The following is a 1,153,433-nucleotide window of genomic DNA, read 5'->3' as shown; positions in this document are numbered from 1 at the left end:
CATACCTGCTGTGGCCTGGATTGGGGCAGCACTTCTCAATTCACCTGTCCACACTTGTTATTTATAAGCCTACCTTGGGCCGAAAGGTCTCTAGACATGCTCAGCTAGTACAGATCACACCCAATATTTTTGAAGTAAAAAAAAGGTAAAGGACCCCTGGACGGTTAAGTGCAGTCAAAGGTGACCATGGCGTTGCGGCGCTCATCTCGTTTTCAGACCAAGGGAGCCGGTGTTTGTCCACAGACAGTTTTCTGGGTCATGTGGCCAGCATGACTAAACCACTTCTGGTGCAATGGGACACTGTGACGGAAACCAGAGTACATGGAAACGGCATTTACCTTCCTGCCACAGCGGTACCTATTTATCTACTTGCACTGGTGTGCTTTCGAACTGCTAGGTTGGCAGGAGCTGGGACTGAGCAACGGGAGCTCACTCCATCACGGGGATTCAAACCTCTGACCTTCCAATTGGCAAGCTCAAGAGGCTCAGTGGTTTAGGCCACAGCGCCACCCACGTCTATTATTTTTGTTTTTGTTTTATTTTTGGAGTAAGTATAACTTGCGTGATCATTTGTCCTTCCTTATGGTCCATAGGGATGCAGGTGGCGCTGTGGATTAAATCACAGAGCCTAGGACTTGCCGATCAGAAGGTTGGCGGTTCGAATCCCCGCGACAGGGTGAGCTCACGTCGCTCGGTCCATGCTCCTGCCAACCTAGCAGTTTGAAAGCACATCAAAGTGCAACTAGATAAATAGGTACCACTCTGGCAAGAAGGTAAACGGTGTTTCCGTGTGCTGCTCTGGTTTGCCAGAAGCGGCTTAGTCATGCTGGCCACATGACCCAGAAGCTGTATGCCAGCTCCCTCAGCCAATAAAGTGAGATGAGCGCCACAACCCCAGAGTCAGCCACGACTGAACCTAATGGTCGGGGTCCATTTACCTTTACCTATGGTCCATTACTTATCAGAGGACAGTTGTGTATTTGAAGGGGTCCTCTATTGGAAGGGCTGCCTTGGTCTAAGGCCATTTTAAAGGTAGGTCACCTTCAGAAGGGAGAACAAGCAGGGGTTGGTAGTGGTCAATCCTCAGTGACCACCTGGACAGCAGATTGAGCAGGACCCCTGGTCACAGTCCTCTCCACTATGGTGAGATGTCTTGTTTTTTTCTGTTGAAATTGTCACCATAATTTCTACATAGGCATATAAATTAGCCCATGCTAATGATATGCAAATAGCCCCTGCCCTTTCTTTTCTGTTGTCACTCTTTTGGGCAATGCACAAGTGGCCACCCTAAATATAACTCAGATGGGAAACCCAAATGGAACACTAAAAGGGGGGGGGAGGGGAAACGCTTTCCAGGAAGCGGACACTTCCAGACTGTTGCTATTTGGGGGTGGGATTCAATCACCTCCTGACAAATGTAGGTTTCACCTTCAAAGTTGATTTGGAGAACTTGTGCAACAAGCTTCATGCTCCCCAAATTGTGGTGTTGTTGTTGTTTTGTGCTGGGGAAATGCAGGGTTTACACCTGCCTGATGCAACTTTATCTAACCTTCCTGCGAACAAATCCGGAAGAATCCTTAATAGACAGGTTGTCTGAAAGCAACCAGTGTAAGGGAATCAGGTACTTTTGTTCTCTCTCTTTGTGTGTGTGGTCATTAAATGTGAGGAAAGGCAACCTATATTTTGAATGAAGAAAGTGCTTCTAAGAATAAACAGAATGTCTTCGTACCAATAGCGAATAAACCACGGGCCAAACCACCACCCCTCACTTAGAAACACAGAATTGTAGAGTTGGAAGGGACCACAAGGATCATCTAGTCCAACCCCCTGCAATACAGGAATCTGTCACCCAATGTGGGGCTTGAACCCTGAGATTAAGAGTCTCATGCTCTACTGACTCAGCTTTTGGGAGCAGGCTCAAAAGGCTGAGAGGAAGGTGTGAGCATCCCACATGAACTCTGCTTTAGAAATTAAATGCTGCTCTCTTCCACCAGAGCCTTAAAAAAGGACTCTCTAGTACAGTGGTACCTCGAGTTACAAACGCTTCAGGTTACAGACGCTTCAGGTTACAGATTCTGCTAACCCAGAAATATTACCTCAGGTTAAGAACTTTGCTTCAGGATGAGAACAGAAATCGTGCTCTGGTGGCACAGTAACAGCAGAAGGCCCCATTACCTAAAGTGGTGCTTCACGTTAAGAACAGTTTCAGGTTAAGAACGGACCTCCAGAATGAATTAAGTTCTTAACCCGAGGTACCACTGTATCCCAAAAACATGCTTGGAAAGTCCAAAATATAAGTCCATTTCCTTGCTCTGTGGAAGCCAGTGTGCATAAAGTCATCATTATGCTCGTTTAAGATTGGAGGAATCTCTTGATGTGAGGAGTATCGGAAAACACACACAACTGCTGTGGTGCCACAAAGAAAACAAGTCATGGTTCTGTAATGAAAAACCCCAGCAGCTTCTGAATAGGTGTCCTTCCAATTTCTGTGTTTACATATTTATATGGGGTGGGGCACCATGTTTCTAATCCTCATTGTTTAAGACAAATCTGAAAGGGCTCCTGAGTCTTAAATTCTAGATGTATACTGCTGTGAAACTGTACAGAAACACAAGGCTTTCATTGGATAAATAAGAGTTTGTTCTGTGACTGGCTGTTGCAGACAAGCAGGCCTCAAAACTTTCTCCAGCCCTCCTTGCTTTGAAAGCAGAAGCTTCCTAAAGGAATTAACAGGCTGTGTTGAGCCAAGCGGGGAAGGTTTTGTTACACAGTACTGTGGTGGCTCAGAGAAAGGGGGGGGGGCGCAGCTGAATGAATACTGGCCCACATGCTGAGGGAGAAGTGAAGATCTAAGAACCTGTTCTGGGATATTAATCACTAGTTTTAGCTCCTTGTCAGCATCCTTTGGAGGGAGAGGGCTACCAGGCAAGCACTCCTTAATCTTCTGGAAGGAAGTGTGCTCCAGTTACAGGAGCACAACCTGATCCTTGCCAGTGTAAACAGAGAGGAACAGGAAGGAAAGCCATTAGCATAGCTCAGTTAATGCCATCCAAAAACAGCTTGAAATTGGGGGGAGGAGAGAGAGAGAGGCAGACAGACAGACAGACAGACAGACAGACAGACAGACAGAGAAGATTCCCAAGGGTTAATCCCTTTCCAGTCACATCTCTTCTCCAGTGTTGGACATGAAGGGAGGACAGACAAGGTCAAATCCTACTTCAAGGGCAAGGTGGCCTCTCCATTTCTGGCTTGTCGTCGTCATCTGCCACTAAGAGGTATACTGCCTTTGAATGTGGAGGCTCTATTGTGGCTCAGTTGTTGATGGACCTAACCTCCACTGATGATTTTGCCTCATCTCCCCTCCCCACCCTCACACCTTTTTAAAGCTCTTTAAACTAGCAGCCCGTTGCCAGGTTTTGGCCTGAATAAAACACACAATTTGATTATGGGCATAACTGGCCTTTCCCAAATCAGCATATGGGTGATTTATTTACATGTACAGTGGTACCTCGGGTTACATACGCTTCAGGTTACAGACTTCGCTAACCCAGAAATATTACCTCGGGTTAAGAACTTTGCTTCAGGATGAGAACAGAAATCGTGCTCTGCCTGTGCAGCGGCAGCGGGAGGCCCCATTAGCTAAAGTGGTGCTTCAGGTTAAGAACAGTTTCAGGTTAAGAACGGACCTCCAGAACGAATTAAGTACTTAACCCGAGGTACCACTGTATAGTGGAATTGTCCTGCAGACAGTAATGAGGGTAAGGCTGTGTGTGGTGGTGTTGGGGAATGAGTAGCAGAAATGCTTCGAAAATCAAAATAATACCCAGCTTTACAATCCTGTCCAATCAGCCGTATTAGTATTTTCCCTCAGTTTCCCAGTCTCCCTTGAGACATTTACAAATGAAACCAGAAGCAGTAAGTACCTTTTTACGGATTGTGTAAAGTTTGTGAAACAGCTGTAGCGTGATCTTGCCTTCCTGACAGCTGCGCAGTAATCCAGCACTCTGGGCGGAAGGCACTCTGCAGATGCTCAGAGCATGCTGCCCCTGAGCAAAGCCCTGGCGGCTGAAACAGCCTTCGGGGCCGGCATTTGAACCTTGAAGTAAATGCCACCCAAAGTTCCCAGCTCCTGGTTTTTAAAGCAAGAGATTGCAAGGGCCGGCAGCAGAGGGGGGGCGGAGGGGGGAGGGAAGAAGAGCTGGAAACAAGATAGGAGAGCCCTGGGGCCAGAGTGGGGGGGGGGAGGGCTGGCAAGGAAACATTGGAGAGGGATTTGAGGGAGGCACCCGTCTTGGAACGCTTCCAGTTCCAAGAGTTATAGTATGAAGAATATGTGTGACCAATTTGCCAAGTCCTTCCAGCTCAGGAGGGGAACTGGAATGTCAGCTTCCTTGGAGAGGAAGAGGAGAGGAATGCCGTTGGTGGGAGGCTGGGAAGCATGTATGGCTTCCAAGGGAGAGATGTGATTATTATTCCACATCTGGGGAAAGGACTATTTTACCCTCCAACACTAAGAACCCAGGGCCACCCAACCAAGTGGGAGATTCAGGGCAGACAAAAGGAAGTACAGTGGTACCTCAGGTTACAGACAATTCAGGTTACAGACGCCGCTAACCCAGAAATAGTACCTTGGGTTAAGAACTTTGCTTCAGGATGAGAACAGAAATTGTGCTCCGGTGGCAGCAGGAGGCCCCATTAGCTAAAGTGGTACCTCAGGTTTCAGGTTAAGAACAGATCTCCCGAACGAATTAAGTACTTAACCCGAGGTACCACTGTATTCATGCAGCGACATTGGCACACCAACTTAGGCAACTGTAGAAAAAAGATGGAGTCCAGTTTGTGGAGGATGAGGCGATCGATGATGGCGGAACTGCGCTGCCAGGATCACAGAGCCTCTGAATATTAGCCCCTGAAGAATAACTACAAGTGGCGGGGCCATTTTCCTCAGGCCCCACTGGTGAACTTCCTGCAGGCATCTGGTTGGCCACTGTGGGGAAATAGGATGTTGGATGAGATGAGGCCATTGGTGTGATCTGAATGGGTTAACCCGTTGCAGTTGGGTCTGGTCAAGGTCCAGGTGACCATATTCATAAGTCAAAGGCGGCCTTTGACTCTTCTTGTTCCTGTTGCCTACCGTGATGGGCCTTGCGCCTCGGACTCCCGCCATTTTGGATCACTCTGCTTTGTTTGGTTTTCCCTTTGCCTCACAACCCTGCTGTTGGACCCTGCTATTGGAGGAGAAGGAGGGCCTCCCCACAAATGCAGCAGGATTGCCACAATATTTTGAAGCAGTATCACCTGAAGCTGGGGGAAGGGATGCTTCAGACAACCAGAGTCTACATTTACCTCATCACACCACCAATCTTTTCCCTTCTTCTGTTGCCCATCTTCTTCATTCCTGGCCCAGTGCTCCTCCTGCCCTCCCATCTTGCCTCTTCCCATCTCTTCCCCATCTTCTACCTTGTCCCTCCATCTCTGTCTTCTTTTTATGCACCCACCTCCTTCCCCCTCCTCACCCGCCCAAATTCCCTGATGCCCACATTCCAGAACGAAGGAAGAAGAAGGTGCAGGCAGGGATCAGCGTCTGACAAGACCACTGACCCTTTTTCGCTTTTTCTTTCTAAGAAGTTGTAACACATGTTATATTTACCAGTTCCCGTCCCCGCCCCCCCACCTCTCCCTTAGCGGTCAGTACCCATCATTTCCTCGCCTTTTAATCCTTCTGATGAAAGGAGCAGCCCCTCTGGCCATCCGCCCCAAAGACTCTGCTTTCCAGAGTTACACTAAGTCGGGCCGACAGGGTTTGGAGTAACCCCACAAGCGGTTAGAAAGGGGGAAAGCTTGTTTTCAGACACAATCTGGTTCCCTCTGAAACAAATTGTGGTGTACAGAATCCATGCAAGAGGTTAGAGGGAGAGGTGGAAAGGATGGCGGCCGAAGAGGCCTCTCCACATGATGAAAACACAAGCCACAGTCTTCCCCTTTTATTTTAGATTCAAATGCATGCCTGCAATTGGGGGGGGGGCAGGGAGCGAGACAGCATCCTCAAGTGGCAGGTTGTGGGTGCTATTAAGAGCAGGGAGATGATAGATAGATGATAGATAGATAGATAGATAGATAGATAGATAGATAGATAGATAGATAGATAGATGATAGATAGATGATAGATAGATGATAGATAGATAGATGATAGATAGATGATAGATGATAGATGATAGATAGATAGATAGATAGATAGATAGATAGATAGATAGATAGATAGATGATAGATAGATAGATGATAGATAGATAGATAGATGATAGATAGATAGATATAGATAGATATTTGGTTTTACAGGGAGAATTGTGAGAATAGAGAATTGTGAGAAAATATTCTTGCAGCACCCCACCCCAACATGAAGTTCGGTCCAATGAAGCCAGATTCCTACGTTCTAGGCAAACAAGTTCAATATCAAAAATGCCGGAAAGTGTTCTCGACTTTATCATCCTCTTAATTCTAAAACTTGAGTTTGTAATTTTTGCCATTCTGCTCCCCGGGGTCTGAATAGTTCTGCTCATCTCTATTCTGCTCCAGGCCCCACCCCTTTCCTTACTTTAGTCTTGCAAATCAGATTTTAATCGGCAGGATTCTGCCACTTCTGTGGGCTTTATCCTAGGTGCATTGTTGCTCTTTCAGGGAGATTGTTTTCATGTTCTTTTGTCTGATTGACTGGGGTGCTTCCTGTGATGAGGTGAGGAGCATCAGGTGTGAAATTACGTTGCATTTCAAAGCTGCAAGTTGATCTTTTTGTATATGATTTCCTTTTGTGCATTGCTTGGAGATGTTTATTGTTAAATTACTGTTACTTAAAATGTGGAATTATTTTTATTTGGTTTTGGATGTGGGATTTGTCTTGCATTATTTTTATTTTTTTTTAATACTGACTCTCTTTTTCTATACAAACCCATTTAGATTTCTGTTGAGAAATGAAGCAGTATGTAAAACATATAACTATCACCATGTATACACTTATTAAAAGACGCCTGCTTCTTGGGAGAAAAGCAATGACAAACCTAGACAGCATCTTAAAAAGCAGAGACATCACCTTGCCAACAAAGGTCCGTATAGTTAAAGCTATGGTTTTCCCAGTAGTGATGTATGGAAGTGAGAGCTGGACCATAAAGATGGCTGATCACCGAAGAACTGATGCTTTTGAATTATGGTGCTGGAGGAGACTCTTGAGAGTCCCATGGATTGCAAAAAGATCAAACGTATCCATTCTGAAGGAAATCAGCCCTGAGTGCTCACTGGAAGGACAGATCGTGAAGCTGAGGCTCCAGTACTTTGGCCACCTCATGAGAAGAGAAGACTCCCTGGAAAAGACCCTGATGTTGGGAAAGATGGAGGGCACAAGGAGAAGGGGATGACAGAGGACGAGATGGTTGGACAGTGTTCTCGAAGCTACCAGCATGAGTTTGACCAAACTGCGGGAGGCAGTGGAAGACAGGAGTGCCTGGCGTGCTCTGGTCCATGGGGTCACGAAGAGTCGGACACGACTAAACAACTAAACAACAACAACATCGCCATGTATACACATATTAACTGCAGAAAAAATTAAACAGTAGCAGTAACTACAGTAGCATGTCTTCCCACACACACACAGGCTTCTGACAAATAACCACCCTACCTTGGTGGTTTCCTGTGACGTGATCATAGTTTCTCTCAAGTGATACTCAATAGTTTCAGATGGAAGAAAAGAGGAGAGGAGAGGAGTATCAATTACCATACAAACTTAAAAACAAAAATGAGGTCCACCTGAACGGAAACCGAAACCCCAGCAGTAGCTGTAATATTTAGGGATCCACTACCTTCCTGATCCCAACTTGCCATGCATATAATCAAGGAAGGAAGGATGTTGGAAGGAGAAATTATAAATAAGAAGTTATCCCTTTTGAGGAAGACAGAATAGTACTAAGTACTATTGCCCAGGCAGATGCAATGCTTCATTGGAGAAGCGAATAAAAATATTTCAATGTAATTGATGAAGACAGGGAGTAAATCTGAGGGCTGTTGCATGAAATAAAAGATTGTTGTGATACCAAAGAAGTCTGTTTATTGCCTTTGCATTCCCCCCCCCCTTGGAGTGCAGATCTCTGGCCCCCTCTACTGGAAATGGTTGACCAGGTAAGGAAAGATTCATTAGCAAAGATTCCTAAGCTACGAGGGCTCCAATAGGCCGCTGCTGGTTCTCAGCCGAAGAGAACCCACCAATAGGCCATTGACATTCTTCATAGTTCCCTCTCAGTCCCATGGACAGGGTGGGTAGGGGGTCGCAGTCTCCCCTTTGCCTCCAAAGGCCCTCCCACACATTGGACTTCTCAGCAGCTTCTAACTCGCTCCATCAACATTGTCTGCACTGTGCCTCTTGCTGTTTTTGCGGCATTCAGAATACTGGAGGAAGACGAAGAAGAAGAAGAAGAAGAAGAAGAAGAAGAAGAAGAAGAAGAAGAAGAAGAAGAAGAAGAAGAAGAGAAGGAGGAGGAGGAGGAGTTTGGATTTCATATCCCGCTTTATCACTTACCCAAGGGAATCTCAAAGCGGCTAACATTCCCCTTTCCCTTCCTCCCCCACAACAAACACTCTGTGAAGTGAGTGGGGCTGAGAGACTTCAGAGAAGTGTGACTATCCCAAGGTCACCCAGCAGCTGCATGTGGAGGAGCGGAGATGTGAACCTGGTTCACCAGGTTATGAGTCTACTGCTCTTAACCACTACACCACACTAGATTCTCAGTCCAGGAAGTATAACCACAACACCCATTTTATTGTGGGTGGTGGTGATATAGCTGAGACAGCTCAGTTGGTAGCGCATGAGACTCTTGACCTCAGGGTCTTGAGTCTGAGCTCCACGTTGGGCAAAAGGTTACTGCTAGATGACCCTTGTGGTCCCTTCCAATTCTGTGTTTCTGTGACCCTACGGTAGTTGAAGTACTTTCAGGAGCATCTTTTGGAAGTGTCCATCCCATCGTGGATTCCAAGTCCCTTCCTTGAATACTCCTGGCCCCTTTTTGCTTCTTCCATTTGAAAGCTTCAAAAAGCCAGTGTGCTGGGCTAGTAGTGAGAGTAGTGGACTAGGATTTGGGGAGAGCAGGCCTAGGATCCCCCTGCCCAGCCCCAAAGCTCATTGGGGACCTTGGGCAAGTCACTATCTCGCAGCCTGGCCTACCTTGCAGGGTTTTTCTGGGGGAACAGGGGAGTAGAACCAGGAATATTGCCTTGAAATCAATGGAGGAAAGGCACAGCATAAAGTAAATCAACCATCCCTCACTGTTAAAGCTGGCCATGGCCATAGGCTGCCATACCTTTATGTCATGGGCAGGCTGAATGCAGAGGAGTGGTGGAGGCACCAGCTGGGGAACCCCTAAGGGAGGAAGGCTCAGAGCAAAGGAGCCAACTCCTAGGGGCTGTGGGGGCTTCAGGGCCCCCCAATAAAATATTTGAAGGGGCTGGGCCCCCACAAAGTTGATGGCCATTGCCATTCAAATGGGAGTGAGTGTGCGCACCGTGTCATGTGGTCGGTTATGTGAGGCAGGGCTTACCTGGGCCCCCACAATATTTTATTCAAGTTGGCACCCCTGGCTCAGAGCCTGGAGATGGGTGGCAGTAGGATGATGAGCGGTCAGAAAGAGAAGAGGGAGCAGGTGTTGGAAGCTGTAGAGGTAACAGGGTTTAGTGAGCAGGAAGAAGCTGTGGCAGAGAGTGGTTCAGAGGAGGAGATGAATGGGAGCCAGGAGACAGGGATGAGGTGAAGAGTTGGGAGCCATTGTGGTATACTGGTTAAGAGCAGTGGACTCGTAATCTGGTGAACCGGTTTCGATTCCCTGCTCCTCCACATGCAGACTAACCTTGGGTTAGTCACACTTCTCTCTGAAGTCTCTCAGCCCCACTCACCTCACAGAGTGTTTGTTGTGGGGAAGGAAGGGAAAGGAGATTGTTAGCCACTTTGAGACTCCTTAGGGTAGTGATAAAGTGGGATATCAAATCCAAAATCTTCTTCTGAAGAAGCTGGGGAGTCTCTGCTGCGGCCAGCTCCCCCCACCCCATCCCAGAATACAGAGAGGAATGAAGAGGGTGGAGCAAAGAGAGACAAGAATCTAGAAAAGGAAATAAGAAAGATGACCGAGAAAGTGGAAGGAAACCAAGGCCGGGGTTAACAGGGGGGAGACAGTGTGACTGCAGTCATGCTTAGGTTCAGCAGGGCAGCCTTTGCCAAATTGGTGTCCTCCAGCTGTTTGGGACAACAACCTCTGTCAGCCCAAGCCAACACAGCAAAGGCTGCAGTGGGTTTTTAGGCACTAGAAGGTTGTGCCAAATACTTCACAGAAAAGAAGGGCTTTGGGGAGGAGGCCTCATGGAAGTTTTCTGGAAAGCAGAGGGTAGGGGAGACCTGAAATCATTTGAAGATTCCATAGGATTTTGCGTGAATCACCCTCTTTAAGAGCATGGAATGGCCATAGCTCAGTGGGTGAGAATCTGCCTTGCACGCATAAGATCCCAGGTTGAATCCCTGGCATCTTCAGGTAGGGCTGGGAGAGTAACTTGCCTGAAGTGCTGGAGCGCTTCTGCCAGTCCGTGTAGACAATACTGAGCTAGATAGACCAATGGGTCTGACTCTGTATTAGACTCCTGTGTTCCTGAGTCCTTGGGCTGGGTGGTTTAGCTGAAGGCTAAGAAAGAATTTGGTTACATTGGTGAAGAAATCAGTACCTTGGAGAGCTCCTGCCCAGCACCAATGGAGAAATGTTAAGTTAATTTCATTGCTTCGCTCCACACATATTTCCTTCAGTTGTCACTTCTGTGTAGGAAACGACATGAGTGCTGTGGTCAGTTTTGCTCTGTGCAGAAGCATCAAGGACACAGTGACACAGGAGCATATGTCGTGTGGCTCCTGCAAGGAAGACTGGCACAGAAAGGAGAGGAAACTAGCAAGGCGACAGTCAGGAATGGTTTCGAACAGGCAACCAGGTTTATACAGGTCATTAAAGGCCATAGAAGCAAATTATGTGGCAGCGGTGGCAGGGGGGCAGAATGCACAGGAATTGTTCTTCCAAGTATGAATAGAAAAACAGAAGGAAAGCAGACATGGAGACCCAGCAAGGGAGGCAGGAAGGGAACCTTTTTAAACAGAAGGTTGCATTCGTATGGGAAGGAAATAGGCAGGGTTCACATGCCACTAGTGGCGGGTGGGGCCAATGCTAAAATGGGTGGGGCTAAATAACAAAATGGGTGATGTACCTCTCTCTCCTTCATCCATCATTCTCTGTTTCTGTATCTGTGTCTGTCTGTCTGTCTGTCTCTCTCTCTCTCTCTCTCTCTCTCACACACACACACACACACAAAGATACATACAGTGGTACCTCGGGTTACATACACTTCAGGTTACAGACTCCGCTAACCCAGAAATAGTACCTCGAGTTAAGAACTTTGATTCAGGATGAGAACAGAAATTGTGCTCTGGTGGCACGGTGGCAGCAGGAGGCCCCATTAGCTGAAGTGGTGCTTCAGGTTAAGAACAGTTTCAGGTTAAGAACCGGCCTCTGAAATGAATTACAGTGGTACCTTGGGTTAAGTACTTAATTCGTTCCGGAGGTCCGTACTTAACCTGAAACTGTTCTTAACCTGAAGCAGGCCTGGAGAAGGATGCATGGAAGAAGTTGGAAGGCTGCATATGGCCACTGGGATTCAAAGGATTCTGGCCACTGTAGTTTGTTAGGGTTTGCTGAGAAGTGTCACTCTTTGAGAAGGAAAATTTGTTTTGAATGTGCATTAAAAGTACCGTTCAGTCTGTATGTAGCGATAGCCTTGTCTATCTCAGAAGAATGTGGTAGAGATAAACTGAAATGGACCTAGTGTATTGCAGTAGCTCCAGTTACATGGAGGAAGAGTATACTAGAGATGTCATGAACAGAGGTAATCAGAAATGTCTACAGCCTCTAAGGCCTACTATTCATGAAGATGATGATGATGATGATGATGATGATGATGAATTTGATTCATTACCCTTCACCCTAAGTTCCCAGGGCGGGTCACAATGATTTAAAATACAACATTAGAAAGAAATGAAAACAATAAAATGAGATGAGCGCTGCAACCCCAGAGTCGGCCATGACTGGACCTAATGGTCAGGGGTCCCTTTACCTTTTAAGCACCCCAAAACTGAGATTTCCAGCATGTGCCCTTTGTGGGTGTGATGGCATGCCAGATTTCATTGTAGAAATGCCACAATAACTTTAGGGTTTGGGTTTTTTGTTGTTGTTTTTTTTACATGTCTGAGTCTCTCTCTCTCTCTCTCTCTCTCTCTCTCTCTCTCTCTCTCTCTCTCTCTCCTTTCTTCTGCTCTCCTTTTTAAAAAGAAAGTTATATAAGTCACTCTATTCTCCCAGAGATGGGTTGGTTGGAAATGAAATAAATAGACTCCGCGTTCGGTGAGTTGCCATCCAGAAATGGAAAGGATAAAAAGTGGTGTGTGTGTGTGTGTGGCAGTTTGATAATTTCTGTCCCCTTGTCTTCATCAGTGCTGCAGCGAGATGCATCTGCAACGGTGCCAAAGAGTTTCCAGGTGACCTGGTGGACCACGTTCCCAAATCAGAACGCGACTTGGTGGCGCTGGGGAATTTCACGTCAGCGAGGAAGTTGGCGGATCAGTCCTGAGACAGCAAATTGCTCAACCAAGTCTGGGAAGGCTGTATTTTCCATATGAACGGATGTAGCAACACTGGATTAAAGAAGAAGAAGAACAATGATTAAAAATGAAAAGCACGCTTTGGCCTCGATTAATCAAAAGCGGCCTCTGATTTTCATGTACTTAGGCAGCGGTTCTCTTTGCTTTCAACTGCTCTTCCATTTCCCATTCAACCAGAGAGCTACTTCTGGTCTCACAGGAGCCAGAATGATCTCTTGCCTTGTACTACCCAGTGACAAGTACCACGAGCAAGGGGATTTGGTTCAAAGGAAGTGAAACTGACCAATGAGAAACAGACTCATCTATTCAAATCTGATGCTAGCCCTCCAGTGCCCTTTCAGTTTCCAAGACAAGCTCCCAAGTATACTTCTCTTCCAGGAACTGGCACTTAAATAAATTAAGAACAGGTGTACGTACAGCTGCTGAAATCACAAAGTTGCACTGGGTTGCTCCCAGGGGTGCCAACTTGAACAAAATATTGTGGGGGGCCCAGGTAAGCCCCACCCAGCATAATCAATCACATGATGTGGTCACACACACTATTTGAATGGCAGTACCCATCAACTTTGGGGGGGCAAATATTTAATGGGGGGTGAGGCCCCCTCAGCCCCTAGGAGTTGGCTCCTATAGCTGCTCTTGACCCAGAAAATGTTGTGCGGAAAGTCTGCTGGCTTAAGAACATGGGAAGATCTTTGCTGGATCTGAACAAAGGCCCATCTAGTCCAACAACCTTTTCTCAGACTGGCTAAGGCAGCAGAGGTCCATAGGTAGCTTGCGAGTGGAAGCTGGGCACCCTCCACACCTGCGATTCCTAGCTCCTGCTATTCAGAGCTCCCACAGTGGAGGGAGCACACAGCCATTTTGGATAGTAGCTGCTGCCTAGTGTCACACGCTTTGCATTTTCTCCTGGGCCTATACAGTGGCCCAGGGAAAAATGAGAAGCTACAGTGGTACCTCAGGTTACATATGCTTCAGGTTACAGACTCTGCTAACCCAGAAATAGTACCTCGGGTTAAGAACTTTACCTCAGGATGAGAACAGAAATCGCGTGGTGGCAGCAGAAGGCCCCATTAGCTGAAGTGGCACCTCAGGTTAAGAACAGTTTCAGGTTAAAAACGGACCTCCAGAACAAATTAAGTTCTTAACGCGAGGTACCACTGTAATTCCAGGAGCATCTATGGATAGGTACACAACCAGCCCATTCCCCGACTGCTCGCGGCCTTCTATCGCCTCTTTCACTTCAAACAATGGTAAGCCAGTGTGGTTTAGTGGTTAGAATGTTGGGCAATCAACTATATAGGTTGGAAATTTATTCTCCCTCAGACCAACCTTCTCTGCTTTGCACAGCTGTTGTGAGCATAACATGGGGAGGTGGGAGAATCACGTATCAGTGCCTTGAAAGAAAGGTGTAAACTGAAATAGACGCCTACCTGTGTCTCTCTGTGTGAGAGAGACACAAAAGACCTGTGTCTCTCTGTGTGAGAGAGACACAAAAGTGGGATCATGGTTGCAATCCAACACGAACTTACCTTGTTGTCTGTCCTATTGAAGCCAATGGGCTTTACTCCTGAGTAGATACGCATCTATGAACATCTACCTCAATTTAACAATGCACTTTAAATGAATGAATGAATAAATGAATGAATAACTTCAACTTAACAATGCGCTATAAATAAATGAAATAAAAGCGCTTCCTTCTTGCTGTTTGTCGTGTGAGCAAGGCCACACAATGGTCAGAGGGGAAATAAACCTGGCTCTTAATTAATAGCAAGAATTAGTGGATGGGCACGCATTAATGCTATAAAAACTCAGTCCTATGCAGCTGGAGGAAGCAGAGTGGCGGGGATGGGAAGAGAAATGGATAAGCGTTTGGTGTTGTGCGAGAAAATCCAAAGTGACAAATGACGGTCCCTGTGCTTTAATTGATGTGACGCTGGGCTGACATGGCAACTTGGGGAGAAGGCGGGAGGGGGAGGGGAAGGGGATGACTAATGTTCAAGTGGTGGTGGGGAACCCAGTCCAATCCTATGTTAGAAATAGGTCAGGAGGAAGGAGATAAAAGCAGTTTTAATTTCAGCAGCTAGTTCAGTAACATTTCTCTCCCTCCCACACGTAACGGCTTCCATCTCTCCCCCCTCTCACTTGCAAAATTCTCAAAACGCAAGTCCCACATGGCGGCAGCCAATCGGAAACCCTGGCCAGGCCCTACGACAAGAGGCGACTTAAGTGGGTTATCAAATCTGGACACTCAGGTTTGTGAGAGTCCCGGAGGGAAGGAGGCCGAGAGATCCATGCAACGCAGGCTGCGTGACCTTTGGCATAAGTCATGTGAGGAGTGGTAGAGAAAATTGGTTCAGCCTAATTCACACACATTTAAAACGATACACGAATCGGAACACAGCTACCCTGGGAAATCTGTGCTTCCCCACTTTTTCTGAGGCAATTTTTTTAAAAATTAAATTTTAAAATAAAGTCCTCACAACAGAATTGTGTGCGTGGTTCTTCCTGTTACACCCATCTTTGTATGTGATTTCCCCATATAGACATATTTTTTTGCAAGCAACTTCCCCTAACGCAATTGCATTTATTGTACTTTCACTTTGCTGTTGTTGTTGTTTAGTCATTTAGTTGTGTCTGACTCTTCGTGACCCCATGGACCACAGGACACCAGGCACTGCTCTCTTCCACTGCCTCCTGCAGCTTGGTCAAACTCATGTTCGTAGCTTCGAGAACACTGTCCAACCATCTCGTCCTCTGTCGTCCCCATCTCCTTGTGCCCCCAGTCTTCCCCAACATCAGGGTCTTTTCCAGGGAGTCTTCTCTTCTCATGAGGTGGCCAAAGCATTGGAGCCTCAGCTTCAGGATCTGTCCTTCCAGTGAGCACTCAGGGCTGATTTCCTTAAGAATGGATAGATTTGAGCTTCTTGCAGTCCATGGGACTCTCAAGAGTCTCCTCCAGCACCATAATTCAAAAGCATCAATTCTTCGGCGATCAGCCTTCTTTATGGTCCAGCTCTCACTTCCATACATCACTACTGGGGAAACCATGGCTTTTTCTACACGGACCTTTGTTGGCAAAGTGATGTCTCTGCTTTTTAAGATGCTATCTAGGTTTGTAACTACTATATGCATTTTCCGGGACATTTTCCCCAAGATATGTCTTTCTGTACTTTTGTTTAAAAAATTGGAGAACCCCATTCAAAATTCTGAGGTGTGATTTTTGAAGGATAGTTGTGTTTTGGTTCACATTAAGATGTGAGCTTTGATAAAAATGCAGGCTTATGATTAGATGCCTCAAATTGAACTGGATTTCTTCCCATCCTTACCTCTAACCACAGGTATTCTTGGCCTCCTTCAGTCATCAGCCACAGTCAGCATAGCTAGTGGTCAGGGACAGTGCTTTTTTCAGGGGGGACTCACGCAGGTGTATGCATACCCCTAAACATTTTGTGAATGTAAGTTTGGCCTTATTGAGAGGCAGTATTTCAATATGAGTAGGGAAATGAGAGAACCCCTAAACATTTTTTTTAGAAAAAAAGCACTGGTCAGGGATGATGGGAATTGTAGTCCAATATCATAGGGAGAATCACAAGTCTCTCATTGCCTGCTCTCACTTTACAGGAATAATTCAGTGTGCTTTTGAGCATTGACTCTGCTAAAAACAAGGAATCACAATTCTATGGTTAAACAACCCAAAGCCTGCACCAAGAGAAAATAAATTCAGCAACCTGTATAATTAAGCAAATCAAGCCAACTTGTAAATCTGGTGGAGCAAAAGGAGTCATTTAGTCTGGCATTCTGTTTGCAATGTTTGTCTGTAAAATGATGGTGCTTTTTAACGTTAAGGTATGGAATGAGCTTGCATACACACTTTTCTGTGGTCAACTGGACCCCACCCATCTTTGAAAAAGGAAGAAAATGCAAAATATAACATAACATAACACAATGCAATGCAATTATTTATTGAAGATTGAGATATCAGAGGGAAAACTCTCACACGCATTCAATACATTACCATAGATGCATGAAATTTAGTCTTCAATTGGATGGTACACATAGGATATTGTGTATTATTATTAGTAGTAGGCATAAGCTTTCCTGGAAGTGGACTGTAGTCCACAAAATGCAATGCCATAATAAATGTGTTAGCTTTTGAGGTTCACAGGGTTCCTTGTTGTTCCAACTCATAAGGCTAGTATTACTTCAATAGTGGTAAGGAGCTTCTTGGGTTAAAAATGCACCCATTAAATCATCATTGCTCCATCTGAGCAGGACACTTGTATGAATTCCCACTGAACTGCATCCTGTGTTTATTAGTAGAAAAGGAGGGTCCATTTGGTTTTTCTACTTCATGCTCCCCAATGTGGTCATGTTTCCCATTTTAAACTGCAGTCCTATGCATGTGTGGTGTAGTGGTTAAGAGTGGTAGACTCGTAATCTGGTGAACCGGGTTCACGTCTCCGCTCCTCTACATGCAGCTGCTGGGTGACCTTGGGTTAGTCACACTTCTCTCTGAAGTCTCTCAGCCCCACACACCTCACAGAGTGTTTGTTGTGGGGGAAGAAGGCAAAGGAGAATGTTAGCCGCTTTGAGACTCCTTCGGGTAGTGATAAAGCGGGATATCAAATCCAAACTCCTCTTCTTCTACTGAGAAGTTGAGCCCCAAAGGGATGGGTGGCTTCCGTGAAGCGACAAGACTTGTAATAAGTTACCAGATTGAGTTGGTGATAGACAAAAAGGCAACCTGTCCCTTCTCCTCACTGAGTCCTTCTCTTTTAGTAACTCATCGCTGGTAAAAGCAGATCTCTTCCTCTCAGGCTTTGATTCCTTCCTTGCTTCTTCAGAATGAGTTAACATGTGCTTATCGTTAGCTTTTTGGTTCCACCTTGGCCACAAGTAAAACAGATACGTAGAATGGCTTTGTTTGCTATGAGGAAGAAACTTCAGTTTTCTTTATCCTTTCAACCAGCTGTCTTACCAGGGCGGTCTTTACCCAGGGGTGCAAGGGGTGCAGTGCACCCAGGCGCCGAATTCCAGGGGGCACCAAATGTATACCTGCTGTATACCTGTCCCTCTCGATTGGCGGCAGTGAAAAGCAAAGGAGGGAAATTCCCCGCCCCCCCTCTGTCGCTCTGTTACTCCATAGCGTAAAATATTCCCGACGAGTCAGGAAACAAAGGCAGTTTTTCCCGCTGTGTCGTTGTTACAGCTGAGCGAGGTCAACAACTTTGGCTCCCCCCCCTCCCAAAAAAGATCAATGAAAGTTAATTTGGGAGCAGCTAAACTAAATTTGGGGCGCTGGGAGGATCTTTGCACCCCGGCAGCACATATGCTACAGACGGCCCTGTGTCTCTTACGAGACTCCTTCTTTCTGCAAACCACTGCAACATATGTACCAAACGCCAATACCATCTCCATTACTGAGCTGAGGTCATGTGACATGTTCACACATGCTTTGGGAAGAAATTGTTCCGGTCCAAGGGCAATTTTTGACTGCCACTCTGCTTACAAACGTGTTGGTTTCATTTTAAATTTCAGCTTTGTCGTCTTCTTATTTTTAATGTTTTGCTTAAACGGCATGTTAAATGATGGTCTTCTAACAAGTCTTTTGTAAACCGTCCTAGAATCCTGATCAGATAATGAAGGGCGGTTCAAAAGTCAACGCACTTGGTTCAGGATTTTCTTCTAGGGAAGTGTGCATAGGATTGCAGGCAGCCTTACATGTGTGGCTGAATCTGGATGTTTTGTGTGTGTGTGTGTGTTTAATTCATTTATTGAGCACAGAGATCTAACCCTCCTGATTGCATTGCACTCATTTGATTGTCAGCAACCCTTCTAGCCTCAGAAGGGTCAGAAAAAGTTCAGACTAATCGAGATACCAACAGCTTATATTGACACATCTGGCTGCTGCAACCTGCCAGGCATGGACTATATTTAGAAAGAAAGTGTGTGTGTGTGTGTGTGTGTGTGTGTACACACACACACACACACACAGAGTGTCATTTATTTAAAACCATGTTTTCCATTTTTCTTTTCAGACTCAAACGTAGCTGACAAACATCTTTCAGAAAACAACTAAATAACAAATGAACAGAAAGTTATGTTTAAATTAATGTAAATGGTCCCCTCCACCACTTTTATCCTTGCAACAAGCCTGTGAGGTAGGTTCGGATGAAAGATGGCAGCTGGGCACAGGGTGGTAGCATTGGGGAAGCATCTCGAAACTGAAGCAGAATAAATCCACCACTAATGCGCTATTATTGTGACAAGAACATGTTGCGGAATGCACCCACAATAAAACACCAGTCTGGACAGTCCCTTTATATCTGATGAAGATCACAACAAGGCCCTTATCATGATCTTAAATCTCCCTCCCTATTCTTGGGAACTTCCACATTCTTTTTTTTAACAAAAAAAAGCACTATTTATTTTGTTTGAACAAAACGCACAAAGATGCTCAAATTAATGTTTTAATTTGTTTAATTTGTTTTAATGTTTAACATCAGCTTGGAAATCTACCCTACTGCCCAGCAACCAATGAAAATGAATGCTTTTCTTGTCATGAAGACTCATCAGTTCAAGAAAGACACTGACAAACTGGAACGTGTCCAGAGGAGGGCAACCAAAATGGTCAAAGGCCTGGAAACGATGCCTTATGAGGAACGGCTAAGGGAGCTGGGCATGTTTAGCCTGGAGAAGAGGAGGTTAAGGGGTGATATGATAGCCATGTTCAAATATATAAAAGGATGTCACATACAGGAGGGAGAAAGGTTGTTTTCTGCTGCTCCAGAGAAGCGGACACGGAGCAATGGATCCAAACTACAAGAAAGAAGATTCCACCTAAACATCAGGAAGAACTTCCTGACAGTAAGAGCCGTTCAACAGTGGAATTTGCTGCCAAGGAGTGTGGTGGAGTCTCCTTCTTTGGAGGTCTTTAAGCAGAGGCTTGACAACCATATGTCAGGAGTGCTCTGATGGTGTTTCCTGCTTGGCAGGGGGTTGGATTCGATGGCCCTTGTGGTCTCTTCCAACTCTATGATTCTATGATCAGATCTGCTCCTTCTTACCAGATTTCCTAATCCCAGCTCCAATCAGTGGGCCTTTGCCAGCAGCTTTTGCCTTCAACTCATCCAGTTAGTTTTGCTCCTCCTCCTGTTTTCGCTTGAAAGCTTTGTCGTCTTCATCTGATGAAACAACATGGGATGTTTCAAAGGATTCTTCTCACAACTGTCCCGTTCTGACATTTTTCTGCTGCCTGCTTGCTTCTCCCCTCACCCCAACTTCCACATTCTTCATCAGGGCTTATTATGGCACGAGGTTCTATAATGACAGATATAATGAGGGCCACGCTAGGTGTGTCATGGTAGGATTACAAAATCAAGAACAGCTGCCGCTTCAAAACACGGTTCTGTGTTTAAAAATAGACAAATCCAGCTGCTGTATTAATCCCACCGCATTTGAGTGGGTGTACTTGTTTAAGGGTGGTAGGGAAACACAATTTCGGAGGTTGCATCTCTTTGGAGAGCCAATCCTAACTTAAGCAGGGTTTTCAAACCTATTCTTTCTCAGGAGCCCCAGGTCCCCACAAGCTTGTTTCCTAAGGGCATGAGATTCTCACAGGTCAAGGAAGAGAAAATCCAGCCCAGGTGCCGATAGTAAGAGAATTAAATAGCTCCGAACACATATAGAGCTGTTGAAACATCAGGAAAGAATGTAGATCTACTCATGAATACACAGATATAACATAAACATAGTAAAGGTAAAGGTACCCCTGCCCGTACGGGCCAGTCGTGTCCGACTCTAGGGTTGTGCGCCGATTTCACTTAAGAGGCCGGGGGCCAGTGCTGTCCGCAGATGTGGCCAGCGTGACGAAGCTGCTCTGGCGAGCCAGCACCAGTACAGCGCACGGAAATGCCGTTTACCTTCCTGCTATAAAGCGGTACCTACTTATCTACTTGCACTTAGGGGTGGTTTTGAACTGCTAGGTGGGCAGGAGCTGGGACTGAAAGACGGGAGCTCACCCCGCCGCGGGGATTCGAACCGCTGACCATACGATCAGCAAGTCCTAGGCACTGAGGTTTTACCCACAGCGCCACCCGCGTCCCTAAACTTGACTAGTAAATCATAATAATTTGGCATTTGTACATAATTTCAAATTTGATGTGCTTTCAATGCACGGCGTGGATCTGCCCTGTGTTCCACATATTGCTGTGGTTCTCATGGGCGCATCTTGTGCAAGAAAACACCACTGTCCTCTTCCTGGTGCCTGCCCCCCCATTCGCAAGCAGCGTTTTAAAGGTAAAGATAAAGATAAAGGTAAAGGTAAAGGGACCCCTGACCATTAGGTCCAGTCGTGACCAATTCTGGGGTTGCGGCACTCATCTCGCTTTATTGGCCAAGGGAGCCGGCGTACAGCTTTCGGGTCATGGGGCCAGCATGACTAAGCCGCTTCTGGCAAACCAGAGCAGCGCACGGAAACGGCGTTTACCTTCCTGCTGGAGCGGTACCTATTTATCTACTTGCACTTTGATGTGCTTTCGAACTGCTAGGTTAGCAGGAGCAGGGACCGAGCAACGGGAGCTCACCCCATCGTGGGGATTCGAACCGCCGACCTTCTGATCAGCAAGTCCTAGGCTCTGTTGTTTAACCCACAGCATCACCCACGTCCCTAAGCAGCATTTTACCACCCTCTTATAGAAATCAATCTCCTTTCTGAACAGCTCTGCTGGCTCCCCAATTGTGCCAATGCCCTGCCTGCCGATTGATATCCTCTCGACGAGCCCCACGTGTGATCTTGTCTCGGCGTTTTTGGCCAACAGAGACTGAGCAAATCAGACAGCAACTGCCCGGCACTCAAACACATTTCACAACACTGGGATTTTGACACCTCTCCATTGACATGTCCTTTTTTGCCCAACTCCTCAAGTCCTTAGCCTGAGGTTTTGGATCCAGTATCTATTTCAGATTGGGAGGGTACGCTGTGAAATGTGCTCGGATACACCGGGCTGGTTTCCGTGTGTTGGCTTTCAGAAAGCTGGAAAATGATGCTGCTCTTTTCCCATTGAACTGCTTGGTTACTAGACGGGAAAGTTTCACTTGAGCCGGGGCTTAGCAGGAAAGAGTCAGCCAGGTGGGAACCAGTTTTAATTTCCAAGGCTCAGCTATATGTGGGTTGAGGAAAGAGTGCCAATGGGCATGTGCAAAGCGCATTTGCTGCATAACTACATAATCACAACCAGCCCCTCCGTGTCTAGTCTAGGGAGAAGGACTTCCAAGTTAGAGCTCATAGCTTTCTGAGCCCAGAACCTATTTTTTTCCCTTTCTAAATCAGTCAATCAATGGGTAAGAAACAGCTTCTGATTTTAGCTGTTTCATTTCTTGGGAAGATGAGCAGTATCTGTTCGTGTTAATTCACTTTTTAAAGATGGAACTCCCACCCTCCTGCTGTAAAGTTTCATCTCTTAACTTTTGCCTTTCGTTTTGGTCAGTTTCTCTTTTGCTGATCACCGCCCCGCCTCCCCGCCACCACCAAAGAGTTTAGCTTGCAAGAACAAAACAAGCACTTTGCAAGATTGCCTTTCTTCAAGCCTTCAGTTAAGGCCTGGTCTCACAGACAAGGAGGCAAACACCCTATTTCTTAGCAATACCATTGCCCAAGGGGAAAATAAATTTACGTGTATGTACAGGGATGTTTGGGACGCGGGTGGCGCTGTGAGTTAAACCACAGAGCCTAGGACTTGCCGATCAGAAGGTCAGCGGTTCAAATCCCCATGACGGGGTGAGCTCCCGTTGCTCGGTCCCTGCTCCTGCCAACCCAGCAGTTTGAAAGCACATCAAAGTGCAAGTAGATAAATAGGTACCGCTCTGGCGGGAAGGTAAACGGTGTTTCTGCGCTGCTCTGGTTTGCCAGAAGCGGCTTAGTCATGCTGGCCACATGACCCAGAAGCTGTACGCCAGCTCCCTCGGTCAGTAAAGCGAAATGAACACCGCAACCCCAGAGTCAGTCACAACTGGACCTAATGGTCAGGGGTCCCTTTACCTTTACATGGATGTTTGCATGGAAGGTGAGTCTACCAAGGGAGCCCCTGCCTTCAGACTGAAGTGATATAATCCAGAAATTCTCCTCATAAGATAAAATTGAGTAGCAAGCACGACAGGTCATATGTTGTGACTTACGGGCTGACGTTACATTGCTTCCACTTGGAGTTAAAGACACCTCAATGTTGCATGCAGACCTGGGTTGTGTACTGTCTCTGAATGAGTTGCCCTCCCTCTGAAGGAGCAGTTGCGTGGTTTGGGTGTGCTCTTAGATCCATCACTGTCACCAGAGGCCCAAGTGGCCTTTACCAAATCCAGATGTTTCTGGACAGTGCCTGATCCAAAATGCTCCTTGACGTGGATGACTTTGCCCTGCTGGCCAGGGCCATTTTAAGCATATCCGGCGCCGTAGTGCAAAGATCCCTCTGGAAGCACACACACCCCCCCCGTTTCCCAGAGTTGTTGACCTTTACCCAGGCCTCTGCAGAGATCGCTCTCCTCTCACGGAGGCTTGGCAGGCAAGCTGTACGCCCGCCAGCCATATGGTTGACGGGGCACAGCTGGTGGGCGTGCAGGGAAAGGGGAGGCCGCTGGCAAAGCCGCGCAGCTCCCCCACTTGCTGGGGCGCCCCTGAGAGGCTGGCGCCCTGGCGCAACGCACCACTAAGCCCAATAGGAAAGACGGCTCTGCCGCTGGCCCATACGTCGGTAACCTCGCAATGCGTCATATGGGGTATTCCCTTGTGCCTGATGCAGAAGCTGGGGCTAGTGGAAAACGCAGCTGCTAGAAGGCTTAGTGGGGTTGAAAGATCTGTGCTGGCTGCCTATTAGCTGCTGAGCCAAGTTCAAGGTTTCGTTGTTGACATTTAAAGCCCTGAGCAACTTGGGATTGGGGTGCCTACCAGATACCTCCCTGGCTAAAAAAACAAGCAGGTTGTTGTTCCACACCAAGTGGATTGTCACTTGCTGGCAGCGCAGAAGAGGGCCTTCATAGCGGCCTCATTCACACCATAAAATGAAAGCGCGATGGCACCAGTTTTAACACTCATGACTCCCCCCAAAGAATTCTGGGATCTGAAGTTTGTTAAAGGTGCTGAGAATGCTGAGATTTCCTTCACAGAGATGCAATTCTCAGAGTTCCCTGTGGAGAGTGAAGGATGGTTAAATCTAGGGTTTGCCATATGTCCAGGAAAATCCGGACGTATACAGGGGCAGAGCTACCTGCCACGGTACCCAGAGTGGTGCGGGGGTGGGGCTAGCTGACCGCATGGTTTGTGTCCCTAGCTGCCTGCCACCTGCGTGGCGAGGGTGGGTACCTCTTGCCGCCCACGTGGCGAGCTTCCCTAGCTACTTGCCACCAGTTGAGCTTCAGGAGGGGCACTGCTAGCCGCCCACGCGATGAGCATCAGAGGGCACCGCTAGCCGCCTGCGGCAGCATTGTCCCTAGTGGCCCGCTGCCCACGCAGCGAGCATCCAGGGGCACTGCCCGTGTGGCAAGTGTCCAGGAGCGCCGCCCGCACAGCGAGTGGGGTTGTGGTGGGGTGATGTCACCCACCCTCACAGCTGACACCTGGTGCGCACCACGCACACACACACACCGCACCTGCCTTCCTCTGCCAGTGGACGTATGGCAACCCATATCAGAAGTCTAGTTCCTTAAAAATAGCTCAAAATTTTGCAAAAAGAGCCCAACAACTTTTGTGTCCAGGTTTCCCCTTTTTGAAATATGGCAACCCTAGTTAAATCGCTCTGGGGATCTTGGCTCTGTGAGGGGAATAGGGGCCTCCTAACTGCTCTTGCCATTGTGAATGAACGGCAGCTCCCAGAATTCTTTGGGAGAAGCAACGGTTGTTGACAGTGGGGTCATGCTGCTTTTAAATGTATGGTGCAAATGTGGCCAGCAATAGCACCTGTCTTGGGTGTATCCTCCATCAGGAAATTTAGAAGGTGGAGACAGTAATGATATTTAAACACCTCTTTAAAACGTACATGCTTATCCAAGCTGTCTTGCACTCTGGCTCTTTACTTTTGTTTTGTTTTGCACACTGCTCAGTTGTCTTTATAATATACAGCTAGTTTTTACAAGTTTTTAAGACACCTGTTTTCACAACAATCCTAAGAGTTAGGTGCAGATTTCATTTCTTAGAGCACATCCACACATCTCCTCCCATTATTTCCAGGCATGAGTCCGATAGGTTTCTCTTTCGTTTTGCCACTTTCCCTAGAAAATCCCGTTGTTTACTGTATACCCTCCAACATTTCTCTGATGAAAATAGGGATGTCTCATTCTATAATGACAATTTTGCTATTTATACAGAATTGCCTTCAGACGGCTTGGGTGCTGAATAACTCCATACCCTCCAACATTTCTCCAATGAAAATAGGGACATCCTAAGGATAAGCAGGACATTCCAGGATCAAGTCAAAAATTGGGATGGCTTCTCTAAATCAGGGACATCTCTGGAAAATAGGGACACTTGCAGGGCCTGTTACTGCTGAATTGGAAAAAAAAGTCAATCGGCTTTTCTACGGTTCTACGATGTCTGTTCTGGTTCAGTGGTAAGCAGTGGGTTTTCCCAAGAAAAGCAAAGCAAAACCTTTCAGACCCGCACCTAGAAATTACGGGACAATGGGGAGTGTGGATGAGTCCATAGTGTAGGCAATTTGAGGCTAGGCAATTGTTCAAAAGGCCATAGAGCATACCCATGGCAAAGGTATCAGAACTCAGTTCAGTCAGTGTACCTCTCCGGCTCTTGGAAGGTGCTGAATGAATGAATGAATGAATTTATTACGGTCATAGACCAGAAAAAACATAAAAAGCAACAATAGTTTACAAAGGGAATAACGGTGTCAATTAAAAATTGTAAAATTATACATAAAAGCAATACACATATGCACACACACCCACACCCACACCCACACACACACATATATGCACTACAGTATATGTATAGACTTAAAAAAATGGGGGGGGGGCTTGTCCAGGGGTCAAGTCTTTTACTTTTTTACAGCTAATGCCCTCCGCTTGATCGCAGCCGCAGAAAATTTGGCCACTTTCAGTGTTACTTCTGGGTTTTTATCTCCTAGTAGGATTTTCAGCCGCTGAGATTCAGATCGACCTGGAAATTTCTGAACGATAGGGGAGATAAACAGTGACCTAATATCCCCGTAAAGGTCGCAGTGTAACAACACATGTGAAGCCGTTTCCACCTCTTTCAGACCACATGGGCAAACTCGTTCAGCATAGGGTGTGCCCTCGTATCTGCCCTTTAGTAAGGCAGATGGCAGTACATCAAATCTGGTAAGGGTAAACGCCCGCCTGTATTTTGCGATTTGTAGATCCAGCAAATATGGTGTTAGATTAAACCCTTTTCCATAATCTTGGATAGCTGGAAATTTATCTATCTTGCTCATATGGTCCTGAAGCTCTACATCTCCTATTCGCTGGCTCACCATCCTTTTAGCCTTTTCAAAACCTGAGGCTATAAGTTCTTGTGGGGAAAGCCCCAGGCCCTTCAATTTTTCATAAAGCGACAATCTCCATTTAGACTGGAACGGGTCTAGTAGAGTCAATGGAGCCACTCCCACTGGGAAAAATATGAGTTTTAGCCAGAAGTGAATCTTCAGGATCCATATCCTGGCATTAATAGGGAGTTGACCTACCTCCAGCCTGATGGCTGTGTTGGGGACACAGGTAGGTAACCCTAGTAGGGAGCGGTAAAATTTAGTTTGTACAGATTCCAGGGACTTGAGTTTTTGACAATTAAATATCTGGGTGCCATACATCAATTGTGGAAGTATTTTTGCAACAAAGACCTGGGAGGCAGCAGGAACATATTGACCTCCTTTTCTGTAAAAGAATCTTATGATAGCTCTGGAAGATCTTTGCGCATTTACAATGGAGTTCTTAATCTGATGGCACCAAGATCCCTTCTCATCAAAAATTATTCCAAGATATCTAAAAGATGTTACTTGCTCAATAGGTTGGTTATTAATTTTCCATTTATGTCGGAGTTTTCTCTTGGAGAACACCATAATTTTTGATTTAGTGTAATTTATTATTAGGTGTTCAGCTTCGCAATACTCTGTAAGAGCTCGTAAAAGTTTTCTTAGACCCACACAAGAGAAGGAAATAAGTGCCGCATCATCTGCGTACAAAAGGACTGGGATTGGTATATTATTTAGGTTTGGGGGATGAGTACTTGCTTCCTCCATCTTTCCGACTAAGGAGTTTATATAGAAGTTAAATAGAATAGGGGCAAGAACACAGCCTTGCTTGACACCATGGAAACTTTGGATTTCCTTTGATAGGTTCCCATAACGGTCGCATCTAACACGGATCCGAGTATTTTCATGTAGTCTACGGATAAGAAGCAAAAGACGTCTATCGATGTTTGTGGCATTTAATTTTTCCCAAAGTCTGTGCCGGGGTATCAAATCGAAAGCTGATTTGAAATCTATAAAGGCTACATAGAGGGAGCCTCCTTTCTTTGAGGTGTATTTCTCCACTAGATGTTGCAATACCAGTCCTTGGTCTAGAGTTGATCTATGTGCCCTGAAACCAGCCTGGGCTTCCTTTAGGATGTGCTCCTGTTCCAGCCAGTCCGCAAACTTTTCACGTAAGTGAGTTGCATAAAGTTTGCTAATGATGCTTAAGAGACTGATTGGTCTGTAATTGGCTGGATCAAGTTTACAGCCTTTCTTGAATATGGGAACGATGATTGCCAATCCCCAGTCCTCTGGTATTATTGCTGTTTGATCTATGCTGGTGAATAGGGTGGCAAGGACTGGGGCCCACCAGTCAATTTCCATGCCCATTTCCATGAAACAGCCCCCATTATAGAGGAAGCCCACTCAATACCAGCTAGAATCTCAAAGGATAAAGGCTGCAATTATGCCGGCTTATGCCTATTACACTTGGTCAACAAGTTGGACTTGGTTATACTAAATGGCCGTACAGAGGGGGAGAAGGTCGGAGAATTCACATTTATATCTAACAATGGTGCCTCCACAATTGATTATATAATCGTGTCGTATGATCTTCAAAACAAAGTTCTGGAATGCAAAGTGGAGGAGCGCTTAGACAGTGACCATCTGCCATTAAGTGCACTCGTAGCTGCGGGAAAGGATTTATCCTGCGCTGAGAAAATCGAACATTCGAGCCCTACAGCTTTGGAGCTCAGATATTCTCGTATCAGATGGACAGATGAACTGCATAAGGAAATTTCAAGTAGGCTATGCTCAAAGGAATTCCTCACTAAGAGAGAAAACCTTATAACTTCCTCAAGCCATGAATTAAAGATAAATTTATTTCAGGAGTTAATTTCACTCCTTCAAGATTCCCTGAAGGAAAAAAGGAACAGGTCAAGTAGGCAATCCTCAGTATATAAAAACTCCAAACCCTGGTTTGATCAAGAATGTCAGGACATGAAGCTAAACTTACTGAAAAAATACAAGAATTATAGATCTGCCAATTTACCCCAACTCCCCACGGTCTGGTTTGAAGATAAACGAAATTATAAAATCTTGATCAAAAACAAAAAAATCCTGGCACAGAAAAGAGAATGGAAATGCCTAATAGATGCATCCAGAGAGAGAGATTCGGCCACCTTCTGGAGACTGGTAGCAAATGGAGTGCGATCTACCTCCTCAGAAGTGGAGTATACTATACCTGCAGGGACTTGGGAGGCATTTTTCCAATCTTCATATTCAGCTCTGCCTTTGACACAGCCACTAATACAGTGTGCGGCAGGTGATGAGTGGCCTCCGGTGTCGGTTGCGGAGATCAGGAGACTTATTCAGGCACTCAAACACAGAAAAGCCCCGGGAGCAGATAATATCGATGGGGGGGTGGCTTTAGGGACCGGCTTGACTCTGGTCTCCTCTTGCGATAAAGAGGGGACCCCCCCTCCCGCCAGGTTGCAGAGCCCTAGACTGAAAAGCGGAGCAACCGGACTCCCCCCCCCTTGCCTGAATTCCTTTGTCAACCACAGAAGGACATGGGGGCAACTAAGGTGCTAAAAAAAAATCCCTCTTTTATCACAAATCTCTATTGTTAACTTAAGTCTGCTGTCTGGACAATGACTGTTTTTTTTGTTTTCTTGTAGTGGAGTTTTAAAAGAGCTCTATTATTTTACTCTTATATATTATTATTAAAAAAAAGAAAAAAAGGCATTTTAACTTTGTACTTGAAACCTTGGAAGGTGCTCTCTTTTCTCTTCTGAACTTTCGAGATTATATCTAAAAAAAAGTAAAAATCAAATTCTATATAGGCTGTGGTGAAGGAAAACAAGATCAGCAGCTGGTGTTTCTGGGTGCCAAAGGGCACGAGCCGAGGGAGGGAGGGAGGGAGGGAAGGCTCCCTGCTGGAAAGGAGGCTGCCACAGATATTTCCATGCCACCCGCTGTTCCCGATTTCCATTTCCCATTGGCTTTGCTTCCTTTGCTTTCCTCGTCTTTCCCACCCTCCTCTCTCTCCCCGTCTGGTGCCAAAGGCCTTCAACCAGCAAAAGGAGATGCACATGCAAAAGAATCCCAAGGAGTCCGTTCAGACAAGCACCTCGGATTTGGCGGGGTGGGGGGTGGAAGGAGGCTGGCAGCAGCTGACATGGCGAGGGGGGAGCTTGCGGGAGAGGCTGGATTGATAAACAAACACTCTTTGATGTTTGATACTGATGACCCTAAATTTAACCCCACTTACCGCTTTGGAAAATGTTACCCCCAACATAGATCAGCTCTGACAGCTGAGATCTACCCCCTTGGCTGGGTTTGATCAGGCATTGTCCATACCAGAGGAAGGGGGAGATATATATACTATACAGAGAGAGAGAGAAGGGGGAGTCTTGGGGGGAAGAGTCATGTATAGTAATGTCATGGGAAGTTCATTTCTGTCACCTCCTGACAGTGAGATCACTTGCCCTGCGGCCTCTCCATGCTCTCTGTGTCTTGGGTATTAACACGCATACACACAGACGATTTGAGGGGAGGGGGTCCCAGCGCTCCCCCAAAGCTGTGGCCTGTCACTTCCACCCCCCATCTTCCTCCTCAGCATCCCGTGATCCGCGAGAGATGTGCCCACATGCCAGATCCATGCCTGTCTCCGCAGTTAATTTTAGGTCACCGGCCTTTGATCTCTAGCGCACGTTGATATGTTTTCTGGGGAAGGAGCGAAATGTTGGCCACCGGGGGCCGAGGGAGCTTGGCGCTGTGAAAGGGAACTCTTCTCACATTGGTGTCAGTGGCTGGGGGGCAGGGGAATGAAAAGACTGCTACAAATCCCCTGGCAATGGGGCACAGGGAAGAGGACTTGCTTCGCCTTTGCGACAAGCGCCTCCAAACTCCTCCACCGGTGGCTGCTCAGAAAATGAAAAGGCCAACACCACCATCTCCGCTTGACCGGGGGTTGGAAGGGAAAATCGTAAAACCCTTAAAAGGTTTGGGCTTTATAAAGTGTGGCTAAGGCCATGTTCCTCAGAAACCTTGGTTTCCCTTCCATTCTCAGATGCACACTCTGAATTCAAAATGGCAGCAGGGAATCTGAGGTGGTTTGTATATGGGCCCAGAAATCTAAGCAGGCTTATGTGGGAATCCATTACCAGGCCAGCATCACAGCTCAGCCCAGGCCCACACAACACATCTGAGAGAGACCAGGAATGCTGTAAAACTCATTGCAGGGCTCCCTATATAGTCTTCAGACCTGAAATTAACATTCAGTGCTTCTTCTTCCACAGTTATTTTTATTTTTTAAAAGACACATGGTCCGGGATGGAGGCGGGAGAGACAGGAAAATAGCTCCCCCATTGGAATCTGCCATCTGATCCATCAGCCTGTGAACAGGAGAGATTTGGCTCCTGATGTTGTTGGAGTATAATAATAATTTATTATTTATATCCTGCCCATCTGGCTGGGTTTCCCCAGCCACTCTGGGCAGCTCCCAATAGAATATTAAAAACATGACAACACATCAAACATTAGAAACATCTCTAAGCAGGGCTGCCTTCAGATGTCTTCTAGAAGTCAGATAATTGTTTATTTCCTTGACATCTGATGGGAGAGCATTCCAAAGGGCAGGTGCCACTACCGAGAAGGCCCTCTGCCTGGTTCCCTGTAACCTCACTTCTCGGAGTGAGGGAACCGCCAGAAGGGCCTCAGCGCTGAACCTCAGTGCCCAGGCTGAACGATGGGGGTGGAGACGTTCTGTCAGTGGCTGAAGGGAGCTGAGCAACATTTGGCGGGCTACATATTCCCCATGCTAGTGGAAAGCTTTCAGCAGCTCTGACACAGGTGATTAATGGGTAGCAGAAGGGGCAATCATCTACCCCAGCCTTTGCTAACCTTTGGTGCCCATCAGCCCCAACCAGTGCTGGCTGCATCTGATGGATAACGCTCCAACATTACTCTGATGACTATTGCGGCACATGTCTTTTGATGCGGCAGTCTCGCAGGAGCCGGCTGACTCATGTGAGAGCATGGTACCACCGCAAGCCCCAGCAATGGGTCATCCCCAGGACATTCCGGGATCCAATCAGAAGCCAGGATGGCTTCTGCAATTCTGGGAATGTCCCGGGGAAATAGGGACAGTTGGAAGTTTGGTGATAGGAGTTGTAGCCCAACACATCCAAAGAGCACCCAACCCACATACTGTACTATAGCCCATTCATTTCAATGAGGCTTGCACAGAAGAACTGCCCAGTGGATTGTGCCTGAAGTTGGCATCTCGCTTTGCTTCCCCACTTCTCCTTGTTAGTTGGGTTTCTCCTCTTTTAAGTGGAGGGTTTTCTCTCCCCTTCCAGTCCCCCCCCCCATCTCATTAGCCTATGCACTGTCTTCTTCCCCATCTCATATACAAAGCGAACCAATTTAGTGCTTTCTTTTGATAGATGAACCAGGCCTTTTCTCCTGGTCTCCCTCTGGCCTAGTGGCGCTCGAAGGATTTTTAGCGCTACCGTTGACTATGAACCATGTGATCCATTGTGACAGGGAGGGTGAGCTCCCGCAGTGGATTTCGGCTGCGCCTCCCTCCTCCTCCTCTTCCGCCTCCACCCCCACCCCCCTGTCCCTGGAGGCTCATCGTCACCTAGAAGGTGATAATAGGAGAAACACGTTCCATTTTCTCACATTAAGAATGGGAAGGGTGACGGATAGGAACTGTGATCCTGTAAAAGAGAGAGAAAGATTCATATAGCTCCTCCCCCACTTTGTGCTCCAAGGTTTATAATCCCAAGGGATGCCCAAATATAGAGCTGTGCCAGGGCTTTTTTGTAGCGGATCGTTTGAGATTGAAATCTGGGCACTTCAAACCAAAAAGGCAGAAAACAAAAATCAGGAGGAAGCAACTTTGCACAGAAGATATTGCAAAAGAAGAAGAAGAAAATATCTGAGGAACTCATTCTTCTTACTCAGACTTGCTTGCAAAAATCCAAATTTACATCCCGCAATGAGAATTGTTTGTTACTTTTTTGCATTTCCACTTATGAATAGTGGTGGATTTAGGCATTTTGGTGTAGAAAGGTATATAAAAGAAATCAGAGCTACTTTTAACACAATTACCTTAAAAGTCATGCACAAAAGGTTGGTTTCAGACAGTGTATCTCCACACCCTCCAACATTTCTCCAATGAAAATGGGGACATCTTATCCAATAATAATAATAATAATAATAGTAATAATAATATACTTTTGTTATTTATGCCCCACCCATCTGACTGGGTTGCCCCAACCATTCTGGGCAGCTTCCAAGTTATATAAAAACATTAAAAAACATTAAACATAAAAAACTTCCCTAGACAGGGCTGCCTTCAGATGTCTTCTAAAGATTTATAGCTACTTATCTCCTTGGCTTGGGGGTGCTGCATAACTCCACACCCTCCAACATTTCTCTGATGAAAATAGGAGACCTTCCTATTGGAACTCCTAAGTTCCAAAGAGTTCTAAGTTCAAAGAAGTTCAGAGTTCAAAAAAGTTTGATGTTCTAGAGACTCTGAAGCAGTGAGAGAAAATCTCAGCAGTGAAGCTGGCCTTTATAGCAGAAGCTGGTGGCATTAATGTGGAGGGAGCAAAAGTCAAAGAGCATGAAGGATGAAAGGAACATGAATTTTGCTGTGTTGAAGGTAGGGTAAAAAGGTAAAGGGACCCCTGACCATTAGGTCCAGTCGTGGCCGACTCTGGAGTTGAGGCGCTCATCTCGCTTTATTGGCCGAGGGAGCTGGCATACAGCTTCCGGGTCATGTGGCCAGCATGACTAAGTCGCTTCTGGCGAACCAGAGCAGTGCACGGAAACGCCGTTTACCTTCCTGCTGGAGCGGTACCTATTTATCTACTTGCACTTTTGACGTGCTTTCGAACTGCTAGGTTAGCAGGAGCAGGGACCAAGCAACAGGAGCTCACCCTGTTGCGGGGATTCGAACCGCTGACCTTCTGATCGGCAAGTCCTAGGCTCTGTGGTTTAACCCACAGCGCCACCCGCGTCCCTGCCGAAGGTAGGGTAGCCAGATGCAAAAGTGGCTAGGGCTCCAGCACATTTAACAGCTGTGCAGAAGAGCATATTTCAGCAGAAACGACCTCTTTGACACAACAGGGGCAAGACAGCAAACTATTTTATTATTGTTATTCCATTTTGACTCCTCATGAATTTGTGGAATTGTTTGCCTTGGGTGACAAAACTGCTCGGGTAGGCATTGTGCCCCTGGACTTGGGGGTGCCATTTGCTATTCTGCCTCAGGTATCACAATTTGTTGGGCTGGCACCATCCGGCCCATGCCACAGTGAAGCCACAATTGTGAAGGTAAAAGTATGCTTCTGAGGGTAAGGTCATCACCTCCCCAGCTTCATCAACTAATTAACCTTTGTCATCTTCTTCTTCTTTTAAAAAGTATTTTAAAACTCTCAAACACAACCTGTTTCCATGAAGAATAAAAAAACCCACACAAAATCTCACACAAGCAGACATTTGCATAATGCCTTCCAGTTTTTAAAAACGAGCAGAATTTATGCCGCCTCTGGCGGTCCCCCAAACTGGTTTCTTTCCCCCCCCTGCGCAACCTTTGAGATAAAAGAAAAGTTTATTCCTTTCTTCCAGTTCACATGACACAGCAGGTTAAGAGGGTGGCTTAAGCACTGCACATTTCAGGGCTGACTCATCCCTGCCTGCGTGCGGACAGGAAGCTGTGGGAGGGAGGGAAAGCGGTTTTGACTCCCTCAACAGGTGAGTGGAGCGTTGTGAGAGAGCGAGAGCGATTTCTTTGCAGAGCTTTGAATCTGGTTTCCTATAAAAAGGGAAGCTTCCCTGAAGCGAAGGCAGCAAGGTGCGTTGGTCTGGGAGTCCCGTGACATAAGCCGCAAGCTCTCCCAAGACCGAAATCTGGTTCTGTGGATGTTTGCCTCTTTCAGCAAGGCAGGCAGAAAGACAAGTCACTGGAGGATTATGGGAGTACAGGGGCCAAAGGCATCTTCCCGGGAACTTGGTTATTTTCCTTTGTGAGCTCTCATACATCACCACTAACTAGAGAAATAGTTTTCAGACTGAAGACCCTTACTAAATTTATTATAAAAATGACTGCCTTAATAAATGTTGGAAGGTAACTTATATTGGTGTACGCACCATGCATTTAAAGATACATGCTTTAAAAGTGTGCTATAGATGCGGCGTGAGTCAGAGCGCTGTCCCGTCCATCTCAGTATAGTTTATTGCTCACACCAGGAGTAGCCAATGTGGTAGCTCCCAGATGCTGTAGCACTACAGATCCCATAATCCCTGACCATTGGCTGCACTAGTCGGGGCTGATGGGATCAGGAGTCCAACAAGATCTGGAGGGCCCCATAGTGGCAACCCTTGATCCACATAGACTGGCAGTGACTTCTCCAGGGTAGTTTAGCAGTCAATCCCTCTTCCCAGGGAACTCTGGGAATTGTAGCTCTGTGAGGGTAATGGGGGGTCTCCTAACAACTTTCAGAGGCCTTAACAAACTACAGTTCCCAGGATGCTCTGGGGGAAGCCATGACTGTTAAAGTGATATGATGATGCTTTAAAATGTAGGAGGCAGATGTAGCAAGCTGCAGTTCCCAGGATGCTTTGGGGGAAGCCTTGACTATTAAACTGGTATGATGCTGCTTTAAATGTAGGAGGAAGATGTGGCCCAAGGTAGACAAGCTAGTCTTATTCATGAAAACTGGTCCATTGGAGCAAATGGGGCACTGGCCCACTGACCTTCAGCTGTCTGCCTTCTTATTTTAAACCAGCCCAGTGCATGCCCTTGGGCAGGCTTCCTCAACCTCAGCCCTCCAGATGTTTTTGGCCTACAACTCCCATGATCCCTAGCAAGCAGGACCAGTGGTCAGGGATGATGGGAATTGTAGTCTCAAAACATCTGGAGGGCCGAGGTTGAGGAAGCCTGCCCTTGGGTGTCAGCGTCTTCCTCCTTTATCTCAGTTTTGTTCTTGTAGAACTCAGCAAGGAGGTGGATAGGGATAAAACAAGAATTAACTGGCTCTGCCTGTCTCCGTCACCACTGGCCTCTCTGCTCTTCCAGTGCCAATGGGCACCTGCCACCACTGGGTCTTATCACCGTCTCATAGAGCATAGCCTCCAACAGCCCTGAAAATTCTGGGACTGTCACGAAAACTCTTAATAATGGCTTCGCGCTGTGGGTTAAACCACAGAGCCTAGGACTTGCCAATCAGAAGGTTGGCAGTTCGAATCCCCATGACGGGGTGAACTCCCGTTGCTCGGTCCCTGCTCCTGACAACTTAGCAGTTCAAAAGCACGTCAAAGTGCAAGTAGATAAATAGGTACCGCTCCAGCCGGAAGGTAAACGCCGTTTCCGTGCGCTGCTCTGGTTCGCCAGAAGTGGCTTAGTCATGCTGGCCACATGACCCGGAAGCTGTACACCGGCTCCCTCGGCCAATAAAGCAAGATGAGTGCCACAACCCAGAGTTGGTTACGACTGGACCCAATGGCAGGGGTCCCTTTAACTTTACCCGTTGTCCCACAGAGTCCCGAATTTATAGTTTATAGACCACTTACTTGATAGAAAACCACTTTGTATTTGGTATTTATTTGAAGCTTAAAGCCAGCTGCTTTGGGCACATCCCACTGTGGAAAAGCAACTTATAACTAAGCAAAGCTAGATTAAGTTTTGCTGGAGACCGCTTCGAACCTGAAGCAGGCCTGTTTTTCAAGGAAACTTATCTGCCATCGCTGCCACTTCTCACTGAGGAACTCACACCTCCTGCTCAGCTTCAGAGAAATACCATTGTTTCTGAGAACACTGCTTGAAAACCTGTATACTACATCATAGTAATAATAATAGGCATGGCATTTGGGTGGCCACATCTGTGTTGGCAAATAAGAGGAAATGCACCAGAGGACACAGATTTGCATCTATGTGTACAAATTTAGAAACAATGACTACAGTGTAAATTGAATATAAATTGAAATACATCTCACCATAGCAGGGAGGACTGTGCTTCTGCGATCTGCTCTGCACCTGCTCAGATTGCTGCCAAAGTGTGCACTGCAGATGGGCAACTTCAAGGCTCCTGAAGCAAGTCTCCCTTCTTAGGGTTCTGGATCTTTAAACTGGACTTGGACTGAGCTGCCCTTTCAGTAAGTTACTTCCTCAAATATCTTGCAGGCATGTGGTCCCTTTCCTGAAGCATTGCTATCCCTGGTTCCCCCCCACCCATCCATTCCTTGAAAGGCAGGGGAGGAAAAGAAGGCCCAGTCCCCTTACCTGGTGACTTCCTTGGGTGGACCAAGTGTCCCTATTTTTCATGGACAGATGCAGATTTACAGAAGCCATCCCAGTTTCTGATTTGATCCCGGAAAGTCCCACTTTTCCTCAGGATGTCCCTATTTTCATTGGAGAAATGTTGGAGGGTGTGGATTTATGCGACCCCTGAGCCAAAGAGATAAGTAACTACTGTATACAAGCTTTAGGAGACATCTGAAGGCAGCCCTCTATAGGGAAGTTGCTTAATGTTTTATTCTGGGGGGTTTTATATGCTGGAAGCATCCCAGCATGGCTGGGGTAACCCAGTCAAGTGGGTGGGGTATAAATAATTGGGCGTCTCTGTTGTCATCGGAGAAATGTTGGAAGGCATGCTTAGGGATTGTTTTTAGAATACTGGGTAGGGGGCATAAATTGGCTAAAATTTGGATGAGTTAGGGGTTGTAGATTTCAGAAAGGGGCTATCTATCTCCCCGCACTCCCATCCCACAATAATTCAAGCACTGATTGTGCCCCAGAGCATATTCCAGTATGGTCTCTTCTAGATTTCTGCATCAGTTTGCGATTATTATCTTGAAATTCCTCATTAAAACTCATCCAGTTTTAGTGGAAGTTCCTCTAAATGTACACATTTTTGTATGCAATATTATCTGATTCACACATTTTTGCAGGCAATTTCCCCTTGGCATAATGCACTTTATATGTTCTTTTCTCTGATACGCATATTTAAATGCACACTTTCCCCTGATATACACATTTTTGTACACATTGTTTGGTTGGGGAGCTGCATCACAGATTTCAGAGAAGTGTGACTTTTGAATGACGGCTGTGCTCCCGGTTTGTGTATTGTTTCGGAAAGCATGAGCTGGGTAAGTTTGCATTAAAATCTTAACCATCTTGAATTTATCCCCCTTTCCAAATGCTAGGGTGTGTGTGTGTGTGTGTGTGTGTGTGTGTGTGTATGCCCAGTCCTTATTTAACTTTGTTCTGACTTGTTTCCTGGGAGGTCATACGACAATGAGGATTCATCCCGATTTGCTTGCAGGATGTTTGCAGGCTGTCCCCCGTCGTAGCGCATTTTCCCTTCACTCTCCTAAGCACAAAAACTAAGGTGTGGGGGGGGGTTGTTTTAAAGTGGATTTGTTGTGCTAGGATTAAATGCAAGGAAAGGAGGAGCAGCGAGAAGAGAAAAGCATGGATATTTCAAGAACAGAGAAAACACAGGCCAAAGGGTTATGATGGCCCTGTTACCTTTCCAGGAGGGGGCATAGGAGACCCTTATAAATACACACAAAGCTTCTCATATTCTCTCTGTGTCCCTTTCTTCCTTTTCTTTGCACTTCTCACCTTCACTGCTGCCATGTGGCAGGCGTTGGCCGGGCTCAATCGATACTGACACATCTGTGAACCTCGCCCACGATTGCCCACACTTGGGCAGGGCAGGCCAGAGTTCCCAGCGGTGCTCCACTAAGTGCTTCGCACTCCGCAGCCACAGATACGAGGGTATTACTTCCAGGCCTGGGTTCAGCAGGAGGGCAAGTGGTGTTCTTGAGTCTCCCGTCAAACACCTCTGACATTTTGCTTGTTCATTTGCTGGCTCACTTTCCCGCTTACCTTTCCACCTAGAAACTCTCTGGCTCCCACAGTTGCAATGCCAAAGCTGAGCACTGGAACATAACAAAAGAGGTCAGTGCGTCTTACGAAAGGACTTTTCGAGATGCGGTAGTAGTGATGGTGATGAACACAAGCTGCTAATTTGCCCAGAACCTAGGAGAAACTCTGCCCTTTCTTTATAAGAGAAGTGCTGTTTCTGAGTACTCCCCACCCTGTATTTAATTTTTTTTTTGGGGGGGGATTACCTGCAAAAACTGCATGTGTCTCACCTGAAGAAGAAGAAAAAGCAAAAACAAAACAACCCACATTTATGCATAGATTGCCTGATCAGGAATTCTGTGTAACTCTGCACAATCTTTTGCAGGCATCATTTGGTTGGATAACTAAAAAGGTATAAAGTTTCTCATTTTTCAGGATAGAAGGAACTCTTCTTGGCTCCAGCCCTCTTGTGGTTAAGCACGGAATAAAGTTATGCCAGATCTCAGTCCTCCAACCTTTTGGAAGGAAACGAAGGCTAGATACCCATTAAACACAGCTGAGTCGTTCTTTTCCTCAATTTGGATTGAAGCAGATTGTGGGGGCCACACATCAAAGTGCAGTATGTCATAAGAACAGGTGTCCCTATTTTCCTGGGACAGTCCCAGATTTTAAGAAGCCGTCCCGGTTTCTGAATTGATCCTGGAATGTCCAGCTTTTCCTTAAAAGGTAAAGGGACCCCTGACCATTAGGTCCAGTCGTGACCGACTCTGGGGTTGCAGCGCTCATCTCGCTTTATTGGCCGAGGGAGCCCGCATAGAACTTCCGGGTCATGTGGGCAGCATGACTAAGCCGCTTCTGGCGAACCAGAGCAGCACACGGAAACGCCATTTACCTTCCCGCCAGAGCGGTACCTATTTATCTACTTGCACTTTGACGTGCTTTCGAACTGCTAGGCTGGCAGGAGCAGGGACCAAGCAACAGGAGCTCACCCCGTCGTGGGGATTCAAACCGCCGACCTTCTGATCGGCAAGTCCTAAGCTCTGTGGTGTAACCCACAGCACCACCCGCGTCCCAGCTTTTCCTTAGGATATCCCTATTTTCATTGGAGAAATGTTGGAGGGTATGTAAGAAACAACAGGACAGATGTGGGTTGTGGCTAGTGTCATATGTACACCACTTCCCAAACCAGAAGTGGGAGACTAAACCGGAGTGTGTGCATACTGCCTAAGACTAACAAGGCAGCCGTGATGGTTTTCATGGAATGATGCACAGCACCTTTCCAATTTTCTTATTTCTTCTGAGTTAGCATATCAGGGGTGATGCACTTGTGGCCCTCCAGATGTTTGACTCCCATTAGCCCCAGCCTGAATGGGCAATGATTAGACTGTGATGGGAGCTTTAATCCAGCAACATCTGGAGGGCCACAGGGTCCCCACCCCTCATGTACCTCTTTTAATCCTCTGCTTTTGTGGGCCAGAGAACACAGTGTACCGGTAATATGAATGCTGAGCACTGACCCCAAACTGAAGTGCTTAAACCTCCCAGTGTAAGGTACTTTAAATACTCCTTGCAAACCATTTTCAACATTCCAACCCTATCAAAAGTTAATTAGGTAACTTGACCGCATAGCTATAATTTTCTTATGCACAGAGAGGACGGGGGGGGGGGAGAGAAAAGAGGCCAAATTATGTTTGGGGTACAAAAGTGGTGGTTTCTGTGGAGGCGTTTCTTTTGTCCCTGCTTTGACATTGTAAAATGATCTCACAAAAGGACAGGTGAAACCTCAGCGTTCAATTGTGGTTTGCGCTAAAGATCAGTCAAAAGATGGCGGCTTTCAGTTTTAACACACAGGAAGGTTGTAAACTAAAGGGAGGGTACATAAAACTCGGGCAGCGTACATCATTTACTCTGGCTCATAGCGATCCCACCAGTGGCTTTGGAATCCCTGTACATACACGGTCACCCATGATGCAAAAGAGCTGTCCTGGAACTCATTGAGAAATACTGCTGCTTGATGCGCTTTCTCTCAAACCATGCGTACATCACCTCATTCTCCTGATCTACTGATTTGGTTTTGCCTCAGGGTTGCTGACTGCACCAGACATTTGGCCCATCCACCCCATACGCTTAAAACACTCTTCTTCTTCTTTTTGCCACTTTAACATTTGAAGTTTCCCATGTGAAGAATCATGGGAGTTGCAGTTTATTCCCCACAGAGCTGCAGTTCCCCACATCCATAACAAACTACAGTTCCCAGGTTTTTTGCGGGGGGGGGGGATGACTACTTAAAGTGGTATGGCAACTGTTTTAAGTTTATTGTATGGATGTAAACTGGGCTGGGGTGCTTTATACCTTTGTAGCTTGGACAAAGGAAAAGAGCCTTGGTAGATCAGACCAAATGTCTACCAAGTTTAGCAAGGTTGAGGTAAAGGTAAAGGACCCCTGGATGGTTAAGTCCAGTCAAAGGTGACTATGGGGTTGTGGCACTCATCTTGCTTTCAGGCCGAGGGAGCTGGCGTTTGTCCACAGACAGCTTTCCAGGTCATGTGGCCAGCATGACTAAACCGCTTCTGGAGCAACGGAACACACTGTGACGGAAACCAGAGCGCACGGAAACGCCGTTTACCTTCCTGCTGCAGCAGTACCTGTTTATGTACTTGCACTGGCGTGCTTTCAAACTGCTAGGTTGGCAGGAGCTAGGACAGAGAAACTGGAGCTCACCCTGTTGCAGGGATTCGAACCGCTGATCTTCCAGTCAGGAAGCCCAAGAGTCTCAGTAGTTTACACCACAGCACCACCCGCATGCCCATCAAATTTAGCATCTCCTTCCCAACAGCTACCAGCCAGATGCCTCTGGGAAGTCCACAAGCAGTACAGCACCGTTGTGCGTCCCAAGCACTTGGAACTCATGTGTACTTCCTCTGAACATGGAAGTTCCATATCAGATTTTTAAGTTTTGGACTTTGAGCTGTTAAGACCTTTTAAAATAAAGAAATAAATAAATAAATAAATAAATAAATAAATAAATAAATAAATAAATGTCAAGCTGTTAGAGTAGGATAAATTCCTGCTTCCTGGGGTGTACACTGGCTGGTTTTATCCTCTTGGTTTTAATGCCCCAAACGGATATGAGTAATTCAGACTATCAGAATTGCGTCCACTGCAATTTAAGTCACTTTTAGAGTAATTTCACCTGTTGTATTGCGTTTTCTAGTCATTTTTGGAAGCCGCTTTAAATGAATTTTACAGTATAAGGAAAAATGACGGGGTATATAAATAAAATAAAATAAAATAAAATAAAGTCATATTGTTGCACACCACACCAATCACCGAGTGCTGTGAGATTCCAGGGGTCCCAGGGTCCGTATTTCCTTTTGGAAATGCGGCACAGCGGAGATTGTGATGCCTTTATGACAAATGGTTAATTTACACATACTGTATATATAACCTGAGCTTATGATGAAGGGGTTCACAGTATTAACACTCCAAAAGCGTCTAGTTTCTAGTCGCAGCCTTGGCTCCCAACAGAAAGCAGCCAATATTCCTCTAGGCTAGTGGTTCCCAATTAACTAAATACTGAGGACCCCTTATTTTTCAAAAGGCAAACCATGGACCCCCTACTTTTGGAAACTCTGATAACTCTATGGTAGTTACCTCTGCAAAGCAAATTTTTGAACAAAATGTGGGGTAGCAAAGGATTTTAGGTATACTAAAATTTTCACCATCATGATATACCAGCAGCTAAACGTTGCAATATTCCGATATATCGGCTGAGATTATCGTGTGATATTGGCACTGCCTTGAAATCAAATGCCCTGCTCTGCCTCACAATATATCGCTGCATATTGCTGGTGTTGTGGTGTGATTTCAAAACTGAATTTTGCCAACATATTGAAAAACCATACAGTGCTAAAACAGACCATAACATTTGTGATTTTACCATGCAAAAATGACCAAAAAAAAAAAATTAGTTGGGTGGAGGCAAGGGTTGACGCCGCAGAGCCCCTGGGTATGTTCCACGGACTCCTAATTGGGAACCACTGCTCTAGGTCACCTCACAGTCAACTCCCAGCTCTACTTCAAACTCTAGCTTTGCCTTCCAACTAGCTATGAGTTGAGGGACAGGGCTCTGGCATCTGGCATAGAGCCTTTGCTTTCTTCATGGCCCATTACCTTTCCTTTGTTCACTGAATGGCCCATCTCCCAGGCGTTCTCCTGAATGTGAGAAGCTGGGTCCAGAGATTAGGAGTCCTTGCTGCTGATGCACCTAGTGGCTTCATCCCCACTCATGCTCTTAGCATGCATGAGAAAGGACTGTTTTTACGTACACCACTTAGAAATTCAAATAATTAAGTGGCATATAAATGTCTTCAATAAACAACAAAAAGAGAAGGACTAACTTACACAGGTATGTGAAGCACATTGCTATTGGTTTTTTGAGGTCATGAAGGATGGTCAGTTAGATTCTGCAGGGGTATACAGACCCCACCTTTTGGAAATGCTGGACCCTTTGGGTGGCATGCTGCTGAATTGATGTCTTCAAAAGTATTTCCACGCCACAAGGACTAGAAACTTGTTAAAAACAAGCCAATTGCTGAAGATACAACTTTGTAAGTACTCTGCATAATTCCCAAGGATTAATTTGTAAAGAGTGGTGTTGCAGCTCAAGCTTGCCTGGAAAACCATGGCCTTTAACCCAAGTTTGTGCACCAGTGAGAGAAATGCATTTTTTGGCAGCTTCTTCTTATATCTTCCTGAGGTTAAGCCCTGATGAGCATTTAGAATTGGAGGAAAGATTGCTTCTTGGTGGGTTGTTTTGTTTATTAACTAATACACTTGTGCACTTTAGGTTTGAAAGGGCTACTTTCTTCACAGGTTGAAGCTGCACTTTTAAAGGTAGCCTAGAAGAAAGAATTCCAACCGGTATAGCATCCCGCGGCACCTGTTGGATTTCTACGTAGCACAGATGACTGCTAAAGGCATAGAAAGCAGAGGGGAGAGTGGCAGCCTGAGCTCTGCATTTAAAGCCAGAGTGTACATCCATTGCTTGGGAAACTCGAGGTTTAACACTGGTTCTGAGTTTAAATTAAAAGTTAGCAAATCATCAAAGGGAGGCAGGCTCCTTCCCCTCCCCGCACATTGCCTCCCTCATACTCCTCCTTGACTCATACGCTTTGCCCTCACTGGAAACCTTGCCCAGGCAAGTGAGTAATTGCAAGTCAAATCGCAACAACTGTGGTGGCTTTGAAGTATTATCATGTGATTTAGGAAAACAGAAGGGCCTTCTCATCATGAACCGGGGATGTGTTTACAAAAACCAGCTCCGCAGAGCAGGCTGGCTCAGCTCATGACCCAAATGCAGCTCAGACTCAGAGCCATATATTGTGGCCTGACAGGTCCTTGACAAGCTTAAGGTGTGAGGGGCTCTCTCTGTCAAGCACCTCTCATGGGCCTTCTCCAATGCTGGTGGGCTTACCTGACGGACCTACCTGGTGGCAGGAGTAGCCACTTCAATTCTCTGCAACACCGCTTTGTAGCAAAAGACCCACTGAACTTTGAATATCCATCAGATACAAAGTGCTGCTCCTGACATGGAGGAATGATATCCAGTTCAGTCATGCTTGCCTTAGTTTCATCCAGGCTGGACTACTGCAATGCTTTCTCCATGAGGCTGCCCTTGACAACAGTCCAGAAACTTCAAGTAGTGCAGAATGTGGCTGCCAGGACATTAGTTGATGCTTTACACACACACACACACACACACACACACACACAGCTCAGCAACTTTGTCCAGATTTTCAGTTTTGGGAATATGGCAACCCTATACCTGAGGCCTTATGATTAGATTTGGAAGGAGGTGGAACAAATTTTTACATTTCTACAATAGGCTAGCTTCTGCCCAAACTCTTTATCCTCCACCCAGGCAAGCAAGCAAGTGACATTAGCACTTAGACACAATCCTAAAGCACTTGAGATATAGGAGACAAGTCCTAGGGGCCAAGATTCCTTAGCCCCCACCCCCATAAAATATTTTGTGGGGTTGCCTACCCAAAGTTGATGGGCATTGCCATTCAAATGGTGTGTGTGTGTGTGTGTGTTTGTGTGTGTGTGTGTGTGTGTGTGTGTGGCGTCATGTGATCTATTATGCAGTGTGGGGCTTACCTGCCCCCCCATATTTTATTTAAGTTGGCACCCCTGACGAGGGGAGTGAGGAAGAGGGTTGGTGAGGGGGTATGGCTTGGAGAGAGGGTATGTGGCCCTGACAGACTCCCCACCCTGGGATTTCTCACCCCTGGGTTATCAGATTGAGTTCTAAGTGTGCTTATTTTTAAAGGACACTCTGGTGGAATCTAGACATATAAAAAAGTTGTGAAAATGCTTTTAAAAAAAGTTTTGGAAAAATATATTGAATTTGCCATAGCTCACCATCGCCATCTAGTGTCACATTTGTATAATGCACCTTAAGGTAAAGGTAAAGGTACCCTTGCCCATCAGGGCCAGTCGTGACCAACTCTAGGGTTGCTCATCTCGCTCAAGAGGCCGGGAGCTGGTGCTGTCCAAAGACACTTCCGGGTCACGTGGCCAGCATGACGAAGCTGCATCTGGCGAGCCAGCACCAGCGCCGCACACGGAAACGCCGTTTACCTTCCCGCTAGAAAGCGGTCCCTATTTATCTACTTGCACTTAGGGGTGCTTTCGAACTGCTAGGTAGGCAGGAGCTGGGACCGAACGACAGGAGCGCACCCCGCCGCGGGGATTCGAACCTCCGACCTTTCGATCGGCAGGTCCTAGGCTCTGTGGTTTAACCCACAGCGCCACCCGTGTCCCACATAATGCACCTTACAACACACTTAAAACGTTTTATTTGCAACTGTATAGCTGAGTCCTCTGATACACTGTCTTCATCCCATGGTGGACATCTTATTCACACACTTAATGCTGCTACAAGGCCTAAAGTTTGCCTCTTGTACTTTCACACACATTGCCTTTGGATGTGTTAAAACCTTCTGATCAGGAAGCCCCACCTTCTACCCCAGTCCCCTGCCTCCACTGATGCAGCGCCCTCCAGATATTTAGGACTACTACTCCCATCAACCCTGGGACAGCTGGCGCTGATGGGAGTTGTAGACCAAAATGCCCAGAGAGCACCAACTTGGTGAAGGCTGCCCTCTCCTTGCAGCCTCATGCAAAGGAAGCTGAAAGTGCTTCTCGCTGTGGGTTCTTGTCTCTTTCTTAAAATGTAAAGATTGGGTTTTTCTGGCAAGGCTGAAAGGCTCGGTTATCTCCTTCACACCATCTGGCCAGGGCCTTGTGCTGGTTTGTTGCTCTGCAAGCCACAAAAGATCTTCAGAATCAAGATGAGCAAAGAAGGTGGGGGAAATTAGAGGAGTGGGAAGTGGGACCACAAATAAGGCTGCGTACACAATAGCGGCTTAAAATGTAGCAGGGTCAACTTGCATTTTTGCACTGCTGTACACACCAGAGAGAGTGTGGGCATGCCTTCACCCAATGTGGATTATCAGTCTTGCTTCCCTGCGCCCGTAACACACCCCAAACTCCTATTCAGTGAAGCTGTCATCTGCACATGTGCAATGGCTGTCTCAAATGTACACACCCCAGCTTCACCACTATTTACGTTCGGGAGCTTCAAGTGGAAGCTGGTTTGAAGTGACAACACATTCAAAGAGGAGTATTTCTCAAGAAACGACAAGGTAGATATGATTGAGGGTACTGTTGGATGTCTGCAGCTTTAGAAACGGCAAACTGCAATGTGTACACAGGTTAAAGATTATGGGAAACCCTCATGTAGGCATCTGAAGGGGCAGACCACATGTCAGACACAGATGCACATAATGAAGCTCCAGTGGTGCTAATGGAAAGCAGCCTTTAGAGGCTGAGAGTTTAAACGGATGGATTGGGTGAAGGACTCCTTAACCTTCCCAGCCCCTGGCTTCCACGCTCAAAATCATCCCTCCCAAGCCGGGTTCTAAATACCTTACCCCAGTTGGGGTTGTTTCCCCTTTAACGCATATCTGCATATGCGTAAGTGCTTTGGGTTGCCAACTTCTTTTCTGGGAGAAGCACCTGTGCCTTTAACAGGAAGGGGTACAACAGGTGCACTGGAGTCACCGAAACTGCAAAGGTGGGTGGGGGGAAACTGAACTTGTAAAGCTGCTGAACTTCTGAATCATACAGCACAGGAGCCTCTGTCAGGGAAAGAAGCTGGCAACCCTCACTGTCACACTGATAAGGTGCCAGCGGCCCAAGCCTGTCTGAAAGCAGCGATCTCTGGCTTAGAAGCCTTCCCTCTTCTCCTGGGTCAAAGGAAGAGGAGCAGGGGGGTTGTGGAAGTTGTTCAGTGATCATGGAAAGTCACTCAGCTGCGCAAGCAACGTGAAGATAGTTTGAAAGAAGGATTGAGGCATATACACCATTCCTATTTTTCCTGCCAGAGAAACAGTTTTGCCAGTTGTTGTTGTTTTTTTGCATTTATTCAAAAAACTGCCCAAGCTATTTAACCACAAAATCACTCCTAAACACTATTAACTGCCTCCAATCTCAGATATCCCAGATGAAACTAGAAATGCTGCTTCACAAATTATATGGCCACATCGCAACCCACTGAGTTTGCCACCGAGACTCCGTTCAACAGGAAGCTGTGGCCTACCCCCCTCTCAGTTATTATAGCACCTGCCTATGTGCTTCTAAATGCTCATCGCATTCAGTGTTCGGTAGTTGTTTTTTATAGATGTAAGGGGTGGCTCAAGACATTTTGTTGCCTGAAGTGAAAGACAAAATGGCATCCTCCCCATCCCATGTACGAAAGCTGACTGGTTTTGCAGCTGGAACTTATTTCATCACTGGCAATGAGAGGGCATCCTTCGCCACACCTGAGGGCAGTAAGCTAGATACAGGTGTGCAGGCTCTGCAACACACACACACACACACACACACCCCTCAGTTCTCCAGCCAAGGGCTACAGTCAAAGCAAGGCCCCTGCCAGCCTCTGCCACCTGAGGTCATTGTGTCACTGCCTAATAATAGGGCTGGCCCTGTGAGGTGTACACATTAAAAGTTCTTAGGTACAACAGAGCCACAATTAAGAGCTCTCAAGTTTCATTGATTTTAATCAGAGGGCTGTTTGTTGTTGTTTTTTTTAAATGTTATACAGTGGTACCTCGGGTTACAAACACCTCAGGTTACAAGCACTTTGGGTTATAGACTCCGCTAACCCAGAAGTAGTACCTCAGGTTAAGAACTTTACCTCAGGATGAGAACAGAAACCGCATGGTGGCAGGCCCCATTAGCTAAAGTGGTACCTCAGATTAAGAACCATTTCATGTTAAGAACAGACCTCCGGGATGAATTAAGTTCGTAACCAGAGGTACCACTGTATATTTATTGATTGCATTTATATCCCACCTTTTCTCCAAGGTGGCATATATGCTTCTTCCCCCTCTCCATTTGATCCTTAAAGCAACCCTGTGAGGTAAATTAGTGCTGAAAGATGGTGACTGAACAGCTCAAACTTCAAGGGGATGTAAAAGTGCTTAACTTTTTCTGGATCAAGCACCTCGTGTGTACACCAGAAATTTAATGTGTGAAGTTTAGCTGTTTCCCCCACGAATGAGCTACAAATGTTTCCGCAATCCCTTTTGTTAGCCACTGTTTCAGCCTCCATCATTGGCAATGGCCCTTTCTCTTTCTGAACCAATGCCGTATGTCACACGTGTTGTAAGTTTTCTCAAAGTGAGACTTGTTCGCTGGCAAACAAGCAAGGCAAACATAAGCGCTTTAATTTTTCTTGCCATTAGCAAGCTCTGGTGGTGTAAAGAATAGCACTGGTTTTGAACTGTGGGAACAAACTCAGAATTCTGATCTTAGTCAAAGTATCTCCGTCTCAACTCTCTCATAAGGTTTCTGTGAGGATAAAACAGGATATCACACCAGTTTTGTGTGAGCTTCGCTGGTTGTCAGTCTGCTTCTGGGCTCAGTTTAAGATTTAAAGCAGAGATACTAGGGTTACCATATTCCTCAAACTGAAAATCTGGACAAATCCAGATATTGATATTTTTCTTTTTTCTTTTCTCAAACAAAGTTGTTGCCCTTTTTTGGGGAACATCTCCCCCAAAATATAAAGTTTGGGGGCTTAAAAAAAAAGATTTTAACCCCCCCCCTTGCCATACGTCCAGATTTTCCCAGATATTTTGCTGATTCTGCAAAAATCTCCCTGGATGCCAAAATACTGACCACTTCCTGGAAAAATCCAACGTATGGCAGCCCTAGATACCCAACATGGTACCCTTCACATCTCTCATCAAATCTAACAGCATGGCTAGAAAACGGGTCACATTTTTGTGGGCGTCCTGTCACCCAGGGCCCCCTAGACCTGGCGCCTATGTTGGGAGTTGTAGTTCTGTGAGGTTAGACGAGGGACCTCAAACTGAGAATTCTCAACATTGCACCAAATGACAGTTCCCATTAGTCTCTGGAGGAAACGATGACAATAAAAATGATGATATAAGTTTGAAACTGGAAATGAAACTTCACAACAAGATAGTTGACGTAGATCCTCCTTGGAATGGAAAGCACGTTCAGGGGGACAAAGCTCCAACTCCAGTGGAGCCCTCTTGTAATGAATGTGAATCTGCAAGAACAACAGCAATGCTACCAGTTCTTCAGCAACACTCAATTCATTTGCTTTGCTTCGGATAACCCTGAACCCCTTCAACTCCTCCTTGAGAAGTAGTTCTCGTTTGAGTCAAATTGGGTCAGCGATGCTTAGCAACAATAAGAGAAGTCGAACAGCCGTGTCTTTGTGAAGGAGGTGTCACCGTCTTTACCCCAAAGAAGGAAGAGCTTATTAACACCTTCCCCACATTCCTAATAATGAAACAGGCCTCTGCACTGCCTGGGTTAGGGTGGTATGTTCCTCACCCACAGCGAGCATGAAGTATCAGCCACTAATTAAGTTCTAATTATCCCAGGCGAGTTGATTTCCATTAACACATCTGATTCACAAGCAGGTGTATGACGCCTTATTCTTAAAGAAGACTTCATTAGCGCTGCCCCGCACCTGTTTCCGGAAGCTTCCTGTGAGGTGGTAGGGGAAGCCATCTTGCTAATTTAACTACAGGCAGAGGCCTAAAAACCAGCCAATTGTTTTTATACACTCCCCGCCCAACTTATTTCAGACATGTGCCTTCCAACTGTTATTTTTTTCCATAAGTATTTGAAGGCCTCCTTTTACTATACTGGAATTTTAGATAGTCAAATTGCAGCCTTATGAGGCTTTGCCCTCGGGTGGGAAAAATATTGCGCCCGGGAAAGGGAAGTGGGAGTCAACAGACACTCAAGGAATAGTTTCAGAGAAAAAGCTTTATTTCTACCATCCATGAACTGGTAGAAGGAGCAAGTGTGATAACTCACAAAAAGCATGCACGAGTCCACAGTCATGTGCACAGAGCATATATACCCCTTTCCAGTTCCCTCCCCCTTTCTCCTCCTTTTCCAGGAGTCCTGCCCATGAGTTTCTCTGAGCATGAACAGAAAGCTGTCTTGGGACTCTTGGACTCTTGGCACCTTTCCCAGGAAAGGGGGGGTGAGAAGCCTTGCATGTCCAAGATGTTGCAACTAGAATGAGACAAGATTCACTTCTCAGGCCTGAGTATTCTTGGCAATGACAGAGCCTATTCATTAGCCTTTAAAAATAACGGTTTGCCCTTGCCACAGCATCTTGTGAGAAAAGCTGTTTTGGATTTTTAGAAGACAAAGGAATTTTGGACAGTTTAGAGGCCTGGTTGGGGGGGGTGACTTCAGGCCTAGGTGGGGTCACCTGTCTTCACCTTCCTTCAAAATAACCTTGTGAATTCCGGCTGTTGGGGGACTATCCAAATACCACAACCAGCATCAAGTGTTTATTAATAGTTAAGTGCCTGGTGCTATAAGCCTAGAAGGCAAAAATCCCCCTCTGCCCTCAAAAATACAGCAGAAAGATATGCTCGACCTAGCACTGAGAAAGCGTGTGATATTCTACTGAAGTGCCACCTCAGATACCTAGTATAAAGTTTTTTAAACTTTCTGGAAATAGACAAAAGATACTTCACATTGGCATGCCGTTGAGTCACAAACACCCCTTTTAAAATATGTGTTGTGTTTCTATACAGTATTGCAAACTCCTTCTCACGTTTACTTGGAAAAAAAGTCTTACAGTGGTCTGTGGGAGCTTACTCCCTTGTATTTATTTGCTTTAACAAGCTTGTGTATCTAGGGCTTTTTTTTCCAGCCTGAACTCAGTTCTGGCACCTCTCAGGTGGGCTCCATTGCCATTATGAGAGAACAAGGGAGGTGTTCATGGTGAGTTCTGGCAACACTCAGACCAAGATAGTTTTGTAATTCAGATTATATTAGTTGTTAAAAGCCGCAATATCTAGGTGGTGCAGTATAGTGATGAAGAGACTAAACGCTATGAATCAGCGAGTCCCCAGTTTGAATTTGTTCTCTTCTCTGTGTCTCAGACTCAACTAGTGATGGCCTTTAGCCAAGTTCAGTGGTTCTCAGTTATCTAAGTACTGCAGACCCTGTTGTTGTTTTTCCAAAAGCCAAGCCTACTTTTGATATCTCTTAGGTAGCTTTTGTTATGTGGATGGTGCCGTGGACTCCTTGGGTGGGTTAAATGGACTCCCTGGTGTCTGCAGACCCCCAACTAGGAACCACTGGCCTAGAAGGATTTACAGGGGGAAGAGACACATTTGTGGAAGGTGCGGTTATCAAGGGCTCAGTGGTAGAGAACTGTTCTTCCTGCAGAAGGTCCAAGGTTCAATCCTTGGCATCTCCAGGTAGAAGTTGGAGGGACCCCACTCTGTAATGCTATTGCCCTTCATAGAATCACAGAGTTGGAAGGGACCCCAAGGATCATCTAGTCCAACCCCTTGTGATGCAGAAATAATGTCCTTCTTGCTAGCTTTCCATTACTATCTGGCTGAGGAAAAAGATGCCAGACTGGACAGGCCTTTGGCCTGATCCAGCTGCAAGGCTCGTCTTACATTCTTAACCCTTTTGCTCTGGGAAGGCATTATGGGTACTGTATAGCCTTTTTGTTTGCCTTGGGGGGGGGTGTTACGCAGCCCCGTTGCAAAATGACCCAATATTCTGACAGCAGCAATGCTTGAATCAGCTTGATCTCAGTTTTGTTTCAGATTTACTGTGGTAGTTTTCACATGCTGGTAATCTTAGAACAAAATGTTCTCTCTCTCTCTCTCTCTCTCTCTCTCTCTCTCTCTCTCTCTCTCTCTCTCTCTTTCTCTCTCTCTCTCTGTGTGTGTGTGTTTGTGTGTGTGTGTGTGAATGTATTTGGGGTGGGGTAATAAGAAATAGGGGAAGCAAAAACTTTCAGCAGAACTAGGAAATTCGGAGTGTAGACGAGATGATGTGATGCACCTCATTGGCTCCGATACGCTGCATTAGTTCTGTAATGTTTATGCATGTTTTTATCATTATGAAAATAACAGATGCTATTTCGAAAACAGAAGAGTTTGTGAGGAATTGTCCTGTTGTGTACAGCCAGTTATCAAGATTTGCGCAAACAGATACAAATGCAGACGTGCGACTTATTAATGTTGTTTGCAATTTGGACTGTGATCAATTCATTATTGGAATTTATAATTAATTAATTAATGCTTTATTAATCACCTTCTAGAACCACCGCCTGAAAACAAAGTACATGTAAGATAATTTAAAAAAGAAAAACAACAAATACATTTGGCGCAATACTGAGACCCTAACAAGTGGGCACTTGCGGTGAGCAACCACGTTTATCCAGAACAAAATGCCTCCAATTGTTTCTGGAATGTGCAGATAGTAGGCACCTCATATATCTTGTCAGTGTTGGTTTCTGCTTTCTTCTCTGTGCAGCGAAGTGCTTGTCACGAGACAGGTTGTTTACATTCCACAGAGTCTGTACTGTTGGAGGTTTTCCCACGGGAATAGGAGACTGGATGTGACGTACACTGGTTTCCTGTTTTTCACTGTTCTTTGCAGTTTCAGTTTGTGATTCTCTCCGTGCCTTAGAGGAGAGATGACGCTTTCTCTGCTCCGGCAGAGGGAAAATGTTTTTCTGTAACTTACCAGCTTTGAACTGTAAATAAAGTAGTATAGAGCATGTTGGCATATACTTTTCATCATTCCGCTGTGCACTGGACACTGCTTACCCCCAACATTTGGTTATGGGCCCAGAAAAACGCAGTGTTTTGAGAATGGACTTCAGAAGTCGGGCTCCTGGCAAAGGAACAAAGGAGCAAGAGACGAAGTGCCGGCAAAGCATCGGAACAGCGGCAGAGAGACGGAACGCACGGTATCTGCTCTGCGCGTCAAGATGATTGATGAAGGAATGTGCTACTGCTCCGGGCAGCCTGCCAGCTTCTAATTAATGGCTTTATGGCTGGTCTTTGAACTTTTAATAGCCGGTTTTTGCCGTGGCACAGGCAAAAGGCTAAAAGGGGAACAATTTCCTATGCTGGGGAAATCGAAAGTAACTTTTACAAATGCTGTTGAAGTACAGTAGCTGCAGAATTCAGTGACGCAGCATGAATTTAGGGCAGTAGAGAAAGCACTTGGGGACTTTCGCTTTTGAACTTGCTTTTGGAATGCAGTTTGAAGCAGCTGCAGATAAACAAAGCAAATAAACAGAAGAGCAGCACAGGCAAGGCAGAGGCTGTTTTGATTTTGCTTTTGGATTGAAGCAGCTGTACACAAACGCAGCTTGTATAAAGCAGCTTGATTTAAAGCAGCAAATGCCAGAGTCATGATGGCTAGCTGCAGAAGGCTGGATGAAGCAAGTGGGGAATTTGATACCACTGGTCAGCCAAATGCTCAACTCACAGTAGCTTGTGATACTGCCATGATTCAGAATGAAGCAGATCGGCGGGGTGCTAGCTGCATCAACAAGGGGGAGACTTCACAGTCGTCATCCCATAGTGCAGTGGAACCACCAGATGGCGCCAAAGCTTTGAAGGCAGTGAAATGCTACTCGTGTGGACATCTAGGCCATATGAAGAGGGAATGCAAATATCCCAGGGCCAAGACAGAGCAGCGCAGTGGAAGCTCATCGCGTGGAAAAGGCCAGAGCAAAGGCAAAGGTCCGGTGTCCAGGACAACGCAGCACAAGGCAATGGTCTCACGCTACGCTCCAAAGGTTGCAAAGGTTGCAGAGGTTGCAGAGGTCCAGAAGACGTCTAGATCTTTCTTCGTTGTTGATTCAGCTGCAACGCACCACATGTGCAACGATAAGAGACTGTTCGTGTCTTTTACACCGCAGGAAGGTGCAATTCACCAGGCGGATGACCACACTATCCCCAGTAAAGGCTATGGAACTGTTGTTCTTCACAGTTTGGACTTATCGATACAGGATGTGCTTTATGTGCCGGATGCGAAACATAATCTGCTCAGCGTTGGACAGCTGGTTGAGAAGAAGATTGACGTTTCCTTTAAAAACAATAGATGCATCATCACTAAGAAAAATGATTATCAATTGTATGCTGAATTTGTTGGTCGTTTGTTTCTTTTGTATTATGATGATGTTGTGCAGGATGACACTTGTTGCATTGCAGGTTCTAACAAAAGTTTGCATGCAGAATGTATTCACGATTTTCACAGGAAATTTGGTCATTTGCATTTTGAGGCAGTATCTAAAATGCCTGCCTTGGTTGAAGGTATGACTATTAAACCCTGCAGGTACCACATGAAGTGCAAGGCATGCGCAGCAAACAAGGTGAAAATGGCTGCGAAAGGTAAGGTGTCTAGTAGGCAAGCTACAGAACCATACCAAATTATTCATGCTGATTTGGTTGGACCACTAGCGCCCTCTTTGGGTGGAAATAGGTACTTCATGGTTCTTATTGATGCATTTTCCAGGTATATTTTTGTGTACAATCTCAAGCAGAAATCAGAGGCTTTTCCTAGGTTCAAGGAATTCTGTGCTTGGTTGGGAAATGTGCATGGTAAGAAGATAAAGATTCTTTTCACTGACCGGGGGGGAGTATTCACTTCTCAGCAGTTTGAAGCTTTTCTGGCTGAGAAAGGAATTCAACACGATTTGTCTAGTCCTCGCTCGCCATGGCAGAATGGACTTGCGGAACGGGCAAATCAGACATTGCTTCAAGGGTTAAAGACCTTGCTGCATGATGCAAATCTTCCAGAGAGTTATTGGGCCGAAGCTCTCTCATGTTTCACTTACAGTTATAATCGCAGGTTATCTTCAGCGATTGGTTGTACCCCCTATGAGAAGATGTTTGGCAAGAAGCCATACATCAAACACATGAAAATTTTTGGTTCTGACATGTGGGTTCACTCACCACAACACTCAAAGTTAGACAAGCGTGGATTGCATGGTATCTTTCTAGGTTATCAGAAAGGCTCTTACAGAATAATGATGACTGACTCTAAGGAAATTAAGCTCACAAGAAGTGTTGAGTACAATGCCAAGTGGGGGGAGAATGTGGGAATTTTCCAATGTTATCCTGATGACAGTGATGAGACTGAGGATAGTCAACAGCAAAAGCAACCGCAACAACCCACACCCACTGATGAAGGTTCTGATTCTGAGTCTGAAACTGAAACTGAATCGGGTGATTCAGAGGATTTCAAGAGTGCGAAAGCCTCTATGCGACCCTCTGAAAGCTCTGATCAAGAATTGGAGGAACCATTGTTCACAATAGGCCGTTTTTCTCCTAAGAAGGAAGAGGAGAGTGTTGAAGACTTAAGGCTAATTCGCAGGTCACAGAGAGCCACAAAAGGCAGACCTCCGAAGAGATTTGCTGATGAGTTTGCTAACATAGCAGTAACAGCTGTTAAAAGCTCCAAGAAGGTATTTGAACCTTCAAGTTTCCAAGAAATCCAGGATTTGGATTCAAAGGAAGCTGAGCCATGGTTAAATGCCATGAAGGCTGAGCTTGATTCCTTGGAAAGGAACAAAACATGGGACCTAGTTCCAATAGTTCCAGGAATGAAACTGCTTGGAAGCAAATGGGTCTTCAAAGCGAAGACTGATCAAAATGGCAAGATAGTCAGACACAAAGCCAGATTGGTAGCCAGAGGATTTGCACAGGTACCAGGTGAAGACTATCACGAGACCTACTCACCCACAGTGAGGTATGAGAGCATTAGGCTTATGCTCAAGCTAGCTGCAGAGGAAAATCTACACATTAGTCACCATGATGTGAATACAGCTTTTCTGTACGGATCTCTAGGTGAATCACTTTATATGCTTCCACCTGATGGCGTACAGGTAAAACAGGGATTTGTTTGTGCTCTGAAAAAATCCCTTTATGGTCTCAAACAAAGTGCACGGTGTTGGCACACAAAACTCACTGAAGTATTGTTTTCTCTAGGTTTTAAGCAAGGGAAAGCTGATCCATGTGTATTTGTCAAAGAGGAGGGGCAAAAGAAACTGTATTGTTTGTTTTATGTTGATGATCTTTTATTCTTTTGGAAAGATGTCACAATGTACAATAACGCCCTAGCTCAACTGAAAGAGCACTTTGACATGAAAGATCTTGGTGAGGTAAACAACTACCTATCTCTGGAAATAGAGAGAGATCAAGATGGTAACATTCTAGTACACCAGTCACGGAAATTTGCTGATGTGTTAAGCAAACTAAACCTGATGGATGCTAACCCTGTAGACACACCGATGGTAACAGGTTATCAGGTAGATGACACTGAAGAAGCATTTTCTGACACTACACTGTACAGAAGTGTGCTAGGCAAGCTAAACTTCATTGCCAGATGTTCAAGACCAGACATTGCTGTTAGCTGTAATTTGCTAAGCAGACAAGTCAACAATCCTACTGTTAAGGATTGGAAAGCTCTGAAACGCATAGCGCGGTATTTGAAAGGCACTATGCATTACAGACTGAGATTTAACAATCAGAAGTCTGGTGGTCTTGAGATATTTGCAGATGCAAGTTTTGGAAGTGACACTAGAGACAGGAAAAGTACGTCTGGAGTTTGCTATAAGTACAATCAGGGTCTATTTGATTGGTCATGCAAGAAGCAAACAACAGTTAGCTTAAGTACTTGTGAAGCTGAACTGAATGCACTGTCTTATTCACTTAAAGATTGTGAATGGTTGTTACAATTGTGCAAAGACATGAAAATACCTGTCAAATGTCCAATCCAGGTTTACCAGGACAACAAAGCATGTTTGGCTTTGCTGAATTCTGAAGGTTGTAAGCAAAGCACGAAGCACTTGCAATTGAAGTTGCAACATGCTAGGGAACGTATTCAGAAGGGACTCGTAACGGTGTCCTATATGCCAGGTAATGAAATTCCTGCTGATGTATTGTCCAAGATTGTATCAAGGGATCAACACTGTACCTATGTGCAGAAGTTGGGTTTGTACTGATATTGTACGAACACGCTGCCCAGAGATGTTCACAGAAAGGGGGAGGATGTTGGTTTCTGCTTTCTTCTCTGTGCAGCGAAGTGCTTGTCACGAGACAGGTTGTTTACATTCCACAGAGTCTGTACTGTTGGAGGTTTTCCCACGGGAATAGGAGACTGGATGTGACGTACACTGGTTTCCTGTTTTTCACTGTTCTTTGCAGTTTCAGTTTGTGATTCTCTCCGTGCCTTAGAGGAGAGATGACGCTTTCTCTGCTCCGGCAGAGGGAAAATGTTTTTCTGTAACTTACCAGCTTTGAACTGTAAATAAAGTAGTATAGAGCATGTTGGCATATACTTTTCATCATTCCGCTGTGCACTGGACACTGCTTACCCCCAACAGTCAGGAATGCTATTCCACAGAACAGGGGCAGCCATGCAAAGAGCCCTGTCAAAGCTGCTGTAGAGTGGGCTTCTGAGATCTTTCAAACTTGCGAGAGAAACTTTCTTGCAGGCCACAACCACCTACTGGTCCTGAGCTGTATAGAGATTTACATGTTAGTACAGTGGTACCTCGGGTTGAGAACTTAATTCGTTCTGGAGGTCCATTCTTAACCTGAAACTGTTCTTAACCTGAGGTACCACTTTAGCTAATGGGGCCTCCCACAGCTGCCAGCATGCGATTTCTGTTCTCATCCTGAGGTAAAGTTCCTAACCTGAGGTACTACTTCTGGGTTAGTGGAGTCTGTAACCTGAAGCATCTATAACCTGAGGTACCACTGTACTTATATCTTACAGTACCAACACCTTGAACATGGCCTGGAAGCAGATTAGCAGTTCCAGTGAGCAGGATGCTGGTCGCAGTTTGCCCCCACAAGCAACCTAGCTGCCACATTCTTCATCAGCTTTAGCTCCAACCCCAAGAGTTAGCCGCATTTAGAGTACATTGCAGTAATCCAATCATGAGGTCTTTTAAGGAAATGCATACCCCTCTTTCGCTGAGCTCAGTTGCTTTTTTCTCCCACATTGCATATGGACCAGGGGAAAGTCACTGCAAGAGTCCCTGCTTTGCATGCAGAAAGTCCCATGTTTCAATCCCAGCATCTCCACGTAGGTGTGGGAATGTCCCCTGCCTGAAAACCAGTGTTACCAGTATGGAACTAGATGGGACCAATGGCCCGACTTAATATAACTGGTGGATTCCTCAGGCCCAGGAACCAAATGTGGCCTTCCAAACATATTTGGCCTGAGAGTCCCCTCAAGTCATATGCCATCTCCAGCCACTCCCACCCTTCTCAAGATACCAGCAACAACAACAGCCCATTGTTCACAGCAGAACGTACTTCTGAATAGAACCATGTGTGGGATTGTGCTGTTTCTTTCACTTTTCTTTTTGCATTGTCTTCCCAACAGCTTTGTACAATTGCTCTAGATCAGAGGTGGCAGCACCGTGATTAAAGACCAAACGGTCAAGACCAAAATAAGGGAGAGGCGGGGAAGAGAACTTCTTCCCAAAGATGTGTCATGAAGTTACGGCATTCATGAGCACACGATGTGCTAGTGAAGTCCCTAATTTAATTATACATTGTGTGAAGATGTTGTTGATGTTTTTGCTGGCCTTGAATTGGCTGCAAGTTGGCTATAAGTTTAAGTTTAAAAAAAAAAAATCACCCCCTCCCCATGCCATTCTTCTGATTTTCATCAAAACCTCAAGTCTTCTTTTGAACTTTTAGAAACAGTGCTTGAAACTAACAAGGGAGGTTTTGTGGGTATATGTATTATTAACTTCCTAAACCTCAGAAGTGCTGCTTATTGCTGGGGCCCCATTTTGTTATCAGAGATGGTTATCTCAGAGATCAGAAGCCAAAGAACTCCCCACATATGTGTTACAAACTCATGAGGGCAAAGGTGGTACTGTCACATGTCAAGAGGATATGGCTTCCTCAAGGAGTGGACCTGCTGAGCTATTAAGGACAGCAGACTGGGAGACAAATGGGCAAAAACGGCTGAGAAGGTCACCTGTGTATATTAGATGGGGGGGAGAAATGTTATTCTGTTAACACTTGAGGGTGAACCTGCCTGATTTGCACGTTCCAAAACAATACGCTAGCCGAAACGCAGCCATCCTTCAGAATTCACACTCTGAATTATGCTTTCCAGCCAAATTGAGTTTTTTTGCCCATCCCCACCTGTGCACAAGCCCCACTGAAAGAAAGAGGAACCCAGAAGCCTTTCTCTTGCACAGATATTGTTCATTTCAATAAGACCTGTGCAGGAGAATTTCCCACAGGACTGTGACACTTATTAATGAGTGGGAGAGCGTGCTGCATGGATTTCCCATCACCAAAGCGTCTTGGGCCAGTGCTGCTCCAGATTTGATATGTATTAGGTGTCCCTGAGCATAACGGAGCAATACTTGGAGGACTGTCTTCTTCCACAGAAGTCTGCATTCTTCACCTGAAACGCTTCCCCCCCCCCTTTCTGAAGTTAGGTGGGAGACAGGAACTTGTCAATTGTGGCACCCTGGGCGGGGAATGCTCTCCACAGAGAAATTTACCTGGCACAAACATTGATTTCTTTTCTACATCATGAAGCTGAAACAGTAGCACCCACAAATGATGGGGATATCACCAAGCTTGCAGGAAGGTTGTACAAGTACAAAAGGGTTGAGGAAAAAAGAAGTTGTTTGGGGAGAAATGGAAAAGTGTGTGTGGGGGGGAGTGGCGGAATTGGGTGTGCTGAAAAAGGTGTGTATGGGGGGGCACACCTGAAACCTTGGAGACCTGCTGTTAGTGTTCTTCAGCCTTGCATCCTAGTATTGTCAGACTACAAGTCTCATTATCCCTGACTGGCCGTGGACGACAGGACTTGTAGTCCAACATCTAGGGACCCAAGGCTTAGGAACACTGGTGCAATAGACAAAACTGAGGTAGAATGAGTAGTGGTTTCACTTTATGTAAGCCAGCTTCCTACATTCCACTGCCAACCCAAGAAACACTCAGCCATGAATGAAAATGTTCACCAATTGGCAACTTTTATTGGAGTTATTCTGAATCACAGAGCACAGAGTCTCTTCAGAAGGAAAAAACACACACACACACCAAAGAAAGGGATGGGAACAATACAGACAGACCAATCTCTCTCCCGAGGGTTTTCCACAGCCAAGTATCTAAGGCGGCCTTCCTTGCATCTTCACATTTGGGGCAACCAAGCTAGAGAGATGGGGGCTAGAGCAGAGATGTCTATTTTCTGACTAACAAGTGACGTAACAAAGAATGCATTTCTTCTAAGAAAAAAAAATACTAAGGAGAAAGATGAGGGGGTCATAAGCAACAGCAATTGGGGAGCTTGTTCACAAGAGCACTTAACATGAATCAGTTACTCCTTAACACACTTACCCAACTTTATATTTGTTTTGTAAGCAGCATTATAAATAGTGGCAAGCGAAGGGCTACACTTTCAAAAGGCATTTGGAGTGGAGATTCTAATCTGTATTAGCAATTGGTATCTGCGTTAAATTGATATGGAACAAAAGACATAAAACAAACAAAGAGGCTGGAAGGACACTCGCAGAAACATGCACTGTGAAGTGTGTGGAATGAGTCACCCATACTTTAACCATGCCCATTGTGAGATCAAGGAAGGTACCACGATGATGATACTACGTTTAAAGGTCAACACATCATGCTAAGATGAAAACCTGCCCCAAAGATCAATCTAAGACCTCCCGAGTCCAGGATCACTTCCACATGACCCATTTCTTGAGCATTCTTCCTGATTTGTTTGCACAAAGTTTGCAGGGAGGCTATAAGCCGTCAGCTGTTTATTGGCCACTCATTCTGACCTGTTTGTAGGGCAGTTATATGATAGTGCATCAAGCAACTATTATCCCACACTTCTCGACACATTTCCCCATCGCTTCACTTGAATTTGCAAGTCTGCAATTGAATCCCACTCAGAAAGTGGCAACCGTCTGCAAATGTCCCTTACAGGACACTTTCCTTTTTGGGGGGATGGGGACCAACAGTCCTCTCTCACGGTTTGTCCCCCAGGATGTGGTATTCGTGGTAAACCACTTCTGAAGTGATACTTCTGAGCATGGAAGTATCGCTTATCATATCATGGCCAAGTCACTGATAGATCTAACTTCCAGCTCATGCTACCAATTGTACAAACAGAACCAGGAGTTTATTTTGGTACCCTAGGGGGGTATATGATGGTGGCCGTGTGACTACCACACCTCAACTGTGCACTTACAATGGTCTGTAGGGCCAAAGACATAACTTTTATGTGGGAGATATTGTCAAACAGACTTGCAGAATGAACCATGGTGCATAATAGTAGTGCCTAATAGAGAAACAGGAATACTCTTTGTCAGCCTCGTGTTTATATTCTTCTAAAACAATTCCCTGTGCATTTCTCAGAGGCTCAGTAGGGTGGGGTGTTCATGGACACAATGAGAATGGATTTTCTTTGGCCTTACCTAAGGCTACTTAACGAGTCCATGGCAAAGATGAGATTTGAAGTAAGGACCTTCTGGGTTGCAGTTCAGCAGCTTAGCCACCACTCTATGCTAACAGGCATGAAGGCTCTTGGTAGCGAATTACTTTTATATATTCATGGGCATTGCTGCCCCCTTTTACCATTGCTGCTTAAGTTTTTTGGTTCAGTTTTGGGTTTTTTTTAAAGATTGTGAAGCTTTAGGGCAAAGGAACTGGGTAATATTTGAGCCCTTAGGTTATGGCAGGCTACAGAAAATAAGAATAATAAAAAAAAAACACCTTCCCATCACCCAACAGCTCCTTTTTTTTTTTTTTGCTTGATTATCATTCCTGCTTCTCATAAACTCTGAGGTAGATTTCACATAGAGAAATGGAAGAAAGGTTACAAGTTGGAAGAGATGCATTTTCAGCCTTGCTCCACATAACGTGGCTCTCTTCCTACTCAGAAAATCCCCAAATAATCTGTGAAATAATGTGATTTGTGTGGATGAAGGTTTTTTCCGTGGCTAATTTTCAGGTTCTATGTTAAGGGAAGGTCCACACAACATGTCTGTCAAGCAGAAGTCCCTTTAAAGACCCCCATTGGGTGAGTTGTGCCTGAGAGTACAATGGCCCACAACATTTCTCCATGCTACCCAGAGCCTTTGTGATTTGGGACCATTTGCACAGGCATCAATAGTACTGCCTGAGCTTTGAACTGATCCATTTTGTAGCAGCAACTCACCCCAAAAAATTAAAAACGTGGGGTCTCCGTGTGGAAGCTGTGATGGGTATAAGAGCCCTTCGTTACAAGAGTATGTGGGAGATGCATGGCTAATAATAATAATAATAATAATAATACCCCACCCATCTAACTGGGTTTCCCCAGCCACTCTGGGGGCTCTCAACAGAATATTAAAAACACGATAAAAACATGATTAAAAACTCCCCTAAATTGCAGACAGTGTGGGCTTGCTCTGGCTGAAGCAGAGGCAGCCCACACCATGAGAACAGTGAGAGACTTGCCTCAGGTTGATTTGGGCCACCATTCAAGGGCAGCAGAGTGGGAGACTGACAGACCTGGCTTACTGTAAGTTCTCCTGTGCAGGCATCATTGTAATGAATAGGAGGTACACCCCAATCGCCCCTCTGCACTGCTACTTACTAGAGGGAAGCAGAGAAGGGTTCAGCCCCTGAGACTTTGAGGAGACTGAAGGGGGGCGGACAAAGGGTCTGAAGACTGTCCATGGGCTTCAGCTTCCAATGAAACACCTTTCACTTAATCATAGAATCGCAGAGTTGGGAGGGACCCTGAGGATCATCAGGAATTCAGGAATACGCAGCTGTCCCATACGGGGATCAAACCTGCAACCTTGGCATCATCAGCACCACACTCTAGCCAACTGAGCTTTCCCTCTATTTGGGACAGGCAGGAAGTGAAGGGCTGGGAATCAGACGAAGAACTTGGCTTGCAAGCGCAAAAGGACTGATATGCATGAATCCTAGTCAACAGTTGTTCTGTCTCCCCTCGCCCCTTTTACTGCATCTCAGGGGGGCAAGGTTGGTTCCAGCTTTTGGGGGAACCCTCAATCAAGCAGCTTGACCTAGAGAGTCCTGTAACTGTCCTGGGGTGGGAGGGGCAGAGGACAGTGAGGAGTGCAGGGCTGCACCGGAGTCCAAGAACACTGACTGTGTTGACAAAGGAGGTGGGTATGTTCTCGTTCAGCATGTGGCCTGACCATGTCAGAAGGCCAGCTCCAAATGTGAACCAAGATGGTGTGGGTGCATGTGGTCAGGGAGAGGGGGAACAGAAGGGAAGCACAGAGCAAAAAAATGGGCTTACCTCTTCTCCTGCAGCTCACCTACTTCCTCACTTGAAATCACCTGCCCACCCCACACTTGGCAGTGGCTTGGCAGCAACTCACCTTTGAAGACATGGGTCTGTTGCCACCACATCTAGTTTACCGAAGAGGAGCTCAATAAAAGGATGGATATAATGCTGAGGAGGAATTGCCAATTGTGACAGATCATAGTGTGGATGGGGAAGAGGAAGAAGAGGAAAATGGTATGTTTGTGATGGACTGAAGTCTTTGAAAAAACGAACTAGGTTGGACTGCTAATAGTTTTCTGGGAATAAGGGAGAGGGAATAAAGGAGCTTTTTTTTTAATAAAAAAACCCAAACCTTTCTATTCTACATTTCATTAAAAAAAATTCTATTCTCCTCTTAGTTCCCACATGGATTGGACAGTGAGCCACAAAGACCCATCCCTGTCTGCCACTGCGCATTCTGAGCCCTTGGGATAAGGCAGGCTATAAATCTCAGCACATACATTGGCTAGTAAAGAACGGGGTGATAGGAAGACAGTTGCCTCAAGAGAAGAAGTCCCATACAGATCTTTTTGTTTTGTTTTGTCTTACCAAAGCCTGATGCATGGACAGGCTGTTGAAGGAGACTCTTCTCACAATACGGAGGCAGCTTATGACCGGAAGCGATAGAAGAACCGAAACATGCCAATTGTTTTAGATCAGTACAGAGAAATATATGCTCAGTAAGGCCAGAGAGAGAGAGAGAGAGAAACAGTGGATGTTAGAATATGAGAAGGGTGTTTACATTTATGCAGTTGTCAAAAACAGTGTCAACATGCTGTCATTGCAGGAGAACAGTGACGCAGAATGTGGCAAGTACACTTCTTGTTATACTTGAACTAACTACCCAAAGCAAGGTGAGAAGTTGTTTCATGAGAAAGGTGGAAGAACAGTCGCCAAAAGAGAACACAGACAGTCACGTGGGGACGCTTTCTGGAGCTCGACTCAAGTCAGCAGTGCACATTTCCTCCAGTGCCAACTCACAAGAGACCGGCAAGGAGAAGGAGAGGAGCAGCTCCTTTTGTGGAAAAGACAAAGAAAGAAAAAAGCTTCCGTGTGTTTTAATGTCCAGTGCAATAACATAAGAACATCCATGCTACACCTCTGGAAGTTGGCTCTATTTCTCAGCAGCATCGTTAAAGTGGGCTTTTAATGTAAAAGACCAAGACACTTGAACCAGCAGTTGGAGGCCAAGGCTTTCTGTGTCTGATAATTAATGGTCAACAAGGAGTGAGACCTGAACGTCCTCCTTAGTAGCAGAAAAGGCAGGGAGACTGGACCCACTTAGGACTTTCCTGCTCGCGGGAGGGGCACAAAAACGAAACCTTCCGATTTCTTTCACCTGAGTGCCAGGCTGTCACCTCAGCAAGTCCAAGAGTTCCTCAGCCCATTTCCCCTGCCCCACCCAAAAAAAACACACACACAACCCCGAGAGATTTCTCCTACCCTGAGATCTTCCAGAGACACCCAAACCAAAACCACGTAGATAAAGAGTCATCCTCTGCCCTCGGTTCTGAGCGTTCAGATGGAGAGTGGCGGTGGCGGCATGCTCTGTCTGCTAAGCCTGGCCGAAGCGCATTTCTCGCCTCCTATCCCCACAACCTCCACGACTGGTTCAAGCATTGGAGAAATATTGCAGGCCCTACTCATCAAGAGCAGGAGGAAGAGGAAACCCACTTTTGAAACCAAGGCAGAGAAGAGGGAGAGGGAGAGGCAAACCTCTTCTTCCGGTTCAGTCTACTGGAGACTTGGAGGTATTTTAGAGCGAGCCCCTGTTGCACCACCACTTTTCATGCAGCATCCAAGTTGGGTGGGTGGGAGGGGGGGCTGGTGAGTGAGGTGGACGGGTCTCACTAAGGAAGCCGGAAGAGGAAGGGCGTGGCAGGTGTGCAGGCCTCAGATCTTACTGTTCTCCAGGTGTGAATCAATGTGTTTTATCAAAGCGTCATCTGGGTAACCGATGGGAAAGGCCACCTGGCAGAGAGGGCAGCTTCGGATGTCAGAGTCCACCGTCTCCATCAGCAACTAAAGGATACAGGTCGGGGAAGGAAGTAGATGAGAGAAGACATCATTTTAAAACAAACAAATCTAAGAAAATTAATTGCTTGTTAAAAGTAGATCTCTTAAGTGTTCTGGAGGATAAAAAGCTGGATCCTTCCTAATATGTGCCTGGTCAGCAGGGCTTGGCTGGTCATAAAGAGTGGAAGGGAAACTGTTTTGTTGCAGAAACTGATCGGCTTCTGTCACAGAAAAGACGGGGGGTGCAGCATGGCAGGGAAAGCACATGGGGATGTATCTGGGAAACTCCCACAGGGGATGTACAGCTCATTGAACGGTGATTTTTAGAATCCTCTGCACAGCCCAGTGGGAGTAAAATAATAATAATAATAATAATATGGTAGCATCATATATTGCTTGCTATATTGACTGCAGGTATAAAATTGTAAACAACGTATTCATTTAAATGGTGTGTTTCTATATAGCAGCAACTACCTGTGAGTTCAGATCAAAAGTTTACATTTATGAATGACTTTTGAGAACCAGAGCACCTGCACTCAAGACAAGTCGGGAATAAAAATACAGAATGAAAATACGTTTGACATCTTAACGTTTCATTACTCCAGAAGACTTAGGATGCTCCAACACAAGGGCCTCTTTCGCATTCCCCCTCTGGTATTTTCCAATTTGCTATTGGTTTTGCTTCTGTTAATTGTTAACACAATTAGCAATGTAATATAATTTCCTTAAACCTGAAGCAACCACTTGTCCTCCACACCCACTGTTAAAATTAGGTGGTGCGCGGTGGATGGGCCTCCAGCCAACCCCTTCCCTTCAATTAAAATAAAACAAAACTGGAAGACTTGCACACAACCTAGGCATCATATCATGCTCATTCCAATTGATGAAGAAAACGATTCATTGGCTCCTCCTCCAGGAGGACCCAAAACCTCTTGATTCTTCCAGGCAACTGGATGACCTCTGCTGCCACTCCTCCTAAGTGCTGGAGAAACATCCCTAAATCCCACCCCCCTCCTACAAAATGAAATATTAAAACAAGGGGAGTGCTGTAGTAGGGGTGGGGAATCTCTGTCTATGAGTCAAATGTGGCCCTCCAGGTTTCTCCATATGACCCTCAGAACTCTCCCTAACCATAAACCCCCATTCCAGAGGCCACACACCTCACCAGCCCTGCACCCAATTGCAAATGCTTTTGCTTGGCTGGAACACATCCTCTTTGGATGGAGGATAGAGAGGTATCTGGGAATGTGCACGGAAACTACTCTTCTGTACAATGGGGGAATCTGCATCTGTTGCTCCACCCACTTCTGCCTGTGGCTCCGCCCACCCCGTCATGTGGTCTTCAAAAGGCTGTCCAGAATGGAATATTGAAAATGGCTCCCCGCCCCTCTTGCTACAGAGGTGATGTGGCTATACACTCAACCACACAAACTAATGCCGTGCTCACACACGCTGTTCTTGTCATCAAAATACAATACGTTGTATTTTCCCAGTTAATCTGGATATATTCTTTCTGGGGAAATTGCAGTATGTTAAAGCACACTCACCCCTGCTGCTAACATCCATTTGCGCTATTTCACCAACCCATTTACAGTATTAAGCCCCCTTAAAGCCAAAGAGTACCATTTTAACCCCCAGAGCAATTTAAAAACCAGTCCCTCTTCCCAGGGGACTCTGGGGACTGTAGTAGCTCTGCGAGGGGAATAGGGGTCTCCTAACAACTCTCAGTATCCTTAACAAACTACAGCTCCCAGGATTCTCTGTGGTGAGCTTGTGACTGTTTAAAAAAGTGATATAATACTGCTTTAAATGTATGGTGCAGATAGGAACTCAAGTCTTTTGCCTGTGCCATTCAAATAGTCATTATAAAAACCCCAGAAAATGTTTTTTTTTTAAACAAAAACAAAACTTAATCTATAAATAAAATAAGCAATATAAGAATATCTGTGTGGATGATCTTCCATGAGACCGGATAGTGCATTTGAATTGGAATGATGGCATACAAACATCACTGGGTACTGCTTACATTGATTGAAGGCCAGGACTGGGCATGCTCAGCCCTGGAGTGCGAGGCATCAGTCCGGTGTGTGGAGGTGTCGGGGATAGGGAACCCTGCACAGAAGGAGGCGCAGCGGATGCCCCCCGCTTCAGGGCTGGGGGGACTTGGGAGGGCCCAGTCGTCTTCGTCCGAGGACTGCTTCTCAAAGCGCAAGTGCTCCTCGAAGGCGTCTCTGGCGTAAACTTCGCCGTAGGGACGGTGCTTTGGTAAGGTGGAAGCTTCCGGCTGCAGCCAGAGGGAGCGGTTCTGCTGGTACATAGCCGCATCGCTCACCTCCGAGTAGCTCCGGCGACCCTGGAAGCTCGCCTTGATGTGGTGGCTCAAGGGTTTGGAGTAGGTGAGATCCATGATGCTCCTCTCGCCACCCGGCGACCTGTGCTGCGAGGTGATGGCGGGGGAGGAGCAATTGGGGCCCGGCGAACAGCGCTGCGGGGCAGGAGGCTGGGCGGGCAGCGGGGCAGGTGAACGACGCTGCGAGGCAGGGGACTGGCAAGGGGGCGGCGCTGGGGAACGGCGCTGATGCGCGGGGGACTGGCAAGGGGGCGGTGCTGGCGACCGTCTCTGCAGGCCCGGAGACTGGCATTGAGGGACAGATGAAGATCTCCCTTGCTGCGCTGGAGACGAGCACTGAGGACCCGGAGATCGACGCTGCTGAGCGGGGGAATGGCGCTGCGAATGGGGAGAGTGCCGCTGACCTGGAACAGAGCAGGAGCAAGTCAGAGAAGGATCCTGCTTCGAAACTGAGAAGCAGCAGTTGCTCTGAGGCTGCATTTCCCCACTCCCCCACATAGCCGTCTGCAAAACCAGCCAGCAAAACACCTCCAGCACCATTCGTCTGATTTGTACCAGTAAGAGGTCACTTAAGAGCATAAGAAGAGCCTGCTGCATCATGGCCAATGGTCAATCTGTTCTCACGGGGGCCAGCCTGTGGGAAATGAGGAACCAGAATAGGAGGACAAAAGCATTCTCCCCTCCTGTGGTTTCCAGTTCCAACTGCCTTCAACTGCGGACGTGGAGCATAGCCATCATTTGACTATTCGCTGCGCCAAGAAGTACTTACAATAATAATATTATAATAATTTATTACTTAAACCCCGCCCATCTGGCTAGGTTTCCCCAGCCACTCTGGCGGCTCCTAACAGAATATTAAAAACACGATAAAACATCAAACATTAAAAACCTCCCTAAACAGGGCTGCCTTCAGATGTTTTCTAAAAGTCAGAGAGTTATTTATTTCCTTCACATCTGACGGGAGGGCGTTCCACAGGGAGGGCGTTGCTGCCACAAAAGGCCCTTTGCCTGGTTCTCTGGAACGTCATTTCTCGCAGTGAGGGAACCACCAGAAGGCCCTCGGCGCTGGACCTCAGTGCTGAACGATGGGGGTGGAGACGCTCCTTCAGGTATACAGGGCCAGAGGCCATTTAGGGGCTTTAAAGGTCAGTTCCAACACTTGGAATTGTGCTCGGAAACGCATCAAAAGGCTACCACTCTGGCTACCTCTCAGCAAGATGGACCTTTGGTCTGATTCACCATGGCTCTTCTTATTTTTTGTAATTCGGGCTGGTGGGCAGACTTGCCTTGCTTTTGGCCCTTTCCAGGTCTCATAAACACACTCACACTCGCCTGGTTTCACTGGTTATCACAGCTCCTTCTTCCTCTGACCTGCTCCCAAACCCCGTGCCTCCCCTGGCTTTTCCCTCCCCCATGCCCCACTCACCACCATTGAGGGCCTGCTCTTGCACAAGCGTCCGGAGAATCTGGCTTTGGAGAGAACTCAGGTTCCTCAGGCGACACAACTCCTCGGTCAGCTCCGTGTAGGCAAGGGCCAGGTTTACCCTGACAAAAGAGGGGGAAAGGGGGAAAGCCCTGAAGGCATATAAACGGCAGCCTCTGCAATAGGAGGCACTTTCTTTGGAGGGTGGGAGATGGGCAAGATTTATACAACCGCTTTGGAGGCAACCTTTGCCATCTGTTGTGATCTTCAGTGGGTCACCACAGGCAGAAAGCGAATGCAGAATAGCCACCCTTCCTAACCTTCCTCCTGCAAGTCAAGCTTCCGGATATGAACACCACAGTAAGAAGAAGAAGAAGAAGAGTTTGGATTTGATATCCCGCCTTTCACTCCCTTTAAGGAGTCTCAAAGCGGCTAACATTCTCCTTTCCCTTCCTCCCCCTCAACAAACACTCTGTGAGGTGAGTGGGGCTGAGAGACTTCAAAGAAGTGTGACTGGCCCAAGGTCACCCAGCAGCTGCATGTGGAGGAGCGGAGACGCGAACCCGGTTCCCCAGATTACGAGACTACCGCTCTTAACCACTACACCACACTGGCTCACAAATCAATCTAGCAGTGATCCACTAAACTAGGAGCTGGGCCCATAGTCAGGGCTGGCACCAAGTCTTCAGGGACCTCTCAGCCTGGTGCTGCTGACCACCCTCTGCCAGTGCATGAATGCCCCCCCCCCACGACCCAATGCTGCTGAATGGTTGTTTCAGTGCCAGGAAGGCAGGGTGAGACATTTCACTAACCTTTTCCACCCATTCAAATGGAGGAGCATTCAACCATGTAATTCTTTACCTACATTCTTCAGGGGCCATAGCTCAGTGGTTTCCCACCTACTTTGCATGCAAAAGGCACTGGATTTTAATCTGCACCACCTTCAGGTAAAAGGATCTCAGGCAACAATATTGGGAAAGGCATCTGGCCTGGAGATCTTAGAAAGCAGCTGCCAGCCAGGAGACAATATAGAGCTAAAAACTGTCTTGGGAAACCTATGGGCCTCCAGATGTTGGGAGTCATCTCCTATCAGCTGGAGCCAGGAATGATGGGAGTTGTGGTCCAGCAACATTTGGAAGGGCACAGTTTCCCCACCCAATGAAATAAATGGAGCAATAGCTCGGTACAAGTAACTTCACATGTTCAAAGGGGTACAGTCCACAAACACGTTTAGCCACTTTAGTTTATCTTTGTGGCAACTAGGTCATTACGTCATTGCTTCCTACATCTGGGTTTCCCAAACTTAGGTCTCCAGCTGTTTTTGGACTACAATTCCCATCAGCTTACAACCCTGTTCTACAATTGAACATCAGCTTACAACCCTGACGACTGGTCCTGCAAGCTAGGGATGATGGGAGCTGTAATCCAAAACCAGCTGGAGACCCAAGTTTGGGAAACCCTGTTCTACATGAACATCAGCTTACAACCTTTATGTGGAAAGGAACCAGGTATTTTGGCCCACCCACCTGGTTCCTTCCTCTATTAAACTACTGGATCAGTGTGGGAAGAAGATACAGGGAACACCATGCTCACTCCAAGGAGATGGAGGAGAGCTGCCACTGTATCTCTATTCAGGTGGTTTCCAATTCCCAACTCCCTGACTCGCTTGCCAGGGCATGATCTGATGTTAGGCTCACAGCATCAGTCATAGCCATAGATGCCAACTCCCTTGAGTACACACAAAATTCCCCATGAAGGAGTCAGGCACCCACAAAGTTCGGTGCCAGGGACATGCACGCCGCATGGCACCCATGGCCCCAGGCACCCACAATCGCAGGACCAAGTTAGCACTCCTGGTCACGGTCACAGCTTTATTCTCAATTCATGTTTTGTTATCATTGGCAAGATATCCCAAATACACATTTGATCCAAACTACAGGGTTGCATTCGAAGAATGGTGCACACAAGGAAAACAAACCAGAGGTCTGTGCAAATTTTGCACGGGTTCTCTAGTTATTCGTAAGCATTTGCTCCTACAAAAGGTTGCACAAGAAGAAGAAATTAATCTGACACTAACGAAGCCATACTGGTGTGAACAGCTAAAGGGGAAAGGGCTGTGTAACACACCATGGGAAAACCCAACTTTGCTGTGCTCCGAAACAGTAATGTGAACACACATTACTTCTCTCCCCCAACCTTCACCCCCGGTTCCTTTTCACACATCTTTATTTAGAGCACTTGTTGGCCCACCCAGTCCCCAGAGCCCTCGGAGAATTCATAGAGTACAGTTAAACACATTAAAAACCAATCTAGTAATTCTCCAGCTTATAAACCAGCACTAGCAGCATGGCAGCATTTAAACCCTTGCAGAAAGACAGTTCTAAAAGGCCAAGGACAATCAAACAGAAAGGTTTCCACTTGGCACACACACAAAAGAATCTTAATGAAGGTGCCAGGCATCTCATAATTAGGGTGCCACCACTGACAAAGCCATATCCTTTGCGAGCAGTCAGTGTTGTTCCCAGAGAATTCTCAGTCCCCAATTCTGAACTTCAGTCTAGCCAGAAATGAGGACCCTCAGTCAGAGAATAGCTTCAGGTACGGCAGATAAGAGAAGGCTGCAAAAGTCCAGCCCTACGATCACAATACTGTCTTGAACCATGAGATGTTGTGGAAACACTTCCTCCCTTTAGGGGATGACCCACTCAGTGCCCATCAACGCCCTGACAAAACCATCAAGCCTTTAGAAAAGAAGAAGAAGTCAGGTCTTGCCCTGAACTTCTATGTCACCTTGAAATAACATATTGAGTACGCTTATGAGAATGGAGAACCTGTCTGATGACGTTACCAAAGGCACGTCACCATGTGGACATCTTGCACAGAGAAAGCCATCTAGTTAAACTGAATGGCTCTGACAAGGGGGGGGCAGGACATGGGAGATGGGGTGCACTTAACTGTACCAGACAGCTATCCCCTTTCCATGGATTTGTCGCCAATTGTCTCTTCAAGGCTCCTCAAAGGGGCAGGGGGAGGAATTATTCAATTCTGCCCAAAGAAAATTCAATTGTGTTCTCTTTTCTTTCTTCTCTTGAGTGAAGAGGGACAGTGAATTCCCCTTCGAGGGGTGCGGATGTTTTTCCCGACATTTGGAAGCTTTCGTTGAGGGCTTGTGATAGGAGATGAAATGAAATGTCCCGAAAGATCTGGTTATGAATGACTGTCAGAGCCTGACAAGCAGCATGGAGCGTGCGCACAGAGGATGTATCCTATTGATAGAGAAGGTATGTCTGCTTCTAAGATGGTGAAGTGTCCCACCTAGAATCACCTCTTTGGCTACAATCCAAGATGCACTTCTAGAGCATCTAAAGATACCAAGACGGGCAGCTTTAAAGCTCACCCCTCTTCCTTCTCCTCGCAACCTGGATCTCCACGTTTTTATTTATATGCCACCTCCCACTCACACAATCGTGGGTTCATAGGAGTCCAAAATTAATTACACATTTGTGGGGCAGCAGCGTTGAAGCATTTGTTTAATGACTGTGGGAGTCCCGTCCCCCCACAACTATTCTTTAACTGTTTTATTGGTTTTAAGAAAACAAACTTTACTAGATCCCATATATACATATAAATAAAAAAATCCACAATATAGCAAAATACATACAAACAAGAAATACAGCATAATTATAGTTACAGGTAGGTAGCCTTGTTGGTCTGCCAAAGTCAAAACAAAATTAAAAAAATCCTTCCAGTAGCACCTTAGAGACCAACTAAGTTAGTTATTGGTATGAGCTTTTGTGTGCATGCACACTTCTTCAAATAGATGTATCTGAAGAAGTATGCATGCACATGAAAGCTCATACCAATAACTAACTTAGTATAATTATATTTATACTTGGCTTTTCCACATAGTAAAATGCTATATTTGTCCATACTTACATTTATACCTCATAAACTCAATAAGGAGTTTCCATTTATCTTTAAAATTTCATCTTTCTGTTCTGCCTTCTCTCTCTCTCTAATCAAGCCCGTAAGCTTATACCTTGAATGGCTACCTTCCAAATTTTTGTTAAACATTCTTTCACTGTGGGTGGTGACCTATTTTTCCCATTAAATCATTGTATTTTAATATTCTGCTGGAAGCCGCCCAGAGTGGCTGAGAAAACCTAGCCAGATGGGCGGGGTATAAATAAATAAATGATGATGCAACAAGCATGCAAAAAGTTACTATTAAATTCCCCATTAACTCTTTATGTTTTATTTCTGGGTCTAAATACAATAATAATTTGTAATAAAGTGCAAAATGTTATTAACAATATTATCTTTACTACCTCTCCCCATAAGATTTTAATCAACGGAAAGGCCCACCAAATATGTTCCAGATCTGCTAGGGTTGCCATATTTCAAACAGTGAAAATGTGTTCAGAAAAGTTGTTGAGCAAAAACGGTATTGCCAACATGGACTGCCATTTCCCCAGATACTGCACTGATTTCTGCCCAGACATTGATGACGACTGTGGTATTCCTGGTATGTCCAGGAACCTCCAGATGTGTGACAACCCTAATATCTGCTTTCAAATGTACACATCTCTTAACACTTTCTACCACAGAGAATGTGAATTTTACTCAATCTTTGTAGAGTCGTGTACCATTCATAGAGCGGTTCGTATTGATTTTTTTGTATGTTAACAAAAAGAGTTTGTGCTGATTCCCGAGTAAAATCCTATCCCCATTCTTGTTCAGAAATTGGTTTAAATTACATGCCCTCTAAGACTATGACACGATGACATAGCTTGAGGGTTTGAAGATGATATCCTTTTGTTATAACTGCAGAAGCCTTCTTTTTATATATAAGGCATTAGTTAGCAACCAAACAGGGGCCTTGACTGGACTGAAAAGGGTTTGGGAAACAGATTTAGCGCAAGAAATAGATGAGACAAAATGATGGCTCTTGGCCCTGGCAAAATCCATCTCTGCATATATTACAAAAAGTACTTTAAAAGTGGTTCACAGGTGGTACTAGATGCTAATTCAGCATGCCCATATATTGCCTATGGTCCAATCATAATACTGATGGAAACTATGGGACTTGTTATCGCTTTTGGTTGCGTAGTCATACTGATGGGTATAGTCTATTATTTTTTTTAAAAAAGGTTTAAAATAATTTAATTGTCTCTTCAATATTTTTAGATATTCTATGTTCTTTTTAAAATACATGTGGAATCAGGGCTTTTTTTTACTTGCTCCTCTGCTAGTGTACATGCTAACAGATTATCAGCTTTCCTTCCTTTCTCAAGATATTTTTGAGTAAAATTAAAGGCTTTTTTCCCTGCTTCATGAACATTCCGCAGTTCTAACATATTTCTGTATTTCTCAAGTTCTGCATACGTACTATCTGACATCACAACCCTGTGTTGCTGTTCTGAATTTCTTTTTTTCTCAAACAGCTATTTATTTAATGTGGTGCGCTGTTTCTGCAAATAACTTGACATATTTATTAACAAACCTCACACAAAAGCTCTGCCATATTCCAAATTATTTTCCAATTTATTTCACTAGTGACATTATGTTGGGAAAAAATTATTGCAGATTATTCTGTATTGTCTGTACAATTCTCGAATCTTGTAATAAGAATATAGTTAACCTCCAACTCTGAGGCTTAAACACGCTGTTCTTCCTTCCCAAGTTAAACATCTTGGCCCATTATCAGAAATGCTTTGAATTCCCATTTCTGATAGTAGCTCATCAGCTAATAAAGCAAATAAAGGAGAATTTCAAAAGTAAACTTGTGTTTTTGCTTGGTCTGATATTGAACAATGTGATTTTTAAAAATTAGATATATATTTATAAAAAGCCATGCATCGATCAGATGCAAAGTTTGGGTTCTCCTTAAAAAAGCTTTGAGGAAGAGTACTTTCGGTGTTTCCAGTTTAACGTCTTATGTCCAACTTTGGGGTTATAATCCCATTAAAGTCCCCTGCACATAACACATTTCCTTCATAAGAGACAATGGTTTCATCAAACAATGTATTACAGAGTCTTTGCTTCTCCTTTGGGGCTAGACATTAATCAAAGTTTTTTTAAAAAAATCTAACATTAATCTTTTTAAAAGTAGCTATATAGGTTTCTAGCCCTCATGGTCACAGTGGGTGGGCACGGGAAGAAGCTTTTAACACTAGAGGCATATTTAGGGGTTGGAAGTGATGCAGCTGTGGTTTCATAGCCCCATCTGCAACCACCAGGAATCAGCCCTGTAGATTTATATTTATCTCTCTCTCTCTCTGTGTGGTCTTAGCTACAAGCTTGGTTAAACTAAAGTTCGCCTAGAAACTGACGAAACCACAAACTTTGCACTTCAGAGCCCCGATCCAGAGAGCCCATGGGCACAGAGAGAGCTGCTTGCCCAATGCCCAAATACTCAGCCCATTTCACAGATGCTGCTCTCAGCAAACTTTACAAACAGCTCTGTTAAGAAGGCTGGTATTATTAATCCCCGTATTAAATGTTACAGGCGGGAGGAGGCGGTGGAAAGATGTGAGATAACAGCTCACTTAAGGCCACTCAGCAAGTTCGCATGTGAAATGCGAGGTGAAGCGGGGCCTTCCTGCTTATGGCTTGTGCCTTTAACCTCCGGACTATTACCAGCTCTTGATAAAAGCTCCGTGCAGCTCACAAAACAACGCACATGGAAACTGCATGGGGGAAGCGCATTAGGGAAAGTGTGGCTGTACGCAGTGCCGGTTTAACGTAGAAGCTAAACAAGCTATAGCTTAGGGCCCCACTCTCTTGGGGGCCCCAAAAAAATTTAAAGGAAAAAAACCCCTGGATGTACACTTCCAAAATATAAGATAAAAACAATTAAAACAAAACCTACATACAGCAACAGTGTTTTGTGTTGTGTAGGCTCCTATGATGTACCGTATTTTTTGCTCTATAAGACTCACCTTTTCTCTCCTAAAAAGTAAGGGGAAATGTGTGTGCGTCTTATGGAGCGAATGCAGGCTGTGCAGCTATCCCAGAAGCCAGAATAGCAAGAGGGATTGCTGCTTTCACTGCGCAGCGATCCCTCTTTCTGTTCTGGCTTCTGAAATTCAGATTTTTTTTTTCTTGTTTTCCTCCTCCAAAAACTAGGTGCATCTTGTGGTCTGGTGCGTCTTATAGAGCGAAAAATACGGTAAGTAATGGACCCTGCCTGCTAGCCTGCTCCCTAAAATATCACTGGTTTGCTCCTTTCTATATAAAGGGTGCCTACATTCTGCATGGGCTGGTTGCGTGTCAACATGTGCAAATGGCTTTAGATACCTACTAGGTCCATAATTACCATATAGCATATATTCAACACAAAAAACAGCGACAATTTGTTGTTGACAAAGGACAGCTGTATTTATAAAATGCCATTTTTATGCTCTGTGCAGCTTACAAAAAAACACACATGGAAACTGCATGGGGGAAGCGCATTAGGGAATGTGTGTGTGCGTGCATGCGTAAATTGTGTGGCTGCATGCTGCAGCTTCTGAACATTTGCGGTGTCTTGATCCCTGCACAGAATCTTGCTTCCCCAGTGCAAGTTATGTTAGCAGGATCGGTTTGTGAAAGTAGAGCTTTGTTCAAAGGCAGGCACTGTGTGTTTTAATTCTTCCAAAACAAAACATCAGCTCTGTAATATGCGAAGTGTGAAGCATACCTCTGAGCGTGTGCAAAATGCATTTTCCTCCTTTCCCCCTCCCATCTTACAAAAAGCCACAGTCTCTCCACACATTTAGGAATAAAACAGTGAGGTCTGTACGTATCATATGGGGCACAAGTATATAGGAGCCCCAGCACATAATGATATAAAAATTTAAGCACTGCAAACGTAAAAAGAAATACTGCAGTCTCCCTTTCTTTTTAGTTCTGTTTGTAGACTTTCAATTTTAAAGTTTCACACCAGATCCCTTCCTTCCCTCCCAGGGCTGGATTTAGGTTAGATGAGGCCCTAAGCTACTGAAGGTAATGGGGCCCTTTATATGTCCAGCTGTCTTTTGTCAACAACAAATTGTCGCTGTTTTTTGTTGTTGTATATACGCTATATGGTAATTTATGGACCTAACAGAAAGCCATTTGCACATAACAAAATATGTATTTTATCAAAGTAATTGTTGAACTGAAATACAATTAAGAAGTATATTATCCTTTTTTAAAAATGCTGGATCTTTTGGGGTTTTTTTAAATTGGGTTGTTGGTTTTGTTTTGATTCTATGTACTTGCTATTTTATGTGAACCACCCCAAGACCTTCGGGTATAGGGCGGTATAGAAATAAAATAAATAAAATAAATAAACAAACATTTCCAGTTTCTGCATTCCCGTTTCAGGGTTGCTATCAATACAATAAATGGTTCCAAAGTGTGAGAAATTCGCCAGTTTCAGCTTGATGGGACTTTTTTTTTTGGGTAAATCAAAACCTTCTAAACTTTAAAAACATCAGCCTTTATTTTTTAAAAAAATAATGTTCAAGCATTCAATTTTGAGGAATGTTTTTTTCAGTGGTTTTTGCTTTTTTAAAAAACAACTATTTTGTGCATTTCACGTTATTTCCATTAACCTGATCTCAACAATCGCCCACACTCTCAAGAGGAGGTAGCACATATGTAAACAACAGGACCAAAACAAGCCACCAAAAGCTACGGTACTCATGCACCACGTAACCTCAGAATCTAGTAGCATGAGAGAATCTTACTTTTCAGGGTTTTTGTTTTCCAGAAACAAGTTTATAGACCATACGGCTCCACCAAGAGTCTAGGTAGGTTTATCGTAATCTGCAAAGTACCTTGCCTCTTCTCATTGCTGGCAGAAGTTGGATAACTGTGCCAAATTAATCAAACGTGGATAAAGTATATTTGCTGTGGATTATTTATATACCGTACATGCAGGTCTCACAATGTGCTATTAGAAAATCATATGTAAAGGTAAAGGTAAAGGTACCCCTGCCCGTAGGCCGGGAGCCAGCGCTGTCCGCAGACACTTCCGGGTCACGTGGCCAGCGTGACAAACTGCATCTGGCGAGCCAGCGCAGCACACGGAACACCGTTTACCTTCCCGCTGGTAAGCAGTCCCTGTTTATCTACTTGCACCCGGGGGTGGTTTCGATATATACACACACAAACACACACACTTCAACCCAGGATATGCATTTTTGCACACATTAATTTGGCTGGAGAACTGCACTGCAAAATTCTGGTGAATTCCCCCTGGAAGGAAAAAAAAAAGCCCTGCACAGAAGTGAAAAATTTCAAAGGTGTTTCAGTGTGTTTGTGTATTGTATGGAAGCGTGCAAATTAAGCAAGCTTGCTTTTAGATACAAGCTGAACTGAATTTATCCCTACTGCTTGGTCTTTTATACTGAGCATGTATATCTGCAAGAAATGGTGAGCATGTTGTACTGTATATTTCAAGGCGTTCCCCCTTCTTTGCAAATGAAGGCTGAGCAAGATATTCTCCCCTCCCACCACTGCTTGGCTCCTTCCTCAAGCCCCTCCATCCCACCCCACTAGCAGTGCAATGGAACACAGGGTGGTGTGTGTGGTTTCTATGTGGCTGGGGAGGGGGGAGCCTAAATCTATAGCCACTGCGGGTGGAAGGAGCGAAGAGCGAGCCTCGTAAACAGGCCCGCCGCACAACCATATGAAAAAAGCACGAAACCACAGCATTATCTACCATCTCGGGGTGGCTCAGTGGGCAGGAGAGCAGAGCTGTGTGGGAAGAGGAAATGGCCGGGCAGAACTAACATACCACCCCTTAAAATAAATTTAAAAACTATACAAGAAAATGCACGGGGCTACCAGCCACAGATACTCCCACTGCTTCTTGTTTTATTTTAAAGATTGTCGGTGCTTGCTTACACACTGCATACAGTGGTACCTCGGGTTAAGTACTTAATTCGTTCCAGAGGTCCGTTCTTAACCTGAAACTGTTCTTAAGCTGAAGCACCACTTTAGCTAATGGGGCCTCCTGCTGCTCCCGTGCCGCCGGAGCACAATTTCTGTTCCCATCCTGAAGCAAAGTTCTTAACCTGAAGCACTATTTGTAGGTTAGCAGAGTCTGTAACCTGAAGCGTATGTAACCTGAGGTACCACTGTATTAACTAACGGGAGTGGGGACAGGGAAGGTGCTTTTGACCCGAAAAATAGACTAATGTGCATTTGGAAGATGAGGAGCAGCAACAACACAAGAAAGCCCAGATTATGAATTTTGGCAAAGTTTAGGACTGGTGATTTAAGGTAGCCAAAATGAGCAGGTAATCTTGTTATCGGAGGTGGCTCCTCAGAGCTTCTTTCCAAAGCAAGACCTCAAGTCTGGGACATGTGGAGCAGAAATGAAACAATGCCTCTGAGCATGGGCAGAGGGCCTTTCCTTAGCCCCCTCACCCCACCCTAAGCAAGCACAGACTGCCTCAGTGCCGGGGGGGGGGGGGAGGCCAGAGTTCAAATCCCCAGTCAGCCATGAGGCTCACGGCATGGGCAGTCTCCCGCGCAGGGTTGTTGTGTGGATAAAATGAAAGAGGAGACCTGTGTATAACACCTTGATCTCCCTGAAGGAACGGTGGGATGTAAAGTGTGAAAAATTACCGTAAATAAGCAAGCCATCTCACCTTCTGTCTTGGGCACCTTGCCATCTGCCAAGCTGGCATTATGAGGAAGGCAGCTGCAGTCGTTCAGAGTGGGTGAGCGGCTACGGGAAAGTCTCCCCACGCACTCTCAAGAGCAAACTCATATTTTTCACATCTTCCAGGGCTGAGCTGCTGCTGCTCTGGAACGAAGTTCCGGTGAAGCCTCTATCGTAACAATAAGCTTGCAAGAACCTATTCTTTCCTCCGACCTCAGCAGCCAGGCTTCAGGAATTCAGTCAAAGCTTCACCACCCACTTCCCCAACTGCAACGGAGGGCAGATGAGATATTGCCCAGCAGCAGTTTATGTGGCCTTGTTGTGTCTCACTTTCCACAAGAGGGCGAGGTCAGCAAAATGTGGTTGCAAAATTCAAACGTGCTTCTATGGATGGAGGGGGGGTGGAGGGAGGAGATGAAAGCCAGAGGGGTAGGCCTTTTAGTCTGCTACAACAAGAACACACAAGAATGTTCTCCGGCACCTTGAAGACTAACCCATTTATTGCACTACAGGCTACTGTGGAGTAGAGTCCACGTTTGGCCCCAGAATTTACCATCTCTCTCTAGTCTATATACATACTCAGGGTTTCCCAGCTGCTGCTTGGACTACAACTCCCATTATCCTGAGCTAGCAGGACCAGTGGTCAGGGATGATGGAGAGTGTAGTCCGAAAACAGCTGGAGACCCAAGTTTGGGAAACCCTGGAGTCACTGAAGGGTAAAACTTCATGCATGTCGTGAATGTTTGCACCACAATAAATCTGCTAGTCTTTAAAGGTGCCGTAAGACTATTTTCTTCTGTCCTCCTATGAAACAAAGGAGGCTCTTTTCAGCTTGAAATCAGACCAATCTATAATCTATGCCAGTAGAGTGGCTCCTTACGCATTGCCAAAACAGAGGACAAAAGGGGGATACGGCTCTGCATAAAATTTGCACGTGCCAATCTCAGTATATGGTACTGTATTTTTGCAAGGGAAAAAAATGTGCTGCAGTTCATGTCACAACCTCAAGCAAGCACACATCCTTTTTAAAGCATGGAGGGATGGAGAAAGTGGGGCCCTCGAGATATTATTGGAATCCATGTCTAGCCCAACAGTGTGTGATTGAGGGCCACAGATTCCCCACCTTCACTTTATTGTCCATGCATAGCCAACATAGGAGGACTATGATGGGTTTTAGAGGTTGCCCTTCAACAGTGGACTCTAGTGCCCTTTGGAGTATGAAACCCAAAAGCTAGTAGAGGAAGCACATATGAGTCATGTTTCCTTTTCTGATAGTTGCCGGGGAATGTGTGAAGGGGGAAATTTGCGTGCCCTTCAGAGAAAGCCATTGCAGGCATCGGAAGGAGACAGATTTAGCCCCACAGGGTCTCAAACCACCACAAAATTCACCTGCGAAAGCCCCGCTGAAATTAACAGGTGGCTCTTGCACAGTCCCCATTTATTTCAATGAGGCAGCTGCGGGGGCTATTTCCCAGCATATCATTCTCCACGGTGCTCAAGGGGCTGGTGTAGAAGCTGTCTGGCCTCAGGAATCCACCATTTCACGCTTCCAACATCACTATCGCTCCTGCTTTTGTTCTTTTAGCAATCGGCAGAGGTAGGGCTGTAGCTTTCGGTGGCAGAACATCGGCCTTGCATGCTGGAGGGTTCATGGTTCAGGCCCTGCCATGTCCAGGTAGGATGGGGAAAGGACCCTGCCGGAACCCTGAGGAACTGCTGCCAGCCAGTGTAGACTAAGGAGATTGTTAGCCGCTTTGAGACTCCTTAAAAAGGTAAAGGGACCCCTGACCATTAGGTCCAGTCGTGGCCGACTCTGGGGTTGCGGCGCTCATCTCACTTTATTGGCCGAGGGAGCCGGTGTACAGCTTCTGGGTCATGTGGCCAGCATGACTAAGCCGCTTCTGGCAAACCAGAGCAGTGCACGGAAACGCCGTTTACCTTCCTGCCGGAGTGGTACCTATTTATCTACTTGCACTTTGACGTGCTTTCAAACTGCTAGGTTGGCAGGAGCAGTGACCGAGCAATGGGAGCTCACCCCGTTGCGGGGATTCGAACCGCCGACCTCCTGATCGGCAAGTCCTAGGCACCTGCGTCCCTTGAGACTGCTTAGGGTAGTGATAAAGCAGGATATCAAATCCAAACTCCTCCTCCTCCTCCTCCTTCTTCTAAGCTAAATGGGCCCATGGGTCCGACTCAGCACAAGACAGCTTCCTCTGCTCCTTGTTTGGCTGTGTCTTTTAGGTTAAGTCCTCACAAGCTAGCCGACAATAAAATTGTTAAAAACAAAGCAAGCAATCGCATGATAAAAACGCAATCAGATTCCACCCCCCCCCCCCCCAGAGATGCAAAAGAGAGAGGAATTGTGACTCACTTAGGCTTCCTGGAAAAGGGCAAAGCTGCTCAAAGAATCTTCTGGCATAAGATATATAGGGTTTTTTTTTCCTTTTCTTTTCTGGATATGATAATCCAAGAGTTCTGGCTTACATTTTTGGAAGGCCCTTTCTCTTTTTAAACCTACTGCTACTCACCCCAAATCCTTGGGATGCTATAGATTAAAAACTGAATAAACAAACTGCCACTCACTTTTTCGACTATGCTTAGGTGCCCCTGCTGAGTTCCTGCTGTGAGCCTGAGCCTCTTTGTGCCAGGGTGGGAGGCCAGTTTGCCCCCCCCCCACACCCCTTACAACTCTAGTGCCTGAAAAAGCTATGTGGGCACTTTGGCAAAAGCTGGCACAGCTAGCATGACCTGAGAGTGAATTTCAGGTATGTGGGATAAGCCTCGCCCTCCCACCGTCCCTCTCCACTTGGAGCTTTCATTTTCAAATAAGAGAGAAATGAAAGGAAAGGAAGGGGGAGGGAGATAATGAACGAACGAGAACGTGATTAAAAGCCTACAGTTCCCTCCGCCTTTCTGTGGCTAAGGTTTTGGGGTGAAGTGACTAGTTCAGGAAGTTTAAAAGACCAAAGGAAAGAAAAAAAAACTTTTTAGAATTAAATTGTGCGCTCCGTATTGCCAAGCAATGGAAAAGCAGAGTTTACAAAAAACGGAACTGCATTTACAAGAAAGGCAATTACAAGAAAGCTGCAAGCGCTGGTCGCTCCTTCCTCTCAAGGACTGGCACTGCTGCCAATCTTACGATGCCTACATGGACTAAATAACGTGGCACTGTGGGGACATGCCATGCGCATTTGTCCACGTCAAATTATGGGCAAGTATCTGCTCATCTATGTGACCAAGAGTCCAGCGTTCCAGCCTCACATACCCCTTCCTTATTTTTTCCTTACTTGTGTTGTGCCAGGTTGAGGTGAGGGGACCCCTGAAATAACAATTCAATTGTCAGAAGTATAAATTGGATGGAGGCATGGTTATATGGATGGATGGAAGGAACGAAAGTAAGTACTAAGCAGCTGCCCGACTTGCACATTTGGAAATGAAAGGAAAGACCACAACTGCGCCCCGGAGGCCATTTGTAATAGGATGAACCGAAGAAAAGTTAACCGCAGCAGCTGCATGCTTCGGGAGCTGCAGTGCCTGAACCAAGAGGCAGGCAGGCGGAAGAGACAGCAAAGTTTGCATGAAAATGGGCAAGCCAGAATAGGAAGCCAGAATAAAGTACACAGAGGTCAAAACAGCATGTTCGGCTTGTCGATATTGGGACCTCCCTAGCGGCCTCCCTCCAGTACTGAAGGCATCATCAACTCCAGGGAGACTGATAGCAGACGTTGCCCAGGCCTGGCCCTAACATTTGGCAAAGCGGGTCGACGTCGTCAGGGGGCAGATGCTCAAGGGCAGCACTGGAATTCCCTGGCTGTTCCCCGTGCCATGGGAAACAGATTCTGGGGCCATGTTCTGTTGATCCACTGTCTCAAAAGCAACCCTCCTCCTAGTGGACTTGCTAGTGTTGGGACGTTCAGCTCTAGATAGACCACTGGGTTCCCATTTTTTTAATACGCATACAACTGATGGATCTAGTTCTTACAGCAATACAAAATTCAGCAAGTGACCTTATTTCCCCTATATATGAGAACCCCGCAGCTGTCTTCTTTGTGCAAGTCTCCATTAAGTCAATGGATCTCCAAACGGATTGCTCTTTCCTTTATTGTGAAAACAGAAACAAAGGGGAACAGAACCCTCTAGCTCCTCTCTGCCATCTGCACTCCAACACTTCCACATTAGCCCCTCCACACAGTGTCATTCTCTATCTGTCCACAGCTCAGCTTTGCCTATTTGACTTCCGCCCTGCCCCCCCCCCCCCCGCTACACACAATGTGGCACATTTGATCTGGTTTTATGAAAAGCCATTGTCTTCTCTCCGTTTGCACGGCACACACAGTTGTCAAGGATCCTCTCGCACCTTGCGAGCAATCTGGACAAGGCCAAACCTGATGTGCTGGCAATCGATAAAAGCAAAGAAATAAAATGAAAACCCAGACACAAAACATGAAATGCAACTTGGCTCAAGCCAAGGCTGACAGGAAGATGTGTTTGGGGTTTTTTCAGGTTCAAAGGGGGGAAGGAGGAAGAGACAATACCTATAACAATGTCAAATTCTCTTAGAACAGTGGTACCTCAGGTTACAGACGCTTCAGGTTACAGACTCCGCTAACCCAGAAATAGGACCTCGGGTTAAGAACTTTGCTTCAGGATGAGAACAGAAATCGTGCTCTGGTGGCGCGGCGGCAGCGGGAGGCCCCATTAGCTAAAGTGGTGCTTCAGGTTAAGAACAGTTTCAGGTTAAGAACGGACCTCCAGAACGAATTAAGTTCTTAACCCGAGGTACCACTGTATAAGTTAGGGAATCAGCTACTGAGCTGAACTTAAAACTGGCAAACTGAAAGCTGTCTTAAGAATGTTAAAAGTGATCCTGTGGTTCTCTCAGTGATCCATGGGATCAGAAGCTCTGAATTCTCCCGTCATGTGGCAGTTCCCAGGGAAAGGACTTTCACACTTATGATGCCCCCATTGTAGAAAATCTTCCACAGGAAGGCTCATCTGGCACGTACACTGATGTCATTTCAGCAGCAGGGAAAGACCTGTTATTTTATCAGGCCTTTCCATCTAAACTGCTTTTATCTTTATGGGGGGGGGGTTGTATTTATGTCTTGGAAGACAACACTTTATGTTTGGTCAATGTTTTTACATTTTTCAAATGTAAAAGCTTGCCCCAAAAAAGTTTTCAGATCCATGTTCTTACACTGCTCTTTTAAGATCCTGCTGCTTTGATTCTGTAGTGTGTGTAGTTTTTTATGCTTTTTATTGAAATTTAATTTTGTAAACTGCCCTGGGGATTTCTCCACCAGTCGGTGAAGGGGCACCTGCTCACTCGAGTACTTGCTTCCCTCTTCCCTCCTCATTCTTTTTCCTTTTGTATCTTGCACAGGAGGCAACTCCTAGGGGCCGAGGAGTCTTTGGGCCCTCTCAATAAAATATTTGAGGGGGCCAAACCCCACCAAAATTGATGGGCATTGCCATTTGAATAGTGTATGTGCAGCAAATTATGTGATCAATTATGTGGGGTGGGACCTACCTAGCCCCCCCCCATATTTTATTCAAGTTGGCACCTCTGGTATCTTGTATCCAGATTGCGAACGTGCAGGAAGGGACCACCTCATCTTTTGCATTCATGTATGATGCATGGGAATTTTGAGGTGCTTTGTAAGCGTTAAGTGACAACAACAATAAATTCCTGTGACAAAATTAATTGCAACTGATCTGCTGTGCGGTTTCAGGTGCTCGCCAGGGGCACAAATAAAAGAACAGGGGGAAATAATGAAGACCTCGAACAAATGTTCTGCTCAGCTTCTTCTATATTTGGATGCAACTATAGTAAACGCAGAGGGGAAAGGGGAAGTGGGCAAGCATTGTTTGGTCTGTGCACTTGCCATGTCTCTGAGATATCTGTCAGTCAAAGCACCTCTTCCCTGAAAAGTAGAATCTTTCACGGTTCACGGTGAAATGGGGCATATACAAATTTATCGGTATGCACTCGCTGCCTGCTGAGTTCTCCCAGTTTTCCTTCATAAACTAAACCAAGAATTTGGAAAGAGCTGAGATTTCATTCAGGTGCCTTACAAAACACCATTCGGGCTGTTTCAAAACAGCATCTGTACAGTGGTACCTCAGGTTAGGTACTTAATTCGTTCTGGAGGTCTGTACTTAACCTGAAACTGTTCTTAGCCTGAAGCACCACTTTAGCTAATGGGGCCTCCTGCTGCTGCTGCGCTGCCAGAGCACAATTTCTGTTCTCATCCTGAAGCAAAGTTCTTAACCTGAAGCACTATTTTTGGGTTAGTGGAGTCTGTAACCTGAAGCGTATGTAACCTGAAGCGTATGTAACCTGAGGTACCACTGTAATGGAAGAAATGACATCCTGCAAAACCAGAACAGCAGTTTGCAGTGAGGCAAAGTTTAAGACTCCTTAAGCTGTTTCAGACTGCCTCAGGTTTAATTAGAAGGCCCCATCCTTTTTTGAAGAAGGTTGTGGTAGTTGCCTCAAAATTATTCTAGCAAAGCACCAAAGCATATGAGAATTTGCTGCCTATTCTGGAGCGGTTAAAACGAATTAAGATACTGTAGAGTGGAGAGAAACTGCAGAATGAAGCTTGTAAAAAGAGGCTGCTGGATGACCCAAACTTTTTTCATCTTGTAAATAAAGATTTCCCATCAGTTATATTAATGCTTTAGTCACTGGAGAAGTTCAACAAATAATTGGGGGTGGGGAGGGAGAAAAGAGATCAATGCAAGGGAGATGAAGTTATGCCAGACACCAATGGTCTTATCAAGGCTGTTAAACATGCGTGCCATGTGCTGGAAGTCCCCCGTTCAAATCTTTTTTCAACAGCGCACTGGGTGACAAATTGTTCTCTCGGCTTCATTTTGCTCCTTGTTCCTGGCGCCGTCCCCCGCAAACAGAATAAACCTAATTAAGAAGATAAGAATAGCTGCTGCAGGATCAGGCCAAAGGCCCATCTAATCCAGCATCCTATTCCTACAGTGGCTAACCAGATACCTATGGGAAGCCCGCAAGCCAGGACCTCAGCACAACGGCACTCTCCTCACTTGTAATCCCTGGCGACTGGCATTCACAGGCATCCCGCCTCTGAATGTGAAGGTGGAGCGTGGCCATTGTGATGAGTAGCCACTGACACAGCCTTATTCCCCAGGAATTTGTCTAAGGTGATGGGCATCACTACCTTTTGTGGGAATGGATTCCATAGATACAAAGGCAGCTGTGCAAATTCTGCCTCGCCTCAGACGACTGTACCGAGCTAAGAGCGCAAGTGAAGCACTTTCAGCATTTACCCAAAACAACCAGCTAATTATATGCACTCTTCTTACATTTATTAGATGTGGAATTTGACGCAGGCAAGGGTAGGAGGGCCAGTATGAACAGAGGGCACCAGTGTCTCCCCAACACCATCCCTTTCCCTTGCTCCCTCTTCTTCCTCCTTGTCCCTCGGGTCCTTTTTCACTATATTCCTATGGCCTTCCCAGTGCTATAAGTACATATAAGCTAAACAAGTTATAGCTTAGGTCCCCACTCTCTTGGGCCCCCCAAAAAATTAAAGGAAAAAACACCTGGATGTACATTTCCAAAATATAAGATAAAAAACATACAGCAACAGTGACAAATGGCTTTAGATACCTATTAGTTCCATAAATTACCATATAGCATATATTCAACACAAAAAACAGCGACAATTTGTTGTTGACAAATGACAGCTGGACATATAAAGGGCCCCATTACCTTCAGTAGGTTGGGGCAGAGGTCAGCAAACATTTTCAGCAGGGGGCTGGTCCACTGTCCCTCAGACCTTGTGGGGGGCCGGACTATATTGGGGGGGAGGAATGAACGAATTCCTATGCCCCACAAATAACCCAGAGATACATTTTAAATAAAAGGACACATTCTACTCATGTAAAAACATGCTGATTCCCAGACCGTCCATGGGCCGGATTTAGAAGGTGATTGGGCCGGATCTGGCCCCCGGGCCTTAGTTTGCCTACCCAAGGAGTTAGGGCCTCATCAAACCTAAATCCGGCCCTGGGCTTTCCCATCATCATCTCCCTCTCTCTCTCTCTCTCTCTCTCACACACACACACACACACATACACACACACACACAAGATCCCCCTGAGCCCTTGCCCTCTCACATCATTATAATAAGGCCACCCTCATTACCACTCTGCAGCAAACAAAGCTGCCACTCTAGCTTTCTTGCCACATCTCTTGACACTCGGTTCTTTTTCTGGGGAGAGGGAAAGAAAAGCAGTGCACTGAAAAAATGGAACCCCAACCTCCTCTTGTTAGCGATTTGCAGAGGGGGGGCAGTGAGGTAAAAGCTACCAGGATACGCTCTTAAACTGCTATGTTGAGGGGGGACAGAGTCACGAAACGGCAAGCTCAAAAACAGCGTTCCCAGCCCATTAATGCTCCTGCTAATATGCCGGATGTCACAAATGCTAACGAACCAAGGGAACCTTAGGAGGGAGATGAACCGCAACCTGCTGCTGCGAGACCCAGTAAAGGGAAATGACCGGAAGAGGGGAGAATAAAAAATGATTCTTAGCCACCAGACAATAGTCTTGGCTGGATTTCAGCTGAGTCAGGACGGTGACTAAGCAATTCTTGTTTTACAGAGGAGGTGATCAGTGGAAGCAATGCACTTACTGTTCATTCAGAACCATCGTCCCCTTTCTCCTTCTGCGCCTCCTTGCAGAGTTAAAACAGATCTATGGCTCAGAGGCCTCTTTTCTCACTCAGCACAAATAAAGAGCGGAGGTAGGTGTCACATCGACTCCTTTTGACACATTTTTAATTCACACTTCACACCCCCTTTCTGCAACCCCTCTCCCCCTCCTCCCCCCTCAAACCTCAATTAATTAAAAAGAACACGCAAATCGAAATGCTACATTTTTGTTTTTTTTCAAGAAAGCAAAAGCCAAAGCCCTCACATCTCCCCAAACCTCTTCCACCACCAAACGTTTGCCATGAGAGCTGCTAAAACGTATACTTAATTTAAAAAACACGGCTCTTCGGCCCTTTATATGGGTTTCCATTTTGCTTGGTTCTCTAGCCACAAAAAGGAGCATCTAATGTCGGGGGGGTGGGGCATTATTTCCAACAATATTGCAACTTGTCCAGATGTCCAGAGGGATTGCCCTGTGTTAGTCTGTGCACACATTGCCACGTGTTCTGTCTCCAGCACAATCTCACCAGTGGTGCCCAGTGCCCCATTCAACAGAGAGAGAGGGATAATAATAATAATAATTTATTATTTATGCCCCGCCCATCTGGCTGGGTTTCCCCAGCCACTCTGGGGGGCTCCCAACAGAATATTAAAAACACGATAAATCATCGAACATTAAAAACTTCCCTAAACCAGATGCCTTCAGACATGCCTTCAGATGTCTTCTAAAAGTCAGATAGTTGTTTATTCCCTTGACATCTGATGGGAGGACGTTCCACAGGTTGGGCACCACTGCTGAGAAGGCCCTCTGCCTCGTTCCCTGTAACCTCACTTCTCGCAGGGAGGGAACCACCTGAAGGCCCTCGGAGCCGGACCCTCGGAGGGAAGGTCCCCAATAGAGCAGGAATGGCACATCACTATATAAAGAGAGCCTCCCCCTTTCAGACCATTAAATCCAGACTATGGGCCTGGGGAGCCGTCATTTTACATCCTCATTCCCTGCCTGCCCCCCCCCCCCAATAACCAGCCTTCATCTGTGACCACTGCCATACACAAAAAACTTATTATGTATTTATTTATTCTCAGCCACCTTGGAGGCTTACTGTCAAGGCAGAAAGTTAGGGGGGAATTATACATATATACATACTAGAGGTTGCACCACTGCTTGCCAACACCCTTCCTCTCACTTTATATGTTGCCAAAACAACAACAACCCTCAGACCTTGCTATACCTCCCATGGCCCACCTGGGCCTCTCACCTGCCTATGTCTCTATCCTTTGGATCTCTCCCCAGCAGCTTGTCAAACTATAGTTCACAGTGCCTCCTGCCTGTGGCCAAGTGAACTGCAGCATGATGACATCCTTATGATTTTATATACCGTCTTGTTGTTGGCATCCATCTGTTTGAGAGACAATGGAGTGCACCTTTGAAGGTGAAGTCACGCCACTGCGTTAGCAGCACCAAAGTGAATGCCCCTGGGCACAAGTGCATATGGAAGTCCTGGGCTGCCCAGACAATAGGACTCCCCTCTCGGCCTCACCCATCTGCCCCAAAGGAAAGCAGAGCAATGCGTTTGGCACCTGCTTGGCTGCAGGAGTTGCTGGAAGGAGGCATACAAGGTGCCATCCAACCATCTTAGGGACTCCACTCTGGATTTCGTTAGGCTTTACTTAGCCTTTTTTGCTCCCAAAGATATCCTACAAGGCAGTGGAGGTTTAGGATCAGAGATTTCCTTCTCTTAGATGGGCTACTTTCCCAGTTTGATGAGCAGTATCTGCCCCTCACTTCCCTCTACAGCAAGTGCAGAAATCACCTTCCAGACCTTTGGACACACTATTGATCTCATCCGCTCAATACGCCAGAGCCTGTCTTCGCATGCAGGGGAAGCCCCACCTCAACAAGGGCTTGAGACCTATTGGCTACCCTCACCTGGTTTAGCCAGTTAGTCAAAGCCGTTTCCTGGGTGGTTGCTGTCGCATGCTGGCAGCCTCTAGGAGCCACAAGGGACAGCTGAGTGCAGGGTGAGGACCAATATACAATATTTCCAATATACAATATTAGAAACACATATATTTAAGTACACAGCTGGCTCCTTATTGAAAAGCTCTTGTGGCGAGGTGCAAGTAGGGCGGTCACTTATCCATACTATCCCTGAAACAAAATATACCGCCAAAAAGACGAGACAGTTTTGCGTATGCATGTACTAATTTATACGCATAGAAGCGCGTAATCAATACTGCCATTTCAATTGAAATTCAATACATCTCTCCATAGTGGGAAGGACTATGACCAGCTTTGTGGCTGCTCAGTTTGCTTTCCAGGTGCTAACTGTTGATGAGCAAGTTCAAGGCAGGTTAGCTGGGTCAGGTACTGGCCCCCAAGGACTTTCCATTGGGAAAGCATCACAAAACAACTCACAAAGCAAAACAAATTCACCGCGAATGCACTATTATTGTGACTGGAGTTTGTTGCTGCAGCATACAGCTGCAACAGAATAGGCGTCTGGAGGGGCCCAAGGAATTCAACCCCACCAAACTTAAAACACCCATTGATATGAATTGACACTTACTGGTCATCTCCAACTTTCTTCACCCATGCCATGTCCCTCTCCGACTGACTCGTTGCAAGGTCCTAGGAAACATTAAGCAAGCCCTGTTATAAAAGGGTGGGAGAGTAGAAAGAAGCAAGCGTAACCTCACACTTCCATAATAATCCAAACAGAGGAGCCCCTTGACTGGAAGTTCTGCAACTGGAATATATTAGGCAAAGTGTATTTATTTGTTAAAAGTCATCTTAATCTGGCCGGTTCATCATGAGGCCCCCAAAAGCATCTCACAATAATAATGCAAAAATGGCTTAGATGATGATGAAAAAATTGCACTATAGGAAGTGTATAAAAGCAAGCAGAGCCAGAGTGTGGGTTTTCAGACTACATGAGCCAGGATGCACTGAAAAGATTTATTGACATGCAGCAGCCCAGGGTTTCACAAAGCTGTTTTTGGACTACAACTCCCATCATCCTTAGCTTGGTGGTCAGGGCTGATGGGAATTGTAGTCCGAGAATGGCTGGAGACCCCAGTTAGGGAAATCCTAGGTTACTGCATAATTTAACTGTCAGTAATCTTCTTCACATTTTTTAATCTAAATTTGTCCTTGGCCAGGGTGAAGCTATGGGCTTTATAAATCCATACTCAGTCTGACTCTCCTCATATTACATACAGTGTTGGTTTCATCTCCCTTTCTCAGCAATCTGCCTTGTTCTTGTCACAGCACACCACAGAAAGGTAGCTTGTGGCTCTCCAGATGTAGTTGAACTCCAACTCCCATCAGCCCCAACCAGCACAGGGATGCTGGGAGTTGTAGTCCAGCAACACCTGCAGTATATCATCTCCCACACCATACATTCACTTGCAGGTATCTCAGAATAGATATACTATGCATCAGTTCTTAAGAAAATAGCAAAGCCTACTAAACGGAAGCAGCTGTACTTTTACCAGGCCACTTGTCTCGAATGAGTACTGTGCAATCAATCCAGAAATCATATATTATTTTAGCAACAGCAATAATTCTTATTAAGTTTAACAACATCCTGCTTTCATGTTGACACACATATCTGTACGAGTGGCAATATAAAACTGTCACTGATCTGTATTTCTGGACTCTGTAAAATGAAAGTCTATCTCTATTCCTATATAGCTCATTGTTGTTATTGTTGTTTTGTAGTCAGGGCAACTGTTTTCATTCTTGAAACCCAAACCCTGCATTCTCAGCAATATGTACAAAATATACACCATATACTATGTTGCTGTGAACTGATCTTTATCACAAGCTAGCTGCATATTAACTGAAAGGTGTAAAGGTAAGCTTCCAATGTCACAGGTCTCGCAGCCCATGACAAAACCACACCAGTGCTATGGACTTAAACCGAATCATTCTAGTCTCGACGTTCCCACAGCACCCTGGACTCTCTGGTCCTATGAGGGCTTGAAAATTTCCCACAGAGATTTCACCGCTCACAAAGCCACCATCTCTGAGATTTTCCAGGAGCCCCAAACATCCAAGATGTTTGGAAGCTGTGTACAGATCACACACTTAAAGAACATTTCTCCCTAAAGAACCCCAGGAACTGTAGTTGATCCCTCAGAGCGACCATTGCCAGCATCCTTCAGTTCCCAGAAGTCACTGAGGAGCGAAAGGAAATGTGCTTTAAACGTATGGTCTGTACACAAGCCTAGGCCTGCAGTATACATGCTCCCGAAGACTGTCTGTTGTTTAAAAGCTAGGTGCGCAATCAACCTCACCTACAGGAATTACAAGGTGTGACCAGAAAATTCAGTGAATGGTCACAAAAATCGGATAGCAAGAAATATTCGAACATACATGCCTTACAGGCCTTCAAAGTAGGTCCCCCTCTGATACAATGCACCGCTGACAACATTTGTAGAACTGTTGGAAACTTCTGCAGAAGTCCTCTTTTTGTACTGCTTTCAGTTCCCTCATCACAGCAGCTTGGATGTGTGAAATGTTGGAAAATCTGTACGCTTTCGGTGCAGATTTCAGTTTTGGAAAAAGAAATAAATCCGGTGGGGCCAGATCAGGAGAATATGGAGGGTGGGACAACTCAGTAACAATATTATGCGGAATATGCAATTCTTCCGCCACCATTCGGACAGACAAACGCTGATCCCGCATCAATAACTCACGAACTCTGTCAACATTTGCCGCCATTCTGCTTGTCGATGGCCTGCCAGACTGAGGGTCATCTTCGACGGTTTGCCGCCCTTCACAGAAACGCTTAAACCACTCGCACACTGTCTTTCCAGTTACAGCTTCATCTCCGTACACAACTGTGAGCATTTTGTGGGTTTCCAATGCCGATTATATGTTTGAATATTTCTCGCTGTCCGATTTCCGGGACCGTTTGCCGAACTTTATGGTCACACCTTGCATATATTTCAAAATACATTTTCGTTCCTCAGTTTGCCACAGTCTCCCATGTAAATAAGCAGCTCCGGAGCAGCAGAAACCATTCCAGAATTTGCACCCTTTATATCCCCACCGCATTGCGTTCTCCCAACCGGCTTTAAATTTAAATTAAATTTGCCTCATGAGACCAGGGTCCTGCAGGATCTGATTTCTTTCTGCAGGGCCTGTAAGATAGAGTTGTTCCGCCTGGCCTTTAGCTTGGAGCCAATTTGATTCCCTCCCCCTTTCTTTTTCCTTTTTCCTTTCTTCTCCTGTGATGAGGCTGCATTTTAATATTTTAATGTTTCAATATTTTAATTGTTGTATTTTAATCTTGTTTTTAAGTTGTATTCATTCAACTTGTTTTTATTATAATTATTGCTTGTTAGCCGCCCTGAGCCCAGCCTTGGCTGGGGAGGGCGGGGTATAAATAAAAATTATTATTATTATTATTATTATTATTATTAAATTTACCTGAGCCCGCGTCTCTTGCAGCTGCTTCACCTCCGCCTGCAGCCTCTCGCACTCGGCCTTCAGCTGCTCTTCCCGGTGCTGCGAATTCTGGACTTCCTGCCTCGTCTCCTCCAGCTCCACTTCCAGCCTCTGCACCTCCAGCCCCTCCACCTGTTCGAGGCCCCTGGGGCTCTGCCAGTTCATCGAGCAATCCAGCACTAGGAAACACGAGAGGCAGGCAAGGGTTGGGTGGGTGATGCGGGAGGAAATAAGTTAACGGGGAAAGTGTAGCAGAGGGGTGGGCAGGCTTCTTGGGCGAAGCTACTGCCATTTGGAAAGTTCTCAACACAAGTAATAAGTAAAAACCCTATTATAGTGTGTGTACCCTGCTACTCTCTCATACCTGCCTCTTCAGAAGCCCAGCTGAGCGGCCCCATCAAATGAACAGAAGTGGGCGACTGCTTTTTTTTAGGAGTGGTACCCCAGTTAAGGAGCTGTGTTCCTGGAAGGTCCTCCTAGTGCCATCTTTGTGCTCTTGTTAGGGTCAAGGGGAGCCTTTTCTGTTCAGCTGGGGCTTTTAAAGAACTTAGATCACCTGTATACAGCTCCACTATATGTGAAGGAGTGTCTCCACTCCTATCGTTCAGCCTGGACACTGAGGTCCCGCTCCGAGGGCCTTCTGGCGGTTCCCTCACTGCGAGAAGTGAAGTTACAGAGAACCAGGCAGAGGGCCTTCTTGGTAGTGGCACCCGCCCTGTGGAATGCTCTCCCATCAGATGTCAAGGAAATAAGCAACTATTTGACTTTTAGAAGACATCTGAAAGCAGCCCTGTTTTGATTTTTGTCGCTTTTTTTTCTTATTATTAATATTCTCTTGGGAGCCCAGAGTGGCTTGGGAAACCCAGCTAGATGGGCAGGGTATAAATAATAAATTATTAGTAGTAGTATTATAATTATTAAATCTGCATTTTAACTTTAGGGGGTGCGGTGAGGTTTGTCTTTGTTATATTTATTGTAGCTTTTGACTGGTTCATGTTTTATTTTGTATTTAATTTGGTCGTCTCCCCCGTTTTTTACTTTGTTTTAGGTCGCTCAGAGACATTATGGGGCAGCATACAAATGGCACAAATGAATAAACAAACCTTAATGAAAGCTGTAGCATCACTAATTAATCTTAGTAGCAAGAAATACAGGTAAAATCATCGTGTTACCCAATATTGTTACAATGAGGAAAAATGAGCTCATTTCTAGTAATGGACGCCTGGCCTGTTCATTCTTTTAAAGACATTGCTCCAAATGCGTATTCTGGGATTGGGGTGGTCTTGCACAGACTATTTTGTTTGTGGTTTTTTTAAAAAAATAAAGCTGTGCCATGCTGAGAAAAATGAGTCTGGCTTTGACCGTCCCTTGGAAAAAACAAATTTGGTGTTTACACTGTTCTGCAATGGCTATAAATCTTCCCCCCCCCCCTTAATGCCAAGAGGTCTAAGCTTAGGTGAGTGATATTTCCACATGGCTGCGAAGTGGTCAAACGTAGCTGCCACAAGCAGCCATTTCGTTGACAATTCCTCACAGCTGGAGTCGCAGGAAGTCTTGAGCAACATATTTTTTAAAAAAATTGACACGTGTTAAAATGTTCTGTGGCATCATATTCTTGAAAAACACCTCCCATAAAAAACAGGCACTTGGCCATGAACCTCACTGGGTAATGCTGGTAGCTAGTCCCTGCTTCTCAGCCTAACCTACCTCACAGGGTTGTTGTGAGGATTAGCTGAGGAGGCGAAGAACTGTGCCCTTTTCCCCCCTTTCTCCTCCTGTGATGGAACTCCTATTTGGGGACTTCCCTGGCTTTTTTTCTGGCCCATGTAGGGCCAGTCTGGATAGTTAGCCTTGGTGAAGACTTGACATTTTCATCCCCCAAAAAGTTTTTGATTTGAGTTTTCCATTGAAATGAAGCTGCATTTTAATCTTTTAATGTTGCATTTAAATCAATTTGTTTTTATATTGGGTGTTAACCGCCCTGAGCCTTGGCTGGGGAGGGTGGGGTATAAATATTTATTGGAGAAAAAGGTGGAATATAAATGCAATAAATAATACATCATAATAATAGATACATAATAATATCCCTGGGAATTGGGATGGCTTATATCAACTTAAATGTTGATGTGCTGATGGTTATTGCATCTGCTGGAAAGAGCTTCCTCCTCCTTCATTTCTTTCTCCTTCCTGAGTTTTTATTTCTTTGCTTTTTTTATTAATTTCTCTCTCTCTCTCACACACACACACACACACACAAAAACCACTACCTCGCAACCGTGGGAAATTCATTTTAAAGCTCTACTTGGTGGAGTGGGGCCTAAAGTTTATTCTGCAACCTTTTGAAAACGGAGGCTATTTCATGTACGAAGAAAACAAGAATCACAGTGCCATCTACTGGGCAGAAACAAAGGCTGTGTCTCAAAACAAATAAATCCCACATTCACACAAACACACACACTGAGAGAGAATAGACAAACTAGATTATGCCGGCCTGATTAATTAGGTTCTTGCCTCTGGGCACAAATGCATTGACTGTTTTTCCAGGCCCATGGAAATGTACCGCAGGACACTCTGGGACTGGCTAGTGCAGTCTGCAATTCATCCAGCCACTTATCTCTGATTAGAAATAGTTAATCAGTGGGAATCTAGTTTTATTGTGTGTGTTTACGCCTACAAACGGACAATCCTAGCACTTTGATCCAGGAAGGGAACTGCGTGCAAAACAATCATTGGTTCACACAATTCCCCACCCGCATTCATGGTAGTCTACCTTTCTTGAATATTTATTAATATTGACCCTTTTCATTTATAAAGCACATTTTAAGTGTTCAAAACACTTAACGTATATTGTTTTGAAAGCAAAATCCTGTGTATGACTACTCAAAAGCAAGTTCAATGGGATTTACTTCCAGGTAGGCATGTACATGACTATTGTTTACAGTATGAATCCTTGTATTCTTTTTAAGACTCTTAGCTAAGCCAAGGAATATAAATGAATCAATTAAACCTGTATCAATTAGCATAGGAGTGAAAACAGTCAGCATGAGACAAAAAAAGTGCACTTATGCCGTTTTTTGATGATGTGGTGTGTAAGGGGCCAACGTACCGATCATTTATTTGGACAATTTTATATCCTGCCCTACTTACAAAAGGAACCCAAGGCAGCTAACAAACCAAAAAATAAAAAGCTCACCACACTGACATAATAATAATTTACAATACCTGGGGGCAGCAGTCAAAAAAGTAAAATAACTTTAAAAATAAATTCAGCCAAAGGCCTTTTTAAACAACCATGATTTTACTAGCCTCCTAAAAACATCAAAGCAACAGGGCCTAGCAAACCTCAATTAACAAGAGCATTCTGGAGGTAAAATTGGGCCTCTGTAGTTAAGGGCACCCTGTGATCAATGGAGGTCAATAGAGACATACCAGGCCACATCAAGCCCTCACATCCAAGTCAGCTCCTCAGTGTGAGCAACGCATTGGATCTGGTCTGCCCTCCATCCAGACCTTGACCTCTAGCTTGGCTTCGTCCATGTCAACTGCCTCTGGTTCTCTTGAACTAGACCCCTCAACTGCGGCCGACCTCCTTTTGTCTATGGCCTGATAGTCATAGATGAGCAAAATCATAGCAAGAACATTTCCATTCACACGGAGGGGAGAAAAGGAACCCCTCTTTTAAGATGATGCTTCCTATCTGAATGTTTGACAAGTTGTTAACTGGCTGCCTGATTACTTGGGGGCACCTGTTTATTCGATTTAAACGTTCCTGAACTGATGAATCAAACCAACTGGTCAATTAAACCAGGGGTAGCCAACATCACAATGTCCTTGGGACTACAACTCCCATCATCCTTGACCACCGATTATGGTGGCTGATGACAACAGGAGTTGTACTTCTGGAGGACTCTCAGGCCTTAGTAACTCTGAGACAAGCTGCAGTTGAGTGGTTCAGTTCCGACAAATGAAATTTAAAAGCCTACCATGGAAATAAAACACTGTCAAAACAAAAAAATTCCTTCCAGTAGCACCTTAAAGACCAACTAAGTTAATTCTTGGTATGAGCTTTCGTGTGCATGCACACTTCTTCAGCATGCACACGAAAGCTCATACCAAGAACTAACTTAGTTGGTCTTTAAGGTGCTACTGGAAGGAATTTTTTTTGTTTTGACAATGGCAGACCAACACGGCTACCTATCTGTAAATAAAACACTGTGACCTTAATTATGGCTGTTTATTACCCATTTTGTATATGAGCAGCTGCGGCTGAGGAACAAAATTCAGCCTAAAGCAAGCTGGTCAATTCATGGCTGAGGTGAAATCTGAATCCGAGACATCCCAAGTCCATGATCTTAGTAAGTAGACACACCACATCATCAGCCTTCCTTCAGAGTTAAATTTTCAACCCTCCCTCCCAATTCAGGCAATATAGGACACAAATGTCCTGTCAAATTTCAGAAATGGGAAGAGTACAGAGGTGACTACAAGGGATGGGGAATTGCCAGACTAGAATTATTATTTTTAAAAAATCACCGTGGCTCCCATGAAGCGACAGATACTGGACTTCTTGATTTTGCAGCTGAGAGTTGAGATTCTGGAACGAGCCGCCATCTCTCTGCCTCAACTGCTGCTCTAAGCTTCGGATACGATTCAGATGTGTCTCAACCAGAGCTCTCTGTAGAGGAACAAGGCCGGAATGGAGAAAGAGAAAAAGAAGAAGACAAAGACGACAAAGAAGAAGGCGTCTTTAACTTTGGGGCGCAGAAGTCTTGACAATGAGCTGCCACTAAGACAACTGATGAAAAAGATTAGACAGCTCCCGATTTTAAGGCCAATTTCCCATCCTCCTGGCTCTGAAATCTTCACACCCAATTCTGCTTTGATCGCCATCAGCTTCTCATTCCTTTCGGCACTCTGAACCAACTAACTGGCTCTCACACAGCTTAGCTGATCAGATCAAAGGGGGGGGGCCCTAATTCTTTTATCTTGCTATTCTACCTGCTTGCCTCCTCTGTCTCTTTCTTCTCCATTTATGCTGTTAAACAAGATTCACTTTTTGTTTTACCCTGACTCTAGTTCTCAAACCTCATTTTCCTATTCTTCTTCTTGCTCGCTTTTTAGAAGCAAGCTTCAACTTTCAATTTCCCCTCCCTATTCTGCCCTTTTGTCTTCTTAACCTTTACTACTGTAAGGTAACGGTAAAGGGACCCCTGACCATTAGGTCCAGTCGTGGCCGACTCTGGGGTTGCGGCGCTCATCTCGCTTTATTGGCTGAGGGAGCCGGCGTACAGCTTCTGGGTCATGTGGCCAGCATGACTAAGCTGTTTCTGGCGAACCAGAGCAGCGCACGGAAACGCCGTTTACCTTCCCGCCAGAGTGGTACCTATTTATCTACTTGGACTTTGATGTGCTTTCGAACTGCTAGGTTGGCAGCAGCTGGGACCGAGCAACGGGAGCACACCCTGTCGCAGGGATTCGAACCACCGACCTTCTGATCAGCAAGTCCTTGGCTCTGTGGTTTAACCCACAGCACCACCCGCGTCCCATTACTACTGTAGAGAGCCTTTTAAACAAGACACCTTCCTGGGTATTAGCCAAGATTGGCAAACATTGATTGGACTTCCTTATCCAGAGGCAGTTTGCCTTGATCAATACACGATAGGACAAATAACCTGGGATGGCTACCTCACCTACTAGTGAGCTTCCAGAAGTTAGATGATCGTGACCCAGGAAGGGAAACTGTTATGTCCTTTGCTAGAGCACTTTCACAAATAACAAATTGCCGTGAGGCTAAGGAAATTAACTGTTTGTTTGTTTTTTGTGCTTGGAAGCAACAATAGCCAGAAGCTCAAGCACTGCATAAGGACTTACTTGCAGAAGCTGAAAATTTGTTTCAAAAACATACCGTATTTTTCTGTCTATAAGACCCCCCATGTATAAGACACCCCCTATTTTGGAGGCAACAACCAATCGCCAGTCCACCCTCGGCACTATCCGTGTATAAGATGCCCCCTAATTTTGACATCATTTTTAAGGGGGAAAACCTAGTCTTATACATGGAAAAATAGGGTATATGCCTTCTTTCAGGACAAATCTACTGCATGGCTTGTAGCTCAGTGGCAGAGCATCTGAACTGCATGCAGAAGGTCGCAGGTTCAATCCCCAGCTTCTCCAAGTAGGGCTGAAAGAGACTCCTCATCTGGTACCCGGCAGCACCACTGCCAGTGTATGTAAAAGGTAAAGGACCCCTGGACGGTTAAGTCCAGTCAAAGGTGACTATGGGGTTGCAGCGCTCATCTCGCTTTCAGGTTGAAGGGGCTGGCATTTGTCCACAGGCAGCTTTCTGGGTCATGTGGCCAGCATGACTAAACCGCTTCTGGTGCAACGGGACACCATGACGGAAACCAAAGCACACGGAAACGCCATTTACCTTCTCACCACATTGGTACCTATTTATCTACTTGCACTGGCGTGCTTTTGAACTGCAAGGTTGACAGGAGCTGGGACAGAGCAAGGAGAGCTCACTCTGTCGCAGGGATTCAAACTGCTGACCTTCTGATTGGCAAGCCCAATAGGCTCAGTGGTTTAGTGGTAGGCAACTTATCTTCCTAAATTCCCTGATCATTCCTGTCAAAAGACCATGCCTCTCCTAGAGGCAAACTCTGGCTGACTGTAAGTGGAGCATAAGAGGCGAGTCCAAATGGATGATTAATGTGATCCAAAGTCAACATTTTTATTTTTTTCAGTCTTCTACCACTCCATTCTTAAGAATCATGGCAGATTGTTTCATGGGTAGAGGGAAAACACAAATTTTAAACTTATCATAAAATCAGAGAAAGCAAAAGCCTTTCTTACTGCCCAAGAAACCTGCCCCCTGATGCCAGAACAGCTGAAATGAGAAAAAGTTCCTTCTGATCAGAAACTCCCCGGGTTGGACATCTTGCAGATTCTCCAAATCTTCATTTCAAAACAGAAGTGTGCAGCAGCAGCAGCAAAGCTGTGCTGCAAGCCAGAACAGCTACAAAACATGAGCCCCATCTCATTTTACAGACACGTCATGCAAACAGGTACATGCAAAGGAGGCTTACAGCATGCCTTGCATCCGGCCAGAATGCCAAATGAAACCCACCATCTGCCCCAGCTCCGACTCAAGGTCAGTCTTCTCCACACACAGCTTCTCATAGGCTTGGATCATCTCACCCAGCTGTTCTTCCCTCTCCTTGCTTTTCTGCAGCTGGTGGGCGGGGGTGGAGGGGAAGAAAAAAGGCGGAAATCATGGCTCAGCAGCAGCAGCAGCAAGCAACATATGATCCTGGAATTGCCTGATCACTAAGGCTGGAGACAAGGCGACAGCACGCTCGTTGCCTTTTTAGATATTCATTACCATCTCCTGCCCCAGATTAAGCTCACGGGTAACCTGGCTCAGATCAGATCTGCACAGACCTGTCGTGCCAGCCCTGGGACTCAATCGTGAAATGAACTTTCTGAGAGCAAGGCTACAATGCACAGAGCTGATAGGCTGGCCCTTGTGGCAATCATAAAGCCACATGCTCACACGGCCTTTCTCAGAGTAGATTTAGGTTTTTTTATATGGCTATGGATGGGAGGGGTGGGTGCCAAACCAACAGCTGAGCTGATAACTGTGTAGGTAGTTGAAAACAAAACAAAGCAGGCAGCCCACCTGAAGCACGAGTCGGAGGGGCAATAAGCCACACTGAATTTAGAGCCAGGTACATGTGTCATTTGAGGAGCGTCCATCAAATATGAATGAGCTGTGTGCAGCTGCAAGCAATCCTTTTTTGGCCACGTTGCTCTGCCCTTCGTGTAAGTGGCTGAACAAGCCAGGATCCAAAAATTAACCAATTCTGTGTGCCTACAAAACGGCGGGTAAGTTGTAGTTTGCAAGCCATTAACCATAGTTTGCAAATAATAGGAAACTATGGCTAACAGCTGGGTCCTGGTTTGCTTAGTCTCTCATGCAAAGGGGGGGGGGGAGCTGCTGCAGAGAATCTCCATGTACGCAGCTCATGCATATAATGGCTTATTAAGCAGAGACCTGATCGTACAAACCAGGCCAGCCTCACCTAGTTTGAAGGTGTGCTTTGAGACATGTGAAACCCTATCTTCCTGCCTGTCCTTTGCTGCTACTGTTCTGTGCTATGGAATTTCTGGGAGTTGAAACAGTAAAGTGTGTTCTCCCCCCTTTGCCACGAAACTGCAGTGGAATTAAAGAGGTGCATTGGGCAAAGTCTGTCCACTCTCCCCCTAAATAGGGAAATATGTAGTGTGAACGACTCACTTCAGCACTGGTTCACACACACACACACTCCAGCAAACTCCTTCTCTGTGAAGCTGCAGAAATAGCAGCACGTTTAGGAGCTGTGTGGCCAAGCTACCTGGGACCTGAAGGTTGCTGAGCACTGCCAATTTCAGTTCCCCATTTTCCCCAGTCTTAAGTTGAGTTCTCCACACTGAAAGCAAAGATGAGCCCAATAAAACCGAGTCATGTGTTGGAACAGGCTTGCTGAAAAAGAAGTGGTTTTTAGCAAGCATCCAAAACAGTAGAGTGAAGGTAGGGACATCAACAGGCAGGAAGTTCCACATGACAGGTGCTGCCCCACTAAAATGATGATTCCTTTGGGGTTGGAAGACTTCCTGGGCCGCTGATGTGGGGAGGCAGCCAGTCCCTCCGCACAACAGTGCCAGGAGCTGGCGTCAAGCATAGCTCAGCAAGCAAAGGTCTTGCTCCAAGAAGGCAGTTGTGATGACTGAAAGGTCCCTGCCTTCCCACCACACTCTAAGGCTCGTCCTCTCCAGGGTCTTTCCCAAGTAGCACAACCTCTGCTATGCTCTTTTCACTTCTCTGCATGTTTTGAGAGAGGGGAGCTGGTCACAGCAGGAGGGGGGTAGCAAGCCCAAAACCCTGCCCAAAATTTTGGATCCTTGCATTGGAATAGAGTAACTTCTTTGGAGAGACAGCCATTCCTGAAATCCTCCCATATGTGAGAACTTCAGGTGTTATCATCTGGAGAAGACTTTCTCAAACAGAATGCTATCCGGAAGCCTGTCATCAGCTGCTTAGAGCATTATCAACAACAACAACAACAACAACAACAACAATAATAATGGTTTTTTGTAAGCCTTGCTGAGACATACGTTTTCCATGTGTAATTATATTTGCCAAACGCTTAGTGCATTCTTTAATATGATTCTTGTGCTATTATGGACCTTTGTAAACCCTGTTGAAACGTACACTTGAAATAAAAAGTTGCCTCTTCTTATAAATAAATCGTTGTCACTGCTGTATGCCTTTCAGTATTTTCTGCGGCTCTTAATATAGTACTGTGCCCTTGCCTGTGATTTCGTTGGGGTAACAAGCTGGCAAAAGGAATTTAATAACTAAATTTGCAGGCACATGCTCTTGAGCAACGTGCCACGATCCACGAGGCAATCGTCCCGTACGCTTTACCTATTACAGACAATAACACAAAAAGCCATGAGCCAAGATGGCCAAGTCAAGTGCTTTCACTCTTTAAAAGCTCCTTTCCAAGCATGTCGGGAAGCCCTGCTCACCTCGCGCTGGAATTGATTCAGCTGCTGCTGGAGGTTGGCTTTCTCGCTTTTCAAAAGTGAGGCCTCCTTGGAGTCGTAGGCTGGGAAGATGCGCTCCTCTCCAAACTCACTAATCAGTGGGAACTGCGGGCCAGGAGCACAAGGGGAAAAAACACCAAGCATTTACTCTCTTAAAAAAAGAAAATGCACATTGCAGAAATATTGGGGGAAGCAGGCAAAGTGGGGAACAATAATAAAGCAGTATGAAGCATTTAATGTACAGTCATACTTTGGAAGTCGAACAGAATCTGTTCTGGAAGTCCATTCTACTTCCAAAACATGAGAAAACCAAAGCACAGCTTCTGATTGGCTGCAGGAAGCTCCTGCAGCCAATCGGAAGCCATGGAACGTTCGGCTTCAGATGTTCGGCTTCCAAAAGAACATTCAAAAACTTCTGGATTTTGATTGTTCGGGAGTAAAAACGTTTGAGAACGAGGCTGTTTGAAAACCAAGGCACGACTGTACAGGTTTTATATAACATGGGTTAGTGTTAAAGACAAAGTGACATGTAAGTGGCACAACATTTCATGGGCCACAGCCTAAACCTCAGGCGCAATAGCAAATTTTAAAATAAAAAACCAGCAACTAATTCAATATATATCTATATATAAACACACACAAAATTATCTCATTCTCACACTCAGCTTCATAGCTGAGTGGGGATTTGAACCCTGGTCTCCCAGGTTCAAGCCTGACATACTAACCCCTACACCACACTGGTTCTCATTACAGGAGCTGTTAATTTTATTTATTTTATTTATTTATTCTATTCCTATCCCACCTTTCCTCCAGTGAACTCGAAGCAGCATGCATGGCCTTCAGCCCCTCCAATGTTAAATTTGTTTTAATATTTTTATGCCACCTTTCTGCAATTACCTCCCCCTCAGCAATGTACAACAGACATAAACAATAAAAACAGCAACAGCATTAAATCAACAGTAAAAACATAAGAAACAACAGCACTACTAAAATAAATGAATCAAGATACCAAATTAAAAGGAACAACACCTTTTAAAAAAGCATCTTCACAACTACCCTGTGAGATAAGATTTGGCTGAGGGTATGACTGATGCAAGGTCAACTCAGGAATTTTCATGACTAAGGGGGGAGGGATTTGAACCCAGATCCCTCTGGCTGTAATCTAACACTCTAATCACTGTGCCACACTGGAGCATTGAACAGAAGACTGATAAAAACAAGTAGGTGATGTACAATAATTATCAAAACCAGCCATAAAGGTGTTGCGCATTTTTTTAGCAGTGGGAAACCTTTGCATGCCTACGCAGAAGTAAGACTTCAGTGGGACTTGCTCCCAGGTACACGTCCACTGGATTGCAGTCTCGAAGTCCCAGATCATCAATTTCAAAGAAAATGCCCATCAAACATATCTAAACATGACGTTGAGCAAAGACCAGACTTCCTTTGGCAGGATATTCTGTAGTTTGGGGGCTGCTATCCAAAAGGCCCTGCTCCCCCTTAGTTCTCCCATTTTGAGCATCAAGAGCAGCACTTCTCTGGAAAATGATAAAGGACTGGGAGCAGAGAAGGCTAATGTAATCTTATTTATTTACTTAAAAGATCAGCCACTTGCGCTACCTACTGGGTTTGACCCGTCGGACCATTAACAGATCACCAGGAAAACAAACAGGAGCAAAGGCATCTACAAACCGCCACTCACCTTAATCTCATACATCTTCAGTTTCCTCTTGAGGCTAGCGTTCTCCCGCTCCAGCCCTGTCAGGCGGTTCTTGATGTCATCGTAGGCCGTGATGAGAGCAAAGTGGGAGGCAGAACACATCTCGCTGGAGAGGTCGGTATTGGGGCTGTCCAGCCAGTCGTCCTCCTGGACCAAAGCATCTTGGGTAAGGATGCTGATGTCATCTTCAAACATGGAGTCCATGGCACAATCAGGGACAGACGGGCGTTTAGCAGGAAATGCCAGTGCCTGGCAAACTCCAGCTATGGGAGATGGCAAGAAACAGGAGTGAGACACAGCACAGCATGGCTCCTTCTTCTAAGCTTTTTCCTCCCCTTTGTCTGGGAATTTTTATTTTTTCAAAAATAGTTTGGAAGCCTGTGTCTTATTTTCATTTATGCACATTGCACAGCATCTGCCAGTGGCATTGAGAGCTGGCTTTAATTGTTGTGAAGTGCACTGGGGGGACAGTTTTCACCTGGAATACAGGAGGGTAAAGACAAATTATTATAATAATATAATAATATAATATAATATAATATAATATAATATAATATAATATAATATAATATAATATAATATAATATAATATAATAATATAGATTTTGATAAGTTGTCTGCCATGCATTTGTACATCTCTCAAGATATCGCAACCAACTTTTGCATGTTGGTTCCTCAGAACATGGAGCAGGCTTTTGGATACAACTGAAAGCCATTTTGAATCAAGATGGCAGACTGAACCTTTCAAAAATGCAATGATTTCAACCACAGATTTCAAAACAGCACTGATTTGGCGGAAGGGGGCTTAGATTTCCCAAGCAACACCAGGTGCATGGCTGCTAGTAAATTAAATAAAACAAAACAAGGAAGAAACAGAGCTAAGCATCCTTGGGTTTTAAGAATGGCTTTTGCTTTCCTGGATGGAGGTGTGTGTGTGTGTGTGTGTGTGTGTGTGTGTGTGTGTGTGTAGCTCTGGATTTCGCATGGCTGGAATGTAGCCTACTCCACAAAGGTAAGTCACACCCATGGCTCCACCCCTTTTTGCCTCTGGCCCCACCTACCTTAGGGATGTGGCCCCCCAGAAGCTTGCCCCTGTGAAACTGTGGCCCTCAGGTTGAAAAGGATTCCCCACCCTTCCTTTAGCGGCACCCCAACACCTGATACCCAAGGCAGCCATTTTGCCCCATTTCATGATGCAGCTGCCTCTGTACACTTCCTTATAGAAAGACACACACATATTCCTTCACCGTCTGTTTTGAATGCCTCCCTGCTAAAGTGAAAAGGGAAATCTGTGACATAACCACCGAGTGAGACTTCTCAGCTATCAGACGCTGAGGGAGAAGGTGGATCAATCAACCCAACACACAGATGGCGAGCTCATACAACACGGAACTTAACAGTCATAGCCACAAACTGGGAAAACAAAACACCACGCAGACAGGATTTTTTTTTTAAAAAAAAAAAAAGAGGAAAAAGCTCTCAACAGCAAAGAAACGGAAATCTGGTATCAGATTTGGAAAAGGCACCAAACGCAGGAAAAAGGTGGGAGTCCAAATTGTGTTGCAGCAACTTGGACGGCGTAACAGCGCATTTAAGGTGGATGGTGTGGGTGCATTTGTTAGAAGAATGAGGCTGCAGGCGCCATTCAGGAAAAAAACAGAAAAGGCTGGGGCATTTTTGCAACGAACGAATGAATGAATCTTCCGCTACGTTTACAAGAACACCCCCCTCGTCAGATGAGAAGCAAAATCTGGAGTAGTTACCAGCTACCGGCTCTGTACTTACTACCAGTGCAGATAAGGAAGATAGAAAACTGCTGATACCAAATCAGGTCACCTAACTGTGCTACTGTTTATTTCCAATGACTGACAGTTGGCTTTCAAGCAGGGGTCTTTCGCTACCAGGAGATCCTGGGGGCTTAACCTGGGACGACTTGTACCACTAAAGGCCAAAACAGAAGCATCTTTCTGTGCAGCTCTACATTCATAGATTCATAGAACTGTCGACTTAGAAGGGACCACGAAGCTCATCTAGTGCTAGTCCAACCCCCCCTGAAATGCAGGAATCTTTTTGCCCGAAGTGGGGCTTGAACCCAGGACCTTGAGATTAACAGTCTCATGCTCTACCAACTGAGCTATCCCACTACATGCATTTTGTGAAAGAGTACTTTAAAAAAAAAATATTATTAAATTTTCTCCACAATGCAATACAGTGGTACCTCAGGTTACATACGCTTCAGGTTACAGACTCCGCTAACCCAGAAATATTATCTCGGGTTAAGAACTTTGCTTCAGGATGAGAACAGAAATCGTGCTCCGGTGGCGCTGCGGCAGCAGGAGGCCCCATTAGCTAAAGTGGTGCTTCAGGTTAAGAACAGTTTCAGGTTAAGAATGGACCTCTGGAACGAATTAAGTACTTAGCCCGAGGTACCACTGTACAAGACAAGCTAACCCACACGAAGAATAATAGAAAGGAAAAAAGAAGCCAAGAGATACACAAAAGAATACAAGATTCTATCTCACAAGGGTACCTTAACTTTTGTCCCATACAGAAAAAGAGCTCCCAGCTCTCATCTGGGAGCATCCCAGCCTCTCACCCTGGCAGATCTTCCCTTCCCTGTATCTCACACAGTGTCCTTCAAACTGTTCATCATCATCATCATTTATTACTTATACGCTGCCCACCTGGCCAGGCCTCCCCAGCCACTCTGGGCGGCTCCCAACAGGATATTAAAAACCACAATAAAACAGCAAACATTAAAAACTTCCCTAAACAGGGTTGCCTTCAGATGTCTTCCAAAAGTCAGATAGTTGTTTATTTCCTTGGCATTCCTTACCCAAACACAGTAAGAAATAATATTAAGATAAATAACAATAGAATACTGAGAGAGAAAAAGGACGTGGGTGGCACTGTGGGTTAAACCACAGAGCCTAGGACTTGCCGATCAGAAGGTCGGCGGTTCGAATCCCCGCAACGGGGTGAGCTGCCGTTGCTCAGTCCCTGCTCCTGCCAACCTAGCAGTTCGAAAACACCTCAAAGTGCAAGTAGATAAATAGGTACCACTCCAGGGGGAAGGTAAACGGCTCCCTTGGCCAATAAAGCGAGATGAGCACCGCAACCCCAGAGGCAGCCATGACTGGACCTAATGGTCAGGGGTCCCTTTACCTTTACTTAGAGAGAAAGGTAATGATAACAAAGGAGAAAGTGAAAGACATAAAAGTGAAATTGTACTGCTTCACACTGCTAAGCAAAATTCACACCCACAAGAGGCAGTGTTGGCCATCAACTGGGAAGGCTTTAAAAAGAGAAATGGAGAAATTCTTGGAAGATAGTGGCTGGGAATCACAGGTGAGAAGAGTGCTTGTTGCACTCAGCTCCCCGGCTTGCAGGCTTCCCATCTGGTTGGCCACAGGGAGGAAAGGACGCTCGCCATTGTCTACACTGCCTGGCAATGGCTCTCTCTGGGTTCAGGCAGGGGTTTTCCAACTGTCTCTACCTGGAGGTACCAGGGACTGAACCCGGAGCCTTTCTCATGTGCTTGACTCTGGAGCTACAGCCCGTCCAAAAAAATAATAATAAATAAAATAGCTGAAAGAGACTCTCCCTTTCCGGAGACATTTTGACAAGGAAGCTTTTGCTGCCTAGAAGCTTTGGGAGTGAGACGAACCAGCATGGGGGGGGGGTCAGAACTGGCTAAATAGGGAGTTTAACGCAGATTTCTTGGGCAGGGCTCAGTCCACAAATGTTGGCTGTAGCAAGTGCCTCTGAGGACGTGCAGGGTTCTCATCCCTCGCTGGCCAGTAAATGAAACCAACTCCCTTCTGCAGAAGCCAGGCAGATGGGTGTGCCCTCTTGGTCTCCGACTGCTGAAGCAGTGGGGCAAGCTGAGCACCCAGCTGGGTGGGTTGGCGGAAAGAGCTGTGGGAGCAATAAGGGGCAGCAGCGAAGTCTTTAAATGCAGCACAGGATCATGGTCTAGCGGCTCCAGAATCACACAGCGGAGGAGCCACATATCCTGTCATGGCAACTGTGAACAATGGGCTGCCAACTTCTCAGCGGCCACACTCACTTCTTGAATGGAATCTGTTCTGGAAGAGCATTCAACTTCCAAAACGTTCGGAAACCAAAACACGGCTTCCGATTGGCTGCAGGAAGCTCCGTCAGACATTTGGCTTCCAAAAATAGTTCGCAAACTGGAACAGTCACTTCCAGGTTTGTGGCATTTGGGAGCCAAAACGTCCAAGTACGAAGGCATTCAACAACCAATGTATGACTGTACTTTAGAAGTTTAGCTTCTCCTGCTAAATTCCTTCATGTCGGGTTGGCAGTGGAGGCAGAAGAGCAGGGCTGGTAAAAAACTGGCAATCCGAAACACAGAGAGGAGGAGAATTTTAAAACGAGAGAGAAATCCAAAGTCAGTTCCAAAACCCACAGGATGTCTGCGTTTTGCTCTCATGTTGTTATCCTAAAGTCTAACCTCTAAGCCTTCCTAAATGGCCATCAGGGCAGTTGCCTTTTTTAACCCTCTCCCTTAAAAAGTACATAGCGCCAAAGGAGGAAGTTGGGAGAGTGTCTCTCTTTCCCACTTCCTCTTTCAGCTGTATGGGCTTTTGGGGCTTGTAAAGGTATTATTACCCCATATTTACTTGAATCTAATGTGCCATCAGTTTGCAGAACCTCGAAGCAAAAAAAAGAAAAAAAGAGCATTTGCTGGAGAATGTAAATGTGCCATCGAATCTGTTATGTACTGAAGTTCTCACCCTGGGCCAGCAGGGGGATACTGTAGATAGTTTTCACTCAGGTCCACATATGCAAATAGGGGATTGAAAGTGACATTCAGTGATTGGATAGTTATAGAAAGTGGTTACAGTTGTGTTGTACTGGAGCTCTATATAAGCAGGTTGGCTGACCCCTTCAGTTCAGTTCTGTTCTGGCCTGTGAATAAACAAGAGCTGTTTGAAGAATCGCTGTGTCGTCTGAATTATGTTCACCCACAACCTAACAGAATCTAATGCGCACCTTAATTTTCACAACGTCATTTGACCAAAAAAAGGGTGAGCATTAGATATGGTAATTCTAGGGATCTGACCTTCACCCAGGTCTCTTGAAAAATAAGTTTCTGTGACCACCTTCTTTCTGTCTCATGGGGATGGAGAGAAATGTCACCCATGTGCTTAAAAAAGTGGGAAACTACTTGGAGTTCCAAATGAACACGATAAAAAATCAAGAAGGCTATGAGTGCTATGTTTGGTTAATCGAGTCTACCACTAACTTCCCTGTAGGAAGGATTCATATCTCTCTCTCTCGTTTGCTGTGGGTTTTTATTTTATTTTATGTATTTTTGCATTACTTGAAAACTGCCTTGGATGGGTTTGTATCGCGAAAGGGGGCATGCAAATAACTTCTTGCACCTCTTTTCAGTATTTCTAAAAGCACCTATATATAGCTATCCCTACTAGCAAAGTTATTAATCCATTGAACGGCTGATGGTTTATCGGCCCACTGCTCTCAGTATGACTGCATACACACCATACAGTTAAAGAACAAAGCTCCCACCCAAAGGTTCCTGGGAACACGAGTTTACCCCCCTGAGCTACAATTCCCAGCACCCTTAACAAGCTACACTACCCAGGGTTATTTGGGGGAAGCCAAGCAAGTTGAATGCATGGTGTGTGCATGCAACTTGAGATGATTTGCTATTGTGATCATTTTACAAAGTGATGGGCGGGGGGAAAGGAGAGAGACAACTAAGTCCAAGTGACTTGCTCAAGGCTGTCAAACAACTTCCTAGCAAAGATGGGACTTAGATATATTGGCTTCCCAGAGTGCCCTGCATGTCACATGGCCTCCTTGCTGGCATGGGAAAAATCCCATGGGAGGGTGAAGGAACTGTCAGAAGCGTTAAGCAAAACATATCTAAATTAAATCAACGGCCAGCCCAATCGCCTGCCTAACAAGCTGAGTTGATAATAAGGAGATATATTTCCCAGCTAATCCCAGGCAAAGAAAACTGAAATTCAGATAAGCAAAGAGGAATGGGGTGTGGGGTTTTTTTGAAGGGTTTTCCCCTATATACAATTTCTTGTTGCAGATAATTTATTTCCCTTCGACATTCCATTTTTTTCCTATTCTCTAACGTGCTTTTTCTGTTTGGGGAGGTGGGGGGGTTGGAATTGTGGTTACCAAAAGAATTAGTATTTAAATGCATTCAATTAAATAAAAGCCCACGCACATATATAGAATAGAAATGCATCATTAACAACATAAAAGAGGAACGCCACCCATGCCTGGAAGACCAAACATTAAAAGCGGGAGGGACGAGAACAAGGAACAAAGCAAGGCAAGATGCTGTTCCAAGTCTAAATTAGGAAGGAAAGAACCACAGTTCAGGGGTGCTTGGGGAATCTAATGTTCGCAAATCCTGATACAGACTGACCAGATCCACAACTATAAGACTAATGAATAACTCTATTCTGAGCTGCACTGTGCACTTTTCCAAATGCTATAATGCAGTTCTCAGCTAAAAAAAGTGTTTTAAAAAAATACTCATTTTGAGATAAAATCTGCATTTCTAAACATGTTTCAAGGGGAAATGTGTTTTAAAAACGCACATTAAAATGTGATTTTTTTGTGTGTGCGGATTATTCCACCCCACCCACACAAATCAGGCATCAATGTAGAATCAGGGAAAAAGCAAATTTATGAGTGAACACATGTAGCAGTGGCACGGGCCAGAAACAAACTAATCTGTCCATCCCCAGGGATAACGGCACCTGCTTACATGGAGAAGGCCCCAGCTTCAATCACTAACACCTCCAGCAAAAACGATCAGGTAGCAGATGATGGAGAAGACTTTTGCTGGAAACCCTGGAAAGCCACTGCCAGAGTTTGTCAATCAGCAAATACCAGGCTAAATAGATAGGCAGCCTGACGTGGTATAAGGCAGTGTTCTACTTTCATAGGTATGCGTGGCAGGGCAACATTTTAATTTACAGTGGTACCTCAAGTTAAGTACTTAATTCGTTCCAGAGGTCCGTCCTTAACCTGAAACTGTTCTTAACCTGTAGCACCACTTTAGCTAATGGGGCCTCCTGCTGCTGCCGTGCTGCCAGAGCACGATTTCTGTTCTCATCCCGAAGCAAAGTTCTTAACCTGAAGCACTATTTCTGGGTTAGCGGAGTCTGTAACCTGAAGCGTATGTAACCCAAGGTACCACTGTATTTCATTTTATCTTGGTCCCTTTCTCACTCTTTCTGCTTTCCTCCTGGGCCATCCCGTGTAGGCCAGCCTTCCGTAATCTGGTGCTCCCCAAACAACTACAACTCCCATCCGTCCCAACCATGGTAGCCATGCTAACTGGGGCTGATGGGAGTTGTACTGTAAAACATCTGGAGAGTGCCAGTTGGGGGATCAGAGGCCTGAAACCTTGGAGAGCTGCTGCCAGTCAGTGTAGGCAAACGGAGCTAGATAGACAAATAATCTAACCTGCTATAAGGCACGTTTCTTTGTGTGCTCTGTGTGCTCTAGCGGACCTGGGAATGTGACATATCGGCACCTATAGGCTGTGAAACCTTTTGGAGTTGTTGTTCTCTCTCTCTCCCTAGAATCAGCTCCGCTCCTTCTGCCCAATGCTGTTTCAGCCGCGAAATGGAAAAAGAACGATGGCCAGGGAATTGAAAGCAATTAGGCAAAAATCTTCCTCGTCACAGCCAAGTAACTGGCAGAAGGAAGGAAGAAGCTCCGGTCCCATCAGAAAGGAACACAGCCAGAAGGGACACTGTTTTCTAAGAGCAGCTGGTACACAGTGTTACCTAAAATCACTGAGCTGGGAAGGATTCCATGGGGCCACGTAGACCAGGCCCTAATCCTGGCCCAGACAGGATGTCCTGTACCCAAGAATCTGGCAGGGTAAAAATCTGGACCAAGGAAAGCTGGATTCTGAAGCCTTCAATAAAAGTTCACGAAACAGAATGCCTGCATTACATTTGCACAGTTCGACATGATTTATTCTGCTTCAACTTGTCAGGGTGGGCAGAGGAACCCAGGAAGTTGTATGATACAGAGTCAGACCAGCAGACTATGTAAACTCAGATGCTTAAAACTTTCCTACATGGAGGACTGCTCAGATGCTTAAAACTTTCCTACATGGAGGACTGCTATTCTGCTCTGCTTCATCCTGTTGCTTTTTTCTGATAGCAAATTCCTCTTACCCCCCCCCCCTCACACCAGCCAACTACAAGGGATCCACAATTGGTCCACTGATAAACAATAGGAAGGTTATCAAAGCGTTTGGGGGAACCAAAAGCGTAGCCCAAAGAAAAATGCCCTCAAGAAGGCTACACAACAAAGAGCCTAATGAGGACTGGGAATACTCTGTGTAACCAAGAAGAGCCATGGAATGATGAATGCCGGCTTGAAATGGAAAAACAGAACATTGAAAAGGGAAGGGAAAAAGGGAAACTGGCCTGCTTGAGTCTATTACAGCTTCGCATGCTGGAACAGAGGAGGGCAGGGCAGGGCTGGCTGGCGCCCAGGACAAGAGACACACGGTTTTGTTGCAGATCCCACTAGTAGCCACTAAGTGGGAAGATGTTCGAGAGGATTTCATGTTAAAACCATAAATGCTCCATTTCCCCTATGTGGCCATGATCAACGAGGTGAACACAATGCGTGCAGGGGAAAGAACGCTGCACTTAAAAATTAAAAAAAAAAAATTCCAGCACAGCTCTGCTGTAGAAGGTTGCCTCTTAAACATGGGAAAGAACCGCTAAAGCAAACACTTTTTCACCCTTCAAAATGTGCCAGATGAACTCAGGCATATTACATTGATCCTTACATTGGTAACACTGGCTACCAATTAGTCTCCGGGCCCAATTCAAAGTGCTGGTTTTGACCTATAAATGCTTAAATGGCTCAGGACCGCAGTACCTCAAGATCTGGCTCTCTCCATGTGAACCTACTCGGCTATGAGTGATTGCTGAAGAAGACGAAGAAGACCCAGACTCTGAGACCATCTTCTGAGGCCCTTCTTCGTGTGCCTCCTCCTTCTTTGCAGTGGCTCCCCGTCTGTGGAATTCTTTCCCCAGGGAAGTTTGCCTGGCGCCTTCATTATATACACCTTTGGGCACCAGGCAAAAACATTCCTTTTTAACCAGGCCTTTGCTTGATTTGATTGACATCCTATGCCCTTTTAAAATGTTGGGTGGTGGTTTTTTTTGGGGGGGTGTTATTGGGTTGTTGTTGTTTTGATTATGTATCTTGAGGTTTTTCTATTTTGATTTTATTTTGTGAACCGCCCTGAGACCTCTGGGCATAGGGCGGTATATAAATTCAATAAATAATAATAATTATTAATAATCAGGGACAATGTGAAAATGCTCCGGAGACCTCACTGGTCGCCTCAGACCACAGCTGGGGCAGGCAATGGATGTTTAAGAATTCGTTCAAAGACAGAAAAAATGAAAATGTAGAAAGTTTAGGAGGGAGTTATGCCTCCCTCTGACTGCTCATGCATAGAGTGCCTACAATGAGCTCTCTGCACATCTGCAAAGGCATTCTCATCTATTACATCTTGCACAGACCCAGCACTGAAAAAATAATCCAGAGGATTGTATTGCGAAGATCCCATTCATTTCAATGGGGGGCTGCGTTGGAGAAATTCCCAGCTGATTGTGCCCTGTCAGATCACCGCTTAAGAGCAACAGAGTAGGAAACATAATTTAGCACCACTATTTAGCAAATACTACACCCTTTTATTTGTTAAATTTGCATCCTGTCTTCCCACCCAGGGAAGGATATAACTAAGGTCACCTCTTGAGATTGGGGCACTGGCATTAAACCCTGGCAAGGGACCATGGTGTGGGTGCAAGGGATTGCAGAAGTCTGATGTTTAGGGAGCTGGGTGGCGGGGAATGGGAGAACACAGGGATGAAGGATTCAGAGACAAAACACTCCGTCCTCGAGCACACCAGCTCAGTCCTCCCACCTTTTCTGTTACAAGGCAATATTACCAATGCTCAACAATACATATGATTAAGGAACAGATGCAAAACCACAGGAAAACAACAGAGGGGCCTGTTTATCGCAGACCCAGAAGGATGGTTGGCTGGGGCTAAGTTCCATCATCCTCAATACGTAGGGACAAGCAGTGGCTACTCACTGCTGAGGCATTTGTACTCTGTATGTACTCAGAGGCATTCTTCTCTGTTATTATTGCTTCATAAATCAAATTCCAAAGGGTGAGCCCCAAACTCAGCTTTGCAGAGGTAGAGAATATGCTTAGGGTCAATTTTTTTTAAAAAAAAATGGAAGAACTGAAATAAGTTCCTGGGAGTGGGGTGAATCAGCAGGATAGGGGAAAATGGAAGCAACCAAACAGGAAATTCATCGTGCAATTGCATGGATATATTTTTTTGGGTGGGTAGCATGCTCCCTGAAGTCCAATGGGACTGGAATAGTGCCTCAAATCTCTGGGACAAGGAGAATAGCAAGCAATTAGATGAGAAGGGAGCAAGTCTAGGGTAAGGGAATCAGAATACAGTTTATGGGACACAGCGGGATAGTAACCAGCATACAGCATGGGTGGTGGGAATCACAAGGAATGCAATTCGATTTGAATGGGCAGGTGAATGGAGGAGGCCCTGATCCAGGGCGGTATGCACAGTTGAGCAGCGAAGGAAATGAAAACAGCTGGCCAGCAAATACAATGTGAATGTGGGAACCTAATTCCTAATTCTTGGCAGGAGATTAGGGCAGCCAGGGGGGCACAGTGGAAGGTAAGGAACGCGGGAGAGTCAGGGAAAAGGGCTGTAGCTCAATGGGAAAGGATCTGCCTTGCATGCAGAAGGTCCCAGGTTCGATCCTGCCAGCCAGTGTAGACAATACTGACTTAGTATAAGGCAGCTTCCTATGAAAGGGAGTGGGTGCAGTTTATCAGATGGACACTAAGCAACCGGAACAGGGCTGGGCCAGGTGGGGTAAACCAGCTGGGAAGAAAACCCAGAGTGGGGACAATGTGGAATTGGGCCAGGGGGCAGAGTGCAACCCTCCCCTGGGTCCCTTCCAACTTGCAGTTCTATAATTCCCGGTTGAAAATGGGTGTTGAGGGAGAGCAGCACCTGGCCTGCAGTTAGACGAGGAGAAGGGGGAAAGGGTGGGCTTGATGGGGGGCGGGAAGTAGAATGCTAAGTTAAGGGGCAGCAGGGACTTGGGGACGATGGGGTGCTTGGTCAGCAGATCTGAGGAATAACTAAGAGTGGGGGGAGCAGAGCTGCAAGGGGTCAGCATGCAAGAGAAGCAGATAGGGAGGTGGGGGGGGAGATCAAAAGGGGCAGATCTAGGGCACGGAGTGCTGGGGGCTCGCCATACAGTTAGATGCTGGGGGGGGGGGGTCAAGCATCGCACAAATAACTGGGATGGAGCGAGCCTGGCAACAGGAAGGCGATCTTGTCTGTTTAGGAAGGAAGCGCCTTCACCGGCCAGGCGCTGGGCCGAGGCCCCGGAGCCCCCAGCTGAGCGGGCTGTCCTGCGATGCCCCCACCCCAGAGTTAGAGGGGGGGACCTTCTCCCCTCCCTCCCGGGAACAGCCTCGTCATCATCATCCTCTTCCCCCAGAGGACGCAGCGGTGGGAGAGCGCGTTGGTGGGGAGGCACCACCTGGCTGCCCCCACGGATGCTCTCCCCTCCGCCCCTTATGCAACCACCTCCCCCCGACACCCCCTCCCCCGGTTATTCTTGCAGGGAGGCGGCGAGGTTAAGGGTGTGGGGAGGGTTGGACTTACATCACCTCCCCGCTTGGTGGGGAAAGATCCTCCATCCTTAGCAGCTGTAGAAGTGGGTGCTTGCTGGGGGGAGGGGGGAGGCTCTCTTCAGGGGCTTCCTCCCCCCTCTTTGGTGGCTCTCTCCTTCTTCCCCCTCCTCGAGATCCAGCCGATCTCTCTCTCTCTCGCTTTCTCTCCCCCTCCCCCAGGGCTCACGCCACCAAGTGTGCCATCATCATCAGGCTGGCAGAACCGCCACGCGTCCCACGTGGTGGCTTCACCTTCTGTGGCCTAAGGATGCTCCGCCACACCTCCCCGTTGCCCAAAGAAAACGGCGATCACATTTCTGGAAGGAGGAGGAAATGTTTTGAAATCTCATTCCTGGCTGGCCTGGTATAGCCTCTTGCCTCGCACTCGCTTCCCTTGGTTTTGCAGCTCCTGTTTCCTGCTCCCGAGAACACACACACATACACCCCAGAAGCAGGAAACAGTCACAGTGCAAAAGAGGTACCCTTTTTTTTAATTTAAAGAGAACCTGCAATAACAATCTCCTCCTCCGCCTTCTCTCCCGTCCTCCGAATCGAACTGATCGCACAGCACAAACGAAACAAACAAAGCCAAGTTTAGGCAGGGGGCCGGGGTCGTTTTTTGCTATGTTGACCATTTAATTTTTGGTTTCAAATCAGTGGTTACTTTTTGCAATGAGAGGCGAGGAAGCTCAGCCTTGTCGGGAGGACCTTGCTGTGACTCAGGGGCTTTGTTCCATCTCACTCTTTAACACCCCCCCCCAAAAGCCCACCCCTTTCCCCCTATCCCCAACTCTAGATGCTGGGGCAGAAAACAAAGACGAAAGCAGGGGATTCACTTCCAATTCATCAGTTACAGAGGTAAAAGCATCCTTCAAAGTCACATTTGAAAAACAACGTTTGAAGGTGTCAATTTTTTTGAAGATAAGGAAGAATGTCCCAATGCCAAAAAGCCAATTAAAATCCTGAAAAAATTGCCTCATTTTGGATGCATGAACAATTTACATTTGTCTTCAGTTCCCATTACAATTTTAAAACACACACACAATGTCCAATAAAAACGTACTGAAGGCAGAGAAAATATTAATGGGTGCTGTTAAAAAATTATAGCCTATTATCAGATATGGTTCAGGGGTGAAGATCATCACTTTAAAGTTCCATGACATAATATTATTAGGCATGTCGTATCCATTTCAGAGGTGGAAGGTTATTTTGGAAGCAATAGATATACTTCCCAGTGAAATCTGAAAGAAGACTCCCACAAAATCATCTGTATGCGGCATTTGATGCCACAAAGATTAAACAGAATTTCTAAAGTATGTGAGTAATTTATTGTAAAGCTAGAAGCCTTCATGACATACAACATATAAAATATACATTATGTTCAATCATGATGAATTAACATCAAATGCCTGGAAAGGCGGGGCAGAGAAACAGCATTTGGATATTTTTATTACCACTAACACCTGCTACATTCCTTTCCCACCAAAATCCTAACTTTAACTGCTAAAACACCAAACCTGTAACATATTGAAATGTGGGAAGCACTGTGTGCTTTAAAATTCATACTTGGGAGGAAGCCAACCCTCATGAAATAGTGAGCAAGCTTCCAACTTCACTCTTCGTCAGGCTGGATGTTAGACAAAGCAGGTGGCAGGAGGAAGAGGAATAATAATAATAATAATGGTGTGAATGTTGCAGCCATGAGGTCTGCATTTATTTTAGTCATAGCAGTCTCAAAAAAGGAGATTGCAGGTCAGGTCATTGCTGGGATTCGAGAATAACAAAGCAGTGGTTGGTCCCCATGTTTAAATAGGGTTGCCGTATTTCAAACAGTGAAAATCCAGACAGAAAAGTTGTTGAGGTATTTTTATGGAAAATCAGCAAAAACAACACTGCTGACATGGGGTTGCCATACATCCAGATTTTCCCGAACATTTTCCCAATTTCCACCCAGCTACTGCTACCAACTACAGTATTCTGGATATGTCCGGAAAATTCGGATGTATGGCAAACCTAGAAAAAGGACAAAGTACAGCTGTTACCCAGGCTTGTCTCATGCCTTAAAGCAGAATGTGTAGGTTCCTACTTAGGCGGACAACAGCAATAAAAAGAAGGCAGTCTACCTATTAGCAAAGTCAGAGGTCAATTTTGCAGGGATCTTTTGGCCCTGAAGATGTTGCTGAACCACAACTCCCAGCATGGCTAATGGCCCCAGGTGATGAAAAAGCCAAATTGAATAATTGAATTGGATAGTATTGTTAACTAGTGGTTCAGGTGGTAGAAAATAACTTCCCTTCGACTGTATCCCAGCTCCAACATCCAACCTAATTTTTGCCCTTTAAGGATTCCTCGTCCTCCTACCCCACTTTGCATAGCATCTAGCCTGATGAAGAGAACTGAAAAACCCAAAAGCTTGCTCCCTATTTTGTGACATTTTGTTATTTTTTTGTGAATTGCATTTTATTAATTTTCAAAAGCTTACAAGGACAATTGTGATACCAAGTTTTGTTGATTTTAATAAAAGTGTTCCCCAGCTGCAGAGTTTGGATTTTCCTTGTGGCCCACAACATGGAGGTTTTCTTTTTAATGTGAACTTGCAAGTGGGGTCTGGCTCGCAGAAGACTCTTTCGAAGCTTTTGTTTCTGCTTTCCTCTTGAAATTTGTCACAGTTTGTGCAGTTGTGAAACCCCTTGTGTCAGGGACATGGAGCTAGCCTGGTTCAAATCCATGCCTGGCTACAGGGGCCTTGCAGAATTCACAACCTCTCACCTCTGCCCAGTCTACCGCAAGCTCATACGCTTACAAGCTTATATTGCCATCATAAGGACTATAAATTGTCTTTAAAAGTGGGTGGGGGCCTGCAATGAGACTGGCAGCAAGCACAATTTACTTTCCATTTCTGTACTTCTGGGGTGCCCTTAACGATAAGAAAAGAAGGGGAAATTAAATTGAAATTGAAAGAAAAAGGTGGAAAGTTTGAATACCACCCAGGATATAACTCTGGTCAATGTGATCCTGGGTAAAATGCTCATGAAATGGCTCAAGGCCTTTTGGGACATGAAACACGTATAATGAAATTTTTTAAAGGCCAGAATCTTTCCTGCTGAGGATATTAGACAGCGAAATTCCAAATAAAGCCTCAACTGTGTTTACGTATGTAACTACAGCGGCAAGGATTCTCTATGCACAGAAATGGAAGGATGAAAGAAGCCCCTCGAAGGATGGTTGATGAAAATCTTGGAATATGCAGAGATGGCAAAACCGACGGCACTGATTAGAGACACAAATTTAAACTCCTTTAAGGAGGACTGGAAATATTTTATAGTCTTATTTAAAAAGTTATTTTCCATATGCAAAGACCAAAGCGGGGTTTGAAGTGTAAGAAACTAGCAGAACATAAATGCAATAGAAAAACAACAGAACTTTAAAACGCAATTGTATGTAATTTCGGTTATAAACATTGGTGTTTGGTGAGCAGGAAGTCACTAGGTTTGTTGAATTGGAACAGAACTGGTGAACAACAAAATGTGACTTTTAATCTGGAAAAAGAATAAAATATTTTCTATATATAGGAATGTTTAGACCCTTGATCTACCTCCCACACTACTTGGAAGATGGAAAGCACACAAGACTCTTTTGTCATTTTATAACTTGGGCCCAGTGGCGGACATTAAAACTCTTCAATCTTTCATGCAGGGTGTGTGTGTGTGTGTGTGTGTGTGTAACCAGTGTCCTTGTCATTTGCCGTCACCTTCAGGTGCCACTCATTTCACATTGGCATCTTGCCAAAACATTCAAAGTCTGTCACGGTTTCACCCACCTGTGTGCTGTTGAACTTCCGCGCCTCTTAATCAGGTTTATTTTTCTCCTCTATATCATTCAGCCCAGCTGCCAAGGTCTTCACATTGACGGTCACTTTGCTTCAAGAAAAGTTCCAAGCAACTTCCACATAGCTAGACTTTTCTTCTGCTGTTGGGGCTATTACAGTTTATTAAATTTCTATCCTGCCCTCCCTTCCCAAAGGAACCCAAAGTGGCAAACACCAAAATGATGAAGCAATACAATTCAAAATAAAACAAAACATATTTGTAAAAAACAACAACAACCCTGCTACCTGTTTTAGTTTGTCATAGGTGCTCTGGTGTTTACTGAATTCAATGGGTAGGAAATCAGACGATTAATAATAATAGTAGTAGTAATGCCATTCATAACCTCCAACATTCTCCTCAACATTTCTCTAATGAAAGTAGGGATGTCATGAGGAAAAGCAGGATCAAATCACAAAGTGGGATGGCTTCTGTAAATCCAGGACTATCCCTGGAAAACAGGGGCAGTTGGAGGGTCTGTCCCTTTGTTTGGCTCACCTAAACATGTGTAAGTCCACAACTAAAACTGTTCAAGGCAGCCATAAATGTGTCCCAACATGGCGTTTTATGATCAGAGGGAGCACAAACAACCACACCCTAGGCCAGCCCCAACCTCTCTCACCACCAAAGGAACACAAGTGAACAGCAGAGAACCGGCACAAGTAACGCTGACACCAAACCCAACATACATTAAGCAAAATGGAAACATCGCCTCCCGACCCCACCCATCTTCCCCCCCTCCCCCCTTTTCTTCCTAATGTCTCAACAAATGAAACTGATTTGTAAAAATGTTATGGGAAAAATACGGGAGACATTACACATACTTCTGGAATGATCAGGGGGAGAGGCTCTTCCCAAAGTACCACTGCTGTGGATGGCAAGGAGGGTGTGAATATGAGGCAGACAATATTTGGAACTCCTCAGATAAGACCAGGCATTCCCCCGTCCTGGTTGCGGTCAGGCAGAATTTGAAAGCGGTGTTATTTGTCCAGGCCTCTGAATGGGGTTCAAAGGTTCATTTAGGCCAAGAAACAGCAACATGACTTCATGCCTAGGCCACCCACTCACCCATTACCTGCTTTTTGTGAGGGTGGTTACCTTTTTTCTCTTTCCCACTTCCTCTTTCAGCTCTTATGTTCTTTCTAACAATGGGATTCGTTGTACAGTGGTACCTCGGGTTACAGACGCTTCAGGTTACAGCCTCCGCTAATCCAGAAACAGTACCCCGGGTTAAGAACTTTGCTTCAGGATGAGAACAGAAATTGCGCGGCAGCGGGAGGCCCCATTAGCTAAAGTGGTACTTAGGTTAAGCACAGTTTCAGGTTAAGAACAGTTTCAGGTTAAGAACAGACCTCCAGAACGAATTCAGTTCTTAACCTGAGGTACCACTGTAGTGGATCTGATTCTTAGCCAGCTCCCCTGGAAAAGTGACGAGTGTCTGTGAGTGCATGGTTCTCTCTTGGTGGGTGGGTGACACATACAGTATTCTCAAAACCCAAATGTGCCTTTGAAACCACCACCAAGATAATTTACAAATAAAATTATTAAAAACAGCAAAAAACACACATGTAAAATAATACTAAAACTCTTTAACAAATGGACACTCACGAAAAACACCCAGTTGTCCAGATGCCAACTACTTGGGGGGGTGTCTTTAAGGGATGTGGGTGGTGCTGTGGTCTAAACCACTGAGCCTCTTGGGCTTGCTGATCAGAAGGTTGGCAGTTCGAATCTCCGCAACAGGGTGAGCTCCTGTTTCTCTGTCAAAGCTCCTGCCAACCTAGCAGTTCGAAAGCACACCAGTGCAAGTAGATAAATAGGTACAGCTGCGGCAGGTAGGTAAACGGCATTTCCATGTGCTCTGGTTTCCGTCACGGTGTCCCATTGTGCCAGAAGCGGTTCAGTCATGCTGGCCACACGACCCGGAAAGCTGTCTGTGGACAAATGCTGGCTCCCTCTGCCTGAAAGCGAGATGAGAGCTGCAACCCCATAGTTGCCTTTGACTGGACTTAACTGTCCAGGGTTCCTTTACCTTTACCTTGTGTGCGTCGTAACTTCAATACTGCTGATGGGATAACACCTGAGGCAGACGACCAGATTAGGGAGCCCAGGACAGGGAGACCCAAAAGGGGGGAATATCTGGGACAAGGGTGCTCAAGGGAAATAGTCAGAGAGGCTCATATCACCCCCTACCCCAAGCACCTGCTGTCTGAAGCATGCACCATAGTCTGCCTGATAGAAGGGCCTGGCTGGCTAGCCTTGCCATGTCTTAGCACCAGATAACGTCTCAGGCTTTAGCTCTGAAAGATAACACCACAAGAGGAAGCCTGCCAGATCAGACCAATGGCCCATCCAGTCCGCCATCTTGTTCCCACAATGGCCAACTAGATGCCTGTGGGACATCCACAAGCAGGACCAGAGCGCTCTCCCCTCTTGCAGTTTGCAACCACTGGTATTCAGAAGCATTGTTACCTCTGACAATGTGGAGGCAGAGTGCAGCCATTGTAGCTGGTCGAGTTGAAAGAGACCCTGATTGTCATCTAGTTCCAATACCTGCAATGCAGGAAACTTTTGTCCAATGTGGGACTTGAACCCACAACCCTGAGAGTAAGAGTCTTATGCTCTACCGCCTATTTAAGGGTATTAAAAGCTAGATAATTTTTAGACCCTGGACTTAATGGCCTTTGGACAGCCATGTGTATTAATTCAGTTGCAAAGCACAAAAGTGAATATTCCTCTTCTCCCTGCTCCACCCCACAAATTCATCATTTATACCATGGCTTTTACAGCCCATACGTTAAGAGCAAAGCCCCGCAATTTGCTGTCCAGATTAATAAATAAATAAAAGAGTAATACTCTTGAGCATGTAGAGTTTGGGAATTTAAATTCATTCAAAACCCGGCAGCATCAGCGCTGTGACAATGAAACGGAATTTGCTACAGCTGCCCTGCTGAGAAATACACTTCGCTTGGGAATAAGCACCATTGTGTTGCAGAGAAGGGAAATATACGTTCTGAGTAAAATAAATAAAATGAGCATCTGAGTGCATGCCCAGCTAGTCACTCCCAGAATGAATATACAGTATATATATATATATATATATATATATTTGCTTTCGTAGATTTTCACGGGTACAGGAATGCAGGTTTTGGTGTCCTCGGGTGTCTTCCCGTGTAAAAGTTGGGGTGTCTAGGCGACGTTTCGACGAGGTCTCACTCGTCATCTTCAGGCTGGTGCTTTCGGCTTCTTGTTACTGGAACAGAGCAGGATCTCAGTGTTTGAGTTCCTATAAATACTGTTGAGGGGGTGTGGTGTATAGCCTCCAATGTTCTGGGCAGAGAGGAAGTTCCCAGGCTAGTGTGCCTTTTCTTCTTTTGTTCCTTAATTACTTGAGGGATATCTTGAGTGATTTCTTGAGTGATATCCTGAGTACCACTTAGGTGGGTCATTAGGTGTGGATTAGTTGCTAAAGTCTTTGTGTCTTGACCTCTTGAACTTTGTGAAGAGTTTTTCTGAGAAGATGGCTGTACTGCACTTAGTTGTGCTCTGGCTTGGCTTCGTGTATAGGGGCGAGCTGTGGTTTTGTGGCCTGTGTCAGCCAGATCTGTGTAGGGATTGCAGGGGGGTGCAGCATCCGGAGGTGCCACCATGGTTTGGCTACTGGATGGTGTCTGTAATTTATCTGTGGAGAGGGTCTGGGTTTGGGTCTGGTGTGGTTGATTGGTGATGGCGTTCTGTGTGCCTCTGGATCTGGTGTCAGTTTTTGTGGGGAGGGCTAATTTCCAGATGTCTGGCAAGCGGGATGTGTCGTCACGCTTGTTCATGTTGTGAGGGTGTTTCTCTATCTCGATGGCTTCCATGATTATTCTCTTGTGGTGATGTTCCATGTTAAAGAGCAATTTGGAATCTGCAAAATTAATTTCGTGTCCTGTTTCTTTCATGTGTTGGAAAAGAGAGGAAGTTTTTTCTTCTTTTTTGACGGCATTCTTGTGTTCTGCGATACGTGCATTTATTCGTCTGTTTGTTTGTCCAATGTACGTGGCTGGGCAGACTTTGCAGGGTATTTCATAGACCCCTTGGTTTTCCAACTGGATTTTATCCTTGGGGTTTCTGAGGATATTGGCTATTTTTTGGTTGGTGCAAAAGGCTGTTTTGATATTGTGTTTATGGAGGATTTTGCTAATTTTATCTGTAGTGCCCTTGATATAAGGAAGGAGGGCCATGCCATTGTTTTCTTCTGTGTCTTGGTTTTTGGGGGGTGTTTCTTTTTGGATTAGCTTCGTAACCCTGTTTTGCTGGTATCCATTGGCAATTAACACATTTGAGAGATTCTGTAACTCAGTTGTCAAGTGGTCTTTGTCAGCCAGGCGTTTGGTTCTGGAGATGAGAGTCTTGGCTACGGAGTTTATTTGTGCAGGGTGGTGGTGTGATTGTGCATGTAAGTAGCGGTTGGTGTGTGTTTTTTTCCGGTAGATAGTGTGTCCTAGGGAGCCATCAGGTTTTTTGTAGATTAGGACGTCAAGGAAGGGAAGTTGGTTGTTGGCTTCTATTTCCATAGTGAATTGTATTTTGGGGTGTAGGCTGTTGAGATGTGTGAGGAAGCTATCCAGTTTTTCCTTCCCGTGTGGCCAAATTACAAAGGTGTCGTCAACATATCTGAGCCAAAGTTTGGGTTTGTGTTCTGACTTGTCTAAAGCATTGGTTTCAAAGTGTTCCATGTACAGGTTTGCGATGACCGGTGAGAGGGGTGATCCCATAGGTGCTCCTTCTATCTGTTTGTATCTTTGTCCATTGTGGATGAAGTACGTGTTGGTTAGGCAGTGGTTGGTCAGGTCCAAGATGTATTCGGGGGGATTGTATTTGTTTTGAATGGCTGTCAAGGCTTCATTAATGGGCACTTGTGTGAAGAGAGATACAACATCGAAGCTCACAAGTAGGTCATTAGGACCAAACGCCTGGCTGACAAAGACCACTTGACAACTGAGTTACAGAATCTCTCAAATGTGTTAATTGCCAATGGATACCAGCAAAACAGGGTTACGAAGCTAATCCAAAAAGAAACACCCCCCAAAAACCAAGACACAGAAGAAAACAATGGCATGGCCCTCCTTCCTTATATCAAGGGCACTACAGATAAAATTAGCAAAATCCTCCATAAACACAATATCAAAACAGCCTTTTGCACCAACCAAAAAATAGCCAATATCCTCAGAAACCCCAAGGATAAAATCCAGTTGGAAAACCAAGGGGTCTATGAAATACCCTGCAAAGTCTGCCCAGCCACGTACATTGGACAAACAAACAGACGAATAAATGCACGTATCGCAGAACACAAGAATGCCGTCAAAAAAGAAGAAAAAACTTCCTCTCTTTTCCAACACATGAAAGAAACAGGACACGAAATTAATTTTGCAGATTCCAAATTGCTCTTTAACATGGAACATCACCACAAGAGAATAATCATGGAAGCCATCGAGATAGAGAAACACCCTCACAACATGAACAAGCGTGACGACACATCCCGCTTGCCAGACATCTGGAAATTAGCCCTCCCCACAAAAACTGACACCAGATCCAGAGGCACACAGAACGCCATCACCAATCAACCACACCAGACCCAAACCCAGACCCTCTCCACAGATAAATTACAGACACCATCCAGTAGCCAAACCATGGTGGCACCTCCGGATGCTGCACCCCCCTGCAATCCCTACACAGATCTGGCTGACACAGGCCACAAAACCACAGCTCGCCCCTATACACGAAGCCAAGCCAGAGCACAACTAAGTGCAGTACAGCCATCTTCTCAGAAAAACTCTTCACAAAGTTCAAGAGGTCAAGACACAAAGACTTTAGCAACTAATCCACACCTAATGACCCACCTAAGTGGTACTCAGGATATCACTCAAGAAATCACTCAAGATATCCCTCAAGTAATTAAGGAACAAAAGAAGAAAAGGCACACTAGCCTGGGAACTTCCTCTCTGCCCAGAACATTGGAGGCTATACACCACACCCCCTCAACAGTATTTATAGGAACTCAAACACTGAGATCCTGCTCTGTTCCAGTAACAAGAAGCCGAAAGCACCAGCCTGAAGATGACGAGTGAGACCTCGTCGAAACGTCGCCTAGACACCCCAACTTTTACACGGGAAGACACCCGAGGACACCAAAACCTGCATATATATATATATATATATATGCTTTCGTAGATTTTCACGGGTACAGGAATGCAGGTTTTGGTGTCCTCGGGTGTCTTCCCGTGTAAAAGTTGGGGTGTCTAGGCGACGTTTTGACGAGGTCGAAACGTCGAAACGTCGCCTAGACACCCCAACTTTTACACGGGAAGACACCCGAGGACACCAAAACCTGCATATATATATATATATATATATATATATATATATATATATATACACACACACATACACACACTGTATATATATGCCCATACCAGCCTAGTTGCTGATTCAGGTATTGCCACCAAAGTTAGCCAATCTCTTGGTAGTCATGGGGGGGGGATATTGTGAGGCACGAGACTCTGAACCTTCAAGCCCAGCCCCAGCCATACCACTGACTGAAAAGGCTATTTATTCAAGCTCTTAACCCAAAAAGCAACTTCAGTGGAGCACCAGCCACCAACCTTATGCAATCCAGAATGCCATGTGAGCATTGCTAGTGCAAAAATAAAAAAAGGTCTGGCACAGCAGATCACCTGAGATGGTTCATGCAAACATGTCAAGCCTTTGTGCTATAGGGACTAGCAGAAACAGGAGCAGCAGCCAACCTGAAACATCCTCTTGAAACCCTCAAATCCAGGGATGGGGAAACGTGTAGCCCTACCAGATGCTGATGGGCTCCCATCAGCCCCACCCAGCATGGCCAATCGCCAGGGTTGATGGGAGTTGTAGTGCAGCAACAGGTAAAGGGCGACAGGTTCACCATGCCTGCCCAGAATGGCAAACGATTGGAACGAGAGGACAAGCAGAATAGTCGGCAACCCGGAATTCCATACGACTTAGGTTCCTGCCTCTGAAGTGTAGCCTCACATCCCACGTTCCAGAATGATGCATCAAATAAAAGAAAGAATATGAGGAGGAGGAGGTGTAAAAAGAGACAGATATTTTAAGGATAGCTAGAGCAGACAACTTTTTGAATTAACAATTGCAAAAATAGTATACCCAGGATTAAGTTTGGATTTGCAGAATTAAGTTTTCCAGATAGTTAAGCGTTTCGTTTCGTGGCGTTTTGGTAGGGAAAGTCAGGCACCTTGTATTGACCTCTGCATCTGTTGTATTTTCAAGGAAACTAGCAATTTCAACGCAAACAAGCAGGAGGAGGGGGTGGGAAAATCCCTTTGGCGGCCAGGGTTTAATTTTTTTTTATTTTGCTGACAAATAGGTCTATAGAAGTGAGAATGGAAAGGAAGAAGAAGAGGCAGGCATTATTTTTTCAGGATTTCTTTTCTAGGTTTTACCAATTTGCTGTGGAATACTTTGAAGTACAAATGAGGGCACTTGATCCTCTCTGATGTTAAAGCTGATCGAAAGGAAGCAAAAAAAAAAAAAAATGAAATGAAACGAAACGAACAAAGAAACCACACACACACAAACACACACACACACAGCACATTTCTCCAGCCTGCCTGGCTTTATTGTGCGAGGCTAGACAAGTGACTCAGAAGGGGAAAAACACAACATCTGGAGCTATAAGGAGAACATCCTAGTTCTCACTGCGGTGGCAAAGCTGTATCTGGGTTGTACTACTTCAGACTGCAGGTAGGAGAATCACATGTTTCAATGTCCCCGCATACAGAAAACGAAAAACTAGCGCATTAGGGAGGCAGGCTATAACCTGCCCTTCTCCCTGACGTGGTAACCTTCTACATCCAATGAATATTTTGCATGGAGGTACATTCCAGCATGCAAGCCCTACCCTCTGCACTCTGAAGTGGTACAGCTCAGAAACAAGTTTACTGTTTCAGTGAGAGAGGTAAGCCTTGGGCCAATCACAACTACTGCGGTGCCCAAAATAGGGAACTTAGCTCTGCAGGTGTTTTAGTAGTAGTAGTAATAATAATTTTATTATTTATACTATTTATTTATACCAGCCACTCTGGGCGGCTCCCAACAGAGGACTAAAAACAGAATATAACTTCAAATATTAAAAACTTCCCTAAACAGGGCTGCCTTCAGATGTCTTCTAAAAGTCAGATGGTTGTTTATTTGCTTGACATCTGATGGGAGGGTGTTCCACAGGGCAGGTGCCACTACCAAGAAGGCCCTCTGCCTGGTTCCCTGTAACTTGGTCTCTCGCAGAGAGGGAACCGGCAGAAGGCCCTCGGAGCTGGACCTCAGTGTCTGACTCAACGATGCGGGTGGAGATGCTCCTTAGATTTACTGTTATCCTCCAGGAGCAGGTGAGAAGCTTAACAGATAATCTTATGAACTTCTAATTTTAGGAATACTGGCCCCCAAGAAAGGGTGGGGGCCAAGGCAGAGACAGATGGATCAGGATCAAAACTAGGGTACAACCAAGTGTGTCAGCACACAGTCTTCCTAAGTGCAAGCCAGAAATTTCACTTCCTCAGCCTTGGTCAGTTGTATGGCACAGTTTGTCCTCCAGACATTGCTGAATTGCAACCCCCATCAGTCCTGGCTATTAGTCATGTTTGCTAGGACTGATGGGATTCGCAGTTCAACAACATAAGGAAGGTCTAAAGGCTATTCCCTCTGTGCCTAGAAGAATCCTTGTGGCTTAAAAGGCACTGTATATGTTAGTTTTAATTATCTGTTCTTGTTGTTTAAATTTGTATACTGCTTCTCACCTGAAATGCTCTGGGTGGTTCAAGGCATATAAATACAAAATGAAAAAACAAAATACATACTAAAAACGAGAATAAAGCAAACCAATAAACCCGCCTCCCACACACACATGTAAAAAGACACAGCATGTTAATCAGCCCAAGGCCTGGTCAAAGAGGAACGTTTTCGCTTGGCGCCTAAAGGTGTATAATGGAAAACGAACAGAAAATCAGTTTGAGGGAAAAATGCTTCAGGGTTATGTTGCTTTTAATTTATGAGGTGAGGAACTTTGGGAGCCAAAAGGCAGGGTAGAAACGTCTTTTAGTAATAAAAATACCGTACATTTGATGCTCATGGAGCCAGCCTGACAAGGTAAAAATTATTTCCCCACCTTACGTCAAAATAATATTGTATTTTAAAATGTTCTCTTCTTCCTATCGTTTTACTATCTTGTGTTCTTAATGTGGTATAGTGGAAAAGACTTTACCTCTTTCCTGAGAGGGGGGGGGCTTATTTCCATAAAATAAGCAAGTATGAAACAGGTAGTTTATTACCACTTTCCCTGATGCCCTGGACTTTTTGTTTACAGGATTTTTTTTTTAATGCAAGCATTCAAAATGAGTATCCTCTCCCACCAGATTAGATAATACAGTGGTACCTCAGGTTACAGACGCTTCAGGTTACAGACTCCGCAAACCCGGAAGTAGTACCTCAGGTTAAGAACTTTGCTTCAGGATGAGAACAGAAATCTCACGCTGGCGGCGCGGCAGCAGTGGGAGGCCCCATTAGCTAAAGTGGTACCTCAGGTTAAAAACAGTTTCAGGTTAAGAACAGACCTCCGGAACGAATTAAGTTCTTAACCTGAGGTACCACCGTACACAACTCTGACTACTGTCTCTTTCTGCTGCCTGAGTAGACCTCAGGAGCTCATAACTGGGTTAACCATAGTGGCCATTTTCAGCACCAGCTCTCCACAGACACAATACTGGGTGAATCATATGCCATCTTAGCCTTGTATTGTTTGGAAGTCCTAATGCAGCCCTTTCTGGCGGACCCCTGGTTAACAAGCTAGGGAGTTGTGGTGGTAATTGTATTGATCTTATTACCGAACCCTCAACCCCGGCCTCATTCATCTGCACTATACATTTAATGAAGCAGCATTATGCCACTGGGGACGCGGGTGGCGCTGTGGGTTAAACCAGAGCCTAGGACTTGCTGATCAGAAGGTCGGCAGTTTGAATCCCCACGACAAGGTTAGCTCCTGTTGCTCGGTCCCTGCTCCTGCCCACCTAGCAGTTCGAAAGCACGTCAAAGTGTAAGTAGATAAATAGGTACCGCTCCAGCGGGAAGGTAAGCGGCATTTCCGTGCGCTGCTCTGGTTCGCCGGAAGCGGCTTAGTCATGCTGGCCACATGACCCGGAAGCTGTATGCCGGCTCCCTCGGCTAATAAAGCGAGATGAGCGCCCACAACCACAGAGTCGGTCATGACTGGACCTTTACCTTTACCTATTATGCCACTGGCTTCCCCCAAAGCATTTTGGGAATTGCAGTCAGCTAAGGGTGCCGAGAGTTGCTAGGAGACCCCTATTCCTCTCATAGAGCATATTCACATTCAATCCCCAGGGAATGGGAATTGTACCTCTGAGGTAAATAGGAGCCTCCTAGCAATTCTCAGAACTCTTAAAAAACGACAATATCCAGGGTTGTCGATCATTCTGCCACTGGTCACTGCTGGAGATGCGTGGGCCTGTCTCCAGGTACTGCGGTCATCTGCAATTGATTCCCTCACAGTGGGGTTGATACTGCCAGCCTTGGGGTCATGCTTGCAGATTTGTTGCACTGAGTTGGTCTGCCAACAGGTTTGGTGCCTGAAGCTAAGCTACTGGCCCACCTGGTTCTTTTGCAGTCTACTCTTACTGGCAGTAAGCCTCCATGGTTTCAGGATATTTCACAATTCTACCCAAGACTGACCCTGGGATCTTTTGCACACAGAGCATGTGCTCTACCACTGAGCTACAGTCCAGCCACACTGGTTACGCAGAGGGAGTGGTGCCAACGGTTCTGGTTTGCAATTGTGGAAGCAGCTCAAATCCAATTCCTAAAACCTAGAATATATATAGGCATCATGAAAGCACCCAAGCATATGCAGAGTGTCTTTCCCTCACGATTCGGACCTTGGAAGTCAAACAATCTGTTCCGGAAGTCGGTTCGACTTTCAAAATGTCCGGAAACCGAAGCGTGGCTTCCGATTGGCTGCAGGACGCTCCTGCAGCCAATCGGAAGCCTTGTTGGAAAGTTTGGATTCCAAAAAATGTTCGCAAAATGTAACATTCACTTCTGGGTCTGCGGCGCTCGGGAGCCAAAATGTCTGGATACCAAGGCACGATTGTACTGAGTATCCACACACATACTCCCACCATCTGTGCACACAAGACATTTAGCACAGGCATCTTGTTTGAAACAGGAGCATGGGGTAGCTTGGGTGCAACAAATCAAAGCAGCACATGCCCTGCTCTAGCGCAAAAATTCATGCTTAGAAACAGACATCCAATATGCTAGAGGCGGGAGGAAGTTCTGCAACTGCCTACTCCATTTAGACAAGGGAAACAGTTCCAACAGTAGGAGCTGTATGAACATTTTTTTTACCAATGGCCATTTCATGGCCTTCTGGCCAGTAAAAAAAAGTGTTCTTGGCAGGAGTGATTCAGACACTGAGGCATCTCTCTGCTTGCCAACTGGCGATACGCTTTCATGTATCGGATGCAGTTGGCTCTTATCTAGGAAAGCTTAGGCCAGAAGAAACTTTTAAATGTGCCGAAAAATTGCTGCAACAGACTAAATGGCTGTCCCTCTAGAAAATGAGATGTTAAAAGATTGGTCCAATGCCCTCAGGTTTTCTCAGAATGAACACACATTCATGGAAATATGAAAGTGTGGTGTGATAAGCTTCCTGAATGCGCTTGTTGATCACTAAGGGATCCTGCGCTACTGCAAAGACCTTAAGTAAAGGGGGCTGCGTTCTGTGAGACTTTGAAGAGTTGCTCTAACTTTCACTGAAGGTTTTTCCAATATAATTGGCGCAGGCCCTGCCCACACTAGAAATCCACAGAAATTTGTCAATAATTGGAAAGCACACTTGCAACAAACTCTTTATTTTTATGTAGGAAGATCCCTAAACCTCGTCCACAAAAAGAGACTGCAAACCTGCAGCTAAATTCTGCTAAGTGAGCAAATCCGAAGCATTCATCCCAGGAACACTTGTTAGTTATTTCATGCTAATTTTAACGAGGAATTCAACAAGTTATTGCTCACCGCTCTGGCAACTAGGACACAAATGCTTGGAATAAAAGAGGAGGCTGGATTTCATTTCCAGTTGCTACACTAAACATTAATGCAGCAGACATACTGTACACAAGGAAGTCTTCTGCAGACACTCAGAAATAAGACTTGCCTTTAAGGCCCTTTAAAAAGTGTGTTATGTGTTGCAAACAACATACTCATGTATATCCCAGAAGCTCGAGAATGATTTGTACTACCTATGAATCAGACGCAGTCCACAAGCTCACCTCAACCTCAGAGCACCTGCCAGACTACGATCCATGGTTGATGGACTGTGTTCAGCTCGGAAAGTCGTGAGGCAGGAAGGCCTGTTCCAATATGAACCAGAACCACACACACATTTCCCCTAAAATAGCTGCATCTATAGGAAGCGGTTGCCTCCAGGCTGGCTGTGCAGTCAGGAAACAACACTTTGACGAACATGCCTCTTTGTATCGCTGACTGCATTTCCAGCTACGCAGCATTTCCTCTTCTCCACACCCAAAGTCACACAGTAATTTCTATTTTACTTAAGGCAGAGCTGGTGAGCAGCTGAAATCCGCAGCCTCTCAGATGCATTCCATTAATAATAAGGCACGCATAAGCCTCCAAATATTTTATAGTCTTTCCCCCAAAGTGAGGAGGAATCAAAGGGGCAAGCATGCTTTAAGTAGCTTGCACAGAATATGCAGAAGAGTAAAGAATGGAAATAGAAATTATCGGTTTCTAGCATGTATGGGATTCTTCCTCCCCACCCCCAAGCCTAGCTCAGAAGAAAGGTTTTCTTTAAAACAGAGCCTGGTTGTAGCTCCAGCCTCTGCCGTTTTAAACACTGAAGGGCAGGGAAACACTGAAGACAGAGAAAAAAAGTAAGACACACTTTTTTTGGTTTCCACTACTAACTCAGTGTACTTTATTTACCTGCAGCCTACAGCTGAACAGCCAACACTGGACAGAGTTCAGTAGCACTGAGGAATGATCAGATCTCCCCTTCACACACCCATCTCCCCAAATTCAGGAATGGCTTTCGTTTCGTGGGTGTCTCCCAAAGGAAAAAAGGCATTAAGATAAGGTGGACCCAGGTTTGTCAAAAGCCCATCTTTCAGACTCACGCTGGAGCTTCCTGCTTAGTCATCACCTGGTCTCTTTTTGTACACTGGTTCGAGAAGTCAGCAGTGGGGGCTGCAATTCTGAACCTGGCACTGGAAGGCACGCGTCAGATACCCTGTACAAGAAACTGGCATGCTTGCTTTCCATTGAGGATGGGCAACTGAAGAGGATCCCAGGACGAGCCTGGGGAAGTGTGGAGCCGGAGAAGGGATGGGAGTGGATGAGGAAGGGTATTTTTTTGTTTTGTAAAAAAGAAATGCTTCTTGCAAGGCATTAGATTTCCTGACAAGGCAAGCTTAAAAAGCACCCATCTTTTAAAAGCCCCTAAGCATCAATAGCTGCATAGTTAGAAGCAGGTGTGTCTTATCCCCCCTTCAACCTTTGTCTAGGAATCCTAAACAGCTATAGAACAGCTGCCTCTCCCCCTTCCTTTTAAGAAATTGTTTTAAATGTTATAGAACTATAGAATTTAAACTGGTACACCTAGAACATAGCTGCCCATATCTGAACTGCTCTCTTTTGTAAAAAAAAATAATGAAGTAACATGGATCTCCTGTTTACTGGAAAGACCAATAGAAAAAAAAAGTAGTACTGGGGGAATGTTTGACACCATTTTATTAATCTTTAACTGCAGTGGAAAAATATAACCTTTTACAAGTGCCATCCTGTGTAAGCTCAAGTCAGTATATATATATTTATATAAATTTTTCCTTTTTGAAGTGCAGCAAGACTAATACCATATTCAGAATCAAATAAAGAGAACCAATAGGCCAAGAGGTTTCCAAATCGTACTTTTATCTTTTTGCTTTGTTTGAACATTTGAATTTCATCCTCATTTTTTGCAATCCAAAATATTTCCTGAAGGTTTCTTTTTCTCATTTGGACTTTTGTTTCCTTTTTTTTTTAACTCTTTGGCACAGTTGTGTGTGGTTCGGGCTACTTTGTTCACGCCAAGAGAGGGGCTGTGTCCCTTTGGGTTTTTGTCGTTGCCAATTTTTTTTTAGCATAGTTGTTTTGTTTTAAAGCCTTGCATCCCATTTGGAGAATTGGATCCTAATCTCTCTACTAATACGTGAGAGCTTTTTTTTTTCTGGACACCCTCCCCGCCTCCCCCCACCCTGCCCCCTTGGTTTCTACATTCACAGTTGAACAAAATTAAGGAAGGAAAGGCGCTTTTTAATGAAACAAGATCGTGAAAAAGTGTCACGACGGGAGCTTTGAACATCCCACCAGCGTTTCTCTAAAGAAGCCCTATTACGGAGCAACTTCTCTTCCCCCCCTCCCCCCTTAAACTCTTACTCTTCTGCTGCTTCAAGTAGACTGAACTTTGTTAGTTTTATGAAATGCAACTGCTAACCTCTTCAGTATTTCTCTTATTTTTTTGGGAAAGATTAACTGCAATGACTTAAAAGTTGAGAATGTAGATATCGCCTCATTCACGCACACTCACTCTTGAAAGAAAATCCTTCACCCGTCCCGTTTCTCTCGTGCTCTCTCGTGCACTGACAAGTGGCCAAAAACTCCCCTCCCGAAAGGTGAGTTGGGGTTCCCACTGCCTCCTCTTTCCAGCAACGAAAGCCAGACCTTATTATATGAGCACTCGGAATTGATCCTGAAACTAGCTTTCCTCTCTCTCTCTCTCTTTCTCTCCAGACTAATTCATCTCCCTCTTCACTGGCGACAAGACACAGAAGTTAGTCCTTTGTCTCTTGTCAGAAGAGACCGCATTGAAGTATGGAAACCAATCATTTTCCACTTCCTGGAGGCAAGCGATGACAAGGTTTCGTTGCTACGCAAGTCAGTGATTAGCTCCATTAACAGCGCTGCTGCCGTTTGCCGTGGCTGGATTTTCACCGTGGTGTGTTTTAAGCCTCTCACTCACTCATCCTCTCATTCCCAAACACTCAGCATCCGTGCACACTCCTCACTTCCGGGTTGGGTTTGTTTTCTCAATAGATTGGAGATTATCCAGTGGGGGTCTCAGGTGTCATCCCAATGGTAACAGATCTGTAAGAGAAGGGATATTGTGAGCTGGAAAAGGCCACTCAAATTCTGGAATGTTTTGTAAGCTTCGCGCTCAGATTATGCTGGTCTGCACCACTGCTTCATGTAAACTGGGAGTGGATGGGGAGGGAATCAGTAGGAGGAAGGAGGGCAGGACATAAATTTAATAAAAAATTAAGTAGTGGAAGAAAAGCTATCTTTCAACTTTCTAATTTCATTGATCTTCTTATTGAGAAACCCCTGATAGGTTTCTAATGACTTCTAGGGTTTTCAAAACACAGTTTGAAAGCTCCCAAGTTCACACATATAGAGGTTTAAACTAAGGACGTGTAGCATATGACATGCTGCACTATAGCACACAACTTCCACTTCCACTAAGCTATTCAATCTACAGTACTGTATGCCCAGAACCAAGAGACTCCATAAAAAGGTAAAGGACCCCGTCCAATCCCAAATGACTCTGGGGTTGCAGCGCTCATCTCGCTTTACTGGGAACAGATGTTTGTCTGCATACAGTTTTTCCAGGTCATGTGGCCAGCATGGCTAAGCTGCTTTTGGCGAAACCAGAGCAGCGCACGGAAACGCCGTTTACCTTCTCGCCAGAGCAGTACCTATTTATCTACTTGCACTTTGACGTGCTTTTCAACTGCTAGGTTAGCAGGAGCTGGGACCATGCAACGGGAGCTCACCCCGTCACGGGGATTCGAACCGCTGACCTTCCGAGTCCTAGGCTGAATTACCATCTGAATTACTAAAGTTTGATCATTTTCCACAATTCATTCTGATGGGCTTCCAGGCTGACAGAATTTTTCAGCAAGTGGTGGAAAAACACCAGATGAAAGAAACTGATCTTTACTGAAGGCTTAAAGTCCTAAGGCCGACATTAGTCCCTGCATCTCTAACAAAAACTATGTAGGTGAAGCTGCTTTGAGGAACAGAAATAGCTTCTTTACCAAGCTTGATTCTTCAGTTTTCTCAGCTCTTTAGTGGCCCAGGTAGCAAGCGTTTTTGTTTTGTTCGTCTTTGATCTCCTTCCTTCAGTTAGCAGTTCGTGTATCATGGGCCTAGCTTCTACCAACTTGAGGACATCTTTCCCAAATGCTGTGCACAAATCCCTATGGGAAACAAACAAGGGTACAAATAGAAATCTCTTTATTAATGTGCAAGCTGAATGAGGCTCCTCCTAGCTTTTATCTCAAGTTACCTGCCATTTTTGAGTTTATAACTTTCTGTTCCACAGAGAAAAGGGGAGAGAGCACACATATGGAGTGCTATGGACAGGCCCTTGCTACAGTTACCCAGAACTATGAAATAACCTCCCTGTAGAAGTATGACAATTTAAGCATGGCCAAGCTCAACTTTTGGAGACTTAGGGTTGTTGCTGCAGATATTGCTGCTTTTCTGCTGGGGTTTCAGTGTTGCTGTTTTTTAAGAAGTCTTTGCTTATTTATGTTCTTATACTATTGTTAAGCCAACTCAAGTATAGCTATGAGTCAGAATATCACTGAAGGACAACATCACTCTAGCAAGGTACCACAACCACCAGTTTGGCTCAGACGGCTGATGTCTAAAGACTGTCTTTGCAAAATGAGTTCACATTCAGTGAACTGGTCATCCTATTCCACATCAATTGCAAATTTAAATGTGTGCTTACAAACTACCCATACTTACTGTAAAGTCCCTTAACGCTGCACCATGTAAAACCTAAGCCAACGCTTGTGAAAGTCTATTTTGGTGGTGGAGGCTCCATGCTTAAAATACCTCATTTTGCCTTTATGGTAAATGTGATTCACAAAGGGCGCCTGAGGTTCAGTGTGGTACTTCCAAATCCCCCACTTCCCAAAGCACAAATAAGTTGTTGGCATTTACCCTATGAGTCCAGTCGCGCAGGCTACAACCCCATCAGTGTGATCTTCATCTGTGGCAATATGGTCAATGAACGACAAGATGAATTCTACTCTGGGCTGCACCAGCATCACATCCGCTGAAAAGAAAGCAGCATTTAGTTTTACTGGCTGGCTGCACAGCTATGTTCTGCTTGCTGATATTTAAACTTTTCTTTAAGCACCCAGATCCACCACAGACAACCTATGGTTCAAATGAAACCCACAATACTCTCCCCTCCCCAGCACACACACACACACACCCCACACACCTCACTCAAGACTGCTGACTCCAAGAACAATATTTCTTTTAAGTGACTACACACACACCATGTTAAGTAGCGAGCACACACATGGTGAGCATCCAAGTTTGCTGCTATTTCGGTCAACATGGAGTAGCCTTTCTTCTTGAAAACTGACACAGGTGTAATTATATTGCAGCCACAGAACATAGCAGTCAATGGTCCCAGAGCACAGCAAGTAGGAGACACAGGTGAGTGACCCAAGGCAACAGATCTCAGGGTGGGATTGCCTCTTCTGCAGCCCTTCATTGTGTAATTTTTAAGACTAACGGCTTTGTAAGAATAATGGAACGTAACCCTTTTAAGACACAAGGTGATGAGAAACTAGCCCAAAGGTCATTTGCTGACTCTGTCCAACTTTCAGATCTCCTGGTCAGCTTTTCCATTCACAAAAACATATTCAGCAGCCTACTCACAGGTGTGGCAATTAAGACAATATACTACAACTCCTCTGAGAGCCCTTGAGATAAGAACAAGGCAATTTAGAGATTTGGACAGAGTGTCTTCTCACCCACATTACACTTCACAAGAGCCACGTGCAAGTTGGTTAAATTAAAGATGTTGAAATTGTTCGCCCAACTTTAAATACTCACGATGCACATTCTCTTGATCTCCTTTCAGCCCTTGGATGATTCCTGTGTAGGCTTCAAGACAGCCCTCTCGCAGTTCATTCAGGTAATCCACCATGTCATAGTCAGACTAAGGCAAAAAAAAGCACAGCAGCAATCAGTCTGGGCTGGTTATGACAGTGCAACACATCTGCACAGCAGCCCAGGTATCCAGGCAGGCCTTACCTTATCAACTTGGGCTTGAGAAGCCTGTTGTAGGGTATTCAGTACAACTTCTAAGTATTTCTTAAATTCCCCTCCAATTGCAAGAACAATGTCACCAAACACCGAGAGAATCTGGGGCTTCACAGATCGATGCACATTTTCATTCTGTAAGGACAAGGAGCTATTTTATTCATGGTATGAGTGAAAACCTTGAGCAAATATATTAAGTGTGAAAACATTTTGCATCTCTATTATACTCTATCCTGAAAGTACTGAAAGCTTATTCCAGCCTTAACCAAGCAACCTAGGTAAGATTGTTTGTATGTTTACTCAGAAATAAGTTGAGGTTCAATGGGACTAAGCCCCCCCCCCGAAAGATTGTGATCCTGAGCTGCAGGAGAGGCAGATTTATTTATTTTTAATTTACCAAGCTGCATTAACTTTTGTGAAAAGATAAAAAGACCCAGGTGTTACACAAGCTTTATTCATGCTTCTTGCCCTTTGCCTTTCCAGTTTTGGCAAAGTAGGTACAATATTCCCAGTCACTGTAGAAATATCCATCGCTGGATTAGAGTCTTCTTTTGCAATGGTGACTTTTGACCCTCACAGTATGTAAGCATCGGGATGGGAGAGGAAGAATAAAACTCCATGAGCACACTGAGATCAATCAAGAAAACTCGTGCAAGACAAAAGCTTCTTGCCTAGAAGTGTCTCTTTTGCCCAAAAACCTAGCCAGCATAGCTACTTAATGTTTACACCTGTTAGTCTTCCAGCATATTAGGGATTTCTATTTAGAAGCCTTTCCCCCCTCATCTCTAGATCGTTTCTGCCAGCCTCCTTGTTCAAACAGCTAACTAGGAGGAGGCACTCACCCCCAAGTTTTCTAAAAGCAGCTGCATAACTTCGTCACAAAAAGGCAGGATGTTGGACTGCAGAGCCCGGCACAAGTCACCCACAAGGCCCACTGCAGCCAAACAGACCTGTGGAGAGAAGAGAAAGGCATTACACCCACCCAATCCGTGAGTCACTTTCGCCCCCCTCTAGTGCTGATCATTATACCCGTGCCCTATTAAAAAGGCTAAATAAAGCCAGCAAGGCAGGCAACGGCTCAAGGGTGACGCGTCTGGAAGAGTCATAGCTTTTGCTAACTGTTTTATGCAGTTACAAGGAGCAGGAAGGAGGCAAGCTGGTTTGCTGGCTGGGAAAGCAGCAATACTTAGGAATCAGTTTGTAGTGCCAAATACTTGCTAGGAGCAATGCCCTTCCCTGAACTCTCAACACCAAACTGAATTACTAGTGAGCTACATTCATCTATCAAATAAACCCTCTAATCAAATCAGTTTCCAATTCACCATATCCCGCCCCTTTTCCCTAGCCTAGCAAATATTTCCAGGACTTTGGAACTCGATGCCCTTACACAGTGCTCTACGAATCCAGCAACTTCTAAGCAGATATCTCCGTTTGCAGTACCCTATGCTGAATTTTAAACCATATTTGTATGGTTTATGCTTAAGCTAATTTATCCTTAAGCTTTCAATCTGGACATGCAGCGCTATGGGGGCTCTCAGGAATGCACCTCCTATCCAGTAGCTGTGGATGTTGTAGGGGGTTCTGCAATATCAGGGTCCCTTTCTGTGTTCATTCTCTAAACATGGTCCCTGAAAACTATCCAAAGTTTTCCTGGCATATTCCAATTTAGTTTTAATTTAGAGTATTTTCATGGAAATGTAGGATTCAGACAAGCTGATGATTATGATGATCTGTGTGTGGCTTTATATTATTGTTACAGATCTAAATTGGGGGGGTGTCTTTTCGTCCTCCCTAGTAACACAGAGGTTGTTGGACTACGGCTCCCATCAGCCCTCACCAGTACCCATTCTGGCTGGGGAATACAGGGCCTTGTCATCTAGCCCTGTCTGGAGGGCCACAGGATATCCACCTGCTGTGGCACTATAATCAAGTGTCTTTGCCTGCCCACCACACTACCAATAATTCTGCACCTTTGCTAATCCAGGGTTTGATTTCAAAGTAAGTGTGCTCCTATGGCATGCACTTTTTGACTTGGACTAATAAGTTGATATCATGTAGCAGGACTGTGCTCCTGATGAGAAGCTGTTGCTTTCTATGGAGGTTGATTCCTCTTCTGAGCTTTAGCACTATTTAAAATGCACAGAAGCCCATAGAATCTTTTCACCAAATTATACCCTGGGGCCCTCTAGAGCATTGGTGAGGAGCTGCACATAATTGACAGTAGGATTTCAAGGCAACTGGAATCAGCAAGGAAGAGCAATTGGGAAAGAGACAAAGTACCTTTCAGGTTTCTATAGCCTCAGGATTATATTGTTAAAACAAGCAACCTGTTCAGGTAACATCCGTTTATTGTTCTGATCAGTAACTGTTTGTTCACCTCTTCCATGCAACTGAAATTACTGCCTGAACTTCTTGCTGATCTAAACAATGCTACCTAGATGCTACTGAGTAAAACATCTCAGCTCCACACATTTCATTCCCTCTTGCTCTCTAAAAGTAACTTCCCACCACACTCTTATTGGAGTAAGCAGGTTTTCTGAAGTCTAATTGTGGCATGGGGTACAGGGGGAGACTGAGCAACAAATAAGTTTCCAAATGAGGCAACATCTGACCTTTGGGCTGGTGGCTCCCCACCTCCTTTCCTTGGGCAGCCTATGTGTTCCAAATCTCACACCACACAGGCCAACTAAACCCAAGAAAACCAAAATGTTCTGTGAGTGACCAGAGTCTTACCTGGTATTCAGCGTAGTTCTTCAACCCAATGCTCAGGAAAGGTTTGAAGGCATCCATGTACTTGAGAAATTCTCCTCCCAAAACTATGGAGAAGGTGGGGGAGACAAGAAACAGTTAGGGCATCTAAAATTAAGGCCCTGAAGACCACAATCTCCACGTTTGCCCTCTACATGTTGCTAGACTACAGCTCCCATCATCCCTGACCATTGGCCATGTTTGATGGGAATGATGAGAACCAAATCCAACAGCATCTGTGAGCCCCAGGCTCCCAACCTCTAATATACTGAATCCATGTGTCAATAACATATTGTTGTTAATGATACAGAGAATTGAGGCTACTTTGATATTGCATCTATACTTATCTGGATGGCATATCTACTTTTACAGTAGTAAGAATCTGCTGGTCTAAAAAGCGCCCCATAAGACCTCCCCTCCACCCAGTCCTCCTCCTCTCTTCCGACAAGAGAACCAAGGATGAGAACGGATTTCAAGGTCACACCGAGGCTTGCTGCAGATGGCAAGCACACTGCCCAATCCTAAGATGGTGAGGAAACTGGGAGTCAGCGCGTCATAGGCTTGTGTGCTTCTCCGCCTGGGCACATGGTCATTCCACCATCCCTTTGCATCTCAGAAACAACTGTGCTGAGCATTACATCCAAAACACAGTTGGAAACTGCTCTGGTGCCAGCTGTGTGAACACAAGTGTCAAGGGAGCCTTCAAGACATAACTAGTTTCCAAACAAAAAGGAGGGCATGGAAAAAGAGGCCCCTGCTAGTCCAAAGGCTGTGTTAGTGCCCCAAGCTAAGTGAGATTTGAACCCAGGTGTTTTATACCCAGAACCCACATCTAATCCACCTAGGTTTCTTATTTATGCGTACACTATTTCTTGTTCTTTTTCAGCCATCTCCAAAAGACAAACGAACAGCCATAGCAACAATGCTCTTTCTTTTTAAAAAATGTGGTATGAAAGGCACACAAAAAGACGATCAACTGTTGCAGTCTAAACTTTAGGATGAATCATTTCTCATCTACTATGTGGTTATTAGAAGCGTCAGAAGGAAGAGGAGGAAAGGTGGTGAGGGCTCACTGTGATCCACTCAATACTTTTATTTTTCCATGGAAATTTTTCTACCTAGTTAATGCAGGTGCTGGAGAATGGCAGGTTGTGGGGCTGGGTGCCAAGATGCCATGGGCCACATCCTGTCTACAGGTCAGAGATTTCTCACTTTTGATATATAGGCATGGGGGGGGGGGAGTCTCCAGAAAACTAACATAACTGGATCTACTCTTCAGTATGCAACAAATCAAGCAACAGAAAGCTACTCAATGATAGAATAAAAGTTGGGCATTACAGATACCAACCTCCTCTGAAACAAATTCCTTATTCATCTCAAACTAGTTTAAAGCCATTACTTCACTTTGACAGTGTGCATCAAAATGCTATCCTGCTCTTCAGGTTATCAGGGTGGCATAACCACTGGAAAAAGCTTTCTGAACAAGTAACTATCTAATAAAACTCCCCACACCTCAAACAGTGATATGGCAATTGTACGCATGTCTGCTCAGAAGCCAATCTCACAGTATTCAATTGAACTTACTCCCAGGCAGTTGTGTACAGCATAGCAGCTTTAGCTATTTGTTTACATAGGAGTATCCCTTATAAGCATTGTTAGCATGGGGGCAAGGAGCTTTAAGAAATACACAACGTTATGTATTAAATTAAATGGCGGGTCTTGTTTTTTCTTTAGTCATCACTGCTGTGTGCAATTTGTTGTTAGCCATGTGAATAGAAAAATAAAATACAAGTCAAGATAGAGGTCTGCCTCTCTCCGTAAGGAATATGTGAAGCCATAAAAGGTAGCTCCCAACAGAGGACAAAAAAAAAGCTGATGAAAACTTAGCAGCATGTGGAAGGTGATAAAACTCGTGTTTGACCTCGTTTCTAAAATTCCAAGGCACCTCCAAAGCTCAGAATGGCTGCAAATGAGCTACACAGGCTTCCTCAGATACAGAAGAAAGGTGGAAGGCTCATACCTGCGATGGAAGTGGAGTTGAGGTCCTCCAAAGTAGCAAAAACTCACTTTGCTTTCAAGCAGCTCTGAAGTCTAGCCCGGTCAGAGATGAGACCCTGCAGTCCCCATCTCTGCAGAAGGGAAGCATGGGCAGCAGCCACAAACTCTGGCTGGCTGCCAAGTGAGGCCCTAAAACTAAGTCCTATTATGCAATTACTATATACTAAAGCAGCAGGCAAACCTGACTGCGCCACCCCAGGAGTCACTAAAAGGTGAATGTTTTGCTTAATCGCTTCCTGAAAGAACCATTTTACCCCCTCCCTACAAGTTCTATTCTGCCTTAACAGAAATCCCACGCTCCACATCCATCCTTTCATATGGTCCTCATTCTCATCAGAAGTTTACCTTTTCCAAGCAAACACTTCCTTCTCTTGATAAAAGATGGTCTAGGCAGGAAAGAAGTTCCACAACACCAGGCTATTGACTACTACAGCCTGATGGTCCAGGCAGCAATCCAACCAATTAAAGTACCACTGATTCCTGGTACAACCTCCAGCAGTTCTCTCCATGGCTCCCCCATCCTCCACTTTCCTACCCCAAATAGAGCGAGAAATGCCAGGCGTGAGATTGGGTTTTGGAGCATTACATCCGCATTCTGAGAGCTTCATGGCCATTGAACATGCACCTGCAGACCTTGGTTTATATACTGAAGAATTATTCCCTCCAAAGACGCCCCCTGAACAGAATAAAGCACTGACCTTCTACCAAGGTGCTGACAGCCATGAGGGCATCTTCTTGGACACCTCCTGACCCTGCTGTGCTTTGGAACATCCTCAAGAGAGATGCCATCACCACATCTGAGATCTGCAAAGCATCTTGGTGCTGCACTTTGCGAAGGACATTCTGGGGTTTTGGTGAGAAAAGGAGAACTTAGACAGAGGCTCTCAGATCAGATTTTCTCCCCAGATGTCAGCCCCCCCTCCAATCCTATATACACCCCCCACACCCAGAGGTGAACAGCCATGAACTCTGCAGATTGAGTTTATCTATGTGTAAAAATATATATTAAAAAATATAAATTCAATTTATATACCACTCTCTATCTGAAGATTTCAAGGTAGTGTTCAGCATTAAAAACATGTTTTACATAGCATAACAATAAAATACAATAAAACAATCGCAGAAAAATTCATAACAACAGTCCCCCCCCCATCCCATTTAAAAGACCACAGATTGTTTAACGGATGAAGGCCTGGGTTAAGTGGGATGCTTTTGCTTGGCACCTAAAGACATGCAATGATGGAACCAGGTGAGCCACTCTGGGGAGAGCATTCCACAAATGGGGAGCCACCACAGAAAAGGCATGTAATGAAGAGGATCCAGTATCCAGAGTTTTCAAACTGGTACTTTACTGTTCCTTCACTGCAGAGGCTTTCTCTGGACAATTCACTAGGAGTAGGTCCTGGCTGATGGTACAGTGGGCAAGGGATCTCGGGTATAACATTCAAATGGAAGACTGGGAAAAGCTTTGGAGAGTGAACATAAAATTTACGGCCTGTATGCTACTTAAGGAAAACGTGATGAAGATGCAATACAGGTGGTATATGACACCCGTGAAACTGGCCAAAATGTATAGGGCAGATAACAAATGCTGGAAGTGCAAACAAAAGGAAGGGACATTTTACCATCTATGGTGGGAATGCAAGAAAGTTAAAAGTTTCTGGGAGGAAGTTTACAATGAACTGAAAAAGATGTTAGGCTACACCTTTGTTAAAAAACCAGAAGCTTTCTTATTATGTATTATGGGAAAGGACATCAGGAGAAAGGACTATAAACTCTTCCAGTACGCGGTTACGGCTGCCAGAATTGTGTTAGCTCAGAGATGGAAGCAGGAAGAAACTCCAACGGTGGTAGAGTGGAGAGCAAAATTAATAGAATACGCCGAGCTGGACAAACTAACAGGAAAAATAAGATATTTAAAAGACCAAAATTTTATTGAAGACTGGGGGAAATTCGTGGGTTATCTGGAGAACAAATGTTTTGTAAGTACAACGTTAGTGGGATTTAAAGAGGCTTTGTAAAGAACTAACAGGTATTGTTTAATTGAAATAATGTAAAAAAGGAGGTACGAATGGCAATACGAAAGGACGGGATGCGTTGCTAAGTTCCAAACACGAATGAATGTCAACATCGCTGAAGGAAGTCCAAAATGATTAAGAAATGTCGAAATTCGAGTACTATGTATATATAACTGACTTAATAAATAAAATTTAAAATGCAAAAAAAAAAAAAAGAGTAGGTCCTGGCTGGCTTATATCTGACCTTAAAATACAACTCTGCAGCAGGAAGAATGATGGGAAATGTGCTAGCATTAATAGGTCGCCCCTATTGTGGTACCCTCTAGATGTTGCTGGACTCCAACTCCCAACAACCCCAGCAATCTGGCCAATGGTGAGGATGATGGAAATTGTAGTCCATAAAAATCTGTAAGGCACCATGTCAGCTACCTCAGTGCCCTCCGGTATTAATCTTCTACTGCCTCACCATCCTTCCTTAAGACACCCTTTCAATTAAGTGATGAGCTGATATTTGGACAAGGGGCACCTCCCCCAAAAGAAACATACTGTGTTCCATACCCCCTGTTAAGATATTTCTAGGCAGCCTTCTTATTCACAACTTCAAAAGAAAAGAAAAAATCTCACGTTTGAGTTACAGAAGTATTCCTGGAGACACTTGTGAAAAATCCCAACTCGTATCTGTTTTCCCTTGATCTCTCCTCACTAGCCCTCACGCTAAGTACTTTTGTATGTCCTCACGCTGCATATAAATTTAAGAACAAGTTTTTACCTGTAAAGTGGCACACAGCAAAGACTGCAGATCATTGAACTGGATTCTATCAGACGTGCTCTGGATATGGGACTGAAAAGAAGACATATATCCAGATATCATAATTAGGAATAGCACAGTGCATCAATAATTGTATAACCAGAACAAACTCTGGTCTCTTATGATTATGTTAGGTGAAAGCCTATGTTTACATGCCAATACTGTGATTAGAGGGAGATAAACACATTTAAATCAGGGAAAAATAACCTGAATCAACCAATCATTTATTTGCATGCTGCCTTTCCAAAGTTAAAAGAATTCTCAAGGCAGCTTACAAAATATGTACACTTTGAAATCCCACTGCAGGTAGCAAGTGGCTCTTATATTCCAGTCTTTGTACATACTAAGCCCCCTCCCCCAAAATTGATAGGTGAACTTTGCAGGAAATGATAGAAAGCATGTAAGAAGACACAAAGAACTACCTCCACTATCACTGCAAAGTTATATTACTACTCCATTCGGCACTACTCATCTGTTGGGGCACACATCAACACTTTTTTGCCATCCAGCTAACCTCCATTTGGAGCACTTGCTGTAGCCGTTCCATAATGACTAAAGTTGTCTTCTGAACAGCAGGGTAACAGTCCTTGGCACTGTTTTTCACTATTTCCATCAGAGCTTCATAAGCAGCACTCCTTAGGTTATTCTGGTGTCCATCAGGCCTGAAGTAGAAAGAAAAAGATTGCTTTTAGCCACCTAGAGAACACAATTCAAGTTAAATGCTAACCATCATGGCATGATTTAACTTTTGTCCACCTCTCTACCGGCATAACTGAAATGTGGATAGCAACACCATTAAAGGCAGATCAAACTGAAAGAAATGGGAAGAGCCAAGCAGGCAACAAATGTGGTTAATTGGGCAGTCTGGCCGTGCTCAATCTTTCCTTTGCCATAAGGGTCTTTTAGGGAAAAGGGGCACTTCTTGTTGGCACAGGTACCACTGCCAGGCAGGGGTGGCCAGAGTGCTTTTATCCTCACGTCTACAATTCCACTATTTCAGAAAGTCTGCTCCACTTACCTGTGGGGAGGAGTTGCAGTGGAGTGCATAGCCACCCCCTCTCCTCCGGGGGACGAAGTCCCGTGTTGCCTGGGGGATCCTGGCCACATCATCGCCAGCCAGCCAATCTGGTGGCTGGGGGGGGGGGGCCATGGCCGGGAACATTTAAGCAGTCAACTCAGCCAATTATTTTTTGAAGTATAAAGCATGATCATAGCTCAATCCAGAAATAGGCTGAAAGCCCATAAAGTACTTTCAGGTTGCAGGGTGTGATGAGAGTGGCAGTCCAAAAACATATGGAGGGCACAAAGTTGGCAAAAACTGCTGTACATTTCATAAATGGGCAAGACAAGGTATTTTAAAAGACCATATTAAGGGGTAGATATGCACAAGATCTCAGGTTGGCATACAATGAAAGGTTGCCAAGTCTGAGACAGCGCACAGCCAGCTAACCAAATGCTTTAACTTGCTTAAGTTTATATGATTTTGCAATCCAATTTTGCTCTAGTACTTAAGAGAAGTTAGCTACCTTTCCTCTCTGCCTGAAGTAAAGTTCCCTTTTGGAACTGTGACATTATAAAACTCAAGCTTCAAGGCGCCTATGCCTAGGGCTGCCCACACCCTATGCTAAGAAAACCACAGCTGTAACCAGGATATCCCATTCTGTACCATTTCTGTACCAGGATATCCCATTTTCTATGAGAGAAAAGGAATTTTGCAACCTGCACAATCAATGCATGTTAAACAAACTTGCATGATTTCATATGATTCTGCATATTTTATTATTTTACAGAAAACCCTGCTGCTTCTGCTAGTCATATGTAAGGGCAAAGAGCCAGAGAGGGATGCAGCAGAAACTTATTCAGTCACTCTGACTTCTGAAATTCTGAATACACTGTGCACACGGCATTGTGCATAACTGTGCAACAATGTGCATTTTATGTATATGTGTGTGTATGAACGCCAACTTCTTTTTAGGAAGCTGCATTCTGTGCTTTTCCTGCACTCATGTGGATGCATATGGTTCAACCTCTATGGAAGTTTACTGATATTTTGCCTTAACCAGGTTTTACTAGGCCTACCTTCTCAACAGAAATATCTAAGGAGTTTGAAGCTGTGGGTTAAACCGCAGAGCCTAGGACTTGCTGATCAGAAGGTCAGCGGTTCAAATCCCCACCACGGAGTGAGCTCCCATTGCTTAGTCCCAGCTCCTGCCAACCTAGCAGTTTGAAAGCACGTCAAAATGCAAGTAGATAAATAGGTACCACTCCGGCGGGAATGTAAACGGCATTTCCGTGTGCTGCTCTGGTTTGCCAGAAGCGGCTTAGTCATGCTGGCCACATAACCCAGAAGCTATACGCCGGCTCCCTTGGCCAATAAAGCGAGATGAACGCCGCAACCCCAGAGTCGGTCATGACTGGACCTAATGGTCAGGGGTCCCTTTACCTTTTTACAGAAGGGCAACGGCTCACAGCCTACAGGCTTCATTACCTGTCAGTGGTCTCTAATAGTTTCTGAACTATTAGTTCAAATGATGAGGATAAGCAGTACGTTGCAGGCTCCTCCTGATCATCAGCCACGTCAGCAGCTTCATAAGCAGCTTCTGCCAAACTAGAGAAAGCCTGAAAGACAGCAGATGTCAACAGCTTAGAAGGAGCACACTGTTTCAGGAAAGCATGTTCCGCTAGCAGACAATCGTTTTCATTTGAATCTGACTCCATGCACCTCTCCTTTGCTTCCCTTATCCCCATTATATAAAATCAAATTAAAACAGTAGTCACCACAACTTAGAATCAGCACAAGTTCTAAGTGGTTTCCTGCCCCACTGGCTGAACCAGGTGTGCATTGTACAAAACCTAAACACAAAGTCACTTCCCAATATTGCACCAATAAAAGCAACGCAACCCCACCACTTTGACTCCGCACAGCTGTTGCTTCCCAAATACTAGTCATTTTCTTCTGATGAAGCCTCACCACAGAAAAAGGATTCTGTCTTACCCAGCATACATTGGAGGCCACTCTAGGCTCTGCACCCAAGCCTTCAATTAGACACTGCAACAGTGGAGCGAGGTAAATATCGTTTATGGCTGCTTCCGGGAGCAGCTCGCAGATCCGACCCACAGTCCATGCAGTTGTATCTCTTACTACTACACTGGGGTCCTTCATTAATTCTATTAGGGTAGGCATAGCCTGGAAGAGAAATGGATAATTAAGAAGTCAATACTCTTTATTTTATATTTATATAATGGCTTTTAGATAGTTGGTGAAGGGACATTCTTTCTGATCTTGCGGTGGTAAGGGAACAAGCTGTTCTTCTCTGGCCAATAGGTCATCTTGCCATGGTATTCTTTTTGGGGAGGGATATAAAACTCCCCTGTGGCTCTTGTCCCTCTGGCCGGTGACACACCAGTGTACTATTCCCTCATTTCTACAGTCTCAGGGCAAAAAACATTACCACCTTTTCTACCAAAAATAAAGTCCATACAGTATTTCCTACTGTCAGACATAACTCATGATCTACACAGAAATGCACACAATGTGTAGCTTATTCATGTTCCTCAGGGCCTTTGACTTTTGTAATCTGGTAATTAAAGGGAATCTGAAGCAAATTGTCTTGCTGTTTGTTGATGTCTTGTTTGTTGTTTGTTGACGTCTCATATACAAGAACCAAGGTCTATTGAATTGTTATGCTGATTCTTTTTTTATTATGCCACCTCTGACAAATGTGTTTGGTTTATATTGCTATGATTTGGTCTTTTATGGGTTATTTCAGAATGCATTTGTAAGATTATTGTTTCATTGTAATAAAATGTTTTTTTTTTAAAAAAAAAACACACCACATTTTTACCAGTGACCAAGGACCACATATGGCCCCTATGTATATCCTACTTCACAGAGTGCTGTGAGATGTTTTCTAGTCAAATCTAAGCAACTGGACAAATGGACAAGCCAATGCCAATACTATGTATGCCCTCGTGGCTCCAGCCCCCCCCCCCCGCACTACTGCAACATCTTACCTGAATAACAAGGGGTTTGAGCTGGTTGGGCTCTGGTCCTTCCAAAATGCATCCAAATGCCATGACTGCAGCATCTCTATATCGCCAGTCTGGGTTTTTTATGTGTTCTTTGATGAAGGGCAGAACATGAGGAACAATGTCATCTTCACAACAAGTGGCCAGGAGCATGAGGCAGACCCCGGCAGCTTTGCAGGGGTTCCAGTCATCATCGTCGTCATTCTCATCCTAAGGTGAAAGGGACAACACCCAAGTCAATCTCTGTTGGACTACGTAAGCAAGGCATGACATTTTTGAAACTAGTAGGTAGAATCCAGGCCAAAGCAAACTACAGTCGTACCTTGGCTCCCAAACGTCTTGGTATTCGGACATTTTGGCTCCTGAACACTGCAAACCCTAAAGTGAGTGTTCTGTTTTGCAAACGTTCTGTGAAACCCAAATGTCCAACGGGGCTTCTGCGGCTCCTTATTGGCTGCAGGAGCTTCCTGCAGCCAATCAGAAGCCATGCTTGGGTTTCCGAATGTTTGGAAGTCGAACAGACTTCTGGAACGGATTCTGTTCGACTTCCAAGGTATGGCTGAGTCAATTTCACAAAGCAAAAGAAATGTTGGTTACCACACACATGAAGCAATGTTGACTACTTTCCCAGTAGAAACTGGAAAGCTACTTTATAAACAGAGCACTCTTGTGATAACTGCTCTATACAGTGCAAGTAATATTTTTAATATTACGAAGAAGCTTAATTTGAACCGAAAAGACCCATTGCCTATACACAATGCTCCTGAATCTCCCATGTTGTAGTTTTTAATTAAAAACTCAGATGTAACAGCTTAATATAAAAGAGTAGCATATACTAAGGGACAGCTTCAGGTCAACAAAACTGAAGTATTACTTATGTGTTTGCTAGAAATAAAAAGTTTTCGAGAAGCGCAAGACACCTCCTGGTCCAGCTCTGAGCAGAGTGTTCATTCAAAGAGACTGCCTCCTATTGGATGGAGTGGAGAGCACTCAAGAGTTCTGAGCCTCTATATGGCAACAAGTAGAGGGGGTGAGACATTGCTGATGAGTAGAGTGAATGCAATCTCACCACAGACCAAAGACTGCCATGGCTATTTCAGAGACCTTGTACAATAGCAAGTCATAGGAAAAGGCAGTCCTCTGTAGAATGGGGAACATTATTTTGTTAAGACCACACTATTATTTTCAGGGGAGCAGGATATATTCCAACGCTGTTCCTTCAAACTTACAAGAACTGCTGCCACAGGCCCTTAACCACACTAACAGTGCACAGTGACGCAGGCATACCCATCACTTACCTGTTTGGTCAGTGTCTGCGTGAGAATTGGGACAAGGTACTGAAGTGCACCCTTGGCATAGAATTTGCTGGTGTGCTCCGGTGGCTTTCCTTGCTCTGCTGCCTAAAAACAAAACCCATGCACATTTCCATTAGTTTCAATCATCCATCTGAAATTGGCTTGCTTAATTGAAACTTTAAATGCCACCTGGGCTCTCTGAAGATCACCTAAGCCCAGTTCACATATCATATTAAACCATTGTTTAAAACTAAGAAAACCTGCTCACATCCACCTCACAAACAAAACAAGCCAGAGTCTGGGTTGCCATGTTATCTGGACATGGGCTTATCATTTTCACTGAACAAGTGTTAAGTCAAAACCAAATCTTGGTTGCTGCTTGTAGTTTGGAAGGAAATGTATGATCTGGTCTTGCCCTATAAGTGAGCCTATTCTGGCCAGACGTCATTGTCCGTGTTAACGTGATCCTAGGAAAATCACTAAAAATCTCAAGATGCTCACATTACATTCAATTATATTCCAGTGCTACGGATCTTGATGGTGGGGCAATGTAATAGGACTTTGTGTATCCTCTTGGTGGCTAAAAGTGTGATCTACACTGGAAGGAATAGGTGCCCCCATCTCCAAAATGCTCAGGGGTCAGAGGACTTATTTACTCTTGCAGCATACAAAAAAGCAGTCTTCAGCAGGTGACACAAAGATACCAAGCACCCAGAAATCTGGATCTGCACCTTGAAATATTTGCATGCAGTATATTCCTAGTAGGCACTACCAAAGCCTACCCCCTCCCTCTTCCCCCAAACCTCCTTCCCCCTGCAAGTATTGTTCTGTTTATATTTGCAGGCGGCAACCAATCTGTGCAGGGGTAACATTCTTCATTCTTGGGCACTTTGGCGGGGCAAACATAAGCCCCCCTTGCCCCCCTTTCCGGGTTGCTGCAATGCGCCATGACGTATCAATTGGACACTTGTAGATCACTTATTGCTTGTACTTTAAGGTATAACACTGCACTACAAATGGTTATCTTTATTTTTGGGTCCAGCAATATCCTCTTAAGCAGGACATATGGTAAGCCCTGTCTCCTTCAAAGCTAATAGCACCTCCTGCTCTTAGGAAAGTTCGGTCTCAGCGTTATAGGTCGTCGCATCACTTTAGTCAGAGTGGTGCATGGTGTCTCATCATGGACCGAAGGCTGCTACAGAAAGTTAGAACTGTCACCCCCTGATCACTCACCTCTGACGCCTCAATAGCGAGGTCCATTTCTTCATCACAGACATTTGACCAGAACTCAATTCCTTGTAGAGCTACCTCATCAATGTCACTTTTCATAGCTTCAATTGTGATCTTTGGAGAGAGAGAGAGAGAGAGAGAGAGAGAGAGAGAGAGAGAGAGAGAGAGAAAAGGCAATTGAAATCACTGTTGCTGCTTTACTAAAGCAACGCACCTACAGTAAGTACCTACACTTCCGTTCTTGATTCCCAGGCTTGAATACTCACAGCAAAAAGTGCAGGACCCATATACGTCTCCATGTACTGATAATAGAGGGACATAATCTTCACCAAGTTCTGTAAGGCAGCTACTCGCACCTAAAGGCAAATAAAAAGACAGGACCCATTACCTCCATGGATGCTTTGTGGAAGCAAAAAAAGCTTATTGTTGCACCAGTTAAAGCAGTGGAACATGGATCCCCCAAAAATCTGCAGTTAATACTGCATTGGTTGACCAAGCAGCAATTCATGGTCTGCTTCCCAATTCTAAATGGGGGGGAAAACTACTGGGAGACTGGAACAAAAGGAGGAATGTAAAGCATTTTGCACATTGTACCAGAGAAATAGCCTTCCTATGGTATTTTTAATAAGTGTCATAGTAATGAAAACGTGAGCCTTCCTAGCTATGAAAAATAACCATTGAAGTCGACCATAGTATCACTGCAGTGCATTAAAAGCAGCAATGCCACAAGCTTTGCCATTTTGCCAGGGTTCTTCTCACAGCATTCTGAAAAGGCTTGGAAGAAAGGCAACCTGCCTTACTCTAAAGCACCCATTCTTATGGAATGCCTACACAGCCAAGCTCTTTAAATGCTCGTTTTCTACCATTTTTCAAGACACGATTACTTTGTCACAACCCAGGACGATTTCCCACAAGACTGCTTTGTCACAACACCGGGGAAGAACATTGCCTCAGGGCATCGCTTCAAAATGCCCGTGTGAATCATACTCGGTTATGGACAAATAAGTACAATCATTTGCCAAGCAACAATTTAACGCGTTGAGGATTTGATGCATTGAATCTCTTGGTAAGCTAGTGATCCTGCCAAGCGGCAAGGAGAAATTGATGACTCCCAATTTCCTCCTCCAGACTTCCAACCAGCTGCAGAATTCACCGTTTGGCAGGAAGGAAGCTACCATGTAACAACCACTTGATAACCTATGTGTGCGACCTGTTGGAAGCTGCCTTAAAGATAGATGACTTGATCAAGTAAACAATTAAGAATGCTAGCAGGACTGACTGAATAAGACTTGTAATGGTGAAAATTATACCTTTTTACATATTCTTTAAAAAATTGTAAATCAGAAATGATGAAACGTAATCAGGAAGAAGTACAAAATAAAATAAAATGACAAAATAAAAATTAAAGTAACCATGAGACTGGAGAGGCAGAAGTCAACTAGCTCATATGAGCAAAAATAATGTGAAAATGAAGATGTTTAAATATTGTAAAATGAAAACTTAATAAATATTATAGATATATATAAAGATGACTTGATCAAGTATAGCTTATTTTGTTCCTATGGTGAATTATCAGATGTATTCACCTTATATTTCATAATAATGCTGCAGACAAAGCACCAAAAAGCTTTCCCCAAAGGCAAGGAGTCTTGTGCTAGTGCTCAATGCAGCACATCCCCTCCAGTGGCCTCTTGGAACCAGCAGGGTTGCAGCCTGCATAATTATGGGGCCACATGACCTCCGTATCCGCAGTCTGTTAGGACAATCACCATAACTGAAGTTACGAGAATAGACAAAGGTTCACAATCAGACCCATTCCCAGCAGACAGCCAATCGTGGTAATGAGGCAGCCACATATACTCAGGAGAGATCCAACTGCAAAACCCAACACCGCAACTCACAAGAGGTATGAACCAATGACTTATTAGCTGCCAGAGCTGAAAATGGAAGCATGATCCGGATTACCTGCCACTGCCAAAATAGCAGCACTGCTATTCCACCTACTTACCAGCTTCTGAGCAGCATCTGGCTGTCACAGCTGGAAACAGAATGATGGGCTAGACAGACCTTTGATAGCAACTGGCAAGCATCACCTCTGCAGGTGTAGATCATGTTTGCTTGCAACCGAAACAAAGCTTTGCATCCCTAGCATTATACTTAACTCATTTGTGTTCCTCTCCCCAATTGTTCAATTATGTTGCTAAATCGTATTGCTTCTTGCTGATGAATGGCAAAAATGTCACCTCTTGAAGTCCCCTCGGCTAAAACTGTGGTCTATGCTCTGGCCATCTCCTGCCTTTACATTCCTTTTCTCTGACCTGCCTGCATCAACCCTCCCACCTCTACCCAAAACGCCACTGCTGATATCATTCGTTTCTCCCATTGCTCAGACCACATCAAGCCCCTCCTCAAATCTCTCCAAGCCTTTTAACCCGCATCTCCAACTGCAACCTATCTTAAGGGTGCACAATGGGATTTGCTCACATTAACACTTTGCCTACCCAGATGTCTTTCCCCATCCTTCGGTTGTCTGCGCCACTGTCAATTTAGATTACAAGTTCCTTGGGGACAGATACATGCCTTTTGTTTTGTGTACACAACTCTAAAGCACCACATATATTGATTATCTTGATTAAAGGACAATTAAAAACAGGATTATTTAAAACAAAAAAAATTCCTTCCAGTAGCACCTTAAAGACCAACTAAGTTAGTTCTTGGTATGAGCTTTCGTGTGCATGCACACTTCTTCAGATACCAAAGTGTGCATGCACACGAAAGCTCATACCAAGAACTAACTTAGTTGGTCTTTAAGGTGCTACTGGAAGGAATTTTTTTTGTTTTGACTATGGCAGACCAACACGGCTACCTATCTGTAACTAGGATTATTTAAAGACATTTCTCATGCTCGTTTTGGAGAAAAAAGTATGCTCTGACTAGTTCCATAATAGCAGGACCAGGGCTAGAAACTGAGATATGAAAGCTAGGAGCTAAATGGCACCTTAAACCTAGGTTATAGGGGCAACAACAGAGTGTCTAGGCATGCTTTTTTATAACAAGAATACAAAGTTGAAAATGAATGAACGGCAGCTAAAATATTATGTTCATTTTTCACATGATCTAGTCCTACCCCTGCCCACCCCCCTAATATTCTTAAGAGGGTCTCTTCTCCAGTCTTCAGAGAGTAGCTGAAAGTGGGCAGGCAGAAAAAGGTCCTCTTTTCCTTCCACTCTGCAGTGTTAATCTGAAATCTTAGGCGTGGTACTGCGCCCATAGCTCAGAAACTGCTCATGCTAATGAAATTCCCTGTCGCAAAATGCACCTAGAGCAGTGGGAGTTTTGAACACTGACCAGAACTACTATCAGTTACTATTGACAACAGTTTAGGACTTAACTTACCCTTGTATCCGGACACTGTGTTGCTTCACAGACTACTTGCATAATAAAGTGCCTTTCAGACTGGAAATAGGGAGAGAGAAGAGAGAAACACAGATGATTAGGACTGGAAGTTTCAAAGCTGCCTGGCAATAAAGTATTTTGTTTCCAAAATAAAACAGTGTACTACAACACTGACAATTTCAGTTTTTCTTGCCAGCTGTGGTTCACAATATATGGGCAACCCAGCAGTGAAGCATGGACAATGGTCAGAAAAGGCTCAAACTCTTGCATGCTTAGGGCATAAATTATTGCCTCTTCCTAACGACAGCTTTGACAAACAGGTCAGCCACTATTGTCACCTATACGCAATATGCTTATACAAAAAGAAAGCTGAGGGTATCATGATCAAATATGTTTTGACTTGTGTTCATTTAAGTCAAGGACCAGATTAAAAAACTGCAGGATATAAAGCAAATCAGGGTTTCATCACTCTGCTTTCCACGTGAAAAGGTAGCCTCCGACATTTGGTCATTCTGGTTTCTTTTCCCAGTAATTATTTGAGTTTTTTAATATAATAGGCTAGAAATAAGTTTTTTAAAACTAAGACTTGTTAAAAACAGGACTTCTCATTTTCACAAAATAGAAAAGGGTTAGACTACTAAGTACCAACTGACTCTGCAAGATTTAAAAAACCCCAATTGTCTTCCTAGAACACTGCAGTTATTTCTATTTTTTAAGCGGCTAATTAAGTAGTTTAATTCTTAATCTTTACGTTTTCTGGTAAAGTTAGATACCAAAAGGTAAGGAAGATTACTTCAGCAATTATTCCTCAGGTGTAGAAAACTGAAATAAATGATTTGTACCCATACGGAGAGGTTCTCTCGTTCTTTCCGAAAGCCTCTACATTGAAGAGGCAAGGATTACAGATCTGCATTTAGGCTACCTGAGAGCTTCCTTCCATGCCTCAACCAATTAAAAGGGGGGAAACCCTAAAACCTAGCCCCTGCAATCACCATTCCAGAGACAGCTTTAATGGTTTCCAAAGGCTCAGGACAGGGATGACATTGCCTGTACTGACTGATAAGCTGGTCTGCACTACTTTTCCAAAAATGCTAAAACATAGCTCTTGCCTGAAATACACTGGCAATGCCTGAGAAATAGTTATGAAGCAAATTCAGACAAAGGAATTCACCCACAGGCAGTATCACACCCCAAGATGGAGAAGAACACACAAACTAGGCTTCAGAGCACAGACTGCTTAGGAAGCAAATTGCAGGCCCTGCATACCCAAGAGACTGCTTTGCTCCCTATGTACTGAAGTGATCTCCATCAAGGGCATGGAAGGAGGTGCTAGCTTACAAGCTGCAAAACTCTTTTACAGAGTTCCTAGAGTGCCTCCTAGAGTGCATATCAGTTAAAATTCACAGGATTATTTGAGAGTTACAATTTTAGTTGATTTAGTATTCACTCTTCACCACTGCAATAGGATTATGCTTCTCATAACTGGCTGCTAACACATAAATCCAAGTCTCAGCAGAAATGGGAATGCATCAAAACTCAGAGTGGTGCATGGTTTCTCATCACGGACCATGGATTTATTTCTCATGTCCCATTAGTTTCCCTCTTTAGCCACACTCACTCTCCACCGCACTAACATCTGACCACTTACCTCTTTGTCAAAATTTGCTTTGGTGAATTCCAAAGAGTTAAGGAGTGCATTGGTAGCCGCTAGCTTCACATTATTACTTGGCTCTTCTTTCCTCATGCCCTGGATAATGGCTGTCAATATCTCATTAGACTTGTCCTGAAGCTGTTCTGGATCCTAAAAACAGGAATCAAAATAAGCAAAAAATGTCAAGAGGAGATTCTTTGCCAGATCACAACCAGCATGGAGGTATCTCGCAGAACAGCTAAGCACCCAATTCACTTACGACTTCTAACCTACAGGGACAGATGTTCCATGCAAGTACAGAATATATGCATGCCTCTTTCTCCATAACAAATGCATCTAGTTACTTTGGGTCAGCAGCATGCCTGATCTTGTAGGGAACACAAGCGAAAGTCCTCAAACATTTAGGTTCCCAGAACAGAGCATTTTTTCCTTGAAGAACAGTGGCGCAGCAGAGGAAAAGGAACAAGAAGAAATTTGTGGCAAGAGGACCAGTGCAACAGAAGAGAAGAGTTTGGATTTGATATCCCGCCTTTCACTCCCCTTCAGGAGTCTCAAAGCGGCTAACATTCTCCTTTCCCTTCCTCCCCCACAACAAACACTCTGTGAGGTGAGTGGGGCTGAGAGACTTCAAAGAAGTGTGACTGGCCCAAGTCACCCAGCAGCTGCATGTGGAAGAGCGGAGACGTGAACCCGGTTCCCCAGATTACAAGACTACCACTCTTAACCACTACACCACACTGGCTCTAGCAGTAGGCATGGTGGTGATGGAAGTGAAGAAGAAAAAAAGAAATGAGAACCCCACCCCCCACAGCAGTCTTCCCTCTGTTGGCACACATTCACATCTACACACACTTTCTGTAAGAGCTTTCCTTCATGAAATTGTAGAACACAGATACCACGTTCAACAGATTAGTTTTTACCTTGGTGTGACAAAGTGGCAGACACACAACATAACTGATTTGGGGGATGAGCCCACCGAGTGGCAGTTCAGATTCAAATTAAGCCACTAAAGAGCAGAGGAGCAGAGCAGGAGCAGGTGCAGGGGGGGAAAGCAGCAGATTTTAGCACAGCAGACTCAGTAGGCACTTACAATATCTTGACAAATGTAGCCGATGGCCTCCAATGTCGACTCTTTCATATGTTCTGTGCTGTGCTGATTTGTAACATTGGCTACCAGCTGCGGAATAAGTTCAGGCCACTGATTCATGGGGATCTCTGCACAGGCGATGCCAGCAACGCACTGTGATGCTGAGCTGGGCCTGTAGGTTTCTGTACCCAAGGTCTGCAAAACCTGTAAGGAGATGGGAAAGGAACAAGAGATGAGGGCGCCACACTTGGAATACTGTTGGTACAAGGACAGAGGGGACTTTCAGCTATATTACTAGATCACACAGAACTTCTGGGCATGGGACTTTCAATTTTATTATAGGATCCCAGAGGTCACCGTAAGAAATCTCTTTAAGCTGAGAAAACAATCTCACACGCCAGAGACCAAACAGATTCTTTGACTTGAAATAAACAAGAGAAAAGTAAACTGAGAAGCAAGGTCTCAAAACACAGATGTAGATGCATGATCTGCATTCACTATAGAATAACAGGGTGGTTGAACAAACACAACTGGGAAGAAAAGCAAAAATGCTGTAATTTTTACGTACATAATTCTTGACTTCTCGACGAGCATTGGCATCGATTGCAAGCCATCTCTGCTGGTGCTGGGCCTTAACATCAGGGTCTTTAGATGTCAGAGAGTTCTTGATCTGCAAACCAGCTGCAACTCTGGCAACCTGGCTGTTCCCTGGGTTTGCCAGCACTCTGGACAGTTCCACAAGGAAAGTGGGCTGGCCAAAAAAAGAGAGGTAAATACAATTCAGTAACTGAAGCTAGCTTGCATCTTTCCTTGAGTGAAGCAATAGTTACGCCTCATCTCTAACCTTTGCATGAATGAGATAGCATTTACAGTTGAATTTAAGGGTCAAAAACCAGAATGGAAGAATCTTACCTTTCCCAAGCTGAAAGTACATACACACCTCAATATGTAATATAATACATGTTTAGTCCTTCTTAGTAGTGATTTATATAACTGTGAAACGAATAGTGCAAGCAACCTCTGGTTACTCCTACCTTATAGATTAAGAACTGACACACAGCAACCTGCTGAAAGTCAGTCAATGATTCCATGCTCAAGCTCATACTGTATTTGAATATATCTCTCAAGTGTCATACTCTATTGCATGGAAATTTATTTTCTGATTTCACCATTGCTGAGATAGTATGTATGACCATTGAGCCAAAATGGAACAATCCTCATTTCACTCCACCCTAGTAGGGCCAACATTTTAAGGCGGCTTGTTGCAGCATTCAGACACTGCTGTCTATTCCACTTCTTGATACTACCTGAAACAAGTTGCTACATTCTGCTATATGGCAGAACCATCCCAATTCCAGTTCTCTCCTTGAGTTGCTAAGCAGATTCTTTTAGGACTAGACTACTAAAACTCAACCCAAATATGCAGAATTTCCTACAAGGTTGTACAACAGGATTGTAACAGGGTTGCAGGAGAAGGTGGGCATAAGCCGTTTACATCAGGGATGGGGAACTGGAGCTATCCATCACCTGAAGTCACAATGCAGTCAGGTGACCTCTTTTTGCCCGTGCAATGTGAATTTAAACCATGCTGGCAAAAGCACTGTGCTTTCCAAGTTCCGATGAGCCTGCAAAGCAGTGTGCTCAGGTATTGCAGGTGTCACCAATCAGCAGATGGTCAGTGCTTGCACTCCACCTTCCAGTCCAGCTACATCTTTACCTGCCCCACACCGATTCAGAGCAAATGGGTGTGGCTTGGCCATAACAGCCTTGCAGAACAAATGGGGAGGCCTGACAGACCTAGGCAGGAAGTTCCCCACCCCTGGGTCTGCATAGTAGATAGCAACTAAGCAAATCCACAATTACTTCTTAATACTCATGATACAGAGTCAAAATTTATACCCTCAAGTCAGTATAATTAAGGCATTAATAATAATACCAACAGAAGAAGAAGGTAATTACATCATATCCATCAACTGTTGTTTTGCACATGATCTTTACGGTAGGCAAATGAATGTGTGGTATCCAACCAGGTCCTATTCAAGATAGACCTACTGAAACTAATATTAGTCATGCTAACTATCTTCAGTGCAGCTACACTGAGTATCAATAGCATTTCCACCCTATGCAAGTACACAAAGTTACTACCAATTGTGTCCTTTTTGACTCATGGGCTTTTCCAGACATCTCAGTGCTGACTGCCCTGCTGTAAAAGAAATGTGACTTCAAACTAAATCCTAGAAGTAGCTAGCAGTGGTTTTTAAAGCAGTCAATTTGGCGAAGGACACAGGAGTTGTTCTGCATGTTCGAACATGATATCCTAATTAGGAAACTGTCACCCAAAGGTCTTCATGTGTTAATATGATGAACGAACTGGGAAATATTTAGCCAACATTCAACTATGATGGCTCTATAAAATTCTAGCAACAAACCAGGATGGGTGTTAAACTGCAATTTGCTCAAAAGCACTTGACAGATTTAAATCCCCCTTTATTTTCAGTGACACTGGAGTGCACTGGCAGACTAGTAATGGATGGCTGAAGAGAAATCATGAAAAGAAAAACAGCAAATGGTAAAGGGTAGGTTGTAGAGTTTGGATATTCGTCAAGTTTTATTTACCCAGTTTGGATGTGCAGACGGTGGGACAGCACAGGGTGGGTGGTTGAACATCCAATGGCACAAACTGCAATGCTTACTTAAGGCACATCCTCAGGCCAGTTTGATGGAGGAGCATAGCCAGGTCACAAAGATCCAGGAATCTTAGTATATTGACACCTGAAAGCTTGGTACTGGTGTCTAGGAATCACAGACTTGTCAGTATTCCAGAGCGCTTGAGGGATTGGGGCTGCATATTATAATTTTTTTACTTTCTTTATATGGAAATTACATACAAACCCATGACATATTACTAACTGCTTTTGGAAGTTTCCTCACTTTCAAAAAGTGACTTGTTATGCAGCTTGGAGGGTATCTGTTTAAAGGAAAAACAAATACAAATCCCCATGGGCATTATTCATATCTCAGCCTCTCCGCCCCCATACTCTATCCACGGCTGGTCCCTAAACAGCAACGTTAGAATTTTTCTCAGCTTTCCTGTAGAATCCCAATCCGTCCTCCATCTTTCAACCAATTTCCCTCATCCTACACCAGCTCAAGATGCTCTTACACGATCTCACGTATCAAGGGTCACTAATGTGGTTCCTGCAGTTGCACATGTGCACACACATGGGCTGGCACCCACAGGGTAAACACACCCCCCCAGTGAAATTAGGCACAAAAGCAGCATTCTGTTGTAGCCAATAGATGATGTTGTGTGTTTTCGGCTGTGGCATGTGTTTGTTGCCTATGAGAATTTCTCCTGTTTCCAAATATGCCCACAGGCCACAAAATATTGCCAAACTCTGCCTTATACCCTGCCCTTCAATCCACCCAGTATGAACTTCCTTAGCCTGAACACGGGTGGTACAGGAAGCAAGTCTAGACATGCGGTCCACACGTCACACATGCACCTCCCATTTGGACTACACAGGGTTATGGAATGCTTATGGCAATTCACCTCTCTCATACACAATATGAGAGAAAACTCTGAGCAGTTGACAAGTGAGTAGATAGAAAGCAACTTGGGTAAGTGTATATATGGCTGAAAAGGATAACTTTAGAGAGCTTAGGTGAAGAGGGATGGTTGCAATTTTGCAATGAAGCTGATCTATAGAGGGGTAAATTAAGGTTAGGATGCATTTAACCGTGTATTGTAGAACCTGACTCAGTCCTGCTCTCTGCTGTGCAGCAATCTCCTGATCCTCCTCCACCCAGTCCTAAAAAATAAAATCACACTGCATTTTATGCAGAGTGTGGAACTCTGAATTCAAGGGGCAGCGAATGTTATACTGGTAAATGGCAGTCCAGGAAGAAAACTTAAAACAATCCTAAAGTACTTCATCACAGGAATTCACCTCAGGGAGTGCAAGTAAGGCCAGAGCTACAAACTGCCTTGACAAAACAAGTTCTGAAAGCACTATTTGATTGGAAATCCTGTGTTTTATCTCATAAGATGTCCTTCCCATCTCTAACACACAAGGTTTTAAGTCTATGCTCAATTCACAGACACTAGGGGAATGTCACTGATGTCTAAAAGTTGTGATAGCACTCAATTATTAACTTATTTCTATTTGTGGCAAAGCTGGCTCCTAATCACCTAGACCTAGGTCACTTAAAATCTGTGCACTTTGCACATATGACCTGCAAATATTTTTCAGCTCTTTGCAGGACTCACAGTAAGAACAAGTATGGTGCAGCAAATAATACACTAGACACTGAATTGAGAAACCCAGTTTCAAATCCACACAGTCATAAAGCTCACCAGTTGGTCTTGGGCCAACCACTGTCCCTCAACCCCAGGTATCTCAAATATACTGTGAGAATAGAATGGGATACCTTGTATACACTTTTGAATGAGGGTGGTAAATTTTTAAAATATGATGCTTTGATTGGAAGGGGGCTGCACCTTAACCAAAACATTGTGGCAAGACAGGGAGATAGCTAGGCAATGGGTCTTACATAGTTAATGTTACCTTTAACATTAATTTAAAACATGCAAGATCTTCAGGGCCAAGGGCATTCGTTACACAGCACAAGAAGTACATCAGCATAGCACTAAAGGAACATTTTGGTGCAGATTACCTTACACATGAACATTCTTGCTTCTTTATAACTCATGAGCTTTAACCCCAAGAAGAACATTGTCTGTCTATCCACAGGTAGTGTATGAAACCATACTAGAACATCTCAAAGTCCCTCTGTTGCTTAACTTTCAAGAGAAGCAACAGTTAGGCTATTCACAGAAACGCTACTGGGTGGCGGGAAGACACTGCTCAGGTAACACACATACGAATGTTCCCTTTGTCTTTACTCCTTTTATTTCTATTTCACTGTTACAGTGTAGAAAAAGTACAGCATGACCTCTAAAAATAGCAAGTATGTATTAACATCAAATATTTCAGTGCAAAGCAACCTACAGAACATGACCCTGCAAATTAAATAGAAACAGGGTGGATGGGGTGGAGGATTCAGGTAAGCACCTATATGGAAATTAGAATACAGCTTGTCACCTGAAGCCAAGTAAGTTATTCACCTGCCCAACAATGCCAATGCAACACATAATATGCAATTCAGAAACGATACTTCTCTGAAAGCCTCCAAGATTGCTGGAGTCAACCCAAAGCCTCAAGAGTATTCCCACAGATTTTAAAGGCAGGGGCCCAAGACATGTTAGTTATGAAGAGCCATTTAAAGGTTCTCTCAAATAATGAATGTAACGTGCAACACTACCTCAGTAATACCTGTCTAATAACTAATTAGGACATGCTACTACTGATTTCAATGTATGTTGAACAATCTTTCCTAAATATGTATGCATGTCTAAGTAGTCCATCATCTGAAACACAGGCTCATTTGCCTTTATTAAAACAAATAATCTAGGCAATGTCAATCACCTTTCCATTCAGCGTGGAGATCAACTGCTAAACTCAATACACTCATCTTAAATTGATCCAATAAAAGGCTTCAGTTACCCATTTCTCCTCTCCTACTTTCTAGAATATACAGTGAACTGAATTTTTCTTCACTGCTTTATGTGCTGTCAGTTCAAGTACATAACCTAAGCTGCATTCTACATTAGTTTAGTGGGTGACATACTCAGGACACCCACTTGGCTGTGTCCCCTTTTACAGTGTATCCCTACTTGCCTTCTTAAGCAAGGCTTTTGCATACAGAAATGAATTACTATTTCACAAAGTTTTAGAAACTGAAAAAATGTGCTGAGGGCATTAAGAGACAGACCAACAACAGATTTCAAAAAAGAGTCTCGAAGAAAACGAGGAAAATATTATTTATAAAGCTTGCAAATTCAAGGGAGACGTTTTAAGAATAGGGCTATGGGGTGGAGTTGTAAAAGAATGGAAACGGAAAGGAAAATGCAGAGAGGTTCGGAGGCCCAGCATGGCAAGCCCTAAAATTAGGGAGGGGAGCCAGTAGGGAAAAACGAAACCTAAGGTAGGCCCGCCTACGAGCACTTAGGCGGACTGGCCCGTTTCATGAAGCGGCGGCCTCCTCCTCCTCCTCCGGCGGCATCTAGCTAGCTACTCATGCCGGCTTCCCCACATGGCCGGCCCCCGCAGGCCTCATCTATCCATCCTCCTCCCCCCGCCTTTCCCTCCATGCATGCAGCGCGGCAGAGCCAAATCGCCCTCCCCTTCCTTTTCCCTCCCGCGGGCCCGGCGCGCCCTCACGATTGGGTGGCGCGACTCCCGGGAGTCTTGCCATTGGCTGCCTCCTGCATTTCCCCCTCCCTCCCCCCAAAAAGAGAGAGCGAGAGAGAAAAAGGAAAAAAAAGAGAGAAAAAAACCCTTCAGTTAGGCTGCGCCCCTCTATGGCGGTTCGGCCTGCTATAGCTTTTTTTTTAAAATAATAATAAAACATACACAGGAAGGGGATTTCGCTTTTCCAAACCCCACCCAAGGGCAGCCCAAGCCCGGTTTTTCTCTTACCAGGTTCTCGATGGCCGCCTGTTCCAGGAACTTCTGAGCTGCCTCAAGCTCGGTGCAATCTGCAGGGGATTAGGAGGACGGGAGGGGGACATACACGAGGGGGTGTCAGTAGCGGTCCCCAATTCCGGCTCAGCAGCAACTCCCCCATCTGCTCGAATCAAGGCGCTGACACCCCACACCAATCTAGAAGCGCCCACATGCTCACATTCCTACCAGGCGTCCAGCAACAGACCCCTCCCGATACTGAGGGCCTCGGGAGCTCTCTCTCCTCTTAGTCAAACTTCGTTTCTATCAGCAAGAAGCACCCCAAGATGACTGGGAAATTCACTTTCTCGGTTCCATTCACGGCGGGCCGGGGGGGGGGGCGGAGAGAGAGAGAGAGAAAGAAATGATACATTCTCTCCCCAAAGGCGGGATAGCGGGGAGATCGCCTCCCCAACACAGCGAGTGGGTCCGGTGTGCATCACCCGAGAGTCCCGCTTCTGGAGACCCGAGATCGCATCCCTCCAAATCGAAGCGTATTTTGGGAGTGGGGGAGAGGAGAGATGCATTCAACTTCCCCCGACATGTGCTGGGCCGCGACTACTTCCCCAGTCTGCCAGCTCTGAGCACGGGGGCGCTTCTTGCTGCCACCCCACCTCTCCGCTTTGGGCCTGCACCCCAGGCTAGAGACAAGACCACCCTCGGCCAATGCCGGCCTGCACATGGACCGCTTTCTTATGTAAGTGTGCAAGTTCCCCCGGCGCTATATCTCAGTCCGAGTGTCAAAGAGATCCTGATCTCACATCCAGACCTCTACTGACCCCGCCTGGGACCCGCTCTCACGACCCACCCCGCAATTCACACAAGACTTATTCCCTCTCCCCCCCCTCTAAGCGAGCATATCCGGGGGGGGGGGGAGAGACCCGTCGCCCTTCGCACACGAGGAGCAGAAAAGGCGGCTTGCCCCACAGCCATATGCCGAGGCGCCTTTCGCAGAGGCAGCTTCCACCCCACCCTTCCCTTCTCCCTCCCTCGTGCCACGAGAGGCGCCTCCATGCTCGCCTCGCACAGGACCCCCCGCCCCACATCGCTGCCCCCTTGACGCAGAGGCCGTTCGCTCGTATCCCCCCGCCCTCCCCTCACCCACTCAGGCCACCCAACGGACCCCCCTAACCAACATAGGGGCGGAGATGAAGCTTTCTGCCTGGGCACCCACCGACTCTCGGCCCACCGCTTCAGTGGGGCTGGCGGAAATACCCATCCAACTAACTGACCTCCCCCCACCCACCCATTCTTTCCTTGTCCTTCCCCCAACATTGACCCCCCCAAAAAACCGTACCTCTTCGCTGCCCACACTAGAAGGCAGGAGCCCCTTTTCCAACCGCCCGGCATCCTCGGCTTCCCCCTCCCCCCGTGGCCTTCCCTTTCCCTTCCGAGACCATTCATTCCTTTGACACCCCTTTCTCCCCCTCGACCACCCACCTTTAAATAGCACCCACCCCCCACATATTATTCTATATGGGGGGGGAGGCAGTTGGTTTTCCCTCCCCTGGCCTCCCGCCCATCCCCATGGAGAGAGGGGCCTGTCGGGATGCCGCCTCCCCTGCCTCCGCCCAGCCCTCCTTCTCCCCGTTTTTACCTGGCGAGACCGTCTTCTCCAAGATCGTAATGAGCTCCATGTTGGCGGCGGCGTGAGGCGAGAGAGCCTGGTGGGGAGGAGAGGCGGAGGGGGGGAGGGAGAGGGAAAGGGAGCACCGGAGTCGGTGATCGCCGCCGCCGCCGCCGCCTGCTGTTGCTGCCGCTGTCCCCGCTCACTCGGCCGGCCGCTCTCTCCCTTCGCGCTCTTTACTTCTCTCCCTCAGCTGCGGCGGGGTGGCCCCACCCCCGGCGGAAACGACTCTCCTCTCCTCTACTACTTCCCCTCCCCCCCTCCCCACACACACAACTCCTTGTGGCGGCGGAAGAGGACGAGGGGGAGGAGGCGGGGGACGGACAGGAAGAGGGGAGTTTCAAAAAAAAAAACCGAAAAAAAGCGCGCGCGCGGCGAGGTGAAGCGAAGTAATTCACCCGGAGGAGGAAAACAAAAGAGCTCGAGGGCGTGCGTGGGTGGGGGCGTGCGTGCAAAAAAAAAAAAAAAGCCCTCACGCTCCTCTCACACGCAGCCTCCCTGAGGGGAAGCTGTTTCGCTCCCTTATTCACTGACTTGACTCGACTGACTGACTGACTGACTTGGACTGGTCAGGCCTCTCCCAGGCCCCAGCCCGCCTTCAGGCACGTAACGTTCGTGCGTAACCAACGTGCTCACGCAACAGCCAAGACGCAGGAACAAGAGCAAGCTCTCCCCTCCCCTCGTTTTCAACCGGCCGACGCCCGCCTTGCTCTTCGTCAAGCGCCGATTGGCCAGTTATGGCTCGTACGTCATGACGGTGTTAGGTCTAATGGAGCGCAGTAGTTTGCTTAAAAAAGGGGGAAATTCCCTTAATAAAGATTTGTGGGAAAGATGTAGGCTGTGATCCTGTGCACACTTACATGGGGGTGGGGTGGGGGAGACCTATTAAGAGAGGTGAAATTTCCTTCTGAGTAAACATAAATAAGTGCAGGCTGCTGATGTTCCACATGCTTTATGTTTGCCTGAGTATGCTAATATATTTAATAAATGTATTGCTATGTTTTCTAACCTCTTCCCTTGCTTATGTTACTCTGCCCCATGCTATGTGCCATGATTGTCAGATACATCATCTAATTATAAGTTTCTAACATGAAAGGTTTGACATTTCTCATGGGATGTATGTACAAGATCTGGAAAAAAACAACTTTTGATACTGCATTCATTTTAGCTCTGGGTCTTTAGCATGTTATAATCCATAGCGCAACTTATAGGTAAAAACTGACTGATCAAAACATAATGTGTGCACATCCTAACAGATGGTTTCATGTGAAAGTTCATTTGCCGCAAGCCCAGTTGAAATGAGCTGCATGAAAGTGTTGTTGTTGTTTAGTCGTTTAGTCGTGTCCGACTCTTCGTGACCCCATGGACCAGAGAACGCCAGGCACCTCTGTCCTCCACTGCCTCCCGCAGTTTGGTCAAACTCATGCTGGTAACCTCGAAAACACTATCCAACCATCTCGTCCTCTGCCGTCCCCTTCTCCTTGTGCCCTCCATGAAAGTAGTAGTGCATATATAGGAACATGAACTGCCTTACACTGAATCACAGCATTCTGGGGCAGCTGAAGGTTCTGAACATTTTTCAAAGGCAGCCCCATGTAGAGTGTATTACAGTAGTCCAGCAATGTCCAACCGGTCGACCGCAAACGGCAGGTAGATCGACAGGGTTCTCCCAGTCGATCGCAGGAGTTAAAGAAGAGATTGCCTAGTTGCTCCTGAGCGATCATGACGCCCCACCTCCCCCGGCGCTAGGTCCCATTGTTGCGCTTCCCCCAGTGGGGGGAAAGAAGGGAAAGTTGTAGACTGTTGCTTGAGCAATTTGATGCAACCCTCCCCCCCAAAAAGTTCAACAACTCTGGTCTCTCTTGACAATATGGGCAATGACAATGGGTAGATCATTGCCAGTTTTATTATACTGGGAGTAGATCGCAGTCTCTATAGAGTTGGACGTGCCTGTAAGTCCATGGTATATAACTAAGGCATGCATCACCATGGCCAGATCTCATGTCACAAGTAGTGCTTTATGATTATTACACACTTTATAACACACTCTATACTTATTAGTTGCTGCTGCTGTGTCACATTAGTAAAATTTACTCCCTTATAACATCTATTTGCATGGCTCTGGGACTTCCCTGTGGATTCCGTGGGAAGGAGCAAGGGTGCTTCTGTTACAGTAGTCATAGGCAAGGGGAGTTTGTGATGAAAGTTAAACTAGCAGGTGCGTTTGGAAATTCCAGAACAAGGCCCACTTCTCATCCCCATCTTCATCCTTCCAACAGCATTAGCAGCCCAACTTGCCCTGGACTCATTTGGTGTTTCACTCAGTGCCAGATCAGTGGATAAGGAAACTCTTACAATTTATTAATAACCATGGATAAATGCGTCAACATGGCTCATGTTACTGAGACCTGAGTAGATGAATGGGGGCGGGGAGTTGATTTCTTCCTGTTATTTCACCTGGGATCTTGGGACAGTACCAAAATAAGCTTTAGGATCTAGAATGGGTAGGGATGTTATTGGATAACAGCTCCCATCATCTTTGTCCACTGGCCACATGGAGTCCGATATTTCTTTCTCCCTCATCAGGATCCAGATCCAGTTAAGCCTGAATTTCACATACTTCTTGGTGTTGGGCAACCAAATCAACCCACTACCTAACCATCTCCTTACCCAAGCTGACAAAATTAGTCTCTGAATGTGGAGTGGCTTTCAGTAATGTTGGTGGGTCAGACTACTACCACAGAGATGGAGGGTTGGCTTGCAGCAGCTAATTTGCTTTGTAGGGGCAGTAGTCCAATTGGGATGGTCTTCTCTGAAGTCCTGTGGAAGCCAAATGGTTTATGTCTGGTCTTGGAAAGTTTCTTGTTGATATTTGGCCTTCCTGTTGAAGATCTGGTCACTCTCTGGGAAAGAGAGATAACCCGAGTGGTAGACATTACCTAAGCTCAATCGGCTCCTTAGTTTGACAGTGAGCTAGAGGCAGTTTAGCAGGATGGGAGGGATTATCAGAAGTCAAGGGACATAAAGTTGAAGCAAATTTGGCAAGACGCAAGGAATAACTACTTATCAAGCCTGCTTTATGGTTATCAAGCAGCTATACTCCATCAAATTGTTTTTTAGGGTAGCATTTCTGAGTGGTTTGGTGTTTACTATATCTTGGAGCACAGGACGATATCAGAGAAGCCCAGAGTGACAGCAGAAAGTGGCCCATAACTATCATGATTTCGACACTTTTGCTTTTCAGTTGTGGGTGTGTCTAGAATACTGTTTTTCTTTCTTTGGTAATTAATAGTTTATTGAAGTTTTCACTCTTTTACATTAACGCAGACCACCTGTCTCTCTTTGCCTGCCTGCCATGCTGCCCCAAGCACTTAACTTACTTCACAGCAGCATTTTCATTTTTTGCCTGTCATTCATTCATCAAGTCATGCAGTGGTTAGGTGTATATCAGGTAAGGAGTGGAGAATAAAAGTTCCAGCAGTTGCGTGCTGTGCCTCCCATTTCTCCAGGAAATGAAGGGTATTCCCAGAAGAGGTGTGTCAATTCTGCTGGTGGTCACACAAACACCTTCTGCATCCATCTGTGGACAAAATGCTCAGTCACATAAAACATGCTGGTGTCCGATAGGCTTGGTGGAATATTTCTTTGTTGAATTAACTTCAGCCAAAGTCTTTTGTGTGCTACTTGCAACATCTCCTTGGATACAGTCTACCCATGATTATCCACATTCTGGCTGCTTCTAAGATAAGACCGTTGTTTATAGGGCTGCCATTTAAGGCTTGACAACTTCGGTTAATTAGGAAGATAGGAAGCTGCCTTTTGCTGAATCAAACCATTGCAAGTCAGTATACGCTGCACATACTGGCACACCTACCTACAGATGTCCAGGATCCAACCTGGGATCTTCTGCATGTAAGCAGGTGCTCTTCCACTAAGCTACAGCCCTTCCAGTTCAGAATATATGTGGAAGGCTCCTAACTAGGACTGGTCACCAGGAGCTTAACCGTATTTCAATCAAAATTCAAATTCAAAATTCAAAGTCCAATTCCAATCAAAATTCAAAGTGCTAGTGACTTCCTTTGAAGTCCAATGCTGCTTGGGACTAGATACAAGAGTAGATCTAGTAGTCTGCAAAGACTAGATCTTTGCAGCAGCCTGGGTGTTAAGATCACCATCTGAAGCCTAGATACCCTGGCCAGGTAAGCGGTGATTGGAAACCACTATGCAAGCTATGTTACCCCACTTGTGTATTTTTCCCCCGAAGGGAGAAATGGCTGTACAGTCGTACCTTGGTTCTCAACTCCCAGAACCATTCAAAAACCAAGGTGCAGCTTCCGATTGGCTGCAGGAGAGCCCTGCAGCCAATCAGAAGCTGTGGAAGCTGTGCCGGACATTCGGTTTCCGAAAATCATTTGAAAACCAAAACACTCACTTCCGGGTTTTGGTTGTTCGGGAGCCAAGGCATTTTGAGATCCAAGGTACAACTGTAATTTAGTCGCCAGGTTATTTCTCTCTCCCTTCCCCACATCCACACTTAATATTTAAGCAGGGTATTTCCCAGTCTATCTAGAGATGCCAGGGATTGAGCCTGGAACATTTTATGCACAAACTACATGTGCTTCAACTGCACCACCATGCTTCCTTACACTATTACCCAAATGGACCCTTGGACGAGAACTTTGCCCAAATGTAAACACATGCAAGATGGGTTCTGAGAAGCAAGTGGTCTCTCATTGTTCCATGAGCTCAGGGAAGCCATCTTGACAATTTTAGAGAAAGCGAGTACAAATTTTGGAATCAGGTGGGGTGGCTGTGTAATGCAAGGTACATTTCAGAGTGCATCAATATAAGATTTCAGCATCCTTTAAATTTGAGGTACCATAACTAAAGACCCAAGCATTAGAAATAACTGAAATCCACAGCCAGGGCTAAAGAAAAATCAATGAACTTAATTTCATCTAAGATAATTTAGCCAGCCTGATGGTCCATAAACAATTATCTTGATTAGAGGTGCAGCTCCTGAGCATTCATAGAATCATAGACTTGTAGAGTCAGAAGGGATTGCGAGGGTCGTCGTCAAACTCCCTGCAATGCAGGGATCTCAACTAGATCATACATGACAGATGTTCCATAAAACTTAAAAACCAAATGCTAACCTAGTCTGTAAAAAAGAAGCTGTCTTTCATCTTCCCTTTGTTTGCTCTAGGCACATGCTTGAGCTGAAGGCAATAGCTGAACACTAGTGAAGAAAGGAAGTCAGTGGGAGCACCATCACTAAGCCATAGGTGGCCACAGAATGTGAAGTTATGGAGAACACAGACTGGACAGAAGGAGGAATGCTTGTTTGAACTAGTAGGCTGGAAGGTGCCACAGCCAACTTGGTTATGAAGAAGGCTGAGGTGTCCTCCCACCATTAAGGACCTGCTAATTTTGTTCCAAGTATGTTCCTGGGCCCTAAATTCCAGCTCAGGCATCTGAAGGGCAGTGAAGGTTACATGCAAGGTTAAGAGTGTTTGATCCAGCACAATGTCATGTTTTTCAAAATAGCACTTCAGAGCGTGTGTTCAAAGAAAGCTGGCACAGGATGTATATGGCTCAACACCATTTAGGAGGTGGCAGCTGAACCAGGTGACAGATTAGGAGGTAATCAACTGGCTCACAGTGTCTAACCTCAAGACTTGACAACGCAGTATCAAGTTGCAGCATTAAGTGTGAAAGTGTTAACTAGGGCAGCCCACCCACAAACCTCTTCAAAAGGCCCGTAAAAAGCAACACAGGCACAAATGCTTAGTGATTAGGGGGTGGGTCAATAGTCAATGCCAATGGTTAATTCCTTGCTGCTTTGTTCTGCAAGGCAACAAGAGCCAGGTAGGTAGACATCAACTTTTGTAACATAACACTGTGTTAATAAAGGTTCCTTGACAGTGTGTTGCACAATAGGTATGTGGTTCTCATCCCTCTCTCCACATTAAAGTGCAGATACCCATTTAAAGACATCTCCCCCTTAGAGTGGAATGTGCATGCTCAACTCCTAACAGTCTATGGCTTTTGAAATATGTCTAACCTCTAATTCAGGGGTGGGTGATGTTTCTTGGTTCAAGGAATGCATTTCTCTTTAGCCAACCCTCTGAGGCCACATGCCAGTCACATATTCTTTCTCTCTCTTACACACCCACACACCACACCCCTCCAAAGGAGATTCATGCAGATCAGTTGAGAGGGCTGAACGCCCCCTACCCACTCATCAAATAAATGAGTTGATGATGGGAGGAGGCAATTTATTATTAGATTTATATACTGCCTTCCTTCAAAAGATCTCAGAGCGGTAAACAGGATAGAAACACATCCACGTCAGGATGCTAGGCTGGGCAGATTTTCACCAAAATCAGGAAGGTGGGAAGTGGGTGTCAAAAGCATTTGCTTGAGGGGCCAGATCAGGCCTCTGAACCAAAGGTTAGTGATCCCTGCATTTCTGTGAGACAGCTTTCATACAAACAACCACAGCGGCAGCCAGAACAGAATCGTCACATGGAATATAGGTAACCCGCTTCTTATGCTTATTTTACTTATGCAATCACAGCTTTATGCAGTGTGTTAAGAAATAAATAAATGGAGATAGGAGGAAACCCTCTCTCAATTTAATTATTCCCCCCACCACACACACACACCTGCACAAAGCTACAATAATGGGCTTACCTCCCTTTTGGAAGGCGGTATGAGGGCTCTGGAAGCATCCCAGAGCCCTAGTAGTAAGCAAGATGCAGGGCTTTGGGAAGGAGAAGGGACTCTGGCAGGGTCCTAGAGCCCGCCCTCCTCCTTCCCAAAGGAGCAGAAGCACTTAGTAGGCTTTGTGGAGGCGGCGGCGGACTCTAGGACCCAGCCAGCACCCTCCCAATTCCTTCCCCAAGCCTGCCTTTTTGTAGCCACACGGATGATCCAATACATGTAGCTGGATCTAGACTTGCTGGCTGAATTTAGATTTTACTGACATCCATGAGGCAAGTCATTATTTAAGTTTCATGTATTGTAACAGAAAAAAGTGCAAATAGCACATTCCACTAAGCAGTTCTCCTGTGCAAGCTCCATTAAAATGAAATGCAAAAAAATCACACGCTTGCTAATTAACATGAAACACAAACCATTGGAAATTTCCCCCGCAGCAGCCCTACTGACATCAATATGAGCTGTCAAAGAGCTGAATTATTTCAATGGGGCTTGTGCAAGAGAAAGTCCCAGTGCTTTGTGCCCCATAGGTTGTGTACTTTATTCCACCTATGCTACCATTAATGACACCCAAAATCTCTCACATGATGCAGCCACCTGACTTTGTGGCATTGCAGAGTGACCTCTGGCTCTGAAGCCTTTCAAGTGATAGCAGAATTAAAGATAAATAGGGAAGACCCTCATCCTTGCATATTACAGCCCATCAAAAGGGATTCAGTGTCATGGCAAGACAGCCCAAGGTACGTACAAAAAAAAAGTCAGTTTCCAGCTTTTCCACCAACACACACATACCAAAACCAAGACTCTTCAGTTTCACATTGACTTTCCTTTTTATTAACGCCAACTTGTCTGATTTTTTTTCCTTTTGTTTTTCTTTTAAAACAATAGCACAAAAAATGTGTTTCCAGGGAAGCAGTTTGACAGCTAGTATCTGATGACCTTCTGAAATAACAGTTAAAGCCACACCAAATATGAATTCCTTTTTAAAAAGGTGCTTTTTAAAAAAGGGAACTGTAAACGTCTGTGGGAGGAGTGGTGTCGGGTTTGAAATCTGGTTAGCAGGAACATGCTACTCTGGTAAGCAACTGATGGCACACAACTTAGAATTTCATCATCATGCCAGCTAGTACAAGTTTTAAGGCTTCTGAATCAAATTACCAAACGTCACCAAAGAAAGGGGGGGGGGTTGGAAAGCTGCAGTCACAAGGTATTTAGGGGCGGTGTTTTGGTTTTCAAACAGGGTGAGTCTTTCAGACAAACTACAGTGTTATGCATAAAGGGGGCCAGCCATAACAGCGGCCCAGAAGGATCCAGTCACAGTACTAAATCTTTATTTGCATGCAGTGGGAGGATATAATTTAAAGAATGAGAAAAAGGTGGCATGAATTGTTTATTTTTATTTTTTTTCATGTGGCTGAAAAATATGTTTTCATACAGGGTTGTGTTTTTTTTTTAAATCTCTAAGAAGGACATCAGCAAATGAAATCAAAAGAAGAGAGGGGCAGGCAGAGACAGAACATTTGATTTCTCCTTCCCTCAAAAGATAGTGAGACAAGAGATTGGGAAGGGCAGGACTCTTACAAGCCTTCAAATATAATCTGAGATTACAGGACATCTCCAGAAACACCCAACTCGGCACTACCCACTGGGTTGTGTGCCAAGCTGCCTTTCATTATTGAACCAATCCACAAAACACGTACATGTTTTTGCTGTCTTGTAGTGTGCTCTCTGGCGTGCTCAGAGGCATTAACCTATTCCTGCCCTCGACGTGCCACAGAATTCAACTTGCCTAGAAACCACTGGTTTCCCTGCTTCTGCTTCTTTTTTTTTTTTTTTTTTTTAGAAAATGGGAGAGGGATGGTTAAAAAATCATCAGTAAGTGTAAAGAAAGGAGGGGTGTTAAATATTTTGACCACTGACAAGGCTTAAGGAAGTTTCACAGTTTTGTTATCCTCTATTTTATTACCATTATATTTACAGGGTGTTTCTGTTTTTGCTGAATTGTTGATAATTTTTTTAATAGAATTTAGTTTTGGAGTGTGAGCAGGAACCAGTTAACTACATTCATTGTCCAATCCCCTTGGTTTGAGAAAAGACTCCAATTTCCTTGGCGTATGATTCAGCTGTCGGGTAGCAGCTCCTCCTCCTCGCACCGAGGCAGTTGGGCCACAGCAGTTGGGATGTCAGAGGTGGGTGAGGGTGGGCTCACACAGCAGTCGGTGAGGCCTTGCGCTGCAGGAGGTACTGGTGCAGATTTTCGGCATCGCGCTTCAGCCATGCAGCGTTCAACAGAATGTTTTCACAGCACTGCTGGATGGTGCGCTCAGCTGACGGAGCTGGGTGACTCTCAAAGAAAGCCTATATAAAACGAAACAACATCCACTAGGAGTTCCATATATGTCATTTTAATAAGTTTGAATCTTAGGATAGAGGTCTCAGTTCCACAGGAAATAAAAGTTTAGGGTGTGTGTTTTTTTAAATACAAGGTGGGCAAAAAAAGCAGAACCTAACTACAAGAACAGGGACTGCTCAGTTGGGCATGTGTACCTGGATGCAACCCAGAGCACGTTTACCATTAAGGCGGCTAAATGCTTTTGCAAGTTTCTGCTTTAAATTGTCTTGATTTTTCTATGTTGCCACAGTGAGAAGATATCCTATACTCCCAGGGAGAAAGGCAGGTGTTAAGTTTACAGCCATAGATAGTTTTTTGGTTTTTTTGTAACAATAAATTGTCCTTATGCTTATTCAAGCAGGTAAAAAAGTAAAGCACTATCTCGCTTTCAGGCAAAGGGAGCTGGCATTTGTCCACAGACAGCATTCCAGGTAATGTGGCCAGCATGACTAAACCGCTCCTGGGCAACGGGACACTGACGGAAACCAGAGCGCACGGAAAAGCCATCTACTTTCCCACCGCAGCGGTGCCTATTTATCTACTTACAGTGGTGTGCTTTCGAACTGCTAGGTTGGCAGGAGCTGGGACAGAGCAAGGGGAGCTCACCCTGCTGCATGGATTCGAACGGCCGACCGTCTGATCGGCAAGCGCAAGAGGCTCAGTGGTTTAGACCACAGCGCCACCTTCAAGTACCCAAGGTGATGTATAGAGGACAGCAAAACGATAAATATATTCTGGCATATATTCATCCATTTCAGGACAATCAAACTACATAGAAATGTGGGTATGGGGCTAGTTTTCACACAGAACTAATTAGCAAAATCAATCTTTGCTAAGGTTTGAACAGTGTTCATCGGGGCCTTGCAGACTGCTGAAGAATATGTAGAGCACATTCAATATGCACTTCCACAGACCAAGTGAGGTTTACCAGGTCTTGATCACTATAATAACCCCAAATGCCATTGCCTCCAAATCTCTCTCTGATTTGGACTCAGACTAGGGCAGAGGGACTTCTTGGTAGTGGCACCCGCCCTGTGGAACGCCCTCCCATCAGATGTCAAGGAAATAAACAACTATCTGAGTTTTAGAAGACATCTGACGGCAACCCTGTTTAGGGAAGTTTATAATGTCTGATGTTTTATCGTGTTTTTAATATTCTATTGGGAGCCACCCAAAGTGGCGGGGAAACCCAGCCAAATGGGCTGGGTATAAATATGTTGTTGTTGTTGTTGTTGTTGTAGTACTAGTAGTAGTATTTCTGTGTGTTATCTGAGACAGCTATAGTTAAATCCTAGCTTTACCCTGGTATAATTCAGTGACCCCCACCATGGGCGGTAGAACAGTGCAACAGGCAACTTAAATGTCCCAACACTTTGAGTGACAGTGGTTTATGACCCCCAACTATTCTGTGCTCCCTTCATTGTGATATGCTAGCCAATTAATCCCTCTGCAGCACAACCCTGGGGGAAAGAACTCTCCCTATAGTGTAACGTGCTTAAAACTGATGGTTTTTAAAGAAAAAGTCAAGAGTCTGTAACCATGGCAATTTCCTTGGTTAGGGGTTTGGTCATTCAACCCTTACATAAGACAAAATCAATTCACATCGATTGGCTTCTTTGCACACTTGTTTTTATTTATCGGGAGAATGCCAAGTCAGGAAAGAGAGTTCTAGAATACCTTGCTCTGACATATATTTGTCCTTGCCCCTACTCCCTCCCACAATGAGGATGCCCCAACAGTGTGCACAGAGGAATTAGGTCAGGCATATCACCCCTTTATTGGCCTCTAAATGCACAGGCCCTGGCAATGCCATCAGCCAAGATGCAGATCAGACTGTCTTACCTTAACCTCTGCAGCCATTTTGTCAATTGCAAATCCATCCACCGATAGCTGAAAAACAAGGAATGCACAATAAATCAGGAGGGGAGGGAACTTTTTAAAGCCTCGTATTTTCAATGACTACTGTAGTCAAAACTTTTTGTGTGCGCACCTTTATTAGCCGGGATATTAAGAACCCTCCTTGGTAGCGATTATAGAGTTCCTCCCAGTTGTCTCTGACAAACTTCCAGGCAGCTTTCCTGCCCTGCTTGCTGCCTCCGGCCACTCCACCAATGACAGATACTGTGTCCTGAGGACGTACCTCTTCCTGCAAATGGAGTAAGAAATTGCAGGTAATTCTAGCAGCCTTGAATCCACATTTAAGTTCCCCACGCACCATCCAAGAGATGCCATCACGTGCAGCTGCAGCACCAGCTTGCCTACTTAACTAGTCTGGGGAAGCAGCATTCAGATATTCTTGCTTCATTTAACTCACTTGCCTGCTTCTCTGTGTTGCAAAGGATCCTGGGAAGTCTTCCAGGACACACCCTCCGTTGATGGCAGTACTAGCCAGGCCTCTTGGGCCTCACTGCTGCACTGTATTCACTGCTATAACTAGATGTTAGAAGCAGAAGGAAGGGGAATGGTATGGGATGGCTGGTTTCGGTGGCAGCCCCATGTGTATTAATCAACCATACTGTGGAGCAGGGGGGCATTCTAACAGCAACGGACTATTCCCACAGCCAGTTTCAGCAGTAAATATTTCAATTCTGTAATGGCCACATGGCCATTCCAGAGGAGATGCAATTGTTGCTATTTCTCAGTCATTTAAGCCTGTGAAGCTGCAAGTATCCCACACTTCTCTACATTCAGACTGAAGATTCTACTCCTAGGCAATCCAGTCTCTTTCAAGCACCCAGAGGAAAACAGCAGCAACCACTGATTAATCTTCCAAGGTATCAGTGGCCACACGTGAACCGGCCTACAATGGAACACTCAGCAGTAAACCGCAGTAAACTACTAGTGCAAGCCTACCACTACCACACACATTTTCTTTAGTTCAAACAAGTTGCTAGTTCTCAGACATACAGAGGAAGATATTGACATACGCCTGATGAGTGATCCAATTCTGAAAAAATACAGGGGCAAAGAGGCCAACCACTCTGAACCTGCTTTGCACTCTTTACACCTCTTGCAGCTTTGTGCCATTGCTCCTCCCTCTGTCTCTTTCTTTTCAGCTTATTTTGCATTAATTTTATGGCTGTGGGAGATATGCAGGGCAAGTGATGTACCAATTGCTGCTCAATTTCCCTTTGGTTTCTTTGTCATCAAGCTGGGCATATATGTTCCAAGCCAACGTTAACTAACTTTTCTTTAAAAATGAGGTATTGTGCTGTGGCGTGAGGATTTTGAGTCTTGTGAGAATACCAGTAATCATTTAGGAATATACAATATGTATTTGTAGTACAGTGGTACCATGGTTCTCAAACGCCTTGGTACTCAAACAACTTGGAATCCAAACACTGTAAACCCAGAAATAGGTGTTCGGGTTTGCGAACTTTTTCGGAAGCCAAGTGTGCACCGTTTTGAGTGCCACACTTCCGTTTTGAGTGTTACGCTGAGGTCTGTCTGTTTTTACTATTTATTTTGCGTTTTTGTAGCTTTTTTGTGACTGTGTGGAACCCAGTTCAGCTACTGATTGATTGATTGATTGTGTGACTGCAGTACATTGTTTACTGCTTTCATTTTATGGATCAATGGTCTCGTTAGATAATAAAATTCATGTTAAATTGCTGTTTTAGAGGTTTGTTTTTAAAAGTCTGGAACGGATTAATCCATTTTGCTTTACTTTCTATGGGAAAGTGTGCCTTGGTTTTGGAATGCTTTGGTTTTGGAATTGACTTCCGAAACCGATTAAGTTTGAGAACCAAGGTACCACTGTACATTGATTTTGATGTGTATGATAGAAGCAATCAAAGTAAAAAAATGTAAACCAAGATTCCCAAGATCTCGAAAACAGGCACCCGGTAATTCCATGTTTATGCAACTTCCGATGCATGGGACACACACAACTGAGCATTTTGTTGGTTACTCACTGAAAGTGCAAAAGTGAGAACTTTCTGTATTAACTCCGGCTGAGATATTGCGCCAAGTACACGTTCTATTCGGTTCTTCTCTTCCTGCATATCAGCTTGCTTGTGGAGCTGAAAGAAATCAAACAGAGCAAGTGACAAGGCTCTTTCTCTGCCACAAGCAATCACCCTCTCTGCTTCAAGCTCAAGTCAGTGAAGCTAAATTAGAAACCTGACATGTGGTACGCTGGCAAACCTGCTCAGCCTCTGGGAGCATGGCCAACGGGTAATCCACACAGGAATATTTGCCACTTAGTTTAGTGGGGGTCAAACAGAGGCCGCACTTCCGAATAACTGCACATTTGAAATGGCAACAGAGCCACTAGGAGGCACCCTAGCTCCATGCGGTAGTGAAATGAGAGCCATTTCCAAATACTGTAACCTGCAGTGCTACCTATATTTAACTGAACTGCTTGTCTTTTTTCAAAGTGTGTTCATGGCCAGGCCCTTCATATAGGGGTAACATGTTACTTAGATCGGAGCTCTTCTGCAGGAGCAAATACAGCTGGCTGCAAGGTATAAGAAAAGCCACTCAGTATGATCTGAGAGATGAATAATCTTCCTGTGAAAAAATGCTGACGCAACTGGAGTTTAAGCTTGAAAAGATGGGGGGGAAACACAGAACATGGCAAACATCAACAGCTGTGCCATACAGTGCAAGAGTATCAGGAAAAACCCATTCTTAAAAAAAACTTTTGCATCCTCCTCTTGACACTGCAAAGCAATTTGCTCTCCCAGCACATGAACCACCTGTGGAAACAGTTGCTATGGAGTGTTTTGATGGTCACTGGAATTAATAGGTGACCAGAGGCCATTATAGCCCAAAGCACAATTTCCATGGAATGGGATGGGCCAGAATCCAGGGTAGTCTAAGCTACATTGCTCTATGGTTTTTAAGAAAATCAAAGCCGCCAAGAGAAAAATAACCATTTGGTTATGACGTGCAAGCTCTTTTTGTCAACTTCGTAGACATGATTACAGCTCTCCCAGGGACTTTGTGAATCTTCTAGGCTTTATATTTATTTGAATTTATGGTACTGATATCTTACCCATTTTGAAGGATTAATATTAATAGGACTAAATTCAAAAGAATCATTTCAATTTGTGTGCGCATACCTGTGTAACAAATGGGGCTTTTTAATCCCATTCATTTCAATGGGAGAGGTTCAAGAGCATTTAAAAATCTCTCCTGCTGAACTGAAGTGAGCATTATTAAGGGCAACTACTGTTCACATGGGACAGAACAAAAAAGAACACACTATCAAAATGCCAAATATTCAAAACACCTGTGCCCTTGATCATTAATGCATTACCGACCTGGGCTCATCACATTCATTTATAGATGGATTCTTCCCTGTATTTTTTCATGCACAGAAATGCAAAGAACACACTCACCTTTAGCATAGTGTCTAAGGTTGTACTGTCACCGTGCTTCAAAACAGTTACATATACCTGGAAAGAATGATTTTAAAATGATTAAAAATCAATTTCTCAAGGAGCACATTTACTACCATTCAGTTTTAAAGCATCCTCACTTTTAGATTTCACCCTGCTGCCCCTCCAAACTCTGCCTAGGAATTTCAGAAACCACTGGGAGTATATGAACTTGCCCCCATGCAATCAGTATATGTTCTGCTTCTACAATTAAAAACTTCTAAACAGATATATTTAGCAGCTGCTCAAGGAAACTTACTGGCCAACCATGCAGGAAACTTACATGGTTACTCAACACTGTATAAAAGACAGGATTTGTTTACAGGCAAGGGATGCAGAGGGTGGGGGTGGGGAGAGAATACAGATCCTTTAAGGAGAAAAGGATGTCTTAATGCAACCTACAGGACTTCTCAGATCAGCGGAGAGGATGTGCTTCCCTTCCACGTGGTCCTTAAACCGGCGCCGAGCTTCTTCCACAGTTGCCTTATGGCCGGCTTTTCCTAGCTTGCCCAGAACTAAACCCCTCAGAAGTGCATCTAGATGGCCTGATGAAAAAACAAGAAAATATGTTTATTTTTTAAAGGATTAACAGCATTTCTTACTGGAATTTTTTTTTGGGGGGGGGGCCCAAAATCTGAACTGAAAAGGACATAATATTATCAGTTCATCAAAAATCAGGGCTTGGAGTCAGGGCTTTGTTTGTGACCTGGCTTCTACAAAATGCTTCCTAGTCTTCCTAAACTCCAGCAATGGAGCTTTCATATACAACCTCAGGTGTGGTACAGGTGGGTGTGACTTTGGGAAAACATCCTTGTGAGCCAAATCAGGACCCCCTGCTGCACACAAATAAGCCGAAAGGCTGAAATGTTTCCCCACCACTGATGTAAGTCTCTGGGAGTCTATTCGGACACAGTGAAATTGGCAGGGCAAAGATTCATAGTGCTGAAATCTCACAGCAGAGAAACTTCCATACCCTCGCCAGGTCTGGGGTCCCAGCCCAGCTTCTCTCCTATGGGTGAAAATATATCACGGACGAACGCCTGGATCTCCTCATAGAAGTCTGTGTGGGACAAGAGAGTCGAGAGAATCCCCAGGTTACAGCTCAGGTCGCTCCATACGGTATAGTTGGGCTCATTCACAAATGCTTCCATGACTTTTAGAACCTCTACAGTGCTAATAATTCCAGCTCGGGCCTGAGAGAGGAAAAGAAACAAGTTACACTCATCTCCCAAACCAAAATGAATTAAGGCTTACCGCGAAGAAAGCTCTTTTGTGTTTCTTCCTCGTATCTGGAGACTGGATGTTGACTGCGCCTTTTGCAGGAGGCAGGGACAGAGAAAGGACAGCGCTACTTCACATGGGACTGGAATCAGTGTGTTTTAGTAGGGATACAGAGTTGGTTTCCAGCCATGTGACCAGCCTGGAAGACTAACCATGCCTTCTTTCTTTTGCAGGATATTTCATTCTCTAATTAAAACAATTGGTTCCCAGCTCAATATAATTTCACAGGGATCAAATCAAGCCCCTAAAAGGGGATATGAAAGAGGTTTAATACATTATGAAACAAATGTGAAAAGGGAAACAGAATTTTCTTCTGTCTCATAATTCTGCACTTTGTTGTCTCCTAATGAAATGGATCTGAAGTAGGTTCAGGACAGATGCAAGAATATAGCACTCAGAATTAGTTTATGCAATTTAGAACTCACAATTAGTTTATGAAATTTACCTCCAGCGAATGGTATTCTGGTCACTAGCTTAGATAGCATTAAAAAGAGATTAGACAGATTCATGAGAGATCTGGGAAACCAGGATTCATGAAGTTTGCTGGGTTACCTTGGGCCAGTCAGTCTCTCAGTCTAACCTAACTCACAGGATTCCTAGGATACCACAGGGGGGCCTGCCAAGAAGCAGCATCTAGCTGGGCACTACTGAATATAAGATGCTGGACTAGGCAGAGCTATCTTCCTCAACCCTGGCTCCTGGCTTTCCTTGCCCGTTTTGTCTTCCTACCGGATGGTCTTTTGGACGGAAACCCCAGCTGCTCCCTGCCCACAATGTGATCTTGGTGACAGATAACCCGCTGCTGGGCAATCTGTTCTGTAACACACACTCTCTCATTTGTCAGGAATTGGCTTGGCCTGTGTCAGAGGCACTGCTTAACTCTGTGAGGCAAGAGTGCCTAGGGTTCTAAAGCTTCTTAAGTATTTCTCAGTGAAATCAGTAATGGCACACAACCATCCTTAAACTACAACTTGTCCACCATTGCCAATGTTCCTCTGCAACAATAGGAAAAGGTAGAGAGGTAAGCTTGATGCAATGTGCCACTACGCCCCTAACACTAAAGTCTAGTGATAAAGTTGCACTTCTGCTGATTTCATGATGCTTTCAAGTCTCTAGCGGCTGAAAAAGATGCATTTATTATCATGTACAAATATTGGCTTCCTAACTAAACCGCCTCTATTTGTGCTGTCCAAACCCACTTTCTCAAGTCCTCTGACATGTAAAATGCTTCTAAAAGAAGTAGGTATTTCTCTCATTTGGACTGTTGTATGAAGGTGGTTCTTGCCATTTCTACTATCTCCAAACTTCAGTGTGAGTGAGCTTAGCTGGAGACCCTTCTTGCCAGAGGTCCTCACCCACGGCGATTTGTGAATGTTTGCAGCTAGTGAACTCAGTCCATAGAAGTGTGCTCACACTCACAAATCATTTAGGATTACTGCAAAGTTCAAAAGGCCCGAGCAGTGCTCTGTGTTAAGTGAGCACCCCAGAATCCTCTGTAAAACTATTTGTCAGCAGATAAATTTATGTGCAGGAAAAGGCTTAATGACTATGTAAGTTTAAAAAACGCTGGTTTAACTGGGAGACATTACACCCACCGAAGTAAATCACTCTTGCATTCTCTTTACCATTCTCAAATTTAAAAGGCATGTTACTTAAGAACCTACATTCTCTGTGCAGGACCCAATGGAACTTTTTGTTAAAATTAACCAGAATCAATCTATTCTGGTTTCTCAAGGGAAAACACAGCAAGGAGTCACCCACAGATTTGTTATGCAAATCCTTCCATTTCACACGCTTTCACATTACCCCCTCCCCCAAAACCAGGAGGTCAGGGTGTGTGGGGAACCTATGGCACTGACATGGCTGTGCTTATTTCACATATCTGCAACTGCTTGTATAAGGGCACAGTTTAGTACCAGGCACAAAATTCAGCACCAGCTCTTTCTACAAAGTAGCACTTGTAGCTGTAGCAAGCAGCTTCTAAATGCCAGGCACTGCTCAAGTGAGATCCCGAGAGACCCAAAGATCACAGAGTGAAGCTTCTGTGCTCTGTATACTAGCACCTCCCCACAAGCAGAAGCGGCAGAAAAAATAATGCAAAATTAGCCAAAACAAACATAGTGGCCAGGATTCAAAGAAACATGAAACCAGTCTCAGCACTTGGCTAACTGCTTTTGAAACTGAAGGGGATATCAAAAGCAGCTCAAGATACTACAAAGGAGTCACCTATTCAAAAAAGTAGAAAATAAAGTAAAATAAAATAAAGACTTGGCTTGCAGAATACCACTAAGCATAAATCAGGACCTTCCACTTGATAACTCATTTGCATGATTTATTCATGTTTCAGAATACTGGTTATCTAAGTTTAAACACATTGCTCAGGCTATTAGCTTAAAGTAAAATATTCTCTTGCAGGAAAACAGCATTATGACCAGCTGGGGCTACAGGGCCTTTGCTTGATCACGCTGAGGTGAAACTTTCACACCTCACTAACAAGATGCCAAATTCATTAACTGCAACTGTATGCTGTAGATGCTGTACCTCCAGAAATAGCACCTAACTTTGGGGAGACATTTCTACAACAACGGAAGCAATCTGCTGCCACAGGAAAAGTGGGGGGGGGGCGGGGGCAGGTTAATGAAGAGAGAAGACAGGCAATCACTTACCAAAGAAAAAAGATCATTCTGCAGCCCCAACCTGTCCACAGGGGGTAAGGAGAGGTCACGGATAGCTGGGAGCAAACTCTCCAGCATGTCAGAACTGTATTGTGTACGGTAAAACCCTACCGTTCCCAGGTTCAGCTGAAAATACAGAATGAAGAAATTCAGTCAGCAGCTTACAGAAGACAACCGAGAAACAAATCCACAGTCCCCAAATTACCCTTGACTGTATTTGAGTCAAACAGGGAGAACAGAACTAGGCAATTATTTTATATCACTGGTAGTACTTCATGCAGGAAGATAAATGAGAATTACCATCAACAGAAGGTCAGCTTTAACAGAGAAGAGTTTCAAAAAGAGAAGAGTTTAAAGTTCTTGTACTATCAAACTGACAATCAGAAAGATGGCTAGTTTTCCTTACTGGAAAGGACCATGTTTAGTTTGATTAGATTTGTGCATCACTTCTCTCATCAAAGAAAGTCCTGAAGTTTTATAGCCAGAGTGAAGAACCTCCAACTTAAAGGATAATCCTGGCCCACCAGGCTTCCCATTTGGGCTGTGAAGCCAAATTGGGCAAGCCATGTCCACCCACCCTAAACCTCCCGTCCTGCAGGTAAGAGCAGGGGCTTGGCCAAAGCCTGCTGGAGCCACTTTCAAACTGCCCGACAACCAGCTGGTTGCCAAGAGCCTTTCAAATACTGGGCAAAACAGGATTGCCCCAAAAAGGTGTGCGACCTTGCTTGGTCCAGGGAAAGGTTGTCCCAAGATACTGACATCCCAAACACTGCAAGGCTTTATAGGTCGAAACCAGCACTCTGAATTAGGCTTGGAAAGAAATGGCAGAGGATGCTCTTCCGACAACGCTCAGGGGATTCCTTTTACAAAGTGCTTGTAGTTGGAAGGCTCTCTTAGATCAAGATGCAATGCGCCACCTTCATGCAGACCACATTTTTGTCTTGTTTAAAGTGATTTTATTATTACAAGCACTTAATAGCCACATTAATATCCGAGTCACCTTTTGCAGACCCTTTAGCATGTCTACTACCAGCAGGTAGCTGTTATTGCTGTGCAAAACATAAAAGGTAAAGGTAAAGGTACCCCTGCCCATACGGGCCAGTCTTGACAGAATCTAGGGTTGTGCGCTCATCTCACTCTAGAGGCCGGGAGCCAGCGCTGTCCGCAGACACTTCCGGGTCACGTGGCCAGCGTGACGAAGCTGCTCTGGCAAACCGGCACCAGAGCAGCACACGGAACGCCATTTACCTTCCCGCTAGAAAGCGGTACCTATTTATCTACTTGCACTTAATTGTGCTTTCAAACTGCTAGGTGGGCAGGACCTGGGACCGAACGACGGGAGCTCACCCCGCTGCGGGGATTCGAACCGCCGACCATGCGATCGGCAAGTCCTAGGTGCTGAGGTTTTACCCACAGCGCCACCCGCGTCCCTGTGCAAAACATAGTGCCATTTTAATTTCTGTAGCGCTTTGCGCTGTAGAAAGCATATTGTGGTTCTTCTGACTGCAACACGCCTACAAGGCAGATCAGTGTGAGAGAGTGGTTTTCAACCAGTGTGCTGTGGCACCCTGGGGTGCCTTGAAGGATGGTCAGGGTGCTGCAAGCAACACTGGCCTCTGTCCCTTTTCATTCCATCCCTCCTCTGATGATCTCTCACGTCTCTGCCTCCCAAAGGCTTGCACAGCTGTTTGTTGCAGCAGCCCTGGCTATAAGATCCATAGGCGAATAGTGCCTCTGGGGCGGGCCAGGGGGTGCTTCCCAGCCCGGGCCCCTGTATGAGGAACCACCTCTCTATGGGGTGAGGCAGCTCAGAGACCAGGGACAGCAGCAGTGGCTGCCTGGAGGACTCCCAAGAAGAGAGGGCTGATGGAACACTCCACAAGAGGTGTTTGAAAAAGGGTGAGAGGCTGCCAGCTCTGCAAGCAAGGGGTGACATAACTGGGCTCCTGAGCACCACAGAGGTGCCGAAGAAAGGATGTAGTTGGTCAAGGGAGCCATGGATTCAAGAAGTTTGAAAACCTCTGGTGTGAGAGATCATTATTTTTGTATTGCTACAAGGTAAGAGGGGATTAGAAAGTCTGTGTCTTGGGCCCATGCTGAATAGTATGTACACATAATCATACTTGGTGCTGTTGGAGGATGCTGAAACATGCTTAGTTTGCTGCCCTCCAGGATGTGGGCGAATCACCTGGAAACAAAGGGACTGGAATGGCAAGCTTCAAAGCCAGAAATAATCAGCCTTGATAGCAAGTGACATTCATTCAGCAATTCCATTACCACTGTCCTTGTCCTATCTGCATATGTATATTAACTGTGCCAACATTCACCAAGTCTCAACAATCCTTTCCCAGCCTCTGACATCTTAGAGAAGGAACAGCTTAACAATCCAAAATTATAAACCAAAGCAACTTGCACGTTCATGGATATATCCTACGTTCGCAACATCTAACTTAAGTGAAGATTATGGACTCCTACTTCTGGAACTCCACCCAAGTAACGTGCCTGCCACCAAAAAGATTTTGAAGACATACTATGTTTCAACTTTTTTTGGTAATCCTCTTTGCAAAAGAAAAAAATTTGACTGCAAAAAAACCTCTCTCAATCAACATACTACATTTTATGAAGTAAGTAAAACTGGATTTTAAAATTATTTTGGTATGATTCCTGCTAGTTTTTTGGAATATTGGTTTCACAGCTGATTATTAGATTATTATTTTTTAATGATTTTGCTTATGCTGGGCTAAATGATGTTTTAACTGTTACTGCTAGCTGGCATTTTTGATATTATAATATATTAACTTTGCCCTCTTATATTTTAATGGAATTGTGATATGTGTTATATGTTTGTAAGCAACCTAGATAGAATGGCCTTAAAATCATTCAAATAATTAAATAAGCAAGCACCTCTTCTCTTCTGAAATCCACAATTAAAAATTAGTTCATATAGTATCTCTGATTTATAGCTACTTTTTCAGACAACAGCAGCTACTATAACTTTATCAGCCAGAAGGACTCAGGACACTTCCATAGTCCTGGTGTTTGGGTTGTGAGGCAGCACAACTTTAAGGTAATAAGACCATAACATGCTGCAAGACGATGCATCTTAGAGCACTGTGCTGGCCTATCAAGGTGCTGACCATGTTTCGACAATCTGCCAGGTTAATTCAGAAGACTGTCTTCCCTTTCTGCTCACCTTCACCCACTGCTCTGGCTTCACGTCTTTCAAAACCAACGTCAACTCGGGCTTGTCCATCAACACTTGCATTTTGGCATGGGTTGGGTCTTCACTTGTACAGATGCTGATGGGTATCATCCACAGAGGGTTACCATCCCCTATATGAAAAAAGAGAAGAATGCCTGACAGAACAAGGCATGGTATGGCAAACTGCCCGGCCCCACGGAAACACCCCTTTTGTAGCATTCAACTCACAGCTGCTCCAAGTCAGCACATTTATATAGTATCAATGCAATGATTCTGCAAAGGGAAAATATCTAAGTTCCTTTTTAAAAAATAAATAATAATAATAATCTGAAGAGCACTTTGGAGATCTACGACTTATATTTCAGAACAGTAGTTCTCAAGTTCAGCACTCCAGTTCAAATGAAATGATCGATTGACTTCCTGCAGACTGTAACCGAGGGAGAGATATGAGGGGCCATTCCATGGGCTCTGCTGACATGCTGGCTCCCTTCCTCATCTGTCACTTGGTAGCAGCCATTTCATCAGGCTGCAGCAGAGAGATGGGAAATGGCCACTCTGTTAGCTCTGCTGGGACAGCAACTCCATTTGGCTCCTCCACTCCCTGAGCTGTTCCCATTCCGGTGGGTCATTACAAGTACTATTATGAAACTAGGAATTGGTGTCAAAGTTTACTTATTTCCCTCTTTCCTCCTCATCCTTTTCCTTTATAGTGTTATGTCTTTTGAGTTATAAGACTGCTAGCAAGGACTGTCTTTTTCCAGTCACTTTGAAGGTGGAGGTGTCATTAAAAGCTAGCCACAAACTATTTATATGAAGAATTACTCCTTTAAACACACACATTTAGCCATATTGGGCTTGGGTTAGGCAGTGCAACACCTGCTAAAAGTCAGAACTGTGTGGTACCAGTTCAAGTGAGGCCTGCACCCTTTTAAGCAAGCCAGCTTGGAAAGCAAGGGTGCTCTGGTGCCAATGCATCAATGCTGCAACTGAATGGTTATCCTTTCACACATCCCAGATGGTTCTAATGTTTAGCTATTAAAAGTAACTCCACAGAAGGGAGACAAATGTGAGGAGGAAACATAGTATAGTTATATGTTTGTGTGAGAATGTGTGAAAATTTCTCAGGGCTGCTCTTGCCTCTGTCAACCTGAGCAAACAGCTGCTTAAGCAGAAGCACGGAAAGTTCGGTGCTATCCCACTGAGTTCATTTAGCAAGCTACTCCTGGGATTGGGAAAAGTATGAAACATTCCAATTCTTCATTACTTTCCTTTGAAAAATATTCATAAAGCTATTCAACCACCATGGTTTTCAAGCAATGAAAACTGCACAAAGAGCTTAGAAAATATATGCTCCTGCATAAACTCTACAAAACTATTCAATTCTGCTCATGAATGCTTAGATGAACTCTTACGTTCAGTCTGGTAATGAATATGAAAGAAATACTGTATTTTCAAGAGCAGCAAATAGAATGGTCATAGGAAGGAAATACATTGCTAGGAACAAATATGAGAGCTTAATCTGCTCAGCTTAGAAAAAGAAAGGTTGAACAGGGACATAATTACACTCCACAATAAAAAGGTAAGTAGAAATAGAAGCAGTTATAGATAGCTGCAGATATAAGGCTAAAAGCTGACTGTTAGCAAATATAATCTTGAAAGTCAATGAATGTTTTGAACTAGTGAGAGGTATGACGTTCTGGAACAGTGAAGATAGTTTAAGAGTATATAGTCATGCCTCCTTCACCGGATTGTCTGTAAGATAAGGTGGGTTCTCTTACTTCTCTTCTTGAAAGGGAGTACCACAATTAGCAACAGAATATTCTCTAAGTTCCTTCAGGTCTCTTTCAAACCCAGCGTCTGACTTATATTTGCCACCAGGAAAGTAATCTCTGCATCCTCACGTAGGAGGAGCCAGTGGCTTGTTTGCCTTTTTGTTATGTGCTTTCTCCTGGAACGCATGGTTTTACTGCTTGCATCAGTAATCCGGTGCTATTTGAAGAAGGGGTGGCTAACCCATGGCCCACCACATACTGGACTCCAGTTCCAATCAGTCCTAGCAGCATGGCCAATGGTCAGGGATAATGAGTTTTAGTACAGCAAAATATGGAAGTCCACTGGTTAGCTACTCCTGCACTAAAGGCTCCTTCCTGAAGTGGAGCTGTATCTTGATTACGTGCACTGATGACTCTGCCGTCCGGCACAGATAATGCTAAAAGCTTTTTTTTTTTTTTTGTCCTTTCTAACTGTGATAAATAAGCACTCAGATATCTACCAACTACATGCCTAACAAAGGCTAAATATGTGGTTTGTCAAATATGTGTGGCAACGGAGCAGCTGAGTGCAGTATCTGCAATATTGAATCCATTCTCCACTAGAGTTCCATGTGCAGGAGGAGGGGGAAACACTGTGTAAATCCATTTCTACTGCCTTCCAGAAATGTTCTGGATACACATAGGCACCGAGTACACATTGTAAAGAAAATTTAAAGGCAGATTACAATCTTCCTAGTTAAAACATGCAGACTGTAAGAAGGAAAATAATGAAAAACTAGAACTTCAGGCTTAGTAGTTCATTTTTATATATATAAAAAAGATCAAGTTATTTCAAACATCTAAATCCTAAAAAGGACACCTGCCTGCAGAAACTGACAGTGCAAGTGCTGTTTCCCAGAATGGTTGGTGTCACGTACAATATGGTGCGCTGCTTGGCTCCTGCTATTAGCCATCGCCTTACCACTATATGGTCCGCTGGCACAGAATTTCTTCTGGACTAGCTTCAACACTTTTTCATCTTCTCGCTGGAGTAGAGAACAAGAGGCAAGAATAGTATTCAAAGGTTTCAAATAAGATCATATGCCCAGAACCCATCCAGCTATGAAGGCCTCATTCCTTGAATTCACAGGCCACATTAGGCTGGTCAAATGTCCAACATGCTGAGCTGCTACTTCTTTCCCAATTCTCACCCCCCTCTGTTGTTGTCCTCGCATTCCCACATACCTTTTTTCTGTTGGTCCCAATGATCTCTGGTGCCCCAGTCACAGCTGCCATGTTTTCTTATGAGACTGTATTGTATCACATATAATATAGCATAACCAGGACTGGGTTATCAGTGGCTACAGGTTAAGTAGGACAAATGAGATTCTAGCAAGACAGATTAGGTAGTCTGGTTGCCTGGCAAAATGTGGCCCTGGCTCAAGCTGATCCATGGTTCAGTTTAACAAACTTAAATTCTACATCAGGCCTCAGGCCTTGAACATAAGAGGACATAATCAAATGCGTTTGGATGAGGGTCTCCAGTTAAATAACTATTCAAAGCCTCTCATGCAATGCTGCTAATAAGTCTTCAGGGATATAGAGGACCAAAATATAGACTTTTATGGCTGAATGGTTTTCACCACAAAAACTGAAGTTTCTATGCTTAACCACAACCATCCCGATGATTATTTGAGGAGTGAGTGTTGTGGCTTATAAATGAAGGCAACGACCTGAAAGATGGATATGGAAGAAAACATATCTGAGCACGCTGCTGAGTAACCAAAACCACTTCTCATCTGGAATTAGGGGGCAGTGCTCCCAAACCAGTAACTTAAGTGCCTTATAGCACCCTTCTTTTCAAATGAAGCAAATTTGCCACAATTGATAATTTATCATAATGTTGTACTATATGACTCTATGACTTTATGTTAAATTACAATTGTTTTAGAGGAAAGTCATACCAAAACTTGGATACTGCTTAGGTCTCAGTCCTTAAGAGCATGAGTCATGACACAGGAAGTTCCTGCTGCAAATCTCAGCCCAGCAATGAAATCACTGGAGAGCCTTATGAGGCACTTTTTCTGCCCCCAAAATAGCATTTGCAACATGGGACTTAAACTGGCTCCCTTTAGAGAGTTACGTCTAATGAATACATAAGTACTTGTACTTTGGAAAATGTTGTATAATGTCACATTAATTAAAAACGAATATGGATATTCTTCTAGTAAAGGTAAAGGGACCCCTGACCATTAGGTCCAGTTGTGGTCGACTGGGGTTGCGCGCTCATCTCACTTTATTGGCCGAGGGAGCCGACGTACAGCTTCCGGGTCATGTGGCCAGTGTGACTAAGCCGCATCTGGCGAACCAGAGCAGTGCACGGAAATGCCGTTTACCTTCCTGCCGGAGCGGTACCTATTTATCTACTTGCACTTTTGATGTGCTTTTGAACTGCTAGGTTGGCAGGAGCACGGACAGAGCAACAGGAGCTCACCCCGTTGTGGGGATTCGAACTGCCGACCTTCTGATCGGCAAGTCCTAGGCTCTGTGGTTTAACCCACCGTGCCACCCGCGTTCTTCTAGTGTTTAGAAAATTGAGGCTTGCTACACCATTTACATTTCCCATCTTCTTCCCACACCCGAGTCCTGTTTTCTCAACCCTCTCCCATAAATCCTGCCCTCTACTCTACTGCTTCATCCATTCTGCTTTTAGTTGCAGCTCCAAGTAACAATTTATGATAGTTTCCTTCCTGCATTTACAAGCTTGTTATTTTTGGTGGGGAAGACCCCAAACACAGACAAAAAAATCCTTATCTAAGATTTTGAAAGTTATCACAGCAATGCACTGTTAAAAACAGTCTGCTGCACAAAGCACTGGAGGAGCAAGGGCATTCTAGGAAAGCAACTCATTCATCTCACACCTTTAGCACCTGCTATTCTTCCTCAGAGGAATCAGATGCAGGGGTGGGGTGGGGCACAGGAGAAGCAGAATTAGGGACATTCTTCCAAATGGACTTCAGAATTTGGAGAATTGTCCACAAATGGAGAAACAGAATTTGTGTACAGCTTACAAATGGACTTCAATGGCAAGTCCAAATTAAGCAACAAACCATTTCAAGGCTGTACTGCCTAGACTCCCTTATTATAACTGCTTTCTAGAGAGCAGCAAAAATATTTCTCATCTGGCTCCCCCTCAACCTCATTCTAGATTTTGTGTTATTTAAATTGTTTTCATGTTTTATTTATAGACATCCTAGGACTGACAAGCAGGATAGAAATGTTTCAATGACTAAAATAATCTGTAGGAGCATTACTGGTTGTTTAATAAATTGGTGAGGCTCATTTGATATCAGGACAAAACTGACCTTTGGTATCATTGGCCCAGCCCTGTGGAATGTTCTCAATCAGCAGATGTATTCTTTATTTGCTGAAAAGTTTGCTGAAAACATTTCTTTGCCACCAGGCTTATGTGGACAATTTTAAAAAATTCTTTAATAATTAGCTGGTGATCTATTTTAATCTTTCTAAAAAATTGTATTTTATTGATTTTAAGTTACAAATAAATTAGATCTAAGAAAGAAGAAAATGGCTTAATTTTTATGTGTTTTTTATTGCAAATCGTTGCAAATCGCTTTGCTATTTTTAAATGAAATTACGGCATACAAGCATTTTAATAATTAAAAAATAAAGAACATCTCAGAATGAATTTGCCAACTTTGTAATCAGCAAGGGACTCTAGAGCTGAGGTTTTTGGTAATCCATGTAAACAGATGCACCAAATTGTATCAGTAGTTTTGATGCAGCATTCAGTGTTAGGAATTTAAGACTTTCTGGCTATGAAGGTAACTACTGAAAGTTCATGTGAGCAATGCTTAAGCAAGAGAAGGAGTAGCTGAATCCAGGTGTGAGGCTTCAGTACCCTGCATCTTCATTCCTCATTTGTTCCAGAAATAGAACACAAAAATATACAGTATTAGCTTGATTTGCACAATTTACCCATCATTGGATTTTTAAGTGCAGAGTATATAACCATCAGTATTCTCACCAATGTCTACACTAACTAATCAATTCAGTTGCTCCCACAAGTGATGCTAGGAAAATCTGCTTGCAAATCTGCTTTATTTGCATAATCTATCCAGTTTAGTCAACCATTCCAATTAGGAATACATTTTCTGCCTTTGCCATCTCTAAAATATCACAAATTTTATGAAGCCTTCAATATCACAGTAAGAACATGTAAATTCAATGTTTTTGAAATTTTGACTCATTTATTCAACTTAGATGCCGGTGACGTGTGAATGCACGTGTTGTGTTTGACAGAAAATGCGTAATTCAGGCATCAAGCTCAACCATGGTTCAGGAAGCGTAAGTACGGAATGGCATGATGTCTGCAATAACACACTACGGTTTGTGATCAAGTTAGAAAACTAGAGTTTCTAGTGTGTACACAAAATACTATTCAAGCTAACTAAGGTTTGGTATAATATTTGAACTGACAAGCCAGAAGTTACAGCTGCTTTTCCAGAGGGCCCTTTCCAATACAGAAATGGGAGTGACGAGCAGATGGAAAACAAACTGGGATTTGTGTCTATGTTTGAAAGCGCAATCATTTTGCATGTTGTCTCAACTGAGCCACTATAAAAGTAAGAAAGTAATATACCTACCTGTTCTGCCTCCACATAAACAAGTGGAAACCCCATTTGCTTGGTCCATGTATTCATCACAGCAGCAATAGGTTTACCACTCGATTGTTCCAGGCTTTCCCAAAGATCCTCTGTGGAAGGGGGAAAAAACTCACATGAAAATGCTCCCCCAGCTAGTAAGCAGCTGCAGTTTCATTAATACCAACACACAATTCTCTACAATTCTACTGCTGTTAATAATTTTAAAATAATTTTAATGCAAAGAGTAATTTCCAAACAATTTGTTCACAGCTCCAACAAATTATTTTGATAAGGCAAGCAGCCATTACTCCCATGAAACCAATGGGGGGAAAGGGAGTGAAACCCTACAGGGGGATTTGCTTCCCTTGTCCAACTCTTCCTAACCACCAATCTACATACAGCTGCAGCATCAGGACCCTCTCAACTCAATGCTGCTGCCACTTTCAAACCTCCTACTTGGAGCCAGTGAGAATACCCCCGAAATAAAAGTTATCATTACAGCAATGCAAATGTCTTTGGTATCACAGTTTTAAGCTATGACAGCACCCCAAATTACTAGGCCCATGTTTTCTAGGGATGTGCACTTAGAAAAAATGTTTTGCTTTCCACTCATTATTGTCTCAACACTTTGACTTCACCCCAGTAGGCTCGCTCCTCCATTGTCTTCTGAGACAGACTGATGCTAACAATGATTGTCTCATTTCCTTTGTTTCATTCATTTCTCCTTTGTTACGGTTCTACACTGACTGCAGTGCTGATCCAGCCTGTTTTCTGGTGCCTCCATTTCTTAAATGAAACCCAAATATCATGAAAACTGCAGGTGCTTTACACAGATTGCAAAAAGGGTTCCCAAAAGCTATTATGGGGTGCCATTCTTCAAGCTTCCCAGTGCTTTATGCTTCAGACTGGACAGTTTTCATGTCTTGCCACTTTTAAAAGACTCCAGGATTACCTCATCCCTGGCCTCCTACAGAATATTCCCTTGATACATCCTTTGCTAAGCAATGTAATGCCCTGTGCACACTGATCTCAGGGTCTTCTCCACATGGTTTCTGGCTGCTCCAGAGGCAGGAAAAATAGGCTGGCTCAAATCCAGTGGCTCCCTCTTGTAGTCCTGATGAAGTCAGCACTTTGCACGTGGTAAAAACAAAGGTTCTGGATTGGACCTATAAAAAGGCGCACAGTCCGTGCAGTGTGCTGAGCAACTATTAGGAGAATTGCCTGCAGGTTGGAGATTCACTGGCTTCCCAATTCTCCCAGTTAGAAGCTGCCCAAGGGGAATGGATTGCACTGCCCTGTTTCCCTTCCTTTAAAGGGGGGTGGGCAAGAGGGAGGTGAAATCCAAGAAGGGGTTGAAAAGAGGGAAGTAATCAATGTACCCTGAAACAGTCCAAGGAAGAAGTAATGGGGGGCGGGGACCAGTTAAATTGTAGGAAAAAAACCAGAAAATTCAATCCAAGAAAAGAAAAGAAAAGAAAAGAAAAGGAAGTAGTTAAAAAACAACAACAACCCACATGTTCCACTCACTGAATTTGTTCAGTGCTGAAGGCAGGGATGGTCTGGAAACTATGGGATGCCTCCTCCCCGCAAGATAGCATTGACACATGATCCTGCCTGATCAATCAGAGGAAGAGCATCCCAGCATAAAGGCTGTCCTCCAGGAGCCTCTGGGGAATTAAAGAATTTTGCTTCTCCCATTCAGTTTTGTACTTTTCATTCATTTCTCTCAAGAGATTAATTAGGAAGTAATGGTTTTGTTTTAAATTTCTTTTAGAAATGAATACACACTTGTACTAGGATGGATCTGGCTATTGCTTTGGTTTTTTTATTTAAAATGTATCTATATCCCTACGCACTGAAGTTACATATAGAGGTTCACAACAATTAAAACAATATAAAATCTGAATTAAAAAGCAAATGTAACACTGAAAATAAAACAGCAAAGCAGCAGTTAATTCCCATAGGCCAACTGAAACTGAAATACATTTGCATATTTCTGCATCTGCAGACAGCAGAGTTATGACCAGTTAAGCCTGCACTGATCAATGCATTATATGTTAACATGGGTCTTAAAAACTGTCAGGAGTCCCACAAAATCCAGAACATCTCGTATGGGTTCTGAAGTGCATCAGAAATCTCTTCTCAGTCCTGTCTTTCTGACTGCCAGTGACATTCTGGAATTATTTGGCTGTTCAGTGTTCATTGATGCAGGTCTGTCAGCAAGAAAATAGGCTGCTGCCAGGCTGCTTCGCAGCTTGTGCCAGGAATTCTTTGAGTATGCTTCTTCCTGATCTCACTTGGGCTTCTCATTTGTTTCTCTTTGTCCCTTCTGTGAGCTTACATTCTGAGGCGGTTTGTGTGCCCAGGCTTCATTTCTGTTTCCCTGCCTACTCCCATCGTTCCACTCTGGCTTCCCTAATCCCAATTCTGTCCAAGCAGCTAGGCTGCTTGTGTTCTAGCAAGTTCCTGAGAAATCGGAAACTGTCTGCAATGTACGGGTATGACTTGTCAATGCACAAAAGGAACAACTCAGATCTGTTAGGGAAAGCGCAAGTTCAAGCTGACGACATTTAAACACTTAGTTAAGTACTTAAATTCCACTTATTTCAAGAGAATGTAGCTATGTGCTTCAGTTCTCTGTGCTGTAGCCAATATATTTCCCAAGGGAGTGGGAAATTACTGAAATGTTGCAAAAAAAGAACTGGCTTTGAGTTGCCATACACCTGCCAGTTACATTCTGATGGAAAATAACTGCTGACAGAACTTCCTCCTCTCCCCCCACAAATCCTTTTGCTTAAAGAGAAGCTGGAATGCAAAGAGCCACACAACTTGTTTGCAACACCCAATTGAGTTTTGGATTTGCCTTGTTAGAAGGAGAAGACTCCGTCCCCCAGGGGAATCTACTTTTGAAATGGGAGGGGACTTTGAAACGACAATTTGTGATATGGCTTGAGGGTCTGCTGTTCAGGGAAAGCTCCCTTTAAATAATATCAAGTGCTTGAGCAAGTCAAAAGCTGCTCTTCAGATTGATGGCCAGAAACACTACTGAATACTTGGAACAGCAACCCGAAAAAGTATCAATAGGGTGCAATCCCTCCCTTGGCAGAGAGGTATAGTTCCAGCTCTCTGTTCTGTACAGCACCAACCATATGACTGTATTACATATATTAAGAGCAGTAAAAGCAAAATGAGCTTCTTTCCATTCCATCGTCTATTATTGATTTTCAGACATTTAATTCATGTATGAACATTTGGGGAGTGGGGGTTAGCAGAGCAATTAACAGAAGATCAGCTTGCATCTGGGTCAGGAAATAAACAAGCCACGTTTCCAATTCAGAATCTGACCTGGGTTTTCCCCAAAGTAAATTTAGCCTATTACTACTGCAAATTTCCAGATGGTCAGAGAAAAGTATTGTGAGAAGGATCACACACTCATACAGATTTAGTCTGATAGGAAACACTTTGCTGGTGAACTTCCCTGCATTTCAGGCAGAAAAAAATTATCACTGGGGGGTGCAACTTCTCTGTGTAATGGAATTTTCTGGGGACAAGGGGACAACAAAAGAGAGAGTATAAACACAACAGCGAATTACCTGTAGCTGCATTCTTATGTTGAAACTTGGTAAGGTAGAGGTGCATTCCTTTCCGGAAGTCCTGTGAATGTAATATTTTTATTTTGTTAATATAAACAACTTCAAAATTAGCTTATCACTGGATGGGACTGGAATGTAATGTGTTGTTTTCCACCAAACTATTTATCCTTTTCATGAGCTAACAGGTTTTTTTTTGGCAAACCCAGATTAAATTTGTGCACCATCCTTGCACTCTTCTAGTAGCAGGCAGTCCCTTAAAATTGGCATATTGCTGAGGAACAGAGCCACAAGCTTCTGCAACAGAAATTCACTACTTAATTTAAGAGTGCTGGAACATGTGACACTAAATAATGTGACTTTTAGATAGGCTTTGAGCCTCTACACTATTAAGTCCCAATACCAATTTTTGGCTCCTTCCAATCCTGTGGCAAGTCCTAACCACTTTAACTTAACCTCTCTGCTGCTCACAGATATTTTGTGCTGTTTGCAACCATTTTGATACATTAATGGTTGAAAGCCAGTTGAAAAGCATTCAAAAAACATTTCAAAACGTTTTAAACATTAGTTGAAAAATAAGGAACCTTGAAATTGCAAAGTCCACTAGGGCACTTAAATGGATAGTCTGATTAAAATCAGTATGGAAAAACTTTATCTGCTTTCCATTTCATACTATAATAATTATTCTTTCACTGCAAAATGCATTTACAAATATGTCTTTTAAAGTGGTTAATTTCAGAAGAGCCATATGTGAGCAGCTTTTTGGAATACTGAATTAAGGAAGATTAAAACAGTGTTAACAAAGCAGTTTCAATATCATTTTAATGATTAAAAATGACAAAATTGAAAAGCATGAAGTCTGGTATTGACTTAGAATTCAAATCATACATACTACGCTATAAAAAACAAGAGGCGTGGACAGCAGGTGAATGCAGGGTGCCTATTTACATAACATGTAAAATTGTGACTTGCTCTTGTGCCCCACGTGTTGATTCTACACATCAGAGAATTTTGGGAACCGACCCAAATCCAATTCTGGGAACCAACCAGATCTTCCCAAAAGTGATTGAGAGTAAGAATTTCAGCTTAAGGCAAATAAAGATCCTGGGTTGCGTCCAGATGTATGGAGCATATTTAATATAAATAAGGGTCACAATTAGCCACTATAGAGTAATGGAACCAACATTGAATCATAGAATTGTAGAGTTGGAAGGGATCCCAAGGGTCATCTAGTCCAACCCCCTGCAATGCAGGAATCTCAGCTACAGCATCCATGACAGATGGCCATCCAACCTCTGCTTAAAAAGCTCCAAGGAAGGAGAGAGATATACAGAGATAGGATCTGAATGTCAGATGCTAAAGACAAAGATAAGGAGAAGGCCACCACTTTCATGTTTTGCTGCTCAACTCCCAGAGGTATCTGGTTGTGCAGCTGCTGGAAACAGAAAGCTGGACTAAATGGACCTTTGCTTGATCCACCAAGCTCCTCACCACACAACCCTTTCTACATAAAAGAACACAGGACATCCACAGTTATCCTAGATGTCAGTGGCAGTAAAGTTATAGATTTACCTCATCCCCAACGTAGTCATGTAGCATTCGAATTACTGACGCACCCTTGCTGTAAGAGATTGCATCAAATATTTCATCTACTTCAGATGGATGGCCCACATTGACCTGGGGTGAGAAAGGCAACAAGGCATCAGAAGAGACCACATTTGACTTGCATCTCCAGTTACAGATATACGAAGCAGTGTTAAGGTAACTACCGTATTTTTCGCTCCATAAGGTGCACTGGACCATAAGGCACACCTAGTTTTTAGGGGGGGAAATCAAGAAAAAAAATCTTGCTCTCCCGGCTTCAGCAAAAGGTTCCCGCTGCACTCCAAAGGCTCCAGGCAGCTATCCCTGAAGCCTGGAGAGCAAGAGGGGTCAGTGCTCACTGACCCCTCTCGCTCTCCAGGCTTCAGCGAAAGCAATGCGTAGCTTCCGGAGCGCGGAGGGAGCGCTCCCTCTGCGATTTGGAGGCTTCGCATTGCTATCGCTGAAGCCGAGGAGCCTGCATTCGCTCCATAGGAATTTTTGGAATGGAAACAGTGCGCCCTATAGAGTGAAAAATACGGTAAATCATTTAGTCTCTAAGATAAAGCATTCTTGGTTGCTTTCCTCCAGCGCCCCAGCCCGTTATCAGAGGAAGAATTTCTAACAATGAGAGAGCATGCGACAAAGCACATGCAAACTCCACTGATTGCAGCAGTTGGCACTCACTTCAATAGGGTGACTGTTGTCTAAGGCATCCAGCTCCTGAGCTCGTGTGTAATCAGCAGAAACAAATTGTGTCCAGATATCGTATTCTGGAAAACAATGGTCCACACAGAGGTACTCAATCCAGGATGCAAAGCCCTCATTGAGCCATAGATGGGTCCACCATTCCTACGAAGAATTGAGAAAATTGCTGATACTAAAAGCAGAGCATCAAGATAAAAGGACAAGGAGTTGCCATTGGTCTCTGAGATCTCAGGTCTCCATCACTGAAACCTCTGATACTCTTAGAGATGTGGAACTCCTTGCTAACAGGTACAAACATTGTGCAATTCTGTGTACGAGGAGAAAAAACACAGAACTCGGCATTCTATAAAATAATGTCTTTACAAAGCAAGTTTCTAGTCCCCACACCTTAAAAACTAGGAAGACAACGCTTGATGAAATCTCAGTAGCAGCCCGGGGGGGGGGGGGGAGAGATGGCTGCAGTATTGTGGGGAATAAATCAAATGGGAACATTCTCTATCAGCCACTGAAGGAATGCCTTTGTTTAGTAGGCTAAGATTTTTAACAGAAATGGGAAACACAATACAAGTGAAAGCTGCAACACAGTAACTGTTCTCTGTGCAGAATGAAATGTATCAAGTAAGAATGAACCCCACCAGTGGATAAGAAATAACTAACTGAATTCTAGATAAACTCAATCTGAATTTGATGTTGGGGTGGGGGGGGGGGGTGAACAGAAATTCCCAACTCTATCGCAGCTTCAAGTAGATCAGGTTTCAAGGTAAAGTTCTAGGGCTTCAATGCTCAGAAGCATTACCAGGATTAATGCAAGTGAGGACAATGATGAAATCCACTCTAACCACACTTTTCAATTCCCCCCCCCCTCCCACCACTTAGAAAATATTCTCCTTTTACACATTTTTGTGGTCTTTGAAAGTTTCATCTAGGCAGTCAGTCAGCCGAATGCAGGCCTGCAAGGCAAACTGAGCCACGTAGCAATAATTGCTGGTCACGTGATTTGCAGCTGAAGGGAAGAGGGTTAAAAAATCCTGCCTTACCACCCCCTTAGCACCCTCCAACTTCAATGTTTAATGTGTTGTCTTTCAAACCTATGTTCACAGATACTAGAAATGAGCTTTTTATTTTTTATTTAAAAAAAAAAACCAGCTGAAATTCTCAGAATAGGCAGCCTCCCATGCAGACCAGGGCAAGACCTACTTATCTTTAAAAAAACCTGTCCCATCTTATGGTCTTAAACCAGTCTCTAGATGAACTTTATGCATGTATAATTCAGAATGCTGGTTTATAGAACCCAGACAAATTTCTGTGCTTTGCACAGTGGCAGTACTGTAGCCCGTGAGGTTAATCTGATGCGTGATTGTTGCTAATTGGGGATACAGAGTCAGTTAGGGGGTGGAGAAAAATAGATTTACTTATTTTTTAAGAGGCATAATTGAAAGAATGGAAAAGAAGACAATGCAAGACATTTGTCCGCAAAATCGAAAATAGACATTACAATAATACTTGCTTGATTAATGTGGTATGAACATTGAATCTCACAAGCTAAGAAGTGGTGCATAGGTAAAGGTAAAGGTACCCCTGCCCGTCCGCCATGTTGCATACACTATTCCAAATAGAGACAGGATAAAGTGTGAACTGCATGAGCCATGTGCACTATTGTTAGGCGCACAGTGCATGAAAATCTACCAGTGCAGTCACATTCTCAAGTACAATTGAGAATCTTTGCAACCGTAATGGGAAAGAAGAATGCAGAAGTTTTATTTAGGGATTGAGAACCAATAGAATTATTGGCCAACATCTCATGCCTTTTCAGTAAAAATAATCTCATTAGCTCAGGACTGTGGTGCCTGCTGAAGTCTAACACTAGCACACCAAGTGTGATGGAACCATTTCTTTCTGTGGAAAGTGTCTGTGCTTATCACCAGCTAGCCATGCCAGACATGCAAGCAAAAATAGTGTATTGAACTCATGCAAAGAGAAAGAAAAGTTGGCACACAAGTTGCTGGGCGTTGTTTTTTTGTTTTTTGTTTTTTTAAAGGGGGGGGGAACTACTTTGATTTGATAAATGGATTTGAAAAGCCCATAGAGTCAGGTGAATACTGCTGCATGCTTTGGTACGGCTGGGTTTATTGAAAAGGTCAGCTCTCTCCAGAGTCCCTCCTTCATTTCATAGAAGAGCTGGTTAGTCACACAAAGCTGCCTCTGCCATGTTTCCAACTGCCCTGGTGGCATGTCAACTACTAAAAATATGCCACTGGTTTTGTGAATAATGTTTTTCCATTTCAACAAGTTCTACTGTAGCAACAGAGAGGTCATGTGACAAAGGAGGAAAGGTGGCCTTGCCAGTAATGAAGGGGCGGGGGGGAATGACATACAAAAAATTAAACTGAAAAGAAAAGAGGTTAAACTTTCCTCTCATTTGCAAGCAAAGTTATCTTGTGGGCACTGATTATGGAGACATTAGGAGGAAAAGAAAGCTATTCCCCTAGATCTTAAGGCAGGGACTGAGAACCTTTATCCCTCCAAATATTGAACTACAAATCTCATCAACCTGGCCATGGTGAATGACGCTGATGGAGTTGGGAGTCCAAACAATATAAATAAATATTTGTAAACCACTTAGAGATTTAGTATTAAGTGGTATATAAACATATGAAATAAATAATAATCAAACTGGAAGGCCACAGGTTCACCATTCCTGCTGTAACATATGGAAATTCAACAAGCACCCTGAAACGTCACAGAGAGAAATCCTTTTCCACAAGTGGAAAGTACTTATTGGATTTGAATGTTTATAAATAGGTCTGTATTTATTGATTTTACACTAATACCACTGAGGTATACCTAATTGTCATCTAACTCAGCACCCTAAGAATTTCAGCTCCCTACACGTTTAAAAGACTTTATAGCTGCAAAGATAAGCTTGTCAATGTGTGGATCACCCCATATGCCAGAAGAAGCATCCGTTCCCTTTATAGATCCTCTCCCCATGGATACTAATTTTAGAATTATGAAAAATATCTGCAAGTCTGGTGAATTTGCAGATTTGCACCAATCAGAAGTTTCTGACTTGCAATGGGTGAGGGGGATCGTAATGGTATTTGGGTTAAGCAGTTAACGCAAGTGTGAGGTTTTAACCTTATTATTATTATTTATTTAATTCAATGCTTTATTGTCTATTATGGCACATTCTTTCGCATGGCTGGGCATTGTGAATCCTAGAGGGGAGCAGACAAAGGTTCAATGGTAGTGCACAACGCTTCTCCCTATAGCGTCTCATGAGGCAACCTGTGGGCCACATCTAACCCACTGAAAATCTCCAGGTGCTGCTGATGCCCCAATACTGCTGTTTTTCCTAATAATACTCTGCATAGGCAGACATGCACACTTGCAGTACCATACGAAAACATGAGGCATCTGCTGTGACCATGAGCAGATACACTCAGGACAAGTAATAGGCGGGAAACTGAGTAACCTTGATCTAAGCCCAGAGCAAGGGAAAGTCAAATACAATTTTTGTACCATAGTCACAAGGTTCCCAAACCACTGGTGAGCAAGCTCATGGCCCACGACGAGAGCCACCCATTGGCGGGAGGAGGAACAGGAGTTTTTGGGATCTATCAGCAGTGCAGTTTCCCTGTGTATGAGAAAGAACAGAGACTGAAGCAAGGTGACTTAGAGAGAAAAGCACAATTTTTGAAATCAATCAAGCTATCAAACTCATCTAAACAAGAGTGCTTCATGCTTATAGGTGAAAACAGCAAGGTTAACATTTCATATCTGCTAGGATGCAACAAAGAGTACTTTTCCTCAGAGGGAAATGAGGGAAGACAGCACCATCACGCCTACCCCTCAAAAATGCATCTCATTTAAAAATAACTTGTCTGAAAAAAGGCAGCTCAGCAAATAACTTTCCTCAGTTACACGTCAGTTTGTTGTGTTCATTTCATAAATTATCACAAAGCTAGCAACTATTTGTTCAACCCCGCAAGAGTTCACCAACAAAAACTCTCTACAAAAGGACCTATTATATAATGAATTTTTGGATTTGGGGTGTTTTACTAATTGGCATAACCAAAGCATGGAAAGAGGCTTCCAGGTCATTACAACTCCTAAAACTCTGCAACTCTCCAGACCTATTTATAAGGACCCCATTATCCACTCTTAGCTAAAGCGTTAACATGGCTGCTCCACAGTAACCTCCTGATGCCTTGAAATTTGCCCCACATTAATGAGTTTGCAGTTGCCATGTTGAACGCCAGAGATATAGGTGCGAGTATTCCGATACTCTGTGTAACAGGAACTGAGCTAAAAGGGTGGGCTCTATTATTATTATTATTATTATTATTGTTACTACTACTACTACTACTATTTTAATGCTGTTGCTGTGTCCTTTAGCTCAGTGCACGCAGGGATGCAAAAGAGGAAGCCACAGATCTACAAGGCATGACTTCTTTAAAATGAGGCACACAGAGTGAATAGAAAGGCTTACTCTAAAACTGAAACACAGAAAAAGGATACAAGGTGAGTTGTGCTCAGGGGCACTACCACTCCACACCAATATGTTTCAAAGTCTCCTAGTCACACTTCAACCTAGCTACCGGGGAATAATTTTTAAAAGGGCTTTTTCAAGAAGAGACTGGCAGAGAAAGGAAATAAAACCCGATGATCACATGATTGTGTACAAAAAAGTAAAAGGTCTAAGTTGTTTCTGGTCTACACCTCTTTTTTTCCAGTGGGAGCAGTGACAGGCTGGGCAAATGGCCAAACTATGTTCCATCTGCTCCATTTGAACATTCATTTGGTTAGCACAGAGCCATCGTAACTAGGGCTGCTACAATTAAATAATCAGTTAACACTGACTGATTAAATGGGGGTAGATTTTTAGCCACTCAGCAGATGTTTTTTTTAATTTATTGTTTTTTTACAAATACTTCGAAAAACAGCAGAAGGGAAATGCTTTTTATGAATGAAAGTTTGGGAAATGGTGGGAAAGGAACAAATGATTCTTTTTTCTTTTGTCCTGAAAGCCTTTTAGAGGGATGGCTGGTCAAGAAAAAATACAGTATCTACATAAGGGGGAAACTGCTGTGATTCAATGGTCAAAGATATAGGAACAATGGCAACTAGAGAGGAAGTCAGAGACTTTGTGTTATTATAGCCTACCAAATGCCTTCTGATGACCTGGGCAAGAGTTATTTTAAATTAAAATATTTTAAAGGGCACACTTGCCATAGCTGTACCAGATCAGAAAGGTGGCAGTATAGTGAGCTCAGTTACCACTAACCATTTTGCCCAAACTGGTTTTGCCCAAACTTTCCAGCAATGGTGGAAAGATGTTGGAGACCACCAAAGGTCACAATGATTTGCGTGGGAGAGGGAAGGATTTCAAAATTTCAATAATAATTGGCAATCTGGAAGAATGGGGTTCAGTCCATAGAAAGATATGGCACTAGAGTGTTCTGATATAAAGGAACCTCCCTCTGTTCTCACTGTAAGATAAGGCCCACCCACGAACCTGAGGAGTTTGCCTGGCAGCTTGAAACAATTTGGAAACAGCAGGATGGGTTGAGAAAAAGAATGCATCTGCACAGGCCCAAAGACTGCCATAAATCTGTGGCGAAGGCGTTAGGAATGCAACAAAGATAGATCAGATGGAGTATGAGTGTGAGTGTGTGTGTGTGTGAGAGAGAGAGAGAGAGCGCTAGGCAGCAAGGAAAACTTGGTATACTACTTTAGAACTACAAATTGAACTAAAAGTTGCACAAAGATCTTTTCTAAGTGTATAATGCAGAGACTCATCCCCACATACAGTTTTTCTTCAAATGCAACCCTCATTCCCCTGCTCAATGCACCTACAAGCTAAGGATGACAGGGAGCGTTTGCTTAGAGAATTCCTAACAAAGGAAATGCCCCCATGCCATGCGTTATCTTTCAAATGAATTTGTGTCAGCTGCCCTAGCACCAAATCCCCAACTGCTCTTTATATTTGTAGTAAGTTAGAAGCAGTTTTATATGAAAGGAAGGAAGCTATTCAAGGAATCTGCTCATGAGACTGGTCTTCAATGCACTATATGTAATGCTAGAATATGCATGGGCTAATGTGGTTCTGGAGATTTATTGCTGGAAAACTTGTTAAAGGCATATGCAGCCCCTAAATTACTTGAGAATTACCATATTTTCCCACCTATAAGACGACCCATGTATAGGACGACCCCTATTTTTGGGGACTCAGATTTAAGAAAATGGGGGGAGATGTATCTGTTTATTTTTGACCCTAATTTATGAGGGGAAAAACCTAGTCTTATACACCAAATAATAGGGTATATCTTACAAAATGCACACTGTACGCCTGCTGTTTTACATTTTGCATAAGGAGCTTATAACTTTTAAAAAATGGGAATCTCCAAAAGGACAAAAACCATACAGAATTTTTTTTCCACTTTGCAGATACAAAAGTTTACCTGCTCAACTTGAAAATAAAGTGAACTTCCCATTCTCTAAATGGGTGCAGGGCGAAATACTGGTGTGCTCTTGACCACAATTAAGTTAAATATGGAAGTTCTGATACTGACCATGATTATGGTTAAGCAGCATTTGAAACCAACTTAGAACTCTGAATTCAACTCCTGATCAGCTAACCCTGCTTAGCCTCGAATATAGTGAGCATCAATGTCAATGGAAGTTAACTGTGGTTGAGGAGAAGGGTAAGTTCATTTCCGAGAAGAGGTATAGGAGAAAACATGCAACTCGCAACTTGTTTATGATATCTTAACCACGGTTATGAGAGTGGTAGTGCTCACACACAACACAAAACCACAGTTTGAGTATGCGGTCTTGTGTGCTCCCCGTCTACCCTCTTCAATCACGGAAGATTGGAAGACTTTGCTTCTGCTTTCAGATACATGCATTTTCTTGTTGACAACTGTGGATGGTGCTAGCTATGGTTTACTGTGGCATACACATATCACTAACAACAGCCTGAAGTTGGCTTGCTTCAATAAACTTTAGTTTGTTTGTGTTCAGACAGAAATAGAAATTGGCTACTTGAAAATGGAAGCAAAAGCCTACAATGTCATTGCGGCCATGATAGTGCAGAAGAGGAGAGCATACGAGCCGTAACTATGGAATACTAAACTTTGTGTTGGCATTATGTGTGATTGTAGCTTGTGTCTGCATTGGGCCACAGGAGGGTGGGAGAAGATACAAACAAAGGATATAAATGAAAGGTGCTGCATTTTTAAAATAATGTAATATTCTTGAATACTGTGGCTTTATAAAGCTCTACTTTTCTGAGGGATATGCTCAAATACCTATTTTTGTGGAAACTTCAACTTGCGCAAAGTGGAAAATAATTTTGAGGAAATTACCAAACAAGCCCAAATCATTACAGCTTTCTACACTATATCTGATAAAACGTGGAAAAATTAGTCAACAAAGGACACGGAAGGGAGGAAAGACAGTATTTAACAGCATACCTATAAGTAACAAGGCCCCAGTTCTCCATGGCACCTTTATAAAATAAATACAAAGGTTTATTGATATTGATACACACAACCATCTCCTAAAATGTTTTACAATTCAAATAAAACTCAGAGGTAACACAAAATACTTTACCAGCTGCAAAGTCTGCAATAGCTATGAGATCAATTTTAGGGAGAGGGTAAGGAACATTGAAGTAATCCTTATAAAAAGGCAGCGTTTTAGCAGCAACCTAAGGGGGAAAAGCAGAAAAATGATAGAGAGCATGGTGTGTTAAGTCAAAATAAAGAAGACCTGTTAACTGACTTTAAGACATTGTGCTTTAACTTTTACTCCTAAGCCAACTGCAGTTGTTGTTAAAACTATGTCAACTCTGGCCTTTGCCAAGTCTACACACACAACATGTTTACATAAAGGAACACGCGTGTTCTGATGAATATCTGCAAAAAAAGAGAGGCCTGAACAAATTCCAAAACTATCTAAACCCTGCACCAAAGAGGACTTAATGGTTGCCCAGGGGACAGGCGTAAGGGTTTTAAAGCCATTTTATCTGCCCCCAAGGACATACCTAATCAAATCTGAAGAAGTATGTGTATCCACAGTTTTACCCATAAGGAAAAAAATGTTAAACATAAAGTTCACAATTTATCACTTCATCTCTTCCCCAGCTCCACCCAATCACACAAGCTGTAAATCTCTGAAGCCTGAATAATTAGGTGACGCTAAAATATTATGGAGCTAACCATTTATAAGTTGTTCAGCTTAGGTGACAATGTACGCCCTACTTCCAACCAGTGCCTGGAAAACAAAGTTCCCCCTGCCACAGCATGAACATCAGAGGTTGCCCAAGTCAGGCCTTAGGCAAAATTCATCTAGGCCAGGCTTCCTCAATCTCAGCCCTCCAGATGTTTTTTGGGACTACAATTCCCATCATCCCTGACCACTGGTCCTGTTAGCTAGGGGTCATGGGAGCTGTAGTCGCAAACCATTTGGAGGGCTGAGTTTGCCTATGCCTGATCTAGGCTAATACAGTGGAACCTCGGTTTTCGAACGTAATCCGTTCTGGAAGTCCGTTCGACATCCAAAACGTTTGGAAACTGAGGATCAAAGGGCTGTCAGCAAGTTCAATGAGGAAAATAGAGAAATACGCCTCGGAAGCCGTTCAACTTCTAAGGCACGTTCAAAAACGGAAGCATTCACTTCCGTGTTTTTGGCATTCGGCTTCCGAAACATTTGGCAGCTGAGACGTTTGAAAACCAAGGTTTGACTGTGTATTGTCTACACTGACCAGCAGCAGCTAGCTCTCCAGTGTTTCAGACATGAAGATGCCAGGGATTAAACCTGGGACCTTTTACACTCAAACAACCATGTGTATTGTCAATAAGCTCCCTGCATTAAGCAAATGCATCTAAGTTTCTTTCTTTTTTTAGATTTTCTCCAATTTAACACAGGAATGGCAGCTAAGCAACTGAAGCAAGAAAGTGCAAATAATATTAAAATATTTCAAGTCAAAAGCAGGGGCACTGTCAAAGTTACTGAAATATATGGAAGCATGCTTTACCTCTAATGCAAACTTTCCTTGTTCTGCTTTGCCAACTGGAGTGTAAACACGGACTAACACGCCATCAGTGGACCTGGTCTCAACGAAGTCATATTCTCCAACCACAAAAGCAACGAGATATGTTGACATCACAGGAGTTCGGGCAAATTTCACTTCCACCAGGTTTTCATCATCAGGGTAGGGCCTCCGATCAGTGACATTCTTTCCAAGGAAAGATGTTTGGAAGAGACTTGTTAGATTGGCTTTGAAGCATCACCAGATTTCACAAGATTGCAGGAGAGATCAGGGCTGGTATTTCCTGTGCTATTTTGCAGTATCAAACAGATATGTGAAACGAGTCTCATTAACTTGCTCTTTTCCTTTCTGTGCAGTTTCCCTAATCTCGTTCTATCATATCCATCTCCTTGCTTTCTGCCAAGTTGCTCTTCATTACAAAAAAGCGGGGGGGGGGGGGGACGGCGACAGGGTCCACATCTCCAGTTCTTGTTTTACCCATTACCAATGCAACTGGGATGTAAGAAAGGTCATCAAGACAATTTCCAGCCTCCGTAACCACCAACATCTTAATTTCTTGATCCTCGTACTATTTAGATTGCCAACTACTATCCTGCATGCTCTTGCCTCCCCACCCATTTCCCCCTAGGTTGCTGTTAACCATAGTTCAGTATTATTTCTACATCAACCTTGGTTAGAGAGTTGCTGTAAACCAAGAATTCTAGGCTTGCTCAGAACCACACTAAACAGGCTTGCAAACCGTGATTTATGGCATGTGAACTGAGCTAATGGTTTGAAATAGACAGTATTTCCTGCTCCTCTGCCTGCAAGAGAACAAATGGACATACAAGCTCTTCAGGCTTAGATTGGAAAAAGGAAAGAACCTCTAGGTGCACAAGAAAAAAAGTTAATTTAGCCCAAACAAGTTCTTCCTCAGGAGCACGCTTGAAGATTTGTTTCAAGACGCATTCGAGTTTTTAACTAGGGTTAAGTCAACAAACCATGATATAATACCAGAGGTAACCATCATGCCTATTTATATACAATGACCAAAATGGTTTCGCTTTACATGAACAAGCCACAAAAGGCCTCAGTCTCTCATGGAGTCTTTCTAGCCACTAGTCTTTCATGCACAGTCATTCCTATCTACTTCCTCATTCTCTGAAAATTATAGCTTAACAGTTCACTCATATAAGCTAACCAGTAAGAAAATAAACCATTTCGGGGTGTTAAAGTCTGAACATTCACATTATCTCATACTGAGTCTAACACACATATAATTAAATAGCATAGAAGACATACATTTAGATGTATTGGGTTTATTTTGTTTGTTTTTAAATCATATACATACTGCTTTATTGTACATAGAATCCCTAACTGGTTGTAAAAAGAATTTATCATACTCATATTAGACCCACTGAAACTAATGTATCTAAGTTAACCATGTCCATTAATTTCAAACAGTCTATTCTGAATGGTGTTTGATACAACCCATTGTCTCAGATCTTCTTGATGGCATTGCCACAACTACAGTATCAATCTACATTTTATTCACTAAACACTTGACTTTTTAAGAAAACAAAAAAATGTATTTTATTAAACACAAACTAAACAGAACAAAACAAAACAAACCCGGAGTACAGTTTTATAATGACATTTGGTATAGTTAAAGTACACATAATGGTAATTCATTACTAAAGTAGGTCTCTCCATAGTGAAGCTTGTGTCACATGCAGTTCTAGCAACAGTGCTGATTTGTTTATATAATCAATTAATAGTGACCACATACTTAGAAATTTATCCTCCTTACAATGCCCATTTATTACCCTGCTGGGTCAAACATTCAGATAATGCTATTTCCCATACACAGGTAAATCAAGATTATAAGTAACACTTACCATATTTGACAAAGCTACCCTTTCTTTAGGAACCACCAATGAGATATCAAAAGTTGCCTTGATGGCCGGCTCATCCCAGCAAGGAAAGGCCCTACGAGCATCTGTAGCCTGAAAGAAATAAGAACATTAACTAGCCAAAGCAAGTGAGGGTGAATTCCTGACAGTACCATGCAAGAACAGACCTTAAATCCAAAAAGCTACATTTTCTAAGTAGAATACAGTCTTTAGATAACCTGGACAGAGGAACACAGAAATGCACTGCAGACCAACAACGGGGAACGGGAAGGCAAATGAAAAGAAAGATCCAAGGAAATGGGGGGGGGGGTAACAGGTATTCAAGAAGCATGCACAAAACTACACTGACAGCCATTAAATTTGAAGAAGACCGGAAGCATAAAATTTGGAGAGGCATAATAATTCTACTTGGCGGCTATTGTATTTTGCTTCTATCCCTGACGGTTCCTATTAATAAGCTCTTTTCTATTATATATTTGGTGCAGTAGCAGTCAGTGAAGTGGTACGAGCAAGGCATGCGCTAGTCACCAGCTTGTTGCAGTGTTGTTACTGCTTCTTGAGAGGAGCGTGGGTGAGGTGAGCAAGTGCACGGCAGGTGCAGAAGCAGGAGGGTCAGATTAGTGCTGCCGCCACACCCACACCCCTCCCCTCTGAGGAACTGGCAGCTATGCTCAGTATTTGGAAGACAGGTGAACACCACCACCCCATGGACTGCTACTCCCTTGGTGTACAAAATTTGTTTCAATCCTTGTCCTTTCAATGTGAGGAAGGTTATTAGGAAGCCGTTTTACAGACACAAACAAACAGACACAGCTTGTAACTTATTCAGGGCCAATCAGGCCTTGGTTCATCAGCCAATCAATGACTGAAATAATTATTCCAAGGTTTAAATCAAAAGCATTATCCACTTATTCCACATAGATAGTAGATGCGGATCAATTACAAAAAAAACCTGTACAGTTTCTGGTAAAGGGTCAGAAACCAGGCAAGGTTTCAGGTGGGGCTTTTCCAGTAGGCTTCCTACCTCACCCCTACACATAACCAAATGTTAACTCTTGGACAACTCTTTCCATCTCCCAGGCTTCTGTTAAAAAAATTAAATATTGGGGAGTGGGGGGAGAGATACACAGTTTACAACAAGGACTATCAGTAAATTTTAGCCCTTTCCAAAATACTGTTTATTACCTAAAGCTCTTCCAGCTACTAGATCACAGCTTAAGTAATATTTATACTGAGTGCCTTCTGCTTCATTGACAAGAAATGGAAACAGGTGGATTTCTAAAGAGGGAACAGCAAATTAGCTACAGCTAAGAAAGTACACAATTGTCTTGTTAGAGATTCTAAGGTACATGCACAAGACATGCTACTTCCAATGAAAGCATTAATGGAAATGGTAGACCACAAATCATAGGAGTCCATACCTCAAACTGAGTAACAGCAGCGTAGCGAGTATCTCCAGAAGGGGTGGTGTATTTACTTCGATAGAAGCCTTTCATTTTATCATTCAGCTCTCCAACAAAATCTATTTTTAACGTCCCCATTCCTATGATTAAAAAGAGGAAGAAAGTTTATGAAGACTTGCTGTGTGGATGTGCTCCATCCAGAATATTCAAATGGGCAAAGGTGTTTGGACTATTTGTTTGGAATAACCTGTTCCCTCTCCAAATGCCTTGTGAAGCAATATGTTTCAAGCCTATTCCAATTAGGATGCCATTTATCTAGCGTAAATGGCACCTCCTCTCTTGTTGCAGATCAGGATTACGTGGATTAATGCAAGGGTGCTGTGGTAAGGATGCTAGGGCTGGGAGGTTAGGGCTTCACAACCTTAACACCATCATTACATATTAATACAGCAAAACCAAATTGTATGTGGAGTCCAAGCCCTGAAGACTTCTAACCTAGATTAGTTAAGCAAAGTAGGAATTTGGACTTGGAGATAGGAGGCAGGGATGGAACTAGAGCCGAGTAGAAGTAAAAAGAGCTTGTCATAGAAGTCCTGGGCAACTCAAAAAAAATGTTCTGCTGCAGAAGCACACCTAGAAGAAGAACAAAACATGGTGAATAAAGAGGAGAACTCTGTTGTTCCACGTTAAGCTATTCCACGGCATAAGATGGCAGGGAAGAAGCTGAAGTCACACAGATGAGTTGAACTCAGAGGAAAGAGTATGATGTATCACTTAAAAGCAGAGATGGAAAACAGAGCACAGAACTCTGAGATGCCCGTTTATCCTGGCATCTAAAATGTTTGATAACAGCACAAGAATCTGGGGTCGTTTTTCCAGGCCTAAGTGAAGCTTCAAGTTTTAGAAGCTATTCCAGACCAGCAAATTAGATACCTGCTAATTAAATATCATGAGTAAAATTTGACCAGCATTCTGGATATTTTTTTTGGGGGGGGAGTAGGAATAAAACTGACAATGCCATCTTTGTATGTTGCCGAATACAGCAAAATAATGTCTGGAACAACCTAAAATTATTTGTTTACAGAGCAGAGCATTTAGGAGCTTTGTTTTTTAAACTAATTTTCAAAGCAGTGTGTAAAGTTTCAGTGCTGACTGTAGCCTAACTTGACCAGCAGTTGTGCATTAAATGCCTGAAGCAGCACCAACCAAAGTTCAGCTGAACACTTTATGGGTATCAACAAACAGATCTGTCTAGCATAAATAGCTCATCTGCCTCCAGCTCCAAACAGAGAAGCACATGGCAAATGTTCCCACAGCACGTTTTGCTAATGATGAACACCAAATAATTCTGTTGGTCAAATTCATTCTGCCACTCATCACAACTCATACCATTACCTATTTTTGAAAGGTGAAGCTCATCAACTACCATTAAAAGTACCCATCAAAGTGAAATTTAATTATTCTAGAATAATATCATGAACAAAAATGAATAGTTCAAGAAGCATAAACTTCTACCTCATCATGCCCAACCCCAAGTGTGCTGAAGCAGCTCACCAGAGTCCAGTGGCTGCATTCAGTCTTTCTGCTAAACCAGCTTTCCCAGAGCTTCCATGCCCCCCCCCCCATTCCCTCAGTGCAACCATAAGGAAGATATTGTAAGCCTCTGCTTCCACTTTACATAAACTGCAGTTTGGCATATCATCCAAGCACTAAACTGTGGTTAATAATAATTATGCTTTAGTGAAAGCAAGCCAGCTTCATAAACCAAGGTGATAACGACAGCTTTTGGAGGCCAACTATATGTTAAGACTGAAAAAAAGAGGAAAAAGATTGTAATAAGGCTGCTGTTCAAGACAGTATCCGCATGTTGATTTATCCCCTCCAGAATGTGTAGTATTGCTTAACCTGTGTCATATTCACCACAATGGACATTAACTTGCCCCACAGAACAGACTGTCTTGGTGAGGCAAAGAAAACATTAGTTTTTTTCCATGATCATCTCACATAAGCAGAAGGCAATGGTATGAAGTAGGAGAGGGGGAAGGGACTATATGAAATGATGACAAAACAGGGTAGATAACAGTACATATTGAAGGGGAGTTTCCAAGGGGGAATTCTTGATCACCTGTAACCTGTTGCTACACAACACTGCAAGATCTCTAACCAGGCTTGCAGTCATTATAGTTTTGGGGGTTAGCAATATATACTATGCATAGCATTTCATTGGTTTTCATAAGCAAAGTTTCTTTATGGGTAACTGAAAACGATGTTTATTCTTTGTTTTAGGTGAGAGTTTTTATTTGCTCTCAGTTTCTCAACCCTCCACTTCTGCCACCATGAGCAAATGTTTGCAAAAGTTGCGACAAAATCCCTCTTCATTTGGCTCAGTATTGAATTTCGGTGCTTGTTGACATATTCTGTGCTTGTTGACATACTTTATTTTAATTTCAGTTCCTTTCTTATTCTGTGTAGTAGCTTCTGTGTAGTAGCATCTATGATGACTGGACTAGTATTAGCATTCCCAGAGGGACTGGAGTGTTAGCAAACAGCAGGAAACACGCCGGAATCTGGTAGCACACACGGATTAAAATGTATTGTGACACAGCATCTGTGGACCAGAGCCCACTTTGCCAGTTGTACAAAGTGTTATCCTTCAGCTGACATACAGATGTATATATGTGGCTACAATCAAAAGTATGGGTGGCGTGAAGCCAACATTATTACAAAGACAGGTATGAAGACAAGCATATCACATTACTATACAAAGCCCAAACCTGGTCAGAAGAGTCAGTCAACATGAATTTAATCTACTTCTACTTTGTAATGAATTGGCACAGCATGACGAATAGTTCACATAAACTCCTACAGAGGGACAGTTACTAATTGGATCCAGACTAGATTAACTGTACTTCAATCCCATTCAAATTCATATGAAAAGTCAAGTCAACTAAATATGAGGCAGTTTCCAGTTACTAGGGCTTTAAAGGTTTTTGGAAAGTTTCTTGAGCTTTAGGAAACTGGATTCTATTTGGTTCAGTTACCAACATATTGAGAAATACAGGGAAGGATGAGTTTTCAAAAGCATATTCCAATAGAAGAAAATCCTACCCTGGGGATGAGATGCAAAATGTTCTGGACCTCCACTGAGCCATCTAGCTTTTAAACCAACATTTGTAGAGAAACCTTTACCTTTTTGAAGTGTGCTGGGAAAAGAGAGAGTCACTTTCTCATCTTCGTTTTGGTAGTTGAATCCTGTTGCATGGATTTCTGAAAAAAGGAAAGGAAAGTGCTATTAAAAGTTCAGAATAGCAATGACCATTCATGTGATGTGAGGACGCTTGGATTTTGGAAGAAAGAGCTAAATTCCTGTCCTCTTTTTTCTTAATATTTTTTAAAAACCCTTTTTGTGGTCTTCAATATTAATCTCACCACTACTTTTGCACAATCACTTATATTTTGGAAATATGATCCCCAGCTTGAATGCTGGAATAAAAAAACCCATTCCCTTTTAGGACCAGGGTAGAATCTACACACATATAAAAAAAACTGTGAAAATGCTTTTTTTAAAGGTTTTGAAAAATATATTGAATTTGCCATAGCTCACTGCCATCATCTATTGTTAATCTGTATATTGCACTTTACAACACACATAACCATTTAATTTGCAGCTGCATAGCTGAGTCCAGGATCAACATGTTTCTCTCTCCTTTCAGTTTTTATGTTGGTTCTGAATTGCATTCATTTCTTTCCCTCAGCATGAAGCTCCTCATAAATGGCAAAAACTCCTTGGAAGCCTATTTCTGAATTTGGGAGGAACTATGCTTTGGAAAGAAACATTCCATCACTTTCTGCTATTTCCTCCCCAGCCCCCATTTCTTCTCACTGTCCCATCAGAGAAAAAGCCATTCTTAATTAGTTATCAAACTGTATATCCCACTTGCTTTCCTTCAGGCTAATTCCACATTGAGGTGGCAGAGGGATTGTATGTGTGTGCTATTCTCTGCTGACAACTTTCTGATATAGAATGCAGTCCCCTTTGTGGGGCCCACATGCTTCACTAGGTTTGGGGCAGGGGAGGAGCCTTGTTTGGAACCTCCCAACATTTTGTAATTAACTATTTTATGGCAGCCATTTTATGACTCTCCATGCCTTCCTATAGCAGTCATTTTGTGGCAATGCCCACAAGTACCCTCTCAGGTTCTATAGGTTACAGAGCCCTGTAGCTCTAGCCCTTATAATCTGAGGAAAAACCTGCAACATGGAGTTTTTGCACTGACAGCTCAACAAGTCACACCGTATCTTGTAGCTGGTCCACACGGGAGGACATTCACTCTGAAACTCTCCTCTTTCCCCTTTTTAATCACCTGCCACTGTTGCTCCCAAGCCCCACCAGCACATTATAACTGCTCGGCAATTACACTGCAAAGATGCTTGGTTTAGTACATGGCTGCAACAACATGAACTATGAGACTTCTCTTGCATCCATAATTCTAAGAACCCCCCCCCCCTTTTGTAGTGCTACTAAAACTCATGGTTGTGAAAAACAGGTTTTTAAAAATTATGGCAATAGCTGCTTAAAGCTTTGCAATGGAGTGCAGTAAAGTTCCAGTAGCCATGGAAGGCAGTTTCTTCAAACAATTCTTACTCCACAGTCCCAAACCCCTCAGCAATCTGTGAAATGACCATCAACCTATTTAGCCATTTTCAAAACATACTTAATCCAATGTGAGTGGTATTGCCTCAGATAATTACTACAGTCATACCTCGAGTTACAGACACTTCGGATTGCGCGTTTTTGGGTTGCGCACCATGCCAAACCCGGAAGTACTGTAATGGGTTACTTCCAGGTTTCGACACTCGTGCATGTGCAGAAACACTAAATTGTTTAGTAAACACCCCCACACGGATCACGTTTGCAACACAAGTGTCCACTGTACTACCAAATAGGGTATGCATCCAAAAACATAGGTGAATTTTAGGGAATCAAACATTTACATGGTTTAATTAGGTATTTCATAGAATTCTGGCTTTGCAGTCACAATAAATTAGTATTCTTACTTTTGCTTCTCGTATATTTAATTATGTAAATATGTATGTAATGTGCAGTAGGGCGCTTATGTGCGCACAAAAACTATTCAATACAGGCAGAATAACCATATTTTAATATGTACCAATTGTATTTTGTTAAACACAGTGAGAGAACACATGATGCATGTAGGGATCTCTCTCTCTCTCTCTCTCTCTCTCTCTCTCTCTCTCTCTCTCTCTCTCTCTCAGCAGCAGCAGCAGCAGCAGCAGCACAAAGCTACTGGCTACCCACAGTCCATAACAACTACTGTAACATGACATTCCTCAGCTGACAATTTATAGAAAGGCTTAAGATCCAAGCCTCAAGTGCTGGTTTTAGGATAGTGTCACACACACACACACACAGCCCCCCCCACCCCTGCTGAAGATCAAAGTTCCATCTAAGTTCAGCATCCTGTTCCCACAGTAGCAAACCAGATGCCTATAGGAAGTCTAACATAGTCTAAAAGCAGAAGCGTTACAGCACTCTCCCAACTTGCAGTTTTCAGAAACTGGCAATCAGAAGCATATTGTCTCCAGTAAACAAAATACTGCACCAGTGGTTACCCAACTTTTCCCCACTCAAAAACCACTTGAAAACTGTTGAGAGTCTTGGCAGACCACTAACTTTTTCTGCCTGTTGTAGCAAATGTAACACACTGCGCTAGATGGGATATGAATTTTTAATGTACCCTAACAGAAATTTATTTCATAGACAACCTGAATGAAGTTCACATACCAGTTTGGGACCTCTGTACTACACAATAAGTGTGAGTTAAAGAATGCTATTTCTGAATGGCAAACATAAAATGTGAAAATTTTGTAAAGAGGCTTAGAAGTGGCTCAGGTACTCGTTAACAATTCACACTACCATGGTATACATGTCTACTCAGTAGCCTCTTTCTGTCTAATAAAAATTATTCCCAGGACAGCAGCCTGAATTTTAGTTCAGGTTAGCATTAGGGGAAATGGGGTTCTTGTGCCTTCAACAGCTGCACAATCAGGACCAACTGCAGGCTTTTTTCTTTTCTGCAAAATGCATTCAGCTATCTATTAGCATGAACAAGTAACAGGGGTTCCACAAAGCTTAACTGAAGGATCAGGCTGAGTTCTGGAAAAAGTAAAGGAATATTGAAGAGGGTCTTTGAGGATGCGTGGATAGAGCCTTTTCCTCTTCATTGAACATCCCTACATGCATATAGGATTTATTTGTTTTACTATGAAGAATTCTACTCTGCCCCTTCAGCATTGAGGATCCATACAGAAATATTCCTTAAGTAAGAGGGCATGATTTCTAGGTAGGTATGAGAGGAAGCATTTCTTGTTCCTTTCTTAACAGACCTAGAAATAATTTGGTCCCATATATATTACAGGCAATTTTGGAAACACTTAGCATCAAAATGTACTCATTCCACCTTCCCTTTTTCTATCAAATATCCAAATGGGAAAATGTGTACAGCATTTTTTAAAGAGTATGTGGGAATTACTTTATTAACAGAGTTGTAAAGGAGTTTAAACAAAAACAGATTAGCAGTAGAAACTTGCTTCTGAACATGTATCTCCTATACTGGATGTGAAAAACCTGTTGCTTGCATCCGGCTATTTAGTAACACCTGGGCAAACCACAATGAGACACTATTCATCATCAGCATTGTATAGTCGTATCTTGCACCTATCCGTAACATATAGCCCTGTAGCAATGGCAAAACAGATTTAATTAACCACTTGGACCACAGAAATGCATATGAAGGAATTAAAGTCTTTTACATACACATCCCCATTGTTGTACAGAACCCAGGAAGATGCCATCTTGCTAAATAGCTGCCTTTGTGCTATCTTGGTATGGATCACTCCTCTCTGGTAACCTAGAAATGTAATCTGTGTGTCTCAAATGTTTTTGAGGTCAACTGAGTCATCAGAAATGGCTAACACTGGATTAGGAAAGGAAAGCTGCCATGTCTGACATCGCTTACACCCCTCCTTGCAAAGCACCTACACAGATTTTTAGGGAGCGGGTGGTGCTGTGGTCTAAACCAGTGAGCCTTTTGGACTTGTGGATCGGAAAGTTGGGGGTTCAAATCCACACAGTGGGGTGAGCTCCCGTTGCTCTGTCCCAGCTTCTGCCAATTTAGCAGTTCGAAAGCATACCAGTGCAAGTAGATAAATAGGTAACATTGCATTAGGAAGCTAAACAGCACTTCACAGTGTCCTGTTGCACCAGAAGTGGTTTAGTCATGCTGGCCACATGACCCAGAAAGCTATCTGTGGACAAACGCCAGCTCGCTTGGCCTGAAGCGAGATGAGCGCTGCACTCCATAGTTGCCTTTTAAAAAAACATTTAAACAGATTTTTCACATGCATTATCTATGGTACAAGTGGATAGTCAAATCAATTTGGACTTTGCTATAGGGGTGTATGCTAGTAATTGCATTGGATTTGATTGGGTATAGACAGTTGCAATCAAGGAAACTGTGTTCCCATGGTGAAAAGTTAAAATATCTTGACTTGGAAGGTAATACATGGAACATGAATAATCTTAAATCATTAAAAAAAAAACTTTTACAACCGTCTGCAAACCCTGCTGATCAGTGTATTCTGTGCTAAAAAAAGAAACCTATTAGATATAATACTCTTCTTTGCCAAAAGTGTCTAGAAAAAGGTGTAATAGCACATTGGCTGAGCATCCAGGTGGTACCTGGTCAAAACCATAGCATCTTCAGTTAAAAGAATCAGGTGACATGAAAGTCCTCTGCCTGCGATCTGTGCCAATCACAAGCAAACAATATTGAGCTAAAAAGTCAAAATACTCTAAAAACTGGACTTTGTAGTTTCCTATGCTTACCCAGAGCAAAGTCTGCTTTGTGGTTTTTGTGTGTGTGTGTTCTTAAAAGAACAGAAGTAGCTCCCTTTCCATTCTGCCCAAAGAACTCTTGTAACATGCATGAATACTCAGTACACAAAGCTCATTTAAGAAAAGAGCTCATCCTCTCTCTTTTCCAGGTAAACCACCACTAGACAAGGGCCTACACATAGTGTTGAAGCTATACAGGTGCATTCACTCTGCCTGTAAGACTTCACAAGTAAATATAATCTCTAAAAACAGACAAAGGAATAAGCTGCATAAAAGCATTTATCACAACTGTTGGCTTCTACAATGTACTACAATTCAATAAACAGAGATCACCATGGCAAGGTGATAACAAAAGCTATCCTTGTCATTAAAAAGTCAAGTCTTAAAATGAGTGTGAAATTAATGTGCACACAGAAAGCTAATATGGAAATAAAGCCTTAATAGAACTATGCATTTTGAGTTTTCATTTTGAAACATGGGTGCTTTCTTCAACTTTCACAACTACTAAAATGAAGTGAAAATAAATGCAATATAAAGCTCTACCTTCAGAGTACACTTCTTACTTAAAGACTCATCTGATGAGCCATTTCTGCACATGGCAATATTTTGGTGTGTGTTCTAGACTGACACTCAGTTCATGCGGCACCACCTAACATCTTTCTTCAATGTACTTACTTACTTATATTTATTTACGGCTATTAGCCCATAAAATATGTACAAACATAAAAGCACAGAAGCATAAAAATTCTTCAATGTACAGTGGTACCTCAGGTTACAGACGCTTCAGGTTACAGACTCCGCTAACCCAGAAATAGTACCTCGGGTTAAGAACTTTGCTTCAGGATAAGAACAGAAATCGTGCGGTGGCGGCACGGCGGCAGCGGGAGGCCCCATTAGCTAAAGTGGTACCTCAGGTTAAGAACAGTTTCAGGTTAAGAACAGACCTCCAGAACAAATTAAGTTCTTAACCCGAGGTACCACTGTATTCAATTTCCTTGAGTGCATGTCATTCTCAATGGCTCCAACCCTCCAATCTCAGATGTCATGCTTGTTTGTGATACAGCAGAGAACATTTTCTAAAGGAAAGCAGAATAGCTGGGAACAGCTGCCAAAAAGGAAAGTAGTGTTGGACTGTGGATTGATTGGAACATCAGGCTTGGCTGTAGGAAACCTAGGTTCAAATGAAGTAGATCTGTGAGGATAGTCAGAAAGGCCTGATGGGCCTTATGCCTGTATCTCTCCTCACTGAGAAGCATGTGCTTAACCCATGGGCTGGCAAGAGTTGCCTCAGAATAGGGTGAAAGCAAAGTAAACAAATGTCAATCCTTCCACATGCAAGTCCAACCTCTCTCTTCCATTGCCTGAAACTAATTGTGAGCAGGAGGCAGCAAACTTCACCCAAAAAAAAACAGACAGGGATTTAGCCCCTTTACACTCAATAGGATAAACTTTAAAAGCATAACGTTAAGCTATGGTTTGGCATTATGTCAGAAATGAGCCTGTTCGACTTTCAGGCTTATGCACATATGCGCGTGCACACATGCACTGGGGAGAAAATAAAAAAACCTCCATTTTAGCTTTATAACTAAGCAATTCTAAACACACATAAATGAACCTAGGGAACTATAGTTTGCTTTAACCTATGGTTACAGAACAAATCAGTATATCAGACCATGGTGTTTTGAGAGGTGGCATCATTTTATAGGAAGTGGAAGCAGCAGCAATTAAGTAAGAGTAATTAAGCAGCATTGGAGTGTGGCAGCAGTTAAGAATTTGGCATTCTGAAGGACGAGACTACAAACTGGAAATGTAAAGTTTAAACAGTTTGAATCATCACTGGGCAAAAACTCAGTGAAATTTGATCCCTGCTATCTTTAGATTCCATATGGAAAGAAAGCCCGCTGCAACAGGATGGTGCAACAGTGTTCTCAGCAAACTAAAGGGAGGGGCTGAACATCTGCCTTGAATATTTCAAGGTCTGGAAAGTGCACTTATCCCAACCAAAAGTGCCATTAAATCCTCCTGACAGGCAGCCTTTGATCAGGATGGAGAAGCATGCAACCCAAAGGAATACTCGCTGAAAGCTCATGTTGCTTCTGTAGTGGTTGTTTCACAATGCTGAACACTCTACATAGTGCTGACTTGGTATCGTACTATCCCTTAATTGTTTAGCAATTCAGTCATATAATCAGAAAACAGAGGTATTCAACCAACAAAAAATATTTCAGTTTATCATACTGTGATAAGGGTTTTCCATGTTCACTTAAGCTGCAAAATTCTGGGAAACTGTAACTGTTAAGGGCCACACCCATAACAGACATGTTTTGGGGATATAGTACTCACACGAGCTGGAGGAACAGTGGGGCTTGGTTGACCAGGTGCTCCCCATTTATGAGTGCAACTTCCAGGTACCCAGGACCATGCATGTGCACAGTTGCACACAAATAGAACACACATAAATTGGGAGTTGCCTGTAATATGTTCACTTGCTTGAACTAGGACTTTTATTCTGAGACATGTTATCACTTACATGTTATCCTCAACCCTTTCAGACCATGGAACCACTTTTAATCCAAACACGCATTTGGAGACCCATTTCTTAATTTTTTATTATCTTAATCTTTTGCATGGTGGTTGTGCTCCTGTTGCGACCCAACTTGGATGAGGCTATGACCCACTAGTGGGTCCTGACTAAGCAACATTCTTCCTTCAATGGAAAGCAGTCTTTTTTTCTTTTCTTATTTGCCTCTACTTAGATACTCTGAGCTGGGAAGATTTCAGGCAGCAGTTTGTATAAAAATTGATGCTGTCACTTAAGAGTTTTCAAATATTTCCCCACTCTCTTGGTATTCTCATCTTACTGAGATTGCAGTATCAAACTTTCAAGAAGTGAAATGGAATAAGGAGGAGAAAAGGAGGGAGGATTGGGGTAACAGAAGAAAGAACAGAAGCCACTGTGACTGAGGGAAGAAATAATACAACAAAAACAACTCAATCTAAACTCATCTTTATAAAGAGGAATTGCAAGCTATTACAGGCAATGAAGAAGGACACTGCATTTTATGAAACATTAACTAAACAGCACCTGGAAGTCAAAAGAAAAATAACTTGACTGTGAAGCACAGTAAGAACCTTTGCATTAGAACCAAAAAAGGAAAAATAATTTATATTCCAAGATGTAATTTGCTAGGCCAATACTAATTGTGCTTACCTGGAAGTAAATCCTTTCAACTTCAACAAAAAATATGCTTAAGATTGAAGACTAAATCAAGAAAGTAATGAAGACTGGAACAATTCACTATTGACACTAGTTTACATTTCCTACTAACTTCATTCAGATTACATATGGCTGTATCACTTTGAAATTACTTCTTTCAAGTGAACTGAAGACAACTGACTTACTATTTCGAAGCCACAAAAGCCTGACAACAAGCCTGAGCATCCAAGGCAGCAGTAAAGATTACATGGGAAAGTATTCCTATCACATAGTTAAACTTATCACTTCAACAAATGACTTCTGGAAATGTGCCAAATTCTTTGCAGCCAGCATCAAGAGTTATCCCTGATTAGGACTGAAAACTATTCTGAATCCATAGATACCAGCACAAAAATTTTAGGAATCCAGGCAAATAGACACATGGGTTCCCCCCCCCCCCCATCCTTGCAGGGGAGCAGGGCACAAAAACTGAAGTAGAAATCAACTGCAGTTTTTCGTACTGAGAGTTATTTAATATAAAAACACATTTCAAATGCGGTTTTCTGATGAAACATGGCAATTACTTGCATATTTAGTCTTAGGTGATTCTGAATACAGTGTCATTACATTAAATATACTCCACATGTCATTTTTGGGCACCTTTCTGTTTTAGAATACTGCTCTGAGATTTCACTTATTATGATCTATGGCTATATAACCAAATAAAAGTACTATGACGAAACATGAAAGACTATAAGCCTTCAACCAAAAGAGCACTATGCATATTCACAATTTGTTTGCAAAGAGCTTGTAGTACAGATTAAAATAACTGCATCTACAAAGCAATTTCTGAAATTACAGAGTGGCCAGATGGATATGTCAATTAATTAATGATTCCAAATTATAGTCCTGCAATATAAAAAAAGCTTGGACCCTGGCCAAAGGTTGTTCACAATTATGTTCCAAAGGAAGGACAAAGGCAAGTGTTCAAGCCAGAATTGCACATACTGGGAAGGAAAGAGATTATACTGGGATGCCTCCTTCCCTTTTATAGGACTGAAACATTCACTGTATTTGAGGTTTGGCTACGATTGTGAATTCCTCCCTTCACTGTGTGCCTGCTTTTCTGAAAAAATCCTGGCCTGCATTAATCAGGAGTTCTCCATTACATCCCAACTGGAGAACTCTAGCAATGTTGGTTAACAAACCAATAAGTAAAGATCTGATAGGCCTGAGGGCCTGCAGCATACAAGCAGACCCTTAGAGTCATCTGATCCAACCTCCTTCAATGCTGAATTGTCAACTAAAACATCCATGACAGATGGCCATGCAACCTCTGCTTAAAAACCTCCACTGAAAGAGAACCCACCAACTTCCGAGACAGACAGTTCCACTGTCGATCAGCTCTTACTGTCAGAAAGTTCTTCCTGATGTGTCGTCAGAATCTCTTTTCTAGTAACTTGAATCCATTGGTTCAGGGCCTACCCTTCAGAGAAGGAGAAAACAAGCTAACTCCATCTTAAAGCAAACCATATGTCTGACTTGGTTTTGGGTTACTGTTTTGAAAAGTTGCCTCACAAACACATCACCTTTTCCTATCCATAGGATACAATTACTCACTCCTGGCAACAAGAACACACATGGATCCAGATAAGGAACCCCATATGCACAACTAATTAAAATCCAATGAACAACCACTGACCCATTAAAAGCAGCAATAGAAGGAAACAGACAAATGCAGGCCACAAATCTTCTTCCACTTGGCCCACTGCTCACTTGGTGCCCCCAGCTGGCTAAACGAGCCTTTTAGCCTTGGACAACTTTTTACTAGTTGTCTTAAAAAATGGAGAAAATGGCTATAAATGCTAAAAATTGTCTTCATCCCCATATTTCCTCTTGTCTCCCTTCCTCCCCAGTCTTCAGCAAAGACATCAACAATGATCTGAATCATTAAACCTTGGCCACCTATTAAGAATGTGAGTAATAGCAAGTGCAATAGCAATGTAGTGAATAAGTGCACTGGCTTGGCTCTTTGCAACAAAGCTTTGACCCAAACTGACTGACCACTACACTATCCTATCAGTAGCACTACAACTCTGCTTCAAACTCTCAAGGCACTAGCATCAAGATTTTATTTGCCAGTGATTTTTCCTGCCCTGGGGAGGGGAATGGTAATTTACACACAAGTTAATAATAGACCACAGTTCTGGGGAGAGAATAATAATAAGGGAAAGGGAGGATGAACTGATCTTTTGCAGGACACCATTTGCTTTTACAATGTGTTCTAAGATATTACCCTGGGATTTGGCAAGTCCACAACTACTAAAAGCTTCTGCTAAGTGCTATAATTAATTCTCTCTGGGCAAGCGTGAATATTACACTTTTTATGCGGGCTCCATTTAAGAATCATTGGAATGTCACCACAAATTTTCAAAAACTCTTAACCCTCCCCTTCCCCCAAGCTGGGAAGAACAGCTCAGTCATCTAAATGCCTTCTATAACATCAGAAATCATGTTGGTGGTTGAAAGACGTTTGTGAGGCTTCTTTACCCAGGAACAGGGAAAGAAATCCTGAAATCCCCACCAGTTCAGACAGGAACTGTACTTTTTAAAAAAATTAATGTCTGAGAGTAATAACATTATCCCTAACTAGCCCTCAACAAAAATTCCAGGTTCTGAGGAAAAAACCAAAACTTCTCTCAAGTTGTTAATCAACTAATTTTGCTAGAGGCAAACTTTGCAAAAGTTATGAAGCTCCAATTCTCAATCCTTTAGATTCCCCTTACAGTGTCCCCCTTTCACAGACACTTTTAGCTTCACACCCCTCTTTTGATCTCTGGTTTGGCAACTATGGGGCAAGATTACAGAACAAACACTCAGGAAGCTGGATATTATGTTGAATAAATAAAGCAAAAACATGCAAATCCAGACACTTTAAACATATTTATGTCTACATAGTTATTCCTGGAAAAGAGAGGTTCTGATATAAGCTTAGTGGTAAGAATAGTGTTAGAAACTCAGATATAGAAGTTAGGTGCCAAATGGCTCCTTAAACCAAGGTTACAGGTGGAATGTCTAGTTGCCATTTTGGAGCACGACAGCTCTAGAATGCATGCTTAGTTGTATGAAGTCCCAGTATCTTAAAAGAGAATGTAGCAAAGGGTCCCAAGACTTCAGAAAACGAAGTTAAAGATGCCAAGTCAGCCACTAATAAGCAAATTGAACTACAGTCATTCATACCTCGGGATAAATATGCTTCAGGATAAGTATTTTCAGGTTACGCTCCACAGCGACCTGGAAGTAACGGTTTTCGCTGCTCGCGCATGTGCAGACGGTCAAAATGACGTCACGCGCATGTGCAGAAGTGGCGAAACGCGACCCATGCAGTCGCGTCTTACGTTCTATTCAGGCTGCGAACGGGGCTCCGGAACGGATCCTGTTCGCATCCCGAGGTACCACTGTATATAGATTGTTCCATTTTATTCTTTTTAATTTATACCAACCATCAGCCCTGTCCTAAAGGGCTGAAATGGCCTCCACATCCTTAGATCTATTTTTGTAACCAATTCTCATCCTCAATATGTGAATGTTCTAGCATTTTTCAAAACTTTCCCCTGAAAAAGCAGTTTTCTTCATGTTTAATATTCTAGCAACTTAGTGCTGGATGGAATACCCCCTTCCACCCACCACCAGGCAGCATTAGCTTACCACAAGCTGAGAACTACTGCATATTGTGCAGACGAAGCTTGTCTCAAGCCAGGAAAACATAGAAGCACTGTTTGAACACCCAACACCCACTGCAAACAAAATACTGTTCTCTAATTACTAACAGTGTGTGCTGTCTGATCTCTGAAAAGAGCGATCTGCTCATTATTTGATTCACTTTCTTTGCATTCAGCATTTACACAGCACTTTTTATTTACAAGGTGGTTCATCACCTTGAGAGGCAGAACCCTACTATCCTTATATTAAAATGTTAGCTTAGTGTACACGAGTATGAATGACTTGCATGACAGACTTAAAAACACATCTTTCAAAACCAAACCTACCAAAACAAAGTGTATCTCAAAAGTTACACTAACTTTTGCTTTTAAAGTCATCCTTTGGCCCAATATTTGCATCAGGGGCAAAAATACACGTCAATATTTCATTTTGCAGAGCAGCCAGGCATTTAGAAGCTAGTCATAGTAAAGTTAAATAAAGGCATTGGCTTCTGACTCATTCCAACAGGTGCCACAGAGCATTTATCCAGCAAGTCCTCTGCCAGATTCATTCTCTTCCACTTTCAAAGCCATTATGCTCTGGCAGTATCCCAAATGGAATCAAATTTCTTAATCCTATCAAAAAAATAGTCAAGGTATGTGAATAAACATGTTACAAATACATTTCCAGTGCAATCAAGTTATGCAATTATTCTTTTTATTATTCAATTTATTACCTGCCTTTCATACTAAGGTCCATAGGCAGGTTACAGCAACTTAAAGTACAATATTAAAAATACTTTTAAAAACTTAAGTTACTGTACAAAAAACTGCAATCATAAAATATAGGGTGGGCTGAAAATAGGCATCTCAGGGTGTCAAATGCCAGAGTAAAGAAGTCCGTCTTCAGCATTCACCAAAAACTGTGTAATAAAGTTCCCAGACACACCTCTATGGGGAGGGAGTCCCACAACTTAGGGGTTGCCACAAATAATACTCTCTCCCCAGGCACCAAGCTGCTGAATGCAGCAGAGCTACCAAGAGGGCACCCTCTGCTGATCTAAACACCAAAGAGGGTCCTGGGGTGACTTTATTGATTATACAAATAATGAGGCATATGGTAGAATTGTAACCACATTTTCCAGTACAAGCTGGCATATATGGAGTACATATTTCATTTTCCCCCTTCCCCTCACTCCCCCTTCCTATAAACGCCTATAAATTCTAATTGTAATTGATACAAAATACTGTTTACTTATGGTCACCAATCTAAGCAATACACATTATTATACATATTTTCACATCTGTAATAACTGCAATAATTTGGGTATATACATTTTGACACAACTTTGTTAATCTATTCAGAAACGTTTATCTGAGTGTTTGTTGTTGTTTTATTCTTATTTTTAATTTTATGTAATTGTTGCAAGTCAAATACTCTAAGGTAAACAAAGAAATATCTCAATGCAACCATGTCAAGCAATTTAAATAAAGATGAAAATGAATAAAATTTTGTTACCCCCTCCCTAAAAAAAATCAGAGAGGTACTGTGAGGAAGTAGCCCATCTTGAGACGTGAGTTGTTTAGGGTTTTAAACCAGTACAGTGGTACCTCGGGTTAAGTACTTAATTCATTCCAGAGGTCCATTCTTAACCTGAAACTGTTCTTAACTTGAAGCACCACTTTAGCTAACTTTAGCCACGCCGCTGGAGCATGATTTCTGTTCTTATCCTGAAGCAAAGTTCTTAACCTGAAGCACTATTTCTGGGTTAGTGGAGTCTGTAACCTGAAGCGTATGTAACCTGAAGCATATGTAACCTGAGGTACCACTGTAATGTAAGCACTATAAATTGGGCCCAGAAACGAAATGGCAACCAATGCAGACATTTTAAGGCAGGGGTTATATGTGATCTAAATGGAACCACAGCCAATAATCTGGCCACTGCATTTGGGACCAATTAAAGTTTCTGAGTCATATTTAAGGGCAGCTTCACATAGAACCCACTGCAGTAATCCAATCTGAAAGTTATCAGAGCATGGAGTACAATGGCCAAGTCATTTCTGTCCAAAAGGGGCAATAAACTGGTGAACTAGCCTGTGATCTGCTCTTCACAGGGGAGTGCAACCCTGCCCAGGACAGAATGTCTCCCGTCCTCCCAGACATGAGAACTTGGAACATATTACAAGTTTGTCTTTACAGGATTGAATATATTGGCCGGCCCATATTCAGCCCATACTGGATACATAGAATTTTGTAGAACAGTGTTGTTGTTTTTAATGGAAATTACTGGGCATTCCAGAAAGTTATACAAGGCACATTCAGGCTTAGGCTAAGGATTTATATAAAGGATATTTAACATACCACAGAATCTTGGTTTTTGTTTTATAACAAAAATATATTAATTAGCTCTTTATATTAAATTCCATAATTACCAGCTCCAAATCAGCATTAAGAACTACATACCTATGCATTGTGTCAAACCAACGGTCTACCTCATCACCTTATTTCTGACAGCTGACAGCCAGATACCCCCAGAATGTGCAGAAGGATACAATATCAATGCTTCCACATCCCTGGAACCCCAAATTATGTATATAAGAAAGTTGTAGTTCATGAAAACATCAACACTGCCTCCCAAACAGAAGGAACCAAAAACTGCATGCATGCTACCTCAAAACTGGCAGAACAGAGGTGGGAACTCTCAACCAGCTGGGCCTCCTGGCTTAAGCAGAGGTGTAGGTTGGTGCAGCAGATACTCCAGGCTCAGCAAAACAAAGAGCACTTCAGAGGGGCTGACCACAATGCACCTTTGAGCAAGGTGCCTCCTTTCCCTTTAACTGTGCTAGACTTGACTCACCTCTAGTAAGACATGTTGATCCAAGTAAGGAAGCACTTCTCAAACTATTGTCCAGGGACCACTAAATATCTGATGACACCTTATGGCTTGATGGATGCTAGCAGCTCACAACATACAAAAATACACAGGCACATGTGGGAGCAGGAGTTGGCTAGAATGGAGGCTGACACATGCAAAACTGGAGAAAAGGAAAAGGAAGGGAAGATGTGGCTGGCTGAATGTAAGGATAGGAAGAAAAACAAATAGAAAGGAGGAACTGAATGAGAGGAGAAGGAGAAGCAGCACTGAACCTTCTTGTCCCTTTAAACACAGCTTCCTTAGAATAAAGGTGCATACTTGCTGGTGTGCTTCATAATGCTGCCCATGCAAGACTGAAAAGCTTCCATTCACCAGATAAAAATCAACCTAGTTTTTTTTTTAAGGCAATGTATCATGTTCCTTTAGGTCTTCCACGGATCTACCCAAACACAAAAACACATTTTTTTAATGGTAGTGCTGGTAAATCCCTCTTATGATTCCCACTAGATACAACCTAGATTAAATTGAAGTAATAAAGGCTGAAGCTACAGATTTAATGATTCCTGTGTGTTAAAACTCAATTGCTTTATCCTTAGAGCCATTCTGAAGGGAGTTATTCTCACCGTTCTATAGACTGAAAACTAGTCCGATAGAGAACAAGGAGCATGAAATGTTTCCGCAGGTTAGGAGCAACATTTTAGACATCTGATATTTTTCAAGTCCTGCCCAAGCTCACCCAGTAAGTCCATTACAGAGCAGGGGTTTGAAACCTCATCTCTCAGGTCCAGTATTCTATTCACTGGCACATACCATCACAGAGCTGGAAAGATAATCTAATTCAAGATCCCCAAAGAAGAATAATCCATTTCACCCTGCGTGCCCTTACCAATCAACTGTATTCTCCTCAAGCCACAATAGAGAAGCAAATGCATTTTTAAAAAATGATACTCTCAGAGCTCCAAGTGAGCTCTCATCACAAAGACAAAAAAGAGTATTAATAGAAAACCAAAACATTTTGCGGCATAGGCAATCCAAAATCAAACTGTGTGAATCTTCTCTTCTGGTGCGTCATAGGGGAAACCTACTTTTGTGGATCAAATTCCATTTTGTGGATCAAAATGAAAACTTTATGGCAGATAGAATAGCAAAAAGCAGATCTAAACAATTAAACAAATTGATAAGGAAATGTAAAAAATGTCTGTTCTCATTGCCAATGCCTGATAGATCACCTATGCCTACCCTGTTTCAATACCAAATGTTTTCCACTAAGCTGTGATGTGCGACGTTAATTCTAGGAGTAAAGCAAAGGGCCATACAGGAGGGAACTCCATTACCTGAAAGGATTTAACTTATGAAGGATACCATGATCATCGCACCCTGAGAAGCCACAGACATCAATTCTACTGACTGGATCCAACTAGCCACTGAGACAGGCTTCCTTATGACAGATCTGGGTCTCACAAAAGCCCAAGTCAGAGGCTGAACAATTCTGATGATAGCGCAAGTATGCATACAACCTGCTCTTCATAGGGTTGCACTCCCTTCTGAAGCTGCAGGTTTGCATGCTGGAAATATTCCTAGGCCCAAATGCACCCTTGCATTTCCATGTGGAGGCAGGAAAGAGGAGCTTCGTCCATTTCCTTGAGAAACCAAACCTGTCCTCAGTTATTCATACTCTGATCACCTCCTTGTTAACTACTATAGCATGCTTTACATGGAAATACCCTTGAAGATAGACTAGTTTAGAATGAGACTTACAGGGTACTGACCAAATACAGTATGGATGATCAGATCATATTAAACTAGTTCTTAGCTAGCTGCACTATTTACAAATTTGTTTTGAGGCACAGCTCAAGTTCTGAACATCTTGGGTCCAAAATATTTTAAGAACTGGCTCTCCAAGAACTTCCGCCGATCTTCTCAGAAACCTCTCCACCTTCACTTGCGCAGCAGAAGCGTGTGAAAGAGGAGGCCTTTTTTGGTTGTGGCACCAGGTTTGGAATAACTCCCTAAGTTATACTTGGCCTAATCACTGCTCACTTTTAGGCAAGTAGCAAAGACTTCTACTACATATCAGCAGTTTTTAGAATATCTTTCTTAGCAATCTTTATTTATAAATTGCCTTAATCCATCAGAAATATGTAAATATTAGAAATTAAACATTTCAGTCACCCTCTATTTTACAGCACAACCACAAGAAAGATAAATTATGCTTTGAATTTTGCAAAAGCTTTTAATATAGATATGGCTTGGCATGCCATTAAAAACTTTGAAAGGCAAGGCCTTCAGAACCGGAGCATGACAACACTGAGAAAGCCAGAACAGGAAGTTCTACAATGGCAAAGTTTCTGGTCAGCTAACTGTGGAAAGATAAAGCATATAGTTCCAGTACAGATGTAACAATCCCAATATTTTAACCACCATTATGAGATTATGAGGGGATTGCAGGATAGCTTACTAGATCTTTCTGGCCCCTTGCTTCCCACAAGAAGCACAGCCAGTCTTAATTGTGGTTCCATGTTACATCAGCACTAATAGTAATCACAGATGATGCTAATGAGGTTCTCTCAACCATGGGAAAAACCTCAAATCCTGGTCTCAGCTCTTGGTTAAAAGGTAACCCTAATTTAAGGCTGGGAAGAGAAATCGTACTTGAGGAGGGAAGGAGCATGCAATCCCATGGCTCCCACTACTTTAAAGTGTCACTACTGTTTTTAAAACTATGCTACTTTTGTGTAAGTCTTGCAAAAAAGTGGCATATACATTCACAAGTAACAGTAGCAATAAGCTTGACTGAGCTTTCTGGTGCCCATCCATGTGCTCTCACCAGATATAACGTGCTTTGAGCTTTGCAGAGAATCCAAAAACCCAGATGTGTTCCTGTCAGCTCAATTGTACTAACATAGATTTAAACAGGCAGGAATCTGCCCACCCGCCCCTGTTCAATTTTGTTAAAATTCTCAATGGGGAGAGAAAAGGAGATTTCAGCAGGTGGAAAGGTCACAAGGAATCCTCTTCCACCCCCCATATCACCTTTTGTATGTTGAAGTTTTATATAAATGGCATAGGACTTGCTGACTGAGAGAGACTAATTGATTGTCTACTCCAATCCCTTACTGTGAGGCAGACCACAATCGTGGAATCTACTGCAGTAAGATGTAGCAACCAACCTGGATGACTTAAAAGTGGACATAACAACGCATGATAAGCTCATAACTTTGTCACGATGGCTATGTAGTACTTTCAGTGTTAAGAGGCAATGCTTCTCTGACCACTACTTTCTGGGCATTACAAGCAGGAGAGCTACTGTGCGTATGAGCTACCCATAGGCTCTGGTTAGCCACTGTGAAAATAGTGCTGGACTAGATGGGCCTTTGGCCTGACCCAGCAGGGCTCTTCTGTTCTTATGCTGTCACTACCACACACAACCACTGCAGTTCAATCCAGTGTGTCACAAAGAGCAGTTGCACCATAAAAAGCTATCCACAAAACAAACCAGTTTCAGATTACTCATTCAAGTAATCCAAGTCACACATTCCAGAGGAGGGTGGATCATTGCCCAAGTTAAATCCTGATCAAAAAGTCATCTCTAGGGCATGTTAAATAGGCATTTTATCGAAGGCTGGCCTACAAACTTACAACCATCCAAAACAAATGTAGTCTACCAACCATCTGTGCTTGACAGTCAGACACTCAACAATTCCCCTGCAGCAACCAAACCAGTTTTGCATCACTAGTGTAACACCATACATGGCTGGTAAACTATACCCAGTTTTCAAGATCACATGTTTGTAGACTTGGTACAAAGTATGCAGCAGCTGAAAATACTGAGGTGATGGTGCTGGCAGCCACAACAATGCCTCCTTAATCAAGCGTCTTCACTTTCTTGAAGAACTGGGACAAGCTATAATCTTATTAAACCCAAGATTTTTATCACAATGCCCCAGTTCTCACATAGCACTAAGCCAAACCATGGCTAAGCATGAATTAACAAGCTGCATAATATGACAGAGGAAGATGTTTTAAAGCAAAACAAGTTATAATGGCCTGGTTACACATAAGACCAAGCCAAACGATGGCTCCATATGCATGAGTACACAAAGTGAAAACTAAAGGCATTTTACTCTTCCCCAGGCCCAGCTGCTGCATATCTCTCCCAAAGAAACCATGAGCAGTAAGGCAAGAACAAACCTTGGCTACTACACAGCTTGCGGTTTGTTTAGAGTGAGATAAACTATGAGCCCATGTTCACATATAACATTAAGTCAAACCATGGGTTTGCTTTGGGTAATGTGACAGCAGTAAAACCAGGGGAGGAGCAAAGCAGCTGTGAAATTTTCATTCTGTGTACCCAACACACTTGGATATTCATACTTAGCCATTTTTTAGCTCAATATTATGCACAAACCAAGTCATTATCTCTTTTTTTACTTGAATACATTTTCCTTTCTAATATGCTGCAGATTTTAGACATCATCCAAAATGTAGAAGGGAGAGATTACTTTAAAGTCACTATGTCAAAACAATCTGGAAACACTTGCTATACAACTAAATTCATTATTTGATCAATATTGCATCTGGAGACTGAACATACAGAAGCTACATGCAAATTCCCTCTTACCTTCATCTCCCTCCGGTGCATAGGAAGCTGTAATGATGTCGATGTCAGCACAATTCATCACAATCTGATTAGTCGCCTGCTTCACCTGTAAAATACACATTCAACTTTATACCTTAATGTTTCATTTAACATTGAGTACGGTAACAATTAAAAAAAAAAGTTTGGCAAGCTGTTGAAGTGAACTTTTAAAGCTGCTTCAATGCAAATAAAACCCAAGACCACTATTCTTCCATTCACACCTACAGCATTTCCACAGGAGTGATTGTTTACAACATAGTGAACAATCATTACATTTATAACTTTATAGCGAGTATTACAATCTCACAATGAGCAACTTGCTCAATACAGAATATCCCCTCTGGATAAGTAGTTTATCATACCTAAAGGAGAGCAAGGATTGCTGGAAAGTCAACTGGAATCTGCAACCTAAGCTACCCCACAACACTGTATCAGCTAGGGTTGGGAAAAGTCCAAAATTGTGGTCACACAAGTGCCTAGAAGTTTTAAACTGATACTCCGAAATCCAAAATAATTTTTCAGCTCTCTACATGCTGGTGCCTCTACAGAAAAATCTGATTTTCAGGAAACTGGTTGTTTATTTTAACCCACATTATTCTTGCTATTTGAAATTAGTTCCTTTAAAAAAATCTGATTTCAGTGCTTAGTTGGCTAAAATACTATTCAAGTTTTGTATGCACCACAGTTATTGTTATTATTTATTGAATTTCTATACCACCCTTCATCAAAGAATTATAGGGTGGTTTACAATATAAAAATACAAAAATGCATACCAAAGTAACAAACAAGAACAATACCACCACAGTATTATTATTATTATTATTAAAAAGCCACGGATCCCCAAATGATACAAATTTGTTCAAATCTCAATAGTGAATTCAGAAGACTAGCATTCCCATCAACACCCATGCCCCCCCATACAGTTGCATAGTTACTATGCATTGAGAATCAACTGGAATTAACTGACAGATCCAACACATGAAGGCCCCAACAACCAATGCTTGTCAGGCAAGTTAAATTTTCAGTCTATACAACAAGACTCCTTTAGCTAACTAGGTCCACTCAAATATCAAGCCAAGGCAACTATGTAGCATGTCAATAAAGAGAAACAGCTAATCCATATTTGACCCAAAGGGAATGGTACCACATTTAACTTTAAAGATATACCTTTAACACCCTACACCAGAGGTGGCTTCCCATCAGATGCAGCCACCATGGGCAATGGTCAGAGCGATGGAGTTAGGAATCCAACATCTTGAGTGCCAAATGTTAGCCACCCCTGCCCTACACACTCCAGAACATATAATACATGAACAACAAATATGTGGCCCTGAACAACATGAGAGGCTGTTTTTGAATGTACCTTCATTGTCATTTAAATGTGATAATATGTTAATATTCTTGCAAACACACAACAGTGCCTTTCAAGAGTGTGTGAAGCACCAGAAAACATTTACAGGAACCAAGTTAATGGTTACATATAATTAAATGTTCAGCCCCATGAAGTTCCAGAAACAAGGCATCAACAAATTATGCACACAGGCAGCAGGTTATACAAAATGTGAGCTTGTGAAAATGGACTCATGCTAGCAGGAGTCAAATTGATTTCAATAAGGCTTCACTTACATGATACGCTCAGGATTAAATCTTGTTTGAGAGCAACAAAAGCAAGTATCCAAATGCAGTTCAACATACGACATTTTATATTGCAGGCAAATAGAAAATGCAGACATTAAATGCTTTGCAGGGAAGCAGATACATTAAGGAAAGAGCTATGCAATGGTGATTAATATTTGAAAGCCTCTTACAGAACTGGAAAATTTGTTTTCTGGAAAGCAGCTAGTACAAACATGAATACTGACATGTGAATTATTTTTTTCAAAAAAATATCAAGTAATTAGAACAGAAACTATGGATTGTATCCAACTAAGTTTTACTCAGACCAGACCCACTGAAATTTATGGATCTGGGTTAGCAATGCCCATTAATTTCAGTTATACTCAGAATATAACTAATGTTGGGTACAACCCTGTATGTTCATCCAAAACATTCACTTCCAGTTTTCCTGCAACAACACCTCAAACAATGAAGAATTACTGGAAATACTAATGGCATTCTTGATTACATCTATTAACAGGGGCAGCCTGTCCAATTTTACCAGCTGAGGTGTAATAGGAAGGTGCTGTCCTGCCTATGCACTGCCTGCCTCCCCCCTTGCCACTTCCACCAAAGCCTTGCTGACCAGGGTTCTGCAGCTGCAGCTTCCAAGGTTCTGGCGAGATTGCCCAATGTATCCAGAGGCATCTCTCATGAGATCTCATCAGAACCCACTGCAACCACTTCTAGCTTCTCCAGTGGGAAAGGTGCATCCATGGATGTGCCCCTTGGATTCTGCTGCCTGAGGTGCCTGCCTCATAGACAGGCCAGCCCTGACTATTAAGGAAACATGTGATAGCTTTAACAACTGTAGGGAATATCAGTTTTCTACAAAAAGAAATGCAAGTTTTAGAAAAAATGCTGAGAAATGATATCAAAACAAAGTTTTCCCATTACTCTAGTGCATGCACAATACAGAATCCCCATGCACCGGTGAAAACATTTTTCATAAAATGGGAAGTCTGTGTTCCTTATTATAGAACCTCATGTTGATATTTTCAGCAGCAGTAGCCAGCTGTGGTCAAGTGGATTGAATGTGGAGTCTGTATGTTATTCAATAGAAAGTAGTCAATGTGGTGCCCTCCAGAGGTTCTTTACAACTCTTGTCTTCCTTGCAATTGGCCATCCTGACTGGGGTTGATGAAGGCTGTAGTACACAACATCTGGAGGGCACGACGCATAGCACAACTGCCACAGGGCTAAAAAATACTCTCCCAATGTCACTCTCTGAATTTAGCCATGTAGATAGGACTAGAGCAACTATAACAGAGCACACCAATTTCCTATCCCGTGGCACTAGTCCAAGAGGATACCATGGTTGATGGTATCAAAATTCACAGAGGTTGTGAAGCAGAAGCAAGGTTGCACTTCCCATGTACTGCTCCTATAATCTGAATAACTTTAACAGAGCAATGAGGAACCTGCGGCCCTCCAGATGTTGTTGGGGCCCCACCCAGCTTGGCCAATGGTCAAAGATGATGGCAGCTATAATCCAGCTATTTTTGGAGGGCCACAAGTTCTGCAACCTTGCTTTTAATAGTTAGCCTTTCATTATATTTATTACACCATCTTCTATTATAATATGTTCTATTAACATTTTAGGTATATTTTAGAGATAGATAGACTTTTATATAACAGCAATCTATGTGTGGATAATTGGTGTGTTGAACTTTAAAACACACAATAACTTTAGCCTAGGATATATCCTTCTTTATATTCTCTCTTATGCACTATGCTCTTCAAAAGAAGATCTGTTCCCTTATTCATTAAAGTATGGATGAGGACAAAGTTCTAAGAGAAGAAGTAGCATGTAGAGGCCAGGAGAGTGAACAGTGAGATGAGCAGCTAATCCCTCAATCAGAATTCACCACTGCTTACAACTTTATAGTCCATGCCAGGCAGCTAGCCCTCCCAATATATTGGACTGTGACCAAGTTATTTATTCTCCAAAATACATGAAATCAAACCAATTTCCACCCAACAACAGAAAGAGCTTTGTAAGATCACATCTGTGAACAAATGAAAGCAGCTACAGTAATTATAAGGCCTTATCTAGGCAACCACATTTTCCCACTGATTTGCATCCAATGTGGATTATAGTATCCAAACAGTAAATCTGCTAATAGAAAACAAAGCAACAGCTTCCTCCGCTCAAGACTCCTGTTCTATGCAGGAAAAGAATGCAATTCAGCATTCAGATGACAGTTTGACAATCTTTGTCAAAGTCAATTCCTATGCAAAAGTTGTTCTTAAACTTGTATAACCACTTGGCTGAGTTTAACTAATTACAACGTTGCTGACATCAAGAATTTCAGAGGTTGGAGGGCCAAATCTGCCTAGATCTAGAAATAATGGACCAACAGGCTAGACACGAATGCCAGGAATTCCAAGATATCCTGCCTGAAATATTGCTACCTACACAAGACAATTCGCGAGTTTTCAAAGATCTACTTTAGGTATGCCCAAGTACCTTTGCATACCTAGTAATATTTTTTTCTCTTTGAATATCAAAGCACCCTATACTATAACACAAGCAACTTCTAAAAATCCCCAGATTATCAAAAATCATTTGTTATGTGGCATAAGAAGCTACAGCTCAAGTAAACTGTCAAACATCCTTTTTAAGTGTGTGGAACTAGTTGTGTGGATATTTGGATCCCAGCCATTGCCCTAGTTACTGTAATTTTCAGAACCTCTGGAGGAAACATATTACTGTATTAAAATTTTTGACCTTCAACTATTGCCCGACCAGTGTACAAATATATTGCACACACACAGTCGAAGATATTCAGCATCTTAAACAGACTGAACTGAAACACAAAATTAACACCTAATCAGCATGATCTACAAACCTGGCAGATACTGAACAAGCCAGCTATAAAAAGCAGCAGGCAGGTTAAAGTTTACTAAGTACATCAGCATATCCTTCAGCTAAATCAGAAGACCAATGAGACACTACAAATGAAGAGCTTTAAAAGGTCCCTTCCTTTGTCTGAGCTTTAAGGTAGAAGATGCCATTCACAATCTGACATTTTCCTGACAGCTTATATGCATAGCAGAAACCTACCCTATTATAGTTTGGAGGGCATTATTTTACAGTTGCTCACAAAGTTAAAGTCAGCTTCCAACGTAAGGGAAGGCACCCTTAATACCTGGTACCCTTATTCTCATAGAATACGTCACACCATAAAAATGCTTTGGCTCTAATACAGGCTTGCAATACAGTTTCAAGGTCAAAGGTGAAATTAGTTTTCTGGTCCAGTATTGTTGGGAACAAAGACTCAGTAAGGCTGGGAAAGACCTCTGCCTATGTTTTGAACTGGACATTCAGAACTAGCCATGAAGTTACATATCTCCTCCTTCCCTTCCCGAATCACCTACTACTAAATGTTTATCCATACAAAAAGATTTTACACTGTTTCAAAAATCTGTTCAAGGCAAGGACCTCCACAAACTCCCTGTGGGAGGAATTCTGCAAATTAATAAAAAAGTATCCATGATCCTTTGATGTCTAAACCTCATACAGAGCAGGTAGCACAGCAAGGTGTTCGCAACTGAGCACTGAGAAGGATATGAGGTTATAAACACTTTGGGGTTTTAAGTTTATATGGCTTAGTTTACTATCTGAATCATTGCTTAACAGTGGTAAACCAGTGCTTACCATTGATGCATCATTCCCTCAAGTCCCTCCAAAGGGACATTTTTTCTTCCCATCTGATGTTGCAGGAAAAGCCAGCAGCATCTCCTTTCTGCTGCATCTCCCAAATGCCCAGTGGGAAAGAAATCATTTCTCTTTTCTGCCACAAAGGTTTTTTTGTGCATGAAAGTAGAGGTGGTCATTGGCAGAAACAGCGCTTTCACAGAAAAGTACAGGAGTGCTCACCAATGGGGAAAGCCAGTGTAAGAGTTTATGGAATCCTGCCTCTGTACTGTGCCTCAAGAGTTGTTGTTGTTTTAATTTCAAAGATAAGAGCATTTTAGTTTCCAGGATAAAAAGAGGAGATACCTTATGAAAGAATGGAGCATAAATACTGCTGTTTGCATTACAATCCTATGTTTTTGCTGTTGTGATTCCGTTTATATTGCTTATATTTTAGATAATTTTACAGTGTTTAAATGTTGTTAAGCTGCAATGAGAAAATACTGTATTTTTATGGACAAATTTATTAAATATACATATCTACTCAGAGCTTCCATTAATCTCACTGAACCTATTTCCAGGAAAGTTTTTTGTTGTTTTTTAAGGTAAAGGACCCCTGGATGGTTAAGTCCAGTCAAAGGTGACTATGGGGTTGCAGTGCTCAACTTGCTTTCAGGCTGAGGAAGCCAGCGTTTGTCCACTGACAGCTTTCCAGGTCATGTGGCCAGCATGACTAAACTGCTTCTGGTGCAATGGAACATCATGATGGACGCCAGAGTGCACGGAAATGCTGTTTACCTTCCCATCACAGCAGCACCTATTTAACTACTTGCACTGGCATGCTTTCGAACTGCTAGGTTGGCAGGAGCTGGGACAGAGCAGCAGGTGCTCACTCCATCACGGGGATTCGAACCACCGACCTTCCAAATGGCAAGCCCAAGGGGCTCAGTGGTTTAGACCACAGCGCCACCCGCGTCCCTCCAGGTAAGTATATCCAGTACCGTAGCCATAATAAATTGCCTTACCAACAAAGAATTGTGTTTTCATGGTTCTTCAACAAAAAATGAAAATGTTGCACAACAACTGTAATGGGTCACTAGACACGGAAGTATTTTTGTGGCTACCAATAAACTTAGTGATTGTGTTAACATACTATTGGTGCATGTGCCAATTTATTATACTTAAACACATCACAGCATTGGGTTTTTCTTCCCAATATGCCAAGTTTTTTACCAAGTAGAAAAACAAAGCAGTGCCAAAATGAAAGGCTGAAAATAAAGTGTAACTCATTTACCAGTCATTGAAATAATGTGACTTGCTACAGCATCAATAATAATCAAATATCAGATGATCAAAGTTTCCTGTTCTCTAGAGCTGGTATGAACAAGAGAGCTGCCAAAGCAAAGGGTTCAATTAAAAAGCTTATATGCTTGGCCACTTAGTGTCCTAAAATGAGGTTACAAGCACCGTTTAGCATATCTCATTGGAAACTGAAGTGCATAAGTTGTCACCAATGGAAACTCTCTGCAACAGCTGAACTCCTATTACAAGTCTCTTTCACTGATAAGTGTGTTGACCTTCTGCTAATCTGGTGCTTAAATTGGTGGGTTAACATTATGGTTTTCAGTTGTTCTATGATTGTTCACTGACCTTGTGAAATAGTAGAGGAAATTACACTTTCAAGACACAGCTGAAAATGTTTCCTTCAACGTTTGGCTAACTCCAAGTTACTCAGGTGGCAACATTTTATTACTTTTTTATTATTAACCTTTGTATCTCATGCTCTATGCAAGGAGTTTAGGGCAACATGCACAGGGATTTATCCTAGCAGCCTTGTGAGATAGTGACTGGCCTAAGGTCATGCAATGTGCTTCATGGCTCAGTGGGGATTTGAAGCCAGGTCTCTCTAGTCAAAGTCCACTACCCCCACTGTTCACTATACCACACTGGCTCCCTTTAACCTTCAAGTGAGAAAGTATTTTGTCCCAGGACTTAGCATGAACCTGTGCAGTCACAAAGCAATACTGGCTTTCTCCCAAACTACTGCTGGTTTCAGGTCCTGTAGATTAGGATGTATCGCAATCATCATTCACAAGACACTCAACATTATTACGGTAGGTTAGGTTTGTTTTTCATTTCTACACACACTGAAAAATACAAAATCAAGAGATATTCTAAGTTATTTTCAGATCATTCTGACCTCCCTTCTAATAGGAGGTTGATTCAAATTAGACACACTGACCACAACAGAAATATATTACTCCCATTTTCCTCCTGGGGATTTGTTCAAAATCACCAAAGCAAGTACAGGGTCAATCTGTAACTTGAATCCAGGCCCCAAGACATACTGTAGGCACAGGGCCACCTTATAAGCTGCAAGCATATACCTAAGCACATATTCTGACCCTTCTAATACAACTGAAGGCTTTCAAGATAAATTTTAACTTAAGACAACTGTCAGGAATGCTTTAGAAAGTAACTTAAGTACCGTAAGTTAAGCACACACATTCAGATTCCTGGAACATTATCTCAAGATACTTTAAAACAGCAGTTTCAGAAATTCCCCAGAATTTCCCCAAACTATGAAATGGAACTTGCCAAGTTAAAGCTAAATCATGTACATTAGTTCTCCACAAACTGCCCATTTCAGAAATATTAGCTTTTATAACTACTGGAAACATGCTCAATTCTATGCTAGGGCTCAAAAAGGGAAAATGTTATTGTCTCTTATTTTAAGTGTATTATCATCAGCCACAAACTACAGCACATTTTGAAATGATTTTTACAAGTGTCAAAAGCCAGTCACAGGGTGCTAGCATAATTGGCCAAGGAACCTTTGCAGCAAGGTGGATGGGAAATAATTAATACGCCTTGTTCAATCTTGGCTACTTTCCATCCTAATTTAACACCCAACATTTGCAAGTGTCACCACACTTATTGAACACATTTGCTTGAGAAATCATGTTTTTATTTAACTGAACTGGTGGTTCATTTATAGCCTCATTCTCTTCCCTTCCTCCCACCCAACCCCCATCAACAGACATATCACAGTCCAGTTAACTTGGAAACATGCACACCATTCTCTGCTGGAGTTGTTTTCAAAATCAGAATCATTTTAACAACTTGCATTCCATTTCCCTGCACGTTGTCTCCATGGTATTTACACAACTGGTCACCTTTCAGTGTTTCCTGCTCTGCTTATGTAGCCAAATACGCTCGCTCAACACTTCAAAGTGAAATTTGCTCCTGCTGAGACACAAAGCCAGTTATGGACAAAACAAATTTTCTCCATCCCAGTCAGTTGGGGCTCTTTCTGGACACTGCTGCCTTCTGAATAATGGAGTTTAACTTGTCTTTTAATATCTATAGTGTCTTGAAAATACTTCCCCTCATAAATAATTCAGTTGGTTTGCATGTACCCTTAAAGGCTGAAACAACTAGTTTGTATTGCAAACTAGCTCACTTGAATGCTCTTGCAGATATGCTCTTGCTGAATGAAAGGAAAGTATCAAACCTTTTTTAAAACAACACCAAGAACAACACCACCTATGATTTCTAGACATGGCTTCAATGTCATGACTGAACTATCTGGTCAGGACTTAGAATTGAAGCACTCTGAACAAAACTAAATATTTTGGGGTATTTCAGTACTAGCCTGAACCAGGAAAAGTCCTAGGCTCCTGGTGATCCATCTGCTTGAATGAATGCTGAAATCTAAATAATTGCTGAGTCATATGAAATATACATTTTTCCAGTATGATTATAGCATGTTTGAAACTTTCCAATTTTAAATGTCGGTCTAAAGACCAGCTAGTAGAAACTAAGTGCAAATAAACATTACAGGACATAGGTTTGTATTTTAGCAAAGTTTTGGAGACTGCCGTATTAGCTAAAGGAAATAGAAGCAATTAAAAAAAAAAATTCCTTCCTATCTGTAGTGCAATCTTAATCATGTCTACTCAGAAGTCAGGCCTATTCAATTCAACTGGGCCTGGTCCCAGATAAGTATGGATAGGATTGCAGTCTTAATAACTTTTATTCACCAACAGTACGGTAATCTTCAAGGTTCTCAACAGTCCCAGAAATTCTCTCCAGTTTATATCACGCCATCCTCCCCAAATCTAAAATACGCCAGAAATAGAACTAGTTTAGCATACAGTACTCCTCTTGACCGAATTATGCCCCAGGAGACTTAACCAGCCTTACTCATGAAGGATTCATTATTAATGACAGGGTTTTAGAACTCTATGACAAAGAGCTGTGTTACAAAGAACTGAGGCTCTTCCTGGTATCTTAAACTGTAACTTATTCATTTGAATGATCCCAGATTAGGAAAGAGCCCAGAGAAATCTAGCAAACTGCATTCCTCACACACCTGTTTTCAAGGGAAACTGTCCTCTATATTAAAAGGAACCTGATGTCATGATTGTGTATTGCACAGACATTTTCTCAGATAGGTAGCTGAAATAAGAAGCAGGCCTATCAACCTCCATCCCATCTGGATTTTAAGATTGTGCAGAACCTTTACCCAAGAATCATCCCACTGTTCTGCTGACTGAAATCAACAATCCCAATTCTAAGAAAAAACAGAAGTGTTACTACAATACTGAGGAAAAAGTAAAAAATACCGACTACAAAAACAATATCAGCAACACAAAACACACATTTCTTCAGGCTTTGTTATGATTCTTGCCCTACGGGAATGTAAGGCAATGGATAAAGATCACTAACAGGATTCCTTAGTTCTAGTTACAGGTAGGTAGCCCTTTTGGTCTGCCATAGTCGAAACAAAAATTTTTTTTTTTTTAAATCCTTCCAGTAGCACCTTAGAGACCAACTGTTTCAGTGTATCTGAAGAAGTGTGCATGCACACGAAAGCTTATACCAAGAACAAACTTAGTTGGTCTCTAAGGCGCTACTGGAAGGAATTTTTTTGTTTTGTTAGGATTCCTTAGGAGAGACACATGGAAAGAAAGAGCATCACAAGAATGTGTAGCAAGACATAAGGAAACAATTCCACTTGCATCTCTTTCCTAAGTAAACTCTACTCACTTCCATACCTAATTGGCGGACTATCACATAACTTGAAACTGACTGCAGATACAAACAGCCTACTGAAAGATACATACTCCATTCCACTACCTTTCACATCACACAAAAGCCCTGCTGCTGAGCAAGGCACTCCTTCATCTGCTCATATTATTCCCTATTAAGGAAGCCCTAAAAAGCATGAACCAACAGTCCCCCATCTCTTACCCTGAGTCCAAGAGGAATGTCCTGCACATATAATTCTCAACATGACACTCATTGGCAAAAGTCTCCCTATCTCAGCACTCTTTAAAAAAAAAACATTTCCAAAGAAAGTTCCTGCCCTTAACTAATTCTAAGAGAAGACACGCCAAACTCATGGTTTGCTCCTTTATAATTCTGATCCAAAATAACTGAATACAGTGGTACCTCGTGTTAAGTACTTAATTCGTTCTGGAGGTCTGTTCTTAACCTGAAACTGTTCTTAACCTGAAGCATCACTTTGGCTAATGGGACCTCCTGCTGCTGCTGTGCCGCCAGAGCACGATTTCTGTTCTCATCCTGAAGCAAAGTTCTTAACCTGAGATAATATTTCTGGGTTAGCGGAGTCTGTAACCTGAAGCGTATGTAACCCAAGGTACCACTGTAATGCCCATCTGAGGTCATTTTGCTACAAATTTTACACCGCTTACTTGAATCTCCTTGCATAGTCAAAGATACACCATATGTCATGAATCCAAGGAGAACCTCATTGACAAATTCCTCAAGTAAATGTTCCCATCCTAACTAAGAAACCTTCTCCAAACCTACAGGAGCAGAGATAAAAACTGCTAACATCAGGATTCCCCAACCTATTCAATCATACAAGAATGTATCCACCCCTTATGAATTAGACTTCCTCATTAAAACCAGAAAATCTTCTCAACTTCTTGAAGAAGCCAAGAGGCCACCTCCCATCCTAGAGAACATGTCCTTCACTCCTGCAAACACACTTATCTTAGGCAAGTTTCACTTAATTTGGAAGTGTACTTCCCAACAGCACACTCAAAGAACAGATCTCCCTCTTTCACCAAAGGCAGGCATACCTTCCCACTCAGGTAAGTCTTAACTCCCCCCCCCAAAAAAAAACACAACAATAACATAACGCACACACAATACAAAGAAGAGCAGTGACCACTAACCATCTCGGGAGGCTGCCCACCAGAAACATGATCCAGAATCAGCCCAACAGGAGTATTGTCCCTCCAAATACTCCATCCCACCCCTACACTTCATAGAAACCCTTCTCCCCTTTTTACTCGTGCACCTTCTTCCCATCCCTGCTGCCCAAGCCCCACACCCGACGCTTACCCCTATTCTATCCATCACGGAGCTATTCGCCCGCATTCCTCCTCTTGGGGCCAACTCCCCACCTTCTTCCCCGGGCGCACCTATCCTACCCCACACACCGGGGCCTTCCAAGCCACAGTCACCATCGCCCGCCCCGAACCCTACACGCACTCCTTTCCCCACCCCAAGCCCACACGTTCACCCTCAGATCTTTACACACATACACGCGCGCGCGCCCTCGCCTCGCCCACTTCCAGCCCCGCGTTTACCTCCACGGCGGCCTCGAGTTTCCCCTCGAAGGTGAAGTCGATAAGGTCAGGCTTGAGGCAGAGCCCGTAATTGATGGGGCGCACCTCGCCCGGGAGCCGCTCGAAGGGCCGCTTCTCCGGCATCGCGGCGGCGGCGGCAGCGAGACGGCAAGAGAAGGTGGCTGAGGAGAACGACGAGGCGGCGGCAGCGGAGGTTGCTGCTGCTGCTGCTGCTGCTACTGAGGCGAAGGGGGAGGCCCAGCGCGCGCGCGCACTGAGGGGGAGGCGGCGACCCCCCAGTGACAGAAGGCGGAGACCGAAGCCAAGAGGCGGAGGAGGATGGGGAGGAGCAGGCCGAACCTGGCCCAACCGAGAGAGAGAAGGGGCGAGGGCCTCCCGCGAGCGAGCCAAGTTGACCTGCTGTGGGTCGTCGTGCTGCTGTCGCTGCTGCTGCTGCCTCCGCCGCCACCCTCCTCCTCCCTCCTTAGACGGCCGTGGATAGGACTGCCTCCACTGCGCGTGCGCGCTCCAACTTTCTCTCCTCCCCTTGGCCTCGCGCGCCTGTGCCCCCTCCCGGCCGAGGAGGGGAGCGGGGAGGCGGAGGGCGCTCGCGACGTGACGCACGCGCCGGAGCGCCTGCGCGCTGGTGGTAGTGGAGGGCGGCGGCGGCGGCAACGGCGAGGCGCCTGAGAGGAAGAGAGCTAGGAGACGTCCACCACGGGCCATTGGGATCCGCCCGCGCCTTTTCCTCCCTGTTGTTGCCCGAGCTTGGCTTTTTTTCTTTCTTTCTTTCTACGGCGGATGAGGGGGAGGGGACTAGCGTGACGGACAAAGTCTCGTGGCAGAGACGTCAACTAGTAACCGAAGCAAAGGTGGGGGGGGGAGGCGGGGAGGGCATGGCCGCTGCTCGCGCACGCGCATTGCGATAGAGAAGACGCTCCTTTTCTGAGGGAGGGAGGGAGCGGCGGTTTGTCGCGAGCGCATCCTCGCCTTCCGCCGCCGAGGAAGAAATGCGGCACGCGCGGGTCACGTGGTGCCTCCGCTCTTCTCCCAGCTGTCTCCCGAGAGCTTAGCGCGGCGGCCGCCGCCCCTCCAGCCGTCAATTCTCTGCAGAAATGAAGAACGGCAACGAAAAAAGACAAGGAAAAAGGCATCCCGGAAAACAACGTTTTGCAAAAAACAAACAAAACCCTACAAATAAGCGCCTGTACAAATGAGCATCAGGAAAAAGCATAATTAAGGAAAACCTTTGGTTTGTTGGGTTTATGATTTTTTAAAGTTATGACAGCATAATTAGGTATTAAAGCAGACTTCGGTTTTTTTATCCCAGATCTCCCATACGCATTTTGAGTGGGCGCAGTTTTATGTTTGGAAGAGCCGGATAAGTATTTTATGCTGAGTTAGGTGAACTATTGAAACCTGTCTCTGCGTTGGATTGCAGCGTCAACACCTTACTGATTTCAATGGGAGACTCGCAGCCTAGTCCTATTTTAGCTGGCGTGGCTAATCCTTGGCCTGGGAGCCTAATACAGCTCCCAAGCAAAAAACTGCCCCCCCCCAAAAAAAAAACCCCAAATGATTTTGTCAGCAACAAAACAAAGGATTAAAGTAGACACAGTGCTGGGAATGGGATCTGGGAAGTTTGAACCTCTCAACCCAGCCCACCACCCAGATGAGCAGGGAGAGACAATTTGTATCCCCATCAGTCATATGTACATCCTGTGTGTGTGCACAAGAGTGTAAGAGCATAAGAAAACACATGCTGGATCAGGCCCATTGAGCCAGCACCCTGTTCTCACAGCGGCCAACCAGATGCCTGTGGTAAACCTTATAGCAGGACTGGAGTACAATAGCACTCTTCCTTTCTGTGGTTTCTAGCAACTGAGATTCAAATGCATTACTGCCTTCAGCTATGGAGGCAGAACATAGCCATCATGGCTAATAGCTATGGAAAATCTTATCTATGAGCTTGTCAAGTCCTCTTTTACAGCCATCCAAGTGGTAGTTATCACTGTCCTGTGTAGGAGTGAGTTCCATAGTTTTAACTATGTGCTGAATGAAAAAGTACTTTCTGTTATCTGTCCTGAATCTTTCTACATTCAGTTTCAGAGGATCTTCATGAGTTCTAGAGTAATGAGAAAAGGATAAACGCTTTTCTGTAGGCAGAAATTTTTTGTCACGTCACCTCTTACCTATTCTCCAAATTAAAAGTCCCCAGTGATTCAACCTTTCCTCATAGGGGAGTTGCTCCATCCTCTTTATCGTATGTAGCCCAGCAGAACAGGCATCAGTTATTCTGTGACTGAAACCAAATACATGTGACTTTCTTCCTCGGGTATCTGAACTGGGACATATGGAAGTAATCCAGCGTATGAAATGGGATTTTTCTCTCTGGCTTGCACTGAGATGGTTTGTGCATGGGCTCTGTACAGAATTATACACACAATCATGCAGCCAGAATGTTGCTACTAAGGCTGCGTACACACCATATATTTAAATCGCATGAATTCCCCCAAAGAATTCTTGGAAGTGTAGATGCTGGTTATTGTAGCTCTGTGAGGTATAAAATACAGTTCTCATGATTCTGTAGGGAAAGCTGTGGGTTTTCCCAGTACTGTAGTGATGTATGGAAGTGAGAGCTAGACCATAAATAAGGCTGATTGGCGAAGAATTGATGCTTTTGAATTATGGTGCTGGAGTCCCATGGACTGCAAGAAGATCAAATCTAACCATTCTTAAGGAAATCAGCCCTGAGTGCTCACTGGAAGGACAGATCCTGAAGTTGAGGCTCCAATACTTTGGCTACCTCATGAGAAGACTCCCTGGAAAAGACCCTGATGTTGGGAAAGATTGAGGGCACAATGAGAAGGGGATGACAGAGGACAAGATGGATGACAGAGGACAGTTGGACAGTGTTCTCTAAGCTATGAACATGAGTTTGACCAAGCTGTGTGAGGCAGTGGAAGACAGGAGTGCCTGGTGTGCTCTGGTCCATGGGGTCACGAAGAGTCGGACACGACTAAACAACAACAAAATGGGCTTTAAATGTATGGATTGTATGCAGCCAAAAAAGGAAGTCCTGAGCTCAATGGGGCTTACTCTACTGAGTAAATGGAGATATATTGCAGCCTTAAGTATTAATTTGTTGAAGATTAAACCTGGCTTAATAGGAATCTAGGTTACCCAAAGAGCCTCTCCCCTGCCTTTTCTTGAAACCTGCAGAAGTCAATTCCATTTCCATTCCACTTTTAAATGTTTACCATTTCCCTCTGAATGAACAGAATAATCTGGAAACCTGTAATTGAACCAGGAACACTTGCATATCTCCCTTCTGGTTATGACAACTAATCTAATTAAAATCTCAAATGCCAGCAAAATAAAAAGTAGCGATCATGTCCTCTCTGGGATATCATACTATCTCCTTTATCGGGGTTGGGGAAAGGCAAGGGGTTTTTATCTAGGGAACAGGAAGGGAATTGGGTGGTTTAAGTTCCTGTTATCTCTGAAAACTGTGTTTTTCAGAAGGTTTAATTTCAGTTCAAAGTGCTATCTCGCTGTTTTAAATATAAGTTAGCACAGAGCATGAAAGACAGAGAAAGAATACTAATTTAGCACAAGTCCTGAGGCAACGCAACAAGAATTTGGGGCAGGCAGGTGAGAACAAAGATTCTGAAGTGTAATTCAAAGACAGCTGATAAAAATGGGTGTAGTAATATGAACCAGCTCCTCATGAGATAAATGGGCGTTTCTCTTTTCCATGCAGTAGATTATCTCCAGCTCATATATATGAGTATTCAGTAGGCCTCAGCCTTTCCACAGATTCAGACTACTGAATCCTGCTTGGCAGGCCTGCAGCCAAACTCTGACTGGCTAGCAGTCTAGGACTGCCATATTTCAAAAAGTAAAGACCAGGACATCCCAAGCTTTTTTCCCACAAAAACGTGATTTTTCAATTGACAGTTCCCATCAGCCCCAGTCATCATTGCCAATAGCCAGGGATGACGGGAGTTGTAAGTTTAGGGTGGCCATGTGTCTTACTTTACAGAGGACCATTCTCTGTTTGAAGGGCTGCCTAGCCCAAGTCCAGCTGAAAGATAGGGAAGAGTTGCCTATCAACAGTGAACAGCACCAGGCAAGCAGACGTGTACCTACTCAGTCACTTTGTCTCAGTCTTCCCTGTGATGGTGAGATGTATTGTATTTCTATTTGAATTACAGTAATTATTTCTCAATTTGCATTTATTTCTCAATTTGCATTTTATACAAAACTGTGTCCTCATTTTCTGGTGATTTATTTCCTCTTTGGGGCAATGCTAAGTGATGGTTCATTGTTCATTATAGTAGCCCTCTGCAGAGAGCCCCTGCCATCTATCATCCTAAAGAGAGAAAAACAGACGTACAAATATGAGAAGCCAGTGGATCTGGGTTGCATTTGGGGTTAAATATATGTCCTGGATCTGAGAAAGACAAAGATTTAGAAGATCCGCTATTGACTCCAGTGGACCCAGGTCCATGAGGGCAACTGGAATTCGCTGTACCAAGTAAAGTGCCCAGTAATTTATTTTTAAATTTCCCCCAAAATCTCAAAGCCACACTCTTTTCTGTTCTACACATCCTTCCGTAATCAATTTCAGTGTAGAGACAGTATCCTGGATACTTTTCTATCAATTAGCTTTCTGTACCACTCAGCCAATCTCAATCCGAAAGGCTCACTTTTGTTGCCAGGAGCTACCACCCCTCTGCCTCCATGCAGAATATTTTTCTATAATTTGCCTAACTGTGCAGTTTCCCCCCTCCCTTCTATGGTCCTCAGGAGAAGGATTTAAACCAAGTGAAGAGAATCAAGTTTACCAGGGAGTCACATGTTAGAAAACTGAACAAGATCCTCAGTTTCAACTTGCCTCAAGAAATGAAAAATCTACGTTCCTTGCTTGAAACTACTTCATCTCCAGTTGTGTTCTGCTGTAATGACTGCCAGTAAGGAAATATTTTGCTTCTTGAAAGTAGAGAGAATTATGAGAAGCAAATATTGATGCTTATTGCTTGGAGTACAGCAACCACAATTGTAGAGGGTTTGACATTGGAAATCACTTGTGTGCATGGTCGTATGATACCCAATATTTAAAACAAATTTTCTGCAGCATCCCTCAAAGAAGCAACAACTCCATTTCATCTCCAATTACCTAGCTGCATCTCAAAGCACGTTTGGAAATCTGAGCAATGAAGATACCGTAAGTCCAAAATATATTAAGAAATGTTGGTTGAAGTAAACAGGTTTCCCTTGCATCTCATTAATTCTGGGGTCTGGGGCCCATTATACAGGGATGCGGGTGGCACTGTGGCCTAAATAACTGAGCCTCTTGGGCTTGCCGATCAGAAGGTCAGCAGTTCGAATCCCCGCGACAAGATGAGCTCCCGTTGCTCTGTTCCAGCTCTTGCCAACCTAACAGTTTGAAAGCATGCCAGTGCAAGTAGATAAATAGGTACTGCTGCGGTGGGAAGGTAAACAGTGTTTCTGTGCTCTCTGGCACTCGTCACGGTCTTTCGTGTGCCAGTAGCAGTTATCTTTCCACAAGGGCCAACATTGATGCCGAAATTCAGCGTTGCCTGAGCTCTGCAAGTGCAGCTTTCTCCCGATGGAAGTGCAGAGTGCTTGAGGACCAGGACATTCTCAGGGAAACCAAAACGCTTGTTTACAAAGCTATTGTACTACCAACCTTACTATATGCTTGTGAAACATGGGCCACTTATAAACGCCATCTCCAACTCCTCAAAAGATTCCATCAACGGTGTCTCTGAAAATTTTTACACATCACTTTGGAAGACAGGCAAACTAATATCAGTGTACTGGAAGAAGCAAAGATTACCAGTGTTGAAGCAATGATTCTTCAACATCAAATTCATTGGACTGGTCATGTGCGGATGCCTGATGATCGTCTTCCAAAGCAACTACTCTATTCTGAACTTAAAAATGGAAAGTGTAATGCTGGTGGTCAACAAAAGAGGTTTAAAGACTGTCTCAAGGCAAATCTTTAAAAATGTGGTATAAACACCGATAACTGGGAAACACTGGCCTGCGAGTGCTCCAATTGGAGAACAGCCTTTACCAAAGGTCTCATGGGCTTTGAAGACACTCAAACTCAGGACACAAGGGAGAAACGTGCTAAGAGGAAGGCATGCTTGGCAAATCCACACCGTGATCAACTCCCACCTGGAAACCAATGTCCCCACTGTGGAAGGATGTGTGGATCCAGAATTGGCCTCCACAGTCACTTAAGGGACTCATTGTTAAAACCATGTTTATGGAAGACAATCTTACTCGGCTATGAGTGATCACCAAAGAAGAAGAAGAAGAAGTCATGCTGGTCATATGACCTGGAAAGCTGTCTGTGGACAAACGCCAGCTCCCTTGGCCTGAAAAGCGAGATGAGCGCTGCACCCTATAAGTCACCTTTCACTGGGCTTAACCGTCCAGGGGTCCTTTACCTTTTTCTCTTTTTTTAACCTATACTGGCAAATATATCTATTGGGTTTGGACTATGCACTATAAATACTTCATTAATGTATATATATATATATATATATATATATATATATATATATATATATATATATAATGTTGGAAGCTGCCTAGAATGGCTGGGGCAACCCAATCAGATGGGCGGGGTACACATAAAATTATTATTACTGTATTATTACCGTCAGCTCAATAAATGGCATTAACTGCATATCCTCTAACATTTTGATAATGAAAATAGGGACGTCCCATTCCATAACAATATTTTACTATTTACACCCCACACATCTTACTGGGTTTCCTCAGCCACTCTGGGCAGCTTCCAGCGTATATAAAAACATAATAAGATATTAAACATTTTAAAACTTCCCTATACAGAAATGACTTCAGGTTGCTCAGGGGTTGGATAACTTCATACCCTCCAACATTTTTGTAATGAGAATAGGGACATCCTAAGGGAAAGTGGGACAATTCAGAAACTGGGATGGCTTCTCTAAATCTAAAAAAGCCAATGCAATTCTGGGCTGCATCAATAGGAGTATAGCATCTAGATCAAGGGAAGTAATAGTGCCACTGTATTCTGCTCTGGTCAGACCTCACCTGGAGTACTGTGTCCAGTTCTGGGCACCACAATTCAAGAAGGACACTGACAAACTGGAACGTGTCCAGAGGAGGCAACCAAAATGGTCAAAGGCCTGGAAACGATGCCTTATGAGGAACGGCTAAGGGAGCTGGGCATGTTTAGCCTGGAGAAGAGGAGGTTAAGGGGTGATATGATAGCCATGTTCAAATATATAAAAGGATATCACATAGAGGAGGGAGAAAGGTTGTTTTCTGCTGCTCCAGAGAAGCGGACACGGAGCAATGGATCCAAACTACAAGAAAGAAGATTCCACCTAAACATTAGGAAGAACTTCCTGACAGTAAGAGCTGTTCAACAGTGGAATTTGCTGCCAAGGAGTGTGGTGGAGTCTCCTTCTTTGGAGGTCTTTAAGCAGAGGCTTGACAACCATATGTCAGGAGTGCTCTGATGGTGTTTCCTGCTTGGCAGGGGGTTGGACTCGATGGCCCTTGTGGTCTCTTCCAACTCTATGATTCTATGAAATCAGGCACATCCCTGGAAAATAGGGGCACTTGGAGGATCTGTAACTGGTCTACTAATTTGGTAGACTCAGGAGCCCACCATAAATCTCTTTAGGTACCTCAGGGGCTAGGTGTGAATAATCTGAAAGGGAAGTGTGAACCTCTAGGGCAGTTCAGAAGAAGTGCTGTAACTTTTGAGGCCTATCTTTGGCTTCTGTTAAAATGCAGCAATAGTTCCCCAAGAAAATAGTTAATTTGTTCCTTGTCTGAGTGTAACATCGGCTTCTATTTTTGTCAGTGTGAAATCGGGCCTGGAACCATTCTAGTCTCTTGACGGGATTTCCTTAACGTTACAGTGATTACTATCTATTTACGCTAGATCCAGTTGCTTCTGGTTGGTTGTTTTTTTCTTTGCCATTTTGGTAGAATAGCCATGATTCCATTTATCATGTGGCTGACTGGTGATGAAAAGTTTCTATTTTAGGTTGACATAACAGCTGCAGAGACACCTTATTAAATACAAGCAGAACTTCCTCGTTGGCAGATGCCAACTAGCCATGGCTAAGGGTGCTGACTAGCCATGTCTTACAGCAGAAATGAAATAAAAAATCTAGTAGCATATGGTCTAGAATAGCAATGATCCAGTGACAGCAGTGACCCCTTCTAAACCAAGGTAAGACACTTCGGTACTAGGCATTGATAAAACTGAAATGCTTGTTTCTTTGCAAAGGAAGAAGATAAGGAGAGAACCACAACAGATGGAGGCCACACAACTTCCTCTCCCAGTGGAGAAGCAACTGACAGCAAGGACCCCTTCTGAAATAAAGTATGGCACTTTTCAGTTTAGTAAGGTGCTGTTTGTAAAACTGCAATGCTTAAGTATCCGCAGTATCTTTGCAAAGGTGAATGGGCATAAAACAAGAACAATTTGGCCACACCCCTGTGACCTAGCAACCACATCAGGTCCAGTGGAAATTACTAGGGTTACCAGACATCCCCAGTTCCTGGGGACAGTCCCCAGATTTGTAAATCTGTCCCCGGACAAATTCCATCCCTGGAATGTCCCCAGATTTGCAAATCTGTTCCTGGGAAACGTGGCAGCGGCATCCTCAGCAGCCCAGAGCCAGCCTGGTAGCACAGTTGGCTCTGGCTGGCTTCAGGAGCTGCTCGCTGCCATGACTCCCACCATTTTTCCTCGCTGGAAGGCCCCATATGATGTGTCTTGTGCGCAACACATCATTTGGGGACTTCCGAAGAGGAAAAAAGGCGGGCACCACGGCAGCGGGCAGCGGGCAGCTCTTGAAGCCAGCCAGAGCCAACTGCGGTACCAGGCTGGCTCCGGGCTGCTGAGGCTGCTGCTGCCACTGCCAAAGAGGAACCGGGGACGTTCGGTGGTACAGATCTCCTGCCCCCTTCCCCCTTTGTTTTTTGACTCATCAGGGGAGTCGCGCACCCGTTTTTAAAAACTCTGCACATTTATGTTTCATAGGGTGCGAAAGAAGGGCTTTGCATGTGTGCTTGGGCCCAGGGTCTTTTGCTTCACCATCCCCACTACTGACTCCCTGTTGCTACTCAGCTTCCAAAAAAAAAAAAGGGTCTCCAGATTCATTGAAAAAAAGCTGGTAACCGTAAATTAGCCACTACTGCTTGCTTGGTTCCCTGAAATGCACTTTACACTACATACAGAAGGAAGGGAAGGGTTTTTTTTTTGTTTTGTTTTGTCTTTGTAAAATAGATTCATTACGCCATTGCATTATATCTATGAGTAGGGATAAATAAAAATGTCTTTACAGATCCTCCAAGTGTCCCTATTTTCCAGGGGCAGATGCAGATTTACAGAAACAGTCCCAGATTTTGATTTGATCCCGGAATGTCCCACTTTTCCTTAGGACGTCACTATTTTCATCGCAGAACTGTTGAAGGGCATGGTAGGACATCCCTATTTTCATCGGAGAAATGTTGGGGGGTATGGAGTTATGCCACCCCCGAGCCAACCTGTAGAAGACATCTGAAGGCATAGGTATAGGGAAGTTTTTTAATGCTTAATTATGGTTTTGTATTTGTTGGAAGCTGCCCAGAGCGGCTGGGGCAACCCAGTCAAGATGGGCGGGGGATAAATAATAAAACCATTTTTATTATTAAGGAATAGGACAAGCCTATTTTTATCAGATAAATGTTGCAGAGTGTGTTGTTAAAACATACATACATAGTACAACATTCTGTTGAAATGTTCTGCATTCTGGGGGGGGGGGGGAGCTGAAAAGGGCTGATAGTTGAAGTTCCTGAAGAGAGGTGTTAGCACCTTGGGGGAGGGTAGCCAATTGCATGTTGCTGCATAGGTCAAATTTGGTTAGAGAGGCATATTTTCACCTTCCATTAAAAAATAACCTCCGTGCATATTCTGGACAGACTGTGAGCAAGTTATAGGCCTCCTGTGTTGGAAGGCGTAAGCTTTGGTTTGGCACAGTGCAAGCACATTTGGAATAGATAGATCTATTCCTGGAATAGGTTGGCTTCTTGTTCTGCCTCAATCAAGGGATGTTTGTTTGTTTCAAATGGCTTATTCAGATCTCGAGTGTCTGTCCGCTTAAAGACCGTAGCCTGAGAAGAGCAAGGGATCCGTCGTGCTGCCTGAGCTTTGCATTGCACTGCAGAAAACTGAGTTGTTGTGAACTGCAAAAACTCTAAGAATGAGGCTGTTCCTGCCATGCTCTGCCAAGTCACTTGCATCTGTCACGTTGGGCATGTTAGCGGTGGAAAAATAAATTTCAGATTTATAAATATAAAATTCAGGACCAGAATAGAACTGGGAAGGAAGGGTGGTAGTCAATGAAGTTTTATTTACAGTAAACTCATTAAACATGGTTAAGGTAGGTCCATTAATTTCAATAGGTAAGTTGAATACCACCCAAAATTTTGCACAAAATGCAAAATCTGACAGCAATTCAGAATTCATATTTTGAATCTTAAAAAGTTTCACTTTCAGACATTTGGCAGCACTCATAAAGCACACTCACATGGGAATTTCTCCCACTGAACACAGAAGCACTTTTTTCCAAGTAAACATAGATAGGATTGCCTTGCAACATGCTATATTGTACATTGTTACCTGAGAGTTTGTTCCATTGAACCAAATTGGAATTGCTTGTGAGAAGACATGTGTTGAATTCACTGTGAGGCGAGTACGGTACTTCAAAATTAATCAGCTTAAAGAGATGTGGTTTGGCTTATGGTTTGACTTAGTGTGACATGTGAACTTGGTCAGTGTTTTAATACCTTGGTTACATCATCCTTTACTGCATTCTCCAAATCTCATAGTATTCATAACTGCAAATTATGGGGAGGGCAGATGGAGCTCTGCAGCAGGGGTAGAATTCAGGTTGGAAGGAAATGAATAAATTCTATAGCACGTTCAAGTATTCAAAGCACTTCATGTGCATTATCTAGTAGTAATTCTTCCAACAACCCTGTAAGGTGTGTCATCATTATTATTCAACCATCTTGCAGATGAGGAGGGAGAGGGTGGCAGAGGAGAGATTCAGAAAGCACAAGCACATTTAAAACAAATCACTCCTCCCCAAGAATCCTGGAAACTGTAGTTTGTTAAGGGTGCTAGGAAATGCAGCTCTGGGGAGAAGAGTCGGTGGAAGAAGATTGGAAGAAATTTAAAGTTTATTTACAGAAACATTGTAAAATCTAGGAATGTTAGAAGGATGTTGGAATGAAGTTATGTGGTTTTAGCAGAAATGTTATAAAGGATTAAGTAAAAATAGATTGTTAATTGGGGAAAGGAGAGAATGTAAAGTTACATTATATTAAGATAAATTATAGGACAAAAACTGGGAAAGATGGAAAGGATTTGCTGAAATAGCTAACTGAACTAGAATACAAAAAAGGGAGGTGTGTGGAGGTCAAGGAAACAAGCAAATGAAAGATAAGTTATGGGAAGGTTCGATTTGTCTTTTTTAATTGTTTTTATTTTTCTGTTTTTCCCCCCTTATTGTGATGTGTTGTCTTGTTTTTGCTTAATTTGGTGTTTTCTCTTTTTGTAACCTTTAAAACTTTAATAAATATTACTTTTTTAAAAAAGGAAATGCAGCTCTGTGTGGGGTAAACTACAGTTCCCATGATTATTGGGGGGGGGAAGCTGTGTGGTTCAAATGTCTGGTGTTTACATAACCTTCCTGATTCTTAATTCAAGGTGCCGCCTCGCACCAGCTTGTTTTGATCTGTCTCCTAATTAATTTCAGCTTTGCAAGCCTTTGCCTTTGTTCCCATCACCTAGACCACAATGGAAGTGTTGCTGTTTTTCTGATGGTTTGCACCTTGGAATGACATCCATATGGTGCAAAATTCATGTGCCATGCACCCTGAGAAATCGAATGTAATTGGGGTCAGGCCAAAGTTGGGCAACTGCTGTGCATTGAATCATCCCAAGGAAATGTCGTTTGGTGTGTGCAACTCCCCATGCTCAATATCCTGCCAGCAGTTGCATAAACTGAGGCCCCGGAGGAAGGTGTGGCTGAAATACATTTGGGAGCAGGAAAAGTCTTGTGAGCACTCGAGTTGGGGAGCAGCTCATTGAGCAGCCTGGGAAACGTATATTTGCTGCAAACAGAAACAAGGTCCTAAAGTAAGAACTGCAGAACATGCCCAGGCAAAAGGTCTCCACTCTAAAACACACACAAAGAGAGAGGCACAAAACTTCCGAGCTGCATGCGGCCAGTGTTTGTTGAGACTTGAAGAAACCATGCTTGTTTCTTTGATTCTGAAGCCTACACTTTGCTCCGCGCTGCCAAAGGACGTTCTTTTGGCTTTGTGCCTCTGCATCTTTCCATCTTTCCTATCTTTCGCAAGCCACTATTGAGGAAACACAGGTTGAAGAGGGCAGTCCTTAACTTCCTGATAGATGCCAAGGTTGGTTTCAAACAGCAGCAAACTCTTTCAGCTACCTTACACAGAACTCTAATCTTCAGAACCTCAACTTTTAGTTTTAATTTTTAAAGAGCAAGTTAATAAACCTTAACACTGTGAAGATACAATGGGGGAAAAAAGAGAGCAATGTATTGTTACACGCCGTCCCAATCTCAATGGGTGGTGTGAGATTCCAAGGGTTGCAAGTGTGTTTACTTGGTCTGTGTTCCCTTTTCGGGACAACGAGACACAACAGAGACTGCAGTGTCTTTATGAGATATGGTTTTATTTACACATATATACAACCTGCACCTAGATGGAGGGATTGCAGAGCATTCACTTCCTATAAGGGTCTGACTTACGGTACCTCTTAAGGGCAGCACTGGATTCTAAGGACAGCAAGAAGCCACCTTCTGTGTCTCTTGCTTCCAGGCTGCCATCCCCAGTTCTGCCCCCCCCCTTTCCTTCTTGCTGCTAACAGACTCCAAGGCCCTCTCCCAGCCTGTCACTCAAACTTGAAACCTTCAACTTGGTCTTTGCCTCTGCCCACTAGCACCCAGCAAAGTAGGGGCCCCATGCCTTCTTGCCCAGCAGTCTTGCCCTCTGATGGTGTCTTTGATGGGCCGACACTGACCTTTGTTGCTGCTAATGGCCCATCCAATTGGCTCTGAAAAGCTGGATTGGCTCTTTAGCATAACTAAATGCAAGGGACTTTGCTGTGTTTGGCAAAATTTAATCAAAACGATTATTTTAAGCTTTTACTGAATCCAGGAATTATGGGGAGTCTGCCCCGCCAATTCATAACAGTATTGTAAAAATACATTTTTTTTAATATAAGCATGTTTTAAATTTATCTGCTGCGTGATAAGTTTTGTTTCAATGTGGGCTCTTTTCCAGTGTTAGTTTCTCCTTCTCCTTCTTATCTCATACAGTGGTACCTTGGGTTACAGACACTTCAGGTTACAAACTCTGCTAACCCAGAAATAGTATCTTGGGATAAGAACTTTGCTTCAGGATGAGAACAGAAATCGTGCGGCAGCGGTGGTGCGAAAGCAGCGTGAGGCCCCATTTAGTAAAGTGGCATCTCAGGTTAAGAACAGTTTCAGGTTAAGAGTGGACCTCCAGAACGAATTAAGTTCTTAACCCAAGGTACTACTGTATAGGCATTTTATTGATTTTTAATGATATAAAGTTTCACTTTATGTTTAATGGATTTGTTTGTATCTCTTGCATCATATTATTGTTTGTTTTGCTTGACATATTGCCGTAGTAGATAACCTGTGGCCTTCCAGATGTTGTAAGTCTCCAATCCACATCATCCCTGGCTAGCTTGGCAATGATCAGGGGTTCCCTGCATCTTGTTCCAGGGTGAACTTACACATCTGGCGATACACACTTCACTGGTTTCAGTGTCTAGTTCTTGGCCAGTTCAAGCAACCTGTACTCACTCTTGTGCTTGAAGGCCAGAAATATACATATTGTTGTCTGCAACAAAAATGTTTTGCTCATGGTAACTATGGTTTATTCAGTGGCAAAGCTCAAAACACATTTTTGCCGAATTGGCAGCCAGATATGGCACTCCTAGGTTCCAAGTTGGCATGCCTTACTTCCTTCGTTTTAGGTGAACGTTTGCATGAATGAGTGATGCTGAGATGCTCTGTTGCCTGTGCCCTAAATAAAACTTGGAGCTCGGCCTGCCTCTTCAAAATGCTTGCACAGAAGTGTAGTTTGTCTTTGTTCCTGCCCAGCGATACCACAAATCTGCGGGGGATAGTACTGAAGTTAGTCGCATCATATGTAGAATCCTGCTCCAAGCCGCCTTCTCTCATACTTCCTCCTCCCACCCCCCACTGTTCATCAGCTGTGAAAAATGTCTCTGTCGCAAGACTTGTGAAGGCCATAAATCCCCAGCTGGGATTTGAAGTCCAGCGGGCAAGTCAACCCTGCCCTCGGTAGCAGCAGAAAAGCAGTTCTGTTCCAACAGCTACAAAAAAACTACTGGAAGGTCTCCAGCTCTGTCCTCGGCAATTGAGAGAGTCAAAGTGTGAAACCGCTGGGTGCTCTGCAACTTGGAGCCAAAGAAACAGGATCTCTTTTGCTGAAGTCAGCAAAAGCAGGTGCCAGGTGGCATACCCACTAAACAAGAGGTGCCCAGGATGGTATGCTTTTGTAGGACATGACGCAGATAACACTTGGGTCACACCACGCCTGTCCTTGCCTCAGTCTCAATCTTCTAGTCCCCAGTTATTTTTGGTTCTAGTTTCCAAACATTCTTAGCTGGGGAATGGGGTAGGGTAAATGCAAGAGCAGAATCAATTTAATTTAATAATTGCTATTCCTGGGCAATTACCTAATTCACCAACACAAACCCACAGTGAAATTAAATAATAGATCCACCTGTTCAGGGAATTGCCACAAAATGCATTTCAATATTCTTCAGTAGTGTCCAGTTAATCCCAGTACATTTTAAAGAAAGCCACACACGAGCCTGCTGGTTAATATATTAATGACACTGAAGAAACGGTCTTCTAGAGAAGATATTATTATTATTATTATTATTATTATTATTATTATTATTATTATTATTGCTGCTGCTGCTGCTTTTTTCTTTTTGCAGAACAATTTCCTACTGCAAATACTCACCGTGATAATAGCCAATTTTAAAAGTCATAAAACAATAATGGAACCACAAGGTTAAATGTTTTAAATAGCCTGTAGCAAGTTAATCCAGAATTATGGTTTCACAGAGCTTCCTTCTCAGTCCTTGATAAATGCTCCAAGCCTGCCCAAACAGCCTGGTCCTTACTTGCCAGTGAAAAGAGCAAAGAGAGTTGCCAAAGAGTTCTTGAATGGGGAGTGCCGCAACAAAAGCATAAGCACATAGTCTGAGGCTCCAGCAATGTCATTTGAGGCCTAGGTGGCCTGGATTGCTGAAGCACCTCATTCCAGCTACACCAATTGTGTACCCCTTCCTGGAAAGAGAGGACTTGGCAACGGTGACCTGTGTTTTGGTAACCTCCACACTGGACTATTGCAATAGGTGTGGGAGGCTTAAACAAAAATGACAGTATTGAGGGGAGGAGTTAACTGAAGGAGCTATTATGTCAGCTCACATTCTATTTTTATATCAGCTCACATTTGTTGTCTGATGTGGCACAGCCCAGACACAGATTTACCACCTGAGTAAGAGAGGCATCTGAAGAATCCCTGTGTAACATCCCCCATCCATCCCTGTGCTGACCTCTGCTTCCATACAACATACTTCCTTGTTGAGTCAGATGAAACTGAAGGGGAAATTGCTTCTGGTTCTGAGCAGCTGCTGGATTGCTTTGAGAATGTAAGAAGAGCCAACCAGAGCAGGATGATGGCCTGTCTAGGCCGGTATCCTGTTCTCACAGTGGCCAACCTGTGAGGGAAACCCAAAAAGCAGGATCCAAGCACAAGAGGACTTTCCCCTCCTACAATTCCCAGCAACTGGTATTCGGTAGGATACTGCCTCCAACCATGAAAGGCAGAACATAGTCATCAGGACTAGTAGCTATACATAGTCTTATTCTCCATTAATCTACCCAGTCCTCTTTTAAAGACATCCAAGATGGTGGCCATCACTGTCCCTTGTGGGCGTGAGTTCCTTAGTTCAACTAGGAAGTGCTTTATGACAATGGATCTCACTCTCAGCAGATGGACCTCTCTCTCCACCTACGGAGAGGAAGGTCTACAACAGGCAGAGGCAAACTCGGCCCTTCAGATGTTTTGAGACTACAACTCCCATCATCCCTAGCTAACAGGACCAGTGGTCAGGGATGATGGGAGTTGTAGTCCCAAAACATCTGGAGGGCCGAGTTTGCCTATGCCTGGTTTACAACATCCTATGACCCCCTAGGAGGCCCTTCCAAGGATCATAGGATTGCACCTAGTCTTAAAGACTAATAGATTTATTACGGCATAAACTCTAGACTAAAGCCCGCTTCCATGCGCTCTGACATTTCTCTAATAAAAATAGGGACGTTCTAGTCCATAATGATAATTTTACTATTTATACTCCACATGTCTGACTGGGTTGCCCCAACCACTCTGGGCAGCTTCCAGCAGATATAAAAACATAATAAAACACAAAACATTAAAAAGATTCCTTACAAAGGATTGACTTAAGATGGCTCGGGGGTCAGATAACTCCACACCTTCCGACATTTCTCCAATGAAAATAGGGACGTCCTAAGGAAAAGTAGTGATGTATGGAAGTGAGAGCTGGACCATAAAGAAGGCTGATTGCCGAAGAATTGATGCTTTTGAATTATAGTGCTGGAGGAGACTTGAGAGTCCCATGGACTGCAAGAAGATCAAACCTATTCATTCTGAAGGAAATCCGCTCCAATACTTTGGCCACCTCATGAGAAGAGAAGACTCTCTGGAAAAGACCCTGATGTTGGGAAAGATGGAAGGGCACAAGGAGAAGGGGACGACAGAGGAAGAGATGGTTGGATACTGTTCTCGAAGCTACCAGCATGAGTTTGACCAAACTGCGGAAGGCAGTGGAAGACAGGAGTGCCTGGCGTGCTCTGGTCCATGGGGTCATGAAGAGTCGGACACGACTAAACGACTAAACAACAACAAGGAAAAGCAGGACATTCTGGGATCGAATCAGAAACAGGGATGGCTTCTCTAAATCAGGGATGTCCCTGGAAAACAGGGACACTCGGAGGTTCTGTACTTCATCAGAAGCCTTAAAAACTCTACATCATCATAACTATTATTATTATTATTATTATTATTATTATTATTATTATTATTACACCCCCAGTTGAAAGAGTGATTAACTACATCACTAAGCATGCCTCAGAAAATGCACCCATGGCTCACTCAGCCCCAAAGTCCCAGGGCAGGTGGAGATGTTCACTTGGAAAGCGAACACTTTCCTCCTTATTGGTGTGGCTACTATTGCCTCTTTTTCACTCCTAGTCCTTCCTTGCTAGATGAATTAATCATGATAAGAGGGAATGAATGAATGAACTGCAATTTGTCTGGTACCTTTGGGATGCATATAAATAAAACGTCGCTGCCAAGTTTAAGGCCAGCCTTGTAACTCGCAGAGTTTGATGCAAGGATCAAACACGTAGCCAGATTGCTGGAACAGAGAGCTTGCTTTGCAAAGGCAGAAGATCAGTTCTGCACGTCCCAGGATCCCGGGTTTGCGCTGCTATCGCTCTTCGCGCGCTATACCCCCCCCCCCGACTCCAGAAAGCTGCCAGCAAACCTCAAACACAAAAACTTCAATTCAGGAGGAGGTCAGGCTGAGCAGGGAACGCTCAATGGTTTTATTAAGAGCTGGGAGGAGAGGCATGTGAAATGTGAGGCGCTCTCTGTTCACGTGCCTTGTCATTCCTCACTTAATCAATAGAGGGGAGGGGCTGGGGCGTGATGGCTGAGGATGTGATGACAGGAGAATGTGGACTTTGGAACCCGACTGTGGCAAGACCTGTGGGCGTCCAAAGCCCTTGATTAACAGCAACAACATTCAAGTGTAAAATCGAGCCTACACCTACCAATCATCCAGAGCTGGTCACATCAACATCCTCCTCCTCCCCCTAACAGGGATGGGCAAAATTTGGTTTCTCTCTGTTTCTATTCCCCCCCCCCAGTCTTAAATTCAGTCCCACACATTTCCACATCAGTTTGTGATTTGGGGGGGGGGGCGGAAGCACCTTCATCAAATTTCACAAGCCTGTTAGTGCAACATGCACAGTTTTGCCTAACACACACATTATCCCCCCACCCCCAAGCAGGATGCATTTTGTATTATCACTCATTTACATGCACACCTTGCTCTGGTATGCACATTTTACATGTGTCACTTGGCTGGGGAATTGCATTGCAAATTTCGGAGGTGGTCAAATTTTGAAGCTTGCATTTTGAAAAAGTGCAGATTCGGAAAGCTTGCCTTTAAATGCGAATAGAATCGGATTTCTCCTCCATCCCTAACCCCTAATCCTAATGACTGGAAAGTCCAATTGATTTCAGTAGGATTTATTTTCAAGCAAGCATGCTTAAGAACTTCACAAGTGTATGAAGCAAGACTGTGGTTTTCAAAGTTATGTACTTTCAGGAAATCATTTTATAGGAAGCTACCTTATTGGTCCCGCCAACTCAGTATTGTCTTCTATGCTGGTGGGCAGTAGCTTTCTGGGGTTTCAAACAGGAATCTTGCCCAGTTCTAACTAGAGGTGCTAGTTTTAAGGAATGGACTTGGGATTTTTGAAAACCAGGTGTGTGTGTTCTGCCAATGTATTATGTCTTCCTACCTTGAGTTGATGGCTGGGGAACCCCGTGCATTTCAGAAGAGACTGGGGAGTATATTAGGGTGCACACACCCTTGTCTCTTGGGTCTCATGGTTACCCAACATTAGAACAGAATGTGCCCTAAGACACACCCAGCACCACTCTGGGACTGTGCATTGGGAAAATCAGCATTTCTGTGACATTTCATTGAGAAATGTCAATTTTCCCCATAGCACAGTTTAAAGATGAATCAGCTAGGTCACAGCTTTCCAAACTTTTCATGTTGGTGACACACTTTTTGGAACATGCATCATTTCACGATATAGTAACTCAGTTTTACTAGCAAACTGGAGGCTAAACTAACCCTTTCCAACCCAGGAAAAGCGCAGGGAGTGTTAGCACAATACACCTACACAATGCAGCTGACACACTAATGTGTCGCGACACACACTTTGGAAAGCTCTGAGCTAGGCGAATACTGTTCCCATTTTGCAGATACAGAAAGCGAGAGCTTTGGTCAAGACCATTCAGAGAATCCATAGACCATATAAGATTTGGATCCACGTCCAAACCTATATATTGGCCTATCCTAGAAGTGCTGGGCAGGTAACTACATAAATATAGTTTTAAAATATTAAAATAATGTTCAGGGGTTGGCAACTAGATTTGCCAGAGGGCAAACTCAAGACAAGGGGCAAGCAGCCGTGTCACTTCCACTTCCCCTATTTACATAATGATGAAATCCACAGACATCCTAAAAAACGTGTGGTGCAAGCTATGTGTTGGTCTAGTGGTTTTCCTTTTCTAATGAAATTACCGTAACTGAAGAAAGTGAAAGGACGGCGAATACACTGGGCGAGGAAAAGGAATCTGTATCAAGGCAATGCAGATTTTGCCAGTGTCCCAAGTAACTGCAACACTAACCTATGTACTTACGCAAATGAAATGAATTTGCATTACTTGTATTGTTTTGCAGTTTATTTCTGCTAATCCTGGAGTGGGGGACAACAATGAACTACAGAGGACACTGAAACCTGTCCTCCCCCAGTTTCTAGTATTGAAACAGGCAGAGAGGACGCACACTTTTCAAGTCAATTCAGCCTTAGAAGATAGACTTCTTTTCAAATGATAACTGAGAGGTTCATGGCGCTTAATTCTTAAATTGCGTAATGTACACTGTACACATTGCGTAATGTACACTGTCAATACCTTTCAAGGAGGTATTGACTAAAAATTCAGATCAAGGGAATAGTGTGAAGTATTGCTTTGCCTGATAATACTCCCCCTTCTGTCAATTTTATAAACTGCTCTTTGAACACCATAGGCTTCCCCATTATGAGCGCTTACACAGGAAGGCGGCCTACTGCAGCTCACATCCCCTCATATTCTTTATAGTACAGTACTTGTAATCGTCACAGCTAAAGAAGCAGATGTTTGGGAGAATTCGCATCCCCACACAGTTACTTTCTTGCACCCCCTAAATGAAGCAGGGAGGAAACAGCTTCCCAAGGTGTACAAACTGAGGCTGAGGAAGGTGATGGCATTGTGTGTTCACAAGAGGTGCCTTTGGAGAACATGCCAATGCAACAGATGTGCTTGTTTGCTTTTCCCTGTTCGGTAAAGATCCACATTTCTGGGTTGAGCCCCGACCTAGCCACACATAGGTGGAATCTAAACACACATAAAAAACGTTTTGAAAATGCTTTTTAAAAATAAATAAATTGAAAAACACATCGAATTTGCCGTAGCTCACCATCGCCATCTAGTGTCACATTTGTATAACGCACTTTACAAGACACTTGAAACGTTTTATTTGCAGCTGTATTTAGTCCCACTGAAATCAATGGAGCTATGCTGATTACTTAAGTCACATTGTTTTACACTGATGCAATTTAAATAATCCCATTCAGTCCCGCTGATTACAATGGGACTTCGCTAAATGTGACTTAACAGCCTTGTCTATGCGAGTAAACCAGACTGACTTAACCGGGGCTTACTCCCGGGTAAGTGGGGCTGGTATAGGGTTGCCATATTTCAAACAAATCCGGACAGAAAAGTTGCTGTCTTTGGCAAAGTTGTTGACCTTTTGCTTGTTTTTTGGCCAAAGTTGTTCAGCTTTCCCCCTCCCCACCCAAATTGTTTCCCCCTTCAAAGTCGCAACAAACTGCCAGGTTTTGTACTATTTTTATGGAAAAACGGGACTGCAGACAAGGGCGGCCACACACCCGGATTTTCCCGGACACCAAACCCCATCCCTCCGCGGACACTGCTGCCGAACGGGGTTTCCTCTATGCCCGGGAAACTCCGGACCCATGGCAACCACAAATAAGTCCGGATCTAGCCCTGCCTGACGATTGGTTTTTCGTTCGTTGTCCTCCCTGAGCTATAACGACGCCTGGTCTCCTGTCTCTGGCACTTTCATCATGCGCCCGCGTGCCAAATATCTTCCTTTGGACGGACGACTGACGTCGAATATAAGAAAGAATACCAGAGCCTTTGGAGGGGGGGCGGAGCGAGACCGTGACGTCGTCGCTGGAACTTCCCCGCGTTCCGCTTCCTCCGCCCTTCATCCCCCCCTCCTCCCCGCCTTCCTCCCGGCATGCAACGGGCGCGTCTCAAGATGGCTGCCTCCGTGCCGGGGAGGATGGCGAGGCTCCCTTTGCGCGTGGGATGGCAGGTACTTTATTTTCACGGGGGAGGCGGATCGGTGGGAATGGACGGAGGGTGGGGGGGGGGGAAGCGTGTCAGCCTCAGTATCTCCTCGTGCATGCATGTGCCTCGCCTTGCCTAGCCGTACGAGTAGTTACGGCTTGCCAACATATAAGAAGCAAGAGATCTCCCTAAACCCCCGCAATGTAAAACGGAGAGGAAATAAAGAAGATAAATAAACTGCAAAAAAGTTAAAGAAAGAACGTTAGAGACTGCATCAAAAGGCACCCCCTATTTTGCTTTTGTTCTTTTACTTAGGTGTGCATTACTGCATATGTGTGCTGTATCCTGTGGGAAAGGCAAACTTGTTTATGTTTAAATGTGTGCATGTCTCCGAGGTTGTTTTTTTTTGGGGGGGGGTTAATTTGCATCCCTCACAGACACTATTTCAGGAAACAAGGGGGAACTTGTGTGCTTACTTCTGATTCTGCTTTTAGTCTTTGCAGACAGCTTCCGTTTTTCTTTTTCTTTTAAAATTTATTTATTGATACCTATTCAGTGATATGCAGACTACTACTTTTTTGTGGGAAGTTGTGTAGGTTTGTACTTTCCTTTTTAAATTGTTTTGGAAAGTGAAGTGCTTTTGCAGGAGAGAGAAGATCTTGTGAAGGCAGGCAGACATATGTTGTTCCTTCTGTCTCAAGAGGCAATGGGAAAGTATGCCATCAGGGGTGAAGTCAAACCATTGGAGAGTTACAGCATCTGCTGTGGCTGTAGAGAACGATGTGACAGAGACATGTTTTATTGCAGCTGGGGCAGATGAAGGCATCCAGTTTTGCTGCACTCCTCCCAGTGGTAATTTCTTCTCTGGCTATTGCTATGGATCTACAACCTGACCGCCTGTCTGCAGGCACCATGGTCATCTGGAAGGGATTCCCACACAGTAGGGTTAATGTTGCCAGCCTTCATGCTACATTTGCAGACATCTTTATAACAGAGTTGGTCTGCCAACAGGCCTGGGGCCAGCTCTCTGTAAAGCACATCCTTGGGGATCCACCTTCCATTCTATGTACATGATCAAGCCAGCAAAAACATTGCTGAGACAGAAGTATAAACATTCTGGGAATATGGAATGTGCAGTCCCCGAAGGCAGACTACCTGGTTTTTTGGTAAGAAGAGAAATACAATTGGAATGTACCTTGGTGATTATCTAGTTCAACCTTCTGCTCAATGCAGGACATATATAGCACCTTAGAACATAGAAAATTGCATTATACTGAGTCAGACCATTGATCTGTATAGCCCAGTATTATCTGTACAGTGGTACCTCGGGTTACATACGCTTCAGGTTACAGACTCCGCTAACCCAGAAATATTACCTTGGGTTAAGAACTTTGCTTCAGGCTGAGAACAGAAATCGGGCTCCGGTGGCGTGGCAGCAGCAGGAAGCCCCATTAGCTAAAGTGGTGCTTCAGGTTAAGAACAGTTTCAGGTTAAGAACGGACCTCCGGAAGGAATTAAGTACTTAACCTGAGGTACCACTGTACTTGTTGGTGGTGGCTCTACAGGGTTTCAGACGGGATGTTCCCAACCTTTCCTGGAAATGCCAGAGATTGAACCAGGGACCTTGTGTTTGTAGAGCAGATGTTCTACCACTGAGCTATGGCCCATTCCTGTCCAGTCTTGGCTTAAATGCTTCCAGTGAAAAGAGGCCCTGAGGCAGTCTGTTTCACTGTTCAACAACTCTTTACCATTAGGAGTCTTCTAATATCTAGCTAAAACTTGCTTCCATTCAACTTCTACCCATTATTCTAATCTGCCCACTTTCTACCTGATAATCCTTTGGCTGTTTGAGGACCACTATGTTGTCTTCCCTTTCATCTTTTCCTGGCTAAACATGCCCTGCCCTTTCAATCTTTCCCCATACAGCATCGCTTCCAGACCCCTCACCGCCCTGGTCACGCATCTCTTGGATATGCTGCTTGCTCCTTCTGTGCATTCATGTACAAGCTGATATGTGCCGAATGCTTATCTAATAGGAGAGCATACCAGCCAACGTGTACATATCTGAGATGAAATCAACTTGATTTGGGAAGCAGATAAACGGTGGGTTATCTGCAGTGCGGTTCAATGTTGTTGATTTGACTTGCTTGTTCTTCCGTTCAACAGGGTGTGGAATGTTTACTGAATGCTGCCCGCTTGGCTCCATCCTCTCTTGTGGTCCCAGTGAGAACAAAGAGGCGGCATTTCATCCCCCCTTCTGTCAATGCAAAGTACACAACTCCGGAAGAGCAGATGAAGCATGCCAGGGCTGCAGGGTTGGTGGTACCTCATGAGCGGTTGATACGCCCCATGAATATTGCCTGCACAGGTAGGTGGTTGTGATTATTCATTATGGGGAAGGTGGTTAAAATAGCGCTCAACCTGTGTACTGGACTTTTTGAAATCTTGAGCCCAAAAGCAAAACAGGTATCTCACTCATTCTTTTCACATGTTCCTTCAATGCTGTCTGAGTCTTCCTTAGTGTAGAGGGGCCATTCACAAAGTGGGTATGCGGCTTTTAAAAGTGATCCAGGTGCTTTCATTGTAGCTTTAGGGTCCAGGGTGTGACTTTTCCTTGAGTGGGAGCTGGTAGGCTGCCTAGAGACATACTTTTGTCTAGCAGCATTATGTGTTAGTTTAATTTATTTAACGTTTTTTAAACAATCATTTTCTTTTATTTTTTTTAAAGCACCCCATAGCATCGGGGGGGGGCATACCTTTGCATGCGTGGGCAACATTTGATGATTGCTATGTCAAACATTGTACATGTGTGGTTGAACAACAATATTTCAGTTGATAAATTAGCAATAATGTGTACCTTAATTGCCTCTCCCAAGAGATAATCTTACATTTTGTCAGGTCAGGGGTTTAGCTGGTGGTGTTTTGTTGTTGTTGTTGTTGTTGTTTTTTAATAACCTGTTGCTATATTTGATTGTTTTCTATTTGCTTTCATAGCTGGGATCTTTGATCCTTATATTCCTCCAGAAGGAGATGCCCGCGTGTCGTCTTTGTCAAAGGAAGGGCTGAAGCAAAGGACAGAGCAGGTCAAGCAGACTGCAGTTTCACAGCTAGCGTATGTCCTCCGTTCTCATTCTCCCTCTCTCTCTCTGGCAGCCAGTCAGTCTAAGACCTCTGGCCTCCATTCTATGACTCTGTATTCCTTTTTCTTGCAGTACCTGTGGTTTATGTCACAGATCTCCAGAAAGCAACCCCTATTCCCCCCCCTTATATGTATGTCTTAAGTGTACTCCAACCCTAAAGGCTCAAAACAATAATTTTATGTGCATTCCCCCCCCTCAAAAAAACAGAGTTGTATAGCCCTCATGAGACAGTAGTACTTGAGAATGCAGCGGTAGTGATCTCATATTATGAATGTTAAGGCTTTTTAGAAAATGCTGGTGTGAAGGCTATGTGGTGCAAGCATAGTTTCTATAGAAGCGAAAAGGCACAGTGCTAACCTTTATGAGGACTGTTTTCCTTGAACTATGGCTGCTTTCTCCCCATCAGACTTCTCTTGTCGTTTCCTTGGCAGGATCCGAAAGATCAAAGATTTTGATCCTGACTTCAGCACAAAAACATTTCCAGAAAAAGCCCAGAACATCTTTATCGAAGCTCACAATAACTTGACAAAGTAAGATGCTTTAGGATATATCTGTGGGTTCTTGGTTCTGCCTTCTACTCCTGACTTGCAACAATTTCACAATATCTCACAGCCTTTTTCGGATCCAGAGGACTGTTGATATAAAATAGGTTAAATATTGATTATTGAATAATGTAGGTTGGTATAGGAGTTTTCTCCAAGCTTTTAATTGAGCAAAATTGGGAGTTCACTGAACCTCAGAAGCTTGCTACACACCAGATTTTTTAATACTAAAATTACCAGGCACTGGTGTGTCTGCAATTCATGGGGATTTTCTTATCTGCTTTCTGCTCACCCTTGCTGTAACCTGTTAAATCCCAATGGAGAAGCCCCACATTGACTAATGTAGTTCATGCAAACACAGTCTGGTTATAGGAAAATAGTTGTCCCATCTTAACTAATTGTGACCAAATAATGGGATATTGTGTATGCATTGTTAATGATGCTTAAAGACGGGGCAAATCAGGAAGTTTAGTTTCTTGAGAGTGCCACTGTTTTGGGAGGTTCTCAAGAGTTTAGAATTTGCCCCTGATTATGCACAAATGTGCTTCAGGATTATTTTTGTTGCTGACAGAACAAACATTTTTAGGAAGAACAGTATCTCAATTAAGTTGGTCTGCATAAGCATTTTGGTAATACTTTTTTTTTTTAATCCTTTACAGCTTTAACAAACAGAAGCTTCACTCCTTAGTGACTGAACGCTGTTACCCGGTAAATATCTGAGAAGATCAACAAATGTCTGGCTAAAAGGGTTGAAAGTCCCTAAAAATGTTAGGAAGAAATGTTGATATGTTAGTGCCTCTTTTATGATTTTATTGCATTTGTTTAAAATGCTTTTGAAGCATCTGTGCTCATAGATCTTGCACGTTATCCTGTTGTAAAAGAACAAAAGAACACACACTGTAAATAAAACGATAGCACTGCAGAGGGAACTCCAGCCTGTGGTCCTAATTTAGCCCAGGAGGCTTTTCCCCCCAAGCCACGTCCACCTGCCTTACAACCGACTTCATATAGGCACATGTGAAGACATGGCTGAAAAGGAGCAATCAGGAGCCTTACAATGCGCTCCATGTTGATCCTTGGCAGCAGGGTTTGCATTTGGCACCTGTTAAACTTGGCGTCCAAAAAGCCCCACTTGGGAGCTCCCCATAGGAGCCGATCCCTTCCACTGGACTGTACACCAGTTTCTTTCAGGAGCCCCGGACTGTAGCTAATCGCCTGCTGAAAGTGGGGTTGACTTGGATCACGTAGTTTGAGAGGTTAGAAACCCTATGCTCACCCTTGACGCTAAAGACGCAAAATGTTGAATTGCTAGGAAATGGTCCGAGGAAACAGATACAAGACTATCCGGTGGAGTTTTCTGGAGTCTCTGGAGCCTCCTAGGGTGGTTCAGGTGCGATGTCCCGATATGGTGAGCAAAACCAACCTGTATGGACAAGTGACGGTTCGAATGCACACTCGACAGGTGCGTATATCCAATCTCCCTTGCCCTGGATGCAATGAAACATGTTCTGTCTGCCACTGCTTACTGATGAAACCTTGCTTCTTCCAGAGTCTAGCTATCTATGACCGGTTTGGGAGGCTGATGTACGGCGGAGAGCAGGTACCAAAGGACGTCCTGGAATACGTTGTGTTTGAGAGGCATCTGGCCAATCCCTACAGTCCGTGGAGATTACACGGCAAGATTGTTCCAGCTTGGGCTCCTCCAAGGGACCCGATTCTTAAGGTACTGTGTTACTAGCAGGAAAGCCCAGCGTTTTGCTAATCCCTTCACGCTATTTATAAAGGCATCTCCAGGATATGGGTGCAAACGTGATGGGAGCCATCCAGTGTTGCTGGTGTTCTTCACGTTACCTTATGTGCAAGATACTTTTGCTTTTTATCTGTGGTTGAATGAGCCAGTGACCTCCCCAAAGCCTCCTGCTGATCTTCATGGCCATGCAGAGATTTGAAACGGGGCCTTTTTAATGCCTAAATACAGTGGTGCCTTGCAAGACGAAATTAATTCGTTCCGCAAGTCTTTTCGTCTTGCGAGTTTTTCGTCTTGCGAAGCACGGTTTCCCATAGGAACGCATTGAAAATCAATCAATGCGTTCCTATGCAAACCGCCTTCAGACCAGGTCCGGGGACAGTCTGTCCCCCGACCTCTTCTGAAGGCCGGCGGGGGGCGAAAGTCTTTGCTTCCACCCCGCCTGCCTTCCCGGGACAGCAGAGACTTCTCCGCTGTCCCAGGCGATCTTAAAATGCTGGCGGGCGGCAGCGCTGCCGCCCGCCAGCATTTTAAAATCGCCCTGGGACAGCGGAGGACTTCTCCACTGTCCCGGGGCGATTTTAAAGCCCCCGGGAAGGCAGGCGGGGGGGAGCAAAGACAGTCTGTCCCCCGACCTCTTCTGAAGGCCGGCGGGGGGCAAAAGTCTTTGCTCCCCCCCGCCTGCCTTCAAAAGCCGTCCAGGAGAGCGGAGAATCGCAGCGCGTTTCTCCGCTCTCCCAGGAAGGCAGGCGGGGGGAGCAAAGACTTTCGCCCCCCGCCGGCCTTCAGAAGAGGTCCAGGACCTCTTCTGAAGGCCGGCGGGGGGCGAACGTCTTTGCTCCCCCCCGCCCCTATATCCCTTAAAATTATTGTTGTTAATTTTTTGTGAAACTTAATAAAATATCATGTAAAAAAAAAAGGGATGTAGGGGCACTTTGAAGTTTTGTTTTTCCTTACAATCAGGCGGTATATAAATTTTATGAAATTAACATGGATGGTGGTTGTGGGGAAGGAAGGGGCCTGGCTTCCTGCTCCTGCCACTGGGTGACCTGGGGATCACTGGCAGGGACCCTGTGGAGAGAAACAAAGTCCCTTCCCCATTGAAATCAGCTTCTGTGATGTGGAATCAATCAGTATAGATCAGCACTCATCATTTATTTCTCTCTCACGCACATACCTGGAGAGGAGGCAGTTTTAAACATTGCTGCTTTTCTCACCCTCATCCTGAATGCAGCTTTGAGATTGGCAGGGAGAAGCATCTCTTATCTCCCTTTCAGTGTCTGAAGGCCACTTCTGGTGTAAAGAAAAGGAGCAGGACCAGACGAGGAAAACCAGGCTTGGCCTTAAGGCAACTTCCTCCATGATGTATAGAAGGAGGCTGGGGGAAAACTTGAACTCTCCCTGCCCCCAATCAAATTTGATGGACACTTAGCTAGTATAGTAATTATTGGAGAGCGGCTTCCTTTGATAATTGATGGGCTCCTTTTATATCCTTCCTCCCTTCTCTCCCCCTTGTCCCCATTTTACAGACTGTTATGATTCCAGGACCAACGCTGGATCCCTCACAAGAATACGAGGAAATGGATATTCCCCAACAGCCACCAGCTCCACAGACTCAGTGGTACAAATAATACCGAAAAGAAGATCTGCAGGGAGCAGAATTTGATATTGCCAGGCAAGGAGTTCACTGCTGAATTTAGCCCTGCCAGCCTTTAGAGGCCTCTTCCGTTTCATGCCTCTGTTGCAGTCCTTTTCACGTGCATTATGGGCAGACGTTTGTTCTTGAGAACTTGCAACAAGCTGCTCAAAGATGCACTTGGAGCATTCAGGAAACTGCTGTATATCTCTCCAGTTTTCTGCATCAGACCAGCTGCTGTGTGTCTTCAAAAACTGGCCTGCAATAGCCTGTTACTTGCTGTTCAGTAAATTAATAGATTTGAAAGAAGTGTTTCAATTCTTAAAAAGAAAAACAGCCCAATTATTGTTCCTCAAGGCTTTCAGGAACCAACAGTTCTGTTATAGAAGGCTGTGCTCCCTAATGCCAGATGGGTTGAAGCTGGCTGAAAGCCTTCTGCACATGTTCAGAGGCATGCAGCTATTTCTTGGGTAGAGGAAGATAGAACTGATCTCTGGGCTTTCAGAATAAGCCTAGAGTTAGCTGGTTTTAAACTGAGGGCCTCTCTCTCCATTTACCCAACAGTGCAGTAGCTGCATGGAAACCCTGTTGTTTTGGGAACATTGCATTTTCCAAACACACAGCGCTGCATTCTTATAATGGCTTGAATAGAACTCCCCTGTTCTCACCATCTCTGAATATTCTACCTACAAGAAACATACAGGGAGTTTCTCCTGATTGTTGCTTGGTCAGTTTTAGCTGGAATGATCATCAGTCCTTACCAAAGTGGAGGTGTCGGCAAGGCTAACCTCTTCCCTGACACATGCACACGGCATCATTCTGGATCCTCTTCTTATATGTGGACTTGATATCAGACTTGTTTTCTTAAATTGGGGTTTATAAGCAAGGCTATACGTGTAGTCAGTGCTAAAATAAGTTGTTGTTTTTTTAATGTGCCTTAAAAAAACACTACAGCCACAATTGGCTGGGGTAACGATAAGCACCTGATTCCTTCTGCACAGAGCATTGTGAAAACAAGGTCGGTGTTACAAAAAAGAAAATAGAAAAAAGAAGACCCACGCCTGATATAAATCTAAAGAATCAGCCACACACATCCTATCAATATAGAGATAAGTCTTTTATTTATGTATTTACATTTATTACAGAATTAGATGACCTCGTTTGAAACTCAGTGCTGAGACAGACAGGGGCGACCTCACACACTACATTAGCGGTACTTCCTAAAAGTGCAACGAGACACAGCTCACAGGGGGGAAGTGGGACCCATAAAGTAAATATCGGATCCCTGCTTTATTGTAAAGCAGAAAATGTGTGTGTGTGTGTGTGTGTGTGTGTGTGTGCTGCTTGCAGTTTCTTTGCATGGGGGGGAGAGGGGAATAAAGAGAAGTGATCCTTTCCCCCTGAATTCCTCTCCTGATTCTCAGTAAGTGAAGCCAGGAGTGGGGAACCTTTTTTTCGCTGGAGGGTCACAAACCCTTCATGGGCAGCTGGGGGGGTGGGGTGGGTGGGGAGGCGGTTGCATGCATGCAAATGGTGTGAAAGTAGGTGAGGCTGGATGCAAAAGGAGGTAGAGTAAGGGATGTGACTCTTACCATTGTATAGTAGGCTGCATTCCAGCCACACACAAGTCAGGTTTCTGCACACTCACGGGCGTCTGTCTATCCTACATCCAAGCAAGCAAGAAGCATGGTCACAATTCAAGGTCACACTGCAGCCAGGCAAAAGCACTTGAGAGGGGCACGGAGCAGCATGGGTTAATGGTGTGGCCTGGGGGCAGCCTGGAGGACATCTGGTCCCTGGGCCTGAGGTTCCCCATTCTTAATTTAAGTGGCGATGGCGAGGAGGAGATCTGAATGGAACGTTCACGTTAAATGGGTTCGTCTTTAGATGTGTGCAGGAATCCATTTCTCAACCCCTTGATCCTCACTAGGTTGCCGATGGGTCAAGCCAGGCCAGTTGAACCTATTCACTTCCTGTACAGTGGTACCTCGGGTTAAGAACTTAATTCGTTCTCGAGTTCCATTCTTAACCTGAAACTGTTCTTAACCTGAGGTACCACTTTAGCTAATGGGGTCTCCTGCTGCTGCCGCGCCACTGGTACATGATTTCTGTTCTCATCCTGAAGCAAAGTTCTTAACCCGAGGTACAACTTCCGGGTTAGCAGAGTCTTTAACTTGAAGCGTCTGTAACCCAAGGTACCACTGTACTTTTGTACACTATAAGGGGGCTTTTCTACCAGAAATCCAGTCCTGGCAATTTTCTTATGCACAATGGCAGCTGGGATGGAATCTCCTGTAGGCAATGCTTCCTGGGATGCTGAGTTTGAATAGGCTTTCCCCATAGGGTTGCCATGTTGTGCTGAGATGCCTCCATTCCTGTTGCGCACTTCCATGTACTGGGCCAGCAAACCCAGTTGGCTTTGGACCAGAAAGGAGGGACTTAGGCCCAGTGAAGTTTTGTAGAGAGCAGCCTTGCCTTGCAGGGCAAAGGAACTGGGAATAGAGAGAGGTCTCCAAAGAAAATCGCACTACAAGCTCCCCAGGTTGGCCGTTCCAGAAAGGATGGCCCCAGGGCATGGCAGCAGTGTGCCATGAGAAATCAACAAAAGGCTCCTTTGAGCCCAAGGTGTCCGTCCTCAGAGGAGGCCGCCTGCCCGTTGTGTTTCTGTGATTCACTACTCTGGCCATGCCTCTTTCCCACTTGGTCTCCTTGGTGTAATTCTGCTGCCTCTCGGGTGTGGTTGAGTGATCCCGTCACTCACAGTTGCAGAGACACAGCAGAGTTACCCACTTTTGGAGGGACGCTGCATGTTCCATCTCGGTGTCAGGCACTGTTTTGGTTTGCTTGCCTCTAACTAAGGCAGTCAGACCAGAGACTCAATAAGGAATACAGAGGATATTCTTTGAGGCTGCGCAATTATTATTTTATTCTAGAAGTGTGTCTCCAACAAAACTGGCCAGTGACTATCTGTGTCTCTCTGTCTTTCGGGCAGGGGTCCTTCCCTGTCCAACCTAAAGATACTTTGCCCATAAATTGAGGGCTCAATTGCCGAGCTACAATCACCATATGGAGGTTGCTTTATGCAGCATGTGATGCCACACCAAGATATTTTTTCTCTCCTGCAGTGACTCTTGGATTGGGTCATTTCTGTCCATGCCACTATGCATGCCCCAAAAGACAAGGTGAAAGCCTACTGACTGCCATAGTGCTGATTAGCTCGTCCTAGTACTGAACCTAAAGCTACTTCCTGAGTTTCATTTGGGGGGGGGATAAGCAGGTCAAAGTCTGGCACACAATTTAAGAAGAAAGGGCAAAAGACTACTGTTATTCAAACACTAAGGGTCAGCAGAGGCAGGAAGGAAGGGTTAGCCCCCTCCCTTCGGTAGCCAAGTAACATGAACAAACTTTGTAGAAGTTACAGCTTAGCTGCCACTCCTCTGCAATAGGCAGTTGCAGGGAAGTCTTGTGTGTGCTTCACTGTGCACACTCTGTTCATGCTGGCAAACAGAAAGACTTGCCTGGCCCAGAGCAGGAAAAGGCAGCATGTTTCCAGGCTTCCAGTAGATAGGCACCTGGTTGGCCACTGTGAGAATAGGATGCTGAGCTGGTAGGTGGGCTTTTTGTCCAATCCAGCAGGGCTGGAAAGTCCCAGGCTTAATCCCTGGGAAAATTCTGAGATTCCCCACTTCAGGCAAACATTAAGGCTTCCTTTGTGTCAGCCAATTATTAAAACTGCTCATGACACGTCCTCCCAAAAGATATGTGAAAACATCTGGGCATGGGACAAAGGGATGACTTGCGGAGCGACTGGTAACCAAAAGTTAACATTCAGATACCTTTGGAGGCATTAAAAAACAAAATGTTAACCTTATGTGGGTCTGGGAGCAGATCCAACTTGAGAAGCTTTGCTGCCTGAGCTGGAGCAGCAAATGTTGGACCCCACCCCAAATCAAGGTGCATAGTATAGTACCCAATATCAGCCAAGTTATTTTGGCACCTGAGACAGAAAATACCATTGGCGCCTCTTCTCTCTTTGCCGCAAATGCAATAATAGCAAAGAATAAACTTTTTGTTGCGCTTTCACGATGCTCAACGTGAGGCAGCTGCCTTACTTTACCCAATGATAGGGCTGGCCCCAATTCTGATAAATCAGCAGTTGGGAACCAGTGGCCCTCCAGGTGTCGCTGGGCTACAACTCCCATCAGCCCCAACCAGCATGGCTAATGATCAAGGATGATGGGAGTTGTAGTTCAACAACAACCTGAAGGGCCAAAGGTTCTCCACTACTGCGATAAATAGAGAAGAGCAGGTATGAGGTTTGGAATAAAATGGGAAGATTATCCTGAGCAGAATTATCCCCTTTCCCTTGCAAAGGGAATACAGAAGGTGCGCTCATTACTTGAAACAATAAGTAACACTTTCGGGATTCATTACCCAGTCGTTCATCAGCCACAATGAACTACATTTGTTCTTGTTCCCAACCCGTTAAGCCACCCAGGAAAGAAACCTATGTAATTTATGCAAGTCTCTTTGTTGAATAGTTCCCAGTTCCCTTGTGATTTGATGTTCAAGCTTGCTCAAAGCCCCTCTTATTAATTTACTTGTTTAATGTGAGCATGTTATCCAGGTGGTGTTGTTTGCAGACATCAGGAGTGGGTGGTCTGGAAACACCTGGGGGGACGTCAAGGCAAGGCTGGGTTCTACACGCTACACACACAGAACGGAACGTGCAGACTTTAGCAGCTAGCTTGGGTTTTCTGCAAATGAAGGCAGGAAGGTACAACTTTTCTCTAACGAACAGCAGTCCGCCAGCCTGGTAATGCCCAAGCATAGTGCATTTCCCGTATCAAATGTGGTCAGCAGCATCACCAGAGGTGGTAGAAGTCTTGTTTTCAAATCTGGGCAGCCAGCTGACCTGAGCCATTTTGCGACTGCACGGGCAGTCCTTTCTCAAGAAGATTTTTCTCTCTAAGCGAGTCCTCAGCTGCGTCGGGTTCAGTCACAGTCCCAGGGACAGATGTCTGATTTGGCTTTGCTGGGGGGACCCTCCGCCTCGCCCGCCCCAAACTCCTTCCCTTCTTTGCTTTTCATTGAAGTGGCGGTGACGGCAGCAGGGCTGGGCTCATCCCAGGGACACACCTCAGATAAGCTTTTGCTGATTTCAGCAGTCTCTCCCCCAGTCAATGCAGAGTCCCCCTCTGCTTCCCAAGGGCAGACGTCAGCCGCAGGGCGGTCACCTTGGCGTCTTGCTGGTGTATCCACAAATGGGCTGCTGCCTTTGCTTAGACCTCGGGGCGGAAGACTGCGACACAAAGGCTTGTGTCCGGCCAGGCTAGTCTCTTTGCTCTGGGAGCTCTTCACGCTGGCCATTGCCTTCTCCGTCCCACCAGTGTGTGTCGGGTGTCTTTCATTCTTAGTAGGCAACAGCGTTCCTGCTTCCCACGGACAAACGTCTTCTTTAGCGGATGCTTCCGGCTGATCTGTTTCCCAAGGGCAGACCTCTGTCTTCCTGCTTTCGGTGCTGCCGGGCTTCTTGGAGGCGGCAGTGGCAGGAGCACTTGCAATCGAGACTTCTGCAGCGTCCATGCTCTCCCATGGACAGATGTTTTCTCGAATGCTTGTCCCTTTCTGCAGAGGTTTTGGTGGTTTTTCAGGGCCTTTTGAACCTGTTGTGATACCCTCCTTTGAAACGGCACCCACATCCTTACTCACTGTCCCTTTCTCGAACAGCGCCCCAGCCAGGTCCCATGGGCACACTTCAACCTGGGCAGGAGATCCGAATTCCTGGGTCTCCCATGGGCAAACCTCAGCTTTTAGACTTTCAACACTCTCTGATTTAATGCAGCCAACCTTGGATAGATCTAGGCTTTTACTCCCTTTTACTGATAATTCGTCGCCAGTTTTCTGGGGGTGAGAAAACCCTTGATGGCTTTGAGTCTTCTCTATCTTCTTAGAGGCAATTTCTCCCCCAGCTGTCTTCAAACCTGGAGCGGTCAGCGCTTTGGCCGTTGATGCTCCCTTTGCATCTTGCATTGATGCCCCCCTGGTGACTGACGCTGGCGGCATTTTCATGGGGAACATCTCAGTCTTGCCACTAGATTCCTCGTCCTCAACTTCCCAAGGACACACCTCTGCCCTCAAGCTTTCGGCGCTGCTTGATTTCTTTGAGCTAGCTCGGGACAGGTCTGGACTTCTGCTGCTGGACAGTTCCACGCTCTCCCAAGGGCAGATGGATTCTTGAGGGCTGGTTACATCTGTCCTGACCTGCAACAGATCTAGACTTCGGGTGCTTTTGGCAGGTGGTTTCTCAAAGTCCATACTCTCCCGGGTGCCACCATACTCCTGGTGGCTTTTTGACTTCTCTATCTTCTTAAATGTTTCTCCTCCAGCTTTCTTTGAGTCTGGACTTCTTTGTGCCTTGCCTTTCTTCCCCTGGAAAGTCTCAAGTGGCCTCCCCATTCCCTTCCCTTTTTCAAATGGGGCTGTGGCTACAGACCATGGGCAGATGTCCATCGTGCTGCTTGCTTCCTCTTCCTCCATCTCCCATGGACAAACCTCTGCCCGTAGACTTTCAGCGCTGTCTGATTTCCTTGATCCAGCTTTGGATAGGGCTGGGCTTTGGCCTCCGGACCTTCCTGAAGGTTCATCAATCTCCATGCTCTCCCATGGACAGATGTCCTCTCGCGAGCTACTTAGCTCCTCCATTGGCTTCCATAAAACCCGTGGGGAGGGGCTCCTGCTGCCGTCTTTCCCTTTGGCGACCCCACCCTCCTCCTTCTTCCCCACCGCACTTCCTTCAGCTACTTCCCAAGGACAGACCTCTGCCTTTAAGCTCTCAACACTGTCTGATTTCTTGGTAGGAATTTTGGACCCTTCAGGTTGAGCAGAGAGTTCACCGGGTTCTTCTGCGCTGTCCCAGGGGCAGGCAGACTCTCGAGCGCTTCTCACCTTCTCTGTTGTTTTAGAAGCACCTACTTGGTTCAGTGGGGCAGCCCTCTGGCTCTCACGAGCCCCAGCACCCTCTGGCGATGGCCTCTTGCCTACCGGACTTGAAGGCATCTCCCATGGGCACACATCTGCCTTAGGGCTGGGTTCTGCTTCCTGACTTTCCCAGGGACACACCTCCACCTTAAGGCTTTCAACGCTAATGGATTTTTTAGAGCCGGCTTTAGATGGGCCCGGACTCTTAGCACTGGGCCTGGTTGACAGGTCATCGGTGTCCACGGTCTCCCAAGGACAGATAGAGTCTCGTGGACTGCTTGCCTTCTCCAGAGGTTTAGACGTGGTGTCTCCAACCACCTTTGCTGCCCTATTGGCATCTTGCTTTGAGGACCTTTTTTCTGACTGAGCTGGAGGCACTTCCCAGGGGCAGATTTCTGCTTTAGCACCAACGTCGGCGCTTGCAGTTTCCCACGGACAAATTTCTGCCTTTTGGCTTTCCACACGGTCCAATTTCAAGCTGCCTTTGGACAGATCCAGACTCTTGAGCTTAGGTTGGATAAGTGGATCTTCCCTACCTGTGCTCTCCCATGGGCAGACTGGCTCTCTAGTCCCGCTGCTTCCCTTCTCTGGTGCTGTATCCCTAGGTCCTGTTTTCTCCTCTTTGGAGACTGTGCTTGCTGTTCTAATACCTGCTTCTGCCTCTTGTGCTTCCCAGGGAGCAACCTCTGCCTTTTTGCTCTGGAAGCTGTCAGCCTTCTTTGAGCTGATGTTACTTGGGTCTAAAGCTTTTGCACAGGGCTTTAGCGAAGTACCCTCCAATACCACGTCCTCCCAGGGACAGACAGAGCCGCGCTGTATGTTGTCCTCTGGTGTTTTAAGGGGATGTGGTGCCTGCAATATAATGCCCTTGGAAGGTTCTCCTTCAGGCCAGTTCGGTCCTTTTTCTAATGAAGGTGCAGCTGCTTCCCAGGGACACACTGCAGTGGCCTCAGTTTCCCAAGGGCAGACCTCCAGTTTTTTACCTTCCCCACTGCTTGATGCCTTCAAAGCTGCTTTGGGCGGTTCTTGTGTTTGGGTGGCAGGTTTTGTAGAAGAGCCTTCAGCACCTGCATCCTCCCAAGGGCAAACAGTGCCTTGATAGCTGCTGTCTCTCTCCAGTTTCCTGTTTTTGGACAATGGACTTTTGATCTTTTTGCCTTCAGTCCCTTTGGAGCCTTCCCCTGAAACTCCACACACTTTCTCCGATGCTGCATCGCTCATCTCCCAAGGGCATATTGCTGCTTTGACGTCTGCTCCGCTGTCAGATTTCCTTAGAGTTGCTCCATGTTGAGCATCTTTCCCCCCTGGCAATTCCATGGACTCCCAGGGGCAAACAGAGTCTTCTTGGCGGCTGGCTTCTTTCCCTCCTGATGGTCTTAGCAGGGTGGTGCTCTTTGTCTCTTTGGAGGATCCTTCGTTCTCCTCCCGAGATGTCTTTATCTTTGATGGAAGTTCTTCCATTTCCCAAGGGCAGATCTGTGTTTTAACACTGATGTCGACCTCTTCAGATTCCCAAGGACTAACCTGTGCCCTCCTGCTCTCAACGCTCCCAGGTTTCTTTCGGTCTCCCTTGGACAGGTCCGGGCTCTTCTCAATCTCTGTTCCCAGAGAGAGCTCCTTGATATCTCTGGAATCAGCCTTCTCTTGGGATTCACTTGGAAGAGCCTCTCTCAAAGATGTTCCTTTATTGGGCCCATCAGAAGGCTTCCCTCTGCCCTCTGTTACTGCCTTGTCCTCTGTCAAGGCACTGCTGGTTCCCCAGGACGGTTGGTCAGTTTTTGTGCTGGCTGGGATCTCAGCCACTTCCCAAGGACACGCCTCTGCCTTTTTGCTGTCTGCCTTGGAAACCACTAGAGAGGGAGTGGTAGCAGTTTTGCCCTCTCGCTTTTGATCCTCCTCCACACTCTCCCAGGGGCACACAGATTCCCGTTGGCTCTTGCTTCTTTCCAGCCTGCTAGGGTGCACCTCTCCAGCACCTTGGGAACCTATTGCTTCTGTGCTGACCTCCCAAGGACAGACCTCCAGCGCTTTGCTTGGACTATTCTTAGTGCTTGGAAGTGCCTCTTCCTCCTCCTCTTTCTCATCCCAGGGACAAATGGTTGCTTGCTTGCTGACTACCTTTGCCCTGGTCTCTGCAATCACCTGTTTCCTTGGTGACCCTCCTCCGGCAGACACTGAGGCTGTCGCTGCCAACTTGGGCTTCTCACTCTTTCCGTTGGCATCCTTCTCATTTTTCTTCTGGCTTTCTTCGGCATCCTTCCTTGCCCTTATGCTTGTCTTTATCCTTGACCGGTTGAACGCTTTGATGGCCATGCCTAAGCCTTTCATGGAGCTTTTGGAAATGGATGCTTGGGGCTGTTTCTCAGGAGAACTCTTCTGGCTGTCTGACTCGCTTGTCTCAGAGTCCTTTTTGCTCGGGACAGGCACTTCCATGACTTCCCAAGGGCAGACTTCTGCAGCCATGGAGGCCAGCCTGTTTAGCGCCACCGGGGAAGAAAGTGGCACAGCTCCTTCAGCCTGCCTAGTCCTTTCTGTCTCAGCCTTTGCCAGAGGCTCCTCCGTTTCCCATGGACATATGTTTGCCAGCATGGGTCCATCTTTGAGATCACCTGGGCAGGGCTCAGAAGAAGGTTGCATTTGGTCCAGGCCACCCTGAGGAGCAGAGTCTTTCCTTTTGAGGCTGTGAGCCAAACTTTGCTGCCTGACAGGTGGTTCGGGGGGTATCTTCTTGCTGATCGGGTGCCTCTTCCCAAGCAAATCGGATGTGTTGACGCTGATGCTCCTGATGGACGCGTATGTGACATGCTTCTGGGATCTGCTTTCTGAGGGCGTCGAGGGGGCCGTTGCAGCTTCTCTGCTGGAGCTGCCGTCTTCCAGGAGGGAGCTCACGGTTCCCTCTGAGGTATCGTCCCTCTGGAGCTGTTTTGCTGCCACCTCCGAGGCCACGTCAGTAACCTCTGTGTGCCCGGAGACATCACTTTCCATTGCAGAGTCACTTTCCACAGCTGCTCTGCTCCCTTTGTCTTGGGCCAGCTTACTGCTGTCTTCCAAGTAGGCCCTGCTGGTGAGGAGCAAGGCTTTCTCTTTGGTGCTGGTGACGACGCTGAGGGATTTCTGCAGAGGGGAAGGCCTGGGATGCAGAGGCTTCTTATCCGCCATTAGGTTGTGAGCGCTGGCCGACTTGTAGACCAGAGGAGCCGAGTCGTCGAGAGAGTCGCTGTTGGACCTCTCCGAGGCTTTCTTGGCTAGCTTTTTCCTCATCAGCGAGTCTAGCAAAGGAGCTTCTTTACAGCTGTCGTGCCTGGCTGGTAAGCTGTTCTCCTTGGCATCCCTCACGTGCTCGTAAGTGCTGTGGGACTTCTTCAGCGAGGAGGCTGCCTTGTGTCTGGAAGAGGAGTCCTCTTTCAGTTTCATGCTCGAGCTGCCGGAATCCAAGGGCCTGCGCTTGTAGGACCCGGAGCGGCTCCCTCCCCCCACAGACCCGTCTTTCTCCTCTTTGCTGTGCTGCCGGGACATCGACTCGGGGATCTCGGTGATGCGCCTCATGAGGGAACGGCCCAGGCCACGCTTGGAACTTCTCTTCTTCTGAAGATGAGGGTTGTTGGCCGTCATCTTCTTGGTCTTGTGAACCTCAAGTTGCGTGTAAAGCTTTTTCAGTTCATCCTACATGTTATGTGTAGCGGGGAGGGGGGTGGCAGTTGCGGTGAAGCGGGGGGACACAGACACAAAAGGGGGGGAAGAGGGAAGACAAAAAGAAAACCCTTATTCAGTCAAAAGCCTAATGGCAACAGTTGTGTCATCGTAGGGGCTCAACGACAACACTGTGGGGTTTTATAAATGCAAGGCTTTCTGTTCCTTGAGCAGAACCTGCGAGCCCTCCGGGTTTTGCTGGATTACAACTCCCATAATCCCTGGCTGTGGCTGATGGGCATTGGGAGTCCAATGGCATCTGGAGGTTCCTGGGCCCCCTATCCTTAGGATCACCAGAAGCAGTGCCTTTTTTCTAGAAAAATAGGGGCCGGGACTCACCATGAAGTCACTACAGTAAGTGCCACACTTTTTGACAACAAAAAAAGAGGTCCCGGTACTGCGTACTCTTGAGTACCCCCTTGAAACCAAAAGCACTGACCGGAAGTAGCTAGTATTAAGGGTCATGGGTCCCCCCCATTCCATGCTGGCGTTTCCAGGGGCCAGTTGTGGCATGGGAAAGGAGGCAAGGAAGGACTGTTGGCAGAAGCCTTTAGCTGGGTGGGGCAGACCACAGTGAGGTTTTCAGTTCTCCCATGTGGCCTCGACACGTACGGTTGACCCATAGCAAGAAATGGAAGGTAAGCATCTCAGGCTTGCCTGCCCCATTCCCAGCCACTGAATGTTTGTATGAATGCACATCCATTCATATGTGAACATGAATGGAGTGGTAAGGGATGGATGGCACAGATGGGATGTTATCGGTGTGCAAATTATTATTTATTTATTTATACCCCTACCCCTCCCATCTGGCTGGGTTTCCCCAGCCACTCTGGGCGGCTTCCAACAAAATATTAAAAATACATTAAGACATCAGTCATTAAAAACTTCCCTAAACAGGGCTGCCTTCAGATATCTTCTGAAAGTCAGAGAGTTTATTATTTCCTTGACATCTGATGGGAGGGCGTTCCACAGGGCGGGCGCCACTACCAAGAAGGCCCTCTGCCTGGTTCCCTGTAATTTCACTTCTTCCAGAGAGGGAACCGCCAAAAGGCCCTTGGAGCCGGACCTCAATGTCCATATCTGTGCTGAACGATAGGGGTGGAGACGCTCCTTCAGGTATACTGGGCCGAGGCCATTTAGGGCTTTAAAGGGCAGCACCAACACTTGGAATTGTGCTGGGAAAAGTACACATGCACAAAAAAGGTCTGTTTGCTGTACACGTGCACCGAGTCAGTGCTTAATCACTACCCCCACCGCTCCCAATTTGTTCCCCACAACCAAAGCCCTAGGTTGAGAAGAAAGGCAGCTAGATCGCCTGGAAATATTGACCTCCACCCCAGCTTTCCTGGACTTTCGGGTTGTGTGGTATGGATTTGGTTTGCTTCAGGAGAAAGACTGCAAAAGGCAACTCTTACTCTGCACAGTTTCTGGCATAGCTAGCGTCAAAAGAAGGTCCTGAGTGTTCCACCCACCCGAATGTCATCGGGGTCGAGGCTGTGCTCGCTCCAGGCTGACGTGATGCTGCTGTTCAGGTAGGAGCCCGATCGCCTCAGGTCCAGCTCGTCCTCGTACACCTCGGCAGCAATTTCCTCCCGCAAGGGTGACCCTGCATGCAGGAACTGTGGGGAGAAAGACATGGGTTGCTGAATCTCTTTCAGCAGTACACTGCCAATCTTCCCATTTCAAGCTTGCCGCTTCCTAAAAAGCTCAGAGGCTGATTACAGGGGAAAAAATGCCTCTCTTTCTAGACTTAGGGCCATCTGCATCTTAAGGCTGCATTTGCACTATGCTCTCCCCCCCCCCAGCTCATTTACTAACCACCGTATTGTTTGCTCTATAAGATGCACCAGACCACAAGACGCACCTAGTTTTTGGAGGAGGAAAACAATAAAAAAAAAATATTCTGAATCTCAGAAGCCAAGAGGGATCGCTGCACATGAGAAAGCAGCAATCCCTCTTGCTGTTCTGGCTTCTGTGATAGCTGCACAGCCTGCATTCGCTCCATAAGATGCACACATATTTTAGAAGGGAAAAAGTGAGTCTTATAGAGCAAAAAATACGGTATGTTTACAGAGCTGCATCATAACAGGCATTCTCTGGGTGCCCTGCAAAACAAGTCAAAACAGCATGGTATGCTTGGATAGCTCAGTCGTCTTAAGAGTGTGGTGTCAATAATAATAATAAATAATTATGGGTGGCTAACACCAGTAAAATTACAATGGAAACATAATAGGGCGGGGACAAAGAAAAGCCCAATTTAAAATACAGGTTAACCCTCATTTTAAAAGTAGCCCATAAATCAAAACCGTAAGGGGAGGGAAGACATAAGCGTCAGACTGAGTCCAAACCAAAGGCAAGGCGGAACAGCTCCGTCTTGCAGGCCCTGCGGAAAGATGTCAAGTCCCGCAGGGCCCTAGTCTCTTGTGACAGAGTGTTCCACCCAGTTGGGCTCAGTACCGAAAAGACCCTGGCCCTAGTTGAGACCAATCTAACCACCTTGTGCCTTGGGACCTCCAAGGTGTTGTCATTTGTGGACCTTAAGGTCCTCAGCGGGGCATGCCAAGGTTGCAGGTTCGGTCCCTGTTTGGGACAACTGCATATCCCTGCATTTGGGCTAGATCAGGCATAGGCAAACTCGGCCCTCCAAATATTTTGGACTACAATTCCCATCATCCCTGACCATTGGTCCTGTTAGCTAGGGATGATGGGAATTGTAGTCCAAAAAACATCTGGAGGGTCCCTTCCGACGCTACAATTCTATGGTTCTGTGAAACAGTAAAAAGGGCAACAATTTTATTTTCTAAAAACCTTGGAACGAAACGAAAGCACACTTTGAAACTTAAAGCTGAGAGACCCAGGTAGTGGGAACACAAGTCCCTACCCCCAAAAGGCCTGGGTGAGTAGAAAGGTCCCTCTGCCTGGGACCATAGAGATCACCAGTTCAGAGTTTTAGTGTATGTTTTCAGTACAATAAACTTTTATCGTGCCCCTTCTAATGTAATGTTCTGTTTCCTTAATCAGCCAGCTGCATAGGTTCATATGCGGAGCAGGTAGTTCATGGCTGTTTGGTGGCCATTGTGAGAAGCGGGTGCTGGACTTAGATGGAGCATGGGCCTGATCCTGCAGGGCTCTTCTTATGTTCTTACTCATCATTTTCTGCCCCATCAGCTAGTATTCAGAGGTATCTTGCCTCTGCACAGTTTTGTAACAAATTCTGGAGTTTTCATACCTTTGGGATGAAAAGAAGTGCAAGCGTCATGGTGGTGGTGACATGTGTATGAATAAAAAACAGCAGAAGTGTCCAGTCAGGGTGCAAGGAAGGAACCATGAAAAACCTGAAGCCAGAAGTAAATGGGGTGGCAGTGCATTAGAGGAAAAAGGTGGATAGGAAAATTAAACTGTGATACATTCTTTGTTAGAATGATGGCAGGCTCATTTATAACACACACACACACACACACACACACACACAGCAGTGTTCGGTTGAATTTTGGAATCCTCTCCTGCCAAAATTAGTGGCAGCCTTGACAATCTTTTAGCGCTTTCTACTTTCGCTCAGAACTTTGCATGTATTGCAGTTGTACCTTAAATCCCAAACGCCTTGCAAGTCGAACGTTTTGGCTCCTGAATGCTGCAAACACGGAAGTGAATTGTTCCAGTTTGCGAACGTTCTTTGGAACCCGAGCGTCCAATGTGACTTCCGTGGCTTCTGATTGGCTGCAGGAGTTTCCTGCAGCCAATTGGAAGCCGTGCATTGGTTTCCGAACGTTTTGGAAGTTGAACGGACTTCTGGAACAGATTCCGTTTGACTTCCAAGGTACGACAGTATCTTCCGTAGTACTTAGCACAATCCTGAAAGGTAGGCTGTCGTTGTTAAGCTGCTTTCATCACCAAAGTGACTCAAGCACAATATAGACAGCCGGTTACAACAAACACAACCAAAAGAAGCCGTTTTTAAACACACACACACCTCTGCAAATCAGGCAGATCTTCTAGATCCTGCCCCACTAAAAGAGGCCATGAGTACAGTACTCGAAACCTTTCAAATTAAGGGCTAAAAGCCCAGATAAAAGGGAAAGTTTTTGCTTGGCACCAAAAGAAAGAAAGATGGCGCTATAGGAAGTGGCCTAGGAGAAAGCATTCCACAAGTGGGGAGCCACCAGGGAAAAGGCCCTGTTCCTGTGTTGCCACCCTCCTCCAGCACTGCCACAGAGGCTCTGGGTTGGTTCACATGGGGAGAGGCCATCCTAGAGGCATTGGGGTTACTATCAGTCTAATTGCAGGTGTCATGTGCTGGAGCTAAGAGGAGATTGCCTTGCCCATTGGCCACCTTCCGATCTCCTGGCAGAGGCAAGCTTTGAACCAGGGACTTCCCGGCTCTCAGCTCATGCTCAAAGCACCTACACTATGCCAAGCCCAAAGCAGAACTCCTCTGGGTCCCACTACTACGGCAATCTGTACAACCAGTGAGGGCAGATACTGCAGGGAAGCAGATTTGGGGGAAATTTGAGAAAGTTCCTAACAGTTTGACCGTAGAAATCAGGTGCTTCAGGAACTGGTAGGGTCTCTGTCACTGGAGGTGCTGCAGTAGGGTCTAAACAGCCCACTTTATCTGGGTTTGCACCCTGCATTGCAGATCCTGCCTGAGCAAGGCAGTGGGGTTGCAGCGGACGATTTTCTACACCATGCATTTAAAGCATGTTCAGTGCCCATTCAAAGTACAGGCAAACCCTCTGCTGCAAAGAATCCTGGGAACTCTAGTTTGCTAAGGGAATTGTAGCTCTCGGGGGGGAACTACAGTTCCCACAATTATTTGGAGGGCAAGCCCATGTGCTTTAAATTTATGATGTGGATCTGCTCAGCATCCCTTCCAGTTCTGTGATTTGTTCTCACCTGACGACGTGAAAGGCAGCAGAAGTTATCAGTTCGTTGTGGAGGGCGATGCCCATGTAGCGAGGCTCGTGGAAAGCAGAAGGGACCGTCCGAGTGGCATAGCAGAGAAAACTTCCCCAGAACAGGAACAGCATCTCGGCTGCACAGCAAGAGATAGGGAAGAGGAGGCAAAATGAACCATTCTCCATGCGGTAAGGTTTTTGCCACTTGCCTCTTCTGTTCCTCTCGCCCCGTCCCGCCCTGTGGTTATTTCCCCCCTCTGCAGACAGCGGTGACTCATTGTTCTGCAGTGAGCACTTTGTGCATGCCCAGAGGTACCTGACTCCCAAGGTGCACCATGTGGCGTATAAGCGATTCAGGCGCCAGAGCCTTTCAGCTGCCTCTTAAAATGCAGCCTGAGCAAGCCCCACTCAAATTAAGGATGGGTCGGTTCTGCTGTTTCCTCACCGTCTGTGACCCCACACATGCCTGCGCATCGGAGGTGGCTCTCCAGTTGCTGTTGGACTACAACTCCCATCATCACTGGGCACAGACCATGCTGACAGGGGCTGATGGGAGTTGTAGTACGACTGTATCTGGAGCGCATTGCATTCCCTAGCCCTGCTGCACATCCACTCAGCTGGACAACCAAAAGTGAAATTGATTCCATCTATTGTGCATGTGTGATTTATTGGGAGGTTGTGGGGGTGACAGTTTTTTGGGGGGAAGCTGACGGTTTGGGGCTGGTAGTGAGAACTGGAGGGGGCAGGGACTGGGTTAGAATGAGACGGAAATGGGATCTGGGGCAGGGAAAGAGGGGTGAGGATCACGGAGATGAGAAACTAAATACTGGGCAATAGAGACAGCATTGAGGGTGGGGTTAGGAAGAGAGATCTTTTTAAAGTGATGTCAGCTGATATAAATGCCCTGTCTTTCACAACTGATCCACAAAGACACGTCACATACATGTGCAATTGATCACTGATGTTAAAATTCATTGAGGGACGGATGCCAACCTAGCTAGAGAGACAGCAAAAAAAATAAAAAGGCAAAGGACCCCTGGACGGTTAAGTCCAGTCAAAGGTGACTATGGGGTTGCAGCTCTCATCTCGCTTTCAGGCAGAGGGAGCCAGCGTTTGTCCACAGACAGCTATCTGGATCATTTGGCCAGCATGACTAAACCGCTTCTGGTGCAACGGAATACTATGACAGAAACCAGAGCGCACGGAAACGCTGTTTACATTCCCGCCACAGTAGTACCTATTTATCTACTTGCACTGGTGTGCTTTCAAACGGCTAGGTTGGCAGGAGCTGGGACAGAGCAACAGGAGCTCACCCTGTCGTGGGGATTCAAACCGCCGACCTTCTGATCGGCAAGCCCAAGAGGCTCGGTGGTTTAGACCCACGTCCCATTAGAGAGAGCATGCCTTAACTGGGTGAAGAAAAGAGTCTCCTAAGATGAAACCACCCCTACCCCCATAATGGCTGGAATGCTGCTCAGTCTACAGGTTATGTATGATTCCAGGCTGTTGATGCTGAAGGGGACTTGGCAGAAGCAAGCTGTGATGGCCTGGGATTCCGATTCTGAGAGTGAACCGGAGGAATCCCAGCCGGCACAGGAGTCCCCGCCTCCAGGGCCGGCTGAACTGGGGCAAGGCCTAGATTCTGAGGAGCCTGCACCTGTGCCAGATCCTCAGGAGCAGGCACCAGGTGAAACCATTCTGGCCCCAGAGGTGCTTGAGGACTCAGTGTCTACAGGTGAGCCTCCCCCGGGGCCCAGTAACCCTTCGGCCTCTCCTGAACTGCAGAGGCTTAGGGCAGAGAGGCGAAGGGAACTGGTTTCTCCCAGGAGGAGTGCTCGCCTTAAGGCCAGGAGAGGCGGGGCTCCTGGGGGCCGGGGCCGCCCCTGGCCTTAGAGAAGATAAAGGTCAGTCAGCCCAGTCCCAGGTTGCGGGAGCAACGTTGTTGTGGAGTACCTGCTCTTACCCGGACCTAGACCTGAACTTCCAGTGTTCCTGTTCCTCGCCCGGCTTCCTGCTTCTGACCTTCCAGCGTTCCTGTTCCCGCCCAGCTCCCTGTTTCAGACCTTCCAGTATTCCTGTTTCCTGCCCAGCTTCCTGCTTCGGACCTTCCAGCGTTCTTGTTCCCCGCCCGGCTTTCTGCTTCTGATCTTCGAGTGTTCCTGTCCCGGCCCGGCTCCCTGTTTCAGACCTCGCCTCTCACCTTGTGAACTTCTACCAGGCTAGTGACTCAGGACTGAACTTTGACTACGGTAACAGTACCTTCTCCCCCCGGGACCAGCACACAAGCCAAACATTCATGATCGCGGCAGCTTGCTTCCTGGTTTAGGTCTACTAGCACAGGAGGAAGTGAACCCTAGCAGACCTTATGGGTCTCCCCAAAGAGAGCGGGACTGGACCAAGGGGAGCCTGTAAGTGGCAGAGAAGCCAGAGGCTGATTAATTCAGGCCATCGGATTAGGGGTCCTCACCCACAACCATCATGTAGTCCCAGCGGTCGTGGTCACAGATGTAAAACTGGAGGCCCCTTGTGGTCTGGGAGCGGACCACCAGCGGGATGTTCTTTTCTATGTTCTCCAGCATCCCGACAGTCCAGGCTGCTAAGAACCAAAGCACCAAGAGCAGAATCAAGGCCAGCATCTTCAGCACCCGGCCGCTGGACATGTAAGGAACTCGCTGGGCCGTACGGGAGAGAAAGACCTTCAAGACCCTGTTGGGGAGAAAGGGAGAGGTGGTCTGAGGAAGAGGAAGGTGATGATGAGATATATATACAGAAAGGGTTTGCTCAAGGGAGAAGTAGTCGTAGCCGACCAATGTTGGAACCAAACCATCTTTGACATTGATCACTGGGTGCTTCCAGGGAAACCTGCTTATTGAGTGAATCATCCTGATTTACAGGGAAATCAGACAACACTGGTTATTTGATGGGCATTTGTTCCGGTTTGTTTGCAGGGAGGTTAGACTCTGCTGCATCAAAGCAGATGTCATCCCACACTTTCCAGGGCATTTCCTCCCCATCTAATGCTTTCAATGGATCTACTCTGAGTATGGTTGCCACTGCACACAACCCATAGATTGCATCCATATGTACACACTTTTTAACGGTGAGTTTGCTTTGGAAGCACACTTGCCGGCTTTTGGTCAGACAATCTTCTTCTGGGTTGAGCTACCCTTCCTGTTTGTTGCAAAAGCTAGTTAAATACAGCACTGATAGGCTGGGGATTGATTGGTTTCCTCTCTCCTTCCTGAGGCTGCTTTTTAAAAAGTTTCCTTTTAAAAAAGAAAAACCCACTTTTTTTATAAGGAGCAGGTGGAGATGAGTACCTGTTTAACTGAGTAAATGTACATACAATCATACAATACAATCATAGAATTGGAACAGACCACAAGGGCCATCGAGTCCAACCCCCTGCCAAGCAGGAAACACCATCAGAGCACTCCTGACATATGGTTGTCAAGCCTCTGCTTAAAGACCTCCAAAGAAGGAGACTCCACCACACTCCTTGGCAGCAAATTCCACTGTCGAACAGCTCTTACTGTCAGGAAGTTCTTCCTAATGTTTAGGTGGAATCTTCTTTCTTGTAGTTTGGATCCATTGCTCTGTGTCCGCTTCTCTGGAGCAGCAGAAAACAACCTTTCTCCCTCCTCTATGTGACATCCTTTTATATATTTGAACATGGCTATCATATCACCCCTTAACCTCCTCTTCTCCAGGCTTGGGCATAAAAATAAAGATGGGTAACCCATATGAAGGGACGCATGCCGCACGGTAACCCCCCCGGGACCAGCACACCACCAAATCCACAATCAATTTGTTGGCCCATATATAATATCCATCAAATGGGTTGCAAAGGCAGGAGAAAGTCAGGCTCAAGCCACGAGGAACAGAAAATGCAATTTGCCCTGATTCACTTTTATAACTATACACACTCTTACCCTAGTTTAATATTAATTCCCAGGGAACTTTGGAAATTGCTGTTCTGTGTGAAGGCCAGGGCCATATCAGAATTTGCAGCACTCTTGCCAAATCACAATTCCCAGAATTCTTTTGGGGGAAGTCGAGGTGGTATAAAGGCCAAGAAAGGCGCACTGTGTAGCTATATGAATTACTCAGATCTCTCTGACTAGAGTCAATATGCTGGGCTAAAAGGATCTGGGCCCAAATGCTAATTTTTTTATGGTCCTTTGTTTTCTTAAGCCCCTGGGGATCAGAGTGAATATTGCAAAGCAACCCCCTCTTTTGGAAAATAAAGGCACAACACCAGTCGTGGCCCGTGGCCCTCAAGGTAATCCTACCTGTACAGTTTGAGGGTGATGGTTCCATAGACAATGGCAAAACCCAGCATGCGCACCCAGCGCAGAACAATGCAGCGGAAGATGCTCGGTTTGAAGTAGAGGATAAACACCTGTATGAAAGGAGAGGTCAGAGATGGCATGAACATCAGGAGGACCCTTTTAACAAGCAACACTGGTCCACATGCATATGTTTGAGAGGACACTGGCTTTTTACATAGGGCTTCTCTAGCTAGTCCAACACCCCCCCCTCCGCAACGCCCTTTTTTTTTTCTTTTTGCCCAATGTGGGAATCAAACCTGTGACCCTGAGGTTAAGAGTCTCATGTTCTGTCTCTCTTGCGAGAGTTGCAAGAATTGAACTGGATCATGTCCTGGTGGGCCAAAATTTACCTGGGTGATCTCTGCCGGCATGTCTGCCTCTAGAAAAATCAGAAACCCTTATTTTCCCATTACCAAACATTTCAACTCAAACCTACAAACGTTTTCAACTGTTTGCAATTTTCTTTCGTATAGAGTATAAATTTGCTCCAGTCCTTTTGAAACAGTTCATCACGGCGATTCCGGATCTTCCCCATCAGTTTTGCCAACTCCACATATTCAACCATCTTTATCTGCCAATCTTCCAATGTAGGAAGCTGATTTACATATAAGAAGGTGAATGCTAAAAGATGGACGTAAGGTAAAAAAGTTGTTATAGAAATGTGAAGAAATTGGTAAAGTTGTGTGGAAGTCAGTTAGAGGGAGGGAAAGAGGTCAATGCTTTATTTCAGCAATAATTTATGGATTTTTGATTTTTGATATGGAAATGTAATGAAACATGGAAAACTTAATAAAAATCATATTTTTAAAAAATCAGAAACCCAATATTAAGAACATGACAACTGGCCCCACTGGGTCAGGAAGAGGCCCTTCGGGGAGAGAGGGGCAACAGTGGAGGAAATTGTTCCCTGGCCTCACCTGTTAGGAGGACCAGGTCAAGAGTGACAAAGAATACACTCCCCAGCTGAGAAGATAAAGGTGGCATGCTCAGTCTCTCTCAGACTCAGCTTGCTCTCTTTGGTATTTGGCTAGTTACATACCCCCAGGGCTTTCACAAATTCCATCCTTTGCTGTTAGCTCCCAGAATCCGCTTCTGTTGGTTAATGCAAAACTTCTCAACCTGTAAGCTGTGCTTTTCATGGCTAAATAGCCACCAAATGACGAGGACTGCATATATTCCATGAAGTGCAGAAATCAGCTTGGGGACATAGAACTCAATGGCTTGAGAAACCCAGGTTTGTTGAGAAAACCCCAGCAAGTTTCTAGTCCTCAAGACTGAGAAAACCTAGTTTGAACACATGCAGGCGATACCCAGGGAAATCTCAAGAGGTGGGAGAATTTCTGATGGTCAGTGGGTAGGGTTTCAGGGCCCTGCAGAGCTCTTCACCTGCCTCGTCAGATTCCCCTTCTTCGGCGGACGAGGTGGAGGACTCTGAAGTCAAACTGCATGCAGAGCCCGTCCCAGAAGCATGTCCACAAGGTAGGACCATGCAACATACACAAGTATGTGCAAATGTTATGCAAAGAGGTGTCCTCTGTTTCCAATGATGCATTTGCTTTTGTGGAGGGCAGTTTATTTATTTATTTCGTTTATACGAATATGAGGCTGGGACAGAGTGACCGGCCCAAGGTCTCCCAAGGTCTCCCCGTCAGCTATATGGGCGAGTTGGGATTTAAACCCTGGTTTTCCCTATCGCCTAGCCCAGCATTCATAACAACTGCACCACCCTGGCCATCCTAAACTCAACCCATTAGGTTTCCGAACCCAGACACTCACAGGAAAGTAGAGCAGGAGCGAGCCGAAGAGTATCATCTCCAGAAGAATGACTCCCGAAGCTCGAATTCTCTAGGGGAAGAGAAATGAACATAAAAGGAGGAGCAACCCAAGGCAACCAAGAATGGTGGCTTTGGAGATGGCACAAATGTTCAAGTTAGAGAACGATGCTGAGCAGGATAATGATGGTGAGAAAAAGCAGAGGGCCTTTTTAGTGGTGGCGCCCGCCCTGTGGGGTGCCCTCCCATCAGATATCAAGGAAATAAGCAACTATCTGACTTTTAGAAGACATCTGAAGGCAGCCCTTTATAGGGAAGTTTTTATTGTTTGATGTTTTACTGTGTTTAGTTTGTTGGAAAGCCACCCAAAGTGGCCAGGTGTCAGGCTCCAGGGGCTTGGCTCCCCCCCCAACTGCTGATAAGCAGGACAAAGCGAAAAGCGCCCCTTTTGCTGATCACAGCAAAAGAACAAAGCATCCATTCTCGGAGTGAAGGTGCTCCCATTTAAGCTTCCCTCCTACTTCCCCCTTCTTGCAACCTGCTCTCAGGACCACTGAGCCTTCTGCGTAGCAACCTTATCAACTCTCCTTGCCCTTGGAGAGAGAGGCTGGACACTTTCCAGTGAAGGGGAGTCAGTTATCTCTCTCTCTTCCTGTTCTGCTTCTCCTAGCTGTTCCCTGCTCAGCTCTGCCCAGCTGTTGCTTTCTGAACTATGTCCCTCGGCAAACCAAGTCTCTAAATCTATACTGCTCCATTGTTCCTGGGCAGCTTCAGGATCCTGGTCTGGAGTAGGAAGAGGGGGAGGTTCCCACCATTCCTCATCAGAGCTGTAATCCTCAGTCTGGCCTCTGACATGGGGGCAACCCAGTCAGATGGGTGGCATATAAATTATTATTATTATTACAGTGGTACCTCAGCTACAAACACCTCAGGTTACAAACACTTCGGGTTACAGACTCCACTAACCCGGAAGTAGTACTTCGGGTAGACAACTTTACCTCATGATGAGAACAGAAATCGTGCAGCAGCAGCGGGAGGCCCCATTAGCTAAAGTGGTACCTCAGCTTAAGAATGGTTTCAGGTTAAGAACGGACCTCCGGAACGAATTAAGTTCGTAACCAGAGGTACCACTGTATTATTATTATTTTATTTTATGGCAAAGTAAACCAGAGACAGCTAATGCTTTGGCCCCTCTCCTATTCCTGTCTGGGGCCTCTTTAAGTGCAAACCCAGCTAGTTCTTCCCACTGGCCATCCCTACCCTTACCTTGCTCTTCCGGAAGTGGTAGGAGACCAGCATGCTGAAGAAAACAGCCAGCATGCAGAAGGCCTGGAATGCCAAGACGGCAGCCCGCAAGGACCAATCTTCCTGGATCAGGCAAGGGGTGCCATCCGTGCAGGTCATACATCCTTCGCGGCACGGGAGGCACTCCAGCAAGTTCTCGGAATCCGTCACTCCATACCGGGAAGCACTTTCTCCTGCGGGCAGGGAGAATGAATTACAAAAGGAAGCGTGTTAAAAAATAGTGGTTTGGAAGGCTCCCGGGAGAAAAAGCAACCATGACTCCTTTAATACTTGGGTGTGGGGAGAGAGAGATTAGAAATCTAGAAAATGAAAAAAAAAGTCTGTCTAGGAGATAAGGACAGAAAACAGTGGCGGAGAATCTCTCATCCTTCCTGGACGGGAAGGAAAAGTAATGAGTATCTGATGCCTGAACATTGAGAAAACATCAGCAGGGCGAGGAATAAATGGATATTACCCTGGATTGAACATTGGACTATTATGAGGAATACTTGCTGGCACAACTGACAAATGGATAGTTAGCAGTCACCTTTATCTATCTATCTTTCTCTTCCTACTCTGTTCTTATTCTTATCTTTCTCTCTCTCTGCATTCTGTTATCATGTCTATTATTATTTTATCTTACTGTATTTGGGTAAGAATTGCATGCAGATGAAGGGGATGTACAGTTTGAAGGAGCCTGTGTGAGAGACAGGAAAAGGGAAATCTCTCAGCGTAAGACGCTGGGAGAAGAGAGGAATGCAACAGCCAGACTGGTGACTGGGAGTGGCCGCCAAGACCATATAACACTGGTCCTGAAAGACATACATTGGCTCCTAGTACATTTCCAAACACAATTCAGAGTTCTGCAAGAAGAAGCATTCACGAAAAGCCATATAAGTGCTGCTACCTACCATTGTTAGATGATGAGAAAGTTCTACTTGCCCTGTAGAAACCTGGTTTGCACTGACAAAGGTATTTTCCAAGAACGAAACCCTTGTTTTCCTGCGGGATGCACTGAAAGATGGAATGCAGAATTGTGAGTTAATCTCTCTCTCTCTCTCTCTCTCTCTCTCTCTCTCTCTCTCTCTCTCTCTCTCTCCACATCAGTTTTCAGAGGGGGAAAGTCATGAAAATTCTTCAGCCTTTTCCGACAAATTTATCCCAATGTACACATATCTCTATGCATTTTTGCCTGATATAGACTTCTTCTTCTTTTGCAAAGCAATGTCCCCTAATATAATGCACTTTTACATTTTACTTTCACTAACATATGCACACTTTACCATAGTATATGTATTTTTATACACGTTACTTGGCTGGACAACTGCATTTCATAAGAGTGAATTTGGAAGGAGACTATGCTTGTGGTTTGTGTATTATATCAGTGAATTAGGTAGGTTGGCCTACAAATATAAACAGAATTTATTTTCTCCCTCCTCTCAAGTTATCATTGCAATACCTCTGAGGGTAGCCTTAAAATATTAAGACAGAGGAGCATAGGTAAGCTACTTGAAACTGAGTCAAACCATTGCTCAATCTAGCTCAGTGTTTCCCAAACTTGGGTCTCCAGCTGTTTTCCGACTACATTTCCCATCATCCCTGACCTGCTAGCTAGGGATGATGGGAGTTGTAGTCCAAAAACAGCTGGAGACCCAAGTTTGGGAAACAATGACTAGCTTAATTTTGTCTACCTGGAGATCCTGGGGATTGAACCAGCTGGGGTAGAAGGTCTTGAAAAGCAGACCTCCTACCTCTGAACTACATCCCTTCCCCAAAGCCCCAGATTTGTCCTCCTTTATAATCCAAGAGACCTCATCTTAACCTCTCCTCAGATTAAATTAGAAATAAGTGAATTGAGCCTCATCCAAGGCACTCCTTTTTTCCGCCACCCACAATTCCTTCTCGCTACTCTGCTGGTGTTGACAAGCCACCCCACCTCTTCTGGACACCAGTGGTTAAACATTTAAGCATAATAATAGCCAAATGCTGAATGGCCAAATCCCCTTTTCCTAAAACCTAAATGGATCACTAATGCCGCAAAGCGCATACTAATCCCTTGGGAAGCAGAACGCAGCCAAAAGGACACGGCAAATGTGACCAACAAACGAGTGCCCACAGGGGCAAGCCTCCTAGGGCTTTTGACGCCAAAAGGACCCAGAAACCCCTTAAACTCCACACAGCAGGAGAAGATACGCTAATTCAGGAAGTGGGGCGGTGTTGTGGAAAGAAGGAAGGTGCAGAGAGAGGTAGAGAGACAGAACCATCTGTGTGTTCGTTGGGAACGGACTCTGTGAAGTTCCTGCATTTGCAAACGGACCTTTTCCTGTCACTAGTTTCTAAATCAAGTTTCGGACATCAGAGCCATGGGAAGGAAGGAGACAAGCTGATGTTGAAACAGAGCTTCGCACGTATTGGGAAGTTTTGTACAGTGGTACCTCGGGTTAAGAACTTAATTCGTTCCAGAGGTCTGTTCTTAACCTGAAACTGTTCTTAACCTGAAGCACCACTTTAGCTAATGGGGCCTCCCGCTGCCGCTGTGCCACTGGAGCATGATTTCTGTTCTCATCCTGAAGCAAAATTTTTAACCCCAGGTACTATTTCTGGGTTAGCGGAGTCTGTAACCTGAAGTGTCCGTAACCTGAAGCATATGTAACCCGAGGTACCACTGTATTTTGGGATTTTGAGCGTTATCTTTTTTTAAAAAAACAAGAACCGAAAAAACAAAACAAAACCCTTATGCATTGTGGGTCGTTTGTAAAAGCAAAAATAGAGTTGTGTCCAGTGTGAAAACGAATCGCTAGCCACAAGCAATTCTATGCCACCACAGAGAGAACACTAACCTGGAGGTGTGGGGGTACAATTTCTGGTTGGGGGCAAAGCTTAGTTTGGCGTGCACAGGCCCTGATTCCTTATTCAGCTTCACCTATTTGGGTGACTATTTACATGGGGGCAAGAGCCTGAAAGTGTCTTCTGCGCCAAGTGTTAGGCAGGATGTGCTTCTATGCCTTCTTGGAAGGGACGCTGTTTTGGAGGAGTGCGTATATGTTTTGGAGTGTTTCAAAGCTTACTTTGATGCATGCAGGCCCCAGTTTTTATTATCGGTTATTATTTGCAGGGAGGCATCGGACCTTGGCAGCCCCATACTCTCTAGGATACAACTAATGATACAACTCTCAGCCGAAGACATACTGTGTGAAGCATACCCCTAGTTCCTTACTTGTAATTATCACCTGGGGACATCAAGCATTAAATTGTGTAAAATCATCAGTTTTGCCTGCAGAAAACCGTTGTGTATCTTCAGCATTCCCCTAGTCCTGGAGCTACGTATATGGGGTGGCCCAAATCTTATTTGGGGGTGTAGGGGCATATGAATCCTTATTAAATTTACCAACTTTCCAACTTGTGCAGATATGAACTGAGTATTAGCAACCATATCACTTCTACACATCATGGCTTTCCCCAAAGAATTCTGGGAACTGTAGTTTGTTAAGGGTATTGAGTGTTGTCAGTTGTAGGTCCCTGAGCAGCTTAACAGCCAAGGCCTCTTCCTAGGGGTCTCAGGCACCCCATCCTGCTCTTCTGCCAGAGTTCCTGACCACACCCGACTCCTTGCCTTGGACCCCGCTTCAGCCTTGACGGACAGCCTCCATACCACACCCTCGACCTCAGACTGGACTCGGACCATGCCGCACGGTAACCCCCCGCGACCAGCACAGGAGTAAAGCAATCACAGTAAGAGGAGTGCAAGATGAATTTAGTAAAGGCATTGTAGAACTATTGAGTGCTGATTTCCTTGTGTGGCAATGTATGGCGGGGGTGGGGAGGGATCAATTGCTTGGTCAATGCATACATCTTGTTGAATTCACTGAGTGATGCAGAGAGACAGTATCGCTTGAGGCAGGCAGTGATGGCAAGGGAGTAGGAATGCTACGAATATCCATGATTTTCTGCTCTGAAAACTACATATTTCCCATTTCCAGCAAAGTGTCCTAAGCTGGCAGTCGGTTTAAGCAAGGCGAATTTCTGGTCTGTATGGTGGAAATCACAAATCTACTTTCGCAAGACCCAAGCAACAATGGGAAAATCTATAGTAATAGAAGGACAGGTTTTGCATATAGCTGGAGGGCGGAAGAGGACCATATAAATAAACAAGCAAAATGGTACTGGAAGTGTGGGCACTGTAAAGAAAAGCATATTGTATTGATTGCCCAAATCGGGACGTGGGTGGCGCTGTGGGTTAAACCACAGAGCCTAGGACTTGCCGATCAGAACGTTGGCGGTACGAATCCCCGCGACGGGGTGAGCTCCCATTGCTCGGTCCCTGCTCCTGCCAACCTAGCAGTTCGAAAGCACGTCAAAGTGCAAGTAGATAAATAGGTACCGCTCCGGCGGGAAGGTAAACGGTGTTTCCGTGCATTGCTCTGGTTCACCAGAAGCGGCTTAGTCATGCTGGCCACATGACCTGGAAGCTGTACACCGGTTCCCTCAGCCAATAAAGCGAGAATGAGCGCCACAACCCCCAGAGTTGTCCGCAACTGGGGTCAGGGGTCCCTTTACCTTTATTGATTGCCTAAAACAAGATGCATCACCATGCCACACGAACCCAAGTGAAAGTCACACCTCCATGGCAAACAGTCATGGGACTAAGGGGACTATGCTGGTCCCCTAAATGTTCTTGGTGTCTCCTTTCTAAAGCCTGGGAAGCTTCTGCCCAGCTTAGGGAGGGAGGTGCAAAGCTCCGATGGGTCCAAGACCCATTCTGCCATCTTCCCAAAGCCTACCCGGCTTTCGGAAGTAGGCAGAAGGGCTCTGGCATCTTGTCAGAGCCCTGGCAACACTTTCACAAAGCCTGGGAAGTTTCTGACCAGCTTAGGGATGGAGGCTCGATGCTCACGTGTGCGGCGTCAGGACGTCACAATGTCACACAAATGACATCACCCCCACTCACAAGCCGGCACCTCTGGCCCTAACTGTTTCCCTATGCAAAATTTCCCTGCACGCTACCATCGCACTCTTGACCCAGGAGCTGCTTCTCCTGTCCCAGATTTGCAAGAAAGGGCTTCTTGTTTGGAGGATCTAGCAGGGGAGCGCAGCTATCGTACACCCTTGACCAAAGAACGGTACACTCCTTCTTTCTGGGATGGTCGTCCTCTTCCACCCAGTGCGCCGCTTTGGGAGGGACGCACATGGAGCGGTGAGGGAGGGAAGGGAAACCCGCCTAGCCAGCCAGATCAGCTGAATCAACCCTGGTGATCAGTGGGGTAACAGATGTCATAGCCAGATCGCCCTCATATCCTTTGGGGAAGGTTCTCAGGCAGGGTGGAAGGAGAAAGAACTTGCCCATGTGAAGACCACCTGGTGGGAACCCTTACACATATGGTTCTTAATTGTAAACTATATGCTGATCTCCGCCAGCAATTTCTAGATCAACTCTGTATCCCCAAATGGAAACCAGAGTTGGAGGTCATACATTTTCTGTTACTGGGGAATGATCAGGAGCTCACCAAGTTAGTGGCCAAATATCTCTATTCGGTTTTTTGTCGTCGAAATACACTGCAGACGTCTGATCTCCCTGGAGACCTAGAGATGTGACCATAGATTGCTCTGCCTCCTTTCGTTTAGCAAATGTTTTGTGCCACTGGGGAAGTGGTAATCCTGTATTGATTTGTTTTGGATGTTTGTATGTGATGCCATTAAAAAGTGTGATGATGATGAAGAAAGGCACCCTGCACATGCTCAGAGGACTCATGTTGCCTCTTAAGCTGAAGTTCAGTAGCCTTTCAAGGCACAATTCAAGCAGAGATGTAGAGTTAGAACGGCTAATGCAAGGCTCCGATGAGCATTGGGGTGCCAGCTTGGATAAAATATTGGGTGGCAGGTAAGCCCCACATAATCAATCACATGGCGCGGTGCACGCACACCATTTGAATGGCAATGTCCCGGCCCCCTCAAATATTTTACTGGGGGGTCTGAAGACCCTTGACCCCTAGGAGTTGGCGCCTATGATGAGGATCGGATTGAGGTGGGATTTGAAGTAGGAATGGGGCAGAGTTCCACTCTAACTGCAATCCTGCTTGTACACTGAGATTCAACTCAGGATGGGAATATTTCTGTTATGGCCTCAGGACCTGCCTTATTCTGACAGGTTGCAGGCCCATTTCAGGGTATAGAAACCACAAGCAAATAACAATGAATGCTCAAAACAAAATGTGTGTGTGTGTGTACATATATGTGCATATATACATATGTGTATGACTTTATGTATACTGTATATACACATGCACACACATTGTTTACACACACTGTATATACACATGCACACATACTCTTTACAGAGGCATTTGATGGCTCAAAGAAACAGTTCTTGGCAACCCAGAGATCCCTGGTCAAGACGATGCTATCAAATGTTTTATAATGTTTTTATAATGTTAACTGGCTTTGGAATATTATGATTAACATTTATGTCCATAGCACCATAGCACTATAAATATACATGGCATTGTGCATATATTTTTTTTAATCTACTCTGAAGGGCGTGCAGTCTAAAACGATGAATAAACAATACAATAAAATCAATGGTTTCAAATGCACAACTCACAAGCCAACATTTTAACTGCTTTTATTAGGCTTTCTAAAAAAATCAAGAATTGTTTATTGACATGTTTGCTGCCCTGGGCTCCTTCAGGAGGAAGGGTAGCATATAAATTTAATGAATAAATAAAGATGACATAATCGAACCTCTGGGCAAACTTTGTGCCAGCAAATCAGGATGAACGTTCAATAAACAGTTCAGGGCCCCTTAGGCTTCATGATCCATTTTGGAATCTGTGATGGGGCGAAATTTCATCCACTCAGCTCCCTGACCAAAAATGTTGTCCTAATTTGTCTGAGGAACAGATTGTGGAAGCCTGTTCTTCTAGGAATTCAGGGTAGCGCTAGCAAGCATAAGGCGCAAGAATATGGGGGAAGGGGCAAAAGAGGCCAGGGAGCAGATGAAAAATGTGGGGTGGGGGAGGAAATGAGCGGTGGGGAGCCTGCGTTTTGGGATGGAGTGGCTAGATGGGAGGAAGGCCTGGGCTCTCACAGATTGTGGAGTCAGAAGCGCCCGCGGAAGAAGATATTTAAAGGGCTCCCATGGTTCAAAAGAAATGATTTAATTACACACACATAATGATCAGCGTGTGTCGCTGGTATTTACCCAGCATGAGAAAAGGAGGATGGAACGGAAATCAGCCAAAGATAGATGCGAGCTGTTAATTAACAATGTTGGACCGTGTTTCCTCTCTCTCTCCCTTAAGAAAGGAAGAATGAAAAGGCCTTGCTAAATCAGAAGTGGAAGGATGCAAAAGAGAAGGCTCTGGGTTTTGTACATTCCAAGTGCTGTGGGTGAAGCCGGCCCTACCATTAGGCGAGGTGTAATGGCTGCCTTAAGTGGCGCTTTTAGGGTTCTGTCAAGAGGCCGACTGATCTGAGCCAGGGGCCCAACACACTTGAGAAGCGGTTTGGATGTGGGATTCGTAGCCACCAGATCTGTTGATGGTCACTTGCTCAGGTGGTTTAGAAAAAGGGATAGATGAATTCATGAAGCAGCACTGGGGAATCTTTGGTCCCCCAGTTGTCACTGAATTACAACTCCCATCAGCTCTAAACAAGTGTGGATCATGGGAGTTACAGTTCATCAACCTCTGGAATTTGATAGGATCCCTATACCTAGTCTAGAATCCTTCCCTCCTTTTCTAGGGGGCTCCAGATAAAATTGTCCTATACTCACACAGTAGGGGAGCTATCGGCAGAGTCAGGGGAATACTGAGGGTTGTAGAAGTACAAAATATATCCATTGAAAAAAATAAAAAATACCAGAAAGGGAGAGGAACTAAAAACAACAACAGTCCTATGAGGACTGAGCACATTTGGCGGCCACAGAATGCAAACTGACTGCTGGGGGCGGGAAGAAAACAATACTGGCAGGTGAAGGAATGCAATGGGGTATCCTGAACAGGAGCATTTCACACTGTAACATTTTGCTGCAGGTCCCAATGGCTAATACCAATTAGCCATGTTCACAGAGTAGAACCTCCAAATACCAGGGGTGCCAGGGACAAACAACTGGGGAGGACCTCTGCCCTCATGCCCTGCTAAATGACATAATAAAAATCATGCCAGTATTTATCATGCCAGGAATCACAGGTAAAATTAACAAAGTTAAACAATACTTCGGCGCCTCTCTCTCTCTCTCTGTCTCTCTCTCTCTCTCTCTGTGATTTTATTGCCCAAAGACAAGAGACAGAGATGTTGATAGATATACCGGTATTTAGTGGCAATAAAGAATAATTTCTCCCATGCTGAATTGAAGACTGTAAGATGCCCATGTGGTCCTTTGTGTGATGGGCTTATACAGTGCTTTTTCCCCTAAGGAAATGTTTAGGGGTGCTCTCATTTTCTTACTCATATTGAAATAAAAAGGTAAAGGTAAAGGACCCTTGACAGTTAAGTCCAGTCGCAGACGACTCTGGGGTTGCAGTGCTCATCTCGCTTGAGGGAGCCGGCGTTTGTCCGCAGACAGTTTTTCCAGGTCATGTGGCCAGCATGACAAAGCTGCTTCTGGCGCAACAGAACACCGAAACCAGAGCATGGAAACACCATTTACCTTCCTGCCAGAGTGGTACCTATTTATCTACTTGCACTTTTTTGCGTGCTTTTGAACTGCTAGGTTGGCAGGAGTTGGGACCGAGCAAAGGGAGCGCACCCTGTCGCAGGGATTTGAACTTCTGACCTGATCGGCAAGCCCAAGAAGCTAATTGGTTTAGACCACAGCGCCACCCGCGTGCCGTTTCATATTGAAATACTGCCCCTCAATGAGGCCTAACTTAGATTCACAAAATGTTTAGGGGTATGCGTCTCCCTGCATCCCCCCAGAAAAAAACCACTGGGCTTATATAAAGGGAATATGTCATGGAAAGTTCTGCTATGGAAATATTAACCATTAACGCCTGGGTTTTGTATTGCTGACGTTAATCCCACCTGTTTCCAGTTTAGAACATTCAGTTCACGTTCATTTGCAATGTAAAACAAACAGCAAATGTCACCAAAATTCCAATAAAGTCAAACATTTGGTGAAGTTTTAGAAGTGGCCAGAGGCATCATTACGTATTAAGAATGACTACAGCCAATAACTCTGGGTTCAAAACGTTATCTACCTTTAAGAACTACTGGGGTGGCCTTAAGATTAAACTGTATACACAAGTTGCCCAAAAGAATTAAGTTATGCTTAAGGAACATGTCTCCATACATATGGAAAGTAATCTGATAGGGAACCCTACAGTAAGTTCCTGCTCTGATCCCAAGGAGGAGCCTGAGGGACAAGACAGGTTGATTGTCATGGCACCAAGAAAAACTCCTCAAGAGCCACTTGCTCTGACAAGGGCGGGAGGTGAGCTGAGACCTTTCTCTTGTTTAAAGTGGTTTTTCATTCTCCAACTGCAGCCAATCAGAAACCAGGCATTGGTTTCTGAACTTTTTGAAAGTTGAACGGACTTCTGGAATGGATTCCGTTCAACTTCCAAGGTACCACTGTATATGCAAAGGAAGTATTTATCTTCAGGTGCAAAGATCAGTACACTGCTGTTCTGCACCATTGTAGCCCAAATTCTGCACGATAAAAAGCTGAAGGTATAGTGTATACATCAGGGGTAGGCAACCTAAGGCCTGGAGGCCGGATGCGGCCCAATCGCCTTCCATATCCGGCCCACGGATGGTCTGGGAATCAGCGTGATTTTACATGAGTAGAATGTGTCCTTTTATTTAAAATGCATCTCTGGGTTATTTGTGGGGCATAGGAATTCGTTCTCCCCCCTCCAATATAGTCCGGCCCACCTCATGGTCTGAGGGACAGTGGACTGGCCCACGGCTGGAAAAGGTTGCTGACCCCTGGTGCACATAATGCACAAAGGACCAAAGGCTCCTTTCCCATCATTTATTCTGCTGCTTCTTTTCATGGGGACAGAGGAATCTGCCCCCCACTGAGTCAATGGGTCCATGCAGCTTCAGTACTGCATACTACACTGGTCTTCAACTGGTAAATGTCTTCGGCTGGTGGGTCACAGCCTGATCCCAGGTGGGCTGCAAGAGCAGCACTAGATTAAGCAGCAGGTCATCCAAATGTATGTTTGGGTTAAATGTGGGCCCTGGGCCTGAAAAGCTTGGAGATGTCTGGTCTATACTGACTAGCAACAGCAGGATTTCAGACTGGAGACATTCACAGCCAACTAGAGATATGTGTGTGCATGTTTTGAACCCAGAACCACCACTGAGTGCTGCGCCACTGTGCCATGGTTTCTGAAGAGCTGTTCAGTGAACTGCAACCTTGACTACCATTTTTCTTTTCTATTTTTGCCTTTGCCACAAATACATCTTGCCTGAATCAAAACTTGACTAATTTTACGTCCTGCTGCAAACATTGCCAGGCAGTTGATTCCACTCTGGTCCCCCTCAAAGCTTTCCCGGCTTCCTTGCACCAACTGGTCTGCATGCCTGGGAGACCTCCCAAGCTGGTTCCTGTCACACGGCTCCCAATTTGTAGCACACACAGACCACCACGTGAACAACAAACCATCCTGTCCCTGCTCATTGTAGGCTTCGTGCCCAATGTTCATCGCAGCAGCACGCAGGCACCAACACACACTCCTCGGGCAAAAGGTGCTTAAATGCAGATTTGCACATTAAACCCCTGCTGTGCAGTGAAGGTACAGAGCAGCTGAAGGAGGCAGATGGGTCGGCAGAGAGAAGGGGGGATAATGCAGGGAGGCAGGAAGCAAAGGGGAAATGAGACACAGGAGGAATGCTGGAAAGAAGCAGGAGGAAGGCAGTGGCAGAGAGGCAGAAGAGTGATGTTGGCTGAGAACGGTACTAGGCAACATAGCAGATTGAAGGGGGCAGGGGGGGGTGGAGACTCAGCCAGGCTATCCCTGTGGCAGTAAGGAAGATCACAGAAGAAGAAGAAATCTGCAGGTTTCTTCAAAGAGAAAACACCCTATGTGCTTTGAGCAGAGCTTTTCGACAGCAGCAAAAATCTATGAAACGATATAATAAATGGTCAATTGAATTGTGCCTAGAACATCAGTAAGTTTTTTTATTGTAAGTCACTTGTATGAACTTTTAATGGCAGGAGCTGCATTGAAAAGGAAGGAGGATTAAACGAGTGTGTGCGAGACAAGATGTTTGAAACACGTTTTGCAAATTGGCAAGAAACATACCGTAATTAATCAAGGGTAAGCAACAATAACCATTTAGCATATTACATTAACATCCCTTTATTCATTTGCACAAAAGTTTACAAGCGTCGACAAGAAATTAGTCACATATAGCCCCCAAGTATAGCCAGCCTGCGTTCTTTCTTTTCAATGTTATTTCACATTTCTTTGGTTTTTAAAGATTTATGTGTTGTTGATGTTTACACATTTTGTACGAAGTGATGTAATGTGCGGAGTGTTTGTCGCATATGGTGACTTAGCTGTCAACATATCGTACCGTATGACAGATTTTTGTCCTGGCCAAATAAGAAACTTTTGAGAATTCCTCCTTCGGCAAAACTTTGAGAGGTCCTCTACCTTTCGTTTTCCTTGCTAGTAAAGATTTGGTGCTCCAGCTCTGGCAGCAAAACACCAGGCAGCAGCTGAAGTCCAATAACATTTGGAGGGACACAGATACCTAATCTCGGACAATGGAGGCTGGTTCATTTGTATATCAGCCAGCTGGTGGTTTGGTTGGACTGGTTGGATGCAGAGGAATGGTGGGAGGAACCAGCTGGGGAAGGTTCAGAGCCCAGGGAGTGGTGGTGGGACAATGATTAGTGGTCAGAGGGAGAAGAGGGAGCAGGCTGGGAAGAGGGGGTATTGGAAGATGAAGAGGTAACAGGGCTTAGTGAGCAGGGAGGGTCTGTGGCAGAGAGAAGTTCAGAATCAGAGACAGAAGCCGAAGCAGGAAAGTGGGATGTGTGAGGCCAAGAGGCAGAGAGGAGTCCGGCTGGTGCAGAAGCCCCCTCCTGCTGCAACAAGCTTTCCTCCCTGCTTGTCTCCCAGAACCAGAAGAGGCACAAGGGAGGAGAAGAGTTTAGCTCCACACAGGCAAAGTCTCTGATCACTTGAAAAAAGTCCTGGTGTGGAGGCATCTCAACAACTGATTTTCATTGAAGAAGGCCGCCAGGAATGAGTTGCTCTGCTCATTGGGCCTGACACCCAGCTAAGTCTGTGGAGGTCGTGTTTTTGCTAATACAGTGGTACCTCGGGTTACAGACGCTTCAGGTTACAGACTCCGCTAACCCAGAAACAGTACCTCGGGTTAAGAACTTTGCTTCCGGATGAGAACAGAAATTGTGCTCCGGTGGCGCGGCAACAGCAGGAGGCCCCCATTAGCTAAAGTGGTGCTTCAGGTTAAGAACAGTTTCAGGTTAAGAACAGACCTCCAGAACGAATTAAGTTCTTAACCTAAGGTACCACTGTGAAGACCTAACTCCACCTTTGAACTGAGTGATTCCTGACCTGTGGCAGGTATTAGCTGGCTCTTCCTGTCCTTGGCTCTGGTTCCGCCTACTGTGGGGCTCCCTGCCACCTGCCTCACCAGTCACAATGGGCACCAGACCCCACTGATCACAGAGATTGTAAATCACAGTCTGAGTTTTGACTGTGGCACTGCTGTGTGACGTACAGCACCTAGCAACGCCACAGGCACGTATGTGTTAGGTAGAAGGTGGTTTCAGGAGTTATGGGTCTTTTTAGGGAGGGAGTTCTAGAGGATGGGTACTTCAGAAGAAAAGGCTGCTAGCTAACATTGTTACACATGAGATTAATTGGCAGTAGAGCTGTAAGAACTTCCTTACCTGTGTGCTGTTGAGGTCACACTGGTGGGTGTTTGCAAACCATCCCTGTCCACTGGCACACTGGTTTATGTCAATCTTCTGGATTCTAACATCCATCCTCAGAACTCCCCTGGAACAGATAACACAAGCAGTTAGGCATGCAATGTAGGAGACAGGAGGTAAAGGTAAGGTAAAGGACCTCTGGACGGTTAAGTCCAGTCATAGGTGTCTATGGGGTGCGGCGCTCATCTCGCTTTCAGGCCAAGGGAGCTGGTGTTTGTCCACAGGCAGCTTTCTGGGTCATGTGGCCAGCATGACTAAACTGCTTGTGGTGCAACGGGACACTGTGACGGAAACCAGAGTGCACAGAAGCGCCATGTACCTTTCCGCCGCAGTGGTACCTATTTATCTACTTGCACTGGTGTGCTTTCAAACTGCTAGGTTGGCAGGAGCTGGGACAGAGCAACAGGAGCTCACCCCATTGCGGGGATTCAAACTGCCGACCTTCTGATCGGCAAGCCCAAGAGGCTACAGCATCACACAACACCTGGGTCCTCTGCAGAGTCACAGGGTTGCTACAGACACTGCCACAGCTGGCTGATATGAGTAAATAACTGCTCCCAGGAGCAACCTGTGCTCATCAGCAGGAAAATAATATTTGATGTTGGGTCATGCCATAAAATGTAGGAGAGTAAAGAGATGATTAAGACTATTATTCATTGGGGAGCAAGAATTTAATCCAAACTATGTAGAACATGATGATGATGATGATGAAGATGAAGAAGATGATGATGATTCAAATATACAGATGATGATGATGATGATGATGATGATTCAAATATACAGACCTCCTCACAGCATGCTGCCCCAAGTGCTGAGGAGCAGGGGTTGCAAACCATTTTAGGCCCATGACTACATTTTTATTTTTAAGCAAGTGCCAAGGGCACTACGTCATCTGATCACTTCTCAGAGCCCTTAGTCAGATCAGTGTGTGTGAGTGTACATGTACACACACTCTATTTTTTCCATGTAATTGTTGGCTCTAGTAGAATTAATCTGAACCTTGAAAAGCACATAGAGCTGAGAGAGGAAGTGGAAAGAGCGTTGCTATATTTCAAAAAGTAAAAACCAGGGCACCCCGTAAGTTGTTGAGCTTTCTTTAGGAAGACCCCAAAGTTGCCCCCCCCCCAAAGATCCAAAGTTGCCTAAAATCCAGGACCAAGTGCCACCTGTATTTGCAAAAGAAGAAGAAGAAGAAGAAGAAGAAGAAGAAGAAGAAGAAGAAGAAGAAGAAGAAGAAGAAGAAGAAGAAGAAGAAGAAGACTTGTACCCTGCTATCTGACTGAGTTGCCTCAGCCACTCTGGGTGGCTTCCAGCATATACAAAAACATAATAAAACATGAAACATTGAAAAACTTCCCTACACAGGACTGGCTTCAGGTGTCTTCTAAAGGTTGTATAGTTACTTATCTCCTTGACACCAGAGAAGTGCAAATTTGGAAGGGTGACTCTGATTCAGTTCACATATTGTTTCAGGAAGAGCAAATGAGGTTGGTTCGCCTTTAAATGGAACTTTCAAGGAACAACCTGCCCCTCCTTATAGACTGGAATCCATGCCCTTAACTACATCTAAATTCTGCAAGTCAGAAACTCAAGAGTCACTGTCAGGGATGCAATTTCCTGAGAGCTGAAATGGATACGTAGCTAAGACGCATGAACAACATACATGCTCACAAACGGCCTGGAGAGTGTGCCCTTTTCCAGATGGACCCAGGCTTTTGTGCTTGCCTGAACTCTGGAACAGACAGATCTGAAGCAGCCAAACAGGGTCACCGCATGGGGAACAACCTGTTTGTTGATTATTTATGTACTACTACACTGGCTAGCAGCTGTTGGTCAACGCACAGGGGGAGGATGGACTTATCAGATATAGGACACTATGAAACACACACACAATTTCTCAGCAGTGTGACTGGGGGGCGGGGAAGAGCCTAAAAGGACTTCTATACGGTGCAGAAAGAGCTTGCTCATTCAAAGGGCAAGAGTAGAGAGATAGGCAGACACATAGGCAGGCTTGTGGTCGAGACACAGAGGGATCGATGGTTCATCAGCGTTCGGCCACGAACAAATTAAGATTGTAAATCAAGAAGAGGTTGGTTTTAGGTTAGAACTTTTTTTTTTAAGTCCAAGGTGGGAAGGGGGATATCGTTTTTAAAACGTAAAGGTAAACATACTTATTTACTTACTAAATTTGTATACCACCTTTCACCCGGAAACTACAACTAATCCAGAATGTGGCAGCTAGACTGCTGACTAGGGAGTAGCTGCCGAGACCATATAACACCGGTCCTACATTAGCTCCCGGTATGTTTCCGAGTACAATTCAAAGTGTTGGTGCTGACCTTTGAAGCCCTAAATGGCCTCAGCCCAGTATACCTGAAGGAGCATCTCCACCCCATTGTTCAGCCCGAGAAGTGATGGTTACAGGGAGCCAGGAAGAAAGTCTTCTCGGTAGTGGAGACTGCCCTGTGGAACACCCTTCCATCAGATGTCAAGGAAATAAACAACTATCTGATTTTTAGAAGACATCTGAAGGCAGTCCTGTTTAGGGAAGTTTTTAATATTTGATGTTTTATTGTGTTTTTAATATTCTGTTGGGAGCTGCCCAGAATGGCTGCGGAAACCCAACCAGATGGGTGGGGTATAAATAAAGTTGTTGTTGTTGTTACCACAGGATTATATTGGTCCATAAGAAGACAATATTCAGGCAATACCTTTATTAGGCCAACTAAAATGTCACAGAATTGAGGCATATTATTTGAGTCCTCCAGAACTCTTCCATTGGACTAGATGGTAAAAGGAGCAAGGATGGAGACAGGGTGGAGATCTACACATGATCTGGATTTTCCCTTGCCATGGAAAGTCCTAAAACTAGCCTGTTATACATCTGTAGTCAGTGCTGCTGTGGAAGCTCATTATCGTAATGTTGTTGCTATTTGTTGGAAGCTGCCCGGAGTGGCTTCCAACAAAATATTAAAAACACGATAAAAGATCAAACATTAAAAACTTCCCTAAAGAGAGTTGCCTTCACATGTCTTCTATAAGTAAGATAATTGTTTATTTCCTTGACATCTGATGGGAGGGCATTCCACAAGGCGGGCTCCACTACCAAGAAGGCCCTCTGCCTGGTTCTCTGTAACTTTGCTTCTTGAAGTGAGGGAACCGCCAGAAGGCCCTTGGCACATCCCAAAACTAAGCAACCTGATTTGAAGAAACTGTCTCCATGTGTGAGGGCTGGGCTTGAGAAAACAACAATGAATGCCGTGTTTCTGTGCACGTTTTATTGATAACGCCTCTGCAAGCTTCACTCCAAACATCACGCTTGCACAAGTGCAGTCAAGAAATATTGGCTCGGCTCTGGAAGTTTCACACACCTTCAAAATCCAGCAGCATGTCAAATTTGACTCAAGCGTTTCCAAATTTAATGTCTTCCATCGGATTGGAGCAGCACCTTTTCCTGTTCACCCCTTTGCCCCTTTTTTGTGTCAATATATTTTAGACTTATATATTTTAGACTATATAAGAGGGTGGTGTGTCCTGTTTTGCAGAAAATTGTCTTCTTTTTTTGAAGGGCTGTCTGACCCAAGTCCAGTTTAAATATTAAGAAATCTAAAAAAGGAGAGCAGGAAGGGCTTTGACGTTGCCCGTCAATTCTGAGCAAAGGTAAAAAGGATGGTCTGCCAACCTAACAATTTTGAGCAACACCTAGGCAGCGGACTGAGCAGACACTCAGGTCACCTGGCCAAAATCTTCCCCAGTATCATGAAATAAATTATATTTCTAATTCAATAAATTATAGCCGTTATTTCAAAGTTTGCACCTATACGTTTGAAGTGGCATGTGCAAATGTTATGCAGATAGATGCATTCTTTTTTTGGAGATGCAGTTCCTCCTGTTCTCTTTAGCTACCCTGCTAGGAGAAGGGACCACATTGTGGGAGGGCAGCTCTCTGCTCCTTTTGCCCCTCTGTTCCTTCTCCTGTACTCCAAGAGACAGGGTGGTATTTGCTGGGGTGGGGAGGAGTCGCCCATATGTGTTATCTGCTAGAGGTTCGTTGAGCATATGGAACTGAATTCTTCCTGAAAATCCTACTGTGTGGGGGCACTGGGGAAGGGTAGGTTACACTCTTCCCTTCAAGGCCATCTTTACCCCGGGGTGCAAGGGGTGTGGGGCACCCGGGCGCTGAATTCTGGGGGGCGCCAGGCTGCCACCGACTGCAACCCGGTGACTGTGCAGCTGGACTCTGACATCGCTCCAAATTTGCGTTGGCCAGATCTGGCAGAGAAGGTGGTCCCTCCCCCAGCGCCTTCCCCAGGCTGCTCAGCTGTGGGGCCCGGCGGCAATTCGCCTCGCTTCACCTTTGCAATGCCCCACCTGCCAGACACAGCCAAGCAGGTACCGGGGTGCCGCCACCACTGTCCATGTGCACTGGGCACGCCAGAGGAGAAGGCCCCGCGCCGCCCCCAGGATGACCAACCTCAACCCCAGAATGACCAACCTCAACCCGCTGCTCTGAACGGGCAGCCAGAGAGGAAGGAGAAACGTAAGAAGCCCCGCCATGCAACCCCGGGCTGGGCTGGTCCGGGCTGCAGAGCCTGGCGTGCAGAGCTGCGCTCCACGTGGCTTTTCCACAGTTCCAGTCCCACGCACAACACGGTTTTCACCCAGGGCATGCGCGGAGGTCGCCTGGCGCTTGCCTTTCCCCAGGTGGGAATGCGGAAAGTAGTTAGTCACAAGATCAGTCGTGTCAAAATTTGGGGGCGCTGGGCGGATCTTTGCACCCCAGTGGTGCATATGCTAAAGACGGCCCTGCTTCCCTTCATCCCAAACTGATGAGAGAGGCTCTGATTATTGCTATGGGACTGGAGATCAGGGGCATGCTAAGACTGTGGACACAAAATGGCCACTGAAACTCATCCCTGGCTACCAACTCCAATCTTTTAGCTGGAGGTGGGACGGATGGAAGTTCTTCCTCTACCCACCACTTCACTAGGGGCTTTCCTCAAGGACCACATTTCGTCCTGAGGTTTAACCTAACTCTTTACTCCTTGTAGTAGGATGCCATGGTTTTGCAAAACCCATTCTCATCAGGTTATTCTCCCTCTTAATTCTCAAATCCTTTAAAAATCGGGCACTAGACCCCCTGCCTTCTTTTTTGTAGGCACAATTTGCGTTCTCACCAAGCTGAGTAGAGCCCACTGACATGGGTTTTGGCCTACCATATGCTTGGCCACTGCAGTTTTTGCCATCCTCAGCAGGCAGCCAAAGCAGGAAGTTTATTACATCTTCCAGGGGCCAAAAAAGGTGGCTAATCATAGAGCTTCTATCAGTCCCACAGTGGGAAATGGACAGGTATCTAACCTCCCACAGAATCTCTTAATTGGCCCTTTTACATACAATAGCTTGGATTTTCAGGATTTTATACCAGGCGGATGCTGAGCTATTAGCCATGTCATTGTGGACATGTAAGATTTAAGGTCTCCAGCCTCCCCATTTAAAGATAAAGAGAAATATATTCCTATAACCCAGCAGTGGTGAAATTGTTATCATCTGTACATTGTTTTAACTCCCATCATCTCCTGACCAGCATGGCCAATGGTAAGGGATGATGGGAGTTGTAGTCTAGCAACACCTGGAAGCACCACATTGATTCCTGATCTGGAGGGACACAGGTTCTTTGTCTTTGGTCATCTTTTTTCCTGGGCTTTTTTTTTTGGGGGGGGGCTACTGAGTATTGGCTCTCAGCCCCAGAACCTCTTTGAAATCTTAAGTTCAACCCTGTAACATGTGAGCTAATATTTTTTTAAAGGGTTATTTTGAACCCTTGTGCAGAGTTCTTTTCTCTCGCCTAAGCTCATTTCTCCCCAACTCTCTCTCTCTCTCTCTCTGTCTCTCTCTCTCTCTCTCTCACACACACACACACTTTGGGATTAGTGAGGACTGTCCAGGACAGAGTACGTGGTTGGTGAACATAAATGAACAGATCAGACTTGTAAAACAATATTGCAATAAAGGTAAAGGGACCCCTGACCATTAGCTCCAGTTGGGACCGACTCTGGGGTTGCAGCACTCATCTCGCTTTATTGGCCGAGGGAGCCGGCGTACAGCTTCCGGGTCATGTGGCCAGCATGACTAAGGCGCACGGAAACGCCGTTTACCTTCCCGCCGGAGTGGTACCTATTTATCTACTTGCACTTTGACATGCTTTTGAACTGCTAGGTTGGCAGGAGCAGGGACCGAGCAACGGGAGTTCACCCCGTTGCGGGGATTCGAACCGCCGACCTTCTGATCGGCAAGTCCTAGGCTCTGTGGTTTAGACCACAGCGCCACCCGCATCCCTAATATTGCAATAATACAATCATAAAACTTGCTCCGGGCACCTGTTCTGAACAAGAATCCCTTTTAGGCAACTGGATAAGGACGCTTTAGAAGTACTGGAGTATCCCAGTCTCCCAAACCAGAAATCATTGACATGCCAGGCTAATAACAACTTCTGTGGATTATTAACTTTTGGTTCTTTCTCTGGGTATTTGGGAAGAGAAGGTGGCGGCAGCCTCTGAACAATGCATTTCGCCCCTTGCTGAGCAACAGCATCCCTGTACTTTGGCTCAAGGGACTTTCCACCCAGGCTGGAGCCCCCAGCACTATTACATGTTAATAGTGTTTACCCACCGTGTTTACCCACCACAGCACTGTTGTAAAGGACAGCACTGATGCAGCAGTGCCTGGAGAAAATATAGGGGTCGGCTTGACTCCTGCGTCCTTGTTTCAAGGGACGCTTCCTTGTTCTATCTTTAAATTTAGTATTGCTAAATAAGGAACTGTTTCTCGATAGAAGGACTAGGCAGCACGTCGGGTGGGGTGGGGTGGGGGAGAAATTTGATTCCGTTCCCATCTCAAGACTGACCTGCTTAATTTGTACTTTCCAAAACAATAAACAGCACAGAATTTGCAGTTCTCCTAATTTTGCGGTGCTGTTCTCCAGACAAGCAATGTCTACCAAAATGCATATGCTAGGGTGGAGTGTGCAGATACGTGCAAATCCTAGTGAAAACAGCCAAAAAAAAAAGAGAGTATTATATGTTAGGAGAAATCGCTTTGCTGAAAATGGGAATATTAGGAGCTTGCACTAAAAAAACTGGTGAATTTTCATGAGACTTAAACAAAAAAATAAAAATAAAAAATGAAATGTGGAGGGGGAAATTAGAAACCAAGAAAAACCGAAATGGACAGATTTGCCCATCCCCGGTGGCAAACATAGATGTGAGGGACTTTCTCTCCTCACTTCAGGCCCAGCTTCTGCTGTGTCAGAACAAATGGGCAAATGGGATGAAATAATGGCCTGGAGATCCAAGAGCTTAATTTGAGTCTGCCATCTCCAAGGCTTGGTCTTGGGACGTGGGAAATCATAGACTAAATGAGCATTGAAATGCTTTGTCTTTGTCCTTGAGAGCCGCCCACCAAAGCCTGGGCCTCAGCGCCCCTGGATCAGAGGGCTCCTTTTATTTCAGAACAACCCAACAAACCTTGGTCTGTCTGATATTCCCGGTTATACAGAGGTGAGCACTGGTTACACAGTTGTGAAGAAAGAGAAGGCATGTCCCTTCTCTTTGCACATGCTTTTGAGTACTCTTTATTCATCATTGCTTTTGTTGTTTCCTTACACTTGAGATCAGCTTCTGGGGCAGACTTAAATCGTGTGTGTTTTCTTTTTAAAACCTTTGCAATATTATTGCAAGCCACTGATAGGTTATGATTTTTCTTAATAAATATCACGCTTTTCTGGTAAAGGGAATGGCAAGCCCCGAATCTTGCCCAGCCAAACAAGGATATTGAACCACTTCTCCCCTTGTTAACCCTTCCAAGGCTTGCTGTCTACCCAATCCCTGCTTCCCCCACCCAACAGCTGCATTGAAGTTTGGCTTTGTTTATAAAGTTAGGGGATCAAATCAGGGATCTCCTGTGTCACACAAGTAGTTTGGTCCACAACCTCACCCCTCATCACCACCATCCTTCCCCGACTCACTTGAATTCTGGATTTAGATCAGGCTTGAGGCCGTAGAAGGAAGAGGAGAGAGTGACCATCCAGTTGGGCAGGAATTTCCCATCTTCACATTCCAGGAAAGGTGGCGACCACTTGATATGGCTGGTATCCATCACGTAACTATCTCCCTGGCTCCATTTGGGAGTGTCGAGGGTCTTGAGGTCGTTGGTGAGAATCCTCTTGTAGAGCGACGGGGCCCTCTGGAAACGGAAAAAGTTGTACCACTCATTTTCCCAAGTCAAATTCCTCAAGCTTTCTGCAGAGGCCGAGAGGTCTTGGAGCAAGATCTCATTGTTTTCCTTGGTGGCCTGGAGCATCAGCTGGGGCTTGGAAGACACCGGGTGAGCATCGAAGGTCAGCACAGCTCTGTAAACTTGGGGGTCTCCATCCATAACACTTCGGACCAAGGCGTGGTACCACTCAATGTCTTCCTTCACACTGGACTCCCGGATGTCGTTGGTCTGGAAGACCATGTTGAGGAAATTGGTGGCATGGGCCAGGGTCTCGGTCGCACCACGCAAGTAGGAACGCAAAGTTGGGGGAGGGCCAGAGGCCTTCCCTGTATCCCTCACCTCAAACCTCCGGGTACAGTTGGCTTGCAAGAGGTGCAACGCCTTTCCAGAGTACAGGAAGGCCGCCGCCGCCTCCGACCCATCAGGATCTGTTTTATCCAAGTTGGGGGTAGGCACCCAAGTGAAAGTCAAAGCCGAAGAAGAAGGTGAAAGCGGGGAGGGGGAGGAGGAGGAGGAGGAGGAGGAAGGCATCCATTCCTTTGCTTTTGGAGTCCTGGCCTTAGGTGCAGCTGCCCGTTGATACTGGAAGATCCCAGCGGCCCCTAGGAGCTCCAGGTGGAAACACCCAACCAGAAACCCCAACAAGCAGATCTCCATGGTTCGGCAAAAGGGCTCGGGAAACACCAGTCATCCGGCGGGGATCATTTCAGCCATGGGGAAGCCCTCTTGGGAAGTCCCGATGCTTCCGGCAGGGTTCTAGAGATCCTCAGGAAGTGGAGGGAGAAAAACCACGAGAAGCAGCGACGGAAGACTGCCCATCTCCAAGTGAGGGACATCCCTAAAGGGCATTGGCACACCTGCCAGAGAGTTCTCTGCCTCCTGCTTAGAATTTGCAGGACTTTGACGGCTCTCTTTCTGCCTCTCTTGGCCACTCTCGGTGCCTCGCTCTCTCTTTTGCTTCTGTCCTCCCTGGCTGGTGATGGAGCAGACGTCACTACAATATGAGCAGCTGCAGGCACTGGCTCCCCCCCCCCCTTCTCCTTTCCCCTCCTCGGCTACTATTATATGCCTGGGCTTTTAAATCTCTGCAGATCTACACGCACACACGCACACATGCACGGTTCTATCAACAGCCTCACTTGCTAATGCTTGGAATGGAGAAATCCTGGGTAAGGCCAGAGAGAGAGAGAGACGAGGGAGGGAGGGAGATGGAAAGGGAACAGTCTCTCTCTCTCTCTCTCTCTCTCTCTCTCTCTCTCTCTCTCTCTCGTCTCACTTTAGTTCCATTAGGGGATATAGGTCTGACAGTGATGCAAGCAACCAAATCCTGCATGGAGTGCCATGGCAACGGGAAATTTGTCTTCCCACCTCACCCCTCCCTTTCTCTCCCCTCCCTGCCTTTATTCGTGTGTCCCCCCCCCTTTCCATTCATCAGCTTGACTAACACCATGATAGTCATTTATAAGGTCACCTACTGCCTACTGATGTTTGTATCATGCTGCTAAATATAATTAACTGTTCAAGCACCAGTGAAGGGTGGTGGAAGCGAAAAGGGTGGAAAACAAGGATGGAGAATTTTCAGACAGGGTGTTCTGTACTGTTGCTTTCTACATGTTGAGATGGAACAGGAGATGTGAGATAGAGGGGGGGGGCGGAGAGAGAGAGAAATATAGAATGGTGAGGGTGATTTGAAGGAGAGAGAGAGAGAAAGGAAGAGAGGCATGGAAGACAATCATGACCTAATCTGAGTCGCAGTTTACTGGGGCTCAGCCCCCAGAACCCCCTTTTTAATCCAGCGTCTTGGCTCAGCTCTGGACCACATGGCCTTATAATAAAGAAAAGTACCCCTGAGCATACGCAAAGTGCATTTTCCTTACCATTGCAGCAGAGTGCATTTTACATTCTTGTGGTGTGCTTTTCCATCAATTGGATGTATCATTTTACATTGCTTGTGCTATCACTTTGTCTTATTGTTTTTGCATACAACCCCTTTCTTTAATTGAGGGAAGGTGAGCCTTTATGTTGAGTGTTCACCATGCCTGCTTATCTCTTAACACTGGTTGTCAATTAGTGCTGCTAATTCAATCTTGCTGAATCCTTCTGCTGTTCTCCATGGCCTTTTGCTTTGCAGTGAAACGAATTTTGACTTGACTCACAAATGCCAGAGACAGTGTTAGAAGCTGAGGTATGAAAACTGGGAGCTAAATGGCACCTTAAGCCTAAGTTATGGGCAGAATCGAATATCTAGGCACACTTTTATATATATATAACAAGAATACGAAACTGAAAATGAATGAACTGCAGCCAAATTATTATGTTCATTTTTCACATGGTCTAGTCCAGGGGTCTGCAACCCGCGGCTCCGGAGCCGCATGTGGCTCTTTTACACCTTTGCCGCGGCTCCGGGGCAGATACTCGCGAGGGGAGGAGGCGCATTGTGCGCCCCGACACTCCCCACTGTGGCGGGCGCTGTACTGGCTGTGACGTCGCATGGGGGCGGTGCGTGCGTTAGTCACGCACCGTCCCGACGTCACCTTCCCGTCCGCTACATTGTAAGGGGCATGTACGCTGGTCACTGCATTGAAAGGGGGCTGGTCACTGTTTTGAAGGGGAGTGAAGAACACACACACACACACAAAACTGTAAGTTGTTAATTTAACGTTTATTTCTATGAGGAGGAGTAATTCTGAGGGGTCAAACAAAGAAATAATAAAAAGTGACAAATAAGTTATTTTTATAATGACGGGTTTTGCGGCTCCCAGTTTTTTTTCATTCGGAAACGGGTCCAAGTGGCTCTTTTTGTCTTAAAGGTTGCAGACCCCTGGTCTAGTCCTTCCCCTGCTCACCCCACTAATATTCTTCTCTTCTCCAGTCTTCAGAGAGTAGCTGGAAGTGGGGAGGCATAAAAAAGCCCTCCTTACCTTCCACTCTGCAGTTTTAATCTAAAATGTTAGGCTCAGTACTGCGCCCAGAGCTCAGAAACTGCTCGCGCTAATGAAATTGCAAAATGCGCCTAGAACAGGAGTTGGCAAGGTTTGCCTCGCCTGGGCTGGTTCACTCCAGCAGAGATCCCTCCATGGGCCGGATTATGTGTGCTCGTGAGCGCACACACCCGCGATTTCCAGTGTCTGTGTAGACACGATTTTCGGGATCTGCGCAAACATAATTTTTGGCATGGTGGAAGCGCCGTGTCAGTTTAGCACAGCACGCGGGGACTCGATGAGCAGGCAGCTCAGTTTGGGGGCAACTCGTGGGCTGGTTAAACGACCCCCGTGGGCTGCTTGTGGCCCATGGGCCTTAGGCTGCCTACCCCTGGCCTAGAACAATGGGAGTTTCTGTTCCACCACATTTGCCTTCCGCCAACAGCCTTATTACAGTCGTACCTCAGAAGTCGAATGAAATCTGTTCCAGAGGTCTGTTCAACTTCCAAAATGTTTGGAAACCAAATAATGTCTTCTGATTGGCTGCAGGAAGCTCCTGCAGCCAATCTGAAGCCGCGGAAGCCCTGTCGGATGTTTGGCTTCCAAAAATAGTTCGCAAACTGGAATAATCACTTCCGGTTTTGCAGCGTTTGGGAGCCAAAGCGTTTGAGAACTAAGCTGTTTGAAAACCAAGGTACGGCTGTATTTGTCTCGCTGTCTACTGTAGCCAAGTTACGCAAGTTACATCGTGTTCACATTGTTCCACCCTGTTCATTTCAACGCAAAGGACACATGGCATAAATTGGGCAGAGTGGGGGAGAGAAACGTAACCAATTACACGTCATTTGCAGACTGAAATTAGGCAACAACAGCAGTGAATACCATTTACAGTCCCTGGACACGGGATGAAGAACACCCACAATTTCCACTCCCGTTTCTCGAAAGCGAGGAAGAGCTGGAAACGAAACTGTCATTCCCTATTTGTGAATCAGATTGCAAGCAAAGGATTCCCCCTGCCCCACTTCCCTTTAATTCATATTTCAGTTGTATAATTCCTCTAGGGGGCTTTGAAAGCTATTCTGGTTCTGATCATGTTCACTGAAATTAAAATGCCTATGCTGAAAGTTTTGGGGTTTCTCCTTCTCTGTTGTCCACATTTAGTTCTAACCCTCACTGCATAGACACTTATCATTATCATTATTATTATCATTACAAATTGAAAAAAAAGAATGACTTAGTGCACATGGCCCTTATTGGACGGAACTGGTTTTGAAAACACCTCTTAGAAACTCAACACAGGGGGTTTCCCAGCTCTGAAACCAGGGCCAGTCCCAAGACATCTTGCCACCAGAGGAAAAGGACACGTGGTACTTCCCCACTGTTCTACATACACAAGCTGACCGGAGCCTTACTGCAGCACTGGCGAGGGGGCCAGCGCCCTCCATTACACCTGAGGGCAGCAGGGTGTGTGATGCACACAGTTCTGACCATTCCTTGCCTCTCATCATCTGCCGCCTGAGACAGCCGTCCCACTTTACCAAATGGCAGGGCTGGTCCTGTCTGAAACTACGGATAGCCCCATAACTCGGTTTTAGACAGCAGTCCTGCTTAGGAACGAATCACGTGGGCATTCAGTAACACCACTGACTTCCGAGGAAAACATCCCTAGGATTGGGTGCAGATTCTTATAAGGGGGGGGGAAACCTACTGAAGTCTTCAAGATTTCCCCGGGAATTGAAAATAATAACTGGGGAGCAATCTGTAGGAGCAAATATTTGATTCTTGATTAGAGTTTCGGCAGCCTTACCATGCTATCCATAACCATCGCCACCCCAAGTAAAAGATTCTGTTCCCCTTTCAGTTTCGGAACAGGAAAGGGTAATATAATAACCTCGTCAGGGAGGAATCTATTGGGAACATATCCTGGGCAAACCCTGTTGGGAAGAGCAGACTCAAAGATGCTGTGCAGATATTGCACTGAACATAGTAGAAGGTAGTCCGTGAGGGCAAATGGGGCATTTACCCACTAATCTCAGCCTGCCCTCCCCCAGCCCCCACCCGCCTGCCTTCTCATTTACCCTTGCTTTGGTCTGGGAATCTTAATGAACCGTCTGTGACATCACAGCAGCTCTGCCAACAGCAGAGGCTGCCAGGTGACCAGCTAAAACACAAAGGTCGTAAAAGGGTGAAAATATTCTGATGAAACATTATTTCGTTATCCGAAGAGACTGTTAATGTAGACAAATTGTTTCTGAAGAATTTTTCCCTTGGCACATCATTTAAGGGGCACTTTGGTATAGAATGAATTGCGTTCTCAGTCTGATTCCTGTTGGGAGACAGGAACTTGCCATTCAGCATTGTAGAAGACAAGAAGCATAGCTGGAGGAAAGCATTACACAAGGGAAACCATGCCAAATCTTCAAGAGATGTCTACATCTTTGGGGGTCCTTAAAAACACACACACAACCCAATACCAGATACCGGAAGACTCTGGAAGTCCAACTTAATGCACAGAGAAAATGCAGGTGCGCTGTATAGAGAACTATAAGGCAAGACTGGAGTGGAGAGGAAGGGAAACAGTCAAGGGTTAATGTAGAGTCAGGTGGTAGGTAAAAGGTAAAGGTAAAGGACCCCTGGACAGCTAAAGGTGATTATGGGGTTGCAGCGCTCATCTCGCTTTCAGGCCAAGGGAGCCAGCGTTTGTCCACAGACAGCTTTCTGGGTCATGTGGCCAGCATGACTAAACCACTTTTGGCGCAACGGGACACTGTGATGGAAACCAGAGCACACAGAAATGCCGTTTACCTTCCCGTCACAGCGGTACCTATTTATCTACTTGCGCTGGTGTGCTTTCGAACTGCTAGGTTGGCAGGAGCTGGGACAGAGCAACAGGAGCTCACCCAGTTGTGGGGATTCAAAAAGCCGACCTTCTAATCGGCAAGCCCAAGAGGCTCAGTGGTTTAGGCCACAGAGCCACCTGCATCCCAAGAATTTGGATGGTAATAGTGGACAGGTCAAGTGGCCAGAAGGCTCTCCAGACTGGTGGTGGTGGGTTTTTTGCACATGTAAACTGTAACATGTCATTGATACGATAATAGTACACAGGTGGTCAATGTATCCTGTACTGTCCACAGTTCTGTGATGCTCCCCCAATGTTATTGCTGCAGTCTTGCTGTCTGGAGGGGTCCTCTTGAGCTATGGCGCAACAAAAGTAGGACCAAAAGGATCCCCAGAACAAGAAAAGTTACCGGATCTCAGCAGGAAGCTCTGAGACATGCACCGACTAGGACTGAAATGTTTAAAAATCCATGATAATAATGTTACCCATCCAAAAGCCTGCCAAACCTATTTGTCAGAAACAAAGGGGGGGACACACAAATGTGTTCACCTCTTTCAATTTGTCTTTAGCCTTCCGAAAAGAACAAGCCTCTGTTTCCAGCCAGAGGGGGAACCTCCCCCTCCCCTCCCATAAAGCTTAACTCTGAATTTAGCCAAACATTCTGGTCCCTGAATGTAAATTGCTTTTAATGATGTAAAAGCCAAGTCTCTATATCCAACCCATTACTCTGAGCCAGCTCCAGTACATTGCACAGTTATACATCTATTATATGAAGATTAATAATTATGTTGTGCATTACGCCGTTTACTGCATGGCTGTTGGATTGTATCCTCTTTTTTTCTTTTTCTTTTTTTTTTGCAAAACACACAAGCCCCAATTACTCCTGTTTTCATTCAAGGCAAAACCTGAAGCCTACTCCTTATCTCACTAGATATTATGGGGTGTATGTTTATAAGAGGAGAAGCTTTATTTAAAGGTTTTTGTGGATAGGGATAATAACAAACAAACAATATAAAGACTCCTCTGGGGGTTTTCAAACAGGATAGTTCTGCTTTAGGTGGTTACGTTTTAAAGGTTTTTTTTAAGTAGATAAGGACATGGATACATTTTTTCTGTCTGCTTAAGAAAGAAAAGGGGGTTGGCTGTGAAAGGGTTGCCATATTTTGAAGAGCAAAAAAGAGGACGCTACGACAGCCATTCAAAGCAAATAAATGCAATTTGTCTGAAATTTTAGCCCTGAAAATGAGGACATGTCCTGGAAAAAGAGGACACATGGCAACCATAGATGATAAATTTTTTTTTGCTTGCTTACTAGAACGTTGTGGTTGGGGAAATTGTTAAAAATATAAATAAATGGCTTGGGAGGCGTTCTTGAAAAGTCAGACTAGGCAGAACAGCTGTTAGATAGAACTCCTTCCAATTAGAATTATTGGGCATCCATCCTGATTTGCCTGCACAAAGCTCACGTGAAGGTTGGACTATGTCCAGTATTTACTGAGCTTTCATTCTGATTTGTTTCCGGTTATATGACTAACCATTCATCTTTATTTGCTTCCATCTTCCTTGTAATCATTGCTTCATCCCACACTTTTCGGTGCATTTCCCCATCACTTTCCTAACCTCAAAAAGACTGGTCGTCATTGTTATAAGTGGATTGGTTGTGCTGGGGGACAGAGTGCTTTAAAAACCACTTCAGATGAGCAAACCTAAATCTCCTGGTATGCATCCAAATCTCTCCTGCAAAATGGTCTGGAGGCACCTAGAGTTTTTGCCCATGGGTAGCTGTCTTTTCTTTAACAAATAGCCCCCCCCTCTGTGTGTGTGTGTGTGTGTGTGTGTGTGTGTGTGTATGTCCCCACTTTCATCCCATTGTGAGCAGCAGTTAGGGGTGGACAATTCTGATAGGGTTGATGGCAAGGTTTGTTATGTACTGAAGTTCTCACCCTGGGCCAGCAGGGGGATACTGTAGATAGTTTTCACTCAGGTCCACATATGCAAATAAGGAATTGAAAGTGACGTTCAGTGATTGGATAGTTACAGAAAGTGGTTACTGTTGCGTTGCAGTGGAGCTGTATATAAGCAGGCTGGCTGAACCCTTCAGTTCAGTTCTGTTCTGGCCTGTGAATAAACAAGAGCTGTTTGAAGAATCGCTGTGTCATCTGATATGTTCACCCACAATTTAACAGGGTTAAAGCCCCTTTTCCTCCTCACCACAGTCTTAGTGCCCCACAGTCACCATGTCTGCTATTTTGGATTTGAAATGCCACTCAGGAGCTCTCTAGATGTCGTTTACATTGTGCACTCGTGATGATATATGTGATCCCTCTTTCAGTACAGTTCTTGTTATTATTTATTAACTTTCTATGCCGCCCTTCATCTGAGGATCACAGGGGTTGTTTACAATATAAAAGCACAAAAATACATAACAAAGTACAGTCGTACCTCGGCTCCTGAATGCCTTGGGAGTCGAACGTTCCGGCTCCCAAACGATCAAAAACCGCAAGTGAGTGTAGCGGTTTGCAAACATTATTTGGAACCCAAACGTCTGACGGGGCTTCCACGACTTCTGATTGGCTGCAGAAGCTTCCTGCAGCCAATCAGAAACTGTGCTTTGGAAGTCGAATGGACTTCCGGAATGGCTTCTGTTCGATTGTAAAACACAAAATCAATACTGCCTCACCCCAGTTTGAAAGGCCATAGATTCTTGGCACATGCAAAGTTTTAATGGTGGGGCATACTGCTTTGTTGCTGATCTGCGCATGTGCTAGAACATCCTGTCGAAAACTTGCAACCTTTTATATCACATAGGTTCCCGTTTATTTATTTTTTTGTCCTGCTATCGTTGCACTATGGTGCAAGAGTGCCCCTTCCAGATAGCAGTAATGTGACAACATCATTGGAGAAGCATTGCAGGACAACTAATAAAGCGGATTGAGGGTCTGTATAAATTCACCACTGATGCTTTCTGATTGCATAAATGACATGTTGCAGAATACATCCACAAGAAGAAAAGAAAAAACAATAGTGTAGAGGGGCCCTCGGTTTTAAAATATTAACACATTTAATGCAATGTGCATTTTGACCCCGAGTTCTCCCGTATTCCCATGTATTCCTAATAAGGAGGGGTTGTTTGACTGAAGCCGAATGGGAGTTTTGCTACATCACAAGAGATGGAGTTCTAGAATGCAGAATGTAGTTGGGAAGAGTGGTTTTGACCTAATGTTGGGTATCTCTCCTAGAAGTTGTGCGCTGTTGGTGCAGCCTTAAAATGTAGGATCTTGGGAGAAGCAGAGCTGTCAAAATATGAGCCTGGGATGACTTTTAAAGATTCTGGAACTAAGACAAGACTGTACCATGTGGATGGACAAAATCTGACAGCTAGTTATTTCAGAGGGCTCTCTACTGGACTTGATAGAAGTTTCAGCCTTTTGCTGGGAGAGACAGTGTGCAGAACAAGGTCTGTCTTCCCTCCCTTTGAAGACTAGGATGAAGAATCTATGGATCTGAAGGAGAAACCAGGCAGGTGAGATATCTGTTTCAGGGGTGGTGGTACATATTGTGAAGACTACTGTATTATGATGCCCCTTTCCATCTCAAGAATATGGCCTTGGGTGTGAGAATGAGCATCACCACCCTTCTCCAGCATTCTGGCCAATCAGATGCATATGGGGGGCGGGGCGGGCTTTTATCTATCCACTTTCTGCATACCTGTACTATGTGTAAGGTTATAAACTTCCATCCTGTCAACTCTCACAGGCCTTTTCTCAAAGTTTTCTCATAGTGCACTTGTATCCATTATAGCTGCTTTAGAGAGATAAATTAAACAGGTGCAAGATTCATGAGTATAGAGATGAAATACAGTGGTACCTCGGGTTAAGTACTTAATTCGTTCCGGAGGTCCATTCTTAACCTGAAACTGTTCTTAACCTGAAACACCACTTTAGCTAATGGGGGCCTCCTGCTGCCGCCGTGCTGCCGCTGCATGATTTCTGTTCTTATCCTGAAGCAAAGTTCTTAACCTGAAGCACTATTTCTGGGTTAGCGGAGTCTGTAACCTGAAGCGTATGTAACCTGAAGCGTATGTAACCCAAGGTACCACTGTACTGAAGTTGCACCTTTGAATTTGAGGATCTTGTGCACTTTTAAGAGAGCACAGGAGAAAAGAGTGGCAAGCCAAACTAGGGATTAACGGAGCGCATGGTCGCCCAAATTATGGAATGAGGGTAAAGGGCACTTTTGAACATGTGCCGAATGCACAGCCCTTTTGCCACCAGGTAGCCTACTAACTATATTCATACTGTATATCTGAAAATATACCCTAAAACGAATCTCCATCCCTAGGACTGAATGCTGGTTCAAGTCAAGCCCTCCCTCTTGACTTGTGAATGATAAACAGGTGGAATTAATATTTTGACAGAGCCGGCTTCAGTTTGCATGGGAATAGCTTTAGAACCATTTTGTGAAACAGGAGCATGCATACTTCTCTATCAATCCCCATAGGTAGTCAAATATCTATTTTATTTATTGCATTTATATCTCACCTTTTTCTCCAAGGAGCTCAGGGTGGCATACATAGTTTTCCCATCCTCATTTCTTCCCCACAACCCTGGGAGGTAGGTTAGGCTGAGATGCAGCGAATGGCCCAAGGTTACCCAGTGAGCTTCATGGCTGAGTGTGGATTTAAACCTTGGTCTCCCAGGTCCAAGTTTGACACTCTTAACCAGGGGTCAGCAAATTTTTTCAGCAGGGGGTGAGTCCACTGTACCTCAGACCTTGTGGGGGCCCGGAATATATATATTTTTTGGGGGGAAATGAACAGATTCCTATGCCCCACAAATAACCCAGAGATGCATTTTAAATAAAAGCACACATTCTACTCGTGTAAAAACATGCTGATTGCTGGGCCGTCCGCAGGCTGGATTTAGAAGGCGATAAGGCCGGATCTGGCCCCCGGGCCTTAGTTTGCCTTCCCATGCTCTTAACTAGGGGGCAGCAACCTTTTCCAGCTGTGGGCCAGTCCACCATCCCTCAGACCATGTGGTGGGCCGGACTATATGGGGGGGGGGGGTGAATGAATTCCTATGCCCCACAAATAACCCAGAGATGCATTTTAAATAAAAGGACACATTCTACTCATGTAAAAACATGATGATTCCTGAACCGTCCACAGGCCGGATTGAGAAGGCGATTGGGCTGCATCTGGCCCGCGGGCCTTAGGTTGCCTACCCCTGCTCTCAACCATTAAACCATACTGGCTCTTACATAAAAGTAAGGCTTCATCTTGCCCAAATTGCACACTGTGGTTTAACTGGAACCTGCATTGAATACCAGGCTTTTGCCTTGAAATGTGAAATTGTAATGGGGGTGCCCCTGAGCATGTGCAGAATGCCTTCCCTTGTTATGTACCAGTCATCACTTTAGCACAGCGAGGATTTGAGGAATTCCAGGTCACAAGGCAGGACTGCTGCTCTCACGCTGAGATGTTGGTATGGATAAAATATATGTAATTTTGCCTATTTCATATCTTTTGTTGTGGCTACCGAAAGCAGGTGCCATTTTGCCTACTCTCAGCTTCCAAGTCTCGTTGCTGGCTGTGCTGCGGAAAAGCTGCATCCATGTGATTTCTGCCTGTTAGGTACCTGCGAATCAACAATGCATCAATCCCTAGACAGAGCGGCCATATGTCTGGATTTTCCCAGGGGTGTGTGTGTGCAATTTCCGAAATGTGGAGCTTTGTCCTGGGTGTTAGGCAACTTTTGAGTCTTCCTAATCGGGTTGAATCCTGCCAACTTAGCAGTTCGAAAGCATGTCAAAATGCAAATAGATAAATAGGTACCACTCCGGCGGGAAGGTAAATGGCGTTTCCATGCACTGCTCTGGTTTGCCAGAAGCGGCTTAGTCATGCTGGCCACATGACCCGGAAGCTGTATGCTGGCTCCCTCGGCCAATAAAGCGAGATGAGCACCGCAACCCCAGAGTTGGCCACGACTGGACCTAATGGTCAGGGGTACCTTTACCTTTATAGTAGGGAAAACATAGCTATTACAGGTAATGTGTAGGTATATTACTCAGGTATATTACTCAGAATATAGGTATATTTTCAAAAAGTAAAGTCCATCGAAAAATCGCGGTTTTTTGGCTCAAGAACTTTTCCGGAGGTCCTTTTTGAAGTATGGCAGCCCTACTTTTGGGGGGTTAGTGTTAGGATGGAGGGCGGGGCTTTCCACGAATGGGGTGGGTCTAACCAAGAGTCTGGCAGCATCGGCCGGAGAGCGCGGCTTGGGAACATCTGTTTGCATTCGAGCTTGGAAGGAACAGCTGGGACTAGCGCGCAGGAGGCGGAGGGAGGAGCGTCTGCGCGCGCGCAGCGTAGAGAGGAGCCGCAGCCGCAGACGGGCTGGTCACATTGGAGAGCGCATCATCGGGCGCATCAGCGGAAAGGGAAGTCGGAGGGCGTGCACACCCACTGCTCGGGCGGGCCCCTAAGCGACCAGGCAAGCCAGCCAGCCAGCAAGCAAGCAAGCGAAAGCCTTGAGCTTTTTTGGACAGCCGATCTGGATCCGGGGCCGGCCTCCCCGTCCAGCTTGCTTGGCGAGGCCCGCTCGCCTTTTGCTCCATGCAATGCACCGCCTCCCTTAGCGCGATGCAGCGGGCCGGAGGAGGAGCAGCGGCGGCGGCCGCGGCGGCGGAGCCCGGAGGCGGCGGAGGCGGCGAAGCGGTTGCAGCGGCGGCGGCCTCGTACCGGGTGCTGAGCCGCTTGCTGGGCTACGGCGGGGCCGAGTCAGCCGCAGCCGGGTTGGCGCTCGGCGGAGCCGTCGGGGAAAGCTCCGTTGCCGTCGCCGGGGATCGTGGAAGGGCGGGCGGACTCCGAGGCTCGCAGCTGCTGGTCTTCCGTCCCGGCGAAGCGGGAGAGCCGTCGGGGGTTTCCCCGTCCGCCTGCCTGCCCACGCCTTCGACGCCTCGACCGCCGTCGGAGCTGCTGTGCGCCAGGCACCGGTGCGCTCTCCTGGACGCGCCGAAAGGCGAGCCTGGAGGGGGACGATGCTGGAGCGGAGCGGCTGGCGGCCTCCTCTTCCCCCCGGGGGCCGGCCTGGAGTTGCAGCTGGCCGCCTTGGGGCTACACCAGGCTCCCCCGACGGCCCCGGGAGGGCCGGGCAAGCCTCCCGGAGATTGCCCGTGCCTGAGCCTCTTGCCTCCGCCGCCTCTAGCCCCTCCGCCCACGATGCCCCTGTTGCCCCCGGGGGAAGAGACCAGCGACGCCCTGCTCGTGTTAGAAGCTCTCGGCCCCGACGAGGAAGACGAAGAGGAGGTGGAAGCGGCTGTCGGGCAGGCAGATTCCTCCAGCCCGGTCGACGCGGCGGGTAGCCGCTTCCAAGCACCCGCTGCTGCAACCACCACTACCCCGGGTTCTCCTCCACCACCTCCGGCAGGCCCGGTGCCCGCCGTCGGAGCCAACCGCCCGAGCTCCTCCGCCGCCCCCTCGAGGAAAGGCTCCTTGAAGATTCGCCTGAGCCGCCTTTTCCGCACCAAAAGCTGCAGCGGAGCGTCGTGCAACCCGACAACCCCCGCTGGTGCACGTCGGGCCGGGGAGAGGGAGCTGCTGCAAGCCGCAGCCCCCCGAGCCACCTCCGGCACGGCAGGGAGCCTCCCCGATGTGTCCCACCCAGGGTGTCGGGAGCAAGAGTCGGGCAGGTAAGAGGAAAGAAAAAAAGGGGGGGTGAGGAGAGGAAAGCTCGAGATCTGGCAAGGGACCGTCTGTTGGAGGAGTATCCTGGGTGTCAAAGGCTGAGACTGAGACTATGCTTGTAACAGTGGATTCTCAGGTGCTTGTTTCCTGGCTATGGATTCAGGTAGGGAGTCTGTGAAGCAGGGGTGCCAACTTGAATAAAATATGGGGAGCCCAGGTAAGCCCCACCCTGCATAATCGAACACATGGCTTGCTGCACCCACACTATTTGAATGACAATGTCCATCAACTTTGGGGGGGCCCTGCTCCCTCCGATATCTTATTGGGGGGAGAGCAAAGGAACCTAAGCCTCCAGGAGTTGGCTCCTATGCTGTGAAGGATAGAGAATTTAGGTCTTGGCTTTTCTTGGGCAACACCTCAAAAGAGGAGAGAATCTTCCCCCCCCCCCAATCAGTCTTCCTGGCTTTCACTTGGGCTTAGGAGATTCCGCTTCTCACATTTCTATCTACAACCACCAATGGTTTGCATGCAGAAGGTCCCAAGTACACCTGCTGCTCTATTCTTTTGACTGAAAGAATCTTCTCTTGAGAGTCTGGAGAGCCACTGCCAGACATCTAGGTAGACCATTGTCCTGAGCTGTTATGATGCATATTTCTGTGTTCTGTTAGAGCTCCTAAGCCAGGCTTCCTCAAACTCAGCCCTCCAGATGTTTTGAGACTACCGTTCCCATCATCCCTGACCACTGGTCCTGCTAGCTAGGGATCATGGGAGTTGTCGGCCAAAAACATCTGGAGGGCCAAGTTTGAGGAAGCCTGTCCTAAGCCCTGAATACCAAAGGAGGACTTCACTGGTGACTGTGGAGGCTGGAGTTCTCTGGTGGCGAAAGGCTAGAAGCTGTGAACTGCCTGGAAAGGCGTTCACACTTGTTTCCCTTTTTCTCATGGAACAGGAGAGGCATCTCAAGACGTGGAAAACCTTTGACTGCAAAGGAACACCCTGGTGTTAGGCAGCTAGAGCAGGGGGAGCCAACGTAGTGCCCACTGGATGTTGTGGACTACAACTCCCATCAGCTCCAGTAGTTAGGAATGATGGGAATTGTAGTCCACCTCATCCAGAGGGGCACCACGTTGGTTACACGCAGTCTCTAGGTGAGGGGTAACACACAGTGGGGGAACCAGTAGATAAACAATGACTGGTGGGTTTTCTGTTTTTAATTGTCGCTTGGCAACGTAACTAAAGGTGGCTTATCTGAGACCTAGTGTTGTGTTTCCCAGTTGTGGACAGAAGGCTTTAAGGTTGAGGGAACTAAACATGGATTTTCTCTGTGAAGCAGAGGAGTGCTTTATTGTTTAAATGCCTCTGCTAATTTCACTATCCTAAGGGGTGAAGAGTAAATACTCTTGTGTTCAGGTGTTGGATTAGTGGTTCACGGTGGTGGTATGGTGGATTCGCCAGTTTTTGAGGCCTAGATGTTTCGATGGAGAAATCAGAGTTCAAGGAGCATTGCATAGTAGGACGAGACTGGTCTAGTTGTAATTTTTCATTTACATTTAGTGATAGTTCTTTATAAATAATAAAATTATTAGTATTATTGATGCTGTAGCACAGGTTTACCCTCCAGAAATTAATGAACTACACCTCCCATCAGCCCTAGCAAGCATGGCCAATTGCCAGGGATGATGGGAGCTGTAGTTCTGTAGCATCTGGAGGGCCATTGGTTCACCACATCCGCAAAGCTTTCTTAGTATAATTTATTATTTTTTATTTTTATCCTTAAAGCAATATAGAGGCTAATGGACTCTTCTGGGCATACAGCAGAGCATATAACCCTGGGGTTCACGAACCAGTTCTCAACTTTGTCACTTACAGCTGGTGATTAGTATAAATTCTCTTTGGTCTGTACCACAGCTCAGTGGTAGAAGATGTGCTTTCCATTCAAAAGTTCCCAGGCATCTCCAGTAAATGGTGCTGGTGGAAAAGGGCATGGAAGGGCCTCTTTGCCTGACACCTGCCAGTCACAGTGGAAAAGTCTGGTTTGGTTAGGGCAGCTTTATTCATATACCATATGTTGAAACTAATGAAAAACCAAGGGTGTGTGTGTGTATACAGTGGTACCTCGGGTTACATATGCTTCAGGTTACATACGCTTCAGGTTACAGACTCTGCTAACCCAAAAATAGTACCTCAGGTTAAGAACTTTGCTTCAGGATGAGAACAGAAATCATGCTCCGTGGCATGATCGTGCATGTCGTGGCAACAGTGGGAGGCCCCATTAGCTAAAGTGGTGCTTCAGGTTAAGTACAGTTTCAGGTTAAGAATGGACCTCCGGAACTAATTAAGTACTTAACCCGAGGTACCACTGTATGTGTGTGTTTATTTCTTACAATTATTTCACACCCTGCCTTTCAGAACACAAACCCTTCTGAAGCAGTTTACGAGAAGTATTAACTACCACTACTTTTTGTTTTTAAGGCCCATGTGTGTGTAAATGGGTGTGTGTAAGACAGCAAGCAGGGGTGGTAGAGTGGAAAGACCTATAATTATTCGTTTTACTTATAAAGCCATTCCTATTCCGATGGAAACTAGAGTTGGCTAGATTCCTGGGTTTGTATCTCTACTTAGACTTGAAGTTTGCCACTCACTCTTTGCTAGTTCTTGCTGAGGGGATGGGCTTGTGTCTGGTTCGTACCAATTCAGATTGCGTATGAGGTGTTGCATGATGGACTCCTCCTCCTCAACAACAATGCCAAAATGCTGGTTTTCTTTATGGAGGAATTGCACGTGTTCATGGAGGAATATTCCACCGTGTTGACCCCTCCTTCCATTCTGTGTGGTTCAGCCCAGGTACAGATTTGTCATCTCTGTGAGGACTGGGCCATTGCACCTCCTTATTCACAGGGGTATTGTGAATAAAAAATATAGGAGGGGGTCAGGTATCCCGAACTTTTTGGTAGAAGGGCGAGAGAAAAACGAAATTGGTATAGCAATATGAAGAAGACACCTTTTTGGACTAATGCTCCAGAGGGAATCGTGCGAAGAAAGAACATTGTATGTCTTTGAGACAGAGATGAAGAGACTTGTGAAGGATATTTTGTTGAGTAAATTGGGTTTATGCCACCCTCCACACTCTCTAGAGGGGTAAGGTCTCACTCTTTGGGGGGTCTTCATGGACAGCCACCTCTTGTGTATGGTGTAGCTCTAGATTCCCTGCATTGAGGGATTAGCGGGCCTACAAGGCCCCTTCCAACTCTGGCCACATCTACATTTGAAGCACATGCCCTCCCGCAAAGAATCCTGGGAGCTGTAGTTTAAAGGTGCCAGGAATTGTAGTTCTGTGGGGGGAAAGCCACAGTTCCCAGGATTCCTTGAGGGGAAATTCATATGGATGTGATCTCTAACTCCAGGCATAGTTGGCATGGATGGGTTCCATTTTGTGTTCAAGGGGTGACTGGCTTTCACCTCTGAAATGTGAGAAAATTCCCACCCAAAATCCAATAGGATTTTTTTTCTTTCTGGGCTGGACTTTGTTTCTGTCTAGTTATCTATTGCTCTCTCTTACAAAACGTGGCTTGAGTTATCTATGGAGGTTCCCTCCACAAAACATTTATGTCATTTTTCTCTGCTCTGTGCTTACTTGCGGGTTTCTGAACTTCAGAGGTTAATGGCGAAGGAAGGGTCCGAGTGTCTGAAAGGAAAATGCTCCTGTCCCATGTTAACGGCAGACTTTTTTTCTTTTTAGGGGTTGAGAATGGGGCTCAAAACCCAGAGATAACTCCAACCCAACACATGCAGACTTGAAAATAGCCACATTCTATAGAATTGATTTCACTTGCCCACATATAAAGAAGTTTTTATACTTTTGGAGGAGCTTATCTCATCTGCCTCCAGGATGTTTATAAATCACAACTGTGTCTCGGGGCACAAAAATACCTTTTGATCTTTGCCCAGAGGAGCAATGAGGATGCTTTACCAACCAAAGTTTGGCTGACCAAACTGATGCCAAAATGGCAAAACGTAACAGGTGTAACAAGAAACCAAGAGGGGACAAAATTAATTAAAGAGCTGGGAACATTTGTGGTAATACCTGAAAAATTATGGTATGCAAGCAAGTGCCTTGGTAGGGTTAACTTAAATTGATCAGTTTAAATTATCATCAAAGATAAACTGCAGGATAACTTAAAAATGGAGTGAATTGGAAAATGCTGTGTTAAAAATTTAAATAAGACAAGAAACCACAAAAGGTGGGGAGGGAAGTCTATTATGTATTGGAACCATGTGATTGTAAGGTGTGTATTTGTAATTTTTTGAAAACTGAGTATATATGTGTGTATGTGTATAACACTTTTTCATATTAAGGCATTTCAGTTACCTCATATACACCACAACTTTAAAACACACACCTCCAAAGGAAAAATTCTGGGAATTGTAGTTTAAGGTTGCTGGGAATTGTAGCTCTGAGGGGTAAACAACCCTTTCCAGGGTTCTTTGGGGCTCGGTGTGTGCTTTAAATTTATGGTGCGTACTGGAGTAATTTGTGATTTGTGTGCACTGTGGTCTACACTTCTGTTCCACTGTTTGATTTTTGCTGCTGGGAGAAGAAGGTGGACTAAATTACCACCAATTTGTCAGCATGGCCCCTTGGAAAATTGGGTACTTAAAATGTGTGATAGAATACGGTTTCCTGTTAACGAACACTGACATAATTTGTGGTGTCTAGCCACATTTTCTGTTTGTGGTTTCTGGGCCCAGAAAATGGAGTACCATTGCAAATGTCCCTTGCTCCGCTCCACCCCGCCCCCCCCATCCACGGTTAAATGGTTAAATTTGGGGGGGGGGGAGTGCACTTCCAAATTAAGCGCAACTGTGCAATGGCTGAACTGATGGTACGGTCAGTGAGAGTAAAAAAAGGATAGAACCTCTTCACTCACACTTGTCTGTGGTTAAAGATGGGGTGGGAAGGGGTGTGTTTATTAGGACTGGGTGATATATCGTCCAAAATTGGTTTCATAATTTTTGACTTGGCAATATATTGCAGATTATGGTGTGTGTACATGTGCGTACTATGCAAAAATTACGATTCAGGAAAGAAACATGAAGCCAGCCAATGCCTCTACAAAGCTCCATCTTTATTTCGGACATTGTGATACATCAGTAAATTGTGATGTCTAGCTGGTGATATATCCAGATATGACCCAGCCCTTATGTGTATGTCTGTGTATAGAGTGGGATGCGGGTGGCGATGTGGGTTAAATCACAGAGCCTAGGACTTGCCGATCAGAAGGTCGGCGGTTCGAATCCCCATGACGGGGTGAGCTCCCGTTTCTCGGTCCCTGCTCCTGCCCACCTAGCAGTTCGAAAGCATGTCAGAGTGCAAGTAGATACATAGGTACTGCTCCGGCGGGAAGATAAACGGCGTTTCCGTGCGCTGCTCTGGTTCGCCAGAAGTGGCTTAGTCATGTTGGCCACATGACCCGGAAGCTGTACGCCAGCTCCCTCGGCCAGTAAATTGAGTTAAATGCCACAACCCCAGAGTTATCCGTGACTGGACCTAATGGTCAGGGGTACCTTTACCTTTATGTATAGAGTGGGAAAGGGTGCCAGATTAGTTTAACGCAGTCAGAGCCACTCTCACCAATAATAGCGACAATAGCATAGAAATTGACCTTGAAAAACAAATGTGTGTTTTTTTTTAATGTCATAAAAGTGGTTTGAAAAATCCAAGCATAAAGGGGGCAGAAGTTGCAGAACAAGAGCAGGTTGATGTTTTTATGAGCAAGCAAGCATCATTGATTTAATTTATTTCCTGCCCTTCTAACATCTTTAACACAGAAATCCGGCTGACTCTGTAAAGTGACCACAACTTCTAAGGGAAACCTTATTGGGGTGCTAATGCCCCTGAAGAATGCCAGTCTTTCACCTTGGGTACTAGCGATTCCTCAAATCGCTTCTAGTTAGATTGAGTTTAATAACTGCCACCATGGGGTCTAGAAGCTTCGTTGCATCTTAATTCTTAATGATGGGGGCTTAGAAGCCAGATGACGGCGCAGCCTTCTGATAGCTGAGGCGTGCAATTTTTTTTTCTGAAATAAAGCCAGGAGCCTGCTTCATTCTCCCAGGTGGAGAGTTATATTCAAGGTGTGTTTTAGAGTAAAACCTCAAACTCCCTAAATCAGCATCTTGGGCTGAATGGACAAAATGATTGGGTTTGTCTTATTTACTTAGATATTTTCACCCTGGCTCCCCTACCCTTTTTGAGGCAGCTTATGAGTTAACAATACAGCACGATACTATTCATGCCTACTTTGGAAGTAAGCCTCATTCAGCCAAATGACACTACCGGGTAAATGTGCATAGGAATGCAGCCCTATGAGGTTGCAAACCAGCCTGTGTTGAAATAGTGTCCTTGTTGCAGCTACCCTCTCCCTATGCTCCTTATAATCAGAGAATATACCGGTAATTCAATAGCAGAGTTTTTGGATCTCTTGAGGCAGCATTTGTGGGTAGAAGGATGGAGCCTCTGAGAGGGGAACAGACACCCAGCATTGTCTTATTTACAGGCTCATCTGTCCATCTTTTTTATAGAAAACAGAGATTGATGCGAACGCAAAGTGCCTTTTCTCCAGTTGCTTTCGGTCCCCTCTTCACGGGTGAGTGTCAAACTTGATTTCTCTCTCCTTTTCCCTTGAAGGAAGTGCTTGTGGTTTTATTATTCTGTGCATGTATAATGTGTTGCTGTGGGTCTTTAAACCTAAGAATAGTATCACTTTTATTTTTATTTTTTTAAAAAAACCCATAACTAGCTTTGGAGTGATTCTCCCTTTTTTTGGGGGGGGGACAGGGGCTATGCCCCTTCTCACTCTGCTTGCCCACCCCCATGCCATTCCACCCCGCTTTGCAATCCAGGTTTGTGTCGAGGCACTACAAATCCTCGGAAGGGGGCTGCGTGACGACATCCTTACATTTTTATTATATCTCAGTGTAAGCATTTAAAAAAATACTTTGTGCGCATATGTGTCTGTGCATGATATGTAATAAAACATATCTTTGCAAACACATGGCAGGATGAGACGACTACTGGAGCCCGGCCTCCCTCATCCCAGCCGGCATAACCAGTGACCATGGATGATGGGAGTTGCAATTTAGCAACATCTGGGGACCCAGGATGGGGAAAAGGCTGCTTTAGAGAGTCCTTCCTCTTGCATTCTGGGGAGAGGGGTGGCAGCAGAAAACACTTAGTAAATCAGGGTGTCCAGTTGCTCCAGCTTTACCCAGGATACTCTAAAATTCACCACTATCAGTAACTATCCCTAATTCCTGATCAGAGTCAACCAGTCCCTTGTGGATTAAGGGACTTTATCAGGGTGCAAACAATTCTGCCAGCAACTCACCTATATATAACAGCCCCAGGCTTCTTTAGGAGGAAGGGCTGAAAGGAAATTTAATAAATGAATACACTAACCCTCTGCCTGAGTTAGGTTTAATCTCAGCAACTAGACTGAGAGGACATTAGTGTGGTGCTAGGAAAATTTACATAGGCTCACTCGGATCAGAGAATATTATTATTATTATTATTATTATTATTATTATTATTATTATTAGCTTTAAAAGGTTAGTGGTTAAAAAAATAAACCCACAAAATCGGAGATCACAGAGTTGCATCTAAGGAAATGCAGAGGGCAGAATGCTGATTCTAACTTCTACCAGTTCCCTACTTGGTGTAACAGCAAGTAGGTTGCAGTTCAGTGTAACTATGGAGGACCTGTAGGAAAAGGCAGTGCTTTGGAGTCAGACACCGAAAGTGTCTCTCCGCCCTTGTGGCAGAGGATGCATTTGAGAATCTAGGGAGCGCAGGATCTGACTCCATTCCAAACACCAAAAGGAGGGCAAGCCTACGCGATCTATGGCTTGTTGCGTTCAATGGAGCTTACTCCAAAGTTGCAATAGGAAGCGTGGCTTTGACTTCAACGCTGGAGAATAACTTGATTCATTTCCTGGTTTCAAATATAGGTCAGGGCAAGTTTATGCTCGTCTTATCCATTGTGTATTGTTTGGGGTGGGGAGATCATCACCAGGTGTATTACAGGCTGTTTAGAAAGGAAGGCAGGGCGGCCCATTCAGATACACACCATCAGATGGTGATCGTTAATTTCTGTCATTAACATTCCAGGGATACAGGGTTGCTTTCCGTCTAAATAGAGCAAACGTAGAAACCACAAGCTGCACTCAGCTAGGTGCTACTCAGAGCAGACCCGTTGAAATTAATAGACATGACTAACTTGGGGACCATTAATTTCAGTGGGTCTGCTCTGAGTAACACCTAGCTTAATGCAGCTTGTGGTTTCTACGTTTGCTCTGTTTCGACGGTGCACAGATTAAGCTCTTCAATTTAAAGGGTGTGTGTTTTGGGGAGGCATTTCAGTGTTGTTCAACGTCATCCCTCTTTGAGATGTCTAGAAATCTTCTAAATTTGACGTCATGAAGGAGAGCTGGGTGCAGTTGCTTACTGTCAAGGGGAAAGGCACTCTGCACATGTTTATATTCAGCTGCATCAGATGATCGCAGGCCTGGCAGTGAAAAGTACCTCCTGGGGTTTGGGTGCTGGCTTGAATGCAAGTCCCTGGGATGCTGTTGGTTCTAATATCTACTTTCCCCACATCTTCCTAGGTGAGACAGTGTCTTTGGTTGATGTCGACATCTCCCAGCGCGGTCTGACGTCCCCACACCCTCCGACGCCGCCACCTCCCCCACGGCGAAGCCTCAGCCTTTTGGGTACTGCTTGTCTCCTGAACTACCTTTTACGAAACCGCACATTTCTCCCAGAGTCCTTCCTCCTTCCCTCGCCCCCCAGAATAGGCCCTGCCCCATCTTTCCCATCTGCTGCTTTGTAATGATCTTTTTCAGTGAACGGAAGGAAGCCTCTTAAAACCCATTTGGTGTGTAGCACTTCACAGCCTTCGGGGTTTTGTTCTCGGAGAAGCCTCCTTGTGTCATCTTCTGTGCTCGCTTCCTCCCCCTCATCCCCAAATCCTGCGCAGCACAACCAAAACCGGAGCCAAGAAGTTAAATTCAGCAGTCTTTATGCATTATGCAAAGTTGCATGTTTGTTTTGCATAATTTCGCTGCTTTTGCTACCCATGCTGGAAGGGTAAAGAGTCAAATAGGTCACACTGATCTCTTTCCCTTCACTCCTGAAGTTCCTGTTCACACCCTTTTTGGCTTTTGAGATACTGCTTAGTGGTCCCCCCCCCCCCGGTGTATTTTTTAAAAAAACAAACCAATGTATTTACATAGTTACAACGTCCAGAAGCTGGCTTGCTTTCTAAAAAGAAAAGGATAACTTATATTCTTGCTGACAGATCATTTGTGTGCATACTTACAAACAAGTCCATATATAAGTATAAAATGGTGCAGCAATAGAACTGCTGGCACATTTGCAAAGCTAAGCAGGGTCTGGTATGGTTTCGCATTGGATGGGAGGCTGCGTGTTGAAATTCCTGCATTTCAGGAGGTTTGGACTAGATGACCCCCAGGGTCCCTTCCAACTCTTATGAGTCTGTGATCAGAGATGGGGAACCTGTGGCCCTCCAAACGTTGCTGGACTCCAGCTCCCATCAGCCCCAGCCAGCGTGGTCAGTGATGATGGGAGCTATCTTAGCCCTGCTAGATTTAAGCATACAAAGCTGCCTGCACCTGCCCATTTTGTTCCATCTAGCCCAGGAACTTTGGCAGCATTTATTATATGTGCAGCCTTAAATTCAGATTCCTTTCTAATGCTCAGAAGCAGTTGTGTCTCTTTGAATGGACTCCTATCCCTGCACTTGCGCCAACCTCTCGTTTTATGTTGGGCATCAGATCTTCCCCTTGAACAGCTGGAAATGCACTTGGATTTTGCCACCCTTTAGGATGAATGAACTTCCTGCATCGCGCTTTATGCGCTCCTTTTGTGCGTGGGAGGCTGGTGACGAGAGGGCTGGCGCTTTAACAAAAGAGATGGTACAAAGTGCATAGAAAGCTAGTTGCTGCAGAAAGTTTTAGGCTAGATCAGGGTTTCCCAAACTTGGGTCTCCAGCTGTTCTTGGACTACAACTCCCATCATCCCTAGGTAGCAGGACAAGCCGTCAGAGATGATGGGAATTGTAGTAAAAAATAAAAACAAACCACAGCTGGAGACCCAAGTTTGGGAAACCCTGAAGTAGGTGTTACAAGAGATAAGGAGTCTCTCATCACTTGTTGCTACAGGTAGGACTATGGGCAGCATGGTATCATGTCAGTGTTACAATAAAGCAGGGACCTTTCACATTCCTTCCTGGTTGTGGGTGAGGCCAGAATGCACAGGGTGCAATGTTGTGTTCTAGCGACGCAAGCCAGAAGTTTCTACGCGTGTGTGCACACGCATATCTCTCCCATCTTCCGCCCAAGTGAGCAGCAGTAGGTATTATCCCAGGTCAAGGGCACTTTCCAGCCTGGCAAAAGCAGTCAAGGAAGGGGAAAAGCAGGCCAGTGATGAAGGAAGTAGTTTGGAGAGAGCCCCGAGGGGCCAGATGGACAGCTGTGTTTGGCTCCTGTGCCTGAGGTTTCCTGCTATATAAAGCCAGGCAGAGTGGCAGCATTGCCAGCGTCTAAAGTGGGGGTGGGACTTGTGGTCCTCCAGATGCCAGGGATAATGCAACATCTGGAGGGACGCAGGTGCCCCATCTTTGAAATGAAGCTTCTATGCATTTTAAGCCAGGAAGCCCTTTTTCGGGGGAACACTGAGCCAGGTCTGTTTGGCATGTCCTCCACCTTTGCAGATAGAACCAGCCAACTGTGGGTTATGGCTTGGCAGGTGCTTGTAGGCTCCTCCTCCCTATTTTGCAGTCACAGACAAAGCCAGGAAGTTTTGCTGAGTCCCATGGTGGGCATGTCTGGTGGGCTGTGCTGGCGTGGCTGAACCTTCCAAGCTGTTACACCTGCTTTCTATAAAATATAGCTATTCTATTTTTAAAAAAACCCCACCAGCCCACCTTCAGCATCTCTCAGATTTAAACGGATTCCTTGGCGCAGCGATAAAATTGCCTGCACATTTGCAAAGTTAAGCAGGGTTTGGTATGGTTTCAAATTGGATGGGGGACTACATGCTGAGATTCCTGCATTTCAGGGGAGTTGGCTAGATGACCCTTGGGGTCCCTTCTGCCTCTGATTCTATTATCATGTTGAGATCTGGTCTTTCGAAGGATTTTGCACCCCGCAAGATACCCAAGATAGCTTTACAATCTGTGCATGCCACAAATAAGTATGGATAAACCTTTGCTAAGCATGTGTCTTCATGCTTTTTTTAATTGACGTAGAAGACTCTCAAGGTGAATGTTTGGGTCTTGGAGAAGGTGAAGCTAATGCGAGCCTGTCTTACACCCATTTGGGTTTTTCTTAGTTCCTGGACATTTCAATTATTTTTTATGTTCTTCTTCTAGACGATATCAGTGGGACACTGCCTACATCTGTCCTAGTGGGTCCGATGGGGTCTTCGTCCCTCCAGTCTTTTCCTCTGCCTCCGCCGCCTCCGCCGCACGCCCCGGGTCAGTTTAGCTTTGATCCTCGTGGTTTCCAAAAAATTCCGCTGTAAATTTCCGCCTCCCCTCCCTGGAGCTGGGCTTTCCATTTGAATTATCGGATTTTTGGACTCAAGGCGGTGTGCAAGAAACAGAATAGTACGCAAAAAAAATCCATGGCACTGCATGCAAGGCACCACCCCTTCTGTTTCTCTTGGTCACGCTGGAGATGCCAAGCCATGTGTACAGAATTCAGCTGAAACCCTCTCCTCCTGGCCCCTTTTCAAGACTCCTGACAAATTTTGCCTTGCTCCTATTGGCTACTATGGGATGGTCTGGAGCAGAATTTTACAGATACTTTAACTTTCAAATGATTGGAGTAATTGAATATACGGTAGAGTCGTGGGCGTTCTGGGTTGCTATTTTTAACCAGAGCTGCTGCTGCTGTCAGCATTGTTGGTCCTTGGTGCAATGGATTTGACTTGCTGGTAGTGAACTTGCCTGCACTGTCCTGAGACTGGTGTAATAGGTGTCTGGAATTGGGGGGTAGGGAGCACCACCTTAGCTATGCTCTGCCTTCTTGTTTGCTCTCTCATAGAAGTGACTGGTGGCTCCATAATGCTGCTGTCGCACAGTGAGCCAGCAGTGATACTGGTAACCAGTGAAGCTGTTGTACCGGTGAACAGGGGAGGCAGGGTCAACTGGTTTGATTCCCATTTTCCTCCCTTGCAAAAATAAAAAATACAGCAGATATTTAAGCATGCTTCCTGGACCAGAGCGTCAGAGGGGAAAACTTGGGCCCCTGGAAGTCTTGCATTTCTAGGAGTCCGCGTCAAATATCTATAATTTTTCAGCTGGTTATGCCAAAAAAGTGGTGGGTAGAAAAGCCTCTGGAACAGAGCTTTCTGAACTTTTCATGCTGGTCACACAGTTTTTAGACATGCATTATTTTGTGACACAGTAACTCAGTTTTGCATCATTTCACGACACAGTAATTCAGTTTAAAGGGACACAGGTGGAACTGTGGGTTAAACCACAGAGCCTAGGGCTTGCCGATCAGAAGGTTGGTGGTTTGAATCCCCGCGACGGGGTGAGCTCCCGTTGCTGGGTCCCTGCTCCTGCCAACCTAGCAGTTCGAAAGCACATCAAAGTGCAAGTAGATAAATAGGTACCGCTCCGGCGGGAAGGTAAACGGTATTTCACTGCGCTGCTCTGGTTCGCCAGAAGCGGCTTAGTCATGCTGGCCACATGACCCGGAAGCTGTACGCTGGCTCCCTCGGCCAATAAAGTGAGATGAGCACTGCAACCCCAGAGTCGGTCACGACTGGACCTAATGGTCAGGGCTCCCTTTACCTTTAATTCAGTTTAACTCGCTAACCGGAGGTTAAACTAATCCCTTTCCAGCCCCGGAAGGAGATTGGAGAGTGCTTGCCCGGCACACTTACACACTGCAGCTGACACACTCACATGTCGCGACACAAAGCTCTGCTCTAGAAAAGTTTCTGAATGAACATGAGTCAGTGGGATGGTGGGACATGGGAACGCTGAGATACAGCTTTGGATTTTGGGGCGCAGAAAAAAATAACAGTGGAACTCTGCCCCACATTGCCCAGTATAGCCTGCCTTGCCGAGTGGTACAAATCAAACAGTATCTCAACCAAAACCAGCAAGCACATTTACTAAGCATAATTAGAACCTGCCATTCCCCTTATCAGCAACCTCCTTAAACCAAGGAGTTTCTTGCTACACACGTAATATAGAATTGCTTTGGAATCGAACGGGCTTCCACTGAGATTTCCCACTAAAAGTGGCCCCAAAAGTATATGACTTTGCTGCCCCTTGTGGCCAACCAGGGCTGTACAGCATTTAGAATTCCTCCCTCTGTTAGTGACTTTCTTTTATCTAGTGGCTTAAACCTCCCAAGATATAGGCACTTTATTACCCCTATAAGTTCCTTGAGGGAGACTGGGTTAAAATTTACTGAACTGAACTATATTTGAAGGCAGCCTTGGCAACAGTTCCACATCTCTGGAGCTCTTTTTCCTGGATGGAATAAATTATACCCTGGTTTTCACCATCCGGGTCTCAAAACCAGTTTACAAAATAAAAGTTTAAAATATACGACATGTATGAAACATTGGAGGAATGTAACATCAGAGGAACATTTGCAGTGTAAGAGCCTCCTGGAATAAAACTGTTCTAACCAAGCAAGGATGATTCCTGCCTGATTTATACTAGGAAGGAATTGCCAGTTTGTGTACCTGATGTGGTTTGAGGTGTTCATCTTTAGGTGAGTTGAGGCTATGGAACGGCTCGTTTTAGCAAAGGCATGTTTTCCTGCCTCCTCATTTTTAAAAAGACAAAGGTCATACAGCGGCTTGTTTAAAACCGCCCAGTTAAATTAATAGCCAGAAACAAAGTAGAAAGTCAGCAAAAGCCCTATTAAGAGCTGTTCCATCAGTTGGGGCAATGGTGCAGTGTGTGCCTAGAGTGGGGTTGCCGTATTTCAAGAAGTAAATATCTGGAAAGTTGTTGAGGTTTTTGTGTGTGTGCAGTTACCCTCCAATACAGAGCCTGACCCCAAGCCACCCACGCCCCAGATTGCCAGGTTTCCCCTCCAAAAGAAGACATGTAAACCCTAGAGCAGTGTTTCCCAGACTTGGGTCTCCAGTGTTTTTAGGGACTACAGTTCCCATGATCCCTGACCACTGGTCCTGCTAGCTAGGGATGATGGGAGTTGTGGTCCAACAACAGCTGGAGACTCAAGTTTGGGAAATCCTGGTCTAGAGACGCGCTTTCTGCAACTGTCTGTCTTCTGTGTTGCCTCTCCTTTCCCCAGTCTCACCACAGCTTCTGCTTCCTGTGGGGTTCAGCCCCACTCCATCCTTCTGAGACTTGTGGCTGATGCCTCTTTCTTCTGTCCCCCTGCGTGAAGTGAGATCTCAGCCAGGGAACTAATTAAGGATTTAGCCTGCAGTGGCACTTGCCTTATGGAATGCCCTGCCTGGGGCAGATCTGCCTCTAGAAACATCTATGGTTCCCTTTCGTTAACCAATGAGAAACTGAAGGTCTTCCTACGCAGTGTTTCCTGGCTACTGGTGGTTGATGTGAATGTTCTAGGTAGCTAGCTAAAGAGAAGTGAGCGCTGCAACGAAACGTTGCATGGAGACGTGCTCCTGAGCTGGTCAGCCAGCCAAGCCTGCTCCAGAAGTACTCCATTGCATCCCCCCTCCCGCCTGGATTTCTGTGTCTCCCCCCCCCCAAAAAAATAGCATTCTGCGGCCATTAAACTTGCTCAGTCCTCTTTGGGCTGTTTGGGATCCTCCCCAGCCCTGCTTAGCTTTCCCCCCTGAATATTTTGTACCTCTGCCAACCTTGGGGTACCCCACGGTCTGACGACACCTCCTCCTTGATTGTGGCTACATTTCCAGTGGCCTGAAGGTCAGAAATAGAGGAAAGTTCTTTTTAGCTGATTTTGGTATTGTGTTTAAGGTTTATCTGAGCATAGCTATCCATGGAAAGGAGACCAGCGAATCATAATATGCGTTTGCCAGGTTCTTTTCCTACGTTCAAAGAGCTCCATTCCTCCACCACTCTTCCCTTCCATAAACTTTTACCTCTCGCCAGGAAGAAAGCAGGGGAGGAAGTGGACCAGAATTGGCTCTTGATTTAGTTGCGCCTCAGTTTCCCGCAACAACTCACACCAATGCTAAGTTTGGGGGCATTAGGGGAATTTTAAAGGCTGGTTAGATCCAGCTGCCCAATGCTGCTCAGAGTGCCAGCCCAGGGGTAAAAAAACAAAACCAAGGGTACTCAGGGCAGGTATCGCAAGTGGGTCCTGCTGATGCCCTAGTAGCTGCCCAAGGATGCTCAGTCTTTGGCACCAAGGTGAGCACACAATGGTTATACAGCGGTACCTTGGTTTTCGAATGTTATCTGTTCTGGAAGACTCTGTGAGTTCTGAAATGTTTGAAAACCGAAAACTCAATAGCCGACAGCTAGGCCTCACTGATCTTGCACTCAGTGGAAGCTGTGTGGCATGTTCGACTTCCGAGGTGTGTTTGAAAACCGAAGCATTTACTTCCAGGTTTATGGCGTTCAAAAAACCGAAATGTTCGTCAACGGAGATGTTCAAAAGCTGAGGTACCATTGTAATAGTAAGAATTGGTTTGTGGAAAATGGGTAGGTCTGATATAGGGAGTGAAGCTTACTGTAGGAGGCTTAGATTATACTGTATTAGGGTGTTTTTTTAATAAATAAATTTTTATTAGTTTTCCAATGTTTACCCAGGATTAGTACAATTTTGCCAATTACAGTGGTACCTCAGGTTACAAACACCTCGCGTTACAAACACTTCGGGTTACTCTGCTAACCCGGAAGTAGTACCTCGGGTTAAGAACTTTACCTCAGGACGAGAACAGAAATTGTGCACTGACGGTGTGGCGGCAGCAGGAAGCCCCATTAGCTAAAGTAGTACCTCAGGTTAAGAACGATTTCAGGTTAAGAACGGACCTCCGGAACAAATTAAGTTCGTAACCAGAGGTACCACTGTGTACAAATACCACTTAATATCAAATTAATTCCAGATTTATATAATTTAACCAAGCGATTTTCTTGATTGATGTTTTCATCCAGTTCTTATATTGCTGTGGTGTGTGTGTGTATATAACTTCTAATTACATTTCAGAGAGTATATTAGGGTTTTGAACAGTTTCTTGGCAGCTGTAGGCCAGAGATAGGGAACCTGTGGCCCTCCAGATGTTGTTGGACTTCAACTCCCATCATCCCCAGCAAACGTCAGTGGTCAGGGATGATGGGCTTAATAGTCCAACAACATCTGGAAGGCTGCCACTGCTTGTGGTACAGGGTCTACACCAGGCATAGGTAAACTTGGCCCTCCAGATGTTTTGGGACTACAACTCCCATCATCCCTGGCTGCCAGGACCGATGGTCAGGGATGATGGGAATTGTAGTCCCAAAACATCTATGCCTGGTCTATACTTTCAGTAATGTCTCTTCATTGTGTTTGGAGCGGGGCGGTAGTGTCCTGTTCAGGACCGGCGTAGAATTTTGCTGCCGTGGGCAGCTGCCACCAGCCGCCTTGGCTTTTTAATTCCTTGGGTGGCGGCATGTCTTAACCCTATCCTCTCCCCTTTCAGATGCGTTTCCCCGGATCATCCCGATCAGAGCACCAGAAGCGGTACACAGCCAACCTGCACCGCACCTCCAGTGCCCTCTCTACCGGCCTGACTCGAGCAGTTTTGCAGCTAGTTTGCGGGAGCTAGAAAAAGTAAGGCTGACCCAAACCAAATAAGTGTTGGAAATGTGAAGAGAAAGAAGGTTTTCTTTAGCATATGTGGTGGTCTTCTAGTAAGGTTAAAGCTTATTGTGAAATGATACATAATGAATTGAAAAGGATTTTGTTTGAAAAAAAACAAAACAAAACAGAAGGTTTTATTTTGGTAATTATAGGGACAGAACTACCTAAACTGTATAGAAACTTATTCATGTATGCTACTACAGCGACGAGAATGTTACTCTCCCCCAAAATGGAAAGAAGCAGAAGTCCCAGCAAAGGAAGAATGGATACAAAAACTTATGGAATATGCAGAAATGGCGAAACTTACCGGAAGAATAAGGAATCAAGATAGCCAAGCTTTTTATAAAAGAATGGAATTGGTTTATTGAATATTTACAGATGAATTGTAAACAGATAAGAATATTGGCAGGATTGTTGTAATGACCTGCAGTTTTATAAGCGTTATATATTTAAAGTAGATGAATAAATGAGCAAACAAAGTTAATTTGGATATGCAGAAGATATTAAAATTAAATTTAAGGAACCGCAGGAAGAGGGGGAAGGAAGTCGAAGTTTTTAAAAGTTAAAATGATTGTAAAATTAGCGAAATGTATAAATTTGGAAAGCATAAATAATTTTTTTTAAAAAAAAGAAATAGAAAAAGAAAGGCTGAAAATATATTTTTTGAAAGTTCAGCAGAGGTTCTTATGATGGTTCCGTTGTGATGATGCTTGGCTTCCATCGTGAGCACAGGACCTAAAAGTAAAATGCTTCTGTGTGTGGTAAAGAGTGGATTGCCAGAGCTTGTACAGAACCTATGGTTTTGCTGACCCTGTATTTTGCAGATGGTTAAAGCTGGTTTGGAACAGGCCTGTGCATGCAAGTCTGGCCCAATACATTTTGCCACCTGAGGCGGGACCCCAAAATGGCTCCCCTGGTCCCTGCCAAGGAAGAAAGGGCCAGGGAAGACCTACATCAGGAACAAGTGAGGCAAGAAAGATCGAGAGCAGTATCTGCTGCTCCTGTGAATCCTGCCGCCTGAGATTGTCACTCACCTTGCCTCATGGCTGGGCCGGCCCTGCATGCGTACACTGCTATTTTGCAGTCCGGTGTGTCTTATTTTGTAATAACGTAAGGGAAAATAAGTGACTCATGCTTCTCTGGTTCTGTGCCAGTGAAATTCCTCTAATGACTTTACAGGGAACTGCCTACTTGCGTTATGCCTAGATGATTTAAGTAATCTTTTGCTTAGCGTAAATTAGTTCAACCCTGCTTTCCTTACGCTAAGCCAGAGAGTAGGTGCTGGAGCTGGAATGTACAGCCACATGCTTGTAAAAGTTTGCTGTTTAATCAGATCGATTTCCATTTATCCCACGATTCCAAAAACAAAACACATTGGGTTGTACATAACACTGCTGTTCCGCTCATGCTACAGACTTCTGTTTGTGCAGCCGACTTTCCCCGCCATCTTTCTTCTCTCCTGCAGTTCCCTGATCATCAAAATCTGCTCCAGAGGGTTGAGATGCCTTCTGGAGTAGATTTTGGGGGCAGGGGAACAGCACAGGGAAAGGATGAGGAAATCCAGTTGTGTGGAACGTCACTTAGACTGTGTTACAAGCACAAATCATTATGCTGTGACAGTAAGCTACAAAAGGCTTGAAAAAAACCTAACTGGTTTCCAGTTACAGTGGTACCTCTAGATACGAATGGGATCCGTTCCGGAGCCCTGTACGCATCTAGAGGTAAACGTATCTAGCGACAGCACGTCTGCGCACGCATGCGTCGCTTTTCGCCGCTTCTGCGCATGCGCGTGATGTCATTTTGAGCGTCTGCGCATACACAAGCGGCGAAACCCAGAAGTAACACGCTCCGTTACTTTTGGGTTGCTGCGGAGCACAACTCGAACGCGCTCAACTCGAAGCGTATTTAACCTGAGGTAAGAATGTACCTTGTAATAAAAATGTCCCTTCTTTTTTTTTTTTTTGAAAAAAACCCAACAGTGTGGTTGGTACTGGGGACCAATGAACTGGGAAGATGCTGAAATGAAGTTGAAAGGGAAACCTGACGGGTCCTTCTTGGTTCGTGACAGCTCTGATCCTCGGTACATCCTGAGCCTCAGTTTTCGATCACAGGGTATAACCCACCACACCAGAATGGAGCATTACAGAGGTGAGCCTTGAGGGCAGGGCAAGGGCATTAACCTTGGGTGGCATCCTACTCACCTTGCAGAGAAGGTCAAGTTCACACAGAGAGGAATCTGCCCAAGGGAGCATCTATGATATAGGTTGGACTCTTAAGCCTGATCTCTCAGTTCCAGCATTCTATCCACTCACCTGTGCAGATTGCCATTATTTTGTAGAGTCTGGGGGACACACATGCAAATACCAAATGGTTGCTCTTCCACCCTCTGCTTTTCTGTCCAACATGCCCCTTAATGTTCCTTCATTGGCAGGGACCTTCAGCCTTTGGTGCCACCCCAAGTTTGAAGACCGCTGCCAGTCCGTGGTGGAGTTCATCAAGCGTGCCATCATGCACTCCAAAAATGGGAAATTCCTTTATTTCTTGCGATCCAGGGTTCCAGGTATGTATTTAAATGTGCGTGTGAAACATTTAGATGCTTCTGATTGTGAGATCCACTACACTCCTAATACATAGCAGATGTGTAGGGCCAAGTCTTTTACTAGAAGGAGAGAGGGGGCTCAGGCAATGGCTGGAGAGGCTTCCAGCAAGTGTCCAATACAGGCAATGGCTGGAGAGGCTTCCAGCAAGTGTCCAATACAGGCAGTGGCTGGAGAGGCTTCCAGCAAGTGTCCAATACAGGCAGTGGCTAGAGAAGCTTCCAACAAGTGTCCAATACAGGCAGTGACTGGGGAGGCTTCCAGCACTCACTTGGCCTCATGCTCCTAACAAATATCTTTCTCAGATGTTTCTGAGATAGCTGCAGAGATATTTCCTGAGAAGTTCTCCCCCACTCCCAATGTATTTATTTACTTACTTTTAACTTGCAGGTCTCCCTCCGACCCCTGTCCAGCTCCTCTATCCCGTCTCTAGGTTTAGCAACGTTAAATCGCTACAGCACCTTTGCCGCTTCCGGATAAGGCAGCTGGTCCGCATCGATCACATTCCAGAACTACCGCTCCCCAAGTAAGGTTCCGTTCCGTTCTGTGCTTTGTTTTGTGTTTATTTCCAACTCCATTTTAAGGAAGACTCTAGGTGCAGAAATCTAGCTGCTGCATCTTCTTCATCATTGTTCCGTCTAATAGCAAAGCCAAGAGGTTGTGTGCATATCAGTTTGGAAACTGAATGGCGTCATCCAAAGATAAGGCTTTTGAGTTTTTTACTGCATGCTCAGGGGACTTCTGAGATAAGAAGAGGTATCTAGGTTTGTAAAATTAAGGTGTTTTTGTTTTTTTAAAGGAAAACTTCTACAAACAACTGTGACCTACAGAAAGTTGGACGGGAGGAGGGAGCTGTCATGTGTGAGCCTCTAATAACTTATAGCAGGGATTCCCAAACTCTGTTCTGTGGGAACCCCAATGACCCCTCACCTTCATTTAGGCAGCCCATGGGTATCTCTGGTTGGGCATGGTACATCCATTGCAATAAATAGTCCTAGTTCAGTTGCATTTTTTATTGCTTCTATGGAATTGAAACTGGAACACAATATGCAAGAGCTAAAAGAAGCAATGAAAAATACATGTCTTGCAGCACCTAGCATGGCACAGTACATTGGCTACCAGGGGTAGGAAAATTTTCAAGTGGTCCACCTTCAACAATTTTTGAGTGGTTGTGGGGGGCGGGGGAGATTTGGAAGCCACTGGCTTATACTCTCCTAGAGGTGGCGATGCAACACAGCATGTGATTAAACTGCCCCCCCTTGCTATATACAGTAGAAGAAACTTGAGAATGGGATAACTTTTGGACCCTCTTTCTGCACAGCCAGTGGTATCAGGGATGGTGAAGTCTTTAGCCTGACAGTATCTGGGGAGAGACATAGGTGCCCCTTCCCTTCCTTGGGTGTTTGTGTCACTTAGGGTTAGGTTGACACATAGCACATTGCTTACCCGGTGACTGCAGCATCAAGCAGGGAGTTTCCTGTGTGACTATAGAGCAGGGATTCCCAAACTTGGGTCTCTAGATTTTTTTATTTTCATTTTGGACTACAATTCCCATCATCCCTGACCGCTGGCTAGGGATGATGGGAGTTGTAGTCCAACAACAGCTAGAGACCCAACTTTTGGGAAACCCTCCTCTAGAGTATCACAGATCCTATGCTAGAGATTAAAAAAATAAAAATGTATCATCCCACGTCACTCAAATGTGATTTTTTTTTTTTTTGAGGGGGGTGGTGGAGCTGGTCACACAAACACAAAAACTACATGCTGTCAGATGTAGTGGAGTAATCCAGTGGTGGCAACCAGACCTTGAGCAATGGCATTCCAGACAAGCACGCCACATCAAAGGGTGGCAGGGATGGAGGGAGAAGGACCAGCCTTTTCCCAAGCACCCGCAATGTCTGCTGCTGTTGCACTCTGGGATAATGGGATGTTGCCTGGAGCAAACAACTTGCTTGAGGGGAAACATCTGGGGATTCCACAAAGAAGTAGTTGCTCTGCATTTTTTGTTGTGCTGTAAATTGCCTGGAAAGGCCCCAGGGTAGAGGGGGTTGTCTGTGATACTCTCTTTCCCGCACTTACAGGTTTAAGAACTTCCTATGTTGGTTACAGAGGGAAGCGTGTTGGGCTGGGGTGGCGTGAGGAAGGAAGCTGGTTCTGGCCCTGGAGCTGTTAACTTTTTCCTGGGAGAGGCCGAGAGTGAGTGAGAGAGGGAGAGCAGGGAACCAAGAAGTTGGGGACAGGGTGCAGAGGCCTTAGGATGGCTGAATTCCAACAGGAGTTTTAACATAATTAGATCTGGGGCTCATCTGCAGTGGAACACAGTTTTAAGTCTCTTCCTGTATATGTCGGTCCTTCTCTTAGTGCAGTGGTGGGGAACCTTGAGCACAAGAGCCAAATTTGGCCCTTCTGCCCTCTCTGGGGTTCTTCCCAGGTCACCCCAACCCTCCTCCATCCCCTATTCCTAGCTGGAATGTGTCCCCTGAACGATATCCTCTTCTTACCTGGATGATGAAGAGGAGAGGGTGTTTGTTCTTGAAATCTCTGACTCTCCTGTAGTTGAAACATTGTCGAGAAAGGGAAGAGTTGCACCCATCACTCTGCTCACTTTTGCCTGTAGTCCTGCCCTCCCCTACTGAAATGTGGCCCCTGGCAGGTTTATTTTTGAGGCCATGCGGCCCTTGGCCTGAAAAAGATTCCCCAGCCTCTATCTTACTGTGCCTTCCCTCTTTTCCCTGTCATCGTGATAATCCTCTTGGAGCGAGGGTGCATAGGGTAGCCCCAGTCAGTGGGTTCCAAACTCCTCCCCATTGAAGATTGATGTTGCGTTTGCAGAGATAACCCCAATATTGATTTGCAGCCATTTTCGAGTCTTTTATTTTTAAGTAAGAGGGAGGTGATTCACTTCCACTTCACAACCCGCAAGATCTCCTGAGTGTCCCTCGGCTCTCTGTTCCCGTAGGCCTCTGATCTCGTACATCCGCAAATTCTACTACTACGACCCCCAGGAGGAGGTGTATCTCTCCCTGAAGGAAGCTCAGCTTGTTTCCAAACAGAAGCAAGAGGCAGAGTCTTCAACGTAGCCAGGGCCCCCCTCCCGCCGTGCTGCTGTCACCAATGGTAACGTAAAAAAATATTGTATATACAAGGGTTGGAGCAGGGATTCTTCATCTGCAACTCCTTCCTAGATGACTATGGGGTCCTTCCAACTTGACAGTTCTACGATGAGGAACCCGTGGCCGTTCAGACACTGCAGGCCTGCCAACTCCCAGCATCCCTGGCCTATTGGCTGAGTATGAGGGGAGCTGGAGCCCCTGCAATATCTTATTTCTCATCCATAGGCCACACCACGCAGTATTTCTCAAACTTTGCTGTTGTTAGACTACAACTCCCATCATCCCTAGCTAGCAGGACCAGTGGTCATGGATGATGGGAGTTGTGGTACAACAAAGGTCTTCCTTTAAAAAGAAATGAAGGCTTGGAGTCTGGGACTCAATGGGCCCCTGGTGGTTTGGGACTCTGGCTGTATTGATCGCTTTTGCCAATGGAACAAAGGGGTCTTGAGGGATGGAAGGATACTTGGAGGATAGGGCACTCATACTGGGAAATATTGTCCTTGGAAACTTCTGGCATTATTGCCAGACGTTAGAAAAACTTGTTTCATGGGGTATTTTTTTCACTTAGTTTTTCCTCTTAGTGGTTTTGTCTTCTGGTTCTGTTGCCTTTATCATCTTTTCCTGGTGGTTATTTTGACACCACTGACACAGTCAGGTAATTTTTAGGCTCTAGACTTCACGGGCGCCTTTTGCCCAGGTTGGACTTCACAGAGGACAGCCCTCTGTTTTTGAAGGGCTGTTCGGTCCAAGGCTACTTCAAAAAGCTGTAAGGAAGGAAATCCACACAAGTCTGAAGCCTGAATCGGTGTCATGCAGGCGTCATGCTTACAAGCTCTTCTTCACAAATATAAAAGCTGGAAACTTCATTTTTTAAAGCAATAGAATCCTTTGGGATTCCACACTTGTACCAATGCGAAGTTCTGTCCTGGTCACAGAAGCGCAAAGTATACGCAGCCCCCAGCCCTTTGGTCTTTTTGTTTTTTGGATTTGCAAAAGCAAGGATCTGATGCCATTTGGCTCTGTCTGGTGCTCTGAACTTAAATGTTGTTCCCCTCTGTCTTTCTTCACCCATCCCAAATTAGGAATTCGGTCACCAGTATCCTGTCGCTGTGGAAGCCGCGTTGGAGACGACTCCCGGCGCTTGCTTTCTGGCTGTTTCTTGGCCTCCAGAGAGGACCCAGGGCTTGAAAAGAAAGCACAGCTGTGCGCAGAGAAACAGGAGCCATGACCCCATCTGGTTCCATAACGATATTTTGGAATCTGCCGAAAACTGGACCACAAGCTCCTGGAAACATGGAGAATGTCATGATATTTTTCTTCTTAAATTTATATTTTTGGGTGCTTCCCTCCCCCTCCCTCCCCTTTCTTCCAGCATGGGAAATAGTGAGCCGGTTTTTACATTTTGTTGACCTGTCTGGCATTTGTGGGCTTTGGGGGCTGGGGTTGAAGGTGCAGCAGACTCTTGAGACTTAGCGAGCCAAGAAAACAAACCAACCCCCGTGTTTCCCTGTCAAATTGTACTTGTGGGAGGAAGCTGCTTTTGCAAGCAGGGCCTGAGCACAAGGTATACCCAGCTGTATCAAGCGGTTGTGTTGGAGATGTAAGGCCCAAGGCAGAGGGGAGCAGAGTGAGGGGTTGGTGAGGGCAGCGAATGATGAGCTGAGCTGTGGCTTCCTGCTCCATAAGGAAGGCTGGGATGGAGGAGCAGTCAGCCTGTTCAAACAATGGAAAATCGCCATGGCATTTTAAGGCGTGTTGGCTGGGCCTGGCCAGCTGGGCCAGAACGCTGTTGCCTTCCTTCAGATGAAAATGGGATGCGGATAGCATTGTGAAGCTTCCCCCCTCCCCCCACTGCAAGTGCTGTTAGTTTTCTGTCTCTGCCTTTTCCCTTTCCCTCCCGCCGTTATTAACAAAGGAGCTCCAAGCTTCCTTATATCAGGTGGAAGTAAGATGCAAACGTGGGCACCTGAAGCCAGTCTCAGAGCTGCCCATCTCAACCTGCCACTCCGAAGATGACCTGCTGGATAAGTCAGACTTGGCCCAAAGGAAATGCCTCCTTGAATCTTATTAATGTCCGGAAGGGAAATCTTCGAAGCACCTTAGCCCCAGGCTCCGCTGTGTGAGTGGGAAGGAGAGAACGAAAGTCTGGTGTGAGCTTTCCATTTTTTCCCGTCCAAGGAAGACGGAGATTCTCATCTTCTAGCCCTAGTGGGAAACTTGCTAAATACAGAGAAATATTGTGTGTTGTCTTAATGGTTCACCCCAGGAAGGAGTGGGATTTTTTTTAAAAAAAAAATTATCATAGCAAACCAGCTCCCAGCTGTTCAGAACTGATTTTGACATCCGAAAGGTGCATTTTCTGTGTGGGTTTGATAAATCCTCTTTCCATGTCCAGCTAAAGGTACTTGACATAATTTCTTGGTGATTTTTTTTTAAAGCTGTGATACCTTAATTTATTATTGTTATTATTATTATTATGTTGTAAAGCTTGCTCCATATTCTGTGAAAAAAGAGTTTTACCTAGGCTCCAGCCTCCACTTCCGGAAGTCTACACGCTACACACTGGATATAGCAAACTGAGGTTTCATAGTCATTGAGACTTTGGAATATTCTTAAGAAGAACTAGAGGATGGCTAGTAGATTGTCTTCTAAAAGCTGAACCATGAAAGATCGCCTCTGTTAAAAACAAAAACCCAGGGGCTTCTAAGGAAAGCGGACCTCTCTTCTTTCCATTCATACTTGGTGCGTTTCGAGGTGGGCTCCAAAATTTAGTTCCTCGCAGCTTCTTGTGCAGGAGCTCCCAAAACAAACACGCGCCCTTGGATCTCGTTCTCCTGCTTTGCTCTTCAACTGGCTCTTGATTGGCTGCCTGGGCATCCATGTTTGCTCTGCCCCCAAAGAAGGCTCTTTGTCGCCCATCTTTGCATGTTTGCGATCTAAGGGAACTGAAGATGCATTGAGTGGTGGAACCGGTGCCCTTCCCTGGAGGTCTGTTGTCTTGCAACACACGGTTCCTACAGCAGCCGAGACAACTTTGTGTAGACATGAGCCAATGAAGGTGTTGGGTGTGCCCTGCGATAAGAGATGGGAAAGCTATAAGTTCCTGGAACTCTTCCCCTTGACTTGTTCCTGATAACACCGGGGAGAGGTGAGAAGAAGGACCTCGCCCTCTGCTGCAATACATGTTGCTTTTGGAGTTGTGCCATTATTTGTGGCAGCAAATAATGCAACGCTGGGGGGAAAGAAGGCTTGCTGACGTGCAACTACTGAACACTTTCCATGCCAGGAATGATCATAAATGAACCAAATGACCCTGCTGCGTTTGCATTTGGATATAGAATGATGCACTGGAAAGACAATCCATTTTGTTCTAATGTGCTTGTAGAGCTTGTGTGTGTGCATTGCTGCAAAGGAGGACTTTAAAAAGGTGCTGGAATTAAGTTTCAACTACCAAAAGGAGATTGACGATTCTGCTCCTGTCTGCAAAAGAATGCCGTCACTGCCTCTCTAGTGAATAGTGCAAAAGCCTGGGGCTGCATTGTAGGCTGTCTAAAGTTTTCGTGGTTTCCCAGCTCATCATATCTGCTCTCCTCAATTAAAATGGCACACTTCTTGATCTTTGGTGGACTTGGAGAGTTTTTTCCTCTCTCTCTCCCCCCGCACCCTCCTGCCTTGTTTCCCACCACCCTCTTGAAAAATATTTGGTTCAAGGAAGAAGAAGAGACCAAAAGGTCTCACAAACCTGCCGCCTCCAATGGTGCTGGGTGGAAACGTTTCTTAAAATCCTGTTCAAACACGCACAAACCGTAACCCAGTGCCAGAAGCCTGCTATCTCTTCGGAGCCTCCCGCCATTTTGTGGAACTTGGAACACCTCTAGAACTCTGCTGACTGACTGCTAAAAGTAGCAAAGGCCAATCACGTGTAAATAACTTGCAGGGAGTCCTGTGGCTTCCCTTGGCCGCTGTTGCGTCCATCTTAGTCCACTGCTGTAATGGATTTCCTGTGAAAGGAACCTCTCTTTTTTAAAATCTCTCTTCCCCTCCTCCACCCATTTGGTTTAAATTCTTCCCTTGTTGGGGCTGCTTTTGATGAGTTTTCTATTTTTGGGAAATGTGTGAGTCGTCGTGGATGAGTGTCGGGCAGCGAGAATTGAATTCTGCACTGTAGCTTTCTGTCGTCTGTGCTCCTGACTGAATGGTTGCTTTGGTGTGTTTCTGACGGAACGTCTCCTTTTTCCATTCTTTTGTAATAGCAGAAGGGGTATGCGTGGGATGAAAAAACTGTTACACTCTGGAACAAACTGGAGTGTGTTTTTGGCTTTGCTCTCTGTCTTAGAATCATTCACCCCTTTAAAAAAATATATTTATTTTTATTTATTTGTTGTGTTCAGGTTGGACCTGGGAGTTTCTTGGTGTATCGTCTCCGTGTGAGGCAGCCATTGGACAACCTGGTGCCATCCACATGTTTGAGACTACAGTTCCCATCAGCGATAGCTGGGGCTGATGGGACTTGTAGTCCAGGGTGTCTGGGGGGGGCACCAGGTTGGTGCAGGCTGCTATAAGGTCTGCATTATATTCCTTACTTAAGTTAATTTACAGCTTCTTCCTCCTAGCATGTGGAACTAGGAAGTACACTGTGGGGACTTTTCTCACCCTTCTGGTCAGTGATGCGTCTTGATAAAATTTAGAATTTGGAGTGGGGGGTGGCAGGCTTATCAATCCGTGCTTACTTTGGCTGTGTGGAAGAACACTATGCCCATAGGTTTTTGATGTTAGTCATGGGATGAGAGCCAGTGTGGTATAGTGGTTAAGAGCGGTAGTCTCGTAATCTGGGGAACCAGGTTCGCTTCCCCGCTCCTCCACATGCAGCTGCTGGGTGACCTTGGGATAGTCACACTTCTCTGAAGTCTCTCAGCCCCACTCACCTCACAGAGTGTTTGTTGTGGGGGAGGAAGGGAAAGGAGAATGTTAGCCGCTTTGAGACCCCTTAAAGGGAGTGAAAGGCGGGATATCAAATCCAAACTACTACTACTACTACTACTACTACTACTACTACTACTACTACTATTCTTCTTCTTCTTCTTCTTCTTCTTCTTCTTCTTCTTCTTCTTCTTCTTCTTCTTCTTCTTCTTCTTCCTCCTCTTCTTCTTCTGGGTGAGGGAACTTTAAACAGAGGACCACATTCCTTTCTGGGCAACCCTGTGAGGGCAACATCCCAGCAGTGGGGGCGGAGGGGCGGGCCAGAGACAAAAAATGTCAATTTTAGCTCTGTGCTCTAGGCTGGTTTTCTACACATACTCAAGCTCCCCCTCTCTACCCACTATTCAGACAAACAAGAGGCTTCAAGAGCACACAATCCAGTCCAGTGCTTGGGCTGTGAAGCTGGTCTAGTGAGAGGCTGTAGACTTGGGAGTCTGGAGGGCCAGGTGGAGAGGGCAGGATTCATCCATCCCTGGTATGTCCTCAGTACATTCGTACCTTGGATCTCAAACGCCTTGGCTCCTGAACAAATCAGCTCCCAAGTGCTGCAAACCCGGAAATGAGTGTTCCGGTTTTCAAACGGTTTTTGGAAGCCGAATGTCCAGCATGGCTTCTGATTGGCTGCAGGACCTTCCTGCAGCCAATCGGAAGCCGCGCTTTGGTTTCATAACATTTTGGAAGTCAAACGTGACTGTACATCCAAAATGCAATGGATTCAAAATGTTACTCACTCTTACTGTCTCCCCCTGTTTTTTTTAAATTATTTTTTACTGTTGCATAAGTGCTGCTCTGGCCCACAAACAACCCAAGTCTAGATGCCTTCATTAATAATAATAATGATGATGATGATGATGCTTTGGTTCTTCAAGTTTTAGGGTTTCACAGATTTCTGTGTTGTGGAAATAATGCATGTGCGACCACCTTCGCCCTGGGTCAGTGGTGCAAGTTTTTCCTTCTGCACTCAGATGAACATAGAAAGTCCAAGGCTAGTTAGATACAAGTGTTTTGGGCCTGTTTGTTTGGATAGAAGTGCATTTTGTTGTGTTCCTCCTTGACCCGCTTGCAAGGTACATCACTGTTCCCATTTGTCAGATGGGAAGCTCAGGTGTGATTAAAGATTTGCCCAAGACTACGCAAGTCTGTGGTGGGTTTCAAAACACCATTCACAGTCCAGCTGTCAATAGGCCAGGGTTGAGCTTTTTTTTTGGAAGACACCAAAACTTCCTCCTCCTCCTCTTCCTCTTCTTCTTCTTCTTCCTCTTCTTCTTCTTCTTCTTCTTCTTCTTCTTCTTCTTCTTCTTCTTCTTCTTCCAGTGGTACCTTGCAAGACGAATGCCTCGCTAGACGAAAAAAGCGCAAGACGAAAGGGTTTGTCCTTTTTTGAGTTGCTTCGCAAGACGATTTTCCCTATGGGCTTGCGAGTTTGCTTCCTTTTTCTTAATACCCAGTGAATCCGCGCTCCGCAAGACGAAAAAATCGCAAGACGACACAACTCGTGGAACGAATTAATTTCGTCTTGCGAGGCACCATTGTATTACAAAAACGCCCCCCTCAAAAAAAAGCTGTGTGTCAGCTGCCATCAACTACTTAGCCATAGTAGAGATTTTCCCTCTTGCAAATATGGCTTTAGTTTTGACCTTGATGGTGTCACAAAAGCTGTGGATTCCTGCCCCCTCCAAACTTTGAAGTCTCAGCTGCTTCACCTAGTTCCAGCCCATGTAACTTCTAACCTGCACTTCCTAGCACCTGCAAGTTGAGTGCATCATATAAGTTGTGTGTATAGGGGTGGCCTTCTGGACCTTGGGCAATCCTCATATTCTTTTGCGAGCCCAGGAAGAGACAGCATAACTCAAATCAGTTCTCTTGGCTGGCTGTAATTCTGGATGGCTCGCTCGATCAGCTTGCGGCATTGGAAGCTGTACGGAACTAGAAGCTCTTCACAAGTCTTACGGAGAGGTGAAATGGATTAGACCAGAAATTGGCCTTGTCAATTTCACTTCTTGGCAACAGCCCCATGAGCTTGTTTGGATAGCCACCTATCCTTTCAAGAACGAACGCTTTTGAAGGGACCGCAAAATTACTCTAGGCTCGTAAAATTACTAGTGTTATGAGCTGCTGGGACAGTTCAAAAAGGCAGGGCAGAACGGGAGATGCCTCTTGTAGTTTTTCCATTGCCCATGGTAAAATGGTACTAAAAAGCCCTGCTAAAAACCCCGCTTATCAGAGAAGGTTCATGAGAAATGCAAAAGTGAATGTGTATGCTTTTGTAATAACACTGGAAAGCCAGCATTTGTGTACAACTTGAAACCTTGCGTATTCCTCCAGCAACGTTGATTCAGTAAGATTCCACCTGACTGCACTGAAAAGGTTTTTTTTTTTGTTTTTTTGTGAGCTATTTTGCTAAACTCCCAAGTTTGCGCTCTGTGTGTGTGTGAGTGTGTGTGTTTAATTTATTGAAATAGCTGCTGTAATTTATTTTCGAAACTATACAAAATGTTTAAAAAAAAAACAAAAACCAACCAGACTTGCGGGCCAATCTTAAACGTGTGGGACGGGGAGGGGGAGATGCTTTTATATGAAGATAAATGCACTTTGGGTGTGTTTAAGACATCTTTTGGGAAGGGTTAGACTGTTCTGAGGACTGGGATTTGAATGGCCTTGTCTGTATATATTGTATCAATAGGCACGTTTTTGGTTTTTCATGTGGATAAATTTGTAACTGCTGCAGGTGCTGTCTGGAAAACGGATGTATTGAATAATTTTGCCCCAAAGTTGGGGTGGGGGAATCCTCCCTCCCCTTTCCTTTATTGGGTAAATTTTGTCAACCATGGGAGAGAACTTTGCCTCTCCTGTTTGTATCTCATTTCTATTGTGGGGTTGGTTTTTTTGTTTTGTTTTTTTGGGGGTCCCCCCCTTCTGCCTATGGGTGGTTGTTTGACAGGGGGTGGGGAGTGGGGTTTGAAATAAAATACTTAAATGGTCCCTTATGTTCTCTTGTCTTATTTTGCAGGGGTTGGAAAATTCACTTGGATTGTTCAAACTTGCCCTCTTAATTTTTCAAGTATTTGGAAATTCTTCACTTTCTCCAAAATGCTTACAACAGTCTAGTAAGGTAGGCCACTAGAAATGGGAGCATTTTCGGTTCAGGGGCCACATTCCTTCATGAGGAAACTTCTGGGGGCCACATGCCGGGGGGGCAGAATCGGAAAGAAGCAAAAATGGGTGCAGAGCAAGTAAAGTGAAAGTTGTCCTTTTGGACAGTATCCCCCCCCCCCCCAATTTATTTAAAAAGCATTTCTAAGCCATTTATCAAAATATTCTCTTAAGCCGTGTGCAACATACAAACCTAAAAAAAATCAATATTAAAAATCAACACCATAAAATCACAGGGCACAGGCTCCAGCATTAATATTAATTTTTATTTAAAAGCATTTCTAAGCTATATTCTAGCCATGCAAAGGGCAGAAGTTTCTCTTATCAGTGGTGATCTATTTTGAAAGCTGTCCAATCTCGTTTTACGCATAATCTTGTGTTGATCTTGTTGGGATTTTCTTGAATTATGCGTAGCATAAGAAAAAGGGGAATGGAAACATGAGAAGCTCGTGATGTTAGCTGAGGCTTGGCCATTCCTGAACATTTTGCTACCTTGTTTGTTGAAAATGTGTTATTTTTAGAAAATGTGTTATTTTTAGAACCCACCATATTTTTGTGATTTCAAGTTGTTTAAAACAGTTTTTGATATAATAATAATTTATTATTTGTAGCCCGTCCATCTGACTGGGCAGCTTCCAGCATATATAAAAACATAGTAAAACCGTAAACCTTAAAAAGCTTCCCTATACAGGGCTGCCTTCAGATTTTTCCTAAATATTATATAACTACTCATCTCCTTAACATCTGATGGGAGGGCGTTCCATAGGGTGGGTGCCCCTACCGAGAAGGCCCTCTGCCTGGTATCGGGGTTTTGTGGTGTAACCCACCCTGGGACCTTAAGTTGTAGGGCAGGTAATTATTATTGTTATTATTATTAATAATATTTATTAAAGATAAATTAATTATAAAGCAAAAGAAGAAAAGGGGAGAGTAAACTTGTTGAATATTATTATTCAACAACTGTAGCCTATAATGAAATAATAATATAAAGAAATAAAAATAATTTAAATAGAAGGGAATAAAGTGAAAATAAATGGATGAAATATGCCCTTAACCCAGGTCCTGTCCTCTTCTGGCAGAAACTCAGCCACTTCTAGTTTGGCTCTACCCATTGCTGGCATCTCATTCCCTACCTCTGCTCCAAAATTCCTGATATAAATAAGGGATGTATTCAAGCTAATGCAACTTGGGAGCAAGCCTAGATTTGAAATGTCGATTGTATTAGCGGCAGAAGGCTCTACCCTTCTAGGCAAAGCAGTGGATGAAATACGTGGAGCTAGACTGCTTCTGAGCATATGCAGAGTACGTTTCCAGTGTAGTGACTGCAACAGCCCTCACATAGCTGAAAGCAAACACTGGGAATCAGGTCTCGCAGGCCCAAGCAGCTGCAGTTTCTCCCCAAGGAAACCCTAAAAATAAAAATCCAGGAACCTGGTGACTGTTTTTAGAAAGTCCAGATCAGTGTGTAGGACTCATTTTCAAGCAAAGTTTGTGTGTCAAAGCTCTGGATTGGCTGCATGGCCTGGGCATCAGAGAGGACATTTCCAGCCCTACCTGGTGAATGAACCTGGAAAAATAAAATAAAGTATTTTGAACTGCTGTTTCCACGATGCTGATTGCCCAACACTTCAGGCAGTAAGAAAAATCAGAGTTAAAAATCTAAAAATTCCAATGTAGATAGGGGTGGAATCTACACATAAAATCTGAAAATGCTTTTAAAAAATAAAAAATAAAAAGTTTTGAAAAATACACTGAATTTGGCATAGTTCACTGTCACCATCTAGTGTCACATTAGTATATTTACAACACACTTGAAATGATTTATTTGCAGATGTATAGCTGAGTCCTAGGTAAGTTCTCTACTTAAAAGGCTTGTTGGAAGAAGGTGGTCTTCAAGTGGGTGCCAGGCAGACACCAAAAGGGTAAGTGCCGCAACACAAGAAGCCTGATTCCTATATCCTAATGAACTGACTTCCTGATAAGATGGCACCTGCAGGAGGCCGTCTCTTGCAGAGCACCGTGTTACTAAATGGCTTTATAACAGATGAGGCAATCTTTCAGGTATCCTGGTCCTGGGGCTGCATCGTGCTTTATACATGGGTCATTCCATATCAAGTGGTCTAACCACTGAGCCTCTTGGGCTTGCTGATCGGAAGTGAGCTCCCGTTGCTCTGTCCCAGCTCCTGCCAACCTAACAGTTTGAAAGCACGCCAGTGCAATTAGATAAATAGGTACCACTGTGGTGGGAAGGTACACGGCTTTTCCGTGTGCTCTGGTTTCCGTCACGGTGTTCAGTTGCTCCAGAAGCAGTTTAGTCATGCTGACCATATGACCCGGAATCAATAAACACACAAGACGTAACTGGCTGTACTTTTGATTAAATAAGGAATACTATTCATTGTATCAAATTGTAGATTTCAATGGAAGTCTCATAAAGTTCAGCAAAAACAGCAGAAGACCAGTGGATCAGTTCATTCTCTAGTCAGTTCATGCATAAGGTCCATGCATGTATAAGTGTCTATTCTACCTGTCTGTTTATAGAGTCCAATAATCCACACAAAGGGTTGTTAGACAAGGATTTCCGGAATATTAGCCTTGTTTCGCCATCCTAGGCTACAGCAGTAGAACAGGCTCTAGGTAATGCAAATAAATACAATATAATAATCTCACACATTTTAACAGCAAAATTAATATAAAAAACCATAAACAACTCTACATACCATAGGTAATATTTCAGGATAGTGGCTCTTATAAGATCCACTATCTACTGATGAAGTATACCTGAAGGAGCGTCTCCACCCCCATCGTTCAGCCCTGACATAGATACTGAGGTCTGGCTCCGAGGGCCTTCTGGCAGTTCCCTCACTGCGAGAAGCAAAGTTACAGGGAACCAGGCAGAGGGTCTTCTTGGTAGCGGCGCCTGCCCTATGGAATGCCCTCCTATCAGATGTCAAAGAGAAAAACAACTACCAGACTTTTAAAAGACATCTGAAGGCAGCCCTGTTTAGGGAAGCTTTTAATGTTTGATGGACTACTGTATTTTAATATTTTTGTTGGAAGCTGCCCAGAGAGTGGCTGGGGAAACCCAGCCAGATGGGCAGGGTATAAATAAATTATTAATAATATTTATTACTATTACTATTATTATTATTATTATTAATCAGTTGAAAGTTATTCAGTTTAAAGGTTTCTGAAAAGCTAGTCAGACTTTTATTTTAAAAATGTCTTCCAAAGCAGATTGATAGCTTGCTGTTCCCTGATAGAATCAACGCTTTGAAATGATTATTGTTGGATCACTTGATACCCACACCAAAACCTATCGCCTTGCCTTTTGCCTGGTAGCTAACTGACAGCTGGCGCAACTCATTAGCAGTGCCATGACATAGTTGGCATTATCCTGCTCCAGTTCTTGTGTGGATCTTAAAAGATGCCTTATAGTACTCATTTTGACATGGTGGTATATTTATCAATTGGTTTATTTTGGAGCCAAGAACGAGAAGTGTGAATTTTCTGCACAATAGTTAAGGAAGTGCAAACTGGGTTGGCTCACTGGGAAAATAAGGACCAGACTAAATCATCCATGGAGATGGAAAGGAAACCTTGCTACTATGCCTTCAAGTCTTTGGTTTTTTCCCCCTCCACATTTTTGGGGCTGCTTAATCCTGGCTTTGAGAACAGCTTCCAGAATTGTAGCCACCTGTTCACACTTTGCCCAGCACCTGTTAACTCTTTTGTCTGACCGTTTTCATATTTTTCTATTGAGCAAAGTCGTCTGGGCATGTATCACAACAATAAATGATGGCGGGGATTTTTTTAGCAGCACACAACCCCACTGGAGAGAGATGGTTTTGTGCATGTGCCATCTGTCCTTGTGGACTGGCATTTTGCTCTCCTAAAACCATGCCCTGAAAAGCTCCATTTGATGACTTCTGCAAATCAAACCTTTGCAAATGAGGCAAAGGTTTTTTTGACAGCCCTCTCTAATTGGCGGTGGGGTGGAACTGACTCTGATATCCATTTACAGGGAGTTGATCCTTCAGTGTGCAGACGAACACAAAGGTGCTGCAAAGTCCAGAGTTCCTTATTTACTGTTGACAAGTTTGCTAAGATCCTTGCCAGAATTTTGCTGGCCGCAGCTAATAAAGAGATGCCTTGATAGTTTCCGCAATCAGTTCTAAAGAAGTATAAAGACGCTCTCAAGGCAAATCTTTAAAAAATGTAAAAACACTGACAATTGGGAAACACTGGCCTGCGAGCGCTCCAACTGGAGAACAGCCTTTACCAAAAGTGTTGTGGACTTTGAAGACAATTGAACTCCTGATGAAAGGGAGAAACATGCTAAGAGGAAGGCACGTTTGGCAAACCCTCACCGTGATCAACTCCCGCCCAGAAACCTATGTCCCCACTGTGGAAGGACATATGAATCCAGAATTGGACTCCACAGTCGCTCACTGACTCGCTGTTAAGACCCTGCTCATGGAAGACGATCTTACTCGGCTACAAGTACAGTGGTACCTTGCAAGACGAATGCCTCGCAAGACGAAAAACGCGCAAGACGAAAGGGTTTTTCGTTTTTTGAGTTGCTTCGCAAGACGATTTTCCCTATGGGCTTGCTTTGCAAGACGAAACGTCTTGTGAGTTTGTTTCCATTTTCTTAAAACCGTTAATACCAGGGTGCATCCTTGCTTCGCAAGACGAAAAATCCGCAAGACGAAGACACTCGCAGAACAAATTAATTTCGTCTTGCGAGGCGCCACTGTAATCGCCAAAGAAGAAAGAAGACTTCCTGTTGAGTACCCAGAACTAGTTTCAAAGCCCCCCAATCTCTGTGTATGTGGTTTTTAAAAGCCCACCCCCAAGCTGTAAATAAGCTTAAAGGAAGATGGAAGTTTTCTTACGTGGCCATGTCCAATCACACAGACAGTTTTCTCTGTACTAGAAAGGCACATCAGTGAAGAAAAATAGATGAGCTACGCAGAGCTGGCTAAATATACAAATTGCGGGACAAGGACAACTGTGACTTCAAGGAAGAGTGGGAGCTTTTCACAATTTATCTAAAAAGACAACGAAATGAATGGGACTCCTTGGCAGGTTTTGAATAAACATACACCAATTTATTAGTTGGTAACATGGTAGGTAGATAATGTAAGGATATGTATAATTTTATAACATGCAGAGAATAATATGTGCTGAGAAATCAGAGAGGAGCTCAGGGAAGTCTCGGGGGGAGGGTTTGAGGGGGGAAATAATGAATATGATATGTTTCAATAATTTGTTATGTTGAAATTGTTAATAAAAACTTTTTTAAAGGAGGGGGAGGAAGGCACGTCAGCGGAGTTGCTTAGCTCAGTTGGTTAGAGTGTGGTGCTGATAAAGCCAAGGCTGCAAGTTCGATCCCTGTATGGGACACCTGCATATTCCAGCATTACAGGGGGTTGGACTAGATGATCCTTGAGGTCCCTTCCAACTCTACAATTCTACTGTATCTGTAAAGCAATCCATGCAGTCACGAGATTTCTCTTGTGCTGTTTTGCCACCTTGTGTCCAGTGTATGACATTGCAAGGGTGGGACTCCTGGTTATGCTAACAATCATGAAATGTATTAGGCACAATACCTCTCATAGCGTTGAGGGGACTTCAAAGGTGGTCTGGTCCAAATACTGCCCCCCCCCAAAAAAAACCCATGCATGAAATCTGCGGCTATAGCATCCCTCATGAGTGGCTATCCAGCCTCTGCTTAAAAATCTCATATGATTTTCAAATAGGTTAGTTGCACTGACAGACAGCTCGTACAATCGTGGGCTAGTTGAAGCTTAAATCAGGATTTATTTTTTAAAAAGCAGTAGCAGCCTCATGTCACTGCTCAGAAAATAAGGGAAGTGGAGCTTGGCAAAGGAGTGTGTTTAAATGTTTTCTCCTGTGCCCATCTTTAAATCCTAAAAAAAAAAAATCAAGTTGCAGCGATATATTGTATAATGTTTGTGTAAGTGGTACAATCTCTGTGACATTGGCAAAGCTGGTGTGATGGGCATGGAATATTCATAAGTGTTGCCATATTTCAAAAAGTAAAAACCAGGACACCCTGAAAGTTGTTGAGCACCAAGGCAGTTTCCTGTGTTCCAGATTGACTGGTGGTCCCTTTTATTCTTCTTCTTGTTACTCTCTATAACAGCCGAATTGCAGTTAGCCTCCTCCTTTTCTCCTGGTATTGAATCAACATCCTTTGAACCTGTATGCGACTGACAGATTAAAGACTACCTGTTTGATCTCACATGACTCTGCCTGTACATATGCAAGCATCTGTCAGACGCCCAAAAACGCAGCGAGCCCCCTTTTATGCGTGAGAGTCTGAGATTGGGAAGGAAGAATTAAATTATTTAAGGCACTCCATTCTATTACCTATCCTTATTCTCCTTTTCTTCTTCTTCCTCTGAGCCTAGATACAGTGCTATTGTGGTTTTCTGAATTATGTTTTATATTTTTGCAAAGTGGGGACCACTCCTTGGGCGGCTTTAGGTCAGCTCTTCTTTTTCTCTCTGCCTCAATCACTCCATCTGCAATATGAGAGATAATAACACAGACTTATTTTATGCAGGAATGGGGAACCTTCATTTTCAGACTGAAGGCTGCATTCTCTTCTGAACAATCATGGACCAAACGCTTGTGGTGGGCACTGCCAGAGGCAAAAGTTGGTGGAGCAATGAATGCAAGTTCTGCCCTTCGAACGGTAGGCTAGTTTCTACAAGCACCCCTGTGTGCCTACCCTTCACCCAGAGAAGCAAAAGGCATTTTCAGAGCTCAAGGGCACATTCCAGCCACACACAACCATTTTAGGGTATAAAGCAGGTAGAGCGAGACCTGGGGAGAGTTCCAAGGGCCACATAGAGACGCATGGAAGGCCAGCTTTGGCCTCTGGGTGTGAGGTTCACTATCCCAGCCTTACAGGGTTGGCTTAACAATTACAGCTAAATAAAGTACTGTTGTAGGCCACCCTAATCTCCCCCCCTTTCATTTTTATTAATACTTTATTCCAAAATGCTCCAAAAGTATTTATCGTCATATACCATTTTTTTCTAACAAAAAATTCTTCTCGACTTCCCGCCCCTCTTTTCCTGATGTTTGTTTTTTACTTCTTTTTATTTGCTGTTTCAGAATACATATGTTTTTTTATTATCTAAACTACCACTATCATTAAATCTTTCAACAATCCTCTACTTAATATTTCCAATCCTACCCGTGACTTAATGTATGGGTGATACTTTGACAGATAATTATCAATGGTTTCCATTCCTCCTTAAACACTTTGTCATCATGGCCTCTTAGTTTGGCAGTTCATTTTGCTAAAACATGTTCCATTAAAATATTCATACTCCACTTTTCACCCTATCTGTGTCTGAATGTGGTTTATGAAACAACAACATGCAATGTACAAAATTTAACTTCCATTTATTAGATTTATAAACCGCCTTTCATCATAAGATCTCAGGACGGTTCACAGAATTAAATACAGGATAAAAACAATAATTAAAAACAAAACAGCAAAAGCTTTTGGCTTGGCTGGTTAGTATATCAGGCCATTCCTGGTGCTGTTAAATCTGCATTATTTAAGTTTTGTTTTAAACTATTCACTCAAGACACCATAAAATTTCAAACAAAAGTGACTGGAGAACAGAACGTTTGAAGCCGCATTTCACATACAGATGCTGCCTGGATGTAGGGAGTTGAACCTAATTTTGACACTTGTCTATGGGGCAGGGCCCTAAGGGAGTAGCACACCTTAGAAGACACCTTGGCCTGGTCCCCATAAGCTTAGGGACAGAGCTGGCACTGCCCCATTTCCTTGTCCCTGCTTCTTTCCATTCCTTTCCTGACTCAGCTCTGTCCGCTGGCTAACATACACTCAACAATGCTCAGCAGGCACCAAAAGGGTTATTTAAAAAATCTATTTCCATCCCTGCCCCGACTCTAGTTAAACAAAGGAGATCATGAGATTGGTGGCCAAGGCCACTCCAGGCCCGGGAAATGCAGTCTGGTGGGCAGAACATTCAAAGGAGCTCTTTGTTCCCCCCACCACCATCATAAATATACATCCAGGGATATGGAGAAGTCAGCAACTGTGTTATCGACTGTGTTCTAAGGCAGTGAAGTAAGAACAAAAGAAAAGCTGCGCTGGCTTAGCTAGTGAGGGCCCATCGAGTCATGTATCCAGTAGCAACCACAATCAGCCTTCCTGAACCTGGTGCTCTCCTAGTTCCTGCCTGCAACTTTGAGGAGGCCCAGTCAGCCGGCATGATGGGAGTTGTGGTCTAAAATGGCTTGAGGACATCTTAGATAGGGTTGCCATTGCAGCCCATGTCGGCAGTATCGGTTTTGCCGATTTCCCTAAGGAATAGCTCAAAAACGGTCAATTTGTTTGCGATTTTGCAATGTGAAACACCTCAACAACTTTGGACAATTTTTTTTTGAAATATGGCAACCCTATCTTAGATGCGTCTCAGCCCTAGGGGGTGTGTGTCGAAATCCGATTTAAAGGCGAGCCGAGTTTTCAAAATATAATGCAAGCCATCCTTTGAAAGGGATTTTGCAAAGCAGTTCTCCGGCCCAGTACAGTGGTACCTCGGGTTAAGTACTTAATTTGTTCCGGAGGTCCGTACTTAACCTGAAACTGTTCTTAACCTGAAGCACCACTTTAGCTAATGGAGCGTCCTGCTGCTGCCACGCCGCCAGAGCACAATTTCTGTACTCATCCTGAAGCAAAGTTCTGAACCTGAAGCACTATTTCTGGGTTAGCGGAGTCTGTAACCTGAAGTGTATGTAACACGAGGTACCACTGTAATGTGTACAAAAATGCATATAACAGGGTAAAGTGTGCATAACTATGAACTATATTAGGGGAAGCTGTTTTGTTTAAAAAGCGTATCAAATATTATATAAACGTGTATATTAGGAGAAATTTGCGCTGAAATGCCGGTGGATTTTCATGAAGGCTTAAAGGAAAACCACACATACTGATGTGGGAAACTAAGGAACTGGGAGAAACCAAATTGGGCAGTTTTCCCTGTTCCTCCTCAGTGTTCACTACCAGGCCCACAAAAGGACTGGCCCAATGAATTTCCTGTTTGGTGTGCAGAACATGAGGACCCCTTGCTCCAGTGTTTCACGTATGGAAGCTGGGTCAGGCTGGCAACAAGATCGCATCCTCTGCCACACCTGAGCACAGCAGGCTAACTTAGAAGGCACAAGGCAGACCACATGGCATTCACAGATCTGCCCTCTTAACATCCTGTCACCATGATTCCCCGCTTTTGTGCCCACAATCAGGCCTAGCCAACAGCTCTCCCCTCTGTTTATCCCTCCGCAATTGCTACTGGAGGTAAAGGTAAAGGGACCCCTGACCATTAGGTCCAGTTGTGGCCGACTCTGGGGTTGCGACGCTCATCTCGCTTTATTGGCCGAAGGAGCTGGCGTACAGCTTCCGGGTCATGTGGCCAGCATGACTAAGCTGCTTCTGGCGAACCAGAGCAGCGCACGGAAACACCATTTACCTTCCCGCCGGAGCGGTACCTATTTATCTACTTGCACTTTGACGTGCTTTCGAACTGCTGGGTTGGCAAGAGCTGGGCCCGAGCAACGGGAGCTCACCCCGTCGCGGGGATTCAAACCGCCAACCTTCTGATCGGCAAGCCCTAGGTTCTGCGGTTTAACCCACAGCACCACCCACGTCCGCTACCGGAGGTACACTGCCTCTAAAACGGATGAAATCTGAGGGCCAGATTTAGTATCCAAAGTTAATCGAAACACTTTGTGCCCTTTAGAGGAGAATTTCTTCAGTAACTGGAGTTTCAAGTCCTCTCTTTCCTTTTTTCTCTTCCTACCTGCCCCATCGACACCAGCACAAAACAGCCCCTTCTGTCTCCCAGCCTTGTCCCCCCAATGCACAGACTCTCATCCTCGAAAAGCATGGCAGCCTGCCTTCTGATCTCTTACTTCTAGCTTCCTCTTCACATCTAAAAACGGAGCAAAGTTTCTACCAGCAGCCCCCTTGTCATTCCCTGCCTGCCCACCCCACCACCCCCTTCCACTCATTTCCTGGAGAGGCCGAAAGCTGCCTGGGCTTGGGAGACAAAAAGCTGCATTCTTTTGGGCTCCGATCAAATAAAGAGGCTCCATCTGCTTCATGCCAACCTCATAATAGCCTCCCTGTTGCAGTTCTCCGGCAGGACACTGATCCTTACAAAGTCCCTATCAAGAAATGCTCTTTACTTAAAAGTCCTGCAGGGCTAGAGCTGGGGTGGCTTAGATCAAGGGCAATCTGAAATTCGGCCTTCTAACATTGCATGACTTCCTCTGCAGCCCCCCACATCCTCCAAGGCTGCCTTGTCTAGCCATCCCACCCTGCCCCACTTCAGGAACGTAAGAAGCAGCCTAACTCACATCTAACTCAGCATTGTCTACACTGACTGGCAACAGCGCTCCAGAATTTCAGACAGTGAATATTCCCAGCGGTACCTGGAGATCCCAGGCACTGAACCAGGGACCTTCTGCATGTGAGCTTTTCCTAGCTTCTCTCTCCTTCTAGACTTCTAGAGGGCTTGTCCCATCATTCAGCAGGCAGAGGCAATTACTCCAAGCAGCTGTTCTGAGCATGAAAGGACATCACATTGTTAATTGCATCTCCTCACCCCCATGCATGATTCACTTGACGCAAAAGGAAGACTCCAAACAACTCAACAAAATTAAAAACAAAACAAAAGTAAGAGAAAAGAGCAAAGTTTGGCAAGCTACTCTCTGAAGCACCTCCCCCTGCTATTAAAAATGGTTGGGGGTTGAGATGGGCTATGAAGGAACAGGAGGTTGGGGCAAGTTGTGAGGGGGGAGCCAAGGGGATGGGTGAGGTGTGAAGGGAAGAGGAGCTGGTCCAGTGTGAGGGAAAGGGGGTTGGTTAGTAGGTGGGGTAGATGAGCAGCTGCAGCAGCCTTTTGTGTGTGTGTGTGTGTGTGTGTATGTATGAGAGACAGGGGACTCAGCTATGCAGCTGCAAATAAAATGTTTTAAGTGTGTTGTAAAGTGCAATATACAAATGTGACACGAGATGGCGACAGTGAGCTATGCCAAATTCAATGTGTTTTTCAAAACTTTTTAAAAGCATATTCACATGTGTGTAGATTCCACCAGGGATGAATTAGCTCAAGTTGAGGGCTGAGCCTTCATCCGAGAGTCAAGCTAAGGATGTAAAAATATTCTACGCTAAACACTTCTGCATTAACCAGTTTCTCTCTGTGTAAAAAAATTCAACTTTGTATGTGTTGCAGAGGTATGTTAGCAATCCCAGTTCCTTTCTGAAACCAAATCATCTTTATACAGAGGTGAAAGCTGCAGTCCTATGTGTTGCATACTTACTGGGGGGGGGTGAGGTTTAACAAAGTGGGACTTGACTTCTGAATACAAAAGCCTAGGATCAAGTGGTCACTTTGTCTGGGGCCTACCCAGTATTTTTTAGCTTTCCACTGGTAGAGCTACTTAGCTATAAAGGAAAGTGAATGAACAACACCCGTGGTGTAGAAGGCAGGAGAATGTCGTCAAACAGTGCAACTGTGCAAGGACAGCAGAGGCTCAGGATGGGTAGGAGAAGGTGTGTTACTGGGGAGGGAAAATACAGAGGCGGAGGAAGATATGTGGTAGCAGCTTAGGACCAGAAAGCAACAACAATTTGTCATCTGAAACAGAGCAGCGAAAACTCACCAGTCAGTGCAGAGTAGCATCCAAGGCAGGTCGAGTTATTCCGGCTCCTGGAGCAGAAAATCCCCACAAGCGCCTTTTCCTCTCCTTTTGGCAGTAAAATTATTGTTCAACGTCATAACTTTCCTTATTGTGATTCTAATTTTGCTGTCTATTGATAGTGCAGTTTGCAGCTAAAGGTTTCGGTGCAATTTGTTTGAAAGCAGCCTCATGAAGTCTAAGCAACCCAAATATCTGTGCAGTTTTAAATGGTTCAGCCCCACTCTTGATTCAAAATGTCATGCAAACATAGACAAACACCTGCTCCTTGATCTCGGGGACCATTGTGCAAAATGTGGACAACTTGCCAAAATATAGCGTGGGTTGTGGCTGCATACGCACCATATGTTTAAAGCACATGACTTCCCCCAAAGAATCCTGGGAACTATAGTTTACCTCTCCCAGAGCCACTTCCCAGCACCCTTTTAACATACTGTAGATCCCGGGATGTTTGGAGGAAGCCAAGGCCATTAACTGTCTGTGGCCAAACGCCAGCTCCCTCAGCCTGTAAAGTGAGATGAGCGCCGCAACCCCAGAGTCGTCTGCGACTGTACTTAACTGTCATAGGTCCTTTACCTTTAGTGCTTTAAATGTAAGGTTCAGGTGTGAGCATCATATAACCTCTTCACAAAGCAATCACAATTAAGTAGCCAACATCTAATCACCCTGTGTAAACACTGTGCAAGCGAAATCAGGATGAATGCTCAATAAACAGGCCATCTGGAAGAGCCTTTTCGCATTCTGACATCTCGTGTGTAACCCATGGGCTCGCTAATTATAACAAACTTGTGCCTTGAGCCCAGCCTGCCGCTACTGCTGCCCCCACAGTTCTCTGGGATGGCGGCTCTTGTGCGATAGCTTTTTATCCCCACCTCCTGGGCAAGGGCAGAGAAATATTTCCATACCCAGGCAGCCGTGGTTCCCATGGCATTGGGACAGGTCTTCTCTAAACATCTCGCTCGCCTGGTTTGCCGCTGTTGTGTTTTCGTTTTGTTTTCTGTTTTATTTTACAGCCGGAATGCAGAGAGGGCAGAGGTTTTTTGGGGGAGCTCGTCCACATTGCTCAACAAAGCATGATCTGGGGAAAATCAGCAGGCCTGGCGTTTGGAATGCCTGCTGTTGACGAAGCATTGTGTCTGATCATCAGCTGGGCTGAGTGAAAAGGAGGGGAGGTTGTTTCATCGAAAAGCACACAGTGGGGTTATTTAGCGCTGCCATACGTCTGGACTTTCGAAAGCTCAACAACTTTGGGGGTGGCAAATACTACCTCATGGGGACAGTGGAAAATGAATAATCTTGGCTGCCGCAAGGAAACCCCACACAGCCATTAAGGGTTGGAGGCCAATAGTCAGGGCTGATGGAAGTTGGAGTTCAGCAATAACAGATTTCCCACCTCTGGTTTATAACACAGTTTCCACTTTTGCTCAAAAACCAGTTGAGTATTTTGGGTGTGTGGGGGAGCAAAAAATGATGCTACTTTGTGATTTGTGCTGGTTGTCGGCTGTCTCACCCCAACCTGCACATTGGTCAACAAAGAGGATTGCAAATAGGTTGTTTGTTTCCAAATGTTCTCTTCTCCAAAATGTCCTCCACCTGTTGTGTGGTACTTGGTGAGTTGTTCCGATTGTTGATGTTCTTTCTGTATACACTATTTGTGTATGCATTCCTTTGCTTTGGATATACAGTCGTACCTTGATACTTGAACAACTTGGCTCCCAAACGAATCAGCTCCCGAACGCCACAAACCCAGAAGTGAGTGTTCTGGTTTGTGAATGTTTTTCGGAAGCTGAACGTCAAACACGGCTTCTGCTTCCAATCGGAAGCTGCATCTTGGTTTTCGAATGGTTTCGAGAGTCGAACAGACTCCCGGAACGGATTAAGTTCAAGAACCAAGGCACCACTGTAAGTAGATCTATATTGATTGTTTTTCATTGCTATTAGACTCTATGAAATTATATATTATATGTATTTATGTTTGGTATGTAACAATTTTTTCATCCCGTTTTTTAAAATTACATCTGCAGTTTGTTGGTGATGTATTTCCTTTTTTTGTACCACTTGCTCTGAGCTTCTCACCATTTGGAAGAGAGGAATTATGAGTCTAAGAGGAGCCTTGGTGGATCACATCAAAGGCATGTTTAGTTCGACATCCCTGATCTCACAAGAACCAACCATGTGCTTATGGGAAGCCAGCAAGCAGAAATGAGCATTATAGCCGTAGCCTGCTTATAGTTCCCAGTAATTCAGTATTCAGGGGATACTGCCTCTGGACTAGCAGTCATTGATATACTTATCTCTCTGATCCCCTTTTGAAGTTGCAGACATTGCCATGTATTAGTGCGAAGAAGGGCTTCCTTCTGTCTGCCCTGAATCTCCCACCAATCGGCTTTATTGGTTGACTCCAGCTTCTAGTAAGAGATGGAGAAAAACTTCTGTCTATACAGTTTCTCGACACTATGCATCATTTTATTTTTTACTTTTTAAATATTTTTATTACATTTTCTGTTTTACATCCTTAAAATAACGACTTCCCTTCTCCTCTTTCCATGGTTCATTTTACATATCACAAATCCCTGCATATTTTACAGAAACTGTACCATTCAGTATTCCATTATTACATCCATCGTAACTTATTTACACTGTTGAATTTATCTTAATGCTGGCAGCGTTTTCAGCTGTGCACAGTTTTTTCTCATGTACAGTGGTACCTCTGGTTACGAACTTAATTCATTCCGGAGGTCTGTTCTTAACACAAAACCGTTCTTAACATGAGGCGCGCTTTCGCTAATGGGGCCTCCCGCTGCCAGCGTGCGACTTCCGCTCACATTCTGGGATAAAGTTCGCAACAAGGGGCATCTACTTCCGGGTTAGCGGAGCTCATTACCTGAAGCATTTCTAAGGAGGATGGTACATAACACGAGGTTCCACTGTATTCAATAAACGTATTCCAATCTTCTCTAAACATATGTTCTTCTTGTTCTCTTATTCTATATGTTAAGTCTACAAGCTGCGCATATTCTGTCAACTTAAGTTGCCATTCTTCTTTGGTTGGGACTTTGCTTGTTTTCCACTTTGGGGCAAAGTAGTGTGCTGCAGTAGTAGCATACATAAATAACCTTTTTTTGACACCTGGGAATTTCAGTCTGAATTATCCCCAACAGAAAGGACTTTGGGTTTTTTGGGAAAGTACTTTTAAACATTTTTTTTCAATTCATTATGGATCATTTCCCAATACTCTTTTACCCTTTTACAAGTCCACCACATATGAAGGAAGGTTCCCTCAACCTTTTTGCCTCTCCAGTCACTATGCATCAGTTTATACCCCTCTATGACCCCCACCCCTTATTTGTCAATTTTTTTGTAAACTAAAAAGCCCCAAACATTGTAACTTTTCTTCATAGAGGACTTGCTCCAACCACTTTTCCAGCTCTGCAATATCCTTTTTTGCAGCGACAATGGATCGCAAATAGGTATATAATGGGTATATCCCATGAAATCCACATGGTAGTTGTGGTTGCGGCCACCAGACTTGCTCTCACACATGCATGTCACACTCAGCCCACATGCTAATTGTGCACACACAAAGGCACACAGCCCACTTTATGACTCCCCCCCCTCTGTCACACGTTACTCATCCTCATTACAATGATTGGCTAACAGGAGAGATTTAAACTTCTCTATTGCTTCCAGGTAAATTTGCATTGAAAGCAGTGAGAAAATAGCACAGAGAGAACTACCTACGGTTGAGGCATTGTATATTCTGCATTCAAAAAAATATAAAAAGAAAAGACAAATTTCATGGCCTATTTGCATCCCCCCCCCCCCCAGCAACAGACTTGTGGCAACAGAGCAGAGCAAAAGCAGCTGGTCTTCTGAGACCAAAGAGGACCATTATTGACTAGTCAGAATGCCTTAGAAGTGCCATTAGAGGGCAGGCTTCAAATTTTTTGGCTTTAATGGTTGCTCCAGCTTCTGAAATTGATCTAAAGAAAAATCCAATTAATTGTCCTGAAAAGAAAGGTTAGCTTTTCATCTTCATTACTGTCTTTCATTTCAGCATTCTTGACATCCCATTTAGGGTGCTTTTGCAAGCATACAATGCTTATTAATGGTAATTAATTTGCAATGCAAGTGCTTTGCAGCCCTTTTAGCTACAAAGACCCTGAAACGGCTCCCTGAGGGTGATTCAGTATTATTTCTTGTTTTACAGGTGGCCACTCTTCGTTCTCTTACAATACAGGTCCTGGTGCCTGGCAAGCCCCGCTGGAGGCAGGCAGTGGGAAAAGCGTTCTGTAGATATTCGGAGGCATTCATGTTAGGAACACAGGAAGCTTCCTTATACTGAGTCAGCCCATTGGTCTATCTATCTCAGTGTTGCCTACACTGATTGGCAGCAGCTCTCTAGATCAGGCTTCCTCAAACTCAGCCCTCCAGATGTTTTGAGACTACAATTCCCATCACCTTGACCACTGGTTCTGCTAGCTAGGGATCATGGGAGTTGTAGGCCAAAAACATCTGGAGGGCTGAGGTTGAGGAAGCCTGCTCTAGGGTTTCAGGCAGGAGTCCATCCTAGCTCTACCTGTAGATGCTGGCTTTTGAACCTGGGACCTTCTGCATGAAACGTAGGTACTCTACTACTGAGCTATGGCCATTTCTGATTCTGTGGGTCCTTGAGGAGGGGGCTCTTGAGGGCCTTCCTAGTCCCGCTTTGGTGGAGGAAGCAAAAAAGGACAAAGAATTGTACCAGTCTAAATTATACCCACCATGTAATTTATATAAATCAATGATTAATCCTGCCTAACTTTGTGGGAGATTAGCAGCCAAACTTAAGAAATGCATATTCTTGCTAGTTAGCATGAGAAGGGGTTAAGTCAACAGAGCTGTATTGCTGAGAGCCAGAAACTCAAGACCATAGAAATACAATTGGTAGAGAGGGCTCTGTGTGATGTCATTTCCCCTCCTCTCCAGGAGAGGAAGGCGCATATAGAACCTGTTCCTTTCTCTCTCTACCCCTTTGACTAGTGCTAAATGCAGACATGCCTTTGCTCGCTCCAGCTTCAGGCAGTTATACTGTAAATAGAAGTATCTTGCCTGCATAGGTTTTACTGCTGCCATTGTTGTGGACCAATGCCTGATAATAAAAGTAAACCTTATTTTTAAGCTTACTTTACAAGTTGTTGCCTGATTCTTTGTTAAGCTGGCTTTCCCCTTCTTGCCCCGCTTACTTCGTAGCTGGACTTGCTCAAAAGGAGCCTATGCAGCCTAATTTCTATGCCTTTAATTTTGCTGCCGAGGATGGGATTTTGAAACTCTGTTCAACCTACACACAGGGGTGCCTGGAAGGATAAATTGTGATTAATATATCTTCTATCCATTAAAACCCTTCCCACAAATTTAAGACCATTCATTTTGGTAGGTCTACTCTTGAATATGACGTCATCAGGAGTAACCTGTGATCATGCGCAAAGTGTTTTTTCCTTTCTGCAGCATATCTGCAGCTAGCCTCAACACTGACATGAAAGCATGCGTTACTATACATGGAAAGCACATGGCTTCCCACAAATAATCATGGGAACTGTAGTTTACCCATCACAGAGCCCCCAGCACCTTTTAGCAAACTACATTCCCATAATTCTTTGGATTAAACCATCTGCTTTAAATGTATACTGTGTAGTACGCAGTCATTGAGGCAGCATTCAGTCACATATCAGAACATTCTGGCTGTGCAATTATAGTTGATTTGACGCTCTAGTGCAACAAGCCCGCTCAGAAAACCTGGACGTTTTGTGATAAGGAGAGTGGAAATGCATAGCAAAACGTGGGATAATAAATTGCTTGATGGCATGTCATCTAGCCTTCCTGCAAACCAATGCTCAGTAAGCAGGTTATCAGGGAGTAACCCAACATCTGACCTTCCCACTAACTTTGTGTAAATAAATCAGGATGAATGCTTAATTTATTCAAAGACGTGTGTGTGTGTGTTTTTAATTTATTTTTTTAAAAAAAATAGGATGAATGCTTAATAAACAAGTCGACTCTAGCTGGTAAGTGTAATTAGGATTGCAACATAAGGCTGCAGATATAAGGCCCACTGAATTCAATGGGGCTTCTGTCTGAGGAGATCTGGGCTGGACTGTAACGCTACTTTACTGGATCAAAAGAATTAGCTAGGGATAGAGTGTCAGTTGATCAAACAGAGCATTTTTACCTGCAGTTTGCAGCAGCTATGTTGATAAGGAAAGATTAGTGAAATACCCCAGGGTATATCTGCAAATAAACAAAGCGGCTTTAAATATTGCATTTAGACTATGAGTACACTTTGTGGTCCTGAAGAGACTTCACATTTGCCCCACAGAGTATTGAATACATGCTGAAGCTAGCTCAAATTAGTGCAAGGAAAGCTAGTGCGGTTTAGCCTCTACTTAATGAAGCTTCAGTCAGAGAGGATAATTTAATTCAAATCCTCCAGGGCCACAATTTGCTGCGTAGACTGTCCCTTCTTTAAAATGTCCACTGCCCTGGGAAGCTGTGGAAACCATCCCATATCGTGTGTGCATGGTTGTGCTTGTTAGGGTTAGGGTTGTGCATTGAAGAAGACACCAGGGCGTTGTCGGGGACAACAATGTCTTAATGTAATTTCATGGGTAGCCAACTTGATGGCCTCTAGAAGTTGTTATTGGACTACATCTCCCTTCATCCCTGACCACAGCATCTAGAGGGCACCAGGTTGGCATCTCCTGGCTCATTTGAATCCCAACACACCGTTCTTCAACCTTGCAGTTGGAGTCCAACTGTTGGAGTACAACTTCCATCACCCTTGGCCATTGAGTAAGCTGCCTGGGGTTGATGGGAGTTGTAGTCCAACAACATGGTTGAAGAAAACTGATCTACAGGTGTATTGTAGGAACGCTGGGGGTATTCTGCGAGGAGTGCAGGTATTTCCTTTATAAGGTGTTTGTTCTACATGAGACATTGCAGGCTTTTCTGACTGCTGGGAGATCAATGTGCAGATTGCTTTACTGCATAGGAGTGGGGGCTAGCTGGTTGTTGTTTTTTGCCCCAGGGGGGTGCCATTAAGGCTCCCAGCCTCTCTCTCTCTCTCTCTCTCTCTCTCTCTCTCTGTGTGTGTACGCAAATGTGCGTGAGTGGGCTGCTAAACTGAGTCTTTGACCCAGGTGAAATAAAGCCTAGTTTTGCCCCTGCCAAACACTGGGTTGTATCTGATGTTAGTCCAACATAGAGTACACTCATTTAAATCAATGAATCAAACTTGGTTGGAGGCAACCTTGCCCTTTATTTCAAATAATACCAGCTCACCACTGCCACCATCGTAGAGCTGAATGAACATGTCAGCAAATCCTGAACCTTACACACCTTTCATCTGAATCTGGCTTGAGGAAAAACAAAGGAAGAAGCGTTTATTATCCATCCTGAAAGAGCAGTTGCCTTGTCTTACTCTCAGACAGACCTGCAAAAAATGGGAAGCACAGTCTCACTGAGAGTAGTATCACTGCTGGAGTGTTGGGCTGGGCCCACAAAGACCTGGGTTCAAAGTCCAGCTGCGCCGTTAAGCTTACAGGGTGACCTTGGCTGAGTCCTACCTCACAGGATTGTTGTGAGGATAAAGGGGTGGGGAGGAACCACCTGAAGGAGCGTCTCCACCCCCATCGTCCAGCCTGGGCACCGAGGTTCTCCTCTGAGGGTCTTCTGCTGATTCCCTCGCTGCGAGAAGCGAAGTTGCAGGCAACCAGGCAGAGGGCCTTCTTGGTAGTGGATGTCAAGGAAATAAACAACTATCCGACTTTTAGAAGACATCTGAAGGCAGTCCTGTTTTGGGAAGTTTTTAATGTTTGATGTTTTATTGTGTTTTTAATACTCTGTTGGGAGCCTCCTAGAGTGGCTGGGGAAACCCAGCCAGATGGGCAGGGTATAAATAAAATGATGATGATAATAATAATGTACACTACCCTTGAGGTCCTGGAAAGAAAGATGGGGTACAACTTTTCTGGGGAAGGGGGGAATCAGGTGGTGACCATGCCAGGGGCAGACTTTGGTCATTTCATAATATGCAAGGCTAGAATTGGGCACCCCAAATGACTCTTCTCAGTTATAAAGGTAAGGTAAAGGGTACCCCTGCCCATTAGGTCCAGTCGTGGCCGACTCTGGGGTTGTGGTGCTCATCTCGCTTTATTGGCTGAGGGAGCCGGCGTACAGTTTCTCGGTCATTACTAAGCCGCTTCTGGCGAACCAGAGTAGCGCACAGAAATGCTGTTTACCTTCCCACCGGAGCGGTACCTATTTATCTACTTGCACTTTGACGTGCTTTCGAACTGCTAGGTTGGCAGGAGCAGGGACCAAGCAACGGGAGCTCACCCTGTCACGGGGATTCGAACCACCGACCTTCTGATCGGCAAGTCCTAGGCTCTGTGGTTTAACCCACAGTTCCACCCTTCTTCTCAGTTATGGATCCTGTCAATTTTGCGCCCTCTTGGCTCCCTGCCCTGTGAGGGCGAACTGTGTGGCGGCACCCTAAATCTGGTGCTGAGCACACTTAACTTGCATGGAGACGTGAGGACGTTGTATTGGGAAAGCACACCGTATGGAGGTGATTTTCTAACTCCCCCATTTCCAAGGTACCAAGAAAGCGGCATAGAAGACCATAACCGTGCCACCCAGATTTGTCAATACGCCTTCCATCAGGGAATGCAGCTCCCGCCTGTTTCTCAATTTGGACGTGTGTGATACATTACTGAGAAAGGACTACAGCTCAGCGCTAGAACACCTGCTTTGCACGCACGTTTAATCCGCCGCATCCCAAGCAGGGCCGGGAGAGAAACACCCCTGCCTGAAGCCCGTGACTGCTGCTGCCAGTCAGTGCAGAGAATACTGAGAAACCCAGTGGTCTGACTCAGTATAAGGCAGCTTCCTATGTTCAAGGGTGGCCAAGAGGAGGCTTCTTAGCATGCATTTGCCCCCCCCCCCCAAGATTTGCAAAAGGGGCATGTGTTGATCTTTTTCTCAATTGCTTGGGGCGGGTTGGGGCGCGCGCGCGGATTGAATGCAATCTTTGTTTGGGGTTGCCAAAGACGAGGTCTCAGGAGAGCCTATGTAGGGGGTAATGGTGGGGTGTGTGTGTGTGTGCGGTCGTTGCATTTGGCGAGCGGGCTCTCTGGAAGCACCGCTTGCTTGCATCTGCATGGAACGGGGGAAGACAACAGCTTCACGGGTTGCTACTACAGGAGGGGCTGGGCGGCGTCTTGGAAGACCATGCGTTTTCTCTTCCGCTTTGCAAAAGATGTGGGGCAGCGATGACTGAGGTGGGGAGGGGGCTTTATTGCATCAGTCTTTTGCATTGGGGGTGTTGATTATTATTTTTTACTACCCCCCCTTTTGTAGGTTCTTAGTGAATGGGTTGATGATGATAATAGCAGCTTTGCGGGTTGCTAAGGGAGGGGCAGCAATCGAACAGACCTGGCGTTCCCCTCGGTAGATTTGCAAAAGGTGGGGTGGGATAGAGGAAGAATTGCATCAGGCAAGCAGACGGCGGAGCTGGGGTGGGAGGGGGCGCTGCCTGTCCTTCCCCTCCCTCAGCCGGTCTCTCTCTCTCTCCCCCCCCCCAACCCCATTCCCCAGCGTGCAAAAGAGACAGGAGCCTCCTCACATGACCCTCTCCCGGCTGCGTCTTTGGATGGCTGCAAGTGGGGAATGGGCAGGGAGGGGCCACGGCGTGGAGACAGACAGACCGAGAGACAGGCGGCCACAAGGGGGAGGACCGCGCGCTCTGCAGCTGCGCCCGCCGCTACCGGCGCCGCTTCCCGGGGCTTCTCCTCCTCCTCTCCCTCACCCCCATGGGTCGCCCCGGCGCCGCCCTTTGGAGACCGTGAGGGGTCCAGCATGGAAGAGGTAAGCGGGGCCGGGCGGCAGGCGGCTCTGCCGGGGGTGGAGGGCGGAGGATCGGAGCTGGCGGCAGGGCGTGGTGCTCGCTTGGATCTTTCCGATGCTGGGGGGGGGGGGGCTGGGGCTGTATTTGCGTAGGACGTGGAGTGGGGTGGGGGGGGGTCAGTTGTAAAAAGGACTGCGGGGTGGGGTGCCTGACTTTTCCTGGGTGGGGGGAGGTGAGGGTTTGAGAAAGCATTGCAACTCTGGGAGTAACGCGTGGGGCTGGCGGAGAGGAGGGGGGATGCTGGTTGTAGGGCGTGGGGGGGCGGCTGGCGCTTGGCGCGGCGGTGGGGTTTTAAACAGGGTGGGAGTCTAACAGGGAGGGAGCCGCGCGTTAAGGTGCGAGGGAGAGCGTGCGCGCGCGGGAGGGAGGATGCGCCCGCGTTTGGGGCTCCGGGAGAAGCTTTGGCTCGGGGTTATGGGGCATTCCGTGGGGCCGGGCTGAGGCTGGCGGTGTGGCGTGGGTTGCAAAAAAATAAAATAAAAATAAAAAGTGGGTGCGAAGAGAGGCCGGTGTCCTCAAAGCTGGCAGAACCCGAGCTCTGGGTCTGGTTGGGATACAGGGCGAAAGAAGGGAGGGGGAGATTTAATTTTCTGGCGGGGTCTGCGTGGGGTGGGTAAAAGATTTTCCATTTTCTGGGGTTGGGCTGTTCCCAAGGGCAAAGTATCTTTGGCTGTTTTTTTGTTTTGGCGAGAGAGAGAGAAATACCGTGGCGCCTTCTAAGAGAGCTTGTCACACGTTTATTCTGGCGTCGCCTCGTGTGGGCTGGCATCCACTTTGCCAGGAGAGTACGAGGATCGCGTGGGGCTTGGGGGGTTATTCAGGGGCAGGGTTGTGGGGGGCAGGGGTGTCTGTGCAGTAGGTGGAAGGCAGAGGTCCGTGGGGGGCCCGCCGTCGCCAAGGGAAGGAGCAAGGAGTTGGAGGAGGCAATGGATCTGTGTGAACGATTTGGCAGCAACCCTGGGTGGGTCTGTGGGGTGCTGAGAGTCAGGCGGTGCTAGCGGGTTAAGAGGTAGGATCCTTGGGGTGGGACATGTGTGTGAGTTGCACAATATGGGGTGCAGTGGGTGTCTGTGTAGAGGCAGTGGGCAGGTGATCAAGAGTTGAGTGTGGGGCTGGTGCAGAAGGTTGGGGTACACAGAGCTTGTGTACAAAAATTGGCAAGTAGCAGAATTATTTGGGACATAAGGTGCTTTATGTGGGGCTGGCGATCACCCTGAGGGTTACAGTGTAGGGTCTGGATATTGGGAGTCCAGCAGGTGCTTTGACAGGTGGAACTAGCAGGTATAATTGGGAAAGCTGCAGGTCAGTGCCCAGCTAGCTCAGTATGACTGGCAGCGGCTCTCCAGAGAGTCAGACAGGGAATATTTCCCAGCCTTGTGTTAAGATGCCAGCGAGTGAACCTGTGACCTTCTGGATGCTCTGTCACTGAGCTATGGACCTCCCTTTTATTGTAATGGAATGACATTTTTTAATCCCCAGACCAGCATTATACAATCTGATTCCCTTTAGATGTTTTTGACTACAAGCCCCATCATCCCTGCTGCTGGAGCTGATGAGATTAGTAGTACAAAAGCATCCGGAGGGTAGTAGGTTGGAGAAGACCAATTTTTACATAATATATGTACTGGAGTACAGGTGGCTGCCTGGGGCCACAGGATTCACCATAGATCGGTTGGCACCCTGTGCAAATACTGACCTGTGTATCTATCTTTTTCTGGCTCTCTGTGCCTCCACCACCATCCTTCATGTTTATACCTACTTAGGACCTTTGGTTTTGGTGCATGAAGAATCAGTCTGTTTGGTTTCCCTTTAAAGTCTGGAAAATTCCTAGTCTGGACAATTCCTACTCTCTTTATCAGTTTCCACAATGCCCCTTCAAAATGCTACGTGTGATAATTTCTCACTGGCCTGTTTTCCTCACCCTGTTGCCCCTAAATGTGTTTCTGGTCTTCTGTGAACCTCGAGGTCCTCCTGAGAACTTGCTAATGCCTCCCATTTGTGTGTGGATGGCCCTGTTTGGGGTCACTTAAGGATCCCCACTTGGAGAATGAGTTTGTTATTAGGATATGCTATATAGGATTAAGCCTTGGTATTCATTTACTTGAAATGCGTCCCTAAAGTGTGGCTGCTGGATCCCATTTCAGTCTTTCAAATGGCCTGCTGCACATCCTTCTTAATTGTGCACTCGTGATGACTTGTGCTCATGATGGTACCCAGGGCATTTATTCATGATCTTACTTTCAGTGGTGCCTGCAGAGGTTTCAGGTTGGGAATTCGTTTCCAATTAGTCCAGTAACTTCCTGCTGAAATCTGTACCCATCGCAAATGTTCCAGGGTTCTTTTGTGTCTGACTTTTGTCACACTGTAGTGCACGAGTGCCTCTCCAGACAGCAAACACAGGGAAGCATTGCAGAACTACTAATAAAATGGAACGATGTGTGGATTGTCCAGTATAAATCTACCTCGAATGCACCGTTGTTGCATCAATGACATGCTGTGGAATTCATCTGCAAAAACGCCGACCAGTTTGGAAGCACCTAAAATTGCAGATTACTCACTTGCTGAAATTTGTTGAGTGAGGTTCTTTAATTCTCCCTTCTTCACTCCAGGATGGATCCTTGAACAGGCCCACACCTTGGTGGCAGTGCTGGAAATTCAGATACAAAGCCTAATTTGCAAATCCTAGGTTACGGTCACCACAATAGAATGTGCCTTTTTTGCAGTGGGGTTTATTTCAGATCCTTCTCTTAAGTGACATTTTGCTCTCTCCAGTTGCCATCTGGGCATCCAGAGATCTCCACATGGTTGCAATTGGTCCTGCACCAGTTGCAAAATGCACCTGGCGCCTGGCTAATTTCTAACACTGCTCAGTGGTGGGCTCCCTGCCAATCACCAGAACTCTTGACTCTCTTCCTCACTGTTGCCGTCCACCCATCATCCCATTCAAGAAAACATAGAGGGAGGAGGAGGCACTGTTGCTGTTTGCCTCCCTTCTCCCTTTCAGATAGTGGTGGAGATTGGGGGTGGAGGCAAATGTGATGGTGGCTCACTAAGGGCAGTTTGACTGACAGCCCCCCAAAACCTAAGTCCCATATTGCATCTCATCACCTGGGAGAGGAATAAGATGGTTGCAGATCAGTTGTGGTGATCTGTCTCCCTTCCCTGTTGAGGGCTACATTGACTCAGAGATAATATGTCAAAGGCGGGGTGCTTGCAGTGGGTGGGGTTAGGGGTACTTCTTTCTCAGTCCATCGGCCTGGTATCCCATTAGCTCCAGGAACGGAGCACCTCCCCTCCTGGGGAGAACATTGCCAGTCCAAAAAGCAGATAAAAACAATTGTAAACTCTAATGAAGTTATGCCACCAGGTGGCTTGGATGCTCCCTGCAAATGCTGATACACCACCCAGTCTGTTTTAGTCCATTCCCATTTTTGTTCTCCTTGCCCCTCCTGTCTGCTTTCTCTCTGTCCCTCCACCCAGAGGTTAGGTTCCCCCCCTCCAACTTAAGGTAAAGGGACCCCTGACCATTAGGTCCAGTCGTGGCCGACTCTGGGGCTGCGGCGCTCATCTCGCTTTATTGGCCGAGGGAGCCGGCATACAGCTTCAAGGTCATGTGGCAAGCATGAGTAAGCCGCTTCTGGCGAACCAGAGCAGCGCACGGAAACGCCGTTTACCTTCCTGCCGGAGCGGTACCTATTTATCTACTTGCACTGGTATGCTTTCGAACTGCTAGGTTGGAAAGAGCAGGGACCGAGCAATGGGAGCTCACCCTGTCGCGGGGATTCGAACCGCCGACCTTCTGATCGGCAAGCCTTAGGCTCTGTGGTTTAACCCACAGCGCCACCCACGTCCCTTCTGCATCTTGTGCAAACGAGTGAATGTGGTCTAGGTATTATATAGGGCAGCTTCATATGGGGTTGAGTGAGGGTCCTGGGTCTCTAAAAGAGGTCCGCAGGCAGGGCAGGCATCTTCCGGGTCCAGGAACACTGTTGGGCAGAGAATGTATTCCTTTCTTTGAATTCCTTTGCGGCTCACTGGGTCGTACTAAGACGTGGCATTTTCCATTATTCCGAGCATTTTGCATATATTGCCACAATGACCCTTGCAACAGTCCTGTAGGAGAGGCTGGTGTTCTGTTGGAGCGGAGGCTGATGGATAGGGGCTCCCATAAGGCCAGCTATGTAGTGTTTTCGAGGCTTGAGATGAGACTGGAACTGGCCCCTCTCCCAGATCATAGCTTGTTCTCGTAGCCACAAGATGACCCCAGCTATTACCACAAATCACGTATAATGGTTTCTCTCCTGATCTCTGGGAACTTTGCTTCCCTGCCTCCTCTCCTTCCAAGCTTAGTTAGTTTGTTTATTAAATGTATATCCTGCCTTTTCCAAGAAGCTGTTCAAGGTGGCTAATGTTCTGGTAATGGTGCAGTGATAGAAAGAAAACCCTTTTGTCCAAACATTAAAATTTCATAAAACCCTAGGAAGAATAATTAGACCAGCTCTAAAAATTACACCAACTCGCCTCCCTTAAAAGCTTACCTGAATAAAAACACCCTGTAGCGGTAAGGAGGGGATGTTTGTGGTTTGCCTGGTGCGCGGAGGGGAGTGCACTTTGCGCATGCTCAGTGGAAATGCATCCCCGCTGCCAATTCGGCAGAGAGCGGCGTGTTCTGTATCCCAGCTGCTAATGCATTATATGAGAGATAATACGTAATTATATATTGGAGAGCGGCTGACTCTGTATCAGCTTCTGAAACAGATGCCAGAGCCCAATGGCACTGAGCTCATTCTCCAGGGCGGCATCTGATGTCGAAATGCACACTTCCTTGTCGAAGCTTCCTTGCAGATGATGATAATAAAAAAAAAAAAAAATATAATTATTTATACCCCGCCCATCTGGCTGGGTTTCCCCAGCCACTCTGGGCAGCTTCCAACAAAGATTAAAAATACATTAAAATGTCACACATTAAAATCTTCCCTGAACAGGGCAGATGTCTTCTAAATGTCAGGTAGTTGTTTATCTCTTTGACATCTGATGGGAGGGCGTTCCACAGGGCGGGCGCCACCACCAAGAAGGCCCTCTGCCTCGTTCCCTGTAGCTTTGCTTCTCGCAGTGAGGGAACCACCAGAAGGCCCTCGGCGCTAGACCTCAGTGTCCAGGCAGAATGATTGGGGTGGAGATGCTCCTTCAGGTATACTTGGCCGAGGCCGTTTAGGGCTTTACAGGTCGACACCAACACTTTCAATTGTGCTTGGAAACGTACTGGGAGCCAATGTAGGTCTTTCAAGACTGGTGTTATGTGGTCTTGGTGGCCACCTCCAGTTACCAGTCTAGCTGCCGCATTCTGGCTTAGTTGTAATTTCTGGGTCACCTTCAAAGGTAGCCCCACATAGAGTGCATTGGAGTAGTCCATTGCGGTAGTCTTGAGGGTTGTGGGGAATATTTCTTATCCTCATCTCCTGTCCCATCTCCCTTGAAAAGATTATTCTGTCTCCTGTTTATATTTAATAGACAATTTAGGGGTAGGGATCCTCAGACAATTACAGTGGTGCCTCAGAAGTCGAACAGAATCCCTTCCGGAAGTCCGTTTGATTTCCAAAGCCAAGGTGCAGCTTCCGATTGGCTGCAGGAGCTTCCTGCAGCCAATCGGAAGCCGCGGAAGCCATGTTGGACATTCAGGTTCCAAAGAATGTTCACAAACCAGAAAACTCACTTCCAGATTTGCGGTGTTCAGGAGCCAAAATGTTTGACTCGCAAAGTGTTCGGGATCCATATAGGTAAGTGTGTGTGTGTGTGTGTGTGTGAGAGAGAGAGAGAGAGAGAGAGAAAGAACGAACGAACGAGAACTTCAACCCACAGACCATATCAACAGTAAAATACAAAAGCAAAAAGGAATTGCAAATTTTGAAATATAAAATGTAATGCTGTGCTGTGTGTGTACAAAGTTGCGTCTATTTCCTTATTTCACAAACTTTACATTGCTTCCGCTCATCCTGGGGAGAGAGCTACTCCCTCTGTAACCACGGGAAATCCTGCTTGGCCTCCCCGCTTTTCTGCAAATACACTTCTGAATGCTTCTGGTGGCATTTCTCAGCTACGTCCAACCCTTTCTAGCCATGAGGACTAGACACGCTTAAAAACAAATAAAACAAAAACTGCTGAAATCTAGGGGACGCAGAATTTTATTGTGCCTGATAAACTCTGGTGTTGGAGCTGTCGTAGAACATTCACAGCTCTACATAAAACAATAAACTCAAGGTGATAGTTCTCATGTAACCATCATTATCAAGGGAGTACGTTTGGAGGGGGAGATGTTTGTGGGAACGTGGGTGGCCGAACTGTACATCAGTGTGAGTTCATATTGCATTCTGCACATGCTTACAGGTGCTCCATTTCCTTTCTTCTCCGAAGGGAGAGCTAATGAACAGGAGTTGTGATTCCTCCCCTCTTCTTGTAGTAGTAGTAGTAGTAGTAATAATAATAATAATTAATAATAATAATAATTTATTATTTATATCCTGCCCATCTGGCTGAGTTTCCCCATACACTCTGGGCTGTATTGCTCTTCTGGGCTTTTTCTGATAGACCAATAAGTATGGTCAGTTCTTCTGTTAAGACCCTTTGTTAGAAGACCCTTTGGGTGCACTTGTGCCCATGAGGTTATTGTGATTTTGGAAGAGGTTTGCTGCAGAAAGGAACTCCAGAGTTGCACAGGTGTGCCCGCTGACCTTCTCATATAACAAGTACTGCTGTTTTAAATTATCCTGAACAAAAAGAAGAGGACGTTGCTACGTCTCCTGATTAAAGGAACAGCTCCTTATCAAGCTAGGTTTAATCTCTGAAATGAGGCATCGCTGCTCCCACTTCTCTATTACCTTGGCACCTAATCCCTGATTTGTTGAGAACTGATACACAGGTCTGAGCAAACTATGTTTTGCTCATGTTCAAGGACACCATTATTATTATTTTCAGATTCTCCTAAGGCGTTAAATATGGATTTGGAGACTTAGGCTGTGCGCACGCTGCTCCATCAAAGTACATCCGAGGCACATTCTAGCCCTCAAAGAACTCTGGGCACTATAGTTTGTCAAGGTGTTGCTGGGAATTTCAACTCTGTAAACAGGCAGTGGTTTTCAAGCAGTGTGCGGTGGCACCCTGGGGTGCCTTGAATGATGGTCAGGGGTGCCACAGGCAACGCTGGTCTCTGTCCCTCTTCCCTTCCCTTCCTCTGATTCCCTCTCACGTCTCTGCCTCCCAAAGGGCTTGCACAGCTGTTGGTTGCAGCTGCTCCGGCTACAAGGTCCCCAGGTGAATGGTGCCTCTGGGGCTGGTCAGGGGGTGCTGGTTGCCAGGAGCTGAGGCGGCCTCGGACTAAGCAAGCGAGGGAGGGAGCCCAGCCAGCCAGTTTGCCGGTGCTTGCTGTTGGGAATAGATAGACAAGTCCCAGGCCCTTGTGGGGCAGTGTGAAGAGGTACCTCTTTTTGGGGAAGGGAGGGCAGCTCAGAGACCAGCGGTGGCAACAGCACCTGCCTAAAGGACTCCCAAGGAGAGGGGAGACGAGAGGCGGCTGAGGCAACCCTGCATAAGGGTTTGAAAAGGGGTGAGAGGCTGCCAGCTCTGCAGGCGAGGGGTGACATAACTGGGCTCCTGAGCCCCACAGGGTGCCGCAGAAAGGATGTAGTTGGTCAAGGGAGCCGTGGACTCAAAAAGGTTGAAAACCTCTGCTATACTCCAAAAATAACAGATTGGCAAATCAAATTACAGGAATTGGTGGAAACTGCTCAACTGACTAGTAAACTCAGAGGAAACTCAAAGCAAAAAATTGTGGGAAAATGGGATGTTTACAGAAGATATATTCAAAAATACAATAATAGTTTTGACTCTGTGCTAGCATTTGAGTGATGAACTAAAAGGAGGTGGACGACAATTAAGGATTTATTATGTTTTTAGAATGTATTGGAAAATTTATATAGAAAGGCTTATTGTTTTGTGTACATTCAATTGTAAGATAAAATATATGCAAAGGGACTTGACAGGAAGTCAGAGTTGAAGAAATGATTTTAGAAGATAAAAGGGGAAAAAATATTTACTTTCATTATTCTCATTTTGTGTGCGGGTGTGGGTGCCTGTACATATGTGTGTTTTTGTATGGAATGTTTGGGAGGAAATAAGACAGTAAATAACAAATAACAAACTAAATATTGATGTATGTAATTTTTATTTCTTAATTATATTCAGTGGTAGGATGGCTGTATTGTTTTTTGTAACATAAAATCATTCAGTAAAATTATTAAAGAAAAGAAAACCTCTACTGTAAGGGAACAAGCACAGAGCCAAGAATTCTTTGAGGGAAAGAATATTCCTCAAAAGGTATAGTGTAAACCAGTGTTTCCCAACCGGTGTTCCGCGGCACACTAGTGTGCCGCCGGACGTTGCCTAGTGTGCCGTGGGAGGGAGGCGGGCGAGTCGGGCTAATCCTCCGACGAGCTCCACCTCCAGACCCATTACTCAAATCCTTTAACCCAGGAGGGCGGGGAGGGGGGGGAGAAAGAGAAAAAAGAAAGGGTGGGAAAAAAGAAGGGGAAGAGAAAATATTTTTTAAAAAAAAGGAAAGAGAGGGAAAAAAGCGAGGGATGGAGGAAGGGGAATAAACAGAAGGGGAGGACAATGAAGAGGGGCGGGGCTTGGCAGGCAGCAGATAACTGGGGAGGGGGGCGCGGCTGGCGGCGGCTCAAGGCAGGAAGGGAGGAGCTGCCTCGCGGAGAGTCTTGGGCTGCAGAGATTTCCCGTTCAGGAGCGCGGGAGGCCACGCCGTGGATGGGAATCTCCTCCTCCTCTTCCTCCTCCTCCTCCAGGAGAGAGGGTGGTCCGCCCCACCGAGTCGGGCGTGCTCAAGCATGGGAGCCTATAGTTAGAGCTCAGCTCCTTTTCTTGCCTTCCCCGCCCCCCCCACGGAGCACATTTTCCTCGCCCCCCCAACCCCCGTATGTAGAATAGAAGCCCTCCAGCCTCCACGGTGCACAAACTCTCCCCTCTGCAACGAAGCGCTTTGTTGCATATCTTTGGTGAGGTTTTTAGGCAGTCTTGGTGCACCTTAAATCAGCGCTAATTGCGCCTGTATGCAGTATTTACTTCCGAGTAGGCCCCCTTCCTCCCCCCCCCCCGGTAGCACCTGACGTTGCTATTCGTATCATCAGGTTTGTTTGTTGATAATTTAATTGTTTTAAAAGCATCATGCTAAAGAGCTCTCTCCCACCCCCAGACCCTTGGGCAAAACAGAAACACACACATACACAAACACAGAGATTGAGCCCTGCAGGTTTTATGAAATGAATGGATTCTGAATGCCTGTTTCAGTGGCTTGTCCGCCTTAGGCTGCTGGGCCAGACACCTGTTACACGGTGCAGTCCGTAAGCTGTGAGCGCTGCTACCTGCCGCCGAGACCACGTAACGACAGTCTTGAAAGACCTACATTGGCTCCCAGTACCTTTCCGAGCACAATTCAAAGTGTTGGTGCTGACCTTTAAAGCCCTAAGCGGTTTCGGTCCAGTATACCTGAAGTAGCGTCTCCGCCACCATCGTTCAGCCCAGACACTGAGATCCAGTGCCAAGGGCCTTCTGGCAATTCCCTCACTGTGAAAAGTGAGGTTACAGGGAACCAGGCAGAGGGCCTTCTCAGTAGTGGTGCCCGCCCTGTGGAATGCCCTCCCATCAGACATCAAAGAGATAACCATTACCTTCTATGCTGTTACTATTTTTTTTATTTTTTTTTACATAAGTAAAAAGTGACCTTTCCCCATCTGGCATGGTGGTGTGCCTCGAGATTTTTTTCCATGAAACAAGTGTGCCTTTGCCCAAAAAAGGTTGGGAAACACTGGTGTAAACACAGCCTATGGCTGCAATCCTAACCTCACTTAGCCTGGGGTTGATAGAACTTGCTCCTGAGTACGTACTGGATTCAATAGTATTTGCTCATGAGTAGACATGATTCGGCTTGCAGCCTGAGCTTGACTGGACTCGGAGCCTGGGCTTTGCTTTCATCTTAAGAAGCATATGCTCTCACTCAATCCCCTGTGTTCTTCCCTTATTATTGAAGGCCTGATTAATCTTGATGTCCCTGGAGATGCTGTGGGCGTGGTCTACAGGATCTGCTGCTGTCTGCAACTGCTCCTCCTCCTCTGGCTTTCAGGCAAACAATTCCTGCATTCCTGCATTTTTCCTCCCTCCTACCCCAAACTCCCTGGATTGGATATTTATTGTCTTCATCCACTCTTGTCTCTCAGCTGCATGTAGGGCAGCTCCCCTGCAACCCCAGTGTATACTTTAATCCCTGTGCTTTTCCTCCTTTTCCTGGCATCCTTCGCTGCAACTTGCTCTGTTTTGAAGGCTGTTTGCTGTGATTTTAGGCAGGGGTGGAAAACAGACCAGCGCATCAGTGACTAGGATCCATTTTCCAGATTTTTCCACCGTATGGTCTTTGCTCGTTTGCTTCTGCTCTCATGCATATTATTCCTGCTGTTATTTAACCTCAAGGTTTCAGAATTGGGGACGTTGTAGAAATACCTATTCTCCTGGGTGATGTTTTTTATATTTCCTAGGTCTGAGAACTAGGAGTGTTGGTCTTTGGCTGCAGAAGGGAGTAGGGGCATGTGGCCTTTCCAATGAGCAGGCAGCACATCTGGATCGGAGAAGCCCAATATATTTTATCTCCCCCTACCTATTTTATCCTCATAGCAACTCATGAGGTGGTTTAGGCTAAGAGACACTGACCCAAGGTCACCTTGATGAGCTTCAATGGCTGCATTGGGATTTGAAGACTCGTCTCCCAGGTCCCAGTCAAACATTCTAACCACTACACCACACTGCCTCTCATAGAAGTACTAGGAGCCTGGCTTCCACTGGCTGCTCAGCAGAGCAGTCTCTTCTGTGACACTCCTGATGTGGACTTGGGAGCTGCCTTTCCCTGAGACTCTGCAGATAATAATAATTTTTGGGGGGTAATGGTGCAGGAGGAGGAGGGGACAGAGGGTAAAGAAAGGTTCTCTTCTCATCCTTTGGACCTCATGGGAAACTTAGCAAACCTGCTGCACATGGAACGAGGTGTGGAGAAGGCAACTGAATGGGACCCAGCTATGGACAGCCTGAGGAAGGGCCATTCACCTTTGGGCCTGCCCATAAAAAGCAAGTCTAGGGTGCCAGACGAGGGCAATGTCCTCTGTTTCCAGGAACTCTTCTTTTTATGAGACTTTTGTGGATGAGCTGAGAGTTTGTTCGGATCCTGGGTGATAACCCAGAGGCGGAGAGGGAGGATGTGTCAGAAGGAAAATGAATTGATACTGATTTATATAAATCAGTAACTTGGTATTAATGTGGCATTATTACATGCAGCTGTGTATTTTTGCAATATTTTGTTTGTTGTCTGTTGTTTCAGTTTTCTGTATGTTCCTTAGAGATATTTTAAATATTAAGCAGTACATATATAAATTAAACGAAGGGCTTGTCCACACTTTTGCTTTTCCCGTGCCTAGAAAGCACGGGTCTCAGCGGTTTTCCATTTGCCCCGCCGCTTTCCCTGAGAAAACCTGCTCTTTAATGCCGAATCGGCACAAACGTCAATCCAGGGAAAACCCAGTTGCTGTTTGGTCTGATTCAGCGCTAAAGAGCAGGTTTTTCTCTTAACTTTAATGGAGAGCTCAGTTGGTAGACAGAGCATAAGACTCTTAATCTCAGGGTCGTGGGTTTGAGCCCCATGTTGGGTAAAAGATTCCTGCATTGCAAGGGGGCTGGGCTAGATGACTCTTGTCCAGGCACAGGCAAACTCGGCCCTCTAGATGTTTTGGGACTACAACTCCCATCATCCCTAGCTAACAGGACCAGAGGTCAGGGGTGATGGGAATTGTAGTCTCAAAACATCTGGGGGGCCCGAGTTTGCCTATGCCTGCTCTTGTCCATTACAACTCTACAGTTTTATCATGGAATCATAGAGTTGGAAGAGACCACAAGGGCCATCGAGTCCAACCCCCTGCCAAGCAGGAAACACCATCAGAGCACTCCTGACATATGGTTGTCAAGCCTCTGCTTAAAGACCTCCAAAGAAGTAGACTCCACCACACTCCTTGGCAGCAAATTCCACTGTCGAACAGCTCTTACTGTCAGGAAGTCCTTCCTAATGTTTAGGTGGAACCTTATTTCTTGTGTTCTTATGATTCTGTTATTCTAAGTCTGGATGAGTCCTCCCTCTCTAGATAGTTACATCAAGCAGTGCTGGTTGGACAGCTCTTATGGGCTTCATTAGACATCTTGTTAGATTATATTTGTTTTGGAGCGATGGGGTGGGGAATCTGTGGCCCTCCAGGTGTTGCTGGACTACAAATTGCATAATCCCTGGCCATTGAGCATGCTGCCTGGAACTGATGGGAAGTAAGAGTCCCAGCAGTATGTAGGTTCCCCATTCCTCCTGTATTGTATTGGTTTAAACTAAGGAAGTCATCTCATCTTGGAACACCTATTTTTAAAGCTTCTGCATGGTTGGAATGTAGCCAATGGTACAAAACTAAGAGGTGTATCCATTGCACCCCCATTCCCCTCCCCGTGGCCCTGCCTATCCCTGACATGTGTTGCCAGGATGGTTTTCCACAAGCAAAGAGCTGAAAAACATCTGTCTCCTGGGCTCCTGGGCTGCTTCTCTACTGTGGGTCTGCAAAGGCATTTCCAGGAGTTTTAGAGCGCTGACTGAGTTGATTCTGCTCTGCTTATACCTGTGAGCCGTGGAGAGGCTATCGACTCCCCTCTCCCCATGCATTCTGATTAGGTAAAAGGGTAAAGGACCCCTGGATGGTTAAGTCCAGTCAAAGGCAACTATGGGGTTGCGGCGCTCATCTCGCTTTCAGGCTGAGGGAGCCGGCGTTTGTCCACAAACAGCTTTCCGGGTCATGTGGCCAGCATGACTAAACCGCTTCTGGCGCAACGGGACACCGTGACGTAAACCAGAGAGCATGGAAACACTGTTTACCTTCCTGCTGGAGCGATACCTATTTATCTACTTGCACTGGCGTGCTTTCAAACTGATAGGTTGGCAGGAGCTGGGACAGAGCAATGAGAGCTCACCCGGTTGCGTGGATTAGAACCGCCAACCTGCCGATCGACAAGCCCAAGAGGCTCAGTGGTTTAGGCCACAGCGCCACCCGCTCCCCTGCATGCTGATTACTGACAGCTCAGAAGGTGGGCTGGGGTCAAGCAGGATCACAGAGCTTAACATAGTCCCAAACAGGTGTGAAACCTTGGCACTCACTGATCCTCTTCCTTCCTCCCGTTTTCTGCTCCTAGCTTACCACTACAGTGGTACCTCAAGTTACAAATGCCTCAGGTTACAAACGCTTCAGGTTCCAAGCTCCGCTAACCTGGAAGAGTTACCTTGAGTTAAGAACTTTGCCCCAGGATGAGAACGGAAACCGTGTGGCAGTGGCAGCAAGGGGCCCCATTGGCGAAAGCACGCCTCTAGTTAAGAACAGTTTCAGGTTAAGAACGGACCTCCGGAATGAATTAAGTTCGTAACCTGAGGTACTACTGTACAAGGTTAAATTGCCTGTGAGGAGAAAAACTCCCCCTGCTTCTCTTTTCAGTTGTGTAAGTTGGGGTGGGCAGAGAGCACCCCTTGGTCATGTAGCCCCACTCCTCCCCCTTTAGGTAAATCTAGCGAACGTCCGGTCAAGATGGCGTTGAGCCAGGTAGGCGGTCCCGGAGCTCCCAGACAACTCAGTTTTAATTGGGCTTAGCTTGTTTTAAATCAACTATTTTTAATGTCTAAAAAGTGGAGGGCAGATGACGGTGGAGCTAAATCTAGCATCCCGCCCTCCCCTCTGTGATCATGTTACAGAAGCAGCCGTGGAGTAATATAATGGAATAATAAGCAAATATGTCTCAGGGTGTGGCCTGGAAATGCAGGAGGCCACAATTGCCTTGCCAGGAGAAAAGCAAGGCCCGTGTCTCTGTCTGGTCAGTGCCTGGACGGGTGCTCACCAGGGACTCGCACATACCACAGGTTTCCAGCATGTGGTCAGCGGCCTGTTGGTGGTCCACAAGCTTCATTCAGGTATTGCATGGCACGTCTGTAAAATTACAATTACAATGCGCAGTGCATTCCAGTGGCTACAACAGCAGGGGGGAAATGTTGTTAGATGGGTCTGCCAAGACCTTTATATGTTAGAAACTGAAATGTGAAAGCTAGGAGCTAAATGACACCTTAAACCTGGGTTATGGGCGCTGCAGTGGAGTGTCTAGGCGTGCTTTTTTATAGCAAGAATACAAAGCTGAAAATGAGTGAACTGCAGCTAAAATATTATGTTCATTTTTCACATGGTCTACTCCTTCCCCTGCCCAGTCCCTAATATTCTTAAGAGGGTCTCTTCTGCAGTCTTCAGAGAGTAGCTGGAAGTGGGGAGGCAGAAAAAGGTCCTCCTTTCTTTCCACTCGGCAGTTTTCATCTGAAATCTTAGGCGCAGTACTGAAATTCCCTGTCGCAAAATGCAGCTAGAACAATGGGAGTTTCGAACACTGCTTTATCAATGTTCAAGTGATCTGTGGGGGGGGGGGGGGGAATAAAAGTTTGAGAACCACAGGCATAGATGCCTCACTGGGTTCTGTGGTGGAAGAAAAGTGGAGTCTAAATGTCATAAATAAAAAGAAATGAGGCAAAGTGGCTTTCCCTTGTTGACACTCAGAAGCTGCTGCCTGAGCCCTGAATTAAGAAGCAAGAGCTCTGTTGCCCTCAAGGCCTAAGCAGCACTCTTTTCAGAGACAACTTTGTGCGAGACAGCAGGCTTACGAAGTTATCTAGGTACGATAAGAAAATGTCTTCTGCAATAATCCTGAGAGACGTGTACAGCGCAAGGGGAGGGGGTTTTGGGGCTGGCCTTCTCCCCATCGTGTCCTTGTAGGTTTTAAACCTGCTCCACCTATGCTGGTGGCATCCTGAGAGGACACGTTTTACAGTTTATAATGGCGCTCTCGGATTGCTGCTGAAGCTTATTGCACAGCTCCATACTGCAGACTTCTGTTATTGTTATTAATTATTATCATTATTTAATGTGCATTTTGCCCTTCATCCGAAGATCCCAGGGTGGTTCACAACAGAAAAATACATGATAAAACAAAAACAAACCAGTAACCCCGCTCCCACGCGCACATTTAAAAAGCCATAGAACGTTAATCAGCCAAACGCCTGGTAGAAGAGAAACCTTTTTGCCTGCTGCCTAAAGAAGTGCAGTGATAATGCCAAGTGAGCCTCCTTGGGAGAGTGTTGTACAAGTGGGGGGCTACCACTGAAAAGGCCCTTTTCTTGTGTTGTCATTTTCTGGACCTTCCATGGAGCGGGCACACTGATAGGGGCCTCAGATGAAGATTGCAGGGTCTGGGTTAGTTCATACGGAAAGAAGTGGCTCTTGAGATATTAGGGTCCTGAGATGCATAAGGCTTTGTAGGTCAAAACCAGCATTTTGAATTGGGCCCAGAAACTAAGTGGTAGTCAGTGCAGTCAGGCCAGGATTGGTGTTATGCGTTCAGAACATTGCTCCAGTTTAACCATCACTCTTGTCTAGACATGCACAGAATTGGTTGGTCCTTCGGGGACTGTGATTTCTGCAATTTCTACAACGGGTAGCAGATGCAGTGATTTCTAGGTTATGTCAGACTACATCTCTGATCATCCCTCACCATTGGGCATGCTGGCTGGAGCTGATGGGGAGTTGAGAGTCCTAGGGACATCTGGAGGACACGATGTTGGCTGTCCCTCTGTATTTCATCTTGCAGATGCTTGGACCTAGCAGTTCCTCTTCATGGGAGCTTGTCAGCATCATCTGGGACCTCTCCAAACCGGGTTATTTTTTAAAATCTCTTTGGCACGTGTGTTTTGCAACATGCCATTTACGCAATAATAGTGCATAAGAGGCTGCTTCTGTTTGTGCTGATGCAACAATGCCATGATTTCCAAAGGTCTTTAGACCTGATCCTGTCTTGGTGGTATTGGTGGTGGTTTGGCTGTAAATAGATGCTCAGTAGTTAATCATCAGGCAGCAGCAATTTTCGTTAGGTCAAGAAAGCCCTCCAAAATATGGGTCAGCATAAGGTATGCATAAGCCTTAATCCACCCTTGCCTTCTGTCTCCTGTAAGAGAGACCACTCTTAGCCTCCCATGCTCTTGTCAGCTGCTTTCCCTTGTTTATCCAAGATTGCCACTGATCTGAGCCCTGGTCCTTAGTAACCCTTTCCGAGCCATTCTGATGCGATGACGCGAAAAGAAAAGAGAGAAAAAAGGGTTCAAGCTGCTCAGCAGCTCCTTTACCCTGTTTTCCCCCCCTTGAAGGAAGAAATTTCCATTCTGAATTCTTCCCCGCCTGATATAAGGGCAGAGAAGATAGGACATGCATGGTTGGGGTGAGGAGGAACCAGGGAAATATATTTAAAAAGTCGGGAAAAGGAATGTGTTTGCTTCTTCCAGGCCCCATGTGGGTGGCGGTTGTGGCACATGGAACAAAAGCCCCAAGATTGTAAGTGGGAGCCACTTAGGATAACGTGCTCTTCAGTTTATTTTTATTTTATTTTATTAGCAGTTGGTTAAAGTAGTTTTATTCAGGTTTATAGAGAGCCCTTTAGTATCCCCACCTCTTGTGACAACCGACATAAGACTTTGTTATATGGCAAGATAAATGCAAATGCAGAAGGCAATAAGAGCTGTTGACTGGACTTATGCCAGCAGTGCGGAACATCTGTGGACATCCAGATGTTGCTGATTCCCAGCTCCAATCACCCCTGACCATTGGCCATGCTAGCTGACGGAGGTTGGAAGTCCCACAACATCTGAATGGCCACAGATGTTCCCCACTGCCAGCATAGGTTACCGAGAACAACAGTGTCTACCTGCCCTCTTCCTACCTTGCTCTTCAGGATGCTAGTTATTTCAGTAAGAAGTAATACTCTTTGAGGAAAAATAAATTCAAAGAGGAAATCCTTCTTCTTCTTCTTCCTCTTCCTCTTCTTCTTCCTTTTCTTCTTCTTCCTCTTCTTTTTACCTGGTGATTGACCTTAGCTACTGTCTGAAGCTCTAGTGCACGCCAGAAGTTTAGCCTGTGCATCACAGATACACCTTTGATATGTCAATCTGAAATAGTCTTGCTGCTTGTCTCTCCCACCTCAGAGATGCACTCATGGGCCGTTGCATTCCTTCCAGCGCCGTCTTATTTCCAGTCCCTGTTTCTCACTGAGTACACACTGAGCTTGCAGCGAATGTCATCCCGCTTACTCTTTTGGAGTTGATAACCTTCCTTTTTGTTATGTCCCCATTCTCCAAAGCAGACTACTATTAAAACAGTTTGGGAGAGAAAGAAAGCATTTAAAGCCGCGAAGATAAGGCATCCACTGTTTCTATTTATTTATGAGTTTGTTTCTTCCAGAACATTCTTCTGCTGCCCTTCAAAGCTCCCGGGGCGGCTTGCAAAAGCCGGGAAAACAATATCGAGCGAAACGATAACATAGAACACAGCAGAAGAGTGAAACTTGAGCGGAGTGATTATAAACCACAAGGCAGCGAATAGCTGGCTTTTTGTTGGCCTGTTTCTCTGACTTTTAAACTTTCTATTGGCAGTGTTGTGTACTTTTTTAAAAACGTTGTTTTATGAGGGGTGGTGGTGGTGATTAAAAAAGGAAAGCACTTTTGATATTTTAATAAACATTATAATAAGCATTATCAACCAATAAGTGCTCTGACTGGCAGTGCCTCTACAAGGTATCTGGTTGTTTGAGCAAATGGAGAAACACTCTGTGAATTTTTGCCTGGAACATTTACAAGGAACCCGGATTTCTGCATCTATATCTTTCCTGCCTGATTCACTCCAGCACAATACTTGCCATGAGTATTCCATAGGAAGTTGCTTTATACTCAGTCAAGACCGTCAGACCATCTTCTTTGTTATTGTCTGGACCCACGGATGAGGAACCTGTGGCCCTCTGGATGTTGTTGGACTCCTGCACCCATCTCTCCTGACTATTGGCCATATTGGCTGGGGCTGATGGGAGTTGGAGTCCAACTAGTTCTGTATACCCCAGCTTGGCGGCAGCTCCTCTTGGTTTTAGAGAGCAGCCTTACCCAGCCTGGAGATACCAAAGATTGGACTTGGGGTCTTCTTTTTTTACGAAATATTTTTTATTGGTTTTACAAATAGAAAATATAAATGAACACAAACTGTAAAAAACAAATCTATGTAAAGAGAATCGTGAGACTTCTCCTCATCCCCTCCATGGGGTCTCATTTTAAGTATCTACAACTGCATATTCATCCGTACTCCAATTTTTATATCAAACCATATTGTCCATGATATTTTTTACACTACAAGTGACTCAAAATCCGGCTCTTGTTTCCATCTGTTTACAGTGGTCTCCTAAATAACTTATAATTTTTTCCCATTCTTTTATAAAGTTTTTATCCTCTTGGTTTCTGAGTTTTCTAGTCAGTTTTGCCATTTTGGCATAGTCAATCAGCTTGGTTTGCCACTCCTCTCTGGTAGGGACTTTGTCTTCTTTCCAACTCTGGGCCAATAACATCTGTGTGGTTGTTGTTCCATACATGAAGAGTCTTTTCTGCTCCTTTGGTATATCGGTACCTGTAATTCCTAATAAAAAGGCTTCTGGTTTCTTAACAAAAGTTATTTTAATAATTTTTTTCATTTCATTATATATCATCTCCCAGAAAGCTTTTATTACAAGTCCACCACATATGAAAAAGGTACCTTCTTTTTCTTTACATTTCCAGCAGATATTTGAACTTGTCTTATACATTTTTGCTAATTTAGTAGCAGTCAAATACCACCGGTACATCATTTTCATATAATTTTCTTTAACTGTACAACATGCTGTAAATTTCAAATCTGACTTCCATAACCTTTCCCAATCTGCCATCTGAATATTATGTCCCAAATGTGGGACTTGGGACCTTCTGAATGCAAAGTACATCCTCTCCCACTGATCTACAGCTACTCTTGTTCCCTCATTTCATAGAACCACAATATTTATCGGCTTAAAATTCAGTAGAGTTCAATATCTCAAAGCACTTGGGACTAATCTGTACTGGTCAGTTAAAGCGTTATAAATGTGCTGCAAACATGCGACACCAGAAGGCGCTGTAGAGCAATGTAAAACTATCAATGTAAAATTGCATTGAGAGCTAAGTAACATTTTTTAAAGTGTTTTTATGATCAGTATAGATCCAGCCTTGGAGCTCAAGGGTCCTGCAGAACTGATTATCAGTAGCTGAAGCAGAGATGTACCTCAGAGGCAGGGTGAAAATTTGCATGCATAAGGTCCCGGGTTCAAACTCTGGCATCTCCAGGTAGGGATGGGAAAAGCCCAGTGTGAATAATATTGAAGTAGGCCAATGGTCTGACTCATTAGAAGGCAGTTTCCTGGCCGATCAAAGGAAACATTTCTTCACACATGCAATGGGATGTATTGATTTTTACTTAAGTGATTCAAAGTCTTCATTAAATGACCAAGAACAGAAAAGACCTGACAGATCAGTGGGGTGCCCAGGTAGTGTGTGATGCAGCAAGCTTCCTGAAGCTATGCAAACATGGATCTGGTCAGCTTCTGGTGCAAGACAACCAGTGTGCGCTGCCTTGAGTTCCACAGAAGAAAGGCTGGAGATGAATGTACTGAAGTTTAATTTAAAAAGACTGATCTAAGATAGTTCCCCGTTTTATAAAATGTTTATTTCCTGGAGCAGCATCCATATTGAGTGCTTACTAAATCTACCCCCACCCCAGCATGCATACACACACACACACACACACACACATATATATATATATATATATATATATATATATATATATATATATATGCTTTCGTAGATTTTCACGGGTACAGGAATGCAGGTTTTGGTGTCCTCGGGTGTCTTCCCGTGTAAAAGTTGGGGTGTCTAGGCGACGTTTCGACGAGGTCTCACTCGTCATCTTCAGGCTGGTGCTTTCGGTTTCTTGTTACTGGAACAGAGCAGGATCTCAGTGTTTGAGTTCCTATAAATACTGTTGAGGGGGTGTGGTGTATAGCCTCCAATGTTCTGGGCAGAGAGGAAGTTCCCAGGCTAGTGTGCCTTTTCTTCTTTTGTTCCTTAATTACTTGAGGGATATCTTGAGTGATTTCTTGAGTGATATCCTGAGTACCACTTAGGTGGGTCATTAGGTGTGGATTAGTTGCTAAAGTCTTTGTGTCTTGACCTCTTGAACTTTGTGAAGAGTTTTTCTGAGAAGATGGCTGTACTGCACTTAGTTGTGCTCTGGCTTGGCTTCGTGTATAGGGGCGAGCTGTGGTTTTGTGGCCTGTGTCAGCCAGATCTGTGTAGGGATTGCAGGGGTATATCACAACTATATCTCCTAAGAGATAAGGGAAAGCACTGGGGAAGATAAACAGATTTCTGTTCTGCCTTTTATCTGTGCACACGCAAATAAATTCATTTTATTTAGCATCCCTGAAGGCCACAAACTCAGAGATTTCTAGAAGCTTGGTAGTTTATGGAGTGGAACGGTGTTTTTCCAGGAGATGGAAAAATAATTTCTGTCCGTGCATGGCTGTTAGAACAGGTGTGCGGCACCTTTGGCCCTCCAGATGTTGGTGAACTTTGAGACTCTTGTTGAAGTGCAGGACACTAACACACACCTATTTTTGAGAAGATGTTGGCATGCCTAAGATCTCATTGGGCAGAGGGTTGGATTTGATTCCTAAGTTACTGTTGCCTCTTTCCCCTTGAATAGGGTTTCTCTACCTTTTAATGTGAATGACAGGCCGAAAAGTGGAAAGAGATGCAGTGATGTGAAGCAGGACCTTATTTAGCAAGAGAACCTAATAACAAATGTCATACTGAAGGTTCTGTGCTAATTAAGTCTTTCAGGGTTTGGGGTTTGTTGTTCAGTGGTATTCTTGAACTGCTTGTGATCATTGCATGGACTCGCATTTTTAATGCCTGTGCTGACCCAAGTAAAAACATTGCATTCTTTTGGACTGTGGAAAAATACAGATTACCCCCTGCTGACCTAGAGTCCTATGATATGGTCTTATGATGAATAAGCTTCATAGATGTACAGCATTGGAGAGGGGCCCTTTTGACTCTTGTGTAGGATAGCAATCTACCTTTGTACAATTATGTAATTGAGAATGTGTGAAAGCTGTGTCCTCATCTCTATGGCGTGTCCACTTTTCTGCTCAGTGGGTTTTCTGTGGAAACTCAATGGCGTGTCTTGGATATCCGTTCTTTAGAAACTACAGTCATAAATTAGGTGCACTTTCAAATGTGAATGCTGCTTACTTCTTATGTTAGAGTGTGTAGATACCACCCAAAACCTTTTAAAATACAATGCACAGTCTTATTCCCATTCTCCCTGCCTCCCTTTTTTCTATTTTAAGAACAAAACAGCATTTCTAAAGCATATTTCAATGTTGAAGAAGCATTTATATCTATAATTTCAGTTCTATAAGGCAGTTTTATCCCCATTTTGCAGATGGGGATGATGCATCTGATTGCATGATGATTTGCTTAAGGTGCTGATGGGAGACTTGTGGCTTTCCAGGTGTTGGATTCCAACTCCCATCAGCCTCCCAGCATGGTCAATAGTCAGGGATGATGGGAATTGTAGTCCAGCAACATTTGGAAGGCTACAGGTTTCCCATCCATCAACTAAGGTGAGATTGAACTGGGGACTGCCAACTTACTGTACATTTTTAGCCACAATGGCTAAGAAAATGTTGCCACAATCAAAGTGGAACACAGTATAGGCATAAATCTAGAGACTATGGTTTCCCAAACTTGGGTCTCCAACTGTTTTTGGACTACAATTCCTATGTTTCTCCCTTGCATCCTGAGTTTGAGTTTCTTCAAAGCCCATGACACCTTTGGTAAAGGCTGTTCTCCAATTGGAGCACTCGCAGGCCAGTGTTTCCCAGTTGTCAGTGTTTATACTACATTTTTTTAGATTTGCCTTGTCTTTAAACCTCTTTTGTTGACCACCAGCATTAAGCTTTCCATTTTTAAGTTCAGAATAGTTGCTTTGGAAGACAATAATCAGGCATCCGTACATGCCCAGTCCAACGAAGTTGATATTGAAGAATCATTGCTTCAACACTGGTCATCTTTGCTTCTTCTAGTACACTGATATTAGTTTGCCTGTCTTCCCAAGTGATGTGTAAAAATTTTTGGAGACACCGTTGATGGAATCTTTCAAGGAGTTGGAGATGGCGTTTATAAGTGGTCCATGTTTCACAAGCATATAGTAAGGTTGGTAGTACAATAGCTTTGTAAACAAGCATTTTGGTTTCCCTGCGAATGTCCCGGTCCTCAAACACTACCTGCGAGCATTTGCTTGTAGTAAGATATGTATACAGGTAAAGTGCTCTGTGGTAGAAATCATGCTAGAATTTTTTTTTTAAGTGTACTGTATAAAGAAAGCTATAGGAGCTTGTAGAGGAATGCCATGGGTGTCCAAAGAATGGGACTGTGTCCAGTTCAAACACTTGGCTAGTGTGCTTCAGCCCCTGGCAGGAATTGTGCTTCATCCAGCCTCTGTAAATCTTGAAAGTGAATCAGTCTGAACATAGATTTCAGATAATTGCTCCCCCTGCTGAACTGTAATATCCTTTTGGGGAATGAAAACTGCCATATTACCAAGGCATCTCTATGTTTATCATATTTTTAATCTGCGGCTTGCTGCCTGTTGTATCGGGGTGCCACTCTCTTCGTTGTGTGAAGGGAAATTAGCTCTCCCTCCAGGAAGAAAACTACAAAGGGGTGGCAGCCATACCTTTAGATAATCTAGCCTTGAACTTCTGGAGCTGGGAAGAGGTAGGAAGGTGATGCCTCAATTCACCCCCAAAACAGAAGATTTCCTCCACTTTCCTCGCTAACTTGTGCTGCACTCCAGAGCCAGCAGAGGGCATAGATTCTCTTCATTTTTTGTTATTATTCCTCTCCCCCCCCTTTCTAGATAAAGGGAGCTATGATCAAATAATACAAAATAGGATACAGTCTTACAGCTGTGGAATCTGAGCTACGTGCCGGCCCTCAGTTTTGTGAGGCTTAACTCCAGATGCCCACAGTGCGCTGAACTGATAAATCATGGTTACACCTTTTGTTTCCCCCCTTCTCAACCACAGCTTAGTTTTTCAGCACATGGGTCCATTTTGAAAATACCACTGCTTGTCAGCCCTGGAATGCATGGATTAGCAAAGAGTCACTCTGAACACGTGCAGAGTGCTTGCTCATCCCTCTGTAACAACAACCAGGTTCCTGGAATTGGAAGGCAGGAATCCCTTGTGAAAGGGTAGGGCTATTTCATAAGTGAGGGAACTTTTTCTGCATGGGGGCCACATTCCATTCTGGGCAACCTTTTTGGGGCCTCATGCCAGAGGCAGTAGTGGGCAGAGCAGTAAATGTGAATTTTACATTTTTATGGAAGGCTAGTTTTCCCCACCTCCCATTTTGGAAAGCAGGAGGACTAACAGAGTTCTAGGAGACATCCTAGACAGGCAAAAAACACCGAAGGAGATTGTTACGAAAGCAGAGTTGGTGAAGGAAGGGACTTGCAGTGCGAGTGTGTCCTGAGGGGAGAGTCTTGAGGCCCATGTAGCGAGAGCCTTTGAGGGCCTCATTCGACCCTCAGGCCTAAGATCCCCCATTCCTAGGATATTGGGAAGTCTTGAACCCAGAACCTGTTTCAGAAGGGAACTGCTGACCTGAAGAAACTCAATCTCTCTACATATCCTACCATTTTGCTGCTTGTAGTATTTTAAAATTGTAAACCACCTCAGGTGCCTTGCCAGAAAGTGTATGTATATAAATGCAACCAGCCATTAATTAAATAAAAATAAAGTAAGTTGCCTGCACCAGGCCCTGGTCCTGAATCATTCACTGCCAAGTTGATTGGCAGCACTCGGAATGAGAACAGAGAAAAGAGAAGACTACTTTGAACGGTGGATATAATTTCTCTTGGAATTAACTCTGTGGCAAGATGTTGTAGCTGTTTTTAAAAGTGGACCAGACCTGTTCATGGAGGGTGGGTTCTGTCACTGGCTATTGGCCGCAATGGCTATATGGAACCTCCACGTTCAGAGACAGGATACCTCAAAATGTCTGTCGGTGGGGAAATGGCAAGGAAGGGCTGGATGAGTCTTTGGTGTGATCCAGCAAGGCTTGCCTTGCATTAGGGTACTGTCTCTCTCTCTCTGCCAGGGCCCTGGTAAATGCCTGGGCTGGCTGTGTCCCTCTTGACTTCTGAGGTTGCACCAGACCTTAATCCTCTGGACTTATCTTTAGATAGTAAACATGTATTGCTTCACTTCAAAATGTGTTAAGCCAGCCCTGCTGCGTTTTTTGGGGAAGGGCCTTCCTGCTCCTCTCTGTAGATGGGGTGCTGGCCGTCTGCCCTAAGGCCTTGTCCGGATGGCACACTGCTCCTAGGGTTGTACATCATACAGTGTCTACAAAGGACCAGACTGCTCCTGTTTAAAAGCTGGGGAGATGGGGGAAGACATGCCATGCATCCGTATAGCTATGTAGCTCCCCCCCCCCGCCCCCGTCGTGAGGAGTTGATTGATTAACTGACTAGCCAGGATATGATCTCACATCCCCTCTTATGGAAGGACAGGAAAATGACTAGGGGCAGTGAAGGCCCCTGACGCATGGGGGAAATTTGCCTGGCTGTAGAAAGGGGGCAAGCTTGGTGGATCATTCCTGCCCCTCCAACACTACAATGGGGCAGGCGGGCGGGCTTGTGGTTGCTCAGTTCATGACAACTCTTGCTGCTTCTGTTCGGGGATGGGTTCTCCAGCTCCTAAAAGCGGACTCCAATCAAGGACGTTGAGGAGATCTGGTGTACGATGCTGCAGCTAAGACAGCGAGCTGGGAGATACCTGATTTCAAATCTTGCCTCCTCCACTATTTTCTGTGTCTCAGCTCCTTCACCCACACAACCTGTTTCAAAATCTGGGATGGTTCTGCTGTTCCGGGCTGTTGGACAGGCTGTGAATAGTGTATGTAAAATGCTTTGATCACATGAAAACATACCTTGGAAACACAAAGAATTCTTATTATCCGCTGCTATGCATTTCTGCCTTCCTTTGAAGACTGGTGCTTCTATTTTTTTTTTTTAAGACTCCCTGGGTCCAAAAACAAATCCCTCACACCACATCTCGAGCTTGCGTGTAGCTCCTCCTCCTTGCTCCCACTGGGGATGTGCCAACCTTACACACACACAACACCCCGTGACCTATGCCTTGTGATGAACCTCCTTCAGCCTGTACCAGCGCATAGTTGGCGCATCCGACTGTCCGTACCAGGCTGCCCGCCCCTGGGTTCTCTCTGATGCCAGGCCTCAGATTGCCAGTTTTTTCTGTGCCTGGCTGTGACAGCCTGTTGTCTTTCTCTTTCTCCTGCCCCCCTCCCTGCCCACCCCACACTGCCCCTTTAGCTGATCCTGTATGCTATTCTATTGGACTGTGGTGGTATCTCTTCTATTCTCTGGCCTTTGAGCTTCCTGTTCTGGGCCAGCCTTTCCCTTAAACAAGACTTACTCCTCCTGTCTTGGGCTGTGTTCTTCCGCAGGCTTAAGGCATTGAACTGAACTTTAAACACAGGTTCAATATTGGGATGGGGGGGGCGCTCCTCTTCTCCTTGAGAGGGGAGTTGTGGCTGATCCCCACCCACTTTACTTCCCAGCCTTTGGGAGCTGAAGTGGACCCACCCCTTAATGCTGTTGTGTGTCCGCAGATGTCACCTGGAAGTGTTTCCTTTACCTTGAAATGGAAGAAACTTCCCATTTTTGGAAGTGATAGACCCATTGAAGTGAATGCACACGACTAACTTCGACGCCTTTATTTCAGTGGGTCAACACTGAGTAGGACTAGCACAGCCTGGTGCAGCTGTGCCCTCTATTCTAGGCCAGGGTTTGCCAAACTTGAGTCTCCAGCTGCTGTTGTTTTCCCCCGGACTACAGTTCCCATCATCCCTGACCACTGGTCCTCCTAGCTAGGGATGATGGGAGTTGTAGTCCAACAACCGATAGAGACCCAAGTTTCGGAAACCCTTTTCTAGGCGTCCCTTCTTCATCTTTTTGCCCTGTTCATTTGTGTGTGAGAGAGACCACCGGCCCCGATCTCCAAGGACCCTCCCGCTCGTCCTCCTCTCTCTTGCGTCTTCCAAGCCTGCCTTTCTGCCTATGTGCGTAGCCAGGATTATTGTTGGGTGGGGGCAGGCCTTTTGTTGGGGGGGGGGCAGAACCTCAGTTTGTTATACATTTTTTATTGATTGGGGGGCAGCTGCCCCCCAGCCCTCGACTTTTCTCTCCTTGCTCCGTCCCTTTCGCCCCCTGTGTGCCTTTCCGTCTCCCCTTTCCCGCCCTTCTCTCAGTCTCTGCCCCCGAAAAAAACCGCTCCGGGGCGGGGGTCTCTCCCGACTGCTCTGCCCGTCCACCCCAGGAGGGGCTGGCCCGCCTGCCCGCTGCTGCTGCTCTTCCTCCGCCCCTTGGCCGGCTTAGCGGGCGGGCGGCCTTCCCTTTTCCCCTTCCCCCTCCTCCTCCTGCCGTGGAAGAGGCGGAGCCGCCTGGGCAGCCTGGCCCAGCCGAGCGAAAGTCTCTCCAGCCTGGCTGCTGCTGCTGCTTGTTGCTGCCGCCGCCGCCGCTGGCTCTCGCTTCCCGCCCCGCTTGTACGCCCCGTCGGGGCCAGCGCCGCGCCCGATGAATGGAGTCGCCTTTTGCCTGGTTGGGATCCCGCCGCCGCCGCCGCCAAGGAGTCCCGAGGTGAGCCCGCGCCGGGGCAAGGAAAGTGGGTCTAGCGGGGTATGTGTGGGGTGTGTGTTTGTGTTTGTGCATCTGCGCTGAATAAGCTGGGCTGGCGGCCCTGGGTCGAACTGGGCAGGCTTGCAGAGAAGCCTGACCCGGAGCGGAGAGAAGGATTATGCTGGGTGGGCTTGGAGGATCAAGAGGGGCTGTTAGGGAGACTCTTAATCCCAGGGCTGTGTCTTTGAGCCCTGTGTTGGGCAAAAAAGATTTCTGCATTGCTGGGGGCTGGACTAGATGACCCTGGTGGTCTCTTCCAATTCCACAATTCTGTGATCCCAGGGAGAATTTACTGGGAGGAAAGAAAGAGAGGTTATAGTGGGCAAGTCCTGGAAGCTCATACTGGATGAACTGGGGGGTGGGGGGAGAAGGGTGTGTGTTTGTGGTGAAGGGTGGACCAGCTTTGAGTGCAGAAGTTTCTGGGTTCAGTCTCTTGGCATTTCCAGGTAGGGCTGGGAATGTCCTGCCATCCTTGCTCCACTCAAGGTGATTCAACTGTGGGAACATATGCAAAGTGCCTGTGAATTTGGAACCCAACGTGGTTTAGTGTTTTGTTTTTAAATTCTGGAGTAAAACACAGCTGTAGCTCAGTGGCAGCACAGATGTCTTGCACGAGGTCCAATCCCTGGCATGTCTAGGTAAAACTGTGAAGGTCCTCTGCCTGGAACCTTGGCAAGCCCTAGCTAACAGGACCAGTGGTCAGGGATGATGGGAGTTGTAGTCCCAAAACATCTGGAGGGCTGAGTTTGCCTATGCCTGGTGTAGACAGTACTGCGTTAGCCTGTCTCAGTATAAGGCATGTGATGTAGGCATGGTGCTGGCATGGAAGACGGGAGGTGGGGCAGAATGGCTTGTTTCGGTATGTTCTCTGGTACCCCCGCCTTTGTCCTTTGGATGGAGTTAATAGCTGGGTAGGGGTGTGTGTGGCCTTGATGCTTGTGGCTTTTTATGGTTCAGGGATAGGCTTTGGGGGGGGGGATCTGAAGCTTGCTGGTATGCTAGCATCAAAGACTCTTGCTGATTCAGGAAAACAGGAAGGAAAATAGCTACTTGGGAGGTGAGTTTGGCTACTGGCTGAGATCGGTGGGATCAAAGAGGGTGTGGATCATGTGGCTGCTCAGTGCGCTCAGCAGGAACCTGGGGTGCTTTTCAGGTGGGTCCTTACTTGTGGAATATCCATGGTTCATTTGCTCTGACACCCTTTGGCAATACTAATTGCTGCAGGGGTGGATGTTCCATAGAGCTATCTCCTAATCTTTTGAGGTGTGTATGGTTTTGACATGGACAATTGTTGGGGATTGCCCCATATTGCAGTGTAACAGCGCCCCTCCTCAAATCCAGTGGATCTGCCTCTGAGCTTTCCTGATTCATTTTGTTTCAGGTCCCCGTTCTTGCCAGGTATGCTTCCCCATCACCTTTCTCCATGCTAGCTTTTTGAATGTATCCCCCCCCTTTTCACATTTAATAAGTGTCTGATCATGGCAGTGTTGGGCACTGTGCCACCTTAGACCACAGGTGGGTGATTTGTATTTTTTTAATACTCCCCACTGTAAAATGCATATACATACAGCTTCCCTAGAAAACCTGCAAGGGGAGAGGCTCCAGGCTTCCTGAGATTCCTTCTTTCTTTAACCTGCATAGAAGTTTTTTAAAAAACAAACAATTCAGGGGATCAAATGCATGGTCCCTCACTTACTGCACAAAGCGCCACAAGCCCATTCCCTCCTCAGTCTTCTGCCCATATGGGCCAGGCCCAAGGCAAGGCATTTTAAGGGCACATGTTGAAAGTTAACTGCATGTTCTGACCAGGAAGCTCTGTTTGCCTGTCTTGCGATATGAGGGACCTGGTTGCCATTACGTGCATTCCTTCTGCACATGTCCTGGGAAATCTTGTTCTTTGATTATTTCTGCACATCATCCATGGTTAAGTCCTGGCTTTGGAAAGAGTTTCTGCTTTGAGGTCATCTTGGCCTTGGGAGCCATTGCAAAGGTGTTGCTTGCTTAAACATTTCCCCTTGCTCCCGGAAAATCCCAGTGGATGCTCTTTTAAAAAAACAGGTGTTCCCCTACCTCATCCCAAACGTGCAATTTGCTTTTAAAACTTCCCGTTCTGTAGATGTAGCAATCTTTCCCACCATATATTTGCATGAACAGCCATGAGTTTATCCTATCCTTCGTGGGCTGTGTATTTTAAGGCTTTATTTCAAGAGTTTATTTATTTTAGAGTAAGAGTAAAAATAGTGTGCCTCTGAGCATGTGTAGACAGCATGTCTACGCTGGGCTGCTATGCTGCCATCAAAGGGCTGCGGCCTACCTCCTACACATCTGGTATTGGGCTGTTTGACTTCTGGGCAGGTCCTTTCCTTTTAAGAGGTATTCATTGCTGGCTCTAGCTTTCTGCAGCCAAGTACTTTTACCCAGAAAGGGCCTTGTCCATCTTCCGATTCCGAATTAAAAAACCACCCATGCCTTTTCTTGTTCTTTCCTTTCATTTGAGTTTCCTTGTCAACTTGGTCTCCCCCACAGGCTCCACGCTTCCCTGCTTATCTGCTTCCCAGTGTACAGAAGTTCCTGCCTGCCTGTCTAATTTTTCCGGTTACGCTGGTGCTTTTTTAACTGGATGGGATGTCCTTTCTTTCTTTCCTTTTTTTAAAAAAATGTGGCGGAACCTTGCCTCTGGCTTTTGCTTTGCAATGCTCTTCAATTTCATTTCTCGACACCACCCCCCTCTAAATTTTAACAATTTGTGGGTGTAATTCCAACAGTGCGTTCTTATTAAGTTCCAGGTCAGTGCTACCTTCCGCAACCTGGTGCCCTCCAGATCATCCCCCGACCCCCAGCCAGCACAGCTCTTCTGCATACTCTGTCAGCTGCCTGGGAAATATAATTTGTTTTTGAAGGTGGAGGAGATGAATTATGTAAATAAGTTACATTTTGGAACCCCCGTTCCCTAAAATCTCATCTGTGTCGGGAGCTGTCTGTGGCTATTCAGATAGCCCCTGAGAAAAGTACTCTTCGCACGTGTTCAGAAAACTCGTGTCTCTATTATCACTTTAGTCGATCCAAAGGCCCGGCTCTGGTGTTGAAAATATGATTCTGGGAATGATTCTGATAAGCCAGAGCTTATGTGTCAACTATCTTTAAGTGTTTCCTGGTAAGAAACATAACATAGTGAAGCCCAAGAGGTGGCTGACAAACTATGGAAACAATAAGTTCAGGATTGTAGTACAGGTGGTGATCATTTTGCATGGAGGCTCCGTTCCTGGCCCCCTGTGGGCATCGGCGGAGCACGCTTAAGCCCGCCTCCATTCTGCCCTCTTCCGGGTTCAAATGGACCCACACGTCAATTGGACGTGCACAAAATGATCACCACCTATACATGGGACGTTTGCTAGAGGTTTAGCTTGAGACACTCTCGCCTTGAGAACTGGTGGCCCTGCAACGTGACTAATAAGGATGTCTCTGAGCATGTGCAGAATGCCTTTTCTTCACTACTGAATAAACACAGCCATCCCCGAGACACTTGAGATTTAAGGAAAAGGCTTTCAAACCACACCCATTGCCTTTTATTTTCCAAATGGACATTGCTATTACAAAGTTGAGGCAGGAACTGTTTTTGCCTTGGTCCCACATGCTAAGATTTCACTACTGCTGACACTGCTGCTCCTGTTCTATACGGATTCTGAGTCCACAGTTTGACACGGTGTCGCATCAGCATCACTTGGGTCGATCCTGTGGCCAAGTTCCTTTTTTTTCCCATACTTGCCTTCTCGAACAGCAGCGGTTTGACTTCCATGTGATCTTTGGCAGGAAGCGATGACTTCAGCAGGAATTAAGCTGCTTTCATTCCTGTTTGTGTTGTCCTATGGCTGAGAAGGAAAGAAACCTGCACTGAGTAAAATGGGGAGGAATGGAGGATGTCTTGTCTTAGAAGAAGAAAAAAGCTCTCTTGTTCAACTATTTCTTCTGCCCAGCCGAACTGGAGGCTTAATGAGAATCACCTGCAGTGGCTGTTTTACTGCTCTCCCTTCCCCGAAGGCTTGAAACTACTGCTAAATCTCCCAGCAGTAATTTAGCATCATATTATGGCTGATCAGGTGTAAACGTATGGTAGCGGGGGGACACACCCGATGGTAGTTCAAGCAGTGAGTAAATTGCTAAGTGTGAACAGCCTATAAAGGGGAGCAGGGTGAGGAGCAGGTTGTGTTTGGGGTGAAAAAGCAAGGTTTCCGGAGTGAATATTGGTCCTAGGAATTCATCTCTCATGTTAATCATGGGCTCAGAAGATTTCCTCTCTCTAAACATACAGATGTGCTGTTGGAGAGAGCAATTCTGTACGGATGCAGAGTTCCGTCAATCAAATATTTATTACGGCCGACCAGCCATTAAAGAAAGTACAAACTGTAAAAATGCATAATTTCAACTTCAGAAGAACAAAAGGTGCCAAGTTAAGAGCGAACCATCGTGGCAGGTCTAAGAGATATCACAACATTCAGATATAATGGCACCTCTTCAGTAATGGATTCATTAGACCCCCCCCCCCTCAGAGAAAATACTCAGAAGGGTCTTTAAGGATCAATCAGGAAACTGCTTCGTAAGGGGGTGAATGATGTGTTCTCTGAACCTCTTGGTAGAATCTACAGCAAAAATACACACAATACACAAAGAGACTGATTTGAGCACTAAATGATTATGTGGAGAGTGCCTATCCTTGCTGAGTTGATACACCCAGTTTCTGTATACCTGGAGATGATGCCTTCTTGAGTTCCTTCACCTTTCTCTCTCTCTCTTTCTGTTCTAATTAAAGTCTAGTTAGCTTTGGCCCCCAAGTTATGCTGATGCCAATAAAACGTCTCCATTGTGCCACAAGAAAAGGATGCCTTTTCCAGTGTGTGCATTGTTCAAATTGCTAGCTCTGGGTATGGCTAAGGTGTAGGCAATGGGTGTGGAGGTTTTACGAAGGGAACAGAATGTGAGGCGAAGGAAAGAGATGCTCGTGAGCACCAGTCAGTGGCTTGCAGTGGGAGGAAGACAGAGAGCAACTCTTATTTCAACTACCTGGTTGGGCTCGAGTCTGGAAATAGCTGTGCTGAAACTGGATTGTTGGCCCCTAAGAATTTGGACATTTCTCTCACTCCCCACCAGCTCTGAGGAAGGGGCTCATTCCTAAACAGTTTAATGTTTGGCTTTCTAGCTTCTAGAAATGTGAAATATTTCCCTGAAGTAAGATGCTAATGGACATGTGAGGGTTCTCAACATTGTGTGTGTGTGTGTTGGGGGGGGGGGCAAGGTTTCAGTAATCCTGAAATAGCATTTCTGAGGACTGAAAGCAAATAGGCCCCGGGCCGAAAGCGAGACGTAGCAGCGTCTTGTTAATTTTTGCATCACTCCCTCCTCCTTGCTTCAGGGTTCATATTAGTCTCGATCGCGTCATTTGCTGCATGTTTGAGGAGAGTTTTTGTGTCTGCAAAAAGATAATAATAATGGAGGGAGCGTGGAAGAGAATACTCTGGATACTTGCCTGGCCTCTTGGGACTTGTTGAAACGGCTTGGAGACGGGTAGCAGGCTATGCTGCAAAGAAATCCACAGTGTTCTTTGCATTTTCACTTTTCATCTCTGTTGGAAATTTTGCCTTTATGGGGTGTGGATGCAGCGAGCCTGGGAAGGTACGCCTCTTAAATCCACGTGGTTCCTTGAGAAATCCTAGCTCATCATGCTGCATATGTGTGGTTCTTTAACTTCTTTTTTTAAAGTGCTATTTGTGGTTTAAAAGGACACTCCATCCTTGCAGAAGTCGGCAGGCCGCCAAGCAGAATCAAGCCAAGAGGAAAGTTTGTTCTGCTCCCTTGCCACAACCGGCTGCTGTGCTAGGCCGCTGGAATTCTGCGTCCGAGTGTGGCATGCCCTTGGAATTTCTTGCCAGGAGATTTTAGAGTATGGAGCAAACGTCGCAGGTAGAACGATCTCTGTGCTGTTTAGCACCGAACTGCGTCCACCGAGATCCACCACCCTCCTCGTTCACACTGTTTAGCTGATTTAGAAATTACTACATTGCTTTGTAAACGAAGCCTACAACTGTTAGCAGCCTGCCAGCCCACACATTTAGTCATTTGTCATTTAATAGTTGGAGGGAAAAGCCAGCTTTTGCAAATTTCCCCTGACTCGTTGCCCGGAGGTAATTCTTGCACACTACAGACCACCAGATGTGAGATCGTTCACAAGACTGTGTGGTTGTGACATCACCAAGTTTGAGCATCCAGTCATCTCTTGGAACGTGGCTACCCACCTCTTGCGATTTGCATGAGAGTGTGAACAGCTGCTGTACATCTTGCTGATAAATGTATTTGTGTTTACTGTTCATTGGCTCATATTTTTCCTGTCTCAGATTATGCAGCTGTGTGTGTGCAAGCCAGCCTTAAAAAATTAAATTGAACTTTTGGTAGGGTGGAATGAGGTACCCCAGTATGGGACCTGTGGATTTTTAAGCCCACTTCAAATCTTAGTTTTCTTCATCTTCTTTTATTATTATAAAGAAGTAAAATAAAGTTTCTAGACCTCAGCGTTGTGTGGGGTGGGTGGAGTCTTGCAAATGCACAAGCGGTATCTGATGAATGGGTTCAAGGAGTTAAACCACGGAATGAGGAGTCAAAGGGAGAAATGTTTAATGGGCTTCTGAATTCTTAACATTTTATTATCTTCCCCTCCATATTCTCCACATCTGTATTCCTTCTATAAATTGTGCTCTCTGGTTGCTGGTGGCTTTTTTTATAGCTTGCTGCTTGGCAGATGCTCGAGTTTCCCAGCTAGGTTTCCTTCTCTCTCCCTCTCCCTCCTCTTGCAACTGTGAACTTGAAATACCAGAAAAGTGTGTAGCCACACACCTAGCGCATACAAATGGTGAATTTGGGAACTGGCAAGGGATCCTAGCGCTGAGCTGGCAGCACTGAATTTGAACCTACATTGCCAGCACCGAGCTGTGCATTCTGAAAGTTTTTTCTTTGTGACTTTTCAAAACGCCACAGGGTTCGACTTGTACTGAACTCTTGTACCGGAGCTCAGTTCTGGGACCTGCTCTCAATGCAAGTTCAACACTATAGAGTGTTGTCCTCGCCACACAGTTAGCACAATGATCTGCTGCAGACAGATCATTCTGGGTCCAAACTAGTAAGCACTGTTCCTTTTCTTTAAAAAAAAAAAGAGATTTCCAAACATTATTACAGTATATACTATAGGATGAAGCAAACAACAATAGGCTCGAAAGAAAAAGAACAAAGCAAGTTGTACAGGTCATGCATTATACCATTGTTCCTTATCCCTACCCTGCAGGAGTTTCCTGCAGCCAATTGGAAGCTGTGCCTTAGTTTCTGAACATTTTGGAAGTCGAACTGACTTCCGGAACAGATTCTGTTCGACTTCTGAGATATGACTGCATTGATACACTGTCCAAACTAGTTTGAAGCCCATATTGTGATACTGGTTTCATAATTTTTGACTTGGCAATATATTGCGAATCATTATGCAAAAAATCACAGTGCGGGGAAAACAGTGAAGCCGCTTGATGCCTCTACATAGCTTCATCCTTATTTCAGACATCGTGATATATATCAATGTATCACGATGTTTGGGGACGCAAGTGGCGCTGTGGGTTAAACCACAGAGCCTAGGATTTGCTGTTCAGAAGATTGGCGGTTCAAATCCCTGTGACGGGGTGAGTTCCCATTGTTCGGTCCCAGCTCCTGCCCACCTAGCAGTTTGAAAGCACATCAAAGTGCAAGTAAATAAATAGGTTCCGCTCTGGCGGGAAGGTAAACGGCGTTTCCGTGCGCTGCTCTGGTTTGCCAGAAGCAGCTTCCTCATGCTGGCCACATGACTCGGAAGCTGTATGCCGGCTCCCTCGGCTAATAAAGCAAGATGAGCGCCTCAACCCCAGAGTCGGCCATGACTGGACCTAATGGTCAGGGGTCCCTTTACCTTTACCTTATCACGATGATTAGCTGGTGGTCTATCACAGTTTTGAAAACCAGGTATCCCCGAGCCCTATGATGGTGTAAAAGAAGAGGCTGCCTTTTTTTTAAAAGAAAGGACTCTCTGGGTGTCCTCAGAGAGTCCATATAGCCAGCCAGAACCCATCTGAGTGTGGGGCAGTTTTCCGGGGTGGGCCTCAAACTCTGACGCTTCTCATATCAAGAAAGTAAGCCCTGGTAGACATCTGGCCCAGTAGGCCTCTCCCAGCCCTAACCTGCTGCCTGACAATGATCGGACATGCCGTGTCCCAGCATGGTGGAGGCAGAGAGAGACATCAACAGTGGTCCCCTTCATGAGCCTTCTCGTGAGGGAAAGGATTCGCGGAGGAGGCTGGGGGATGGGGAACTGCTACCCTTGCTTCTAGCACAGTAGCCCCATTGTGGTGCTTTTCGGTCACATTCTTGCCAACTTGGTAATGATTGACCACAGACCCTTTTCTCTCTCTTTTCCCCACCCCCTCCCCCATTCCGGGCCGGAACCTTACTTGGAGTAGACCGCCTTTTGTGGATCAATACATGTTGTTCTTTAGAATGGTGGGCCTTATTAAGGTTACCAGATTTTTTTCAATGAATCTGGGGACACTTTTCAACTTCAGTGGATTTTGTATGGGGACTGATTTGTAAATCCGGGGACTGCCCCCTGGAAATGGGGACATCTGGTAACCTTACCTTAGGATCAATTAACCTTAAGCTGAAAACAGCTGTTGGAGTAAGGGAACTGCCCAGTTTTAACAAGATGGGAGCGGGGCAAAATTTTCTGATGGGAGGTAGTGTGCTGGACTCCCAATTTCCTACCATCTCCAGCTGGCATTGCCAGTGATCAGGGATGATGGGAGTTGTAGTCCAATAAATTAAAGGGTTCTCCATCCCTTTAATAAGCCCCGGGTTCTCAGTTGTGGCCAGTTGTGGTCAGCAAAGAGGTGACTTAACCCCACAACCAGAAGGTTGTGTGTGGTTTTTTTGTTTCTTGTTCAAAAGTGGCATCATGAGAGGGGGGAGAAAATTGGTACACAGGGCTTGGCAGTGGAACACGATACATGCTTTTGATTGGCATGGCGTGGACAAACAAGGGAGCTTTACATGCCGCAGGGTTGTGGGAAGGGGAGGCCAAAGAGTCATAGTTGCTGCTTCTCACCCCACCCCAAAGCAGGGCTCCTGAATGGTGAACAGCTGTGGGACGTGAGCCATTAAACAGAAAGTCAGCCTGGCCATCTAGGTCTTTGCATGCAGAAGATTTCGGGTTCAGTCCTTAGCACCTCCAGGTAGATGGAGCGATCCAATTCTGCATAAGGCAGCTTCCTGTGCTTTCTGTGGCCAGATGTCCATTAGCTCAGGGATGTGGTGAGAACAGGGCACTTAATGGCACTGTGACTCAGCAAAGCACAGAGACCCACACATTTTTGGCTGTCTGTGCTTCCCAAAGACCCTGCTGGGAGTGTGGAATCTCATTTTTGGTGTTGTGCTGAGCTTTGGAGGGATAGCACTTTTGGATCGGAGAGAGCGGTCCATGTATGTATGTATTTATGTATGTATGTATGTAAGTAATATACCTCCCTTCATCATAAGATCTCAGGGCAGTTCACAGAATAAAATACAGGTCTAAACCACTGAGCCTCTTGGGCTTGATGATCAGAAGGTTGGCAGTTCGAATCCGCACAACGGGGTGAGCTCCTGTTGCTCTGTCCCAGCTCCTGCCAACCTAGCAGTCCGAAAGCACACCAGTGCAAGTACAGTGGTACCTCGGGTTATATATGCTTCAGGTTACTTACGCTTCAGGTTACAGACTCCGCTGACCCAGAAATATTACCTCGGGTTAAGAACTTTGCTTCAGGATGAGAACAGAAATCGTGCAGCAGCGGCGCAGCAGCAACAGGAGGCCCCATTAGCTAAAGTGGTGCTTCAGGTTAAGAACAGTTTCAGGTTAAGAATGGACCTCCGGAACGAATTTAGTACTTAACCCGAGGTACCACTGTAGATAAATAGGCTTCATTGCGGCGGGAAGGCAAATGGCGCTTCCATGTGCTCTGGTTTCCATCAAGGTGTTCTATTGCACCAGAAGCGGTTTAGTCTTGCTGGCCACATGACCTGGAAAGCTGTCTGTGGACAAATGCCGGCTCCCTTGGACTGAAGCAAGATGAGCACCACAATCCCATAGTCGCCTTTGACTGGACTTAACCGTCCAGGGATCCTTTACCTTTACTTTTTAAAAACAAGTAAATGATTAAAAACACTAACAACAAAACAATAACCCTCCTTTCCCACAGACACATTTGAAAGGCTGTAGAATATTAATCAGCCAAAGGCCTGGTTGAAGAGGAACGTTTCCGCCTGGCGTCTAAAAATATACAATGAAGGTGCCTGGCAAACCACCTTGGGGAGAGCGTTCCACGAATGGGGAGCCACTACAGAGAAGGCTTGTTCTCGTGTTGCCACACTCTGGACCTCACATGGAGGAGGCACATGAAAAAGGGTCTCAAATGATGAACACAGAGTCCGGGATGGCGTATATTGGGAGCGGCTGTCCTTGAGGATTAACTTCGGAGACACCTTGTTGCTCTCTGTTTGTGGTGCTAGGGAGAGCCTTCCTACTAAGTGTTGGTGCTGACCTTTAAAGCCCTAAACGGCCTCGGTCCTGTATACCTGAAGGAGCATCTCCACCCCCATCCTTCAGCCTGGACACTGGGATCCAGCGCCGAGGGCCTTTTGGCGGTTCCCTCATTGCGAGAAGTGAGGTTACAGGAAACCAGGCAGAGGGCCTTCTCGGTAGTGGCGCCCACCCTGTGGAATGCCCTCCCTTCAGATGTGAAGGGAATAAGTAGCTATCTTATCTTTAAAAGACATCTGAAGGCAGCCCTGTTTAGGGAAGTTTTTAATATTTAATGCTGTATTGTTTTTAACATTCGATTGGAAGCCGCCCAGAGTGGCTGGGGAAACTCAGCCAGATGGGCAGGGTATAAATAATGAATTATTAGTATTAGTATTAGTATTAGTATTGTTACTACTACTACTCTGGAGCCCGGAAGAAGGGTGTGGGGCCTCTCCTTGGCCTTGCACTATCTTTGGAGACACTTGGCGAAACTGGAAGATGTATTGCTGCATTCCAAGTCTCCCTGAGAGGCTTTGCACAAGGTCAGGGTGAAATCTTGCCCTTCTACAGGTTTTGGGGAAGTATGATGGCTTTTATCTGATTAAATAAATTCACCTGTCGGTGGTGAGCTGGCCAGCAATCACAAATGTGGACTCTTGGTAAGGCACATTACACCACAGAAGACTTTTTGTAGTGGACAGGGAAGTTAACAATCTTTGACCCTGGCTAGCTGTTGCTAGTTTTCTCTTTCTCTTTCTCTTTTCTTATGAGTCAATCGATTGTAGAACGACAGAAATCTTCTCTCCAAACAGCGGTGACTTGGAATTTAGCCACGCTTTCAAGGTCTGTAACATCCTTAACTACCTCCACATTTCATCCATTTCTCCCTACAGATAGGGATAATTCCTGTTTTTGTTTTATTTAATCATTATTTACTGTAGACAGGCTCTATGCAACACAGCTCGAACCAGAGAGGGCAGGGACTATGTACAAATTTTCCCATCAGTACGAAATGAAGAAACATAACAAAATACAGAAAAACATTCACAAACACTTAGGAAAGCCATAGTTTGTACATGTATAAAGCCATGGAATCCCAGAGGCTTTTTGCAGCAGTGTAAGAAATTAGGTCCCACCCACGTGGCAGGGAAACGTTTTGGAATACCGTATTTTTCGTCCCATAGGACGCTCCGTCCCATAGGACACACCTAGTTTTTTGGGGGGGGAAATAAAGGAATTCCCCCCCTTTATTCCCCCCCAAAACCAGGTCGGGGAAACCAAACCAGGTCAGGGAACAGCAGTATGGCGGCGCTCTGCCTCCCCGCTGTCCCCCAAGCTTGTGGGGCTGGCGCTGGGGAGAAGCGCGCTTCTCCCCAGCGCCAGCCTCCAAAGCAGGTCGGGGAACAGCGGGATGGCAGTGCTGCACCTCCCCACTGTCCCCCAAGCTTGTGGGGCTGGCCGATGTCTGCCCTGCGCAAGGGGCGCTCTGCTTCAGGGCAGTCTGCGTGCCGGGCGGCAGGCTGCTATCTGCAGCCTAGGGAGCCCTGCAGGAACTCCCGCAGGGCTCCCCAGGCTTGCTGATAGCTTCCTGAAGCCTGTATTCGCCCTATAGGACGCGCACAGATTTCCCCTTCATTTTTGGAGGGGAAAAAGTGCGTCCTATAGGGTGAAAAATACGGTAACTCAGGGAATAGGTTAAAAATAAAATAAAACCTATCATCTCCCAGATATAAGGGTTCTTAATATCACACCCTCCAGATGCTGACGAACTGCAGTATGTACTGGTACCACCCCTGAGCATTGGCTGTGCCGGCAAGGGCTGATGGGAGATGGAGTCCGCAAACGGTTGGAGAGCAATGCATTGGCTACCCCTCTGGATAGGCCAGAATTGACTGGGGTAGGGGGAATGTGGTGGGTGAGATGTGTGATCAAAAGGAAAGGCCTTCAGCGAGATGCTCCCAGTCCTTGAGACTTGTGTATGCGTGTGGGCTGAAGTGGAGGGGGCGGAAGACGAGAGATGGAGAGAGATGAAAACAGTACTGCTAGTAATCTGTGGGAAAACATCTGGTAGTTTCTGAAGGTAGGTGGAGTATAATGAGCTCAGCCCGCTCTCCAGTCTTCCTCCTGCTCTTAAAGGAGAAGAGGGCCCCCGTGATTGGTGGTCTAACCCTCTGCTAGAGGAAGAAAAGCCATTTTGGGTTGGGTCTCTCCCAAGTAGGATTGGAATACAAATCTCTGATCCTCTCCAAAGGGGAACGGCACTTAGAAGGGGAAAGGTCCATTTTAACTAGGTTGGGGCTGGGGAGCCTCTGACCCTCTGAATGATGCCGAACTACAACTCCCACCAGCCTCACCAATCGTAGCCAATGGCCAAGGATGATGGAGGAGGAGGAGTTTGGATTTGATATCCCGCTTTATCACTACCTGAAGGAGTCTCAAAGCGGCTAACATTCTCCTTTCCCTTCCTCCCCCACAACAAACACTCTGTGAGGTGAGTGGGGCTGAGAGACTTCAAAGAAGTGTGACTGGCCCAAGGTCACCCAGCAGCTGCATGTGGAGGAGCGGAGACGCGAACCCGGTTCACCAGATTACGAGTCTACCGCTCTTAACCACTACACCACTGATGGGAGTTGTAGTTCAGCAACACCTGGAGGGCCAGAGATTCCACCACACCTGTGCTAGGTTTTCACAGTTATTGCTACACATAGGGCTGCCATATGTCCGGATTTCCCCGGACATTACTGGGATTTCAAAGGCAGAATTGATGTCCGGGGGGAATTTCTGAAAGGCGGCACTTTTTCCTGGATCGCAGGCAAGTCAATCGAAAAACTGCGTTTTCAGTGGTTTCCTAAAAAAAAAACAACCACTTGGGGGTCTTCCTAAAAAAACGCTCAACCACTTTCCGGGTGTCCTGGTTTTTACTCTTTGAAATATGGCAACCCCAGCTACTCAACTCCACCTGTCACACAGGCAAATGGGAGTCAGAAAAGCACCAAAGTTAATTGTGGTATCTTTTTCTTTTTTTTTCATTTGTGTGCTCTCTTGGATGATTGGGGCATGCACAATAGCTAGAAAATCCCAATTGAGGCCTATTGTGGAGATTTCTCCCCGTTCCATATGGTTCCATCTGTTTTACCTCACCCAAACAAATATTTCTGCAGTAATTTGAGACTTTTAGGATATTTTTTAAGGAGAGCGTTGTGAAGAGTAATGTGTGTTGGAAAGGGGTGGGGGGAAACACTCTTTCCCCACTGACCTTGTAAGTTAGGATATCCCACCCACAGTCCTAGGACAGACCAGAACGTGAGTTATGAGGTATCCCTTCCAGGCTTGCCGCAGGAAATAGCTCATTGTGTTTTGCTCCGTATTTTATTTTATTTTTTGTTTAAAAAAGGAACATAATCACGAAGCCAGAATCTATTTCCAGGGTTCCATGCTTTAAAAGAAAACAGGAAGTCAAAAGACTTGCTTTTCTGGGGGAAATGCCTCTGATTTCAATGCTGTTTGTTTAGGGTTTTCTGAAGGAGGCTGAGGAAGGAGAATAGGATGTATGCTAGTGGGGGGGCTGTTTCCTCTGTTTCTAGAAGTCTCCGTAACGCTTCCTCTGCAGTTCCCACAACCACCACCCCAGGAAGGGTTAATTTGACTCAGCCTCTGAACCTATTTGGAGTGCCTGGCCTCATCCTTGAGATATGTGAAATAATCATGACACAAAGAATACCCATGTTATGCTAGCTCCACACAATTTGCATGGAGAAAATCTCTTATCTCTTTCTCTCTCTCTAAGAAAAAAAGAAAGAAAGAAAAGAAATTAAACAATGCCCATTCTTTGTTCCCACTAGAAGATAATGTTTTTCCTTTATAATTTATTTCTGTGTTTTCCAGGTCTCTCTGGTGGTGGTGGTGGTGGTGGTAAGAAGTAGGAAGGAGAGAGGAAGTGTTTTGTGACTTGAGAAAGAATATCTTGTGACTTTGGCTTTCAAAACAAGATAGCACACATTTTTGAACTTTTGTTTTTTTTCAAGGGAGGTGGGAAGTGTTGTTGTTTAACAGGGGGAAGCAGGGTTTTTCTTTTTCTCTTGAGCTGTTTTCCATGTACTAAGGTCAGAAAAGGTTCCATTGTAAGCAGATTTTATGGTGGGATCTCATATCGTAGGTCTCATTTATACATGCAGCAGAGTGAATGAGGTTGGACAATACCACTTCGTGGTCTATACCACTTCAGGAGCTGGATGCCACTTTTCTTTTTTTAAAAAAACCACCTCCCAGCAAATAGAAATTAGCACAGCAAGGGGTTGGCTGGGCCTAGAAACCACCTTTAAAGGTAAAGGGACTCCTGACTCCTGAGTCGTGACTGACTCTGGGGTTGCGGCGCCCATCTCACTTTACTGGCCAAGGGAGCCGGTGTACAGCCTCTGGGTCATGTGGCCAGCATGAGGAAGCTGCTTCTGGCGAACCAGAGCAGCGCATGGAAACGCCGTTTACCTTCCTGCCGGAGCGGTACCTATTTATCTACTTGCACTTTGACGTGCTTTCAAACTGCTAGGTTGGCAGGAGCAGGGACCGAGCAATGGGAGCTCACCCCGTCACGGGGATTCGAACCGGCGACCTTCTGATTGGCAAGTCCTAGGCTCTGTGGCTTAACCCACAGCGCCACCCGCGTCCCTTAGAAACCACCTTTATGCTGTGTTAAATTCTTATATACTTTAATCTTGCGGGATGGTGTTTAATTTTTCCCTTTCTCACTTTACACATGAGGGGCATCACCTATTTATGGCTTAAAGCTGTCTAGTCCACCCTACCACTTCATATTGCAGCATGCATAGAAATAGATCCATTGCTAGGTAGCATTGAGCATGTGTTTACGCCCAGCAGTGCCAGACTTCCCTGAAAAAAGGGCAGGTGTCTTTACCCTTGTGGGAGAATTCCATTGCCAGTTTGGCTGGGCCTTGCCTGCTGCAGCAAGGGGTTGTAAAAGATTTGCATACAAGGACTAGGTTTCCTGCTTGGCCACTTCTAAATTAAGAAGAAGAAGTTTGCCCAGTTCTTGTAATGCCCTGGCACCATTGCATCCAGTCACCTGTTTTCTCTATTGATGCTTTCTGAACAAGCACAGGGTGGTACACCGAGGATGGACTGTGGAGTTCAGATGCTACTCAGATTACGACCATTATCCAAAACAAGCAACGAGATAAATGGGTTCCTGGCACCCTCTTAGAACAGTTCCCAGAATTTCTTGAAAGTTAAATCTGGAACAGATGTGGCTGCAGCTCACATGTAAAGGTTTATTTAGCATAATGATGATTTCTTTAAAAAATGGTAAGTAGAGTCCTACTGGAAAATCCCATCCTGCCTATGGGAAATCTCAAAATACGACCTGAGTGCAACAGTCTTCTCCCCATTTGTGCTCTGGGGTGTGCTGGAAAGTTGCGATGTGTCTCTGTGTGAGTGCACCACCACTGAGGCTAGTTATTTCGGAAGCCACATGGCCGAGCATTCTGAATGTTGACGGCTGCTGCCATGTGAGGTTCCTATCCTCCTAGGCGTATTTAGCACCCTGCCGTGCCCCCTGCCCCTGGCCCATTCTCCTCCAAGAGCTCCTTTTTGCCATTTCCCTTGCAGGAGCGCCTGGCAGGGGAATGGCGGGCGAGTAGCACTGTAAATTACCCGGTTTATTTACGGGTCAAGGGAGCTGGGCACTCGGGGACCAATGAGTGACATGTGCTAGTCCATTATTAGCTCTAAACGATGGGCCGACAGCTTCACACTCCATTAATTAGCACGGGAGGCGGAGGCTTTTAAACGAGCAAATGTTAGTGCTCTCCCCCACACACACCCCATTCGAGAAGCCTGGATTGTAAGTCATTTGGTCACTTTGAATGGGTGGTAGGAAGTAAGCGAGCCTGTTCTGTTCTGTGTGGCAGGAAGAGCAGAGCAAGGGGCAGCTGCAGAGGCCACCTTAGAGGACTCTGGCACCTAACAGCATCATTCCAAAGAGGTAACTGGATTGGAAGCCCCTCACATTCCCATTTGCTGCTTTGGGCATGGCTGGTGTCAGTACTTGCATGCAAAATACGTCGCATTGGCAGCGGGACGAGCCAATGCAAAAGTATCCAGTGAGAATGTGAGTTGCTTCTTGATGCAACTCCCAGGTCATCTTCTGCAGTAGTGCAGAATACTGAGAGGTACACTTTCTGCATTTGTCACACACGCACACACACCCCACACCCTCTTGCCATCTTCCACAGGTCCACTGTGCCTGCTTTCACTCTCTGGAGAAAACGGGGAGCAGCGTTTGAAATTGGGCAGGCACCGGGCGCATTTTGCACCTGGCTATTGGCCACTTGCGAACAAGTGAAGATGCCTGGACCCAGCAGGGTGGCGCCTGACATCTCCCCCATCTGGTGTGCAATAAATCACAGCAGACTGTGAGGATAGAATGGTGGATGCAGATGGGCCTTTGGTCTAGTGTGGCTCTTCTTACGTCGTTCTTTTTTTTATATATAAATTTTTATTAAAGTTTTTTATAACAACAAAACCAAACCAAAACAATACAATAAAAATGACAAACAAAAAAATATAAAAAACAAATATAATTTCAACCCTTATTTTCTTATAACTTACTTCCCCAACTTCCTCTTGCCTCCCCTTCCTGTATTCCAATTTCCAAATTATTCTTCAGCAAATACTTCCCTTATTTTAACCTTTCTTTTTCTTTTAAACTTATCCATTACCGCTAATAACCACATATTTTCTAATCCAGCGTCATTCTAACATTCATTAATTTTGCAGTATTTCTTTAGATAGTCCTTAAATTTTTTCCAATCTTCTTCCGCTGTTTCCCTTCCCTGGTTTCGGATTCTTACGTCGTTCTGTGGGAAAGTTACCATTGCCTCAGGTTAAGTGATGAGTTGTGTTCTCAGCACTGCAAGCCCACTCTTCCTTTTGAAGCGAGGTGTTTGTAGAAGGCCAGGAGATCATGCAGAATGTTGAACTGTACGCACCTGGATCTGCGAAGGCCTGCGTAGTAGCACTCCTACCTGCTGGCCGTGAAGACTCACTGGGTGACTGTAGGCCAGTCATCGTCTCTTCGCCTTGGCTTACCTCACAGGATAAAATGGGGGTGGGGTGGAGAACGGATCAGGCACACGCCTTGGAGGAAGGGTGGGGGCACAAATGTAAACAGATAAACAGAAGAACAATTTGGGAGCGGCGGAGGAAGGAAACGGTAAGCTGAATTTTTCAGGGTTGCCCCATTCTGCACGAAATAACGGCGGCTTATTTCCAGAGCTGATTCCTGGAGTCTTGTTTACAATGCTATTCTATACTGTATAGACCAAGGACAGAGGTGGGGAGGTGTTTTCAGCCTGTTCCCTTCTGGGGCAGGGCAAGGAGCAAAATTCAACAGAACAACGGGTGTAAATGTTGTTTTTTTGTATTTTTTTTTAAATAGAAAGTGAGTTTCTCCTTGAAATTTTACCCCCCCCTCCATCCTGCATCCAGAGAAGCGATAGGCATTATCAGAATTCAAGGACACATTCCAGCCAGGCTAAAACGCTCAAGGACGGTGTGGCTTGGGAGAGTCCCGAAGATCAGATAGAGAGGCAAGCGGGGGTGGTGGTGGTCGCATTTGACCCCACTGCTGACCCAGAATATGTGAAATATCAGTGAAAGGAAGCGTCTCTCTCTGCAGGTGTGCAGTGCCTTTCCCGGCTTGGCATTGAACCACTTTTTATGCACAATTAGAACTGACTTCGATGTGGGTTTGAGTCCCATCACCCCCTTTTCTTTCTTTCTTTCTTTCTTTCTTTCTTTCTTTCTTTCTTTCTTTCTTTCTTTCTTTCTTTCTTTCTTTCTTTGTAATTCAGCCACGGTAAGCTCTTGTGCAAGACTATCCACAGCATGTCTCATGGCTTTTTTCTGAGTGAGGGGGAGAAAGCTGGTTGCTTCTCTTTGAATCAGAATTCTTGGGGTGGATCTGTAATAGATGTGAAATCGGTGTGTGTGTGTGTGATGGGCATCTTGGAATTTTAAAATCCAGACCCATTTCCGAAGGTCAGGCCTGCATCCCGGGGATGTTGTGCACTGTGTACACTTAACTGGGCTGAGAGCCCAGCAAAAGTGCCTCGCTTTCAAACTTGAAAGCAACGAAAACAAAACTGGGCCTAAATTGGCAATCGGTGCGCTGAAGTTTGCCACGGAAGATAGAGGTTCAGTAACGATGCAGATGAGCAGGGACGGGAGCCAAATGGGAATCGAGTATTGACTGACGGAGGAAAGGCGGCGTGAACTGGAGTGCTGCTGAGATAAAACATTTGCTGGCTTGGGATGACAAAAAGTTGGTTTCCTTCCCTACGCTGACACCCTGAAAGGAATGTCAGCAATCTAGATTGCTTCCTCCCTATCTGGCTGCCTTGCAGTTGGTTTGTTCCATTTCACCTTCGTTTTCTTGATCCACCTTCCCAAAAGGTTTCTCGGCAACCTCAAGGGATCAAAAAACGCATTCCCGCAATTTGATGCTGACCTGCTCCTCCACCCCCACCCCTCGTAAATGAAGGATGCAACAAATTTCTGTGGTTTTCAGTTCCAGCCGTGTATTTGCAGCAGCTGCAGAGTGCGTCCCAAATAAATCAGCAGGTTTTGAACAGGTGTCACTGATCCATGGAGGTGCGGCTGCAACATGTTGCATAATTAGACCAATTGGCCAGAATGGGGAAGGAGGCGCAGGAATCTAGCCTTGGAGAAACAGGCCCAGCATTAAGTGCAATAACTAGTTGGTTCACACTTAGTGGCGAGAGTGGGAAGCCACATCTTGGGGGTGGCATGAGTAGTTAACAAGCCAGTTAGCATTTTCAGCTTGCATGCTTACCTTTTTTTCTAAAAGCATGCATTTTAAAAAGGTGCTTGCAATTGGCTGTTTTCCTTTCTCTCCCCCCCCTCTCCCTCTCTCTCTCTCTCTCTCTCTCTCTCTGTGTGTGTGTGTGTGTGTGTGTGTGTGTGTGTGTGTGTGCTTGTCCATTTAAATTGGGACCATCACAGCACATGTGGTGGTGCTTTATCCCTTCCTTCAGGGAACTTCCAAGTTGTGTTAATAGCTGTCTCGGAGACATTGACATGTAATATTTGAGTGGCAAATCCTTCTGATTTTCCCTCTATTAAAGGATTATTTATTAAATATATGATGCCACACGGGTGGCAAATCCCTTCAGAATATGGTGTTATTTGGCAACGTCGATAAACAGGCAAGTCCTTTTTCTTTGTTTCTGTCTCTTTCATTGTACAATGTAAGTTGGTAATTTTATAATCGTATCCACTCCTGATTTTTTTCTGTTTCTTTTGACTTCATTATCAAAAGTTCCTTGTGTTGAACTTATTTCATTTTTTTGTTTTTCTATTTGTGCGTATTGTCTTGTCTCTGTTGTTCAATAAAATTAAAACCAAAAAAAAAAACAGAGTTATGTAGCTCCCAGTGTTCCCTGGGAAGAAGGACTGATTGTTAAGCTGCACTGACAAATGTAGCTCTCTTGGGGATATAAAGGGGTTTCCTAACAATTCTCAGCACCCTCAGCAAACTACAGTTCCCAGTTTTTTGTGGGGGTGGGGAGGCACGACTTCTTAAAGTGGTATGATACAGCTTTAAATATACAGTGCAGATGGTGCTTAAGTTTTATTCAGAGTAGATACACTGACATTAATGAATGTGATCAACTTAGGTGTACATCCTCGGTTACTAAACTCCATCCATTAATCTCATTTCTGTCCCATTTGTCTTCCTTAATCATAGAGGTTGACTTGACCATATTAAGGACAGTGGTACCTTGGGTTACAGACACTTCTGGTTACAAACACTTCGGGTTACAGACTCCGCTAATCCAAAAGTAGTAAAAGGTAAAGGTACCCCTGCCCGTACGGGCCAGTCTTGACAGACTCTGGGGTTGTGCGCCCATCTCACTTAAGAGGCCAGGGGCCAGCGCTGTCCGGAGACACTTCCGGGTCACGTGGCCAGCGTGACATCGCTGCTCTGGCGAGCCAGAGCCGCACACGGAAACGCCGTTTACCTTCCCGCTGGTAAGCGGTCCCTATTTATCTACTTGCACCCTGAGGTGCTTTCGAACTGCTAGGTTGGCAGGCGCTGGGACCGAGCAGCGGGAGCGCACCCCGCCGCAGGGATTTGAACCGCCGACCTTTCGATCGGCAAGTCCTAGGCGCTGAGGCTTTAACCCACAGCGCCACCTGCGTCCCTAATCCAAAAGTAGTACCTCGGGTTAAAAACTTTACCTCAGGATGAGAACAGAAATCATGCAGCAGCGGCAGCGGGAGGCCCCATTAGCTAAAGTGGTACCTCAGGTTAAGAACGGACCTCCAGAACGAATTAAATTGGTGAGCACTGGTACCATTAAATTGGTACCACTGTACTCCCATCCATTTTGTTCGGATTTTGGTTATTTTTTTCCTGGGATCTCCTGTAAAGTAAGTGTTATAATCTATAGCAGCTGGGCTTGATGCCTTGGCCTTGTGCAATTTTTTAATAAAGCTCAGTAAAAAGAACGAAGGGTCCAGTGGAATGCCTTGCCCTCAAATTCCTTTAGGCACAGTGGCCGCCATTCATCAGAAATCATATGCTTTTTACAGCATTTCCACCTGAGGTTGATAAAGTTACCTTTATCCTCCCCACAATGACAGCGTTTGCCAGCTTCTATCTTTCCCCGTTTAAGGGGCTTCCACGAAGCCCAGTGCCATTGATACAACATTGTACAGTGGTACCTGGGGTTAAGAAGTTAATTCGTTCTGGAGGTCTGTTCTTAATCTGAAACTGTTCTTAACCTGAAGCACCACTTTAGGAAATGGGCCTCCTGCTGCTGCTGTGCCGCTGCTGCACGATTTCTGTTCTCATCCTGAAGCAAAGTTCTTAACCCGAGGTAATATTTCTGGGTTAGCGGAGTCTGTAACCTGAAGCGTATGTAACCTGAAGCGTATGTAACCCGAGGTACCACTGTAATGCAATTCTCTTTATAGCTCCTTCTGCAATAGGGAAAGACAATGCATAGTTTAAAAAGAAGTTGCCAGACTAACTCTGATGTGCTGTGATTTATTGCACACCTCCCATTTGAATTGCAGGACTCCTGAACCTTCTTCAAATTTGACCCTACAGTGGTACCTCTGGATGCAAACGGGATCCGTTCCAGATCCCCGTTCGCATCAAGAAGCGAACACAACCCGCGGCCGCGCATCTGCATGGGTCGCAATTTGTCAGCTTCTGCGCATGCGCGTGACGTCATTTTGACCATCTGCACATGCGCAAGCGGCGAAACCCGGAAATAACACGCTTTGTTACTTCCGGGTCACCACAGCGCACAACGCGAAAATACTTACCCTGAAGCTACTTAAACCCGAGGTATAACTGTAGTATATAAATTTGTGTGAATGCTTTGTCACTGTGTTTTTCTGTTAACAATTTTTCAAATTCTTATCTCAATGTATTGTTTGGTTCCAACTTAGAGGGGTGTGTGTGTGTGTGAGAGAGAGAGAGAGAGAGGGGGGGGGGGAGAGTGCAAGTCCCTGTCAGCAAGACCCTTTCAGTTGAGGGACAGCAAACTTTTTCTCGTCCAGCTGGGAGGGGGGAAGGGGGCCGGGCTGCCTTCTCCTCCAGCGTCTGTTTTTCCTCCCACTGGGGAAAAGACAGTGCAGTTCTTAGGTTGCATCCCTGCTGCCCCTTGGTTCTTTGGTCCTCCCCCCCCCCCATCTGTTGCAGCAGTGCCTCTAGCTGACTTGCAAGGCCAGGACCAGGATGTTGCTGTGTTTGCTTTGCAAGTCACCGAATCAATATTTGACGCCAGTTTTAATGGGGTGTTTATGTCAAGCCTAGCAGAGTCCCTGTGTCATTTTCTTTATTGACATGACAAACAAGTGAGTGCAAGCAGGTGAGCTTGAGGTCCTGTTGCTTCTCCAGGCGTTTGGAAGCCAAGAGCCTCTCAGACGTAAAGCCTGGCTGTTCAGACACACCTTTGAAGCTTGACCCTTTTCCCTCACCAGTTTTATTGATACGCAGTTGATGCTTATACTGATGTTATTGTTGTAGCATTATGTTTTCTGTAGCCTGTTACAGCTGGCAGTGGGGACTTGTTCTTATGATTATTTTATTATGCTGTTTATTATTATTTATTTTAAAAGGGACATGGGTGGCTCTGTGGTCTAAACCACTGAGCTTCTTGGGCTTGCCAGTTGGAAGGTCGGCGGTTTGAATCCCCGCTGCGGGGTGAGCTCCCGTTGCTCTGTCCCTGCTCCTACCAACCTAGCAGTTCGAAAGCACACCAGTGCAAGTAGATAAATAGGTACTGTAGCAGCAGGAAGGTAAATGGCATTTCCGTGCGCTCTGGATTCTGTCACGGTGTCCCGTTGCACCAGAAGCGGTTTGGTCATGCTGGCCACATGACCCGGAAAGCTGTCTGTTGACAATGCCGGCTCCCTCGGCCTGAAAGCAAGATGAGAGCCACAACCCCAGAGTCGTCTGCAACCCTTCAGGGGTCCTTTACCATTTGCCTTGTTGTTTGTTTTATTATGTTTTTTTATTATACTCCGTACAATGTGTTCTTAATGTTGTACACCACCCTGGGATCTTTTAATGAAGGGTATATAAATTTAATGAATAATTGGAATAGCATAGAATAGAATTGTAGAGTTGGAAGGGAATAATAATAATAATATTCATTTTGTACCCTGCATTGTTATATTTCTATGAATGTGCGGCATATATTTAAATAAAATAACTAAATAATCAGCAAAAAAAGCACACGATGATAGTTTAACAGCCTGATCCAGCTGTTGACCACATCAGGCTGTACATAGGGGGTGGAAGAATCTCAGAAGGATAGAAAAAAACCCTTTTAAGTTGGGTTTTTTGAGGGAAGGGGGGTTGTTCCAGAAGCCGACTAAAAAGGCATTTTATTCACGCGCTGAAATGAGAGAAGAAAGGAAGGCTCCTCAGTTTTCTAGAAGAGGTCATTCCATAGCCTCGGGGGCCACAGTCAAGCATAAGATATAGGGATTCCACATAAACACGGTGACTGGAGCTAACTATAAAGGTCTTTTTACATACAGTGATATTTAATGGAGTCTGCAATGGGAGGGAAGGAGAGAAGGAAAGAGGGCACATTGCATAATCGCTGCAGCGTTCTTTTTATAAAAGAAATCAACTGCTTTCTCACAAAGTAGCCTTCCTGAGTCTGATGACCTAGGACACATGCCCAGCCCACCCTCCTTTGCTTTTCAAAGCACGTGCCCCACCCCAGAGTATCTCTATCTCTGGCCAACACTCTGGCTTTACAATCAGTGACTACTGCAACAAGTCAATCGTGCCTGGGCGCTAAGGGTGCATACCAAAGGCACAAATCCTTTTGCTTCAAGAAAAAGGCAAGTGGCTATATTGTGCTATCTTGTCCTTGCAGCAGTTATTATGGGCTATGAAAAGGTCCTCTGCTCTGGTCCATGGGGTCACGAAGAGTCGGACACGACTAAACAACAACATGAAAAAGTAACTTCTATCAATGCTTTAATTTGGCCCAACATAGTGCTCTCCAGGTATTGTGCAACTCCCATCAGCCCCAGCTGGTATGGGCAACACTGTAAGGGATGATGGGATATATAGTCTAGTAATGTCTGGGAAGCAGCAGGTTGGATAACGCTGTTATAGGATATATATTGGTTGTTGGGTTTTGGGTTTTTTTTTGGCAATTGCATTATAGAGGGACCAGAGCTCAGCACTGAAACACATGCCTCACCTGCAGAAAATCCCATGTTGAAACTTTGGCTCCTCCAGTTGAAAGAATGACGCAGAAGAACTCTTGCCAGGCAGACAGTCGCTGCAAGTCCGAGAAGAGTAGGAGTAGCCAACAGACTTTTCAGATGTTTTTGGAATAGAACGCCCATCATCCCTCACCATTGGCCATGTGGACAGGGGCTGATGGGAGTTGTAGTCCAGCAGCACCTGGCCTAGTAGCTATCTACCCATGTAATAGGCAACAATGGTTCTCATGGGTCTAGCAGCTTCTTATGGGCAGCTTCAAGAGCAGGTCTCTGAATTTTGCTACATGAATCGCAAAGCCTGTTTGAAATTGCTTTTAATATTGTGTAAATAAATTGTGTTTTAGTTTTAATGTTGAGTTATAAAAGTTGTGACCCAACAGCTTGGGACCTTAGGTTGAAGAGTGGGTAATAAATTGCAGTACCAGTATTAGTTAACAATACTGAAATAATGACAAAAACTGTGAATCATTTGGAAACTGTTTTGACGCTTTTTCTTACAATCAAGCAGCATGCAGATTTTATGTAATAAATAAATAAGTCATATCCTCCCCATTGACACCCTTTCCTTCCCCCCACTCCCAATTTTGAAAGTTGTGTGATTTGTCTGCTGCTGTGGAAAAAGAGATGGGAGAGATAATCAGCTACACCTGCTCTTGCTGGTATTTATGCTCATTGAGCCTGGTCTGAACTGAAGGTATAATAAAAAATAAATAATAATAATTTATTATTTATACCACACCCATCTGACTTGGTTTCCCCAGCCACTCTGGGCTGCTCCCAACTGAATGTTAAAAACACAACACAGCATTAAACATTAAAAACTTCCCTAAACAGGGCTGCCTTCAGATGTCTTTTAAAAGTAAGATAATTGCTTATTTCCTTGACATCTAATGGGAGGGCATTCCACAGACGCCACTACCCATAAGGCCCTCCGCCTGGTTCTCTGTAACTTGGCTTCTCGCAGTGAGGGAACCATGAGAAGGCCCTTGGAGTTGGACCTCAGTGTCCAGGCTGAACGATGGGGCTGGAGATGCTCCTTCAGATATACAGGACCGAGGCTGTTTAGGGCTTTAAAGGTCAGCACCAACACTTAGAATTGTGCTCAGAAACGTACTGGGAGCTAATGCAGGTCTCTCAGGACTGGTATTATATGGTCTGCATTCTGGCAGGTGGGATGTGCATGAACTAAAGGTTTGCTAGTTGCTGTGCTTCACACTGGGCCCTTGTGTGAAATAGTACTTTTGGGGGGTAAAATAAAACCAAAGTGATTATTCACTCTTCGGAGATGACACCCGTCATGACATTACAGTGGCAGGCAGTGCTGTGACTCTCTTTGGCTCATGAATCCAGCTGGTGATTCATGATGAGATGGAAAATCTGTGTGTTGTGGTCCTATTGTCCCCATAGCCTGTGTTCCTCAGTAATGTTTTTTAAACATGCCAGATTGTAAGGATCACTAGAGTCAAGAGGTTGTGCATCATTTTTCCACAACGCTGACAGGGCCTTGGCAGAGCACGGATGTGGCTGAGACATGTAAGAAGTTTCTTTGTCTGAGGGCCATATTCCATTTAGGGCACACACAAAAAAGCATCCTTTAAAAAGAAAGAAAGAAAAGAGCAATATTAGTAACTTCCCTCATAAAACCAGCTGGCTTAAACCCCACACCATTGGTGGAATTGCCACAGTATCATCATTTTTAAAAAAAAGAATATTCTAACTTCTCAGGCTGGTGAGCAATAGAATGTTCAAGCACCTGTGAGGGAAATGTTTTTGTCAGTTTGGCTGGGTGGGGGGGCCTTGAGAGAGAAGGGGATGCATACTGTTTCCATGGAGTCAGGCAAAATGGCTGAGTAGCGGAGGTGAGCCATGGTCCAGGAGATAAGAGAATGAAGGGGAAGGGCGGTTCGAAGGAATTAGCGTAAAATAGCCAGTAATTAGAAGCAGAGGCCTTTGGGAAAATGGAGCAAAAGAGGCAGGGAGCTGAGGTGATGGGAGCTGGTGAAAACTTTACACCGAGCCTAAGGGGCAGTAGGTAAGGAACCTTTTGGAGATTGGAGGGCATTCCCAATCAAGGGGAGGCTGACGAGGCTACATTTCACATAATTGGTTTAAGCTCAAGTCAAAGACAAGTTGGTTTAAGAAAACAAAATCACAACCCAAGCTGCAAGTCTCAGGAAGCTTAATTTTGGCACCATCTTGCGGGTTTTGCCTTGCAATTTACACTCAAGTTGACCAGTAAGTGAGCAACTTTTAATTCTGCTTCTCGAGGCTGGTGAATATGAACGAGGGAGCAAGGGGGTAACAATATTTCCTGGTGAGAGTTCCAGCCTCCCCCCCCCCCCACTGCAAATTTTTGGTTTGCAGCAAGATCTTATGCTGTCTAAACATAGTTCAGGTGTATTTTGCCATGCTGGGCTTGCATGGTTAAGATTCCTTCCCTGTCGGCATTCCAGGGTCTCATTTTTCAGACAGCTGATTTCTGAGTAGGGCGGGCCCTCTTTCGATATCTCCCGCTTCTGTTCTTTTTTTGCCTTTTTGTCCCACCACCTCTGTTTATAGTGTTTTCATCCCGTGAAAACCAATGGGTTTCCTTTCGCTGATGTGTGCTGTTTTGAGCTTTAAACGAGAGAGGGGAATTGGCAGTCACTCTGTACAGAGATAATCACTATTAAAATAACAGCATCATGGACGGAGCTTTAGAGCAGAGAGAGAGCTGAATGTTTGCAGTTCCATCCAAATAGGTTTGGAGCAGTGGCCGGCATGCTGTAGTGGCTAGAGTGCTGGACAAGAACCTGAAGGACCTGGGTTCAAGTCTCCATTTGGCCATGAAGCTTGCTGGCTCACTTTAGGTAAAGGGTAAAGGGACCCCTGACCATTTGGTCCAGTCGTGGCCGACTCTGGGGTTGCGGTGCTCATCTCACTTGATTGGCTGAGGGAGCCAGCGTACAGCTTCCGGGTCATGTGGCCAGCATGACTAAGCCGCTTCTGGCGAACCAGAGCAGCACACGGAAACGGCGTTTACCTTCCCGCCGGAGTGGTACCTATTTATCTACTTGCACTTTGACATGTTTTCGAACTGCTAGGTGGGCAGGAGCAGGGACCAAGCAAGGGGAGCTTGAACTGCCGACCTTCTGATCGGCAAGTCCTAGGCTCTGTGGTTTAACCCACAGCGCCACCCGTGTCCCACTGGCTCACTTTAGGCCAGCCTAAAAACTCTGGGTCCAGCCTACCTCTCAGGGTGGTTGTGAGGATAACATGGAGAGAGAAGGACAGACACTCGCAGGAAAGGATGGCTATGAATGCAATAAAAAACAAGGCATCTCCTGCAGAACACTAAAAGTGACTTGCCCAAAGTCCCGTCCTCTTTTTTCATTGCAGTGAGAGCTTCCTCGCTTATTTATTTTCTCTCTATTCTGTCTTTTATAACACATTGTTTTATTTGATTCCCACCCAGAAGCACTCACACCTAGTTTCATATGTGTTGAGAATCCCTGGAGCTGGTGTCAAAACTTGGTGCCACAATATGAAAAGATCTCATGAGGAACGTCATATCGCACTGGATTTAAAGAAATACTTAAACAAGGTTGACTCCCAATCCTTGCTGAGCCTCAAAGCTCTTTAGCTCTCCCCCCAACCCCTTTTCCAAAGAGATTTAAAATGCTTTTTCGCACTTGGCTATTCTAATCGGGGCTTAAATTCTGAGCCCGGGGGGGCTTAACCCTGGATACGTTTTCCAGGCCAAGATTCAGTCCTGGAATTATGCACATTGTGGTAGGAAGTCCTCCTAAGCACACACAGAGTGTCTTTTGTCTGTCACTAGATGCATCCCCACAAACCTGAGATTGTTGGTCCTTCCCACCCCAATAAAGGTTTGTGTGCGAAACACGGATGGGTAGAGGAGAATGGTGCTAATTTGGCATTATAGCTCCTGCCTGTCCTCAGCCTAGATAGTGCAGTGTAGAGTGGGGATTCACATTCTCCTTTCCACAAATGCCTATCTGGCACCAGGAAAGTCCCACTGTATGGCCGTTAGTGTTTCAAAAAGTGGGGTTCTTTTCACACACAACCAAAGTGACTTTGCAGTCTGTCAAATTTGGCTATCCTGCTTGAGTGTTGGTGCTTGGGCGTAAGATGGTTCTAGGCCAGGGCTTAGCAACCTTTTTCAGCCGTGGGCTGGTCCACCGTCCCTCAGACCATGTGGTGGGCTGGACTATATTTTGGAAAATAAGAAGGAAAAAAGAATGAATCCCTATGCCCCACAAATAACCCAGAGATGCATTTTAAATAAAAGGACACATTCTACTCATGTAAAAACACCAGGCAGGCCCCACAAATAATCCAGAGATGCATTTTAAATAAAAGGACACATTCTACTCATGTAAAAACACACTGATTCCTGGACCATCCGGGGGCCGGATTGAGAAAGTGATTGGGCCACATCCAGTCCCCGGGCTTTAGGTTACCTACTCCTGTTCTAAGCGGTCAGTTTGCACATTAATCCAGCAAGGAGTGTTCTAAGTCCCATTGAAATTAATACAAGGCAGGTTAGTTGTATTTAAGAAAGGCTGATTTTATGCACACTGTTCCCCATAGATCCAAAGCCTTATCTTATTCCCAAAACTACAGAAGAGTAAACTGGAGGCCACAAAGTCATGATGCCACGAAGTCCCTGTATTGGGAAGTTTTTAATTTTTGACATTTTATTATGTTTTTATATTTTGCTGGCAGCCACCCAGAGTGGATGCCACCAAATATGGGTGGGGTATTATTATTAGTAGTAGTTGTAATAATAATGATACAGCCATAACTCATGTTACGTCCGCTTCATGTTACGTTCTTTCAGCTTACGTCCCGTGGCGACTCGGAAGTACCGGAAAGGGTTACTTCCAGATTTCGCCGCTTGCGCATGCGCAGAAGCGGCAAATCGCAACCCATGCGTGCGCAGACTTCCCACTGTGGGTTGCATTCTTTTCATATTGCGAACGGGCCTCTGTAACGGATCCCGTTCGCAACCAGAGGTACCACTGTAATTAATAATAAAAATAAATAATAATTAAATTTTCCACATCCTGCCAAACTTTTCTCTGGACTGAATGGCTAATGAAACGGGTAGGAAGAGGGGAAAAGAGGAAAGCAGGGAGTCATGTTGAAGCACTAAAGCTTTCATATACAAAATCTGCTTTTTTTGTCTATTGCATTATGTGAAGGGGCCTATTTTAGCCTCTTACTGGACCCAGGTGCCATACAGTCTTAATAGTGGCCGGAATTCCACATGCCTTAGCATGGAAATACGATTGAACCAGGTAAATTGGACCTGAGAAGAAAAATCAGGGATCGAATGAATAGTATGAGTTAAGATGATGTTAAATAACAAGGAAAGCTTAGATTATTGAATAAGTAATTGGGATTTAGTAACTCAGTATGTCAGTAGGGAGTTGGTCCACACCCCTTACTGATATTTCTATGTGCTGATGTAGAGGAATAATAAAGGAATAGGAATAAATAGTATGGCAGCCTGCTGTTAGGACATGAATAAGCCTAGGGTGTGGTATTTATTCATGTTTCTATATACTGTAGTATACATGCTGTCCGTATATAGTGAGGTTTCGAAAGAATTATATTTTTGCAAAGTAAATACAGTGGTACCTCAGGTTACATATGCTTCAGGTTACATACGCTTCAGGTTACAGACTCTGCTAAACCAGAAATATTACCTCGGGTTAAGAACTTTGCTTCAGGATGAGAACAGAAATCGTGCTCCAGCGGTGCAGCGGCAGCAGGAGGCCCCATTAGCTAAAGAAAGCTGAGATTTGAAGTTTTCCACAAGGGGGCAATCTGATTTTTGTAACCAGAGTTTCTTTTGACTACTTCACTGCTGCTTCTCAATGTATCGCTTGGTTTTGCCACCTATTGCATTTATCAGGTTGGGAATCAATTTTAAATGAAAAGCACCTGCGGAAAGGAGCATAGGAACTCAACAGAAAGGACTAGGCTACAGGGAAGGATAGATGTGGAGGAAAAAGGGAAAAAAGAGAGAGAAGAGACAGGGAGATTGCCAAACCTAATCCTTCCCAGAACGCTACGCAAGATTAAGGTCAGAAAAATGAGATTTTAATAGGATTTTCTGGCAAGATAAAGCTTCGGTTGTAACATCAGCTGAATCCCGGGCCTTATACGGGGAAAGCAATTCTTCCTCCCACCCAAGACAGGAATTCCTGGATGTGAGGGGATGGGGAAGAACTCACATTGGAGTATCCAATTTTCCCCAGTTACTGGAAAATTTGTGTAAGCAGTGTTTTCTCCTGTGCCGGGATATATGTGGACGTGTGTCCTGTGATGCATTTAAAATGTTTTAAGGCCTTGGTGAGCATTTGGTTTTTTTTCTTAGCAGCTGTACCAATACAGTAAGGCGGCATTATCCAGTGGGACGTGCACCGAAAACCCACACCTAATATGGCAGAATTGAGGCACAATTTAGGGGTGGCAGATTGGCAGCTTACTCTTGTTCTAAAGAGGCCCCCAGTTTGCACACCGTGGGAGCTGTCCACTGTTGGTGATTACCATATTTTTCTGTGTATAACATGACCCCATGTATAAGAAGCCCCCTATTTTTGGGGACTCAAAATTAAGATTGCCCAGAGTTGTTGAGCTTCTTGGGGGGCAGGGGTTGCCGAAAACCTCTCACCCACCAGCACAACGCAGGCAACAAGTGCAGAAGCCAACAATTGTATGCCCGCTCACTACCAGAAGCCCCCAAAGGTAAAAGGTAATGGACCCCTGACAGTTAAGTCCAGTTGCAGATGACTCTGGGGTTGCAGCGCTCATCTCGCTTTACAGGCCGAGGGAGCCAGCATTTGTCCGCAGACAGTTTTTCTGGGTCATGTGGCCAGCATAATTAAGCTGCTTCTGGTGCAACAGAACACCGAAACCAGAGCAGCGCATGGAAACACCATTTACCTTCCCGCTGGAGCGGTACCTATTTATCTACTTGCACTTTTTCCGTGTGCTTTCAAACTGCTAGGTTGGCAGGAGCTGGGACCGAGCAACGGGAGCTCACCCCGTTGCGGGGATTCGAACCGCCGACCTTCTGATCGGCAAGCCCAAGAGGCAACAACAGCCAATCCACAGCAGCTCTTGCCGCAGCCACCAATCAGCCGCACATTTGCCGTTGACAATATCCTGCTGGCGGCAGCAACCAATCTGCCGTCCCCACTCTGTACTTTCTATGTATAAGACGACCCCCAATTTTTGAAATTAATATATCAGGAAAAAACCTAGCCTTATACACGGAAAAGTATGGTAATTTCTGGATCACCATTCCTCATTTTATGTTCTCATCTCTTCTCTGCCTCTCTCTCTACTGTCTTTGGAGTGTGACGTCACCTCTACCAGCCCCTTCGACTTTTGTGCCAGGAGGTCAGCGCATGTTCTTCTGCTGCCAAATGGGCCAGCTGCAGATGTCAGGACAGGATGTGTGCTTGGAGTAGTTTGCTGTGAGGTTTGTCCCTGAACCACTGGGGCAGGCGGCTGGGCAGCAGCAGCAAACAGTGTATAACACAACAACAGCTGGTCCTTAGGGACAGGATTTATCTTTTGTTCTCTCAGCGGGGTGGGGAAATGCTAGCAATCTTGGTGCATTCTACAGCAGATAATATTTTTTTTTAAAGCATGTTGGTCTTTCTTAAAGGACCCCAAGGATTTAAAGAAAAATAAAATCAATATTAATTTCATCAGTATTAATGGCTGAAATGGAAGTCAGCCCTGTTGTTGTTTTTTCCTTTCCTCATTTCACAGTGGCTTGAAACGTATTAGTTACTGGGAGCGGCCGCCAAGACCACATAGCACCAGTCTTGAAAGATCTACATTGGATCCCAGTACGTTTCTGAGCACAACACAAAAGTGTTGGTGCTGACCTTTAAAGCCCTAAATGGCCTCGGTCCAGTATACCTGAAGGAGCGTCTCCAGCCCAATCGTTCAGCCTGGACATTGAGGTCCAGCTCCGAGGGCCTTCTGGTGGTTCCCTCACTCCGAGAAGCCAAGTTACAGGGAACCAGGCAGAGGGCCTTCTCGCTAGTGGCACCCACCCTGTGGAAAGACCTCCCACCAGTTGTCAAAGAGAAGAACAACTACCAGACTTTTAGAAGACATCTGAAGGCAGCCTTGTTTAGGGAAGTTTTAATGTTTAACAGACCACTGTATTTTAATATTTTGTTGGAAGCTGCCCAGAGAGGCTGGGGAAAACCCAGTTAGATGGGCAGGGTATAAATAATAATAATAATAATAATAATAATAATAATAATAATAATAATAATAATAATAAATAAATAAAGTAGGGTAAATGAAGCACCGTGACAGACAAAGCAGCCGGTGGTAATTCTTAAAAGGTCTTTTCTTAGCATGCGAAGGATAATAGTGCAGGCACCAGGTGAGAGTCCCCTTTGGTAGCAGGGGCATCTTAGCCTAAAAGCCCCTTGCTGGTGTCTGCCTTGCCTCATATAGAGGAGGCACATAGAAAAGAATTTCATCTGATGATGCTTTATTACGTTTTATATTATATTCTGTAAGCCGCCCAGGGTGACTGGGGAAACCCAGCCAGATGGGCGGGGTATAAATAATAAAATTATTATTATAAATAATGATGAAGAATTCGACGTGTGGGTGGTGTTTGGTATGAGGTTAGGCATCAACCCTTCAAGTTGTGAAACCGGGTGAAAACCAGCAGTGTCCTAAGATGCGGAGGAGGGAACTGATAGATTGCCTCCCACTCCGAAAGTCTTAGTGTTGGGGAATTTTCCCCATCCGTACATGCAAATGAACTGAAGAGTGATCCTTCGCCTGTTCTTGAGCTTGTTGGGAAATGGCAAGAATTTATAGAGGTGCTCCTCTGCAAGTGAGAATCAGTGGTTTAACGTACAGGAGTGCAGCCTCCATGCCTTTTTCCATGCAGAAGCTGTTCTCCTGCCAAACAGAATTCTGTTTTTGCATCTTCTTTTCTTAGGGGTGTTTTTCCAGAAAGATTTTATCCCCTACTTTTGCAACCTTGGTGTTACCTTCAGAAAGAAAAGGCGAAAAGGGCATTAAACATCCTTCTGCCTAGTGGGAAGTGTTTGTGACTGGGACATCCAGTGTTGGGGGCGCTGAGTTTCGTCCCCACTGCAATATTGTCCCTGCCCACTCTCCCCGGAGTGAATGGCAGCCATTCAGTTTTGTAGGATATTATAAAGGATTGCACTTGGACCCCTTTGCAATGGTAGAGGGTCCTGTCTCTACAGCCCCTACCTCCGTATCTCTGGACAGCCCCATTTTAGTGCAGCCAGCAGAATTTAATAGTGTGATGCAATGCTGGCTTTTACAGATATATAAAATGTGATCTGTTGAGATTGTGCCGTGAGAACTTTCCAAAGCTCCAGCCGCATCAGTTTATATTTTGATGCCTCTGTGCTGAATAACTGCAGCCGGGGGAGAGTTTCCTCTGTTATGATCAGGGTTTTCCTCCCTCCACTCCCTCTTTCATCTGGAGGTGTTAGAAACTGCCCACAGATATAAACAGGAAGTGTGGAATTGCACCTCTGTACCAGGTTTTCCTTTGGGATGACTCAGTGGAAGGATACTCACGAGCAACTTCGGATTGTTTTTAAAATATTTGGGCCTGGAGATTAATTCTCTTGCATATTAAGTTGATATACACGACTTGACTCACTGTTTTGAGTCATCTGGGGCTATGTGTTTTGCAGGCAACTTTCTGGATAGCTTACCTGCTCTCTGTTTGTCAGGGCCAGATTCAGGGATATGGGCATCTGTACCTAAATCAAGACCAAAGATGAGCATTTTCCAGCTCAGGATCCTGCTGTTTCTTGCTGGCCCTCCAGCAAGGTTGGTCTATTAAAGTGAGTGGGACCCTGCCCCACCAACCTCAGCTTACTCTCAGCCAGCTCTGGCACCACCTCTTGTTGGGTCTCCTTACCTTCTGCAAGTCCCAATTCACACCAGCCACCACTGCCTGGAACAAGATACTTGGAGCTGGAGCCAGAAGTACAGCAGACAGTAGATATTTCTGTGTTGGCCAAGGAAGGGCAGAAGGCCAAGACCTGGACAATTTGAAGACTTCACACAGGGGATGATATTTCACAGCTCTTGAGTGTATGAAGAGTGTATGCCTGAAAACACATAGTCGTGGACAGTGCTATTTTTCTAGAAAAAGAGGTGCCGGAACTTGCCACGAACAGCTCCCTTGTTGTCTTAGGATAGCAATAGTGCCCACCTGAGGGGTTCTGGCTGAAAAAACAACAACCCCTGGTCCTAGGTAGCTTACTAGGCTAGTCCTCACCTGGGAGTCCTCAGCAGGTCTCTCTTTGTAGGTTGGTCATAGGTTTTGGGTCACAACAAGGAGTGGGCATGGGGTATGGTCAATTTTATTGCACATTATCAAGGGGTGTTATCCAATAGGTACTGATGGCACAACATGACAGCCATATTAAAGGCAGTGTTAGAAACAGAGATATAAATATAGGAGCTAAATGGTACCTTGAACCTAGGTTATGGGTGCAATAACAGAATGTCTAGGCACGATTTTTTATAGCAAGAATACAAAGCTGAAAATGAATGAACGGCAGCTAAAATATTATGTTCATTTTTCACCTGATCTAGTCCTTCCCCTGCCCACCCCCCTAATATTCTTAAGAGGGTCTCTTCTCCAGTCTTCAGAGAGTAGCTGGAAGTGGGGAGGCAGAAAAAGGTCCTCCTTTCCTTCCACTCTGCAGTTTTAATCTGAAATTTTAGGTGCAGTACTGCGTCCAGAGCTCAGAAACTGCCCGTGCTATAATGAAATTCCCTGTTAACAGAATGCGCCTAGAACAATGGGAATTTCGAACACTGGTTACAGGCAATGTTCCAGATCGCAGCTATCCTGGGCGACAGCAGCACTGTAGATTTGTAGGAATGTGTTATATCCATAAAAGCGACAAACATCTTGTCGTTGAAGGGGAAACAAATGAGCAAACCAACATTCAATTGTTGCACTATAAACATGGAATCTGAATCAGTTTATAGGTTCCCTTGATTTCTCCCCCTGGTTCCAGGAGTTTGCTGCTTTGAATCAGCAGAGGGCTCTGCAGTCCATGGGGAAGCTCCTGAGAGAACGGTGTCTGTTTCTGTGTGTGTGTGTTTGTGTATACGAGGCAGAGCGGCCTGATGATGGGAGTTGCATTCTGGGAAATTTCTGCTTTCTCTCGGCATGACTGTCTATTTAGGGCGCTCCTGTGCAAAACTCCCAAGTATGTTGGAAGGAGTCCAGCTGCTCCGGCGTTCTTGCGTGTAGAATTTGCTCTGATGAACACTGCCTGACCTTTTTCTGCGTTTCAAGCTGTTAAGAACTATTTTGTAGGTGAAAGAGAACCCCACCTCTTCAGTGTTTCACCTCCTGCTTTCTCTTTTAGTTAGAGGAATATTGCAGGGTGCATTCCAGATTGAAGGAGGGGGTATTTTTTTAATGGTCAGATATTTGGTTCCAGCTTCAGTGATACATCTGAGTGAAATCAAATGGCTTTAGAGTCTCTGTAGCTAGACAGTGGCTGGGACAACCCAGCCAGATGGGCGAGGTCTTCTTCTTCTTCTTCTTCTTCTTCTTCTTCTTCTTCTTCTTCTTCTTCTTCTTCTTCTTCCTTCTTCCACCATCTCCAGAGCTGTGGTTTCACCGCCCCCAATCCTGAAATTGACGGGCAACAGAATATTTGGCTTCAATTCCCTTTCCACACTTCCCACGCTTCAACTTTTAAAAATTAAATATGAGAAATAAGGGAAATGGCCCTATGTGCACATCACAGTAAGCCAGGACTCCTGGCTCATTCTGGCTCAGTGTGAAAGAGCAGCATGTCTCAGTGTGTGCAGTCCATTTGTTCACCCTTTTGTGCAAGTGCGTAAGACTAACCGTGAAGAACTAGCTTATTTATGTGACACGCAAAAGCAGCATCCTGATTAGTTGTTCCCAAACAAACTGAAATCGTAAACCAGGGCTTGAAATTGGCTTATGAATCCTGGCTTGTTTGAGAGCAACGAACTAGGAATTTTGGGTTTCCATGTCTCATAATAAGCTAGCTCTTCTTGGTTAGTTTCATCTGCTTGCATGAAGGGAGTAAGTGTGAGCAGACTGTGGGTCCCCACATGATGCTCATTCACAGTAGCTAGGATAAGTTCTGTGACCTGCAAACACAGCTATTGACTAAGGAAAGAATGAACATAGCAAGTTGCCTTATACCAAGTCAGGCAATTGCTCCATCTAGCTCAGTATTTTCTATCTCAGTGCTTCCCTCCCAGGGACCACTTGGAAATTGATTTGGTTCTTGGCAGGCCACTTAATGGTTTTTTTCCCTGTGGTTGCAATTGCAGTTCACTGTGCTAGATGCTGTATTATTTTCAATTATATATTTTTTATTGCTTTTTATACATTGTGTTTTATTGCATCACACTTTGAATTCCTTGAAATTCAAAGTGCAATGCAATAAAATACAATATAAGAAACAAAAGAAGCAATGAAAATGCAATTAATATTCAATATGAATACTTAATGCAATGGATGGACCATCTCCCATCTTTAGCCAGAAATCCAGAGATGTGCCACAGATGGCCTGAATGAAACCCGCAGACCGTTGGTGGTCCATGAACCACAGTGTGGGAATCTCTGGTCTTTAATGACCGACAGAGATTCTCTAGGGTTTCAGGAAACATAGAATCAGGAAGGAGGTCTTTCCTGGAAAGGCCAGGGAGTGAATCCGAGACTTTCTCATGCACAAAGCATGTATTCTACCTCTGAGTTAAGCTCCTTCCCCACACTGATTTCTCAAAGGCGGGGTACTGGTGCTCTGTTTTGCAGTTATGTTATTCTCCTAACTTGGAAACCCCCTTTTCTTATGAATGCTGTATGTTGCTAATTATGGTTATTTAGTGATGAAGGGAAGACACCTTGCATGTACTTTGAATGCATTTTTTCCTATAATTCTTGCTTCCTGTATCTGGAGCCGAGCCCTCTAGCACTGAAAACAAGTTTTCTGGCTCAGCCTTAAGCCCCGTCTCAAAATTAAGTCCAATCACCACACCTTAAATCCTCCCTCACATCATACCCTCCTGTCTCCTGTAGTTCCTCTGTCTCAGTAGAAAGCCAGAAATGCACCTGCTAAATAATCTAAAATATTGGGTGGGATTTTGTGCAATTAGTGTGCCTCTTCCACACAAAGTGGTTTTCAGAGTTGTTGGGAATCTCCCTTGGCTCCTTGTTACCTGCTGCAAGAGTTGTCTCCATTCCCACGCAAAGTGAGGAGTCAGGGCTCTCTCTCTCTCTCTCTCTCTCTCTCTCTCTCTCTCTGCATATACACATTTTGGTCAATAACCAGTTGTCAGGGCTAGTTTTGTTGCTGGAGAACAGCTGTGGTTTTGTTTCTTTTAAGATTTCCAGTGTAGTTTGTATTGCTACAGAAGATGATCGCACACAACTACTGCGGGAAGTGGGGGCGGCAACACAAAATTGGCCTTTTTTTGGGTAAACATTGTGTTTTGAAGTGGCACATCTGAATGTGGAAGAAATTTGTGGCACATCTGGCATTGATGCCAAAGCACAACACAGTAGTGTGCTTACGACATGGCTGCTGTTCCCATCCCCACAGCAAAGTGTGTGTGGTTGAGAATTCAGATTTGTGATGTAGGAAATGTGCTTTCCCAGCAATTTCTCTGGGCAGTCTGAGTACTGGGAAATGATGGCTTTCCGGGGCAACTGTGGCTTGATTCTTATTAAGAGTAAAAAAAACAACCACATAGCTCCTTGAATTGTATTTGGCTATAGGGAGCCAGTATAGGCTCTAGAGTATGGCTGTAGCAGACTTCTAGTGAATATTCTGCCAACAGTTGGCTCCACACCAATTGGCAGAATCTGAATTGGCAGAATCTTCTAGATAGTTTGAAGTAAAATCCACCCTAAATGATTTCATTTGTTGTTGTTGGCATCTATCTATTTTGGGAGACAGTGGAGGAGTGTGCCTATGGGGTGAAGTCAAACTGATTTACAGCGTCTGCTGTGGCTGTAGAAATCGATACAGGAGAGCTATGTTTTGTTGCAGCTGGGCAGATGAAGGCCTACAATTGTGCTGCTGCAGATGCACCCTGGTGTTTCTTCTTTCTGTGCTCCTCCTAGTGGACATTCCTCCTCTGGTCATTGCTGTGGATACACAACCTGACTGTCTGTCTCCAGGCACTTTGGTCATCCTGAAGGGATTCCCACAGAAAGGGGTTGATATAGCCAGCCTTGAGAAACAGTTGGCACAGTCTATATCATTCATGGTGGTCTTGCAGGATAATAAATGAATTCTGGGAGATGGTGTATAATGAACTTAAGAAAATGGTTTAAAGAACGTTTGCCAAAAACCCAGAAGCTTTCCTTCTGAGAATAACAACAGAAATCCCCCCAAAAACCCAAATGTAAATGACCACAGCTGCCAGAATTCTGGCGGCACAAAAATGGAGAACAGATGCAGTACCATCAAGAGAAGAATGCCATTTTAAAATATTAGAATACAGTGGTACCTCGGTTTTTGAACGTCTTCGTTGATGAACATTTCGGGTTTTCGAACGCCGTAAACCTGGAAGTAAATGCTTTGGTTTTCCAACACGCCTCAGAAGTCAAACATGCCATGTGGTTTCCGTATTGAGTTTTCTGTATTGAGACTTTCGTACAGAGTTTTCGGTTTTTGAACATTTCAGAACTCGAACAGTCGTCCGGAACGGATTACATTCAAAAACTCTGGTACCACTGAATATAGAATTAGGCAGTATGACAAATAGATTAAGAAATAAAGATGGTAAAAGTTTAAAAGAAGACTGGACATTATATATAGTTTATATGGAAAAATATTACAGCAAGAAAATAATCATGACAGACTGACAAAAAATACTCAGCAGTAGAAGGTGGAATGTGAGAGAATGTAAGGTAATGAAAATAATCTAGTGGAATAAGAAAACGCAGTTAAAATGATAGCAAATAGGAAGCCATGGGAAGAGTGGAAGGGGAGTAAAAGTTAAGATATATTAGTTAAATAAATCAGAGGAATAAGTTATGTTACCAGTAATCACATATACAGTGGTACCTTGATTTATGAACATAATCCGTTCCTGAACTCCATTCTTAAACCAAAGTGTTCTTAAACCAAGGCATGCTTTCCCATAGCAGCGGCGGACTCAATTTACAAATGGAACACACTCAACAGGAAATGAAACATGTTCTTATTCCAAGGCAAAGTTCACAAACCAAAACACCTACTTCCGGGTTTGCAGCGTTCTTAATCCAAGTTGTTCATAAACTAAGTTGTTCTCAAACCAAGGTACTACTGTATATGTCTTATATTTATGCTATTCCTTTCTTATTATCTAATGTATGTCATGTATGTCTGTAACACAGTATGTTGGTGATGTGATATAAGGGGGGGAAGATATAGCCAGCCTTCAAGTCTCATTTGCAGACATATTTGTAATGCAGAATTACTCTGGGCCTGGTGCCTGAAGCCTCTTCTCTGTAGACCATGTCATTGGGGATCCTACCATCTTCCATGCTGTGGATGTAACTAAGCCAGTGTAGGTGTCACTGAGACAGGAGTGTGAACATGCTGGGAATATGGGTTTGGGAAAGCACATCTTTACTTGAGACCGTGTCCTGCCATGTGACGTCCAAAATATTCCTGACGCAGTGCATGTGGAAGGCGTTGAGGCGCCGCTCCTGGCAGTTGAAAGTTGCCCACGACTCACTTCCATAAAGCAGCGTGCACAACACACAAGCCTACATTTTGGTATTGGTCATTAGCATCACATTCTCCCATACAGGAGGTGAGCATTGTATGAATACTTTCATACAGGGATCAAATCCAGGTGTTAATACAGCAAGTTTCTGATGGGATGATAAAAGGGTTTTCTCAAGTGAAGCTGACAATGCTTTCTGGTCTCTAATGCATCTGTCGTGAAATTTATAACACATTTTGCGATATTCCTATCTTACTCGTCTTCTGTGAAGCTCCCTCATTTTATCCTCACAACAATCCTGTGACCTAGATTAGGCTGAGAGAAATAGAGTGTGGTCCAAGGCCCAACCAAATGAGCTTCATAGCTGAGCAGGGACTGGAACGTGAGTCTCTTCAAGTTAACATAATATAAAAAGTGGGAGAGAGCTGTTTGAAAACCAAACATACATTTGATCAGTATTGTCCCTTCATTCAGTTTGTGAACCTGGAGAAGAAATCTGTTTTTCTTCTTCTTCTCCTTCATAGAGCCACCTGTGAAAACTCCTAGATTTTTTTGGGTGAGAACAAATAATCTGAAACGGGTCAATGGGTCAGCCTCTTGTTGGAACTAGAATGGAATTCAGTTTTCTAGAATGCAAAACAGGTTGGGCTAGCGAATTTGTCACAGGTGTATCTTGCATGCACCGTTGACTGTGCACACAAGGTTGCTTTATCTAAACTCACTTCTCTTTTAAGTGCAAGCATTTTTTATTTATTTTTTACATTTGTGTGCTTGTTTATAGCTTTTAATGCCCTGGTTCACAGGACCTGCTAATCCAAGCCTTGGCTACAGCTTGTGGATAGCGAGGAGAGAGTTAACCATAAGTTCTGGTTTGGATGATATGTTAAGACAAACCTTGGCGTAGTTTAGTGTATCAGGGCAGCAAAAACAGCTGCAAACTCATTTCCAGGAGCCCACATGTTCATGCAGTCACACTAAACCAAGGACTCAGCTATACAGCTGCAAATAAAACATTTTCAATGTATTGTAAAGTGCAGTATACAAATGCGACACTAGATGGCAAGAGTGAGCTATGCCAAATTCAATGTATATTTCAAAACCCATTTTTACAGTGGGTTTTGTTAATATGTGTGTAGATTCCACCCAAGGTTTAGCTTAGCGTGTTGTGTGCTAACTTACCCATTGTAAACTTTGCATTTGGTATATTTTATTTTACTGTTTGCCCGATACAAGTATTTACCGTTTATGCTTGGTTTTACAGTTGTGTTTGGTCACTTTTCTTAAAAAAAGTGACTAAAAATGCAATTAATATATAAACTAATAACAACAACAATAATATAACCACTGTTCCTCTTGTCATTTTTGCTCGTTGTGGAAGCTTTTATATGGTAGTCTTCCGCATCAAGTTCAGCTTTCTCTCTCATACTGAAATAATTGGTGTGTGAATTCGACGGCTGATGCTGAACTCTGGGCCTGAGCTTTGGCTGTATAGGCAGGAAAAAGTCCCTCGCATTTGAAGTGTGGCTGGACTGCTGCATTTTTAAAAATAGTTTTATTGGGCAGTTGGGGAAACAAAGGCTTTTCTTCCTCATCCCCTCCCTGCTCAGCCCTCTTGTGTCAGGGCTGACAGCTGTGCAGAGGCAAAGAGCCTTGTCTTGTTCCTCAGGCTCTGTAACTTGGGCTTGTTGAGACATGTGAGGAAAAGAGAATGCGGGTGAGTCTGAACAGGGCACAAAAATGCCATCCAGGATCTGGCGGGGAAGGGCCTGACGGACATGAAAGTGGTGGTTTCGGAGGATTTTTGTCATTTTTTGGCGGTAGCAACGAAGTGGAAGGTATTGTGTGTGTGGCGGTGCTTTTGAGGCCTGCTTATGACAGCAGGGCAGCCATGTTTGGTTTTGTGAGCATCTTTGGCAGCTCTCTCTCTGTGCTTGGCTCTGTGGAAACATCGCTGCAGGTTCCTTGCGACTTGATAAAGCCTCACTGAGGTAATAAAACCCGTGTCTGGACTGAACCCCTTCAGACGGTTGGATGACTGAAGACCCAAATTCCTTACGCATAGAAAACCGTACAGCTGGCTATCTCTCTCTCGTACTATTTTGTTATGTGGGAGGGATTTGCTTATTTATATTTAACTAATGGAGAAACATTCCGTCATGCGAGCTTCCCACAAACAGTCTGATGTGGTATGGCTCAGGTTATCATTTTATTGCCTCAAACCCAGGCACTACACAGCAGACACGTGCAGCATCTTCCAGTAGGGTTGCCATATTTCAAACCGTGAAAATCCGGAAGTTGTTGCCTTTTTTGAATGTTTTTTATGGAAAATCAGCAAAAATCGGCCGACATGGGCTGCCATGCACCTGGGTTTTCCCCGACATTTTACCGATTTCCACCCGGGCACTGTTGCCAATCGCAGTATTCCTGGATATGTCCAGGAAATTCTGGGGATATGGCAACCCTATTTTCCTGACTTCTTACAAGAAAAGAAAAGAAACTCTTGGGAGGCTGAGATGAAGGAAAGGGTGAGGCAAAGGAACTGCTTAATCCTTTCCCCTCTACATATTTTTCCCCCACTCAAAATTCCCCGCCCCACTGCGTTTCAACCCATTGGAGTGGGTGGGTGAGAGATAGATACAATTTCCGTCTCGGGTGGAAAAAACAGGGCAAGTTTCGAAACATTCGGATCAAGCAGCTCCCTGGAGAAAGGCAGGGAAAGCTGGAGGAGATAATAGAACCACTTGCCCTCCTTTAATGGTGGGTTTTCAGGTCTCTGCTAAGCAGCTAATTGTTCCCCCCTCCCCAAACCTGTAGGGCAAATCAACTCAAGCAAGCACTCTGCGCTAAAGGTGATATAAGGTAAGCGCAGATAAACAAAGGAAGGAGAAATGTGACTGGCAGCCCACTGTATTACTTCAGACTGCCAGGGAGAGATGTCATTTTGAGTGCTCTTGTTTGTTTTTTCCTACCCCCTGCATGTAGAAAACAAGCACATCAGGCAAAGGGTCTTTCCTTCTACAGTGGTACCTCAGGTTACATACACTTCAGGTTACATACACTTCAGGTTACAGACTCCGCTAACCCAGAAACCTTGGTTAACAACTTTGCTGCAGGATGAGAACAGAAATTGTGCTCTGGCAGCGTGGTGGCAGCAAGAGGCCCCATTAGCTAAAGTGGTGCTTCAGGTTAAGAACAGTTTCAGGTTAAGAATGGACCTCTGGAACGAATTAAGTACTTAACCCGAGGTACCACTGTATGCTAATTTTCTACTTAGGGTAAGGTTACCAGATTTTTTTCAGTGAATCTGGGGACACTTTTCAACTTCCTACTAAACAGATGGGTTTTGTCAGGGGACTGGTTTGTAAATCTGGGGACTGTCCCTGGGAAACGGGGACGTTTGGTAACCTTAATTTAGGGAATTATTATTTTTCACATAGTGATTCTTACGTACACACACAACTGTGATCTCCATCCCTGACCCTTAGCATTACGTGATACAATCCAGTCTTCTACATCTGAACCCGTTCACTACATTTTGTTGTGCATGAAGAGTGAGCACTGAAGACAGATTCTGCGGATAGCCCTATTGAGCCCTGACTGTACTTAAGATTCAGTCTTGCTTCTATGTATCATGAATGGATATCCAATATTGTCCCTGATACCTTGATACCCATTATGATGTGCTAATATCTCATAATGCAACTGTGTTCAACTTTAAAATTACCCTCAAGTTAAGTGTGCTAATTTTTAAATTCTCTTTTATTGATTTAACAAATCAAAAAGCCTGCACGTTTCTGTTCCCTTCCTTTTTTTCCTATTAAAAAAAGGTTCTGTTTTGAACAGAAGGAAAGCTTGAGTGAGACATTTTAGATGCTTAGATGGTATTGGCCCGGGATTTGGGAATTCTGGTCAATTCCCGATCATTATTATTATCTCAGAACCTGCTTCTGCACTCTCATAAATAAAAGGTGACCGTCTTTAAGTTGCTTTTGGACTTCCACAAATCATACACTAACCCGGCTTGGAAATTGCCACCTTAGGGTATCATGGGCACTGAGAGAGTTTCCAGAGTCTTGTAATTTTCAGGTGAGATTCAGTCACATACCAGAAAATTCAGGTTGCACAAGTATAGTTGACTGGGAAGTCTTGAGCATCAAATACACTTCTTCAAAAACTCAGACATTTTTGCGACAAGGAAAGTGAAAGGAAAATGCACTGGAAAGTGTGGAATAACATTTGCTTTGACCCTAGGTGGTTTAAAATCTCTGCAAACAAATCAGGGTGAATTCTCAGTAAACAGGTCATCTGGAAGCGCACTGTGTCTGACCCAGCACTTAATTTTGACACAACTCAAGTGCACTGGGCCATGCCCATAATTGTCCATTGACTTCCAAATGAATGAGGGACTTGGGGTTTGCAGTCCAAAATACACCTTGGAGTGTGGCACAACTGCACCGCCAGGAAGGAAACTGTCTCGAACATTAGGCCTTAACATCATGTTTGGGCCAAGCATGTTGCTTCCATGCCAATTTTTGCCAGTTACACGTATAAATGAATAAGGAACACATGCACCACAAAATAAGTTTTTGACCACCCCAAATTATCCGCTCAATATGTGAAATTTGCACACAGCTGCTGTTCAGAAATGCAAATTTCTGTGCTTGGTCTCCCCTCTCCTGCCCCGAGTTTGAATATTTAGTTAGTTATATGCTGCCACAAAAGTTCTCTGAGTTGCTTGAATAAATTATGTGTGTGTGTATAATACAGCTCTAGGTATATCTACTCAGAAGTAGGTCCCATTATATTTAGTGGGGCTTACTCCTAGGTAAATGTGTAAGATTGCAGCCTTCGTGTGTGAAATGGCCCTCATTGTGAACAGTGAAATGTTAAGCACTTACGCTCAATTAATATTTCCGCAGTCTTGGGTCTATGTAAAAAGCGAAACATACGTTCTTTGGAGCTGGGTGGGATATCCTATTCCATAGCCAGTTCATTTTTAAAAGAAAAGGCTCTTCTGGTATTTGAAATGGATCGGGATGTGTGGAGAAAAACTGAAAGACGAAAAGACACCGCAGGAGCCGGGGAGAGAATGTGCGGTGGGTGATAAAAGTCCTTGGCTCTCCGAGGACAGGGATTGCTATCCCAACAATTCTTGGTATTTCTCCTTGCACGTTCATATGTTTCTTTCTTTCTTTCCTTCTTTTTTTTCTTTTCTTTTTGCATGCTTCTCCCAGGGCCTTTGCATGGCTGGAATACTTCTTAGGACCTCCCCCTAAGTAACAGCACCCTGTGGTTGGAGAAAGGGGGGGTTCCTGTGTGACTGGACAGGACTAGACTGAAGGTTTTAGTTAACCCCCAGCTTCCAAAATAAATATTAAGCCAGCCTGACTACTTTGGGGGTTTCTCCCTCCCCTCCCTTGCTGGGCTCTTATGCTTTCACCAAATATGCCTACGATTCGCTTCTCCCAGTATCTATGGATGGCCTTTCCAGCTTTTGTTTCTGAAAGTTAAGCCCCATTTCCAGTGACTTGTACTACCAACCTTATTTTTTCGATGCAACCATGAGGGCTAGAAACTTTTCCTTGCAAGACAGATTCTGTGCAGGGTCTCAGTTGTTCCAGCCATGCTGCGGACACGTTAAATAAGAGTGACTTCCGGCTGGTTCTCGCGTCGTTGTTTACATCTGTATTCCACCAATGTTTTTCTAACATCTTTAGTTAAAAAAGTGCCAGCCGTTTAATTTTGGCAGTTGCTGTAGCATAGTCCGGGTAGGAGTGTGAGCTGTGAACCAGGAAGTTGCTAGTTCCGATCTCACCTTTGCTGCATACTCACTCAGCTTCAGAATCCTAGATGCAATATGGGGATAATGCACAACCATTGTAAAGATTACAGAAAAAATGTACGTGAAGCACCTAGGAAATCGCTAAGAGTGGTAACTGCTAACAGAGTAAAAGGTTGAAAATTTCTAAGAGTGGTAACTGCTAACAGGAAAAGGTACTGAGGTGTATGCATGCTGGAAGTAATACCTTTGGCCAGTACTTCTGATAACAGAGTTACTCAGGATGAAGACCGGTGTAATAAAAGAGAGTTTATGGTGCATCCCTTGGCTGTGGGGTGAGCCCAGTGTTTTAACTGTAACTGCAGACTTGCATACAAGTGATTCAGCACCTCAAACGCTACTTCAGTTTTCAGCCTGGTCTCTCCCAGTTCTTCAGCTTAATTCTTTAAAAAAATAATAATTAAAAGCACTGCACAAATGTCCATACTTTTATCTATTCATTTACATCTTACTGGTTTTCTCAAGTTTTCAAAAAACACCGCAAACAACTCCAGAGTTTAGGGTGGAGGTAGATTCTTAAGTGAGACCAGCCAGTCCAGACCACGTACATCAAAGTTTTAACAACAGTAGCAGAGCTTGATCCTGAAGCAGAAAGGTGCGTTTGGACGGCAGGCAGGGTGGGCACTCCCAGATCAGATTGCTCCTCTAAAAAGCTTGTGCCTTTTTACACTCTCTGCATGTGCTATTGGATAATTCTTTCCTTTATTGCTAGTTGTGGCCGAGCTCTTTCAGAAAGAGAGAACTCAAATTAAGCCCTCACAGTGGATAAAAGCTTTCCGTATACTGTGCCTTGCCAGCTTGTAACTCTCCCCTCTCCAGGCTGGAGGAACGCTATCCAAACTGGGTTGGTGTCAGACGTGGATCCCATCCCATCTAGTTGCGCCTCTCCCCCCCCCCCCGCACCCCCTCCCCCAAATGCACAGCCGGCTAGTTCCAGCTCATTAAACAGGATTGCCTCTATAGAATTGCCCCCGCCTGCAGCACCACGATTCCTTTGTTAGTCTCAGATTAGCATCCCCAAGGGTGCTGATTCTGCAGGAGGGCATTGGCGAATGGGTTAATTTATTCCCGTGTCCCCTCGCAGCAGCAAGGCTATTCCCTATTCCCAATTACCACTTAAAAGTGACTCGCTAGCCTGATACACTGGGATAAAGATTACAGAGGTGTGTGGGGGGGGGACTGGGGGGAGTCCATTGTGCTTTTCATGCCCAGAGCTTCATCAAAAAGTGAAACATTCTTTATTCTCCCCCCCCCCCGCGTGCATTTTGAGGGGGCCTCCTTGCACCTGTCCAGCTTTGGTCTTGCCATATGTGTCTTGGGAGGGGCACAAGGGGACACAGGAAATCCCTTCTTTTGCTGATCCTCTTAAAACACTTTAGGAGGCATTTTACGTCCTCTCCTATCTCACCTCCTCCCTATCTTGCTTTAATTTTCCAGCGATTGTGAATCGTTTCGTTAAATCACAGTCTGCACCATCCTGAATCCTTGGTGGTTAGCAGAATATTCATTTGTACAAAAATCAGTTATGTGTCAAAACTTTTTTTTTATTGGAGCTTTTCATTGCACGTTTTGAAAATGTTTATAAATTGTTCGCCCCCGCCCTCCGCTGGTGCATCCTGTATTTTGGGGTGTTGTGTATGTAACAACCATTCAGAAGCAAAAATCTGCTGCCGGCTAAGACAGCTGACTAAAGAATCACATGGAAAATTATTACGAGCTTTAAATATCCTGCGAAAATTCTCTAGCAAACGGCTCCAGCAGTCAGAATTCCTGGCTCTCTCCTGGCTTAATGATGGCCAAAATAGAAAGACCTTAGGAAAGTGTTTGGGGCTTGAGATACAGGAAGCCTCTGCACTTGCAGTGGAGGTGCACACTACTCACAGACTTATTGCTGCTGCAAAAAAACCTCATTGGGGAGTAATGTTTAGACGCCTCTTTTGTGCACATGTGAATAAGCCCTGGTTTCTGCAATCCATCTGCTGCTTTCTCTCCCTCACCCCGCCCCGTAAGCAGATCATGCCTGCTTGTGCCAGCCTAAACTTTATGCATGTATTATCAGGTTCTTATTATAACATTTTAAGTTTTCCATGTGGTGAAGAAGCATGCATGAACCCAAAGCTTGCTACCATGCCTGCCACCAGTATAACCAATGCACACAGGCTGTGTGTGTTTGTGAGCGCATTCCTGTCTCCAGCATTCTTTCCTTTTGAAGAAAGCTGAACGCATAGAACAGTGCTAACTGCTTCTTCTGGTGGATCAGATAAAATGAGCCAAGCTGCAGATCTACTAAAACTCTCCCTACCAAAGACCTCATTTCATCAAAGTTCCCTGTGTGTTGGAACCTGTGGTCCTCTAGATGTTGCAGGATTATTGAAAACCAGTGTGGTGTAGTGGTTAAAGTAATGAACTCAGTTATGAACCTTACTGGGTGACCTTGAGCCAATCACAGCCACTCAGCCTAACCTACCTCACAGGGCTGTTGTGGGGATTAAATGAGATGGGGGAGAACCATGTACACCACCTTGAGCTCTTTGGAGAAAAAGTGGGATATAAATGCAGTAAGTAAGTAAGTAAGTAAGTAAGTAAGTAAAGTTCCCATCGCTCTTGACCCATTGGCTGTGCTAGCTGTGGCTGATGGAAGCTGGAATCCCAACAAAATTTTGGAGGGCTGTAGGTCCTACACCCCTAGGACTATGCATATACTCCCTTCCCTGTCGTCATGACAATGCATAATGTTCTTTTTGTTTGCTTTTTTGGCATCCCCTTGGACAGTTCAGTTGGAACACCACTGTCTTCTTCTTTCCCCACCATGGCCTAGAAAACTGGCAAATGAATAGCTTGTAGTCTGTCTTAATATTTATTTTTTGTCTGTGTAAGAAGAGGTTTCTGTGCGGTAGTTCTATGGGTCCACCTCCCTTGCCTAGCATGGCTTGCCCTTTGGCGGCTCCTGATTGAGAGGACTGTTGGGATGGAAATCCCACGGCACAGGGAGGACCAGGAACTATGGAGAGTTACGGTTGGATGTGGATAATTGGCTGGTTAAATCATCCTGCCGTGTGGCTAGAGGTAATGGAGGTAGACCCATTCTGATTTTTTAAAATTTCTGCGGAACACGCTTGATATGTTATTGTTCGCTCCTTGGGGCAGAGATTTGTCTTTATTGTTGTTGTTACTCTTGCTTATATTATTCTGTCAAATGCCATGCACACTGATGGCATTTTGTAAACAAACACAAACACCACAATAATAGGCTGAGGTTTATATATTTAAAAAATCAAGCTTGAGCTTAAAGCTCCTCTGTTTCTTTGCTTCCTCCCCAATTAGCAAGAGTTCTGTTATTTCATGCATAAGCTAGAGTTGGCCAAATCTGGCCGTGACCCTGAGTTTCCCAGTGCTCAGGATGCAGGGAGCCAGGGGTGGGGGGTGCGGGGAGAAAGGAAAACCGTCCCCCATCTCTCTCTTTCTGGCAAGTGGGTGAGCGCTCCAGCGCTCAAATAAGTTCAGGAAGGAAGGAAGGAAATTGTATGTTCATGCTGTGATTTAGAAGAAATGCAGAGGATTTAAAAGAACACAACACCAGCAAGAACACTATCCCCCCTCCCCGGCGTGGACACTGAGATGGAGTCAGCTGGAGTGGGCTGGGTCACATAGGGGTGGGGTGGGGCAGAGATGGCCTGATACCTCAGAGCAGCTGCAGGGCTGTCTGTGCGGAATGAACACGAGGGAAGCTCCATTCTCTTTCTGTCTGCCTAGCTGTCAAGTCACAACCTAGTCTCTCTGATTTGCATCCATCTCATTCCCACCAGGCAGAATTTGCTGCCACTGCTGCCTCCTCCTCCTCCACTTCTCCCCATGTAATTAGTTTTCTCTGTACAGTCTCAGGGCTTTTCCCTTTCTGCTTCCGCCTGTTGTAGGAAGAGGAGTGTGGTATTCTAAGGCCAGTTGCTGTTTTCTCTCTGAGTGTGTGTGTGTGTGTGTGTGTGGAGATATCTGGCGTGCCCGGACTTGGAAATCCTCAATGTTTTGCCCGTGATACATGAGACGGGAGACTTGAGACAGAGCAACATCTTGGATAAGGAGGAAAAAACAAAATACAAGCTAGCAGATTTCCTTCCGAAGTTGTTGAGAGCAGTCGAGAAGAACGTCCACTGTCCAAAGAGTGTGGATGGAACCTAACCAGCCTGGCGCCAGGAGTTAAAAGATCCAGTTTGAAATCTCTCTTTATTCACCTATCCCGAATTTCTTCCGATCTGCCGGTTCTGTCACTTCAGCTTTGCTGTGCCAGGAATTTCCTCATCTGGGAGTGCAATGGTAGAAGAAGGCACCAGCCGGGGGGATCGGGCTCCCTGTGGTGGCGGGCCACGGGGACCCCCACGCCCTCCAGCCCCGCCGCACCATGGCATCTCAGTGGTGGGCAAAGCCGTGTGGAGCGTGGCACGAGCAGGGAAAGGCTGGCGCTTTGAGCGAGCTGTCGGCGTCGATTGCAGCTTGCCCGAACCCCGTTGCATCTGGCTGACGAGTTTGCGGAACGACAACACTGAATGGTGGGAGAAGCGGTGGCGCCGTGCCGGGGCAGGGATGGCTCGGCAGAAGTGCCGTGCACGACCCAGAATAGAGAGGAATTTCACGGTGAGAGAGCTATATTGCCTTCGTGTGTCTTGTTTCTGTGCATATGTGTTCCCTTTCAAGGCAGCTCTGAAGGGCAGCTCTGAGCAGGTCATTCCTTCTCAGCCTTATTTCCCCAAATCTGTAAAATAGGGAGGAATTGTGACCTGCCTTTTGGTGAAGTGGTTGGGAGAGTGACTTGAAAGGGAAGACTTCAGGTTGTTTTACTGATGTTTGTGGCCTGTGTGTTTCTCTTGCCTACTGGGACATGCTTTGAGCCAGAGCTTAATGCATTCTCTGTGCATTTAGGAAATGAGAAGAAATAATAAAAAAGGGCAGCTTGAGCTTGTATGTGCAGTATTTTCCTTGCCAGTAACTTCAGCCAGCACTATCTGAAATTGGGGAGTGGGGCAGCTTTCAGGTCAAAACATGCATCTCCTGGGCAGACTTAAGAACTGGCATCTCATTTTAGAAATCAAGGGTTGTTTATTTTACACATCCCATGGACAATGATCCTAAATTTTCCTAGGGCACATATATAACAGGCACTGTGGTTGTGCTGGTTTTCTTTTGTTTGCGAACGGTTGTGTTGGCAAATGTGTTTGAACACCCATCCAAAGTGGATCCCTAAATGGCAGGATCAGGACACTGTGGTGGGTGAGCAGGCTGCTAGCCAGCACGGATTTCAAGAGGGCAGATACCATGAAAAGAATTAATCATAGTCTCACCGTCTTGCCTGCCCTTGGGGATAGCTTGCTCACAGCATCCGTTTCCATGCTATGTAATATGGGAATACTTTACATAGCAACACCCTAATGACAAGTTACCTTCTTGGGTTGTTCCTCAATTAGATAAGGATTTCATTCTGCTTGTCAGTTACTAGATCTTTAAGTAGCTTTGTGAGCCTGTAGGGTTAGAAAGTTGGACTTAAACCTCGGAAGTTTGGCACCAAATCTTTCCTTGAATACTGAGTTGCAACCTGCCCAGAATCTTTCATTTGTATGTGTGCATTTGTATCCTATTACAGTATTCTTTCTATTATTCTTTGTACCCTATTATTCTTGTGGGGTGGCTTATATAGGGGTGCTCGGAAGGAATAGTCACAGTCTCTTTGCAAGATATATTTGAGTGAGAGGTAGTGACTGTCTCACAATAGCTTCTTGAGTTTCATAGCTGAATGGGGATTGGAGCCTATGTCCTAGCCTAGGTGTACATTGCATTTTAATAGAACGGTAGCATTAAAGTCCTGTGCTCAGGCAATCCTCCTTATGATGCAAGATAAAGCTGAGTTCTGCAACCTGTGAAAGTTGCATGCATTAAGAAAGTTTCCACAAGTGTGCATATAATTTGTTCAGCAGGGTGTTTGAAATATTTTGCATAAATTTATTCCAGTTATTGCTGGGAGGGGCAATGCATAGAAGCCCAACTCCCAACCACTGAGAATCATTCTTCACCTTCTCAGGCTTCTAAGAATCCACTAGTCGTTGCCCAGCATATGTTCACAGCCAAGAGGGTCTCTTGATGTTTCTTTGTTTTTAATGAAAGCTGAGATTCTCAGGAAGCGGGAGTCTTTCTCCCCCCCCTGCATATAATTGTGTGTCTTACCTCCACAAGTTCCATACTCCACCTACTGCACATTAGAAAATATATGATTTTCCTCCCTCCCAATTAAGGGCTAGAGTTGTAAGTGTATCATTAAGTGGAGTCTTTTCGCTTAAAATAATGTCTTTAAAATAGTGCCTATCTCTACATGCTGCCTTTCTGCCAACACGCTCAGAAGTTTGCAGCTGTTGGAGACGTACGTCCAAAGCAGGGCCAGTGTCAGAAGTCAGCATCATTGGGCATCTGCCAAGGCCTGCCCCCTAGCAGAGAGCCCACTGCCAACCCCGAGCACTCCCTGCCAACCCCTGCTGCTCCTCTTTGCCATCACTGTCTGTTCACCTGCTCTCTCCAAGCAGGTCAACAGTGACAGCAGCAAGGAGAAGGTGGAGTAACTTCCGTTCACCTTTCCCTTTCCTTTTAGGCACAAGCTGACAGGGCAAATGAATGGGCAGTGCCAGTGATATGGGGCTACTTGGGAGCGAGCTGGGACATCATAAGAGCATTAGAAGTGCACTGCTGGATCTAGTTCAGCATCCTGTTCTCAGGACAGGACAGGTCAGCCATATGCCCATGGGAAGCCTGTGAGCAGAACCTGAGTGCAACAGCACTCTCCTCTCTTGGGTTCAGAGATTTGCTGCTGCCTCTGACAGTGGAGCTAGAACATAGCCCATCATGGCTAGCAGCCATTGGTGATAGACCGGTGATTGTCCGCCAAGAATGTGTCTAATTCTGTTTTACATTTGTCCAAGACAGTGACCATCAGGTCCATCACCACATCTTGGGGGAGTGAATTCCATATTTTATCTATGTGCAGTGTGAACAAAGCCTGGAGCCAACACTTGATTCCAGGTGTTTATGCCTCTCTCCTTTTCCTTGGGAGATAACTGCAGTTTTAGATATGTGCTTCTAGAGCCTAATAAAAGCAAATGATAAAAAGCAGATAAAACATTGTTCCTAATTAAGATCTGTTAACATTGGCCATCAAATGCCTGTCCAAAGGTTTCTGAAAAGGGCTCGTTCTAGAACTGTTGCAAGTCCTTAGGGGAAAAGACTCCTGTTCTGATAGGGCATATTTACACACACCCACACCCACATACACCACACACCCACACCCCTCGCTGTGTTTAAAATATGGCATATGGTGGAAGAATCAAAGAAGGAGTTCTTGGAAATATATTAAACCCTACATGACTGAGAGGGAAGGGTGGTCCTAAGGGTTGTGTTGTATAATGTACAGTGGAACCTTGGGTTGCGAACGTGATCCGTGCGGGAGGCACGTTCGCAACCCCCGGCGCTGCATCTGTGCACGCACATAATGCGATTCTGCGCATGCGCAAAGTGCAATTTAGCATTTCTGTGCATGTGTGAGCGTCGAAACCCGGAAATAACCCGTTCCTGTACTTCTGGGTTCAGCGCATCCTTAACCCGAAAATGTGCAACACGCAGCGTTCACAACCTGAAGTATGACTGTATTCTGCTTCCGTGATTTACATTTTCAGATAATAAGGGGGATGATCATTGAATTAATTATTCCCCCTTCCCACCCCCCAAAAACCTTATGAGATCTGCATACTTGCCTTTTCTGTTTATATGAAAACTCTGATTCTTAGAATACTGAATTCCACAAAGTGTTGTAAATAATCTCTCACCTGGTTACCTTTATGCAGCAGGTAAAGCTTCCTTCCAGAGAAATTTTACAGTGGCTGATTCCCTTCTTCCCAGTCTCCCCTTAGGCCACAAAGATACTTGCATATGTTATGCGTATGGGCTAGTAAAACATTTTATAGGCTAGTGACTTTTCTGCATACACTATTATTTGCATGTGTGTGTTTTGTAGGGTTTTTATTTTATTTTTAAAAAAGACATCCTATATCAGTTTACTAAGTTGATGGTAGCAGATGCCGTAGGGAGAGGGAGTTTAAAAAGGGGTAGGCTAATCTTGCAAGGAAAGCTTAGGACATAACTAAGGAAGGCTAGAATGATTGATTTATTTTAAACCATGCTTCTAAAGTGTGTGCATTGACCATTATAGAACATGTGAGCTCTCTATATATTAAGGGCAGTGGATGCTGATTGATTCTCTGTTATATAGCACCATCTATATACATGACCCTTTATAGAGGACAGGTCACTGCGCCAGCAGATTGGCAGTCTAAACGCAAAGGATGCAACAGAGGAAAGTGATGAAAAGGGAGAGGCAAAATGTAGGTGGATGGGCTAATATTTAAGTGTCTTATAAATCGGCCTGGCTTACATGTAATGCTAAGCCATGGTTTGTTTTGCTTAAGTGTGGTTTGCTTGTATGTCTGAATTAGTTCAAGCCAGCTAACTGTGGCCAACAAACCAGATAGTGAAATCATGGTTTGAAACTGGCTTATGAATCTCAGCTTGCATTAACCACAGTCTCTTGGTACACCCAAGCTGCCATCCTGGGTGCTGATCAAATCCTGACCACTGGCTTTCTCCCTTAACTTCAGTTAGGGAACTTTTAAGCTTTTATCCTAAATTGGCTTGATCCTTGTCATATCTCTGGCACCTGAGGGTGTCTGGACTGTGGTTGCTGACTTTGCCCTGTCAGTCTTCTGGAATAAAGCTTGGCTTCTTTACGTACGAGGAACTTCACTTATCATTCTTGGGCTGTGGCAGGAAACCTGAGAGTTTACCCATATGTAACTGACTTTTTACCAGGATGGATTGGGTTTATATATTAAACAGTGCTGGATTGGAGTGGGTCTTGCTTTTTCTGTTATTGAGAGGAAGAATAAAATTTTGGGGTAACTATCACCAAACGTTCATTTAAACAAAGGCAAACAGTGTTAGGCATTTTTGAAGGTGCTGTTTGGGAGGACATACTATAATCGGGGGTCGACAAGCTTTTTAGGCCCATGAGCACGTTTGGAGCTGTAATGGACTCTGGTAACTTCTACCTCCCCTCACTTCATCAGCCCCCTCCCCTGCAGCTGTGAGACAGAACAAGAAGAAGCATGCACACACATATTTTGTTTTTCAAAGGGATCTGACCAAAAGTTGGATCTCATAGAGTTAGTTTGAGTATTGAAAAGCAGGTAGAGGTGAAAGAGGAAGTGGGAAAGAGTGTCACTCTTCTGTCTTCCTCCTGCAGTGCCATATACTGTTCAAGAGGTGGGGGAATAGCCACTCTCAACACCTCATGACAAAAGGTACTCCAAGTGTGCAGACAGGGGTCTCTGAGGCTTTGTGGGCACTAGGGGAAAACTTCAGGGGCACCATTGTGTCTCTGGGCACCACATTGGTGACTCCTGTACTGTTCACACGTGGTTTATATACTAGGGTAGGAACACAGGAAACAGTAGTATACCATGCTAGATCATTGATCCATCTACTCAGGCAGCTGCTCTCCAGGATTACAATCAATTGTCTATACCATCACTTTATCCTCATAACTGGTGGTGTCAAAGTGCATGCTTTTGTATTATTCAACAATCCCTGCCCCAAAATACATTCTCCACTCCCCCCCCCCCACTGGGAGGATCATGTATTTATTTAAAAGCATTTTAAACTGCTTAATGTATTTTTTAAAATGTCTTTCAGTGATTTATACTATGCATAATATATAAATAAGAACAGTCACATCCTCTCCTGATTCAGATGAAACCGAGAAGTAGAACTGGGTGTCATCCGCATACTGATGACACCATGCCCCAGTTTTCGTAATGACTTCTCCCAGTTGCTTCATATAGATATCAAACAACATTGGGGTTGTATAGTGCCCTGTGGCAACTCATACCATAGCACAGCTGCCAGGGGGCAGACATAAAGCCCCCCCAAAGCTATCCTCTGAACCTGGCCTTGTAGGTAGGTAGGTAGGAAAGCCACTGCAACACAGTGCTATGAGTTCACAGTTCATGGAGATGACCAGGAGCATACTGGGGTCAATGGTATTGAAAGCTGCCGAAAGATCAACCAAGAGCAACAGGGTCGTTCTCCCCCGTCCTCTCGCAAAGGAGGTCATCCCTCAGGGCAACCAAGGCCAATTCTGTCTCATGTTGTGTGAGGTCATGGGAGGATTATCCCAGCATCCTCTCTGGTTCTGCTTTTTAGAGAGAAAGTGATCATTGATTCTTTGGTAGACAGGGGCATTCTGGGAAGGGTCCTCACTCTGCTATTTTTTACGTGAGCTGAAATAGGAGAGCATATAATCTTTTATTACAAGAAGCCTGTGTTCTTCCTTTTTCTTCTCTCAGTAAGATTAAAGAAGGTTAAAATGTTTGTTGATGTTTCTTGCTTGTTTTTGTGAAAATGATTTGAATAGCTTTTGAATTTGTGGTGGGATTCATGCCAGGCAACATTACATACACATCCACTGTATAAACAACAACAACAAGAAAACAAAAAACCCACCCTTCCCATATTTTACCTCAGTAAAGATTTGTTAGCAAAAGTTCTCCGGAGTCACTGTGAGATGGATGTGGAAACTTGAGCCATGAATACACAGAACCAGACCACACTCTGAAGCAGTGTGGCGTTTTAATACCAGTACTGAAAGCACTCCTTCTCTGAAAAAAAGTCCTCAAGCTACAATTCTCTGAATTCCCCCTCCAGTATACCACTGGCACAAACATTTTAATCTTACTTAGGAATTGCTTGAGTGAGAAGATTGCCTCGAGTGGCAAGGCAGGTGCTAGTAGAAATTTTTGTTGTGCTGATCACTTTCCTATACAAGTGATGTGGGTATTCCACATAAGCCCACCTTGTTCTCCCCCATTCTGCCTCACCCCCGCCCAGCCCCATTCCACCCTGTTTTTGGGCCACTTCTGGGAGGAGGCAGTGTGCACAAACGTGCATGTATTGGACGCACTTAAAATGGTTGGTGCCTGTACTTACTTGGGGCTGGGGTGCATCTTGTGGGGAGCTGTAACAACTGTGGCCTGCTTCTCGTGTTTCATTTTTTTGCATGTCCCTGTATTGTACATATTGTGTGTGTAAGGTTTAGTGCATTAGGATCATGTGTTTGTCATGGGTGCATGCTTCAGTAACTTAGTTTTGGTTGAACCTGCTGGCTGGTCACTAAGGAAAGGGTATATGTTTATCCCTCCTACCATGTGGTTGCACCCTTTCAGGAGTGCTTTGTGGTATGTACCCACATTAGGCAAACATTTAAAAAATCATTATTGCTGTTGCTGTTGGTTCTTCTTTGGCTCTCCTTTCCTCTTGTTTCTTCTCCATTGTCCAATATCAAAACGGATCAGAGATATCACTTAGGGTACTCTGGAAAGCAATCAGATATACTGATGCTTCTGTATAAGTCAGTAACAACAACAGCTGCCACCATCAGCATGTGTGCTATAAAAGGTAAAGGGACCCCTGACCATTAGGTCCAGTCGTGACCGACTCTGGGGTTGCGGTGCTCATCTCGCTTTACTGGCCGAGGGAGCCGGCGTACAACTTCCGGGTCATGTGGCCAGCATGACTAAGCCGCTTCTGGCGAACCAGAGCAGCGCATGGAAACGCCGTTTACTGCCGGAGCAGTACCTATTTATCTACTTGTACTTTGACGTGCTTTCAAACTGCTAGGTTGGCAGGAGCAGGGACCAAGCAACGGGAGCTCACCCCGTTGTGGGGATTCAAACTGCCGACCTTCTGATCGGCAAGTCCTAGGCTCTGTGGTTTAAACCACAGTGCCACCCCCATGTGTGCTATAGATGAGCACTAAAAACCTAACTACGAATTTAAGGGGTGGTGTGGAAGGATGGGGCACAGAAATCCTCTGCACTTTGCACTGTGTCTCTACTTCCTCTGCAAATCTTTTGTTTCCTGTTGTCCGGAGCTTCTGCCTTTCAGTACGAATGAATGAACAAGAGGCTGCCCATGCAAAAAAAAAGTTTTAATCTGCGTGCTTGGCTTGCAGCGCATCCGCCGTCCCTTTCCGAGGGCCGCCGGGTCGCTTGACAATAGGAAGCAAACTGCCGAGCAGACAAAATGCACATGGAGAATGACCTCGGGGCCAGGAAGAGAAAAGGGACATGGGGACTGAGGCAGGCGTAGGGCGGGTTGGAAGTATTATTATTATTTGGTCTGCATTTTTTGAGCCTGGGGATCTACAAGAGGGTGAGTCAGTGTGGGCTGTGTTCCCGGGAGAGCCAAGTCAGGACAGCTCATTTGCAAAAATTGGGTGGTGTTTGGGGAAGGTGAGAGTGCATTAAAGTAAACCTGCAGGTCAGGCCACTTGGATAGCTCTCGCTTGGGCTGTTGAACCAAGTGACCCAGTTCAGAACCAAGTGACCCAGTTCTTAAAACTATTCTAATATTTATTTAATTATACTTTTATTCTACTTAATATGCAGGATCTCTAAGCAGTTTACATCAATTTTAGAGGGACGTCAGTTTCAATTCAAGAAAGCTCTGCTGGATCACACCACTATCTTGTCCAGCATTAAGTTTTTTTACAGTGCCCAACCAAATGCATATGGGAGAAAGAGTAATATTCACGTGCTTTTAGGGCAACAGTGGGCAAACTGTGGCCCTACAGGTGTTGTGGGCTCCCATTAGCCCCAGCCAGCATGGCCCAGTGGTCAGGAATGATGGTAGATCAGCAGTGTCTAGAGGGTAGGGATGGAGGAGAGATCTGAATTGTGAGGTGCCAGTCTCAACATTTTCAGATGCTTGGAATTTTGCACCTGCTTTTTCATCACCTTCCTCTCCTGTCCCCTTTTACCTGAAGCAGCTTCCCCATTCGTACTCCTCAGCCCTTTACCCTATCCTCCGGGGCCCAGCGCTTCACCAGCAAGGCCTGCCTACTAGAACCCTCGAGAGCAGCGCCTTGCCTGCTTTTTCACTGCTGCTTTAACTTCTTCCCCCTCACCTTCCCTGCTTGCTTTCAGTCCTTATCCTTCAATGCCTCATCTTCTCCATTCAGGCTGTCAGCCCTACTGAGAAGGAACAGTGTTGCTAGAATGTTGGTGTCAGCACTGAGCTGTAGTCAGCTGCAGAAATGCAATCCCTGGCAAGATTTGGTATGGAGTTGGATGGTGCCCTGGAGTCGATCTCTAGGTGGGTCAATCTGCGGTCAGGGATCAGGTGGAAGCCTAGGATCTGAGCCAAAGGGGAGCTTGGCACCAAGTTGATGGAAGGGAGCATACAGAAGGGCAAGCAGACTGGGAAGAGAGCAGTTAGGCGGCAAGACAGGTGTGTCCCCTGGATCCTCCTCTAATAAGTTAGGAAGAGCCTTGCTGGTCTGTGCATTTCCCCTCATCTTTGAGAGTTGACTTGGGTTTTCCATCAGGAATATGCTAACTGGAACGCACCCTGATCCTGACAGAGAGTTGTGAGGCATTGGGTTTAAGCTCGGATCAGAGCATCGGCCTCAATTCCCCAGTTCTGAAAGTGTGGATAATTAAAAAAATAATATGTGGAGACCTGAAGCTGACATCCTGTTCCAAATTGCACAATCCCAGAAAGCAAGTCCCAGTGACTTTAGTGGAACTTCCTTTTTCTCCAACTCCACCCCAAGTTTGTTCTTTCTGAAGTCTTGTGTGTCTTGCAAATGTGGGTGTGCCTTCTCATTTTTCTCTTGTTTTGACCAGCTGTCCCTCTCCACCCCACTTTCTCACCTGAGCGGCAGCCATAAGGGAACTCCAGGAGCTGATGTCAGAATCTATCATCTATCTATCATCTATATCTATCTATCTATCTATCTATCTATCTATCTATCTATCTATCTATCTATCATCTCTATCTCTATCTATCTATCTATCATCTATCTATCTATCTATCTATCTATCTATCTATCTATCTATCTATCATCTATCTATCATCTATCCACCCACCCACCCACCCACCCACCCACCCAAAAAGATGCACAGGGAAGAGTTTATATCGGACTCTTCTCCCATCAATCAGAAAGCTGCATTGTAACTTGATCAGGACTTACCAGTAGATTTATTTGAATCCACATAGAAAAGTGGCTGGATGATTTTAGGCTTTTGTTTCTGGACTTAATGGACCCCCTTTCCAGACCTGGATCTAATCCTGCTTGTGTCTACTTCTTGTTTTGATAAACTTGGGCGTGTGCGGATGGTCTGTGAAGAGGTGTGTTTCCCATACAAGATGCATGTGGCTTCCTAGTTATCTGACATGCAGGTGCCTGTTAACCCTTCCAGCAGGGCATGATTTTCATTCACCTTTTAAGAACGAGATGTGAATATCCAGGGCTAGATTGAAACGCAGCTGCAGTGTGTTGATGTGTGGCCCAGGACACACTGCTTTGCTACAGGTGACAACTGGGGTGCAGTTCTTCACTTAACGCACTGCAGCCTTGAGGCTGCATGGGGGGTGGGGGAGAGAGAGTAATGCTTGCACAAAATTATGGATTGCACATGACTTCCAGTGTTGTCTTAGATGTCACAGGGGATCGTGTGCCTTTTAGATTGCACACTATGAACTCTTCCCTTGCGTCTGGTTCACACTTGAAATGCACACTTGTTTCTGAACTGTACCACTTCAGGGTCAAGGGGGGGGGATAGGGAGCGCATGCTCTATTATGCATGAACACAAAATGACCTGCGCATAGAGAAGCAGCATGTTGGCTAAGAAGCTAGGCAAGGACTCTTCTTTCTCTGATATGCTGATTAGGGATGCACAGTTATGTATGTATTTATATTTGAAGGAAGATTCTGTCATCCAAGCACCCATTTGCCAAATGAAACTTCCGAGGTCAGACAAAGATTAACCAAAAATCAGCTTTCAGTCACCTTGTTCTAGAGAACGGATCTTGTCCCAAAGCATCTTTTGGAATCTCTGTGTGGTCAGACCATCCCTGTGCATGCCAATGTCTGATTATAGTACTGTGGAAGAAGCTACCTTTTTCACCTGTGAACATTGTGCATAGTCTTGGTTTAGGTTGCTCTCTGTCTGAGCCTCAGTGTTTCATATCTGCCCAATGGGAGCAGTTAGCAATTCTTGTTTTGCTTATTTAAAAATTATTACTGTTCTTCCAGAAGGACTTTGTCAGAAGAAAAGAAAAGGGTGGGGAAAATATTGTATTGCAGATACTTACCACCATTCCAGAAACTACAAATTATTTATTTTATTTGCTAAAAGATTTTTGCCAAGCTCTCAGGGTATTTGGCAAGCTCACAAGGCTCTGGTATCAGTATTAAATTCAAATGTCACCTGTCAGGACTGTTGTGTTATCAGGGAGATAAGGGTTGAAAAGCACCTTTCAGAAATTATTGCTATTGTAAATAAGGAAATCATAATAAGAAAGATTTCTCAGATTCCGATTCTGCTCAAGGGCATAGAGGAGTGTGAGACAGAGGCGTACTGGTACTTCCGGATTCTAATTCTGGCTTTGCCCATCATTCATTATGTGACGCATAGCAAATCATACACACCTGCTAAACCCTGCCTCAGTTTCACTATCAGGCTGTTTATTGGGCAACGTTGTATGAGCTGTGAGTAACTTAATTTGTTCTCTCTCTTTTTAAAACACATGTTTATTGAGGTTTTCAACTGAGTATTGACAAAGCAGATAATGTAAGAAAAGGATAACATAAACTGAAACATAAATTAACACAGACATTCCTTTTGTGGGTGTCAGTATGGAAGTCAGTAGTTTATTTTGTTAAGCTTAAATTTCAACTCACTCTGTGTTCTTTTGATAATAATAATGATAATAATAATAATAATATATTTATTTATACCCCGCCCATCTGGCTGGGTTTCCCCAGCTACTCTGGGCTGCTTCCAACAGAATATTAAAATACAATAGTCTATTAAACATTAATAGCTTCCCTAAACTCTGGGCTGGAGGTTGGGGCCACCCCTCTAAGTCCATGCATTAGTCTCACCAGGAGGAAATGACTGGTGTGTGTGTGTGTGTGTGTGCATTTTCAGGTTGCTAGATAGTCAGCAAGTACATTGAAGTTTCTAAACGAAAAGGGCTTATAGGGAAAACCACACACAAAATCCATTCAAATGCATGACGTGTACATGTGCCAGGATAAGCTCCAATTTTACCATGCGTTAGATAGTTCTCATGGAACGGCCTACACTGCATGCTCCCCCCCCCCCCCAGATACTTGTTGCATGCCAATTTCAGTGTTTCATGGTGGCCCTGAAACTAGTGGCACAGCAACAGGTTGACTGCTGTTAAAACCTTACGCTTTTGTATGCTGCTGCCTACTTCATGACAGCCTAGTGCTGCTTCTTTTCCTGGCTCCTTCCTGAAACTGGTAAAAGGAGTGACCCATTGGCCTGGTAAATGGACATCTGACCCCAAACGTAGGAGAGGGAACAGGGTGTTCTATCCACATGGCGGAATGAGATGGCAGAACAGACTGTGTCACTTTTGCTTCTTTTCTTTTTTGTTTTAACTTGTAGGAAGTTTTCTACATAAGGGATTGTTTTAAAAAATGATACAGTCTGCTCAGGATTCTGCCACTTCATTCTTAGGTGTCACCCTGTGTTAATATTTGAGTAACAGAGGAGAACTCCCTGATAGCCGGCAGGGAAAAGTTGATGGGGTAGAAAGCTCAGATGTGATAGAGTGGAGATGGGGGTCAACCTTTAATGATTGGCTGCACAACTGAAAGATGGAAAACTGGTGTGGAGGCCCACAGATAACTTGTTTCTGGGCTTCTTCTAACATCCATGTAACTAGTAATTGTTCATAGCCTCCCTTCAGACGCATCATTTTCCTCTTTCCACTGGATTTGAGTGCCTTTGCGTATGTTGTGGTTGTATTAGCAGCAGCATTGGATATACATACCTATATACAGTGGTACCTCAGATTACAGATGCTTCAGGTTACAGACTCCGCTAACCCAGGAATAGTATCTCGGGTTAAGAACTTTGCTTCAGGATGAGAACAGAAATCGCGCGGCGGCAGTGGGAGGCCCCATTAGCTAAAGTAGGACCTCAGGTTAAGAACAGTTTCAGGTTAAGAACGGACCTCCAGAGCGAATTAAGTTCTTAACCCAAGGTACTACTGTACTTATATAAGTATTTGCATTGGGGTACCTGATCCAATTCAAGGTGTAGTGCAGTTTTTACAGTGGACGGTAGTGATCTTTCATAAAACTCAAGTGGGCTATCATAAGGAGAGTGAGAGGTTTAGAACAGTGAGATGGATGTGGAACGTATTAGAGAACAATTTGTATACACCTTGAGCCAGGAGAAATGAAAATTGAGGGGAGGATCTTAAGAGCAGCTTTCAAATATTTAAAAGCAATAAAGGAGACATAGGACAATTACTCTCTCTTACCCCTGAGGGCAGAGGAGGAAAAAAAGAACAGGAATGTACAGGAAGAACAGGAAGTTAAATCTAGGTTAAACTGAACATACCCTTTTATGCAAGATGATGAGTTGGTATGGTTGCTTTTCATTCCGGGTCAGAGGTGGGGTGTGATTGCCTGGCCCCTTGCTATAATTGTGAACCAAATACTAAAAGCTTGCAGCTGCTAGTTGCCCACAAGCCTCCCTAGCTATTAGTTGACCTGCTGTGATGTCGTGCTGAGGAAACAGTTAATCCCAGTCAGTGACTTGTGTTGATGGAGAGAAGGAAAGTCCTTTTAGATCTAAGGACAGGAGAGAATTGGGATTTGGAACCCAGAGACCATTTTGGAAAACTCAGGCTTGAACAGTTGGTTGTTTAACTTATGCAGAGGGAAGTTGTTGAAAGTGAAAATGCAGTTTGAATTTGTGAATTGTCTCCCTTTTCGTGTTTACTGTGCATAAAATTAGCATAGATTCTGTGTCTGGAAGCTGAAATCTGTGACTTGACTAAAGTTGTCGAGCAAATTTGCACGTATTTGCTTGTTTTGGCATAGTTTTCCTTTTGTGGTTCATTGGGGGGAGACTATGCAGAGCACCCAAGCTCCATTTCCTGAACACTGCAAGTCTTGTGGAGCTTCCCTGTGGTTCCCAACACCAGGTGCTGCCTGTGTATGAGCTGATCATGAGAGCCAGAAGTGTTATCAGCCTATTGCTCTGAATCTTCAGAAAACTGACCTTGCTTCAAGTAGCAGAGCCTACATTTAATGCATCTCAGCATGTCAGCCAATTAAAAATGGCTAGCTGGCAAAATCTTGTACTAGCCCACCTGTCCACATATACTTGTGCTTGTCCCTGTTAATATGAACCAGATCCTATGATGTTTATCTTGTGGTGAAGTGGCACTGGGTTGCATCACACATCATTTCTGCAATTGACACTCCACATCCAACAATCTCATTAGGTGGTGCTCCTATAATCTGCTGCATAAATGGGAAAATAGTGTGGGGTGGGGAGCAATTTTGATCAGGCATATTGAAAGAAAGTGTTAAGCGGCTCTTCCTCCTCCCTCTGGTCTTCTTCTCTCTGTTTCTGCCTCCTAAGGCTGCATTTATTATTTTTACACACACACACAGACACACACACACGTACATGTTAAGAGGAAGAGTCACAAAAATTCCCACCATGCCCATCTTGACCCTAAATATGTAGCAGGCCAGATGTTGTGGCAGGATACAGCTAGGATGATCCTGGACCTTTAATAGGAGAATGTAGGGATCTCTTCCTTGGGTTTGAGTTCCTGCCCAGTCTCATTTCTCATGTGATGTTGGGTGGCCCACGGAGAGTGGACCAGCCAGCTGAGTCCAGTTTCCCAACACTGATCTACACCTACTCAACAGCCTGTAAAATCCCACTGTTGTTTCCTTTCTCCTTAAAAATAAAATAAAAAATATTCCTGTTTCCCCCTTCCAAAGCAACAGCAGTACAGCACCTGAATTTTAACACCCTGGGCAGCTTGCGGAATTTCTTGGGCCCATTAGTTGCTTTCTTAGATGCCAACTGTATTTGCCTGCCACTCAGCCTGTGTTGAAGACGAATGCCAACAAAGCTTCCAGTGGAGGTGAGAAAGGAAGTGGCATGTTTAAACCCACCATCCCTTCTGTTTCCCTGCACTCCCCGCCCAGCCCGAAATCCCAGCCTAGTCTTACTGGCACAGCTCCTGGCGTCCTTCAGGCTGGGGCAAACCAGCTGATGTGGCACAACTGGCGACCGCCTCAGGGGCTGCTTGCTGGCAGACGGAGTTGTCTGTTGTGGTAAAATATAGCTTGTTGTAATTACCCAGGGTCCCCAAACCTGCCATTTTCTCTGTTTTTAATTGGGCTCCAGGAATGATAAACAGCAGGCCTTTTATGGTTTCTTCGGCTGTGAGGCAGCGGCTGTCGCCATTACTATCTTGTTGTCCCAGGGAAAAGAGTTCCAGGTGCCCGACATGCACTTCCTACTCGGAGGCTGTTAATACAAGTGATGCTTAAATATATGCACATGCAATGCTTATAATTGCATCCCCTTAGTGCCCATATTTCAAATGCAAAACCTCCTTAGTTGGAACTTTCATTTGCTCCAAAAAAATAAAAAATAGCTCCCTTACTGTCACGCTCTCTCCCACTGTGCCAATTATCCATAAGTAGTATAGCCAAGGGACGCGTGTGGCACTGTGGGTTAAACCACATAGCCTAGGACTTGCCGATCAGAAGGTTGGCGGTTCGAATCCCCGCAACGAGGTGAGCTCCCGTTGCTCGGTCCCTGCTCCTGCCAAGCTAGCCATTCGAAAGCAAGTCAAAGTCCAAGTAGAAGGTAAACGGCGTTTCCGTGCACTGCTCTGGTTCGCCAGAAGCAGCTTAGTCATGCAGGCCACATGACCCGGAAGCTGTACACCGGCTCCCTTGGCCAATAAAGCGAGATGAGCGCCGCAACCCCAGAGTCGGTCACGACTGGACCTAATGGTCAGGGGCCCCTTTACCTTTACCTTAGTATAGCCAAATATAAAGGTGGCCTTTGCACTCAAGTCAGTTGCTTGATACAGATGGGGCTGAATCCTGAAAACCGAATCCCTTGCTCAACTTTTTCTGCCATAATATATTTGTAGGTCAGCAAAGGAGCTTGGGAGAATTGGGAGTAGTGGAAGGAGCCATGAAAGGGAGGAGTTGTCAAAGAGGTGATGGGTGGCATCGTTTGTGGGGTGGAGGTTGGGGGGGGGGTTACACAAAGATATGAAAGGACTGGCCAGATCTTTTCCCAGCTCCTTAGTGTGATTATGTAAATAGTCAAGGGATGAATGATCAAACAGTGGCTACGTGCATGCGTGTGTACCCTGTGCCCCCCTGGGGGTGGTGGCAGTGCCCGTGAGTATGGCGGCACCATCTGTAGTTTACTGATGGAGCAGCGCACTTTTTTCTGCTCAGGTTATTACCGCTAGAGCAGCTGCTTGTGTTTGGGTGGGAGGCTTTCCCTGGGGTCGAGAGGGGGGGTGGTAGTGGATTATAGAAGCACCGTACAGTGTGTGTGTTTGGATGGGGGGATAATCACACACGGTGTTCCTTTGTCTGGGGGGGGGTGTCTGGTTGATTTGCCTCAATTTTCAGCTATTGGTAGAGAGCATCCCCCCTCCCCCCCCCCCAGACTTTGGTTGGGGCAAACAGGGATAATTCACAGATGATCACAATGCCCCCCCCCCGGCAGCCTATTTCCATAGTTCATTTGACTAGGAGAGAAGAAAAAATGCCCCGGGGGGGGGGGTCCCTGTATCAGGTGTGTAGAATGTAATTTAAATTATGTACCATCTTTTACCCCCTGAAGGCTTGTTGGATATGCTTCTTGCTTTCCCCTGCCCCTTTGTGTGAATAAATGAACTGTCTCCCTTCCTAATCCCCACCCTGTGTATGCTTCTCTCCTTATTTTGCTTTTCTCAGCCCCCCCCATCACTTATTCTCTGCCCATTTTCTTTGGCCAGCGGCAGCAGAGCAACTAAGCTTACCCCCCCCCCCCAGTTTACCATATCGCAGCTGACCTCCGATAACCCCTCACACATGTCGCTCCCTGCCTTTTGGCTGTTGTGGCAAGGAATATCTTAATAATAATAATTTGCCTGTACAGTTGGATCTTTGCCCTCTCCCCCCCTTCCCCCACCGTCTGTCAGAAAAGTTGTGACTTTTGAATTCTATATTTGCTCTCCATGAGCTTGTAACAGCCTCCTCTTAAACATGTTCCTTCGTTGCCATCTGATTCTTGCAACCTTCGCTGTTTGCTACTCATATATCAGGCCCCCAATCCTCAACGCTTGTGTGTTTGGGTGCGTTGTGTCTAGGTTTCAAAAAGAAAAAGGAAAAAGGAAATCCTGCTGTTCTGTCTCTCTCCCCCCCCCAACAATATGTTAATAATTAAGAAATAACAATTAAGAAATGTGTGATTTGATATTGCTGATTATTATTACACTTATATCCTACGTGTCATGGTGGTAGATCTGGTTCTCCCCCTATTTATATTATCCTCAGTACAACCCTTCGAGGTAGGTTAGGCTGAGAGACTGTGAGAGGCCTGAGGCCCACCTAGTGAGCTTCATGACTGAGCAGGGATTTGAGCTCTTGTCTCACAGGTCCTGGTGCTGCACTCTGACCACTAATTTATTTATATATATATTTTTATACCCCACCTTTTCCCCTGATGGGGCTCAAGGCAGCTTACAGATAAAAAATAAGAACCTCTAAAAACATAGAAAAAAACAATTGAACGCTGATAGAATTAAAACTATATACACATATAAAAATCTATTCAACCCATACAAATAAATGTAATAAAAACCAGCACGGCACTAGCCGTTTTATTAAAAGCAGTCAGTTCCCAAAGGCCTGTTGGAACAAGGAAGTCTTCACCTGCCGGTGCAAAGACAACAAGGAGGGAGCCAGTCTAGCTTCTCTAGGGAGGGAGTTCCAAAGTCTGGGAGCAGCCACCAATGAGGCCCTCACCAAATGTGCCAGGAACTGAGAGAAGGGCCTCCCCCAAAGATCTCAGAGCCTGGTCAGGTTTGTATGAGGGAATATGGTCTTTCAGATAGCTTGGACGTAAGCCGCCATCATGCCGTGTGTTTCTCTTCCTTGTGTTGTTGGTGGCAAGGATGAGCAAATACACAGCAGAACAACCATGTGACATCATGGGTTGTGTTATAACAGACATTAAGAGGAAGAAGCGGGAAAAGAGGCAATCATTCCATGCTCATTATTTAGGGGAGGAGCCATAGTCTTAGGGCTGGCGACCTGGTGCCCTTAGGTAGCTGGTGTTGCCTCAGTGCCCTGGCAGGACTCACTGCTTACTCCTGCCCTGGGCCATCTCTTAGTTCTCCTGCCCCAGCCCAGTACTCTTTGAGTAGCACCTGGTAGCTGAATCCAGCTCCCATGTTGAAACCCACATGATGCCCTTGGTGTAGCATTGCTCAGGGGGGGTTGTGGGGAATTAAAATGGCAGCCCTGAGCTACTTGGCACTACTCACAGTGCTGCTGGCTGATGCCACTTGCCAGCCGAGCCTGCTCGCCAACTGAGAAGGTGCCCCACCAGATTGCCTTTAGTCCAGGTGTCTCCCAAACCTAAAGCTGGCCTTGTAGAGCACATGCTTTTCATGTAGACGCTCCCGATTCAATCCTCAGTATCTCTAGCTTGAAATGCAGAAGAGGTGCCACCAGTCAGAATAGACAGTCGTGTGCTAGATGGGCAAATAATCTGACATGATATAAAAGCATGTACCGTGTTCGTATGTTGGTGTAGTTCAGCTTGGCCAACCTGATACCCACCATATGTTTTGGGTGTTGATCCCATTCAGCTTTCCCCAACCTGGTGCCCACCAGATGTAACTTGCATCAACCTGACTATCTTTTTTAGGGCGGGTGTGAATTGTCATCCAGAACAACTGGAGGCCATCAGGATGGTGAATGCTGGTAGCTCCATCTTTACACTCCATCTTCAGTGTAGGACTGAGCTATAACATTATGCTACCATTATGCCACAATTACTTACTTACACACACAAAGAGAGAGCATCAGTGCCCAGAGAGAAAAGAGGCGAGGGAAGGCTTGTCAATATCCCATCTCTTTGTCACATGGAAGTGTTGATCCCAGCTTTCAGAGGGGCCTGGGGCGCCTGGCGCTGGTATGATACTGAGGGAGATTAGTCTGTGAATACGAGGCACCCTCATTAGCATCCTGATCCAAACGGGAGGGCAGCTTTGTGACTGAAAGATAAGGATTGTGCACCGGTGGACCGTGAAGGGCCCCGGAGGAGAGTCGGGAGCAGATAGGCTTTGTGTCCCTGGATAAAACGGCTGGTATCTTCATTAACTCTGAGTCGCCTGCAGAGGCTGTCTGGAGGCAAGGTGGCTGGAAGGGGCAGAGGGGATTACGATGTCTCCCCCACCTGATCTGCCTTTCCACACTTGTTCGGAATATTCATCTTGGAGAGACACCCTCAGGGTGGTTTGAAAGCGGCTTTCATTCGGGGTGGGGATGGGGGCCAGATGGCAGCAAAGGGGGCACCACTTCAAAGCCTTCATTTGGTGTTGCGCACCTGCTTAAGCAGAAGTAGGCAGCGCTAACATTGCATTGCAGACTTTCGGTTCAGAGCAGCGTTCCGCACCCCACTTCCCTGAAACTGGGATCACATCAATCCTTCCCTTTAGTCTCTCCGTGTTGCCTTCTTCTCACACATACCTTCCACGACCTTACAAGCGGCTAGTCCCTCGTCTTAAATCCCTCTCCACCCTGATTGTATGTCTTCCTTTGTTTTTCCTTGCACTTCACTTCCTATTTTGTTGCATGATCCAAATTCACAAATTTAAAATGCTTTGGGGGGGGGGAGTGTGTTATTTGTGACAGTTGAGAATACACCTTGCATGAGACCAGGCCGGTCCAGCTCCAATGAAAGGCTGAGTCGAGTTGATGGATCCCCTACTTTTTCTGGTGCCCCCCTTTTTAGGTGCCCACATCTTAGCTGCTGTTTTGAAGGCTGCAGGAGGACATGTGAGGCCTTTGCCTCTCTGTTCAAGGGCACCTCTAACCTAAATCTGCCCGCTGTGTGTGTCTGTGCCTGGTTGAGGATGTTAGTCTCGTCTCCAGCTCTGCATTGCCTTGTTTACTGAAGCTGTCCATCCAGATGTTGTTGTTGTTTAGTCGTTTAGTCGTGTCCGACTCTTCGTGACCCCATGGACCAGAGAACGCCAGGCACCTCTGTCCTCCACTGCCTCCCGCAGTTTGGACAAATTCATGCTGGTAACCTCGAAAACACTATCCAACCATCTCGTCCTCTGTCGCCCCCTTCTCCTTGTGCCCTCCATCTTTCCCAACATCAGGGTCTTCTCCAGGGAGCCTTCTCTTCTCATGAGGTGGCCAAAGTACTGGAGCCTCAGCTTCACAATCTGTCCTTCCAGTGAGCACTCAGGGCTGATTTCCTTCAGAATGGAGAGGTTTGATCTTCTTGCAGTCCATGGGACTCTCAAGAGTCTCCTCCAGCACCATACACCTGCTTGAATTACCCGGGGGGCGGGGGGAGAGGGATCCTGACCCCTTAACTTTCGTTAATTGCTCCCTTAGCTATTATTTTTAGAAAGCGGTGGGGGAGGGTGTAATGAAATTGAATGTAGTCAGGAAAACAGGGGTTTGCAGATTGAATTATGCACTTTAATTTGTGTATGGGTGCATGTGTATCCTGCTGTCGAATAGTGCAAACACTTTACAACAGCAGTGTTAAACTTCGACTTGATTGTGCAAAAAAAAGCCACTAGAAGCAAATGTCAGTGGTGGTGGCAGGAGGGAGGAGCCTCACAACGGGAGCTGGGGACCAGATGGATTGTGTGGTGTTGAATTGAGAGTGGGAGAGAGAGAGTCCACATTGCTCTTGGTGAAATGGAGGCTCCACCTATAAGACATGGTGTGTATATTGCAGATGTTGCACTGTAACTACTGCTTGTGTTATTTGGAGGAATGGTAATGGGCTGGCATCTCCCATTAAAACATATTCAGCATATAAGGTTAGAAAAATGCTTAGCAGAGCTGCAGTGCCAATTGTATTACACCAGTAATGCAGATCCTGGGGCCTTCCAGATGTTGTTGGGCTCCCCTCAACCCAACATGGCTAGTGGTCAGGGATGATGGGAGTTGTAGTCCAGCAGCAACTGGAGGGACCACAGCTTCCCCATCCCAGCAACAGACAACATGGCACTGTGATTGGAAGAAGGTGGTTTTGCACACCCTCCAACATTCCTCAGAAAAGAGGGAGATTCTACTGATGTAGAACAGAATGTCCCCTTGTTATTATTTTTTTGAAGGAGCATGGAGTGTGTGTGTGTCTGGGATACACCAGGCAGATGTTGTTTAGTACAGAGAGGGGATCTCTCTTTGCCTAGTGATACCTTCTGTTGAGCGGAGGAAAGGAGCTGGAGTGAAAGGAGAACTCTGGGATTGTTTTGCTCTGCAGAAGCAGCAGCAAGAAGCCCCTGTGGCTAAGTAATTGCTAAGTGAAATTACATAATAAGTTTTCTTTTCTGCTGCTCTGCCTTTTGGCAGCTCTTCGGAACATCCCATTAACTCCGGTTTTACCTCCTCTTGCATTCAAGAAGGTAAATTCATGACTTTCCCTTCAGGGACATAAACACTATGAAAGAGAGAGAAGGAGATAGGAAAGCCAGTGTCATTGGTAGGCTGACAAATAGCCTCTTTAGATGTTTGTGGGGGACCCTGGATTTGTCCTTCCTTTTATCTCAGCTGCAGAGTTTCTGCTCTGCTCATGCTCATTACAAGGTTCTCCCTTTTCCCTCTCCTAGTTTTAAACTGACATTCAATTTCCGCCACTGAAGCTGCACTATTGGTTAACATTCTGCTGCTGACACCTTCTCAATCCACAGCTAGAACATATGTTCACAGAGCAGTACAATCCCAGTAGAGCTATCAGTCAGCTAACTGATCTTTCTTTTAACCACTTTATAATAAGATATTTCATTAATTGTAAACACAACTCTGTAGATTGCACAATTCTATGAGCACAAGAGTAGAAATTAAGGGCAGATTGGTGGAAAGATGTGATATACTTTTAAAACGATAGTAATGGGATTCACAACTCATCTTCCCAAGAATTTCAGCTTTTGTTTTAAAGAAGAAGAAAGAAGCAAGTTTCTAGTCTTTAGGATTGTGAAGACAGGTTTGAGAGTTGTGTGTGGCAATTCTGAAAGCCAAAATTTGCATTCAACAGGATTTTCTAGGAATCAGTGCCTATGTTGTGCAGAATAAATTATGTTAAATACAAAAATCCATGCAAATATGGATAATTTTATGGATTTGGTCATGGTGGAGGAACACCAAGATTTGGTCTGTTGTCCCATTGCTGAAGGCAAGACAGCCTGCATCTGAGTAGCCAGTTAGGCATAGGTTGAGAGAATCTGTTCATTAGCTCTTGTGTGGAAGCTCTCCATGTGGACGCCCCAAACAGCTTCATTGATACATGCCTATAAGCCTTCTTGTGCTATGTAAACCACTTTGAGGATTTTTTGCTTTCAAGTGGTGTGTGTGTGTGTGTGTGTGTGTGTGTGTCATCTCTCTCTCTATCATATCTATCTATATCTATCATCTATCTATCTATCATCTATCTCTATCTGTCTATCATCTATCTATCTATCTATCTATCATCTATCTATCTATCTATCTATCTATCTATCTATCTATCTATCTATCTATCTCTATCTATCTATCTATCTATCTATCTATCTATCTATCTATCTATCTATCATCTATCTATCTATCTATCTATCTATCATCTATCTATCTATCATCTATCTATCATCTATCTATCTATCATCTATCTATCTATCTATCTATCTATCTATCTATCTCTATCTATCATCTATCTATCTATCATCTATCTATCAATCATCTCTATCTATCATCTATCTATCATCTATCTATCTATCATCTATCTATCTATCATCTCTATCTATCTATATCTATCAATCAATCAATCAATCTATCATCTCTATCTATCTATCTATCTAATCATCTATCTATCCTGATGCCATTGTTGATTGTTTTAGCCCAGATGACCTTCTAGCCACAAATGCATCATATTATAAAGCCTTGTTGTTCGTTCCCGTGGAGTTATTGCAAGCCCCAAAGCAATTGAAGGCCATCTGGTTTTGAGCTGGCGAGACGGAGAGGTGCATAATTCCCTTCTAAAGTATAGAGTGTCATGTTGCAAACCTTGGGCATCCCACAGGGGTTGACAGGAGGGAGATGGAAAGCCTTTAAGATTACATGTCGGACTTGGATATTACATTCCTCTGGGTTACCAATGGAATGTAGTTATAGGGGGAGCTCCCATGTGGACTTGCTGTGTCAACGTCTTATGCACTGGTGGTAGGGAGGCTTTTACAGTAAGAATTGGAAGTGTGGTTAACTCTAGGAGCTATAGCTCGCAAACAGTGCGAAATCCTTCTCCTTTTGCTTCTTGTCTCATGCTGAAACCTGTCTAAATTCAACCATGATGGAGCTCTTTTTCAAAAGGCTCCCGTTTTTTAAGGGTTGTGCTGAGGTGCAGGTGTTGGAAAAAGTTCAAAATGCATTCCTTTCCTCACACACATACTCAAAGGTATTTTCTCCCTCCTTTCCCCCCTCCCATTCCACTTCCCTGTGATCAGTTAGGGCTTTGTTGCAGGGGAAATGGGGGAAGGAAGACCTCAGTGCAACTTCTTCTTTCCTTCCAACCTTCAAAAACGAAAATTGAAATGAATTTTGGGGCCTCTCTCTCTCTCTGTGTGTGGTGGAATAATGTGAAATGGTTGCTTACATACTACACCTTTAAAGTGCCTTTGAAGCACATTCTTTCACACAAAGAATTCTGGGTGCTGTAGTTTACCCCTCGCAGAATTACAATTCCCATCAGCCCTTAACAAGCGATAGCACCAAGAATTATTTGAGGGAGTAAATATGCCTTAAATGTGCTTTAAAGATATAGTATGTACACATCATCTGCTGAAGACAAAGGAGAAACCAATGAATAAAAACAGATCCCATGTTTATTTTCTGCTTTCAAGAAACTTCAATGACCCCTGACTGGTTCCACTGAAAGAAAACCCAAGTGTTCAAACCCAATTTTCAAGCGGAGCGTATAATCAAACATGGCTTTTCTCCCTTTCCATGCACTTGCAAATACTCTTCAATCTGTTCTAGCATACTAGGGAGTCTACAACAGTTTTTATCTCTGGCTCTTGCTCAACGGTCACAGCGCCAGATGCTGGCCCCAGATGCTGTGGAAGCAAATGCTTGGCTTCTAGTACTTATACCAGGCCTGGCAAATCCAGAGACTTCATATAGCTCGCCAATCAGAGACTGATGTTGCACATCCTTTCTGTACCTGAAGAGAGTTCTGGAGACTGAGTGCATATTGTACCCAGTAACTCACTAGTTCCTCAGCCAAACAATCAGTTTTAAGAGAGTTGAAGCTGGTGTGGTAGAGGCACACTTGTTTCTGCTCTGCTACCTATTGTTTCTGCTCTGCTACCATTGTGATTTTTGTCAGTAGCAATGCAAAGAAACATGTACCCGCCAGATGCTATACAGTATGTTGTTACTTATTTCATTTATATCCTTCCTTTGTCTAACTCGACACTCTTCGAAGACGGTCATTTTCATTGGGGGAAAAAATCATAAAACAGTGGAGTGTATCTATGTGAAGCATAATTCCTCTTATTATTACATTCTCAACCCTTGGGGGAAAGGCTGTAGTCTGTCTCCAGCTGAGATTTCTCAGCTTGAGAGCTGTCCAAGTCTGTTGACAAAGGGTGAAGCTTGCCTTCCATCAGGAAGGGGACACCGAAGCCCTCTGGGAAACTAAATGGTCTCCAGGGAATATCCAGGGCTATAGGCTTTTAAAAACTTTGACAGTCTCTTTATCCTCATCCTCTTTGGAAAGATCCTTCCAAACACCTGTTCATGTGGTTGGTGTATGTGTGAGAGAGATTGGGGAGGGAGGGGGCTATTCATCCTGCTCCAAATTCCAGCTGAAATGTAACATTTTGCTTACCTGCCTCTTTTTATTGTTCATTGACAGCCGAAACTGGGCCAGAGAGATGGTACGGCCACAAACGCCAATGCCCCCCCTGTGGAGTCCTTCCCCTGGGTGGGGCCGAAGACAGTGGTGCTGCACAAGAATTTGCAGGGAGGTTATGGCTTCACCCTCCGGCACTTCATCGTCTACCCCCCAGAATCGGCAGTTCATTCCAACGTGAAGGTAATGTCCGTTCTGAGTTTGAAGACTGGGCAGGGTTCATTCCAGAGGTGTGTCTTATAATGACCCTGGGCATAGTCTGGAGGCACAATGTCCAGTACCCTTGCTGAAGCTAAGCTAGTCCAGGTCTGGTCACTAGCTGGATGGGAGACCACAGGGAACGTCCATGTATAGTGCTGCCTGTGTGTATATGTATTCCTTAGTGATCACTCTTAGCCAAGTAAGATTATCTTCCATGAATGTGGTCTTAACAGTGTGTCCATGAGTGATTGTAGAGGCCAATTCTGGATCCACACTTCCTTCCACAGTGGGGACAAAGGTTTCCGGGTGGGAATTGATCACGGTGAGGTTTGCCAAACATGCCTTCCTCTTAGCTTGTTTCTCTTTGTCGTCCTGAGTTTGTGCGTCTTCAGAGTCCTGAAGTCTTTGGTAGAGGCTATTCTCCAATTGGAGTGCTTGCAGGCCAGTGTTTCCCAGTTGTTGGTGTTTATACAACATTTTTATTTTTAGATTTGCCTTGAGAGCGTCTTTCGTTGTCCAATGTTTTCCGAAACATCTGGGCAGCCCCAGGTAGGGCAAGGCTGTGCTAGGTGATGCATAGTTACATGAAGTGTCTGATATTTCATTAAGAACATAGACCTTACACCAAGTCAATACCATTGCTCCACCTAGCCCAATCTTGTCTACATTGACTGGCAGCAGTTCCCCAAGGTTTCATAGAATCATAAAATTGTAGGGTTGGAAGGGACCACAATGGTCATCCAACTACCTGCAACACAGAAATGTTTTGCCCAATGTGGGGCTCAAACCCACAACCCTGAGATTTAAGAGTCTCGTGCTCTGCTGACTGAGGTATCCCTTCATCACAAAGAAGTGTTTCCCAGCTCTAAGTGGAGATGCTGAGGATTGAACCTGAGAACTTTTGCATGCAAAAGCGCATGTTCAGCCACTGACGACAAGCCCTTCCCAGCATTACTGGATCTGCTTTAATTTTTGATGAGCCAACTGGATGTGGTGGTTTCATCCTTTGTTTTTAGACTTTGATCCTCTTTGACCCGCACAACTTTGCTGAGCTCTTCTTTGATTTATACTTTTCCTCCGTGGCTGCACATTCCACAAGTTTGCTACAAACTGCCCAAAGCAAATTCAGCCGCTAACAAATTTAACAGCTTTTAAAATTATTACCTGTCAGCCTCCAGGGGATCTATCTTTCATGATCCTTCTTTTTTCAGAAAATAACTTGTTGAGTTCTCTGTTTTCCTTTAAAAGCTATTCCATCTCATACCTAATCTATTGCGGGTGATCTATTAAGAGTCTGATGTGAATCAGTAAAGCTCGCTTCTACTCTCCCTGAGTGTCCAGAAGCTTTCCTTTTCTCAAACACAGAAACCGTTGGGTTTGGAATCCTACAGAATTTGCTGCCTGAGATGGGATTCTTCATTGACCCAAATCCCCCGGTTGCCCTGCCCTAAGCAATAGATAATGCAGCTAGCTGTGTAGCCTTTCCCTTTTGAATCTGAAGGGCCTGCCACCCAGTTTTAAAGAGGTGCCATTACTTAAGGGGCCAGTAGCATCCCAACATGGGGTAAATACTTGATACCCATTACAATATCAAGGAGGCTGCTGGGCCGACCTCCATCTTTGGAAGTTGGAACTGACATCCCTTCCTCCACATGCGCATTCCCAACACGCACCCCGAGTGCAGTTCCAAATTCCTGGGAGCTATTTGCTGACGTCCCATTCCATTCTGATGAAATGTCTGGCATGGAAGCACTGTCGCTGCAAGAGAGAGCCAGCTTTCCGGCCCTCGCAGACCAGAGACCTCACCCTCCCTTTTTTTCTTTTGTCATTTCAGAAAGGGAAAATGGGTTCTTTGCCAGATAAGTTCAAAGGCGCAGAAGGGTTGGTGGGAGGAGATGGGGTGGGGGGGGTATGCATTAAACTGCTCCCGGTCTGTCCCCGCTTGTTGGGGTTTTTTTTTTGCAGTGTCAGCTTCATCTGTATAAAGGGTGACTGTTGTGTTTCATGGTTCGGACAAAAGGCTGCCCCCACTCCCTCTCCCTCCCAAAGTTGGCTCTGTTCACTTCCCTCTGCTGGTCCCTCTCTCTCTACCCCACAACCAAGATCATGCATTAGGGATCGTTCTTGCTACGACATGTATCCTGAAACTTTTAAGATACTCAATAAGTGGCCTGTTGGTCCTGGTCTAGGTCTGTAGTAAAGTACTGCTCAGGATCAGAGCCACAAAGGGAGACAGTGCCTGGGATGCGGAGACAGATAGGCTTACCGTCCAAGCTCCAGGTAATGGCCTAGTCTGAACAGGGACTCCGTGAGGGCAGAACAGCAAAGCAGCTGGCCGCAAGGGAAGAAGGTGTTGAAGGTATCTCGGATGGATCTGGTGTCAAGGCAGGAGGCTTAGCAAGGCTAGGCGGGTGTTGGAGCTGATGTAAGGTGGTATAGTAGAGCAAAGCAAGCTATCTTTAACCATGTGGGACCATTGCTCCATCTAGCTCAGTATTGTCTGCACTGGCAGGCAGCAGCTCTCTAGGGTTCCAGGCAAGTGTCTATCCCAGCCCTATCTGGAGATGCCAAGGACTGAACTTGGGACCTTTTAGTCATAGAATTATACAGTTGGAAGGGACCCAGAAGGCCTCTATTCCAACCCCATGAAGTGCAGTAATTGCAGCTGAAACATGGGTGCCTTGGTAGAACGGTGGTATGAAAAAGGAATTAAATAAATGTGCTTGATCACTGAGCTGTGGCAGTTCGAGGAGCAGTATGGGATGGAGCTGGTAGAATGGCGAGGAGGCTGCTGTCAAAAGAGAAGGCAGAGTCCCTAGTGACATCTTTTTGGTTTGCTGCCGCACCTTGAGCGAATGATAGAAGCCACAGAGTGCATATGTGAATTGGGACCACAACTTCTGGTTCGTCTTGGTAGTCAGACAAAATTTGTGGTCAGTACCAGCCTTACCTCTTCTCTGGTTTTGGAGAAGGGATGGGGTCTTCTATTTGACTTCATGACAAGCTTTGGAGATGCTGAGACACAGCAGTGCATTTCCAATGCAGAACGTGGCTGGAGGCTTGATTGACCCTGGACTTGCCCTGGACTTTTGAAGGCTCTTCCTGCTGTTTCCAAGTTCTTCCAAAAGCTTATGTGATGTGCTTGCCAGACTGAAATATTGGTCTGCCACTGGCAATCTGGCAAGTATATTTGTGGGCTCCTGATAGGGATTTATGAGAAAATTTCCAGCTTTTGTTTTCATGTCAAAAATGGTTCAAGGAATTTAAAATATTTCTTTAGAAGCAGATACTCACTTTATAAAAAAGCCATGTCGTGTTTCATCATTTCCCCTGGCAGCTGCTTCTCTGGCTCATTTGTTTTTCTCTTGATGGCTGTTTCTTTTTTTTTACTTCCTAGCTGCATCATGCAAGTTATCCCAACCAATCAGGGATCCTGCAGTGAAATGCGTGACATCCCCGTGTTACACAGCCAATCATACTTACCGAGCACAAGTGAAGTCAATTGGGAACTGAAGTCAAGAATGGGCAATGTAAACAAATTGGTGGAATTTTTACAGAGTGTTGAAAAGTTATCCAGAAAAGGAGACGGTTGAGGGTGGTTTTTTTTCAACTGCCGAAAATATTTGTGAAAAGCTGCGAATAGCTTCAGCTTAGGGCTGATCTTCACAAACCGAACGCTAACCCTTTAAATCTTTTGTTATTGTTTTATAAAGTGCCATCAATATATGTGGTGCTTAGCAGAATAGCAGGCAAAGAAGCATATTCCATGGACATTATAATGTCATATAGCTCCAGAATGAGAAGACAACATAAGGAGGGAGGGAGGGAAGCCAAAGGTAACGCAAGATGAATGTAAGCAAATGCAGTTTACTTGTACTTTGGCTTTGTTCATTGCGTTAAAAATGCATATTTGGCACCACCATTCCACTCTTCTCCATGTGGTGGCGTAAGCAAAGCAAAGAAGCAAAACCCCATAGGGGAATTTCAGCAGCCTACTTGGGACATCCCCATCTCCAGGGCAAGGAGAAGACGCTTTGGCAGGGTGGGGCGCCAGGTCCGGGGGCTGGGTTTCGATGGAGGTGACTCACTGGGGAGGGAGCAGGGAACCATGTGTTCCATGCCAGGCATTCTTTGGCAACTGTTGGCAGATGACTTCATTGCCTCCTTGTGCCCCAAGGGGAGTTAGGCACTGCAGGTAACCTCCTGCGTGCAGAGGCAGAATGCAAATTAACCTATACAAATTTTGAGAACCTGGAATATGGCATTCTTAGAAGGCACCACTTTGAGCCATAATGGGATTCATTGCCAGAATGCAAACGTATGGACTCAAGATATGGAAGGAGGCCGAACAGGAAGCAGATTAGAGCTGGGTCAAACACCAGGAAGACAGATCAGCTGCAGTTCCTGGTGATTCAGAGCCGTGGCTGGGTGGAGACCAAGAGACAGCTAGTTTGGGTATCCGGGGGATCTGGGACAAAGACTTGAGGCAGGGCGGGAGGGAGGGAAGTTCAAGCACAAGGCCAGGTGGGCTATTGCTCAAATGGAGGCCTGACCCTGACCTGGAAGTTTTTAGCATCAGAAAGGTCATTTGTGTCCGGTCAGGGGAGTTTGGGGTGAGGTCAGCCAGATAAGGCAGAACGAAACCCTCTGCTGGCAAAAGCCAGCTCTGGAAGTACCTAGCTGCTTGAGCAAAGTGTGATAGTTCAAAACATATTCCATTCCAACTTGTGGATTGAAAGACGGCAAAAGGTGGAAGTCTCTGCTCTGATATTTGGGGGCTCTTATTTATTTGGTTTTATCAGAGAAGTCACTTTGACTTGCATATTTCAAACACAGCAGCTCATGATTTTAAAGAGTTTTTCCCCCTTCTCTCTTTTTTAAAGGATATATTCTGGATAGACCAGTGGAGGCTGGTGCCCATTAGGAATGGTAGGGTGGAAGATAGGAAGAGCAACAGTAGGTGCCCTCTCCTGGCAGAAGAGCCACTGACAGAACATATTTGGAACTCACTTTCCCAGGCTCTTCAACAGCAGCCACTGCTCTGCACAAGGCTCCAGCCTTAAAGATGCAACCACTATCACTAGCCCTGTCTGCCGCTGCCCTTGTTTGACAAGGGCAAGCCTTGAAGAAGGGAGGGAGAATTGATGGGTAGGGCTGATTGGGGGGGGGGGTTCCTTAATATTATGCCCCTGGCAGAATTCTCAAAGGGGAAAACCCTCCAAATATTTCTTAAAAGTTTTCTGAGAGCTTGTAAAAACTGGGCTCATTTCCGTAAGATCTGGATAGCACACAGAATGTAATTCTGATGTCCTTATAACCACCTGTGCCATTTCAAGGAATCCTCGCAAATCATGTGCCCTAAATAGAAAGGAAGTTTGCAAAACAAACAGCCCCCAATGATTCACGCGAGCGAATCAAACTGCAGTCTGAAGGGGAAAGATAATATGCTCCTTGGAACCTCCACCAAGCACCATCGGGGTGGGGATGGAAGTGGTTCTCTGCATGTTCCTACTGAGCCTAGAAGAGTTGTCCAACCCCCCACCCCATGCTGCAAGCTAGCCTCTGTCTCACTGGGAACAGTCAGTAGCTTCATACGTAGCTATATTTAGTGCCTTAATTATGATCCAGGGCCTCTGTGTGCATGGGGTTGTGTGCGAGTGAATTCTGGCTGGAGGGACTGTCCTTGAGATTTTGCCTTCGCCATGGCGTGATGTGAGTTGACAAGACCTAGTGCTCAGAGGAGGAGAGGAGTGAGTTAGGGTCGCAGGAGGGTGTTTTTGTTCCAGTCCTGTGTGACAGACAATGGGACACTGTGACATCAGGCCCTGGGGAGAGGTCCTTCCTTGTTCTTCTCTCTCAGAGGTGGTTCTCCTGCTGCAGCTCCAGAGATGGACATTCACACCCATGAACAAGAACGAATACATAATTCAGAGTGCCGTGGGAGTCTCTGTTAGGATGAAGGTTAAACTGCATGTGTAAGGAAAGTTAGCAAGCTGCTACTTGGCCCCCCACTCAGTGGAAGCTGGTCCACCAGGTCAATTGGGGGCACTTCTCCACCAGCCCCAATCTGTTCTCAGTGAGCCAGCGATCTGGCTACTTAAAACCACTCCAAGATCTGGCCCTACCTTCCAGCGTTTTCCTCCTTTTTCACAATGTTGCCCTTGTGCAAGTAGCAAGGAAGGAGGATGAAACTAGATTTGGTGCCTGCCATTGGCTCTGGCGCCCCCTAGTGTTAGGCTCCCTGCCTCCCACCCTACCAGTCCAATGAGATGGGAGGCTGAGTTCCATCCTGCCTGGGAATGCAGCAGTGTGGCTCCTTAACTTACGTCTTCACTATAATAGGCGGGGGAGAGCTTTCTCTTTATTTCCTTTGCCAAAATATGTTAGAGTGATTGATGTAACCGCTACCGTTACTTTTCTCTTCCTCCCTCCCTCTCTCTTTATGTGTGTGTGTGTATGTGTGTATAGAGAGGTATTTCATAATACTGAATAAACTTGGCCTACCCTTTCTGAACACTGTATTCACACAAATGGCTGTTTTGCATGAAGACTGTTGCCTGCCCAGTCATTGAAAAATGATGACACAAGTGCACATTTCAGTTCTCAGGGGTGGTATCAGGTTTCAGCACTTTGCTTGCACCCCCTCCCATACTCTCCTGGATAATCCACCGGGACTCACACTGCCCCTTCCTGCAGAGCCTTGCCACCACTTGAGCCCTTCTAGTCATGGTGTGGTTATGGCCTTCAGACTTGCCCTCCTTCTAGTTGCACACATGTGCAGGCATATCTAGCAACAGAAGCGTTGTGTTTGGCTAGGGGCTGAATGACCACTTGACTCCCATTACAGAGTTGCTGCCACTTAAGCCCATTTGTGAGCAAGCAACAGGGGAGAGAGAGGTGTGTGGCTGCAGCAGCACTAATGCTGGGGAGCCCAACTGGTGGAAAGTGCTGGGCGTGTAGGGGGGCAGTGGAGGAATGACCTGGTTGGTAGCTGAGCTTTTCGATCCTCATTATGCACGAGAAGTTGTTTTATTAAAAATACCCCTGCACCACGATTCCCACGTTACGTTTAGTAGTACGTGCTGGTGAGCTCTTTCCTGCCTTCCCCAGAAAAGGCACTTCTCTCAAATAGTCCTGGGAAGTATGTTTATGTGTTTATGTGCGTTTTTATTTATTTATTATTTCCGTCATGAATCGTTTCCCATAAAACTTCCCCCAAGCAACTTTTGCAGTAAGAAAAACAACAATAAAAACACATATAAAAACAGTTTCAAGTCAAAGAGACTGGGATAAAGATCTCCACTTAAAAAGGCTTATTGGGAAAGGAAGCTCTTTTAAGGAGCTGCCTAAAAGACGACCTCACCTGTCTAATATGTAACGGGAGGGAGATCCACAGGGGTAAGTGCTGCCACATGAAAAACCTGAATTCTACATCGTACAGAACTGACCTGTTGAGATGATATCTGCAGAAGGGTCTACAGTGGTAGGTTGGATATGTAAAGAGTGAGAGATCATTCAGAAATCTGAGTTTTTGGAGTAGTGGGGTTGTCTGTCGACATCTCTCTTTCTCAGATATAAGTCTATGTTTATGTTCATATTGAAACTCTGTAATTTTTTTTAAAAAAACAAAAACCCAGTTCTAATACTGAGTGTGGGGTATACATTCTCAAAAAAGGGAAAGGGAGTGCTGGGAGAAACCTTTTTTCCTTTTAAAAAGTTCACAGCTGTGGGCATCTTGGGGCAGCACCCTTCAGCAAAAAATGCAGGTTGATCAGCACAGAAGGGGCACTGCAAGGATTGTCAGTAAGGTGGGGCAAGGCGGGGGGACTTAGCCAACCTGGTCTGTGTCCTTTGGTCCTGAAAACTGAAGAAATGGGAGGTGGATTGCTGCTTCCTCCTGTAAGAGCTGTGACACGTCATCAGCTACACAGCCAAGCCAAGCTTTGGCTGTGTGCCCCTTTGCAGAATCTTGTTTGTGGGTCAGCTGGAAAGGAATGGGTTTGCTTCTTCACCCATCTTGCACTCATTTTGGGAAAGGACCTTACAGCAAAGAACAGAGAGACCTGCTTTCTTGCGAGTTCAATACTTACCCAGCGCCATGCGTGACCATAACAATCCGAACCCTCTGTCCAGATAGGACTAAGTCTGCCCTAAAAATTAAACTATGCAAATGGATAAGTTGCTTGTAGCCATGCTTCTTCTTATTCTACTTCCTATTGTTCTTGTTGTTATTTAAAAGCTGTTCATGCATTTGCAAAACTGGGTTCATACTGATGTTTGGTGGTTCGGAGAGGATGTCAAGTGAGTTGTGGGGAGGCAGATTTTCATCCCCACCCCTAGACAAGAGGTGTTTGTGGGGTTCCCCCCCCCTCAGGACATAGCATGTGCTTGCAGTGGTTAGCTATTCTACTTCAGGGCTGCTTTGCATTATATGTAATTTTATGCTTAGCATAACTGATACTATCTTAAAAGCAAAGCTGGCCAAGGTTTACATATGGGATAGAAAATTGCAGGAAATATTTGGAGGTGGGATATGTATGGCATGGTGTTATAAAGCAACAGGACGAAGAAGACCTGCTAACATGGGAATTTTGCCAGGGGAGCTGTGGTTCAACATTGTGGGGAAAGGGGCTAAATTTAAGGTGCAATCCATCGAAAGCAATTTCGTTTACAGGAGAGAAGGCTGCCTAACCAATGTGGCTTGGAAGTGCTTAACTGTGGCTAGATTGTGACCTTTGTTGTTTGAACTTCTTTAGTGGAGATAACAGAGCATTGCAGAGTCTTCATGAGAGCCTAGTGGACGTAGTGGTTAGAGGGTTGGACTTGGACTTGGGAGACCAGAATTCAAATCCCCACACAGCCATGAAGCTCACTGTTGGGCCAATGACTGCCTCTCAGCCTAACCTACCTCACAGGGTTGTTTTGAGGAAAAAATGGAAAGGGGGCAAACAGTATACAGCTCCTCGAGCTCCTTGGAGGAAAAGTGGGAGATCAGTGTAATAATAATAATAATAATAATAATAATAATAATAATAATATGCAGGAAGGCTTAAGGTTCAGCCCCCTGCAGCTCCAGTTAAAAGGCTCTCCAGTAGCAAAGCTTGAAATGATCCCTGCATGAGATCTATGAAAACTATTGCCTGTCAAGAATGGAGAGTACTGGGGTAAGATAGATCAGTGGACTGACTCAGTATAAAGTATACCTTATTCATTTAGGCACTTAGGAATAGAAGGAATATGTAAAGTAATAGTTCCAAAACTAGCCTTCAGTTGTAGCTGCAGATGCGGTTATAGCCTAGTCATATATGGGAAGGGCTGTAAATCAGAGATAGGTTGCACACCACTTGTGTGGACAACACTGAGCTAGATGAACCAATGCCTAGCTATAAGGCAGCTTCCTATCCCATCAGATAAACCATCAGAGCAAAGCAATACTTCAGTAGCTACATTAAAGGCTACTGGGTGGCTATAATTTGAAGAGAAGAAAAAACCCAGCCATGTCACAGTCAATGAACTGAAACATTTAGTCACTTGAAAAATCAGAAGAGACCTTTTCAGATAGGTGGGTTAATAACGAAGAAACAGTATAGTCAGAGACTGAGAGTATTGAAGCTTAGACCTAGTTTATTTTTCACTTTACTGTGGTGCTTATTTCCCCCCCTCCCCCAAATCTGGAAGCGTTTCAAAATGAAAACGGCATGCAAGATGTATCACAATAAACAATCTATACTGTTTAATTGTTAACCAGTGAAAAAGCTTATACCTATTTTAAAAGGTCTATATCGAGAGTGGGAACATATACAGTATGTCTATGACACGTGACATATACACGTGGCAATAGACATATATTGAAAAATCCGTAACTGCACTCCTATCATCCACCCTAATAATCTCACTACATGCAAAGTCAGGAAAAGCTTGCTGTGTTGTGGCAGTGCGTAACCAGTTGGGTGTGTCCCCCCCCCCCCCAACATCTATTTTCTGTTCTTCGGGGTGTAAAACGACGACTTGAAAATATAGATCTGTTCTTGGGAATGAAAATTTTAATCAGTTAACTGTTGATATAGATAATGAAAGTGAAACATTTTGCTGAACTTGGTTCCAATTTTTGTGAGGTTGTCATTAGCAGAATATATATGCTTAAAAACTTTGGGCATTAATTTTGAAAATTTTGTAAGATAATGGTAGTCATATTTGGGCAATCAGTTCCCTCACATGACAGTTACATGAGGGCTCAAGGAGGCTCACTGCTTCTCCCATTCCATGGATTCAGAAAAAGCCTTGAATGAAAGTTTCTCATATTTTTGGAGGTGCATAAATTGGCGCTGCATACGATAAACCTAAAGCAAACTTATCAGCTAATGGATTATAATCAGAACTTTTTAATGTGGGGGCAGGGGCTGTCAACAAGGGTGCCTGTTATCAACATTTTTGCTAATAGCAACGGAATCATTTTGGAATTTGGGGATTTTGACCTAAGGGAGAAGCATTAGATAGACAAGCATAGATGCATTTATATGAGGGGTAATGCCGTAAAATCTTAGTGAGAATGAATGGGCAAGTTTATACGCCCTTTAATCAGTATCTTCCAAGTAAGGGCCAAACAGTTCATTATGTTCAAAGAAAAAAATCCAGCCACTAGTGGCTGTAACCACTAGTGGTTACAGGGAGGAAGAGGAGGTGATTAAGGAATCCTGGGTGGTCAAATTTTCTCTGTTCTCTCTTTTGTAGGAGGAAGAAAATGGAAACAGAACAGGTATGTATCTGTGTTTCTTTTACTCTAAGTTAGGAGTGGGATTCAGTCTTTTGTGTGCGCAATCAGAATCAGATGTTTTTTTAACTTTTCAAGTGCAAGAATTCACACCCACAATATTTTAACAGTTAAGGCATAAGGGATCCTGTTAAGGGATCCTGAGTGTGCATTATTGTTTAAGAACATAAAGAAGTACCTTGCTAGAATAAACCACAGACCACCTAGTCCAGACTTCTTTGCAATGATTACTTTGAGAACAGTAGGCGAACAGTGACATGCACTCTAAACAGGAATGTGTAAAGAATAGCAATGCCAGCAAAATAGCTAGTGAGGAAGCAATCTGTGCTGTTCCATCTAAATTGTGACTTCCAAATGGAAACAGAAAGTTGTGGATTGTCACACTCTAGACTTTTTTTTAGCTCTCTGGTTTGTAAGGAACCGTGGGATTTTAAGAAAACATGTATGAGACCTCTGGGACATTCCCACAGGACTTTCATTGAGCTCGTATCTTCCTAACTTGCAGGGAAATGAATATATTCCTGTATGGCCGTGCCGTGAATGGTGAAGAAGACAGGGATGGCCTCTAGAGTAAAAACTGAAGGGAGTTCAAAATACTGGTGGCTTTTGTTCCATTGTGTACTGAACCTGTGGCCTTCTAGAGGTTTTTTAATTCCCATCGGCCCCAATGGAAGTTAATTACAGTGGGGCTTTTACAGGAGAGCATCCAGTGAATTGTGGGAGTTCTTTCTGACTCTGCTCTCCCTAATGACACCTAAAAACTGCTTCCTGAGTTGGCTGCCTTAACTTGCTCCATGCAGAGGGCTTCCTTTGCATCTTAGTGCTAACAAATCTGTGGTGTCTCTGCAAAGTAGAACCTTGGCAGGGAAACCTTTGTGGTGCATTGCAAATGCTGCTTCTCAGGTCCTCTTTGCATTCTCCACTACCGGAGGAAGAAGCGTATAGCATGACAGTTGTGGATATGGATAGCTTAGTTACGATGATCAGTCATTGCTGTTATAATGTGTTATACATGGGGCTGCCTTTGAAAATAACACAGATGTTTTACTTAGTTCAGAATTAGGCTCCAGAAATTCTGTCTTGTGTGGGTAGGTCGAATGGTAGAATATCTCCAAGCAATCCTCACACCAGTTCTTAAAGAATTGCACTGGCTGCCTATTTGCTTCCTGGCACAATTTAAGGTGATGGTGCTTGCCTATAGAGCTCTAAACAGCTTGCTACCCAAATACCTGAAGGCATGCTTCCTCCATCACTGCTGGCTAGCGCAATGGGAGTTGTGGTCCAAGATATCTGGAGGGAACCAGGTTGGCAGAGGCTGCCTTAGTCTGTTCTGGTTTGCGGTTGGTGGAGGCTGGTGCCCTTTGAGACTGTTAGATGTGAAGGACAGAGATGAAAATAGTAGATGGAGCCAGAGCCAATGATAGGCAAAGCTAATGAATTCTAGCCTTCTCTGTCTGTCCCCCTGCCACCCAACCTGCCCTCCTTTCTTGCTGAGTTTGACAAGGAGAGTAGTAATGAGATTAAGGAGGAAGAAACTGATAACTGGTGCCACCCCTTGGGCTGGATGCAAATCAGAAGGCAGGCAGATGGGGGCAGGCTGAGATTTTTGGGGAAGTGCCTCACTTGTTCTAATGAACCAGACTCCATTCTTGGGTGAATGACTGGGGTTTCCTGGCACTGGAGTCTGAAGGGCAGTCCCAGGATTTCTTCCACGGTAGCTCAAAGGGGGCATAGTCTGCAAATAGCTGAGCTCTTAGTGAATAATGCCACTCTTGGCTTCCTTTCCTAGTTGAAGGACAGGTCTGCAACTCCGGTGCCTTGAGGCAGGATTTTGAGCTGAGCAAATCTGATGCCGTCAGAACGCATCACTGCTCTTTATCCTTGATAGAAAATTTTTGCTTTTCTGGGAGCTGCACTCAGTCTCATCCTTAAGGGAGCAGGCACTGGGGGTTGTGCTCTAGCCAGCTCCAAGGGCTGCTGGTAGTCATGGATGATATGAGCGTGCACCCTTTTGGACTGTGTCACGCCATGGCTGTTTTCATGATAGGTCAGGCCTAAGCTCCCTGGTGAATCTGTCTCATGGGCAACTTCCCAAACCACCTGGGACTTGTGGGCATGATTCCACTCTCACACAGAAAACCATGGAAATAAGTATGAGAGCCATCAGGATTTCTAGCATTCCTTATTTAAAGTGCTCGTATAAATGATGTTCTCCTCCTACATCTACGTACCCAAACCTGAAGATCCTCTTCAGAAGGGAGGTGAATGACTACAAAGGAAGAGGGCCTTCTCGGTGGTGGCACTGTAGTTATGGAATAGCCTCCTCAGGGAGGATTGCTTGGAGACATTCTACCAGTAGCAGATGATCTTCCAACAGCTGACTCACTGCTGAAGAAGAGGGGGAGGTGGTTTAGAGGTTGGCACAGTGGAAATACACTAGCAGAAGCACCAGATTGGCTATTGTTTTATGGCCTTTTCAGCACGGAGCAAAATACATTTCCATTCACCCAGGCCAAAGCATACCTGGCTGTCTTTAAAGTGGCTTTAAATAAACCTTATGCTCTCACTGGTTCAGCGTGGTTTTACGCCGAGCTGTTTCTGTTGCTATAATAAGCAATTAATATGATTGTTTTATGAGCTGCCTAGAGAATTTTGTTGAATTACCGGGCATCCAGATTTAATAAATAATAACATCAAAAGCACTATCTCGCGTTCTCTCCATCGCTTAAGGCCCCTCCCGGAACCGTCTGGAACCCATGGACACCATCTTTGTGAAAAGTGTGAAGGAAGATGGGCCAGCACACAAGGCTGGCCTCCGAACAGGTGAGAGAAGGGACTTCTTTTTGAATACATACTTATAGTGGTACCTCGAGTTACAGACGCTTCAGGTTACAAACTCCGCTAACCCAGAAATAGTACCTTGGGTTAAGAACTTTGCTTCAGGATGAGAACAGAAATTGCAGTGCGGCAGCAGCGGGAGGCCCCATCAGCTAAAGTGGTACCTCAGGTTAAGAACAGTTTCAGGTTAAGATCGGACCTCTGGAACGAACTAAGTTCTAAACCCGAGGTACCACTGTACATTGTTTTATTTGGATGCCACCTTTCCATAGTTCAAACTACTCTCAAGGAGACTTACGACATGAAAAAAAACAACCCAATTACAAATAACAAAAGTAGTCATAAACAATAAATTAAAGAATAAAAAAATACAGAACTGATCCGAACAATTTCCACACAAATAATAAGGGGATCTAAAATAATAAAATTTTAAATCAATAGCAGCAACCCCCCAATTTAGGTTATCCCCCTGATTATGTCTGCAGCAGAACCCAGAGATCCATTCTCATTGGCTGGCTAGTTTTTTTTACTGATTCTACCCATTTTCTTTTACCTGAGCCATTTCTTGGTCTTGTGCATGGCCCTGTTCAGCCTGAAAGCATGGGAGAACAAAATTTGTCGGGCCTGGAGGGTATGCTGCCTCCACCCCAACCCTCCTGCATTGAGGGGCAAGGTCCTAAGTTGGTTTTGGCTAAACATCCCTGCAACTTAACAGGGTTCCTGATCACTAAGAGACTTCCAAGTGCCTGAATGTGCTTAGAACCCCCCTCAGGCTTTCCTGCTCAATGCAGCCCTGTTTAGGGAAGTTTTTAATGTTTGATGTTTTATTGTGTTTTTAATATTCTGTTGGGAGCCGCCCAGAGTGGTTGGGGAAACCCAGCCAGATGGGCAGGGTATAAATAAATAATATTAATAATAATAATAATAATAATAATAATAATAATAATAATAATAATAATATTTTAAAAAAAAATTAAATGGGACTCCCCCAGGACCCATTGGGTGTCCTCATTCTTTCAGACTCACCTGCATATTTTTTTCATAATCAATCCTGGTTTCAAAACCCAGCTTTACTTGGTGCAGGTCACCTCAGCAAAGACCCTTGGTATTTTAGACATCTTTCCTTTTTAAAAACAAACCTCTCCCTCCTCACTTGCCTTCCATACAGGGTGAGATTTATAAGAAAGCAAAACAAATCCTGAATTGCTTGCCTCCTTTCCGTTTTTGTGTTGGTGGGCCTTTTTCTGTTAACCTGTTCTCTTCTGCAGGAGACCGTCTTGTCAAAGTGAATGGCGAAAGCATCATCGGGAAAACCTACTCACAGGTCATCGGCCTCATACAGAACTGGTAAGTTAATCTCCTCCATCTTTCCCCTTACAGACATTTCAAGGAACACAGGCTGGTCTTTGAAACTGCTACCTCTTCTCTTTCTCAAAACGTTTCAGGTGGTGGGGTTTTTTTTTTTTGGGGGGGGGGGTGGTATTTTGGCCGGAGAGAGAGCTTGAGATACTTCACCCATTTTATTTATTTTAACACATTTACAACCTGCTCTTCCATGTTAGCCACGATGGCTCTGTTCTACCAACACTGTCAAAGGCAGTACAGTGGTACCTCAGGTTACATACGCTTCAGGTTATATATGCTTCAGGTTACAGACTCTGCTAACCCAGAAATATTACCTCAGGTAAAGACCTTTGCTTCAGGATGAGAACAGAAATCGTGCTCTGGCAGCGCGGCGGCAGCAGGAGGCCCCATTAGCTAAAGTGATGCTTCAGGTTAAGAACAGACCTCCAGAACGAATTAAGTTCTTAACCCGAGGTACCACTGTATGCCTCTGAATACCAGTTCTTGGGAATCACAAATTGGGATGGTGCTGCTGTGCTCGGTTCCTACTTTTCAGACTTCTCAGTGGAAACTGGTTAGCCACTGTGAGGAAAGAAGGCTGGAATAGAAGGGCCTCTGGTCTGATCCAGCTCAGGGGTCCTCTTTTGATCTTACATATAATTCCTGGGTGGTATTTTGCCCTCTGGGTGAGCTTCTGTACTATAAACTCAGATGGTTGCTGAAATGATTTAATAGTGTACACACACACGCATGAGTCTCTCTCCTTTATTCGATTTTAAAATGGGCCAGTGTCTTTGCCTTGGGCGTCTTGCCCAAGTACCCTTCCCAAGCACGTGCCTTCATTGCTCCAACTTGTAGTGCTCTTTATAATCCGTCTGTCGTGTTTGCCACATTCTCTGCTTTCTCCACCTCAACTCCGCTTGTTCTGATCGTCAGGCGGGCAGCAGCTGTTTTATATCCCCTGGCACTGCAACTGGTTTTTTCACAGGGATGTTGTTTGTCTGGTGATAACCATATGAGCCCCACTTCATTGGGCCTTCCGGGACAAACCTACCATTTGAATCCTCCTCTCCCAGAACTCTTTCCATCAGCAGCCATTTCCACCGGGCTGCATTTGAGGGAGAGGGAGGGACAGACAGCAGAGCCCACATCACCTGGGACCAACAGCCATTTTGGCTCCCAGAACCAGAGCCATTTTGGCTCCTTGGTGGTAATTCCAGCCAGGAAACTAGGTTCCTGAATTTCTTTGCTTTCCTCCGCATTCCCTTTTCTCTTTTCTATTGTGTTTCTTGCAAGATTGTAAGCCTGTGGTCAGACATGCCTTAAATAATAATAATCTGTGTACAGTGACAATAGGAACCCTGCTCTAGAACTTTTTGCCTGGCGTATTCTTGGAGCAGAACTACACGGGGCTACGAATGAAAATGACATTTTTGCCCTCAATCTCCCTGTCTCGACTCTGTTCAGCACCTGCTGTTGATGGGCAGGGTAATTGGTGTGGTGACATCAGCACAAAGAGCGAGGAATCCAAATCCCATGTTTGTTATAATGTATAGTTTTGTTCAGTGCTTTTTTCGGGGGGGGGGGTACACAGGGGCACGCATACCCCTAAACATTTTGTGAATCTTTGTACTTTTTTCCATTTACTGTTTTTTATTTTTCCCAATTTGAACTATAAAATGGTGATTTTCTGGAGTCAAAATGAGAGTAAAGGTAAAGGTACCCCTGCCCGTACGGGCCAGTCGTGGCCGACTCTAGGGTTGTGCGCCCATCTCACTTAAGAGGTCGGGGGCCAGCGCTGTCCGCAGACGTGGCCAGCGTGACGAAGCTGCTCTGGCGAGCCAGCACCAGCGCAGCATACAGAAACGCCATTTACCTTCCCGCTATAAAGCCGTACCTATTTATCTACTTGCACTTAAGAGTGCTTTCGAACTGCTAGGTGGGCAGGAGCTGGGACCGAAAGACGGGAGCTCACCCTGCCGCGGGGATTCGAACCGCCGACCATACGATCGGCAAGTCCTAGGCACTGAGGTTTTACCCACAGCGCCACCCATGTCCCTTAAAATGAGAGTACCCGTAAACATTTTTTTTAAAGAAAAAAAAGCACTGGTTTTGTTCTTGTAATCTATAGATTCTAGTTCCTCAGGTGACTTAAGTTAGCTGTGTCTGATGATGTTTACAGGCACTTCTCTTAAACAGCTCTTGTGAAAATGTATCACTTCCCCTGACCAGGGGGAGGCGCTGCATTCAGCACTTAAAATTTGGCCTGTTCCTGAAGCAAAGAGAAAAAAAATGGCCTAATAAGAGGCACTGCCTCACTGTGTTTTGTAATGTGGCATTGAAGTCTATTAGCCTTCAGAAATGCGTATGGGACGTGGGGAGGCCAGACTAACCTGAGAAGGGGACCTAAATATAGCGAATAGGGAACGTGTAAAACGAAATCAATCCAGCCAGGAACTATATATATAAAATGCCTGGCCCAGAAGCATCAAAGGCGTGTGGAGGGGGGGGACCTAGCCAGGGGGAAACAGAGAGAGACACAGAGAGAGGACAACTCTGCAGACAAGCTGCAAAAAGCAATCATAAAGGTTGCCCGTCAGATGACTTGCAAGCCTTACAAGAAAAGTTTGGTAAGAAAAGTTTTTGGCTTGAGGCCCTCTTCTCTGTTGTCTGGGAGCGAATTGGAGGGGGGGGGGGTGAGGAACTGGAAAATTTCTGAAAGCCTGGCTGCCATGAAATCTAGGTCTGACGCCTGAAATTTTGGAAATATTTCCCCCCATCTCTGAGGGAAAGGAATGGCCGTCTTTTTCCACCTGAGGTAAAGGGGAGGGAAAATAATTAACTGGGTGTGTGCGCGCGAAGAACAAAGCTTAAAATGGGCAAAACTAGGACGAGCCTGGCCAGGCCTCAGTGGTTCACGGAAAGAGGCAATCTTGCCAATGCATTAGATTGATTAAACAGCTATTAATTATTCTGGACTACTCACTGAAGAAATAGTTTGTAGTGTGGCCTTGCCCTCCAGATGTTTTAGACCGCTGCTCTCCTCAGCCCCAGCCAGCACAGCTGTGGGAGTTATAGTTCAAAACATCTGCAGGATGTCAGACTGGGGGTGTCTGTTGTAGTATAATGGGTCGCGGAAGGTTGTTGCAGTGTTGAGCTGTGAGCCGGGAGATCCTTGTGTTTGATTTCACCTCAGCTTTGGAGTTACTAGGCCTGAGGATCTAACAAGATATTGTGGAGGGCATGTGACTGTTGCTGACTCATGTCTGCCCCCCCGCACATCCCCCTGGTAACTTCTAGTAAAAGAAACATGAGATGTGATGTCAAAGAGTCATCAGGGCAGAGACTCAGCCCCTGGCATTTCCCGTGGAAAGACGTCACATGGCAGGGCTAGGAAACAACTTTTGTGACTTGAGGGGCTGCTGCTGAGTCTGCCGTTGGCCTTGACGGGTTGCTCTTCTGACATGGCGTGAAGCAGCTTCTTTACAGCAGAGACGGGGAACATGTGCCTCCCCCCCAGATGTCACTTGTGTGCAGCTCCCATCAGCCTCAGCCAGTATGGCCAATGGATGGCGATTATGGGAGTTTCAGTCCAACACAACCAGGAGGCCACCAGGTTCCCTGTCCTTGCTTTACAGTTTAGGTTAGGACCACCTTCCTCCTCATCTGTGCATTAAAAACATCATTGGAAGCCTTTCTCTGGGTGTTTCCCCTTTCTGAAGTCAGGCTTTTAGCAACCACCAGGAAGGCCTTTTCGGTGGTGGCACCGCATTTATGGAAGGCTTGTTTGGTGCTCCTATCTTTGCACCAAAGACCTTTCCACTTTCTCAGCTGCTTTTTAAAACATGAGCCAAAATTGGTTTCAATCTGCTGCCTTGGTTCTAATCCTGTGTTCTGTTGGTTTTTTTAAATGTCTGCTGTTTAAAATCAAATTTGTTTTGTTGATTATCTTGCTTTTAATTGTTAGGATTCCTGAGAGTATTTAGTCTTGAGGATGGGACTTAAAGTTTCATCAAACACACAGCAATAAATAAATAAATAAATAAATAAATTTAAAATTAGCTTTCCAGTTTGATGAGGGGGTGGCTAGAGGTGCCCCCTGGTGTGGCTTCCTTTTCCACCCCACCCCAACCCATGGCATTGGGCATTTTCACTTCTCAGTGCCTGCTAAAAACATTTGTGTTTAGGCAAGCACATTCAGACAAGCCCTAAACGGCTTCAGCCCTTTATATCTGAGGGAGCATCTCTATCCCCATCGTTCAGCCTGAACACTGAGGTCCAGCTCCAAGGGCCTTCTGGTGGTTCCTTCACTGCAAATAGTGAAATTACAGGGAACCAGACAGAATGCCTTTTCAGTAGTCACCTCTACCCTGTGGAGCACCCTCCTGGCAGATGTCAAAGAGTTTAACGACTATATGGTTTTTTTTGTAGACATCTGAAGGCAGCCCTGTTTCAGGAAGCTTTTAATGCTTGGTGGTTTTCTTCCACCTACTTTAGGAGTCAGGTCGGGTGGTTTGAATACATTTAATTCCTATTCGTCACTAAACTGTGTTTGTTTGTTTTTTCCTTTTGCAAAATTCTGTCTCCTCATTGCAGTGAAGATGCTTTGGAGCTCTCCATCATGCCCAAAGATGAGGATATTCTACAGCTGGTGAGTGTCTTACTGGATGTTCTCCTGGTGGTGGTTTTTGCTGAGCTGCATGAAGAGCAGCTTGGACTTGCTGAAATGTCCCCATGTTGATTAAGGAACTCAGCACAGAAAACCAAAAGAGCCTGTGTTACTAAAGTGTGGATCATTTTATTCTCACGGTACAGTTGTACCTTGGAAGTCGAATGGAATCTGTTCCAGAAGTCCATTCGACTTCCAAAACGTTCAGAAACCAAATTAGGGCTTCTGATTGGCTGCAGCAAGCTCCAATCCGTTCACAAAGAATGATCACAAACTGGAACTATTGCTTCCAGGTTTGCAGCATTCGGGAGCCAAAACGTCCGAGTTCCAGGACGTACAGAATCCAAGGTATGGCTGTAATTAAAAACACCCCATCCTGCACTTTTCATTATACATATGAACAAAATTTTCTTGATTAAATTTTTGGAAAAGTGTGTGTGAGAGAGAGAGAGAGAGAGAAAGAGAGGGAGAGAGAAGGAGAAAGAGAGAGAAAATTGATAAAGCTTGCCAGCTGTAAATTGAACATCCTCAGTCTGAAGTGTGCAAGGCCCAAGCCTTTTAGGGCATTACAGGCTCAAAGCAGCACTTTGAATTATGCTGGAAAGACAACAATGCTGATGTAGGAACATGGATGCTGTTGGTTCTTGGTGACCTCCAGAATTGGCCCAGGGCAACTTAGGAATTGTGCTGAGCAGCTCTCTTACAAAGTTTGTCGCAAAGGATCACAGCCACAGAGGCAGTTACTCTCAGCTGAGGTGTAAGGAGCCGGCCACCCGAAGTTGCTTTTGCTTTTTCCACATCTCGTACAGCAAAGGAACCTTTGTGTGGGTTTCCCTCTGCCCTGGTGCCTCACAGGGGTGTGTCAGCATTCCTGTGGTGCGAAAGCCGGCTGGGCCAGCCAATGGGAGAACCCTGGGCTACAGAGTGACTCTTGACAGGATGCACGGAAAGGAATTCTCTCGGCTCTCTATATCCCTCCCACATCAGGACGTCCCCCAGTTCTCTCTCTCTCTCTCTCTTTTAAAAAAAGCAAAACTTAAAAGGAAAGATTGAGAAAGAGAGGAAATATTAGCTTGGACGTCAGAGATTCCCAGGGGAAGGGAGGACTGGTCTTTTTTGAAGAGAGGAGAGAGAAAAGAGAGAGCAACAAAAGATACAGGACTATAAACACAGCGGCGAAGGAAGCAAAGGTAGTAATTTTATATTGTGTGCATTCTGTCACTATTAAAAATAAACATTGTGGGTATCTTTGGCCAGATCTATTGGCCTGAAAAATGGAGCAGAGTTTCTTTGGCAGGCAAAAATGTCCTGATTTTTAGCTAAGTGGCAAGAGGGTGGCATGTCATCCCTGCTCCAAGTAGAAGGCAAATGGATTTTGCCTTCTTTGCCACAGTGCCTGAAGTTTGGCAGGGGATGGGGGAGAAGGGTTTTGCTAGCGCCAGGCAAACTGTTCTCTAGCAGCTGATGAAAAACATGTATGGCCCACAGTAACACTCTTCTTTTTTATTCTATTATTTTCTTTTCTTTCACTCTTGTCATCGGCTGCCTTAACAAGGAGGCTCTCGCTACTCCTTTCAGCCGAGGCTTTGTTTCAGACATAGCTCCTTTTTTGGATCTTGGCGAGACCTTGGCCAGAAATGTGGTTTCTTCTAACAGAGGCAGGATTCCAGTGTGACAGGAGGGCTGGGCCAGGAGCAGCTATGAACCTTTGGGTCCTTAGCTTGGTGTCCAGGCGTAGATTCTAGTGAAGGCGCCCTAGCAAAGGTTTAAGGTGGGAGGGTGAAGAAAAGGGGAATCCATATATGCTTGAAATGGTGAAGGGGAATAATGGGAGCTCTTTCTCTTTACCCTTCCCACCCATCTCTGTTTGACTCTGGCAAGGCCTCTCTCAGTGAGGAGCAGCTTGTTTTTCCTTCTGCACACAAATTGCATCCTGGGATTCTATCCTAGCTAGCAGTGCTTCAGATGTGGGCATGAGTCAGAATAAGTTTTTTCTTTTTTCTTTCATGCTTGGACACACCAATATCTGCAATCCCCCACCCCCACCCCAAATTAAGACATAGCAAATTCAGTCCCCATCCCTAGCTTCTCCACTTTCATTTTGTTTCTGGAAAACCTTCCATTTTTATTTCTCAACTTTTCTTAAACTCAAACCACCAGGGAAGCCTGGTGATTCAAGAAAAGCGAGCCTGCTTTAACATTAGAGGCATATTTGTGTCATTGCATGGTCGAAGGAATAAAAGAAATGTGCAGTCTCTTATATCTAAATCGTAAACATTCTTACCTGCAGCCTCTCAGACGGCTTTAGAAGTTAACAAGGACACTTATAGCAGGTTCAGATCCAGCTTTTGGGTGGCCACCGTCCTGTCTGGTGGTCCCCACTCCATGTCTCCATTGGCCAATTGCTTACCCATAGAACTAGCAAGGAAGCAATCTTCAGTGGTTTTTAGCTTGCTGACCACTGCCAGCTCACTGGCCCAACCAGTGGAACAAGAGGGCAGGTTGGGGGGGAGGGCCGTAGTCCTGGGTCAGAGGTCAGCTTGTGTCTCCCCAAGCCAGGTGCCTACCCCTATCTTTGTGTTTCCTCACCAAATAAAGCTTTGTGGGCATTCATTTGCTGATGTAATGCCTAGATTTTGAAGAGCCAGGTTTGTTATGTGGGGAGGGACAAAGAAAGGCTTGGCTGAGATACACACCTGCACAAATACATCCTTTGTATAAATACTTATATGGGCTAAAAGCCCCCTTGCTATTACCATAGGCAGAAACGGCTGTGATTGCACAGAATCTTGTGGATTTGCAAAGATGGCTGTAGGTTAGGGGCAAGGAAGCTGTGGCCCTCCAGATGTTGTTGAGGGACAACTCTCTTCAACCCCTAGCTAGCTTAGACAACAGTCAGGGGTAAGGGGAGGTTTAGTCCAGCAATGTCTGGAGGGTCACAGCTCCTGATTCGCTGCTATAATCAAAGTAGTCTTTTCTCTCTTTTTTCTATTTTTGACTGCTGCTGGTGGGGAATCTCTCAAAGCATCTAGAAATGGGAGAGGTTCTAGTTTGGCACGGAGGCTGCAAATATAGAGTAGTTTAGGAAGTGGTGGAAGAGTGCAAGGGAACCGAAGTAATGATGCTTATGAAGGAGGGGGAGAAACTCAAAAAAGAGGGGCTATGGACTGTTGATAGGGTGTGTGTGTGTGTGCAGAGTGTTACAAAGGAGTGAATATCACTTTTTTCTTCTAAAAATATTTGCTACAGGGCTCTGGAATGTGTGTAAGGTCAGCATCTGGTTTTGCTAGAGGGCTACTTTGAAAAGGGTCTGGGAGGCGATTAGCCAAACTTACGAGCACTCTGCCTGCAATTTCTGTTTTTATAGCCCCAACATCCCTCCAGGTTCCTAGGTTTGCAGCTGGAGAACAAGGCAGCACACTTGGGGGGGGGGGAGGCAGGGAGAAGACACCATCAGTTGCTAACCCTTACCATATAATAATGCTAGTGTACTCAGCCACATATATAAATTTCTCTGTTTAGTGGGGCACATTTAAGGTCCAACTCCTTGATGTTGCATCCTGTTTGCCTGTGTAGATAAACAGTTGCCTTTTAAAAACAAACAAACACAAAACAACCAACCAACCAACCAACCACCCAACCAACCAACCAACCAACCGTGTTTTTATTTATTTTTCAAGGTACAGAAGACACATTTTGAGAAAACATTCATTACAACAGTAAACAACAAACAACTTGGCCCAATAAAATCATACACTTTTGTCATGCTATGTGCTAGTGTTTTGCTTATTATCCTAAAATGCACATTTCCCATGAGTGTTGGGTGGATCCCTTCCGCAGTCTGAACAATTTATGTGCTCAATAAACATTTGCCATAAAACAGTTCCCTCTTCATAGCTCAGCTACCTGTCCAGCCCTTACCCATTTTTTTTCTATTTCCCCTTCCATTTCAGGCATATTCTCAAGATGCCTACTTAAAGGGCAATGAACCATACTCTGGAGGGGCCCAGAGCATCCCTGAGCCACCACCCATCTGCTACCCTCGCAAAACATACCCGTTCCAGTCGAAGGCCTCTCCTCGGGATGTCCCAGCAGCTGAGACGTACCAAGGACAGCAGGTGGACAACAGACAACCCTACCATTCGGGGTCTTCAGGCCCATCTTCTCCTTTGAGCAGCACTGCGGTCCAGCGTATCCCCCCCACTGCTTGGGCTGAGTCCGCACAGAACTTCAGTAGCAACCATTCCAGCCCCGCCCACCGCACAGAGGAGGTCCAGTATGGAATGACCCCGAGGGTGCCTGTCACAAGGCCCATCCCAGCTTCTGGCTCCTTTTCCCGCTACTCCAACAGCAGTTGCCCGGGTTCTATAGCCTCCCCCTTGCCCGAGAGGTACTGTGCCCCCCCTGCTCCCTCTATGCCCAACCACGCCTGCTACGGACCCCCTAAACAACTCCCCGACCACCGCGCTCATGGCGGGTTGAAGGATGCTCCCCGCGAGGGCCGGCCCTCCCGGGACTGTGCCGGAACTGGCCCCAAATCTGTCAGCCGCCTAGAATGCCAACAGGCCTTGTCCAACTGGATCTCGAGCCAAGTGCCGCGGCGAAGCTCTTCGGAGGAGCGCCACTGCGCCATGCCGCCTCGCTACCGGAGCGTCTCGCAAGACCGGCTGGGGGATGCCCCAGCCTCCCGGGGCTGGCCTCACAGTGCTTCTCAAGACACTTTAATCCAGTCCTCTGCACACGATAGCTGGAGTTACCGAGCTCGATCGGATAACTACCTGGTGAAATACGGGCAATCCTTGGAAGCTCTTGAACAAGGTGCTTTGATTTCTCCTAGATATGAGAGGTGTATGTGGTCACCGGACAGGTTTTACCGGCACGGGCAAGTTAATCGAGCCCAGCCTAGCCACCCAGGTTCCTATATCCCTTCTGCCTCTTCCAGGGATCCGCCTCCTGCACATGTTCAGAAACACCCTTCCCAACCCAACCTCCAGAGCATCAATGACTCTGGGTATATTGGTTACCGGAGCTACAGCCCTTCGTTCCAGCGCAGGACTGGCTTGCTCCATGCCCTGTCGTTCCGGGATGCTACTTTTGGTGACCTTCCGACCATTAATATTTCCCAAAGGCAAGGAAACCACTCGACGCCCCCTTACGTCGAAAGGCCTTTGCCCACTGCCGTGCTCCCAAGTGCCTCTGCTCCTTGCCCGGACCCTCCCTTGGGCAGTAGCCCAGAAATCCCTATGGACCAAAGACCAGCCAAGCAAGAGAACGGCACGAGGCCTCTGGAGCGGGCTTCTCCACCTCAGCCTACGGAACGGTTGCAGCCCGAGGCCGAGGAAAGGAAGGACGAGGTGGTTCTCCGGCAAAAGCCCCCAACTGGACGCAAAATGCCTCCTCCTGCGAGACAGATGAACTTTGTCTTCCCGGATGACATGAAGGAAACAGATATTTGCGATCCCCCTCCGCCGGCGCTGGCAGCCGGTAAAGAGAACAAGCGGGGAGTGGCCCCATTGGCTACGCCAGAGGATTCCCTAGCGTCCATTCCATTTATTGGTAAGTAGAGAGTGCAGGTTGCTGTACTTTGGGAAGAGGCTCTGGACCAGAGTAGAGTTACTGCAGAGTTTTCCCTAGTGCAAAAATGGCAGGGCAAGTCTGAAGTTTTGGATGAAGTCATCTGAGGAGTATTCATCATATCCTTGGACTGGTGTTTGCCCTCTCTCAGCTGATTATCCATTCTGTTTCCTCATTCCGAACGAAATCTCCCTTAGTGGCAAAGAGGTGGTGAGCAGTTCACACTAGGCAGCAGAAAGCAGGATCTGAATCTCTGAATTCCTTTCTGTGATTCTGAAGTGTGAATGAACCCCCCCCCCCGGACCCCACTCCCCAGAACTCAGCCTGTTGGTTAGATGCTGAGGAGCAAGTAGGCAGGAAGGGTTTGTCTATGCTGCAATGTAGCATAGCACAGTCTCTAAGCAAGGTAGATTAATAGGGCTCACACCATCTTAGCATCAGACTGTCTGCTATTTGTGCTGCTGACAAAGCAGGAGGAAAACCTGTGTTAGTACAGCTGTGAGCTGTCCTTAGGCCAGAAGGCGCTGTTCTCTTCCCCACCCACCACCCCCGACTTCCTTGGTGCTGTTTTCTTCTACCTGGCAACTAGTTACTGTCGTTTTTGCCTCCCCACCATTAAGATTCCTTTTCACAACCAATTTATATTTACAAGCTGGAGGCTTGCGAAAATATGTGAATCCGTTAGGCAGCCACATGCATTGGAGTCTTGGAGTCCACAGAGTACATAGCCTGTAAGGCACCAACTCTCTTTAATACTTCGGGGTCAGGGTGTGTGTGTTTAGGTGTCGTTTGTATTCTAGGGCACCACACGGCCGCAGACAGTTGTGTTGTGTTGTGTGAGTAATTCCCAGTAATGGATATTTTCCTGCAGGTCCCAGGCTTTTAATTGCAAAACTCCCAGTCCTAGCTATGCTGTGCTGTGAAACTGCTATTGGCACATCAGTGTGTGAAACAGGAACTTAATACAGAAAAGGGGCCCACAATAACGCAACAGTCCTTGGAAGGGGCAAGGAACGGGGTGAAGGAGAGTCTGCTTCCTTCCCTTGTATTAACATTTCGTTCCCCCAGCTTGGGTCCCTCCCAGCTGGCTCTGTTCACTGTCAAGAGGCCGCACCCTCCGGGGATGCCAGTCTGCGAATGGCGTTGTGGCAGTAGGGGGCCCCTCTGAGCTGGTGTTCAGAAATAGCCTGGGCTTCCCACTGTGGAGCAGGCAATTGGACCCAACAATATCCCCTTCTTAAAGAGCAGTGTCTGCTCATAGAGGCTTTTGCTTTTTACCTGTGTAAGTTCTCCTTCCCTCGGTATGTAAGGCTGTCTTCACAGTAGTAGGAGGTGCTTGGGCATTCTCGGTAGGACATAAATCATATCCGTATCGTGTACCTTTTGCTGATGCTGCTGTGGGGGTGGAAAGCTGGTGTCTGGGAAGATAAGCATAACACACACACACCCTAAATTTACTCCCAACTCAGCACTTCCCCTGTGGTTTATGCATATAATACAGACAAGTGCCTAAAATGTAAACAAAGGAGCAAAATGGAGATCTTCATCTGTTAGGCTCCTAGCTGCAGTCGGCAGGAAGGGGAGACTGAACAGGGTTGTTTTTGGCTGAAGAGGCCTCTGGCTTCTGTCAGTGCGAAGACCCAGGAAGCAGGCAGTAGCAGGGAAGCAAGAGCAACAGCCAAAGCCACATTTCCTGCCATGGAACAGTGCAGATTTACTTACATTGCACCTCCTTGCAGTTACTTGGTGCTGCATGAGTGAGACTTCATCCAGTTCTTCTCTTCATGCTAGCCCTGCTCACTTTCTAGTGCCACATAACATTATACATTTGTGTCATACCACATGGTACACAGTAGTCTGGAATGCATGCCATTGTGAGCCAAACTGTGGCTTATCGGGACTGCGTGAATGTTATGGCTTCCAGAAAGAAACTCACACCAACTTTGCTCCTCACTGGTCCTTTTAGCTCAGTGCAGCATGGCAGCTAAGCCAAGGTTTATCTTAGTGTGTCGTCTGAACCTGGAATTGCAAGCTAAATTTCTCCTTGACTGTGATCTGTAGCCAAAAATAAATCATGAGTTCGAAGGACCAAGCCAGAGCTGAGCGACTTTCATCTCTGCCCCAGGGAGCCAGCGCCTTCCCATGTTTGCTCTAGGCCATAGTTTGGCATGTAGATGTGGCCAGTCTCTTGGAAGTAGCCAGAACTAGCCACTTTCAGCAAAAATCCAATGCAGGGTGACAGCAGGCCATGATGTGAGCAGAACTACAGGGTTGGCCCCCTTGGCTGTTGTTTTCCCCACCTGCTTCCTGCCCATCCCTGTGGAGTCCTTACCTGAGCTAGGTGGGAGCTGGGGATTGGGCATGAACCTCTTCTGACAGCTGTGATCATGTTCAAACGGCTCTGTTATAAGTGGGTAGGGGTCAGTTGCATGGGTACTTGGCAAAGAATTGCACCCTCCTCTCCTGGTGGGATGTTAAATTCCTGGGGATCTCCCTAGGCTTCCCTAGGAATTCTAACATCCCCTCCTGAGCTGCACCCGTCTTCCCAGACTATCCCTCTCGCCATCCTTCCTAGGATGCTTTTCCCTGGCTGGAATATATCCTTGAACTCTGACAATGCTTCTTGCTTGCCAGGATGGAGGATTGTGAGGGTGGGGTGTGTAGAAACTAGCCTACTGCACAAAGGTAAAATTTGCATTTGTTGCTCTGCCCACTTTTGCCTCTGGCCTCTCCCACTGTTGGCATGTGGTTGCCCACAAAGGAACTCAGCCTGACTCAGACTGGAAAACGCTCCCCACCCCTACTCTCTGTTAACCACTCTAGGCTCTCTTAAGGTGGCCTCCTGCTGCTGCTACTACTACTCAGCTCTCCCCTTGTTTGCCAGCCACTGGACTCTTTCCCTCCTCCCTCTCCCAGTGTCTATTTAATACAAAACCTCTCATTTAGAGAGGACCCCCAAGTGTCTGAAGGGACCTGGGCAAAAGCCTTACAGGCTGTGGCAAGCTCATTCATCTCCCCATTCAGAGAGCTGCAGTCCTTAGTCTGAATGCTGTCATGGAGGATAAGGTTGTCAGCGGCTTCTAGCCACGATGGTTCAGTTCTGCCTCTGTGATTGGAGGCAGCGTGTCTTTGAATGCTATCTGCTTGGAATCCCCAGTGGGGAGAGTGCTGTTGTGCTTGGGTTTCTGCTTTGAGGCTTCCCATAATAATCTGATTGGCCACTGTGAGAACAGAATGCTGCCTTTGGCCTGATCCAGTCTTAAGTTGTTAAGGTTAGGGGGGGTTAGAGCTTGCCCCTCCTCTTCCTGTTCTGCCATTTTATGGTGTTCTCTGCTATTCCAGATGAGCCGACGAGCCCCAGCATCGACCTGAAGGCAAAGCACATCCCCGCCTCCTCTGTCGTCTCAAGCGCCATGAATTCCGCCCCTGTGCTCTCCGCCAGCCCTTCCTCGCCCACTTTCACCTTCGCCATCAACCGCCATTATTCCCAGGATTGCAGTAAGTACCTTTCCAACGCTGCTGCCTTCTGGCTCCGAACCTCTTCCTATTGGGGCTAGAAATTGCAGGCAAAAGGAACATGCAGATTTCCCTTTTACAGAATTAGACCATCAGTCAGTCTCACACAGTACAGTGGTACCTGTGGTTGCGAAAGGGATCCGTTCTGGAGGCCCATTCACAACATGAGCAGAACGCAACCCGCATCTGTGTTTCTGTGTGTGTCGCGATTCACCGCTTCTGCGCATGCGCGTGAGGTCATTTTGCGCATCTGCGCATGCGCGAGCGGCGAAACCCGGAAGTAACCCTTTCTGGTACTTCCGGGTCGCTGCAGGACACAACCTGAAAACGCGCAACCTGAAGGAAACGTAACATGAGGTATGACTGTACTTGTCTACCTTGACTCCTAGGATTTCGGATGAGCGTTTTCCCAGCCTGCCTGGAGATGCCAGGAATTGAACATGGGATTCTTCCTGATGCTGTTCATGTGCTCTACCACTGAGATATGCCCTTCTCAAAACGTTAGCAAGCCTGCCTGAAACTCTTGCCTAGAGAAGGGAGCCCCCACCTATTGTCAGATTCAATTGTTTGGGTTGTTTTAAAGACCAAACGTAACTTTCACATTTAGCAGAAATTCTATAAGGAGGATTTATCAGTTTCAAACCTTTTGGAACTTTGCATTCAAAATTAGTAATGTTGTTTTGAAAGCCACGTTTCATTTTGAATTCTGGTTCATGAATTTTAAGGCAAGGATGATAAGTACCAGTTTGCTCAGTTTTAATACCGGGGGAAAGAGTTCCGTTCCCAAACACGTCCACCAAGATTCTTAAACCAAACTCCAACCTTCTCATTTATGGCTGCTGTCTTCCCCCCTCCCCTTTTTTCAAATTTGGAAATATATATATTGATCGGGTGGGGGTGAGGAATTGAAAGAAAATTTTGAGTTAGGAGAATTCGCTTGAGAATTGTTCTGCCCAACAGCTATGGTGCAAGAAAGGTGGGGGTGGGGTAGTGCAGAGAGAGGCAATGGTATGTTTTATAATAAATTCCACTGAAGCTGAATCATGAGATGACGGGGAAAAGAGAGTTTGAAAGCCAAGTCTTTAAGCCTTAGACTTCTAAGGCAGTAGCTCTCAAACTGTGTGCTCTGAGGGAACTGCTAGTATGATGCTGGACCTGTCAGTGGTGGTGAAATTAAATAATGAAGGGCTCCCACGAGCCTAAATTACTCACCCTGGGAAGAGGCTGCCTACCATGTCTGTGTGATCCACTGCTCTGGCCTTTCCTGCTTGTAGGCAGGAAGTACATTCAGGACAGGGACTCGTGCAGAGGCACAGAAGGTGGATTCCCCTGAGGACAGTCAATGTTTTCTCTTTTACATTTGAAAAGTAAACACTTTGGAGCCATAAGCATGACACAAGTCTCCTAATTCTTATTCGGGGGAGATGAAAACTTTGCCTCACAGCTACCAGATATCTGGGGGGAAACGGTCTGGGGCACAATGGTCCACAGTCTGTGTTTGCTTCTAAGAAGATACACATTTGTTGGCATGACTGTATTGATACAAACACTTCTGAATCCCAATAAGCACATAATCCGTGTAGTCAGCCTCTTGCCACTTCCAGTCTGTCCACCTTCATGGGGGAAGATAGGATAAATGCGTGCCAAAATCCCAGGTGGAACTTTGCTTTGTGCCTTTCATGCCTTTGCTCCAGACCCTGTTCAAATATGGGTGGGCTTTTGAAAAGATGAAATACAGGTGATAAATTGTAAGTGGGAGCCAAGGTAGAACATAGTTTAAATTTTTCCTGTGCATGCCATCTGTTTAACTTTCGTGCTGCGAAGGCTCAATCTCTATATATCAATATAAGATGTCTGCCTATATCTAAATCCAGATCTCAGGGTTACAGCCCAGTCTAGTGTCACACAGAAATGGGTCACAGGGTGTGGAATATACATATGGAGGTGGTGGAGCTGTGCAAATTGGAACTGGCTCAGTGTGGATTCATTTAAATCCTGTCGGGCAAACTATACAGACTATTTAATGTGAGATGCAATGGCGAGGAGGCAAAACATGTCTCCTTACCCTGGATAGCTGGAGTAGTGGGGCAAGTTTAGCCCTGACCCCAGTGTTGTCTGCAAGTGTACCCCTGCACCTTCTTCCATATAAGTGAATGGCTGCCTATGTGGGGATAATGAAACATTGAACCTGGAGATAATATGGTGGGAGCAAAAGCTGCCCGCTGCTCCCAACCACTGTTGGGCCAGGCATTGTGACCAGAAACCTCATGGCAGGGGTGAGTTGGAGGGGATCCTGGCCATATGCAGGCTCCCAACTTAACAACAGTGACAAGCACCTCCCTAGTTGCTAATATCCTCTCTAGCTCTTTAAAATGTGCATCATCTTGTTTATCTTTAGTCACGTTAGGGTGAGTCTGTGTTTGACCTAGTTTTTATAGGGAGATGTTGCTCCTTCCTACAAATCTACCCACACATGGCCAACTGAAGAGAGATCAGTTGCCAAACTCCGCCCTTGATTGAAAGTTTGCTTTTGGCTGTTCTCAGTTTCACTGTTTTCAGTTGCCCCCCTCCCCATATACAGTCAAACCTCATTCTGCGTCCACCTCCGTTTGCGTCCACTTTGGTGAACGTCTGAGGCAAATCTGGAAGTACCGGAACGGGTTACTTCTGGGTTCAGCGCATGTGCATAAGCGCTAAATCGTGCTGCGCGTGCACAGACGTGGTGCTTCGATGTGTGTCATTTCCGGGTTGCGGAGGGGCTTCCGGAACGGATTCCCACTGTAACCCGAGATTCCACTGTAGTCACATACCCTTGATGTCAGGGTGTTTCCCTCCACCAGGCATTGGGAACTGTCACTGCTGGACATTGGGTGTTGGGTGGCTTGGAGATGCAACCTGCTGAACTTCCCTTGAGATGACTCAGTGGGCTTTGCTTATGCTCAGAATCACTTGACTCATTGCCACGCTTGGAGTCAGGAGCTAATTGTCATTCCTGGGCAGTTTTCCCATGCACCTGAGTGCATTTTGCCATTCCTGTACAATCTGCCTAGCCTTAACAACAACAGCACCCCTGTTGCCTTCCGCCAGTGCACTTGCTCCCTACAACAACAACAACAACAACAACAACAGCACCCCTGTTGCCTTCCGCCAATGCACTTGCTCCCTGCAGGTTCCATACCCTGGTCCTCTCTCTGCAGGCTGGTCCCTGTGGGTAACAATAAAAGAATGAACAGGGTGGTGATACAACAGGGTGTCAATTGCAGTGGTCCCTTGGGGGGCAGGTGGTTGGGCTAAATGTCCCTTTTCCAGCCCCTTCAACCTCCGCCCTTTACTTTTGCTGACCTTTGCTTACCTTCCTCCCTGCTTTGTCACAGGCAACATCAAAGCCAGTCGCCGGTCTTCCTACCTCTTAGCCATAACCACAGAACGCTCCAAGTCATGTGATGATGGTCTGAACACATTTCGGGATGAGGGGAAGCTTCTGAGGTGGGTTTGGTTCTTTGCCCCTCCCCGCCTCCCCCCAGTTCCTTGTAATTAGCTGATTTTGAGAGGGGGGTTGGTGACTATTATGCATTCTTTCTGAACTGTATTGATTTGTTTGGTATTGGCAACACATTCCAGAGGAGCAGCTGCATTATGTGGGTGGAGCCAGGCAATGCCTTCAGCCTTTCAAAGGTTTTGGCAGCAAAACCAATCTGGGGACCACCAATCTTGGTCCAACCAGCTCAGTCTTGTCTACTCCACAGTTAGCCAATCCGGTGCCCTCCAGATGTTGTTGGGCTTCAGCTGCCATCAGCATCAGCCACCGCGGTTGGCCCAGTGGTCAGGGATGGTGGGAGTCAGAGTCCGACAGCATCTGCAGGAAGCCACCTTGGCTTACCCCCATTCTGCTCCAAAGGGGCAACAGTTCTTCCAAGATTTTCCATCTCTGCAGCATGAGATCCTTCAGCTGGAGATGCCCTGAGATGTTCTGGATGTCAAGCATGTGCTCTGCCACTGAGCTTTGGCCCCTCTCCCCATGTGTTTGTATTTTGCGCAGTTATGTGCCTCTTGTCTATGTGGAATCACTGGTATTGGAACCCTTCTCCCGGGAGTTGTTATCTATGACTTACTGGTTCTGTATGCAGGACTCCCAACCTCTGGGTGATAGTGTTGGCCACAATTGTATTGTGGTGTAAGCTTCTGTACACCAGAACCCATTAAATGCATTTGATAAAATGTGTGGCTGAGTCTTAATCTTCAAAATATGTTAAGCTTTGTACCATAGAATTCTTCTTTAGTTCCCCCCCCCCACCCCGCTGCTGCCTGCCCCGGTGGCATGATGTGTGCAACTTATGCAGCATGGAGTGTGGTTTCTTCCTCTTGTGTTCTGAAATGCAGGAGATGGATTAGAGTTAGTTGCACTCTGGAGTTTGGTGTGTGTGTGTGTGTGTTATGTGCAGTGACGTGCCTGAGTGTAAGCAGGGCTCGTTTCCTTTTTAATTTGCGTAGCTCATGTCAACTGTATTGATGGTTTCTCCTTAGGAGGCTGCCGAGCCGGGTGCCAAGCCTCCGCATGCTAAGAAGCTTTTTCACTGATGGGGTAAGTATTGTGGCTCTGTGATCCTCCTTTTCTTAAAAGCAGGGAGGGGAAGTGGATCACTAGATTCTGCCTGGCTCAATCCCTCATCACACTTGTGTATTGTGACTCTAATTAAACAGAAAATAAAACTTTAAAGCACACCCACCGACTATTCCTTTCTAGTTTCCTTATCTGTTTTTTTTAAGAAGTTAAAAAAAAGTAACATTTTCTACATCTGTAGCTAGAACAGGTTCACTTCTCCTTCCCTCCCCATGCTGAAGCAATGTGCTGTCCTCCCCTGCTTCACCAGAAACATATTCTGAACATAGCTGTCAACGTTTCCCTTTTTTAAAGGGAAGTTCCCTTATTCCGAATAGGATTCCTTGCAAGAAAAGGGAAAAGTTGACAGCTATGATTCTGAACCTCTGCCTGAGCAGCACTTGCTCATTTTTGTCTGCTCAAACAATGTTTTGCCTGTGCGTAAACATTCAATCTGTTCCTTGGCCTAATTTGAGCAACAATTTACCTATACAGTGGTACCTCTAGTTGCGGACTTAATCCGTTTTGGGGGGCCATTCGCACCCCGAAAAGTCCGCAACTAGAGCACCTCTTCTGCACGTGTGCGGCGCACATCGCTTCTGCGCATGCGCGGGTGGCAAACCTGGAAGTAAACACTTCTGGGTTTCCCACCTTCATAAGCTGAAAGTACGTAACGAGAGCGGAACGCAACACGAGGTATTCAAGCTGCATTCTGGCCTCCCCTAAGACTAGGGTTTTGTTTTGTTTGTGGGTGTATTCTGCAATGTGCCATTAGTGGTAGATTTATACTGAACCGTCCACACGCCATTCTTCTTTATTAGTAGTTTTGTAATACTTCCACAATGTTATATAGTGCAACAAAAGCAGAACAACCTGGAACATTTGTGGTATGGAAAGTTATAGGATTTTTGCAGGAAGATGATTAGGAAACAAAGTAGTCTGTCAGCCCCAGGGGCAAAACAATATTGAAAGCAAGATCACGTATCACCATCCCAATACCACCATGAGCACAAATCATCGTGCATGCACAATGGAAAGCGTGTCTGGAGGGGCCTCCCTTTTCTCTCTCCTTCCCCAGTGGTTGAACAGTGGTCGCCTTCCCACCCATGGGTGCCCACCAACCTCTCGTTTGTTTCCCGTCCCCTTGCAGTCTTTGGATAGCCTGGGTACCTCTGAAGACACCCGATCGAAGCGGCATTCGACCTCGGACTTGTTGGATGTCACTTTCAGTGACGTGAGGAAAGAGGGCTGGCTCCATTACAAACAAATCCTCACAAAGAAAGGCAAGGTACGTTGTACCTTCTGGCAAGGATGGAGTAGTGTGGGTGTATGTCTTTGGTTGGGGTGGAGTGGTAGGAAATAATTCTGATATATACACTGGTAAGCACTGGCCATCACCAGTCAGGATTTTTTTTGGGGGGGGGGAATGATAGTAAACTGAATAGTCTGCTGTGTGTGTAGTATTTAAAGGGGGCTGTTGGCAATGTAGCTGGGAATCCCAACTCTTTAGTCCCAGCCAGCATGACCAATGGTCAGGGATGCTGGGAGTTGTAGTCCAGCAACAACAACTGGAGGGGCTACAGATTCCGCACCCTTGCATAAAAACATAGTTAAGCACTACAGCAGACCCACGGCTTATGCACGTTTTACTTATGCAATTGCAGCTTTGTGCAGGTGGTGGGAAAATGAAAATAAATGGAGGCAGGGAGGAGGGAAGAGTCCAATATCTTGTGTAACTTTCCCATAGCACAGCAAGCAAGGTGGAGGGCTTGAAAAGCTCTTTCTGTACCAGGTTTTCTTTCCACAGAAAATTTAGAAGCCTTCCACCTTGCTTGCTGGGTTCTGGGAAGGTCACATAAGGCATATGTTTTTATATCTGTTGGAAGCTGCTGCCCAGAGTGGCTGGGTCAACCCGGTAGGATGGGCAGGGCATTACTACTACTACTACTACTACTACTACTACTACTACTACTACTACAATTTCGGGTGGGCCCCCAAGATCTCGTGAAAACCTCCCACAGCCTTCCAGAGGCCTCGTGCAATGTTCCCAGGGGCAGTTCCTGTAGTCTTCCTGATTTCGCATGATATTGCCTTTGCATACGAGCCCCCTGAACATAACCTCCACCTCAGTTTTAAAATAATGAATCTGATAGGAGTTGAACTTTAAAAATAATAATACAGAAACAACCCAGCACTTTGGTTCCAGTGCATTACTGTAGTGTGTGGAATGCTCAATGTTTCTAGATTCCTATTCCCAAACAGATGAAAAAGAAAATTTAAAAACAGCTTTCTCTGCTAATAATGAGCGGTGCTGTCCCATCCTTTGTAACGCTCAGAAAGGGAGCTACATTGAGATTTCTGTACTATTTTACTTAACTGTGGAAGCCAGGTGACTGATAAGAAATCCATAATTGTTGGACAATCATATAAATAAGCAAACCTGCACATGTGTACTAGGTTTGGACCCTGTCCCCCAGTTTGAAAGTTTGGTGTTTCTTCTTGTAAGTAATTTCAAATAAAGGTGCAAATATAAATCTTTTACGTACTGCAACATGTTCTTGAGTTCTTGAATGCTCTTCTTGGGGGGGGGGGAGGTGGGTGAAAGTGGGATTTCACTCAGTGTTTTCTTACACTGCAGCTGGAGGAAACCTTGTTGCCATTAAAAAAACCAAAAACGCAGTGCTCATGTGTTAAATATGAGAGCGCCAAGGTTCAATCTCTTGTCTTCTCCAGGTAGGGCAGGGAAAAGACACCTGCCTGATGTGTTAGAAAGCCACTGCTAGTGCCCTGTAGATAATTTAGAATTCAACTTCCATTATCCCTGGTGATTGGCCATTCTGGATGGACTTGATGGGAGTTGTAGTCCAACATCAAATGAAGAACATCAGGTTGCGGAAGGCTGGTGTAGGCAGCACTGCACTGCGTATACCAATGGCCTGACTTGGTATAAGGAACCTTCCTATATTTAGCAAATAGGTAGCTTAGAGCAAGAGACCGGGTCTTGCCCAAGATGATGTAGGGTATGTTCACATGAGCGCCTTAAAACACAGTGATATCACCCCTACCCCCGCTGCGTTTCAAGCTGCGTTTGCACAGTGGGGTTCACATCAGAAAAGTGGGGAGGGGAAATATCTTCACCAGACACACACAACCATTTGGTTTGCTCCCCCCACCCCCACAAACTCTTGCCCATTAAGCTTTAATGTGCGCATGCGCGCTCATCTGTGCATGTGCAGTGGCTGCTAGGATACGTTCACATTTTCCGGTTTTCTAGTCTGATTGAAACTGGTTTGAGCAAAGAATAATAATGCATCAAATAGCACTGTTTGCCAAGAAACTACAGGATCGATATGGACTGTGGCTGACATCGTGTGAATATGAAATTGAAAAGTAGCAGTAGAAGTACGCTGGATGCAGAGCAAGCAGTAATGTGAACATATCCATATGGCTTGATTCCAGGCACTACTGAAGCTGAAGTGTTGCCTATCAGAATTTGGTGTCCCAATACATCTTTGCAGGAAATCTCTCTCCCTCTCTCCTTCACCTCCCCTCTGTCTTTCTCCTCCCTCAACATGCGCCCAATTCCTACTCTCGCTCTTTCTCCCTCTACAGAAAGTTGGCGGAGGCATTCGGCAGTGGAAGCGGGTCTTCGCTGTCCTACGTGCACACTCGCTCTACTTATGCAAGGACCGGCGGGAGGCTGTGGCCATTGCCCCGCCCCCAGGTGAGGAGGAGCAGCCGCCAATCAGCATCCGAGCGTGCCTGGTAGACATCTCCTACAGTGACACCAAGAGGAAGCACGTCTTCCGGCTGACGACCGCTGACTTCTGTGAATGTCTCTTTCAGGCCGAGGATCGGGATGACATGCTGGCCTGGATTAAAGTCATCAGGGAGAGTAGCAAAGCCGAGGGCGAGGTGAGAACTGCCCTTGGCTGGCTCCTGGGCCACTGGCTTTTCCAAAACACCTCTGTCGGCAGTCTCCTCTTTGCTTTCTCTCAGGTGTTTGCCCTTTTCCCCAAGGAAGAGGCCACCTGCAAATTCTCAATGGTACCTGGTCTTAGCACACACATTGCTGTGAGCATCCATGGATCTCCCATGGCATGTTGGGATCTGCACACATCTTGTGGCCTCCATCCAGAGAAGCAATATACACTTAGAAAGGGGGGTGGGGACCTGTGTCCATTACCAGAGATTTCTTTGAAAATTTCTGAGATTTCTGTCTCAGCAGCTTCTACTGCTGAAGAGGCAAGCCACCATTCTATTTAAAAAGCAGCTTGCCTCTTCGTAAATCAAAAGTGCACTAAAGAGCTCTGTCTGTGCATGCAGTTATTCTACATGAAGTTTCTTTGTATAGCAATCCCACAGCATGAACATGCACTAGTGTGAGCATGTATACGCAGCAAGGTATCTCCCTGCTCCTCTCCTGAAAGTTCCAGCAGTCCCTGAGAATTCCATGCTAGTAAAAGCTTAAGGCTTGGGAGAGCTGAAAAGTCAGTTTGGTGGTTCAGCCACAAGAGCTGCTGGAAGGCGAAAAGCCTCAGCCCACGCTTGGATCTTGGCCTGTGCATAATTCTGAATTTAGGAGGCAGAGTGTGCTCTCAATTTTATGACCATGCAATTGTTCATCTCCATACTTGGGCTTCTTGACTTTGGGAGGCACAGAAGTTGCTCTGTCCAAAAATTGGGCCTGGCTGTCTTCTGCCCCCTTTGGCTGGAGGTGATAGGAAGGATAAACCATCCATATATGCAGGGAAATAAAAGGTTCTGCCCTAATTATTATATATGCTGAACATCCCTTCACCCCTTGATTCCTGTTTGAATGTATGAGCTGTGCAGGCAATTAATTGGTTCAAACTCTGATCTGACCACTTTTTAGCCTGTCCCAGAATTTTGATGGAACTGAAAGGGGGAACTTTATTCAGCAGAGTAACAAGATACTGTTGAAACCTGTGTGGCTTTGAGCTGACAGTTAACCTTCTTTCTATATCTTTTCTCTCCCAATAATCTCCAGGACCCTGGGTTTGCAAGCCAAGCACTGATCAATAAGAAGCTAAATGATTACAGAAAAGTGAGGTAAATTTCTGACCATTCTTTCTTCTTTGCTTCTCCCCACCCCATTTTGTCAGTCTACGTCTAGCTCTTTCTAAACTGTCTGGGATGCACCACTTTAGATTGCTGTTGGGGACTCATGTGATCAAGTCTCTATACAACATCTTCCCCGTCCCCACACACATAGAAAGCAAGCTTGTGAACGAGAAGCTGGGCTTAAGACATACTAGTTTTCTAGGTGGAGGGGTTGTGGGTTTTGTGGGGTAGGGGTATACAAAGGAACATCCTATTAGATTAGACCCAATCTGTAATCAGACACAGGTTACCTCGGTCAGGCATGGCTAAACTTGGCCCTCCAGATGTTTTGGGACTACAGCTCCCATCATCCCTAGCTAACAGGACCAGTGGTCAGAGATGATGGGAATTGTAGTCCCAAAACAGCTGGAGGGACAAGTTTGGCCATGCCTGCCTCAGATAGTACTTTTGGGGCAGGTATCCCAGCCTGCTGGTTCACGCATCCTATTTCTTTCCTTGTTCCTTGTTAAGTGCAGGGTTAGGTTAAACTTAACATTTCCCAGAAAACTCTCTCACAATTATATAGCTAATTGAAGCACGTGTTACCTCACTCAAGAGGGTGCCACTTTCACTGGTTGGTGTGCAATACCTCCCCTCCTCTCCTCTTGGTTAGTTAACTTGCTGATAACAGAGTTAACCCTTAAGCTGTAAACTGAATGATCCCTACTGTTGCACTTCTTTCATGGGCATAGCCGGGGAGGGGGCACCTGCCCCCCTAAATAAATAAAAATCAATACAATTACTGAAGTAACTGAGGTTCTGCCCCCCCTAACATAAAGCCTGCCCCCCAACATAAATCTCGCTATGCCCATGCCTGCTCCACTCCTTCAAACCTGGCCGCCTAGCTGTGGACATTGGAGTCCAGTGTGGATGTCAAGTGTGTCACACTCTTAGCTTGCATTTACAACTTCCACACCCTGCTGGTTCAATAATGGCGCCTCTCATCAGTAGCCTTTTGTCTCTCCGATTGACTTGGATCAGTCTCTTTAGTCACCCCTGCAGTTTAGTGCCTTATTCTTCCCAGAAATGGATGTCTGTAGACAAGATAAAAACCAGCATCATGAGTCATTCCTGCAGCTGTGAATATTTGCTTCCATAAAATTATAGTACAGCTACAGCTTCCAGTCTGTTAATTAGGGCACTCCATGCAGAGTGATAGTAGAGTAGTCTAGCATTAGCGTAAGATACAATATGAAAGGTGAATTATGTGTACAGTAGTACCTTGGTTGTCAAACTTAATTCGTTCGGAGAGTCCGTTCGACTCCCGGAACCGATCGAAAAGCAAGGCGTGGAAGCTGCAGAAGCCATGATGGATGTTCAGCATCCAAAAAACATTCGCAAAGCAGAACACTTCGGGTTTGCAGTGTTCAGGAGCCAATTTGTTCGGGAGCCAAGCCGTTTGACAACCAAGGTATAGGTTTGCCATCATAAAAAAAGTTTTGAAAATCCTCTCTGGTTCAGTTGATGGCGAAGACCAGTGTTTTGTATGTGTGGAGGCCTTGAGTTGGTACATTGCATGTTCCTTTTCCCTTACAGCTCCTCTGGGACCAAACCAGACTCCTCCCCAAAAGGTCCTCGTGTGCCGGGGGTGAAGTCAGAATTGCAGAAGCAACTAGGAACAGGGCCACCCCGTTCCCCACGGCAGGATGCCATCACACTAAGAGGTATGAGAGCCTTGAGTGCATCTCTTTGTGAGCAACAGGGTGAGAAGACACTCTGTGTACTTTGCACCTTAATATCCAGAGGGAGCACACAAATCTGTGAATAGTGCCTAACTAATTTTTTTAATCAACAGCTTCTGGGGCTCAGATTTTCCTAGAAGTTCTGCTCTCTGAGGTCCTGCTGCTTCATTCCAGCTGCAGCAGCAACTGTTTAATTTATCCCTCTATCATTCTACATTAACATGTCCTCAAAGCTGCTTATATTTGTTTTTATGGAGCAGTATAGGATGGCCAGGGTTGCTGGTCAGAAGCCAGAGTGACTTATTGGATATAATATAGGATCTCTGGGAGGCTTGGGTTCAAATCATATCTCAGCCAATGACTAGCTGGCAGAGTTGGGCTATGTATGTATGCACAGTGGTACCTTGGTTTACAAACAGTCTGGTTTGCATATGTTTTGGGTTACAAACACGTCAAACCAGGAAGTGCATGTCCCGGTTTGCAAACTTTTTTTGGATTGCAACCCATTTTTTTGTATTACGAACAAATTTTTGTGGGAGGCCCCATTGGCGAAAGCGCACCTTGGGTTACAACCTGTTTTGGTTTACAAACAGACCTCCAGAACGGATTATGGTTGTAAACCAAGGTACCACTGTATTTAAGTGCCATCAATATACAGTCGTACCTCAGAAGTCGAATGCCTTGTGAGTCGAATGTTTTGGCCCCCAAACGCCACAAACCCAGAAGTGAGTGTTGTGGTTTGCAAATTTCTTTGGAATCCAAACATCCGGTACGGGTTCCACAGCTTCTGATTGACTGCAGGAGGTTCCTGCAGCCAATTGGAAGCTATACTTTGGTTTCCAAACGTTTTGGAAGTTGAATGGACTTCCGGAACGGATTCCGTTTGACTTCTGAGGTACGACTATAAATGGCTCTGTACAAAATTATTAAAATTTTCTAGTTGTCTTCTGCCTCAGTTCCCTACCTGGAAGTTATTTGTATGTGTCTCCATTAGCCAGGCTTGTCACTGTCAGGCTAGCTTTTCATGTGCACAATTATCATTTTTTAATGTGAGGAAAGGAAGGAAGGAAGGGTAACCCACCTGACAATGACATCACAACCACCCATTTTCATATGCTGGCGTTATTTGAAATCAAACCATGCTGACAAAGGTGTGGCTTTGTAGGCACCAGTTACCAGCTGATCAGTAGTGCTTGCAAACCCCCACTTTTGTCACTTTTGTCATCTTTACCTGCAGCACACCTGATGCTCAGATGTATGGCAGGTGGATAAAATGGTCTGTTGGGCCAAATGAGGAGGAGGACTGATGGGCCTGATTATGCCTGCAGACCTGTGGTACCCCCATCACTGCTTTAGGCAGGCCACTGGGTGATAATTTTTCGTCTGATTTTGGCCTGCTATGTTGCTCAGCCAGTGAACTTGCTTTTGTTATTCTTTCCCCCTGCCCAGATGACAGTGCCCACCAGAAAGCTCCTTGGGGTATCCACATAATGAAGAAAAACAAGAAGCCTGCTCCAAGGGCCTTTGGCGTGAGACTAGAAGACTGCCAACCTGCCCCTGACAACAAGGTAGGCTCTTGCATTTCCCTGCATGTGCGAACCTAGTGCATTAAATTGTAAGAAACCCATCTTTTCATGCTGCAGCACCTACACTTTGGAACTCCCTGCCTGTTGAAGCCAGGCAGGTGCTGGACTTGTCGCTGCACCCTTAAAACATTTTTGTTTAGGAAAGCCTGTCCAAACACAAATATGTGCTGCTACAATCAAGAAGAATATGCATTTTGTTAGCTAAGTAAATATTAGAGAGGAAGCACCTTGAGCTTTCCCAAGGGCTAAAACTCCGTTAAAATCTCTGGTAGGCTACCTTCCCCAATAATAACCTGTCATCCCAAGCTGCCTTTGTGCTCTTCCTGCTTGCAGCCTGGTCACAGACAACTGTGTGTTTGCTTTAGATAGCAAGTACCTGCAAGCATGCAAGTGGAGTCACCACATGCAATGGAAAAAGTTGTGTTGTGTAGAGTTGAAAGCAAGGAGGAAGTTGAGACCTATTAGCCTGGTGGAAAGAGAATGATTTCCCAGACATGGTCTACAGCAGGGGTAGTCAACCTTTTTATACCTATCACCACTAATGCATCTTTCTTGATGGTAAAATTTCCTTACCGCCCACCAGTGCACGGTGGAAGGAGGATTCAGCTTGTGCCGTAGAACTCCTACCACCCACCTAGAATCCTGAAACAACCACTAGTGGGACCAGGTTGACAGTCTCTACAGAGTTCCAGTTGAGGGGGCTGGATGCTAAATGCCAGTGTGGTGCAGTTGGTAGAGTGTCAGACTAAAGCCTGGAAGACTGGGGTGCTGTTCCCCACTCAGCCATGAGGCCTTGGGCATACTGTTACTGTCTCTCAATCTAAGCTACCTCGCAGATTGGTCTGAAGGTAACCTTGAGAAAAAGTGAGATATGTTGCTGGCATCTGTCTGTCTTGAGAGACAATGGAGTGCACCTCTGGGGGTGAAGTCAAAACTCTGCGTAAGCAGCAACAAAGTGACCTTCCTGGGGTGCAAGCCTGGGCAGTGTGTATGGAGCTGCCCAGACAACAAGACTCCCCTCTCAGCCTCACAGTTCTCCTCCAAAGGAAAGCACTGCAATATGTTTGGTACCTGCTTGGCTGCAGGAGTTGCTGGAAGGAGGTGTACAAGGCGCCGTCCAACCGCCTTAGGGACTCCACTCCAGATTTGTGTAGGGCAGCGGTTCTCAACCTGTGGGTCCCCAGATGTTGTTGGACTACAACTCCCATCATCCCTGAACTCTGGCCTTTCTAGCTAGGGGTGATGGGAGTTGTAGTTCAACAACATTTGGGGACCCACAGGTTGAGAAAGGCTGGTGTAGGGTTTACTTCTTAGCCTTTTCTTCTCCTGAAGATATCTCACAAGGCAGCAGATGTTTTCCTTCTCCTAGATTAGCTACATTCCCAGGTTGATGAGCTTCACCTGCCCCTAAAGGTGGGATATAAATGTACTAAATAAGTAAAGCAATACAACACATCCCTGTTCAGGGAATGTGCAACATGCTGCTTAAAGGAGCATCTCGGCTTAATTGTGATACAAGCCAATCCTGTGTTTTCGGAAGTGTAGGGACTTACTCTCGCATCTCATGCCCAGTTAAAATGCAGTGCCCATGTTGTTGATGTCCATATTCTGACAGTCGCCAGAAATAAATTGAAGTTCAGACTATATGGATTTGGCTGCAGGCAAAATTTGACGTTCCAGAAATTAATATGACATCCTTGCAGGGGATATGTATTGGTCACGTGCATGTTTTGGGACTGGCCAGCTATTTAAGGCCCTTTAGACCAGGTGTGGCCCCTTGTCTGGCACCAGCCCATTTGCTTCTGCAGCTTTTAATTGCCGCCGCCACACAGCGCTCAAGCCTTTGACTTGTGAAGGTTTCTGAGACTGCCGCCAGCCTCACCTCCGCACTTCACTTTCTGCAGAAAGTCCCCCTGATTGTAGAAGCCTGCTGCAAGGTGGTGGAAGACAAAGGCTTGGAATACATGGGCATCTACCGGGTCCCTGGGAACAACGCTGTGGTCTCCAGCCTCCAGGAGCAGCTCAACAAAGGGTCTGCAGAAATCAATCTGCAGGAAGAGGTGAGAGCAGGACCACTCTGCCCCTCCCTGGCTCCTGCCAGTCTCTCTGCCTCCTGTCAGTCTCCCTGTTTCCCATCTTTGCTACTGTTGAAAACTCAGCATATAGTATGCTGCTGCCACCTAGCTGTACTATAGGCAGTGCCCACGCATATTTGCAGAAGACTGTACCTGTTGCACACCGAACCCTGGGCCAGTTCACAAGCCTTGTTTGGGCTTCTAACTCGTAGAAGCAAAGAAACTAAGCGAAAAAATCAGGAACTCTCCGAGTCAAATCATGCCTCAGCCATGAAACCACTACCTGTACTTTGGCAAGCTTGCCTCTCCCCACCCACCCCCTCTGCCATCTAGTGTTATAATGTAATGAGTACAGCATCCTTTTTCTGATAAATCACCTGTTTTCTGGAGACAAATAAATCACTGGTGGAAATCAAAGGTTGTCCCTTGGCCATTTCTTGCCAGTGTGGCTACACGATTTACGATAGTGTTGATGTTTCTCCTGTTCTTCTGGGATCTGGTCTCTTGGTGAGATTAGAAGTGTGGTTTTGAAACATCCCAAACTTTAAAATTACTTCTTTCTCTCTCCCTGTGTGGCCAGAGGTGGCAAGACTTGAACGTCATCAGCAGTCTCTTGAAGTCGTTCTTCCGGAAACTCCCGGAACCACTGTTTACAGATGGTGAGTGACTCTGGCTTGACACCCTTAGCATTTAAGATAGCGTAAGTCTACATTTTCTCTCTCGAACGGATGGGCAAGTGGAAAGGCAAAATGCTCGGATGGTTGGGATTGTGGGGTGGGCCACGTTTTTGGTGCATTGGATGCGGGTGGGAAGGTCTGACTATGGGTCTGCCTTCTGGGTCTAAACCTAGGCGCTCCCCTCTTTCCGCAAATGAAATTGGTTTTGGCAGTGCAGGGGCAGACACGGATTGCGAGAGAGGAAAGAGGAGCTTAAGTACCCAGAGAAAGGACTGAGGCCTCTGGCTGGGCAAGTGACAATATAATAGCAAAGCTCCCAGGAAGGCCTTTTGAATTAATTTCAGGGTTTTGGAAGGGAGGTATTTCCCCAACAGTCCTCTTTCTGATCTTCAGTGCCTTAAGCTTGCCCCTATTTCTTTTCCATCATGAGCAAAACACTTGCCTTTAAATGAGCAGGGTTGTCCCTAACAGTGGAAGGAAAAAGCCATCAAGTCAGCCGTCCCGCAAAACCCCTATCATGCAGGAGCAGGAGCGCATTTGAGTGCTCAGCTGGTAGGTTTAGGTGACAAGGGTTTGCAGGCCGGCCGAGTGAGCAGGAGCCAGCAGAGGAAGAGATGAGGCAGAAAGCTGTTGGAGGAGGGATGGAGCTCTCCATCTTCCCACTGCCAGTTCAGTGGCAGGACACCTGCCTTGTGTGCAGAAGGCCCCAGGCTCAATCTTCAGCATCTCCAGGTAGGGCTGGGAGAGGCTCCTGTGCAAAGTCTGGGAGAGCTGCTGCCGGTCACTGTAGATGATGCTGAGCCAGATGGACCGGTTGCTGTATGACAGGGCTTCCCAAACTTGGGTCTCCAGCTGTTTCCCATCATGCCTGACCACTGTTCCTGCTAGCTAGGGATTATGGGAGCTGTAGTCTCCCTGCTCAGATCAACCCATTGCAAGCCTCTAAATTAATTTTTCCTCTAAGCAAAGGGGCAGCTGTGTGTTCTTGGTTTTCCCTTCCAGCCGGACTAGATTATTGTAATGCACTATATGTGGGGTTGCTTTTGAAGACTGTCCAGAAGTTTCAGTTGTTCAGCAATGTAGCGGCCAGACCTTTGTCAGGCATTCTCAGATCAGAGCGTATAACTCCAGGCTTTGATCTCCTTTGGGAGCCTTGAGACTCCTTTGGGCTCCCTGTTTGCTTTCAGACTCAATTCAAAATGCTTTGGAGCAGCTTTGGAGCAGGTTACTTTAAGGAGTGCTTGCTCTCATAGAGGCCTACCTGGGAATTGAGATCAGGGTCAGAGGTCTTGCGCTCAGTGCCATTGGTCTGCCCAGGTAAACTGCCACCTCATCACCTTGCGCGGGACTCCCATTTCCTCTGACCAGACAGTGCCTAACAATCACAGATGAAATTCTTCTTTTTTACAAGATAAGTACAATGACTTTATTGAAGCCAACCGGATTGAAGATGCCAGCGAAAGGATGAAGACCTTGCGCAAACTGGTACGCAATTTGGGGAGGGGAAGTTGTCCTCTGTGAGTGGATGCTTTTTTCTTTGCAGTGCAGTTGGGGGAAACACAAACACATTTCCTCTCCGCCTTGTTGTAACAAAGCTTTTGAGAGGGCAGGTTGTAGCTCAGTGGTAGATCATCCGTGCCGCAGGTCCCTGGCATTTCCAGGTAGACCTTGGGAAGGACCTCTAACCGAGTCCTTGGAGAGCACTGGCCAATTGATGTAGATCTGGGGAGGCTCAAAGGCTTCATGGAAAGTTGGTCAGACCTCTAAGACCTGGTTGCCAGTGGCAGAGGTGACCAATGCACACTTACGCATGCACACACACTTATCACACATAGAGCACACGCACACTTACAACACATACAGCAAACAAACCTGCACTCAAACTAACCACATATATACAGACATATGGCACTACCCACCCCCCGCTATACAGTTATGCAGCCATACATAGGTATTCTTTCTCTCTCATACACAAGCCCCTGATGGCGGATGGCAGGAGATTTCATGCCCCCTCGTGGTCTTCAAGGAATGATACCTGAAGTTCAAGAGGCAGCATTTTCACACCCACTGCAGTGCTGGGGGGTGGGAGGAAACTTGCTACTCTGGGTTCACCAACCTTAATGTAGACTATACTGAGCTAGGCAGCTCAGTGGTCTGACTCAATATGAAACCACTTCCTGTGTTCCAGTTATGCTAAAGTGGTGGTGGCATGAGTCAGTCTTCAGCTGAAATTAAAAACTTAATATTGGTGTGGATAACAGACGGGTTAAAGCATGTTCTCTACAGCAGTTATGTGTTGGGTCTCTAGTTAGAAAGCTGGATGCAGCAGGGAGAGAGAGAAATTGCCAGCATGGGAATGGAGAAAAGAGGAAGCCTTAAATGTAACATGTTAACACCCAGCAAATTTCAAGTCAGAGGATACTCCAAGAGCATCTATAAAACAGACAATTTACTTAACTGCCAAGCCAGTTATAAAAACACTTATGTCTTTAACACATTGAATGGCATCCAAGTCAACAGTGAAGCATGAAATTATTCTTAATTCTGGAAAAACCAGTATGCAGAAATGATTCCTCTCTTTAAGAACATCGATTTTATTACACAAAGCAGAGCAAATTATGTAGCACTCCTCTCCAAACACACTTCATCCCTTGGCAAAGGAAGTTCATTATTTAAACATAGTTTTAAACAATTAAAAAAAATGTTTAAACAATTTAAAAAATCCTCCCTTTATAATCTTAAGCGTTCTCTTGCCCCATTTTACATTTCATAAAACAAACCAACAGAATCGCTCTTAAGGGTTTGCTTTTTTAAAAAAAAATACTTTCTTAACCCTAAAGGCAATTCTTCATGATGTCTGCTAAAGTAACCTCTAAAACAAAGGCCACAGGCAGCTTATATAGTCCTGAGTACAAACCAAAAGCCTCTTAATGCCAATTACGGAGGACTAAAGGGGGGCGGGCGGGGAGGACTGGCTGAATGAGCCTTATATTTGCATGCTGACTATGTAAAATAATTAACCTTGAACCAGTGAAGAGGGAAAAACATGTAGGAAATAAGTGCATAGGGAAAGTGTAAGATGTAATTAACTCCATATTGACAAATCCTGTAACGAGCCCCGTTCATGCTTGTAACTTACTCTTTTGCTGCACATAGAATCAGAGAACTGTAGAGTTGGAAGGGACCACAAGGGTCAATCTAGTCCATCCCCCTGCAGTGCAGGAATCTTTCGCCCAACATGGGGCTCAAACTTATGACCCTGAGATTAAGTGTCTCATGCTGAGGCATCTCCATTCCCTAAATCTGGGTTCTTTTGCAGTCGTGAGCACTACAACAGCATAGCTAAGCTGTTGCTGATTTCACGGGCAATTCAATCACATGCCGGCAAATTCAGATGGTGCAGTTATAGTGAACTGGAAGGTCTTGGGCAAGGATTACCTGTCCACGCACACACTTTAAGCCTCCACATAGGTGAATTCCTGAGCATAACTTATAGAGCAGGTACAGCTATATCTTTTAGCGTCCAGCTTTAGTTGATGAAGGTGATGGTAAACTTTTGAGTTTCACAGGTTTCTGTGTCTTCCTAAATTCAGAAGCTTCTGTATCCCTGCAGTTTGAGTGCCAAATTCATTTCACCAAAATTTTTGGAGAAATCTGGAAGAAGAGAGGGATTGGAGGAATTTTCCATCTTTCACGGATGTCCCAAGCTCTAATTGGTGGCTGCTGTTTTTCTTCCATCTGTTCCTCAGATCCGGGACTTGCCAGGCCATTATTACGAGACCCTGAAGTTTCTGGTGGGACACCTGAAGACAATTGCTGATCATTCCGAGAAGAACAAGGTAATGTTTGCCGAACCGAAAGAAATACGCAGTATGTTATGGTAGCTTCTTCATGTGGAAGAAGATCTAGGTAGGTGCAACGAATAGCACAAGCCATGGGTAAGCAACACTCTTCCACAACAACTCTGCTCCCAGAAAACAAAACCCCAGCATCGCCATGACAGAGACATTGTATAGCCTCTGTGCAAGTTATTTGAAAGCAAATCAGGACAGTTTCTCAGTATACATGCTTCATCTGGAAGCAGCCTTAGGCTAAGCAGTGGTTTGATCTCAGTGCCTCGTAAGCAGTGTAATAGGTCAGACCAAAGTCCAGTGTTTTGTCCCCACACTGGCCAGCCAGATGACTGTGGAAAGCCTGCTGGGGGGACAGGAGGGCAGCAGCCCCATTCTGCTCTCATTTCCCAGAAATGAGAGGTATGTTCAGAGGCAGGGTGACTGATCCTAGAGTTAGCCATTGTGGCTGTAAGATGTTGATAGTCTTATCTTCTGTGGATTTGTCTAAGCCCCTTTTATTTATTTTTGTAATTTTATTTATAATTTTCAATTTTGCAAGGATTCCACATTCACCCAAATGCCAACATTTAACATCGACTTCCCTTCCCCCCTTTCCTTTGCGGCTGCATATTCTAAGTATTCCATATTCTGTCTGAATTTAGTATAACCCTGCTAATGGTTTGATTTGTTTACAATGACCCCCCCCCCAAATATCCTACAAACCATTTCCAGTCTTCCTTAAAGACTCTTTATTCCTGGTCTCTTACTCTGCTAGTTAAACTCAACATTTCTGCATACTCCATCAACTTCATCTGCCATTCCTCCTTTGTTGGAAATGGGCCTTCTGTCTAAGCCCCTTTTAAAGCCATCTAAGTTGAGTATCCATCTCTACCGTCTTCATAACTTCCACCACAATCCTAGTCACTTACCTAGAAGTAAGCCCCAAACTTCCCAAAAGACAATTATCGGATTGCACAGTTAGCTTGCAAGCTCCTTGGGGCCAAAGACCTGTTTACAGAATTTCACAAGCAACAGCAAAGTGTCTTGTGTACAGTGCAGGTGTTTATATAACTATAACAACTAATGCAGACTGAAAGCTGAGATGTTTGCGGGAAACAGTCTTGTAGCTTCCTTTGCCGCCTTGCAGTCAAATGCCAGAATAGTCTTTTTTCTCTTTTTTTTAAGCCTAAAAACCACAATGGCTTGCATTGCAGATGGAGCCCCGGAATCTTGCTCTGGTGTTTGGTCCCACCCTTGTTAGAACGTCGGAGGACAACATGACCGACATGGTGACACACATGCCTGACCGCTACAAAATTGTGGAGACCCTCATACAGCACGTAAGGGGCATGGAGGTGCCTGCAGGGGCATAGCAGGGGCTGGAGGGCAACCAGGAGAAGACTGGCCCTGCCTCCTGGATGTGGGATGACCACCACTTAATTGCTTTTTAAAAGTCATCTGGATATCTTCTTGCAAAGAAATGAATGCAAAAATTTTTCAATCCATTATTAGTTTCTGAAGTGGTTGCTGCGTTTTGCATTTGCTCCCGTCACTGTAGATATATGTGAGCATTCCTCAATTTATTGAGGTACGTTAGCTTAACTATATAAGAAGAACTTTCACAAGATATAAGGAATATCTCATGTGTTAAATCAGCAGTAGACACTACTGGTCTCTTCTTGTTCCAGTATTTTCTATAATCGCAGCTAAGTCTATTGGCCGTTACTCTGAACTGGTTCTTGACCAGTGAATCAGTTGTAGATAATAATAATAATAATAATAATAATAATAATAATAATAATAATAATAATAATATTATTTTATTTATATCCCGCCCTCCCCAGCTGAAGCCAGGCTCAGAGCGGCTAACAACAATAAAAGTAACACAGTTTACATAAAATCACAATCAATTAATTGAAATGCATTCTAAAATCAATTCAAAATCAAATTAATGGCAACCATTGGGCTAGAGTTCTGTGAGGATTACCAAAGGAGGGCGTCAGACTGTGCCTTGGTCAAAGGCCTGGTGGAACAGCTCCATCTTGCAGGCCCTGCGGAAAGATGTCAAGTCCCACAGGGCCCTAGTCTCTTGTGACAGAGCGTTCCACCAGATCGGGGCCACAGCCGAAAAAGCCCTGGCTCTGGTCGAGGCCAGCCTAACCTCCCTGTGGCCCGGGATCTCCAATATGTTTTTATTTGAAGACCATAAGGTCCTCCGTGGGACATACCAGGAGAGGCAGTCACGTAGGTATGAGGGTCCTAGGCCATATAGGGCTTTAAAGGTTAAAACGAGCACCTTGAACCTGAACCTGTACTCCACCGGGAGCCAGTGCAGCTGATATAGCACTGGGTGAATGTGATCCCGTGGCAAGAAGTACTTTCACTGTTCTTGCTACCTGCTGCTCAGCAGGCATAGGGTTGATGGGAGTTGTAGTCCCATCAGGAGGGCTTCTCTTCCCTGCCATAGGTCACTGCAGCATTTATAAAGCATTGTGGTTGCTTCAGAAGCACCCTCACTGAGTTCAAACCAGATGTGTCTTTTCCTGTTCTACAGGGATAGAGGGCTGGTAAGGGAGAGGAGAATGGTTCTGCAAGTTTGAAGCATGAGCTGGGTTTAGGGAAAATAATAGCCAGTGGACTAATGGCTAGGCTGTCACAAATAAATCCCTTCCTTGAAGCCACATTCTGGAAGGACTGAAAAGGTGCAAACTCAAGTGCTTGATATAGGAAATCATGGTGCATTGCCCTCACAGGGGAAAATTACACATTAAGGCTGGCGCAAAGCATAAAGGAACCATTGTGAGAGAATGGTGGAGCTTTATTTCATTCAGAAATTCTCCAGAAAACCAAATATCAATTCCAAAGGTTTACGCTAACGTGTGGATCACTTAACCATAATGTGTTTTACAGGCATGCACTGTTGCATGTTGTGTATGTATGGAAAAATAACCTGTATTTTTCAAATATATCCTTCCTGGTTCTTTGAAGCCAGTGAAAAGCCAATACACAGAAATGTTCCTGTGTTGTGATTTTTTAAAATAATAGTAGCAACAGAGAGGGCGAAGGAACATACAACTGGCTAAATATACATACAACAGTTAGAAATTATTATTTGCAGTAGGTGGGAAGCCCTCCAAAAGCATAGTGAGGAAGGAGGAATTCTGATGACTAGCTAACCCAGTGCCCAGCTTCACAGAACATACGTCTGTCTTGTGAAGTGAAAAGCCAGGAAGAGTCCGTGTTCGCATTTCATGGGTGAAGAACCTGCCACGACACCCCTTTAAATCCAGGGCAGGCAGCCTCTTGGATTCCAGCCTTCATCTGCCCAAAGCAGCCTGGCCCAATGGTCAGGAGAGATGGGACAGGTGTAGTCCCATAACACCTGAAGAGCAACAAGTCCCCCCAGCCCACCTTTAAACTTGCAAGTCTTAATATGATGTTGGCTTTGACTGGTTAATGTTAGCAACTCGACTCTGCTTTGATTCCTCTCCTCTGCCTTTTCCCTTCCACAGTCAGACTGGTTTTTCAGCGACAAGGAGGATAAAGGTGAGAAGGTGAGTCACTTGGAAAGGAGGACGATGCCTGTACCTGAGACTGCAGGGGAATTCAGGGTGTCAGCACAGCCCTTTCCCAGCCATGCTCTGTAGACAGTCTTTCTGCTGATTCCTGTTGGTGGTCAGAAAGGACAGCCCTGCAGCTAGGGTGTTGTTGCGGTAAAAGAGCCTAAGCTTTATTTTGGGGCAAACCAGATGCCTGTGAGGAAACCCACTAGCAGGACAGGAAGGCAATAGCCCTTTCCCAACAACCGGTCCTCAGAGACACAACGCCTGTGATATTGGATATAGTAAGGAACCATAGTGTGACTGGTAGCTGTTGATAGCCTTGCCCTCCTTAAAGTTGTCCCCTCCCCTTCAGAGCTGTCGTCGCTGCATCTTTTGCCCATGAATTTGATAGTTCTAATAAGGAGCTGGGTGGGAAAAAAAATACTTCTTTTTGTCTGTCTGGAATCTCCCACCATTTTCTTTCATTGGATGATCTCAGGATTCATGCTGCTCGCAGATCTGTTTATGCAGGAAAGACAGGAGGCAGGCAGTCTTTTTAAGAACGCTGAAAGAACGTACGAAAGAGGTTTTGCTTACCAAGGTGTACACATGGCACTTCTTTTGACCCCCAGTTGCTTCTGCCAGACAGGCGTTGCTGGCTTTTGGAATTATATGTTTATATGCATGTGTGTGTATATATCTTGATTTCTAGAGGTGATGAGCATACAGATACTAACTGCTCTCTCTCAGTCCGCCACCCCCTGCCCCAAATGTATGAGGGTGGTGGACGTATAGGAGGGGCCCCTCTGCCACTCTTAGCACCGGAGGGAGTCTGTAGGAAAGAAAGTGCTCTTTTAGATATTTAGGGCCTAAGTCCCTTAGAGCTGTAATCATGAATGTGAGTACTTTGAATTGTGTCCATTAACCAACTGGCAACCAAGGCAACTATTTTAAAACTGTGGTCTAGGTTTCGTAGGCTTGAACTGTAGTGTACTGTTGAGTGGCTGGTCTTCCCTGTTTGGCCCAAGGTCAAATGAGATAATCTTTTAGTTCTTTTCAGCTTTACTCTTCTATGGAACATTATGAGATGGGAGGAGTGGTTCTTCCCTTCCCTTCTCCCCATTCCCCCCCCCCCCCGGTATAAGAAGGAAGATAGATGACTGGAGAGCTCCCAGTTTTCCTATACTGAAATACTGAGACCTCCACAGTGCAGCCAAACACACCAATAAGAGAGTTGGCCGAGGAGAAAGAGAAATCCATAGAACACTGTACATCTAGCAGACGGCTTGAATCTTTCCCTCCTAACCACAAATGCATCCATTTTGCAGACCCCTGTAGATGAGCAGGAGGCCCAATCAGTGCCGAATATTGAGTACCTTCTGCCCAACATTGGGAGGACAGCAGCACCGGGGGACGCTTCAGGTGAGTGGACATTGCTTCATCCCAATGGCTGTGGAATTCCCACAGTGCAAAGTTCTGGCTGGTGTTTTGCAGTGTTGCCTCTCTGTAAACGTTATTCCCGTTAGTTCCAGTATTTAAGCGCAACAAGCAAAAAAAGAAAAAGAAAAGTTAGTCCACTTGCCTTTCACACTAACGTCCCTTTCACATTACACGTTTCATACATAAGTCCAGATCTCATTTCTCTTAGCTTTCCCATAGGCCTGTAAATTGTCTTTAGCTCCTTGTTGTTGACCTGTCCATCTAACCCCATCCCTCGAGTGCACGATGCTCAACATCCCTTGCCAAAGCCATCTGCCTGCTTCTGAAAAACATTTGCGTTTGGGCAATTCTCTGATAGCAGAGAAGTCTGTGTTTGGGCAAAAGCTACTGGGATTAGCTCCTTCCCTTTGAGGCTGCACTGTTAGCAACAATGTGCATCTCTTTCTCCCTGCCCCACTTTCTCACAATTTCATAAAATATAATGCACCGCTTGATTGGAAGAAGCTTCCAAACAGTTTAAAAAGAGATGAAACAATAAAACTGAGAAAAATCTACAACCCTATTTTAAAACATACCAAAGATAAAATGCAAAAGGAGATTAAAATTGCCTCAACTTTCTAAGCATCTGGGTAGGCTTGTCTAAAAAGGTAAAGGTAAAGGGGCCCCTGACCATTAGGTCCAGTCACGGATGACTCTGGTGTTGCGGCGCTCATCTCGCTTTATTGGCCGAGGGAACCGGCGGACAGCTTCCGGGTCATGTGGCCAGAATGACTAAGAATGACTCTGGCAAACCAGAGCAGCACACGGAAACGCCGTTTACCTTCCTGCCGGAGCGGTACCTATTAATCTACTTGCACTTTGATGTGCTTTCAAACTGCTAGGTTGGCAGGAGCAGGGACCGTGCAACGGGAGCTCACCCCATTGCGGGGACTCGAACCACCAACCTTCTGATCGGCAAGTCCTAGGCTCTGTGGTTTAACCCACAGCGCCACCCGTGTCCCAAGAATGTTTTAGCAGACACCTAAAAGAGTACAATGACAGGCACTTGGTTGATCTCAGTAGGCAGGGAGTCTCAAAGTGCAGGTGCTGCCACCCTAATTGATCACATTCTTACAAATGTGGAACAGATATTAATTGGCACCTGCAGTAGTTAATGCCAGTTCTACCTATCAAAGCGGCTGAGTGGGCATGTGTTGGGTAAGGTGATATTGTAGGTAAACTGGACCCAAATTGTTAAGGGCTTTATATGATAACAGTGGTGCCTTGAACTTGGCCCAGTAGAAAATCAGCAACTTGTACAGATCTCTAATCACATGTGTTATATGCTGACAAGGCCTCACTCCTGTTGGCCACTGCGCTGTACCATTCTGCACTTAACTGCAGCTTCTGAATCGAGCGCAAGGGAAGCCCAACATTCCTTGCATTGCTAGCCCCAAAATGGAAAACGAGCGAGGTCCCAGCTAAAGAAGAATGGCAACTTGTTGACAGAATATGCACAACTCGCAGACTTAACATATAGAATAAAAGAACAAGAAGAACATAAGTTTAAAGAAGACTGGAAAACGTTTATTGAATATATAGATAGGAAATAATTGTTTACAGCTGAAAACGCTGGCAGCCTTAAGATAACAGTGTAAAAAGTTTTGATGGAAGCAATAATGGAATACTGAATTGTATAGTTTTTGTAAAATATGCAGGGATTTATGATATGTAAAATGAACCATGGAAAGGGAAGAATGGAAACCACTGATATCTTAAGGATGTAAAATGAGTATTTTAAATTGTAGAACAGAAAATGTAATTAAAACACACACACACACCATTGCCTGCATTACCATAATCCCATCTTGAAGTAACCAATGCACAAACTACTATGGCAAGGCTTTCCTGGTCCACGAATGGCCGTAGCAGTCGTACCAGCCGCAGTTGGTAAATGCCACTTGCAGCCATTGAGGCAGAGCTGGATCCAGAAGCACCCTCAAACTGCCAACCTGCTCCTTCACAGGGAGTGCAGCCCCATCCCAGGCTAGTCATGTGACCAATTTCCCCAATGTGGGAGCAACTCATCCACAGTCCCTGCGTCTTTCTGGGATTCAAGCTCAGCTTGTTTTTCCTCATCCATTTCTCCGCTGCATCCAGGCAGTGGCCCAGGGACTGTGCAGCCTCTCCCCATTCAGATGTCATGGAGAAATAGAGCTGAGTGTCTCCAGCATACTGATGGCACCTGGCCCAGAAACGCCGAATGACTGCTCCCAATGGCTTCATGTAGATATTAAATTGCACTAGAGAGGAGAATCCCTTGTTGCACCCCATAGTGTAGCCACCAGGGGGCCAAAGGCAATCTTCCAACGCTGCTCTCTAGGCTGCTCTGATTGGAACCATTGTAATACAGTGCCACCAATTCACATTTCCCAGATCCGGTCCAGGAGGATGCTGTGGCCAATGGCCTCAAATGCCAAAGAAAGATTAAGAAGCAGGCACAAGGTCATAATTGCCCCTCTGAAAAGGGTGACCAAGGCCAGCTCAGTTCTGAAGCCAGGCCTGAACCCAGATAGGAAGGGATCTAAAGAATTGGTGCCCTCCAAGAATTGGTGTCCTCCCAAGAATGCCACCATGACACTCTCCACCACCTTCCCCCCAAAGAGGGTATTGGCAGCTGACCGATAGCTGTTCCAATCCAACAGGTCCAGAGCTGGTTTCTTTAGGAGCAGTCACACTGCTGCCTCTTTTCAGTGCAGCAGGGGCCACCCCCACATGCAGTGAAGCATTGAACACGCTCTGGACCCAGCCAGCCAGCCCCCCTCTGCTAGATTTGATAAGCCAGGAGGAACAGAGGTTGAGGGGGCATGTGGTTGGACACCCTGCCACTGGCACCATGTCCACATCAGCTGATTGCATAAGGTAAAACTGGTAGCACAGTCTTTAGAAAAAAGGCATGCATAGCCATTGTCACCTACCCCACCCCTTGGCTGGTGGCAAACAGAGCCTTTTATGTTGGCAGAAGAGAAACCATATTTTTGGCATATTTTTGCGCTCCAGCTGGAGTTGCTAATATTGATGGGAGGTATTGTTTAAGTGGGGTTTTGTTTTGTTAGTTTTTCTCTCTCTCTACTGTTTACAAACTTCCTTAACCTTTTTTGCTGTCTTTCTCTGTTCCTTCTCTCTCTCTCTTTCTCTCCATCTCCTCCCTCTTCCTCCTCTTCCGTACTCCAGCGGAACTGCCGGAGCTCTAGAGCTGGTACGGTGTGGTTGTGCTCTGGTGTACATGCACTAATTCCATTGGGTGATTACGAGAGGTTGAGGAAAACAGGAAAGCGGTTCTGGTTCCTTATTGACAAGCTACAACATTGGCATGTACTATGATGAGACACGACATCGGCAGTCGAGCTCCTTACTGTTAAAAAGTTGGGAGTGAAAAATGAGGTCCACTTCATGGGCCTGTGATTTGCTTCTTAAAGCCAAGCATGGGGGGGGGGGGATCAATTAAAAATAAGTTGTGAAAATAGTTTAAAACCAAATAAATCAGTAGCTTTCTAAGCAAGTGCAGAACATTCCCCCCACCCCGACAGAATGGAAAAGTAGTTAATTTTTATCTTTAACAGCTCAAGTAATATGCAACTTTATTTTGCTTTATTTAGTTTGCATTTATATACAGCTTACTAGAACAAAAGATAACAACTCAGTATAGACAAGTCTAAAATAATACAATAGGAACAAAACTTGCTCATGCAAACAGTCTAAATCCCAAGATTTAAGTTGTCTTTCTTCTCTGCCTGATGAAGAGTTCTGTGTGATTTGAATGCCTGCATATATGTTTGCACCAACTAATATTGGATCCCTGAAAATAATTGCTCTGGCTGTTTTGTATTCAGTTTTTCCACAGGGAAGCAAAAGGTGTCTGTCCTTAAAACATGGATGCCGCAGCCTAGAGACCAGAAATGTTTCTTTCCTCACCTTCAGAGGTTTTGCTCTTTCTAGGACTTTGGGTGGGTGGGGGGGCAGACTCAGAGCGACTTTCCTGCCTTTCCTCTCTCTCGTTATTGCCAGCCACTAATTCCATGTTGTGGGTGGGGAGGAGGCCTTGGTTGTCAAGAGTGGGCCATTGTGACCATCCATTATATTGTCTGTTGGTTTCATTGCCGCTGACGTTGCTGTGGCGGATATTGTGTGTGACTGTGTGGAGGCGGGGGAGCTATTGCGCAAACGGCTTGGCTGGTACCGTGCCCCTGCGAATTTTCTGTGGTTTTCTAGCCATTGTTCCTGCCTGTGCTCTTGCCCCATGGGGTTTGCCAGCACCCACCTCTGCCCCCTGCTTCCTCTTTGCTGGATCTGCCTGGCCTGGCTTTTAATTTTGTTAAACTTCGGGGGGGGGGCTGCATTGCCACTACTTTGCTTTAAGTACCCCTTAAAACATCTGGGCAACATCTGCCAGCCATTCTCTTAGGTGTGGCTCTCTGAAAGTGGCAATGGCTGAACTGAGGCAGAAGAGCAAATCTTTTATTTTTAAGCTGGTTGTGAAACTCGACCCCACCACCCTCTATTCATGGCTCGCCTTCAGCGGTGTGGGGTGTAAGGTATGAGCCCCACTTTCAGCTAAGGCAGATCCCCTCTAGGACAAAGGACTAAGAATTCCCAAAGCACTGACTCTTAAAACTTTGGTTGTGTACACTCTATACGGTAACAGCACATCTGTTCCCTCAAAAAACTTCTGGGCACTTTTAAAGTTTTTTAAGGCTTGTGGGGAATTGTAACTCTGTGAGGGGAAAACTACAGGGCCATTTAAAATGTGCTTTAAATGTACAGTGTGAACACAGCCTTCGTTGTACTGCCGGGCACTAATCTGGTTCATCGGTTGTTTGTGGGCCGCTGTTTCGTTTCAGTGTTGCTGCTTGAGCAGCTTCTGGTTAAAAACGCCAGTTCCTTCTGCACTCCAGTGCACCTGTACTGTACATTCAGTATGAAGGGGCAGGGGAAGCATTTTGAAGCATTCCGAACTCTGCTGTGTTTGCCACATGCACAGCAGTCAAGATGCCACTGCATGAGTGGGAAACATGACCCTGTTTCAGAACCGCCGCTCAAGGAGATGGGAGACCAGCCCTGTCCCCAGCCCTCTTAACACTGAGCTCCTGATAAACTCCTTCTGATGCACAAGGCCAAATCCAGCCCCCAGTCATATATTGTGGCCTCCTTGGCCACCTCTTTTTACAGTCCCAGGCAGACCTGTGGGGGACTCAATATACCTGACTGATGAGCACATTTCACTTTTGATGGGTCACATGCCTTACGAATCTGGCTTCAGTCTTGCTCCTCTGGGTGGAACTGTTGTGCTTTCCCTTCTGGGACTAAGTGCGCCTCCACTAAGTGGATGTTAGGACGCTGTGCCTTCCTGCCATGTTGTTAGTGGGCCCATAGAGCAGGAGGCAGGCAGCTGTGTGTGGCGACAAGTCAGGTGTTGATCAGATGTTCCACTGCCTTCCCCCTAACCGCTCCGTGCTCAATCTGCCTTTCTACTTCACTAATTCCACTGACTTTGCTCCACTAACCTTCCTGACAGCCTTGTCACCATCACTTGAACAAATGTGCCTGATTGTGGTCCCCACCCTTACAAAGCCCCCATTCATTCATTCAGAGACTCTGTGTGTTCTGGGGTGCCCGATCTGTTCTTTATTTCCTCCCCACCCCTTTTATTTTGCCACCAGTTCATTCAATTTTATTTTCCTTAAGTAAACATGAGACAAAATGAAATGGTGGCTTGTGGTCCAAGGTGGCATGTTTGTAAACACCCAGGGTCAACTTCCCTTCTCTGGACTATTATTTATCAAGAGGGAGCCCCCTGCTCCCAAACCTTCTTCAATCTTGGCTTATTTTTTAGTAAGGACCCAAAATATTATTGGTGTTTTGCTCAGAGATGTGCTAGGATAAAGAAATTTGCATAGGGTCGCATGAGTCCCTCACTTTAAGATAATTTCCTCTGGAAAGAAGCGATGTGATATTAGAAAAGGGTTTGCCTTAGTTAGATGTCTATCGCAAGAGCCCCTGAATTTGGGGTACCTAATCTTTTACCGTAATTTGATTTTCATATTGGGAGTGTCCTTCCACAGGACACCACCAGGGGGCGCAAACGACCTTGTCATGTCTCATTGGTGATTAACAGCCAATGCTCTGACCCACCAAAGTACAGGCTGTGATCCTAATGAGATTGCTGAAGAGTGGGATTCAGGAGTCCCTGACTGCTCTGCGCACAAGTGTGTGTCTTAAGGAGCCAGTAGCAGACAAAGAAAGGGGAAGTGCAGCTCTGTGAAGTTTCAGAAGCAGCTGAGCTAATGAATACATTCACTGGACAATACGGAGGCCCCCAGTTCTGCCAGCAAAAGCTTCTTTTTGTGTTGTCAGGAAGATGAAGAAAATAAAAAAGGCTTATTAGGTTTCTATTTGGAGGGCTTCATAGCTGGCCATTAGCTGAACTCACAATCCAGACTTTAGGGGAAGGTGAGCGAAGTCAGCTCTGGATGCCAAAACAGCACCTGTTGTTGCTTTGCATTGTTTTTTACACTGTCCAGAGAGAGAGAAGCCTTTAGACTTCCATAGTCAGAACAGAAGAAACATCTGCTGAGTCACCCCTTCTTTTTTATGGGGTGCACCTTTCGGTTTAGCTCTAATGCGCTGACTCGGGAGCATGACATACCTTTGCTGCAGGGAAGCCATGGGGACAAGTGTTCCCCTCGGCAGCCTCACGACCCACCCGCTTTCCTGACACTGCCCCATGTCTTACTGATCCTCTCCTCTCTCTCTTTCCTCTTCGTTTGTTAACAGATTCGACCAACAGTGGCTCAGCTAAATCAAAGGTAAGGCTCCTTTCTGTGTCATACCTGCCCGTTGGGGAGGAAAGGCGGGAAAAGATGGTTCAGCTCCTCTTAAGGGGTCCCTGCACTCACAATTTGCACTGGGGGGAAAGGGTTTCATTCTTTTCAACAGGACCCCCCATCCCTTTTTGCAATGTCATACAAGTTGTGCTTTTGGGAGGCCTGATCTGGAGGCAAAAGCCCCTACCCCCACCCCATGACTGATCCGGTCCCCCACTCGACTAGTTTGTAAGGTGTGGGGGGGGAACCATACACACAAGGGCACATCTACAGGTAAGGTCATGCATTTCTTGGCCCATAGGTTGTGTGACTCACCCAGGTAGCATCTCCCAGTGATATCTGACTTTCCCGTTTTATACTTCTGCCAGGGCAAATGTAAAAGCACTTGTGAGAATTGCAAATCTGCATTAACGATACTGAATATGATGCTCTCTGTTAGGGCATGTAAACAGATCAGTGAGTTAAGGGGTTATTATCCCAGGGTTGACCAGTCTTGTAACCCTGGGGTTCCCTAACCGTGCTCTGAGGGCCCTTGGTCTTCATTCAAGTGGTCCACGGCACGTCCCCATTAAATATTTCCATTGGTTTTTTTTAATTTACTTGCATTTTTCTCCCTTTTGTTTCTTTCATCGTATTATAGTTTGATTTCTGTGCAGTGCAAATCGGAACACAATAACATACAATGTAAGAAGTAAAAGAAGAAATGCAAATAGAAATAACATAGCAACAGGCACGGGGCATGGCAATTGCTACCAAAGGCAGAAAAACCATTAAGTGGTCCGCCAAGACCACCAGCAAATTTCAAGTGATGGGGGGCGGGGCGGAGTTTGGGGACCACAAAACCTGAACATTTCTACCTTGTCTCTGCTTCGGACAGCTTTCCCCAGGCGTAACTCTCTCCCTTCCTCCCCACCCTTTTTGCCCTTGCTGCAGGCTTCGTGGGGCTCCCGGAAGGAGCACTATCACAAGGAGATGCTTGCCATCTCCTTCATCTCAGCTGTCAACCGCAAGAGGAAGAAGCGGAGAGAGGCCAAGCGTTTCGGGAGCAGCACAGATGACGACTCTGAGCACGAGTCGGCCGCCAAACCAGCCGCCAAGAGAGACGAGGAGGAGGTGGGGGCAGAGGAGGAACCCAGAGAAGCAGAAGGGCTTGGGAGCAGCAGCGGCAGCAGAGGTCCAGAGCCCGGTGGGCAGAGTGGCCCAGAAGGCTCTGTAAAGCTCGAAGTAGAGTTGGAAGAAAGGAAGACGACGGCGCCTCGGGGCAGCCCAGAACCGGCCCACGATGCCCGCTCCATCGTGTCTGGTTACTCCACCCTGTCTACCATCGACCGCAGCCTGTGCTCCGAGGTGCAGTCCGTAGCAGAGAGCCGTGGGGAGGAGGCAGACGATGAACGCAGCGAGTTTAGCCACGTGGAAACGGACACCGAGAATGGTTTTGTGCCGGGGCAAGCTGGGATGGTCCCGAAAGGAGCTGGGCTGGAGGCGGCGGCAGAAGGTGGAGCTGCCGCAGCCGACAAAGCGTTCCATAGCCGAGCCTCCTTCAGCTCCCACCGCCTCATGCAGTGCGACACCCTGGCGCGGCGCAAGCTCTCACGGCCCCGCTACAGCAGCGAGGCCTCCTCCAAAGGCAGCACGGAAGGCCCCAGCTCCAGCTCGCCGGGGAGTCAGGAGTCGCTGCAGCCCACAGGGGCCGCCGAGGCCCACAGCCGGCCTTCCCTCACGGAGCAGCTGCGCCTGCGCTTCCGCGGCTCGTCGGACGACATGCTGGCGGTGCGGTTGCGCAAGCCGCACTCGCCCGAGACTCGGCGCAAGAGGAACAGCTGGCGGCGCCACACAGTGGTGGTGCCCGGCGGCCTCAAGGACCTCAACTACAACGAGTGGGAGGATCAGCATGTCTTGGGGGCCCCCGAGGCCCGTCCGCTGGACGCCACCAGCAGAGCTCCCCTCCGGGACAACAAAGACTCGGGGCTCTCCAGCCTGGAGTCGACGAAAGCTCGGCCTTCCTCGTCTGCGCTGGGGAGTGCGGTTGCTCCCGGTGGCGAGCAGCAGCGCCACAAGGCCGGCTCTGAAGGGCGCTCGGCTCCCCGGCGCACAGCTTCCTTGCGCTTCCACCAGTGCCTCTAGGGGGCAGGCGGGGGAAGCCCCTGTTTGGAGCGGCAGGGGAGGAACCATGGCTTGGTCATGCCAGCAGCCTCAAACTTCAGTGGAGCAAGAGTCTCTTCCCTGCCCCAGCCTCGCTTTCTGACCCCTTTCCCCCTGGTCTTAATTTAATGACTCTCCTGTTTCGTGACTTGTGAATTTATTTATTCCCCTCCTCTCCCCAGGGCGGCAGTTGGAGAAAAGGAAGCAGAGGCGGGTGAAAGGAGGGAAGGGGCTCTTTGGCCAGCCCATAGGAAGCTCTTGCCTTGGTTTTGCTGCTGGGAGGCTACCTGGGGCAATGGCGGGGGGTGGCCAGCCCCCATTCCTGCTTGGAAAAGCTTCTCTGGCTCCAGGGGGCTGGTCTACAGGTTGCTTTCAGGCCATGTGTGTGAAGGAGAAGGCGGGCGGAGGGTTGTTGAGCAGGAGCCTCTCCCTGCCCATCTCTGCCTTGTTGGCCGCCCCACATTTTGTCTCTTTTCCAAGAAAACTCTTGGGAAGTCAGATCAGAAATGCTCATGGAGACCAGCTCATTCTTCCCCTTGACCGCTGCCAAAGTTCTGCCGCTGATCAAGCCCCTGCTCCAATGCCATTCTGCCTCCGAATCCTCCTTCCCGGGCACAAGAATGTCTCAGTCTTGTGGGGGCTCTGAATAGGTCCCTTTAAAAGAAAGAAAGCAAGCCACCCCACTGCTCCCTCTGTGCCTTCTCCCAAGATGAGCAGGTGGGCAACCAGCTCCCCAGTTTCCCACCTCCCTTGGCTTGGCCTTTGCAACACCCCTGCAGATTTGGCTGGACCCCCTTCAGTTGCAGCACTTGTGCCCTGTGGGCATGGGGTGGACTTGGCCCTGTACTTGGAAGTTGCCCGTGGAGAAACCAAAAACGACAGAGCCAGAAACGCCCTTTCTAGGGGCATTTTCCACGCTGCTCTCCTCCTGCTTTAAGTGGCACCGTCCCGTTTCCCCCCACACCACAAAAGCCACAAGGAGCCCTGTGGTCTCTTGAAAGGCCAACCAATTCACTGCTAGTCTACAAGGTGCCAGAAAACTCATGGTCTTTTGGGGGCTCCCATGGCAACCCCTCTTGGCAAAAAAGTAAGAATCAGAAGGAACCTGTGGAACATCTGGGTTCACCTTTGGGATTAGACCTGTCCTTTGCCCTTCCTACCTACGGATTCATGCTGCCTGAAGCCTTAGAGAATGCTGCCTTGCGCTGTCGGCGTTTGTGAACCTTTATACAACTTAGCTCTCCCTCGGCCACTGAGAACTTGGGTGGGGGGAAAGTCCTGAGGACCTACCTGTGTCTCTGCCCGACTCCTTGCCGCTCTTGTGACAGTTTGTACAAACCACGAGGAAAAAGACAGTGGCTTCTGGATCAGCCAAGTCCTACCTGTGTTGGGTACAGTTCAGGGATGCAGTTGTTTGGAGAGTAAAGACGGTTAGTGCAAATGGGAAGTTGCCTGGCTGCTTTTATGCCCTTGTAACATTTCCCAGTAACTCTTGGTGCTACAGAGGATGGTGAAGCACCCACTTGCTGCCTATGTGGAGGATTTCTAACATAAATCCTTTCTATGTAGATTGTTCTGCTCACACTCAAATCTACCGTGACAGGCCCCCCCCCCAAAATCTGCAGTGCAGAGAGGCAAGTGATAGGCTGAGTGTGGGCCTTGTGTGAGTTGTATTGTGGGTGAGAAGGATGGACATTGGGTACGGAGGACAAGCACAGCTGGTTCCCTCCCTCCAATGCCCTGTGCAGGTATGCCAGTAAGAGAGTCTGAGAGATTCCTTAACTTTGCTGTTACAGTTTCCCATGATAACATATGTTGGGATTCCATTCCAGCCTTTGTTCCAGCAACAGCTGAAATGCCATAATTCTACCATCTTGTGCTATGCAGTTGCCCTCCAAAATCTACACAAACTTTGATTCTTGCTTGTGCTACATTTCTTCTTAGCAATGTCTTCCCCTCCTTAGCTTTCTCAGTATGTTGGGACAGAAGTGAACCAAGGGTGCCACTCATTTCTGTGTTGCAGATTAGGGCAGATACTCATCCTTCCTGCCCATTTATTATTATTATTATTATTATTTTGCATTTCCTTCAAGATGAGAGGCCTCTTACAGATTTGCTTTCACCTTGTGGTGTAAAATGTTCCTTCTAGTCCCTGATCTTTGTAGAATCTCATTTGTCCGTATGGCATGTGAGAGAAACCGGAGCGGCTCTTTTAGCAAATAAATAGGCAAGGTGCTATTTTAATATGTGAATGCTCTATGGTGAAGTGTAGGAGCTGCCTCTGCAGAAAAATGCTGCACAGTCAGAAAATAGCCTCACTGAGATAGTGGCTTACCCCTCTTACACCAAAGCTATAGCAAAAGTATCTGGTCATATCAGTAGTTGACCACATTCAAGCAAAGTGCTTTTGTTTCAGCAGTTTTCCTGGAAGCACCATTTCCAGCGCCCATGAAGTTCAGTGATCAAATTTCTGCATGCCAGCCTAACCTACTTGCCAGTGGTGTTAGCAGGCTTAACTGTGATTTTGAGCTCCTTTAGAGGGCAAGGCAACATTCAAATGTGTTGGAAAGTGGCAAACGCTGGATTTCATCATTTGGAGGTGGCATTTAGAAAGCCATCCTCATCTCCGCAGGACGAAAGGCAAACATTGCTATCACTGAAGATGTTTCTAGTCTCCATAGCAACTTCTTGCTGCTTGTATATTTCTGCAGGCAAAGTGACCTTGAAGTTTGTTATGAGAGCTTTATCTTGCCCTGCCTGTGATGAACTCAGGGCGGCGTGTGTCATTCCTATCCCCGCTTATTCACACAGCAGCCTTGTGAGGTAGGTTAGCCTGCTTCAGATTATCTTGCCAGGCTTCATAAACCATGGTCTAAGCACTCCTCCCTCGACCAGGTCTTCCTCCTCTTTCACACTGGCTTTAGTGCTTCATTCCTGACTTGCATTCAGCCAAGGTTCATTGTTAACATCAGAGCCAGGGACTGGTGCTGCTCATCAGTTAACAAATCATGATGAGAAACGGAAGCCTATGCAGAGGGGAGGGGAGGCAGCTTGTCTGAACCAGGCCAGTAACTGGCCCAAGTTTACTCAGCAAGCTGTTTTGGCTGAGTGGGGATTTCAACTCTGCTCTCCCAAGTTTTCACTTTAGCTCTCAAGTGTAGGCTAGTTCATGCATATTCATGTTTTAATGAGTGCAACATTAAGGTAGTGATGTGTGTACCAATGAGCCATTGTGGAACAAGTTGCCAGGCATCAATCCAGGGCTAGGGTGTTTGCGTGGAGCCGATTCACAGCTGCAGCTTTTGAGTTATCCAGTGTTTGGATCAGAAATTAAGTGCTGGCTATGCATGTGTGAGAGGAATCTGACCTGTAAGGGCTAGCAGTGTGCAAATTCTCTATGTGTCATAGTTGCAGATACTTTGGTGAGAGGTTCAAGGCACAGATGGCTTGGTAATCACCAACAATGATTATTTAAAAATCTAATTTTTTAGTGTCCAAAGTGCTTTATGTTATGTACCTTCATAACCACCCTTATAATTATTTCTGAGAATGTAGTGATTGTAGAGAAGCACAGGCAAAACCTGGTGGAATTCCACCATGAATTGTGCCGTTTACCTTGACACCAGGACTCAAAATATCTGGCCTGTAGGATCCCAGTTCACCATTCTTGTGCTTCCAGGCCTGCTGTCCTCCGCATTATTCAACTCCCATGCCATGTATACAGCAGCTGCATGTACTACATAGTCCATGATGCAGCACAACTCAGAGTTTACAAGGGCATCTGGGGGCTAGCTAATGTTAAAAATGTGCACCAGAGTATAGAGGGGACTAGCAGAAGCCATGCAGATTCCTATATGCTTTCTGCTCAAATTTAGCAAATTGATTCCACCAAAATCGCATACCAAACTTTCTCCCCTGGTTCCATTTTGGGTAGAATTAGGCTGCAACCCTGGCTGTAATCCTAAATGAGATGTGGCATGCTGAGAGTGGCAGGCTTGAATCTGGAAATGGAACCCTGCTGGATTTCTTACATTTGTAGTTTCCCTCTCATTGGGAATGGACTCTTGTTTTGAAAACCATAGAATTCTCTGTACTAGAACAGAGAGACTGTCACAAACGGAGATTTTATCCACGCGCCGTAGTGTCCTTTTGGTCTGGCAGTGGTTGCAGTGTTGGACTCAAGTGTCTGGTAAATGCAGAGTATAAAAAAATTATATACCTGACTGCTTTAAAATGTCTATAGGAGTTTTAGAACGTCAGAAACTCATCAGGCACATTGATGACCACTTTTGCTTGAAATGTGAAGGTTTATATAGGCTCAAGCTCTGTCAAATTGCGGATTGGTTTCTGCAATTGGAAGCGAGTGGCGATTATTAGCACCCGTACCCTCCAGCACACTGACATGCTAATGGATTCTGTGGGGTTTCAACAAAGGGGGATTTTTTCATAAGACAAATTCCAAAAAAGACTTAAAAGGACAGAAATGTTGTTCATGCTGATAGGGACATAAAACAACTGTAACACAAAACACCAAAAAATTGGAAATGCCTATAATTTGTGATACAATTGAATTAGCCACAAATGTGCTGTGTGCTCCACACTCCGCATTTTCTAATGCACATCTTACAGCCATTCCATTGAGGCCTTGAAAAGGGGTGTGTGGAGATGTGGAATTTAAAACTTAGCAAAGCTAAACTATTTGCTACACTGTTATGCATTGTTCTTTTATGCAAATATTTGCTGTAAAGTTTTATTTTTCACTTTATTTTGTAAATAATCTTTAAATGTGTAACATATGATAAAAGAGTTTATAAGGATTTTTTTTTAATGAAGACTGTTTTGTTTTGCTCCTTTTAAAAGCCCAGTTATATTGACAGTGTTGATTTTTTTTTTAAGCACCTGCCTGCCTGCATGGTTTGTCCCTCTTCCCACCTTCACTGTGTTGTACAATGTCAGACATATATATATGGTCAAACGAAACAACTGAAGAAACCCAAACTCTGCTTTGATGATCTCCTCAGAATTACAGTGATATACATATTGGAAATAAACTGGCTTATTCAGAGAATGTTTGCTCACTTTCTTTTTTTCAAAACAAAGAACCATAACCTGAAGGCCCTTTTTGGCCTGAGAGCCACATTCATTCATAAGCAACCTTATGAGGGCCACATGTCCCCAGTAGGTGGGGCTAGAGACAGGAAGCAGATGTGACTTTCCTTTGGACACTAGGCTGCATTCCAGCCGTCCAAAGAACAAGATGTGTGTGTATCTACACAAACACGCCATCATCATCTAGGTATGCAAGATATACCAGCAAAAACACTCTAGGAAGGCTGCTGAGAAAAGCCTGTGGGGCTGCATTTAACCCACCAGAAGAAGAAGAGTTTGGATTTGATATCCCGCTTTATCACTACCCGAAGGAGTCTCAAAGCAGCTAACATTCTTCTTTCCCTTCCTCCCCTAACAACAAACACTCTGTGAGGTGTGTGGGGCTGAGAGACTTCAGAGAAGTGTGACTGGCCCAAGGTCACCCAGCAGCTGCATGTGGAGGAGTGGGGAAGCAAACCTGGTTCACCAGATTACAAGACCACTGCTCTTAACCACTACACCACACTGGCTCTCACCTCCAGGGCCTGATTTTGTCCACCCCTGCTCTAGAATACACCGTATACTTCACTTGGCCTGCTACATAAGTACACAGAGACTGCATGGGGAATGGGGAGAAGAGCTCTTTCTCACAGTCTGTTAATTTCACTGCAGCTTGTTCTGGATAAATTTATGTGCCACCCTCTCTGGTCACATCACTCCTTCCTTCAGCAGTTCAACCCAGAGATAGAGAGGGTATATGCCACCCACACACAAACACTGCTTTTTTGAATATTTTTGTAAAAAAGAATCGTATCCAGCAGAATTGACCTGAGACTTGAAAAGTACATAGAACGGAAAGAGCATTTTTCCAATATCCTCCATCAGCTTTATGCTCTTTTCAAGGGAGGAAGGGGTAACAAACCTCATGACAGAGGGGGGTGGGGGTGGAGCTCAGAGGCTTTGAGCGCACCAGGAGAACATCTCAAGGGAGTCATTGTGCCAACAGGCGCCATGTTGGTGATCCCAGTCCACCCTTGCGTACACACATTGCCCCACAAATACCAAACAGCACAACGGAATATCTGCTTTTGAAAGAATGGTTTTGAAACAAAGCTTTAAGAAAAGAAGTGTCACGGGAAGGGGGGGGGGAGAGTATTTTATTAAAGTCAGACACTCTGATAGGAAACAAAACAAAAAAGGGGAAAATTAAAAAAAGCAACCTTCCTTCATTTGGAATTCTTTGACTAACAATGATCACATTGTTCACAGAAGAAAACATGGCATCCATAGAATTTATACATAGAACTCTACCTACAGATAGCAGCAAAAAGATTTACAAAAGTTACAGATTTTTTTTTTAGAACTGTTGCTTTCTTTTATAACCAGTTTTGGTGTGGTGTCATTTTTAGCGTTGGTTTTTGTTTTCTTTAAAAAAATCAGTTCACAATAAAATCCATGCGAAGAGACACACAACATCATCATCAGTCCTCCCTACACAGTGCCTAAAGGTTTCGCTCTCTTTTTTATTTTTATTATTATTATATATATATATATTAAAAAAACCCTTTCTTCTTATTTTTTTCTTTAAAAAAAAAAAATCTGAAAACAACAACCAGACAAGTAAAGCGAGGCTTGTGGCATGCAGTGGTGATTGCTTTCCCCCCAAAACACAGACACACTCACTCACTCACTCACTCACTCAATAATACATGCATAGTTTGGTGCTTTATAATTTACGCATTGGGGGGGGGAGTTCAAAACCTTTTTCAAAAAATAAAAATTGTGGCACAATTGTTGCTCACACAGCAGTTGGATGATGCCATGACAGTGACACACACTCACACACACTCCCAAGTGCAGCAACACACAATGAAAGGACAAATGTGCTTCGGACAAGGAAAATGGATGGAACTTAGAAGGGAATGGGTTCATGAAACCACTGTCTCCCTAACATCGTCCCTTTTTTGTCCTATTTTTCATTGGTCTTTGATTTGTGACTGTGTGTCCATGTTGCAAGGCTAGGGCGATGCAAAACACTTTTTGCTGATAAGGCAGAAAATCAAGATGATTTCCCGCCGCCCCCTCCAAATATTCATCAAAGTGGGAAAACATTCCCCTGCACAAGGCTTGCTTCAAATGAGCAGGATAGCACCTCTTCACTTTAATGGTCCTCTGTCTGTCTCTCACTGCTATTCTTATTAGGGACAAAAGGCCATCACTGCACCTTGCTATGCGATAAGGCTAGCCCGTGCCCATTTATGCGCCATTCCCTGCATATGGTAGTCTGCACATCACTATGCGCACAGGCATAGCAACATGCATCTTCCCTTGCTCAGAGGACAAAACAATGGGTTCTCCAAGGAGGTCTGCATGGATCCTAGGGTTGTGTCCAACAAAGTCATCCCATTAGTGGAAGGACTTCCACCAGTCCAGCGCGATTTCCTCTCCCTCTCTTCTCCCTGAATATCCCCTAAACTCCTCCCCCAATCTGCTCCAGAGGGTCGGGGAAAACTCCAGAACAGATTTGTGGGGGGAGGCACTGGAAGAGGGGGAGAAGAAGCCCAATTGAACAATCAGTTGTTCTTGTGCTAGTGGAGTTAATGGGAACATTTGGTTTCCCCACACATTGCTAAACTCCAACTCCCATAGCCTGGGTTGATAGGAGCTGGGGTTCAGTAACATTGGGGGGAGGGAGATTCCCCACACCTGCGTTAACATGATAACTTTGCTGGATACAACCCCTTTGTGATCAAGTGCAGCCCCAAGTGAGCTTTGGCAAGGCTGCATCATCAGATAATCCAAGACCTGGTAAGGCTAAAGAAGGTGAAAAGAGTGCATTCAGAATGACTGTAAAAACTATTACCAGAAAAAGAGCATTCTCTCTCCCTTTTCCACATCAACAGAGCAGGGATCTAACAAATGCTAACACTTAACATCAACTGGGCAGTTACTGCCTCTGTATTGTGGGCAAAATGTGGGGGAACATTTCCCACTGTTCCCCTGTAAATTGGGTACTTGTTAACAAAGTTTGTATTTTTTTTCTACCCTTTAGTACTCACTCTCACTCAGCACTTAAGTATGTGCTGGGTAGGGATTTTGATTCATGCTAGGACCATGTGTGTAGACATAGCAGATGAGGGCTGTATTGGCTCCCCATCACTTTCAGTCTGAGTCTGATTTTCCCTGTGTCCTGGTGATTATGTGCATTGACTAAAAACACAAAAAGGAATTCCCTGCAGCAAGCTGCGCATGCACCGCCCAAAATAAATTACAGAATTCTCCAGATTAAATCTGAAGAGAGGTGGAGCAGAAGGCAGGAGTGCAGAGAGCCTGTGGAGCAAGAACCGACTGAAATGAGGGGGAATCCACTCATCCCTTAGTCACAGCAGCTGTGGTTAAGTGAGTGGAGAAAATGCTGAATCTCCCTCTCCTTCCAGTGCATGCCGATGGGTTAACCGGGGGTTCTACATCCACGTTATTGAGTGTGAGTAAATAAACCAGAGCCGGCAGATGATGACTCTTAATCCAGATTAACTGTAGCAGAGTCTGAGTGATCCTATGCTGTTAAGGCTCTCAACCCCAAAGTACCATCTGTGCTCTAAAACCCTGTGCTTTAGATTTTGCAACTCTGCAGAACTAGCATTGCCTCCAGTGCATCCCTGGTTGTGAAGTGTATCTCCAGTTTTGAATTAAAGCAATTGATCGTTTTTCTCCCAGTCCCCTGGATTCTGACCCCGTGTGCCTGTTCTGCAGATGGCTGTGTTGGAACGTGCAGTCTGAAATATCTGGCGAGAACCAGATTGAGGAAGTCTGCCTAAGAGGTGCTTGGCCACCTCAAGCTACTCCTTATTATGTGAGTGCATAGCTATTTGGAAATTGGTCTTACTCCAGAATCATGTCTCTGTGTGTGCCTTAAACAAGCATCCCTTCTCTTCTGAAGCCTCACAGAACAGACATTGTAAGGGCAATTCTACACACTTTTTTCTACCTCTTTAACTGCCATGGAGTCCTCCCCCAAAATCCTATAAAAGATAGTTTGCTGAGCTGCTAAGAATTCTGCATGAAAGATCCCTACCCTCTCTCACAGAACAGGGTTCCCTGGGAAGGGGAAAGGCCTATAAACCCTCCAGGCAAACGCCAACACAACAATGCCAAGGCAACTCACACATTGCCAGAAAGGAGGAAATGCATTCACGCAAAAGGGGAGACGGATTTTCACAAAAATGTGCATGTGTAGATATAAATTTAGAAACCGCTGTTATAATTTCAAATAGAAATGCAAAGCATCTCACCATGATGGGGAAGTCGGTGACCAGGTGGGCCGCTCTGTCTCTGCTCTCCTCTCCAGGCAGCGACTGAAGATGGGCAACTTTTAGGCGCCTGCTTGCTCTCCCTTGCAAGGATTCTTTACCTTTAAACCCAACTTGGATGCAACTGCCCTGTAAGTAGAGGACTCCTCCCAACACTGTGTAGAGTAGGCCACCCTACTGGGGTGGGGAAGCCAGTTCTGAAGCGGACATGCCTTTAAAGCCCCTGGTCAGTGGCTCAAAACCCTGCCTGCCCTCCCTCCCCTGCTCTGCCCTCCCTCCCCTGCTCTGGTCCCTGTGGGCTGCAAAACAAGAGAATTCTCACCAAGAAAGATGCAATGGGATAGTGGACACTGTCGGCTCCATTCGTGCCAGTGATGGACATAGGGAATATGAAAGTAACAGACAATCGGAAACAGACAATAGCAAGCCCCAGAGATGGAATGTTAGCTTTGCGGAAGGGTTTCTAAACTCTGAAAGGCCCAGCCCAGCAGGGAGCGACTCTGGCCTGAGCCCCATCGAAGGGATTGGAGCTGCCCAAGAGCAAAACGCTTCCCTGTGGATCGTGGCCTCTAGCTCTATTTTGCACCCTCATCATCACCCCGGCCACCTTTGATAGTTTCTAAAAGTACAAAGAGCTACATACATAATTTAATCAGGGGAAAAAACACACACCATTCTTCCTCCCCCCTAAATATACTAGACACAACAAGGATTTTCTTTTCTTTTTTCCTCAGTATTTATATATATATATTTATATTACGTATATTATATATATATAATATGTAAATATATTTCTTAAAACAAATATATAAAATGTTAAGACACTTCACTTAAATGTAAAGAGGTTGCTTTTTTTTCTTCCATGTTTGTTTGCTGCAATCCTAAGAAATTGCATTTATGGACTGTTGTTTGTTGCTGTTTGTTGTTACATATTTGATTTTTTTGACTTTTTTTAAAACTTTGTTATTCAAAAAAAGGCTCTCTTAAAATCTTTATACAAAAATGATTGATTTACAAAAAAGAAAAAGAAAAGAAGAAAAACCATAAAAAACCAATTCCCCGCAGCGTTTCCCCCCCCACCAAAATATTCTGAGAATAATAGAATTAAAAAGGACGAGCTAGTCAACAAAACAAGGAGTGATTACATCTTGTATTATGTTGCATACAGACTCATTTCTTTTCTTTTACTTTTTACAGTAGCACGCCATGTTGCTATACATGTAGAGGCACGTTTTCACATGTGCACCCATGCCACATTAATATACTTCTTCATTTTCCGCCTGTGCTTAACGTTTTAGGCCAACTAACCTGCTCCAGCCTGGCGAGCTGTGGCTGTTTTGGACTACATCTCCCATCGGCACACACTGGCTGGTGCTGATGGGAGTTGTAGTGCAATACATCGGAGGGGCACCAAGTTGGCGAAGGCTGTTTCCTGTTCATTCAATGACTCTTGTGCAGGATGACCTTGCAAGGAACATCCCCCCACCCCGGACTGCCATTCCGAACACACACCTACGCATTGTACTTTTAGCTGAAGAAAGCCTCCATGGCTACAAACTCTCCCCGTCTTTCTCGCTAGGCCCGACAGTGTTTCACGTTCTGCCTTTGCGACTCAGCTGTTGACATACGACATCCTTTCCTCCCCCCACATCTCCATGCCTCACTTGTATCTCCCTCCTTGTGCTGTCATCGTTATCCTTTTCCAACTCTGCACTGTGCTTTCCGCAGCTCAAATGCCACGCGCAACCTTTCAGGAAAAAACCCAAAAGCTTCCACCTCTTGCAGATCGAGAATAAATACAGCTCTAATAACCCACCAAACTTTTCGCCCAAAGCTGTTTCCCCCCCCCCCCATCCAAGCCCAAGAGAAAGGTCCCCAGAGGTATAAACTTGAGCTTTGTGGCCAATCACCCCATCGGCAGGACTCAACCTTCTAAAAAAACACCTCTGTGCCAGTCTTATTTTGGGGCACAATCCAATGGGGCCCAACCCCACTGAAACAGTGCAAACCCCACTGGAACAAAGGACTTTCCCTACAGTCCTTTGTTTCACTCTACATTCCTGCCATCCTCTTCTCCTGGCCTGGAAGAAGCTCCACAGGCGGTTTGGTGTAATTTCTGCCCATGCCAGCCATCCTGGCTACGTAGTGCTTTTCTTTTTCCAGCAAGGCTCCATAGTCCATCCTAGGAGGAACCTTTGCAGGAACCGAGCAAAGGAGAGTCGCCTGTTCACCTGCCTCCACTGTCTTTTGCCCACCAAAACCTCGTGCTTAGAAAAGGGCCTCATTTCACCTCCTTCAGCCTTCTCCAAATTCTCCCCAAACTCTCCTTCACCGCCCAGTTTCTTTGATACCCTGACACCGTGGTCTCCCTGAAACCTGCCTCCTCTATTTGGTATTCCACACATTTTGAGGGCTCTTTCCCCCCCATCTCACATATATAGTAACTCAACGGACATTTAAAGTGCTACATTATGTTGATTAATTCCATAGGAAGCTGGACTTTTCTGTTTCCGGACCCTGTTCTCAACATCGTTCTGCTGCCTGATTTGGCTCTGTGCCCCTTCTTATAACAGTCTCCTTTCCCCTTTCTTAACAGTACGTTGCTTCTGCATGGTTGAGAAGATTGCGAGGGGGCAGAGGGAGCATTATTACAGGCTCAAAATTCAGTGCTTCGCCCCCCCCCCCAAGTCTTTGCTTTTCTTCCAAATTTAATCCAATGGTTTGGAAGAAAGAAAGAAAAAAATACACAACACCACACACAGATATTTCGGTTTGCGATGCGCACGCACACACACAAGTTCCTCCCCACTTTCCAGAACAGTCTTTGATACAGCAAGTAAACAACAGAATCCCACAAAATGGAAGCATACACATGCCCCAAAGTCAAAACACCGTTGATTCATGAATGACTCAGCACACACCTACAAGGATCCACGTTAATTAATTACAACTTTTTTTCTCTCTCTTCTTAAATGCAAGGAAAGTTGAATAGCAGCAAATGTCCATGGGGTTCTGAGGCATCTTCAGAAATTGGTTGCTCCCCTCCCCTTTTATAAGCCTCTGTAGTGATTCTGCCCCCTTTCTCCCACCCCCCTCATAAAGGAATAGCGAAGACGGCCACTGAGCAGTGTCGTCGTTGCTTGCAGGCTGTGGCAACTGGCAAAAATATAAATAAAAATAATTTTTAATTGTTCTTTATACGTGAACAACACTAAGTTGTTGCCAGAGTAGAAAAGTTAAGTTTGGGGTGGATGGGGAGTGGGGCAAAAGAAGGGGTTGGGAGATCTGAGGGGAAACAGAAAACAGATGGGCAGCCATATTGTAGCGAGAGGGGAGGAAAATAATAAATAGGTTGGCCAATTTGGGGGAAGAAGACAAGAGAGCAAACTAAATTGGCCATTCTGGATATTGGTAGGCGGCCCTGTGGGGAGCAAGAACCAAGTCCCAAGGCTGGCCATTTCGTAGGAGGAAATGAGAACCGCAGGGCGGCCATTTTTGAAGGAACGTTTTAAAACGTCTGAGGGGAGGGACTTTTCTAGGTGCCTCAGTGAGACCTGGGGAGGAGGAAATCACAAAGAGAGACAGCAAGCACTCCCCAGTCCCCCAGTAGCAGTAGGTTAGGAAAACAACCAAAGGAGAAGTTGGCAGAGGAGCTTTTAGAATGAAATGGAGGAGTTCCGTGACCCAAAGGAAGTCAGTACTGGGATGGAGGTCCTGCTTGAAGTAGGCTTTTCTGAGACTGGGCTTGAAGTCTCATTCATCGTGTTAGGGTCCTTGGTTGATCTAGCGGCCTAGAAAGAAAAGCAAGATTCAGGGAAAAGAAGAAGGAGGAGGGAGGAGAAGGAAGGTGTGTTGGGGTTGGGGAGGGGAAGAACCAAACATTTTCTTCTCAAAGGATTGCAAGACAGAAAGAAAGTGCAAAAGAAAGTGAGATAGAGAGAAAGAGACAAGAGTGGGAACTAAGTTAGGAAAAATTTCTATCAGAAACAAGCAGCATTGGCCAGGCCTGAGGCAAAAGGTCCGTTGGACAAAAACAGAGCACGAGATGAGCTGGTTTCTACAGGTTTACTGGACGAAGGGAAGGAGTGATTGCGAGAGGAAGCGGAGGAGACAAAAGAAGGCCAAAAAAGAGACAGAGCAGGGAGATGGGACGAATACGTAGGCAGGCAACGGAAGGGGGAGATGGGGAAGGGGGTGGGGAAGGGACAAGAATTGAAATGTTAGTTTGTGGCCATGGACACCATGTTAGAAAGACAACAATATTCATTTAGCTGGGGTGAGGAAGGGAGGGTAGGGGCAGAGTGCAGTTTACCACAGAGGTGCTGTTTATCAGAGGTAGCCTCAAAACATCTATTCGTTTTATGGTTCACCTATGGGTACCATTTTGTTGTAGACTGCATCCGTAGCTAGCAGGCCAGAATTTGGACTGGGATGGATAAAGGGAGTCAGCTTTCAATTTTAACGATAAATCTTGTTAAGTATGTATCCCTCATAGTTGACATGGGGGTGGGGTGGGGTGGCAGAAGGGAAGGAACAAATTGTGAAAGACATGTGAAAATAAAATACAGCCTAAAGCCAATCTGAGCGAGCGGGCTTTCTTCTCCTCGTGGTTATTTTAAGGAAAGGTTTTAGAAGTGGGCAATTCTTGAATCCCAGAGTCCCTGCCTGAAGGAATGGCTCCATCATAACTGTTTTCCTCCACAAAGGAATACACATGAAAGTTGGAAAATCCTTGTGGGTTTTGCACAAAATATTGGTGAGCAGGAACAGGCAGGAATCTAGTTGCCTGCCTGTAGCACTTTGGGAAAGAACCAAAGACCAATGAACTATAAGGAAACTAATGCTTAAAGTCCAATGCAGCAGGAGGAACCCATACCCTAATACCCATCCATTCTAGGGATGGGTATATGACTAGAAGTAACCCTAGGAAATCCTCCATTCTCACAGATATAGGTAATCACAATTAATTGAAGTGGATATTACTCCAACCTGCTTGTAAAAGACCTCCAAGAATGAAGGTTCCACAATCCTTCATGCATGCTCCTCCAAGCACATTCCATGGTGGAGGAAATTGTTTATAGCCGAACTAACCTCCCTTGTTGGTTCTAAAAATGCCGGTCATGCCAATTGTGTGCTCACCTCCCACCTGCTGCCATTTTGATGCAAAGGGGATCCAGAAGAAGAATCGCAAAGTACTGCATACTTTGTCATAGGAAGTTCCCAACAGCTCGCCCCTGCCATCTCAAACCCAACTTCAGCTCGAGGCATGCGTGGTCCTTCAGCAGCCTTGCATGCAGATGCAAAGCAAATGCGCAACCGGCTCATGAAAATATTATCGGGGAAGGCGTACCCTGAGAAATGTTCCATGGCTTACCACTTAAGCAAACAGCACCTCTGCTTTGTGGCAAAGGGGGTACAGACTGCGGTTAGTATCAGGATGCAGGGACTTAGGGGGAAGGGAGTTGTGCAGGAAGTAGGGTTTGCATTTTATTCATTTATTCAGTCCCATTTTGCTCACAAAGCGTGCTTCAAAATAGACCGGAAAGCCACAGGGTGGGAAGACATGCTCACAGCCAGACATCCACTCCCCCCACACTTGTGGAGAGGAGGGCGTGGTCCTCTGTGTGTGCATATGTACCACAGAATGAGGAAAACCAAAGGGCCCTGCAGACAGGCAGACAGGACGTGGGAAAGGGTTCATGGTCTTTGCCATTCGTCATACAGATCTGGCATGACAAAAACAAAAAAAAAGCCAGGAGCAGCAGGGAATTCTGGGAGATGGGCTAGCATATCAGATGCGCTCGGGAAGTGAAAGGGGAGGGAAGAATAACGAGATTTGTGTGGAAGGGGGTCAAGTCAAGGCTTGAGAAACAAAGGGAAGGAGAGAGGAACAGGTAGAGATGTCGTTGTGGTTTAAGGGATGAAAAAGTGGCAGTTGTTACCTTGCTTTGTGGCCTCAGAAAGTTGGCCAGCCACTGGGCGCACTGTTATAGCGTCGACAAGAACACAGAAGTGTGTGAACCCAGCTGAACCGTACTGGCCGAACCATTAAGACCCCAACCAATGCAAATGCACATGGGGCATATCAGGGGGCAGGGGGTGGGGACAGAAAATGGTGAAAAGGGTTTCCATGGGGAACAGGGGACTGCCACTGCCCAATGCACACACCTGTATTTACTTATGTAAACTACAGATATAGTAAACGGCCAGTTACCTACAGTTGAGACATAGCAGGGCACAAGTTAAACATGTGCCGAGTGTGACAAAAACAACCTAGCCTCATGGCACTTTAGAGTAAGCAATTTATTGTGGCATAAGCTTTGGAAAACTAAAAGCATCTAGTGAACCAAAGCTTACGTCACAAGCAATTGGCAAGGCTGCAGTCCAGGTTACCTGGAAGAACGTCTTTTTTATATCAATGAGACGTGCTTCTGAGTAGACATCAACAGGACTGCCCTGCAAGGACTTTAAGGTGCCATAAGACTCTGTTGTTGTTGCAAAACAGAGAGCTGTTTCACTGGAATGTGCCTCTGATAGATTTGAACATAAAGGTGCTTAATAGTGTGAAGGACTTTGAATAGTAATAACAACAACAACATTAATACAAAGGAATTCTGATAATGACAGTTGCAAAGGCATTGATATCAAACAAGCGGTTTGATGCTCTACAAACAGTACAAGCAGTTAGACATAAAACAGTCTGTCTTTCAATGTTATTCCAACATATTTTTTAAAAATGATGCTTGTTGTAATAATCTTTTGAAAACTGATTTTGAAGTCTGGTTGAAAAGTGGGGCATGCAGAAAAATGGGGGGTTGGGAACCAACTTGCCCTTGTGCTTTACTTTTGAGTTTCTCTCCGGTGTGTTCACATTTCTAATGGTTTTAAAGGATTATAGCTTTTATAAACTTTTTAAAAAATTGTTTCTTGTTTCCCAAGTGTGTATGGAGTATATTGTAAGCCTAGAATCACCACTGATCCTTTGCTGAAGAGGCTCGCCAATCTTTCAGACAAGTCTAAACTTAATTCTCTCCTCTTAGGCAAAGATCATAAGGCAACCTGGCTGGTAGCCAGATTCTGCGCCCAGATTTGTAGGCACAGATCATCCTCTAGAATAAAATAACTTACTAGGGAAATGCTGAAGTTGCCCTTTGGGGCGCCTTGGGTCAATTTTTAATGGTAGCCCAAATCTCAGCTGTGCGGGTGTATGTATATATCTCAATTTTAACTCATGAGCTATTGCTGCAATCTGCTTCAGTTGTATATTTTATCTTTATGAACGCTGTTTTTTATTGTGTTATGTTATGTAAGATGGTCTTTGACCATAATAAAAATTATCTAAGCCTAGAATCACAGACTTTAGAGTTTGAAGGAACCATGATGTTCGTCTTTAGCCCAATGTGGGGCTCGAACCCACAGCCCTGAGATTAAAAGTCTCAGCGGTAAGGAGTGCCTGCTTCTAGTTTCAGCTGGTTTGCCCACTGTGGCCTTTCCTAAACAGCTTGGTTGTTGTGATCCATGCTCTGGCATGGGAGCCAACTCCTAGGGGCTGAGGTCCCTTTCCCCCCCCCAATAAAATATTTGAGGGGGCCAGTCCCTCACCAAAGTTGATGGGCATTGCCATTCAAATGGTGTGTGAGGTATTGTTTTAATTATGCTCTACACTGATTTAGAATACTATGTAAAAAGTGGTATATAAATATTTTTAAATAAATTAATGGTTATTGTTATGTCTCCACCCCACCCTTAACTTCTTTGTTCATTTGGTTCACATAACGATTGCAAAAGCATATGTGCGTTCTGGGCCAATGCATCCGTTTTGGCAAGCAGTTACTCCGAAAAAATCCCAATACGTCTGTCAATATATATCTTATTTAAAAAATCCAGCAGTAATTTATATAAACTATACTTATGTTTTAAAATTGAGCATACATTTGACAGTACGTGGTGTTTATTGGGATGAATTTATTATTATTATTATTATTTGCCAAGATAGCACCTTAATGCCACACTGAAAAACCTAATTTCTCAAAGTAATAGTTGTTCATCTTTTGCAACTGCTCAAGCATTCCGCTCCTTAATCATCTTCCAGCCAATAAATCTTCCACAGAGCTGTTGACACCAACCTAACTCTTCTTGTAACCAACTGTGCCAACTGGTGTTTTTTTTATAAGGACGTCAAGATGGGTAAATAAAGCCTAATGGCATTTGGCTTTGGCTTGCGAGTGGCTGGAGGGGGTCGCTTCCACTTTTCAAGAGGACTCTGTTAATAATATAGAGGTGTGTCTTGTATCCTATTCTTTCGAGAATCCCTTATTCCTACCTGGAGCCTCTTATGAACTCCTACCATGCACGTGGAGGTACTGGAGGTGAAAACAGCCCCATTCACTTCAACGGTGTGGGCAGCTTTGCATATGCATGAAGCTCTCCTTTCCCTCCCCACAGCTGAAGCCAACGTGGCAAGTGAGCAGTGGCGTAGCATGGGGGGTGCAGGGGGGCCCGACCACACCGGGCACAACATCTGGGGGTTAGGGTTAGGGGGCGCAAATCCACGGGTTAGGGGGCACAAATTACTTGCCTTGCCCCGGGTGCTGACAACCCAAGCTATGCCACTGCAAGTGAGCCCCACATAAACATTAGAACTCTTGTGTCTGCATAGAAGGGTGCTTTGGGTTTCCATTCAAACACGGTCAAACGATCCGATATAATTTTCTTCTTCTTTCCCCTCCCCACAAGGCACCCTCTCTTGTCTTTTCTCTGCTAAATATGCAACACTTCTCTGTGTGTGCCATGGGCAGGAAAGGAGTTGGGGCATACACACATGGACATGTTGTGAAATGCTGGGTGGGGGAGGGTGAACATAGATTCGATCACATCTCACAACCGATACCATTGCCTTTCCTGGCAGGGAAGAGGGCCTCTGACAATTTGTTGGGTTGCGCCTTCACAAGTGGGCATTTTCCTTCTTCTTTTCAAAACGCTGCCATATTGATAGCACAGCACAGGAAATAAAAACTACTTGCCCACCCCAAACAAAGCAAAGCTTAGCCTTACAGAGACATAACTGGGCAGGGGAATTCTTAACCAAATCAAGGGGATGGGTTCCAGTTGGTGTTATCTGGAATTCAGGAGATTCTTGAGGAAGCAACAAGAACATGGAACTTTAGCGACAGAGGACTTAGGTTTAGGTTTGAGGGAGATGGGAGTCCTATCTGGACCTCACAACATACAATTTTTGCCGGGTTTGGCTCCAGCTTCTGACATATGTCTGTGGAAAGTAGCTCCCCATCTCTCTCTACATTCACTGCCATGTCACAAGTAGGTGCATCTTCTGACAGAAATTCCCAGCCGTAATTTCTAAAATCGCTTCCAACGGGCATTAGGAATTTGTGTTCAAGTTTATGCAAATATACCTGCCCCTGATCCCGGATCAACAATCCTTTGCCAACTCACCACTCACCTCCACTCAAAGGCAAAAACAAAGGGATCCTAACTCAACCTGCCTCCACCCCAGTGCTCCCATAACAGAGTGGTGTGGCTGCCTACAGATAGACTACCTGTTGTTGTCCCTGGATGCGCATGTACTCCATGCGTTGCTTTATGTGCTTGCTTTTGTCGGGGCTGCCTTGCTGGGTTTGCTTCAGCCGCGACGCAGGATTGACCATCTTCATGGCAGGGATCGAGACGCCACCGCCGCTCTGGAGGGAGAACAGAGGAAAGAATGACTTTGGAGAGATGCTAAGGAGCAAGGCTTAAGTTGGCAACAGGTTAAGGGCTTGTCACCGGCTCTGCTACTGCTGCCAAACGCATCTCCCTTCACTCCCATTGGCTGAGCTGCCATGGTGTCATGGAACATTCACAAACCTATCTTCAGGAGAATTTTGGCACATAGTGCTGCTTCTATGGAGGAGATGAAAGGGCTGTTTACCTCTTGCCAGGGTTCTCTTGCTATCTAGCCTGCTCAATGTGTATTGTACACATGTCTCCAAGTTCTGCTACAAACCACAAGAACTTTTGAAGGCAAGCAAAATATCCTTGCACCGAATATAAGGTAAAGGACCCCTGAATGGTTAAGTCCAGTCAAAGGCGACTATGGGGTCATGTAGCAAGCATGACTAAACTGCTACTGGCGCACGAAGGACCGTGACGAGTGCAAAAGTGCACGGAAATGCCATTTACCTTCCCACTGCAGCGGTACCTATTTATCTACTTGCACTGGCATGCTTTCGAACTGCTAGGTTGGCAGGAGCTGGGACAGAACAATGGGAGCTCACCCCGTCGCGGGGATTCGAACCGCTGACCTTCTGATCAGCAAGATCAAGAGGCTCAGTGGTTTAGACCACAGCACCACCAGTGTCCCAATATATATATCATAGTTACGGAGGTCCTTTCCCCTGACAGAAAAAGAATTATTTGTTGCTGCTATAGACCTACAAAATTACAGAACAACAGTCTTACACTATCACAATCAAAGCACAATAGAAATTGGGGGTTAATTACCCATTTGATCTTCTTGCCCCCCTTTTCTTTGCTAGCCTGGAAATTCATTAGAGGTTTAGGGAGCAGAAAGCACTGGATGAAGGGTTAGAGAAGGGTCTAAACCAGAGAGCTGAATAGCCAAAAGTAAAGGAAGAATGGGAAAGGGTTTTATTTTTTGCATACTGATTTCTCCACACATTTGGCCTGACCCAGCACATGCAATCCATATAGGGAAGTTGGTCCCAACCCACAGACCAGCCGCGCTTAATAATAAAATCAGTTAACCACACCTCACCCCCACGTTCGAGGCCTGAACCAACTAGTTCTAAATATATACCAAAAAACATTTAAGCGGCAATAGAGTCCATGACAAACAATTTAAAGCAATACCAATATCAGACAAAGCTTTAGTAAAGGATTCCAAGTTCAAGTCTGGAAGCAAGTGGAATGGCTTTCCCTCATCCTCCCCCAAATCCTGAAATTAGCTAACTTGGAAGCTCAATGCCAACTCAAGATATGCTGCTTGAAGGAGAGCCCAGATGAACCCTCTTCAGTTATGTACATCATTTTGAAAAGTGTTGCTGCACCATACAGACACAGGGATGCAAGAAGGCATTGTCTTTAATTCCACCCTGCAAAAGGCGCAAGCAACAGTGTTTCTGTTCCACTGCCCTTCATCTTCCATAACAAATTATGCTATTCACCTTGCTGTCTGCTGCAGTGATATTATGTAGCTTGCATACTTTAATTGTATAAATTACGTTCCCATTACGTTATTCTACCCCATGCATTTCAATGCAAAATAAACACAATGTAAAGCGGGCGGGACAGGGCTATGATTAATTACATATCATTTGCAGACTGAAAGCAACAACAACAACAGCAAATACTGTACTGATCGTATTTGCCAGATTGATTTTCATTCTGGACAGGGGGTGAACAAGCGAACATTGCCCATTTCTGCTCCTGTTTTGCTGGGATGCACTGACATCCCAAATGAGACAAGGGTTCCTGCCTTCATCAGTACCACCACATGTCCTGGGAAGAAAGACAGGGCCAGCCCTGCATAATGGGTAATACAAACAAGGGCACCCCCCAACTATTTTGGGATTTTGCGGAAGCTTTTCATTCACATATCTGAGCTTTAGGCTTGCAGATTTAAAGTGGATTAAAGCACTCTGTTGCCCTAGCACAACTAATCCGCTTAAAAAAAGAACGAGAAAACAGACTTTTTTGCAGGTTAGACAGTGATGGAGAAACGCACTGAGAAGTGTGGGATGAATTAATGGTTAACAGGAAAATGTGTAAGCATCCCACTAAGTGAATCAGGATGAATGCAGGATGAACGCTGGTTGTCGTATAACCACCCTACAAACAAAGCAGAAGTAATGCGCAATAAAGTCTGGCTGTACGAGCCCCTCTATATGTCCTTTTTATTGTACATTCATGATGATTTGTGCTCATTATGGCATCAGGACAGTTACACGTGGTCCCACCTTCAATACTGTTTGCACCTGCAGAAGTTTGAGGGCAGTTACCTGGCAGCAGACTTTTGTACATCCAGTAGCGCAAAGCCCTGTTAAAACATGCAAATTTTACATTTTCTGGATTTGGCCAACAGCTTCTGAAGCTACCTTGTATTCCTCCAGATGTTGCTGAATTACAACTCCTATCATTCCTGTCTGTTGGCCAGGCTGATTGGAGTAATAATAATAATAATAATAATTTATTATTTATACCCCGCCCATCTGACTGGGCCTCCCCAGCCACTCTGGGCGGCTTCCAACAAAACACTAAAATACAATAACCTATTAAACAGTAAAAGCTTCTCTAAACAGGGCTGCCTTTAGATGTCTTCTAAAAGTTTGGTAGTTATTTTTCTCTTTGACATCTGGTGGGAGGGCGTTCCACTGGGTGGGTGCCACTACCGAGAAGGCCCTCTGCCTGGTTCCCTGTAACTTGGCTTCTCGCAGCGAGGGAGCCGCCAGAAGGCCCTCGGCACTGGACCTCAGTGTCCGGGTAGAACGATGGAGGTGGAGACGCTCCTTCAGGTATACTATTCAGCTATTCAGAAATATCCAGAGGGATGTGGGTTGACCATCCCTGTTCTAAAGGCAATGATTTGAAAGTATTCTGGGCACGATATACCGCTAGTCAAATTTAAGCTTTTTAAAGTCACTAATACTGGAAGGAGAGACCTAAGCATCATGCAGGCTGTCTCTCCCGTTGCATTAACTGGATTAGAAGTGTTTAACTTCAGCTGGCTTGTGCTCTTGATTTGTGATTATTAGTCCCAAGGCTCTTGGTTATCTTGAATTTTAATTGTTCACAAGTACCAATCGATCTTCATTATAACAATCATGGACCTGCCACTAAATTACAATCAAAGAAACACAAAAGTACAGTTTCCAGGCCAGTGAAAGACTGGAATTAACAGCATGGCAAAGGGCTAGGATATGTGAGTGCATTGATGCACATTCGTACTTAACACTAGAGTGAATTGTTGAAGGCTATTTGGTTAGTAAGGCACTTTAATCATCCGGTTCCTAGTAGTACACGCTGATGCACAGAATCTTGCCGCTTTGATGGCGATCTCCATGATTCTTAATCCAACCCCTAATTAGATTTCAAACAAATACATTCTGCTGAAAGCAGAGGATGTTCTATGCAAGCCTACTTCTTTTTTGTTATATTGAGAGATATATTCCGATGTCTTACGCTTGTCCTCTTTGCGTCTGTTCTTCACTCACTCTTGCTGTGAACATCATCTCACCAGGTCCTTGCTGCCATCATCTCTTTACCAATATTTGTCTGCTTCTTCCCTCTTGCATTCATATGCTTCTTCTCATATTGTTCCCCTCTGCTTTTCTTCTTCCGAACTGTCTTTAATTCCTTGTTCTCTCTTCTTTTTCCTTGTTTCACCACTCAAGCCACTTATCTCTGTCTCTGGCATTTAGGTCACCTTTTCCTTTTCCTTCCTCTTACTGCTGGAATTCTTCACTTCTTTAATAACATACATCGTGTTGCTAGGCTTTCATGAGACCTTTCCCTCCTGAATTTTGGTAATTGTCTTTACATCTGGCAATTGGTTAAAGGGCCCATCTACATTACATGGCACTTGTCAAAGTATCTATATCTTTTTCGGTTAATTTCTTTTCCCTCCCCCTATTCCTTCTGTAATTTGTGTTAACAGATGGTGAATAATTGGCCGAGTATTTTCTTTTTAAGAATGTACATCACCTGGCACAACAATAGACTATCATGATTATTTAGCCAGCTCAATCCCGAAGATCCTGAGCAGACTTTTTGTTCAATCAAATATTTCCTCTCTTTTTTCAGTTATCACCTCTTGGCCTTCTGCTACTCTAATCCCCATGCCTGGATCAATATCTTCTTCCTCTGGTCATCTAGGCATACCCCTAGACTCCTACAAACTCCTTCTCAAAACTTGCGCCTTTTCCAGATTCCCCCCCCCCCCGGATCCCTATAGTCTCACTTTGCCTGCACCTCCAGTGCTGCCAGACTTTGCTCTGCTAATCATGGTTTCTTGCTTATTAAAGTACACAGCTTCTCTCCTCTGCCACTCTGTGCATCACAGCCCTTCACACAGCTCAACCCCCCCTTCTTTTCATCACAAGGGGAATGGGACTGCAAACATCTTATGACCAAACTTTCCCCCTCTAAACAGTTCGGATGTTCATGAGTAGTCCATGATGTCACAGCATGTCAACTAATAGCAGAAGAGAGGACAGTCACAAGGCCTATCAGCTGCCCAGCCGTTTTCAAAACATAATTGCTGCTGTATAAAATCCTAAATAATTTGGGACTGGGATATCTAGCAGATTGTCTTCCCGTTATATCCCTGGTTGATCTTCCAAGGAAGCCTTGCTGATCATACCAGAACTGCCAGAATGTCATCTTATGCAGATTTTGCTTCTTTTTAAGCTTCATATGGCCATCTTTTACTCATTGCCTGGGCAACATCCTTCTCCTGGAAAAAACTGAGGCTAGAAGAGACTGAGGTTAAACTCCTACGAGTTCTGGTTTTGAAACTGCTGCTAAGTTTTGGGAGGCGGTTGCCAAATTAACAACTTCGATGCTCATTTGCCCATTATGGCAGTGCAAAAGAAACTTAACAAAGGTGTGAATTATCACCACTAAAGTCCATTTTAAGGGCATTTCTCCAGGGCCTCATGGTTAACCATAAGTCACTAAAAGGAATCTAACCAGAGGCCCCCATCTGTACTGTACCTTTAAAGCAGTATCATGCCACTTTCAAAAGTAATCACTCCCCCCAAAGCATGCTGGGTACTGCAGTTTGTGAAATGAGAGAGAGAGAGAGAGCCAGTGTGGCATAATGGCTAGAGTGTTGGACCTGGGAGCACACGGTTCGAATTCCGACTCAGCCATGAAGCTCACTGGGTGACCTTGGCCCAGTCGCCACTTCTCAGTCTAAACTGCTTCACAGGGTTGTTGTGAAGATGAAATGGGGAGGAGGAGAACCATGTACACCACCTTGAGATCCTTGGAAGATAAAGGTGGTATATAAGTGCAATGAATAAATAATCAATCAATCAATCAATCAATAGTGCTCAGAGTTGTTAGGAGACCCTTATTCCCCTCACAGAGCTACGATTTCCTGAGATCCATGGGAAGAGAGGTTGATTGTTGAACCACTACTGGAAACCCCTTTACCCCCCAAAAAAGTCACTTTCCCCCCAAGGTTTCTAGGCTGGGAGGCAGCAATGACAGTTCAACAACCAGGCTTTGTGCGGCTAGTTTGCATTTGTGGTTCACATGGCTCAGAGACAAATGCGAACAGGGTGCTGCACTTTCGTTCCTGTTAAGAGACAGCCTTCCCTACATTTCAGAGACAGATCCGGTGCCAGTGTTGAGGAAGAAGAATAAACTAGCATGAACAGAATGAAGAAAGTAACAGTGAATAATCAGACTAAGACATGCCATTACCATAGCCAGAAAGAAAGAGTAGCTCAAGCAAGTGGCAGGCATCTCATGTGGCTTCCTAGAGAGACTGGACTTGAAATCCCACTTAAATCTACAATTTTGCAGAGACCTAAGATGGTTCACACCTTGTCTCTTAAGAGCAGGTCGAATCTTGAGAGGACAGACAGGAGAGAAGACTTTCAGGGAGGAATCTAGAGGTACAGCAGAACAAGAGGAATGTTTAAAACAAGTGAACCTGCGGGTCGTCGTTCAACAGGAACCGAGGTTTGGGCAGCAGAGGAGGTTTAGCGCTGGTTGGAGAAGTCTTGGGTGTGCTGTTGCTTGCTTCATACTGTTTTAAATCATGGCAGTCAGGCTGCACAACCACCGATCCAGCATGGCTGCATTTGGGCACATGCGTGCCCACCTTCCATTCTCCGTTTCTGACATTTTCTGAGCCCAGAGGCCCAATGTGATTTTGAGCAAATACAAGCTCAGTAGATGCCTGGCAGCTAATTTCACTGATAGTCATTTCGAGTTCTCTGATGGTTTCTTCCAGGTTGTCCAGCCTTTGGTAAGTGTCTTTGCAAATCTCTCGGCTTCTGACGGTCATGTCATCAAGAGAAGTGCTTTCCTTTGGCTTGTCTTCTAAACCTGTGTCTATCTCGTCCTTGTCTGTGCTGCCACCAACAGGAGCCAGGGATGCTGCGTCATACCCAATGACTTCTCTATTCCCAGGGGATTCTGGGTGCTGCAAGGGAAAATACATTTCTGAAGCATCCGTCAGATGACCTCTCTGCACTGGTGCAATAGCAACATCAGGGCCTTTCAAAGCTATTAGAACATCTTCTGTGTTCTGATCGGCTTCTTTGTTTTTTGATTCTACGGTATTGCTTCTCTTATCCAACCCTATGAACACAGCACTTCCTTCTACTGGTGAAGAAAATGTCTTATATTCAAGTGTGACAACAGGTGATTCATTTTCTTTTGAAAGGGCCCCAATCCCTTGGACAGTTGTCTGCAGACTACTTCCTTGCTTGCCCCAAACTTTCACAAATATAGCATCTTCTCCTCCAAGTTGAACAATTTCATCTTCCAGTGAAGTTTTTGTTTTTTCAAATGCTACCAAGCCTCCTTCTCCCCTATGATCAGTGTCACAACTAAGACCAGTTCCAGGCAGATATCTATGAGATTTCACTTTAGCTGGAAGAGAATGAGTGCATGTTGAGGCCTTATTGGACAGGCCTCCTTTCAGCTTCTTTTCATCCTTTTTCAGCTTTCCCAACAAGACCTCTGGGCTCTCCCTCGTTTCCACCATAGTCCGTCCAATGACTCCTGTCTGTCCTCTGATGCATTGGTGGTCACGGGTCCGAGGGTTGCATATCCCCTTATCAGCTTCTGGCTGAGATTCAGGAAATGTCAAGCTGGACACCCACTCAGAAATGGCAATATGAGGGAGGTGGGAATTGTAACCAGATGGAGGTTTTGAGAGTCCTGACTCCTAAGGGAAAATTCAGACAAGAATTATTGAGGTGGGAGAGTTTGCTGGATGAAAAAAAGCTAACAACCGTCTTCTCGGCTCAATATTCGAATGAGTTCTTAATAGTGGGCCTGGATCAACCTGTTTGGCCATCTGGGCTACTCTCTTGTTTTGAAGTGCAATTCCCATCACCCCTGAACACTAGACATGCTGGCAAAGGCTGATGGGAGTTGCAGTCCAAGACATCTGGAGGGCAGCACATTGGAGAAAGCTGGTCCACCACAAGAACTAGTCTGAACATCACAGACGTTTCAGGCACCAATGTGGAGGTATTTCCTCCACAAGATCTGTTGAAGTTGGACCCAAATGAAGGATATTTGGCAAAACACCATTCCAAAATTTGATACCTGTGGATGGCAGCCCAAATCTTGATGTCTACCAAACAAGAAAACCCTGTCAGTCACCTCAAGGTATAGTTTATAGGCAAAGCCAAATGGCTAATTTACAATGCAACATCATTCCAGGTTAACTGTGATTGCTTCCCCCAAATGCTCCTGGAAACTGTAGTTTATATATGATATAGATAGATAGAAAGATAGACAGATGATAGATGATAGATAGGTGATAGATAGATAGATAGATAGATAGATAGATAGATAGATAGATGATAGATAGATAGATGATAGATAGATAGATAGATAGATAGATAGATAGATAGATAGATAGATGATAGATAGATAGATAGATGATAGAGATAGATAGATGATAGATGATAGATAGATAGATGATAGATAGATAGATAGATAGATAGATTATAGATGATAGATAGATAGATAGATAGATAGATAGATAGATAGATATAGAAATATCTGTTGCAGATCTCTATTCTCTCTTGCAAAAATATGATTCCTAGGAAGCTGGTAGTACGATGTAGTATAAGGTTACCAGATGTCCCTGTTTTCCAGGGACAGTCCCCGGATTTACAAATCAGTCCCCTGACAAAATCCATCTCTTTAGTAGGAAGTTGAAAAGTGTCCCCATATTCATTGAAAAAAATCTGTTAACCTTAAGTAGTAGGTGTGCCCACAGAAATGAAATAAAGTCAGAAGCGATGAAGAAGCCAAGTATCCTAACCCCTTGCACATAAAGCAAATCCAACTCCCCACAAGCACTTTTGCCCGCAGAATCCAACCCACAGCTTACCACAAGCAGAGAGCAGGCACACACCCCAGAAAAGCTATCTGTAGAGCAGAGGGCTCAAGCACAACAGTCACGCTACAAACAGTGAGAGGGAAGATAAATAAAAATCTCCTAGGATAAATAAAAATCTCCTAGGACAACGGCCAATGTGAACTGCAGATACATGTCCTTCCCCCATGGGATCCTAGAGCATGAGCCACACCCATCCATGTCAATGTTATTTTATCAGCTGCCACTTCAGCTCGCTTAACATTTGGTCTCTACTTAATGCAGCTCAGGAAGGTGCCTGAGGTGGCGGGGAGAGAACCACAAGATCCTGTGCTAGATGAGAGTGTGGCATAAGAAGAGCCAATGGCCCATCTAGTCCAGCATCTTGTTCAAACAGGGGCCAACCAGATGCCTGTGGGAAACCCAAAAGCAGGATTCATGCGCAACAGCACTCTCTCCTCCTGTGGTTTCCAACGACAGGCATTCAGAGGCATCGCTGCCTCCAGTTTCCTAACCTCCCTGGAGCACTGCTGAGACAGTTTGAGAGAAATCAGCAAATTCTCAATGGTATCCCACTCTCTACACCAGCGGTTCTCAACCTGTGGATCCCCAGATGTCGTTGTACTACAACTCCCATCATCCCTGAGCTCTGGCCTTGCTAGCTAGGGGTGATGGGAGTTGTAGTTCAACAACATCTGGGGACCACAGGTTGAGAAATGCTACACTGAACCAAATCTCCAGAACTCTTCCAGATATTGTATACTAACAGTAATAAAAAACTTTTTCCGATTTCATAGGATGTGACTCAAGCCACAGATTAGCACCAGAACGGAAGCACTGTGGTTGGGGGAGATAAGAATGTGGCATTCTCCGCCCCCCTCATCCCCCCCAGATCCATGCACTTGGAAACGAGCAGTGAGAACAAGCACCCAGGCTCCGCCCAAACGGCGTGGCATGCATTGCAGTCAGGAAATCCCTTTGTCTAGAAGTGCAGGCGGAATAATAGCGCAAGCAGAAAAAGTGAGTTACCCCCAACTAAACAGTGATCGGCACTCCCGGTTCCGCCCCAGTCCAAACTTTCCCAGCATTCTTTGGGGGGAGGCCAGCAAATCATACACCTGTCCCTTCGAAAGAGTCACACAGGGTTAGTGCCGGTTGGATCCCGTGTTGTGTCAGGACAACGCACACGACTTGTGTCAGGTGGGTGATGTGGGAAAGAGCCGTTAGTTGGTTAATGTACAGAGAGGTAGAGAGAGAGAAAGAGAAAGAAGAGTTAACAAGGGGCTGCAGAAAAGGAAGAGGAATCCTGTTAGAGGTGCTATGGCAGGTAGCCGGTCAGAGGGAAGGAAGAGAAGAAGGGGTTGTGATCCGTCCGAGCAACAGCTGTGTTACCTTCCATCCTTCGGCTGCTATGGTGGCCCCATTGGGCCACATGTCTGCGGCAGGGGCGAGCTGGTCGCAATGGAACTTAGGAATAAATGAAGAGCTTCTCTGAAATACCTGAGGAAGTCAGAACATGGAAGGTGGTTGTTTTGGGTTTGGTTTTTTGGAGGGGCTGTATACAGACAGAAAACAAAATAGTGTGGGTTGCTAATTCCGGCTCAAGGTGATGTTTCGGGGGGTGTGGAGACAAAGGAAGAAAGTTGATCTCGGGGTCTTTCTTGGCACCCACAAATCTACTGCCATTTTTGCTTCCAGATCTGCAGTAATTCTAAATTCTAACAAGCTTTGCTAAGGTGAAGGAGAATTGCATTTCTATATCACACCAAGCTCCATCACTTGATGCTACATATTACACTTAGCTCTGCTTAAAAAAATATCAAAATGAAAGTGTATAAGGGTTTCAGTCTCAAGTCTGTAAGTCCCCCTTTGGAGGTCTTGGCTGTTACCATAACGATGGTTCAGAGAATATGTTAAAATCATAATACTGTACTCAGAATTGAGTTGGATAGTGTAGTTCTCAGCATGCCCACCAGGAGGCAACATTTCCCCATAAACTGCTTCTAAACTCAGGGACCATTCCAAGTTGATTACTATACTAACCACATTGCCAGCATTTTACAGTAGTAACGAACAACCTGGTGAATTTCTGATATCTGCAGGTTCTGGGTTAATTTTCATTTCCTTTGCAGTCCAAGTGACATTTTTTAAGAGCTGAAAAATTCATTTGACAAAAGCTGGGTCTGGCTAACCCATGGCTAACAGCATGCTTACATTCTTAACAGTTTCGTAACACCTTTTCTCTAAAAATGCAAATCCACTGGAAGAGGAGAACTTAAGAGTGGAGATGCGTTAAATGAGGGTTCTATCATCTGAATGTATCCCCATTTCTCCACTCCAAACCCACCGGTGTTTCCCTCCACATGGTTCAAAGAGCAACCATATAGAACAGCATTTCCCACACTTGGGTCTCCAGCTGGTTTTGGACTATAGTTCCCATCATCCCTGACCACTGGTCCTGCTAGCTAGGGGTGATGGGAGTTGTAGTCCAAAAACAGGGGAAACAAGACACAGGAGGGTTAAAAATGTGAGCATCAGAAAAACCTACGTGTGGATAGATAGCATTGCTATGATAAAAATGAAACATCACAGGCATTGCTGTGGCATTCCCTTAACTGTACCTCCAATAATTTCACAAGGGATAGAGAAGAACTTAATCCAATTCAATGTCCTGTTTCAACAAATTTACCTGGCTCCAAGAACAAAATATAGATTGCGGCTGTTCTTCCTGTAACCAAAAACTACAATACTGTACAGCTTTGACATTTTCAGCTGATGCCCAGGTAACACTGGGAAACACTGAACAATGTAAAATAAATACTCTGCCAGCAGCACGGATTTGAGAAAATTAAACCAAATCAGTCCGAAATGTAATGGAAAATATAAAGCCCTAATTAGAACTTGGGATAAATACAGAGAATAATTGACACTATTGACACAGCTTTTATATTGCAAACATTTTCCAAATGGCAAGGGGATTAGGTATCTGAGAACAATGTGGTGTGTTTTTTCAATTTTCTGTGGGGTGTGGGGCTGGGTGGGAGGGAGGGAGGTAGCTGTCATTTATAAAGCCATGAAATGTAAAATGTAGAATCACTTCCTGACACCCCCCCCCCTTATCAGCTTCTGGTTGAGATTCAAATTATTACAAATTAGGAGTCAGATTCAGGCAATACAATGAGAACTAAGTGACACGAAATCTGACAAAATTTGAACAGCTGCTAATACGTCACGTTACTTGCAAAAACGTCTTCTCTGTGGAATTATGTTGGAGACTGAGCCTGAAGATTACAAAGATAAAGACAAATGGGAGAGGGATTTACAGGTGTCAATTTCAAACTCTCTTCGGATTTATATCTGTAGAAAAAGGGCCATGTTAACTGTGCATAATTAACCTATATAGATAACTTTTTTATATAAATGGTTGTAATGGTACCATATTTCATCCAGTAAAAAGAAAATACATGGAAATACATCTTGTGCTTTTGGGAGGAATGGTTAAGTCAGTGCATATTTCATGTATATATAGCCATCCCATAAGAAAGCAAGTTTTATATACTGGAGGAATGTTATTAGAAAGATCAAATACATTAACAGGTTACCCCCTCAAAACACACACACACAAAAAAACACCCTCCCCCACTAAAACCTTTAGTAATTATCCTGAATTATTTGAAACCTTACATCTCAAAAATATGCAGTTCTGCTGTGGGCACAAATGATTTTAATAATGTATTGGGGAAAAGAATGGTGTCGCCCGCAACACAGGAATGGATACAGCAAACAAGTGTTAATTCACAAGCTGACCTTTTACAGACAAGACATTGATGGGAAGGGATGAATCAGATGAGACAATCAGATGAGACAATCCCAGTCAATAGGGACTGTTCGTTCCATAGCAGCCTCATAATGGAGCTAATGAAAATGCCTGACAATAAGTGTTGTCAATAGTGCAATACTTTCATTAATGAGACTTAGTTTTGAACAGGACTGGAGGGAGTTTGCGGCCTTCCAGCCACCACCTTCACCATGCTGAGTGGAGCTGATGGGAGTTGAATCTAACAACATCTGAAGGGCCGCAGATTCCCCCATCCTTGGGGATAGTGTACAACAAGCAGTTAGTCCCTAGTTGTTCAACTCTTTTTGGAGATGTTGAGCACCTGAGGCTCTCCAGAGGACGGACTCCAGCTCTCATCAGCCTCAGCCAGCATGACCAACCGTCAGGGATGATGAGAGGTTCCTCACCTCTTAGTAACAGCAACCAGATGTTTTCTGAGTAGATGTTAGCATGTCCCAGATTTTTAAATTTTTTTGGGGGGGTCCAACATTTGGTTAATGCAGGATTGCAGACTGAGTGTAATGTCTAGAAGCACAGTCATGCTTAGGGATGCAAACATTTGCTGACATTCAGCCAGAACATAACCAACAAAGTGAATCTCCGCTTAAGGAGATCCTGCTCTGGAGGGTTTCTCATTGAATTTCTCATAATTCTGGAATCTACAGGCATAGGCAAACTCCGGCCCTCCAGATGTTTGGGACTACAACTCCCATCATCCCTAGCTAACAGGACCAGTGGTCAGGGATCATGTAGTCCCAAATATCTGGAGGGCCAGAGTTTGCCTATGCCTGATCTACTCCCTACAAAAAAATTGGGAAGTCCATCTCTTGGCTTCACAGGCCACTAGAGCAGGGCTTTATCAGTCTGGCCACAGTGCAACCACTGAGTCACCTCAACGACATGGATGGAAACGGCCACACTGGGGCCAAAACTGCTTCTGCAGTTCTGTGGACCATTTGCAAGTGGCTCCTTCTGACATATGCCCTGCCTACCTCGAGCTCTGCAATGATCCGGTCTTCCTCATCATCATCTTTGATGGCAGAGGCAATGATGGGGGGCGTAGAGGCAGGCCTAGCGACCTCTGACACCGTCCTCCTCAGCTTCACCTGCGGCTTCTGGGTCTCCAGCTCTTCTGATTCAGCTTTCTGGAAGAACAAGCAAAGGGAGAGGTGATGAATGGGAAAGAGGAAGGGGGAAAGGGCACGGGACAAATCTAGTTCACTGGGAGTGCTCCCTGTTTTATGGGAGGGAATAATGTTCATACTAGAAATTTAGGTTTGCACAATCAAAGTGGATGAAAGTGCTATTTCAGCCTAAAATAGCACCTTTTTTTTAAAAAAAGAGGCTTTTTGCAGTTCGGAAACAGATGGAGAAATATATTGAGAAGTGTGCAGTGAATGAATGACTAATGGGAAAATGTGCAAGTAAATCGGGATGAATACAGAATGAATGCTCACTGTCGTATAACCACCTTGCAAACAAATCAGAACTAATGCTCAATAAAGACTGGGTGTACGGGCCCCTCAAGATGTCCTTTTTATTGCACATTCATGATGATTTGTGCTCACAATAACATCAGGATAGTTATATACAATCCACTTTGAAAACTAATGTTGTTTGGAAAGTGATGAGGAAATGCATTTAAAACTGTATGATGAAGGAATGATTAATAGAAAAAGACTTGTAAGACCCTGATTTTGGGAAAGATGGAGGGCACAAGGAGAAGGGGACGGCAGAGGACAATATGGTTGGACAGTGTTTTCGAAGCTACAAACATGAGTTTGACCAAACTGCAGGAGGCAGTGGAAGACAGGAGTGCCTGGCGTGCTCTGGTCAATGGGGTCACGAAGAGTCAGACACGACTAAATGACTAAACAACAATAACAAAACATCCAAATCAGGATGGATGAAGGTTGAATGCTTGTTGTCATAAAACAGCCCCATAAACAAGTCAGGATGAAGACTGGACATAAGTCTAACTTTTGTGTAAACTTTGTGCAAGCAAAGCAGAATTAATGCTGAATGAACAGGTCGTCTGGAGGAGCCCCTGGATATCTCTGGCCTGTCATATAAGGGATTCATACCTTCATGAAACTGGATTCCTTTTTGCTGGTGACGATCACCTCTCCTGTACGGGTGGTCGTGAGACCATGGGAGGATGGGAAACTCCGCCGAGGTGGGGGTGGGGGAGGAGACTTGGAGGGCTTCTCAGTCCGATATCTGGGCACCGTCAACTCATCTAGGGAGGTTGACAAAGTTAGCGTTAGGAGCCATGCATTTACCGGTAATTCACAGCTTTCTCCAGCACACACAATGCTGCACATTGTCTCTCTGCCCAGGTGGATCCGCACGTTGGAAGCTGCGTGCAGCTGTCTGGAGGCAACAATAAAGGACAAGGTCTCAGAGACTTGAGGAACATACATAAACCTCACCCACAAAGGATTAGAGACTGGGTTGACATCCACATCATACGCTGAAATCAGGTTTATATCACTGTTATCTCCCAAAGGATCTTGGAAACTGTAGCTAACCCCCTCATTGCCTTGACTGCTCCTCATCACAGAGCATTGCACTGTCTGTCTCCCCACCGCTCTGCACCTGCCTTACCTGATCCGCGGCGGCCACTGGGGTCCATTTTGGTTGTGGCCTTCTGTGCATGTTGGGGTTTGGACGGCTTGTGCTCTGGGGTGGAGGCGGCGCTCCCACTGCCACCGCTGCTGGAGGTCTGCTTGTGCTTGGCTGCAAACTCCAAGTCAGGGATGGCTTTCATAAGCTCAGCTTGGGTCTCTTCCAGGAGGCGGTTAATATCCTTAGCGCTGTACTGAGTCAAGGCTGCTCGCTTTTCCTCCCAGTCTCGCTCGGCAGCCTGTAAAGCAGGGCTGGGTCAACTGATACACTCATTACTCTAGAGCAGGGTGGCAGACTAGACCATGGGTAGGCAAACTAAGGCCCGGGGGCCGGATCCGGCCCAATCGCCTTCTACATCTGGCCCGCAGACGGTCTGGGAATCGGCATGTTTTTACATGAGTGGAATGTGTCCTTTTATTTAAAATGCATCTCTGGGTTATTTGTGGGACATAGGACTTCGTTCATTTCCCCCCCTAAAATATAGTCCAGCCCACCACATGATCTGAGGGACAGTGGACTGGCCCCTTGCTGAAAAAGTTTGCTGGCCCTTGGACTAGACTCTACATAGCAGCTGAGCATTTGATTTCTCAAGTGGGAAGTGCTTAGGCTTGAGCCTTGAACCTTGAGGATGGAAAAACAGGGAGACTACCACTGAGTGAGAAGCGCTGCACCTTTTAGAGAGTCAGAAAGGGGTGGAAAATCCGCCTTCCCCTCTCCTTGCTGTTCAGTGGGTAAGAAGAGGAAGGCTGGACCCAGGCCAAGCTACGGTGCAATCCCTGTCTACGTAGGTGGTTATGTTCCCCTGAGCTTGTGGCAGTGAAGTTTCTAACTGATTGACTGAGCTGGCATGGAATGTTCACAGACACTGCACTATGGCAAGTGAAGTCAGTGAGAAACCCTTCCAGCTTCTCAGCGAACAATGCTGCCAGAACAGCCTGCAGTCCAGAAGGGGAAATTGTTTAAGCTTGGCTGTGATTAAAGTCTCACATAGGTCCTAGGGACAGGGGTAGTTTTGTGAGGCAGGCTGTGGGCTGGGAAGATGTCTCAGGAGGTAAAGGAGTTATGGACCAAACAAGTATTAGAAAATACACATGGGCAAATAGCGGCTAGGTGGAGAGGAAGGAGTGTTGAGGAGACTGGGACTCAGGAAAGGAGAAGATAGTGCATGGGTAGGCAAACTAAGGCCGGATCCGGCCCAATCGCCTTCTAAATCTGGCCCGTGGATGGTCTGGAAATCAGTGTGTTTTTACATGAGTGGAATGTGTCCTTTTATTTAAAATGCATTTCTGGGTTATTTGTGGGGCATAGGAATCCGTTCATTCCTCCCACAAAAAAATATAGTCCGGCCCCCCACAACGTCTGAGGGACAGTGGACCGGCCCCCTGCTGAAAAAAATTTGTGGACCCCTGGGATAGTGAGTATGGAAGAGGGAAGGGAGATTTGGCTGGTGTGAAACAAAATGACCAGTAGGGCTGGAGCAGGGATGAGAAACCTGTTACCCTCCAGATGATCTTCGACTCCAGCTTCCATCGGCCTCTGCGGGGATGATGGGAGTTGTAGTCCAACAACATTTGGAGGGCCATGTATTCCCCATTCCTAGGTTGGGGTCTAGCCCTGAAAGAACTTCTATACCTTTAAGAGTTACACAGAAAGGAAATTCTATCTGTTGTGGCCTCTACGATCACTGGAGCATTGTGTTTGTGTAACATAACATTATTTTAACTTTGTGAAAGCAGTTACAGGTTTTCTTTAAATTGCATACATAAATTATTAGAAAGGTAATTCCATCAAATGAGGGGCCACCACTGAGAAGACCCTCTTTCTCCAATTCACAAGAGGAGAATCACAAAGGGAGGGAAGAGAGGTTAAGTGATCGCTGTCAACATTGGTGGTAGACTGCACTTGCTTGGAGCAGAGAGACAGCAAATACCATGGGACAAAGTTTTCCATCTCAGGCACCAAAATGTTGTAGTATGGCTCTGGATCTTGCCTGAGGAGTAGCTGTTTCCAAAGGCTTTGCATACAAATTCCCTCTCCTGGAGTACTTCCAGACTGTCACATTTTAGCGCTCACCTCTCACTCCCATTCCATTCCATTATTTTGTTTGTTTTTGTCAACAGCACAGTTAGGTCCACATTGCCTTATCCATTTCACCTGCTCTCCTGCCCTGGAACGTTCTGGTATGTTTCTATGTTATTACACCCACAATGGGTTTTGCCCCACCATTATGAGTCCTTACCAGGTTTGCCCCTCCCATTGTCCCACTAACTCCCAGATGCAGTGCCCCCTTTTAATCACCCCCTCCTGCCCTGAGCAGAAGTGTGCAATATGGAAATGCTGTGTTTCTGTGACCTGGGAAGAACAACCGTGTGTTTGATGGGAATCCAGTGTGTGAGCTGCATCCTATTCCTTAAGGACCTTGTTTCTATTCCGCTTTATCATCATAAACTGCTCTCACCTCCATAGACACTGATCTGTCCACGCTCCTCTTGCTGGGGGTCTCGGAGCCTGTCTGGGTCTTGGCAGCAACCATCTCTGAACCCCGGGATGGGTTGCTTCCCTTCGACAAGTGGCTCTGCATTTGGCTCTGCCCGTAGCTGCTCGTGCCCAGGCTGTCCGTGGAAGCAGTCAGGTCGTGGAGGTTCATTGGGGGGCTGGTGGGTACCTCGAAATCCAAGCCCCTGCTGAAGTCACTTTCTGGCTCCACTTTCTTTGGAGACTGGCTAAGGAGGTTACTGGACGAGTCCCAGACCCCTTCGTCAACTTGCCTGCCGAGGAAAAGGTCAAAGGTCAAAGTGTGTGGGCGACAGACTCAAAAATGGCTGCCACCTGCAAATAGCAGCAAACGCTGCTGCGTCTGTTTGCCTACAAAGGGCCATTCTCTGAAACTGCACGTTAGGGGTGCATGAACAGCAGCATTGATAAAACGATGGCTGAGGAGCCCGGAGGTCAGTGAGGACGAGAGAAGCTGCGGTCGTTTGGAAGAAGCAAATGCGGGTGCAATGGCAATCGGGGCGATGATGGCAGCGGAGCCCTGGCCAGTGGGAGGGGCCTTAGGGATCAGGAGGCGGGGCTTTAAAGAAACACCACACTTACATCACCCAGGGAATGAGCTGGGGACACCTGAGGTCGTTTTCGCTCATGAAGCTTAAGCAAGCCTGATCCTGGCCAGTACCTGGAAATCCCATTTAGGAATCCCATGTGTTCTGTTCTGAGCTCCTTGGAGGAAGCGGAGGGACGCAGGCACGGCAAATAAAAACGCCAGGCATTTCCAGGTACACCTGCAGGGGACTCTAGCATCTTTGTGGGAGGGGACAGAAGGTTACGTCTCGGCCTATCGGGTCCCAGGAGAAACAAGCAGGGCTTCCGCTCGCTCGGGAAGGGGCTCACTCACTTGCGGACTTGCGTCAGGGTGTCGGTCACTGCCTTGCACCGCTTGAATAGGCCGTCCAGCCGGTGAGGCTCTTCCTTGAGGAACTTCACGGCCTCCACCTCCACGCGGAGGACCACGCGCATTTTGCTCTGCAGGCTGGGGAAATTAGCTGCAATGCCAGGGACGGGCAGAGAGGGAAGGGAGAGGCACGGGGGTCAGAGCAGGCCCGAGGAAGGCTTTCACCTGAGGGTGGGCAGGAGAGGGAGGCACAGAGCCGAGAAGGGAAGCAGGCGGGCGGGTGGGATGGCAAGGCTCAGGTGAGTGAGAAGTGAGGCCTCCTCTGGCCGGTACTGTTACTTGGCCTCAGAGGAGGAATGGTGTTTGCACCCCACCCACTCACTGCGTCAACACCCACCACCACATCTCTCCTCCCTCCCACTCCCAACAGCACAGCCAGTCAAAAGCAAGGTAAGCGGTCGTGTGTTCTGCATTAATGGGGGAGTGTGAAGAAGGGCTGCAAAGCCACAGCTGCTCGGCGCCCTCTGTGGAGATTTGGTATTTTTTTTCAAAAAAATGTTTTCATGAGAGCTAGCAACTTAAAACATAAATGAAATCTGAAATGTCCTTGATATTTCTCTCCCGCCAGGCATGGCGGAGGGACTGGGGAGTGGGCGAGGAGATGGCATTGATAGCAAAACCAGCACGGCCAAATGCCCGTCAACAACCGCTGGAAACTCATACAAAATGTGTCACATCGCACGGGGGGGGGGGGCATCAAGACTGGTCCTCATCAATTGATCCCTGATTCAAACATGAAAGTTATCAGGATATCCCTTCTTTATTGCTTTTACATAGTTCCCCCTGTCCCTGCCACGGCTTCTGTTGGTTCTGAATGTCAGAAATTTAGTGAATATTGGTAGGCACTAGTAAAAAGAAACATCCAAAATCTCTGTGTTGTGGATCTGCTTTTCCCAAGAGGTTCTTTTTTCTGGAAATAGTGCAAATGAAACTAACAATATGACACTTAATAAAGGGATTCCGTTAGCACTGACATTTCTTAGTAAATGCCTGTATTTTCTAAAACCTCCTTCTTGGATCTATTGAAATATTAAGACTAACTGGAAAACGCTAAGATCTGGCAAGTTTTTTGACATTTTTTGGTATCTGCCATTTTATACTAGCTTTTCACATTTGCCATAATATGATACAGCGTCCTTCCTCCCAGAATATTTGAGAATGCAATTTTATATCCACTTACCTGGAAGTAACCCCCACTGAATTCCATTAATCTTACTTCTGAATAGACATGAATAGGATTGCACTGTAAAGCTCAGGCTTGTTTTGTCCATAGTGAGGATGAGGATCTATCAATTTAGGTTTCCCCCCCCCAATCTTAAGTTCAAATCTCTACATTTTCACACATTTGCGATTTTATTTATTTATTTAAATCCTCACGAAATTGCAGATATATGCAGTTATATGCACACTACTTGGATGGCCATCTGTCATGGATGCTTTAGTTGAGATTTCTGCATTGTAGGGGGTTGGACTAGATGACCCTTGGGGTCCCTTCCACCTCTACACTTCTATGATTCTATATACATTTTTGCACACATTACCTGGCCGGAGAACCGCGTTGGCAAAATTCAGAGGAGCGCACAATACAAAGGATGACTGTATTTCGGGTTAGCGTATTTTTTCAGAAAGCACATTAAATGTGGACTGAATTGAATTGCTCCTCCATCCATAGGTTAAAGCATGGGTCGGCAAACTAAGGCCCGTAGGCCGGATCAGGCCCAATTGCCTTCTAGCTCCAGCCCGCGGACGATCTGGGAATCCAGGCAGTCGGTATAGCGCATGAGCGCGATGGTTTTTGCGACTCAGCCAGGCTTGGGGTTCAAAAGTGAGGCGGGTGGCTGCTCGAGACAAGCCCCTTTTCCACCCGTCGCGCACGCGCAGCAATCTTTTCTTCCAGGGTGAGGGGTGGGGAAGAGGGAAAAGGAGCCACAGTTCGGATTTCCACCATGGAGCTGCCGGCGACTTACCACAGGAAGGGCAGTTGCAGTGGCAGGGGCTCAGAGGCGGTGCTCCCCATCAAAGGAAGCAGGGAACGCCTGGGCGGCTGCACTCCAGTTCTATGCTCTGCTTGGGAGGCCGCTCATTAGCTACATGGCGCGAGCCATGGAAAGGTAAATAGCCGCCACCACCTCATCTTCCCTCACGTGGGGAAAAGAAAATTACTGATTGAGCAACGCTGGCCTGACTTAGCGTGGCCAACGGCTTTTCCCTTCACCCATGCATGTGCACACGCTCTCCAGGGCTGACAGGAATGGCGCGCTTACCTCAGCCCCCCACCCCGCCTTACGAGAGAAATAGCAACTGTCAATGCGTAAAACGCAAAGGAAGCAGTGTGGGTGTATGAGGGAACCCCCCCCCAAAAAAACCACATTTGGGCAACGTTGGGGTTGGTCCCAATAAGGGTTTTTCGCCAAAAATGTGGGTCATAATCATGGAGACATATAGTCCGGCCCCCCACAAGGTTTGAGGGACAATGGACCGACCCCATGATGAAAATGTTTGTTGACCCCTGGGTTAAAACAAAGGAAAAGGAAAGGCGAAGAGCCTCTCTACGTACAAATGGAAGGGGCACAGGAAAATGCAGGAACTGCCGCATTCGATCAGCCCGAGTCCTCGGAATGTGCTCAGGCAACAAGCAGCAGTGCAAACGAGGACACCAGCAGGCAAGCATCACGCAGGGAATCTGCACACACTTCTATGCATGTTCAATTGCCTGTGTGTGTGAAAATGCTAAGGGTTCTTGCTTTGCTAACAAGTGAATAAGCAAATGGGGAGTGCGCACACGTTCTGCGGAGTTAACTGTAAGACTCTTCTTGGGGGTGGGGAAGCAGCTCGATGCCACTCTTAAGCTTGCTACCCTAGCCTGGGCCAACACAAATGATTTTAGCTATACTTTTTTATCATACTTGATTGTATTTTCCTTGGGGTTTTTACATTTCCAGGTTGCTTTTTGAAGGTATCATTATGAAAAAGCAATCAATACATGTATCACCATCATCATTACTAATAAATAACATCAGCATCAACACAGCTGAGTGGTATGGGAAGACTGAAAAAAGGAGGAAGGAATTGTTTTCATAACATTTTTACATCTGAATGCCACTTTCTGAATATATGTCATTATGAAAATGTGGTCAATACATCACCATCATTAGCAGCATCAGCACAATGCAGTGCTATGGAAATAATAATAATAATGGGGGGTGAGCTTTTTATTCATGGACACTGTATGAATACAGGCCAATTTATCATGTGGCAACTCTCCACATAATTCCCTTTTCACGCTGATCATGTCTAACCTCCTGCCAAATGGTGAAGAGGAGAATTATAACACTCCCTTGCGCGTATGGATTTCCAATCAAGCACAGAAGCACAGCCAAATTCTCTCCACTAGGGGCGGCACATCCCGCTTCACCCCCTGAGGTATAGTGTAGATGGGGCCTCCCGGTCTACCAATAGCTATAGGCTACAGTGGCCTTCCACTGTTCAGTATCCTCCAGAAGTTCTGGACTACAGCTCCCATCAGTCTCAGCCAGCACTGGCAGATGCTGATGGGAGTTGTAGTCCAGAATATCAGTGTGGCACCAGATTGGGGGAGGCTGGGCTATGCAATAACTTAAAATGAAGCCTCCATGTTCAGGGGCAGAGCATTGAGTTCAGGGGCTGGTACTAAGCCACAGGGGGTGTCTGCCTCCCTCATGCCCCGCTTGTGGGCTTCGTGGGGCATCTGTCTGGCCACTGAAGGGATTGCTGAGCTCAAGAGACCTTTGGTCTCAGCCAGCATCGTGATTCATGGGTTCTCAGGACTAATTATCTTGGAAAGGCCACTGTTTCCTGGCGCTTTTACAGAGAGGCTGTTCATAATCCGTGTGACAAATAACACTTAGCTTGCACTGGGAAAATGAAAAATCAACTTTCTGCACTCAAGGGAAATCTAGACTGTTTTAAGGCACAGCTTTCTTATTTCTCAACAACCACAACAAAAAGAAACTCGCCTGAAATCCATTTAATTCTGAACCTGAGATTTGGGTTTTGATAGAATTTATACATCGTTTTGGCACAATGGTGGCAGAAGCGAAGATGGAGGAAAAGAGCAGTGTGGAGACGTGTGAAACAGGGGGAAGATAGCTGGAGGAAAAGCCAGTGAGAGGCAGAATATGGAACCACAACATCTTTGTGGGAAATGACCAGAGGGCCAAACAAGAAAGGACCATTTGTTCACCAGCACTCCACACACAGATCAACACAAACCCTGTTCCTAGAACATAAAACCTAGATTTCAGCAGACACACCACCTATCCGTTCCTTATATTCCTTATATTCATCTCTCAGGCAATCATGAGGGCTGGAAACCTCTCTTTTTTAAAAAGATGACAGCATAAATTCTCACATACTTAAGTTCTGTGCTAGATACTACTACACACATTTCCCAGCCCATGGAACAGTACAGGAAAAACTTTATCCCAACCCAATCGCAGTGATTTGAGCTCCCCCAGTCCCCTCTCACCTTTCAGTTCGGTCAAGGTATCTCCCAGCTGTTTAAGCACCAGGGATTTCTCCTCCAGCTCTTGTGAGGAGATAATTCGGTGATTGTGCATCAAATCTTTTTGGATCCTCTCCACCGATTTCTCCAGGTCACTGTAGACACACAAAGACACCAACACAGAAGTCATAGAGTGAGAAAAGGATGAAGGTAGGGAGGGACAGATCTTTCTCAGATTCTCATTTTTCCATTCTGAAATCCAGTTCTCCACATTTAATGCAGCAAGTAATTAATTAGCCCATTAAAATTGTCAGCATTTTAGCAAGAATTTCACCTAATAAAAACATTTCTGTATGCCATTTTCACTGAAGTGCATATTTTTGCAAGCGATTTCTCCAAACATTTCCACCAACACATTACTCCTAATGCATGCATTTTTGTAAATGTTATTTGATTGGAGAACTGCACTGCAAGATCCAGAGAAGTACAATTTTTGAAGGATATCTATGTTTCCAATTCTCATACCATTATAGAAAGCAGAAATTAAGTTGTTTAACCTTTAAATGCAAAATAAATCAATTCTCTCCTCCGTCCCCAGAGGTAGGGCTGGTCTTATTCTTCCTTCTTTCAAAGAACATGGAAAGGCAAGGCAACATGGCACCAGTGAACTGGTTTTAATATGCTTCAAACTGGAGTAGGAAATGATTTTTTTTTTTAGCCCAAGAGCTGCATTCCTTCAGGATCAACCTTCCGTTTCAATATGAGTAGGAAAATGAGAGTACCCCTAAACATTTTTTTAAAAGAAAAAAAAAGCACTGGATCTCTCCATCCAAGTATGCAGGAGGCATCAAGAATGCATTCCAGCCAATCAGAAGCACTAGAGGAAGAGGAAGAGCAGGGCTGGTGAGGGGCGTGACCTGGGAAGAGGGGGTGTGGCCTGGGAAGGGTTTCAAGCACCAGACAGAGAGGTTTAGAGGGCTTTTTCTGTGTTGTTTATGGGCTACTGTTTAGCTTGTGCGCTATTTTAGCCACTTTGTGGGGATACTCTCCTAAAAAGCCAGGATATGCGCCTATGAAATAAAGAGAACAAATCACCTCACATCTAGGCAACACTACTTTACTCATTACCGGCCTTCACCTCCTGTTGTCTCTCCTCCCTCCAGCCAGTTCATATAACCTTTGTTAAGCTAATTCTACAATCACATCATGCAGGCTTGTAAACAGCAATTTAACCGATCGCTGGCGGCAAGCGAGACTGATTGATGTGTGAGTAGGAATGTCGGGGAATTCCAACGAACATGGAAACGGGAGTGAAATTTGCCAACACTCGCTTATTCGTTCCATTTCAGGAATGAAACTCGATCTAGGGAATACAATCGGCATTGGCTGCTGCTGTGGCTTTCAGCCCACAAACAACATGCAATTGATTACGTTTCCTCTTGCTGCTCATTTGCATTTTGTTTCCTCTGTAGTGAAATGAATGGGATGGAATATACTGTAATGACAATGCAATATTTTAAAGTTACTATAATTTTGCCATAGTGGGCAGGGTGAGAAATAATGTTGGTTTTGGTGGAAGATGAACTGCAGCAGAATGAAAACAGTGCTGCGTGAGACACATACGGAGCAGATGGGGGGGATGTTAAAAACAATATAGCATTTAATATTAAAAACTTCCCTAAACAGGGCTGCCTTCAGATGTCTTTTAAATATAGAATAGCTGCTTATTTCCTTCACATCTGAAGGGAGGGCGTTCCACTACCAAGAAGGCCCTCTGTCTGGTTCCCTGTAACCTCACTTCTCGCAATGAGGGAACCGCCAGAAGCCCCTCGGCGTTGGATCTCAGTGTCCAGGCTGAACGATGGGGGTGGAGAAGCTCCTTCAGGTATACACGACCGAGGACGTTTAGGGCTTTAAAGGTCAGCACCAACATTTTGAATTATGCTCGGAAACGTACTGGGAGCCAATGCAGATCTCTCAGGACCGGTGTTATGTGGTCCCGGCGGCCACTCCCAGTCACCAGTCTAGCTGCCGCATTCTGGATTAATTGCAGTTTCCAGGTCACCTTCAAAGGTAGCCCCACGTAGAGTGCATTGCAGTAGTCTAAGCGGGAGATAACTAGAGCATGCACCACTCTGGCGAGACAGTCTGCGGGCAGGTAGGGTCTTAGCCTGCGTGCCATGTGGAGCTGGCAGAAAGCCGCCCTGGACACAGAATTAACCTGCACCTCCATGGACAGTTGTGAGTCTAAAATGACTCCCAGGCTGCTCACCTGGTCCTTCAGGGGCACAGTTACCCCATTCAGGAACAGGGAATCCCCCACGCCCGCCCGCCCCCTGTCCCCCCAAAACAGTACTTCTGTCTTGTCAGGATTTAGTACGTTTCCCTGATGCAAAAGAATCACTATGGGGTGGAAAAAGAATTCAGGATAAAAAAAAAATTAGGAGGCTTACTGAAATAGAAATGGTGAAGTAACAAGCAGTTTCCCCCGCCTTCAAACTGACTGGATTAATGTAAATTTGAGTCATGAGAAGGAAGTAACATTTTTAGATGCAATAAATGATTGTGCTTTGGAATAGTTAGCCATTGAACTGACTCTTGATTTATCTTAAACCGTGGCCGGAATCTGGTGTGTAAGAAAATTGCCCAGAAAGACTGACCTAGCCATACTTTAAACTTCAAAAGTCAGGGTTTCTCCACAAATGAGGGGATTAGCTATAAAGGAGCTGAAAGGTGTAGCTAGGAAGGTCAAATCCCCTCAGCAAGCCTGGAGGTAATTTAAAACCATTACAATACAGGCTCAGATAACATGTACACTGTAGATTAGAAAAAGGCAGCACACTGAAGACCAAAAGGTTACCAGTGTGGTTAAACAGCAAAGTCCAGGAAGCGAGAAAAGGCAAGGCGGCTTCTCGTGCTGTGAAATTCTCAGGTATGCATATGCAGTAATTCTCAGAGAGTTCAACGGGTCTTATTAGATTCTAGTAAAGATGTTGGAGACAGCAGGCAGCTATATGAAGCCTCTGTAGCAACCTGAACTGCAGAAGACATCAGAGGAGATATGTACAGTGAAACCTTGTTTGGGGGAAGTGCAGCTAGCTTTTAAATTTTGTTACATCATCTTCAAAAGAAACCTGAGTATCTTACAAGAACAAAAGCAAGTTGTATTAAAAAGCCAAAATCATAAATATATCAAAACGATAGTATAATGCCATGAACAAAAACAGAAGCATAGAAAACAAGACACATATATAAAACACAAAAGTAATAGCAGATTAAAAGGGGGTGGGTGTTCAGAAACAAGCTGCAAGGCTTTCTAAAAAGCCAGATTTTTTTACTTGGCGTCTAAAAGCATTTGATTTTGGAGGCAGGCAGGCGTCCCAAGGGAGGGCATTCCACGGGGCTGGTGCCACAACCAAAAAAGGCCCTGCTCCTGAGAGATCTTGGCTGCCCTTCAAGTAATCCAAAGCAACGCCTCAAACGCTGAGCAAAGTGCAAAGGGGGGGGGGGAGACACAGAGAAGAGGTGGTCCTTAAATGAAACTAACCCCACCACTTCTTGCTTTAAGATAAGAACCAGCAATTTAATTTGGCCCTGGGAATCAACAGCAGACCAAACAAGAGTAGGACAATGTATATTTAGCCACCCAAATGCAAACAGCAGCTTGACAAGGTACATCTGCTGAAGTTCCCCTTCTATAAAACTATTAAAGGTATTGGAGCCCTGCCTTTTTTCCTCTGTCACCCTAAAAGGACAGGGGTAGGAATGGGGCTGGAGCCCCAACCAGGTGCCAAAGCATGCCTCATTGAGATACAAGACCTGGAAGCTTGTAAAAGGTATTCTTAGCCCTCATCACCAAGCTGCAAACAGCAGAGTTCAGGAGGAACGTAGGAAGCTAGTACGTTATATTGAATCAGACCACTGGTCCATTTAGCTCAATACTGTCTCCACTGAAGGGCAGTGTCTTTCCAAGTTTCATATAGGGAGTCTCTCCTATCCTTACCTGAAGATGCTGGTGACTGAAGCAGGAGCCTTCTGTACACAACACAGATGCTCTACCACAGAGTTATGACCCTTCCTTCAATGAAACTTCACCCAACACCAGCCAGATTTCCAGTACTGGATCAGCTGAACAACCCTCTGTCTCCACTGCAAACCAACAGCTATTTTCATCATATCTGCAGTCCCTTACAACTCCCAGGGTTTCCATTGCAATCCCTAGGTTCTGTTGACATTGTGAGACAAGAGGCTGGGTGACATCAACATATGAATGATGCACTGGTCCAAATTTATGTGAAAGTTCACTCAGCAGTTTGGTGTGTGTTAAAGAACCTGGAGGACAATGTGGGACCCAGAAGCTCCCCATAAATCAATTATAATGGGGTAAAGGAGTAATCCCACCCCTCAAAAAATGTCTTTATGCCACATTGATATCAAATAGATGCATCAAAATATGAAGTTTTAGAACTAATTAACAAGGGACACATTCCTAGTCTCTTTGGTGCATATATAGGTTGTAGCCCACATTTATCCGTGGTCTGTCTTTAGCTTTTTCAACTTAAACAGCACTTCCTTTTTGTGTAATTCTCCCTATAATATATTTATGTTACCATATTTGTTGAATGGCAGCACCATTCTGGCAAGATATGATATGATAGTGTTGTCTCATTATCTTCTATATAAAGAATCTACAGTTTGGGATCTAGAAGATGTCTGTACACTATGGTGGAATTGCATCTTTCTCTTTGCTAAAAAAAGAAGAAAGTTCTGCAATCCAATTAAAGAAAAAGTCACTCAATTGATCATTTTAATTTTGGTCAATTAATCTAGCTATTACATTTGCACAAATGCAATTGAGAAACCAGGGTGAATTGCAGCAAGGTAATCAAATACGATAAAATCCAGAAAGCATTCATGCAGTCTGATACTATTCATGAATGCAAATGCCTCTCCATCTCTTTAAAACTTTTGCAAATAGCACCTGGGGTGGGGAAGGAACTGGGCTGAGTCCGCAGCATGAGGAATTTATTCCTGCATTTGTATGTCTTGACTTTCCTCCCTCAGAGCAAACAGCAGACTGCAGCAGGGTTGGGGGGAGGAAGTGCAGGGGAAGGATTAAACCTTTATTGGTCCTGATCTAGATTGGGTGCACATCTGCTACTGTAAAAGTAATAGACAACTCGCTGAGTTCCATGGGACTTAATCCCTAGTAAGTGAGTAAGATTGTAGTCTTAGATGGCTGCACTGAATAATTTGATTTGCTACCCACTTTCCTTTCTCCTTATTTTTCTTACCTCCCCCCACCCCACTACCCCTGCCTTTAAACCATGTTAAATTTTAATAACTAAAGGAAGCCCGAGTTGTTTTGTGGTGACAGTTGCAACTCTACGAGGGGTAAACTGTGGTGCCCAGAATTCTTTGAGGAGAAGACTGTACTCCAAATGTGTTTTCAACATATAGTGTGTCGCGCAACCTAAGCCTTTCAAATCTCTAGTCTAATGATTTCATGGGGGCAAACCCGGTTGTATTTCAATTGGGAATTTGGGACTAGTGAGTCTATAGGGAGTGAGATTATATTTTATCCAGGGAAGGTTGCTGAGCAGAATGAGCAATTTGTCATAGACAGTGGACACACATAGGCACACTTTTTCCCCTGGATTGCCTTCTGCAGGTGTGCACAAACTTATATTTATTTATCTAAAAGTGTTTCTAAGCCACTTTTGTATTTTTAAAAATCTAAAAGTGGTGTGTTCTATTAAATTACATTAATGCCACAGCTAGGTCCATGGAGTTGTTTCCTCTGACAAAGGGAGCTTCCAGACAATGGCTTAACACTCTGAGTAGTTTGTTTAGAGTCACTGGCAATATTTTCTTTAAAATTCCTCAACTTTCTCTGAAAGGGGCAAATCTGGATTAAACTGGGGCGGACAGGGGGGATATAGGCTGGGATTGTGGTGACAATGTCATGTGCATGCTGCAAAAAAGGGGGGGGGCTTGTGTGAGAAGCACCAATCCCAGGATAAACACCTGAGTAAAAGCACCCACACCTACACATACACAATATATTGTGGGATATGATACATAAGTAGCAGTCAAGTACAACATTCCTTGTTTTCCTAGAGTGGACATGCAGGGAAATGTTTGGTCCAGCCAGTCGAAAACTTCCTGTTTCCTTCTGGCTGGGGCATACTTCCTTTTGCATGTGACTAGAGGTGGATGTGACCTTACCTGTCCAGGTAACAAAAGGGCAAGTCACGCAGCACACGCTCTCTTTGACTTCCTCCGTCGTTGGAGCAGCTTTTTAGCTAGAAATGCTCTGTTGGCTCTCAGCCAACAGATGACACTGGGATTATCCCCATATGAGATGGATCCACATGTATATATTTTGTAACTGTCTGCCTTCAGGGACTGTGAACTGATGATGTGAGTAAACTTCTTTTATATACTTTAAACAAGATTGTGGTGTGTTTATTCTTTGAAGAGGGATATAAGGGAACTTACCAGGAACCTAATCATGAGAGGCTTACACAAGCCTGCAACCAGTTATTTGCTATGTGTTTAAAAGGGGAATGTAAAACTCTGCTAAGTAAAAGAACTTGCTAGCGCAAGATAGGAAGGATATTAATAAACAATATTCTCATCTCCTGCCTCCCTGAACACTCCCACATATATCCCCTTGCAAAACCCTCACTTTAGCTGTTGGGTGATGAGCTCTTCCTCGTTGAGATAGCGGAGGCGCTCCTCTTCCACCAGGGTGCGCTGGCGCTGCAGGGGATCCTCCTGCTTGCGCATGGTGTCTGTCACTCTCACGCTGATCTCCGTCTCTGTCCGCCTCAGCATCGTCTTCACCGTCTCTTGGTTTTGAAGCTGCAAAGGACAAGCGGGGATGGGGGGTGGGGGGAGGAGAGAGAGAAAATCAAGGTGTTGCAGGAAGACAAGCAGTTGCAGCTTAGAGGAACCATCGAGGCCACGGTGCATCAGAGGCCGGGAAAGAAGAGGATGAAAAGAAAGCTCCTCCAGCCCTTTTGGGAGCACACTTGAAGAGCATCCTGAATAATCAGGTGATTCAGAGCGCAACTAATCTGCCGCTGAAGATAACGGGGCTGCTCTCTGCGACGTGCATCTATTTCCTTTTATGTTTGTGGCTTCACGTCAAGGGCACTTGCTCTGATCCAAGGAAATGAATCTGAGCATGCAAACAGCAGGTCCTTGCGAGGAGATCTGATGCTCTGCGCCGGCAGAAGCCTGGTGTGTAGAAGGGAAAGGGCTTAACATGCGCCTAAACCCATCAGCGTTGCCATAGGACACCCCCCTCAAAAAAAGCTGGCATACTTTTCTCTTTGGGAGCTCTACAATTCTATGATTATCATTTACAGGATACCTGCAGGAAGTTACAGGACATACACAGATTGGAAATGAAGCAGTGTGCCTTGCCCCGAAACCTTTGCAGATGCAAACAGGGTTGAAAGTGGGATTGCAGGTAACTGCCCTGATACTGTCATGAGCACAAATAATCACGAATGCACATTAAGAAGGACTCCAGGGGAATCCCATAGATTCTCCCTCCATTGCACTCATAGGATTGCTCTGCCTGCTGCCATATAATACTCTGAAAAAGGAAATACATGCTAGAGCTAAGCCCTGACAATAATTACACAGAACCATGAAAACTAATATCTCTGAACATGGGATTTCTGTCTGTCCCAAAGAGCTTGGATTTCTTGCACTTGGATGGATTAACTTATATTTCTCATTCAACAAAAGACCAGGCCAGAAAGATGAAATTATTCTCCCCACAAGTTACGGCTCTCGTATACTCAAGTTAACCTCTTAATGCGCCCTGGCCTAAGGCAAGGCTGCCTTTTGGGTGCAGCACCTAGAAGAGAAGCTCTCAGGATGCTCTCCCAGAGCCAGTGGAGTGATGCACTCCGCACATGATTGACAATGATGGAAGAAGGCAAGGCTCAGAGACCGGACGTAGAACGCTTTCCAAAGTTCAGAAGCGTCTGGGGGAAATGAGGCAGTGTGAGCCATTTGCCTTTCCACCCCTCTGCACCATTCGCCACTTTCCTGCTTCCAACAAGCTGTCACTGTTAATTAGCTCTGGAGCTAAGCAACTCCGAGGAAAAACACTGGCGCCTCCCACGCTCGGGGACGACAAGATCGGATCGCTGGCTCTGGATGCGCAGCTGCCATCTGGCCTTTCGCTTGGTGCCAGATATTCCAAAATAACCCGTCACCGAGAAGGGTTTGTTTTGGTGAGCGCTGCTAATGAGAATAAAAGCCAAATGAAAAGGGAAAAGAGATGGAGGGTGAAAACAGAGCAAGATGGATTGGGCATGGGTTTGTTTTCCCCCTTTTTGTTTTCAAGGCAAGCGGCTTGCTTTTCCCTGGACATCAGAACAAAGTTCGCTGCAAAAGGAAGGCTTGGGAGCGGCCGCCAGGACCATATAACACCGGTCCTAAAGGATCTACGCTGACTCCCAGTACGTTTCCAAGCACAATTCAAAGTGTTGGTGCCAGCCTTTAAAAAGCCCTAAACGGCCTTGGCCCTGTATGCCTGAAGGAGAGTCTTCACCCCCATTGTTCAGCCCAGACACTGAGGTTCTCCTCCAAGGCCCTTCTGGCAGTGCCCTCACTATGAGAAGTGAAGTTACAGGGAACCAGGCAGAGGGCCTTCTTGATAGTGGCGCCCACCGTGTGGAATGCTGTCCTATCAGATGTCAAACAGATAAATAACTATACAACTTTTAGAAGACATCTGAATGTTTGAAGTTTTATTACGCTTTTATATTTGTTGGAAGCTGCCCAGAATGGATGGGGCAACCCAGTCAGATGGGCGGGGTACAAATAATGAAATTATTATTATTATAAATGTGAAACATGAGACTTTGCTCTTTATCCCCAACTGAAATGAAGCTTCAGTACCAATGAGAATGTAGAAAGCTGCCTTCTCCAGAATCAGACCAATGATCCATCTAGCAGAGCATTGGCTGCCCTACCATAAGGACTAGAAACTTGCCCTTTTTAAAACGAAAGCTGCAATTTCCTCCTGATGCACCCAATAAAATATATTCCTAACTTTATTTTATTTTATTTTTCACTCCCATGGAAAGGCAGTGTAGACACAGCCCTTCTCCAAATCCAGCTCACCTGCAGTTTCTTCAGCTGCTGCAGCTGGTTGCGGAGGTCGCTGGCATTTTGCTGCAGGTCATGAAGATGCAGCTGCATGTGTAGACGGGTGATGGCAGTGGGCTGCCCAGCCGGTGTCCCAGAAGTGGATGGGGGTGGAGGACCAGGTACAGGTGTCCCAACATTGCTTCTGCTGGGGGCTGAAAGAAGGACAGCAGGAGAGAGATTCACAACTTGTACAATCCAGAGTAATAGAGACTTGCAGTTGCTTTCAGTCCAGTATTGAACTGGCACTATACTCTAATGCCCAGTGCAAAGCATATGTGGCATTCACTGTAGAGATGCCAAGACCTGGAACAACATCACTCTACGACCATAGAGAATAATGGGACAAGAGCAACTCTCAATTCTTACCACAAGTTTGGACTGGTGGGGTTATTCTCTATGGTACAATTGTGTTGATCTCACAACTCACCCCACCCCAACTTTTCCTGTTCCTGTCCCTCATTTCTCCTTCCACCCCTATCTTGTGCATGACAATAGCAAGTCTCTCTGGATATGAGATCACATTCTAGAGGTCTGTGTAAAAAATGTTTTAAATGAATAAATAAAAGATTGGATGCCTGTGTCAATTCAGCGTAGTTTTCTAGCTTGTCTCCTGGAGCAGGCAGGAGAGGGCGGGTGAAAAGGGGCAGGTGCAACAGTGACACAAAAGTCTTAGCAGCTACGTCCTTCCTCAGTACGGGAGAGCTTTCTTAATGGACCTATATCCATGTTGCTTCCAGGAGGCATGTCTATTGAGCATTCATCACAATCTGTTTGCACCAAGTTTGCAAGAAGACTATTTGATGTCTGCTGAATACAGGTCATTGACTGATAGATGTTTATTGAATATCCATTTGTTTGGGTGGAAGCCCTATGTCATCAGGTCAAATCCAGTGAGTTTTCCATGGTTTTCCTTATTACAAAAAAGTGTGATTTGCTGTACCAATTTGGCCAAGTTCAGAGATAACAAAGGGGGTGGGTATCCCAGCACCACCTCTATCCAGCAGTGGAGTCAAAATCAATTCCCTCTATCTTGTGATAAGGCAGCCTTGGGGACACCAAAACAAGATGCTCACTTACGTGCTGAAGGAGGTGTCCCTCCGTTAGTCCCTTCTGTCCTCTCACTGCAAGAAAAACAAGGATTAGACACAGAAAAGGAAGAGCCACTCTTACTGTGATGGGGACAATGTGAAAAACGACAGGACAACATTGTGCATCTGTTGTAGGGATGAAGAAAGTCTACCAGCTTTGGTTTTCCAAGTTTCTAATGTTTTCAGGCTTAAATTCCGTTCTCTACATTTCCACACTAATTCAAATTATTATTATTTAATTTGTTAAAGAAAAAACAGCCTCATAACTATTTGCCACTTTAGTGTGAGCTTCTAATAAATAATTTTTTTTGTTTGCAGTTTTGACTAATACAAACATTTTTGTAAGCAGTTTCCCTAAATATCATGCCTGCTTGCATGTTATTTTCCGTAATGCATGCATTACTGTTCATATTGCTAGGCTGGCTCACAATGTCGCAATATTCGGAGAAGTGTGAATTTCAAAGGATAGCTGTGTTTCAGTTCATGTATTGATTTGAGAAATGCAAGTTAATTAGTTTCTCATTAAAATGCAAACAAAGTTGAATTTCTCCTCCTTCCCCAGTGTGTGTTTTTTGGATGGTGCCTGGAAAAAGTAAATGATAAAAGGGTCCTGATCAGCAGTCAACAATAAAAGTTTTTTTGCATTCAGTCTAATCTTATTGACACAGGAAGATATAATTCCAGTCAATGAATATTTCCAATAAAAGCATCTCATATGAGAGGCAGAGTATTTATACCACAAGAATCATGAGACTGAGGAAAGGAGAAGTATTTTAGTATATGCATAAAAGAAGGCAATGTTAGGAGCTGTTCTGTGATGCAAACTGATATACAGATGTACCTTGGAATTCAAACGGAATCCGTTCCGGAAGTCCGATTGACTTCCAAAACGTTCGACTTCCAAGGTGCAGCTTCCGATTGGCTGCAGGAGCATCCGGCAGCCAATCAGAAGCTGCGGAAGCAGTGCTGGACATTTGGCTTCCGAAAATCATTCAAAAACTGGAACAATCACTTTAGGTTTTCGATCATTCGGGAGCTGAAACGTTCAAGTTTACAAGTGTTCAGCTTCTGAGATTCCACTGTATAGCATGGAATGGTTTTGAAATTTCTGTGAGGCCTTTGTTTGGAGCAAAGAGGACTGTGTAAGTTAAAGGGGAACTTTTTGGAGCACATATGAGGAACCTGTGTCGCCACCACCACCCAGATGTTGATAGACTCCAACTCCCAGATATGCCAGCCAGAATGACCAATGATGATGAATTATGGAAGCTGAAGTCCAAGAAAGCCTGAAGGGCCACAGGTCTCCCATATCAGCTATAGAGCGACCAGGCATAGAGAGTTTTCGCAGGGGTACCCTCCTGGCATTTGGCTCCACAGGGAACTCAGTTTTTGGCTACAAGGGGCAAGGCCTCTGTGTACTAGCTGACAGAGTTATCTCTTATCATTCATATTTCTATCCCACTCTTCCCAAGCGGAGATCAGAGTGGCATACATGTTTGTTGGATAGCCAATTTGCCATCATGGCAACCCTCTGAGGTAAGTTAGGTGGGGGGGGGAGGGGAGAGGGAGAGAGAGAGAGAGACTGGCCTAAGGTCCAGCTAGTGAGTTTCATGGCTGACTAGGAATTTGAACTTGAGTCCCCCTGCTCAATGGGACGCGGGTGGCGCTGTGGGTTAAACCACAGAGCCTAGGACTTGCCGATCAGAAGGTTGGCGGTTCGAATCCCTGCAACGGGGTGAGCTCCTGTTGCTCGGTCCCTGCTCCTGCCAACCTAGCAGTTCGAAAGCACATCAAAGTGCAAGTAGATAAATAGGTACCGCTCCAGCAGGAAGGTAAACGGTGTTTCCGTGCGCTGCTCTGGTTCGTCAGAAACGGCTTAGACATGCTGGCCACATGACCCAGAAGCTGTATGCCGGCTCCCTTGGCCAATAAAGCGAGATGAGCTCCGCAACCCCAGAGTCGGCCTCAACAGGACCTAAAGGTCGGGGGACCCTTTATCTTTACTTTTTACCCCCTGCTCAAACTCCAACAATTTAACAATTACACCACAATGGCTCCCATCTCTGTGGATCTGTATATTTATACCAACCCTCACCAGGGAAATGCCTGATCCACAGACTACCCTGCTTCCTCCGTCAATGAAGAAAAAAAGAAAGCATCAGAACATGCAATACCTGCCCCAGCCTCTTACCTAGGATTTTCTGTGTCGGAGCTTCGCATCAGGGCACTCTGCACCAGTCCTGTGAGGCTGGCAATCTGTTTCTCCATGGCTTCCATGCGGTCCCTTGGTGGGGGGGGGGGAAGGAGGAGGAAAAGGGACCTGGTGAGACATGAGCTTCTTGCCCTCTTTCTTCTCTGCCTAGTTATGGAGTGGAGAACCTTTTTCATCCTCTGAAGGACATGCCAATCATGGGTTAGCCAGAGGCAAAAGTGGACGCAGCAACTCATGTGAATTTTACCTTTGTATGGTAGGCTAATTTTTTCATACTTGCACATCCCTCTCTATTCTCCATCCAGGCAAGAAAGACACATCATCAGAGTTCAAGGACACATTCCAGCCAGGCAAAAACACTCAAGGAGGGTGTAAGGCAAGGTTGGCGGGTGGCATCGCGGGGAAAGGTGTGAGGCCTGGAGAGAGTCTCAAGGGAGATAGCAAGAGGCCTGAAGTCCAAATTCTGCTCCCAGCCTTCAGGTTTCCCATCCCTAGCCTAGCGCTGTGGCAATATGAGCAAACATGCTAGTTTATAATTATTATCTGTTTTTAGAAACTCTTCTATCCTGCCTGTCTCTCAGCTTACAATATAAAGAAGTCAAAAACGTTAAATTCACTACAGCGGAATATATATTGGTAAAGTAACAACAAAATGCCAGGAAAACCATCGGAAAGTCTGCATTAAAAAGAAAGCAGCACCTGAGCAAACTCAATTTATCATCCTCCATAATGCCCCCCGGAAGAGAGGCGTCTTCACAATTCAGTGAAAACCGAGGACCAACGGAGCAAAACAATGGAGCTTCCCGAGGACATGAGAGAAATGTAAGAACATTAAGAGCAGCCCTGCTGAAATCCATCCAGTTCAGCATCCTGTTTTTGACAGCAACCCAGCCAGGTGCTTTTGGGAAGCCCATACCCAGGGTAAATAGGACATAGCATCAAGGGTGTCCTGTAAATCTGCTTTCCTTGGATGGAAGCCTGGCCTCCAGCAAGCCTCCATTAAAAAGGCTGCTGTGGAGAACAGGAAAGAAGCCATTTCTGAGGTGGGGGGGGGGGATCCTCAATTCTGGAAGAGAATCAAACGCTAACCCCCAACCTGTTGACGTGAGTGGTTGTTGTACTGAGGTAAGCACAACTTGGCCAAGATAAAGCAGCCAGTCCTTTTCTTTTCGGGGGCCATAGCTCTTGAAAAAGAGGTAGGACAGGTGTGGGGAATCTCTGCCCTCCAAATGTTGTTGAACTACAGCTCCCATAATCCTCAGGCACTGAGTGAGCTGTATTTCAGAAATATCTGGAGGGACAAAGGTTCCCCATACCTAAGATAAGGCTTACCTCATAAAGGTGAAAGACAAACCCCCCATAAAACAGGTCCATGTGCACCAAATCTGGTGGAAAATCAGTTTGTTTGGATTTATTTTGGCTGCTCTCTCCCTCAAAATGTGTATCCCAGAGGCATTCCTCCGTCAGCATTCCTTGAAGGTTCTGTACTGAGGAGAAATTTATCTCACACACACTTTCTGGTACATTAATTTCTGACAGGTCTGTGCTTGCCATTCCTTTGACCTCTCTTCTGCTTGGCTTTCACTCTCCCCCGCCATCCATCTCCCCCCAACCCGCCCTCTCTTGCTGATTCTAATCATTTCTTCCTTTCTATCTTTTGGTTATCCTAATGAGCTCTGTTCCTACCATTCCCCCTGACAACTCCACTGACAACTCAGGAACCATCCTTGCTGTAGAGATTTAGACACGGGGAGATTGAACATCAGATAAGGTACGATTTTCTTTTGCTAATCTAATTTGCCTGAAGACAACTTCTGCCTGCACCCAAAAAAGAGAACGGGAGGAGGAAGACAGCAGCAAGTTCCAAAGGGTGGGAGAGAAAGGGGATGGATGGAGAGCTAGGGTGGCAGGGAATACACATGACTATTCCAACTATTTGGGATGAAAGCAGCTGGTTCCCCTGCCCTGCCAGCCCTACTGAGATATTGCTTTTCTGCAGTCAGGTGGAAGTGGGATTAAAATGGCAGCCACGAAACGCGTAATACAATGCTATTTTATCCAGCAATGCCTTTCTCCATGGCTAGCTAAGATTCTTTTATAGCATTTACCCAGAAGACAGTCTCATTCAACAAAGGCCCTTTCTAAAGTTTCCTGTTTGCAGGTTCTGTTCATTATACTTATTGTGATTGGGAGATCAGTGATTGATTGCCCCTTAATTGCCCCATGAGCAGCAGGGGTACCTTCAGGGCGTAACTCTGGGGCAGATGTCCAGGGCCCCCACTCAACAGAATGAACAAGAGGGTCCCCAAATGCAGCAGGGCTGCCTTACAACCACTGTCCCTGCTGCACCATTAAAACCATTAACCCAGTTACCTGAATGTACCACAGGCAGGCAATGAACTAAAAAGCAGACATTTGGGGGAGGGATGGCTAGAGGAGGTGAACACTTGAGAGGAGAAAGGAGAGGGGGCAAACTGAAGAAAGGAAGGATCAATGAGAAAGAAAGACTGGAAAAAGCAGTTACACAGGGCCTAGAGTCAGGAGGATTGTGCGCGGTTGTCAGGAAAGAAGAAGAAAGGCAATTTTTGGAATCTGGGTAGAAAAACAAGGCAGGGAATCACGGAGGTCAAATAAGTAGGTGTACCGCTGTGCATGCAGTAAATCCAACGTAACTCGTCAAAACCTCTCAGGACAATAGCAATTTTGCACAGTGCCAAAATCTGCTCCAAAGCAGCAGGCTCTGCATTTGAATGTTGAAACTCAGAAAATACTTATCAAGGTGCCAGTCACCTTAAGAACAGTACTGGTGGTCACCAGGAAGTGACAGCCTCCCATCTTACCTTGTCTCCGTATCCTTGGCAGGCACAGGTGAGCTGAACCCAGAAAGGGGGCGTTCCCCAGGTCCAGGAAAGAGCTCTGGGGGCCCTGAAGAGCTGGGATTCCTTGGCTTGTTGACAGGGCTTTCCATGAAGACCGAGGAGCATGAGTCTTTGCGGAAGGTCTGGCGGACTGGAGAGGAACGGCTTGGGGGCCCTGAGTAAGGGCTGTGGGGGCTTTGGCTCTGCTGAACGTCTACCAGCCGGCCGTCGGCAATTTTCTGCGGCGATGAAGGGGGCAAGCGGAAGCCCATCCCCGGACCGTAGGTGTCGCTGTAGATCTGTGCGTTGGGCTTATACAAGCTGTCTTCCAGTTCGGACTGCAGGGCAGCAGCTGAGTAGGTGCTGAGGGAACGGACAGAGCCCCGCTTGTAGAGGCCCCCTGGGTAGGCAAAGGGGTCCCCCATCCCAGCCAGGGACTGCGTGGAGGTGATGCTCAGGCGCCCCTCGTGCACCATGCTGTAGGGGTCGGCATACAGGCCCTCGTTCTTCACGAGCACCATGTTCTTCCCGGCCATGTCTTCGTCTGGCTTGACATCCCGCCGTTCCAGGATAGCGCTTGGGCTCGGCGAGACCCCCTGGGCCGGAGGAAGGTTGGAGAGCCGCTCGCCATGGTGCACGGGGCTGCCGGCGTAGGAAGGCGGGCGGCCACCGCTGTAGGACATGCGGGAGCGGGACGGCGAAGACGACTGGAGCACTGGTGGAGGCGATCCAGAGGTGAGGTGAGAAGCAGGTGACATGCTGTTTAGGCGCCGGGTGGGAGAGGACTCCCTGGAAGTGTAGACCATCTCTCTCTGGGAGAATAAGTGATCAGACAGTGAGAATGTTATAAACTCTACCCTCCTTTACACACGGGGCCCAGGTGAAAAGTTGCAAGGAAAAGGTGGGAAGAATAAAGCTGAATGAAAACCAGACCCATCACTCATTCCTGGCGCCTAGCTCACACAAACAGAAGATGGAAGTGGTAAAATCCGACCCTACCACTTCAGACTGCAGCAGGGTACGGGGTGTACAGGATGCCTCCCCGTGAGAAAAACCCGGTATGTACAAATTTGGCTTACCAGAGAAAAGGCTAGATTAAAACCATTCTTCCTGGCTTAACTGATTTCTATCTGGAATGAATTTCACACACCAGAGAACATTAAATAATGTAATCTCCCATTTGTAGTACAAAGTGGTAAAATCCTAGAACCAGTTCACCACTGGTGAACTAGGCCTATTGGTAGCGCTAATCTTCTCTGATACTTCAAATTCTGCATCGAGAGCTGAATTCCGCAACATGAATGCATTATGAAGAACAAATATATTGCTTTAACTTTTTATTCACAACTCCCATAAATCTCCTGTGATAGTGATGCTAAAAAACACACACGATAGACAACCCTGACACAGACAGTGTAAAAGAACATATCCTAGGCATCTGCAGAATGGCTTCGCTTGCAAGGTGATCATCATCTGGACTGTGTTCAATGGGCAGGCGTTGCTGAAATGTTCCTTAGTATTCTGCCCCCCTCCCTGCACCTACCACCACACTAACATCCAGTGAAGACAAAAACAGTTCAGGGGCCTTACTGCAGCCCACTGTCTTACCCTCAGGTCTCCATTGGTGATGTGGGATCCGGGGAAGGAAGCATAAAGGGGCTCTTTCCGGTAGATTTTGATAATGCTCCTATCCTGGATATCCCTGCAAGAACAAAGGCGTTAATGGAACAAATGAATGGCAGCCTTGGTTATTATTCCAAGGGCCAGACTATGCATGGCCATGATGGCAGCAGTGACAGCTGCACAGAGGCAGCCTGATGACGTCAATGGCCCACGCCAAAGCTGCTGGAGACTATTGGGCAGGAGTCTTCCTCTTCCTCGATATTGAGGATTTACACATCTCGATAGTGAGGATTTTTTTGCAGTAACCTGCTGTTGGGTTTAGATATGCGTAATTCCACTTCTGGTTTTCACACATGGATTCTGTGCTCTTGCTAGTTAAGTATGAGGCTGAAATTGCAACACTCTCATCAAGAGAATGCTTGGATAAGTGGTATGAAGCGATCTGGCAGACAGCTATGTTGGAAAAGCTAACGTGGAAACTGTGTGTAGCAAGAAAAGAAAAACGGTAAATTCTACACAGTATGGGGCAATTTTATTGAACACACAGGTAATGAGGCACATGGGGGAGTAGTGTTTGGGGTGGGTAACATAGTTTGGAATACCTGAAGTATACATTTTAACCTTTCAAATTGTTGCAGATATAATGTATTCCTCTCTTTTAATGAGATTTAAGCACATGATGTGTTATTTTATGGTTTTAGAGATTATGAAAATATTTGAAATATATGCTGTGGCAAATAAACCTTATTTATTTATTTAAGAGAGAATGCTGCCAGACTCCAAACGGGAGGTGGGGGTTGTGGCCCCAAAGCATACCTTTAAATCACATTCACCCCTAAATCCTGGAAACAGCAGTTTGTTAAGGATTCTGGGAATTGTAGCTCTGTGCGGGGTCAACTAAAGTTCCCAGGTTTCTTGGGGTGGGGAATGTGCTTTAAACATGTTTTAAAGGTATGGTGTGTGTACACAGTCAGAGAGTCTACCCAAGGGCAGAAATGTGACTGCTCTCTGACCTATTAAAATGGCTTAGATGGGATATGTTAGACCAGGGTGGGGAAACCCTTGCAGGTCTAAGGGCTGTGTTCCCTCATGTACCATCTTCTGAGAGGGCTGCATGCCTGTGGTAGGCAGGGGCAGACAAAAGTTGCGTTCTATCTGCACAAAAGCCAGATGTTTTCATACGCCTCCCAACATACACACACCCATCTTTTCATCCTCTGCCCTGCCAAGTAAGAGGCATTATCACAGTTCAATGACATCATCCAGCCAGGCAAAGCACCTGAGGAGGGTGTGGAGTGTGGTCTGAGAGCAGCCCTGAGAGCTTGACCGAGAGGCTTGGAGGGTGGCATTCAACCCATGAGCCAGAGGTTTTGCACCCCTGTGCTAAGAGGTTTCTGAAGAGGGTGATAAAGCAGCAATAACTAGGGAAGCACTGAGGTATTGGTGTCTCAACAATTATGCACAATGCAAAGATAATTGTTTTTTTTCCTTCTCCCTTTCTCAGAATAGCAAGACTCTGGGTCACCCAATTAAATTGATTGGCAGTCGATTATGGACGGACAAAAGAAGAACTTCTCCACACAGCACACCATTAATTAACAGGCTGGATTGGCTGCCAAAAGGCGTGGTGATGGCCACTGGCTTAGATGGCTTTATAAAAAGATTCACAGAGGACAGTTTTATGAGCGTCTATTAGCCCTAACAACTAAATAAATAGAGCCTCCAAGTTCAGAAGCAGTAGACATCTGAATAGCAAGCAAGCAATTAGAGAGGTCTATTCCTTTCATGCCCTGTTTGTGAGCTAGCTGTCCCAGAGGCATCTAGCTGTCCACTGTTGGAGACTGGATGCTGGGCTAGGTAATTTGAGCAAGCCAGGTCCCTTGTATTCTTAATCCCTTGAGCAGGAAGGAAGAGAAGACCACTGCTGAATGTGATGGTGACAGGTCTCTCTTTAGTCGCAGCACTTTTGAAAAAGAATATCTTACTGAAAGATTTTTATAGCTCTATAATACATTTTTCCCTCCTGCCCCTAAGCTAGCTACTTCCTTCCTTCTGCTCAATTACTCACACAGACTGTGATCCTAACCATATCTACTCAGAAGTAAGTATCATTGAATTCAATGGGGTGAACTCCTGGTTAGGTGAGGCTCGGACTTCAGCCTTATTTGCCAACTACATTTCTTATATTGCCCATAGAAAGAAAGAAAGAAAGAAAGAAAGAAAGAAAGAAAGAAAGAAAGAAAGAAAGAAAGAAAGAAAGATAGTTAGTTCTCTGGGTGGTTTATAGTAAAAATGTTAAATTTGCTCCCATGGGATGTACTGACTTAAGATTACTTTACCTTAGTTCCCGAATGGCTTAGTTGTCAAACAAATTGGCTCCTAAACGCTGCAAACCTGGAAGTAAGTGTTCTGGTTTGCAAACATTTTTTGGAAGCTGAACGTCTGATGCGGCTTCTGCTTGAGCGCAGGAAGCTTCTGCAGCCAACAGGAAACCATGCCTTGGTTTTCGAACGGTTCCAGGAGTCAAACGGACTCCCGAAACAGATTAAGTTCAAGAATCAAGGCACCACTGTACCACTTAATGTACAGGTGATTTCCAAGTAGTTTACAAAACCACTTGCACAATGCATAACAATTCAAAATACGTTTAAAATACGTTTAAAAGATGACCGCACAGATTCATGGAGGATAAGGCTATCAATGGCTACTAGCTATTATGGCCTACTTCCACTGTCTGATACATAATGCTTGGAGTCACAGGTGGGGAGAATGCTGTTGTGACTGTGCTCTGCTTCTGGGTTTCCCATAGGAGCATCTGGTTAGCCAATGTGAGAACAGGATGCTGGACTTGTTGAACCTCTGGTCCACCTGGGCTCTTCTTATGTTCCTATGCTTGCAGAGGACTTCTTCCCTACTCCTCCCGCTCCTCCTTCCATCACTGCATTCACCCACCTCTTCCCACCCTCCTTCTTCTTCCTCTAGGCTTCCCATGCCCAAATTAAATTAGGCCAGTGGCCTCATTTGGCCCTTAAGGATGCAAGTTGCCCACTCTTGATTTAAAGTTTCACACAGGCACAGTGAATGGAGCTCTGGGAATGAAAAGAAAAGCACAGTATCAGGAGGGAGGGAAATAGCAGACTGGTCATATAGTCCTCTACTTGGTAGTCAATGTCACACTTCCTCCAAGCATTTAGTAGTGCCTCCAGAAAGGCACTGCTCTCACCTGACATCCTCCAGCTCATAGAAGACGTTACGGGATTCGTCCTTGATCAGGATGGCAGTGTTGGGGGACTTGAGCATGCCCATTGTCAGCTTCTGAGGAAACATGTGGACAATAAGGGCATGCAGAGTGTCCATGCTGCTGATTTCGTGGGTGATGTGAACCCGTCTTGTTTCATCCCCGAACTGCAGGAAAAGGACACCTAGGAAAATCAGAAAGGGTGTGTGTGAGAGACAGAGGAGACTGGAAGGAAACAGGTCAAGGAATGCAGATTATCAGTCAAAACAACTAATTCTAGCAGAAAGGAAAGCTTCTGGGTTGCACAAGACTCTTCTTCAGGTGGTAAAGTGTTAGCAGAAAGAGAGTCGCAGAGTCAGAACGAGAGAATCATCTACTCACAAATGTGAACCCCACACCAACTGAAATCTCTTGGGGGGAGGGGCTACTGAATGTTTCATTCATCTCGAAAGTGCATTCAGTGGCCACCTGTAGAAGACATCAGACAGTACTTGTGCCAAAACTCTGATATTTCTACTAAAGAACTGGGCCTTTCCTCATCTCTCCTTCAGACATCTGGATAGCTCAGCTGGTTAAAACGTGGTGCTCATAATGCCACGGTTGCAAGTTTGATCCCCGTGTGGGACAGCTGCATATTCCTACAATGCAGGGCGTTGGACTAGATGATCCTCGGGGTCCCTTCCATCTGTTCTGTTCTGTTCTGTTCTGTTCTGTTCTGTTTTGTTCTGCTCTGTTCTGCTCTGCTCTGCTCTGTTGTTCTGTTTCAGAAACAACAACAAAATTCCCAAAGGAGTGAGTAGTAACTGTGTTACTTTGTTGCCACAAAACCAAGAAAGAGTTATACCTAACCAAGGTCTACTCAGAGTAAACCCATTACAATTAATAGCTCTAAATTAGTCATGTCCATTAATTTCAACGAGCCGACTCTGAGTATGACTAACATTGGATACAACCCAAAGAGTCTTGTAGCACCTCAAAGACTAACACATTTATTATGATGTAATAATAGGCTTTTGGGGACCAGAGCCCACTTCCTCAGATGCATGGGAAGGTATATATTGGTAGGCATATATAAACATAGGAACAGAGCAGGTACGAAGAACCTGGTGTTGGACTACAGATCCCATCATCCCTGACCACTAGCCATGCTAGGTGGGGCTGATGGGAATAGGAGTCTAACAATATATCTGAAAGACCACAGATTCCCCATCCCTGGTGTAAAGAGAGAGAGAAAGAGAACAAAAGAAAAAGCAGTATGGCCAGAGGAAAACAAAAACGCAAGAACACAGACCGTGATAATTAAGTTACAGCTCAAACGTAAAAAATAATTACAGTGATCACTCACTAAGCAGTGCTGATGATAAAAACATCTTGGCATTGGGTTTCTGTTTGGCCGGGTGTATGTAAGGGAGTAGTTAGAGGAATGGTTCCCTGCTGGTATCAGTTCAAAAAAGAGCCCTGAATGGGCTTTTCCAAATATGTTTGTAATTTTTACTTCTTTCTTTCTTTAGAAACGTTTTCCCTCAATCACCTTGAGTTAATTTGTTGAGTGAGCGATAATTTGTAATATAAACAAAAACAAGCAAGTAATTACTATAGGAGTAGTACTAATAGTAGTAGTAGTAACAGTGGTATTTCTGTGCCATCACATAGCCAGCTATCTGGGTGGCATATATAAAAATGGTCAAGATAAAAATATGGACCAGGAGTGGCTGGCCTCCGGCATCCCTGACCATTCGCCAAGCTGGCTAGAGCTGACGGGAGTTGCAACTTCTGCATGGCAACATAATGGGAACCCCAGGTATGAACAGTAAAAAGACTAGCTTCAGTTATGCATAGAAACAGAGACTATGCGATTAAACTGTACACAAACACAGGTCTTTAAAAAGAAGCCAAAACCTCAAAATCTGTTGTTGTTGTTGTTTTCAAAGATACGCAGTCTGCTAAACTACACCAACCTGGTACCCTCCAAAAGTTTGGGGGCTACAACTCCTATCAGCCCCAACCAGCATGGGATTTGTAGTTCAAAATAGATGGAAGGCACCAAGTTAGCAAAGACCGTGTGCCACTAACCTGGGGATTTGCTATTGTCCTATCAGCCAGCCCTTGGGACTGCGGCTTCCGTTGCTGAATTTCAGGTCAGCTCTGAGTAAGAGCTCCCTCATTCATGATTTGATTATGGATGAGGAGGACCATCGGGTCTGTGTCACTGAGACCTAGGTGGGTGAGCAGGGCAAAGTTGGTCTCATCCACTTGTGCCCACCTGGGTTTTCGGTGCGGCGTCAGGGCAAGACTTGAAGATTGGGGAGGGAGAGTTGCTGTAGTTTATAGAGATTCCATTTCTCTCTCCAGGCTCTATGTCCAGTTGCAGGGAAAGTATCTAGTGTTCCTGGCACTGGGTAATCGGGACATATTAGGGATTCTGTTGGTTTACCACCCATCTGGCTGCTCATAAGTCTGAGCTGAGAGAGCTAGTTTTGGAGGCAGTGTTGAGGATTCCCAGACTGATGGTTCTGGGGGACTTCAACATCCATGCCAAGGCTCTGGGGGGGCTCAGGACTTCATGACTGCCACGAAAACCATGGAGCTGTTCCAAACGTCACAGGACTTGTCGCAGGCCACACTCTGGGCCTTGTTTCCTCAAATGGGCAGGAAGAGGGGGATCTGAAAGTGGGGGGTATTGACACCAGTCCCTTGTCATGGTCACATCACTTCCTGTTGAGATTTAAGCTTTCGGTACCTTTTACCCTATGCAACCACAAAAAGTACTTGGAGCAAAATAGCTTCAACTGCAGGTACCCCTGAGCCCCACAACAGAAGCAACAAGGGTGACAAAAGTCAGCTTTCTAAACAATGAGATGTGCCTAAAATCAGGATACATCTCTGCTAACTGGGGATGCTTGAGAAACAGTTCTTACCTGGAGACCGGAGTTTTGTTTGGCTGGTGGAACGGGACAAAGGCAAGCTTTGCCGGAACCGGTTCATCCTGTTAAACCCAATGGGCAGCTCAGCTTCAGACATGGTTTCCAGAGACTCGGCAGAAGCAAAGGAGAGTTTGGCTTGATCGGCCAGGCCAGGCTGAGAGCCCTGTGAGTGCCGGGAGCTTCGGGTCTGAAAGGTAAAAGAAGAGAGACAGAGCAACATGATTATGGGGAGCAAAGTGTTCTTTTTCTAGAAATGTGGCATTGAACAGATTTCACACGTGTCACCTCTTCTCAGTCACCTTTTTTAAAAAGGCATTTTTGATCATGAAGATATTTCGTGTGCCATGAAACGCAGCAGCGGAAAACATCCCTACCTAAATATTTTTTTCTGCAATATATATATATACACACACACACACACACACACACACACACACACATCAACGCCCCAACATATCTGTCCTAATCTCTGGCAATTGATATAGGGACTCAAAGTATAGCTACAAGCTTCAACTGGTTTAGTGTAGGTAGATTATTAGTCAACTAACAATCCAGTTACCTCACTGATAGGGGTTGATTTTAACTCGGGAACATTTCATTTCATGTAGCTTTGCATTAGCAGCATGCCTGTTTAATTTTTTAGGCTATTTTTGGTTCTGGTGCATTGCTGCAATTATTACAGTGGAACAGAAACTGAAAAAGAATATATTGACTGTGGCGATTCCTTCTTACGACGAGAGCTGCGGTGTTAGAAATAAATAAATTATTGTGCTGACTTCAGTATCTTTAAGAAACAAACAAATCCCCCAAACATAAAGCCAAACCCTGTACTGAGGTTTTGCATGGTGTAAAATTTATATAAATTTAATCAATTATATGACTGGTCTATTAAAAAAACAGATGATTAATCAAATAGAGATTCATTAATTGGTAAACAGCCCTTGCTGGAATGAACTCCTGCCTCATGGAGGGAGTCCATCTCAATTAATCTAGTCAAGTGTTCATCCAATTTGCTCTTAATGATACAAGGTGATGAAAATTACACACACACAAACACACACTATCTTCTTGGCAACCTGTTCCAGTGCTCCATCGACCATACAGTTAGCTTGAGCCTACATTCAGCACACTCTCAGTTCTTGCCTTTGTTTGCCCTTCTCATCCCAGTAACTTCCTTCCTCCCATTTACGTTGCCTTTCTAATCTGTTCAAGGTGGTTTGTGTCCCCAGGCATAGGGACGCGAGCTTATGGGAGCAAAAGACGACACACAGAGACCAGGGCTAGGCTAAAAATATGGCCACGAGAATAATAGTGGAGGTTTGGGTGAGGCATTGGGACAAGGATCCTGATGTCAGACAGCTCGCTTGCTGACCAATGTCTCTCTCTCATACCCAGCCCACTGACTGGGAACTGACAGGGAGTTTTGGGGGTGTTAGGTGTGGCCTACCTCGGTGTGGGGCATTCCAGTGGGCCGCTGTCTGCAGCATGGGCGAAAGTCAGCTAACCTCGGGCCCCTGAAGCTGAGCTGAGGATTTAGAGCTGCTCCACCCAAGACTCCTTATAGAGATCTCCTTACTTTTTTGTGGATCCTGGCCCATCGCCCTGCCATGCCAGCACCAAAAGTGATGATACTCCAGTCCTGAATAACTGTGATTGGCTCCTGTCCAGTCGGCCCATCTATGGTGCTGCACCATCAGAACAAAGGGGACCTGCCACAGATGACAACAAGTGGGCAGAGCCCACATGCCAAAAGAGACAGGCTGGAGTATTTACTTGAGTGCAGACCTACTCTGCTGGTGGAGAGGACTCCAGCCCATCACAACATGGCACGCAGGACCCTTTCCACGGCCCACCTGGGCAAGCATCCTGTCTCGTACAGCAACCAAACAGATGCCTCTGGGAAGCCCCAAAGCAGGGTACAAAGGCAAGAGCCCTTTCCCCTTGGTGCTCCTCAGCAGAAGGTATTCAGCCCCTGCATCTGAGTCTGGAGATTGCATATATCCATCATGACTAGTATCTATTGATACCAGGCCTCTCCTCCATGATTTGTTTGAAACTAAGCTGGAGGCCATGGCTACACATAGTAGCAATGAATTCCACAAATTAATGGCATGCAGCAGGCAAGCCATTTTTCATTTCTAAGGCAATAGTAGATAGAGGAGGGCAGTTCCATTCCTCATCAGTCTCTTGTGGTTTCAAGGCAGCTTGCACCTTAAAACATCAGACTGGCAGGGGAGGAGCAGCTGCTGAGCGGATATATTTGCAAGCAAGTGAACCATCATGTCATCTCTAGCTGCATATGCTTAGGACACTGAAATCCTACCAAAGCGTCTGAAGTTGTGACAAACATTGCAGAGGAACTGAGCCCCCCATCCCCCAGTTTAGAAAACAGGGAGGCTCAGAGTGCCACAACTACATTTTCAACCTGTATCTGTATGTAGCACCATAGCAGCACTTTGAAGCTATTACGCTACAGCAGAAATGGGGAGCCTGCGGAAATTGAGTAATTCCCACCATCCCTGGCCATTAGCCATGTTGGCTTGGACTGATGGAGCCCTATGACATCTGTTGAGTCATCGGTTCCTCATCCCTGTACTTCAGGCACTGGCTGGTCACTCCGTTAAGTTGCTACCTCCTCCTCCTTTTAGGGAACAAAACACCTTCCAGATATTTGTCTAAAGGAGTGTGCCCCACTGGAATGCAGGGCACTTTCTCACCCAGCAGCAGGAGGTGGTGAAAGAGGCACCAAGGGTCAGGACAGGTGGACTTCCATACCCCGGGACCAGAGCAATTGCTTGCAAAAGCCTTGTTGGTCCTGGGACTCATTTCTTTCCTGCCCACGCTATCGATAACACCAGGAAAGGCAGAATTAGCAGACAGACAAGTCAGATAACCTTTGAAGTTGCAGGAGGCTGGCTATCCATTATGCCCGGGGAAACAGCTCCGGGGAGACATAAAGGGGCCCATTGTGATGCTGGAAGGGAAGCGCGATAGAGGTTTATGGCTGCACGGAACAGGCAAAAGTAATGGGCATGGAGTCCCAGCAGTAAAGAACAGTAATATGCCAAGAGTCCCATTTCGCGTGAATGACCGTATATCTTCCCGGTACGAAGATGCCATTTCCACAGGGGGGTCGCGAGGGGGAAGAGCAACGCTGCGTGCAACACACGCTAAAACAGCATGCTGGTTTAGTAAAAGATATCATGTTCTTTGCTGACTCTAGGCCAGTTGATGCAATCAGTAAAATCAAGATGCAAAACTATTTTCTGGACAGAACCACTCCAGCCTGTAAGTGTGGGGGTTGCTTGTATAGAAGTGTTCCAGTTACAGGTGAAGAGGCAGGGGAGCCCTCAGTTAAATCCACAAGTTGCAGCCCTTAATCCCTAGTTAATATCCAACTCATGCCCACCCCCACATATATGAAGGCCACTTGCCAGAAACTGCAGGAGGGCACTTTTGTGCTCAGATCCTGCTTGTGGCCTTCCCAGAGGCATCTGGTTGGCCACTGTGAGAACAGGATGCTAGACAAGATGGACCACTGGCCTGATCCAGCAGGCCTCTTCTTGTGGTCTTCTGTAGCCTTATAAATATCAGAGGCGGATTTAGGGAAGCACGACGGGTTTGGTAGCACAGAGCGTGGAGGCTTACGGGCACCCCAACTATTATTTAAAGTGGAGCACGAGAAGAGAGGGCACCAAATTTTGGCATTGCTCAGGGTGCTGCTGAAATTTGGGACCCGGCTGTAAATATGCTACCTAAAGGATACAGCACAAAAAAATAAGGGGGGTGCGCCTCCTCTGCCCCCCTAGTAATTTGAGTTCTACTGTTAATTCATAGAAGGACCGAAATTCATACCCAAAAGGCTAATTTTTATGAGCCAATATCTTTATTTATTTTAAAGGGACCATTCAAACATTCAGTTGCCCACTGCAGCCTGAAGGTAAAACAGGGCCCTTAAATGCATTGTGTTGCTCACAGTATAAACTGCACTGGCAGGTTCAGGTTTTTGTTCTTCAGAAGAACACCCACAAGAGAAAGCAAATGGGAAAAGGTTGTGTATAGCAGGTTTAAAGCAAAGAAGTCTAAGCTTCTCCAAAGGTAAATTTGAACACCATCTTAGCCCTACAGTCCTTCTGGCTTTTAAAGCCATGCTATGCCTGGGCTTATTCTGCCCATTATAGAAACAGGGCACTGATTATCAGGACTGTATTTCACAACTCCTTGGGCTGCTTAAGTGCAGAAAGTGAGCATAAGCACATAATTCAGCATCTTGAGAATCTCATTTCCCCTTAAAAAAACACACAAGTTTCTGGTCCTATTTATTTATTTGAAAACGTTACGGCTACAAACAGTGGATGGAAAATGCCTAGTGGGATCTCAGTAGGGGGGACTTTGGGCAATCAGGGTAATGGGGCTTTTGTCCACAGCCTGTTCCTTTAAAGTTCCTCTCGAGTAGTAAAAAAAGATTACTGGTCAAATTTATACAGGGCACAGAATTTATGTGCGCGCGCATGCGTGTACATAGGTGCACACGTGATTTTTTGTGTGGCTTTTTTTACTCTTCCTTGCTTATTTACAGCTTTGGATAAAACATGCACTCCTGGGTCTCCTGCACCACTTTAAACAGAAAAAGAGCATTAAAGGACAGCTTTGAAATCACTTCAAAGTGAACCACCACAAAAGTCTACGTGGTACGGCAGCTAAACAGATGATGTGTGTGTCTCTTTCTGTGTGTGTGCGTGCGCTTATTCCAAGAGAGCTGTATTATGGCTCTGACTTGCCATTTTCCAGCTGCTTGTTCATATATCCCTGATGAGTCTGCTAGAGAGCATGCAGAGAGAATGCTCTGTGGCTCCACCCTAAGGCAGCTTGCACCAACAGTACCATTCACTTCAAAGCTGTTCGCATCAAGTAATTGTATCCTACTAGCTTGGTGCAGTCTCTAATTAAACTCAGATTCGAGAAATAGGACTCTTCTCTCCTCCCCGAGACCATCTGGGCCTATTTCCTTTAATATGGCCTAGGCATTTGTATTATTTAGTATACTTATATGCTGCTTCTGAGAACAGCTTATTGGGGGCTTTCATGCCATCTCCCACCCAGGCACCAACCAGGCTGGAATCTGCATCACTTTTTCACAGCAACAGCAAACAAAGGCTGTCAGATCATTCTCTGGCCCCTCAGGTGCTTTTAAAAACTGTAAATTATTTAAATACTGAGTGAACAAGAGCCGCACTGAAAAGCATTTTAGAACACTGACTCCCTGGAAATTGCAAGATTATACACAAGGCCTTTTACCATCTGTTGAATTTTATTTTTTTTGTCCCCCCTCCCCACTGCAGATGTATAACTTAAAGGTAGAAAAAGAGAAGGGAAAGGGAAAAGGAATCAGAGTTGTATTGTGGAGACTTGGATTAGTTGTTTTATTTGTTCATAGTAATAATAATAAAAACCGTTCCAAAGTAGTGAGCAACATTACCTATTTTTAAAGCATAACCTTGGTTAGGGAACTGTATCCCAAAATTCAGAGAAGCACTTATTTAAAAAGATGGCCGTGTTTCAGATTTTGATTGTTTTGCAGTGTGAATTGGGACATTTAGGCAAACCTACCTAAGTTGGAGTACCACTCCCACCAGCTACAGTCAGAAAGATCAAGAATGGTGGAAGTTGTAGACCAACATCTGGAATGTCAGAGGTTCCTTGCTCCCTGCTTTGAAGGGTTGAATAGCTGCTCACAATAAGTAAAGAACTGGCATTCTGTTCAGGCACTCCCTATTTTCCATTGCAATTCTTTATGTCCCAGAGCTTTCTAGAAACAAAAACAGACTTGGCAGGGATTTGTTTATTAATGTCCATATTTATAAATGCTTCATTCTCTGCTGGGCATATAGCACAACCTGATCTAGCTTATAAAACCAGATTTAGAACAGCAGTGAGAGGTCGGGTGGGCGGGAACCCACACAAGTCAATCTATTAAAACTCACACTGTGATAAAACAGCGATGAGCTCCTGCTGAACTAAAGCTCAGTTCTCCAAGCGTGAGAAAACTAGACTACTTGAGGGATGGCTTGAAATAGCTTCCTGTTTAAAGAGGAAGTTATGGCTCTATAGATGGTGCCACCTTCCATATTATGTGCAGAATTTCTGTGTGCCAGGAGGCAGGGTCAGCATTAATGCTCTGCTCTCAATCTTTAGCCCGCTAATGGCCATTATAACACAGTCCACATTTCTCAGAGAGTAACAACTCCTAGAGGGTCTCCCTGGACATCTTCCAGGGGTTAATCATCCTCATGGTACCTTTTCAGACCCTTTGAATAATGCCATTTCTCATGTCTGAATGTAGCCCAGTTTCTGAACAGCCACACAAGCATTTCAAACACAAGATTTGCATCGGCAGAGAAGCTATTCAGCACCCAGAAGATGCAGCGTTTGTGTGGCTCCATTTTATCTTCTAAAAACACACAAGCACACAAAAAGAGAAGCTTTTTCTTGTCAGCAAATGCTAGCTGAGAACAAACAACTACTGGAATAAGCAAGCTGAGGAGATGTGTGGCTGGCAGGGAGGAGGGACACTAATATTTTGAAACCAGATTTTAAAAGGAAAAGGAAAGGAAGAAGGGAAAAGAAATCAATATTGAAATGATAACAGCCATAATCATCGTTTAAATGAGGCTTTAATTGGAGAGTTTAATTATTCCTGTGGGGTGGCACAGAAAATGTTCTCTCCGTAAATAATTTACCGTAAAATTGGCTGCAATTTTTCTGTCTCTCTCAGCGTTGTTGCCAACATGGAGCATTGAAATTACCCAACCTTCAAGGAACAAGCTTGCAGTAGGGGGCTGAAAGGCAGAAAACTCCTTCACTGGTTTGGTACGGTTTCGTGTGGCATGAGATAGGCTCTGAACCTTGTTGGTTTTGGTGTGGGAGGAAAGACAGATTATGGAAAGATATATGATGGCTATATTTGGGAGGAGCCATAGCTCAGCAGTAGAGGACATGGTATGCATGGAGAAAGGCCCCGGTTTCAGTCCTTTGAAGCAGTAGCTGGCACCCGCTGGAAGTGGTGGGCCAGAAGGCAGGGAGGTCAACAGTTGGTGGAGCCAAAGCCATCAACAGACAGAGCCAACTAATTCTAGTTTTGCCCCCATGATCCTTGCCATTGAGTTGAATAAAGGCAACACTGAGAGTAAGGAGGAGGAAGTTGATAGCCGATGCCACCCTTGGACAGACTGTAAATAAGAAGATGGGCAAGCGAGGGCTGGCTGACAGCAGACTGAAGTTACAGGGATACTACTCCATTTGTCCTAATGGACAGGTCTCCACTGATTCCCCCGGATGTCTTAGTAGGACCAGGAGACACCCTGTCACAAGTAGACAATACTGATTCGGTATAAGGCAGGTTCCCTAGCTTAGCTAGCTTCACACGTTACAACTGAGGTCTAGTTCAGACCCTATCAAGCCTGTGCTCCAACTTGCAATTATATAAAGCAATTTTCTATGCTACATGTACACAGTTGCCCAATTTGAGTAATTATTCCTCTTGGGAAAGTTGGGGATTTTTATTTATTTATTTATTTATTTATTTATTTATTTATTTATTTATTTATTTATTTATTAAAATACATATACCACCTGACATACCCTCCAACATTTCTCCAATGAAAATAGGGACATCCTATTACATAGTAATAATAATAATTTTATTATTTATACCCCACCCATCTGACTGGGTTGCCCGAGCCACTCTGGGTGGCTTCCAACATACTGTATATGAAAACACAATTAAATATTTTAAAAAGTTCTCTATACAGGGCTTCCTTCAGATATCTTCTAAAGGTTATATAGTTACTTATCTCTTTGGCTCGGGAGTTGTATAACTCGCAAACCCTCCAACGTTTCTCTGATGAACGTAGGGACAGCCTACCATACCCCCCAACATTTGTCTGATGAAAATAGGGACGTCCTAAGGAAAAGCAGGACATTCTAGGATCAAATCAGAAACTGGGATGGTTTCTGTAAATCCAGGACCGTCCCTAGAAAACAGGGACACTTGGAGGGTCTGCTGACTGTAATAAAACCTGCATGTGGGGAGAAGTTTGTGTGTGTGTGTGTAAGTTTAAAAAGCAGTATTTAAAACATTCAAAAGGTAATTAAAATCAACAGTAAACTAAAGAGAGATTAAAACACAGGTCAACACTCTACACATCTGGACAGGCCTGTCTAACCAAAAATAATTAAGTAGGCACTGAAATTAAGGTTTGAAAGGCCTGTCAGAATAATACTGTTTTTAGAAGATGACTGAAGACGAACAAGATTAGTTCCTACTGGCAAGGAGTCCCACAGGGCAGGGACTGCCTCAGTAAAGGCCTGGATCCTTTTACAGGCCAGGGACATGTGGGACTCCAAATGAGTGCCCCAAATCTACCACTTGGAAGCAGCTGCCTCATTTTACCTCATGTCCTTTGCAAACACAGGATAAAAATGGTCACCATGCAGATTGCAACTGTCAGCTCTGACTTTTAACCTGAGGCTTTCTGTCTTAGTGTCTTTATAAATACTTGATTCTGCTTTGATCCCTTGGTTAAGCTGAATCCTTGCATACATCCTTACCTTTGAAATAAATAAATAAAAAACCCAGATATTTAAATTCAGGCATTTCCCAAAGGTATCTCTCATCATCAAACCATCTTCAAGATTATCTCTGAGCAGCTGTTTTTTGAATCTGAGACAAAGCTTTGCCCGTCTACATCAGGCGAGCAATCTGGTTTTTTTCCTCCCCGTCTCCCTGATAGCTTACTTCATTGAGAAAAGAAAAAAGAAGAAGCATAAAACTGACTGGATAAAGAAGGGGAAGAAGAGGGGGAAAGCTGATACAGCTGTATTTTGACAATGGTGTGGGGGTTTTTCAGCCAAAGAGCTACCGTTGCTATGCTCTCAACTTGGTTGCTAAGGGGCTTGGCACAAGTGCATGGCAGAATGTCAGGGTAGCTGACTTGATGGTACTTTCTCAAATCAGTGGAGGTTAATCTTTCACAGAATTGACATTGTTTCGGTTTTATCAGGTGGAACATTCAGGGGGGAAAAAAGCAAGGCTTAATTTATGCCAGAATTAAAAAAAAAAATCAAGGCTTTTAGGCCCAGAGCTCTCCCCACCCCCGCTCCAACCTCCAAATGCCGGCCACAAAATACACCTCTTTCTGGATACTGATGGGGTTCCTTCTCATGTTACCTCAGCGGTGTGGGAACTGCTTCTTCGTGGCGATCCCACACTGCTGCAGTAAGCATCTGTATATTGAACCATGTGGGCAGGACCAATCGTGTGGGTCTCTCTCGCCTGATCCTCCTCCTCCTTCTTGGCTGGTCGATCAGGGCTATAGCCAGCCTTCCTTGCTAGATGGGGCTGCCACATTTCCAGGAGGGGCTTCAAAGAAATGAATGGAAAATCAGTTATATCCTCACAACCAACATGAAACATCTATAACTCTTGTCACCTGAGCTGAGTAAGAGCAATCGGCTTGAAAGTCCAGAGGCTTTTTGCTCACTTCAATGAATTTACACAACCCCCTAAAATGAAAAACAAAACACAGCTCCTTCAAGCACCCTGCCATGCTCAGTCGCAGTATCCAAAAGTGGACTCCCAGACCACATTGATAGGAGGGTGGTGATCTTGAAAAAATCCACCCAGAGCTAAGTTTGAGAGGGCAGAGTAGGCTTAGATGAATGGAGTTTGAAGCCATGACCATTTCTGGGGGACAATTTTGGGGTGAGAAAATCAGTGGTAGTTAAATACTTAAATTCGCCCATTCTCAAAACAAGATCACATTCTTTAAATTGAAGCTGCCAGATAACAAACTTTCAAAGCTTGTTTGTGGGGTGGGGTGGGTGTGTTGTTCTCAGTGGGATATTGCGTGCACCGGACTCTTTCTCACTAAGAGACTGTCCCACAGGTTCTGTTCAGTTGTTCAGTAATCACAGGTACCAAATATGTGATGGAGAATGTGCCTGGCTAGTCTTGCCCCCAGGAGCTGCAGCGTGCATCCCTAATTGATGCGTAACTGGCATCAGTGTGAAGGGGGTTCATGTATGGAGCAGCTTCAAGGTAGAGGGATAGCTGGGCCTGTTCTTCACAGCCCTTCTTGAGCTGACAGCAAACAAAAATACATCTCTCCTGTGATATCAACGCTTCTCTGAATTTTGTGATGAGGATCTTCCTTTTTTTTTATAAAAATTTTTATTAAGATTTTTTACAGATACATATTTAACAAACAGAATAGGTTTCATAACATCCTTTCATTCTATTGTGGACTCCCTCACGTCTCCCGCTTCCACTTTCATCATTAAAACGAATTTTTCCAAGCAAATTATCATCTTGTTTATGCTCTTAAGTGCAATATTTAGGTTAAACTCAAATAAAAAATTATAATTTAATGGTAGACAGTTATTTCTGCTCTGGCTTCCTTGTTAGGATTCAACCAAATTACAGTACTTTTGTAAATAAATCTTAAATTTCTTCCAGTCTTCTTCAACCCTCTCCTCTCCCAGGTCGCGGATTCTGCCAGTCATCTCAGCCAGTTGCATATAGTCCATCAGCTGCATCTGCCATTCTTCCAGTGTGGGTAGATCTTGGGTTTTCCAGCTCTTAGCAATAAGTATCCTTGCCGCCGTTGTAGCGTACATAAAAAATGTTCTGTCCTTCTTTAACACGTTCTGGCCGACCATGCCCAGAAGGAAGGCCTCTGGTTTCTTGGTGAAGGTATACTTAAATACCTTTTTTAACTCATTGTATATCATTTCCCAAAAGGCCTTCACTTTAGGGCAGGTCCACCAGAGGTGAAAGAATGTTCCTTCATTTTCCTTACATTTCCAACATTTGTTATCAGACGAATGGTATATTTTAGCCAATTTCACTGGGGTCATGTACCATCTATATATCATTTTCATTACATTTTCCTTCAGAGCATTACATGCTGTGAAGTTCAGCCCGGTGGTCCATAACCTTTCCCAGTCCTCAAACATAATGTTGTGCCCAATATCCTGGGCCCACTTTATCATAGCCGATTTAACCAATTCGTCTTGTGTGTTCCATTTCAGCAGCAAGTTATACATTTTTGAAAGTACCTTGGTCTTAGGTTCTAGCAGTTCTGTCTCCAGTTTCGATTTCTCCACCTGGAATCCTAACTTTTTATCAATCTTAAACACTTCCTTAATCTGAGCATAGTGTAACCAGTCTCGCACTTTATCTTTCATTTTCTCTAAACTCTGCAGTTTCCAATTGTCTCCATCCCTTTCTAGTATTTCCCAATATTTTGGCCAATTGGCCTCCATATTGGGTCTTTTTCGGGCCTTAGCCTCCAAAGGTGACAGCCACCTCGGTGTTTTGTTTTCTAATAAGTCTTTGTATCTTGTCCAGACATTAAATATTGCTTTTCTGACAATATGGTTCTTAAAGACCTTGTTGATCTTAACCTTGTCGTACCATAAATATGCATGCCATCCAAATGCATTGTTAAAACCTTCCAAATCCAGCACATCCGTGTCCTCCAGAAGTAGCCAGTCTTTTAGCCAGCAGAAAGCTGCGGCTTCATAGTACAACTTTAAGTCTGGCAGGGCAAAGCCCCCTCTTTCTTTTGCGTCCGTTAATATCTTAAACTTAATTCTGGGCTTTTTGCCCTGCCAGACAAATTTGGAGATATCTTTCTGCCACTTCCGGAAGCACTCCGTTTTATCTACAATCTGCAATGTCTGAAACAAAAATAACATTTTTGGCAATACATTCATCTTAATAGCAGCTATTCGACCTAACAATGAAAGTTTCAATTTTGACCAGCTATCCAAGTCTCTCTTAATTTCAGACCAACATTTTTCATAATTATCTTTAAACAGACTCAAATTCTTTGCTGTTATGTTTACCCCTAGGTATTTAACTTTCTTAACCACAGTTAACTCTGTCTCTCTCTGAAACCGTTCCGACTCAATATCTGTCAAGTTTTTTCCCAACACCTTGGTTTTTTGCTTATTTAGTTTAAATCCCGCCACCCGACCAAAATCTTGGATTAGTTGTAGTACTCTTTTCGTACTAGATTCTGGCTCCTGTAATGTCAGAACTAAGTCATCTGCAAACGCTTTAAGTTTGTATTGTTTCGCTCCGACCTGTATCCCTCAGGTCCCACAGGTTCTGTTCAGTTGTTCAGTAATCACAGGTACCAAATATGTGATGGAGAATGTGCCTGGCTAGTCTTGCCCCCAGGAGCTGCAGCGTGCATCCCTAATTGATGCGTAACTGGCATCAGTGTGAAGGGGGTTCATGTATGGAGCAGCTTCAAGGTAGAGGGATAGCTGGGCCTGTTCTTCACAGCCCTTCTTGAGCTGACAGCAAACAAAAATACATCTCTCCTGTGATATCAACGCTTCTCTGAATTTTGTGATGAGGATCTTCCAACTCTACAGTACAAATATGCAAAAATCCATATTGCTATGCATCACCCCAATCTCTGAGTGGTGTGAGATTCCAGGGGTCTCAGGCACTTAGCCAGTGGTTATGTTTCCTTTTGGAAATGAGGCATGGTGGAGACTGTGGTGTCTTTATGGTAAATGGTTTATTTACACATACATACAACCTGAGCCTACAATGGAGGGGTTCACGGTGTTAACACTCCAATAGGGTTATGCTACTGGCATAGGCACAGCCTTGGATCAAAACAGACATCAACCATTGTCCTCTGACCCTTTCTTTCCAGCTTGCCGCCTTTACCACCCTGCAAACTTTTTCCTCAAGGTCACATCACCACCAGCTCTCAAACTCTACTTCAAATTCTGCATTTGGCTTCTAACTAACTCTGAGTTGAGGGAGGTGCCCCTCCCATTTGCTATCTGGCAGAGTCCCCTCTCTTTGGCTTTCCTAATGGCTCACCATCTTCCTTTTGTCTTCTAACGGCCTCATCAATTTCCTCATCAGGAAACTGGCCTGGCTTACTGGTACATTCTAACATTTGCTGAATCCAGGGGTTCAGTGTCTGGCACCCAGAAACTCATAACACAGGTGAATCTGGCACCCACATGTTGGGAGAAAATGTGTCAAAATGCATACATCAAAGAAAATAACATACAAAATTACATTAGGGAAAATTGCTTTCAAAAACATGTATATTAGGCAAGTCACATAAAATATGCTTAATTAGAAAAAGATTTGCACTAAAATGCTGACAAATTTTAATGAGGGTTTTTTTCCCCAATGCAAATTGCTGCAGAAACATGGTACTGCGAATTTAAGAACAGTACACTTGAGAATGGAAAAGGATAAAGTTTTGCCCATCCTTGTTCTATGCCAAACAACTGCACAGGGCGTATCTATCCTGATACAGACATATTTTTCTTAGCTGTTTTGGAATCTTGCCTCAGAGATGCAGCTCCTACAGGAAAAAGGGCCCTAGATACACCTCAGGACTAAATTTTGTTTGGTTCACATTTTAATGCAAGTCCACCTAACTTGCACTTCCTGAAACAAAAAGCACAATGAAATGGAGCCATCCTTTGAAATTCAAACTTCTTTGGATTTTGCCATGCAGTTCTCCAACCCAAAGAATATGTATGCAAATGCATATATATATAGGATGGTTTAAATCAACGGATTCATTCATCCCTAATACAAAGGTGCTATTGTGTGCCACAGATTTCGTGACTGCATCACACAAGAGGATACATTACAATATTGGGAGCATGTCAGTGACTTCTTGAAAAACACAGGGCTTAACTATACTACAAGCCTAATCCGGTTTAACAGTCATTCCATCGCTACAGGGAATAATAGCAACTGTAGAACAGTGAGCCAGGGGGCTTGGAATCTTTAGCAGACATGGTGTCACTACCCTTACTAAATTCCCAGGATTCTTTTGGGGAAGCCATGACAGTCAAACGTAAAGGAAAGCAGTTTTCCCCCTAGATATTGTTTCCAGGACTTACATCTGAAGAGATAAGTGGGAGATTGCAGCTGGCGAGTTAAGTTTCCAATTGTCTACAGCTGTGTTGTGTCTCTCTAGCTTCTGCTAGCAGAATAAATAAATGAAACTATGATGAAGGAACCAGTTCCTTGTGAAGTTGGACAGGCATGGCCTTTTAAGTAACCAGGCACTGTCAATACCGCCCCCAACATTATTTAGATATGCTAAATCTAGGCACATGGCAACCTGCAGAGAAGTTCAGACTTGTACATGTAGAGTAATTTAGACAAGAGCAAGCACATGGATGACACCAGTCCGGACAGCAAGCAAAGCTTTCCAGTTAACTCCAGAATTCTAATTTTAGCTTTTAATTAAAGCAGGGGTTCCCGACCAGCTCTTTGCAGACCAAGCTTCATTCAGGTAGATTTTGGGTTGACGGTAAGGAGCAACACATTCATCACACTAAATATTCATATTGCTTTTTAATTGTATTTTTATTGCTTCTTTTACTTCTTGCACTGTGTTTCACTGTGTTACCATCTGAGTTTGATGGATTCTATGGAATTCAAATGGTCATTCAATAAATATAACACATAAGAATTAAAAGAAGCAACAAAATACATTTAAAAATCACACAGCAGCTAGCAAACCACATTACAATTGTTTCAACAGGCGGGCGGGCGGGCGGGGGGGACATTAAGTAGCGTACTAAGACCCTCAGCAATTTTCAGGCGACTCATGGGGGGAAAGTTTGGGAACTATTGCCCTAATAAATACAATCCTGTATGCAATTTTTCTGTATGCTTGTTACTGCAAGCCATTTCCCATGACAGAGTGCATTTTTATATGTTATTTTCATGAATATATGCATTTTCAGGCACACGTTTCCCTAATTTACACATTTTGGTACCCAGGTTTTTGGTTCCTGCAAAATTCAGAGAAGTACAGATTTCAAAGGGTAGCACCTGCTTTGGCTCACTATTGACTTTGAAGTGAGAATTAGGAAGGATCACCTTTAAATGAAAACTGAACTGAATTTCTCAACCTTACTGACAGATGGGGAGCAGAGCTCTAGTCAAAAGGTGGGAATGGCTGTGGGTTGCCAGTACACAGATCTAGTGGCATGGAGATAGGGTGCTTAGCACTTGTCATTCACAGAAACCTGGGCAAGAGAGGTGTGCTTTGGGAAGAATGTCTCATTGAGTTCCTGTCAGAGGGGATTAATAAAGGAGAAAACATTCTCCTGAGTCTGCAGGCAGTGTTCAAGATTCACATGTTGGGCTTTCTTTGCACAGGGAGAATAGTGTTTGGAAAGAGCTGATAATTCTCAAAGGAACAGAAATATTTTCCCGTTGCTTCTGCCAGGGATTACAGCCAGCTACAGAGTATGTTCTCTGTATTGGCAAACAGGTATGTTTGCTTGGCTACAGATTCCCCAAATATATGCCGTTAGTCCATACTAAGAGGGTAAGCCGACCTCCATTTTCTGCATGCTCCATTCTGCCACTGGATCTGACAACTTTTGAAAATCCAAAAAGAGGGAGATTTAGGTTTGCTTCATGGCCATATATTCTCATCCTCTCAATCTATGAGGAAATGGAGGCCAAACCACCCTCCTGTGCCTGAACATATTTACTGGTACGTATCTTATTCGCATTCTTTTAAGGCTGAACAGTGGATGTATGTCTTCTCCGTCCTTTGTACATTATATGCTGGGGTGTTTTTCCCCCCTGCATGGTTTGTCCGCTATGCATTTGATCAGAGAATTTTAACTTAATTAATTTGCTCTCCCCTCCAAAAAGGAGGCTACTGCCTTGTAAAAAGTTCAACTCTGATCTATCAGCTTGGCTTCAGCAAGGCTTATTAAGAGCAGAGCTTGGCAGATCAAAGCACTTGCCAACAAACCTGAGCTGGACTGCAAAGCATACTTCACATGGCGCATTGCATGGCACTTTGCAGCATAGCTGGGGTCCTTTGTAAAGCTCTTTCCTAATTCCCCGCAAAGTGTTAGTTAGCTTGCAAGACCTGAGCTGTAGAGCAGCTTGCTTTGATCTACCAGAGGCTCAAATTTCAATTTCAAACAACACTGAATAGGAAACTTCAGTAAGTTTCCGAAAAATAAGGAGAACATGTCCAAATTAATAGAGTAGTCAGAAAACCAGAGTTTACGGTGGCTGAGGGTATCTGCAAAGGGTGCCTTATGAGCAAGGAAAGAGGGTTCTTCCCTCACCACTAAGCAACCAGAACCACACATTACTTGTGATTTAGGATTGCCACGTAGACAAGAAAGAGTACTTTCAAGGCTGCATTGAATACTTCCAACTCTTATTTTAGAAATTAATAACATTTCAAACATGCAAGCATTCTTATGCATTGCAAAGGACTGGTGTTCAACATACAGGGCATGTTAGTTTTGCAAATAACCCCTTTATTTGCCATGCACACGTTTTCTGCGACTTGTCACCTGCTCTATGTATAATGTATTGATTTATTTCAACGATGTGTCTACTGTGCTGCCTTAATCACAGTCATCTCTAAGCATGCTATCAGAGACCCGGTACGAGTTACAACTAAACACCAGTTTGTATAAAATTTTGTCTGCTGGGTTTACTCCCTTCCTCTTCTGCCTGTTGAAGAGCCCCATGAATCTCAAAAAACCTGCCTGTGTTAAGTTGGCTAATAAGTATTCTAGTCTATATACCATGTATCTTCTTACATTTCATGAATTATTTTATGGCACAGTGTGTCAAGGGATGAGAGCTGTGAGATTCAAATGGGCATCAGTGACGATAATATGCTCTTATATTTATGGAACACCTTTCACCCAAGAGACCCTCTTGACTTCATCTGTGTACCTGCCACTCTACTAAGATGCCTGGGCCTTTGAAAGCAAAGCCTGTGGCTGTTTATACCTGGCACATGATCCACACAGGAATAGAAGCCCACATCCCCATCACTACATGTGGAGGGTTTAAAAGCTACCGTGCGGCTGATGAAGGAAGAAAAGAGAACACTGGGGAACTAAACACAACACCATTGATGAAATTCAATGGTTAGATCTGGGGGAGCTCACCTAACCGAGAGCATCTTCAGCTGAAGATGCCCAAATTCACTTCCAAATAAAAAAGATTACAGTAAATTGTTTCATTATGCAAATGAAGGTGACATTATGCAAATCAGATGCTTTGTTTTCCTGACTGTGACACTCTGAGTGTTGTTTAGCTCTTCAAAAACAGACTTGATTTATTGTTGCTTAAAAAAAAGAAGAAGAAATTAAAGGGATAAACATGGATGGGAACAAGCCAGTCGAAGGTAAGTGCTTCGAGACCCACCAATTTCAATGGGAGATTGAAGCATGTTTTTACGTATTACCGAAATCAAAAGCGATGGAGCTTGTTTGCTGAAGTTGTTTAACACCAGCAGCAACACGGCAGATTACACCCGAACTGAATGGCAAATGTTTTTAATTGCATGCTTTAATTTCCACACCACATACGAGATTTTTGAGAATTTATTTTGCTGGATCAGATTCAGCATCCACATTAGCCCTCTTCAGGTGTTGCAAAAGTCAGTTCATTCAACATGCAAAGGGAAGAGTCCCTTGCATTGCTCTCAATAATTTGGAGGACTAATGAATGAAGCAGGAAAACTGTGTGCCTGTGGAGGATCCCCACATGTTTTAAAATCCCTGGAAAAAACATGTAGAGCCTCCACACATCCAGGAGGCTCCCTGCTTGATATGTTTGCCTTCCATTTTTTTGCAGAGTGAAATGAAAGGTGAGGAGGAGGAGCAGAGCTTGCACACGTCTCCCTGGTGTGTTGAACAAACTGTAAAGAAAGCATGGCTTGATATAATGAGCTGGCTGTGGTATTTGTATCAAGACCAAATCCAGCCTTCTGTAGTGAACAGGCAAGAACTACCCGACAGCTAAGCCTGGAAGATGGAGTAGCAGGCAGCACTTTTGAGTGGAGGGCTATTCGGGTCCTAAACAAATGAACATTAAGTGGTCTTGAGATAACCACTCTTTTGCACCAAACCTGCTCTAGTCTCCCAATATTATAAACATTTGATACATAACCGTCTGCATTGTTGCAATTGAAGCATCCATGTGCAAGAGCCACACCTTGTTAACGCTTCCACAAGACCACTGAGGCTGACAGACAGGAGCCTACAGAAAACCCTGTCCCCAGAGCCTGTACAGTCAGAGTCAGGACCCTCGTGGGCACCTTCCCCTGATCCTGAGCAACCAAATGCCACCCACCATAGTGCCATTGTACCTCATTGGTCCAATAGTGCAGGCAGGTGGTAGGAATGTACACCAAGGTTGAAGGTTTGATCCCTGTATGGGACAGCTGCATATTCCTGCATTGCTGGGGGTTGAACTAGATCAGGGTTTCCCTGCTGTTGTTGGACTACAACTCCCATCATCCCTAGCTAGCAGGACCAGTGGTCAGGGATGATGGGAACTGTAGTGCAAAAACAGCTTGAGACCCAAGTCTGGGAAACCCTGGACTAGATGGTCGTCAGTGTCCCTTCCAGCTTTACAATTCTATGATTTCTACGCCCATCTTCAGGCCAGAGGGTTTAAGAATTCGAGTTTTCCTCAAGGGGTGGAGCTTAGGAGAGGCAGTCTGCTGGCAGACAGTTTAAAAATGCTCAGGTTGTCTTCAATCTTTTGTCAGATAAATTTGCTCACTTGGAGCTCTCCGTCAGCCTGCCTTGCTCAGGGACCAGACGCTACCTGACACCAACTCCAACACGTGTATGCCCCCCCCCAAATGAGAGCTTAAACACTATGACGCCTTAAGACTACAAAACCCATGATGCAGTATAACTTCAGACAAAAGGCAGGTGGACAACAGCTGCCGTTACTGAAAGGAAGTTAAAAGTTGAATTACATGGCGCAGATGGCACCAGAATTCAAATAGGCATCTGGGTTTGCTATGGAAATCTGCTGCTCAAATTAAGGAGACAGGACTCAAAATGAATTTTCTCTGATGGGGTTTTGCTGTGCTGTCTAGACCTGGCAGCAGCGGCTTAGTGTGCTTTGAGTTTGCTGAACTTTGGTACCTTCACTGATTTGGTGACTTTCACTAGCTGTGCTGGCTGCTGTGCCCTTTCAATTCTTTGCCAAACTGCTAATCTGTAAATTGACAGGGGTTCACAAAAGCAGAAGAACTTCCAGTTCCCTTTCTCACCAACACAACCAACAAAGGAAATGAGTACTGCAGAGGTTACCTTGAACATTTCAAAGACTGGAAAAGGGGAGATAAAACATCACGATAATTTTCAGACCCAGCCTAGATCGCAGGAACACAGCAAGGTGCCTCATACTCATTCGACACCATAGATATATTAATAAAACTATTCCACTATTGTGCTGGAGAAGCTGCAATAGGTACAACATTTCACATGTGGTGGACTTTGAAAATAAAAAGCTTTTCTGGCAAAGAGTGTTTACAGAAATAAGATATATTACAGGCCAACATATGGAATGTACCTCAAGTTTGGGATTGTTAACTATTTTTAAAGAAGGGCAACCTGACCTTTGCTACAAAGAACTAATTACTTTTCTTTTAGTAGCGCAGAACTAGAAAGGTTTGGAATAACTGCGCATCTCTCGTTGGAAACAGAATGTATGGCCTATCGCTGTATCAGAAAAATGAACAAAGAGATTACATGCATTGAATAATACAAATGATATAGCTGATTTTGTTGAAATGTAGCATCCCTTTATAAAACACTTTACTGATAACCCTGAAGAACGGCAACTACCAAAACCACAGGTTGGACTTTGGCAAGCTTAACTAGATCGATCCATCTTGGAGGGGGGCAAGTTGGGATTTTTAGTTTGGGAATTCCATACATCTGGAATTTCCCAGACATGTCCAGGATTTGTCCGCTGAAAATAGCGCCCGGGCGGTATTTTCAGAAATTGGTTAAAATGTCCAGAAAAATCCAGGCACATGACAGCCCATATTGGAAGCATTGCTTTTTTGGTGAATCCCACCCCCCCCCCAAATGCTTAAAAACTCTTTTTTTGGGGGGGGGAGATTTTGCAAAGAAAAGGCTCAACACCTTAGACCGAAACAAAACAAGCTCAACAACCCGGCTCTCCGGGCAGGGGACACCCCCAATCTACCTGGACTTGTCCTGGGGCCTTCTGCATGTGAGGCAGACCCTTGGCAAATCCTGCTACAGGATTTCAGACAAGGGACATTTCCAGCTGTAGCTGGAGACACTTGGGTCCTTCTGCATACAAAGAATGTGCTTTTTCACTAACCTATATGGCCTTGGATACGAGGACAATTATTTTTAAAGCTCTACACACGCACACAAGAATCCACAGCAAATAAGGGAGACCACCCTCTCTCTCCACAGCCCACCCTTTTTCAACATCAGGACTTAATCTGAAGGTTGTCATATATGCCAAGGACTGACCTGGACCAATCTGGATGGTCACTGTGTTTATCCTATTATGGATGCCCAAAATGCAGGATTCTGCAAGCTTAGCTTGGAGATGTATTGTCACCTTTTAATATAAAACTGAATCCTGACAGGGTGGTCTTGAGTATGCTCAGCCAGTGCTGTACAGTGGTACCTAGGTTTAAGAACTTAATTCGTTCTGGAGGTCCGTTCTTAACCTGAAACTGTTCTTAACCTGAAGCACCACTTTAGCTAATGGGGCCTCCCGCTGCCGCCGCACCGCCGCCACGCGATTTCTGTTCTCATCCTGAAGCAAAGTTCTTAACCCAAGATAATATTTCTGGGTTAGCGGAGTCTGTAACCTGAAGCGTCTGTAACCTGAGGTACCACTGTACTTTAAAATGAGGGGGAGAGAAAGGGGAAGAGAGGGAACCCTTTTGGAATCTGAGAGGTTAGGGGAGTGTTGTGTTCCTGCACAATGGTTGCAAGAGGCCTGGTCTATCTACCCCATCAGAGGGTGGAAAACTCAACTCAGCAGTTGTTCATCCGAATGTTCAAAATATCTGCCCTTCTCTCTGCCAATTATTTATATATTATTTAGCCAATATATAGACCGCTTACTAGAGGGCTAGCCAGCGTGGTGCCCTCCAGATATTTTGGACGACAACTTTCATCATTCTTGACAATCGGCCACGCCATGTAGGGTTTTGTTACCTTCCTCCTCTGATGATTTTTATGAGGGAAACCCTGAGACTAAGGGCTCACCTATACTTCTGCTTGTCCAATGCCTAGAAAGCATGGATCCAAGCAGTTTTCTGCTTGTCCCATATTATCTAGGCATGGGTCCAATAATTTTTTCGTTTGCCTGGCCGCTTTCCCCAGGAAAACTCACTCTTCAGTGCCGCGTCTGAGCAAATGTCAATCTGCAGAAAAAAACCTATTGACATCTGTTCTGATTCAGAGGTAAACAACTGGTTTTCCCGGGGGGGGGGGGTTGAGTGGCAGGACAAGAGGAAGTGTGAACAAGGAGGAGGAGGATGGAGGAAGCTGGCAGGTGGTGTAAGCAAGAAGATAGGCCCATGGGGACTGGATGAGGGTAGATTGAGGTTGGTGGGGCAGTTCTCCATTTGCCCTAATGGACCAGCCTCCAATGGCAGCACCTGCTACATGACCAAAGAGCGCTACTCTCAGAAGGTAGGCAATACAAAGCAAGCACTGCCATAGGGATGAACAGAGCAGGCTATTTCCAGGCTCTGCTAGTTTCACATAATTTTGTTCTGAGCTATTTCTTAACAATTCAGGGGTGGGTGGGTGTATTTAACTGCATGGAAATTCAGATTCTTAAATACGCACATGTAAAGGGAATTGGGGTTGCTCGTGCATAAGTGGCTGCTGCTCTGGGCAACGTTGTCTGGCTAAACCTTTCCCTGGCTGGACAGCCCTTTCTCCGTGGCTGTGTCAGTCACTGGCAGAATCCGTCAGTGGGCGTTTCCTGAACTTCTTCCAGCATAAAAGCTCTTTGACACCAAGTCTCCGCCTAGCCTCCCTGCGTGGAAGTTTTCTGCGCAGAGTGGGCGTGGCCAGCGGAGGTCCTGGGCTCTTCCCGCTGGTCTCTGTGGAAGAGTCTTGGAGCCATCTCTCCGAAGTCCTTCCCTGCTCCCCTTTCTTCCTGGTGTAACACTGATTTCCTTCCTCAGAGGAAGTGTTCCCTCTCTCCCTGCTGGGACCTTCTCCTGCATCGCTAGGGAGCCTTACCTCCACTCTGGGCTCCGATGGCAGTTCCCTGACAGCATATTAATCTAAAGTACTATTTTTAATATGCATTTTGTTACTTTTTTTGAACCAAGCATTGTGCCGCAAAATCTGGAGGACAACTGTGTTCCAATGCATATTATTAGCCCAGGAAGCATGAATCTGGCTGGTCCATTTAAAATTTAGGATTAAACAAAGTCTTCAAGCATTCCCCGTTTTCCCCAAGTTAACTTTGCTAACAAGCAAAATAGTGGTAGCTGGCAGTGTTCTGTTAGGCCTTAAACAATGTAAAACAGTGGCTTAAAAATGTTACAAGACAGCTCAGCATGAGTAAAGACTTGAAAATGCAAATACAAGAATTGTCATAATCACACAGAGATGGAATAGCGCAGCAAACAAATCCCTAGTGGTTTTAATTTACTTTCGCCCAGGGATTTATTTTTTTATTACAGAACTGGCTGCCATAAAGATAAAGCTCAGTTTGGCTCACAAAATGTGCAGCCCTACGTTTCTCAGAGCCATTCAACATGCCACATAGACTGAGGAGGCAGACTGAGGGCCCCGATTCATGATGTATTTGTGGTTTGGGAGCTATTCAGCTTCTTCCCACGCTGCAAAGTTAACTCGAGGAGTCCCAGGCTGTGTGGGAGGTTGCCGTTTCTTAGAGCTCCTCCCCTCCCAGATAAACTGGTACCAACCTTAGAGACCAACTAAGTTTGTTCTTGGAAGTGTGCCTGCACATGAAAGCTTATACCAAGAACAAACTTAGTTGGTCTCTAAGGTGCTACTGGACAAATTTCTTTTTTTATATATATTTTTTGACTGCGTCAGACCAACACGGATACCTACCTGAATCTGGTACCAACCTGGCATGGCTTAAAGCTATAGTGTGAGCTGCTTCCATGAAGCTTGGAGCTACTTGTGTTATCTTTGCTCCGTGAAAAGCAGCGACAATGCAGCAGGTTCCACACAGTAAAGTTAAAAATCAAAATGGGAAGGGCTATACCTCGGGGGTAGAACGTCAGCTTTGCATGCAGAAGGTCCAAGGTTCAGCCCTGGCATGTCCAGATAGGGATGGGAATGTTCCCTCTTGGAAACCCTGGGGAGCCACTGCCAGTCACAGCAAACAATGCTGAACTAGATGGACCAATAGTCTGACTCAGTATAAAACAGCATCCTATGTTCCTAAGGGGACTTGAGATGGCAGAACTCTGGACTGTACCACTTCAGGCCACCACATCACTTGGGAAGACAGGCGAACTAATGTCAGTGTACTGGAAGAAGCAAAGATCACCAGCGTTGAAGCAATGATTCTTCAACATCAACTTTGTTGGACTGGTCATATTGTGCGGATGCCTGATTATGGTCTTCCAAAGCAACAACTCTATTCTGAACTTAAAAATGGAAAGCGTAATGCTGGTGGTAAACAAAAGAGATTTAAAGACTCTCTCAAGGCAAATATTTAAAAATGTAGTATAAACACTGACAACTGGGAAACACTGGCCTGTGAGCGCTCCAATTGGAGAACAGCCTTTACCAAAGGTGTTGTGGGCTTTGAAGATGCTCAAATTCAGGACAAAAGGGAGAAACATCCTAAGAGGAAGGCACACTTGGCAAACTCTCACCATAATCAACTCCTACCCGAAAACCACCGTGGAAGCACATGTGGATCCAGAACTGGCCTCCACAGTCACTTACAGACTCACTGTTAAAACTGTGTTCATGACAATCTTACTCGGCTACAAGTGATATTGGAATGCTCTGTGCTTATGCAATCCCTGAATTAGCACATTAGCACGGTTTTGGTATAGCGCTCTCCCTGTGTGTACTGCATGCTGGGAACTTTTATGTGGGGAGCAATCAAAATAATAAACCCTGGGTGCTTCCACACTGCAGAATAGCCAAAATTTATTTACTTGCTTTCTACAGTGCATCTGCATGACGGTGCAATCAAAACACATTCCTCTCCTGCTTTCCATGTTCAGTTTCCATTTTTCCATCCACCCAAAGCTCAGACTATATTGTAGTTTACCCAGGCGGTCTGTTCAATAGTGTTCCTGGCTGGTTACGGCCTGTTTAGAGCTATCTCCTTCTCTATTGTCCATCTCTCCTGTCTAGGAAGCAGCTCTATCATTTCCCCTTTCCCAGTAGTCTGGCCTTGCAATGGGGATCATAATCAGGAGTGCAGCGGATGGCAGAGGGAGTGGGTTTAACCTCCACCCACCCACCAGGATTCCAACTGAAAATTTCCTGGCACAATATTTGGTGATGTGGAAATAATAACTAAGCTACAAAGTGGTGATGATGATACAACAACAACAACAACCGAATTGCTATTTTAGTTTTAAAGCAGAACATGCATTATTGGGTGCTACTAAATTGTCCATGCCTGGAAGCACCCGCTGATGTGCACATGTGGACTTTGAAGTGGTACAGTCCAGAATAACTGAAGTCAGCCCACATGATCACATCAGAGAGAGTAGAGCCTCAAAGTCAGAGGACACAATGCCAAGGGAGGCTCGAGGCTCTACAGCTTCTTTCTTCTCAGAAACAAACCATCTCCATTCCTCTGCACTGGGCTATTTTTCATGTAAACATGAAAAGGAGAAGAAGAGGAAGAAGAAGAAGCAGCAGCTTCTCAGGAGGACCCAGAAAGGGAGGAGGAAGACACCCTGACACAATTAAGCAATTCTCAAATCCCATGCAACAATCCCTTTATTGTGCCTGCTGAGAAACAACTTCATTATATCTGCCTGGTTAGATAAGGCAGCTTTTCTGATGCTGCCTCCCCATGTGCCTGTCTCCCCTTTCCCTACCCCCACATTGCTGCACCACTGTGTCAGCCGATATTACGCTTGCCAACTCTGCCGTCTCGAATATTTTGTTGCTGGAGGCTTCAAAATTGGCTTGGGAACAGAAGTGGAAGGGAGGTGTGAGGCAGATGAAGGGACGTGGACTCCAAATTATTTTGTACTGCACAGAAGCTCTGCTCTGTCCCTCTTTAGTATATACACACACCCTTTCCCCTGCTTGAACCCATAAATCCAACTCTTCCACGCATTCCGCCCCCAAGAGGTGCCTGTCCTCAAGCCAAGCCATCCTGTCCAGAATTCTTGTCTCTATGTTTCACACTCCAATGTTTAGAGTCAGGGTTTCAGGCACCGACATTCTCAGCCATGTCTGGGGAAAGCTTTCTGGTTTTTCATGGGGAGGGGTAGGGACACAGAACCATTTCAAGGGGAGGGGGGTGTCTTAGGGTTGTCACCTTTTATCTAGCAGGGCTCCTGTACCTTTAGGAGCAGTGTGACATACAGAAGTTTAGTGGTCAAAGCTTTTCCTGGCCTGGAGATATCAGTGGCAGGAGAATCATTCAGCTGCTAAATGTCTGTGTGCCGTGTTGTAGCGACGCAGCCACACCATGGAGTGGAAAAGTGGTGGTGAAGTTCAATTTTAGCTCAAACTGAGTTCTGCTCATAGTCTTTTCTTTTTTTCTTTATTTAAAGCGCTGCCCAATTTCTGCCTCCCAGTCCTCTGGGCTTTTCCAGATGACCTACTCGTTGAGCTGTAGTCCAGATTTCTTCCCATGAAGTTTGCATGGCAGTTATATAACAATGCCGCTCTTCATTGAGCATTAATTCAGATTTGTCTGCACAGAGGTTATACAACAGTGCATCAAGCAACTGGTATCCCACATTTCCCTGTATATTTTCACGTCACTTTCCTTACTTTTTAAAAAAGTACATTTTGAAGGAGGAGTGGTTTCGCTGTGCAACAGAGGCAAATCCACTGTGTTACCGAAATTTGTTGTTTTATGATTGAATCCCACCTGCAACGCAGCCAGTCTGGGAGCAGCCATGACCACTTGCTAAAAGCCAGATATACCACACAGTCAATGAAATCAAGCAGCCATCAAATCAACTGATGCTTTTGGATTGCACTCCGTAGTGATCTAAGAATTCCACCCGTTGTCATAAATGCACATTCAAATCAGTCCACGTCCCTAGAGGTATGTAAACTGATGCAGCAGCTGCTGACAAATCAAGGGAACTTGCAGGGAGAGAGGGGAGGGGAATGGTTTGATGCCTTTTTTCTGGTAGAGGTAGCTATTCCAAGCCAAGTGTTAATTTGCTCTTGTCTCCTGATCTGCAGAACAGCCAAAGGCTCTAGCTTGGAAGAAATACTGTCCCCCTGGAAGGGAAGATCATGCTTCCCTGAGCAAAAGCCCAGAGTTATTGAATGGCTTCAAGCACTTTAACACCAAAATCACCCACCCACTACAACCCCTTCCTCTCATCTCTGCCCAGTTTCCCCTCTCATTTTCAAACCCTCCACCTCCACACACACAAAACAGAAGTTCTATAGTCATGGAAACATGCCAAAGACACATCTTCTACTATTTGATTAACATATCCCTATCCAATTTTCCTTTACTGCTACAGTGCTTTCAATCCACTCAAACACACAGCTCTCCACTACTGTATATAGAAAAATATCAAGCACCTCCTCAGCAAAGCCAAAACATGGGTCAAACAATCAACCCACACCCCCCAAAATACCCCATGCCCCCCAATTGCAAACAAACAAACTAACTAACCAACAAGTGACAACTTTGGAAATGCCAAAGCAATACATGTGGACTAACCAATAAATAAAACACTGGATACAAACTTTCAATTTGCACTGAACAGAGACATCAGATTCGTGTTCTTCCCTGCATCCCTGCCCCAAACTGCAGAATTCAAAATTTTGTGTTCACAGCTCTGAACATTGAGCCACCCAAATAAAGAAAAAGAAATTGTCTTTCCACTTGCACTGACTCTGGTCACTAAGGTTTTGCCACGAACTCTGGTTTCGCCATCCCATCCCGGTCACTATAATACGCAATCCGAAAGTAAAATGAAAAGTGAAATGTTATGTTGGATACCTGCAAATCTTTTAAGCGTTCCAAGCAAAGGCATATTAGTAGCAGTAATCACAGTCCCAATGAATCACCACTGAGACCTCAAGAGACAACCCAAGAACCCCCAAAACAAAACAAGATCAAAACAACATCAGTAACAAAGCCCCCATCTCACCCACCCCATGACGGTAACACTTCTCTGACCCTGCATCTGAAGGGTACACAGCTTCTTTTCTCCTGTCCCAAAGGGCGACTTTCACAAGCTGGGGCTCCTTGGCATCTCTCAGCAGACACAGTTCTTCAGCAAAGCCACTAGCAAGTGGCACCCGGTCGCTGAACAATGTCCAGCAGCTGCCGTGGGATCCCCGGTCATCCCTCCTTCACAGCCAGTTCCGTCACATTTTGCTAAGATAACAGCCTGGAATGCGTTCAAGGCAGCCGGAGGGCTGGCAGGGAAACCATCTCCCGTGTGGTTGGAGAGCATCCCTTTGAAGAAGATGCCAAGAAGTCAATCTGTGCAGTTCCCACCGGATGCCTACCAGGGAATTTTGCTGGTGGGATAACTCCATGTATCGCCCCCGGGGCCACAAAGTTCTGTGGGCAGAGATGAGGGAAGGCATACAGGCTTTGAGGGAAGCTAGTGGCAGAGCCAGACATAGCTAGATTGAGCGGTCATTTGGCAAATGAATTAAAACCTTGATGCTGGAACACTGATCTGGATTAATCCAGCATAATCCTCCTTTAAAGGCAGCCTCTAAGTGGTCACCAAATGGCAGCACCCCCACCCCATTGGGCAAAGTTTGGTCCCAACTTTTCAGCTGCTATTGGGGAGGGTACAGGGGGCTGTGGGAGGGGCCGTGACTGTGGGAGTTTTCCAGAGCGCCAGAAGAATCTTCTGATGCATAAGGAAACTTTTCAGATTTGGATTGATCAATAAATAAAACTTGAGGTATCCTTACAAGTACAGAGGGTGTAGTCATACACAACTAGGGATGGGGGGGGGTGGATTGTAGAAATTCAATCCAGCTTGCATTTAAGGGCAAATATACCTAATCCACAGGGACGTGAGTGACGCTGTGGGTTAAACCACAGAGCCTAGGGCTTGCCGATCGTCAGGTTGGTGGTTCAAATCCCCGTGACGGGGTGAGCTCCCGTTGCTTGGTCCCTGCTCCTGCCAACCTAGCAGTTCAAAAGCACATCAAAGTGCAAGTAGACAAATAGGTACCACTCCGTCGGGAAGGTAAACGGCGTTTCCGTGCGCTGCTCTGCTTTGCCAGAAGCAGCTTAGTCAAGTTGGCCACATGGCCCAGAAGCTGTACGCCAGCTCCCTCGGCCAATAAAGCGAGATGAGAGCCGCAACCCCAGTCATCCGCGACTGGACCTAATGGTCAGGGGTCCCTTTACCTTTACCTTTATACCTAATCCACAATTTGTGAAACAATATGTGAACAGAAGCACAGCCATGCCTCAACATTCACACGTCTCTGGATTTCGCAACACGGTTCTCCAGCCAAGTAATGAGTGCAAATATATATATATACAGTAGTGGTACCTCGGGTTACATACGCTTCAGGTTACATACGCTTCAGGTTACAGACTCCGCTAACCCAGAAATAGTACCTCAGGTTAAGAACTTTGCTTCAGGATGAGAACAGAAATCGGGCTCCGGCGGCACGGCGGCAGCAGAAGGCCCCATTAGCTAAAGTGGTGCTTCAGGTTAAGAACAGTTTCAGGTTAAGAACGGACTTCCAGAACGAATTAAGTACTTAACCCAAGGTACCACTGTGTACACACACACACACACACACACACACACACACACACACACACACACACTAATGTAAAATCTGCATTAAAAATGTCCTGAATCTCTGTGTACCCGGAGGTAAGTCCTGCTACTTACGCATTCAGAGTCCCAAAAGCAACACCAGAGAGTAGTCTGACAGTACAAATGGTCAAATAGTGGTCCAGGTCCAATACAACATGCAAGGTCTGAAGTCAAACTGTAAGGTCAGGTTCCCTCCTCTGCAGAATATCCAGAGTTGGAACACCTTGGGTCAGTCCTGAAGTCACAGTCCAGTGGAGTTCCCAAAGCAGCCAGGCCATGGCCCATCAACAGAGAAAGTTGAGCAGACATAGAGTCTCTGCCTTGCTTCCCCCTTATCCTTGACTGATGCACCTGAGCTTGCTTCAGCTGAGCAGCTGTGCCTCTCCACATGACCAAGCATGTGATCCTGTCATGCCCTGAGCCTAAACCAACTGAGTGACCACAACTTCCTCCCAGAGCTAACGGGTCCCATGTTCTCCACCTGATCTACTAGTGAGCTGGGCTGGGTTCCTTTGCCTGCCTTAATCTCCTGGAGTGCACTGACGCCTCAGAGCCCACAGTATCCATGGAGACAGGGGCACCTCTGCTTCTGGTGAGGTTGTCTCCTGCCCCTGGATCCTGTGAACTGTTTACTACCCCCTCAACATCCTCTGATGTGTGCCTTGAATACCTCCTAAGTACCCGAACCCTCCCTTCCCCATATTCAGTTTGTCCCAGTGTGCACCAATCACGGCCACACCTCTCGCTGTGATCCTCCTCCCCTTTTTCAGTGTCCTTATGACAATATATGAGTGAAAGAAACCCAGATGGGGATCTTTCCAACAGAAGGGCAATGTCCTAACAACAGACCATCAGAATGTCTTTGATATATCATAACTGGGAAGGTACATCAAAACTTCATATATAATCACTAATCCAGGTCTAGGCAAAAGCAGAAGATAATATCCATTATTACACACAGAGAGCCCTGTTCTAAATGATGGCAAGGCAAAAGGAAATAGTTGCAAACCTCCAGGATAATACAAAGAGATTCGGGGGTGTCTGAAACTACTGAAACCCAGTAGTTTCAGACACAACAATGTTTACTAATCCAGGCTTAATGCCTGAAGCACATATTGAGGAAACAGTTCAGTGCAATATCCTTCCCAGAGCCGATGGGAGGCTGTTCCATCGACCCGTTTCAAACTGGATTCATACTCATAGAGATTATGCTTCATATACAGGAGGCTGAACATCCAGCCATGTGGCCCCAAGTGAAATCCCTTGTAGGTTCAGATTAGCACAACTCAGGGCTGACTGCTGTAGTTCTTTAATTCTAGATTCCCCTTGAGCATTTGCAAACGAACATAGCTCCCTCCATCCCTCCCTGTCTCGGAAGGAAGATGTGCCATTAGGGCTGCAAAAAGGGATGCTGATTCGTGGTCGGCAAAGGTTTTAACCCGCACCCCAAATCATAGTTCCATGTAGAATTGATGTTTTCATACTGACACCTTAACTGCGCAGTCTCGTGCTATTTTACAACACAGCTCCATCCATCAGAAGCCAGACTGGGCAGCCCCAGAAGCCTATCAGATTTCATCCTGTTAGGGAGGGTGTGTGGGAAGAGGCATCACGATCTACACAGTGTGAAATCTATAAAAGCAGAATCCTTTCCCTGGTGAATCATTGGGCAACTGCTTTCTTTGAAGGCATCTGATGCGGCAAATGCAAAGAAAAGCACAGCGTTAAAAAGAAGCAGCAGAAGAGAAAAAAGAGAAGAGAAGAGAAGAGAAGAGAAGAGAAGAGAAGAGAAGAGAAGAGAAGAAGTTTAGCAGCTGGAAAGCAGTTGGGAAATGCCAAAAGCCTTCTGATCATTCCGTACTTCTCCAAGTGGAATGGGTTGCCCCAGTAATCCAGAATGTACCTTCAGCTTCTAGGCTGTCGTGAGGTTTCCATGGCAGATGAAGTATGCATCTGTCCGCACAGCTTTCTGAAGCATAACTGCCAGCTCTGGGGAAATTCTGTTATGTATCCCCCAATTCCCCCAATAGTGGGAAGTCTGAGGTGGAGGAAAGCTACAGGATTGAGTGTCCTGTGGGATGGGGATGTAGTTATGATGCCTTTTATTTACATGTTGAGTATGAAGGAGCACACCACCAGAGAATGCAAGTCCACAAAGGAGAATTGGTTCTCCAGAGCAAACAGTGCACCTCTGGGGACATGGACACACACACACACACGACTCCTTCTTACAAGCCATGTAACAAACAGTCTTCCTTGCCAGCTACATCCCAACTCTGTTCCAGACATACAGATATATGCACACACAATCAGCACAATGATCGCTAAACTCACATCAAGCTATTAGGCATGCAGGAAGAAAACCTGTAGCAAACACGTAAGAATATCCCAGGCCTACTTGATCACACCAATGGTCCACCTAGGTCCCTTCCACGTATTGATCATTCCTCCAGATTTGTCTTCGGGGAACTTAAGACAACCTTGCCTTAAGCAATGGTTGACCCACACTTTTCACTGTGCATTTATTTCCCTGACACTCTCCTTACCATAAGATGTCTGATTTTGGGGGAGAAGCAGGTTCGTTGCGCGAGAGCACAAATGCTCCTAAGCATTTAAGATGCTGGAAAAGCCGGTCTCTTTTTGCAAATGCATCACAGGCTGTGTACACATCTGAAGAAGTGCGCATGCACACAAAAGCTTATACCCAGAACAAACTTGGTTGGTCTCTAAGGTGCCACTGGACAATTTTTTAAAAAAAAAATATTTAGGTGTACACACCGCCAGCTTAAAATGCAGATAGGTTGCTCGTTTTCTCAATTTGGGCCGAAGCTGGTTGGGGTGTATGGGGGATGTACCAAAACACAGTATTTCACAAGAAATGACAGGCTAGATACAGCATAGATATGGATTATGGCTAATGGATTATGTTCCTAAAATGAGGGTGGAATCACAATGCACGCAGAGCAAACAGGGTTGTACATGCAACTACAGCCACAAGTGAGTTCCTGCACACAGCCTATCCTCATCCCGACAGTGAGGTGTTGCATGGAACGCTCTGGTCTGGGATTTGCCCTGTTGCCTTGGAAACCCCATCGCCAGGCAGCAAGCGCAGAGCGCCAGATGTGCGGTCCCTTCGCCGAGCTCCCTTGCGCTATTCAAATGGTGACATCAGGACACACCTGGAAATGAGCCACTCAGACTCGCTCTCTGCTTGCTGCAGGTGACACTCTCCTGCAGCTGCCAGGCCTGCGCGGCTGCTTTGTGCCAAAGGCACAGCTTGCTCTGTGGCAGCCGACTCCGCCTCTAGAGGTGATGTGCTCCTTTCCTCTTCCAGAGCTGCGGAAAGCTGTGCCACTGGCTCACATTTCCTCTTACCCCGCATTAGTCATAACAAGCTGTCAGATTCCAGCAGGTGGGCACAATTATTCTGCCTCTAGCCCTTCCTTCTCTACCTATATTAAAGATATAAACATGCTCAGGACCACAGTGGGGTGGGGTGGGGGTTCACACCTTACTTCAGGTGTGTGAATGTGTCTAGCCCTGGCGCAGAAAAGATCTGAAAGTTCTGCTCTGCATGCTCTCATCAGAAGGTAAAGGTTCTGGTGCATCCAATGGTGGAGCCTTATTTAATTAATTTTATTTATAATTTTTCATAATCACATACACAAAGCAAAACATTTTTTAAAAATCAACTTCCCTTCCTTCTGCTTCAATGGTTCCTGCCAATTACACCTCGCTGCTGTGTATTCTAATTACTCCCCATTTTTCCTTTCTCATTTTATCTCAACACACAATTTTTACTGCTGAATTTAACACTGCTAACGTTTTTTTTTTAAATATTTTTTATTAATTTTCTTTTCTCAAAACAAATATCCAATATCATTGTTAAACATACACTTTCCAATTTCCCCCCTCCCTGTTGACTTCCCTCAACCACCATTTCTGATAAATTCTGTTTATATACAATATTATGTTATCACATTGTTATGCTTCTTGTTCTCTGTAAATAAAATTGTAAATGTTTATTTAAATCCTGCCAGCTGGACCATTTCTTTGTGTTGTTTCTACAAATATATTGTAAAGAGTTCCCATTCTTTTTCAAAGTCACTATTGTCCTTTTCATGTAGTTTGTCCGTTAACTTTGCTAACTCTGCATAGTTCATCAACTTTTCTTGCCATTGTGCTTTTGATGGTACAGTACTTCTCCGGTCTTCCAATTTTGAGCTATTAAGATTCTTGCCACTGTTGTAGCATACATGAATGTCTTTTTTTCTTTCGACAACTCTTGTCCTAAAATACCTAACAAAAAAGCTTCTGGTTTTTTAACAAAAAAAATTAACCACTTTTTTTAGTTCATTGTATATCATTTCCTCAAAATTTTTAATAATCTTACAGTCCCACCACAGTAATCCTGCTAGAGTTTTAACCTGTTGACAATGATTCTTCCAATATTCTACAAACGTTTTCCAGTCTTCCTTAAATAGCCTTTCCTCTGGATCTCTTATTCTCTTGGTTAGGCTCGCCAATTCGGCATATTGCATCATTTTCATCTGCCACTGCTCCCCCTCCATTTCTGGCCATATTCCATTCAGGCTGCCCCGTAGTTGCGTAGAGAAACAGACTCCAGTTACGTAGTTTTAAGCTCAGGACTTAATGAACTTATGGGGGAGCCCTTTTTAGATGGTGATATGCATTGCTTCGCTTACTTCTAAATGTGGTTAGCTGGCCATGCTGCATTTGGGATCCCTCCTGCTCTTTCTACTAAACGGGACCCTGGACCTCTGCCTCAAAGCCCTGCCCTGGCAGCTGAAGTTGGATGCATCTCCTCTCCCCTTTCTAAATAAGCTTATTGAAAGAAGCAGCGTGGAGAAAAGTGAAAGATGTAATCCTTTCAAAACAAAAACATGTTTCTAGTTCTTAAGGTACAGGGCAGTGATTTTCAAATGTTGTTCTGGGGAACACTGGGGGGCCCTTAGAAGCCTATCAAAGCTTTCTCGGTAAGAAGGATCACTGACGGTGGAAATGTCTCCAAGAAAGATTGCTGAATCACTACCCACAAGGAGCACTTGAAGAATTCTGTACCCGTGGGAAATGAATTCCAGTGGGAACTGGCTTAATCCACATCTCCTGGACTTAAGTGAGGATCAGAACATAATTATCCTTCAAATTTCACACTTCTCCCAAGTCTCCAGTGCAGTTCTTGGCTCAAAATAACATACCAATATGTGATAAAAATGCATATGTTAGGATACATTTAAAAATGCATACAAATGATGTATTTAAATGTGAATTCTGTGCAGATTTTCAAAGCCAATGGCAGATTAATAAGGCAGGGTGCACTTATGAATGAACACATGCAAAACTGGGTGTTAATGTCAGGGTTAGCCAACATGGTGCCATGGGGCTGATGGGAGCTGGCTGGGGCTGATGGGAGATGTAGTCCACAATATTTGATCTTATTTAGTTAGTTAAAAGCTTTTATGTATTGCTTAGTTCTTTAATATATATAAAAAAATCTCTGCAGTCTAAAAAACAACCAATGCATCATGAAAGCATTAAAACAGAAACACAATTTCAAGCCAGCAAAACAGAAAAAAGCCATACCCTCTAACATTCCACAGAGGAAAATTGGGACGTGCGTCTTTCAGAGATGCGCTACAGCGAGAACCAAAACAGAATATCTCAGGGTTCAATCAGAAACCGGGGTGGCTTCTGTAATTCTGGGGTGTCCTGCTCAAATCGGGACAGTTGAAGTGCACGGAAAAACAGCGAACACATAAAACAGAAACTCAGAAGGTACAAAGATTTAAAACAGGTTCCAGTCTTATGGGTCAGGGAAAGCCTGTGTGAAAAGCTAAGTCTCTACAAGACATCTGAGGGCCACTTATGGCTGCTGCTTCACATACGACATCTGGAGGGCATCCTATTGGTCTGTGCTATACGTTCTGAATGCTGACCAGATTGATTGCGTACCCGTTGAAGTTTCAGAACCATCTTCAGTCCCACGCAGAGCAGAATGCAATAACAGTCTCGTCTAGATGTAAGCGAGGCACGTGGGTGTAAACTGAGGCAAGCTCTGCTTTCTCTAGACAGGGTCACAGCTGGTGAACCAGCCTAAGCTGGTAAAAAGCATTCCCAGCCACCAATGGCATCTGCTCCTTCTCCATAGACATGTGCTGAGCCTGGGAAAATCCCAAAGCTGCAGCCTTGAGGGGGAGTGCAGCCTCATTCAAAACTGGTTGCAAATCTCTATCCAGATCAGTCGACTTCCTAACCCAGAGTACCTACATCTTTTCTAGATTAAATAAAAATTATTATTATTATTATTATTATTATTATTATTATTATTATTATTATTAAGCTGCCATTTGTTTGCCCTTGTCTGTTCCAAAACCACCCCCAGACACCTGCTCAGGGTTTCCGGTGCCTCGCTAGGATTAGTAAATGGGAAAGAGAGGAAGAGCTGTGTGTCATGCACAAGCTAAAATGGCAATCTAGCCCAAGCCTGAAGATCATATCTCCCAGCAGTTCCAAGCAAATGTCAAAAACCACAAGGGACAAAACGGAACCCTGATGTACCCCTTTCCACAATAAATGACTAATGTAGAAGAGCCCACCTCCTTTGCAGATAACTATGGGGAATATGAACATTGTCATCTCTTTTTCCAGATTAAATACAAACGTTTATGTTTCCTACCATAGGGCACGTGTTTGGTAGGAGTGTGAAGGGGGGGGGGGGTGAATGCAAAGGGAACGTTGGCATAAGGGTACAATGTCACTATTTTCAGGTATTTCAGGTATTTTCACATTCAGGATGCACAATCCCTTCTGCATCGAACCCATTTCCACACCCAAACTGGATTGGTTTGTTTGTTGTTTATTTATTGCTTGTGATAAGAACAGGGAGACATGGGGCAACACCTCCTTGGTGCAACGTTGTAGAAATCAAAGCAAAACAAATCAGAATGAATGCTCAATAAATAGCCGAGGTCACCTAACCTCCGTGCAGACTTTGTGCAAACAAATCAGGACGGAAGCTCAATAATAGCAGGTCAGCTGGAAATTACCTAAGTCTGGAACTGGGAGCAGGGGCAGGGACGGCCAGCGTGGGGCTGATTGCCTGACAAAGGCAGAGGCTGGAACTGCTGCAAGAGACACACTGCTGGATGCGGCTTAGGAGCTCAAGGGAGATCAATCTGATTCCAAACGAGAACCTAATGTGCAGCCATCATATCGACTTCATCTTGGTGACTAAGTGTGTGATGATGGGAAAGCCAATGCATTTACAAGTGGACGTTCTAAACATCCCAGGTTATAATTCCAGTGCGCACACACTCTGACTGATCTGAAGATAAGTATTTACATTTTATAGGCCCCATAGACATAGATCTAGGCACACGAGAATAATGTTGCGTGACTATCTCCTCTTGCACTAGTCTCAGCTGATAATGTGCTCTGCAAAATAAATAAATAAAAATGAAATCTGAATATCTAATTTGTGTTTTTGCTAACAAAAACTGCTGCAATGTGAAAGTTTGATTTGCATATACTTAAGGCATATTATACCTGCACGTTGGTGAGTAAAGATATGGGTAAACCACTAAATCAAATAATAATTTGCTTTGATTTTATTAGTAGTAGCAATAGGCCCATTTTTGTAGGCTCTTGGGAGTTCTGTAGACACGGAGCCTACAGTATCTAATGGTTAAGCCATGAACACTGTCTGCTTCAAATTTTGGAGCAGGGGATATTGGACTCTCATTGGTTCCGAGGCCTAAAAATCCTTTCTCGGTGTCAATAGGGGAACGCTCTACCATGAGTCAAAATGAAGTGGCTGCTTCCGGTAGCAGATTTTTACTGCTCTGATAGATAGAAGAATGGGAGGCAGAAACATCTATACACTGGGAATGACCTTCCCCTGTTCCTTCTTCTTTCATTGGTGCTCATCCACGGGGAAGTCTCCCAATGAATCCAAGCGCCATGTGAAATGGTGCGAGGGGGAATTGCCATTCCCGTCTGTGGCACTAGAGCTGACTTGAGCAAAGACCCTGAGTTGGACCTTCCAGACTACCTCCATGGATCAGCTGATACAATACCAGACCATTAGAATTTCAGATGTCTCGAGTAAATAGGCCAATCCACACGCTGCAAAGGAAGGCAAATGTTTAATCCTGCCTACTACTACTACTACAAGCAGTCATGCTTAGAGAAGCAGATGGGTGCTAGTTTTAATTCAGGAAGACTTCTACCCTTGACAGGCTCTGGTATACGGTATGATTCTGGTCCAGCAGAAATAAAATCGCTGCCTCGTCCTATCCTTGACCTCTAACTCCTGGCCTTATTCCCTTTCTCACCCGTTTTAGGCCTCCCTGATGAATTTCAGTATTCTTTTAAACCCGCGTGTCGCTTAGGGTAACAATTAATCCGTCGTATGCTTACAACGCTCACCATTTTGTCAGGATTATCCCGATTAACCTAGAATTAATCCCGATCTCAGCATTAACAAGATTACTGTTAAAATCGGATTAGTGGGAAAGATGTACCCCCTTGGCTGATGCGTGTGGGGTGAAAAGCAGGGTGGGCGGGTTTAAGAGAAGGGTGTGTGTCTGGATGCAACTCACCCACGGAATGCAAGAGAAGGCGATGAGCAAAAGGCATTCTTAAGTTTTCCACCCAGAGCATGGGCCTCAGCTATTTCTGCTGATTAAATCAGCTGCCATGTGCTAGGAGCTGCACAGACGTATTTTGATTCAGGTTTTATTTCTTATCTATTGCCAGCATTTCCCCACCGCCTTCCAGATCCAAAGCTCTCTTACCAAAGGCTGCTTGTGCACAATGTGAAAATGTGAATATACAGGTAACACCAACTCTTCAAGGATGAAAAAAAAACAAAACTAAAACAACAGTCTAAAAAGGCTTGATCAGTCCAGCATTGCAAGCCCAGTACAACAATGTAAAACTGAGACACGTTGAACTCTAGTCCCCATCATCCCCAGCATGGCCATTGGTCAGGAATGATGGGAGTTGGAGTCTAGCAAAAACACCTGGAGTGCACCATTTTAAGCATGCCAAACAATAAAAGATCCAACACAGCACCTTTAGCTAGGGATGGGATAAATTCGATTCCGTTTGCATTTCAGGGCAGTGCAGTTCTAATTAATTCGCACCAGGGTGGATTTGACATATCAAATCGATTTAAATCATGATTTAAATCACTAGGCAGTAAGACTAGAATTAAATCACTAGTCAGTAAGACTTGATTTAAATCTCTCTCTCTCTCTTTTTACAGAAAGACTCTGGTAATATTTACTGGTATTTATAATATAATAATAAAATAATATTTGCTGGTAATATTTACAACCAGATGAAGGTTTCATTTTTGGAATAATAAATTTTCAGAGTAGTTCTTACAGTTATATCAAAAATTACTGATTTGATTATACTATTAGAAGTACAAAGATAGGTAATTATGAAATTATTGTTTATATTTGGACAACTTTTCTGCTGAAGGAGAAAAATAATCATTTCCTTAAAAACAATTTAAACAATTTTTTTAACTAAAACAATAACATTATAGCATATGTATCCATGTTTGTAAACTGATGTGGTTAAGCGATTTAAATTAAAAAAAACAAAAAACTTAGACTGAGTTTTAGCACACACGAAAAACTTAAAACAAATCCTTATTTCCTGATGAATACCCTTTGGACTATAATGTAACTTAAATAGAAAACTATATTTAGGAAGATTTTTCCTCCAAAAGCATTTTATTTTAAAAATCAGATTTAAATTAAAGAAATCCATTTTTAAAAAAAAATCATTGATATTTATCCACTGAGAAAAGTAAAAAAAACCTGCTCCTTTTCCCTTATGGAGTACCCAAGAGCCCATATAGAGTCCTTTTGTAGGTTCTCTATCGGTAGGAGAAAATAACAGAGACCAACCAGAGAATATTGAGAAGCAAAGCAGCTAGTAAGCCTGATCTTTATTAACTGTTGCAACAGGGTGCTCCCCCACACACAGGAGAGAGGAGGAGGATCCCAAGCCATGTGTGCAAGCCCTTAAACAGTGGTACCTCTGGTTGAGAATGGGATCCATTCTGGAGGCTTGTTCACAACATGAAAAGCCCGCAACCTGAAGCGCCATATCTGTGCAGGTGCACGGCGCAATTTGGCCCTTGAGTGTATGCGCAAAGTGTGATTTAGCACTTCTGTGCATGCGCGAGTGGCGAAACCCAGAAGTAACCCTTTCCGGTACTTCCGGGTCACCGTGGGACGCAACCTGAAAAAACGTAACATGAAGCAAACGTAACATGAGGTATGACTGCATTGACATTTTAAATTGCCTGCCCTGGAGTCCAAGACCACCCCAAAAAACATCATACATACATCACAGAAAGGGGTGTAACCCAAGACCACCCCCCAGATACATCATACTTACATCACAGAAAAGGCGGTCTACAACAGAAATCTGAGTGCTTTGTTTATCTCCTGTCTGGCAAGTTACCTGATTGCATCTGGGTTTTGGCCACTCTTTTGTTATTATAACTACTTAATTCCTGAATCTAGGTCACAGGTCACAGGCTCACACCCTGTTCATATCTTGAATGTGCCCTTAAGACAGGATTTGTGAGGAAAGAGACAATGGGGAGGTTTCCCACTTCGACCTTGCAGAGAAATATTTGAGGTCAATTTGTTCAGAACCTTTTCTGTGGGGGTTTCAGACATTTGGTTTATCTATACAGTTATGAATACACACACACACACACAAACATTCTTAGAACACCACCTTGATTCACACTTTCCAAAGCAATGTGTAAAGACATCTTTTTAAATTTGCACTTTTCCCAATTTTGAAATGCAGTTCTCCAGTCAAGAATTGTGTACAAAAATGCATATGCTTCAATATGGATGATTGTCAGAGCAACCGAGGGAAGTAAAAAAAAAAGGATTAATTTGTTAAAATTGGATATCATTGTACATTTGTGTTGAAAATTAATAAAAAAATATTATAAAAAACAAAACAAAAAACGCATATGCTAGGGTTAAATGTGTAGCTCAGCACAGTTAAGAATCTTCCCTACGACCAGGAACCTTGTGCAATCTGGCCTCCTGATGGACGGAGATTACAGACTCCTTCTGGAGGTTAGGACTTTTCCTTTATTGGAGGTTTTAAAGCACCTGTTGGGTGGCCATCTGTCATGCATGCTTTAGCTGCGATCCTTGTGATGCAAGGGGGTTGGACTCGATGACCCTCGGGGGTCACTTCCAATTCCACGATTCTATGGTTTTATGAAAAGAAGACGACATCCCCCTGCACAACTTTGGGCTAAATGCATTGATATCAGGAGAGGAAGTGGGGAAAGTTGGCATGTGTGTGGATCAGGACCAGATTTAGGTTTGATGAGGCCCTGAGCTACTGAAGGTAATGTCCAGCTGTCCTTTGTCTACAATAAATTGTCACTGTTTCTTGTGTTGAATTTATGCTATATGGTAATTTATGGACCTAATGGGTACCTAAAGCCATTTGCACATGTTGACACGCAACCAGCCCATGCAGAATGTAGGCACCCTTATATAGAAATGAGCAAACCAGTGATATTTTAGGGAGCAGGCGAGCAGGCGGGGCCCATTACTTACATCATAGGAGTCTACACAACACAAAACACTGTTGCTGTATGTAGGTTTTATTTTATTTGTTTTTTATCTTATATTTTGGATACGTACATCCGGGTGTGTTTTTTTCTTTGATTTTTTGTGGGGAGAGAGTTGAGCCCTAAGCTATAGCTTGTTTAGCTTATACGTAAATCCGGCACTGGTGGGGTTGTTATAGAAGCAGGATCTGTGTGCCCACACCCCTTACCCACTTTCCGGGCCTGTCCCTCACACATCCTTTTGAAGGCCTGAAGCAGCCTTTACCTGTGGGAAACACTCAACTGCCCCAAAACACATGCCTTTACACATTGAAGGGTAACGAATAAAGGCTTCGCTTTGCTCAGGATGCTGAGTGAATAAAGATGGATGTTTCCCTCTCTCACAATACTAAGAGTCAGGGTCACCCAGTTAAAAGAAAAAAGGAAAAAAGATTCAGGGCTAACAAAAGGAAGTGCTCCTCCACACACTGCGTTACTGAGGATTTGTTGCCATAAGAGGTAGTGGAAGCCTCTGGTAGCTTAGATGACTTCAAAAATAAAGAAAAGACCTGTTCACGGAGAAGTGGGTCTACTAATGGCTTTGAAGCAAGGCAGCTAAATGACACCCTCCATGCTCAGAATCAGAATACGCCGAGCTGAAGAGAGAGACAGCCGTTGCTGAAGGTTGATGATGGGTTTTGTGTATTATTCACACATTTCCTTTGTCCCACTGTCACCTGTGCTAAACAGGTTTTCGGGTTTTTAACAGCAGAACAAAAGCATCCGGTTTACCAGAGGTGAGGGTCTCAGCTCAGTGACAAACATTTTTTGTCCCCAGCATCTGCCGATAAAAACTGGGAAAGCTTCCAGGTCTGAATCAGTGTCAGTGTAGGGCAGATTCCTGCACTCCTCCTCATCTCACTTTCAAACTACCTGCAACTCTTGGGTGGGGTGGCAGAAGGATGTGTCTCCCAGCTTGGAGTAACCGATGCTGGAGGCAAGCAGCAAGGCATGGCTGTCTCTGTGAGGCTCTGCTTGTGAGCATCCCAGGTCCACTATTGGAGGCAGAATGCTGGGCCAGGTAGACATTCAGAGCCTTTTGGTTGTTATTATGCTCTCTCTACATATAAGGTACAGTACTAGGGACGCGGGTGGCGCTGTGGGTAAAACCTCAGCGCCTAGGGCTTGCCGATCACATGGTCGGCGGTTCGAATCCCCGCGGCGGGGTGAGCTCCCGTCTTTCGGTCTCAGCTCCTGCCCACCTAGCAGTTCGAAAGCACCCTTAAGTGCAAGTAGATAAATAGGTACCGCTTTATAGCGGGAAGGTAAACAGCGTTTCCGTATGCTGCGCTGGTGCTGACTCGCCAGAGCGGCTTCGTCACGCTGGCCACGTCTGCAGACAGCGCTGGCCCCCGGCCTCTTAAGTGAGATGGGTGCACAACCCTAGAGTCGGACACGACTGGCCCGTACGGGCAGGGGTACCTTTACCTTGACCTTTACTAGGTGTACATTGCTATGGGGAGGACACACACACACACACAGCCCTGCATAGTCTATCATGTGAAGAAGGCCTTCTGGCAGTTCCCTCACTGCGAAACATTAAGCTGCAGGGAACCAGGCCAGAGAGCCTTCTCGGCAGTGGCGCCCACCCTGTGAAACACCCTCCCATCATATTTCAAACAGATAAACAACGATTTGACTTTCTGAAGGAAGCTCTGTTCAGGGAATTTTTAAAAATAGTTGATGTTGTGCTGTGTTTTTAATAATTTTGTTGGTTGCAGCCCAGAGTGGCTGGGGCAACCCAGTCAGATGAGCGGCATATAAATAATAAAATTATTAGCATTGGTATTAGTATTATTACAAATATGTCTTTTGCACATCTTGCAAAACCCCTACCTGATAAGATATGAGTGAAGACTCTGCATGGACCTATTTTATGTGTAGTCTTTACACGTGATGGTATCATTTCCATAAGCTATGCACAGACAAACACTTGTGGAGAAAGTGTCACATGTGAATCAGCCTTTAGAGGTTGAAGTGAGATGAGACAGGACTCTCCCACACTGGCCTTTTGCCCTGTGCTTTCTAGGCTTTAAAGCTCAGTGTCTGAGAATTTTATTTTTTGCCTCGCCACTTTCCCCAGGAAAACCTGCTCTTTAAGGTTGAATCAGAACAAATGGCAATTTGGGTTTACCCCAGATTGCCTTTTGCTCCAATTCGGTGGTAAAGAGCCAGGGTTTTCACGGAGAAGGGCAAAAAAAGACTGCTTGGGCAAAGAGTTTTAAGGTGCAGGGCTGTGTTTAGAAACATGGCACCAAAGGAAATCTGAATGAGCCCACAAAGTCAGCACGCCAAACAAGACACACACACACACCTCTGAAAGCTCTTGCTCACATTCTCAGGTGTACTGTAGCTGTTCAGAAGAGCAGAGAACAAACACAGCCTGCACATGCTCAGATGCACTGTTTCGATTGGCTGTTTTAAAGTTAAGTCGAGGCGTCAAAAAGTTCCGGTAATGAAGCTTGGCTTGAATTATGCCCTGGTTGCCAGGCTTAGCAAAACGCAACCTTTCATTCAACTACTCAGAGGGCAAATTCCGCAACAGCAGCAACCACAGAAGCAACAGCAGCACAGAAGGCACAGATGTTTCTCAAAGCTGCTGGCAGGCCTGGCCTTCAGGGCGCTGGCTGCGTTTTGGCAGAGGATTACAGCACTAAGCCTGTCTGACATTTGCCTGACTTGGTAGAGCAAATATCTCTGATGCTTGCAGCGCTGGTTCGGCAAACTCCCCAGCCTGCTGGAGGAACGCAAACAAAAGAGACCCACATAAGGTAAGAAGCTGCTGCTGTCTCCTCTGAGGCCTTGGCCTGCTAAGGCTTCAGAGCTGAAGCAGTTTGGTGCTTAAGGTGGAAAGCCAAAAGGTATCTTCTTTCCTAGTACTCACTATGGAATGAAATCCTTTGGGAACATCTCCTACGAAGCCCTAATTGAAATGAACAGCAGCCACATTTCAATAAAGAAGTGTTCCTCTGGGCATGGACAGAACGCATTTCCTGAATCAAGGAGTAACAAGGTCTGGCTTCACTCAGGTTTTAGATTTGAGGTTCCACCAAATCAGAGGTGGGGAGCCTGTAACCTTCCAGATGTTGTTGGATTCCGGCTCTGATCAGCCATAGGCAGCATAGGTTCCCCATCCCTGCACTAGGGCTCAGCCTTCAACCCTGTTGTTAATATCAGGGCTAAGATGTGTAGTGTAACAACAAAGAAGACAGTGCCTCTGAGGAACACACAGAGCACTTTTCACAAGCTACAGCTCACAAGTAAACTTTTTAAGATTCTGAAAATAAGTGTGAAAGCATAATGTGAGGTTTGCAGACATAGATCTCACTGATTTCCAAAGTGGCTGTTGGTAATTCAGAAACCAACTGAAATGTGTGTGTGTGTGCGTGCGTGCGTGCGTGCGTGCGCACACACAAAAGCAAATAATCAAGAATAATGCTCTCAACTATTTTAGCATGCAAAGGAAATGGTAAGTTGTTTTTTTAAAACAAGAATTGACAATTACTAGTACTAGTGTCCCGCATCATCTTCCCTTCTTCTGTTGCTGAGGATGCAGTTGCTAGGTTACCGAAGGACCACTGAGTACCAAGCAGGAGTGGGTGATCGATGGTAGAATTTGCAACGGGACAAAGAGACCAGAAATTCCTCTGACAATTGTTGCTGAGGGAGCGGTGCTGATGGGAGGGTGGACAGCTAAGCTGTGTGATGTGTGGCAGAGCCTCAGTCAGGCAATAAGCTGGGAAAGAGAAGCACATATCTGTGGCACAGCAGGGAGGGACGGGATATATGAAACTACATGTGCTATGGCATGACAACCCAAATCAGGTCGGGCAAGATCTCTACAATGAAGGAGTTAGGTGGTGATTTAAAGCATAGCATGGGCAGAATGAACAGCTTTATTTTTTAAACAAAAACCCTACACTAAAATTTGCATTTAAACACATAGGTATTTCAAATATGTTTTCTCTATTAAAAAAATGCACATTACTAAGGTTATTTCCTCTCAAAATAGGCTGTTTCTAGATGCATTTTCTCTCGAAATGCACATGTTAAAATGCATTTTATTTTTTATTCGAGAACTCTCAAATCTGGCACAAGTAAGAATTCTGTGGAACCTGAAAGCTTGCACACTCATCAAATTATACAGGTATTTTATAAGGTATTTGGCTTACATGGTATTTCCTATGTGTCATGGTATTGCCGGAGAACGCAGGGGGGGGAGGAGAGACAAGCAGAGGAAGGGGGGCAGGAAGTACCAGGGCAAGAAAGGAGGGGGAGTCAGGAGGAGGGAAGGCTCTCAGATGCTGGAGCAGAGCCTCAACTCCGTACAGGAAGCTCTGGCACTGACAGCGATGCAGTGCCGTTTCCATCTGCTCAGGAAAGGAGAGGGTTAAAGCGCAGGGGGCAGAGACTGAGGATGCCTCGCCTCCTCTGCTGGAAAAGGTAAGTCACTTCGGGAATCTGACTCACAAGATTCAGACGTATAATTTGTTTGCTGCTTGTACATATGTAAAATAAAGACTGTATCTATGTATCTCTGAGTGAGAAGCTTTTCTTGCCGAGAGTATTCTCAAGCCATCACACTATGGGATCAGCACAGCAACGAACATAATTTCCTGAACTGCAGTCTTCTAAGCCCGAAGTCTGGGAGCCACACTTACACACAGGCAATGACAGAATCACAGAGTAAATTAGCTTAGGTGTCGTGAACTTCGCTCAAAGAAATCCTGGGGAGTCGAGCTATATCTCTCATACCGACAACTCGCTCACCCTCTACCAAACCAAAGCAGTTTGATTTGGGTAAAGCAAAAAAAGGAGCATGCCAAGCACGACACAGTTCACCCCAATACTCACTCCTCTATTATCACACTGAGATCATGCAAAATTGATTTGTGTTATACTTTGGGTATGTTTTCACTGAAGCAGTAAACCTGTGTCTGAGGGGCACTACTTGAGACTGGCACATGTACTGGTCCTCGAAACACACACACACACACACACACACACACACACACACACACCACCCTGTTAAGGAAGAAACTAGGCTGGAACCCTTTTCCTGAACATATTAATTTTCTGTGTGCAGAGAATCTCTTGTCTGGAGATGGAACATTCCAAAATTTGATTCCCCCATCTGACCTGGTATAGGGCAGCTTATGGAGTTCAGATTTTGTTTTTCTACCAGAAAGGACACAATCTGGCTTTTCTGCACACCAATTCTGGAAGTACAGGTGGCAAATACTTTGTGATAATTCCCTAACACACACACACACACACACACACACACACACACACACACTATGCTCTACGGGGTCATCCCATGCTGGAATGTGTATACAGTATATGTGTTTTGCAGGTCTTTACTAGAGATTACCTGAAGGACCCCGGAATACCCAAAGGAGCATCTCCACCCCTATCATTCAGCCCACAAACTGAGTAGGGCCCACTGCCCTGGCTATACTCTCTGCACTGCCCTAAAAAAGAACAACAGTTTTTAAATAACTCCTGCTACTCTGAGCTGAAGGTTCTCATCTTCGAGTCTAAGGAATTGGCCACGATTCCTATCCCTTCTTGCCAAACCACCAAAAAGGAAAGATGAATTCCTGGTGTACAAAACAGTGTTGGCCTTCCCATGCATCAACAGGACGCAGTTGCTTCCGGCAACGTATTTCAGAAGAGCTGCCATTTTTATTTATTTATTTATTGCCTTTACGTGAGGATTTTATTATTTTTTTAAGCTGAAAGGAAATCTAGACCACAGCACGATTTTGACTTTTTTTGGCCTCAGGCAGGAAACCATCTAAGGCTGACACCAGAGTTGCAGGATCCCTTCTTTTCCCCTTCCGCGGCTGGGGAATCTGGGAGCAAAGCTCGCTTGGAGGCAAACCACATTTTGCATCTTAAAGTGATTTCCTGCAAGACAACTACTAAAGCAGTGAAGGCCTGAGAGCGTTTTGAATCATCCCTAAACTGTTTTGATCATTCCCCCCTACCCTACTGGGTCTTGACACCTCTCCTGGGAGATGCTGGCATTCCCTACTTCATTGTTTCCTGGACCCCCTCCTTGCCCAATCTCCTAAACCGATCTTGCTAAACCAATCTTGCTAAAGCGCCACATAACTATTATTATTTTTTACCTTATACATAGATTGTTCCTGAAAATGTTTTTGTGGATGTATTGATTGGGACTAATTAGCTGTACGAAAGACAGAAACTGCTGAGCTGACGTGGCCGTCTGTATGTCAGAGCCAGTTAAAACTTAGGCGTAAATTAAGGACGCGGCTGTGCCACACATTGCAACGGCGCATTTAATCTTCATCCTCTGCTGAAATGAAGCCTAAGTGGTCATGTCTGCATTTCCTCACACTGCGTTCCCCTATTGCCCGGCCATTCACCTCCGCTGCCAACATTTAAACTGCAGAATTGAAGGCGTCAAGGGATCAGACATTTTGCTTTGAAAACCCTGTAGAACACTGCGTATATTGATGGTGGCCATATAAATTATGATTTTTTTAAAACTGGTTTGAAATGTGATTGGTTGTCATGCCTTAGAATCTTGAGAATTACAGTTTTGTGGGAATGCTGAATGCTTTTTGGGGGAGGTGTATGGGGTGTTTGGAGAGGGGTAGTACCTCTGGCTGTGTACACGTCATGCTCCTTCTGGGCAGTTTGTTCACCACTGGTCCTGCCCTCAACTCTCACCTGTGGCTCCTAGGAGAGCTCAGCACGCAACAGCAGCCATACCTGGGAGCAGCCTCAACTGGCCAGCTAAACCAGGTGAAGACAGCCGATGGGTCTCTAACCCTAGCTGAGTTAGGGACTTCCCCTGCATGCGAAGACAGGCCAATAGTGGGTTCAATAGTCAAGAAGGCAGCTTCTGCACATGCTGTAGAAGTGAGGAGTAGATGCGGCTAGTCCACCTGGAAAGGGAGCCATCTGGAAGAAGGAAAACTCCAGGCCTAAACCTCTGATGCCTCATGAGATATCTTACAGAGAAGGAGTGGAGTCCCTAAGGCGGTTGGACGGCGCCTTGTGTGCCTGCTTCCGGCAACTCCTGCAGCCAAGCTGGTGCCAAACGTATTGCTCTGCTTTCCTTTGGACCACATCAGCGAGGCTGAGAGGAGGGTCTTGTCGTCTGGGCAGCACAGGATGTGAAAAACTGTCTCAAGATGTTGTGAGGTTCACAGAAGGATGGGGTAGAGGTGCTTAACTCATTTCTTACGAAACATTCTTTTCTGATCCTATTGCCTTGCCCAAGCTTCTTTTTCCTTTTTTGTGTGTGTGTGGGGGAATAGCATTTGGGGGCAGGGTGTGTGTGTGTGTGTGTAATATATATATGGCTGGTGGGGGAACAAGGTTAAGCTTACCCTTCTCATCTTGCAGCCTCCCAAGGCTGTTTTCATTTTTTTTTTTAATCTAGAGCAGTGATGCAGTAAGGTAATTTTAGATTCTGCACTTAATGGTCTTATTAGTTCAGCCTCCCACCCCCATCCCCGGATGGAAATGTGCATTGCTTCAAAATATAATAAGCCAGCCCTGCTGCTCATTCTGCAGAGTGGGGGCATGGACCTCTGTCCTAAAGTCCTGCCCTGATGGCAGCATGAAGACAAATATGCAAATACGCCGTCTCCATGGGACCTCTCTTCAACCCTTCCACTTAAGCATGGCCACTTACAAATTGCAAAAAAAAAAGGGGGGGAGACAAAGATTTCCACAGAATTCACATGTGCCAATTTCTATTTATAGATGCAAATGTGGAGGTAAATGATAAAATTTAAATGGGGATACAATACCTCTCTCCCCAATCTTCCCCACAGAGGCATGTCTGGCACTTTCACTAGTCAGCCTTTTGTGAATGTGGAAAAACCCCAGTCTATGCTCTGGCCTTTGACACCTAAGATATGTGTGTGTTTGGGGTGCACCCAATTCCTGTGACTGCAATTGATTTTAATTGTTTTTAATACTGAATTTTAAACTGCTGTAACCTGCTCAGGGAGAATTGTAAGGTTCTGCTCTTAGACAGGAAGAATCAGATGCACAAATATAAGATGGGGGTAAACCTGGCTTTACTGGCAATATATGTGGAAAAGGATCTAGGGGTCTTGGTGGATGTCAAGCTTAACATGAGTCAACAGTGTGATGCAGCAGCAAAAAAAGGCTAGTGCTATTCTAGGCTGCATCAACAGAAGCATAGTGTCCAGATCAAGGGAAGTAATAGTACCAATCTAATCTGCCTTGGTCAGACCACACCTGGAATACTGTGTCCAATTCTGGGTTCCACAGTTTAAGAAGGATGTTGCTGGAACGTGTGCAGAGGGCAACCAATGTGATCAAGGGTCTGGAAACCAGGCCTTATGAAGAACAGTTGAAGGAGGTGGGTATGTTTAGCCTGGAAAAGAGGAGACTGAGAGGAGAGATGATAGCCATCTTCAAATATCTTAAGGGCTGTCACACAGAAGATGGAGCAAGCTTGTTTTCTCCTGCTCTGGAGGGCCCAGGACTCAAACCAATGGCTTCAAGTTACAAAGAAAGGAGATTTCGACTAAACATCAGGAAGACGTTTATGACAGTAAGGGCTGTTGGACAGTGGATCGGACTTGGAAGCTGGAGGTTTTTAAGCAGGGGTTGCGTGGCCATCTGCCTATGATGCTTTAGCTGCATTGCAGGGGGTTGGACTAGATGACCCTTGTGGTCCCTTCCAACTCTACAATTCTACGATTCTAGGCTCAGGTGGTGATTATTGAGGGGCTACTCCAAGGCGCCAGCTGGCCTCCCTTCTTATGGTTCTTCAGCTTTAAACTGGACTTGGACTGGATAATCCTTCAAACAGAGGACTCCTTCCAGCAAAATTGAGGCCTCTGTAATATAGGACTCAGGGGCACCCTACTCTGGGTATTGGCAGGCTTTTTTCCAGGGTGGCAGGAGGCAAAGGAAAACACTGAAATGGAGAACAGGCTACATTTTCACACACACACACACACAGAGAGAGAGAGAGAGAGAGAGAGAGAGAACAGCCCCTGTATATTTTGGCTCTTAGCTTAGGTGCTAGGAACCTACTCTTTTTAAAAAAGGGTGCGAAGATTATGTCTAATCTGGAAGGGCAACGTTCCCCCTTTTCTCACTTGTGGACATCCATGCACCCCCTTTAAAATTCCAGTTCACACTTCCAGATGCTGCAGAAACTTCCTGGAGCCCCCCTCCTCCATGCTTGAGGAGGCTAATGTGAGAAACAGCTCATAGAAACAGGAGATCTGGTGCAAGGAAGAGAGGGCAAAAGCCGCAGAGACCTCCCCAATCCCCTCCCCGAACCTGTGCACACCGTACAGAAAAAAATACAGAGAAAAGGGTGGGAAAGCGCATGCAATTTTCCTTTAAACGAAAGCGTTGGGTGTGGGTAAAAATTGGAAGTACTGACCTTAAAGCTCCAGTAGTTTGGTTGCTAACAAACAAACAAAAAAAAGGAAAAGAAAAAAAACAAAAAAAAACAGAACAAAAAAATACCATTAAGATTTCTGTTTTGAGAAAACAGTTGACTTTAAACTGCGTGAGGAGTTGCTGTTTTTAAGTTGGTTTGTTTAAAGTCCCCTCCCAATGGTGTTTTTTTATATAAAGAAAAGAAAAGAAAAAGAAAAAAAACCAAAAAAAGCAATGGATTTGCTAAAATGGATAGGTAAATTAGGTTGGGTGTTCTGGAGGAAGGCTTTCAAACAGGTAGGGATGCAGTGGTACCAAAGTGAGACTTCACTGCAAGTGGATTCCTCCGCCCTTTACACACACACACACACACACACACACACACACACACACACATCAAGGATCTTTTAAAGGAAGGTTGGGGGCAATATTCATACCAATAAAAAAAGTGCTTCATCTTTTTAAAAAAAGAAAGAAAGAAGCAAATATTATGAAAATTAGGAAACATGATACAGAAGCAGTTGCTCGTTCTGCATAATTTGATTCCACTGCCCCAAAAGTTAAGACTCTTCAAAGAAGGTCTGCACCAGGTGCACACAGACTATTCCAATGTTCTGGGCTGTGTCCGTCATGGTCATAAAGTCATCTCCCTGTAGCAAGACAGGGTCAGCCCCTGCCCCGTAAGAACACAGCCTAAACAGATTTAAGAGTGAAATCAACAAAATGTATGCTGAGTACGTGTCACTTTTGGTTCTATACATATGTTCAACCCAGCTAACAGCGTAAGATCCTGTCCCACCACCTAATGCAGGGTTGGGAACCTCAGACCGGGTGGGCAAGACCTCTCTCCCTGGCCCCTGGGACTCTCCCAGGCCACACACCCTCTCCCCAGGCCATGCCTGCTTTGCACTCTCTGGGCTGGCTCAGTTCACACCAACAGCTGTCACACGAGCTCTCACGCAATCAATCAGGGAGGAAGGTATTATAAAGCTACGGCGGCGACAACAAATCCAACCAACATCAAGCACCTTGGGCATCCCATAATTCACTTGGTTAGAGTGTGGTGCTGGTAACGCCAAGGTTGCAGGTTTGACCCCCCTCCTCCATGGGATAGCTGCATATTCCTGTGTGGCTTGACTACATGATCCTCAGCATCCCTCCCAACTCTACAATTCTATAATTACAATGGGAGAAATCCCCCACGTGCTCAGCACACTCCCCACAGAAAACAATGGGGCTTCAAAGTGCTTCGCTTTGCCCGGATGGTGCCCAAGATCACCAAATCTCATGGGTCTGGGTGGGAAAGGAGCTCTCCTGCTGATTGCCAGTGGCATCACAGACACAACAGGCGCCTGTGACATTTGTGCAACCTCATTCAACACAGCAATCATAGCGGACGAACCCTCTGGGTAAAGAACAGCATTTTCCCCAATACAGCACACACACAGAGCACTGTGAAAATGCCACATTGGTCTATGAGAAACACAACCAGAGAGTGGGGGAGAGAAAGATATCAGAATTATGCTCTACAACAGTAGACTGGGGCAACTCTGGAAGCGGAGGTACCTAACGATTTCATTCTCTTTACAAGTCAAACTGTGGGCAAGCATTCTAACATGCCTTGGCTAAAATTTGGTAGGGTCTTCAGAAGCACAATAGAATTGATTTGCGAGCTGGATCATGCCCAAGTGCCACTAACAGCTTGCCCCTAGCTTAGTGCATGAACTGAAGCAAACCTTTTCCTTCCTATCTGGTCGCCAACCATGCAAGTACGTGGCTCTTGCAGAGTTCCATAAGTTCTCTGCCCCAAAGGAGCTTACAGTCCAAAATTTGATAAAAGGGAAAACAAAAAAGGGTGCTGAGGAATGTGAGAATCAAGTGAGCAAACGAGAACATGCTGTTGTCTGCACGGCGCACGTGTGTCTCAGAATGTGCCTCTATAGCTGCAAGGTGAGCTATTTACCATTTGTCCTGATTTGCTTACAGGGAGCAAAGAGAGATTCTACCTTTCCCATCGTTATTAACACAATAAGTCTGGTCTTCTGGGGAAGCGGGCTTCTTGTCCAAGACTTCCCAATCAAGTGTCATTGCTGAATGTGAATTTGTTAGTTATGAGATTGGATCCCACTTGAAAATAGTAATAGCCTGGAAGCCCTAGAACAAAAGTGATGGTTTTGCCTTATTGTGGCTTTGTGCTAGAAGCCAAGAACCAGGGCAGAAATGTCCCCAAGTGCTCTGAGTTTGTAAGACTTGGAAGCTTGCACAGATTTCTGCCTTAGTCCGAGCTTTGCAAATGATGGTTTCTGATTAACTGATTGTCACATATGTAAAAGAGAGAGAGGAAGTGGTGGTGGTGGCAGGAAGGTACCAAGAGCCTCTGGTGGCCTCTCCTGCAAAAACAGGTTGATTCAACAAAGATTCAAAACCTTTCTGGTTGATAAATGACAACTGGCCCAAATAAAGAGTTCATCCCACATGTTGTATGTGGCTCTAGGACCATAACAGCAGACTTTGACGTCTCCTAGAGAATACCAGATTTACTGTGTGATCCTATGGTTATCCACTCAGAAGTAAGTCATCCTAGTATGTATGGGTAAGATTGCAGGGGAATTCTACGGCAGGCAAAGGAAAAGGCCAGCCCTGCACATCACCAAACCCCTCCTAAACTATGGAGTGATCTATTCAGAAGGGAAAAAATCATGTTGTACAACAATGACTGAAGACAGCACCCCTTCAAAGCACAGGTGGATAGCTGCTTGTTTGTATATCCATGAAAAAAGACTCTCCTGCATGTAGAACTGACCAAGGTTCAACAAATCGAGTTACTGGGGCACTAGAAGGGCATATGCTTCTAGGCTATTTTAAGACATGTATTGTCAAATGGCAGTTTGCTTACATCTCTTGTGTTCGTATTCTTTGGCTTATACTATATGGAGCTGTCAATGGAGCGTATTTCCTTGCAGGCAGGTATGTCACTGGGAAAGATAGTGATTTGTTTGCACCCTGGGTATGACAGCACTCTATTTGCACAATATGCACTGAATTACTGAAGGTGGGAGCATTCTTGCATGTGTGGGGGAAATCATGGACTCGCCCACATTGACAACAGCCAAACTAAGGGTAAGTCCATACAGCATTCCTGACTTGAAGCAAAATATGGGCTGAGGAGAGGCAGTTCTGCTTTGGCATTGGTGAGGACTGGGTGACTGAACCCTGGTTTAAGAATATTTGGCTAGGCTTAACATGCTTGTTATTTGCCTCTTGGCGAAAATGTTGATCTCTGCAGTGGAACTCAGTTATCCCCCCACAGCTATCCAGTGCATACCCTTCAGTGCAGCTATTGGCATGGGAAATCAATTGCATTGCAGCAGAAGAGGGTGGTGATGACATCAGCAGAATATTTTTCTTTTTCAAAGGGAAAGCAGGAAGGAGAGGCACAATTAATATCACTCTGTTTGGATGGGAGAATCAAAGGGAGATAAGGGCATGTGAGTGGATTTGAAATGACAGCCTTATTAGCAGCGATAAAAGCAAGGCAAACGGTGTGGAAAGGATGATATGAAGAATGACAAAGGCTGAGGAGTGGATTGCAACATGGAATAAAGTACAGCCACATGATTAAAGAACCACAGGCCAGCTAAGGTTGGCTTTTGGGCAGACTGAGCCAGAGCTATGGCCCAAAATCTGTCTCCGGTGCAACGACTTAAGGTCATGTTTCACTGAAAGCTAAGAGAGAGAGAGAGAGAGAGAGAGAGAGAGAGAGAGAGAGAGAGAGAGAGAGAGCTTTTGAGCGTGTGCTAAATGCCATTCTTAAAAAGTGGGGATCTGCAACAAAATGTTGCTTCCGATCAGGGTTCCAGAACTCCATCCTTCCTCTCCAACTTTCTATTCCAGCCCTAGTCAGTCAGTATTCATGGCCACTGAGAATGCTCAATCCTCATTGGACAAGTTATTTCCCCACCCCATCCCTTCCCTCTTTGGAGGGTTTTTGTTGTTGATGATCTAAATGTTCTTTTCCACCCCTGCAAATTTGGGGGCTGTACCAAGTCTGCTGAAACTTCCCTCTTATGCATGAATGGTTTGGTTCTGGCTATCTTAAGGACCCACACTCAGCTAATAAATTGGCTTAAATTAGTGCATGTAAAATAGAAGCTGTCATGCTGGGAAAGAGGAAAGGCACATTCAGGGTAAGAGCATCTTGTTGTCTCCAATGGTGACCAGCCAGACACTCCACAGAAACCCATTAGTGAGCAAGATGGTGCTGGATATCCCTGTGTTGTTTTGGCCTCGAAGGTTTGGGAAGTAAGTAGACCCCCCACCTCAGAATAAAGGAGAGCCATTCCCTCTGTGGGGGCTCCAGATCACCTGCCAAAACAGCTACTGGCCAAAATTTTGGCTTACCTTTTTGTAAGCACGGGAATGCTGTCCAGAAACCCACTTGCAAAGGCCATGTTAAGGCTCCAGCAGATTTCCTGCACATGTCCTTACACTTTGATCTGACAGTTCTCCGTTTAGAAAACCAGACATGCAAAGCCTGGAGTGGATCAGCTTGGATATTAACCCCCCTGCCCTACACGCTTGCTCTAGAAAGGAGAGTTTGAGGACCCTCGACATTTCAAAAAGGTGTTTTCTTCTTTGCAGAGAGCCTGGAGGTCACTCCCCACTCCTGCCACAGAATCCGACAGCATGCGTGCAGATGGTTTGGAATCCTTGCTTTGCTCATCAGTGCTGCGCTGTAAGTTTCTCGGGTATCCACAATCCGCTCTCAAATTCTGGAGAGGAATCTGCATCTCAGAAAATGGCATCCCAGTTCAGTGGGAACCTGATGTGACAGCAGGTGCAGTTCCCTGATAAGGCAGAGCAGTCAGGTTTCTCGCTCTGTGGCTTCCCACCCTAACAGTTCCCTGCTCCGTTCTCCCTGGTTTCCATTCAGCAACAGAGAGAGCCATGGGAACTGTGACCAGGAAGTGGCAAAGCTGATCAAATTTCAAGCACAGCCATGACAACAAAGACCCAACAGAAAGAGGCTGAATGCAAAATTTCAAGGAGGCCAGCCATTCCTAGCTGTGCCTTTTAAGGGCGCACATTTCAGTGAATTAAATACTGATCACCCATTAAAATGCAGTGCTCCCTACTTGAACTAATAATAATAGGGTTTGTTTGTTTGTTATTAAGTACTTCCCATCCATTATTTCAACAATCCCCATAACAACCCTTTGATATGGGTCAGATAATTATCAGCAGCTGCAGCGTAACCCCATATCAAAATTGGGAGACTGAGAACAGATGCCCATGGCTACTTAGTGAGGTCACAGCTGAGAGGTGAGATCTGAACCATAGACAAGGAAGGAAACAGGGATCGTGTTTAGCTCCCATTAAGAATTGTTTCCACATCCATTCACCCCCAAAACCAGACTCTTAGTCACTATGAGACACCAGTTCTCAAAATCAATTGTATGTAAAAATTGGACACTATCAGCACATCCCAGCTACGGTAATTCCTCACTATTAAAAAGGTAAAGGTACCCCTGCCCGTATGGGCCAGTCGTGTCCGACTCTGGGGTTGTGCACCCATCACACTTAAGAGGCCAGGGCCAGCGCTGTCCGGAGACACTTCCGGGTCACGTGGCCAGCGTGACAAGCTGCATCTGGCAAGCCAGCGCAGCACACGGAAACACCGTTTACCTTCCCGCTAGTAAGCGGTCCCTATTTATCTACTTGCACCAAGGGGTGCTTTTAAACTGCTAGGTTGGCAGGCGCTGGGACCGAGCAACGGGAGCACACCCAACCACGGGGATTCGAACCGCCGACCTGACGATTGGCAAGTCCTAGGCGCTGAGGTTTTACCCACAGCGCCACCCGCGTCCCAATTCCTCTTACAATCAGCTTAAACCCAACTATCATGAATTACACTCAAAACAGAACATTATCCTGTCTGTTATTTTTTTAATTAGTTAGGTGTTGTTGCTTTTAAAATATATATATATCCTGCACTTTAGGAAAAACAAAAATACTCCCAGTGTGGCTTACAAATCACTGCAACCCAGGCAACCCCTGCCTTCAAGCTTACAAGATGTGACACAACTCAAAAGGAAAATGAAGTGGTAGGGAGGAGGAAAGAAGTAAACTCAGGTAAAAGTTCTTAATCCATTGATTCCCAGGTCAGAATTTGGCACATCATAGAATCATAGAATCACCATGTCCCTTTTGCTTTAAAAATCATACTCCCACCCTTGCTTTTATATGTGACTGAGACAGACCCGGGTTTAAACAAAGCAGGTCAGCTGCTGTAATGACTCATATGCAACTCTGAATTCACGGAATGAAAAGAAATATTCCATGGAAGTATTACCATTGTCTGGTCAGCACAGCACAAACAGAGCCTTCTGTGAATGGGTAGCTGGGCTCTGACCATAAAGGCTGCCTTCTGGCCTCTCCCTTGTCACCCCAAGGAAGTCAACTTAGAATTCCAGAAGAGTTTCTTTCCCTCTCATTGGTCACCTCCAGCAGCTCCCTACCACAGCTCATTTGCTTAGATCCTCCTCTTGAGGCAGGGGTAACGAACCGGTGACCCTCCTGCAGATTGTTAAACTACAGAACCTGCTTCCACAAGACGTAGCAATGACGAAACAGCTTGGATGCCTTTGAAAGAGGATTAGACAAATTTGTGGAGGATGAGGCTCTATCAAGAGCTACTAGCCAAGTTGGAGATGTTCTTGGAATACCAGTTGCTGTGAGTCTGCCTTGAATATCCTATCATTCAGCTTCATTAGGTGACCCCTGAGGTGGACTTTGGGCTTTCAAATTTTGGCAGTGCCCTGTGCGATGCCAAACTTTGATGCCCCCTCACCTCTCGCTACATTGTTGTTGCAGGGCCCCCCTATGGCGCCCTCTCGGCTCAGTGCCCAGAGCCGGTGAACCGGTTGCACTCCCCTATGGCGCCCTCTTGGCTCAGTGCCCAGAGCCGGTGAACCGGTTGCACTCCCCTAAATCCGCTTCTGACCCAGGGGTGCCAACTTGAATAAAATTTTGGGGAGGCCCATGTAAGCCCCGCCCCACATAATCAATCACATGACATGGCACCCACCCACCATTTGATTGGCAACGTTGAGGGGGCCTCAAATATTTTTTGGGGGGGCAAAGAGACCTTGGCCCCTAGAAGTTGACTCCTATGCTCTGACCACTGGTTTTAAATATTGTGAGAGAGGGAGAAACCTCAGTCATTCTCCCCTTAGACTAAACACTGTAGCTTTTCTTCATAGGAGAAATGATCCAGGTGGCACTTTGGCTGCACTTTCCTTATGCCCTTTTCAACTCTAAAGGTAAAGGTAAAGGGGCCCCTGACCATTAGGTCCAGTCATGACCGACTCTGGGGTTGCGGCACTCATCTTGCTTTATTGGCCGAGGGAGCTGGCGTACAGCTTCCAGGTCATGTGGCCAGGATGCCTAAGCCGCTTCTGGCAAACCAGAGCAGCGCACGGAAACACCGTTTACCTTCCCGCCGGAGCGGTTCCTATTTATCTACTTGCACTTTGATGTGCTTTCGAACTGCTAGCTTGGCAGGAGCAGGGACCGAGCAACGGGAGCTCACCCCGTCACAGGGATTTGAACCACCGAACTTCTGATCGGCAAGTCCTAGGCTCTGTGGTTTAACCCACAGCGCCACCCGCGTCCCCTTTTCAACTCTACAGTAGCCTTTTTGAGATGCAGCACCTTCTAAACTAAAACTGTATAAGGCATTTCAAGTGTAGCTGCCACACAGGTTTGAAGAGTCAAAATTGATACAGGAAAATGGGAAGCACAACAGTTAACATCCCATTCTCACGCCCAGGACTAGGACCAGCTGAAAACTCTATGTCATTTTATGCTGTATTTGCTCACTTCGCCTGTCCTCTTCAGATTTAAAAGCCAAGACTGTGTTTGTTCTTTTTTGGTTAACAGGATGACATCATGGAGCTATTTAGCCAATCGGGCTTAACTATATACAGACATCACTGAGGGCAAGTGAAGCCTATTCAGAGTGGAAGCAATTCTTCCTGAGTCAGTCACATGGGCAGCCCCAGCCAACAGAAAGTCACCAAAGGAACAGGATGATGTCATGATGCTGCAAAATGATCACGGGGAGGGGGGAGGATGGGAGATCACTCAGAGGTGGGTGCTTTTAACTTTAACACTGCCCAAAATTGTTGATGAGAACAATACTGTTCAAATTGTTCATAAGAATAATACTGAAATCTACCTTACAGGGATCTTTTAAGGATTCACTGAGGTGACATATTCCGTCACTTTGTAAACTAAAGCACTATATAAATGCATTATTACTGCAGCTGTTACTACTACTGTTACTACTACTACTGCTACTACTAGAGGAAACAAAGAAAACAGAAGGATCCAGCCATAAACACATTATCTAGAAAGCCCAAACCCGGGAATTAATTTCATCTCCCAAATATTTGCCTGTTCAGTTCTGGGGAGATGAAGCTTTGATGGAATCAGATGCTATGAAGCAGGTACCGCTCTATTGCATAGCCAGCTTGTGTTTACAGGGTGCCACAAGGGGACAAGGCATCCGCCAACCTGCAGCCATCAACACAGATGTCCCCCTTTTCTCCCCACCCACTTCCCTCCAGCCACACGCAGATCTACATCAATTGTTTTCAGGGAGCTGGGAAGTAGCAGCGCTGGATCATTTGTTGAAGGCGAAAACATCCTTGCGCTGCCTTTTTGTACACAGCAGCCGTGATCAAGTGCACCCGGGGCCACTAAAGAGCCTCTAAGCTGCTTCTCTCCCTCCCTCCCTCCCTCTCTCTTTTGAAGGAGCCCCTTCCAAAGCTTGCTTCCTCATTCCTTTCAGCAAATATTCCCAGCCTCGTCTGGTTTGCTCATCTGCTACCACCTGCCTCTTCCCCACTTCTCATTTCATAGAATCACAGAATCGTAGAATTGGAAGGGACCACGACGGTCATCTAGTCCAACCCGCAGCAATGCAGGAATCTTTCACTCAACATGGGGCTCGAACCCTGGGATTAAGAGTCTCATGCTCTATTAGCTGAGCTGGTACGTATATCCTATTAAAACCTAGTTCCCTTTTTGCAGGACTCCAGCCTTCTCTCCACCTAGAATATACTGCAATCCCTCTGGGGCAGAGAATGAGATCACACAAATTTGATGCTCTACATGGGGGTGCTATATGGGTGTTGTTTATTCGTTTGGCTTTTGCATTATGCACATATGCAATTTATTTATTTTTATTTGTATTTATGTTGCACCTTTCCTCAAGGTGGCATATGTGATTCTCCCCCTCTCCATTTTATCCTCACAACAACCCTGTGATGTAGGTTAGGCTGAGAGGGAGCAAATGGCTCTAGGTCACACCAGGGAGCTTCATGACTGAGTGGGGATTTGAACCCTGGCCTGCCAGCACACTAACCATTACACCACACTGCCTCTCACCATCTCTTATGCACCATACTTGCATCAGTATGCTCTAGGACTCAGGGTGAGTTACAACCTAAATACAACACATATTGAGAGTAATCGATGTCATAATTGATGTCATAATAAAAATCAAATGAAGGTCAACCTCTCACTGAGGAATCAAAGCTTCAATATTACTTATCCAACTTAAAACATTTTCATCCCAGTCTTATCAATAATAAGCCCTCAAGATCACAATCTAAAGGACCTGGCACAAAAGGAAAGAGGATTGGGGAGGAAGAGGAATTAGAAAATCCCCAGACACTACTTCTTAATTACAAGACTTGGCAGAATAGAAACCCTAAAGGACACGAGGAGCCAAACACCGTCACTGTTCTTTCAGTGGAGTGGCTTGTTTAAGCCGGCAGGGGGAGACATATATAATCGAATGCCCGTCCACACATCCACACACACAAATGCTCTTCCTGTAGAAAGCTAGCATGTCAGGGAGATGTGTCCTAGCCTGCTCCCATCCCTGACCGACTGGTTTTCCATCTGCACAAATCTACAGGAACATTAAATCAGATCCGTCTACACATGCAACAGAGTGAAGTAACAGTATCCTGAGATGGTACACTGGACTTAACCACTTCAAGATGGCGGTAGAGGAAGAAGAAGAAGATTTATTCAATTTTGGTGCTATTCTTCCTCTCAAAGGAGTCCAGAGATGCCATTTTTGCATGCCACTTTAAGTAAAACAGAACAAAACCCCAAACCTTCATGCTAGCAACGTCAGGGGGAGATGTTCCTTCCTAGTTCACCCCTTACAGTGCTACATTTCTACTTGCAGGGAGTACTAAAAATTGGAAGAAAGAACAGATAAAAATGGCATTCAAAAGAAGAATCTCCCATGTGCAGTCTGTTGCATGTGAGCCCCAAGACACAGTCTGAAGTGATATTTTTCAATCTCTGTGAGAACTAAGCCTAAGGCAGCCTCCTGACCCTGATTCGCTAGATGACCGCAGCCACCATGCTGCCCAACTGTTTGAGCTGCCCAACTGTTGCACAAATGAAAAATGCGGTGGAAAGAGCATTAAAAACGTTATCACCTTGCAGTAACATTCTAGGTAGATCACAGCATAACGCCCAAGTGCAAAATTGGAAATTGCAAATACTATATTAATGAAGGGTGTGTGAGTCAAAGCTTTTATCGCTGATGCATGTGGTGATGGTGGTAGGCATGGAAATGGGAGAAGCAAAAATAGATTTTCTGAGGTTTTAGGGAGTCATGCAAAAATATTTCCTTTCTCTCAACGATATTTAGGAATGGGTTGCAGAAGATGCCCAAGGCAGGCACATATCACAGCTCTCTGGTCTGACCCATGGGATCCTGTGAAGCAGCCCAGAGAAAGGAATAAGAAGGGAAGTCTTAACCTAAGAAAAGACTTGGCATGGAGGTGCTCACCTTACCACCTTAGAGCACAGTGAAGTTGGTCCCCATCCCTGTGCATTTCAGAGCTCTTTCTCCATTAGCGATTCGCATCAGCACAGCTTCATTAGAGTCAGATTCATTTCTGCTTGTGTCACACTAGAGGAGGAGTGGACAAGGCAGGGATGTCTTTACCCTATGAAAAGGTTTCACACCTTGGCTAGAGACAAAATAGGAATGGCTTAAGGTCTCCAGTCCGTGTGAAGCTAGTTTGAGAAACGAGACATCGATCAAAGTGCAGGGTACATATGCATTTTGGATGACGTCTTGCGAACGCGAATTAAAAACCCAGCACTGCAAATGCAATGAGTGCACAGCAAACCGGAGTGTGAACACAGCCCAAGACTCTGCCCTATTCTCAATGCTATGGCTCCGTCTTGACTGTGTGAAATAAGATGAGGAGTGCTTTTGAGCATGTGCAAGTACATTTCTTCCACTGAAAATGTAGAGAAACCACACATCAGGGGGAAGAGTTTCCTGTTGAGTAGATCCACAAAGGTAGGTCTGATACCTCTAAGAACTTATTTCTTGCTACTTTAGCTTTTCCAGTATGCTGGGAGAAGGGGGCAACACAAGACTCCCATCTTAATTAACACGATGCCCTTTTGTCATTATCCCTAGTATAGTGGTCAGAATGCCAGCCTGAAACTAAGGAGAAGTGGGTTCCAATCCTCCCTCAGCTTTGAAAACCACTGGGTGACCTTGGGCCAGTTACTGAGTCCCATCCTGTCCTGACCTACCTCGCAGGGTTGTTGTGAGAATGAAATGATGTAACACCCATGTGCATCCCCTCTGAGGATGGGGAAGGGGTACAAACAGTGCTTTCCCCCCCTTAAAAATGTTTAGGGGTACTCTCATTTTCCTACTCATATTGAAATACTGCCCCCCAATGAGGCCAAACCTAGATTCAGAAAATGTTTAGGGGTATGTGTACTCCTGCGTCCGTCCCCCCTCCCCCTGAAAAAAGCACTGGGTACAAATGTAACCAAGCAATCATTATCCTTGCCCCAAACAACGCTGCCCTTTTCTCCAAAGCCATAATAATAGATAAGACAGGCTTCAAGGTGCTGCAAGCCTCTGTCAGTTTCCCCTGGGTTGCGGGGGGGGGGGGGGGGAGGGGAGAGGGCCACGCATACGAAACACACCCACCTCACTCACACTAACTGCCCAGCAAAATTCAAGCTGACCCTCGGAGTCTTGTAACTGATGTGGCTTAGCAACAACACAGAATCACACAAGCCTCTTCCCCCTCCCCCCCAAAAAACATACAATTAAAATATGCCCAACAATGCTCAATATGTAATGGTCACATCCAAGCAGCCACTGGGAGAACAAGGTGTGTGTGTGTGTGTGTGTGGCGTGTGCGCACCCTATAAGGTAACCATCTGTCCCTTACATTAGTGTTCCTTATTGCCCCTCATTGCCCCCCCAAGCCATCTGCAGCCCCACAGGACACACGGTGACAGTGACGTCCTTCTAATTTGACTCTGCTTTTCCCTCCCTCCCTTTCAGATTTGGGATGGCGGGGTGTCACTGACCAGTTCTTCTGTTGCACAGTTTGGTGCAGTGATCGAATGACAGGGAAAATTGGGGAGGAGAAGGTGTGGAAAGAACAAACCTCTCTTCTCAGTTTTATTTTTAAAAGGTTCCGACACACACACACCCCTCAAAAGCATCCGCGGAAGTCAGGGGGGTTGGGGAAGGGGGCAGCAGCAGCAGCTCTGTGCACTTTCTCTTCCCTCCATAATTTGAGCACCGGTGGAAAGATGCAAGAGCTGAGCTGCCGATTCCTACCACTGTTCCATTCCTCCCCAAGCACCACTGCCATTTCTTCCCATCGCCTTCCTTCACCTGTCCTCCTCCTCCCTGCTTCGACTTTGCTTCCGCCCGTCTCCTTACCTGCCACAGGTTAGATCCCGCTGGGCCACCTTAAACAGCCTCCTGCTCCTGCCATACCTAGCAGCAGCCCACTGCACACAATGGGAGGCTGCAGTGTCTATAAATTCATCCGTCAGCGGCTCGCTTTTTGCCTTCTTTCCCCGCGCTCCCTTTACCGCTGCTGGTGGAGACGGTTCTCTCTCTCGTTCTTGGGTTATGCAGAGGTGGTGATGGAGAGGGGGGGAGATGCCAGGTTTCTTTTGTGTGGGGAGGGAGGGGGGAATCACCCGTCCTCGGAGGGGAGAGTAATGCAGGTGCAGCTCTCCCCCCCTCCCAGGCTCCATCACACGCCTGCCATCCTAGCCCCCCAAGCCTGACCTTAGCAATGCAACGGGAGCTTCCTCTAGCTTCCCTTAAAAGGACACTGTCGCCGTGGCAACCAGGACTCCACCTGTCTTTTGGAGGCTGTGCATGATGCCCGGCTGGAGCGCTAGGGGGAGGGGGAAGAGGACGAGGGCTCGGTCTGGTCTCAGGTTTTGGGGGCTGGCACCACCAGATTCTGAGCTCTGACCCCTCCTCCTTGCCCCACAGGCCTCCACACGTCCTGATCTGGACTATGCGGGGGTCATATGAGCATTGGAAGCAGGTTTATAGCAAGCTGAGCCCATTTGCCAACCCATCAACTCTTTGATTGGCAGCAGCTCGGGATCTTTTTTAACTAGATTGAATGTAAGGGTGAGGAACCTCTGGCCTTGCAGGTGCTGTCGGACTCCAGATCCCATCCACCCCAGCCACTGTGGTCATGATCTGGGATGATGGGAGTTGCAGTCCAGCAGCGTCTCAAGGGCCACACGGATCCCTGGCATATGCTCTGTCGCTGCGGTCCCTTTGCAAGCAAGACTTCAAAGCTCACACATCTGTCCGCACAAGGAGAGCATCCAGGGATGGCGAGGGATTTCACCCTCGCCTTTGGATGAAGCAGTCTTTAGGACAGGTGGGGGGGGGGATACCGGCCCTCTATATGATGCTGAGCCACAACTCCAATCATCCAGAAGCACAGCCAATGGCCAGGGGTGATGGGAGTTTGCTTGTTTTCTGCATTTACATCCCACCTTTTCCTCCATGGAACTCTAGGTGGCTTACATGACTCTTCCCCCTCTTCATTTAATCCCCAAAACAATCCTTAGACTGAAAGTGGGTGACTGATGCAACGTCACCCAGTGAGCTTTGTGGCTGAGCCGGAATTAGAACCCTGGTCTCCCAGGTCCTAGCTGGATGCTCTAACCACTACACCACACTGGCTCTCAGCAACCTGCAGAGGGCCAAAAGCTTTCCCAGGCTTGCTTTAGGGAGGCAAAAATAAGACAAGGCTTTTCTGCTGGCGACGCTCACTTGTGGCCACATAACTACTAAAAATTAAAGTGGGGGAAGGGACTCCAAGAATGGGTTGTAAGGTTTATTATTATCCAGTGATTTGGAAGGTTTTGTTGTTACTTATTATTTATATAGCACTAACAGGGTAGATGGGGCTCATCAACCTGGGAAGGGAGCCCATCTAGGAGAAGGAAAACTCTGATCCTAAACCTCTGCTGCCTTGTGGGATACCTTCAGCAGAACAAAAGGCTAAGGAGTAAACCCTACACAAATCTGGAGTGGGGTCCCTAAGGTGCTTGGGTGATGCCTTATACGCCTCCTTCTAGCAACTACTGGAGCCAAGCTGGTACCAAATGTATTGCTCTGCTTTCTTTTGGACCACATCAGTAAGGCTGGGGGGGCGGGCTTGTCATCTGGGCAACCTAAAACCTCCATACACACTGCCCAGGCTTGCATACCAGGGAGGTCACTTCAGTGTTGCTAACACAGCAGTTTGACTACACCCCCGGAGGTGCACTCCATTGTCTCTTGAGACAGACAGATGCCAACAACTCTCAGTTTTCATGGTGTTTTAATGAGCAACAATAACAAACAAAACAAACGAAAGGACACAGCCTTGCCCCAAGAAGCTAGATTTGGGGAGTGAGCAGTGGAAGACAGAGCAGCAAGGGATGGATCAGAATAAATGAGCAATGTGCATGAGGGCTTCCTTACCACTGAGGATGAATATTAAAAGGTTAGGTATGCCAGGGGGAGGCAAGATCTAGTGGTAACATCCTGGGTGATTTACAGTAAATCAGCCCAGTTTTCTGAGGATCAGTTGTTTAACAACACAATCTATTAAAGAGACTTCCTAAATTAGGCTGCTGAAATGAACAAAGCTTAGAAGGAAAACTAGGAGTGGATTTTTGTCCAATAAGATTGTCGGCTTCTGGCACTGGAAGGATATTCCTTGGCTAAGCTGGTCCATGCTTCAAGGTTCCCCATTTCTTAATTGTAAACCTTCAGGAGTAAGCATGATGCCGAGAAGAGGAAAATGAAATCAGGTAAGCAGCATTAAGCCATAGTTTGCTTGCTGCAGGTTTAAAAGTTGAAACACAGTTTGCGTTCTAATCTGCAGCTAGTGCAAACCACAGTTTAGCATGAGAAGTGTAATGAGCCACTACGTTCAGTCGTTTACCTTATGCACATCTTGAGAGTCCAGGGATAACACCCACATACAACCTGAACCACCCTAAGGCAAGATTCACTAATAACTAACCAACATCCACAGGGCCCAGGCTTTAGGAGATCAACCTCACAAACAAGATCGCCAGACATAATACTGAAGTGCGGCACCACAAGCCATCTTCAAACTGTGCTACTAACAAAGCAGCTGCATCTTTGGCTTGCATGTGGTCAAAATGACTACTCTGTTTGGAGAAGGGCCAGGCCCCAGTGACAGAACATCTGTTTTGCCTGCAGAAGGTCCCAGATTCAACCCCTGGAATCTCCAGATGAGGCTGGCAAAAATTCCCTTCTGAAACCCTGGAGAGCCATTGCCAGTCAGTGTAGAGTCTGAGCATTGATCTATCTAGCTCAGCATTTTGGTGCATGTAGCTCAGTACTTTCTACGCACTCTTGGCATTGCCAAGCTACATGGGGGTCAATGGTCTGACAATTTAAAACAGCTCAGTGCCAGGAGACTGAGACTCTTTCCACGAGCTATTTTTTCCAGTTGTTGGGGATGGGGATTCTGCAACAAATTATTAAATTGAGTACTAATTGAATCTTAAAATTAAGTAAGCACTTTTAAGCTCAAGGCCAAGGTTCGAGCCTCATGTTGGGCAAAAGATTCCTGCATTGCAAGGGGTTGGACCAGATAATCCTTGTGGTCCCTTCCAACTCTATGATTTTGACCTTAAAGACAGCAGCTGGAGATTAAAACATCTGCTGACAGACTGCACCATATCCAAATGCAGAGGGGGGGGAATGTTTGCAGATCTCTTAAAGACAAGCAAAACAGGAGCCAAATGTATTTCCTTGCATTAGACATTCCAAAGAAACAGGGCCACCACAGACAAGTCTCTGACTTTGGTACTCACTAACCCAGCCTTCCCCAACCTGGTGCCCACCAGATGTTTTGCATTACACCTCCTATCAGCCCCAGTCAGCATGGCCAATGATTGTGATGATGGGAACTGCAGTCCAAAATTTGTGCATCTTATATTTCGGGTAGGTCTCAAACCGTTTAAGGCTTTAAAGGTTATTACCAGCACACACATCTTCCTGTGGTTTGGGGTGAGCTTGAGCACTGACTGGCAAGAGGCCTCCAATTCAGCAAGAGAAAAGATCACACAGAGGTTAGTTTCTACAGGGATTGCCCTTGGTGAATGAGGTGATAGATTAAAAAATGCCTTGCACATTAAAAAAAAAACCTCTGTGAATGTATAGTAATCACAACTGCTGTAAATAATTGGGATATAATATGATATAATGAAAATAATATTTGTGCATGTTTTTTTTGCTAGGGGGGAATCTTAGGGAGCAAGGAGGGCTAGCTGAGAGATCCCTGGGCTCCCACTTAAGAGGAAACTGGGAGCTATTGCTTAAAGTTTGATTAGAGTCGGATCTCCCATTTATGTTTTTCTTCTTCTTAAATCATATTTATTCTTGGCAGCTGTAAAAGATGCAGCTGTCAAAAGCTCATTGGCCTTTTCAAGTATCCCACACACACCACAGCAGCTGCAAATCCCTCCAACTTTTTGTGCATTTTCATGTGGTTTTTACAGAAGGTTTTTTTTATTTAAAAAATGTTGGTTGGGTTTTTGTTTTGTTTTTTGCTGCAGTGCAGTGCCGAAATAAACAAATAATTCCCCCATCCAACGCTCCTTACCCCCTTCTGCCACTCACAACCTCCAGGGGTGTTGGGACAGGGAGCAATTTGGGTCTTCATGCTGTCACATCTTCTCTTTAGAGGTTAAGGTCAGGCGAGGCTTTGCAATCTCCCATTTCCCAGCGTTTATAATTGTATGTATGTGGTTGTGTGTGTGTGTGTGTTTTACAGTGCATCCCAGACTGGCACATGCCACCCAGGTCTCAGCTGACACAAGAACATTTTCAAAGCAATTTAGCTGCTCGGAAGGCAACAAGGACAGTGGAGGGGAACAGGAGGCCAACCATTAGAAAAAAAATTACTGTATTTTTCTCCCTTTTTCAGCTGCTGTTTCAAACTCATCGAGGAACAGTTTTGATTGCACCAAGGACATTTGAAGGATGGCTAGTCCTTTTGCACTGTCAGAGGACTGCTCTTCTCTTTTTGAGGAAATTAGGAAAAGTTTGTAGTGTTGGTCGCTTTTTAATCTTCTTTGGCCTTGCTATGGACTTCGGTTGGTCGCCTTGGTTGTTTGAGGGGCCTGGTAGGATTTTTTCCACTGGGTAAATTGGCACTGGCCACTTGGTTTTCGCCTACCTCATAGCAATCGTCACAACTTTGTTAGGGTTGCGGTTAGGCATTGTTTGACCTTGTGGTGGGGAGGGGAGGTGTGGCCATCGCCTGCCCCTCCATGCTTAAGGGTATTCCGTTAAAGGAATCTGGGGGTGTTGATCTGGTCCGGAGCCCGGTCGGGGGCTAGGGCCTTGACACAACCCTGACGGGAACACCAGAGGGATCTTGAGTTGGTTTGCATCAACAGGGCTCCCCCTACCAGTGGTTTACTCTTACCAGACTTCCTGTGCAGCGGACAGGAGTCAGATATAGTCGGCTCCAATCAATGCCTAAGCCAATACCGCTCACATTCTGTAATTCAATAAAGTTGTGGCCAAATTTGCCCAATAACATAAACCTAATATCTGTGTCCTTGTGTGAGTTATTTTCCAATGAGGGGGTGGCTGCAGGGTTTCGACATGCAATAAGGCTGCCGGTGGCTACTAGTCCCAATAGCGATGTTCTACCTTGGAGGCAATATGCCTTGGAGCACCAGTGGTTGGGAACCACAGGACGGGTCTCACAGACTGGTTTGATGCAGAGGAATGTTGGGAGGAAGCAGCTGGGAGCTTTCCTTTGTGTTTATCACCTGGTAGGTTCTGACTTATTGTACTGAGCAGCACTGCTGGGTGGAAGGCAGCAACTTAGAGAACAGATATACGGAAATTCACGCCTGGAGAATTCTGACTTTTGCTTAAACAACCTCTCTCCACCCGCAAGTTTCTAGCCGGGATGGTGGCAGAGGGAAACTTAGGAACACCAGGTTGCTCTATGCCAGTTATAGGGAAAACTGCGGCCCTACAGATGACTCCCAACTCCCATCAACTCCAGCCAGCACGTTCAATGGCCAGGGATGATGGGAGTTGTAGTCCAGTAGGTTCCCACTCCATGCAGAACTCCTGATTCTTCTGCCTGATGAAGAATTTGATGAAACGCAAAAGGCTGCTGCCTACACTTTCATTCTAAATTTGTTCAGTAAAAGATATCCTTTTATAAGCGGTGGTGATCTTCAGCTACCACTTGGGCCTTTCACTGAGCACTGGGAGAGCAATGATAGATGAACAACCAGACCTCCAAAGGGTGAGCAAAAACCAATTGGATTCCTTCGTCAATGTCAGCTTCCCATTTCCATTCAACTGGAATACCAAAGAAAAAAGAAAAAAAAAAGACACTGTGCCACGAGTGCTAAACAAGATGATATGCATTTGCCATTCGTCAACCCTTCTTCATGCATTCCAAGGCATCCCTGTACAACCTGTCAGGACACAGGATTTGGGTACCATCCTATCTCCCCAACCCACAGGCAGAGACAGGAGGTGTTTTATTTTTTTAACTGCTGAACATTCCCATTTCAAATTATCTCCCTCCCATCTGGATCTTAAATTAGCTGAGCCTTTCCTTTCCTATTCTCATTGTTGTTGATCTGCCTGATGGATGTCTATGCTATTATACATATGCCTTCCCCTTGCTTTCACCCTCCCCATCAGTTACATAGACGCACGATTAAAATTAACTCCGCACTCGCTTTCTGATTGCGCCGCATATTATAACAACGGCAGCAGCATTGAGCAAAGCTATGACATTTGCAAAGCGTTTCTATTCATGTCAGGGGGGCTTTTTTGCGCACACACACCCCAGAGACCACCTCTGAAACAAGAAGCCAAATTTCCCAGCAGCCTCCTCCTCCAAATAATGAGGCATTAAACATATTTAAAAATCTTACACAAGCCTCAAACATTGGGAAAAGGTTTCGACTGCCTTTCTGACTCATTCTCCAATGTCATTTAAAGGTTGTTGTTCATTCAGCTTCCACTCTATATGTATACGATGGCTAACATTTTAGGGCAGGAGTAGTCAATGTGGTGCCCTTCTAATTTTTTTTTGTATTACAACTCCCATCAGCCCCAGCCAGCATGGCAATGGTTGGGGACTATGGGAGTTGGAGCCCAACAAAAACTGAATGGCGTCACATTGGCTATTCCTGTTTTAAAGCCATGACTGTGATGCACCAAGCCAAATGTGGTCCACATGCTCACTCTGTATTATGGTCCACTAAGGCAGGCACAGGCAAACTCGGCCCTCCAGATGTTTTGGGACTACAACTCCCATCATCCCTAGCTAACAGGACCAGTGGTCAGGGATGATGGGAGTTGTAGTCCCAAAACATCTGGAGGGCCGAGTTTGCCTATGCCTGCACTAAGGGCTTGAGAATCTTGGCTATTTTTGCTTTCCCCAGCAGCTAGCAAAAACAGGAAGTCTTCCTAGAGTCCTTGATGGGGTAACCATACGAAGACTGTTGGGCTGCAGCCAGCTTTGATGTGTCAAAAGTTGTGCTGGCCCATTTTAGGGCATTCAGTGGTATTCTTAATTAAAACTGTGTACTGGTCTTTATCCGAAGATCCCAGGGTGGTTCACAACAGAAAAAAAAATACAAAATGAGAATCCAAAATACAGCGGTACCTTGGGTTACATACGCTTCAGGTTACATATGCTTCAGGTTACAGACTCCGCTGACCCAGAAATAGCGCTTCAGGTTAAAAACTTTGCTTCAAGATGAGAACAGAAATCATGCTCTGGTGGCGCGGCAGCAGCGGGAGGCCCTATTAGCTAAAGTGGTGCTTCAGGTTAAGAACAGTTTCAGGTTAAGTACGGACCTCCGGAACGAATTAAGTACTTAACCCAAGGTACCACTGTACATTAATAAAATGCAGGTTTGATCCCCGTATGGGGTAGCTGCATATTCCTTCATTGCAGGGGGTTGGACAAGATGATCTTCAGGGATCCTTCCAACTCTACAAGCCTGTGATTCTATGAAAAGCAAAAGCAAACCAATAGCCCCTCCTCCCACAAACACATTTAAAAAGCCATAGGATGTTAATCAGCTGAATGCCTGGTTGAAGAGAGACATTTTCGCCTAGCACCTAAAAGTATGTAATGAAGGCGCCAGGCGAGTCTCCCTGGGAAGAGCATTCCACAAATGGGGGCCACCACAGAAAGGGCCTGTTCTCATGTTGCCACCCTCTGGACCTTTTGTGGAGAAGGCACACAAAGAAGGGCCTTGGATGATTATCGTGCGGTCTGGGTCAGTTCATATGGGGAGAGGCAGTCCTTGAGGCACTGGCTGAATAATTGGTAAGGGACAAGTAATTAGGACTAGAAGTTTTATTCAGCTAATTGGCTCACTCAAGTCCACTAAACCAGCATCCCCCAAGCTCCAGATGTTGCTGGACTTCCATCATCCTTGGCCATGCTGGCTGGGGTTGATGGGAATTGGAGTCTGGCAACCTGTCTAGAATAATACCAGGTTGGGAAAGACTAACGAAAACTTGAAACTTTGGGCTGAGAGATAAGAGGAAGTTTCAAGGGCATGTCTTTGCTCAAGCTATTGTCCTTCTTTGCCAAAACCAATCCCAACAGTCCCCACCCGAAAAATGAATCTTGTTTCCCACCCACTTCTAATAATCAGTAGGTGAGCAGCATCCCCCCTCCTCCCCACAAGCAGTATGTAATCACACTTCAGTTAGATTAGTTTCTTTATGTAAAGAACAGGCCAATCAGCAGCTAAGAGAGAGGATAATAACAGAATCGTAGAGCTAGAAGAGACCCCAAGAGTCATCCAGTTCAAGCTGCTGCAATGCAGGAATCTCAGTTAAAGCATCCATGACAGATGGCCATCCAACCTCCAAGGAAGGAGAGTCCACCACTTTCAGAGGAGAGTGAAAGGTGATATAATAGCTATCTTCAAATATCTGAAGGGCTGCCACATGGAAGATGGAGCAAGCTTGCTTTCTCCTGCTCCAGGGACTAGGAACCAAACCAAATAATAGGAAGAACATTTCGACAGTAAGGGCTGTTTGACAGTGGAACGGACTCCCTTGGAAGCTGGAGGTTTTTAAACAGAGGTTGGGTGGCCATCTGCCAGGGATGCTTTAGTTGTGATTCTTGCTTTGCAGGGGGTTGGACTAGATGACCCTTGGGGTCCCTTCCAACCCCACATTTCTATGATTCCCCACCCTTCAGACCTGTGGTCTGATCCTGCAGGGCTCTTGCTGTTTGAGGAAATAGCCTCCATCTTGTACAATCCTTGGCACATTCCTGTTTGCACTCCTGCCAAACAACATCTGCGGGGTCTTTTCGGCTGTGGCTGTACGGTTGTGGAACCCACTTCCAAGTCTCAACACCATTTGCCTTCTGGAGACAAGTAGTCAAAATACTCTATTTAGACATGTCTTCCACATGACAAATTGGAAAATTATTTATCAACTGTATTGGATTTAAAACAAGGATGGCTTTCAATTGCACTGATGTGTTCTATGCACATTTTAAAAAATAAGTATATTGGAAGCAACCTTGATATTAACTCAAAGGAAGATGGGATAAATATCTATGAAAGGATGGATAGACCTTTGTCTCTAAGTGTGATAACAACAGATAACAACAAAACCAGTTTACCACTGTGCCTAGCTAGGTAGGGAACGACAGCCAACCATAGTTCCCTGAGACACTCATCTCTTTGCCCACATTTCATGGTCAGGTACGCTCTAACCGTATATATATATATATATATATATATATGCTTTCGTAGATTTTCACGGGTACAGGAATGCAGGTTTTGGTGTCCTCGGGTGTCTTCCCGTGTAAAAGTTGGGGTGTCTAGGCGACGTTTCGACGAGGTCTCACTCGTCATCTTCAGGCTGGTGCTTTCGGCTTCTTGTTACTGGAACAGAGCAGGATCTCAGTGTTTGAGTTCCTATAAATACTGTTGAGGGGGTGTGGTGTATAGCCTCCAATGTTCTGGGCAGAGAGGAAGTTCCCAGGCTAGTGTGCCTTTTCTTCTTTTGTTCCTTAATTACTTGAGGGATATCTTGAGTGATTTCTTGAGTGATATCCTGAGTACCACTTAGGTGGGTCATTAGGTGTGGATTAGTTGCTAAAGTCTTTGTGTCTTGACCTCTTGAACTTTGTGAAGAGTTTTTCTGAGAAGATGGCTGTACTGCACTTAGTTGTGCTCTGGCTTGGCTTCGTGTATAGGGGCGAGCTGTGGTTTTGTGGCCTGTGTCAGCCAGATCTGTGTAGGGATTGCAGGGGGGTGCAGCATCCGGAGGTGCCACCATGGTTTGGCTACTGGATGGTGTCTGTAATTTATCTGTGGAGAGGGTCTGGGTTTGGGTCTGGTGTGGTTGATTGGTGATGGCGTTCTGTGTGCCTCTGGATCTGGTGTCAGTTTTTGTGGGGAGGGCTAATTTCCAGATGTCTGGCAAGCGGGATGTGTCGTCACGCTTGTTCATGTTGTGAGGGTGTTTCTCTATCTCGATGGCTTCCATGATTATTCTCTTGTGGTGATGTTCCATGTTAAAGAGCAATTTGGAATCTGCAAAATTAATTTCGTGTCCTGTTTCTTTCATGTGTTGGAAAAGAGAGGAAGTTTTTTCTTCTTTTTTGACGGCATTCTTGTGTTCTGCGATACGTGCATTTATTCGTCTGTTTGTTTGTCCAATGTACGTGGCTGGGCAGACTTTGCAGGGTATTTCATAGACCCCTTGGTTTTCCAACTGGATTTTATCCTTGGGGTTTCTGAGGATATTGGCTATTTTTTGGTTGGTGCAAAAGGCTGTTTTGATATTGTGTTTATGGAGGATTTTGCTAATTTTATCTGTAGTGCCCTTGATATAAGGAAGGAGGGCCATGCCATTGTTTTCTTCTGTGTCTTGGTTTTTGGGGGGTGTTTCTTTTTGGATTAGCTTCGTAACCCTGTTTTGCTGGTATCCATTGGCAATTAACACATTTGAGAGATTCTGTAACTCAGTTGTCAAGTGGTCTTTGTCAGCCAGGCGTTTGGTTCTGGAGATGAGAGTCTTGGCTACGGAGTTTATTTGTGCAGGGTGGTGGTGTGATTGTGCATGTAAGTAGCGGTTGGTGTGTGTTTTTTTCCGGTAGATAGTGTGTCCTAGGGAGCCATCAGGTTTTTTGTAGATTAGGACGTCAAGGAAGGGAAGTTGGTTGTTGGCTTCTATTTCCATAGTGAATTGTATTTTGGGGTGTAGGCTGTTGAGATGTGTGAGGAAGCTATCCAGTTTTTCCTTCCCGTGTGGCCAAATTACAAAGGTGTCGTCAACATATCTGAGCCAAAGTTTGGGTTTGTGTTCTGACTTGTCTAAAGCATTGGTTTCAAAGTGTTCCATGTACAGGTTTGCGATGACCGGTGAGAGGGGTGATCCCATAGGTGCTCCTTCTATCTGTTTGTATCTTTGTCCATTGTGGATGAAGTACGTGTTGGTTAGGCAGTGGTTGGTCAGGTCCAAGATGTATTCGGGGGGATTGTATTTGTTTTGAATGGCTGTCAAGGCTTCATTAATGGGCACTTGTGTGAAGAGAGATACAACATCGAAGCTCACAAGTAGGTCATTAGGATGTAGGTTTTGCTTCTTTATTGTTTCTATGAACTGGAAGGAGTTTGGAACGTGTGAAGAGATGGATTCTGCATAGGGCTGAAGTTGCTTGGCGAGAAATTTAGCGAGATTTTGTAGAGGTGAGCCTATGGAGCTGACTATTGGTCTGAGTGGTGTTCCTTCTTTGTGTATCTTGGGGAGGCCGTAGAGTTTGGGGCATCTGGATGATTTTTCTCTGGGGATGATTCTTAGCTGGATTTCTTCACTGATAGGAGAGGCTTTTATTTTGGATTTGGTGGTTTTTTCCAGATAGGTGGTGGGATCTGTTTTTATAGGTTGGTAGGTAGGATCTTGGAGTAGATTTGATAGTTTTGCTTGGTAGTCCGATGTGTTCATCACAACAGTGGCATTACCTTTGTCTGCTGGGAGAATGATTATGTTGTTGTCTTTCCTCAGGTTGGTGAGTGCTTTCTGTTCTTCTTTGTGTAAATTGCTTCTGGGTGGTTTGCTGGAGCAGAGGATGTTGGTGACTTCAAGTCTGATTTTATTGGCTTCATCTGGGTTGATTTTGGTTAGGCTAGCTTCGACTCCGCATATGATGTTTTCCGTGGGGATGCGTCTCGGGGCGACTGCAAAGTTGAAACCTTTGGAGAGTACTTTGGTTTCAGTTGTGGTGAGGATCCTGTCTGATATGTTATGTACTGTTTGTTTCATGGGTTGTTGTGGAGGGTGGCTGGGCTTCTGGCGTTTCTCTAGTTTGTGGAGTTTGTTGGTGTGTGTGTCTGTCTTATGTGAGGTCTCCTGGTCTATGATTGTAATAAACTGATTGATTGATATATACCTGTTTTGTAAAGCAGCTCAAAGATGTTGGAAAAAGGGAACCTTTTGTAGAGGTTTGCCATTTGGAAATTTACTTTAAAGGAACTGACAGCTTGGTCAGCTGACACACTCTTGTCACAAAGATTTGCGTTACACTTTAATGTTCTGATTCTTAAAAATAGCTGTACCTGTTGTTTCTGAAGGCAGGAAAGACTAGGTCCCTCTCCTCACCCATGATCAAGCGCCTCCTACTCTAACTTGGATTGTGTCCCAGATGACTAAATCAGGGTAATCTTGGGACATGTTTCTGAGGCAGAGGAAGAGAAGTGGCAACTGCTCTGCTTGGATTTCACGGCCTTTTCCCTCAGTGGTCACCTCTGCTCCTGCAAACCAAACTCTGCCCTACAAGGACCTTCCCACCTGTTGCAGCAAGGTGTCACCACATGGAGTTGTACTCAACTAAGTTCTACTCAAGAGTAGACCGTCAAAATTAATGAACCTAAATTAAACTCAGTAAGACTAGCATTGGATAGAATCCTTGGTCAGGACACTCAAGATGGAGAACAAGGTAGAGATTAGACAAGGAGGTAAACAAAAGAAGGAACCCCTTTAGTCATGAGGAATGTGGAGCATCTAATTCTTCAGGGGGACTATGCAATATATTACTGCGTTACTCCTACTAAAAATGGACACATATCTATTGCAGCAGCAGCAGTCGTGCTTCTGGAGGTTTTTCAAGAGTGCAGCTCCAAGAGCTGAAAAGCTCTGCAAATTTTAATTTAGCCAGAGGTTGTGACGTACGAGCAAAAATGAACAGGCCTAGTGTACCATGGGCGGCTTCTGAGTATCTGTAAAGCTAGCCTCTGCAAACAGCCCCATATGCCATGGTGAAGATGGTGATTGGCAGACTGGGTACACAAATTGCTAAGGTAGCATTGCTGGAGGTCAGATGGGACCTCCTGCCATACCTTCATATTGGTCATGTTGGTTACAGATGGCGTCCAACAATATCTTGAGGACCACAGGCTCCCCACTCATGGCGAAAGCATTTCTGCACCTGAAATAAGAACTCAAAAAGGCACCCCTTCCTTCCATTTGTCTTAAACGACCCAGAGAGAGGGACAGGGGGCTCTGTGGCTCAGCCAGTGTGGTGTAGTGTGGTGTAGTGGTTAAGAGCAGTAGACTCGTAATCTGGTGAACCGGGTTCACGTCTCCGCTCCTCCACATGCAGCTGCTGAGTGACCTTGGGCTAGACACACTTCTCTGAAGTCTCTCAGCCCCACTCACCTCACAGAGTGTTTGTTGTGGGGGAGGAAGGGAAAGGAGAATGCTAGCCGCTTTGAGACTCCTTCGGGTAGTGATAAAGCGGGATATCAAATCCAAACTCTTCTTCTTCTTCAACACTCAGCCAAACACAGATAAGGGCAAACAAGCAAAAGTGCATGTTCCTGGAGTGAAGACCACAGCTGTTGTGCTCCTGCCCTGGTCCTGCTGCCCAGAGCTAAGCCATAGTTTGGCTTTGTGTTATATCTGATCCTGGGTTTATGTTTTGTTCTTGGTTTGGTCTCATGGTTTGTCTGGAGGAGATGGTTACAATCTCCACTTTGGGAACCTGCCCATTAGCTCCTTTGTGCTAAGCCAGTTTGGCTTTGTGTTACATGCAAACCAAGCCCATGTCCACTACACACAGTGACTGCTTCATGTCAATTCAGGCCAGCCGAGATCACATGCATCTGCCAGACAGTTTTTCTGGAATATCAGCTACATTAAAAATGACTCTTACATACCACAACATCCATATTTTATAAATTGCTCCACCCAACAACATCACTGCAAAAGCCTGATTCTTCTCAGTTAATATTTGGGAGCCTCAGACCCGGCAGTAGAGCCAATATGGGTTCTCTTCCTGCTCAGCCATTGCCTGGCTGGGAGCGCAAGGCTGGAAGGGAATGTGAGTTGTTGAACTGAATTCATGTCATCCTGAGCTTTTCACTATCATGATGGAAGTACAGAAGGAGATACAGAGTAAGGCAAGGGTCAGCAACCTTTTTCAACCGTGGGCCGGTCCACTGTCCCTCAGACCTTGTGGGGGGCTGGACTATATATGGGGGGGGGGTGAACGAATTCCTATGCCCCACAAATAACCCAGAGATGCATTTTAAATAAAAGTACACATTCTCCTCATGTAAAAACACACTGATTTCCAGACCATCCGCTGGCCAGATTAAGAAGGCGATTGGGCCGGATCCGGCCCCCATGCACTATTCTCTCCTTTTCTGAGTCCCTCTCTCCTCAACACTCCTTCCTCTCCACCTAGCCGCTATTTGCCCATGTGTTTTTTCTAATACATGTTTGACCCATAACACCAGGCAGGCCCCACAAACAATCCAGAGATACATTTTAAATACAGTGGTACCTCGGGTTAAGTACTTAATTCGTTCTGGAGGTCCGTTCTTAACCTGAAACTGTTCTTAACCTGAAGCACCACTTTAGCTAATGGGGCCTCCTGCTGCTGCCGTGCCGCCGGAGTCTGATTTCTGTTCTCATCCTGAAGCAAAGTTCTTAACCTGAAGCACTATTTCTGGGTTAGCAGAGTCTGTAACCTGAAGCGTATGTAACCTGAGGTACCACTGTAAAAGGACACATTCTCCTCATGTAAAAACACAGAGATTCCTGGACCATCCGCAGGCCGGATTGAGAAGGCGATTGGGCCGCATCCGGCCCAATGTCTTAGGTTGCCTGCCCCTGGAGTAAGGGCTTCTGAGCCACTGAAGCAACCTGCGAAGGAGTCCAGATTGCTAACAAATGCTCTTTCCTACCTGTGCTTAAGAAATAATGTAAGATGTATGTAAAAAGAGGAGCTTTTACTTCCGAATCAAAGACGTCCTTCTTGGGACAGTTGAGGTGTACAAATCAGAAACCACAAATCCATGGAAAAGCTGATTTGTAAAACAGGAATCGAAAGACCCTGACTGCCACAGTGGGTGATGTGATACAAATTCAGAATTGCACACTGCAAGTTTTGTGAAATCTGATGAACTGCTAACCAGGAATTAATTAATCACAGTCACTTGAAGCCGGCTAGTGCCTTCAAAGGGAGAGAGCTCAGGTTTCAAGTGCTAATCAAAGGGAAACCAATTCATGAACTGGATTTGAGAATTTGAAAGGCATTTCTTTTTCTTCTCTTTTTTTGGCTCTAAGATGAGTCCCTGAGTTTCTTGCCTCCAGCTCCCCTGCCTGTTCAGTTCAGATAATAAATTCCCTGTGCATGTAACAGATATGTAGCCAGGAGGTCTAGACATCTACACGGCAACGATCATGCCATGCCATGTGGAATCCCAGAGGAAACGCAGTAGATTTGCTTAAAAATATTAAGCATTATCAGCATTTCATACTTTTTTTAAAGAAGGATTTGGATTCTGAAAATGGATGGGTGGCAAAAAGAATAGAGAACCTGAAATTGATAATATTTGGCCAGCCCAAACTACAATTCCCATCATATCTGACCACTGGCCATATTGGCTGGGGGTGATGGGAATTGGAGTCCCACGACATCTAGAAGGCTGGAGGTTCCTTACTCTTGGTGTATGGTCTCCTGCTCCTTCCATGGTTCTCTGGACAAGGATGGAAGGGTGGGGAAAATAAATAAATCTAGATTTTGACAGTTACACTACAAAACCCTACTTCTGCTTCCAAAGTAAATGAGGCAAATCTGCTACACATCTGCATAAACAAGCTCCATTTGCAGGCTTGTACCATTTGCACAACTGTGCAGTTTTAAAGAATCTCAATAATCACATCTCAATAAAGAAAATAAAGCAAAAAAAAAAGGATAATAACATCCTACGTAAAGCCAGGGATGATGCAGGATTTAAACAAAATAATCCTCCTTTCACAACACCTTCACAGGTGCTGGTTTCTCATCTATCTGTACAAAATTTGCACACTCAATTATTTGTTTTGAAAGAGCTCTTCAACTTTCAGACAATATTCCCAGCCGATCAAAATAAAAAAAAATGTCAGTCTGTAGGTGCTGTCATTATATTCTTCTTCGCCGGTTGCTGTTATTTTTCACCCACCCACACCAACAGTTTCCCTGTACCAATACCAGGAACATCTAAAACAATTCACTGGAAATAAATGAAAACAAACCCAGTAAGAGAAAATGCGGGCTGCTTTTGTCTTCTAGAGGCAGCAGCAAAGTGAGCAGGGAAGGGGGGCCAGTCCAGTGGGAAGTTCTACTGCACAAGCCCCACTGAAATGAAGAGGAGCTATGCAGGAGCCCTGCTTGGTTTCAACAGGACTTGCTCTGGAGAGCTTCCTGCTGGACCAGGTCCAAACGGTTTGTTAAAATGCCGCACAAGTGCCGGTGACTCATCCAGAGCGCCGTCTCTCGTGAATGTGGCCTAGCGCAACCCTGGCCACCGTCTGTTGAGGAGGAAGCAGTCATTAAAAATTAACGGAGCCTGCAGAGCAAGAATGAGAGCAAAGCTGATTCGGCAGTCGCTCCGTGGGGCCTCTGGGCTGGCCTGGTCCTTACCCAGCACTTTGGCATTTAGCTGAAATTCTGGCATGCCCAAGACAGGACAATGGGTCAGTGGCAGAGACAGGACTTTAAACAAAATCCAGGCCCAGCTGAAACAAAATCCAGGTCAACTATAGAAGACCCACAGAGGCGGGGTCTGGTATCTTGCCAAGAATCTACCTGAATGCTCTCAAACAGATTCTGCTTTCAACACTAAGGGCAAGAAACATGCAGTCTGTTGTTGTTGTTTTAATTACAGTGGTACCTCTGGTTACGAACTTAATTTGTACCGGAGGTCTGTTCTTAACGTGAAACTGTTCTTAACCTGAGGTACCACTTTAGCTAATGGGGCCTCCCGCTGCCGCGGCGACGCAATTTCTGTTCTCATCCTGGGACAAAGTTCTTAAGCCGAGGTACTACTTCCGGGTTAGCGGAGTCTTTAACCTGAAGTGTTTGTAACCTGAGGTGTTTATTACCTGAGGTACCACTGTTTGTTTGTTTGTTTGTTTGTTATACCCCACCCATCTGGTTGGGTTTCCCCAGCCACTCTGGGCGGCTCCCAATAGAATATTTAAAAAACGGTAAAAGATCAAACATTAAAAACTTCCCTAAACAGGGCTGCCTTCAGATGTCTTCTAAAAGTCAGATAGTTGTTTATTTCCTTGACATCTGGTGGGAGGGCGTTCCACAGGGCATGTACCACTACCAAGAAGGCCCTCTGCCCATGACACACACACACACACACACAATGACCCTGTGCACTCTGCTCACCAACCTTACCTACCCAACAGCCCCTTTGCCAACCCCCCTCCCCCCTACCTGTCCAACTCCTCCTCTCTTTACACCTCACCCACTCCCTCTCCTATCCCTTCCCAGTTCACCCCCCAGCTTCCTTTTATAGCTCACTACAACCCCATTCCCCTCTTTAAGCAAACACGATTAGGACTGGGTTGCAAGACAGGCAGTCCTGTTATCCAAGTCTGACTTTTTTTGGTGGGGGGAATACTCTGCAAATGCTCAGAAGCACTTTGTTCAGCATGTGTCACAGGGATCACTGCCATCTCCCAGGTTAAGTCAGAATCTGCAAGGAGAGCAGGGAAACAGTAACCCATTGGCATTCTTTTCCCAGTATGCCCACCTGTGAGATAATGGTCTGGGCAAGGTACATATCCTGCCCCAAATGGGCCACAGAGGACGGGTCTTGCTTCTCCTTTCCCTCATTACTTCTTGCCAATGCAATCTTAGTGCATCTTCTCTTCATTCCCACAGGGGCTCCCTTGCTTGTCCCATGCTGCCTCTTAGCAGCAGCCATCTCAGATGCTCAAAGCACTGTCACTCTCACCAAATGGAAGTCACTTTCCCAGCCTCTTTAGGGTCTTCAGAGCAGTCAAAACAGAAGAACCATAGTTTAGCGCCTCTTCCCAATCCACTAAACAGTTCACCTAAGCTGCCTGCCCCCCGTAGTCACCTACTGGTGGCCATATGAACTGCAGCATGACAACAGCTTTACATTTTTATGTATATAGGAAAATATTACAATTTTTGGTTGCTGCTTTAAAAACAGAAATCCACATTTCATGGAACCTCAGATCTATTCCAAATATCACGCTCTATTAGTGTGTATGTATTCAAATGAATTTCACCACATCTACAACAAGGCTCTTAAAGTAGATAAATAAATACTGTTATAAGTTTTAAGGCCAGAATCTGTGGGTGCAAATCAACTCAAAATCCTGGAATTGTAAAAATTAGAATTAATCAAAGTTTGATTAAACTGTGCCAAACACAGAAATCCCTGGATTTAGTTTATGCTAATGAGCCAGGCCAGCTCAGCAGAGGTAACCAAGGCTGATGATGGCCAGTCATTAACCTATTAACAATGCCATTAACAGAGACTCCAGGCTGGACAGAAAATGGGGAAAGCCCCTCACTGAGGTGAGAGATAGTTAGCAGAGACAAAAGGCCAGAGTTTCAGGAGGGAGGGGCAGAAAATCAGTGAGCAATGAGGTAAGTGAGCGGGGGTGGGGTGGGGAGAGAGTGTCACTTCTGCAAGCTGGAGGGGGCCAGAGCATGAGGCGGGCAGTCTGTTTTATGCTGCAGAGAGGGTCAGATAATCTTAAAATCTGAGGCTACAGCAATGTAAGGAACAGGACCCTCTTGGGATGTGAATATTCAGCACCTCCTCCCTCTAGGTTCAGGCTGTATATATGTGTAAATAAACCATATATCATGAAGACACTACACTCTCTGCTGTTCCTCATTTCCAACAGGAAACACAAACCATGGGGAAGCTCCTAGAACCCCTGGAATCTCACACTGCTGTGGAGAAAGGGGTGGTGTGTATCATTACTATCAATCCTACAAATATTCCAGACATTGTCTTCACCAAGACGGCACTCAGCTTCTCTCTCAGAGAATAATGATCCCCCCTCCTTTGCAGAGGGTCTGGGAAATTTTCAGGGTGGAAAGAAAACAGAACGAATTAGAGGGGGTAAAAAGGGCATCTTACCTTACAGTCCACGCAAGATATAAAAAGGAAGGCTGCTGAATATGAAGAGGCTGTGTGAAGGACTCCGTATCTGAAGATGATTGCATGTCAACCTTATAAATGGAGAAGAAAGAGGCCTGCAGGGGCTCTCTGCGAAATGTGCTCTCTCTTTCCACTCAAGTCATTTTTATAGATCTGAGTCACCTTTATGCCTTCGAGAGAAGCCTTGTTAGTGTTCATACAGGATTTCTTTCATGCAAGCCTTGGGAATTAGGCCTCAAATCTACCAGTAAGTGCTCAAAAGCTATATCCTGTAGAGATGGCAGATGAAGTGGAGAGGGTATACTGGTCCCCCCCCCCCATTATTCCTATCTCCTCTCTTAAGAGCATGCCACTCTGCTTCTGACATTATATATTCCTTACACCTAAACAACAAGACGAAAAGCATATCTGTGTAGGAGAAAAGAATAAAAACTGCTTGTATATTCTCTCATCTGACAATCAAATACAAAACATTCCTCTGCAATATAATGCAGGCATAACATTAAAATGTGGTTGGCATTAATCATGGTTCACTTTCTTAACTCTAGTTGCAACCCTGTACTTTCTATGAAACCAGTTGGCAAACTAAGCTGTACACCCAGAGCAAGTGCACAGGGAGACAACAGCAAGACCTGTATATCATCTTGCAAACAGAGACAGAGAGTTGCCTTAATCATGGTATTCTTGGTGCAGACACTGACCTTTGACATTTGGACAATCAGATATGAACAAGTTTGCGCCTACACACACAGCCCCTTCGCTCCTTGCAACAACTATGCCCAGAAGTCTTCAATCAACCTTACATGTCCTGTTACATATCACCTGGGAAACTGTGGTTACTGGGTTTGGAACAAGTCAGGATCTTAAACCAACTTCAGATTGGTTTGATCTGAACCCGATAACCGGTGTTACCTGTTTCAGAAAACATGAGAAGCTATGGTTAACTGGAGGCTTTCAGGTTTGTTGCAGTGTGCTGAGAAGGAGCTGTGTATATCTCAGTTATTAAGATGAGATATGACCATCTGAACTGGGCCATTCATGCTTATCAATGGCTACTGGTAATTCAAACCACTTCAAGCCATGGTTTCACATCCTGGTTTCTTCCCCATCTTTAACCATAAACTATTCAGATACTACAGGACCTACACATTTTTCAGTTCTTTATATATAAATCTCATCAATTTACATGGTGCTTTGCAGAAGGACACAAACATCTTCTCTGCGAAGGTTGCAATCTGAAATTTGACAGGGCAGACACATCAGAAGTAGAGGAGGAAAAGGAGGGGCAGGGATATGCATGCTCCAGTTCAGTTGGACATACTTAGGCTTAGATCTTGAAAGGACTGAACACTAAGGGGTTCAGACATAGCTAATAGTTTGAGAGAGGCCCTGGCTAAGCGGTCCTGTGCCTTCTGCTATTGTGAGGCCCCTCAACAGGCACCCATCTTACACTATTTACTAGTGAGGAGGGCAGACTGGACCACCAAGCAGAGCTCCTGAGCCAGGCAAAAATATGTGTACTAGCTGACACTGCCACATTAGCAATGCAAGTCCCACATCCTAATATGCGTCCTGGGGTAGGGCTAACATTATTAACATGAGGACACCAGAGTGTTCACACATGCAATGCTGGCCTGGAGCTCTGCTGTGCGCTGGCACCACCCACCTGAGCCACATCAGCTGCGATGGTGGTGCATTCGGCTCAGTGGCAGCTGGACCTGTCGATGCACAAGATTTGGCTTCCCCTCCCATTCTAGGTGCATTTTGAGGGAAGGGTCATGGCTCAGTGGTAGAGTACATGCTTTGCATGCAGATGTTCCCAGGTTCCATCCGCAATATCTCCACGTAGGGCTGGGGGAGAACCATGCATGAAACTCCAGGGGGCCACTTCCAGTCAGTGTAGACAATACTAACTCAGTATAAGGCAACTTCTTATGCTTCTGCGCTGGCACCATGTCTGAAAAGGTTTTGCGGACAAAGATGGATATTGAAGAAGGATTTGAAGGAAGAGAGAGCACATCACACAGAAGTTCCAGACATCAAGAGGAAGCAAAAACAATGGCCAGAGTCTGTTAAGAGAGGTACGGTTGGAGCTGTCAGGCTTTGAGCTTCCTCTCCCTCTGTGCCATTAGCAGCAGGACTGGCATGCAGAAACAGAGCGGCAGAAGCTTTTCATGGCATGGAGATTAAAGGCACTGCCAGACAATCGTTTTCGGGTGCAATTCAATCACACACCGGCAAATCCAGGTTGCACAATTACATTTGAGTGGGAGGTTTTGCACAACAAACTTGCTTTCCTAAAAGACCAGACTTTTTGCAGGAAGAAAAGTGATGGGGAAATGCACCTTAAAATGCAAGGCAACACTTGCTTTGATGCAACATTGTCTAACCCCCCTGAAAACAAACCACAATGAAGCCAGCGTCATCTAAAGACCCTCCAAACAAATCAGGAGGAATGATCAATAAAATGACTGGTAAAGTTTCAATCAGCTAATGAGTTTCTGCATCTTCTGTAAGAAAGCTGAGAACCCTTTGAGGTACACAAATTCAGGTAGTATCATATTTAAATGTCTGGCCTAACCTATCCCAAAGGCTCAAGTCAGAGCAGGAAACAAAGCAGCAAGGCAAAGCAAACAAACTGAAAAGCAACTCCCTCCACCACCCTCCCCCCAAAAAAGAACTCCAAGCACAATAAAACCAGGAGCCGCCACACTGGTGAAACAACTGTGTTACTGCAGCATTTAGGGCTTTACAAGTTATAACCACCAGCTTGATTTTTGCCTGGCATAATATGCATCTCATACATACTGTTGACATGTTTGCAAATGGGATGTGCTAAATTGGGATCATTCATTTGCATTAATTCAGACAGGTGTGTTCCCCCACTCCCCCCCCTTCAACAGGAAATGCAAGTACAATAAGGCAAGGACAGGTTTTCCACTGTCTCTGTTTCTCCCTCTCACACCCCACCTCAGGCTGTATCCAACTAAGTTATTCTCAGAGTAGACCCATTAAAATTAATGGATCATGTCCATTAATTTCAATGAGTCTACTATGATGAGGACCAACGTTGGGCAAGAGGACTCTCATATTCCTACTTGACTTGTTGACAACGCATGTGCACAGACACACACACACACACCTTTCTGCAATAAGGAAAGAATAGCAAGATGCACTGGGAAGTGTCAGGTAACAACTGCTTGACATGGTGTCATCTGACATGGTGTCATCTAACTTCTGCACAAACAAACCAGGAAGGATGGGCAATAAACAGGTCATTTGGAAGGGCCTTTGCTTAGAAGTGATAGGTGCACATGCAGCAAGGATGATGATGATGATGATAATAATAATAATAATAATAATAATAATAATAATAATAATAATAATTTATTTATACCCCACCCATCTGGGGCACCTTCCAACAAAAGCCACTCTGGGCGCCTTCCAACAAAAGATTAAAAATACATTAAAACATCAGTCATTAACCTTCCCTAAACAGGGCTGCCTTCAGATATCTTCTAAACTTCATGGCAGGCGCCACTTCCGACAAGGCCCTCTGCCTGGTTCCCTGTAACTTCGCTTCTCGCAGGGAGGGAACTGCCAGAAGGCCCTCGGAGCTGGACCTCAGTGTCTGGGTTGAATGATGGGGGTGGAGACACTCCTTCAGGAGGAGGAAGAGAAGGCCAATGGATTCCAGGGTTCTCAGCAGGCTGCCCATTCTGGGTGTGGGACTTGACTGGTACCCAACAACCTTGACCCATGCTACTAGCCCTGGCAATGAATTCTGGCAATAGGTCTATCTCCTGTAAGAGCATAAGAGCCCTGCTGGATTAGGCCACATGCCCATCTAGTCCAGAACAGTGTTCTCATAGTGGCGAACCAGATGCCCATGGGAAGCCCACAAGCAGGACATGAGCGCAACAAGCTCTTTCCCCACTAGTGTTCCCCAGCAAAACAGTCATCATATCTAGAAGTCATTCATAGCCTGGTCCCCCAAAAATCTATCTCTCTTGTAAAGGCATTCAAATTGCTGGCCAACATTACACCTTGTACTAGCAAGTTTTGTTGTTTATCTCTGTGCTGCGTGAAGATGTACTGTACTTCTTTACTCTTCCAACAATCAGCTTCATTGGATGTCCATTAGTTCTAGGGTTATGGGGGGAAAGCACGCACCCCCATGCCACTATTATTCAAGGCTGCCGGTCCTAGCCCCCACCTTGAGATATGTGGGTGGGGAGCCTCAAGCCACAGGTTCAAATGCGGTCCTCTGAGCCTTTATACCTGGCCCTTAGGAACCTCCCAGGCCTTGCCCCTCCTAAGCCCCATCCTAAGCAGCCGCATTCTCTACCCAAACGTTCAGCCTGGACCCTGAGATCCAGCGCCGAGGGCGTTCTGGCGGTTCCTTCATTGCAAGAAGTGAGATTACAGGGAACCAGACAGAGGGCCTTCTCGGTATTGGCGCCCACCCTATGGGACGCCCTCCCTTCAGATGTGAAGGAAATAAGCAGCCATCTTATCTTTAACAGACATCTGAAGGAAGCCCTGTTTAGGGAAGTTTTTAATATTTAATGCTATATTGTTTTTAACACTTGATTGGAAGCTGCCCAGAGTGGCTGGGGAGGCTCAGCCAGATGGGCGGGGTATAAATAAATTAATAATAATAATAATAATAATAATAATAATAATAATAATAATAATTCCTCATCAGCCCTGCTCCGTGGCCTGCCTAACACTTTAGTCTGGATGGAGTGCGTCCTTGAATGGTGTCCTTGAATTTGCTTGCCAGAATGCAGAGGCGAATGTGGGTGAAAGAACCTCTGCTACGATATAGGTAAGGGTCACACCCATGGCTCCTGCCACTTTTTCCCCTTGCCCACAGAACTAAAGAAAGTTCCCTATTCCTAATGTAGGAAGAAAAGTAGCATGGGATACAAAGATCCCTGATCTAGAGAGTGTTGTGCATATGGCTTTGCCACCTATAAGTGCCTGTAGACACGCAATGATGCAAATGAGGGACCCCAAGCAATTGCAGGTGCACTAAGAGGTTTCCGGACATTTCTCCTTTGCAGCTGGCTTTTGCATAACCCAGCTGAGTGCACTGAAGCAGGATTGCTTTGAATGGTGCAGAAAAGCAAAGGCTTGTGTTAAGGCCACCCTAGGCCAAGCCCATAGGCGGCTGAGCTTGAATGCAAGCTGAGAGGATACGTTCTCCTGTTATATCGGAAAAGGGGCACTGCTACACTCCAGCCCAGACTAGAGCTGAGAAGGAGGAGCCTGAAGCAGAAATACTGCTCTAGTGCCCAAGGAAAAGCTAACAGCCAGGACTCAAAGTAGAGTGCCGATTACACAGGTTGGTGTTGCACACTTGTACAGTATTCTCTTCTGTGCATAAAGAAGGCTCTGAGGTTTGAACAAACACAATTCCAAGAAACTTGTCTCACTAGGCCACGCCGATCCTAGTAAAAGGCCCAAAGCAGCGATTGGCAAATGTGTGAATTTTGGTTTTTCTTTGTTTTTCCAGTTTCAAGTTCAGTTCTCCTCATTTCCACATCAGTTTGTGTGTCTTTAAAATAAAATAAAATAAAACCCTCGTGAAGATTTAGTAGCATTTTCATATGCATTCCCCCAACGTACAGATTTTTGCAAAGCAATTTCCCCGTTTTTGTATGCTACTTTCACCAGCACATACATATTAATGCATGGTTTATGCTAGCAAATGCATTTCTGTATGCGTCACGTGGCTGAAGAGCTGCATTGCAAGATTTGGAGAAATTGTGCCTCAGTTTGTGTGTTGTTTCAAAATGTGTAAATTAGGAAGGTTTGTGTTTAAACGTCGAATGAAACAGATTTCTCTCCCCAACTCCCAGCCCCAATCCCTAGCCCAGAATACCTTGCTCATAAGGGCACAAAAGGGCAACAAGAACCGGAGGCGGAAACCCCTTTCCAGCATAGCACACGCTCAAGGGCACTCTCATCTTTGATACTGCTTCACCTTTTCCAGCACGGCTGAACTCTGGAGTCAAGAGCAAGTTCTTCTGCAAGTTCTTATGACCTTTCGCTGAAAATAAACTCAGAGCCTTGCTTTCCTCTGTCCAGTTAAGCACATATCCTGTCACACTGGGGGATAATGTAGCACATACTGTCAGCCTCCAATGCAAAACTGGGGCAGAGGGAGAGCTTGAAAGGCATTTCACCCCCTTGCCAGAACGATTACGTTCCCCATGCATTTGAGAGGAAGCAAATTGCTTCTGTCTGCTAGCAGCATGGATTCGGCCAACCCATCTTTTAATTTAGATACAAGTTTCTAACCTCCAAGGCATGAGGAGAAAAAACTTAGGCAGATCTCTGATTCTAAGAGAAGGTTTGCACAGGTCAGAAAATAAAATGGGCTGCTTTTACGAGCAGACCACAGATCTGGAACCTTGTTAGCCTGACACATACATGGCACAGTTAAGGGTTAACATTCCTAACCTAGTCTGCAACTTTCACTGATCTAGGCTTGAGCATCCCCCGGGTGCCCTGCCAAAGCCCCATAGGACTGACTAATCTCTGGGCATCCATCCTTGCTTTCCTTCTGGAACCACAGAAGCCGTTCTTCTTGACCTGCAGCTCCATCTGCTGTTTTAACACTGCCTCTTTCGCCACCACCAATGCTCAGGGAGAAATTGTGTGTGTGTCTTTGTCTCTCTTTCTCTCGCTCCCAGGCACCTGAACCAACTGCTACGATGGAACCAGGCTACCAAAACTAAAACAAGTGGGGGAAGGAAAAGAATCCTTATGATCTAGCAAACCATTTCAAAATAAAGAGAAACTGTTAATTCTATAGCAGCTGTAAAGACCCCAGGGGGGAGAAGGTAGTCCTAGGGTTTCATGTATATCCCCTGGCATGATTTTATGGGGAGCCAAAGGGGAAATGGGGGGGGGGGCAGCAGAAAGAGAGAAAGGGGATGGGGGGGGCAAGGGATGTGTTGTAAGCTGCCCAGAGTGGGCAGGGTATAAATAATGAAATTATTATTATTATTATTATTATTATTATTATTATTATTAATCATTACTACTACTACTACTACTACTACTACTACTACAGGGATTTCCCTGCCCACATTTGACTCTAGCCCCATTCACTTTTGGCACCAGCCATGCCCACCATCAATATGTGGCCTTCAACTGATTACCCCAGGGGGAATGCGGCCCTTCTCTGCCCCTGCAGAAACACAAAGCTGCCTGAAATGAGCTCAACTGATATGGTCAACCCATGTTTTCATCATAGAGAACTGGGCTTCAACCACTTAAGATTTCCAGGTGGGGCTTTCTGGAATTGGGTTCTGGGTTCAAGTGAAACCCTGATGCCGGTTCATTTATTACTTCTCTAACCACGATTCTGCCCACCCGCCCCCAATCCATATAAATGAACCTGGGATACAAATTGGTCTCATCCACACATCCCTTTAAACCATAGCTATGCTTAACTATGGTTTAAATGGGGGCTGAAAATCGTGGGCATGTCATGGTCCTTCCACACTCCTGCTGTGCCACGCTGCCAGGAGTGAAGCCACGGTTTGTGACTGTAGTTTCTTTCAATGTGGCAAACTATCAGCTGAAATTCTCTGTTCTACTGGACTATTAAAGGTGCAGGAGTCCCCTTTCCCTTTTTCACCGGGTCACTCTAATCCCCGCCCACTCACTCCCTTGGGAAATAAATGCTAACCTGACCTTTGAAACTAGTAGCAGCTGAGAGATTTGGCCTTAATATATCAGGCAAGAAATAGCTGTGCAACTACATTAAGACTTCACTATCCAGGTCATAGGACTGAACCTTAGATCTGAAAAGAGGTTCCTAAGTTGAACCCTGGATCAAATAAAAGCCCGAATGTGGAAATATCACTGCTACTGGGGAAAGGAGACAAAAGCCCAGGAGAGCTTGAGAATCTGGCTTTCGGCAAGGCTGCTCTGTGCTGAGTTTCAAGTCATTAGGCAACAGGAGGGAGTCGAAAGTGATCTGCAGGTGATCACAGGCACATTACTCACAGCGCTGAGCCTGCATGCAGAACAGGTGCCTCTAAAGAAGTGCCATTCTCTCACACACCTGGCACAAAACGAGACGTGTATTTTTCAGCTCTCACACGACTAATTCCTAACAGTTTGTGTTACAAGCACTTAAGCATCTGTTCCAGAAACGGAAGGCACTACAGGACTCAAATCTCTTGTTGCGGGACAAGAATGTGTGAGCTCTGGCCATCACAGGGAAAATGGCTCACAAATTACACGTTTCTAAGCATAAAGAATGCATTTCTAAGGCTGTTTGGTGGGATTTCATTTCTTACACATCAAATTCAGCTATACAAAACTATCTTCCACCAATTGCAAAATTTGGCTGAACTACACAAGTTCTTGCATGATTTCAGCCGATACTGGTGCGGTTTCTGTGCCTGCCGCGGAGTGTCTACAGGACTACTGCCTTGGGGGCTTCAGTCACCTCAGTCTGCCTAATGACAGAGCTAGCTCTGTGGCTGGGACTGATGGGAATTGGAGCCCCAACAACATATGAACAGTAAAGGTAACGGTAAATGCCCCTTGGACGGTTAAGTCCAGTCAAAGGCAACTATAGGGTTGTGGCACTCATCTCGCTTTCAGGCCGAGGGAGCCAGCATTTGTCCACAGACAGCTTTCTGGGTCATGTGGCCAGCATGACTAAACCACTTCTGGTGCAATGGGACACTGTGACAGAAACCAGAGCACAGGGAAACGCTGTTTACCTTCCCACCACATCAGTACCTATTTATCTACTTGAACTGGAGTGCTTTCAAACTGCTAGGTTGGCAGGAGCTGGGACAGAGAAACGGGAGCTCACCCCGCCGTGGGGATTCAAACTGCCGACCTTCTGATCAGCAAGCCCAAGAGGCTCAGTGGCTTAGACCACAGCACCACCCGTATCCCATATGAACAGTAGGAGGAGCCCGAGCCAATGACAGGCAGAGTGGCTGGAGATGGCCAGAGTGGCTGGGGCAACCCAGCCAGATGGGCGAGATATAAATAATAAATAAAGTAGGATGGTGGTGGTGGTGATTATGATGAAAGGCCACAGGTTAGCCTCCCCAGGTTTTGAATATAGGTATACTTTTCAGAGTACTAAATCTGGATGTTTAGTCACTGTACATCTATTGTTTGATACCATGTACTAAGCCTTAGGGTCATATCTGCAGCTCTTGCTGCAAAGACTGGCACTGCCTGGAACAGTGGTTTTCAACCAGTGTACCAAGGCACCTTGGAATGCCGCAGGCAACTGGCCTCTGTCCTTCCCTCCCTCCTTCTGATGCCGTCTTGAGTCTCTGCCTCCCAAAGGCTTGCACAGCTGTTCATTGCAGCAGCCCTGGCTACAAGCTGAATGGTGAATGGTGCCTCTGGGGCTGGCCAGGGAGTGCTTCCCAGGCCTCTGTGGGGCAGTGTAAGGAGGCACCTCTCTTTGGGGCAGGGAAGCAGCTCAGAGACCAGGGGTGGCAGCAGCGGCTGCCCAGAGGACTCCCAAGGATAGGGGAGAGGAGAAGAGGCTGAGAGAACCCTCCACAAGGGAAGGTGTTCAAAAAAGGGTAAGAGGCTGCCAGCTCTGGAGGCAAGGGGTGACATAACTCCTGAGCCCCACAGGGGTGCCGCAGAAAGGATGTAGTTGGTCAAGGGAACTGTGGACTCAAAAAGGCTGAATACCTTTGGCCTAGAATGTTATATTTGCAGTGTTCACTGACACCTATACATGCTCAGCACCGGAGGGAGTGCCACACTGCTATGCTTGGCACAGCAACACTGTGCAGGCACTGAATGGCCAGCTCCAGAGGTTGGCAAGGTTGGCAAGATGAGGTCAGAGGTTTTCAACCTCTGCACCCTTGGATAATTTAACAATTGGCCAGGGGTGCTGCAGGAGGGCCCTCCCCTCTCTACCCCTCTTCACGTCAGCCATCCTTCCTTCATATTTGCAAATCTCTCTTGATCTATTTCTCTATCTCTCTCCCCAGCCCGAGTCCTGCTGCTCCTCTTGCTTTCTGTCTTCCAATCATATTCCAGATTTGATTCTCTCCCTCCTCCCCCTCCACTCTCAACAGGGCAGGGCGGGCGCGGAACGGGGGAATCCCCACTTACGCACTTCCTGTAATGGAACCCCAGTATAAGTGGCTTCCACAGGGGAGCCACAGAAAGAATGTGTTTGGTCAAGGGCACCGTGGACTCAAAAAGATAAGAAAACCCCTGCCTTAGGTTGTCATGAGACTCATTGCAGAGGACTGCAGAAGTTGAATAAAACCAATAAAAGGTATTTGCTTTCCTTTACCCTTAACTAGCCACCAATTTGCTGGTGGCAATGATCCAAAAAGCTGCAACCTAAAGCCTGAGTTTCATGGAGGTTGGGTAGCTAGTATCTACGTAATAATGGCATTGTGTAAGAAAACATACAAACCAGTTTATATAATCTTGCAGAATAAGAATTACCAAAAATAAAAGGCTGTCTTACAAAAATGAAAGGGTCTTGTGCAGCATCCCAGAACACAAGATCTATATTACCAATTTAAATGTGTTTGAAACCAAACCAGTTTCTACTATGGCTTCCACAAAAGGACCTGGGAAATGGGCGTTTCATGATGATGCTTGACAATTCCTTATCGGGTATCTCCAGTGCCTTATTGTGATCTGTAATCCCTCAAGACGGCTTAGTATACAATTTTGATCAGACCTGAAATGTGTACTTAAACTTATAATACAGCTAGACATGTCTCCTTGAGAAGCAGGACCAAGGTCTTGGCTATTCCATAAAGATCTCCAAAGTCCCGCTTCACACCACATGTTGCCAGAACGGTGTCACCTGAATAAGTCCCATGGCTTTAAGGCAAAGACTGGGAAGTTGTGGTCTTCCCAATGTTGCTGGACTACAGTTCCCTTCATCCCTGACCATCAGCCATGCTGGCTTGGGTGATGGGATTTGTAATCAAACAACCTCTGGAAGGCCCTAGGTTCCCCATCCCAGATTTAAGGAATCAGGAGGAGAATGCTACACATACCAGATTAATTTCCTCATTTGATCCTGATCTAAGTGGGTAAGGAGGACTGAAAGAGTCCTAATTGGGAAATTTGCATCTTGCCTATGTTAAGCCATGAACCCAGAGAAAGAAAACATTGTGAGTGTTGAGAGAGGAACTTGATTGAAAAAAGAAAGGCAGCTCTTACCTGGTCCCGGATCCTCTCCTGCTGTCCTCGGATGGCCAAAGCATGCTGGGGGTATTTGCTCTTCAAGTGGTCCATGAAGGCATCTCGCTTCCGTTCCATCTCAGACTTCTGGAGCCCTGTCAGGGCCTCCAGGCTCTGGGCAGCGATGACCGTGTGCCGGCGCTCCGAGGTGTGCACCAGGCCTACGTTGGAGAATCGGCGTGTGCCATTGCCCAGGGTCCGGTATTCCCGTGGATATTCTGCATCGTCTGCTGAGATCATGTGGGCGCTGGTCCTCTCGGGATCTACACGGATTGGGAGAGAAGGGAAGGAAGAAACAAGAGAGGGAGTCAGGGTACCTTTCTACTTACCTCACAGGGCAGAAAGAAGACCAGGGATGTTGGCTCTATAGGAAGGAGTGGGAGAGCTTTCTCAAAAAGGGGTGGGCAGGGTAGGGAGAAAGAAGGCAATCAGAGGCTATCTTAGAATGAAGTGCTGATCAGTCTTCAGCATTGCATGACCGTCTTTTTGGGATAGGGAAAGAACAGTCCCATCCAGAAACCAGCAGGATTTTCCCTTTGGCTGTGGTGCCTGTTGGAACTGGTAGGTTGGAAGGCAGGGAGGCCAACAGTAGGGGGAGCTAGAGCCAATGACAGGTGCAGCCAACACATTCTAGCTTTGTGTACATCCTCCATCCTACTGAGTTTTACAGGGCAATGTGGGTACTAACGATGCTGACAGCCAGGGCCACTCCCCTGGAATGGATATAATTAGGTAGGCAGGCAAGTAGGGGCAGACTGAAGTTGGTGGGGAAGTGCCCCATTTGCCCTATGTCAGGCTTCCTCAACCTCCAGATGTTTTTGGCCTACAACTCCCATGACCCCTAGCTAGCAGGACCAGTGGTCAGGGATGATGGGAATTGTAGTCTCAAAACATCTGGAGGGATGAGGTTGAGGAAGCCTGCCCTATGTGGACCAGCCTCCATTACTCATTGGTGGCAACTTTGCTACAGCTTTCTCTTCCCACTGATCAGCCTCAGAACAAGGCCACAAAAACGTTCAGACTCTTGAAGGAAGGGGCAGGTAGATCTCGGTCTTTACAGGGGCATGACAGAGGTAGGTAAGAGATGGGGAGATGGGAGGGAAGTCCATTCCAATCACTTTTTATTCCAAAGTGATTTCAAGGGGGTTTCTCAGTGCAAAGGGGACAAAGGGGGCGTGCTTGGGGGTGGGGTGAGGGGCAGAAAAGAGGCCGTAATCCGGAAGACAGACAAGACATAAACATATCATATCAAGACGACAACTGGGGGTGGGAGGTACCACAGAGACATCAAATCTGCCCCCCCCCGGGGGGGCTAAAATCAAACATAAGACAGTCATGAGACCTCAATGGGGATGACAGCCTAGGTGCCCCTGCTCTCAAGCAGAGGCAGACAGAGGGACAAAGACAGACGAACATTCTGCAACAGTAAATACGGACATAAAGGAACTGAAAGAAAACGGAAATGAGGTGCAGGTTGGTTCATGGGGGAGGAGGGAGGAATTTTTGTGGAACATCGCTCTGAAGCTCAGGAATAGCTAGAACACCTGAAAACTGGAGAAGGGAGCTTCCGCTTCTGACGCCTGCCCCATGAAAGGAAAGAACAGCAGCACAGCCTGGTTCCCAAAAGGTTCGTGTCCCTTCAGACATCTTGATTCATTACCATCAGTAAAATAGGCCAACAACGCTCACATCCAAGGAAGCAAACTCCACCTCCCCACCACACACCAGCTAACTGCACTGTAAACATTCCTAAATAGTCCCATGATGCTGTTTCCATAACCAATCACACTAGCTTAAATGCTCCATATGAAGTATGGGACAGCTATATTCTGCCCCATGTATTTTATGCAGAAAAATAATCTTCCCTTTGTCAATTTCCCCTCCTGCAGCTGTTAAAATATTTATGAATACTGTACTCTATGACATCACAGCAACTCAGCCAATGGCTTGAAGGGGATGACCTCAGCTCTGCAAGGAGCCCTCCAGACCGGTGTTTTCTCATAGGTATATTCAGCAGTATGTTCTTCACACAGTAGCGGTGGACTTGTTCTGCTTTATTAGTTCTTCTGCAACGCGTCCCCCAATGCTACCACATTTTTGCTGTCCAGAGGGGCTATAGCGCAACAGTAAGTGGGACCCCAAAAAACGCATTTGCGGTATGAAAAGTTACAGGATTCCAAAAGGAAATTGCAGGATATGCACAGATTGGAAATGAAGTCGTATAACCGACTCAAAACTTTTGCGCAAGCAAATAATATTGAAATCAGGGTCGCATATGGCCTGTCTAATATCATGAGTACATATCATCATGAATGCACAACGAAGAGGACGTCTGGAGAGGCCTTACATCTTTAAGCAGGTTTTAAAAGCACACTAATTAGGGCTGCTTCTTTCTAATGTAGGTTTCTTATGAGCTTAAGTCAAGAGAGTTGTTTTAGAATGCTTACCTAGCTTATCTATTGTAACTCATGTTGCTGTTTTATTTATTTTAAAGTGGCATATGCTTTTAAAATAGTGTGCTGCTGCCATATAAATTGATTGTTTTGCTTCTGAACTGTATTTTACATGTCTTTAGAAGAGCTATTAAAAAAAAACCCCAGCCTATAAATGATTTTATAAATAAAAGAACTGTGAATCCCTTACTGCTATAAGACCATGGAGTCTGACCCTTCATGAGAGGATCAGTTTGTATGGCAAAATACATTTCTGGCCCCAAAGATGGTGTCTGGAATAGAGTGGATTCCAATAATGCAGAAGAAGTTAGACATGCCTGATCAACAGTACCCATAAATTAGTGGTCTTCATAAAGGATAACACCTGCTTAGCTGAAGGCAAAGACTAACTCCTGAAGTTCCAACACTACATCAGACTTTCCCTCTATAGTCACTGGCATGGAAATCATACTTTCTCTAGCAGAGGCAAGCTTTGATAGGATCAGGGTGACCCATGGAAAACAGGCCTGCAAGACTGGCAAATGTCTGGATAGCGTCGTATAGACATGGTTGTATCTGGGTAGAATCAGGACTTTCTAGTAGCTGTTCTGTTCTGATTTAAAAGAAACAGTTAACAGTATTGTCTAGCTTTCTGACTGTGGCATCTTCTAAATTCATGTTCTTCCACCATGGGTCCCCAGATGTTGCTTGTTTACAGCTCCCATGAGTTGTAGTCTCACAACATCTGGGGACCACCAACAGGAAGAACATTGCTCTGAGCCTCCCATGACAAAAAAGGGTAGTAGTTGTATCATTAGCCACATACTTCCTTTGAAACCCCTCCAAAAATCAGAATGCCAATTTTTATTGGCGCTCTTCTTGGGGGTGGGGTGGGGGAAGAGTTGTTTTCTCTCTGGTTTTTGTACTGATCAATTCAGTTCTCCTCCTTATTTTTTACTTCCTTTGGTAACCAGAAGTAAAACTTCTGTGTGCAGCATCAGTAGTTTTCTACCAACCACCAAGTGAAAAGAGTCTAAGCTGAGTGTAACTTAAAACGGGCTGACCAGCGTAAATCAACAGAATACTGAGCAGCTAATGCAGTATTTCTGTGAGCCAGCAGAAGCAACCCTTATGTTCTTAAATCTATCAGACACGTTGATTTCCCTGATAACTCCACATTCTTTGCAAATGCTCAATAATCACAGAATCCACAAGGTCCTGCTCTTGAGGTTGCTGACTCTGCCTTCTGAAAATGGCACAGTCCCAGTTATGGGCTGAGCCACGTCAAGATGGCCATTTTGCAATAATATACGGCTTCAGTTAGAGCTGTAATAAGCAGTGGAGTGTACGGATGGCTCTAGAGATTGGCAAAGGAAAGACAAGCTTTCTCCTCCATAAAAATACTTTATGGGTTCTTGTTATCTGGAAAGAATGGGTGGGGTGGTGGAAGAAAACTAGTGTTGAAAAAAATTAAAAAGAGATTTAACAAGGCAGTAAAAATGAAGATCAGCTCAGCTGAGCTCTCAGCTGCAGATTTCATTTCATTTTATTGCCATTTTAGGGAAAGCATCTTCTTACCACCTTTGAAGTGCTACTCTGAGGAAGATCAAGGGAGGAAATGGCTATGGATGCAGCTTGGCATCACACTTTGTGCCCCCTGCCCACCAGCAAAGTTAAACATGTCCAAACTGGGTCCAATATTCTAAATCTACCTGAAGGACAGGTTGTGGTATGGCAGGTTGCGTTTGCTGATGGGATGCGCTGGCAATCTTGGCACCTGAAAAGTTCCTCTCCTGAAGGCCCACATCTTCAACACGGCTGTCCTCAAACCACCTCTCCTAGCTCTACCTTTCTGGCTCCCTGGCTGTCACCCTCCTAGTCCCAGTACACATGTTGGACCTCTAGTCCACAGATAAATATGGCCCTCCAAGGGTTTCAATTTGGCCCTTGGGGTTCTCTCCAGGCCGCACCCCTCAGTTGCTCTGCTCTGGTCCTTCCTTAAGAGCTTTTTTCATGATGGAATGTGTCCTTGGACACTGGAAATGCCCCTTGCTTGCCTAGAAGGAGGGATGTGTGGGCATAGAAATGCCTGGCTTTTACACATTCTATGCAGCACCCTATTACCTAAACTTCCTGTATAGAAAGAGAGGCCACAATTTGAAGCCCTTCAGACTGATGCAAGACACAGCTCCAAGCCATCATAATTCCTGCTTGTCACCATTTGTCACTCTACTGCAAACTCCCACTCCGAATTATGTCACATCTGACACCCCCAGCACACATTTTTAATGCCTACACAGTAAACAATCCCATTTATTCCTTGGAAGGAGTGTCTTTTTATTGGCAAATACAAACACCTCATGGAAAGCAGGCACGAAGAACATCATTTCACACCATTCAAAATAATCCTTCAGGAGCAATGACGGCTGGTGTCCATTGGGAACAGTGGTAGGGAAGCAAAAAGAGAACCCAAAATTAGGTGGAACCAAATCCAATGACAGGCATAGTCAATGGCAGGTGGAGCCAACTCAGTCTAGGAGAAGATGGAGAGGTGATATGACACCCATTTTCAAGTATCTGAAGGGCTGCCACAGGGAAGATGGAGCAAGCTTGTTTTCTACTCCAGAGAGTGGGACCCAAACCAATGGAGTCAAGTTACAAGAAATGAGATTCTGACTAAAAGTCATGCAAAACTTTCTGACAGCAAAATCTGGACTCTTCTTCACTGGAGGCTTTTGAGCAGTGTTTGGATGGAGGACCACCTGTCAGGGATTCTTTGCATTGCAAGGGATTGGGCAAGATGACCCTTGGGGTCCCTTCCCACTCTACATTCCTATGACTCCAGATTAGTCCCCATCTTCTCTTTGCTGAGTTGTACAAGCGCAACACTGATGCTAAGGAGGAGGAGGAAGCTGACAGCCAGGGACAATTCATGGACTGGTTGCAAGAAGGCAGGCATGTGGGGGCTGGCTGAGGGCAGTACTGAGGTTGGTGGGGCAGTACCCTATTTGCCCTAATGCAGAGGTTTTCAACCTTTTTGAGTCCATGGCTACATGAACCAACTACATTTTTCTGCAGCACCCCTGTGGGGCTCAGGAGCCCAGTTATGTCACCCCTTGCCTACAGAGCTGCCAGTTTCTCACCCCTTTTCAAACACCCTCCCGTGTGGAGTGTTCCCTCACCCTCTTCTCCTTTCCCCTCTCCTTGGGAGCCCTCCGGGAAGCTGCTGTTGCCATCCTTTCGCCCCAAAGCGAGGTGCCATCCAGAGGCACCATTTGCCTGTGGATCTTACAGCCAGGGCTGCTGCAATAAACAGCTGTGAAAGCCTTTGGGAGGCAGAGACGTGAGAGGGCATCCGAGGAGGGAGGGAAGGGAAAAAGGACAGAGGGCAGTGTTGCCTGTGGCACCCCTAACCATCCTTCAAGGCACCCTAGGGTGCTACAGCACACTGGTTGAAAACCACTGCTCGAATTCATTGACCTCCCTTTTTGGGAAGTTGTGTGTGTTTGCACATGTGTATTTATATTTTTACCCCACTCTTCCTCTAAGGAGTTCAGGGTGGCTTACATAATTTTGCTCCTCCCCATTTTAGCTTCAGAGCAACCTTGCGAGGTAGGTTAGTTTGAGAGCTAGTAGTTGGCCTAAACCAAATCACTGCAGCCCAAAGTAGTACAAACCAGGCACAGGATGACTACCTCTGCCTTCATACAGAGTCAGGTCATGGGTCCACCAGTCATTGCCATGGGTCAGGCCAGTATTGCCTACACAGACTGGCAGAGGCTCTCTGGGGTTTCAGGCAGGGGTCCCTCCTCCCAGCCCTACCTGGAGATGCCAGGGAATTGAACCCGGACCTTCTGCATGCAAGACAGATGCTCTTTCACTGAGCTACAGAACTTTCTCAAAGTGAGAAGGAACTACTAAGTCGTTGCTACTACTTTCCCTCCAGTCTTGATGCATGCCTTGCTTTTATGAACAGCTCTAAATCCCTGTCACTTTTATCACCCTACTTCCATGTCTCTGTTACACCCTGGGAGAGGAGTGCCTTAGAAACTAAATCACTGGCACTCTATGAAATGGCCCTCGTCAATTAACACAGGAGACAGATGATAGCTCTTTAAGAGAGTTGAAAATAGGGTTGCCACTTTTTAACCTGACAAATTATGGACAGTCCAGCTATTTACCACATCAGTGGGGCAAAACAAATTGGACACCAAAAGGGTTTATTGAGATCACAGTGATCCTGTGCATCTTGTCCCCTTGCAATTATTGTTCAACAGGTCAGTAAGGTAAGAAGGGAGATTGTTATTAGCTTTCAGAATGATTTCAGTCTCCAAAAAAACTATTTTTGAAACATACTTACTGGGATTCTCTTAGGGACAAACTAGATTAGATGGCAGCAGACTCAATGCAAACCTTTATAAAGCAGAGATGGAGTGGAGTAGGGCAACAGGAAGTGCAGCATGGCTGGGTTCAAGGCGGGAGCCGAACCCTCCCATGCCCATGTTTTTGCTCCTGTCTCAGCGATGTCCATGCTGGCTTGGTCATGTGCACAGTATGGAAGGTGGCAGGATGCCCAAGGACATGCTCTACAGGAAGCTGGCTTCAGGCACAAGACCCATTGGCAAACCAACTCTGTGTTACAAAGATGCCTGCAAATGTGGCATGAAGGCTGACACCAACCCCACCGTGTGGGAATCTCTCACAGACAATAACAGTGCCTGGAGACAGACAATCAGGTAATGCATCCATAGCAGTAAGCAGAGGAGGAATGACTGCTGTGAGGAGCACAGAGAAATGTCATGGTGCATCTGCAGCAGCACAACCGGACGCCTTCATCTGCCCCAGCTGGAACAAAACATGTCTCTCCCCTATAGGTCTCTACAGCCTCAGCAGGCGCTTTCTACAATTTCACTCCCAAAGGTGCACTCCTCCGTTGTCTCCCAAGACAGATGGATACCAACAACAACAGTATGGCTGGAAGGGACCTCAAAGGGCGTCTAGTTCAACCAGCTGCCAATGCAGTAGGAAATCCACTGCCTTATACCAAGTTGGACCACTATTGTCCACGCAGACGGAAAGCGACTCTCCAGGATTTCAGACATGCCGCCACTCCCAGCACTTGCTGGTATTTACCTCTCACAGAGTTAGAATTCCTGGCAAACTAACAAACAACAATGCCCACAATTCTTTAAGGAGGGAAATGTTTCAAATGTGCTTTAAAGGTATAGTGTACACACAGCCTTAAACACACAGGCCTGAAGTAACCACGCTTAGTTTGGTTCTTAGCTCTCCTCCACAGTATACCACCTTTTCTGAGACAAGATGAAAGACGCTCCACTATGCCTTCACTAACACTGGATTACTGCTGATTATGTTCCCCAAACATGAACAATCTGTAAAATTTATGGGCAGTTGCCAATACCCACCTTTGGTCCAAAAGGTTTCTAAAACAATACACAAACCCAGCCGTGTCTGGAGCTGAAAATCCAAAGTAGAAAATCAGCAGAATGAATGGGAGGATCCCCAAATGCAAAGGGGCTGGTTTATCACATCTTGAAGTAATAAAGACATACACGTGCTCATAAAAAGAGAGGCTCCCTGTAAAACCATTTGAAGCAATGAAGTAACATCCAAAGAGCAGGTTCCTGTGAGACCATTAAGTCCAGAGTCTAAAAGCAGGTAACTGCACAACCAGATGGCCACATTTCCTAGGGACAATACTCTACTTTAAGGATGGACCGAACCAAGCCCAGTTTAAAGATACAGAACCCTAAGATGGGAAAGCAAGAGGAGCCTTGAAGTTCCCATCAACAGTGAGCTGCACCTGGGCAGGTGCACAGGCCATCTGATCGCAGTATTGCTTGCCCACTATGGTGAAATTCTTTTTATTTCTATTTAAATGATAACACGCTGTGGGTTAAACCACAGAGCCTAGGACTTGTCAATAAGAAGGTTGGTGGTTCGAATCCCCGCGACACGGTCATGACTGGACCTAATGGTCAGGCGTCCCTTTACCTTTACCTTAAACTTGATCCAAATTTGCATCTATGTTGTTGTTTAGCTGTATCCAACTCTTCGTGACCCCCTGGACCAGAGCACACATCTATACATGTATATTAAAATGCCCTGAGTCCCAGTTGCCAAAGATCAAGAACTCAAATCAGGATTCTTTTCCAAAAATGCCATGTTTAGTTTGGTGTAGTACATTATGAAAATCACTGGTCTAAGGCACACTGGTCTACGGCACAGGCGAGCAGGTACGGATGCACAAAGGCAGGAAATCTAACTACCCAAAGTGAAGGCACTGATCCAACAACAATACACCCCATGCTATCCTCTATAAAGGAATGGGGCGGGCTCAACTTAGTTCAGCAAGAGTTTCCACTCCTTAGCAAGCGATCACACACGCTGCCTAGAAGGAGGCACCTGCAGCACCCGTTTGCCTGTCTTTTTGTTTCTCCTGGACATAGCTGGTAGGGAAGGTGTCTCTGCCCTCTGGCAGATGGATGGGGCAGGAGGAACGTGTCCCCCTGGAGAGGCGTGGCTATTGCCAGTATCTGACAGCACAAAACGCACCACAGAAGCGTCAAAAATAGGCTCCAATGGCTATGGAGAGGGAGGCGGGGCTTGTGGCTCGTGCCACAGGGATGGCGGGTTGAGAGAACAGGTTGAGAACCCCACACACCCACTTGGTTCCTCCCCAGGACTCTCTATATCCCCCTGGAATCTCCCCTGGGTCCCTGACAAACTATCCCTATGCATCAACCAGCCCATGATGAAATATATGCAGATTTTATGCTAATGTGTCCTTGTCTGTCTTCCTTTTTGGGTGATGCATTTCTTCTTTCCTGGCGTTGGCTCAGTGGCCACCCTACAGCACAAACTTGCCAAGCCTGCTTACCACAAGTGGAAGTGGGATGAGCGTACACATTAGAAGCAGCAATTCACTTTGTGTGTGTGTGTTGTTGTTTTTTAAAAAAGCTTGAACTCCATGGGGGAAAGCCAAACAAAAGCCCTGCTATCTTAACTCTATGCTATGTCACTCATCAGCATTAATGCTTCCTTGAGTTTCTGCACCTTCCACAAATGCAGCTTCTGTGATTTGAGGCCCTTTCAGACTAGCTTTCCCTTCATCTCTTTTTGAAAATGTTAAAAGCACAGCAAGTTGCCTTGCACTTTGCTTTTCATAGCTATAGTTTGCTGCACTTTGGGGCTTTGCGGATGATGGGGCGGGGGGGGCAACTGCAAATATACACACACATAAGGAGCTACAAATCTGACACAAAGCCCACAGCCAGATGTTTGGGATGGAGTCAGGAATTGGGGGAGGTGGGGAGAAATAGAAGAAGAATCACTCTTGACTCTGCTTATTCCCTGTGGCTGGAATGAGTTGACACTAGTATTTTTAATAAAAAAAAAATTCACAAGGTAAGCAGTTTTCTCAAGAGCTATCTGCAGTGATGCCCATTGGCCCAGCTGGCTCAGAAATTGGCGCCCAGCTGCTCACGAGATAAAGAATCAGAAATAGCAGCAAAGCTGGCATCCTGGGGTGGGTGGTAAATAAATAGCCTCACAAAGCAAAGTGTCGCCTGGCAGGTGGGCCGCTAATTCAGAAGCTGCCAACAGCACCTAAGCCAGAGAAGCAGGAAGGAATTTGAATGCAGCTCCCAGATCCTTTCTGTCCCATTCAGCACATCGTACCTTAGCCCCCTCCAGAGTAGTGTGTGTGTTATATTTATTTGGCAAGTTCCTTCTGCAACATGTCACAGGTGCACTATTAGTGCACTAGTGGTGCAGTAGCAGTTTAGTCATGTTGGCCACATGACCCGGAAAGCTGTCTGTGGACAAACACCGGCTCCCTCAGCCTGAAAGCGAGATGAGCACTGCAACCCCACAGTCACCTTTAATTGGACTTAATCATCTGAGGTCCTTTACCTTTTACCTAGGATTTATAATGGACCATCCACACATCGCTCCATTTTATTAGCTGTTGGGCTTCGAAACATCACTCCATTTTATTAGCTGTTGGGCACCGAAATTACTTTGAGGCCCTTTCTGCTGTTTAGTGGGGCTATAGCCCAATAAAAGCAGGATGTCCTCCGCCCCCTGACCCCAAATGTTTGTGGTCCGAAAAGTTACAGTATTTCAGCAGGAAGCTGCAGGATATGCATTCGACGGAAGGGAAGCAGTGTGACCATTCGAAAAAAATTTGCAGGCACAATCAGTCTTGAGAACAGGATTGCATAGAAGTGCCCCAATAGCATCAGGAGCGCAAGTCATCATGAATGCGCAGTGAGGAGGGCATCTGGAAGGATTGTTGACTCCTGCAGACCTCCCACTGTCCGGATTCTCCGTATCACTTGGATCTCAAACTGTCACACACCATTTCCCAAACCATTGGATGCAGAAGAAATGGGAGCGTGGGCAGAGGCTGAGTGGTTTTGATTGTGACAATGTCGCTCAAATGTCTCTTTCATTTCCTGTCCCAGTGGCATGCTTCACCTTCTCATCTGTCAAGAAGGTTTGGAAATTGCTTCATACTCATGTATGAAGCTGCTCTCCACAGCCCACTAAAGCATCAGAATAGATCAAGGGAGAGGTACCGAGAGAGCCATAGTGATCAGAGGATGCGAGGGAGTGAAGGAGTGTCAGAAGGGACATTCACCACCATCCATCCCATCACACTGATGGGACTAAGTAGTTTCCTATCTACCAATGCTTGATCCTCGCTTACTCACTCCATCTCCTCAATGAGGATGTATCAATGTCATTCAGGTATTTCTGCAAATAATACAGAAAGCTGATATTTTGTAGACAGGAAATCTGGGGTACTCAGACTGCTAGAAAAAGCCTATTTTACTAGAAAAGCGTATCAGCTGGTTTCCATAATTAATTATGAGAGCATTAATCAAGATCATGTTTGAATAAACTCATGTGGGGTTTAAAATCAGAGGTTCCTTGGTGTACACACCGGGTGAGATCTTTCTGCTACAACTTGCAATTATACACCATTTATTTAATGTATTTATACCCAGCTTTTTAAAGTTAAGTTTGGCTCCAAAAGTAGCTTTACAATTAGGTAAGGAATGATGTGTTTGATCAATTAAAGACCCTACAGGAGTCAACAGATAATACAGATGTCCAGTTGGAAGCCTTTAGAATGCATGGAGGCCAAATGACCCAAATGACCTTGTGAAATACCCTCATTTAGCTGAAGATGTGGCTCAGAGGTACAGCATATGCATTGTTTGTAAAGGGTCCCAGGATCAATCCCCAACATCTGCAGGAAGGGCAGAGAGAGGCCCCCGCCTGAAACCCTGGAAAGCCACTGCCAGTCAATGTGGGAGATACTGAGCTAGATGGACCAATGGTCTGACTCATTATAAGGCAGCTGTCAAAGAGCGAGCTGGCAGCAAATTGCACCGTTCAAAGATGGAGTTAACTCTTTATTAGCAAAAACACAATCTTCACTTGGCTGAGTGTCAGGCCTAATGAGCACAGCTCCACATCCTCACAGTCATCTAAGTCCCCTCCTCCCCAGGGTTTTTTCCAAGCAATTGGAGACTGTGCCTGCATGCAGTCAACCTCTCCTCCACCCTTTTCATGCCTCCTCTGGATCTGGGAGACAAGTGGGGAGGGGAGCTTGTTGCAGCAGGAGGGGAAGACACCCGCGCTTCTTCACCCGCCTGACTCATTTCAGCCTCTTGGCTTCTCTCCTCCCACTTGCTGGCTTCAGCTTCTGCCTCTGATCCTGGACTTCTCTCTGCTACCGACTTTCCCTGCTCACTAAGTCCAGTTACCTCTTCAGCTTCCAACACCTCCTCTTCCCAGTCTTCTTTCTCTTCTACCTCTGACCACTCATCACATTGTCCCACCACAACTCCCTGGGCTCTGAGCCTTCTTCCTTTGGTGGTTCCCCAGCTGGTTCCTTCCACCATTTTTCTGTGTCCAACCAGTCCACAACAGCACCTTCCTATATTCCTATGCAAGACAAGAGTGTTCGAGATGCTGTACACTCAGGATACAGGAATGATGCATTTCTGCCTAGACCAGGGATGGAGGCTCCTATGAGCACCAAACACGTTGGCTAATGGTCAGGAATCATGGGAGCCACAGGTTCCCAGCTCCTAGAGTATGATATAATTTTGGACATTGGCTTTTAAAAAAATGAAATAAAGCAAGAGAGCTATATAATGCCATCACTGCACCATGGCATTTTACAGAGTAACGTAAGTAGGAAAGACAGGTCCGTGCCCCGAGGAGTTTACAGTCTAAATTTAGACAGCAGGGGAGGCAGCAAAGAGAGGGAGGGGAGATGCCCAAGGATGACAACACAGAGGGGAAGGTCCTTTGGAAGCAGGTCTTGGCGTAACGGACAAAAGAGATTTGACAGTAGATGATCTTGGGCAATGCAGCGGAGCAAGAAGGCATGTAAAGAGAGACAAGGGAGTTGATTAAGGGGCAGCGAGACGGAAAGCTTTAGAAGTACTAGAGCTAGCGCTGGTATCAGTATCTCCGGTAAACCATCACCGCTTCTGCTGATGCTGAAGAGTAATTCTGTCCACAATCAGATGTCATTTGCATAATGGAAAACATCTGCACCATTTTATCCTCCTCACTTGCCAAAACTGGTTTTTCTGACTACAGAATTTGCATTGCGTTCCACCCCCACCCCCCTATTTCAGTGAAACAGTGAGCCTTTCTGTGAAAAAAATACAACATGGCTTTGATCTAGCTCTGTTGGGTGGGCAGGAGGGACTCACAAGGCACCACAGTTTTATTTATTTTATTTATTCACAAAATTTGTGCACCGCCCAAGAATAAATGTCCCCCTCTGTCCATTTTACAAGGGCTTAGCCCCAGAAATTTCCCTCCAATGTAAAATATCAATCCTGAAAGATATGCTGTGATGTCCTAAACAGAAAAGGGTGCTTTTATACACATGCAGAGTGCCTCTTATGCCATAGAGGGCTCTTCTAGACCTCACTCCCTGCTGCTACAGCATCTTCAGACCAGAGTGAACAGAAGCAAGGATCTCAAAGTCTGACCATCATTTAGCATCCCTAGATTGCTCCCCACCTCAAATTCACCTCCAGAGGTTTCAGCCTCATTTTACAACAGAGCGTGGAAACACCAAGTCCATTGCTGAAGCGGGACTTCTAGTCACAACTCCAGCCTTTTTTATCCGCTGGGCTACATCAGAACTCTGCATATATGGTAGCTCAGAGCACATGGCCAGGACAGGCAATGACCCTGATGCAGCACTGCAGGAGGTGAGGCTGATCCATCTAACAACAGCACCAATTAAAAGCACACAACATAGGAACATAAGAAGCTGCCTTAGGCAAAGTCTGACCCTTAATAAAGCTTGCACTGGCTGGCTGGCTGGCTGGCAGGCAGGGGGTGGGGCTGTCTCACAAAGCCACTTCCGGCCTGCCCAGGAGGTGGGGTTGCGGGCTTCACGCCCACCCCACATGAGCGGGGGCTGGTCCCAGCCCCCACGAGAGCAGGGGAATCCCGGCCGGGCCAGCCCCCCCCCCAGCCAGCCATTCACTGGCTGTTTGGGGGGGCGTGGTTTGCCCTATTTAGAGCCGGCACGGAGGGGGCTCGCCCTCTTTTCGCCGGCTCGCCCTCACGTTTTCCCACCCTCCCTCCCTTTAAGTAGGCTTAGGTAGGTCTTTGACTTTGCTATGGACTTCGGTCTGTCGCCGCAAGGGGCATGGTAGGAATTTTTCCCAATTGGCAATTTCTGGCCTTTTGGTTTTTCGCCTACCTCGTAGCAACTCGTCACAACTTCTCGGCATTTGGCGGTAGGCATTGGTAAGAAGGGGTTAAGAGGATGTGGGGGGGGGAGGAACGCCATCACCTCCCCCCAGCGAGCGAAGGGTGGTCCGTTAAAGGACCCCGGGGGGCGTGGCCCTGTCCGAAGCCTATGGAGGTGTGGGCCAAAGGCACGCCCCAGAGCGGTGACCCGGGGGAGCTCCTAGTCGACGTGCCTCACGGGAGTCTCCCCCGATATAAGGTTAACCCTTCCCTGTGTCTCCAGCAAATGGGCTGGAGCCGGATAGTCGTTAGGACCAATGCCTATGCCAATGCCTCTCATTCCTGAATTCAATAAAGTTGTGGCCTAATTCGCCCAATTAACCTTAAATTTGGTGTCTCGTGTCTTTATTTATCCTGGCGGGGGGCGGGAACTCGCCACGCAAGCCCTACATGGAGATACTGGAGAATGAAACTTGGTCCTTAGCCTGCCTACTCAGAAGTAAGTTCTGCAGAGTTTGAATGGTCCAACTCCCAGGTTAAGTGCACAGAAAATGGTTGCTGTGGACCTTCTGGAAATCAGCAGCAGGGGATGGGAGACGGAGTGTGTAGTTGAAATATTTCTCCCTGAGGAATCTGCTTAGGAATCTGTGCTGCAATGCTCCTGGAGAAGGCTACACTGTGAGCTCTATCTTTCTCTCTCTCTCTCTTTCCTCCCTCTTAACCCCAACAGCTAAAGCATCAGCATGCAGTTCCCTTCTCTCTAATTACACGCTCGGATGGTGGAACATGCCAGCTCTCCTGACTGCTAAAGAGAACGATTTTCTTTTTTCTCTCTCTCTTAAAGGCCTTTTGTGCTAACTGCAAAACGGGACAACCGTGGTGCTGTTTGTGGTCTTTAAAAAAATAAATAAATAACCATTCCTTCCCACAAGCTTCCCTTGTCTACGGCCAGCCTTGTTTTCCCCAAAAAAAACAACCAGGACAGGTGGAGCAGTTAGCACCTAGCTCTGCCATGAAACCCAGCAGGTGGCAATTTGAAAGCAGGGTGGAGGGTGGGGGCAAACCTTGCAAAGGAGCAGGGGGGACCTTGGGTTAAACATAAGAGGCAGGTGAGAGCTCGAGATGCAAGGCTAACCTGAGAGTGCCGGTGTCCTCCCGCCCCCTTTTGCAGCATCCCTCCCTTGCAGCTTTGGCATCTGCTGCAGAAAGATAAAGTGCAGCCGAAGATGGATAGAACCGAATGGATAAATCCTCCAGTGGAAGAGTGGGGGGGGGGGAGAGGAGAGAGCACTCTGCAAATGCTGAGTGACTGCAATCATTGCTGTACAGCACAAAAATGCAGAGATTTAGCACAGAACGGATGGCAATGTGTCAACCCCGTGTACGCAGCCTGTGTTGCCAACTTATTTTTGGCAGGAGCATGGCACCTGTTCCTTTAAAAGCTGCCACAACAAACGGAAAGCTGCCAGGGGAACCTTTTCCTGGCATGGAGATGGAGCAGTGGGAAAAGGCTCCCCCTGCTAAGTCTCCTCCTGTCAATCACGCAGCTGCAAAGGGCACAGGAGCATGGGCGTAGCCAGGATTTTTGTTAAGGGGTGCAGGCCTTTTGTTGGGAGGGGGCAGAACCTGCATTAGCTATGTATTTTTATTGATTTTTTTTTATTAGGGGAGCAGCTCCCCACCCCCAGCTATGCCCATGGACAGGAGCCCAGGAATGGGTGGATGGGCGTTCGAAAGCAAAAGGACTTTGCAACCTATATGAAATGATCAAAACAGCAATGAAGGGAAGGTGACAGGAACTGAACAAATGGCTAATGGGAGATGGAAGAGGAGGACAGGTAGCCATGGAGAGGAACCTAAGGTGATTTGAAGAAGTGGGTCTTCAGGAGACAGGAGACAGAAAAACTGAGAGGGGAGGGTATTGCAGCAGCCTAACAGGAGGTTGAAGGGTCAGAACAAGGAGGCAAAGTAGCTGAGCAGGGAGAAAGATAGGGATATAATTCAGTTAACCCATTTACAGATAGGTGGAGAGTTTAAGGATGAGGAGTGGGAGCCTGAAGTCTATGCAGAACTTGAGAAAGAGCCCAATACAGAAAATTAGAGATTGGGGTTATCATGATCAGAGAGCAGTGGGAGAAAAAAATTAATTTGGCCACATTGCTTTGCATGGAGACTCATTCCAAGTACAGGGTGCCCACCCTTTCCATGTGCTGCACCATAGCTCATTCAATCATGCCTTCCCATTATGCCCCAAATGGTATTTCATGATGCTCCTGGGGAAAGCTGACCAGGCAGGGTCACTTGGGCAAGGATAAACTCTTCACCGAGCTATTGTGGATAATCTAAAAGTGCAGAGTCTGGCCCATCTTTTCTACCATACTGTAGGACCTCTCATTGCCCTGATTGGTTAATGGTCTACCCCACTTACAACTTTCTAAGTCAGGTGTCTGGCCAATAATAATAATAATAATAATTTATTATTTATACCCTGCCTATCTGGCTGGATTTCCCCAGCCACTCTGGGCGGCTTCCAACAAAAGATTAAAAACACATTAAAACATCAGTCATTAAAAACTTCCCTAAACAGGGCTGCCTTCAGATGTCTTCTAAAAGTCAGATAGTTGTTTATTTCATTGACATATGATGGGAGGGCGTTCCACAGGGCGGGCACCACTACCGAGAAGGCCCTCTGCCTGGTTCCCTGTAACTTGGCTTCTCACAGTGAGGGAATCGCCAGAAGGCCCTCGGAGCTGGACCTCAGTGTCCGGGCTGAACGACAGGGGTGGAGACACTCCTTCAGGTATACTGGGCTGTGGCCATTTAGGGCTTTAAAGATCAGCACCAACACTTTGAATTGTGCTCAGAAACGTAACAATGCCAAGGTGGTTCTACCTCTCTAGAGCAGTGGGACTGCTCCTTGCTCAGGATTCCAACTCTGTGTCAGTCTTCTAGTCCTCAAGGTGCAGCAACCAAAAAAAGGCACCCATATTTGGGCTAAGGAAGAAACAAATTCTGCAAATGATGTAAATCACGAAAAGCTTCTTATGTGGGTTTATGTCCCTCTACTGCTTATAGAGAAGGGCCAAAAAGGTGTGCAATACACTCAAACCTTGATGACAGCAAGTGTTAAGTCTCCCTGAGTGGTTTTAATGACCACTGCTCAGATTTCTTGTTGCCCAGATTCTTCTGAGGTTATTTTCTGTGCAGCCATAAGGGCTGGAAACTTGTATATTTTGCTTTGAAATGTTGAAGCGAATTGTGTGCCACAGCCCCGATTTGATACTGGGGCTAACTCCAGGGGAAACAGCAACTAGACTGAAACACATTTAACTATGTGTTGGACTGCAGTCCCCAAAAATATGAAAAATGCACTCCTTCTTAACCTGGTATTTATGCCATCTGTTCACCAAAGCCTTTTCCCAACCCCCATTCTTTATTTCCTTAAAACGTGAAAGGAAAACAGATAAAGCCTTCTTTGCAAGCACCATTCAAATGAATGGTGCTTGTACAATACAGGAGCATATGATGCTGCTTTAACATTGAGTCAGACCGGCAATCCATTTAGGTCAGTGTTGCCTCCACTGACTGGCAGCAGCTCTCCAGGATTTCGAGCAGGGGGTTTCTCCCAGCCTAGTCCAGCCTGCCTGGAGATGTCAGGGATTGAACTTGGGACCTTCTGCATGCAAGGCAAATGCTTTTCTACTGAGCCATGGCCCCTTCCCTGTGGACTGCATGCCCCGTTCAAGGAAAGGAGGGAGGGGAGAGATTTGGATTTTCCAACTCGTGCACCAAAGTGCACTGGAACAAAACAGGCTCTCATTTCATGTCATGCAAATTAAACGATTATGATAGGAATGAACTGGGCCTTTGGGCAGAATCTGGATATTTGGCAGGTGTCCTGCATCTGCTGCTGTGGCTAAATCCTGAAAGTGATTCCGGTGGTGCAACATTAAGGTCATAAATAATCCAGAGGCCTTGAAACCCATCTGCCGCCCCCCCCAATTTGTTTTTCCCTGATACCGCACCAGACCTCCGTATCTTGCCTTTATTTCGCTCCCATTACCCACCCTCTCATGTGGAGCTGTCCACCCCTGCCAACTTCTCTCCCCCCCCCATCCCCTCCAGCTGCCAAAAGCTCTCAGGTTCCCATCATGCTCTATGAACAATGGCAAGCTGCCTGAGGCTCTGCCCAGCTTACAGACCACCCTCGCCGGCCTCAGCATCTCTCGCGGCAGCTAATGGCCGGGGTTCTGTGCGGAATGCCAGAAGCGATTTGAGCAAGAAAGAGATGGTGGGCTTTTTCTCTCTCCTCAATGCAGCAAAAGCAAAGAGACAGAGAGGAAGTGAGAGAGATGGAGAAGCAAATTAATCCAGCCCCCACCCCCGCTGCCTCCCTTCCCTCCTCACTACAGTGGTCTTTAACCACTTTCATGCCAGGGCAGTGCTATGGTCTGCAACAAGAACATCAAGCCTCAAGTTCAAGAGCTTTCAAAGCTTAGGAACATAGGAAGCTTCCTTATACTGAGTCAGACCATTGGTCCAACTAGCTCAGCACTGTCTGCACTGACTGGCAGCAGTTCTCCAGGGTTTCATGCAACGAACTCAGCCCTACCTGGAGAGTCCAAGGACTGACCATCCACATGCAATGCAGATGTTGCCACTGACCTACGATCCTTCCCACTTTATGCTTTTAATGTGAACCTGTACCGTGCATGTTGCAGACACAGATGCCTAGCCCTGTTAGTGGCACGCTTGCTATGCACACAACGCCTGGACTCCCTGCATAGGAAAACCAGTGTCACCCCCTTGTCATGTGTGAAGCAGCACCTATACGAGACAAAGCAAAAAGGGCAATGGCCTACCTGTAAGATTCAGGCCTGCAGGGGTATCCTTTTGCCAGCTGCTGCAGCTGGCTGGCTATGCCCCACTGCTGGTTTAGAGAAGGCAAGCTCGGTGGCAGTGAGAAGGACTCAGGCGGTGCCTCTCATTCTGTCCCACCAGGTTCTGGTCCCAAACGGCCATTTTGTTCCAGGGGAAGGGTGTTGCCTAGCAACCGACTACCCCAAGGAAAGCCAGGTGGCTCCTCACACCCTGCCTAGAACCAAACAGCCAACCAGGCTCAAAATTTGTGGCAGCGATGGCTGGATGAGTGGTTCAGACTCAGAAAGTGAAGTTTTGTCTGGGGTGTGGCATAGAGGGAAGCAGGGGAACCCCGAGATTACAGGCACCAGGGCCTCCATTTGTTCAGAGGGACAAACTGGGCTAATGAAAAACATTTCCCTTACCCTTTGTATAATTCAGGAGGAGCTCCAAGCAAGCTGGAACGATGCCACTCCAACCAGGTAGTTTCCAAGCTGCAGACCAAGAAGAAAAAGAAAGGGCTTGCCTCACACGCGCAGGAGCTCCTCAAGCCAGAATCAGAAGAGAAGGCAAAGCAATGCCAGGATAAAATCCTTCTAGGAAGGGAGCTGCATTGGAGGGCTTCACTGGAGCAAGTGAAGGATTAAAGCTCTTCTGTACTGACCCATCCATTCGCTCTCCTTTTACCTGCAGCTGAAGGCTTCTTGCCTGTTCTCTGGAAGACACACCTGAGGATGCTAACCAGGTACAAGGCCGTAGCCCCTTTTCCTCAGAAAAATGTGAGGCAGGAAAAGTGTGGCCTTTACAAGAGGTTTTTTTTAAAAGACAAGAAAACAGTGGCGAATCCTCTCCGAAAAGCAATCCTGGAAAACCTTGCTAGGTACGCAGCACAGCTGCTGGTGCCTCGCCGGACGACGCCAAGATGGGGAGGGGTCCCAGGCTGGACATGACTGCAGGCTCGCTCAAATCACACCCACCCGAGGATTATCGGAAAAGAGAATCGCTCAAACACAGTTTATTACTGCAGTTCCATAAATCTTCATGAAGGCAAAGTGAGACAGGCAGCTGGGCCGTGAAAGGAAGCAACAGCACTCAGCAGAGCATGAAAAATAGTGAGTGAGTGAGTGAGTGAGAGAGAGCGATCATCTAGAAATGAACGGGGGGGGGGGAGAGACCTGCTATAGGTGAAGAAATTGCATTTAGGTGGACAAGGGATGACAGAAAGGAAGAAAAATAAGTGCAAAAGCTCTCAGAGTGATGAGAATCTTCCACATCCAGGCATGGATGAGAGGAGGGAGAGAGGCATGCTCCTGTTTCCCAGGAACTGCTGCAGCTGTCAAGACGTGAGTCTTTCCACTCTGCATACGCAGTGCCTGAGGAAGAGGCAAGCCATTCGTTGGCTCACTGGAGTTTCCCCGATACGGAGATAACCCCTTCCGCTCCACGCTGCTAGTGAATCCAGAGCCTCCCCCTTGCCCCCCTTCCACACACTCCAGGACTAAAGGCAGCTGTGCTCCCTAGACCCAGGGCTGCATTTAAACCAGGGCTCAGTCCTCACACTTGCTTACAAGCCACTGGGGGAGGTGGGGGCAGGGACGGTTTCACTTTAAGAGGAGGCAATGACGGGCTGAATGGCAACTCTGATGAAGGAAAGTCAAAGGAATTGGGCACGTTTAGCACAAAGAAACTGCATCACCACCACATTAGATCACTGCATTACATAATATAAGAAGGGAAAACACGCATGCCACACAGAAGGGCTGTTTACCCTTTTGGCTGAAGACAGGTGTCAGCACAGGCAGCTGAGTACACCAGTGCTGGAACATGAGCCATGCCAGGACAGGGAACAAAAGCTAGCTGGAACTTTGGGACAGGCCCACAAGTGGGCCAATGAGGAGGCAGGGGGAGTTCCGGTCCAAAGCCTGGTTCCAATCAGGGTGACAAGGAGGAGGCACAACAGGAGCTAAGGTCAGAGGTAACTGAAAGTAGTGCTCTTCAACATAGGGTTCCCGGAGGTTGTGAAGACTACAACTCTCATCCACTGGCCATTGGCTAAGCTGACTTGATGGGAACTGTAGTCCAATGATAGCTGGAGACCGCAATGTTGAAGAGCACTGGTCTAGAGTCAATTGCAGGCTAGTAAAAAGTATCCAAGCACAGCTTCCAGCACCACGGCCAGCGACCAGGTAGTCTGTACAAAGGAGCAGGGAACACACAGAGCAGATGGTCCTGAATTTCAGCCCACTTGAATGGTTGCTCAGGGAAAGATCCAGAGCAAAACAGTTTGTTTTGGTTGGGTGGCGAGAAGAATTAATAGCCTGCATAGAGCCATCCTAGAGCCAAGATAGCTCAATATTGTCCTATTCCCCCTTCCCCTTCGTGGCTATAAGTGGCTCAACCAGCAGGGGGCACGACCACAGAAACCAGAAGGCCACCAGTTCAACTCCCCATCAAAAGGAGACAGAGGAAGGGCTTCAAAAACTACAGGTTTAGTTGAACCACTTTCACACGAAAACATAGCACAATCTGCAATTTGTTAGAATCAGCATAACTGCAATCCAACACAGGCCCCCTGAAAAAAACCACACCCCTCAATCCTGTTCTAGAGTACATGCTTTCTACTTATGCAGCACTGACAGCTAAGACGAACAGGCCTTACGCTTCATGTAAATAGAGTGTGCCCTAATTCCGCCCCCTCCCCTTAAAAAAAAAAACACTCTGCAATGTTTCACATTTGATCTGGAGAGATTTAACAGCATAAAAATGGATGCAGAAAAGGTTACCCGAGGGCGGAAAGTTTGAGAACCACTTAATTGAGACATAAAGAAAGCCCGTAATAACAAACAACAGAAGCTACACTAAAGGCAGAATTATATTCATACAGAATTGCCCACCACCACCACAGTAAATTAAATCGCTTTGAACAAAATCATGGCAGATCTTGGCAGCTGTCACGGCAGAACAAGCTGCCCTGTTAGTCACAGCCAAGTCCAGATTATCTGACAATTAACAAAACGTCTATCATTATTACAAGCATTATATGTGCAAAACAGCATTCTTCAGTGTTGGGTTCCCCAGATGTTGGGCTGCAACTCCCATAATCTCTAACCACTGGCTCAGCTGGCTGGAGATGATGAAAACTGTAGAGCAACAGCACCAGGGAGTCCAAGATGGAAAAACACTGGCACGGAGGAAGAGCTTGTATATTGCAAGAAGTCCTGGTGGGTGCAGTCCATCTCTGTGTGCACAGAAACCTCATGTGCGAACAAGCCATCCAGGGTCTGTGGTAGAGGGAAGTTTTGCCATCATCACAACCATCTCCCCCTGGCACATTTTATCTTGTAAGAATTGATAGTAGCCATTTATTTGTATGACAGAAAGCAAGATAATATGCTTGGGGACACCGTTCAGTATATACCAGTGGCTCCCAGTTATTGAGAATCAAGCCTGCAAGTTTACCTGTGAGATTGCTTTATTCTGTATCGCCCACTGTTTTGATCTGCAAAACTGGCCCTGTTACAGGTGCCACGTAATACCCATTCTGTGTTTGTAAGAATCTGATATTCTAGTGCCCAAGTATGTAGAATGTTTACATGTGTTTTAATCTATTTTTAGCTTGTTGTTGATTTTAATTATTATTTGAATGTTTTAAATAGCTGTTTTTAACTCTTGTTGCTAGGGCTGGGCAATATCTGGTTTTCAACACTGCGATGCATCACCAGCTAAACACTGCAATATTTCGATCTATCACGATGTCTGAAATAAGGATGGAGCTATGTAGAGACTTTGGTGGGCTTCACAGTTTCCCCCATATTGTGATTTTTGCCGGTGCCTGCTCTTGTGATTCGCTGCCCCCCTGTATGAGGCAGGGGATTGCTGAACCAACAGAGTTAACAGGAACTGAGAGAACCATTGGCTGCCTTCACAGTTTTTCCCGCATTGTGATTTTTGCATAACACACATACACACATCACAATTCGCAATATATTGCCAAGTGAAAAGTTATGAAACCGATAATGCAATATGGACATCAAACCAGTTTTGGAGGATTTATTGATATATCGCCCAGCCCTAGTTGTTACCAATAATTTAATTGTTTTATTATTTTTGTAACCTGCTTTGAAGTTTTGCTTTGCTTTTACAATCAAATGGTGTATATATTATTAAATAAATAAAGGCCTGCTCCATTCCACCAAATTTCCACCCACTCACTGCTGAGCTCCATCCGAGACTGTTTCTTGGTCACACTAGAATGTGACAGAATGTTTGGAATTGTTATAGGTAGCTCAATTTTGCCATTGGGACAAGTTCTAATAGTTCTGTTCTGATTGGTTCTCTTACAGTGGATATAATAGCAAGCCATGAGCAGCATTCCACTAAGTTTTACTCAGAGAAGACCTATTAATGGACCTAACGGAATCATGTTCATTAATTTCAGTGGGTCTGCTCTGCATAAAACTTAGCTGAATACCACCAAAGGATCTATGTGAAGCCCTGCCCCTTGACCACAGGAAATCCTGATTCCTACGGTCAAGTGCCTGAGACCACAACAAACGATCCCCACACTTTTCCCAGCCTAAATTCATAACCACAGGGGCTAGAAACTTGCAGGTTAAAAAAGAAAATGAACTCTGCTCCGATACCAAACTCTATGCTTAAGTAGTGCAGCTGCAGAATCAGCCAGTACTAAATTCTGTGCTTCCACATCACTTGCGCAGGATAAGCATTAGCCTCCTTGAAAGCCCTACCCACAGCAAAGTCAAGCCTGCTTCTCTGTCTGCTGCGAGGAAAAGGTCAGGGCCCTGAAGGCAGCAATGGGGTTTCAATTTGCTCGGAGGGAAACCTGTCAGCTCTGCGTGCCTTCCTCTGCGTGACAAAGGCAAGCAGGGAGAGAGGGAAGGGGACAAAGGGTGGGGATGGCAAGCAAACCAGCCACCCAAAAACAATAAACAGCCAAGCAAGCAGCCCTGAAGGCATCGCTCTAAGTCACTTTGTCTCTCTTGCTCAGGGGTCTGCAGGTGGGAAGAGCTGGTTACAGCCCAGCCTGGGGTAGGAAGCACAGTTCACTGTGAAGCTATGGTTGGAATGGGCAAAGGGTTAGCCTTCACGCAATTCTATGTTCATGCTTGGGTTTTACAAATGCTTATTGGGCTCTAACTGTGATATTATTACGAGGTATGTGGACAATGTTAGAAACTGAGAGATGAAAGCTTGGAGCTAAATGGCATCTTAAACCTAAGTTCTGGACACAACAACGGAATGTCTAGGTGCATTTTTTATATAACAAGAATACAAAGCTCCCCTGCCAGAACCTCCAAGCAAGCTCAAAGCTGAAAATGAATGAACTGCAGCTAAAATATTATGTTCATTTTTCACATGGTCTAGTCTTTCCCCTCCCACCCCCATAATATTCTTAAGACTGGGAGGCGGATGGCACTGTGGTCTAAACCTCTGAGCCTCTTGTGCTTGCTGATCGGAAGGTTGGCGGTTTGAATCCCTGAGACAGAGTGAGCTCCCGTTGCTCTGTCCCAGCTCCTGCCAACCTAGCAGTTCGAAAGCATGCCAGTTCAAGTAGATAAATAGGTACCGCTGCGGCAGGAAGGTAAACGGCATTTCTGTGTGCTCTGGCACTCGTCACGGTCCTCCATGCGCCAGTAGCGGTTTAGTCATGCTGGCCACATGACCTGGAAAACTGTCTGTGGACAAATGCCGGCTCCCTCGGCCTGAAAGCGAGATGAGCGCCGCAAGCCCATGCTCACCTTTGACTGGACTTAACCGTCCAGGGGTCCTTTACCTTACCTTAATATTCTTAAGAGGGTCTCTTCGCCAGTCTTCAGAGAGTTGCTGGAAGTTGGGAGGCAGAGAAAGGTCCTCCTTTCCTTCCACTCTGAAGTTTTAATCTGAAATCTTAGGCATGGGACTGTGCCCAGAGCTCAGAAACTGCTTGCGCTAATGAAATTCCCTGTCGCAAAAATGGCAGTTTCGAATACTGGGTTCAAAATGACAGAGGCAGGCATTCTGCACAGTCTTTTACCACATACATCAAAACCTCTAGACCTCACACCAAATTCACCAAACTCAATGGGCTTTCTAACACAGAAGCATCAGCATAGCCAGGGTGGCAAGGGGGCAGCTGCCCCCCATCAAGTAAACAAATAAAAATACTTAACTAAAAGTAGAAATTGTAGAAAGCTTTTGACAGATTTTTCTGAGCACTTGGGGTCAAAAGAAAGTAATTCAAAACAATTGTTGTTCAGACATTTCATTCCAAATCTGCTAGAAAATGCCAGACAGAGGATGATGGCATGTGGGTATCCTGCCCCCCCCCAATATAAATCCAGGCTAAGCCCATATGTAGAATATAGCTTCAATGTGTTGCATGCCTATTCCTTTCCAAGAACCCCCCCCCCAAAAAAAAATTAGTGAAACAGGGGGTGGCAAAGGGAGAGAGATATTAAGCATGTAATTTATTCCAGCAGAGAACAAGGCAAGCCAAATACGCGAGGGAAAACAAGGGTGTGTAAATTCTCCCTTTGCACACTTGCACTGGCTACAGCATGGAAGGAGGATTTGAAGTAGCGGTCAGAAAAATGTGGCTACGATTGCAAAACATATGTGAGTGTGTGCATGTTTGTACATATACAGACACACATTGATTTATCTGTTTACCTGGATAACAAATAGCAACCCCCCAGGCATTTTGCTTTATGTCGGAAATAGATCGGGCAGCTTTTTCTCTTGGCCCTGGGAAAGAGACCCCTTGCGAAAGAACTCACATGTACGTAGTCTATGCCAAGCAGCAGAGCAAAAGACAGGGAGACAGGTACAGCAACAACAACAGGGGTGAAACAAGGATCGTAGGAAATAGAAGCCCGCACAGAGCAAGCTGTCAGATGCTGGAGCAAAGACACTGAGCTGACGAGACAAGAAGACCGCAGCTGGGCATGGTCAGAGGTGTGCTGCTGTTTTTCTCCACCACAGATCAAAACCGTGCCAGAAAGCCGTTCACGTGAATGGGAAATGGGGAGGATCTTGCCTTGCCACATGAGCTTACCAAAATGTACAAAGAATTGGGTTGAGGGAATCAAGGAGGAGCTCACACCATCCTTCAGTCACTGGGATGCGGGGCCGGCCTTACCATTTGGCAGAGTGAGGCAGCTGCCCCAGCCCCAGCCAACTGCTGAGGGCCAGGGAGTGGACAGAGTGGTGTGTGTTCTGCTCTACCATGTACCCCAAAGCTGGACTGTTGTTCCCAGCTGCAGAAGAGGATGCTGCCTGGTTGTCCAGCTCCCTTTTTCTGTCTACATGGGAGCGCTCGGCTGAGTCTCCTCCCTCATCATCAGCAAAGCTCTGCTCCCAAGGCACAGTAAGCAATATGGTCATTTGATTGCTGGGTCTTAAAAAATGGGCTATACCTCTTTTGACCTTATCAGTTCAATTAGTCTGGAGTATTTCTACAACAGACCATTTTTGCCTGGATGCTCTTGGGATTTTGTTTTAGCGATACGGCACATAGGTGCCCCTTCAGCTGGCAAGAATGAAGCAACATTGAGGAAGCCTCTCAAAACAACTAATAAAGTGGAACAATGTGTGGACAGTCCAGTATAAATCTGCCACTAAGGCACTATTACTGCATCAATGACATGTTGCAGAGCACACGCAAAAATCCCACCAATCTGGAGAGCCCTTTACTTAAGGCTGCTGGATCTTTCTTTACAGAGGTGTCTCCAGCAGTGACTTCAACAGCTGCTCTGCCTAAGGCTCTCTCTGCCTTGGCCCACTCTTTAATTAAAGAATTAATTGTCACATTTTCAACGTCCCTTCCTCTAAGAAGCTCAGAGCAGCAGCATCGCTTCATACCAAGCCCATTACACCGAAGGGTAGTAAGTAGCCTGGTCACTGAGTGTCAGAGGTGACACTTATGCACTGCACCACACTGGTTCTTAGTTACTTTTAAATGGGGACCATGAAGGAAGCTGCAAGTGAAGGCATTGAGCGATGCCCATGCATTTGTGAATCAGCCCTCACCTTGATTGAATGAATGAATTTTGCAATGGCAGCCATCAGTTTAAAAGTGTGTGTGTGTGTGTGTGTGTGTGTGTGTGTGTGTTGTAGATCCGCTCCCTTGCTATTGCCTTCCTTTCTGATTAACTGCAGCTGTGCAATCCAAACACAACATCAGCACACTGCCCGGCGCATGTCACCCACCGAGCCATTTGCCTGACTATGTGCTGATGGCTGTGGATTTTCAAGGAAGCAATTGACTTGTCTTTAGCATTTGCTTCAGTGTTTTGTTTTTTAAAATCCAACCTCTAAACTGGTGTGGAAAGCCGATGTTCCCTAGCCAAGCAAGGATGCATGCATGAGTCTAAAGTGCAACGATGTCCAGGGGGAGATTTCTTCAGCAATGTGCTCAGAGAGAGCTCCGCATTTCTCTGAGCTACATTTCCCCCCAATTTTTCCTTCTTCGAAGCCTTTTTGCTGCATGACAATGCAAGGCCAATCACAGTAGGCAGGCCCTTTGCTAGCCACCCAAAGGTGCCTACCTCCACTGTCCACTTAAAACAGCAGTGGAGAACCCTTCTTAGATAGAGGGCTGCATTTGCCTGCAGGCAACCTGTGTGCCAGTAGTGGGCGGGGGTAAGAGACTAATGTGGGCAGAGCAATGGGTGGGACTTTTACCTTTGTACAGTAGTCTACAGCCACACAAAATTTAGAGGTTTTGATAGATTTACACACACACCATCTTTCCCTTCTGCATCCAATCAAACCAGAGGCATAATCACATTTCAAGGGTGCATTCCAGTCAAGCAAAAACACAAAAGGAGGGTGTGGAAAATGTTCAGTGGGAGGGGGGTTTGGTTTGGGGAACAGGTGTGACCTGGCGAGAATCTTGAGGGCTAAACAGAGAGGCCCACAGCCTGGAGGTACCCTACCTATACTTTCCTCCACAGAATCATAGAAGAGTTGGAAGGGCCATTTAGTCCAACCCCCTGCAAAGCAGGAATCTTTCATCCAATGTGGAGCTCAAACCCACAACCCTGGGATTAACAGTCTCATCCTCTACCGACTATCTCCAGAACTAATTCCTAACCTTGCTCCCCTCCAGATTGGAGTTGTGGGGTGTTTTGCAGGCATATTCTGCAGCAAGTCCTTAATGTAACAATAGTGCATTCGAGCCAACATAGCCAATGGTCAGGAAATATGGCAGTTGGAAGCCAACAGCATTCAACGGACACCACATTGACTATCCCTGTTTTAGATCACAGCTCCGGTCATTCCTGACCACTGGTCATTCCAGTTGGGGCTGGTGGAAAATGTGGCCCAAAACACCAGGTTGGGAAAGACTGGGGTAGATGGACAAATGGTCTGCCCTGGTACAAGGCAGCTCCATGTGTTCAATTATTTCCATCTGTGTTTCAGGATTCCCATCTAATATTCTACTCCAAGGTGCTGGCTGGGTAGCAGACCTAGTTTGAATGTATTCCTTTGCTTTACTCTTGCCACAAACCACATCACATGAGTCCTTCAACCTCAAAGCTTCCCTCGAAGCTTTCCAGTGTTAAAAGTAGTGCTGCTTGCAGGCTTTGTTTCATCCAAACTGATTCCCAAATGGATACACAGACAAACGCACACAATTTTCCCAAGCTAATACGCAGATTGGAAAATGAAGTGATTGCCCAGCTTTTGCATTTCACCAAAGTTTGTGGTATAGTTCTCAACTCCTAAGCCCAAAATGAGTATAAAATTGTGTACTATAGGATAATATATACATTATAGAGTTACATGTACAAAAAAGATGCATGCAAAAATAATGAGAAGGGTTTGTGTATTTTGTTTTGATTGTATATTGATGCAAAAGACAGTTTACTAGGACAGACTTATGAATGAACACATGTGAAACTGCCCTAGACTGTAAATAGACCATCTGTCAATCCCTCAATACCAGATAGATCACAGCTATTCCCAATGCACAGATGAGAAACTGAGGGCACAGGAAAGACCTCCTACATCGTGGCAGTCAGTATGTCTTGAACTCAGACCCCTTAGATTCCAGTCTAGGTTCCTATCCACCAGACAACACTTGCTACAATATCCACAGCTATTAGGTATGCCAGAGGGACAGAAGTAGTACTTGACACCCGTATTTAGTGTTCATATCTGCTGAACCTTCCCATCTTCCACAAGCTGCAGTTTACCATCCAGACAGATGTATTTATTCATGCATGCACGTTTGCAAATAAAAAATCCCAACAAATAATGGTGGCACAGTGGCTGAACACATGAGTTGCATATGGAAAGCCCAAGCTTCAGCCCCCAGGCGTCTTTATTTATTTGTTCAATTAATTAATCAAGACATTTCTATACTGCTTAATTATTCTTGTTTCTAAGCAGTACACATATAAACAATCCACAGAAAATGGGACAATGGAAACATAAAAATGCACCATAAAACCAAATGCCACCTTAAAATGACTGCTGGAGCGGGGAAGCCTAACGTAAGAGCCGCCTGCTGCATCGAGCAAATGGCCCATCTAGTTCTGCTCTCACAACGGCCAACCAGATATCTGTGGGATGCCCACAAGCGTTGCTTATGCTTTCTGGATGCCCCATGTTCATATTATAAAGTAGCTGTGTTCTATGTTATAAATCTAGCAGTGCTAGAACACAGGAGTTGCTTCATTTTGTTTTGCAACATATTTCTTATCAATAAAACATTTGCTGTGGAGCAAGCAAATTTTTATTCTGCAAATGTGACCCAGTGAAAAAACGTTAGAGAACAACTGAGCTAGAGACAGCTGGTGTTCTGACTCAGCATCAGGTAGGCACCTATGTCCACATGTATCCACAGGCCAAATCCCAGCCTCCCATAACCCCCTATTTTTGCACAACCTTTGGGAAGCCTGCCCCTGGGGTCACAACTGCAATTATTCTCCCACCGCCCCCCTTCTTCGCACACCTCGGCTGCCTCAGTTTCCCCCCCACGGCTGATCCTGGTAGAAAGATCCCCCCAATACGCATAAAGAAACCGCCTCTACACATCTCCCAAGACCAATATGAACTGGACTAACCACACGCCGGCGGCGGTTAGAGACAACGCCCCTGCCACCCAAAAAAAGAAAAGCCACGTGACAAACACACAGAGGCGCTCGCACTCATCTCTCCCCATATGCTGAAACCAAATTAAATGCGGTTTAACTAATCACTTGGCATTTAAAGCAACACACTGTCTCTGTCAAGTTAAATCCAAGGAGACAGATCGCGTTTGCTTTTAGCTGTTTATGTTAATTAAATACGGAACCCAGCTTCATTATTAAAACATGTTATTTCCCACGCCTTGCCGCCGCTCCTCACCGCCCTGCAAACACATAAAACTTGGTGGATGCAGCAAGCCTTGTTTTGCTAGGCCCCCAAATCTGCCCTTTTGGGGAATCTGTCAACACTTTAACAGAGCTGCCACATGAATCCAGTGGAGGAGGGAGCTGGGTCCACTGGCACAGAATCACAGGATTGCAGAGTTGGACTGGACAGAGGAGGAGGAATGGTGGAGACCGCCTCCCCAGCCTAACCCTTCCAGAGAAGGGGAAGACAGTATAGATTTGCAACGGTGGTTTGTGGGATGTCACAGCTCAGAGGCTGAAGAGGGGGAGAGCTGGGAAATAATGGGAAAGGAGCAGGAAGAAGCAGCTGCACCAGGGGACAGACAGCTGACAGACTCAGTGTCTTCAGAAAGCATTCCAGACTCGCCCCTCCCAGAAGGCATTGAAAGTAGGAGAGCAGAGAGCTCAGAGGCAGAAGGCACAGGTCAGCCACTGTAGGGATGACATAAAATAGGAGAGACAGAGGGGGTGGGATTTTACTTGGCACAACACCATTACTCCAAGAGGCAGCATTTCGAAGCCTCTCTCTGTGAATATTGAATAAAAGACACTGGTAAGAGTTTTCCTTGTCTATTCCTGGCAGCCTACTGTGGGGGGATCAGATTCCCTGACGCCTGACATTAACACAAGATGCTATCCCACCATAAGAAGGTAAGACAAGCCTGTTGGATCAAGCCAGTGGCCCATCTAGTCCAACCACCTGTTTTCATGGTGGCCTATGGGAAGCCTGCAAGATGGGCAGGGAGCACAGCAGCTCTGTGCCCAGCTGTGATTCCAGAAACTAATATGCAAAGGCATGATGCCTCCGACAGTGGAGGTAGAACATAGCCATTGTGGCTAGTAGCCATTGGTAGCCTTGTCCTCCAAAAAGGAGGGCAGGAAGCTTCCATCAATCCCACTAAAATGAATAGGAGATCTGCAAGTGCACTGCCACTCATTTCAATGAAGGTCGCGCAAGACAGTGGCCCAGAGGACTGTGACCCAGGGGCCAGACCTTCCGTTTCGCCTTCTGCTGCCCTTAGCAGTGCCCAAAATCTGCCACTTGAGGTGGCTGTGTGCTTGCAGAAATGAACCACGCACACGCAGTCTCACAAATGCACATTAATGACACATCGTTGTGCTCGCTCACACATGATATCTTCTTCCAAGGTGACTCACCATAAAGTGGCAAATGACAACATTTGTCATACCAGAGCAACTTCTGAGTCTCTCTGTGGCAACAGATGCAAAGTTCTGAGAAGAAAGCAGGCTGCTGATGAAGCCAGCAGCCGATTTTACCCAATATTGTGAATAGAATAAATTTAGAATAAATTATAAAAACTGTACCCTCCCTAAAAGGACACATCCCTCCCTTTTCACTCACACCATACGGAATGTTTCTCCTATGAAGGTGCCTGTTAAGAGTCCCAATGGTATATTGAGCGTCATTTGGAGGAAAGGTGGGACATAAATCTGACAAAGTATGTAAACTAAATTAATACATGCATCATTTAAAAAGAAATAAGCTTTGCTCCTTACTGCAGAACTGTTACTTTGACCCGTATGCTCATTCATGCAAATCTGATCATTGAGTTAATCAATTAATGGATGGGTAAAACTCATATGATTATTCAAATACGAAAGCTTTTGCCAACCTGCATACCCTCTGACATTTTCGTATCCAAAATCAAGACATCAGCAAGGTCACACCGAAGTGCCTTCCAGTCTGGCGCTCTAGTGTTAAGTCAGAAGGGCCTGAAAGATACTCTGTAGCAACCCTGTTGTCTCACGCGAGACTGAGTGTCTTCTGGTTTCGCACTCTAATGCGAGTGCTGGACCAAAACATGGGATATTCTGGGATGCAAACAGAAGTTTTGATAGCCTTCCATTTATCCACAGCCCTAGGCATTGATACAAACCCTTTTCTTTCTCATATACAGTATAAGTGAATGGCTGCATATGGGTGGTTATTCCTATGGCCGAAAGAAAAACAGTGCCCTTGGGGACGCCGGTGGAATAAGGACAAAACCTGCCCCCTGTGCTAACATGGGTGATCTCAGCACTCACTGGCAGAGTTCTGAGGGTCTCTGTGCATGAAATGTGCCTCTAATGCATAGAGATTGTTGGGAACTGCTAACCACTGCCCCGTGTGGGAAACCGTGTCACTACAGCTTCTTAGTGAAGAAACTTGTGGACTGACTCCACCCTGGCTGCTCAATTGGCTCCTCCTAGGTTGGAAGCGGTATAGCAGGGCTTCCTGTCCCAGTGGAGCTTTGCTTGAGCAACACGGTCTGCCTTAGCTCTGATGTGTCTAGCCAAAGGGTAACTTTGGCTCAGACTCTTGTCCTGTTCTCCGGCCCTGCCATTTGGTGCCGGGTTTATGTATAGGCTAAGTAGGATGAAGCCCAGGGCCTCTAAATCTTGGGGGCCTTGCCAGCCTGCCATCTCCCCAGTGCAGCAGTCTCCCGTCTCCCAAAATTGCAAACCCAAGCCTTCATGCAAGGGCAGTGCAACTCAGGCCCAGCAACTACGAGACTCAAAGAGTTAAATGATAACTCATCAGAGGCAGCTACAGTTGCAAATGGAAACAAAATATCTGTGAAAGGAAGAGGAGAAGGTTTTCTCAAAAGTGTTGCAGGTAGAAATACTGTTTGTAAAGAAGCGAGAGAAGTAGTCGCTTGTATTAACAAATAAGAAAGTTTTCAGAATTTACATGCTAGATTAAAATTGATTAATTCATTGATATGGGGATTGTAAGGAAAAGAACTGGGACCTAATTAGAATAATAGAGTGCCTGCTATCTGGTGGGCAATCTCCTTCTTTATTTCCACACCGTGGCTGCAGACCAAATCACCTGTCAGGAAAGCTATGATATTCAGGTGAGGGTCACATGCCTTGTCAATCCCAGCAGGTATATAAAACAGGAAGACTGGCTTGCGGCCTGCCCAGGCCTCATTGCTGTCTTCCATGATTGCACGTGCATGATAGCACAACAGAAACCACACCAAACCCCAGAAGACTTGTGGTATAAAAAGCTACAGGATTTCATCATGAACGCACCATACAAAAGGACGTCTGGAGGGGCCCATACTTCCATGCATACACAACCTAACATATGACAATAAATTGTGCTAGTACATAAAACAACTGGTGCTGGGAAAAGGGGTGTGTGTGGCATTCTCATTGAATCATTCCCCAAGGTTCAGTGACGTCTCTCGCACCTAGAAGTGCAACTCCCCCTCCCTGCCAGAAGCAGTTTACAAACCAGGCACACGCAGAAGCATCATTTACACCTGCCGTCAAAGTGCCAGGCACGGGGCAGCACAACAGCAGATGTTTGACAAGGGCCAGACAACACTTTAGGGCAAGCGAGAGCAAGATGCTGCATCAAGATTGATACTGCTAGTGAATCCTAAACAGATGGGCCCCGCCGGAGTCTCCACAGCATGGCAGGGTTAACGGGTGTGTGTCAGACGCTATCTGCTTTTTGGAGTTTTTCAATCAGGAGTAACAAGTCCTCAGGACGTGCCAGCCTAGCCCCTCATTGGGAAAGTGTGAATAAAACAAAGACTTCGCTATCACATAAATTATGATGTACGAGTAACAATTACTGAGAAAAAGAGAGACCTTTCTTTGCTATCAACTTTTACCTCACGTTCAGATCTGTAAAGTGAATGTTATTGACTGTACGACTATATTATATTATATAAATCCCCTGTCATAAAATTACCATGTTGTGTTAACAGACATCAGAGATTAATTTTGAGGGATTTTTTTAAAGAGAACATTTTTAATTTTGTATTAGTATTTATTAAATGTATACCCCGCCCACCCTTTCTCAGCCATATTGTAGGCAAAGGGCAAAAGACACATTCTCTGAATTGGTCCACGGCAAGACTTAAGCACCCTCACTTCAGAATAACAATTCTCTCTGCCCACAGAGTATTCTCATCCTCTTTACGTTTTCCTTTTGTTTCTCATTATCCGCTGCTCTCATCACTCTCCAGAATTCTGTCTCGGTGTCTTGCTTCCTGGTTAATTTTCAATTAGGCCTTCCCAGCTGGGCTACCTCTTTTCAATCTTTTTGGTGGCTGCTCCTAGGCTATCAAGCATTCCCACCAGACATAGCAGTGAAAGTAGTGAGACTGAGAGAAGGGTGTCCCCCAAATATCTCAGAACCTGGGCAGGTACGTATGGGAGAATATGGCCCTTCAGATAGCCTGAGCTTAAGATGCAGAGGGCAATAATTTGAACTGTGCCAAGAAGCAGATGGGTAGCCAGGGGAGCTGTTGTAACAAGGGAATCGTGTTATCCCTGAAACCATCCCTAGTCTGCAATATGACTGCAGCTCTTTGGGACAACTGCAGTTTCTGAGCACTTTTCAAAGGCAGCGCCATGTAGAGCACATGACAGTAATTAGAATGTAACTAAGGCATGCATCACTGTGGCCAGCTAAGATACCTCCAGGAATGGGCATGGCTGGTACACTAGCTTTCTCCGTGCAGATGCACTCCTGGCCACTGCAGAAACCTGGGCATCCATGCTCAGGGCGGAATCTAGCAGCATACCCAAACTGCGTCTTCAAGGGAAGTGTAACCCCCTCCAGCATAGGCTGAATCCCTACTCCCTGTTCTGCCTTCTGACTGACCAGGAGGCACCTCTGTCTTGTCTGGAATGGGCTTCAATGTGCTCACTGTCATCCAGTTCATCATGGGTGAAAAGACACTGGTTTGCAACCAAGACAGCTTCCTTGAAATTAGGTAGAAAGGAGAAGTAGAGCTGGGTGTCATCAGCAGATAGGGGACGCCAAACCCCAAAACTCTGGGCAACGCCTCCCAACGGTTTCATGTAAATGTTAACACTGATGGAAATTATCTATCAACAAGTAAACAATATCGGTCCTGAGGGGAGAACCTCTGGATAAGAGAGAAGCAGAAGTCAATTCACATAGCAAACAAGTAACTATAGAAGGGATTGTCACTGGTTATGAGATGTGTGTCAGTGGGGACCCTACAAGGCAACCAATCTATAGACATATCTTATTGTTGATGCTTTGTAAACACACACACACACACACACACACACACACACACACACACAGGAATCAGAACTGGTTTTTCATCTTTCAATAATTAAACTTAGGCTCAAATTTCATGTGATGCTGAGTCATGCAGAATTCCCCCCCCCAAAAAAAAGCTTGTCTCTTTTTTGGTAATTACAAACAACAAGGGAGAGGGTCTGCTTAACTCTTGCCCTTCCTGCCATTTACCTCCTCCAAGCAGACTTCCCATCTCTAGTGGAAAAAGATATAAGGATCGGCTTCAGTATTCATAAACGAATAGATGAGTGAATCGGCCCAGGAAAGGACAGTGCTGCTGTTCTGATCAAAGTCAGTGTCCTCTGTGCCTACTTCAAAATAAAAAATTGCAACAGCAACTGATCCAATCACAGAACTCTTGTATAGGTTTGGTCTACAGCTATTAAAGAACTCAGCACATGCTCAAATGCACTCTCCCCCCCCCTAATTCAGTACAAGAAGTTCCAAAGGATGAGCTTTTAATTAAACTCTGTATTTAGGGCTGCAATCTTAAGAATACTTAGAATCACAGAATCATAGAACTGGAAGGGACCCCAAGGGTCATCTAGTCCAACCCCCACAATGCAAAAACCTCAACTAAAGCATCTATGACAGATGGTCATCCAACCTCTGCTTAGAAATCGTCACCGAAGGAGATCCCGTTCCACTGTGGAACAGTTCTTCCCAATGTTTAGTCAGAATCTCCTTTCTTGTAACTTGAAGCTGTTGGTTCAAGTCCTACCCTCCAGAGCAGGAGAAAATAAACTCAACAGGAAGTTAAGTCTTACTGCAATCGGTAGAGTCTGCTTCCAAGGAAACATTAAGACTGGTCCCTGAACTCTGGCCTATGATTCTAAGCCTTTGGCCTATGACTCTAAGACCAGATTAAAAGCAAAATAAAAAGCACAGACATCTGAGCACGCCAATTGAGACAGCGCTACATAAAGCAAAGCTCAACAGAGAGGGAGAAGGGGAGTAACACACATATTGCATTGGATATCTAAAGCCTCCACTCGGGCCTTTTGAATTGTCTCCCTGCCAATTTATCTGTGTAGATTAAAAACCCACCGAAGGGCATTTGGCTGATGAGCTGCTACACAGAAGCCAATTAAATGGCCTTGTTTGAAGCAAACTCATTCAGTCACCTTCTGGGGAAGAAGAGGGTTCAGCAACTGGGTAGCAGGAGTTATGGGATCCAGATTTAATTGAATGTATCTTGCACACGCACGCACACACACAATCGGGAACACTGGAAGTTATAGTGGTACAACCTTCTGATTATGAAAAAATAACGAGGGTGGGGTGATTAAAACCACTGCATGGACAGGCAGCATCAAGACTCGAGTCCACCCACAACCATGTTTCATCACCCCCAAACAACCACAGCAGCTCTTCCCATCACCAGCAGAGGATACACTTTGGCTTGGAACTCCATTAGGGGGAAAAATGTTTATCTAAAACACCTTCAGAGGATGAGGGGCGGGGCGGAGTTTAGCTCTCCCTTTCTTGCAAGGACCCAGTCCTTGTTTTATATAAATTATGTGGCTGGGTCTGCTAGTATAGTCTACTTTGGTCATGGCTCCTCAGATTTAATTCTTTTTTTGCATCCCTCTCCACCCTTTCTCTTCTATTGCTGTTTTAGCACAGAAACACCTGTCAGACCATTGGCCTGTTTAGCTCGGCTTCAGCCACACCAATTGGGTGGCTGTCCAGGATTTTAGGCAGGGGTCTCTCCTGGCTCTGCTTGGAGATGCTGAGGTTTAAACTTAAGGGCCTTCTGCATGCAGAGCGGATGATCTACTGCTGAGCTATGGCAACATCTGCAATGGTGTCCATACAGACTTGCTGCTGCTGCTGTGTATATATCAAAAGGGGATTTCTCTAGAAATATGTGGCCAAAAAGAAAGAGAGCCCTAACTGCCACAGATAACAGGCTTAACTGCATGCAGCCTCTTCCTCTCTGTAGCCTGCAGCCTTTAATTCTGCCCTCTCTCTAAATGTCAGCCCCACTTTCATCTCGCCCACTTTGAAAATGGCAAGCCATACCAGCTCTTCCACACTACTATTGAAAGGGCAGTAGCCCTTTTTTGCAGCAAGGTCATGCTACTTGCAGCCCAGATTTAACCACTCTTGCTTCTATTTTTCCAGGGTTTGGGGTGAGGACCAATAAGGCCAACCCGCTGGGAGATGGTGGGCATTGGACAGAGCAGCACCCACATCTCTGCTGAGGGATAGTATTGCAAGTTTTTTGGGGGGAGGGAATTAACAGCCCATCTCTGGCTGGGCACAACCCCAAGGAAGATGCAGACTAGAGAAGATCTAAACTTAAAAGGCTTGCTAGTAAAGGAAGGTATGGGCACCAAAAAAAGGACACAGACAGAGCCTGCCTGCTATTCAAGGGGAGGGAATTCTAAAGAGCAGGTGCCACAAAAATAAAGGTCCTATTCCTACACTGTGTGAAAAGGGCCTCCTGATAAGATGGTGTTTGTAGAGCACAGTGATCCACTGGGCATATAAGGGGTGAGATGACTTTCCAGGTATTACCCCAAGAAACTCTATTTCCAATGTCAATACTTTGGGTAAACTCTTATCTGCAACTGTGTGAAAACATGCTAATATTCAGGAATGTAGCACCCCAATCTACCTGAGTCCACCTAGTATGTGATGTAACCATGACACTTATCACAGGTGATCCAGCAGAAGGGGATCTCCTCTTCCATGCCAAAATGAAACCTTTAAAAGCAGTTGTGTTCCTTTGTTCTGGGTCCTTAACCTCCTGACAAGGGGGTGGGCACTCTGTTGCAACAGATAATAAAAATCAGCCTTGCTTTCACTAGATTTCTGCCTCTCAACTCATTAATTTCTGGCCGGTAACAAACTTGGGGAGTTGGGCCATCAAAAGGTATTGCCCCCATTTTTGGGTAACAGTATCCTGGTCACAAGTTGTAGACATCCAAACCAGAACCTTGAACTGAGCTCAGTAGCTAATTGGCATCCAGAATTGAAAACTCAATGGGATGAGATACCGCAAAGAATAGCATGATTAGCTGAGTGGATCACTGAACAGAAGCAATCTACACAACAACATTTTTGGCAGGTCCTACCTGTAGGGTCCTAAAATGTAAGACCAACTGGAACCTCACAGAATATACTATCAAAAAGGTTTATTGGACGGGGGCGTGGGGGAAGTCTTCACCTTTCTCTTGCAGGTCAAGATATAATCTTCTTTGGCAATCACTCATAGCCAAGTAAGATTGTCTTCTATAAACACGGTTTTAACAGTGAGTCCATAAGAGACTGTGGAGGCCAATTCTGGATCCACACAGGGGGACATAGGTTTCCAGGCAGGAGTTGATCACTGTAAGGGTTTGCCAAGCATGCCTTCCTCTTAGCACATTTCTCCCTTTTGTCCTGAGTTTGAGCGTCCTCAAAGTCCATGACACCTTTGGTAAAGGCTGTTCTCCAATTGGAGCGCTAGCAGGCCAGTGCTTCCCAGTTGTCGGTGTTTATACTACATTTTTTTACATTTGCCTTGAAAGAGTCTTTAAACCTCTTTTGTTGAACACCAACATTACACTTTCCATTCATAGGAAATTGCCCTATGAGTCAGACCACTGATCCATCTAGTTATGTACTATCTACATCAGGCTTCCTCAACCTCAGCCCTCCAGATGTTTTTGGCCTACAACTCCCATGATCCCTAGCTAGCAGGACCAGTGGTCAGGGATGATGGGAATTGTAGTCTCAAAAACATCTGGAGGGCTGAGGTTGAGGAAGCCTGATCTACATGGACTAGCAGCCAGCCAGGATTTCAGATAACCGACATTCCAAGCCTTACCTGGAGATGCCATGGATTAAGAACAGATTTCCAGAGTTGGGGAGCCATGGCCCTGCTTCTGGTTTCTTGCAGATTTTACCGGAGCTAGACAGAATACGGACCGGGGCCTTGCCTGATGACCTCAAAGTGCAGGGAGGCCTCATAGCATTTGTACACCAAAGTCCAAAAGACACTGTAGGTTTGGGATGGGGGGGAGAGGAATGCTTAGACAGCAGCAGCGTTCCCTACCAAAGGCGTTTTATATCAACATTGCACGTCCCTTCTGTATATGGGGAACCAAAAAAGGAAGCAAGTGTGAAAAGGGACCCTGCAGCTGCTAAAATGTAAGAAATAAAATCACACATGGATGAAAGCCTTTGGTGTGGTGTCTGTGCACTCCTTGAAAAGGCACTAGGGAAATAAGAGTGAGGGTGTGAGGTGAGTGGGAGGCTGAACTGCAAGCCAGAGGTTGTATTCCAAGCACAGTACAGGCTTCTGGCTAAGAAGGTGGGAGTTCTAGACCACAGAGGGAGAGCACAGGCTTAGGGGTAAATATTTTAATGCTGACTTAGTAACCCAATTAATTAATTAATTAATTTCCTCTCTCTCTCTCTCTCTCTCTCTCTCTCTCTCTCTCTCTCTCTCTTCCTCCCAAAAGGAGCTCATCACAGCAAATGAATTAGCAACACAATGAAATAAGAACACATTTAAAATGTTTTAAGAACCGCCCCGAGATCTACAGGTACAGGGAAGTATACAAATTTAATAAATAATCATAATAACCTAAAAAATAATAATAATCAAAATATTCAGGGCATCTGAAAATAGTCACTCTCATAGCAAATAATTTCAAAGTGGCTGGGAACGGTGCATTTCATGCATCAAGATACAGGGGTGAAGAGCAATGTTCTCTAAACACCTCTGGGATGTTAATAATGAGGGAGACAGATGCACCACACCAGGGACGGCATTTTTTATATATGGGGAGCCACCACAAAGAAGGCCCCGTCACTGATCACAACACCAATCGAGCAGCACCCATTAATTTTATTTACAGAGCAGTAGCAGACATTTACCTTTTGGCAGTTAGCTAGCAGGACTGGACGGGTCTTTTGCTGTTTCAAGTGCTACCATTCTGTAAGTGTAGAAGCAGGTGGCAGTAGTTAGCTGAGGGAAAGGACCAAGCCTGGTTATATTTCTGCAGTCTGGCATTGTCCGTGTGTGTGTTTAAAGGGAGTTGGAACTGTGGCAAGAATACCAGCTTTTCTTGCTTCTGCCACAGCCAGTGAGGAGGGAGCTGTCAGATTAAGCAAGAGAGAGAGGGAGAAAAAAACCCTAACAAATAATACCTTAAAGCACCCTTCAATGTTGTACATCCAAAAAAGTTCTCCATATTAAAAGGACTTGCTTGCAGGCCTACGTATAAAACCAAGACAGGGTCTTGAATAATAAATACTATGGTAAGACCAGCAATGAGATGGAAGATTATTTGTTTTCTGTGAATTGGTGGACGCAACTGATCCAAGAGAGAGGTGGTAGGCAGAGAGGCTGAATTTCTATGCCAAATGACGGTGATGCCTGCCAAGGCCTGGTTTGCTGGGTTGTACTGGCAATGCCAACCATGGCAGCTGAGTTTGACAAGCATGACTCAGAAAAATTGCACTTGCCAAACAGGCAGTGGATGGGGCAGAGAAGGGCAGAGCTTGCTGTTGGCAAAGCAATCCAGAGCAGCTGCCCTCCCTCTGACAAACTGAGACCAAAGAGGCTTATGGAGCTCCTTAGAAGGAAGGGAAACATTCCAAATATCTCAAGGAGAAGTGGCCCCTGGGCGGTCAATTTATCATTTTTTAACACCCGGAACACCCTATGTGAACAAATACACATAGTCACACATACGCATATCCACTTTGCAGTGTCATGGGAAAAAGTAATCCCATCCAACTGAATGGACAGAAGTCCTCACCGCTTGCAGAACTGGTTCTGCATTCCATGATCATTATTAACAAGCAATCTCTACCCCACTGCCCTTGTAAACTGCAAAATAAATGTGGACTTCAAATGTTCAGGTCTCGTTAAAAAAAGAAGTTCTTTTTCATATCCACAAAGCTTTGAGTTGATTCTAAAGACCCAACCTTTAGTGAGTCGATGTGGTTTGACATCAGAGGTGGTTTATGGAATGTTCTGTGATGGCTCCAAGTAGAATGCATCTGACAACAGAGTTCAAAGAAGAGGTCCAAATAACAAGATTTATTGTGCCCTCCAACAAGGGGCCTTGCAGTGTGCAGCAGAAGTCCCTGATGGATGAGACTCAGGTTGCTACCTCAGAGCAAGGGGTTGTCCATACCATATTTGGCACCTTTCCAGCCAGAGAACGTAGCCTGCCACCATTCCTGGACTCAGAGGGTGAATCCCCTGCAGTACATCAATCTCTACAGCCTTGCAGAAGTCAGAGACTGCAAAATCAGTTGAGGGCCCTTCAACTAGCCAGCTAGCTTCTCCAGCAGAGGTGGAACAGGTCTTATCAGCCTACTACATGAGGCAGTGATGGCCAAACTTGGCCCTGCAGCTGTTTTGGGACTACAGTTCCCATCATCCCTGACCACTGGTCCTGTTAGCTGGGGTTGATGGGAGTTGTAGTCCCAAAACATCTGAAGGGACAAGTTTGGCCATCACTGACATAAGGCTTCAGTTGGACCTAGATCTCCTTGGGCAGGCATAGGCAAACTCAGCCTTCCAGATCTTTTGGGACTACAACTCCCATCATCCCTACCTAACAGGACCAGTGGTCAGGGATGATGGGAGCTGTAATCCCAAAACATCTGGAGGGCCGAGTTTGCCTATGCCTGTCCTTGGGACATATATCCACAATTATCTTGGTAGGTAAGAGCATCAACATGCAAGGCTCACTTGGAGCTATCCAAGGTACTGTTTTCCCCCTTGCCCTTAGCTTCTGACTTGACTTTCCTTGCCCTGATCAGACTTTGCCAATTGTGGCTTGACGTCACTGGAACACGGTTAACAGCATGTCTCTGTGTGGGAAAAGATCATTACCACAATTTAACGACCTAAGTAGTCTAATCCTCTGGGCTCAACAAGACAGCTACCACCCCACACCTGCTTGCAACAGTGCAAGGTATCTAACTACCCTAACCTGGCTGACAGCAACCCAACGTCATGCTAACAATGTTGAAGGAATCCAGCAAAAATGGCAACTATTTCCAGTGTCAACAGTTGCTTTGTGAGAAGATGCCAAACCTTAAACTTGCTTGAATCATCGAGCAAGGCCCATTCTTCCATTGGGGCAGGGATTCCACCTGCAAACCCATCTAAATTGTACTGTACAATGTCCTGCTTCAGGTGACACACAGGCAAACCAGCTGCAAGTTAACAGGAGCAGTCCTGGCATCAGAGCCTTGCAGCAGTCCAAAGTCCAAACAGAGAGACATGGTCAAGTCGCAGTCCAGAGTCAAGACACTGCAAAAAGTGAGGTTCAAATATTGGAGGAGGCAGCTAAGGAAACAGGTTATCACACATCAGGGAGTTGGTGCAAAGATGATCATAGAATCATAGAGTTGGAAGAGACCACAAGGGCCATCGAGTCCAACCCCCTGCCAAGCAGGAAACACCATCAGAGCACTCCTGACACATGGTTGTCAAGCCTCTGCTTAAAGACCTCCAAAGAAGGAGACTCCACCACACTCCTGGGCAGCAAATTCCACTGTCGAACAGCTCTTACTGTCAGGAAGTTCTTCCTAATGTTTAGATGGAATCTTCTTTCTTGTAGTTTGGATCCATTGCTCCGTGTCCGCTTCTCTGGAGCAGCAGAAAACAATCTTTCTCCCTCCTCTATGTGACATCCTTTTATATATTTGAACATGGCTATCATATCACCTCTTAACCTCCTCTTCTCCAGGCTAAACATGCCCAGCTCCCTTAGCCATTCCTCATAAGGCATCGTTTCCAGGCCTTTGACCATTTTGGTTGCCCTCCTCTGGACACGTTCCAGTTTGTCAGTGTCCTTCTTGAACTGTGGTGCCCAGAACTGGACACAGTACTCCAGGTGAGGTCTGACCAGAGCAGAATACAGTGGCACTATTACTTCCCTTGATCTAGATGCTATACTCCTATTGATGCAGCCCAGATGTTCCAGCACTCTATTCTTGAAACTGTAGGCTTCTTACATCTCAGCTTTCAGAGCCACACCGGAACATAGCTGCAAAGCACTCATGTTGCTGGAAGGGTTTGTCTACTCCTGAGGAGAGGCTTACTCACAAGAACTCCTTTACTCCTGGGGAGTCTCCATTCTTCAGGTAGGCATTTCAGCATCTGACTGAGCCTGCACCTTTAAGACCCTGTGCATCCATTTATCGTCCACCTATTCGTCTCTACTCAGCGATGAGAAGGGGGGGTGGAATGAAGGAGAAGCATGCATGCCACCTTTAACTCCTTGGAGAAAATGTGGGACGTGAACACAATAGTAAATAAATAAGACCCACTGAGTTCAAGAAGACTCACTCCCAGAAAAGTGTTATTGGACTGCAGCCTTAATCAGGGAAAGAATAGTAGGCACAATGGCAATGCTCTGTTTCCAGAGTCTGGAGGTTTATGCATCTCAGTACTGGTTGCTGGAAACCAAAGGAAGGGTAAATGCTGTTGAGATTGCCAGCTTCCCATGGGCATCTGGTTGGCTATTGTGAAAACAGGATGCTGGACTAGATGGAACACTGGCCTGATCCTGCAGGGCTCTACTTACATTGGGATGACAAACAAGGTAACAGATGTCTGTGTGAAGGATGATGTGGAATGGGCGCTAAACATGCCATCCTTCCTACATTACAGAGGTGTGGAACCATTTTCAGCCTGAGAGGCACATTGTCTCATGGGCAACCTCCTGGCGCCCGCATGCCGTGGTGGGTGGGGCCAGAGGCAAGAGTGGGTGCAGCAACATCTATGACTCCAGCCAAGCAAAAACCAGAGGTTTCCACACATACATCTCTCCATCCAGTCAAGAAAGAGGCGTGATTATCATGGTTCAAGGACATATTCCAGGCAGGCAAAAGCACTCAAGGAGAAGACAGAACTTGGTTGGTTAAGGGGTATAGTCTGGGAGGGGAGGGTTGGCAGGGGACAGTCTCAAGGGATGGATACAGAGATCTGAATAGACCACATTGGGACCCAGGTCTTAGGGTTCCCACTCCCACTGTAAGATTCGGAAACCCAAAATGTGCAATGGAGTCTACCACTGAATATCCGTGTGCAGATGGCGGCTATGTCCTCCATGCCATGCCTGAGGTCTTCCCAAACATATCTGGTTGACAACAGTAGGAAGCAGAGTGCCAGACAAGGTGGCTCTATGATCAGACCCACAAAGTTACACTACACAGTCCACACTTTCACACAACTGTTTGTGGCTATATCAAGTCACAGTCAACCCTAGTGGCTCCGTTTAGCTATTGCTGCTTCTGGCTTGGCACCCTACAGTTTCCAAAGGTGCCCCTGCAGGGCACCTCCATGCCTGATAATAACTGAAGAGGTGTAAGATTAATTACGGGAAGCAGATGCTCTGAGCTGCATAGGATTTTTGGCACTAATCTGCTAAGGATATAATTAAGCTATGTATATAAATCACCAACACTCCTCCGAGCTCGGTTTTGCCCTGGCCATCTGATGTGGAAATAAATTTCCAAGCACATCGTCTATTTAATTTAGATTGTGTAGGACACCAGAGACGGCGACGAGGCCTTTCCCTGGGATTTGCACAAAGAGGAGGAACAGGAAACAGCCGCAGCATAAAGAATAAGGGCGGAAGCAGAGTTCTAAAATGTATGGAGAGATTTTCAAAAGCTTGTTTCATGTCACACTTTTTGCCAGGCGTTCTGGCTACAGGGCAGGCAAGTATCACAGGTGGAGAGGAAGGCAGGAGAGAAAGAACAAGGCTGAAGGCAGGCCAACCAAAAACCAGTACTCTGGCAATGACTGGGGAGCACCTAACGCTCTCAGTCGCAAGTTGCCCTGAATAAAGGAAAGCAAGAGATCTGGGAATTTTACATCAGGCAGTGGCTCTGGATTGGTCCTCTGAGGTCACCTGACTCCCTTTGCCATGATGAATCTCATCCAGGATTATTATCCTGGGAGTTTTCTCCAAATGTTGGCCCTGTGGCAGAAGAGGCAGGAGCCAGCATCCGATTCACATGGCCTCATAGCACATGAGCAGTTTGTATGTACTGGAAATAACCATGTTTGTGGCTCGTCCCATCTCAAGGGCCGGGGGGGGGGGTTTAACAAGATGTAGTTTATTCCATCCCAACCATCTCTACTTACCCATCCATCCCTGCTCCATCAACAAATGTCTAATCCAGAATGCGGCAGCTAGACTAGTTACTGGGGGCGGCCGCCGAGATCACATAACACTGGTCCTGAAAGACCTACATTGGCTCCCAGTACATTTCCGAGCACAATTCAAAGTGTTGGTGCTGACCTTTAAAGCCCTAGACAGCATCAGCCCAGTATACCTGAAGGAATGTCTCCACCCCCATCGTTCTGCCCAGACACTGAGGTCCAGCGCTGAGGGCCTTCTGGCGGTTCCCTCACAGCGAGAAGCGAAGTTACAGGGAATCAGGCAGAGGGCCTTCTCACTAGTGGCGCCCGCTCTGTGGAACGCCCTCCCATCAGATGTCAAAGAAATAAACAACTATCTGATGTTCAGAAGACACCTGAAGGCAGTCCTGTTTAGGGAAGTTTTTAATGACTGATATTTTAATGTATTTTTAATCTTTCGTTGGAAGCCGCCCATAGTGGCTGGGGAAACCCAGCCAGATGGGCGGGGTATAAAATTATTATTATTATTATTATTATTATTATTATTATTATTATTATTATTAGCATATGGAAAGGCAGCTTCACCACCCAGTGACGACAAGGCAGGGAGTCTGCCTGTCATTGGCTCTTCTTCCACTTACTTTTGGTCTCCCTGCTTTCGACCTAATTGGTTCAATGGGGGCCACTACCTAGTTGTCACTATAAAAAAAACAGTAGTACAAGCAATAACTAGTTTTGACAATCACACACACACACAACGCCTCAAAAAGTTGGCTGCTTCACGCTATCACCCAGTGGGATGATATTCCAGGGCTAGCCTGTGAATGTTTTGTTCTATACATTCAAGAGAGGTATTTGTAAGTCTCTGCAGAAATTAGAATCCTGATGGCATTCCGTGCAGCCTTAATGGGGTCAATTTCCCCTGGAGAAGGGAGAGCACTAGAACTTATGGTGCCTTTGTGATTGTTTGCTTACGGATGTTTGCACTGCATAAGCATTATACTGGCGCAGAAGGAAGTATGCAGGCAAAAAGTACTACCTTAGAATTAAACATATTCACTGGGGACATATAGCTCAGCCTATTTATTGTCTGTGTCCATTTTACATGTGATCATTCAAAAATCATTTCCTTCCTGTTTCTGCATAATAAGCCTATGGCTTGTTAGTTTTTTAATTATTAAAAATCCATGTGAAACTGTATATTTAAATATATATTTTAGCTCAGAGTGTGCATTTCTAAACATGTTTTGTACTAAGTGTACTTTTTACACATTTTGGTAGGCTTTTGAATTGCATCACAAAACTGGGAGTAGGGTGAAATGTGCATGAAAAATTACATTCTGAGCCATGCCAGGAAGTCTAATAATCAGGTATGTTTACTTAAAGGCACAGACCAAACAAACCTCTCCTCCATCCCTAAAAAAAACACACACACAGAATGCCAACCTGCTTAAGACCGCCCCCAGATAAAAGACAAAATGTGATTTTAGATCCTACCTTGGACAGGTGACCACGGTTTTTGGCTTTAAGCATGGGTTTCAGGGATTATTAAGGGTTTTAAGGTGAAATAATAGTTTGCACAAACACAGACACCCCAGCAACACTCAGCCAGGGATGAAATCTGGTGCCTGGGCATTCTACAGGGGAGGCTTGAAGCAGGATTTGTCTTCCACTGCCTGCCACTTTTCGTTTCAGTCTATGCAGGTTGGAGAAGAGATAACCAATGCCGTGAGAGGAAGAAGCAAGGCCATATCGGCCAAGGATGAGTGCAGATTTCTGCTGCCCTTTGAAATGAGAAAAGCACTGAGGTGTGTAAGAGAGAGATGCTAAAAGGAATGGAACGCGGCAAGGAAATTGCTTTCTGACAGCCTGCCACACCCCCTCTTCCCCAGGCAACCGTGCCGGCAGCTTAAAATACAAAATGAAACCCACTCAAACAACAACCCCCCCAGAAAGGATGACCTCTACCCAAGAGGCTTAAAGCAGCTTAAACAAGATAAAAGGTCACGGAATTACCACAATCCAATTGATAAGTATGTATCGCTGGCGGTAATTAAAAATATACAGAAGTCAATGATGAAAGTACTGCCTGTTACGCAACGTAACATTGGAAGGATTGCTGGAGAGGTTTCTGCATTGATTCTGGAGACACTGGAGGCTTGGACACAAGAGAACTATTTAAAGCAGAGAAATCTGCAACGTTGAGACCATATGGATGAGGGAGTCCTTCTGCAGCCTACAAACATTCTTACCTTTCCAACAGTGGTGTTTTTCCTACCTATTGGTCTTGAACCCTGGAGTCTGGCAACCAGTCCCAAGCCTCTAACTCACTGCACTATCATGGTAGCTTGCCAAGAGGGGGAGCTGTTGCCATGCCACCAATTCAGGTGAGTTGGAGGGGCAGCACTGAAGCTTCTATTTCAGGTGCTCTCAGGTGACAGATAGGCGGTTCCAGCTCAGAGTCTGAACAACTCATTGCTTCAAGGAAGGCTATATGGGCCTCAGACCGTCCACACTGGCCGGCCTGCTCCCTGTTTGCTTTGCTCCAAGGCATCAGCCCCAACACTTATCTTTAAAGAGAGGAGACTTCATGTTGACAGCACATTCGCCATCGCCCCCCACCTTCTTCTAGGCTGCTTCTTTCTCACATCATGATGCTAGCCAATCAGTGATCACATGATGACGGTGATGATGTCAGAACGCCAAACAACCAATCAAGTTAGACATTGTGACAATGCCCTTTTGATTATAATCAAAACAAACCTCCACTTCTTCCTTCCCTAGCACTGCTTCCTCTATCAACCACACCCAGCGCGCTCAAGGTATTAATCTCAAAGAAGACTTCTGGCCCAGAATCCATTTTAAATCTGATCCTAGAATACGTGAACAAAACACAGCGTGCCTCTGAGCATTTGCAAAGTGTGTTTCCATAGATGCAGCTCCATTTCCTACATATGTGATTAAGTGAGGCATCTTTCTAAGCAAGCTTTCAGCCCAGTGCCAGCCCAAGACATTTTGCTGCCTGAAGAAAAGGCCTTGATGGCAGCCTCCTCACTCCTCCCATCCCCAAATAACAGCTGATATTTTAAAAATAAAAGTCTTGCTGCACCATCCAGCTCCTGCCTCCATCTATTTCCACCCACCCACCTTCCTGGTGCCTCCTGAAACCAGTCACTTTTCCCTGTCTCACAGAAGGGCAGGCCTTATATGAGCCATTTAACATCACAGAAATTAGCTGCCACATACCAGGACTCAGAAGACAGAGAACCAAGGAAGAAGACACCCCACGAAGAAGACACAAATGCATGAACAAACCTTCTGCTGCCTCCTCCGTTCGCCTCACCTGGGGGCCTCTCCTCCTCTCCACACACTGATCTTTTTTTAAAGAGTTTCCTGATTTATTCCTGATTTAAATCAGGACTCTGTTAGCAACACGCTATTACCGCTGCCAAAAAAAAGTAAGCAAGCCGCATTCTCTCTCCCCGCCTCCTCCGGTGCTCCATTTGTATTTTGCTGCTCTTTCCCCATTTGTAAGCCGCGGGAGAGAGCAATTTAAGGCATCTGAGCGAGATGCTTAAATTAACGATTTACAAATAGTTTAATTGAGGTCCTGCTCTCTCTCTTTTTCTGAGCAGAAGCTGCTAAATGGGTTCCGAATCTCTTCCCCAGACCCCTTTTAGTAGTCCTTACTGTGATGCGAATGACAAACCACCGGCTTAGGATACAGGCTCCAGGGCCACGTTCCAGAGCTGGAGACAGTTAAGTGGGTGCTGTTGAAGTCAGGAGAGCGAGCTGAGTTTGAGAAAGGGGGGCAACAGCTCTCTCTCCCTCTTTCTCTCTCCAGCAGAGCCTGGGCTCTAAACACAAAGGACAGATGCTGTCAAAGTGAAGGACAGGTGGGGACACAGGACCTTGAAATAGGGGGACAGAACCAAAGGCGGTGGTCACATTATCATTTACTCCGGCTCCAGTGCGCTATCGCTGCTAATGTTTGAAGCCACGTACATTAGCCACAATCCACATTGATCCTGTAATTTATTGAGAGAGGCTCCTGTCTGATGTGCTTTCCTTCTAACCAGCTTTCACCTGATTTGAAAACGCAAGCTGAGGTGTGTACAGCGCATGCGCAACTGACACCGCTAATAATTTCATATGCTTCTAACATGCCCTCTCCCTGGCTTCAGGCTGAAATCCCTTACCCATTGATCTGGGATTAAGCCCTAGTGGACTTAATGGGATTTAATTCTGCGTAGACATGCATAAGTTTGCACTTACTGCCTCCACCTTCGCCCAAACATTGCATGGGTGCTACTCTAGTGCCCTAGTCTTTCTGCTTGCCCTTCTCTGCGCCTTCCAAATATGGATGGCGTGCAAGGTGCACAAATGGAAGCTAGCGCAATGTAAGGGGCAGCCTCACTGCTGGGGTGGGGAACCTGGTGCCCTCCAAATATTGCTGGACTACAACTCCCATCATTGCCAACCACTGGCTGTGCTGGCTGGGGCTGATGGGAGCTGGAGTCCAATAATGTCTGGCGGACCACTGATCCCTCATCCCCAGTGGCATAGCGTGGGGGGTGCAGGAGGAGCCGTCTGCACGGGGTGCAACATCTGGGGGTTAGGGTTAGGGGGCGCAAATCCACGGGTTAGGGGACGCAAATCCATGGGTTAGGGGGCGCAAATCCACGGGTTAGAGGGTGCAAATTACTTGCCTTGCCCCGGGTGCTGACAACCCACGCTACGCCACTGCTCATCCCTGCCTTAATCAGACTCACACTTTCCCCATGCCCTCTGTTTAACCTTCATAGACTCAAATGTTTCCATCTGAGTGTGATCCATTTGTGCCTCTCTTTATAGCAGCCTCCTGGCTTCTGAATTTCTTTTTGAAGAGGTCATGCCTGGCCATGGTGCAGGCCCCGGATAGGCACTCAGAATCCCACACTTCAGCAACGCACCAAGGCAGTCCTGAAAACAGCCCCCCAAGTCACTACACAGCACCTCCTGGGGGCAGCAGGGCAGCTCACACAGGCTAAGTGTCGACAGATTCGCCCTGCACCTTTCCTTAATGGCGGTAAGAGGTCGGCAGCATCCACAGAGGCCACCATTTCCACGCAAGGCCCCAATGCTCTTCTGTCCCCTCTGCAAGACAGCCAAGGACACCCCTGTCGGCACCAGACAACTCTGTTCTCATTCTAATTCCGGCACATCAGACAGTAATTATAGGTATATCAACGGCACTGACAGATTGGAAGCTCATCATCCCTGCACCTGTCAGTGTTCAAATTGCAGACACCTCGGGAGATGGAAAGGAAAGGGAGGGGAGGGGGGCTGCCTCGCTTCACCTTCGCATCCAACATCACATCTCCCTTTTGGGGGGAGGGGGGGACACTTCCCCAGCACCGTTTTGTTTGCAACTCTCAAGAGAATCGCAGAAGTGTTTGGAAGGAACAAAATGGTCTCTCCCACCCCCACAAATGCCTTGTGAGTCGCGCTGTTCACCCTACAGGTGTCTCCTCATATACCCTGGTGGTTCAGCCACCCCTCAAGCCCTTCTTGGGTTTAGAACCAAGTGTGCAAGCCAAGCACAGCCAGGCAAAATGAGAAAATATGCATTCTGAATTAAGAGTCTTTTGGACATGAAATTTAAACTCTGAGGAGCTCAGTTGGTTAGAGCGTGGTGCTGACAACACCAAAGTTGCAGGTTTGATCCCTGTATGGGAAAAGCTGCATATTCCTGCATTGCAGGGGGTTGGACTAGATCATGGGTAGGCAAACTAAGGCCCGGGGGCCGGATCCGGCCCAATCACCTTCTAAATCCGGCCCGCAGATGGTCCTGAAATCAGTGTGTTTTTACATGAGTAGAATGTGTCCTTTTATTTAAAATGTATCTCTGGGTTATTTGCGGGGCAAAAGAATTCGTTCATCCCCCCCCAAAAAAAATAGTCTGGCCCCCCACAAGGTCTGAGGGACAGTGGACTGGCCCCCTGCTGAAAAAAATTGCGAGGTGGCCTTTCCCATGAGTTTTTTTTTGTCTAGCTTGACAACTTGCAAGATGCTCCAATAATGGACACAATAACAGATTTAGCTAGATGGCTGCTGGTTACTAGCTATCACAACCACCTAAGTACGCAGGACTGATAAGAAATAGTATGACAGGTTGGAACGCAGACAGTGAAGGAGGCAAGAAACCAGAAGAAGCCTGTTGGAAGAAAGGTCCAGCGAAAGAAGAATTCTTTAGCATCCAGCAGTACAGGGTGGGATGTGCGTGTATGTAAGTGTTTGGTTCCCATGACATTTCCTACTCTTTGCAAATGTCCCCCACAAGCCCCCAAAGGTTGGCGCCCCCTGAGCTAATGAATATGCGTACATAAATACGTACAACTGCTTCAAGCCATCATAATGCAGAATGGGTTTGCCAACCTCGAAGGCGCATAGAGTAACTTGTCAAAAGATGCTTCGAAAGAGAGAGCCTCCCTTTCCCTCTTGAAGTCTTGTTCCCATTTTTAAAAGACAACACAGCACAGAGCAAGCAGATCTGCTCCTTTCCGGTTTGACAAACCCCCAAACTCATGCACAAACCAGCATTTTGGATGCCCCGGGTTAGGAGCTGTGACGATGTCAGAAAGCATAAGAGTGAGCTCCCCCACTCCAGAACCGACGGGGGGACCACTGTCAGAAACTCAGAAAGCATTTATTCTTTCCCTGGCTGCAGCAACACTCAGCCGCACTGTCACTTGGGAGGCAGTGCAGCTGCCACTGGAAACAAATGTCTTTGTTTTCCATGGGCTGGGAAGGAAAAATACAGCATGGATCTCCATCCTGAGGTATGGAAGCCCTGGGCTCAAGCCCTCTGCATTCTGCCAAGGATCTCTTGCAGAATGGGTTGCCATAACTCTGCTTTGCCTTGATGACAGCCTCCTCAAAGGAAAAGAGGAAGGTGAGAGGGTGATGCCTTTCCTATGGAGCACCAGCATTCCAGTTTGAAAGCTTTGAGGCAGCTTAATGGAGGTGTGTGTGTGTGTGTGTGTGTGTGTGTGTGTGTGTGTGTGTGCCTGCCTCCACTAGGGAAGATGCAGCCGGTAGGTCAAGGTGAGGTTCCTGTGGCCCTTCAGGTGTTCCTGGACTACAACTCCCATCATCCTTGGCCACTGGGCATGCTGGGCTGCAGTTGATGGGAGCTGGAGTCCAACATATGGACTCATCCCCGCAGTTAGACGTACCAAACAGCATAAGAAGCAGAATACTGGCATTTACAGGTTGTATCCAACTGAGTTCTACTTGGAGTAGAACAAGAAATGGATGCAACCCAATGGGAGAAATTAAACATAGCCCTAAGGCAGGCTTCCTCAACCTCGGCCCTCCAGATGTTTTGAGACTACAATTCCGGCAAGAGAAACTGATGGACTATGCAGAACTGGCAAAACTGACACACAAATTACGGGACAAGGATAACTGTGATTTTAAAGACGAATGGGAACCTTTTACAAAGTATTTAAAGAGACAACAAAGTGAATTGGACTCCTTGGCAGGTTTTGAATAAACACTCACAAACTTTTTATTGACCATAATCAGTTAGACAAATTAAGCATTTATACAATTTTGCAATATGCAGAGAATAGCATTTATAGAGAAACCCGAGATTGGAACTGAGGGAAGTCAAGGGGTGGGGGGTTGTTTTATGGGAGGGAGGGGGAAATGGGGGGAATTAAGGATGATATATTTTAAGATAATATGTTTTGTTTAAATTTCTAATAAAAAATTGTTGTTGTTTTTAAAAAGAGAGAAACTACAATTCCCATCATCCCAGACCACTGGTCCTGCTAGCTAGGGATCATGGGAGTTGTAGGCCAAAAACATCTGGAGGGCCGAGTTTGAGGAAGCCTGCCCTAACTAAGGAGATTGAGCCATTAATGAAAGCATTTCTGCTCACCTGGTGGAACAATCTTTCCTCTCCTTTTTTGCACTGTTTTTGGGGCTATCCACCCCACCCACACAAAAAAACGCCAATTTGCAGGGGGCATGAAAAGCAGTGGTGAAAAGTCCGGTTGTACTAATTTACATCCTTGCTTGGGCTTCTGCTAGCGGGACCATTTAATTGACTCCAGCCACGTGTGTTTTTAGTTGAATTGTGTGTTTTAATTAGCGGGGTTGCTTTATTGTTTATTTTAATTAATATATTTTAATGTTGTGCAACTGGTTTTTATACTTTAGAAGCCTGTCTTGGCATCAATGGAATATAAAGAAGTTAGAACAACAGCCAAAAAACATGCATGACATAGGAAATCCATTAGTGGATTTTCCTTTAAAAACAAACCCTTGTCCCTAAAACAAACACACTTAATAAAGCAAACAGCGGGGACAGCGGTCTGAATTAGGACAGTAGTGCTAGGAAAGTGGGTATTTAACCTCACCCCTCCAACATTACCCAAATCAAAAACACCCCTGCCACCCATCTTCCAGAAGCTGCTATTAATCCTGCTGGTGGGAAGGACAGGCCTAATATAAGCAACGGCATTCCCACTCATTCCATCCAGCTAATCAAACTGCTGTTTCAGAGGAAGGTTGTGTGATTTCAAATGCAAAAATGGCACAGAAGGGATTACTCCTCCACACCCTACTAATGGCTGGTGCCATGCTGTTTTCATTGTAATTATCTGTAAAGATAAAGGACCCCTGGACAATTACGTCCAATCAAAGGTGACTATGGGGTTGCAGTGCTCATCTCACTTTCAGGCCGAGGGAGCCGGCATTTGTCCACAGACAGCTTTCCGTGTCATGTGGCCAGCATGACGATACCACTTCTGGCGCAAGGGGACACTGTGACGTAAGCCAGAGCGCACGGAAATGCCATTTACCTTCCAGCCGCAATGGTACCTATTTATCTTCTTGCACTGGCGTGTTTTCAAACTGCTAGGTTGGCAGGAGTTGGGACAGAGCAATGGGAGCTCACCCCGTCATGGGGATTTGAACCACCAACCTTCCAATTGGCAAGCCCAAGAGGCTCAGTGGTTCAGACCACAGCGCCACCTGCGTCTCTCTCTCTCTCTCTCTCTCTCTCTATCTCTCTCTCTCTCTCTCTCTCTCTCTCTCACACACACACACCATATAGATCATATATATACCATATACCATATGTATACCGTATCTATATATCTATATCTATATGCTACAGCACATAGTTAAATGATGGGATTGCTTTCACAAGTTATACTGACAGTCAGTAACTTAGACAGCTTTAAAAGGCAATTTAGAAAAATCCATGGCGGTCAGGGCTGCTACCAATGACTACTCCAGGACCCAGAGGCAGAATGCATTAGGAGCGTATAATTATTTCCTGCTTGTGGGATCTTCTTGTAGGCACTGGGTTCATTCACCAGTTTGGGAAACAGGATGCTAGACTAGGTAGGCCTTGGGTCTGATCTACTAGGGCTCTTACGATCGCCTTTGCATCTGCTCTACTTGTATATTTGTAAATAAATTACAAATTTTAAAGAGACCTGGGAGAGGTGTGTTCTACACAAGCTGCGGAGCACCCTGGATAAATTCAATATGACTCTGCATGGGAATCCTGGAATGCAGATTCTAAGTGTGTGGAGGGCACACAGAATGAAGAAGCCTAGGAAATTTTGTAATAAAGCCTTTGCGTTTTTCCAGGCACCAGGTGAGCCACTCTGGAGAGGTAATTCCACAACTGGGGTGCCACTACTGAGAAGGCCCTCTCTCTAGCAGCCACCTGCAAATCCTACTTTGGTGGGTACACCCAGAGAAAGTCTTCAGAAGATGGTATCTGTGGTTGGGCAAGTCTATGGGAATCTTAATCTTAGGGTCGTGGATTCAAGACCCACATTGGGTAAAAGATTCCTGTGTTGCAGGGGGTTGGACTAAATGACCCTCACGATCCCTTCCAACTTTACAATTCTATTATTCTAAGTGGGTGACTATGATTATTTGGGTATTCAGGCCCCAAGCCATTTAGGGAACTTTGAAATTACCCTGGAATCAGGTTGAAAAAGTTGCATGCATGTCTTGGGGGGGGTGATCCAGATAGGCCAAGAAAGGGGGGTTGGGAGCACACAACATCTTTGTACAGGGAGAAATTTATTTCTAGAATGCTGGAACGCAAGGACTAAGACAAGATCAGAAATAAGAGAGAGGAGCATTTGCTGGAATTTTTTGTTGTTTTTCCCCCTGGGTTGTTTTGTTTTTTTTGCTTCTTGTTGTTAGGGAAAATGGTAATTTTAATTAAAAGGCAAAATGGAAATTGACTTGAAGCACAGAGTTATTAAAAAGCCGTTGAGGCTGTGAATTATTCCTCTCTGTGCTTCCTGCTGTGGGAGGGCAATTACGCAGCAAGTGGGAACCCTGATGGCCTGGCCTCTCTAAGGAGGTGCTAAGTGGGGAAGGTTGAAAAAGAATCCCTAAGCAGCCTGGAAGGCCAAACCTCATTCCCCCAACCTCCATCTGCACAGATCTCAGCTAACATGCCTATGTGGCTCCCCCCCCCACACACCTTTCAGTTTCTCATTGAAGCAGGACTTCTGTGGACATTTGCAAAGGTTCTTTCCAGTCTTCCACTGCATTCAACCTCACAGCAATCCAGCGAAATAGACTGCTATTGTTCCCATTTTACAGCTGGGGAATGCAGACCGAGGCCTCGTCAACAAAAAACGACAGGTCATGTGTTAAAATTGTTCCTGGGCTTAAAGGCGGATTTAGGAGAGTTCCCTGTACTGGGCGGCATGCCAAAAGAGTGCTGCAGCGGGCACCACAACAATGACTTAGAACAAAAGGCGAGAAGCGGGGAGGCATCAAATTTTGGCATCACACAGGGTGCCACTGAAATTTGAAAGCCCAAAGTTTGCCACTGCTGGGCTACACCAGACTAGCAGGTGGAGGGGGGTCAAATGTTTGACTGTACCCCTATGGGAGGAGGAATCTGTAAACATAGCAATCTATTACGCCAGGGGGAAGGTTCAGCCTTGCCTAGGAGAATTGTGACCGCCTTGACCTGGATCTTAGGAGGTAGTCCACCCATATAATCTGCTGTTTGATTAACCTATATCCGAAAAAGCATGACTTGCCCTTCATGTCCCATTGCTGCCCCACTCTCCAAGCACTGCTCCTGAGTGCGATGTTTGTGCTAAGTGGTGAGGACAGACTTGAACCTGCAACAGCCACAGCTTGCTAGCTGGGAACTTGTTGATGGAGCCAGCCGTCGGCATCCAGAGGCTGGCCAGGACAGAAGAGCCATTCCTGCAAGGACACCAAGCAAAGCGGTGCCAGTGCATAGGCAAAACCCCTGGTGCATTGGAGCCAGGACAGTGAGGTGTCTCTCCTGCCACTGAAAGCCCAGATCTGAGCATTGGAAGAGTCTAATACGTGGGTTGGGGGCTAGTCATTTCTCCATAGCCTTGAATGTGCAGAGGCCTGATTCTGGGAGCCACAGGGTTCAAGCTTTTCGTGGTGAATGAGCCCAGCTCATAAGGAGAGGGATACGAGGCTTGGTGGGTTGGCAACCCAGAATGCCTCTCGTTTCCCCTTCTGAAATCCAGAGAGGATGGGCAGGGCTCCTTGGCTCCAGAAGTGGAGGTGGAGAACAGAAACCTGCGGGAGAGTGGAGTAGTAGTGCAGGCTTTAGCCCCCATCGAAGAATCTGTAGGTCTGGCACTGTTTTACAGTCAAATATTGAAAAATATAGAGTATCTTCACAACACTGGTGGACTGAGCCCTCATGATAAAACAAAACAAGCCTGAAAAACAAATAGAGGGAGATCTTGCAGTAGGAAGCTTGTGCCTACATCTGTGCCTCTGCCAGTCTCCAATATATGCCAATGCAGCTTTCCTCCTTAGAATTTTACAGCGCTGTTAATAAGGGGCAATCAGCTGTTGGCGGCTTTCATTCATTTCCAGCCAATTACTCAACTCATTCCTCAAAAAGGGTACACCGAGCAAAACGTGAGCAACATCCTCAAGAGCGGAGCGAGGGGGTGTGCGGATGAGGAAAGTTCCTAAGTCAGGTAGGATGGGAGGTTCGCAGCTGTCTATGCCTCTGGCCTTCATTACAACTTGTAGCAATTTATTTTGTGGGTTAATCATGAATCACTTGAAGGAGTAACTCCCCTGGTCCACACTGAACTTGTCTCAAAGCAGCATCACCAGATGACCAGAAGTTCTAGGGCTATCAGTGAAAAGGGTGTCCCTTCTGCACTGCAGCCTCTGTAAAACCAGCAGGTCATTCCCAACGCCCGGTCAAAGGTGTTGCTGGTAGGGGTACAGCAAGGCAACAGGAACCAGAGGCAGGTTTTGTTCCTGGCCATTGGTGGAGCTGTTGCATGCGTTTTTCAGCACATGCTGGTGACAACCGCTGCACCCGCTTCTCAGAAAGCACTCCAAGTCACTCTCAGCTGGCTGGGGAGAGATTTGCAGTTTCTAAGCACCAATATACATATTGCAGGCTTGAAGGATGGGGAACCTGTGACATTCCCACAACAGACATGCTTCCACAGGGCCTGGGCAACGTATGAATTCAGAAGAATGCTTTTATCATACAAACAGGGTAGGGTCATAGGATTTTGGAAAGGCAAGGGAGGGTTTTTCTCTTTTTGCCCTTTCCAGGAATATGCAACCTTTCCACAATTCAATAAGCATTTTCACACAGGCAGATTTGCCACTAAATGACTGCAAACCTTAAGTGACTTATATGTATGAAAACAGCCAACACAGTTTCTTGCAACACTTTTCAGTGCGGGCATTTGATACGTTCCACTTCAAGGCCTTGTGTGATTTGTCACCGAGTCATACACATGGGGGTGTGAAGCAGCTCTTTGCTGACTAAATCAATAAATCATTTTGGAAACTAACAAAACTCTGAAATGGCGAATGGTGCTGAAACACTGGCTTTTACCAGTCAGATACAGCCATAATTCAGCTCCAAATTGTCTAAGGTTCTGCTTGATTCAAAATGGGCCTAAATTATAGAGTGGCGTTGTTGTTGTTAAATAATGATAATGATGAGGATGTTGAAGATAATTTAATCCTGCCCCTCAACATCAGGTCCAGGGCAGGTTACATCAATTTAAAATTCAATGTTGAAAAACGATTTAAACAAATCACAGTCACAGGAAGGGGGAGGTGTTCCCCCCACCCTGAAAACATGTATCTCAAGTGTCAAAGGCCAGGGTAAAGAAGTGAGTCTTTATCGTATGACAGAAACTATACATTCATACCTTGGATCCCAAACACTTTGGACTTGGACATTTGAACCCGAACGCCGCAAACCCGGAAGTGAGAGTTCCAGTTTGTGAATTTTATTTGGAACCTGAACTTCCGACAGGGCTTCCACAGCTTCTGGTTGGCTGCAGGAGCTTCCTACAGCCAATCAGAAACCGTGCCTTGGTTTCCGAACATTCTGGAAGTCAAATGGACATCCGGAATGAATTCCATTCGACTTCCAAGGTACAACTGTATAATGAAGGCACCAGATGGACCTCTGTGGGAACGGAACTCCACAACCTAAGAGGTGCCTGAGAGAATGCCCCCTCCCGGGCCACTGCTACCACTACTGAGCTTTTGCGGGTGACAGAAGCACGAACAAAACCCTCTCTGCTGATCTTAACATCTGTGAGGGTCTGTAGGGAAGGAGGGGTTATTTTGGCCCAGAGGTGCAAAAACAAAACTTATTGTGGCACCTTAAAAACTAATTGTTTTATTATGGCATAAGCTTTTGTGGACTACGGTAGATGTCATCTGACGCATGAGGTGTTATCCTTGCTTGGAAGAGGTATGCATGTCACACAGATAGACACACACACATGAGAAGGTTCAAGTAGTCATGAAATATATTAAGGGCAACTTGTGACAAATCAATACCAGCTTATATGTATGCAAAATACAGTGGTACCTCAAGTTAAGAACTTAATTCGTTCTGGAGGTCCGTTCTTAACCTGAAACTGTTCTTAACCTGAGGTACTGCTTTAGCTAATGGAGCCTCCTGCTGCCACCGCGCAATTTCTGTTCTCATCCTGAAGGAAAGTTCTTAACCCGAGGTACTATTTCTGGGTTAGCGGAGTCTGTAACCTGAAGCGCCTGTAACCTGAAGCGTCTGTAACCCAAGGTACCACTGTAGTATGCAACAGCCTCTGCTGTGGTGTTCCCTGAAGCCCTCCCCAGCACCACAACTTCGCACACAGCTGTTGTTGTGTGTTAATCTTTTTTTATTGCTTTTGTTGACTGGTTTTATTGTTATGGGTGAGAATGGTTGCAATTAGCTGTGAGCCACTTTATAAACTTCAACAATAATCTTATCCAGACTGGGGTAGGTAGAGCTGAGAGAAGGACTTAATAAAATGCTGAAACAGGACCTGAGGCCCTGGACCCTGGTGCAACAAAGCTGAGGGACCACTTGGGACAAAATCCAGATCTTTGGCCAATATAAAGTCCAAGGGCTAGTGGACAGATTTGAGTGTGGTCCTTTGCCAAATTCCCAGTTCTGCCATGGGCTCACTGATCACAATCTAGCAAATGGAATCCCTCATCAGAAGTGTGGAACTCGTGACCAGCCAGATGTTGCTGGGTGCCAACTCCCATCAGTTGCAAGGATATGGAGAGTCACAATCCAACAATGTCCAATTGATCACAGGTTGCCCTGCACTACACAGAAAGAGGCTTCTGCAAATAGCTGCTGCAAAGCAGGGCTGCATCCAAAAGTGGGGTTCAGTTTCGGTTTCCCATCTGCAGAATGGGAATAAGACTCACCTACCTTATGGGGTTGTTGGCATTACACAAAAGTGCAAAAACATTCCAAAGCACTTTGCCAATTGGGAGTGTTCTATTGTAACCCGTTTCCACCCCACCCCCCATTTATAATTCACTGGATAAGATCTTCCAGATACCCAAATCAAACCAACAAGAAATGTAAAGTTTCATCATACATTAACTATCCCCCTTTAACATAAACAATTCACCCTTCCCTCCTCCCAAGCAGTACCAAAATAAAATGTATTATAATAGCATGTTACACATGAAGGTCGAGACTGCACAACCAGACCTTTTTGAATTCCTCAACCTTGTTTCACCTTTTATAGTAGCAAACCTCATGCTGTCAAGTCCAAAATGAATTGGTCTATATATAAACAATACTTATCATTTATATAGCAATTTAAAAGCGTTCCAAATCCTTCCTATCAATTACCTTGTTATAATTCTTGCATTAACCCTGTAAGATCAGACAAGTGACATGATCCCCCATATTTGGAGATAGGGCTGAGAGAGAGAGAGAGCAGCTTGCTTTAAGGTTACCTAGTAAGTTCATGGCAGAGGCAAGATTCACAGCTTCCCAATTCACAGCTCAGTCTCTTAACATCTATGCTAATCCACAGCATACATTTCAGCACTCTTATACCACTTTAGCAATCATGGCTTCCTCCAAAGGATTCAGGGAACTGTTGGTTGTTAATGGTGCTGGGAACTGTAGCTCTGACAACTCCCAGCACCCGTATCAAACTATAGCTCACTTACTGCGTTCCATCATACCTCTCCTCCCTTTCGACTGTTGCCCATAGACTGCCCTTTACCAAAGCGAGGTTCAACGTTTTTCCCTCCAACGTCCTGAGACATAGATTCTCAAAGGGCCATGTGCGAATGTGATAAGGAGACGCCGGAGTCGCTCCAGCACATTATGTTCACTTGCCCCCTGTTCAGTGTGCCACGGGCAAACTTGTTGGGATCAATCATACAGAAACTAGAGGGTACCCCACCAAAATTCCACCTTGCCCAAATCTTGCAGGATAAGGATACTCATACGACCCTGAAAGTGGCTAGGTTCCTGGTCGCTGTCCTTACCCAAAAGCGACGACAAGGAGCACTACAAGCTAACTAAGGCGTAGTATGCCATTTTATCTTATAGAATTTTATTGTTATAGTGGTGTTTTAGCGGCTGTTTTTTTCCCACGTGCACAAGCTGTTACTTATGTGTTGTTGTTTTTACCGGTATGGGCCTACGGCCGTAATAAATATTGTTATAGCTCCCAGGATTTTTTGGAGGACACAGTGGCATAAGAATGTTTTAAATGTCTATTGGGAGAATGTGACCACCGTCTCATTTTTACAGCGTTGGAGGATCAACCCTTTTGCCACACAGGCTGCTCTCCCTAACAAAATAATATCCCTGCTTCCCCCGCATAACCCCATGGCTCAAATTCCAGATGGCGTATAACCAATGACTCCTCTGGCCACCACAGTGAGGAAAAATGAGAGGAGGAAGGAGGACCTTGGTTAACTAGGAAAGAACTAGCTCCTGTGGTGCATCCTATGCAGGGCTTGATTTAGGTTTGATGAGGCCCTAAGCTACTGAAGGTAATGGGGCCCTTTATATGTCCAGCTGTCTTTTGTCAACAACAAATTATCGCTGTTTTTGTGTTGAATATATGCTATATGTTAATTTATGGACCTCATAGGTATCTAAAGCCATTTGCACATAACAAAATATGTGATATTTTAGGGAGCAGGCTAGCAGGCGGGGCCCATTATTTACATCAGAGGAGCCTACACAACACAAAACACTGTCAATGTAGGTTTTATTTTATTTGTTTTTTATCTTATATTTTGGAAATGTACTTCCAGGTGTTTTTCCCCTTTACATTTTTGGGGGGCCCCAAGAGAATGGGGCCCTAAGCTGTAGCTTGTTTAGCTTATACATAAATCTGGCACTGATCCTATGCATGCTTTCTCAGATGTAAGTGCCACTTATTTCAGTGTAAAGCCGGTTAGGATTACAGTCTAAAGCTGCACGAATATACAGTGAATACAGTATGGACTAAAATGGCTGCCCGCAGCTCGCAACAACTATTTGCTCCCAGATACTTCAGTGGCATCTAGCAACAAGGAGGGTTTTTGTCTGGGAAAGGGCAGCTGCATATCTCATGGGGTTGCTTTTCCTTTGCCATTAAAGCAGCAGCTTTAAGCAGGCTCTTGTGCTTAATTTAAGATAACTTTGGAGAACCTGCGGCCCTTCAGATATTGCTGGACTACAACTCCCATTAGCTATCTGGACCACCTGATTCCTTTTTTTTTGCGCCACCTCAACCACTGAGGTCTCCTGACAGGGGCACTTTTGGTGTCCCACATGCCCCTGAGTTTCAGTCTGAGCCTTAATGTGGCAGGCCCTGCCCTGTGGAACTCCTTGCCAGTAGAAATTTGGCAGGATCTATATCCCTGCTCATCTGTAGGCATCTTCTAAAAACAATATTCAGAGACACCTTTCAAACCTGATATCCTTTGCCAATCAACTCTTACTAACCTGTTCGGTGTTTTCATTGCCATACTTTGCTTCAGGTCCCAATGAAAGTATGGTTTATAAATAAACAAATAAATCCACTTATAAGAATGCTACCTAAGGCTGATGGGAGTTGGAGTCCAAACCATTTATGACAGACCATAGATTCTCTACCCCTGGTATTGTTGGTTTCTGTTTCCCTCAATGAGCAGCTGCTGGTAGTCACAGGACTATGTTTTCATTCCACAGTCAAGATATTGTTGGATTCTCACAGGAAAGGGAGACTGGATGTGATGTTCACTGGTTTCCTGTTTTTGTTGTTCTGTTGTTTCTTTGGTGGAGTTGCTCTCTGCTCTCACAGAGGCAAGATGTATATTTGTGCGTTCTCGGTATAGCTTAGAAATAAAGTATAGCAATACCTGACCTTATCCTTTCGTTTGTAGACTCTGGGATTATACTCTGCTGGGCTCAAGGCAAGATGAGCCGTATCAGCTCAAGGGCCGGAGCTGAATAAAACTAACAGGTATAAGATGCCATTAGGCCCTTAGATCCAAGGCACAGCATTGCACTGAACGTCATACGTATGTGTGAGGCGGCAGGATTAGTAAACAAATTTTTGCAGCTAGTAACTTTCTGGGGCCTATTAGCAAGGCTGACATAAATGATAAATAAATAATGGCAGTACAAGTTTCTACTCTCTCTTGATATGTTTCCTTTTTTACACTCTTTTCTCTCCGCACACACATACCCCGCTGCTCTCTGCTAATTTAAATAGGCTTAAGCATTTCTTGGCAGCTGTCTCACTTCAAAATGCAGCTCACCCAGAACATTCAAAGCCAGCGCTTGCCATGGAAATAAAATCTATTATTGTGACAGACGCAGCAGGGTTTGCTGCTGCGAAGGCTAGAGTGCATTTTGCATTCCTATTATTATATTTTTATTAGTGTTGGGCTTGTTTGGTTTTTAAAGCCATCGCTTGCAATAAAGCCACAGTCATTGGGCTAAAAATGGAACCCCTTCAGCATAAAGGCCGTTAGAGTCCGCAGTTAGGGATATAAGCTTCAGCCAGGCCACTGCACAAGCCTGTTCACTTGCACTCCCCAAAATGAAGAATGCCCAGATATAGCTCCATTGGTTAAAGCATGGTCTGTTAACACCAAGGTCATAGGTTCAATCCCTGGGATGGCTGGATTACAGGAGGTTGGACTAGATGATCCACAGGGTCCCTTCCAACTCTACAATTCTGGGATTATGGGATCTACCACTGGAGTTTGGCATAGCAATCAGAAAACAGTGAGCATAGAATAGAATCATAGAATCATAGAGTTGGAAGAGACCACAAGGGCCATCGAGTCCAACCCCCTGCCAAGCAGGAAACACCATCAGAGCACTCCTGACATATGGTTGTCAAGCAGTGACGAGAGCAAGGAAAAAAGGAGTTGTGGAGTGGACCCAGTGTGCAGGGGCAGCAAAAGGGCTATACTATAGCAATGAGATGATGGCGCCTTGCCCAAGCCCCAAGCCGCCCCACAAAGCTAGAGAAAAGACTGCCAGCAGAACACTAGTCACTGTAAGGACTGCTGTAAGCAGGGACAAACCAAGCCAAGGAGGTCAACAGAGCATAGACAGGGGTGGGGAAACAAATTTGCTTCATTTGCCGTTTAATGCAAACTTCCTGAATTGGCGCTTCCAAAACCAATACACAAATCGAAACACAACTCTCCGTCTCACTTCTCTGGATTTTGCAATGAAAGTTGTCCTGCCAAAGAACATGTACAAAAAATGCGTGCGCCTGTGAAAGTAACATGCAAAAACCACATTCTTCTTGGGGGAAACTGCTTGCAAAAAATGCTCACACTAGGCAAAACTGTAAGACGAAATACATGTATTGTGAAAATGCATACAGCTTTTCATCCATATGTTTCCCCCAATTTACTTTTTTTTTTTAACAATCACAAAGGGGCAAACTGAATTTAAGACTGGTAGAAGGGCACACGAAACTGGCAGAAACCGAAATTGACAGGTTTGTCTATGCCTGAGCAGCATAGACAGCAGGAGCAGAGACCTTGCTCCTGAGAACATCAGCTTGCTCATCATCAGGTGACAACAGTCCTGATCCCTCACTGTGCAGGAACAGCATGGAACTGAGGCTTTAGTGACCCTTTCTAAATCAGCAGGCACTGACAAACGATTCATTGTTCGCCTTAGCAAAAAAACCACAAAACAAGCAACAGAGGTTTCCTCCCAAGCCTGAAAGGCATCATGGTGACTAAGATTCCAATCACACTTTAAAAGGCATATACATGCGCGCAAAATAAGGAAAGGGGTCCAAGTTCTACATGAGGTGGTTGCAATGGAAGAATGGTGACTGGGTGGGTGGGTTGGTGGTGTGGTTTTGGAGGAACAGTTAAAACGGTGACGGATGGAAGGGAGAGGATCCCACCAGTTAATACAACCACCCCGGATACTAACCTGGTGACTTTAAACAAAGGGAACAGAGTCCAGGTTTCTTCCCTCCTGCAATTCGCCCGACGCCTGGTTAAGGACAGGAAAGGAGGAAATTCAGGAACAAACAAATTCAGAAAGGGATTGGGGGCTGTGGGTGGGGGGGGATGAACGGTGGGTGCAGGAGGCAAATATATTGGGGAAAACAGTGGTGTGGGGTTTGTTCGTTTTTTAAACAAAACAACATCAGAAAAGATTTTTTTGTTTAAAAACTTAAAACACAAAACACAATGAAAGATGGGAAACGAGAGAGGAGGCCGTCATTATTTTTGTTTTGTTTATTGCATTGCCCCAAGTTGCAGTCTTGGGACTTCACTCACCAGGCTAGAGATCGATTGCCTGCCACCTGCAACAACCACAGGAAACGAAAACAAAACCCACGCAGGCTTGGTTCGTACACTTACCAGGTTCACACACTTACCAGGCCGGAGCAGGAGCCACGCACCCCACCCTCTCTTCCGAACACCTGAGTGGCAGGTAGGGGGCTCCTTGTGGAAAGCAAGACGTTTCCCCGCCCCCAGCCACACAATGCTTCAGCCTCAGAAAGGTGGTGCCTGGAAAATTGGGAATTCATGGAGAGTGCCAACATCAGATATCACGTGGAGAGGGGGAAAATGGGAGGAAGCATATGGCGTTGGCTCAGGAAGCATCTGAGTCAGCTTGCACATTGCACTAGGGCACCGCCCCACTCTAAAGCACCATCCACTCACACAATGTGTGAACTGGCAGTTTCCTGGACCCCCCACTGCTCCAACATTCATTTCAGAAATTGTCAAAGATGCAGCTGAAGTTGGCAAGTTAGGTGGATCATCACACCAATGGATGGAAGCCTGATTCTTGATACCCCCACCTTGAAGTGGTGCGTGTGGAATTATAGCTGCTGTATCCCTTGCCTCTTTCTTTCAGCAGCCAATTCTCCTGCCTTCACCCCCAAGCTGCTGTAGTGGTATGGGTGTTGAATTAGGACCAAGATGACCCGAGTTCAAATCCCCGCTCAGCTATGAAATGCACCGAGTGACCTTGGGCCTATCACTGCCTCTCGGTCTAAACCACCTCACAGGGTTGTTTTTAGGATTAAATGCAGAAAGGAAGAACAATGCACACCACCTTGAGCTCCTTGGAGAAAAGATGGGTACTAAATAAATAAAATAGATAGCAGAGAAGCTGGCAAAACTGGAATCCTTTTGGCCACAGCAGGGGAGGTGTAAGTGAGCAAAAGAGCCTTGGATTAAAGGTTGAATTAAGTAAATTCGCAACTCATTGTCCTGCAGTTAAGCATCCTGAGAATCTTTCATTTAAACATCCACAAAGTGTCTAGTCCTCATGACTCCACAATACATTTGAGAACAAGTGGGCAACGCAGTTCCACAAGGAAATATAGAAGACATAGAACGTGAGCTTAGATGCAGAATTTAGCTTTCCAAGCATCCTAGTCTAGCTTTATTTTATTTTTATAAAATGATTTTCTAGCCCTCGTGATTATAATTTTTTTGAAAATACATGGGCAGCAGCTGGAGAAATCTCAGGTGTCAGAATGGTATCTGCAGAAGATCTCATGCTCTCTGCCTTTTCCCATGACCAGCAACAGTAGTGGAATAAATAGGGGGAAAGAGAGGGGAGGCTGCAGAAGGACAAATTGTACAGTAGGAAAATGTGTGCTATACAGCAGGAAGGAAAGGTATAAAGAGTCTCATTAAATTAATAAAATCAGTCATTAAAATAAACAAAGAGAACAGGTTGCAGAATCCCGCTTTTCTTGTCACAAAATATGGAGCACGGGGATATATTGGAACACATAATGCTTTGAACAGAATTAACCGTATGCAATAACAGTGAGAACAGAAAACACACCTGCGACCTTCTCCAACTCCCCATGTCATTTCCCATACAAACGGGAAACCCCCAGCACCCATGACCCTTGAGAACAGCATGCACACACTTAATTCCACTGACCCCCGAGGCCATTTCCACCAACAGTATTGTGCGCAAATGAGCCACAGGAAACTTAACCGAGCGCAGACGAAACACCACAAGCACAGAGTTGTCCTCATCCACAAAGAGGCACATACCTGCACACACAGCCTTACCCAAAGTGGCAAAGAGGCCCAAGGGCATTTCCATGCATAGTCAGGCTGCATTAGAGTCTGCAGACCACCAGAGAGCAGTTGGCATCTTCACCATCAGCAAGCCACTATTTAATCCTAGAGCTCCTGCACTTCCTTTCCTCCGGAAGGAAAAGCCTGGAATCTGATCCAACTTCCAAGCACTGGAAGACTCCACAAACCATCAGAAGGGCTGCCTCAGTGGGCTGTATCTTTGAAACAAGGAACCAGCCCCTAAGTCCATTTTACCAGCTGAGATGCTAGGGATGCCGTCTGCATATGACATAGGTCTTTGGCTGAACCAGTCTACAACATGTTATGGAAGGTAAATGGTTCCCTTGAGCCTGATCTTCCCACCACCTAGGAAGGTCATCATTTCACGGGATTATATGAAGTTAAAAGAGAGTGAATGGCAACAGAGTCTCACCAAACCTCCCACAAGTGAGTCCAGCAATCTGGAATCTGGAGCGTATGCCACAACTCCTTGGGAGAGCAGGAAAAGGGAAGAATGTGGTATTGGTTGCAGAATTACACTTTCTGAAATAGCTCAGTTTCCCTTAAAGAATAAAGGGCAAGTTTCTAGCACTGCTGGTTGCAAAGTCATGTCTACTGTAATCTTAGGCTAGATAGAGATGTGACTGCAGTACATAAAATTTCCAGTACAAAACAAGACTATATATATATATATATATATATATATATATATATATATATATATATATATAAATTGTGGGCAGGTTGTCACAGGGCAAGTTTGTCTAAACAACTATCTGTCTTTTAGAAGACATCTGAAGGCAGCCCTGTTTAGGGAAGTTTTTAATGTTTGATGCTTTATTGTGTTTTTAATATCCTGTTGGAAGCCACCCAGAGCGGCTGGGGAGGCCTGGCCAGATGGGAGGGGTAAAAGTAATAAATTATTATTATTATTATTATTATTATTATTATTATTATTATTATTAGCCTTGAGGAATGCTCCACAGGAAGAAAACACTCACACCCTCAACGGGGTCATCAGCCTTTATGATCAGGAAGACCATTCCTTTCCAACTTCAGTTACTGAAGATGCTACTGAACAATACCTACTAGTAGTCATAAACTCATCCTGGAGCTTATTATCTTAGGTGGTGCTACAGATCCCGCAAAAGAAAGAAATAAAAAATTGGGGGGGGGGGGTCCTGTAATTTTTAAAAAAAAATCCAAACAGCAAAATTTTACATGATAGGTTATAAATGATGCATTTTATGGTGTTAAAGTAGTAAAATAAGATTAGTTTGGATTAGAAAGTTAATTACTGAGTACATTTCCTTCAAAAGGTCTGTGTCTGGCACTCTCACTGACAAACTCCACGCAAAACCACACCGCAAGGTTTCAAAATTCACAGAAATTTTACATTTCTAGTTACATGCATCTCCTAAGTGGCATTTCAATGCAGGATGTATCCAATCTCATCTGTTATGTATTAAAGATTCTTGAGCTGCAGCTGTGCAAATGTCAGAACCGCTGACATATCCGGAAACCTACTGCAATAAAAAAGGCAGCTTTATGCTGATCCCCTTGACCTTGAAAGCCTCACCTTCCACACTTGAGCCATAATAAAAATACAGTTAAGGGAGCCAGTGCTGATGTGTCAAATCCAGACTAAGTTAGTTGCGCTTTGATTCTGCTCAAATCAATGCAACAAGTAAGGCATCACTAAGCACATTTCCCACCTGCCCCCCCCCCCAAGATCCACAGAAAGTGTTGGGAACCTTTGGCCCTCCAAATGTTGCTGAACTCAAGTACAGTTCCCATCCTCCCTGGCCACTGTCCATGCTTGCTGGGGCTGATGGGAGCCCCACACTTGATCTATAGTGTGGGACATTATGAAGAGGCTGCCCTCCTCCAGGCAATGGTGCAGTCAGGGAGATACGGTCTCACGCGGGAGAGAAGCATCTAATTAGAAAGCATTATATATATCCTTCACTTACTACGTCCAGGGATGTCTCATGGCATTTCACATGAGCGGTAACCTATGATCTTTCACATGTATAGCCCAGATGGCACTAGGCACATGAAAACCATGGGATGTTGGCAAAGTGCGACATGCAAAGAGAGAGATGGGAAAAGCCTTATCCAAACTGGTTGGCGTGTTTTCTGTGGGTGTATCCTGCAACACGCCATTGACACAATAACAGTGCATTAGCAGCGGACTTCTACTGATGCATCCACACATCATCATTCTGCTATATCAGTTGTTCTGCGATGCTTCCCCAATGTTACTGCATTATGCTTGTCTGGAAGGGGCTCTTTCGCACTGCAGCACAACAAAAGCAGGGCAACGCACCCACACGCACACACACACATGGGAACATTTGCAGCATAAAAAGGTACAGAATTTCAGCAGGAAACTATGGGACATGCGCCAATTCGAAACGAAGCAGGATGTCTGCCGCCAAACTTTTGCAGGCACAAAGAGTACTGAACGCGGGATCATGTGTAACCAGCCTGATATCATCATGAGCAAAGGACGTCTAGAGGAGCCCAGAGAGAGAGAGAGAGAGAGAGAGAGAGAGAGAGAGAGAGAGGCGCCTATTCCTTCTGCAGCCTCCCTTTGCTTTACCGCCACCTTCTCAATGGATTCCCAAAGCTTTAAAAGAGCCTTTTGGTTTGGAAGGCAGCTGACGGCAACTGGTGCCAAACGCCTGGAGAAAGCAACCCTAAGATGCCTCTTTGATCCTTTGTCCTGCCAAGGAATGAGACTGTTTTCTCTTCTCCTTCCTCTCTCATTGTGCTTTTTAATTCAAGGTCTCCAAGGCCTGGGGTGAGAGAGACAGAGTGGGAAGAGGAGGAGGAGGGAGAGATGACACAAACGTTTAAGCTTTCACAAGAGTCTCATTCCGCAAGGGTTGGCAAGAGAGGGAGCAATGCCCAATTCCAGGAAAGCAACAGGCGCCTCTACTGTCCTCCATCCATCAAGGGCTGTCATTGTTTTGACCCTTTTTGTCCCATTTCTTGTCCCCTGGCTTCCACTCAAGTGCCATTCTCTGGCTTCTGACGCACGAGCTTGCAAGTTTTGCAAAGGTGGCGAGTGAGAGTGGAGGTCTTCTTGACTGGGCTTCTGTACAGCACCAGCACCACTGTGATCTACATAATGAAATAACCCAAACAACAAAAGAACCAGGGAAGGAAGTCTTGCGGGGTTGGCGGTGGGCATAGTGGAATTAAAGCCTGGAGTTCTTCACCTTCATCTCACAGCCAAAAACCTCAACCAAACACCCAATTTGAAAGGCCTGACCAACGTTGAGCTTCTCCGTTGGCTTCAGAATCTCTTAGGTCTAAACTCTTGATTGGCTGCTCACCCTCTGTAAAGTCTTCCATGCCAGATCAGACCTAGCCCTGACGATTCAGTTGCTCTCCACACCCATCAAACCAGGGTTTCCTTATTTCAGTATGATGTTTTGAGGCATTGTGGTAGGGATATGGCTTCCTAATCCTTATGTGAACCTCAGATGTAGCAGGCTGGTCAAATGCAATTAGGACTCCGCAATGCAGCCTGAGTAAATAAACCACACAGCAAACCAATAATTTTTTTAAAAACCATGACACTTATTTTACACTCTTACACAGACTTACACAAGTCTCCCATTAGCCAAGCTTGCTCAGCTTCAGCAGCATCACAGCATCGTATTTTCCCAGACCATTCACTGGGTCATAGGAAACTTAAGAGAAAAAAATCAGGGCCAACAATCTACCTGATATGGAACTATGGTTGGTTGAGTTTTTTTGGGGAGGGGGAGGTTCTACTACTGATGGCATCTGGGACTACCAGAATGCACTGCCACACAGGATTCACTTATTTTATGCAAGTTATTTCAGGGAATAAATGGTGGTAGCACCCCCAGGCCAACACAGGTCACTTCAGGATGTGGCTGTGATGAAGATCATGGAAGAACGTGTTTAGAAGATAAAAGCAAAACCCACAAGAAACTATATGCTACCTCCAGAAACAGAGGCCACAACATGCCTGGGAATACCACTCACCGGAGAACTACAGTGGGAGAAGGCTTTTGCCTTCATGGCCTGCTTGAGGGCAGCTTGTTGGCATCTGCTTGGCTATTATGGGAAGCAGGATACTAAACTAGATAGGCTGTTGGTCTGAACCAGCACTTTGGACCTGCTGAACACCACACCCCCAAAAGAAGCAATTTTTAAGTATCACCATCGAGCTCACTAGGTTTCTCCAACTAATGCTGGATGCTGAATCTTCCCTTGCTATGATGTTCTCAGAGAGAGAGAGAAGAAATAGATTGAAAAACAATAAGAGTGACTATGTTGAGTCTGGAGAAGGATGAGAGAAAATTGTTCCAAGCAAGGTGAACTGCAAAGAAATAAACTGCAGCAGCGGTGTAACGAAAAGGGCACCCGTGAGAAAACAAAAATTAGCCAGGATAATCTTTCACAAAACATGCCTTTGTTCATTTGTTTTAATGATTGTCATTTACGTTGAATTATTTACATGGCATTTATCTATGCAACCGCTTTCTGGTCCCTGTTAAACATAAGAGTATTGTGCATTCAGCAGTAGCATCACAAAAACTCAAGCGTTTGGGAACAGAGGCAAATATGTCTGGGATGCCACTCGCCTTGGACCCAAGACACTGGGTCAGTAGCACCTGCTACTCAAAGCAAGAGGACCCTGAAGACAAACAGATAAGGCAAGTGAGGGGGGGGAAGACAAGAGTGCTACACAGCTTCCCTGCTCCCATTTGAAAGTCACCACTTGAATGGGAGAAGCACGACAAAGACTAAGGCTGTGTACACACTATTCTTTTAATGCACATTCAAAGCACATTTATTCCTTCATCAATGAATTCAGGGCACTAGGGTAAACTACAGTGCCCCAAATTCTTTGAGAAGAAAAATGTGCTTCAAAGATACAGCATGTACATAGCCATGGAGTTAAGGAATACAATGCCTCCTGGGACAAACTGAATACTGTTCTTAGCCATGATGAAGCCCGAGGTGTATCACTCAACCATTTCCTCACGATGGTACAAATCCTACCTGTATGCCTGGCAAGCTGCATTACTAGAAGTGTCAAATCAGGACTGCATTGGAACTAGGCCCCTTTGGATGAGGACAGTGGAGACACGCTGCCCTGTATGTCTTTGGGACAATACTCTATTTGCTGGTGCAGGCAGCAAGTGAGCATGTTTAGTAGGAAACAGGAAGTATTGAAGTCTCTGCCTTTTCAAGGATCTGACTAACTAGGCCAGCTAGCATGCATCCTATTGGTTGTTGAGACTACAGTGGTACCTTGGGTTACGAACTTAATTCATTCTGGAGGTCTGTTCTTAACCCAAAACCGTTCTTAACCTGAGGCGCGCTTTCGCAAATGGGGCCTCCCGCTGCTGGAGCGTGATTTCCGTTCTGTTCCTGGAGCAAAGTTCATAACTCGAGGTACTACTTCTGGGTTTGCAGAGTTTGTAACCCAAAGCGTTTGTAACCCGAAGCGTTTGTAACCTGAGGTACCACTGTATATAAAGGCAGCTGCAGGAAAGAGGAAATTATCAATGCAAAGTGATGGCGGTTTTGTCGTGTATAATAGGATTGGAAACCAAGCAAATGAACACCATGTAATCTAGATTTCTAAATCTGAAAATCCAGGGCCATTTGAGCCACAAAATATGCCAAGGCTGAGCCATAAAACATGTAAGAAGAAAACTATATGGTACATTAAATACGTAGCATGAAGCTGCATCTCTCTTTGTTGATCTAATCCTGCAGTGCACAGGGAAGGGAAGTTTAACCTCCCCCCCCCCCCATTTCCCAAACCATAATCCCTACAATACCACCCAGCTCACCTGGACTGCAGTTAGACACGGGGGGGGGGGGAGCCAATGGGAGCTTCCTACTTCCTGGCTAATTGCAGCATAGGGTGAGGGGAGGACTAGCTATCTTCATTGGGGTTGTGGTCTGGGAGGGTTAAATTTCCCCTTCCTGCGCGCCCTGGTTCTGATGAAAATCACATACACACAGTTTAGGATTAATGTTGTTTGGCGTTTTCTTTTCTTTCTTTCTTTTTTTAAAAAATACAGATATAATTGCATGCCACACATTTAATAAAAAGTCTCATTTATCCCAAGCAACTGCAATAATCACCATGCATCTAAGCACAGAGAGGCAGGCCTACGTTGGCTTCAGCCCTGTTAAACTCATTTTTTAAAAAAGTACAGTATGCAGATTAAAACCACTTGGAACATGAGCTCAGCTCAACAACAATGAAACACCAGAGAAGTGCCTCTGAACATACAGAGTGTGTGTCACTCGCTATTGGATAACCACAAGCCCAAGCATACATCCTGGAACTGAGGGGCAGTGTTTTCAGGTCTGAAATTGCCAATGGTGTAAGCAGTGTGGGGTGGGAGGGATTCTTTTGCAGGTGTCTTGCAGCCCCACTCATCCTCCTTTAACTCATATCGCACCACCTACTTCTTTAAAAGTAACAGATGCGATGTTATATGCCAGCGGTTGCAAAACTCACTTTTCCCATAGACCACTTGAAAATTGGTGAACTGCTTCATCATGTTTTCTGCCTGTTAAAGCAAGTGCAATGCTAGATGCTATGCGACTGTGTTTTTATTGCTTCTTTAGTTTCTTATATTTTATTTGACTGTGTTGCGATTTGAATGCCATGTAATTCAAACTGTAACACAAGATAAGAAATAAAAGAAACTACAAAAACTCAATTAAAAATCAATGTGGATATTTAATGCAGACATTCTGTGGACCACCTGTATGAAGCTTGTGGACCACCTGTGGTCCACAAGCCACAGTCTGGGAACAGGTTTTATATACAGAGAATAACAGTATGTGTGAGCACATATAGCGTGCCTTCTACTCAGCACTGAGTAACTGCAGTCTGTGATTTCTTCCCAACATCCCTCAAGTGATGAACTAGGGCTTCCTTCTACATCAGGTGTCCTGATTCACATATTGACCACAGCCTAAGAACTTCCTGGTGGCACTCTGAGGGTACAATCACAAAATGTTTTGAAATGTGTATTATTAGTTATATTTGCATCCTGCCTTTCTTCCAAAGAATTCAGGGCAGCATAATGATTTCCCTCTTTCACTTCATTCGTCAAGGTTGAGTGGGGATTTCAACCCGGGTCTCCCCAGTCTTAGTCCGACACTCTAACCACTATACCACAATAGCTCTAAGTTCCCCATCCAGCACCATTGCTCCTATCCAGCAGTCCATGCCAGTGATACTGTACAGGCAGAGGATCGTGCATATAGGAAGGGAGAGCTGAAAGAAATTATGGTGCATCATATTCTCTTCTAAAACTAAGGTCCGATGGTTCAGTAGGGAAAATTGGTAGGAGACTTGCAAGGCAGTATCAAGAATCAACGGGGAGGTTGTCGGATTTTTTCCTCCTTTGCAAAGAGGGAAGAAGGGAGAGATTCTCAATAGCATCGTCCTTGAGTGTCCTTTACCAGCTTTTTACACGCAGTGCAGTGGATGAGAAAGGATTGAAAAATCCCTAAATGCTCTTTTTGTTGATTTCCCTTCTTCATCCCTCCCCACACCCTCTCTCATTCCTGTGTGCTAACTAAAGCAAGAAAGGGAGGAGGAAACATTCAGAAACGGGAATGCAAAAGTAGGAAGGCGGGGGCGGCTAATTTCATTCACTTTATCAAAGACTTTTAAAGCAAGCTAGTTAAAAATAGAAGGCAAGGAAGGAACTGGGGTGTTGTTAGAGGGCAAAGCATGAAGCCCAAACTCAGGGTCTTTTGCCCAGGATCTCCAGACTCAAATCACCCCTTTAAACATATTTTTTTCTTTCCTTTGCTTACAGGGTGTCTGAGTGTGCTGCAAAATGCCGTGCAGCTGATATATGAATTCACTTGAAGAGAAAGCATGCATAACACCCTATATAATGTATGAACAAGATTGTAGCTTAAGTTGCATTTTGTATTAATGATGATCATGTTGTGTGAGCTGCCTTGGGCACCTCATGTTGAGGCAAAAACGCAAGATAGAGAAATGTTTTAAATAAATAAATCAGCCACTCGTATACCCAGCATGGATAAGTTGCATCCAATTTGCTCAAAATGCACAAGGATTGGGGCTTTTGCATTTTAGAAACTGTGTTTCTTGATTGAGAGGGTTTTTGCTTTGCCTTTCCTTTTTCTTTTTATACAGAAAATGCCTCTCTACTCGGCCATAGATTTCAATTTCTTAAGCAATGAGAGCAAAATCCTTCTCAGCACTTTGCTCATGTTTGTCTTGGTTTTGCAGGAGTGGCACCAGCAGGAAGTGTGTATTAGCCCAGTTTGATGGTGCAGGGGGAGAGCCTGTCTTGCAGACCTTCATGGGTGAGGCACACATATCCACTGAAAAACAAAATCTGGATAAAGAAATAGCAGGACGTAGCTGAAGACGACGAGTTGGTAACCTTGCTCCTATTCATCTTTATATTATCTGATATTTATTGTGGTGGAGAGACTTATCCTGAGAATAATATGCAAAAACAAAAGCAATATTAATTAGAAAATGATGAGGGGTGGGATTATGTCCCTTGGCACCTATGATGCCCTGTGTATTACCTGTGTATTATTATAACAACTGCACTGCAATGACACCCACAGCAAAAGCAATGGCAATGGAGAAGCAAGAGAACTGCATTGAACCAGGGAAATCCAACTGCAGGAGGATATGTTCACAAACAGGGTAGGCCCAATACGTTTCAGTCCCTGAGGCAAAAGCCTGAAACAGCACTCGGCATTTTAACTGGCATGGGCTGCAGTTGACAGAAAGTTGCCCTGTGGAAGTCCCATTGCATGGGGTTTGCACAGCTCCCATGTAGTTGAATGGAGCTTGTAATGGAGAATCTGAATCCTTCTCCATCTCCAGGGCCGGCGCAACCATTAGGCACAGCAAACAAGCTGAGCAAGGTAGCCAATTTTAGAGGTTTCATGAAACAACAGAAAGTTTCTAGTTACTACATTTATTTTCACTGTATTTTTACCACCAGGATGGCTATTCAAATAATTTGCCCAGCTTTGTTTGGTAGTAGACACCATGACTTGGGGACAGGTGTGGCTGCCATTTGCTATTCTGCCTTAGCAATACTACTACTACTACTAATAATAATAATTTATTTAAAACCCACGCATCTGGCAGAGTTCCCCCAGTCACTCTGGGAGGCTCCCAATCGAATACAGTATTAAAAACAATACAGCATTAAATATTAAAACTTCCCTAAACAGGGCTGCCATCAGATGTCTTTAAAAGTAGGATAATTGCTTATTTCCTTGACATCTGATGGGAGGGCATTCCACAGGGCAGGTGCCACTACCAAGAAGGCCCTCTGTCTGGTTCCCTGTAACCTCACTTCTTGCAATGAGGGAACCGCCAGAAGGCCCTCGGTGCTGGATCTCAGTGTCCGGGCTGAACGATGGGGGTGGAGATGCTCCTTCAGGTATACAGGACCGAGGCCGTTTAGAGGTTGAAAGGTCAGCACCAACACTTTGAATTGTCATCCCTTTGCCTTTCGTCTGACTGCTGCTCTTCTCTTTGCCCCTTATCTGCAGCCTGAACTGGTACCACCCAGGAGGGGAAAGAACGTTTATCATCTCATTCTGCTGAGCGTCAGGGCTAAGTGGCCCCTAGTGGGCCCAGGGGAAGGGGAAAAGGCACATCTTGTCCACAAATTCCGCAACCGTTCCTACCCCTCTGCCACGCTTCCTAGTACAGACCTCAAGAAAGGCCCTCAACGACGCCTTTGAGCCGGCAGACACCAGTCCACTTGGCCTGCGCAATGTCTTTTTAATGAGCCATATAATGAATGCTCTTCAAATTATGTTGGAATCATTAATTTTTCCAAAATGAGACAGATTCCCCCTCAAATCCTGAGGCGATGCCAAGGCGACTTGTTGTGCTCCTAAGCGCTCTCTCTCTCTCTCTCTCTCTCTCTCTCTCTCTCTCTCTCTCTCTCTCTCCCTCCTGCTCTCTGTTTTTATGACTGTGTTGGGGCTCTTTGGTATAGCCCAGTGCTGCCGTTGGCCTTTACACACTCACACAAATGAGCCAGCATGAACTCGTCTCTCTCTCTCTCTCTCTCTCTCTCTCTCTCTCTCTCTCTCTCTCTTCTCTTCTCTTCTCTTCTCTTCTCTTCTCTTCTCTTCTCTTCTCTTCTTCTTCTTCTTTCCCCTTCTTTCCTCCCTCATTTCAAAGGGGGGGCAGTCAGGAAAGCAAAGCCCGGAAGCATGAAAGGAAAGGATTCTTAACCGAACGGGTCAGCAGCAATGACAGGCCTCAAATGGATGAGTGCGGGTGGAGGATGGAGGCGCATACAGATATCCAAAGGCGCCAGAAGCCAGGAGGAGTAAACAGCGGGAGAGATGCAAGTGCCAAAGACAGAGCCAAGGAAGAAAACAGCCCCAGCACTCTCCCCAACTTGATTACGATGGCTCCTGGGGCACGCCAAGCACTGGGTGGCCCATGCCAGCAAGGACTACCATCTCATTCCATTATTTAGTAAGCCCAGCTCTCTTTAATTTAAAAAAAAAAAAAATCACAGCGGCAAGCGACTCAACATGGACTCATTATCGCAGCACAAAGTCAAAACAATACAGGTGAACAAAGTAAAACAGCAGCACGTTGTCAGGCCAGGGCCGCAACGGCAAGCCTTTACGTGGGAAGAAGTCCCATTAAACTCAGCAGGACTTCGCTCTCAAGTAAACATGGCTGCTGCACACCACTAGAAGCTTGCCTAAGCAAACAAGCTGTTCCTCCTGTCTCTGAAATGTGGCTTGTGCTGGACTTTCTCTGGAGAAGAAATCCCCATCAAACTCAGGTCACTTCCAGACATCCTCTTTATGGAACGTTCCTTCTAAATTATTTTCAGGGAGTGGGACAATTAGCTAATTTTATTTGTTGTTGTTTAGCCGTGTCCGACTCTTCGTGACCCCATGGACCAGAGCACGCCAGGCACTTGTGTCTTTCCACTGCCTCCTGTACTTAATGGGGCTCTCCCCCCGCCACCACCATCTTTAGATGGCAAGCCAGTCCTTGTGCATTTGGGGGCTCTCCTATTCACTCAGCTGAACTGGGTCTGAGACTTCTGCCCCAAAGTCCCGCCTGGTGGTGCCATTGCCTTCCACTCTCCTCACCTTCCCATGCTCACACTGTTGCCTGTTTCTATTTCCCGAGTTCTGACCTTGGTCTGCCCCAACTACGTGCTATCCTTGATTCAGTCCATGGGTGTCCACAGGGCACGGCTACTGTCCCACCTCTGAGGTGTCACAATCCCCACATTCCCACCTTTTAAATTTTTTTAGTAAGTTTCTAGCATTTGTGGCATATGAGATATAAGGCAAAATCTATGGGCACTATCCTTCTCATTTTTGGTGAGACGTTAGCTGGCTCCCTTCCTCTTTTCAGCATTTTACTCCCCACCCACCCTGGGGGGGAAATCCTGCAGATGACCATGGACAACCTGTGGAACAATCCGCAGCCATCCTTTTCATACCCCTCAAAATATGGAAAATAGCTGGAATGCATGCAGAGTTGAGATGGGCAGGCCGTGAGGGATCAAAGCAAGCAATGGGGAGAAGCCAGCAACGGGAGCTGCTTGCCTCCCATATGACAGGTGGCAGGCGGTGGAAAGCAGCAGAGGCAGTTGGCCAGCGCATGTCTTGCAGCCGTGTCTGGTTCAAGCAACGCCAAAAGCTGTCGCACAAGCCCACACCCTCGCCACAAGGCTCGCCCCGCCCCTCTTGCTTCGTACCTAGCAAGTAATGTGTGCAAGCCCATGGCTGCACCACAGCAGCCTTCACGACGGGATGTCACAGGAGATGGGAGAGGACTATTCTCATGGTTGGACATTTGTTTTTAGAAGATGAACAACAACAGCCCATTCACCAGGTACAGGATTTGCGAGGCACAGGTATCGGAAAACATTCATTTGGAAGGTATACAAATTTTGAGGTTTGAGGGGGTACCGAGAGCAGCAAAGTCCATCACCTGTTGACCTTGGGGAAGGACATCTTTACCTGGCCCAGCAGACACCACTAGATGGTAGCAGAGTGCTTCTTTGCACAGCAGATCGATGGAATTCACGACCACAAGATGTAGTGACAGCCACCGGCTTAGACATTTTAATTTTTTTAAAAAAGGGGGAGTAGATGAATTCACAGAGGATAAAGTCACCCGTGGCTGCCAGTCAGGGTATTTATATATTGCTTCCAGTATCAGATGCAGTTATGTCTCCAAATACCAGATGCTGGGGGAAAGAAGCAATGCCTTGGCCCATATTGTGATTATTTATGTGGTACTATGGCTGCAAAAAGACAATAGCGTTCTGGAGCTGGAAACCATCTTGAAAAGCTTGTCAAACCAGAAGAAGCTCTAAAAAGGAGAGGGGCAGAGAATCATCTAAAAGAACCGGAAGTTGAGGCCCGCGTCGTCAGGCTGCAACGTTTACGAACAATACAAGATAGAGCTTATAGAAAAAGGAATATGCTTTAAAAATGTCTAGGACTGATAAAATGAGCATCCTTGGTGTGAGGAGCTTTGGAGCAGAGGACAAAGACAAGCAAGTGATCACTTCCTTGAATTCTTTATCTTGGTGGGACCAAATGGTGCTGGAAAAACGACTATCATAGAATGTCTCAAGTATATTTGCGCAAGGGAGAACTCATTTGTTCATGACCCAAAAGTCACCAATGAAACAGATGTCAGAGCTCAAATTCGACTTCATTTTCGTGATGTTAATGGAGAGCTTGTCCAAAGATCCATGGCATGCACACAAAAGGGAAAGAAAATGGAATTTAAAGCTCTTCCTACCCAGGCATGAGACACAGGCTGTGCCTTGAACCAAATAAGTTTGGTTGTTTTTAATTCAACAGCAAGTAAGAGTGTGGGGGGAGTCTTGTCCTAGAACAGGATGATGGATTACATCAACCTTTTAGCTTGATCCAGAAGGGCTCTTCTAATGTCCTTACCCCAGGGAGGCATACAACCTCGGATAGCTCAGTTGGTTGGAGTTTGGGGCTGATAACACCAAGGTTGCAGCTTCAACCCCCGTGTGGGACAGCCGCATATTCCTGCATTGCAGAGGGTTGGACTAGATGACCCTCATGATCGCTTCCAACCCTATGATTCTGAGTAAATTTCTAAGGTAGCAGGAGGAAACCCACACTTTCCAAAAAAAAGGTTCAATGGCTTCCTAATAGAGCATCTGCATTGCATGTGCAAGGTCCCAGGTTCAATTCCTGGCATGGAAATGACTCCTGCCGGAAGTGCCTCTGTGAGTCAATGTAGAGGTACACAGACTTGGTATAAGGTGGCCTCCTGTATTTTAAATGTTCCAAGAAATATGGTAGCTACATTTGAAGAGGAGCAGGTTAGGGGCACAAGAGCACACCCACATCAAACAAGGCCTAAAGGTAAAGGGACCCCTGACCATTAGGTCCAGTTGTGGCCGACTCTGGGGTTGCGGCGCTCATCTTGCTTTATTGGCCTAGGGAGCCGGCATACAGCTTCCGGGTCATGTGGCCAGCATGACTAAGCCACTTCTAGCAAACCAGAGCAGCGCACAGAAATGCCGTTTACCTTCCCGCCGGAGTGGTACCTATTTATCTACTTGCACTTTGACATGCTTTCGAACTGCTAGGTTGGCAGGAGCAGGGACCGAGCAACGGGCGCTCATCCCGTCGCGGGGATTCGAACTGCCAACCTTCTGATCAGCAAGTCCTAGGCTCTGTGATTTAACCCACAGCGCCACCTGCATCCCCAAACAAGGCCTAGCGGGGCACAATTGGGAGTCCTGATTGGCCTGAGTAGAGGATGGCATCAGCTGTGCTGTCAGAGGCATGGCACAGGAGCAGTTGCTACCATGGAATGAACTGTATCCCAGTCCAGCCCACACCCAGCTGCTCATCCGTGCTCTGAGTCTACCACACACAGAACCTTTGGGCCAGATGCTTGACCACAACAACAGCCCAGGCCAATGTGGAGAGCTTCTACAACTCCGCATACTGCACACCTTTTCGCCCTGTTGGAAAGGGAACGGGAGAGTGGCACAGTAGGATAAGGCAATGCTGTAGCATGGAATGCAGCCAACCCACCTTGACGGAGCTCAAGCTGCTCTGCTTGTTCCTGGCTGGTTTCCCAATGTGCCCCAAGCCCTGTACAGAAACATTAATGGACTCATGCTGGGGAGAGTCGGGGGGGGGGTGTAGGATCATTACTTTCAGATGCCAACAAGAAATTTGATTTTTCTTTTTTTATAAAACACGTCTTAGAAATAATTCTGAATCTTAAGCAGTATCCAAATATCTGAAATACATAAATTAAGTTGCCAGGGAAGAGTACTAGTAGAATTAGTTAGTAGCAATAGCCATGGAATCACTAGTTTTGTCGTATGGGATTATTAATACTGTATAGCCAACAAGCGGAGCTTGAAACAGAAACGGGACCCTTTTGTTGAATGCCCTATGTATGATGTGAAACATACTTTGGCATTCTGCTCCTATAATTACTGGTTTTAGTGTTTAAATAAAGTTTATTTAAAAGAATTGCTGTGTGGAGTGTCAGCCAGCCAGCCAGCCAGCCAAGTCTGTTTATCGAAAGTGCCCCAAGGCATTTATCAGTCTGTGGCCTCTAAGCATGTTCAGTTGTCATTGGGGTGGGAGGAACTGCCTCCTTAAGGTTTTTTTCCCTAAAGCATTTTTATCACAAATAGGGCCAACTTGTACATTCAGCCGAATCAGGTGGTACAGCTTTTCCTTGATTGTGTATCACTTCAGGCATGTTATTTAGTTTTGCATGTTTGAATGTTCTCCCACGGTGGTTTTGTGTGTGGATAACTCTGCACATAGAAAACTAGCACATCAAGAAGAGGGCGGAGCCTAACTTTCTTCCTGGTGTGGAAGTTTTCTGAGTGAAGGGAATCTGAATCCTCCCTCAGGAAAATCAGAACTCTCTGCCTGCAGCTTGATAACGTATTAACTGATTCATAGTCTGTTTAAATAATCCAACTCTCCTTGTGTCCTAGAGAAAACTCTGCTTCGTTCGTTCTCAGGCAACACCATCCCAGAGATGAATGCCATTTTAAAACAAATGCTTTTGGGGTTTCGCTTTGAATTCCTGCGCCTGGAGAATTCTATGTCACTCAAAAGCTTGCACACAAAACAAATTTGAACACTCGAATTCAACGAAGAGAAGTCGTTGCTTTCTCCTCCTCTGGAAAGCGCATAGCTGCTGGGGCCTCTGATCCTGTAGCTTTGCACATTCAAGTTTCACAACCCCTTCTCCTCTCTGGAGATCACTTGATTCCAATAATAGAAGGCAAACCGCACAGTATTTTTCCATGCTCTGCGATCTATAAAACGGCTCGCCTCTTCCCTCTTCCACAGCCCTCTGACTGAAAGAGGCAGAGAGAACTGAGTCTGGTTCATTAACATAAAGCCAATCAGCTAAACAAACATGTGCATCATGACAGCATTCGCCCAAAATAACGAGGGAAAGGGATCGTTTTATTCATCTCCGATTCTGCCCTTGCCAACAGTAATGGCAGCCGTGCGGGAAGGGGGGGGGAGCGCCAACTGACAGGTGGTTGTTTAAGTCCCCATTATCAAGTCATTTAGTGCAGCAGGGACTAGCTGCCTCCCTCTTTTCTTGACAAGACTGATCGTATTTCCAGCATTGGGGACAGCAGGGTGTATGGAGGTGGAGGAAGATGGTTAGGACAGGAAAGTATAGTTGCATTGTTTACACCCCTTGTACGCAGTGAGGAAACAGGGGCCTGGGTGACCTTGGAGCCTTCACTCTGCCTCAACTTCGTGGCACGAAGCAGTCCCCTTGTGTGGTGAACAATGCAGCGCAGAACCGTAATTCTGTTTTCACGCAAATAAAAGAACAAAATTCAATAGCTGAAAACACCCCTGTGGGAACAGCAAATGGCTGGTGAACAAACTGGTTATGCATGCTGGAAAGGCCTAGCTGGGACTATGGGCAGGTGTCCCTGGCTCCTGAGCCTGGGTTGAATTTATTTATTTATCACAGTGGTATTGTTTATTTATTTATTTTACAGTATGCATTTATAGCCTGCCCGCCCTCAAGCTGTCCCATGGAGGGTCACATACAGCTTTAAAATGTACGGTCTGGATGTGACCAGTGTGGGAAGATGCCATGGGAGAAACATTTCCTTCCTTTTCCTAAAGTGTTGCACTTGGGGCTACAGCACCAAACACATGTCAGGGGAGGGAACTGCCGCATGCTTGCACCCAGCATGTTAAAGAAAGAAGGAACGGAAAAGCATGAATGAAAGGAGGGAGGAAACTGTGAGGAAGGCGGGGTGGGGTGGGGGAGTCAGAAAAGGAGAAAGCTTCATCTCCCCGCGTGCCTTATCTTCCCTCGATGAATAGGCAGTTAGATGAGTGAACATTGTCAAGAACACCAGAAAGGAGAAGCTGATGCTTTTAATCAGGGAGTATTCATGAGGAAAATGCTACATGCAAAGGGGAAAAAGGCAAGAGCAACATTAAGAGAGGGATGGAAGCTAAATGCTGCAAGCCACAGAATCATCGCACCATACTTCCCCGCCCCACTTGCTGGAAGGAACGGGGACAAAAGTAGGGTGGTGGAAGTGACAGAAGGTGGTGATAGTGACGGGTGGGGAACAGGAGAGAAAATGTTCTTCTAATTTCCAAGGAGAAATATTTTTTTTTAAAAAAAAATTAAGGCCAAGCAGCCCTCCTCAACGTATACAGATAAGACCTTGTGTGCCCCTTTTACCTCTGGGGCACAAAACAATGCTGTAAGCCAGGGGTGGGGAGCATTCCTTTGCTCCATGGACAAGATCCTTATCACGACTGACCTCATGGGTGAAATCTGACAGGGACTGCCTACCTGTCAATCACCTGACTTCACAATGACATCAGGTGTTTTGCCGCTTTGAAGTCCCAGAGAAAAACAGCTTTCTAAAATGGAGGGGAAAGCTCTGTTGTTTCAAGCAGGGGTTGGTTCAGGAAGGGTTTGCATTGGGAATCTTGCAGAACTGAACAGGATTTAATGCCCCCAAGGCTGCAGGATTTAACAAACACACACCCATCAGTGGGTGACTGGGTAAATCCTTCTGCCTTGGCTTCACAAGATAGGAACTGGCTCGTGCAGCCAACAAAGAAGTGAACCTCACTCCCCTGCCCATCAGCTGACATCATCTGCAGAATGACGTCAGATGATTGACAGGTGGGGGAAATGAAATGGTGTCTCAGGGCAAACTGGAGCCCCTGGATTGGACCTGCAGGCCAGAAGTCCCCAACCCCAGTTGTAAGGGAACAGGATGCTGGGGAGTACGTAGCTGCATCAAATAACGTTTCCTTGGGATGGAGGTAGTGGGGTTTTGCTCAAAATGAAGATCTAAGCCAGGGGTCACCAACATGGTGCCTGTGGACATATGGCTGCCCAGGGAGGCTTTCCCTGGTGCCCATGGGGTCCCTCCCTCCTCTGCCCATGCTGAAATTAGGGTGCAGAGCATGTATCTTTCTTTCTTTTTTGTTTTTGCTGGATTGTGATGTTTTGTCTTATTATATGAAATTTTAATAAATATCTTTTAAAAAAAAGAAATTAGGGTGCAGAGCTCCTACCACAGCCACAGCAATGACAGGGGACCCAGGTACGCAGCCTCACTTATCTGTATCACAAGTGCCCACAGAATTGTAGAGTTGGAAGGGACCCAAGGACCATCTAGTCCAAGTCCTGAAATGCAGGAATATTTTTGTCCAACAGCGGCTTAAACACACAACCCTGAGATTAATGTTTGTGTGTTTTAAATTTCTTCACTGCTGTCAGTTCCTTCAGGTTTCATGGCTGCCTAGTAATGTGGTTAAGTTTGGATGTGTGATGAGGCAGGGTTATCTTTAAAATGGTTTATTAAGGGTACTTTATATACAAAAGGGAGATCTGACACCTATTACTGGGGACCTGAGGTGCTAGCAGGCAGTTGTCACAGACCTAAGAGTCACTGCTGCTGGTTTGTCCCTTTCACCAACCAATTCCTTACTGACTGACTGACTGATTGAATCTCTCACTGACACTCTCTCTCTCGGACTTTTGATCTCCAGCTGACCATTAACTGTCTGACTGAACTTTCTAGCCAACCAGAGTGAAATTTGCCTGACCCAAGCAAGCCCTGCCTCTTTTCCTCTCTGCCAGGAGCTTTCACCTAGAAACCACTGCTAAACAGCAGTGGTTATTTTAACATTATAAGGTCCTTATGACTGTCACAACGAGGTCACAGCATATATCCTCCTTTTGAGCATAAACAGATACAGTATACAACTTTTGCCATGGGGTGAAAGAAGCATTATGTTGCAGCCCATGGAACAGGTTGCAGTTTGTACTTAATTTGTTGCCATGTGTGTGTGGAGCAGTAACAGATTCTCCAGTTTGCAAACATGCTGACGTGTCCCAAAAGAATACCATTCCCTGATCTAAGCCATTGTTATACTTGCGGTCAGGAGATATATTTGTCCCAGAACAAATTGATTAGTGGTTCTAGATTCAGGTAGGTAGCTGTGTTGGTCTGACGCAGTCAAAATATATAAAATAATAATAATATAATATAAAAAATTGTCCAGTAGCACCTTAGAGACCAACTAAGTTTGTTCTTGGTATACGCTTTTGTGTGCATGCACACTTCTTCAGATACACTGAAACAGAAGTCACCAGACCCTTATATATAGTGGGAGGGTGGGGTGGGGTATGTTTACCATACCCATTGAGTTGATCACCCATCTCCTACTATCCTCCTGAGAAAAACCCCACCCCACCCTCCCACTATATATAAGCGTCTGGTGACTTCTGTTTCAGTGTATCTGAAGAAGTGTGCATGCACACAAAAGCATATACCAAGAACAAACGTATTTGGTCTCTAAGGTGCTACTGGACATTTTTAATTTTTTTAAAAAATATATATTTAGATTGATTAGTGACAGTGAGGCGTATATGTGTTTGAGTGAGTGTTTTAACTTTACATGGTAGCTGTGCAGCTTGGCTCACTTGCCCAAGTCATCTGAAGCTATTGTTCCATAAGTATTTTGTATTATATACTGTGCATACAGAAGTCTAAGGTTGCATAGTCAGTTCTATGTCTGATTGTATGGACAACTTTGATGACAAGGGGCTGGACTTCTTAGAAAGGGTCATCTTTATAGTTCTGAGAACATGGATTTCCAGCAGCTATGAACAGCAGCAGACACCAGGGCATATGAACATTCAACAGTACAGCTTCTAACTTATTTGTGCTGAAAAGTATCCACACAACAAAATGTTCACTTTACGGTGGTTTATAATATCCTCAGATAGAACAAAATAACACAAAATAAGAGGGGGAAATAAATGTACAGCAATAAAAACAGCAGAAGACAGAAGAGAAGGAAAAATAGCAGAAAATTAGCAAACACCCCGCAAAAAGTCTGCTTAAATGTTTTCCATGCCCACTAAAGGTGAGTATTGAGGAAGTCTACTAAACATGCTTGTTACATGGAAGCCTTCTGCAATTCCAGTGGCACAATCTCAAAGTTGTAATGGGAAGCAGAACATGAACAGGAATGTGTGTATGTATATATATATATATATATATATATATATATATATGCCCAGAACATTGGAGGCTATACACCACACCCCCTCAACAGTATTTATAGGAACTCAAACACTGAGATCCTGCTCTGTTCCAGTAACAAGAAGCCGAAAGCACCAGCCTGAAGATGACGAGTGAGACCTCGTCGAAACGTCGCCTAGACACCCCAACTTTTACACGGGAAGACACCCGAGGACACCAAAACCTGCATTCCTGTACCCGTGAAAATCTACGAAAGCATATATATATATATACACACACACACACACACACACACACACACACACACACATATTTTATTGAAGTTCCTCTTTTATAACAAATTACAAAAAGCAATTATCCAATTTTACATTTTTCATTTCATCCCCCCCCCCGCCGCCGCCCCCGTGGACTTCCCTCATCTTCCCTTTCTGGTTTGTTACAAAAATTGTTATCTTCTTTATGAACAGGAAAATATTAGAGATGAATTAGGAGATACTGCTGGTAACTCTGCTTTTCTTTTTTACAGCCAACAGGCATCCAGAAAATACTATGGGTTGGAGCCATACTAAGGCTGCAGTGCTAACCTCAGTTACATAGGAGTAAGCCCCTCTGAATTCAAAGGTTCGCCGAATTCATGGTTAGGATTGCACAGTTAGGTGCAGTTTGTTCTTACTGAAATCAATGGGACAGACTCATAAAACTGGAAATGATATCATAAGTCAGCGACTAACTACATAACCCTGTTGTTGAGGGACTCTACTGCTATAGCAACCTTGATAGGTGGTCATCTAGCCTCTGCTTAAAAGACTCCAACAAAGGAAAGTTCACCGCCTTCCAAGACAGGCAATCATGAAGTTCTTCCTAATGTTTAGCCTTAATCCTTTTGTTTTGTAATTTCAACCCACTGACTCAGGTCCTGCCCTAAGGAGCAAAATAAAACAGATTGGCTCCATCATCTATGTGAAAAGCCTTTCAAATATTTGAAGACGGCTTATCACATTGTCTCATAATCTTAGCTTTCCCCAGGCTAAGCGTATCCAGCTCCTCCAACCTCCCATCACAGAAGATGGTGCTTCACCATCCTTGCCTGCCCTCCACTGGACATGTCCCAGTTTGTCAATATCATTCCTAAACTGCTGTGCCCAGGACTGAACACAGAGATCTGACCCAAGCTGAACAGAGTGGTAGCATTATAACTGGATACTATTCTTCTGTTGATGTAACCTAGGATTACATTAGCCCTTTTAGCCACCAGACCGCACTGCTGAGTCAAGTTTAGCTTGCAATCTACAAAACCTGTAGATCCTATTCACCCATCCTGTATTTTGGCACAAGTTATTAGGGACGCAGGTGGCGCTGTGGGTTAAACCAGGACTTGCTGATCAGAAGGTCAGTGGTTTGAATTCCCGCAATGGGGTGAGCTCCCGTTGCTCGGTCCCTGCTCCTGCCAACCTAACAGTTCAAAAGCACATCAAAGTGCAAGTAGATAAATAGGTACCACTCTGGCGGGAAGGTTAACGGCATTTCCGTGTGCTGCTCTGGTTCGCCAGAAGCAGCTTAGTCATGCTGGCCACATGACCCGGAAGCTGTATGCCGGCTCCCTCGGCCAATAAAGCGAGATGAGCGCCACAACCCCAGAGTCGGTTGCGAATGGATCTAATGGTCAGGGGTCCCTTTACCTTTACCTATTAGAATTGGAGAATGCAAAACCGGGGGTGGGGTGGGGAATCTAGGCACGCCATTTTATTTTCAAGCATGACTCGCCACAGCACATGCATGTACCTCAGGAGTGGGGGGTGGGAGAGAGAGATTTGAGTCCAAGGGCCACATTCCCTGATAGGCAACCTTTTAGGGCCACATGCCAGTAGTGGGAGGAGCCAGAAGCAAACGGAGGTGGAGCATCAAGTGTTAATTTACTCAAACCTCCCATCTAGGCAAGCAAGCAAGCATTATCAGAGATCAAGGGCACATTCCGGCCAGGCAAACACATTCACGGAAGGTGCAAAGCCAGGCTGGTGAAGGGAATGGCCTGGAAAGAAGCCATACAATCCCAAGGGCCAGACAGAAAGGTCCCAAGGGCTCCCAAGCCAGTTTTTAGATCCTGTGGTACACTAACCCCTAAAGAGGGCCAGTATTTATAGTGTAACACAAAGATGCAAGCATGCAAAGTATGCCACACAGTGGTGGTGGCTGCAGCTGGCAGCTAATGGCTTTGTGAGCCTGCATGCATGGATGCATGTTGGTTTTCCAGCTATTACATAGGGCTGCCAACCCATATGGAGACAAGCACAAGCCTCTCTTCCTCAGCCAAGCAGCTACCTGCCTGCCATATCATCCTAAGTCAGCTTTCATATCAGGTCAGTGCTCAAGGTGTAACTGTCAACCTAGGCAAGGAAGCAGAAAGGGTAAGATGCAGTGTATCAGATTCCACAGCACACTTGAACTGCCTATGGACAAAAAGGGAAAACAGTTATTTTACAGAGGAAATATTTTTCAAAGGGCTTTTGGAGGAGGAAGAGAAACCCTATAGTTACTGCTTCTATTGAGCAATTGTTCTTCTGTGATATGTGTTTTTTAGAATATTGTGTTGTTTTATGGATTTTTACCTGTTTGCCTTGTTCAAACTGCCCTGCGGGTTGCACAAAGGTTGATATTATCAACACATATATATAAATCTCTGCATATTAGAGTCAGTCAGCGTGAAGTGTCATAATTTTTAGTCAGCAGCAAGACTCAGCTGCTCACGCTGCACATTGGCCCCTTGTCATAAGAAGTCCTGGGTTGATGCTTGGCCCTCGCCTGACCTGCCTTGCAGCTTTTTGGTCTTGGCCTTTGTCACTGTGATCAGCATAGTGTTTGCTCCAGCTTGGTCCGACTCTGCACTCCCTGCTGCTCTCCACAAACCTAGCTTGTGTTCGGTCTTATTGGATCGCCCTTTCCAGGTGGTCCTGGCTCTTCCAGCTTTAACCCCACACATTCAAGATCCAGTTACTGGTACATCCTGTGTACCATCCTTTCCCAATCAAGTTATGGTTCTCAACCAAAGGAGATGGATTTCTCACCTGTGGAACTCCAGGTACAGTACCCCATCCCCAAGGAGACACGCCTTGTGGCATCAGGCTATTTTAGGCTATTTTTATTCTATTTATTTATTCATTTTAGGCTATTTTTTATTCTCAATGTCATCGGTTTGTTGTTTAAAATAGTATTGTCAGGATGTTATATTTTAAAACAGTATAATTGAATGTTTTGCATTGCTCTGTTTAAAAAAATAATGAAGGCTTTTGGCCAGTCACTGTCTTGCCGTCTAACCTACCTCACAGGAGAGGTGTGTATGCCACCTCGAGCTCTTCAGAAAAAAAGTGGAATAGAAATATATTTATTGCAAATATAACAGGAAAAAAGAAACATCAGCTCACAAAAAATAAGAATAATCCATCTAATTTCAGCATATATAACGCTGCTTTACTTAATTAATATGCTTTGCTTATTAATTTCTATACTGCACTTATTATGTTATTGATCACTTTAAATTGGTTTATTGTATATATTGTTGTTCTGCTTGTAATTACATGGTAAATTACCCTGCAATAAACACTGTAAAGGGTGGTTTATAAATATCTTAAAACAAATAAAGAAAACTTCAGTAGACCATTCCTGACTTGCCTGTATATCTATGCTTTAATCTAAACCTGCTGGAAACTAATCAACTGCCATGGCTTTCCTCCAAAAAATAATGGAAATTGTAATTTTTGTCAGGGTGCTGTGATGTGTTTTATTAATATTAATGTTAATAACAGCTCAAGAGTCAAATTGCATGTTATTCCAGAGATCTGTGAGTGGACCTGTCAACATTTCGATTTTTGATTTTTTTTACTTCAAATGAGCCACTGTGGGAGAGAGCTCCCAATTCTTCCCGATCTTTGTGTGAAGGTATTTTCTTCGTGGGACTAACTCCAGGCTCTGGGGAGCAAATAGATCAGGAAAACTACGTGGGCAATGGTTTAGTGGTAAGGTAACTGTTGAACTGCAGGAGCTTATAATGACATCTCCCCATAGCCACAGTCCCCAAGGGAATCCTATGCTTAGTTACCTCTGCATAGTTACCTGAAAGTAAACTCTGTTGCATTGAGTGGTCCTTACTTCTGACTGCACAGGTTCAACACTGGACAGAATCCCAACACAGAAATGGTGGGGGGGGGACCTCCTAAGGGGTGTTGGGTGTGGCACACAATGGCACCAACTCCAGCTTAACGGGGGGGGGGGCAGCTGCTGCCTACCCGGCCAGGTTGATCACAGGGACCAATGGAATGGCCAACAATGGGGTGGTCCCAATTATTAGCCAGTTCCCTGGTGGAGGCAGCTCAGCAAAAGGCTGGGCGAGGATTAGGTTGGCAGGTGAGCCCCAATGTTATGGTAAACCAACACTTTGTGTGTGTCATTTAAAGGGGCATGTGATGGCCCCCATAAGCATGCACACAGCAATAGGAGGGGTCTTTGCTACCTTCCTGCCCAGCATCTGGCTCTGCTGAGGCAGACACAACATGCCACAATGCCTGTGGGACAACCATGTGCTGTTTTGGTCCCTGGAGAGGGGTAGGTCTGACCCAGGCGTGACTCCCCATTTGGCCCTCCCACAGCCCCAAAGGTTGAGTGAGGGAGTAGGGAGAAGTCTCTCTACCTTGCCAGTCTAGATCTAGATAATTTATTATGGTCCAAGACCAGCTCACATAACATAACACAATAAAAACAGTGTTCATAAAGATAAAATATACAATCAGAGCAGATTGCAGCAATAGCTCATGCGTTAAAATTGAGATATATACATACACCCGTACAACTGAGATTTGGGCTACCATAAAAAAAATTGACCCAAGGCGCCCCAAAGGGCAACTTCAGCATTTCCCTAGTAAGCCATTTTATTCTAGAGGATGATCTGTGCCTACAAATCTGGGCGCAGAATCTGGCTACCAGCCAGGTCGTCTTGTGATCTTTGCCTAAGAGGAGAGAATTAAGTTTAGACTTGTCTGAAAGATCGGCGAGCCTCTTCAGCAAAGGATACCTTGCCAGTCAATGGACGTAGTAACCCACCCTTCTTCGCTCCCTCCAACTTCAGCCTCTGCTTTGAAGAAAACACGCACGCCCACTGAGCTCTAACCAAACACACACACAAAAAACCTGAACTGCCAAAAGGTAACATTTAACTTTTAATTAGAAATCTGAGCAATATTGCAAAAGAAGCATTACTCATTGAACTGCTAGAAGCCTCATCAAAGGGGGGTAAAAGTATTCCAATCTCTGCTCCATTATTTCCCCCATTCTTCTATTTTTCTACGCAATTGTGCCACAAACAATACTAAAACTTGGGAGCCTCGTTATCTCCTCATTCACTCCAATTATCCTGGTGCTATGACAAATGACATCATTCCTCCTGCTCTGAAAAAAGTGCTTCCCCGCTCCCTGCCTGCGCTATTATATACCGTGTTAATGCGCCAAATCAAGCACTACTGCTCCAAACAATTTCAGATCCTTCCAAAGGCGCTTCAACATAAATTGAAAAACGTTGGGAGTCACTGATTTCCCAAGGAAAATGTAGTTTAGCTTAAAATCCCCTTATGAAAGTGCAGTTCCAGGAGATGCTCCTAAGTTTTGAGAAAAATCCTCAGCCTGACAAAGGGATAGCAGGACCTGCTGGCCCCTAAAGAAAACCTGGGCTGCTTGCAAAACCACCACCATTTTCTGCTAGATTTCTGCCAAGTTCTGTGAAATTTTCTGAGACTGCAGAATCTACGCAGCCCTGGCATAAACCATAGAAATGCTTTCTTCCATGTTTGTCCCCCCCCCCCCCACTTTGAGGCACAACAGCAAGGAGCTTAAACAGTGTCAGGCATCCGAAGTCGTTTGGGAGCAAGCGCTTAATTATGAGGCCTCTTTAGAACATGATTCTGTAGAGGACAGAAAGGCAGAAAAGCAATAAGGCACATTATTTCTCATCTGAGAGGTGCTGGCTAGGACTAGAAAGATGAGAAGAGTGGGTCAGGAATCTAGTCCATTGACAAAGGGCCCCTGCAGACCTTATTTTTTACTGTGCTTGTGATGCTATTGGGCTGGTTATCCTGCTTTTAACACTATTAGCACCTGCAAAGGTTTGGGTGAGGGCATGCTGCTTCGTTGACAATCAGTGCATGCCCCATAACGTCCTTCTGAAATCTTTTAATTTTTTAGACTCCAAATGCTGCAAGTTTGTTTTTAAGCTACATCACAAGGTAGCCCTCTCAGATGGTGTTCATGCAGTAACACAAGGGAAGCATTAGAGAACTATGTGTGGACAATCCAGAATAAATCCATCACTAATGCACTACTATTATGTCAATGCCATGTTGCAGAAAACACCCACTAAAAAACCCCCCCAAAGGCAGTAGGGCCATCTGGGGAAGCCCTCAGACAGTCAACCTTCGGAAGGACCTATTAGTCTATCCATTACACATAAACATATGTAAGCAAACCCAAACAACTCTTTTATTTGAGGAAAAGCAGCTTCAGGAGGAGGGAATTCTGGAACAAAGGGATGCCAAAAATGTAATGATTGAACTGGCTATCTGAACAGTGCCCTCTGTAAGCTGATCATAAACCTGGGAGAGGGAATCTAAAGTGCATGTGGTTAAAAAGGCAATCTGAAGTTTTAAGTACTCCCCAGATTTCATGCAAGGAGATAAAATTTCAAATGGTTTGTAATTTATCACAACTGCAAGGGTCAACGAGGGCAGAAAGGTCCTGCAATAGCTTCTGCAGCAAAGTGCCTCTTAAGTGATGTGAGTTTTTCAAGGCTGCAGAACGTGAGGAAAAGGGGAAACTTTCCTCCCAAATCCATGCATGGTCCCCCTCTCATTTCTTCAAGGTGGCCCACTGGATCCTCCCTGATCTTGCTTACCTATACTTTCAGCAAGAGTTTGCACCAATGCTGGCTCACCCATGAGGCAAAAGTGAATGGGCAGCAGGATCCACACGGGCAGCAGATTCCACCTCCAAGGAATGAATCACCTGCTGCTGCTGCAATGGTGGCAGCCATGGCTGTGGCTCACTCCTTGGAGGCCAGATTTGCCGCCTCCTCGCCAGCTTCACCCTATGCTGCTTCTACTGCGGTCTCTTGACAAGCAGGAGGTGCTACTGGTCTCCTTACACCCTTGTTTCCAATGTAGATCTTTAGTTCCCCCTTGTTCCTGATGTAGATCCCCAGCCATCCATTATTCCCCGGCGGGAGTGGGGGGGACCATTTCTGGTTCGCCTCAAGTCCCACAACATCTTGGCACAATGGTTACCACCATGGTCAACTGATTGCCTATTACTTGGTGGTTGTGTACACACTATACATTTGAAGTTTATTGGAAGCACATTCTTTCCCTCAAAGAATTCCGGGCCCTGTAGTTTATATACTGCATATCCATCCAAAAACCCTCTAAGAAGTTTACATAAGACAAAATAAAGCATATGTACTGAAAAATACAGATAAAACCAAATGTTTAAGACAAGTTGGCCTATAAATCGGTATTTTTTTAAAAAAAAATTAATACACATAATAAAATAAAAAGATGTCTGGGCAGGCTTGGCTAAATACAAAAAAAAAAATTAGCAGGCACCAAAAACCATACAATTAAAACACCTGCCTAATATTAATGGGTAGAGAGTGCATGCAGTGCAACCCAGAATAACAGATTCCTTGCACATTCACAATAAACATTATGTGAAATTTGTAAAAGTGTCGGTTCCAAAGACTGAAGCAGCCAAGTAGACATACACGGCATAAGGGAATCCTTCAAGTAAACTGGTTCCACATTGTTGAGGACTTTATACACTGGTAGTAATAGCACAATAGCCTCTTATACATTTTAAAAACATTTCATTATGGTGCAACACTTGCTAGCAAGGGCACCAATAAGGGCTACTTGTGCCCTGCAGCAGACAGGACCTAGTAGCACACTGAAACTTATCCCACCAATTACCAGCTATAAATGCAAATGTTTCCAGACAGGAGTGCCAGCAGTCATCAACAGCAAGGGCATAGTAAGGTACAGTGTCTAGCTGGGACCAGGGAAAAGGTAAAGCTAAAGGACCCCTGACAGTTAAGTCCAGTTGTGAATGACTCTGAGCTGACGTTTGTCCACAGACAGGTCATGTGGCCAGCATGACTAAGCCGCTTCTGGTGAAACCAGAGCAGCGCATGGAAACACTGTTTACCTTCCTGCCAGAGCGGTACCTATTTATCTACTTGCACTTTGAAGTGCTTTTGAACTGCTAGGTTGGTAGGAGCTGGGACTGAACAACGGGAGCTCACCCTGTTGTGGGGATTCGAACCACTGACCTTCTGATTGGCAAGCTCTAGGCTCTGTGGTTTAGACCACAGCGCCACCCGGGAAACCCAGCTTCAAATCCTCACTTAGACAAGAAGCTCACTAGGAGATCATGGGTTAGTTATAAATGCTTATAAATATTCCTCACAGGGCTCTTGTGAGGATTAGATTGGGGGTTGGGGTTGGGAATGACTGCTTCCCCCAACCTCCTTGGGAGAAGGGTGGAATTTAAAATGTTTCTGTAATTAGTGCAACTATTGAACGTCTGTGCTTTAAAAATGCTGCATCATTATTTGATTTGCCAAATACACAGCCACAACTCTACTGACAGATAAGCCCTCAGTAATACTCAGTCTTCCTTCTCGTATTTTGGCCTAACAGCTCCCCTCTCAGATACCTGTGTGTGTGTTTTTTGTCTGCCACTGTCCTTGAACCAATCCAACCGCAGATTCACACAGACTTCAAAGCTCCCTTAGTTTATAATGCACTTTGCTTTGGCATCAGCCCTCCTGTGGGTCTGCCCTGCTGATCCCACTCTGATCCCAATCGTGCTTGGAAAGCCAGCCCTGGGATTTAATAAGGAAAGTTACTCCTGCTTCTCGCCTGGGTCACCAAATGTCAGGATCCTACCCAACCCATATCTCAGAGATCTCCCGTGATTAAGGAGTAGGGGACCCTGCAAAAAAGCCCAGTACAACTGATTTCACTTTCAATTTATTAAACTCACATATTGCTTTCCACTAATTTTCTTTTTAATCCCAAAGAAATGTACAGCCAAATAAAAAAAAATGTGATTATGAAATCACATAAACATATAAAAAACAGATTTATTAATGCAATATAATATCATCGGTGCTGCCTGAGAAAACAAAAGTATATTTGCATAGGGCTAAAACAATGGCATGGTTGGCACCAAGTGAGCCTCCCTGGGGAGATAAACAGGGGGCCACAACAAAGGAGGCCCATTCTCTCATCACTACCCTCTGGACTTCCCTCAGAGGCAGCACACAGGCAAGGATAATGATCACAGGATCTGAGGAAGTGCAAGCACCCCCATTAGTCCCAAGGTAGCCTGAAGAGTCGGCCTCACCTTGGCCCCCTGATAACCCCTCTGACCATTTCCCAAGCCCTGCCTTGATGCGGTTCTCTTCCTTCACTGCTGCCTCCACCACAAAGTCTCAAGCGCAAAGCTGGCAACAGAGCTGGTAAGAAGCCCAGTGTTGCTGTCAGGGGTTCCTCTCTAGCTGCCAAGAAGGTTCTGTTGCCAGTGGTCTTCTCTGGAGCAAGGCACTACCCAGGAGGAAGAAGAAGATCCAGTAAATAATGACCCAGCAGATGATCAGGAAGAGGAGGAGCTAATGGAAGCTCTGGCCCTTGCTGGGTTAGCAGCTTCTTACAGCGCACTGTTGTTCACTGCCAACTCTCATGCCAAGTGCTGGTCATGAGCAGCAAAGAAAACAAAGTCAACCCCTGGCTTCTGTGCGGAGCAGAGCTATATAGGACTCTATGACGTGACCCTGCATTTAATATATACTGATGGAGTCCATTTTAAAAGGGGATGTGTGTATGGCCCTTAAAATGGCTATTGAGAATATTTTATTATGTTCATTAGCATGGATGGTGGTGCTAATCTACAAGAGAAAGAAAGCGCAAACAAAATACTACTCCACTGAGTGCCTCAAACTAGAAAGAGGAAGCTGTTTTGCCTGGAGAGGCCCATGCTGGAAAAAAAACAGTATGCTTCAAAACTTCAAAGGAAACTTAATTTACACATGCAAAGGTTTCTTTCAGAGCTTTCTCTGTTTCAAGTAATAACTCATTAAGGTGCAAAAGGACTTGATTGCCCTGGTACAATGGGTCCTTGGATCATACCAGGTCCATTAACCTGTCCTTTCCTGTTTGTGCCTTACTAGCGTGGACTTGGTCGTTAAAATTTGGCCACTACATGCAAGTGTCTCCTTGAGCTGTGGAAAGCAAAACCCTACAGATCACTTTGTTGAGAATGAACTGGCCATTACTACCTACTGTGGTCAGGCTTCTCCAATGTACCTGGGGTCGGCCTAAGACATTTTGGTGTCCAAATGGCACACGCCACCCCATCAACAATAAATAACACACACCACAGCACTGGATCACTACCAGGAACTTGTCTTGCACGAGCTTAATTGAAACAAACCAGAGTCACCTCCTAAGTTCAGGATACTTTGCTCCCCAAAACAAAATATATAGGCAAAAGAGAAGATGTATCATGCCATATATATAAAGGTACAACCTTATACTTTAATTCATTCCTACTTCATATCTTATGGTGATCATGTTAATGCAGTCCATCTCCCCGCTGAGATTTCTGCGGTTGCATGTTAAGTCTCTGCCTGTCTCAGGACCTTTCCCACATTTGGTTCAACTCCCCATTACCAGTCCTACCCCCATCTTATCCTCACAACAGCTCTGTGTGGCAGGTTAGGTCAAGAGATGGTGGCGGGCTCAGGATCACCTTTGCCAGCTTCATGGCTGAGTAGGCATTTGAACCCACATCTCCTCATTCCCAGTCTGACATGGCCCCTAAACATTTGGAAGAATTTCCTGAGTCTGCAAGGTGTTCAGCAGTGGAGCAGGCTGCCTCAGACATTGACAAGATCTCCATCACTAGTGGGTTTTTAAGCAGAGGTCTGATACCCATCTAGCAGGGATACTGTAGCTGTGAATTCAATGCATTGGTAGGGGTTGGCCTAGATGATCTCTGAGGCTCCTTCCAGCTCTATGATTTTATGACTTTAGGCACTACAGCTTGCTGGCTCACTACCTTGAGGGGCTGTTCTAGGGATTACTAAGGGAATATGTGTGTGAAGCAAGTAAAAAACTCAGAAAGTACTATATAAGCATTAACAACAACAACAACAACAACAACAACAACAACAACAATAATAATAATATTGCAACATATGGAGCCAGACTAAGGATGACTGGATAGATTATGATGTCCACCACACACTTTATTATCCACTGAAACATTGTGAAAAGTCCATTCTGCTTTTGTGTACAGCTGGATGGTTAAGAAACATCAGGGGGAAACATACATTACATCTATATTATGTACCTTCAATCTACATCAGGGAAACACAATGGGAGCAATCTCTCCAAACTTCATTTTTCGTTTTGCAAGAATGTTCTCAATCCCAAAATAGCCTCTCCCTGGGTGAATCAGTAATAGCTTGGGGTTCTCTAAATTCTGCACCATACAGCTCTGCAGCAAGTTGGGGAGACTGTAGAAAACTGCAGTCTGCAACATCCCTAGACAAGCTTTCTCTTACTCATTTGTCCATTCATATCAGTGAATGTGGCACTTTACAGAATGACATGCATAAGAGGTCTCTGCCCCATGATACTTACAGTCTAAAATGTTGATAGAAAAAGAGGGCGGGGGAAATGAAAGACACAGTAGTTCCACACTCTGAAAGAAAACAGCATTTGCTGTCTCTGGACAGAAACTTGAAAGAGTTCCTTTTCCATCAGCTTTGGCTCAGAGAAGGCCAAGCCTACATACCCGGGACCAATATAGTGGCAGGTCCTTTAAAAGAGGTTCCCCTTGCCCCAATGAAGATTCATGGAAGAATGTTGGAAGATTCAGGCCAGTGACTCTTCCAGTTTTGGAAGATTCAGGCCAGACAAGAGAAAGGACTTATTCACATATCACATAGTGAAATTTTGGAATTGAAAGAGAATTGGATAAATTCATGGTGGATAGGTGCTACGTTCCACCTCCACTGTTGGGGGCTGTATGTCTCTGAATAGCAGCTGCTGGGGGAATCCCAAGTAGGGAGAGTGTTGCTGCACTCCGGTCCTGCTTTGGGCAAGCTTCCCATAGGCCCTGTGAGCACAGGATGCTGGACAAGACACACCTTTGGTCTGATGAAACAGGGCTCTTCTTACGATCTTAAAAGCCATATAACGAATAAGCGTGATTCCTGCATTTCAGGGGGTTGGACTAGATGACCCTCGGGGTCCCTTCCAACTCTACAACTGTATTATTATTTTTGACGCTGTCTTATTCTGAGTCAGACCATTTGGATGTTTAGTCCACTACTGTCTACTCCAATTAGCAATGACTCCACATGGTCTCAGGCATAGATATTTCCCAAGGTCCTTTTAGCTGCAGAGGCCAGGGATAAAACCTGGGACTCTTTCTGCATGCAGTGCTGAGCCCCAGAGGTTGTGTTAGCCTGCATAATTAACACTTTAAAAAATAAAAATAGCAACAAATATGATATGACAATCAACATGGAATGTACCACTGTTTAAATCAGGAAGCAATTTTTAAAAACTTGCTATTTATTTATTTGACAAGATTTATGTTCTGCTTGGTTGCCAAAACCCTCCAAGCAGTTTACTATGGAACATGGAAACCAATTATTCATTTAGGCGCCTATGTCCTTGTTGTTCGAACCCTGCACTCAGATGGCATAATCAAGAGGGAGATTTCAGAAATAAACAGGATTCTGTGTACACTGCACCAAGCTGGCACCAAACAGAATTCTGCAGCCTGTATAAATGATGCCAAACAAACCAGATGCACATATAGTTGGTTATTTTGCACAATTCGTTTTGCTTATTTTACACAGTTTATGTTGCATTCATCAGAAGAGCAATGCAGGGCACTAAAAGCCTCTCCAATCCAGCCATTGTGATTTCACCGGGTGCTGTTTGCATCTTTTCAACTATCCTCACAACCTCAAGGGGTACAAACTCTGAAAGGGCCATTCAACATTAGAGATGTGATGGCTGAAAAAAAGAAGAGAGGAATAGGGGGCCACTCCGTTTTTCCATCCTAGAGCCTTCATATCTCTATCCAACATTAAGCACTTTTTTTAGTTCTGTTTACTTCAATGAGAAAACAAAAGATTTCCCACTGAAAATGGCAGGATGGTACCATCAGGAAAAGAATTTGGGACAGAAGCTAAGGGCCTCAGTCAGAAGAATGAGCAGGAGGGGCCTCATCAGCTTGCCATATTTGAAGTGAGTGAAGTAATACAGAATGGGGTCTCCAATGTGGTGCCCGTGGCACCTGCAGATGTCTTCCTGGGTGCCCACAGGGTCCCCTCCCCCACCTGCAGACAATTCAGTCAAGGAATGAAAAGGGAGATTCCCAGGATGCTGAATTATCTCAATTGAATTACATATTCTGTGCTTTTTTTCTGCACTTGCAGAGAATCTTGGCTTGCAACTTTCCACCCCATGCCAGAAATAACGAGTCTGAGTTCATTGGAGAACAGTAGTTACAATACAGAGGTTGGAAGACTAAGCAAATGAATCAGCCTTGCCCAGGTAAGCAGAGCAAAGCACAAAGAGAGCAGAGTTGACAAATGTTAGGTATGGGTGGCCCAATTCCAGTTTCTGAACAGAAGAGAAAGTAAGGTGTTAGATTAGAAGAATCCCTAATCTAAAACAAACCCTACCTACCCAGTCCCAGCCTGTATCCTTACTGAGATAATAAATATGTCCGCCTTTCATTGTTTCAACACCTTTTTGGGTTATTTTTGGTCATGCTCTGCCTCCTACTCTCTTCTATTCTGTGAAATAGCATCTTGTTTGTTTGTTTCTATGACTTATTGATATATTACAAAGCATCTTAATGGCAAGAAATAGAACAAAGCCCCTCTCTGTCTTCTGGAGGCCTGAGGAACAATGCTGAATATTAAGCGTCCAAAGAGCTTCCCAGACACAATTGTAGAATTCATCACAACTATTAAGCTTGGTCAGTATCATTATCCCTGTATCAGAGATGATGGGCTGAAGCTGAGGAAGGTAGCTTTCCTGAGACTACCTGCTGAGTTTGTGGTGGGATTTTAGCTGAAGACCTAAATCCAGGAGATGAAATATATGGCTGGTGTTATATTGCGGGGGAAGAGGCATAGCGCAGTAAAAAAGCTTTAGTTTTGTATTCAGAAGGCCACAGGTTCAATGCCTGGCAGCCCATATCTCCTCCCCTAAAGTCTGATGGGACACCTCTGCCGCCAGGCTCTGAAGATTGGCCCACAGACTCTTCAGAGAATCCCAAGAAGATACCCTCACAGTTTGAAACTCCAGGGCCTAAAACATAGGTGGCTGACCTGCGGCCATCTAGATCAAGACCGGCCCACCCATGAAGCGGAGTAAAGCTGCCACCTCAGGCGGCAGAAACCTCTGAGGTAACATCCCTACAAATGTCCCACCGGCCCTGTAAGCTCCACCGCTGGTAGATAAGATGCACCAGCATTAATGCCAATTTCTGGCGAGATCTTGTGAAATATCACGGGAAATTGGCACCGGCACCGGTGGCAAAGGCAGATGGCGCAGCAGCAGTACTGGAGGCAGCACAGCAGGCAGGGACGCACTTCCTGTTTTGCCACAAATGGCAACACGGGACGAGATACGCCTGCTGTAGATATTATGAATGCAATAACTCAGTTGGATAGATGCTGATAATGCCAAGGTTGCATGTTCGATCTCCGTATGGGACAGCTACATTTTCTGGCATTGTAGGGGCGTGGACTGGATAATCCTCAGGGTACCATGCTACTCTACAATTCTATGATTCTATGATTCTATCTCTTTTCTTCCCTAAACATTGGTTGTGCTGGCTGGGGCTGCTGGACGCAACAGACCAACATCATCTGGAGGGTCACATGTTGGCAAGCCCCTGGCTTAAGAGAAGCCAACAGCTGTAGAGGAAGGCAGTAGCCCTTTTAACTAGCCATGTGCAGCATTCAGAGGGTGAGGCCCCCCGTCAAGCAATACCTAGCCCAGGCTATGAAGATCTCCTAGTTGCTCCAGGGTAACTTGTATGCTGTGCCGTAGTGCAGGACTGTGAACTGCGCTCACGGGACACACACCTAGGTCCCTCTCCAAGGTGCTGATCCAACTTTTCTCTGCCTTCCTGTGTGCCTGGAACCTTGGAGCTTCTCATCTCCCCTTTCCTTGGGCCATCATCACATATACATTGTGTTGGGTATCCCCCTGGGGCAGGACAGGCCCTGCCACTGAAGGATCCCTTCCCTGGTACCTCAGATGGTGGTGGAATCTGGAGAAGTGTCATAGCTCAGGATGTAAAAATAGCCACTATGCTGCTTCGTTCCCTAAAGGAAACAAATTCTTTCCCTCCACACCCACATGACATAGGCAGCCTGATTCCCTCCTCATGCCAAGAATATTCAGATGCAGCCACCCTCCCCTCCCCTTCCCAATGGCACGCTGGCATAATGAGAGGAGTGTGTGTCTGTTGTGTGCGTACATTGGGAGGCCAGCTTACCACAGAGGGCAGAAGGCAGCTGCGCTGTCTCTAGCAATGACTGCCCAGTACAAATCAATGTACAGCAAAGAGAAGAATCAATTCCTATAATTAAATCCCAGCTTGTTTCATTTTTATTTAGAGGACTTCTCTTTTTTTCACCCCCTTTTGGCAGCCCTCCTCCTCGCATGGTTACAACGGGCCTCTTTGCTACAGCAAAGGTTTGGTCTGACGCCTGGTACCGCTATTAGCTCTGCACAGTCTACGCTCGGCTACAGGGCAGCTGGCTGGAGCTGGATGCTTTCTCAGTGAGAAGACTGTGGCCGCTGGAGCACTGAGCAACACTCCTTCTTTGGAGCACTGAAGAAGAAGATGCAGCCACAAAGAGGACATTGATGGAAAATAAGCACATAGATCAGTTCCCCTGCATCTCGCACATTTGGCTTTTCACACAGACACAGGCAAGCAAAACAAGTGGATTTTTCCAGCGGGGCTGCAGACGTTCAAGCTGTTTTTGTGAATATTCAGTATCACAACGGGAGGAGGGGAGCCCCTTCAGAAAAGCAGTATGAACCAGGACATGATGAGATGCCAAGTGGACCAGTTCGAAACATGAGAAATTGCAGAAGGAAAAGAGGGATGTCATGAGGGTGGGGGCACGGCAGGCATTTGCAGAAGAACCCTGAAGTTTAGGGCATGTGTGTTGGCAGGGAATCCATCCTCAGCATCCCCATGAGCCTGGAGGAGTATCAGTGGGCACTTCCAGACTACTGCTATTTTTGGTAGGACTCAAGCACAATTATAGTGGGTTGGGAGCTCTTGCACAGAAAACTTGCTTCCCAACATCCCAATATTTGACTTTTTACAGTGAGGGGAAATTGCACAGGAAGGTGTGGATTAACATCTGCTTTCACACAAGGTCATCTAGCCTCCCTGAAAACAAATCAGAGCAAATGCTCATTATAAATAGCCATCACTGTCTTATCTGCCTGCCAATAAAACAGGACGAATGCTCATCTGGAAATGTCCAGTATTGCATGACCAAGACCTATGGACTGAAGCAAGGGTGGACAGACTTCAGTCCTGCAGGATCTTCTTGGTTGTTGTTCTTTTACTTGAACCCCAAGGGTCATCAACCTGAGCCAAGTGATACAGTTAGAATTAAAATATTCAGAGCCTAGGAACCTGTCTTGAGTATCAGAACTCATAGTCCTTCCACTCAGAGTTAGCCCAAGCTTTCAACATTTCAGCAATATAATTCAGAATGGAAAGGGAGTCATTTTGTTACTGCTACTGTTTAGCGATTTGGAGTCAGATATCCTTGCTGATCAACTGCAAACCAACCAGAGATCTGTCAGAAGATCCAGCTCTACCATCTGCCCAAGCCTTGGGCTAAATGACCACAGGTCATTATGTTTGGTCGTTAGGTTGGTCATTATGACATACTGGATATCCTAGAAGAATGCCAATCTGGGAACCAGGAGGATAACAAAGAGCAGTGATCTGAATGGCTAAGTAGCAGGGTCACTGCCGAGGACCCCTGAAAGGACTGCTATTATTTTACCCAGTGTATACCTTGCGACTTAAGTAACTTTAATGGGCTGAATAGTTCAATATGCTGATGTTTTAAGAGAAATAGCTACACAGGGCACATCTGCGTGCTGTCCAATTCATCTTAATGCACTCTGAATGGAAGCCAAGCAGATTCGAGAGGTGATGAACAAGTGAGCTGTTAATAGCGCTAGAGCAGCTTCTGCGAGTTCTTAATACATAGAAAGCTATCTTACACCTGAGTCAGTCCACTAGCCTATCTACAGACTAGTTGTATAGTACAGACTATAGGTCCCAGCCCTACTGGAGATGCCAGGGGTTGAACCCGGGACCTTCTGCCAAAAAGATATGATCCTTCCCCAAAGGCAGAACAGTGTAGTGTGGAAAGGAAGCAGAAGTGAGTGTTGCAATATGGGTCTCTCTGTTTCGGAGTAAGAAAGAGACCCCAAAGTTTAGTTGCTGGTGGATGGGCTACACATTAGGACTTGGCTCTGCAGCCCATCCCATTTTTTATTCCTTAGACCTGTGTCAGCAATGCCGACTCTTTTCTCTGTACCCTTTTCAACACCTCCACTGCTCCCCCCCCCTTTCTAGCAGTTGCTAGGCAACTGCAGGCTGTCCTCCCTGACCATCTCCAAGTCAATCTCCAGCCCTCAGGCCCCAGCACACAGGACAAAAATAATCCATCAATTCAAAGGCATGGGCCAGCAGTCCTCTGCTACTACTCCATCTCCCTAGTCTTCCACCCCCTGCTTCCTACGTGCCCCTACTTCCCATGAAAATAAAGACTTCAGACTTTGGGCGGGGGTTAATGTATTTAAGAGTCAAACTGATCTAGTTCGGCATTCAGCTAGGTGCCATAACAAATGTCACAAGCAGTCCAGAAATTGATGGCAGCAGAGCTGGTGTTTCACTGAGTGACTATGAACCGAGTGCTCCTGGTTCAAATCTCACTTCAAGACCGAACTCAACAGTTCAGGTGTGGGAAACCTTTAGCCCTCAGGTTGTTGCCATTACAGTATTGGCCATGCTTGCTGGGGTTGATGGGAGTTGTTGTTCGACAACATAGGGAGGGCTAAAATTTCCCCATGCCTGCAGTATGCGGTCTTCAGCAAGCCACTCATGCTGAGCCCCAGTCCCTTCCCCTTCTGTAATATGGGTCAGCTACACGGAGTTATTGTTAAGGAATACTGAGATAAAGCTTTGAGTGAAATATAGATATACCTCTCCAGCGGGGTGCGGGGAGAGAGAAGCAAGTGCAAGTGGGACTTGCAACAAAATGTAGTGGTATGGATTGCTGCTCCACAGTGCTCCAACCACTCAAATGCACCCCCTGCTCCCATTTTCCCATCTCCTCCTCACCCGCAGTCTTTCATGCCCACTGAGCATGCTCAAACATCATTGAGCTGTTTTGCGGGGGGAGTCCCCCTAAAGTTTCTTTCCCCACTAAATATATTCTGTACTTTTGCAAGCCTTTGGGAATCTCCTGAGTCTGCTAATACCCCCCACGCCCCCTCCTATGTATGGGTGGTGCTGTTTCGGCTACATAAGCAACGGCACTCGCGGTCTGAGAACATTGGAAATGGAAGGAATCATAAATACCAAGCATTATTATTTTCCCAGTAACTGTGAATGAAATTCAACAGCTGTGATGGGGCGTTTGAGAAGGAATAGGGAGTGCCTTCCCTTCTGCCTTCCCCCCAACCCACCCGCTTGCTTCTTTCACCCTTCCCCACTTAACCCCACACACTCCTGCAATCAGAGCTCCTCAGCATGTTTCAGCTCCTCCCTCCTTGCTGGGCCCCACTACCAACTTTTACTGCTAATTTACCTCACTCCCCCTCCAGTGCTAGTGGCTCCAGTCTTTTTTTGAGGTGGGATGGCAATCTTCCATCCCAACACTGAGAGTGCTTGACCAGGAAGGCTGTGCCTTGCTGTGTTGCTGGGCAGCCTAACGGGGCGTGATTTTCTGAGGCTACAGTCATCCAGAGCACTACATGCTCCATTTAGCCCCATCCGAAAGTGAGTTCTTGAGATGGACATGGGCAACACACATCATACCACTCTTCCAACTCAAGAACTGGCCTTGTTTCCCTAGATCTGTTTCCCTATCCCTTTCAGTACTCCCGTTTTCCTCTCCCTAAAGCATGACAAAGAGTTGGGATTTTGGGAACTGTCTATTAATATATACAAGTAATTATCAACCCCAGTCCCTAGATTCTGGCTGAAAGAAGTAACTTGGCCCCGGAGCAGAAGGCTCCACTGCTGGCCATCATGGTTTGTAAATACTAGGGAGACTATTCCTCCTCCTGTGCCTTGATTTGAAAAGTGGCTTATTCTATTATTATTCTATGATGGCCATCAAAACACACCATAGCAAAGTGTTTCACAGATTATATACATGCAGAGTGAAGTGGTTTTTTTCTTTTTGTTCTAGTGGAGAAGGAAGGAGCATATCTTGTTTTCTCCTGCTCTGGAGGATAGGATTCCTATCCATGGCTTCATTACAAGAAAGGAGATTCCTAATAAACATCAGGAAGACCTTTCTGATGAGAGGAGCATTCCATGGTGGAATGGGCTCCCTTGGAAGGTGGTAGACTTTCCTTCCCTTAGAGGTTTTTAAGCAGAGGTTAGGTGGCCCTTTGCCATGGATGCTAGGTTTGAGATTCCTGCCTTGCAGAGGGTTGGACAAGATGACCCTTGGGGTTACCTTCCAACTCTTGCCATTACATGGTTCTGTATTTTTAAAATGCTGTGTCTTTCTCTGGTGAGCCTAGTCTCTGCCCTGCTGACTCTTTTAAGCTCCCTAACTCCTCCCTGACTCACACACCCTTTGAAACTCTTCCTTCCTTGCCCTGTGTCACTCTGTCCTCCTCAGCAGCCTGATTCTAAACAAAGGGAAAAGTTGCAAACCTCTCTATTGTATTATATGAGCCAAGCGGTTGCTTGTGTACCTAAGCATGGCATCTATTTTATTTTTTGATTCAACAACGTCGCAGCACTTCTACGAACGTAAAAGGCCTTTTTTTGCTTAGAAATGTCTTTCTTTACCCACCACCAAACACTGAGAATCCCTCAAACCTCAGATTTATTCATCTTTGTCGCTAGCTTTATTATCAGCAAATACATTTTGATTTTCAAATCTCCCCTACTGCCAGCAGATCAAGGCCAGGCACCGCGGCCTGGAGTAAAGGGGCAGGTGAGGACAGGGGCAAAACAGAGAACTTTTTGGAACTGGGCAACTCCCGCCTTCGAGGCCAGATCACACATACCTAGGGGGGAAAATCCTTCTGTTGCTCTGTCAAGGATAAGGTATGAAAGAAACACAAAGGGCTGCTGCTTCTCCAAACCCTTAAGCAAATCTCTCTTGCCTTTTAGAATTCCCACTTCCCCCAAGGTTTCTTTTTGCTGCTGCAAATGAATTAAAATGCATGCACCTACGCATGTCTTATCTGTCTTGTCTTATCAGTACCTGTATTGGATTTGAAATCACTTTTATATATGAAATTATTTTAAATTGTTTTTTGTAAATGCAATCGTCTTTATGCTTTGTTGTATTGTGAAATTGCCTAGAGATGCTTCAAACGAAGTAACTAATGAATTAAATTATTGTTGTTATTCATGATAATGTCTTATCATATGGCAAGTGGAATAGCAATAGCACATTTAATGATCTAAAACTTGAGCGTTATCCTATTTGCCTCGTATTCATGTTTAATTTCACTCCCTTCTTTTTAAAACTGCATCGGTGCCAGGAGGGAGGCAGGTGAAGATAAGAAGATTCCTGCCCTGTGTGTCCCAGTGAAATGGAGGGGTGGGGGTTTCACCCCTCGAGGGAGCTGTTAAGCTGCTCTTGTGCACTTCTTGCAAAAGTCAAGGCAGAGGCTCCCTCTTCAAGACATGTGCATAGCTAAGGTAAGATGCCCCTGGAATTCTGGCAACCCCAGGCCATTATGTAGTTGCCTCCGTGGCTAAGCCAGCTGTAACCCCAACATCAACCATCTCTCCGTTTCCTTACTCCTCCCATCAGAGACTGGTCTCCCACCATAAGACTCTTCTCTTCCAGACCCTCTTGTGAACCTCAAGTGGACACCCAACTCGATCACAAGCTCTTCCCTTGAAAGAGGCTGGCACACGGTAGCTGGCCAAGTGGGGAGAGGGTGAAGAGAGAGAAAGAACCTTGCTAGGTGATTTTTTTAAAAAAAGAATTGCACATATCTAAGATACCTCCAACACGTACATTTGCGTGCACAACATCTCCCGGGAAACGTGCTTCTTAACCATCCATCATGCATGTCCCCACACAAGCATCCTATGTTCTGCATCACAAAGGTGAGAGAGAGAAAGAAAGAAATCAATGCATTCTTTTCTGTTCTCCCCTCTCATATCCCTGATGTGGCTTTCTTTTCTTTATTTTGGTCCTGCACCGATGCTCAGGGAAGGAAGCAAAGAATCCCCAAGTTGGCGATGCAACCTGAAATCCAAAGGGTCTCCCACTCTGCGATCACACTCAAGCTACTGAGAAGAAGACGAAGAAGAAGAAGAAAACCCCCATCAATCGTCTCTCCTCTTCACATCTTTACTCTTTCTTTCTCTCAGTTACTTTCTCTCCCCCCAGTCCCTACTGCCTTCCTGAGTTAACAAAGCAGTCAGCAACAACCTGAATCTCCAGCAGGGGAGAAAAAAATAATAATAATAAAAAGGGGTGGTTTGTGTGTGGGGAGGGGGAAAAACAGCAGTGCAACCATTGACAAACTGAAATCAGCAGGCAAATCTTTATGTACCTTTTCATGCCAGGTGGCGGGGGGGGGAGGTAACAAAGAGGTTCTTCTACCTATCAATATGTGCTGCCTGCCCCCCCTCCCCCCTCTATTTTCAGCAATATTTCTAGGGCAGCAGATTCGGTAGCTAGTTAATCTCCCCGGAGCTCAGCAGCCTTGACAACAATGGGGTGGGGAAATATACAGACCCAAAGAAAGCACTGGCCGCACAACTGCTCAGTGTTTATATATTAAGATCTCTCCCCCAGCACACACACCCTACCACCCACTTAAGTGGCAGATTTGATAGTCAGAATCCTACCTTGCCTCCCCAACCACAAGGGGCAGGGGGGAGCTTCAGTCACCCCGCCACACACCCCTTTTTCCCTTTACAAAAAAAAATGATAACAACACCACAACCACGTCCATTCCCTGTGTTTCGATTCCAAGCAAAACGCCGACACCTCCGGCTATAAGGGCACGACCAGAGCGTCAGGAGCATCGTTAAGGTACCGGCGGGGTTTGGGAAAGAGAAAGGGAGGGTTGAGAAAAAAAACAAAACACCAATAAAAAAAAATACCTGCTACTTAAGAATGGATGAACATTGACATGCCTTGAGACGGTGTATTTCCCATTGTTGTCTCGGCTTTGTTCCTCTGCCTCCGTCTGCCTTGTCTGTCAGTCACTCTGCCTCTCTCTCTCTTTCTTTCTCTCTCTCTCTCTGTCTCTCGCGGACTCGCTCAGGCCCAGCCAACCATCAGAGCTCGGTGGCAGAAGTGCAACAAGAGAGTGCGGGTGAGTGTGTGTGCGGGTGAGTGTGTGTGTGTGTGCGCACGCCTTGGCGATAGTACAAAGGAACAGAATGGGCAAAACACATTAGCTCATGATAGATTAATGTGCTGGGGGGAGACACATACTCTCTCTCTCCCCTTCTCCCCCTCTTAAAGGCCCCTACCTTTTATTCAGAGATGGGTGTCTAGCACAAACGCCAGGAGGATATCACGGTGGTAATAAGAATACAAGGGCGGTGCATAATTACTGGCATATGCTGCCAAGTCCGGTGGAGGCAGCCGAACCTGTGTGGCCGCAATGCAAAGGCAAATCCGTGGCTTCCCCCTTCTCTCTCTCTCTCTCTTTCTCCTTCTCTCTGCATAAGCTGGGTTCCACAGGTAACGTATAGACAAGGTAACTCTAGAACTGCTGCAACCATGAACCTACATGTAGTAAAGTTGTTCACAGGTATGTGCTGTGAAAACACATATATATTCCTATTTGACAGGAGTATTGGGGGTGGGCAGACTCGAGTCCAGTGGCCTCCCAATCCCCGGCCACTTTATTCTCTGCCCACAAATGTCTGTCACTGGTCAGAAGGTAAAGATATGGGACTCAGAAGGCCAATGGACTCCAGTTAATCTGTGTTCACAGTGCTTTGAAATGCATATGTTTGCTTGCTTACTCCTCAGGACAACCCTGATGTTGGCTGCAGTGGAAATAGAGCAGTCTGTGCAAATCACATCCACAGCTGCCTGGAGATAGGAGCCTAGGCATTGTCCTGTTCCAAGCCCTACCCTGCAGGGCTGTTGAGAAGACAAAACGACGTAAAGAGTGCAAAATGTTACTTGAAAGATGCATTTGAAACAGAGAGGACAGAAGAGCAATCAGCGGAAGCTCTACGATCTGCAGCCGTCACTCACAGCGCCCCCACCCCCATCTCCAGATGGAAATTGGTATTGATTTCACTGGAAGGGGCAATTTCATCAGAAAAGAAAATTGGAAGGGGTGATGGGGGTAGGAGAAGGAGATGGAAGAATAAGCTCAATGCAGTTTCTTTGTTGCAATCATTTCCCCCAGATAGCGTGGCAGCTGTCAATCATGCCTTAGCCACTCTCAGTCCATTGTTTGGCAGCTCAGCGTTCTTTTCACATACCATATTTTTCACCCTATAGGACGCACTTTCCCCCCTCCAAAAATGAAGGGGAAATGTGTGTGCGTCCTATGGGGCGAATGCAGGCTTTCGCTGAAGCCTGGAGTGCGCACCGACCCCTCTCGCTCTCCAGGCTTCAGGAAGCTATCTGCAAGCCATGGGAAAGCTGTGCGAAGTCGCGCAGTTCTCCCACGGCTTGTGGAGAGCTGCCTGCACCCCTAAGCCTGGGGGCTCGCTGAGCTCAGCACCCCCCAGGATTTGGGCTTCGCGCAGCTCTCCCACGGCTTGTGGAGAGCTGCCTGTTCTGGGGGCTGGGGTCACGGGAAGCTCACGCTTCTCCCGCCCCAGCCCCGCGCCTGGGGGGGAGAAATAAATTTTTCCCCCTTTATTTCCCCCCCAAAAAACTAGATGCATCCTATGGGCCGGTGCGCCCTATGGGCCGAAAAACACGGTAATTATCAGCAAGGCAGCAGCAAGTTTGGATCTAGTTTTCTAGCCTCGAAGCTGGTCACTCTCCACCCCAACCCCCAACCCGGTTTGCAAGAGTATCTCTGAATTTTTATTTTAAGAAACGCTTCTAGTCCTCAAGCTTGCCTGAAACCTGCAAATACAGACATTTGTAGTGAGTTAAGGAGGGTGAAGAGAACCAAAGGATTATAGGATCTAGCTGAAGATTCTCTAAAACAAGGGAGTCCATCACAAACAGCAGGCAGACAGTTCACATAGGTTATCTGCAACAAGGCATTTATTTTAGAAGTACTCTTTTATGTGCAATTCCTTGGTCGCTTCATGCCTATGAATATGGGTGCCTATTGGATTGCATCATGTGAGGCAATTGGTAGGGAGCATACTGAAGTGCTGCAGAAGACAGCACTTTGTTTGCACCCTACTGACTGGAGGAGATTGTTAAATGAACAGAAGGCACTATCATACTGTGTTCCCGGCTGGAGGGAAGCTCGTTTTCTTTTGGCAACATTATGTGGGATAATTAATCCCGGGCTTAAAGTGAATATAAGCAGGCTTTCTGTGTCTGCAACTTGCCACTGACCTCACTCTAGTAACCTGGTTCTACAAAACAAATGAAAAGGTTCATCCCATGTAGAGGGTTGTTTATGCGACATTTTCGTGCGCATAAAATGCAATGCCATCATTCCTCCATAGCAACCCTGAAAGGTAGGGCACCGCTCCTAATTATTTTAGAAGGGGGAGAATGAAGGCTGAGAGAGGAAGAAGATGGCCTGCTAGACACCATTGGACTTAACTGGTCATACTTCCAGGTAGACTTACATAAGATTGCACTGTTAGAAGGCATTTACTGGGCTGATGCATCAGGAGGGAACTAAACCCAAGTCAGAAACCAATCATTTTGTTTGTTATTTCATGTCAATCTCAAAATAGATGAAGAAGGAGAGGTTTATCAAAGTCTTGACAATCCTTACAAGAAATGCCCTCTTTTTAGGCTGTGTACACGTCACAGACAACATGACTTCACCCAAAGAAACCTGGAAACTCTAGTATGCCCCTCATGTAACTGAAATTCCCAGCACCCTTAAACTACAGTTCCCAGTTTAACCCAGAAAACATTACGCAAGGCCTGCAAACGTACAGCCCACTGCTGTTAAACCTACGGCCTGCCATTTGTATGCAGCATGTCAGCCAGGTATTTGTTATTTATTTTGAATAGCAAATGTTTATACTCCACCTTTCCCTTTATAAACTAATTTTCAAGGCAGCTTAGAACAAAATTCATAAAACAATGAAACCACGAACAGTAATAAAATAGCAGCGCAAGACTAAAAGCAGCAGCCATAAAGAGACATAAAAGGTGCACTATTGTTAATTAAAAGCTGGGGAGAAGCAAGGCAGTCTTGGCATGGAATCGAAATAAAATACAAGGCTGATTTAACAACTTGGCTAATAGCCTGAGGCTGTGATCATGAACTCTGGCAGAAAAGAGACAGAGTATTGCCCATCTCCTCTGCCTTTCCACTCGGTTCCATGCTAGCCACCACAGAAGGGAATGGAAGAGAGTAGGTGGAGCAATCTGTCCTTCCTTAACCAACCCACTGGGTAGGAGTCCTTCTTTTCCTTTATTTCATTTTCATACTAATCTAAGAAGCCAGCAGCTCAAGTTTCATTGCCGGCCAAGGAGGAGGGAGCTTCCCCCTCTGTGGCCAGCATGGAATCGCAGGCTATTTGCCCCTCAGCAGGCAAGCAAACATTTTTGAATGTTATTAAATTCTGTGGGCAAAGCTGATCTAAAGGGCAATAAGGCTGGCCTGCCAGGAGCTCAGTGGACCCCTTGATTTTGCAGCACCATCTTTGTAGAGTGCCATAGACAGCCAAGGGGCCTTGAGTCAAATGCGTGAGCCATGCAACATAAGACGCTGTTGACTCTTCCATATCCCATCACCTTGCACAAGATCAAATGCTCTTGTAGGAATGCCCTTGTTCATTCAACAAGGGTGTGCAGAGAGGTATTCATAGTGAATGTTCCATTGGGGGCTCGCCAAGGCCAGAGCCTGGGCATCTTCTAAGTAGGGCTGTATGAATTTAGGATCCTTAACAAGGCTCTGGGGCATTTAAGCCACATAGGTTGGTTGGGAAGCATGGAGATGACAGTGTAGAAGCCAAAGGCAAGTGGAGCTGAACAGGATTCTCGATTGCAAAGTGACGGGGGGTTCTGTGCTCAGTACAGTACAACTCCTTCCCCTGATTAGTAGAAGAAGAAGAAAATGCATGATACACAGAATTCAGCTTTTCTTGCGGGGGAATGTTGTTGCTGATATTTTTCCCTTTTCTCTCTGTCCTTTAGCACAGAGTAAGTACAGCCCTGCTTATGTCCCATCCTACTAAGATCAAACATCCTCTTAGCAACAGCAGCTATGCACGACTTTCAAGACAGCCAAGGACACATGGAGAGGCTTTCTTCGTGACTGTCCTGAAGTAATAAAACTCTCTCCCCCCAAAAAACATTCTTTTTTCCCCCTTTTCTTTTCTTTTTTGAAGCTCACCCCATAGGGTGATGTTTGGGGTTTGGGTATAACTCCAATGAAGTAATAATAGTGTTTTTTTCATCTACTATGATTTTTAAAGTTTATGTGGTATTGGCTTTTAACATGATACAGTAGTTTACTTTTGCTTTTTAAACCCATTATTGCCTGCCTTTAACCTTTTGGAGGGGAAAAAGCATAATAATAAGAACAACAACAACCGTAAATTATTATGAAACACAATCTTCTATTGTGCTTTTGAATGTTCAGAGATTGTTCATGCATTACTTTTGTTGCAATAAACAACCCAATAAGACAGGTGAGTATTATTATCCCCATCCTGCAGATGGGGTGTGTGGAGGCTGAAATAATATTGGGCACCCCAAGACCGCCTAGGCAACATACAAACCAGGGGCTGCCTGATTCATCTCTCAGTCTCTTAGCGACTATGCCGCACCAGAAAGAAATCCAAAGAGAAAGTTCTCAAATGCCTATTTCAAAGCACAGCGACAACACATTAGCTCCACCTATCCACCAAGCCCTTTATTTTAAAAGGGCAGGTCCTCGTTTCTGAACTGCAAAGTTCAAACAGATCTGGGAGAAGTGACAGCCCGGCTCCACAGCATTTTTCTCAAGGTAAGATATGGAAACACAGCACAGGTGCCTCTTGCCACCTCCACTCATTTTCACATGAATTATACCTCTCCCACCCTTTGCACCTCTTCGCCGCTCCAAGCCATGCACTACTAAGCAAAACTGGTTACTCACCTCACGAAAGGGACAGTCAAGGTAACGCAGACTGGCGCTGGGCTCCGCTTTGAAGTCCCGGTGAGCGGAAAGCAGGCCTGAAAAACTGGGGTGCCTTTGTCTTCTTTTTCCCCTCCCGGCATTTGGTACCTGTAATTTTAGGAGCGCGTTGAGACAGGTACATACGGCGTTTGCTCTTCTTGGGGCTTCCAAGGAGATCAGGTATCCACCTCTGGGAAAAGCACACGGCGAGAATGAATTAGAGAGAGGGGGGTAGGGAGGAGGCTGATTGGTGTGGGGAGGTCTTCCCTGGAGGAAGCTTCTCCATCACTAGAAAGCAGGTGTGTCTCTGGGTGGAGGTGCTTGAAACTCCCATTGCTTCTCTCCCCCCGCCCACCCTCCCTCACACAAACACACTTGTTTTAAGAACAAGCAAAGTGAAAAGGAAATAAATCAATGAATAATTGAAAAGATGACCATTGATCTTTTTACATCCTGGCTGTCTAGACCTGGCTGGCACACACAGAAAGAGAGCAAGTGAGAGAGAAAGAAAGAGGGGCCCAGAGAAAGGGATTACTTCTAAAAGGTTTGTTCCAGGTCCTCAGCAAGGAAATGTTCACAAAAAGGAGGCATATTTTAGACACCAGAAGAATCGGCCAATTCAATCAGCCTCCTCCATTCCATCAAGATCACATCCCTCTTCTAGTCGAGACTTCCCTGTTGGCACCAAGAAGGATATTCTCCCTTCTGGCTACAGGGGTGGGGAGTCTTAGGCCCAGGGGCCAAATGTGGCCCTCTAGGCTTCTGTTTTGGGCCTTTGGAACCCTAACCAACCAGGCCACACCCCTTACCGGCCCTGCTTCACAGCCCAAGTGTTTATGCCCAGCTGGAATTTGTCCCTGAACTCTGATTGTACTCCTCGGCTGCCTGGATGGAGGATAAAGAGGGGTGTGTGAATATGTGGCCATCTCCCCTGATCTCACTGCCCCCTCTTCTGTGCCACCCCAGCATGCAACAGTGCTGCCACTGCTACGCCACACATTCCCTCACGTAAAACTGCTGCATGGTGCACTGCTCCGCATGTCATCGCACTACCTCTGAGGTTTAGAGCGCTGAGATCCATAAGGCCAGGGTTGCTGATGGTTTCTGAACCGAGGGATACATTCGGAAAGCAAAGAAAGAAACTCTTGTGGTCGGTACCAAATACTCATTTCACAGAGAAGTGGAGACCTAAAAAAAAAAATTGATCACCCTTAACCACAGGATAATAAAGCAAACAAAATAAAATAAAAACACCAACCACTTTTAATTTTGTTTTTTGTTTTTATATTTCCAGTAGGGTCCTGCACCTCCCTTTGCTCTTCTGAAGGCTCAACAGAAATTAGGAAAAGAAAAGTATGCAAAACAAGCAAATACATGCAGATTTGCTCAATTTGCATAGTACATACAAGCTGCGAAACTTGATGGGAGGCTTCAGATTTGATATTTCTTTAGTTCAAAGTATACCCAAGATCTGACTGTAATGCAGAAAGAAAGGTGGGAAGGAAGATTCTGAAAACCTTCTGAGGTTTCTTCTGCATGAGTCAAGGCCCTTTGAAAAATCTGCAAAAGCTTCCAAAGAGTACAGGAGCTTTTGTTGCTTTGGCTAGATCCTTAGGATAGAGTTATGGAAAGAGATGAGAAGAGAGTTATAAGTGGCTGTTTTTAATGGCTAGCCCTCCACAACCTGTAAGGGCTAGTTGCATGTTTCCACAGAAGACAAGGCAGATTAACACGCCTGTGTCCACAACACTGTTGTCAGGGTGCGATTACAGGGATGACAGTATAACCAAGGGACAGATGCGTGTGGGAAGCTTGTGTGGGAAGACTTTATAAATATATAGCCTCTTTTAAAAAAACATGAGTCACTCCGAACTTGCTTTTACCCGTTCCCAAAACATACAATTTCTACTTCTGCTACTTCAGATAAGACACCTTTCATGCACTTTTTAACCCACCCATCCCCTGAATTGCATATATGTGGCTGGGCAAAGGAAGGTGAGCCTTATTCACAGACAGATCAAAACATTTTGCTGACCAGTGTGGCTGATCCACACAATCGTAGGGTGCTTCCAGCCAACCTCTTTATGGAACGTCCATCTGGATTGGTTTGCAAGGAGATTAGACAACGGCATCTGTTTAAAAAGCCATTGCTCTCACTTGTTTGCAGGGAGCTCAGACGACGCTGTGTCATTCTGCACTTTCTAGCACATTTTCCCATCATTTTACTTCATAGCAAAGAGTCCATTTTGTGGCGGGGGCAGGGGGAGAAGGCTTGTTGAGCAAGAGCTCCCAATCCACTGTAACTGTGATACCTGAATCTGCCAGCATGCGACTGAATCTGACGCGCAGCGTAAATTAATAATGCAGAGTTTTAAAGAATAAAAGCTTTACTGAGTTAAAATAAACTTCTTCATAAACAACATGGTTCCAAACAGTTTGACTGAGATTACATACAGACTCTGTTCATAGCTGAAACAGACAGACTCTCACTGGCATCTTACAGAGAGCACAAAAGAGAAACTGGCTACCAAGTTTTTTCAGTCAGAGTGACTCAAGTTAGCAGTTAGGCCCGAATAACTTTAGTAGGCCCAAATGACTGTGCAGTCCCAGCACTTCCCAGCCTGCTTTGCTGCTTCTGCTCTCATGTGTCTTTGTCACATGACAGAATCCTACCCCCAAATAGTGACAGTCTGGAAGTGACCTCCGAAAGTGGGGAGCACCTCATGCTGCAGCATGGTGGAAGCTAAGCAGGGATTTGATTGATGTAATGGTGGGCTAGAAACCCACATATTTGTGGTGGTGTAACTACAACATAAGGAAAACGTGTAGCACATTATTCATTTGAAATGGGACAATTTCACTTGCATACACATCATGGTCATGCTTCTCTCAACCATCCAGTCAATGAAACCATCACACCAGTAAACAACACTCCAAATCTCACAAGCAAATGCATCTACCCTCGTCGCCCTGAAGACTCCGCTTTCAGATACTGTTTTCTGACATGGCTCCCTTAACTGCTGCATGATAAGGAGGAATGCAAAAGGGAAATTGCTCTATTTCCTCCATACTGGGGAACAGCTATTTATGCTCAGTTCCTGCCCGTCACAGAGATAACTCAGAGTCTCCTAGGAAAAGGACAGCAACCCTAATAGTGGGGGGTATTCTGTTTTGCTTCTCTAAAACAAAGGTCCCTATTTGCATTGGATGTGGCTGCTCTGCACATCTAAACTGGGTTTTGAAGTGTCATAGGCTGCACACACACACACACACACACACACACACAGAGAGAGAGAGAGAGAGAGAGAGAGAGAGAGAGAGAGAGAGAGAGAGGTGTGAAGTGGTTGGACAAAGACCTGGGAGACCTGGGTTCAAATCCCCATGAAGCTCACTGAGTGACTTTGGTCCAGCACTGCCTCTCAGCCTACCCTACCTCCCAAGGTTGTTGTAGGGATTAAAGGGAGAAAGGGAGAACCATATATGCCAACTTGAGCTCCTTGGAGAAAAACGGGAGATATTAACTAACTAACTAAATAAAAAGAAAGCACATTATTGCCCCCAAAGAATCCTGGGCACTAAAATTTACTGCTCACAAAGCTACAATTCCCAGTAACCGCACTGCCCAGAATCCTTTGAAGGGAAGAATGCCCTTTTAATGTGTTTTAAAGTTATAGTGTGCACACAGCCATACCTCTGCTTTGCAACCCCCATATAGTTTTGTGAGGACGCTATGAATTGCTTCAAGCGGTAAAGAGATCCCAGTCCCTTACAGGGCTGCAAGTCCCAAGCTTACTTACTCTGGAGCCATTACAGCTAAGCAGGTCTGGACGCCTGTTTACTTTTGCAGTGTACACAAACCCAGGGAACAAATTGCCTTGAGCTCCCAGCGAGCCCTTTTGTTTTTGATGCAGGCTTGAAATATCACTGCGGTGAACAGTGCTAGCTTTAACACATAGTTCCACAGGCTGAGCAAGGCGTTCTGAGAAACATGGTGTCGCTGCCAAAACCAGGATCCCTGGGTCAGGTAAGGTTCTCCACTTCCACAAGGTGTGATTAAATTGTCATCTGAGGCCATCACGCTGTGCTTTTCCCTACTAGCAGCAGCCAATGATGCATGGTGTTGGGAAAGACGCAGAGTGATGATGTCACAAGGGTACGTTTCACTACACGCTACAGAGGCTGAAAACTCAATAGGCCCTTTCAGATGCAGCAATCCTAGCTTGCTAAACTATCATTTTAACAAGCCAGAAATAACTGTAGGGCCCACACGTTCTCCCCTTCCGTCATCTCTTCCTTTCATGTTCCAGCTTCAGCGTCTGATTCTGGTCAGAGTTGCTTAAACTGCATTTTCCTGTTAATGTCCAAAATGGTAGCTTAATGTTGGTTTACGAAGCAAAGCTCTTTCCAAGCTGTTTTGTAACAAGCTGCAGGATTGGAAGAACTGGCTTCGGCTCCAATTCAGTTTCCAATTCAGCTGGCTATCTCCCGCGCCTCCCCACCTTGTCCTTGACTACCCCACCTTGTCCTTGACTACCATATATATCACCCCTCTCACCGGTCATCGCAAACCTGTACATGGAACACTTTGAAACCAATGCTTTAGACAAGTCAGAACACAAACCCAAACTTTGGCTCAGATATGTTGACGACACCTTTGTAATTTGGCCACACGGGAAGGAAAAACTGGATAGCTTCCTCACACATCTCAACAGCCTACACCCCAAAATACAATTCACTATGGAAATAGAAGCCAACAACCAACTTCCCTTCCTTGACGTCCTAATCTACAAAAAACCTGATGGCTCCCTAGGACACACTATCTACCGGAAAAAAACACACACCAACCGCTACTTACATGCACAATCACACCACCACCCTGCACAAATAAACTCCGTAGCCAAGACTCTCATCTCCAGAACCAAACGCCTGGCTGACAAAGACCACTTGACAACTGAGTTACAGAATCTCTCAAATGTGTTAATTGCCAATGGATACCAGCAAAACAGGGTTACGAAGCTAATCCAAAAAGAAACACCCCCCAAAAACCAAGACACAGAAGAAAACAATGGCATGGCCCTCCTTCCTTATATCAAGGGCACTACAGATAAAATTAGCAAAATCCTCCATAAACACAATATCAAAACAGCCTTTTGAACCAACCAAAAAATAGCCAATATCCTCAGAAACCCCAAGGATAAAATCCAGTTGGAAAACCAAGGGGTCTATGAAATACCCTGCAAAGTCTGCCCAGCCACGTACATTGGACAAACAAACAGACGAATAAATGCACGTATCGCAGAACACAAGAATGCCGTCAAAAAAGAAGAAAAAACTTCCTCTCTTTTCCAACACATGAAAGAAACAGGACACGAAATTAATTTTGCAGATTCCAAATTGCTCTTTAACATGGAACATCACCACAAGAGAATAATCATGGAAGCCATCGAGATAGAGAAACACCCTCACAACATGAACAAGCGTGACGACACATCCCGCTTGCCAGACATCTGGAAATTAGCCCTCCCCACAAAAACTGACACCAGATCCAGAGGCACACAGAACGCTATCACCAATCAACCACACCAGACCCAAACCCAGACCCTCTCCACAGATAAATTACAGACACCATCCAGTAGCCAAACCATGGTGGCACCTCCGGATGCTGCACCCCCCTGCAATCCCTACACAGATCTGGCTGACACAGGCCACAAAACCACAGCTCGCCCCTATACACGAAGCCAAGCCAGAGCACAACTAAGTGCAGTACAGCCATCTTCTCAGAAAAACTCTTCACAAAGTTCAAGAGGTCAAGACACAAAGACTTTAGCAACTAATCCACACCTAATGACCCACCTAAGTGGTACTCAGGATATCACTCAAGAAATCACTCAAGATATCCCTCAAGTAATTAAGGAACAAAAGAAGAAAAGGCACACTAGCCTGGGAACTTAACTTCCTCTCTGCCCAGAACATTGGAGGCTATACACCACACCCCCTCAACAGTATTTATAGGAACTCAAACACTGAGATCCTGCTCTGTTCCAGTAACAAGAAGCCGAAAGCACCAGCCTGAAGATGACGAGTGAGACCTCGTCGAAACGTCGCCTAGACACCCCAACTTTTACACGGGAAGACACCCGAGGACACCAAAACCTGCATATATATATATATATATATATATATATATATATATATATATATATGAACCTAAGTAATTTGCATTTCCCAAAACAACATGCGAACCAAACTCAGCCTTCTCCAAATTTTGCAATGCAGTTCTCCATCCAAGTGAATATGTACAAGATGTATTTACTAGGTTAAAGTGCACACAAAAATGCTTATATTAATGAAAACAAGGCACAGATATACATTGTTACATATACATAGGGGGAAATGCATTGGAAAAATGTGTGTATTAGGAACAATTGCATACCAAGGCCCGTACATTAGGAGAAATTGGCACTAAAATGCTGGTGAATATTCATATGGACTTTTTTAAAAAATCACAAACTGATATGGAAATACAAGAATACTCAACTCAAGACTGGATAAATGAGAAACCGAAGGAAATCAAAACTGACAAAGATTCGCATATCCCTTGAGAAAAGGTGTCTGTATCGACGAAAGCTAACAGCATCAGCTGCTGCTAAGCCTATCACAGGGGATATTATTCAGGAGGGTGCACCTGATGTTTGAAACAGTTGACACAATCTTTATATGCAGGGGTGCACATTTCCCAACCTTTTCTCCCCATAAGAGAAGATCAGGTGAGGCTGCCCTAGTTTGTTCTGTTTGCTAGTGAGGAGGGCTTTAGCCACACTTAACTTCCCTCTGTGCTTTCAGGCACGGTCCAAAGCTTCCTGTCTGACTGCTCTTCTTTTGCTCCGGAGCTTTCCCCGTGAAAATCTGTACTTTACTGCCGAATCAGAGCAAACGGCAATCCAAAGAACACCCAAATTGCTATTCGTTGTGCTTCAGCTTTAAAAAGCGGATTTTTGCAGGGAGAGCTCGGGGACAGGAAAAGAGAGTGCTTGGACATCAAGCTTTAAAGCACAGACCTGTGCCTGGAAAGAACAGGGCAAAAGGTTACCGTGGATAAGCCCTGAGAACATCTTTCTTCCTGGCAACCTGCAGAGAAATGGAGCAGGCTGCTCTGTTGTAAAACCCACAAGTAGGGAGGGCAACACCTTGGTGACAGAGGGCACAGTTTGGACACAGTAGATCCCAGGCTCAAACTCTGGCATCTCCAGTTAGAACGGGCCCTGGGTGGTGATGGGAAAGGCCTCTTTCACACCCAGTCTGGAGAGCTGCTGCCGGTCCGAGCAGACAATACTGGCCTATATGGCCAGCCGTAAGGCCGCTTCCTATGCTCCTAAATAGTTGAAGAGCAAGGCGGGTGGAAGAAGCCATACTCTTGGGCTTTCCTTCACTTTAACCTCTCTCAGAGTGGAATCACACATTAAAAAGGAGGGAAAGGCTGCCTCCAAAAACAACAGCTTGTCTGCATCAAGCTCACTCTCCATATATAACACCTACTTCTCTGCCCCAACCAACAACAGCAAATGATGCGGTAGAGGAAGCAGCAGGTAAATAAGCTGGGCATTATGGAGGAGGGAATGAAAGATGCTACTGCCATTTTCTGCAGCAATGTGCAAGTCCTCTGTAATGAGCAGTGCTTCCTGTTTTCAACAAACATGGGGCATGTGGTAACCAAAAAAAAAGAGCCAGTGTGGTGTGGTGGTTAAGAGTGGTAGTCTTGTAATCTGGGGAACCGGGTTCGAGTCTCCGCTCCTCCACATGCAGCTGCTGGGTGACCTTGGGCTAGTCACACTTCTCTGAAGTCTCTCAGCCCCACTCACCTCACAGAGTGTTTGCTGTGGGGGAGGAAGGGAAAGGAGAATGTTAGCCGCTTTGAGACTCCTGAAGGGGAGTGAAAGGCGGGATATCAAATCCAAACTCTTCATTATTATTGTTATTATTATTAGTTTATTCCTCACCTTGCAAAGACTTATAAAGCCCCTCCTCTTGGAAAGTGCCTCACAAGACGAAACATAAATTACACAATTATCAGTCCTAGGTTTCAGCACCAATTTTTTAAAAATAAATAAATTACAATATTAATTAAAGCCGCATGTTTAAAATAGCCATACAACAAGAGAGTTAATGGATGTGGCGTGAAGAACATAACTGGACTCCCCTAATCTTGAGAAACACACTTGAACAACAACAACAAAAACGTCTTTTACCAGCTCGCGCCCCAGCCTCACTGAGCCATGCACAATTACTTTACTCATCGCGACAGCGTATCTATTCTGGGATGGCAAGTGGCAGCGTCTGGCATTTGCAACTGCAGGAAAATGTTTCGGAGGATTGCTAACACAGCTGAGATTTTGCCTGGGAATGTCTGCAAAATGTGCCATTACAGAGTCTGAGAAGTCTGGACATGTTGGCAATCGACCTGTGGCAAGCCAGTCATACAGACACCTGCTAAACGCTCATTTTCGGCATGCCACCATCAGCAGTGCTCTTTGAGCATTTGCTGACTATTGAGGAAAGGGCAAAGTTCAGTGGTGAAGTACAATACTGTTACACACCACCCAAATCTCTGAGCGTGCTTACCCAGGACTTGTTATTTCCTTTTGGAAAATGAGGCACAATGGAGACTGCGGTGTCTTTATGATAGATGGTTTGCTTATATACAACCTGAACCTACAATGGAGGGGTTCACAGCATTAACACGCCAAGTGGTTCTGGTTTCTCCCATAGCCACAATAGCCTTGGACTTAAGCAGACCCCAACCATTACTCTCAAATGTTTCTCTCTCTCCAGCCCGCTGTTTGCTAACTCCATTGCATAACTCCTAACTGCAATAACTGAACTCTAACCTATAACACTGGCATCGAGAGTACTCATCTGCAAAAGAGATTTGGCCTTTATCCTTTGTGATTTCCCCTTTATCTTTTGTGTTGTCTTAATGGCTCACCTAGGCTATCACCTCAAAAGGAAATTATCCTGACTTAATTAGCTTTTAAGGGAGGCGGGTGGCGCTGTGGGTTAAACCACAGAGCCTAGGACTTGCCGATCAGAAGGTCGATGGTTCAAATCCCCGCAATGGGGTGAGCTCCCGTTGCTCGGTCCCTGCTCCTGCCCACCTAGCAGTTCGAAAGCACGTCAAAGTGCAAGTAGACAAATAGGTACTGCTCCAGTGGGAAGGTAAACGGCGTTTCCATGCGCTGCTCTGGTTCGCCAGAAGCGGCTTAGTCATGCTGGCCACATGACATGGAAGCTGTACGCCAGCTCCCTCGGCCAATAAAGCGAGATGAGCGCAGCAAACCCCATAGTCGGTCACGACTGGACCTAATTGTCAGTGGGCCCTTTACCTTTTAATTAGCTTTTAGTACTTTTCAAGCCCCCTAAGATTAAAGAGGTGTTTGACACACAGCTTAATACTCATAGGTCCTGATTAGGTTCTAACGTGCGAATCTGTCACAAAGTTTTAACACAGAGATTAAAATTCTAACACCACCTCGATCTGGAATTTAGGGTGTCTTGCACCCACCAACTCATAAAAATACTTTGCTGCATTCACACTCCTGTTTACTGTGCACTCACTTCTGGGTTCTTAATCTGTGTTCACATGACATTATCCAAAATGCATACATATTCTGTACTTTGTTACAGGATGCTACGGTTTGATGTGTTGTTTCTCAAAGAAGCTTCATGCCAATTGGATTTATTCTTTTTCTTGGAACAGCAGCAAGCCTTTTACCTTAAGAAGAAGAAAGGAGGGAGGCCCTTGACCACTTCAGCCTTTTCATGTTTATTAAAAGTAAGACCTGCCATTGAAAAGTCTACAATTTCTCTTCCCAATATTCATTTGATTATTTTTTTTTGGGGGGGGGTGTTGCATTTTCACCCCACTATAAAAAGATTAGCAAAATGATTCCACCCCGCTTTAACACTGACTTACGGTGATTCTCCGGGGTCCCAGGCAGAAGAGTTTTTCCAGACTTATCTGGGGACATCAGGAATCAAACCTGCGACCTTCTGCATTCAAAACATGTGCTCTGTAGCTAAGCCATGATCCCACCACCTTTACTGGTTATAAGAGTGTGTGTGCACACGCACAAACACACACACTTTTGGTTTTTTAAAATGCCTGCAGCCATAACCAGGCAGCAGATTTTCAGAAAATTAATTATTTTAAATCAAAGCAGGCCCCAGCTTGGAAGAGTGCTTTCCTCCTCCTCTTAACACAGGAGGGATGGCATTTGCTGTGAAAGGTCTGGTTCAGTACCAAAAACAAAAGGAATAAAGCATGTGTGGTTTTTTCCTATGGAACTACTGCTCAGCTGTAACAAAATTCATTCTAATGCAATTGATGAACTGACTGGGTTACGGCTCATGCTGATAATCAGCTAAAGCTGCAATCCTGTGCACACGTACCTGGGTGTAGGTCAAACGGGCTTGTTTTTGAGTAAACGTGTATAAGACGGCACTGGACAATTCCTTGCACAGTTCTGTTTTCCTCTGGTGACATATAGCCAGCTGTTGTGTGAACGGGTCCTTGCTGAGAACCGGAGTTAAACAAGCATTAAGGGTTTGTTAATCTCATGTGTCTGTTTGGGTACATGTGGCTCGGGCAACCAGTCCGCCATCGCCCATGGCCTCATTTCGAGCCTGGATTTGTTGGCCCACAGACATGAAACCTCGGCCCTCCGGGATATGATCAATTGACCCAACCGCTTGGCCCTTGGACCCCGGCAGAAGCTGCAATGACTGCTAAATAATGCATTTGTTGGCAGATGTTGGGAATCAGGACTATTGGGGAAAGCTGAAAGAGCTGCTTTGTTAGGTTTGTTGTTGTGCACTCTCTCCAAAGGTGGGAGTGGGTTGCTTTGTTGCTCATCCCTTTCCATCTGGAACGTGCAGAGCAACCAACAGTCCATCTTTCAGCTTGTCCATAGCTAATTTCCACTGGGAACAAGTGAGCTGGAAAACTCACGTAGATGGAGCTGCATTGAAAGGATGCTGATTCTTTCTCTCCCTCTCTCTCTCCCTCCCCGGCTTTTTTGCCTCCTTTACCCACCGCTCCGTTATTAGCCCTGTAGGCAAAAAGAAAATGAATTGAAGTGTGCTACCTCCTTACTCCATAGTCTCGGATATCGAGAAGGGAGGGAATAAGCAAAGCTCTGTGCCATTACAGGCAGCACGGTTCTTATGGAGGTCTCCATGACCTCAGCCGTAGCACGCAAGCCTCTGTCCCTATTGAGGGCAGGCTGTTCCCCAGTGAACACGGCATATTCAGAGGCATCTAAAGCTCCGAACAGATCTGGCGGCCGATCACAGAAACAGAGAGAAGCTAGGGTGAAGGTGTTTCATATGTGCGTGTGTGTGTAAGTGAGGACATTTCCCATTTTAAACATTCCTTTGAAGGGAGACGTTAAGAACTCTGCCTCGTGATGATCCTTGTAATCTCAGCCCCAGGTAGACATTATAATGATTATATTATAATTTAGCATAATTTGTAAGGCAGCTTACAAATAAAATAGAATAAAATACAACTGTAGCCGTTAATTAAAAAAAAAACCCAGTAGACAAAAAAAATTATACTAAAATACATTACCTAATGACAACCAAACTCATCAGAATAAAATAATGTAAGAGTTTAGCTTTAAAAATCAGAATTGTATCAGGGGCACACACACACACACACACACGTATCATACATCAAAATAGCATTCTTGCCATGTTGAGTATGGGTCTCTAAAACTTTGGCCTGTGCTTAAATGAAATTGCAGACTACCTAGGTGTCAGTAAATGTGAGAAAACCTATGCCTCCAATCAATAGAAAGAACAGGAAATTCAGGGGAAATATTTGTTCATTTGGCCTATTTTTATCCCACCCTTTAGCACAGGTGCTCCCAGAGTGGCTAAGAAAGTGGCTAAGTTAAAATAACAATCATGAAATGAAAGATGAATAATAATAAATAGACCAGTCACATTTAAAAAACAACAACCCCCCAATGATGAACTAAAAGTTTTTAAAGGTTGAGGGAAATGAAAATATCTTCACTTGGCATTGAAAAGAGGCCAGAGACTATGGTAGGCAATCATCCATCGGGAGGGCAGTCCCAAAAGCTCTCTTCCCAGTGACCACCTGCCTGGATTCAGCTGAAGCCTTTAAGTCTTCAAACCATTAAGGGTAAGCACCAGCACTTTGAACTGTGGTGAGAAGCAGCCAATAAAGCTGTTGGTAAACCAGTAAGATATGTACGCAACAGCAGGCCCCAGTTAGCAGCTGCAACAGTTTAGACTAAACCAGTGTTTCCCAGTCTTGGTTCTCCAGCTGCTTATGGGCTACAGTTCCCATCATCCATGACAACTGGTCTTCCTAGCTAGGGATGATGGGTGTTGTAGTCCCAAAACAGTTTGGGAAACCCTGGACTACGCTTTGCAGGCAGTTTCCAAAGGCAGCCCCACATACAGCAAGTAGCAGACTAGTCTAGTCTGGAGTTCACCAAAGAATGGATAAATGCATAGGAGCGGCTGCAGTATGGGCATCCAATGGCAAAGCTAGATCAGTGAAGATCCTGCCCCCCCCCCCCAGATGGCGAATATAATCTTGTAGGAGGGCAACCCTGACCAGGACAGATTGAGCATGACCTCTCCAGTCAGGCCAACCAACAAAAACAGCATCTCTGTCTTCTCAGGATTGAGCTCCAGTTTATTGGCCCTCAACCAGTTCATTACTGACCCCAAGCAGGAATATTTATAACTGGCTTCAGATTTTTGAAATGAGCACATACAAATTCTAAGCATGTACCGCTCTGAGGTGCAGGAGTGAGTTAGGGCGTGTTCTTGTGAAATACTGTACACTGTGGAACTTGGCTATGGAAGAGGGCACCGCATGACAGCATGCTGGATTAGATGAGCTTCAGCTACATCTTCCAAGAGTCTATAATTCCGAGGTTTGTTTGGTTTTCTTTCCCAGCCCCCTCCGCAATTAGAACCAGCAAAATCCTCCCTTCTGCTCCATGTTTTGTTGGCATTTCCGTGATGCTTCTCTCAGGGCTATTATCAAAAGCTCTCTTTTCCTTTTGGTGGATTTTGATGGACAGGCCCCAGGGAGCAGGTCGGAATGTGCCACGAATTTATCAGCTTCCCACCGATGGCCCGGCATGCTAGCGTTAAAGAGATGGCATTATCTTTTATCATACGGTGGCCAAGTTCCCTCCCCGCCCCCCCGCCTCCGCTTAGCATTGCGTGGGCAAAAGGATGGCTAATGCATAATGTATGGCGAGAGCTTAAAAGAGGGACAGAGGAGGAGGGTGGGAAATATGAAGTACGGATGCTTAATATCCCCCCCCCCCAAAAAAATGAAGTGTTGTGCCCTTAAGTCAGCCCAGAAGACTTCCTCCTTGATCCCAATTATGTGGGGGCTGATTGCAAGGTTGCTCCAGCTTTTTGAGAAGCCCATGAACAATCTGGTGTAGGATGACTTATGCACTGTCTTAGGGGTGTGTTGTATGTGTTGAGAAATAGAAATATGGCCACTGAGAGTCAAAGAATCATAGAATTGTAGAGTTGGAAGGGTTCCCGAGGAACATCTAGTTCAAGCCCTTGCATTGCAGGACTATGGGAGCTATTGGGTTGTTGTTTTTATTTTTATTATGTATTTTGTGGTTTTATATCTTGATTCTATTCTGTGAACTGCCCAGAGACCCCCGGGGAAAAGGGCGGTATATAAATTCAATCAATCAATCAATCAATCAATCAATCTATAAAGCAGCTATCCCATACGGGGATTGAACCTGCAACCTTGGCGTTACCAGCAACACACTCTAACTAACTAAGCTATCCAGGCTGACCAGGTGAGTACAGCATTCCTTTGAAAGGTAGATCAGGGTGAACAATTGGCCCAAGATCATTCAGTTACTTTTTTTAGGGCTCTCTCTCTCTCTCTCTCTCTCTCTCTCTCTCACACACACACACACACACACAGAGAGAGAGAGAGAGAGAGAGAGAGAGAGAGAGAATGAATCTAACACACTAACCACTGCACTAGGAGTGTGGAATTGTTTCCAGTCTGAGGGTTACTACATTCCCTCCCTGGTAATTTCCTGAGGGCCATAGATCAAAGCTGAAGCATCTGCTTTGCCTACAAGAGATCCAGGTTCAGTCCCCAATATCGCCAGGTTCAGCTGGGAATGTCCCCAGAAAACTGCGTAGGAAATACTGAGCAAGATGGACTGATGTTGTGACTTGGTAAAAGGCAGCTTCCCATGTCCCTATGTCTCTACCCCTGGAATAATAAACTGTTAGGCGGAGTCAGTCTGACCAGAGAGACTAGAGGGCCTATCTCCTCTGCTTAGGAAGCCCAGCAGCCTGTGATAGCTGGCCACTGACGACATCAGGCTGAAGGACCCACGTATGTTTAGCCTAAAGAAAAGAAGATTATTGTGAAAGGAAATATGCTGACAGCACCTTCATTTATTTCAAAGGGTACTGAGAATAAGACAGAAATCACTGGGCTTAAAAAATCACAGGAGGCTAGATCTATGCCAACACTTTAGAAAGTAACCCTTTCCAACCTAAAAAGCAGCTCCCAGCAATGCGAATAACCCGTTTAGATCATTTCCCCCCCTGAGATTTTCAGGAAAAGGCCTATCAGTAGTTGTCAGGCATACTTTAAGTGTACGATTTCCCTTTTTAAGGAAAAAGGACAAAAGCTGGCGTGACCTGATATCTACAAGCACCTAGAACAGACTACAGTGGTACCTCGGGTTAAGTACCTAATTCGTTCCAGAGGTCCGTTCTTAACCTGAAACTGCTCTTAACCTGAAGCACCGCTTTAGCTAATGGGGCCTTGTGCTTCTGTTCTTATCCTGAAGCAAAGTTCTTAACCTGAGGTATTATTTCTGGGTTAGTGGAGTCTGTAACCTGAAGCGTATGTAACCTGAAGCGTATGTAACCCAAGGTACCACTGTAATTCAGGACTCATCTGCCTTATACATTTAAATCATACTACTTTGAACAGCCATGGCTTCCTTCAAATAATCTGGGGAACTGAACTATGTCAAGGGTGCCAAGAGGAGATCCTTATTCCCCTCACAGAACTACAGTTTCCAGAGATGTTTAACAATCAATACTTATTTCCCAGTAAACTCTGGGAATTGTAGTTTTGTGAGGAGAATAAGGGTCTCCTCTCGGCACCCTTGACAAACTACACTTCCCAGGCAAACTTCCCATTGGGGGAAGCCATTGCTGCCTGAAGTGGGATACTGCTTTAAACATACAACCGTACCTTGGATCCCAAAAGCCTTGGAACTCAGACGTCTTGGCTCCTGAACGCCACCCACCTAGAAGTGACTGTTCTGGTTTGTGAACGTTCTTTTGGAACCTGAACATCTGACAGGGCTTCCTGTAGCCAATCAGAAGACGCGATTTGGTTTTTGAATGTTTTGGAAGTCAAACTGACTTCCAAGGTACGACTGTATTGTGTAGACAGGGCCTAAATCTGCAATCTCCCTTCTTCAGACTAACAAATGCATGGCGGATAAAGCTATCATCAGCAGTTACTAGTCACAATGACTATGTAGTATCTCCATTATATACCATTTGGTGGGGGTCACAGGTGGGCTGTTGTACCTATGTCCTGCTTCTGGGCTTTCCAGAGGCAACAGGTTGGCCACACAGAGAACAGAACGCTAGACTAGATGGGCTTTTGGTCTGATTCAGAAGGTCTCCCAATGCAGCCCTCAAGCCTTCAATGTGCAATATCATCATCGTTGAAATGTATATATGGCCCTTCATCCGAAGATCTCAGGGCAGTTCACAACATACAGAATAAAAGCACCACATAAATAGTTAAACAAAAGCAAAACAAAAAAATACCCCCCTCCCACAAACATATTTAAATGGTCATAGTACATTAATAAGCCCAAAGCCTGGTTGAAGAGGAACATTTTCGCCTGGCACCTAAAGATGTATAATGAACCTCCCTGAAGATAGCATCCACAAACAGGGAATTGCTGCAGAAAAGGCACTGCCACCCTCCGGACCTCATGGAGGAGGCACATGAAGAAGGGCCTCAGATGATGATCAGAGTCTGGGTTGGTTTATATGGAAAGAGGAGGTACCTGAGGTAGGGCGGTCCTGAGCTGTTCAAGACTTTATAGGTCAAAACCAGCACTTTGAATTGGGCACAGAAACTAATGAGCAGCCAGTGCAGCTGGGTCAGGATTGGTGTAATATTCTCAAACTGTCTTGCCCCAAAGAGCAACCTGGCTGCCTAATTCTGCACCAGCTGAAGATCCCAAACCATCTTCAGAAGCAGCTGTACGTATAATGTACTGCAGTGATCTAACCTAGAGGTTGCCAGAGCATAGACTTGTGATTCCCCCACCCCTTCACTCTTGAACTGTTTTAAAATTTAGCATGCAAAAGAGCTCTGTAGAACTCAAAAGCTCACTCTTTTCTTTTCTTTTACATTCTGGTCGGTTCCTAATAATGGTACTGTCCAATTATGTATTGTGGAGGCTTTTTTTCTTAATGGATAAACATGGCTGCCTTTGTTTTCTTCCACCTTCCATTGAAGATGGCAAATTCTCCCTCCTTTCAGTCCTTTAAAGAATGAAAATCGGAATAATGGGAACTATTAGTAGAGCAGAAGCTGCAAGAGAAATTCTGGACTTCTGGGTTCACATTCATATCCCCTGCCCTTTATGGAAATCACGTTTCCCCCCTTCTTTCGCCTCTAGCCTGCAAGATGGAGAATAATTATCCCTCTCACAAGGGAGTCGGGCAGGCTCATTAATGGTTTGCAAAGTGCTTTGCCAATCATCAGACAAGGAAGGGCAGAACGCAGGTAATTATTTTTAGCCACTGAAGGAGAGCTCAGTTTCTAGAGGTGCCACATGCTGGAAGGGTCCCCCGCCCCCTTCCCTCTTTTTCTCCTCTCAGTTAGGCGCCTAGAGCAGCTGAGGACTCCTGGGTGTCTGCGTATCCCTTCAAACAGAAATACTGTTTCTTGGCCTTCTGGCAAAGATCATGTGCAAACCAGCAGGTTTTATATCTATATCTTTCTCGCCTTGGTGACTCTACACAGAGGGCAGGCTGTGTTGGTGTGTTCAGGAATGGTTTGAAAATGTATTTTTGGTAAAGGTCCCTGAACGCTGTTGAAAAAAATATCAGGGATGATGATGATAATAATAATAATAATAATAATAATAATAATAATAATAATAATAATTTATTTATACCCTGCCCATCTGGCTGGGTTTCCCAGCCACTCTGGGTGGTTCCCAACAGAATATTAAAAATGCGATAAAACATCAAACACTAAAAACTTCCCTAAACAGGGCTGCCTTTAGATGTCTTCTAAAAGTCAGATACAGTGGTACCTCGGTTTTCGAATGCCTCCGTAGTCGAACGTTTCGGAACTCGAATGCCGAAAACCCGGAAGTAAATGCCTCAGTTTTCGAACACACCTCAGAAGTCGAACAGGAAATGCAGCTTCCGTTTTGAGTTTTCTGTACTGAGGCTTCCATTTTGAGGTTTCTGCTTTCAGTTTTCGAACGTTTCGGAACTCGAACAGATTTCCAGAACGGATTACATTCGAAAACTGAGGTACTACTGTAGTTGTAACCTCACTTTTCGCAGTGAAGGAACTGCCAGAAGGCCCTCGGAGCTTGACCTCATTATAGGCTGGCAAGGGATAGTTGCAGACCCATGTCTTTGCCCTTTCCTGACTACCACAGATAGTGTCATCATTTCCTTGTCTTCAGACTTGAGGTTCTCCCAACAGATATTTATTATTTTTAGAAGAGACTCAATCAATTATTTATTGTATTTTACTAAAAGCCATTACAAATCCAGTTACAGAACCAGTAAGTCCAATAAAACCTATTGAGAAAGGGACTCCGTCATGTACTGGCAAATTCATGAATTCCGCAATTACAGCTAATTTGGAGTTCTCAAAAACCAGGCAATGAGGCAAGCCATGCAAAAAAATTATCTTTTTTATTATTACAAGTATATCCCGCCTTTCACTCAAGATGGCCCCGCCCCATTCCATTTTATCCTCACAACAACCCTGTGATGTAGGTTAGGCCGAGAGGCAGCGATTGGCCCAAGGTCAGTGAGCTTCATGGCTGAGTGGGGATTGCAACCCCACCAAGTCCTAGTTCACTGGAGAATGTGGGGTAACATTTGCTTGATGCATCATGTAAGCTCCTCGGCAAACAAATCAGGACGAATGCACCATAAACAGGTCGCCTGGAAACAACCTAAGAAAACTGCTCCCTCAGTAACTGAGGGAAAAGATGTGACTGAGTCAACTTTTGTTTTTACCAAATGTCGATAGCCCTCTTCAGACACTCTGCTTGCTTGTGAAAAGAGCACAAGAGTGTGAATAAGTGAGCTAAGTTCCGTCATTCCCCTTCATGAATTAGAAAGTGAGATTCTGATGAAAACCAACTTCCAAAATGTGGTAACACAACTAGCAGGCAAAAAGGAGTGAAAAAAACTCCAGGTGCCACAAATAAGAGATTAATGTGAGCCCACAGTTGGGCGGGGGGATGGTTTCTCAAGGGCAGGGAATCTCCTGTATTCATGGGGGTTTCATGCACGATTTAAGGCTCATCCACACTCCTGCTTGTCCCAAGTAGTTTTCCCCTTGCCCTGCTCCTTTTCCAGGAAAAACCTGCTTTTTAGTGCTATATTGGAGCAAATGTCAATCTAGAGAAATTGCCCTTTGCTCCGATTGAGAGCTAAAGAGTGGTTTTCCTTGGGGGAAAGCAGCGAGGCAAGAGGAAGTATGGATATGCCTTTAGAGTACAGGAGTCTATCTGCTTCAGACTCTCACCCTGCAAGACAGAGTAGCAGCAAAGCTTAGGCTGCATACACACGATAAGTTAAAAGCTGGGGAATTGTTGCTTTGTGAGGGATCATCTACAGTTCCCGGGTTTCCTTGGGCAAGCCACGTGCTTCAAACATGCTTTAAATGTATGGCATGCACACACAATGAGTGTGCATGTCCCCGATGCCACGTTGCTTTTACACACAAGTAGAATGCCTGAAGACTGCTTATGCTATGCAGTAGATCAAAGTGCTGAATTCTGATGGGGAAAACCAACATTTGAATTCCTGCTTAGCCATAAAGTTTACAGGGTGGCCTTGGGCAATTTTTTCACTCATGCACATGTTCGTTCGTTCTCTCTCTCTCTCTCAGTGTAACCTACTTCACAAGGTTGATATGGGAATAAATTACATGCTGCAATTTGTGCACATTATTATAGCGGGTGGGGAGTTTATGCCAGTACTTGTAGCCACACGCCGCACATTTACTCGCATAGAACATCCTTTCACAATACTTTCAGCACTAACTTATTCCAAGTTAACTCTCCATTGCCCTTCCCTATTTGTTAGCAAAGTGACCTCAGGAAAGCTCCCTAGATATTCTTTGGACAAGTGCTGCACTTGTTAAAATCATAGTGAAGAACTATCCTGTTTTGGTATAAGCTGGCACCCACTGCTCAGCAACTACTTTTGAACAAACATTCATGTTTTGAAATCATCCAAGGGAACAAAAGCTCCTTCCACACAGTCTCTGCCCTTTGAGCCACAAAAGGACTCTTTCCCTGAAGAAAGTTGGTCCGAGCTGTCTCCTTATGCCTGGGCTGTCTGCTTCCATATGCCTATTCTGGACTCAAGCGCACCTGAGGTACATAATGGAGGAATTCCAGCAGAACTTCTCTTTGTTGTTCTCTCAGTAGAGGAGTTAAAAGCGCCAGATCTCAGCAACAGAGAAACTGGCCAAGACATGTATCATATGGAGAGGATTGGAGTCAGCTGCAATGGTGGAGCCATACTGAGTTGGTTATATGAATGGGAGATTACTCCGCTCCAAATCACTCCTATGTTAAAGGTGAAGATACACTTCCCAGGCAAATTTCAGACACAGTTGAGGTGGCTGTCTTGCAGCCATGGCAACTCAGCACATTTGGCAACCCCACAGTGGATGCATGCAGGCCTTGGTTGTCTCTTGTCGGGACAGAAGCAACCTGTGCTTGCTTGCTCGGTTCTTGCTTCTGGATAAATGTGCAAAAGGGAAGCTTGCACATCTCTCTCCCACATTGATCTCCGTGAATTCCATATGCATTTGGAACCTGCACAGGTCGCCACAGGGGAGATCTGTGTGTGTCCCCCTTCGCCTGTTACATCAGTAGCAAGAAAACAACTAGTGCAAGTCACTCATCATTCCTTATAACAACTGCCAATGCTTCTTTGGACATCTGTGCCTAGCCTCAGCTGCTCCTCTTCACAGTTCCAGTTCTCACCAGATTTTCCCAACAGTTTGTGCTTGAGAGCAACTCAAAGCTCTTGGTCAATTCCTATCCATTGGATAAAAAAACGTGATTCCTTTTTTCCTGGCCCTTTTCTGAAGAAAACGTAGAATTATCATGGGCAGATGGATGACAAAAAGGGAAGGGGTGAGCTTCAATTAGCCTTGCGCCAAGTTTCTACATCTTGAGACCTGTTTATTTTTTAAAAGATCCCTACTTTGTTTATTTAAAATCTTTCTTAAGGCATCCATCATCAGACGATTTCAGGCCTGAAACAGAGCCTTTAAAAGAGCAGGTGGGTTATAACCTGGATAGTTGGCAACCCACCCACCCCTTTCATCATTTGAAGGCTAAGAACTTCATACTATTTAAGGAAGGATGGTAGGCTTGATTTGGATCAATCTCAGAATCCCACAGTGAACTGTGGATGAGAAGTGTGTAAGAAGAAACCTCAAAATAGCAAGAGGGGAACCAGTCCTAAATGGGTGTGCTTAAAGGCTCAAGAGCCAAGAGTAACCAGTATTTATTATTTAATGTCACTGGCTGTATCTGAGCTCAGAGAAGCCGCTTGACCTGAAGATTGCAGAAGTGTAATTTCACAAAAATATTCGGGGGGTTGATACCAAGGAAGCACATGAAGTCGCTTTGATCTGGGGCTGGACAAAGGGGTCAGCAACTGTGAGTTGATTTAGAATACTGTGTCTTATATTTAAATTCTCTCATGTGGACCGGAACTGAACGGGTTCATTATGTGTGCCAATCTAGTTGCTGACTTTTTAATAGAATGGAAGTGGAAGAAAACCGGAACATGTTCAGTTGAAGCTGAACTAGAGTGGGAACTGAACAAAACTATTTAAGTTGTTTGACTCCTTTGAAGCAGAAAGGAAGGCTTCCTGGGGGAGAATGTAAACACTGGGATCACAAAGGCTATTATTTGGGGTTGCTTACACATTGATGGGGGACAGCAGTTCTTACATTCCAATTCCTGGTCCCAAAATAAACCTAATTGCCTCCTTTATGAACTCTGGAGAGGATACAGTAAACTGGAAACCATGCTGTGCAAGCTAAAACACACACCAACTGAGAAGGTGAAAGGAAGCTGGAGGCTGAGGGGCACTGGTTCCACTCATTTTTCCACCGTATTTTTCGGCCCATAGGGCGCACCGGCCCATAGGGCGCACCTAGTTTTTTGATGGGAAACAAAGGGGGAAAATATTTTCCCCCCAGGTGCGGGGCTTGGGCGGGGAAAGCCCAAGCTTCCCCCGACCCCAGCCCCCAGAACAGGCAGCTCTCCACAAGCCGTGGGAGAGCTGTGCGACTTCGCGCAGCCTTCCCACGGATTGCAGAGAGCTGCACAAAGCCCGAAGCCTGGGGGTGCTGAGCTCAGCGCGCCCCCAGGCTTCGGAGTGCAGGCAGCTCTCCACAAGCTGTGGGAGAGCTGTGCAAAGTTTTGCAGCTCTCCCACAGCTTGCGGACAGCTTCCTGAAGCCTGGAGAGCGAGAGGGGTCGGTGCGCACTGACCCCTCTCGCTCTCCAGGCTTCAGCGAAAGCCTGCATTCGCCCCATAGGACGCACACACATTTCCCCTTCATTTTTGGAGGGGGAAAAGTGTGTCCTATAGGGCAAAAAATACGGTAGTTTAATTACTTTTTAACCATTATCTTTTATATGTGTTTAGCTTTCTATATTTTGTGCACACTGTTTTAATTTTTGTAAGCAGACTAGAATCCCGGTCTGGGAGTAAGGCAGTATATAAATAAACATATAATAACAAGAACTCCTTTTTAAGGCTTGAAACAAATGCAGCCAAGTAATTCAACCGTAAAGAGGGAATATGCCTCTAGTAAGCAGGTGCCAGGTACCTCCCTGTTTGTTTGTTTGCTTGCTTGCTTGTTTGCTTGCCTGCCTCTGCTTCTTTCTTTCTTTCTTTCTTTCTTTCTCTCTCTCTCTCTCTCTCTCTCTCTCTCTCTCTCTCTCTCTCTCTCTCATACACACACACACACACACACACACACACACACAGAGTAAGTATCACAAGATAGCATGGCTACCAGGCAGGATTGAGTTCCACCATCTCCAAATGGCAGAAATTAAGTGTTGGAAGGAGATGAAAACAGGGAAAGGGAGGAAAGAAACCATGTACAGTGAAACGAAACAAAAGGAAGAAATAGCGTGTAAGGGAATGTGGGGAAATGAAAGAGGAAAAATCATGGCAAGGCCACCATGAACTGCATGTTGTGACAAATTTCTAATCCTTTGCCCAAACCTCCGTTTGGCAAACACACCCCTTATTCACATCTCATTTACCTTTTGCAAATGTTGGGACTCAACATCAGAGGCTTAGGGATTGGGCAATACACATACACACACACACACACACACACACACCGTGGCCTCTGAAGAATCAGGGAAACAAATCAGGTGAGAGGTGGGGCCATGGTGGGGGATGGAGGAAGACATACACATACAGGTATACGGTTGCTGTGGAAACCAGCTATAAAGAAGATCAAGATGAAAGATGGAGGTAAGGACTCTGGCATTTTTCTCCTACCTTTCTTGCCTTTTCCCTCTAACTACATGTCATCCCACAGCTCAGGCAAAATGATGGGCACAACAGAAGGTAGAAGGCTGTAGCAAACGGGCCCCCGCTGTCCTTTTTGGAGAGAGCAATAACAGATGGGATAGTTTGGGCCTACCTGCCCTGTTGGGACACCTTTCCTCCTCATTTCCAGCTGCTCTTCCAGCTCCGCCCTGCCTTCCAGCCAGGTAAGAGAGCAATGTCCCCCAAACTCAATTTCCAGAAGGGAAGCAAACCCCTCCCACCTCCTGACCTCTCAAACCAAAGAACATGTACTGTGAAAATGCATCCACATAGAATTCTCTTGGCTTGTTCTTCCCCCACCCCCCGCAACCTGACTCCAAAAGTGGTGCAGTGAGCGATTTAATTTGAACAAGGAGTTACCAGAGTTTAAACCCACATGAAATCCCGCCCCATCCTCACATGTAAATAGGAAGCCCCAAATGTTTTGCTGCCTGCGGTGCCTTCACCCGCAAGTCAAGTCATTTGGGGCCTGAGGCCAAAAAAAAAGGTGGGGGGGGGAAATCACAAGCATCTCTCTCCTTCCCTGGCAATAAAAAAACACAATTATAAATTAAATAACTAACAAGTTGCTGCCCTTTCCTGATACCCAAAATTAGCTCCCGAGGCAGCTGCCTAATTGCCAGCCCTGGTGTTGTTGTAGTTGTTTAGTTGTTTAGTCGTGTCCGACTCTTCGTGACCCCATGGACCAGAGCACGCCAGGCACTTCTGTCTTCCACTGCCTCCCGCAGTTTGGTCAAACGCATGCTGGTAGCTTCGAGAACACTGTCCAACCATCTCGTCCTCTGTCGTCCCCTTCTCCTTGTGCCCTCCATCTTTCCCAACATCAGGGTCTTTTCCAGGGAGTCTTCTCTTCTCATGAGGTGGCCAAAGTATTGGAGCCTCAGTTTCACAATCTGTCCTTCCAGGAAGCACTCAGGGCTGATTTCCTTAAGAATGGATAGGTTTGATCTTCTTGCAGTCCATGGAACTCTCAAGAGTCTCCTCCAGCACCATAATTCAAAAGCATCAATTCTTCAGCAATCAGCCTTCTTTATGGTCCAGCTTTCACTTCCATACATCACTACTGGGAAAACCATAGCTTTTACTATACAGACCTTTGTTGGCTTGCCAGCCCTGGTAGTTTAGTACAATTTGGTGCCACAAACTTAGAACCCTTGTTCTTTATCTGTACTTCAGTTCAGTAACAAAATGGCAGCCAAATTGGGTTCCAGGTTCCCCTCCTTTTTCCCTCATCATACCTAACTTCTGAGTAGCAGCATAACCTAGCCTTCCACAGGTTAGTATGTCAGTAAGTTACTTTACCACTCAAGTCTTGCACAATATAGCTTAAATCCTCCCTCCCCCCCCCACACCTTATATTTGTTCCATATCCAGTGTGGTGTAGTGGTTAAGAGCGGTAGACTCGTAATCTGGGGAACCGGGTTCGCTTCCCCGCTCCTCCACATGCAGCTGCTGGGTAACCTTGGGCTAGTAACACTTCTTTGAAGTCTCTCAGCCTCATTCACCTCACAGAGTGTTTGTTGTGGGGGAGGAAGGGAAAGGAGAATGTTAGCTGCTTTGAGACTCCTTCGGGTAGCAATAAATCAGGATATCAAATCCAAACCCTTCTTCTTCTTCCTTATCTTATTTTATCTTCACTTCAGTGAACCACTTTCATTCACTAAAATCAGACTGAAGCGTTGCAAGTCAAGGGGTGAGAGACAATAATCAACTTTGGGGAATTGCAGCATATCAGCAGATTTAATTCCTTTTCAAATTTTCCTCATGCCCCGTGAAGGAATGACTGGAGTATCTTAGGGCCACGTGATACACCTCCTCATGAACTCTGTTCATGTGGACAGTAACAAGATTACGTTCCCCACAGTGCCTTTCCAGGGAGCTTCTGTCCCATTCAAAAAGGAGAGAGAGCAGACGTGGAGAACCTGTAGCCCTACAGATGTTGCTGAACTAAAATTCCTATCATTCCTGACCACTGGCCATGCTGGCTGGGCCTGATGGGAGTTGGAGTCCAACATTAGGAGAGCCACAGCTTTTCCATCACTGAGTAGAACAATGAAGAACCCTGGAATGTCCTTCCATGACCTGCCCGGAACACACATGCTCTTTCTGGCATGGAATTCATATTTTTGTATGTAGCATGAGAACTTTATAGAAGCAAAGCTGTTACTCCTGAAATACAGCAGTGGATAGCATGGTGCAGCAGCAGCGATTCCCCCAACCGCTAAGTCTCTGGTGCTTCCCAGGAAGGAGGGATGAGGTGACAGGGAAGTTAGCATGGTGCAAACGCACCAGCAAAGCCAAGCTGGGGCTCCAGCTGGGGCATTTGCACCACAGTGGCTTCCCCACCACCTCCCACCTCCCCCTTTCCTTCCTGAGAAGTAAGAGCAACTCAGTTGTCAGGTGAGAGGCCGCACCCTACCATGCCATCTGCTACTGATGAAATAGGCCCTAGAGAAGGGGCAAACATTTGGCCCACTACATTAAAGCTGAACTGGAACAAACAACAATTGGGTTTTCAGCAGATTACCATTTGTTCCGATTGAGCACTAAAGAGTGGGAAAGTTGCAGAACAAAGGCAAAACCACTCAGACTCATGCCTAGAAAGTATGGGACAAGCGAAAACTGCTTATTAGGCATGGGACAAGCGGAAGTGTGTTTGTCCAGACACAGCCCAGGCCAGTTACCAGCCAATGTCTGCAAATCTAAGAGAGGTTAGTTTAGGCTATGCTCAAGTGAATGCTCATTTCTGTTTAATAAAGTGTCACTGTGTCTTAGCATTGCAGCCCCAAAACACATGCTAAAGCACATGAGCATCTATTAAGTAGAAATGAGTGCTGGCATGAGCATGGACTAAAATGACCTCCTTTAGATTTCCAACTGCTAGCAGGTACCAGACCTGTGCTGCGTTTTGAGTGTCATGCTGCCTGCACGATTCATATATCCTTCTCCGTGAATATTCTATTCTCTCTCTCTCTCTCTCTCCCTCCACTGACCTAGTTTTTCAGCATCTCTGGAAGGTAAAGGATATGCACACAGCGTAGTAAAGCAAGAAGGCCTCAGGGGAATCGCCCCCAAACAACTGCACTGAATTAGCAATTCTCTTTCATAGCTGCCTCCTGCCAAGCATTACAAGTCTCAGAAATTTAGACAGAGAGATGTAGCCTGGCAGCAGTGTCCTCTGGTGCGGCATAGGAGCTGGAACTTTGATGTTGCCCAAACAACTTTTGCCCACCCAGCCCTATCTCCAGCGTACCCAGCAAAAACTCAAAATAATGAATGCATGGGTTCCTTTACGAACTGCAGCCCACAACCAAACTGAGGTGCAGTGTGCACTGGGTGGATCTGTGGAGTTTGGGTGCAAAGTTCTCTGGGATACCCACTTACCAAAGCACAGCTCAGCCTGCCTTTGGAAGCATGCGTTGCCACTGTCAAGACAGGTGAAGGCAGTTGAGCTGAAAGCCTGGTGGGTGGCCAAGCGGTTGCATAAAGCTCTACACTACAAGCTGCCAAAATTCTTCACATTTCCATTCAAGCCCTATTCTCAGCGCTGCCTGATCATTCATTCATTGCAACAGCTGATTCACAAATGCATCACTCAGCATCTGGCATGCAGATACTCCTTGTGAGCAGGTGACTATGTGAACAGTTTCCACAGAACATTTTTGCATTTGAGGTTTGTGGCCTGCCGGGTGCTTGGCAATCCTCATATTTCTGCAATCTCAGACATACAGACAAATCTGAGGTTCATCAGGCATAGTATATAGCTTATGAGCTGCATTTATTCGTTGATAGGCCGATTTTGACAACAGGAGAGCTTTGTCTGGGCTAGGATGTTTGTTATTTGGTTCCTTCTTGCATCCGTTGCTGTTGCAGTTACTGAATGATGAATTCACACACACACACGGGAGTTCACTCTGTTTACTAGATAAAGCCTTGCCCAAGGCCACTGAGTAAGAACTGAAAGCTGAGAACTTGTGGATACAGGGCAGTATATGGGTTTTAAAAGGCATCTGTGGTTGTGTGGTTGCCAGAGGTGCTTGACGCTTTCCATACCTATGGTTAGTATCACAGGGAATGCAGGATGCTAGGAAAATTATCCCCTGAATCAGAGGCGGAGCTAGCTGTTCCAGCACCCAGAGCGGTGCACACCCAGGGCCGGGGCTAGCTGCCCGCAGGGGTGGGGCTAGCGTCCCAGGGGGGCACCACCCATGGCGAGAGTCCCAGGGGGCAGGGCGGTGATGTCACCCCCCCTTAGGGATGACACCTGTGGCGGGCCGCACTCACCACCCACCCCTTCCTCCGCCAGTGCCCAGAACCACCCTATCCTGCAGGAACTGGTTTCATTTCAGTAAGCTCTGTTATAAGTGGCGGAGGATGGTAAACACTGAAGGTAAGAGTTGTTTTGCTAGTAGTCATCACTACATCTTGTAGCAATGAGTCCCACAAGTCAATAAGGTGAACTGCCTTCCGTTTACCTCCTACTAGTGTTTCATTGGATAACCCCAAATGTTATTTCTGACGTGCTAAAAAAAAGAGAAAATAATTCCTCCCTATCCACTCTCTCCTAGCAACATGCTTCGATCACAAACCTTCTTTCTTTCCCCCCAACTGAAAAAGCACCAATTTTTAAAAGGCTTTTCTTTCTCCATTCTCCCCAATGACTTTAGAAGCTTTTCTTCTGTCCCTTCTCTAGTTCTGCAGTATGCGGCATTCTAAATATGGACACACCACAGATAGATACACACACACACGCAATCACACACACCAGCCATAAGGGCAATAACACAGGTCAGAGTTCTCCAACTCTCCAGCACAATTACAGTTTAGTCAGAAGAGGGCTGTGAATTTCCTTGTTTTATTTTTATTTAAAACTTCCAATTCTGGATCTGTTTACATGAAGGTTCTTCGCACAGAATATATTAAAACACCAGCCCAGCATTTAAAACAAAGGTTCAGATCTAAAGGCCAGATAAGCTGCATAAGATTCATATGGTTGTCCTTGTAAAAGAAAAAGAAAAATCCATTGCTGCTTGCACAAGTTTTGGCTGTCTAGTGTGATCCCTGCACACTTACCAAATTGTTGACCCCTGCCTTTTGTCTCAAATATGTTCATTCTTAAGTTCATCACATCCCAGTTTTATGATTAAAAACCAATAAAATTTGCATTATTTTTAGCATAATTTCACAAAATATGCATTTGTACATGCATGTTGCCACAACCCCACCCCCGCTTTTTTGTATGCACATTAACATTATATGCACTTTGGAGTCCCCCCCCCCCAGCATAAACTAAAATTACAAAATTTGGAGAAGCTGTGAAAAATAACACCTGCATTCCAGTTCACATATTAGTCCAGGAAATGCAAATCTGGTCAGTTTGCTTTAAAATGTGGGCAGAAATTCTCAGGCATAATCCTCTCCCCACCATTGCCTTGCTGCAGGCTTTTTCGCATTCATTACAGCCAGAGTCTCTCTAAACACCTGTATCCACACATGAACCATATTATTTATTTAGGAGCCTTCCTGTGGGCCCCCTCCTATGCCAGTAGATGATGACACCGCCACTCTCTGGCCTTCTGCAGTGATGCTCACCTACAATGGTGATCCACGTACGAGGCATTTTAAATTTCCCACATGCCCTAGAGGCATTGGGGGAAATTAAAATGAAGGTGCCTGCCATAATACTACCCCAATCCTTTGGATAGTCACGTATCCTGCATTATAGAGGAAGGCAATTCCTTATTAGAAAGTCTGTTAGAGGAAAGCTAACGGTAAAGGAACCCTGGATGGTTAAGTCCAGTCAAAAGCCACTATGGGGTTGCGGCGCTCATCTCACTTTCAGGCCAAGGGAGCCAACATTTGTCCACAGACAGCTTTCCGGGTCATGTGGCCAGCATGACAAAACCACTTCTGGTGCAACGGGACACCGTGACGGAAATCAGAGCACATGGAAACACTGTTTACCTTTCTGCTGCAGCGGCACCTATTTATCTACTTGCACTGGCGTGCTTCCAAACTGCTAGGTTGGCAGGAGCTGGGACAGAGAAATGGGAGCTCACTCAGTCACGGGGATCCGAACCGCCAACCTTCTGATCGGCAAGCCCAAGAGGCTCAGTGGTTTAGACCACAGCGCCACCCACATCCCATATTCAGTCTAAGCCCAGTTTAAAGAGAAAGGACTTTAAAATGGACAGCAGCAGGAAACCTGAAGCTGCCCATCAACATTACCACCTCAATAGCAGACTGAGAAGGCCATGCATGTCTCCTGGTCCCAAGCCTTCCTCTCTATGGTGTTACTGCAACAATGGTGAGATGAATTGTTGTTTCTATCTAAAATTATAGCAATTTGTCCTCCTGCTACTGAAAATAGCTTTGTCTTATGTCTTTGTAAGTTATACTGCAAGCCTGTACAGGTCAACTCAGAAGTAAGTTGAATTCAATGGGTCCCATTCTCAGATAAATCACTGCAAGGACTGCAGCCTTAATGGGTTTAGGGTCCAATCCTATGAACTCACCTATTGCTAAGACATGCGTAAGATTCTGCAGCAAGAGACTTCAAAAAAGCAAGAAATACATGCAATTTGAGGAAGAGACTTGGAAGAGCAACTCTCTTCACAAATAGCTACTGTGTGGTTACAACCTTGGATGAGTCACACGGCCTATTGCTAGCACCTGTCCTCCACCACAATTCCCAGAGTTGTCCCTTCTCTGAACCCCGATGAAGGTCTCTTCAATGCTCTGGGTTCCGTCACCCCCCCTTCCCACCCCCAATTTTGCAGCTGCAGCTGGGGGAATCTTCTGTTCACCTCCAGCCTAAAAGAGAGCTGCTCACAGCTGCACAGCCCTGGATAAAAGGTCACCTCCGTGCCAGGCATGCATATATACCCCGAACCAGCCTGCCCTAAATGGGAATAAAGAAATGTGCAGAAAATAAAAAGAAGTGGTCTTTGCTCTCCACTTGAGAACAAGAGCCGTTGTGTTCAACAAGACACGAATACAAGTATACAAGAGACCTGCAGTCAAAAAGAACGGACGAAAAAGAGGCCAATTTACATCGACTTACTGTACTGCGAAATTTAACTTCCCACCCCAGCCCTCTTAGGGCTTCTTCAACCCTGCAACATTTCAGCTTGTGTAAGGAATACTGTGTAGGAATACTATGGAGCTCACATACAGATTGTCATATAGATTGATTATTGCATATACTCCTCCCCCCCCCCCAAACAACCCTCTGCTTGTGTGTGTTTTGCTGCATGCATTCATACTTGGAAGCTATTTATTTATCTTTGTAGAAATCTTTCTACCTCTCTGGCTTGAAACTAAATTATTCGTAACATGATACAAAAACAAGTTAAAGTGCAAATAAAATAAACCAGAATGATTTCAAAATACAAAGACTGTGAAAAGGCAGCAATGCCTTTAGAAACAAAACAGCAGGGTTAAAATTAAGTCTAAGATGGATGGCTGAGGTGATAAGCAGGTCCTAAGACAACAAAGTGGACATTGCTGGGCTGAGCATTCCTCAGCTGGGGTGCTATCATTGAAAAAGCCCTCCCCCTCACAGCCACATGTCTTCCTTGAATTGTAACACTTCCTGCTTGCCTGTATAGATGTATGTGTGTGTGAGAGAGAAAAACTATCTCTGGAAAGGAGCAAAAGGGCAAACTCAAAGGCCCCAAACAAGCCCTCTACCATCCCACAAGGATGCAAAGAAAGGCCTAGAATTCTATTATCCACTTCTATTCTCCACTTCCTGAATCAAGGAGGAACAGGTCCAGTAGCAAAGGCCCTGCCCACAAGGATGGAATCAGAAGGAAGGGCTATTTGTGGTCATTTCTGGAGAAGGTGGGCATTTCACAGTAAATTCAATGGGGAAACAGCCTAGTGCTTTCAAGCTCTCTTCCCCCTTCAAGCCCAGTCAGGAATGGACAGATAAGAGATTCCAGGACAGGGTGTCTAAACCCGCCCACCCAGAGCCTCCTGGCTGTTGTCTTTACTCACTAGAAGCCCAGGCAGGTATCCGGTGTATGGTGAATCAGCAGGTTCTGAATCATGATTTTATATTGTGATTCTAGGCTGCAACCGCCCTGAAACCTGCGGGTACAGGGCAGTATACACATTTAATAAATAAATAAAATGATCCTCTCCTTCCCTTCTAGGGGATTTGCTGTGTTTATCTTGTTTTTCAACTTTAGACCACTAGTAGTCAGGCTGTCATCCATTTTGGTGGTAGCAGCCAGAATGAAAGCTGTGTTACACCTGCTGACCCAAAAAATAACATGGCGGGGGGGGGGGGAGCTCTGATTCCCTTTCTGTAGTGATGGAGCTGGCAACAACCAGTAGATAATAAGGCCCAGTTCAGGCACTGCACCAACATGTGATTAAGAAAGCTTAACTGTGATTTTGTGTGATGTGTGGAATGATAAGCTGTGGTTTGCCCCCCGGAAACCAGAACCAAAAGTGGGCTTGCAAACCATGTTTGAGCTAACCATGGCTAGGCATGATCTACAGCTGTACGGGGGGGAGTGCCCTAACACACCCCATAACCACACTATTTGGTAGAACTTTATTTTTGTATCCCAGTACATTGTATGAACCATCTTATACATTAGAAACAGGCAGAATATCTGCATGTTGAAAGATTTTTCTTTCTTCCCATTGTAGATGGACTTTCTCTTTTCTTCTACTTGATTGCATCTCAATAACCTCTTGACCTCATACTTGGGGTTATATTTGTCTTCTTTCCTTTGTTATGGATCCTGTATTTCTCTATTTTTATACTTGGAAATATGTGGTTTTTTGAAGTTATGGCTTGCAATATATTTTTATTGGTAAATCATAATGGCAAAGCTGTCAATCTTTCCCTTTTCTTGCGAGGAATCCTATTCGGAATAAGGGAATTTCCCTTTAAAAAAGGGAGAAGTTGACAGCTATGCATAATGATGATCTCGGCCAAAAGTGGATGAGCTAAAACCAGAAGTGGGTGGAGCAGCCCTTTCTCTCTCTCTCTCTCTCTCTCTCTCTCTCTCTCTCTCTGACACCGCTTTTCATTCTCTGCCGCTTTCCTTTTTTTGTTTTCCCCCCATGAAGTTAGGCTGAGGGCTGCAAGTGGGCTTTGGGTCTCAGATTCCTGAGCCCTGTCCTAAACTTTGGTTTTGCCTGTATATTTGGAAGATCACCTTGGCTTGGTTTCTAAACTGTGGCTTGGCGTACTGTCTGAGTTGAACCTAAGAGAGCCAGACTTCAAAAGCTCTCTTCAAATGATCAGCTCAAACCTCTGGCATGAAGGATCTATCCCTTGCCCCTGCAGGCCTCTGGGTTGGAAAGGAGGAGAGGAAGAGATAAAAGGGAGTGACAGCAAAAAGAAAAGAGCAGGGAGAGGTGGTACCACAGACCTGGTCTCCTGGCACCAGCCAGCATCACTGCCATTGACAATAAACCCAAGGCAAGGACAAGGGAGGGGTGGTACATGTCTACTGGTTGGAGTGCAGCATTAGTTCTGCCAATGTACCCGGCATCACCCTGACCTTGCCACCACCCTGCCCTGCTCCTGCACCATTGAGGTCTACAGTGGTGATGCTGTTGCCGGGAACCACCTCTGTGGCAACACCCCACTCCAGCAGATGCCCCTGGAAAAGCGGGTAACTCCAGCCCCACTTGCCTTTGGCATGCAGCCCCTGATAAATTGCCCCCTTAACAAAAAAAGGGGATTCCTGCATCTGATTTAAGCATACATTTATGATTTGCATTTTGCTCTGTCTGTTTGGAATGTGCACGAATAAGCAACCTGTACATTAATAAAAACTGAAAAGATGTTTGGTAAGGGAGTCTGTGAAAAAAATTGCAGGTCAGGGAGGGAGATGAACAATTTTGTTATTGTACCGAGATCTATACCTGAATTCCCATATCAAATAGAGAAGGAAATTGCCTCATTCTGCTCTTGATGGGTTGTCCAATTTCTCTCCCCCCTGCCCTGCAGCACTCACTTCTGTTGCTCCGTTGGCAAGAACAGTGTCACTGTCAATGCACATGCATGGAGAGAGAGGAGGACACAGCGGAGGAGAAGAGTGGGAACAGTCATCTTTCCCCGTTTTCCTCCCATCTACCCGCGTAGGTGGACTTTGTATGGTCAAGGAGGAAAAATGAAGGGGGGGCAAAAAGAGGGGCTTCTGAAGACACACAGAGATGTGTGCAAGGATCAGAGGGAGAAGAGATAGAGAAGATAGAAGCAGAGTGATGCTTGCTTTTATTTTAAGATGTCATGCTGGGCAGAATTGCTAGCAATTTTGTGTTGCCAAGAAATAGAAGGGGGGACGGACATTTTTTTGTGAAACCAGCCGGGTGCTCTAATGGAAGAACATCAAAAGGTGAGAGAGGGAAAGCGAGAATGCAGTATAAAAATACACACACACAAGCTAATTTTCTGGTGCAAATGCATAAATCTGCTGGGTGTTTTTTTTTTTGTTTTGTTTTGTTTTTTGCCTGTATTCTGTTCAGGGGATTAGAAATGTGCTTGGTTCATGTCTTTCATTTGAGTGAGCTTCACTTCTCTTAGGACTGCGTCGTGTGTAGTAATGCTGTCTTAATAAAATAATGAGCAATTTCTCTGGCTGTGAAGAGGAAATTGATAATTACCAACCATCACCACCCTGCTCCAAAACACAAACAATGAACAGGAACTGACTAATTAAGGACCAGTTTTGGAATGCTGGTGAACAGGAAGAAGCTACTTAAAGGGGTAGAAACCTAAGAAGCAAAAGCCATTTTGAAAGAAAAGAAACAAGGAGGAAACAATTACTTATAGGAGTAGCCCGGGGAATTTTCAGGGGCATTTTGCCAGTCCACACTAGACATGTCAGCAATACAACTGTGTTTTACGTTTTGAAAATTACTGCGGATCAGTTACAAAAGAAGACAGGAAGATAACACGGAGGAAACTGGGATCCAGTTGGCTGGCTATGATGTTGTTGTGTGAATTCTCTCCAAAAACTATATGTACAAATTACCGGTATTCCATTCTTGGGGCAGCAGGGAATCAGCTACTGTGGAATCAGCCTAAGATCTTCCAGAGTACCTACTTTTGAGCCATCATAATGATTTGCTTGCACAAGGTTTGTTGGGAGGTTATATGATGCCCACTACTTACTGAGTATTCTGATTTGTTAGCGGGGAGGTTATAAAGCATTGCAACAAGCCATTGTTATTCCAGCACATTTTCCTATCACTTTTCTTATTACAAGAAGTGTTCCTCCCAACACTTTTTTGGTGTGTGGAAGCAAGCTAGTTGTGCAAGAGCAACAGTTCCGCATTGTGCAACCTGAATTTTCCAATACAGTATGCGACTGAATCTCAGCCACAAAATTCTCTCCGGTCTGGAAGCAGCCTAAGTCAGAACAAAGGATCCCCACTGAGTGCTGAGGAAGCAGAACTATTTCCACCCAAGTTGTAACTCCAACAGATACCACTGCAGAGCTACTGAAACGGCTACAGAGAAAGGTGCTGGGTGTGCTGTGAGCTGCGTGAGATTGGTAACCCAATCATATGCAAAGGAGCCTGTGTAACATAGTAACTGGGCTGTGAGAACCTTGACATCTTCAGTTCAAATGTTGCCTTTGCTGTGAACTTACTCTGTGGCAAACCATAGTTTCCCTTCCCTCCATCTGCAACATGGGGACAATAACACTGATCTACCTGCAATTGTTGCTAAGGAAGTGGATTTTATCCAGTGCTAGTCTTACTCAAAGTAGATCTACTGAAGTTAATGGACACGACTAACTTAGGTTTATTTCAGCAGGTGTGCTCCAAGTAGGACTAGCATTGGATACAAGCCAATGTATGTGAAGTACTTTGAAAAGTGCTAGATAAAGGCCAAGTATTACATCAAAGATCCCATGGATCACATCTGCATCAACATTTTTAGTCATTAAAAAGTTTGTGGTGTGGAGTTAACCCTGATAACCAGCCTTTACTATGGCAACAAGCAAAAATGATGGTCTGCATATATTACTGCTTTTTCAGCTAGCTTTCAGAGTCTTAATTTCCACATCTTAGTATCTTTTATAACATACTTTTTGATTCTAATAATAATAATAATAAAGGAATGACTGCTGGACCATAAGAAGATTATTTATTTACAGGGTGACCCAAAATGTGCTCTCTGCTATCTTGCTGCTGCAGAGAGCTCATTGTTAAGATGGCATATATAGGAGAAATACTGATCACATTCTTTCTTTCCTTCACTCGTAATCTTATCAGGATCTCTTCCCTTGCAAGCCCACAGATTAAATTAATTAAATGGCAGAGGCAATTGCTATTTTAACTCAATCTCTTTCTGCCCCAGAAAAAGAAAAAAAGAACATTGTTCTGAAGAAAGAAATGCTTTGTTGGAATGACCACTAAGGTAGAAGGCAAGGCGGAAGGAGAGAGAACCTGCAGATTTTGCACTCCTAGATACTGCAAAAAGGGACAACATAATGACAGCAAATATAGAATGAAGACGGTGCCATGCAGATCAAGGTTTGCTAAAGAAATATATTAAAATCCCCTAGAGATGCCATAGGTAACTTTTTAAAATAACAAATTTCATGATAGACGAATCTATCTGCAGTTAAATAGAACCTTCATGAAGAGAGGCAATATACCTCTGAGTGTCAGATAGTGGGAACAGAGGAGGTCTGTGGTCCTCATGTCCTATTTTGAGCTTCCGAAGGCACCTGGGTAGCCAGTGTTGGAAAAATGAAGGTGGACTAGATAGACGGTTTATGCTACTGTCAGGGAAATACTTTGGGGGAGATGTCCAGGGCCCACTCTGTGCAGTGAGGAGCCCCCACCAAATGTATCAGGGCTGGCTTACCACATTTTGAAGCAAACTACCATCTGAAGAAGATGGTACCACTGATATGGTCCTAGATCAGAGCCAGCCAAGGATTGTTTGTGTGGGAGTTCCCACCACACTACATCAGCTCCCAAATTTAGCTAGGTTCAACAGGATCCATTCCAGAAGTAGGCGAAGGTGGCTACATGCCAGGACCCTAAAATGGGGGGAAGGGACCACCGTCCTTGCTTTTGCACCGAGCACCCAGGATGGTCAAATGCAGTGTCAGCAGATTCTGAGTTTGTGCACTCCAACCCTTCCAGGTTAAAGAAAGTGGTGCATTGTCCAAAGACACACACCCCAAATAAAACCCCACTGGACTCGAAAAGGGAGCTCAATCGTTGTGCTGAAGATATGACAAAATGTCATGATGGGGAGATGGTGGAGCGTTGGTGGTTAGAATTCAAATGCTTTAGCCTTGTGGGATATTCACATCTCAGCAGCTACTGTGTTCATGAGTTGAAATTCAATTTGCCTGTTAAATTAATTTGAGCTCCTTTTTCTTAACCGCTATCTTATACAACGTGATGACAGCAAACGGTTAGATGAGAGGTTCTCAGCACCTTAACAGTTTTTTCCCCCTGTTTGCAGCTTGGGAATTTACAAGAAAAGGGAAACGCATCTTTGTGCAAGCCTTGAGTGGAAAGGGTGGATTTCAATAGCAGGGGTGTGTGTTAAGCCACATGGTAAAAAAAGGTCAAACTAGGAGCACCTAAATCCACTCATAGAAAATTCGTAACATGCTTTGGTCCCAGACGGACAGACCTGGGGTCTGGATGGTCAGCCAAGGATTTAAGTTTTCAGCCGCCTCTCCATAATCAGCAAAGCTGCACGTTCTAATGAGAAAATCCTCTTAAAACTCCAGGAAGAAAGTGAATCTTGTTCAAAGCAGCTGGATTTTCTTGCTGCATGCGTAGGATGACTGCTGGGATGAGCTTGTTGGTAGAAAAAGGACAGAACAAGGAAGAAATGGAACAGGAGCTCCGCCTTCCCTTCTGGAGAAAAGTGGATAGAATAATAATGCAGAGATGGAATGGAATGACTTGGTGAGGGCAGGGATCCCAAGCACCTAGAAATCTCATGTTGGCAAATAGGAATTAACGGTCCGCACTGACCAGAAGATTCAATTCGGACCTCCATCGGGTGCTTTGGAAAATAGCCTTCCAAATCCATATCACTTTGTAGACTGCCAAATTTAACTCAGGGGTCCATTCAAAGCTGCTTTACCTTTTCCCCGCCGCAATTCATTTCTGGGAAATGTTGGGAGGGGACACTTTTGACTCTCCCCCCCCCCCTTTGGCAGAAATGGATGAAATTTGCAAACACACTAGCCCCTCCAGAGTGGGTGAAGCTTGCCCTAGTACAGAGAAATAGATCCTGCAGCTTTTGTATTGAGCACCTCTAAAGTCTAATATTTTAGGGTAGAACTGGATTAAATTTGTAGGAGAGGTCGCACCTTCTGAAGACCTGAATCCTGCTAAATCTCATAACAGTTGCTGATCTGAAAATTGCAGACATGAGAGATGGGCCGCTGGGTAAGAAACCTGACAAATTGAAGGCAGTTGGGTACAGGGGCTTAATCTGCAAACAGGTTGCTGAGATATCACAATATAGGATATGTAATATAGTGTGCCATTGTGAACTAGATGTGGTGCAGTTAGGCTAGGATCTGGGGGACTAGGGTTCAATCCCCACTCAGCCATGAAACTCATTGGGTGACTGTGTCACTGCCTCTAGGGAAGTTTTTAATGTTTGATGTTTTATTGTGTTTTTAATATTCTGTTGGGAGCCACCCAGAGTGGCTGGGGAGGCCCGGCCAGATGGGCGGGGTATACGTAATAAATTATCATCATCATCATCATCTCAGCCTACCCTACATCAGAGGGTCGTTGTGGGGATTAAATGAGAGGGAGGAAGAATGATGCACACCACCTTGAGATCCTTGGAAGAAAAAGATGGGCTATAAATGCAATAGATGATAGACAGACAGCATAATTAAATAAGGGTGTGGGGATTTTTTCAGTGATCAAGGAGGCAATGTTCTTGTGTAGATGCGGCAAAAAACTTGCATGCATGTGGAGCACCAATCCTACAGTAAACACTTGTCTGGAAACAGCCTAGATCAGCCTCTGGTTCTGACCCAGCAGGGCTCTTCTTATGTAGTGTTGGGAAAGGAAGTTACAAGGAGAAAGAAGGATGGCATCCGCAAACTTCACTTACAGAGAGAGGAAGGGCTGTATGCTAAGAGAAATTGAGAGGAGAGGAAAGGGAACTCTGGAGACCAAGACTTCTGGGGCCAGGGAGCCGAACAAGCAGGGAGGCCAAAGGAGTAGGGAGCCCGCATTTCGTACGGATTGGAAGAAATCAGCTAAATCGTTGGCTGCAGGTCTTTTCATTTCAAATATTTATTCTCTGCTGTGGAGAGCAAGTGCTTGAAATATTGATGTTGGAGGGCTACGGTTTTGAAATATACATCTTTTCTCCCCAAGCCCTGCCAGTGGGTTACCTGTGTTGCGGCATTATTTCTTAGACCAGGTATGGAGGACCCAAGGCCCTATAGGTGTTGCTGAAGTACAGCTCCCCTCATCCGTAGCCATTGGCCATGCTTACTGTGGCTGATGGGGTTCAGCAATATCTGGCGGGCCAAAGGTTCCCTACACCTGGTGGTATAGCTCCTCCTTAACTTTCAGGGTTGGCCAAACACATTTTGCAGCCTGAGGCAAAGAACAAGATGGTTCTCTCCCATTCCAGAATCTTCCTGTACCAGGCTGGTAATGGGACAGCCTGTTTTACTATAGCTGAGGGCGGTAGGCCAGCTTAGGAGGCACAGGGCAGGGCAGCTGCCTCATTTTGCCCAATGGTAGTGCTGGCCCTATATATGTGCTATGGGAGAATTTAGCCCTGAAAACAAGTGCTCTGGATATGAATCAGCTTTTCTCTGGAGATGCAACTAAGCCGATGCCCACTGGAAAAGCACTGCAAGGTCCTTCCTATTGATCTGGTGTCAGGGTGGCTGGAATTGGACCTTTGAATCAGGCCTGTGGTTTTTATTCTCCTTGTGTATTTTCCTTTTGTAATCTCTCATCAGAACTTAAATCTGTGGTCTAGAAGTCCACAGTTGTCTGACAAAAGTAAAGGTGGCACTGGGAAACGGAATGCTGCCTCCTGATCTATAGCCATATGTTGCATTGCTCACATGTTGCCTGTTCTTTTCCATCTGTATCTTGACAGCGAATTAGGCACGGCCAAGGATTTGTATATGCTGCAATTACATCACCACATCAAATAAGTGTGGCAGTGCCCTTAAGGGAAACATGGAGTGTCCTCTTTAAAAAACAAACACCAATATTCTAGTCCTTAAAGTCTGCAAACGCAGGAATGAAAGTATGTAAACAATGCATAGTTTATTTTATTTTAGGTATGATTCCATTGAACCAGAGCCTAACTAGACATTACAGTGACAGACGCTTTCGTTTAAAGACAGCCATATCCAAATCACATATAGAGTGGATGGAGTGGGGTGGCATACCTGATTATTTTTCAAAGCAAAATAAATACAGTGGTATCTCGGTTTTCAAACTTCTTCATTGATGAACATTTCAATTTTCGAATGCCGTAAACACGGAAGTAAATGCTTCAGTTTTCAAACACGCCTTGGAAGTCAAACATGCCACGCAGCTTCTGCTGAGTGCAAGAACCTGAGGCCTAGCTGTCAGCTATTGAGTTTTCGGTTTTCAAATGTTTCAGAACTCGAACGGTCTTCCGGAACCGATTACATTTGAAAACCAAGGTACCACTGTATGTAGGTAAGGGGTACTAAGTAAAAATTTCAACAGTCCAATGTGAACTTGAGTGAACTTGACATTACGCCACACACACATAGATACACATTGTGTACTGCTGGGTGGAGGAGGCAAAGCTCAAACATGGCCAGTGAGTTAGGGGGTGCAGTCAACAGTCTGGGGTCCTGGAGAGAAGTGGGATCAATGAAAGGGTAGTGAGCTTCACCTGGGGGTGGGGGAGGAGGGTCACAGAGGCTTCAGACACAGTAACTGCTAGAAAAGGGATCCTGGTAGGGTGTCTAATGAAGGCCAGCCAGCTACAAGGCTTGCAGGACCATGGACAGATCACTGGAAAGGAACAACGAAGTCCTAACTCCAGCCTCTCTACACAGGTTCTGAATACCTCACCCAGCTCCCAAACACTCTCTGCTCAGCATCTCCAAGTTGCGTTGGGAAAGGCACCCGTATTGTGTCAAACAGTGGACAAATAGGGCAAATAGGGCACTGCCAGCCCACAGCCAAAAATCATCCTTCAACCACCTACCCTCTCACATACAGGCATCTCCCCACTTACACACTGCACCATGAAATAGTTAAATAAATCAATTTAAACTGCAAAAAAGGGGCAAGAATGGCCCCCAAAGAGCAGGAGAGTTGCAAAAATGGTACAAAAGAGCAGGAAGACAGCTAGCAATCCCATGAGTCTTTGCGTTGACCTTAGAGACCTGTGGAGAGTTGGCGCTTGAGAAAGCACTCTGGGGTACCCATCTGAAGCACAGCCAGGCACTTTGGGGTACTGGTCTACCCCCCTTGTTGTTGTTTGTACACTGTCCTCCAGTGATGAGGAAGATTGAGAACCACCATTCATGCCAGTCTGTTAAGTGCTGCTGAGGTTTTTAAAGGGTTTTTCAAGGGTTGCCAGAGGTTTAAAGGGTGTTGGCTGAACAGCACTGCCAATCACAAAACATTACTAGGGAGAGCAGTTCCCATTTTAAGAAGACGACAGCGAAGAAGAAGCTACTCTCACTTATAGATAGGAAAGGGTTAAGCAGGGTTAGAGGACTCCCTGCTTTTCCATTTATCCTTTTGTGCCCTTCAGTTCCCTGATCAGTAGCACTAGCCAATGAGAGGAGTCCCTCAGGGCCCATTAAGTAACTTAGGGGATGTGCTACGGTTCTGAAGAGCTGCCTGCCAATCAAGTGCATTGTGCCTTCCATTTCAATCATATTGACCTATCAGGTACATTTTCATTCTGTGGGTGTTGGGGTGGGGTGTTTCTTCTGGGTCTGCAGAAGTTTTTCCTCTCTCTTCCAGGACTGAGACCAAGCAGTAGCCAGCAAGGCTTTCAGTAAATGGAGAAACTTCTCAGTAAATGGCTTTTTTTTGTTTTTTGTTTTTTTGTTATTCTGATATGAAGGCAGAAGGCAGGGAAATACTCTGAGTTAAGTCCCGATAGTGCACACCGTCCCAAAGGCAACGTTAAGAGAGCAGTCAGACAGCCCAATGGACAAATACAGGTGTAGGTCCAATTCAATGAGAAAGGTTCAAAGTCAAACCATAAGGCCAAGTTCCCACCTCAGAAGATGATCCAGGGCTGGAATCCTAAGTTCAGTTTAGAAATCGCAGTCTATTGGAGTTCCTGAAGCAGCCAAGCCGTGGTCCACCTACAGCGAAAGTTGATCAGAAACAGTGTGTCTGCCTGACTTCTCTTTTATTCCTCCCAATATTAATGATAAACCTGAGCTTGCTCCAGCTGGGTAGCTGTGTCTCCTCTCCACTTAAAGCACGTGATCTTCACCTGCACTTAATCAAGCTTGGTGGCCACAAACCTCCTACAGGACAAGTCCCAGGATCTTCACCTGAGCAATGAGTAAGCTGGGCTGTGGTCTCTTGCCTGCCTCAGGTTCTTCCCATTATTCCTGACACCTCAAGAGTCCATGCTGTTTGTGGAGATGGGGGGCACCTCTGGTTCTGGTGATGTGTCCGCCTTCCCAGGTTTCTGTGAACTGTCAGGTGCCCCTTCGACATCTACTGGTGTCCCTTAGAGGACAGTACCTTCTAAATCACCAACCTCCCGTTCCCCATCTTCAGCTTGCCCTGGTGTGTCGCAATCGTGGCTACACCCCTTGCCAGGATCCTCTTCCCCTTTCTCGGTGTCTTGATAGTTCATGACAGTGTGTGAGAGGGGGGAATATTCTAGACTTACTTCTCCTTTCACCATTAATTCTTGTTTATTTACTTCAATGAATAAAGCTATCAATGGCTATTACCTCTGATGCTATGTTCTGCCTCCACCGCTGGGGGCAGTATACTTCTGAATACCAGTTGCTGGAAACCATAGATGGGGAGAGTGCTGTGACTCTGTCAGATCCTGTCTGTATGCTTCCCATAGCCATCTGTTGGCTACAAGAGAATGCTTGTTTCAAGCCTAATTTCAGTGGGGTGGGACCCCGTGGGCACATGTGTGTCTGTGGGTGGCACAGTGGTACCTTCTAATCTAACTGCTGAACTACATTGACACTACAAGGCTTTCACTTTAAAAGCAGTGGGAAAGTTGGAGGTGGTACCTTTCCTCCAGGTTTTAAGGTTCTGGAAAACTTTTAATTGGTAGTTTTTTCTTTGGTTCCTTCACTAGCAAAATAATAGATGAACCGAGCGACCCTGTTGGGAAAGGTCAGTAGTAAAGCGAAATAATTATCATCTCTGTTCTTCAACAGGGATGTCTCCAAGGCCTTCTCAAATCAGGGATGTGCCTCCTACTTGCCCAATTAGTCAGATTCTCAGTGGCCTCACAATCATTCCCTTGCCTCCACATAGGATGTTTCCTCACCTAAATTATTAGAACCGGTCGTGTTCATCAGGCCTCGCAAAAATGACTCTGGTTTCTGGTTTCTTCTCACATACCAGAGGATGAACTTGGCACTTCTTGAAGATGTTGCATAACCTTTTCAACCAAGGACAGAATGGGGAATAGGAGAGAAACCAGGCTTTTAGTGCCTTCATGCTGCTGTTAACTTGGGACGTCCAACACCATCAGACTTGGCATGAATTTGCTATCATGTGCATCTCGTGGAGAGCTGGACTCAAAGCACATATTGTCAAAACACCTTCCAAATCTTGGAGATGGCCTTGTTGTAATAATTATACCAACAAAAGAAGAGGCAAGCATTTCACCTGAAGCATTTAAACTGGTCCTGATGGTATTCATTTTGAAACAATCCAACCATGACTAGAGAGGGATTGTCTCCTAGGGTTCATAGAATCAGAATACAAGGACTACTAAGAAGTCCTCCTTACATATTAAAAGATGTCATGATTTTCTGCACAACTTCGCATCCCTAACTAATTTTACAATTCCCTAACAAATGGTATGATACTCAAACAAATGACTCCCTAACTTCTCCAATCTCTCTTCAACTTGCTATCTAACACTCACTAACTCCCAGCCTTTTTGAGGATTTGAGGATATGTAAGAAGTCCTCCTTACGTATTAAAAGATGTCATGATTTTCTGCACAGCTTCGCATCCCTCCACCAAAGAATGCTGGGAACTGTAGCTGTGAGGGGTAAACCATGATTCCCAGCATTCTTTGGTGGAGGGAGTGATGTTCTTTAAGTGTATGGTACGTGCACAGCCTTTACGTACAACTCTGAAGATGCTACTAAAAGGGGATAGACTAGGAGAAAGAGTAGGTTTGATAGAAGCAAATGTGTTCGTTAAATTCTGAATCTGAGTATGAATAAAGCAGGGAGATGGAGGTTGATCTTAGAGCAAAAGGGGCATGCAGATGGGGGGAAGTGAACTTTCCCCATGCCTGCTGCTTGTTCCCTTGTATAACCTCCCACCCTGAAGTGCTTTTCTCCCAGCTGAGCCCATGTGCTATGTCAAAGCTTAGCTAAGAAACAACTTGAAGGAGAAGGTAAAAACTGTGTGCCTAAAAATGAAACATCTCTCGATTTCCTTGTTTTCTATGTGACCTATGACTGACCTGGGTTTAAATATAAAACTGTTAACGTTCAGCTTGGTCCTGAATCAGTGGAATGAATTGCTTTCATTCAGGCAAGCACCAAAAAAAAAACCCTCACCATAGCTGTTTGCAGTAGCAAACAAGTCTCTGTGTGTGTGTGTGTGTGTGTGTGCGCGCGTGCGCGTGCGCGCACACACACACACACACACACACACCTCCAGCAAGACAAGGCATTGCTCTACTGGTGCTGTATCAGCCCTTGGGGGACATGCTGCATTAAATATAAATTATGGCTGGTGCACTTTGGAGTGGGGGGGGATGGGGACAAGGCTGTTATTTTATTCTGTATTATACAAAAAGACCATTATTGCTCTTTCTTTCTTTCTTTCTCTGCAGCGAGAGGAGAGAGGCTAGAGAGCAGCATTTCTTCAACCCCACGTGTGTTTGCTAGAAAAAGATCATGGCTGATTAACCAATCTAGCGGGTACCATCTGGGGCTACGGTTTTGCCGAGTGTCTCAATTCCTTCTGCCTGTGCTGCTGGGAGCGCTGTTGAATAATCAACCAGCCACCTGCCCCTCTGTGGTTTTATTTCCTATAAATGCATATTTCATCTCTGTCACTGGCTTCATCAGTACAACAAACTTAATAATAAGTACAATTCTATTATTATTATTATTATTATTATTATTATTATTATTACATTGTGAAGTTTAGGCTTTTGTTTTAGGAAGACATTCGTGCGCTTGGTTTCCCCCTCCTTTGCATTTGGGGGTATGTCTTATATGGAAATTGGCAAGAATGTGTGTGCTTGTACATAAAGTTGATAACTGCCTATTCTTCAGGCAGAGGGCAGTGGCAGTCTCAGCTGGCAGACTTTAGCCATTCAAAAACAGAAAATTATCACAGCACTTTCAAGTGCCACTACAAGGCTGCCTCTGATCCATCCACTTTTCAACATTTAGATCTGTCTAAAGAAGCCAGGTGACACATGGAATGGCTATCCGTTGGGATGTCTCAACAAGTTAAACTGTTTTAATTGTAAGTTCATCTCCCTAACAAGCTCTACAAGTGGGATTGGCATTTCCAAGAGAAAATTGTCAACACCAAACTAACCAGAATTCTTTGCAAAATCCATGAAGGTTAAACCCTCTCTTGGATATGTTTTGCTTTCCCATGGGGTCTGATCACCATGCCGGAGGCAGGAATTCCCCTCTTCCAAATCAGATTTGCTAGGGACCTTGACAGCATGAATGTGTTTGCCTTCATATGTAGTCCTACTGGTCATTGACCGTAATAAAACGACTTGACTAATATGCAGCTTGACTTACTTGCTAGAGTCAACCAAAGCTGATAATTTTGAATGCAAGTTCTGCGGCACATGTGATCTCTACCCATGGGCTCCCTGTGTTACGGATTGTATTGGTCAGCCAAGTTGGGTGTTGGTCAGGCTGGGGATAACGGGAATTCTGGTCCAGAACATCTGGAGGGCACCAGGTTAGGGGAGGCTGGTGCTGGTCGACAGAGGAAAGGTCTCTTATTAGGACAATGTTCTTGCCTTTTGGACAGGGAGACGACTGAGATTCTATGTTCTTGTATCCCCAGCAATACAGAATCAGTGCTTCTGAAAAAGACATGGGCAGGGGAGGCCTAGCTGTGCAATGATGGTTGGTTGTTTCTGACTCAAACAACTGCTCCGAAAAAAAGCATCTTCTCTAGACTTTGCAGCAAATGCCTTGTTAGCCATTTCATTTGGCAATGACCCATATGCACTGCCTTGAACTCCTCAGAAGAAAGGTGGCTAAATAAGTAAATAAGCTTGAGGCCCAGCTCAGCCAATGTCTAGCCCCAGAATCTGCACCAGCATGTTCCTCTCTTGTGGACCATGCTATCTGACATTGAGTCTCATACAAGAGTATCATGGTGTCCTTTCTTGTCTGACAACATCTATTTTAGTTTGAGGCCCGAGGAAGCCTTGCACCTTTGCTTCCCACCCCCCAAAAAAATATTCCGCACAAATGTCAGAAATTTAAGCAGCATGTAGAGCAAGGGGACCTTTCAGGCCAAACACTGCAGGCAGCGATTTCCTGTTGCCTGACTTAACTAGAAACGGTTCACACACTCAGCAGTGGGTCACTGAGTGATGACATTTCAAACGCCATATACATGCACGTGCGAATCAACTCCAAATCTCATGTGGAAAGAGGTCAAGTCATCTTTCTATTAATGAATCAGCCAGAGACAACAGGGAGGTCTCTCTCTGAGAAGTGTTTATTCTCTCCCTCCGAAGGCAGAAAAGTATGGTCTCTAAAGGGACAGAGGCATGGGTTCATTACCAGGAACCAGGTCGCCTTGGGCATTGAAGAGCGGGCAAAGGCCCGCCCCATCTCTCCCAGCCTCGTGTTTTCAGTAACGAAACAGGCGGAAAGGAAAGCCAAAGACCTAGCTATCACTGAATACACCACAATGCAGTCAAAGCACATGGCTTATCCCCCCCCCCTTTCCAAAAATCCCAGGAACTGTAGTTTGCCCCTCACCAAGTTGAACTTCTCAGCACCCTTAACAAACTACAGTTCCCAGCAAAGGTTAAAACTAAAACCATTCTACCATTTTTTAGGACATCAGTAAGTACAATAAAGCAGCCATAAAGCACTAGAACAGCAAATAGAAAAAGATGAGGAAAAGATGAAAAATATTATAACCATTTAAAAATCATTTAACTGTAGCAATTAAAATTATTCCAGTTATTCCCCTTTTAATGGCCACAGGCTCCTCTTTCATATAGAGAGGGATGAGCTGCTGTGCAGGCTGGGATTGTTTAAGATCAAACGTTTTTTATTCCAGCTTAATCAATCTTAAATGAGCACCTCCACAAGGACTGTTTGCATTCCATTCATCTACCATTTCTCTCTTTCTCTCTCTCTCTCTCTCTCTCTCTCTCTCTCTCTCTCTCTCTCTCTCTCTCCACACACACACACACACACACACACACACACACAGAGCTTCCACTTGCTGACAAAGAATTCAGCCTTCTGAGAATTTCAACTTTTTTATTTTAAAAAAGGTGATTCTAGCCCTCATGACTGAAAAGATACATAGGCAGAATGTGCTGAATTTTCAGAAGCCAGACAAAGCAGGACTTGAAATAAGCAGAGGGTGGGGCTTGAGTGTTCTGCATGGCTTTTATCCCACGCAACACTATAGCTATCAGAATCAGGACAAAATGTGCAATTAGCATTTATGCAATTATCAATAATATGCTTGTTCATTTTCCAAAGTTCCTACCTGTTTCAGATATTCAGGTAGGCTTTCTTAGCAGATCATGCACAGAGTTCAATCAAGATGCCAAACTTTGTTGTTATTGCCATTCAGTTAGAATTCTAACCTGTCTGACTACCTAGGAATATGGAAAAAAAGTGGGTAAGAATATTTCATCTCCAACATAAAATTATCATAAGGTTTTTGTTCATCAATAGTTTTTCAATTTCAATTTCAATTTATTTATTTACGGCTATTAGCCCATAAAATATGTACAAACATAAAAACACAGAAGCATAAAAATCCGGTACATCTAACAACAGAAGGGGAACACCACGATGCAAGGGTAGTCATTGAACAGTGACAGTAACGGCTTGGGGCCCGGAAAGATCCAAGGGACGGTTCACAGAAAAAGGAGAACTGGAGACGAGATCCGTCATGCACTCTCATCATGACTGTCCGATTAGTTTTTGTTGTTGTTGTAATTTTTTGGTGGTTTTTGTGTGTGAGATAACCGCATTCAGGAATCTCGCCACCTGCAGAGTTACAGAAGGATCTGTATCCTGCAAGAGCAGTGCGGCATGTGACCCAACAGGTCTGCCAACCAAGCGCAGTAAACCCAGGAATTCCAATAGTTTTTCTCCACAGGCACGTACTTCCACGTGTGGTGGGAATGTCCCAAAAACCAACTATTCAGGACAACAATCATACAAGAAATATGCAATATAACTAAGTATTAGAAGACACCCCAGAACTGGCCCTACTATACAGCTTCCAAGAGAATACTGCCCACTCACATCATAAAGAGCTCATAACCCGCCTACTCTCAGCAGCCAGAAACATCATAGCCAGACACTGGAAAGACCTGTCAGGAGTAAGCATGGACCAATGGTATCTAATAGTATGGAAAACAGCCTTATTAGAAAAAAACTACCCAACAAACTGAAACTGACACGGGGACAAATTGAAGAAGACACCTTCACCTCAGTATGGCTCCCCCTTTATTCACATGCACAGCCCAACAAGACAACATCCAGAATCCGCCAACAGCATACGAATATCTGATTCAAAAACACACACACACACCTCACTCACACACAAAAACAAAGTTCACCACAGCCAATCACAAACAATCAATCAAACCCTAGGCCAGGCTTCCTCAAACTTGGCCCTCTAGATGTTTTTGGCCTACAACTCCCATGATCCCTAGCTAGCAGGACCAGTGGTCAGGGATGATGGGAATTATAGTCTCAAAACATCTGGAGGGCCGAGTTTGAGGAAGCCTGCCCTAGGCCAACCCCAACCTCTCTCACCACCAAAGGAATACAAGAAAATAGTAAAGAGAACCCACACAAGCGATGCCGACCCAAAACCCCACACAAAGTGGAAAAGAAAAATTGCCACCTGACCCCAACCTCACTTACCATGGCCCCGTCCACCTCTTTCCCCCTTTTCATGCTAATGTAACACTAATGTCTCAACAAATGAAACTGATCTGTACATGATTGTAACTTGAAAAAAGAGACATTGCACATACTTTTGTAAACCAATAAATCTTTAATAAAAAATGTTTTTAAAAAAGATTTTCTCCAGTGCACAAATACTGACTTATCTTTGTAATAAACTGCTGTTTCTTACAAACAAATGCGATGATAGTAGGAGTGTTAAAAGATTTTTGAGCAAAGGATAAGGAAAAAGTCAAACCTGAATATGGTGTATTCAGAACCACCTCGATTAGTACTTCAATCGCTCACTCAATTTCAATTTTTTTACACTTTCAGTCATATATTGCCGCTTAGTGGACAGCATTGGTACTGCCAACTTGTCATATGGACATTTTGAAAAAGGGAAATTACAAAGAAAACTAATTTAAATCATGGCTGTGAAAGCCCTGCAGACGTGTGTAGCTATTCCTTTGGTGTTAGAGAGTGCGAAATTCTCCATCAGAACTAACTAAATGTATCAGTATATAAACATCCTCCTTTGTGTGCAATGAAAAACCAGCTGGGTTTCTGTTCTGTCCGATGAAGTCTCCTGTGCCCGCTGAAAGCTAGCTATGCTAATAACAGAAGTAGGAGGGCTACTAAGGCACTGTCAAAAAAAGAGTGGAAATTTGCAGAATATTTGCATATGCTAATTTATATGTCCATGTGCAAACACAGAAATGAATGATGTAATTTAAATATAAATACATCTTACCATAGTGGGGAAGATTGATTAGGTGAGCTGTGTTGTGCACTCAGTCTGCTGTGTGGGGACCAACTTGCCAAAAAACCATAGAACTGTAGAGTTGGAAGGGATTACAAGGGTCATCTAGTCCAACCCCGTGCAACTGGAGGGGTGGATGTCTGTAAAACAAGACACAGCCACCATATCAACAGAAGTCACTTCAAACAACAACACAACATTTGTTTATGTTGCACAAGTGAAAGTATACCCTTATTTGGACTTACTGGTGTTGAAAAGCTGCCAGCATAATTCCTCACCAAAAATGGGGGAAATTACTTTGCATTGTGAGGCTGATGCTTATCATTCTGCCCATGAAATTAATTAACACCAATGTATTAGATTCAGGTGATAGGTTAAAAAAAGGTAAAAAGGTAAAGGACCCCTGGAAGGTTACGCCCAGTCGAAGGCGACTATGGGGTTGGGGCGCTCATCTTGCTATCAGGCCGAGGGAACTGGCGCTTGTCCACAGACAGCTTTCCGGGTCATATGGCCAGCATGACTAAACTGCTTCTGGCACAACAGAACACCTTAATGGAAACCAGAGTGCACAGAAATGCCGTTTACCTTCCCGGCACAGTGGTACCAATTTATCTATTTGCACTGGCGTGCTTTCGAACTGCTAGGTTGGCAGGAGCTGGGACAGAGCAACAGGAGCTCACCCCATCGCGGGGATTCAAACCACCGACCTTCTAATCAGCAAGCTCAAGAGGCTCAGTGGTTTAGACCACAGTGCCCCCCATGTCCCTTTTGCAGCCATAAAGGTAAAGGGACCCCTGACCATTAGGTCCAGTCGTGACCGACTCTGGGGTTGCGGCGCTAATCTCGCTTTATTGGCCGAGGGAGCCGGCGTTTGTCTGCAGACAGCTTCTGGGTCATGTGGCCAGCATGACTAAGTCGCTTCTGGTGAACCAGAGCAGCACACGGAAACGCCGTTTACCTTCCCACTGGAGTGGTACCTATTTATCTACTTGCACTTTGTGCTTTCGAACTTTTGCAGCCATAGTACCACATAAATAATCACAATATGGGCCAAGGCATTGCTTCTTTTCCCCAACATCTGGTATTTGGAGACACACTGCTGATATTTGGAGGCAGTATATAGATATCCTGACTGGCAGCCATGGATGACTTTATCCTCTGTGAATTCATCCAATCCCCCCCCTTTAAAAAAAAAAATAATGTCTTAAGTTGGTGACAAGCCCGAGAGGCTCAGTGGTTTAGACCACAGCACCACCCACATCAGATGATAGGACTCCGCTATCAGCTCTCCTTTCCATACTGGGGCAGCGATCCTCCCTGCCCCTACCCCACAGTATATCTGCCCCCACTAGATACCCATGCAGTAGCAAAATATTTAATTAACAGGCTTGCACCCACAGGTAAGTGGCTAATGCCTGAACTTTATTAAGGATGATGGTCGCACTGTTCAGGCCTATTGTCACAGTTACAGTTTGATGCAGGGTTGAGATGGGGGTGGTGCAGAGCCAAGTCCCAGAAAATTCCAGCTCTCCCCCCCCCCCCCCCCCGCAACTGCCCAGCACCTGTCCTGGATCTGGCTGCTCTTAGTGGTACTTTGTCCCCCTTGGCCCTTGCTGATTCTTAGTGCATGATGGTCCCTCGGTGTGCCTCGCTTCCGTCACCTCTGCTGCACCTTAAGCCAGCACAGGTTGTTCCTCCTCTGCACTTCGATGTCCTACGTCACCACCTTGGTTTCCACAATACGCCTCCTCACGCCTCTCCTGGAGAGTTGTGCCAAAGCTTGGGGTTTGCCTCTCTTCTCCTTAAATAGGTCACTGCTATTATTAAGGCAGGTTCCAATCTGAGTCAGCTTCAGGTGCAAGGATCACATGCTCTGTGCTTCCAGCCCTATCTTAGCCTGACTGGGCACAGCTGTGTTTCCTCAGGCATTCCCCACCTGGGTTTAGCAGTTATTCTCTCCAGGGTTGCTGGTGTCATGGGCTAGTTGGATGCAGAGGAATGGTGGGAGGAACCACCAGGGAAAGAAGGTTCAGAGTCCCAGGGGTGATGGCGGGACAGTGATGTGTGGTCAAAGGGAGAGGTAATAGGGCTCAGTGAGTAGGAGAGTCTGTGGCAGAGAGAAGTTCAGAATCAGAGGCAGAAGCTGAAGCTGGCGAGTGGGAAGGGAGAGGCCAAGAGGCATGGGTCAGGCTGGTGAAGAGTCGCGCGCATCTCCCCCTCCTGCTGCAATAAGCTCCCCTCCCTGCTCGTCTCCCAGATCCAGAAGAGGGCTGAAGCGGGCAGAGGATAGATTGGTGACTTGCAGATGCAGTCTCTGATTTGCTTTGAGAAAAACTCTGGAGAGCAGGGGACTTAAGACAGCTGTGGGGAGGTGAGGACTCAGCAACTGTTTCATAGAGGCAAGACCTACTGGAGATGAGTAGCCGTGCTCATTAGGCCTGACACTCCTGTGCAGATCGTGTTCTTTCTAGTAAAGAGTTAACTCCAACTTGCACAGTGTGATTCACTGCTGGCTCGCTCCTGAACCTATTTTCATGTAGACCAGACAGGGTCTTGACTCCTAGGACTCAAACTCCCTCTGAACATATATATGCAAACTGCTTTCTACTCACCACTCTGGTAACAGCAAGCACCTCAGCTCCCACCACCAACTCTGGTGGGTCCTGAGGCCAATCTTCAACATTAGAAAACATGGTTTCCAGTCAGTCTTAAGCTATGGCATGACCTTTTTAAACAACAAAAACAATGTACTGTGGTGGTTCAGCTATTTTGCTTGATATATGTCCCTCGAAAATCCCTGCTTGCAAAATTTGCCAGAAGAGATCAGTTGAGGCGGAGGGGAATCTTTCTCTGCATCCAAAACCATTTGAACCAGCAAAATCCTGCTAACGTTGAAGTGCAGTGCTTAATCTTACACCTTCCTTGGTCGTGAAATGCCCCAGACTAAATGAGTACATTAAGTTTCCATGTATAAAATCTTTATAAAGGCTTCAGTAAAGAGAGATGGGTGTTTTATCAGACAGTTAATCAATTGTTATAGGTCGTTGCAGAGTCCAATGGGTAAATTGGTTGTCTTAACTAATGTTTGTAAGCCTTTATCACACTGGTGCAAGGAAAGAGAGGGAGAAAGAGAGATCAGGTGTGCAGCATTCTTAGGAGGTCTATAAAATCTTTTTCCTGCCAATGTACATTGTGTGGTTCATTTTGAGTCTAGAATAACAGCATTTAAGTTAGCCCTTTAGGGTTCTCACACCTTATTTATCTCAGTTCATTCAGAAATTTTTAAATTTCATCTTACCTTTTCCCCCACCCCCCAAATAAATGTTGGTACCCGATTGCCAGACTGGGCTTGTTTGAGTTGGGCCCATAAATCAATAGCACCCCCCACTTTAAGTCCCAGCACTGCTGGCCTTATCTGGGTGAAGATAGGGGGCAGTAGCAGCAAGGCTCCAAAGAACATGCAAACTAGGGGACGGCCCCTGGCTCATTAGCAAAACACATGCTTTGCATGTAGAATGTCCCAGGTTCATTCCCTTGACCTCCCTAATTAAAAGTGGTAACAGGTGATGAGAAAAGCCACCAGCTGAGATCCTGGAAAGCTGTTGCCAGCCTGTGCTACTCCAGAGATAAAAGAAGGGTTTCGAGACTTGGCAGCAGGAACTGCATTGCAGGGGTTGGACTAGATGACCCTTGAGGTTCCTACGAGCTCTGCAGTTCTCCAATTCTTTGATCCTGGGGTGTGAGGTTGAGCCTTGCCAAGCATCTCTCCCTTCTCATCACAGCCCACCAAGATGGGCATCTAGTGTTCTCTGCTCTAAAGGCAGCTTGCTTTCTGACCTATGACCTGGGTTCCCCTCCTGTGGTGTGGTGGTACATGTTGGAAGTCTGGGAGTTCATCATGACAGCCCCCTGTCCTGCCCAAGTCACATCCCTAAAGAGTCCATAGCCAGACCCCAAAAGGAAAATTGAAACATAGATGAGTTGGCAGAGGGTAGTGCAGTGATATAGCATGTTAGACTTGGCTGGGGAAACATGAGTTCACATCCCTGATCAGACAGGAAGCTATCTGGGTGACCCTGGGCCATTCATTTTGTGAGCCCAGCCTACCTAGGAAAAGGAACATGTGCAAGCTACCTGCCTTGCCCTGCCCCTCAAGCTTACATCACAGGTAAAAAAAACACTCCAGCAAATTACATTGCTGCGAGCACAATTCAAAGTGTTGGTGCTGACCTTTAAAGCCCTAAATGGCCTTGGTCCTGTATACCTGAAGAAGCGTCTCCACCCCCATCATTTAGCCCAGACACTGAAAGCCAGCACTGAGGGCCTTCTGGCGGTTCCCTCATTGTGAGAAGTGAGGTTACAGGGAAACAGGCAGAGGGCCTTCTCGGTAGTGGCGCCCGCCCTGTGGAACGCCCTCCCATCAGATGTCAAGGAAATAAGCAGCTATCCTATTTTTAAAAGACATCTGAAGACAGCCCTGTTTAGGGAATTTTTAAATATTTAATGCTGTATTGTTTTTAACACTCAATTGGGAGCCGCCCAGAGTTGCTGGGGAAACTCAGCCAGATGGACGGGGTATAAATAATTTATTATTATTATTACTACTACAGGACCGCCTCTCCCGGTATGCCCCACGGAGAGCCTCAAGGTCCATAAATAGCAACACCCTAGTGGTCCCAGGCCCTAAGGAAGTTAGATTGGCTTCAACCAGAGCCAGGGCCTTTTCAACTCTGGCTCCGGCCTGGTGGAACGCTCTGCCTCATGAGACCAGGGCCCTGCAGAATCTGATTTCTTTCTGCAGGGCCTGTAAGACAGAGTTGTTCCGCCTGGCCTTTGGCTTGGAGCCAATTTGATTCCCTCCCCCTCTTTCTTTTTTCTTTTCCTTTCTCCTCCTGCGATTAGGCTACATTTTAATATTTTAATGTTTCAATATTTTAATGTTGTATTTTAATTTTGTTAAGTTGTATTCATTCAACTTGTTTTTATTATTGCTTGTTAGCCTTATTATTATTATTATTACTACTACTACTACTACAACTACTACACTCTTGCTGTGCTCCTCCACACTGCTGCTTTATTCTGCCCTCCTCCAGAGAGTTGAACACATCAGCCTTCTCATACTTTCCATGTCTGCACCAGCCACACTGGTCTTGTATATACCAAGTCAGGTGTGTGGCCAGACAGGGTCAATTCCAGAAAGAAGTTCTCAGCATGTTGAAACTATGTGGCTGGAGACATTTCTGGATTCACAAGTTACACAACCAGCCTACCGTGATGTGGATGCAACACCGTTAGTTTAGTTCTGGGGTCCCCAACAAAGCATTCATTGGCATCATGAAACCTCAGACACCTCCTGGCACACTCTAAGGCCCCTTGCCCACCCCTATTTTTTATTTTATATGAGCTTTTTAGGAGCATAAGGAGTTGCTTTATACTAAATTAGCATGTTGATCCCTCTAGCTTAGTATTAGTCTACACTGACCAGGAGCTGCTCCCCAGGGTTTCAGGAAGGGAGTCTTTCCCAGTCCTTACTGGAGATTGAAGCTGGGACCTTCTACATGCTAAGGCAATGCTGTATCAATGAGCTGCAGCCATTCTTGTGGCTTATTGTTTCTTTGGTAGGGAGGGTGACTGTTTTTTGAGAGGTTTTGTCTGCTGACTCCCTCTGTCCTTTATTTGCTTCAGGACTTGGTATTTTGACTGTTTCGGAGGAAGGTTCTGAGCATCGTCAGATTTTCTTCTGTGAAAATGGTATTTTGTGGCGCCTGTGACAGTTCTTTAGATTTCCAAGTGTGCTCCCAGGTACGAAACAAGTTGAAGACCCCTGATGTAGTTACCAGTACGTAGTCTGATAGCCCACTCCGTCTAAAAGCTCAGATTGAGTTACCAGCACATAACATCCCATACACACAGCAAAAATTTAAAATTTAAAATCCCATTGCATATGGCCTAAGTACCTCAATGCTTAGTCAGGTGGGGAATTAATTTTGGTTTAAGAAGGTATTCCCTGAATTGTTACACAGCCAATTTATGGAATACTAATTGTACATTATAGTAATCCTTTTAGGGTCTGTTAACTTTTGTAGTTTATCATATTTTACTTTACTGCACAACCCTTTCATAGATTCTGGCTTTGATGCACTTTATAAATCTGTAAAATAACAAATAAATACTGAATTTTTAATACTCTTATGAGAGTTGTGTCATTTTGAAAGGCCTTTCCAATAAACAGTGTAATGCTATGCCTACCTAATCAGAAGTAAATATGCAGACATACCAGTATAGTACAGGCTGGTTTTATAGAGCACTTATACCTTTAAGTCCATAAGTGATTAAATTATGAAGAACATCTAATACCGCCAACTCTATAAAATTAGGATATAGACTTCTAATAAATAAAATATTTACAGACCCCCATGGCTTTCCATCCAACCCTCATAGTCTCTAAACCCAGAAAGAGGAGAAACTCAAAGGCTCTCACCGCAAAAGCTCAGGATAAAATATCACCTTCTTTCTTTTCCTGGTTGCAATTGAGACTGGTGATCACAAGATGGCACTAAACTGCCCAAATACAAAGTTCCGGGTTGGATTTTGCAGGGTTTTTAAGAGACAAACTTTTTTTGTCTCTTCTGAAATCTTAATTTGAACCAGAACTTACTAGGGCTCAAGCTTTAAACCTGCCTTCATTGTCCCGGATTTTCTCTTAGATGCATGGGTTTTTCCTTGAATGTGAGTGTGCCTCTGAGCGCTGGCACAGTACCTTCAGAGATATTGCCATGCATCTGAAATTAGGGCGCAAGATCAGACAGTATGGTTTCCAGGCAGGTTTGAGCCCCTTGTCTTTTTTAAAAATGTAAATGAATCCTCTGTCAGTTATATATATGAATTACTGCTGCCAAATAGGTAAAGAATAAATATTTTCTGGCGGAATCTCACTCAGGGGTTATCCACAAATTTTCCTCCACTCTTTCCAGGCACAGACTTTCTTTAAAGCTCTGTGTCTGAGCACACACACCCCCTTTAAATTATAAGCCCTTTGCTGGTGTAAGAGTCTGCTAGAGATGATTTTCCAACGTTAATGTTGTGGACATAGAGCAATAGATGGCTCTCTCTGTCATGTCCTGCTAATGCATTTTCCAGGGGCATTGGGTTGGCCTGTCACAGATAACACAGGATTTGAACTTTGTGCCAATTTCTTTTTTCAAAAACAAAACAAAACAAAGGAGGGGATGAAGACCCCCTATTGTAACATAGCCACAGAGATAAATGAAATAATTCATTTAACTTTGAAAACTGATTTCTAAGGTTGCAATCCTAACCCCATTTATGTGGAAGTAGGTGGCCCCAAATAATTCAACAGGACTTACCGTACTTCTGAGCAGACGTGGCTGGATTTCTTTGTAAGCGTGAGTCTTTTTCTTGTTCCTTTTTCCTTTTCCTTAGGCCCAGGTCGAGTCACACAAAAATCTAACAATTAAAATAAGTGTAAGGTAGAAATTAAAATCACAAAAACTCACGAGAAACAGCCAATACCAGAATAACAAAACAGCAGAACAACAGAATTGAAGTGCACAGCAACTAAGCATGTAGCCTTTCTAGGCCCTTTAACCATGTTAGAGAAAATTAAAAGTGCAATTGAAAAGTGCTTGAGGCTTTGAGGCCTGGTTGGGGGGGGGACTCACAAACAGTTTTTAGGGTAACCTAATTGACTGTCCCCCTTCAAGCGAAGGGAAGATAATCCCTCGACCAAAGGCCTTCGTGAAGGATATTGATAAATTGTGCAAAAGCACACAAGTCAGTGAAGGTGCAAGGAGGGTCTCCCCTGCTGATTTTAAAACCCAAAGCACGATCATTGCATGTGGAGGCCTTCCTTCAGATTCTGTGTTTGTAAAAGCCTGCAGGCTGGGCCCGTCTTAATTTTGATTTCGTGTAAGCTACTCAGGGACCCTTTTCAGCTGGAAAAGTAGGATACAGATCTTCAAAATAAGTAATTAGCATATACTGTACATCAAGAGGTGAAATGCTGGACGCAGGAATGCTTTTGCTAGGGCTCCACAAAAATCTCTTCAGAAAATGGGAGTTTCCTTTACTCTCAATAAAAGGCCCTTTTACTCTCTTCCCAGTTTCAGTTGAGTACAGTCAGTAGGCCACAACCAGTTTGGCTTAAGAACTAGGACTGTCTGTATGGCACCTGATGAAACAAAGGAGAACTTTGAAGATTTTAAAACCCAAATTTTATCCTGGTTTCCTCTCCTGCTGTCAACTTACCCACAGAGGGAGCCGGGCTTCTCAGGAAATGGACAGAAGAGTCTCATCCTGAATTCAGTTAATAGCCTCTCGCTTAAGCTCATAAGCTATGTGACTTGGGGAATTTGTCCCTCACTGAGGATCCCCTGATGGGTTTTGAGGTGAAAGGACCTTTTTATTATACTCTAATTTGTACTCTGTGGATGTTCAGAAGTTAACTTGAAACAGCTGCAGGCTGACTGCTGTGAAACCAATCAGCTACTAAGATCTACCTGTTGGTATGCAGATCCATCCTGCTTTCTGTTATGCATAAGAGGCTTTCTGGAAGATTGAGCGTGATTTAGGGAATGGGGGAGGCAGCATTTTCCACTGAAAAGAATTTTTTTAAAAAGAAGGAGGTGTCTGCATATATTGTTAGGGAGATTTGGGAAGGTGGGGTCAGGAAGATGCAGGTTTGGAGGAAAATCTTAGCTCAGTGGCAGATCTTTGGGCATCTACCAGTAAGGCTAGGAAAGTGGCCTGTCTGAAGCCCAAGACAATTGCTGCCAGTCAGTGTCATATACAGTGGTACCTCGGGTTAAGTACTTAATTCGTTCCAGAGGTTCATTCTTAACCTGAAACTGTTCTTAACCTGAAGCACCACTTTAGCTAATGGGGCCTCCTGCTGCCGCCGCGCTGCCGGAACACGATTTCTGTTCTCATCCTGAAGCAAAGTTCTTAACCTGAAGCACTATTTCTGGGTTAGCGGAGTCTGTAACCTGAAGCGCATGGAACCTGAAGCGTATGGAACCTGAGGTACTACTGTAGAGAGAGAGGGGCCAATTATCTGACTTGGTCTATGCAAAATCCAGTGTCCCTAGGCCAATGGATATCACTACCTGTGCTACCATGCTTGCTTATGAAGGGGAAACCAGAACATCTACACTTTTCTCCCCGCAGACTGCTTGCAACTTCAGGGGACAGTGGTCAAGGGAAGGGCTGAACAACCAGCCCCTTGATAGCTCTGCATCCCAGTTAAAAAGTTTCCCCTAGTGAGAGCCAGCATGGCGTAGTGTTTGGGTTAGGACCTGGGTGGCCGAAGTTCAAATCCCTTCTCAGCCAGAAAGCTCACTGGGTGATCTTGTGCCAGCCACTATCTCTCAGCCTAACCTACTTCACAGGAGTGTTGTGGGGGTAAAACAGAGAACCCTGTAGCTACCACGAGCTCCTTGGGGAAAATGGGAATAGAAATGTAATTGTGAAATACGATAAAATAAAGATATTGGGAGATCAGATCGCTGATCTCTCCTGTGTCACATCTGTTGGTCAAGGATGAGGAACCTGTCACCCTCTAGGTATCATTGGATCCAGTCGTCAACAGCTCTAGCTGCAGTTCCGCATCCTAGCTTAATAGTCAGAACAAACTAGCGTGATCTGTATGGGCCATTGAACCAGGGACACTGCCAGCTCCTGGCTTCCTGAGGCAGCCACCAGAGCAGAGCTCCCAGAAAGACCCCTCTGCTGATACTTGGCCTTATAATAACAAAACCCTAAAACTAAAATAATTAAAAAAGAAAACCCACCTCAGCACTCCAAACAGTACTGGGTGGCTGTGTCTAACAAGCATAATTTCCCACAGTGCCCCAAGGTAGCCTCACTGCAGGGCATTGTGGGAAATCTAAATGATGGCTAGCTGCCAAGCTGCCCATTACTGCTCAGAGCGCTGCTGTCTGCCAGTGCTGCCAGAGAAGTATGCCTTCTGCCCAACGCCCCTCAAACCCAGAGCCAACCCTGCGCTGGACACTTCAGCAGCACACAGAATACTGTGTGTAGCTGAATTGTGGGGGCCTCCTTGGTCCCCCCTGAAATGAGAAAGGTATAAGACACTTTGGGGGTGGTATCTGAATTAGCACCAGCCGGCATATTTATGTACCTACTCATCCTTCTCTGGCCAGAAAACCTACAAGTAAACAGGCATAAACTAGTCAGAGTTAATCACTTTTTTCTTTTTTTTACCTTTCCTTTAATTTCAGAGGGAGAAATCTGAGCATGTGCTTGACTGAAACATAATTTTAGTTTATTCAGTGCACTTGTTTTATTTCTGGATTGCAGCCTCCCATGATTCATGGATAATCAAGAAGCACTTCACCAGAGTTCCCTTTGAAGAGGGGTTGTTTGTTAATCCACTCTTGAGAATTGTAGCTCTGTGAGGGAAATAGGGGTCCCCTAAGAACTCTTAGCACCCTTGACAAACGAGCACGTTTGCAAAAGAGGGTCTGGTATGGTTTCAAATTGGGCTGGGGGGTCACATGTTAAGATTGGTGCCCCCCCAGATGTTGTTGGACTACAAGTCCCATTAGCCCCAGCCAGCAAGGGCTAATGGTCAGGAATGATGGGAATAGTAGTCTAACAACATCCCACAAGCCACCAGTTCCCCATCCCTCTATTCAGGCACTTCACTATTTCACTAGCTATGGACAGAAGTCTTCATCTGACAAGAAAATACTATTTTTCTGTTAGATGTGCAGCTGTCATTCACTGCAAGCACAAATGTACTGCATGTGGAGAAGTTGTGTTGCTTCCTCTCTTAGAGCTTAGCTTTCATTTATTCACAAATAGCTCTGTGTTACTTGGACACTTGCATGCACCCAGAGCAGGACATTATAGATACCTGTGTGAACTATCTATCTATCTAGACAAACTATCCATCTATGCAAAATATCACTAGCTAGGGAAAACCACAGCCCCTCCCATGCTTTCCAAAGAAAAACTACCACTCGGTGGAATCCGACTCTTTTATATGTTTCAATAATACAAATGAAATTTAAGACTCCTACAGGGCTGTAAAGCTGTAAAATATTTGCCTTTCAAAATCTCCCCAGCCTAATAAATGTCTCACGCTTGCTTTTCATTTTATTCTGTTGCATTCATAGCTTCTTTAAAATATTCTGTAGTTTCGCCAATGGGCCTGAGCCACAGAACCTGCTTTCAGTACCAGAGTCCATCCCTGAAACATTCCACATAGGAAACAGGTAGTAGGGCATGTTGAATTTTTAAACTTTGCTAAAAAGTTATAATATGACTTGGGAATTCAAAAGATAATTTGGTTAATTAATACTGTATACTTTAGTTTTGCTCGGTAAGTAAAATGTGTGTAAAATTGCATAGAAATGGTTAAAAATGATTGCCAAGTACTATTCTTTATTCTTATTCTTATTATTTAGCGTTACCTGGCATTTTCAGAAAGTAAAATTAAAATTATTTGGTTTTCTGAAAGCAGTTTTTGTTCTTCTTCATCAAACATATGCAGAGCTAAATGTTGTCCAGTCACAAAATAATAACAGATTTGAATTCCTCACAGCTCAAAAGTATATTTTTAAGACCCCTCATTGAAGAAATTTGCAAAAATTACGTTTCACCTCCTAAAATAGCATGCCCTAAGAGTGCTTTCCTTTGCCATTCGGGAGCTATGCTTCTCTCCCACACCTTTGGAAACAGAGGGAAAGGCTTCCATGATAAGAAGGGCATCTTCCTGATCATGACTGAGCCCCAGTATCTCCTAACTTGAGAAATTACGGTAGCTGCTGCCTGTCCTTAAATAGGTATTTTAGGCTGTGAGTTAGCCTCATTCAAGGTGAGTTAGCCTCTTTGATTAAACAGCCTAAAGTGTATCTCTATATAAAAATTAGCATGTGCACATTTTGTGCAATGTTGCAGCATAGGTTTGTGCCCCAAATCTTTCAAGTGTGGGAGATTTTGCAGTCACACCTAACAATGCATGTCTGTGCTAGTTAGTAAATGAAGGGGTTAAGGAACACAGAGCTGTAAATTTTCTAGAGAAAATAAAGGGTTGCATGGGTTGCAAGTAGCCGTGCGGGCAGTGTGCGTATTCCAAACATTAATATTTCTGAGGCAAAGATTCAGTCTTCGTAGGCTATTGCTAAGATGTGGGAAGCTTATTCAAATAAGGGCCAGTTCTGCTTGGCGTGCCTGCATACATCACTTCCCTGTGCAGAGACAAGAGAAAATTCTCCAGCATTTAACACGCTGCAAGATGCATGCACAGGACCTTGAGAAATTTGTGGTTATGGCTCTAGATGTTGGAATCAAGCCTTGTCAGAGGAATTGGCCACGCTCCAGGCACCCGGCTTGAGTTCCTTGTTGACCTCCCCGTCTGCGACTCCCGGCAAGATACAGGCGAGGCCTCTATTGGCGATCCTCCTCAAACGTGAGAAGAACACACCACTCTTCCCTCTCCTCCCTGCTATCCCCAGGGAGGGGAAAGAGACAGACAGAAATGTATTTACATGCCTTTACTTCTGTCTTTTGCAGCAGTACAGAGAAACATGTCTGCACTCTCTTAACACCAACAGAGAGAGAATATAGACTCCACCCATGTACTTCCAGTACAAGTCAGATGACACACTGAGCTAACATCCGGTGCTCAGTACAGTGAATGGACTGCCCCCTTTTTCCCACGGTACAGCCACAAACATCAACATCCTGTTTGGCTTTCCAGCCACCTGCTGCTCGCTGCATTGCTCCTTTTTCGTAACAGGCTAGGCTACCTTTTACAAGGATCTGCTCCAAAAGAACATTTTTTAATGGTTTGAAAATCTGAGTAGAAGTTATTACTTCAAATTTACCTAAATTACCGTGTTTGAATTCAGCTGGCTATAGAAAGTCCATACTGCAGTCTAAGCTGCAGGATATTAAAAAGATTTGGTGTGAAGGGGAAAGGAGATCTGAGAGTAGGTGGCGCATATAGCAGGACTCCATACCCTTCAACATTTCTCCGATGAAAATAGGGACATCCTAAGGAAAAGCGGGCTGTTCCTGGATCAAATTAGAAACCAGGACAGCTTCTGTAAATCTGGAACTGTCCATGGAAAATAGGGACATTTGGAGGGTTTGATTCCAAGGTCATTCCTGGACCTAATTCCTGAGATCCTTCTACTTGGAGATGCTACAACCCAAACCTGGGGCTTCCTGAAATCTGACTGGCATGAGCGTTGTCCCGAAGAGTGATCCGAAGAGTACAGGAGAAGCTAGCCTGACCATACAACTAGCTCTCTAACCCACCATAGTGGGTCCTTTGCCCACAGAAATTCACCTGTTGGCACATTTACTATCATTTTAGGCCAGCCTTGTGTTTCAGCACTCACATGGTTGCCAGAGGCGAGCAGGAATTCCACGCAGGTGAGTGAGAGGGCTCATGGAGAAGAGATGGATCATGCCAAGCCTTCTGTTTAGCAGCCCATTGGGTTTCTGTGCTAGCCATGAAGGAACAAAAGCACATTTTGTCACCTGCGTGGAAATGCAGAGGGCTAGTGGAGGAGGAATGGAGTGGTCCATTTGATAGAAGACTTTAGAAAAAGAATAACTAGTCTTCCAGGAGACTGAAAGTCTGCATTTCTGTTGGGCTTCTCCTCTTCCGTGGTCAGCCAGAAAATGCAGGCAACTTTTGCAGGCAAGGAAATTCTGTAGGCTTATTAGGCATCACACAAACATGACCCTGTCACTCTCTTCCAGGACTTTTAGCCTGTAGGTGTTGGTATTTTAAGTCCTCTGGTCACTCCCTGGCCCATTGTTTGTAGTCTTTTCCCTTCTTTAGGCTGCAGTCCTCTACCTACGGTACTTCACTGGGAATAAGGTAAAGGTAAAGGTACCCCTGCCCGTACGGGCCAGTCTTGACAGACTCTGGGGTTGTGCGCCCATCTCACTTAAGAGGCCAGGGGCCAGCGCTGTCCGGAGACACTTCCGGGTCACATGGCCAGTGTGACATCGCTGCTCTGGCGAGTCAGAGCTGCACACGGAAACGCCGTTTACCTTCCCGCTGGTAAGCGGTCCCTATTTATCTACTTGCACCCGGAGGTGCTTTCGAACTGCTAGGTTGGCAGGCGCTGGGACCGAGCAGCGGGAGCGCACCCCGCAGCAGGGATTCAAACCGCCAACCTTTCGATCAGCAAGTCCTAGGCGCTGAGGCTTTAACCCACAGCGCCACCTGTGTCCTTACCTGTGCCCTCACTGGGAATAAGCCCCACTAAATTCAGGGAAATTTTGTTCCGAGTAAGCATGCCAAGGATTGTGGTTGTTTTATTCTTCTTTTGAGTAATGTGACTGTTCTAATTATTGCAAATAGCCCTGAGATCTCTGGATGAAGGACAGCATTATTATTATTATTATTATTATTATTCTTTAAATTCAAAATAAAACTTTCTTTTTAGAAAATTGCTTTTTTTACTCGCCTCCCCCTCCTTTTTTTTTTTAAAGGGAACGGGAGTTCAAAATATGGGGATCACTGGAAAATAATTACACTTAGAAAAGAAAGGAAAGGAAATCTGATAAAGGAGAAAAGGAGGGAAGTAGTGACCACATCAAATTAGATATTTCTGCTTCCTGAATCTTCTGCTTCTTGAGTATCCCTGATTAGAATCTAATATTTTAAACTGCCTCCTGTAATCTATGCAATGGCTCTGATTGTTTTTGCCATGTGTTCATTCCTGTCTGGCCCCTAAACTGGTTCTTAACATCTGCTGCAGACCATTGTCTGCACCTTCAGCCTGCTGCGATCCAGTACACCAGAGATAGCCAACATGGTGCCCTCCACATGTTGGGCCACACGTTCAGTCATCTCTGGCATGTCCCCTTCCACAGAACATTTTTCACCCTCCCACCATAGTCCTTGGGGGTGGGGGGAGGAAACCTTGCCCTGTTTTAGGCTGTGGATATAACATTTGAAGCATGTCCCTGAAAAACCCTGGGAACTGTGGATTGCCCTTCAAAGAGCTACAATTCCCAGCGCCCTTAACAAACAAATATTTCAAAGATTGGGGGGGGGGGGAGAGAGAGTTATTTGCTTTAAATGTATGGTGTGTACATAGCGTAGTTTTCGCCTTCCCTCAGGGCAAGATGATCTTTGAGGTGATTTTGTTGCCATATACCCCAAATTTCCAGACATGCATAGAATACTGCTGTCAGAAAACATGTCTGGGCAAAAACTGGCAAAAAAAAAAAAGATGTCTAGGAAAATCTGGATGTATGACAAACCATATCAGCAGTGTTGTTTTGGACTATTTTACTTTTAAAAACCTTTTTTTAAAAAATCATTTTTTGTGTGAAAGGAAGCTCAGCAACTTTGTGAAAATATGGCAACCCTAGGGAGAGGCCACCTAAACTGGAATATTAGGAGCTGGAGAACTTGTAGCTCTCCCAGAGGTTCGTCTTCTGTCTCAATATAGTTCCTGAATTGCAAAGAATGTTTGTCCACAGCATGGACAATATTACAATAATGGACAAGCTTTTTGCAGAGGTTTGCAGTGGCTAAACTGCAGGCCAACACTTCTGTTTCTTGATAAATAGATGTAGATATATAAATAACAATTGGCCCCTTCTTAGGAGGAAGGATGCCGTAGACCAGGGGTCAGCAACCTTTTTCAGCTGTGGGCCAGTCCACCGTCCCTCAGACCATGTGGTGGGCCAGACTATATTTGGGGGGGGGGGGGGAGGAACGAATTCCTATGCCCCACAAATAACCCAGAGATGCATTTTAAATAAAAGGACACATTCTACTCACGTAAAAACACGCTGATTCCCGGACTGTCCGTAGGCCGGATTGAGATGGTGATTGGGCCTCATCCAGCCCCCGGACCTTAGGTTGCCTACCCCTGCCACAGACGAAGGTATCTAATGGTGCAATCCTAGGTATGTCTATGCAAAAGTAAGTCCAACTCTTCTGCAAACAAACTGATTTTTATGTTCCCAATTTCATAACCTTTAATATCCAAGTCCTCTTTCACCAGCGGTTGCGTGATGAGTACAAAAAGTAGCGGTGAAAGAGGACATCCTTGTTCAGCTCCTTTCAATAGTGCCATTTCCGAAGGCATTTAATCTTATGCTAGCTATGCCTCCTGCATTTAGACAAGACCGGTTAAAAAAAAAATCAAAAGTTTTCAATGCATCTAGTTTAAAAATGGCTACAGGCTTACTATGGCATTTGCTATCCCTTATAATATTTAAGACTGCGAAATAGGTCTGATGCAGTCGTACCTTGGTTCTCAAAAGCTTTGGTACTCAAACAACTTGGAACCCAAACACTGCAAACCCAGAAGTAAATGTTCTGGTTTGCGAACTTTTTTCGGAAGCTGAACATGCTGTTTTGAGTGCCACACTTCCGTTTTCAGTGTTACACTGAGGTCTGTCTGTTTTTGCTATTTATTTTGCATTTTTGCTTTTTGCGGCTCTTTTTTGTTTAGTTTTTGTGAATGTGTGGAACCCAGTTCAACTACTGATTGATTGATTGTGTGACTGCAGTACATTGTTCATTGCTTTCATTTTATGGATCAGTGGTCTCGTTAGATAGTAAAATTCATGTTAAATTGCTGTTTTAGAGGTTGTTTTTAAAAGTCTGGAACAAATTAATCCATTTTGCATTACTTTCTATAGGAAAGCGCACCTTGGTTTTGGAACACTTTGGTTTTGGAACAGACTTCTGGAACGGATTAAGTTTGAGAACCAAGGTACCACTGTATTTGTCCACCTTCAATGCCTGATCTTCAGGGGCAAGTGATGGAAGGATATTTCTCAGAGACCGCTTTCCTGTCTGACAGTGAACCAAGAGTGGCATGATCAGAGGTGGTTGTACAGTACTTGGTTTTAGATGGATTTGACCTATCAGCCATAAATATTTTTTTTGATACTGATTTAATGAGTTAATTGGTCTGTAGGAATTTGCATCAGTAATATATTTGCCTGGTTTAATAAATAAAATTATTCAATATGATTGCCAAGTGTCTGGTATTTTATTCACTGAGCCAAATTTTATTGAACAGAATGATAGAAGTAGGTCTTTACATTTCTTGTAGAAATTTGAAGGAAACCTACTTGGGCCTGGCATTGTGTTAGCTTTCATTTTTTTATTATGTTCTTCTTATGTTTTTTATTATTTATCTTCAATAAATTTCAAATGAAGGGTGCTGTTTTGTTCTTTATACAACACTGGCAAATGTTAACTTGTAAAAAAATGTATTAGTGATTTTTAGTAACATATATATACTGTATATATACAGCGTATATACAGATTAGTGGTAGTGGTGGTGGTGGTTTGAATTTCCTTAGTATCAAAAGTACTGAATCCATATTTGCCCCCAAATGTTCCAGATTCAATTTTTGGTAGTTTTTCTTTTTAATATGTTGCCACTTTAGAGCGGCAATTTCCTTTAGCATTAATTGATTCAAATACATAGAGGCTTTCCAATATCTCTGGTATTTCCAAAACTTCTTGTTTAGTATATGTTTCTATTAGATACATCTTCAGTTTGTTTCCTAATTTTTATTGAACCAGTTTGCTTGTGTTGGATGTTTTTATTTCAGACTGGTTTCATACATACTGGGATTTAAAACTTTACTGACCAATTGTCAGTTACTCCAGATCTAAACCCCTCTTTATACAGTTCGATCCTAAAAGGCATTAATTCATTAAATGTTCAGAATTTCAATTTGTGCCAAATTAATTCATTTTGTTGGGGTTGACATATAAGAAACCCTAAATAAACCTTTTCATATTAATTATAAGCAGATTATATGGAGACTACACACATGCTTAAAATGTGGAAATCTAAATACCTTCAATTTTATGAACAATAGCCACAATCCAAATGAAGTTTCATCATGCTTTTTATTGTTATTTCAAGTTCCACCTATTTATATTTCTGACAAATTACTGAAAAAAATTAAAATGGTGATAATGAATTTTGACTTCCAAAGGGAGGAAACTAGATTAAGTAAATATTTTTTTGTTCTACAGGACAACATCAGGTGGATGGTATACCCAATCTATATTATTTTTATTATTTGTTGTTTTCCAGGTGAAACAAGTCTATAGAATACGACGAGATTACAGTAAACATTGGGTAGATAATGAATCTAAGCTTTCTACAAACCTCCCACTGCAAGCTCTCTCTCTTAAAAGTATTGAAATAAATACAAATCCATTTACTAACTATACAGTTCTAACCTAGAAACTTTGGCAACATAAATTAAGACCTGTTACTTCCCCACTTATCCCAATATTACACCATCCAAATTTTTGCCAAGGTGAGTCTGATGTCTACTTTGAATTTGGGAATCTAAAGGTCTCTATACTCCCACGAGCCTCTGGTGCTAATAATTACCCTACATTTATTTCTCAAATGAAAAGGACAGACACCAACACAAATTAGATTTATTTTAACCAAATTTACAGCTTTATTACAAAAGGACAAGTGAAAATACAAGCCCTTAGATATCTGACAAAATTTGAAAGTTTACTGTACTCAATGAAAAAGAGGAGGAAATTTTCCTAATTATATTCTAAATTACTTAATGTAGTCTTTGGATCTGTGGAACCCCACAAAAAGAAATATGGGAACAGGATGCTGGCATATCAATACAAACTAATGATTTGAAAAAGATTAGGGAATCCAGCCCTTTTAAAAACTTTAGTAGGGAAAGCTCATTAAAATTACTGTGTAGGTAGTACACACTTCATTACAAATATCTAAAGAGTTCCCCATATCACCTATTTGTTTGAAAGATTGCGATGAAACTGATACATACTGTATTATCATTTATGGTAGGACTGTACATAGTTTTAAGATTTCTGGAATTTCATTTTGGCAGAAATTATCCTCTTTGCTACTGAATCTATTATTTGTTGCCCCAAACCAATGTTGCTGAGTACTTTCGATAGTACAAATGCAGACAAACTACCCAAAGAATTAGTCTTATAAATGATTCTGGCAATTCAGTTTGGCACTAAATGGGAAAACAGCTCATTGGATAGATAGTACTACTCCTTTTGGAATATAGCTGCTTTTGTGTGTGTGTGTGTGTTTTGATTAAATGAATATTTAGTTATTTAGTTATTTATTTAACAGCATTCTAACACTGCTTGTAATCAGAATCAAAAGTAAAACTGTCTAAACGATTTATTAAAAACAAAAAACATCAATAAACAGTTAAAAACAGGCATTTAAAAAATAATAATTAAAAAATAATTAAAAATCACCCATAAGCAAAGAGTTCAAAGAGTCAGCATTCTGCATTTCTAGAGAGGTTTTCCTAAATTTCATGATTTATTTTTTATTTATTATATTTATATTGAATCTTCCCCCCTGCCCCAGGAGCTCAAACTGATGTACATGTCTCTCCCCCTCCTCATTGAATCCCCACAACAACAACAACAACAACCCTGTGAGGTAGGTTAGGCTAAGACACAGTGACTGGCCCAAGGTCACCCAGAAAGGCTTTACTACTGGCGTAAAGCCTTTTCATTTTAATTTGCCTGACGCAGCCGCTGCAGTTGCTAGGAACTAGGGAGCAGAGCATGCACACCCACAGCATGTTCCTTGCAGTCATACCATAGTTTGGCTGTGATATCTGGCCTGGACTTTAGTGCAATTCCAAAGAAAATTATATGTAACTTTAGATTCAGGCAAGCACTAGAACCTCCAGACACATTCTATATGATATTACATAGGACGTCCCTATTTTCATCAGAGATACGTTGGAGGGGATGGAATAAGACATCCCTCTTTTCACAGGAGAAATGTCGGAGGGGATGCATAGTCAGTAAAACCAACATTCTCAAGACAACCTTCCCCACAATCCTGGCAAATCCGGAACTATACTTAATGGCTCATGATGTGAATCTGCCTTCTTGACATGAAAACAACCTTCATTTTCATTACTATCCTCTGAAACTTGGGCACTTTTGCTCAACCCATATACAAATGTATTTTTCCCCTTTTCATTTATCGTCATGCTTTCTTTTTGTGCATAGAAAACCAAAATAAATTCTCTATTAAAAAAAAACAAACAGCTGAAATTCTGTTAGAGCTATTGTTTTTCATTGGAAAATTTATTGCAATTTTCTATGCATAGAAAGGTCCTTACGCCCCGGAGGGCGACAACTTATGGTATGCACTACCCAAAAAATAGGGACACAGCTTTGCAGAAAGTTTGCATATACTAATTTACGCGTATAGATTCAAATTTAGATATTGGTAGTATAAATTAAATAGAAACACAACATAGCTCACCATACTAGGGAACAGTGCTACCGGCCAGCTGCTGCTAGCTGTGGATGAGCAGCTTCCAGGCCCCTGGTGCTTTCCCTTCTTAGAGTTATTTATCTTTCAGCCGGACATGTTCTGAACAACCCTTCAAATAGAGGGGTACCTTAAAATAGAGAACTGTCTTCTGATAGCCCTTCATGTCATCTATAAAGCAGGACACATGGCTTCCCTAACTCCCAAGTAAGTGTGGATAGCAGGGACAGGAATCCTGCAGCCCCTCCCGAGGTTGGTGGACTACAACTCCCATCATCCTTGATCATTGGCCATGCTGGCTAGGACTGCTGGGAGTTTGAGTGCAACAGCACCTGGAAAACCACAGACATCCTCATCCTTAGCACCGATAATACTGAGGTAGTTGGACCCATCGTTTGTATAAGGCAGCTTCCTGTGTTCCTTCCTAAGACAGAAGCTGCTGAAGGCAAAACATCTTCTTTTGGGTGCTTCTGGATGACTGCAAAACAAACAAACAAACAACAACAACAATTTATTTATTTACAGTGGTACCTCGGGTTACAAACGCTTCAGGTTACATACGCTTCAGGTTACAGACCCAGAAATAGTGCTTCAGGTTAAGAACTTTGCTTCAGGATGAGAACAGAAATCGTGCTCCGGCGGCGCAGCAGCAGCGGGAGGCCCCATTAGCTAAAGTGGTGCTTCAGGTTAGGAAAAGTTTCAAGTTAAGTATGGACCTCCAGAACGAATTAAGTACTTAACTCGAGGTACCACTGTATACCCCAGCCACTCTGGGCGGCTTCCAACAAAATATTAAAAATACAATAAAACATCAGACATTAAAAACTTCCCTAAACACCCACAAAGACATTTTGAGTGTGTGTTAGTTTTTACCGGCACCATTTTCTTGTTCTGCGGCAATTGCACAATATCTAGTCCCCTTGTGCTAACCAACACCCATCCATGCCACCGATTATTCCTCTACACACCAGGGCAGACAATTGTGCTAGTTACTTCATGCCTGAAAGGCTTGCATTGCAATTACAGTGGAAGATTTAAACATTTGCAGTAACCCAGCACTTAAAAAGAAAAGGCAGAGGATAACAGGACGGGTGAGCACAAATGGGAATCACAGAGTGGGAAAGGACCAAAAGTGTTATTTAATCTAACCCCCTCCAATGCAGGAATCTTTTCGCCCAAAATTAGGGTTGCCATATTACAAAAAGCGAAAATACAGACACAAAAGTTGTTGAGATTCTTTTGGCCAAAGTTGTTCAGCTTTTTCTTTTTGCAAAAAAATTGAAGTTTTTTGAGCTATTTTTAAGGAAATTCGCCAAAATCTACACTTCAGACATGGGTTGTCATACGTTGTCCAGATTTTCTGGACGTTCAACTGCTTTCCACCTGGGCACTGTTTCCGACAGCCGAATCCCAGCTATGTTCGGGAAATTCCAGACATGTTGCAACCCTACCCAACATGGAGCTTGAAACTATGACCCTGAGATTAAGAATCTTATGCTCTTATTGACCAAGCTATTCCAGGAGTCAGAAGGACATCTTTCAGATTCTTCATAAGAACCGAGTGCGCAAATAGTGTCGATGACATCAAGAAAGGGTGGTGTGGAAATAACCCTTAAGGACAGTGTCTTAGAATTAAGTTTATTGAAAGCAGCGGGACTAGCTCCTGAGTTAACATGGTTAGGATTGAGCTATAAATGTGATCGCAGGAATAGGGCTGAATTGCAACAAGAGAGAAAAAGAAAGAAGGCAAGGAAGAGGCTTGAGAAGGGGGGGCAGTTTCACCAGCATTTCCTTTCAAAAGGAGTGTTTTCTATAAAAGGCAGACAGTATCTTTTTGTTCTTTAGAAGAGGGTAAAATATTTATGAGATTATGAAACCAGGGGGGTGATGATCAGGTTGCTGAGGCCAGAGTTAGTTTTAGTGCCTGGGGTATGTAAATAAATATTTTACGCTATGTTTATCGGTTGTGGCTGCAATCCTGTGAACCCTTGCTTGTGAGAAAGCACTGCTGAGATCTGTGGGACCTACTTTTGAGTAAACAGGCATACTGGGCTGTTAATTGTGTACTTAATGTGTATGGATGTGTATTACTGGTTTCATATGGCTGCCTCATCAACAGTTGTATTTACTTCTTGTTTCTATCTGATAATAATACTGATAATACTGTAATAGGCTTTCCCAAACCCCAGTTTGGGAATTGAAGTGTGTGGTTGCTGGTCAGATTAAACAAAAAAAAAAGGATTTTAGTTGCGGTAGTTGATTTGACTGTTTCCTTGAATGTTTTACTTTCAATTAGGCCTTTGATGTGAGGGCCTGTATACTCACTTCTGTAACTCAAACTGAAATTGGTTCTGAGTTAGGGCAATGATTAATGTTTGTATGCTGTAGTCGGTAAACTGATTTTTTAAGAACAATTAAAAAGAAATTTAAAAGAGAAAAAAGGGAACAATGGAAATGATACAAAGAAAATGGAAAGACAAAGCGGGGTGGGAGTAAATGAAAGGAAAACTCTCTCTCTCTCTCTCTCTCTCTCTCTCTCTCTCTCTCTCTCTCTCGTTTTCAAAGTGACGCATTCTATTTTCTTGTTCCCTATAACTTGATAAAATGCATCCCAAATTTCTCTAGGGTCCTTCTTCAAAGGATTCCAACCTGCTTTTCTCCTTGCTGTTCGGCAGATTTGCTGGAGGGCCATTTAAAAAAAAAAGCGTTTAAGTTAACCAAGTTTTCCCCTTTATTTCCATATGGCCTCATTTAAGGTAAATTCCCCAAGATTGGCCTGAACTGCATCCACTGAGCCATTAACATGCAGATGTTAATAGCACAGTGAGATTCATAGTGTCACCTTGGCAGGCCGGAGTTAACATTCCAGGCCGATTGTTGTGGTTAGAGGGGGGGGGGGCGTTTAAGGTTTGGTGGGTGTCCTCCCCTCCCTTATCTCCCAGAAAAGAAAAGAAATTTTCCAGGGAAAAGAACCTTCCTTTCAGGCTCTTCAGAGACTGATAAACCAGAGTTTAAAAAAACATACCCCAAGCCTTCCTCTCCCCCCCCCCATGCCAGAAACCCTGGTCCATTCTTCTCGGCTGACTATATGTAAACATAATACATGAAGACTTTTAAGGAGGGCTAATCCTTCAACCCCCTTCCAGGCTTCAACTCCCCCCACCTACCTACCCCTCCAGATCCCAGATTAAGGAGCTGTAGCCTCGCCTTCCCCCTCCAACCAAGGCTTGCTGTTTTAACTTGCTTTTATCTAATTTATCATTGACACTTTGACACCACATTAAAATCAAGGAATCCGCAGCCACACACACACCCTCGCCTCATCTTTCCTTTTCCCAGACTTCTCTTCCGTACTTCATCCCGCCGCGCATATATATATATATATATCCCCAACCCCAGTTATTCCCCTGACGTTTATTAAATGAAATAACACAAGCGCAAGCAAGCGCGCACACACACGGAGAGAAGAGAGGATTCAGGGATATGACGCCTTAGCTCTGGAAAGTTATTAAACAGGGGAGCTGCTGCCCATACAAAATTTAATTCCTTATTGATCCTCTTCCTATACATCTAGCCAATTTATTATTAGTAATCAGATCTATAAAATACAGAAGAGGAAAGGAACTGATTTCGCCAGAATTTTACCCCGCAGAGAGCAACAATTTCCAGCACCCTTAACAGTTCCTGGGATTATTTTAATGGGGGCGTGAGAGTGGGATAACGTGCTTTAGATATATAGTGTATACTTATTTAAATACCACTACTACAAGTTTTTATTCGGGTTTGATTGAAGAGGAGAGGAAAACTTGCATTTCAAGAAAGAATCCTCTCTCGTCAGTTGTTGTTTTTCCGGGGGGGGGGGGCCGAGGTGTATGAAATTGGAAACATCTCTTTTGTACAATATTTAACATAGTTTATGGTTAGGTTCGAAGGTTTGGTGCAGAGGGGGTTAACATCTGATCCTATCTCACTCTTCTGTTCTTATTTTTCAATATGTTTCAAAGCAGAACGTAATTGAGGGCATAAGAGACTCCGATTTGGAGTGCTTTTTTTTTAAAGCCCAAATTCAGTTGGTTTGATTTGAACAATACAAATTCCCTTCGAAGGCTTGGTTGCAAAGGAAAGTTTCAAAACCGAGCAAAATACTCCAATGTATATTTTTTCATTGAACTGTGTGTGGTTTCTTGCAAAGGATAGTTTAATATTTGCATGCTTGGATTATTAGGATAAATAGTGTTGCTTCTTTGAAAAGAACAGATTTCTCTTTAAAGTTAAATTAAACTTAATACTTCTATAGTATAGTTCAAGCATTCAAAGTGTTTCCTTTAAGTATCTCAGTTGCCCTTACAACAGTCCTGTAAAGCAGATCAGTTTTAATGTCACTATTAAGAGGAAAAACCGTCCTGAGGCAACATATGATTAAAATATACCACACTACATGTATAAACCATAAATATTCAGCCTCACAAATACCAGAGTATAGTTTATTGCTACCACCTCCTGCCAATAAAATAAAATAAAAAAGAACACAACTTTTAAAAAATTAGACAAAAAGGGGAGGGTGGTCTTCAGGGCTTTCCTAACACCTGGAATGATGAAGCGTCTTAGGAAGCTGCCTTATGCTGAGTCAGAGCATTGGCCCATCTAGCTCAGTACTGTCTACACAGACTGGCAGCAGCTCTCCAGCACTTCTGACAAAGGACATGCCCAGCCCTACCTGGAGTTGTCAGGAAATTGGACCCTGGACCTTTTGCAGATGCTCTACCACTGAGCTACTAGTCCCATTGGAGCGAAGCTGATAAATTGTCCCAGAGATGTGGGGCAACTGCAGACAAGGCCCTTTCCCCTCATGCTGGCCAACCAAATTATTCTCTGAGGCTCCTCCTGCCAATATCACACTAGTTAAATGCAGACTGATATTGGATGGAGGTGGTCTTTCAAATAACTGGGGGCCCAAATAATGGGCATAGCCAGGGTTTATGTTGGGGGAGGACGAGGACACCCACCTGCCATCCTGCTTTGTCTGGCTCTAACAGATTCGGAATGAAAAGTCTCAACAACTATTTTAAACTGCTGTTTTAGATTACTTTCTTTTGACCCCAAGGGTTCAGAAAAATCTGTCAAACCATTTCAAATAGTCTGATTTTCTTCTATTTTTAGTTAAGCATTTTTATTTATTTACCTGATTGGGGGGGCAGCTGCCCCTCCACCCCCTGGCTATGCCCATGGCCCAAACCTTGTAAGACTTAAAGCAACTGTGGGGAACCCTTGGCTCTCCCAATGTTGCTGAACTACAACTCGCACCACCCCTAGCAAGCATGGCCAACAGACATGCTTGTTGGGAGTTGTAGTTCAGCAACCTCGGGAGGGCCAAGGGTTCCCCACAGAAAGAAAAGTGAGGACAAGGCTTCTATATCTTTGGTAACTACACCAAAGGGGGAATTTCCTAAGGAGGGTGATGGCAGATGCACCTCTTGAATTTCCTATGCAGCTTTCAACATCCCTTCAGAGCGGGGATTTTAAAAATTGGATTTGGAAATTGTAGAAACGCCCCTACTTTTAGCTGTTTTTATATATGCAATTATTTTACATCGGTTTGTGTTTCATTGTGAAATTGCTGCAAGATGCATCGTGGGAGGAGATTCGAAAATGAAAGGAACAGGAGCTTTTAATCCATTTTCCCACCTTTGAGAGCCATTTGGAAAGGAGGAGTCTCTGGGCGGGGGTGGGGGTGGGGAGGAGCCACAGGCCCTCCTCTCTTCATGCTTCTCTGCCCCCTCCCCAAATTCTCTCTTCCTGTGCTTGCTATTGTGAAAAGCAAGCACCAGCTTTGGCCGGACTTCAGTGCATGATGCTGCAGAACTTGTAGCTGCCCCTAAGGCCAACTAGGGAGCTCGTGACCCAATCCGTAGACTTTGCAACTGGCAGCCTATTAATCCTTATTTTATACTGCACCAGCCTTTAACCACACAATATATTGCAGGATGTATGTTGATTTATTATGACTAGCCAAAGTGACTGCGATCAAACCTCCGTCGTCGGAGGGAGTATGTCTCTGAATCCCAGCTGCTAGGAATCACAAGTGAGGAGAGTGCTGTGGTGCTCAGCTCCTGCCGTTGGGCTTCCCATAGTTTGCAGGTTCGATCCCCGAATGGGACAGCTCCATATTCCTGCACTGCAGGGGGTTGGACTAGATCAGGCTTCCTCAACCTCGGCCCTCCAGATGTTTTGAGACTACAATTCCCATGATCCTTGGGAACTGGTCTAGTGAGGGATCATGGGTGTTGTAGGCCAAAAAACATCTGGAGGGCCGAGTTTGAGGAAGCCTGGACTAGATGATCCCCAGGGTCCCTTCCAACTCTTTATGTATGATACCTAGTTGGCTGCTGTGAGAACAGGATGCTGGACTAAAAGGGCCTTTGGCATCATCCAGCAGGGCTTTTCTTATGAAGCCAGCAATGATAAGTAGCCTCCCAGAAGTACAGCGTGCCATTGTGCCCTTGGGACTTGTGCAGGAGAACTTACCTGCCAGCTAAAGGCGGTCATCTCACCCCTTGCTTTGTAGGAGGAGCCAATGTTTTCTAGATCCTGCTTGTCCACTGATTCCAGCATTGCCCACGCAACCCTTTCCTACTCCAGCAGTTTCAAATGTTTCTTCCTGACGTTCGTTGTGTTACTAAACACACTTTTGGGGGCAGAGGCAGCATTAATCTCAAAAGATCCTACTCTTGACTCAGGGTTGACACAGAACTTTAGTTCCCTTTCCCTAGCGATAATGATGAAGACCCCAATTTCTGTCCCCACATTAGCAGACACATGAAATATATGCTGTTTAAAATAAAATTTAAAAAGATTAGATATAGCAAAAAAAAAAAAAAACAACAACCAACAAAAACAACCCAAGACAACCACCAACACAACACTTTAATTTTCTTCAGATCTAAGATTTGGGTTTGATACTTGCCCGCACTGGATCATGATAATGCCAGATCTCGCTTGTCTTTGATCCTCTTCCTCTTCCTCCAGTGGATCTGAATGTGAAACATGTCTGGAAGGTGGTCGTATGAGGTTTTGGTGGGAAAAACTTGGGTACAGTGTAAAAGATCTCCTTGAGACTTGGGCTGAAAATTAGGCGGAAATGTCTATTGATTTCCGTTTAAATGTTTCATTTGTCCACTGCAACTCTGTGTCATAAAAAGGGCAGGCACAATCAATCAGGGAATGCGCGGCTAGATCACTCCCACAATAATTGACTTAGCCTAAGTCCCTCACACCCACCTATAGATGTATGCTCTCCATCTGTAGCTCTCAACCCTTGGGTAAAAACTGCCCCATTTTGACAGTCAGGGTCAAAGGACCATGAATTGAAGGAATCCAACATCAATCTCCACCAAAGATGCTTAAATCGGTACTTTTCACGGCATTCTCCAGCTCTTCAAAGCAAATCAAAAACCTGCATTTGTTAGAATGCACATTGGATTCAAAAGTAGTTCTCCTTTTTTTATTTACTTACCATATTAAGTTTCCAGTCCTAAGCACACTTGCCTAGGAGTAAATAGAACTGAACTTAGCGCAGTTAACTTCTGAGTAAATATGCAGTTTATAATTTGTTTTGTTCCATCTTTTCTCCGAGGAACACGGTGGGTGGGAAGGGTGCATATTTTACCCTAACAACCCATCCTGGTAGGTGGATGACCAGAGAGAGTGATTGGCCACTTAACATGGTTTTTGGCTCTGTGTGCACAATACACACATGCAAAGAACACACTTTGATGCAAAGTATTCTGGGAACTGTAGTTTTCTCCTCACAGGGATGTAATTCTCAACAACCCTTAACAGACCAGTGCCCAGAATTCTTTGAAAGATGTAAAGTACACCGCTTGAGTTGTTAGCACCACATTTAGCTATTGGCACCAATAGCATTCCCCCATGCTCATTTTTGGGCTGTATTATTTTGATTCTACACTGTTTTACGCTGGTTTTTAATGTGGTCTTAGCCAATGTTTTGCCATCTTGGCTACATTATTATGTTATGTGTCTGGGTGCCCTTTTACATTGTTTAGTGAACCTACCCAGCGGTTTTCTTGAATGGGTGGCAGGGGAATTTAATAAATAAGTGGCCAGATTCCCTCAGAGGCAAATTCCAGTGGGGCTTGGTGTAAGATTGCAGTTTTACCTCACTTGTGACAAGACTCCAATGGCAGAGCTGTAGTGTTGGTGAAAGGGACAATGTTTGGTTCTTCACAATGACATGGTGTTAAAGCGGAGTCCTTTTACCACCTGTACCAACCTCAGGTAGCCATTGGCTTTGATTGCTGCTGTTATATTTCCTTGCAGGAATATCCCTGAGCCCTCTTAGTTGTCACAGGTTGGAAGAATTCAGCTTTCTTTGGCTCAGAATTTGGGTTACTTCATTGCAGGAAAGTAAGATATGCACATTTTACTTTGTGGAATTTTGCTACTCACAGCTCTTGAGGTCTGCACAGAAGGAAACGGGCGCCAAAGTTGGTCTAAAAACATGAGTCTTTGTAGCATTGGAACTGTTCAGCTACTACTAAGATTGTGAAGAAGAGGAGCTAGAACGGAGGAGGAATGATATATTTTGGGAAGGAGTGTGCAAGCTTTCAAAGAATTAATTTTTCGCCTGCCTACTGAAGAGCTGGAAGCCTGAGGTCGTGGAATACACACAAAATCGGAAAGCTTGCATTAGCTTAAACCCATCAAACTATTCCCAGCCAATAAAACATATATAGCTTTTGCTACTTCATTATCTTCTGCAGAAAGCAGAACAAGACAGCCAAACAGCCATAAACAGGATGACTCCTCAAGCTACGTAATTTGTGAAGGGGGAAAGCTTCTGTTAAAAACAACAGCAACATACACACACGCTTGTTTTATTTAAAATGTCTTTTTATTCCTCAGTCAAGGATCCATATTGCACACTGGGGATTACAGTTTTTTCCCTTATATACAGTACATACAACAACTTAAAATAAATAAAGGTACATATCGCTGCCTCCCCCTTTCTCTCCTGCCCTCTTCTCAAGTCAAGTATATTTTGGGAAGGCTGTTGGGAGGAGATGGAAAACTGAACTCTCTCTCCCCTTCCCTCCGTGTGTTTCATTTTCCAAGGTGTGTTCCAAAAATTGAAAGGATGCTTTAAAAAAAAGAATAAAAATGGTGATAGGAAATGCAGAATTTTAAGGAAATTCATCTGAGGAGAGAGGATGTAATTGTAGCTACATGTAACCAAGGCTACAATCCTATACTGTACATGTTTACCTGAATTCCACTTTGCATTGCACTGCAAATCATAGACATTATTCACTGGGGAAAGCTGATTTTTCACTCTCTCTCCATTTCCCATTTCCAATTCCTTTGGAGGAAAAAAGTAATAAATATGTTTGGAGTCTTTTCCTAAGGAAATTCCTCTTCTCTGGTTCAGCGCTAAGAAACTTTAATTAATAAAGACATTCCCAGATTACTAGCACCTTACTTGTGTGTTTTTCCTTATTTCTCCTTCTTGAAAAATAGAGAAGCACTTCTTTAAAGTGATGGTCAATGTGGTGACTGCATGTTTCCTCTTCCCTTTCTTCCAACCATCTCTCTCTCCCTCTCCCCGCCCCCTTCAGCCTTCCCTCAAGTCTGCCCAAGTATATCTTTCTCTCTTGCACAGTTCAACTGATTTACCTGAAAACAGAGGCTCATTCTGCTTTACATTTCAAAGCCAATTATGCAAGGCAAGGAAAAAAGGGGGGGATAAAACTGGGGAAAGGAACCCGAGAAACTCACCTCTACTTTGTATTCCCCCCTCCATACAACTCCACTAAAAATAGTAATAACATAACAGTCTATATATATCTCTGAACTGAGAGCACCTGAGTCTGGCAGGTAGGGAAACACACTATAGTTCTGTTTGTGAGAGGTTTTTAAATTTTTTTTTCAGCCTTTTCAAAAAGCAGTTGCACTGTACAAAAGGTTGTTGCTGATTTTTTTAAAAAAAGTATTTTACTTATTTTTTCCATTTCTTCCCCCAAATAATCTAAGGAGACCTGCTCGCTCTCTCCCTTGTAAAAAGTGGATCTTCCGATCACCCCTTTTGAGCTAATTTGAAAGCTGCCACCACTCTGTTGTGAGCAATTATTATATTATGTTGCTAAAATATGAGTTTACTTTGGGAGCTGTAGAAAGAACTAACACAATTCTCAGGCATGTTTACTCAATTTCTTTCTGAGTTCAAGTGGGTCTACTCCCCTGTGCATAGCCAAAGTGTTGCATCAACTAAAATTTTACTCAGGCTAGACCCATTCAAGGACCCAAGTTAGTCATACCCATTCATTTCAACGGGTCTCCTCTATGACTAACATTGGATACAGTATTGCAGCACTATAATTAAAAGAGCAAAGTTATTGGTACCCATTCATTTCAGTGGATCTACTCTTGACTATGAATACCATTGGGTGCAATATTGCAATACTACAGTAACCTGGACTAAGCCTCATTGAATACGGTACATTGGAATTTGCTAGTAGGTAAACATACACCCATTGTTTGCTTTTCTTCCTATATGTTCATGGTGCTTTAAGGACACAATCTAGGGGGGAAAGTCTTATGGAACTCACACAGGAGGATATTAGCTTTAAAGCCCCAGGAAAAAAAAATACCAATGACTGCTTCTCTATATTTCCCCCACTGGAAATTTTTGATGTGTTCAATTTGCCCATCTTCAGCTTCTATCAAATATTTTAAGATCTTAAGTTATTTGTGTTTATTTACAGCATTGCAAAACACTACCAAAAATATTTCAGAAAGATACAGCGAGTTGCCAAGGAATTTTAGAAGGATGTAAAAAGGGCATTTACAGATGGGGAGAAGAGGGATTGTTATATTCTACACACAGAATAATTCCATGTTGTTGAGAACTTGTTTAAGGGATAAGAGAGAGAATATTTAGGCATTTCATGGAATGCAACTCCAGAATGTATATCTATTTTACACACTCATCCATATGCTTTCTCCCCATCTGTTAATAGGCTGCAGACACCACTTTCTTGGAAGTAAGCCCAGCTGCACTCAATGGGGCTTCCGTCTGAGCAGAGACATGCACAGGATTGCACTGTGTGATCTCATCCATTTCAGTGGAACCAACTTACAAGGGCGTGATTTAAAGTCAAAGTCAGAAGTAAATCTCAGTAGGATTTACTCCCGGTTACGTAAATGCGCTGAGGACAACAGCTTCAGGACTGCAGCCTCAACTGGTTAACTTTAATCTAGACTCAGTTTAAGCAAAATAAGCAGGCGGAACTTCTTCCAACTACTGTTGTTTTCTACAAGTATGTGTCTTAGCAAAAACACACACACATAAGGCATAAATAGAACCCTGTGATGAAAGTGCAACAGTGCTGCAGAGATGATATTGGCTTCTACAAGTAAGGCTTAAATCGTTTTTTGTTTTAAATTTCTTGCACAAGAATAAAGTGTTTGTACACAGCATGAAGCATTTCATGCATTTTTAGTTCGGCAATGCAATTGTGAAACCTATCGTTGGTTAGAACAGTGGATCCCAAACCTTTTCGCCTCCATGGGCCACTTGAAAATTGCTAAGGCTTTTGGCAGACCACTTAGTGGTTTTTCTGCCTGTTGTAGCAACTGGGAATTCACTGTGCCAGATGCTGTATGGTTTTTAATTGTATTTCTATTGCTTCTTTTATTCCATACAATTAAAACTACAATGCAATAAAATGCAATAGAAGAAACGAAAGAAAGACAAATACTATTTTTAAATATCAGACCAACTGAATGGAGCCTGTGGACCAAAGTCTGGGAACTCCTGGGCTAGAATGTGCAACTAATTTGAAAATGCCCCACTTTCACAGCCTATCTTGCACTGATAACATTGGCATATGCCAACAGTGGAAGGGGGAAGAAAGAGAGGCTCTAAGGACCATTGCGGACAGTGTTGACTGTCCAAAATGTCATCATCTACCGCTACACAAACTGTAAATATTCTTGCTTTTCTAGGAAAAAGCTCAGAGGTCATCCCTGCCAGTAGTAGGCAGACTGAGCTGGCTGGTTCTGGTGAAAGATGGCACTGCTAGCAAAGGTGAGCAAATTGCCAAGTTATTTAAGCTCTTATTATGATGGTTATTACTACTACTGGAGTGGGTGCCGCTACTGTCTGGATTTCATAACTTCCGACACCTCAAAACCATGCCAAACATTTGGGGACGCGTGTGTCTCCCTGGCAAAGGGGGCAATTGGCAGATCAATTAGGTTACATCTTTAAAAACCTCATATTTTCACAGGGATCGGACAATACACATTTGCCAAATAATCTGACTGTAACGGCCACTTTTGAAAAGGCCATCGCTCAGGTGAAAACTAAGAAGTTCCCATGTTTACATGCACTCAAAATAGCCAGGGCTGTTGCTTAGCAGAATATAACTTTAAAATAATAATTAAAAAGAAAATAAAAGAACAATACATGCAACTTTAAAAGCACACTTGGATCTTTCTCACACTCTTTGGACATATGTGTGAATGTTCTCCATGCTGCATTTTTTTAAAAAGTCACTTTTTAAATTTACGTACAGGCTAGCAAATATGGAATGTATATTTGCATCACAGCTGCAGGAATGACACGCACATTTAGTGTCATGCATGAAAAAAATTGTCTGTGAATGCACCTGAAACTGGTACATTGCAGCTTACAAAAATCCAGCAACTTCCCATCTGTGAAACACACTCAAAGAGACAAAACCTGGTGAGGTGTGTTCTCATCAATTTCAGTGGAGGAAGTAGACCAGGCCACAATTTACTTTGGACAAATGCTTCCTCCACAGAAATGAACGGGTCTATATACATGTATACACATGTTCCATCTGATCATCAGAGGAAATGTGAGGTTCTGTATTTAGAGAAAGGAGATTGCAACCCTGCTCTACAGAATACTACTCCTGGTAACCCTCAGATCACTGGGTGAAATAACCTTTTCAGCTGAAGCTGTTTTTAAAAAAATAAAAAATTAATGGCAACTGTTTTTAGTTGTTTTAAACTGTTTTTTTTTATAGAAGCTTTTTTCGGGGTGGGGAAAAGGATGTGGTTTGCTACCCTAAGGAGGAACGGTGGGATAATGAAGTTAATATATAATTTATCACCATCATCCTATAATCCATGGGATTTTTGCCACTAAAGAAGCAGGACTGCACCCCTGTAACGTACTTCCAGAGAAGTAAATTCAGTGGGACTTGTTTCACAAGCAAAGATGCTTAGCACTGCAGCCCTAGTCTCTGAGGTGCTTCCAAACCTGGCAGCTGCTAGTACTTTCCTGAAGAACACAAATCAGGATAGGTATATGCACACATTGTGTACTCGTAATTTCTTCCTGCACGTTAGCAGACACATACATAAACCACATGTGTTTTGTACGCACAAGCTGACAACATAGGCATTCATGTGATAAGTACGTGCTCTTTCCAACGTGTAAAAAAAAGGTGGGGCTGGAGAGTTGAATACCACCACACCAAGCCTTGAAAAAGGAACGCGTATCTATGCATAGCTGCATGTACATTTTAAAGAACAATGAAACTGAAATTATATGCAAATTATACACACACACAAACGAGATGGGGCACAATCCGCCTGGAAGTTCTCCTGCGTGATCCCTCTAGAGATGATCGGGTGATGCACAAGATGGGCTCTCATGCAACTCCCATTCAAAGGGGTTTGTGAAAGAGGAACTCCTGGTGGATGGTGCCTGTGATTCCTGTGTAGCAAGTGGGGGAGATGAACCAGAGAAGAGGTTATTCTTTCCTTATATAATGAGATACGTAGAATGTCCCTGCTAACTGCAATCTCCTGTTTGTGCCAGACCAAAAAGAGAGAGCAAATCTTCTATTTGCTGCTTTCTCGTGCTTGTTAACAGTTGAGAGTATTTATTATATTTATATAAAGGAAAGGGAGAGGGGAGCATTGTATTTAAGCCCTGATCCTGAGGAGAAGGCTGTGTATGCATGCACACTGTAGTGCCTGCAGATAAATTACACAATTTATGTGTGTGTGCATAGGGATCTCCTGTGGTGTAAGACATGCATTTTCCCTCTCTGAATGTAACACCCCCAAATTCCGCAGCCTTCTGCATACTGGTCAATAGGCTCTGGAAACCTCATTCCACAAACTGCTTTCACTGATTGTTGTGTCTTTTGAAGCTGCTCCCCCCACCCCCATTTTAACAAATCCCTTCTATGTCATGTTTCATACTGAATTTCCTTCCTTCTTATCACTCTTTCTTTCTGTTTCTCTCTTGTCCGGCTCACTATTACAAAACTCTCGATTAAGTTAAAGGTAGAAATTGAAAGGGGGGAGGAGCAGGGAGAGGACATGTCAATATTTGGCCTCCACTGAATTCCACATTCCTCCAAAAATAAGGTGTGCAGTTAAATGAACAGGGCTGTCTGCCTGGCAAACACCAGGACCCCTCCCTTCTTTTATGCAAAGTTGGGCTCAAATTTTGAACACAATAAGACAGGGCTGAGAAGGGTTGTGAGGCGATTTTTGAAGAAAATTAAGACAGCAGCAAGAAGAAAAATCTCCCCACCCCACCCCCATCATATTCCTCCAGTTTTCCCAAGACACCAGAACAGCCAAAAAGACCAGGCTATACAAGTTGACAGGAAAATAAAAATAAAAAGCCCACAACCCTCTTTTTTTCCTTCTGATATCAGCAAAAACAACTTACGATCTAGGCAACAAATATTCAAAGCTGGTTACTGAAAAGGGGGAGTTTTCAGTCACAACAATGTTAATTTAGTCCTCCACATACAAAGCACCCAAGTTATGTTGTGTTCCCAGGAATAATCTGGTTTCATTCTTTTTGTTGTTGGGGGGAAAAAATCTGGGGGCAATTAAGGTGGAAATCCTCCTTCATCAAGGTAGCCCAAATGAATGTATTCTACCCAAGAGTATTCATACAAACTAATTTAAACCCATTTTTCCCCTTTAGGGGCATGGGAAAGCTACTCCTCATTTCCTTTAAAAATGGATTTGAACAATACAAATTCCCCTTTCTCTCCAACAAAAATGCAGGTTGGCAAAGGGAAAAAATAAACCAACAGAACTACACTAAGCATATTTACTGAGTTCCACTGGAATTCCACCCTTATTCCTCTCAAAAAGAGTGTCAAGACTGCTGCCTGCAGAAGGCAGAATATTTTGGCCAGGGGAAGGGGGAAAAAAAAGGTTTCGCTATTTTAAACATGTTTAATCAGAAGTGAGTACCAGAAATTGCAACATGGGGTTATTCCCTTGCAACTGTGTCCAGGATTGCAACCTTTTAAAAGCATCTTATTTTCTCCGTTCCAAGTTCACTTTGATTCACTGCCACTTCCAAAAATCCGTGAAACTCAAGAAGCCAGAATTTCCCCTAAGTTGAAATCTGCAATTTTAATCCATTATTTATTTTGTTTTATTTTCCCCAGGTAAGATTCTTGGGGAGGTGAGGAGGAGAAAATGTTGTTTTAATAGAAGGAAGGGGGGAACAAAGACTGTCCAAAATATGACAATTACCCGGAGCAGTAAAAACAAGTCTATAATGGAGGCTTACTTCCAGATAAACATGTTTCAACCTTTGGGTTTAATTCCCAATAATTCCAGAAATATTCACCTTATAGAGAACAACCCTTTCTTTGCACTGATTAAAAAACCGTTCTGTGACCTCCACTGATTGTACAGCAACTCCAGAGTAACAGTTCTGGCTTGTGCCCTGAGATCCAATTTTGAAACGGGGGAAATATATAGCTTGAGGTTTGGTTTTGATTTCAGGCAGGCAGGGAAACCTCTGAAGACAAAGAGGAATAATAAAAGGAAAGAACATTTGTTTGTATCAGGGAGGGAGGGGGTGTAGTTTCCTCTGACAGTGTGGTTGGGGGGGGGGAGAATCTCTTTTTTCTGCATTCCACTTTGGAGATCAAATTGTCCATCTGCATTTCATTGCAAATTTGCCCCTGGATCCAATTTCTTTTTCCAGTAAATTTTTAAATAAACAGAATGTTACCGAAGGCTACTTAAAAGTCAGGGTTCTATTAGGCAACAAACAACAACCTCCTTTTTAAAAAACACAACTGTTTCAAGTAACCCTTTTCTCTCCCTCTCTTTCTTTCTTTTGGTTCAAGCAAGATCAGGGATTTATTTATCTTTTTTCTTTTTCCCAAATGAAGTTGCGTCACCCACTTCTGCACCTTTTCAGTAGACAGTAGAATATACTTCATTTTGCTTAAAATCACTTTTTGCACCATTCAACACGCACACACAAACAATCCCAAATTTAGGCAAAAAGAAGGGGGGGGGAAATCCATTCTACTAAAAAAAAAAAATCCCCTTGCAAAATTCTGCTGTTGGGGATAAAACAGTCACTTTTGTCTTGCTTTAGTTTTAATCAGGAAACGGATGGAGGCTGGGGGGAGGAGTAGTGATGCTTTGATGAGTTTAATGTGCGGTGGTTGAAAGGCCATGCCATTTCTCTTCCAAATTAAGGAAGAAAGGTGGGGGAGGGGAGGGGAGTATACTTTTAACTTGGCAAATGAGGGAGGGGGAGAAGAGAAGGGTATTTCACTGGGGAGGGGGAGGGGAGGCTGCCTTGAAACTTTCTCATTCCTCACAACACACCCACAACTCTTTTAAATTTCTCTGCATGGAGCAAACCACTCCAGATTAAAAGGAAGGGGGAGGTCAGCTATGCCCCAAACTTCCTTTGTGTCTTTTTCCCCCCTAACAGACCTTTCCTGCCCTCCCCATATTAAAATGTTGTGCATATTAAGCCAAAGTATTGCTACCATAAATACCTTTTTTTAAAAAATTACACAACACCAAATTTTGTTCTCCAATCTCTTTTACACTCTTTCAGTACTGCTGTGTTTTTTGTGTGAGTGGTTTTTTTTTTTTCATTTTAAATCATCAGTTACTCCACACTTGAGGCCTACTTCCAACCAAGGTTCAAATTTCAACATTTCAGAAGTTGTGGGATCTTTTGAAGAAAGTGAGGAATGAGAAAGCTCTTTAAAACAAAGCTTTTGTTCTTTTTAAAGTAAAGGAATGCCAGAAATTCCATTTGTCAAGGCATCCTTGAGGGTTAAAAAAAAAAGTAATCATGATTGGAAAGTCGGATCTCTTCCTACCCTATTTAACACATTTACTTGAAAATAAGTTCCACTGATTTCAGTAGAACCTACTTCTAAGAAACTGTGTTTTAAGATCACAAGCTGCTGTCACCAACACACTTATTTGGAATTAAAGGCCACTGAAACAAAAAATGTTACAGCCGAGTAAATATTTTTTGTTCAGATTGCAATATCAGATTCTCCATCTCTCTCTTTTTGGCTACATATTCAATTCGCTTCGTCCCCCATCCAAAAAAAAAAAAAAAGTCAACCTGTTGCACGTAAACCAGCTTATATCCTCCATCTAGAAGTCCTCTAAACGGTATCCCCGGAATTTCAGGCTGGGGGGCACGGGGATGGCATTGCCCCCCAGCTGCCAGGTCCAAAGCGGGTGCGTTTTGGAGAGGGCGCACGAGTCTTTTACGCACAGAGAGGACGCAGGACACAGATCCCCATCAGAGCCGACGACCAAAGCGGGCGTACAGGGAAAGGTACCCATCAAAGAAAACGGATTCCTGGCGGGAGCCGGGCTGGTGTGGAGCAAGCGTTTGCAAGGCGGCGTGGCCCCCTTTTTGGTCGTCTTCCTCGAAATCTTTGGGGGCCTCCCTTTGGCCTGCCTTTCCTGCTCGGCACGCCTGCGTTTAGCGTTCCTTTCTAAGTCGCTGCCGCTTTTGGCCAGGCCGAGGAGGCCGGCTCTGGAGGCGGAGGAACTCCCTTTGGCCTGCTCGGCCCTGCGCAAACCTTTCCCGTCCACATTGAAGCCTTTGGCGTAGCACCACAGCTTGGACTGCCTGATAAGCCTGTCGAATTGAGCTTCCCTCCCCGACCCTTCCTTGGAGTCCTGGTGCAGAGCTGATTCCTCAGCCTTGTCCGGCTCGCCAACCTGGAGGTCCTCACTGGAGCAAAGGAAGTCGGCGTCCTTGGAGAAGTCTTCGCGCTCCGGGGCGCGCAACTCCGAAGCTTCCCGAAAGCCTCGCTTTGGCTGCGGGCCCTCGCTGGGGCTGCTGGGACGGGCAGGGAAGACGGGAGAGCTTCTCGCCTCCTGCTTTACTCGGGGTTCCGGGTCCTCACGCGGGGGCACCTTTGGCGCGGTGGTAGGAGCCGGCTTGAAACTTTCCAAAGTGGAGGCGCGCAGCGTCCTGGCCCAGAAGAGTAAGTTCGGGTCAGGGCGCAAGGCTTTGGCTACGCCAGAGAGGGCTTGAGGAGAGGCAGCTTGGGGTGGGATCCGAGGAAGCGCCGCCTGCCTGTAGCGGGTACTCTGCACCGAGTCCCCGCTACACAGGGAGCTGCTTTCCGAGCCGGAGGAGCTGCCTTCCTCGCTGCTGCAAGATGACTCTTCGTCGTCGTCGTCGTCTTCGTCGTCCTCTTCCGAGGAGTCGCTGGAGCTGGCCGGGCTGGACGCGCCGCTGGAATCCGAGTCGCTGGAGTAGCCGGCCGACGTGCCTTGCCTCTTGGGGCCCGCGAAGGATGCCGAGCGACCCTTCTCCTTGCCCAGGCACCCGCAAGCCGAGCGCTTGGTGCGCCCGGCCTCCGCCTCGCCGGGCGCTTGGCCGGTGCCGTGCGCCCTGACGGCCGAGTGGAGGAGCTGCAAGTCGCCGGGGTAAGCGCTCAGCACGCCGGCCAGGAGCTGCTCTCGGCCGCTGCGGCTGTAGCTCTTCGGCAGCGGCGCCGCTTTCTCGTAGCCTCTGGCGAACGGGGCCGCTAAGAGCGCGTCCCTTTTGGCGCAGCCGGCACCCACGTTGGCGCGAAAGGCGCCGTCGGCTGCGCTGTACGCGGGAAGTAACCGGGGCCGGTTGAACAGGTCCCCGGCTTCCCTCCTCTTGCTTTTCCTCTTCCTCTTCCTCTTCCTGGGGGCCAGGGCCTTGCAAGAGGTGCAGAGGGCCTCCAGGTCCGCCTTGGAGATGAGCGAGCACTTGACGGCGCGCGTTGGCACGGACTGGATGGCTTTGAGGGTGCGCAGCTCCTTCAGGTCGCAGCGGCGGCTCTGGATCTTGAGGCTTTCCATCTTCTTGCTCACGGTGGCCCTCGGGATGTCCTTAAACAGGTCGCTAAAGACCTGCGTCAGGGCGAACATCCGCGTGCCGTTGATCTGCAAGTAGCCCAAAGTGATGCCGTCGATTTCCTGGTAGCCAGCTTGGAAATCTCCATTGTAATCCACGGTGGCGGCGGCAGGAGCCACCCCGCAGGTCAGGAACATGTTTGTTTATCTGCTTATTCGTAAAAAAAAGGGGGGGCTTCGCAGCCACCAGCGAGGGGGGAGCTAGAAAGAGGGGTTCCTCTCCCAACCCCTCCTCATGCTCCCTCCTACCCCCCAAAACCAACCCGCCGCCGTTGAGTGATGAATTTTCCTTTCGAAGGCATCCCTTGATGGTCCAGAGCCGCCTTTTCTCGCTGCCTTTCTTTCTTGCTCCACTCTAGAAATCCAGAGAGGGTTGCAAAGGAGAAGATTGTGGTCTTGCCATGGTCCTTTCCCTCCTCCTCCTCCTCCTGGTACCTTTCCTATCTTAGTCCAGCGGTGTGTGTTTGGTGGGGAGGGGGGGAGGGAAGAAACAAGGAATCTCCCCCCTCTCAGCGTGCCTCTTTTTTATTTTTAAAAAAAGCTCTCCTTTGAATTTGCAGATAGATCTTTAAAACCCACGAAGTCCACAGCCGAAGAAAAAGAGAGACAGTAGCACACACATTTTAAAAAAAACCCACAACCCGTAAAAGAGGTTTTTAAAAGCACCCAGGTTGCACACCAAAATCCTTGTCATGTCCACCTTTCCCCCACCCCCTTTGGCTTCTTTCTTCAAGACAGACTTGGAAGTACAGTATATTATAGGAAACACCCCACGAAATAATTTTCTCCAGAGCGCGAGCTGATTGGGTACTTTAACCTGGTGATGTCATAAAACCCCCAACATCGAACACACACCCCCACCCCCACGTAAAACCCTCATATAAAAAACCCCCTTTCATTTAAGAGTCGATCTGACACTGTCCAAAGAAGTAAGAGGAGCTTCGTATATACATGTGAATTGAGAGGTGGAGGTTGTGAAAAGATTTTTATGTATGTGCCTACGTATGTAGCCCATACAGCCATTTCCCTGCCGTTGCTCTCTACACAATCTCTGCAATCTTTTCAAAGTACTGCTTTTACATTAAAAAATAAAATAAAATCTGCAGTATCTGATATTTCCTTCGAACGTTTTTAATGTTTTAATACTTGCCAACTGTATTACATTTGAAGGCCCCCCTCCCCCACTTACCAAATCTCTAGCTAGGATTATATATTGTCATAGGCTTTTTTAAAAAGCTGCTGTATTGGGAGGCAAATACAATGTTCTTTAATAGCTTTCTGTCTTTGGGAATGCTTTTTGGAGTGGGGAGAGGGTGATAGCCTTTAGAATTTTATTTTAAAAAACCCCCACTAAGCTTAAGAATGACAGGCACCCATCAGTTTGCACAAGAATGGCTTGCTCTTTTAAAAAACAGATCAATTTTTTTTTGCTCTGCAATAATTACACCCTCTATAACATAATTATTATTATTTAAGCATCTTTCATTACTGTTTTCCCCCCATGAATCTTTTGTCTCTTTGTACCTTTCCCAGATATGTTTTCTTCCTTTCGCCAACCTTCTGAATGATTTGTGTTTTTTAATGAGCTCTTCTTGAGTCCTCACCTTTTTTTTTTAAGACGTAGGAGAGTATCGGGGAGGCAACCGTTTTGTTACTTACTTATAACAATATATGTGTCGCAATACAGCAGGAAGTTGTCCAGTTCCAATGTCATTTGAAGAGAATGGGAGCTGTGCAAGAACTAAGGGCACTGATTCTGTGGGTTTTATGTAAAAATCTGTGGGTTGCATTTTCTAGCTCAAAACAGTATGTAAAGAGATTTGACAAACAAAATAACCAGAGTGAAAAACCAGCTTATTTTCTTTGAAGTAAGAAAGGTTTTTGATCTTACATGGAATTGTATCTTTTCACAACTGCACCCCGACCCCCCCCCAAAAAAATTAAAATTAAAATTGGTGGTTAGGTACAAAAGATACCTCCACACTTTTCATGCCTACACTGCTACATAAAGACTGACCAAATGTTTTCAAATTCAGCTCTCTGTGGTATGTTCTAGACTTCTCAATTGATTCAATAGCCCATTGCATTTGCAACCATTAAGCATCTTAGGTGATTTCCTGTATTTTGCCAGTAAACAAGTTGCTGTACAAAAGATTCACAAACAAAGCCTTGGTCTTAACTATTAAAATATCCAAGCCACAATTGCGTTGGAATTGAAAGGGCAGGTTTGATTCTATTTCTCCTCTAAATATTCCATAAAATCTCTTTCCGGCCCATTAAAAAAGAAAAAGGAAAAAAACATAGGGAGTTTCCCACCAGACATGTAAAAAGTTCAGCATTGTCTATGAATGCTCTCCACTTTGATGTGTATATGTCTTATAAATCCTGTTCAGTCTGTGAGGTGTCAAGTGCCATTGATATACAGTTTTTGCATATGATTCGCATTTGCCTCTGTTAAGCCTACAGGTTGTCGGAATTAACCGAGATCAAAGAATCGTAGTTCGTTCCATTCTGTGGGGTCAGAAATGATTATTGATCCTGTTTTTATATAAAATAACCAGCTATATTCGCTTCTGTATAAAATTGTGCCTGAAGAAAGCTAGTTTGCAATCTGGTCTTTTGAAGTTGAATCTCTTCCATTGTCAATTATTGGAGGTGGATTTTTACTGATTTCCATGGAATTTGCTTTCAAGTAAATATATATATATATATATTATGCTCAGGGTATCATAACCGTCAGGATGCTTAAGCAACAGTTTTGTCCAGTACCATTAATTCATTAATTTTATTAAATTTGTATGCCACCCTTCGTCCGTAGATCACACCAACGTAATTGGTGTGCCAGAATAGGTTTCTAAGTGTGTGTTTTCCGTACCAAGTGTGAAGAAGACTGTTGAGCAAAGAACAAGGAGCTGCACATCCCAACCCTTTTGTATCACATGGGTAATTCCTCACTTGCCTCTATGAGGAAATGGGTGTTGCAGTTGCTCTTGTGTTCTGCGTTGGGCATGATGTAACCCTCTGCTTCTCCTTGACTTCTCTGGAAAGGAGCCAGGGGCCACAATCCAGTACACAGCTAAACACCTTTCAGCCCATTGTTTACCTGCTCTGTTTCTCTTCAAGTTAGCCTGACGGATTTCCGGTGGGAAGGCGGCATCCTTTTGTTGTTGCTGCTGCTAAATTTATATGCATGCTTTCCCTTTCCACTAATCTACGTTCTTTCATTTAATTCCACCTTTCTTTAAAACATCTTCCGAGGGAAATGATTTCTTTGCATGTATTGCAAAAAAAAAAAAGTTTTTGTTTCGGAAGTTGATCTTAAGTCATTGATTTCTACCTCTGTAAAGGCACAACCCAGTGGGAAGTTCTCCTGCACAAGCTCCATTTATTAAGATTGGGGGCGGTGGTATTTGCGCAGGAGAACTTCTCCTGGACTGATTTTTACTCCTGATTTGGTAAAATGGACTCAGAGGAAAAGTGTCACCTTTGGGGGGGGGGTTCCCTAGGTAAAATTGTCTTTAGGTGCAGAAATCCCCAGTTTTTGTCCCTTCACCATACTTCATCGGTTTTGTCTTTGCTGTCTCTCCTTGTCTCTCATATCTATTCCACGCTGCCTACCTTTGTACACCATGATTATCCAACCACTCCTTCCTCTATATCTTTTATTCACTTCAGTATCTGACCCCTTTTCTCTGCTATTGTTACCCATGTTGTTGTTTCCCTTTGTAATGGGGTCTGCCCCCCACCCACCCAGCCCAGCAATGCAGATTTGATATGGGGACTTAACATCCCCAGATTGGATCTGAATTCAACAGTGCTTTGTTGTTGTAAAAAAAATAATTAACAATAAATGGAATTCACCAACCTTCAGGATATAGTGAGCTATGTGATTAAAAAAAAGCATGTTGTTGTTTTGAATGCAGCTATTAATGTTGCCCTTGCTATGTGTTTTGCAAAAATAAAAATCTGAATCTCTTTTTCTCAAGAATTCACAAACCGAAAAACGCAGCAGTTCCAATCACTGCAAACTGAAATACTTATTAAAATTTGTCACCCTGTAGCTTGTCCTTCCCTTGGAAATATTTTCTCCTTAAGGATACAGTACATACTACTGTATGTATGTTTACTTGCAGGAATTTCATTTCAATCAACAAGGCCTGGGCTGTCCCCACTTACCTGAGAGTAGGGCTCGCAGGAGTCAATGAGATTTGCTTCTTACTACATATTTATTGATTTGCACTATTAGCTTCCAAGCAAATTGTGTGTTTAGGGCAGGGATGGCAGTGGCTAGGAACACAATCTGTAAAATTTGAAACACTGGATTAGGATTATACCAAACCACTGGAGGAGTCCCTGATAGCTGACAACTTTATGAGTTGTGCAAAAGAAAAAGGGAGAGATTTGAAGTAAGGGGCATGTGACCTTATTTGCATACTATTTCTCATCAATTATGTCAGGGACCCAAAACCTCCAACTGTTGTTTCTACTGCCTTTTTTTTTTAACCCAATGGAAATAAATGGGAGATGCCTTTATGCCATTAACAAAGATGAAGGTTTCAGAAATCTTTCATTGGTTAAGAAAATGACCGCCTTCCCCTAAATAAAAATCCGCCTCTAATTCTCCCAGAAGAGAAAATTCTCTCTGTGTGTGTTTGCGTATGTGTATGTGTTCATGTTTGACTGTTTCATCCATTTGGGTTCTACTTGTTGCATGACACAGAGGTTTGGATGGGCATCTTAAAATAAGACTCCCCACTCCTTTTTGCAGATGTGAAGAGGAGGATCCCTGATTGGGTTTTTGTTTGTTTGTTTATTCCCACTGAATGCTCAAATTCCAGGCAGCCTAATCAAAGTAAAACAAGGGTGGAGGGAAGCTTGTTTGCTCACGGTGGGCAGAATCCTCTGGGAAGGTCTCCTGCACAAGCCTTCCTGAAATGTGCATACTTTTGCAGTGCCATCTTATTTCAGCGCATTTTGTGCAGGAGAGCTTCCTCTGTGGCTGTGCCGTACACTCCAAGGGATTGTTTTCCTTTTAAAAAAAGAGAGAACCCTTGTAATTTGTACTTTTGGAGACGGGCAGGTAGAGAAATGCACCCTTCCCCCTGGCTCTCTTAATTGTGCACACTTTCAAATGCACATCTGAGCACAAGGTTTTGCTCCACAACAACTGAAGCACTTGTAGCCGTCCTTGATTTCAACCTGCATGCTTGGTATGTGTTTAATAGAGCCGCTCTCGCCCTGGGGAGCTTCTGCCAACACACAATTCAGGACAGCCTACTTTTCTGTGCACGGAGAGCAATGACGGCTACCTACGAAGGGATCGAACTGGACGAGATGGGAGCAGGTCTGTGTGTCAAAACCCAACTATGCCCCATGCACTGAGAAAGCAGGTGGATATTAAACAGAATGAAACAGCGGGGGATGCACAGGTAGCGATGCTCAGATTCCCCTTTTCTGCATGCAGCTGGGCTCCAATAAAAGAGGTGATCCTGGCTGGCGGGAGTGGGGTGGGGAGCAGCTTGGAGCATTGCACACAAGAAGGTAACATTCAGCTCCTCTCCTCCATTTACCATACTCATAAAACTGGACCGCCACCCCGTTCTTTGTGTTCGGAACAGATCTGGTCTGGAACGCACAGATCTGGCATATCCATTTTGACTGTAGCAATAAGCTAGTCGGGACCAATTCAGGGTCCAAGAATTGCTGCTGCTGCTGCTGCTGCTGCTGCTGCTGCTGCTTTTGTTTGGTGGGAGTTGACGGATTCCCTGTAAGTTTGCTTCAAGTGTGTACTTCAAAACATGCAAGTGTGAGAATACGGTGAAGGCTGCATGATACAGGTCTCCTCTGCTGGGATCTGTGATTGTCTGCCTCTGAGTCCAGTCCCCTTGTGTGAAGCCTGTCTTTGCCCCCTGTGCAGAGTTTATGAAATGGCCCTCGGGTGCCGCAGGAGATGTTTTGTGTGAGTTTATTACTTCGCTGTCATACTCTTCAGTGCTAATCCAGATCTACCCCAGGAGAGTGTCATTCCCTTATAGACCTGTCACGTTTGGCCGTTGCTAAAGGAAACCAAATTTTTTTTCACCATTCCCAAGGCTGTTAACTGTGGATTCCACAGGATTCTTTGCCGGCCGTCAAAAGTTTTCTGCAGTCGATCTTGGGGTCAAATTTTAGCCCCCCCCTCCTGCAAGCACTTGGGAACAGCCGAAGCATTGATGCCAGAGGCTCACGTTTACCTTAACGGAGAGCTCACCTGGAAGGTGGGTTTTTACAGTGTCCTTTAAACCTTGATCCAGTCCTAAAGCTGCTGACATGGGAGTGAGGCTCATCGATTTTGACTGGACGTAGGATTGTGTGGCTGCTCACCTGGTTTTGGGATGGGAGCTGCAAATGAAGCCATACTCATTGCAATTAATTCATTAAGTTCCTTGATAAAGAGAGTCAATCAATGCACTCGTATTTCAGTTTTGCTGTGTTTTATATGGAAATGGCTGACTTGCATATGTTTGCAACAGTGTAAAAAGAGTTCCTTACGCCGTCATGTTTGTTCTTCATGCATTCCAAAAAATATACGGAGAGTGACAACTTTGTTCTTTTAAAATGCACTCATTTCTTGCAAAAGTCTTGGTGGGTGGGCAAGGGTGGGGGCAAATTTGCATGCAGAATTTGGGATTAAGAATCCCACCCAAAACAGCACAAGTGCTGTGTCCCTTTAAATTGTCCATTAAGCACAGCAGCTCAAGAGATTAGTCCTAATTCTGAATGGTGGTGGTTTTCAGGTCTTGGTATGACTTGAATGAGTTATACAACTGAGAAACCTGCAGAGTTTAGATGGGTTATTCACCCTGTTGATTCCAATGATACTTCTACAACCACAGTAATATTTAGCATTTATAAAAGCGCTTTATGTGTCCACTATAACATTATCTTGCTCATCCTTGAAAGCACCCCATAATGTAAATCAGTGTTATTGTACCCTTATTACAGATGGAACATGCTGAGGTTAATCACTGACTTGTCAAAACCATCCAGTGTCTTTGCAGAGGTATGATTTGAACCCAGGGGCAGCATAGTTCATAGGTCCTGTCTCTCAGTTCCCTGTTATACTAGATCTTGAAGGAGTGGTGGAAATCAAACAGGAAAGGCAAAATATGTGCATGAATCGAGGTGGGGAAACACTCCTGTGAGTAGTTGCAGAATCATTCCTGCTCCTCGCTCAGTGGAGGATGCAGCTACCAAATCTCTTGTCAGATGCCCTACTGACCTGCACTTTCCAATGAATGAAAAGTCCACCACCTCCTGAGGCAGGCAGTTCCACTGTTGAACATCTCTTGCCATTAGAAAGCTTCTCTTGCTGCTTAGTCTAAACCATGGGTAGGCAAACTAAGGCCCAGGGGCCAGATCCGGCCCAATCGCCTTCTAAATCCGGCCCGTGGACAGTCTGGGAATCAGTGTGTTTTTACATGCATAGAATGTGTCCTTTTATTTAAAATGCATCTCTGGGTTATTTGTGGGCCATAGGAATTCGTTCATTTTCCCCCTTCAAAATATAGTCCGGTTTCCCACAAGGTCTGAGGGACAGTGGTGCTGAAAAAGTTTGCTGACCCCTGGTCTAAAGCTTTCCTGTCATTTCTACCCATTGCCCCCTGGAGCAGCAGAAAGCAAGTCTGCACAGTTGATGAGAGTGTGGTGCTGATAACACCAAGGTCGCAGGTTCGATACCCATCATGGACAGCTGCATGTTCGTGCATTACAAGGGTTCAGACTAGATCAGAAGTTTTCAACTTTTTTGAGTCCATGGCTCCCTTAACCAACTACCGTATTTTTTGCACTATAAGACTCACTTTTTCCCTCCTAAAAAGTAAGGGGAAATGTGTGTGCATCTTATGAAGTGAATGCAGGCTGTGCAGCTATCCCAGAAGCCAGAACAGCAAGAGAGATTGCTGCTTTCACTGCGCAGCGATCCCTCTTGCTCTTCTGGCTTCTGAGATTCAGAATATTTTTTTTCTTGTTTTCCTCCTCCAAAAACTAGGTGCGTCTTGTGCTCTGGTGCGTCTTATAGAGCGAAAAATACGGTACATTCTTTCTGTGGCACTCCTGTGGGGCTCAGGAGCCCAGTTATGTCAGCCCTTGCCTGCAGAGCTGGCAGCCTCTTACTCTTTTTTGAACACCCTCCCTTGTGAAGTGTTCCCTCAGCCTCCTCCCCTCTCCTTGGGAGTCCTCCGGGCAGCCGCTGCCATCCCTGGTCTTTGAGCTGCCCCCACCCCAAAAAGAGGTGTCTTCCAGAGGCACCATTCACCTGGGGAGCTTGTAGCCAGGGCTGCTGCAATAAACAGCTGTGCAAATCTTTGGGAGGCAGAAATGTCAGAGGGAATCAGAGCAGGGAAGGAAGGAAAGAGGGACAGAGGCCAGTGTTGCCTGCAGCACCCCTGGCCATCATTCAAGGCACCCCAGGGTGCTACAGCACCCTGGTTGAAAACCACTGGACTAGACAATCCTCATGGTCCCTTCCAACTCGTACGATTTTTTTATTCTGCTTTCTCTGTGGCTACACTAAAGATGTGTGAAGGGCCATGACCATGTCTCCCTCTAACGTTTTCTTCATCAGGCTTGTTTTCCAGGCCCCCACCCACCCTCAATATTCCCTTTTGTCTGTGTGCTTCTTAAAATGTGGCACTGAGATCTCGACTTGGCACTCCAGAGGCAGCCTGACCAGCACAGAACAAAATGGAGCTAGATTACTTCTTGTAATCTAGGTACTGCACTTCACTTTATGCAACCAAAGATTGTTTTAGCTTTTTAAAGCAATTGTGTCTCACCTCTGGCTCACCACCTGGTTTTCTTGTGCTCAGCTAAGGCACCTCTCCACATAGACTGCTCCAATAACTTTGGATTTGAGAAATGGGGTCTGAAACACTGCTTGAGCTGTGGATTTGTTGGGTGTGTATTTTAATTAAGAATGTTTATATTTTAACTTCTGGTTTTTATACTTCATAAACGGCTCAGAAGCCTAAGCTGGTCTTAAAAGCAGTATATAAATGGAACAATAATAAATAAGTAAATGATGGTGTTTGAGTCTCCTGGCGTCAGTCTTCTGGTCTGTTAAATGGGTGTAACAGAGGCGCTTCTTTTTGCAGGGTTTGTATCAGGATGAACAAAATCTTGAACATGAAGAATGCTACATGTTGAAAAGCAGTGGGATTTTAAGATTTGTGGCAAAAGTGGGTCGCCAAGTAGATTTCTGCCTTTACGGGAGCAGGGGACTATTGTAAGCCTCATTGCCTCCATCTGTAAAATAAGAACAATAGCTGCCAACTTCACAGGATTGTTGTGGTAGGGGAGGCAATCAATACACTCCTGCCCTGCAAGTTAATTGATGGGCGTGAAAGGGTCGTGGTGCAACTTGTATGGTGGGACTGAGGCATATGCACACGACAGCTGCCTCCCCGGCCTTCCCCCTTCCCCAGATTGTCCCCATTTTCCAGGCCAATTGGTACCGTGCTGCCATTTGCACACATCTCCCCAAATCCCTGCCTCTGTCCCTGAGCTTCTGGGTTCCCGACATATGGAGTTGATTTGAGATAGGCAGGGCTGACTCAAGACATTGCGGCACCTGAGGCGAACCACGAAAGAGTGCCTCACCCACCCGCCAGGGAAGAAGGGGCGAGTGAAGTCCTACATCAAGAACGGGGGTGGAGGGGAATGAAGATCTACATCAGGAACAAAGGGGGAGTGACTGACTGCTTTGGGAACAAGGTGGAAGTGCAGTGACGGTGGCACAAGAGGGCAGCACGTTCCTGGGATTTGCTGTCAGCAGACTGGTACATACTGATATAGGAATGTGTTAGATAAAATGTAAATAAATATACAATAATAATTCATTTGTAAAAAAGGAATATACAACGGGATAGACAGGGAGTCCAATGTGTTGGTACATATATGATTTTGGAATAGTTTTTTGTCCTTGTTTCTTTAGGTATACAGTGGTACCTCAGGTTAAGTATTTAATTTGTTCCGGAGGTCTGTTCTTAACCTGAAACTGTTCTTAACCTGAAGCACCACTTTAGCTTTAGCTAATGGGGCCTCCTGCTGCTGCTGCACCACCGGAGCCCGATTTCTGTTCTTATCCTGAAGCAAAGTTCTTAACCTGAAGCACTATTTCTGGGTTAGCAGAGTGTGTAACCTGAAGCGTATGTAACCTGAAGCGTATGTAACCTGAGGTACCACTGTATTAACTTTGTATACATGCTGAAAATTATATTAGAACAAGCCTTGTGATGTAATATGATAATGTTTACCGATGTAACATAAGAATGTTAATAAATAAATAAAACTATAAAAAAAAAAGATTATGTGAAGCGGTGCTTACCTGCCCCCAACCCCAATACCTTATTCAAGTTGGCATCCCTGCACTCAGTTATATATCTCACTGGGCGACCTTGAGCCTGTCACTGCCTCTCAGCCTAACCTACCTCACAGGGTTGTTGTGGGGATCAGATGAGAAGGGAGAGAACCATGTATGCCAACTTGATCTCCTTCGAGAAAAAGGTGGGATGGCTGTGCCATCCATCCAGCCATTAATAATATCTCCAATCTACTTCAAATCTCCCAGAGATCTATCAATAGATCAGGATCTCCCTTCTCATTCTTCATCATGTGAATGGGTATGCAAAAAGTTTCATATACTGGAACTTTATATAAACGATTCCCAATTGCAGGATATTATAAAAGCATGCCTCCTGTCAAAGGGATAAGGGATGAGGTAGAGAGAAAGTCCCAGAAGTTTTGAACTTAAAAATAAATAAGAAGTTGCTGGACAGTTTTATCCATCATGATGTGGCTGGATGTCAGACTCAGCTTCAAAATGCTGTCGGGGCTGGATTTGGGAAGTTTCAACATGAGGGAAGTTTCAGATGCGTATGAAATGTATCTCCTTTTTTGAAAGAGTTCACCTTGAGGCAAGCAGCTGCATCTTGCCAAAGAAGACTGTGCTATTTTTAATACCCTCCAGTTCAGAGTTCTGCACAAAGTACACATGTGGTCAATTTCAGTATCATAAAAAATAACATTGCATCTTCCATGTACTCCCCTCCCCCTCCCAATTTCATCCCTTCAAACTGTGTCTACATTCTCTTGCGTTAATTAAAATGGCCAAATGCAGGGCGTTTTTCTAAACTATTCTCTGCTAAGATATTCCAAAGGAACAGCTGCTCCGTGTCTGGAACTTGCCCAGAGCAGGTAGGTTATATACCAGTGTGGTTTGCGGTGACAATGCTTTCCAGAGAAGTAGAAAAGTGTTCCCCCTCATACCCAGGTTCATCAAAAACACCCAGATAAAATTTTTAGACCTTTCTGGGAATTCCCAATGACTCGAACTTGGTTTCTGCAGAACACAAGGGCACTCTGGAAATAAAATTAATAATTATGGGACTCACAGGAAGTTGGAAAAACCTGTATCTGGACTATTTTCAGAGGGGTGAGGGCGGGTGGCTCATAACACCCAAATGCTCTTCCGTACCAGACCTCCCCAAAAACAAATGAAACCCATTTCCCATGGACAACCTCACATGGGGGGGGGGGAATACAATATAGCCTTATCTCTGACATGATCGTTGTCTGAAGAGGTAGGCTCAGTCACAGGTTGACAACCTCAGATCAGAAGGAAGCCAGGAAACAATCCCTTGGTTAGTTAACTCTGCTTTTAGAACAGGGTCGGGATTTATATATTTTTTTCAGCTCGAGGGTCACTTTCCTCCATTGGAAACCTGTTGAGTTTTGTATGTTTAAAACAGAAGGCAGGGGAAAAGGAGAATTAACTTTTTTTGGGAAACGGATTCTCATTTCATATGTGTCAGAATGCAACATCCCCATATAAGACAGACCTGTATGTCCTTGTTTACTTTCTTATGATTTTATTGTTTGTTTTTCATTTATTTTTTAAAGGCATTCAAGCTTGGCAGCCTTTTAGGGGCTACATGCCCCTGGTGGGCAGGGCTGTAAGGAAAAGTGGGAGGAGCAATGGGTGTGATGCGTACCCCCGTGTGGTAGGCTACATTGCACCCTTGCAAAAGTGAGAAAGTTTCTACACTTCCGTCAAGGCAAGCAAGAGGCATTCTAGCTAGGCAAATACAGACAGAGAGGCCTGGAGGGCTGCGTTCAGTCTCTCCCCACCCGGAGCCTGAGGTTTCCTTCTCCTAGGAGGGCACTTTCTTGTTATGAAACCTTGAAGATTTAGGCTGTAGCTCTGTAAACACTTAACACGGCATTTGGTGCCATTAGATCCAATGGAAGCTTTGCATGGATATCAAAGTCTGGTGTTAGGAAGTTGTGCATTTTGCTTGAAGAGAAGGAAAAGGGAATTGCTAGGAGGAAAATACTCATCCGGCTCTTCAGCCCGTACATGAAAGCTCCGTTGAGCTATGTCATTTCAGTTCAAAGGAGACTGCCAAAGCGGCGAGACTTAAAGTGCATGGGTGGGGGGAAAGGTAAAGGTAAAGGACCCCTGGATGGTTAAGTCCAGTCAAAGGCGAGGCCGAGGGAGCCGGCGTTTGTCCACAGACAGCTTTCTGGGTCATGTGGCCAGCATGACTAAACCGCTACTGGCACACAGAGGACTGTGACGAGTGCCAGAGCGCATGGAAACGACGTTTACCTTCCCGCCGCAGTGGTGCCTATTTATCTATTTGCACTGGTGTACTTTCGAACTGATAGGTTGGCAGGAGCTGGGACAGAGCAACAAGAGCTCACCCTGTCACAGGGATTCGAACCGCCGACCTTCTGATCGGCAAGCCCAAGAGGCTCAGTGGTTTAGACCACAGCACCAACCACCTCCCGCATACAGGGGGGAAAGGTAACTTCAGCTGAAATGGAAACACTTGCCCAAGCTTTAAAAATTAACATAAAAACCCTGTTTAGAGAAAGCTTTGAAATGCACCCCCTCCTTCTCTCTATGGTAGTTTGAAAGCTTTGCCAAGTGTCCTTTTTAGTATCAAATTCAGTTCTGCAGGCACTTTCAGAATGAATTGCAGTCCTTTTCAGGATCCACAATGCAATCCTGTACTATTGAGTTCAAGGATATTCATTCCCAGGTGAGTAAAGGATTGTGGCCTTGAGACTTTTGCATTTGTTACAATGTTACGTACGTGTGTTTTTATGTTGTAAACCACTGCTATCTTCCTATGAAGGGTGGCAAGAAAAACTTAACAACAACAACATTAATCATAAATGAGTTTGGCAATCAAGACACTCTGGCACTCTGTTCTCTGAATGCTTAATATAGGAGCAAGAGTTTCAGATATAATTGCTTCATGTGTGTGAATGAGATTTGCTCCTCAGAGAATATGTGTGTAAGGTTGCTCTGCAAAACCTTTTTATTTTTATCTTAGCTCAACCAAATGAGAGCTCTCTTCTCTGGGCTGTTGCACCCCACAACACAATTCATTACTGGAATTGTAATGTGTTTGCTACAGTGAGTATCCAAACATGTAATGAGTCTGGATGATATTAATATGCCAAGACAATATGGGTGAATTGTCCAAAGACCCGAGACGACCGGCAGCTGGTGAATTGCTGTTATAGAGCCATCAAATTACATGGCACCTTGCAAGGTAATATAAAGCACCCACCCCTCAAAAAAGCTGGAGATTTAGGTGAGAGCCCTGCCCCAAGGAGCTTACAATCTGCAGTTTGATAGTGGGGAAGGGAGGAAGAGAGAGGCAGGAGTTATGAGATGAATAGCAGTTCACACATATTCAGGCTTTGTCTGAGGTGGGGGTGATGATTAAGTGTTGAAGCCAAAGGTTTCACACACCACTGTGGACATTGACAGTCTCCTAAATGTGCTGCGGGTGTCGTCCCCCGCCCCCACCCATAGAGAGAGGAAGCTACATTGCAAAATCCACAATCACAAAATTCGGTCAGTATTAAAATGTGAATATCAGCATTCAGCCCTCCTTAACGGTTAAATGGAAGTCCATTCAACCAAAATGGGTTGAATGCTGACATCAACGTGAAATATATAAAATCAGGTTTAATGGCCTCATTATTTGTCCAGATGTAGCTGAATGCAGTCTGCACCTGGAAAAGGGATTCCAGAAGGTGGATCCGTTAAATTTGTTGTGCAAAAATGTTTAGCAGGAAGAGGAAAAGCTTCCAGTAGTAACTGCGTGATGCATGGAGATGGCTACCCCATACGAAACCTCAGGCACTCCAAGTGTACATGCTAGGGACAAAATAGCATATGAGTGAACTACCACCACCACCTTTCTTCCATTTCACAAACAATTGGCTGTATACTCAAGAAACTTTTCTGTATAGATCCCCTGAAGGGAATAAAGGGGGGGGGGCGCGACTTAATTGTGTCCATGTAGCTCAGCTTCTTTCCATAACCAAATCGAATTCCATAACTAACATAAATACTTCTACCATATATATAAAAAACCCAGCCATGTTCATTAAATTCTGTGGGATTCCCCTCCCCCATTTTCCCCAATAGGATTTTATTTTTATCTTCATTCATTTCTGTATTTTCCTCTAGTTCCCAACAGAAATAGCTTTATTCTGCCTTCCGCTCCCCAAATGATAGCAACCCGCCTTTAAAAAGAATGAGTTTGTACATTCCCAAGGAAAAACATTCATGCATCAGTCTTCAAGACAGGGGGAAAAATTGTACCATTTTTCTGCCTCCCTTTGACATTTTCCATATTACACAGTGATTTGTTTCTCTGCTTAAAAAAAAAAAGCTTTGCCTCAGCTTCTTATAGAAAGAAACATTTATTTTTGCAAGAGAAGGCTTGCAGATTATGAAGAATGATAAAAACAGACCTTTTTCTTTGCAACTCTTTTTTTTTCAGGTGAAAAGTGTATTTTGAGGTTTCTGTGTGTAAACTCAGACAGATGAGAATGCAAAGGTTCGGGTGAAACGTCTAAGGCATTTTATTCCATTGAAATCATCAATTTGATTTTAACAAGTTATCTTTGTTCCATAACTTGAATTACAACAGAATCCTAAAAGTGTCCTGATCGCTCTCCACTACCTGGGTTGCATTCACAAGAGACACGTTAGATCGCCTTGGGGCTCTTTGTTTTCATATTTCCCATGTCTGTACGTAAAATGAAAAACTTATATAGACTAGAAAATACATTCACTTCAGAGGTAGCGTCCCTCAACTTTGTATACTGAGTCCAGATGAAAATGTATTCCTCCCCCCCCCCCCGACACCCTGTTAATTTTCTTATTGAACCTTGGGCCCAATCTGCTAGAGAGTTCTCCTGATCAGGCACACTCCTACACACAATTCCCATTCATTTCAGTTCAGCTTTTGCAGGAGAACTTCCAGATGGATGGTGCCTTTCTATTATTTCCATCATGAAAATTTAGATCCGTACACAGATGTGTCTCTGCAAGTGCTTTCACACAGACCTTGCTTCTTAATTTGATGAACAAATGGAACTTGCTGCCCCAGATGTTTGCATCACTTGTGAAAACGCCCTTCCATCTTCGTCCAGGATTCTTGACTGCCTGCATCTGGTTGGGTGGGAAGACAGTTTAGAAGTTTTCTAAACCATATGTTCAATTGTCATAAGGGAATATTCCTTTCATCACACGGTATTCTCTCCCATCCACCACTCCCAATTTCTTATATTCAGAATGCACTTTGTTGCTGTATCCCCTCCAGTTAACTGAGGCTTTGTGCCTTGGTTTTTTTTTAGGTGTTTCTGTGCATCTGAAAAGGTAACAAATGTTTTATTAAAATATGTTCTAAATGGAGAAATAAACATGCCTTAATAGAAGTTAAGTTCCACTGGATTTAACAGGACTTTTCTTAATAAGTGCTCTGAGAATGGCAGTCTAAATGCATCAAGCATTTTAGAATGCAAACAAATTGTTCGACATTTAGTAAATTGGTTTTCCAGAATTCAGGACATTGCTATCATTGTTGAACTGATGAGTTTTGTATGTTTTAACAGAAGTCAGCCAAAGGGAGAATATATTTTTTTGGGGGGGGGTGATTCTTGTTTCCTATGCATCATTATGCAGCATTCCCATATAAGGCAGATCTGTATGTCCTTGTTTCCTTTCTTTTGATTTTATAGTTGTTGTGGTTTTTTAAAAAAAACAGAAACAAAAAGAAAGTGTACTGCTTGGCATCTGCAGAATTGAAAATGTCCTCCAAGTGCCAACACATTTTTAAAGACTAATGTTGTAAAATGCAAAGCCTCCCTTATCTCTTTGAGGGCGGATATACCGTATTTTAAATCAGCCCGTGAAATAAATTTGTGCAGAAGAATTACAATCGGTACAATTAAAGTCCAGTTTTGATTTAGAGATTTAATTGTTTCTAAGCACTACATCTCCTTCCCATTTAGAATCTACCTATTAAAATAAAATGGCGGGGGGGGGGGAATCTTGCAAGATATTGTTGAGAATTCTCTTTAAAGTTTTGAAATGGTGGTGGGAAGAGAATGGGTGTATTTTCTGGGCAGAATTTCATCTTGTCCCACTCTGCTTAGGGTATGGCTTCCTCCTCTTTCTTTCTTTCTTTCTTTCTTTCTTTCTTTCTTTCTTTCTTTCTTTCTTTCTTTCTTTCTTTCTTTCTTTCTTTCTTTCCTCAGTATTTCTCATGCCTGTTTTGATTGACAAGGTTGTTATTAGCTTGAATGGATTCCCCCATTTCTCTGTCTTCTTTAAGTCCCGATTTGGAATCGGAGTGTGATCTGTTGCCTATTGACCCGGGGATGGCTATACACTGACCCCCACTGCCTCCACAACGACCCTTTGACCCCTAGAGCACTCGAGGCCAGCTTAGCTGAGCTCAGATGTGCGATGGGAGACTTTATGGAGTTTGGGGAAGTGAAGGGAGGGAGGAGAAACTATACAGAGCGGGAGGTGGGGTTTGGGAAAGGCAGGCTAAGGAAGCGAGATTTTCACCAATATATGCACGTGCCCATTGGAAATGTTTCAGATCGACTCTGCACAGCAAAGTACCTGGTTATCAGCTGCTGGGCTTTGGGAAGGAGACATCTCTTGGGAGTTATGCGATTGACGCTGCACAGCACAGTTCCAAGTATACTGTGGGACAAGCTGGGAAGGATTCAGCAGAGAGCTACTAGGTGACTCAAGGATCCCGAAGTCAAAACTGCAAAGAGGACGGGCTTCCCAATGTAGATCTTTATTCTCTCTAGTACAGCTGACTGTACAGCTGATTTAATTACCTGAAAAGACTGTCCTCCATGCCATGCGAGCGCTTGTCAGCCTGGTGTCAATCTAACATCCAACGTAACTTGAAGTCTTATTATTTCCACGAGCTAGAGGAGATTATATACACAGACAAATTATCATTAAGGGATTGGTGTCACTGGACAGAATCACTACGTGATCTGAAAGCAACCAAATCATCTAAATGCTCTCCCCTGTCCCCCCTACTAAAAACGGTCCATTTTAGAACCAGTTACCGGCCGAATCTCCAGCCAGCCTCACTAAGATTCACTTTTACAGAGCGTCGTTTTCACAGGGTACCATACAAACACAGATTCTGGACACGTGGGCAACGCAGGTGGAAGACATCTTGCACTATTTACTATATTGCCTGCTATATATCGGACCCAGGCAATTTCTCGCCCTACCATCCATCCATACAGGAAAGATGTCTCTTCCTGGCAGAGAAGCTCCTATGGCTTCTTAGCAATTTAACGTTTCAGTGGCTCATGAAGTCACTTTTTTGCTTTGGCAGCCAAAAAGATCAGAAAGAAGATCCTGGACAATATAGCACTGAACTGTAAGGGAAGCGCAGAGGTCTCAATAGAGACTATTATTTGTGGCACAACATCCCTTTTGCTTGTATTTATTTTTGATTCAGATTTCTCATGGCCAGTGGCTAGTACAATAAAGTTATTTGGATTGGATTGTTCCTGATATAGATCTTCTTCCATGTGTGTCTGCTATTTTGTGGTTCACCTCAGGTGCCAAAATGTCTTGTTCTGGCCCTGAAACCATGAATTGTGGTCCATCTCTGAAGATGAGCAGGTTTGGACTTGGATGGGAAGTGGACTGAGAACATATAAATGACTCTCAACTCCACAGAAGAAAAACGGGATATAAATGTGATGGTGATGATATTAAAAAGAGATATTAAAGAGGAAGGGTGGGGAGAGGAAACATGGTGGTCATTTTCCAACATTTTAAGGGATCTCAGAAAGGATGGGTGGAGAGAGATGCAGATACATCTTCAGGCAGAGCTGGGGGGGAAGCCTTTGTCTGAGTTAGATGAACTTAGGCTGCATCTAGATACATCAAAGAAGCATTTGAGTTTAAAGTGTACATTTAAACAGGGAAAACTGGTAGAGAAAAATAGGACTCCACATTGCCATCTGGTGGCACAACATTATATCACATATACAACGCCTGCACCCCCCCCACACCTCCTTCCTACACCCCTGCGGCACTTACCTTGGGGCCTGCAGTGCACCTGAGCCACATGTCTCTCCTGGGAGTGACACAGTGGCTCAGGTGCCTGCAGGCTCCACACCTCCTGAAACAGCAGTGTGGGACTTGTGCTGGATGAAGCAATGGCCTGATTGATGTAACACAGCTTTCTTTTCTTAGCTGTTAACAAACAAGCTGGTCCAGGCTCGACTGATGTCATGCGCTCCCTGATCTGCATTGTTTCAATCCGTAACAAGTTGCTGCTAAGAGTAGTGGCCATCCTTTTCAACAACATCGTGGAAGAGGTACCATATTTTTCGCTCTGTAAGACGCACCAAGTTTTTGGAGGAGGAAAACAAGAAAAAAATATATTCTGAATCTCAGAAGCCAGAACAGCAAGAGGGATCGCTGCGCAGTGAAAGCAGCAACCCCTCTTGCTGTTCTGGCTTTTGGGATAGCTGCGCAGCCTGCATTCACTCCATAAGACGCACACACATTTCCCCTTACCTTTTAGGAGGGAAAAAGTGAGTCTTATAGAGCAAAAAATACGGTATTCCCAGCTACCCCATTGCCTATCTTTGGAAGCCCCATAAAAAGTTGCTGCGGGAGAGGAACTGTAAGCAACATCACAGGAGAGGTTTTTCTAGGACCAGGGTAAAACTGTCAAGCTCCCTTGTTATTTTTTTTATGATTGGATGTTGTTGATGCAACCTTGTTATATCTATAACACTGAATTTCTGTTGCTTTCGTATGCTGTTATATTTCCTACTGTGTCATTGTTTTATTATATGGAACGCCCTCCCATCAGACGTTAAGGAGATAAATACCGTAACTATACAGCTTTTAGAAGACATTGCAGTTCCCTCACTGCAAGAAGTGAAGTTACAGAGAACCAGGCCTTCTCGGTAGTGGTGCCCATCCTGTGGAACGCCCTCCCATCAGATACCAAGGAGATAAGTAACTATACAACTTTTAGAAGACACCTGAAGGCAGCCCTATATAGGCAAGTTTTTAATGTCTGATGTTTTGTTATGTTTTTAATCTCTCTTGGAAGCCAGCCAGAGTGACTGGGGCACAAATAATAACAAAATTATTTCTATTATTACTATTATGTTTTTGTGCTGCTTGATTTTGAAATACATTCATATTTCCCTTGTTGTGAAGTGCATTGAGCAATTTTGTGTGTTCGTGTGTGTGTCTGTGGAAAAGTGGCATAAAAATACGGTTTTGAATGAAGGAACAAACAAATGATAATGTTAAATTTTGAAAGCATATTCTGCCTCGTGATTGTGGTGGGGGTGCTCCCAGGACAGTAATGAATTAATTAAATGATGATAAAAACCATGTATGAAAGGACTCTTTAAAAACACACCAATGTTAGACTGGAATTCCAGCATAGGTAAAGGTAAAGGGACCCCTGACCATTAGATCCAGTCGTGACCGACTCTGGGGTTGCGGTGCTCATCTCGCTTTATTGGCTGAGGGAGCCGGCGTACAGCTTCCAGGTCATGTGGCCAGCATGACTAAGCCGCTTCTGGCGAACCAGAGCAGCGCACGGAAATGCCGTTTACCTTCCCGCCAGAGCGGTACCTATTTATCTACTTGCACTTTGACGTGCTTTCGAACTGCTAGGTTGGCAGGAGCAGGGACCGAGCAACAGGAGCTCACCCCATCACAGGGATTCGAACCACCGACCTTCTGATCGGCAAGTCCTAGGCTCTGTGGTTTAACCCACAGCATAATCTTACACAAATGCTCCTCGGATGTAAGCCCTTTGGAGTCCAGCAGTGTTTTTTTACCAGGAAAGTACATATAAGAGTGCAGTGTGAGAAACACAGAATATGTCATGGGTCCAACTCAGTAAGTTTTTGCTTCACATCATTGTGTGTGTGTGTGTGTGTGTGTGTGTGTGTGTGTAGGCATATATGCAAGTATGTATGGAAACTAGCCTACTGTGGAAAGGTAAAGGAATATTGGTTGCTGCACACACTTTTGCCCCTGGCTCCGCCCACCAGTGGCCTGTGGCCCCTCAGGAGCTTGCCTGAGAAAGGAATGTGGCCCTCAGAATTAAAAAAAAGGTACCCCACACCACCATACATACACTAAGAAACAAGAGACCTCGCTTTTAGAGTTACAAGTAAAAGATACATAAGAGAGGGAGAAAAAAGACGCCTGCTTGTTAAAGAGAGAGAAAAAACGAGAGTGTAGAGTTTTTAATTAGGCGTTTAAATACACCAGCAGAAGGTGCCAAGCGGATGACAGAGGAGGTGAAGAAGAGCTCCACTTGCAGGAAGGGAGAAAGGCCAGGATTGGAGGATTCTGGGTTGCTGGAAGGGAAGGCGGCCAAAAGAAAGGAAGAGAGCAAGAAGGAAGAGAGAAGAGCCGAGTGCCTGGGAGGGAGAGAATGAAGACGTTGGAAAGGGGAATGAGGGAGGCAGGCAAAGACATCGGAGGGGAGTAAGAGGCGACGCGACAGAAGTTTATAAAGCCATGCATGGGATTGGAGAAGGAGAACTGCGGAGAAGTGTTTCTTTCTCGCTCCTAATCCTAAAACTTGTGGATGCCCAGTGAAGCTGGAAGATTCAGGACGGATAAAAGAAAGAACAGTGGTACCTCAGGGTAAGTACCTACTTAATTCGTTCTGGAGGTCTGTTCTTAACCTGAAACTGTTCTTAACCTGAAGCACCACTTTAGCTAATGGGGCCTCCCGCTGCCGCTGCACGATTTCTGTTCTCATCCTGAAGCAAAGTTCTTAACCTGAGGTAATATTTCTGGGTTAGCGGAGTCTGTAACCTGAAGTGTATGTAACCCGAGGTACCACTGTACATCCAGGGCACAGGCCATATCCACAAAATTATATTTTAAGCACTGCAATACCACTTTTGACATTGATGGCTTCACCTAAAGAATCCTGGGAGGGCTGCACTGCGCTAAGGTTGCTGAGAGTCGTTAGGTCATTGCCTTCACAGAGCTACCGTTTTTCCAGATTTCCCTCAGAAGAGGGATAAGTGATAATAATAATTTTATTATTTAAATGCTGTTCACCTGACCCACTCTGGGCGGTAAAATATAAGAACACAATAAAACGTTAAATACTTCCCTATACAGGGCTGCCTTCAGGTGTCTTCTAAAAAGCAGATAGTGGTTTATTTCCTTGACATCGAACAGGGGGATGTTCCACAGGGCGGGTGCCACTACTGAGAAGGCCCTCTGCCTGTTTCCCTGTGACCTCACTTCTCGCAGTGAGGGAACTGCCAGAAGGACCTCAGAGCTGGAGCTCCGTGTCTGGGCTGAACGATGGGGGTGGAGATGCTCCTCCAGGATTGACTGTTAAGCCACTCGGAGAACTGTAGCTCTATGAGAGGAATAGTCTAACAATATGTTTGCTTGGTACATTTATGAACATTTATTATATATCTAAGATCTTAAAATTCTTATAACACTATTCAAGTGGCATTGTAGCATTTTATATGTATGGGTTGGAAGTGGCCAAAGCATTTGGGTCTTACCAGTGATTTGTTCCCCGCCCCCTTTGTTTGCTCACATTTTTGCCATATAACATTTCCAGAATCTGTATTCATCCTTTTTTAAAAAAATTTTACTAAAATGTTAATACAGACCGTCATTTTCTCTTCTGTACCGCAGTGTTTTGTCCAGCTTTCCATTTCTCGCTTTAAACCTCTTATCTCTATTTTCAACCCTTCTACTCATTTAGGCCTTTCTTTCTTTCTTTCTTTCTTTCTTTCTTTCTTTCTTTCTTTCTTTCTTTCTTTCTTTCTTTCTTTCTTTCTTTCTTTTGGAGTGTTTCACCTCTATCTGTTTCCCATTACCAGCTTCCTCTATTGTTCCATATCACATTCAAACGTCTTCTTTTAACCTTTCAGTCTTGTCATGATCTCACTCCTCCTTATCTCCCTTCATTGCTTCTTGTTTTCTCCCCATTCCTGTGCTCGGTTCCTCTGTTCATCAAATACTAATCTTCTCATTAAGCCTGCATTCCCTTGTGCTGTTTTTCCTCTCCATGCTTTCTCTCTCATGGCCCCTTACACGGCAAACTCTCCCTCTCAATATTCGGCTGACCTCTTCCCAATCTCACTTTCATAAATTAAAAAACCAATTTCTCTCTCTCGTATTTCCCTCTTGATTTGACTTTTCTTCTTATCCCTGCACACCTATTCTCAGGTTGTTGTTTTTTTTTAAATTCCTTTACCACTCTTTCCTTCTTTCACTCTCTTCCAGATTGTGCAAAGTTTCATCTTTCCTTCCAGCTCTTTTTGTCTCATGCTTTTACAATTGTGAGCCCAAAAGGAGGAGGAGGGTTTCTATATGGTAAGTGCTTCAAAGTGAGGACTTCGTCTGTGGCAAATCACAAATGGGAGCCGCAACAAAATGTTGCAGTGCATTCTGCTGCTTCTGTTTAGGGTTCCAGCCATGTGCATTCCCTCCATGTGCATTACACACAAACACACACACACATACATCAAGTGCCAGTCTATATTCCATGGTTTATTTAGCATTCTCAGTTGAATCATTCTAGCTCTTGTCCCAGTTTTTCCCCGCCCCAAACATTTCTCTATGGAAGGCCTCAGTAGAGAGGAGAAAGGAAAAATGGAGGGGAGGCAGGGCAGAGGCAGGGACGAATGGCTTCCCTGAAATAATCTTGGGAACTGTGGTTTGTTAAGAGTGCTGGAAATTGCAGCTCTGTAGAGTACCATTTCCCAGGATTATTTGGGGGGAACCCATGTGCTTTAAATTTTCTGTATATGTTCTGTGTGGATATTGCAGCCAGGCCTCATCGGCTGCATCCTTCTGATCAGGAACAAGAAACACAAGTTCCCCCAAGTACAGTAATATTTCTCAGCGCCCTCCTTTTGGCTACAATTGAGGTGCACCCACCATCTTGAGTTCATGGTTAGGAGCAGCAAGAACATGGATGGGGTAGATGAGATTGGGTTTCTGGCCCAAGGTCACCCAGACTTCCAGAACTCCTCTGTATTGTTATGTAATGTGGATAGCAAGCTTCTTCCCCTTCTCCTCCAAATCATAGGCCTGCCCATATTCAGCAATATCAAGTTACAATATAGGAAAACTGATGCTATTAACATTAATCCTTCTAGTTGGTTAATTGGTTCGGCAACTTCTATGCACATGATGTGTGATACTAATTATTTCCCGTGAGAGTTAAATGATAACCAATCAGAGGCAGCTACAGGGGAGCTATGAGATTAAGGTGAGGGTCAGATGCCTTGTCAATCCCAGCAGGTATATAAGAGGACAACCCGGCCTGGCCAGGCCCCCATTCTGGGATTGTTAACGGAGAAATCCGAGGGCTCCCTTGGACAAAAAAACAAGGACACCAGCCAGGAATACCAGAGCAAAACAGCAGCCAGCAGGCTTGGTCTTTATTGAAGACTGTCGCAACAGGACTCCCACCTGCCACCAGGTGAAACAAAATAGAAGCCCAGAACAAAAGAAGACCCCAACTTTTTTTAGTTACTAATCCCCCAAACTACACCCCTAGAACAACATCACAACTACATCATTGACACATCACAAAAAGGAGGGGTTGAGGGAGGAGTTGTGGAGGTAACCTGAGTATCTTGTCACCTGGCTGGTTCCTCCTTTCCCCCTCCCCATGAGTCATTTCCAGAGGACAAAGGGGAGCTGGCAGTTTCTTGCCCCCAGAGGGAAGATCTGATCATTGTCCTTTATTCCAGTCCGTGCTGAATCCATTCCTATATGCAAGTTTTTTGTGACCTTGATGGTCTTCTGTCTAGGACCATCAGGGTTGGCATAGCAACTGGGCAGGGCTCCTGTGTATGTGCTGGTGTGCTCAAGGGATTATGGCTGCCCTGTATCAAATCTTCCCTATTTTGTAGTCCTTCCTTCATGGAGTAAAATAAAAGTGGAACGGTGCAGATTTTCTATGAATTTATAAAGAAGCATAGTGTATGGAGTGTGTGTGTGTCAAGTTTGTACAAACCGAATGATTGGGGGGGGGGGTTTCCAGCGACAGGATCAAACCAGAAACTGGGACAGCTTTTCTAAATCGGGGATGTCCCTGGAAAATAGGGACATTTGGAGGGTGTTCAGTATGAGAAAATCCGGACTGAGGGAGGGGAAAGTGTAGGGAGGCAATAATTTGGAGGAGAATGTCATATGCGTAATGCCAGAGGTCAGCAAACCTTTTCAGCAGGGGTCCACTGTCCCTCAGACCTTATGGGGGGGCGGACTATACAGTGGTATCTCTGGTTAAGAACTTAATTCATTCTGGAGGTCCGTTCTTAACCTGAAACTATTCAAACCTGAGGTACCACTTTAGCTAATGGGGCCTGAAGCAAAGTTCTTAACCCGAGGTACTATTTCTGGGTTAGCGGAGTCTGTAACCTGAAGCGTTTGTAACCTGAAGCGTACGTAACCTGTGGTACCACTGTATTTCGAAAAAAAAATTTGAATGAATTCCTATGCCTCAAGAATAACCCAGAGGTGCATTTTAAATAAAAGGACACATTCTCCTGATGTAAAAACACGCTGATTCCCGGACCGTCTGCAGGCTGGATTTAGAAGGCGATTGGGCCGGATCCGGCCCCCGGGCCTTAGTTTGCCTACCATGGAGTAAGCTGTTGTAGTCCACCATGCAACCAATATGCCTTGAGCTACCCATGAGCATCAGAGGCAAATATTTTGTGGTATAGCACCTGCTGGGCAAAAGATTCCTGCATTTCAGGGGGTTGGACTAGATGATCCTTAGGGTCCCTTCCTGCTCTACAAATTCTATGATTGTGAGAGTTCCTCCTATGTCACTTCCACGTACCTGACAAGACAGGGACTGCTATCAAAGCTGACCCCAGCCCTTTCACCTGCCTGCTTGCAAGCCCTCCTCTCCCTCTGCTTGGCACAGGCCTTGCGCTAGTTGCCTTTTATGGGAGCCACGGAAGAATGTTTTGGGTAATTGCACCTCGATATTGAGAACACAGCTCATTCTCCTGCTCCATCCTGCTGATACTCTTTGACTGAGGCGGGGGCGGCACATTTAACTTGGCTGAATCAAGTTCCTTTGTTGCAACTTGCACGTGGCACAGGCAGAGAAAAGAGATGGTTTGCCTTTGCTGCCTGGGTGATCACTCGAGGGCATCTGGAGGGTGAAGAAATGCTCTCCTGACCTCCCTCTCATTAAAGGCTGTTTCAAGGGGAAACAGGACAGAAAAATAACCTTTGGACCCAAGGTTTTCGTGTGTGTGTGTTTAGTGTGCAGTGGGACACAAAGTGTGTAGTGGGGGTGGGAGTTGTGCAGTTGGATAATGCACAGCTTGAAAAATGGGGGGAATTAGACACGATAAGCATATGTGTTTGGGATGCACTTAATGGGAACAGCATGTGCACCAATCGCAGGAGGGCAGACAGTGTTCAGTTTTCACGCTTAAAGCAAACTGCCCGAACCATTTTAAAACAACTTCTTCTCTTGGGCCACAACTTCCTCTTCTCTGCCTTCATCTCTGCATCGCATCTTTGTAAATACCTTTGATAATCAAGATGTTTCTCTTCCTTAATTTATAACTAGTATCTTGTAAGCTTTGGCTCGACTTTGCGTTTGGCACTGCCTAGTAAAGTGCTCAGCCCAGCCCAGCTTCATGCAGCCTCGCAGTTTAGGGGAGTTAGAACAATAAAACAATGAGATGAAACAATAAATTAAAACAACAAAACGAAGCGCTAAAAGGGGTTAAGAACTAAAACGGAAAAGAGGATAAAAACAAGTGCAAAGGGTTAGTTCTGGAGCAAAAACTTGCCTTAGAGTTGGCCTTAGAGCTCAAAACCCTGCTATACCTTTAAATTACTCCTGGTTTAGTGCCTCTTAGTTACTGAGCTTAGGCAGGCTCAGAAGTGAGTCATCACTGTATAGTGCTTTAGAACTATTGATTCCCATGGAGAAGCCAGTGCAGATTCAGGGTGTAGCCAAGGAGCAAAGCACACTTTTTGTTTGTTTGCCTTCCCGCCCCCCTTTTAGTGTGGGGAGTTTGCACAGCTGGAAAATCTGCTTTAAATAAAACCCCAGCTTGGCTCCTGATACATTTATCCCCCTAGACGCCAGCGGGAGAGCTGCACCATTCAAGAGTCCTCAACTTTTTAAAACAACTGAGCTGATCAGTTGATGATTGATTGATTTGTTGGTCAGTTGCATTTATACCCCACAATTTTCTCCAAGGAGCTCAAAGGTGGTGGTGTACATGGTCCCCCATTCCTCACTGAATCCCCACAACAGCCCTGAGAGGTAGGCTAGGCTGAGAGATTGTACCTAGCCCTTGCTTACCCATTGAGCTATATGGCTGAGTGCAAGGATGCCAACTTGAATAAAATATTGGGGAGGGGGGCAGGTAAGCACCGCCTCACATAATCGATCATAAGATTATTCACCATTTGAATGGCAATGGCCCTCAACTTTTTTGGGGGGGGCAGGCCCCTCAAATATTTTAGTTGGGGGAGTCGAAGGGACCTTGGCCCCTAGGAGTTGGCTCCTATGGCTGAGTGGGAATTTGAACCACGGTCTCCCAGGTCCTAGGTCAAGACCCTGGCCATTACACCACACTGGCTGGTCAGGGGCAAGAACTCCTCCTGGCCCTTTCACCGTAGGGTTCATGGAATCATAGAACTGGGATCCTGAGGGTCATCTAGTCCAACCCTCTGCAATGCAGGAATCTCAACTTGTGTCCTCCATCCAATTTTGAAACCGTGCTGTATCCTGCTTAGCTTTTCAAATGTGCTCATTTTATTTGTTTTTATTTTTAATTGAATTTATATACCACCCTATACCCGGAGGTCTCAGGGCAGTTCACAGAAAAGTGCAACATAAAAACCCACAATATATATAATCAAAATAAAAACAACCACCCAGTAACACCCCCCCCCTCAAAAAAGAGCCACCTCTTAAAAGATGTCAATCGGATCAACCAAAGGCCTGGTTAAAAAGGAATGTTTTTGCCTGGCACCCAAAGGTGTATAATGAAGGCGCCAGGCGAACTTCCCTGGGGACAGCATTCCGCAGACGGGGAGCCACTGCAGAGAAGGCCCCTTCTCGTGTTGCCACCCTCCAGACCTCTCAAGGAGGAGGCACACAAAGAAGGGCCTCAGAAGATGATTTTTTATCGTTGCACCACTAGAAGGACATGTTTTAGTTAGTAGTACCTTGTTGCAGATCCCGTATACCCCACAGAGTATATACGAAGTATATACGGAGTATATGCCCCACGGAAGACCTTAAGGTCCATAAATAGCAACACCCTAGAGGTCCTGGACCCTAAGGAAGTCAGATTAGCCTCAACCAGAGCCAGGGCCTTTTCAACACAGGCTCCGGCCTGGTGGAACGCTCTATCTCATGAGACCAGGGCCCTGCGGGATCTGATTTCTTTCCGCAGGGCTTGTAAGACAGAGTTGTTCCGCCTAGCCTTTGGCTTAGAATCAATTTGATTCCCTCCCCCTCTTTCTTTTTTCCTTTCTCCTCCTGTGAAGAGGCTGCATTTTAATGTTTTAATGTTGTATTTTAATCAACTTGTTTTTATTATTGGTTGTTAGCCGCCCTGAGCCTGGTCTTGGCTGGGGAGGGTGGGGTATAAATAAATTTATTATTATTATTATTATTATTATTATTATTATTATTATTATTATTATTACATTGTTGTGATCTTATGCCCAACAACCTATTGTGCATGGGCAATGATATCACAGAAGAAGAGGCTAGCCCGTTAAATCAGGGCTGGGGCGTACATGTCAATCCATTCTGGTCAGTGACATTTCCTACTTGTAGGCCCCTACTTACAGACAGCGGCCCCCACAGCTATTTAGCAAAAGCAAGCAGGTCACTCTTTTAGGCAGAAGAGTAAATGGACACAAGAATGACATGGGAAATAAAAAGGTAAAGAAACCCCTGACCATTAGGTCCAATCGTGACCGACTCTGGGGTTGCGGCGCTCATCTCGCTTTATTGGCCGAGGGAGCCGGCGTACAGCTTCCGGGTCACGTGGCCAGCATGACTAAGCCGCTTCTGGCGAAACCAGAGCAGCGCACAGAAACGCCATTTACCTTCCCGCCGGAGCGGTACCTATTTATCTACTTGCACTTTGATGTGCTTTCGAACTGCGAGGTTGGCAGGAGCTGGGACTGAGCAACGGGAGCTCATCCCGTCACGGGGATTCGAACCACCGACCTTCTGATCGGCAAGTCCTAGGCTCTGTGGTTTAACCCACAGCGCCACCCACATCCCGACATGTGAAATGGCGCCACCCAAAAGCTAGTAGGAGAGAATTTCAGCCTACCAAGATGCTCTTGAAACTGGCTTGAAGGGGAATATCCTTAAACAAAGGGAAACTCCAGTGTGAACAACTGCTGAGTTGCAAGTTATCAGGCAATTCAATTTGGTCACCTGTGGTATGAATGGAAAGGTTACTCCTCTACATGTGTTATTTGGCTTATCAATGCTTCCACCAATCCTGCCCTATTAATTGTTCACTGTAACCAGTGCTTTCTGGGGGGGATGCAGGAGTACACATACCCCTAAACATTTTGTGAATCTAAGTTTGGCCTCATTGAGGGGTGGTATTTCGATATGAGTAGAAAAATGAGTAAACATAAAAAAAAGCACTGACTGTAACTATTCTGGTTTCAGATTATCATCACTGTCTGCTTCCCACCCCCAACCCCATTTCATTTTTGCTTTTTGCATGACACTTCCAACATGTTAACCTCCTAAAGTTTTGGGACTATAACTCCTATCATCCATGCCTGTAGGCCATCGTGGCTGAGACTGTTGGAGTTCATTGTCCATAAAATATGGAGGGTACCCTCACAGCTTACCCCTGAAATAGGCTTGCAGCCTGAATGACAATTGGGGGCAATGTTGAAGGAATCAAAGACAGCAGTCTGTGAAGACCTGTAGCTCTCAGATCTGGCCAGTAGGGGTCACTTTCCCACCACAAAATCTTCTGCCTGTCTCAGCATACACTACTTAGTTCTTTTTAAGAACTGCCTTGTCCCTCTTGTCGGAAGTAGAGGTCGCTAACTGGTGGCCTTATGGACGGTTTTGGACTCCCATCAACCCCATCAGCATGACCAGTGGTCACAGATGATGGGAGTTGTAGTTCAGCAACTCCTGGGAGGACCACAGGTTAGCTGCCCACTGCTTGTTCTCTCATTACTTATGCTCCAGTTGATGGTCCCTACCCTGGCAAATAGAAGGGGAAGAAATGGAGGCAGTGAGAGATTTTACTTTCTTGGGCTCCATGATCACTGCAGATGGTGACAGCAGCCACGAAATTAAAAGACGCCTGCTCCTTGGGAGAAAGACGATGGCAAACCTAGACAGCATCTTAAAAAGCAGAGACATCACCTTGCCAACAAAGGTCCGTATAGTAAAAGCTATGGTTTTCCCAGTAGTGATGTATGGAAGTGAGAGCTGGACCATAAAGAAGGCTGATCGCTGAAGAATTGATGCTTTTGAATTATGGTGCTGGAGGAGACTCTTGAGAGTCCCATGGACTGCAAGAAGATCAAACCTATCCATTCTGAAGGAAATCAGCCCTGAGTGCTCACTGGAAGGACAGATCCTGAAGCTGAGGCTCCAATACTTTGGCCACCTCATGAGAAGAGAAGACTCCATAGAAAAGACTCTGATGTTGGGAAAGATGGAGGGCACAAGGAGAAGGGGACGACAGAGGACGAGATGGTTGGACAGTGTTCTTGAAGCTACCAGCATGAGTTTGACCAAATTGCGGGAGGCAGTGGAAGACAGGAGTGCCTGGCATGCTCTGGTCCATGGGGGTCACGAAGAGTCGGACACGACTAAACGACTAAGCAACAACAAACCCAGTTGGTACCTAATATCAAGGGTTTAATTTCAGATGGGTCTCGTCAGCGAGGGAAGGTAGCTCATTTATGGGAGAAGCAAAAACTCTCATCCTAAACCTCCACTGCCTTGTGGGACATCTTTGAGGGAAGAAAAAGCTAAGAAGCAGGAGTACCAGCTTGGCCTGTAGGTGCCCAGGGCTGTGGGTGCCATAATAATAATAATAATAATAATAATAATAATAATAATAATAATAATATTTTTATATACCCCACCCTCCCCAGCTAGAACTGGGCTCAGGGCGGCTAACACCAATAAAATCCACAGTAATAACATAATAGGGGTGAAAAAGAGGGGGGAAATAAAAGGAAAAAAACCAATTTAAAATACAGGTTAAAATGCAATTTAAAATGCAGCCTCATTTTAAAGTAGCTGATAAATCAAGACCATAAGGGGAGGGAAACATAAGGGTCAGACTGAGTCCAAACCAAAGGCAAGGCGGAACAGCTCTGTCTTGCAGGCCCTGCGGAAAGATGTCAAGTCCCGCAGGGCCCTAGTCTCTTGTGACAGAGCGTTTCACCAAGTCAGGCCCAGTACTGAAAAGGCCCTGGCCCTAGTTGAGACCAATCTAACCACCTTGCGACTTGGGACCTCCAAAGTGGACCTTAAGGACCTTAAGGTCCTCCCCGGGACATACCAGGAGAAATTTGTGGGTGCCCAGCACCTTCTTGGGTAATTTTGTGGATGCTCGGGCACCCAGGACCCCAGGGAGTTGGCACCTATGCTAAGACGTAAACCCTACAAAAATCCAGAGTGGAGTCCCTAAGATGTTTGGACGGCGCCTTGTGTGCCTCCTTCCAGCAACTCCTCCAGCCAAGCTGGTGCCAAACGTATTGCTCTGCTTTCCTTTGGAGGCCGAGAGCGGGGTGACACCCAGGGGAGGTCACTTTGGTGCTGCTAAAACAGCAGTTTGACTTCACCCCCCTTGTCTCTTGAGGCAGACGGATACCAACAATTTCAGAGTTTTGGCTCTCTGAGCTCCTCCTCAGAGCCGCTTCTGTATTTGTGGTCAGCTTTAGGAGAACACAGCGAAGCAATAGGAAAATCATCCGATGTGTGCCGAGTGACTTCCCTTGACACTGACTAACCACAGCCTACTCCCACAACCTTGTAATGTGGTGGAATGAGGGGGACTCATTTAGAAAGCCATTTGGTATCAAGCCAGATGACTGATCTGTCTAGGTCTAGGCTGTTTACTCTTCAATGTAGCAGCTGTTCCAGACTGTAAGGGCCTTTCCCAGCCAATGCACATTAGACAGAAGAGTTGTAGCTCAGTAGTAGAGCATCTGCTTTGCGTGCAAAAGACTCAGGTTCGATTTCTGACACATCTAGGTTGAGGCTGGGAGAGACCCCTGTCTTAAACCCCACAGAGCCACTACCAGCTAGCTTAGACAATAATGTAAGTAGCTGGACCACTGGTCTGATGCCGGTGGCTAATATTCATATGTTCTTTCCCTTTGCACTCATATTTTGGAAACAAACGTGATCGTGATGTACAAAGTGAGAACCTGTTAATGAAATAGAATGGCCCTGTTTCCATAATTACCCATCTTTCAATGTACACAAAATTTTGAATGCACATAAATGGGGTCTTAAAAACATATCCCCACCGAATTAAAATACCGATCAACTGATTATTTCTAAATTCTCCCCAAAAGGAGCCCAATGTAGCTCAAAATAAATATATATACTAATAAAACACATGAGAACAATTTAAATTCAGGGCTTGCCAGAAGCAAAGTGGATGTGCTCCAAAGTAGCCTGAACACAATCAAGCTCTTCCTAGAGTTTTGGGAAGAAATTAGAGGGACACAAAGACAGAGGCATAAATTAATAAATTTCTCTGCATGCTTTCCATGTATGAAAAGCATCAGGGGTGGGTGGGTGTAGTTTTGTGACTGATAGTTGTAGCTTCCAAGTGGAGAAAAACTTACACAGGGTTCTCATTTTTTAAAAAAAACTTTATTATACAGTGCATTTCAGAGGGATCTGGAAGGATCCTTATCAGTTGTCATCAATTAAACAAGAAGCAAAAACAGAGGGTAAAAGCCTCAGCGCCTAGGGCTTGCCGATCGAAAGGTCGGCGGTTCGAATCCCCGCGGCGGGGTGCGCTCCCGTTGCTCGGTCCCAGCGCCTGCCAACCTAGCAATTCGAAAGCACCCCCGGGTGCAAGTAGATAAATAGGGACCGCTTACTAGCGGGAAGGTAAACGGCGTTTCCGTGTGCAGCTCTGGCTCGCCAGAGCAGCGATGTCACGCTGGCCACGTGACCCGGAAGTGTCTCCGGACAGCGCTGGCCCCTGGCCTCTTAAGTGAGATGGGCGCACAACCCCAGAGTCTGTCAAGACTGGCCCGTACGGGCAGAGGTACCTTTACCTTTACCTTAAAAAAAAACTTCCATCAGAATACGGTAATTCCTCAACCCCCACCCCACCCATCCTTCTGATTTTGTTCAGGTTTTTTACCCAGAGGCACCTCTACCACATATGCCATTTTCTTACAAATCCCTCCCCAAATAACAGGGGGACAGTCAATGGCACTTCAGGCAAGGCATGATGAACTTGTTCCATTGATTTCTGTGAACTCTGTGAAGATGCAGCTGCCACATCCAATGGCCCATTGGAGGGAACGGAGTCCTCAGCTCAAGTTTTGATGCAGCTCCAAACCTATTTATAAGGAATTTGGGGGAGCAGGGGATTTAGTACCCCATCGATCCACTGTGGCCCTGACACCACTTAGCACACCTCATCTCTGGCTCCATCACTGCTGGAGCACTCCAAGGAGAACAGCAATGGTTTTATTTATTTTTTTTAAAAGATTATGTTGTGTATTGGATTTTTGTTTCCGTTGGTGACAAATCGCCCTTCTTTGTCATAGCTGTCTTGTTTAACAAATGCATTTTTCATCGACTGATTTGCCCGCAACTGCTTAGCTTTAAAATTCAGAAATCTCTGTGCTGCTTTCATTCCTCTCGTCCTATGAACACTAAGGATAAAGGATTTGAGGAGTGTTCAGGGCTTCCTCGACCTGGTGGCCATCCGGAGATTTGGGACTACAACTTCCCATGAAAGCTTAAACCATCATGGCTGAAACAGAAATAACGGCTCATGAAGGGCGGGGGGGAATGGCAGGAGGGAGCCTACGAATCAGAGAAACAGCCCCTCTCTCACCCCTCACCACAGCCATTTTCAGGGACTCTCCCCTTCTGTCACAGCTGCTCAGTCAGTGCGAAATGGGTAACCTGAAAGCTCTGGAAACTTAGCGTCTCCTGGGAGACAGAAAAACCTATTAGTCAGAAATTAGTCACACATGACTGTACAAGTGGAAGTAACATGCTCTAACTAACTGCTAAATTTCTGGTGAGTCATGGGGTGAGGAGGAACAGCAGCAAGTGAAATGGCTACTCGCCTCCTCCCTGATCCCCCTTTTCCTGTCTGTTCTTTTTTAACAGAGATGGTGTAATTGTAATAGCTGAGAACCTTGCAAACCTAAGAGAAGGCCCTGTTTTGGCAAGTGGGGGCAGGGGCAGCCCTACAATTAAGGCAGAGCTGGGCTGGGTACCTCAAGCAACAGATGGGAATTTGTGTGGAGATGTTGGGAGGCCAGAGGCACACGTGTCACTTCACCCAAACCAGACGGATCGTGATCTGGATTGGAGCAATTGTCCACTTCAGAATCTGAAGTATTGCGGATTCCAAAACATGGCGGCCCAAAGGTTGCTTTGTTTATGTTTCCCTCTGTTAACTGGGAGGGCCATATTCGCACCATTCATTGAAAGTTCTATGATCCCCCTCCTTAAACTGACATGGCTTCCCCCAAAGAATTCTGGGAACCAGAGGCGCCAACTTCTCAAGATGTTGGAGGGGGCCTGACACAATGTCCTGACGTTGCGCATGCGACGTTGTGCGATGTCCTGCCGTCGTGTGACGTCACAAGGAGTCGGGGTGGGGCCAAACACTCTGAACATAGATGGAGCCCGCCCCCTCAAAAAAACATCTGGGGGCCCAAAGTGCCTTGGCCTCCTGGAGCTGGCGCCTATGCTGGGAATTGTGGTGTTTTAAAGGGAGCTGAGAGCTGTTAGGAGACTCCTCTCCCCCTTCACAAAACTACAATTCCCAAAGTGCTTTAACAGTCAATCCCTCTTCCCTGTGAGCTGTAAGCCGGTAATAGGGTTTGCAATGCAGATGGCTTTAATTTCCTTCCCTTTTTAAATAATAACCCCCTGGAATGGAATTTGCCTTTACTGTAATGCATGCTGAGTTGATGTTTTTGTTTAGTTATCCATCAATCCACCTGACCCCAAGATCCTTTTCTTGGGTTCCCACTGCCAGTTCAGACCCTATCAGCACATTTGCAGGATCCAGGGAAAGTTAGATGAACTTAGTCCCATTGTAATTAGTGGGATCATGATGAGCAACTTTTCAATGTGAGCTGAATCCAACCCAGAATTAATTGCCCCAGTGTGCATCACTTTACACTTATTTATCTGGTTCTTCATTTGATATTTTGTTGCCCATTCATCCAGTTTAGAGAGATCCTTTTAGATTTCTTTGTGGTCTGCTCGGGCTTTCCCCATATTGCATAATTTGATGACATATTCCAACTTGCCCGCTTCATTGCTTACCAGAATTCGTGCCTTTTTTTTGTTTTTGTTCTTTCATTTGGGGCAACCTTCTATTTTTAAAGGAAGACGTCTAGCCTTTCATCTTGACTCTGCTCATTAGCCATACTGACATCCTCTTGAACCTATTTGTGCCTGTCTTAATATGTGAATGTCATGCTATTTTAGCTTCTGTGACCATCATTTTAACTAATTCCAAGCACCCTGGAGAGTCTTGCCAACTCATGTTTTCAGCTTCCATTTAATTTTAAAGCAAGTTCCCTCTTTTGAAATCAGATGTGACTGTTCTGGACTTTCTGGGCAAATTCCCACTTACGCATAGATTGAGTTTGGTAGTAGATGGGACTATATTTAAAGAAGAATGCTGTGTGTCACCAGCAGAATTTAGCATGTTAACTTGCTTTATGCTTTTATATATAGTTTTGTTCGGGTCCGTGTAAAGTTCATTTTCATTTTCTTCAACTTTATGTGGATATGTAGTTCTCTTTTTAAAAAAATAAAATCTTATATTGTGATGGATACAACATAAACCAGTCCTGATGTGATTTGATAACATGGTGGTCACGATTCCCAATCATCCTATCGTTATTTATTCCTAGTTCTGAACACCATTCAAGATGGACAGAGCAATCTAAGCATGCTTTACATGCTATGGGATGTTTGGATTGAACAGAGACTCTTCCCTTACTCTATTGCCCACTTACCCCTTCTGTCCTCTGAACATGTGGCCAGCAGTTCCACTAGTGGTATCCCTGCCAATAGAGACCAGTGGAAAGTCCTGAAATTGGGCATTTCGAGGGTGGGAAGGGGGCAGGACTAAACCAGCCCTGGATCTGCTGGACCCTAAACTGGTCTCACTGATGTTATATGATGGCATTCAGCTGTCTGTATCACCATGGAACTGGTGAATGGATCAGGCCTGACGGTGCCAGAGGTGGAGCAAGGTGGGTGTGGTCCGTCCCGGGTGTCATCCCTGAGGGGGATCACTGTGCTGCCCCCCAGGACACGCTCACGGATGGCGCACCCCTGGAAAGGACTCTTAAGTTTTCTTCTTTGGATTCTCTTTGACATCTAGAGCAACATTCTCCCCAAATGCCCTTCCCAGTCCTCACTATAGACCTTCTCTCCATGGATAACTGCATCCTGTTGATCAGCATCTCTATCTACGTCCTTGTTTAGCACCAAGCGCTCAGCTGGCCTACCAAGATTATTAACAAATACATTGCATCTGTTTCCCTTTTGCTCCTTTCCAAGCTCAACCTTAACCCCATTTAGGTCACCTAGAACATTTGTAACCACATTCCTTAAAGGTGAGCTGTCTTGAACTGGGTGTTCCCCACCTCTGGCTGGCCTCCCCCCAGAAATCAGTTTCACAAAAGGGTGATTTACAACCTTCTTGATATTAAGTACTGTACCTCCGGCTCCAATGCAGTTCGAGAGGAACAAGACTCACCATGTTCCAAGGTGTTCCCCAGTGCCTAACAATTCTAAAAACCTTCTTCCCAACCACCACCATCTCATCCATGTGCTGAGACCCCACAGCTCTACCTATCTAGCTGGTCCAATGCATGAAATGAGTAGCATTTCTGCTACCATGGAGTTCCTGGGCTTTAACAACTCAACTAGCAACCTATTTTTGGCTTCCAGGACCTCTGGATTTCAATTCCCAAACAGGAACTGGCACCAAGTAGCCTCAGGAGAGCTACTGTCTACTCCTCTCTCCACCCATTTCTCCATCTGCAGGATGTGGCGTATGGTGGATAGCAGTATTGGTCTACCGTACAGGGCTGTTGTGATGATTGCTGGGATGATTGTATGTGAACACCTTGAAATTGTTGTAATTTGCAGTACAATCGTATAACGACAACAACATTTTTATTATTTATGTGCCACCCATCTGACCGGGTTGCCTTAGCTGCTCTGGGTGGCTCCCAACAAAGTATTAAAAGCAAAATAAAACATCAGCCCTTAAAAACGTCCCTGAACTGCATTCAGATGTCTTCTAAAAGTCAAACAGTTGTTTACCAGTCTGTATACATGGCTACAGGGACGCAGGTGGCGCTGTGGGTTAAAGCCTCAGCGCCTAGGACTTGCCGATCGAAAGGTCGGCGGTTCGAATCCCTGCGGCGGGGTGCGCTCCCGCTGCTCGGTCCCAGCGCCTGCAAACCTAGCAGTTCGAAAGCACCTCCGGGTGCAAGTAGATAAATAGGGACCGCTTACCAGCGGGAAGGTAAACGGCGTTTCCGTGTGCGGCTCTGGCTCGCCAGAGCAGCGATGTCACGCTGGCCACGTGACCCGGAAGTGTCTCCGGACAGCGCTGGCCCCTGGCCTCTTAAGTGAGATGGGCGCACAACCCCAGAGTCTGGCAAGACTGGCCCGTACGGGCAGGGGTACCTTTACCTTTACCTTTATACATGGCTACCCAAAAGAACTCCCAAAGGCAAGAAGGGATAGGATTGCAACCTTAATAGCCTACTCTTCTTCAAAAGAAATGAAGGTCTGTGATATTTATTTGCTTCATAAAATTTGTAAGAAACCCCAAATAAGCTTACAAATTAATAAAAAAAACCCAGTTTAAAGCAACTATTTAAAACGGTTAAAATAGGCAATGAACTCAAAACAGATCAAAACACACATCATTTATTGATGGGACATGCTTTGTTGTGATGTGATGTTTGTTTGACCATTTTTGTTTGTAATAAAAACGTTCAAAGCATTAAAAGAAAGAAAGAAAAATAGCCTGGAAGGTTGTCGTCTACCAAAATGCATTGTTTTTGCACAGACTATCATTATAGGACAAATAATACTTGCTTTTTAGTACCATTTTGAGGAATCTGGGGTGGGGCTATGCAGATGAAGGGGCGGGGCTCTGTGCTTGGGGCTGGTTCTGTCTTCCAGGGTTCCCGCTGAGTTCTCTGAGAAACAATTAAACTAGCTGCAATGCACAGGTGAGAAGGGACACCTTCTTTTCCTCCTAACCCCACGGGCTGCCAGGCAGGTGGCAGACTTAGGTGACATTCCAGTGGAAAGCCCAGCTTTTGATGGTTGCAATGTATTCCTATGGAGAAAAGTGAAATTCTGTGCTGGGGGACAATGTTGTGGGTGGGGCATGGCACAGATCTACTCTTTGGGAATCTCATTTGGCGAAAGAGGGACGTATACACAGTGTGTCAAGGGGGTCCCCTGCAATATGCAGACCTTAGAAGCTTATATTGAGGGAGCTGGTCCACCATCTCTTCTTCTTTGGTGATCACACATAGCCGAGTAAGATTGTCTTCCACAAACACGGTTTTAACAGCAAGTCTATAAATGACTGTGGAGGCCAATTCTGGACATAGCTGTCAATGTTTCCCTTTTTAAAAGGGAAATTCCCTTATTCCAAATAGGATTCCTTGCAAGAAAGGGGAAAAGTTGACAGCTACGATTCTGGAGCCACAAGTCTTTCCACAGTGGGGACATAGGTTTCCGGGAGGGAGTTGATCACAGTGAGAGTTTGCCAAGCGTGCCTTCCTCTTAGCACATTTCTCCCTTTCGTCCTGAGTTTGAGCGTCTTCAAAGCCCATGATATCTTTGGTAAAGGCTGTTGTCCAATTGGAGTGCTTACAGGCCAGTGTTTCCCAGTTGTTGGTGTTTAGACTACATTTTTTTAGATTTGCCTTGAGAGAGTCTTTAAACCACTTGTCTATATTGATTCCACAACAGCAAACCAGGATTTTAGACAGGAGTTATTCCCAACTCTACCTAGAGATTAAATCTGGATTAATGCTCTGCCACTGAGTCTTTCCCATGCTTCCTCTTGCATTGATGCTGACGGGCATCTAGCTAGCATTTTTTTTATTTTTAAAGTTAAACCTTGGGAGTCTGGCAAATCAGAAGCTCTTTGATGAAGTTTCATTTCATCAACGCTTCCTCTTCAAGAGGTAGCTCTCAACCACCCCACGGCTTGACCACATCCCCTCTTCGTCGTCCTGCCCACCTCCGCAACCACACTCTGAGACAGGATGCTCTTTCTGAGACTTCAGGCTCTTTGAACACACACACACATATGCACAAAAAACCTCTGAGCCACCAATCTTTTCCTGTTTCTTTTTTACTTGCTGAGAACTTGCAAGAGCTGGGTGGATTCGAGGAAATGGAAAGGAGCTGAGAAGTGAGGCTGGTTTTCACTTTGCCCTCAGCCTGCAACACCAAAACTCCTATGCCTTCCTGCTTATGCTCATCACCCACCAACCTGCACAATTGCCACATCGGTGGAGGGAGAGGGAGAAGGAATATCTTGCCAGTGAGGCTGGTCTGTTAGGGCAATTGGAGCCTCCTTTCTTACAAGCTTGGGCTGCTTTGTTGTTGTAGAACACAACAGAGAACAAAGATGGGAACAAAGCTAGAATTGGGACACCATATACACTAGATACCTTCAAAGCACATTTCACCCCTCAAAGAATTCTGGGAACAGTAGTTTGTGAAGGGTTGCTGGGAAGTATCACTCTGTGAAGGGTAAACTACAGTGCCCAGAATTCTTTGAGGGGAAGAACATGCTTCGGATGTGCTTTAAAGGTGTAGCCAATGCTGGTCCTGCCTCTCACTGCCTCTGGCTCTACCTGTTGTTTGGGCTCCCTGCATTCTGCTCCACCAGCCACCACAGTAATCTTAGAGGAGGAGGAGGAGGAGGAGGAGGAGGAGGAGGAGGAGGAGTTTGGATTTGATATCCCGCTTTATCACTACCTGAAGGAGTCTCAAAGCGGCTAACATTCTCCTTTCCCTTCCTCACCCACAACAAACACTTTGTGAGGTGAGTGAGGCTGAGAGACTTCAAAGAAGTGTGATTAGCCCAAGATCACCCAGCAGCTGCATGTGGAGGAGCGAGGAAGCGAACCCGGTTCACCAGATTACGAGTCTACCGCTCTTAACCACTACACCACACTGGCTCTCATATAATAATCTTACCTCTCATAGACTGAATAGACTTTATTGGGCAAATATATCCAAGTGCCGGGAATGTAGTGCTCAAGGAGAAGACTTGGTGGTTGTTTCTCACTGGGGCCTGCTCCCTAGACAAAGTGCCCACTAAAGGCCTATTCATTAAAGTGGCCAGTGTTGCCTATTTTACAGTCCTCAATTTGAAAAGCTGCTTGGAGCAAGTCCGATTTAAAGGTAGGTATCTAGAAGAGTGGAGAGCAGAGACACAGAAGTTACATATTCATGGCACCTGGAGACTAGGCCCAGAGAAGGTCACCTGGTCACAGTCCCTACTGTGATGAGATGCTTCCTTTATAGGAGATGTTTCCTTTAGATAGATAGATAGATAGATAGATAGATGATAGATAGATAGATTCTTATAGCAATCGTTTTTAAATTTGCATCTAAAAGGTAAAGGTAAAGGACCCCTGACAGTTAAACCCAGTCGCAGACTCTGGGGTTGCAGCGTTCATCTCGCTTTACAGGCCGAGGGAGCCAGCGTTTGTCCGCAGACAGTTTTTCTGGGTCATGTGGCCAGCATGACGAAGCCGCTTCTGGCAAAACCAGAGCAGCGCACGGAAACACCGTTTACCTTCCCACCGGAGTGGTACCTATTTATCTACTTGTACTTTTTGATGTGCTTTCGTACTGCTAGGTTGGCAGGAGCAGGGACCGAGCAATGGGAGCTCACCCCGCTGACCTTCTGATCGGCAAGCCCAAGAGGCTCAGTGGTTTAGACCGCAGCGATACCCATGTGGTTCCAGATTTGAAGGTGCTAAGTTGTTCCGAATCGCTTGCTGAGTTGTTCCAAATTTTAATTTTAGAGGTTCACCTAAATAATGCAGAAGTGGCAAAAATAAAATAAAACAAGTTATTGGAATGTTGATTTTGATTTAGAAAGATTGGAATTATCTGTGATGTTATGAACCATACTTCTCTGTAATTATCCTAGTCCTACCAACCCACCCATTTTCTCTCTGTCTGAAATGCAGTTTCGGAGTTCTGCTATTGTCAGGAAAAAAAGTCCTTTATTGAAGGCCTGTTGTAGCTGAAGGGCTGTCCCAACTCATGTCTGGTTTAAAGAGAATGGAGCCTAAGAAGGGAGACCTGCAAGTTCCTTAAAGTTCCCCATCCGCAGTCAGCAGCATCTGATCAGCAGAGGACACCTGGTTACAACCATCCCCCGCGAGATGTATTATATTTCTATTTTAATTATAGTCATTATTTGTAAATTTGCATCTATGGATATAAAACAGCACACACAATTTTTATGCAGATCTCCACCATCTTTTCTGGTGGTAACATTTCTGTGTTCTTAGTGATACACAGTGTGGTTTAGTTGGGTTTTTGATATGCTGTTTGTTTTTGAATTGTGGAGACAATCGATTTATAAATTTTAATTGCATTTTTATTTTATTTTTAAATTTAAAAAAATCTGTTTTAGACCTAGGTTAGACAACTCTTAGGGACGCAGGTGGCGCTGTGGGTTAAAGCCTCAGCACCTAGGACTTGCCGATCGAAAGGTCGGCGGTTCGAATCCCTGCGGCGGGGTGCGCTCCCGCTGCTCGGTCCCAGCGCCTGCCAACCTAGCAGTTCGAAAGCACCTCCGGGTGCAAGTAGATAAATAGGGACCGCTTACCAGCGGGAAGGTAAACGGCGTTTCCGTGTGCGGCTCTGGCTCGCCAGATGCAGCTTTGTCACGCTGGCCACGTGACCCGGAAGTGTCTCCGGACAGCGCTGGCCCCTGGCCTCTTAAGTGAGATGGGCGCACAACCCCAGAGTCTGTCAAGACTGGCCCGTACGGGCAGGGGTACCTTTACCTTTACTAGACAACTCTTATGTACATGATGATGATCGGATAAATTTTTTAAGCGCTGCAAGCTTTAACAGGTTAATGGTATGATTCATCAACCAAAAGCAGAATCAGTGATTCATCGTTTGGCCTTGTTGAATTGGTGGGGCTGGCATGAAGTAGTCTGTGGAATGGGAGGCTTTGAAAGGGATCCACTGCTGTGCACAGAAGCACCTAGTTTGACTTCCCTCTGCCAGATCTGATGGAACCAAATAATTGAGGTCATAATTCACATCACATGCAAATGTGTGTAGCTCAGTCCCTATGGCAACTTTTCCAATCTAACACAGCCTCAGAAGGGGTCTGTTTGGGGCAGAGAAACAGAGGGTGGGGATGGGGGTGCTAAAAAAATTCCTCAACCAGTTATTTTCTCCTCCATTTTCACCCTTCCAAGCTGCTTTCCCCCCATAGTATCCAGGCACATCTTGTCTGCCTGCCTTGGGGACTCCAGTGGGAGCAGAAGCAACTTGGGCAGAGTAGCGTCTCAGGGGAAGGGGTAAGCAACACCTCTTTATGCTGCTTCTCTGCTCAAAATGACTCCCTCACGAAGCTGCTTTTCTTTCGGAAAAGTGGCTGTTGGGCCTGTTTCACATGCATTTGTATACATGCCCCATCAGTGCTGCAGTTGAACAAAAGTGAAATGGCATGATCCTATGCATGTTTACTCAGAAGTCATTCCCCACAATAGAACTTACTCCACCTAAGTGTATGTTTAAGTCTCACAGAATTTAGTATCTTTCTGGGTTGCCAATTTAAGAGTCCTCTGCTCAGTGCCTGGCATCTCCTGTTAGAGATGGAAGAGTTGTTGCCTCAGTCAGTGTAGAAAATGCTGAATTAGACAGAGCAATGTTGTGACTCAATATAAGGCAGCTTACTGTTTTCATTTGTTTTGAAAATGGAGAGGTCTATATTTAAGCCACTGATGATCTGGTTCGTTACTGTACTAAATGTTATGTACTGAAGTTCTCACCCTGGGCCAGCAGGGGGATACTGTAGATAGTTATGCAAATAAGGGATCGAAAGTAACGTTCAGTGATTGGATAGTTTTAGAAAATTGTTACAGTTACGTTGTACTGGAGCTCTATATAAGCAGGCTGACTGAACGCTTCAGTTCAGTTCTGTTCTGGCCTGTGAATAAACAAGAGATGTTTGAAGACTCGCTGTGTCATCTGATACGACACAACTTAACACTAAACAATAGTCTATATTCCCAATGTGATAAAAAAGTGACATCAAAGGCTGAGAATCAAAACCACCACCTTTCTGCACGTCCCATGTCCTGTGTTCTGCTTCTTGGTCACACTGCAGTGTGACAGAGAGTTGAAGGAGGGGGATGGGATGCTTGACATTGTCTTTTATAGAAGTACATTGCAAGTGGGACTTTTCCAGGGAGATCTTCAAAATGGTACCTTCAAAATGGGGTTTTGCAATCTGTAAAGGCGTTAACATTGAAATGATGATTTATTAATGTGTCAGAAAACACAGAGTGAAAGCCAAGCATCACATTTTAAGTGTAGTGGAAGTGGTTTGAGCACATGTTTGTCAGAATAATGTGTGTTCACCACACTTAAAATGTGACATTTGCCTTCTTTCTATATGCTAACCTGTTCCAACTCTTCATCACTATCAGGGGGCGAGAATTTTACTTCTTTCCTTTTCTTTCGCAGTTGCTTGGATTTCGCTTTGGGAGAAATAAAACTATAGTATGGTTTCCTACTGTTGTGCAAGCAAACATATAAAGTGTTATCTGAAAACCAAGTCTTACTGGAGCCTTGAGGGATAGAAACATGCTTTTTCTTTTCAATTAAAAAAGGAAGGAAGGTATGTGGGAGAAAGAAGTTACCTGAGATCCTCATAATGTTGATTTTGCAGTGGGTAATGAATCAGCCCTGTATATGAGCTTTTTGCATTGTTTGTCCCATTATTGGATACCCCCCATCAAACTTTTGCATACTTGCTATTGCAGATCCACACCTGTCACTGTGGGTAAAGAGTTCTGGTGCAAAAGTTGACTTCTTATCCATCATGACTGTGTTCCACATACCTGTCCCACCCAATGTTGGGTGGCACCTAATTTTTGATGCCTGATAGAACAAGAGAAAGTCACCTTCTTTTCTTCTTGCTGGGAAGCTTTTGAAAACACAGAATCACACAGTGCACTGAATAAGATATACCCAAAGTTGTGTCTTGGGACGCGGGTGGCACTGTGGGTTAAACCACAGAGCCTAGGACTTGTCGATCAGAAGGTCGGCGGTTCGAATCACGACAGGGTGAGCTCCCATTGCTCGGTCCCTGCTCCTGCCACACTAGCAGTTCAAAAGCACCTCACAGTGCAAGTAGAGAAATAGGTACCGCTCCAGCGGGAAGGTAAACGGCGTTTCCGTGTGCTGCTCTGGTTCGCCAGAAGCGGCTTAGACATGCTGGCCCCATGACCCGGAAGTTGTATGCCGACTCCCTCGGCCAATAAAGCGAGATGAGCGCTGCAACCCCAGAGTCGTCCGCGACTGGACCTAATGGTCAGGGGTCCCTTTATCTTTACCTTTAAAGTTGTGTCTTATGTCACACTATGGAAGTACACAATTCCTTTTCCTGAGGTTCACAGCTTCCTTTCTTTTATTTCTTTTCAAGATTCTAGTCCCTATGGCTGTGGTGTCATGCCTGGAGATTTGTGGGCAATTCCTGCTAAAACGTTAGAAGTTGCTGAATAAGATTTCTAGCGGTCCAAGGTCTGTCTAGTATTGAGCCCAGCCCTACAACCAGTGTTCTGCCAAGGGCAGAGGTTCTTTCTGAACTTGGGCAAGGCAAAGAGTGTGCTGGGCCTGTTCCTGGATAAACAGACTTTATTTTCAAGGAACAAAAAGCAAAGCAAAAGAAAAAGGACAGGCAGGTTACATCCCTTCAGTCACTGGGAACACCTCTGAACAGCAACTGCTGAGCAGCTGCAATGGCCAGCACTTTCCACCGTCTCCAACAATGGCGAGATTCGTGTGGCGGAATCTCCAAGCCCTTTTTATATCTTGCAGACGTACACATTCTCAGGAACTATATAACTGACCTTGCACACCTGGCAAGAGCTGCTCTTGACTAAGCAATAGATAAGGTAGCTCTTATCAGCAGGTGCCTGAGCACAAGGTAAGAGATGCCATCAGCTAATTAATGGGTCCCAGAACCCAAAACAGAAGGTCTGAGCAGGAGAGGAACCATTGCTGTACGCCGCTGACTCCTCACAATACAAAAGTATTGCATTCCATTGAGTGACTGTTATTAAAATAAAATACACAACTTTTTACGTTCTAAGTGTATGCACAGGAATGCCCACCACAGGGGCAGACTTTGTTTTGGTTTTTTTCAAATTTCAGCGGCGCCCTGTACGAGGCCAGAATTTGGGGTCCCCGCCTTGCTGTTCGACTTCTGTTCTGCTCAGTTCACTATGTCATAGTTGTGGCGCCCTGCGGCACCCCCTAGGCTCGGCCTCCGGTACGGTGGAACCGATTGCACTGCATTAAATTTGCCTCTGTTTCCACTTTTCCATTACCGCCTGCAGAAAATGTGATCAGATAATGTACGGAGCAGTCCCGTGATGTCAACTCAAAAAATGTATCCTTGAGTTAAACAGAGCTCATTCCCAGGTAAGGGGGGTGGGGTTATAAGACTGCAGAGGTAAATAAAGCAAATAAATAAATTGCAGAGAAAGATTATAGGCAGGAGGGGAAGCAACACACACATGTGCATGGTATATACAGATTGCAGAATCCATCTTTCCTTAGCGCAGAACTGAGAGTCCCTTGATGCAGACGTTCAATGCAGCCCTGAGTATATCCGCGGGCCTCAAGCTTTTCCCGAAGCACTTTTTCTCCTGTTGTCATCTCCTTTACTCCCCCTGCCTGCTTCCCTGCCCGCCACATACTTTCCCCTCTTTTCTGTCCTTCCCTCACCACAGGGGCGAGTTATGTAAATGGGAACTTAATCCTTTAAAAGCAAGCTCAGCCTTGCAGTTCAAGTCCAAGTGTCTTTTCATGCAGCCAAGTAGAAAAAAACACACACTTCTCCTGAATCCTGGCTTTCCCTCCCCCCCCCCACTTTTTGTGCAGCAGCTGCATACAACTTTTAAAAGTCAATATATAGAGATATATAGATATATATAATTTGCTATATATAAAGACAAAGACACGCGCGCGTGCACAGAGGGTACTGGATACACGCCCGCCTTTTAAAACTTGGCAACAGAATGCGGAGGATAAAATTGAAAGTTTCCTCTCTCCCCGCCCCCCCTCCGTTCCCCCCCTCCCCAGAATGCAGCAAGGCTGAGTGAGCTTCCACCAATGTGGCGAGCATATTGTCTGCCCTTGCAACTTTCAAAGGAATGTAATAAAAAGGAGACAGGGTCCCAGCAGGCAGCTTCTGGCTTCTCTTCCCTTGATGTGACGCTTGAACAGGTGCAGCATAAAAGGTCCTAAACTAGTGATTATTGGGCCGTCCGAGAAGGGTTCTCCTCTGTGATGTGAGCACAGAAGGAGCCTTAAGAAGACAGGGTTGTGGGGTAAAGGGGTGGGGAGGCTGGTTGTCTGTGCCGCAGACAGCCTTTGCGGCTCACCTAAGGAGGATGCTACTGTCGCATGGCAGAAGCTTACCGAAAGAGTAGGAATGGGTCTCATTGATATTGCCGCACAATAGGAATGAAACAGTAGGGCTTTGGAGTCCACATTCCGCAGTTTCCACCGCAACGTTGGCTTGGCTCACATTGATCCCTTGATGACTGTGATGCCGAATGATGATGATGATGATGTGTGTGTGTGTGAATTGGACTATTGTGAATGTAATGCTGCCAACAGATCTTTCACATCAGTGTAAATGCTTTTTGAGGGAATCTGTCCACACACAGAGAGATCTGCTAGCCTCCTGCTCCTTGTTCCCTTATTCCCTAACCAAGACTATTAAGAAGTAGGTCCCATTGAATTCAATGGGGTTAACTCTCAACTAAGCAGGGGCAGCCTAAGCAGTGCTACAAATTAGGAACCCTTCCATAAACAAGGAACAATGTGGGTTCCCCACCCCTGTCATCTTTTGATTTTAATTTTTTTTTTGGGGGGGTGAGAGAATATGAACTTGAACTATCAGAAGCTTGGGAAACACTGATGAAGAGTGTTGGTGATGTGGGGAATGGAGACATGAGGATCAAATGTCACATCAAATTTCAGCCCTAAAACTCAGCAATAGCCAGTGATGTACCTTGGGCTTTAAAATTTCAGCAGTGATGTCAAAATTTGCCCCCCCCCGCCCCCCCAAATACTTTCTGCTGTTTGTCATTGTTGCAGAGCTCGCTGCGGATGAACCAATCGTACTCCCCTAAATTCACCTCTACCAATAGTATGATTACAATTACGATATCTTTATTGTCATTGTCCCTTAGTACCAGCCTCTTCCAGTTTTGTAGCAGGGAAGAGGAACCTGTGGCCCTCCAGATGTTGAACTACATCTCCCCTACAACATTCTTGACCATTGGCCATGCTAAATAACATCTGGAAGCCTGTAAGTTCCCCTAACAAGCGACTTTTTGGTTGATCGAAAAGGTGTTCCAAATTAATGGGGAAGTACGGTAAATAATTTCTGTACATTGATTTTCATTGAAGTACACCTGAAAATGGGACTCTCAGTTTAGAGAAGGCATTTCCTTTTCTTGGTCACAGCGGAGGGAAATCCTCGTCAAGGCAGTGTCTACTGTGACACATGCACACATCAAGTAACACTTTTTATTCAGAACTAGTCACATGCAAGTGTATTTTAACTGAACCAGTCAATTCAAATGTAAACCGTTAATTGACTCTGAACTAGGGTCCAAGCCCAGGGCTTCCCCCAACACCCAGATGGAACTTACTGGAACTCAGTTGGGTACGATTGCCATAATAAGAGAACATGGTGAGTTCCAGCACAACTTTTTCTAGAAAAATAGCACTGGCTGAGCAACTAGAATTAGTTGCTGACCTCCTTCCCGTTGGGTGGTTGGTTTCTTCCATCTGCTTAACAGGTTGTTAACTCAGCCTATTCCTCCAGAGGGAGGGGAAAAGAGAAATGTGGTACTTGCACAATGTGAACTTCCCTGTCAACTGAATCTTTTAAAAGGCTGTTTGACAGGTGCACTCACTTTTCAGGAGCTAGGCAGGTGACAACCAAACAGGGCCTTTTCACTGACAAGGCCTGAATTATAGATCACACTTCTTAGACATGTTCTCTTGTATCTTTTAGGTGCCTTGCAAAGTCCGCCTCTTCTCTTGATAGCTTTTTAATTTATTTTTTTTAAAAAGTGATATCTAGTCCTCCCTTTTAATTACACTGGCTCGCATTTTTAATTTCTTCAGTTTCAGTTGCTTAACTGCTGTTTTGTTGAAGTAGTATGATTTTACTAACCACCTTGTAAAGGTAAAGGTACCCCTGCCCGTACGGGCCAGTCTTGACAGACTCTGGGGTTGTGCGCCCATCTCACTTAAGAGGCCAGGGGCCTGCGCTGTCCGGAGACACTTCCGGGTCACGTGGCCAGCGTGACATCGCTGCTCTGGCGAGCCAGAGCCGCACACGGAAACACCGTTTACCTTCCCGCTGGTAAGCGGTCCCTATTTATCTACTTGCACCCGGAGGTGCTTTCGAACTGCTAGGTTGGCAGGCGCTGGGACCGAGCAGCGGGAGCGCACCCCGCCGCAGGGATTCGAACCGCCGACCTTTCGATCGGCAAGTCCTAGGCGCTGGGGCTTTAACCCACAGCGCCACCTGCGTCCCTGAACCACCTTGAGATGTACACAAAAGACAACAATTCCCTCTTCCCCCCCAGATCGATAAGAAAAGAAATATTACAACCTCCAGCAAGTCTGCTATTATTTTAATTCAGGTATGTACTGGAGGGACTGGCAGTGTCTCCCTCAGAAGGGTTTAACGGTCAGTCCCCCTTCACAGGGAACAGTGGGAGCTGCAACTCAGTGAAGGGAATAGGGATCTCCTCACAATTGATAGCACCCTTAACAAACTACATCTCCCATAATTATTTGGGGGGGATAGCCATGGCTGTTTAAAGCGGTATCATAGCACTATCAATGTATAGTGTGGATGTATAGAATCATAGAATTGTAGAGTTGGAAGGGACCCCAAGGGACATCTAGTCCAACCCCCTGCAATGCCAATGCAGGAATGTAACCTGAATTGTAAATACAAATGTACTGGGCTGCTCGTTATGATGCATAAGTCTCAGGAACAGCTGACCATATATCAGCTCTCATTTTCCTTCTGCAGCTTTGAGATAATGGGGGGTCCCGTGAGCCAAAAAGGCTACTGGCCTGCTCCAATTGACAACAGCTGTCCAGGCTCTTGGGTGAGAGACATTCCCATCCCCACCATCTAATATCTTCTGCATGTAAGTCAAAAGCTCTACCTTTACATTAAGTCAGCAGAGTGGTAAACACCACCAGCCCCGGCACCGAGACACCCACCGACTGGTGGAGTTAATTTATGGCATTTTCTGCCCCACAAGGTGGTGATGGCCATGCATTTAGATGTATTTCCAAGGCCATTACACAAATAGAGGTTGAATCTATCATTTGGCAACAGCCGTGCAAGTACAGTGGTACCTTGGGTTACATACGCTTCAGGTTACATACGCTTCAGGTTACACACTCCGCTAATCCAGAAATAATGCTTCAGGTTAAGAACTTTGCTTCAAGATAAGAACAGAAATCGGGCTCCGGCGGCGCAGCAGCAGCAGAAGGCCCCATTTAGCTAAAGTGGTGCTTCAGGTTAAGAACAGACCTCCGGAACGAATTAAGTACTTAACCTGAGGTACCACTGTAGTTGAATGGAGTTTCCACATTCAGAGGCAGTATACCTACCCCACCCCAGGTATCTGATTGGCCAGTGTCGGAAACAAGGTGATGGATTAGAAGGGCCATTGGTCTCTCTCGGCAGGTCTCAAAGTGTTAAGGGTAGTTCCCCTGCATTGGTCCCCTTTGCCTCAGTGATGGCGTTTGCTCAAGGATAGATTCTGCCCCAAGGTTCATTCTTCAGAGCTAGAGGCGCGCCATTTGCATTTTAAACCACAAGCACGAGAATTGCTTGGGCCTGTCCCCAAAGAATCACTGGGTGGTATCCAAGGTTAGTCATACTCCTAATAAACCCATTGAAATTAATAGACATGACTAACTAAGGCCCATTAATTTCATTGTGGGCCTACACTCGGTATAATTAAGGCTGTGTGCACATTACTGTTTACTTTGGCTCCAGTGTGCTCCCACTGCTGGCTTTTGAATCTGTGTACGCATAGCATTACCCACGATGCTGAGCTATTCTGTAGCTTCTTGAGAAAGGCTGCTGTTTGCTGTGTTTTCCCTCAAATGAGCTTCAATAGCTTATGACCTATAAAGCCGTATCTGGTTTGGGCCCAGGCTACCTGACGTATTGCCCAGGTGCTAAGATTCTCCTGGTCCCACTGACACCAGAAGCACAATTGGTGGTGACAGGAGAAAATCTTTTCTGTGGCTGCTCCCATGTTGTGGAATTGCCTCCCAAGAGAGGTTAGGTAGGCTCCCTCTTTGTTAACCCTCTACTGGAAATCTAAGACCTTCCTTTTCAGACAGGCTTTTGAAAATTAAAGCGCAGACAATACTGATCGCTGGGCTGCGGTCAGAGCAAACTGCATTTGAACTCTTGGTTTCGAATGTGTTTTGCTGCATTTTAATTATTGTTTTTATTACTTTGTACTTTACAAGGTTTTAAGTGTCGTATCCCTTGAATCCCAACTTTGGGGGAAAGGCGGGATTAGAAATATACTAAAAAATTACTAATAATCTAAAAGAAATACTTAAGCCACATTCATTTCGCAGTTAAGCTAAGCGTGTACATTTCAGACAGTGGGAGGCAGCTCATGTGCAGGTTAATGAATAGGTGCTGGGAGAGTTTTAGGCATGGAGAAACGAAACAGGTGATACCCTTCAAGTGAAGACATTCTTTGCCCCTCTCTGGCGCATACAGCAATGTGCAAATGTGACTTGAAATGCAGTAGGTTGGGGGAACGACCCTGCTGTATTTTAAGCTGCTAATGTGTTCATAGCCTAGGTAAGTGGTTCCAGTGTGTCAACCTGTACTTACCGTTCAGACACAATTTGCCATTTATTTTATTTACTGCAATTTTACTTTGCTTTTTGGACAAGTATTGTCTCCAACATGGATCAAGAATAGGGAGGGGGGAAAAGAGAGAGAGAGAGAAAGGCCCTGCCATCAGTCTTATGAACTTAAAAGACAAGAAACACAAAGGCAATTGAGTGGAGGGAAAAGATAGAGGGAGATCAGTTCTTCAAGGCCAGAACAAAGCTATGAGGGCATTCATATCCAGCTCAGGCCACGCTGATCTCTGCTTGCTGGCATTTTTGCTTGAATAGCAAGTTTCTCCTGTTGTTCTTCTGAAATCTACCCTCCTGTCCCTTAAGCCTTGGAGATCTAACTCTTGCTCTCTGAGAACAAGGCCTTGCCCTCTTCTGTCAGCACTTCTGGTATCTGAGGAGCGTGATCAGGTCCTTTTCAAACATAAACCAAAAGTTACAGTGCTGTAAGAAAATTATTAGGTTTTCCATTGTGACCGTTTGGTTGGTTGGACCTAAAGGCGTTACCAAACTTGCTTTGGGATTTTTCCCTTTTCCTAATGAGTCAGCAAGGCTACCTCCAACTCTGCTTTGAAGAGCGTAAAATAGATTCACGGAATCTCCAGGTGTCCTTTTTATTGTGCTTTCAGGATGAGTTGTGCTCGTGATCCTGTATTCAGTGCTGCTTCAGTGCCTGCAGAAGTTTCAGGTGGAAAATACAGTTGTGTTTCAAATCGGCGCACGACCCGCAACCTCCTCCTGAAATCCTGTAACTTTTTATACCTCTTAGGGTCTCTCTTGACTGTGTTTTTTCGTGGGGGTTTTTTGGGGTGGGTGTATTCTGCGACATGTCACTGACATGGTAATAGTGCATTAGTTTATACTGGGCCGTCCACACAACGTTCCATTTCATTAGCTGTACTGCAACGTGTCTCCAAAATTATTGCATTATTGCCGCCTGGCATTTGCGCTATAGCATAACAAAACCTATAAACCAGAAGAACATTTGCAGTATTAAAAAGTTGCAGAATTTCAGTAAGGATAAGCGCAGCTTGGGAACGAAGCATTTGTATGTCCACCTCTCAACTTTTGCGGGCACAAACAATCCTGAAAGATGGCTTATGTATAACCGCCCCAATATCAGAATGAGCTTGAATCATCAGTGAACGCACACTAATAAAAGGATGTCTGGAGGACAAGTTTCAGTATATATAGCGATAGGTTTCAAAATCCACACGCTCCTCTTGTTGTTGGGGGGTCCACTTCTCCTCACTGGCCGAAGGGTGGCGCTGGCGGAACCCTTATCTGTCAAAAGAAGGCAACGTTACAGATAATAGGATTTAAGGGGGTGGTGGGAGATATTCCTCCTTTTTTTCCCTTTTGGTCCTTTGCTTGCCTGATCGCTCCATATTGAACAACGACCAAAAGAAAAAGAAAAAAGAAAAGGGGGAAAAAGAAGGGAGGGTGGAAATGTTGCTCGTGCACTTCAGATGCCAGATCCGTTCCCCTGGATGAAGAGAAAGGAAAGGAAGAAAAGGCGGTGGTGGCGGGGGTGGGTGGGGGACCCCGAACACTTCAATAATTGCAAAAGGGAGCTGCTGGCGGGGGTGGGGAGGAAGGAAGCAGAAAAAATACCTCCCTCCCAAGTGAGGCAGCTGTTCCTGAACCTAAGACTTTGCAAGCGCGTGGAGCCATGATTGCTGGGTTGTGGGCTGTGTGCCGCCAAGGCGACGTTTTGTGCGTGTGTGCGTGAGTCTAGCGTGTGTGCATGCGTGTGTGTGAGTGAGTGTGTGTGTTTGTGTGTATGACTAGCAACCGCGTCTGCTTCAGCTCAAGCAATGCCGCCGATCTCTCGTTTGCAAATAACAATGTGGCATTTTTGTCCTGCGGGGAGGCTCCGGAGTCCCCTTCTTTTTTTCCCTCCGCCGTCCTAGCAAGATTGTTGTCTCTGAAAGGCGGATCGGAGAAAGAGAGAGAGAGAGCGCGCTGGGGAGGGAAGGTGGGGTGGGGGGGAGAGGAGGGAGAGAAACAAACCCGGAGATTATAAAAGAAGGAAGAAAAGGACGAGGAGTGACTGCGTGTTTGGAAACAACAACATCACCCATCACCCCCAACGACAACAAACAGGAGGGTAGTAGGAGGAAACCAGCTCAGAAGAAACTTATGGAAGAATGAAGGAGATGGTGGGTGGCTGCTGCGTTTGTTCCGATGAGCGGGGCTGGGCTGAAAACCCCCTGGTGTACTGTGATGGGCATGGCTGTAACGTGGCGGTGCATCAAGGTAAGACCCCCCCCTTCACCAATCCCTCCGTATTGACACCTTTTCCATCCCTCCTTCCCTCCTTACGCCTCTCTTTCCTTCCCTCCCTCCCTCCCCAGCCAAGCCCCACTTTGCATCTTAACTCTTTGCCAGACTAGATGCATATATCTATATAAATCTATGTGCGCGTATATATCTATAGCTCTGGCGATGGAGTCAACAGAGAGAGAGATGTGGTGTAATTTCCCCTCCATTCATCTCAAGCCTTTGCAAAGCTTTGAGCAAATAATAATAACGATATTAATAATAATAATAATAAAAGATGTTTAGGCATGGAGTTGCAAAAAAGAAAAGAAAAACGGGTGGGAGGATTTTAAGTGTGCGTCGTTGTTATTCATAGTAAGTAGTGTGATTTCTATTGTTCTGTATAACGGTATTCTTGACAGGGCCTTCTTGGGGAGGGGGATGCAGAAGCGCAACCTTAGGAAGAAAGGGGGGGGGTCGGAGCTGTGTCTGTATCGCTGGGAGGGCAGGTTTCTTTTAATTCTGCTAGTGCCGGGAGGGGGGCAGATCTTAGGCTTCCCCTCCTCTCACTGATGTGTGTGTGTGTTTATCGCTTTGTTGTTGTTTTTTATTTATTTATGCGTTTTTAATTGCACCGGCCTATAAAGGGATGTGTGTGTGAGAGAGAGAGAAAGAGGGAGATCTAAAACAGCAGCAGAGACAGAAAGGTTAGACGGGGGTGGGCGGCTTGTTGTGTGCATGTTTGTATTTGTATTATTATATTATTTGACGTAGCTTCAGAAGAATCGTATGGCCGTGACCTCTGACGGTCTCCCTCAGCTTCCTTCCGGATTAGCAGGGGTGCTATTATTAGCCACCCTGCTGTCACTTTTTTTTTTTGGTTGTGTATGTGCGTGTAGAAGGGGTGCTCTAGCCTGCAGTTTCAAGGTAAGCTAGGGAAGGGGGGATAATGTATACCAGAGAGAGATGGAGCAGAATTTGGGGGACATCCCTTCTCTGCAAAATAACACATTTGAGCAAGGAAAACAGTGTGTGTGGTTTGTGTGCCTCCGGGCTACTATTCTGTCTCTTAGTAGATCATTAACACTGGAAACAGAAGGGCAAGGAGGAATCACCTCAGCTGCACCCAGCCCCACAGATCTAGGGCTGGTGCTGAGCCTGGCGTTATCTTTTCCAACAGGGCTTTGCTTTCTAAAATAAATGAAAGTAAAAGAACGACCAACCGTTGTGGGAACATCACAAGCTCCCTTATACCGAGTCAGGGCATTGGTCCATCTAGAAAGTGTTGTCAACATTGTACTATCAACACTGTATGGGCAGCTAGTCTTTGCCACCTGTACTGGGAAGATGCCAGGAATTGAACCTGGAACCTTCGGATGCTCTACCGCTAAGACACAGCACTTAGGCTTACCCCACAGGTCCCCTGTCTCTGATCCCTAATCCGAGATGCATGGAAGCTGCCTGTGGTTATTCCGTAGTGCGGAGGAAAGGCACTCTGTCCATGCTCACAAGCGCTGTCTTCGCACATCAAAAGCCATGTGTTTATAGACAGGATTTTGAGCTTTGATGGAAGTTGAGCTTCTTTACCATGACATACTGAGCTACTGGTGTGTTTCATGTTTTATCCTGTTCCAATGAGTGGTAGCTAATTCGGAGCAGACCCATTGAAATCAACGAACTTAAGTAACTTAGGCACCATATTAATAACACCAGATGTTACCCAGTGTGTTTTGCTTTTATATAAATTTTACACAGCTGGTTTTATTTCTAGTGGCTTTGAATGACCGAAAAGTAGGAAATAATTATGTTTTGTTTATCTATCTATCTGTATAGGTAATTAATTAATATATAATTAATATTTTATTTTTTATTTTTTAATCCTGCCTAAGCATTTAAATTCTATGCAGCAGTTTAACATGTTTCCAAGCTGAGTCTTGGTTTTGAAGATAGTTTTTGGGACTCCGTTTTACATTTAGTCTTATAATGAAATCCCATTCGTTCGCTAGCTTTGATGCTGCCTCTCGAATCACCTGCCCATTAAAAACAATTCCTGCACATAAGCAAGTGAGGAAAGGCACCTTGCGAAAGGGAAACTGGTGAAGGGTTGCAAAAAAAGTTAGCCAAATCAGCAAAGGATTGTAGCTCAGGGATAGAGCCTGCCTTGTAAATAAGCCCACAAAGTTAGTAGCCTGCAACAAAATTCAGTTGGCCGCTAGTAACCTGCATTTCCATGCTGGTTACAGAGGAAGGAAGCCCCCTCCATCAAAGTCTACAAGGGGTAGGGGGCTACTAAAGCAAACAGTCCAACCCCTGCCTTCTGCCATGGTGGCTTACAGAGGAGGGATGGATTGACCCTTTTCTTCTCTGCCAGCCTATGCACTTGCCTTCATGGAATTTCATTCATTCGCCTGGTTGGATTTCCTGATCACCCATGGCTACCAAGCAAATGGTTAAATACAAAGCTGCGTGGACCAAATGCTTTGAGTGGACCAAGTTAGTCCCAGGCATCTCTAAGACTGGGATGGATTCCTACCTGAGATGCTGGAGAACAGCTACCAATCAAGGTAGATAGCATTGAGCTTGATGGGCCAATGGTCTGATTTGTTATTAAGCAGCTTCCTGTGTTCTTACCTCGAAAGTTGTTGGGAAGGGCACAGCACCTGAGCCCAGTTTCCCCAAAGGATAGCTACCTTGCCCTTGGTCCTTTCCTGAGAAATCTGTGACAGCAGCTCTGTCAACAAGGACTCTTTCAGGAAGACTTAACAGTTGATACAACTGTTTGCTAAATCCTAGACCAAAAAAGCAACTAGGCTGCAATCTGTAAATACGTTCTGTGTATATTCTGGTCTGGTCAAGGGACGGACGCCGATGTAAGCATTATGCTGTTGTGCACAGGGAGTCAGAGATGCATTGTCTTGAATGCATGAAAAGGAAATAAACAACAATCTGACTTTTAGAAGACATTGGAAGGGAAGTTTTTATAGGGAAGTTTTTTAATGTTTGATGTTTTATTGTGGTTTATAATTGGTCAGAAGCTGCCCAGAGTGGCTGGGGCAACCCAATCAGATGGGCAGCATATTAATAAATAATAATAGTAATAACAACAACAACAACAACAATCTTGTCCACGCCCTGTCCATAGGAAGGGCGTATGGTGGGGCAGAATCCTACTCACTGACAGGAATGCTTTGCTAGCCAATAAGAAATACATTGCCTGGTTTAGGAAAAGCCAGTTAATGGTCTGTGGCCTGCTTTTGGTCTCCATAACTATTTCATCTAGCCAAATTGTATGGTTAAAAAATGTCCATAGTTACTCTCATAAGGTAAATAAAAATAGAAATAGATTTTAGAAGGAGGAAGAAAAAGACAATGTGTAGTACAGTGATTAAACTTTGGGGACTAGAACTCAGAGCTTCACCTGACCATGAAGTTCACAGTTTGGTCATCGAATATGAAGCAAGTTTTACAAAATATTAATAGTTGTTACATTTTTGTTTAATATAAGGCAGGCTTGCTTACTTTGTATGACCAGAACAAGAAGCTGTTTATTATTGAGGCTAATATAGGCTTCCTCAAACTCTGCCCTCCATATGTTTTTTTGGCCTACAACTCCCATCATCCCTAGCTAGTAGGACCAGTGGTCAGGGATGATGGGGATTGTAGTCTCAGAACATCTGGAGGGCCGAGTTTGAGGAAGCCTGGGCTAATACACAACTACTGTACAAAGGAAAATTAAAGTAAACACAAGAACAAGCTAAAGGGTGGAGTCTTTGCTCCTCCAACCCATAATAACTGGAGACAATATTTAACTGTATAGTTACCAATTGCTACTACTACTACTACTATGATATCACAACTTTCAAGAAATTGCACCAACTGTCTTCCAGTAGACATGGACGAAGATATAGCTCACGCGAAAAGCAAGGTGCACCTTTCAGATATCACAATAACTTCTGAACAGCTGTGGAATGGTTTGTTTGCTTTTGCTATGATAAACTCCCCATGATGCTGTTACAGTGAACAATTAAGACTGCACACAATATTCCTTTCTTGGAGCGTTTAGGGGATTTCCTAGTAAGGCTAGAAGATAGATGCTCTGCCTTATGCAAACAGTTTTGGGGGATTTTGCATGTAGGGGAAGGAACAGGGCTAAGGCACTTCAAAAATTTGCTTCCTCACATCAAAAGGTTCAACAAGCATTTCCTTTTTTATTTTTTCTTTGCTTGTCAAGCCTCAGCTCTAATTGTTCATTAGGTCATCTCAGTTCGCAGAGTTGGTGAACATCAGGGAAAGGAAAAGCCTGTTTGCAGCGGTGAGAGCGACTTCAGATGTCAAGTGTGCGTTTACCTCTGTGTCCTTGGGCAGCTGCTGGGGCTCCAGCTGGACTCTGGCAGGACCCACTGGCAATGCCTGTCCCGGGACACAACTATTTTTTCCTAGCCTAGCACTCCAGGTCTAGCCAGCACATACATTTTCCCTGCTCTGGGGTATCATTGGAGATTGAAATGAAGGCTTGACCCAGCTATCCAGAGCACCAGGTTAAACCCATCAGGGCCCACTGACAGGGGAGCCCACTAGAGACCACTTTCCCTGGGCTTCCCTTAAACCTGGAGCCAGCCCTCGTATGTGTGACCCCTTTGTGTTTCCTTCCACGTACCAGACTGCACACGATTATTCCTCAGGACCAAAGTAGATCTGATGGGGATTGCCACGCTTGTTTATTCATAGGTTTGCCCCATTAAAATTTGAAATGGGGATGGATTTTTTTATATATATAAAGAGAGGCTTAGATGTGAGACATTTAAACAGCAAATGTAGTTTGTTTGTTTATATTAAAGGTAGAGGTAAAGGGACCCCTGACCATTAGGTCCAGTCGCGGACGACTCTGGGGTTGCGGCGCTCATCTCGCTTTATTGGCCGAGGGAGCCGGCGTACAGCTTCCGGGTCATGGGGCCAGCATGACTAAGCCGCTTCTGGCGAACCAGAGCAGCGCACGGAAATGCCGTTTACCTTCCCGCCGGAGCGGTACCTATTTATCTACTTGCACTTTGACGTGCTTTCAAACTACTAGGTTGGCAGGAGAAGGGACCAAGCAATGGGAGCTCACCCCGTCGCGGGGATTTGAACCGCCGACCTTCTGATCGCCAAGTCCTAGGCTCAGTGGTTTAACCCACAGAGCCACCCGTGTCCCCTTTGTTTATATTATCAATGCTATTAATTGCATTTATATCTTACCTTTCCCCCAAGGAGCTCAGGGTTCCCCCACTTCATCTCCACAACAACCTTGTGAGGTTGGTTAGGCTGTGAGACGGTGGTGATTGGCCAAAGATCACCCAATGAGCTTTGTGGCTGTGTGTGGACTTGAACCCAGATCTCCCAAGTCCTAGTCTAACACTCTTAACCACTACACCACACTAGTTGCTTGTATTATGTCTAGGCTGGGTCTCAGGAGCACCCATAGCTCAGGCCATCTCTTTGGTGTGCTACACTGAGCTACTGTTGGTGGAACAATTTAATCTATATATGTAGCACAAATCACCTCATTTTTTAATAAAGGGTAGCATTATAGATCTTATATAAGACAGCAACCATCACAAATGCTCATACGCAACACTGTTTTTAGTGCAATATAAGTTTGAATCTAGTTGATAATGGACCTTTGACCTTCGCTTAGCCTTCCATAATCTCTCTGGAATGCCCCACCTCCCAAAATTTTCATGTTTCTATGTATTTGGTAGCATATGAAATGTTTTGTGTGAAGTGGTCCGTAGTGTCATGGAAAGCATAGAGGACACAGCAGTCAAGAAGCTAAACAACAACTTTGTTGTGTTTGTGGAAGAAAAACAGAGCAGTTGTCTGAAACACTTGACTCCACCTAGTGACTAAACTGTATAATGATACTATCCACACAGAGACAGGACAAAGATGGGAAAGAAGTCAGGGGGTTGTTAAACCAGAACTGGGGCAGAACTTGAAGGCTATAAGAGACAGTTGCAGCAGCCCAGTGAGGAAGGCCTGGCCTGTGAGGGACTTAATGTCTGGCTAATTTAGCAGCATCTTCCAGGCCAGGAGGTTGAGCGTGGCAGCCAGAGCACCTGAGAACTAAAGGAGAACAGAAATATGTATGCCTTTGCTCTATAACTCTAGTCTATTTTATGGTGTTTGTAATGTAGTGTTAGGTGCCTCAAAGGCTTCAGTTAACAGGCAGGTTATAAATACTCTCAACTACATAAATAATAATGTAAAAGAACAGGTGCCTCTTTTCCAGCAGCGACAGTATAAGGCTCTATGGCCTACTTTGCCAACTCTGTTTGCGCCATCTTCCGTGGGCTGGAGGCTGGGATAGGGTAAATTTGCCAGCTACAAGTGGATTTTGGGAATGTGATGCACTGACTGAGGCTGTCCACAAAGTATGTGACCAGACCCTCCAAGTGTCCCTATTTTCCAGGGACAGTCCTGGATTTACAGAAGCCGTCCCAGTTTCTGATTTGATCCCGGAATGTCCTGCTTTTCCTTAGGATGTCCCTATTTATATCAGAAATGTTGGAGGGTATGGAATTATGTGACACCCCCCCCCCGAGCCAGAGAAATTAGTAACTATACAACCTTTAGAAGACACCTGAAGGCAGCCTGGTATAGGGAAGTTTTTAATGTTTAATTACTTATTATGTTTTTATATATGCTGGAAGCCGCCCAGAGTGGCTGGGGCAGCCCAGTTAGATGTGTGGGGTATAATATTATATTAAGGACATCACTATTTTCATCGGAGAAATGTTTGAGGGTATGTGTGACAACTAAATGTTAAAGAAAAGAGAACACCACTCTTGTACTTTCCTCTCCCCATAGCATGTCACACATGATATTGTGCATGCCTCTGGCATAATTTTTTATATATTTAGTTTTTTCTGGAGCTAAGACTTATTCCATTGAAATTAAAAGGCCCAAGTTAGTCACATTCATTATTTTCCATGGGTCTACTCAGAGCAGGACTAACATTCTTCACAACCTAATAATTTCCGAGTCTTTCAATGTAATCCTATGCACATCTACTTGGAAGAAAATCTTATTTGAGTTTGTAACTTTCTCCCAGGTAAATGTGTATAAAATTCCAGGCTGAAAAACATGATTCTTAGAGAGGGCAGCATGTGAATATTCATTTGTCACATCACCCAAATGTGCATTCCAATAATGAATATGTTTAGCCCGTTTTGATTGACACATTTCATTTCTGATGTAAAAAGTCACAAGAAAGGACTGAAAGTGCATTATAAGAAACACAGCTGCACTTCACAAGCAAGTCAGGCTCTCTCTCCCCCCCCCCTTTTTATTGTTACATTACCCTCATTCCCTGATAAACTGGTGTTCTGTTTCATGCATAAATTTAAAATTTATTAATCAGGCAGCCCAATACAGGTTGTTGCCAAACAGAAACGTACAAGCATATATACAGAAGAATTAAACATAAGAAACAAACACTTGACCTTTACAAAAATTAAATGTAGATCGAAAAGCAGAACCTTAAATACACAAGGGAATCTTCCTGCATAAAAGATAGCAAACAGGTACAGACAGTAAACAGGACATGGGAACAGGAGGCCAAGGGATGTGGAGCTGAGAACAGGCAAAGATTAAGCCAAGTGGAAAGTCATGCGAACACAGGGGGTCATGGGAAAAGCAAGCACATCTGCCTGCTGGCACTAAGAAACTATGTGCTGTGATTATGCTCGATAAGCAAATGCATGGGCTGATGTCAGGTTTCAAACCGTATTCCTTTCCTCATTTGTCACAAGCAAGCAGGAAGGGCGGTAGCTCAGCGGCCGTAGAGCACCAGCTCAGCATGCCTTGGCTCCCAGGTTAAACCCTTGGCCTCTCCAGATCAGGCTGGGAAAAATTCCCATCTTAACTCCAGAGAGTTGCAGCCTGCCAGTGTGGACAATATTGAGCTGGAATGGAGAGAGTATGAGGCCTCACTGAGAGTATGTTCCTCACTGTTGCCATTTTGCTGCCCCTGCCTACCTCTTTTATTTGTGGCATCTTTTATGAAAGCCCCTGATTAAATTGTCAAATTAGACATGTACACATGTCCCTATTTTCTGGGCAAGATTCGTGGTTTCCTGTTATGAGACCGGAAATTCCATGTATCTGGAAATCTTCCTTCCTTCCTTACCCGTATAAACAGCATTTAAGCCATTATGGACAAATTAGACAATTGGCTTTTTGACAGAAGCCGGCACCAAACCTATTAGTGCTCCCTACAATCTCATATTAGTCCTTTAAAATGGGCAGTTGGCCACATTTGTTGTGTATGACTCAGTTGGAACCGTGCTTGTTTCGTAAGTGCAGGATTTGGGTGCTGTGTGAAGAATACGGTAGTTTTTTCACCTGAGAAGCCGCTAGTCCTTAGCACTGAGAAAACAGCCTTGATAATCTGGGCATTGCCTGCTAAGATTGCAAAAGCTGGAGCGTGAGGCTGAGCGGGACTTCCAGCAGGGAGAACCTTGATGAGATATTTCCTTTGGATTGTTAAGGAAGGTTGTTTAAGGTCAGAAACCAGCTCCTCCCTCCCCCTCCCCTCAAAATATTTGCCGAAGAAATAAGTGCTTTGTCTACAATGAATGGGTGGGCATGACTTGTTAACTGATAAAAGAATTTTTGGCTTATTAATCATCTGCCTTTTAGCCAGTGAATGGAGGAAAGAAATTTCAATACATTTGTATTTTGCCAAGCACTCAGTATAGGTGTCTTGTTAAGTTTCTGACATACTGATTGAAGTGTAAGGTAACTTACAATTAAGTCTACAAAAGCTAATATTCATTGTTAGAAAAGCTTTCTTTAGTACGTCCTTTTTCCTCTTCCTATTATAGAAAACATGCCATAACCAATAAGAGTCTGTAGGTGGAAAAAAAATGGCCCCTATAGATTAATCAGGTAAAGCTTTAGTTGATAAATCTGCTAATGAAACTGATGGATCAGGCTTTCAGGGCTAACATATTTCTCATATGCTCCAAATATGTGATGTCATGGTTAGAGTGTTGGACAAGGACCAGGGAGACCCAGGTACCAATTATTTGGTAATAATAAGATAAGCACTGCTGGATTCGGCCAAAGCCCATCTAGTCCAACATTCTGTTCTTACAGTGGACAACCAGATGTTTATCCTTGTAGGGAAGCTATAAGCCATTGATGGCCTTCTCCTCTATGAATTTGTCTAATCTTCTTTCGAAACCTTCCATGTTGGTGGCCATTATGACTTCTGGAGGGAGAGAACTCCATAGTTTAACTGTGTGTTGTGTGATGAAGTTCTTTATTTTGTCTGTCCTAAATTTTCATTGGATGTGTCCCCCGGAGAGGGAGAAATTTTTCGCTATCCACTTTTCCAAACCACGCATGTTGAAGTTCAGTCTAGATGACCCCAGGCACATCGCTTAGGAGGAGAAACTGGGAAGGCTCTTGGAAGGATGGATGGGATATGTTTGCGCATAGGCAAGTCTCGTTGTTTTCAGTGAACTTACTCCAGGTATTTGTGTCCAAGATTGCAGCCTGCTGTTGTTTAGTCGTTTAGTCGTGTCCGACTCTTCGTGACCCCATGGACCAGAGCACGCCAGGCACTTCTGTCTTCCACTGCCTCCCGCAGTTTGGTCAGACTCATGTTTGTAGCTTCGAAGACACTATCCAACCATCTCGTCCTCTGTCGTCCCCTTCTCCTTGTGCCCTCCATCTTTCCCAACATCAGGGTCTTTTCCAGGGAGTCTTCTCTTCTCATGAGGTGGCCAAAGTATTGGAGCCTCAGCTTCACGATCTGTCCTTCCAGTGAGCACTCAGGGCTGATTTCCTTAAGAATGGATCGGTTTGTTCTTCTTGCAGTCCATGGGACTCTCAAGAGTCTCCTCCAGCACCATAATTCAAAAGCATCAATTCTTCGGCGATCTGCCTTCTTTTAGGTTGCAGCCTAAATATCCCCATTTATCAGGGCCAGACGCAGCTTTCTGGGTTTTGTTCCAGATAAATTGCAGCTCCATGCTTTGCCTTTTGGGATGCCTTGTTGCAATGTTGTTCACATGAGATGCCAGACTCTGAGACATCGTCCATCAATGCTCAGCTATCGCCCTGGGGTTTTGACAGCTTAAATATCTGGGAGTAGTATAGCAACAGTGCTGTATACATCTTGCCCTTAGTACACAGTCATGTTAATGAATATGAATGAACATTTAAAGGCGGGAGCTGCCAGGCTTCAAACTTGAAGGGTATATTTTATTTCTCAGTCCTGAGGCTTACCAACCAGAATCAGGCAGAAAATAGAGATTCGGGGTAGACAGAATGACATACCATTAGGAGTAAGAGGCAGTGTACCCAAAGCACCTGTTCAGTCCAGGAGGGGTTTTTAAAGTACCAGGACTGAGCTTTTACACATAAATCCGCTCCTAGCTTTCTGTTAACCTTTCTTCATTTCAGTAGCCTAATTTAGATTTTTTGAAAAGCATTGTTGTTGCTGCTGCTGTATTGTTAAATAAATAGACCCAGAAATCCTTGCTGACCCTATTGCAAATCATGTAGGGATCTCCCAGCACACCTGAATTTGCCCTCTACCCATTCCTGCATCCATCCATCCATCCAGGTAGATAGATTTCATCCTCACCTTTCCTCCAATGAGCTCAAGGCGATGCACACGGTTCTTTCCACCCTGTTTTATCCTCACAACAACCCTGTGAGGCAGGTCAGGCTGAGAGATGATGACTGGCCCAAGGTCACCCAGTGAGCTTCATGACTGAGTAAGGGATCTGAGCACAAGTCTCTCAAGTCCTGGTCCAACATTCTAACCTGGAGCAGGCAACCTGTGGCCCTGCAAATGTTGTTGAACTACATTTCCCATCACCCCTGACCATTCGCTATGCTGCCTGCGGCTGAGGAGATCAACGAGCAAAGGGAGCACATGTTCCCTTTTTCCTGTTCTAGTATTTCTTTAAAGGAACATATATCCCTCCTCTTAAAACCAGCACAGGACAGGCTGTGGCAGAGTAAACGGAAACAGCAGACTGGCCTTCAGCGATTTGTAATGATGGTGCTGGCAGAACCTTGAGCAGTGATCCTTGTTATGAGCAAGGGGAATTACAAGTATGTCCCTGTTTCCATTTGTGAAACATGGGAGGGTATGATGATTTGCAGACAGGATCGTTGTCACTTAACCGAAGTCAGAGATGGAGTGTCCAGGAATACTGAACTACCTACGGGCACTGTTTTGAGTTGGTGAAAAGAGAAGCTTATTGTCAGGTCTGTCACAGAGCAGGGGCAAGCGGTTGGTCCTCAGTTGCATTATTCAGGGCAAGACAGTCCTCTGCTTTGCTACTCCATCACACTACCTCCTCTCCAATACATTTGCAGTGGTACCTTGGTGCTCAAACTTAATCTGTTCCAGAATTCCGTTCCAAAACCAAAGCATTCCAAAACCAAGGCGTGCTTTCCCATAGAAAATGGATTAATCCGTTCCAGACTTTTAAAAACAACCCCTAAAACAGCAATTTAACATGAATTTCTCTATCTAATGAGACCATCGATCCATAAAATGAAAGCAAAAAAGAATGTACTACAGTCACACAATCAATCAATCAATCAATCAGTATCTGTACTGGATTCTTCCACACAGTCACAAAAACAAAACAAAAAAAGAGCCGCAAAAAACAAAAACGCAAAATACTGTATCACTGTTGAAACAGCTGTCCTAGGTCTGTAGCCCTGCCTTGTCTTCCAAGGCCAGAATGGAGAGCGCCCCCCTCCAGCCCAAGATGCCACCACGAGGGCTGTTGGGGGTGCAGTACAATAGCGCCCATCCCAACTGTGGTTCCCAAGCCTCCCCTATGCCGGCTGAGAGAAGGGGAAAGGGGGCAAGGCCGCTGGCAAAGTGTCATAGCCTCCCCCCCCCCAACAAAGCAGCCCAGAAGATTTTTTTCCTTTCCCCACTACATTTTAAAGGTGTGGCTTATATTCGGGTGCGTCTTATATTCGGGCCAATACAGTAAATATATTAAATAAAATTAAAGTAAGATCCACTGTGTTCAGTGGGACTTACACCCTGGTACGTATGCCTAGGATTGTAGCCCAAGCATACGAGTTTGAAGAGCACAATAAATGAAAACAATACAGTGGTGCCTTGGTTCTCAAACGCCTTGGTACTCAAACAACTTGGAACCCAAACACTGCAAACCGGAAGTAGGTGTTTTGGTTTGCAAACATTTTTTGGAAGCCGAGCGCGCTCCGTTTTGATTGTTACACTTCACTTTTGAGTGCCACACTGAGGTCTGTCTGTTTTTGCTATTTACTGTATCATAAAACCCAAGCATCACCTTAAAATGCTTGATGAAAGTCTTAGCGATGCACCTAAAGTTCAGCAAGGAGGGTGTCTGTCTAAGTTCAAGGTGGGAAGGAGTTCCACAAGCTTGGGCCCACTACACTCAATGCATACAGACATAGGACTGTGCTGTAAAGGTAAAGGGACCCCTGACCATTAGGTCCAGTCATGGCCGGCTCTGGGGTTGCAGCGCTCATCTCGCTTTATTGGCCGAGGGAGCTGGCGTACAGCTTCCGGGTCATGTGGCCAGCATGACTAAGCTGCTTCTGGCGAACCAGAGCAGCGCACGGAAACACCGTTTACCTTCCCGCTGGAGCAGTACCTATTTATCTACTTGCACTTTGACGTGCTTTCGAACTGCTAGGTTGGCAGGAGCAGGGACTGAGCAACGGGAGCTCACCCCATTGCGGGGATTCGAACCGCCGAACTTCTGATTGGCAAGTCCTAGGCTCTGTGGTTTAACCCACAGCGCCACCCGCATCCCACTAAAAAAAAAACTTTATACTAAAAAAGTTCATCCATAGATAGTGCAGTGGTATAGCACTATGATTTGCAACACTGCACTGGTGCATTTGATCCTATGAGCTTTCTAAAAGAAATAAAACAACTCTGCAGATCACATTGTGAGAACATTTATAAGTGGGTCCTTCTGTATTCATTTTAATGTACTGCCAATTTGAAGCTGTCTCTTGATGCTGAGTGCTTACAGTGCCTATCTCTTAAATGGGACAAAAATGAATCCACTTCGCTGCTCCAGGCGAGCAGGATATCACACAGGCGAGCAGGATATCACACAGATGTCCACCAGGTTGAAAAAGAGTTCTCTGTGGTTCAGAAGACCACCTAACAAACCTATTACTTTGTTTGGAAAACTGGAGGGGAAAGCTAAGGTGTTCAATTAATTTGAACTTTAGGAACACGGTTAAGCATGCTTCATAGGACTGAAGCATTTGTGGCAAAGGAAGGAGGAAGAGAGGCCCTGGGCTTTAGAAACATCAGTGTCATGGAAAGGAAATTCTGCCTGAGTGAGAAGCCAGCTTCTTAAGTTCTTTGGCACAAGTTCTGTGTATGTAGATGAATAATGAGATGCTCAGTTCTCTGCCCTAGTAACCAAAAAGGTACAGTCGCTGGAGGATTGCTTCCATGTAGCATTCTTAGTTTCAGTAAACAGAGAGGGAGGTGGCAAAAGATAGGAAGTCTGTCAGTTCCAGAATCTAATTATGCCAGTCTTCAGTTCTCCACATTGCCGCATCAATTTAGGAATAATTTTTAAAAGTCCTCATGAACATTCATCAGCATTTTGGTGCAAATTTCTCACCATATACACATTTTTGTATGCCATTTTGCTGAAGCTACACATTTTTGCAAAGCAATTTCGCAGTATATAACGCATTCTTGTATGCTTGCTTTCACTATTATATGCACTTTTATGCATACTTTACCCCAGTTTTTGTACACATTACATGGCTGGAGACCTGTACTGCAAAAATGGGAGAAGTGTGACTTTCGAAGGTTTGCTGCATTTCAGTTTGTATACTGTTTTAGAAAGAGCAAATTAGGTAGGTTTGCCTTTAAATGTGAATCAAATCAAGTTTCCTCACACACACACACACCCCATCCATAGTGGCGGCACTTGCAAAACGTTATTTGACTTATTTGGCTTTATTTCAACATGATGCTAAGGCACATCCTGTGCAATCATTCTGCATTGTCAGAAATTGCATTCTAATCTCTGCAGCCATGGTGTGAGTCAAGCAAATGTGCTTGTATTGAGTGAATTTGGCTACAGTATTTTGCTTTGCTTCAGGAAAGGGCCAAAGTACTCGGCAGGACATTGAGCCCTTCATCGTGACTGCTGGGAATACTCGCTTAATTTAAGCCAGAGCGCAATTTAGGGAGGGCAGCCAGGGACAGACCCACAAACACACTCTCTCACATGTTTCAGATCACGTGGACCAATATCTCTTGGCCAGCTTTGCTGGTTCTGCACTCTGAATGACTATTCATATAAACAGCGAAGTGTACTTGTGCTCTAAGTATGCATGCCAATTACCAAAGTCACAAACCCTTCTTCTGAAAAAGAAATGAAAGAGTAAATCTCTGGCAGCAGTGCTATAATTATTATGGGGAATAAAAAGAGTCACCGCATCACATGTTCTTAAAATAAACAGCCTTTTTTGTGGTAACTTACAGTGCAATTCTGTAAGCGTCTGTTCATAAGTAAGCCCATCTGAATCCAATTGGACTTAAGCTATGTATAGGATTGCACCCTTAGTCTTAAATATATCCAAAAGAGGAGCTTTCAAGCTTGTGGACAAACTCTCTTTCTCTGCCTCCCTCCCTCTCCTACTAATACTTACGTGAAATAGTTCTCCTGAATGTCAGTGCTAATCTCTGGGTGACTTGAAGCTGTACTCAAAGAGAAAAGACCGACTGGGCATGCACAGAGTGTTTTCTTCTCTCTGTTGTGTAACTGCAGCTGGTGCCATTCAGTATTTATCCAGTCACCTGAAGATTAGCTTTCAGAACAGAAACCAAGATGCCCAGACTGCCCTGAACATCTCTCATGTTACATAAAGCTGTAAATTCCACAAAGACCTTTTGTTTTTGATAAGCAAAGTTTTAAAATAGCAATGCAAATATATAGATAGATGAGAGATGAGAGATAGATAGATAGATGATAGATATTCATTTGCAATGTTGATGTACTTTTATCAATTGCATTTTCCCTCATTTATAAGTTCGTATGCTTTCTTTCCTGCCCCTATCCTTTGTTCTCTTCCTTGCCTACGTAACATATTCCTTTCATCTCTTCCTTGAAACAGGAAGGAATATAAACAGGAAGGGATTTTAATACAATTTCTCAGTGGTGCTGGATTATTCTTGCCTCTCCTGCTAAAGTGGGACCGAAGACCGTTTCATCTGCCAGAGCTCTTATATATAGCTCTCTGTTTTCCATACTTGTCTGGACTCCTGGGCTCTTTTTGGGGAGTTGGCCTTTCCCTCCTGATTTCAATACGTCATCTTATTTATTTATTTTTAAAACCCACAACAACCTTCTTTTGGCTCGTTACGTTTTGAGCCATAGATAGAGGCATGGAAGAAACCTGTACATTTACATCTGGCCTGGGTTGTTGTAGGCTGTTGTCCAACAACACCAGGTCTGCCAAAGTGTTGCAAATCACAAGGAGAGAGTGATTTATGCTCTAGCCCCCAGCTCCCTTTCCTCACTCCTTTTTTTTTTTTTTGCTGAATTACACCAAAAATTACATCTAGATAGACCTGCATTCTGTGACCAACTTTTGGGAAGCTTACAGGTATGGAGTTTCTCCCCTTCGTGTTTTGTTTCCAGCATCTAGTATTCAGAGTTTATAGATTTCATTATAAACCCTTCCTGCTGCTCAAACTCAAGATACTGTTCCCACCACAGGATTCTGTGTAGCAGTTCCAAAGAACACAATAAAACAGTCCTCATAACCTCTAGCTCTAGGGTGGGGAAACTTTCTCAGCCTAGGGGCCACATTCCACCATAGGCAGCCTTATGAGGGCCAATGGTGGCTGGAACAATGGCTTATAACGCATACCTTTGCACAGTAGGCTGTATTCCAGCTTCTCACAAGTCAGAGATTTTTACACACACACACACACACACCTCCTGGAGAGCAAGAAGCAGTGAGAAGAGGTGGAGGGTGGTGGTGGTGGGAGCCTTCTTCGTGTTGGTGCCCTGCCTGTGGAATTCCCTCCCCAGGAAGGCTTGCTTGTCACCAACAGAGTTGTACTTTCAGAATGAGACCAGGGTGTTCCTTTATTCTCCTGGCATTTTGACTTTTTGGGGGGTGGGTGGGTGAGAGGGGTGAGCTGCTGCTGCAGCAGCTTTGCGTGTTTTCATTTGCATTGTATTTTCTGTATTGCACTTTTAGTTTTTTAAGATCTCATGGCAAACTGCCTTGAAAGCGTGCCTGAATGCTCATGTTTATAGAGAGTTTGCAACCCATGTTTATTGGTAGGAATGATGTCTTTGGCTTGTCTGCTTCGGGAACCACAACGCCTTACAGTTCAATCCTAGGCATGTCTATGCAGTAGGAATTACACATAAACTTCCAGGTACATGTGTATAGCAGCCTTCCCCAACCTGGTGCCCTCCAGATGTTTTGGGCTACAGGTGATTCCCAACTACCTCTCTATTGAGCACACATCCTGATTTTTCTACGGGGAGATTAGATGACATTGACTATTTATTCAGCATTCATTTCGATGTGTTTGCGGGAAGGTTGGAGCAAGCGTTACCTCACACTTTCCAACGCATTTCCACTGTCAGTCGAAAACTCTGCTCTCTTGGGGAAGCAGGTTTGTTATGTGAGATTTCGCAAGCAACTCTGATTTATAGAATTGTAGAGTTGAAAGGGACCGCAAAGGATACTCTGGTCCAGCCCCCTCCAATGCAGGAATCTGTGCAATCTGAATTTGCTGGCCTGTTATTGAATCCTGCATGAAAACAGTAATAATCTGGAAGCACCCTACAAATGTGGCCCGTGGTGAGGGATGATAGGTGCTGTAGGACCCAGCCCTGCTTGGTCCCAAGTCTCGAGGCAGTGTAACACATTCATTGTGCCACTCTATCCCTGCCTCCTCAGAAGTAAGCCTCGCCAAAATCAGGAAAGGGTGAATAGAATTGGAGACTGAAGTATTCTTCCACATTTCTAAGCAAATCCTTGGCAACAAAAAAATACTTCTAAAGCAGGGTTTCCCAAACTTGGGTCTCCAGCTGTTTTGGGACTACAGTTCCCATCATCCCTGACCACTGACCTTGCTAGCTAGGGATGATGGGAGTTGTAGTCCAGAAAACTTGGAGAGACCCAAGTTTGGGAAACTGTGTTCTAAAACTTGTTATCAAAATTGTTTCTCAATGGTTAAGTTCAGTAATTTGAAGCTGAGTGGGAGCAGCTGCTTTTAAGTTCAGATACTTTTATCCATGAGCACCTTCTTCAAATGAATACTTTTCCTTAAGTTACCTCTTACCTTTTTAAGCACTGTGCCAGGTTCAAAGAGTTTCCCCCCACAGGATCACTTAGCTGACAGAAACGTCCCTAAAAGCAGCAGATTTTATTCTTCAGGTGGAAGGTCTTAAAACTTAGGCAGGCAAATCAGTGCTCCCAATGGGGCCGTGTACTGGTAACCCTACCTTGCTACAGCTATAGAGCTCAAATCTAAAGTCTGGTTGTAGGACCTTAGAGCTGAGCTGCCTTTTTAAGATGAAGGTTGTCAACAAACCGAGGACTCGCTGAGGGGTAGATTTTTTTTTTGAGGGGAAGGGGACACTGCTTTGAACTAGCAAGCTCAGGTCTGCTCTCAATTTGCCTTAATTGACAATAACTTTTTGGAAACGCTACTCATAACAAAAGAAAAGGCAGGCAACTACGTACTTTGTGGAGCTTAGCTTTGCAGAGTGCTCCTTCCAAAACAGGGAGAATTGGCAGATTTGCAGCCTGGTAGGCCTGCACAACTTATGAACCCACCAAGCTGAATGGAGCCACTAGCTCAAGTTGTGGCCTGCCAACTGCTTGAAAGCCTCCTGTTTTGTGGTGTGGGCAGGCCACAAAAAACCAGAAGTTTTATTGAGCTGTCTTCTGTGACTGGCTGGATGGGTTTGGCTCAGTGCATCACAAGTTGTGGAGGCATATAGCATGAGATTTGAGAAGTCCAGCTGAGCCTCTAAGAGACTGAATAAGGGGGGAAAGGTTGTGTTGGAGGGGACCAGCCCAAATTTGCAGCTGGAATAGGAGCTTCTAAACATACGCACAGTACATACCCGCACATTTCACTCTTTGTATTTTCCTCTTCCCTCACAGCGTGCTATGGAATTGTTCAGGTTCCCACTGGACCGTGGTTTTGTCGAAAATGTGAATCCCAAGAAAGAGCCGCCCGGGTGGTGAGTATGTCAGAAGAATTGCCCTGTGCTGGGTCAGGCCCAAGTTCCATTTAGCCCAGCATCCTGTTACCGACAGTGATCAGCCAGGTGTGTCTGTGAAGCTCACAGAAATAGAACATAAAGGCAGCAGCCTGCTTAAGTTGTCATCTGGAATGTTGAGGTAGATTGCCTCTGAAGGTGGAGGCTGAGGCCAGTGAGCACTAGGCAACTAAATGGTTAGCACTGGTGCCTACATAATTTGCCAGTTTCTTCACACCTATGCAGACCTGGTTCTAGGGTCACTATCTGAGGTGGGCACAGAAGTAGCACTCCCTGTCTGTATTTATTTATTTTTTACCTCATGTGACCCCCTGTACTGCAGGAGCACCTATATTTCACTCTCTAGCTCTATACATTGAGTGGCTATTATTCTAAACAACAACAACAACAATGACTTTATATGTGCTAGGGGGTGTTTAAAATTTCTGCGGTGCCCTGTGTGAGGCCAAAATTCAGGGCCCCTCCCACCTCTCGCCTTCCATTCTGCTTATTTCACTACATCATAGCTGTGTTTTTAAAAGGGGACAAATAGTCTTTCCTTTTTTTCCTTTGGTCATTTAATTTTGCACATCCCCAATAATGTCCCTCCCACCCTTAGAGTTGCCAACTTTTTCCATTGGCTTTTGCTCTTGTGGCTTTGATCTGCATACATGAGTAGATAGCATGTAAATGCATCTCTCCATGCTGTGAAAAGCTTCAATTTCCCCAAATGAAATGGATATTAAAGGCACAGGAGTAGCACAGGATTTTTTTTTAAAAATCGGGTGGCAGCTGTATCCACTGTCATAGGAGGAGGGGCAGGCCTAGCGGAGGCTGGTTCATTAGGGCAAATGGGGGAGGGGCTGCCCCACCAGCTTCATTCTCTCCTCAGTCTGCCCCCTGCTTGCCTGACTAACAAGCAGCCCCAGGGGTGGCACTACCTGTCAGCTTAATTCTCCTTAATCTTAGTGTTGTCCTCTTAGGGAGGAGAGCAGGGAAGATGGTGGCTTTACCTGACCTGAGCGCTGGCTCCATCTGCTGTTTAGGGTCCCTACACACTACCCCAGGCATAGGCAAACTCCGGCCCTCCAGATGTTTGGGACTACAACTCCCATCACCCCTGACCACTGGTCCTGTTAGCTAGGGATGATGGGGATTGTAGTCCCAAACATCTGGAGGGCTGGGGGTTGCCTATGCCTGCTCTACCCCATCAGTTTTGGTGGGCAGCCACTGCTGCCTAGACCATTGACCACGTTGGCAGGTGATGATGGGAGTTTTAGTCTATTCACACCTGGGGACCTAAGGCTGAAGAACACTGGGGTCAGAAGACACCAAAGTCAGGAAGCTGGATAAGAACTTTATTGTCTCCCTTAAAGAAAAACAGAACAGCCCACAAGGGCAACCAACCCAGCTACAAATCAAGGTTATTTGGGTTCCAGTTCTCCAAATATTATAGCACCAAGGGCAAAAGATCCCTGTGTTGCACGAGGATTGGAGTAGATGACCCCCCCCCCTGTGGTCCCTTCCAACTCTATGATTCTTTGATAAGAAACACCTGACTCCACCCGGCTACAACTAAGTCCAGTGCCACCTAGTGACTAAACTATATAACGACACTGTCTGTGCACCCTGAAATGGCAACCTCAGTGGCCACCTTGAAGTTTGATGCCCTCTGCTAGGAATTTGAGACGCTGTTTCCTCCCAAGCCTGTCAGAAAGGCTCCCAATGGGAAAACCCCCTGAATAGGAGCAAATGTCAGTTGGGTTTTCTCCAGGTTGATGTTTGCTGTTATTTAGCGTCAGAGAGTGGGTCTTCCAGGGGAAAGCAGTGGGGCAAAACTGCTCAGACTCCTTTCTCAAAAACACAGTGTAAGCGAAATAGTTCCCCGTAGACTCATGTTTTCTAGACACAAGACAAGCCCCAGTGTGGATGAGATGAGCCCTGAGCTATTGTGGCAGAGCGGGCATAACTGCTGCTTCTGTTTGGAAGGGTGAAAATAAGACTGCTCTGTTTGTTATACTTGCTGGGGCGACTTCCCATTTCCCCCAGTTCAGTGGAGCCTTGCGAGGTGCAGCAACTGAGCTTGGAAGGAACAGATGCACACAGACAAGGCATCCTGTGGCTCAGATTTCTTCTGAGTAAATAAAAATTGGTTCCATCTGCTGCTTGTCACATGACTAAGTAACGTGATCCACACACCATTGTTGATGAGATTTTGTTTTGTTTTGTTTTTTGGGATGAAGCATTAGTTAAATGATAAGGTGCCCTGGAGGGATTTTGATTAAACATACATTGGGTGGAGGAACAGAGTGTGTGGCTCAGGTAATCCTAATGCAAGAGCAATCTGATGTCCACCTGAGAGCCTGTTCCGACAGTTGTGGGAGGTCTCTCCTTTTTTTGCTTCATTAACCTATGTAGCTGTTATTTGGTGCCTCAGACTTACTGCATTCCATTCACGGGTAGGCAAACTTAGGCCCAGGGGCAGGATTCGGCCCAATCGCCTTCTAAATCCGGCCCGCGGACAGTCCAGGAATCAGCATGTTTTTACATGAGTATAATGTGTATTTTTATTTAAAATGCATCTCTGGCTTATTTGTGGGGCATAGTAATTTGTTCATTCCCCCCCCATATAGTCCGGCCCCCCACAAGGTCTGAGGGACAGTGGACCGGCCCCCTGCTGATAAAGTTTGCTGACCCCTGGCCTAGCTTATGGAGAGAGGTTTTAACAGTGTTTGCACATGCTAGATCTGATGTATATAGATTTGTGTAAAAAAGCTGACATTATGTGTAATCACTTCCGATGTTCTTGCAAAGCTTGATTCATTATCAAAGTGCTCTCTCACTCTCTCTCTCTCTGTGTATACTTAAAAACAAAAAACCCTGAGAAGCTTTCATGTCTTTGAGTGAGTACAGAAGTACATAATTTAAGCACCAAGCCTTTTGTACAAGTTCACTAACCACATGTTCTTTTTAGATGTATCATATTCTTTCCTAGACTGAGGTTGCGGGAAATCAGTTCTGTGTATTTGTAGCGCTGTGTTGAATGGCTGGAAATGGGTGATGTCAATATTCCTTGCCCCTCAAAGCAATTGTTCAACATTTAAAAATGGGATTCTGCTTGCCCACTGCTTTTAAAGAGGGGGATTGAATATAATGTCATTTAGGGACGTTGGTGACGCTGTGGTCTAAACCACTGAGCCTCTTGGGCTTGCTGATTGGAAGGTTGGTGGTTCGAATCCATGCAACGGGGTGAGCTCCCATTGCTCTGCCCCAGCTCCTGCCAACCTAGCAGTTTGAAGGCATGCCAGTGCAAGTACATAAATAGGTACTGCTGTGGCAGGAAGGTAAATGTCATTTCCATGCGCTCTGGTTTCTGTCATGGTCTTCCATTGCGCCAGAAGTGGTTTAGTCATGCTGGCCACATGACCTGGAAAGCTGTCTGTGGACAAACGCCGGCTCCCTTGGCCTGAAAGCGAGATGAGCACTACAACCCCATAGTAACCTTTGGCTGGACTTAACTGCCTAGGGGTTCTTTACCCTTTTACCTTTGCCTGTTTAATAAATGGCACAGTTGGGACTCTTGCCTAAAACCATGGCTATAAAACAAAGTTCAAGATCCATTATTATTATTATTACTATTATTTTCATTTCTATACCACTTTATACTTTTAAGGGGGAAATCTCAAAGTGGTTTATAACACATTTAAACATCAAATAAATAAAACAACCCTGAATAAACATTATTGAAGAAAATGTCAAATATAAAGTATACCTTCAGAGCAACATAACTAACAAGAAACTAAAATATTACCTTAAAGATTTCAAAAGAAAACATTATAAAGGTCAACTACAAAATGCACATTTAACACAGCAAAGTTTACAACCATAAAAATTACCTAAAACAGTTCAAAAGAAAACATTACTAAAGGAAGTAAATATAAAATGCACATTTAAAGCAGCATAATTAGCAAGAGAATAAGATGTTATCATAAGCACAGAACATATCTGCTGCTACTGTTGCTGCCTATTGTGGTTCATGGCAAGTGGTAGCCGTGGAAGCTAAGGTTTGATGACCTGAGTCTGCACTAAGACAGCCAAAATGGTCCCACCCTCCAGGCCAGGTGGAAAAAGGCACACAAGGCAGGGAGCAGGTCTTCCAGGATTCACAGCCAAGCTGGTCAGCACTATGGGTGAATCAGAATTAAAAGACCTTCAACATAGTCCTGTGCATATTTATTCATATATCTCTCCTAAATCAGTTGGACTATCTCCTCGGACGCGGGTGGCGCTGTGGGTTAAACCACAGAGCTTAGGACTTGCCGATCAGAAGGTTGGCGGTTCAAATCCCTGCAACAGGGTGAGCTCCCGTTGCTCGGATCCTGCTCCTGCCAACCTAGCAGTTCGAAAGCACATCAAAGTGCAAGTAGATAAATAAGTACCGCTCTGGTGGGAAGGTAAACCGTGTTTCCGTGCGCTGCTCTGGTTCGCCAGAAGCGGCTTAGTCATGCTGGCCACATGAAGCTGTACGCCAGCTCCCTCGGCCAATAAAGTGAGATGAGCACCGCAACCCCAGAGTCGGTCACGACTGGACCTAATGGTCAGGGGTCCCTTTACCTTTACCTCAGTACGTATTATGGGATATGCAGTTAGGCCCATTAAATTTAGCTTCTGAGTAGACATACAGAAGATAGAAAGTTTTTGCATTTAGATCAGGAACATGTAGTTTTTGGACTCCAACTCCCATCTGCCCTATCAATCATCTATGCTGGCTGTGACTTATGAATGCTGGAACCCAACAACATATAGATGGCCACAGGTTCTGCATTGCTGATGAAGAAGATCCTGGATTCAGTCCTGAGAATATTGAGATTGGGCCAGAGAAAATTCCTGAATAGTCAATATAGACTATAGTGGTCTGACTCAGTAAAGGGGAATTTCTTGTCTAGCACTTAAAAATTTTTAATAGGGCAGCCAGCCTTCCTGAAGCATGGCAGAAATGGCAAAATGGTATTGAATCGCCATTCAGTTTGCTGGCCAATTTGTCAAATGCTTTGTGAAAGCAGGAGAAAGCCAGGCTTGAGCTTTAGGAGAGAAAAATAGTGAACCATGATTTGCATGTGTTCCTGTACACACCCTTGTGTGTCCTTTTATAATCTGACACTTAGCATACTTCCATACAGCAATACTAGGGTTGCCATTTCAGAAAGTGATTGTTATTATTTTTTCCCAAAGTTGTAAAAATGTATGTTTTTGAGCTTTTTAAAAGTAAAATCACCAGAAATGGCACTGCCGACATGGGTTGTCATACGTCTGGATTTTCCCGGACATTTTGCCGATTTCCAGCTAGACACAGCTTCAGACAGCAGTATTCCGGGTATGTCTGGGAAATTCCAGACATATGGCAACCCTAGATACATACGTCTCTTTATGTTGATTTTCAATTTTCAATTTTTCAGTTTTTAAGGATTACTTTGATTTGGGTCAATTCTGTGTGGATTCTTTGTGTGGAAAGTAATGTTTTTAAAAACAAGCACACCATTCTCAAGTGATACAAGGTCCTGGAATTCTGGTATTCTGTACTTTGGTACTCATTCCCAGCTTTTAAAAGTAGGAAGTTATGCCTGGCCTCCTTTGAAGGTGAGAGCATTGGAGATGTAAGCTGAACTTGTGAAGATCTGTTTCCACAAAGATTTCTGCAGGTTTTGCCAGGGAAGAGGTGGGTTGCAGACAGTACAGGTAGTTCTAGCCCCACAACTGCTCGGATATAACCCCCCCCCCAAAAAAAAAATCCTAGAGGCACAGCAATTGCATGTTCCACAAGTCCCCAGCCATAAGCTGGTTATGGCCACACAAATGAATACATATTCATTTCTTCCAGAGCTATGTGTTAGCAATAGTTTCTGGGGCCAAGCACTAATTCAAACTGAACCCGAAGCTCAATTTGTGCTAGGGCTCAGTCTTACCAGCACCTGTATTCCTGGCCAATGTAATATATAGAGCTGTTAATACATGCACAAATGCCTCTGGGCATGTGCAGAGTGCTTGCCCCTGTATAACTGCAGCTGGATCCCAAATGTCTGAGACTAAACAGCTTCCAAATGTCGAGTCCCAGCTGCTCCTCATTTTAGGAATGACACACTCATTCTCATTCTTCCTTACATTCCCAAAGCCCCCTCGGGGATGCTCTGCTCCATTAGATGAAGGAAGTGCTAAAGCTCTGTTTGCTTTGTAAAGGAATTGTCTGGCTGGCCCTTTGAGACGGACTGGCTGGAGGGCAACTCGTGGGAAAGGGTGGGAGGGAGGGAAGTGGGGGGTGGAATCATGTGAAGGCTTTAACAGTCATGTTACAGCAAGGATATTAAAGCCTTCCAAGGGGTGGGTGGGCTGGCTGGCTGGCAGAGCTGTTTAACCCTTCCTGCTAATGATCAGAGCTTTGCTAATAGTGTGGTGGGAGAGGCGCTTTGATCCAAAAGGGATGGAGGGACCTTTTCAAGTGCAAATTTCCCAATGTTAAGGCCCCCTGCCTGCTCTTCTTCTGTCTCTCTGAGTTCCAAGTGCATCCTTTGCAGTAGCAGGCCTGAATCCCTAGACCCCCATCCCTCAAAAGGCAGCCCACCAAAGATCTTTCCAAGACACTTGCCTCTTCCTCCCTATCCCCATCAGTTACTTTCCTCCCCTGTTTGCAGTGGCTGGTGGCGACCCCCCCTCCCCCATCCAAACCAGCTTGTTTTTTGGGGTGTGGGTGTGTGATGCTATGCATATGTTCGCATGTGCGATTTCAGAAGGACACCTTGCAACCAGGACCAGGTCCAAAGGATAGGGGAGAGCCCCCCAGGAGTAACAGCTCAATGAGCCCTGCCCCACATTTTAACTTGAGCAAAGCCCGTCCCCTTTCATTAAGGCTCAGCCACTTGAATAAACCAGAGGTCAATATACCACCTTGACACTATGGAGCACCAAGGAGTTATCTGAATTTAGGGGTGTAGTGCAACTTCTGGACAGGAAAGTCTGTGATGCAGGAAATGGAGTCTAGTGAAAAGCTGCTACAAAGACTTCTCCGCAGAAGCCACCTTTGGAACTGAACCGATCACCACCTTGGATGCAGGCTATTTCCCATCCATGTCGCTTCTGCACATATTCAACCATAAACCTGCTTTGCTACGGTTGTTTTTTTTAAAGTATGAAGATTCTCATATAAACGCATATTTAAATACATATTTTAAATGTGTTTTCTCATGTTTTGATACTTTTTTGGACCAAGAGTTGTACCAGAACATTCAGGAAGTGAGAAAGCTACAGGATCCACACAATAGTCCAGGAGATGTGGATCATGTTAAGCTTGCATTGGAAAAGATAAAATTCCTTCCCTAATTGTGTTAGAAAGCGTTCCATGTTGTTATATTATAGAATGGAGGGTCAGAAACTGGTGGCCTTATGTTCCAAATCTGCCCTGCTAAGGTTCGATTTTTTTCTAACTCCCCAGTTGCCAGGAAAGAGGGGTTTGTGTTGAGAAGAGCAGCTGTGGCAGCAGGATTTGCCAGTAGTCCAGTTCAGTGGGATAGTGTGGAGCAGGAGCTATCTGGATGTTCTAGAACCATGGGAACCAAAGTCCAACCTCACCCACCTTGTCCCAAAGTTCACGTACCACATGCAGAGATTTAGCCTTTGCAATATAGGCCTAAGCATACGCCGCATCAGCATATTGCACGTGGGCCCGTTGCCATCATCTCAAATGATTTCTGACTTTTTTAAGATTAAAAATCATGCCAAGGGTAAGAGCAGCCTGACCCAATCCATCAGCTGGTAAAGGAGCTCACTCTTCCTTTTTTCCTTTTGCATCATGTCTGTTACGTTATGTGCCTGTGGGCAGGGGCATTTTTGGGAAAAAATATGTGTACAGTGCTTACAAAATTGGAGATGGTTTATACGACTTCATTACTGTTGTTGTCAGTTAATGATAAATTATTCCATTAGAGATAACCCATTTGCTCAGTGATATGGCAATGGGAACTTTCAGGAAAAGTTGAGCTGGAGGTGTAAAAAAAAAGGTATGGATAATAGTTATTTCATCCAAATTTTTAAAATTCGTTCCACTTGTTCTATAGCTCTGTGTGTGTGTGTGTGTGTGTGTGTGTGTGTGTGTGTCCTCAGCACTGCCTGTATTGTTCATCATATTGCCATGGTTGATGCAAGTGAAAATACCTATGTAATGGCCAAAATCAATCAATCAATCAATCTATGAACAAGAATGCCTTCAGTTCAAATCTAGGCTCTTCCATAATCTCACCAGGGAGCCTTAGACAAGCCATTTCCCCCCCACCGCTGACAACAACTGCAATATGGGAGACAGTCATATTGTCTTACCTGACTGGGTTATTGTAAGGGTAACAATAATGCAAACACCATACATTTAAAGCACGCACCTCTGCAGAGAATCCTGGGAACTGTCCTTTGTTAGGGGTGCTTGAAATCATAGCTCTGTGACAGGTAAACTTCAGTTCCCAGAATTCTTTTTCTGGGTGGGTTTGCTTTAAATGCATGGTGTGTATGTAGTCTAATATCTGGAGTGTTCTATACACATGTTTAAGTATTATCATTATTATATAGAAGTCCTAACCTTTCTCTTTAATTTTCAGAGGTGTGAGCTGTGTCCCCACAAGGATGGAGCGTTGAAGCGGACTGATAATGGAGGTGAGCATCCCATTGTAAGGTGGCAAGGACAGCCCAGAATTTATACAGGAACTCAATTGAGGAGGGCATGCTCATCTACTTTTGGGTAACTTTGGGTTAATGGCTAGTGCATATGTAAGTTCCCTGGTGAAGCTCCAAAACATGGACCTCTAGCAGGTTTCTCCTAGAACAGCCTTTCTCAACCTTGGGTCCCCAGATGTTGTTGAACTACAACTCCCATCATCCCTAGCTAGCAGGACCAGATGATGGAAGTTGTAGTCCAACAACATCTGGAGATCCAACATTGAGAAACACTGTCCTAGACTGAGTGCGGGGGCAGAGAGACTGAGGGATAAGGAACCTGGAACTCCCATCATTCCTGACAATTGACCACACTAGTAGTTGGAGGACCAGGCCTGGTGTGGCGTGGAGTTTCAGTGAATGGGACTGCACAGTTAATTTACTGTGACTGAATATGTGATAGGCCTTGTGCCATATAGGCATTACCCTGCTTGCATGTGTGTTTAAAAACCCTTCAGATCACAGGAACAAATGCAACCAAGTTTTCAGTGTTGCCTTCTGGTTTAACATGAAGCCACTGTGCATATAATCCAGGCTTTTAAAAACAGACTCCTCTTCCCCTGTCCCTCATGAAATATCTGCTTTCTCACATAGCAGGACCAGTCAGCCGGTTCATGGTAGCCCTGCAGGCCGCAGCCTTTAAGATTTTCGACCCAAATGCTGACACAAACCAGTCAGGGCTGACTCCAGGTTACCACGGACCCTTGTATGCTGTGGGGAGGGAGGCCCTTTTCAAGGAACTATGGCTGCACGTATCCTGCCTTGGTGTGGTGCCCAGTGAAGTGAGAGCCAAGATGGGGATGATAGGCCTCTTCTCAGGCCCAGGCCTCAGTAGGCCCCCAACCCCTTCCAGCCACAAGATGGGGTAGTGATGGCTACCAACTTGGATCGCTTTAAAACAATATTAGACAAATTTATGCGGGAGAAAGCTAGCAATGGTTTCTAACCACAATGTTTTTGTTCTGTCTCCAATTGTCGGAGAGTGCTGTTGCGCTCAGCTCCTGCTTGTGAGCTTCCCATAGGCATTTGGCTTGCCACAGTGAGAACATGATGCTGGAATAGCTGGACCACTTGCCTGACTCAGCAGGGCTATTCTTACGTTCTTAAACATAAGAACATAGTTTCTCACCACAAAATTGCTGCCACACACACACACACACACACACAAAACCATAATTGTTATATTAGAGCTACTATTGAGGAAAAGATGATTAGGGGTGTGTGGGAAAGGAAATGTGGTCATTTAGTGGTCTTGGGAATGCTATGGATGCTGGCCTAATTTTCACTGAGGTGATAAGCCTGTGTCTGGGCTATGCAACTTGTGACCACACGTGGGGACTTGCAGGACTGAATGCTCCTTTGTATACCACCAACCACCCTTTTTATTTTCTACACATAGAAAACTTGCATGTTAAGGCCAGAACCCTTCTCTCAGACATAGCTTTCAACATGGCAGGATTTGTTTGTATTTGTATCGAAGGGCATTGCGAGGTTAGCCTTCACCGGGGTCTGAGGTATACAAGTTTATTTCCACAGTGAAAACTGAGTCCCCTAAAGGTCTCTTCCAGTCCCACCCCACTGCTGCCTCCCACTGGAGACAAAGGCCTATTACTCTATGTTTGCCTGATTCAAGCCTCTCTGTGCCTTTCCGCCTATACTGTTGTTGTCTTGTCCTTCACTTAGGCTGGGCCCATGTCGTCTGCGCTCTGTACATCCCCGAGGTGCAATTTGCTAATGTTCTCACCATGGAGCCAATCGTCCTCCAGTATGTACCCCACGACCGGTTCAGCAAGGTAAAAGAGACATGCACGTACAACGCTTTCCCTCAGCATCCCGTTTCTGCCTCTTCCACAGACTGTCCTATTTTGATTTCCCCATCTCCTATGCTCTCCTATACTTTTTACATTTATCTGCTGACAAGTTGTTGTCACCCCAAGAACAATAAGATACATTTTTATTATTATTTTTGGCTCTCACAGTATGCTCACCACAGTGTGTAATGCACACCGTCTATGTTGTGCCTCCTATTGTTGCAGACTTGCTACATCTGTGAAGAGCAGGGCAGGGAGAGCAAAGCAGCCTCTGGAGCTTGCATGACTTGCAACCGTCACGGCTGTCGGCAAGCCTTCCATGTCACCTGGTGAGTCCATGATTGTGTCTGTTTAATGGTCACTTCCTTCCTCCCTGGTCCATGTTTCTAAACCCACCAATTTTGTCAAGTCAGTTTTGGATTCATAGTCATGAGATAAGCCTGCATGAGTGAGTTACGATGAGGGACTTCACAGATTCTTTGGTTGCTTCCTGCTGAAACTTTGAACCTTCTCAGTTGCCTTCCTTCCTGCCTTATCTTCCCTCTTCAATCCATTTTAAACATTTTTCACATACTATTTTATGAGAGCCACATGGACATATTGTTGATGTCTTTATGTTCCCCCCCCCCTAAAGAAATAGATAATGCACAAAAATAAATACTGGTATCTGTTCCCTCACCCCAGCAATCATAACACTTCAAAGAACTGAGCTTTGGATGTGCCATTTATCCAAAGGTTTGTCAAGATCACCATCCACACATGAACTCAAACCATACAGACCAGGAGTAGGAAACCTCAGGCCTGGGGGCCAAATGCGGCCCCCAGCCCTCTCTGTCTGGCCCTAGGGACTCACTTCTCCCCAGGCCACACTTCTCACCACCCCTACTTCATACCCTCCTTGAGGTAGGGGGTGTGGCTGCAGAGGACTGAGGAGAGTCCCAAGGACCAGATAGAGGGGTTTGGTTCCTCATCCCCAGAGTAGATCACTTATCCTAATGGTTTTATTTGCCCATTCTGAGAAGCTAACAATAGAGCAGGAGAGCAATAAGCTTCTGTGCTTGGTGTGGAAAGAGGGGGGAACCTGGCTGCTCTGGTCCCTCTGCCCTGGGCTCGGCTCACACAAGCACCTTGTTTCTTCGTTTCAGTGCTCAGATGGCTGGGCTCCTGTGTGAAGAAGAAGTCTTGGAAGTCGACAATGTGAAATACTGTGGCTACTGCAAGTACCACTTCAATAAAATGGTGAGTCCCTCGTCATCATCAAAACCCAAAAGCACAGAGCAGGTGCTAGGATTGAGCAACAACAAATAATAGATAGTTTTATTCCAAATCCAAAAGCATGGTAAAGAACACACTTTGTTTATAAAATACCCCTGGTTCAGTCCCTGGCACCTAGAGGATGGAAGATTTGTCAGTCAGTGGTGCTGGGAAAGAATGCTGTATACTCTTCTAAACATACACTGACTTCAGTGTGGAAAGTCACCACCCAAGTAAGCAGCACTGGACTAGCTGGCCCCAGTGGTCTGACTCTGTCTTCGGTTTTCAGGTGCACCCAGGTGTTCACTCACAAAATAGCAAATGAAACAATGAAGAAGAGAGACACCCCCTATTCCAACAAAGGAGAGTGATGGGGTTGCAGCTACAGCAGAAGCCATGGCCAATGGCACCTGGTTTTAAAGGAAAGGTTGCAGGTGCTGGACTATTAGTTGACAGTAAATGGTTTTGACTGACCTATAAAGCCCTAAATCGCTTCAACCCTATGTAGCGAAGGTAAACAATACAGTAGGTTTTTTTTTTAATAATATAAAGGCTTTGCTCCCAGTGATACTACACACACATGTATTTTGTCCAACAGGTTTTGGGCAGCATAAGTTGCATGGAGACTGCAAAACCTGATTCACCTCTGGTAAATCAGGATGCCTTTACATTCCCGTTCCAGCCATATTCATCTACCTGAATCACCACCACTCTGCATCCTTCGTGTTTGCCTCTTGCCTTAAGTGTGCATCAACCATACATTTAAAGCACATGGTTCCTTCCATTGTGGGGTGGTCCAGCTCTGGCTTTCTAATGGAATGGGGCAGATCTGTAAGTAAAAAATCATGGCTGCCCTAATCATGTGCAGTTTGGCCCTAGTTCCCTTGCAAAGCCTAGCACAGATCAAGACAGCCTGTGTTTCTAGAGGGAGCTGGAAGAATTGACTGAATGAACTACCATACCAGGTTAATTAAGATCTCTTCATCTTGATACCTTTTTAGCATTTTAGAGGTTGTCATGGTGAGTTCATTGCCTGTGGTACTACCCCAGCTTTGCAGTGTCCCCCCCCCCACTAATAATCTTTATTTTATGTTTATTCATTAAAACATTTCTATATTACCCTACATTAGAAACCCTAGGGCAGTTTGCAACAATTGTGGTAAAATGAGCACAATGAAACCAGAAAGTATACTATGTCCACATAAGATAATACTGTCATGAGTTTGTGGGTGCTAGACAAGTCTAAATTCCTGGACTCAGTAAGTGTCAGAATTTAATCAAGGCAAATTTTACAGTATAAGCCAGGCCAGTTTCCAGACCAGGAAATTGCTTGGGATGATGAGTCATTAGGAAAACAAAACAAAACAAAAGGTGATGACCCATTAAGAAAGCCATGAAGAAGGCAAAGGCTCTGTGCCGGAAACGCGGACCCTGAGTAAGCCACCTGGAGCCCCTGGAATCTTGCATCGCTTGGAGATTGAAATGGCGTGCAACTCAAATGCCTAAGAAAATAATGAGTCTTCCAGAAGCTCCTAAAACCAGTCAGGGTCAGTGCTTGTCTGATGTCTAGGAGGAGTTGATTCCAAAGGCTGGGTCCCACCACAGAAAAGACCCTCTGCCTGATAGTGTCCAAATGGATTTGCATGGGCTGAATCAACCAGAATAATTTCAGTGAATGGGCAGATCTATGTGTTGAATGCTTGAATCAGTGAGTTGCTTCTCACCCCAAAGAGATGTGACAAATGTTGACATTTTACAGGAGGTGCTGTCTGTGTGTGTGTGTTTTAAAGAAAGAGGCTACAGCCTATTGAGGCAAATATGTATTTGATAGTGAGGCGGCACCCACAGCAGCACCCAGGAATGTCAAATGCTGAGATGACCCTGGTTCATTGGGTGCCCCAAATGGAAGGTGGGAAGGGAAGGGCCCAAGGCAAGCTGACAGGAACTAGAGCTATCAGAAAGTCATGAGCATTTATCAGCACTGCCACCTTCAGTGATTAATAACACCAGCCCCTTCCCCAAAGCCAAACTAGAGAACTCCACACCCTGCTTTTTGTTAATCATGGTGATGTGCACTGCTTGGCTGATTACCTGAAGCAAAGGTTTGGCTGTTTGCCAACCTTGAGAACTTTTCTTGTGGCTGGCAGGAGACAGCAACACGATTTCATTTTCATTTTTTCACCTTTAGTATTAATAACTGTTTATATAGCAGTGAGCAAATTTGCTTTTGCAATCGCTTATCTTCTTTGTCTTTTTGACAGCCCAGTGAGGTAGGTACGCAGAAGCCGCTCCCAGGGCACACCTGGAGCCTGGGCTCAGCCCCAGGAAATAGATTAAGTTTGCAAGCCAGGGAGATGGAATCTGAGAAGTGATAGCAAAAGGAAGTGCAGTCCCAAGTTTGTGCAGAGAGACGCCATTTCACTGGGGCTAAGGAAAAGGCTTTCCTTGTCAGCAGGCGAACTTGCACAAATTGTTGAGTCCTGGCAGAAGGCACCTTGGACTACTGTCCATGGATTCTGGCTTTAACACTGTTTGGAAGCTTAGGCAGAAAATCCAAATGGCACCCACACCTCCCACTAAATCTGCCAGGAAGTTCTCTAGCACTCATCTGGTTGAAATATATACAGAAGCTGGAGAGGGGGTGTAGCTCCCATCAGTTTCAATTAAGCTTATTCAGGAGAATTGCCAGTGGACCACATTTCAGGGGTCATATCTGTCTCACGCTGCTACTCAAAATCTGCCACCTTATTTTCCCTCTTAGTAGATCTGCCACTGATCCATAAGTTTAGACCAGGGAACTGAGGGCCAAACTAGACGTGATGTAATTAGAACGTCTCATTTTAATTTGGTAGTAATTAGCAGCCCCAGGCAATTGCTTTGAAGATCAGGATAGGGGAACAGCACTCTTGGAGAGAGTGTTCTTAACTCTTCCATCCTATTCCTCCCCACCCCCAATATAAATTGTGCTCCCATTCACCTCATCAGATGGGAAAAAAGAACAGCATTAGGAGCTAACAGCCATTTCAGGGCCCCTCCAGGTGTCCTTTTTATTACACAATCCTGATGATTTGTGCTCGTGATGCTATCATGGTGGTTATATGAGATCCCGCTTTAAATACTGCTTGTGCCTGCAGAAGTTTTGGGGCAGCCATACTGCTTCATTTCCAATCGACACTTTTCCTGTAACTTCCTGCTGGAATCCTAGAACCATGACCGCTAACGTTTTGGGGTTTTTTGTCCGTCTTTGGTTGTGGAACAACTCCTCCAGATTGCGGTAAATGTGGTAGCTTTGGGGAAGCACAGCAAAACAACTAATAAAGCATAATTAAGTGCAAGTAGATAAATAGGGACCGCTTTATAGCGGGAAGGTAAACGGCGTTTCCGTGTGCGGCACTGGTGCTGGCTCGCCAGTGCAGCTTCGTCACGCTGGCCATGTGATGCGGAAGTGTCTTCGGACAGCACCGGCTCCTGGCCTCTTGAGCGAGATGAGCGCGCAACCCTAGAGTCAGACATGACTGGCCCGTACGGGCAGGGGTACCTTTACCTTTTACCTTTAATCCACTACTAATGCACTATCATTATGTCACAAACGTGTTGCAGAATACACCCACAATAAAACAGCACTCTGGAGGGGCCCTCAGTGTGTGCTATTTCCCTTGGGGAAAGAAGGAACATGGAAGGGGAAGGGTTAAGCACCCTCACCCGGGACCACTTCCCTGATCTTCAGAGTAGCTGACTGGTACCTCTAATTAGCTGATTTGGCACTCTTTTGCAATAAACCTGCTTCCTCACAGGTTTTGTTTCCTTTTGCAATAAGGAAAGTGACAGGGAAAATGCAGTGGGAAGTGTGGGGTAACACTTGCTTTGAAGTAGCATTGTCCAGCCTCCCTACAAACAAATCAGAAGGAAGGTTCATTAAATAGCCAGTGCTGTCTGATCTCCCTACAAACATATCAGGACCAATGTTCAATAAACAGTCTGTCTGGAAGTGCCCTAAAATGAGTTCATAGCCCCACTGGCTGAAAATGAGCTCTGATGCCTTTGAGGAACCTGGGTCTTGCAGCCTGCTGTGCAAAAATGTCAGTGGAGACATCTGAGATGAAAGAGGTTATTCTAAACCATCAAGCCAAGATCCAGCAAGGGGGACCGTTCTTCCTACTTGCTCTTATTTTCTTTTCTTTTCTGCTCCTTTCCCATCCCTCCATCCTCATCCATCGCCTGCCCCAACTTCCCATTTGCCTCCAGAAGACATCGCGCCATTCCGGAGGTGGCTCTTTCATCGCGGGAAGAAGGAGCCGGTCGGTGTCACCTACTCAAGAGAAGCACGTTTCCCACCACGAGAAACCAAAGAAGGTAAGAAAAGAAGAAAATAAAATGTTAATCGCTGTGCAACCTGGGGTGGGAGTGAACAGCAAAAAGATATTAATATGTCTATAATATGTCTTTTAACCTTCAGCCTTTCTAATTACAAGCAGATCAGATCGAACACAAAGGCATATCCAGTGCCTGTGTATTCTACAATTCTTTGTTCTTGCCTTCCAAAATTATTACCGGTCCCAGAATTCAGCATCTGGACAATTTAAAGTTCTTGCTGAAGTTACTTCCAGATGACAACAACAACACACTTTCCAAAAAACCACTAAACCCCCTCCCCAATAACACAAGTAATGTTCAGTGGCAATTGCACACTATCCAGTTCCTTTGCAAAGAGGAAAGCAGTCCTTTGGAAGGAGAGTTAGCTCTCTCTCCACCTCTGCCGGTACTAGGGCTATCTCTCTTTTTCTCCACCTGTTTCAAAAAACACAGCTGTATTTGCCTATATTAACAGTTGCACTCAAACAGTGAAGCAGCCTCCCTGGAACTCCAGGATCTGATTGCATAATGGTGACAGTTAAGAAGTAAGAGCCACACAGCTATCCAGCCCCCATGTGTGGATCTGCAACACCTGGAAGCCTGAGCTGGGAATGGAGCAAAAAGAGGAGGGTTGGGATTCTGCAGTGCTTTAAGAAGGTCCGAGATGAGGAAAGAAGGAACCCTATAGATCAGATAAAAGACAAACATGCAAAAGCGGAGGCCTTCCCAGGTGCCCACAGGGTCCTCTCTCTCACGCCAGTCTCCATTCTGAAATTAGGCTGGTAAGAAGCTTCTCACAAATGTGCCCATGGGCCCCAAAAGGTCAGAGACCCCTTTATTAAAGATGAGGCTGAGGGGCTGGCTGAATTCTGCAGGCAAAAACAGCTCAACACCTACAAGGAATAAGGTAGCACTATATTCTCCACAGTCTGAGGCTTTTCAGACAAAGGACCCACCACTAGCCCACAGATGCGATTGGGGCCCCATTTCTTAATTATTGTTTTTAGCATATATTTGTGTGGTGGTTGTGGTTGTGCTTCTATTGTGACCCACCTTAGGTTAAGCCGCAACCCAGTGAGTGGGCCCCAACCCAACCAGTTGAAGATTGCAGGTCTAAGGTTGTAGGGCAGGCATAGGTGAACTCTGGCCCTCCAGATGTTTGGGACTATAATTCCCATCATCCCTGACCACTGGTTCTGTTAGCTAGGGATGATGGGAATTGTAGTCTCAAACATCTGGAGGGCTGGAGTTTGCCTATGCCTGTTGTAAGGGTTTGGTGTAACACTACTAAAAGCACCCCAGAGAGTGTGAGAGAGAAATATCTTGAGGGCAGGACAACATAAAAAGATGACGCAGCAAGCTGTTTTCAACATGGAGCTTCTCCCTTGGTGCTCCAGCATCACAAACTCGTATCCAGACATAGATTTACAGCAGGATAAGAACTGTGTTGCTCTTTTGCAGCCAAAACAGCCCAGAATCTTTTCAGGTGCCACAAGACTCTTCCTTGTTTTTTCTGGACATAGATGAAATTAAGAAGATACCCTCCCTTCTCTAGCCTTCAGAACCCCCAGGGAAACTGTCGAGTTTTATTGGTTTTACCCAGGCTTCTCTAATCACTGTGCAGAGATAGGGAGAAGCATTGTCGATTTCACCAGCACTTGTTAATCACTGCATGCCAGTGCTGATGTACACATGGTGAAAATGATAAGGCTTCCCCCCCCCCCACTCCCGCCACTGCTGCCTTAGTGCAAGACTGGAGAATCCTGATGAAATGGATGCCAGTGTCATGGGTCAGTTTGTCTACTGTGGTGAATAGTGGGGAGTGTTGTCAGTTTCACTCTTTCAGAACAAAATAGTGGTGGAGGGGAGAGGAGGGATTACACACAGTCATCAACAGCACCAGCAAACATTCCTTTATTATCCCAGGTGAGGCAGTCGTGCAAATGTAAGAACGCCCCTAAAATTATTTTGCAGCAATTGTAGTGGAAGTCTTTCCAGCATATGGGGCACCATGGGAATGCCACAGTTTGGGATGAACAAATGAGCTTCCAATACCAGAGAAAATTGCTAGTATGAAAAATCCTATGTCACAATTCTCTTCCTCTGCCTATTTGAAATCTGTAAAGGATTTAACTATTAGAAGACGGATAGTGAAATCCTGAACACACTTAACTGGGTGGGGAGTAAACTCCATACAAGTCCAGTGGGACCTATTTCTCAGTAAACATTATTTGGACTTATTTCTGAATAAATATTCTTTGGCTTGCACCGTAAATGGCGGGTGAAAAGAAAAAAAGAGGGCATCCTGCAAAAATTGCCCTAACCTTATCTGAGAGGTCTATAATCAGGGTTTAATTTTCATCTCTAGATAAAGTTTTTCAGGCTTGTAAAGGGAATACTTAAGGCCTCTGCTCTTGTATCCTCTGCTGCAGAGAAACCATTTTCCAGCTGTTCTCCATACTTCAATCAGTTGTTGCCACTCCTGCTATACAGCAACACTGTGTAGAAAGAAACATACTGTACAATTCACCTATACTATTGTATAGTGCCCTACACATATCTTATCCTCTCTAGCAAATACGATGTGGTCAGATCATACAGCTAGAACAAACTTGAAACCTGTTTTCAGTGCCAGAAGAAAAACACAAGAACTTGTAATATTAGAGAAGAGCATATGCAGAGTGCCTTAATAAAAGCATCTCTTCTCCCCACCCCCATCGCACCCCAACTCTCTAATCTGGGATTGAAGCGAAGGATTTCCAAGTAAGAGGATATGGTTTATTAGCCCAACTTGAACCCTAGCATCTCACTTTGGAGAAATTAACACTTGCCTGGAACTGTAGCAGAATCTGTTTCAGTGCCATTTGCAACTAGATTGGCGGGGGTGGGGAGGGCGGGGAGAGAGATACCTCACCCTTGTCAAGTCATGTTTTATGTGACCAAAAGCTCAGAGTTCCACACAGTTATTAGTTATGCAAAACTGAGAGGCATTGGTTTGTTTTTAGCCCTGCTGACTTGATCAGTTGCAACTGTACTGTCTGTCAGTCAGTCAGTCAGACAGTCATTCTGTCCAATTTCCTAGTATAGTGGCATCTCGGGTTACAAACACCTCAGGTTACAAACACTTCGGGTTACAGACTCCGCTAACCCAGAAGTAGTACCTCAGGTTAAGAACTTTACCTCAGGATGAGAACAGAAATCGTATGGTGGCGGTGCGGCAGCAGCAGGAGGCCCCATTAGCTAAAGTGGTACCTCAGTTTAAGAATGGTTTCAGGTTAAGAACGGACCTCCGGAGCGAATTAAGTTTGTAACCAGAGGTATCACTGTATATGTACTAGGCCTTTAAGGCAGCTTAAAGGTAGGTTGGCTTCAATGCACTCCCAAAGGCAGCTGCTGCCAAGGAAAATGGTGGAAACAGGAAAAGAGAAAGAGAGGCAGGAGAGAGATCAGCACAAGGTAAATGGTGGTAATGGAACAGAGTATGAGCCAAAAAGGCAGGGGAGAGAGGAAACCAGGATGGTTGGCAGGTGATTTGGAGAGCAGCTGACACCAGGCAGGCTATGGAAGAGAAAGGTTCTCTATTTGCACAGACTCTGAAAAGAAGGGGGAGGGAGAAGCAAGATCATTTCTTTCTGTTAATCTATATAGTACTGGCAATCATGCTCCAATAAACAGATGATCAAGGAAACAGTTGGCAAGGTGCAGTAAAGGTGCCTGTCCTGGGATCTATAATGAAGCTAGGCAAACTGCAGGCCTACAGAATAAAATAAAAGAAACTGGGGAAGTAGCCAACCACATATCCTTCCCTACGTCCCCCACAAAGGCCTGGAAAATCCTTTTTCCTAGAGGATAAATTATAGCCACAAATTATGTGTACTCTCCCAGGAGCCAAAGCTAGTGTGCATGAAACCTAGAAACAGACTTGGTTAGAGAGGGACAGCTTCCCCAGTCCAGCTGAAGCAGCTGCAGACTGTTGGAGGAGGGAAGAGGAGAGCTTAACCATGAACAGGTCATCAGCATCTTGCCTTCAAGCAAGTCTAATCACTGCTAATTGAACAAGTATTGATAATAACTTTGCCTGCCTTCCATTATCTTAGGCTTCATCCACACAGGAGTTTGATAAAGATTCCGAGCTGAATTATTTCCTAAGGCATTGTTCACATGGCATTCTCTGTATCCAGTGGGCAGCCTGCAGTTTTTCAACAGTAAAATCTGTTTTTTCCCCAATCCAGGGAAAATCTGGAAAAGGGAAGTAAATCCAACTGTGGACACACTGGAGCACATTGTGCGGGCAGGTTCTGGTGCCATCTACCACCATACCCATCTAAAAACCACAGGGTTGGAGAGGATTTTCAGTGGGAAAATAGAAGGAGAAAGAGTTTGTGCTGTTTTTTCTGCCTCAAACTCAGTCCTGCTGGTTGCTTTGCATAACAAAAGATGCCCCCCACCCCAATAATCACCAATCTGCATGTAGGGCATAGCTTCTCCTTGTCACTTCAGCTGTCACACAACTTGAAAATTCCACCATCTCCACCCCTGCTTTTGTTTAGAATCATAGAATTGCAGAGTTTGAGAACCTTACGCAAATTAGCCTGCTGGTTGCTTATGCAGACTCATGCTTAAAGACAAGCCTTTGCCATCCCAGGGCGCTCCAGATGTTTTGGACTATAATTTCCATCAACTCCAGCCAGTGGGCTACAACTTCTAAGTGTTGGGAGTTGAAGTCCGAAACATCTGGAGGGTGCCAGGTTGGGGAAAGGTTGGTGTGGGGGAAGTTTTGGCCCTCCAGGTGTTGTTGGACTCTACACCCATCAGCCCTAGCCAGCATGGTCAGTGCCAGGGGATGATGGGAGTTGCAGTCCAGGAACATCAGGGCATGGGCTCAAAGGTTTCCCTTCCTTACTGTAGAGGGGGGTGTTTATATAGCTGGAATGGGTTAACTGGTGGCCCTGTAAAAAATGTTGATCTACATCCCTTATCATCCCTGACTCATCAGCCATGGAGAGAGGGGCTGATGGAAGTTGGGAGTCAGGTAACACTCTGGAGGGCTGTAGGTTCCTCATGCTCACAAGAACATAGAAATCGCCTTCCTGGGATCAGATCATGGTCCGTCTAGTCCTGTACTCTCTTTCCAACAGCCAAACGTTTCTAGGAAGCATGGAGGTGAAGCCTGTTGCTTTGTGTCCAATATAATTAACTGACATACATGGCTGGGAAAAGGGAAGGATAGTGTGTAGATTTATTTCTGTCTGCCAGAGAAGGGGAGATTAGGACCGGTCATTGGGGGGAGAATTCCCCCCAACTTCCATCCTGGATGATGCAAGGTTGCAGGACTTCAGATATGGCGATGGGCTCTCTGTTCCTCCCAAGTTAGGATAAAGGTAAAGGGACCCCTGACCGTTAGGTCCAGTCACGGATGACTCTGGGGTTGCAGCGCTCATCTTGCTTTATTGGCCGAGGGAGCTGGCGTACAGCTTCCGGGTCATGTGGCCAGCATGACTAAGCCGCTTCTGGTGAACCAGAGCAGCGCACAGAAACGCCATTTACCTTCCCGCCAGAGTGGTACCTATTTATCTACTTGCACTTTGATATGCTTTCGAACTGCTAGCTTGGCAGGAGCAGGGACCGAGCAACGGGAGCTCACCCTGTCACGGAGATTTGAACCGCCGACCTTCTGATCGGTAAGCCCTAGGCTCTGTGGTTTAGGATAGTTCAGCTAATTAGCAGGTCTCCACAACCTTGTTTCAAAGTCGTGTAGTTTCAAATTTGTTGGTATCTTCGTCACATAGGCTTTTCCTGCAAGTATTTGTTTTTGCTGTTTCCAGTGAATGTGTGGAAAGAACAAGCCCATTTTGAAACATAGAATTCTGCCCTGAATTTATATGCCCAATTTTATTCTGTATCTCAACATTCATGGGAGCTGTTACAGTACAAACACGCAAATGAACGGAAAATGCCAAAATTGGGGGTAACCAAATCAATATCTCACTTGGCTGAGCAAATCATGTACGTATTTAAAATCTGCCTCTCCAATGCCTTTGTGCCATTTGGCAGTACCTGGCAATATTATAATTAGCTGGACCAGCTTCTATCAGTGTGAAAATATGGGAGCTTTCAAGTGAGTGCTTTAATCTGGAAAAGCTGTAAGAACAAAGAGTTTTGTCTGTAACCTGAAAGAACCAACAGAAATAGGACCATTTTTTGAAAAAGGTTGGTAAAAGAAGTTCTGTTTCTCTCTCTGCTTCAGTTTTTCTCCTATATCAGTCCTGCAGCATCAGACTAAACTAAAATAGTTAAAAGTTAAAAGTTTCAGTAATGTGGTTTTCCTCCTTGTATGCTGAACACACACCCCAGGAAGATATTTTTATACCCCACCCTAGTTTGACAGAGCTGGTAAACCTCAGTTAAACCAGAGTGTGAGCAGTACAACAGTAGCTGAGGACTCAAGCAATTGCACACAAACACTTCACACACAACCACTCTTCACATAGAACATTATGTCAGGGAAAAGAGATCGAGCCTGACCTTTTCCCTACTTTGGTCTTTCCAAATGAGAGTATGTGCAGGAAGCTTTTGTGGGTTTCTTTGCATGGAGGAGCATTTAATGACCATATGAGCAATCTGAAATATTACTGCCAAACACACATTCCCTACCTAAGCAAAAACTAAGCGAAGATCACACCCTTGCATTCTTTAACTCCCCCCCCCAACCTTTTCACCTGAAGCATTATAATGCCAGAAGTGTTATTAAGATGTGCTTGCGGATAAACCCTGTGAAAGAGATTAGCCTGAGGCAAAATGCATCCATTCCAAATACAGTATTTCTAAAGTGCCCTTCATCGAAAAAACGATCCCAAGGCTGAGTGCAACCAGAATAAAATACTGAACTTTATAGCCTTAAATACAGCAAAACCCAAGCTACCAAAATATCAGTAAGGATAAAAACACAGTGAATATCAGCAACATTCGGTACTTTGAACTGAAGTGCGTTCTTGCTGCCAGTTGCTTAATTTGCAAAGGAAGTGCCCTCCAAATTGGAAGCCAAGTTGTGTTCCTTCAATGCTACCTTGTTCTTTACGTGGTTAGAGACACGCTTCTTCAGAATTACTCCACATTTCAGGGCTGAGCTCGCCTCTTTGTCTGGCCCGGAAACCTTCCACTCTGTTTCCAGAAGCATGGGAGGTGGGTGCACGTATTAATTGTGCTAAGGGAAAGACACTTTCCACCTGCTCAGGAGCAGTATCTGTTCTAGCCCATTTTGTATGTTTAAAGGGGGGAAAGTTTCCTTAAACGTGCGGCGCAAGTTTTCTGTCCTTGGTCTGCAAACCGATTCTAAACACAGGCAGCATGTGTGAGTGAAGGAGGGGAGGGATATATATTGCACATGCCCAGAGACACTATCATTCATCTCATTCCTGCGGGCATTCCAGGGCAACGTTCTAACGCCGAATCCCGGCTGAAACCATGCACATGCTCAGAGGTGCTCTCGTCTCTTATGATTCGCTTACATTCCGAGGCTGAGGCTCGGTAAGAAGAGAAGGCAGAGCTTTACCCTTGACCCGTGTGCTTCGTTTCTCAGAATAAGGAACGTCTCCTGCCAGGCGGGGCAGACAAGACTTTATCGCCCCCCCCCCCCGTTTTGCTCTCACTGCAGTGCCCAGGCCGGGGGTGGGCGGTGAGGGGTGAAATCAAGGGAGGATCTTGTGGGCAAGGCCCTTTCTGGCATCTGAAGGGATCCTATTTCACTCGCCCTGACGTTGGAGATCTACAAGTTAGTATGTGCAACGTGGGCACCGCCTTCCCTTGCTTGCAAGGCGAGAGTTTCCCCCCTCCCCATTCCTTTCCTCCTCCTTCTCCTCCCTTTCTTTTCTTTTTTTCAACGCCCCCCCCCCTTTCCACTCTTCCCCGCTCCTCCTCATTAACTATCGGGCTTTTCCTGTGCTTGCCGAAATGCCACCCCCGCCCCCCACCTCCAGCTGCTCGAAACTCCCAACGCAGGCTTGGAAAGAGAGACTTTCTTCCTGTTGGTGAACTTTGGGCAATGAAATGAACTTGGCAACCCCAAGGCGATTGACAAACCCAGGCATTCCCAGAGGAAAGGAGTCTGGAGAGTCGGGAAGGTAGGGGTGGCCTTTTATTTCCAGGGGATCTATCATAAGGTCAGCGGCCCCCCCCCTCCAGTCCGACTTTAATCCCCCTCGCCAGTGACAGTGGGGTTTCTAACACTCTGGACGGCAAAGCAGACATTAGCAAAAGTGGGCAGGCATTTAAAAGTTGTGTCAGTGTGCGTGTGGCGGGGCTGGGGAAGAGGGAGATCTGAGGAAAAGGGGGGTGGGTATTAAGAGTCAGAGGGGAGAAGGTGTGGGGGAATCAGTTGGCATAAGAGAATGATTGAGTGCATTTTGAGTTAAGAGTCAAGACACGGCCATTGACATCCCAGGGTCAGTGTGCAGGACTGCTTTTGTGTGCCAACAAGGAAGATAATGAACCTCAGGGTTTCTCAACTGGCTTCTATTATTATTTACTATTCTTATTAAATGCTCGTTTTGCATGCTCTTTGGGTATTTTGTACAGAATTGCAAAATTGCCCCAGAGGTAGTATGTGGGACGGGAAGAGAAGTGTGGGGCAAGCGACGAGAAATGCAGATTTATGCACAGTTTTGCAAAAGAAGCTTTTAAAAAAACAACAACCCATATCCCCACTATGATGTCACATCAGCCTGAAAGATCTATATTTACACACAACAGTTATTGTGTTCTTCAGAAATATCCACTACCTTTTTTTTTAGTCTGTGAAAGGTCAACCCTCCAGGTGTTACATTTCTTCTTATGGCAACCAATATGCGGTAAAGTGAATCTTCTGAACTGGATCTGTTCAGATGACTCGAAACCCAGAATGCTGTGTCGTCTTTTTGGGGGTGGTGGATATCTTAAGATTTTTTAAAAAGGCAAACAAAGTAAAAGCTAAAGTGAAAACTGAGACTTTTTTTTTTAAAGGCACAATTTATAAAACTGGAAATCAACACACAAATTGCAAATAAGCCAAGTAAGCCTTAACTTATTTATTCATATTACTATTGCAAAATTGATTTAAGGCTGCAAAACTGTACACACTTTAATGGAAGCTCTATTGAACTCAGTGAGACTTTTTTTCTGAGCTAACATGCATAATAGCATTGGGCTGCATATATGTCAGCTGGAAATACTCGAAACCAGATTTGTTAATCTCTTTTATAAACTTCTAATCTAAAGTTTGCTCGTTTTAATTTTTTCACAGATTGATTTTTTAAAAAGTAATATTTTTCTTTGTTCTTTTATGCAAAATTTCTTGGTTTGAGGAGTTGATCTGGTGTTTCTTTGTTCACATGAAGCTGCTATTCCTGTACCTGCTTATAGAAAAGGAACTGACAATGGAATCCCATGTGCAGTATGTCTTTTAAGAAGCAAATCCTGCTGAATTCAGTTAGACTTATTCCTAGGTAAATGTAGATAAGATTGTACCCCAAAGCTTCCATTTTAAGGAAATCACTAAATTTTAAGGAAATTTCTGTGCCCAAAAGAGTACAGTACTGTGACTTACATAAAGTGAATGTGTATGTAAAGGTAAAGGACCCCTGACAGTTAAGTCCAGTGGCGAACGACTCTGGGGTTGCGGCGCTCATCTCGCTTTACTGGCCGAGGGAGCCAATGTTTGTCTGCAGACAGTTTTTCCGGGTCATGTGGCCAGCATGACTAAGCCGCTTCTGGCGAACCAGAGCAGCGCATGGAAACTCTGTTTACCTTCCTGCCAGATTTACCTATTTATCTACCTGCACTTTGACGTGCTTTTGAACTGCTAGGTTGGCAAGAGCTGGGACTGAGCAAGAGGAGCTCACCCCGAACTGCCGACCTTCCCATCGGCAGGCCCTAGACTCAGTGGTTTAGACCACAACGCCACCCGCGTCCCATGTGTATTTAGTTACCTATTATTTAACACTTTTATATACCACTTTCTGATTGGACTTTAAATAATAAGTAAAACAATGCATTCAATCTAAGGCATACTAGTGACGTGGGGGCTGCATATAAACAAGAGGGGCACTCCAGGGACAAATGAATTTGGAATCGGGTGAAGAGGCCAGGGCAGACTAGCCCCCCGCTTTTTTAACAGATCTCAAGCTCAAAGTAAATTAATTCAATAAATATAGAGCAGGCAGGTAGAAAGCCAGCTGAGGTGTGTGGGGTATGCAGAGTATTGTACTGAATCTTACCAGGTAGAAGTCATGAATGCTTTCTCCATGTAATATGCTCTTGGTCCTTTGGGAAAACATTTGTTCCTCAAGGGTAAGGTAGATGAAATGTAGAAGTTGAGAGAGGCAGTGGGTTGGTGTATGAAGCCTTTGGGAACATGGCAGTGGTAGCCAGGGGATGGATGTTGGATAATTCCCTCAGATATGGAAATGGGAGCAAAAATTTGCCACAGTGTGCATGTTCATCGGAGGTCAGGAACGGAAATAACACAAGTGAATATGAGTGGTATTCACTATGGTTGTATTTTAGGTCTATAAATGTTATATAAGTAATCAACATTATTTTCTGCATAGTTTTTAACTTTTCCGTTCCATTTAAATTGATTACAGCCATATCAAATAATGAGACAAATCACATAGGTTTCCGTGGAAACTGAATTGTAGCAGAATGGAAACACTGCTGTTTGCGATGAACACAAAATAGGAGTGAGGCTCTCTGGGAAGGAAGGAATCACTCTGAGGAAGAGGCATTTGATCCCCTAGAAGGGACCAATTTCCTAGGGGATAATGGTGAAAAAGGTGAAATCTGTGTTGGAGAAGGGGACTGAAAATAAAACTGCTAATATCAGAATGCCATTATAGAAATCTATGGCGTGACTGCACTTCAAATATTGTATTCAGTTCTGATTGCTTCACCTCCAGAAGGATATTGTAGACCTAGAAAAGGTTCAGAAAGTGGCAACCTAAATCATCATAGGACTGGAACAACTCCCTTATGAGAAATGGCCACAACATCTGGGACTTTTTAGTTAAGAAAAAAGGCAAGTAAGTGAGGATATAATAGAGGTGTATAAAAGTATGTAAGGTGTGGAGATAGTAGAGAAGGAGAAGTTTTTCTCCGTCTTTCATAATACTAGAACCTGGGGTCCACCAAAGCTAAATGAGGGAAGATTCAGAATGGACAAAAGGAAGTACAGTCATACTTTGGTTTTCAAACAGCTTAGTTCTTGAATGTTTTGGCTCCCAAACGTCACAAACCCGGAAGTGAATGTTCTGGTTTGCGAACTATTTTTGGAAGCCGAATGTCTGACGTGGTTTGCGCGGCTTCTAATTGCTGCAGGAGCTCCCTGCAGCCAATCAGAAGCCGCGCTTTGGTTTCTGAACATTTTGGAAGTCGAACGGACTTCAGGAACATATTCCATTCGTCTTCCAAGATACAACTGTACTGCTTTACATAGTGCATAGTTAAACTATGGCATTTGCTACCACAAGATGTAAATATGGCCACCAACTTGAATGGTGTAGACCAGTGGTTCCCAATTTTGAGTCCCGGGACCCCTGGAGATCCACGGAACACACCCAGTTAGTCCACTGCCTCCCCCCTTGCCTCCCCGCTCCCAACTATTTTTTGTTTTGTTTTGTTATTTTTTGCATAGCAATATCACAGATTTTAGCGCTGTGTGATTTTTCAATATATTGGCCTAAATCAGTTTTGAAATCACACTGCGACAATGATTTTGACCTGGCAATATTCAGCAATATATTGCTCCTTGTGTGAGGGAGAGCAGGGCAGCTGATTTCAAGGCACTGCCGATATCCCGCAATGATCTCGGCTGATAACGTGGCTGCTCTGAGCTGCCTTACCGTGATACTACCTTCCCCTGGTGCTGAGGTGGAGCAGCTTTTCTCAGTAGGAAAGCAGCAGCAGCAGCCACAGCAGGCAGTGCGTCTTCACTGGCTGCCACTGCTGGCTGCCTCTGTTTGCTGCCCCCTTGACTGCGGCTTGATGTACCCCAATCCCCTCCCACTCAAACCGTGCAGTGGAGGTGACTCTGCTTCCTTTCCTTCCCCCAACCATCTGATCTCCACAGCTGCCCCTTGCCTCGTCTCCACGCCTGATCTGCAGGCACCCGGCCCACACAATCTCCTTGACTGCTACTTCCCTCATCCCCACGCCTGATCTGCAATTTCAGACATTGTGATATATCAGAATATTGTGGTGCTTAGCTGCTGATATATCACGATGTTGAAAACCAGATAACGCTCAGACCTAGTCTGTTTTTTTAGTACAGTATACCTAAAATCCTTTGCTTGTTAGGAGCTACCCCACATTTTGTTCAAAAATGAATAAATAAATGCAGAGGTAACTTCCATAGAGTTTTCAAAACTTTCAAAAGTAGGGGGTCCGTGGCTTGGGTTTTGAAAAATAAGGGGTCCTGGGTATTTAGCTAATTGGGAACCACTGGCGTAGACAAGTTCATAAAGGATTATGGCTACCTGCGCTATTAGAGGCAGTATGTCTCTGAATACTGGTTTCCCAAATGCATCTAGTTGGCCGCTGCAAGAACAAGATGCTGGACTACATGGGCATTTGGTATTATCCCACAGGGCTCCTCTTATGAGACCAGTGCTTTGAATTATACCTAGAAACAAATTGGAATTCAGTGAGGATGTTTTCAGCCCTAGAGAAATGTGATCCAACTGGTGATTCATTGATTTGCATAATTTATTCTGTTTACCATGAGCGCAAAGAGGGGAAAGAGCTGTCTGACCATTGGAATGCTTCTCAGACCTCTGCCTGGCTTTTGGTTACAGAGATTTTGCCAGGCGTTAGCCACACACTTTGTCAAGGCTGTCCCTGGAGCCACAAGCAGGGCTGAGTGTACTCCACTCTGAAGGGGGGTGGGGACCTGCTGTCAGGAAATCCAAATTCTGTGCCAAGAAAAGTCGACTTTTGCAACATGTATAAATCATGCAAATGGAGGACATTTTCATGGTTTGCTTTTGCTAGGAACAGGAGGGGTGAGGTCATTGATGCACCAGTTTTCACTCTTGCAAATCTTTTTCAGCTATCTCTGGTTGCAAATATTTCCTCAGCCATTACCCACATATATCTTAAAATCCATAAAGACCTAGACAGCTGCATTTTTAAAATGAAACTTGAGATTCTCAGGAAACTGAATTTCTATACCCACTACGCAACCTGCATTTCTCTTCTGTGATCTTCCAGAATTGCAGCATACAAAAAGTCCTGATCAAGAGCTAGAAGTTTGCTTTACAAAAGAAAAGGTGTTCTTCACAACACATGTGGGTTTTGTTTGTAGCACAGGTGGGCAAACCATGGCCCCAGCCTCATTTTATGCAGCCCCCAATGCCTCTTGTAGCTGTCCCATTCCTCTTTAACTGCGCAGGCCTACATTTCCCAGTATGGGTTTGAATCATCCCCGCAAAACAGTGACACTCTGAAGGCAACCTAAATTTAGCCACAATCGCTTTATGTCCTTCTAGCATAGATTGCAATTAGGAAACACACCTAATTCCTGTGCAAAGCTTGATTGCTTATTTATTTAGCCAATATCGAATTTTATACCTCATTTTTTAAAGAAAATACTGTAGTCAAGGTGGGTTATAATCAGTTTAATACAGTGTTGGAGTTCAAACACAGCATGCTAGTTTATCAAGGCAAAGAACAGCAGAAGCGCCACAGGTTTATGACACAGGTGCTAACACCTGCAGAGACAATGTGGGTTTGGTAACAGATGCCTTGTAAGACTACTTAGCAGGGTAAAAAGAAAAGCAGGACATACACAGCAAGCAGACTAATACCCAGTCTTCTGATGTGCGATTAGATGCCATCCTACCTCTTTTCCTGCAGACATGCCTAACTATCCCACTTCCTTCCATTCTTTTCCAACTCCTTTTTCGCTCCCAGTTCAGCCACTGAAGCAATTTACTCATCTAGCTCAGTAATATCTGAGTGGCAGCATCTGTCCAGGGCTTCAGGTACAGGACTTTCCCATCATCTCCTTTTTAACTGGAGAGGCCAGGGCGTGAACTTACATGCAAAGGATGTCCTCTATCACTCAGCTACATTTTCTTTCTCCCAATCTACATAAAAGTTGTGAACGAATCAGGTTTGTTATAGGAACCTGGACCTTTGACATGCGATAGCTGTCCTTTAGCCATGGCTATCCCCGTTAAGCCACAAGAGAGATGATGATGATGATGATGATGATGATGATGATGATAATAATAATAATTTATTTATTTATTTATACACTGCCCATCTGGCTGGGTTTCAACTCTGGGCGGCTTCCAACAATATTATTAAAATACAATAGTCCGTCAAACATTAAGAGCTTCCCTAAACAGCCTCCTTCAGATGTCTTCTTAAAGATGTGGCTGGAACTAAATATCACACAGATTAAGCGGGGGAAACCCACAACCTCTTCCTGAACGCCGAGGTAGCAGGTGCTTGCAGATTTATGCAATGCACCCCATGAATGCAAACTAAGCCTTTGAAATGTTAGGGAGAAGCTGCCCTTGTACAGAATCATATGGACAATTGGTTCTTCCAGGGGACCTGGCATGTTCTATAACTAATGAAAACGACGCTGCAGAAAAAGGGGTTTTGATATTGGGCGCAGATTTTGTAATGCTGTTTTATTCATTTCAAGAAATGAAATCAAGTTTCTAGTCCCTGAAGCAGGAAAAAGAAGCATGAATAACAGTTAGTAAGCAGGGTTCCCAGTGATTCACTGGATGGTGTTTGAGGACCTCCTTACTCCTCCCAAGAAATGTATAAGCCACGACAAAAATTAAGCAAATCTTTTCAAAATCATTTAATTAGCTGTTTTCAGGATGTAGCGGCCAGCTTTTCTGGGCAGTGAAAAATCTCGGATAACCTTTTCTTGGGATTTAGTGATATCTTTATTTTTAAGGAGAGCAAAATTCAGGTGTCCTCTGATGAAGCTGATCCAGGAGAAGAAGGAATTCCCAGGGAATAGCTGGAGGGCCTTGTATGATGTATATGCCTGTGTGTATATGTATAATCTTAATCTGAACCTGATATGGATTTTTGTCATGGATCTGCATGCCAGATGTTGTCTGCACCTGGAGGAGCGGTTACTCCAGGCAGATGTTTTTGGTGATGAGCCAGAGTTGCTGTCTATGGTGGGGGAAGAAATGGCTTCTGAGATATACAGTCTAGACTGTCATCCTCGCTTGATGCCTTCCCCTTACAGATTCCTTTCTCCCTTGCTGCTGGAAGGGTGGAATACATTGTCTTTTGATCTTCCTTTTATAGAGTCGGAAGGACAAGGAAAGGCCTAAACAGAAGCACAAGAAGCATTCGGAATCACCCACAAGTCTCACACTGTCCTCCACTCCCATTGTCACTGAAAAGGTAACGAAAACCCCATGTGAGGTGTTTGCAATGGAGCACCAATATTTGTTTGTTTGTTGTTTTGTTTTGGCAAGTGCTGTGATATTTGGTATCGGTGTCTAATATTCAGCCTCTTGGAAAAGCGTAGGAGTTGTTTTCGTGTTTTGAGACCTCATGATTCTGAAGATAAGTGTGTTGATATAAGTGTTAGATTCTCAGAAGCCAGAGGGGAGAATAAGCAAGGTTTCAATAGACACACCTGTGCTCTGCATTCCCCATGTAGCCATGAGAAACACAAAACATTATAGTATGGGGCGGGCGGGGGGAGGGGGAGAGAAACACAACTGCGGTAAATTTTAACCTCACTTTTCAGGTTGCAGAATTCAGTTTTTCTGGGTGTACAAACAAACAAGATTAACCTATGAGAGCCATTGTGGTGTAGTGGTTAAGAGCGGTAGTCTCGTAATCTGGGGAACCGGGTTTGAGTCTCCGCTCCTCCACATGCAGCTGCTGGGTAACCTTGGGCTAGTCACACTTCTCTGAAGTCTCTCAGCCTCACTCACCTCACAGAGTGTTTGTTGTGGGGGAGGAAGGGAAAGGAGAATGTTAGTCGCTTTGAGACTCCTTAGGGTAGTGATAAAGCGGGGTATCAAATCCAAACTCTTCTCCTTCTTCTTCTTCCTATGATCTTTGGGTGAAGGGTGGTATATAAATTTTAATAATAATAATAATAATAATAATAATAATAATAATAATAATAATAATTTACCCGAATTCAGGACCTGTGTTTTATACACAGCCCTCCCTTGAGAGTGGAAAAAATAGATCAAGCAAGAGAAGAAAGATAGATGTACAAGCCCTTCCTTGCTGCACCCACTCCAATTTGTTTCAGGTCCTAATTGCACACATTCCCCCAATGCTCTTCCCTTCACTTCTCCACCACAAGCAAGCTCTGAGCCCTGAGAAGCTCATATTGCAGCTGTCTGCTACTGATGACATAATCGCTAAGCTAAACCCTTGAGTGATTTCAGAAGCATGTCACAGCTCGTTCCTGAAGAACATGTTTCACTTCAGGCCTTCCGTAGCATTAATAATCTAATCGCAGAGCTTTGCTTTGCTCTCTCTCTGTCTCTCAAGCCTGATTGTAAACCAGGTGAAATGACTGGGCTACATTTTCTAGGGCCAAATCTCACATTACTTAATCTGCATCAGGGTTAGCCCATTAGGCTAAGTAGGGAAGTGAAAGCCTGCCGGAGGAATTCCATTTCCAGCTCTGTTTTCCAAGCCTCTGGCAGCAGATTTTCTATGGAAAAATCAATCTCTTGGCTTGAATTTCAGGCAGTTCTGTTTGTGCTATGATTGCTTCAATGCTGCCAATTGCTTGGTTCAATAAAAAGCCCCATATGTGTTCACACATAGGTTTTTGTTCACATGCGTAATGCATAATAATTGGGCTTTGAGGCTGGAGATGGGCAGTGTTTTTTTTAAAGAGCTGAAAGTGGTCCAAGAGAGAGGAATCTGTTTCTGTAGTCATTGCACACATACTTCTTTTGTCCCATTGTTACCTCTGGCCAAGCAGGTTTTGCAGGGTTTTGAAACAATACAAACTCCTGCAAGACCTGTTTACCGGAGCTAAAAACGGGATGCGTGTTTTTGCTGCAGAAGCAGTTATCCCTCTTTCAAACCACTTGATCTAGTTCCATCCTTAAGATAAACATTTTGACTTACTTTGTACCAGATTGCACTGTAGGATGGGCATGGTAGGCTGTTTGAGAGCATGCATATTTTAAGTCATGTATTGAGATGATGTTGCCGGATTTTTTGAGATTGTAGGATGTGGTTTGATGTTCAGATACCACAAAAATGCAGCTGGTATGAAACAAAGTGATTAGCTGTGCAATCTGAACTCAGGAAGAAGGGTAGGATATAAATTTAATAATAATAATCTTATGTATGTCTACTCATGCATTATTGGAGGGGATTATTAGGTTGTCTTTGGTTTTGTTTTTATTGTGTATTTTGTGTTTTCTATATTGTGATTTTATGTTGTGAACCGCCCTGAGATCTATATGTATAAAGTGGTATGGAAATTTAATAAAATAGTGGCAATAAGTGCCAGCTGGTTACCCACCCTGAACCTTGCCAGCTCTTGGACCTATGCTCCTTATAATGTAGCTTAGGGGCTCAATGTTTGGGGGCACCAGCGGGCTAGGAAATCTGCTTCCTCCCTTGAAGACCATAGGAACAAAATAATGCATAAATCTGCAGCAGGACCTTGAAGTATGGTTCTCATTAGTTTGCAACGGGCCTCATCCATACAGGTGCAGGGTGTGGAGCATATAAGCGGGACCCTTAGTAGAGCTTGCTTTCACTTCTTGAAAACATCATTTGTTTAACCATCAGAAACCCCTCTGCTAATGAGTAATTCCTGGGGAAACTGTCGTCTGCCCTGCAATCCTATCCTGCTTAATTAAACTAGATTGTTTTAATTGGATCTAGCCTAGCCTGAATGTGGATTTATATTCTTGTGGGATTAGTTTAGTTCAACTGTTGTTCTCCAAAGGTTTGTCCAGAAGGGGCCTGGTCACCCCCTTTCGCCTCTTCACTTGGAAACGCTGTCTATTTCATGTGAATGAATTTAAACATGTGTGGAGATGCTTAACAGAGATTGTGAGCAGCCACATGGATTGGGTGAGGAGCTCAATGTGTGTAAGCCCCCACCACCATATTGTTAATGTTGATCAGATAGACTAAGTGCTTGGTGACATCTTCATGTTGCGGGTAAATATCAGTCATGGATAATCTGTGAAAAAAATATTTAGTGAAGGCATGTGAATAGAGTTTCCAAGGTCATTTTGTGGTTAGAACCAATGGGGCCAACTGCAGAGTTTTGTAATGTGTGAACACTGGGGGGAAGAGATTAGAAACCACATGGTATACGATGGGTAGCCAATGTGGTGCCCTCTAGATGTTGCGGACGACCAGGGAGGTGGGTGGCGCTGTGGTCTAAAACACTGAGCCTCTTGGGCTTGCCAATTGGAAGGTCGGTGGTTCAAAACCCTGTGACGGAGTGAGCTCCCATAGCTCAGTCCCAGCTCCTGCCAACCTAGTAGTTCGAAAGCATGCAAGTGCAAGTAGATAAATAGGTACCGCTCTGGCGGGAAGGTAAACAGCATTTCTGTGCGCTCTGGTTTCCATCAGGTGTCCTGTTGCGCCAGAAGCGGTTTATTCATGCTGCCCACGTGACCCGGAAAGCTGTCTGTGGACAAATGCTGGCTCCCTCGGCCTGAAAGTGAGATGAGCACCGCAACCCCATAGTTGCCTTTGACTGGACTTAACTGTCCAGGGGTCCTTTACCTTTGTGGACACCTCATCCTAACATCTCTGATAATTGGCCATCCTGATTGTGGGACGTATCAGTGGTCAGAGCCAATATTTCTGCACTCTCAACCCTTTCCTAAATTCAAAGCATATTCCTTGTTCAAAAATACTAACCAGCTAATCACAAACTGAATTTTAACAGCGGAACAAGAACTCATTTATGTTATGTGTCTTATATCATCCAGTGTCAATGACATCCATTAACGAAAAGCACACTTTCAATCTTAACCTGCCTTCCTGGGAATATTCTCAAGTTTGGAGAGAGAGAAAGAATGAATAATTCCCCCCCCCCCCCACGTCTCTCTCTGCTGCTTGCAAGCCTCCAAAGTGTCCATCCCTTAGACATTGTGGAGCACAGAATGGGCTGAGAATCTTCACATGGAACTTTTCCCACTCTGCCACCTGCGTGGCTCCAAGAATCCTGGAAGGAGTTAAAATTGGCCATTAAGAAAATTATGTAGCTGTGTAAGACAACCTGTTAGGAGGCCCAGAGCTGGAACTGCAAACAGCAGGATATCTCTCCAGGTCAGGACAAGGGTGAGGCCACAGAGATATGTGGGAGACCCAGGGGGAGGGTGGCAGGGCGGGGCTGGGGGGCTGTTTGAGACAGGTCAGGATTACACAGCATTAGTGAAATTTCTCTTTGGGGCCTGTCAAGGGTTCAAAATGAGCACATCTAGGGTAAAGCAGCATAGTGCATGTAAGACAATACCTCTCAAATCCAAAGATCTGAGGATAGTTTAAAATAAGTGTGTGGTGATTGTGTGAGCGCTTGCTCAAACACACAAACTAGGCTTTTAATTTAGTGTATGTTCCTGTCTATAAGATGCCCCCTATTTTGGGGAACTCCAATTTAAGAAAATGGGGGGGGGGGAGAGATACTATCTGTGTATAAGACGAGCCCCAATTTTGAACCTTATTTTAGAGTAAAAAAACACAGTCTTATACACGGAAAAGTACGGTAGTTTAGGAGTTGTGGTGTTTCTCCTGTGCCATCCATGTACACACTAACATGGGGAAATAGTTAGTGTACACACTAACATGGGGAAATATGACAAGATACCTGCCCCAAGAAGCTTACAATCTACATATTAACAACGGGGGTAAAGCACTAGAGGCGGTGGTGGGTGGAGATAAAGCTGTTCGGGGGCGACTGTGAATAAGCAGAAATATGCTTACAACATGCTTAGACTCCCTTTCAATTCAGGATGAGGACTAAATGATTTATTTTTGCTACTAATAAGCAGTAATGAGTGCAATATAATAATGAATCAGCGTTGTTGTTGTTGTTCTTTTACATTTCTGCCCTCCCCCGCCATATCCAGGTTAGACATAACATTGTTAGCAAATTAAAGTCCAGAAACATGAAAAATACAGGTGGAAACAATTGTTCGAATGTTTACTCATATGTTACAATGTCCTGTTTGGAGATATTAGCTGGATTGCTTAGAGGGAGGGGAAGTTAACAGACTGTGTTTAGGGAACAGGCGCACTTTCATCATTGGGGAGAGCTGCCCCCCTCTACCTGCAGTTTTTTTAAACCTCAGAATTGCTTATTGCGCTATCACTGCTTTATGGAGGCATTCATGCCTTTCTGGCATCGAACGCAAACCACATCTTGGATCTCTTTGCATGCTTGGAAATTTAAGGAGCAAGGACTCCAGTGTTTAATAGGCCTGGAAACAAAGGCTCGATAATGAATGTGCACATACAGAGGTAAGCAGCTCACCCACTTGCTCAGACACAGCTCTTATTTTACAGCTGTTGCTATATCCACATGATGCGCACTGAGTATCCCTTGGGATACATTCATGTGCAGTAACATGTGGCCAAAGCTGCAGCTTCCCACCAAGAAATTGTCAGACTGCAGGTGGCACATTTCCTCCCCTCACCTGGTGATATAGGAATTGAAACATTTGCTTCCAAGTAGCTGCATCCACACACGACCTGATGAGCCCTTGGTGAGGGGAGCTGTCGTCGTGGGAAGGATACTTTGAACATCTGAATTAGCGGACCGCACTTTCAAATACAGTGGTACCTTGGTTTAAGAACATCTTAGTTTATGAACAGGGATTAAGAACTCTGCAAACCCAGAAGTAGGTGTTTTGGTTTGTGAACTTTGCCTTGGAAGCAGAAAATGTTTCGCTTCCTGTTGAGTGTGTTCTATTTGTAAATGGAGTCCGCCGCTGTTATGGGAAAGCACGCCTTGGTTTAAGAACGCTTTGGTTTAGGAATGGACTTCCGGAACCGATTAAGTTCGTAAACCAAGGTACCACTGTACAGTTTAAGGAGTCTCAGTTTACCATCAGGTTCATGAACATCTCTGGAGAGTGGGGCTGCAATAGCTGTGGGTGTTTACAGTTTGGGGAAGAGGAAGAATGGCTTTGGGAGTGAGAAGGTGGTTGGGGGGGTTTCTTGGGTACAGCAGCTTCTGTGCCCTCTGCCCCCACCGTGGATGAGGTGAGACTTGCAAACTGAGAACACACTTAGGTTGCGTCCAGTCTTCCTGAGAACTCTGCCCAAAGTGGGCATGATACCGTTTTAGGGTAGTGGGTCCTGTGCTGGTCTTGAGTCCCCAGCAAATGCCCGATTTTACCATCCAGGCAGCAGCAGCAGGGCTAGGAAAGAGTGGCAGCCCTTTGGGCAAATTTGCAGCCTTCACTCAGCCAGCAGTGGTACCTCTGGCGGGGCAATAGGGGCAGAGTGCTACTGAGATCTCTGCCTTAAGATCATAACAGTGGCAAGGGTTGCCATATTTTGAAATGGGCAGAAGAAAAATGCAGGGCAAAGGCAAAACCACTTGGACCTGTGTCTAGAAAAGCACAGGACGAGCGGAAAACTGCTCAGACCCATGCTTTCTAGGCACAGGACAAGTGGAAATTGCCCACAGATAGGGCAATAAAAGAAAAGGAAGCAGCCAGAGCTCCAGTGCTGTAACTGAGGGCTCAAAGATAGCAAAACGACCCAGTTACCTGAAGAAATTAAATAATACTTAAGCTGCTGAGAGTGCCTTGGTGTCTGGGTGGTGTTCTCACCAGGAGAAAAATAATCTGGATTAATCCTAATTACATTGGTGGAACATGGACATCATAGTGGGAACAGACACGAATGCCCTCTCCCCCTGCATCCCCACCCTCCGCTTGTCCCTCAGCAGCTGGTATTCAGTGGAGTGGCTGAAGTTTAGCCATTATGACTAATAGCCATTGACAGACCTGTCCACCGTGAATTTTGTCCAGTCCCCTTTGATCTAAGCCCACGGCTATCACCACGTTTGTGGCAAGTTTCATACATCAGATAGGCACTCATGCAGAAATTTCCCAAACACAACAGAGAGACCCAGTGTTCCCCAGGCAGCAACAATTTATATATTGGTTTAACACTGTAGTCTCTAGACAGTGTACAAGCAGGTTACAAAAGACACAGCAGATATGAAATTATTAGGACTCTTGTAGGTCAAATATTTGATACATACTACTGAGCTGATAGCTGATCTTCTCCTGCTTTCTCCCGAGCATGGAGGTTCTGTGTAATACCCCGGAGACTCTTGGCTTTGTTGCTGTCTTCCTGGAGATATTCATATCTGCTCAAGTCACAGCCTATTCTTTTGTAGAATCTAGAAGAGTATTACCAGGAACTTAGGAGTGAAAGCCCACCTCTCCTGAGATACAGGAGTCCCATTGCCCATTGCTAAATGCCACTCAGGCTATTAAGACGTGGCAGAGATTGAGGAGCTTCACCTATTTCCTGGACCAATGAGGCAGTAGCAGCAACAACAAGAGAATATCCTCCATCCCCATGAAGAAAGGCCCAGCTGGGTAGTGGACTTCACTACTCAGCCCAAAGCAGGTGTCCCCACTGGCGCTCCATCAGTTTCCTATGGTTATGTACCGGTTGGGCATATACGATGCAACTATGCCTACATACATGGACTGTTCCCATTATCTCTTGTAAATAAGATGATAGTTCAAGGACAAACAGCAGAGGTGTTAACTGGATTAAATTTTCATATGTACCATTCAGGGATGTGTCCAAGATGAAATCCTACTGACTCACTGTATCCATAAGGACAAAGAGCCCTTTTGTACATGGGCTGCTAAGTAAGAAATAGGCATATAAGTCCACCTTATGAATTGTATTTCTGTGGCACATGCTGTAGAGATAAGCCTGGGTTGGCCCAATTTCCTTCTGTTTTGTGCCCTGGCCCAAGAAGTAGAGGGGGGTGGATGGAATAAGTTCTACTACGGGCACAAAACAAACTGGGAATCCACCTGTCCAAGATTTAAACTATCCAGTGAGTTGATAACAACTTCCCAGAATACCAAGACTGTCCAGATCACAATGGGAAAGCTGCAAGTTTTCAGATATGTACAGACAAGGTCTTGTTCTGATTTGAGAATGGATTGAATCATAGAATCATAGAGTTGGAACAGACTCAAAGATGTCCACATTGACGATGACGTCAGTGTTCAGCAAGTATTTGGGGGGTGGGGAATCCTGTGATTCCTCTGTGCTGGGCGCATTGTTAATACCATTAAAATGCAAGTTCAGTATTTTGTTTCAGAGTTTATCCTGTGTGACAGGATACCTGGCCTACCACTGGAATGAAATGTCAGCAGATTGGGAGAGTTGTGGGCTACTGCCAGCAATTCACTGTGAATTTAGTTGCCTTGTTGGCTAACCTTTTGACTGATTTGGTTGCGGAGGAAACAAACCATGTGGACAGATACTTTATGGACTTCCGTTTGCAACACATCCCTGCTGTGCTGTGTGCAACAAGCTTCAATAAACTGTCCATTGTTCACACTGATGCCTCTAAGTTGTTGTGCCTGAACAACAGTTCCCTCCCATACTATCCCTGAGATGCAAACTCTCCCATCACGAGTGAATGAAAATAATTTAAACTCCACAGGGTGAGAGCATGCTCTGGTTTAGAACTGGGCTCCTCTCAGGTGAGAGAGGAGAATTAGATAGTCCATTGCGTGTGAGGCATGACTCCATTAGTGCTTCAGAGATGGGTAGAATCTCTTGCCTGTGTATGCTTGGCAGCGATCCTTTTTGGGTCGTAACATTGAGTGTAAGTGGTTTTGGTATGATTGCAGTGGTTGTGAGTGAGGTTGACTGAGTGCTTGGGTGAATAAACGTGTGTTGCGTTATGCTGCTTTGCAATGCTCTCTGGTTTTGTTTATAGTGATAACCGTTTCTATATGTGGATGTTGTTTGTGCATTTGTTCTGTTACTATATAAATAATTTGAGATCGTTTTTATTGTACTTACTGTGTTTATATATTTTCAAATGCCTTTTTTTCATTCAGTATTGTGAACTGCTTCGAGGTCTTTTACTAGTAAGCAGTCTGTAAAGGCAAACCATCATGGTCACTGAGAGAGAGGCTGTGGCAACAACCAACATTACTTAGGGGAAGGTGTCTTCATTACACATAAACAACCCCTGCCCCTCCCTCACACAGTGGTACCTTTCCCTCTAGGGCTTCCCTCCCACTTCCTTTAAGGTGGTTCATCAGGCCAGGCACCGCCATGATACCCCCCCCCCCCCACGATGAATCACTGCCCTGATATCTCTGATCTCTAAGGAGTTACCTCCCAGCCATTAATACCTGGACAACAAATTCTTATTGAGTTCATTGTCTTACTTTTTTTTCCCTCAGTGCCTGCAAGGAATTATGGGGTCACCATTTCTGGAATGGAGTGTTTTGATGAGGGTGTTCAGAAAAGATTGTCGCTGCTTCTTCTTCTTCGTGGTTTTCTCCCCTTTTCTCTCCCTCCCTCCCTCTCTCCCCCTCCCATGTGTTCTCTTGGCTTATACTAGTGCAATTAGACTCTCTCTTTCATCACCCATGGAGTCGCCTGGTTCACGGAGCTGTCTGGAGCTGACATGCTAAGAAGATTATTCTCAAGGTCTCAGTGAAACTTAAAACCTGGCTGCTTAGCTTGGGTTGTAGACAATTAACCCTCTGTTTCCTTTAAATAATAAAAAAAGAGGGAGAGGGAAGCCCCATCAGACTTCTATTGCATGTAGACAATGAGGGAGAAGGAAAAGAGTCTCATCAGAGATGAGGCAGCCTGATCCATTTTTGGGAAATTACCCATCTCCACAAACACATCCATGTAAATAAACATGGGGCATGGTCCATCAGGCAGTTCTGCACAAGTCCCATTGAAATTGTCATAGAATCATAGAATTGGATGGGACCCCAAGGGTCATCTAGTTCAACCCCCTGCAATGCAGAAAGAGCTGTGCAAGAGTGCAATAGTTCATTTCACTGCAGCTTAACAATAACAACAACAATTTGTTATTTCTACCCCGTCCATCTGGCTGGGTTTCCCCAGCCACTCTGGGCGGTTCCCAACAGAATATTAAAAACATGATAAAAACATCAAACATTAAAAACTTCCCTGAATGGGGCTGCCTTAAGATGTCTTCTAAAAGTCAGAGAGTTGATTATTTCCTTGACATCTGATGGGAGGGCGTTCCATAGGGCGGACACCACTACCAAGAAGGCCCTGTGCCTGGTTCCCTGTAACCTCACTTCTCGCAGTGAGGGAACCGCCAGAAGGCCCTCAGAGCTGGACCTCAGCATCCGGTCTGATCTAAGGAGGTAGTAACCGTTTGTGAAAGCAGAACCTCACCACACACACACACACACACACACACACAGCCCTATGCTTTAGTGACTGCCAGCTAAGTATGCAACATCCTATTGTTTTGTTGTCCTTTCTGGCAAAAAAACAACAACCACAAAACAAAACAAAACAAAACATGTGTTTGAATGAGGGCTGATCTGACCAGTCTTGGCATGAATGGTTTTAATGATCTTGTGAATAAGGAATGATACTGTGCTCTGATGAATGCAGATTGACACGTCTGTGGCAAAAGCAATACCTTGAAAACTTGCCAGTAAACACAGCAAGGTTTGTGATCTCAAGGCATGTAGTTGGAAGTACAACCTGCCTTCTTGTCTGAAAAAACCCCCCAACCCTGATCTCATCCATCAGCGTCTCAAAAGTGAAGGAGAGAAATGGATTCAGCTTTGGCACCTGCACCTATGGATCCTTCCAACATGTACAGGAATAAGCCTTCTCCCTGCTAAACTCAATGCTGGAGAAAGGGCAAGCATGCAGCCCTTGGCTTCCACAGCCCAGTGCCAACAATGCTGGTTGTCTCCTTTTGATTGGCTGGGAAAGAGAGAGTTGGTGGTACCGTTGCTAAGGCAGCCAAATTTGTATTCTGTGCCAATATGCAAATAAGTAGGTGATTTCAAAGCCTATTAAGCAAAAAATTAGTTCAAGCTTTTACTTTTTAAGCAAACCAATCTGGTGGGAGAGGGAGATTTCCCATCTCATTACTATTTTTATTATAACTATATTATGTTATTATTTTTCGCAGATTTGCTTCTGCTCCTCACTCGTTTTCTTGTTGCATGTTAGAAAGGGTATCCTAGTGATGGAAAAGATTAAAAAGAAACAGGATGACAAAAACGATTGCTGGGGTTGCAGCATCTCCTACATACGAGAAAAGTGTTTGGGGTTGTTTAGAAAGGAAGGAGGCAAGATTAAGGTTTATTACATTAAGTGTTTCATAGCCGTGAAGCCCTTTTTTAGGTTCACGGTTGCTGCATGGCACTGAACTTCTTTCGCAGTTTTGAATAACTTTTGAGAGGAATCCTGTATCTTTGAAATAACAAGGATCCACAGCGAGGAGGGTCAAGTTCTGCAGTAAATATAGCTTTTGCCCCCGGACCACTATTCAGAGAAGAGAGAGACCCTTGGAGGAGAAAACAGCCATCCCTGCATTAATCCATTAATCAATAAACCGCTCGGAATCTATAAATGCTAAAAGGAAATACTGAATTTTCCTTCCTTCAGCAGGACTAATAGGTTTTACATCCACAGGCACTGCCTCCTTTTCTCTTATTGCTGATAACAACAAGGCAAGATAGCCTCTTTTACATTTGGGGGAATCCATACCCTGCTTTCTCTCTCTCTGCAATGTAGTTGAATTGAGGTCTCTGTCTACGCATGCGGCAGAATGAGATTACAGATGAGAAATAGCTTTTATGAATGACACAAAGCCCATATTAAAAACATAATAAGGTAAACCTGATTCTATGATTCTCCCTGCAAATGGAAAATCGGCACATGATTGAGGAGCAAAGTTTTTTGCCTACCATGTTGATTTTCTATTTGCAGGGAGTTTTTAAGCACATAGGAGCTTTCAAAAATGGGATATCCCCCCCCCACCTTCCTGAAGTGGTGCAGTCCACTTTGATGCCTTGTTCTGCTGCCTAAATCTGCATCCTTTCACTCCTCTACCCCACTCTGGACGCCCACCCCACCCTGGCAGCTGCAGACATTCTGATTACTTGTTGACAGGCATTCAATACATTGCCACAGATGGAGACCCTCAACATCTGGCTCTCCAAATTGAAAACTTTCTCTCTCTCTCTCTCTCTCTCTCTCTCTCTCTCTCTCTCTCTCTCTCTGCCGTTTGCCCCTCTTGGTTTATGATCCCTCCCCAGCCTCCATAATCCAGGTCAGGAGGCTGTGACGGAGGAAGAAGTATTTTAATTGGATGCTCTCATGCCATAGGCGGAGTTCCCACTGGGTTTCCTAGTGTCACCAGAGATTGCAGCTGACCTAAATCCTTTTGGATATAAAGCACGTCTGAGAAAGAAATTTTAAGGAGGGCTTTAATTTCCCGACTTGAGAGGGGCTCGCTGTTTGAGCCTGCCTGGAAGTCATATTCCCCTAACTTGAAAGCTCTGTTCCCCATTCTCGGATATTTGTGGGTTAGTCACGAGAGGGGAAATACTCTACACATGCACAGCGGTGCTCTTATCTTCATTATTGTTTCACACATCTCTGGGCATCTTCCTTACACTGGAAAAGAACTTCTAGAACTGTTTCCCTAGCTCAATTTTCACACTTTTTTGACCGTCCATTTGCAAATATAAGAATTGGCTTGCTGGATTAGACAAGGAGTATTTTTAGTCCAGCATGTTGTTTACTGCAGCGACCAACTGGGTGCCTCTGGAAGCACACAAACAGAGCACAGTTGAGACACATCCTGTTGTGTGTTCCCAACACCTGATAATCTGATATCATTCCTCATGCCATGGAGGTTCAGTTTCACTATTATAGTTCCTGGCTATGGATAGACTTAGCTATCTTCCAGGAAGGAATTGGTCTAATGCATTTCTGTACAATCTGTATAGTGCTTTGTATATTTTAGTTGTCTGTATGCACTCATCAGCAATGGCATGTTTTCTACCAGTTGCTTGTATGGGGTTTTCTATGTATTTGCAAATGCTGCTGAATAATGCATCTCATTTCACACTCAGTAGGTGACAACCTTGTTGGGGTGGGGGTGGTGCTGTGATCTAAACCACTGAGCCTCTTGGGCTTGCCGATCAGAAGGTCGGCGGTTCGAATCCCCGTGCCAGAGTGAGCTCCCGTTGCTTGGTCCCAGCTCCTGCCAACCTAGCAGTTCAAAAGCACGCCAAAAGTGCAAGTAGATAAATAGGTACCGCTCCGGCGGGAAGGTAAATGGCCCTTCCTTGCGCTGCTCTGGTTTTGGTGTTCCGTTGCGCCAGAAGCAGTTTAGTCATGCTGGTCACATGACCCAGAAAAACTGTCTACAGACGCCAGCTCCCTCAGCCTGTAAAGCGAGATGAGCGCCGCAACCCCAGAGTTGTCTGCGACTGGACTTAACTGTCAGGGGTCCTTTACCTTTTTAAGTGACAACCTTATTTTTATGAATAGTATCGTATTGGTCAGAATATAGGCCACCCCCCCCCCCGAAAATCTGGCTTGTATAAAACTTGAGTGTTGCCTATAATCATCCTCTTGTAGATAGAGAGGTCATGATTTAAGAGCTCTCCTGGGTATGTGTGTCTATATATTGGGGGGGGGAGCTTATATTTGGACCAGTATAGTAATAATAATTTAGAAAAGGCTTTTAATTTGCAAGGTGTTTTACCAACTATACCTTCTTTCTCTTCACAACACCTATACTGACACACTGTTCAGCCATGGAATACCTCTGCAACAGGATACATGTCTGCTCTGTGTTCCTTGTTTCGTAGGCAGATCTTGCTCTGCTATCATTTATTTATTTAAAGTTAAGTAATATTTACCGTGTCTTTTAGCTTTTAAAAAAAAGGCACCCCGAGCATCTTGGAAAGATCGGTAATAAGATATCCTCTGTCCTCGGGTTTATGGTTTAAAAAATAAGCTACCAAAGGAAAAACGGTTTGGGATGGAGGAGGAATATAGCAAACCCAGGCACTAATTCTTGATTACATAGTTTGTATAATGACCTGCTGGGAAGGAAACAGCTTGGGGAGAGGGGAGCCAAAAGTTGCTGGTCTCTCTACAGAGCAGATGGAGTGGTCCTGCTCCTCTCCTCTTCTGCAACCTAATGGAGGAACCTGATGGAGCAGGTTTCTCAGCAGAGCTGATGGTGGAACCAACCTGCCTCCCTTTTCCTCCTCTGCCGGATCCTGATGGGCCTGTTGGCCAAGCAAGGCAGCTGCTGCAGCGACTGCAGCTGCACATTTTGGCGGCCAGTTGTCCCATTATTAAGTTTGCTATTTGTACATTTTGGGGTGGGGTGCCCTTTGGATTTTCTGCCTGGGCCACCCCAAAATTGGGACCCATCTCTGTCCGCAAGACTCCTGCTGGGTCAAATTAATGGCCAGGAGCTTTTGTGGTCCCTGGGCAGGAAGAGACTGTCAGGAGCCTCTTAATGCTTTCCCTCCCCTTTGTTTCCCTTTTAGTTTGGAAGCCTGCAGGCAGGAGCCGTTCCTACTTCATCATCTGAACCTGCCCTTACAACTGGACCAGGCAATTTGGTCTGTCTAGCACAGCCTAGATCAGCTTTCAACCAACCTGCTGATCAGCTTTGGAGCTGATGAGGGTTGCAGCACAAAACATCCTCGGGGCTCCTGGTTGGTGAAAGCTGATCTGGCACAACATTGCCTACCTCTCCCTGACATGCTGCTTTTGTGTGTGTTAGATTACTAGTAGCAGCAGCAGTCCAGTATTTAATAGAGAAGCATCTGGTGATGTGAGCTCTCACCTTCATCCAGTGTAACACTTCTCCTTGACATCCTAGTTCTCTGTGTGAGGAGGACCTATGGAAAGGTTCAGACATGTGACCAACGCAAAGTCTGAAGTTGTACAGCATAGGCAGTGAACCATTCAAATCTGTGCAGCATTCTGGACACAGGAAACCCCTCCCCCATTTTATTCCTTTATTTTGGGCTTGGGTCTGTTTGCTCTGACAAGACAAGACAGAAGTCCCCTCTGACAGGCTATTGCTCTCTTCCCAGCAGCTTCTTGCATTTCGCTCGCAGTTTCACTGTATCCCCTTTGTCTTGTTTGCAGGAGAAGAACCCTCAACTGGGTTTTGATTGTTTATTGTTCTTTCCCCCTCCTCCTGCTGTCAGAGTAGTGCTAGTCTAATCCGAGGCGCACAATTCAGCTGCCGCTGGTTGTTTTTTTTTTTTAATTCTCTCCTCCCCACTCCGCCAGCATCCAGCTTCCTTGCTTCTTCCTCCAGTCTCTGTCATTCCTTGTAGCAGCTCATCTCACAAGCCAGAATCTGGGAGATGTTCCTCTGCTTTATGGGGCAGATCCTGCCTCCAAGTACAAGGGACGGGAGTGCTGGCTGAAGGTGGCTGTGAATCAGGTATACTCTCTCTCCAGGTGGTAGCTTGTGGCTGTGGGTGCTCTGCATGTCTTTGTGTCTAAGCTCTCGTTGATTGTTTGATTGCTCTCTGAATATTGCTGAGAATGTGTCTTGGGAGATTGGAAGCGATTCGCGAGGAGAGAAGAAGGGTGAACTCGCTCGATCTGGGGGTAGTGCTTCTAAATGGTTGAAGCAAAGTCAAGGAACTGAGGGTGATCAGGGTTTTTGTGCCCCTACTGAAGAATAGATCCACACTCTACATTTAAAGCTACATTCACAGACATTTGGAGCACATGACTTTCCCTAGAGAATCCTGGGACCTGTAGTTTCCCCTCATAGAGCTATAGTTCCCAGCACCCTTAAACTACAATTCCTAGGATTCTTTGATAGGGGAGAACCCTGTGCTTTTAATGTGCATTGGATATGCTTTAAGCGTATGGTGTGAATAAGTTATTCCAGTTGCTATCAGATGCCTAGCTGGCTGGACATCACCCAACAGGCCAAGGGAGCCAAAGAAAGAACTAGAGAGGCCAGAGCAAAAAATTGATCAGGTGTGAGTGAGGAAGTCCTGGCTTGCAGACAGACTAGGGGATGACCTGCATTAGGAAGGGTTTATATAGAACTCCCACTGGCATCCAGTCAGAATGTAAGGCTGGGAGCCAATGAGGACATGGAAGGTCCCTGTTCCAACAGGGGAAGTTGGAGAACTTCCCATGAAGGATGAATGGCCGAAGTCTCTGTCTCTAGAGATGAGTAGAACTCGACTCCCACCTAAGAAGACAAGCACTATTTGTATAGGATAGCGAGAAGTTGGTCTGATACATTGGGTGCCTTTGTTCGAACTTAAATTGAAAAATCTGAACTTCTCATCAGCAATCCCCTAAAACATCTGGGTTCCTCTACTTAACTGCTTGCTGTTTGAAATTTTAATGAATTTTCCACTCAGGATTCATTTTCTGAGTCAGGTTTTTGCCCAGCATTAATACATTATTATTCACTCCATCACCTTTTGGCCTGACAGATTAAAAAGAAGGCCTTTGATGTGGATTCTGGGTTATTTCCCACCCACGTATGACTTTGTATGTGTTGTGCATGGGTTCCAAAATACTTTTGCAGGGAGAGGAGCTGATGAGAAGAAGGAAATTCTTTGGGCTTCTCTTTCAGAGGTGTGGTTAGTGAGGTCAGTGTGCCGGCTGAACCTGCTTGGGATATGGGTCATTTTTGCGGTTCCTTAGAGGGTTTAGCATAGTTGACTGCTGCTCTTGCATTGCCCCATCTCTTTGCTGCTTCCCCTCCATTTGGCAGATGTGGTTGTCAAAGATCACCCCCCCCCGCCCCAAGTTCGTAAATCAGAAGGGTTTAACTTTTTAACATCCCAGGAGTTGCTGGCCTGGAGAAGGCACAGGCCTCCCGCTTTAGATTTTCACCCCTCTCTTTTCCACGTACTTCTGGCACATCTGGAATGCATTTTAACCTCCCAGCTGTTGTACGGTGATAGCTTGATTACACACCACCGGGGAAATGGAGATTTTGGGTTTTTTTTAACCGTGTATCAAAAGTTTTTGCACCGCACACTACTTTTTTCAGGGAACTCATCTGGAAGAATTCTTGATTGCCCCCAGGGGGCCACTTCACAGTCTGGCTAATAATTGCTGCAACTTTTTTTAAAAAAAGCACACACATCAAGTTTCTAGTCCTTACTTTGAAAGCTCTTCAGCTTTTGCTTCCCCCCTTAGGCCCTTACAATGACTCGTTGCTCTCAAATGAAGGCTGTGTGCACATGGAAGTTCCAAGTGGATTAAACGCAGCCCATGTATGTGTGTGCTTTTTGCTTTGCCTGCACAATGTCATTCTCATTGGAGTGGCAGCCTTTACTCCCTGCCCACATTTAATTCGTATTTTCCCAATTTGTAGATAATGCAGTAAAGGGGAGGGCAGGAAATCTAACAGAAAATTGCATGTTACCCAAGTGTGGACATACTGAAGCACATTGTGTAGACAGGAAGTGGGTTTTTCATGTGTGTGGTGACCTTTCGCTGGGTATCATCTATGCCCACATCCTCTGCTTCTGTAGGTGAGGCACTGCTTGCTGGACTGCTAGAGAGGCTGGGTGTGGCATACTTTTTTAAAAAAAAAAACAGCTTGCTGTTTTGTGCAAATCTGGTATATCAAAAAACTTGTGTTTCAGAAATAAAAATAAATAATTTCTGGAAGTCAGCTGTGTACTCCTTGTACCAACTCTGATGGTTGAATGCTTATCATTAAGTTATCTTCCTAATGATACCGTATTTTATTGAATTACTCTGAAAAAGTCTGGTGTTACGAGTCATTAGACCTAAGAAATAGCAACTTTCCCTAAATTTATCCACAATTTTGGCCACTAGCATAATTGAACTATGTCAGTAATGGCAACCAACTTGGATGGCTTTAAAAAATAATAATAATAATTCATTGAGGATAAGTCTTATCATTGGCTACTAACCCTGGTGGTTATGTTGGTTGGCAGCAAAGTTTCAGTTTCTGGAAACCTCTGGAGGGGAGAGCGCTGTTGCACTCAGGTTATGCTCAGAGGTTTCCCATAGGCATCTGTTTGGCCTCCGTGGAAGCGGGACCCTGGAATAGATGGGCCACTGAACAAGACTGACCACTGGCTGGCCTGATGTTCTTAACAAGAATTTTAGGGTTTGAGCTCCAAAGATTCCTGACAGCAGTAGCATGTTCCAAAAATGTCCCAAATTCACATGTATTAGGTGTGATGTATTCAAGACAATGTCAGCTCAATGTCTCAAATCTCTCTCTCCTTATGTCATGTGTCCAGCAGACTTCCACCAACCACCACGAGAGCAGTAAAGAAACCGCAGAGGTCATTCGGTCGGAAGTGAAAGGCAAGAAGTCCTCAAGCCATGGCACAAGCCACAAGGCCAAGAAATCAGGAAGTGGGAAAAGCTCGACGGGTTTTGGCACATCCTCTTCCAGTGGGACATTTCCACCTGCAGGTGAAGCATGGGAAGGAACTGGGAGCCAGTAGGGTCAGCAATGACAGTGGGCTTCAGTCCATTAATATCAGTGAGTCTGTTATGAATAGAACTTAGTTGGATGCAGCCTGATAGTAACTAGCCATATGAATGTAACTGCATGCAATTAGACATGCTAAGTCTTCTTTTCAGTTGATGCATGTGTGTGTGAGGGGATCCCCAGATGTTTTTTGGACTTCAAGTGTCATAAGCCCCCAGCCCACACCGCCAGTGGTCAGGGATGATAGGAATTGTAGCCCAACACCATCCAGAAAGAACCACGTTGTCTACCTGGTGGGTTTTGCCTTTTCGATTGCAGTCTTTGTCAACCATCCAGCAAGTGAGAAGAGCATCTAGTTTTTTTCAACTGTGAGCAGTGAGGCTTTCTCCAGCAGTGCCTTCTGCACCTTTAGGCATTTTGCAAGCAAACAAATGAACACGTAGACTTAGATCTGTGACAGCTATAGCTCTGATGCCTCATCTCTGCCTGCTTAAGGTTTCAAGATTTCCCTTGATCCCCTTCCAGGTACCTCATGCAGCTCCTTGCCCTTCTCCCAGGACTTCGTAACCTTCCCAAAGCTGGAGCAGCAGCAGCAGCAGCCAGAGGAAGAGAAATACCGCAAGCCTGTCTCTTCCTCCTCGTCTTCCGCTCATTGCTCCCCGTTGTACGAAGGGCAGAAAAGCGACGTCTTTGAGCAAAAGGTGATCTTCTCGGGTTTCGGCTCCATCATGCGCTTCTCCACTTCGGCCGTCAGCCAGCAGAGGGGGCACGACGCTTCCCCCGTAGACTACAAGGTCTCCAACTCTATTGGGGGCACCTCTGGCGGAAGTGGGGGCAGCAGTGGCGGCAGCCACAAACGGATGCCGTCCCTCAACGTTGAGGAAGGAGAAGTCCTGAAGGAAAAAAAGCACAAGGCCAGCAAGAAAAGCAAACATGGGCCAGGGAGGCCCAAAGGGAGCAAGAACAAGGAAGTCCCGGGTGCCCAGCTGGTTGGATCCACAGCTACGTCATCTTCACCCTTCTCCGGGGGGTCCCTGGTCAGCTCCAGCATCGGAGGGTCCTCTCGGTCTTTCAGCCATGCAGCCGCCCTTCCGAGCCTCAGTATGGAATCTCCGCTTCTGGGATCAGGTAGGTACCACAGCCTCTAGGCAGGATGCTGCATATCCTATTGGTTTTGGCTTCTGGTGCAGAGTTCTGAGGCTCTCAGCTTGAAAAAACAAAACAATAGAAACCAAGAGTGAAGGCAGGTATTTATGTCTGTCTGTCTATCTATCTATCTATCTATCTATCTATCTATCTATCTATCTAGAGAAATAAGGGACGTGGGTGGCGCTGTGGGTTAAACCACAGAGCCCAGGACTTGCCGATCAGAAGGTCGGCGGTTCAAATCCCTGTGACGGGGTGAGCTCCCGTTGCTCGGTCCCTGCTCCTGCCAACCTAGCAGTTCGAAAGCACGTCAAAGTGCAAGTAGATAAATAGGCACCACTCTGGCGGGAAGGTAAACGGCATTTCCGTGCACTGCTCTGGTTCGCCAGAAACGGCTTAGTCATGCTGGCCACATGACGTGGAAGCTGTACGCCGGCTCCCTCGCCCAATAAATTGAGATGAGCGCCGTAACCCCAGAGTCGTCCACAACTGGACCTAATGGTCAGGGGTCCCCTTTACCTTTACCTATCTAGAGAAATATTGAGTGGTTGCAGTGGGTTCTTTACCCACAGGGCGAACCTGACCTTGCAACTCTGTAAAATGGAAGCAAACACACAAGCAAGTTGAACACCCTCAGTCTCGCCTCTGTCATCATGTGTCAGATGAGCTGTCTGCTTTTATAGGCAAATCTGTATGCGTGTGTGTTGGAGATGACATGCATGCTAGCCAGTAGGCAGTCGTCGCAGTCCAAATATAACCCGTGCCAGAGAAGCTGTGATAAAAAGTTGCAGAACTTTTCATTCCCCCATCGCCATCGGTGTTCACCGCAGTGCTGTGGAAATGTGTGTGTGTTTTGAGGGTAGCAAAGGTGCTATCAACCCTAAGTTTCCAGTCACCATCCAAGTCCTTAGTAACTGTGAGGATAAGGTTTGCAACGTGGATAGTAATACTGAGAGAACAGGATACTAGACTAGATTGACCTTTGGTCTAATCCAGAAGGGCTCTCCTTACCTTGCGATATCTCAGGCTTTAAAACAGTATTTCCCAAACTTGGGTCTCCAGCTGTTTGGGGACTACAACTCCCATCATCCCTAGCTGGCAGGACCAGCCGTCAGGGATGATGAGAATTATAGTCCGAAAACAGCTGGAGACCCAAGTTTGGGAAACACTGCTTTAAAAGACACATTCACAAAGGACAGGGCCATCAGTGGCTGCCAACTGTGATGGATGAGTTCTGCATCTACTGTTGAAGGCAGTATGCCTCTGTAGACCTGTTGCTGGGAATCAGAACTGAGGAATAGTGCTTGTCGTACTTAGGTCTGGTTGGCTTTTATGAGAACAAGATGCTGGGCCTTCTGTCTGATCCAGTAAGGCTCTTCTTATGTTCTTACCTGGTGAAATCTCAGAGCCACTTCCTGCGCTGTTTGTGGCAAGGCACCCGTGATGTGTGTCAGTGTGATTTCTTCTGCGAGTGCAACAAACCAGCAAACCACAGCGCATCTCAACTTCCTGAGCCAGGTGCTTGCAGCAGAAAAGATGTTTGCACTGCTAGTCTCAAAAGCCAGAAGGCTGCTGAACCACAAGCAGGACTTCCAGGAGCTGGGTCCTTCTGAGCTCTGTGCTGTTCCTTCAACCCTCTTCTTGGTTAACAGAAACGGAATCTGTTTTGCTGCACTTGTGCAATGGTGGAAATGTGTATAGAAACATGGCCTAGAGTCGGGTATGTCCTTGTAAAATGAGGGGTTCGTTTTTCTTTGCCCCAGAGAATATGCTTGTTCTTCCCCAAGTCCTTCAGTGTTACTCCAGTTGTGCTTTCAGGCAGTAGCTGTGTCGGTTGTTGCTCACTTGTATTGCGGACTCTTTGTACCTAGGCCTATTCATCATGTCAGCCTTTGCCTCTTCCTTTATTCCAGGTGTGGAGAAGACTTGGCCTTCTGGATATTGCTGAACTACCTACAAATCAGCAAGTGTGACCAATGGCCAGGAATGATAGAACTGTAGTTCAGCAACATCTGGGGGAGGCAAAGGTTCCCCATACTTGTGAGGCTGTTTTTTTTTAACACTTTCCCCTCTGCTGTGAAACCCACAAAAAGTCCTTCCCCCCAAAGCTGCTGCTTGACATGGAAGGGAAGCTTTCATTGGCACCAGTGGCAGCATCTTTCCCATGCCAAATAGCAGCTGGGGAGGGTGTAGGTTGGTGAAAATTAAAACAGGGCTCTTACACCTTTAATAGTTATCAGTGGAGACTGAACCACCAGGGCAAATGGGGCACAACCCCACCTGCCTCAGCCAGCTCCCATCTGTCTGCGTTCTTACTTACATCCACTGGGGGTGCTGGTTCCTGCTTGCAGCAGCTTCCTCTTGTCTCCATAGTCTAGCAGCAAGGAGGAAGATTGGAGCAAAACTCTTAATTCATTGGCTTTGCCTGCCATTGACTCTGGCGCCACCTATTGCTGGCCTCCTTCCCTCCCACTCTTAACTGGTTGGGCACCGATACTTAGAGGGGATTTCAGCAGATGTTGTTAGACATGCATTGTGCAGCTGCTGAAATTCTCTCTTCTAAGCAAGTATTAAAGGTGCGGGAGCCTTGGCCTCACTTGCCCATGGTCACTCTAGGGCAGGGGTCAGCAACCCGCGTCTCCGGAACCGCATGTGACTCTTTTACACCTTTGCCGCGGCTCTGGGGCGGATACTAGCGAGGGGAGGAGGCGCATTGTGTGCCCCGACACTCCCCACTGTTTTAAATGTCGCGATGGTTTTGCGGCTCCCAGGCTTTTTTTCTTCGGTCCAAGTGGCTCCTTTTGTCTTAAAGGTTGCAGACCCCTGCTCTAGGGTGACCTTTCTCAGCTTTGGGGCCCCAGATGTCACTATACTACAACTCCCATCATCCCTGACCGCTGGTCCTGCTAGCTAGGGATAATTGAGAAAGGCTGTTCTAGGGCCACGAACTTATTTTTCTCCATGTCCCAATTCCAATTCTACAACCTCCCCACCCTGTGATGAACGCTGCACACAAACTAGGGCTAATGCACATGACTGTGGTGCCCACATCCCAAGCCACATCCTCGTGGCAGAGCAGCCCGGCTTCCAAGCATCCCGGCATTGCGGCGGAGTGGAATCGCAACACCTGCACTTCATTTCCCTGCCAAGTAGCGATCCCATTACATGCTGAAGGACGTTCCCAAAAGTGCTTCGTCAACACACCCATTGTGTGCGTGTTTGAGACTGCCGGGAAGAGAGGCACTGTAAAAAAAAAAAAAACCCTTTAAAAATCCCACCAGCAACACCTTCCTGGCAGTGACACTAATGGCAAAGAAGGGGCAGCATCAGCAAAAAAGGGTTAAAGGGGAAGGAAGTGGGAGGCCTGACCTGGGCACAGCTGATCTGGCATGCTCTCATCTCTGTGCCGGCTTGCTATTCAGGTCACATGGACAGATGAGAGGGTGGAAGGGGAGGCATAGGAGGCATAGCTGAGCTCTGTGTCATTCCCTGGTGACGGCCTTTTGCTCTCATTGCTTTGGGGCAGGGGAGTGGCTGGCGGAGTGGAAGAGAAAGAGAAACCAGGATGCAATTATTTCTCAGGGAGGAGCTGCTGCAAGCCACACACGCCTACCCATAATCGTAACCTCAGGCCATACGGATTTTCCTCCCCTGTTTCTCTCGCTCCCTTGAGTTCAAAGGAAACAGCCTTTTCGCGTGAGGTGGGTCTGCCTGTCAACCCGTAATCCAGGCCTACTAAGGGCGAATTTTTCCTCACACAGCTGCAGCCAGCTCCCTGATGAACTTCTTGCGATTGGCGTGCTTGCAAACGTGCTTTTTGTTGTTGTTGTTGCGTTCACACATTACATTTTCGGTGGCCAACAGAGATGTTGCAAGTCTGCACTTAGCAGGTGCAAGTGTCTAAACCAGAAAAGTTTCAGAACTTTTCATGTTGGTGGCACACCTTTTAGACGCGCATCATCTTGCGACATAGTAATTCAGTTTTACTAGCAAACCGGAGGTTAAGCTAACCCCTTACCAGCCCCGGGAGGAGCGTTCACGTGACACATATACACACTCTAGCCGGCACACTAACATATTGCGACACGCTGTTTGGAAAGCTCTGGTCTAAAGAGTGTCCCTTAGAGTGCCGGCGGCATCATCTTAAATGGAAGTGAAGATACCAGCAGATACCTACCCATTTGCTAAATTTCTTTCTCTCCCATTCTCTCTCTCATCCCCTCCCGGTCCCCATTTTCTGCTTCTTGTGCTGGTTGCTTACCTAGGCAAGAGTCATCCAGGTGGGTGGAATGTAAATGTAGTTTTCTCATCTGCCAATATGGGATTGAGAAGTAGGTGTGTTCTCCTCTCAGTTCAGTAAGGTGGCTGGGCTGTGGTGGGCTGGATCAAATAGCTAGAACAATGTTAAATCTGCAAATATTGAAGGCAAGAGGGTTTGGTAGGCAATAAGTGGAAAGAGAAGGTTCCTAAGGGTTTCCTAGATTTTGCCCTCCCACCCAAGGCTATTGCTACAGGCTGCTTCAGCCTCATGTGGCTCAAAGTTGTGAGGAACATGCTGCAAGGATATTCCTAGGTGGAATGTGCTAACACTTGGGAGATCTCTGAAGCATGCACCAATGCCAAACATGTTTTTAGACACTTATTCTAGCATGGACAATTCGGGTACAGGAGACCCTGGGATCCACCTCGTTCTTTGAGTGAAATTGAATCAGTTGGATGAGTGAATTGTGCATGTGTAATTTATTACTAAGGAACTAAGAGAGGGGCAGGTCAAATTTAGAACTCTCTTCAAGCAAGTGACTATCTCTCAAGCCTCCAGGATTGCAGACATGATACTAACTATAGTTTAGGGATTGTAAACGGGCACATAGATTCCTCCTTTTCCTTGATCTGTGTTCTCAAGCGCATGCAACGGTTGACAACTTTAGTTAAAATTAAGCTGGCAAAACTTAATTTTGAAAAGCACTAAAAGCTGTCAGCATCTGAATAACATTTTTGGTAATGTTTCCAAATATAACAGTTTTTGCCTGGGTCCCATCAGAGCTCACCTTTTGTCCAGACTTCTGTATTACAATAATAGTACAACTTAAATAGTTTTTTAATAGAGTTTTTGAATATTCAGGTTTTCCAACACATCGCATTACACTATCTTGTAGTCCTTACAGCAGCCCTGTAAAGTAGGCCAGGATGCAGCCCAATAGTTCAAAGTGTGCTTTGGCTGTATATTGTTGGGTTGAATGATGTGCATGCCAACCTCCTGGTTTGCAAAAAGAATAATAGAAGTGTAGAGTTAGAAGGGACCATGGGGATCATCTAGTCCAACCCTCTGCAATGTAGGATTTTTTTGCCCAACATGGGGCTCGAACCCACAACCCGGGGATTAAGAATCTCATACTCTACCAATTGAGCTATCCGGGGGCACCAGGGCTGAAACTATCATGCAATGTAATCCTGTGTGCATTTACTCAGAAACAAGTCCCACTGTGTTCTGTGGGGCTTACACCTGGTAAGTATGTTTCGGATTGTAGCCTGCATCTCAAGGCACAAGACCTGAGAAGCCAATCCCTGACTCCACCCCAGGAACTCACACACACAAAAAGCAAAATTTAAAGACTGGCTGCTGGGTTGGGAGGGTGTGAAATTGACTAAGAATTACCCCTCATTTTGACTTGAGGCTACTCAGTTTCAGCTTCCCACCCAACCTGCAAGGAAGTCCCCTTTTGGCAGACTGAGCTAGTATTACAGTGAAGATTTATGTATGGGGTCTGGTGGGGAAGAAAACAGAGCTTGCAGTGAATTCTTCAGCCGCAGTATGAGCCTGGCTTTCTCTCAGCACCACAACTGAATTGGCAGACATGCATAGCAGTGAATCAGCTCTAGCTAGGTTGTCATTTATGGCTCTCTGGCCATGGTTCATGCAGAATGTAGTTCTTTTTCTAAAAAAAAAAAAAACCACACACACACACAAAACCCCCCAGCACTACAGAAATGTTATCCACTGTTTTGTTTTTGTTTTTAAAGGGTAATGGTGATGGAATTGTAGAATCCTAGAATTTCCATTTACAAGAAAGGAGGTTCTGACTGAACATCAGAAAGAGCATTCTGACAGCAAGAGCTGTTTGACAGTGGAGTGGTCCTCCTCAGGAGGTTGTGAACTCTCCTTCCTTGGAGGTTTTTAAGCAGAGGTTGGATGGCCATCTGTCACGGGCGCTTTAGTTGAGATTCCTGCATTGCAAGGGGGTTGGGCTAGATGACCCTTGGGGTCCCTTCCAACTCTACAATTCTATGAGTCTGTTCCACTGTCAAACAGCTCTTATAATATTATTTTTAGTCAACTGTTAGAAAACTCTTCCTGGTGTTTATGCAAAACTATTCTGGGGGTGGAGTAAAGGCTGTTGGTGATGTCAGAGGAGGCCAGCCATGCTGTATACAGCGTGCTTCTGGGAACTGTTTTGTTCTGAGATTGATTCTGGAGAGAAATGGTTCCATTTGGGTTAGATGCAACGAGGGCGTTTCCAGATCAGTCTTATTGCTCTACAAACCTTAAACCTGTCTTTGTTTGCCCTTAGAGTCACCAAACGAACTGGGCATTGAAGGCAGGAATTGTATAATTCAGTTATCAGTAACCTCATGAATACTGTCCAAAGGGTTTCTGTCCATTCCAGAAAGCACTCCAGACCACATTGGTCTGAATAGCTGGGAAAAACAATGTCATATCCAGAATCAAAAAATTGCAGTTTACAGGCCTGTCTTACCCATTGAGGCTAGTGGCGCAAGGTTCTGGAGTACGCCACGTGAGAGTCCAGGGAACACCGAACGAGTGTGCTGAGTGAGGGCGCGTGCGCCGCTCCCACCGAGCATCGGCTTGGTTTTTTCCCTTTTATCCTGCAGGCGCCGAATTCTGCAGGGCACCAGAAGGCTAAAAGGGAAAAAACCGAGCCGGCGCTCGGCGGGAGCGGCGCACGTGCCCTCACTCACTCAGTGCAGGCCTGCTCTCTCGGTGTGCTGCCTGCCATGGCCACCACGGCAAGAAGCAACCAGCTGAGCCTCTGTCTCTTCCCCGTCGGAGCTGCCCTCCAGCCACTGCCTGCCTCCTCCAGCCCTAAAAAAAAGGTCAACTCTGGGAAAGGGGGGTGGCGCTCCGCAGGGATCTTTGCACCACGGCCCTGGCAGTTTATTGGCTGGGAGAATGCCTTATCTGGATCCCACATATCAGGCAAGTAACAGAGGTGCATTTGTTGTGCTGTGTGCTATGCTGTGCCCTGGAAAAACCCTCAGCCACAGTTGGTCCAGTTCTCTAAAATGGGAACAATACTGGCGTGCCCTAAAGGGATTGTTTTGGGAGGATGCAGAAGGAAAGGAAAGGTTGTCAAACCATCCTGAAAGAGAGGAGCAGAGGCAACGTGGGAATTCGAAACAAGCAGCTATAGACATCCTTTTCCTTGGTGCCTGGCCATCTCTTTTCAAGTCTTGCTTTCATTTCTTCCTGCAGGGATCTACACAAGCAACAAAGATCCGATTTCGCATGGAGGTGGGGTGCTCCGGACAGTGTGTAGCACTCCTCTCTCCTCCAGCCTCCTGGCTCATCAAGGCACTTCGTCGCTTCCCCAGCTCACCCGCTCTCCCTTCGCTAGCGCCATCCCAACCGCCTCTTCTTCCTCCATCTCCACAACCCAGGTAAGCACTTCAAGCATCAGTGCTCTTAAGTCATTTCTGTGCACTGAGGGGGTGCATGGGGCACGTTCTAAAGGACAACTGTGCTGGCTGGGGCTGATGGGACTTGTGGTCAAAACAACACTGGAGAGCACCAGGCTGGTTAAGATTGATGTGTGTAAAAGGGTAAAGAATTTAAAAGGCATCAAACAAACAGAAACAGCCTAGGGCTTGACTGACCTCTGTGGAGCGTGATTTGTAAAATGTGAAGCAAACAAGCGTGGCTGCTTCTCAGGGTCTGGGTAACTCCCAAGTCCTCATTGTTCAAGCACGCTGCTCCTGCTGCTTGCCGATTTTGCTGCTTTTTAGTCGGCCAACTTGGAATATGCAATACAGAAAACCTGCTGGTGAAGAGCAGTATTCAGTGGCTGGGTGCACTTTACCATGCTAGGCTGTGTGAGAAATGTCAAGGGTGCCGTTCTTCTTGGTCTGCAGCCCTCACGGTAAATGTAGGCACTCATTTTGATTTGCAACTTGTACATTCATTAATTGGACTCTGAAACCACTGCTGTCTCCCGAGTAAAAGCAAAACAAATGCTATTATTCTTTGATGGTGGTGAACTGAAGCAGCAATCCAGAAAGCTCTCTCATAATTCCATCCTGATGATTTAGCATCCAAAGCTGAAGCTCTCCCCATTGTTCTAAAGGTAAAGGTACCCCTGACTGTTAGGTCCAATCGCGAATGACTCTGGGGTTGCGGCGCTCGTCTCGCTTTATTGGCTGAGGGAGCCGGTGTACAGCTTCTGGGCATGTGGTGAACCAGAGCAGCACACGGAAACGCCGGTTACCTTCCCACCAGAGCGCTACCTATTTATCTACTTGCACTTTGATGTGCTTTGGAACTGCTAGGTGGGCAGGAGCTGGGACCGAACAACAGGAGCTCACCCCGTTGCGGGGATTCGAACCGCCGACCTTCTGATCGGCAAGCCCTAGGCTCAGTGGTTTAGACCACAGCGCCACCCTCGTCCTATTATTCTAGTCTCTGGCTAATTTACATGCCTCCAGGTATCCCACCACCACCACCAATTTCACCTGCGTTTCCTGCAGAAATAAACTGAAATGCTTTGAAGCTTCTTTTTAAGACAGAGGCCCAAATGTCATCTGTCTGCTGCCTGTCTGTTCCGCTCATCCATTCAGTACCAGCCTAAGCTCTGATCAGAAGTTTGGAAAAGACGACTCTTAAAATGAAATGGCTGTTTTTCTTTTCCCTTCTTCCTTTGTTGTCCTCACCTCTGCAGGTGTTCTCACTGGCGGGATCTACGTTCAGTCTCCCTTCCTCGCATATTTTTGGAAGCCCCCTCACTTCTGGGCTGCCGGTCAATCCTCTGCTGAACCAATCTGAAAGCAACCGGACAGGTACACAAACCGGAAAGTTTGAAATGATCTCATTATAGAATGTCCTTCTGAAAGTCAAGGCCACACTTGTCTACAAGGTCATCTCCTTCCCTTCTTCCCCCTGCTGCTTAGTTCCAAAGTCTTTAGAGCTGATAAGGTTTCCACACATGTGGGGAAGTGTGATGGGTAAGCTAGGGAAAAAAGTTTCATGTTTACTCCTTAAAAAAAGAAAAATGAAAACATGCCATTTACAAAGATCAAGCTGTTTGGGGTATAAATACAGCAGGCAAGCTTCAGAAATATGACCTGGAACCCTTGGGAAAATACGTGCGCATGCGCAGTGAAAGAGAGACCATGTTATGTTGACACAGTGACTGCACTAGCCTGCCATCTGGTGGCATGTGGGAGTAACACCATTCCTTGAGACAGGAAGTGGTTATGTTGTTATGGCTGCACTGAGCATTTTCAGTTTTTAACTGGAAGGTTTAAGAGGCTTTGTTTTGAATCCACAGAAGGTGTAAGACCGTGTAGTGTAGAATGTTAACTGTGTAACTATTGGGTGTAGGACAGTTGTGGGTATGCAGAAATAAATGGGAGCTGAGTTTTGAGAAACTGCAAGTTGAGGAGAACTTAGACTTATAAGATCTGTGATTATAATAAATAATATCAGGGTTGAATTCACTTGGGCAAAATTATGTTAATGTGGCAGATCACCCAGGGATTTTGCAGGCCTAGACACAACGATAGACCTATAAACTGTGGTCTTCCCTTTTAAAACTGGGAGCCCTTTTTTAACAAGCAGAACAGAGGCATAGGGAGAGCTAAACTTCAATCCCTACTTGAAGCTTACTTCCCTGGAATATGCCCTCCCAGATGCCCTCCCTCTTTGATACTGGATGTGGAGTGTCCTTGGAGAAAAGGGCAAAAGTTTTTAGGCTTTTAAGCAGCAGGTTTTAGTACAGAATCTGGGTTTGAACAAACAGTAGTGCTGCATCATGTCTGCTCAGGTCTTCTGCCATATCAAGCGTTTGGGGTAGTGTTGGGGAGGTTGTCTGTAAATAATTTTTTTAAGCCACTCTATATATTTCCACTTCCAGAAGCAGATTTGGAAGACTGTAATTTTGTCTGCCGAGGGTCATCACCACAAGAAAGTCTTTCTTCCATGTAAGTTTATTTGCCTGAAATGCTGCATTGGGGGCGGGGGGGGGGGGGGAGAGAAGGAAACAATGCACTGCTTAGCTAGGAAGGTTAACGTAGTAGTAGTAGTAGTAGTAGTAGTAGTAGTAGTAGTAGTAGTAATATCATCATCATCATCCAGAGATAGGGTTGCACCACGCAACAGACTAATAGGGAAGACAAAACCAATGGGGGCATGACAGGGTAAGGAACATGTTTCCTTTCTCAAATCCTCATTGCATGTGGAGAGAGTAGCTTTTCTGAGAAGATACCTTTGAATATGCAGCGCCTGGTGAAATTTCAGGTGCAGAGAAATGGCAGGGCAGGGGGTGCTGACAAGGTGTCTCCCTGTGGCTGGTGATGCCAAATAAGCAAAAACATATGGAATCTTCATAATACATGCAGAATTGAACTTTTTTACATCTCACAGCCTTCCAGCTGATGTGGAGTTCTGAACATGAGACAAATGGACTTAATAGCTTGTTTTAGGAGGTGTGTTGACTGTCCTTCCCCTTCTGACAACACTTTTCCCACCACTCTGTTCCCTCTGCAGGTCCCCCATCAGCAGCCTCCCCACTCTCTTTGACCAGACAGTATCAACAAGCAGCGGGCAGCTGGAAAATGTTCCCCAGGCTACACCAAACATTGAGCAGCTCCTGGAGAAACAGGGCAATGGAGAAGCCGGTGTTAACAGTGAGTCGCAGGAGACCTTGTGGAACTGTTTGCCTTTGCTCAGGGGCTAAGGATGGTGGCAAACCTCACTCATGTATACTTCTCCCATCAGGCTATCTCCATGCTGAAGGCTTGCTTGGGGGTGGGGAGGTGGCATTCTGATGCCATATGTCAACAAGCAAAGCAGATGCACAGAGAAGAGGTTCCTTTATTAAAATAATATAATGAATGAACCACTTGTCCCAAACTGTTGGTTCATGCGAATGTTGGAAGATCAGACCTCACACATCTCAGACCTTTTGACCTCATTCCTGACCATCATGGAGTATAGGGCCCCAGGTTTCAGGTGTGCTATGATGGTTAGAGCTTTGGGCTCAAACCATGGAGACCTGTGTTCCAACGCATCCCCCAAGCCAAGAATATTTTATGACCTTGGGCCACTTACTTATTTCTCAGCCTACTTCACAGGGTTGTTGCAAAAGGGCACAGGGGCGGTCCTATGTGTGCTACCCAGCACTACTTCCAAGAAGGGTGGGGTGAAAATATATTAGGCAAATGAATGAGGGCTCCTTTCTGTGCAAATCAGGGGGCAGAGAATTATGGGCAGCCTGTTGGCTTCATTGATTGTGCTCCTTATTTTACTGCCTCCTCCCTTTCGTGTATGCTCTAACTGTGTCACTGTTGTTCCCTCCCCACCCCTCTCCACTCCCGGCCCTTCTTCGTTGCCTCTCCTCCCCCCGGCCCCCTTCCCACCCACGTTTTCTGCAGTTGTAGAAATGCTCAAGGCCCTTCATTCGCTGCAGAAAGAGAACCAGCGCCTCCAGGAGCAGATCATGACTTTGGCAGCTAAGAAGGAGCGCCTGCAGCTTCTCAACGTCCAGCTCTCTGTCCCCTTCCCGGTGGTCACCACCAGCAACGGCCCTGCAGGCCAGGCCCAGTACATCCTGGCCTCCAATGGTATGGAGATGAACTCTCCCCTAAGCCCTGCCTGACTGTTTCTTAATTCCTGACAAGGACATTTTCCAGTCATGGCATCCCATTTATGGGATACCGTGCTTTTATGTCTCTCAACTTCCTTTTCCTTAATCTTAACTAAGAGGGTTTTCAGCTCCTCCTCAACAAAACAAAACTTTATGGTTTCACCTTGGCCTTTTTTGGTTCCTCAGCCACTTTGCAGACAAGGGGTGTCAGAAATCAGCATATATAATGGTTTCTGCACATGCTGTAGAGGGAAGTGAGGGGCAGATGAGGCTCATCAACCTGGGAAGGTAACCCATCTAGGAGAAGGAAAACTCTGATCCTAAACCACCTCTGCCTTGCAAGTTATCTTTGAGAGAAGAAAAGGCTAAGGAGTAAACCCTACACAAATCCGCAGTGAAGTCCCTAAGATGGTTGGATGGTGCCTTGTGTGCCTCCTTCTGGCAACTCCTGCAGCCAAGCTGGTGCCAAACATATTGCTCTGCTTTCCTTTGGACCACATCAGTGAGGCCAAGACGAGAGTCTTGTCTGGGCAGCCCAGGACCTCCATACACACTGCCCAGGCTTGTACCTGGAGAGGTCACTTTGGTGCAGCTAATGCAGCACCTTGACTTCATCCCCAGAGGCACACTCCATTGTATCTTGAGACAGTCAGATGCCAACAACATATATATCTCAAAAGAAAGAGGCACAGACCCAAGACATTCAGTGTGATCCAGAAGCTCTTAGCCGTCACCTTGGATAGGGTGGGCTAAGCTGGGCTAAGTCGGAGATACAAGGTGCTCTGCAGCTGTGGAGATGTTCTCTGGAGAGGCTTCCTGATTTTCTCTTTTTCCCTCTAGCATGCAACAGCGACACGTTGAGTATCAGCAAGAGCCCTCCTTGCAAGAACAGCTTTGGCATTGAAAACTCGCTCTCCACTTCCTCCGAGGTACGGAGCATCTCTTTCCGTTCTCTCCGCTGTTGCTTATTGGAACTTTAAACCCCCACCCCACCCGGAAGCAGGTCCTCCATGGCAGATTTGGAGTGCCATGGAGCGTGGCCAAGTGGCAGGCAGACCAGCCAATGGGGAATATCTCCTGCAGCACCATATGCCATGAAATCAGTGGGAGCTGTGTATGAGTGTGGCAGCACCCTTGTGTGGCTTCCATTCATTTCAGCAGGGGCTGGCACAGGAGACCTCCCACAAGGGTTACACACACACACACACACACACACTCATTAGCTTGGGCATCAAAATGCCATCCCTGCTGTCAGCAGTTTGGACCTGGCAGATGCCTTTCCCTTTGGTGGGATGTGCTGGATTCAGTCACAGGCAGCCCCTGGGTAGGATCCCTTGCGCACCAGAATGATTCTCCCTCCTTTCTCCTCCCTTCTCACAGGATCCTCACTCCGGCTGCCCCAGCAGAAGCAGCTCCTCCCTCTCCTTCCACAGCACGCCTCCCCCACTGCCCTTGCTGCAGCAGAGCCCTGCCTCCCTCCCGATGACGACTGGGGTGCAACAGCCGCCACCAGTGAATGGCTTGGCCAGGGCAATGGGGACTGTCCACGGGGGAGGCACCCCTGCCAATCATAGCCTGGTGGATGGTCTACTTGGGAGCCTGGCGGGAGGGCAGCAGGTACCCATCAACGGCATCCTGGGAGGTCTGAATGGAGCAGTGGCCACCCAGGCCCAGAATCCCCTCTTGGTGCAAAGCAGTGGGCCCCCAAACCTGCAGCTCTCCAGCAGCCAAAGCAGGTAAGGCTCAGGAAGGAGGGGAGAAGAGGGAGGGAGGAACAGATGGAGATGGGTTTGCAGTGCCTAAAGGGGCTCTACTCGGCCAGAGTTCTGCCACACGTTCCAGAAAAGCATTTTATTGGTGAAAGCTTCAGGGGAGGTGGCTGTCCCCACCTACTCTGCCGGGCTTCCGGGCGTTTGGCTTTCACCCACACCTGCTGTTCCTGGTTGGCCTCCCAGATTTAATTACATGTGGTGTGTTTTGCAAGGTTTGTGCATACCCCTGAGCTATATCATCCAGGCAAGGCACAGGAGATGCAGAGATGTGCACTCACCTTAAAGCAGGAGTGGGGTGCCCGGGGCCAAATGCAGCCCTCCAAGCCTCTCTATCTGGACCTCAGAACTCTCCTCAAGCTATGCCTCTCACTTATCCTGCTTCACACCTAGAGTACTTTTGCCTGGCTGGGATGTCTCCTTGAACTCTGGTCTGGATGGAGGATAGAGGGGGGGAGGTGTATGAACTTGCCTACTGTACAAACATAAAGCATAAGTCCATTGCCCTGCCCACTTTTGACCCTGACCCTGACCCTGCCTACTATTGCCATGTGGCCCTTGGAAGGTTGCCCGACAGGGAATGTGTGAAAAGCATTCTCCACCCCTGCCTTGAAGTGTAGTCCAACCTGCAGTTTGGAAAGAACCAAACTAGGGCTACGTGCACCTTGCAGTTCTGTGACTGCAGGAATTATACCTGGGTGCAAGTAAAAGGGAAGAGAGTTTCTAACCTTTAAGGCATATAAGGGACCAAAGGTGGGGGAAGGAGACACAATAAGGGAAGCATGACAGCAGGTGAGCAAGACTTATGCCTTCTCTGGACAGCCAGTTTGCATCAACAAGGCCTGGTCTCTTGCCATAAGGCGGTGGGGAAATGAGTGCTCTCCTGGATCAGACCAAAGGCCTAGCTAGTCCTGCATCCTGTTCTTACAGTGACCAACCAAGTACCTCTGTGGGAAGCGCCCGAGGGCAGTGCAGTGAGGTTGTATAAGAGCCATGTCGTATGTTCCCTCCTGTACATGAGGCCAGGTGAGGGAGCATGCCTGGCATGCCTCCTAACGCAGCCAATTTTCAGGGCCATTGGAAGGTGGCAGAGTGGGAGGCAGGCAAATCTGACCCAGGGGACACAGTGAACCATTAAGTTCTTCTCAAGCCCTCTTTAACCCAAACAGCACTCCTCTTGCCTCAGCTCTTGTTTGTTTGGGGGAGGTTCCTTGGGGTGAAATTAGAACCAGACGTGTCAGTTGGCTTTTCTGTCTTGAGCACCAATGTTTTGGGGCATGGCCCCACTGTTTCTGGAGATAGCTCTCTAACCCCACCCCCCTCGACGCTTTGTCCCTCTTACCTTTCTCCAGCATGGCCAGCACAAGCCACCTGACTGAGCAGCAGCAGCAGCTCCTCAGCCAGCACGAGCTCCAGCTCCAGCAGCTGCAGCAGCTCCTGACTTCGCAGCCACTCAACCCAGTAAGTACCTCTGCTCTGGTTGGCAACTCCTGCCCACAGTTGTGGCAGGCAAGGGGGCTAAGCAGCTGATGAGGTGCCTTGGCTTCTTACACTTGGGAGGCTGGGGTGGAAGTTCCAGGAAAGGATGAAAAAAGCCTGGATCATCTGGGGAGGACAAAGATTGGCGTGTGTAGGAATTATGAGAGAGGTTCGTAACATTATGAGCGGTGTAGAGACAGTAGGCAGAGCAGTGGCTCTTGAACTGCGGGGTGGAGATCCCTGGGGGGGGGGCACCTCAAGAAAGATGAAACCCCATAGCGTAGGATCCTGATTCAGGCAGAGCCTTCCTTCCTGTTCCAGCCCATGACTGGGGTGGCAGACCTAAGTTATGGGAGCACTCCTTCCCCTAGTTCTTCTCTCCTGTTGGCGTGGAGGGAGAGCTGCCGAGATCCTTCTGCAGCTGACCTTTGCAATTTTGTCTTCCCAGGAGCAGCAGGCTTTGGTATTCCAGATGATTCAACAGATTCAGCAGAAGAGGGAGCTGCAGCGGCTCCAGATGGCCAGCTCCTCCCAGCTGTCCATGACTGGCCTCAGGCCGGCTACCTCCACATCCCTCCTCCACTCCAATGCCCCTGCAGCTTCAGTTGCCAACAGCAACCTCCTGGCCTCCATTTCCCCTCAGCAGCTTAATCCAGCCAGTTCCTTGATGGCTTCCCCATCACTCAGCACCAGTGGGAACAGCCTGATGTCAGCTGCAGCAGGGGTAACTATCCCAACTGTCCTCACCGCACAAACCAACCCTTTCCTCAACCTGCAAGGTGACAACAGCAGCCAGAAAGGAATGGTGGGTATCAGGCCATCGCCTGCCAACAGCTTAGCTGCTGTGAGGTCACGGAATGTTCACAAGTTTTCTCCCAGCTAAGGGGGAAAGGGTTAGCTGCTTTGAAGAGAGCAGGAGATAATTTTGACTAAGTGGGGAGGAAATCTACATAATCTAGGGACAGGTTGGATTCTTTCAGAAGGAAATGAGAGGTGATAAGGGGTCTGGGTGAAGGGGAGATGAAGGCTGGAAGTGCTAGTGGGAGAGTCTGTCTGAGACAAGGATGCCAGCAGCATGGAGCTGAGCAGGGAAGGTGGTTGAAGGAAGGAGGGTTAGAGTAGGCAATGAACTAAGACACAGAGACCTCAGGGAGCACTAGATGGAGAAGAAAGGAGTAAAGAAATGTGAAGATTTCATAGGAAATTGAAGTGAGCAGGTGAATGGCCTTCAGGCTTGCAGGGCTATTATTGTGGTGGATGCTGCAATTTCCTATATTTTTCTTTTTCTTTTATTGCTCTTTGACACGCAACCGGTTTAGACTGTCCTGTGCTTCTTCCTTTATCTTCATGTTTAGGGCATGAACGAAAAGGGAGGTGCCCCAGTTCAGGACAAAGGTTAACTTGGGCGATACCAGGCTGCTCTCTGCTATAGGAAAGCAATCTGTGCCTCAGCCACGGATCCCGAGACGTAGAGCAACCACATGCAAGACTTCAGAGGGAGTCTTCCTGCCATGGGCAGAGCAGTGCCAAGCAAAGGTCCGCCAGGAGTCTACGTTCCTCGGTTCTGAGCCCGTCGTACTGAACCCTTCCAAAGGAGGCAGGTTGAGCAAACAACACCCAGCTCCCTTGTCAGCTGTGTCTGCGATGCCGCACTTATTTCACAAGAAGTTGCACTCCCAAGGGGAAACGGTGAAGCAGTCTGCTGATCAGATACCTGAAGACACCCCCCTCGAGGGTAGGATCAGCTAATCGGACTGTGGCCACCTGGTCCTGGAAGGAATGCTGTCTTTGCAGAGCAGGGCATTCTCCAAACCAGGGATAAGGAATCCAGCAAGGCGCAAGGCAGCGAAAAGGTCCAGCTGCGGCAACAGGGTGGAGCTTTTGAGGTCTCTGATGCACAAGAGGGTGAGATTTGGAAGGCGTTACTTGGAAACCCCACACGGGAATCCTGCAGAGAGCTTGGAGGTCTTCAGAAGTGCACACAGATGAGCCTTTCTTAGCGTTTCTGCTGGGAGAAAAAGCTGCTCGGTTCTCCCAAATCTCCCACAGCCAGGGGTCTTAAACACTGACCTGAAGGAAACAGCCCCTCGCTTTCATCCTTGAGTATGACCCTTCTCTTCCATACCTTCAGGAGGCTTTGTTAGGTGTCCTGCAGTTAACAAGGCCACTGCAAACAATCACCGCTCACCATCAAGGTGCTTTCCAGCCCCTCCAGAAAAGGACCTTTTCCTACTCCGTCAGACCAGCCACCCAAAAGCCAACAGCAAAGAGGCAGGGTGGAGACTTCATCTAAGGGCAGGAGCTGCTCCTTCCACCTCCAAAGCAGCTCCGTTCTGGTGAAGGAACATCTTCCAGCCCAGTCAAAACCTCTAAGCTAAATCAGGTCCTAGCTGACAAGAGCATTGGTCTTCCCACCAGTGTGAGCCCTCTCCCATCTCCAGGGAGTCAGCTCCATTCTCCTTTAAGCATTTTTAAAGGATGTTGCGATGAGGGGAAATGGGGATCCAAGTCAGATATCCTGAGGAATCCCACCCAGACTTGCCTCCATGTCATTGCGGGCACATCCCAGCCACCTCTTCCAATTTGCACTATTTTCAAATGGTGCTGGGCATGTGATGATGACCACAGGAATGGCCACTGCTGTTCAAATTCATCTCCCCCCTCCCCTGTGTGCTTTTTGCTTTTGTTTCTTCTTTTTCTTTTGCCCCTTTTTGAAAAATACCTGCCCCACAGATGAGTTGGATGCTTGAAGTAAGGGGGGGCGGGGAGAGAAATCACAGCATGTTTTCAAGATTTCATCCTTTGGTTTGTTTTGTTTCATGTAAACAGATGTACCTGGCTCCACATTTTGTGTGTGTGTGAATGTGAATGTGCTGTAGGGGTTTGGTGTGTGGGTTTTTTTTTTTATAATTTGTTCAACAGAAAACTACTGGAAACTGACAAGAGCAGCAGCTTTTCCACATGGAAACCAGGCAGCTTCTCATCATGGCAGCTTTGGCACTAATTAAGGAGCAGCTAGAAAATGGAATAACGCTTGACATTTCCCCCACCCTTTCAGCAGAGCGTTCACAGACAGAAATACCCATCAACATTATGCACTTACTGCTTGGACAGCAGACTCCTCTTTGAAAGGCATCCAGGCCAGCACTTCTGCCACATTCCAGATCAGTTTTGTCCTTCACTGTCATTCTGGTGTGGATCTTCTTGGCTCTTGTCCAACTGCCCAACTGTGGCCTTGGATCGCTGGTGAATTTTTGTTTTGTTTTAAATTGTCTGTTTTTTAAGAAAGCAATTGCACAGATCAACTGTTTGATTCAGAGTTGGAAGTTGAGGAAGGACCACATCCAGCCCCTTGCCGCCCCCATTCCTGTAAACAACTGGTTGGTGTTGTCCTCAGTCTCCTGTTGGGAATCTGTGGTGCCACCAGGCAGCTGGATTGGGAAGCAGATGCTCAGCCAGCACCTGCAGAGTTCCTCATCCAGCCACGCCAGTGGACTTTTGCCCTTCTCACTGGTTTGCGGTGGTATATTCTTCCTAGCCATACTAACTTTCCTCTCCCTGGAATTGCAGGTTTGACTTTTTAAGTTTTCCTGCCAATAAATGCTGGATTTGCACAATTGTTACCCACATACCCACGGACTCCCAACTAAATTTGATTCGATAAGCAGGGGGGAGACAGGAGGGAAGTACCCTGAGGTGGGTTCCTGAAGTGGCCTCGTGGAACTTCCCCTAAAAGAAGACAAGTTGAAGAAGCACACAGGTGAAAATAGGCAGATGTGAAGGGGCAAGTTCACAATTGGGAATGGTTTGGAGAAGAAAGGGGACTCTGTAAGCAGAGGAGGGAAGGGCCAGGGCATTGGCTGGGCAGGAAGGCAGCACAAGGCTTCGTGCATAACGGTTGGGAGAGAGAGACCTGTACCTCTCTAGTGATGGCACAAATACACAACAGTACAAGAAAAAAACATGGTTCCCAACCCCTGGTTCCACTCCTAACAGTGAGGTGGGGGGCTTATGCAAAAACAACTAGGCAGAAACATGAGCTTTTTTCTCTTTCTTTTTAGTGCTTTTCTCCCAGTTGGGCTCTGAAGCCAGAAGAAGCCCGACTGCAGAGAAAATTGGTGGGGTGTGGGTGTGTAGCATAACATATGAATGGATGATGGCAGGCATGAGAAGGCCTAAGCAGCCCTCTCCTGCTTGTCCACCCTACCCTGAATATGCCTCCCCCACCTACCCCTGCATTTGTGTTAACTGGCAGGCACATGCTTGGAAAATGCATGCCAGCAGACTGGCTGGAGACTGACCCATTTCATGGGTAGGTAGATTTGGGGTTCACACATCATCACAAGCATGAGAATCCCACATTCACCCCATTACACTTTCAGGGGTTGCGTTCTGAAATCTCACCCCCCACTATCTCCTTGCTGCCCCTTAGTGGTTTTGTGGGGATATATTTGTCCTCAAAATCCAGTCCCAGCCCTGTCTGGTCTCTTTGACTTAAGGAATGCTATGTGCCCAGTCCAACCCACCAGGCATGCTTTGTGGCTTCAAAGACTCACCTGGAAGGGGGGGTTTTATCAAGTCTTAGGTGGGCTGCCATCCATCTGGTCATCTGGAATAATGCCCTAAAAAAACATTAATCTATGCTCTGGATTACATCTGAAAGGAACTAGTGAGTGGAAAGATGGTTTGGGCAGCTGGCATTCAGTTTGGGATGCTGCTGTTCAAGTTGTAGTGAGCTTGTCCTGGCGGGCAAAAGATTTATCTAAAGAGGTGTCAATGCAGGAAATTTTGTGGAGAAGGAGGACATGCACTTAAGTATGCCAGTTCTGTCCATTAGGCCACCACAAATCATGCAGCCTCCCTCCCGAGTCCCAAAGAAAAGAACTGGCAATGGCATGTTCAGGTCAAACGGCAATGCCTGAATGATGCACACAACCCTGTGCAAATGTAGCAGCTTGCTTACTGGTGCTACTTGTCGTAGGATGCTCCTATGAGTTCATAGGAGCATATACCCAACCTAAGAGATGGTGAAGGGTGTACTTAGGGTGTATATTCCACACATCTATGATCTGACAAATAGTTGTGGCAGTCTTAAAAAAATTAGGGCATTTTTCTTTAAGTCACTAAGCAGATGGTAGATCAGATGAACTTAAATATAGAGAAGCAGAGAGCTCACCTGAAACATAGAGGGAAACGCAAGGTGAGTTATTCAATCAAAGTTTAATTTGTTGTTCAATGGGTCTGCCAAAAGAATTAGAACAGGGGTGTGGAGGAGTAGGGCAGCCCACTTTGTGGGGGGAAACACCATGTTGACTCCTCATTTTAAAGTCCATCTGCTCTCAGCCCTGGTTGTGAAAAAATACTTTCCAGTTTTCTCATCTTGCATAACCTATTGAAGTTGCAGGGTCATGCTGGCCAGACTCTTCTTATCTAGGGAAATCACCCATCTTGGAAGTGTGGTTAGACCTGGAAATCTGACTGAGAAAAAGCTTACTGGCTTCACCAAACGTTTGGATCGGAGTAGATCTCAAGCTAAAATTTAGACAGCCAGTAGAGAGAGAATGTGTAGGTGAAAGAGGCTTGTGGGGTATGGGAGGAAGCACTTATTTCTGGAATCATCCAAATGCACCTGCTCTCTCTTAAAAATGGCAGCTATCACCTCCATCCTGTCTGTTTCAGCCACAATGTTTTCTCCTACGAAGCCTACCGGTTTGGGCCATGACTTTCTATCAAGACTTATGAGGGCATTCTGACAGTGGTTGGAGAACACAGCCATCATGGTAGTCATTGATAGCCTCATCTTCCCTAAGTTTCCCTAGTCCTCCTTTAAAGTCATCCAAGTTGGTGGCTCTCAGTCCATCTCATCACAGATCTCCAGCATTTCATGTAGTTTGGCAGTTTGTTACATTTGGCTGTGAAATTCATCCATTTTTTAAAGATTCAAAAATGCTTCAGCCTTTCCTCATAGGGAAGGTGCTCCTGCAGTCGATCAGTCATTTGGGTTGTCCTTACTGCACCTTTTCCAGCCAAAGCACCGGTCCAACAAACTTGGGAGTTCAGGAACAGTGTCCCAGGAATGAAACTGACTTGAAATCCTAACTATTGGGGTTTTTAAAGCAGAAGCTGGGTGGCTATCTGTCATGTATGATTTAATTGAAATTCCTGCTTTGCAAGGAGTTGGACTAGATGACCCTCAGGGTCCCTTCCAACTCTACAATTCCGCGACTCCATGATTCTAACACAGGCATTAAGGTCAGCGCGAAAAATCTGTACGTAAGGCAGACTAGTTGTGGTGCTTTGAAAAAGCACCGGGGCAAGAGCACTGGAGTCTCTTCCTTGGCAGGAAGAGGACAAAAATAAAAATTGGAGGAGGAAAAGGAGTAATCTCCACATTTGGTTGCACTGGGGTATATTTCTTTATACCCATCTTTTGATGCTAATGTCTCGTTTTAGTACCTTGCCTGTGCCTAACACCCCTCCCCTCCTTGGTAGTTGTTATTTTTAATTAAAGAGGAAAAGATGTCTATATATATTTTGGCAATTAAGGTAATGTAGCTAAGATATATTTTTTCCATGCTGCTTCACTGTTCTTTATTATAATAAATAATAATAATTAATATCAAAGACTTTAAGAAACTAAAACAATTGGGGCTGTCCCCCTTCAAATTTAACTAAGCATAGAGTGATATCATGGGTGGGAAATTTTCTCCTTCCCCTCTCCCCACACTGGGTGTCCTTCAAATGTTCTTGGAACACAACTCCCATCATTTCCTGACTGTTGGCCACGTTGCTGGGGAAGATGGGAGTTGGAGACAAACAACATTTGGAGGGGACAAAGGCAGCCACCCCCCATTTTAATGCAAGCACTGATCAAGGCGTTGGGTTTCGCCAGCTAGGCTAGAATGGCCCGTGTGAGAAAATGTCAGCAGAATGTGCGCTTAGAGAAGAAAGGGAATACTGTAATGGGAACGAGCATTTCCGGAGTCCCTCAGTAGATGGCAGTGTGCTAAAGCAGGAGTGGGCCTCCAGGTGTTGCGACTGGGGCTCTCAGAGCTTGGCAACATCTGGGGAGCCACAGGTTGCCTTTTCTTGCATTGAGCCGTGGAAAGCAGAAGTGATGTTTCTAAATAAATAAATGAATAAATAATGACCAAAAGTTATTCCAGTGCATTTTGAGCTGGCAAGGCTTTTCACGAGGGAACTATAAATTTAGTTTATGTTTTTTAAAAGGTCCACCATATATGCAGTCCTTTTTTAAATAACCCACTTGTATTTCTTGTCTGCAAGCAGATACAATCTTCCAGGTGGAAAGGCGCATTTACAACTTTAAAACTATGTACACCTCTGTGAAGTTTAAAATTAAAGGCTGTACCCATTGCTAACCAAAGAAGGAAGGGGAAAAAATCATTAAGAAATAAAGAGATGTTATAGTTTTGGGGTATCGGTCACCCTTGTTTCTATTCTGTATAGTTGTGATGTGCTTCTTGCTATGTAGACACTGAGTCCACTTCCAGGAGACAGCCTTTTCTCCCCACCTATGGAATACTCTCCCAGGAGACATAGGAAGCAAAAATAGCTGTATTCTTGGTCCATAAACTGCCAAAATCTGCAGTTGGTAAATGCTTTTACTGTATAAGGCCCATACTAAAATGTCACAAAATAGTAACACGTTCTCCAGAATGCTTCATCAGGCAAGATGCTACCCAAAGCAAGAGGTTCTTCTGAGCTTCCTACTAAGTTATCTTTCAGGGCCAGGCAAAACCCTTTTAACAATTGGGAGTTCCTATTTAAATTGCTTCTATGCTGCTTCTATAACGCTGTTGTCTGTTTATTCATTCCGATGGTGCTGTACTTTTATTGATTGTATTCTGTTGTATTTATGTGGTGTCACACTGCCCTGATAGAAGGAGGTGGGTGAGGTCTTCTGGGAGGGCAGGATATAAATTCTTCTGCAAATAAATAATTTCCAGCCTTGCCAACTGGAAATGGTAGATGACTTTTGGATCACTTTTTAAAATAAAAGATTCTTTTTCAATACACCTTTAAGGGTTGTCCCTTCTGCCTTTTGTGGTCTGGTAAAATACAATATAGGTGTTTGCTTGCTGCAGAAAGAGAGAGAGAGAGAGAGAGAAAGAAAGAAAGAAAGAAAGAAAGAAAGAAAGAAAGAAAGAAAGAAAGAAAGAAAGAAAGAAAGAGAGAGAGAGAAAGAAAGAAAGAAAGAAAGAAAGAAAGAAAGAAAGAAAGAAAGAAAGAAAGAAAGAAAGAAAGAAAGAAAGAAAGAAAGAAAGAAAGAAAGAAAGAAAGAAATTGTTGTCATCCATCTGTCTTGGGAGACAATGGAGAAGCTTGTGGGTGAGGTTGTGACACCTGCTGTGGCTGTAGAGACCACTGCAGCAGAGACATGTTTTGTTGCAGCTTGGGCAGATGAAGGCAGGGGGTTGGACTAGATGGCCCTCATGGTCCCTTCCAACCCTACAGTTCTATGATTCTAAGACTGGTCTGTCCACCCTCTGGCAGTCTCTGGGCAAGGAGGGAGATGGAAAGGCTCTGCCTTGCCCACTGCTGGCTTCAACCCCACCCACCAACAGCACACAGCCCGCAGATTATGCACCCAATGCCCTGGCATGTGGTGGTTCTCTTCAGGAGAGGCTGCCCCCCCCCCACTATGGTGAAGGTGATTACTGGCATGTAACACAGAAGCAACATACAGAAATGTATGGAAGATGCCTGTCTGATGAAATGGGGAATGGAATTCCATGCACACTGGAATTTCAACAGGTCGCCCAATCTCCCCAGATGTGCTTACTGCATTTCTTCAGAAGGCATCTTCCATGCATTGTTGCATTTGCAACAGAAACTCCAGAGTGGGGGAATCGGGAGATCCCACTCCTGTAACAATTTGATCATTCCCTCCAGAAAACGTAATTAGGATGTGAGAAAACAACTAAAAACCTGCCCCTGCAGCAAAAAATCCCAGAAGTGCCTTTCCCTGGGAATAATTTTGATGTGTCTGCACAGGATTTGAGCTAGTTTACCTAAACAGGTGCAATGGTATTCCAAGGCAATGGGGTTTGAATAAGCCAATCTAAATCAGAGCACATGCATGTTCTAGGCATGGTTTGGCTGGATATGATGACAAAGGAGAGCTTTCTAAATTGTAAATAACTATGAGCCTAAAAAAAATAAATCTGAATTTTAATTAGCACATTTTCCCATAATTTTTTTATTTCTGCCTTTGGGTTTTGGTAACGTCAGAGTACGCCAGAACTGATGTTGACAGCCACACTTCAAAAATATGCTTTACTGCGGCTGAGATTGCAGTGTGTCTGATGCAGTTACAGAAGTTACAAAATCATGAATATGCAGATGCCAAAGAGGCACAAAGAACAGGTGGCAGATTTGCAAATTAGTTGAGGGCAAATCCCCTCTCTGCAAAACATCAGGGATGGATGTTAAACTGAATTTGAAATGTTGGCCAACATTTGAATTTGGAACATTCCTATTAATATTTAGCTGTGGAGGAAAGCAGCATAGTAAAACAAGCAGGTGTGTGTACTTTTTCTATTACAGTATATATAAAAGAAATCTGTACTGAGTGAGGGGGGCAGGCCAGATGCGCTAGGTTTCTTTTATGGCATTTTAACAAAGAGACACTTCTCACTTGGGGAAAGCATGAGTTTAAACGTAAAACACTTATTTTTTCCTATGAGAAAATTCACAGGGGTTGGAATGGGATTAACAGCAACAGGAAAATCTCAAATCCTCAAGTGTTGCTTACTTACCCTTTGCTTCCACTTTTGGTAACTCCCCTCCTTTCATTCCTGTCCTGTAAAAGGCAGAATAAAATATATTTGTATCACAACTGTATTTGAACAAATCCAGATCACATAATTAAAGTTGATTGGAGCTCTGCACAACAAACTTGCTACTGTCAAAAACCAGACTTTTTTGCAGTAAGATGGGGAAATGCATTCACTGCAAAGTGTGGAAACTGCAGCAAGGAGCTCTGAAGGAAGACTGATTACCAACACTGCCTCCCTGCTCCATTCTCATTTTGATAAACTTGTATTTATCCCGAAGAAGGGCCCTTACATTTTGTAAAAAATGTAAAACCATCCCGAAGCCTTTTTCAGCTGGGTTGAGGAACTTCAGGCCCAGAGAACAAATGCGGACCTCCAGGTGTCTCTTTGTGGCCCTCAGCTCTCTCTCCCCAGTAGCCTTATCCCAAACCTCCCTGGAGTGCTTTTGCCTGGCTGTACTCTCAAACTGTGACAATGCCTCTTGTTTGGCAGGGACGGCCCAACCCTTTTTGCCACCTGAGGCAAAATGGGAAGGTGCCGTCCGGTGTGCCTTTTGCTCCCCCCTTGTTGCTCCCGTTAAAGCCCTGGTTATCAGGGTCACGTGACTGTGGCTTCTGGTGAGATCTCACAAAATCCGCTCAAAATCATGCAGAGGGCCCTGGAGACCTCCATGAGATCTTGTGAGGGTCTCACAAGATCTCGCTGGAAGCCACTGCAGCTTCTTATTCTCACTGGGAGAGAGGCACCCATGGAGGCATTCCTTGTATTCTGCTGCCTGTGACTCAGTGGCCTAGCTAGGGCTTTTGTGTTGGAAAGGGGTTTTGCTTTCCCCCAAATTTCTGGTATCCAATTCTTGCAAAATCCAGCAAGTCCTAAGAAACTTGCTTCTGGTAAACCTGAACCTTCTCTCTCTCGAGGCGCCTCAGTTTTGCTCCTGCTTCCACCCACTAAACAGCATGTGGCCCCACAAGGCAGGGAAGTGTTCCCTGCCTGTTTTTAAACCATGAGGCCCCACGTCAAGCCAGCAACCCCATTTGTTCTGCGAAGGGCTTTGCTGCCTATAGATTCTAAATATGTGGAAATTAAACTCTAGTTCCCATTTGCGGAAGACAGTCCCTGGGTTGTTTGACCCTTTAATTAGTTCTCTCACCCCTCCTATAAAAACTATGCAAGACAATTCTTTTTTAAAGTTTAAATGACATATAACGTTTACTTTGTGTGCTTGCACTTGCAGATTATACAATATAAGACTCCAGACTAACTCTGAGGCAGACGGCAACACACATAGACGGCCTTGCCTCCGTGATACAGGGGCTCAGGGCTGCATGATGTCAGTGTGCTAACATCAGCGTGCACACCACAGAGCATGCTGACGTGTGTGTAGACACCCTGTGGGTGCAGAAATTTGGGGGGCAGGCCTCTCATTTGGAATTGGGGGTGTGCTTGGCATCCCCCTCTATTCTTGGCGACCGTGCCTGCACAACGTAACTGCTAACTGCCATAACTGAACCAACTGCCATAACTGCCACAGAGCGTATGACGTCATAGAGTTCCACAGCTCTTGCAATTCACCCTTTTCCGTATGCATTTGGATGTTAACATCCCACGAAACATGGCCATTCGTTGCTTCTTATTTTTATTTTTTAGCAACCGGCGCTCCGCCCTGCAAGGAAGGAGGCTGAGCAAATGCAATGGTCGAGGAGCGCGGCGGCGGTTTGAGTCTTTCTGTCTGTCTGTCTCTCTCTCTCTCTCCAAAGCGCAGCCCCAGGGCTAAAGGTTACCCGCCTCTCCCCTCCCTCCCCGGGCTTCGAGCTCCCGCTAGAGCCAGCTAGGAACCTTTCGTCGCCGGTTCAGGGGCTGCCGGCGGGGCGGAAACAGAAACACCTGCGGCTTCCGGTGGGGCTGTTGCCTTGGCGCGGGGGACCGCGAGAGAAGGTGACCCCTTCCACGGGGGCGGAGTTCCGCTGGCGCCTCTCAGCTGCGAGCGATGCCTGCGCTGCGCGGAGCCGGCGCTGCCCTCTCGAGCGCGGCTGGCTCCTTCTTCCGCCGGCTCGCCTCCCCCCAGGTGAGCGCCGCCGCCGCGGGAGCCTCGGGAGTCGGCAGGCGGCTTCACAAGCGCGCCGAGCCGGTGGAGTCTGGGCGTCGTTTGCACGCGCGTTGCTTTTGCACCCAAGGGCGATTCCGTGGAGGCTGCAGCCCGAGTCACACTTGCTCGGGGTCAAAGCCCCGCAGAAGCCAGCGGCACCTTCACCTCTGGGCGTGGGGTCAATTGAGCCCGTAGCCCGAGCGACTTCTGCTCCCGAATTCGCACGTGCATCAGTTGAGACACGTGTTGAGTCTCTCTGCTCGCATTGGGAAAGCAGAGCACGCTGCAGTACTTTAGTACTCCTGATTATGGACGCAACTGAGTTTAGAGGTGGGACGGGACGAATCACGCTTATGTGCGTGTTTGCGGCAGAGATTTTGAGCAGATTTTCATGCCCCTCACCAGGGAATCCTGGGACTTGCCTGTCTCTTATCAGTCTACAGTTTCTATTATTCTTTGGGCAAAAACCTTACCCCACGTGTGCTGGCTCGACCCATTCCGCATTTGTAAAAATAAAGTCGTTTACTGTGGCGGCACCTACACTTTGGAGCTCCCTGCCTCCTATTGAGATCAAGCAGGCACTTTTCACTGTATTCTTTGCTTAGAAAGTTGAACTAATTCTAACCTATTTTAGTATTTTAACTTTTGTATGTTTTGAATTAGAGTTGTATTTTTTTAAAAAATACTGTTTTTATCATCGGCCTTGAGGGTTTTATTTTTTCTACAATCAAGAGGTGTATACATTTTATGAAATAAAACAAAAGCCATGACTAATATTAAACTACTTACATGAGTATAGATAACATTATTTGTATAATAGAGTTGGGGGCAGTGGAAACCCGCAAACCAATGAGTTCTGCCTTCTTGCTGCAAGCCAGGCCAGCGGCTACTAACCATGATGGGTATCTTCTACCTCCAGTGGCAAAGGCAACATGCCTGTGAATACATGTTGTACTATTGTGCTGCTCCTGGGCTTCCCATCGGCATCTGGTTGGCCCCTGCGAGAGCAGAATCCTGGACTAGAGGGGCCTTTGACTTGTTCCAGTAGGGCTCTCCTCATGTTCACCCATCAACCACAGAAGTGCCCACAAATGGCACACCATGAGCAGAGAGGCCAAACTGCTGATCAAATAATTCTTACAACTCAAGGAAGTGAGCCATAGGACAAGCCAAAACTCATCATCACTCCCACCCTGATCACATTTCCATTAGTCATTTTGACCTGGGGAACTCAAATACGTTGATCATTCGAAACCTGTGTGTGCCAGAAGGTGGACTTGTATATAGCAAAAACCAGATGACCGAAATGCACTTGGCATGCACCCATCTGCTCTGCTAAATGACCAGTAGCCTTTGGCCTTCTCTGAACTGCCACCTGGTGGCGACTCTTCCATTAGGCTTACTGAACCATTACCTTCCTAGCTGATCGTTATAAGAGCTGTAGCAAAACGAGACAAGTGTGTGTCCTGCTTTCTACAGCATGTTGTGTGCAGAAATCAAACTTGTGCATCTCCACCTTGTGGAGTCGATTGGGGTCCAGATACAGGAGGAGCTTGAGCTTCTTCCTGCTTCTGTCATCTTCTGCATGCCAAGATAGGGTTCTTGGGCTGCAACCAGGAATCTCCCCACAATGCCTTTAATTCCACCTGTGCCCTGGGAAATGAGGCTGCAGGGATGTTTGCTGGTGGCCAACTGCTGACTGCAGCAGGCCTGTACACTAGCTAGCCTGCTGCCCTTTCCCTTTAATAATCTTCATTCTTTCCACCATTCCCACCCCACTCTGATCACATTGCAGATAAGGATCTGTTCAACTGCTTCAGCATCTTCAGTCCGGCCAGTGATTGCAGCCAAACAACCCTTTCCGGTGGACCTAGCAGCAGGGAAGCGTTATGCATGGTGTGCCTGCGGTCACAGCCAAAAGCAGGTAAACCACCTGTAGTCCTTCCAGATTTCCCTCTGTATAAAAATCTTGTGAAGTAAATAAATAAAATGCTGCAGTTCTTGCATCTATGGGAATATGGTTTCCAAGAACAGAGAGGTTGCAGAAATCATTGCCTCAGCCCAACCAAAGTACCACTCAAAAAGTGGTGCTGGTTTTATTTACACAGTCCCAACTGATCTGCTAGGACTCTGATGGATCAACACTAAAACTGTAATGGAAACTCCATTGGCAGTGTGATGAGTGTGAGCGAGGGAGTTAAAAACTCTTACTTTTGTTTTGCTACGACAGCCATTTTGTGACGGGTCCCATAATAGATGTGCCCCGGAAATCTCTCCCCTGAGATTCAAACTGGAGGAGGCAAAAGAGGCCTGGCTTTGTGGCTGCAAATACACCAAGAACCCTCCATACTGTGATGGCACCCACAAAGAAGATTTTGTGCAGAAAGCTGATCTCCATTCCCACCCACAGTTGTGCTGAAGGAAGGAGAGATCTTCATATCAGGGTTTCATATATAGAAACCGACTGAACAATCAAGCATGAGGTACATGTATGTGCAGGTATGTTTCAGTGGCTGGGAATTTGCCACTTTCTGTTCCTCCACCCCCATTTCTTTATTCTTAGTTAAACTTTTTTTGAAAATAGAAATTATTTTTTTCCGTAATTCTGAATACCTTTGAGATTCCACCCCCCCAAGGCATGCAATGACCTCCCTCTTCTTGGGTGGTGCCATTTTAGTTATATCATGCTTGGCACTCACCACTAGATTTGAGAAATAGAGGGAATAGCTAGGTTTGTTCCATAGCTAAATTTGCTTGCATGAGCATATGAGGTTTGCTGGCATCAAAGTCCACAGGGCTTGCTGTCCAAAGGCACAGCCTTTGATGTCCTTAGAACAGTTCTGCCACTCGGCGGAATGCCAACTTCTTGGGCGTCATCTCTGTTGATTAAGAAGCCAACCCTGTCAGCAATTCAGTGTTCCAGCCACATCAGGTACAAAGACCTGTGATGGGGCAGAGTGCAGAAGAGGAAAGTCAGATTTCATCATGCCAGGCTGCTTTCTGGCAGTCAATCCTAGCTACTTGTTTTAACTGCTTAGTGACATCTCGTTGGCACCTGCCTGTCTCAGGAGAATCAGTGCACCTTTAGGAGTGAAGTCAAACTGTTGGAAGGTTACAGTGCCTGCTATAGCTGTAGAGACCGATATGGGAGAGACTTGTTTTGCTGCAGCTGGGGCAGATTAAGGCGTCCAGTTGTGCTGCTGCAAATGCACCAAGACGTTTCTTCTGTGTTCCTACCAGTGGTCATTCCTCCTGTGCTCACTGCTATGGATGCATGACCTGACCGCCTCTCTGCAGGCACTGTGGTTGTCTGCAAGGGATTCTCACAGCAAGGTTAATGTTGCCAGCTGTCAAATCTTGTTTGCAGACATCTTTATATTCTCACAGTCCTAGGTGTAAGGCAGATGTAGGGAACCTTCACCCCTCCAGCTGTTGCTGACTATAACTCCCATACTTCCTGGCCATTGCCATGCTTGACTGGGCCTGATGGGAGTTATAGGTCTTATTATTGCTTATTGAAGCTACCAGCATGAGTTTGACCAAACTGCGGGAGGCAGTGGAAAACAGAAGTGCCTGGTGTGCTCTGGTCCATGGGGTCATGAAGAGTCGGACACGACTAAACGACTAAACAACATTGCTTATTTAATTTGTCCAGCAACATCTAGGGACAAAGGTTCTCCACCCCTGGAGCAAGGGATTCCAATGGAACTTGAGTTTCTTCAACTTATTAGAAATTATAAGTGCTTCTCTTATTCTCAGTATTCTCTTCCAGTTCTTAATGCAGTAACAAACTTGCATATGTTTACAGGATAGTCAAAGGGCATCAAGGCTGAGGAAGAAAACAGGAAAAGGGCAAGAGCTCTTCTGTCATCGAGATTTTTGTACGGTTACTCAGCTTCCTGGTCAGCTCACACATTCCAGCATGTTCCCACTGTGTGCTAATGCAGGAAGCAAAACTCACGTCCCTGCTGCTCCTTGACCCACTTCCTAGAAGCTCGCTTTTCCCAGGAGCTTTTGACCTATCCTAGAACTGTTCCTCACAGAACCCTGGAGAACCTGTATTACATCAGGAAGGCTTAGGATGAAAAAATGTTCCAGTGGATTGTACTAAAAGGTTTTCAGAAAGTAAAAGAAGAATTGGGGCTTGGGAAGTGTTGTAAGTATTCAAGTTTTATTGGCATTTAAAATAAAATAAATAAAGCATCATGGTTTAAAAAAACAACAACCCAGTGGGATTTTTTTCAGAATTGCCATTAAATAAATATATATATCTTAACAAAATTCCATACATTTGCATTTGTCAATCATTGACAGAAGTGTCCTTTGAGGTAAGGACTCAAGAACACCAGAATTAAATATAAAATAAATTAGGATAAAACTCTCAATAAAATAGTATCATTAATGAAATAATGTATTCCAAGGGTTTTGCAAGTTAAATAGGCATAAATAAAGCAATGTCCTTCCATATTATCTTGTCACTGAATATGCATTGCTAAACTATATATATTTATGTTGGCAGCTGTGTTGTATACAACTGCTATGAGATATGAGAATCATGGTATAGTGTTACAAGATATATATATAAATTAAAAACACAAAGCAATGTCCTTAAAAAGTAAGAGATCCAGGCATGATGGTAAAGAGGAATGTTCTTCTGTAGACCAGGAAAGCTTCCCCATACTTCAGTACATATGAGGCTATTCATCACGTGCAGCAAACTGCCTTGTGTGGTTGGACTGCAGCCTGTGTGCTGTACAGTTTCTTTAACCGTTGCTCAAAGGCTGACACCATCCGCTTGGCTACCTCATCAAAGAAGAGGTTAGCCAGTTGGGAATGCAGAACTGACTTGAATTCAAAGGAGACCTGGGAGGGAGATAAAAACAATTAATACACTGATACATTGGGAGAAGAGGAGTATTACATACCCTCCAACACCTTGATAGCAAAATCTGGCACACAATCTTTAGGGATGCCATACTCCCAATTTTTCCTGTGAGAGAATGCTGGTCATTTTGGATGCCATGATCTCACACAATTTCACTCCATTATTTTCCCCTGAAAAAAGTGCTTTTGGGGGGACAGTGCCCCAAAACATGCCCCCCACAAAAAGCACTTGAGGGTGGAATTGGGTGAAATCGTGCAAGATTGTGGCATCCAAAATGGCTGCCGTTCTCTTGTGAGAAACAGTGGGGTGCCCCGTTTTTTTCTGGGACACTTGCAGGGTATGGCGGTATTCCTATGCCAAGGTGAGCGGCCACATCTGGCAACCTTGGGCAGCTGTCAGGGCCCAATACCTGTCTTGGGGTCTACTCGGGAGGAGGGAAATTGGCCTAGTGCTCCAATAGGCAGCTAGGTCTGCTATTTTAATTTCCCTCAATGGACCATCACTCTTGGGCATTGGAAACAATTTATGTGGCAAATGAGTGAAATTTGATTCTGCAAATTTAGAACTGTATTTTGCATTTCTGCATGCAGAATTTAAATTAATGAGAACATCAAGAGGAGGAGTTGTTGTTTTTAACCAGGTTTCTACTTCTTGTGGCTGTGAAGATACGTGGGTGAATGTGTAGGCCTAAATACTGAAAGTTGCACAAGTAGCTGAATAAGACTCCTAGCTGACACATCTCTGCTTATGAAAGGCAATCAATACTTTTTTTAAAAAAAGGCAACTGTGGAAGTACCTAATCAATTAATGACCCATATTGACAAAGCTGCAATAAATCCTCCAGCGTAATCTTTGAACCTATGATGAAATGGGACTTTGCCAACATGCAGCTCTTAGCACACATCCTATTGGCCTTGCAAGTCACACCCTCGCCAGGAGTTGGCATACGAAGGGCACTTACGTAAAACTTGAGTGTGCAGCTGCTGTCCGGCTGCCCTGGATGTCCTGGTTCAAACTGCCACAGTGTTTCCAGATGCTGAAACAACCGTCCGTCATTACTCACAACCTGAAAGGTAGAGAAAACAGCACAGAGTTAGTGCTCACAGTTTTGAAATCAGTTCAAATACCCCAAAACGCACTGCTGTGAGTTCAACAAACCCGCTGTTGCAAGTTTTCATTTACCCTAGACAGATAGGAATTGGGACAAACTCTGCGGCTGAATTTCCCGCATTTGGGGAAATCACAGGGGTCAGCACACCCGAAGTGCAGTGCATGAGCCTTATCCATGGCTTTAGTATGCAGTAATTACACTGCGTGCTCTGGTCCATGGGGTCATGAAGAGTCGGAAACAACTAAACGACTAAACAACAACAAATTACACTAATTTGAAATATTATAACAAACAACCAGAGTTATATGCAGTTTACTACGATTCAACCTGAGCACAGAATTTGATACTGGGTCCAGAATTCAGTAGCACAAGAATGTGGTCAAATGAGAAACTGTGTTTCTGGAGATGGAACTGTTCCAGGTAGTGATAGAGAAAGATAAATTATATTCTGGAGTGAGGTAGCATGCGCAGCCTCATTTCTCACCTTAACATAAAAATGTGGAAACTATAGTCATCCTCATGCTGTTGGACCACAACTCCCATCAGCCCCATTCACTGAACATACTGGCTATGGCTGATAGGAGTTGGAGTCCATCAATCTCTGGAGGGGCACATTTTCCCACCCTGCCACTGCCCATGCTTGGTGGGTGTGGGTGGGTGTACATTTTTAAAAACAACACAGCTTTGCAGTTTGTAATGAACCTCTGGCCACATACACACCATACAATTAAATCACATTCTGCACCACCATGAGTCCTGGGAATTTGCCTACTGTGCTACCATTCCCAGCATCGTTAACCAAATTGCAGTTGCCATGATTCTTTCCTGGAAGCCATGCACTTTGGGCTTTAAGTGTATGGTGTGTACATAGCCAGAGTCAGAAGCTGAGAAAGCAGTCTTGTGAGATGAAAACACAGCACAATGGGTGCCCATCTCTCCCCCTTTCTGGAAATGTGGGCAGTGGATCTGCTGCTCTCTATGAGTGTATATGTTCCTTGCTTTCTTTATAACCAACCAATATATCTGTAAATAAAATTACACATCTCTAGGGCTCTCTCCTCTGATGAGAACACAAACCCAGGTAGGTCTGTCTGCCTCTCCTTGAAACACTCTTTCGCAATCCCAGGTCACAAAGGTGGAGATAACAGAAATCTCCACATCTAGAGTTTCAACATTGCAGGCCCTCACACCAGCAAGTTCCAAAAGGCCCTGTGTTGGGAGCAACAGGACTCTTAGCTCTGGTGAATTAACTTTTTGAGGTTTCCAGTGTCTACTGACATCATTTCTCCCTGGGTGTTATTTATCGCCATGTGAAGGAAGCATGTGCCAGAGAGGGGAAGTGAGTCAAGGAGCTGCTACATCATAAAACTGAAACCAGATTAAAACTGGTTTGATGGCAATAGCTCTCACCCGGCAAATTCCGGAAATCATAATCCTGGACCGCAAATTAGTACTAAGAAAGAATAACTCAGTGTGTTTACTTGGATTGACAGTTTTCAGAGTTCAGCGCAGGTAGCCTTGACAACTAAAACAGCCCCACTTGACACAGGTGAGCCCTTAGCCCAAAGAAATGAAGATTGTAAGCATTTCTCAGATTTCTGCTAATGGTCAGGGAGAATGGTAGTTGTGGTTCAGCAGAACTGGATGGCTAAAGGCTCCCCCCATCCCCGATTAGCACTGCCAGCTCACAAATGGCTGGGATCCTGGGATAAAATCTTCCAGGTGAGTGAGTGTGGCTTCTGCGAGGGGATATAATTCAATCCCTTGGTTTATAAAGTGACTTGCGACAAAACAAGAGTGCACGAAACCTCGCCAGCAAGGTCATCCAAGGAAACACCCAAAGCATAAGCCCCATCCTCCTATGCTTCCTTACCCGGATCTGATGGTGAGGCACCAAGGATATGTCGGAGGAGTAGCGCTCTACCACAGGAGGGAATCCCACTTCCAGTTCAGCCTGCAGGAACCCGTTGCGATGGGAAATGATGCGGGAGCCAGTGCACCAGGGCACAAACAACCGGTAGCTGCCCACATCTGCCACCGTATTGTAGATCTGCTCAATGGAATACCTGCAGGAGAAGGAGGTGAAAAGGCAATGAGTGAGAATGATCAGCCTGGAGTGGTGGGAAGTGGCAAAGCACAAAGGCTGTATTTAGGAACATGGCTTTCTTTCTTGCTTGCTTGCTTGCTTTCTTACACACATGCACACACCCCCATCTAATATATATATGGGAACTGCTCTTTTTGAGCTAAGCATCATCACGGAGCCTGTTTCTGATCTCTGGCATGTGTGAACTAAAAAATAAGAGGGTGTTTCTGAGTCATGTGCAGAGTGCAGCAAGCAGAGGCCTGAGGGAGTAGTGTCAGCTAAGTTGTTCTCAGAGAAGAGCTATTTCAATGGGTCCCACTCTGCAAAGGAGTAACATTGGATGCAATCCTCTCTGCTGAACTACAAGTCCGGTTGTCGTGCCCCAGTCATGTAAAAAAACACAACAAAATGTACAACTCCCATCAAATAGAAAAGTGTTGCTGCAGAGTGCTAGGAACAAAGGGTGAAAACGACAGGGAGGCAGATTTTGGCTAAACGTTAGGCGAAACTTCATAACAGTAAAAGCTGTTTGACAGTGGAACAAGCTGCTGCAGGAGAAGCTGGGCTCACCTTTGCTAGAAATATTTAAGCAGAATCCGGATGGTTATCTGTCAGGGAAGCGACCTTATGCCAAGTCAGACAATTTGCCCACTTAGCTCAGCATTGCAGACACTGAGTGACAGCGACTGTCCAAGATTTCAGGCAGGACACATTCCCAGCTCTACCAGAAGATTGAACCCGGGACCTTCTGCATGCAAAGCAGATGTTCTCCTACTGACCTATGGTAATGAACTGTAGTAGCATCCAGCACTGAAGAACCTGCACTCGGAGGGGGGATGAGTGGGCAGGTTAGACTAGATGTCCTTTTGGTTCTTTTCTGTATGATTTTATGCTGCCAGGGGGATGAGTTCTTTGACATCCCTGTTGTCTATATGCAAGCTGTTTGTTCTTAAAATTGGAGAGATCACTGGTTGTTGTTTTCTGGCTTCTATAGCAAGGCTGTTCAACAGGCGGCGCTGGTAGATCCTGATCGAACACGTGATCCTGAGCAACCGCCCCTTCCCCCCAAAAAAGCTCGACAACTTTGGCTTTGGTCAATCCAATGGGTAGATCACTTCCAATTTTTTTATAGTGGGAGTAGATCACAGTCTCTTGGAAGTTAGACATCCCTGTTCTATATCATGAAATTTAAATTTATTTATTTTTTAAAGGAGGATCACTTCCATCATGCAAACCCATGTTGGCAATTTAGCTTGGATAAAGTTTTACAACTCTCAGTAAGAACTAAGCTGGGTGGGCGTTTCTCTCATTCTTTTGGCATACTCACGGGAGCTGACGGACTTCTGCATACTCCATCCGCTTGGCGCCAAGCAGGGGGGCTGCCAGACTCAGGAAGGGCCGGCTCTGCTGTTTGGTCGCTGACCATGAGGCCAGGGAGGAGCAGGTCTTCAAGATGCAAGGGGCAAGAACCCCTTTGGAGCTGAAGCGCCTGCAAGGTGGCAAATGCAATCACCAGAAAGCAAGCACCAAATAAGGGAATCTATAAGGAGAAGGGAGTGTCCATTTCTCAGCCAAAGGGGGAAATAGGAAGCTACCACTATTGAGAAATCAGCACTTTCTTAGAAGTACCTAGAAGGGGAAGGTGGGAAATGGTCAAACTAGTTACATCCAGTTTTTTCTCGTGCTGATCTTTTGTTATTAATTAGTAAGGCATGTTCTAATATGGGCACAGGCCATCCCAAGTGAAACATATTAAGGCTGCAATCCCAGGCATTCTTAGCTACAGAGCCGGCTCTGCCATTAGGTAGCCAGAGACGGCTGCCTCAGGCAGCACAAGCTCCTAGGGGGCACCTTGCCTGCTCCACTCACTCCTCCACTGGCAAAGAAGCACTGATTTTGGCCAAAAATGACGCCGATGTGTTGGCACCACTCATAGGCGCCGACTCCATGGGGCCTGAGGGGGCCTGAGCCCCCTCAAAAATTCGTTTGGGGGGGCTCCGCCCCCCCAATAATTTAAGAAAATTATTACCGTATTTTCCCCTCTATAACACGCGTGTTAGGGAGCGTGTTAGAGAGCGAATGTGTGGTCCCTGGAGCCGAAAAATCAGGCAAAAATCAAACCGCGCGTCGGAGAAGGGAAACCTGAAAAGAGGAAGCGGCTGCTTTCCTGCATTCTGCCTCAGGGTCTTACTGCCCACCCTCCTCTGTTTCCTTGCTGTGTTTGCTCAAACGGAACAAAGAGCAGGGAAAGCCCCTCCCCTCCAGGCAAGCAGAGGGGAAAGCAGAGTGCAGCTGAAAACATGCAGGAGGAAGAGAGAGAGAGAGAGAGAGCGTGCGCGAGCTGGCTGGCTTGGGTGGGTAGGTGAGGGAAAACTTTTGCCTTCCTTTCCTCCTTGCCGTTATACCCCTCTCCTGCATTCTTAGCCAGCTGCTTCTCTGCACACCCCTCTCGTGCTCCTTGTCTGTTCTGTGTTTTTCCTTCCCTCCCCACTTAAAATGTGGTTAAAAAGCATGGATCCACATGGATCCTCAGGATCTTTGCATTGGGTCACCCCAAATTCACCATCAGATCACATAGCATGTCCATGGCTACAGCCTGCCCCCCAAAAATCACACACCCACTGTTGCCTGGGGCTGCAATGGTGCAAAAACATGGTTACAAAACATGGATCCACAGGGATCCTCAGGATCTTTGCATTAAAGGTAAAGGTAAAGGTACCCCTGCCCGTACGGGCCAGTCTTGCCAGACTCTGGGGTTGTGCGCCCATCTCACTCAAGAGGCCAGGGGCCAGCGCTGTCCGAAGACACTTCCAGGTCACGTGGCCAGCGTGACATCGCTGCTCTGGCGAGCCAGAGCTGCACACGGAAACGCCATTTACCTTCCCGCTAGAAAGCGGTCCCTATTTATCTACTTGCACCCGAGGGTGCTTTCGAACTGCTAGGTTGGCAGGCGCTGGGACCGAGCAGCGGGAGCGCACCCCGCCGCGGGGATTCGAACCGCCGACCTTTCGATCGGCAAGCCCTAGGCGCTGAGGCTTTAACCCACAGCGCCACCCGCGTCCCCCATCTTTGCATTGGGTCACCCCAAATTCACCATCAGAGCACATAGCATGTCCATGGCTACAGCCTGCCCCCCAAAAATCACACACCCACTGTTGCCTGGGGCTGCAATGGTGCAAAAACGTGGTTACAAAACATGGATCCACAGGGATCCTCAGGATCTTTGCATTGGGTCACCCCAAATTCACCATCAGAGCACATAGCATGTCTATGGCTACAGCCTGCCCCCCCAAAATCACACACCCACTGTTGCCTGGGGCTGCAATGGTGCAAAAACGTGGTTACAAAGCATGGATCCACAGGGATTCTCAGGATTTTTGCATTGGGTCACCCCAAATTCACCATCAGATCACATGTCTGTGGCCACAGCATGAAGCACAAAAATGATACATCATTAATATTCACCGCCCACGGCGGCAGCCAATCAGCTGCCGCAAAGGGTGGGCCCTCACAGGTTCACTTAAGGTCGGGGCAGCCCGGGGCAGCCCGGGGCTCACCCCTTTCGTTCCCCCAGCAGCAGCGGTTTGGAGGTCTTGAGCCCCCCCAATATTTTTTATAAGTCGGTATGGGCCCCCCCAATATATTTTATAAGTCGGCGCCCCTGGCACCACTTCTCCGCCAGCAGCAGAAGCAGCAGGGCAGGAAGGAAAGCAGCACTGGTAGCAACAGGTATGGCGGCAGGAGCAGGGCAGGGCAGTTTGCCTCCAGCAGCGGGACAGGACACAATACCCCTACATATCCTACATATCTAGGTGTTAAGTCCCATGAAACTCAATTGGACTTGCTATTTCCAAATTAAACTGGCTGCACAACCTATTGTTCTTAATGGGACAGTTGTGACCGACTATGTCACTCCCTCACTGAAATCCATGGGAATTCAGGGTGTTATATTTTGGAAGGATAGCACCCTATTTTAATTAATTAATCGCTAATAATAAACACAATCGAGGAGAATGCGTTATTTTTATTGATACTACATAATTCACTTTAATTATTATTCATTTAATAATAGTTGGAATGATTCAAAACAACTCTGCTAAAATGTTATGGTAAGGTCCATTCACTTAAATGGGACCTTAGCAGCTGAAACCTATGCATAGAACCCATATACACAGAAGTAAACCCCAATGAGTTCAGTTCAGCTTATTCCCAATTAGGTCTGTTACAGCCTAATTTTGGCAGGATTCCATGCCGTGTATATACTTCAGCTGCTGCTTTTAGTGTTTAACTTCTTTTTTGTGTGTGCTGTAATTGATATTTTAAATGGTTAAATTCCATGGTTAGCCACCTGCAGCTTCATGATAGGAAAAGGCAGAGTATCCGCCTTTTTAAAGAAACCACAGACATATACTCGAATATTGCTATTAACATTAAAACTACTATTCAAATAGCTCAGTCAGTAGAGCATGAGACTCTTAATCCTGCACTTTGGGCATAAGATTCCTGCATTGAGGGAGTTGGGTCCCTTCCTATGATTCTGTAATTCAGAAGTTGTCTCTATGACGGGCGCTCAGCAGCCCAAAAGCTCTCCGGGCTGAAAGTTTGCGCCTTTGGGCAAGGCTGATCGCCCCGACGGCAGGCGCAAGCATTTGGGGAGAAGGCAGAAACGGCGAGGAAGAAGCCGGATCCCCTGATCTCCAAAACCTCCCTTCTCGGATCAGCCCCCTCTCTTACCCGGCTCCTTTCGAGCATCGTGGGCGGGAGCCCATCTCCACCAAACCCCGGACGGCGAGGCGACCGCTTCTTCCTGCCATTGTTTCACGCTGACCAAGAGAGAACCGAGTGCTCGGGACGGACCGGCGGCTCGCCTAAAAAGTTACCCAGATCCAAGTGCGTCATCGCCGGGGAGGGTGGGCGCGTCTGCCTGTGCGCGTCTGCGGAAGGGCCAGCCCCTTCCCCGCCTTCCTCGTGCGCGCCCGAGGTTGGGGGCGGCGGGGCAGGGGGCAGAGTTAGGTAATGCCGGACTCTGGACTTGGTGGCCTTGTGGGTGCTCCCCCTTCCCGCTTTTTAGACGGCCATGTGTAAGCGCGTCAAAATGTGGTGTAAGCCAGCCTTGTTGCGTTTGCAGAGGAGCCCCTCTACGCAGAAGCGCACCTGGGTTGCCTCGGGCCCTTGGCAAGGACACCTGTTGGCACCCCCGTCTCTTGCGCCAGCTCAGCACACTTGACAGGAGGTGGCTTTCCAGGATTTCAGCTAGTGGCTTCACCCAGCTCTGCTTGGAGAGATCAAGGATAGAACCTTGGACGTTTTCATGCAAGGCAGATGCTCTACCACTGAGCTATGGAAATGTGCCTTTGCTGGAACTGCTATAGCTACCGCTTTGGATTAAAACAGCCATGGAACAATTTGTGCTTGGCACTCTGAGACTGAACATGGAGAGGGTAGAAAGAGCCTGGTCTGTTTGCGTTAAGCCCCTGCTTTGTCATTATTAACAAAATGTTATGTGTATATTTAACAAAGAAGAAATTAGTCCTAATATACACACACAAAGCAGATGGTATCTATTATTTTTGGTTCAGCTTTGGAACCCTTAAAGGCTGAGCTAAATTGGAGGTGGCAATGGCGGCCCTACAATATTTGGAGAAAAAGTGCTTCTGAGCACACCTGTCATAAGCTGCTGCCGGACTCAGATCCAACTTCTGCATCACCAGAGATTTATAGCTTTCAGATTCCAAGGTTGATCTTTAGCTTTAAGCCCTGTCAATTCCTCTACTGTTCTGAGGAGATGTTTTGCATAACTGGAGTGTCTCTGGCTTTCATGCAACCGTGTCTTGCAGTTCCTTTAAAACGAACCGATTTTATCGTCTCACAAGCTTTTGTGGATCCAGATGCATTGGATAAAGTGGACTCCACCCCATGAAAGCTTTTGGCACAATAAATCTGACGCCAAATGACTGTTTGCTGCATTTGTGCTGCAGGTTACTCCTCTAGAAATTTATTTTATAATTGTTCCTTAGCCTCAAGCGTGTTATATAGGAGCCAGGTGGCATTATTCACCTTTACATCAGCCAAGGCTCCCGTACCCTTAAAATGTGCACGACAGGCAAAACTTCAGCAGGACGATGTTTCTCCCTGAGAGAACTCGTGCAGCTGTTAAAGGCAAAAGATAGGCAAGCAGCCCAGAGCTTCCAAAGGGACTTGGGCAAAATAGCTGCCAAAAGCAGTAGGACTGCATTTGGAAACCCACTCCACATAGGATCTGAAGGCAGTTGTTATAAAACAAAAGACAGGGCTGTATTCTGCAAATCTTGTAATGGGAAACAAAAAGGGGCATAAGTGCCGTAACACACTGGATGGTCATTAAGTTCTCTTGGTATCCTCTGTTACTGAGCAGCAGGGTGGGGAGACTGGTTTAGCGTGTCTGGCAGCTCCATTGTACTTCGCCTTCAGGTGCTAGGATACTAATCTCCCAACGGAGGGCACTTCTGGGCGGGTGCCTAGTCCTAACAGCTGCTGGGCACCTTTTCTTTGAACGGTCGGCCATTGCCATCATGACAGCCACAGACAGGCACAATGTGAAGCACATTGGCAGGCTTTCCAAACTGGTCTGGTGATGCCAGAAAGGGCCACAAATGACCCCACCCCTTGCTCACTGCAGCTGCTATGGGGTGGCCAGAGAGAGAATTATGGGAGGCAATGCTCCACCATTAACAAAGTGAGAAGGATCCTGGGGCGGAGATGGCTTGCTTGAAGATCCACTTCCGAGAGCCTTCTGGTGGTTCCCTCGTTGAGAGAGGTGAACCAGGCAGAGGCTATTTTCAGTAGTTGTGCCGACCTTGTGGAACATCCTCCCAGCAGATGTCAAACAGATAAACAGCTATGTGATTTTTAAGAGACATATGAAGGCAGCCCTGCTCAGGGAAGTTTTTAGTTTTTTGGTGGTGTATTGTGCTTTTTTGGGATGCAGGTGGTGCTGTGGTGTAAACCGCTGAGCCTCTGGGCTTGCCAATCAGAAGGTCAGCGGTTCGAATCCCTGCAACAGGGTGAGCTCCCATTGCTCGGTCCCAGCTCCTGTCAACTTAGCAGTTCAAAAGCATGTCAATGTACAAGTAGATAAATAGGTACTGCTCCGGCGGGAAGGTAAACGGTGTTTCCGTGTGCTGCTCTGGTTTTGCCAGAAGCAGCTTAGTCATGCTGGCCACATGACTCAGAAAAATTGTCTGTGGACAAACGTCGGCTCCCTCAGCCAGTAAAGCGAGATGAGCGCCGCAACCCCAGAGTCGCCTGCAACTGGACTTAATTGTCAGGGATCCTTTAACCTTTATTGTGCTTTTACTGTTTTTTGTTGAGAGCCGCCCAGAGTGGCTGGGGCAACCCAGTCAGATGGGTGGCATATAAATAACAAACTATTATTATTATTAAAGAGAAAAATATATAATATTGAAAAAAGCAATTTAATTCAACACCTTCTACAAGGGCCTGACCACACTCCATTTCTCCCCTATCATAATGATTCCCAAATGCCTGTGCCAAGACATTGGGTGATCTAAGAAGAGCTAAAGAATGCCTTGGAAAATTAAGCCACCATGTTTGACACCCACTGGAAATCAGAAATTCCATGTCTTTTATGCCAATGCCAGTAGTCAACATAGTCAGATACCACAACAGACCAGAGCCCCCGAAACCAATTGATAGCAACTTCACCACATAGGAAGTTACATCAAACCCAGTCAGACCATTGGCTCATCTGGTTCAGTATTGTCTACACTGATTGGCAGCGGCTGTCCAGAATGCTGGGGATTGAACATGGGATCTTCTGCCGGCAAAGCAGATGTTCTACTGCCAAGCCATTGCTTTTCCTACAGTGTGGCACAAGCAGACAGTAGCTATGCAGACAAAACGTGCCTGCCCAGTAAATAGCCTCAAACAAGTGGACATGCTGCACAGAAAGGCCAAAGGCTGGCAGGGCCGCTGGCCTGATGGAGGTGGTGATGGTATATCCTCCATCACTTTTGAATTCTAGTAAGAAAGAGGAAGACTAAGGACCCACATGGTGAAGAAGGGCCATCACAAAGGTGTGCACACATGGAGACAGAAGCAGGAATTGGCTGTCGGGAAATGTAGAAATTATCTTCAACTGGCTTCAAAGAACTAGTATTCAGGGTAAAGGCAAGAGCTCATGAGAGAACACTCATTTTTAGAGGGTTTTTTAAAAAATGAAATAGTTATTGAGGAAAAGGTTAAAGCGACTGAAGTTATAATCATGACAAACAGGATGGCAAGTCTTTTTGTTTTCAAAAGCTTTGCATACGTGGGAGGGTTGTCAAAGAAATTTATTTGGGCCCTAGAATCTGGCGCAAGCTCAGGTCAAGAAAATGCATCTTTAGCTTTCCCCGCTCTGCCACAAATGTTTTGATGACTGCAAAAAGAGAAGAACTTGTTCGCCAACCACTGTGGAACAGACAAAGAGATATCCCCACCAGGTGTTAAGGCGTCAGGCACAACCACGCAGAGACGAAGCTGTCGAGAGATGTCGTCTTTATGTGTAGCTTATGCACAGGGCACACAGAACAGAGCAGTGGTGGGCTAAAGCAGAGCAGCCCCTCCCCACCCCTGTGACCTCCGAGTGGCGTTGTTGGTCAGTCGTGCTGCTGAAAGGTTAGTCTCCATCAGAATCATGAAACCCATCAATCGCTTTGGAAGCTAAAAGCTGCTCCTTCTTACTCCATCAGGCACCCCCTCACCCCTCACTTGTTCATGCCTCTCCCTCAGCCTTTTTGCAACCGGGGGGGGGGGGAGCAGAGGGAGGTCAGCCCTGTCCTCTCACCATCAAGCATTTTGAACTCCCCTTTCCCCCCACCTCCACCCTCATCTGTGGCCCCTTGCCGGGGTGGGGCCCACCTGCCGTAGACTTTTCCAGACCGGCAGCACCGAAGGAGCAGAGTGAAGAAGTGATTCCATCTCGGTTCAAAGCTCTACTCCTCTTTGAGGCGTTTCTGGAGCAGGGCCCAAGCCTTTTCTACCTGTGAAGAAAGGAGAGGTGATTGATTATTCGATAAGGTTGACAGGGAAGGGGCTCAGAAAAGGGATGCTTATAAAAGAAGCTGCGGGGTGGTCTCTTGAGTAGCGGCAGCAGTAGACTCTTACCAGCTCACAGGTAACTGCTGGCTCCCACAATGTGGAGAGAACCACGTGTGACTGTTTCACGCGCTGGCTGTTGGACATTTGACTTTGCAGACGCAACCTGGCAGATTCCTCACTGAGCCTGTCTCTGGCTATGATGCGTCTTAGGGCCTGAAACAGAGAGAAGACAGAAACTGATTAGAAGCGTATCTTTCTACAGGGAACCAGGCAGAGGGCCTTCTCGGCAGTGGCACCCACCCTGTGGAAAGCGCTCCCATCAGATGTCAAGGAGATGATTATCTATATAACCTTTAGAAGACATCTGAAGGCAGCCTTGGATAGGGAAGCTTTTTAATGTTTTATTATGTTTTTATATATGTTGGAAGCTACCCAGAGTGGCTGGGGCAACCCAATCAGATGGGCAGGGTACTACTACTACTACTACTACTACTATTATTATTATTACTACTACTACTACTATTCAGAGTAAACATTCTACATGTGGAAAGCACTTTTTGCATACACTCATCTATTTCACTGCCATGTATGTACACACAGCAAAGTGCACGTTGTAAAATAAATAAATAAAAGGTTCCCCAACCTATAATCTAAAGGCAGTTTCCATGTTTTCCCTGCACAGAAGTGCTTTCTGCATAAGAAAGCCACAATATTTGATGCAGCCCTCATGGATTGTATAAGCTTTGAGGTTCAGGTTTATTACATTTGTAAGTCTCAAAGCGATTTACAAACAATTTAACAAACAATGAGCTTTTGAGTTTTAGACAGCCTCTGCCTAGCTGGGTTCCTGCAAGTTCTAGCAAGTTTGTCCAACCAAAATAATAATAATAAATCACTCAGAAATCAGTTTGTGTCTGCTACGCTTTTGGTCCAGCATTGAAAACGCCATGTACTAAATTGTTGAGAGAGACAGAAGTGGAATCGTTTTGCTTCAGCTGCAGAAATGATACAGAGAAAAACAGTACGTACCTCATCTTCCGGGATGATAACCGTCCAGACCTCTTGCACCAAGTCTGCCCAGCCTGCCTCCAACAACATGGCTGCGTCCAGCACACACACAGCATTTCCTGCAGAACAGACAGGGGCAGCTTTGAGAAACTTCCAAGGACAGGCAGGAAAAGAATTCCTTCCCACGACAGAAGGGACGCAGGACTTGTGGGAAAGGCTCAGTGGTAGAGAACGTGCTTTTCATGCAAAATGTCCCTGGTTCAATCCCAGGCATTTCCTGGTAGGGCTGTACAATACCCTTGTCTGAAACCCCACCAGGATAACCGCTGCCAGTCAGTGTAGGCAGTACTGAATTAGATGAGCCAATGCCCTGACTGGGTGTGAGGTACCATCCTATATTTGTGCTATTATTGTCAGACTTCAGGGAATTGGCTTCCTACCCCACCCCCATCCCCACCCCCGTGGCAGTAGATAAGCAGAACAAGGGAAAAGGAGTCTTCTTACCAGTTAGAAACTTTAATAACCACAATGAGAGAACAAAGAACACATCTCCCAATTAAGGATCCCACCCCCTTCTGTTCTACATCTTGTAATCTGATCTTGTACCATCTGTGCTTTGTTCTGCCACTTTCTGAGCTCTCCATTAACTTTGGGGAAGGGGGGGGGGTGAATGCGAGAACGTGAATCTGTTAACCCTCTCTCTTCCCAGTGTTTCTTCTCCTAGCTGTTCCCCATCCAGTACTTCCCAGCTTCTGCCTTCTGAACTATGTCCCTTGGCAAACCACTGTTCCAAATCTATACTGTCCTCCTGTTCCTGGTAAGATTTAGGATCGAGATCAGGATCAGTGGGAGGGGGAGGCTCCCACCATTCCTCCTCAATGAAGCCCTCCCTAGCACGGTCCCTGACAATTATTATTTTAAGCCAGGGGTCAGCAAACCTTTTCAGCAGGGGGCCGGTCCACTGTCCCTCAGACCTTGTGGGTGGCCGGACTATATATTTTTTTTGGGGGGGGGAGAATGAACGAATTCCTATGCCCCACAAATAACCCAGAGATGCATTTTAAATAAAAGGACACATCCTACTCATGTAAAAACACACTGACTGTCCGCGAGCTGGATTTAGAAGGCAATTGGGCCAGATCCGGCCCCCGGGCCTTAGTTTGCCTACCCATGTTTTAAGCCATTTCCAAACTGACTGGAGGACAGTATTTTAAAAAGATATGCCAGAAAAAGCTTCTTTGGTGGCTAGGCTCCATGTTAAATGATTGGAAATAGCCCCTGTAGATTACCAACACCTGTTTGAAAAAGCCAAGATGGCAGCCCCTTCATGAACCTATTTATCCCTGAATCCCCACCCACGACTCCTGCCAAGAACCCAAATCCCTCCTCACCCTGTGCAGCTGCCTCGTCTATCTTTTCTTTCGCTATTCGAGCCATCACTGGCCACATGATATTGTTGAGCCGCGTCAACTGCTCCTGGGGAGAGGGAACAAAAGCAAGTAAGGATCCTGAGGCAAAGGAGAGCTGTTGGTCAAGAAACTAATCTGGGTTGTGTGTGTGGTAACAGCCCAAGATAAGACATGGGTGGGTAGGGGGCTAGAGAAAAACACACATCAGTGCAGAAATCCCAGAGCAGAGCACCTTTGGCTAACAGATCAGTGGGCTGTGAAACATGGTAAAAGAGAAGAGGTATCCCAGCATGCACTTGCACTATTTCTAGCACTGAAGAAGAGTTTGGATTTGATATCCCACCTTTCACTCCCTTTAAGGAGTCTCAAAGCAGCTAACATTCTCCTTTCCCTTCCTCCCCCACAACAAACACTCTGTGAGCTGAGTGGGGCTGAGAGACTTCAGAGAAGTGTGACTGGCCGAAGGTCACCCAGCAGCTGCATGTGGAGGAGCGGAGATGTGAACCCGGTTCCCCAGATTACGAGACTACCGCTCTTAACCACTACACCACACTGAAGTGCCCAGTCTAAGGGTCAAACTGTGCATACTGTACAGTGAGAAATTGTTCCAGCATGCACTACTCCCCATTGAGTACCTTTCACCCACAAAAGAGGAAAACATTCTGAGAACAGAGGTGAAAGGGTTCTGTTAGTTTTGTGGACTGAAGAGGCAGGCTAGCGTCAGAGGCACAAAGGGGAACAAAACAAATTATGGCCAATTGGGAGAGGGAGGGGTGTGGTGGCTGAAGTTAAACATTGATCCCAAAGCCAGAGGGCTTTTTACCTGGTCTCTAAACACTTTGGCCCCCAGGATTTGTCTGTTGATGGTTCCATCTTCTTTCAAAATATCTGCAAAGAAGGAACGGTGTTACTTGTTCTTGGTTCCGTTCAGCAGGGGATCTCAAACTTTCTACCCAAGGCCCCACTTTACAGGACTGAAAAATAACTGAGGCCCGCAAGTAACAAAAAAGTGGTGCAAGAGTGAATTCAGTCACAACATGGTGACAATGGAAGCAGAGTTTGGCCTAATCTGCTGGCAATTACGGACATCATTTTTCTTGGTATCTAAGCTCTCTTTGGAAATGTCTCAGCATTTTTCTGGTGGCAAGGGGTTCCATAGCTCAGCTTTCCTAGAGCTAAATGCAGGCATTTGATCAGGAAGTACTGTGACAGCCTCCATATTTCAGGCAGAATCTGCTAGCCCAGAGGTAATAAATAGAAAATATTTCTATTTTATATTTTCCCCTTCCTGCCCCCCATCCCCTGGCATCTCAAAGTATTTTTACTCATCTTCTGTAATTTCTTCTCCTGTTCTCTTTTCATTGGCCCTTATACCTCACCGCAACCTGCCAGTGCCTTTCATCCCTCTTTCTAGGTCCTTTCACACTCAAACTCTTCCTCTTACAGCAGCTTCCTACCACCATTCCTTTCTTTTCCGTGGCCCTTCCATTTTAGAAACACTGCTATACAGTTATTAACATTTTACCTACAATGGTTCAGTCTGCATGTAACATGAAACTATAGTTTAAAACAAACCATGGTTTCATGTGAGCCAGAAAAATTCCTGTGATCCTCTCCCACTCCTGCTGCTCCACAAACAAGTAATAGCTCAACTTGTATTATCCAAACTCCAAGGTTTGATGCTGGCTTTCTGCTCATTTTTTTTTTTTTTTTTTGGTGGGAACAAACCATGAGCCCTGGTTCAGACAACGTAACAAGTCAGACTCTGTCTTGTTTTGTCTGCAGCACAGCAGCAGTAGGAAAGGAGCGCTACAGAAAATCATTGACATCAAACCAGAGTTTGCATGTTCACAAACTTTCTAACTGTTTGGGGGAAACCGTCAGCAATAACATGTTGATGAACAATGCAACTTTTGTTAAAAACAAAAAGAAGAGAAATAGAAAAGGGAAAACTAGGTCCGGAATTGGGATGGGGGCATACATAATTTCTAGAGACAAAAAGCAGCCAGGCTGTGGGCTAGGGGACCAAGAGGGAGAGATAACCAAACATTGTTTAGCTGTAATTCCTGAAGCACTACCTATGCAACTTAATTTACTAGTCTCCCTGACTTTAAAAAATGTTTCCCAGGAAGTCTGAAATACCTGTTCCAAATGCTTCTACCACCTGTGCATACACAGGACCTCCTGGATGGTAGATGTTGTGTCCAAGACTGTCCATATCCAAATGGAAAGCACCGAGGCGAACCAGATGTTGCGCAATGGAACTCTTGCCACTACCGGACCCGCCTGTCAGCCCAATAACGTAGGGATGGCAAGGGACACCTGGATCTTTCTGGGGGTGGTGAAGGAGAGAGAGTGGTTTGGGGACACAGACACAATTATGCACATCCTAATTTTGTTGTTATAACTGTTGCTGCTCACGCTGAGCCGCTCTAAGACGTTACAGCAGAGATGTGGCAGCCATTGTTCCGTGGGCTCGTCCTACAGCACTGTTGTAACACTGAAAGGCCTGTCAGCAGGCAAACTTCTGCTCATGTTGACTCAGACGGACATTCCAAGTTCTGCCCTGTCTTCTGTGGGCAGCATCCTCTTTATCTGGGGAGTTTGTCTGCCACTGTCTGTGTTTACCACACTCAGTGGCAGAGCATATGCCCGGAGGGGCACATGCATGCTGCAGCCAGGGGCAGAGTGAGCCGCTCATGGCAGACATTCGGCAAGCCACCCGCCTGCGACTCCCAAGCATCCCCCAAGCTGTCAAAACAAAGGGGGAAGGGGGGGATGCTGCCAGCAAAGCAGCATAGATCCCCCCTTACCCTGACGGCTCGGGGAGGCTTGGGAGTTGCGGGCGGCCAGCGCGCTGAATGTCACCCCCCTCCGTAATGACACCCAGGGTGGCGCGCCCACAAAGCTCCCCCCCCTTCTTACGCCCCTGACCACACTTGATGACACATGAGGCCCCTGATCTTGCATGTATGCTCCCCATCCTTGAGTCCTCTAATCCCTCTCAAGCAGCACACAGAGGAGGAAAGGTGGAAAGGGAAAGACAGAGAGGAAGAAACAGTGGCTAGAGTTCATAAGATGGGGAAGGGAGGATGTTAAACTAACTCACCTCCAGTCTCTGCCCACTTAGCAGGCCAGACAAAAAGCGGCCTTCCTGGCTGAAAATCAGAATTTGCTCCTTACCCTATATGTGTCATCTTTTCTCCCTCCACCTCATTATTCTTGCAAGTAAGCCTCCTCCTGGAGATCCAACAACCCCATCTAGCCAACCCATAACCTATCCAGTTCATTGCCACAGGATATTACTCACATGTGGGGGGTGTAACAGAGTCCCAAGCAGCCTGTACCGCAGGCTAGAAGAGCTGATCTTCTCTTCCTCATTCCTGCCATGCAGGGGGTCAAGGGCCAGTTTGATGATGTGGACAGCCAGCTCAGGGAGACCCTGCAACAGAGCATGGGCCAGTGAGGAAGGAGGAGCAACAGTGAGAAAGGAAACCAGAGGGCCTTCTCTCTGCCACAGTTTGGCAACCAGCTGCAGAGTAGATTCTGCTGCTCCTTGAAACACAGCCTGCACCTAAACTTACTCAAACAAAATCAGGCTTGTGTGCTGCACGTTAGATTGCTAGTTAACTTCCTGGTTCCATCATTCCCAGAGACTAACACGGATGTGAATCTGAAGTTCACCTATAAGCAGGTTTTGAAAAGGTGCGATAATCCCTCCTTTGACCCATTGCTTAGTTATTGTATTTACATCCCACATTTATGACAACAGTAGGTTAAGCTGAGGGTCACCCAACTGTATTTCATGATGGAGTAAGGATTAGAGCCCAGGTCCCATCAGTCCCAGTCTTGACACTCCCACCACCACACTATACTGCCTCTCCCCAGTGACTGGGGACTGGTTTCTCTGCCCCAGTGGTGAGAAATGGGTAGCTAAATTAGGTTTAATATTTTGAAATGTCTACGACAACAAACTAGGACAGGAGACTATTTTTTTTAAAAAAAATCAACACTCCCCAAAAGCTTGAGATCTGTAGTTATGCAACTTGGAGTATGCAACTTTAGAGACCTTAAGCTCTTTTACATACAGAATGAAAAATACTTCTTCGCCCAATAAATCTTTGACCTTATGGAATTCATTGCCCAGGATGGTGCAGTGCCCACTAAAACACAGGGGTTCTTAAGAGGATTAAGTAAATGCAAGAGCAGCCGATTGGTGGCTACTAAACCTTCATCGTTAGAAACAGAACTTCCATTTTCAGAGGCAATATACAGCCAACTACCAGTTGCAGTAAATTAACAACATAGGGATGGATGTTGCTTTATGCCCTCTGTTGGATTTATCAAATCAGGGTTGAAAAAGTCTAAAAAGAAATCTAGTCCAACTCTGGCTGGGATATCTATGTTCTCAGTTCAGATTGCTACAAGCACAGAGCCGAAAGAGGCCCTTATACAGAGCAGTTTGAGATTTTTCCTCAAGAATGTGAACCAGGCTGCACACTGAAGAAAGAAGGCCAAACACTTCCTACATCTAGCCACTTTGAATAAGGAGATTAAATTCCAAACTAGCAATATTTCTGAGCAGATATGTTGAGGCATATACATGGTCACGGTTGATAAACAGGAAGCCAAGGCACATTGTTTGTTTGCCTGACCCAGCTGGACCATTCATATGCCCCTAGAGCAAATCTTCTTTGAGCAAAAATCATTGTGACTCAAAGGAAAATAAACACAAGCAGTGCCCGAACACTGGGCTGACCGAGAGATTATATGTTAGGAATGGAGGTCAAAATTTAGCAGATGGCACTCACCATCGCAGGATGCTAGCAAGAATGGATTTAAAAAGAGATGAGATACTGTAAATATATGGAGGTTCAGCCTGTCCATGGCAGAAAAGCCTCTGTTTATTCCATGCACCCCCAAACTTATTGATGATCCGATTTGTTTACAAGGCTGGGGCTCCCAGCACACTTACATTTTCCACCCTCCTCCTGTTGACGGCAAGACCACCCTTGAGGGTCTCTTCGCTGACTATGATGCACTTCAGTTTGCTGTCAGTGATGGACGGGCCAAAGTAGTCAAACAGGGGGGAGATTTCATACCGCAGGGAGGGCTTGATGTCCACCAGGAATTCACTGAGCTGAGCCACACGCTGCTCAAAGGGCAAGATCAGCTCTTTCAGCATCTTGGCTGCAGGTGGCGAAAGAAGGAAGGGGGAAAGATGACATTTTTAGGAATGTGCAAAGAGCCCAGTATGTTCTCCCACATGTGCTGTAGAGATGCCTCACACACACCAGTTAATCTAGCTGCCAACATCCAACATAGTATCTGTCAGGCACAAGGATGCTATCACACCAAGCGGCTTACAGAAAAGGGCAAACTGTCCATCACAGACAGATGTATTTTGAGGCTGATAAGACCTGCCACCTCACTGTGTCTCCTGCTGTGTGTAAGAGGCACCCAAAGCTTATAGGAAAAACAAAATCCCAGGCTGGTTAAAAATATACAAGTTTGAGGGGTTGCGTGTTTTGCTGAGCTAGCAATTAAAAGGCTCATCTTACCCAATAATTTATCGCATCAGAGTAACATAGGTGCATCTGTGATGAATCCAAAGAAGTATAAGCGAGCTCTGTTATAGCTCCCACTTACAGTTCTCCAGTGCTTGCTTTAGCTTTTCCTGTCTTGTTGCCTATATGTGTGCAGGGCTTGGGACAAACAAATGAGAACTAAAGTGCAAGATCTTGACAGGAGCTTTGGCCGAATCCTCTTTGCAAGTTCTGTCTTTTCCAGTTTGTGTGTGGCCAGAGAAAGGGGACATGCAGGATTGCAGGTGGTTCTTCCTATAGCTCAGTGACAGAGCACATGTACTGCAATGCAGAAGATCCCAAGTTCAATCCTTAGCATCTTCAGTTAAAGGAAGATCAGGCAGCAGGTGACGTGAAAGGCCTCAGCTTGAGACCCTGGGGAGTTGGTGTCATTCCTAATAGATAATGTTGGTCTAGAGTAGACAAACAAATAGCTCCACTTGCTATAAGGCGGCTTCCTACCTACAGTTCCTGTCCTGTGCAGCAGAGACAGGGAGGCTGAGCTGTTTGCGCTGTGGTTTCCGCAAAAGGCTTCTACCCCGTTCTACCAAAATCCTATTCAGATCTGCTTGTTTTTCCAACCAAAGCAAACCTGGAGCTTTTGGGCACAGGGACACTCAACAGTTGCAAAGATCAGCAAAACAAATTATGCAAAGCTATTAGAAGCTTTAGAAAAATCACCCTGATAAATTATGTTTGGCAGAGTGCCAAACATATTTTTAAGCGTCACTGGACTTTATGCATTCACCTTTATAAACCATAGCAAGCGTGGGTAAAAAACAGCAACAAACCCGAGGATCTAACATCACTTTTTAAGACATTAGTTTTAACAAGTCTGAAAAAAATATTTCAAATTCCTAGATATCAGCTGTAAATTTTGTATGCCCGGGCAATCATGTGTGTAGGATGTTCAAGTCCTATTTTTAAAAACAAGCCTATCCGTGTTCTTGGTTTACTGCTTGTGGTTAAGCTTGAGTTTAGATGTACCGCTAAACCAAACTAGCTCTGGGGAGCACAGCAGGACCAGAGGAAGAGCTTAGCAGCTGTGATTTTTCCTGTGAGTACCACTACCTGCATGTTCACATTTATCCATGTCTTGGTTTAATGCTGTGTGTGAACTGGGCCTTTATCTTGTGGCTCAACAGCCTCCTTTCCAAATTCACATCCTAGCCTCTGAAAAAACAGAAGGATTAAATTTCTGATCCTCAAGAAGAGAGAAAACCAAAATTATCCAGCTCATATCAAAACAGAAAAGATGTTGTAGGGTCAAAAATATCCCAGGCATATGAAAGTCTCTGGGTAGTATTTAAGGATTTGGAATATTTCTTCATCCTGTTAGACCAATTCTTAAACATTTGTTGCTAATGTTTAGATAATCTGAATTCTTTTTTCAAGGCCTGGAAATGTAACTAACTGGTAAGAAATAGTTCCAGTCAGGGCTAGATATTGTTTTAAGTTCCTAAGCACCAAAATAAATGTCCAGGCCACAAGGGAATTATCCTGCTCACTCTCTCACCCAATTCTGGGGTTTTCCAGCCCTGATTCTAGCACAGCATTCGCTCATTCAGTGCTCTTGGTTTGTTTAAATGGCATTACATAAGAACCTACGAAGAGCCTGCTGGATCAGCCCACTAGCCTATCTAGTCCAGCATCCTTTTCTCATAATGGCCAACCAGATACATGTGGGAAACTTGCAATCATGACAAGAGTGCTCTGCCCTTCTACAGTTTCAGTAGCATTACCACCTCCAGCCATGGAGAAAGAGCATAGCCATCATGGCTGGTAGCCATCAATAGCTTTACGGGACCTTGGAGAAAGGGCATACATGGTTCAAAGGGACCCACTTTCCAGGAGATCTCTGTCCGAGACGCCCACCACAAGCCGATTTTCTGCCAACATGCAGCTCACGCTCAGAAGGATCTTGTGACCGTTGTGAAGTCTATCAAAAGTGCCCCCTACAACGACATCACTATAGCTCTGCAGTGGCTCCTCAGTTGCGTTGGTCTCATGCTGTGCGGACAGCTCCTCATCGCTGACTTCTAGCTCATACTCAGGGTACAGCAAAACAGAGATGAGATTGGGGCGACAGCTGTAGCAGCTGGTAGCGTAACGCTCCAGCCGCTGCTTGACTGGGTTGGATTGCCCTCCATCTCTGGTTTCAAAGTCAGTAAGCACCACTTCAGGAGGTTGGGAGAGGTTCTGCACAGATCCAAGTGCCGGAGGAGCAGCTCCCTGGTTGAGGATGTTGGTGAGCAGCACCCGGACATTGAGGTGGCGATGGATGTCAGCGTTGGCATATAACTTGCTGATAAGGGTGTACACCTCAGATGTAGCAGGGACATACGTAGAACGGGGCTGTGTGGAGCCGGTCAAGCTGAGTCCTGGCTGCAGGTGAATATAGAGTGTGTCTTGTACCAGCCGGGCAGCTGAGGCGAGAATGGGTACCAGACGCAAGGAAAGTGCTGACAATGGCGATGTCAGAACCAGCAGGCCTGAGCGGAAAACCGACATGCTGTCCAGCAAACACAGGCAGAGAAGGAGGGTGCAAAAGAGAAGAGAGGCAAAGGTAAGTGGGAGGCAGCATAGTATATATAGGGAAACTTTATGCAACAATCCTACCAGAGTCACCATCCAAAAATACAAAAATCAGATCCTGTACCCCAGAAGTACTTTCCCATTAGCAGGGTGGAATTGGGGCCCCCAAACTGAAATCACTAGCATTGGGCAAGTCACACAGTCTCTCACAGCCTAACTTACCTCACAGGGTTGTTGTGAGGCTGCAGTCCTGCTGAGTTTATGAAGTGAAAAGGTTGAATAAGCATGCATATACAATAACCTTCACTACTGCCAAAGAAATGCCAATCCCTGTTTTAATTCCCTTCTCCCCTGTCCTACTTTTTTTGCTTGGTTTTTAACTTCAACGTTTACATTTAGTTAATAGGCAATACAGCATGTGCAAATGAGTAACAGCCAGCATTTATTTCTCAATGCGTATTAACTCTCAGCTGGCTGGGAGGAAAGTGGTGAAAGACAGAGAAGTGGAAGGGGAAGGTGTCTTAACAAGTAATCACTTCTGCCTCCTCTTCACAGCAGCAGTGCTGCAGTACTGATGTGTTGACTATATCACATATTTTTTCAACAGCCCAAGCAAGAAAGGCTCCATACAGTTCCCCAAGACAAAAATGAAAATTTGTTTTGCATTTATTACTTAAAACTTTTGATGTGCAGCCCAATCCCATGTTTGTTTATTTGGAAGTAAGGTCCAGTGGTTTTATTTACTCACATAAAACATTTGTACCCTGCTATTCTTCCTGAATACCCTCGCTGCAACACAACTAAGTTAAAAGGGCTTACTTCTATTTAATTCCACTTGGACTGAGATCTAAACATAATAATAATAGTAATAAAGATTTCAATAGACATGCCAGCTAAAAATAAACTATTCAAATACAGTAAGAACTGAAATCCTTAGTATTTTTGTACAGTATATATAATGTCACTGGGATGTACTGTTATGTTGTTTATTAATTTCCAAGTTACGGTACTTTGTAATAGGGCATTAACATTTCAGACAGTTCTTTGAGGAGATCATGCATAGTATCTTTACTACCTGGGTGTCTCTCCTTTCAAACTGTTTAGGTAGATACATAGATATCACCTACCCTGTCCATTTTAATTTATATGACTCAGGCAGCAATCCTATGAACCCAGGAGCAAGATCCTGTGAATATAGTGGGACTTATTTCCTAGTAGACATGTATAAGAATATGATGTTATTTATTTTCTGTTCTAGCAAATCTGCAAACTTAGATTCATTAATCTCAATGGGTCAGCTCTGATCAACACTCAGTAGGCTCTCAAATCTGAGACTCGGACTAGCATTGGATAAAACCCTATATGTTTATTGGCCCACCTTTCTTCCAGGGACCTCAAGATGGCATAGGCAGTTCTCCTCCTTGCCTATTTCATTCTGAAAACAATTCTACCAGATAAGTCGGGCTGAAATATAGCGATTGGCCTCAGATCGCTAAGCCTGGAGATTTGGACCAGTTACCACCCTGGACCACTGCCCAACCAGTGGCTCAGCTGATAGACACTTCATCTCAAGGGTTCGTGGGATTATTCCAGCCCCACATTTGGGCAAAAAGATTCCTGCATTGAAGGGGTTGGACTGGATGATCCTTGTGGTCCCTTCCGACTCTTATGCCACAGCCCCCAATCTCTAGCTGCTTCGTGGACTCTGCCTCTCCGTTGCCCCCTGGTTACCTCCCAGATCCCCCACCACCACCTCTCGCTTTTCACTCCCTCTGACTTTCATATTCTCACTTGGCTGAAACACCCCAATTTCAAAGATCCTGTTCTTTTCCCCAGCCCACCAGCATCTATGCTTCGGAAAACGTAAGAAACATATTTTCAAAAATGCCGAAGACAATAAGCCTCTGCTCTGTGAGGTGGGGACATAATCAGCGGGCGACCTGTCAGTTAGAGAGAGGCTGCTGCCACCTCTGCAAAAGGAGAGTGTGCGGCGGTTATTTCCTTCCCCCGGGTTTGCTCGCTCCCTCCATTACCCAAGCGCTTCCCCTGGCACTCCCACCCCGCCCCACGGCTCCCCGAACCGCAGGCCGGCCCCGCCCCATATCCCCCCCCCTCTCGTCTCCCCTCGCTGGCAAGCAGGGAAGAAGGAACGGCGAGGGTCCGGGGTCTCTCTCACCCACCTGCTGGGAAGCCCCAGCTGAGGCGCCGTGTGATCCGGAAGCGTTTCCTCCCCCAACCGGAAGTGCCGCCTCACTGACAGGGGGATAAATAAATAAATAATAATTATTATTAAAACCGCAAAAAACCCACTGTATATTAAAGGAACTGATAGGTTTGGGCGAGAATGGGTTTCATTTCTGTAACCCGAAAACGTTTAAAAGTGGCTAAACGCAGCGAGCCCGGGATTCTTGCTGTGCTGGGGGCGGAGCTAACCGGAGAGGGGGGGCTTAGGGAGAATGGGAGGAGCTGGTTTACATGTGGGAGGAGCCACAGAGGAAGAGGGTCGTCGTCGTCGTCCCCGTCCCCCCCCCCCCTCACCGTTCGATTCAGTGCTTCCTCGTTTCTGAGGGGGGAGAGAATGCGAGGCGCGTTTGTGAAGGCGAGTGCCAGAGTTTTTAAACAAGGCATTGCGTGCAGAATTGTTTCCTTTTGTCCTCCCTCTTCCCACGTTCAGCTTCATATGGTCTGATATTGCGATAAGGGAGTGAGAAACTTACCCCTGCCCACTTTCCCCAAACCAGGCATAATTGTGCATGTCTCTCTCTCGTGTTCCCACTTCTTAGCCGCATTTCCCCTCCCAAACTAAAAGGCTCCCAATGTTGTAACCTTTCCTCATAAGGGAGTTGTTCGAGCCCCAGGATTATTTTGGTTGCCTTTCCTCCCTCCAAATTCTATATCCTTTTTGATGTGCATTACCCAAAGTATTCCAAACGTGGCCTCATGTTACATAATTTGCATAACTACATCATATTGGTAGTTTTATTTTCAGACACTTTCCTAAAGATCCCTAATATGGAATTCAGGGTTTGTTTGGTTTTTCCCAACTGCTGCACAATGCGTCTATATTTTCATTCCACCACAACTTACTTTCCCATGTGGTCACCAGCAGTTCAGATTCTATGAGCTGTTATGTGCGATCTTACCATATTTTGCCTCATCTTGCATTTGCCATTTTAATGCGCATTCACCCAGTTTGGCAATGGAATGCCCCAATTTTTATTGGAGAAATGTTGGAGGGTATGTTGGCATGATATTTTTGGTGCTCCACACAATCCCTTTTTGTTCTTACTACCTTGAACAAGTTGCTTGTTCAGAAGACCTGCCCATCTCACTCATAATTAAGGCTCATTTATGAACAACTTAAATTGTACGGGTCCTCCTAATACTGGCCCTAAAATGCTTGGTGTCCATATACTAATGGGAATGCTTCCAAACATATGTAGAAAGTTTTATTCTCACCACTGAGCACCCATCCCTAATAATGCCCACCCATTCCCTAACTCTTTGGATCCAGACGTAAAGCATGTCAGCAGATTTAACCCTCTGCCCCCACCCTGCAACATTTGGGGGAAATAATTTCCTCTTTCTCCCAAAGAAAAAAGTGTGATGATTGTGATGCCTGTGTTTGTCCAGTGGGGGCTCATTCACAAAATGCCAGAGAGAGATCAAACCCAGATGATATGTGAAATAAAGAAAACATTACCTCAGAGACTAGACAGAATGCATTTTATAGCCACTCTACCACTACATAACTTTTCACAAGGTATAGTTTCCAAACTTTCTTGAACCCAGCAAAACTACTTATGTGATCATACTGTGCCAGTCCCCTCTCCTCAGGGGAAGGGCCATAGTTCAGTGGAACAGTATTGCATACGGAAGATTCCAGGTTCAATCCCCTGGCATCTCCTGGTAGGAGTGAGAATGTCCACTGTCTGAAATTATGGAGAGCCTTCTATAAGTCAGTGTTGAAAATACTGAGCTAGATGGATCAAACAAAGTGGGAAGGGCAAGCCCCTCTCAGCCAAAGGTACATGGTGTTTAGTACTGGTGACAAAGAAAGCAGTTTGTTTAACATTTATATCTTGCCTTTCCTGCAAAAAGCTCAAGCATATGGTGTTCAAACCTTGTCTCTTGTTTATTGGCACAGTAAACGTGTGAGATAGGTTAAGGCTACAAAGAAGAGTCATTGGCCCAAGGTGACCAAGTGAACTTCATGGCCGAGCTCGAGCTGGGATTTGAACCTGTGTCTCCATTTTTTATGTGCCATTCTGATCACTACACCACACTGGCCCTCAAATTCAGCTTAGGCAAAATCTACTGAGGATGTGCCAATACATATGAAGAAATTTATCTAACCATCAAAAAGCAATTCTCTGGCAAATGTAGGAAGAATGCAACATCAAAAGCAGCAAATCAGAGGTGTTCAGGGGATGACCAGCTGTTTAAAGACAGTATTTCACCTGAATGGATAAAAAGAAATGACAAAGTATTAGCATTTAATTAGCATTGCATTAAAATGTATAACTTACAGTTAGCAGGGAAGAGAAAGGATGGGAACCAGAATCATTTGTACTTTATTTTAGTGGGCTGTATTATTATAAGTAGTAGTAAATCTCTATACTGCCCTTCATCCGAGGATCACAGGATGGTCTACAATGAACTCCCAAACCTGTCTGCTTCTCCCACTTCAACCCTATGTTGCACACTAAGAACTGCTATTTTTTTTACCAATTTTTTTAATTGGTTTTCCATAATTTTTAACAAATTATCACCAAATTAATACAAATTCAATACAAATTAAAAAGCTAACTTCCCACCCACCCCAGGTGCCCCCTCTATTTTCCTCCCTCCTTTGCTTCTCCCAATAAAATAACTCTTCCAACTATCATTTCAAAATGCCTTCATCCCTTCTCCCTACACATCACCTGTTCAATTACCAATTTCTGCTACGGCTTTTATAAATTGTTATAATCCTCGGAATAGCCGAGCAGAGTAAATCCTCTTTTATCTATCTGTAACAGTCATTCATCAATTTTGAAACATTTCCTTCTGATTCCTCTTGAGTAACACTTTGCTTCCTCCCAGACAACATGCACACATTCCTCCCTAGTGGTGCTGCGTGTGAGTGTTCAGAACGTAAATGGTTAAGGGTTCTGAGTGTGCGTCACATTCCGACGTCAGACGTAAGCCGGGAGGCGACAGAAGCTTTTAGAAGCTAAGGAGGAGGAGTTTTTTCCTGTACTTTCACTTCTCTCTGTGTATCTGTGAGAGAGAAAGACGTGCCTTTGGATATGGCTGAAAGAAGCCCCGGTCTTTGTAGCTGAAATGCTTCAATAAAGAGCTGTAAATAGACGGAGCTGTCTGTCTGTGCTTGCCAGAAGAAGGAAGTAAGTCTGCTTTACACCGCTGTGTGTTCTACTCTGCTAAGCCGTGACCTGAAGGGAGCAACAGTGGCGCAGCTTTGAAGAAGTGTGCCGGACCCGTTATAAACTGCTGATTGACGATCATAAAGTAATCAGGTGTCACGGCAGATCGATATCCAAGAGGTTATGGAGGTCAGCCAACGCTCGTAAAGCAGACGCTGTGAGCCTCAGGAATGTCTTTGAAGTTAGCGTTCTGAGGCTGAGGGGCCGTCGGAGGCCAACGGGAGCTGACTGGATGCCAGGGAGCAAGAATGATTAATTGCCTGCTTCTAAGAGGCAATGAGAGCTGCTGATACAGAGAGCTGGCTGGAAGCTGAGAAGCAGCTGGAGCTAAAAGCAGCTGGAATCGTTACTCCAAGCAAGGGAGAGCCGGGGGAGCTGGTACTGAGCACTGAGTACGGAGTAAGTACAGCTTGGGGCACCTTGGGAGAACGGGAGAAGATGGCCAAAAGCCAGAATATACCTCTGGAAAAGCTCACTCTAAAGAGTTGGGCAATATGGAGCAGAAGAATAAGGGGATGGTTCCTAGTCGAGGGGCTTTGGGAAGCAAGCCAATGGGAGCCAAAATCACCCCTTAGCTGGCCAGCAGCTGGAACAGGCGTTGCAAGCTGTGGGGCTGCGTGGGCTGAAGATAGCCAGCAGAGAATGCAACTTGAGCTGGATATGCTCAGAGCATGCGTTGATGAATCGCTGAAGCCTCATCTTGAGGGCGTTGAATCGGCCCAGGCCGCCTGGCAGGCGCTGAGGAGTGTGTGTGAAAGCTCAGCGGGAGTCAGGCCAGAGGGGGCTGGAAGAAGCCCAGGGGGGGCTGAAGTATGCCCAGAAAGCCCAATGGGGGCTGGGACAGTGTTGGGGAGCTGTTGTAATGCTTCTACACGTCTGTGTGATGGACTGGGTCCTGGAGAGGCTGGACTGGCAGGCCCTGTTCCCGATGTCTTGGCCTCTAGGAGCGCTAGTGAGCAGATCGGGGGGGCGAAAAGTTCCAAAGGCAAGTTTAAAAGACTTTTCACTTGTGCTGAAGCGAAGAGCAGCTTCAGGGGGGGCCAGGCTGGTGGGAGTCGCCGTTCCAGAAGGAGGAAGGCCAAGCCAGCTGTGAGGAGCCCCGGGCAGTGTTTTTCCACTGGAGTTCAATGTCTGCGTGGCAGTAGCCCCCACCGGAGCAGAGAGCCGAGGCAGGATGTTGGCAAGGACACTTCTCATGGGAACCAGACGGGTTTCCATGGCAACAGGCCTGGGAAGGCAGGCCAGCGTGCAGGTGGTCAGGGGAAGCAGCAGGAAGAGTCTTATCAAGTTTCTGCAAGCATGGCATTGTTCGAAGACGGCCGAGTGGAAAATTTCGAGCTCAGCCTTGTTATTGACTCTGCAACTAACCGCAACATGGTTCCAGAGACCCCTGCAGTCGAGATGTGGAATTGCATGGCAGTTTCAAAGGGACAGACTGTAAAGTTCGCAAATGGACAGAGATCGAAAATCAATAAGCGTACTAATGTATATCTTTCTGTTTTGCAGGAGGCGGTGGATTTTTGTGTTGTTCCAGGGGTTCATCACTGTTTGTTATCTGTGCCTTATTTGTTAAAAAAGGGTTTTCAGGTTTGTTTCCAGGGGGATTCCTGCACAATCTCCAGAGAAGGAAGACGACTTGTTGAAGTGAAACGGGGACAGAATGATCTTTTCATTCTTAAAACGTCTCTTGGGGGTGAGGGGAAGGTTGAGAAAGCACAAGCGTCGCGTGCTACAGTTCCCAACCAGCGTACTACAGTTCCCGCTCATGATGCCTCATGTGCATGCGTATGGCATCAGAGAACAATTCATGGGTCGGTAGAGGACTTGCAGACTCTGCCCGAGGTTGCCAAGGGGTGTAGGATTCAAAATTGTGGAAGTGCCATTAATTGTGACACTTGCAAGCAAGCAAAGGTGCGAGGGTGTAGTTACCCAAAGGTGGAACGGGTTACCACCAAACCTTTTGAGCTGGTTCACATAGATCTGTCCAATTCTGTCAGGGAACAGAGTCTAGGGGGGGCCAGGTATCTGCTGACTTTTCTGGATGATTTTTCGCAGAATTCCTGGACTCATGGTCTCAGATCCAAGGAGGATGCAGCACAGCTGATCAAGAGCTGGATTGAGGGAGTAGAACTAAGGTTCTCCACCAGAGTGCAAGCGATCATCAGTGACAGAAATGCTAGGTACACTGGTTCTGCTTTGCAGAAGTTCTTTCATGAGAAAGGGATACGTCACACAGTTACTTCACCCAATCAGAGGGGGGTGGCAGAGCTGAGGAGTGGAGCTCTGGTTCAGGCAGCACAGGTGATGCTTACAGAGTCTGAGTTACCTCCACAGTTTTGACTGGAGGCGGCTAGAGCTGCATGCTTCACCTGGAATAGGACCTACAATTCGCTGGTAGGTGACACTCCGTTTTCTCTGTTGAATGGCCGCAAACCCCAGGTTCACTTTCTGCGCAAGTTTGGGTCTCCTGCGATTGTCTCTGCGCCTGAGGCTTTGCGAGGGCCAGATGGAGCCAAATTCCAGAAAATGATCTTCTGTGGGTATGAGCCAGAAGCCCGTGCATGGCGGTTTGCTTACCCTTCAGGTGATCAGAGTAAGGTGCTGATCAGTAAACACGCTGAGTTCTGTGAGGAGGATGTAAAGTCAAAGTCTCCTGTCAGGCGTGATGTTCTCTCAGAATGTCTCTCTGATCCAGAAGACAGTTCTGATGAGGCGGAAGAAGAGGCTGAGGCTGCTGATGACGACCAGGTCACTGACCAGGGTCAAGAGCACGATGTGGCATCTCCACAAGTTGTTAAGAGAGTGCCCAAAAGTGAGCCTAGTTCTCCTGTGAGTGTGATGGAGAGGATTCGAAGACGCTTTAAGTCAGAAGGAGAATCCCATGATGCAGAGGACACACCTGCTGATCAAAGTGAGTCAGAGGGAACACCTGAGTTTGTGCCTAGGAGGTCCAGTCGCACAACAAAGGGTATTCCACCAGAGAGGTACCAGGCCACAGGTGCGTGGGTAAGTTTCGCACAGTGCGATTCTGAGAGTTGTGAGGTGGTTCCACAGTTGCCTAACAGGGACGCCAAGAGAGGGCGCAAGGCATTGGGGAAGGCATTGATCTCACAGAGTTTTGCTGAGGATGTTCCACAGGTGCAGTCGGAATCCAACGCAAGGGGGGGTGTGAGTGTTCAGAACGTAAATGGTTAAGGGTTCTGAGTGTGCGTCACATTCCGACGTCAGACGTAAGCCGGGAGGAGACAGAAGCTTTTAGAAGCTAAGGAGGAGGAGTTTTTTCCTGTACTTTCACTTCTCTCTGTGTATCTGTGAGAGAGAAAGACGTGCCTTTGGATATGGCTGAAAGAAGCCCCGGTCTTTGTAGCTGAAATGCTTCAATAAAGAGCTGTAAATAGACGGAGCTGTCTGTCTGTGCTTGCCAGAAGAAGGAAGTAAGTCTGCTTTACACCGCTGTGTGTTCTACTCTGCTAAGCCGTGACCTGAAGGGAGCAACAGTGGCGCAGCTTTGAAGAAGTGTGCCGGACCCGTTATAAACTGCTGATTGACGATCATAAAGTAATCAGGTGTCACGGCAGATCGATATCCAAGATATCGAGGGTGAAAATGAAACCTCTAGGTTTTTGTGTTTTTTTTGTATAAATATATAATATACATCCCCCCATTTATCACTGCCAATCTCCCAGCATCACTCCCAAAAGGATGACTTTATTATATTTTAATGTATTAAATCTTACAACTCTAACCCAATTAAACAAATCTTAGTTGATTAACTGTATAGTTTTCAGTTGATTCAGGAAGTGGTCTGGTGAATAAAACAAGTGTTTGCAAACTGGGCAGAATAGGTCTTTTTAAACAGACACCTAAAAGCAGGGCAGGCAGCGAACCCCAGTGAAGAGAATTCCAAAGGATTGACACCACCACTGAGAAGGCCCTGTCTGATCTCATGTAGCAACAGGCTGGAGAGCAAGGCCTCTGACATTGGTCTTAAAAACTAAGGCAGGTCAATATGGATTGGATGAATTAACAGTCTTTTATACCATTCCCTCCAAAGTTAAGCAAATTTCTTAAAAAGCTAAAATGTTATGTGCTGTTAGATCTGCAAATTTACATCTAACACTCAGGATCTGAATTTTGAATTTGTGCCATGCTTCAGCCAATAGACGGTGCATAGTGTTGAACTTAGCAAATGGTAAGACAGAAGTGTGGAAACGTTGCTAGCTATTAAAAACAGAAAGAGATGGGGGCAACCTGATTACTACCCTAGCAAGCCTGTGGGGCAACAGGACTGTTGGTTGTAGTTCTGTGTTGAGATGCTCACCTGCTGTTCATGCCTATTTATTCATCCACCCATCCACCTCGGGATCCATGATCACCAGCTCTTGCCCTTCCAGCTCCCCATGTGTCCCAGCGTTGTGATCCTTTAAGAGAAGCACAAATGGCGGAGCAGTTCTCTCCACTTGGATACCCTTGGTGCTGAGGTACGACTGCAGGGCGCTGAGAAACTGTGGCGGGGGGAGGGGAACAATAACAGATGAATAATGTAAATTTATTGGTCACCCCTGACTGGAACCTAGATTTGTTCCCTTCACAATCTCACTCCAGTTTGTATTTCCTCTTGCAACTGTGGGAGTACCAGATAAATGATCAGGGAATATAGCAAACTGCCTTATACAGCGGCACCTCGGGTTGAGTACTTAATTCATTCCAGAGGTCCGTTCTTAACCTGAAACTGTTCCTAACCTGAAGCACCACTTTAGCTAATGGGGCCTCCTCCTGCTGCTGTGCCACCAGAGCATGATTTCTGTTCTCCTCCTGAAGCAAAGTTCTTAACCTGAAGCACTCTTTCTGCGTTAGCGGAGTCTATAACCTGAAGCATATGTAATCTGAAGTGTATGTAACCCGAGATACCACTGTATCCAGTCTAGTGTTGTCTACTCTGACTGGCAGCTACTCTCCAGGGTTTCAGGCAGGGGAGATTCCTAGCCCAGAACCCGTTGGTTCCTTCCAATGCTACTACAATTCTATTATGCCTGTCCTTGTACTAGATGTCATCGCTGTGGCATGTCACTTATTCCCTACTTTGAAGAAACAAAGCCTTCTTGTTGGCTAGGCACTGTGTAGAGTCCTCAAAGTCAACCGGCAAGCATTAAGAAGGCCTCTGGGGAAGTGGAGTCTTGACAGACAGGATGCCAAGCTCAGAAAGCTCTTGACTTTTAACTTGAGTATCTCTTGAGAGATCAGAGGAAGGGCAAAAGGGAAAAACAAGATAGCGAAAGGAGAGTGGCACTCTTACCTTTGAGAGTCAATTACCTAATGGAACTTTGTGGTAAAAATGGGCCCTGTGAGTGCACACACAGGGGTGCATGTGTGTGTGTAAGTGCACAAGCACAGCAAACCGCAAATCCTCCATCACTACAGATGTAGCAGCCAGCGCCCTCACTGTGGATATGACCTGCTCACCCCCATCCTTCTGGGCACTATTTGGAGTAAGACGTGCAGATCTTAATCTAGGGCTGTTCAAACTGTGAAGGAGACATTGATTGGTGGCTTGTACAGCAGCCCAACAAGGAATGAACTAACCTGCTTTTGTCAAATCCGGTAGTGGATTTTGTCAGCTTGTGACTCCTCAGTGGGCTGCATTTGGCAGAGAATCGGGCTGGCCTCCTTTAACCGTTTTTGTTTTTTTAATGGTAAATTAATCAGATGACATATTAAGGGATAATTTTTATTCTGCCACTTTTTAACCAGTGGGGCTGTAAGTTAAGGGCGCCTGCCTTTATCCCTTGAGGCCAGGGGTTTTTTCCCCATCTGGAAGGTACTGGTGCGTTCCAGCACCTCTCCCCACACCATGTCTCTGGCTCACGAGAAGACTCTCCCTGGAACACAAAGAAGACACCCTCTATGGGCACTGGAGAGGGTCTTCTCATGAGCCAGAGGTGCAGCGGGGCTTTAATTAGGCTCTTCAGCCTCCCAGGCTAACAGTTGAGACATGGAAAGAAGTCTTCCTTTCCTCAGCTCTGCAAGGCGCCCTGTTTCTCCAGCTTTTGCAAACAAGCAGAAGGGACAGGGCAGCTCGTGGAGCTGACAGGCAGGGAATAAGCTTCTCTGCGCTTCAGCTCTGCCCATCCACAGAGCTGCCCTGCACTTCCTGCTTGCGCGCAGAAACAGGAGGGATAGGGCAGTGTTCTTGCACCTTTTTCTCCTAGAAAGAAAAGGACTGCTTGAGACTGCTTGAGAAGGACAGCCACATGAATCTTTTGCAGCAAAGTGAATGAGAAGTATTGCGGCGCCTTAAAACAGGGGTGGCAAATCTGTGGCCTGGCCCACAAAACCACATGCAGTGGCTCACCACCTCTCTGCTTAAAGGCTACTGATTGTATATTGGTTGGACTCAGAGCAGACCCACTGAAATTAATTGGGCATGACTAATTTAGGTCCATTAATTTCAATGGGGGAGGAGGGTGGCGCTGTGGGTTAAACCACAGAACCTAGGACTTGCCGATCAGAAGGTCGGTGGTTTGAATCTCCGCGACAGAGTGAGCTCCCATTGCTTGGTCCCTGCTCCTGCCAACCTAGCAGTTCGAAAGCATGTCAAAGTGCAAGTAGATAAATAGGTACCGCTCCGGCGGGAAGGTAAACGGCATTTCCGTGTGTTGCTCTGGTTCGTCAGAAGCGGCTTAGTCATGCTGGCCACATGACCCGGAAGTTGTACACCGGCTCCCTCGGCCAATAAAGTGAGATGAGTGCCGGAACCCCAGAGTTGGCCATGACTGGACCTAATGGTCAGGGGTCCCTTTACCTTTACCTTTAATTTCAATGGGTTAACTCTGAGGAAAACTCAGTTGGGTCACGTAATCCTATCAAATTTAAGCTTTTGTGGACCTCAGGCCACTTTTTGTCAAGTGGTGCATCACCACATATTGGGTTTGGTTTGTTGCTTCAACAGGGAATATTGAAGAAAATACAAACGTTGGCCTTTCTGCTTACAAGTAATAGCTTTTGGTGTTTTCTTATTATTATTTATTAAATTTGTTAAGCACTTTCATCATATCCAAGGCAACCCACAGCAACTTACAAGCTTTTTATGCATTAAATGTATTAAATTGTCTCCCAAGACAGACAGATGCCAACAATGTATTAAATTGTAAATAATTAGAGGATTTTTGGGGGGAAAGCTTGTTTTCCGGAGTGGGCTGGGGTTATGTTGTGCTCTGCCCATTTTTTTCAAAGGCACTCTTTTTTGCTAACTCTCCGGGTGTTGCAGAGCGAATTCTAAATAAAACCTTGCTTCCCATTCCGCAACAAGAGCCCTCTTACCAGCTCTCTGTTCTGCAAACGGTCCAGCATCTTCCACTGCTCATTCTGGGTGGGTTTCTTAAGGACCCAGCCCTGCACCGGCAGACACAAGAGACTAAGGAAGGTGAATAGCAGAAGCAGGTGCATCCCTCTTCTCGCAACAGCTGCCTTTGGGAAGGAGTAGCTGGGAAAGAAAAGATGGCAAGTCACAGCCAGAGAGGCAGGAGGAGTAGAAGGTGCCACATCACAAGTTGGAACTGGCAACAGGAAGGTCCCTGGACCAGCTCACAGTTGGGTTTGTGGCAAAGGTGAAGAGGCAGCCCAGCTTTTAAATCTGAGCTGGAGCTGACCCGCAGAACGCATTCGGTCATTTAAAAGTGCCAAGTAAATTTTAATGTCTCTGAGCATGTGCAGTGTACCTCCCCCACTCTAACACACAAATACTGAGAACAGCACAAGACTATGGCATAATTTCCAGGCAAGATTGTTAGTCCAATATCTATTCCTTTACATTTCTTAACGCCAAGTCTTGCACTTGAAGCATGTGGGGTCTTAATAATTAGTTAATCTGCATGTGAAGAGTGCATTTCTTTCTCTCCCCCATTTGATAACAACAGCCTCAGCGCAGGTCTTGTTAAATAAGAATCAGCCTGCAGTCCCAGGTTCTAAACTAAGAACAAATATGGGGGAAGGGGCAATCCTCAATCAACTCTAATTAAGTCTAAATACGTCCAAGCTTAAACAACTAATCATTGCCTCCCTGCTTACTCCTGCCTCCATCTCTGCCCCTTTCCTTGGTCTCCCTTGTGTTGAATTTTAGATTTTAAGCAATTTTGACCTAGCCTCTAGTACACAGTAAAGTATTGTGCACACTGATGGCAGCATCGTAATCTAATCAGGAGTTTTAGCAATTTAAATGAAATCACAACGATCATTTCCATAGATGGAAGTTGTTGCTTGCTTTTAAAAATAAATAAATTTGGAGCCTTGCTGGTAACATTTTAGGGCAACTTTGAGAGAGAAGCACACATTTACCAAAGCAATAGTTCATCTTCCCTATTTTCCTTAAATGTTTCAGTAGCTTCCAACACCCCCTCCCAATGCATTAAGTATGAATTTGAATTTATTGCAAACAAAATCAATTGGAGGTGACCTTGCTTGAGGACCCCCCCCCCAAAAAAATATCATTTCTGCTCTGCTCTGCTTTGCCATTAGGATTCCTGTTGTGCTAACTGATAACTCTCAATAATGGGATCCTTGCAAAAAGAAAAAAAGGAGACAGGGAATCCGTACCTCTTTCTCCTGTTTTGTGTTTCAGGATGCAAAGTCTGCGAAGTATGGAGCAAACACCTTTCCCCCCTACTCTTTTTATGTAGTTCTGCAGCTAGAGAGGGAGGGGAGCGAAAGAGCAAAGGAATCGCTGCCTGTTACCGCTGGCATTCCCTGCCTTTGCAAGTACGTGCTGTACCACTGCTGCCCCCCATCCCTGGTGATTCTGTAGCCCCCTCAATACTTCTTAAAAGCTTCCCTTCGTTTCTAAGGCCTTCAATGGCACTTCACATCTAATCACAGAGCAATGCTAATGCATTTTTATTTTATTTTTACTTTTTAAAGATACAACACTTGAAGGGCTCTTGCCAAGCCGCTTTGCGTAGGCTGGCGTCATAGCCACGACCCACTCCATCACAGACCACCCCACCTGCTGCCCTGTAAACAAAGGGCGCATATTCTCTATATATGCTCCAACGGCAGTAAGAATATTAATAGCTAGAAATTGGAAAAGTGAAAAAAGGAATGGCAGGATAAATTATTTGAATACAGCGGTACCTCGGGTTACATACGCTTCAGGTTACAGGCGCTTCAGGTTACAGACTCCGCTAACCCAGAAATAGTACCTCGGGTTAAGAACTTTGCTTCAGGATGAGAACAGAAATCGTGCTCCGGCAGCGCAGCGGCAGCAGGAGACCCCATTACCTGAAGTGGTGCTTCAGGTTAAGAACAGTTTCAGGTGAAGAACAGACCTACGGAACGAATTAAGTACTTAACCCGAGGTACCACTGTATCTCGAACTGGCAAAAATGACGGATGCGATTAGGAGACAGTCTAACCTAAAATTCCAAAAGGAATGGGAAATTTACAGAGATTATTTTAAAAAAACAGTGTCCCCAAGTCAAAACGTGCCTGGATTTGCTTTGATTAATTTTCGCAAAACACAACATGGATTACAGTGGTACCTCGGGTTAAGTACTTAATTCGTTCCCGAGGTCCATTCTTAACCTGAAACTGTTCTTAACCTGAAGCACAACTTTAGCTAATGGGGCCTCCTGCTGCCACTGCGCTGCCAGAGCACAATTTCTGTTCTCATCCTGAAGCAAAGTTCTTAACCTGAAGCACTATTTATGGGATAGCGGAGTCTGTAACCTGAAGCGTATGTAACCCAAGGTACCACTGTACAAGTATTGTATGCGGGAAAACAGTAGAAATGAAGAAAGGATAAATGGAGTAGTTTAAGTCACTGCCTCTCTGACTGTGGGTGGGAGAGTTTCCTTTCAAGACCCCCCTCAATGCCTGATGCTTTAACTCTTGATTGTGAGGTTTATATTTATTTATTATACAGAAATTCCCAGAGATGTCTGCAAACTAAGAGATTATGGTGCAATGCAGTTCTTTGAACTTAAGCAATGCCAAGTTGTCCATAGGGTGATTGTACTGGGTGCAATTCCACATCACTCAATAGGGCTGGGCGATACCAGCTTTTCAACATCGCAAGAAGCAGCATTCAATTAAGCCGGCCCATCAGTGCAAGGATTATTGCTAGCACTACAGGATTTCCCGTCTCCGCCATGTGCTCCCGAAATCTGCTCCAGAGGATCGTGGGAACCCCTAGATTTAGGGGGGCACACAAGGGGGAGGGGGAAAGATCTGTGGTAGAAGCAGTGATCTTTGCATCAATACAGCTACTGACTTAGTTAAATATACCCCAGTTGCAATTAAGTGGTTGATGGGGTGGAACAGTGCCAGTGAAGGGTGTAACTTGGGTGGAATCTAGACACATATAAAAAATGTCATGAAGATGCTTTAAAAAACATGTTTTGAAATATATATATATATTGAATTTGCCATAGCTCACCATCGCCATCTAGTGTCACATTTGTATAATTGCACTTTACAATGCACTTAAAACGTTTTATTTGCAAAGCCCCAAACCCCGAAACAGCTAATCAGCACGATTTATCCGGAACTCAGGTTGTCTTTTTAATAAAGCGTAATAAAATACACCAAACCCTCATGACGGCCTCTCTTTTGGCACAAGGGGGCACGTTTTTATACAGGTATTAAATCAGAAATAATTATTCGGAGATCAGACATCTTTGTGAACAAAATATATATACACATACGCATGTAAACTTACCCCTGAGTCACTCAGGGACAGTAAAGGCACTGAGCAAAATTAAGACAGGCGGAGGAAGGGAAAAGGCAATTGTCTGAAGCAGGGCTTTTTCCAGGCAGAACTCAGGTGGCACCTCTCAGGTGGGCGCCATTGCCATTCTAAGAGAACAAGGGAGGTGTTCAGGGTGAGTTCCGGCACCTCTTTTTCTAGAAAAATAGCACTGGTCTTAAGGCACGTGAGGCTACCACCTTGCTGAAGCTAAGCAGGTCTGGGTCTGGTTGGTGCCTGGAAGGGAGACCATGTGGGAGCCACATATATGGCCGCCTCAGCTTCCATGTTGGGTATAAATGTTATGCAGGAAAAGACGTGTTTGTTGTTGGCCCTACAGTTTCACTGCGTTAGTACAGGAAGCAAAGAACCCCGAAGGGGTGAATACTCCTTGGAAAATCTGCCCTGGCCAGCTTGGCCTTCCTCCTACATAGCTTACCAGAAGGAGCTCACCTTCCCTCTTTCATTGCCACCTGGGCTTTCTAACCCTACAACCCGCAAGTTTCTGAGGAAGAAGCAAGGCAACCCTTCGATGCTATTCCTCAAACCTCACTTCATGCTCACCACATCCCCATAATTCCAAAATGACAATGTTACTGATGAGGCCTGTTCCCTTTCCCAAGGATAGATCAACCTTTTCCCTCCCTACCCAAGCGTTTCTGGCAGAAGACGCCCAATCGCCTCGTTTGGTCTGTTAAATGAACCCCAATGAGCAATGGATTTGTTGTCAAAGATGCCTTGTGTCTTTTTTATATGTAGAAAAAGGCACCTAATAAATTCAAAAGGCTAAACCAAACTGCAATCAGTGTAGCGCCTTCCCGTTTCAGTATTTATCCCTATGGGGAGGGTGAGAAACTAGGGCTGCACTTTGAGGTGGGGTTTATTGATTTTATTGATTTTGAGGTGGGCTTTATTGATTTTACTAGGGCTTCTGTTTACTAGGGATTTCTAATGTTCCTTTTATACACCAATACCAGCTGCTGCGGCTCTTTGATCGATAGATAATGCTGCCATGCCAACCTAAATTTCAAACAACAGGAAAGACCTGTTGTGTGCAAAGGATGCCGCCCCAAATTCCTTCACCTGAAATTGCAACACAACACACTCCCACAAGTCTCCTGGTTAATGGGGCTGCAAGCCAGAATTTTCCTGGAAACAATTAACATGGAAATGAGCAGTAAATTGCCACTAGGCCACAACGTATTTCCACAAGTGTCTTTTGCCTCTTAGGAGATTATCCCTTGGAAATGTGGAAATTAGCCGGTAAACAGGAAAATGGACTAAAGGTGCTGCCTGAATGCAGCCAAAGCCTAGCTTTTTTGGTGGGAAGATCCCTAATGATCCTCTAGCCCAATTGCAGGGAACCTGTGGCTCTTCAGGAATAGTCAGAGGTGCTGGGAGTTGGATGTCCCAAGAATGTCTGGAGGGCTACCAGGTTCCCTGTCACTTCATCTGGTCTCTTCAATGCTTCAAATGCTTGCTTGCGGAAGGCAGCTGGAGCAATCTCTTCTGTAGGTGGTGTAGTGGTTAAGAACAGTGGACTCGTAATCTGGTGAACTGGGTTCGATTACCCGCTCCTCCACATGCAGCTGCTGGGTGACCTTGGGCCAGTCATACTTCCCTGAAGTCTCTCAGCCTCAGTCACCTCACAGAGTGTTTGTTGTAGGGGAGGAAGGGAAAGGAGATTGTTAGCTGCTTTGAGACTCCTTAGGGTAGTGTTAAAGCGGGATATCAAATCCAAACTCCTCTTCTAGCACTTCTGCTTGGGGGTGAGCAGGAGAAAACATGGACCACAGCTGAATACAATCCAGCAGGGGTGGCTAACCACTTCAGGGGCCTCGTGTCAAGGTGGGTGCGACCAGTTTTTTATATTTGATTATTATTTTTAATGGACCCATTGGGAAGTCTTAATGGGGCCACAAAGCCCTTTTTGGCACCACAGAGTCACAGCAGCAGGGGACCCATATGAGTGATCAGTATATATATTAAAATAGAGTACTTAATTATTATTATTTTTTGGGGGGGAATAATAAGAAAAATTGGGGCAGGGGACCTCGGAGGGGCCTTAAAACATTTTGTCATCAGACTATCACTTTGGAATACCTATGAGAGCAGTTAGTAAAAAAGAATATAATAATTATTTTAAAGGTTTCTTGTTGTTGTTGTTTTTACAATGGGGAGCCTTGGAAAGCCCCCACCCCCCAATCTTATGGAATCTCAGATTTTTAAATGAAATTATTATTTTTAAAATGATAAATGTTGGAGTTGCAGAGGCTACACAAAAAAACCCTGAGGGGCCTACAAGCCACAGGTTAGCCACCCCTTGCCTGTGTGGAGGGAAGAGGGCTGCGATGCAGGTAGTCTTTTGGCAGGGAGCTGCGTTGCAAAGCCTCGTGACTGCGCGCTTCCGTCTCCAAATTAAGGCAGCAGAGTCCATCTCCACCACACCGCTAACCTTTTTAGAGCTCAATTTGAGCCAGCTCTGGAACACGTGAAAAACAAGGAGAAGTCCCCCCAAGAACCATGTGCTGAGTCCCTGACAATGATCCCTCAACCACAACTAGCCTCTGCACCCATCTGGAGACAGGGTTACAGGCTTCCAGACAGGCTTTATAAACTCTGTCACCTCTCTTTCTGACCAGACGTCATTCCCATTCCCACCACCACCAGCTCCTGTGCCACTCGAACACTGGGAAAATGTGCATTTAAGAAGAAGCTGTTCAGTAGTCAGATCTGGCTCAGAACACCCAACACGGGACGAGTGCAGTGGTTGGGACTGACGGCAAGCAGAGACGGGGGCCTGCCAATAGTGAGTCTCTTCTCACGCAGCCCTCGAGCAGTTGTGCTGCACTGCGGAAGGGTAATACTTGAGAAATATCTTCCTGGCTATGTCCAGCGTGTTGCCCATGGCCTTGGCCGGGTACCGCTTCCCGTTGTAGATAAAGCCCCTCTCCACTTGGAAGACGGCTTGGTTGAAGTGGCTCTGGTGGAAAGGGGTCCCGGTGTTGAGGCACTCTACCAGGGTGGACACAAACAGGCTCCAGCGCACCCCGTAATAGTCCAGCACCAGCCCGCCTAACTGCTTGTTGGCGTAGTCCAAGATGTTGCCGTTGGGCCCCCAGAGCGTCAGCTGGTTGCGTGCGTTCAGGTCGTAGAGGACCGCTTCCTGGTCGCTGGTGGCTGACAAGCGGGCGGCTTCCAGCCACCGCCCGAGCAGAAACCGCCTGTCGCTCGACAGGAGGCTGTCTAGCTCCGGGAGGAGGTCGTAGACCAGAATGCCGCCCGCTGTCAGCAGGCGGGAGAGCATTCGGCTCTGGAAAGCCTGCTTGATTTCCAAGTAATACCGGCTCACCAGCTGCTGCATGGCCTGGCGCGTCACGTCAACCAGGTCGTAGCAGAAGGTGCTGCTGGCACCGAGCACGTCGACAGAGCTTTGCAGTAGCCGCCAGGCCTCGTAGACGTCGCTCTCGTTGTACCAGAGCTCCGTGGTCATCCGGAAGGAAGGGCGGTGCACCAGCGGGCTGCGGTTGTGGTTTGTGTACGGCCCAGAGCAATTGTAGGCGCTCTGGAGAAGCAGCTGCCAGGCCGCAGCCGCCTGGGCGTTGCTGGCCCCGTAGCGCTGCGTGGCGTAATCGGACACCCACCGCCGGAGGTCCAGGGGCTCCTTGCGCCAGCCCAGGTCGGTCATGAGCTCGTACATCACGTCGTTCTGCTCGATGCCTTCGGGGGTCAGGCCGATGCCCACCATGGTGGAGTTGGGGAAGCCCCGGGCGGCAAAGGGGCCCTGGTTGATGCTCTCCGCCGTGCCAAAAAGGCCATGGTTGCCGCCGAAATTGTGCAGCATGCACCAGATAAATGGCTGCCCGTAGAAGGACTCAGTCCAGGGGTAGACGGGCTTGGATTCGGCAAAGAGGTCCAGCACCACCATCCTGCCAAGGGGCACGCCCTGGAGGAGGGCACGGACTTGGGCCGGCTGCCAGAAGTCGGGCTGGTGTTGGAAAAGCCAGCCTTGCATCAGCCATATGGCACGGGGGTCAGCTGTGGAGAAAGACATTGCCAATTAGCGCACAACAGAGGTGCTGAATGTTGCTTCTGCTTGTGGAACCTCTAATATACAGTGGTACCTCGGGTTACATACGCTTCAGGTTACATACACTTCAGGTTACAGACTCCGCTAACCCAGAAATAGTGCTTCAGGTTAAGAACTTTGCTTCAGGATGAGAACAGAAATTGCGCCGCAGCAGAAGCGGGAGGCCCCGTTGGCTAAAGTGGTGCTTCAGGTTAAGAACAGTTTCAGGTTAAGTACGGACCTCTGGAACGAATTAAGTACTTAACCCGAGGTACCACTGTACTTCCACCCTGGACTCCTTTCATTCATTCATTGAGGACATCGACTTCAATTAAAATTATATAGGTCACCATCCTGGCTTCCTGCTGCAAAATGCCTGCAAAATATGGCTAGCTCTTTGGTGCCAAATTCTCTGCAGGAGATCAAATACTCTCAGAGATCAAATACTCTCAGAAATACTGTCTAGGAGACAGTAATCCTGCAGTGGAAAGCTATGCCTTATCTAACACATCCCATAAACATAATCTGGGAGGCTACAATGCTGCCATAGAAGGGCTTGACTGAGAAGACCAGGGCTCAAGCCATGAAATTTGGTGGCCAATGGTAAGTCACCTTCTTTCAGCCTAGTCTACCTCGGAGGGTTGTTAGAAGGATATACAGCACAGTAACAGGAAAATGCTAGGCATGCTGTTCTGAGCAACTTGAAAGAAGGATGATATACGAATGTGGGTATAAAGAAAACAAATAAATTCAGCCAACATCTTGTTCCTAAGCATAAAAAAATGGGAGATAAGCTAGCCATGGTATGATCAGGATGGTATCAACAGTGGATGGAAGAAATGTGGAGTTTGGAACAATACAGTTCCCAAGTTTTTAAAAATAATAACAGATTTTTGAATTTGCAGCCATAGACTTGAGGCTTAGAAAATGTGTAGCAAGTGCATAGCAAAGTCTCAAAATCAGGGGGGGGAGGGGGAGGCTTAGCCATAATGTGAAATTCTATGCAAGAGAGAAGGGCTCCTTCAACCTACGATGCCCCCTCCGAGTAATGCAGCTACCCAGATGTGGGCTAAAGTGAGTCACAGTTAGAGCGTTGGACATGGGAGACCAGGGTTGAAATCTCCACTCAGCCATGAAGCTCTCTGGGTAACTTTAGGCAAGTCACCTTTAGCCTGACCTACCTCACAGGGTTGGCGTGAGGATGAAAAGGGGAGGAGGAGAACCCCATACACCACCCACCCTGAGTTCCGTGAAGGATAAGCATAGTATATAAATGTCATAAATGACGAGGCGACTGCATGTATGGAGGGGAACCAAGAGAACCCGTCACATCCTACCTCCCGTCATGGAGCGGAAGACAGCTGCGCTGACCTGGGACAGGTAGGCGGGATCCGATGAGAGCGGGCGCATCTCGTTGAAGGTGTCGGCGCTGTACAAGTGATCCGTACCAAACTGCCTGGTCAGTTCTTTCAGGAAGAGGGTCCCGATGACCTGGAACATGGGGTCTTCGGGCGACAGGAGGTAGGAGCAGGAGTAGGTGCAGTCAAAGTGACTCCAGCTCCCCATTCGTGTGGCGTTGGCCCGGGGGAAAACCCTGAAAGCACGGGAAAGAAGGAATTGTGGCACCAACCGCTGTTTCACATTTGATTGTGCGCTAAACGCTGTACAGCTAAACCGTTTCCGCCAGAGAGCTCAGAGGCAAGACTAAAAGAAGAAACTCTAAAGCAGGGGTAGTCAACATTGGTGTGCCTTTTCGACACGGGGTGCCTTTCCGACACGGATGGACTATAATTCCCATCATCCCTGATCAGTGAACTTGCTGGGAGTTGGAGTCCACTGACATCCAAAGGGGAACGCAATAGCTCTCTTTGCTTTGAAAGGGAAATAAACAGTGATGATGATGATAATGATAACAAAATTATATGCCGCCCATCTGCCAGGGTTGCCCAGCCCCCTGGGCGGCTTCCAGCAAATTAAAACATCAAACACAGTAAAGCATCACACATTAAAAAAGATGGGAAGGGAAGGGAGGAAACACCCCCCATCCTTCAGGGCTGTGCCTAAATCACTGCTGTATTTGGGAAGGGGTGTAGCTGAATGGCAGAGCCTATGCTTTGCATGCAGAAGTTCCCAGCATCTCCCAATACAGTGGAACCTTGGTTGCGAAACGCTTTGGAAGCCAAATGATTCAGAACCCAAACGCTGATAACCCAGAAGTGAATGCTTCCATTTTCGAACAGTTTTCAAACAGCTTCCGAGCCGCATTTTTCATTTTTTCCCATTGACTTTGCCACTAGCCCATCGATCCTATGTTTTCGAACTTTTCGGAAGCCAAACCAGTCTTCCGGAACGGATTAAGTTCGAAAACTGAGGTTCCGCTGCAATGCTGGGAATGTTTCATGTCTGAAATTGTGGAGAGTTGGGGCCAATCAGCGTAGGAAATGCTGAGCTCAGTGGATCAATGGCCTGAATCTGTGTAAAAAGGCTTCCTGTGTCCCAACCTTCTGCCCCCCACCCCCCCCAACTGCAAACCCTCCTTCATCTCTTTCGTAATGATTTTGCAATCAGCCGTACCCTCCATGCGTTCTGATCACGGATGTGAGAGAACTGGCTGCAGAAGCAAGGAGCAATACACACCTGCACAGGCTCAGAGGCCTCTGAAATGTCTCTGGGCCACAGCCTCTTCCACTTCCCATGGAGAGAGGCAGTGGCGGTGCAAGCCGATTGGGCGCCTGAGGCAGCGCGCGTGCCCTGTGCTCAGGGGCGTGGCTAGCCACCCGTGGGGCGGGGCAAGCTGGGGCAGGACACTCCGCGGGGCCTCCGAGGAGTCTGCCTGCCTCCACCCACTCAGCCGCCCTACAGCTGGGGGGGGGAGGCAGCGGGTGGACCGTTTGGGGCAGCATGGAGCCTGCGGGCACCCAAGTCACCGCGTCACTCCCAGGAGAGATGTGTGGCTCAGGCGCGCTGCAGGCCCCGCGGTGAGTGCCGCCTGGCATTTTGTCACCCCCCTCAGTTTTGACACCCCGGGCGACAGGCCCCACTGCACCCCCCTTCCCCCACCACTGGAGAGAGACCACGCTTTGGATTCTGAGTGTCAGATGGGCAAGGCCCAGGATAAACATCCTGGTGGGTCAAACTAGGAGGGCTGGAGGGCCTCATGTGGCTGCAGCTAGATGATGATTTGATTTGGTATGATGTGGTTTCCTAGGTCCCTTTGCCACCTGCATTCCATTCCTGCTTGTGAAGCATGACCGACGACCTTTACCTTAAGATGCCGCGAGGAACGTATCCTGAGAAGGCAGGCAGCACTGTCAACATCCCCAGGCTCCGGATTCTCTCCAGGATCCTGTACTGGGAAGGCAAAGAGGGCAGGATGGAGCAGTGTAACAAGGCCTGGGGAAGGATCCATACTGTGACCTGATATTCCCACCCACTAGCCCCAGAAGAATGCCCACATTTTAGGTAGGTCTCTGGCGATTCTGTTGGCTCAGCTACAAGTGGTGCCAAAGATTGAATATTTGCTGGTTTTTTTCATTTCTTTCCCTTCTCTCTCGCTTTCTCTTTCTTTAGGTCTCTCCTTTTCTCGTCTTATCTTCTTTCGGACTTTGGTTTTTTCTAGGTAGCTGTTTCATCTTAGTATATTATAAAAAGTTACTTTGCAATGGGTATGAATTTTGTATATCTATGAACAAATATCAACAAATAAGGGTTTTTAAACAAAATTATCAGGTGTTTCAAAATTCAAAAATGTTGGAATTGATTTAATGAAAAGGCAACTGGCCTTTGGGCTAAAAAGTGTTATACAAATATACAATAATGACGGCGGCTTTATAAAATAAGATTTATGATTTGGTTACCTGAGTTTTCTTTTTACCCAAGTGAAGCTATGGGTGCCACAAATTAGCTCGGGCACTAGAGAAGGGTGTGTGTGTGTATATATGTGTGTGTGTGTGTTTAAACCAGGAACTGGGTACCTGTGGCCCTCCAAATGTTATTGGACTACAATTCCCATCATCTTTGACCAACTGCCATGTTAACTGGGACTGATGGGAATTACAGTCCAACAACATCTAGAGGGCCATCGTCCCTCATTCCTGGTTTAAACGTTTCCCCTTGTAGTTTTCTGAAACTCAGACTTGACCACCATTCCTATCCTAATTCCTCTTCTGAAATGGTTGATAGCCCCACAGGCAAAATAATATATAGATTTTAGACCCCATATACCCTGTTTTATAAGTGAATGGGGCAGATAGTTGATTAAACAAATATGGCTGCCCTTGGGTCAAGTTTGGCTCTTTATTAGCACATTCCATCATACTTCTGCCACCTTGGACTGAGACAGCAGTGGATCTTTCTACAAATACTAATGGAAAAACACTGAAGAGGGGGAAAAAGAAGCTCCAAAAGTAAGAACTAGAAAAGGAAACTGAACGTAAGAATATAAGAAAAACCCTACTGGAAAATAAGAAAAGGTCCATGGAGTCATAAAATCATAGAACTGTTATAATAATTTTAAGGTCTAAAATATAGAATATTCATAAATGCATACATATCTAAATATATGAACCATGTGTCTGAAATAGTACGGGAGAGCAATCCTGAAGCCATTTTGACTCTCCCATTGACCTCAAATATTCCTCTGCAGTAAGGGAGAAAATGGGGAAAGCCTTCCCATTGTCTTTTTGCTTGCAAATCCTGTCTTAAGGGCGTATTTGTATATGGATAGGGTAAGCCTGTGACCTGGATTCAGAAACTAAAGTATTATCATCACAAAAGAATGGCCAGACAGCCCAGGTAATGCAATCAGTGACCGTTATCAGATATCCTTCTGCGATGTATGTATGATTTTTTTTTTGGGGGGGTGGTCTTAGGCTACAGGATGGGCAATTTCAAAAGTCTATATAAGGGCTTGCACACCGTTGTCCAGGGTTCTCTTCCCTCCTGCATGTGGTGGGTGGGGACCCTGTTGCAACAGTTCCTTTAATAAAGATCCGGCTTACTAGCCGCTTTGCTTCTCAATATTCTGGTTGGCCTCTGTTATTTTCTCCTACCAATAGGGAATCCACTTAAGGACTCTATACAGCAGGCTTACTCAAACACGGCTCTCCAGATGTTTCTGGCCTACAACTCCCATGATCCCTAGCTAGCAGGACTAGTGGTCAGGGATGATGGGAATTGTAGTCTCAAAACATCTGGAGGACTGAGTTTGAGGAAGCCTGCTATAGTGGCTCTGAAATACCCCATAAGGGAAAAGGAGCAGTTTTTTCCCCCTTATAACAGAATCATAAAGCTGGAAGGGACCCTGAGGATCATGTGGACCAGGGGTCAGCAACCTTTTTCAGCCGTGGGCCGGTCCACTGTCCCTCAGACCTTGTGGGGGGCCGGACTATATTTTTGGGGGGGAAATGAACAAATTCCTATGCCCCACAATAACCCAGAGATGCATTTTAAATTAAAGGACACATTCTACTCCTGTAAAAACACCAGGCAGGCCCCGCAAATACCCCAGAGATGCATTTTAAATAAAAGACCTGAGAGATCTTCATTGGCTCCCAGTACGTTTCCAAGTACAATTCAAAGTGTTGGTGCTCATCTTTAAAGCCCTAAACGGCCTCGGGCCTGTGTACCTGAAGGAGTGTCTACACCCCTATCGTTCAGCCTGGACACTGAGATCCAGCGCTGAGGGTCTTCTGGCGGTTCTCTCATTGCAAGAAGTGAGATTACAGGGAATCAGACAAAGGGCCTTCTCGGTAGTGGCGCCCACCCTGTGGAACGCCCTCCCTTCAGATGTGAAGGAAATAAGCAGCTATCTTATCTTTAAAAGACACCTGAAGGCAGCCCTGTTGAGGGAAGTTTTTAATATTTAATGCTGTATTGTTTTTAACACTCGATTGGGAGCCGCCCAGAGTGGCTGGGGAAACTCAGCCAGATGGGCAGGGTATAAATAATAAATTATTGTTATTATTAAAGGGACACATTCTCCTCATGTAAAAACACGCTGATTCCCGGACCGTCCATAGGCCGGATTGAGAAGGCGATTGGGCTGCATCCGGGCCACGGGCCTTAGGTTGCCTACCCCGGATTTAGTCCAACTCCCTGGTAGTCCAGCAACCTGTTTTCACAGTGGCCAACCAGATGCCTACAGGAAGCCTGATAGAGCAGGAGCTGTGTGCCACAGTACTCTCCCCACCTGAGATTCCCACAAATGGTGGAGGTAGCACTCAGCCCACCATGGCTAGTAGCCTTACCCTTCACAGTAAGCATAAACCTAGTGCCGCCACCACCACAGCAATCAGGCCCAGGTACCTGCAAGTAGAGCTGCTTCAGTTGCCACGAGAGGGGCAGTGGCCCCGCCCAGGTGTGCAAGTTCCCCATCCGGTTCCAAGCCAGAAATGCTGGTCCAGTGAAATACTCATCAATTTCTGACTGGTTCAGGCCCAGGGACAAATATACCTGGAAACAAGAGAAGGGGCATGTTGAACTTCAGTTGCCATCAGCTGCTTTGGCAGGCATTCTTCCGGTCTGAAAAGTGCTTCTAAAATATTATCATGGTTCAATCGTTTTTCTGTTTAAACGAGATACTCCACCCGCTGCCAGACGGCTTCCTGCCCGGTGAATGCCAGCGCCATGTTGATGCCGTGGAGCGCCATCCAGTCGATCTCCTGTTCCCAGCGGTCCCAGTTCCACCACACGTAGGAGTAGCTCTGGGTGCAGACATTTTGGTAGAAGCGGAATCTGGGAAGAAAGAACAACGGAACTCTTAAGCACCTGCAAGCTTTTTATTATCTATCCATTTGTTCGTCTTTCTTGTCTTGGGCTTGTCTGAGATCAGGGACTCCTTAGAAGTCATTTTTCTACAAGTAAGTCTCTTTATGTTTAATGGGGCTTACCCCCAGGTAAGTAGGTGCAGCAATGTGTCCCAGGCTCTGGTTTACGACCTGCACTGGGGGAAAGCACAGTTATTTTGCCTTTAACAGCTGTGCAGCAGGCAGAATTTAATAGGTTCAGTATTTTCTAGTATGGAACTACAATTATGGGGAGAGCATTGCCACTTTGCATTCTGTCAAACATTTTATTACACATGTGGCCACCAATTTACTTTTTGGGCCGTCCACCCTGCCTTCAAACAATGACACATATTTGCATATAATACAACACAGATACAGTATAAACCTGTGTCCTCTTTTATGAGTCAGAGGGCCATATAATGTACTGGGGCCAGAAAATCCTGTTCTGGAGTGAGGGAGAAGGCAGGAGAATAACAAGATGCGCACAAGTAGGTCCACAAAGGAGGGATCAAGAAAGGAAGCGATACAATGGACTCAAAGTCAAGGCAAGTCTCACTGGGCAGCACTTGCTAAAATAAAATATCAGAAACTGGGAGGAATATCTTAAGGCAGATTATCAGTAGTCAGAGAAAGTAAATTGGCAGAAGCTGAATAGTGCTACTAATAAATATTATTTTTAAAAATCTAGGAAAACAAGCAAGCAAGCAAGCAAACAAACAAACAGCAAAGTTGCATAATTTATACAGGTTGCAGAATGCTTTTTTATACCCCCACCTTTTAGCAGCTTTTGTTTGTACTTTGGTTATTCTATAGACGATGTTGTAGTGTTGTCTCCCAAATAGCCATGGTTGGCAATTGCAATAGTACAAGGCCAGTGAGGAGGAGCTGTATATAAGGTTGCGCTTAGTGTTATGGTACTCACTCTTTTACCCACATCTGACAGGGGAGGGAAATAAATTTGCTCAGTTTACATTTTAATGCTGACGTTCCTAATTATCACTTCCGGAGAGCCAGCAATCCTTTGAAACCTGCACTTCGCCACATTTTGTGTTTTCCATCCGAAAAGAGTGTGCAAAATAAAAAAAAGTAATGTATTAGTGAAAATTGCATATAGAACTACATTACATGAGGGGAAAGTGCTTGCAAAAATGTGCACATCGCACACAAATATGCAAACATGTTAGGAGACAGGCATCGTATTTTTTGCTCTATAAGACTCACTTTTTCCCTCCTAAAAAGTAAGGGGAAATGTGTCTGTGTCTTATGGAGCGAATGCAGGCTGCGCAGCTATCCCAGAAGCCAGAACAGCAAGAGGGATTGCTGCTTTCACTGCACAGTGATCCCTCTTGCTGTTCTGGCTTCTGAGATTCAGAATTTTTTTTTTGTTTTGCTTTCCTCCTCCAAAAACTAGGTGCGTCTTGTGGTCTGGTGCATCTTACACAGCGAAAAATACGGTACCTCAGAAATGTGTAAGGAATTTCCAGGCAGAGATTTAACAGGGGGGAAATTCCACACTGATCCAGAAATGGGGGTGAGCTGCCTGGGCTCAAGTTTGGGGAAAAAAAGAAAAAGTAAGCAAGCTGAAATGGACACATTTGTCTACCCTTAGTGGCCCAAGGCCTTGCACAGGTCAGTTGCACTTGCAAGCACACCACTGCTGCAACACACAAAGGTACCACCGCATAAGGACTCTGTTCCGAATTTACTTTCGTCCGGCGTGGGATGAGAAACTGGGTGGCAGGAGTGCTAGAGCGATGCTAACTACGCAGTTGTAGTCCACAGTGTGGTGTGTGTTATGTAAACAACGCAGCTGTGATCGGTCCCCAAGTGCTTGAGATTAGCTGCCTTGGCTCAGGGGCCAAGTCCCCAGGTTGAAGCTATTCTAGAGTCGTCTTCCCCTCCACCAATTGGGTTTCCCTAGGGCCCGGGGTGGGGGTGGGGCTCTTCCTTTTCAAGCGGCACAAACAATCCAGTCACGCAAAGACTCTCCTCACCCTGCCAACCTCTCTCTGTCCTCGCCAGGACCTTTGTCCGCCTACAAGCCAAGGGACAGTTCCTCTAACGAGGCCCTGGGTCATTCCTCCCCCTTCCGCCCACAAAAGAGTGTCAAGATTAATTGAGCTGATCTTTAAAAGAGCAGGACCGACGGACCCCGACTGACGTGACATCCAACACGCAAAGGAGCACAACTGCACAGATGGAACTGCTGGACCCAGTCGAGCGGTGTAGAAAGGGAAGGGCAAAAAGCAGCCCCCTCCCCAAATCCACTTGGCAGCCCTCCGTGGCCTACTCAATACTTTTTCCTTCAATGGTCGTCAGAATTTGCTTACCACTGCTATTCAAAGCAGGCGAGGTAATGGACACCAGGATACCCTACAAATGGGGGGTGGGGTCCTCCCCTCTCTAATTTTAAATTTGGTGATTTAGAAACATCCACAGCTAAGACTAAGCTAACACGCTACAAACAGAACTGATATTGGTGCCTTCTTTACAAAACATGTCCCAGACTTAGGGTGCACGTACCCCAAGGTTGTCTCTGTATTAAGTATGATCAAGGCCAGAAATAGGCAAAGTCAGCCCTCCAGATGTTTTGAGATTACAATTCCAATCATCCCTGACCAATGGTCCTGTTAGCTTTGCTTATGCCTGGTCAAGGCATTGAAAAATTTCTGAGCAGTTTATGAGAATGTAGAAGAGCTGCAGCTGCTCTGCATGTAGAATGTCCCCAGGCTCAATCCCCAGCATCTTCAGAGAGGGCTGAGAATGTTCCTTGTCTGAAACTCTGCCAGCCAGGGCAAACAACACTGACCTACATGGATCAATGGTCTGACTCAGTAAAGGGCAGTTTTCCATGTTCCTTGTAGTTATGTTTTAATAGCCACTTCATTAGAAACCAGAAAGATGATTGTTATCTTCTCTTTGGAAACTTGTGGCTTGAGCGTGACTTATGACTGTTCTTTCCTCGCTAATGTTTAGAGACATCAGTGTGCATTGCACTGGAGACAGCAACATTAAGTGAGAGAGAGAGAGAGAGAGAGAGAGAGAGAGAGAGAGAGAGAGAGAGAGAGAGAGAGAGAGAGATATATCCCGGTGAATTTACAACCTAATAAAACCAGATGTTGCACACCCAACTCCCAACAGCCTCAGCCAGCATGATCATTGGTCAGGGATGATGGGATCTGTAGTCTAATAACACGCAGAGAACTGCAGATTTTAAGGACATGATACTGAAAGGACACACAAGGGGTCCGTGCCGTTGTGATGGCTACCCACCCCCCAAACACAACAAATGCACCGGCGACAACCCCTTCACACAAACCCAGTGTGTACATCACTCGGACGGAACCAGGTGGTACCATGCTATGACTCCCTGACATGTGCTTTCAACACATGAGGGGTGTCGTGTGAACTCTTCTATCAAGACCTAGTGTAGGGTGGTGGCTGAGAAAAGTGAACAGAAAGTCATCAGGTTGTTTTTTTTATTAAAAAACTCACTTCCTCCAGAAACCCAATAAGAAGCTTAGTCAAGCCACTCTTTCATAGCTCCAGCATTTTTCTAGAAGGTAGGTGTGACCCTCCAGATGAACTACAGCAGCCCTTAGCAAGCATGGCCAAAGGATAATGAGAGTCATAGTTCAACGACATTTGAGAGACCAGAGCTGTCCATACCTGCTCTCAGGGGATGCTAATCCTGACCTACCTTACTGGTTTGTCGTAATTACTAAGATCATGTCTGTGAAGCACTTTTGTCAGTAGTGCTTTATACCGCAATTGCTAAGTAGTATTAAAATTTAGGCGAGTGCATGCAATGGGAAGACAAAACAGGAAGGAAAATGAGAGAACAAAGAAGAACAAGCAAACATAACGACTGTGTACACATATTTAGGATTTCTTCCTGCCCCGCCCCCCCTGCCCCTTTGTGGATGGAGCCTAAGGAGGAAAATTATGAAAATTGAGTTAGGATAAGAAGGAAGAGAGCACTTTCCTGGGGAAGAACTTCTTTTCCTTCTTTTCTTTGTTATGTCAGAGCAAAACAATTCAAACACACACGGCCTGGGTATGGCCCCAAGGAGAGGTGGGCCACATGCTTTTCTTTCTAAAATGTTTAATCAGCACCTCCCAAGTATTTTCTGCAAGTAGCAAGCAAGGTTCTCTTTCATAATGGGAACAGCTGGGAATATAAAAAAGGGCTGTGTGTTCCTCCCCCCTTTAAAAAAATGTAGGTTTTCTAACAGATCAATTTTATATCTACGTTGCAGTATTTGCCACCTGTAAACACTGCCTTGAAAATAAGGTTTCGCAGATGGGGCAAGGTGTACAAAATGAAGTTGCAGCTCAGTGGTAGCTTGGAAGAGCATTCTGCTTTGCATGCAAATGCTCCCAGGTACCAACCTCTCTGCATCCCCAGGTAGGCCTGGGAATGTCTCATCTGAAAGCCTGGAAAGCTGCAGCCAATCTATGTAGACAATGCTGAGCTAGAAGGACCAATGGTCTGGTGAAGTACAAGGCAGCTATGCCATATTTCTATTTCTTTAAAGAAAATCCCCCTAGCACATGCAGTTTGTTTGAAAAAGCAGAACCTGAAACTCCAATGCCCCTGTGAAGCAAACCTTGAAAAACAATGTCAAACCTAGACAGCATCTTAAAAAGTAGAGACACCACCTTGCCAACAAAGGTCCGTAAAGTAAAAGCTATGGTGTTCCCAGTAGTGATGTATGGAAGTGAAAGCTGGACCATAAAGAAGACTGATCATCGAAGAATTGATGCTTTTGAATTATGGTGCTGGAGGAAACTCTTGAGAGTCCCATGGGCTGCAAGAAGATCAAACCTATCTATTTTTAAGGAAATCAGCCCTGAGTGCTCACTGGAAGGACAGATCCTGAAGCTGAGGCTCCAATACTTTGGCCACCTCATGAGAAGAGAAGACTCCCTGGAAAAGACCCTGATGTTGGGAAAGATGGAGGGCACAAGGAGAAGGGGACGACAGAGGACGAGATGGTTGGACAGTGTTCTCGAAGCTACCAGCATGAGCTTGACCAAACTGCGGAAGGCAGTGGAAGACAGGAGTGCCTGGCGTGCTCTGGTCCATGGGGTCACAAAGAGTCGGACAAGACTAAACGACTAAACAACAACAACAACAAATTTATGTAGCAAAGATATACAAGCGGAGGTAGAAGTCACTCTCTGCATGCTCAGAGGTACTTCTTTCCCCTCCCTCATTTCAATCAAAGCTGGAACTAGGATTGCCATGTTGTGGATGACAAGACACTCTGTGCCTTAAACAGCTACTTAACAGTCAGAAATTCAACAAGTACATCTTTCCCGGTCACTGCATCAAGGAAAGCTGCACCTGTTGGATTTCATTTTTACCTGAAGCTGTTCAAAGGCTCAAAGTTTCAAGTCCAATAAGACCAGAGGCAAATTTAATTGGAACAGAGCTCTGTTTTTTGGACATGCTCAGAGCCTTTAAAAAAAAAACCTTCCCACGTGCAAAGAGGGAACACAAAATCCTTTGCTCTCCTCCTTCGCCATCGAATCACCTGTTGGGGCTGGTGACGATGATCTCAGTGGGTACCGGCGGCAGGCTATCCGGCAGTCGGAGCTGCTTCCCAGACCAGGAGACATGGCAACCGCAGTAGTCCTTTAGGTACTGGTAGATTCCCGAGGCGGCGGCCACGCCGCTGGATCCAGCTACGTTTACAACGCCCGGAGCCCTCGAGCTCAGCCGGTAGGTGTCAAGCCCGCCGGGCCCGGCCAAAGACCGGTTGACCGACACCGAGAAGGCGGAGGCAGCCCTCGGGCCCAGCAGCCGCTCCAGCAGCTCCCGCACCGCCACTGCCTGCCGTGCATCGTCTGTCCCCGGCTGCAAACGGGCAATCGAGTCCCACGGGGGCCGGGATGCAGCAGCAACTGCCGCCACCGTCGCCCAAAGAAACAACAACCGGGGTAGCGCCATCGCAAGGCCCCCGCTGGGAAGCGAAAACGGAGCCAACGTTCCAAAGAACCGACCTCTCCCGCGCGCTTTAGCCAATCGCCGGCCGAGCAGCTGCTGGGCGTCCCTCTAATGAGCCAATCGGGAGCCACGCCACGCCCCTAGACATCAAGCCGTAGGCAGATCTGTGTAACCGAAAGTGCCGACGTTCGAACGACACAGAGTTCTTCAGCTCTCTGTGGAAAGGGCAGCTCGGACTCCTTTTATGTGAGAGGGCAGGACGTGAGCTCCAGTTCTGAACGCGAGGGATAAAGGAGGAGGTGCCTCTGAACATTTGCAGACTACATTTCTCTCACCACTGGAGCAATTGCTATCACACATAGTTCCAGGGTTAGAAAAAATGACTAGCAACTTTAGTAAAAACTGATATTGGGCCTGTGGTATAGCTCAGTCAGTAGAGCATGAGACTCTTAATCTCAAGGCTGTGTGTTTAAGCCCCACGTTGGGCAAAAGATTCCTACATTGCAGCTGGGTGGACTAGGTGATGACCCTTGTGGTTCCTTCCAGCTGTACAATTCTGTGATTATTGACTAGAGATTTAGATAGCAAATGTACTTTGCAACTGGTCAGAGTTGCTCCTCCCCCCCCTTTTATTACTGCTCCCCACATTGTGTTCCTCATTTTGGGCTTCCCCAATATTTGCTCCTGGCAATTTTCCACCAGAAAACATATGAGTAAATGCTCTTGGAATGCAGTCACTGGATGTTGATCACAGAGGAAGTGGAAAGAACCAGAGAGAAGTTCCCCATCCCTCTGAAAAACGGAATCAGCATGAACAGTGTGGAATTCTGCAGCACAACTCTCCCCAGTGGCGTAGCGTGGGTTGTCAGCACCCGGGGCAAGGCAAGTAATTTGCACTCCCTAACCCGTGGATTTGCGCCACCTAACCCCCAGATGTTGCAGCTGGTGCGGCCGGCCCCCCCTGCTACGCCACTGACTCTCCCCTCTCTCTGTATAGGGATGTGGACGTAAACTCAGACTTTGCACCAGTCAGATCTGGTATGGCTTTTTGATTTCCCTTCCTTCATGCCTACCCTATTGTAGAAATTTAGATTTCAGGATGTTTAGGGGTAGAGACCTATCTTAGGAAGATGGGAAACTGCCCAATACCGAGTCAGACTATTGATCTATCTAGCTCAATATTGCCTATGACAGCTTCCACCAACTGGGTGCCCGACAGGTACTGTTGGAGCGTAGTCTTAACATCTGCACAGCACCCGATTGGTGAAGCCTTCAAGGATTGCTGGCAGGAGTCTCACTCTGCCAGGAATTGAACCAGGGTCTGTCTGCATGCAAAGCATGCCACCAAGGTACAGACCTTTCCCATCTGTCTAATGATAGGGCTGGCCAAGATACCGGATTTGAAAAGGAATTTAAGCCTGGGAGCTTGCTATTATCACTGTATGCAAAATGCTGTGATCACAAAGAGGAAACAGAAATCAGGGAGGCACCCCAAGAAGTGTTGTAGTAATAAGTGTTTTCAGTCACCATCATATATAGACTATGTAAATGCATGCTCAGGTCACAGAAAAGGTCAGATTTCTATATATTCTAAGTGACAGAACAATACAAAATAAGCAGGTGTCAGAATCAAGCTTTACTTTGCATATAATAAATACTTTCTGTGTTCATGTATGCAATGTATGTATGTATGTATGTATGTATGTATGGTTTTAAAGCTCCCCCCAGGTACTATATACTGCTAGACTTGGCTTTACTTGAAGTCTAGTACTGTCCTCTGCATGTTTACTGCCATTTAATCCAAGTTCTGTGACATTGGCTATTTCAGGATATGAACCAATCCCGAATGCATGGTGTGGAAGATGGATTTATTTGCCCTAAATGCTCACAAGCCATGTCCTCTGTAGGTTTCCTCATCTTGAGTAGCTGTGTGAAAACACTATCATTATTGTATTAGGTATAGAATAGAGAACGTGTGTCGTCCCGTCCCCCCCAGCATTATGTTAATATGAAACATATCAGTGCCAGAATTGTTTGTTTCTTTGAGCAATATTTTTAAAAGCTATCTGTTCTCCTTTAGCAAACTACATGTGCAAACTGGCCATAGCTATGACAGTCAAGTTTCCATAAGCTATTTTATAGTCAGCACCAGGCAGACTCTTTTTAGCACTATAATTTATGTTGTGAACCGCCCTGAGATCTAGGGATACAAATTATGAACAGATGACCTAGAAAAGAAAGAACAAACCCTGGCTTATTAAATAATGTGGGTATTTAACCAAGCCTGCTGTACAAAAAGCCGGAGCTACTGAAACATATGCAATCACTTCGCTATTAAGGGTGAAGTTCCCAACAAAACCTACAATAGTTGGTCAAAAAAGAAAGCAACACACCTTTTATATTTCAGACATATTGTTATTATTTTTCCTTTTATGTATTTAAAAAATGGAATGGCAACATTATTGAAAGGCCCAGAGTGGTAGAGTCAGGCCCTGCAATTGTACAGGTTAAGCACACAAATGTGGTGGACATAAGGCAACAGTCACTTAAGAGAAGGCAAGTGGATCGTCACTCAAATGCTTCCCCCCCCTCTCCATGCCCCTTTTATAAGGTTCCTCAGAGGCTTAAAGGACAAAAAAGCTCCTCTGTAATTGAGAGGAGGAAGGGTGATGAGCATGCACAAGGTTGGAGGAAAAGACTGGGATGAAGTGGAAGATCTTTGACTTACTTCACAAAGCAACCTTTTTTTCTTATTCAAAATTGCAGCTGAGGGGGTTACGTTTTACACTGAATACCCCAGGGAAAATGTTAACCAGACACACACAGCCCCAACAAAATGATGACACTGGCAGCAAGCACTTAAAACAGAGTATATTCCACCTGGGCAAATCACCCTGAAGCAGGCTGGATAACTGAACACAATCTAGTTGTCCATCCACCCCAACTTTCCAACCCTCCTTTCCCATTACCCCATACCTACTGAAATGTGGGGAACCTTCAGATGTTGCTGAACTACAACTCCCATCAGCCCTAGCAAGTATTGTCAATGGAGGGGTGATGGGAGGGGGCTAAATGTTCCCCACACATGTGCTGGAAGGGAAAAAGTGAGTGTGGGTGGGCAGCTTACACTTCCTGTATTAAATATACAGGCCACCAATAAAATGCCACTATTATCTAGGGCAGCCTCTCTCAACTTTGGGTCCCCAGATGCTCTCATTATCCCTGACCACTGGTCATGCTGGCTAGGAATGATGGGAGTTGCAGTCCATCAATATCTAGGGACCCAAGGTTGAGAAAGGGTGTTACACATATGTTTTTCTCACCACCAGACCCCAGAAATTATTTCAACAAAGGCCTGCAATTCTTCATATGGGGTGGGTGAGTGGGGCTTCCAGATGCTGTTTAACTACAACTCCCATTACGCCCTGACCTTTGGGCTTTGCTGACTAGGGCTGATGGGAACTGGAGTCCAATAAAGTCTTGAGGGCCCTGGTTCCCCAAGCCTGGCTTAGGGCGTTTGATGTCCTCACAATTGTACTCTCATGGCCAAGAGAAAAACAACTGGGCTATAATTTTGTTGCACCACATGGTGGCACAGATATTAAGCATCACAAAATTTATAGGGCGCCTGAGGAGAGCGGCTGTGCCAACTTGGCAACTTACCGCAAGTCATCAGAACACCATTATCATTTTAAAGTATCTGGTTAACAGCAAAACTGGCTGCCTCGATTTCAGAAGAAGAAGAAAACAAAGACCCTCTCTGTACCTCCTTTAAACCAAGGCATGAGAAACAGCAAATGTGGCAGACACTCACAGATAAATGCATAGGAAAGTGCGTGTTGAAGACAGGCAGGCGGGTGGGTGGAGCTCCAATGAGAGGGACGGAATCATTGACACCACTGATACCGAGTCAGAGTTGTGTTCCTGATTATTTTGCCCCACCAAAGCTTGGCTACTCTTGACAGAGTGGGAGGGAGAGTGTCTGTGTGCAAAAGTTGTAAGTGCAGAGATGAAGACTAAACTCAGATGCAGCGGATCAAATAGATGTGGGGATGTAAGTGCAGGACAGAAAATAATCAGGAATGGGTCACACGTTGTGGATAGAGTGATCAGACAGCCAAGCAGGGGTGTCCAGAGGTGGGGAGGGGTCACAGCTAATTCTGGTCTGGTATGTGGTATGTGGAGAATTTACTACTACCACCACCACCAAGTGGTGGGGTGTAAAGTTCCAATCCAGTATCAGGCTTTTGGTAAGCGTTGAGAGGGTAAAATCTGGCAACTGAGCAAGGGGGTTATTCCCCCCCCCCCAGACCCTTTACTTGTTTGCCCACCTCCTGCAGCTATATACTGGCTGCATTCACCTGGCAGGTCATTCAATTTTCACAATGTTTTCCTAAAAGTTTACTTTCCACATTGTATTTGCACTTTCACACAATGTAATATCGACTTCTGGAACCACGGTGGAAAGTATAGGGCAAGTTTAGCACTCATTTCCACATTATTTGCAAATAGACCCCCCTCCCCCGCAAAGCAAATGACACATAAATGAGCACTAAACTTGCACTAGAGTTCTGGAAGTGGCTTTTAAGTCAGGTGAAAATTCAGATATAAAGTGGAACTTAACTTTTAGGGGAAAGTCGTGAAAACGGAATGAGCTGCCTGGTGGAATGCAGTCACAATTTAGCCTAAGGTTCAAAAGGGGTCCTTTCCTCTACAGCAGGACTTTTCCCAAATGTGGGTCTCCAGCTGTTTTTGGACCACAACTCCCATCATCCCTAGCTGGCAGGACCAGTGGTCAGGGATGATGGGTATTGTAGTTTCAAAACATCTGGAGACCCACGTTTGGGAAACACAGCTCTACAGGACAGGGCAACAGCATTCAAACAGGATAGTGGGAAGTTGTGAGTTAGCCAAAAACAAAAAGGGCTTCTGTTTTTCATGGTCCCATCAACGGCTTTTAAAGAGAGGGGTGGGGAAAGAAACCTCTTTATTGCTGAAGTCTGTAATAAAGTCTCCCCAACTCTCCTGGTCCTCTTCTACCCCTCAAGTGCTCCTTTTCTACATTCATATGTCAAGAAGAAATGGCTGAATCTTAAAGCAAGGATGAAGTGCAAGCAGGTGAAAAACTCTCCCAACACATGGAAGCACAAGAAAACCCACAGACATATACGGAAAAATGGGGGCGGGGAAGAGGGCTTCTCACACCCCTCGTTACATGTTTCGGATGCATAATGCAAGGATTCAGAATCTTTTTCTGGGGTGATCTCCCAGACTACTCCCACACGGCTCTCTGCTGAGAAGGAAGACCCAACAGATGGAGTGATAAGGCTCGGAAATTCCAGAGGGCCGATGGCAGATCCCAGTCTGTTCAGGGGCAAGGAGAAGCATGCAACAGAGATGGCACCCGTGCACATCCCACGCCCCCTCGAGTAAAAGGAAAAGCTCTTTTATCCAGCCAACCCCAGATGTGGTTTGTGCGTGAGACGCGGCAAAAGGCAGCAGAGAAGCGGCCTGCTGTTCGCCACAAGCCAGAAGAGAGTCCCCACAAGATGGAAGGACGGAGGTGTGTGGGGGGGGGAATAAGCCCAGATGCTACTACTTGTCGATGAGGCCCCCTTCCTTGAGCTTGAAGTAGAAGAACTTCTCCAGGGTGTTGGCGCACTTGCAGTAATCGCTCTCGGGGGGGTTGTACTCGCGGCAGTTGGTGATTATGCGCTGCAAGTCGGCAATGAACAGCTTCTTGGTGACGTAGTAGCGGTTCTTGAGCCGCTCCGTCATCGTCTTGAGGTCTGATGAGGCAAGGGGGTTGGAGGGAAGAAGGTCACTTGTGCAGGAAGCACCACCAGTTCAAAGAAGAAATAATAATAATAATAATAATAATAATAATAATAATAATAATAATATCTTCTAGCTGGAAACTGCTTATCACAATTCATCCATTCTAGCATGTGGCTAGATATCTAGCATGTGGCTAGATATCAAGATAGTGGGTTTTTATCACAATTAGCTTACCAGTACACCAGGATGTTTGTGTTATCATCAACACTGCTTTGTAATTTATCACTGGAACCATTTTGCTTTTACATTGGTACCTCTGGTTCAGAACTTAATTCGTTCTGGAGGTCCATTCTTAACCTGAAACTGTTCTTAACCTGAGGCACCACTTTAGCTAACGGGGCCTCCCACTGCCGCCACCACGCAATTTCTGTTCTCATCCTGAAGCAAAGTTCTTAACCCAAGGTACTATTTCTGGGTTAGCGGAGTCTGTTACCTGAAGCGTCTATAACCCAAGGTACCACTGTATATATAATTGCCACTGAGGGGTGTGGTGGTTTTTTTTGGTACAGTGGCACCTTGGTTCTCGAACTTAATCTAATGTCTTAATCCCAAAACCATTCAAAAACCAAGGTGCGGCTTCCGATTGGCTGCAGGAGCTACCTGAACTCAAGTGGAAGCTGCGTCTGATGTTCGGCTTCCGAAAAATGTTCGCAAACCGGAACATTTACTTCCGGGTTTGTGACATTCAGGAGCCAATTTGTTCGGGAGCCAAGCCTTTCAAGTACCAAGGTACCACTGTACTTTGATCTCATTCCTCTCCAAACTCAGCAGCCACATGAATATATATATATATGTCTATCAGTTTAGGACTATAGTTGAGATATCTGATGAAATGGTTCACAAAGCCTTTTCATTAATACATGTGATTCGAGCTTTATTCAACAGAGCAGTAATGAAATAGTTCTGTCAGCACAAGGATTTCTGCTTGTGCAATGAAACTCCCCCCCCCCCAGGAGCCCCCTAAATCTGTTCTAGGGTTTCTCCCAACCCCTGGAACAGATTTGGGGACAGTGAAGAGGGAGGAGAAAGTTCTGTATTGCCAGTGAAAATCCTTGCACACTATTTCGCTGTACGCCACCATAAAGGTGCCACGAGACCCTCTGTTGGGTTTGTGGCAACAGATTAACAATGCTAGCCTTCTGGAACTTCTGCAGGGTATAGTAAAAAAAAAATGTGGATAATGCATGGCTTAATTACTCATGAAACTCTGTTCATCATCAACAGAAATGGGCAATACCTTATGTGAGAAGTAGACCGGGTGGAGGAGGGGGCCCAAGAGGAAAAAGACACAAAAGCAAATTATAGCAAGAACAGCAGGGCTGTTTAAGGGATGTCTGTGGCTGTTTGCTCTGAGTTCAGGTGCTAGTCAGATTTATTTGCTAAAACCACTAGAAATCACAAAAATACAGAAATACAAAGCAGTACACTTCAGCACAGGTGTCCCCAGAACAATGGACCCCATGCTGTATCATACAACTATAAACAGCTTCCCGCAAGGCATTATGGGAACTGTAGTTAGTTAAGGGAGTTGCTATGAGACTCCATTCCCCTCAGAGAACTACAGTTCCCAGAGTTCCCTGGGAAGAGGGGTTGATTGTTAAACCACTCTGAGAGCAGCAAGCTCTATGAGGGGAATAGAGGTATCCTACTAACTCTTAAAGCCCTTACTAACTACAGCTCCCAGGATGCATTGGGGGTGAAGCCGTAACTGTTTCAAGTGGTATGCTTAAAATGTATAGTGCAAATATTTACAGCGATAAAAAAATGTTATGTAGTGTGTTTATCCCTTTCCATCAGCAAATGACAATTTGTATTCCTGTAAGAAGGAAACTCTCTGAAGATTTTTTTGCGGGGAGAAATCTATCCTTAGGAGGATTATACAGGGGGCATTGCATTATGTAATGAACAACAGTCTCCACCTCTTTCTAACTACAGATACACGAGCGAATGCAGCAAAAAATGTCAAGATTATGCTGAATTTATCTTTTTAAGCTCATTTCTGCCCTTAGCAGAATTAGGAACTCTTTTAATGAACAGAAAAGCGCCAAGTCTCAGGAATTTGAAATCCACACCCCTCACCCCTGTGGCACAATTATGATCCAGGAACTAATCTCCATCAATTCTGCCATCTGAAATATTTTCACAACAGCCATACTGACTCCTCCAAGCAAGGGCCAAGTCAAACTACCTACCAATGGGGAAACGGATGATCTCATAGTAGTCAGGAGCCTCAGATTTCTTGACCGGTTCCATGAACGGCCAGGCGCTGGGATGGGTCTGGCCAGAAGGGAGAAAAAGAGCCAGTTAGCTAGAACAGTAATGCCACCTTTCCAAAACAGGGAGATTAAATACATTTATTAGAACTAACTGAGATTCACAACATGGTGTGAAAGCTTTTTAAGTAACACAGTTCTTTAGCTAGAAGTTAAAAGAAAATTAAAAAGAGAAACCATGATGTTGGCAGAGGGCAGGCCTCAGTCAGAAACATTTAAAAAACCCTCTTATCCCTTTTTACCTTTTTAAACATCCAGCCAGAGGAAGAGTTCTGTGTAACTCAAAAGCATGCACACATTATGAACCTCGGTTTTAATAAATGGAATAGCTTTATTCTCCCTGTTTAGATCTTTTTTTTTTTTAAACGGTCTTTAATCTATTCTGGAAACGGTCTCCAGTTCATAAAGTGTTTTGTTGTGAAAATTTTTGTGTGTGAGCTAAACAAGAAGGTTGATCTTTTGAGGCCAGAGAAACAGCTAGGAAAAACAATAAGTGGGCTGGAGCCTGAAAAAAGTTTTCAGTTTGCATTTACAACGAAACAGCTTTTTAAAAAAAAAAATTAGTGCATCTTGCATAGCTTGTATGAGAGTAAAACAAAAGACCCTTACACCACGCACAATCTGCCTCCATCCACTCCATGAGTTGCAGAAAACCTCCAGCACAGGAGCCTAATTATCAAATCCAATTTGGTCCTGCCCCAGCCCATGGAGGAAGTGGATTTGATCCAAACTGCTTCCTTTGAATGCAGGATTCTTTCCTCTGCAGGCTGCTGCAGTGAGCTCCTCTGAAGGTGTGCTCCAAGTGTATCTTCCAAGGCAGTTGCTGTAACCACCGACCAGCTGATGCACACTTACAGCGATGCTCTTTGAACTTTGGGGAGGTTTTTCAATCACCTGATGCCAGGTGATTGACAAGTGAGCACTCCCACCCACCTCATCAAAGCTAGCCTGCTGGTGGGCAGGGGAATTAGGGATTCAGTTCTCTGAACTAGATTCAGTTTGTCACCCCTGTTACACACAAACCAAAAATGCCCCAAATATATTCTGAAGATGGGCTGGGTAAGGATATATTTCCCCAGTTAAGTGTGGGTTGGGCAATACCGAGAAACTAGGACTGTAACATGCAGCTATTTCTCCACTACATCAGCTGGAGAAGTCTTGCTTGCACCACCAAACTCCCTGCACCGCCCCACCCCACCAAATTGTCATTCAGACAAGTCACCTTGATTTGCGCTAGGAGGTTTTTCAAGGTTGTATACAGCTGGTCAGGATCCCTGAGCTCCTTCCTGCAAGAGAAATTCACAGTCTACAACATCAGCTATTAAGAGAGATTTGAATGACTCTCTTAAGGTAGGACCAAGATCTTGTTGCTGCTGCAAGAGAGAGGAAGTATTGCGAGGGGGAGAAGAAGAAAATTGCCACACTACTTACCCTTTCTCCTTCCCCAAGGGCTTCCATCCCGTCTCTCCTGGAAAAGAAGGAAAGTCCCCATATCAATGCAAAAGTAACAAATGACCCAGGACCAGCTCAGAAGCAAGCAAGCAAGCAAGCAAGCAAGCAAGCAAGCAAGCAAGCAAGCAAGCAAGCAAGCAGCAGTCCCCACAGCGCTGGAGGCAATTTGTAAAAACACCACATTTGTACACGTAGAAGACAATGTATTTTGCTTTTTTAAAAAATTGGGCAAAAATTGGGGGCCCTCTTGTATATGGATAGTGAATGCAGAGAGCGGGTTGCAGGCATGCGGGCGATCGGCTGCAGCTGCAGAGAATGGGTGTGCGATCTGTGGCTGCAGTGAGGCTTGCAGGCGCTGTGGCATGCAATTGGGTGCAGTAAGGTGTATGGGCGATTGGTCGCAGTGACCTCCCCAACAACAGAAGGGGAAGGGCGACCTCCCTCCAAAAACCTCAACAACTCAGGGCGATCTCCCCCCCGCAACATTGATTTCTTAATTTGGGGTTCGAAAAATAGGGTTCCTCTTATACATGAGGGCGTGTTATACACGGAAAAATATGTTAAGTGTAGGGCTTCATATTTCCCTGTGTCTTTTATCTTACAACACAGGCATTCCTCCCATCCCCAGATGAGTGAGTGCTGGCTGAGGTCACGTCCCCAATAGATGTCCTTTGCTGAAAATTGACCAGAGTCACCTGGGGAGAACATTCTCTCCAGTTTCATACCTGGCTGTTGACCAGACTCTGAAGAGAACAAAACGCAGCTAAAAAAAGCAAAACACGGCTAATGTGACCCCAAATTAGGGACCTGCTGGGGATCACAAAAGGCCCTCTACCCTGCCCCCATGACATATCACACACTCCTTGGTTGGTCTTCTCTGGAGGAGAGAGGCGGGACCTCTTTAGAACAGAGGAGTATTGCACCATCATGGTGGTAGCAATGGGGAGGAGAATTATTGGCCTCTTCTGCTAGAGATCTGCCACCATGCCTTCACAAGAATGCACAAAGGGCCCTGCTGGATGAGGCCAATGACCTATCTAGTCCAGCGTCCTGTTCTCACAGTGGCCAGCCAGATGTCTGTGGGAACCCCACAAGCAGGGCATGAGTGCAACAGCACCCTGCCCACCTGCAATTCCCAACATTCAGAGGAATGCTGCTTCTGACAGTGGCACAGAACATAGTCGTTGTGGCTACTAGCCATTGGCAGCTTTGCCCCCCATGGATTTGTCTAATCCATTGTGTTTCCCAAACTTGGGTCTCCAGCTGTTTTTGGACTACAGTTCCTATCATCCCTGACCACTGGTCCTGCTAGCTAGGGATGATGGGAGTTGTAGTCCAAAAACGGCTGGAGAGCCAAGTTCAGGAAACACTGATCTAATCCTCTTACAAAAACATAACAAGGGCATCTTGTTTGCCCCAAGTCCGAACCCTTTCAACAAGCTTGTTGTGGCGGCAATCCTTGATGCCTGAAAGCAGTGAAGGGGTGCAAGGTGAGAAAAAGGCACGCCCAGGTTCAACCTTCCCCAACCTGGTGGTTGTTGCTGGACTACAACTCCCATCATCCTTGACAACTGGAGACATTGGCTGAGCCTTGATGGGAGCTGGGGTCCAAAATACAGGTTGGCCACAAGTTGGGGGGAAGCTGTCAGAGATCATGGAAGAAGTTGCTCCCATCACAGCACTATTCACGCCACAAGCCATGCTCACTCTGCCAGAGACTACCCAGCAACCACCCAGCTGCACTCACGGATGCCTGGTATGCTTTCAATAGGGATATGCCGAACACCTTCCTTGAAGCAAGTGAGGCCAGGGTAGACTTTGCGGATCTGGGCCTGCTTCCTCTCTATCAGCTTCTTGATGATCTGTAGGGAGAAGACAGCAGGTGATGCACCTTGGACTACCATCCCCTGATGGGATGCTAGAGTTTTGCACATGACTGTGGCTTGATGGGAAGTCTTGCTCCTAAGCTTTGCTTCTGTACATAATGCTGCACAAACCATCCTAATACTAAGACATTCACTCACCACTTTAGAATGTTCAGTTCACATTGAGTTCAGGAAAACATTGTCATTTGACCTGTTCTTATATGCATAGTTGATCACATCTATGGAACGTGCTTGTTATGCTCTTTTAAGTTTCCTATATCAATCATTAGTAATAGTTTTAAGTCTTACTATATTAATCATTGGTTATAATTTAATTAGGAGGTTTTCATGCCTGTCTAGTTCTGCACTCCCTTTCCCAGTCTTTAATCTATTGGTGATTAATGCAACCTTTGCTTTGTACTTGTGTTAACCAATCAGCAATAAGCACATATGTGGCAATGTTGTAATAATCAATAAAAGAGGCTCCTTGGGACTTGCTCGAGGAGATGCCTCCCAGATGACACTCGCTACCTGTCTGTCATTATTTCAACCCAACAATCCCCACAGCACACCCCCTGCAGGACCAGTTCCAGGGGAAAGGCCATAATGGATCACCCAACGAAGGGCTGGTTAAACTTGTGTATTTGCAGAGCAGAGGGCGGGCGACAGGCCAGAATCAAAAAGGCATGTTTCTCTGGGTTGCCGACATTCCGAATTCGACACAAATACAGCATGTGATGTTTTTTGTTTCAGAATAATTTCTACTTCAGGATGGGGTACACAGGAAACTGCCATCTACAGCGTGAGAGCATTGGGTCCATCAAGCTCAGAACTGTCTACACTGGCAGGTAGTGGCTCCAGAAGAGGTACTTCCCAGTCCTACACCTGGGGATGCTGGCAACTGAGCCTGAGATCATCGGCAGATGCTCTACCAGTGAGCTACAGCCCCCTCCTCTAAGCAGCCACTGGTAACCTTCTGAATACTGAATTCTGGGCACAATTGCACATTTCACCTCCCTCCTTTTCTACCTCTCACCTCCTTCTGCTTCTTGATGATATGAGAGAGCTCTGTGTAAGGGATCCGGGGATTCAGTTCACACTCCATCAAGGTGGCTCCCTCATAGTCCTTGATATAGCCAAGGTATCGGCTCTTGGGGACTTTGATGTCTTTGGAGAAGCCCTGGAGGCCAGACATGAAAGGTCCATTCATTTTTCAATAATAATAATAATAATACAGTCATACCTCATGTTACATTTGCTTCATGATACATTTTTTTCAGGTTGCGTCCTGCGGCAACCCGGAAGTACCGGAAAGGGTTACTTCCGGGTTTCGCCGCTTGCGCACGCGCAGAAGCGCTAAATCGCGCATGCACAGAAACGCCAAATTGTGCCGCACACCTGCACAGATACGGCACTTCAGGTTGCGGGATTTTCATGTTGCGAACGGGCCTCCGGAACGGATTCCATTAACAACATGAGGTACCACTGTAATAATAATAACAACACGAACAATAGCAGCTTAGCAAAGAAAAGCACAAATCTATTCATGCACTGAGATGGTGACCTCTCGCCTGAAAGCTTTGACCCTAGCTCCCTCTTTCCCTCCCCAACACAATGGAAATATCTAGTCCTTATGAGGATGGAAGAGGAAGGAATGCTGACTCAAAAGCCAAGGCTCCAGCATGCTCAATTAGCTCTGTGCAAAACAGCCACCTTCTGCATTGCGCCACTGAAAAAGTCTCTCACACATGCACTTTTAAAATGTACACTGTCTTTGGCATTGAGAACCGATAAGGCATACCTAGTCTGGTACATGTTGAGCACATCAAAGCTCACATCTGTATGTATGAGATTCGCAGACTCAGAGTCAAAGACTTGCTTTTGAAAGCTCTGTGGACTTCTCCTGCCCCAAAGCGAATGCCTCATCTCCCCACAGTCCTACACAAGCTCTTTTATGTGGAAGAACTCACTAGTATGGTGTATCACCATCTCTTTTTTTGTTGCCCTTGGCAGCCATTTTGTGTTGGTACCCATAGCACTTTAACACCACAAGTACTGGCACCCCATAATTTTTTTTTTAAGCAAAAAAATAACTGGGTCTTCTCAATCGCCAGCCCTGACTTGCACCTTTCTGTTCTAGGTTGAAAGTCCTCTGGGGAGCAACTGTGATCCTTCTTTCTGCACAGAACTGTGAAGAGCTTCCCAATCCCACAGGCCAGCCATGAAAAGGTGCAGGTGGCAGTTTTCTCATTTCACTTAATATTAACCACCCACTTCTCTCCCTCAAAAGGAAACCAAAAAGCAGCTAACAGAAAAAAACGGTCAATGCAGCCAACATAACAACAGCTTGGAACCAGGCTAAGGCCCCATCTGCACTATGCATTTAAAGCAATATTAAACCACTTTTAAACTGTCATGGCTGCCCCCTAAGAATCCTGGGAACTGTAGTTTGTTAAGGATGTTTAGAATTGTTAGGATACTCCCTATTCCTCTCACAAAGCTACCATTCCCAGACTGTTGTAATGTTCAATCCCTCTTCTCAAGAAACTCCAGAAATTGTAGCTCTGTGAGGGGGAACAGGGGTCTTCTAACAACTCTCACCATTTACAAACTACAGTTCCCAGGAAGTCGTGACTGCTCTAAATGTATAGTACAGATATGGCCTGAGTTAGCTGCACAACACTTTTGCTCTACCGAAACCAATGGGGCAAATTAGCCACTACTTAAGTCCTACTGATTTTAACACGACAACTGATTAAGTCTGGGTCCAACCTAATATATCAAACTACAGGCGGTAATAAATTCAATTGGCAAACAAAATTGAGTTTCAAAGCAGAACCATGTGACAATATACCTCATAGGAATTGCTTGACAGTGCCTCAGTTCAACAACAGAATGAACAAGATTGCAATAACCATTATAAATTCACTGCAAGTCCTGTCACAGAGACCATTGGAGAGGCACTTCTGAGTTCTTTATGGAACCATGAAGGCAAAAGCTGGCCCTAAATAAACCTTCATCAGCAATGCTGTAGTACCTGCTTCTTGAAATAGCCAATGGCATATTCATCAGCATAGGTGAGGAAGTACAGGATGCTGTGCTTGATGTGGTATTCTTTCAGGTGATTCATCAGGTGGGTCCCATAACCCTACAAAGAGACATAAGAGGGAATGAGGAAATAATGAGAGTGGCAAACCGCTGGGGGGAAAAGAATCTGATGACTTGAGGATTCATGCAGGAAGACCCAGAATATCATTAAGCAGGGCAAAATTAAATGAGTTCCATTTAAAATTGATTCTGGGGTAAGTAATGGCCAATAGTGAGGTAATAAATATGGAACAGTGAATGCCATAAGCATGGGCACATTAAATTACCATTGATTTTTAATTAATTCTGAGGGGGAAATTTTAAAATTCTGAGGAAATTAAATTACTATTCTTCTGGCATTAAGAATCTCAAGTGAGGTATCAGTATAATAGGTAGACAGATACATACCTATCAAGCTTGAACGGGATAGGAAACAGATCAGTGTGGACTGAGCATGCTAAAAGCAATACTTCTGAGCAATAATCTGAGTAATGCTTTCTATTGGGGAAAGAAAACCAGGAAGGGATAAGGAGTGGAATCCTGAACAGCAGAATGCCACACAGTAAGCTGCAGGTCCCAGTTGTACGGGTATGTAGACGCAACATGCATATAAGTGCAGTGTGGTTTACTTGAGCGGGACATTTAAACACACACACCCCAACCATTTTTTGGATAATTCAGGAGTCCTCTGGAATGAAATTATCATCATAATAACTTCATTATTTGTACCCCTCCCATCTAACTAGGTTTGCCCCAGCCACTCTGAGTGGCTTCCAGCACATATAAAAACATAATAAAACATTAAAAAGCTTCCCTAGACGGGGCCGTCTTCAGATGTCTTCTAAAAGTTAAACAAACAAACAAACAAACAAACAAACGAATAGTAGTAGTAGTAATAATGATGATGATAATAATAATAATAATAATAATAATAATAATAATAATAATAATAATAATTTGAAGGAACCCATTTCTGGCCTATCCCTTTCCCCATATTCCTGCCCAATATGCCCTCCATTCACAGAGCAACTTCTTTATTAACGACGACAGCAATATAGTTGGGGGGGGGGAATGGTGAACGCTTTCTAAATTTGCTCTCACTTTTCTGGATGCTTTGCACTTGTTTACGATCGACTGCAGGATCTCAAATACTACTGTAGAGCTCAATTCCACCCCTTGCCTTGGGCTATTGCCCTTCCTGGCCAGGTACACTCACACATACATATAACACAAACACACCCACCCCACATTGTAACACAATCCACCTCCAGCAACCCTACCTTGACTTGCTCATTGGACGTCACAGCACAGAAGACAATCTCTGTGAACCCCTGGGTAGGGAACATTCGGAAGCAGATGCCGCCGATCACCCGGCCATCCTTGATCAGTGCGAGAGTCTTGTGTTTGCTGTGAAGAAAAGCAGAGCAACGGATGGAAGTGTCTGGACTTCAGAGGAGCCGTAAGCTCAGAGGCACGGCATCTGTTCTGCGTGCAGAAGGCCCCAGGCTCAAACCCTAGCATCACCAGCTAGGGCTAGGAAAGATTTCTTGTCTGAAATATTAGGAGAGCTGTTGCCAGCCAGCATAGCTAATTCTGGGCAAAATGGGCCTACAGACTGATTCAGCACCGTATAAGACAGCTTCCTATATTCCTATGAGGTGAATGCTGAGCATCATTATTCTCTCATCCCAATCTATACCTTTCCTGGACTGAATTGAATAAAGGGATATACAGCAGTGTTGCATTGTGGCCAGAGCATTAGACTAGGACGTGGGAGACCAGGGTTCAAAACCCCCACTTGGCCATGAAGCTCACTGGGTGACCTTGGGCCAGCCACTGCCTCTCCGCCTAACCTACCTCACAAGGTTGTTGTGGGGACTAGATGAGGAGGGGGAGAAGAATGGACACCACCTTGAGCTCCTTGGAGGAAAAAGGTGGCATATAAATCAATCAAACCAACCAACCAACCAACCAACCAACCAACCAACCAACCAACAAACAAACAGTGACTGCCTGTAATCTGCAAACAACCCCCCCCACACACTTTTAACAGTCCGAGCTTCTCTTGTAAAATCCTAGAAATTTGAGGGATCTTATTTTGTTTTCCCTGTTTCACCTGAACAACCTGAAATTATCCAGGGAGGCAGGAATGATTGTTACACAAGGTTAAGCCTGAATGCGGATAAACCCTCTGTCCTATTCTGATAGACAGGAGAGGCACTGCTGGCAGTATGGCACAACAAACCTGCAGGCCACCTCTGCCTACAACCCAGGAAAAGTGAGCTGCTGCAGAATGTTCGCAAGCATTCTAACATAGGGATGGGGAACCAGTGGCCATCGAGATGCTTTTGGGGTACCACTCTCGGCAACTCCCTACTGCTCCTGACCACTTGGGGCCATGGTGAGTCCCTGCTCTAACACCTAGAAATAGCCTTTTTGTCAAGATGGAAACAGAAGTGTTGGGCGTTGGGCTATATATTGCGCCGAACACTAAAAGAAAGGAATTGTCAATTATTTTTTCTGTTTAAGCATGGTTTTCTTCTGTCAATCAGGTGGCGTTTCAGCGGGAAGTGTCAACCACAGAATGCTGCGACGGAACTGTGTCTGGCCAACTTACAGTGGTACCTCTGGTTACGTACTTAATTCATTCTGGAGGTCGGTTCTTAACCTGAAACTGTTCTTAACCTGAAGCACCACGATTTCTGTTCTCATCCTGAAGCAAAGTTCTTAACCCGAGATACTATTTATGGGGTAGCGCTGTCTGTAACCTGAAGCGTATGTAACCTGAAGCGTATATAACCCAAGGTACCACTGTACTTACAAACGATATTGCACAGTACAGCGAGGGGGAAAGAAGAGACTAAGCAAGAGGTTGTCCGCCTTTTTGAGTCCACAGCTCCCTTGACCAACTACAGTCATACCTCACGTTACGTTTGCTTCAGGTTGCGTCCTGCGGCGACCCGGAAGTAATGGAATGGGTTACTTCCGGGTTTCGCCGCTCCCGCATGAGCAGACACGCAAAATGACGTCACGCACAGGCGCAGAAGCAGCAAATCGTGACCCGCAGGTTGCGTTCTGTTCAGGTTGCGAACGGGCCTCCAGAACGGATCCCGTTTGCAACCAGAGGTACCACTGTACATTCTTTCTGCGGCACCGAACAGTGGGGCTCATCAGCCCTGTTCTGGAACCCCTTGCCTGCAGAGCTGGTGGTCCTTCACCCCTCCCTTGTGGAGGGTTCCCTCAGCATCCTTTCCCCTCCCCCCCCGGCTGTCCTCTGGGTAGCCGCAGCTGCCACCCCTGGTCTCTGAGCTGCCCACCCTGCCCCAAGGAGAGAGGCCTCCTCACACTGCCCCACAGGGGCCTGGGAAGCACCCCCTGGCCAGCCCCAGAGGCACTGTTCATCTGGGGAGCTTGTAGCCAGGGCTGCTGCAACGAACTGCTGTGCAAGCCTTTGGGAGATGCAAGAGGGCATCACAGGAGGGAGGGAAGGAAAGAGGCACAGAGGCCAGTGTTGCCCGCGGCACCCCTGACCATCATTCAAGGCACCCCAGGGGGCCATGGCACACTGGTTGAAAACCACTGGACTAAGCTGTTGAACAGAGGCTCAGCTCACATCCTAATTTGGCAGCAAACCTTTTGTTGAAAGTTCTGGAAACAAGTCCCTACGTTCATATTCTTCGAGTCTTTACTCGATAAATCTGCACTGATTTTTAAGTTTTCCCAATTCTAAAGACTCAGGGTTGGAGTGGGGGGTTTAGTGTTGTGGTGTTAATACAGCACCTGTCTTATGACACACCTGTTCCTACCCGCAACCATTGACAAACCAGGGCCGTTGCTCAACTTACGGATCAAAAACCAGACGGGTAATGTACTCCTTGGGCATTCGAGGCAGCTGGTGTGAAAATACATTCTGCAGCCCAACCAGCCACATGAGAATCTTCTTGTTGGATTTCTGCGAGAGCGAGTTGCCGATGACATGGAATTCGATGATGCCGCGGCGCTCCTCTAGGCGGGCCGTCTCATCCCGGGCTGCATTGGCGGAGAGCAGGCTGGTCTGGGAGCGAAGGAAAAACAGAACACTGGTAGAACTTGTTAATGCTAACATGCAAGGTCTGAAGGAAATGGAGCATTATATTAAAAAAATAAAAATAAAACCTTTATGTGGTCTGTGGATGAAGGGATTAACTTGTGACCTGACTCATGGCTTTGCCTACCTGGAAAAAAACAACAACTTGGAAGGCGTTAAAAACTAATTAAGGGAAGATAAGGTCAGCAAAAATTGTTTTCCTTGAATCTTTGGGAAGTGTATGGGGATTGGAATGCAAATCGAAGGCAACACCAAGCTTTAATTAGCCAAGGAATGCTTGATATGCTTTTTCTATTTCATTATGCTACACTGTGTGTGTATTATCATTCTTAGGTTTCCTCCACGTATGATGATGATGAAGAAGCGTTCGGACTTGATATTCTGCCTTTCTCTCCCCTTAAGGAGTCTCAAAGCGGCTAACAATCTCCTTTCCTTTCCTCCCCTACAACAAACACTCTGTGAGGTGAGTGAGGCTGAGAGACTTCAGTGAAGTGTCACCCAGGTCACCCAGCAGCTGCATGTGGAGGAACCCAGTTCACCAGATTACGAGTCCACCGCTCTTAACCACTACACCATGCTGGTGTACGAGGAGCAGAACCTCTTGTTGTTTTTAACCAAAAAAGCCACTAGTTCAAGATAATGTTATTTCATGTGTCTCAACCTAGGAAGTCTCTCCCTAAAGTTCTATGAGTACTTGGGGCTGAAGATCTGCTTGGGTTCATGCAGCGGGCCGGAACTGAACCATACAATTAGTGTGACAACTGCTGAGATTGGTTTGCTGTATTCTGTGCCAAATGTGCCTTACTAAGCCTTTCTATTCGCCACACAGACTCTTCCCAGGCCACACCCCTTGCTGAGGGGCCTGTACCCTTCTCAGACGTTTTTTGTCTAGCTGGAATGTGTCATGGCATGGAGGAGAAAGAGGAGTTGAGTGCGGGCAAAAAACTAGCCTGCTGCACAAAGGTAAAATTTACGTTCACTGATCTGCTCACTTTTGCCTTTGGCCCTGTCCAGCAGCAGCCTATGAAACCTGAAATGTTGCCCCTAAAAAGAACATGTCCCTCAGGCTAAAAATTGATTCCCCAAAAGTTGGTGAATATCCACTCCTTTATGCCCCTCCTGCTTGCCATACCTCAGGGCCCAGCATGGCTGCTGGATCTGTGATAGTCAACATCACTTCGTTTACGAGCTCCATGGGGATGTCACCCAGCACGCGAATCCGCTTCGCATCCTCCAGCGTCAGGCTCTCTGGAAGCTTCCTCTTCTCACCTGTGCGACAGGGAAAAGGAACGAGGCCTCAGGCTCTATCTATGCCTATGCCAAAAAAATTATAGTAGGCTGAAGTGATTGATGTAACTCTCAGAAACGTTAACTTCTCACTCTATTTTAACAAACAGCATATGCATAAATCTGATTCTGGGTTTTACTCCTACGTGACAGGTGGCTTTGAGCTACAGTGTCAAATTTAAGACACGGTTAAATATAGCTTATGAATGGATTGCGAGTAAAACAATACTTGTGGAGCTGGGTTCCAAAACCTGGCCCTCATGGGCACCACAGCTCCCTTAGAAGATGCCTACCAGGGCCCCCTTCCCAATGTTTCTTTATCTATATTTATAAAAAGGAGGGTTTTTTGGTTGGGGGTGTTGCCTGTTTTCTTTTGTCTGTGTTTTATTTATTTGGAGCGTGTTGGTGGTTTGCCTCTCACTGGAGAGTGGGTGGGTGGCTTCTGAGCATCCTCAGTTTTTCTTCTGCAAAATGGGTATTTCACAACTAGCTGGAGGCAGTATGCTTCTGAATGCCGGTTACTGGGAATCTTCAAGTGTGGAGTGCTGTTACACTCAATTTGTCCATGCAGGCTTCGCAAAGGCATCTTGGTCCTGTATACCTGAAAGAGCACATCCACCTCCATCGTTCAGCCCAGACATTGAGATCTAGCGCCGAGGGCCTTCTGGCGGTTTCCTCATTGCGAGAAGTGAGGTTACAGGGAACCAGGCAGAGGGCCTTCTTGGTAGTGGCGCCCACCCTGTGGAACACCCTCCCTTCAGATTTGAAGGAAATAAGCAGCTATCCTATCTTTAAAAGACATCTGAAGGCAGCCCTGTTCAGGGAAGTTTTTAATATTTAACGCTGTATTGTTTTTAACGCTTGATTGGGAGCCGCCCAGAGTGGCTGAGGAAACTCAGCCATATGGGCGGGGTATAAATAATAAATTATTTATTATTATTATAATTATTAATGGTTGGCCACTGTGAGAACAGAATGCTGGACTAGTTGGGGCATTTTCCTGATCTAACAGGATTTATTTTCATGTTTCTTGGATTTCCAGCTGTGCCCCCAGGGTCAAGGAGGCTAGGGATGAACCAACGGCTTTTAATTCAGTACAAAACCTTCTGAGTTGGTTGTTCAAGAAACTCTTTTGCAAAGGGAAAAACAGATGTCTCCTAGCAAGGGCTTATTATTAAGCCCTTCGCTGAAGATGTTTGGCTTGGACATTCTCCAGATAAGTCTACACTACAGGCTTTACCTGGCACAGAATCCAATGAGCTGCCATCCAGGTTAATAGAAGCCAAGGAGGAACTGCAGCTGAGAGATTTGCTGAAGAGCGGAGTGCTGGCTGCAGGAACAGTGCTGATTGCTGCATGGGGAAAAAACAAGAACACACAGCCCTATTAAGAGACGAAGCAGCTGCAACAGAAAATGAAGGAGGAATTGTCTGACCCACCCACACCTGCCTCAGGTACATAACATATAGCCACAACAAGCAGCCAACTTACACCGTAATACCTTTATTTTTATCTCATTTTAAGGGGCTCAGGGTGGCATGCATGGGTTACCCCTTTTTACTGAGGTTTAGATAGCACCCACCCACGAGTGCTGAATTGCAACCATCTCCAGTCATGCTACCTTTGGGTGTCTGTCTAAGGACCATCAGCTTTGAGTGCTTCAGGAACTCCTACAGTGCTAGGAGTATGACTGGATCTTTAAAAAAAGCTAAACCCACAACCGTCGTTTATAAATGCTTATTGGACTGCTGTAATGTGGATGTTCAGGATCTTGAGACAAAATGAATAGGGAACAGAGAGCACAATCCACACAGCCCAATCAGTAGAAAGTTGATTGGGAATTTATGGGTTGTAGCCAATGCCAGTCCTAGTCAGAGCAGACCTACAGGTTCCCCCCCCCCTTTTGATTGCAGCAGGCCCCACGTACAAACCACCATTTAAAACAACCTTGGGTAGCAAGACTGGGCAAGACCCCTGCCTGACACTTTGGAGAGCTCCTGCAAGTCAGAGATGACCGGCTTAAGGCTGTGTCACAGATTTGCATGAGGACAGAAGGCTGCCAAAAAAGGGTTCCAAGAGATACATACCTGGCCGGGGAACGAGTGGGGTTCCTTCTGACGCCGGCATAGTAAAGTCGGCCTCCCAGATTGGTGAGCTCTCCCCATAGATTTCTTCCTCGAGCATTGATAGAAACCTGGGCAGGGAGAAATGGAGGGGAATCAGCAGGGCAAAACATATACAGGAGTCTCGTGAACCCCAGTGTCAATGCAGTGGGGGCCGAGTCTTCAAGCTTTAGGTAAAGGTAAAGGGACCCCTGACCATTAGGTCCAGTTGTGACCGACTCTGGGGTTGCGGAGCTCATCTCGCTTTACTGGCTGAGGGAGCCGGCGTACAGCTTCCAGGTCATGTGGCCAGCATGACTAAGCCACTTCTGGCGAACCAGAGCAGCACACGGAAAGGCCGTTTACCTTCCCGCCGGAGTGGTACCTATTTATCTACTTGCACTTTGACGTGCTTTCGAACTGCTAGGTTGGCAAGAGCAAGGACTGCGCAACGGGAGCTCACCCCATTGCGGGGATTCGAACCGCGACCTTCTGATCGGCAAGCCCTAGGCTCAGTGGTTTAACCCACAGCGCTACCTGCGTCCCACAAATCCCACCTGGGTTAAAACCCCCACCTTTTAAAAATGGAGACGATGCTTAACCTTATGTAGCTGTGAGTGAGTCTCCCTCAAGCCTCCATTCTCACATTTTTTCACTTGGTGTCAAAAGAGGACACCAAGTCACCAAAGAATAATCCCATGGATGAGTTGGAGCCAAAGTATCATGAAAGTGAGTGAGAAATTGGGGCTGGCCAATCCTACACCAGATTTAGGCCTCATCTGTGGTGTACATTTATATTAGTGCCCAGGGGAGCCGACTTGGACCCCAGGTTATGGGTGCCCATGATGTCATGCTGCAACATGACATCATGTGCGCCCCCTGGCCTTGGAACCTGACTTCCGGTGGCACCAGAAGTCACGTTCTGAGACCTCAGACATGACTTCCGGTGTTTTCCAAGGCACCAAACGTTGTGTTGGGGGTCCTGCAGTGTGGGTGCTGAGCACTCACAAGAATTTTGTGGGGGCTCGGGTACCCAGAGCCCCTTATAGTTGGCACCCCGTCAGTGTCACACCACTTTAAACAGCTACGATTCTCAGAGCAGTTTATCCATCAACCCCTTTTCCCAAGGAACTCTGGGAATTATAACTCTGTGAGGGAAATATGCCTTCAGACTCATCAGAGCTGCCATTTTGCACCCAAAGTGTTGTATCCAACTAAATCTATTAATTTCAATGGGCCTATTTTAAATTGGGTACCAACAATGGTACCACAACCCGCTACAGCTGCATGGCCCCCTTTCCTGTAGCTTCATGGAACTGGCCTTACTTGGGGAAGTGGGTGAGGATGAGGGTCCGTTTCTCTGGTACCAGCTTGTCCTTCTCCACGCGGAACTTCTCCAGCAGCTGCCGGCGAGTCACCGTGAAAGTGGACTTGAGGAGGTTGCGCCCAAACACCTGGGTAGTTTCGTACCGTGGGAGGCTGTCACAGCTTTGGGGGACGTGGCAATAGCACAGCCACCTAGGGTGAGGGAAGGCCAGAGAGATATCACAGGCAGAGAGGACTTATTAGCGCAACAGGGGGAAATGGGATTATTAGGTCACAGCAGCGTTTCCCAACATTTTCTTTCTGAACTTGGGTTTCCTCGAAAACCTCCTCTACCTCCCCAAGCGCACATGCCTCCAGGTGAATGGGCAGAATCCTGACATACAACTGAATCAATGCAGTCCTCCATTCACTCTCTGCCTGTGTGGACTAGGGGACCAATCCAGCACCGTCTTGGGTGGAGAACGAGTACAGGCCATCTCAGATGCCCTCTTAAAAATCAGCCAACGGGGGTAGGCGGCCAGAGGGAGAAGAAAATTTGCTGAGGTCAGAATGTCCCATATACAGTCGTACCTCGGAAGTTGAACAGAATCCATTCCTGAAGTCTGTTTGACTTCCAAATGTTTGAAGACCAAAGCACGGCTTCTGATTGGCTGCAGGAAGCTCTTGCAGCCAATCAGAAGCTGTGGATGTCCCGCCGTTCCAAAAGAACGTTCGAAAACCAGAACACTCACTTCCGGGTTTCGATCGTTCAGGAGCCGAAACGTTTGACCCCCAAGGTGTTTGGGAGCCAAGGTACAACTGTACTCCCCTGCAGCGTTCATGATTAGGGCAGCAGAGTTTGGGCAGTCGCTATGACTTCTTCCACTGGTGAATGAAAATTGACTCTGCTTGCTGCAGGTTCAGCTCCCTCCCTTCACCTCTGGCTCCCATCTGAGAAGCACTGAGGCGTTGTTGTTGTTTTGCTGTAGTTATTCAGGAAATATGGAAATGCAATTGCCCAGAGGTATTCATCTTTATCAATAAGTCACCAAACCACACTTGACAATGCAAATGAGTCATTGGAGATTAGCCCTGATAATAATAATAATAATAATAATAATAATAATAATAATAATAATAATAGTTGTTATTTTATTTTATTTTATTTATACCTCGTCCATCTAGCTAGATTTCCCCAGCTATTCTGAGTGGCTTCCAGCACATATAAAAACATAATAAAACATCAAACATTAAAAACTTCCCGACACAAGTTAAGACTTGGGCTCTGTTTTCTTTGCTTCCCCCAACTCACCTGGTGTAGTTAACCTTGTACGTTGCCACATCATCATTTTGTGAGCGCTGGCGGAACTGAGACGGCGTTTCCAGCTTCCAGTAGTTTAGGCACAGAAGGAACATCTTCGACAACTCAAACATGGTCTGTCGCTCCTTAGGGGGCAGGTGGCTGAACTTGTACTGCACAAAGTTTAAGACGCCCTGAGAGGGAGAACAGAAGGCCAGGTAAGCTATAGCAGCCTTACACTTCTGTGGGGTCTCTGGCATACTGGGTTGCCATCTGAGCCCTACCCGCCAAATTATTATGATTTATAAAGTTGTTGGGAGGCCCCCTAGTTCCCTCACAGAGCAACCATTCCCACAGTTCCCAGTGAAGAGGGATTAATTAAACTACTCTGATAATTGTAGCTCTGCGAGGGGAATACAGCCTTTTTTTTCTAGGCACAGGGAGCCAAATATGTGTTTTAGATGCACCCTGGCATTTTACATCTCTCAAGGCATCTTTTTACCTGTTCAATGTTTGGTTTTTCAAAAGGGGGGCTTCCGAGTGAGCCCTCAACAACTGGGCGGCTCATCTGTAGGATGCATTTCCTTAGGAGCTGTGGAGAGGGGGGAAAGAAATTGTTTCAATCTCAAGGGGAAAAAGGGGGGAATCACCCATTATTTCCTTGTAGGTTTTTTCTTTGTAATAATTTTTTATTGAATTTTCAAAAGTTTGTCATATATACTTCAATACCTAATAAATTTATATTTTCTCGACTTCCCACTCCATTTTCCGTGGTGTTTTAATTCCTCCCCCCTGCTGTACAATACCTTCTCTCTCTTATACCAACACGTTGGTATTCTTCTATTCTTCTATTCCTTCTGTCGCTCCTATTTCAAATCCTGCTCGTGAGCTCCTTGAGATGGTTTTACTAGTTCTGTCTAAGATGTTCCAAGGTATATGGGGTGCCCACAATCTGTTCAGAATGGCTTCCATCTAAGGTGCACAACAAGTCCATACCAGCGCATCGCAAGTTCAAACCCTGGCATCTCCTGGTAGGCCCGGGAAAAATTGGAGACCTGCTGCCAGCCAGTGCTGGGGAACCTGTGCTCTCTAGGTGCTTCTGGGCTCCAACTCCTAGCAGCCCCAGCTAGCATGTCCAATGGTCAGAGATGACCGGATGGTAGCCCAACACCAACTGGCAAGCCATAGGCTCCCCAGCCTTGACATAGACAATACTAAACTCAAGGGACCGGTGGTCTGGCTCAACACAAGACATCTTCCTATGCTCCCACACTTTCCCCCACTGGTCTCCAGTTATTTCTGCATTAGTATTTCAGAACCAACTATTGTCACAATAAAGCAGACAAGGAAATATGGGAATTAATATGACAAGGAAAACAAAAGAGCAACAAAGTTGGGGGCAGGGGAGTGGAAGGCACAGGATCTTGAGCAAATGTAAAATGGTATCATGACAGAAAGCTCATGCAACCATCTTCGCAAGTCCACACCCTCTGAAACAAAAGCTGCACTCGCCCGAGATGATCTGCAGAACTGCATGGACACATTGCAAGGGCGGTGGCTGCAGTCTCCTTTCTATACTTTATGTATTCTAGGAGCACTCTTGCTATTATTTCATTTACTAATTTATAATCTACATTTTCATAAAAATACAGCAAGGCGTAGTACAACATATAAGGATAAAATCAACAACAGATCCATAAAACATCATCTTACTCCAAGCTTATGTGTACAATGTTTGTTTCTGTGTGTATTTCTTGAAAACAAATAATAAATGTTAAGTTAAAAAAAGTTAAAAAACCAACAACCAAAGCATTGATGTGAAATAGCCACTTAAAAGATCTTGAGAACTTCCTCGTATTTATCTGAGTTTCTGCTCTCCCCACCAGAAAACCCCCAACCACCACTGTGGACATTTTGCAATGCACTATTCCTCTTTGAGCTCACCTTAAACAGGTAGAAATAAACTTGCTTGGTGTCTGTGTCCTCTTCCTTGTGCACTGACATGAAAAGGTTCTCCACATCTACTACCATCCCCAGAAGCCGATTGATCTCTTCCTCAGAGACATTCTCCAGGTGAGACACATGGTCAGCTGAGGGCAGGTGAGAGAAATCAGGTCATGGTCTAACCCAAATGGGATGGAGCACAACGAAGGCTCATCATCCCTCCACCTCCCACCCCGCCACCATCCAGACACTCTCTTTATCTAGCAACTGGTGGGGCTTATCTACATTATATAGGTCTGCTGTGTGCAAGATTCTCTCCAGGAGGGAGGGGGGACCTGTGACCCTCCAGCTGTTGCTGGCCTACAACTCCTATTGGCCTCCTCCTACCCCCATTCCCTTTTCTTCACGTCATGTCTTTTTAGAACAGGGTTTCCCAAGCTTGGGTCTCCAGCTGGGGTTTTTTTGGACTATAACTCCCATCATCCCTAGCTAGCAGGACCGATGGTCAGGGATGATGGGAACTGTAGTCCAAAAATAGCTGGAGACCCAACTTCAGGAAACTCAGTTTTAGAAACTTGTCCATCCTGAGGGCCACATTCCATTGCAGGCAACATTCTGGGAGCCACATGCCAGCAGTGGGTGTGCCTAAAGGCAAATGAAATCTAAGCAATGGATGCAACTCTTACCTTTGTACAGTACAATACATGCCAGCAACCAGAGATTTCAACATACACACACACACTTCCACTCAGGGAATTCAAGAATTCAAGGCCACATTTCAGAGAAGCAAAGCAGGCAAGGAGGGTGTAGAGCAGGACTGGTGAGGGGTGTGACCTAAGGGAGTCTCAAGGCCTGGAAAACCACACCTGGCCACCCTAGAAGTTTTTGGTCCCGTTTTGGTCCTGTGAGCAATGCCAGGACCATAATAGTAATGATCTCTGTGAGAGACTTCTTTTGGCTAAAGTACAGGGTATAGCTGTCACAAAAGTTGATACACACAAACATTTGAACACCACTCATTGTCCACCCCTGTTGTATAGTATTGTGGTCAGATTATTAAAGTAGGACAGAGGGCAGTGAGTTCAGTCACAAAACACACTGGATGACTTTTGAGTCAGTCGCTGCCTCTCATTCTAACCTACTTCATAGGGTTGTTGTGAATATAAAATGAAAGGGGGAACTACCGTCCACTGGCCTGAGTTTGATGGAGACAGACTGAGATAAAAATGAAACAAACTGTTTTCATTTTTTAAAAAATAACCACCAAATAAAGTCTGATATCCAATATGGAATTTGGCACCAAAAGAACAGGAGCTCTTTCTTTTTTACCTTACTATATAATACAAGGGGACACAGGTGGCGCTGTGGGTTAAAGCCTCAGCGCCTAGGACTTGCCGATCAAAAGGTTGGCGGTTCGAATCCCTGCTGCGGGGTGCGCTCCCGCTGCTCGGTCCCAGCGCCTGCCAACCTAGCAGTTCGAAAGCACCTCCGGGTGCAAGTAGATAAATAGGGACCGCTTACCAGCGGGAAGGTAAACGGTGTTTCCGTGTGCAGCTCTGGCTCGCCAGAGCAGCGATGTCACGCTGGCCATGTGACCCGGAAGTGTCTGCGGACAGCGCTGGCCCCATGCCTCTTAAGTGAGATGGGCGCACAACCCCAGAGTCTGTCAAGACTGGCCCGTACGGGCAGGGGTACCTTTACCTTTTACCTATATAATACAAATGTAAGGATGCTGCTACGTAGCAGTTCATCATAAGGATAGTGGGGTGATGGTGGGGGAGTGGGGATTTTGCACACCATGGGGAAAATAAGTGGGATTGGTGGGTGAAGAAAGCAGGGACACGGTCCCTACCCTTTTTTAAAAAAAGAAGGTTTTTTTGTACACTGCTTAGAGACAATCATAACTAAGCAGTACTGTATATAAACTGTCAAAATAAATACTAATAAACAAATAAAAGTAGGAACGGTCAAAAGAAGGCATTCAGAAGTAACAGGGTCCAATCTTATGGGTCAGGGAAAGCCTGGGCAAAAACATGTTTCCACCAGAACTAATAAAGGATGCTAATCCTTTATTATTAGAACTAATAAAGGATGCTTCATATATGACAGAGGAGAAGGGCATTTTTCACAGTACAGCATCACTTCTGCTGCTGGTAGACTTGATGGGGAAGTCCTCTTCCCGACTCCCAAGTGCTGGGAATAAAACAGCGAGCGAGAGAGAGAGAGAGAGAGAGAGAGGCTTGCTGAGTTACCTAGCGTGTGCCCACAGCTACGGCAGGGCTCACTGAGGTTGGTGACCGTCTGCTGCAGGTCCATACGGGGGGCTGTGGGAGGGTTTGGGTTCTTCCACCCATTGCATTTGCAAGAGTCATTAGCCTGGAGGAGTGGGGAGAAAGAGAGAGAGAGAGCAAGGCTGCTATGTGTAGAAAAAACTGGGGCAACGCTCACATCCATGAACACCATAACTAATATGTTACAGGCAAAAAGCTGCTTTAATAAAAGCAGAGCCATGCTGAATTTTCACTCAGGCATGTTTAAGGCAAAAATAAAATGTGCTTTCAAGGGATGTGAAATGTACCCTGGAGTGGGTTTAGGGGGGAACACACCAAACTTCACCCCCTTTTGTCTTCATTTTTCCTGGCTGTTTACAGCCATTTTTCTACTGATCTGGTTCTGCACCATTTTTTTTTTTTATTTAACGTACAGAGCTACCTCTTTTCCCTTCACTGAGAGGTCCTATCCAATCAGAAATTTATTGCAGCAGACATGATGACATATCATAGAGCTAGTCAGATTTGACCATTTATTGAGACCAGTATGAGTAAACAGAGATGCAATGGCATCTCTCTGAAGCCCCTATCAGACTCCAGTTGTGCCAGAATGTGCTTTGGCAGGTGCAGCATGCACCCCACAGACAGCAACACAGTGCAGACAGGCAGGACCTATATACTTGGATGAGCGTCTGAGCAGACACTTGCCGCTTCAGTGTGCTGAACTGCCGCAGCACAGAGGAGAGTTGGCTCAGGTGGCCAAGGCAATGGGAATGTGTTTCCTCCCTCTTTCTGTGTCCATTTTTGCTTCCCATAAAATCACAGCCACTAAAAATGGGGAGGCGGGGATGCAAAAATGTTTATGCAACTTAATCGGTTCCCTCATTGTTTTAAGGCAAAACAGAGCCATTCTATGTGGTGCCTGTTACGGAATGCACAGTCCCTTCCCACACATATCACTATGCTGCTGCAAATGACTGCAAAAGGAGGTTTGCAAAGATACAGTGGGAATGACTTCATCTGCCTGACTGCAGAAAGGGGACACGGGAATCCTTGAGCAGAGATGCACAACTACCAGAAGTGGGAAGCTGAAAAAGCCAAGTTCCATTTCATCACTCACAATTACCAAGCTCCAGATACTGATTCCTTTGATTCATCCACATATTTAGTACTAGATCAGGCATAATGGGTTGTATCCAATGCTATTCCTACTCAAGAGTAGACCTACTGAAATGAATGAATCCTAGTCAGTCATGCCCATTAACTTCAGTGGGGCCACTCATGATTTGGAATAGCACTGACCACAACTGGAAGTGCTGCAATAGCTTCACTTTTTGTGGAAATGAATTTCATGATTAGAATTAACAGCTATGACCAACGGCATGCTTCGTGCCATAAAGCTCAGTACTGCTCTTTCAGGTGGGGCAGATACAAGTCTTTAGAAGAGTTGGAAGGGAAAACAAGTATCATTTAATTCAACCCCTTGCAATGCAGAAATCTTTTGCTCAACGTGGGGCTCAAACTCATAACCCTGAGATTAAGAGTATCATGCTCTACCAACTGAGCTAGAGATACTACACATTTCAAGATTCATTTCATGATTGTTTTCTAAACATGCATATTATAATAATTACTGTATTATTATTATTAAAATGGGGCTATAGCTGAGCAAAATATAATAAACAGGTTCACACCCTGGCATCAACAGGCAATAGATTTCAGGCAGGCATCATCCAAAAGACCTTGCCTTAAACCATGGAGGCCCATTACCAGAAAATCAGAACAGACAGTGTGGACCACATGGTTTGTTAGGCAGCTTCTTACATCCAAAAACATTTTATTTCCAACTGTTGCCATTTGCCCATAGAATTCCGGGATATGGGCGATTAAAAACGTAAACGAACATCCCGGACAAACAAATACAGCTTCTATGTCTGCAACATCTTTTCTGGTCTAGAGAAAGGATGCAGCTATGGCTGGACCACGTAGCCGGGAGGAATTCCCAGTCTTTTGATCCCTCCGGGCCCCCGTACCTTGCAGGCTGAGAACACCCCTAGCTTTTCCAGCTTCTTTGCCCGCGGGAAGCTCCGCGCATGCGCCTTACGCTGGCTCGCGCGCTGCTGCTGGCTCAACCCCGGGCGAACCGGATCGCTGCTGCTTCCTCCGGCTCCGCCTCCTCCCACTACCGGCGGAGCCGTGGCCGCAGACACTGTGGAGACGGAGGGAGCGCTAGCCTGCGGGGCCCGGCTAGCTTGCGATGAGACCTCCGGCTCCGCCATGATGCCCGGGACCCCTCCGAGGCGGCGTGGGCGCGTGGGCGCCACTGCGCATGTGTAGGATAGGGGTTCTGGTGTGGCTATTGGCTGGAGGTTGCTACGCAGCCCCTCCCCCTGCCACCAGTTGCATGCTGGGTGATGTAGTTCCGCAGGTATCGGGCTACTTGAAAAGGAGAATCAAGGTGCGGTGGGAAAAGGGGAAATGTGACCTCTGTTCCTACTGAAAACAGAGATTGAAAAAAAGAAAAGATGAATGCTGTTTACTCGTGTAGAAAAATGGGAATGAAAACACGCAAAATAATTTTGTTTAAATTAAAATATGTATGTAATATGTAAAATACGTCTCGCGATGCTTTGTATATTGCAGGTTGAAGGAAAGGGGTTTTCCTCTCAGAAGGATAAGTTTAAGAGGACTGCTAATAGCTTTGAAATGATC

General features: G+C 45.4%; 15 protein-coding genes and 6 long non-coding RNA genes across 53 annotated transcripts; 8 read left to right on the top strand and 13 right to left on the bottom strand.

The window, feature by feature from the left end:
* Nucleotides 1-59,465: 59,465 nt before the first annotated feature.
* TBKBP1 (TBK1 binding protein 1) lies at nucleotides 59,466-116,978 on the bottom strand. 2 transcript variants are annotated; one of them, XR_014162414.1, is made up of 11 exons: nucleotides 116,475-116,978; nucleotides 104,677-104,957; nucleotides 102,960-103,082; nucleotides 100,516-100,620; nucleotides 97,920-98,061; nucleotides 93,369-93,565; nucleotides 90,499-90,560; nucleotides 68,600-68,718; nucleotides 66,850-67,577; nucleotides 64,251-64,829; nucleotides 59,466-63,822 (listed from the first exon to the last, which is right to left on the bottom strand). XR_014162414.1 is itself a non-coding variant. In XM_081885619.1 (10 exons), the coding sequence occupies exons 2-10, from the start codon at nucleotides 104,896-104,898 to the stop codon at nucleotides 64,701-64,703; spliced, it is 1,827 nt and encodes a 608-aa protein (XP_081741745.1). In that variant the 5' UTR covers nucleotides 104,899-104,957; nucleotides 116,475-116,978; the 3' UTR covers nucleotides 59,466-64,700. The 2 variants fall into 2 exon arrangements, 1 of the variants encoding a protein (XP_081741745.1); XM_081885619.1 differs by having other exon boundaries at nucleotides 59,466-64,829.
* A 17,200-nt stretch (nucleotides 116,979-134,178) lies between these two features.
* KPNB1 (karyopherin subunit beta 1) lies at nucleotides 134,179-167,682 on the bottom strand (the record flags this gene model as incomplete). 2 transcript variants are annotated; one of them, XM_081885586.1, is made up of 22 exons in its annotated part: nucleotides 167,057-167,677; nucleotides 165,436-165,494; nucleotides 159,462-159,644; nucleotides 158,897-159,097; nucleotides 157,804-157,956; nucleotides 156,156-156,215; nucleotides 153,026-153,115; nucleotides 152,763-152,873; nucleotides 151,533-151,634; nucleotides 150,220-150,444; nucleotides 149,201-149,392; nucleotides 148,694-148,824; nucleotides 146,720-146,867; nucleotides 146,167-146,238; nucleotides 144,078-144,222; nucleotides 141,307-141,389; nucleotides 139,416-139,523; nucleotides 138,565-138,708; nucleotides 138,364-138,469; nucleotides 137,455-137,569; nucleotides 136,539-136,700; nucleotides 134,179-135,588 (listed from the first exon to the last, which is right to left on the bottom strand). In XM_081885586.1, coding segments are annotated over exons 1-22 (2,631 nt in total). In that variant the 5' UTR covers nucleotides 167,097-167,677. The 2 variants fall into 2 exon arrangements, with proteins under 2 accessions (XP_081741712.1, XP_081741711.1); XM_081885585.1 differs by lacking the exon at nucleotides 134,179-135,588 and having other exon boundaries at nucleotides 136,535-136,700; nucleotides 167,057-167,682.
* A 6,938-nt stretch (nucleotides 167,683-174,620) lies between these two features.
* On the bottom strand, nucleotides 174,621-248,749 carry NPEPPS (aminopeptidase puromycin sensitive). Its single transcript, XM_081885573.1, has 23 exons — nucleotides 247,643-248,749; nucleotides 235,703-235,787; nucleotides 216,580-216,657; nucleotides 213,409-213,530; nucleotides 211,973-212,080; nucleotides 210,081-210,281; nucleotides 208,655-208,751; nucleotides 208,516-208,549; nucleotides 204,560-204,674; nucleotides 201,017-201,181; nucleotides 200,321-200,425; nucleotides 198,752-198,812; nucleotides 195,159-195,268; nucleotides 191,477-191,540; nucleotides 188,735-188,874; nucleotides 185,533-185,667; nucleotides 182,559-182,778; nucleotides 181,988-182,130; nucleotides 181,547-181,603; nucleotides 180,116-180,223; nucleotides 178,192-178,347; nucleotides 178,044-178,091; nucleotides 174,621-176,167 (listed from the first exon to the last, which is right to left on the bottom strand). The coding sequence occupies exons 1-23, from the start codon at nucleotides 248,345-248,347 to the stop codon at nucleotides 176,015-176,017; spliced, it is 3,210 nt and encodes a 1,069-aa protein (XP_081741699.1). The 5' UTR covers nucleotides 248,348-248,749; the 3' UTR covers nucleotides 174,621-176,014.
* A 20,214-nt stretch (nucleotides 248,750-268,963) lies between these two features.
* On the top strand, nucleotides 268,964-276,436 carry MRPL45 (mitochondrial ribosomal protein L45). Its single transcript, XM_081885699.1, has 8 exons — nucleotides 268,964-269,087; nucleotides 271,229-271,430; nucleotides 272,057-272,174; nucleotides 272,634-272,732; nucleotides 273,404-273,452; nucleotides 274,057-274,206; nucleotides 274,294-274,467; nucleotides 276,021-276,436. Exons 1-8 carry the CDS (start codon nucleotides 269,010-269,012, stop codon nucleotides 276,120-276,122), a joined length of 972 nt encoding a protein of 323 aa, XP_081741825.1. The 5' UTR covers nucleotides 268,964-269,009; the 3' UTR covers nucleotides 276,123-276,436.
* Nucleotides 276,437-280,625: 4,189 nt separating this feature from the next.
* Nucleotides 280,626-321,492, bottom strand: GPR179 (G protein-coupled receptor 179). The gene is made up of 11 exons (XM_081885542.1): nucleotides 320,020-321,492; nucleotides 311,955-312,063; nucleotides 299,992-300,094; nucleotides 299,063-299,274; nucleotides 297,801-297,869; nucleotides 295,986-296,095; nucleotides 294,161-294,399; nucleotides 291,692-291,830; nucleotides 290,028-290,133; nucleotides 288,271-288,417; nucleotides 280,626-286,771 (listed from the first exon to the last, which is right to left on the bottom strand). Exons 1-11 carry the CDS (start codon nucleotides 320,925-320,927, stop codon nucleotides 281,123-281,125), a joined length of 7,791 nt encoding a protein of 2,596 aa, XP_081741668.1. The 5' UTR covers nucleotides 320,928-321,492; the 3' UTR covers nucleotides 280,626-281,122.
* A 10,946-nt stretch (nucleotides 321,493-332,438) lies between these two features.
* On the top strand, nucleotides 332,439-357,675 carry SOCS7 (suppressor of cytokine signaling 7). 2 transcript variants are annotated; one of them, XM_081885609.1, is made up of 10 exons: nucleotides 332,439-333,722; nucleotides 340,300-340,364; nucleotides 342,382-342,486; nucleotides 345,168-345,272; nucleotides 350,405-350,535; nucleotides 352,545-352,713; nucleotides 352,997-353,125; nucleotides 353,553-353,688; nucleotides 356,122-356,279; nucleotides 357,358-357,675. In XM_081885609.1, the coding sequence occupies exons 1-9, from the start codon at nucleotides 332,647-332,649 to the stop codon at nucleotides 356,240-356,242; spliced, it is 2,037 nt and encodes a 678-aa protein (XP_081741735.1). In that variant the 5' UTR covers nucleotides 332,439-332,646; the 3' UTR covers nucleotides 356,243-356,279; nucleotides 357,358-357,675. The 2 variants fall into 2 exon arrangements, with proteins under 2 accessions (XP_081741735.1, XP_081741736.1); XM_081885610.1 differs by lacking the exon at nucleotides 345,168-345,272 and having other exon boundaries at nucleotides 332,442-333,722.
* A 27,804-nt stretch (nucleotides 357,676-385,479) lies between these two features.
* ARHGAP23 (Rho GTPase activating protein 23) lies at nucleotides 385,480-555,660 on the top strand. Of its 6 annotated transcripts, none has more exons than XM_081885547.1 (24): nucleotides 385,480-385,503; nucleotides 488,119-488,298; nucleotides 499,048-499,072; nucleotides 501,818-501,910; nucleotides 503,194-503,272; nucleotides 507,866-507,920; nucleotides 511,892-513,494; nucleotides 516,855-517,010; nucleotides 520,403-520,514; nucleotides 521,553-521,610; nucleotides 522,779-522,916; nucleotides 525,241-525,543; nucleotides 526,640-526,701; nucleotides 528,289-528,416; nucleotides 529,884-530,002; nucleotides 531,925-532,080; nucleotides 532,676-532,754; nucleotides 534,184-534,257; nucleotides 536,522-536,611; nucleotides 537,820-537,945; nucleotides 540,118-540,159; nucleotides 541,476-541,569; nucleotides 548,401-548,432; nucleotides 549,384-555,660. In XM_081885547.1, exons 1-24 carry the CDS (start codon nucleotides 385,495-385,497, stop codon nucleotides 550,572-550,574), a joined length of 5,004 nt encoding a protein of 1,667 aa, XP_081741673.1. In that variant the 5' UTR covers nucleotides 385,480-385,494; the 3' UTR covers nucleotides 550,575-555,660. The 6 variants fall into 6 exon arrangements, with proteins under 6 accessions (XP_081741673.1, XP_081741670.1, XP_081741671.1 ...); XM_081885544.1 differs by lacking the exon at nucleotides 385,480-385,503 and adding an exon at nucleotides 385,877-386,089; XM_081885545.1 differs by lacking the exon at nucleotides 385,480-385,503 and adding an exon at nucleotides 412,800-412,957.
* A 6,751-nt stretch (nucleotides 555,661-562,411) lies between these two features.
* On the bottom strand, nucleotides 562,412-881,372 carry SRCIN1 (SRC kinase signaling inhibitor 1). 18 transcript variants are annotated; one of them, XM_081885564.1, is made up of 27 exons: nucleotides 880,728-881,372; nucleotides 879,832-879,926; nucleotides 870,279-870,390; nucleotides 824,475-824,609; nucleotides 823,401-823,611; nucleotides 774,039-774,101; nucleotides 708,650-708,933; nucleotides 665,556-665,579; nucleotides 624,834-625,025; nucleotides 615,599-615,791; nucleotides 612,666-612,864; nucleotides 609,428-609,521; nucleotides 607,802-608,631; nucleotides 604,941-605,033; nucleotides 602,739-602,782; nucleotides 601,635-601,813; nucleotides 599,173-599,348; nucleotides 592,506-592,636; nucleotides 587,942-588,089; nucleotides 587,006-587,315; nucleotides 584,527-584,785; nucleotides 584,004-584,158; nucleotides 582,912-583,064; nucleotides 579,474-579,581; nucleotides 575,670-576,914; nucleotides 569,548-569,688; nucleotides 562,412-563,781 (listed from the first exon to the last, which is right to left on the bottom strand). In XM_081885564.1, exons 7-27 carry the CDS (start codon nucleotides 708,908-708,910, stop codon nucleotides 563,647-563,649), a joined length of 5,070 nt encoding a protein of 1,689 aa, XP_081741690.1. In that variant the 5' UTR covers nucleotides 708,911-708,933; nucleotides 774,039-774,101; nucleotides 823,401-823,611; nucleotides 824,475-824,609; nucleotides 870,279-870,390; nucleotides 879,832-879,926; nucleotides 880,728-881,372; the 3' UTR covers nucleotides 562,412-563,646. The 18 variants fall into 18 exon arrangements, with proteins under 18 accessions (XP_081741690.1, XP_081741689.1, XP_081741691.1 ...); XM_081885563.1 differs by having other exon boundaries at nucleotides 880,979-881,372; XM_081885565.1 differs by lacking the exon at nucleotides 880,728-881,372 and adding an exon at nucleotides 880,467-880,574.
* On the top strand, nucleotides 563,779-569,128 carry LOC309355161. Its single transcript, XR_014162448.1, has 2 exons — nucleotides 563,779-568,453; nucleotides 568,610-569,128. It is a non-coding gene; the product is annotated as an uncharacterized lncRNA (long non-coding RNA).
* Nucleotides 659,715-662,568, top strand: LOC309355156. Its single transcript, XR_014162442.1, has 3 exons — nucleotides 659,715-659,811; nucleotides 660,218-660,287; nucleotides 662,289-662,568. It is a non-coding gene; the product is annotated as an uncharacterized lncRNA (long non-coding RNA).
* On the top strand, nucleotides 668,686-670,293 carry LOC309355157. Its single transcript, XR_014162443.1, has 2 exons — nucleotides 668,686-669,741; nucleotides 670,196-670,293. It is a non-coding gene; the product is annotated as an uncharacterized lncRNA (long non-coding RNA).
* A 24,423-nt stretch (nucleotides 881,373-905,795) lies between the features above and the next one.
* Nucleotides 905,796-914,745, bottom strand: EPOP (elongin BC and polycomb repressive complex 2 associated protein). The gene has a single exon (XM_081885611.1). The coding sequence runs from the start codon at nucleotides 912,122-912,124 to the stop codon at nucleotides 910,232-910,234; it is 1,893 nt and encodes a 630-aa protein (XP_081741737.1). The 5' UTR covers nucleotides 912,125-914,745; the 3' UTR covers nucleotides 905,796-910,231.
* Nucleotides 914,746-963,465: 48,720 nt separating this feature from the next.
* On the bottom strand, nucleotides 963,466-983,400 carry LOC309355158. The gene is made up of 3 exons (XR_014162444.1): nucleotides 983,280-983,400; nucleotides 982,490-982,557; nucleotides 963,466-964,149 (listed from the first exon to the last, which is right to left on the bottom strand). It is a non-coding gene; the product is annotated as an uncharacterized lncRNA (long non-coding RNA).
* Nucleotides 964,395-1,052,198, top strand: MLLT6 (MLLT6, PHD finger containing). Of its 6 annotated transcripts, none has more exons than XM_081885578.1 (20): nucleotides 964,395-965,124; nucleotides 983,320-983,399; nucleotides 992,054-992,108; nucleotides 993,852-993,961; nucleotides 994,205-994,308; nucleotides 995,125-995,218; nucleotides 999,482-999,586; nucleotides 1,014,902-1,015,000; nucleotides 1,032,889-1,033,063; nucleotides 1,033,608-1,034,210; nucleotides 1,041,721-1,041,905; nucleotides 1,043,180-1,043,297; nucleotides 1,044,374-1,044,440; nucleotides 1,045,006-1,045,145; nucleotides 1,045,893-1,046,081; nucleotides 1,046,945-1,047,033; nucleotides 1,047,485-1,047,840; nucleotides 1,049,226-1,049,334; nucleotides 1,049,801-1,050,157; nucleotides 1,050,708-1,052,198. In XM_081885578.1, exons 1-20 carry the CDS (start codon nucleotides 965,016-965,018, stop codon nucleotides 1,050,750-1,050,752), a joined length of 3,189 nt encoding a protein of 1,062 aa, XP_081741704.1. In that variant the 5' UTR covers nucleotides 964,395-965,015; the 3' UTR covers nucleotides 1,050,753-1,052,198. The 6 variants fall into 6 exon arrangements, with proteins under 6 accessions (XP_081741704.1, XP_081741702.1, XP_081741703.1 ...); XM_081885576.1 differs by having other exon boundaries at nucleotides 999,479-999,586; XM_081885577.1 differs by having other exon boundaries at nucleotides 999,479-999,586; nucleotides 1,032,886-1,033,063; nucleotides 1,045,899-1,046,081.
* Nucleotides 1,052,199-1,052,503: 305 nt separating this feature from the next.
* LOC309355140 lies at nucleotides 1,052,504-1,060,282 on the bottom strand. Its single transcript, XR_014162419.1, has 4 exons — nucleotides 1,059,445-1,060,282; nucleotides 1,059,135-1,059,178; nucleotides 1,053,909-1,055,264; nucleotides 1,052,504-1,052,625 (listed from the first exon to the last, which is right to left on the bottom strand). It is a non-coding gene; the product is annotated as an uncharacterized lncRNA (long non-coding RNA).
* Nucleotides 1,060,283-1,061,056: 774 nt separating this feature from the next.
* Nucleotides 1,061,057-1,065,705, top strand: CISD3 (CDGSH iron sulfur domain 3). The gene is made up of 4 exons (XM_081885721.1): nucleotides 1,061,057-1,061,217; nucleotides 1,063,034-1,063,162; nucleotides 1,063,469-1,063,737; nucleotides 1,065,047-1,065,705. Exons 1-3 carry the CDS (start codon nucleotides 1,061,140-1,061,142, stop codon nucleotides 1,063,655-1,063,657), a joined length of 396 nt encoding a protein of 131 aa, XP_081741847.1. The 5' UTR covers nucleotides 1,061,057-1,061,139; the 3' UTR covers nucleotides 1,063,658-1,063,737; nucleotides 1,065,047-1,065,705.
* Nucleotides 1,065,388-1,074,965, bottom strand: LOC309355130 (coenzyme Q-binding protein COQ10 homolog B, mitochondrial-like). 2 transcript variants are annotated; one of them, XM_081885711.1, is made up of 5 exons: nucleotides 1,074,056-1,074,955; nucleotides 1,070,648-1,070,831; nucleotides 1,069,108-1,069,300; nucleotides 1,067,085-1,067,189; nucleotides 1,065,388-1,066,101 (listed from the first exon to the last, which is right to left on the bottom strand). In XM_081885711.1, exons 1-5 carry the CDS (start codon nucleotides 1,074,132-1,074,134, stop codon nucleotides 1,065,943-1,065,945), a joined length of 720 nt encoding a protein of 239 aa, XP_081741837.1. In that variant the 5' UTR covers nucleotides 1,074,135-1,074,955; the 3' UTR covers nucleotides 1,065,388-1,065,942. The 2 variants fall into 2 exon arrangements, with proteins under 2 accessions (XP_081741837.1, XP_081741836.1); XM_081885710.1 differs by lacking the exon at nucleotides 1,065,388-1,066,101 and having other exon boundaries at nucleotides 1,066,108-1,067,189; nucleotides 1,074,056-1,074,965.
* Nucleotides 1,074,966-1,077,841: 2,876 nt separating this feature from the next.
* COASY (Coenzyme A synthase) lies at nucleotides 1,077,842-1,091,263 on the bottom strand. 2 transcript variants are annotated; one of them, XM_081885625.1, is made up of 10 exons: nucleotides 1,091,119-1,091,263; nucleotides 1,088,248-1,088,915; nucleotides 1,085,794-1,086,008; nucleotides 1,084,129-1,084,260; nucleotides 1,082,961-1,083,150; nucleotides 1,081,642-1,081,706; nucleotides 1,080,801-1,080,885; nucleotides 1,079,431-1,079,528; nucleotides 1,078,468-1,078,614; nucleotides 1,077,842-1,078,343 (listed from the first exon to the last, which is right to left on the bottom strand). In XM_081885625.1, the coding sequence occupies exons 2-10, from the start codon at nucleotides 1,088,912-1,088,914 to the stop codon at nucleotides 1,078,296-1,078,298; spliced, it is 1,647 nt and encodes a 548-aa protein (XP_081741751.1). In that variant the 5' UTR covers nucleotide 1,088,915; nucleotides 1,091,119-1,091,263; the 3' UTR covers nucleotides 1,077,842-1,078,295. The 2 variants fall into 2 exon arrangements, with proteins under 2 accessions (XP_081741751.1, XP_081741750.1); XM_081885624.1 differs by lacking the exon at nucleotides 1,091,119-1,091,263.
* A 990-nt stretch (nucleotides 1,091,264-1,092,253) lies between these two features.
* Nucleotides 1,092,254-1,105,980, bottom strand: LOC309355145. The gene is made up of 4 exons (XR_014162426.1): nucleotides 1,102,957-1,105,980; nucleotides 1,101,685-1,101,847; nucleotides 1,098,686-1,098,869; nucleotides 1,092,254-1,093,398 (listed from the first exon to the last, which is right to left on the bottom strand). It is a non-coding gene; the product is annotated as an uncharacterized lncRNA (long non-coding RNA).
* A 37-nt stretch (nucleotides 1,105,981-1,106,017) lies between these two features.
* Nucleotides 1,106,018-1,122,617, bottom strand: NAGLU (N-acetyl-alpha-glucosaminidase). Its single transcript, XM_081885608.1, has 6 exons — nucleotides 1,121,500-1,122,617; nucleotides 1,115,759-1,115,906; nucleotides 1,115,478-1,115,624; nucleotides 1,112,437-1,112,522; nucleotides 1,110,509-1,110,765; nucleotides 1,106,018-1,109,140 (listed from the first exon to the last, which is right to left on the bottom strand). Exons 1-6 carry the CDS (start codon nucleotides 1,121,913-1,121,915, stop codon nucleotides 1,107,924-1,107,926), a joined length of 2,271 nt encoding a protein of 756 aa, XP_081741734.1. The 5' UTR covers nucleotides 1,121,916-1,122,617; the 3' UTR covers nucleotides 1,106,018-1,107,923.
* A 1,689-nt stretch (nucleotides 1,122,618-1,124,306) lies between these two features.
* On the bottom strand, nucleotides 1,124,307-1,153,052 carry KAT2A (lysine acetyltransferase 2A; the record flags this gene model as incomplete). Its single annotated transcript, XM_081885588.1, is given in 19 exon segments — nucleotides 1,124,307-1,127,701; nucleotides 1,129,943-1,130,027; nucleotides 1,131,246-1,131,309; nucleotides 1,131,455-1,131,491; nucleotides 1,133,223-1,133,337; nucleotides 1,134,377-1,134,520; nucleotides 1,136,378-1,136,488; nucleotides 1,137,708-1,137,834; nucleotides 1,140,273-1,140,481; nucleotides 1,141,647-1,141,783; nucleotides 1,143,042-1,143,152; nucleotides 1,143,888-1,143,994; nucleotides 1,145,229-1,145,420; nucleotides 1,146,520-1,146,701; nucleotides 1,147,010-1,147,099; nucleotides 1,148,452-1,148,597; nucleotides 1,150,704-1,150,827; nucleotides 1,152,755-1,153,012; nucleotides 1,153,014-1,153,052. Coding segments are annotated over 19 exon segments (2,472 nt in total). The 3' UTR covers nucleotides 1,124,307-1,127,507.
* Nucleotides 1,153,053-1,153,433: the final 381 nt, after the last annotated feature.

The sequence above is a fragment of the Podarcis melisellensis genome (genome assembly GCF_964234715.1).
Source record: "Podarcis melisellensis genome assembly, chromosome: 13".
Classification (NCBI taxonomy): Eukaryota; Metazoa; Chordata; class Lepidosauria; order Squamata; family Lacertidae; genus Podarcis; species Podarcis melisellensis.
The sequence above is the reverse complement of the archived record's forward strand: the minus strand, read 5'-3'. Positions and strand labels throughout refer to the sequence as shown.

Excerpts from the sequence above, each read along its gene's own strand:
- TBKBP1 (XM_081885619.1), bottom strand. The coding sequence starts at position 104,898 with ATGGACTCCATGTTTGAAGATGACATCAGCATCCTTACCCAAGATGCT. Across the intron at positions 90,561-93,368 it reads TGCAAGAGACGCGGGCTCAG|GACCTTGCAACGAGTCAGTC; the intron begins GTAAATTTAATA and ends AATGTTTCCTAG. Across the intron at positions 64,830-66,849 it reads AGTCCTGGCCTTCAATCAAT|TTGCTGATGGAGACGGTGGA; the intron begins GTAAGCAGTACC and ends TGTATCCTTTAG.
- NPEPPS (XM_081885573.1), bottom strand. The coding sequence starts at position 248,347 with ATGGCCCGTGGTGGACGTCTCCTAGCTCTCTTCCTCTCAGGCGCCTCG. Across the intron at positions 212,081-213,408 it reads CTGCTGTTACTCAGTTTGAG|GCTACAGATGCTCGTAGGGC; the intron begins GTATGGACTCCT and ends TATTTCTTTCAG. Across the intron at positions 180,224-181,546 it reads CCTTAGACACTATGCTAAAG|CTCCACAAGCAAGCTGATAT; the intron begins GTGAGTGTGTTC and ends GATTTCTTTCAG.
- MRPL45 (XM_081885699.1), top strand. The coding sequence starts at position 269,010 with ATGCAACGGGCGCGTCTCAAGATGGCTGCCTCCGTGCCGGGGAGGATG. Across the intron at positions 269,088-271,228 it reads CTTTGCGCGTGGGATGGCAG|GGTGTGGAATGTTTACTGAA; the intron begins GTACTTTATTTT and ends TCCGTTCAACAG. Across the intron at positions 274,207-274,293 it reads TTCGAATGCACACTCGACAG|AGTCTAGCTATCTATGACCG; the intron begins GTGCGTATATCC and ends TGCTTCTTCCAG.
- GPR179 (XM_081885542.1), bottom strand. The coding sequence starts at position 320,927 with ATGGAGATCTGCTTGTTGGGGTTTCTGGTTGGGTGTTTCCACCTGGAG. Across the intron at positions 297,870-299,062 it reads ACCACTTCCGGAAGAGCAAG|AGAATTCGAGCTTCGGGAGT; the intron begins GTAAGGGTAGGG and ends CTCTTCCCCTAG. Across the intron at positions 290,134-291,691 it reads GCTGCCTTTCACGTCGTCAG|GTTTTTCATGGTTCCTTCCT; the intron begins GTGAGAACAAAT and ends TTCTGGCTTCAG.
- SOCS7 (XM_081885609.1), top strand. The coding sequence starts at position 332,647 with ATGCAATGCACCGCCTCCCTTAGCGCGATGCAGCGGGCCGGAGGAGGA. Across the intron at positions 352,714-352,996 it reads CAGAATGGAGCATTACAGAG|GGACCTTCAGCCTTTGGTGC; the intron begins GTGAGCCTTGAG and ends CTTCATTGGCAG. Across the intron at positions 353,689-356,121 it reads CCAGAACTACCGCTCCCCAA|GCCTCTGATCTCGTACATCC; the intron begins GTAAGGTTCCGT and ends CTGTTCCCGTAG.
- ARHGAP23 (XM_081885543.1), top strand. The coding sequence starts at position 463,333 with ATGGTAGAAGAAGGCACCAGCCGGGGGGATCGGGCTCCCTGTGGTGGC. Across the intron at positions 488,299-499,047 it reads CAGTTCATTCCAACGTGAAG|GAGGAAGAAAATGGAAACAG; the intron begins GTAATGTCCGTT and ends TCTCTTTTGTAG. Across the intron at positions 513,495-516,854 it reads AGCGTCCATTCCATTTATTG|ATGAGCCGACGAGCCCCAGC; the intron begins GTAAGTAGAGAG and ends CTGCTATTCCAG.
- SRCIN1 (XM_081885553.1), bottom strand. The coding sequence starts at position 729,551 with ATGTTCCAGCACTGGTGTACTCAGCTGCCTGTGCTGACACCTGTCTTC. Across the intron at positions 587,316-587,941 it reads ACCCTGACGCAAGTCCGCAA|GCAAGTTGACGAAGGGGTCT; the intron begins GTGAGTGAGCCC and ends TTTCCTCGGCAG. Across the intron at positions 584,786-587,005 it reads ACAGATCAGTGTCTATGGAG|GCTGCCGAGCGAGACTGGGA; the intron begins GTGAGAGCAGTT and ends CCTGCTTTACAG.
- EPOP (XM_081885611.1), bottom strand. The coding sequence starts at position 912,124 with ATGTTCCTGACCTGCGGGGTGGCTCCTGCCGCCGCCACCGTGGATTAC.
- MLLT6 (XM_081885574.1), top strand. The coding sequence starts at position 965,016 with ATGAAGGAGATGGTGGGTGGCTGCTGCGTTTGTTCCGATGAGCGGGGC. Across the intron at positions 1,043,298-1,044,373 it reads ATCTGAAAGCAACCGGACAG|AAGCAGATTTGGAAGACTGT; the intron begins GTACACAAACCG and ends TTCCACTTCCAG. Across the intron at positions 1,045,146-1,045,892 it reads TGGAGAAGCCGGTGTTAACA|TTGTAGAAATGCTCAAGGCC; the intron begins GTGAGTCGCAGG and ends CGTTTTCTGCAG.
- CISD3 (XM_081885721.1), top strand. The coding sequence starts at position 1,061,140 with ATGCCTGCGCTGCGCGGAGCCGGCGCTGCCCTCTCGAGCGCGGCTGGC. Across the intron at positions 1,061,218-1,063,033 it reads GCCGGCTCGCCTCCCCCCAG|ATAAGGATCTGTTCAACTGC; the intron begins GTGAGCGCCGCC and ends ATCACATTGCAG. Across the intron at positions 1,063,163-1,063,468 it reads GCGGTCACAGCCAAAAGCAG|CCATTTTGTGACGGGTCCCA; the intron begins GTAAACCACCTG and ends TTGCTACGACAG.
- LOC309355130 (XM_081885710.1), bottom strand. The coding sequence starts at position 1,074,134 with ATGGCAGGAAGAAGCGGTCGCCTCGCCGTCCGGGGTTTGGTGGAGATG. Across the intron at positions 1,070,832-1,074,055 it reads ACGATGCTCGAAAGGAGCCG|GATTGCATTTGCCACCTTGC; the intron begins GGTAAGAGAGGG and ends TTGCTTTCTGGT. Across the intron at positions 1,067,190-1,069,107 it reads TGCCTCACCATCAGATCCGG|GTTGTGAGTAATGACGGACG; the intron begins GTAAGGAAGCAT and ends TCTACCTTTCAG.
- COASY (XM_081885625.1), bottom strand. The coding sequence starts at position 1,088,914 with ATGTCGGTTTTCCGCTCAGGCCTGCTGGTTCTGACATCGCCATTGTCA. Across the intron at positions 1,081,707-1,082,960 it reads GGTAGAAGCATTTGGAACAG|ATATTTTGAAAGAAGATGGA; the intron begins GTATTTCAGACT and ends CCTTCTTTGCAG. Across the intron at positions 1,078,615-1,079,430 it reads TTATCATCCCGGAAGATGAG|GCCCTAAGACGCATCATAGC; the intron begins GTACGTACTGTT and ends TCTCTGTTTCAG.
- NAGLU (XM_081885608.1), bottom strand. The coding sequence starts at position 1,121,915 with ATGGCGCTACCCCGGTTGTTGTTTCTTTGGGCGACGGTGGCGGCAGTT. Across the intron at positions 1,110,766-1,112,436 it reads GTTCCTCGCGGCATCTTAAG|GGTTTTCCCCCGGGCCAACG; the intron begins GTAAAGGTCGTC and ends CCGTGCTTTCAG. Across the intron at positions 1,109,141-1,110,508 it reads CTTCCGCTCCATGACGGGAG|CTGACCCCCGTGCCATATGG; the intron begins GTAGGATGTGAC and ends CTTTCTCCACAG.